The 1077613-nt window shown below is 40.9% G+C and overlaps 37 protein-coding genes and 3 long non-coding RNA genes across 98 annotated transcripts in view; 15 read left to right on the top strand and 25 right to left on the bottom strand.

Moving 5' to 3' along the window:
* reln (reelin) overlaps positions 1-75670 on the top strand; it is a 138469-nt gene extending 62799 nt beyond the window's left edge. For 2 of the 5 annotated variants that reach the window (XM_082538977.1, XM_082538974.1), the window contains exons 3-64: positions 18891-19029; positions 30362-30432; positions 37317-37349; positions 37456-37534; positions 37646-37742; positions 38987-39038; positions 40133-40241; positions 40699-40939; positions 41151-41296; positions 42887-43038; positions 43366-43481; positions 43881-44089; positions 44401-44529; positions 44623-44732; positions 45329-45395; positions 45622-45855; positions 46826-46987; positions 48105-48341; positions 48593-48785; positions 49551-49663; positions 51356-51493; positions 52297-52483; positions 53490-53695; positions 53800-53971; positions 54217-54423; positions 54605-54840; positions 55020-55177; positions 55282-55489; positions 56014-56090; positions 56520-56678; positions 56789-56983; positions 57869-58142; positions 58233-58373; positions 58479-58656; positions 58771-58855; positions 58947-59129; positions 59277-59445; positions 59569-59674; positions 59780-60006; positions 60143-60366; positions 60653-60797; positions 61085-61343; positions 61519-61768; positions 61857-62025; positions 62528-62668; positions 62851-63028; positions 64209-64402; positions 64515-64765; positions 64853-65007; positions 65106-65320; positions 65467-65644; positions 65750-65925; positions 66009-66115; positions 66208-66450; positions 66545-66720; positions 66810-66883; positions 67748-67909; positions 67998-68155; positions 68307-68532; positions 68695-68892; positions 69367-69465; positions 74214-75670. In XM_082538977.1, coding sequence (XP_082395103.1) covers positions 18896-19029; positions 30362-30432; positions 37317-37349; positions 37456-37534; positions 37646-37742; positions 38987-39038; positions 40133-40241; positions 40699-40939; positions 41151-41296; positions 42887-43038; positions 43366-43481; positions 43881-44089; positions 44401-44529; positions 44623-44732; positions 45329-45395; positions 45622-45855; positions 46826-46987; positions 48105-48341; positions 48593-48785; positions 49551-49663; positions 51356-51493; positions 52297-52483; positions 53490-53695; positions 53800-53971; positions 54217-54423; positions 54605-54840; positions 55020-55177; positions 55282-55489; positions 56014-56090; positions 56520-56678; positions 56789-56983; positions 57869-58142; positions 58233-58373; positions 58479-58656; positions 58771-58855; positions 58947-59129; positions 59277-59445; positions 59569-59674; positions 59780-60006; positions 60143-60366; positions 60653-60797; positions 61085-61343; positions 61519-61768; positions 61857-62025; positions 62528-62668; positions 62851-63028; positions 64209-64402; positions 64515-64765; positions 64853-65007; positions 65106-65320; positions 65467-65644; positions 65750-65925; positions 66009-66115; positions 66208-66450; positions 66545-66720; positions 66810-66883; positions 67748-67909; positions 67998-68155; positions 68307-68532; positions 68695-68892; positions 69367-69465; positions 74214-74310 — 10065 coding nt within the window. In that variant the 5' untranslated portion in view covers positions 18891-18895 and the 3' untranslated portion in view covers positions 74311-75670. Of the gene's footprint in view, positions 1-8676; positions 9060-16863; positions 17028-18890; positions 19030-30361; positions 30433-37316; positions 37350-37455; positions 37535-37645; positions 37743-38986; positions 39039-40132; positions 40242-40698; positions 40940-41150; positions 41297-42886; positions 43039-43365; positions 43482-43880; positions 44090-44400; positions 44530-44622; positions 44733-45328; positions 45396-45621; positions 45856-46825; positions 46988-48104; positions 48342-48592; positions 48786-49550; positions 49664-51355; positions 51494-52296; positions 52484-53489; positions 53696-53799; positions 53972-54216; positions 54424-54604; positions 54841-55019; positions 55178-55281; positions 55490-56013; positions 56091-56519; positions 56679-56788; positions 56984-57868; positions 58143-58232; positions 58374-58478; positions 58657-58770; positions 58856-58946; positions 59130-59276; positions 59446-59568; positions 59675-59779; positions 60007-60142; positions 60367-60652; positions 60798-61084; positions 61344-61518; positions 61769-61856; positions 62026-62527; positions 62669-62850; positions 63029-64208; positions 64403-64514; positions 64766-64852; positions 65008-65105; positions 65321-65466; positions 65645-65749; positions 65926-66008; positions 66116-66207; positions 66451-66544; positions 66721-66809; positions 66884-67747; positions 67910-67997; positions 68156-68306; positions 68533-68694; positions 68893-69366; positions 69466-74213 lie in introns of those variants that run through there. The other 3 variants (XM_082538976.1, XM_082538978.1, XM_082538975.1) reach the window with 3 other exon arrangements.
* Positions 13666-16702, bottom strand: LOC309709965 (uncharacterized protein). Of its 2 annotated transcripts, XM_082539009.1 has the most exons (3): positions 15217-16702; positions 13887-14046; positions 13678-13733 (listed from the first exon to the last, which is right to left on the bottom strand). In XM_082539009.1, exons 1-2 carry the CDS (start codon positions 16127-16129, stop codon positions 13922-13924), a joined length of 1038 nt encoding a protein of 345 aa, XP_082395135.1. In that variant the 5' UTR covers positions 16130-16702; the 3' UTR covers positions 13678-13733; positions 13887-13921. The 2 variants fall into 2 exon arrangements, with proteins under 2 accessions (XP_082395134.1, XP_082395135.1); XM_082539008.1 differs by having other exon boundaries at positions 13666-14046.
* A 3367-nt stretch (positions 75671-79037) lies between the features above and the next one.
* Positions 79038-82513, bottom strand: LOC309711783 (uncharacterized protein). 2 transcript variants are annotated; one of them, XM_082542240.1, is made up of 6 exons: positions 82428-82513; positions 82043-82241; positions 81919-81944; positions 81730-81838; positions 79849-80353; positions 79038-79731 (listed from the first exon to the last, which is right to left on the bottom strand). In XM_082542240.1, the coding sequence occupies exons 2-5, from the start codon at positions 82175-82177 to the stop codon at positions 80300-80302; spliced, it is 324 nt and encodes a 107-aa protein (XP_082398366.1). In that variant the 5' UTR covers positions 82178-82241; positions 82428-82513; the 3' UTR covers positions 79038-79731; positions 79849-80299. The 2 variants fall into 2 exon arrangements, with proteins under 2 accessions (XP_082398366.1, XP_082398365.1); XM_082542239.1 differs by having other exon boundaries at positions 82043-82303; positions 82428-82507.
* A 409-nt stretch (positions 82514-82922) lies between these two features.
* Positions 82923-96834, top strand: pik3c2g (phosphatidylinositol-4-phosphate 3-kinase catalytic subunit type 2 gamma). The gene is made up of 33 exons (XM_082539804.1): positions 82923-83037; positions 83484-84012; positions 84125-84204; positions 84462-84613; positions 85318-85432; positions 85543-85654; positions 86063-86133; positions 86297-86360; positions 86469-86594; positions 86760-86790; positions 87598-87781; positions 87911-88033; positions 88197-88325; positions 88853-88967; positions 89061-89194; positions 89343-89531; positions 89908-90001; positions 90162-90256; positions 91006-91186; positions 91326-91433; positions 91537-91629; positions 91778-91907; positions 92000-92136; positions 92224-92393; positions 92487-92643; positions 92739-92848; positions 92954-93122; positions 93612-93730; positions 93850-93946; positions 94040-94103; positions 94237-94316; positions 95318-95443; positions 96208-96834. Exons 2-33 carry the CDS (start codon positions 83575-83577, stop codon positions 96358-96360), a joined length of 4146 nt encoding a protein of 1381 aa, XP_082395930.1. The 5' UTR covers positions 82923-83037; positions 83484-83574; the 3' UTR covers positions 96361-96834.
* Positions 96835-96942: 108 nt separating this feature from the next.
* LOC309710397 (1-phosphatidylinositol 4,5-bisphosphate phosphodiesterase zeta-1-like) lies at positions 96943-118023 on the bottom strand. Of its 2 annotated transcripts, none has more exons than XM_082539805.1 (12): positions 117691-118023; positions 115422-115614; positions 113516-113717; positions 110716-110860; positions 110307-110459; positions 108461-108649; positions 108096-108252; positions 106944-107060; positions 103308-103480; positions 100557-100683; positions 98149-98298; positions 96943-97960 (listed from the first exon to the last, which is right to left on the bottom strand). In XM_082539805.1, exons 2-12 carry the CDS (start codon positions 115606-115608, stop codon positions 97878-97880), a joined length of 1683 nt encoding a protein of 560 aa, XP_082395931.1. In that variant the 5' UTR covers positions 115609-115614; positions 117691-118023; the 3' UTR covers positions 96943-97877. The 2 variants fall into 2 exon arrangements, with proteins under 2 accessions (XP_082395931.1, XP_082395932.1); XM_082539806.1 differs by having other exon boundaries at positions 108461-108640.
* Positions 118024-136257: 18234 nt separating this feature from the next.
* Positions 136258-225587, top strand: LOC309709958 (pleckstrin homology domain-containing family A member 5-like). 19 transcript variants are annotated; one of them, XM_082538987.1, is made up of 29 exons: positions 136270-136397; positions 136519-136595; positions 139035-139092; positions 187965-188048; positions 196909-197029; positions 197173-197277; positions 199096-199168; positions 200882-200982; positions 202283-202398; positions 204260-204754; positions 205972-206452; positions 207558-207641; positions 208328-208447; positions 209439-209492; positions 210331-210411; positions 212752-212814; positions 212902-212982; positions 213595-213744; positions 213871-213972; positions 215950-216108; positions 217182-217337; positions 218154-218274; positions 218923-219038; positions 222072-222287; positions 222403-222564; positions 223146-223279; positions 223661-223803; positions 224094-224178; positions 224437-225587. In XM_082538987.1, exons 1-29 carry the CDS (start codon positions 136306-136308, stop codon positions 224492-224494), a joined length of 3888 nt encoding a protein of 1295 aa, XP_082395113.1. In that variant the 5' UTR covers positions 136270-136305; the 3' UTR covers positions 224495-225587. The 19 variants fall into 19 exon arrangements, with proteins under 19 accessions (XP_082395112.1, XP_082395105.1, XP_082395116.1 ...); XM_082538979.1 differs by lacking the exon at positions 210331-210411 and having other exon boundaries at positions 136261-136397; XM_082538990.1 differs by lacking the exon at positions 210331-210411 and having other exon boundaries at positions 136261-136397; positions 224094-224196.
* Positions 225588-226785: 1198 nt separating this feature from the next.
* LOC309710395 (zinc finger protein aebp2-like) lies at positions 226786-251846 on the top strand. Of its 3 annotated transcripts, XM_082539801.1 has the most exons (9): positions 226786-227441; positions 228014-228224; positions 229409-229516; positions 229629-229815; positions 233437-233561; positions 240990-241057; positions 247870-247983; positions 249283-249312; positions 250356-251846. In XM_082539801.1, exons 1-9 carry the CDS (start codon positions 226885-226887, stop codon positions 250360-250362), a joined length of 1407 nt encoding a protein of 468 aa, XP_082395927.1. In that variant the 5' UTR covers positions 226786-226884; the 3' UTR covers positions 250363-251846. The 3 variants fall into 3 exon arrangements, with proteins under 3 accessions (XP_082395927.1, XP_082395928.1, XP_082395929.1); XM_082539802.1 differs by lacking the exon at positions 249283-249312; XM_082539803.1 differs by lacking the exon at positions 250356-251846 and having other exon boundaries at positions 247870-250349.
* Positions 251847-254552: 2706 nt separating this feature from the next.
* Positions 254553-519384, top strand: LOC309709967. Its single transcript, XR_014277647.1, has 3 exons — positions 254553-254625; positions 497914-498058; positions 519335-519384. It is a non-coding gene; the product is annotated as an uncharacterized lncRNA (long non-coding RNA).
* Positions 293632-294085, bottom strand: LOC309710251. Its single transcript, XR_014277695.1, has 3 exons — positions 294009-294085; positions 293772-293884; positions 293632-293696 (listed from the first exon to the last, which is right to left on the bottom strand). It is a non-coding gene; the product is annotated as an uncharacterized lncRNA (long non-coding RNA).
* Positions 315413-401358, top strand: LOC309709960 (cGMP-inhibited 3',5'-cyclic phosphodiesterase 3A-like). 2 transcript variants are annotated; one of them, XM_082539000.1, is made up of 14 exons: positions 315413-317676; positions 362100-362150; positions 372897-373157; positions 375029-375186; positions 383307-383380; positions 384941-385086; positions 385211-385348; positions 385550-385661; positions 385882-385995; positions 386595-386794; positions 387201-387404; positions 388393-388554; positions 396809-397067; positions 397345-401358. In XM_082539000.1, the coding sequence occupies exons 1-14, from the start codon at positions 316762-316764 to the stop codon at positions 397647-397649; spliced, it is 3099 nt and encodes a 1032-aa protein (XP_082395126.1). In that variant the 5' UTR covers positions 315413-316761; the 3' UTR covers positions 397650-401358. The 2 variants fall into 2 exon arrangements, with proteins under 2 accessions (XP_082395126.1, XP_082395125.1); XM_082538999.1 differs by having other exon boundaries at positions 315414-317676; positions 384938-385086.
* Positions 404551-423220, top strand: slco1c1 (solute carrier organic anion transporter family, member 1C1). The gene is made up of 15 exons (XM_082539002.1): positions 404551-405137; positions 408051-408205; positions 411207-411348; positions 411891-412023; positions 412198-412319; positions 414931-415077; positions 417224-417322; positions 417516-417764; positions 418050-418214; positions 418858-419053; positions 419250-419415; positions 419623-419807; positions 419982-420046; positions 420375-420492; positions 422699-423220. Exons 2-15 carry the CDS (start codon positions 408110-408112, stop codon positions 422922-422924), a joined length of 2109 nt encoding a protein of 702 aa, XP_082395128.1. The 5' UTR covers positions 404551-405137; positions 408051-408109; the 3' UTR covers positions 422925-423220.
* bcap29 (B cell receptor associated protein 29) lies at positions 423540-426863 on the bottom strand. The gene is made up of 8 exons (XM_082539010.1): positions 426762-426863; positions 426247-426353; positions 425964-426064; positions 425705-425852; positions 425462-425597; positions 425119-425215; positions 424850-424950; positions 423540-424764 (listed from the first exon to the last, which is right to left on the bottom strand). Exons 2-8 carry the CDS (start codon positions 426336-426338, stop codon positions 424729-424731), a joined length of 711 nt encoding a protein of 236 aa, XP_082395136.1. The 5' UTR covers positions 426339-426353; positions 426762-426863; the 3' UTR covers positions 423540-424728.
* On the bottom strand, positions 441711-446780 carry LOC309709725 (G-protein coupled receptor 22-like). Its single transcript, XM_082538507.1, has 3 exons — positions 446381-446780; positions 444103-445267; positions 441711-443292 (listed from the first exon to the last, which is right to left on the bottom strand). Exon 3 carries the CDS (start codon positions 443286-443288, stop codon positions 441990-441992), a length of 1299 nt encoding a protein of 432 aa, XP_082394633.1. The 5' UTR covers positions 443289-443292; positions 444103-445267; positions 446381-446780; the 3' UTR covers positions 441711-441989.
* hbp1 (HMG-box transcription factor 1) lies at positions 516243-524304 on the bottom strand. The gene is made up of 11 exons (XM_082539007.1): positions 524216-524304; positions 522674-522837; positions 522405-522582; positions 521948-522068; positions 521702-521816; positions 521153-521271; positions 520090-520246; positions 519799-519943; positions 519319-519606; positions 517287-517428; positions 516243-517147 (listed from the first exon to the last, which is right to left on the bottom strand). Exons 2-11 carry the CDS (start codon positions 522810-522812, stop codon positions 517130-517132), a joined length of 1422 nt encoding a protein of 473 aa, XP_082395133.1. The 5' UTR covers positions 522813-522837; positions 524216-524304; the 3' UTR covers positions 516243-517129.
* A 371-nt stretch (positions 524305-524675) lies between these two features.
* On the bottom strand, positions 524676-531735 carry prkar2b (protein kinase cAMP-dependent type II regulatory subunit beta). The gene is made up of 11 exons (XM_082540635.1): positions 530969-531735; positions 529887-529922; positions 528780-528832; positions 528608-528691; positions 528254-528360; positions 527956-528109; positions 526674-526775; positions 526510-526584; positions 526337-526405; positions 526110-526245; positions 524676-525967 (listed from the first exon to the last, which is right to left on the bottom strand). Exons 1-11 carry the CDS (start codon positions 531231-531233, stop codon positions 525834-525836), a joined length of 1215 nt encoding a protein of 404 aa, XP_082396761.1. The 5' UTR covers positions 531234-531735; the 3' UTR covers positions 524676-525833.
* A 4762-nt stretch (positions 531736-536497) lies between these two features.
* On the bottom strand, positions 536498-542096 carry hsp90b1 (heat shock protein 90, beta (grp94), member 1). The gene is made up of 18 exons (XM_082542800.1): positions 541910-542096; positions 541339-541441; positions 540878-541019; positions 540669-540785; positions 540253-540584; positions 539887-539998; positions 539648-539776; positions 539344-539460; positions 539121-539258; positions 538947-539024; positions 538780-538845; positions 538259-538528; positions 537917-538162; positions 537659-537795; positions 537490-537568; positions 537170-537325; positions 536869-536964; positions 536498-536766 (listed from the first exon to the last, which is right to left on the bottom strand). The coding sequence occupies exons 1-18, from the start codon at positions 541956-541958 to the stop codon at positions 536743-536745; spliced, it is 2391 nt and encodes a 796-aa protein (XP_082398926.1). The 5' UTR covers positions 541959-542096; the 3' UTR covers positions 536498-536742.
* A 3620-nt stretch (positions 542097-545716) lies between these two features.
* On the top strand, positions 545717-556232 carry nt5dc3 (5'-nucleotidase domain containing 3). The gene is given in 15 exon segments (XM_082540634.1): positions 545717-546146; positions 547150-547334; positions 547786-547860; positions 547955-548010; positions 548117-548207; positions 549214-549351; positions 550164-550224; positions 550386-550488; positions 551127-551228; positions 551372-551453; positions 551552-551638; positions 554561-554701; positions 554831-554895; positions 555003-555228; positions 555230-556232. Coding segments are annotated over 15 exon segments (1743 nt in total). The 5' UTR covers positions 545717-545854; the 3' UTR covers positions 555269-556232.
* parietopsin lies at positions 555355-560137 on the top strand (the record flags this gene model as incomplete). The annotated part of the gene is made up of 5 exons (XM_082538082.1): positions 555355-555382; positions 556631-557056; positions 558576-558904; positions 559054-559299; positions 559435-560137. The coding sequence occupies 5 exons, from the start codon at positions 555355-555357 to the stop codon at positions 559588-559590; spliced, it is 1185 nt and encodes a 394-aa protein (XP_082394208.1). The 3' UTR covers positions 559591-560137.
* Positions 560138-564804: 4667 nt separating this feature from the next.
* Positions 564805-616748, bottom strand: LOC309709963 (A-type voltage-gated potassium channel KCND2-like). 4 transcript variants are annotated; one of them, XM_082539003.1, is made up of 7 exons: positions 616453-616748; positions 596129-596477; positions 594640-595826; positions 570355-570517; positions 568510-568608; positions 567241-567461; positions 564805-566369 (listed from the first exon to the last, which is right to left on the bottom strand). In XM_082539003.1, the coding sequence occupies exons 3-7, from the start codon at positions 595749-595751 to the stop codon at positions 566195-566197; spliced, it is 1770 nt and encodes a 589-aa protein (XP_082395129.1). In that variant the 5' UTR covers positions 595752-595826; positions 596129-596477; positions 616453-616748; the 3' UTR covers positions 564805-566194. The 4 variants fall into 4 exon arrangements, with proteins under 4 accessions (XP_082395129.1, XP_082395130.1, XP_082395131.1 ...); XM_082539004.1 differs by lacking the exon at positions 616453-616748 and adding an exon at positions 612338-612471; XM_082539005.1 differs by lacking the exon at positions 596129-596477.
* Positions 616749-622016: 5268 nt separating this feature from the next.
* On the bottom strand, positions 622017-646272 carry LOC309711069 (filamin-C-like). 2 transcript variants are annotated; one of them, XM_082541077.1, is made up of 47 exons: positions 645324-646272; positions 642794-643042; positions 641202-641299; positions 639876-640026; positions 639319-639437; positions 637773-637850; positions 637501-637663; positions 637212-637412; positions 636931-637047; positions 636133-636270; positions 635841-635967; positions 635603-635739; positions 635304-635497; positions 635101-635214; positions 634858-635001; positions 634556-634679; positions 634122-634282; positions 633939-634029; positions 633642-633811; positions 633400-633517; positions 633051-633313; positions 632357-632954; positions 632016-632189; positions 631035-631197; positions 630549-630877; positions 630332-630455; positions 630008-630164; positions 629739-629928; positions 629619-629642; positions 629265-629506; positions 629063-629162; positions 628829-628969; positions 628576-628704; positions 628308-628481; positions 628023-628187; positions 627680-627883; positions 627446-627598; positions 627231-627353; positions 626862-627110; positions 626488-626757; positions 626246-626383; positions 625946-626061; positions 624948-625080; positions 624649-624825; positions 624322-624540; positions 623624-623845; positions 622017-622701 (listed from the first exon to the last, which is right to left on the bottom strand). In XM_082541077.1, exons 1-47 carry the CDS (start codon positions 645697-645699, stop codon positions 622514-622516), a joined length of 8235 nt encoding a protein of 2744 aa, XP_082397203.1. In that variant the 5' UTR covers positions 645700-646272; the 3' UTR covers positions 622017-622513. The 2 variants fall into 2 exon arrangements, with proteins under 2 accessions (XP_082397203.1, XP_082397204.1); XM_082541078.1 differs by lacking the exon at positions 636931-637047 and having other exon boundaries at positions 645324-646271.
* A 2165-nt stretch (positions 646273-648437) lies between these two features.
* Positions 648438-669499, bottom strand: LOC309711070 (uncharacterized protein). 10 transcript variants are annotated; one of them, XM_082541083.1, is made up of 11 exons: positions 668043-668201; positions 667792-667875; positions 667532-667622; positions 661595-661912; positions 657341-657415; positions 656487-656789; positions 655383-655500; positions 654647-654923; positions 654432-654563; positions 652662-652774; positions 648438-650620 (listed from the first exon to the last, which is right to left on the bottom strand). In XM_082541083.1, exons 3-11 carry the CDS (start codon positions 667575-667577, stop codon positions 650608-650610), a joined length of 1395 nt encoding a protein of 464 aa, XP_082397209.1. In that variant the 5' UTR covers positions 667578-667622; positions 667792-667875; positions 668043-668201; the 3' UTR covers positions 648438-650607. The 10 variants fall into 10 exon arrangements, 9 of the variants coding, with proteins under 9 accessions (XP_082397209.1, XP_082397207.1, XP_082397208.1 ...); XM_082541081.1 differs by lacking the exons at positions 667532-667622; positions 667792-667875; positions 668043-668201 and adding exons at positions 668420-668567; positions 668720-668971; XM_082541082.1 differs by lacking the exons at positions 667532-667622; positions 667792-667875; positions 668043-668201 and adding exons at positions 668420-668564; positions 668720-668971.
* A 7280-nt stretch (positions 669500-676779) lies between these two features.
* LOC309710826 (transmembrane and coiled-coil domain protein 3-like) lies at positions 676780-691316 on the bottom strand. 2 transcript variants are annotated; one of them, XM_082540632.1, is made up of 4 exons: positions 691051-691316; positions 679393-680366; positions 679054-679189; positions 676780-678785 (listed from the first exon to the last, which is right to left on the bottom strand). In XM_082540632.1, exons 1-4 carry the CDS (start codon positions 691132-691134, stop codon positions 678480-678482), a joined length of 1500 nt encoding a protein of 499 aa, XP_082396758.1. In that variant the 5' UTR covers positions 691135-691316; the 3' UTR covers positions 676780-678479. The 2 variants fall into 2 exon arrangements, with proteins under 2 accessions (XP_082396758.1, XP_082396759.1); XM_082540633.1 differs by lacking the exon at positions 691051-691316 and adding an exon at positions 681562-681742.
* A 3553-nt stretch (positions 691317-694869) lies between these two features.
* Positions 694870-703316, bottom strand: nr2c1 (nuclear receptor subfamily 2, group C, member 1). 2 transcript variants are annotated; one of them, XM_082538405.1, is made up of 14 exons: positions 703187-703316; positions 700815-700949; positions 700423-700656; positions 700201-700279; positions 699907-700086; positions 699675-699825; positions 698051-698147; positions 697640-697824; positions 697144-697297; positions 696911-697032; positions 696639-696781; positions 696141-696278; positions 695945-696050; positions 694870-695762 (listed from the first exon to the last, which is right to left on the bottom strand). In XM_082538405.1, the coding sequence occupies exons 2-14, from the start codon at positions 700884-700886 to the stop codon at positions 695591-695593; spliced, it is 1833 nt and encodes a 610-aa protein (XP_082394531.1). In that variant the 5' UTR covers positions 700887-700949; positions 703187-703316; the 3' UTR covers positions 694870-695590. The 2 variants fall into 2 exon arrangements, with proteins under 2 accessions (XP_082394531.1, XP_082394530.1); XM_082538404.1 differs by having other exon boundaries at positions 697640-697827; positions 703187-703315.
* A 4175-nt stretch (positions 703317-707491) lies between these two features.
* On the bottom strand, positions 707492-723364 carry LOC309709770 (FYVE, RhoGEF and PH domain-containing protein 6-like). The gene is made up of 20 exons (XM_082538591.1): positions 722929-723364; positions 720465-722298; positions 717340-717478; positions 717009-717076; positions 715711-715741; positions 714013-714164; positions 713399-713555; positions 713203-713290; positions 712621-712671; positions 712433-712491; positions 712269-712340; positions 711481-711549; positions 711105-711188; positions 710921-711000; positions 710634-710736; positions 710363-710509; positions 710081-710269; positions 708670-708798; positions 708438-708577; positions 707492-708339 (listed from the first exon to the last, which is right to left on the bottom strand). The coding sequence occupies exons 1-20, from the start codon at positions 722939-722941 to the stop codon at positions 708303-708305; spliced, it is 3642 nt and encodes a 1213-aa protein (XP_082394717.1). The 5' UTR covers positions 722942-723364; the 3' UTR covers positions 707492-708302.
* Positions 723365-723916: 552 nt separating this feature from the next.
* LOC309709771 (uncharacterized protein C3orf20-like) lies at positions 723917-731246 on the bottom strand. 4 transcript variants are annotated; one of them, XM_082538594.1, is made up of 17 exons: positions 731157-731246; positions 730982-731076; positions 730427-730866; positions 730066-730104; positions 729874-729973; positions 728930-729136; positions 728645-728794; positions 728382-728496; positions 727506-727631; positions 727357-727428; positions 726974-727145; positions 726473-726692; positions 725679-725759; positions 725233-725590; positions 724990-725106; positions 724275-724417; positions 723917-724116 (listed from the first exon to the last, which is right to left on the bottom strand). In XM_082538594.1, exons 1-17 carry the CDS (start codon positions 731211-731213, stop codon positions 724071-724073), a joined length of 2538 nt encoding a protein of 845 aa, XP_082394720.1. In that variant the 5' UTR covers positions 731214-731246; the 3' UTR covers positions 723917-724070. The 4 variants fall into 4 exon arrangements, with proteins under 4 accessions (XP_082394720.1, XP_082394718.1, XP_082394719.1 ...); XM_082538592.1 differs by having other exon boundaries at positions 723917-724417; XM_082538593.1 differs by lacking the exon at positions 727357-727428 and having other exon boundaries at positions 723917-724417.
* Positions 731247-731847: 601 nt separating this feature from the next.
* LOC309709775 (methionine aminopeptidase 2-like) lies at positions 731848-738078 on the top strand. The gene is made up of 11 exons (XM_082538604.1): positions 731848-732067; positions 732780-732893; positions 733108-733170; positions 733711-733813; positions 734124-734285; positions 734462-734643; positions 734892-734986; positions 735607-735703; positions 735804-735907; positions 736912-737027; positions 737142-738078. Exons 1-11 carry the CDS (start codon positions 731923-731925, stop codon positions 737392-737394), a joined length of 1434 nt encoding a protein of 477 aa, XP_082394730.1. The 5' UTR covers positions 731848-731922; the 3' UTR covers positions 737395-738078.
* A 269-nt stretch (positions 738079-738347) lies between these two features.
* On the bottom strand, positions 738348-753748 carry LOC309709772 (netrin-4-like). Of its 2 annotated transcripts, none has more exons than XM_082538596.1 (11): positions 753655-753748; positions 746208-746286; positions 745533-746080; positions 743628-743900; positions 742730-742856; positions 742326-742514; positions 741487-741694; positions 741254-741366; positions 741038-741106; positions 740202-740375; positions 738348-739817 (listed from the first exon to the last, which is right to left on the bottom strand). In XM_082538596.1, exons 1-11 carry the CDS (start codon positions 753715-753717, stop codon positions 739675-739677), a joined length of 1986 nt encoding a protein of 661 aa, XP_082394722.1. In that variant the 5' UTR covers positions 753718-753748; the 3' UTR covers positions 738348-739674. The 2 variants fall into 2 exon arrangements, with proteins under 2 accessions (XP_082394722.1, XP_082394723.1); XM_082538597.1 differs by lacking the exon at positions 753655-753748 and adding an exon at positions 750445-750528.
* LOC309709778 lies at positions 752906-764013 on the top strand. Of its 3 annotated transcripts, none has more exons than XR_014277597.1 (4): positions 752906-753122; positions 755869-755994; positions 756365-756430; positions 763937-764013. It is a non-coding gene; the product is annotated as an uncharacterized lncRNA (long non-coding RNA). The 3 variants fall into 3 exon arrangements; XR_014277598.1 differs by lacking the exon at positions 752906-753122 and adding an exon at positions 755058-755246; XR_014277599.1 differs by lacking the exon at positions 752906-753122 and adding an exon at positions 755445-755561.
* On the bottom strand, positions 756793-775240 carry hal (histidine ammonia-lyase). 4 transcript variants are annotated; one of them, XM_082538600.1, is made up of 20 exons: positions 772721-775240; positions 764431-764491; positions 764191-764218; positions 764035-764109; positions 763871-763943; positions 763690-763756; positions 763536-763573; positions 763313-763438; positions 763045-763184; positions 762824-762871; positions 762322-762469; positions 762108-762203; positions 761778-761836; positions 761488-761568; positions 761268-761333; positions 761021-761186; positions 760651-760785; positions 758863-758971; positions 758675-758744; positions 756793-758599 (listed from the first exon to the last, which is right to left on the bottom strand). In XM_082538600.1, exons 2-20 carry the CDS (start codon positions 764472-764474, stop codon positions 758468-758470), a joined length of 1701 nt encoding a protein of 566 aa, XP_082394726.1. In that variant the 5' UTR covers positions 764475-764491; positions 772721-775240; the 3' UTR covers positions 756793-758467. The 4 variants fall into 4 exon arrangements, with proteins under 4 accessions (XP_082394726.1, XP_082394724.1, XP_082394725.1 ...); XM_082538598.1 differs by lacking the exon at positions 772721-775240 and adding an exon at positions 764689-765129; XM_082538599.1 differs by lacking the exons at positions 756793-758599; positions 772721-775240 and adding an exon at positions 764689-765129 and having other exon boundaries at positions 758693-758744; positions 758839-758971.
* Positions 771889-779701, top strand: LOC309709777 (ETS domain-containing protein Elk-3-like). Its single transcript, XM_082538605.1, has 5 exons — positions 771889-772286; positions 775247-775455; positions 775771-776553; positions 778014-778136; positions 778907-779701. The coding sequence occupies exons 2-5, from the start codon at positions 775249-775251 to the stop codon at positions 779003-779005; spliced, it is 1212 nt and encodes a 403-aa protein (XP_082394731.1). The 5' UTR covers positions 771889-772286; positions 775247-775248; the 3' UTR covers positions 779006-779701.
* Positions 779111-816186, bottom strand: LOC309709774 (cyclin-dependent kinase 17-like). 2 transcript variants are annotated; one of them, XM_082538602.1, is made up of 17 exons: positions 815730-816186; positions 802376-802524; positions 795709-795876; positions 794880-795013; positions 790874-790999; positions 787216-787272; positions 786948-787062; positions 784978-785072; positions 784729-784791; positions 783859-783982; positions 783609-783729; positions 783090-783187; positions 782820-782925; positions 782314-782356; positions 782028-782118; positions 781793-781870; positions 779111-781049 (listed from the first exon to the last, which is right to left on the bottom strand). In XM_082538602.1, the coding sequence occupies exons 2-17, from the start codon at positions 802491-802493 to the stop codon at positions 781012-781014; spliced, it is 1575 nt and encodes a 524-aa protein (XP_082394728.1). In that variant the 5' UTR covers positions 802494-802524; positions 815730-816186; the 3' UTR covers positions 779111-781011. The 2 variants fall into 2 exon arrangements, with proteins under 2 accessions (XP_082394728.1, XP_082394729.1); XM_082538603.1 differs by having other exon boundaries at positions 795709-795873; positions 815730-816184.
* Positions 816187-819205: 3019 nt separating this feature from the next.
* On the top strand, positions 819206-828202 carry ucmab (upper zone of growth plate and cartilage matrix associated b). Its single transcript, XM_082538973.1, has 5 exons — positions 819206-819332; positions 819456-819518; positions 819613-819708; positions 827608-827706; positions 827783-828202. Exons 1-5 carry the CDS (start codon positions 819275-819277, stop codon positions 827878-827880), a joined length of 414 nt encoding a protein of 137 aa, XP_082395099.1. The 5' UTR covers positions 819206-819274; the 3' UTR covers positions 827881-828202.
* A 529-nt stretch (positions 828203-828731) lies between these two features.
* Positions 828732-855473, bottom strand: camk1db (calcium/calmodulin-dependent protein kinase 1Db). Its single transcript, XM_082538398.1, has 11 exons — positions 854656-855473; positions 843166-843297; positions 840910-840984; positions 837991-838129; positions 837289-837415; positions 836957-837032; positions 835426-835538; positions 833356-833434; positions 832545-832632; positions 832272-832434; positions 828732-830715 (listed from the first exon to the last, which is right to left on the bottom strand). The coding sequence occupies exons 1-11, from the start codon at positions 854748-854750 to the stop codon at positions 830564-830566; spliced, it is 1239 nt and encodes a 412-aa protein (XP_082394524.1). The 5' UTR covers positions 854751-855473; the 3' UTR covers positions 828732-830563.
* Positions 855474-860959: 5486 nt separating this feature from the next.
* Positions 860960-885271, bottom strand: dhtkd1 (dehydrogenase E1 and transketolase domain containing 1). The gene is made up of 17 exons (XM_082539798.1): positions 884813-885271; positions 884397-884549; positions 876924-877135; positions 876643-876837; positions 876214-876483; positions 873822-873993; positions 871779-871977; positions 869506-869818; positions 869332-869416; positions 869087-869226; positions 868859-869009; positions 868650-868756; positions 866746-866910; positions 866068-866150; positions 865741-865907; positions 861848-861933; positions 860960-861759 (listed from the first exon to the last, which is right to left on the bottom strand). The coding sequence occupies exons 1-17, from the start codon at positions 884982-884984 to the stop codon at positions 861658-861660; spliced, it is 2772 nt and encodes a 923-aa protein (XP_082395924.1). The 5' UTR covers positions 884985-885271; the 3' UTR covers positions 860960-861657.
* LOC309710394 (uncharacterized protein) lies at positions 877164-882460 on the top strand. The gene is made up of 4 exons (XM_082539800.1): positions 877164-878705; positions 879065-880035; positions 880160-880442; positions 880576-882460. The coding sequence occupies exons 2-4, from the start codon at positions 879704-879706 to the stop codon at positions 881242-881244; spliced, it is 1284 nt and encodes a 427-aa protein (XP_082395926.1). The 5' UTR covers positions 877164-878705; positions 879065-879703; the 3' UTR covers positions 881245-882460.
* A 5871-nt stretch (positions 885272-891142) lies between the features above and the next one.
* On the bottom strand, positions 891143-924416 carry LOC309710391 (CUGBP Elav-like family member 2). Of its 3 annotated transcripts, none has more exons than XM_082539797.1 (14): positions 924248-924416; positions 909614-909810; positions 906106-906188; positions 904320-904368; positions 903766-903900; positions 902761-902840; positions 901363-901524; positions 899382-899445; positions 895948-896085; positions 895234-895362; positions 894948-895124; positions 894654-894797; positions 893234-893413; positions 891143-892295 (listed from the first exon to the last, which is right to left on the bottom strand). In XM_082539797.1, the coding sequence occupies exons 1-13, from the start codon at positions 924358-924360 to the stop codon at positions 893286-893288; spliced, it is 1599 nt and encodes a 532-aa protein (XP_082395923.1). In that variant the 5' UTR covers positions 924361-924416; the 3' UTR covers positions 891143-892295; positions 893234-893285. The 3 variants fall into 3 exon arrangements, with proteins under 3 accessions (XP_082395923.1, XP_082395921.1, XP_082395922.1); XM_082539795.1 differs by lacking the exon at positions 924248-924416 and adding an exon at positions 921680-921892 and having other exon boundaries at positions 894654-894800; XM_082539796.1 differs by lacking the exon at positions 924248-924416 and adding an exon at positions 921680-921892.
* A 4273-nt stretch (positions 924417-928689) lies between these two features.
* On the bottom strand, positions 928690-937922 carry taf3 (TAF3 RNA polymerase II, TATA box binding protein (TBP)-associated facto). Its single transcript, XM_082539794.1, has 7 exons — positions 937261-937922; positions 936663-936905; positions 934407-936241; positions 934222-934304; positions 933145-933418; positions 930921-931027; positions 928690-929574 (listed from the first exon to the last, which is right to left on the bottom strand). Exons 1-7 carry the CDS (start codon positions 937424-937426, stop codon positions 929460-929462), a joined length of 2823 nt encoding a protein of 940 aa, XP_082395920.1. The 5' UTR covers positions 937427-937922; the 3' UTR covers positions 928690-929459.
* Positions 937923-941931: 4009 nt separating this feature from the next.
* On the bottom strand, positions 941932-972688 carry tasor2 (transcription activation suppressor family member 2). 3 transcript variants are annotated; one of them, XM_082538390.1, is made up of 22 exons: positions 972011-972688; positions 971561-971709; positions 971175-971270; positions 971012-971084; positions 969647-969738; positions 969423-969560; positions 967437-967570; positions 967300-967316; positions 965863-965962; positions 965660-965754; positions 965466-965572; positions 965138-965210; positions 964960-965031; positions 962713-964809; positions 961275-962001; positions 960653-961127; positions 949341-954419; positions 947284-947406; positions 947052-947205; positions 946850-946955; positions 944438-944619; positions 941932-944234 (listed from the first exon to the last, which is right to left on the bottom strand). In XM_082538390.1, exons 1-22 carry the CDS (start codon positions 972042-972044, stop codon positions 944137-944139), a joined length of 10221 nt encoding a protein of 3406 aa, XP_082394516.1. In that variant the 5' UTR covers positions 972045-972688; the 3' UTR covers positions 941932-944136. The 3 variants fall into 3 exon arrangements, with proteins under 3 accessions (XP_082394516.1, XP_082394517.1, XP_082394518.1); XM_082538391.1 differs by having other exon boundaries at positions 960668-961127; XM_082538392.1 differs by having other exon boundaries at positions 961275-961569.
* Positions 970738-996537, top strand: LOC309709658 (ankyrin repeat and SOCS box protein 13-like). 2 transcript variants are annotated; one of them, XM_082538400.1, is made up of 8 exons: positions 970741-970836; positions 976255-976386; positions 986905-990171; positions 990829-991028; positions 991151-991301; positions 993104-993238; positions 995437-995628; positions 995718-996537. In XM_082538400.1, exons 3-8 carry the CDS (start codon positions 990129-990131, stop codon positions 995864-995866), a joined length of 870 nt encoding a protein of 289 aa, XP_082394526.1. In that variant the 5' UTR covers positions 970741-970836; positions 976255-976386; positions 986905-990128; the 3' UTR covers positions 995867-996537. The 2 variants fall into 2 exon arrangements, with proteins under 2 accessions (XP_082394527.1, XP_082394526.1); XM_082538401.1 differs by lacking the exon at positions 976255-976386 and having other exon boundaries at positions 970738-970836.
* A 3561-nt stretch (positions 996538-1000098) lies between these two features.
* Positions 1000099-1010751, bottom strand: LOC309709654 (neuroepithelial cell-transforming gene 1 protein-like). The gene is made up of 12 exons (XM_082538394.1): positions 1010387-1010751; positions 1008809-1008875; positions 1007901-1007960; positions 1007103-1007210; positions 1006857-1007021; positions 1006704-1006766; positions 1006529-1006625; positions 1006354-1006430; positions 1004798-1005055; positions 1004535-1004705; positions 1004257-1004443; positions 1000099-1003235 (listed from the first exon to the last, which is right to left on the bottom strand). Exons 1-12 carry the CDS (start codon positions 1010548-1010550, stop codon positions 1002901-1002903), a joined length of 1752 nt encoding a protein of 583 aa, XP_082394520.1. The 5' UTR covers positions 1010551-1010751; the 3' UTR covers positions 1000099-1002900.
* Positions 1010752-1077613: the final 66862 nt, after the last annotated feature.

Genomic DNA, 1077613 nt, shown 5'->3' with positions numbered 1-1077613 from the left:
GATAGTCATACACTACAAAGATGCACTGATGTCTAGTTTTTATGGCAGTCAGAAATCAGATAATTTAAAAGCACAACTGGGGCATGAAAATGACAAATAGTATACAGTGGAATATACTAACCTCAACTATCTGAGCCCTCATACTAAATAATATGCCATTAATTCCCGTGTTCATTTTCCAACTTGGGAAGCATGAAGCTCTCACAAACTTCCACTCTGCTGGAAAATATTGCCATTCAGCTGCTGCGACCACAGAGTAAGAAATAAGGAAAGAAATGCCAGAACTTCCAAAAACTCGTCAGTGCTACTGAAATCAAATTGTGGCATCTGACTGTGGTGCCATGCAGGCTAATTACTTTATATAAAGCTGCTACTGACCCATAGTATATAATCTTGTTTGCAAAATGACCCATGCATTAGCAGGTTAGCAGAACGTGTTCTGAAATAGAAAAAATATTACAATTTTCTTCCTTTTTAATATACATAATTATGCATTCAAATCCAGATATCCACACATTCATCCATCTCGGGGCTGAAGGTCAGCTGTCAGCCCCCTCTTGCCACTAAGCCAGATTGAATGTCAGCCAGAATGTCAGACTATGAGAGATGGCAGCTCATCATGTCAGTATTTATGGAGACACACTCGCAGGTGTGCTTCCTGCTGTACAAAGCCTTGTTTGGGAACCTCTGTGTTTTCTCAAACAGTACCAACAGTCCCACGAGAGCACAAGTGTTCTTTCGCAAACCCACCCCTCCCGAGCAGGGCACAGACTGTGAAGGAGATGCTATGGAAAGATGAGGATAAAGAGGAATGATATAGAGAAAGGGTGGTGCAGGGAGCAGAGAAGGGGTGAGAGAAGGGGCTCCCAAGGGGAGAGAAGCTGTCAGTCCCTAGGAGACATCAAACACACTGCAGCCCTGTGATCAGCGTGCTCTCTGGCTCTCTGCTGACAGCTCCCTGACTGTGCCGCTTAGACTCCTTCATGTGCTCATAAATACACACATACACACACGTATATACACTCGTTTGCTCCCATAAGAGCTCTCACACTCACCGACTTATCCATTCATACCCCAAACACATTCAAATTCTATTGACATACGCACACTCGCGCTGATTCTCATACATAGGATACACATCTGTGACACCTTTGCTCTGATATGCATCCTCACAATAACCTTGAACACCAAAGTTTGACTATCACATCTCTGTCAAGGACACTTTACAGTCCCAAACTGTTGCTACTGAACTATGGGCCAAACAGAGACTAGGAGGTGCTGGCAGCAGTGATGATGTTAATAATGATGATGATGACTTATCTAAGCCATTACTCCTTCTCTGCTCAGGGCTGGGACACCAAAGGCATATCCCTCCTGATGATGAATTCATTAGTGCAGAAGATGAAATGAGTTGTCAGGAGGCGGGTTATGTATGGTAGGTTATTTGTGTTCTCTGCAGCAGCGTGTCAGATCACACTTAAGATCAACTGGGTCGGCTTGTTGTAAATCTCCCTGTTTTGCTGGCACTGGACTTCCCCAACCTTCTCGCCCAGGCTGTCCCTTTCTTTTATTAACACATATTCCCCCCACTAATATGCAATGCCTGGAGGCTGCTAACAGGTGGCTAAACATTTGTGTACTCCCAGAATCCAGTGGCGTGCTTGGGTAATTATGCACCAGAAGTCAGAAGTAACTTCTCTCCATGTGGAAAGCGTCCTTAGAGGCCAAAGCAAGCCCACCTTTAAAGAATTCAAACAGAATACACGATTCATTACTGATTCATGTTGGACCTAAAGCAGTGGCCACAGCTGTTTGGCCATACATCCCAACAGCCTCTCAGGTGTGATGGTGCAGCAGACCTGTAGGAGCACTACTGCTGGTGCTGCTGGGAATTTACTGGTTCATTGAATGTACACTAGCTCTATTGAAGAAAAAAAAACTGTGCTTTTTTGAACTCCCATGGCTTCCCCAGGTGTGCTTACATTTGTGTAGTGTTCAGTATGTGTGCCTGTGTGCATCTATTTGTGCCCTAATGTGTGTGTGTGTGTGTGTGTGTGTGTGTGTGTGTGTGTGTGTGTGTGTGTGTGTGTGTGTGTATGCGTTCATATTTTCATCATGTGAGAACTCATGTGTATTTTTATAAACATTTTTTCTTTTCTTTGCTGTATGGTAAATCCGGTCCAGGGCTGACTAAGAGAGCAGGAATGAGGAAGAGCAGGAGCTGGACTCTCTGTGATAGAGATTTCAAAGTGGTGTGCGAGCTGTTGGGCAGTTTTATTTTATTATTATTATCTTTTTTTGTTATTATTCTGCAGGAGAGAGCAGCAGGCGTAGGCTGTTTCTCCCATGTGTGGTCTCTCTTGAGCAGAGCAATGTTATTTTCTGCCATGCAGAGAGGGTGGTAACATGCCAGAGCGAATGAGAGAGAAATAAAGATAGAATAAAGACAGAGACAGCTTTGACTGCTCCGATTGACACATTTCTGTCAACGGCAGAAGGTTTGCGTCATTTTAAGTTCGAGGCAAGCTGACTTTGAAATTTATCTTGCTTAAATTCTATGCCACCACTAGCACCTTGCAAGCGTGTGGGTATTGGTGTGCAAAGTGAAAGGAAGTGATTTTACAAAGCCTTCCCCACAAAGTGCATGCCATCCAAGCTGCACTCTTAGGTCTATTCATTTTTAAAGTTCCCTTGAGTATTAGAAAGAGTGGAAGTGCTCAATCTGACTCTGTGAGCTGAGGACACTTAGTGTGTGTTTTTTCCTGCTGTAGGGCCCTACCTGGGTTTGGCCCTCTACCCTCTAAAAGCCTCAGAGACAGAACAGGGATGCTCTATTGCATGGCCACTTTTTTCCCTTTTACATTATATACAAGTTATCTGTGAGGAACTCACCCAGATCCACTCTGACCCATATTTTGGCTGTGAAAATAGTTACTGACCTTCTCTTTGTTTCGCCCTCCTTACGAGAGCCAGTCTGTTGCTGTGATTAGTTCACTGCCTCCCAGCACTTCTCTGTCAGACCAGGCTCATCTCCAGCCTCCTCCATAAACACATTTAGCTACACACAACACACTCGACATACACATGCATACAAAGGCAGCACAGGCATCACGCTACTTTTCCGTCGGCTCCTCACCTGTCGCCCCAGGTCTCTATCTCTCTCATGTGTGTCAGGGCAGGGCCTGCGAGACCACGGCCTCACCGGTTTGTTTATTTGCTGCACTGACGGGTGGAGACCGGGGACGTGGGTGCAAGAAATTAGCACAAGTCAAATCAGATTAATTAATCCCCAACTCAAACTATTAGCCGAGGAGTCGTGTTGAATTAAAAATCAAATTAGCCCTAGCGCCTGCCGGTAAAGCTGTGGTGTGTGCCTGCCAAGCTACAATGACACACACCCACAGAAGGCAGCTGCTCATAGGCTTTGCTGATGGATGGATGTATGGATGGAGAGTTGGAAGAAGAAAATGGTGCTCAAAGACTACAGGGCTGGGGGAAGGGGTGTTTAGTGACTTTGCCACCCAATGTGGTAAGCCTCTCCTGGGGCACGAAGCTGGCTGTCCTCCACTGGTTGCTGCTTCACAGGCCCCACAACACCAGCACTCAGCCTTTCAGTTGCTGATTTAGGGCTTGAAGCACCACTTCACCTTCATAGTTTACATAACACACATATCTTGAGCCTGGGACTGAACCCATTTTAGGAAGTTTGACTCTATTAAAAACATAAAGGAAAGCTTTTATTATCATAGTTTTGGCTGTCCTTCCTATCAATAATTATAACCTTGTGTTTACTGAAATAAAGCTTCATCACTACAAATAAGCCCAACGTAATAACAAACACAAACGGTTAGTCAAACATGAAAGAAAATAGATCCATGCAAAATGGCGTTTCACCTCCAGAACTCGGACCTACAGCACTTCTAGCAGATATGTGGTTTTTCTGTGTAATTACAGGTTTTTATGAAGATCTAATTCACTTCTTTAATGTCTAAATATACGACTAAAAAGAAGTAAGAGAGCACTTGAAAATGTTTCACTTTTTTTATGTGCTTTTGAATCTCAGCCTGAAACAGCTGATGATCTTGGTTTTGGGTAAAGTTTGGCTCATACACTTTTTTCTGATCCAATATGATGTAGCTCATATTTCAGTATTTTAGTCTGTGCTTCCTCCAAAGCAAAACTATGTGACTGCTCTGCTCAAAATTCGAACAACCACCCAGAATGGACATATCGCATTGAAGTAGTGCTGGAGAAGTGGACCAAAATATTTTTATCAAAATATTGATAGCATTCTGGATCCAACAGATACTGTATTCAGCAGTGTAGATGGAATATACTCTTATACAGGCATTTGATGTATGATCTGTGCGGGCCTGTGAATATGGCTTTTTAGGCTTTTGTAAAGTAGTCTAAGTCTCATCTATCATACAAGGTGCGGCTCCAAAACACACAACACTTGTTTGATTCAGAACAACATTCATTTCAATTATGGGACATTAGTTCTGGAGGGTCTATTATGCTCCACTGGTGTTCCTGTACTCCATTTATCATTTATGCTTGCATGGCTTGTAGCTCTTGATCACAGCAAGGAAGCCAGGAGCGCACAAGTAACGAATTAGATGTTTATTTTCTTCTTACTTTAACTTTTCAGTTACCAGTTTTGACACAAGGAGCATATGTAGAGCATCTCACAGAAGCAATTGAGTATTTGTGTTAAACAATGTAAACACATGAGCGTATGCTTTTTTCTGCAAAATACTCTCTCTCTTTGTCAGCTGGGTGGAGCCATACTGGCAGCTCCTACAACAAGCCATAGATTTGTGTTTTTGTGGGTGGGTGCAGCTATGCCATCAGGAGTTTATGGATGATGGATGCTGTGAGATACAATGGAAGTCTAAATGAAAGCGAAACTGCTCTATGAGCGCATGCACACGGGCAAAGATTGGTCAGGTGTTTCCAACACATTTTTTTACTGTGTGGATATGGAAACTAATTTAATGTAAACACATGCACAATAAGCCTCTCTTTGCACTTCATCACCAGTGCACATTTGATGCTTAGCAGACCCCACAGGTGTTCTTTAATACCATTTAAAGTCTTTCATTGATGTGGCAAGCCTCTTTCCCTCACATTTTCCCACAGAGTTTCTTACTCTCTTTCCCCCTGGCCGCTGGCATCTTTCACCACCCATATTAACACACAGCTTCCTCCTGGCAACGCTGTGCCGGACCCCCGCCACCACCTCAAAGTTGCCAACCTGTCTCCATGGTAGCATGATTGGCAAAGGCAAAGATGGATGCCATTTTCGGCCAATGGCAGAGCAGAGTGGGTTGTCATGTACCACGAGACCCTGCAGTGGTCCGACTGACCAACTGAGGATGGCACTGTGGAAGAAGGGGTGAATGCACCACATCAGACACACAGAAAAAAACACACATCCCATGGGATCATTCAGCAGCACAAAGCGTATGGGGTCCCCACTCAGGCTGTCACTACTGTTGTGATGTATCATTTATGTGGCCATTGTGTGGCCTTCTCTTGAAACGTGTTGACAGAGGCATTATATTCCAGCTTTTGACAGATTCCCATACATTCACAGGCTTTTAATAACACATGTTAATGCTCCAATAATTTTGTGACAGGTTAGAATTACTGCGTGAAATATGAACCTTTAATTGGCTTTCTCGCCAAGTTATTTGGCGTGCTGTGCATTAGCTTTTTAAGTCTGAGCCAGTGGTAAAAAGATGGTTGCAAGGCTATTATCTGTCTGAGAGTGAGGATACGCAAGGTGATAAACATTCATCTCTGCTTTTTATGTGAAACTGACTTTTCTCTGTTAAAATAAGTGCTTAGCGACAAATATAAGATCCCTAGACAAATAATGGAATAACCTCTTTACAGCACATTACACTGCCTTGTAGGGTTTTAATGCTTTAAGCAAACTGCTGTGCATACACATGCATTTTAATTGTACTTGTTTCTTGTTAGTTCAAGCGTACAGAGCCGCATGCATGTCTGTGATTCTGAATGCACAGTGCGCGCGCTGTAGCGCTGTAAGCAAGCCAGACAAGTTTACAGCATTTACTGTTGATGGCAGGGAAGCAGCTTAAACACGTTGTTCAAGTGCCTTTGTGTCAATCATAGCAGGAAAAGCATGTTTAACTGCCTTGAACTGATCTTAAAAAGCACTTAGTTGGACACCATTAGACATCTGCTAGGCAGCAAATGGCTACTGACCAGATGTCAAATGGTGCGTATGGATTTTGGTAAATGTGCATTTCAGTTTGAATGGTGCCTTTTCAATCCTCAAAACTCTGCCACGTAGCCTAACTACCATCTCTAATGCCAGTTCGACCGGCTCCTGCTGGTCCTACAGTGTTAACTTGCTGCCAGGCTGAGCCACCGATTGCCCATCTGCTCCATCGGGGAGAATTCTCACTCCATCTATTTGACTTGTTTCGAGCTTGGCTGTGGAAAGCTCATCAGCTTTGCAAAGTGAGAAATAGAGAGATTTTTAAATAGGACATACACAGATGTGAACTGAAGTGTTTACATATTAAAAAAATTAGAATGGAAAAATGTGGGGAAGTCTTTGTTAGCGGAGACATGGGCAGACGGAACATGAATAAATAAGAGGCGGTCAGCTTCCCACTTCTTTTTTTCTTTTTTATGGATGGCTTTAAAAATTCACTACAATTACCAGCAGAGATGGATGTCGGAGTGACATTCCAACAACCAACATGTGACCCCTAAAATCCAGACACACCCATTTCCTGTGTTTTTGTGTGTGCGATTGAGTTCGTGTGTGGGCACGCTTGGGAGCGCATGTATAAGCAACTGCGTGCCCGTGTGCATGTGTGTGTGGGTTCATATTTATGAAACAAGGTTTGGCCCGTCATACCGTGGGAGTTAGCAGGTCATCTTCCCTTGCCATTAATCACTTCCGACAGCTCTTAAGTATCCAATCTACATGTGAAAGAACTGCATGTGTTTGAACGTGTGAACGCGCATGTATTTGCATGTGCGTATTTGACTGACAATGTGTGGATGGAGTATTCCTTCAAGATCCTCCTGAGGCTGCTTATTGAATTAGAGATGGACTCTGCTGATGCTAACGCGCAGCATTAATGCATCACTGGTGGCATTTGTAATGCACTTATAAATTTACAGCTCATTAGGCGAGTTCTGCATGTAGCTGATGGCGTGATAATAGCACCCAGTGCGGATAATAAAATATCACAGTTAATGAAGCATAAAATGATTTCTACTAAAAAGTAGTAGTCCTGAATCTTTTTTTAAAGAATGCTTAGAACGCTCAACCAAAATCTTTTCTCGCAATCACAAAGTAAAAGATGCTTTTTAATTAACACTGCATCAAGGGTTTATCACGTGGAGTTCAGGGGAATCATCAGCGATAAAGGAGGTGTTTTTCTACCAGGTTTGGTATTTGCCAGCTGCTAATTTAACAAAGAACTCAGAGGTCAGCTGAGTTAAGAGTAATTTAAGGTCACAGGAGGGCCTTTTTCTTTCATATATTTTCATTTCACAGGTACGAAAGAGGCCGTCGTGCTGTTTTTCTGCTTCTTCCCTGGACCGAATCGTGAATGTCAGAACTTCTATTATTTTTTCCTGTCCAGGTTCACTAAAGCTTGTTGCTTTACTGGAACATTTGAGATTTTCACATCGAATAATAGTGATTTTTCTCTGCCTCTCCACACCCAGACATGAAAGGAATAAGAGATCGTTATTTGCATTTTTATGCCTGAGTGTATTTTTCAAGTGGGAATAGAAATTCTGTGAGCGGTGTCAAGTCCCAGTGCTGCTGTGTCCTGGAGTGCATCAGACTGCCTTTTCATCTTCACCATAGCCTAAGTGCTCTGCTTTTCTTTAGCCGTACCTTTACCTCTTCGAGAGCAATCGCTCTATTTCATACTTAATTTCTTCTATTTTTTTTGTCATTCTCTCATTAAGTTATGCCTTTTTTTAAAGCGTTGAAATCTGTGTGTGTTTTCTTTCATTACTTCAGAGTTGCAGTGCAAGAGTTTGTGAAGTGTAAGTTTCTAAACACACCTCTGTGGTGAGTGGCAAGTGCATATCATTTTTCATTTAGTGAAAATGGTGGCTAGTTTTGTCTTTTCATCTCCCGCTGATTTCTCTGCTGTTCAGTCCCATCACCTCACTGCTCTTTTTCTGTCTTTGTGGCCATCTACTAGTGTCTATTAGCTAAAGAGCTAGACTTGTGTTGCACATCGGCAAGGAATTCTCAAATGATGGGTCAACAGTCATAATCAAAGCTTTTTTTTCTTAATCTGCAGCAAAATTGAACAATTAGAGCGAAACCTGTTGCCTTGGCTGCCTTGTGCTATGCTGGTAAATATGTGGCACATATCAGCAGTGAAACTGGTCTGGATTTGTGTTAAAAAGACAGAACGATGTATAGGTATGTCTAGGGCTGCACGATTAATCGTTAGAAAATCGCGATCTCGATTCATACTTATGTACGATCTCATTTCCAAATGACAACGATTAAAAAAAAAAGAAAAGAAAAAAAAAAGACGACGATTGTACCGCATTTTGATCCGGGACGTAATCTGCATGAAAACAAGCGCTCACTCTTCCTGCTCAACAAATGACAAGGGCGGAGCCTTATACCACGTGATACAGAAGCTGTGTCGTGTGATGCTAAAATTAGCAGGGAAAAAACAACGGAGAGCACGTCAGGGATGACTAGAAAGTGACAGGAGAAAATCCGTCCCGGTCAACCACCCAAACATCAATAACGGGAACCTTATACAGCGCTTCCCTATACACGTCGAACTCCCGCAGGCACAAAGAAAGTACGGAGGCTATCACTTATCACCTGACCAAAGATATGGCTCCCATCAACACTGTGCAAAACGAGGGATTTAGGAAAATGATCAACACCCTAGACAAACGCTACACAGTGCCGTCCCGCAACTATTTTTCTATTGTTGCACTACCTGCTCTATACACGCAGCGTCGAGCAACGGTGGAGACGGAATTTCAAGCAGTACAACATTTTGCAGCAACAACAAAATGTGAGACATTTGTTGTTTTTATGTCTATTTATTGTTTTTATGTTCAGTCTCAACTGTTACGAAGTTGATGTGCAGTTAATAAGTGCAATAAATATTTATACTGGAAATATTTATACTGGAATTTATACTGTATACTGGAATTATTATACTGGAATTATACTGGAATTTATACTGTATACAATAAATATTTATACTGGAAAAGAAAATCGTGCGAGAATCGTGATCTCAATTCTAAGCCAAAAAATCGTGATTCTCATTTTATGCAAAATCGTGCAGAGGGATAAGGGCTGCACAGGAACAATTTCATCTCCTCTGTATATCAGCAGTAAAGGTTTAATAGTGTGTTTATTTCCTTGTGTGCATGATTGTGCTCAGAAGTAAATTGTGCCCATTACGCAGAGAAATTGTTGGTGATTTCAAAATAATAGCTTTACGAGGTGATTAAATCGCATTCTGTTATTACATACCAGCACCTCCTTAGCATGGTTAAAGGCTGCGCTGCTGAACAGCTCATAAATCTGACACATTAGGACCACACAGCACGTGTACTTACACGTAACAGCACAATATGTTTTCACGTGAAAGCGCGGTAAATGGTGTTGCTTTGACGGCTGTTCAGTTTGAAGTTGAAAAGTATGATGTTACTGTGCTTGTTTGGGTGGGGGGGAATCTTGGGATGTCCCATTTGGGTGCAGAAATCAATGCCCGGTCCTTGGCGTTTTTCCTGAGCTTTTTAACCGACAGCAGTGATAAGTAGATTTGTTTGTACCATGGCGCGCACATACACTTCAGTATAAATTTTATGCAGTGATACAACTGAAGCTCTGCACAAATACACACACACACACACACACACACACACACACACACACACAGCTGGCCTCATCAAACAGAAACGTTTATGGTGCTGTCAACATTGTGTATATTTATGGATGCAATATGTGAGGTCAGATTTATTACTGTCAGAAATGGGTGGAATTATTTCTTTTCAAATAATGAATTTTCAACCACACACACACATACGTACACAATTTTTACTTATTGATTTGCACATTGATTCTAGGGATATTAAAGCTTCTCAGTTATTAATCATTGCTGATTATACTTTCAGTGAAGTAAGTTATAATTGCAGAGAGGAGATTGTGTTTTGCAGGTTATACATAGAGGCGAGCTACCAAAGCACTGCCGCTTAGAGCACATCTTTGTAACCAGATGGGAGAGTACGTACATTTTTAAACTGACTGAATGTGTGTGGCCTCAGTGCTAGAGTGACTTACTGTTGTAATATTATGACAAATGCATTGCTGTCTGGGGAACGCATTTGTGTGTTTGTGAATTGCAGCACAGTTTGGGCACCTCTTAGATGACACTACAAAGTCAGGTACAGTAGATAATTAAACTGTTCCGAATGTGCATACGATGATTGATGAGTCTGGTGGTGTCCTGCCCTTGCCCTTTGTGATATAAAGCAAAGATTGTGCGACACAATGTCATTTCATCGGTGCAATCATAGCTGGACACAGATGCTCATTAACCCTTGTATGGTGTTCGGGTCTGTGAGACCCGTGTTCAGTTTTTTTCAAAAGAAAAATTAAACAATTAATTATTTTTTCACGTGTAAATGTGTTGTGTCTTTCCACTCACTCCACTTGATTATAACTGATTTATTTATAACATTTTATATAAAAGAAAAACGAGAAGCACATTAATTCATAAATGTGATCTAACAAAGGTAAAGGGAAAAAATTAACCATGTTTGCTGTTCATATGTCTTGTAATTGGGATGAAGTAAACATCTGTTGAGTAATTTAACATAAAATTGTTTGATAGTGTTAATTTGGAAAGCCAAAACTCTAGCGGGTCCACCAGACCCATGAACACTGGCTGAGTAACAAAAATACGAACACCACACAAGGGTTAATAAGAGCACTGTCACAGATTGTCAGCTCACAGGGGAAGAGGAAAGAAGATGGTTGAGAACAAAAATGATAAGGGAAAGAAGTACAGAAAAGAGAACTGGTGGATGATTGTGGTTTAAAAACAACACGAAAACAGCATGAGACTTAAAAAGTGGAGGAGCAAATGAAAGCAAGTAGAAATAAGTCAGCGGTTTATTTGCAGTTTAAATATGTGGACCAAAAACAATACCAGGAAAGTTTAAAAAAGAAAGTTAAATGGTGGATGATGTTAGGGGTTCCGAAAGAGACTCAGGCGCAGGCCAGGGTTTCCCTTTAAGCGAAGAACAGTGCGTTTATTCACAGTGAACACAATCACCAAGTGGCTATGTACAATGTGCAGGGGAAACGGGTCCGGGTCGCCAGGGTCCGTGGGAAACAGGGTTAGGGGAAAAGGTGCTCCACACTTTCTGTACAAAAGCTCCTCCTCAGTCACTCCTCTCAGAATCCGGTTCCAAAAACGATCTAAACACAAAAGGTCGGGTTAGCGGGATAATAACAAAGGGCTTTCAAGATACAGGTTGGCAGATACACAAGTTTGACTGACGCTGATAGCTCAACGATCCAGCGAAGACTAGTGCAGACTCGCCATCTAAGTAGTGCAGTAATCAGCTGGGATCAGCGGCCGGTGTGGTGATGAGCAGGTGTGTGGGCCAGCAGCGGGAGCCCGCAGTGAGCATCGCCGTGGCGAGAGAGAGAGAGAGAGTGAGAGAGAGAGGGCGAGAGAGCAAACAAACCACAAACATATTGCCCAATAGAGGATTGACCAGCAGGGCACAGGGACCATGACAGTACCCCCCCCTCAACGGGAGCCCCCCGGCGACCCACCAGGCTTACCAGGATGAGACAGATGGAAGGCCCGCAGCATACGCTTGTCCAGGACAGCGGCCCGCGGAACCCAGGACCGCTCCTCAATGCCATAGCCCTCCCAGTCCACAAGGTACTGGAAGCCACGCCCGCGGCGGCGAGAGTCCATAATCCGCGTGATGGAATAGGCGGGCAAGCCGTCCACAAGCCGGGCGGGCGGAGGGGGCCCGGAAGGAGGGCACAGGGGGCTATTCTGTACAGGTTTGATTTGGGAGACGTGGAACACATTGTGAATCCTCATGTTGCGGGGCAGCCGGAGTTTCAGAGAGACGGGGTTGATCAGTGCCGAAACCTCAAAGGGACCAATGAAGTTTGGGTTGAGCTTCTTGGACTCAGTCCTGAGAGGAACAAAGCGCGTGGACAGCCATACCTTTTGTCCCACGCTGTATGCTGGAGCTGGTGTGCGGCGGCGATCTGCGGTCTGTTTGGTTCGGTCCTTCGTGCGCAGCAACGCCGTCCGTGCGGCCCGCCAAGCTCGCCGGCACCTCCGTAGATGGGCCTGGACAGATGGCACAGAATGCTCACCCTCGACAGAGGGGAAGAGAGGCGGCTGGAAACCCAGTGAGACCTCGAAGGGAGACAGACCAGTGGCGGAGGAAGTCAGACTGTTGTGGGCGTACTCAATCCAGGGTAGTTCATCACTCCAGATGGACTGGTTGGAGGACGCTGTGCACCGCAACATTGCCTCGAGCTCCTGGTTAGCTCGCTCACACTGACCGTTGCTTTGGGGATGGTAACCGGAGGTCAGACTGACCTTTGCTCCTAATGAGGAGCAGAATTCCTTCCAGACGCCAGACGTGAACTGGGGGCCTCTGTCAGACACAATGTCTTCCGGGATCCCATGCAAACAAAACACATGACGGGTAAGCAGTCGTGCGGTCTCCATGGCCGTGGGAAGCTTGGGTAGAGCTATGAAGTGGGCAGCTTTAGAAAAACGGTCCACGATGGTAAGTATGACAGTGTTGCCTGCTGATTGCGGCAGTCCGGTTACAAAGTCCAAAGCTATATGGGACCACGGCCTGGACGGAGTCGGCAGGGGATTGAGCTGTCCAGCGGGCGGCTGATGAGATGGTTTATTCCGGGCACAGGTCGCGCAGGCGGAGACGTACTCCCGAGCGTCTTTAGTCAGAGAGGGCCACCAGAAGTAGCGCTGGAGGAAGTTGATAGTGCGGTGGACCCCTGGGTGGCACGTAAAGCGGGCAGTGTGGGCCCATTGAAGCACTTGAGAACGTACTGATTGAGGGACGTAGAGCCGTTGGGCTGGCCCACCTCCCGGATCCGGTTCCAACACCTGAGCCTCCCGAATGGCTGCTTCGATCCCCCAGGAGATGGCGCCCACGACACAGGTGGCGGGGAGAACGGGAGCGGGCTCAGTGGTGTCCTCCGAGACTGAGAACTGACGGGACAGGGCATCGGGTTTGACATTCCGGGAACCGGGTCTGTAAGAGATGGAGAAGTGGAAACGGGTGAAAAACAGGGCCCACCTGGCCTGTCGAGCGTTGAGCCTCTTAGCTGATTGTAGGTATGCCAGGTTCTTGTGGTCTGTCCAGACGAGGAAAGGCTGAGCCGTGCCCTCCAACCAGTGCCGCCACTCCTCCAGGGCTAGTTTTATCGCCAGCAGTTCCCGATCCCCGACGTCATAGTTTCTCTCTGCAGGGGACAGACGGCGGGAGAAGAAGGCACAAGGGTGGAGCTTACCGTCCTTCCGTTGCGACAGAACCGCTCCAACCCCTGAGTCGGACGCGTCGACCTCGACCACAAATGGCTGCGTGAGGTCTGGTTGGATCAGGATGGGGGCTGAGGCGAATCGTTTCTTCAGTTCTTGGAAAGCTGCCTGAGCTTCTTTGTTCAACTGAAAAGGAAGCTTGGGAGAGGTTAGCTGGGTCAGCGGCAAGGCAACTCGGCTGAAGTCCCGAATGAACCGCCGGTAGAAGTTGGCAAATCCAAGGAAACGTTGCAGTTGGTGCCTATTAGGAGGTTCCGGCCACTCAACAACGGCTTTTACCTTCACAGGGTCCGGGCGGAGGTTTCCTTGGTCGATTATGTACCCCAGGAATGCAACGGTGGAGACGTGGAACTCACACTTTTCTCCTTTGACGAACAATCGGTTTTCGAGGAGTCGTTGCAGGACCTGTCTGACATGGGTCTCGTGCTCGGATTGGTTTCTGGAAAAGATCAGGATGTCATCTAGATAGACAAAAACAAAACGGTTAATGAAGTCTCTGAGCACGTCGTTCACCAGGGCTTGGAACACCGCAGGGGCGTTAGTGAGACCAAAGGGCATGACAAGGTACTCGAAGTGGCCGAGGTGGGTGTTGAAGGCGGTCTTCCACTCATCGCCCTCACGGATGCGAACCAGATGGTATGCGTTTCGCAAATCCAGTTTGGTGAAAACAGTAACCCCCTGGAGGAGCTCGAAGGCAGAACTGAGGAGCGGCAGAGGGTATTTATTTTTTACTGTGATGTTGTTTAATCCGCGATAGTCAATGCATGGCCGGAGGGTTTTATCCTTCTTTTCGACAAAGAAGAAGCCTGCCGCGACTGGAGAGGTGGAGGCCCGAATGAGGCCGGCAGCCAGGGATTCCGTGATGTACTTGTCCATAGCGTCTCGTTCTGGAAGTGAGATGCTATATAGCCGACTGGTGGGTAAAGGAGCTCCCGGGAGCAGTTCGATAGCACAGTCATAGGGTCTATGCGGAGGGAGTGACTGGGCGCGGGCCTTTTGAAACACCTCAGCTAGGTCGTGATAAACAGAGGGCACATTAGTTAAATCAGCTGATTCCAATAGCCCAGAAGAGGGCGTTTCAACGCTTGGAGGCGAGGCTGCTTTAAGGCAGGTCATGTGGCAGTCCTCCCCCCACCCAGTGACACGCCCCTTCAGCCAATCTATGTGAGGGTTGTGCTGTTGTAGCCAAGGATGGCCGAGAACTAGTGGAGTGCGAGTTGCTTTAAACACCAAAAAACAGATTTCTTCAGAATGATTGCCAGAGAGGGTGAGCTCGACAGGCTCCGTCACCAGAGTGATGTCTGGAAGGCGTTGACCTGACAATGCCGTAACACGTAATGCATGAGGCAGGGGCTCCAATAGTAACCCAAGTTGCCGGGCTAACTGACAGTCAATAAAGTTTTGTTCCGCCCCAGAGTCGATTAACACCGATAGGGAGCGGCTCTTAGAGTGAATGGAAAGCGTGGCCGGTAGTGTTAAACGGGGAGGAGCTTCTTCCTGGCTCAGCTCGCCCACCAGTACTCCTACCATCACTGGCGGGCGCGCCCTTTTGCCCGCGAAGGGCAGGTAGCCACAACATGTCCCCTGTGACCACAATAGAGGCACTCACCGGCGGTAATCCGGCGCTGACGCTCCGCCGCGGTGAGATGGGAGCCGCCCAGCTGCATGGGTTCCTCTCCGTCCCCGCTCTCGTGAGTCCGGGAGGGGCCGGCATCCGCCATGGCGCCGGTGCCAGAGATTCCCGCAGCCTCATGGAAGTTGTAGTTCCGCTGCGACCGGCGAGCCCGTAACCGCTCATCCACCTTAATGCACAGGGACATTAGCTCATTAAAGGAGGCAGGGAGATCACGCATGATTAGCTCGTCCCTTAATTCTTCTCTGACATTGTTCAGCAACGTGCTCCGTAGCGCCTCCTGATTCCACCCTGCCTCTTCTGCCAGAATCCAGAAGTCGATAGCGTAATCAGACATGCTTCTCCTACCTTGTTTGAAGTTGAGGAGACGGAGAGCAGCGGCCTCTGCCCCGGTGCCTGGGTTAAACACATTCTTAAACTTGGAGAGAAAGTCAGCGTAGGTGATGACAGGATCAGAGTTTAACACAACCTGGGCCCACTTTAGTGCACGGCCCCTCAGAAGTTGAACGAAATAAGTGATCTTCGCCCCATCGTTGCCATGAAAACGCTGCAGCTCGCGAAACGTCAGAGACACCTGAGCCAAAAATCCGGCGCATTTGTCAGACTCACCCGAGAATGGTTCCGGTGTGGGTAAAGGTCCGTCAGACGGCGTACCGACCCGCGGTGAGCTACCTGACGCTACGGCGGGCGGTGCCGCCTGGGGAGCCGGGCTGGGCGGCTGGGGATTCCCTGGTTGCGCATTTCCCTCCAGCGGTATTAACTGCGCCACTGCCAGGGTCAATGCGGCGACATCCTGCCGTAGCTGCCCGAGCATTTGTTCATGGCGGGCCAGCGCGGCTTCCTGGGCGGCCAGAGCCCGGCCCACGGGGTCCTGTCCTGCTGAGTCCATAATGGCTGGATCGTTCTGTTAGGGGTTCCGAAAGAGACTCAGGCGCAGGCCAGGGTTTCCCTTTAAGCGAAGAACAGTGCGTTTATTCACAGTGAACACAATCACCAAGTGGCTATGTACAATGTGCAGGGGAAACGGGTCCGGGTCGCCAGGGTCCGTGGGAAACAGGGTTAGGGGAAAAGGTGCTCCACACTTTCTGTACAAAAGCTCCTCCTCAGTCACTCCTCTCAGAATCCGGTTCCAAAAACGATCTAAACACAAAAGGTCGGGTTAGCGGGATAATAACAAAGGGCTTTCAAGATACAGGTTGGCAGATACACAAGTTTGACTGACGCTGATAGCTCAACGATCCAGCGAAGACTAGTGCAGACTCGCCATCTAAGTAGTGCAGTAATCAGCTGGGATCAGCGGCCGGTGTGGTGATGAGCAGGTGTGTGGGCCAGCAGCGGGAGCCCGCAGTGAGCATCGCCGTGGCGAGAGAGAGAGAGAGAGTGAGAGAGAGAGGGCGAGAGAGCAAACAAACCACAAACATATTGCCCAATAGAGGATTGACCAGCAGGGCACAGGGACCATGACAGATGAAGACTAGATGTACACAAAGTGCTGGTAAGGGTTGTCAATCAGAGGTCTGTGCTATGAAGAAGAATTTGGGTTGATCCAGGTAACTTCAGGGTTAACGTTGGATTTTTTTTTGTACTAAAAAAGGGAGTTCTACGGTGGCCCTGATAGGCCAAACGGACTGCAACTTAAGAAAACACCAGCAATAAGAAAAATGCCGCAAAAGCACAGGAAAAGAACGGAAATAGGAAAAACGAAAACAGAAATAGGAAAAAACACAAGGGAAGTGTTTCTGGGGAGACAATAACCCGATGGAACAGTTGCAGGAACCCAAAACATGGTAGGCGTGTTTTATCATGATCCATATAATACTAATGACGCATTTTTAGGCTAATAGTTAGGCTAACACACTTACCTCTCACAAAACCAATAGATCCTCCACTTCTTTCAAGTGTCTCCCAGCGCAATTTCATAAAACAAGAAACCTATTTGTACTTGTTGACCTCATGTGATATTTACACATAGACTAAGCCTGTTTGAATGTTTGAATTCTGGTGAACATCATGGAGGTTGAAGCTGAAAGAATTAAAACTAAATCTCTCTTTTAAACATTAATTTCACTCTTTAGTCTTTGAAGACCTACTGGGACCACTGATGAAGCTTTTTCTGAACTGAGTGGTTTCTATTTGCAGGCCTGCCCATAGAACAAAATAACTGGGTGTGTCAAAAGTTAGTGAGGGGCTGATCTCTACCTATGCAGCTACCCTTGGAAAAACCTCTATTGATATTTATATACTGAGGTCATTAAAGGTAGAGGGGAGGTTGTCACATGTTCTCTTTATGGGTGAAAGAGTTAATAAAATACTTAATAATCCATCAGATTCTTCCATGATTTAATGATAGAGTTATGGTATTGAAAAGATGAAAACTTACACAGTTGGCATTTTTACCAGATTTGCTTGATAAGAGTTTACTTTATTTTACTTGATTTACTTTATTAATAAAGTAAATATTTTTCAGTCGTACTGACCAAAGTGCCTAAGTTCATACAAAGTTCATACACTGCTTTTAAAATGACCCCTTTCATATAAATGTGATAGTGTGAAGGAACCCTGGGTTCACTTAGCGAGGTGATAACCAGCTTTGTGTGGCCGCTGAAGGGTATTTTGAACTTATTTTGTAGTACAGGGCCTAGAAATGAGGGAAAATCAGAATCAGAATACTTTATTGATCCCTGGGGGAAATTATTTTTTGTTACAGTGCTCCATTTTAAACCATTTTAAAAGGAACAAAGGCAAGAAGTAAAAACAATAAACCTTTAAATTGCCAATGCTGAAATGCATAAAGGCAAAGACAGGAGAACATAGAAAGCACAGAAAAAAACTGAAGCATAAAAGAGCACAAGATTTTTTCCACCACTGATAGTCTCTTATATTACACGATTGCTTGTGGCTCTGTCTTCAGTGTTTGTGCTATAAGAATTTATTAAGAATCTCTCTTGCACTCTTTGAGTGTGCTTTCTGTGCAAATATTAATGCAGCATTTGGATTTTATAGCAGTGCTTTGCACAAGACAAAACAGAAAATTCAGTGTCCTTCGTTATTGTGATTTTATTTTTATCTATTTTTATTTCATTTCATTACAATATAAAAGCAGCCTGGACGGGCTCGCTTCTTAAAACCTCGGTTCATCACAGCGACATTGTTAACATTGTAGTAAAAGTAAGTGTGAGTGTGCAATAATGCATCTCAGTGTGGATTAACTGAGGATTAGCTGACGAGCGTTAGCTACCAAAAAGCATTGTAATGCAGAAGGCCACGAATTAAATGTAATCCTGGACACCACATCTGTTCTCTTGTAATCTTTTGTCTTTGAGTAAGGCTGCTCGACAGATTAGCTAATGGATGCAATGTCAATTTTGCCAACATAAAAGCAGACATGACATTTATGGCTTTGCAAGTTCCTTTTTCTGTTTTCGTGAGTGGATAAGCTAAGTTTTAGTACAGCGGGAAAAACAAATGGAAACCAGCTGGTACCTATAAAACAGGAAATAATTCAACCATAGAAAACTGCAGCAATTTTTGCAGCCTTTAAATTGCAAGCTGAAAGGAAACAATTAAAAAAAAAAAAAAAAACATCAGATGAACCTTCACTGCTAGTCCTCATGTCTCCTCATGTGTCTTGCTTGTCTTCTGTGCCGCAGGTGTGATGCCAGATCGTCAGTTTGGTGGAACCCAGTTTGTCTGCAGTGTGGTGGCTTCCCACGTCAGCCACCAACCCTCTACGAGCTTCAGCTTTGTCTGGATCGCCCCACCACCTGGGACTGGCTGTGTCAATTTCCTGTAAGTCATATGTTTTGAGACAGAAATGGCAGGTGATGTGATCTTTTGTTGTGCATCACTTAGACTGTATCCAACCATGCTTGTGTTTAATTTTTGAATTTATATTTTATAAAAATCACACGTTTGCATGCATTTTCTTTAAGCGCAATAGATTTTAAATACCAAAGATGTTCTGAGAAAGCAAACATGCATGGATTACTGCACAAGGTTAGGCTTCCTCTACTATTAGAGGAAAGTAATTAATATCGAGCACCACTGTTTCACCAAGGAAAGTTGCGCTTGGCTGGGTTTTATGTGTTGATGAGATGTTAAAGTGGGATTTGGTTAGTGAGAATGGTGCCTCTGTGTATCTAAAGTAAAGTTAAAGTGTATAAAAGTCAGGAAAATGACCATAGAGCTTCTTTGATCCATGACTTCAGTTAACACTTTCCTGATAAGTTTATGATCTCCAAGTATTGAATACATTCGTTTCTTTTGTAAATCACGGTCTCTATCGCAGAAGAGAAGATCATCACGTCTTATTTTAAAATACCAAACTTCAGATTCCTCTGTCGATTAAAGCATTAGCAGAGATAATGTGTACAGAGGTGCAGTAAGAATAATAATACTCATGTGAGCTGTTTGAGTAGCGTGCACCGTTTCTTTACTCGTGTGCATGTAGATAATATTTTGGCACTATATTGACTTTATATATGTATCTAACCCAAATATAAGCTATAACTATCTGTTAGTGTTGTGTTGCCCCACAAAGCTCAGGAGAGGTTTATCAGATGACATCATGGGTGTTGCTCTCTCTGAACCACAGAAAGGCTGTTAAAAGGCCATCCTGTCAGAGAAAGCCTGCACGGTGACTGGAAAAAGGTTAAACTGGGGACATAGTATGTGTTTATATCCTAATTGCCTTGCTCAACGTGACCTGTGCATTGGCAGGTGCGATGTGTGCCTTGCTGAGAATTCACGGAAATACCTCCGTCCTCTAATTCAGTGTGACCATTTCTCATCGGAAAACGTTCGACTGGCTCATCAGATCCACCCATCCCGGGAGGATGGGTGTGTTGCAGATAGTAAAGATACGCAAACATATCCTAAGATTTTTTGCCCCCAAAAAATAACATGATGTTCCTCTTCTACGATTTTACATAAGGGCATATTATTTATTGGAAGCTTTATTGAGATTTATAACCCATTGCAACAAATCTGGAGCATTACACAGCAGCTCAGGGCCACTGGATTGGTGATGTTGTAAATAGTACTCAGTCTGTTTCCCTGGACACTGCAGGTTGTTTGATTGGTGTAGGTGGAAAGAGCTCTAGCCAAATATGTTTGAAAACAGCCTTGAATTTTCCTTTTTCTATTTTTCTTTCCGCCTCTAACTGTCTTGTCTTACCTTTGAGCATTTTCCTCAACTCTCTGCCTTCAAACGTACCACAAACTTTCTTTCCCTCCTGTTCTCTTGACTTGGTGATTTACAGCTACTTGCAGATAGTCAGTCAAAATGCAATTAGCAGCTGTTGCTGGAGAAGTGTAGAGGAAAAGAGAGGATTCCTGTAAATCCAAAGTCACCACAGCACCACGTTAGAAAAATCTTTGAGAAATCGACCTACAAATTTTTACATTGCATATAATTTTTTATCAGGTAAATGCAAATGTTTGTGTAGGTTCTCAGTCATCCAGGTCATGGTATTCTGACAAGCTTGGAAAGTAAACGACAGGACTTCTTTAAGGTTCTTGAAGACGTTTCACCTCTCATCTCAATGATTATATTTCCATGAAGTAGAGTTTAGTGCTTTTTCTTTTCTTTAACAAAATGAAAGAAAAGGAAAACTCATTATCGTTCTATGATTTTTAATTCATAGATAGTCTGCAGTTTGACTTGGTTAATGCCTGATATTTTGCTTTTTTATTACCAGTCATCCACTTTTAAACCATTTTATTTCAGGGGGATTACAAAATTCCTATCAATGTTTCATAAAAAACACAACTAAATTAAACAGTTTGGCTGTACTCACAAAAAAATCCCTCAATGAATTCCTGGAGGGACGCGGTCGTCTATCAGACGGAGACTTTTGTGGACGGACTTACATAAAAAGATTCAGCTGGGGAATTTGCTAAAGTGGAGCAGCCATTTAGACAATATCCACTGAGCCAAACAGATTTACTGGCTTTTTTTGTCTGCCAACAAACACATTTACTGTTGAGTGTGTGTCGGCTTACAAGGACCGTGTTTTTCAGTATATTTGTGTGTGTGTCCATGCGTGTGCTGTGTGTTTGCATTTGAGTGTAAACCACTGAGCAGCAGTGTGCCAGTGCGGATGACAGTGGGGTTGGCAGGGGGCCATGATTGTATGACAATAAGGGCCCCTGCGGCTGACCTTATCAAAGTCAGCCAGTCACACTCCAGCTGGCTTTAGACTGTTCCTCACATACAGACATTTAGACAAACACTCTTACCGCACCCCTGTTCCAGTTCGCAGCTCCCATCTCCATCTCGAGCAGTATATCCTCGTCTCCAGAGCTGCCTTCTCTGGTTTCATTCAGGGAATTTAAGTTTCAAGGCCTTTCTGGCAAAGGCCAGAGACACTTTTGGTGCTATAATTGATCAAAAAATTGTCACCTTAATGGTCCATTCCCTGTGAAACTCTCATCTGTCATATAAAATTGCAATAAAAACCTCTCTAGACACTAAAAATCTCGAATCCATCTTCTTTACAAGTTAAATTCCAGTAGTCCCATAGGTCCATAAAACTGTAAATAGCCAATATGAATCCGTAATCTTTTCTGTGGTGTAACATCAGCAGCTCTGCAAACAGTCTATACCATATCAGAGATGAACATGACAGTCGTGACATAGCAGATTGGTTTTTGACTCAGCATTTTGAAGCCACAACATTAGCATTTTGTTAGCTGTCATGTTTTATTTGTATGATATTTCTTTGAAAGACCCATTCCCTTCATACAGTAGCTATTGAGTTAGTTGTATTTTTAAAGATAAAGATAACCTTTATTAGTCCCACGAATGGGAGATTTGTTAGGTTAAGGCTGCCGACTTTTGCCAGAGCCAGTTGCCAGTTAGTGCTGTTTAGTTGTGCTGCATATGAGTCTGTGGGGATTAGCTGGTTTTTGAAGCCAGCATCAGGTGGCCTTTTGGACAAAGGGCAGTTCTGGTACTTTAGAACTGGCTTCTTTTTTCAGTCCTGGTGGTTCAGTACAGTATTGTAGCCTCATCACTGACCAGCAGATGCTCTGTTTTCAAGTCCGAGTATGCACTTTATACCACTTTATTAGAATTAGGCACTCTGCAAATACCAGGTTGGAGCCAGTTTTGACTTCAGATTGCCTCATTTCTCAATTCGGGTCATAGATTTAACAAGGTACTCTAAACATTCCTCAGAGATTTTGGTCCATATTGACATGATAGCGTCACACAGTTGGTGCAGATTTGTCTGCTGCACATCCAAGATGTGAATCTCCCCCTTCCATCATATCCCATAGTTGCTCTACTGGATTAAACTGGTAACAGTGGAGGCCATTTGAGTACAGTGAAATCATGATTTGAGTTTTGTGACATGATGGGTTATCCTGCTGAAAGAGCACACTTTGGTCATAAGAGAATTGGCATGTTCAGCAACAATAGTGATGTATGCTCTTGCATTTAAGTGATGCTTAGTTCGTAGGAAGGGGTCCCAAGTGTGCCAAGAAAATATTCCACCCTTACACCAGCCTCACCAGCCAGAACTGTTCATACCAGGCAGGACGGATCCATTCATTCATGTGGTTTACACCATATTCTGACCCTTCAGTACAAATCATGACTCCTCGGTCCGGGCAGCATTTCTCCAATTTTTCTTTGGCCAATTTTAGAGAGCCTGTGTGAACTGTATGCTGAGTTTCCTGTTTGTACCTGACAGGACTGTCACCCGCTGCAGTGGGTGAAGAGATGCTTTTCTGCATACCTTGGTTGTAACGAGTGGTAACTGGAGTTATTGATGCCTACTAGCTCGAAACAGTCTGGCCATTATCCTGTGAACTTACTCATCAGCAAGGCTTTTTCACCCAGAGTGCTGCCCCTTTTTCAAACCATGCTATGGAAACCTTAGAGATGTGTGGGAAAAGTTGATCAGCACTTTTTAAACAACCCACACCAACGCCAACCGCATTCAAAGTCACCTTAGTCCTAGTATTAGTCCTAATAAGCAGCTATAACAGTTGTACCTAATGAAATGGCTGGTAAATGTACTTAGTGCTGTCAATGTAATCTCGTTAAAATGACATTGAACTCGCTGTTTTAAATGTAATTTTTTTTTAAGTGATTTAAATATTTTTCTTGAAAGAACTGACCCTTTTTGAAGTATTGGAATTTAGTTAGAAGTTATTTGTATTTGTATCATGTGTCACATTTCACTGACTCAAACAGAAATTAACAAACACCGTTTGTTAATTCAGGTAAGATCTTACAGATCAGTGAATTTCAATATAAAACTGGGGTTTTTTTTCTAGATTGTACAAAATGTAAATAATGAAGCCTCCTGCCCTTGCCCATGGCAGTACTTCCTTGATTGATACAAGGGCTATTTTCCACGAGTGTTGTCCATGAGTGTTTAAATTAAAGGCAAAGACGCGACATGTCCTTCAGAGAACTGGAGCTGGTCCACCGGGTGCATTAATATGGGCCCTGTGAGCAGTTTTATGGGCTATATTGTGGGAGTGTTCCTGGTAACTGATCTCTAGCAGGAGTGATAGAGTGCAATGACGTGGGCATCCAGAAGAACTCATTTTCTGGGTGGCTGTAAATTCCCACCTAAAAAGAAGGAGAGGCCTTGGTGTAGAAGAGGAGAGGAGATGAAAGGAAGAAGCAGAGGTGGAGGGGAGAACACAAACTCGCATACAGACAGTCCAAAAGTGCTTGTACCCTTACACCTCGCTGAACAACGCTACTTTGTCAAGCAAATTTGCATGCCTTTGTTTTGCCGCTGGAGCAGAATTTTCAATTTCAATGAACAGACAGAAGTGATGACACAGAAATGGATTGGATTTCCAGCAGTCTGTTGTCTTCAGTTAGTGTCGTAGGTGTCTTCGGCTTACATTCGGTCATTCAGCCTATTTAAATGGAAATGTATATGTAGATCATTATATGCAATGTTCTGAATATATACAAGAGAAAAGGTTGTCTGAGGAGAAACGGAATATGTCAAGGTATGAAAAAAAGAACAGCCGAATATTCCTATGATTATTAATATTACTGTTATTTAGTGTAATTGCTATGGGCTATGGGATTGCTTTGGAGCAGGACACAGTGAAATAAAAGCTTGCTGAACTTTCTTAAGCAAAACATACAGTCAGGTCAGGGAGCTCTATCCAAGCTAGAAGCCATCAAAAATAATTCATTAATATATGGAAGTGAACACTGGGTCGAAATGCAACTCTTGCTGTTATGCTGAAAGTCGGGATTAAACTTTTTTTTACACGTGCACTCCAACTCACAATTCAACAACTGCACAAAACAGTCGTGGCCCACTTTTGTTCTTCTTGCAGACATGAGAGTCCACACTGTTGTATAATGTACTAATTACTTTGCTGTACTAAGAGAGGTGAGAATGGTTAATAGCTTCTTCTGGCAAAAGCAAAGATGCATTGGTGTGTTGCTTTCATTCTTTTGCTCTGTTTTGCTTCACTTATAGCCTCGAGGCAATCAGTGTGAGTGTTTGTGTGTGTTCGTGTGTCCGTGAGTGTTAAAATCTGTTCCAACAGATAGCTTCAGAGAAACATATTTAACAAAAAGCTTAGCACTGTGTGTAACTTTTGATGTTATAGATTGCACATGTGGATATGTATGCACGCTCATGTGTGTTTGTGTGTGTCGTATGCATGTATATATGTGCGTGTGTCTGCGTGTGTGTGCACGGGCGTGTTGCAGTCCTTTGCACTGTGGCCCTGTGGGAGTCAGACAGCTGCTGGGATGAAGATTGCTTTAATTACTGCATGCGAGGCCCCTTTTCCAAAGTGTTCCCCTGAGGAAACGGATGTCTGCAGATCTAATGGCACACTCTCTCTCATGGCATACTGTTGTGCTTTATATGCACGCACGTGTGTGTGTGTATATATAGATCGACGTTTGTATGCAAACACAGATTTTAGTCTTATCTTCATCTCTGCTACCTGTTGTTTCTTTTGTGGACTGGAGACAGACTGAAATCATTGTTAGGGGCAATGTGGAAGGTATAATTAAAAAAACCCAAAGTGAAGCAGAGAGAGAGAGCTCATACTCTCTCTTGTCTTGTTAGCTGTGATTGAAGAGGAATGGTTTCTGTGCTGTAATTATGCCGGGTGTTGTGGTGTTGTTGGTACTGCCATCTGCTCAAAGTAAGCAGGTCTGTCAGAACATAGAGTTTGTGAAATATATAGTGCACTGTTGTATAGACTGCACAGTCTGCTGCTGCATGGGAAGAACATTATTTGGGTGCTTTTGGAGCATTTGCTTAGCTCTAAGGGAGCTTCATGTGAAATAATAACAATGGTTGTATTGTTGCAGTGAGCTACTGCTTTTACACACTCTAAAAAATGTTTTAACATCCAGAAATATTTAAGTTAGAGTTTTTATTTCACCTTATAATAATTTGTCTGTGTCTTAAGCATCTAGCAGAGTAATATTGACAGACAGAATGATAGACAGCTAATCGGAGATCAAGGGTCAAAGGACTGACAGGTGATCTATCTCAGCCAGCTTCTAATTTCTCCGGGTATTCGTCAGCTCCATTGATTTGTTGTTATTCAAGTCAATCTTTGAGTCTGTTTTAACATATAATCAGTAGTTAATGAGCTCTCCTCGTCATTAAAGCTCCACATTGGCCTGTAGCCTGTGGCAGATTAACTGTAGACACTTGGCTGAGGAACATAGGGATCGATTCAGGCCAGGTAATCTCATTTTGGCCATGTAGATACAGATATATGGGGAGAAATGTGAACGATGACAGAGGACATAAATCCGACCCTTTTTTTTCCTCCCGCCAGAACCGACTAGAGCTGCAAATCTGACACAGTCCGTCCATATAATTCCAATTTTCATATATCACAAATTCCCATATAAGACAGCAACTCTTATATCTAACATATTCATGTTCTTAACCTTTCTTAAACTTTTCAAATATCACAGTTTCTCAAGTTTAACAGTAAATCTTGGACATTTTCTGGACAACCCAAGCTCCTGTTGCTGTTGACCACAGACGTGTTTCCATTATTGATATTGTCTTATTTCCCCAGGGATGGCCCATGACCCCTGTAATTATGTACATACCCCTGTGTACACAGAGGCACACATCCACACACATGTGTATGCATCAGTGCTCTGATCAATACTGCCACATATTGTCCACAACACATAAGTGCTGTACTGTCATCGCACGGTCTTATTATCAAGAGAGCGGGCGCTGTCCTACCTGCTGGGATGTTGACCACCTTAACAGTTCCAGGTGAAATAGAGCATGAAGACTGAAAAAAGGCAAGCACTTGATTTTAAATGCAGCATAATGAACCAGGGAGAGCCGGGCTGCCCCAAATGTATTTCGTGTCAAATTATTCATTCGCATTCTGCACTGCCCGTTCTGTGAATGCGCACAAGATATAACAGACACGGTCGGTCAGGAATTCATCTCCCTCGTTGTTGACGCTGGGTAAATACAGCTCATTCTTCCCCGTCTCCTCCTTTTGTCCTGAAGAAAAGGGGACATTTTACTGCTGCTTTTTCTCAAGTTTAGAAGAAGTCATTTTTTAGCAGCACATGCCTTTATCTGCACTTAAAAATCTGCAGTTTTTACAAGCGGATTTTTTTTCCTTGCCTTCCTCGCATATTTACTCCTAAACACTGTGGTTTTCCTAATCTCCCTAATTATTACTCGCTAACAGTAGTCAAGGTCAATTGCTCTTCTCCTCAAGCTGTATGCCGAGCAATAACCGCTCTTCTTCTGGCTGTATTCTGAGCCATAACTCTCAATGACCCTGTGCTAACAAGCAGGTAATTTGCCAAACAACTCCCAAATCCCTCTTCTGTGGAGCTTCATTAAATTTGCATGTTCTCCGAAAGCCTTTTTCAATTAATTAATTTAGGGGCAGTCAGAGGCATAGGGAGTAATGTGATTCCACAAAGCCAACTGCACCTTCACAGTAACGAATCAAGACTACATGTTATTTTTTATCAGAGCTCCTGATTGCCAAATGTTCTGGAAGACACCAGAATGTGGAGTTTGCCCGTCTCTTTATCTTTTTCTATTGTCCCTGATTGCGGTGTCATAACCACAGCTGGTCCTCAACATGGAAGATAAATCAACCAATTAGCGTGTATTATTTTAAGGGCTAGGTCCAAATGCACCAAATCAGTGCTAGCGACTAGAACTCTACCCCACTGAAAGTCCTCGTATTAATCATGATTACCAACAGGAATAGTGAGCCGGGAGAAAAAATGAGCTTTTAATTGGGATTTGAGGAAGAGAGGATGAGAGTGTTGACTAAAGTCGTATCTTGTAGCTATATTTAATATGTATATGGGTTCGTGTTCTTGGGTAAATCGGCTGTATTCGCACTGCGTTCATATAAATATATGTGTATGCGTGCATGTGAGAGTGGTTTAGTAGAGAGCTGTCAAGTTGGCTCCTGGGGGATACTTATGGCCGACAGCAACATGCAATCTAACATGGAAGACATGCTTGGTAATTACCCACTCCGAGCCCTTTTGGGGCTTGAGTGACAGGCTGTCCATCTGCGTACATGTTAAAACTCGTATATGGCTTCAATTGTGTGTGCCCGTTCCCGCCTTTACTCCAATGCTTCGCCATTTGACAGCAGATTGTGGACTTTGAAAGACAAGGCCATCTAACCCCCCCCCCCTCTCCTGTCTCAGTTTCCTCGAACCTTATAACCCAACCCCCTCCCCTTCCCCGTCCATTTTTCCATCTTTCTTTCTCTCTTAGATCCCAGCTTTTTCTTCATCTTCCTCAATCCCCTCCTCTCTTTCCCGTCTCAGATTTTCTCCTTCAGACTAATGAGAGGAGTGAGGATGACACTTATTCTCAGAAGATGAATGATCCCTCGGTTGAATCAGAGAAGGGAAGAGAGTGGAAAAAAAACACCAACACATTAAGGCCCTTAATTGCCCCACCCCTCAAAGAAAGTCAAATTAACATTTAGATGTGCAGTAATTGTTTTGCATGTATCAGTACTGTTCGCTGCCTGCGTGTGTGTGTGGCTACCAGAATGGAGACGGTAATGAGAGACACACCGAGGAACCACTGGAGTGTGACGGCAGGACAGAGACGGCGTCGTGCTGTGCTGATCACACACTTGTCGGCTCAGACTAAATGCCCTCTCCTGGCTGCTGCTTTAATGACATACATCTTATTAAGTCACACCAACCTCTCACATACTTTTTAAAGGAAATATCTCTCATTTCTATTGAAAATCTGCCACATTAATTGCTTTTTGTTTTGTGTTTTTTGGAGACTAAGAAAGCATTTTTGATCTTATATTACGTTACCCCCGCCCTCCACACACACATCCTCTGGCACCTAACAGAATCTGTTTAGTGTACTTGAGCAGAGAGTGTGTTTAGTAAATATTTAAGGGCCTTGTTCCTACATCCCCACCCGCTGTTCGTTACGCGCCATCTTTTATTCATAAATACCAGCCTCAAATTAGTTTTCACCGAATTCTGAAATATGACTGTAATTAAGTATGTTTTCTCCCCACTCTGCGCAAGCACAAGAGGTCTTTATTAATTAATAAGGGGGTCTATTCATTATTCATGAGCTGAGACAAACGCGTAAATGCCTCGGCACCCATAAAAGGCAAGTTTGGTGAGGTGAGAGACAAAATCCACGTTGGACTGTAGGGAAGGAAAGAGGAGTGATGAATAAGGAGAAGGAAGCGAGTCTGTGAGCCTCACGGGTGACTCAGGCAAGCACCATATTGTCTACACCCTCCTCTCCTCCTATACAGTATGTTGACTGGGTGTGGCGCAGCATACAAAAACTGCTGTAGTGCACTGTAACATCTGTACTGTACGTTGTGAAGGAGGACGCTTACAAGTACCCCTTCAAGAGACTGGATTGGTGTATGCGGGTGGTGTACATAGTTGTGTTTGAGTGTGTGGGAGGTCGCTTAAGTTTACAAGCCACATATGATGTTAGTAATTAATGCCGAAGCCTGATTAGGGCACTTTTGAAAGTTTATCTGTGCGCCCAGTGAGACAACTTTTCTCCTCTCCTTGATGGACAAGCAGTAACAGCACGAGCAGACTCACATTAGAGCTGCGATATTTCTCCCTTTTTATGTTTTCGACCTCAGTCACACCGCAGTTGTTTTTCATCCGTGTATTATGTGGGGAAAATGTAGGTTATATTGTAGAAGTGGGGAGTTACGGCTTTTACTGGCCATCTACAACTGTAGTGTTGTTGTGCAGAAGTTTCCTAACTGGACTGAGCTTCAAAGGGCTCTAAAACTTATATATTTTCCCCACAACTCATTTCAAGGTCTCTCTGAAAATTGCAGCTTTTTTTCAGACCCAGTGATCTTTGCGCCTCATTCTCCCTCCTGATTTATGAGCTTGTATTTTTTTTCACGTTTTATTATATCTGTCTTCTCCTAAGCTTTTAAATAAACAACATACCAAACGTTTTTCTTTTACTGTTTTTACTACGATTAGTACTACTACAACAGCAGCTGTGGTATTTTTTTTGTGGTTATTATTTTTTGAATGAACAAGGTTTCTGTACAGCTTGTTCAGCGTGCTCGCAGTGTCATTCTGCTGTCACAGATTACAGTGGATCTCATTCTACAGGACAGTAGAGCATGTCTCAGTATCTGTGTAAAATATCTCAGTGCACTCTGAACAATTTCACCCTCTTAGGTTTTTAAAGATTCTCCATTTTCATATGAATAAGGCATTTTATGGCCACCTGAAGGAAATTCATATTCCATTCTCTATGAATGACACGCTGCATACAGCTAGATTTACACGGACATGCAAGGAATGCAGTGTGTCAGTGCGAGGAATGATGATATTGGATATTGTATAACCCATGCTCTATTTTTACTGTAATGGTACTGTTTGGTACTGTTTGTCTGTTTGCTCAGCAATGCCTTTTCACTTGTTTATCATTTCTGTCAATATAAATATATAAATGCATCTATCTGATTTCTTTACCTTCAAAATCACACCATAATGAATATTGAATTGAATATTAGAGGAAATAAGTAAACTTTTCATCTTTTTTTTGTTTTATTTTTAAATAATGATTTTCTCTCCTTCTCTGTTTCTCCCGTCTTTCCTTTTGCTTTTTCTCAGCGCCACGGCAACATATCGAGGACAGATCCTTTTCAAAGACACGCTGGCCCAGCAGCTCTGTGAGCAAGGAGGTGAGTATCAGGGATGTTGCATGCATACCTCTCTTTGCAAACACATGCATAATGAATGCGTGGGCTCTTACAGATATATTTTCTATCTGTGCATAGTACTATATGTTACATGTGCACCAACTTATATGCATAATGCTCCTCTGTCTCACTTCCTACTACTGTCTGTCAAATTGTATGCATATATTATCAAAATATGGCAAAGCAGTTGATGCGCGATTCTTCATGACTGTGCCATTGCAGCACTTCCTGGCTTTCTTTCTGCCTAATGATGCAGCCAGAGTCAGAGATATTCGGGTGTCCTATGTTGCCAGCTTAATTTCAGCTTATGCTAAACTCAGTAACCCCCCACCCACCCCCTCTCTCTCTCTCTATGCCGGAGATTTGTGCTTTATGGCCAACACATCTTACATCCACTTTCTGTGACAGCCTTAAGTAGCTATTGACAGACAGTGCAGTCCCACTCTGCACGCTGAGTGTGTATAATTGCTTGTTTACAGGAAAGAAGCCTCCCTCCTCCTCACTCAAGAACTCCTCCTTTTGGATCAAAATTGGACTTTAATGCTGAAAGTAGAGACGTACAGTAACTGCAGTCGAGGGTGTTTTTGCTAACTGTTTCGGAGTAAGAATTTGAGCTGCATGCTGAATACTTACAGGAGAACTTGGTCTTTATTAGATTAAAAGTAATCGTTGTACTTGGTCTCCGAGGGCTCTTTATTACAAGTGCACATCCCAGTAGGGATGCAGCACATGCCAAGCAGAAAGTGTTCAAATTCATGCCTTCATGCCACTTGGAAGAGATGAGGCACAGAGCCCAGTCAGCCCAGTCAGGCCTGGAAGAGCGACAGAGAGAAAGAGCGACAAGGCTCCTCTCCTTTGTCTCCTTGCCCGAGAGCTCATCCTTTCACTCCCAGTGACACACTGCCCCAGTCTTTTCCCTCTGCACATGAAATATCTACAGCCAACAACAGTCATTTACTTGTTTAGTGCCAAGGCCCCGCGGTATCACACTAACACATAGCTACTCACAGCAGACAAGCTGAAAAGCAGAGATTTAGACGTTACAAGGCCTTGGAGGACACAAGCTGTAAATGGAAATGGACAGAAAAACCAGCAGTCAGGTAACGCACTAAATGCAATCTTCAGGGAACGTGTACAGGTACGACAGGGAGAGAGGGAACCGAGATCGGATAGAGGATGGCGAAAGCGATGAGAGGTACAGGGGAGAGGTAGTCGAGGAATTGTAGGGCTATAAATTGAAGGTGTAGCTAAGACGTTTGGTGAAGGAAGATAAAAGGACAAAGATGTTGGAGATGACGAGACGATGTTGATGAAAAGCTTGAAGGTCATATATTCCAGATTTAAGTGTTGGGCAGAGAAGGAGAGGTAATTAAATGTCATCACCAAAAATAAAGAGTAGATTTGAATGGTTGTCCGACCTTGTTGCAGGCTAATTGACAGCTAATGGGGCATCACTCATTGTGATGCTGCACTAATCCCGAAAATCTGAATTATAAATGAGAAATGAATCTGGCACGGGCAACAAAAGTCAAAAGGAGACAAGGAGAGAAATGAGGGAATAAGTGAGCTTCTGATTATTTTCTTTACATGAAATGATTGAAGCTGATTTTATACAGCTATAAATGCAGCCATATAAACTGCATTTATGTAGTGATTAGTGATTTTCTCTCAAAGTGCTTTTACACCCACATAAACACATTCATCCTTTTTTATTTTTTGTCCATACGGCTCGCTCCATTACACATACACTCAAACACCGGTGTCATTTTGGTGTTCAGTGTCTTGCCCAAGGACATTTTCTGAGCCGCGGGACACATCCTGAGCCACAACCACCCCCGCTTTCGTCTCCTTTGGGTTGTCCTAACGCCGACGAGCATCATTTTTCTCTTCACCACTGACCTAACTCACAGCCAGTCAGATTCTGTTCCCCTTTACAGACCAAAACCTGCCACTTCAAAAGAGCTGTGTACCTTTAAACACACACACACACAACTGCAAGGTTCAGACATTAAAATGAAACTTGAGAACTACTTTGACCTCACATAAACCGTGTGGTTATAGAACCAACGCTGTTTAACATACAAAGTATTATCATGCCAAAACCAAGTAAAAAAAACGCTGAGGAGACTTGGACATAAATCATGGTTACTGTCTCATTTTCCCCAACAAAATCCGAGTTACCAGCAGGTAAGACAATTGCCTCTAGAAAAAACCAGAGGTTTTTTTGCTGTTTTCAGTGGCAAAGAAAGTGCAGGGGTGTGTGTGCGTTTGTGAGCAAAGTTACTGCAAATCTCCACATTAGCATTCAAAGTGAAATAAAAGATATGGGGCCAGCTCAAGCCACTTTAGAAGTTCATATGCTTAAGACTCCAGCTTTGAAGAGCTGAAGAAATGAAAGCTATCTAAAACAGGGTTATGATCCACGGAGGAGGGGGAGGGAAGTTGAAAAAGAGAACGTAAGCATAGACGGAGCGAAGCGGAGGGCAGGCAATCAGAGCCGATCAGCTGGGGCGAAGACTTTAAGAACAAATGGACAGATTAGCTAAAGAGCTAGAAAAGAAGGTCAGAGTTTGAATTAGATGGCCAACACAGATAATTCAAATAAATTCTAATGTAAATATACGATTTAAGGATAAAGAACGGAGACGGGCGATATAAGCCTTAAACCCGAGGTGGAACGCCTGATATGCAACACTTTGCTTCTCAGTAACAGAAAGCCCCCCAAAATAGCCTGCTAAGACATAAGCAAGGACTGGATTTGTGTGGGTGTGTGTGTGTGTTTGTGTACATGTGTGTAAAATAATCTGTCTAGCAGAGTTGGGGGATGCCTGGTCCCCGACACACTGCTCCCCCCTCTGCTTACAGCTCCTTTCTGCTGTGCCAGCACACTTCTCTACCCCATCCCTTCAATCTGCCTCCAATTCATTCCTCTAACATCCCTTCCAGTTTGCTTTGATCTACACCCCATTACTTTACCCCAACAACCTGCACGGGGGGGGGAATCCCCATATTTTGTTTTTATATGTGGATTCTGAAGTCGAGACGTAATGGGAGTCTGACAAATTCTGCTGCAACCAAATGAAATGCTCAGCATGGCGGAATAGTTTGTGACACCAATCAGCACAGGCTCTTAGAGATGCTTTAAAGAATGATGTGGCAAAATTCAAATTACTCCTACAGCTTCAAATAACTGAAAGTATAAGAACAAATTGGGGGGGAGGCATCTAATGAGTGACCATAGAAAGACTTATTAGCGGCCAAGGTGGGGGATGAAGAAAGGTAGGGGAGGGCTACGAAAGGGTGCTCTCTGCTAAAGGGTGGAGTCATTGAGGGTGTTGAATAGCGCTGTAGGCCGTCCATTAGTTCTATCACCTGACAGCAGGGCCTGCAGTCCCTGCTTTCTGCACAGCATCCCCAAGTCGTCTCATTTCCAGCAAGAGAATAAATCAGATCTTTATGGGCCTGGCCAAGTGCACTGCACCCCAGATGGATTATTAAAGGGACATATAACTCAAAGAGGCCACTGCTCCCTAAGGGGTGCCTGATCACAACGCAACAGGGAAGGGACGGGTGGCCTAGCCTCTCCCACCTCCTCGCCACCCACCCAGTCTGCCAGCCAGCCTGCTTCCCTGGCTGAGTGCCATCTTGCTTGCCATTCCATATTGCTCAGTAGCACAAAAAAATGTGAGACCTTGGTTGTTGGTTTGTCTCCCTCGCTTGGCCTGCTGACTCCCTCCTGTAGCCATGTTTTCCCATATTTTCTGCTCTTATCTGTTCTTCTGAATTAAAAAAAAAAAATCTTTTTTCCAATTTTTGTTGTGTAGTTTTTGCTGGAATTACTTTCATTGCTAAACATTACCAACTGAGGGGGGATAACATGTTAAAGAATAATGCTTCTAACACACTGACAGGAACAAGAAGTCAAATAAGCCTCTCTTGTTTTATGATTTTATTCCATTTTGGTGAAGAAGCATGTGTAGCGAAGAAAAACAAAGATAACGTGGGCACCGAGGTGTGAGTCTTACTTCTTTGGTGGTTCAGACCGTAGACCTGTGATTATTGTAATAACTCCAATTAGAGCTCACTCGGCCACCCTGTTTTTGCTGAATGGACTGGAGTGGCTGCTATCTAACCTTGGAGAAGCGCCTCTTTTTAGTCACCGCAGATCAAAAACAACAGCTTCCTGCAACCTGGTGCATTAGTAATTGCAACCACCGGTTAGACGAGAGCGACATGACTTCAAATGCACTTCGCGTCATCAAGGATGTGAGTCAGTCGAAGGGGGAAAAAGCGCAAATAAGATGAGAACAAGGGAGTTTGGAAGAGTGGATGCAGTTTACAGGGTGGGGAGAAAAGAGGAGCAAGAGGAGATTAGAGCTGGAAGGCGAGGAGACGGAGGGGGAGAAGATTTAACGTGACTTGTGCCCCGCAATCTTTGTGCCAAGATGTCTGAGTCTGCCAAAGCTTATGCTCATTTAGTCCCCCATTGTAGCACCCCAACCCTGCTCATCAGCACCCATGTGCTTTGAGCACTGGTGCATTTTACTGAAATGGCACTCTTATTTGTTTCTTCTGTTTATTTGTGTGCACAAGTGTACATGTGTATTACAGAGAATATCAGAGAGGGTTGGGTCAGCTGTGGAAGGCAAAGTCATCTGTGTATGTGTGTGTGTGTGTCTCTGCATGCCTCTGTGTTTAAGCCCTGGCCAGGGAGATACAGGCATTAGCAGAGATGAGCTGCTAATAGAGGAGGCAGTAATTGAAGTCTTTAAGAAAGTGAGAGGGGATTAATCCAAGTGAAATGAGCACCACTGTCTGCTCTCGATGCGCAAAGGGTTAGGCAGGGAGAGACAGGACGGGTGCGGATGGAGGGGGGTGAGAAGGAAAGAGAGATTGTGATAGAAGAGAAGTGAGAGAGACAGCAGGAGAGTGTGATGAAGCAGGGAGAAAGAAAACTGTAAATGAGGCCTTTTTGGAAGCTTCAAGGGATTATCCACCCAAAAAAAAAAAATTCTGGGCCTTTCTCCAGCCAAATGGCCTCACTAGATAGACTGGAGGAGATTTAGAAGGGTTTGTTTAAGCACGCAAGAGAGGAGAAGACTATACAGAGCAGAATTATCCACCAACCAAGCGTTTGTGACTGTATGCCTGTTTGAGAGGATGGATTACGAGGAAATGAGTTTAAGTACGTGCTCTTTTCAGGTTGAATACGTAAGATCAGCACATGGCCGTGTAAACTGAGCACACAATCGTATGGATCATTTTTATTAGAGGTTAATAGGAATGTAAAGTAGATACAAGAAGCATGAAAGAGTCACACATGCTTGAACTGATGGCTTCTCTAAACATGTTCTGCATCAACAGAGACCGGAGGATTAGAAAAGAACAAAATAAGATGGAGAAAGGGGGGGAAACATAACCCTTTGATCTGCTTTTAATGGGCTGCATCACTAAGCTGGAGCTCTGGCCTTAGCTAAGCATCAGGGGCCACTAGAGCAGCAGCAGTGGTCACAGTCACTGAACCAGCTAGCTCTGTCACACAGGCCACTTAAACTTCTACAGTCAGCATGAAACTTTGCCACCACTGTATGAATCGTAAATCCACTTCTAAAAGCCCGGCATTTGGATCCAGTGGCGAGAAATGAGGGCAGCTAAAGAAAGTGAAAGCTGAGCTTAAAGTAAAGACGTTTCCAGAGCCATTACAATTGTAAGAACACTTTTTTTGTATAATCCCTCATCTCTCGATTCAGGTTCCGTTGTTTATAAGGGGCTTTTAGGTGGGCTTTCTCGAATGCTTGAAAGAGAGTCTTAAGTAACTCAAAGTTAAACTTTGGAACAAATCCACGCTGTGCTATCTTAGACCACCTTATCAGGTGGACAGGCTCATCCTGGATGAGAATACAGCTGGTTATGTTTCATAAGTCAGGAGTAAGGTTGTCTTAAAACCCCCCACCATCCCAGAGCAGAGTAAAATAGTGCAGCGGAATTGGTGAGATCAAAGCCTATTTGCAATTTAAAAGTAGAAATGAATCTCGCTAAGTTGCATGATAGCTTTGATCAACTTTGGAGATTTCCTTAACCTGATAAAATAAAGGCGTGCAAACGATTGCAGTTTGCACCAGTATCCTTTTTAATGCACTTCTGAGTTTATGCACAACTTTATTTGTCACTTCTTTCCTGTTTTTTATTAAAGCATGAGCACCAGTTAGTGAAACAAAGCTTCCATTAAGCTAATCTATCAAACCTTTCCTCAGTTTGATTTCTAAAGTTTTAAATCTCACTGTGTGTCTACGTATTTTGCCTCCATCTGTTTCAGCACAAAGGTCACATCAAGGCTTTGCGACTATTTTTTTAAGACCCATAGTTGATTCATTAAATCCTAACAGTCATGACTTCCCTCCATTCACCTCCCGCCTCTTCTCAGAGCTGCGTATATACCCCAGGAGAGATTGATGGTTGAGTGTTGAGTCTAGGCAGCGGCCACAGATTACAGCACACAGGGCGCCTCTGGGGAGGAAGGCGGTTAATTGCCATTGAACCATTAATCATAACAGCCCAGCCTTTCATTACTGAAAGGAATTAACATCAGTAGGCAAGAGACTGCAGCCATGGCTGACCAGGACACAGCGAAAGTTTGTTTCACTCAGAGATGATCGCTCAAGATTTGTCCATTTTCCTAGCTTCTTCTGACAAATACACACGTGTGGTCTGCGTGTTTAGTTTTGTCCATGATAAAAACTCATTAATACACCAATTCTTTAGCGCTTCAAGATCAGTAAGCTTCTGCTAGATCCAGATGCAACATGATAACAGACATGCAGGTATAGCTTAGCAACACTCACTCTGCTCTTCTCTGTCTGTTTCAGCTCCAACCGAGTCCCCACTGAGACCGAGTCTTGGTCAGTCTGCATTCCACTTCTTGCTATTGTTTTTTAAACTAAAATTGATAATGAAAAGTATCGTACAGACGGTGTCTAACAGTGAGCATGTGCTTCATGTGTGTAGTGGAGCTTCATGGAAAACATGCTGTGCTGCGTGACGACTTTGACTCCAACCTACAAGGAGAGCTAGACCCCAGCATCTGGTAGGTTAAAAGGTTATGACTCCTCTTGTAATGTTGGGGTGCAGTCACTGTCACTACTTCTGCACTGCAGTTTGTCTAACAGCTCGGCTTCTCTTCTCTCCTCTCCTCTAGGTCTGAGTGTAGCAACTGTGAGGTTGGAGAGCAATGTGGCATCCTGATGCATGGCAGAGCGGTCACTTTCTGCGAGCCCTTCGGAGAGCGCGAGCTGGTAACTGCCATGTTTTACCACATTGCAGCCGCTGTACATTTTACGGCCAATTGATCACACATCCAAAGCAACCACACAGTCGCCACAACTACACTGACAGTAAATTACACCATGCTTGCTCTAACCACAGTTGAGTCTCATGTTTAAATTTGTATATTCCATGAACACTGTGCACACGCTGCTAACGTAGGAGATGCTTGATTGCGGTGAAGGAAGGGAAATTTACCTGACCTGGTTTTTCTCTATGGGACTTAATTTCTGTGGGGATTAATTCAGGAGTAAGCAAGTACCAGATTTTGCAGTTTGTTTAACGTGTAAGTAAGAGCAACAGCATTTGTTAACATTTGTTAAGCATATGTTAACTGATAGTTAGATGAAATCAATTCAAATATGTTTTCTCAGTTTTTACCTCAGACAAAAACAACTAAAAGTGAACACTTCCAAATAAAACAGTCTCGTACATGCCTCTTGAAGCATCCTTAAGATGTGCAGGAACAGAAGTACAAAGTAGTTTTGGTGTATTTCATGATTTCTTTGTTCAAATTAAATTTTTGATGTCAACACGCCACAAACATCCTCTTTAAATCCCTTTTAAAAGGCTGCTTACTACGACTGCTTGCTTCTAGTTATCTACCAGCAACCTGTTCAGGATGCTGAAGCACCTGTTTGGCATTTATCCTTTTGCTAAAACTTCTCTTGCAAACTGCAGCACAGCAACTGTTATACTCTGAACACACTATTGTACAGCAGAAAACAGCAGATGCGTTGGGACACAACAATCGTTTCCATGCTCTCTTCCTATCTTTATAAACTCGATTTCAGACTGTTTATTCAGTTGTAGGAGATTAAAGCCAGGCTTCAGCATAGAAGTATTTAGTGGCTCGTGATGCTATTTACTTCTCTGATAAGCATTTGCTTTGTTTGTCACTCTTCCAAAATTTTTGATGCCGCTGCCTGGCAGCTCTTCTGTCAAGCGCAACAAGCGTGCGCAACCAGAAACACAGAAACATTTACACACAGTGACAAATAAAACAACATCAATAATGGCAGCATACATTCATGCACACTCAAACAGACGTTTAAAAGATAAAGTGGTTTAAGGTCTCAAATGACACCAGTGTGATTACTCTTAAACTGCTAATCCAGCACAAAAGATTAAAGAATTCTATAATATATTTACAAAGCATAACTTAATGTAACTATTTATCCGCAATATCCTAAATTGCCTTGTGTATCCTCCCCAGACTACTGCACCTCTGAACACCAGCACTGCCTCAGTCCTGCAGTTTGCCCAGGGTGAGTATTAAATCTCCACATTGTAGACAATAACTACATTCAGACAGCTTATGTGTGGGATATTTATTTTAACCTTGGTAGCCCTGTGTTAACCAGTCAGTGCAAGGATCCCAATGGCATCCTCAGGAAACAAGCATCTTTTCCACTGTTAGATGTCAGGAAGCCAGCCTGTACAAACTGTATTCGACCCCCTCCCCTCTCCCCCGTCACAATAATGAATGATTTACAATATTCTGGAAAGACACCCAGAAGGCCATGGCAGAGTTTTTAGAGGTGCTGTATTTTTCATGTCCATTACATGCATCCGCCAGTTCTCATGGGAACGTGACTAGGAGGAAATAAGAGTACATAATGTAGAGCATTCTGTCTGGCTGCACTCTTGCTTGAAGGTCCTCAGTATGAATTTGTGTTGCGTATTGAACAGTTCAGTAGAGCAGTACTGTGAAGTGGCAGCGGGTTAATGCATGGCTGTATTCAGCGGGGATGTAACAGCACGGCGCAACATTTTGGAGGCATGGACAATACACACCGTCGGTAAAGTGGGAGGAGGGGGAGAGGAGAGCAAAGGTAGGGATGCTGTGGGGGTTACCTGTCTCCCTCCATTAGTAGCCTTTGACCCTCCCTAATCCCGCAGCACCCGCACGACACCATATTTTAAAGCGGTCCAATCCCTCTCTGACTCTGCAAATAGAAATGCGCAGCAATAATGACACACACATACACGCACGCACACAGATGAACAGTTTCTGGCTGGAGTTAGTACTGTCGTCATTCTGTGACTTCTCCAGTCATTTCTGCCCAGCCCCGTCATTCAGCTTCCTGATGTCACTGAGCCCTGTTAAGCTGCTGATCAGTTAGTTCCACCATGACATCATTTAGACATTATTTTCCATTAATGGAGGCGATGTGGGAGCAATCACTGGAAAGACAGCCATTGCGCATTGTGCAGCCTCACATGCAAAAGCTCATTGGCTGGCTGGAAACAGCTCAGCTGATGAAAAATAATAGCTAAACGGCACATTTTGGAGCTTCACCCTCAACACGAGTGTTGACGATCATATACGTGTGTCCTCTGCTGATGTTTCGTTCCTCAGGCTCAGGCTCCTGCCGCTTCAGTTACTCAGACCCCAGCATCACTGTGTCGTACAGCCTCAGTGGCAACACCAACGCCTCAGATGACTGGATCACACTGGAGAAGATCAGGTATTTTTCCTCCTTTTCTTCCTTGTTCCTCATCCCATCCCACAGTCCTTCCATCTGTTACAAACACCCGCCCTCTTTTTTTTCCCTTGTTCACACCTCCCCCTCTTAATTTGTCATCCCTCTCCTGTTTGCCTCGATGATCCACCTGTTTTTTAATCCCTCTCTCTCCCCGCCTCTCTCTGTTTTGTCAGCTTTCAAACATAAGCATAATGTAATAATAGACTTCTTAATACAGTATTTAGCAGCACTAAGTGGATGTTTTGCTTTCACGTAAACACTTCAACTCATTCTGAAAGCTTCTTTTTAAAGCTGCTGTGTCTCTCCTTATTTGGTTATTTCAGCTACTTTGAAACGATTGATGATTGTTATTTACTGTGTAAATATTGAACATCATTTCAAAACCACGACTTCCACATTTAGAAAGTCACCTGTTTTTCTATATTTTATTTTCCTCCAGAGCTCCTACCAACAGCAGCACCATCATCCACCTGCTTCCACTTCCACACTCCGCCAGAGCCAATGGAGTTCGTCTCCGCTGGTCTCAGGAGGCCCCCCAAGGCCCTGAAGGCTATGAGTCCTGCTGGGGGATGGACAATGTGCTTCTGGTCAACGCCGCCCACAGGACCCCCCTGATGGAGGAAAACTTGGATCCTCCAGACACCGCCAACTGGCTCTTCTTCCCTGGAGCTACTGTCAAGGTACACCAGTCAATCAATGCACACTCAAGGATTTTGTTTCCCAGTCATTTGCTTAGAAATGTGGTCAAATGCTCAGATAGATTAAGGTTATCTTAAATATATTAAGCAAGAAACTACAACAACTCCAGTATGAAAGCAATAAATACATGTAATCATGTGGTTGTATAAGTGGCACAGCGTCCTATTTCTCATCTGTATTCTTATTTTCCAGCATGCCTGTCAGTCAGAAGGCAATGCCATGTATTTCCATGGTGGTGAGGAAACTGGACATAGCTTTGCCACCACCAGGGACATTGATCTGCACCGTGAGGAGGGACGGAGCTACTGGGAGGAAGACTTTGAGAGCCCACCGTTAAAGTAAGTCAAAGTAGCGAGTCATTTGATTTATACCTACCTTAAGAAGGAGTTTGATCCACTCCAATAAAGCTGAAACAGTAAACTGAACTTGGCTTCCAGACTAGACTGTGTCATTAAAGGATTAAAAATGTCCATTCCCCCTTTACTGAGTTATTTGATTTATATTTATCTTAATTTGGCATCTTTTTTTCTCCTGTTGTTTCTTTCAAAGGTAGAGAAACAAAGTGCTTTACATACAGCAACACAATCAAGGAAATGTCAAGTCAAGATGAATGAATAAATAAAGATTTTTAAAAGCTTTTTTAAAGGATACTGAGAGAGACTTTACTGACAGGGAGTTTCATCCACCGCAATAAAGCTGAAGCAGTAAACTGAACTTGGCTTCGAGACCAGAGTCTTCTCTGTCATTAAAGGATTAAACTACAACGGAGCCAAACCACGAAGGGCTGAAAGAGAGTCAACAGAATCATAAATGGCTATCTTATGCACGATGTGATTGGATCAGAGGGACGGGATATTACCAGATAGATATTACTGTGTCTATGTATACACATAAATGCACTGACACCTGTCACTTGTCATATGTCAAGCGATTAAACATGCAGCGTGTCGCACAAGATCAAGTCAAGCATGGGGGCCGACACAGGTGAACGCCGTGCCTCTGACTGCTACAGAGATGGCAGTCCATCTGTTCAGAGTAACACACACACACACGCCGGACAGCAGAGAGCACTGTCTGAAGCGCTGCAAGAGGAAGAGAGATGAAAGGAGAGAGATGATAGATGGCGTTACTGCCAGGGAGTGATTAACAAGCTCCATGCACCGTGTCTGTCAGCATGTTTTTCCATTAATGAGAAGGACTGCAAACAGGAGTTTGCTTCTACAACCGCCCCGCACCTTCACGCCTCCTTGCTGCATGCCAACATGCTGCACTGCGTGCTAGCTCTCACCCATCAGGCGTCAGGCACTGAAACATGTGTGAAGTAGGCAGGGAGATTTTTTTCTTTTTTTCTTTATTCATTTTATTTTTTCACGTTGAAGGTACACTCCGCTCTGCCAAGTGTCATTTAACTTAACACTGGCAGTGACAAAGACACAGAAAGTAGGGAGTGACAGAGGGAAAGGGGAGAGGAGATAGCAGCCGGCTTCTGTCAGAACTAATGAGAGTCCTCTCTCTACTGTGCAGAAATATGTTTGTGCACGCATGTGTCAGTGCGTCCTGCATGCCTCTACCAAGTGGCTTAAGCCATATTTCTGACACCGTGTGTTTGTTTAGTAGTTGTAACTCTTTCCTGATTTCAGCAAAACTCCAGAGGGAGATGCAGGACTTTTTAAAATTATTCACAAATTTTAGTCACTGCTTATTTTTCCTTAATAACTCTACTGCATAATGGTTAACACAGTTCAAGACGAGGAGGAGACACAAATCCCTGCGAGTCAGCAGAGGGTTGTGTCAGGAGGGGCATCCAGTGCCAAATCAAACATCTAAGCCCTTTGAGAGAAATAGAGCTGCCTTTTTGATGTAAACCTTTTGTGTTTAGATCAGTCTTTTTCTTACAAACCCTTCACTCCTTGTTGTTTTTCACTCAGCTGGGACATAGAGGGTGCCGTCTATGGGACCCAGTGTGGAGAGATTGAGTCGGGCTCAGCGCTAGTGTTTGACAGAGAGGGCCGGAGGCGAGTGTGCACCCCCTACCTCGACACCACGTCTTACGGAAACCTCCGCTTCTACTTTACCATGGGTATGGAAATCCTCCATCTGTATACTCTCTGTCTAGCTGTAAGTAAAACTGAGTCAGTTTTTATTTATGTAGCACCTTTCAAGATAAATACCGCAAAGTGCTTCACAAGAAGAACATCAAAACAGAAGCTTAAGCATCAAAACAAAAGTTACCCAGAAGCAAGTTTAAAAAGAGGAGTTTGTAGCTGCTTTTTAAAAGAGATCACAGAGTCCACAGAACTCAGGCTCAGAGGAAGAGAGCTCCAGAGTCTGTAGTTGCAGTTAATAAACCACGGTGTGCAAGTGTTTTGGCATGTCTATAAGCATAATAGGGCATGTTTGTGTGTAGGTGGTGTGGACTGTGAGCCGGGAGAATCCCATGAACACGACGTGATTCTGTTTGGACGGTCTGAAGGAAGGAGGGAGCGTGTGGTGCTCGACACCCTTCCGTACTCTTCTTACAGGGTGAGATACACCAAAAACGGGGCATGCATAAACTTTGTTAGCCTGAAGCGCTCTGTCCGATTGAATAGCATTAGATTAACAGCTGTGAGGCATTTTGATAAGCGATTATCATTTTTAAAGTAAATATGTTGTTTACTTGTTTCAGCTTCCCATCTACAGGATTTGCTGCCTGCGAGTCGTACAAAAAGTGACTATTTTTGTACCAAACTGCTTGACCAAAACAAGCAGTTTGATAGTTAGAAGTGGCCTTTTCTGACTTTTTTTAGACCAAGCAGTTAATCGACTGACTAAATAATTAGCAGATGAATCAAACGTAGAAACAGTCACAGTCACCGCCCTAATTTGAGCCTCCCCTGTGCTCTGCTCTCTTCACTGTATCCGCTATCTTTCTTCTCGCAGACTCCTGCAGTGGTATCTGTGGCCTTGCCGACTGAGCTGCAAACACCAGTCACCCAGTTCTGCTTGGAGCAGCGGTCACATGGCGGTGCCAACCGTCACGTGTGGGCCGTGGACTTCATGCAGCTGCTCCCCGTGCTGCCTGGCACCCACACACATGTTGCTCAGTTCTCCATCAACCTGGGCTGTGGCTCCTACCAGCCTGCCAACAGGTGTGACTCATTGTAAACTAGGCCAGGCGTATTGTGAATGTGAACATCTCCATTATTTTCAGTCAAATACATGAAATTTTGCAGCAACAAAGGAGTCTCACACATGCCAGGTCACTCAGTTATTTCCATGATGCATACATCAAACTAAAAGTTCTGTTTATTTAAATCAAACTGCAGCCCTCAGATGTATTTAAATGTGGAGTGAGGGATGGTGGACTTAACACCACGCACACTTACTTAGTTTTTACCTAATTTAAGTTAAGAGAAGCAATTTAGGTCACTAAGATGTCCTCTGATCCTTTTTATTTTAGTGTCAGTCTGGAATTTTCCACCAACCACGGTCGTTCCTGGTCTCTGCTCCATACTGAGTGTCTGCCAGAGCTCTGTGCAGGACCCCATCTACCTCACAGCACTATATACTCCTCCGACAACTACAGCGGGTATAAATCAGTGTGCATATCTCCATGTGTGCATCCTTGGGGGGGGGGGGGGTTCCTGTATTTCTTTCATCCTACTATTATTTGTCTGCACAGGTGGACCAGAATCTCTATTCCTCTGCCCAATGCCGCCCTGACAGAGACAACCCGGTTTCGCTGGAAGCAGTCTGGCTCGGGAGCCGGCAACATGTGGGCTATAGACAATGGTATGAGCTGCACATAACGGCCAGATTTTTCTTATCACATTCCATTGAAGTATATATATATAGATTGTGTGCATGTGCCAATAGGGCATGATGGAAATATTAATTGTGCAAATAATGTAACTCAACAATAAGCAATATAAATCAACATAATCAGAGCTGCTGTGCAAACTGTGCTGATATATGAAGTGCTGATGAAAATTACTCAGGATACCCTGCGATATATTTGGTGTCTGCACAAGTGTCATGAATAACCTTTATTTTAATTGTCCTTGTTCAGATGTGATATATCTTAGTGACCACACATTTGTGGTTTATGCTAACACCATTATACATGATGTGATTAGAGTATCTATTCATTTAGTATAGCAGATATTTATATATTTAATTGAATACACACATAAAAAGTTTACTCAAACTGCTACTGCAAACAAGTCCCATTACTTGGCAGCCACCTTGATTACGCCTCTGGGAAGTTACTTGGCTCTTTGGGGGACAGGGGGAGGACAACATGTCATCTGTAACTTTACAGAAATCTCAGATGGATTTCCATCTGAGATTCTTTGACGATTAATTACAATTAATTTGTTTCTCTTCAGTGTATTTCGGTCCAGCTTGCCTTCGTTTTTGCTCTGGAAGAGGACATTGTTCCCGCACCGGCTGCAAGTAAGGATCCACTTTTTATTAAACCAAATAAATCCAGAACGAGCCTGCTCATCCACATAATGCCTTACAGCACCATTAACCATTCAAAATTAATCAGATCGTCCATGTTATGTTTATGACTTATTAACGAATTTTCATTATTTCTGTCTTTTGTTCTCATTGTTATCGTTCACTCTTTTTTAAATATCTTGTGTATTGTCCCCTGTCTTTTTCTTTCTTTTCCCAGATGTGATCCGGGTTTCAGCGGTCCAGCTTGTGAGCTTGCTTCCCAGACTTTTCCAGCTTTTCTTTCTGAGGGTTTCTCCAGCCCACGCCTCTCCTCCTACCATACCTTCTCCTCACTTCGTGGGGCTGAGGTCAGCTTTGGCTGCGGTGTGCTTGCCAGCGGAAAGGCTCTGGTTTTCAACAGGGACAGCAGGAGACACTTGGTCACGGCTCCACTAGACAGTTCCCAAGCCAGGTAATTGTAGTACTTATATACAGCAGAGCAGAATGGAAATGCACTGCATATAGAAACATGAGCAGAGAAATCAGGGAGCACAAGTTTTGCCAGATTACTTTGGAAAACTGTGGCTTGTCTTCAGCAGGTGTGTGTACCTGTGATTGATACTGCAAATGTTCCAGGCAGCCATCTATTCTCCCTCCTCCTCTGCCCACCCCTCATTCCCTCATACTCTGTATTCCTGCGCTCCGAGATGGATTGTGATCATGGGGAGGACTGCAGATGAGAGTGGAGATGAAAATATGAGAGAGAATGATAGAGAGCGAACGATGGATTTAGATATGGCATCTGTGTTAGATTGATTATGCCTGTTGCGGCTCTGAGTGTGCCACCTGATGGCCATATTTAATGCCAGTTTCCTGGCTGATTGAGTGAACAGCTGCCTGGAAGAGGAAACTGCACTGCTAATGAAAGCACAGCTCAACCAGCAACAGAGAGCGGGGGGATGACTGGCAGCTCAAGACAGATGATGGAAATTATAATAAATTTTACATTAGTATAGATGAGGATATGTCTGCCAAAACACAAATAAACATAAGATGACAGAAACTCGCTCTGTATTGGGACTATTTACAGTTTACATGAATACATGGGTGTAAACTGTGACTCTCATTCACACTCTTGCTGAGTGTTTTTTTTTACCTGTCTCATTAAGTTTTCTCTTCATTCATTGAATCATCCCATCCATCATCCACCTCGCTCCCACCTCCTCACTCTACGAGTGTCTATTTATCTGCCTTTTTAACCAACTCTCTCTGCTCTTTGAACACACTCTTTGTGACCTAGGTTTCCTTTTTCTCTAATTTTTCAGTGTGCCCTCTTCTCTCTTTCTGTCATTTCCTTTTTGTACACTTGTTCTGTGCCGTTCACCGTGCTCCTTAACCAGTTGACCCTACTTGTTCTCGCTGTCATCTTTGATTCCCTGCAGGTATCTGCAGTTCACTCTTCGGCTGGGCAGTCGGAGCATCCTGAGCTCATGTCCTGCTCCAGACCAGCCAGGGGAGGGCGTCCTGCTGCATTACTCCTCAGACAACGGCATCACCTGGACCTTGCTGCAGCACTATGCATATCAGGGCTTCCATGAGCCAAGGTACTTCCTATATTTAAATCTTTTATTTTCTCATGAGTGTGTGTCTCTTTGTGCGAATGGTTTCAGTGACTCCATTAACACACGTATGTGCTGTCAATTTTGTGCTGGAGGTGTTTGCTGCTGGGACCCATTGAGACAGTTAGTGGCATCTTTGTGTGTAATGAAGAGTGGACAGGGTGGGCTGGGTTTCAGCTGTGTTCAGCTTATGTCACACAGCTCTTCATCTCCACTAGAGAGGTCAACAGAGGACAGTGATTCAGCAACTACCTAATGCCAGATATAAGTACTGTAACAACATACTTCTATCAGGGATAGCATTATATATTCGATTACAGATGCTTGATTGGATTTAGATCTCGGGAATTTGAAGGCCAAGTCAACACATCAAAGTCACTGTTGTGCTCTTCAAACCAAACGAAACAAACTGATGCTTCTAACACATGCAATTTGAGGACAAAACGTTCACTTGCTCCCTAATATATCCCACCCACTAACATGCGCCATGATGACGAGATAATCATGGTTTTTCACTTCACCTGTGAGTGGTCATAATGTTATGCCTGATCGGTGTATATGCTTGCATAAGATATCATGATATACTAATGATTGTTGAGAAAGAAAACATAGCAGCAGCATAACATCTGTATTTAAAAATCAAGGTTAGAAATAGAAATCCTGCCCATGCATTTTGTCCAAATGTACAAACAGCAGATGTGATTGTGTGGTCTCAAAATCCAAGTCAGACCTGAGTCACAGTTCAGTCAGCCTGTATGATTAATATCAGCTGACCAGCTTAGCTTTATGGACACTATATCCACATATGTATCACTTTACACTTGCTCGTTTGTGCCTGCGTACTGTTTATGTGAACTAACATCAGCAATGTTCAGTTTAGGGGTTTTTTTCTTGCTAAAGAATGAACACGTACAGAAGTGTGAACATGACAAACAGTAATATATTATTTAATTCTGTGACAGTAGTTATTAATTATCCTTCAGATCATTAATTCTAAATCATGCCTGAGTTGTTTTTTTTCTGCTATCTCAGCTTTTAACAAGCTATAGGTAGTCGCGTTGCAAACACGCACATCTATTAACCGTTTCCCTTCCTTCATCAGGATTGTGTCTGTCGAACTCCCATCCGGCGCTCGCAAATTCGGCGTGCAGTTCCGCTGGTGGCAGCCGTACCACTCGGGCCGTGGCCACGACGTGTGGGCCCTGGATGAAATCAGCATGACTTCTGTGCTGTTCAACACCATAAGTCTTGACTTCAGCAACGTGCTGGACGTCACCCAGAGTCTTGGTTTCTATCTCGGCCATGTCCAGCCGTACTGTCAGCATGACTGGACCCTCAGGTGCATAATGCTCTTTTGCATTAATACATTAGTCTTTGCTTGGTATTTGAAGAGATTAATTTCCACTCGGTTCAAAAATGTCTGAATACCTTAATTACACTTCACAATGGTCATTTATAACTCTGGTGGTATAAAAATAATTTACTCTTTAAATTTTGTCAAGATTCTCTTTATTTCTACAAACAGTATTATAGCATTAGAGCATATATATGGTTTGTATAAGGATTTCTTTTCTCCGTGTCATACTCTAGTTTCTCTGGTGAGCCCAGTCCTGGCTCCAGTATCCGCTATGTGGAAACTCAATCAATGCAGATCGGAGCCTCCTACAGTCTCCAGTTTTCACTGGTCATGGGGTGTGGCCGCGAGCCCTCCCCTCACATTGACACTCAAGTGCGACTGGAGTTCTCCACCAATCATGGTCTCACCTGGCACCTGGTGAAAGAGGTAAGGAGACTGAAGCACAGTCACCTTTATTTCCCCATGTATTAACAGTGGCTTTTGCTATCACAGGCCGGTGCACATGCAGTATCTGTTTGTGACTAAAACTTGAGATAGTCATCCCAGAGAAAGACACGGAAGCATCATTTATTCATGATCATGAATATTGATCTACTCATTACAGTCCTGGTAATAATATGTAAATAATGTCTTTAAATGCGGTACTTTGTCTCAGATGAGAAATTATCACAATTACTTTTAATCATCCCACTATCACCAAATACACGGCAATACTTGAATCAGCAAGCAGATTATCTTCCTATGATTCAACAAAGATTTTCAGTGATCATAACTGGCTCATAAATATTCATAAAGCACCAAAGTATCTGCCAAGACTTTTATTGCTTTTGGAATTGAATAGAGCATAATGAGCCCTCTATCAGTGAATTTTCTCTAATTCTCCCATGTGCATGAAAATGCAGTCGTTTGGCAAGTGCACAATGTAACTCAGTGAATGTCCTGTACAGTTAATCCTTTGCTTGTGTTCAAGGTCAGAGATACTCTAATCCTCCATTAGCCTTTTATATTTATATATTGTGTGAATGATGAAGCTTTGGGCTGTAACTGCAGCTGTTTTTGAAGAATTTTACTACGAAGCGCAGTCCGCAATGGAAAAATTCCTTCTCTGTAATTGCTGTTAGTCAGTGCTCCCCCCCGTCGGCTGTATGAGTAAAAATGTGTAGTAAGAAGCTGCTCATTTCTTTTGCACAGGCCTGTCTACCTGGCATGCCAAGCTGCTCTGAGTTTACAGCACCCAGTGTCTACCACCCATCAGAGTTCAAAGACTGGAGACGCATAACCCTTTCTCTGCCTCAGAAGACATGGTAAGGATCACATAGAAGAACATTTTTACAAATTGCCCTTTGGGGAAAAAAATTCTCTGATGATAATTTCATGCTTTCTTTGCATTTCATAAGCATGCAGTGCCATGAATGCAGTCAGAACCATAACATACAGCAGAAAATCAGAATACTGCAAAGCGCCCATACTTATTACCCTTAATGCTTTTCCATGTAGACATGGACATGCATCTGCAGCTGTGCACGTCTATAATGTTGTATAAAGACAGAAAAAGAAAGCAACACATGAGGATTTGTTAAAACCCATGTATAGCAATTAATACGACAATTCATTTTACAGCATTGCAAACAGAACACTTCTTCACGCCCTCAACATTAACACAAATGTGTTTTCTCAATTGTTTGTTGTAGCCACCAAAAATTGGCTTATGAGTCATTTTTATCTGGAATGCAGTCAACAAGAAAACAAAAGTTAGCATGGCTGTCCTTCTCCAGCTTAATTGCAGAGCTGTGCAGACATGAAGCGATTCTACAGGCGTGATCAAGCTCTTTGTGTTTACTAATTATAGTGATGTAGCCGAAGCCTCAAAAGCTTGTGTTGTCAAGAGGGGTGTGCGCTTAAATACAGCCAGTTCCTAGCAGATAATTTTAACTGACGTGAGGTGGACAGTGTTGGCACACTTTTTCAGTCTGGTTCAATACTTTTTGTCTGGTAAAAAATGAAATCATCCCAAACAAGTTATCTAATGATATGGGGGAGTTCTCCGTCATTTGCTTCACACCGTACAGTACCAGTGTTAACTCTATAAACTGGTGTTGACTGCCTAGTGTAATATGTACTATACAAAGACTGCAATTTCATTGCATTAGGCTTGGAAGACATATTTGATAAAGAACCGCTCGGTTTAATATGAATTCAAGCAAGTCCCATAGTGAATCAGTCACCCAGTACCGAATAAGAGAAATAAATATATTGTTAAAGCCTTAGCTCACACATATATCACCTCAAGTAATCACGTAAACCTTCCACACCGAGCACTGTGACCTCCACCTCCATTTCATTCTGCTTCCCAGCTCCTAAATAAAGGTGGTCTAATCTCCTGCAGGGTGTGATGACAGGTCAAAGGGTCATGGCAGTAAATGATAATAAAACAGTCGAGGTCAGGTGAGAAAGATCATGAGGTGGTCTCAGTTGATTTGGGTCACTAACACATCAGACGAAGGAACCGCTCTGCTATATAATCCCCAATATAACTGCCTATCTGCGCTAGCTTCTGCTACCACTCATCATTTCTGTACATACAGCATATAGTAAACCCCCACCGAAACATTTGCCAACACATCGCACACATCCACAATTTACCTTCCACATGGAGAACATGTAATGTTATTGCCCTCTCTGTGACATTACTGCAGAACACACACATAGACACATACACTGGAATGTGCACATTTAAGTTAATCTTGACCTTGCAAAATACATTAAATCTACAGTTGTCTGCGCCAAGAAGCAAACTGTGATTGATATGCTTTTTCAGACCCATTTTATGCATTTTTTTAACAATCAGTGACCTTTCTAATCATTTTGCTCGATCAGCCAGGTACACAAATACCATATTGCCATTTTTCCCCCTTCCATTTACAGGCATTATCTTTGGTATAAACAGTATAAACATTTTACAGCTATGAAACATTCAGGATGCTTTCTGTGTTCAGGTCCAGTGCAACACGGTTCCGCTGGATCCAGAGCTACTACGGAGAGCAGGATGAGTGGGCCCTGGATGACATCTACATTGGCCAGCAGTGTCCTAACATGTGTCATGGGCATGGCTGGTGTGACCATGGCCATTGCAGGTCAGACGTGCAATAAACTGACTACATTCTTCATACCTCTCAGTAGCACTGTCATGTCTGAGTGTGGGCAGGCAGGAAGAGAGGACCCAAAATGCAGGACTCACTGAGGCGGAAGTAATTCAAAACACACAGCTTTATTGCTGGTAAGAAGCAGAACAGAAAAACACTAACTAAACTGGAAGAACGGAATAAGTAGGCAGGAAGGCTGGCTGGCAAACGGAGCACACAGAGGAAGCGAGGGTGAACAGACGTTAACGATGCGACACCGAGTAGGGGAAGACACAGACACTAAATACAAGAGGTGAACGGAGCAAAGAGGAAACAGCTGGGAGACACGGCTGACGTTGATTACACTGACGAGACAGGGAGAGCACAAAGCTGAACGCACTGACAAAGGACACAGACCTACAAAATAAAACAGGAAGCACACGCCAGACAGAGACAGACTCGTAAACAGGCATAATGACGTCATGGACAAACAGAGGGACATACGGGCAGAGAAGACTAAGCACAGGCAACCTAAACCAAACATAAGGGCAAGATAACAAAACCTAAACCAGAAATAATCATCATCGTCATCAACATCATCATTAGATAACTAAAGAATCAGAATATAATTGTAATCAAAACAGTATCACCAGAGAATAACTAATCCATAATGCAAAAATAAACCAAAACATAAGAAACTCAAAATGCTGGGTCGACCCGACCCAGGACCGTGACAAGCACCATTCCACTGGTGTTTTGTTAAAATCTGTATTAAAGTTTGAATAAAAACGTTCAAGCACTCACTTCTCTTACAGGTGTGATGATGGATTCTCTGGAACAGACTGCCAGCCCTCCTCCCCACTCTCCTCTAGCGTACTTTCTGACTTTGAGTCCCAGGATGCACTGCTCGCCACATGGCAAGAGGTGATAGGTGGAGAGGTGGTTACGCCTGACATGGGCTGTGGTGTGGTTTCTTCTGGATCATCCTTGTACTTCAGCAAGGTAGAAATACATTAAATTAACTTCTTGTGGTTTTTGCTCAGTTTACTTTTGGGGTAAAATTAAAGTAAAATTAAAACATTTGTAGTAGAACAAACATTGTAAAAAAAAAACCTTCCTAACACTGCAAGAATGTAGCATTTAATTTCTTCATTTTCAGCGCTCATTAGAAAGAACTCTGAGACACATTCTGTTATTGTCTTGTGTATTTAATCTAGATCTAAATCTAGATCCAGATTAAAAGTGTAGTTAATTTGTTTTTATTAAAATAATCACTTCAGAGATATGTGTAAAACTTGGCATACGCTATCCATTTCCCGATTACTTTCTAGTGTTTGCTGCCAAAAATTCCTACCCTTTGAACTCTGATTACCTCTGCTCTGCTCGAAAATATTTTTTTATTTAATTATTCAATAGCTCTGAGAAGTATTGCACATGCTTTTGATTTGATTGGACAGAGGAGATTCACAATTTTCAGGCAGCTGCACATCGCTTGTTTCACATATTGCGGCAGCCAAAAATTAGTGTCCACAGCTGGAACATTGCTTTAGCAAACAACGTCTCCTCATTCCAAGTTTGCTTACGAAGAAAATGGCAACAGATTTCCCATCTTCAACATATAATTATATATTGATTACTGGATCACAACTGGCTCCAGATACCATGTGTGGGATATATCTGATCCATCCATTCGTTTTCTTAACCACTTTTCCCGTTCAGGGCAGGAGGCGTGGCCTATCTCAGCTGTAATGGAAAGGCAGGGGTACACCTTGAGCAGGTTTCCAGTCTTTTGAAGGGCTAAAACAGAGAGACACACACTCACTTTCACACTAAGAGCCAATTTAAAGTAATCAGTTCACTTAATAAGCATGTGTCTGGACTGTGGGAGCAAGCTGGAGTACCCAGGAGTACCCACCCTTGTTTTAAAATTATGTCAGACTGTAAAGTGTGTTTCTAGCTGATCTTCCCACACTTAATATGTATTCATTTATTTGGATGTTCCTCTCAGGCTGGGCTTAGGCAGCTTGTGAGCTGGGACCTGGACACTGAATGGGCAGAGTTTGTCCAGTTCTACCTGCGGGTGGGTGGAGACTGGGCGGAGTGTAACCAGGCAGACAGCAGGGAGGAAGGAGTTCTCCTGCAGTACAGCAATGATGGAGGCATCAGCTGGGGCCTCATTGCTGAGATGTACTTTACTGACTTCACCAAGCCTCGGTGAGAAACCTGCAGAGGAAGAAAGGAGGACAGAGCTCATGAAGTGTTTGGTGGATGTCTTATAGAAAAAGAAACATGTGTAACCTGTCTCCCCTCTTTTGCAGCTTTGTGCATTACGAGCTTCCCTTGACCTCTAAAACCCCCTCCACAAGGTTTCGTTGGTGGCAGCCTCTTCACTCGGGGGAAGGCTATGACCAGTGGGCAATCGATGATGTCATAATTTTGTCAGAGAGGGAGAAACACATCATCCCTATGGCTAATCCTACTCTGCCGCAGGTCAGGAATCATCTTAAGGTGTTATTCTAGTAACTTTTAATTTGTGCTGTGAACGTGTATAGCAGCTATGGCTTATTCTTAATATGTACTAGAACATGTCAGCCATGCTGACATAGAACAGTTATGAGCTCTTAAAAATCTAAATAAAAAAGACTTCCATTTATCTTTTTATAAATCCTTTTTCCTTCAAAAAAAAATATTAGCACAAAACAGAAAAATAAATCTGGTATCTTCTGTTTCTGAAGAACTTCTACGAGAAACCAGCATTCGACTACCCCCTGAACCAGATGAGTGTCTGGCTGATGCTAGGTAATGAAGGCATGGAGAGAGAAAACAACAACAGCTTCTGTGCCCCAACTCCCTCTGCTATGGTGTTCGGGCGCTCTGATGGGGACAGGGTGGCTGTCACCAGGGACCTGGCTCTGCGCCCTGGCTACACCCTCCAGTTTAAAGTAGGTGGAAACTACAGAAATTAAAAATGTAAAAGTTGGATGACATTAAGAAAGACATTTCAGGACACAGTGGTGGGTTGCATGTAGCGAAGTACCCACTGTAGGAATGTTAAACCAACTTAAAGCAAATGTGAGATTTCCTAAGATGTGCAATTTTTCCCCTCTACTCCATCCATGCCAGCTGAACATCGGCTGTGAATCAGAGTTCAGTGCTTCTGCACCAGTGCTGCTGCAGTACTCCCATGATGCTGGTCGCACCTGGGCCCTGGTGAGAGAGGGCTGTTACCCAGGCACCCCGGGGGCTGGGGTCTGTGAGGGCAGCGGTCGTGAGCTGAGAGAACCAGCTGTCTACAACACTGGAGATTATGAACAGTGGACCAGGGTCACTGTGGTTATACCACGTAATGTTGCAGCCAGGTAACTATGGTAACAGGCATGTAATATGAGATGCAAAGCTGTACTACTGGGGGGGGGGGGGGTTCTTTAGGGGGGTTGGGAGGAGGGGGGGTGATTTGTTTTAACATATTTTTAGACTGAAAATATTTGAGAATATTGAAAACTCCAATTAAAATGGCTTCACCTGCCTAATTTTCTAGTAAAACGAGGTTCCGGTGGTTCCAGGAGAGTAGTGTGTACAGAGATGCTCCACCCTTTGCTCTGGATGGGGTCTACATCTCTGAGCCCTGTCCAAACCACTGTGGAGGACATGGTGATTGCATCTCTGGAGTCTGCTTCTGTGATATGGGATACACAGGTAAGGTAGAATTATAGAAAGGAAATTAAAAGAAAGGAAAGACAAAGAAATTTCAGGGCTTTTTTTTGTTTATTTAAACTTTATTGTCTTCATATTTTTCACAGTGGAGCAGGATAGTTGTGTCCCGTCTGTGGCTAGTCCCACAGAGCTCACTGAGGGCTTTGAGGGAAAACTGAGCCCACTTTGGCAGAGTCTCAGTGGGGGACACATCGGAGGAGGCTGTGGCATCATTGGTGAGGGCAAGGCCCTTTACTTTAACAGTCCTGGAAGGAGAGAAGCACGTACAGTTCCTCTAGACACCACCAACACACGGTGAGAGGAAAACTACAAATCCCTTTAATAATAATAATGGATTGCATTTATATAGCGCTTTTCAGGGCCCTCAAAGCACTTTACAATTCCACTATTCATTCACTCTCACATTCACACACTGGTAGAGGCAAGCTACAGTTGTAGCCACAGCTGCCCTGGGGCAGACTGACAGAAGCGAGGCTGCCATATCGCGCCATCAGCCCTTCTGGCCATCATCAGTAGGTGAAGTGTCTTGCCCAAGGACACAACGACCGAGACTGTCCGAGCCGGGGCTCAAACCGGCAGCCTTCCGGTTACAAGACGACCTGCCAACTCTTTGAGCCACGATCGCCCTTTAACCCTTTATCACCCAAGAATCAAACAGGCCGCCTGGACTAATTTTTTAATTTTAGCTGTAAAATTACAAAATAATTCTCATCTTTCATGGCCGATGGTTGGAAAAAGAACGGGCTAAACACTCAAGACAGTTTAATGTGTAAAAATGTTGGAATATGAAATTCACTTTTGTTAATCTTTGCATACAGGTTGGTTCAATTCTACATCCGAATTGGCAGCAAGAGTTTAGGACCCACTTGCACCAGGCCTCGCTCCCGCAATGAAGGTAATTTTCAATCGACAGAAGCCATATGTCAGTGCTTCATGTGTTGTGTTGAGGCCCTCTGCTGGATCCACGTGGCTTGTCCTTAACAGTGCAGTCTGTAGAGAGAGCAACTCCACATCTGCTCTGATCACTTTACCACCGGCCTGTCTCCATCTGTTCCTTCTTGCTCAGTCTTTGATCAGCCTTGTGATCCAACCAGAGCTGTGCAGCTACAGATCTGATCTGTGCTATCTGTTCTGTCCATCAGCCAGCACACTGTGCATTTTTAGCCTGCAGCATTGCCAAAGGTTCAGTTTGTTAATTTCTGCTGTGTCAGATCCAACACTGCCAGCCTCCTAAACAGTTTGTCTGTTATCCTCAGGGCTGCCATTACATTATTTTGTGTTTCATTCATTTAAAAGGATCCATTCACTTTCTTGTGTGCTTTAGGTGTCATTGTCCAGTTTTCCACCAACAATGGAGTCCAGTGGCAGTTCCTGAGGGAACTGGATTTTAGTTCCTTCTTGGAGCCCCAGGTAGTGACCATTGAGCTGCCACCTCCAGCAAAGACCTCCTATACAGTGTTCCGGTGGTGGCAACCACAGCAAGGTTAGTGTGCTGACTCAGGAAAACACAGCACAAAACTGCCATATTATTAGAGAAGAAATTTGATTGGTTGATTTCTTTTTCATTTTCATTTTTTGTCCCCTTTGTTGTAGGGAAACACTCTGCCCAGTGGGCTCTGGATGATGTTCTGATTGGTATGAACGACAGCTCTAGGACAGGTTTTCACGACAAGTTCGACGGCACAACCCCTCTGAGGCACAACTGGTACCGCATTCAAGGTGGGGAGGTGACCGTGGACTGTTTGTCTTTGGACACGGCTCTTACCTTCAACTCTGAGGCCATTGACAGTGAGTCACTCAATCGTAGTGCCAGTCCTAAGCACATACACACATTTAGTTGGAGAAACACTCTTATGATTGCAGAGTTGTTGTTTTAATTGGAAGACTGTGTAAGAAACTGTATGCATGTTAAAAGAAGACTTAAGCAGCTGCTACACCAACTTTGTCAAGAGCTCCCTCAGTAAAACGCTACAAAGTCTTTGAAGCTGCTGTGTTTGTAGTGCGAATATTTCGAAGTGCGTGAATGCAAAGCAAAAGAGCTGCACTACTCAGTTGCACAAGAAGAAATGGAAAGACGTTGAAATATTAAACAACTGGAACGCATATAGTACACATTGTGATTATGATTAAGCTCATCCAATATATCGCGGACTTACTGAACATTCCTACTCACAAGTGCCTCAAACAAGCCACACAAGTAGCAGTGCAGGGACATCACAGCATATTTTATACACAACAGACTGAAATTGAATCACCCATTTACTGTGGCGCCATGGGTCCTGCATTATTAATGAGAGCAAACCTGATTGAACATCCTGCCTATTATTTATGCTTGCACCATGCTGTGAGCGGATTTACACGTAGCAGATTTACAAATAGTACATTACAACTGGGCCATTCATTACACGGCCACAGCAAGAGCAATTTGGCAACGCATCTATAAACATAAAGCTCCTGTGTGCCTGTGCGAACACATGAAACACTGATTGTCAAGCTCTTTTCTCAAAACATGACCACATTTCAACATCTACCTATTGGAATTTTTACATAAGTAATCTTTATACAATATGATAACTAAATATAATTCACAACATTTTGACATTTACAGACACTGAAAAAAATTAGTATAAGGAACTGGATACATGTAACGTTGTTCTTATACTATGCTTACAGAGAAACCCAGATATGCAGAAAGCTGGGACTTTGAGGTCACAGGCTCTTCATTCCTGCAGTTTGAGCTGAGCATGGGCTGCAGTAAGTCCACCTCCTTTTCCCACGGTGTGCGACTGGAGTACTCCACAGACTGTGGTCGCCACTGGTCTCTCATCACACCAGAGTGTGTGCCCCCAGCCATCGGCTGTGCTGGATATACTCAGAGTTCCATCTATACATCAACGCAGTACAAACACTGGAGGAGGATCACCGTCTACCTGCCTAGTGCAGCTAAGTATGTGTTTTTATGTTCTAAAACACAGTAGAGAGAATTGCTGTATTTTTCTTAAGCTACTCTTCTGAGCTACAAACTCTTGGATCTCAGTTCTCCTAGAACTCGCTTCCGCTGGATTCAGACCCATTTTACCCCTGGAGCAGAAGGATGGGCTCTAGATAATGTGCTACTTGCTCCTGGCTGCCCCTGGATGTGCTCTGGACATGGTCTTTGTGACAACGGGCACTGTGTGTATGTAAAAGCTTGCTTTTCTACACAGTTCACTCATTTAAAGTCGCTCTTTTTACATAGATGTAAATCCTTCTTAACTTTCTGTTTTCTCCGGTGCTCACACAGGTGTGACAAGGGTTATGGAGGGGCGCACTGTGTGCCTTTGGCCCCACTGCCATCTGTGCTAAGAGAGGACTTTAATGAGAACTTGCAACAGGAAACCTGGCCTGAAGTTTATGGAGCCGAGAGGGGAACTCTGAGCGGAGAGCCTCTTAAGTCTGGCACTGCTCTTATTTTCAAAGGGGTAGGCATCCTAAACACCATGCAGAGAAGAGCCAGCTGAATCAAACAGATACAGCTTGAACTCTTCAGATCACTGACATTAGAACTGACCAACAACAAACTTGTTTGTTTGCAGGATGGTCTGCGAATGATTGTGTCCCGGGATCTTGACTGCACGAGTACTCTCTATATCCAGTTTTCCTTCAAATTCATCACTAAAGGTACTGCAAAACTCACTTTTATAGCTACATTTTTGTAAACAACAAAGTAAAGTCATATGAGTATAACAGTACATCCTTTTGGTCTCTCTAGGTGTGCCAGAGCGCTCACACTCAGTGCTGCTGCAGTACTCTGTGAATGGAGGAATCAGCTGGCTGCTTTTAGATGAGTTTTACTTCCCAGCTTCAACTGACACTCTCTTCCTTCACCTGCCACTGCCAGCCAGCGCTCAGACCAATGCCACTCGGTTCAGACTCTGGCAACCCTACAACAGCGGTGAGTATGAAACCAGCACTTTCATGCTTAGATGTCGCTCATCCATATTCACTTATATTACAACTATTGTTCTCACATTTGCTTTCCCACTTGGAAGGTCAAATTTCCAGATTGAGTGTTTAATCTCCACAATATTATCCCCTTTAGGCAAGAAGGAGGAGGTGTGGGTGATAGATGATCTCATCATTGATGGCAGCTCGTTCCACAACCCCCCAGTGGTGATAGACAGTTTTGAGGAAGGCCCCAATGAGTCCAACTGGCTGTTCTCTCCAGGGGGAAACACTGGTCTCTACTGCCCCTACCAGAAGACTGGCCTGTAAGAACTTGTTGACAGTGACACTGTCATTCGTGACTGTGTTTGGGTTTTTGCTTCATCTGTGCTTTCATCGATGATGAAACATGCAAAATATAATTTTACCCTTAAATGTGATTGATGCAGGGAGGAGGATGAGTCAGCTATGGTGTTTGTCTCCAGTGAGCTTGGAGAGCACTCTATTACCACCAGAGATATTGATGTAAATGAGAACACCATCATCCAGTTTGAGGTACACTGACTTCTTGATCAAAGCAACGGTCGTAAATCTTACAGTAAAAACAAATAAATCCTGGCTTGTCATCTTCACTCATGTTGTTTGTATGTGTCTCTCCAGATTAATGTGGGCTGCACAGCTGAAAGCTCCTCTGCTTACCCCGTGCGTCTTGAGTTCTCACGGGACTTTGGTGCCACGTGGCACCTCTTGGTTCCACTGTGTGCAGGCGGACCACAACCGTCCTCGCTTTGCTCCACAGAGCTTCACCCTGCCAGTATCTATTTCCCTGGCACTACTCAGGGCTGGAAAAGGGAGGTAATTCAGTTTGGCAAACTCCGCCTCTGTGGGTAAGGACTATAACGGTTTAAATACATAACAATTTGACTATACGTATACTGTTCCTTAATGAGTTTCTTGCAGCATGCAGTCTGTTTGTGTCTGTCTCTCTGCCTCATTAATCCTTAGTTTTTTTTAATTTCATAGGTCAGTGAGGTTCCGCTGGTATCAAGGTTTCTTCTCAACTGGTTCTTCTCCTCCAACATGGGCCCTAGACAACATCTACATTGGCCCACAGTGTCAGGACATGTGTAATGGTCATGGAGCCTGTGTGGGTGGTAGTCACTGTGTATGTGACCCTGGCTACTCTGGACCTGACTGCTCTGTGCCTGACACCCCCAATCCTGACTTCCTTAAAGAGGACTTTGAAGGTATATTAAATCTTATATTTAAACTTAGATTATAATTATGGATCCAAGTCATCAGAAGTCAAGTTTATACTTTTATGGCTGCTTGAAATCACCTTCTGTCTCCATGTGAAATAGCATGTGAGCATTTTTGGGGGTTATTTCATTCACTGTAGTGAAAATTTTAAAGCATTATTTTTCCACTTTTTTTACTCTTGTTATGTTAATTATGTTTCATGCATTCATGTTGTTTGCAAAAAAGTTTTGTATGTTTGTAAATTCTACACACTTTCCACTTCCTCTTCTGTAGGGGGAGCCGCTGAACACTTCAGACTCCTGAGTGGTGGAAAACCATCCAGGAAGTGTGGGATCATGTCAAGTGGGAACCACCTGTTCTTCAGTGAGGATGGCCTACGCATGTTGGTCACCAATGACATGGACCTGTCAAATGCAAGGTATACCTACATCTGGACCAAAGAATGAATGCAATAAACATTTATGTTTTTTTCCCCAAATAACTGATCTAAGCCATTTTTTGATGAGGACTTACATGATGAACTGGGACTGTTGTGGAGGGCCCCACCAACAGGCTGAACTCAGTTTTTCTCATTATTAATTTTATGTCCTTATAAGGTTATTGGTGCAAGCCAGCCCTCCACAACAGTCCCAGTTCAATGAATCGCCCTCTCCTGCATTCTTTGAATCTAGCTGAATCTCATACGTTGATTGTTGGGCTCTTCAGGTTTGTTCAGTTCTTCCTACGCCTCGGTTGTGGTAAAGCACCACCGGACCCCCGTTCTCAGCCGGTCCTGCTGCAGTTCTCTGTGGATGGAGGTCTGACCTGGGGACTCCTGCAGGAATTCCTCTTCAGCAACAGCAGTAATCAGGCTCGTCTGGTTGCCCTGGAGATCCCACTGCGTGCCCGCACCACGTCCACTCGCCTCCGGTGGTGGCAACCTTCTGAAAATGGACACTTTTACAGCCCGTGGGTCATTGATCAGGTACATTGATAATCATCCAAACAGCCATTCATCAAGTGTTTCAATCATTTATAATTAAATACTGGTTTGAAAAAAGATTATTATCTATCTAAACTATCTTAAACCTTTTAATTTACTTTTTATTCCTTCCTTGTTTGCATTGACCAAGCAAACATTTGCTTTTTTTAATCCATAGGTGGTGGTAGGTGGCAGTGCCAGTGGCTGGGGACCACTAGAAGATGATTTCTCCTCAATCGATGGACGTTCATGGCTCCTCCACCCAGGAGGGACCCGAATGCCTGTTTGTGGCTCAGACGGACCCGCTTTTGCTTTTATTGAGAAGTCCAACACACGCTATGCCGTCACCACTGACATCAGTCTGGGTCAAGATGCATTTATCCAGTTTGACTTTTCTGCCTCCTGCTCAGTCACAAACTCCTGCTACTGTAAGTACTATTAATAAAGCTATTATTGGTACAGTATTAAAAGAAAATAAGTGGAATAAAGAAATTAACCTCTTTGGTTTCTCTGCAGCTGTAGAGTTAGAATATTCCCTGGATCTTGGTTTGACCTGGCAGCCTGTGGTCAGAGACTGCCTGCCCACAAGCCCCGACTGCTCTTCGTACACTCTGCAGCGACTTCTGGTTTCTGATATCTATAACAAGTGGGGTCGTGTCACCCTGCCTATCCTGTCATATGCCAGGTCAGCGCAGGCCGGTTCTTTTATTCAGAAACAGGAACAAATGTATCATCATAAATCTACAACATTCTCTTGTGTTTGAGGGGGAAAAGAAGTGGCTGTACTGTAACAGTTACAGTACGATCTAATTCAGATGAGTCGCATTTGAAATAACAGGTGAAAAAGATAGTTCCAGTTTAGCATTTATATGTGCCAACTCATCACTCCCAACAGGCATAATATGCAGAGTAATTGGGGTTTGATAATCAAACATCGCCTCCATGAGTGGATGCAGTTAAAGCAGCAGGGAACAATAGAGCAGCAGCACTGACATGACAGAAGGAGAGAAGAGAAAATGTGCAGGTTAAATAGACTGCCAAATTAGGAAGTTGTTTTTGGTATATTACAGTACAGGACAGTGAGAAGCGTTACAGTATGTGTTTGGTATACCCTGAGTTGTCTGCTTGAACTAGCTTTTATTCTGTTTTAAATTATGTGTATCTCCAACTTTAATTTATGTTGTTAGGTCTCCAGCCACAAGGTTCCGATGGTACCAGCAGGCTCCCTTTGACAAGCAGCAGACCTGGGCTCTGGACAACCTCTACATCGGAGATGGCTGCCCAGATATGTGCTCTGGACATGGGCGCTGCCAACAAAGCTCCTGCGTGTAAGTGCCAGCAGCAGAAGGTGTTCTGTCTAAAAGCAGAATTGGTATATAGAATAATATTTGGGCTGCTTTTATTTACTCATAATTGTATAGAAGGTGTTTTTGTTGCGATGTTTAACTCATCGGGTTCACTATACTTTGAAGGCTAGCTTGTATTAGTATCTGCTGATCTGTGTCTGCAGATGTGACCCAGAGTGGGGTGGAGAATACTGCGATGAGCCCGTGGTCCCTCTGCCCTCCCAGCTGAAGGACAGTTTCAGTCGAGCTCCCTCGCTCAGTCACTGGCACGTACTCACTGGTGGGAAACTCAGCACTGTGTGTGGAGCTGTGGCTTCTGGAGCTGCTCTGCACTTCAGTGGGGTAAGTCTACAAAACACCTTTGTTGTTCGAGTCTCCGTTTTCCTCATTTTCTGATATAAAAACCATTAAACAGTATGACCTGACACAAGCAAGGAATGCCTGTAACCCTTAGCTGTAAATCATCACCTGCAATAGCTTCTTTTTTTTTCTTTTTCTTTTTCTTACCTGATGACAAATTTTAAGTGGCTCCACAGGTGTTGTGGGTTCACACACATTCACCAAACAAGTGAAGGCTTCAAATCCAGGAGGAGATACAGATCCTTTGGGGATTGTGTTAGGAAACATATAATATGCAGAGCTACCCACTGTGGTGACCCCTCATGAATAAGTGAGCTGAAAGCAGCTATACTACAGGGGGCAATGCACACATGGGTGAACACAAGTAAATGTTCTCATTTGTGCAGACTTAAATTGTTAATCTTAGACAGACATGTCTCTTTCTGCACATTTTCTCTGTTTTTTCTCTGATTGTCTTTTTCTGCACTGGGTCATATTTTCATCTGAACTTTATCTGAACAGATTTTAAAGGTTAAGAAAAACAGTGCATAGTGGTGGCAAAAAAATCCAACAAAGCATCAAAAACAAAGGAGAAACAGGGAACCATCAGAATAAAAAGAAGGGATAATACAGGGACTGCAGGAGGAGATGAGATGACAACTGACAGAGACAAATAGACTAAATTGATACAGGTTGAGAAGGGTAAGAAAGGACTGGTGGACCGAGTCAGACACAAACAATGGAAAAAGGAAGAATTAGACACACAGTGGAGTAAAATAAAAATCTAAAACATGACAAAGATTGTGGCAGACTTTGCAGATGCAGTGCAGCAAACAGATGATTGAAAAACAAACCACAAAGTAACTATCTGTCAGCCTTTATGAGCAGCTGAAGTTTTCCCTAGACATTTAGAGCAGTCTTGTAAGTGAATATTTATTGGAAGGCTGATGTTAATCTGGCGACACGGCCAGAGAAAAATCATGGGAACAGCTGTTTACATCTAACATTAGGATTTATGATCGTTATTTACACCTCGTCATATTGCTTTTGTTATGTTCTGTAATTAAACAACAGATCGTGATTGATTGCATGCTGATTTTTGGATATTTATTTAAAAACATCATCCGTTTAGAAACATGATTCCAAATATCCACATGGCTCAAATTTCTTTTTGTGTGCACAGAGCTGCAGCCGTCAGCTGGTAACAGTGGACCTGAACCTGACCAACGCCGAGTTCATCCAGTTCTATTTCATGTACGGCTGCATGGTCCCGCCGAGTAACCGCAACCAGGGCGTCCTGTTGGAGTACAGTTTGAATGGTGGCATCAACTGGCATCTGCTGACGGAAATCTTTTATGATCTGTACACCAAACCTGGGTATGTGTTGTTTTTTGGGTTTTTTTACCTGCCCCCCATGGACATACCTGCTTGCACACAGCTGGAGAGAACCGGGATAGGTGTGAATGTCTTTATCTTATCATCTGTTCAGGTTTGTGAATGTGCTGCTGCCCCCTGCTGCCCGTCAGGAAGGAGTACGTGTGCGCTGGTGGCAGCCTCAGCATGACGGAGCAGACCACAGCGATTGGGCTCTAGATAACGTCCTCATCGCTGGCTCTGACCCGCGGGCACAGATCTCTGATACATTTGGAGGGGTGGCCTTGCCTAACCATGAGAGGGCTCCTGCTGATGGGACTTTAGGAAGGATAGGTCAGCTGAGCGAGCAGGAAGAAACGCCAATAGGTATTGTTCAATCAATCACTGCGTTTTTAATTTTTTTCTTCTCAGAAGCAACTTATGTTTTCTTCTCTTAACGTTCTTTGTTTTCAGTGAGCGATCACTGGTTGTTCTCAGAGGACTGCTCGGTGCAGCGCTTCTGTGGCTCTCCTGACGGGGTCATGGTGTGCGGAAATGCCGACGGTAGAGAGGTGTATGCTGTCACTCATGATATTGTTCCAGATAAGGGCTGGGTAATGCAGTTCAAGGTAACCACTGATTCTAAAGTAACCTGTCAAAACATTTATTTGTTTTTTGCTCTACACCTTTTGAATCACTGTTTGTTAATGTCTGTGTTTTCATTCAGATCGCTGTTGGCTGCAGTTTGCCAGAGCGTCACGCAGATCGGCAAGTTCACATTCAGTATTCAGTAGATTTTGGAGTGACCTGGAAGTACCTGGTCCCTCAGTGCCTGCCTGCTGACCCCCGCTGTGGTGGTCAGGTCTCCCAGCCGTCAGTCTTCTTCCCCACTAATGGCTGGAAGAGGGTAGTCTATCCTCTGCCTGAAAGTCTGGCTGACACGTAAGTCATTTCACGTCAACAATGCCACCGGAGCTTCTTCATGTTTAACTGCAGCACCATCACATACAGTTATGAATAAGTTACATTACTGTTGCTGAAAATTGTATGCATGTTACTCAACGAGTCTATCTTGTCTTTTTCTTAAGTGCGGTGCGGTTCCGCTTTTACCAGCAGCACTCAGACATTCAGTGGGGTGTGGAGAACTTTTACATCGGGCCAGCGTGTGACGGTCACTGCGGGGGGCACGGAGACTGTCTGGATCAGCGCTGTCTCTGTGATCCAGGATTCACTGGACCAAACTGCTACGCTAGCACTGCTCTTAAGGTAGCTTTAATACATGTTTTTTTCCTCCCGGGAAACACAGAACTAGAAAAAAAGAAGCAGGTCGTGATTTAAATACACGTGCATTTGTGTGTGTTTACCCTGTAGGCTACTCTAAAGGAGCGTTTTGACTGGGAAGGGGCAACAGGTCCTCAGTGGCAAGTGCTGGAGGGTGGTAAGCCCTGTACGGACTGTGGTGTGTTGGTAGAGGGGACAGCCCTGTATTTCGGTGGGGCTGATGCCAGGCAGGCTGTCACTGTTGATCTGGATCTACGGGGAGCCAAGTCAGTATTTAACTTCTTTCTATGACAGCTTTAAGTTACAAGAAGAGCAGTTTTATTTTTAAATCCGTGTTTATTTTTTGCAGGTTTGTGGAATACTGGGCGAGGATTGGAAGTGAAGATAACATGACCATGTGCCACCGTCCAACTTGTCGTAAAGAGGGAGTGCTGCTGGATTACTCTACTGATGGAGGTGGAGTCACTGTGTGTTTTTTCCTTTTTTTGTTCCTCTTTTATCTGTTTTTGGTCTTTAAATGTCTCATTCTGCCTTTAATTCTTCTTCAGGTGTGTCCTGGACGCTGCTGCACGAGATGGACTATCTGAAGTATGTGTCGGTGAGAAGAGACTACATTGTGCTGCCCGAAGGAGCCCTAACTAATGCTACTCGCCTGCGCTGGTGGCAGCCTTTTACCATTTCCTCTGGCCTCGCCACCCCGAGCCTGGAAAGAGCTCAGTGGGCCATAGACAACATATTAGTGGGAGGGTCGGACATCAACCCATCCACCCTGCTTGACACTTTTGATGACGGTGAGTTTGTATGATTTTACGCGATTAGGTGCTAATATGGCATGACCAATGAGTAAATATGATGGAAACCACCTGTTTCTTTGCCCTTCGCTAGAGGGTGTTTCCCACGAGGAAAGCTGGAGCTTTTACCCTAATGCCGTTCGTACGGCAGGCTTCTGTGGAAATCCCTCTTTTCACCTGTACTGGCCCAACAAGAACCAAGATAAGACACACAACATCCTGGCCACTCGAGAGCTCATTGTGCAGCCTGGATATATCTTACAGTTCAAGGTACAGAACTGAAAGAATACTGTAATGTCAGTCTTTTATCTTACGTCTTTTAAGTCTTAGTTGGTGTCTTATACCTCTTGCTGTTGTAGATTGTTGTTGGTTGTGAGGCAGACACCTGTGAAGACCATCATTCTGTCCTGTTGCAGTACAGGAAGGATGCAAGGTAAGAATATCACAGCCTGATGCTAGTAATTAAATGTGTCCCATTTCCTGGTAGCTCTGGTATCTAGTAGGGTTGGGACTCCGCAGACACCCCACCATACAATATTATCATAATACTTCACTCACAATATAATTTTATTCTGATTTCTATCATTTTGCTATCTGCCGAGTTAGCAAAATGATAGGGTTGCTTCTTTTTTTCCCTTTGCTGCTTGTTTTGATACGATCAGACAGAAATCGGATGAGTTCAGTCCCCATCGAGTTGTGCTCGTTGACAAAAACTCATTCAAACTGACGTCAACATGTCTGCATTCATAAATTAGACACCAATTATTTGTAGACCTTGGACCATCTCTCTGAGAGTGACTGCAGTCAGTCCAAGTCAAACTGTGACTGTCTGCAGAAAGGTTGCCACCTTTCAGGCAACTTCTAACGTCTGCAATCAAAAGTGGGAAATGTGCAGCACCCTCAAGCTCTGTGCCATCATTTAGTCACCAATAAAATTGCAATCAGTTGCAGGATGTCAAAAAATTCAATACAATCCTCAGACGGCAACAATTCTGTCCTATTTTTACTTGCACGACTGAGCTGTTTAGCATGCTTTTACATCAGGGGACACCTTTGTGTAGCTAAGCGTGTCTAGTGTTGGATGGTTTTTTCGGTAAAGTTGATTCAATGTAAGTTTGCTCTGCTAACATTATCGCAGTATTTGTTTTATTTTTAATTTATTAAATAAGAAAAACTATATTTTTGGGGGCCCTGTATTAATCCAATATTGCCACACAAAATATTGCAACACCATGCTGTATGAATTTATTCCCCTCACCCCTATTATCTACTGTATATTGACTGTTTCCCTTCTTAGGTCTGACTCATGGCAGCTGGTGCAGTCAGAGTGCCTCCCTTCATCAGTTAACAATGTGGGCTGTTCCCCTTTCCAATTCCACGAATCCACAATCTATAGTCCAGTCAACAGCTCAACGTGGACCAGGGTCACTGTCCAGCTACCAGATCATGTCTCCTCAGGGTACACACTCTTTTTTAAAGTGATACATATCAACAGCTCTTTACGTTGCAGTAGTAAGAGGCTTTTGTGATTCATCATATATTTCCAGGGCTACCCAGTTCCGCTGGATTCAAAAGGATGGAACAGGAGAGCGGCAGAGCTGGGCAGTGGACCATGTTTACATCGGCGAGGCCTGCCCGGGGCTCTGCAGTGGCCACGGCTACTGTACTAGTGGAGTAGTCTGCATTTGTGATGAGGGGCACCATGGTATGTTCAGTATATTAGAGACACACGGCTTTTTTTTTGTAATCAGTTGAATTGTTAAGCAGAAAAAGGCTCCGTGTGTAATATGATGTAGAAAAAGGTCAAAATGACTAAATATTTGTCTCTTCCCCTCTGCTTCCGCTCACTCCAACAGGTGACGATTGCTCCCTCTCCAGCAGTGACTTGCCCAGCTCCATCAAGGACAACTTTGAATCAGGCAGCGTGTCTCAGGAGAGCTGGCAGCTGATCCAGGGTGGTGGAGTGGGCAGTGGATGTGGGCAGCTGTCACCGCACGCCCACGGAGACTCACTCTACTTTAATGGCTGTAAGATGAGGCAGGCAGTTACTAAACCGCTGGACCTCACTAGAGCTAGGTACAGGTACTACCAAAACATAAATAAACTCACTACATACAGATACAGGCCAATTTGCTTCAGTCAGAAGCACAAAAGATTGTTTTTCCACAGAATACTCTGTTCTGTCAATCTTGGAAATGTCTTTTTTCTAATCTTTTTTTATTCCTTTCTTCTCTTCCTTTACAGTAAGATCATGTTTGTGCTGCAGATCGGCAGCGTGGCACAGACGGAAAGCTGTAACATAGCTTTAGATCAAGCTGACACAGTTGACCGAGCCGTGCTGCTACAATACAGCATCAATAATGGAGTCAGCTGGCATGTAATCGCCCAGCACCAGCCCAAAGACTTCATAAAGGCTCAGAGAGTTTCCTACAACATTCCTCTGTAAGTGATGCACACAAATCCAGAAACACATTGTTATATGCTCAGTTGAAATGGAGCTATCCTTCATTAATGCCTGATTTTTATAGGATTTTTTGTATTTGGCCTTTTAAATGTTTAACTAATACCGTGTGCTTTTTATTTCATCATTAATAAAGTGTAATGATTTTCTTAGTTTTAATAACCCTCCGCAGCAGCTAGTAAGTCATACAACATTCATGTTGAGTAATTCTTAATAACTACTATGCTCTAAAAAGTAAACGTTTCTGAGAAGTGGCTTTTAAATCATCTGGGAATTTTTAACTCTATTTATAACAAATGAATAGTTGAAAAAACTCTGTAAGGTAGTAAGTACAGTGTGTTTAATAAACAGTTACCTGCCTGATAAATGCCATTAGGCTGGTGTAACACTGATATAAACCCTGACAAACGTGTTGCCCCTCACTGACACTTCAATCATTTCCATGATCTCTCCAGCGAGGCGAGGGTTAAAGGGGTGATGCTGCGATGGTGGCAGCCAAGACACGATGGTGCAGGACACGACCAGTGGGCGTTGGACCATGTGGAAGTAGTTCTGTGAGTACCCAATTCCCAGCTGGCATCTGGCTCTTTCCTACCCCCACCCAAACTGGCCCCCCACAGAGCCCTGATCTGCCCCCGACGCTACCTTTGACTCAGACTCAACTGTACAAATGGTTCCCTCTGCACTCCACCCTCGCACAGTGATCGAGTTAGCACACAGGTGTGCACTGATTGCCACCCACAACTAAACTCATGACAAATCACTTTCTTTTATATGCTAATCGCAGCTTCTGGTGTCAGGCAATCAGGGCAAAAAACTTACTGCAGCATGCTTTGCGGTGATGGGTAATGTCTGTGGATGGCTGTTCTGTGTTCAGCAGATCAACGCCTGCTGTTAAGTCATCATATTTTCAGTGTTTTGTAGAATCCATGCATCTTCCACGCAAACAGGTTATCAATAATTTTTTTTTTTCCCACTGAGTTGTCAAGAAGCAGTTACAACACATACACCGTGTGTCATTTATTTTTTCACTAAATCTCTTATTAAATGGAAATCACATGTTTACATATCCACCCTTGATTTACCGTTACTATTGCCATTTTGCAGTTAAGTTATCTGTCCCTTGTTGCATCACTGTTGAGATGCTCTGTGAGGTCCTAAACACAGACTGTATATAAATGATGGATGTAGCCTACTGATCTGAGCCTACTGATCATTTTTTTTGTAATTCCCATCAGGAATTACTCTTTGTAATGGGTTTGTGGTCATGCATCTACATATTTGTGTGTGTATCTGGGTTTCCAAGATGCATCCTTGCTGTCACCGCAGGAACATAGGAGAGGTAGGATAGAATTTCACTTAGACAACACGAATGTATGGATACATCCTGCCTTATATGATGGCGGTGCTGTCATGGTGTGGGAGATATTTTCTTGGCATTTTGTGCCTCCTGGTATCAATTAAGCATTATTTAAATTCCACAGCCTACCTGAGTATTTGGCTGATCACGACCATCCCTTTATGACCAGAGTGGACCAATCTTCTAATCGCTGCTTCCACCAGTATAGCATGCTATGTCACAGAGCTCACATCATCTCAAACTGTACTTACATGGCCTCCACAGTCACCACATGGAATGGAAGATTTGCATCATGGATATGCAGCTGGTAAATGTGCAGCAAATGTGTGATGTTGTCATGTCAGTATAGACCCATTGTTAAATCTATGCTATGTAGAATTAAGGCAGTTCTGAAGTCCAAAGAGGATCCAACCCAGTACTAGCTAGGTTGCCAGTGAGTTCACCAGTACAGCTGCTCTCTGTGTTTGTGCTTTTATCACTAGTCTTCTTTAATATATGATGCTTGTTTGTAAATTATGGTCTGACCTAAGGGACACTAGAAAATACGATGGGGTTTGCATCATTGCATGGCTAGCTTGAAGTTGGCAAGCCGCTACCTTGCGGGCTAGGAACACAATGCTCAGCTCAAGGCTTTAAAATGAGCAGGACTCTGCAAACTACTTTCAGTGCAGCTACATCCGTCTTTAACACGGTCTGTGGTTCTGAGATGATTCTTGTTGTGAATGGCACTCTATAAAAAAATGCAACTGAAATAATTCACATGTGGTACAGATGGAGAACAGGATCATTCTTGTCTTCCATGTAAAACAAAGGAAAGTGTGATGGCCACTTCACATCTATTAAAAAGTGTCTTTTTGTTCCACTGTGAAATCACAGTCTGACCAGTCTTCTTTGTTTTTAGGTGTCACATCCATTTCATCTAAAAACGACATTACTGTATTTCTTTCTTTTAGGTAATGCGCTGTTCTTAAATTTGATTTCACTGAACTTGTGGATACTGAACCTTTTCACTGATTGTTTTTCTCTGTCTTTCATTCCCATTTTCTACATGTGTGTTACATTGTAGCTCATAACCTGGATGAGTCTGTTTTATCAAAGCGGAAGTCGATTCCAGCGTTTAAATCTAATGACAGGCTTTTTTTTTTTTATGGAGAAGTGGAGATTCTGCAGGGCACTGAAGATATCATGAACATGGTCTATAGCACATTGTTAAGCATGTTCAATACATTCTCTGCATGTTGTTCTGGGAAATTGCTTAAATTCCCTCACATGCAGGTGCTGATTGGTCATTCAGATGTGTAACCAAAGCATTTCAGATGGTACATACAACAGCCATGTGGTTTCTAGATTATGCAAAGTTGCACACAAACGCAAATAATGACTCATACAGACACACACATTTATGCCTAACCTGAGCTGTCCCTGGTCTACATGGCCGCGACCTGTCCCACTCCCTCCTTTGCACTCGCTTGGTTTCAACAGTGTCTGCTGAAAGGAGTGACCGCGATCCTCACATTTTGCTCTGTTGTTTATTTCTCTCTGTTCACCACTCCTTCGCACATTCTCCTCTCAATCCTCCTGCTCAATCTTTTTCTTTTGCTTCACACGCTTTTCCTCCCTGCCTCCTTGCTCCCCTCACGTCACCGATGCCTTCGATCATGCGGTCATGCTCGCTCCTTTTGCTTGTGCCACATTTATATTCCTACCGTACTTCCGCATCTTCCTCCTCCTCTTTTCCTTTCTTCCCGTATTTCCCCTTTCTTTCCCTGTTTGTCTTACATTTTTGGCATACAATGGATGGATTACTGCTGTGTATCTTGCTCTCTTTCTTTACCTCTGCCTTTGGTTATATCTCCATCTTACATCTTTCTACTGTTTCCTCGCTTGTTCTGCCTACTCTTTTGTTCTCCATTTTCTTTCATGTTTTTTGTTTCCTTCCTCACTCTCTCTGTCTTTCCCACACTTTCTTGTTTCTTCCTTGAACCTCTGACTATCTTTCTGCCTTCCTCTCTTCCTCCCTTCTCCCCACTTTGGGCCCCTCGCCTCCCCAGGCTGGGGCTCATACCCTCCCAGACCTTTCTACGAGACAGCAGTCCCTTCCTACTGCCTCTCCCCTCTCGCGCTCTAACCTCTGCTCTCTTCTGTATTCTGCTCCCTCTGGCATGGCTGTAGTGTCAGGTAAGTTCTCCGCCTCTTCCTGAATGCAGCCCCCTCCCTCATCCTCCTCCCAGCTCCTTTTGTTCTCCCTATTACACCGCAGACACCCTTGATTTCACATACACACCGCAGCCCTCGCCATCACCACCATGGTCATCTCCATGCCTTCTCCAACACGTAAGCCCCTACAGGCAGGTCAAAGGGCAGGTCAGCTGCTCACAGTGTTCAGCTGGAGGCTGACTGATAAAATGATCCAACACACAGTTTTTAAAAGACAGCTCTTAACACAGGAAGTACACCAATATCCATGAAAATTCAGTGGATGGATGGATAAACAAATCCTGAACAGTGCTGGTAAATTTTCTGCTGACATGCATTTTTTATTTTTTTATAAATGGTTCGACACAAGGTCACAAAGGTTCCAAATAAAGCGGCTATGATTTGAATATGCAATCACTGCGGCATTTAAATGTAACAATTTACATGCACAGATGTCAATGGTAGTGTGTTTGTGTGTATATGTGTGATGTAATCCATCACTATACTTGTATCTGTCTGTTTTGTTCTTGCTGCCACCTCAACTACAGGCTGCTGTAGTGTTTTTTGACACGGCTGCTGATTCACAAGCAGACCTGAAAAAGATTACTGTTTGCTGTAGTTTATTTATTATCACACAAGCCTCAGCAGTGAATGACGATGTATCTTTTCTTCCATTCATTCACATCAGCATCAGTCGCAGTGCAGGGCATCTCACATCCTTATCCTCAAATGAACTCACAGTTGACCAGAGTTTCATTAGACTCCTCCGTCCTTGCATGGCTTTAACGGATCGACTGTCGCGATAGCCCTCCATCCTTTTTTTTTTTCACTCATGGTTTTCTGTCCGTCTGTCCGAGGACGACGACATGTAACTCTGAGCCAGGAGCTTCCTCCTCACTTCTTTCTGGTTTCTGACCACAAGTCAGAAACACACCAGCATGCACACGTGCTCTCAAACACACACATCGCTACCATTCGCCTGTACAGCATCAACCATCACACCCACTGGCACCATCTACCTACCTCGCCCTATCCTTCCTGCCCCCCTCCCTTCCCCCCTGCTTCGCAGAGGCCCCCCCTGCCTGCCCTGGCTGCACTCCTGGCTCACTGGCACCGCCCTGCTGGATGGAAGAGGCAATGAACAGGCTAAGCAAGAATGATCTACTGCAGCTTTTCTCTGTTACTTAGATTTAAAACCACCCGTTCCCACTCACCACCCTGCACTTTATGGCTTTTTTTACATTATTTTTTAAAATTCTTATTATTTTGTTTCCTCTGACCTCAAACACTCAGTGTCAGAGTTTCTCCCTAGTATGTTTTAGTGTGTCTGTAGACTCCTGTGTCTTCTGTCTTGTCGTGTTACATTTGGTCTAGTCGATGGATACATGTAGCTAATTGTAGTGCCATATTCACCATCTAGCTGCCTCTCATTTGTGCAGAGTGTAATGAAATCGAGTAGCGCCACCCATTCTCTGAGCTGTGGGATCCATGCAAGCGTTGAGTGTTTGAGGTTGTGGTTGAAACGTGACTTAAAAAAAATAATAGCCAGCATGACTCCGGATGTGAGAGAGTGCGGAAGCTGCATTCGGCCATTTGTGCGTGTGAGTGCATGGTTTCAAGTGCGTGCATGGGAATGTGTGATTTTTGCAGCAGCTCTTTACTCTGTCGCTAACGTTCACACCCCCTCCTCTTTCCCTCCCTCTGTGTTTTTTTTTTTTTTTTTTTACTGTCTTTGTATCCCTGCAGCACACGTAAACAGAACTACATGATGAACTTTGCCAGACAGACCGGCATGCGTCACTACTACAGCCGCAAGAGGCGGGCACTGCAGCGCCGTGCTTGAACCCAGCGAGTAGGGATTTCATCCTCTGACGTGCCAACCACACATCGACCTGCCACACACCATCCTTATTCTCATCCTGTTGAGACCCATCCAGTGGATTCCAGTCAGCCTTAGAGTTCCCTCGCCCATCTTTACCGACCCCTCTGCCACAAACACGGAACATCCAATCAGTTTACGCTCCAGCCAATCAAGGCCTTCCCAAACCCATGGGTCGGCTGGATTGAAACTCAGAAGGAAGGAGTGAAGAGGCTGTTTTGTTTACTTGTTCCCATGGGATGGTCGGAATTTCTAGTTGTTTTGTAATTGTTGCTGTGGTTCCTCCGATTCCCATTCCCACCTGCTCTACCCTTCCCTCTGGGTCCCAACCCCCTCCCTCTACCCCTTCTTCACCTTCTCCCTTCTTTTCCTGCCACACTGTGAAATTGAGAGATAATATATCACTGCTGAACTGACCAGCCGATTGGAGAGCAGCCTCCCAGTTCCACTGAGCCACCGGGTGGGAGGACCGCTCCACCGCTGCCAACAAGTACACCCGGAAAGAACGACTGCAATGATGATGCTGACCATTAGGAGGAGTGATGGTGATCAAGCCCTAAGAAGAAAAGAAAAAAAAGAAAAAAGGAAAAGAAAAAGGAAAAAAAAAGTACTGTGTTCTTGCTGTTCTGTGTGTCTGTGGGTTCTTTTTTGTGATGAGTTGACTGTGGTGTTCTGTTCATTTGTTCGTTCGTTTTATACTAATTCATATGCTTTTAAGGGGGCGGGGTGGGGAGGGTCGGTTTGTGCTGGGTTCTGTTTCCTTTTCCTCGTTTATCCACATCGGGGCGGGGCGAGAAAAGCCCCGGCTCCACACGAAGAAGAAGCAAAAGAACGATTTGCAGACGACGGAAAGGAGAAAATATGGAGAGAGAAAAAAGAAAAATAAAGACTGAACAGCAATTGTTTTTGTTTTTTTTAATCATTTTTTTATATATGTTGGTTCCCGAAAAATACAGATATTTATGGTAAATGGTTCTTCACGTGACCTATTTAAGATGCACTGTGCGTGAAATCTGTATGTTTTTTCTAGTGTTAAGTTATTAGGCAGTCGAGTCAGGCTCTCGGACTGCATCATCTCCCCTCTCCCTTCACTTCCCTCTTCTCTTGTGCTGTTTCCCCCCCACCCCATCCTCTCTCTGCTGATTTCTGATACCTGGAGGTGAGGCTCTATTAGTGTTGTTTTTTGAAGTCTGTGTAATATGGACCCTCTGCCCTCAGTGTAACTTCAGTATAGCAATCTCCTGTATATATATGTATATCCACTATGGGGAGACCCAGCAGCCTTATAAAGGGAAATAAAGAACTGTCCAAACCTCATACTGTACACATTGCTTCAGCTGCTCTCTTTCATTCCTGCAAAATAAGCCTGGACTTTATTTGCTTTAGACTTTCTCTCCTTTGCCCATTTGTGTCTCTCACTCTCAGATCCCAACAAAGATTTAAAGCCATGTATGGCTGAATCTAAATTATCTATTGTGTACATATCAGTAGTAAAGAAAGATGCAAGCCAGTGAGCGGCTCCTAAATGTTTACTTAATTCAGTGATAGAACTCAATGGGATAAAGAAATCCCTGGAAACTGACACGTGAGAGCAGGAAGCAGTTAATTGTTTTGATTTTCTGTAAAATTATGACAATAAGAAAAATACAGAACATAACCATCCTTGCCCCATATCTGTGTGACTTTGTATGTGACAGAAGAGTGTGGGAAACATTCAAAAGGAATCAAATTTGATAATTTATTCAACTATTTATTTATTCATTCAGAGACCTATAAAAACAAAGCACCTGTTTAAAGAAAATAAGCCATTGATCCAACCATTGTAGTGGGCTGGAACCTGGCTGATGATGATGGGCAAGAGGTGGTGTATGTCTTGGATATGTAGCCAAATTTAATAAGACATTTATGATAAAAATCTCTCTTTCACCAGAGTGCACACCTCAGTGTCTTCAGACTGGGTGTTCACCACATCACTGCAGACCTTCAGCCTTACTCCAGGCTCAGGCTGCAGCAAGTCCTCTGAGCATGTTCATCAAAATGTCTGTATTCACAAACCATCACCGACCATCACCCACACTGTTACAAGTGCTAAAGTGAGACAGAGGGGTTCCAGTGCGATGTTCAGGCACGAGTTACAGTGCGGCTGATCACAGCAGCTGTAGCTCACGGTGTAGGTTGTCCCCTTGAAGTGGACTTTTTGCTTCTGGCTGCAGTCTTTTTTTGCCATGCAACCCCTGGCTGACAGGACGCTGTGGTTGCCGTAGCGGCCATCTGCCATAAAGCACACCTTACTGGGAGGGCACTCTGTCACAACAAATTCGGGTGTCTTGTCTTTCTCCAGCATGGGGCTGTAGAAGCAAAGCAAGTTGTCACAGAGCACAGAGGGAAGGAGGAAGTGAAGCCACAAACCAGTGATATGCAGGAGCTTCAACATGCTCAGGCTGCAAAGAAAAGAGAAGCATCTGTTAAACTTTGGGTAAAACACATACTTAGTGCCACAGTGGTTTAGTTTTTGCAATCTACACCGAAAGGCCACTGGTAAAAAGAGATTTTAAATAGTTATTTCACTAAATCAATAAATCAACTGCATTTTTCTGTCTGGGTTGCAAAGCCATTCAAAAATTAGATTTATTTTATGCAAACCAACCAGTTAGTGGAAGTCTCTCAGCTGCAGAAATGTCTCCTTCCCCTAAATATAACTGGACTAAACGACACTTGTCTCCAGAGTGACTCTGGTCAACACAGTGAACTTTCTCCAGGCACTCTAGCTTCCTCACACAGCTCAAGGACAAGCTCATTAGGTTAACAGGTGACTGCAAATTGGCTGCAGGTGTGTGAATGTGAGAATGTGTGGTTATCCGTCTCTCTGTGTTAACCCTGCAACAGACTGGTGGCCTGTTCAGGGTGTACACCCCCCAGGGATGAGCTCCAGCACCACCTGCAGTAAATAAGTGGACTGATGAAAAACTGATACTCTGATACTCAAAGTGCTAAAAAAAAAAAAACCCAAAAAAAACCAACCGAAAAACATATTGAAAACCTCAGTACCAACATCTTTCCACAGTTTCATAGAAGCCATTTTTTCCCAACAAACTGTAATGCTGTGCAGAGTGAAGCACCTGGTAAGAGGCTGAAAAGTGAAAGTGACAGGATTCATAAGTCACTGGCCCCTTAGCCGAATTTACATGTTAGTTAGCTGCAAGTTTCTATTGTTTGGTAAAGGCTGAATTTAGATACTATATTTACCACGTTAAATAGCTCACAGATAAAATGTCATAATGGGTCGTAATTACTGGAAAGAAACATTGCTGCTGAATTTTTCTGTGCTATTATTTTCATTCATGAAACAAAGTGAGTGCCATTTAAATCCATTATATTAAACAGATGAACAACATCTTCACAGCTATCATCTTTAAAACCGGTCAACTTGTACAGCTGTGCAGTAAGTATGAAATTTCACCATTTCTTGTATTGGTGTGAAGGATTTCCTCTGATAATCACATTCAGACTACTTCCAGCATTGACGATAAAATGCAGGAACAATTTTAGCGTGAAGCTTAAGATAAGATAAGATAAAACTTTATTAATCCCTCGGGTGGGTTCCTCTGGGAAATTCGCTTTCCAAAAGCACAGCACCGACAGAAGTTACAGAGTAACATATACACACACACACACAAATACAGAGACAAATATAAATAAAATATACGAAGGGGATAAATAGAATAAATAGGAATAAAAAATAAAAATACAAGTGAATTGCACATTTCAAGTATTGAGGTCTATTGCACCATTGACTATTAACAAAAGTATTGTACAGTGAGGTGAAGAGGCACTACAGCTTAGTTGTTCCCCCTCCTTTGTCCTCCTGTTTCCCCTCCCTCTCCCCTCCAGAGAGGAGTTAAACAGTTTGATGGCGTGTGGGACAAAGGAGTTTTTAAGTCTGTTAGTTCTTGTCTTTGGGAGAAGCAACCTGTCACTGAACAGACTCTTCTGATTGTTTATGGCCGTGTGCAGAGGATGCCCAGCATTGTCCATAATGTCCATCAGTTTCTTTAATGTCCTTTTCTCTGCCACTGTCACCAGAGTGTCCAGCTTCATGCCGACCACAGAGCTAGCCCTCCTGATCAGTTTCTCCAGCCTGGATGAGTCCTTCTTTGCTGTGCTGCTCCCCCAGCACACCACAGCATAGAAAAGTACTCCAGCAACCACCGACTGGTAAAACATCCTCAGGAGCTTCCTGCAGATGTTAAAAGACCTCAGCCTCCTGAGGAAGTACAGTCGGCTTTGGGCTTTTTTATACAGGTGCTCTGTGTTGCATGACCAGTCCAGTTTATTGTCCACCCACAGCCCGAGGTACTTGTTGACCACCTCCTCCCCCTCTATCTGAACCGGCAGTGGACCTTCTCTGGACCTCCCGAAGTCCACAACCAGTTCCTTAGTCTTTGAGGTGTTGAGTTGCAGGTGGTTTGTGTGACTCCATGCGACAAAGTTCCTCACCAGACTTATTCGCACAGTCTCACCTCATTTAAGAGATTTTAAGTCCAGCCAAAACATTTCAGAGCTTCTCCTGCTGAACTCCAATCTCATCACTGACTCCAGCTGTACAGGCCACACCTTCGATTATACCTGCTTGTTAAATTCACACAGAGCAGCTACACCAACAGAAGCTTGATCATGCCAGCGCTTTTATTTTTTTAAACACATGTATATGGAAATAGGGATTACAGAAAGATGGTTGACAAGTCCATCTCTCTGGCGCATAAATACAAGTCACACAATACATCATACTTTTTTTTTTTTAAATATATACAAACTTTTTTTAAAGTAATGACTGAGATTTAGACATTTGACTGAATGCCTTTCATCTTCTGAAGATTTAAGTGCCAGTGGCTAACAGGACTCTCCCCAGTCTTCAACAATACAGGTACCTATGCATCAGTGACAGGTATTGTTGTTCTTGTGTTATTTGGACATGAATCCAAAGGCTCTTCCTTAAGACCATCTGTGTTCCCGACATGATCAACCTTTAATGCAATCAAATCCAGTAGCTTCTTCAGATTGCTGTCAGATTTGGGCGGGATGTTACACTGATTTTTACAGCAGCATGTGTAGCTGACATTGTATTTGACTCCCTGGTAAGAGATGACTTTATGGGAGCCACAGAGTTTACTGTCCACACAGCCCTGAGAAGACAAGATGTGGAAGAAGCCATAGTTGCCTGTGGAGATGGCGCAGCGCTGGTCGGGCATACACTGGCTGGTGGTTTGGGGGCAGGGCTTGCTTTTCTGCTGCAGAGGACAGTAGTAGCACAGCAGGCTATCTAGAGCCAGTGCTGGGAGGATCGCAGCTGAGACCAGCAGGATGGAGATCAAGAAGCAGCATGGACTAAACAGATGGATACCCAGACTAATGTGAATTCACACCAAAACAATACATACTGAAATAATATTTCAATTAAAGGCATTTATGGTTCTTAGTTATTTGCATGCATGTGCTGTTCACCTGGTCTTTCTTTGCGATCCCATCTTTGTCTGTAAAATCCCACCAAACGTGAGAACGTGTCCACTCAAGCAACCTTAAAACGCCAGCTTCTGATTGCTAATCAGAAACAGGTGTGTCTTTAAAATGTCATTGCGCACACATGTGAAAGAAGAAACACACGAATTCACACAAACACCTTTCAAACTTAAAACTTCCAGTTTATTGCAAAGGAAGAACATTTGCTTTGTCCTTTAAAATAAAACTCTGTGCAGCCTATTAAAAAAATAATTTCAGCTGAGGTAAAAAGAAAGAAAAAAGGCAGTGTTACATTGCCATCTGGTGTTTGCTTTAAGTCACGTTTCAACCACAACCTCTATATACACTTTGAATCCAGGCAACAAGCTGCTGCTGTGCAGCATGTACAGCAAATAAAGATTTATTTGCCTAAATGAGTTTCTTCTGAAATTTGTGATCATGTTGCGTAGCCAGAGGAAATGGTGAGCTGTGCCTTCTTGTACAAAGGTTCCTGTGAAGAAAATCAAATTCTACATAAGCTGAAATGGTCACTACCACCCACGTGTATGACAGGAAATGAGGGTACGAGTGTGAAGTTGAAAATATGTAATCGAAGTGTTAAAACTTATGTGACTGGTGATGTACTTCAGTGAATCATACACAGGGGTACTGAAGGTGACATTTTAAAGTACGAATCAAATTTAGTTGGTTCTTATATAGCACTTTTCTACTCTGCTTAAACACTTAAAGAACTTTATACTATAAGCCTCATCCACAATAGTAATTGTTTCCCTACGCTTACGCATTTTCTATCTAATGTTCACACTCAAATGAGTACATCAGGAGGACTTTGCAGTTCAGTATCTTTCCCATGGATTCTTTGGAAGATACTGGAGCAGCTAAGGATTTAACCCACCAACCTTGGAACTGGTAGACAACCCATGCTACCTCATGGATCACAGCCCACACAAAAGTAATGGGCAGAAATAGTTAGCCCAAGAATGAGAAAGGGAGCACATGCACAGTTCAAACAGATTCAAATAGAAGTATTAACCAGTCAAAGCAAATCAGTAGACAATAAATGACAGACGCCGCTAGCTGCAGAAAAAGTACAGCTGAAGAATAACTTACAGTTCAAATTGTTAGCAAGATGCTAACATGGTAACAAATGATACAAGAGCTGTTGTATGTGACTGATTATAGAAATTTACCAATTAACATGGACAGGTGTAGTTTTAAAAGGCCCTGTATTTGTAGTGAATGTTATCTACTAATCAGGAGGTTGGTGGTTCAATCCCTGCATGCCAAGGAGCGCTTGGGCATGTTTCTAAATCTCCAACATGCCATCATAAGTACTTAGATAGATGGAAATATTGTATTTGTATTAATGGTGTCCCTTTCATTCTGTGGCTATCTATTTCCACCCAGTTTAGGGTGCCTGTGGTTCTGGAGATAGTGTGGGTTGTCTACCAGTGTGTAGGTTTGTGGTTCAAATCACTGGGTGTTCCATTGTCCTTAAAAGACTCCTTAAGAAAGATCCTTAAGTTCCTTCTGATGCGTTTATTAGAGTGTGAATGTTAGAAAGCACATCCACATAGAAAAAAATGCTGTTTTAATGAATGAGGTTTGTAGTATAAAGTGGTTTGAGTCCTCAAGTAGAGCAGAAAAGTGCTACATAACAACCAGTCGAGTTTATTGGACTCAATCTACTTGAGCTCTTTTGTCCCATACTTTGTCAACTTTCTTTTGGGTGGCTGCCAATTGGAAACAGAAGCTTTAATACTGAACTCAAAGATTCTTAATGGTGACAGTACATAAATGAAAATCAAAACAAACATATAAAGTCTCGTTCTAACTCATCTGAATCTACTAGAAGAATGAGCCTACATTGAGCTCCGCATCCTCATCCTCCCTGCCAGCATCACCCCAGTCTTCCTGTTCCTCTGCAGGGTCGTAGCTGTACAAAGGAATCAACCTATGCCGCAAATCATCCAATCTGAAAAAAAGAGAAAGAGAAACCTGAACATAAAAGAGCCCAAACCGAGCTCAAGATGATGCTTCAACTTCAGGAGTTACCTCATTTTTCTTCTGATATAAACAACCTAAAGAGAAGCACAAGCCAAACAGAAGTGCAATTATAATAGATGTGTAAGACATCATTTTGAAAGTGAATTGTGCAGAAGTAAATAAACATTTTTACCACTGCCACTATACATCCAATCAGTATGAGCACAACCAAAGGGATGAGTGAATAGTAACCAGGAAATACAGGTTTGCTGGGTACTGGTGAAATATGGGGAGTTGTGTGGTTCGGATGCATTTCTTCCTGCCCCATCGTCCTTTTTATAGCAGCCGTCTGTGCTGCGCACCTGTGTGACACATTCAGTGCCGTGCCTCTGCTTTCATTCCCACAGAAAGACGCAAAAACAAATGTCGCCGTGGCATGTAAGATCCAGCAAATCTGTATGTACAGTACAGTAAATATTTACGTGCCTCAAACTGAACTGAAAAGGCGGCTGATTAAAGGATACTACAGCGACGCATTTTAACATATGTGCGTTTTTCTTTCTTAAATGTATTCTTACCTTATGTGCTACCTGGGGACTACCTGAACATGCATGTCGTTCTCGCTCCTTTCAAGTCTTTGTGACCCACTGAAACACAGTGATCGCGTATCTCAACTTGCTCAATAGCATTCCTCCATGAGGAGTGTATTCAGTGTATTCCAGTGTGTTAGTTGAACTGGACAGACGTGTTTATCCATGTTTATGATCACGTTTAAAACATTTTGACACACATACAGTAAAGTCAGAAGTGATGCTGCTTTGAAAATTAATGTCACATATGGTTTTCCATTGGTTAACTCGTGAAAAACACACACGCAAAATAAATATCTAATCAGCATTTGAAACATACAATGAAAAGTCAAGATTGTTTTGTGTTTTCAAATTTTAATGTAAGACTAAGAACTAACTGGAATTAGTTCACCTGTACAACAACAGCACACGCACACATATGTAATACACAGTTTTGTCCAGCAGAGGGCAACTTTGTGACGCGGGAGAGGGAAGAGGAGGAACAGTGGGAGGAGCTAGCAAACCTTTCCAGATTTCTTACAGGTCTAACTGGCTGGGCTTGGCTTCATTCAAGCTTTCACCTTGAACAGGATACACGCCGGACATCAGAGCTTTTACGGTAAGCTCACAAAAATATACCCGTGAATTTGCAAAAGATAAATCTTGTTATTCACAGCTACTCTTAACATTTTACTATAGAGGACCTTCTGTGACATGAAGGGAAAACACTACGTGATATGAAAAAGTACCAGGCTAGATTTGAGTTTGATTTAAATTCAAAAATCCCTGCTGTTCAGCTTTATACTGTCTAAAAATAGAATTTAAGTCATAATGTGTTATTTGTGGTGTCACTGATATATAACAAGGCATTGTTGTGGGCTTATTGGTGTGCTCTGTTGGATTTCCTGTTAAGATTTGAAAGCTTGTTAATAATTACACCAGCCTGAACCTTCAGATTCAGTTAGACTCTGCTCATAAAACCCGCCCTACCTTCAACAATTCGCATTTTCTAATGTAAGTCATCAAGTATCCTAACTTGTCATTATTAATAATACCACCACATAGGTTTTTTCTGTTCTGCCATGCTGTGAATGAAGGCCGTGCGGAGTGTGAAACACCAGCATCCAGAAAAACTTGTTTACATGAATAAAATGCAATGGAAAGCTCAGCTGAAACACTCCACAGAGAAGATGCGAGCGACACCGATCTCCCCATGCCTTTGAGGGACGATCTAGAAGCAATACACCTGTATGAGAGCATTGATGACCTATCACAAAATGATGGGCCTAATTTGTACGACATCCCAGAATCCCCCACTTTAACCCAGCCTAAACCTGGAAATGATATCTGGAATTTTGAGATCGGAGGTCCTGGAAATACCAACCAGCAGAGCACCATTGGTCGCCCCCCAGTACCCCCAAGATCTCCTAATCTACAAAGATGTAGGCTTCCCAGTGAATGTTTGAGAGGAGAAAAGGTCCTTCGACTTCCTCCTCCTCCTCCTCCTCCCAGGCCGGGACTCAAAAAGCAGGTTTCTTGTGATTTCAGCGAGCCTCTTCAAAGACTGACTCGCTCCAAGACCGTATGCAACCAAGTGAGCATCTCCAATACTCATTGTAGACAAAAAGCTCCTTAATGTTCAAGATCGAAACCCAAAATACAGAGAGAAGACTGAAGAGTGTCTCTTGTATTCTTTTCCTCATCAGGATATATGGGCCATCACACTCATAGACACTCCGGAGGGCAGCACCAAGACAATGGTTTCGTTTTCTGCTGCAACTGCCAGGTATGAAAATGACCATAAAAACAACTTGTGTGGAAATGAAATGACTATAAAATGCTTTTGTTTACAATATTCTCCTTTACTATGACAGAAATCAGGCAAACAAAATTAGTCACTGGACTTTAAATCTTATATGCTGTGTATTTACTGTCAATTGTTTTGCTACTGGACGGCTCCTCTGTAGTTCCAGTTGGTTTCTAATCGCAATCATACTTTCATTTGGAATTTTGCAACCTGTTTTTCTTCACTGTCTCTGGCAGCTTAATGTCAAAATACAAGCACACAGAAAGTCTTTACAACTCCGGTTTGGTATGCGGTCGACTGCTGGACATCAACCGTGCTCTGCTGCAGCAGGTCGAGGTGACTATCAGTGTGGTGTGGGACCAAAACCAGATCCCCATTCCCACCTCAGGTAACATTTGTATATATACCAGTTCACTTGCTTCTGTTAGCTAGCAGCAGCTCCCATCCAATGTCACAAAATACTGGAGAGAGAGAAATCCTTTAAAAGTGGCTACAATAGTGCAATTTGTACATTCAAATGTTTAAAACCCATCACTGAATTCACTGCAAAGCTTCTTCTGTCATCATGCACTGACTCTGAGATGACAGTGCAGCCATCACACATGGTATTTGGGCAGAAACGTGGGCTAAGCATCTTTCTGAGGTCTTTACTGAAAATGAGGTCTAACACAAATGTAATAATATTTTCTGTTGCAAAGTTTAACCACAAATCAATTTTCTTGCTTTTTGTCTGTCCTTAAGTATCTGCAGACAACTTAACAACATTTGTTTCTTCCTCCGTCTTTTGGTTTCTGTGGCAGTTAAATGAATTTAAAACAGGAAAAATGATCATAAAATGTTGCTTGTTACTCGTAGTCTGTTTTAGAAATTATGCATTATTGATATTTCTAACTTAAAAAAATAAATAAGTGGTAAAATTGGCATAAAGTGTTAACAGACTTATCAGCAGTCAAGTAAGCAGCTATTACCCAACCTCGCAACCCAGGAAACTGTGCTGAACAGGGTCATTTGTAGGTAATATCTATAAATGCTTCATAAGTTTCTTCATATGTTGGCATGTGTGGTGTCTCTGAAGTCTAATCTTTTATCCAGTGAACAGGACAGTGAAGAGTCTGATCGAGGACATCTCCCAGCTTCTAGACATCCCTCCTGACCAATCTGAGCATTGCGTATTAAAACTGTGCGACTCCGAGGAGGTTCTCCAGAAGTAAGTTTATTGCTAGATTTTACTGCAAAAGCTCATGACGTCCTCTTAAACCTGCATCGTTTAATGTGGTGTAATGCGCCCCATGCACTCTTTTTTTGGTCTGCCTTTAGTGAAGAGCTGCTCGGCATGCACGAGACAATTCAGATCTACTACAAGCTTAATCTAGAAGTCCCCGTCCGACTGGTAAACATCAACAGCATCAAACGTGGACTGGCCAGAGATGTGAGTGGCTCAAGGTCCTTTTCCATTTCCTCTTACAGAAAGGATCCTTTCGCTTCGTCCCAAGTCTTGAAACAATGTACAACTCTTCCCGTTCCCTGGCCGGTTTGTTATCGTGAGAACTATTGTAGCTGTAAAAATCTCCACCCTGAGCTCTTGACTTTGCTCTGTGTAAACATGACGCCATGACTGGTGGCATTTAGCGTGAAGACGTAAACAGAATAAAGGTGAACCCGATGTGCGCTTAGATTTAAATGCATAAAAGACAAAATATGCATGTTCACTGTCGTGTAATTAGTTAAATGTTTTATATAAGCTACATATTGGATATTATTTATGGAAGTTGTCCACATATGAGCGACACCATAACCATAAAAATCCAACATTCCGATCTATGTCGCCCCCTTTAAGGCTGTGGATGACAACACTGCATGCCAGCTGTTCCGGTTCCTTGCTTCTGCTTTCGTCTTCAACACCAGCAAGTAAGACAACCAGCAGCACTGCATACCACCAGCTTTGAGGAGTAGTTTCATTAACAATGACAGCTATTTGATGGCGAGACAGTCAGATGGTGTCTGTTTGCAGAAAACATGAAGAGAGCTGGTTTTACTACCACTTTGTTTACACTTTTTCCTCCCCTCTCAGGCTGAGTCTTCAGAGTGTGCTCAACACCTACTGTAGAGAGGCAAAAGAGCTCTTCAGTAATAAGGTCAGTAAAATAAATAAATAAATAAAAGCAGCTAGTGGATTTTCTTTCTCAATACATGGTTGTCCAATATTTCTCCTCATTTGTGTCTCGTCTTATTATGGTCTGCAGTCTGGGGTGAATATTGGTGTTATTGTGAGCCGTGCTCGGACCATCAGCAACCTTCTGTGTGGTGTCACGTGCCAAGAACTGGAGGATGCCATTGGCAACCTCAACAGGATTAACCCAAGACCTCTGGTAGGTTATATCACAGAAACAGAACCATCAGTATAAATAGAAGTTAGTATCACACTAACCTGCAAAATTTGCCTCAATCTCATCGTTTTTCTTGTACCTTTAAAAACCTGCAAAAAATGCCTGTTCACATTAAAAATGACAGATGTTTCATTTTTTGTGTTGCAGAGTCATGAAGAGATAAGTGAGTGTGCAGATGGTGAGTATCTATACTGGTACGTGTGTGGTTGTGTGTGGTGTATATTTACTGTAAACTTTTTGTTGTTGCTGGACAGCAAAGAAGTTTTTTAGATTATTTTGGGCGTCAGGTTTATTTCCATAAGGAGAATCTATTTGAAAGTGAAACAAGTTATTTACTCATTGAAGCGTTGGTGACTGGACTCCAATCAAAAAAAAGAGAGCAGATTAGTGTCAATAGTAGAAGTGTCTGTATAACAGACAGGATGAGGCATGTAGTGGGTAAAAGATCCTGGAAATAATGGTGTTAAAGGCAGAATGATAAAATAGCAGAGTTTTAAAGAGCAGGAAATAGCTTTTACTATATGTGACAGACAAGAAGATGATTGGATCAGAGTGAAGAAAGAAGTGTGATATGAAACCGAGCTCCCAACACAAACTTGCCCACCAACCTACATGGTTATGAATTTTTAGTTTTGTAACAACATGCTCAATATGCTCAAAAACTTGAAAAACATATTTGTTATTTAAATATTTACAATTTTTGGAAGACCACTGTCAGACATATCAGTTTTGCCTCTGGCGCACAAACATGGTGCTATATGTACACTACTCTTTACTAACAGTGCTTCAGTGCCATGTTTTGCATTTTATCAATGCCAAAGGAAAAAGAGAGCAAACTACAATTCTGGTATACTACACCTGTTATTGATACATCTACATAAAGCAATGACGATCATTATTAAATGTTTCAGCTATCAAATTTTGCTGTAAAGGTTCTACTAAAAAGTTGGACTCTCTTAAGTGATGTTTATTATCTGTGCTCCAGCCATGCTCATTCTCCACGAGGCGCTGCAAAAGCTGCTGCAGGTGTTTTTTGAAAACTTCCAGTCAGACTTCAGTGCCCCGAAGGTAACGAGCAGCTTGCAAATCTGTGACGTAGACCACAACCGCGACATCCTCCAGCTCAAAGTTGCTGCTCTCTACAAACTACAGCCCATCTGGGTAGACATGTACGTGTGTGGTTATTGTATTTTTATATATTTATATATGCATGCACAAACTCAATTCACGCGCTCAAGCATGAATGTTAACCACACCGTTGATATTCACTGGATTCTTTATTGTTCCTCTTCTTTTAGTTACGAGTCGTTCTCTATTTCGTGTGAGCTGACGTACGTCGGAAGGAAGCTCTGCGACAGTGGAGTTTGTGAAAATATCAGCACTGCCTTGTCACACGGAAACACAATCCAGTGTAACCGCATGTAAGATTTAGATAGTGCCCATAAGTATAAATTTTATTTTGTCACGTCCAACTTCCTCTTTCTTCATTTACAACCGGTCTAAAGTACGATAATGTAAAATAATTGCAAGACAAACAACGCGTGTAAATGAATAATATATAACCTATATGTTCTTTGTTTTTAGGATAGTATTCCCTGTTTCAATAAATCAGCTTCCCTATGAGTCCATGCTCACTTTTCGCCTCAAGGGCTCCAAGAAAGGCAAAACTGCTGAGCTTTTATCGTGGGCTGTACTACCTCTTTACAGCGATAGGTAAGTTGTCATTAAAGCTTACATCTCTATAGCACCTATAAAGTTTTTGTGTCTATTTGGATTGGTTTAAAATTCATATGCACACTCATTGGACTTTACGAGCACTCGGAGACAGTGGGTAGGAAAAACTCCCTTTTAACAGGAAGAAACCTCAAGCAGAACAGCGCTATTTTAGCTGTAAAAATCTAAACCTAATTGGCTGATGAGATATTTGCAGTGATGAGGAGTTGGACAGGTGTTCCTAATAAAGTGACTGGCGAGTATATGCAACTGTGAATTAAATCATGTATTGGTGTTAACTGAGGAAACCCCAGTTCCACTATCTCTGTGTTTGTTTTCACGCATTAAAATGAAAGTGCTTCATTCTTTTAATACTTTAAAGACTCAAAACAACAGATGGAAACATGTCACTGTGCAAGAACAGTTTTCAAATTGCTTTGCATTGCATGTGTTTAAAGGCTGGTTGTGTTTTTACAAGCTCAGTGTAGTTCTGTTGCAATAAGTGTATTCTCTCTCTCTGTGTGCAGGACTCTCGTAACAGGCACCGTCTTGCTCTGTATGTCTACTTTGGCTGAGCTGTCTTTTCCTCCGTCCGCTGCCCTCTTTGACAGCCACAGACAAGCCACTGGGGTGATAATGCACGTAAGTAATACTGGACAGCTCTGCCCTCTGTTGATCAAAAAGCAAAACGACACCACATTCCTTGACTCTTTATCTTCCTACCTTTTCCCTCAGCTTCAGTTTCAAGACCAGGTTGAGTGGGAGTATAAGAGGCCCATTGCACTCCCTGGGTCAATATTGTTCACACAGGCTTGTGAGGAACTGCAAAAGAAAATGCTGGAGGTTTCAAAGAAGCATTGTCTCTGCTTGTGAGTAGAATGACTTAATTCCTGAGTCATTTGAGAACAGGACTAGTCAGAAATACCTTGAACTACGAGTTCTCAGTAATTCTTCAAGATTGCTTCCAGGGTTTTGTTGTCAAGCAACACATTCCTAAAATAATTTTTCTTTCACCAGTCTTACAGAGAATGAGAAAGCTTTCCTGTGGACGAAACGTCACAGCAGCGACAAACAAAGTACGTTCCTCCACCTGCTGCTGGGCGGAGTTTCCCACTGGTATCCTGAAAACCTGACAGAAATCTATACCATACTGGAGAACTGGGCTATCTATCTACCTGAGGAAGCCCTTTTCCTGCTTAGCGACAGGTACAGCGTTTACATGCAAAAATAAAGTGCTGTCACTTAGAAAAGCTGACCAAAAAATTTATACAACATATGAAAGTAGTTATCAGTTCAACTAACACAAGGTAATAACTGGGTACCCTAAAACAAGGTCAGCGTAGTCTTTGGTTCTGGCTTCCTTTAGCCTAACACTGATCGTCCTGGATCTGGAATATCATTTCTTTAATCTTCTTAATATTCCTGGCCACCTACATTATCATCATAAATGAAGCACAGCGCATAATTCAAGACAATAAACACTAAAGAACTTTTGTAATAGAAACTGATGGATATCTGGTTAATGTTTCATTCATTTAAAACAAAAATGATCTGAACCCTTTCCCACTGATCTCACTTCCAGCTTTCATGATCAGACTGTACGACAGACAGCCGTTCAGTACTTTGAGCAGATACCAGATGGGGATCTGGAGGTGTATTTACCACAGCTGGTCCAGGTGAGCAAACTAACACACATTCAAACCTTTCAAAGGAGATCTCAAAAAAAATATGATGTTGAAGTAGTTAAATTTTTCAGATGATAAATTGGACAACTGGTGGCACACTTTGCACGCTCAGTAGTTTGATGTGTGATTGATGAGTGATCATTTCCTGCAGGCACTGAAGAATGAGTGGAAATTGGATGGACCCCTGGTAATGCTGCTGTTGGAGAGATCACTTAGGAACATACGCATCGCTCAGCAGCTCTTCTGGTGAGTCAGACACTAAACTGATGAGGAATAATACTAAAACTACTGGCATTTAATTCAGGTGAAAATGTTTATTGCCATATTAACATGAAAAAAGCTGAAAGACTTCTGTCTTTACTGATAAAATATTGATTTATTTATTACAGTTTTTCACTCTACTCGATTTTGTGATCAAATAGTGATCACATAAGAACAAGTCCATAAAAACTTATCAAATTGAAATCTTACTCCAAGTCATTTTCTTCCCCCTGAATTCATTGAATAGTACAAATAGAAGCTATGTCTTTCTTACTGTAAAGGGTTGTGTGACATGACTTAAACTAGTTTTTCCATAACATACGAGGAACTGCAGGATTTCCCGCTAACTCTTCTCTCTTGACACTGTGCACCGCCCACTGCATAATGGGCCTCCCAATAAGAGATCTAAAGATACCAGCTGGTATAAAAATGCAGCTGCTATTTTTAGAGCTGATATCATTGAATATGATCACAGAAATATATAAAGAAGTACATTTTGTGCACGCTAAAAGAGGTGAAATTTAGGAAACTGCCTTTGTATTCTAGTGTGTGTTAACAAAGCAAATCTTCACTGGCTTTCACACACAGTTAAGATGCTTCACTTATCAGTCGACCTTTTTTCTTTTAGTTCTAGACTCACTGTGTTTAGGTTCAACCTCTATGATGCTTTTAGGCAGTAAGTGACAACATCATGCATGCAAAGCTTTACAACTCATGCTAGAATATAATGTCAGGCTGCTGGAGGATGCCCGCAATGACCAACACTACCAGAGCTGGTTCAGTAAAATTCACGCTGCCCTGCTGCAGTGCTGCGGCCAAGCACTGAGGGAGGAGCTGCAGCGCGAAACCAAGCTGATGGCCGTGCTCGTACAGGTGGCTAGTGGCATTCGCAGTACTGACAAGGCTCGTCGTAAGGTCCGTAATTAACTCATTGGTGCATTCACTTCCTGGCTTATAATCCTTGTAATCATCGTGTCTGTCGATGTACAAGAAATGCATTTAATTTTTTGTTTTCTTTTGTGTTTTTTCTCCCGCTTTGCTCTTTTGTCTGCAGAGTACTTTGAAAAAAACAGGGTGGAGAATTGAAGACTTCTTTAAGGATGGGATCAGCTGTTGCCTACCACTAGATCCTGCTGTCTGTGTGAATGGAGTGAAGCTAGAAGTAAGATTGTTACCCACCATATCATATATCAGTATTTTTTTTTAATGCAAACACACAGCAACGTTTTATTTCAGGTGTTTACTCTTTGATGTGTTACTTCCAGGCCTGTAAGGTCCACAGCTCATTTGCTGCTCCTCTGGGGATCCCATTTATCTGCATTGACCCTCTGGCCAAGAACTACAATGTTATCTGCAAGGTGAGTAATGATATGCAGTTGGATCGATCCACACTGTGTTTTTGCTTGTTGTCTTCCAGGGAAATTAAATCTGTTTCAAAACTGCTATTACATAGCTCTGAATATTAGAGGACACTCTAAGGAAATCTCAGTTAAACGTGTTGTTCAGACAGGAGATGACCTGCGTCAGGACATGCTGGTACTTCAGATTGTCCGTGCGATGGACAGAGTGTGGCTCCAAGAGGGACTCGATCTACAAATGATCACCTACAAGTGTATTTCTACAGGCCAAGCTCGGGGTCAGTATGATAGATTTGTTTGTGCTTTTGAACGTCCATAAATAGTCTGGGAATTTGTGTTTTTCCAAAGCTTGTTATTTTATGCTTGTCAGGTCTGGTGGAAGTGATACCAGAGGCAGTGACCCTGGCAAAGATTCATAAAGAGTGGGGTCTGGGTGGAAGCCTCCGAGAGGACACTCTGGAGAAATGGTTTCACATGTTTAACAGAACTAAGGAAGACTACGAGAAGGTTAAGACCATCTGAAAAGCCTTTTCTTAACGATGCACTGTCACTGCTCCATCTTTCTCGTGCATAACACTTTCTGTTTATATGCAGGCTGTGATGAACTTCCTGCACTCGTGTGCCGGGTGGTGCGTTGCTACCTTCATCCTGGGCATCTGCGACCGCCACAATGACAATATCATGCTGAAAAAAAGTGGGCACATGTTCCACATTGACTTCGGGAAGATAATGGGCAATGCACAGATGTTTGGAAGTGTTAAAAGGCAAGTCAGCAAGTCAAGCAAAGCAGCATTTTGAAAAAGGACAGAGTGCTGTTATGTATGAGCAACGAAAAACATTTTCCTGCTCAATAATAGGGACCGGTCTCCCTTCATCTTTACATCTGAGATGCACCACTTCATCACTGGTGGAGGGCAGAAGCCTCAACGCTTGCATCGCTTCGTGGAGCTCTGCTGTGAGGCTTACAACATAATCAGACAGCGTTCTGCACTCATACTCAGCTTGTTGGAGCTTGTAAGACTAAATAACATTACAGTCCCTTTTTAACTCTGTCTGAGAACGGAAAACATCCCGTAAAACAGGTTTCTACCCATTGTGTATATTTCCAGATGCTACATGCAGGAATGCCAGAACTGAAGGACTCTAATGACTTGCAGTACGTCCAGAACAACCTCAGACCTCACGATACTGATCTGGAGGCCACCTCCTTCTTTACAAAGTAATGTGACGTGTGTGGCAACGTCTTCCTAAGAATACATATAATCCTTCCGCAAATAAACAAACTTGCATTTAATTTCTGCTGTTTGTGTTACACCTGTGGTAGGAAGATCAAGGAGAGTATGGACTGTGTTGCAGTCAAGTTTAACTTCCTGGCACACAACATTGCTCAACCCAAGACAAAGGGCACCCTGCCCCGGGAGAGTGCTCCTGCTCCTGCTAGTAACATTCAGGAAGCTGTCATTTTGGGATACTCTGCCAAGGGAAAAGATGTGGTAAGCCTGCAACTGCACTTTGGCCTCAGTAACAAAACAAACCATTATAAAATAGATTTTACCTGATGCACTAAAGGGCTGTTTATTAGGCCCAAATAGCTGGAGGAGGCAATAAAACACTTGGAAGTGACAGCGAATTCACACTTTTTTTTTTTTGATTGTTTGCTGTCACTTACAGCTTGTCAGAAGGCAGTCTTGTGCTTATAAAGTCTTTCCCAAGGGTTGGGTGAGGAGTATTTGTAAGCATTTACTACTCTTTGATCCGAAGAGCTGTCCTGATGTCAAGTGCTTCTTCTTCTAGTCACATTCAGTCTATAGTAGAAATAACAGCAAGGATCAAGGACTCAGGTGTTTGCAAAAATGCAGTGAAAATAAAGGAGTTTGCATATGAGCAGTGATTTAAGCTACTAAAACAATCTCCCTGGAAGCTTTTAACACAGTTCCTGTAGTCTCTATCTAATGTAATAATTGGTTGTGTTTGATTTGCAGCTCTATGACCTAAGGATAACCATTGACGATGGGTTTCTGACCAGTGAGAAAACATTTGGACAGTTTGAGCTGATCCATAGGGAGCTGCAGAAACACTTTATTGAATCAACACTACCACAGTGAGTGAATAAATTAACATAAATCCTGCTCTCATGTATTATATTTTGTTGCACAGCTCGTTCTCATAGTAATTACATAATTAGATGCATGACTTCGCTTCCACTCCTTTGCTTCCAAGGTTTCCGAGCTGGTACCAGATGTCATTCACGCCAGGCAGGAAGATGTCTCTGCTGAATAAATACCTAAAAGAGCTTTTTGAAGGACCTTGCAAAGGAGTGAGTTTCTTCCCTGCTTTAGTAGTCCTTTGTGATTAGCTGTTTTCCCCATTAGAGCTGAACTTGAAAAGTATCTCAATTTGCCACCCGCAGAATGAATTTGTCTGCAGCTTGTTTCTGGATGGTCCAGGACATAACCGAGGTCCAAAATGTGCAGGTAAGAACAATGGAAAAAATATGTGAATGTGAGCGTTGATTGCGTGGTATATTGAGAAAAGTGTGATATTAGTTTATTTATAAGAAATTCCTTTGCTGTGATCTAATTGCACTTGTGTGATTATCTGTTGCAGAAGAGCAGCCTCAGGTCCAGCTTTACATTACTTACGTCAACTACAAGCTCTCTGTAATGATAAAACACCTGAAGAACATTGTGAGTTTCATTTATTCTTATTACTGTCCCGCAGCATTTAGCAAGAGTAAAGCATGTATAGTTAGGGTTCTATATCAGATATATACTCACTGGATACTACATCAGGTTCACCTCATTAACTTAGTCATACTAGTATGAGGTTGGACCGTCTTGCCTTCAGAATTCCTTAATTCTTCATGACATAGATTCAACAAGGTGCTGGAAATAATCCTCAGACATTTTGGTCCTGTTGACATGATAGTGTCACACAGATCCACTTTCATGTTGTGAATCTCTCATCCCGAAAGTGCTCGACTGCACTGAGATCTGGCGCCTGTGAAGGCCATTTGAGTACAGTGAACTCATTGTCACGTTCAAGAAAAATGTTTGAGATCATTTAAGTTTTGTGTCACAGTGTGTTAAGCTGTAGGATCCTTACTTCGATCGTGTCCATTACACCATCATGAACTACCAGAGGTTATTCTCCTCTTATACCAACCAGGTATTTGTGTCCTAAGAACTGCTGCTTACTAGATTCTTTATCTTTTTGGAACCTCCCCTATAAACCATAGAGAAGGACATGGTGAAAAAGCAGATCAGCAGTTTCTGAAACACTCCTGTCTGGATTGAGTGATTGTCTGTGGCTCGGGAGATAGAATCGGTCATCTACTAATTGGATGGATGGTGGATCGAATCACCAACCTTCCGGTCCATTCATCGGAAAACAACTAGTGTAAATGCTAGATAGCCATAAAACAAAGTGCTTGTATGAATGAGGCAAGTTCTTTGAGTTTTGAGGTAGAGTAGAAAAGTGCTTTATAAGAACCAGGTCATTTACCATCAGGCACCAAGAACCACCCCACATTCAAAGTCTCTTAAATCACCTTTCGTCCCCATTCTGAAGCTCAGTTTAATCTTCAGCAGTTTGCAAAAATGCATTAGTTGCTATCATGTGACTGAGTGTACTTGTGGCACGTGCTCATTCTCCTCTGACTTCCTGTTCATTCGCCTCTCCTCAACAGAAGCACCCGAACGGTTCTAACCCTGATGCCTATGTTATCACATACCTGAGGCCAGACCCTCGGAGGCGCTCCAAGAGGAAGACAAAGATTGTCCGCAATAATGTCAACCCCATCTTCAATGAACTGGTAGTGCCATCATTCCTCCTCTCTATCCATGATTAGACACAGTCAAGACATCTTTTGGTACTTAGCTGTATTACAGGGTAGCTTGTACATTTATAATCTTTTTCCACTAGTACATAGTGGCTTGGCTTGGCTCAGCTCCACTAAGTTTTTGGGTTTTCCATTAGGTGGTAGTACGTGGCACCAGGTGCTTTTTTTAATATCTATATGGCTGGGGTTCCAAGCTATCTGAGGCAATCCAAAAATGTGATCGACTGAGTAGCGTCAAGTGGAAAATCAGCTAATAGTACTTAATACTTTTAGTCTGCGTGCCTTTCACATGGGTAATTTGTTTTCACTTAAACTTCTAAACTGAAGTGCTTAGTTTAAAAAAACAACAAAAAAGAAATTGTGCAGTACAGCCACAATCACAAATTTCACCTAATATGATGATGCATCCTTGAACCCTTGAGCTGGATTTTGTCATCATGCATTAGCTGTCACATGTACAGTTAATTGTGATGAAAAAAAAAGTTTGTTTTTCTTTTGCTTTGTGTTTTGAATACTTCTTCAGATAAATTGTTCTCACTCTGACTTATAACTAAATGTATGAATATTTCATTATAATGAGAGTTCCTTCTGTGCTGCTGCAGTCTGATTTACAACATGATCTTTGACCCACTAACCATCATATTCCCACAAATTTATAGCCTCTTATAAACTCTTATTTAGAATTATAAAACCACATCTTAAGCTAGGTAACTAAAGTGTCTCCTTCCTACTCACAGGTGGAGTACACTTCGGTCACACAGCTGAATGGGATAGTCCTGGAAGTGGTAGTAAAGAGCAAGAAGGCTTTTGTGGCTGCAACTAACATAAAACTGGACGAAAAGTTGCTCAATCAGGAGCTCTGGTTCCCTCTCGGAAACTCTGCTATCTGACCTCAGAGCTGCACTGCAGGCTTACTGCCAGCAGGGGGTGCAACCACATCAAGTGAGGGACCACATTCATGGATTTGAGAGGGAGATGCCTGAGAAGAGGAAGAATGCACTGTATACAAAACTGCATGCCAGTTATACCTATTTATCAGATGCAACTTTATCCCATTCCAGACTTGAAAACACTGCCAGATGGGAGTGTGTGGATAAAGTTACAAAACAGACTGAAAGAACACAGCGGACTGTTTACTGTGTGACACTGAATTTATTATTTCTAAATTTTTATCGAATGAAGGCCTTTTGTTCACTAGTTTTTCTAATGTTACTTTGGTGATGGATGAAGAAAACGTATTTTTTAATCACTGTGGCACTTTCGTTTGCACTTGACTTTGTTTTTACTGAGAGCAAAAAGCAGACCTTGTAAACGTGTACGTTGCCGAGGCTGTGGACGCGACAGATTAAAGAGGAGGTGATGCAGCACCGCCGGTTTGTTACCTGAGTGTGTTTGTCCCCTCAGGCTGCGTCAGCTGCACTGTCCTTGACCAGTGGGACTGGAGGCGTGAGGGGGTGAGGGAGAGCGTGTGAGCAGGATGACAACTCTGCCTTTTTGGCCCGTGGGGCTGAGTTAACACTCGCCCCCTCACCCCCTCACCAGCCTTTTGCCTTATCCATCAGGAGCATTTGAACACCGATTTAGCACGTGTGCACGCAAAGGCAGACAATCACATGATGACAAAAAAAAGAAAGAAAAATAAGACGCGCACACTTTCAAGGCACAACCAGGTCTTCGTGTTATCTTAATGCTGTCCTTTCTCTTGACAGGCCTGCTGACCCATACTTTCCTCTGCCTCATTCATAGTGATTTAGTGGCGAAAGAGGATAGAAATAGACTTCCCTGAACTGGATCTGGTTAAATTATGTATACCTCTGTGAATCTTATTTATATTATTCCCTGAAGGGTCTCTAACAGGGAAGTAGGGCTGTAAGATGGTACTCTTTAAAAGCTGTGCTCGTGGAGTATTAGTTTATCCTGGCGCTACACATCCGTTTCAGGCCTGATATATTGTTTTTCTAATCATTAACGATAAATACCTCCTTCCCCCACAAAAAATGTTGTGGATGTGCAAGACCCTTATACAGCATGTGCAATCAAGTTTACCACATAAAAAAGAAAAGAGATCAATCTACTCCTCTAAAATCATTACTCTAGGAATGTCTCTATTACTTTAGAGATGCAAGGAGAGAACTATTATGTGTGTTTTCAGACTCACTGGAGCCTTCTGGTCTTTTCTTCTGCAGCACTCAGTTGCAGGCAGTGGGGAAAAATAAATGCACTTCTATTTTCTGACAATAAAAGTGGTATTTATATCTGAGGAAATGGTTCTTTTTGATTTATTTATATATTTTCATTGTTGCTGCCGCTGCTGCTCCCACATCAGCCACGCTTCTCTATCTGCTGGCAAGGTGTGCGTGTGTGCCTGTGTCGCCGTGTGAGAGAGTCTGATACGGAGATGTGTTTTTTAGGAATGCGAGATATAGACGAATAGGGAGGCTGGATCCAGGCTGAAGCCGTCTTTGGATTGGAGAGGCACCCACCTGTAGCCTGGAGGTTTGAAAAGAACAGTACGTATGGTCATACAGGATCATTTCCATAAAAACTCAACCGAAGCACAGATAAACCACTGGAAATTTAGGGGAAATACAATGATGCCCCACATTGTCACCTGATGTAATTTAGCCCTTCATCTGACTGCCCTACAACCCTCTACCTTCCAGCACTTGCTGGCTCACCTTTCTTCAGACTCTTGAAGGGCAGGGTGTACTGGCCTACAAACTCACTGCTGAGAATGCCGGTCTGATCTCTGACACAGAAGCGAACGAGGCACAGTTCAGGCAAGCGAATCGTGAAGGACATGTCAGTATCCCAGCGAGGACTCAGAGCTAGAACAGAATTAACAACTTCATTAGAGTCAGTTAATGTTTCTTTGAGGTGCTAATTAACATTTTTGGATCAAACACTGGATCACACCGCTACCTCTATGTGAAAGACGTCAACTGTAATGATGAACACAGAGAAATTTATCACCTGCCTACAAAGATCATTGTTTTCGGTATATAATTTATGGTTTTGGGCTTTGACTTTAACCAGTCTTACATCATTTGAATAAAACGGCTCTACATATCCACTGAAGTCTGCTAAAACTTGGGACAGACAAAGAAAAGTGGTTAGCTAATGAACATAGGAAAGCATTTTGGAGCCTGTAAATATATTTTTGTCATAAGTTAGTGGAGCCCAAAAGCAGATTTCAAAGGCAGAGTATGTGATTTATATTCACCTGGAGGCCAGAAACACAACTTCAAATGAATTCTAATGTACAGTGGCAGATAAATAACAAGTAAACAAGCTCTGTTTTATGGGGTGATAATATGACACTGTTGGGTTCTCAGCTTGTTCCAGCTGTCTTCAGGCGAGCTCAAAATATTACAAACTTGAGTTTTACTTTATCATGAAATTATTGTCAAAAGTGTAGCTACGCGTTAAAATACTTGTTTCAGGAGGTGGTATTAAAGTTGTCACCGGCTTTTGAAATTACACACCGCCTGAGCTCATCTTGAGTGCTCTGACGCTAATACACGCTGACAACCTGTGCAAAAAGTAAAGTTACCGTTAATTCAGCTTATTGTTCAACCTGAGTTAATCGCTTTCACTTGCTGCTTTGAAACAAATGCAGATGTCACAATAAGAATAACAATGCTACCGTGCCAGTATTTTTGCAGGTACAAACCGCTCTTACCACTCTGCCAAGCTGCTGATCAACCAAGTGGTAAATTAACAAATACAGTACTGCGCAATATTGTCGAAACACCCCCTATTTCTCTACATTTTGTTCCAAAGAGCCATACTTTCTTGTCTTTTTGTTAAAGTAGTCTTGAGCAATAGTTCTCAAAGATTTTGAAATTTTGATCATCTGGAAAGAATCTGATTGAAAATAGCCTTATTGTTTAGCATTTCAACAATCCCAAACATGCTGCCAATACAATAAAAGCGTACCTGAGTAGCAGAACACGCAATGACCTCTCTAGAGTATGAGTATGGGATCATCTTGACAGAACAGAATAAAAGGCAGCCAGCATCCAAAGAAGAGCGTTGAATGTCCCTCAAGAAGCCTTTAGAACTATTCTTGAAGACTACTTAGAGAAATGACAAGAAACGTTGCCTAAGAGAGTTCAGGCTGTCCTGAAAAATTCAGGAGTTTATACCAAATACTGACTTTTAAGTTCATTAGAAATGTACACTCTTCTTGCCGTATAAATAGTATATTTCCAATTTTGCACATGTTCCATTTTCTGAGCATGTTTCTATAATATTTAATACTATTTATCAATTCTGCCCAACTATGCCTCACTGTGAAGCAGGGAGAAACTACCTTTTAGATGGTTTACCAAGCAGTAGTCCCTCCAAAACAGCCTTCCATTCCTGACAATCCTGCCATCATTTTAACTTTACCTGTGCCCAGTGCAATGTGTGCAAGCTAAACATAAAGTGGCTGTCGCCTGCAAAGACCTCAATGTCAAATGCCAAGCAACATTTCAAGTTTCTGTTGCAGTTAGCAAGCTAATGTTGCAGAAAAGTGTTGACTGGACTTTCAACCATTTTCACTGCAGTGCTCTGTAGCTCACTAAGGTGAGCGACCACAAAAAACACAAACACTTGATCTAACAGTGAATTTAAAAGCTGTTGGGATAACTGACCAGCAATCAACAGACTCACAGATGACAGCACATGACCAGTGTTGACTGGATTTTAAAGGGTTTGCTGAATTCTTTTAAACAATTTGATCAAGTTTCTCAATCCAAAATGACATTTGTATTCACCTTACCTGTTTTATTAGATGACTATATGATTAATGTTCATATGCACATCATAACAGAGTACCAGATGTATTCACTCTAGTGCTACGTCTGGTACTCTGTTTCCTCCTTCTCTCCCTCCTTGTCTCATCTCACTCCCATGTACAAATACACACATGAAATCCGTCCTTCCTACTTTCTTGAAAGCTGAGTGTCAATGATCTAGAGTTAATTCTGACAAAACACAACTTGAACTGATCAAAGTGAAGCTAGATCTAACATAATGGAGAACAGATTGCTGTGTCTTGGTACGTTGTGATATGCGCAGTTTGTGTTGTGCCACCTACAATTGTTTTTGACAGTATGTGTGTTTTTTCTGCAGGAGTCTGATGCAATCCCATGAATCTCCACTCTCACAAAGGGGTCCAGAGCTTTTCCACTCCTGGGTAGGGGTAGGTTGGACCCACTGATCACCTGTGGACAAACACACACAGAGGTATACAGTAAATTTAAGTAAATGATTAGTGAGAATCTCAGAAACAGTAAGAATCAGTAAGAATCAAAAATCAGTAAGAAGAAAACAGTAGAGAAGAGGAGGGAGGGTTTGTAATTACACTAGTCTGGAGAAAGGCAGGCTTATCTGCAGTCGTCTCACACTGAGCTTTCCCTCACTGGCCCTGATCAAAGACAAACCTGCATGTACTTATCACGACATGCCCTGCTTGGCACTGATGTAGCCTTACAGTGTCCAGCCTAGAATTACAGTCCCTTTCCTCTTCTGTAGTCACGCTACAAAACCACAAAGGTTCTGATACTTCACAGTCACAATGGTCCCTACTTGTGAGTTCATAGCTAGCAGGTTGGAGTCATCATTAAATAAACCTTTTGCACATACTTGACAGTTTTATGCTAAAAACTCTTGCAAAAGCTCAAGGGGAAATATTGTTTTCCTGAACAGATGAATAATTTAATGCTGAGATTGAAGATTGAAAACCCAAACACTCCTACCTAAGTTACAACACCGTCTGCTACTCATGAGTCTGATTCACTGAGTTGAGGGCTGTGTTGAGATTGCGGGATTTTCCCCGAAGTTATCGAATAATACAGAGCGATGATGTGAATAAATAAAGGCGGGGCCCTGGGCACACTAAAACACAAGCACGCAACATTCATATTTATGCATCGTGATGTGTGTTGTTGTGCATATTCTATTAGAAGACAATGTCTGACATGCATTTGTTTAACTTGAGCATGTCCTTGTAAAACACTGTCTGACCAAGAAGCATTTTCTTTGTCAGATGTAAGATTTACACAGATTTTCAAAGATTTACAAAAGCGATGTGACAGGAGTTTAACAGATATTCTATTCAGAAACATAAAATAATAATAAGTTAAAGACTGCATAACTCAGCCAAGGCTGAAAACTTCCTCTATACCATGCATAAATGGAGTCCCTGGATGCAGAAAATTATACTCAAAAATATGATGCAAGGTGTCAAATATTAAATCCTTCCTAAAAGTTGGATCTGAATTCCAATCACCTTTGACAACCAATCACTTCTACGTGGGTCTAATATTCACACCAATCCATAATATCCGTGGTTGTTGTTTTAGCAACAAATAAAAAAGAAAAGAAAGAAAAGCAACACTGTGCATATAAAGCCATGCTGGTTATGGTGTGAAAGTGTACTGATACATTCTACATGCTAACTTTAGCATGTGTCAAATGCTAGCGCTAACATGCCACTTTAGGGTTACAGTAGGTAATGTTTACTGTGGTGACTCCTTTCGCTAAAAAAATTCTTTGCACAGCTGAAGCTGAACAAAACTTCAATAGTTGCAGGCTTATGGTCGTCAGGCATTTTGCACATTTAAAATCAGGTATTGAAAGAATTTGCCAATAAGTATACTAGTATAAAATACTTCTTGGCAGCACGGTGGCATGGTAGCTAGCACTGTTGCCTCACAGCAACAATGTCCTGAGTCTGAATCCGGCATCTGGACGGGCTTTTGTGTGTTGAGTTTGCAGTTTGCATGTTCTTCCCGTCTCTGCGTAAGTCCAGTCCCAAACTCCAAACACATACAGTTAGTAGTGTTAGGTTAATTGGTGATTTTAAATTGCACATAAGTGTGAATGTGAGTGTGAATGATTGTTTGTCGCTCTATGTTAGCCCTTCAACAGACTGGCAAGCAGTCCGGGGTGTGGGCCCTACCTCTTGCCCTAAGGCAGCCGAGATAAGCTTCAGTCCCTTTGCGACCCTGAATTGGATAAGCGGAAGAGGATGGACCGATGGTATTGTATACTAGTGCTAGTCTAGTGTTTCTGCAGATAAAGGGGGCTTTTTGTTCAGTGCTACAAAGGTTTAATAGGGATGAATGGACATCTCAAGCCTATGTGACTAGATTGTTTCATTGTTGTTTGCGCTTTTAGTTTAGTTGATATAAGCTTTAAAGAATGTTTTTATTTTTACACGCCTTATGATCGATCATGAAACTGATATCAACATAATGATGTTCCCTCCTCTGCCTTTACTTCATGTGATCCCGCACTGTTCCCCATGCTGTTTCAGCAGTACAAAACCTCGATATCTCTCAAATCTCTTCTCATAAGATCAAATCGTGACAGTTCTCCTTATGAGCTCAGAAAAAGATATGTGACTGTGCTTTTTCGGCAGCTTCTTTCACTTTTGCTGTGTGGCTTTGTACATTACAAGTGCTGCTATTACTGTCCCCCAAGTTGCTTAAAATAATGAAGGAGAGATGATTTATTAATTGGACCCCAGGTCTAATTGCATTAGATCACTCCTGTCTCTCTTTTCCTAATTTTCTAAAGGAGATAATCTAATTAAACAGACACTCTTGGGGAGTTTTACATCATTGTTGGTTCAGAGCATCCGGCAGGAAAGTATTTAACTGCAGGCAAGAAGTGCAAGGAATAAGATGAGCTCTGCTTCACAGTGCCCTACATTGTGAGGGATATCCACACTTATACATGCACGTGAGGCACACATACCCACAGACAGTCCAGTAACGTTACACCTTAATCCATAAATGCACCATGAGTGGATTATTCAGGGTCTAGTGCTCCATAGGTGTACCTTGAGCAGCAGGTATGTTGATTTACGCTTGTGGTGGCTGCTGTTGGGATCGAAGCGCATCTGGGTGGACATGAGAACCGCCGGCTTTAGGACGTAGCCACAACCCCCGTTGTCCTGGAAAAGTCCATCATTAAGGTCCATAGGCAAGCCCGGAGACTGGAAATTGAGTGCCACTGCAAAACACCACAGGACAGTCTCTGAACAATGAAACAAGGAGACACAACACAGTGGAGCAAAAATTGCAAATGCCTAAAGCTTGTTAGATAAAACAACCAGCTTGAGATGATCCCTGCAAACCTTCTGTTTTCTAAAGCTCATTTTCATTCTGCAGGAGAGAGTTAAATTATACAATGACTTGAAATGTTTCTGCAACAATGGCTTTCATTGCATCAGGGAGTCATTCACAATTACCAACTGTGCAATGACTGAATGCACAGTGGGCTGTTCTGCTGTGCACAGTTATGTTTTGGCATGTGCACTGCACACATCATCAGTGACTACAGATTTCAGGCATCAGAATAGAGTGCCAGATTAAGTCTCTCTCTGGCTGGACAGAAATCATTGATGAGGGTTGAATAACGTATATAAATAATGCAAAGAAACAATTCGGTGTGAACCCCCATGTTGCTCTGCAGCCTTCAGCTTCTCTTTCTGTGCTCTCCCCGTGTGTTGCCGAAGCCCTGTGGATCTTCTGCTCATCTAACAGCAATTGATCCTTCTAGGCTACTGCTTTGTTCCGCAGACTCCTGCAGCTTTGATCACCATCTGCACGGCTCAGCGATCAGCGATCAGCGAGGCTACATGTCAGAGTCAGTGACTGACTGGCTGACTGATGAAGATGTATGAAGAGTATGTGTTAAGACAGAGTGACAGGAACACTGGCAAAGACAGTGTCAGACAGATAAGGCTTGTGACTTTAACCTCATAGGCAATCTGTTACATTTTTAAACAGAGCTTAAGGCCTGAATGCAGATGCACATGTTCAAAGGAAATGCAAAGAGCGAGCTTTATCGAAAGAGCTGATAAAACCGGGTCCAAAAGGTGACGAAATTTCAAACAGGCACGCACTGGGGACAGAGATGAGGAAGAAGGAACAAGTACAAAGGGAAAGACAAGCCTATATTTACACAGAGGGCGTATTAGGAATGAGACCCATGTTGGAATGAGACACAGATGGACACAATCAAACACAGGTGAATCCCTGTGTTTGAGGATAGGGAAGGTAATAACCAATGAACAGGAATTAAAACCAAAACAAGGTCATTAGAAAAAACAATGTAAATATGAAACAGAAAGAACGCAAAAAAAAAAAAAACCCACCAAGCAACAAGACAGTAATGATGACAGAGACAAAGGAATGCAGAAGGCAGTGGCAAAAACAACTCTAAGAATGCCTAAGAAACTAATGGAAACCGACCATAACAAAATCTGGAAATGCATGATTTGCAATCCAACAACTTAGCTCTGGGGACAATGTCTCGGGGCATTTGGGCATAGTTCTCTAATATCCGGGCCAAAGTTCCCCAATCATTGCTTACAAATGCATTTACATTTTAAAGAACTCGTCACCAGACAAAAACCGTTGGCGTCAAAATTGCAATTTGACAAATGCAATCCCCATTTTGCACTCACAACCTGCATGGAACCAAAGCTTTCTCCAATGTGATTGGTCAATGCTGTTTGGACTGCAAAAAGACTGCAAACGAAAACCAGAATGCTTAGAGTGTTGCAAATATCGTCCTTTGCCAAGAACCTGTTTACGGAGATTACCTCAAGGATGAGTCATGCACTAATGCATAGTTACTCGGGGAGGACAGGTATGTCATATGGAGGGGAAAAAAAAAAGCTCTGACCGAAAGCCAGCTGTAATTTAAAGAAAGGGGGCATTTAGTGGGGTGCAAATCGATTTGAAAAAGATGTGATAACGGCCGGGAGAGGACTTGCTCTGGGGGAAAACACAGATGAAGCAGTCAGGCTGTAGATTGGAATGAAATGTTCTTTTCACAGGTAATCGACAGGACACTGGGCCAGGTTGTTCCCTTTAAAGTTTGACAGTCGGTCTTCTGCGCTGCAGTTTTCTTCATCTCAAGAGTTCATAGTGGACCGAAGTAAAAAAGCAGTTTGTTTGTTTGTGTCAAAGGTATTTTCTTTCCTGTTGACACAGTGGGGGAAAAAAATAGTTTCACACATCAAAATTGATACTTTTAGGGTTTCGCTCAAAGAAACATAAGTGAGAGCAAAGCAGTGGTTATTTCATTAAGAGTCATTAACTCCTCTTATTATATGTGATCTTTTTTTATTGCCCATTAAGATATCAATAAATACTTAGTTGCTGAATTAGGCTACGTTCACACTGCAGGTCTTAATGCTCAATTACGATTTTTGGATCAAATCCGATTTTTTTTGTCTGCTTGTTCACACTACAAATAAAATGTGACAGCAAACGCGCTCTAGTGTGAACGCTCAACGCGTCCCGCATGCGCAAAAGAAGACGTCACACACAACGCGCTCTGTTTAGACCCAGACCACACAGTATTGTTTGACTGATGGCCCTTAATGTAAAGACTTGTTTTGGACTTTACGTTTCCCGATTTTGCTTTAAGTTATAAAGTTATTTTGTTATTGACATATGGCCTAATAATCATCCTTATTGCTGTTTTAGAGGAGCGGTGCTTCAAAGGATAGTTGCAGATTTCTGTCAGAATCTGCAGATTATACAGTACAAATAAAATGTTCACGTTTCTCCAACGTTGTCTTCCCAACAGTTTCACTAACATCTACACGGGATGGCCAGGAAACGTTCGCGATGTCTTATCAGGCGCTTCTCTGGCACTGATAATTGGTGTCTGTCTTGTGTCAGTGACGTAAAAGATGGATTTAATGCGACATGACCATTCAAACAGCAGTCGCTTTCTAAAACATCAGATATGTATTGGATTCAGTACCACATACGAAAGTGACCCAGGCCAGATTTGAAAATATCGGATTTGTTCTGTTCACACTGTCATACCATGATCAGATATGGGTCGCATAGGGTCAAAAAAGTCGGATTTGATGCACTTTCGCTTGCAGTGTGAACATAGCCTTGGTGTCTTTAATTATTCTGAAATTAAACTGTTTGGGAACCATCTATTATTTATGCCCTATTCATTTCTGTAATTGGATTGGTCTAATTAATTAACTGCTTTCTAAATATTTCCATAATTCTGGCAGCCTTCTTAACTGCATAATAGATAACACTGCATGCACTTGGAAAATTTTTCTAAACTAAATGAATCTCAAAATCTCTAAACAAATAGGAATGTGCATGTGTAGAGTATATACAATCACTTTAGTAATTCCACATAACAAACCAGTTGCCCCTATTTAAGATGAAAAAAAAAAGAAATCTTTATGCAAGATCTCCCATCTGCAACCTCTGGCCTGTAGCATCCACCTATAGGCTACAGGGGATGTTAGCTCATCACTGCCCAGTATCTCTACTGTAACGCATTCGTGAGTTCAGACGTCAAACTCTGACTCTGCTTTGCTGCTGTAACGAATCAGCCATTTCAAATGGGAGCTGTCTGACTAAAATATCTTTTGTGTACATAATGAGCGAGTATCTGAGTATTCCATGTGAGTCTTCCAACTCACCGAGCTGAGAACCGACATTCCAAAATTCCACAGGTTTATAGTTTGAGGAAGACATCCTCAAGCCCGTTGGATAAATCCTACTGAGGAACTTCTGGTTGTGTTCAACAAAATCCGAACCTGAAAGAGAGACGGGACAAACAATGCATCAATGACAATGGTCACATTAATCAGAATGCCGATTAAGACTTGACAGCTGTTGATTTGTTTAATGGAACCGCATGACACATTATCTGTAGGGATTTGATTTGTCCTGAGCAGATTATAGACATATCCCACTATTTCTCATTGGAATGATTAAAATTCATTACACTACAGCTCAAGCTTTTGGTTTTGTCAACCTTAATGTGTTGTTTTTATTCAAATATAAAGAATTGCGATTGTAAAACATTGCAGAAAGTGAATCGCTATACTGTTTAATGTAAAAAAAGGGAAGATAATGTCTCAAGAAATTACATTTTGATCCATGTATAATTTTCCTCCTTCTGAGGACTGAAAAGCATGGCACACAGCTTCAGTCTATACATTATCTTTAACACAGTAGCTGTTTGATTTTCCTGCAGAGATTGTCAAAACCACCACGCTTTTGAGCTAGATTTGCAGAGACTGCTCATGGTTGCTGACACCCAAGTCAACCAGCTCATAATGTAGCTGTATGTGTGGAAAAGTGTCATTCCTCCTCAGCAGGAAACAGATTTCATTTCTCTTTATCACTTTGTTTCTCCAGTATGCTGCGGCTTAGCGGCGTGCTGACACTTTAACTGATTATCCGCTGATTTGAACCTCTGAGGGCTCTTTTCACTTCCCCAGCAATGAAAGTACGAGTCACATTTCTGGGTTTTTGTTCTCATGCTTTATTCCTTTAAATTACTTCCTTCTAACGTATATGTCATGTTCAATATGCCTTTGCTGTTCTGGGAATTTATAGCCAGTATACTGTAATTGCATTTTCCATCCGAAGACTCCTGGATGAGAAATGTAATTATGCACACTGAGCACTTTGCAAAAGTGGGATGATAAATCAAGAGAAATCTGCTGGGATCACCCGAATAATATTTTGTAACATTCACAATTACAAATACGCATCCTTTATTACTTTAATCTATAAATCCTACTTCTCCTGTTTAATGATTTCAAATCAATAAATGACTCTACCTGAAGCTTTGAGTAGCTTGCAAGCCTTCTTCTCTTCCATAGATGTGTTCTCATAACAGTTTTGATTGTCCCTGGAGTGACTAAAACTGATGAACTTGACAGACCTTGTGTATATAACAAGGTCAGACAAAGCCTCAGCTACCACCACCTTCTTCTTCTACTCAATGCATTAAGGACAGAAGAGACAAACAAAAAACACCATTGAAGTTCCAGTAACAGTTCCAGGTTGAAAGCTATGCCTTTTTGCCCTCATGCAAAATGCCTTTACCTTTACATTTCAAACATTATTTTTTGTAGATGATTTCTTTTTTCTTTTTTAAGCTGACTGGAAAAAATAAAATAAAAACAAAAACACCCTGACTTACTTTCTTCTTTGACCCTGCCTTTCTGGGAGACCAGAACTTTGCTTTTGTTTGATGATCCTCTTCCTCCTCATCCTCCTCCTCCTCACCCTCATTTGCACTCTCCTCTCCCTCTGCAGCATCCTCTGTCTCAATCTGACGCTTGAGCTTTTTATTCTTGATGAGGATCTTATACTTCAGGTCCTGGCAATCCTCCACAGGATCAAGTCACACATGAATGAATGCGAACTAACATCCACACAGCACTTTTAAAACACGCCACATATTTGCATCAGCCAAACTGTTTCTGCATCTTCAAACTTTGGGCACAAACACCAAATTTTTTTTTTTTTTGTTGTTGTTGCACAAACCACCCCACTCCCACCGCTATGGTCTGCCACAAAGACGCTGTTCTTCAAAGAGTCACATCCACAGCGGGGCATACAGTACATACACACAGTTAGAGCAGATAAGAAGAAAAGCAAGAGAAGCAGCAGGTGTATCAAATCACCGAATCGAACATCTGCTCCTGCATTTCACCGTCCGGACTCCATATCTGTTAGTACTTTAAAGGGCTCTCTTTTCCAATGAGCAGCAATATGCTAAAAGCCAAAAAAAAAGAAAAAAAGAAGAAGAAACATGGTCTGGAGGAAGCTCCACGTTAAGTGAGTGTCAATGCATGCTGTATGCACAGGCAAATTATTCAAACTAATTACAGATATGCCAGCATTAACAACTTGTAAGAGACCATATGGTCTAAAAATTACAAGCTTCATAATTTCACTTGGCCCCTTCACTTCTTGAAATTTCCATCACTTGTACACAAAATTATATAGTCTGCAGAGCTAAAATTGAGGCTTTGCTTATGTTGATGCACTTTAGGAAAGAATAATTGGTTCTTGAGGGGGGTTTCACCTCACACTGACAGTAAAAATAGAATAAAGTGGTGTAATAACATGTTAATTAACTGTGGCTTATTTCTAATCCCACAATAACTCTGGATAATTGAAAACTGAGCCAAGACAACTGGCTTTTCCATCTTTTCCACAGCTTAGAAAAAGTTGTGTAAACAGCTTTAAAACCCTTTGATGTAACTAGTAGGAGTAATGAGGGAATCCTGAAAACTACAGATTGGTTCCACTTTTATAATTAGATAGTAACTTGAGCATGTGTGAAGCTGCATAATTTTAAAACATGAAAACTGTCCCTGCTGCAGGGGTTAATAGTCAAGATGAAACCGTTAGAGCTGAGGCTCCTACGTAAGCCTGCTACTTCCAAAGTCATAAAGGTAAAAATGATATGGAGAATATGTGCTCCAAGGATAGAGCACAGCTCATTTTTGCAGCAGAAATCAGAAGTACCAAAGAGATTCTCATGAGACTGCACACATTCATCCACAAAGCCTTTATCCTCCTCGTCATAGTCAGTATACTGCAGTCTCATTGTCTTTCATACTGGTCACTTCATATTGAGCTGTGACAGATGCTTTCAAAGGAGAAGTCGGCTCGAGTGCCTCAACAGTCTCAAAGTGATGGACACTTATCAGGGTCTACTACGTTATGTTAGATTTGTGACTCTCTGAGATTAAAGAGGCTTGCAAATGCAGATGTCCATTTACCCCACATGATTGCAGAGGACAGGGAGCCTGGGAAGCCTAGGAAGGGAGACTAATGAGGCCCTTTGTGACGATGAAAAGGTCTCACTTTGTTCTTGTTTTGTTTTGCTCTGGCATACAATGAGGATTTACAGGTGCAAACACCATCATTCTTCCGCTTGCAACAGCTGTTCTACTGTTAAACACAGATTCATCTCCTTTCTTTCTTTGTTTTGCTACTCACACAGCCTAATTCTCACATCTTCTGAGTCTTACATTTGGACTTGGGAGGTCTCCCGCAGTTGGGTGATCCAAGGGAGCTATCAGCAGGTTTTCCCCCAGGATAGAGATGAGATACTCGGCCATGACCTCCTGCTGCTCCCGGGAGCAATGGTTTTCCAAAGACAGAATCACTGGATAAGCAGACACCTGTCAATAAAAATCCAAACCAGAAAGAAAAAAAGAACGTTTAGACCCTATTACCAGCAACTTGACTGTTCTCTCTGTATGGTCGTACATCACAGAGAATGGCCTGAAATGCTAAATCAAAGGCAGTTTGAAGGCAAGAGAGGTTATTAATGAGAGCAAATGCTGCTCGGTAGGGTCTCTTGGCGCCCGCAGAGGCAAGAGTGAGCTGGCTGCTACGCCAGAAGCAGTAATCATGTAACAAACTACATGCTGTTACCTCAAAGGCGTGCTGCCCCACAGTGGTGATGACATCCTTAAAAAGTATCTTGCTGGTGAGGGTGTGGCCATGGTAAACTACGGGCTCCGTGTCTGGCCCATCCCAGCAGTCAATCTCCAGGCAGCGACAGCCTTTCCTCAGAGCACTGTTCCAGACAGAAGCACACACGTGTACAGACTGTATCTTATACAAGATTGCTTTCTGACGGTGGAGGAAGAAAAACTTTCACAAAGAGGTTGGGGCAAATAACCACTTTGCTTATAATATTTTTTTCATGCAACACTGACACACACTTATATCCGCCTTTTTCTCCAGACATTTTCAATCAATGCTTGTCTAGAAGTTATTTGTGTTTTAAATGGAGCCTGGCGCATGCAAAACAGCTGAAGTCTGTGTAAGCTTTCAAGTGCTTTTCTTTGTAGTAATAAAATGTCACATAAGTGTTAAATGTGGCTCTGTTATTGCAGGCAAAGTTCATAGTATCACACTGTCAGTCTTTTGCTTTCTTTGGGTGAGTTACAGCAGACAGTAAAATAGTCTTTCCAGGTGTGATGTCATCATGCCTTCACAAGTATCTGTGCTCACATTTGGTATCGGGTAACCTGCACTATAGTGCTCTGAGTCAGTTACAACATGCCCAGCTAAAACTTGAAACAGAGACACAAACAAGATTGCATAAATACGGGTTTTCTGGCAGGTTGAAGTCAGCAGTGCAAAAAGTCGATCAAAGGCCATTCACACACTTATAAAAATAAGTCTCAGTCACTGACAGATTGCTAGCTGACTACAAATACTGACCATTAGTACATTAGTGGTTTTGGGTGAAAATACACGTTTTTAAACAAATCTTTACAAGTGCCTTCAGAAGCATTTTTGAACTTCTGAGAGAGCCAAGCTAACTCTTTTCTTCAGCTTCTATTGTAATGCTAAGTTCCAAAGAAGGCTTGCTCATCTTTTTAGCTTTGATGCTTTGAAATAAAACTAGTGTCACCTTTTTCTGGAAAAAGGGGACCGAAGTGTGCAGTTCTCAACATTATGTTTTACAATTTACCTAACACAATTATCTCATATCACAGTTTTTGAAGTGAGAGTTAATGTGATACATACACAGCCACAGTTACGCAATCTTCATTTTAACAAGTACCAGGGTGCATATTTTAGTATTTTTGATGCATTCCTCGTAACTAGTATACATTCACTTCATGTTATTTTCATCCCTCTCCCACCTGTGAGCTAGTGGGATTTCTATAAAGCAGCTTGCTGTTCCTGCCAGTTTGCTTTCCTCTCAAGATCATTGCATCATTATCTAAGTAAACCAGAGCTCTCGGGCCGCTGGGTTGAAGGGTTCGCTCTACCAGTCAGCCAGGGAACTCAGCACTTTCACTGGAACCATAAATACAGCACTTCTGCTTCCATCAGCCTCTTTTGTAATCACCTCCATTGTCCCATAAAGGCACCACAGCAATTTCACTGTCTGCCTCAGCACAGGACTGGGTCAATGAAACCAGAGCGCAAAAGAGAATCCAAATGACAAACATGTAGGCCTGGAGAAGGAGACTAATGTTGTGTTGTAGGGCATTTAGAGCTTCATTGCAGCCATTTTTTGTGTTCTGCTATTTTGCTTTTTTTAAAAAGATTTTTTTATTTGTCATAATATTTTACTGGTTAAATTTGCTAATTTGCAAGTAGACTTTCACCAGTATTGGCATAATTTTACATATAAATGGGTTGTGCAAAAATGTTACAATCTATAGATTATTTATTATATGACGTTTGCTATTTCTTGTCACTAAAGGCATTTGTAGCACCGAAAAGTAAAAATTTTAGAAGTAAAAAACACCCTTCAACTATGTTTTGGGTTATGACGTTAGATCATTTGTCTACAAGAGGGCACTCGGCAACTTCTCTGTTGGCAACACATGTTTGAAAAGGCACATATACAACAACTAGTCGATTCTGTGCAATGCAACAACAGGCACCACAAGGTACTTTATAGTGTAAGGTTAAAACCCTAAAATAAATGAGAAAAAACACCAGACAATCAGAAGACCTCCTATGAGCAAGTACTTGTTGACAGTGGGAAGGAAAAGCTGTAGTGCTTAGTATGTGGTACAACCTGTCAAAGAATGTGTGTCTGTGCAATGGAGCCGTGCAGTTTATGAATACAGTTTGCTAACCAAGCTTGGAAGCCTTAGCTGATAACTTAGAACTCTATTCTTCTCATTTAAAGTAGCTCACTTCTGGCTCCAAAAAAATAAATATACAAAAATAACATGGAGAAGGCCAAAAAGATGAGTCAGAATTAAGAAACCGATGGGTAAGGTCATATTGACTACATCCATCTTTTATATACAGGCAGCAAATACACCAGGAATCATAAAAAAACTATCTTCAGAGGCAAGAAGAACAAAGAGTCTAAGAACTGTTGATATATCTCCCACAGAACCCTGATCTCCATTTCATAGAGTCAGTCTTGGATTATATGAAGAGACAGAGGGCACTGAAACTTAAAAGCAAAGGTTGGATACACCAAACATTGATTATATTTGTGTGTGTGTGTGTGTATGTGTGTGTGTGTGTGGGGGGGGGGGGGGGGGGGGTTGTTTCCATTTGCTGTGCTTGGTATAGCATACTCAACTTATCCACTAAAACCTATTTATGATATAATCTGTTCAAAGCATTCTCAATTTAACTTCAGTGCCTTAAAACATATTCACAGTACTCCCTCTGGCATTGGGCGAGGCTTTTTAAAATACTGCTAAGTGAAGAGGAACACTGTATGTAAACATTGTTTCCCTACCTAACATAGGCATCCAGGCTACTTTGCCCTACTAGCTGATCTCCGGTCAGGTAGGTGTTGTGTGATGTGGAGATGAAATAGCTGGTAAGAGGCTGGTCCATGTCCTGGTACACTGATGTGTGGGCCTGGTTGAACACACAGCACTCTTTGGACTCCATGTACCTGAGGAACCCTTCAAAGGTCATTGAGCTGTTTTCTCTGGCTGGAAGAGGAGGAATTGAGAAGACTTAAATTTCATCTTTAAGGATTAAAAAAAGAAGAAGAACAGCATCTACAATCAAGCCAGATAACTGCATTTAATTTCTATCTATACCACGTTACTTTAATAGTAAAACAATAGTCCTTCTTATAACATCTCTGGTAGAGTTACGGCTGGTGTGTTATAGATATTCATAAACCATTCATAAACCTCTTTGATGATCATGCTAGATAATAAAGTTAGGGAATCACTAAAGTCATTATAAGTCATCCTCCTACAGCCACAAGTAGCTGGGTGAAATTTCGTGACAGTCCATCAAATAGCTGTTTAGAAATTTGAAATTAGATTACAGCAGAGGACTGACCAGTGGAGCGTCTCCAGAGCCATGATGTAGCCTCTGTGAAGTTTCTGCTGGTAATGAATTGTGATGTCACAAGTGTACTGTAATTGTCTTTAGTCTGAGGTGGGAATAAAACTCATGCAGCTGAACAGTCAGCTCAAATGATGAATTTAATGGAAAGAAATCTGACATTAAATTAAAAAAGAAAAAAAAAGACTGCATTTCATTTGGGTGAACCAGCTGTGGGTTCCTGGTATTGTGTAAGCTGATTCAGTGCCATGTCTAACTTCATTAATAAAATATCTTTCACCACCATCAGAGCTCTCCCTGCTGTGACAAACTGTCTGCTGTGAAAACGGTTGATTTTACTGACTACACTGCTGATGGTTCATACCAACTGTATCTGCTTTTACATTTAGCAGTTTGGATGATTTTCTGATTTATTTTGAATAAAATCACCAACTATGGTATGATTTAATACGTTTTTTTTTTTTTTAATTGCAATTCCTCTACGAATAACTGAGTTTGTTGAGAGAAATATGTGATACAGTTTTCATGCAAGTGCAGAAAAAGAAAAACATGAGCACATTTGTTTATGCAAAGAATGGTAGAAAGTGAGGTCTTCTGTTAGGGATCCTTAATTATGACGCAAATCTGTATGAACATCATTGGACAATCTTATTTAATTCAATTACTCTCAAACTTCGGTAAAACAGTGGGTTTATTACACTTTAAAAAGAGCAGAAATATATCTTTGAAATAAAGTGGAAGGACTTTTAAAACCTATTTACTGTTTTTAATGTTTCACACCACAGTTGGCATGTTTGCAGTTTTGTTGTGCTTGTACAATTAGAATGGAGGTCTGGAAACTTGATTTACTTGAACTTAATAATAATTCAGAAGAAGTAACACCCAAATCATTTTAAAAAACTGAACTCAACTCAACGTTAGTAAACTAAAAGTATGTGTTTCGACAGCTCTTGTTCTGATAATTAGTGAAAGACAAAAGTCTAACTGAAATTAAAATTTGATTAATTTGGACAGCCCTGGCTTCTGTGTATTAATGGCACAGACTAGTTGTAAGTCTTTTATCTTCTCTGTTTTGCTGTTTGTGTTGGTGTGAATTAGCCCACAATACATTGGAGAACATCCATTAGCCAGGTCCATTAGCCTGAGGCTGATGTGCCTTACTCTTCCATTTGTTTTTCTTTCCTTCTTTCATTTTGCCAGCCAGGCATCACAGCCTTTAAATTCTCTTACAACTAAATTAGCATCCTTACGTGACAACACCAAAGAATAGAGTATTTTTTCCCATGATGATGAACAGCAAGGCCAAAGACATTGTCCACATTTCTCCCTTTACTCACCTGTCTCGTTGATCTCAAATCTATCGATCAAACTCTCTGCTTTTTCTTCATTTGCTGTGAGTTCCTTCTGCTCCTTGTGGAGGAACGTCAGCAGTGCACGGGCACTCAAAGTTTCCAGTCCTGCAGCGTAGACTTGGTAGAGTTGATGGATTTCAGCTCTCCTGGAGGGGGGCTTGCTTTTCTTCATCTATCCCTGTGCACAATTATACAGCCTTGCAATCTCTTATTGTTACTCTTATTGCTCTATTTGTTCTCAATTCCAGCTCCTACAGATTGGCTGTTTGCCCATGTAAAACACAGATTATAATTAATCAGCCGATTACAGATCATTCTGATCTTAACTCTTATGTGTCTAAAGCCTGTCCACACAATCAGTTTCTTCTGTCGAACCTCTCTATCAGCGTGGGTAAGACGAGAGGGCTGTCAAGGGATGTCAGGGACAAGATTTTAGACCTACAAAAGGCTGGAATGAGCTACAAGATCATCAACATAATGAGAATGTGGTGAAAGGTGGTGGATCAACCCAAAATTACCCAAGAGGAGTGTGTTAATGATTTGAAAGCAATTGGGACCACAGTCAACAAGAACACACTACACTGTAATGGTTTGAAATCTTGCACTGCCGGCAAATGTTCTACTGCTCAAGAAGGGTCTTTCAGGGTCCTGGTCTTAACTTTGCCAGAGAACATCTAAATGATTCAGAGAATGCTTGGGAGAAAGTGCTGTGGTCAGATGACACCAAAAGAAAGTCAACCTGCGATTCTTGGAGGAACTGAAATGCTGCGAATGACCCAACACCATCTCCACAGCATGGTGGTGGAAATATTATGCTTTGGGGCTGTTTTTCTTCTATTGGTTCATGACAACTTCACCGCACTGAGGGCCAATGGATGGGAGTACTGTAAAATGTTAGATGAGAACCTACTTCCCTCAGCCAGAACACTGAATATGAGTCATTGATGGGTTTTCCAGCAGTTCATGGAGTGGTCTAACTTCTGTAAAGACTAGTGGGCCAAAATACCTCCTGAGATGTGTGTAAACCTGGCAACCACCTACAAGAAACGACTTACTGCTGTACTTACCAACAGTGATTTCTCCACCAAGTACTAAGTGATGTATTGCTTGGGAGATCAAATACTTTTTTTTTTTTTTTTTTAACTCAGTGACATGCAAATCAATTCATAACTTGTATGTGATGTGTTTTTGGTTGATATTTTGTCTCTCTCCATTAAAATGGAACTACCATAAAAATTGGAGACTGATCATTTCTTTGGAATTGAAAAAATTGCAAATCAAATAGTACGCATGAAACTTAGGAATGCTCATGACTTTCTGCAACACTTAATTTCCATAATGATAGTGTTGAAGGAAGAAAGTGTGAGATTTAGGCCCATTTAAGACTTAACAGCTTAGAATATTTTTCATGTCACCTTTTAGATATTTTACCTTCCCGTTTCAGAGACACAATACACTGCTTGCTCTCTAAAAATACACAGGAAGTAGTGAGTAGAAATGTCAAGCCTGAGATGCATCTCAGCATTTACCTCAGCTCACTGTTAAAACACTACTTTTTTTTTCAAACTCAGCATGAGAGAGAATAAAAGAGAAGCCACGGTGTTTGCTCTAGACAAAGTTCTCCCATCCTCTCATCCTCCATGCCTCCCCCCCCATCGCCCCCATCTCCTGTCTGTATCTCTTCCATCAAATACTAAGGGTACATCTCTGTGTAACTTTCTCATTTTGGTCCCTCTCCTCTCCCTGTCATTCCCTTCAGTCAGTGAGACAAAAATGTCTGTGACTTTCTCTGACTTTGTGTGTCTCTTTCCCTCCACGGCTTTCATCTCTCTCTCTTCTGCAGCCCTTCACATTTCAGACATACGCCTCAGCCCTGCAGTGGGCTTGGTACCCCACTGCATCTGTCACCACAATGAGAGCAGCACGACGGCACCAGTACTGCTCTCTCCGTCATTAACGTTTCATGCAGTTACGTTAACTTTATCAACAGATCCCTTTGATTAATAACTGTCCAGGAAAACTTGGCAGTCTTACATAAGATATATATATATATATATATATATATATATATATATATATATATATATATATATATATATATATAGTGCAGCTAGTCTATTCTCACACGGACTAGCTGCACTATCTAGAAAAGAGCTGGGGGAGAATTAGTTAGCTTAGATGCTGTATCGTTTTGAGGCTAAAATGTTTCAGACAACTGTTTCCTGAAAACTCGATGTCATAAATGGAAACCTACCTCGGATATGGAAGCTCTTGGAGTCTCTGTAGTATAGGTATTTGGAACAATATCGGGGTAAAAATAAATTAATAAATAATCTCGGTTTTTAGCGAGTTTCTGGGGTAGTACACAAAGTTGTTGCCATAGTGACAAGACGTTGTCGTTATGAGGTCAAGTGTGGAAAAAACACACAGCGTACAACAGGAGGATTATACGCCCTATGTCTTTCTAGCGCTCACATTGCCAGGCATCGAGGGCGGACTTGCTGGTACCATAAACAATATAAGAAAGACACTTGGCACCTGAATATGAGAGAATTCTGCATCAGAGAAAAGGGTAGTGTAGGGCCAGCTGTCGTTTCCTGTGGACACAGCATTTTAAAATAGTCTTTATGGGTAGTCAATGAATTATCCAACTGCTGATTCTTCACAAGCAGTGTGTATGTCCTGGTGACCACTGAAATTGTAATAATTTTAATAATGCTTTGCACTGAATGTCCCTCCCTCCCTTAGCCTGATCCTGCTGGAGGTTTCTTCCTGTTAAAAGAGTTTTTCCTTCCCACTGTCAGCAAGTGTTTGCTCATCCAGGGCCATTTGATTGTTTGGGTTTTTTCTCTGTCATTGTAGGGTCTTATATATGCTTAGAGAGAAACCCATATCTGTCCTTCTCATGATTAAAGCCAGTCCTGTAACCTGCATAGCATTAGGAATCCCCCTTGGATGGCACAAACATACGCTTTACCCCACATTTAATTTGGTAAAATCTTCTCGCCCTATTATCCCTTTTATAGAGGAACTCTGATAATAAATTATGTAAAAGAAGAACTTTTTGCCTTCATGTTCCTGCCCGCATGGGGACAGTTTCACAAAGACATTTTTATAGTTTCAGACTGCTCAAAACTTTGCTAATGCAAGTTAGGCACTTTCACAGTTCATTTAAATGTACTTGAGCTAATTAGTGCTAGGCAGCAACCTCCTCTGGCTCATTTGCCACTTTTTATATTTTAGAATTCCCGCTATGTAAATGAAATGAATTCTATAAGGTGTACATAATTAGGGGCGTGGCTTTTTGAGTGACATTTAACTAATACCAACAGTTATTTACAGCTGTTGGTATCAAGCAGGTGTTTGATCCACCACTTTCATCAGCTAAGTTCATGCCAGTGACTTAATGGAAAATCTAACCTTTAGTTCATCTCCTGCGACTGAATTAATGGTATATTATTAGCCGTAGCTGCTTTATACTTCATGTTAGCGATGTACATTCTAATCTGAGACGGTGTGAAGGATTTTTCTTCTTGTCCATTCCCCCAATCATTAAGTCTGATTGCTCCCAGATTTGGAATAAAACAGGAAGTGAATGATGCTCCCAAATTAAGTCATGTTTCCTCTGTAAAACTGGAATATTATAATTGTGCAAGAGTAGCCGTGAGATAAATGTGTTCTTCGCACTTCAATTTTGATTTGGCTCAAATGCATTCTTGCTAACAGTTTCCTCCAACAGGATGGTTATTTGAAGCCGTGATATCTCCAGTGTCTGCTACAAGTGCTACAGGGTGTACTGAGCTACTGTATGAATATATCATGCAAATATATGCCGATAGAACAAGACACTGATTTCAGCGGTATTCGTTTTGTGGAACAAAGTCCACATTCTCAAAAATGCCACAGTGGATGAAAGTGTGAATACATCATGAAACTAATCTATGCATGTGAATGAAGTAAGCATATCCACTAACTCTGTGTTGGTTTGACAAGCACTTCCTTCCTGGTTGCCTGTGTAAATCTGTCTCCTATTGGCTGGTGTGAATCACTGGTGCACAACAGCAGTCATTGCCCAGTCATAGCCCTGCGAAGTAATTTCTGTCTACACCAGGCTTTAATGGTTTGGCCTTGGGCTTGTCAGAACCATTGGGCATACAAGTTTGATGTGATAATTCCCAGGCAGTGAACTTGAAGCTCCGTGTATGGCCCCATGTCTCTGCATCACTGCACCTCCCTCTCCACAGTCTGTTAGCTGGGCTCACTTGGGAGCACACTACGCTTGTGTACGTAGCTTTCAGGTTTTGTGCCTCTGCTTGTGCGCATCTGTGCATTCTGGAGAGTTGATGATGGTGAATACAAGATTAGCAGTTCATATGTGTGCTTCTCTAAGTGTGTGGGTGTGGGTGGGTGGGTGTGAAACAAATACTGCAATACTGTCCTGTGCTAAGATCTTGGTTTGATATCATCCCAGGGCTTAAGTGCAAGAGTGTGTCGAGACAGAGTTACGGCCACACCTGTGGGAGATGTTCAAGATGAGAATAGCTGAAACCCCTGCGCCTTTTTTGAAATGTGACTCTGCAGATGAATAGGGGGTAGTGTTGGTGGGGGTGGCGGCGAACCATTTTTCCTTTTGACAGTGTATTCCTGGCTGTATTTAAAAGCGCTGATTTGGTATTCATTGGCCGATTGGAACTTTGAGTCAGACAGCAGAATGCCAGTGGTAATGCCTGGTGTCGGGGGATAACTACAGCGGCTCAGTGCTGTGAAGCAACCAAAGCTCTAGAATACACTAAAGCATCTATACACAGTTAGAGCTTATGTGTTTTTACATTAAAAGTAAAGAGGATTACTACAATGGTATACACTTCATTAAAGAGTCATGTCTGCTTTAATGTAAATAGGCTGTGGACAATACGTAACAGTCTGGGAGATGTCACTCTCAGACTGCTACTTAGACTGAGGTTGAATTGCCTTGCAAAATGAGATTAGATAGGTAACTGTGAAATTGAGGAAGAAAATAATGGGACCCAAAACAGCCAAGATCTAGATCTAAAGTAACAGAGGTAGTTGGCATGCCAAAAATAACAAATAAGCACACAGAAAGGAAAAAACCCCACAGGTATCACAGGAAAACTAAACATGGCAACCCAGTAGACTGAGGAACACATCTTGTCATGACCAGAAAATTAACAGAAAATGAACCCAAATTCATAACTGCTTAGTATTCCTGCTATCTCATTCCAGTGATATTGTTATTGCCCTGAGCAAATGGCCATCTGTTGGAGAAAAAACTCCATCCAGCAGCATGCAAGTTGTTGAGGCATCAGAGTTTTCATTCTCTGACAGTGCTGCTGTGTTGAGGGAGGCAGGCAGTTGGTTATTAGGAGAAATTCCAGCCCAGGGAAATCAGCGAGTTAAAGCTGAAGGCGGCAGAGATGTTCATTTGTTATTCAGCTCAGGATCAAGACAGTGGTACAGATCTGAATCTATCCTAAGGAATGTGTAATACTGATACATGCAAACAGTATGCAAGCGTGCATGCAGTGACAGGTCTGCCAAATCCAGCTCATGCCACTAAAGACAAATAATGGTTACCGAGAGCCAGTCTGACAGAACAGGAATTATGAGTTCTATAGACACAGACAGGGAGGTATTATCAACACAGACACAGAGGCAGGGTATTATCAAAGCCTGTAGAACGTCTCTGGTGTCTTACTGCAGAGTTCAGACGATGCCACAAGTTCCTCTTTAGTGCCTCTCCTGAACACATTAAAATCTTTTAAGAAGGAACTGTTTATTTAAATGGTTTTGCCTTATATGTTACTTTGCAATTTGTCAAAATATTCCAGCTACTTAAACTGAACTAAATAAAATTAGCACTGTATGTATGTGCTACGCAAAACAGTATAACTACAAGATAATTAGAAAGCACCTTTATGAAGTGTTAATTTAATTAGCCCATTACAAATTATAGCACAATTGTCAAACTTTTGCTGACTGCTATTTTAATTATAGCTGGTTTCAGCCAACGTGCAGTGATCCCCAGCAAATTACATATCCCCTTTCTGTCTCAGTGTGCTTTCCCCATCTATTTTCTGGGTCCATAATAGCCATGGGAGATTAATTGTGTCTTTTAGCCTCACTGACTGCCAAGAGTGATGTGGGGAAAAGGCATTCACATGACTGGGAAAATTGGACCATTTAGCTTCCTAACATGGTTCATATACCTTCTCCATCCTCCCAGCTAATTACAGTCCTCTTATTAACCCAAATGGAGTTGGGCATCAAAATATGACCACCGTCCTCTATTAGACAGCTTTGACTCTACCGCATGGAAGAACTGATAATGTCTGAGTTGGGTCAGTTAAGTATTTGAACATCTGTCTTCATGTGTTTGTGCGCATGTATAAGTGTGACCCACTGTCCTGTGGATTGAGGCCATTTCTGGCACAGAAAATGCAAGCTATGTTTGTTCAACTACGGCTCAGCCAGCTATGATCATTGGGGAAAAAAGAAAAGAAAAAGAGGTTTTTCTCATCCACTTACACTGGCAACAAACTCCCAAAGCCTACTTCATAGGATGCCTTGTTCAGCACCCAGTACATATGCAGTCTCATGCCATGATTTACTCATGAAATTCTTTCTTTTCAGTCTTTTTAAATAAAACACATATTTACTGGATTTGTAACTAAATCTTAAAACCATGGTGCACAAGAAAACTGCAAAATTAGGACACTTTCGCAAGCAAATTACAATATGAGTATTGGAACGTCCATCCAGCCATCCATCCATCCATCCATCCTCTGCTGATTATCTACTGTGAAAAAAAAAGGCAACAAATTTAGAAGCAGGATATTTGTCTCTGTGGGGGAAAAAATCCAGGTAAACAAGTAAAAGTTGTCCCTTTTGAAATGTGTTTGTTGCACAACAAGGCCCATCTTTTACATGAACTTTGAAGGGAAAGACTTCGTTTCTGGCTCGCATTGCTATTGTTTCACCATCACTTGCTGGGTAGTTGCCCAGTGTTTGCAGATAATTCTGCATCCAAACAATGGAGGAATGTGGCAATCTGCTAGCAACAAAAGCAAGGTTGGATGAGGTTTTTGGGGCAGTGCCACTTTGTGACTGATTTCACCTGACACTACCACCAACCAGCAATCTATCAACCGGAAAATACACAGTTTACCCTGGCAATCTGTGGTTATCACGTACCAGTCTCTAGATCTGTGTACCTGAGGCCTAATGTAGCTTCATATATTGCCTTTACATAAGCAATTAAGCCGTCTTAAAGGCACTGTGTGTTTAAATAAATAGATTTTTCCCTCTCTTGGTTAAAATGTTTGAAATTTTGGGAAATAATGATAACTTGCTTTCTTGTGAAGAGTGAGATGAAAAGGTTAATACCCTCTCACTACTGTTAAATCACCAGTTGTTATTTTTTGCAAGCATAAGTGAGAAACAACCAGGCATTTTCTGACTAAATGTAAAAAAAAGGAAAAATAAAGTTTCCACCAGCAGCTCTAAGAATCACTAATTAAGAAGTATATTATTTAGAAACACGTGAATATTGTCATCACTCTGCAGTTGGCAGGCAACCAGTGGATTAACTAGTCCAGCATATAATACTTTGTGAAATTAGCTACACTAAGATGTATTCAGTTTAAAATTTGGACATTAATCAAACCAAACCACCTGCTGTGTCTAACTCTGCAGAAGTCACGTAAGTATGCGAGTGGTAGTCACCTTCTCATCTAACACTGGGTAAGAAAGAAAATAAGTGCTATTTCCCAAATCATGTACTCAAGTATTCCTTCAAAAGTCTCCTTGTGGATATAAAATAAATGGCTCTCTATGTCCGTTAAGGTGTCAAAGCTGGTGGGGTCTTTGGACCACTGGGACTGAAATGAGCTCTCCCATACTGGCTCCACTGTTACTCACTCAGGAGGCTCTGCTAATTAATCAGTTGCTTGGCAACATCTGGCAGGGACATGATTTATGGCAAACAGCCTAAACACTTGTTATACTGAGACAGGAATGGGTGGAAGTTGAGTCACTGTGCAGCCCATCAGGCCCTTGCACAGGATAAATATCTGGCAGCATAATTTGGCTGGAGAACATTTGAGTTTAGGCTTTACATATTTAGGCCTCTTCCTGTGGATTTGAACAGATGATTTGGTTTGTATTGTAAACGAACACAATACCCTGAAGGATCTTTCAGCTGAAGTCGTATTTACATTTTTTTTCCACCAGCATCACTTCATCAGATCACTCACTGCGTGCCAGTTGTGGTTAAATGAACAGCATGCAAAACATTTATGTTAGTACAGCTGATATAAATTCCAGCTTTGTGGCTTTACAAGTGTTTCCCTCACATCCTCATTAATAGCGTCATATTCAAACAAAGCTTAACTACAAAGCAGAGATTTCCAGAGGGTACCCCCAATTATCACCAACCTGCGTCCTGCTTCCTTCCCAAATCCTCGTGTTCTTGTACCTGCAGGGACATGGCAGCCATCCAGGGAAACTTGCTGTCTCACATTTTTCAGACTGCTTCCATGGCATCTGTCTCTTTGAACAAGCAAAACAAAACAAAAACAGAGATAGACCGTGTCCTCTGCTTGACACTCATTCCACAAAATAGGCTGTTTTGACATCTGTATCACCCCAGAGAGACCTTTGGTTCTTATTCTTATGTTTAACCTGGTGTGTGTCAGGGAGTTTAACACATTTTATTCTTTAATGTACAGCTGTAGTCAGAACTTTACACACAATCATGGGTGTAATTTCAGGGTTTTAATGATTTCTTTTACTGTTCTTTTCCAGGGTGGAATGATTTTGCAGAACACTTCTTTAAATACTTAAAAACAAAATAAGAATAGGGTGCACAAGTTTTAATTTATTTTGGATTTTCTATAACCTACACAGGGTCAAAAGTATATATAGGACCCTATATTTGGATAAATGTCCATTAGAAAGTTACACCTTGACAAGTCACTTTTGGCAGACATCAACACCATTCTGCCATAATTTGTCTGGATATTTTATCACTGTTCTTGGCAAGACTGGTAGAGAATTTTTAAATTGGTTAGTTTCCCAACACACACCAGGCTTTTAGGCGTATGCCATCACAGAAGCCTAATAGCAAACAATTCCAGGATCATCAGTTCAAACAGTTGTACATAAGTACAAGTTATTCAGATGTGTCACTACCAAGGTCTCAAAGAAGACCCTAACTATGACTATCAGAAAAGAGGGAATTGGTTAGGACAGGGGTGTCCAACCCCAGGGCTCAAGGGCCGGTGTCCTGCAGGTTTTAGATCTCACCCTGGGTCAACACATCGGGATCAAATGATTAGTTCATTAACAGGCCTCTGGAGAACTTCAAGACATGTTGAGGAGGTAATTTAGCCATTTAAATCAGCTGTGTTGGATCAAGGACACATCTAAAACCTGCAGGACACCTGCTCTTGAGGCCTGGAGTTGGACACCCGTGGGTTAGGATGTTCAGGGACAACTCAGGAACCACTAAGGTTCAAGCCTGCCATGAAAATTGACATTTGAAATTGGTTGACTGAAATTTGAATCTGCCCACACGGTCAAGCCAAATGTCTTCTGGAGAAAAGCTTTATGGTTATATGAAACAAAGATTGAGCTATTTGGCCGCAATGACAAGAGGTATGCTTAGAGGAGTAAAGGTGAGGGTCTCAAACGTAAGAACACTGTTCAGCTTGCAAAGCATGGCGGTGGTAGGATTATGCTTTGGGGCTGTTTTGCTGCCAGCGATACTCGTACACTATTACACAAGGTGGATGGACTAATGAAGGAGGTGGACCACTGCCAAACTATTAAGCCAAAATTATCCCAGAAGCTTGTTGATGGCTACCAAAAGGATCTTGCCAAGGGACATTTAACCAAATATTAGTTAGGGTGTATACCCTGGAAAAAGAACTGTTTAAAGAGTCTAAAACTGCCATGGCAGCCAAGCCCAGGATGAGTGTATGTAAACTTCTAACCACAACTGCAGCTACATCTAAAATTATTTAGATGTACTGTTCCTTTTTTGTTTTTTTGCACATCCTTTGAAACACACCTAGTGCTTACCCAGTGTGTATGGAGTGTATACTGCATTCTGTCTCAGTGAGCTCCCAGGAACTTGCTCATCACAGCTCACTAAATAAATTATGAATCCATTAATTGCATTTCACAGCAGTCATGATCTGCGAATTAGGAATCAGGGCACTCATTTTGTGTACACTGTCAGCGAATAGTACTGTAGTCAGAAATGTAATTATTTCCATGGTTTCTGCTCTAAATCTGGGCAAGTTTGTGCTTTTTCTGTCATTTCCTAATAATTTATCCATTATGAAATGTGTATTATTTCCTTTGAAATTGCCCACAAAGAAGGCAGATAATGGTTAAACGGGGTCAGACGAAGAAGAGAATCACACTCTGTCATTTCAAATAAATAATTTATTTGAGCAGTCTCACCGAGTAACAGCTGAGCAGTTCAGTTTCTATTTCTCTCATCACCAGAGGCCAGCTACAGTTGACATTACACATCATGAATCCAGGAGGAGCAACCTGTGGATAACTTAAACCAAAATTCTAAATGTTATGTTAAAGATTTTATTCAGAGTAAATACATATCTGTATATTTATGTAGATATTTCCCTTAGTGAAATGATTAGAAATCATTAGATGAATTTTCATCTATTCATTTGTATTTCTTCAGTATTTTATCCATTTATCAAATATGAGCTGTGGGGAGAGAGCAGATATGACGTGCAGCAAAGATCTGACTGATGGAGAATTACGCCTGAAACCCTCAAGGCTATTTGTGCTCACCTCTCATGTATTTTTTTTTTTTGCCTGAAAGTGATTATTTCGACCACATGGTTGTACTCCACAAGCCAAATTGTTAACATCACTAGAAAATCTGCCTGTCTCTAAGCTCCATAAATGTTACATTGGCTTATTCTTCTTGATGTCAGGGACATGTCAAGGGAGTGGGATTGGGTCAAGAGGCACTACATTTATTTTAAATTTCTGATTAATATAATACAGCTACCAGTAAATTGTGCTACATTATTATAGATTGAGGTGCTCTGTAGTAAACAAATCATGTCAAATTATTACCAGCTTCAACATTAAAGTGAGAGATAAAACTAATTCATAATTAATCAGTGATAATAAAACTTCTTGTACTATGACAGTGGGAGGGGATAGGCTCCTGTCTCCTCCCTGACCCCCCTCACTGTATAATGAATACTTTTACTTTAGATGCTTTGAGTATATTTTGATGTTAATACTGACCCATGTAGAATTCTGAATCTAGGACTTTCACTTGTAACAACATATTTTTCTCTCTAGCATTCCTACTTTTACCTAATTAAAGCAAAACTGTTGTTTATCAATGCTGTTTTAATCTTAAGGCTCCAATGACATGTTTCATACAATACCATTTAGATTGGGGTCATGAACAACAACCTGTTTTAAGGGTATACCCACAAACATGTCACATTTATAAAATATTGAAATACTGGAGAAAAGTCTGTGTAATGAAATCTCTCTTTCACAAGCAGTATGCTATATAATTGTCTAAACACAATTACTCGAGATGTCAAGGCACAGTGAATACATCACATATCTGCACAGAGTCAAAGACAGTGATAGCCAACACATGTCTGCAAAAGGAAATTCAAACGCATATTTCTTTATTGTCGCACTTAAGAATACTTTGAATTGTGCTTTTCAACACATTCAAATCTCAATATAGTGAGGATTTATTGGAAACTCAAAGGAGTTATGAAATATTGCACATAAAAATGTGCGACAGTAAATAGAAAAGGTGAAAAATTGGCCAGTGTTTAACATTCAGTGCACAAAGTCACAGTGGGGGATTTTTCTGTGGTACCAAACCATCATCTTCCTATGCTCTGTAAAATCTCCTGTCATTGAGCTCTTTGATCTGTAAGCTATGGAGCATTTGCATGCTCTTGAGCTAGCTTTTTGTGGAGTTTCTGCTGTTTTATTACGACTTGGAAAAGTGTTGATTATCTTGCCACTGTTACTGCTATTCTAGCTAGTTTTCCCCTTCTTTTTCTCTAGATGTGAGATCCCAAAAAGGCTTTAAAAATAGGATATTGTCAAAGGTCATTGTGACTTTGCAATCCATCTATCTTTGTGACTGTCAGTTTAGAGGGGTTGCTTGCTCTTTATTCATTTGAGCTGTCTGCTGAGCGCAGCAGTTGTGGTGAATGTGATCCATTCGGCCAACAAAGCACTTATTAATTGTCTGTCTGCATCAAGAGAGTGAGAGCCACAGTGGGATGAGGTTAAAAGATGGACAGTAAAGAGGATAGGAGCGTAACTGTCCATGCAAGGTTTGTCACATCAAACCTGTAAAAGTTGATGGTTCACTGGGTGGATAATTGCAGCCTTCCATTGCATGAATATACAATTTCAGTGTAATTATGCCTGCATGTTTGTTTCCTTAACATTACAGGTATGCAAGTAAAATTTTCCCCTTTTGTATATGTGAATGGAGTATATCTGTAACACAACACCATGCCTACCCAGCTAGCATCCCTCATTCCCCTCTCCCTGCAGGAGGTCAGAAGTGTGACATCTCATCAGCTAGGCTGTATTTGAGATAAGTGAAGAATCAATAGCCATTGATCAGGGGAGCTGCGACATGAAACTCTTTTTCTTTCCCCGCCTGCTTTGCCTGAACGTTCTGGTACTGGAGACAGATGGCCCTTACCCAGTGTTGCTTAGCACACGGGACTTGTTTAGTGGCCCAGACACAACCTCTCCACAGCGCTCAGCTGCGTCCTAATGCCTCTCCAACAGACTGACAAATTTAGATTTTCATACAGACGCTCTCTTTGGCACTCTGATCTAATCTTACGATTTTGAAGAATCTTATGAAAAGCTATAAAAGCTGTTTGATATTTTGTGGGGAATTTCATTAAAAAGCTCTTTTGCATTTTCAACATCTTGTCCTTCGGGTGAGTGAGCGTAAACACCCCTTTACATCTCTGTGAGATGTGCAGGAAATGTTGACGTACTACCCTTATATTTACTGGACCTTGAAAAGGGAGGGAATGAGCTCAGATTTCCCACAACCCAACACTCCCACTCATCAGTTCAGAGTCAATTTACTGTCCCAGCTCTTTTACTGTTGCTGACACCGGCCATCTTGCCACATAGCTCAACTACGAGCACTTTGACAATGCCAGCTGTAACCGGGAGCCTTGCATTCAGCACTCCAAAGAGAGCATTAAAATCACTACACCTGAACAGGTGCAGAGCAGAAGGGTGACTCAGCAATCTGCCACATATGGAGAAATGAACTACGAGATATCTTGTGCACCAGGAAACAAAGGCAGACGAGACACTCAAAAAACTTTTAGATTTTAGGATATTCTTAAAACAATTTCATTAACTTGGTTTCTAAAAATAAAACCATGCATCTGTTTGGATAAAACTGTAGCTGCAAATGACAGTAAATGTAAATTCTTGCGTTTGACACATATAGAACAAATTAAAACATTGTGTAGGAGTTTCACCAGTGTCTTCAAATGCAGAATAACAGAAAACCCCTGTTTTTCTTTGGTTGTATGAGCACCCTGTAAACCTTATAAGGTCTCTACAGAGAGCCTATTTGTGGCAGAACATTAAATTCTTCTGCAGCCTATCAGCATAATATGATGTCTGCTATAAAGCTGTGTGACTTCTGACTGCATACTTCATCAATCATTGACAGATCCATCTGAGAAAGTTACTACAGAGTGTGGCATCATTATATAAACAAATAAATACAGCAGCGCAGCTCGCGCTCAGATCTCTCCCTGTATCAGTGGAGTCGGCGGGGTTGTGAAAAATCAAGCACCTCGGTGACAGTTACGACTTCGCTCAAGTAGATTTAAGTCAGTCGTTCTCTTTTTAAACTGTACAGTGAAGAGCGTGATTAAGCACGTAGAGGCATTCACGAGGAACTCTGCGGATGAAAGGAGTGACCATTTTTCTGTTGAAATCCAAGATTTTGCAACAACTTCCTGTGTCCGACTCGTAGGAGTAAAGAGTAAAAAAAACAAATGAAGAAATTCCCCTAAAAGGAAAAGAGATGCATTTGAATAACTTCTCATTTAAAACAAAATAGGGAACCAGATGAAGCCATTACAGTATTTTCATTATGAGGAAGCTTGTGTGACTATATCAGTTATTCCATGACCTTGAATTTTAAAAACTTCAGGCCAAAAATAGCCCCAGAGAAGAGCAGATGTTCATACATAAATATGTGCACTGTGATGTCAAAGACTAGGTCACATGTTTTCTTTCCTTTACAGAATATCTAATTGAGATTTTGGTTTTAACTTAAGTACTTTGGAGGGGTCAGAATTCAGTTGTACAGTTAGCACAGCCAAAAGACCCTGCGTTTGAATCTGTGGCCTTTCTGTGTGGAGTTTGCATGTTTTCCTCATGTCTGTGTGGGTTTTTTCAAGCACTGCAGCTTCCTCCCACAGTCCAAATAGTATGAATGGCTGTCTGTCACTCTGTGTTAGCCCTGCTTAGAAAACCTGGTACAAAAACATGTACAGGCTGTACATCACCTCTCGCCATATGACAGCTGGGAAAGGCTCCAGGTCTTCCCCGACTCTGAATTGGATAAGCGGAAGAAAATAGATGGATGGATGGAAGTACTATTGTGCTTTTGCAAAGCCAGTGGTCTGTTAGGCATAAGAGTCAGTTTAATTCATCATTAAAAACTACTTTTGTGCTCCCTTTTTTAAATACATGCTCTTTTTCTTCTTGGAAAAAGGATCTGTACTTTGGCGTGCAAATAACTAAGCGTTTCGTTTCATTAGTAAATATGAATTAATACAGATCCTCTCAAATCCTTGAATTGCACGGCATAATAACAACAAAAAAATAGAAAGCAAGTTTACAAAGTCCAGCATCAGTGTTGTCCTTGAGGAGTTCCTGCCTTCCGCCTTAAAGAGTTATTCCGAGCCTTGAGCCTTTCTCGCTGTCGCTCACATGACCCTGGCTGCCCCGAGAAGATGCTCATGACCTGTTTGTCACACTGCTCTGCTTTCCCATCAAACACAGGATATGTGTGCCATCAGGGAAGGACTGCATGCTGAGATTTCCTGAATGTTGCAAAGCCCAACAGATGTTGCGGTTGCAGTGTTGTACAGTACATGTCATCAGCTTCTGTGTTAAAAACAATAAATAAATAAATACAAATTCTCATCTGGCACGTCACCTTATTTAACGTGCATGCAGCGGAATGCTGCCTCTTCCATTCCCGCCACGCCAAGATAATCATGCCTTTGAAAGAGCACTTTTGCATTATACCAGCACTTGGCCTCAAGTAGTTCTCCACGAACTCCTCTATATCCTGCTACTTAAGCTATAAATGCACTGCAGGGTGAAGGCGCAGGCCTTGCACTCATGAAGATGAAACCAGGAGGTACTGCGTATCAGAATCTGTGATATCAGCACATGCGATGAGCTTTAACGAGCGCTGTGTGTTGGGGAATCGCACCCATGTCAGGTTATTTATGCATTACAGCAAAGTGGAGCTTGGATCCCTGATCAATGTTAAGTAGCCCTTCATCTTAATTAATAATCTGCTCCATTACTTAAATTACACAGCTGGGTTTTTTGAGTAATGACACCATCTGCAATCAATATAGAATCCGCTCCGGTTACGAGCGGATATACTTACAGTAGCCTTTTGTAGCACTTACCAAATGCAGATAGCAATTAATAAAGCAGTTTATGAAGCAGGGAGAGCCTCAGGGAGGCCGGCTAATTTCATTATCTAAACACAGAGGTCCTTGTCTAAACCAGTAAGGGGTAAGAGCGACATGTAGGTAAGAGTATGATGACTTTGTTGAATTAGATATTGAAAGACACATGAGTGTTGAGAGGTTGAGTTCTGGACCATCTTTCACAGATGAATGAAGTGTGCCTGGTTCCACCGTTAGTCTCGCTGCTTGGGGTTCCTAAAGCAAAATAGTAAAACATTTCTGTTTCACTTTACATAGCAAAAATAAAAACAGTACATCTGGGAAAAAACACAGATAACACCCTCCCTCTTCACAGTCATTTACTTACAACCGAGTCAGGCCACTTGCAGCATCCTCTAATTACAAAATAGCATATCCACTCATTCATTCTTAATGACACATATCACTAGTGGAAGTCTCATAAAAGTAGGAGAGAAAAAAAATATTTGGACTGCACCCAAAAATCCGATAGATCCAGTGAAGTCGTCACTCTGGTGAACAGAGAGTCATTTGTGGGTTGGGTTTTTGTCAGGCTGTGACTAAGAGTGATTCAGGGAGGTGTGTTTAATGATTCAGAGTGGAGTTGTGAGAACTAAAACCGTCCAGCAGAGTCATTTTTCCACAAGCTCTCAAAGCCTAGCGACTCCTTCCAATCATCCATATTGGTACTTGTGCATTTGCGCGGCTACAGCTGAATTAAGCGTTAAACCATTTTTCCAGAGTTGCCAATTAACCTGGTCTGCTGACTTGACTGACCCTGATGGCTTTTTGGTTTGTGTGCTGAGCAAGCTAATGCGAAAAAAAAAGTGCTGTGCTGAAAGTGTATGACAGCGTATTTACATCATCTGGGAATCATTTCCATCGGTGATTTGGTAAAAGAGTGCAGTGCAGCAGGAAGTTATTGTGGCATGTGTTGATTTTACACTCTACTTGTGGGTATTATTACTATTATATTACTCCCTTCAAGCTTCAGTAGGCAAAACAACAACAAAAAAGATAGTGACCATGTTGAAGTGCTGTGTTCAGGCTTAAAGATAGCTCTATCTACACAGCCTTGTGACTCCAACAAATGAGAGGTTTGCACAGATGCCGAGCGGTTCCAGTCTAAAGAGGAGGGTCCTCTTACCTAGCACAGACAGGCACGAGGCTACTGCCGAGCTGGCACCAGAACAAAGCCCTCAAACAGCTGCTTGATAATGTGCAACCATTAATTACATTCTGATGCCTCAAGTCTGGCCTGTGTCACTGAGCAGAGAACCCTCGCCTCGCTGAGCATGGAGCAATTATGTAAGAATATGTTGCGCAATGTTAACCAGACACAACGCCGCGTGTCTTTATGAAGATTCTTTATTGTACTTTTACCAGGTCTTCTTTACATTAATTAATGTTTTGTTAGTTGAACTGAATTTTCTGATACCTGCTTGCATTACGTTATTCAGCTGGAGACCTTTAATCTTCAAAATAAGCATATAAAGTAGGGTTGTCTTTACAGGAAGATGTTTCAGCAGAAGTTTCTGCTGAGTCAGTTGTGTGCTTGGATTGCATGTGACCAGAGGCTTGGGATCCCAGAGATGTCACTGCCTGACGAATGACTTAATGGCTGCAGATCTGTTTGGCTTGCTTCCCCATTCATTTTCATTTTCTGTAACTCAGTAGATGCTCCTAAGAAACATTTGCACAAAACACATATGCACGTCCTGCACAAATGCTACCTCTCCAAGTTCCAGCTCTCATCTGACTCCCACTTTGGCTAATGGTATTAGGCTCTTTTAGTGAGGACCATAAGTTATAGCTCAGTGGAGCATTGTTCACCCTGGCAACTGTGAATGGCAGTTGAGAAATGTCTGCCCCTGCCAAAAGAAGAATTACATGACCCACAGTGCTGGACTTTCAGCTATATCAATACTGTCAGTACTGGAACTAGAACAGCGGGGATACTGTCAAGTTCTTTATCAACCCTGTAACTTGAGATTATATGAAAAAATAAAATAGCTGAAGGTAAACCTCACTGAAACAAGTGCTGTGTGATATACAGGGAATAGTACTTTCATTTTCTGTAAGTTATGAATGGCATGACACAGGCCTATAGGCTCTCTAAACAGATCAAAAGATGACTGCTTGAAAACTGAGACGTGAAAGGCTCCACTTTCAGGCACTACTTCACTTTCAGATCTCACGGGTAAGCTAGCACATTTAAGCAGGTGTCAGGCTCTAATCTTATCATTTTCACTCTGATGGATCCTACACATAGATATGCTGGAAAAAGATCATGGATTGAAAGAGGGCAGGTGAGATCTGCATTTTCCAGCAAGTCCTTCACTTAAATCATTATGCTGGTTGTTTGCTCTTCTCTGTCTAAAAAGACTAATTAAAGAGTCTTTGAAACGTGATTGTTTCCAATGAAAGCATCGACTCTCAGCGTGCTTACTTTGATTTTCCTTGTAATTTGGTTAGGTTTAGGCACAAAAATACACTGTCAAAGTTGTTGATTACCTGTATTACTCACAGACCCCCTAGAAGATGGCTAACATTATAATGTAAGCATAGGTCATAATAACAGCTTGCCAAAATGACAGACAGTACCTGGTTTTTTCTGGGGAAGACAGTCTCTTTTGTTTCCTTAAAAAATATATATATTTTGACTGTTTCAGAAAGAAAAGTTGGAATTTTTAAACTATATTTCAGAGATTGGGGGAGGACTTTTTCTAGATTGTGCATTTTAAAACACAGCTCATGTACTACTTCTCATATCAATATCAAGTTCATGAAAAGGGCAAATAAAGCGCAGCTTATTTTAATATTGTTATTTTCCCATCTTCTTTTAGACCACTGCCCCCTTACTTGGGAAGAAATAAGCAGTTCCTTTGTACGTCACATTACCAGAAAACTGTGTTACTCTGCCCCAGGTAAACAGAATACAAAGAGCTCAGTGTGTGACTTCTGACCAGGATTCAGTGTTTCACTGCTTCCTTGTCCTTTAAGAGTTCCTCTCCAAGTGGTTGACCTGGCAGTTGGCAGACATGTCCACCACCCATTACCACCACCACATGCTCAAAAACAGTGGCCTATCATGTGTGCAGAAAAACAATGCAACACAAAGCAACAACAGGCCTGGCAAAGTGGTGTTGGATAACATGTTTTTGTATTCTGTGAAAAGCTGATGCTGCAGTTTCGCTGCACAGTGACAAAAGGTGGAGGCCAAGAACCGAATGGTAGAGTTGAAACTGTGGGTGCGGTAGTAGACTGTGGATATTTTTCTCTGTATGTCCATCAGTCTGTGCCCCCCAAGCACATGAAGAAGGGAACTTTCCTATGACAATGGATGTTCCTCAGAAAACTCCAGACTGTCTGTGCATCATCTGGTTTGAGCTAATTTAATTGATCATTTGTTTTGGAATATGTACCACAAAAGCACAATACCATCTAACACTATAAGAGCCTCAAAGTGGTTCCTGCTATTAGCCGATGTGACTCGGGGGCACTATTTGAACATGAAGAGGAGAGAGGATTTGAGTTTTGATTAAAAATGTCTAAAGTGAAAAAAGGCTTTTGGAGGTCCAGCAGATCAATTTTGTCCTGGGGCGCTAGTGGCAGGTTTATCTTCTCCCCCCCCCCCTTATGCTTAATGTGCCTTTGTATGTAGAAAAGCTACAACGACAGCCATGGGCACAGGTTTTGTTTGAGCACTGGGGGGTGAGTGTGGATTAAGCAGAAGGTCTCGAGGTCTTCCCCAAGGAATTACTGACACTTATTTTCCTTCTGGTGAATTTTAGACCTCTTCTGCCCCCGTTTCTGATAGAAATGTCTTTTTTTATATAGAAGAAAAAATTTTAAAATCAATTCAACATGCCTGGAAGTTATGTTATTATTGGTGGGAACAAATGTGTGAGATGGGCGCCTGCATTCACCACTGACATCTGTACTATGATGTAGCAACCAGATCCCACAGACGAGACATAGAAGGAAAAAAAAACATATAAAGAATGTGAAGAGTGTAAGGGTGCAAAACAGAAAATATACACTCACCGAACACTTTGTTAGGTACACCTTGCTAGTACTGGGTTGGACTCCATTTTGCCTTCTATGTCTAGAAATCTATGTCAAGTCTTCTTGACATAGATTCAACAAGGTGCTGGAAACACTGCTCAGAGATTTTGGTCCATATCGATATGATAGCATCACTCAGTTGCTGCAGATTTGTTGGCTGTGCATCCATGATGCACATCTCTTCCATCACATCCCAAAGCTGCTCTACTGGATTGAGATCTGCTGACTCTGGAGACCAATGTAGTATACTGAATACATTTTCATGTTAAAAAAAAACAAATCAAAAAACAGTTTGATATGATTTGAGCGTGACTACCTGTACTAAGAAAATATCTAATCCTACACCGTTACAGCAACTAATTTAGTTACAACCCTCTCATTTTAAAGCAGTGTCCTCTCACTTCATTGTGAGAGGAGACATTGTGAGAGACATTGTTGCGCAGAGTACATGTTTTTACACTATCTGTAAACACCAGAGATGGATCTTCGGGGAAAATCCCACCCAACCACAGACGATCAGGAGTTTCTGAAATACCCAGACCAGCCCATGTGGCACCAACAACCATACCACTTAAAAAGTGGCTGCTGGGAAACCGATGTTCAGTTTTCAACTTCAGCAGGTCGCCCTGACTATGTCTACATGCCTAAATGCACCGAGTTGCTGTCATGTGAGTTTGCTGATTGGACATGTGGTTTAATATCCTGGCTGTATATTTAAGTCGTAGAGAATCATAAAGAACCATAAATCCAAAAGGACTTTTTTGACTAAAGCCATGTACACAGCGATGCAAAAACTTACCTAAAAGTAAAATAACTCTTTTATTGTGTCAGTAAAGAAATAAAATACATTTTGGGTTAAAAAAAAACCCTCGGCTGTCCAGCCATTATTCTCCCATACAAATGAATGGACTTTACCTGTCTGCTCTACACCCTGCTCTCAGCCACCCGCCGTTGCCAAGGTTTCCGTGTACGCGCTGCCTGGGAGAGCGGAGCCGCGCGATTGTCATACAGTACTGCCAGACATGGCGGCGGAGCTACAACCCGAGTGGATTTCTTGTCTCCCGTCTTCCTGGAGTTATGGTGTTACTCGGGATGGACGTGTCTTCTTCGTTAAGTAAATATCCCTTCCAAAGGCAAACGCTTCAAGTCATTCTGCTCGTTTCTATTTCGAACAAAGTCACCGCTGGATTTGAACGCATATCTCGCTCTTTCTCTCTGTCTCTCCTTCTCAACAGCGAAGAAGCCAAGAGTACAACCTGGCTGCATCCAGTAAGTGGTGAGGCAGTTATAACCGGGCACAGGAAAACTCCAGGTAAAGATGTCACTGTCAAGTTTTTCTCTTATCTTGAACGCCTTTCGTGTTCGCCCCGGCAGTGTGTTGTTGTTGTGTTACCCAAAAGCGAACACTTCCCACGCTGTGCGTGTGTGTGAGAGAGAGAGGCTGTGATATCCACGCCGTGTTTCTTAACACACGAGTGGGTTTTTGTCGCTCGTGCTGTGAAAATTGAGCCCTCTCGTGCCCACCTCTGCCCAGCTAGTGCCACTTCCTTCGCTGCTGCCTCTCCCCAGGGTGGTCAGTCAGTGGAGTTGAAGAGTGGACACTAGCCAATATCGCCCGAGAACTAGTGAAGAGGTGACCTTTAGCCTAATAGCAACTAAAGCACGTAAACAAATGTAGGAAGTCGTTTTTTTGTTTTTGTTTTGGCTTTGAATAACCCAACGCATTATGTTGACCGTGCAGGGGAGTAAGATTAGTGCATTTAAGTGTTTTGACACAGGACCCTACTTAACAGTAAGCTCCTGTGTGACAGGTAAGCAGGAAAACTGTAGCAGATTGAAGTATAGCTCTGCTGAATTTCATCATTAATTTTTTTTGCAGTGAGCTTATATATATATATATATGTATGTGTGTGTGTGTATATATGTATATATATATATATATATATATATATATATATATTCATATTCCTACAAAAAGCTTGACTTATCTTAGAGACATGGTACAATTAGCTGCTCAGTGCGCTTTTCTAGTGAGATTATGATGCAACTATATACAGCAGCAGCAAGCTCTTCTTTAACTTCAAGCACCCCCTCTCCTGTTAAGAGTGTCTGCTTCATCTGAATATGGCTGCAACCAATGAGTTGTTTTTTTTTTTAATAATGTGTGAGTTCATACATTTTCTTTTCTTTAAAAAATTGTATTCTATTAGTATCAAAAATTGAAAAATGTCCATCAGTATTTCACCACAGAGCTGAAGCCCAGAAGGCAGGCAGCTATTCTAAAAAAATAATTACTAATATCATGATATAGCTCTGTTCTTTTCAGTTGCAATGATATGCTTTTATTAGCGTTGTGTAATAGTAAATGAGATATTTTTTTGTGGTTTCCGGGGGCAAAACCACAAAATTTGAATGTATTCTCAGTCAGTTTATTGACCAGATGACTGAACTGATTTATCAAGAAACTAAGTGACAAATTGAGCACAGGCGGAATAATTAGTTCCAACCCTAAAGGTGATGCATAAAGCTGGCAGAGGCAGCATATTTTTGGTGTCACTCACTAATTCATGTGAATGAAGAGGGGAGTAAACTCGCACTTTTTCTGGGCTCTCGTTCAGGGCACTAGAAAATCTAGCTTGTAATGAAGTACTTGGGCAAAAAGTAAAGTTTGTGCAGAAAATATGCAGTAGTGCGATGGGTTAAGTAGAGGACTTTTACAAAGCAGAGCAGTTTTTGAATCCCATGTGAAGCTCAGCTTTGAGTGAGTTTTAGCTTTTGTGAAGCACGAGCAGATGCCTGCATTTGTCTGATGGGAGGGTGTTAGGAGGAGAGCTGCCAATTTTCATATTCTAATTTCATAGCAGTTTTATTTATTTATTCTTTGCCTCCTATTGCTTTTTTTCAAAACATATTTTTCAAATTTTTAAACATTTCTCCTTTTTAACAAACTGGAACTTTCGAAATTTGCTTGAAAATTCGAGAAACTCTAAATTTTCAAGGTGGTTGCCTAGTTTTGGGTAAGTGGGTCTTTCATGTCTGGCCAAAACACCTTTAACTTTCTGGGACAAACACTCATACATACATGCATGCTGGAGGTGTTGTGTAGCATCAGCTTCTACTACACTGGCTGCAGGTGGATTGCTGAGCGGGGCTTCATGGACTAGACTTGTTCTGGGGCTCACTCATGGAGCTTTAACCTCCTAGGACCTGGCATCTACATATGTGGACATCACATTTTGTGTTATTTAGACCAAAATACTCAATTTTACTCTGCAAGGGCCTGATATCCACTTAGGAGGACATTATACTGCCACTGTTCTATCGAAATTTTAAACGAATATCCTCATATGTGGCTCTCATTTTTCTTAGAAACAAAAATAAGGTTAAAAAAAATCTGGTAATTCTTTGTTTTTTACATTCATCGAGTGCCAATATGCCCAAATATCAAAGAGAAATTAAAAATGCATGCTTTGGAAGAGTTCGGGTCTTAAGAGGTTAAAGACCATTCACGAGAAGTATTTGCAGTCTGGCAGCACAAGTCGTCCCATCAGGAAATGTCTTTTTCATGGTGGTGTGTGCTCGGTCTGCATCTTTATGAATGTCAGGACCCAAGAGGCCCAACAGAACCCCAACAGAACATAGCATCGTAATGACATGATCAATGTTATTTGCTTCACCTCTCAGTGATTTTTAATGTGGCTGATGGCTGCATGATTGTTCACATATTTGTCCACCTTTCCTTCTTTCACAGACTTACCCACCGGATGGGAGGAGGGATATACGTTTGAGGGAGCACGGTGCTTTATCAAGTGAGTTTCCTGCCTATTTTACCGCATGACACGCACACCCATCGCAACCTTAGGACCTCTGCATACAAACATGTCATCTAAATTCAAAACACTTCCCCGTTGCGCGCCACCGTGGTACCTCGATTACAAGCATAAATTAATTTATTTCCACTTAAGTCACCTCAGAGGAATGAAACGCTCCTCTCAATAGTCTGCAGCTCCTGAAAACACGCCTTGTGGTGGATGTGTCAATATAAAGAGGTTGTAAATTTGGAACCTTTACTCCCTTTTTGTGTGGCCTATCCCAAAAGTTAATGATTACACAGCTACATTGTGCAAATAACAGGCAGACATGGACACAGTGTGCTTGCTTTCCTCTTGCAAGCTGTTTGTATTTATTCAGACTAGGGCTGCCACGATTTGTCGACTAGTCACGATTACGTCGACTATCAAAATCGTCGACGACTGATTTAATAGTCGACGCGTCGTTTGAAGCTTTGTAAGATCCCAAAAGACCCAGGAATAAGTAGCAGGATTTAAGAGTGTAATAACGGACTGAAACAGAAGATGGTAGCACTGCATGTACAAGGATGCCAGCTGCCGTTAAACCCCGAAGAAGAAGAAGAAGAAGCAGCTTTGTCCCAGAATTCATAGCGCGGCCCAGCTTAGTTTCCAACAATGGCGGTAGCTAGTTAGTTTTAATATTACTCTTATTATTCTTTCTGGGTCACAAAATAAACGTTTAACATATTTTCAGGCGAGAATGTAGCTGTGTAAACCTCAAATATCGGCTCAGTTTATCAGGACACCACATATTTTCAAAAGCGCTCCGACGTTTTCGGAGACATCTGTTACCCACTAGCTCGATAGCTAGCCGGGGGCTAGGTCACTAGCGCTGTGAGAACACCGGACTCCCGGCAAATTGTTTTCAAACCCACCGCCGTCTTTCGCTACTCAGGTTAAATATATATGAGTCACTTAGATAAATTAAAAATGTTGTTGTTTGGCTTTTTTTTTTCAGTATTTTAGTTGTTCCTGAGTAAATCGGTTTGTCTGAGATTAAAGTTATAGTTTTTACACAGCTGAATAAACGTCAAGCAGACAGCTGATTATCAGAAGTGTGAGATGCTGGAGAATTTACTCCGGTGTCCTGTTATATTTTCGATAGCAAGGAGTTTATTAAACTCCACCGAGACAATACTGATGGTCAAACGGCAGATGGTCAAATAATTCACATTTAAAAAAAACGCCCAAGCAAACATATTGCACATATAATTTCATTAAAATTGAATTGAATAAACTATCATCTTGTCTTTATTTTTAGTTAGCACCTTAAAAGCTTAAAGCTGTAAGCTAATGATAGTTATATAAGAGTAGATGCTGCTGGTGCAATAAGCTGTAGTTTTACGTCCAGTGGATGATGATAAATAATCGGTGACTAGTCGACTATCAAAATAATCGTTTGTGGCAGCCCTAATTCAGACTTACCCTGCTCAAAGCTGAGTCTGCTTGGAAGAGTTGAGCCAAAGTATAATGCGTTCTCTTTTTCTGACAGTTATCCTCGCTGTTTGGGTTTATACGGCTCCTCACATTTCAGGATGACACTTGTCCCTAAATAGATGCGGGAGAATATTTCCGAAATACTACATGCCAGTCCACTCCGCTAAAGGAAACGTAAATGGCTTCTCATTCAAAGTCTCCTTCCAGTGATTTTTTTTGACATTTTTTTATTCCTACATCATATCTCAGGTATGCTAATTTCTTGTGGCTGTGTGGGCAGGGGAGAATGTCATATATCCTCTGTGTCCACTAAAACACTTTGTTCAGTTCGTGACCCTCTCCGTGTGAAGCCCAGGTTCTGCATGAATTATGTGAGCAGTCGGCCATAGTCTTTGAAATACAGTAAATTTCACATTTTGCTCTCTTCCCCCAGTAGCCTGATGTATGCGGCTAATCAAAAGAGATCACAAGTGCTGTCATTCATTGGGGTCTGATTCATCATCTGTCCTCCAAATCCAAGGGTATGAGGGGGGAAATATGTTGTTATTTTGCATGTTCTCTTGCAATTACGTTGCACGGCACGTATAGATGCGTAGTATGTGAACATCTCTGCCAAAGTACAAGAAGGCTTCTGAATGACTGAGGATATAGCATACGCGCCATATGAAAATAGGATATTATACCCTATTATTCTCATCGAATCCTCTCTCCTTTGACTTCCTCATGAATTTGAGGAGCTTCATGTGGCAGGCTGCCAGGCAGTCGGACTGAAAGGCAGTAATTTTATATTCCAGTATTTTATCTCAGCTTCTCGGTGCAAAACAGACTTGAGGAAGACATTCATTAGATGATCACTGTGATTTTGGCACAGTCCAATGACATGGTAATGTTGCCTGTAAAACAACTCACAAACTAATCATCCTGCCCCCCCACAAAGCAGGCCATCTGCATTTTTGTGAGAAAAAACCCATTTGGTTTAAGCCGTAGGTTGAATTTTAATCAAAACTGTGAAAAAGTAAAAGCATTTTAAATGATATCGTTGCCTTTTATCTCATATACTGGCATACTGGCGCTTCAGCAGGGTCAGAGTAAACAAAAATATGCGGATGGCTGATTCAACTGAGCTTGTCCTAAACTGAAGCGAAGCAAGTAAAATACACAGAGAAACGGGTTCAGCATACTGATTCTCCCTTCTGTTGACCTTCAATAGCAATTCCCTCTTTTTTAAAACAGTAATGAAAATCTAGTAACACGGAGCAATGTGACCAACATTTGACCGACACTTTCACCATCTTCCTTCTGTGTCCTCTTTTAGTAAGTAAACATTTACCCCGTCCTGTTTCTTGGGAACGACTTTGCTTCTTTTGTTGTTTTAACTTAGCAAGAGCTTTTAGAATTTGAGTCATGTCGTCAGAACTGCGAGTGTTTTAAAGATGGTGGCACATGCTGGAAAAATATTTGGTCAACTTAGGGCACAAGATCAGCGATCAAGACATCTTTAAGGTGTTTTTATGCTTTACGTTACGAGGTTGCGTAAAACCATGCCTGTTAATTTCATTGTGACTCATGTTTTGACATAGAGCTTTGTTGATAGCTTTATGTGATAACTGTCTTGGACGGTCCTTGAGGCATTTTGAGGCTTTGTGTGAGGTTGCCAGTAAAAGCCTCTCAAAGCTCTCCAGTACAATTAGCCCAGTGACAGCTGTTCTTATGTTTTACAGTAGGTTATTATTGCTTTGTCATCATTTTTGTATTAAATATCACAAGTTTGGAGATCCTTTTTTTTTATATTCAAGCAGTGGCTCTAAACACACACTTGTGTGAAATATAGACACGTTTATTGATCAATTTCTGTGGCTGTTTTGCTAGAAAGCGGAAAAAAAAAACCTTGTGCCAAAGGATCTGGCTTATTCACATGCTGGCTGTGTGGCTTGGCTGTTACCGTCGGGTTACACAGTGTGAGCATCAAGGAGCAGATTGTGCTGACGCAGGCTGTCCTCTGATGAGATGTGCTGGGAAGGATGAATTGCAGGTTGTTGGTGTGATAGTGTGGACTAGAGGCATGCTCCGTCCCAAGATTTGATTAGTTTGTGTCGCCGTGAGTTCTGAATGAGTGAAGGTCACTGGAGATGTTAATTGAATCAATCATAGCTTACTGCTCTCCTCAGACTCGCACCACTTTTCTGGATTGGTTTCTGGGTTGCCTGATGCAAAAATAGGATTTTTTTTTCTTTTTTTTAACTTTGTGGTGTGTTCCAACTGGCAGGTGGTGGGTGCTCGCTACCCAAGTAACAGAGATCCTGGTGAGGTAGAAATCAGCAAGCTGTTAACTTGTTAATTTCATTCACAGGCAGTCAAAACAGTCAGTGCAGTGCAAGTTCTTTGCTTCCATGTCTGACAGGACTGCAGGCACTGAAAGTGTGCCGGTCCTTTTTGCTAAGATGCTTCAGTAAAAATGCCAGATGTACCTAAGTATGACTGCATCCAAATTTTTAAGTCAGGAGTTTTGGCCACCTCCACAGCTGTTGAACTTGGTAATAAATCAGAGAACACTTCAGCTATTCTCCTGACTTTACTCTGAGATGATAATCCACATATAAGAATAGTAGACACCTTAGAAGTTGGGTCCTATCTCTCATTAACTTAACCTCTATGCACTCCTGGATGCTGAAGATACATCTTTTACAAAAGTATATACAAGCACAAAAACTATATGCATTGCTCTGTGCAGACTACTGCAGGCAAAGTCAAGCATTTCTACTTTTATTTTAAGACATTTTCTCTCCCTCGTGTCTATGAGTAAATCCAGCAGCCACACAAATCTGTTCAGCTTGTTATTATTTGTGATGAAACAGTATTTTATGAGACTGGTCCATCTGGCAGATTTGTTTTTTCATTTTATCTCCATAGCACATAATCCCAGATTCTAACTCAAGCCTCATTTTGAACAAGAAGTGGGCCTGTGATTTAGGCACTTTTTGCTGTGTTTTGTCACATTTTGCTAATGAGCATTCCAGACCTGTGAAAACCTCTCAGAAGTGTGTGTCAGGGCAACTTAGGTGAAGTGACTTTGAGTGAAGCAAAGGTGTCATAGCATTAATATATAGTAGGAAAGCGGTGACCCTAATTGTAAGTTTGCTGCCTCGTCGATGCTGTAAGTGTAAATATGTTTATGAAAGACAGGTGCAGAAGTCAGTTCCCGGTCTTTGTTTGCTATTCTTGTCTCATTAATTCTGTCTGAGAATGGAAAAAAACCCAAAAAAACCCCCGCAAACTGCTGAACTCAGGGATAATTGCGCTAGGTTTGACAAAGAGACTGCTGTTATCTTGTTTTGAAGCCTAATGAGTGAGTAATAAGCAGTCTGCATGTGACCCTACAGTTTTGCTTGATGGCTGTCCAGTTAGTAATGCTTCATTTGACGACTTTTTGCAAGTGAGCTTTGAGGACAACTTACCGTTTCCAATAGCTTATCAGTGTGAAATGCAACATAAAATATACATATCGTGCTAGTCTGCTCTCCAACTACCATTTTCATTGGGCTATTCACTTCTGCTGCTGCATAATTCATCACTCAGAGCAGAAGAAAGCATGTCAATTAAAATGCCGTCAATTATGACAAAAATCTCCTCAGTGGATCTGTGTTTAGCTGTTGGCTTTCTCTGCTTTAAAAGCCCGTGTACTCACGTGTCAGGTTACTCCCAGACAAATATTCATTGGTGGTTAATGTCCATCAAAACTAAATAATGAAGTTCATATAATAATCTTTTTAATGACTGTGTTTTTTTTTTAAATTGATAACCTAGATTCTGCTTATAATAGGTTTCCTGTTGGGATGCAGCAACATCGGTGTTTTAAATAACAATCTGACTGATTGCTGATGCAGTGTGGGGTTTTTTTGTTCTGCTTATTTGCTATGTTAATTATCTGTTCCATCTTTTGTGCAAGGGAGGGATCTTCATTCTTTACAAAAAAGCTTTTAGCTCTGACATTTGTATGGGGCAAATCTTGTGTGGTACAGCTGCTGGCATCTATAAATGTTATGTTATATGCTAATATGTTGATATCAGTTAGCATCGTTGATACTGGCCTATAATAAGTCAATATTTTTCATACTGACTCACATTAAATCTCTTGTTCAAAAGAAATACACTTTGAACCTAAAGAGGATGTTCTGTTTGAAATTATGTTAGTATACATCCAACTATCCTCCCTGCCTCCGGCTCGGCTGGTTATCCGGGTTCAGGTCACTGCGGCAGCAGTCTCAGCAGAGATGTCCAGGCCTCCCTCACCGACCACCTCCTCCAGCTCATCCCAGAGGACACTGACACATTCCCGAACAAGAGACAAAGTCTCTCCATTATGTTCTATCCTGGGGCCTCCTGCTGGTAGCGCATGCCTGAAAAAACGCTTTCTAGGAGGCATCCCAGTTAGATGCCTGAACCACATCAGCTGGCTCCTTTCCATGTGGAGGAGTAGAGGCTCCACTCTGAGCCCCTCCCAAATTATTGAGCTCTTCACCCTGTTTCTAAGGGAGAGTACAGCCACCCTTTGGAGGAAGCTCATTTCCATCGTTTGTATCCTTGATCTCATTCTTTCAGTCACTACCGAGAGTTCATGACCATAGATGAGGATAGAAATGTATGTTGTCTTACTCTTTATCACAACAGACCAGTATAGCGTCACAGGAGGATGCTGCACCAATCTGTCTGTCTGGAGGCCTACATGGTCCACCCTCCTTTGGGTTCACCACTTGCAGGAGTGGCCGTAGGGGTTCATCCCCAGTTGATGAGCTATTAGTATTTTTATATCTTAATTTTTATTTACCTCTGCATAGTTGCAGTGACTGTAGAAACAAGCTGTGAACACAACAGAAATATTACAACCTTTGAAGTTGGCAAGCTGGCTGAATGTCAGTGTCATCTAAGTAACAGTTATAGACATGTCTGACTAAAGTAATAACACCCAAACAGTTTTCGTGTCCTTGCAGGGTAAAAAAAAACTTAAGTAAACTTTTAGACTTAAAGTTGAGCTACTCCAGCAGCAGCAACCTTTCTCAGACATTTCCTGTAGCTGCTTATGAGACTTGCACAATGATGAGGAGGAATTTTGGATCTTTTCTTCCTACAAAACTGCCTCAGTTCATCAGTATTTCTGGGATGTCTTCATTCAACAGCCTTCTTCAGGTCATGCCACAGCATCCCAATTGGGCTAAGGTCAGTTTTGCAATACTAAAACAGGATTTTTCTTCATTTTTAACCATTCGTGTCACTGATTTGACTGTGTGCTTTGGGATTGTGATCTTACTGCATCTCCCAACCTCTCTTAAGCTGTAGGTCATGGACTGCTGCCCTGACAGTATCCTGAAAAGCTTACTGATACAATTTTATGGTATTGCTCTTTCAGTGACTCCAAGGTGTTGAGCAGTCCTTTGCCTCAGCTGAAACATACAGTGGATGAAAGTCAGAGCACTAATTGCAAATAATCAATGCAGAAGTCCTGGTAATTCGAATGGGTTCACAAACATTTTATTGCATTCGATGCATTCACCTTTACCAGTGTTTTTGGCTTGCCTTGTGTCTTTTAAAGTCTCATTTTCAGACAATGACATCTGGAGTTTCAGTAAACCCAGGCGTCTTATCAGCGATCATAAGATGGAGATTAAAAAGTCACAGCCCTCGAAGATGGGGTAGGGGGTGGGGGAGTTTGTTTTTATTGACCAGAGTGAAAATGATTTTTTTAAAATTGAAGAATGACTTCACTCTATTTCTCATTTCTCATTTCTACCTGGGTTTGCTGCATCATTGTCAGTAGCTTTTCAAGAACTCAGAGTTGAGGTCCTAATCCTTCTGTGTAAGAACGATGGGAGTCCCTATGAACCCTCCTTAACTGTGAGAATGACAGTTATGGCAGACATTTAAAGACACTCCCTTCTCTCCAGGAAATAAACCATAGCTGTGAGCAAAGCCTTATATCAGCCCTGATTATGTAACCCTGAAAATCCAGTCATGGAAGTGGAGAGGAAGGCACAGAATCAAGCCCTTGGACTTGAAAATAAATAGATGCAAGTTAAGGTTGTATATTAAATTGTCTGATAACACCTACAGGTTATTTAAACCCTGACTTGTGAAAGCAAAGCTGTGATCAGTCATGCAGAGAAGGCTTTTTTTTTACCATATGTGCCCTGGCTCGTAGTATATCAAGAGATTTATTATAGAGGGAACAAGTAAAGCCAGTTCCTTTCATTTGTATTGCAAGAGCTGTAGCTTGTTCCACAAGACATTGTATGAGAAGCAGGGTGCGCATAGGAAAGCCTGCCAGTCTGCCTCACAAAGACAGATGACCACAATCACATGTACAAGGTAATTCATTTCTGATTCTACTAACTTCCTCCTTGTACATTGTAGGAAATTTGAGCACTTGTTAAAAATTGAGGTGACACACAAACCTTTAAGCTGGGAGGCCACACAAGAAACTACTCAGTGATAAAGAATTGTGACAGTGCACAGAAAAATTAATTAGAAAGCCAGAAGAAGGGAGTTAATATTCAGAAACAAACTCCTGAGTTTCTGAGATTAAAGATGCAAATTTATGAAATAAAGCCACAAATTTACAAGAAAAAACATTCAAATTTTCTGACATTTGTAAGGTTAGATCGACCTCATTACACCACAGATGCTAGTGGTAAACAGGGGATGCTGCATGCACACAACTGGATGATGTAGCGATATGCTTGCATGCTGTCCTTTGAGTTGTAGTCCCTCATCACAGGCTGTATAAAAGATGTATGAACCTTCTGGGTCTGAAAAGTGAACCCATGGAAAAACCTGCATTCTTCTTAAGGGACCAGTCGAGAGCAACTCCTGTGGTTATTTAGATGTCTGCGACTGTGAAAGCGCCTCTCAGCTCCCTCACTCCGTGACCACTGTAAACATTTTCCTCATGAATTTGTGCCTTTACTGGTTTCAGGTCATGTTAATAAAACCTTAAGTTAATTTTGCAGATTGTGGTCATTATTAGAATTAGAAAACCACAAGTTGCCATCCAGTGAGTGAGCGGTTTCTCAGTCTGATCCAGCGCTCGCTCCTCGTGTCATATGTTAAAACAATGAGCTACTTCTGGGCAAACTCTCTTTACCAGGCTGACATCAGAAATGTATGAAAATGTTCTGCATGTGGACGCAGCAGGAAGAGATCAACGTCTGTGTGTATGGGGTTTATTTGTTTTATTTATTTATACACGGTGCACAGGTTAAGAGTCCTGCGTGTCTAAAAGCCAGCGTTGATTGATAGCTTAGATTGAATGCAAGTCTGTGGTGAATGACGGATGTCAAAACTGCTTTCCATGTGGAGTGGCCTGGAAAAAAAAAGCTTTGAAGTTCCTCTGTTTACCACTTTAAGACAAACTGATGTTAGTCACACGTGCATGTTTCAAGTTTCACCACAAAAAATCACACCCTTGGTTTTGAGGGTGTTCCAGTATCAGCAGCATTAGGTGGAACTGCCCGCTCCTTTCAGGAAGAGATCTATGAGCAACAGAGAGGAGCAGCAGGACAGAACATACAGCTCACGGTTGCAGATTACACAGAGGTGAATGAAATGCTGTGTCACTGCTCTGACCTTCTTTAGTACATTATGAAATTTTGTCCTTATTTTGGATTTGACTCAATTACAAACTTTGAGTCAAATGAAAACCAGATTTTAGTTTTCAGTCATAACATCAAAGCCTATTGGGTTATTGTTTGTAAGTTGGCCATTACACGTGACTAACTTTAAGAAAAGGCACACGGGACAATGTCTTATTCAAACTGCAAAGTGCTGAGAGAATATTTACTCATCCTCTTGGCAGGGGGAGGCTCTGATGTGTGTGACTGCTGACTCACTAACACTGTCTGTGCTCAGTACTCTTGCAGAGCACTTGTGTGTGTAATGTGATTTAAGAGGGAGACCAGACTGCTGTACATCATCCTGATCTCCACATCTATAACTCTCTGTTGTGTGGCTGGGTGCTGACTGGGAGACAGACAGTCAGCGAGGCGAGCTTTGAGCTGCTCGCACTGCTCTCACGCCTTTAAGTCTCGGTGGGGTCCTCACCATCTGGCTTCTATTGGGAGGGGTAAAGTGTGTATCTGTTTAGATGCTCTGCTTGTGAACATATGTGTAAGAGATGCTCTGATGTTGGTGGCTGCCCCAGGTGCTGATTAAGACAGTTTCTCAGTGTAAAGCCACATCAGACCAAGTTAGCCCTTTTGTAATGTGCATGTTGTTTACAAATTGTGTGCACAGAGATTGCTTCTCCTTTCATCCCATGAGGAAAAAATGGAGGACAAAAAATATGGGTGGGGTTTTAACATAATCATAACTCACCTTCTATGGCGTTTTAGGTGGGATATGGATGTGTTTGCACATATGACTTTGCTGTAGTCCACACAAGCCTTGCTGGTGATCAGATGTTGTGATTGTTTTATAGTTATTTCTGTAATTGAGCCCTTTCTGGTTAAATCTTACAAAATATATAAAGCAAATGTAGGCCCACACCTTTGGGTTAAGTAAGGGAGCATATAGATGACAGTAATTCTTTGGTCCTAAAGCCTCTTAGTTATGCGGCGTCTTTCATTTAATGCTGAGAGAGCTGTTGAACCTGATTAATCCCTGTATTAATCTGCAATGAGCCATCCTTTGTTGATGTTGTGTCAGGTTGAATCCAGGGACATCTGCCTCCATGGAGGTCATGCTCTAGTCTGCTATTACCCCACAAATGCTTTGGATTACGTATGAAAACTTGGTATGCTGGCTGTGTTGTAGTTTTTCAGATTCTGATTTTCGAGGGATAATGCTTAAGTCTCATTCTGCATTCGCTTCACTATAGTCAATTTTCCTTGATTGCAATGTGTACATTACAGAGGGCTATGAAGTCTTAAGTCACAAGGACAATATAGAACATTTCAAAGGGAAGGGAAAAGCGACTTTTATTTGCAACTGGAATACTTTACTTTTTGCCCATGTTATCAGTTCTCTGATCTATTAGTGGTGGATATCTCTTATGCTCTTAACATGTTACCGCTTCCATATCATACCCTGAAAAATCTTTTACTTTCCTTCCCCAGCTTTATCTTTCTCTCTCTGCCTCTCTTGTCTGTCTACCTCGGTCCAGTGGACAGTGCATGGCCCAGTTGTTTTCCAGATGGTCTGTGATGATTAGGGAGCTTTTGGAAGCCATCATTCTGCTCAAATGCTCTACAGCTGTGAGCTCTTGGAGCACCGTGTTAAAATGTCCACAGAGGACTCTGGACCACTAATACAGATAAATTAAACTTCTGAATTCGTCTTTAACAAATCCAAGCAGGCAGGGGGTTGCCTCTTTCTTTTTATTTTTTTAAATTGTCTTTTTTCTTCCACTTTATTTATAAAGCGGAACCAAATCTCTGTTTTCACAGTGAAGCCTTCGTGTGAAAAGGGTCCATTAAACTATTGGGCCATATTGTCATTTCACACATTTCCAGAGAGTTAAAATAAAAGGAAAAGTGGTAGAAATGAAACTTTAACACTGCTGTTAATACCTACTTGGTCCTATTGATACTGTGGCTTTGCTTTTTTGTCTGTCTCTCTCCTGGCAACAGTGTTTCCAACGCTGTCCCTCTGCAACCCCTACAGTCCCACAGTGGGCTTTCATAGGTACGCATTATTTAGGCTCTGCATCTTGCATGCTATTAGCAGGACATTGTTTCTCTTTGTGGCTCTCCCCTTAAGTTTTTAATCCTTTCACGGCTCTCATCTGTGTTTCTTAAGCTCAGCCACGGCACAGATGCTTTAGTCTCCCTACGATGTTAGCCTTTGATATCACTACCTCATTTGTACAGTGATAACCCTTACCTAATCTCTAGTAATTGTTTGTTCACTTCTAGAAGAGAGAGCTTGATGCTTAGCCTTTAGCCCATCTGCGTTGCTGGCATTTGTAAAAGCCCTTCATCTATATATAAAACGTACCTGTGCGAAGGGTTTCCATAGCTATTTTTGAGCATCGCCTCACTTCATTTTTTTAAAATGTATTTATTTTTTTAAACAAGCGCATCAGTCCCCCCCACCGTGTGCCAGTGTGCATGCATTTTAGCGCGAGGCCCATCGTGACTTGAGTGCACTGCTACTAGATGGGGCACTCACGGATATAAATAGTAGCAGTTTGTCACGACTTCTTCAGAGAGTAGAGATATGTAAAAACTTGTTGAAAATAAATCAGTATCTATATAGTATGCACAGCCAGTTACTTTCAGGGGATTTGGTTCACTTTATGTGGGACAGAGAGATGAGCACTGACAGTAGCAGTGATTGCATACAGTGCCTTTTGTTGCTCCTCTGTGGGCGAGTCGCTCCTCCCACACTCTGTCCTCAGCTGTCCCTGCCTAAACAAATATTTGAACTGTGTGCCAGGTCTGTCTTTGAATAATCTGTGCTGCTGTGATTGATTTGTTTGTATCGCATGCTGAATGGCATCACCTGAGTTACCACACGGGAGGAATTTGCCACAGTGAAACGACATATAAAAAAACAAACACACAAAACCCAGGGGAGGACAAACTGCTAAATGTGTATCCCTTGATCTAAATCTGTGCCATGGAAGCCTGCTGGGTTTCTGCATCCTGGAGTTTGAGCCGCCTGTTTGAGATCAGGTGATTCACAGTTAGCTAGAAAGAGATGCATGCCTGGGTACTGGACATAACCTTAACCCAAACTCTCACTTTGGATGTTCTTTTGAATTCAAGGTGGGTTTTTATTTTTTTGTTTTTTTAATAGAATGTCGGAAGGCATTTTGTTGAAGTTTCCTTTTAGTATGAGGGCTAGTCAAAAGTTGTACATGTGTCACTGTTAGTATGCATCTTAAACCCTAATGTGCCATGAAACATTTGCAAACCTCCCCTTTACATTAGGTTTACTGTTGTCTTTCAGCCTTTATAATACAGCAACAGCTCCAGCCATTTACTGCACTTTGCAGAAATGTGCCCTCGTACTCGGGATTGCATTACCAGTAGCAGTTGAAAAAGCTCCATATGTTACCTTTAGAGACTAGCTGCAATGAAATCAATCTTTTCCACCTTTTCATACGGCGTATCAGCTCCACACAGCCTGCTTTCAGTTTTGTTGGGAGGCTGTGTGTGAGAGATGAGGCCAGAGTGGTGTGAGCTGACAGGGGCTTCATAACTGTAGTAATGGCTGCACCTCATATTGATCCATCAGTCTAATCAGCTGTCAGCCCTCCGCAGTATGTTTCTGCAGCATTCAGCGACGAGTGCTTCCAGAAGTCGAGAGTCTGCTTTAAATATCAACGGTACTTGCTCAACGATAAATGCAGCCTTCCCACATTTGTGCTGCAATTCACAAAGTGATGTGTGCAGGCATTCCTCCTCCTCCTCTGAATGAGAGGAAACCCACTGTTTTCCACTGTAAGACCCCTGCTGGTGGTGCAGATAAATGCACCTCTGCTTCTCATGTAAGGTGGCTGGATTTAGCCACCAGTTCAAATGAATCTTTTAGAGAATGCTTCAAAATGTCTCCCCGTGTGATGGCTTTATTACTGCCTGCCACTAGTCTGAGGGTCCTTACTGTGTGTATTCAACTGTGTGTTTGAAAAGGATGGGAAATTTAACCTGCGTAAATGTCAGAATGGTGAATAGATGGGCTATGATATCATTCTGATTATACAGTTAGTGCCACCACAAGGTAGATTTTGTCACCTCACATAATGTGCACTGTGCACATGTTGACGCATGCTGAGAGTGCAGAGTGTGATGATTAGAGCTGCTAGGGTTAGCTGATTGGTGAAAACTTAACATATTTTCAAGTGATTAACAGTTACAAATTTGACCGTTTCTCAGCTGTGTGAGTTAGTTTTACCTTAGAGTACAGTGAGCATATACAGTATGAGTGAGTGAGCTTGTATATGTGCAGATTACTTTACTTTTATCATTGATAGGAATTCAGAGCCCTGATAGACAGCATACAGATTTGCATGCAAACTGGTTTTTCAGGTTAGTTGCTGGTTGAGTAAATGCTTTCATGGTGTACAAAAACAAAACAAACTATATTTTGCCTGCTAGTTAAAATTTGATTTGACATGATACACCAGCAATGAATCTCAGTTTGCTGTTTTCCATCCTACCAGTCTTAACAGTCAGAATAAAAAATGAGACATCATGTTTCCTTATCGACAGTCTGTGCCTTAAGCTTCGTGTCTAACTCTCGAGCAACTTTGTATTTTTGGTCCAAGTCAGACTTAATGAGTTCTGAGCGGTGAAGTGTTTGATAAATGTGGGCCCTGGCCTGTAATATGTCTGAAAAATCCAAAACCTCCCTCCACATCTATAGCAGGTTTTCGTGTAATGATTTAGAACTAGCTGTAAGTGGACTGCAAGCTGTTAGAGTTGCCACTCGTCCCGTTTGTTTTCATTGCTTATTTATGGAGGAGGGAGGCTCATTAGTCATTCGGTGTGACGGCGCAAATGTGTACACAAGAAGTTAGCTCTTTGCCAAGAACTAAAGCACAGTTGAAGATGGCTCACTGCCAAGCTTAAAATTGGCTTCACCCCTACCCACACTCAAAATGGCAATGTTCAAAAAATTCATGTTTATTCAGATTTAGAAACTTAGCCAGCACAATGCTTCAAAGACATTTCTTTGAAGCAGAAGCATTGTGTTGGCTAAGACTTGATTGTGGTTACATTCATCCAACTCAGTAATGTATTTACCTAAGTCATATCATTTTCACAGTTTACTAGTTAAAGACTAGTATGATAGTAATGTTGCCTGATCAGGTGCCTCCTGCATCTCTCTGTTATGTAGCTGGGTGGGATTCTTTGTGCTCTAAAGCTCTGGAAATGGTTATATTGGCCTCTGACAACCAATGGGCACATTTAACAGAGAGGCTTCATTAGGAGGTTGGAGAGCTGCTGGTAGAATAATTCCTGGGGTTAACAGCCAGGAGACCCTGGTTTAGCTTCATGCTGAGCCTTTTTCTTTCTTTTTACACTTTCCACTTGTTAGCTAGTTTAGGCACTAAAACCTATTTGGTTTGGGTTAAAACATACCTGTTTACAACAGTGGACACTTTGTGCCTAAATTAGCTAGCGGCTAGGGCTTTCTTTTGAGCACTCCTGGTGCCTCGTTGGGTTTGAAACTTCCACATTTGGATTGTTAGTACAACAGTGTTTTAAAATGTCTTTGACTGAATGTCAAAGCGTCTTTCCATAATAACAGAGAAACAGTCTGCTGTGACTCCAAAGCAGCATTTTAGTAAACTACAAAGAGTCATACAACTGAAATACTGTTTGTGTTGCTCACAGTTATGAGCTTCAGTGATACCCAAAGTGGCTCTGAATCAGAGGGTGATTTATGTTTTTCATGGAGACAGCTGTTTACCACAACTGCTTTTGTAAATTGCACATTGTAAATTGCACCACTTAACACACTGTTTGCTGCTACAACTACACATGTTTCTTTTCCAAATATTTATTTATAAGTGACTTATGTATGTATGTATGTATATATATGTATATATTGTACTATTCTTAGTTAGCGTATTGTCTGTCTTGTCTTAATGTTGGTTTAAAATGGAGCACTGTAACAAAAAATAATTTCCCCCAGGGATCAATAAAGTATTCTGATTCTGATTGTATGATCTGATTGGATGGTGTGCTTTCTCTCAGCTGGTGTGATGCAATAGCTGGACAAAAGTACTGGTTCACCTACACATTACACCTGCTTGGCTGCGGAAACCCATGCCATGAAGCTCAGCGCACAGTTTTTGTGCTGATGTTAATGCAACATGAGCTTTGGAGCTCTGCAGATGTTGAGTCAGCCAAGCATCAGGGACTAAACGCACACTAGGATCATCAATTAATTCTCTTATTTACACACTAAACGCATCAACGCTTGGAGACCCCGCTCTGTAACTTTATGTGGTCTGCCGCTTTGTGGCTGAGTTACTGTGGTTCCTAAATGCTTCCATTTTGCAGTAAAACCACTTACAGTTGAATGGGAGGGAAGAAATTTCACAAACTTGTTGCAGGAAGGGCATCATATTGCCGTAGCATTATTGAATTCAGTGAGCTCTTTAGAGCGACCCATTCTGTGTAGACTGCATAACCAGGTGCTTGAGTTGATACATCTGTGGCAATAAGACTGAACACATCTGAATATCTTTCTGGTTGAATCAGCTGGTAAATGAACTGAATCTTGGAAAGCTGGTTTCATTTAATTTAAGCAATTTTAAATGACTTCAAAGCGGCCTATACTGGCTTGTGACTTTCGTCTGACCAAACGTGCGATATCCACTCAGTACTAATGGTCATAATCCTGATGGCTCTGTATTTCATGCTTCATTTTATGTGTATGTGTGCTTATTGTATGCATTTCACGGTGTGCAATCACTGTGATTTAGCTGATGCTGTTTTGTGGCCAATCTTGCAGAAGAAGTTTTAGACTTTTAGATCAGAGGTCCCCAACCCCCGGGCCTCGGACCGGTACCGGTCTGTGAGTCGTTTGGTACCGGGCCGCGAGAGTTGAGGCTCAGGTGTGAAATGTATGGTTTTCAGGGTTTTTATCGGTTTTCAGCGTTATTTTGTTATCGTTTTTATCGTTAACTCGGTTTTCCTGGGTCTTTTCACGTGTGTTATGAATTAATCTTCTTTTTTTCGGTACCGGTACTAGTTTTATTTTGTTGTATTTATCCGCGACACCTTAAAGGCCGGTCCGTGAAAATATTGTCGGGCACAAACCAGTCCGTGGCGCAAAAAAGGTTGGAGACCGCTGTTTTAGATAATAACGCTATCGACACTATTTGACTTTCTCAGCATTTTTTTATTTGAGGGGAAAGGGCCCTTATTTGGGGTTTCTGGGTTAGATGAGACCCAGAAACTGATATTTGTGTCTCTTGGTTCAGCGTGATTCTTGTGGTCCCTGTTTATGTCAAACCTGGCTGTAGGCACTTTAGTGCTGTCCACACATATTGGTTCAAGCTTCCATCACCCTAAAAGCACAGGACTTTAACTCCTGCACGCTCTGTCTTTGTTTTTGAAGCATCAACTGATCTTTATGTAAAAGCCAGGGACCAATAATGATCCATAACCTTGTTGGCTATGCTGTCGGCGATGCTAGCAGAAGCATTCAGCTAATGAGATATCGATAGAGCCTTCTGCAAGGAAGGATAAGAGAGGTATGTGTGAATTAGGCCAGCTTTTCTCTCTTATACTCCCACGCATCATTGCAACACAGCAGACAATTTTAAAAACTGACAGAAGAAACCTTGGTGCATTTAGCTTTTGGGAATTGGCATCAATGAAAGAGCCTGTACATGTGAACCTTAGTTAACTTGACATGAAAAAAAAGAATAGCACCCAAAAGGGATATTTTACTTTACACAATCGTTCGTGTTTATGCTCTTTGATGGATTGTTAATGGATAGAAAAACCATGAATAGTAGCAGCTAAAAAGACCAGTCAGCAGAAACAATAATTCGATGATTTTCATATATTCTTTAATAGTTCTCACCTATATCAAAAGTGCAATTTACTCTTGTGATATGGGAGGTAACTGTGTGGGAGATATGAAATCACATGGATGTGCTAATTCAAACATTTTAGTACTGTGAGTGCTTTGCTGATCGACTGATTAGTCATGTCGTGCTCATGGTAGACCCATTAGTCCAGATTTCTCTAGTTTCCATTGTTCTTTTAACAGAACCTAACAGGTACTGCATAACGTTTCACTGCAGCTGAGTCGATGAAGGCTTGTGTGTAGGACATGTTCTGTTTTGTTTTACATAGAAAGTGTTTCAAGGTGCCTTAGACTGTAGATTTGGTACTTGGCTGTGTAATGGTTTTCTGATGTCTGTGAGCATATGTGAATTCCTCTTCCCTTGAATCAGATCTTGATTACCACCTTGGTTTATAGTTAGGCTTGTTTATAACTCTCCTGGGGAAATGAATCATGGTCTATCGGGAACAATTTTAGGTTCTGTCTGGAGAACTTATCAGCTCTCTGTCACAGTCTCGTCACGGTGAGGCTTACGCACTGTAAACTAATGGACACTTCTCAGACAGATGTTACCATGTCTCACTGTTAGATGCATTTTTTATTCGTGGTTGTCTAGATCTAGGTGTGTGGTGTTTTCATTCCTATTAGTAGTCCTATCAACTATGTTGATATGACTTTAAGTCAGTAATATGACAGGTTTAAGTATACTTTTGATGTGTGTGGGTTTTTTTTTTGTTTGTTTGTTTGCTTTTTAACCCTGACATAAAATTTTTAAGATGGATACTGATATTTGATCGTTTTTAAAAATCTAATATATCAGCTGACATTTTTTCCCTTTCAGAACATCAACAGATTTCACCATTTGTTATATGTAGTCCCTACTAAGAAAATATGAAAATGCGGTTTAAAAATAGTCTTGTAGTGTTTAAAACAACAATTTGCCTGATACCCTGATTGCTGATATTGATATGTTTTTTTTCTTCTTTCTTTTTTTGTTGCTTTTTTCTATATTAAATTTTCTATATTAAAAATAGTTGTGTAGAAGTCATTCAGTTCTTTATTACACTGTCACCGAACACTAAACGAGCAGAAAATCGATGTGACACAACAGATAGCATCTGCAACTGACATTGATTAATGCCATTGTATTGCTATCATGCCGGTAATTGGCAACGAGGCTCAGCAAATATATTGGAAAATCACCACTATTCCCAAATGGATTTAACTACCTATTTGTGAATGTATGATTGCCTCAATGAGAAATATCCAACGTATTATCTCTGCTGGAAATATTTTATTGTAAAGGAACGAAATGGTGCAAGACCTGGTAGATTGTCACGGATTTAGAAAAGGAGAAACCCTAGGAGCTTCAAGCCATGTGGTCTTTACATGCTTTCAGCCTGGTCACATGTTCACTGTCTCTGTTTCTGATGCCACATGTTAAGCCCCACCTGAGGCCAACATGTTTTATTCCTGCTGCTGAGGTGTGGTCAGAATAAGGTCTGACACTTTCTATGGTGGTTTAACCGGTCTGTAGTTTGTATGCGACTTACTGTTTTATTGTGGATGAGAGAGAGAGGGCAGCAGTTCAGTGTGGTTGATTTAAAACAAAGCATTTGTACTGATCTTCACCTCTGGTCAGACATAATGCCAGAGAGGCAAGCAGTCAAAAAATAGAAGCTTGCATCATTTGTCATGATGACAGGTGGAGTTCAGTGACCCCCCGCTGGACCCTGGAGCAGCACAGCTGATTCCCTCTGTATTGAGCAATTTGAAGTGATTTAGGCATGTGGAAAAGATAATGCCTCCAGCTTTACTTTCGGTTGTTAACAGATGACTGATAGATGACTTATGACTCAGTGGAGAGGGTGTAATGTTAAAACTGGCCTGCTGGCACCCAGGGATCCCCTACAAGCAGCTCGGAAAAAACCTGCTGTTTTTTTCTGGAATGGAATGGAGATAAATAAGAGAATTAATTGATGATCCTAATAGGGCGGAGCTCATGAAAGCAGTTTTTTGACTACTCAGGGGCTTCAAGAGCGTGCACTCCTGATTGTCTCAGTAACATGTGCTTGTTTTATTTTCCTCCAGCACAGCCATTAGCAGAACGAGCTGCACATCTACACGTGTGTGGGGGGTAGAGAGATGAAAGGCTCTTTGATCTAAATTATTTTGAGGTTTCATTATTTGACTGAAGTTATTTTAAAAAATTAAATGGGGGCTGTTCCTTTGATCAAGGTTTAGTTTCTGACATTGTCTGATTGAGTTTAAACATTTGTCTATTCTTTGATCTAAATAATATCTGTGCCTCTGTGGGAATAGAAAATCCATAAAGTTTGATTTTTTTTTTTTTTTTAAAAAGCAAAATAAAACTTTTGAAAGTAAAACTCAGAATCCCTGGTGGATTTTGTCTATATACACTTTGCTTTTGTTTGAATAAACAGTAGCATTTTTTATAGTACGTTTTGTGACATTAGCGTTGCATTTCTGCACAGTATAATGTCGTTTCTCATTAGGTCAGTATGCTTTGTCCTGCTGTCATATATATTTTTTGTCTTTGCCAAAAATAACCATGAAATACTGGATGAACTCAGCATTTTTCTGGATTTGTGATAGCATTGAATCTTGTTACTAAAAGTACACTGAAATACAGCAGTGTTGGGTTTTACTGCAGGGAAGATGTGGTTTACAAAAAGGAGAGGGAAAAAAGGCTCGTTTGTGCTTCGGATTTGTCTCCATCTATTTGTAAGGCTTCTCCTCCAAACACGGATGAGTCTTAACAGTCAAGCAGCTGTGCTCATAAATCGCCTTCATTGTGATCTCTTTGATGAATTTGAATAGATTTACTGGGATCATCCTGGCCTCCTACCATGTGCCGTTTATTGTTTACGCCCGCATGCGTCCCTTTGCTCTTCTTCAGGGACTGATTTTATTGTGTATCCCATTCCAGCTGCAGGGGTAGCGCGCTGTGCTGCTGAAAGTGACAAATTAGCATTGAGATTAGGACCAGATGTCAGCCTGCATGTTATAATTGTGCTCACTAATGGTGTAATTGGATATTTTATCCAGCAGAGGGCATCATAGTAGCTGAAATAAGGCCGGAACTGCAACTGCAGAGAAAGTGAGAGATCTTAGTCAGATTGTCAGTTTGAATTAAAATAGACTTTAGTTCCAGTTGTGTTTAAAATTAGGTGTTTTATCTCAGTGGTTTTTTTTAATTCTTTAAATGCTCTAGGGGAAACCTAGACATAACATGCTGTGTGAATCCCCCACATTTCCACTCCAAAGAAAGGCTTATTGAACAGTGCGAATCGATGTTTAGAGTGCCTCTTTGTTAGCTTCAGAGCTGAGCAGTGCTCTAAACAAATGACAAGTTGCTAACCTAAGCTCCAAAAAAGGGAAAGAAGCTATTCAACAAAGGGCTTCTCACTCCTGCTACGTGCTTGTAGGTTTGCTTATATTTTTAGTGCACTGCTTGCAAAGTGAGGTGGATGTGAGCTGGGGTTTAAAAACAAAAGATCTGCTGTCATCCAGTGGTGCAATCCAGAAGCTGCAGTCTCTTTGAGTGAATCAATCACAGAGCCCCCACCTCCTCTGGTACAATGTACACCCCTCCTATACAACCTGAAGGGAGGAGAGGGATGGAGATCTAGCACAAATGTAGAGAACAGGTTCATAACATCAGAGGCCTGTATTGTAGTTTATGTCTCATCATTCACCTGACGAGTGTAAGATCCCCTGTTCGATCTCTGGAGGAGACACAGACTTTGGTGGTTACGCCAGGGGGAAGAAAAAGAAAAAGAAAAAAGCTAAATCAAACATGTGGAGCTACCTGCTGAGAAGACCCCTTGTGAATATTGGTGCCCTGCAGGTAGCTTACTTTTATTTGGTGATGTAATTGCACAGCTTTGGTAGGCATTAATAATTTATGCCTTAAAGGTTCTTGAAGCAGGTTGCTTCAGCTTTTTGATGTATTTATTCTGACTTGATTCAAATTGCCCGGGTCTGGTTTTGTTTTTGTTTGTTTTTTGTTTTTTGGTTTTTTTGGAAATGATGTGTAACATTTTGTTTTTGCCATTGGGAGGCAGTGTTGGATCTTAACATCTAGCAGCCCTGTGGTCACTGCTTCAATGTAGTTGTTATTATTGCCTTAAACTTTTCTTCATTATATATATAAAAACATGCCTCTGTTAGAATGTGTGTGCAGATTAATTAAGTTTTTTGTGCATGCTTGTGTTGTGTGTGTGTGTGTGTGTGTGTGTGTGTGTGTGTGTGTGTGTGTGCATGCTTGTGTTGTGAGTGTGTGTGTGTGTGTGTGTGTGTAGGATGACTCACAGCACTTCCTACTGTTGGTTTGCAACAGATTTTTTTTGTTGTTGTTGTTCTTTGCTTTTGTTTTCTCTCCCACCTTGGTTGTCTTTTTGTGCGCTTCTTGCATCACCAATCCATGTAAGTGGCACTTAGGAAGATGTTTCACTTAAAAACTAAAAAGCTCTGCTCTGCTGAGAGTAGGAGGATGACTGTGTGTTTTACCTTGAGGTGCTTACAGTTGAGTGTGGTGTCTAACTTGGAACATTCCTCCCTGCTGTTTTAACTGCTGTCTGCCTCTCACACAGCTGCTAACTCAGTTTTTAGAGGAGCCGCCAAAAACACTTTGTCCTCAATCCTTTTTTGTAGGTCTTTGTAGTTTCACCTCCTGAACAGGGAATTGGGTGACATATGCACTTTTTTTCTTACAATGTTTTTCTAGTTCAGCCAGCTACACTGAACCATTCACTCGATTTACTCCATTTCACTCCCCATCCGCTCCCGCCTCTCCGAGTCGTTCCCTCCCTTCCCGTAATCTATGTGGCTGTCGGGACGTTGATGAATTGCCTTGTGACCCCTTACAACTCTACACCTGACATATGCAGCTGTCGGTGGGAGGGCTACAACCAGGAAGGAGGTGCGGCCCGTTAAATTTAAAACAGGCTCTCGCGGAGCGTGTTGATAATGAAACAATATTGTCCTTTCACAGTTATCATAAATACGCTGGATCTGACCGCTTGCTTGTAGGCGTGCAAAGCTGCAAAGAAACAAGATTTGAAAGTCAACAAGAATAGCTTGTTGTCCTTTTTCTCAGAGGCGCATTTGAGAAATGCAGCTGCACCTACAGAAATAGCACCAGGGGACCTAAGAGGAGACACACCTTGTAAAACAGACTGAGATTTGGCTCCTTGGCTTTAAGGGCTTGTTTATAAAAGAGCTGAAAAATATGGAAAATACTTAAGACAGCCATATTGATGATATCCTCCAGACTTAAAGCTTTACAAATGTCTTTCACGCTGTGGAGACATACTGTGTTGATATGAATGACGACTATGAGGGAAGGTGACAGGGCGAAAGATGCATGAAGTGCCATTAGACTGAGTCACTAACTCAGTTGACTGCTCAGCACAGAGAGCTGTCCTCAATTTGTCAGCTGTGCCTTCCTCTGCACACTCCCAGCCCTTGCTTTAGAGTGGCATTGATTGGCCCCATTTCAAATATGGATTAACAGGATGCTATAATAGAGGGTCAAATCAGGACGTAAGAAGCCTCAGCGAGTATGCTGTTTGTTTGGCTTGCTCTTATGACCCCGCATTTTTATTTCACCTTTTTCTTGTTGTTGTTGCAATGCTTATTTCCTGCATGGAAAATAAATGGAAAGATTTTTCCCCTTCCTGCCAACCGTGCATGTCTGTGCTGTACTCTCATAAACCTCATGATTCATTCATGAAGTAAAAGAAGTAAAGTTTTATGCTTTCTGTTTACTTTAATATTTATAATTTATATCTAATCCTTATAAATAGGTTGCACGAGAAAACTGCGAAGATGCAGCTTTCATGACTAAATCATAAGACCTATAGATCTTACAAGCCGTATTCTAAAGCTTGGGTTTACCTTGAAAATGTTTTAAAAAGGGAACATTTGTTTTCATCTAATGCAGTGTAAGTTGATCATAAGGCTATAAATACCTGTTAATTTCTGTAAGCATATAAAAGCCTTTTAACAATCGTTCTTGCTCTAAAGGCATGTCATGTTACCTAATGCAAGCTTATCATATTAAGTCTCTAACTGATTGTGTTAGCACAGCTGATGTGATTCGGCTGGTTATGGAAGTGAGGAATTTGGCTTGTTGATTTTCTCATAATGGCCATTTTTTTCTTATGATGATTATTTACCCTTTTTACATGATAACCCTTAAATTATGTAACATACTGAGCTACTGCAACAGCATTACTGGTTGCTGAAATTGACCATCTTTGGGAATTTATTTATGCATTCCACCAAAAAAAGTCATATATACATAAATTACACTTAGTGTTACTTGGAGTTATTAATTTAAGGTTATTGTGCTGACCTGAACTAATCTTAAAACTAAAGCTAAGTGTGAAGAACATATTACACTGCCACTTTTTGATCATAGTGTAACACAAAGTTCAATCTGTCCAGTGAGGAAGCAGGAACAATTCTGAATGCGTTTTACCTGCTTTGGCACAACATTGCAGAGGGAGTGCTGGACAGGGCAGTCAAAGGGCGTCAGACCAGCAGCAGGACTGGTATCTGCTCCTTTCAGAAATGGTTCTGGTGTAGTCTGTTAAATGCCAGTGTTCTCTGCTGGGCTGTGAACACAGTTTCCACTAAAAGACGCCAGCCATTTTCATAAAGTCTGTGTCTCACATTTTGGTCAGAAACATGGCTGTGAGTAGCCTGCTTGTGATTCTGCATGGCTCTGGCATTGCTCCTCCTGCTCTTCCTGTTTCTCCTGGTACAAAAGAGCAGATACTGGTCCTGCTGCTGGGCTGATGACCTTCTACTGTCCTGTCCCACTCTTCCTGTCTAATGAGCCATCTCATGGTATCTCCTCCATTCTCTTCAGAGTCTGCTGAACAAGACAGCAAAATTAGTTGTGGCAGTACGCAAGGATATGTCATCCTTGAGGAAGCTGGACTACCTGAGCAACCTGAATGTGCTGGTGGTGGTACTGTAGTGGCACTAGCAAAAAAGCAAAACTAGAGAAAAATCAGTCAGGTGGGATAAGGAAAGAGCAATGGTCTGTGACCACCACCTGTAAAAACATTCCCTTTTGGGGGTTGTCTTGGTGCCTTTCAAGTGCACTTGTTGTCACTTTCAGTTCATCCAAAATGCTGCTGCAAGAATACTGACGGGGACTAAAAAAAGAGAACCCATATCTCTCCCATATTGGTTTCTCTCCCCGTTAAATCAAGGATGTAATTTAAAATCCTTCTCCTTACATACAAGGTCTTGAATAATCAGGCTCCATCTTATCTTTAAGACCTCATAATACCATACCACTGCAATAGAGGACTTCACTCTCAGACTGCTGCCTTACTTGTGGTTCCTAGGGCATTTAAAAGTAGAATGGGAGGCAGTGCCTTCAGCTTCCAGGTCCCTCTTCTGTGGAACCAGTTTGGATTTAGGAGACAGACACCAGCTGTACTTTTAAGATTAGGCTTAAAACTTTCCTTTTTGACAAAGCATATAGTGAGTGCTGGATCTGGTGATCCTGCATCCTCTCTTAGTTACACTGCAATAGGCCTAGGCTGCTTGGGTTTCCCATGATCCCTTGAGTGTTTCTTCCTCACCTTCACCTTTTTCACTTACTGTGTGTTTCTACACCACTATGCATCCAGTCATTAGATATTATTAATCTCTCACTCTATTCTACAGTATATAAACCTCCCCTCAACCCCAACCGGTTGTGGCAGATGTCTGCCACTTCCTGAACCCAGTACTACTGGAGGTTTCTTCCTGTTTAAAGGGAGTTTTTCCTTCCCACTATTGCCAAGTACTTGCTCATCAGGGGTCATTTGATTGTTTAAATTTGTATTATTGTAGGGTCTTTCCTGGAGCTTGACTGACTTTTTGTTAATGTAGTTAACATTGTAGTTGTTGAGCAATGTCCTTAACTGAAAAAAATAAAATAAATGAAAGCTTTCTGTTCTTACAAAACCAACTAAAATAAATGAAAACAATAGAGTAATGTCCTTAGTTTTAGACTTTGTCAGTGTGGTCAAATATGTCAACACAACTAGCCTGTTTACTCAGATGTGGTATGTCTACATCACTGTGAGTCAGCTGCCTTCAAAATCTCATATGCTTGTGTTGTAATATCTAATCTGAACTTCATAAGTCCTGCCCTTGATAAACACCCTCTTTATTGTGATCTTTAAAAAGACTGAAACTAACAGTGAAGCTAATGAAAACTAGACTGAAGCTGACCATTTTTACACTATAAAAACAAACAAGCTAATGCACTGAAAACAAAAACTTAAAATAAGATTATTTCGGATTTATTTTAACATTTTCATGTTACATTAAAATAAATATTACCTGAGCTTTTTTTGTGTTTCTGGTCTATTTTGGTGCTTCCACAGATATACTGAATATCTCAGATACCATTATGGAAACTGCGTCAAAATGCCTCTACGCATATTAATAACACAGCGGGATGTGTTGACTTAAAAATTAAGTACATATGATGACCTCTGACTGTGGAGCGGTGATGTTCTGGGTCAGCTTGTTTTTCAAGATCACCGCTGCCTCTCTGTGTACTCTGTTTATCTGCTGGCTCAGATTAGGCCTGCTGAAGAGACAGCAGTCAGGTTGAAGTTTCGAAGCTGTGACCAATCCATTTCTCCTTGGATCGAGTGTCCATGACTGAATTGTTTGGTGCTGCACTGAAGTCTGTATATCTATTGGGGTTTATGTCTGTTCACAGCTCCTGTCTTATATTAAGTTTGCAGTCTACTTGCTTTATCTAATACATGTTATACATAATTCAGTAAATGCACAACAGAGGAAACAAATAGGCCTTCAAAAATTAGTCTGTACAGCAGATTCAGTAACTTTATATGCTGGGGGTTTTTTTTAGGCACTGAAACTGCAGGCAAGAGACCGAGTATGTGCTTTCCACAATGTTTGTTTAGTCATCTGCTGTTTGCGTTGCTTCAGCCTGAAGCTGATAATATTTGACAATCCACAGCATACGATGAGTGTTCTTATTTTTGTTGCCACAGAGCTCACCTTGTTTAAAAAAAGAAAATAAAAGAAGAAAAAGAAAAAAAGAGCTTAGAAAACGTGATTCTAATAAACAAATATACATGTAATTTTAAGGTGCCACTCATATTTTAGTAAATATTGTCCATGATTACTGACTCTTTGAGGTGTAAACAAACACTGTTTACTCCTGAAGTCTGCCTCCTTCTAATTTTCAACATGGAAAGCTTCTGAAGTTTTAACCTCACATGAACTTCTGCCATCTCTCTTGCTTTCTTGCTGTCTCTTGGGTATCTTGGTATGTCACTCTTGCGGCTGACCCACTTGCATTGGTCAGCTTTTCTATAATCAGCTGCACCAAAGTGAGAGCGGCACTGCCGCGCCATGTCTCTGCTCACGCTAGCTGCTATCCTTGCTTGGGGACCAGAGGAAGTAGAGCTGAACAGATCCTGTATGGCGTTTCATTACATTGTCGGCTAAAGGCTGCCGTTCTTTAAATCTTTCTGTTGCTCTAGAATGAAAGTTGTTTTCCTTCAGCTGCAATTTAAGTTGTGCTTTGTCCTTTAACTGCAGTCTTTGCCTGTTAAAATTCTGGATGATGGACAGACCAATAATCCCCGTCAGGGGTGGTATTTTTTTTGCTTGTTGCTTTGGCTGATTAAATTGGATTTTTACCCATTTATTGAGGCCACACACTCTCCTCTCTGTCACTCATTGTCTGTCAGACACACGCACACACACACACAGTGCAAAGAAACTTTCCATGACATTATTGGTTTTATCAGAAGTAGGCCAAAGCAGGAGCCTGCCCCCCTGGCAGCCTTACTGAGCATGCTCAGCACTGCTGAGGGCGACGTAGTGGATCGAAACCTTGTTTTAGACATTTCCCTCTCTTTCTGTCTGTCACAGCACAGGCTTGTTGATTCAGACAAAGAAGGAGACAACACATGAATTAAAAATGATATGCCAATGCTTTATTCGAGGGTTTTGGCTATGGTAAGCTTTACTGTCACTGGCATTTCTACTGAGTCTTTTGAGTCTTTTTGGCCTTGAAGTCTTTAAATTAGTTATTAGTTCTCCAGTTTCAAATGTGAAGATAATCTATTACTAACTCAAAAGGCAAAGTAGTCAGCAAATTATCATATTAGGGATGCTGAAATGATGTAATATTTGGGCTTTGAAATGCCTAATGAATTAAATATCTATAGTCTTTAATTATCTAGTAGTTGTAGCTCTCTTTTATTTATAGATAAGGCAGAATTAAAGACGTAGTGGGATAGGTTGTATTCAGTGAAACCAAAGCAGAATAACATCTCAAAGAGCCTGAGCGACCCATGCAGATAACACGAAGTCTATCAGAAGCTATTCTAAGGTTTTCTCTAAACAAGTCAAAAGACACATTTTACCATTTCAGTCTTTTGTTCCTGTTTATATAGCTTCAGACAGTTAGCTTAGTCTTCAGTTGAGTGTCATACAAGTTTTATTGGGGAGTATTTCAGCTGGTGTTGTAGTCCCTGAACTGTGGTGTTTCATTCAGATCTTTTGTTGTGAACAATGGAGAAGCACTTATGAGAGAAAGATTGGCCTTTGGAGTCAGTAGATTGTCCCTCAGGCTGCAATAAATGAACGTTGTGTAGAAATCAGAGAAAATAAAGCAATGGATGTTTGAAAAGGAGATCACATTCATGTTTTTATACACATATAAATCTTAAATAAAACTGACAACGTACTACATGCAGACATATATTGCCTCAAGCTTGATGCAGCAGAGCTGATTGCATTCACAGCGTAAAATTTGACTCGGCTCACTTGCTGTAGTGTTTGGTGGGCATTCGTGTGGCAAAGCTGATCCGGCATCCGTTCTCTGTGATCAATCTGTAACTAAAATAATAATCTCAGGAAGGAAATAAGCTGATAGAGTGAGCCACAGTATTTTTCATGCTGCACTGTGGCTCTCCATTGTTGTATAATCATCAGTTTTGTGGTTGGTTACAGGGGCTCCTTGTGCATGTGGAAGAGGTTGTCATTACTGGCTTTAACAAATCAGTTTCTCAGCTTGCATTATCTTCTCCTGACAGGCTTATTATGCTCAAAGACAAGAGTTAATGTGTTCATTAGGCTCGCAGTGATGAACTGTGTGCAACTTGTGTGTCGATTTAGGAAACTCAGCAAGAATAAGACCTGACTTCTGATGCTTAATATTATACTGTAATACCAGCATTTGCTCACAGAAAGTGTGCCCACTATTTCTTATTATGTATAGGCTTTTGTGCTCTAGTGTCTGGTAGGCAATTTGACAACTTTTTCAGCTGATTACTTGATATTTATGTAATTTATGTAATCGAAATCCTCTATTTTTGTTATGCTCTGAAACTCCATTATTAAACCATTTAAGAACTGTGAATGGGGAAACACAACCGTTGTGTTTTCAACCACTGTGGTTTGATTTGTGACTCTTAAACTGATGTTATTTTAACCACTATCACAATTGCAGCCTGTAGGCAATATAGTGTGTAGACTTGGTTGTACAGCCATATTTTATTACGTTAACAAGCCTCTGCTGAGGCGATTCAGTCTACCTGAGTGTGCTTCAGTTGGATGGATAAAATTCCAGGATGCAAACTTTCATCTTTTACGTCAAATAGTTCGCACCATTTCTTCACTTTCTTCTTCTTAAACATTTTTACAAGTCTTTCAGATTACCTTCAAATTACACGAAACTGGGACATTTCTGTGTGATCTCAGGCAAAGTAATATAAAGTAGGATTTAAAGATCTAAGTGCCAAATAAGAGGTAGTGCTATGTATTACTTTTTAATAAAGGCACAAACGTCCTCTTTGTATTAATTATGCAGAACCAGCAAGTATATTTTTTCTGGAAAAAATATTGACTGTATATTGCTAAATCTAAGCAACTTATTTTCTAGGGGTACATACAGTATAATACACTTGGCTCATCATTCTGCACAACTGAAGCCCAGTGGATTGATGCTCTGCTTACCTAAAGGTTTTAAAGTTTACTTTGAGCGTTGAACTATAAATTATTCATGTCCAAATAATTACCTCTGTGTTTGGTTGCCTCGCTGGTGTAAACAAAAGTTGACAGGCTGATGCTGACAGTTGTTTGATGATGGATGTAAAGCATCAGTACATATTTCTTTAACGATAGGCATTGGCAGCACCTGCACTTTTTGCTGGTACTCTACATTTAATGGGGGAAAAAAAGAAAAAAAGAAAGTCGAGCCTGGTCAGCATGTAGACGCGATTGCAACAAGGGCTGGGTGAGGCCTCTTTGCAAGAGTGCATCACTGTTGGTATTTTGACTAGTAAACTTTGGAATGTGTGACTGTCAGTACTGCTATTGCTCACAATAAGCCTGAGCAGTGAAGTGAGTCAGTCCGACCCCCTCTGTTCACATGCTTACCTGTGATGTCACTCACAATGCCCACATTGTGGTTAAGAAATACTGCAGGTTCACTGCCCTGCTGACATAAATTTCATTCCATCCCTTGGTGTTTGTGACTTTAGCATCTTGGTCTATGAACATGAACATTAACATAACCCGTTCCTCCGATTACAATATGTGCTGCAGATTGAACATGTCATTGGGACAGGGATTTCTAGCCAGCTTTTACAGTCAGTAGGATTCTACACTGCCATTCACTTCTCCCAGACTTCCTGCCAGACTGTGAGTTTGACTTGTTATTGACTGAGTTACTTGTTTGCCTCTGTAAAATTAGCCATGTTGTTTTTGTTGTTTTTGTGTGTGTGTGTGTGTTGATTTAAACTAATCTTTATTTCATTGTATCCGCTAACAAAGAAAACCATTGTGGTTCAAAATGCTAAGTGCAAGATCTTTACACAAGTTCAATACACCAAAAACAAATTATGTAAAAACATCGTACAAGTTGACTGTTTTCATTCAGTGAAAACACAATGACTGCAGTCAGTTTGGTTCCTCAGAAATGCTTTCTTGTTTGCATCAGATGTATATGCTTTCGTTGTTGTAACCCAGGCAGATGATAAGACCCTATGTTGTTGAGGGATTTCTCAGTTCCTGTCAACCATGTTTCCTACACAAAGATAGAAACAGCTCTGGTAGTCTCTCTCTCTTTTGCTGCTCTTCTTGTATTGTATTGGATAGCATCAGTGGTGGCTTGTATCTCCTCGGGCAGCATACCATGCCTTATCGCAAATTAGTAAGAAGTCCTTTGAATGCACTGAAAGATGCATAGTTTTTCATTCCAGATTACACTTCCCAAATTCATGTCCTTTGACTCAGATCCCTTGGTTTAATCAGTGCTAATCAGTCAAGTTCAGTGTTCACCGATTCCTTTATTGAATAAAAAAAAATGTAATTCACTGATGTTATTAGAGTAACTTTATCTTGGTCTTGTGTGTCTGGATGCGCTCACTCAGGCACACAGGAGTGAAATGTTTTTCAGCTCCATCTGACACACTCAGCTAATTACTGGAGCGGGAGACACCCCCATTCTCACACACTGGCACACCAAGAGGGTGGCCATATCAGCCCGTCTTCTCACCGGCTCCCTGGGGACAAGCTGGGAATTGAACTGTTTATGCATGCAGTATTTTATTCGCTGTCACACAGTAGGAACAGAGGCCCCCGCAGAGTGCTGGAAAACGTGCCGCTTTGATTCTGTGTGGCTTCTTCACAGTAGAACCTCAGGCTACTGCTAGTTGCAGCCATTGTACGTGCAGCATTTCAGAACACTGGCAGGTAATAATCTGCACCTTGGCGACAAAGGAGAGAGCTTGGGAGTGTAGGTGGAAGAGGAAAGAGCCAAAGACGAGAGCGAGTGGGCAGGTAGCAGAGGCTCCCTTGAGAGTGGATAAACAGTGTGAACACTTAGCGATTTCCTCTCCCTTCCTGTCTCTCACTGACTCTGAGTGGGCAGTTAATGAGTCTGAAAGCTTCTCCCTGAGATCTGTCAGCCGAGAACGAGATGAAACTTCTAGTTCCAGCTACACCTGAAGAGAAGCATTCTGTTGCCCACTAATAATCAGTCCAATGTATAGAAGTTTTTTAAATTTCTTTTTACTTTTTAGCTTCTTTGTTAGGTTACTATGTGGCTCCAAAGGTCCTGTAATGCACATTAACCACATGTTATTAGACTAAGTATTATTATTATGCTTTTAGAACAGAATAAAGCACAGTCAGCTCCTAATGGTACCCAAAATTTACTTTAAAGTTACACTGTGTAAAATCTCACCACTAGATGTCAGTACATTGCAGATTTCTGTCAAATGAATTCTGTTTTCTTAACCCTTCCAATTCAAGTGCATAATCCTAGCTAGAATGGCCGCTGTAGGACAAACAACTCTGGCCACTGTTCATCTGTGGTGAGTGTGGGCAGTCAGTCCACTGTTTACCTCAGCTGTCAATATGCCAAATGTTAACATCTATTACTCTGGAGGAGACTCTAAACCTTTATGAAAGGAGTGAGATACACGTCAATGAGACTTTTCTGTTTTTAAGAAGTTACGTTTTTTTGCTGCTGTTAGCGTCTGTTAGCTGCTGTTAGCCAGGATTACTGAGACTTCTTTGAAGTGGATTTAAAATTGTTGGACCGTAAACTCTCATATGACGTGACAATGCAATCAAGCTGTGACACCTGACCAAGCCTGGTTCTGCTGGATGTTTCTTCCTGTTAAGAAGGGTTTTTACTCCCTGTTGTTGCCAAATTGTTGCTCAAAGTGGTGGGTTGTTTTTGGGGCTTTTTCTCTGTAGCGTCTTCACCTTACAATATAAACTTCCACAAGGCAACTGTTGTTATGATTTGGCACTACATAAATACAATGGAATTTTTCTATTATCCAATCCAAGTTAAGCAACCTCAAAAAAGACTTACTATACTCTTAACATAGCATGTCATGCACACTATGAAACCTTTAACTTTTTTAAATAATAAAGGTCCAGAGGGGTTCTCTCTTCATTATAAGTCAAAAACAGAAAACCATTAACACATAACTCATCACCTGCCTGATAAGGTGCAATTCCAAAGGATCCTTTTTAAAGTTGGTGTATTACAGGTTTGTTGTTCAAGTTGCATTATGTTGCACAGATGTTGCTATTGTTCACAGCCTCTGTATCTGCTTCCACAGAAGGTGCATTGTTTCTTTAAAGGCTTTCAGCTTGGACAGCCAGACAGGAGGGGTGAAGTTAAATAATTCTGCTGTGATAACATCAACAGATCTGAGCTTGCCCCACTGTGTTAGCCTTTCGCTCATAAAGCTTAATGGTGCACTGCCATAAAATTAAGTGTAGCTGAGTTTTGGTTTGGGATGAAACAGACTGTATAACCTTGGTTTGGCTATACCACCACTTAAACTAATTCTTGGGACAGTTTTTAGGACTCTCACTCCCACTGAAACCTCTCTGGGGGTTTTCTGCTGTGAGGTTTAACTTCACGCTTCCTAATTTATAAAAAATGAAAAAAATGACAACAAATAGCATGCAGTTGCAATTGTAACAAAAGATCAGTGGCTGGGTTGATCGGGACTGGTTTCATTTTTTTTAAGCCGCCAGGCACACAAATCTGAGCTACTGAAGTTGTGACATGTATGATTTTGAAAACATCCTGCAGATCTGTGCCTTGGGGTAACTGAGACAGACCTGGTGGTTGCAAGGGCTACATTTTCTTTTTATTCTCATAGATGCCCTTAAATGGAATTAAGCATGATTCATAGAGCTCACAGTACACATCTCAGCAACGCAGACTGGTGCACAGCTAATGCAATAGCTAGTATTATTCCAAGCACATAAGCTGTTTTTATTTGTTTTCATAGCTCTAGATAGACTATAGACTAAATCGATTCTGAAGTCTTCTCTGTTTCCTACAGTAAGAGTAACTTTTGTTCAGTGTTTTGGCTCACAGTGCAACATGATTATCTCAGTTTCTCTCTCCCACTACAGCATAGGATTCAACACAAGACTATAAATCAAGCTTTACAACGAGTGAGCAGATAGAAACATTTTTTTTCCAAGGGAGTACTTTGATAAAACTTGTTAAACAGAGCTTGGTTCTTGTGAGAATCAAATGTGTGGATGCGCTGTCGTCTGTAACCACCCTGTCACACTTTTATGTAACAAAGTGAAGACCTTGGCAGTGGACAGACTTTTGTGTAGATTAATAGACTGCTGTTTGCTGTTTGATTTGGGCACTGAAAGCAAACACTGATGTAGTCATCCTGGATAAAACCACCATGTTCGCCACACAGCACATACACAGATGGCTGAACAGCTTGCTTTGACTTTCCCCTCTGACACTTTTTTTTTTGTGGGCGTTGGAGCACAAGATCTTCATTCGCCATGGATTCATCTTCCTGGGATTGGGTCACTAAATATCTTATCATATATGTGCCAAATACTCATTATTCCCATCTCCCTCTGCTTTCTCTTGGGGTATGGTGTCTGTTCTGTGCCCCAGGTGGTGGCCATATCCCCTAGCTCTGAGCGCCAACATGGAGGCTCTCCCTGGAGGACCAAGGATGGCTGAAGGAGTGAATACACCCCCTTTACTGCTCTCTTTGTAATGGAAGCTCGATGCATTATTTATGTAGCTGGTCAAGGTAGTTCACGTATTACAGATGGCGTTATAATGTGTAATTCCGCTTTACTGCATTTTCTGCCTATAAAAAATACATTCAGTATTTGAAGGCATTTTTTTTATCTGTCTCTTTGAGAGATACAGTATACTCCTTAAGGAGTGTTGAAGTATTATTAAACAGAGGCAAAAGGGAGAGAAAAGCAGCCGCTAAGAGTGCATTGACTGTCCCTGGGTGTCTTCCTGCACCATTCACTGCACCCAGCAGGTTGATGAGTGGAAGAGCTGTTTGGCTTCTTGGTAGAGGCTGGGGTCATTGTCCGTGCTTTCATGTCCTCAATAGCTGCGGGCTCCCTGCTGAATCTACTTGATATTCACTTCTTTCTCTTGCTCTGTCCTATTGAAACTAACAAGCCTCAACCAGAGATAGTACAGTTCCAGTAACTGGGATGCAAAGGAATCAAAAACCAGAGCTAAGAAAAACTAGTTAAATGTTTTAAGCGTGCTTACACAATGGCTTCAATGTTTTCCACATGTTCACAGCAACTTTTATCGCTATGATCCAAAGAATATTTTCAGGATGAGGCTGAGTTCACTTTCAACACGGCCCTTTGTCAGGACTTGTTGAAGAATGAGCTGAAGGAGGCGCACCTACCCACACTCATATTTAAGGCAGTAAATGCCAGAAATAACACAGCTCGGCTCACCCAGGAGCTACAGCGCTCAGACTCATTGATATTCACATTATTGACCTGCCTGGATGCATTCCTAAATAAACATCGGAGGGATGGTGTATGTTTCCATCTCAGATGTGGTTCAGTTATAAATGTGTCCAGCTGTTACTGGGCTCCCCGTATTTTTCCATGCAGTTATATTACCCCCCACCCCATCCCATCCCATATGAGCGGAGGAGTTTGGGAAATTTGCAAACTGCGTTTCAAGAATAAATCTTGCGTGGCTACTGTGGAGAAAAGTCCACCAGTCTTCCGTTTGTTTTTTTAATTTCGCCTTCACCACACGGGAGCCCTTCAAGTCTTTCAGCCTGCGTGAGTCAGGCTGTGCCAGCGTGGTATTGGCGGGTTTGTACCGCTGTGCTTTTCTATATATTAAAAAAAAGCGAGAACGCCACCGGCTACCTTCCTTTCTTTAAACCCGGACCGTGACATCATCGCCTCTCGTGTTTCACTGTGTCCCTACTACAGGGCGCACGCGGCAGTCAGCAGTCCACACTGAGCCGTGTGTGAGAGCAGAGCAGCCGCGGACGGGGAAAGCGCACTCCACGACGCACGCTTGTTCTTCACTGACAAACTGTTCACGTCGTTTTTTGCAACGTTCACATCTGGATAAGACGGTGTTTGTTGATGTTGTTTTTCTTTTTTGTTTTACCTGCTCGTTTTCTCGCCTGCTTGACTTCACTGCGATTTGAAGCCGCCTGGACATTCATGGAAGCGTTTCTTTGTAAGTAAAAAAGACAAGCAGACCTCAGGCTGTACTGCGTGCCACTTGCACTGAACGGGATTTACTGTGAAGTAAGGCGGTAGTGATTTGGGATATTCGGGATGTGAAATGTATTGACGCTGATGGCTGATGCTAGCAAAAGGCTATTGAGATGCAGCCCCCGTGATTGCCTTGTACTGTATTGCAGCTCTAATCAGCTCCGAGCAGGCTCCCAGTCAGCGTTTTGTTCTTTACATGGCTTTATGCTGGACACTACCGTTCTCCATAATACCGCATTTTATCTTAGTTGGGGTTCTTGTTTGTGTAATGGCACACATGCTGTGGTGCTTATGACCCCTTATGTGGTATCTTTGATCTATTTCTCGTGTTTTTGTTAAATACATGTAATAGATCATCCTTATGGTTAAGTGCAATGGTTCAAGCTTGGTGTGAGAAACGCTTCCTTCCTACTCTACTTTGGATCAAAGCAGTTGAATTCAAATATGTTATTCTTTTTTAAAATGTTTTACTGGTGGTCAAATGTGATAACAGGAGTTTTGATGGAGACAGCAGTTTAAGTAAGCCACATCAGGGGAAATACTTAAATAAAATCTGAGACTTTCTCATTCTGCGTTTTAGTTTTTGAATGCTGTTGATGCAAATCGAGTTTCATGCTTTTCCGAGTGTATTATCATGGTTTCATGGTGCAAGTTTTAAACCACTCTTTGCAGCTATTGAAGAAGCATTTCCATCTCACTTTTTCAGATTTTTCCATCACTTAACTGCAAGCAGTCCTCAAGCCTGGCAGTTCTCACCCTCATGGCTCTGTTTTGTTGTATTAGTTTTTTTTAAAATTCCTTACAATACTGATCTGCGCAGTGGTTCTGTGATCTTTAAAACCTTTTATCTGTCCATCACAGTCAGTAGAGCCACAATTACAGTCTTTCCAGCAGTGACCAAGACCATGCACTCTTTTAATAAACTGCTAAGCTCTACGTTGCAACAGACTGGATTTTATTTTTTAATTTGGATTTTGTGGTTTATGCCAGAATTTCTTGGAATAACCAAACAATTAAGTAGTTGAGCCTTTTCCTCCTATCCTTATCAGATGTGTTTTTATTCATGCTGTTCGCTGTTTTCCTTATTTCTACATTCATGTATGAGCTGCGGATCATACTCAAGCATCATCTGTAAAGGTAGTTTTTGGATTTGATTGCATTTAGACTGGAGATTGAGTTTCTCTGTATTTGTCCCCTACAATTGAACAACATATAAATGGTATATCTGTGGGGGGACTAGTGTGGTCAGGACTCAGTGGGGTTTAAGTGATTATGGGATAAAGTTAGAGTGGAGAGCATTAATTGGATGTTGGCATACAGACGTGGAACATAGTGGCGTATCACAATAAGGATGAGATACTTGTCAAATCGAGAATAATAAGGAGAATAATAGCCATTCTGTAGTTAGTATTCATTCACTTTGCGTGTGAGTGTATTCAGTCCATATACCCACTGTTGTTTTATGAATGGGATCTACTCTGGGCTGGAGCACTCCATCAACTTAAACTTGAGTCCTCTGCAAAACATTAACAGCATTCACAAGCTAATGTCTCTTTAACCAATCAGTGTGATTTAATATAAATTGGACTTTTAGACATTTCAACTGGAATTTTAAAGGTATAAAGAGTTGATTTGAAAATTTTGGATGGGTAGGTAGCTTTAGATAGGCTATCCAAATAAATGTTATGAATGGGAGGCACAGGGCAGGCCCAGAATAATGGAGATAAACAGATGCCCTGATGATCTCTGCTGATCCAGCCCCAGCAGTCACTGAGCAGAAGACATCAAGGACAGGCAAGGGCGGGGCCCCATTTGTTTTCAATCATTGACTCATGAGAGATAAACCAGCAAAATGGCAAAAACTTGAGATGGATGTCAGCCCGTTGAAATGCAGTTGTGTACAAACCAATTGTTATTGTGTACTGTTTACATTTTTGCAGAGATATATGGATAGAAAACAATGGGTGAAATGTTTAAAAGCATTTCCTTTTCAAACTCTGTCTTTTAGATTCACATGTAGTTGTGTGATGGCAGCAGAAGCAAAAATGTGTTCATGCATTTTGTAAGTAGGGAAAAAAAAACACCAGAGGAAAGGCTCGGGCTCATGTGCAGGCAGCCTGTGGTGAGGAAACCTTTTCAGTTCTGCATGATTTAAAATTTGGCTCTTTACTCCAGTATGTAGCAAAAAAAGGGGAATGAACACATAAAAGCTGTTCTTACTTCTCACTTTAAGCTTAACCTTTTAATGTTTAGAAATTTGAACGTATAAAAAAATAGTAGTCAATAGTCCAGTTCTTAATTTTGCATTTGATTGACTACTCCACCACCACCACCACCACAGCCTCTCTCACTATTTCTTTAAGGAGCTGACCTTGATTAGAGTTTGTGTTATTTTAGGGTGCCACACTTATGCTCTTTGTCCTGCAACAGACCTAAATAGCTGTGGTAGCTCTACAAATGGTAATAGTGATGGTATATAGGCATAATTTCTATATGCGCAAATATAAATACAATTTTTTTCTGATACAGCCGTTTTGTATGCAAGCCTAGTGTTGTCTTTAATGAAGCTTGAAATTGAACATGGAGTAGTTAATAAGGGAAGTTTCACAACACTGAAAGTGAAGGTAGAAACTTTAGATGTGTGGCAAGTATATGGGTGGGAAGATAGTATTTGGTTCATCAGCAGACCTTTAAGGAACCATTCCTTTTGTTTAATGAGGAACAGCTGGGACTGGCCTCTGGCAGAAGGTCACAGTGTAGCTTAGTCTACAAACATAGGTGTTTACCTCCAGCATACTTCCTAAATTTTCCCCATAAATGCTTGGTTTCACTTCTTTCAGCCTTTGTGTCTGTTTTTTCTTTCCACAATAAGGCAGCTTGTTTCCATGACTCTGAAATCTGCTTGAATTGCCCGTTCAGCTGTGTCACCTTGACACACTTTGCTCGCAGTCACAGCTGCCTCAGTTGAGCTGCTAATTTAATTATTTGTGCAAAAAATCAGATTTATTGCCCGAATGAGCAGCTGTTTTCTGTGAATACGTTTAAAGGTCTAAGGTGAAGGTCTAAGCTAATCAGGCCTCCAGATTAAGCTATGGGTTCTATTTTCTGCAGTATTTGTGCTTCAGCACAGTGTGTTTTCATCATGTTTTCATCACCACATCACTACGTTTTGGAACACTGTCTGTCCTGTGACTTGTGTGGACTGCAGAGCTGCTATTTTGTCCTTTATTGTCTTTTCTCCCACTGCCCCACACACGCCCTCTCATAAACTGCCTATTCTGCCTATTCAGCTCAGCTATTGTGAGGAGGGCTATTCATACCTCTGGTCAGCATCCATGTGGTATTGGAGAGTACCATACCAGCCCTAACGCTTTTCATGCTTGCTAGGAGTACTTACCTGATGGCACGAAAACCCCAATTGGCACTCGTGGGCTTTGTCTGATGTTCAACTTCCTTCTCGTGTAATGGGATTCGATTTTTGACCTTTGCCAAAAGAGTTATCATTATGAGGGTCTCGTTGATGAGCTGACGTTTCATTTGTTTAAGAGACAAAGCAACATTTTTAAATTCATTTCCTTTAATATCCTGTCAATTTAAAAAAAAAAAAAAAAAAAAAAAAAAAAGTGTGATCCTCTAGTATTACAGATATGAAGTTGGGTTTAGCCTGATACCAATACCGTATTTGGTGATTTATAAATCAGGCTGATGACTTTTTCCCTGACATGTCTTATGTGTCATTATTTATTAGATATGAGAGAAAATAACTACAATTAAAAATAAATTGTTTTATTCTCACGAGTTGTGCATCACTCGTTTACGCTCCCCCTGGGTCTACTCTGATCAACTGTTAATACTGATACACTGACAAATAGAGCAGGGCGATATGGCCAAAAATATTTATCACGATATATATTTGAAAATTTGCGATAACGATATAACCGACGATATAATTGATGCGAGACAAAATACAACTCCACAACATTACTAGCGCAAAAAGACAACCTTCCATTTATTTTCACTTAAACAAGAAGCTGGTTTTTATGTACATTAAAGCTTTATAAAAATGTAACAGTGCAAATGCAAATTCCTTGCTGAAAGTTTAACCAAAAGGCATTTCCAGTAGAAATGGGCTGACATATCCTGAGCATAACCATGTATAATATCCACTGAAGTTAAAAAGAGGTGCTTTGCAACATTAAACTGCAGTGTGCAGTATGTATTTTTCGGACCATAAGGTGCACGGGATTATAAGGCACATTAAGTGAAACAAAGCAGTGAGATAAATCAAACTTTATTAAACTCATTCTTCTTGCTTCCTCCACTTCTGTACCATTGATTCATTAATGTTGAATTCTCTGGCAGCTGCTCTATTCCCATGTTGTTGCAGTCTATTAATGACTAACCTCATATTGTGGATGGATTATCTCAGTTGTTCTCCTGACTGAAGTTTGGTCCGTTTACAACATCCTGCCATGCGATTGCATTTGTCTCTAACCATGAAGAACCTTCACGTTAACTTTTATAAGTGGAAAAGTGTTAGTGTTCGTCCTCCAGCTTCACTGTTTATGTTATGCTAACATAGCTGTGTCGCTAGCGATCACGTAGCACATCATTATATACCAGCTAGCCCAACTTCAGTAACCCTACAAACGTCACTGCTGTTTAGTTTCCTGTCTTCATTTATGTTGGAAGTGATAGCAGAACTGTACGTTTGATTTTTTTCAGAAATCTCTCAGTCAGAACATGCAATATCATGCTTAGGTAACTAGCGAAACTAGCGAGCTAACTTCCGCTAGCTTCCTGCTAACGTCTAACTCCGTTAAATGTAATAACTTTAGTTTTCATGGATGCCTGGAAGTTAAACTTCATAGTTACACCTGGTAAAGCAGCAATGCTGATCGTTTTATTAAAGATGAAAGAATTTAGACAGTTTTTAACGCTCAGTGATGCTGCAGTGTTGTTTGACCTGAAGAATACGGAGTTTAGGACCCAGATTACTCCCAGATTTAAGAGCATCTTAGTCCGACAAATATGACAATAACAACGGCCGCTTGCATGTTCTGCAAAAAAATGTGCTTTGTCGTGTATCTGACGGACAAACACCAAACCAGTTCCACATCACGGAAGTTGCACCATTTTTACAAACCAATTCTGGTTCATCTGTTTCACTCAACAATCGGCCATGTGCGTATGAAAACAAAGGCACTGCGCATGCGCGTTTTACTCCCATTCTATCGCGATATTTCATTTTCCTATCGTTGCCTAACATTATACCGGTATTACCGTGAACGGTATAATATGGCCCAGCCCTACTGACAAACAGCTAATATCAGACTGTGCCCATATGTATATTGGTGGGGCTTTACTAGGGGTGAAGGTTGCCAGATAACAACATATAAACGCAGTTAAATGTGCTGCAGATATATAATTTATTTATGATGGTAACTCTTGATGATTGTCTACCATCTGATCTACAGGCAGTGCAGAATTATTAGGCAAGTTGTATTTTTGAGGAATAATTTTATTATTGAACAACAACCATGTTCTCAATGAACCCAAAAATCTCATTAATATCAAAGCTGAATGTTTTTGGAAGTAGTTCTTAGTTTGTTTTTAGTTTTAGCTATTTTAGGGGGATATCTGTGTGTGCAGGTGACTATTACTGTGCATAATTATTAGGCAACTTAACAAAAAACAAATATATACCCATTTCAATCATTTATTTTTACCAGTGAAACCAATATAACATCTCCACATTCACAAATATACATTTCTGACATTCAAAAACAAAACAAAAACAAATCAGCGACCAATATAGCCACCTTTCTTTGCAAGGACACTCAAAAGCCTGCCATCCATGGATTCTGTCAGTGTTTTGATCTGTTCACCATCAACATTGCGTGCAGTAGCAACCACAGCCTCCCAGACACTGTTCAGAGAGGTGTACTGTTTTCCCTCCTTGTAAATCTCACATTTGATGATGGACCACAGGTTCTCAATGGGGTTCAGATCAGGTGAACAAGGTGGCCATGTCATTAGTTTTTCTTCTTTTATACCCTTTCTTGCCAGCCACGCTGTGGAGTACTTGGACGCGTGTGATGGAGCATTGTCCTGCATGAAAATCATGTTTTTCTTGAAGGATGCAGACTTCTTCCTGTACCACTGCTTGAAGAAGGTGTCTTCCAGAAACTGGCAGTAGGACTGGGAGTTGAGCTTGACTCCATCCTCAACCCGAAAAGGCCCCACAAGCTCATCTTTGATGATACCAGCCCAAACCAGTACTCCACCTCCACCTTGCTGGCGTCTGAGTCGGACTGGAGCTCTCTGCCCTTTACCAATCCAGCCACGGGCCCATCCATCTGGCCCATCAAGACTCACTCTCATTTCATCAGTCCATAAAACCTTAGAAAAACCAGTCTTGAGATATTTCTTGGCCCAGTCTTGACGTTTCAGCTTGTGTGTCTTGTTCAGTGGTGGTCGTCTTTCAGCCTTTCTTACCTTGGCCATGTCTCTGAGTATTGCACACCTTGTGCTTTTGGGCACTCCAGTGATGTTGCAGCTCTGAAATATGGCCAAACTGGTGGCAAGTGGCATCTTGGCAGCTGCACGCTTGACTTTTCTCAGTTCATGGGCAGTTATTTTGCGCCTTGGTTTTTCCACACGCTTCTTGCGACCCTGTTGACTATTTTGAATGAAATGCTTGATTGTTCGATGATCACGCTTCAGAAGCTTTGCAATTTTGAGACTGCTGCATCCCTCTGCAAGATATCTCACTATTTTTGACTTTTCTGAGCCTGTCAAGTCCTTCTTTTGACCCATTTTGCCAAAGGAAAGGACGTTGCCTAATAATCATGCACACCTGATATAGGGTGTTGATGTCATTAGACCACACCCCTTCTCATTACAGAGATGCACATCACCTAATATGCTTAATTGGTAGTAGGCTTTCGAGCCTATACAGCTTGGAGTAAGACAACATGCATGAAGAGGATGATGTGGACAAAATACTCATTTGCCTAATAATTCTGCACTCCCTGTACTTTGAGTAGTATGATATGTTATTACTCTAGCACTTGTAGGATCATCTTACTAGGCTGTGTGTGATATTTTTTTTCTTATAAACAAAAAATCAAGAACCAAATGCTCTCACTTATCCTGTGATTAAAGCATCATTATAATTGGTTCATGTCTTTAAAAATGCAGGCTAGATAGCTTGACTCCTCTGACCTGCCTGCACACTTGAATGCCCAGTCTAGAGACCTTGAGGCAGTTATAAAGGCATTCAATTAAAAATAGGATGCATTTGCTGTGGTCAGGCAGTGTGTATTTATAGAAGTTGTGAGGAGAGAGAAAGCGGCATGGGTTTCCTTGCTTGAGCTTTCCCAGAATTAGAAAGCAGTTACAGAAAATGCAGAATTTGAATTTTCTGTCTGGAGAAGTGGAACATTTTACCATTTCAAGTTGTTTAATTGATGTGATTTTGTGTCGTAAAGTCACTTAATCATCAGTTCAAGTCGTCCTGGGACAGTGCTTCATCTTTTACCCTTGCAAGGTTACCTTTGTGTTGCAGAGTTTGTTTGAAAAGCCCTTTTTCAAAATCTAAATTTGCCACAGTGGTTTTTTAAACTCTGCACCATGACTTGGGGGGAATTTCTTCCAGTTTTTCAACAGAACACAGAATGAGGAAATCCCCTTCAGTGGCTTTTTCCCTCCTTTTTTACTGACAGCAAAATATATGACAGCCACCGCTGTTTATAGTGGTTTTTTTCTTAATATTTTTATTGGTAGAAACCAAGGATTTAATAATCTTAATTATTAAGTTTTTTATTTTTACATTAACCAAACTTAGGATCACTGTATTAAGTCTTTTTTTTAAGCTCAAGATTGTTGAATAAACATCAAAGATATTTTATGAGATTTCAACAGGGTTCCTAAGTTCTGGTGTTAAAATCCAATTATATGTTGTCAAAACTCATGGAGCCCTATCCCTCTCTCTATAATGGTATGGATCTTTCTTGCAGCCTCTTAGTTATTTGTGGTTAAACTGCAGTGGAACGAGAGCATGGGATCAAAGTCCCACCCGGAGCAATAAAAAGCTTAGCCTGTGGAGTGCTGGAGTGACCCCCCCCCCCCAGACCTTAAGCTCTTCATTACTGCAGCTCACTGCTAATTATTTTGGACAGGACAGTTCAGGAGACAGAAAACTCCCCAACCCTCCTCACTGCAGGGTGGTCGGTCATTACTCCCACTCCTAGTCCCGCACCTTTTGTACATCTGCAGAAGATCCTGTGGGTGCACTTCACCCATACCCGCCCCATGAACAAACAAAGGGAGAGATCTTACACTAAAATGTAGAGGAAACAATGCGTCTCTGCTCTACTACCACATGCCCGTCTTACAGTAAAACACTGTGATTTTAAGCTAATTTAATCTGGACCGTATTGACCACAGACCACATCCTGCAGAACATGTGTGACTATTTTAAATGTTGTTGCAAACTAAAATTAGCTGGGTGAGGTGGAAAACATATTTACTCACAGTTAGGAGGTCACAGTAAAAGTAGATTTTTAAAAAAAATTTTTTGTTAAAACAATAACTGCCATCAACAGTCATTAAGGACTAAGGTTTAGTGATATTTTTTGGAAGGCCCTCATGTTGTTTACAACAAGGAAATCGAGCCACATTTCTTGCCAGTAATTGTTCTGTAGCGTGTTCCTGTCATGGTTGAATTTAGCTCCCAGTGCCATATGGATACAGCAAAATTGATTTTGAGGAAATTCTTCTCACTATTGTCAAGGCTGTCAATCATGTTGTGAATGTTTCTCTTGTATAGCTTGAATAGATGGAAAGGCTAGCTCCTTTGTAGGTTGCTTTAAAAAAGGACCTTCCTTTTTTAAAAAGGTCAGAAAAAGTATATTGTATCATCATACCTTTTTTGGCCTGCATACAGGCACAGATGGTTGTGATGGGAATGTTTAGGATCTTCTCAAATTACTTCTGTCCAAAAAGGTGTGCTATACAGACACTGACCTCTGACTTGTGTCAGCTTGCCCATCTCTATAAACCTCTGTGAGAGCAACCCTTTCATGTAAGGGTACATAGTTTGTATCCTTAAATGAAAGAGCCCTAGTCAGGTTCATTTTGAGCGTGGTACTTCAGCTATCTTTGAAACTTTAATTTATATCAGTATGTTTCAGAATATTAAGATCCACCAGGTCACTGGTGGAACACCTAGGGTTGGGGTTAGGGTTAATCAACATCCACCACTTGTTTTTTCAAAATTTTCACCCATAAGGGAAAAAACAGAAAAGCTTTAAACCACAAAAATCTAATATCAACATGAATGTATGGGGCTTCATTTGAAAGGCACCATCTCTTAGGTTTTTTGTTTGTTTGTTATTGGACGACAGCCTTAACACCTTACCGGGGTGTCCAACTCCAGGCCTCGAGGGCCAGTGTCCTGCAGGTTGTCTACAGCTGATTTAAATGGCTAAATTACCTCCTCAACATGTCTTGAAGTTCTCCAGAGGCCTGGTAATGAACTAAACATTTAATTCAGGTGTGTTGACCCAGGGTGAGATCTAAAACCTGCAGGACACCAGCCTTTGAGGCCTGGAGTTGGACACCCCTGCCCTTGACATTTCAGTGGTAACCTGGTGGATGTCAGAAGGGTGTGGTATGTGTTTAAGGGTCAGCACTTGTGCCGCTCTAACAGCCTTGTAGCTTGTCAACTCTCAAGAATACTTCAATAGTTTAATATTTCTTTTAATAGAGGTAATATATTTCTTTTTCAGATTCAGGTGAATTAATTACAGACATGTAAATACACTGCCCTAATTAAATTAAGTTCATCTGTCTTTTTGGATTAAGTGCATTTCCCATAAATAATTTTTGATAATTTTGTTTTTAATCCAGGTTTCAGTGTTAAGTTTCTAATTTTATTATATTTCCTCATGTACCCGTTTAACATTTCTTACTATAGACAGAAAGAGATTGTGACGGGAGTCACTGGAGCTTGATTATTTTAGCAAAGACTGTGTAGGGGTCCTCTCTGAGTTGCCTCACATCCTTCGTTTGGTCTCCAGACTACTGGGAACTGTCTGGTGTCTTTTGGCTGCTACAGCAGATGTTTGACTCCTTTTTGTTTGTCCATTTTTTTTTTTTTTGCCAGTTTCATTGCGCAACTAATGTATAATTGACTTCTTTGAGCTGTGTGTCGAGCAAGCCCCTACTTTACTGTACCATCTTTCAGAACCTCTGGGATTTTACCACCCAGACTGCCAAACCAAAACAATGAGCTGAAAGAAGCTGAAAAGTTGTAAATAGGGTGATGGTTTGGAAGTGGGATTGGCAGTCTGAGCAATCTTTTAACACTAAACAGTCTTTTTGTGTTTTCATTCGGTGCGTTTTTGTTTTACTGCATAATTATTGCACTCAAAGAAGTGTATCTTGACACATACAAAGTTCTTTATGATGCATTCACCCAAAAAGTGTAGGTTAATGCATACTAACAAGGTAAAATAATGCTCTAAGATCTTTACCTTACAGTATGAATGGCTTTGACATTGTTATTCTTGTGAATTGTTCTTATATAAAATGTATTTAATTGCACTGAAACAGCAAGTTTTAGTGTCTTCCTGCAGCATTTAAAGAGTTTCCCGCTGCTATGTATGTGTGTTTGTGTTTATTGCAAACATCCTCAGATGTGGGAGGTAATGGATGTTGTCGTTGCCCTAGAGCCCCACTACAGATTGACCACATGTGTGCATTTTGTGTAGCTTACTGTGCATTTGCTGTACAAGCCAGCACAAGCAGCACCTTTGGAGAAATTCTCAGCTGTACCTGCACCACAAGTAGAGCAACTTAGCAATAAGAAAACACTACGTGGTGATCAGGGCTTTAAAATGTTGCAATTGTATATTATTGTTATTAATAACCCTTTTCCTTGAATGGTGGCCTGCCAGCATTTGAATGGCTTAACTTTGATGGGAATTTTACATAGTTTAAGGTGAATAAAGAAAGACTGCTTTAGTGAAAATGCATTACTGTTTTTGTTGTGTACTGTTGTTTGCCTAATGCAGCATAGCACATGCAGAAATCGCAGTTGTATGATGGGCCACTGTAAGGAAGTCACTTCGTCAGGAGCTCTGAAGAAGTTTTTGGCAAATTGACGGTGACCCTTCCTTAATGCTCTCATCTCCCAGATTAGAGTTGACAATGATACAGCTCTGATCCTTGATGAACGAAGGCCAACTGCAGGTGAATGTAGCTGAATTTGGTTTTTTTAGCTTGGAGCAGAACCTCTGGCCTAATTCTACCACCATTTTACAATTGAGTGCTGTGCCTAGCTATGCCCATTGTCTGCTCTTTATGTGGTGAGTCTGGCTTGACCCATGCTGTCCTGGATGATTGCTCTCCAGAAATGTACTGGCCTAGACTGACAGTACGACCAGGACGGGATGTTTTCGGGTTATTGGAGTTTGGTAGAACAAGCGTGGAGAGTTTTCTCTCTGCCATTGATAGAGTTTTTTGGAGATGACAGGGCATCTGAACTGACAGCGGTCATAGTCAGTATCCAAACTTAGAAATGTGAAAAAATGTGATTGATTGGAGCTGATTCTGTAGTAGAAATCATTATTGGGACTGTTGTGCAAAGGAATGTTCTTTTTTGTGTTCCACTATTTTGTGTATCTATACTTTTTCTCTCTCTGGTATTTGTAGCCAACCTATGCAGACCAGCATAGGCATGTGTGAGGGATGCCAAAGAAATATGGTGCCGCTGGCTTGCCCAAAGACCGCACAGAGTGCTCTGCTGCCAACAGAGCCTCCAGTAATTATAGACCAGGGCTGTGGATACTGTTGCTCTTCAGGCTAAAATGAAACTAAACCCCATATTTTATACTTGGTATTTGGTCGTTTCTTCAGTGTTTAAACGCTGTGTTATTTTTGGGCTGTAGCTTGAGTCTCTTGTGTTTATAGTACAGCCTGACTGAGTTAAAGTATAGAATAACTATCAAGAACATAAAGGCAGGAGTAGCTTTGATGCCTTTGTTGACATTGCAAGCCATATGTTTTGTTAAGTCTCCATTTTTGTTATTATGTTGATTAAGATATGTATAAAATACTCAGTTGCACCCCATCTCTGTATCAGTCACTAAATAACTATCAGTTTCTATTTCTAAATTGCAGGTTATGTGGTAGGAAGCTAAATTGTATGTTGATGTTAAATTTACAGTCTTGGCAGTATTCCACCGACACTGTTAAAGCAACAAATGATTAACATGAGTGACACTAAAGCCCATCAGCGAGCTTCCTCACCCCGAGGCCATTCACACTGACCGCTGGCTCCTTTACCAGTACGCTGCTATTCTTCAAGGACTGTGAGGTCGCTGTCCTGGTGTTCTAATTATGTCAGGGTGGAACTGACTGCAGGCCGCTCTAATTGGCCAACAGGATAGTGGCATCATTTGTTCCTCTGTTATTAGATTTTGAGTGTATGTTAGCACAACAGCCTGCTGGAACCCTTTTTTAATGATCATTTTCATGATTTCTTCACATGGGCTTTCAAATGATTTTGGATGTACCAAATATCCTCTATTTTATAAATTATAAGAGGAAAAACTGACATGTTTAAACTTAAATATATACATTTTTTGTTTGTTTTTGTTTAAGAGAACTACTGCCATACTTTTTATTTAAACGCCTCTTCTCTCCATCCCAAGTAGACAAGCCATAAGAATTTTTGCCCCTATTGAGCAGCCATAGTACCTAGAGTACCTATTCTGGTGAACTGACACAATGTGTGTCAAGTTAGGTCAGTTTCCACTATCTCTTCTAATTGATTATAATATGTATGAAGTTAACGGTCTACTGAGCAGGCTCAGAAGCAGTGCTCACAAATGCCAGGTCTACATTCTTCTCGTTAAAGAAGAAGTCTTTAATCCTCGAAATTAGTTCGATTGAAATGCCTCCAAGCTGCTGCCGCTTTGCTGTTAGCTTGCAAGCTTTCCATGCAATGTTAGCTCTCCTGCTAGCAACCAGTGGACTACTGCCATTTACAACTCAATTGATTGGGTTGGCTGTTGGTCAGCACATTGTCAGTGATTTTGTGTCAAGATGGGACTGATGTGTCATGATGGGGGGCTTGAGAGAAGGTCTATTATTAGTGTGCTGAGAATTACTAGCAGTAATAGGAATGGCTTTTTTTTTTTCTTTTTGAGGGAGGGGTGTAATAAGACTATAGTTTTAAAGATTGAACTCAACAATTAAAGACAGTAGATAATTTAAGGAGGTATAAGTTGACAAGAAATTACACATGAGGCTCTAAAGTTTGATATATGCTTAGTTTTATACAGAATTGTTATCGACTTTTACATTTTTCCTTTAATACAGTAGTTTTGTTTCCATGGCAATGTGTTATCAGTCCCAACACCTACAAATTTTCTGGCTTAAACTCTGTCATTTCAAGTGTGGTCAGTTTCTTAATTGGTGTGGCTTACTACTACTTCCTCACTGTGTGTGCAATTTTCGTCACCATACACAATATCAATTGTTTGATTCTCTTATATTTTGCTAGTAAAAGTTTCAAATAAAAGCAAAAATTTTAATTTTTCTGAAATTCTTCTGTGTCTAAGCTGTTAAGCAGCATGTCTATTAGATATTTTTAAAAGTAGGTATAAATGGAGAGATCTATTATTGACAGACTTATTTTTTGACCAAAACAATAATCAGTATTTTTTTTTCTTCCCTGTCCTCCTCCTCGTTAGCCACAATGAACGGAAGGTGACCTGCAAGCATCCTGTGTCAGGCTTACCCTCGCAAGACAACTGCATCTTTGTCATCAACGAACAGTAAGTCTCTTGTTTTTTTTCTTTTCTTTCTCTCAGAATGCCACTGTGCAGCATTTTTAGCACTACAGTATGCTGTTGAAACTCCTCATGTGTAGGCAACATTGCATAAGTTGTTGCCGTGCCATCGTCTATTTGCAGTTCTGCCCTTTGAATTCAAAGGCTCTATTCAATGCATCCTCAGTTATGCGGTTTCATAAAGAAATTTCTCAGCAGTAAGAAGGAAAGTTCTGTTAAGAAAAAAAACATTTGTAGGTAACTTTTCATATTTCAAAGACTTAAATTTTAGTGCTGGTGCTAAGGCCCCAGAGTAAAAACCATTATTATTTCAGGCATACATCAAATAGTGGAAAACATGATTAATCACATTTTGGCCCTTGTTTTGACCTGGAGAGAAGTTCATGTCCTTTTCAAATACAGTACAGGGTCAACTGTGTGACGTCCATGTGATCATCTACACTGCTTTCAGTCATCAAATTTTTGCCCACATGACTGAATCAGATGTCAGTCATCTCAAGCTTTTACTTACAGGAGATAAACACTATGACTCTGTCCAGTATTTTCATTACCATCCTCTAACTTCATAACCTTCCTGATTGACTGTTTAAGTCCGCAGCATGTCGAAAGTGAGGACAAATATCTGTCTGCTCCACTGCCCTCCTTAACTAGTTCCCATTCTGATTTACTTCAGTCTGTAAGATTGCTAAATATACACAGCTTACATCACAGCCCACAGCGCTTTCATGGTTTACCCTAGCCATCATAGCTTAATGCTGCGTAGCATGTTCCAGCTCTGCTCAGTTTCTAAGTTAGATTTTAAACCCCATTCATTGTAGATCTCCTCCACTAGATTGTTCCACTAAAATCAAGCCATCACAACTGGTGTCACTTATTTTAGCACCGAATACTGATTGAAACACGTTCTGCTCCAAGACGTATAATTTCACTCTCAAGTGGTTCGGCAGTAAAGAAGAAATCCCCCAGTCGTTCTTTATGAGTACCAGTTTCAGCTTTTTCCAATATGTGGGTTAGAAAGTTGTTTTTTTTTTTCCAGAGCATGCTGTAGTGACCTATTTGTCTCTCTAAAATCTTCTGAGAAGCACTTTTCTTCGGTATAGATTGAATAATCAGGAAAAAAAAGTTTGTGAAGAAGCTTGTTGTACCAGAACTGTGACACTGCACTCGCTTGACACATTCCTCTCTCCACTGTGTTGCTCACACATTTCTGCCGCTTTTCACGCTAAGAAGCACAACATGTCAGTGCTAGATAATATCTAATTTAGCAATTTGAGTTTTATCATTTACAGAATCTGCAAAAAAAAAGGAGAAAAAAGAACGCACATCGGGTCCAGTTAGCGAAGGCAACACAGAAAAGCGGTAAACCTACATGACTCACAATTCGAAGTTTATTACAGAGCATTTCATCCAACAGTTGGCTCTGTTTTAGTAAAAATAGTACAAGGCCAAAATCTGCACCGTGGACGAGTAATAAAAGGCAAAGACGGATTTAAGCTGCCACAGGGATAAAGAGGCCTTGCTGAAAATCTCCGCTTAATCTGCTCTGCACTTTAAATGCACTCAAAACACAAATCTTTGCCTCAGTTTGGCATTATAATCAGTCTAGTATAACATAAAGCCTGCCTCAGCCCACCTTAAGATGGAATAAAAAGTGAGTAATTCAGGTAAAGGAAGCTTAGATTAGATTTGAGTTAATGGATTGGAGAAGACAAGCAGCCATGTTTACTTTGAGTCCCTATTTGTGTCCCATTAGGGTAGATATAGCAATGATATGTGAAGCTTTATTATGAACACTTAAACTGCAGTAAGTTACAGGATCTTCTTTCCCTTAAACAACTCTCAAAAAAGAGCTCTGCTGCTGGAAAGAGGTACAAATAATAAACTGCAGATTTATGTAACAAAACAAATGTCAGTTAGTTACATCATTTTCAATTATTTTTGTAACTTTGCCAGATAATGGGGTGCTTCTCTGGATCACTGGTTGAGCAACTGATCCATGTGCCAAAAGGCTACTGCAGAGGCCCGGGTTTAGCTCCACTCCAACCTGTCCCTACGTGTTACCTTTTAACTTTCTCTCTTTTTCACTTGTCCCTTGTAATTTCCCTCATAATCGCTTGATCCATTGACCGCTCATACTGAGGCTCATATTGAGGCTGTTGGCTTGGAGATGGCCCTGAGCGCTGGATAGCGTTAGCTGTTTTTTCTTTGTTAGTGTCTTTAAAATGTTCACGTTGAGCCGGGTTAGGGTGATTTAAATGTCTCATTAGGTTTGTCGTTAGAATTGTTTTTCCGCCGGTCTCCCTGTGGTTTACTTTGCTGAACTCTGGGTCTTCAGTCACAGTGAAGAGCTCCCACGATAACGACATGTTAGCATGTGGCCGTGAGTGTGTACAGGATCTGCACATGAATAAAACAGATCAGCTGGCAATCAGACATGAGAGGCTGACTGGCTGGGTCACCAGTTCAGGCTGTGCACACTGAAAATCAACCATTTCCAGTCTCTGGCTAGTCAATTGCTACACTTTCAACAGGAAATTCTAATAATACTGTAATTATACCGCTTTGTTCTGGAAAGCTGTCACTTATCAAGAGACTGATTTCACATTCTGAAAAGTATTAACAAAACAAAGCTGCTCTTTATGTTAACATAGCTAAGAACAGTAACCAGGAACAGTTTCCCTTTCTTTATTTCTCTATTTCTTTAGTTATTGTGAGTTTCACTTCAAGGTTCAGTTTGTAGTCTTCAGTTACATAAATGTGTGACAGGAACACATGACACTGTCACTGCTACATTGCTACGCAGGGTATAATTAAAGCTATTATTTGCACATTAGTGTTCTCAAACTGCTATAATATTCATTAAGAGGCTGTATCACTCATGTGTCATACATACAGCTGTGGTGCGATGTGCGAAGTTACCACTAAAGTGCTGTATGTGCCATGTGACTGTACCCATATCTCTCATTGTCAGCTTCACCATTCTGTTATACTGTGTAAATGTTTTCCTGTTTTTAGTGTTCTGCATGATCATGTGCAGGCTAACAGGAGGTATTTGTTTACAGCAACTCACATGTAAAAATGTTGACCAAAACGCAGTCTCACCACGTGTTCAGCGTGTCAGCTGTTTCACAGTGCAGTTTACTGCGTACCGTACTAGCTGTTCATTTAAAATGTATGTGTCCGTTGGAGTGTTAGGGACAATGTTAAAAACAGGGCTGTTTTACTGTAGTGTTGGGTTGATTTTTCTTATTACAGGTTGTCCTTTAGCTAAATTTGCTACTTTAATCATTTTAATTTTCAGCTTACTTGTCCCTAGGGCTGCCACGATTTGTCGACTAGTCACGATTATGTCGACTATCAAAATCGTTGACAACTAATTTAATAGTCGACGTGTTGTTTGAAGCTTTGTAAGATCCCAAAAGACGCAGGAATAAGTAGTAGGATTTAAGAGTGTAATAACGGACTGAAACAGGAGATGGCAGCACTGCATGTACAAGGATGCCAGCTTCTGTTAAACCCCGAAGAAGAAGCAGTGTCCCAGAATTCATAGCGCAGCCCAGCTCAGTTTCCAACAATGGCGGCAGCTAGTTAGTTTTAATATTACTCTTATTATTCTTTCTGGGTCACAAAATAAACGTTTAACATGTTTTCAGGCGAGAATGTAGCTGTGTAAACCTCAAATATCTGCTCAGTTTATCAAGACACCACATATTTTCAAAAGCGCTCCGACGTTTTCGGAGACGTCTGTTACCCACCAGCTCGATAGCGAGCCGGGGTTCAAGGCTCACTAGAGCTGGAGAGAACACTGGACTCCCGGCAAATCGTTTTCAAACCCACCGCCGTCTTTCACTACTCAGGTTAAACGTGATATATAATTCACTTAGATAACTTAAAACTGTTATTGTTTGGCTTTTTTCAGTATTTTACTTGTTCCTGAGTAAATCTGTTTGGCTGAGATTTAAAGTTATAGTTTTTTTACACAGCTGAATAAACGTCAAGCAGACAACTGATTATCAGAAGTGTGAGATGCTCGAGAATTTACTCCGGTGTCCCGTTATATTTTAGATAGCAAGGAGCAGACAGCTGAGTTTATTAAACTTCACCGAAACAGTCTGCAAATGTCATTACAATTTAATAAACTATCATCTTATCTTTATTTTTAGTTAGCACCTTAAACACTTAAAGCTGTAAGCTAATGATAGTCATATAAGAGCAGGTGCATGCTGGTTCAATAAGCTGTACGTTTTACGTCCAATGGATGCATGATCTGATTAGTCGACTAATCAAAATAATCGTTTGTGGCAGCCCTACTTGTCACTATCTTGATACATAATGACATGATGCAAAATAAGATGAGATAAACGTTTCCTGACCGAGTAGTATTTGAGCAAGTGTTACCTGATTACAGTAGTCCTCAAAACCCAATCTCAACAAATTTGTTTTCCCTCTGTTTTGTGGTGTAAAATGTGGAAATGTGTCTCTCAAGCACAGCTGGATGACTGCACCGTTTCTTTTAATGTAAAACAACTTAAATGTGTTTGTCTGTTAATATTTGTCGTTGTTGCGCACTAACAATAGACTCTGCAATATACTTGTACTACAAAATCCCATGATGTGTATCTAACTGTCTGAAACATTTCTTTTGTTCAACTAAACTTTATGAACAGACCCCAAGGAGATCATTACTAACATTTCCTGAGCTAAAGTCAAGCTGCACATCCTTTATAAAAGCCGAGCTGTCAGACAAATCATCTTTTGTACCACTGACTCTTCTTTGTTGAAAGCATACTGGGTTTTTTTGTTTGTTTTTTTTTAAGTCTGTGGACCAATATAATTGGCCAACATTAGCCTTTTGCCAATCCATCTGTATTAGCATTTATTACAGCCGATTAACGAAAATGAAAACGTTAATGAAGAAATGGGAGAAAAACCCTTCAGCCATGTTATGAGTGGCACTTTGCAGCTTCCCTGCTGACAACACACCTGTTTTGAACACCACAGACTCTACTCTAGCTGCATAACTAAAAAATAGATAAAAAAGATGGATTAAAAAAAATACATATTTTAATGTTAAGCATATTAAAATGGATTTGAAAAGGGCAAATTACAAAAGGTCGCTGTACTGCCCTATAAACCTCTAAAGTTCTTAAAAAGAACAAAGAATAAGAGTATGCAACATACTGTTCCCAGAGCAGTAAGTAAATAATGCCCAGAGAGTGAGCGCTCTTGTTGTTACCGGTTAAGGCTCCACGGTTTCATATGTTATTAGTTCTGTAAGTAGGGTAATAATAATGTGGGTAATGTGGACCCACAGCAAAAAGGGGTTTAGTTGATCTCGGTTTAGAACCTTTAGTATCTGTAAATCTTTGGTGCACGATCCAGCTCTGTTCTGCTCTACACCAGTGGACCTAGTTACACTGTTACAGATCTGATTATGCTTCCCTTGTGTTCCAACCTTTTGTTCATTAAAAAGATAAAGGCGCAGTTCAGCAGCACACAAAGGTGTTTTAGAGCCGCCTCGTCTCTTTAGAAATGCTGTGTGGTCATTTTAAAATGCGGCCTCAGCCTCTTCGTTCAGTGTTTTGTTTTTTCCCCCCCAGTGTGCTTAGAGTGCTAGGCTTCAGTGACAGTCTAATCCCTGCTCTTTCTGCACACACAGACCCCCACATTTACACAGACACAGAAAATCCATGCAAGGGGCAGCCTGTATCTGTCACTTTTAACACATACAAGTTTGTTGAATTGATGCAGCAACATCTATTTTGTTTGTCTACAATAATGGCTCTATTAGACAAAAGGTTGATTGCACAGTTCGCCTAATTTCAACTTTTACTCTGTGCGGAATATTTAGAGTTCAACCTTAAGATCTGATGTTCAGTTCTCGGTCTCATTTGAGAGTGTTTAGTGTTGAAAACTATAATGACACTGGCGAAAACTAAAATGGAAAAACTGTTGCCGCGACATTGATCTTAAGACAGACTGGCACGCTGTACAGACCTTCCTTCCCGTAGGTAACAGAGCAGCTCGACATTGCTGAAAACAGAACGTCACATGGCCTTTTCAGCTTGACTTTTGGGTTCATTGACTTTGTTGTTGACATTGAGCTCTGGTGAACACAGCGGCGAGTGTTGCCCGTGGTATTTCACTATACAGTGATTTCCACTGTGGGCAGTGCTGTCAGGAGGCAAGCCCCATCCTAAACCAGACAACAGGAATTGAAAACAGACAGGCATTCAAAACAGCATGATAAGAGTATGAATAGTGGCATATAAGCCATGTGGGTATTATTGTATCATTTTACACTAAATAAACGAAAGTTAAACAAAATATAGGAATGTGTTGGTTTTCATTGTGTGTGCACATGTATGTGTTTGTGGTGTTTTGACTCTAAATAACTGTGAAATAATTACTGGTGAGGCCCTGGGAACACTGCTCAATTCATTGGCCGAGTATTGATATCAGCTGATATTAGCTGAACATCCTGTGTGTAACACTTTGAAGGCTGATGCCGGTGTATTTGCAAATAAGATGGCATTTACTGATGGCGGTGGATGATATATATCTGCTGTGTCACATCAATTTTGCACAGGCTAAATGTTCAAAGTGTGGTAAAGAGCTGAAAGGGATGGATGCAGCTCAGGTGGTTGAATAGATTGTCCAGCAGATCGGAAGGTCAGTGGGTTGCTCCTCGGCTCCTCCAGTCTATGTGTCAAACTAGCCTTGGGGAAGATGCTGAAACCCAAGTTGTCCCTGATGCGTCTATCGGCGTGTGTCTCTTTGTGAATGTTCGATAAGTGCTTTTTTGTGCTGATAAATCACCGTATGAATGAAGCTTGTAGTAGAAAGTGCTTTCACTGCAAAGGATTGAGTAGAAAGGGGCTATATAAGTGTCACACCGTATGAGCTTTATGGCTTATAACTCTTTGTGATAGAGTATGAAATGGATTTTTACTCCCGAACCTTATTGTTGAGTTCTTTCTTTTAAATACTGGTTTCAGTGAAACGTTTCATAGTGATGCATCCTTAATTTTTAGGATGTTGATCAGAGAAGAACACTATTGATTATAGATTTATTTATTTTTTCATGTTGGTAAATTGCAAATGACTGGTGTTGGTTTGGTATTCTGCAAATCTTCCGTACATGTTTCTAGTGTGATTAGGAATATCTTTTTTTGTGTGTGTGCATGTGTTCAGTCACTTGTAAAAAGATCTGTAATGATTACGTGTTCCTTATTTTTCATATTAGATTCGATTTTTATGTTGTATTCTGTTTGCTTTTCCAATAAGCACTGAAATTTCCAAATAGAATATGTATTGTAGTGTGGGTGTTTTAGGTTGTCAGGGCTGTAATGCAAAGTAATTTCTCAATTTTGTTTTTAATGTGCCTATAGTCGAAGGCCAGCTCTTACATTAAAGCTATCAAATTGACACGTTTGTATCTTCTCGGTTTGATTGCATGCGGAATGATTATCACTTCCAAGCTAATTATCTGTAGCCGAGAGCCTAGACGTGTCGTGATGCCAAATAGAGCATCAAATAAAGCACTATATCTCTTACAGTGCAGTCATTTCACACGTTCCATCCTTCCCGACCTTTATTAGATGACAATTTGACTCACCATTGATTATGCTTTAATAAGGATTTCATGAGTCAGTGGAAGTGCTCAAAACGTTTAGACCTCATTTTCAGAAGCAAATTTATTGGACTGAGAAGAAGGCAAATCTCAGTAGTTACTCACCCATCTGTAAAAGCGCCTTTTCTTTAGATAAATGAGTTAGTCACTCGTCACTCGTGTATGTGTATCCATATATCTAGTCACATACTTTCATATCTGAAATTATCAGAAAACATTAATAACATACTGCTGCTTTTTCTAACTAAGCTTTCCCGTCTAACTAACTACTGTACGTAGCTTTCCTTCTAAATGCCGGTAAGACCGGGTGTAATAGTCATTGTTTCGAGGAGTTTCCAGGTGACATCAGATCTGTCCCTTTGCTGCACGGGAATGAACATCCTGTGTGTGTCACGTATGGTCGTCCATCGTGATCCCCTTTTTGTGTTTGTGCACCTTGGGTATGACCGCATGGTTTGAACTGTTTCTAATTGAATGCTTATGTTTTCTTATGTTTTCTTGTTGCATTTCTAACAGACGGTTGCACTGAAAGATGGAACTTGGTGATAAAACATGATCTGGACCGTACAAATGTTATATTGTTGATCACATGGCTCTGTTAGATCGGGGAGTGTTTTTAATGCAGAGTCAGCAGTTTCAGCCCTTACGTGCAGCAGAATCACTGGATCTGTGGAGATATCACTGCTGCAGTATTTTTGATCCCCTTTGGTTTTCATGCCTTGTTCCCACTGGACCACAGCATTGTTCCTATCTTAGTGAATGTAGGACATCTCCGTGGGTCGTGTACTGCTTATTCACGTGGTGTTCTTTCATATGCCACAATTACTGATCCTGTTATGCTTTTCCTTTAAAAATAAGACAGATTTTGTCTTTTAAGAAACATCCTGACCCTGTTCACTGCTGCAGCTGCTGCTTCTGGATATGTCAGGCGCACTTTGCAGGACATTCACTTTAAGCTCTTAGAGAACTTAAAATGTATCAGCAGTGACAGGGTGGGAGTAATTGGTTTGATTCATAAGCCCATGTTGAGATCTCATTATAACAGAGCTTGAACTTCAGAGGACAGACAGGGAAACATATGATAAGGGCTGCCTGCTCATATTCCTGCTCCTCTGAAGGTCACTGGAGATAAATATGTTGGATATAACACAGTGTCTATTTCTGATTAATGACTTGCTTGTCTGCTCTTGGCATGTTGTGCGTTTTGTTTAGATCTGCTTCCAAAGTGCCGGCGAATGAGAAGAAGGAACGACCAGTAAGCACCATGAGTGAGGCCTCTAACTACACGGGCGGCTCGGAGCAAGCTGCAAACCCCAGTAGCCCCGGAGGAAGGGTGAGTGACAGGGGGGCTTACGATTCATGCCTGTTATGTTAGAAAATAATGGGAAAAACAAGTGGATCACATTTTAATGGCTTAAAACATCTAGATGTTTCTTTTCCGTGTGTGTGTTGAGCTTAATTTGATTTAACTTGTAGCCCTCAAGACCTTCTAAAAAAATTCACAACTTCGGGAAACGATCCAACTCCATCAGGAGGAATCCCGGTGCCCCGGTTATCAAGAGAAACTGGCTGTATAAACAGGTGAGTAGGAGTGCACGGCTCCAGGTAATCTTTACTCCAGAAAATGCAATCAGAAATTTAAAGGACAGATCATACAATTTGTTTTCTTCGACGCATGTGTGTATCAATATTTTTAAACCACTGTGGTTATAACTGAAATGTATCAACGTGCGGATGGATTTTTGCAGAAATCTTTTTGGTTATACCCTGACCTTTTGTCTTACACCACCCTGTTAACAATTTGTGTGAAAGTGCAAAATATCAATAAAGTTGATAAACATGGAAAAAATACGTTAAACAGCATGTTAGCATTATTAGTCCGAGCATGCTCACGTCAGGAGCTCCCCTGATTTCTGCTGGATAGTATTATCTTTGGAGTCAGAGGCAAGGAAAAGCTTGGCTATACAAAGGTGATAATATAAAACAGTGTTGGGTCTGTTTCCATTTTTAACTGCAAGTGGTTATGCAGCAGCAGCAGTAGTCTTAAGATGAGCACAATCTGAGCATTTCTTTGTGCATCTCTGTTTTTGCTCATCCAGCAGGGCCACTGTATGAATGCAAACCTCCCTGGTTACTTAAAGAAGAGTAAAAAGGGGCCAGACCGGACACCCTTGTGCATCCTAACTGGGAGTTTCATTTAGCGGTGATTGCAGGCACCCTGTGCAGTTTTGTGAGCACACGATGGGCTCCTTTGGTGCAGCTGCCAGCTGCTTTTTTCTTTGGAAACATCAATCAGGGTGACGTAGATCAAGCAAAAGACTCACAAATCTGCTAGCCTGAATAAAAGCTGGATTTGCACTTTTATTTCCCTGCCTCATTGAAAACTGGAAGCCATTGAAGTCCTTGGCTGAGGGGAAGCTGCAGTCCTTCGGTTGGTCCGCTGCTAGAACAAAGTGCCGCAGTGATTGATGTGATAGCGAAAGCCTCCAGAGAGCAAGATTCGACAGAACTTTTTGATAAAGTTTATTTATTCTTCTGCTACTGACATTCAAAAAAGGGGGGGTTAAGACCTGGATTTAATTGAGGAAAGGTGGTGGACACAAGATCTTTAAAACTTGTTACATTTCACATCTACCTCTTTTATGAACATACGGCGCAGCATCTGGTATTTTGAATCTCTCTTGATACTAATGTTTTAACCATTCTGGTTTGTGGAAGTGAATTTCCATTTCAAGTAAACTGCAGCCCACATGCTTTTTGACCATAATGACAGAGTTGTTAAGATCCCCCCTCCTGCTTTTGTCTCCTGGTGGAGGCTACGATTAAGGACTTTGCTCAAGTTTTCCATTAAAGTAAACCAGGGAGTTAATACCCTTTACTTCACCCTTCATCTTTTTCAGGCAGCAGCGTTAAAGGCTTTGAGCTGATACTGAAGAACAACTTAAGCAGAGGAAGTTTGTGTGTGTGTGTGTGTTGCATTGTCTTTGTTTCATGCCACAAATTAAGTTTCCCCATCTCAGGCCAAAAATAGCTAAATTTGAGAGTCCGAAATTTTGCAGTGCTGATCGGATGACTTCCATAACCCGTCTTCATTTAAGCAAGGGGTTATTTCATAATTTCCAAAGTTCAGAGAGGCATTTTGGATCACAAATGCAAAATGGTGACCTGTCTCAGCTGGAAACCTAGAAAGTCGTACACAATTATGTAATACAACAAAGAAGTGATTGGCTGTTAATCCTTAGAGATGATGTAGCAAACAATTGATCACATGGAAAGGATTGTATCACAGGACTACAGCATGTGCTGAATAGGATAAAAAAAGACAAAGATATTAGAAAAAAATCAAAGCCCCAAACATTTGTGGAGTTAATGTCCTCTATTGCTCTGGTGTCTTTTCAGGACAGTACAGGGATGAAGCTATGGAAGAAGAGATGGTTTGTCCTTTCTGACCTCTGCCTCTTCTACTACAGAGGTGAGTTCAGTCCTGTCATCTAGCGGCACCGGTTGTCGATTAATAGTTCAAGTGCTTTTGTGATCTTCAACAACAAGCGATGCCTTTTCTCATCATTGTTATGTCTGAGTCCCTGTGATAAAGAACATGTCAGGACCAACTGAGGAGACTTATCAGGTGAAAAAGCTTGCAACATCACCTTTTTTTCCATCAAGCAAAGCCAGGTCCTTACGCAAGACCTGGATGCAGAGTTAAACATTAAAGCATACTAATAGGATTCCACACTTAATGTTAAGTCATGATGAAACAAGATGAAACAAGTTTATTGAATGATTCCTTTTTATGCAAGTCATGTCATCATTCATGCTTTTACATGATAGGAGTCTGAAAGTAGTGTTAGTAGTAGTTACACTCACTTACTGTAGTTTGCATTTTTGTAAAATGTGTGGACATTTCGATGCGATTTATCGATTTTATATAATCTATTATTGATTAAAATGTGATTTTAATGGCTGTTCTCTCATGTTGGACCAATCTTCACATCTAATTTTGACACATCTCTGTTTGGAGAATGTTTAAAGTGTAGACCAAGTGTAAACTAGGTGTGCTGTTTGAAACTGTGAGAAAATACAAGCCTTACCTTTGTACAAGGCTGCACTTCCCAGTGCCGCCGCTTTATGCAGATGTAGTCGTCATTTCTGCTGATCAGGATGACATCCAGTCTGTGTTATTTCTGGTGTCTGCCATTCCCGTCGCCTTCTTTCCACCCACTGACTGACAAAAGCCGCGGACAGCGGCGGACCCAAAGGCTTTATCCAGATGGATATGTTGAGAAACTGTATCCATCAGCAGAGAGTGGGCAGAGAGGTCGTGAACTCTGCTGCTTCATCTGAATACATCCGTTATCTGCTGTTGTAGTTATCACTCTATTTCTGCGCATCAGGATATCCCATGATGAGACTGCTCTGCTGAAGCCTCTGCCTGTTGTGTTTTTTGAAAGAGGCAGTGGCAAAGAGCCCGGTTGGTTGCAGACAGGTGACGCTGTCAAAAATCCATCCGCCCCTCTTTTGAAAATCAGTTAAGCGAGGCAGGTCTCTAACACAACTTCTGAGCAAACAGCTCGACTTCTGATATGTTTGGGAATGTCCAGATTGATGTTACCATATATTTCCCTAAATATTACTCACAATGTTGAACTTTATTCATGATCAGCCTTATTCATTCCATCATCGCCAATATGTGTTAAAAGACTTTGACTCTAACATAATGGTTTTGAGTAACACACATGCAAACTTGCACATAAACCAGACAAAGTCCATGCCTATAAGGGATTGCAGCAGTCACTGTTTTGTTTTCCTGCACTGTTTTGGGTAAGCAGTACAGTTTGCTTTTATGGAATTTGGAGAGTAAGCTACTCTGCTTAAACTTGGGACCCAATCTAATCCCCCCCCATGTGGAGTGTGCACAATTGTCAATGTGGAACCCTGTCTGTTAACTTAATGAGGATTAGAGCAGCCTAGCTGCATACAGAACTGAATCAGTGCTCATCTTTTCCAATGTTTTGACTTGGTATCCTATGTTTATCTGACCAAAACACTGCACAGTTTTTCCTTTCACAGTCCACTTGACTTGCGTCCTGTTTACAAATAACGCTTTAAGATAAGAGTTGACAATATAGTGTGTATATATATATATATATATATATACACACTGTGTTTTGTTTTTCCTCTGTAGATGAAAAAGAGGAGGGGATTCTCGGCAGTATCCTCCTGCCAAGCTTTCGTATATCCATGTTGTCTGTGGACGATCACATTACCAGAAAATATGCCTTCAAGGTCAGTGCATGTTTTCATTCCTGTCAGACTTTGTTAGGCTGCATATTTTATGGTTTATTACACTTAAAGAAGAAAAGACAGGAATTAGTTTTCTAGAGAAAATGGAAAAACTTGTAGATAAGGCCATAAAAATAAATGTGCAAGTCTCACAGAAGGTACATTTTAAAACTGGTGCTGCAGTGGCTCTTATCGTGATCTCACAATATATGTATGTGTATTTTTAGACATGTTGAGCAGTTTCTAGGTTTTATTTCCTATTTAACACGTTGGTTGTTACTTCAGAAGTTTTGGTTGATTGACAAAGCGAGATGTTTAGTCACTAATGCTAACAACTAAAGTACGACTCATATTTCTACACTGACTACTGACAGCAGTGAGGTAGGACTACAGTACTATGATGCTATAAGTTGACTCGCAGGATTCAAGTTTCAGGGCAACGGACTTATAATATGAGATCACAGTGGTGTGTAAAGGATTTGACTGTGGGTTCTTCATAAACCCAAAGAGACAACAAAGTTGTCCTGCCAAGCACAGCCAAACACAGACGCCCAGGAGTCTGCTCAAGGTCTCTCCAACCACACAGCCCACTCCTTTTCCAACTTAGATTCAGGCTGAAAAAACCCCCAAAACAAGACTTAGAAAAGAGAAAAGCATGAAAGCAGGACACAAGCTCTTCAGTTCAGTGATTCACTCAGAAATGGGATGACCTTTTGACTGTATATTTTTCATTCTCAACTTTTCCTGTCTCTTGTTGTGGCCAAAGGTCATATCAGTAAGTGTGTTATTTCTAAAAATTATTGTGAAGCAATTAGAAAAATTATAGTCTTGTCTTTTTTTAAACATTGGAAAACTGCACATTGAGGTTGTTTACGAAGCATTATGTCTCTTCCTGTGTTTGTTTTAACAATATATTGGTTTGTTCACCACGAGGGAACCAAGAGACAACCGACCATGTGTCTGCCATACAATGCACTGAATGGTAAGTATTGTGGCAGATTTACTTCCCTAATCTAGCATGACTTAAGGATTTGATTTATTATCATTAACTGCAGAGAATATCTCACAAGTCAGCACCGATTGCCATTAGTTGCTAAAAAAAAAGTGTGCGCGCACGTGTGTGCGCGCGCGTGTGTGTGTGTGTGTGTGTGTGTGTGTGTGTGTGTGTAAAATGCAATATTCTACCCTCCTGTTATTGTGAGGAAACCTTAAAAATCCTAGTCAACCAGTTTTTGTCTTCTCTCTTTCAGGTAACTGTGTGGATAACTCTTCCTGTCCTTGATCCCGTGTACTGTCAAAACAGGCGACACATCCCAACATGAGGACGTACTACTTTTGCACAGACACAGCCAAAGAGATGGAATCTTGGATGAAAGTGATGACAGATGCTGCACTCGTGCAGTCAGAGCCAGTCAAAAGGTTTGTAAGAGCTTTGACAATAAAGTCATGTTTGCTGAGTGGGTGTGTCATTTTTGAATTGCGAGCGCATGGGGGGGGTTTGAAAAAGCCATTTGAGGACAGTTCTTCAAACTAGTACTAACAGCTGTGCATCACGTGGTTCATTTCTAGACTCTGATTTCTGTTTGTACTGGAAGAGAGTACTTTTAAATTCCCTGTTAAGTTCTTCGGCAACACTTCAACACCCACTTTTGACATCTCTGGTCTCTGGGTTTGTTGAAGAAGCTACGATGTTCTTTCATGTTATGTAACTGTTTCAAGCGCTAAAGTTTATTATGGAGTAACATACATAAGACTGTGGGTGCACTGTGAAGGCATGATGCAGGTGGTTTAAGGGATGATGTGCACAGCTGCGCTGGCTGATCAGGATCACTGACTCATCAGGACAGGGTTTTTTTTTCCTTCTTCTTTTTTAAATGTTAAATATCTGCCATTTGGCAGGCTGCCTGTCTAATGCCCTGCTTTTACATGGGCGAGCAGAAACGTAATAGTAACGAGCAGTGTAATTACACAGAGCAGTAGTGCCTGAAATCCTCTGAAAGTCTCTGCTAAATGGGACCGTGTGATGCTACTATAAGATTATCTTATATAACTACACATTGTTCAAAACAAAAAGGTTCTGTAATTTCATCTTTTTTTTAAATTTACTTCATCGTTTGTTTTGCAGTTGTGTAACTTGAATGCTCGCAGGGCTAAATGTGTGCTCTGCTTGGTTGGTGGAGGCACAGAAAGATGGAGAAGTCATTAAGTGACTAGTGCTGCTATTTGAAACTATACAAGTGGAAACTCTGAAGGAATGCCTTTTCTGCAGCTCTCTTATTGCTAACCCAGTGAGCCATGCTGCTGAGAGGAATTTGCCAAACTTTGAAGTTGTGACCTTATGTCTGTCTAAGGTCAAGGCATAGTGGCATCTATTACCTCTAGATAACTCGCTAGGGAGCACAGAGTGGTATGCAGGTCTTCTAGACAGGAGGCAAAAGAGAGAAGCAAATGGATTACTGGGATCTGAGCATCACTTTTCTGAAGTGTCTCAGCTGAGGTATTGTTTTACTGGAGATATCTGATTTCCTTTTACACGCCTCCCCTTCTCTGGCAGCTGGAAGAGGCATTGTGCACTTTGCTTTAGTTTGAACTGAATTCACAACATTAGTTGTGTAGTATATTGTAGTATAAACCTAAAAATGTGAATCAAACATCGTTTACAGCAATTCCTACCAAATAATTAGTTGGACATGAATCATCTCACCCAGATTTACGTAAGGGTTAATCACATTAAAGACATTTTAGCCTATTGTCTGAGGTTGTAACAGTTTTTACATGAACAACAAAAGGAAGGAACGATGCCTGAATACTTAGGTGCAAACTTCCACATGTGCTTGTATGACATCATCCAAGCAAGACGAACAGCAATGCTTCTCAGCTCAAACGTGGCTAAATTGGAAAAAATACAAACACAACAGAAGACCAAGCCAAATACTGTGTGGAATACAATACAAATGTGGAAACCGTTTATGGATCCATTCAGAAAACTAAAAGGGCACTTTTCAGCATCAGCAGCTACTTTATGCCTCATTGGTTTCATATTCATATCAACAAGCATCAAGTTAACAGTTCATGTAGTAATACAGTCTGTAGGATTAAGTTAACAGTGCTTTCAGAGGGGTTGTAAACAGATTACAAAGGCGGGAAGATAAAACAACACGCCACTCTCAGATTTCACTTGAAGACAAGCGTATCTTAAGTCTGGATAATCCAAAATGTCTATTGAAAGAGTTCCAGTGTTTTGTGATTTTTCAAGCCTGAACCTTCTTGTCTCTTTTAGGTTGGACAAACTAAAAGTGGAGCAGTGTGGACCTCAAGAGATCAACCATGTGGCCAACCATAGAACAGAAACCGAAATCCAGAAGAATGAGCGCAACCGTGAGGTTGACCGTGAGCACGCAGCCGTCTCCCCCACCACAGAAGAAGAGGAGAGAAAGCAGCGAGATGCAGAGCGCTACGGCTTCCAGAAGGATGGGGCCGACCGTGAACGTCCACTCACCAAAATAAACAGTATCAAACTGCAGCCAGCGCAGGCGGCAGCCATCAAGGCTAATATGACCTCGCCGCAGCCTCAGACCGAGGTTGACGGATCACAACACAGCCCCCAAGTTAATGGATCTGGAGAACAGCGTCCAGCTAATGGGACTGGAGTCCCTCCTCTGCAAAGTTCCCCACATGAGCCGGATCGCAGCCTGAGTCGGACCAGCTCGATGCAGCAGCTGGAGCAGTGGGTTCGCACACAGAGAGGACGTGGCCAGGACGACGATACCAGAAGGTTGGTTCAGTGCTATGCCCAAAAAAACCCGTCTTGACATGATACTGTATAAGCTTTAAATGTAATTGTTTGATTATAACATGCGTACACTGCAAGAAGAGAAATGATGCTATTCAGATGGCGCTGTCGTCTGTACAGTAGCACCAGTTATCTTCAGATTACTCCACAAGAGTCAAATCTTAGACTGTTTCCACAACATGAAGTCAGATTTGGCTTTATTGGGTGGAAAGTATGACACTGGTCTCCTCTTAGTTCTAAGTAGTTAAAGTATATTGATGAGGTTTTGATGAGAGGATTTAATAAGCTGGTTCTTGATTCCCATCCCTGGTGTTCACATTTTTGTTAAAAATACATGTTTTAGTCAAGAGATACGTTTGTCATCAGGCTTGTGTTCATATTTGACACAGCTTTGCCTCATTCTGTGGTTATTTGTTTTTTTTTTAACAAATAGACATACACACTCGCTTTAGAGTATACCATGGGCAAAACTAATAAGGCCTCAGTAAATATTTTTGTGTTGGCCCTCTGAGGTAAACATTTAATTCTCTCTCCATTAATCTCTTTCAGCTCCTTTTGTCATGACATGCATGTTCTCTAGACGGATGTGTAGCAGTCACAAGCCTTTATTATAACACTGGTATACTGGGATTTAAAGACCAGTGAGTGTTTTAGCCCGGATCTGTCAGGTCTTCTTATTATTAAGCTCTCCGTACTGACTTTGAACTCACTGAGTAAGTGGAACTTCTTAAAGCCTTGCTGTCAATAGTAAGGTCTAATTTGTTTCTGAGTAGGGAATTGCTTTGCGAGATTCTCTAAAGACACACATGTAAACAGATAAAATAAGAATCATCCTTGTTTGATACTTAATTAGAATGATACTCAGCGTGAAGTGCTTTTCAACTACAAAGTTTAAACCAAACCAACAAATGAAAAGATTCATAACATGGCATTGCTTTGATAACTGATGTTTTTGACTGGTTATAATCAAAATAAAAGAAATCCAATGAGATTTTTTTCCAACTATAAACAACTTGTTGCGTCCTTTGAACCTGACAGAGCCTAAAACCATGTTTATCTGGTGTTGTGTATGGAATATATGAAGAATAATCAAATTGTTATACCAACACAGATCATTTTAGGTCTGTGTTAGTGTAACACCATGCAGGTCATCTACTATATCATACATGATTAATTATCTGGTTTTTCTTTTACCCCAGCATCACATCGTACCAGACGCTGCCTAGAAATTTGCCAAGCCATCGGGTACCCTACATGCCTCATTATGGAGATGGATATTGCAGTATGCCCAGGAATAGCATGGCACAGCGGGACAGCATCTGCAGCATGTCCCCATCGGTATATGACCAGGCCATGGGTCCTTCAATGACTGAGAAACGCCGCTCCATGCGCGATGACACCATGTGGCAGTTGTACGAATGGCAGCAAAGGCAGGCCTACAGCAGGCAGCCAGGGCTGTACAGCAATATGGCCAGTCCCAAAACCATGATCAACTTGTCAGAGCATGCTGCACCGAGCCACTCCATCCCCCCCTCGCCCTCCCATGGCTCCCTGTCGATGTACGGCGGCTACTCTCCAATGAGATCTTACAACATGGGCAACACTCGCTCTGAAATTTCCTCTCCCATCTTCCGAAGAGACATGACTGTTGAGAGACGGCAGAGGCCACCAGTCAACAAGGTCAGCTAAGAGATGCATAAACAGGAAATGTTCAGTTCATCCTCATAATAACAAAACCGCCTACTATGCAATAGTCTTCAGTCACCCCTTATTTCTTTATATTTTGCTTCCAAGCATCCAGAATAGTTCTCCAGGCTTTCTGAAGGTCTATCACGTTTTTTTCTTTGGACACTGGCTGCTTTTTCAATCATTTTCAGTCCAATCCTTATACTTGACCATTTTCAAAGGAGTGGGGTTTTTTTTTTTGTTCATCAAGCCATTTAACACTGAAAAATGCACCTAATGCCAGAACCAGTTACCAATGTTGTGTCTACAGATAGCAGACAACTTAGCAAAAAGTCTATTTTAAAGGTATCGTTAACAGCTTGTTGCAAAAAATAAAAGAAATAAAAGAAATGGCAGGCCTAAAAGTAAGATCTACAGCAAAGGAACACAATCTGAAGCCTCATCAGAAATGGTCTCAATGGAAGAGTGGCTGTAAGAAGCCATTCTTAACAAAGAGCAATGAGGAGAAAAGTTTCAGGTATTTTAAATGACAATAGAGCTGGACTGAAAGTCAGTAGCAGCAGGTCTTATGGAGTGATGATCATTAGTATGGAGGAGATCAGGGGAGATGTAAAACATTATGAATGCAGAAAAGTACTGTCAGGTTTTGATCCACTGTGGACAACAGCCAAAGAAGAGCATTGAATGTCCTTCAAGAAGCCTGGAGAACTATTCCTGAAGACAACATACAGAAATTAAAGAAAGCTTGACTAAGAGAGTTCAGGCTGTGCTGAAGAATAAATGAGGTCATACCAAATACTGATCTTCAAACTCATCAGAATTGTCAAAACCCTGTTTGTGCCTACTTTAGTTCCCAAAGTTCAAAAGTGAGGTCATGTGTTTCATTTGTTTTTAAGCAGCGCAAACAAAATTACATTCAGCTTTGAGCATATTTATAGTGACAGAAATATGAGAGGGATATATACAAAAATATGCATCAAGGGTAGCAAATGTTTCTTTGTACTTGGATGAACCCCGTGGCTATGGCTGACTATTATATCAAAGATATTTAATGTTGCACATGACAGGCCTTTTTTCATATTAAATCTGTGTTCTGCAGTATGCTTACCTGCCTGATAGGAGGTCTATGCCAGCAGGGATCCCAATCCAGACCATCACTGCCCAGTCTTTACAAGGCAAAACAGTAAGTCTTGGTCTATGTCAGTCTTCTGGCTACCTAGATTTATATCACTGTGCTGTTCAGCTGAGATACTTCATGCTTGGTTTCTGTACACCTATACAGTCTGGGTTTAACTGGATGTCTTTCAAGGACAATGCTGTTTTCTGATGATGCCACCTACTCTACCCTTCTCCCTCTTTCTGTCCTTCATATCCCTCTAAGACATTGTGACAGAACTCTTTCGAGACAGGTTTAGGCAGATCTGTGTTCCAAGGATTTAGGGTGTGTTCACTTCAGGAGCTCCTTAGACTCTCTTCAGTTCAGTGGAGACTTAAAAACCCTGTCACTCAAACTCTCTAAGCCAGGATCAAGAATTTATGTCAGAGCTGCACACAGTTCTCTGTACTCATTGAGCTTGTAAAGTGTGAAGTCAATTCTGTAATGAGTGCCAACTGTTCTGCTGTTTTGAGTGGACATAAAAGAATGTGCATGCTGCTAGCTAACATGGTACTAAATTGCATGAAACGCAAGACTAGAATGCAGCAACTGTTCACCTACTGGGATCCTGGTACCTCTAAATCTCCTATCCTGGTGTGCTCTCTCTCCTTTCTTCTCACCCCCAATCCCTGCCTCACCCCTGCGGTGTGTCCCTGTTTCACTGTGGCGATGCATCCCCCCCGCCTCCTCCTCTTCCTCCCTCCTCCTTGCAGCCTGAGGAACTGACTTTGCTGCTGATAAAGCTGCGTCGGCAGCAGGCAGAGCTAAACAGTATCCGGGAGCACACTGTAGCACAGCTTATGCAACTAAACATGGATGGCGACAACCCAAAGGTCAGGCCCCCAGGGACATCTCTGCAGGCGTGTATGTTAGCGTGTGGTGTGTATGCCATCTTTATCCACTTCCATTATCCATCTCGATCCGGAGGATTTGTTTGGTCTTCACACATGGCTGATTTAAGAAGGAATTTTCTTCTAATATGACTATGCGTAATGGCTTCATGTTTTTTGTGGACCAGCTACCTTCTCATCAAAATGTGTGGAAATAAAACACTCTTCTTCCAGTTTCAAAATAATTTTGCAACCAGCATCTGACTTAAATCAGTGCATCAGATAATTAGATTTGGGCCATTTTAGCAGGGCAAGCAGCTGATTGAGTCATTTATCCCCCTAAAGAATATAGACAGATGTTATCCGCAGATGAAACTTAAAGCCATTGGCGAGCTTAAAGAGTGACCAACTAATGAGGCTAAGGCCACTGGCATATGTAAAAGTTAATTCAGGATTTTGGGACTTTAAGTCTCCAGACTTAATGCCAGACTGCAGATTTTACCATTAATGATGTAGGTCAACCAGGACTGTTGAAGATTTTTCCATTTTACGGTGTTTTTGTTGTTGCTTTTCTTAATCTACTACTGTGCAGTTAATGCGAGTTTTCCTTGTAGCTATACAAGTTGCCCTGCTTCATTAGGGCAACCTGCTTCATTAGTTTATGTTTGCGTCAGCGGACACACACCACGTTGTGTGGTACTTTGACTTGCCATTGTCTTTGTTTTTTGCATGCACTCGGTCAAGACTAGTCCTGCAGTGTACTCATTCTGTTACCTTTGAAAGTACACCTGGTACCTGACCTGTTTTCTTCACCTTGATTGGTCCTGCTTTCCTTTCTCTCGGGTTATCTTTGGGTACATGACATGCTTGTGTGATTGTGGATGTAAGAGAGAGTGTGACAGAGAGAGCATCAGTGAAAGAATGTGACTTGCCCTTTCTTTTGTCTCACTGTCCTTTTGCCTTTTCTTTGCTCTCTTTTTGCTGCTGATGATAGAACGACATTCTTTCTCACCACCTCCAAAGGAACCTCATGTATTTGGACAATCAGGTGGGGTAATGCATGAATGCATGCCCTGTCTTCTTCTGTCATGACCTCATTTAATGCCTCTGCTTTTATTGTATTAATCCCTGCTCTGCGGCTGTTTTAGTGATTTGCAATCCCAATGCCAGGCTAACTTGTTATCTTTTATTGTGATTTTAAATGGCTAAAAGTTCAGATCGCAGCATTTTTAGCTCACGCTAGTTCATTTACTCACACATTATCCAAATAACTGATCATGACTGTGGACAGTCGTTATTTCTGCCATATAAAGAACACGTAGAGATGAAGGTATCATATTTAACGTCTAAGTGTTTGCAAAGGAATATTAAAGCTTCATCTGCTTTTTTTTTAACGATCTTAAGTGCTTTGTGAGTTTTAATTGCTTTGTATATAGCACACAAAGGTCCAGTAAAACCTTTCTAATAATTATAGCAAAAGGAAGCCTTAGATTTGTGTAACCGCTGAGAAATAAGTAATTTTAATTTCCTTGACTTGGACTGATGAGCCTTAGCATTTGTGATTTCTTGCACCTCTTGTAAACGCAGTTCTTTTTACATTCCTACACATCAGCGTTTAATGGGAACTTTTCACTGCTAATAAAAATGAACCTTAGAGCTTTGTACTTCCGTGTCTTCCTGCTCCTGCTCCTGAGCGTCTTCTCTCTGTTGCTGTTAACCATCCCTGTCGTCTCTGGATGCACGTTTCTGTGTGAGTCTACCTCATCCGAGAGCGAGAAAGCGAGAGCGAGTGAGGTGTAATCACACTGTGGGTGTTGTCTCAGAAATGAAAAGCTGCTGTAAACTTTCTGACACTTGCTATATCGCTCCTCTCCACACTGGACTAGATGAAGGAAAATGAGCCTTTAATCGTCATGACTCACACTTTGATTGAGAACTCTGCCCCAAGGCCTCAACTTTACCAGCAAGTAAGGCCAGCCTAAGGCTTTGCTCCACCTCATCCTCACCAGTCGCTGTTGTTCTTTTTGGTCTGTTTTGCAATGCTCCTCCTTCGATGTCCAAGTCCTCACGGCATCTTGAGACTGGTCTCCCTGTATCGTTTGTATTGCTAGCACCTCTTCATCCATTGCTTATGACTGTTCCCTCTTATTATTGAGAAGTCATGCTGATGCAGGCATGACTTTTAAGACTTGGAGAATGTATGAATGCTCCACTGTTGGGTTAAATCTCTTCCTCACTGTGGTGTTTGAATTTATTTGTTTATTTATTTATTTTTCAATAATCCTGCGCAGAATGTGTTCCCTCTCATTACCCGAGCCACCTGAACTTAACAAGATGACTCTAATTAATTTGACTTAATTACATGTTGCTAGTCTTATTGCTTGTCAGTCTAGTTTATTGCCAAATAATTCATGTTTTTGTGGAAAACGGACCCAATTAAGGGCCAGCAGAAGAGCGATCATTAGAGTAAAATGGCATAAATAGATTTTCATGTTTATCATCTATGACGCATGAATATTCTGCTATAGTTAAAGAGAAAAGTATGTACGCGATCTCAGCATCCCATTTAGAATTTATGTTCAGCCTGCCTTTTCTTGATTTTTTTTTTTTTGTTTCCGCCTGTGCAAGTTAGCCAGACATTTTTCAGACGTAGGGATTAGCTTAATAACCTTAAGCACCACAGCTTCAATCACTGAATCGACTCTATATCTAAAGTCTGAGGTGGCGATACTGACGAAGATGAATCCTCATATTTTTTTAATTTAGATTAGCACTTATTTATCTGTCTTCATTACTTCCCCTTCACCCCCACTGGTCATTCTGCTGATGGAAAGGATAAAGGGGCCGGCTTGTGTGTGCCGATGGCTATGACATCACATTGCCACTTTTGAGACGCCCCTCGAGGTGTAAAAGTGTTGCTGAGACTCACCCCGTCACTCATTCACTAGCATACCGCCACCTCAACAGCTGCATTCCCACCTGTTCAGCTGACAAAAATCTGTCTTCCTCCTCCTCCTCCCTACGTCTCTTGTATATTAGTCCACGCCACACAAAACCCACAGTGAAGCTCTTCAAGCTGTGGGAGAGTCTGCATGTTCTGTGTGGAATGCCATGTGGTTCTTAAGCCCCACCTGCTTTTAGCTTTACTATGTTCAGCTGCAAAAAAAAAAAAAAAAAAAAAGGTGTTTGTGAGAGAGTGCAGGCGTGGATGTTGATTCAGAAAGTATTTGGACAGTAAGTCACTTTTTTTGTTGCTGTTTTGCTATTTTTGGGCACATTTGATTTGAAATTCAATCATGTCTTTGAGGTTAAAGTGCTAGGTGGTGAATCTAAACCTTTTCAGTTATATCAACCGAGGATTTGGGTTTTTTTTTATAAGGGCCTGACAGGTATTTTATCTGATATGTGATATATTTGTTTGCTGAAAACCAGACTGAAAGCTTAAAACCAGCAATAAGGAAATGGCTCCAGTCGAGTTCTGGCAGAGTGTCTCAAGTGAATATACAGAGGATGTGCTGTGTCTGTAGGTTGTACACTTTCCAGGAAGGGAATTAAATCTTACACTTGGCACTTTGAGCCTATAGTCATTGAGTCATTTCATATCAAATGTGACTAAAAACACAAAATAACACAGAAATATGTCACTGTCCTGATGTCTGTGGTGTGTACTTATAATATTATAGGTTTAGCAGAGTGGGTGAATGACTATGTGATCTGTTGATTTTTCTGGAAACATGGGATCCAATGCAGCTGCAATGATTTTCTTTGTTTGAGAAGTAGCTGAATGATATCAAGTGGAAACATGGATGACTTTTGGAGTTTTCTGACTAAACACTGACGTTGTAAAATTCATGTAGAAACCATAACCGTACACTTGGGCACTGAACAAAAGTAACAGGGCGCTTTGGCATGCACACGTACACACACAGTCTCTCATTAGTTAACCCCAGATTATGCTGTAGAATACATGATTGGTGGACAAAGCTTATGCGCTAACTTCAGAGTGAAGTAAGCCAGATTGTTTTGTATGTTTTTCCATAAAACCATTGTGCTGATGGAGACAATGACTGTGCATGATGAAACACGAGGCGCAAGAATCAACAGCAGAGACTCTGTTTAGACTGGCCGAGGTCCCACTGCTGGTTTGGTAATGCAGATCGTCTGATTTAGTGAAATATGAGTTCCTTCTGAAGGATAAATCCTGCGGCTCAGTGAGAGAGCTTGGTCTTGACACTGCATTAGATCTCCAGATTCTAATGTGTATGCACAGATTTAGTGCCCCTGTCTAATGCTGTCTCTCTCAACAGATGAGTCCAGAGAACTACAGGGAACAAGCCTATACATGCATGCCAGAAGAAGTGGACACTGATGTAAGTTCAGTGCTGCAGACTTGCATGACATAATGTTCCTTTTAGCTGTACACAGCAGGTCATGACTCATTATTGGTTTCTCTTCAGACTAAACTTAGCATGCTGTGTGAGCAGGACAAAATGGTCAGGATACAGGAGGAAAAACTGCAGCAGCTGTACAGAGAGAAGGTGACTAATACTGCATTTGTCGTCATGTTCACGCAAAACATTGTCTAAACATGCTTACAAAGATTTGGTATCATGTGCAAAAAATGTAAATTTGAAGGAATGCACAGTTTGCAGTTCCTAAGAGTAAAGTTTCTAAGCATGAAACAGAGCAAGTTAGGAGACAAAGTCTGTAACTATAACTAACTATAGCCTGTAAGTATAACTACCATCATCAGATGGAAAGACTTGTCTGGTTTGCATTGCTTTGTCATATTCAGCAAATCTCACTGACTGTTTTATGTTACTAGTTGATGTGCAGTGATTGTAGGTATAAAGAAAAAATATAAAATCATTTCTAGTCAATTTTGAGTCACAGCTGTGCCCTTTGAACTTTGGATAAGACAATTAAGTAGTTTGAAATGCTTTCTTTAGGCTCTGAGAGGGGCTGATGGGCATTTGTGATTATTTTGACATTTTAAAGATGGGATAACCTCCTGTTTAGTGACAAAACAGCTCAAAACAGTGATGTACAGGAAATATTTAAAAATAATCTACTATTCTGAAATAGTCTTACTGAAGTTTTAATGATGACTGTTGTGCTCTGTGTATTTGACATGATGCGTGTTGCTTCAGCACACTCTGGAGACAGCACTTCTGTCAGCTAGCCAGGAGATAGAGTTGGGCTCCGACAACCCGGCTGCCATGCAGAGTGTCGTGCAGCAGAGAGACTTGCTGCAGAGCGGCCTCCTCAGCACTTGCAGAGAGGTGTCCAGAGTTACTGCCGTAAGTAATACAGTGCATTCACACTCCAGACAATGAAGGCCTCTTGGGGTTTTGTTTTTCAGGAGTATTAATAATATGGTCATTTTTCTTTGTTTGTTGTATAATTGTTGTTTCTATCCTCCCCAGGAGGTGGAGCGGTTATGGAGGGAATATGACAGGATGGAAGGAGATGTGACTATGGCTAAGAACAACCTGCTGGAGCAGCTAGAAGCACTGGGAAGCCCTCAGGTAGGAACATTTTTGACAGTGAGTCTGCTCAACTTCTTCTCTCTAAAGGCCATTAAACTCTGAGCATGTTGGGGAAAAAACAGCACAAAATTGGGCATAGTTTGGAAATGATCTTGTAATGTGTAACATATATATACACACACTGACCAATCGGTCCTCAAGAATCACACTGTGGGGAAAAGAATGAAGCAAAAATCAGGCGATGATGAGCTGGTTCTGGTGTTTTTAAACAAGAAAAGGAAGAAACTGAAATTCTGGATTCAGCCAAATCTCAAGAGAAGGCAGCAGCAGGGAGAGTTTCATGGTTTGATCCAGGAGTTGAAGCTGCATCACGGCTGCTTTCGTACATATTTCAGGATGTCAGCAGGGCAGTTTGAACTCTTGTTGGCAGAGTCGGCACCACATCTGAAGAGACAGAGAAACTATTTCAGAGAGCCAATAGCAATGACTAGCTGTGTGTCTGAAGTTAAATGGTATCATTTTACTATTTCAGAAGCATCGTATCTTCAGTACCGGTGTGCGTTTTGAGCTACTTTGTTGCCAAATGCAGTGGTCAGATTGGTCAGATCGGTTTATTTGCAGGTAAAAAATCTGAAAAATCTATTTAAAAAATACAAAGTCAACAACTTCGTCCTGTGAGATTATACAGTCAGTGTGAACAGCTGCGTTAAGCATCGATGAGTCTGGAAAATATTTTTAACACACAAATTTTTCGCTTCCATGTGAAAAGACCTTAACTCTAACTCGACATTAAGTGTGTAGAAATATGCTGATAATTTTGTAAACAATCCAGCACTGACACATTTGATGTTTAGTTTGCCATGGCTAAGCATTTCAGTAAGTACTGTATACTCACTATACAACTCGCTTCTCACGCTGAACCCGTTAGGTTAGACCGAGTCACTCACGCAGGAAGAGTTCGGCTGTTGCTATGTGATTGAATGATGGGTGCAGATGGATGAAGTGCTGGGGACTTGATTCTTAATTTAATTACCGATTTGGCAAAAGAAGATGCCCCACAGTGCTCTAGGCTAGCAGTAGCAGCTGTGCCTTTCATCTTGACCCAAAGTTGTGTTTACAGAAGTGCTCTTGTTCTGGTTGAGTCACTGTAGTTTTGGTTCTCTGGTTTAGCGTCATGATTTTTTTTTTGTTGCCTGATAGGGTTTTTTTTAAGGAAGCGCGCTCTCAGTAGCTATCATGATATCATCATTCTTGTGAATTCCTTTTGGCTAAAGTAATGGTGTAGTGAAAATCTGATACTGCGGCTGACCTGCTTGGCATACTTGCAGATTCATACACTGCAGAGCTGCAGAGAAATCTGTAAACCTACTCAACCTTTTTGCAGACACGTTTTCTGGACTTTGGGAGAAAAATATGGAGAGAAGTAAATGGAGATCAAAGCAACACAGGGGGTGATTGATGACCGTTGCAAGGATGGAGCAGGTCTTAATTAAGTTTGTCTTTTATCTTCTCTTTCATCAAGGAAGAGGTGCAGAGACAAAAAGAAATTGTTCTAGCAGTTATTCCTGGCTTGTACTGAGTAATGATAATTTAGAATAGAGAAGTCAGAGGGCCAGCAGGGAGTCTGGACATCCTCTTCTTAAGTCCATCTCACAAAGACCAACCTGCCAACAGCGAGGGGGAGATAATTACCTGTCTTTTTTTCTTCCCCTTTTCCAATCCTAATCTCTCCTCTGATTATCGTGTTGTGAGGCTAGTATCTCTCGCAGACAGTTGGAGCCTGATCAGATCTGTGTCTCCGCTGACTGCACACCTTAGCAGATACAGACATTACCCTTTTACTGTTCTTTTGCGATGCCATCATGCTAATTTTTTTCACTTCAGCTTTCTGTCTGCCTTCTGTGTGTTAGTTTTATTTGCTATAGACCTCCACCTTAGATCTCAGTCTGCAGGTGTTTTTTTTTGTTGTTGTTGTTGTCGTTTGTTGACGTGCGTCTGTTTTCTGTGCACACCCAGACAGAACCACCCAGCCAGCAGCATGTCCGCATCCAGAAGGAGCTGTGGAGGATTCAAGATGTGATGGAGGCCCTGAATAAACACAAAGCCCAGAGAAATGCTCTTGATGGGATGGGTTTCTATGGGCCCAAAGCCAACTTCAGTAAGCACAAAAATGAGGTGAGGCACCACTTGTAGAAAAAGAAAACTGAACACCTGGTCTGACAGGATGCTGAAACAATAAGGCATTTTAAATCATCATTTACTGTTCCTAGCTTTTCAAATGTGAGAAAGAGTTTTTCTTTTTTTCCTGCCTAAGGCTTCAGTCACACAGGCCTTGAAACTGATTAGCAACCATCTGGCAATTACTGGTTGTGAGGCAAAAAAAGTGTATTACCTGACCGGTCATGAGTGATTGGAGGCAATTGGTGTGAAATTAATTGCTAAAGTCCCAGTCAAACAGACCTGGAGACTAGCCAGTGACCTTACTGGCAGTCACCAGTGTGAAGGTGGTGTCAAAGAGGTATATAGTTTGGTTGTTAGTAGGTTGCCTGTAGTTTGTAAGGAAGATGCCGACTTGGCTGCAAAAACAAACTACATGCCAAGCAGTACTGAAACAAAGACCATTTCCCTTTAAAGTAAAAGTTCCGCCATTTGAAATGCATGCATGTTGTGCAGCACTCTTTCAAGTTTCACCTCAGTTGAAAATATCTAGCGTTTGCAAACCAGTTGGCATCTTTCCTGCGAAATGCCACTACAATCCAAGTTTTTTTGTGTAGTGTTCTCTTTGTAATCGTTTTCACGTGACCACAGTCGGCAATCGGCGGTTGTTTAGGAGTTGCTGACTAGTCTCTAGGCCTGTGTAAGGCTTTGGACAGGTGGTTGTCATTACAAGCAAATTAAAGATGTGAGCTTAACGGTAATTTTTTCACCTTTTATTGGAGTTAATTAATGGGGAAAATTGATCATAAAAAAATAAACCCACATCACCAGCAGTTTTGAAGATGATAATCGACGTAAGCTGAGGGCTCTAAATGCCCACCCCACTCATGGATGGTGTGAGTAGTGGTGTCTGGAGGAATGTGTCACTCAAGCCATAACAGCATCTGGAGCGCTCTCTCTGGCTAATCAACTGTTTAGCCCATCCTGTGGCCCAGAGCTACTCTATACCAGATGGCTGTAGCCCTGAGCCTGTATGGTGGCGCCATGTGTCACCTTGCTTCCTGTGCTGTCATACCCAATATAATCCCCAGGAGGAGGACTCTGTACCCCCACGGCCACCCCTACCCCAGTCTTACGAGCCCAACCCCCCCACCGTGCCCCCTATGCCGTCTCATCCCGGCGTGCGCCCTTCATCACTCCACAAGCCAGAGGACAGGAAGGCCAATCACAGGAATAGCACGCACAGCGTAAGCCTGTTGACCTCTTGGTTGACCCTGCCCTCAGCTGTATCATCCCATGTCCATGATGATGAGTTCACTTTGATTTCCATAAATATCTCGTGTCTGTTGCATTTTTTTTTTTCCATTTGTTCCCGTCATTGTACAGCATAATTTACTTTTCAGTTATTTGGTTGAAGTCCAGCTTGTGTTTTTATTTTTGTTTTGTTTTTTTTAATTTTGTTTTTGACTAAATTACCACATCCCCCTTTTCTGTCTCATCCTTTATGTTGAAATGTAATATTTTTTTGGGTCTGTTTGTTTCGCCATATCGAAGTTTGAATGTGTCTGCCTACCTTTTGTCTGAGTATTTCACACATTTAAATTTAAGGTGGCTCAGTCTGCAGGGTTTTTCCTGTTTTCCGAGCAGGGATTTTGGAGATGAATTAGTGCAGTCGCCTCATGTGCAGTACAGGCAAACCGTTTTTATTGCTTAAATCTATTTGTTTTCATGTTATTTCTGAGGCGTCGATAAACTATAAGTTTATTATGTATGAGTAAATGAAACTACAATTAACAAATACGATTAAAAGAAAATATTTCTATTACAGTGCTTGTTATTTTCCTCTGTAGGGGGCACGAAAACGTCTCAAAGCAGAAAAAACCCTGGTCAATGAAGAATTTTATTTTATTTTTTCATCTTAAGTCATTCTGTAAGAGATAATGACACGCTGAGTTATGCAGAGTTTGTTTACAAACTGACTACATTTCAGAGTTTTTCTCATTTGTGTTGACCTCTTTTTTTTTTTTTTTCTTTTTTTTAACCCCCCAATTTCTCGTCTCCAGGGTCCTGACTACAGACTGTACAAAAGTGAGCCAGAACTCACCACAGTGGCCGAAGTGGATGAGAATAATGGAGAAGACAGATCTGAATATCCATCTGATAGAGAACATGTTGGAAATAAAGGTACTTTGGAGAGATACTGGTGCAGTTTCGCAGTAAAGCCTAGTGTATAAAAATACAATAGAGTGGTCATTTTAGTCTGTATAAAACTGGAGCTTTTTATCATGGGACTAACAAAGTCTACACATTGTGATCGCTCCCTTTTAGAGTATTTGAGGGCTCTCTAGTGGAAACATTTACACGCTCAGAAGGTGAACAGCATATGGAGTGCACTATGCTGTAAATATGGAGTGATTTCTGACACAAACCTTGTCTCTAACACAATTTGAGTTGGCATTTGGATTATTTGGATCTAGGTCAGTATATCACAAAGTAACTCTCATGGCAACCATAATATTGCTGGTTACCATGGATACAGTGAGATTTGCACCTGCATGCATCTTTTTAAACTTGGCCAAAACATGTGAGCTATAATATTTGTTTACTGTATTTAAACTTTCTGCCACCAAACATGTGATGTGAATAGATGAGCTGAATTTACCACAAAAGGGAAATTGATCTACATTTATTGAAGAGCTTGCAGGTCTTTTTTTTGTTGGATGGAAAGTGTTAATTAAAATACCACCTGTAATTGACCCTATCTAATTTTTTACTATAATGTGATTTCAGTTTGACCTTTTATTGATCTCTTGTCTTCTTTTCTGTGGGTAGGTATGTCCTATCCAGTTGGTATCGTCCCACCAAGGACCAAATCTCCAGTGCCTGATTCCTCCTCCATAGCTTCATATGTTACATTAAGAAAGAGCAGGAAGCCTGACCCTAGAACGGTGAGACCTTGGGCTTTAATAATAACTAAAATGTTCTTAGCATTTGTAGATTTGGATCTATCGGACAATAGAAAAACAAACGAAATACAGTCACGATCAGGACTATAGTCAAAAAAAGACTGGTATATATATCTGCAGTTTTTTTTTTTTTTTTTCTAAATGACATCAGAAACAGCAGTATGCGACATTACGTGATGGCAGAGCTTCAGTTCATCCTTTGTCATTTTTTTTTTTTTTTTTTTTTTAATAAGTAGGACAGGGGGAATGAATGAGAGAAAGAGGGGGAGAGAAAGAAAGAAAACCAAAGGGGAGAAGAGATGGTGAGAAGGGGGGGGAAGAGAGAGAGAAAAAAAAAAGAACTCCTGGGTCACCTGTATGGAGAAAAAACAAAAAAAACAAAAAAAAAAACAAACAGAGGAGACAGCAAACAACAAAGAGCAACATAATAATAGAGAAAACAAAGCACCATCACAATAAACTAGCTAGTCATAGATATCAATATTTACTAAATAATAAACGATATTGTGCAGCACGCAAGATAGACAGCGCACAGTGTGCTTTGAGGCAGCAGCCAAGAAAGCTTTAGTCCGCGTCTGTGAATACCCATGTGTGCATACCTGTGTGGATCAGCATGCTTGCATTCCAAAGGTTTCTCCATGTAATGATCTGCTAGGGAGTGTGGGGGGGCCACAGCCCCGTCCTCCAGGGTGTGAAGTGGGTATGGAGGAGATCAAAACTCCAGACATCCAGAGGCCCCCAGAATACAAGAGACCATGGAAGACCAACAGAGGGGCAGCCGCGCCACTGTTCCAGTAAGAGCTGAGGAGAGTCCCAGATGAGGGCTCGCCCAGCAGCCGCAGTTATTTAGATTTGGTAGTATGGCTTTCTGACCTTCCTGCGTTCCTATATACATACTTGGACGAAGGCCCAGGCAAAGGGGAAACGAGCAGGAATTAAGTCAGATACAGCAGCGGTCCCCAACCCCCGGGTCACGGACCGGTACCAATCCGTGAGTCGTTTGGTACCGGGCCACGATAGTTGAGGCTTGTGTGCGAAATTTATGGGGTTTTTTAGGGTTTTTATCATTATTTTTTTTATGGTTTTTATCGTTAACTCAGTTTCCCTAGGTCTTTTCCCGTGTGTTATGAATAAATCTTCTTTTATTTTTTTGTACCATTACTGGTTTTATTTTGTTGTATTTATCCACAACACCTTAAAGGCCGGTCCATGAAAATTTTGTCGGACATAAAGCGGTCCGTGGCGCAAAAAAGGTTGGGGACCGCTGAGATACAGCAAGAAAGTTGGAGCTGAGCTAGAAGTGGGTTGTAAGGCAGCTTGCAGGTGTGCAGCAACTATGGCCAGGCTAAAGTAGCTTAATTGTTTGTGCTATCTGCAGATTGCCAGTTGTGTAGAGGAGTATCAGCTGAGCCCTTAGTTGATGTAGCCCGGTACTGTGTTTGGCTTGCCTTGATAATTTTTTGGCTTTGTGGTCCGCCTGAATTAACGCTTTCTCAATTAATAATGATTATGGGCAGCTGTGAACTAACCACAGTTAATTTTGAATTGTGATTACTCCTCTCCTAATTGGTTGTTTTGCTTGTAAGCTGCTGGTTGAAAACTCACATGTGCAGTAAAGGCCAGCTGTCACATGGTGAGGGTGTGACTCATGCTGCCATAAAGTAGATGCCAAACTGTATTTAAACAGTTTCCAGCCACGAATCCTATCAACTTAAACACACTAACCATATCATTAGTGCACCACACTGCAGGGTGTGTCCTGCTTTTGCTGCGCCTGTGTAACTTTGACCGTTAATGGACATGTAGTACAAATGAAAATAGATAAACGCACAATATTTCTCTAGGCTTATGTGCTTTAGCACTTGGTGCTAAGAGAGCATGCCTAAGGCGTAAGAGTTCAACTTTAGATCCTGGGAGAAATAACAAATGAGTTTCAGTGGACTCGTCTCTGTGCTTGTCCTGTTAGACCTCAGTGCGGCATTCAGTACTGTTGACCATAATATTTTATTACAGAGATGTATAGTGCATGCCATAATTATTAAAGGTACTGCGCTGGAGTGGTTTGAATCATATCTATCTAATATACAGCAATAACATACATTTTCATTGCTATGCAGGTGACACCCAGCTTCATCTGTCATTAAAGTTTCATGACGCACACAAATTGGTTAAACTGCAGGAACGTCTTAAAGAAATAAAGACCTGGATGAGCTCTAATTTCCTGCTTCTGAATTTGGATAAAACTGAGGTTGTTGTACACACTGCAGGGTGTGTCCTGCTTTACTGTGTCAGTGTGAGTATGAACATGGATCGATGTGTAATGAAAATAGGTGATTGCACAAACTCCCTCTAGGCTTATGTACTTCAGCCTATGGTATTAAAAGAGTATGCACTTAGGTCCCAGGATATCTTGGACAGTGTGGACAGTGGGGACTATGTCCTTGACCTCTGGACTGAGTTTACATCTGCCTACCCTCCAGTGTGGCACAGACCTGAGAATGAACAACTTCTCCTCAGTTCACTTCACATCAGCCTCTCCTGCTCAGGCATTAACAAGCCCCCAGCCGCTCTGAGGGCACCCATGTGTTCCAGCGGGAGCGTGCAAGCGCACAACAGCCAGGTTGTTTGGCCTTTTGCCAAATGTAGCTCAAAGAGAGCAAATATTTAACAATTTCTCAGTCATTATGTTAAGTCCAAAGTGTCTGTCCTGTTTGTTACTTTTGTTTAAAAAAGTAAAATGTTTTCCAGTACATACATTAAGGGTAGAGATTATTCTTCTTTGTAAAGTTTAGACTTTTTTTAAACCGTGCCTAGTTCATCACGCTGCAAATGCTGCATCATGTGAAACAACCCAAGTAGGCAATGACACCATGTAACTTCAGATCTCTACCATGCACACAATTGGGGATCACAGTAAAAAAAGTTACCATGGCGGCAACCTCGTAGTGCTGAATGTCTTCACAGTAATGCTATATCATTATTAAATTATATTCTGTTGTCGTCTCTGGCCAACAGGAGCGTCCACGCAGTGCAGTGGAGCAGCAGCTGTGTGCTGTGGAGAGCAGCCGACCCAGGATGAGCGTGGAGGAGCAGCTGGAGAGGATCCGTCGCCACCAGCAGGGTACCCTCAGGGAGAAGAAAAAAAGCCTCAGCATCAGGGGTAGCAGCCAGGAGAACACACCCTCTCGCAGCCACTCATTTACTAAAGAAAACCATTACCGCAACACGCAGGTACTGGCTGAGTGACTCAGACCCTATTTGACATTAGGGTAGCTCTGAAGTCAGAAGATGTTCATATGATATAATGTCTCTGCTTCTTTTATGTTTCATAATTTATTTCTTTTAGTTTCAAGTGAGACGCAGAGATGAGGTGATAAGCAGTGACATTCAGGAGCTGGAGGCCTCTCTCAGGCAGCAGGAGGTGGTGGGGGAGCAGGAGACGCCCGCTGAGGAGATAGCTCGTCTCAAAGAATCCTCCCAGGCTGATCACTTTAATGTCGACCGAGAGGTACGGCACAGCAGTTAGCCGTCGTTCCCATCAGCCTGCTGGTTTTTTTACAAGCCATTACTCAGAGGGCTAATACTGTCATGGGCAAATTATTATGAAGGTGCCGTTTACCAACAGAACATCATGTATTATCAATTCAATTGTTAATACTGCAGGAAAAAAAAGTTTCAACTGGAATGGAGAAGTTAACAACTTATAACTGTATAAGCGTTGTTCAGGCTAACTGAACATTACACAAAGGCCTCTGTGCCAAAATCTTTTCATGGGATGCTCATAAGCTACCAACATGATTTGCATGACTTGCTGCCTTGAGAAGAGTTCACGGCCTTGCTTTAGATTACATCGGTGAACTTCTTACAGTTGATCTCTGCGTAGTACAGAATGCCTCAGAGTAATTGACAGTGACACTCCATTTACTTCTAAACACCCAAAATGTAAAATAGTCTTCCTGCACAATAGATGCCGATCAGGGTAATAATGTTGTTTGCACAGAAGTGGAATTTTCTGTGTCAGTTTAGAAAACCATTCATTTGTACCAAATGTGCTAAATAAGTGTTTCTTGTCTGGTGGCTGTTCCTCAGCTTTCTGTGCCTGACAAAGTGCTCATTCCTGAGCGTTACATTGAATCGGACCCTGAGGAGGCTCTGAGTCCTGAGCAGGAGGCTGATAAGCAGAGAAAAGTCGACCGCATCAAAGCCCTCATAGCCAAAAACAGGTAAGCACACTGTCATGATCCATCTAAATCAGTAATCGGTTATTAGCATGGACAGGTCTGCTCAAGCCTTGAATATTAGATAAGGATACTACGGTGAAAGAGCCAGCTTTGCAGGTGAGCAGATGTCGTGCATGAAATTCCTTCTAAAAGTAAAAGGTAAGTTTAGGGTCATAGCATAGATGTCTCATGCGCTTGGCATGCAGATCCATGCCTCAAATGTGCAGAAAAGGTCTATTTGCTCATCTCTGAGCCACTGTGGCATTTTATTCTAAATGTCAGTGCCCTCATATTGATTTTTAAAAACTGGCCTGTTTGTTGGTAATTAGAAGTTGTCCGTCGCATGCTGTAGAGAAAACCTTGCTGTTTTGTGTTTGCTCCTAGCATGCAGAATGTGCTGCCTAGTCTGGCTCTGAGCCCTGAGGAGGAGACTGAAGAGGAGGTTACTGTACAGGAAAAGGAGAAGATGATTAATATCTCCTATGAGCTGGCAGCCGAGGCCTCCAAACGCAGCAAGCTGGTAGCAGGTACGTCTCTAGAGAGACGAGAGGGTGGAGGTGGGGTGGTTGGATCAAAGAAAACGCATGCAATAAAACAAAAGCTGGTGGGAGCCTGTTCTTAGAAACAAACTGTAGCTGCTTTCATTGTGTATGTGTTAGGTAATTACTACTTACTCAGTAGCTTTTTCAGTAATTTCACTCACTTTAGTGATTATTTCTGTTTTATTTAGCCATTCACTCATTATCAACTGTTCTAATTTGTTGTTTTGTCATTTCATGCGTGCGCCTGTGCTCACCATGTTGTCGTTTCGTTGCAGTGAAAAGCCTGTCGTCCTCTTCCCCACCCCATCCGCAGTCTCCCACCACCACACCCCCCCAGCTCACTGACGGTTCTCACTTCATGTGTGTGTAGTAGCATCAGTAAGGGCCTCCATCCACCCTTTTTTCACTCATACTCATAATGCTGAAGTGTTTTGATTGTTAAATTTGATTTCTGGGGTTTTAAAAAAGCATTTCAGGATAATTAGTTGGGTTCATTTCACGTAACAATGCGGGGAGTTTGTTCTCTATGTGTTGCGGTATCACTAATACACTGTTGTATAGCAGAACTATGAGGGAATCTCACTATAATTTCACTTCTGTCCTTTTGTTCTGCTTCAGCCCAGGCTCTGGCCTCAGTGAAAACCTACACATGAAGGAAGCAGCTGGGGAGGCCTGAAGCGGCTCCTGAGGACTTTCCTAAAGAGTTCAGCACAAGGCCTTTGGCTACAGAGTGAAACTGCCTACTTCATACTCATGGGTCTCAACCTCTGACTTCTGTATTGCTCACTGTGACGTCTTAAGCTCCTCCCTCTTCGGGGGGCAACAATCTTCTCAACCTGGCAAGACAGCACATGGATTCATACCGTTTTACTGCTGCAGTTTCAGTTTTTACAAGGCTTTTATAATCATTTTTATTATTTATATGGTTTTATTAGGTTTTTGTGTTCGAATCTGGGCCAAAGTCTATCTGTATATACAGGAGGCTAATAGACTGAACTCTGTTCTGAGCCTGATAGCCTGTGGCAGAGTATGTTGGTCTGTTATACGTTTTCATTCATGTTTCATCAACTGTTCGAAAAAGTTTCAGAAGCAAGTTTCACATTTTCTCTGCATTTAATTAAGCCTTTAATAATTCACTTAATTTTTTCCCCCCCACACATTCGACATCTTCTAACCAGGCATATTTATCCATTTATTGTAAAGAACATGTGTCTATGCTAAAGATGAGTAGATAAAAGATATAGATCCCTCCATTATTATATAAGGAGGAACCATTTTATTGCTGCAGACTAAGAGTATTTGTAATTTCTCATACTTCTGAGTTCTAATTATTTAAAGATGGGATTTGAAGTCCCTGGCACTTTGTTGCCAATGCATATGTGAATGTTCTGACTTGAGTCAATCTATACTGTCCTTTTTTTTTAAATTGCTGAGAGATATATTTAAACTGAGAGATGGAAAAAGAGATCTTGATTATATTTTATGACAAAAAATCGAGAACATTTATGACATGTTGGTTTGGAGCCCTGGAACTAAAAGAAAACAGGATAAGGATGTGTAAAAAGCAATAGAAATAACCCCTTTCTGAATCTGAGATAATTTTTTGTGTGTACAAAGTGTAATTATCAGAGATTTACTGTGTATATAATGTACATGGTATATCTGGATGGGAGGATATGTTCAACATACAGTTACATACTAGATTTAATTTGCAAATGTTCATATCCCATCTGTTTTATATCATGTTAAATAAATGTTTCTGTTCCTAATGAGTGGTTGTGTTATGCTCTTTATCTCCCCTGTAGCTACATGCAGTAGAGATGCTGACCAAAAGGGAGTTTGACTCAAGCCTGCAACATAATCAAAGATTACATTCTCAAAAACTGTTGACCGAAAGAATTTTACTTATTTAAATGAACTCCAGCTTAAATAGACCCCAAAATATAAAAATCGCATGCATGGAAAGTGTTAAATTGACTCCAAAATATAGATTTAAAAAGCGTTTCCCCCATGACGGTTACACTTTTACTATGAATTCACTTATAGGATTTTTTTGAATTGTTGAGTCCCTCATGCAAAATTGCATGCCTCTGGTTCAAATAGTAATCAAAAACAATCAAATATAAGATATGATTTCATTTGATTTACCAAGCATGAATGACAGTTTAAATGAGGGGCTGTGGCTCCCTCTGGTGGTCATCTAGCTGTAGCAACATGGACCATATTTTTGCATTCACAACAGGTTTCTAACATTAATCATAGCATTCATAAATTATTAATAGGCCACTTTTGGGTGGCCATGTTGTAGAAATGCCCGTGCTTACCTTCCTGTTTGGCATTCTAGCAAAAAGAAATTAAAGCTCTTTGGTGCATGATGGAAATGTTGTAAATCAAAGCCGTTTACATGTGAATGCCTGACTAATAAGAACTCAGTAAACAATGTACACGCAATTTGAGGCCAACAGATGCAAATATATATATATTTAATATATATTATATTAGGCTATCTCAAGGATTCAATGTGCAGTTAAACGTCTTCACACTGATAGAAGCGGGAGTCTCACTGGTGCAGCCCACTTAAGATCAAAGTGCATGTGCTGTATGTGCCCGATGGTGTAAAATGAGTTTGACATCCCTGGCCTAAAAACTATTATCTACACCATGTCTAAAAAGATGTAACGTTATGCTGACAAACTGTTAAATCGATATATTTGAGGAAGACCTGGAAACCCCAAAGGTATTCTCATGAATCGGTTATAAAATCATTTCTAGCGCGATAACTAGCTATCCAACTATGAGTACATTTATTCATTCATTCATTCATTCATTAAACTTAATATTTCAAAGCTACTTATAAGCTTTAATACTAATACTCCAGTTTTTATTAAAAAGGAAAACCATGTGCTTTCGGAAACACGAGGAAACTTTAAATACTACGTCATAGTTCGCCACCTCGTGCCGTCTCCGTCCAATCAGGGAGCGGACTGAATTTAGCCAGCCCTCCTTCTGCAGAGAAGCTTTTGACGGTGGCATGAGTAAATTTTAATACCGAAAGTATTCCCGGCTATGTCCGCCGCCGAAATGGCTTCTGCGGCTTCAGAAGAAGCACCCGCGCTAAGCGACGAGAAAGACGTACCGACGGTGGCCACAAACAACGGCAATGGCGAGGAGAAGGAAAATGGCCCTACCGAACCGGAAACGGAACAGCCAGACGGTAGCCTAGAGCCGAAAATGGAAGCGGTGGAGGCGGAGGTTGGCGAGGAGAAGCCCGCTGCAGATTCAGACAAGGCCGCGAGCGAGGTGGTGTCAGACGACTGTGTTTCTTTGGGCGACAAGGAGGTGACAAATGCTCCCGGAGAGCCAGAGCCAGTAACGGAATCACAGCAGAGCCCGGGAGACGGTCACAGCGAACCTACCGGCGATAGCACGATAAAAGATGCTAAGGAGGAGACGGGAGAGGATAGCCGGAGTTTGGGGACAGACAGCGAGAAAAGCAAAACTGTCAGCGAAGATGGAGATAAAGCCAGCGCTGGTGGTGGGGAGATGGGTGACAAGAGGCGGGCGAGTGTGGAGATATCATCCTCGGATGGTGAACCCTTGAGCCGTATGGACTCAGAGGACAGGTTGGTCGGCGGAATAACTCTTGTAGTGTAGGTGCTGTTGTAGTACCCACCCACCCAAGTAGTGACTGAACGAGTGCAGGATGGCAATCCAGTCTTTGTTTTTTAAAGTTGTCTGTTTTTAGTGTTAAAGTTTAAATCTCACATTTAAAGGTAAGCACAGAGGGCCTTTAACCTCCAGCAGCTGGATGGGAAAAACAACTTTTCAGTGGCTATTCAGATCAGTGTGAAGTGTGGGGATGTATCTAATAAAAGGTTGTTAATGCTGAACTAATCAAATTGTAGCCACTTGAAATTTTAAACCTTATTTGTTTTGCGAGAACACTGCTGACTGTGAGCCCTTTGATGGAAGCACAGCAAATTTGTAATACTATGCTAAGAAGCTATGTGTACCGCACTCATTAAGTTGATTTGGCATGAGTGTTTGTGGCATGCATGGAAAATCCCTTTCAGCCCGAAGGCTTTCAAGCATAGCAAGTATGTAATATCAGCACCTGTTCTTTATGGCTGTGCAAAGCCATCTTTGTTTTATAACTGTGACACTGAATTCCTCCTTGCCCTCTCCTCTTGCTCAGTATCAGCAGTACCTTGATGGAGATGGAGAGCCTAGTATCCAGCGGGCGCTCCACCCCTGCCATGATGAATGGACAGGGTAGTGCCAGCCGCTCTGGAAACAAGTCGATGGCTTACCAGTGTTGCTGGGACCTCTGTCCAGAGTGCTTCAACTCTAGTCCTGATCTGGCAGAGCACATCAGGGGGATTCATGTGGATGGGCAGAGAGGAGGGGTCAGTAGACTGAAAAGTTTTGTAGCCTAGTACACTAGTGCCCCTTTTTGCTCTAGCTCAACACTAACTGCGAAGAGAGCCAAATCACAGTAGAGCAATTTTCTGTAATTGGACGACTTTAATTTAAATTTATAGTTGGCCATTTTCACTTCATCGCTTCAACACCCTGGCAAATCTAAAATAAAGGTCATCTGAATCCTTCTTTTGTTAAAGTGAACTGCATAATTCATTTTCTTACTAATTTCTAGTGACATCCAGTATGCCACTGCACACTCATAAAGCACCTTATGTGCCTATAATCTGATTAAAGTGAATGTTAAACTGCTTTTTCACCAAACACTGGATCCTTTTTTTGTAAGCAAAGTAAATAAAATTTTTGTTGCCACTTTTGTAACAAAATTACTTTTTTTTTTCTATATCCCATAAATCAATTAATGTAACGTTCATGCAGTTTCACAAGTCATACTGACATCTTCCATCTGTTGGCGGAATTTGAGAAAAGGTTATTGAAAGTTTTATATTTTGTAATTAGTTTTTACTTTTATTTCATTTTGACTTTAGCTTAGTGTCAGTTACCTTCCAGAGTGGATTTTCTTGTTTTAGTTTAGCTTTTGCTGTTTGAAAATCTTTAGTTTTTATTAGTTTCGATGTTAGTTTTAGTCTTTGTAATTGTTTTTTATGTATGGAGGGCATATGTCAGAGGCAAGATTTAGGAAAACCAACAAAGGCGTTGCAATAGAAAAATCTAACTTATTTTAAAGCAGTTGACTCACACTGCAGACGTCAGGCAAGTTGTAATAGCCTTTTTTATCAAACTAACAAATACTAATGATATTTTCTCTATGTTTTCATATTACTTTTAGGTCATTTTCCAAGTTCCCAGTCATGTGTTTGTTTTAATTTGAAAGTGTAGTTTTAAACCCCAGCCTTAAAAGGCTGATGTTATTTTTTGTCTCGTTGAACTAAAATGTTTCTTACATCTAATTTTCGTTTAGTTTTAGTTAACTATAATAACGTTGGTCTTTAGATAACAGGGAAAGTTAGGTTTAGATCATTTCACACATGATCTTAAAAAGGCCTTTCTTCAGGAGTCTTTATCCTCTGTTCAATATTCTGTTATGAACTATTTTTTCTCTCTGTAATCTCTTTTTATTTTGTCATGCTTGCCTGTCTGTGTTCCTCAGGTTTTTGTGTGTCTGTGGAAGGGTTGCAAGGTGTATAACACGCCATCCACCAGTCAGAGCTGGCTCCAGAGACACATGCTGACCCACAGTGGGGATAAGCCCTTCAAGGTAAAACCATAAATAAACTAAGACTTAATGTCCCGCTCTTCTCTTCATTGTCTCATTATCCTTCATAGTATGGGTAATATATGTTTTTCTTGTTTCTGCTTCTCTGCTGCAGTGTGTAGTTGGTGGCTGCAATGCTAGTTTTGCTTCTCAAGGTGGACTGGCTCGTCACGTACCCAGTCACTTCAATCAGCAGAACTCCTCGAGAATGTCTGGTCAGGCCAAACTCAAGGAGGACTCCCCTTCTAAGGCCGGACTCAACAAAAGGAAGAAGCTCAGGAACAAACGCAGGTGCTCCTTACGTACGTACCTTACAGGCGCACGCACCGATCTTATTCCAAAATGCTTCTCATTGTGCTTTTCTCTCCTTTCTGTGTTGAAAAGGATTACAACCTGAGCACATTTTTGAGGTCGCGCTGTGCTTGTTTTGCTTCTAAACTCCCACATGTCTTTGTTGGAAAAGTGAGAGCTGGACCACACACACAAACACCAACACAAACAGGAACTGCTGCCAGCTAGACAGACACACTTTCCACATGGCAAAGTGCTGCATTTCAGTAGGAAGTGTTTCATGTAAAAGTGTAGTTTCTCAATGCTTGGACAGGTACAGATCACTACCTCGTTGCAGGGTTTGCCTTAAATGGCCTGTTTATGCATTATGCAGGTATTATTTTTAATTTCTACACCTCTGTTTGTCTTAATTCTCTAAACAAGAGGTAGTTTAACAACACATGTACAACATTTTCAGTTTTGTAACCTTGGATACAGATGTGATTTGTGCAGTAGTAAACCACCCATCCACCAAGAAATATTGAGTCTTTAAGAGTCTTTTGTCAGGAGTTTTGCATATTCCAGTCAATTTGTAAATTGTGTATGCTTGCCATTATTACCAACTATTAATATATAAAACATACTTTTCTTAAATGGCAACTAGATTGCAATAATATGGATTAAGAAAATCCAAATCTGAACTGAGACATTTGACCTGTATTCTAATGCAATCGAAGGTAATATTCTGCCGTTCACACTTTCTGCTGATAGTCACCTACGCATACGTTCGCTGGTCGTGAGTCATACGTGGCAGTGGTTTCTAAGCGTTTAAGGTTTAGCTGAGGGAAAAAAAAATACAGTTACAAAATCCAAAGTTGTGTAATAGTTAATAATTGCCATATTTTCCTTGTTTGGTTGTCAAATCAAGTAAAGGTATGAAAATTTCCTTTCTCCTAAATGTATACTTCTGGTGATTTTTTTCATAATAATGTTTTTCCTTTCAAAGACTGCAGAGCGCTGTGTAAGTATTTTAGAAAACACGATGATGACAACTTCAGATGTTAAGAGGTCAGAGTTTTCTTTCTACTGAATTGTGTCACAGTTATTCAGAGAAACTAAAACAGTCATCTATTGTGTGAGTGCTGTAAAGTGTTCACACTGCATTTTCGCAGGAAATGCAAATTTTTCCAGTTTCATACAGCTTTCAATTGAGAGCTGTCATTTGTTTAACTTGTATGTAGAGCTGGGCGATATGAGATTTTTTCATATCACGATATGTTTTTTTCATTTCAGGCGATAACGATATCTATCACGATATAAGCCAAATAACTATATTTGTAAGATTTAAATGTGCCGTTGCTCACAAGTAAAATGTGAAATAATCAGCAGCTTGTTTTTATTTAAATATTTATTTCCCATAATAAGTTCAACAGGGTAGATGTACTTAAGGAACATGAGACTTTTTCAGATAGATAAAGGCAAATATTGCAAACTACACAAAAGCAGCCGCTAAAGCGTTTAAGTTTCAAAATAGAACAAATGAAACAGACTAAATTGTCAATTCCACTTAGAAACAAAATATTAATTCTAAAAATAAATCTTAGTTTGTTTTACAGAAGAACAGACAAAACTGACTAACTTTTGTCAATATCAAATAAACTGAGAACTAAAAGGAAATTCTCAATCTCTCCTTGTTGTATAGCTTAGCTTTTCAAACAGTTTTAACAGTTACTTTAGTCTGACAAAAGCCGAATGACGAATTAGCGCTTCCAGTCAGAGACTGAGGTTACGTCCACACGTACACGGGTATTTTTGAAAACGGAGATTTTCCGTTTTCGTTTTAAAAATAATCCCGTCCACACATAAAGGCAGAAATGAAGGAAAACGCTGCTATGAACATGCCAAAGCAGCAGGTGGCGCTAGATTCCTAACCGTGCAGAAATGTTGGCCAATCAGAAGTCTAGAAGCCTCGGTGGGAAAAAGTAAACAAAGCTGGGGCATAGAAGCAGAACCGAGTCGTATGTGTGGACGGACAGTAACTGTGTGTATATGTAATCATTTAAACACTGCAGAGAGTAGAATTAACAGTAACAGTATTGTAGAAATTCATTTCACCGAAACAATAACGTGGCGCACAGTGTGACGCATGCACCAGTTTATTGTATTTCCAGACTTGCTTTCGGCACAATTTACAGTGCACGCTACTCTGTTTTTTGTCAGACTTGAAATAGCCGAAATACCTTCAAACTACGGAACTTCTATGGCTCTTCCGTTCGACAATCTCTCCGGCATTGGAACCGTCATCTGTTTTCTCTTCGGTCACGCTCGGTTTATTTTTTTTATTTTTTTAATTAAACTTTATTTACAAACAACAGTTTAACATACAAGGCACCATCATTAATCCGATTATGTTACATCCTCGGTTGAGCATTATAGCAAAACAAACAAACAAACAAAACGAACAAAAAAAACCCCAAAAACAACAACAATAAGCACAAAGTTAAAAGAGTTAGCACAAAAATAAAGAACAGTCATTGAAGGATTCGAACCAAAGGCAAAAACTAACGTGCAAAAAAAGGGCAGTCGTGATTATAAAATAGGGAGTTTTTTGTTTTTTTTTAACATAGGTTAAACTCTTTAAATAAAACAACAAGTTTATGGGCTTTCTTGTTATTCACAAGTTTCAGCGATTTAGCCCAGAGTCTAAAGTCATTCAGCCATCTGTTTATACATGGTTTAGCTTTAAAGTATCTGCATTTGTGAATAAAAATTTTTCCCATTAACAAAATCGTCCTAATCAACAGGTCAAAATCTGCATTCTCAGCAAGTATTCCAAATTTTATTACTGTCACCGTCAAATGTGGTAACTGAATTCTCCTGGACTGTAGCCAGCTCCACATGTCAGTCCAGAAGGAGTGCACTGATTCACAGTTGAAAAACAAGTGATCCAGACTTTCAATATCATTTTCACAAAATGTGCAGGCGTTCACATCTAAATTAAATTTCCGTCTTAAGAATTCATTGGTTGGATAAACCTCATTAATGATTTTAAAGTGAACCTCTTTTGCTTTAGGGGAAAGAGGAAGTGAAATATACTTTTTTCTTATCGCCTTAACCTCCATGGTCTCAAATTCTTTAAGGATATAATTTCTTTTAACCGCTCGGTTGATTTTTCTAGTCGGCACACTCATTTCCTCCATTACGCGCTGGCTCCATTACCCGCTGGCTGCTTCCCAAACAAACACACGTGCGGCTTGGCACTTGTGCTGTACGTAACAAGTCACGCGACGTGACGCTGCGGCTGTGATTGGTTTGGCTCTGCGCTACTTAGTTTGGATTGGCTGACCTTTTTTTTTTTATTTTTTTTTAAATTTTTTTATTTTAAGAGGCCAAGAGCGGCGAGGTCTATCGCGATAGCTTAATTTCTCTATCGAGTAAAAGTTATATCGCGATACGTATCGTTATCGTTCTATCGCCCAGCTCTACTTGTATGGGAGCTGTTGTTACAAAAGATTAGTATTTTTCAGCTGTGAGATGATTGGGGGGCCCAAAATTGGACAAATGGTTTTATATAAACGTGTGTGTACATGTTTGGGACTTTGACTTTACTCCTGTTTTCTGCCTCCCCTCACCCCCCACCCCCCACCCTCCAGCGAGACCCCATGACTTCTTTGATGCCCAGACCATGGATGCCATTCGGCACAGAGCCATCTGCCTCAACCTCGCCACCCACATTGAAAGTGTGGGCAATGGCCACAGTGTTGTCTTTCACAGTACGGTATGTGCTTGACTGAATGTCTTGTAGTTTTTCTAGTGTCTTTTTTCCATTTTAATGGGTTTACACACAACGGGGGAGGGGGCGGTTCAGAGAGAGCAGGCTTTCTCCTTTTTTATGCTTTCCTCTTCTTCATGTCCAGCTTTAATTGGCCTCTTGCTGTGTTTGTTAAAGACTGGAAGAGTAGAGAGATTAAATCAAACACGCAGAAAGGGAAATGCATGTAAAATATTACGTTTGTTTTAAAGTTAGACCAGAAACAATTTTGGCTCCCTCTGGTCATATCTAAAACACTCTTTACTTATGTAAAATAAAAAAATAATTTACAGTTAAACTGATTTCCTCAAAATATCCTGATGTCTTAAAAATGTTAGTGCTAAGACTATTAACCACTAGGAATTCATTCACCAGATTGAAACACACTTTTTGGGCACACTGCAGGCCGCATTATTTGGAAAATAAAGCCATTAAAAATGGTTTAAAAATCACTAACAGCACAAAAATGGTAATGGCAAACAAAGGCAATAAGAATAGCTTTTTTGATTTCAGATGCAAATTTGTATGACTGACATTTGCTCATCAGCTATTTGTATGAGAATGAAAAAGCCTGGTGGCTGTCATGGTCATATGTGAGATGGTTTAGAGGTCCAGTTCACAGCTTTGAATTGGCAGAATTAAGGCCTTTGTCCATACGCCTGGCAGTCAAAGCAGAGACAGACTTCATTTTCAGACCTATCAGTATAACTCTCGGATGATACATTAAAAATAAAATAAAAGTCACTCAGTTGTTGTGAAGGGAGAAACGACACATGGAGAACAAACAGTAAATGTGCTTTTTCGCGTTTTTTAGCTGTGCGTTTGCACATAGTTTTGCTTTGGGGATTGACTTGCATTTGGCAGTTAGAGGTACTGCAGTTTTGGCCTTTCAGAGTTAATTTTTTGTGTCTTGGAAGTTGCTACTTTAGATCAGTGTTGGTCAAGTTACTTCCCCAAAAACATAATCCCGTTACTTTACTGATTACTTATTTTCAAAAGTATATATTGCTTAGTTACTTTTTAAAAACACGATTTACAACCTGAATAGGTGATAAAGCGATAGATCTTTCAGCCCAATTCTACTTTTTCTGCATAATCTATCATACAAAATGTAATCAAATGGAAAAATGTCTTTTTAAATCTCGTTTTATTAGTTTTAATCTTTTAACTTTATGCATCAAGCAAAAATTTAATTATATGCAACATTCTCTGACTGGAAGAAATTTGTTTAACATTTAAACCTATTTTCTGCACATTCCAGCACATAAAATATTTTGTTTTTTTGTGTGTTTACACTCACTCTTTCAAATAGATGCCAGTAAAACACAGCAGAAAATAAAGTCAAAGACTCAGCGGTCCTGTTGCTCTATTTTCACCTGTAAAGCAGGAGTGGCATAGGCGGAGGTTTACCCTGGTGCAGGTGTGCCGCGGTCAGTTGAAGAATCCGCGAGTTTCTCTGTGAGTTTCCCATTACGTCATTGCACACTCGGTGCTTGCTTGGAAGTTTAGGGGTTTTTTTCGCTGTAAAAAGAAGTTTTCTTCCCACGCACGGTGGACGCTAATGTTTTTGTCACTTTTTATGGAATCAAACTCAAAGTAAGGTCAGTACTTCCACGCTTTAAACGCTGCACGCTCATACTCTCTCCCACAATCGATATATGATCCACTGTTGATCTGCACACAGCTGTTGTCACGAATATCGCACTCGCTTACGTCATTGTCATGAGACATTCTCGCAAAAAAATCACGGTCTTAGTAACGCAGCGTTCCTACGGGAAAGTAACGGTAATCTAATTACCGTTTTTGCAATAGTAATCCCTTACTTTACTCGTTACTTGACAAAAGTAATGGGATTACAGTAACGTGTTATAAGTTATACACCCTTACTAGTTGGTCTCCGGGTTCTCGCTACTTTTGTATGTTAAAAGTCTATTTCTTATATAATTGGAACAGGACTTGATTTCTCTTGGCTCAAAATAGGCCCTTTGTGAATGAGTGCAAATGTACAGCTGATCAATGTACAGTTAAGGCACTGAGTTGGTTACATAATTTTATAGAAATTTGAGCTTTTTGCTGCCATTTCTAATGATTTGATAAACCAAAAAATCTTTTACTCTATAATGCAGTAAATAAGAAAACAAGGTTGGAACGCTTGTGTGTCAGAGCACCAAGATCAAATAAGATAAAGAATATTTTCAGGAAACACAGATGAACTTTCCCAAAGTCATTTATCCGAAAGAACACATAAGAAATTAATAACATTTTCAACGATGGTTTAGACCTTCATCATCATAATGAGCAATAAAATTTGAAGCTGACTTTGTCTTCAGCGTCATCTAAATCTTTCGTCTTCCCTTCAGGGACACCAATAAAGCTGCTCGTTTGTAAATTCATGGCACTGTAATGTTACTTTTTGTACATCCCACATTTTTATATATATATATATATATATATATTGCAGATTTTTTTTTCCTCTTTGCACTTGAATTGAACCTGTAGCAACAGCCCAAGGCCTGATGTTGTTTTTCTCTAAATCGGGCTTCACAGGAAAGACAATTGGTGTGTTTTATGTGTGCAGCTTTCCCCATTTTGAGCCTTGTGCAGAATACATTATTAATGTGTGGTAAAGTGCCCTTTTCACCTTAAACTGGAGCCACATGTGAGCTCTCATAGGAAGAAAAATCTTTTTTTCTGACAAAAATTCCTTAGATAAATGGATTTTCTGTTAAGAAAACTTAACTGTAGCTGCTATTCTAATGCATTTCCACAAGGGAGCACTCTGACTCCAGTTCAGATTGAGTGATGTGGTGTTCTTCAAAAAGATTGAGGGGGGGAGGAGTAAGGATCATCTGCTGCCTAATCCTCTTTTGTTCACATGGTGTACATGAAACACACACAGTCCCACTCCTTTCTCGGCGCAGTCTCTCTTTACATTTGTAAAGCAGCAGTTTTCCTGCCAGTGTCAGTAATTCTGTTTACACTTGTTATCTCCAGGCAGAAATCTATTCTATTTTACCGGCCTGTACCACTCTAGCTATGAAATATTTCCATTTGACATTTTCCCAAAAAGATATAACAATTCTTAAAAGCGTTGTTGTAGAGCATCACCATTGGCTGATCAGAAACGGGAAACAAAATGTCTCCCCTTTGGCCTCTAAATAAAACCAGCCTTTCTGAAAAGGGTTTTAACCACCATGAAAAACACACAGGAGTAAAAGGGTCGTTTAAAAACAGAGCCCGGTTCTGTTAAAATGTTTGTTTCGGTATTAAAAAGGGTATTTTGTACAACACATTTGCAGTTGTCTCAGTGATGACAACAATGATTCATCCAGTGTAATTTTTTGTGATGTTAGTAAATGAGCACACAATAAATCACAAATATGTAAGCGGTACAGTTCAAAGGAAAAACAAACAAATCTGGCCAGTTAGGTGCACATTAGTGTGTACACCCCTAAACTAATACTTTCTTGATGTACCTTTTGATTACTGACAGGGGTGTTTACACTTTTTGTATTCACTGTACCTCTTTAATGCTTGCATGTCAGCTATAGCAACACCCAGCCCTTCATTATTTGTTAGATTTTTTTGTTTGTTTCTTTTTCTGTTTTTTTTTTTTTAAGTAAATAATTGATGCATAAAGTGGGTGCAGCTGAGGAGTATTTTTACAGGACTCCTGTTCAGCTCTTTTCTCCTTTGCATTGCCTCTATAAACCTCAACCGGTCAGCTGCAGCAGCCAAGAATTTAAAGACAGGGAGGGAAAATTTGAAGATAAAGCTTGGGAAGAGGTTAAGAGAGGTAACTATTTGGACACAGAGTCAGAAGGAGGAAGAACCAGTCAAGGGAGGGAGAGTAACAGACTTGGATAGTGAGGACAGGGAACAGGGGTTAAGTGAAGGTTAGGGTCATGGAATCGGAAGGAGATCTTGCCAGTTGGGCATAGATTTTTTTTCTCTGTAATCCCTGAAGGATTGTGGTGACGGGCTGCGATGCTGAGTTAGACCCCTGGCCCCAGTGGACCCTCCCAGGCCTGGGGTTATGGAGCAAAGCCGTGGGGGGTTCTGTGGAGCTTGGCCAATGGGTCTGCTGACCTGTTGGAGCAACTCAGTCATGTTTATGATGGGATATTTTTGCTATTGCACCAATCTGCGTCATCCACAGCTTGACCCCATGACACTAGACAGGCACCCAGTTTTAGCAGGCCTGTCCTCCCCCAGCTGGATTCCTGCAGTTTTCACTGCTTTGTTTTGGAGCCACATTAATATCTGCTGTTCACTCCCTAAGTCCTCCTGCTCTCTCTCCCTCCCATTCTTTTACTTCCCCCTCTCTTACCGTCCTCCCCTGGGTTTATAGAGGATTAAGATCTGTCCCTTAAAGCACAGACCATCATCATCAGACCACTCAGCTCACAAATCACTTCATGCTGCTTAAACACAAGCCCACTTCTTTACATACATGTTCATGGCCCTTTCAAGTGTAGGCTTGGCTTGTGATTATTAACCTGGTGCTACAAGGTGCCTGAGGGCATAAGTTAGCAGCTATGCATTTTTAAATAAAAAAGCAGTAAAGCAGCTGGTTAGTGCACTGAGTCTTACCCGCGGGGCTTACGACACTCAAGTAGGGCTCACTCCAGCTAGCACAGGAGTTTGACTCTCGTATACAAGCCCTGCTGTTGTCTCTGAGAAACTGTTCCTCTCCATGTGAACTGACGAAGCTGGAGAGCTAGCAGATAAAGGAAGAGGGAGATAAGCAAGAACAAATGAGATACAGTGCTTATTTATGAGATGTGACTAATAGTCTGAAAGGAGTTTTTACATCTTCTGAGGACTAAGTTAGAAAGTTGGAAGAGGCACATCTGAGAGCATTTTAAGTAGAATCCAGTTAGCAAAGAGGTGCAAGTCTGTTTTGATTGTTTGTTTTTGCTTGAGTGAGATATAATATCGGTAGGGAAATGTACTGGGGCGGCACGGTGGTTAGCACTGTTGCCGCACAGCAAGAAGGTCCTGAGTTCAATTCCAACATCAGGCCGGGGTCTTTCTGTGTGGAGTTTGCATGTTCTCCCCGTGTTTGCGTGGGTTCCCTCCGGGTACTCCGGCTTCCTCCCACCGTCCAAAGACATGCACTTAGTGGGGATAGGTTAATTGGATAACCCAAATTGTCACTAGGTGTGAATGTGCGAATGAAAGTGAGTGCGAATGGTTGTCTGTCCCTGTATGTTGGCCCTGCGACAGACTGGCGACCTGTCCAGGGTGTACCCCGCCTCTCGCCCTATGACAGCTGGGATAGGCTCCAGCGCCCCCCGCGACCCTGAAAAAGGATAAGCGGAAGCGAATGGATGGATGGGATGGATGGAAATGTACTGTATCACTTTCTCCTATAATATATAAACAGGTGCTCCAGACTTTTTCCTCTAATTTGAATTGTCAGAAACTGCTAACTACGTGGGGTCATTGGGGTGGCTGGAGCCTATCCCAGCTGTCACATTCTGAACCGGTCAGCAGTCCAACAGAGACAAAACGCAGAGCGACAGATAACCACATGCTCTCACAGCCACACCTGCGGTTAATTTTAGATCGGGACTTAACCTTTCATGCAAGTTTTTGGGAGGAGAGACCCCCGCTGGTACAGGGAAGACTAGCAAACTCCAAAACCAGTGCTTTGTGAATAATAATGAATATTTGAAAGTGACTTAAACTGGCAGTTATCTCACGGCTGTTTGCAGCTGTGACATTTGCAGACTTCCTGATTTATATCACTGTATGTCACATTTCAGTGTATCACACTGTATCACTGTGATACCATTTAGAACTGCCTGTTATCACGGGCAGTGTATCGAGATACGATCAGATGGTAAGTAACTCTTTTAATTCCCCAAGCTATTAATCAATCACCCTGTTTTAGGTGCTTTGATATCCCTCCTTGTGTTTGTCAAGACTTGTGTGTCTGCACACTGTATTGCAGACAAAGGGAACATGGTTGATCTGCCAACTTGGCTGCTGTTTGCAAAGCGTCTAGCAGACAAATGTTAAGGCACAAGTCCAGAAACAACAAAATTAATCTCACCTAACCTAGCCTAAATAGTCCTCGTTTCATTTTTTTGTTTTGCTTATTTTAAAGTTAATCAGTTTATTACAGGTCATGTTTGTGTCCTCCTTGCTTTCCTCAAAACATCACAAAGGTGGAGGAAGATGAAAATACATAATTTGTCAGATTATCCATCAATTAGCTGTATCTGTTTATCATTGAGGTTAGTGGGATCTCAGATAAATAAAACAGATTGAAGCTACTTAAAACACAAAAATCATGCGTTTTGTGAAATGCAGGAGCCGTTGTAAGAGGAGGAGAGCGAGTCTTGCCTCTGTCTCTGTGTCTTGTCTCAGTGGAGCCTGCTCCTTCCTGTCCTCAAACCAGTTTCCATCAATGCCAGAGCTAGTCCCTGGAGTCACAAAAATAATCTCAAAAATTCATGTGCGTAAGAGAAGTTCTTCACATGTGAGCTCATTCACAATCCTAAAAACAGACCCCCTCAAAAAAAAGGCAATTGACGCAAGAGGTTATATCTGTGGCTATTTTTGCCTCTCCTGGTTATTTTTCTTGCTTTTCTTTTCCCTACTGACAATATTTGTGAATTCCACACCAGTTTTACTATAAACCAACACAGCATGAAAGATGAAATGCTATGCATGAAAAGGGCTAGATAGGGAGGAAGTCTTGTATAGTCTCAACTGTATTTTCAAAGAAGAAAAGCCTTGAAGTTTGTAGCTGCAGTGGCTGTGCAAAAGGTTTGTATTGAAACCAGAAACCAAAGCAAAAATGAACACAGGTTTGTGATGCAAACATTCCTCTGTAGGAGTTGGTCTCCGCTAAACGCATTCCTGCCTAACGTGTTGAAGCTTTCGGTTGCGACATAACCCGCAACAGGAGCAGTGACTTTGTGACGATGGAAATGTCTCATGTGCTTTATCTTCTGTCTGAATTAGTTTCTTGGTCTTGCAGTGTGTTGCGGAGCATAGAGCACCCTGAAAATAGAAATCTCACTGAGCTCTCACATGCATTATTAAGACCGGCTGATGATTACACTAACAAGCAAAATGAGCACTGAATCACTTGGTAGGATGTTTGAAGCATGTAACCGTATTATTCATTAGAGAGGTGAGGCCAGAAATAAGACGCATCTTTGAAGCCTTTTCTCCACAGATGCGAGAGAATGCTGCAATACAGACTAAACCCGATACGTCTGTGCTCATGTAAAGCAGCAAAAGGGGCTTGAAATGTAAAGGTTAACAGCCATTTGGGTTAAATTATATTCCTGTGTAAATACTTTGTTCTGAATCTTCCTTGCTGAAGCCAGCTTAATATTTTGTTTTGTTTTGTTCCTCCCATGATTGTCTGTGTAGGTGCTAGCCAAAAGGAAAGAGGGGTCTGGCAAGGTCAAGGTTCTTCTGCATTGGACACCTGAGGACATGTGAGTAAAACTTTTCCTACATGTTATTATAGATCTGCATGAGCATTTGCCTTATATTAAATAATATACAGGGTGTAAGCTTTCGATTTCATAGTGCTTTAGTTCCTTAGCTGTTCACTGGCAATGATCGAAACACATACCGTTAGAAAGGAGGGATTTTTGAATTTCATGTGGTTGCCAGTATGTAGTATAACGACTGCAGTGTCTCCAGGGATGGGTTTGACTATCGTATGGATATATGCCATGAGTCTGGAGGGAGACACATTTTGTAAGCTTTATATTTAGATATGTATTTTAAAATTTACTGCAGGCTTCTATGTCCATTACTTTCAAAAATATATCCTTTTGAAATGGGATGCTTGTTTTTGATAGACTGTGTATAAGCCAAAAAATAAGTGCCAGCATGTTTTAAAGATGTTTTGGCAGGCCTCCTCTGACTTCTAAATTGTGAGACTATTCATGCTTCAGGGGCGTCTGTATGAACCATCTTGGGTTTTGAACTGAAACTGAACCTGACACTTACATGTCTGCCTTGTAAACGGGACAGTCTTTAAGTTGTTGTAGTAACCTTGTCGTGCAAATACTTCTGGGTCTGACTACGAGATGAACTTATTCACTAGTTTAACCCCACTGAGAAGGAGAAGACGTGCACTCTGACATTTGTTAATAATTAATGTGGAATGTTAAAAAGTAATATACTTTATTTCTATAGGACCTTGCAAAACTCAAGTTACAAGGTGCTTGGGGGTAATGGTCTGCACTGATATAGTCCCATTTATCCTTGTTTCTCATTCGCACACTTGCACACTAATGGTGGCAGCGCAGCCATGCTCACCTACCATCTGATTTGGTGTCTTGTCCAAGGGCAGGTTTGCAGCATACTTTACCACCTCAGCCATGGCCACACAATAATAATAATTTATACTAATATTTGTAAGCCATAATATGTAAATGTAACCAGTGTACAACAAGGCAGCTCAACACCTCTTGTACAAACCTCCACATCTGTAACAATCCAAAGACTGAACCACTTGTACAAAATTTACCTCTTTGAGCTGTAGCAGTTTGTACGAGTATGTGTCATCCAGCTGCACATGCAGCGATCTGGGCTTCCTTCATGTCGGGGCTTGTTATAAATCTTCCTTACTTGGCTGAATGAATGGATAAACTTGTACTAAGCCCACTGAGACTTGGACCGTTCTGCACAGTCATCACCCGTTTAAATGCCTTTTGCCAGCTTAGCCTTCCTGGGCTCAGTCCACTGGAGGTGAACATTGGAAGCAAAAAGAGAGAGAGCTTCACAGAACTCTGTGATTGTCAGTAGGGCTTTTGCTCACGGGTAGATCCAACCAAACTCCCAACTCTCCCACACTCCTATTAAAGGTTTTGACTGAAAGGCATCTGAAAATGATCAGAATGCCGACTGAGAAAGAGAACAAGGATGACTAGAGATAAGCGGGAAAGAACTAGAGAAACAGAGAAGGAAGGGGAGCGAGAACAAGGTCAGTGGTGGCAAAGAAATAGTTTGAAAACAAAGGGACCTGGCAAAGACGGGAGTACTGGCACAAGTTTGCAAATTCAGCTGTCTGCTAAAAGCTTCCAGTGAACAGACTGTAGAAAAATCTTTATTCTCTGATGTTTCTGCAGTCCATCCTCCTCTTCTTTCCTTTTCCCATCTCCGATCCACCTCTACAGCCTTCTGCTTTCCATGCATGTGGGAGTTTAATCTAATGTGGGGAGAAATAATAAGGGAGTGGGGAAAGGAAGAGAGAGATGAAGTTTGGTGATTAGGAAACATTTCTCAAATTAATTCCAAACAGAGAGACAAAGATTGAGATTGATGCTGAGACCCCAAAGACAGATGCAGGCAGAATAGATGAGGAAAAGAATAGGAGGGAGAGAGATGGGAGGAAAGTGAGAAATAGGAGTGGGAGCAAAATGGCTGTGGGAGTGAGAAATGTGAGGAAGAGGCAGAATGAAATCAGAGGGAATGAATGATAGGGAGGGGATTTAACAGAAAGATGGAAGGCAAGAATGAGACGCCTTGGTTCATGCAGAAGAAGGCAGTGGTAGTACTGAGTCATACATTTGCCTTGGGCCAGAGGAGTGCTTGGGTCATTAATATGGATAATTATCCCATTACGGAGGGGGGTTACAGTAATGTCTTAAGCCGTGTGGTTGTGAGGGTGGCTTGAGTACCTCTAAACAGATGAAAGTTGACCAGGGGACCGAACTAAGTTTGCTTGTACAACATTTGCGAGGCTGTCTTTTCTATTAAGTTTAGAGGTGACTATTTTGCCACCTCTTGTTGGATAAAGTTCTTTAGTCTGTCAGGCTTTCTTCTTACAGAGGCACATTTTTTAGTTTACATTGATTTTCGGGGCACATTTACCGGTTTGTAAAACAATAAATCTATGATTTCAGACAAGAAGCTTTTCATCCATAGCCAAGAACCTGTGCCAGGTCTCGTTAACTAGCAAGAGAAGTAAGAAAAGAACACTTGATCTCATTCGGCCTCGTTCACTAATACATGCATAGAAATGTTCTTACCCTGCACAAGAAATGAAAGCTCATGAAAAACTACCCTTGGATTTATTAGACTTGCACACTGACCACTGTAGTCTTACCGCCACACATATGTTTGTGAGTTCAGAATAATTTTAAGTCAGTCTGGCCTTATTTCTCTTTTTAAGAAAGCATATTTACCTTGAGGAGAAGTGGAGAAAGTGGTGAGGATGTTGTAAGAACGAAGTATGCTTTCTCCCAGCTAAAAACTGGAAGAGAAGACAAGTTGGAAGTCAGAAAAGGCGCAAAGTGTTTCCATGGGAGTGACAATGAGGTCAAAACAAAGTGAACTGACGGAGGTGCCTGATATCTTTTCCACTGACAGGCTCATTGTGGGTCTCGGGGGGAGTTTTGACACTAAGGTAATACGAAATACAGACTAATAGACCAAAAGAAAAAGAAACCTGGTAGAGAGAAAAGAGCAGCAGATCAGCCCGAAATGAGAAACACTCAACAATGAGTGAAAAACATGTTATCACATCTGTGGGATAGTGCAAGGAATTAGACTGTAAGTGATGACATCACTTATAGGATGAAAAAAGTCACAGCACACACTGCCTAGTTTGTGAGGAACTGTAAATGATGATAAAGCAGACAAAGTGTCGAAAGTCACTCCATCATCATTTGTCCTACACACATCTGAGGCGGCTCTAAATGTGTAATTTGGTAGAATACCCTAAGGATAAGGAAGAATGTAAGCATATAGGCTGCAATGTGCATGTGTGCACATATGTTTCTCAGCCACTGAGTCAATGATTAGCTGTGTGAATGTGGGAAGTCATGTTTATTAATGCTCAAGCTAACCATTCACTGTGTGACTGACACTCATTAACTCCATTTGGATTAATGAGTAACTGATTAACATGAGCCATTATGAACTGAGATTTACCAGCAGTTCACTGAGGAGGAAAAGGGGGATGGGAGGGCTGGGAGAGAGAGCGAGAGAACCATAATTGGAGTCTAATCTTTGATGGATGGGTGAGTGGATTCCCCTGCACGCTGTTGATTGCTTTTGAATAACTAACACTAGAATACACAGTCACTGACAATGAACACCTCCAGCCACCGAATCTGTCCTGCACATAGTTATGAAAAAACTAGACGGAGCTTATATTTCCCAACATGGATTTATCTCTTAAATGTTTATGTTTTTTTCCCCAAATTCAAATTTTTTTTATTGCTTTGTTTACTTTTAGGCAGCTGCCATACAAGCTAGTGGAGATCTAACAAAAAAGCAACAGTTTCCAAAAGAAGCACCTTTAATATTTATTCTAGTCACTTAAGCAGAAACAGTTTTATAAAAAGGAAAAAAAAAAAGGGGGGGGGGGGTATTCACTGTGTAGAAAAGAAAAAAAGTGTAAAATTAGATTTTCTTTTTTTTTCCCCTGCTCTGTTTTCAGTCTGCCCCGGGGAACTTTGTCACAAGTTTGCAAGAGTAAGCATGCAGAATTGTCTCTAAATGTACTAAAGATCAATGTAGCTTTGATCTATGATGTCTGACTACATTTTGAAAGCGCACTGGGGGGATTGTCTGGTGGGTCTCTGACCAGTTACTTCTGCACCATAAATTTTGACACGAGGCAAAAGAATTAATGCATAAACCTGCATCACTGCTATTTCTAAGTTTGCTTGTGAAACTCGAGCTGCTAATTTGATCTGATAGGAAGAAAAAGACCGTGTCAAGAACATCCACTTCCTTCCACGCATTCTGTCTGTAGTAGACATGTATGTAAGCCCCCCCCCCTCTCCTCTCAAAAAAAAGAGAATAAATTTATTTTTATTTTAGGAAAAATTAGTGTGAATGTCCATTTGATGTAACCTATGCTCTATTTACTATGAATGGGTTTTTCCTGGCTGAGAGTAGAGTAGGTGTGACTTGACTCCTTGGCAGTAAGCATAATAGAGTGAAGGAGGAGGTTATTCTTTGAGCATTTATCATGTTGATTACATTTTTTTTTTTTAATTGTTAAACTGATTTTGGTTAGCACTGTTGCTATTTTTACCAACTAGGTCTTGGGTTTGAATCTGTGGTGTAAACCTGACTAAGCAAGGAGTAACGTGATCTCTGGGAAGACAAAACGCATCTAAAATCTCAGAATTTCAGAAGTTTGAATTCGTTTTTAAGAATATATAAAAGTATATTGTATTTTAAATAGAACCGTTCCTAAAGTATTGTGGTGTAAAATCGTAATAGGAAGTTGGGGTGCCGATGGGGTGTAGCCTCTCTTTAGGCTGCAGTGAGTTTTATAGTCAATGAACCGGCTTTCTGAGCCTCCTGTTCTTTGTAGTTTATCAGGACACTTCATATAAAGCCATTTAATATTTTACCAATCTGATTATACTCTTTAGTGGTTTATGATAAACCTTTTGCTTCTGTCACCACTGGGAGCTTCAAGGCCTGGAGCCAGCCATCAATTCAGGGTTGAAGACGAGCTTCACTCTGGCAGGCGTTCCCCAGTAGCTTTCTCAACAGAGGGCCTCCCGCACAATATACATTTCTGGCTCATAAAGACGCGAGGCAAATAACCTTCCCAATTCTCCTCCTGAAAATAAAACAAATCCATTTGTCTTTATTTGGTTTATGTGACTGAATGGGGTTTTTCCATCTTTTAGGGCTTTGAAAATGTGCACGTGTGTTTGTGAATGATATGAGCACTTTGGGAGTGTTTGTGTGTGTGTATTTTCGACACGTGCAACATGCTGCCCCCACTCCCCCCAGTGCAGCCTTCTTATGCATTTCCCAGACACAAGGATATAATAAGTCATCAGTACCACAGCGCACTTACTGTGAGATGTTTACATGTGTAAGTACGAGCACACACACACACACACACACACACACACACACACACACACACAGGTGTTTACTGCATTTTTAACACTCCGCAGGTCCACCTCTGTCATTTGAGGTTTGCTTTGGAGAACGACACTAACTCAAGAGTAATCCAAACTGTAAAGCTGCTTTGAAGGGGGCTGTTTCTTGTCGTATCTCTGCCTCTTCTCAGCTTCCTCTTTCTTCTCTCCCCACCATTAAAGGGGATAGAGGGACTTTGTGCACTGCAGAATCAAAAAGGAAAACAACTTAGCATCACACTTCTTTACTTTTTTCAAACTTAAAAAACAACAACAACCAAACAGACAGCATATGCCCTTATCATTTGCATGAGCAAGCTATGTTTTTGCATGATTTAGGGTATTTTGTAGTCCTTTGCAACCACACACTTGAGCAAAAGCATATATATACATTATGCAGCTAGCAGCACCTTCCAGGCACTTAAACATACCATAAAAGGGTTTTTGCAACCACTGAAGTGAATCATTTTACTTTAATGTGTGCCATCCCTGCCTCCACTGCCACTTCATTTTGCTTTCCCTCCTTCCATACTTTCCTGTCCTTCATTTGTCAGTTTTGCATTATATTTTCTCTCTTTAGTTCTTCACCTCTACCTTCAACTCTGCAACATCTGAAGCGATACCTGCACACCATAATGCTGAATGGGCTGACTAGGCATGTGAATGACTGATTTGGCTTGGTGACTGCATGCTTGCCTAGCAGCCGCCTTGTGTGTGTGTGTGTGTGTGTGTGTGTGTGTGTGTGTGTGTGTGTGTGTGTGTGTGTGTGTGTGTCTGTCTCTGGGGGCTCCTGTGATGACGCACATAGTGACGGGGGAACGCTGGGGGTGGAGACGGGGAGGTGGGGGCTGTAGGAAGGAGGGGAAGCGCAGCAGACTTGCTAAGCTCTTTGTTTCTTTCTTTTGCACCTCAACTTGCCACGCCATTACTCGGCACACTCCCATACTGTGGGTGCAGTAAGGTGCTACTGCTCAGTTCAGCATTTAATATAACACACTCTCTAATTGAATTTTAAGGGGGAATATAATCAGTCTGTTGTCATTGTACTTCTAAGCCAGTTTTTCCATTTTGTAGTAAAATTTGCAAAAGAAATCACTGACACATACGATCTGATCATGCAAATGAGAGGAAGGTACACTTTTTCCACCCTTTGTGTGTGCTAGTCTGGTCACTTGTGCACGTATGTCTGTTTCTGTGGTTTGGTTCCTTATAGAAACATACCTAGTCTTCAGAGATGGGTGTTAACGTGTTCATTTGACTCACTGAGGCTACATCTTTCCCACCCTGCTCCGTTCGACCCTACTCCCACTCCGTCCTCGGTATCCTCATCTTCGTCTTGTAACCTTGAAATCTGACCACATGTCCTCTTTCTGCATGTGTGTGCTGTCTCGCAGACTGCCTGACGTGTGGGTGAATGAAACAGAGCGATCTCAGCTGAAGACTAAAGTGGTGCACTTATCCCAGTTGCCACAGGACACAGCCATGCTATTAGATCCCAACATCTATCGGTGAGTGTGTGACAATGCCAGTGACCTTTTTGTTTGCATGCATGCATGTCTGAATGCACAATGGCACAGTGCTGCAGATCGGTGTTTTACTGCAGTCAAATACATGGGTAAATATTACCTAATTAAAATGACACTTGTGTGTTTAAGGTTTTTGCCTGCACAGCTATGTGTATGTGAGAATTTCTGCAAGTAGGTCTGTCAGGTTGTTTGTGTCCATGTGCTTTACCATTCTTCCAGCAGGTGGCACCAACTCATGATTTTAGCAGATTGGATTCAACAACCTGATACAGAGAAAACACGTTTTGTGTTCCTTGTAAGGCGAAAAACATTATCTGTTGTGCAGGCTGGTCAGAGAGGTCAGCTTTTGGTTAAAGTACAGATGCATTTTTCTGTTACTTGCATATATGCAGATTGCATTTTACTGAGCAACTGATAAATTCATAAAATGAATAATAAGTTGTTAGTGTTGCTCTCCACATGACCCTGTTTTTTTTTTTTATTTCTTTTGATTTTTTAAAAAAATGGAACTTGTCACAATACAGTTTTAATACAGGAAAAAGTAATTTCCTGCTGTTGTGCAAATGCAACTCAGTGGACCACGTTTTCTGTCTTCAAGTGCACCACACACCACTAAACATTAGCTATGATATTATTTGAATCCTGCACAGCTCTTCTAGACTTGCACTCGTCACTGACATGAGAAAACAAGGGTAACTTTATGGCACCCCATAAAAGTCTGAAAATGAATCCTGAAAGAGGAACAATGTGCCTAAAATAACAAAGTGGTCATCTTACCAGAGATATATGGCACACAAGTGTGCTAATCAGCACACAGGCTGGCTGATTTTAATTAGAGGTGAAGGCTCAGTAACTGCAGAGGCTGCTGCTGGACTCTGGTTTCATAGTTGAATATAACCGTCAGCACCTAGCCAATTTATGTCAAGGTTGTCCTCGTGCATGAAATCCCAAAACAAATGTTGTAGCTGCTGCTTATGGCAGCAGATATTATTTGTTTGGACTCCTGTTCATGTATATGAGATGGAATAAAAGACCGTCATAGTGGCAGTGCTTCCGTGATGAAATGTATCCGCCTGAAATCAGCTCAAGCACACGAAGATTCTCTTGAAAAAGTGTCTTGATGCATGCTAAATCGTCCAGGTAAGGATACCCCACAGAGTTGAGTCTGTTCATCTGGACGTAGTGTTTTCTATCTACAACGTTTCTCCCACTAAAAACGCTACGTGCAGATGAACAGACTCAACTCTGTGGGATGTCCTAAAAATGTTTCTTTCTTTTCAGAGCACTTCCTCAAAAGCGTCTGAAGCGCAGGTAAGCTGAACATGTTCAACATCGAGGTGTTTGTGAAGTATAAATAAAATCATTTTAAAAAATGGATTTTAGACACTCTCTACTATATACAAAGGCATGTATGTTGGTTCAAAGCCAACTAGTAGTCATGTTAATCAATTACAGCAGGTACACAAGTAACTTGAATAGGCTATTAATGTGAACCTGAGCTACAAACGAACAGTACAGGACTTAAAGGAGCAACTGGATAACAATATATTTTATGTAGTTTACTTACTACAGCATCATTAATACACACACACACACACACACACACACACACACACACACACACTATTTATACGAATTATTTTAGTGAAGTATTTAAAGTGGGAGCTTTGTGGAAGTTTGCAGCAGCAACAATGTTTTCAGTGACGTGCAAAAAGTCTCAAGACACACTTAAAACATATATGCGTGAATCATTAAAGTCACATCAGACTCTTGTGTGAAGATGAGTGCATGGTTTTTGAAGTTCACCGTGGTGTTGGTGCGTGTATGCAGATAAGACAGAACTGCTGCCTCATTCTTGCTCGCCACCTCGGCTGTTAAATACACATATGCAGTTGAAATGTCTTTTTTCTTCCCGCTGTGACGTAGATCAAATGATGCACTGACGATAATGTTCGTGCGTCTGCAGTGTTGCTACCCGTGGCTGTGACTTCCCTGTAGTGAAATATCATTACAGAGGATTACTTATCGCCCACAGCTCGGCAGTTCCTGTGTAGCATGAAGCCAGTTAACTGAGAAACAGGCCATTTTGAAGCCACAGCCTTTGGCAATTGTTAGCCTCATTCAAACATTAGCTCTTATTTGGACTTTGTTTATTATTCCATTAATTGACCGCAGTAGTGAAGTACATCCAAAAAAGGAAAAAAAAAAAATGCACTAAAAGCTCTTAATGTAAAGAAGTCAGCTCAGTGTCTGAACACCGAGGATAGATCCAGTTTTTTCTTACTGAAATCTCTTTGCTGGCAGATTAAAAACTCGAGTCTCCATCTCTGTTTCTCTCCTGTCTTTGTGCTCAGCCTGTAAGGAGTCATCTTTGGACTTGATGCTTAAGTTGAAGTTCCTGTATGGGACGCTCTTCATCCGTCTCTGCTGAATGGGGGGAGTGACATGGCGATAAAAGGAAACAGGCTTTTCTGCAGTTCTCCTTTTCCCTCTCCAGCTTTGTATATAAAATGATTGTTGTAGCCAAGTGTGATGTCAAATGGGACTGAAAATTTTTAAAACCTTTGTGTTTAACAGAAAATGAAATGAATGTTGTTGTTTTTTTTTTTAAACAAGAACCAAACATATTAACTCCAAGTAGTGTAAAAAAAACTGCAACAAAAAACCTGTTTTGTGCAAGCTTGTCAGATAACACAGCATCATTTTATAGCTGTTTTGTGTAAAATATTTATCCAGATTTGTAACTTATTTTTATACCTTGAAAATACTGGTGTACTGTGGATTTCTGTGAAGGTTTTGAATAGAACCGTATTTACTGTGATAATATATGTAAGCTGTCACCTGTAGGGATACTTGGAGATTTTCTAGTTGTAATTACGTTGTACGTGACGTAAGTCTTAACAAATTATCCTATTTATAGTTACTGAATGCAGTACTGTTAACTATGTGTGCGACGGTGAAGAGTGAGGCTGTGCCGGTCGTCAGACAGTTCAAATGGTGTCTGGAGCAATAGGGACACTACAGTGTAGCTCTTAATCTCACCCAATCTGTAGACAGCGTGCCAGAAAATAAAAGGCAGGCATGTAAAATGTTTAAATTGCAGCAACTAACGCGGCCTCCTCTTCCACAAGTAACACGAACTGTATGTATCATAGTTGTTAAATGTTCATTGATTAACATTACCGCTATTTAAGCACTCAAGAAATATTGGTAAGTGTTTTCTACGTAATGTTTGAAATTAACTATTGTGTTTGTAATAAAATTGGGGAAATGATGTTAATGAATTGAACTTGTATCTGTAATGATCCAAATGGCTACATTGGCAATGGCGCAATCCACTGTTGCGTGGCTGTAGTGGAGTGTAAGTTCTTTAAGGGTGTGCTGGAGGGATTGGCTTTACTTGGCATCCATTAGCAGAACAGCTTTGGGAGCATGCTGTGGAGAAGCTAATGACTGGGCTGGCAGAGCAGGGCCACTGCCAGCCTCAAATGTTGGTGAACATGCCTGCAGAGAAAACAGAGTTCAGGGAGAGGTCTGCTACAGTGTGGCTGTCCTGCTCGTCAATATTTCATGCACTGGTCACACATACAAAATTCTTTTGGACTCCAGTGCCTGAAACAGTGTGGCTGAAGGTTTGCTTTTGTGAGCGTTTCTAATATCTGCAATGGTCTGTTGAAGCTTATAGAAATGTTTATGGCAAATGATAATAATGTAATGTTCTAATAATGTAGGCAACTCTGTGTCAGCATGAAATCTTCATAGTCCCACTGCTGGACCAGTTTACATTTTTGGTACTAATATGTGAACCTTTTGATACGGAAATAAATAAATGTTTGTTTTGTTTCTTTGTGGGTCCTTGGATCAAATTTTTAATTTTGTTCACTCAAATATTCTGGTCATTTTTAGCTATTCGAGTGTTTAGAAAAACAGTTTCTTCTGTGTGTTCTTAGAGTCAGTATTTTTGTGGTTTTGCCTCTGTGCAGATCAAACAATATGTCACTGAAGTTATTTCTTTTGCCTTTAATTTGTATGATTTTGTATTTTTTATTTTTTTATTTTTTATACACAGTCCCCCTTTTTCAGAGATTTGAATGTAACTGGACAGTTTACCTAATGGGCAGCTTCATGTCCAGGTGAAGTCTCTTTTCCAAATAAAACCTATCAGAGAAAAATCAATAATCTGGTTCCTGAATGAATCCAGTGTCCAACTCGGCTTACAAAAACGCTTTAAAAACCATAATGACAGAATTATTTTGATGGTTAGGAATAATAGCTTCACAACATCTAACCAAGTCACGAACACAATGTCAATGACGGGATTACAACCAGGCGAAAACTACAAATTATGTTAAGAACAATGAGGCCAGATTAGACTTTGCCAGAAACCACCTAAAAGAGTGCACAGTTCTGAAAATAAAATCTTTGGACAGATGAAACAAAGGTACACGTGTACCAGGATGATGGGAGAAGGAAAAAGTATGGAGAGACACCACACTATCTGTCAAACGTGGTGGAGGCAGTGTTATGGCATGGTTGTGTATGGCTGATGGTGGAACCAGATCATTGGTGTTAACTGATGATGATACTCTCTGATCATATTCAGTCCAATGCTGTTAAACTGATCAGACAGAAGCAACCTCAAGGTAAAGAAATGATATGTTCTTCAATGGCCAGATCAGTCACCTGATTTAAAACCAACAGAGCATGCTTTTGAGTTACTAAACACAAAACTGAATGTAGAAACACCTACACAAGCAGTAACTGAATGTGAAGGCAGTCTAGGCCTATAAGAGCATATCAGCATTTGATGATGTCCCTGTGTTCTCGACTTCAGGCAGTCAGTGACTACAAAGGTTTTTCATGCAAGTACAAAAAAGAATCCTTATAGTTAAAATCATGTCCGGGTGTCCAATGAATTTTGAGTCTGTGAAAACGAGGGACTGTGAATAAAAAAAGGATGTAACCTAAACAGTTACTGTGATACTTGTGTAAAACCCCTCGAATTAAAGCTGAAAATCTGCACTCCAATCACATCTTGATTTCTTGGTTTAAAATCCATTGTGTTGGTGTACAGAAGCAAAACCACAGAAACTGTCTTTGTCCAAAAGAATCATGAACAAAACTGCAGCAAATTTAAATCCATTAATAAGCAGGAATTTGTCATTAAGAAATCATGTAATGTGAGTCCGGTCAGTGCATCATTTACAGTAACTCTCAGTAAGTTGTTTATTGTGGAAGTCAGTGACATTCTTTTCAATTCACTGTTGGTCATTACTGCAGAGTCCATTTATCACCCTGTGATGAGTTTTCCACTTGAAAATGCAGATCATTATTGAACTATTTCGTAGATTAATTGCTTTTATAAACATGCGATATAGCTGACCTGGAATCCTCAAATTTAATATTAATATAAATTACTTAATAACATTCAAAGCACCAACAACATACAACTTTGGGAATGCTTCTTGGCCTAATAATTCTTTCCCTGGAGTGACTACCATGTTTTCTTAATGTCTCCATTTCTCTGACGCATTATATTTCCAGCACTGATTATTTGCAGTGTGTCTTGACTGAAGCACCCAAACATTATTAAGGTTCGTTCAAATCACGACTCCAGAAGTGACAAACAGACCGACACGACCAGCAGGCGTGTTTAGAAAACGGACAGGAGCTCCGCCTGCAGGCCCTAATCCCGCCTCAGCCTGCCTGTGAAGGAAACGCTGGCTTTTTACCCTGATGTGACGTCTGCCCACTCAACCCACAAGACGATTCTCCCTCCTTCCTTCTCTTCCTCTAAACACCCAGTGTGATGCCAATCCCTTTGACTCCGTCTCCACTGGAAAAGCCCAGATAAGCAGTTAGTTAACATTTATGTTTTTCATTCTCTAATATCAGTCTACAAGTTTTAGTCTTGTGTCACACTGTATCTGTAAGTGTTGCCTATTAGGCAGTGTTGGTCAAGTTACTTGAAAAAAGTAATCAGTAACTAATTACTGATTACTTCCCCAAAAAAGTAATCCCGTTACTTTACTGATTACTTATTTTCAAATGTAATTAATTACTTAGTTACTTTTTAAAAACACGATTTACAACCTAAAGAGGTGATAAAGCGATAGATCTTTCAGCCCAATTCTACTTTTTCTACATAATCCATCATACAAAATGTAATCAAATGGAAAAGTCTCTTTTTTTTTTACTTGTTTTATCAGTTTCAATCTTTTAACTTTATGCATCAAGCAAAAATTTTATTATATGCAACATTCTCTGACTTGAATAAATTAGTTTAATATTTAAACCTATTTTCTGCACGTTCCAGCACATTACACTCACTCTTTCAAATAGCTGCAAGTAAAACACAGCAGAAAATAAATAAAGTCAAAGACTCAGCGGTCCTGTTGCTCTATTTTCACCGGTAAAGCAGGAGTGGCGTAGGCGGAGGTTTACCCTGGTGCAGGTGTGCCGCGGTCAGTTGAAGAATCCGCGAGTTTCTCTGTGAGTTTCCCATTACGTCGTTGCTGCTTGCTTGGAAGTTTAGGGGGTTTTTTCACTGTAAAAAGTTTTCTTCCCACGCACGATGGACGCTAATGTTTTTGTCACTTTTTATGGAATCAAACTCAAAGTAAGGTCAGTACTTCCACGCTTTAAACGCTGCACGCTCATACTCTCTCCCACAATCGATATGTGATTCATAGTTGATCTGCACACAGCTGTTGTCACTAACGGCGCACTCGCTTACGTCACTGTCGTGAGACATTCTCGCAGAAAATAACGGTTTTAGTAACGCAGTAACGCAGCGTTCCTACGGGAAAGTAACGGTAATCTAATTACTAGAGATGGCACGATACCACTTTTTTATGTCCGATACCGATATCATAAATTTGGATATCTGCCGATACCGATATGAATCCAATATAGTGTTTTTTAATCAACAAAACTGTTTTTTAAATATCTTGCTGCATTTTGTATAAGTTCATACTCAAGTTTAAAACAACAACTACACTAAAGCTATTCTGTTATACCTGTATGCAAAAAAAAATATTTCATAGTTCAGCAATACTGATCAATCTAATAAACTTAAACCTACACCATCCTCCCTATTCTGGTATTTTAAAGAGTACTTAGCATAAATATTAAGCAACCTAACTAATAGGGTTCCAACTCCCAGCAACAACAAAAATAAATAAATAAAAAATAGGGAACCACCCCTCACGCTCCACCTCATGATGCTTAATCGACGTAATCAACCTTAATTTGATGCAGTGTGAAAAAAAATGCACAGAAATCAATTATTTTTCAAGAAATATTAAATAGATTCAACATCTTTCTTCAACAAAATTGCAGACTGCACAGATGGTACCTTCCCAAAGGAAAAAGTACTATAGCTTACTAGGGTATATATATTAGACTTAATAGTCACTATATACAGTAATTGACTTCTATTCATTTTACATCAAATTAAAACTTTGGGTGTCAGATAATTATTTATTAAAAACTAGACATTTTAAATGAGAATAAGAAAGAAAAGTATGTCTTTGTGCCCCCTTTTCCCTGTTAATGCCCTATCGGCCCCCCTGGCTAAACTTTGCTAGATCCGCCCCTGCACAGTTACCAGCATCAGCTACGTAGAAAAAGATCCTGGAGTAGAAAGTAATAATAAATAAATTCTAACAACAGCTGATCAAGCTTAAACGTGCTGCTGTTGTTCAGCCGCTGGTTTCCTCTTTCTGGTGCAAAGTGGGCCAAAAGCAAACAAGAGAGACAGGCTCGCGACAGAAAAGCTGATCAGCTGATCGTTAAGCAGTTTCACCATTGAAGTAGCAGCAGGAGAGGCAGTCGCTTGTTAAGCTTAACGCAGGAATGCTTTACAAACATTCAGAGATGGACTTACACACTTGCTTTACTTCTCTCGGGGATAACTTTGTCGGAGATGAAATGCCGGGTTGCTAGCGAAGCTCCACATGCTATCCAGACCACCACAGGTCCCGCATGCCACAGCCGCTCTATCACGTGATGCATACTGCTCGAACGTTCTGAGGTGAGTTACGGCGTGTTGCAAGTTTTGTGAGGTGCTTTCGTGATATTTAATGGATCGGATTACATTTTTTATTTTTCTCCGATATCCGATCCAGTAATTTAGGTCAGTATCGGACCGATACCGATACGTAATATCGGATCGGTCCATCTCTACTAATTACCGTTTTTGCAATAGTAATCCCTTACTTTACTCGTTACTTGAAAAAAGTAATCATTTACATCTCTGCTATTAGGTCTGTATTTCTTCAAATCTGGACACTCTCCATCGTCTGTGTGTCTGCTTTGGTCCTGAATCAGCCATCTGAGTTTCTCTTTGTGCACAAAATCTTCCCTTTGCATTGGCTACATGCGCTGTTGTCTCAGTGAGGAATGGAGGCATTTCATCAAAAACAAAAACAATGAAGCCCTTCTCTAAATCCCAGCCTGGAATTGTTTTTCCTCAGTATTTAATGTTTTTCAAAGAAAGAAATAGTAGGAACAAAGTCTGACTAGTTCACAAGTAACACTAAGAAAGTTTCTATATTTAAAAAAAAAAGGAAAAGAAAAAAAAGAATGTTGTGAAAAAATTTCCAAAAAAGATAAAATTTCTTAAATTCTCTATTCGTGAAAAATTTCAAGGCTTTATTTATTTGTTGTTTTTAAGTTGTGGCTTACAGCTCAGCAAAATCAGAAATTCAAGAATCTCAAATTATTAGAATATTTAATTTGTAATTAAAATTAATACAGTATAAACACTGTAAACACTTTTTCAGGCTCATAGGGAAGTCTGCTGACTTGACAGCTGACCAGATGATGATCATCGACACCCTCCACAAGGGGAATAAACCACAGAATGGCATTAACGAAAAGGTGGGCTGTGATAAGAGGGCTGCATTGATATAAAAGTTGACTGGAAGGGAAACAGGGACGACCAAAGCCTAAGAGGACTGTCAAATAAAGTTGACTCAAGAACTTGGGAGAGCTTCAAAAGGAGTGGACTGAGCTGAGGCTGGTGTTACAGTATTGAGCCACCATGCACAGCCATCTTCAGGAAGGAGCTGCAGCTCTCGTATTTCTATTATCAAGCCACTCCTGAACCAGAGACGATGTCAGAAACATCTCCAAGGAGAAGAACAGGAGTGCTGCTCTGTGGTCCTCTTTTCAGATAAAAGTCATGACAGTTCCCTTTCTTCCTCATTCTGATCTTCCGTTTGAACTTCAGCAGGTCTGTGACCACGTCTGCATGTGTAATTGCTGTGCAGTGTAATCAAGTGGTTGGTGAGTTTGAATTTTGCACTTCATCCTCAAGTCTGGAGGAAAAATGGAGAGGCGCAGAATCCAGGGTGTTTGAAGTCCAGTGTGAAGTTTCTGCTGTCTGTTGGTGGCAGTTGCTCAGCTGTGTTTAATCACATCCAAAGTCAGTGCAGCCATCTACCAGGAGACTACAAAGTAGTTCATGCTTCCACCTGCTGACAAGCTTTATGGAGATGCTGATTTCTTTTTCCAGCAGGACTTAGCACTAGTCCACAGAGCCAAAAGACGACTCTCAAATCAATTGCTGCCCATGTTATTGCTTCTTGATTGATTAGCAAACTCACTTGAACCCCACAGAGAATCTGTGGAGGGTAAGAAACACCTGACCCAAAAATAAAGATGAGCTGAAGGTCGTTATCAAAGCCTGAGCTACAGTAATACCCCGGCAATGCTGCAGGTATGATCGCCTCCATGGAAAAGGAGCCCCAGGTAAGATTTGGGTGCACACATGAACAAACCTTTCACAAGAAAACACAAGTGTATGTAAAAAAATAATAGAAATACTGTAATAGATTAACAGACTTGATTTTATGAGCTGTGAACTGTGATCAAAAACATTAAATTAAAAATGGCCTTTGCACAAAATATATGAATGAACAGTTTCATTATGTTCAACCAAATCAGTAATGTGGAATCTCAAATGCTTTTGTAAAACTGTGAGCAATTATCACAGTCTTGTGAACAGCTCTTTTGGATATTGGTCACTTCATAAAACAGCATTTCAATTTGTGGCAAAATATGTTAGTCATATAAGCTCGTTGGCCAGCGCGTTCTTTTTCACAAGCCCCGGAGCCTCATAAACAACATCTCAGCTTTGAAGACAGCGATTGTAAACGACAGAATCCAGAAAACCTTTACACAAACATGACATTTTCACATAGCGCCTCTAAAGCGTGAGCGACCGGTGGGGAAAATGTTTTGATAACTCTTTGTTTTGTGGATATCGTTTTCAGCGGTTTTCAATCATGTTTGTCATTCTTACGCCGCGTCAAGAAGCCCTAATGGTCTTTTTATTGAGCGAGCTCCTCATCTGTCTTTTTTTGTTTGACTCTGTTGGAGATGTTGCAAGTCAGTGTTGTGACACGGCTGTCTGTCCAAAGCTTCCTGTCCTTGTATTATTCATTCTGAGGGATTGTGCATTTGTTTAGGCTTTGTGCACAAATATATTTTGACAGCTCTGGACCCTTCCATTAGCGCAGAAAGCGTACCAGAGAAGCACTCAATAGGCTGTCCTCAAGTGGCCCTGACTGTTGACCCCTCCTGTTAACACAACGACCTGATCCTGTCTTAGCATCCTCCAGCTAGGGAAACAAGTGAATACTCAGTGTTATAGTGCAGGGTATCCCTCCCATCAGTTTCAGATGTTGTGTATTAACACTGATAATATATCTACAGTGAGCTAAATGCAACATCTGTGAAGTAACTGCTGCTGTGACTTCACGTCTAACGCATCTGCGTGTTGTGATATCAGTTTAAGTTGAGCTAAGGCCCGGCTGTACTTTTGTGCAGTACCGGTTTGTACCACAAGATGGTGTAGTGAGCGGAAGCACTAAATGACCAGGCAAGTTGGTAAGATCACAGTCTTATTGACATTGAAAAAAAGCAAAACCTCTTGTAGATGTCATTGTAAACATCGGCACACATCTGGGCCCCGTTCCAGGAAGCTGGTTGAACAAACTCTGAGTCTACAAATAAACTTCGAGTTGATTAATGCAGACATGGAAACTCAGAGTTTTTAGTTGATCCCAGCTCCTCAGTGTCAACTCTGAGTTAAACAAGTTGTTGACTAGTGAAAGAAAGCACTCATCAGAAGAGCTCTGATGCCGATGATTCACCATGGCAACAGGTAACTAAAGAGCAGAATCTCTTTTTTAATCCGATGAATGGAGGAATATGAATGTCTTTCAATCTGGACCCTCGTGTTTGTGTTACTTTTACTCAATGGGTCGAGCTGGAATCACGCCGAATACGTTAAATTTCTTAAAGTCTCATCAGCTGTAATTTGACAGGGACACAATACAGATGGTAGCTACTGCAAATAAGACTGTAGATATGTAGACTTTTGGTCAGCACGACTGATTTTGGTCATCTGTGGTTGAAAAAAATGTCTCAGCAGCCTGGAATAAAAAACTGTGGGGAATTTATAGCATGATAAATGATTATTCACTGATTATTGTTTTATCTGCATAAAGCTCCATACAGATTAGGCTATTTAAAAAAGTAATTACTGTGTCAAGTTCGAGTTTTATACTGCCTGACACTCATGTCAAATTTAAAAAATGTAAATGGGATCATAATGTTTGTAAAGATTTCTGTGCTCTGTGGGTCGTGCCATCGCGGTTCACTCCAGTGGGCCATCTTTTGGATCGTGGTACCTTGCAATCGTTCCAGAAGTTAGCAACATACGCTAGCTATGCCATAGAGATATAGCAGCACAGAAGTTTTAGATGCATTTTAAAAGGTAAGAAGTTAAAAAGAAAGTCTGCCTGTGATCAACACACATTCCAGCTGCCTGCTAAGCACTAAGGCTACACGATCCATGTGATGACCCTGAATTCTGACCCCCCCCCACTGACAGGACTCTGTCTTACTCAAGAGTCTGTTACCGAGGTAACTGACTCATGGTTTAAATTAGCTTTCTATGTGGATAAGAAAACCCAGAGTTTTCAGGGAACAGCACTTTCAACCTGTTGAAGGGTTTAGTTACATTTTGCATAAGAACTACAACAAGCACCTTTAACATGATTTTGTTTGGCTATTTTTCTGTCAAACATAAAAAGAGATCAATATCCACTTTAAGCTCTACCAATTAGCTGGCAGGGTGAGCGTCTTATAGCTTTTACCATCACTCTGAACATTTGAAACAATAATAATAATGTAATGTTGAAATATTTCATAACAGTGATATAGAACTAGTTTCCAATCATGTAACATCCATCTTTACTCAAATACAGCCTCCACATTTATTGTATTGTGGGTATAAATTGTGCTTCTTGTGTTGCAGTTTTCCATCTTACTAATTTCTCTTTCTTCAGGTTTTCATAGCTCCGCTTCTTCTAAAAACAGAAGAACAAACTTTTTTCCCCCTGCAAACTCTACAAACTTTTATCACTATTGCAAAGAAAAAGAATCACATTTCCAAAGAAGGTGAATACCTGTATGTCTTTAAGGCTTTTACGTGTCCTTATAATGTTAGGAGTCTGTCTGGTCTCCAAATTTACATTTAACGCCCCAAACGCATAGCCATAAACAACATGCTATGTAGTTGTTTTTCTGAAATTAGCTACTTATGAAAACCAAAATTGTTGTTGCTGTTTTTCATATTGCATTTTGTCTGGCATGAACAATGGTAATCTGTGAGCTTGACCTGTGTTGTAGGCAGATTATCGATTTCTACCTGTACTAACCGGAACCGATCATAACCTGGCTGCAGTTTAATACCCAATGCTAACACTCAAAAGCCACTTTCCACTTTTATCTAATCTACCAATCACATGGCAGTAACACCAGTGCATTTAAGCAGGTAGACATGGTCGAGATGAGCTACTGAAGTTCAAACTGAGCAACCTAGCAGGGAAGAAAGGTGATTTAAGTGACTTTGAACACTGCATGGTTGTTTGTGTCAGATGAGCCGAGTATTTCAGAAATTGCTGATCACTGGGGATTTTCCAAACACAGGCATCTCTTGGGGTTTACGGAGAATGGTCTGAAAAAGAGAAAAAATCCAGTGAGTGGCAGTTCTCTGGGCCAAAATGCTCCCACAAGTCAGAGGAGAATGGGCAGACTGCTTTGGGCTGATAGCAAAGCAAGAGTAATTCAAGTAACCACTCATTACAACCAAAGTATGCAAAAGAGCATCTCTGAATCCACAACATGTTGAACCACGAGGCAGATGGGCTACCGCATGAAAAGACCACACTGAGCAGGAAACTGAAGCTCGCAAAATTTTGACAACAGCAAAAAACATTGCCTGGTCTGATGCGTCTCAATTTCTGCTGTGCCATTTGGATGGTCGGGTCTGAATTTGGTATCAGAATTGGATCCATCCTGCCGTTTAACACTGGTTCAGGCTGCTGCTGGTGTATTGGTGTGGGGGGTATTTTCATGGCACACTTTGGACCTCTCAATGAAAATTTGTTAAAATATGCAGCCTACATGGGTATTGTTGCTAACCATGTCCATCTCTTCATGACCACGGTGCACCCATCTTTAGTCACAAAGCTCAAATCACCTCACACTGGTTTGAGTTCATTGTACTCAGATGGCCTCCACAGTCATCAGATCGCAATCCAACAGAGCACCCTTGCAATGTGGTGGGACGGGAGATTTGTCACATCAACACAAACCAAAATATCTGAGGAATGTTTGCAGCACCTTGTTGAGTCGATGCCATGAAGAGATAATTCAGAAGATAAATGGAGTCTAACGCGGTACTTGCAAGGTGTACCTAATAAAGTGGCTCGTATTTGAGAGGTTTTGATCTTTCTGCCTTAATTATAGAGCAAATGTGACCAATGTGAAGTTTCCCAAAGAGCTACATGACTGTTCCTTAAACCAACCTGGTCGACTCCGCTGACATGGAAACGTCCAATCACAGCCCTCCAAAGTGGGGAAAGTCAGAATGTAGAGATTATATAAGTCATCATTACAGATGACCTGGAAGCGCTGGGAAGGCCTGCATTCATGAGTTAATATCAAGCCCTGCCTTTGTGCTTGCCCGAGACTCAGTCACTGCTCTTTCAACATTCATACTCGACCGCAGTAGCCCTTTGGCCATTTACCCGCCCTCACGCTCCACTTTCCCAGCAGACTGCGTAGCGAGACAATAGAAACAGCTTTTATTTATAGTTGATAACATTTCATCAGTTCCACGGCATGTCATAGGCACTGGGAGGAAAAAAGCAGCAACAACGGGGAGTGGAAGAGTCGCAGCGTATATGATTGAGGATGTTCCTGTTTTCAGCCCAGAGTTATGCTCTGTCTTTGGATTCGTTTGTAAGAATGTGTTCATTTATCATACAGTTTCTCCTTTCATGTTTATTTTCTGCTTCTTGTGGGAATTTGGCAGGATCTGCTGGGACTAGATTGCACAGACATAAAACTGAATGACCTCCAGCTGGTCATCATCATGTGACAAATAATCACCAATATAAACTCTGAGCAATAATTTGCTGCTTTTAAACTGGCATTAAATTATGCTTCTGACCCCGGCTTGTGATTTATATTTCTGATATGTATTTGTGAATTTTGCCAGCAAATGAGACATTTACAGCAAAAACACAGGAAGAAATTAGAGCGTGAAGTTATTTGGGACCCAGTGTGACTAACTGGCATCAGCACATCAGACAGGTTGACGAGCTGATCCGTGATGGTCAAGGTCAACCGACTGGATGATATAGTGGAGACAGAGGAAGAAGCAGAGCTTTTGGGATGTTTTCTGTATTCTGAACTGAGGCCTTGAGGGAAACCAATTAGTACAGGTACATTAACCATGCCGAGCATCAGCTTTTCTTAGACCGCATGTGAAATAAGTCTTTTACAGTCCTTAGGGTGCTGTGCCATATTTCCCATACGTGCAGTAGGTCTCTCCTGGAACGGGAGTGTGAATGACTGAGGTTGCCATATCAGTTCTCAACCAGTTCCCCCTCGTCAGACTGCTTTAGATCATCCTTAGCCAGGACAGAACAAAAAACACACCTCTCTGTGACAATGATAACGCAAGATAATGTCAAAAGAAATTACTCACAGGACATCAAGTTATACAATAATCATCACGACATTTACATCTCTCCCATCTTCCCATCTTCATGATTACCATCAGTTAAGCATATGAGGCTTTATGGTTGTGTTGAATTTTCCCTTTTTTCCCAGCTGGATCCCCCCCCCCCCCCCCCCCATTCGCCTCCCTTTTTTCTCTGATGATTTAATACATTTGTCATTGAACTATGATTGGCCTGCTACCTCTTCTCTTGCGGCCTCCCATTTTCCAGGCTTCAGTGATTTGTCAGAGTCTGTGCCCAGTTTTCTATGTGGTCTTTTTTTTCATGTCTTTCTCCTCTCTCCTCCCTTCATTATCTCCTCATGATATCAAGTATTACGCTCTGACAACTACAACTCTATTTCCTCCTAACATTAAGCAATATCTTAGAATAAGATGAAAGCCCATCAGTCCCATATGGCTTTAGCAGATCTGCCAACAGTAAATGGAATATGATTTAAGTGTGTGACTTAATCTTTTGCTGTACAGCATGTTTTTGCCATTTTATGCATTGAACCGGCACGGTGGTTAGCACTGTTGTCGTACAGTAAGAAAGTCCTGAGTTCAATTCCACCATCAGGCCAGGGTCTTTCTGTGTGGAGTTTGCATGTTCTCCCCGTGTTTGCGGGGTTCTCACTGGGTACTCCGGCTTCCTCCCACTGTCCAAAGACATGCACTTAGTGGGGATAGGTTAATTGGTAATCCAAATTGCCCATACAGTGGGGCAAAAAAGTATTTAGTCAGCCACCGATTGTGCAAGTTCCCCCACTTAAAATGATGACAGAGGTCAGTAATTTGCACCAGAGGTACACTTCAACTGTGAGAGACAGAATGTGAAAAAAAAATCCATGAATCCACATGGTAGGATTTGTAAAGAATTTATTCGTAAATCAGGGTGGAAAATAAGTATTTGGTCAATAACAAAAATACAACTCAATACTTTGTAACATAACCTTTGTTGGCAATAACAGAGGTCAAACGTTTACTATAGGTCTTTACCAGGTTTGCACACACAGTAGCTGGTATTTTGGCCCATTCCTCCATGCAGATCTTCTCGAGAGCAGTGATGTTTTGGGGCTGTCGCCGAGCAACACGGACTTTCAACTCCCGCCACAGATTTTCTATGGGGTTGAGGTCTGGAGACTGGCTAGGCCACTCCAGGACTTTCAAATGCTTCTTACGGAGCCATTCCGTTGTTGCCTGGGCGGTGTGTTTTGGATCATTGTCATGTTGGAAGACCCAGCCTCGTTTCATCTTCAAAGTTCTCACTGATTGAAGGAGGTTTTGGCTCAAAATCTCACGATACATGGCCCCATTCATTCTGTCCTTAACACGGATCAGTCGTCCTGTCCCCTTGGCAGAAAAACAGCCCCATAGCATGATGTTTCCACCCCCATGCTTCACAGTAGGTATGGTGTTCTTGGGATGCAACTCAGTATTCTTCTTCCTCCAAACACGACGAGTTGAGTTTATACCAAAAAGTTCTACTTTGGTTTCATCTGACCACATGACATTCTCCCAATCCTCTGCTGTATCATCCATGTGCTCTCTGGCAAACTTCAGACGGGCCTGGACATGCACTGGCTTCAGCAGCGGAACACGTCTGGCACTGCGGGATTTGATTCCCTGCCGTTGTAGTGTGTTACTGATGGTGACCTTTGTTACTTTGGTCCCAGCTCTCTGCAGGTCATTCACCAGGTCCCCCCGTGTGGTTCTGGGATCTTTGCTCACCGTTCTCATGATCATTTTGACCCCACGGGATGAGATCTTGCGTGGAGCCCCAGATCGAGGGGGATTATCAGTGGTCTTGTATGTCTTCCATTTTCTGATGATTGCGCCCACAGTTGATTTTTTCACACCAAGCTGCTTGCCTATTGTAGATTCACTCTTCCCAGTCTGGTGCAGGTCTACAATACTTTTCCTGGTGTCCTTCGAAAGCTCTTTGGTCTTGGCCATGGCGGAGTTTGGAGTCTGACTGTTTGAGGCTGTGGACAGGTGTCTTTTATACAGATGATGAGTTCAAACAGGTGCCATTCATACAGGTAACGAGTGGGGGACAGAAAAGCTTCTTACAGAAGACGTTACAGGTCTGTGAGAGCCAGAGATTTTCCTTGTTTGAGGTGACCAAATACTTATTTTCCACCCTAATTTACGAATAAATTCTTTACAAATCCTACCATGTGAATTCATGGATTTTTTTTTCACATTCTGTCTCTCACAGTTGAAGTGTACCTCTGGTGCAAATTACTGACCTCTGTCATCATTTTAAGTGGGGGAACTTGCACAATCGGTGGCTGACTAAATACTTTTTTGCCCCACTGTAGGTGTGAATGTGAGTGTGAATGGTTGTCTGTCCCTGTGTGTTAGCCCTGCGACAGACTGGCGACATGTCCAGGGTGTACCCCGCCTCTCACCCTATGACAGCTGGGATAGGCTCCAGCGCCCCCCGCGACCCTGAAAAGGATAAGCGGACGCGCCTCCCAAAATATGCTTGTGTATATTTAAGATTTGGTAGTTGGTGAATGGATTGCTGATTGTGCATAAGTAACACAGCTCAGGTCCGAATATCTGTGAACTCTGATCTATAATACAACATTATGTGTGATAAAATTGGGCCTTGTCCACATTTTTGTGCAAAGGTGACACTTTTTCTGAGATTTTTAGTTGATGCACCAGTGGTATCAATTTGAAAATCATACGTCTTCTTGTTCCTCGGTTATCACATTCAAGAACTTGGGTGTCCACGCCACCCACCTGCCTGGTGGGGTAACGACAACACTTTCTCCAGCAAGTAATGTATTGAATTATTTTTAATAAAATTATCAAATAATGTGTAATACGTTACTTTTTCTGAGTAATGACCCCAACACTGGTTAGAGCCAAGGTATGAGGAACAAAAAAGCAAACAACAAAGAAACAACACGTCACATCAGGTGTGGTGCCTGTCAACTAAGAGCAGGAAACTGCAGGTGAGCCTGTCCTGCAATTTGAACGGGCTCACCAAAATCAGACAACATGGCCTGATGTGATGAGTCTCAAAGCATGGATCCATCCTGCTATATCAGCAGTTCAGGCTGGTAAAACGTTGCAGGCGTTTTGTGTCTCTAAGTAGCACTTGAGCATAGATTGAACACCACAGCCTCCCTGAGTACTGTTGCTGACCATGTCCATTACTGCATAAAATGACCATGACCACTTTTTGATGGCTGCTTCCAGCAGGGCGATACGTTGCATTGCGAAGCTTAAACCACCTTTTTGAACATGACAATGAGTTCATTGTACTCAAATGACCTCCACAGTCACCAGATCTCGATTCACCTTTGGGACATGGTGGAGCAGCATAGATGCACAGCCGACAGATCTACAGGAACTACAGTGTGCCGTCATTTATGGGTGAAAACCTCTGATGAATTACTCCATGTTCAGTCTATATCATGAAGACTAAGGCAGTTCTGAAGGTACTAGAAAGATGTACCTAATAAAGTTGCCAAATAAATGTAAAATACAAATGCATTTACTAATCAGGTGGTTACCAACTGCATAACTGAAAATGAATGTGCTAAAGTAAACAGGTTTAAGTATTCTCTAGTATTGTTTGACCATTAGAGAATAGTAAAAGCCTCTCTAACAAAATAGTGTGAAAAACACTCAATCCACTAAATCACAAGTCAAAAACAGCAAAAAGAAGTCAAGGCGGTCAAAAAAAAAAGTTCTGTCAATCCCACTTTTCTGGTTAGATGTGACTGACGTACAAGGTTAATGTTTAGCTATCTGATCAGGACACGTTACTTAATAGAGTGGTGACCAATCTCTCTCACAGACACACAGACAAACACACAGAAGAAATGGGCATGTCACGCAAACTCTGGCATGGATGCTACCCTTTCGTCTAAGCGCCAGCCCACTTCTTTGAATAAACTCCCTGAGGCCAGCTGCATTGCCTGATATGGAAATAACTTGTGACTGTAACACAAGCGTTTGTGCGTATGAGCTCACACGTTTTTTTTACACCAACAAACTATTGTTAAACTATTTTTAGAAATAAGATCATCAAGCCCTAGACAATGTGAGAGCTGATATGTTGCCAAGTAGTAGGTTTGTGTCTGAATTGGCAGTGTTTGCGCACAGGTAATTGCTAGCCTGACCATTAGCCTCTGATCTTTACTGCTAGGAGTGACCAACTGAAAGCCCAGATGACATCAGGCGGCTTAGCTATTCTTATATTTAAGCTCTTCCCTTGAACACCATGAAGAAAAACTATCTGAACCCCCTTTAAGACAAGGCGTTGCTCATCTAACCTCAACATACAGATTCTGATGGACTGCCTCAAATATTAAAAGTTCCTTTTCTTTTCAAAACCTATTTTCCAGGACGATATTTCATGTGTTCTAGTTGTTATTGGCCCCACTAGTGTGGTAAATCAAAGCTGAGGAAATAATATTTTAGCATGTGGACAGAGAAAATAAGCCTCATACAAATTCCTGAGCAGGGTTAATTTTGGCTATTCCAGCTGTTTTGTTTTGTCAGTCGATTTAAATCCAAAGAACAATTACAGTACTGTGTAAAAGTCCTGAGTCACCCCTCATTTCTTTATATTTTCCTTCCAAGAAGCCAGACTTTGTTGTGGTCTTAAGCAAAAGTTCTCTAGGTTTTCTAAAGGTCTTTCAAAGGTTTTCTTTGGACTTTGGCTGCTTTTTCACTCATTTCAAGTGCAGTCCATTTGAGAGGAAAGTCTGTCTGTTTGTTTGTTTATTAAACCACTTAACACCGACCCAAGAATCATTCAAACACACAAAAGGCCCCAAACTCAAAAGATGAACCAGTGTCGGGTCTACACATAACAGGCAACTTAGCAAGGAACAAATTTTAAATTGTATCTTTGAGCACTTAGCACTGTTACTAACAACCAGTCACAAAAACATAGAATGTCTTAATATTTGGTTGGTTAAATGTATGAAAAATGCCAAAGGTGACAGGCATAAAATTATATTTTTGCACCAACAACGTGATTCCTTAAGTCCTTTTAGGTGAAAATGTGACACAGCATGGTGCACAATTAAATAATTTGAGGAAACTGAACAAGTAGAGGACAAAAGAAACAAGTTAAAAGCTTGAAAAATATCTACAAGAAGTGAAGCCTGTGTGAAAGTAAATGTAAACTTGGAGAGAAAACGAAACAACTGAACACTGTGAGTCATGGATTGGCCTCCCCAGAGCCCGGACCTCCACATTATGGAAGCAGTGTGAGAACGGAACAAAAGGCAGGCATCAGAAAGCTTGTTTAAGAGAGTTTGTGTTGTTTTGATTAATAAAGGCGGCCATGGCAAAATATTCACATTCATTTTAAGCTTATTAAAATTGTACAAACTTTTTTTCTTCTTAGTTTTTGCCTTCTCGACTGTATTTCCATGTCTGTTTACACGTTTCCCATTTTCCAAGTGAAATATAAAGAAATGAGGGGCGGCTTAAGACTTTTGTACATTACAGCAGATTGCTGATTATATTTGAGAGACATCACGTGTGGAAATTGTTTCCTTTTCTGGTATGCTGGAACAATCAAACATTAAACACTTAAACTCGATCAACAAGAATATAAACAGGCATCAACCTCTTGAGGGTAAGTTCACCTTTGGCCTCATAGGGACAGTAAAATGTCCGATTTAGGAGAAATAACTTATGGATGACTGTCGTCAGTCTACCATATTAGCCTACTGAACCCTTCCATTGAAAAATTAATGTCGTTTCAAGGTGTTTGAGGGGTTTTGATCCCCTGTGCATGCTTTTACATGTACTACCTGCTTCAGATCTTCAGTCGAAAGCATTTCAGTGGCATTCGTTTACCTGCCCATTAAATAACACTTCATTTGTTATTTTTGATCTGTGTCCTGGTGGATTTGCATGTGTGCTTTGGTTCATTTTGCTGCTAAAAGATCTGTTTCTGGTTCAGTGTAAATCTTTGAACAGACACCTTCACAATACCTTCAAGCGCTCCTTGATACGATGCAGAATTCATGGCTGATTCAATTACTGCTAACTTCCAAGTCCCCAAGGGAGCGAGGCAACCCCAAACAATAACATTTCCACCACTGTGGTTTGCAGTTATTATGAGGTTTTTCTCCTCAAAAGCTGCTGTTGGCCTGTTTCTGCCTATCTGTCATCTGACTATCTTGACTAAAGTGCTGGCCTTTAGAGTAAAAGTAAACTTTTACAAGGAAGACAGTTCTTTGTTGGACAGCAGTAACTTTTTCCTGGCACTTCTCCAGTGTAACACAGATCTATCCAGTCTCTTTCTGGCTGTAGATGCACTTTGACATTGAAAATGGCCAAACTTACCTGCATGCTGTAATGAAATTTGGTTTTCTTTAGATGAGCTTTTTTTTTTTTTTTTTTTTTTTATCACATAAACTGATCTTAATGGTGAATTTGCTGGGGATGTCAGTCTTAAACTTGCAGCCATTTGAAATTAACGCCAGATGATGTTCCCTGCAGCGGAGTGATTTATTTGCTATCATTTGGAGATCATTTGGAGATCTTTTGCCAGACTCTTAGGCATAAATGTTTTGGGGTTTTTTCCCCCTGAAGATCTGAAGGAGCTCTTTAGATCTTGGAATGATGAGACCACACATTTCAGTGGCAAAGTGAACACCAGATGTCAGATTTAAATAAATCAGGTTCCACCTGTCTCTTAAAAAGGTTCTAATCACTGACACATATCCTGCAGCCTCTGATTCCAAATTAAAGGAACTTAAGCTGACATAAATATCGAAAAAAAAAATTTTGAATGATGACTGAGTGCATCAGCAAATCTCAGCTTGAAAACAAAAGGAAATATTAATCAGAAAAATCAGGCCTATACTGCGCCATCATCACGCCAGCCTTAGTCACGTGATTTAAAACAAACCTCACAATGAGATACATAACATCCACATGTAGCAGCAGTTGTTGAAGGCATGATGACAAGCTGTCTCCTGCTTTCAGAGAGAACAAAGAAGGTCATTGACGATGAGAGCTGAACGATGTATTTGCACTGCAGTTCTCGGGACGAAGACACGTGAAGAGGGGCCTTTACAGCCTCCTGCCTCACAGGGCTCCTTTGGCCTGTGTATAATTGATGAGTGGAGTGAATAAGGGATGAGTTTGTGACTGTCAGCCACCCTGATGGGGACAGACAGAGCTCAAGTTTGGCTCTCCTCATCTGGCTGATGATGACAATGATGGTGATGATGATGCTCCTGCTTCTTCCATGACTCCTTCGTGGTCTGTGTTTGGACTGTGCATCACCATTATCGTCATGCTCACTACTACCTTTTCTGGATGGCATGCGGGGGGGAGATGAAGTAAGAGAGAAACAGCTTGGAAGTGGAGAAATTTGTTCAAAAGAAATGATGAAATGCAAATAAGACCGGGATTTGGTTTGAGAACAAATCGATCATTGCAGAAGGAAAGTTTTAAATCATACATATACATACATATAAGAAGATGTGCATTCTGGTCGACTAAATCTTTGGCAATCGTAGCCTATAAACTCAGCAGGCAGAAAAGATTCTCGTGGATAATCTTGCCATCCTTATTCTTCTCACATTTCACTCTCAGGAAATAAAAGCACCTTGGTCATACGGGATGTTTAAAGGTACATCTTCCCTCAGGAATTCTTCCATCATGGTAAGGTCAGCCAGAGTCACCAGGATTTGGTTTAACATAAGCCTTTGAAGCCCACAGTTTGATTGGATAGTTATTACATGGGAAGATCCTCACTTCACGTATCTGTCATTGTTGTCCCAGTACACCACTGGGGTTACGACCTTTACTGCTCCTCCTGCTGATCCCGTCTAGTGACTGAGATTGATGTGAATGCTCACAGGTTAGAGGCGGGAGGAGAAAAAAAGTCAATATATGCCCAGGTCACATAGGACGCAGTGTGAGGTGACGAGATGGAGGAACTGCGATTAGAAAACTGAGCAGGAAACACCTTTCACAGTTTACTGCGCTTCCAGAGTATCTATTTTCAGTCTCAGGCGCTGCCGCAGAGTCTGTGATCGAAGAATGTTTAACCGAGGGCCCTGACACATTTAAACAGTTATAACGCCGCTCTAGTGAAACTGTATCAAGCAGAATATTGTCATGATTGCGATCGAAAGGGCCTGCGATTGCATGTGTAACATCAGGAACGTTAGGACAGCAGTGTATGAATGAATTACTGAGTTTGCCCCTGAGTCATTTTCAGTCTGTCTCCTCTTTTTAATAACTACTCTGCCATTCTGAGACAACAATTTACATATCAATGTGATCCTTCTGAGAGGGATTACCAGCAGAAATTGGACTTGTTACAGATTTGATGGGGGGGAAAAAGCGTTCTACAAATGGCTTATAAAGGAAAGCTTCCTGAATGCTGATGTTAAGCTACCATCATAGTGCCGGGAGATAACTTGGCCATGTTTAAACTTTCTAGGACAAAACTGTCAAGGATTGACCGAGCTTTGAGAGGTGAATGTTAATCCCCCGCCGCAGTTAATGAATGAAGGTAATGTTGGAAAATGAGGATGTGTGCTTGTGAGCTTATGTGTATATACTTGTTTAATCGTTAAATGAAATACACATCTACACATTAAAGCCTCTTTTCAGCGCCAGATGGAGCATTGTGAGAGAAGGAAAAATTGCTCTAAATGTACAGATAATAAAGCTTACACGATGACTACAATTTGTTTGTAAATTAAAACATACTCTGCAATTCAGCCTTGTAACATGGCATGTGTCAGTTGTGGGGTAAAAACACCATCTGGCATCGGCTCTAAAACTACACTCCTCGGTATTTGGATGGTTTGCTTTTTTTTTTCCTTTCGGAACAAAAGTCGTCATATTTCTTTGAGAAAAGTTTTACATTTTTAAACGGATTATGTTAACATTTTACAGCCAGCCGCCTCTTCAGTCAGTCGTTCTCAAAGTTAAAATAATAATGATGGTCTGTAAGCAGACATGGATTATAGTCTATCAAGACAACTCAAGAACTGCACATTAATCTGACTTTTCTCTTTTATTTATAAAGATAAATAATGAGTCTCATTGAGATTGACATTTCCAAGAGAGGGGCCTGGCCATACCACACATATAAAAACACAGCAAGTAAAAAACAAATACAATATTCCACACAAACAAGTGAGATCATTAAGAGCAACATTAAAAACACTCACGCTCACTAAAAGACTAATTCTCTCACTCCTTAATAATGGACTGCAGAGTAACCAGTGTATGTAAAAGCCTTTATTACCGATTCAATTTCAAATTCAATGACGTTTTTAGACTTAATATAGTGGCTGCTATAATTTTGAATTATGTAATAATTGATCACAAGAAAATCCCCTAAATATCTCTCCAATCAAGTGAATAAGAAGGCCAGAGTGGACAAACTAATAGAGTTAGTTCAAGATTGGGAGAAGCAGAAAAATTCTTCTGAAAATTTTCTCTCTAACCTCTGGAGAACAGGTGGCTGGGCAAACTTTTCAATCTGCTGAAATGGTTGTCTAGTTTTTTTTATTATAGATACTCGCGGCTGTTCCTGGGTGAACTCTAAAGATTTTTTTCCAAAATGCCTTGCCAGAGTACCCCTCCTGATTGCTGTATCACTTCTTTAAGAAACTGTTGTGTTTACATTTTCTTTCTCTTGAATCTACTGACGCCACAGACAGTCGAAGGCTCGGCAATATTTTTATTTATTTATTTACTTTTGCTCAATAATCATGTAGATGCATAAATCATTGATATCCGGTTCATCCTTTAAATATGAAATAGAGGAAAGGTTAGGGAATCTGATGGTTCAGTGAAAGGCATCATTAGTGGCATGGCGAAAGAACGTCTGCCCTTTCCACAACCTCTGAGACTAGGTGACTGACATTTCTGGTAATGTCATCATATGAGCCGTGCCATTTCAATGAAGACATGGACAGATGCCACCCTGTGCCTACACCACCCTGACCACACAGGAAACTCTATGTCTCGCTCTGTTTTCAAACGAGAGCCTTTGGAAGTAAAGTTTCTGAAGCCTTCTATGGAACTACGCTGAGTCCTTAAATCTCAAATGCTGAATTATTCAAATGATCAATAAGTGCAGGGGTCAACACGGAGGCAAGCACATTGTACGCTGGGACATCACATGGCTGCACATGTGGAAGGTTTTCAGTGCTTCTCGCTACAGGTTTAGTTTATTCGCAGACATGGCAAGTTGCGTGTCTGAATGTCATTTACCGCTAACATTTTGCAACGTGTTTTGTTCAGATGAATCCCATTTGTTAACAATGCATGATCTACTTTTACAGCAGTCCCTGTAATCTGACGGGAGTGAGAGCTTGCAGAGCTCTGAACTCTCTCGGCTCCCTGACAGACTGCACTCACCCTCCCTCTACTTTGTGTCTTTTGGGGGAAGGTGTTAGTTGGATATGAAGCAGACGAGCCGGCAAGCAGCGTAGCAAGGGGAGCGAAGTGTTTCAGCTGAGTCCAGCGTTTTTCTCTCCACTCGCTGATGGTTCCCAGATGTTTTTAGCAGACACTCTCTCTGTATTTGTTCTCTTCATACCCCCTGTCTCCCTATCCCTCCTCTCACGTATTCTCCTGACTTCTTCCTTTCAGTGTTTTCCTCTCTTCAGGAGTCGCACCCTTGACAAAAGTGCTTGCTTCACCTTGTCTGATCGTAATCGCCCTTCGCCAAATAAACGCTCCTTCTCCACACTTGTTCTCTTATTCTGTGTCTCTTCTTTTCCCCACCCCTGCTTTTCCTTCGTTTGCTTCTTCCCCTCCCTCTCATCTTTCATCACTCATCATCTGGTCTGATTGAGGGCAACGGCGTACTGTTTCTCCTACAGTGTACCTGACCTTCTCATGTTTTTGCTGTGTTTGACCACAGATCAAACTGCCTTCACCATCAAATGCATTGCACATGTGAAAACTCTGTGATTGTAATGCACTCCAGGCCTAGCAAAGATTCATGGTTTTTCACAAGGAATCTAAAAAAAACAGTGTAAGAAAAACATTTTATCCATATTGTTGATATCAAAAGTTTCCACCACTAGTTTGGTCTTCATCAGCACATTTAGACATCTGATTGCACTTTTTCAGTAACTACTTGGACTTCTACAAACTCTTGACAATCATTGCCCTTTTTTAGTTTTGCCTCTAGGCAGTTATTATAAAAACCTTATGTAAAAAATTAGCAAAAGCTGCAACTTGTCATTGTGTATAAAAAATTCATGTAAATAATCACCAGTGAAATTTGATAAGCTTTTTGTAAAACGCAAAGCTTATTATACTGTCACACAACAGTTCAACTTAGTTCACCACAAAAAGAGTGCAACCTAATCTTCTGTTGTTTTTTATACATTCTTTTATCTAACCTCACCAGCGCACTCGAACAAATACCATGTCGTGCACTTGGCCATAGTATTCTACGTATAAATATTACCTATATATTTATGACAATAATGTACATTTCGCTGCAGCTGAACCTGTCATGAACCTCTCTGTAGAACAACACAATGTCTTGTTTCAAGGTTAGCCCTTTGGGGGTAATCGTGAGATTACCGCCATCTTTGGTCGGTGCAGGACTCTTTCGTAAATTTCTGCTAAGCAGTCTTTCTCTGACCTTATTAGTGATGTCAGAAACGGCATCAGATAACATCAAATGTGGCACACATCTGCAGTTTTTATGGGGCTACATAAGGCCTTCAATGATAGCCTTGACTCACAGGTCAACATATTACATGCCCTGTGTCAGATGTGGGCAATATCTGGTCCACATGACATTAGCCAATGGTGTAACTGAGTTGTAAGTACCAAAAGTAACCCACATGACCCACTACTTCTGTCTGCACCGAACCAGTAATGCTAGAAGTCTTATTTGCACAGTGAATGACAAAGGGCTCTGACATGTTAACTATTCAAACCTAGCTTAGCAGTAATGTATTAGTTAAGCAGTGTTACAGCCTGACAGCATAAAATGGAGAAATCAGAGTTTTTAGAGTTTATTTCAAATTGCTATGTAACCTATTCTAAAAATAGCAGCTAGGAGGGCAGGACATGGCCTAGCATGTAACATGCCCAGGCATCACTTGCACCAGGTAAGTGCTGCAGAGGAGTGTTATGCTAGTAACACCTAATGCTAACAACTGGCTAAGGCTAATAATGCTGAGCAGGTTGCTAGTTAAATGCTCCTTTGATATTACTAGTTAAATAGTGAGGTTTAAAATGTCATAATGGTGGATAATGACTCCAAAGGTTCAGTTTTGGCATCAGGTATCTTTATTCATACGGGGAAATAGTAATTTTACTGAATGTGGGAGTGCTCTTTGAAAACCTTTGTATTCTTTTCAGAGAGGTAAGGTAGAAACTTAGGGAGCTTATTTGTCATATTGCTCTGTTTGCACACATTCTGGATATAATTAGCTTAAAAAAAATTAGTCAGCTAGAGTCAATTACCATTTTTAAGCCCATAGTGTTTACTGTTGATATCATTTTCTTAACAGCCACGGATGGATTGTTGCAACAGCTAGATGCAGGTTTCACATGAGCTTGCGCTGACAGACAGTGAAGTTGACTGTAAACAGCGTGATCTGTTTTGATGACGCACAACCCACTGCAAGCTCATTGATATGGAGAGTGAACTGAGGGCAGGAGCTGCTTCCCCAGCACACACATTCCTGTAACGTTGACCAAATGAACCCCACAGTCTGCCGTTTTGCATCTAATGGAGGTAGATATGCATTAATGGTTAAAAGCCCAGAAATGATCACACAAGCAACTATTAAATGCACCCAAGTAACTGCCTGAAACTCTATATCAACCTTGCACTCTTTCATTCTAATTCCCATTTCACACCACTTTTTTTCATCATCTCATTTTATGTAACCCTATAATCTCCAAAAGCATAAATGAGAAGCAGGTTGTGATGAAAGCAACCTATAGGGAGAGATTTTCCTCTACAAACATAAACATAAGCACGAATCTAAGCTAATTATTGCACAACAGTTCCTTTAATTAGAAGACTACACGCTGGTGCACTTTAGCACAATGACAACTTACTCCAGATTCTTCAAATCATACGTGTTGCAACAATACTCGTTACGAGGAGCTGTGTAAGTACCTCTTCCTGCACCCATCTCTCATTATTTTCTTTTATTTCTCTTACTTCTTTTAATGCATTTCTATTCTGCTAAAGAGGTTTACCCTGCTCTTTCTGTGTCCTCCCGCTCACTCACTCTTGCTGATTACCACTTACTGTATCAGAGTCCTTTCCATAATCCCCCTCCATCCCCTCTCCTCCCTCTGTCCCTCCTTTTTCTTATTAAAAACTCTTCCACTTGAGTGTTGCTCTGGCCCAGGTCCCACTTTTCTCTACCAAATGATCCAAGGCATCCTCCTGGGGGTTTCGACTCCTCCCCGTCCTGCCTCTCTCCTTCCAGCTCTCCCTCGCTGGCTGGACGTGTAAAGAATGACGCACGGTGCTGCTGCTGGGGTGAGATAGCAGACCTGGCTGTTCCTGTGACGTCACCAGGTTATTCCAAGCTGTTCTCATGCGGTACTCAGACCGGCTTCAAATACACACACATGAACTTGCATGTGTAGTGTTTAGCAGTTGCAGAAGCACAGCTGTCGAGATTACAGCGCCTCTGCAATGCTCTCACACCTCCAAAAACTGCACATCAGTTATCAGGGCACATGCCTTAGTGCCACACTAAACGCTACACTACATCGGTTATTTACGTGCTCCCTTTTCTTTTTACTTGTAGCAAGCAACCACTCATTAATACATCTACTCTTCTCTTCTGCTATGCTCAGATCAGACTTGCTGCATGTGCACAAATGAGTGCGTCCTACTTTATACTACAAAATATCAATTAATGAGATCTTAAAGCAGAATATTTGAGTAGGGATGTGCAACATGAGCTGGGGATACACATTGGGACACATTGCTGCCTTTCTTTCCAGCCTTTAATATTTCATACAGTCATTTCAATCAGTAACTCATAGTAGTTTTGAAAATTGTGCCAAATGCCCATCGGTTATCCAGAACCCTGTTTGACACTGTCACCTGTCTTGTTCAGTGCAACTAATTTCCAAAAATCCAAAATAACGATATTTAATAATTAGTGGGAGGAAATTACACAACATTTTATTCACGAGTACCAGCAAATGTTTGGTATTTTTGTCTGGTTTTAAATTGTTCCTACTTTTATTGCAGCCATTTCAATTCACATTGTCATGCAAACAATTTCACAACTTTTTTTCAAATGTGCTAATTAGAATTAAAATAAATGTAACGACTTTGTAAGTAAAATTAGAAAGTTCTACTTTTGCAAGCAGAATAAGAATAAAATCAAATGGGCGCAATAAATGAAACTGAAACTCACCAGTCTGTGATGCAGTTGTGCCATTAGTTGAAAAAAAGAAAATTAAAGTACTGATAATGGGAAAATATCCCTGCTGTCAAACCATTAGTGAGGTTAATTTGGAACCAGTGAGCTCCATTGCTGCACCACCTCCTCCAGTAATGAAGGGAGAGGCGAGCTTGGCTGTGGCATGTTTTCACAGGTGGGTAGTAGACCCAGAGTGTGGATGATGGATGAATATGGAGGTACCAACCCCCGGACAGCTGTTTGATCAAGACTCTTAACTTGTGATGGTGGTTATATTTATACTGCATATTAGTGAGCCTACAAGCTCAGAATGCTTTTATCATTTTTAGGACCAAAATCAAATGCACGAGATTCTTCTTCCAAATTTCCAAATGAACCATATTTCCAAGTGGCTGGAACTTTGCATGCATTGAAATCAACCCCCACCCCTCATATCCATCATGCTCAGTGTATTCCTGGAGTTACACGTCCATCAGAACTGCATTTATAGTCACACCACCTCCTAATTGTAATTTAAGTGACCAGTATTTAACGAAAAACATCCACCCATCACTCTCTCCATTTTCTGTGGCCTTATCCAGTTCAAGATGGCAGGATGGGGTGATTATCCCAGCCAGCATAGGGGAACACACATTTTCGACAGGTCGTCAGTCTATCACGGGTAAAACAAATCCTGTTTACATGAAGGTAAGAGTGCTCTACACACAATATACACCAATGTAGCTTTTGTGAAGACATTTGCAATGCATGTGCCCACAATATTTCCTTCCTAGATGTCAATCCTTCTTAGATGTGTACTAGCATCCAACTTTTGCAGGTTTAGTTAGTTAGTTAGTTAGTTAGTTAGTTAGTTAGTTAGATAGATGGATGGATGGATGGATGGATGGATGGATAGATAGATAGATAGATAGATTCCTCCGGTAAAGCTAGCTGAAACGTTTTCTGTTGCTTTTTTTGTTTTTGAAATATTATGTATAATTATACTAGCTGTAGAGGCTTTTAAAATAGGTCAAATAAGTCAACAGGTCAGTTTGAAACTTTCCTAATATGCATTACTTCTAATACAAAGTTAAGCTTTTTCTGGTTTTTGGTTTTTATGACAGCATTTATCCCTTAGGTATTGTTAAGAGTACACCACTTCCACAGAGAGCTGCACTGGAACAGAGAGCATTTTTTCTAATAGAAATTTTCAATGCCTGATTTCACATTCACAGTCAGTCTTAGAGTAAACCTTGTCCAAGCCCCAAACTGATTGGAACCTTTACGGCCAAGCACAAAAAAGGGCCAGTCTTTCAATATTCCTTTGAAGTAGAAAATCAGGCAATGGTGAAGTTCAGTGGGTTTGGGTGGGATTCATATGAATAAAATTGGACGGCCCACTTTTTTCCGCTTCATTGAACTCAGATGAGGACGTGATGCCAACTCTTAGATGTGTCGCAGAATTTGGCAGTCGTAACTTTATGCAGAGGCAGCTGTGTTGAATAGCGTCGACCTCCGGTAGAACTGGGAGACTCAACCACCCAAATTTTGATCTTCTTGTTCTTTACAATCATGTATGGATTCTTCTTTTTCACCACATTTGTTATTGTTTTCTTTTTAGAGTAATGAAAGAATGTTTTAATACTTTTCTCATATTGCATTGAGTGTCTCTCTAGGCTGTCATCAACATCCTGTCCGCCACTTGGCTGCATGGAGCCCCGATCTTACCAGAAATGGGGCAGCCAGATGCAGGCAGATGTTTGGAGTGGTGTCTGGTTGTGTCCATGAAAAATGTTAGAGGACAACAAAAACAGCAGGACACACTTCTCCTAGCTAATGATGCTGGGTACAAGAGGAGAGGACTGGGATGGATGCCGCCACTGTGCTTTGCTTTGTGTTCACCAGCTTACATCAGCCAGCCCTGATGCAACGTGGCTGAGGAGACGAGGGTCACAGTAGACTGCTGCAGAATACCACTTTGAACATGAACTCTATGTGATAGTGATCTGACATTTACAGCATGTCAGGAGAATTTGTTTTGATTCTTTCAACGTAAGGGTGCAAAGTGTGATCACAGTGGTCTCAAAGTCTGCTTCTGTTCACTTGCATCTTATTTAAGCTGTGAGGCGTCACAGTCATGTTTGTGAAGTTATAAATATGAGATTAAAATACAAATGTGACAACTGCAGTGCATTTGCAGTTTGCATGAGCTAACACCCACATCATCAACAGTTGGAAAAGGTGAAATTATCAGCATATAAGAGATGCAACTTTCCCGTTCCTGACACATAAAAAACAAAACAAAAACAAAACACACCTGATTCAAATTTAGAGGTGATATTTATCTCCCCTTCAATATCATCTCTTTGTGCACCCCTGGACGTCTCTCAGTGCAATTTGACCATATCCACTTCTGGCTCTGCACCATGTCACAATGAACTTGAAATGATACAAAGAACATGTATCAATTTATTACATTTATCTCAGGAGCTGGGTTTCTGGCTATGACGCAGATACTGAATCAAGAGTTCAGCTGAAGAATCTGCAATGACCCAGTAGAGCAGGGCGATATGACCAAAAATATTTATCACGATATACATTTGAAAATTTGCAATAACTATATAACTGACGATATAATTGACACTAGACAAAATGCTTTACAACTCCACAACTTTATTAGTGCAAAAAACCCCATCAATGTATTTTCACTTAAACAAGCAGCTGTTTTTTTATGTGCATTAAAGTTATATAAAAATGTAACAGTGCAAATGCAAATTCCTTGCTGACAGTTTAACCAAAAGTCGTTTCCAGTGGAAATTGGAAAACAAATCCTCAGCATAACCATGTATAATATCCACAAAACTTAAAAAGAGGTTATACACATACAATACGGTAATATTATGTTGAAGCACAGTACGTACCGTATCACTCCGTGAGGCTCCTGCCTATGATAACCGTAATGCTCCGACAATCCATCAAGCGGTGCGGGTTCGTAGCTTAGCAAAGTCGTACTAAAACATTTGACAGATTGCTGAGCACCGTGTACGACATAAAATTGTTTCGAGGTCAGTAAACACAACCAGAATTCATACATAAGGCACACGGGATTATAAGGGGCCCTGTCGATTTTCAGAAAATTCAAAGGATTGATTTTAAGTGTGCCGTATTTTCCAAAAAACACGGTAATAACGACGGCCCGCTAGCATGCTCTACCAAAAATAGTGCTTTGTTGTGTATCTGACGGACGAAAGCCAAACCAGTTCCACACCACTGAAGTTGCAGCATTTTTACAAACCAATTCTGGTTCATCCGTTTCATTCAACGATCCGCTTTCGCCCTTCTCATTCTCCGCCGCCGCCATACTTTTTCCGCTATGTGCGTATGTAAACAAAGGCACTGCGCATGCGCGTTTTACCCATATTCTACGCGATATTTCATTTTCTTATCGTTGCCCAACATTATACCGGTATTACCGTGAACGGTATGATATGGCCCAGCCCTATGACCCAGCTCAATAATGGCGCAGTAGGTAGGGAATATAAGCATGAGGATGTTTTTTTTTTTTGATGTTCTCAAATATTGTACCCCATGAATTTGTCCACCATGTTTTCATTGCATAGTTCTGCACTAATGTCCTTTTTTTTTGTCTTGCAGCACATTAGAAATGTGGGGGTATTTTTGGCCACACCAACACAACTGTAGCTCACCATGAGCAAGAGAACTTGCTTCCTACAATTTTCTCCTCCCTCCTAAAATGACATGCAAACCAAGTTTCTGGTTTGACACAATAGAGGCGATCCAGTGGGCATGACAGTGTACACATGCAAGTGGTCAGACTGCGATTTCCATGAGTAATCTAAAAATCATAGCCAAGGAGCGACTTTGAAGGGAACATCAGCCAAATAAAAATCAGGCAGCACTTCAAGTTCACCCACCCTATTGACTGATAGGCTCTAGTGCATTGTTTAACCTTAGTTTAATATATTCAGTCTTCTGACCAACAAACAGATGTTGAAAGTGTCATCTCATTTTATTAATAGTGTAAAATGTATCATGTAATATGAATAATAATAATGAAAATTTAAAACTTATCTTAAAGGCTTAATTGTTATTTTAAAATGATCTGCACAGCTATCCATGTGGTGTATCTGACTAACACATCCAAACCAATGGTCCACTGCTGCAGTCAGGTCAGCTCATCTGAAGCAAATTTCTTGGATGAGTAAAACAGCTCTTTACACCTGTGGTCCAGTTCTCATCAAATATGCAGTATGCATAATTGTCTGGCTGTACTATTTTTTGACTGTATTTTTTTTTAATTCAAACCCTGTGTGAAAAGGTGATTGCCCCCCCAAACCTAATAATTGGTTGAACCACCTTTAGCAGCAATAACTGCAATCAAGCATTTACAATAACTGGCAACGAGTCTTTGACTAGGCCACTCCAAAGTCTCCATTGTGTTTTTTTAAGCCATTCTGACGTGGATTTGCTGTGTGTTCTGGATCATTGTCCTGCTGCAGAACCCCAATGCATCAGCTTGAGCTTTTGTCTCGTCAGTCTGCAAAAAATATTTTTGGAAAATGTGAGATAAGGCTTTGTGCTCGTTTTGGCCAGCTGTTTTTTTCTCTTTGAACTCGCAAATCGATGCTATCATAGTCTCTTTATATTGTTGAATCAAGAACTCTGACCTTAACTGAAACACATGAAGCTTGCAGTTCTTTAATGTTGTTCTGGGTTCTTTTGTGACCTCCTGGATGAGTTGTCGATGTGCTCTTTGAGAAATTTTGGTCAGCCGGTCCTGTTCCACTCCTGGGAAGCTTCACCAGTGTTCCAAGATTTTCCCATTTGTGTATAACGGCTCTCACTGTGGTTGAGAAATGCCTTTGTAAACCTTTCCAGACTTATAGATGCCATGACTTTGTTTCTCAGCTGTTTCTTTAGGTTGTGGCCTGTCAGACAGCTTCTACTTAATTGATTTCTTGATTCATGTCTGTCAGTAATCAAATCTGAGTGTGTTTAGTGAAACTGAACTTTTTAAAAAAAAAAATCACAGTTAATTCATGATTTAACAAGAGGGGCAATTGCTTTTTTACAAAAGACCAGGTAGATTTGAACATTTTTCCCTTGATCAATTTCATTTAAAAACAGAATTTTGTATTTCTTGGGTTATGTTTGTCTAATAATAAAATTGTTTAAGTTGGTTTGAGTGTGCCTAATATCCAAAAACTAGAAAACCAGGAAGGGCTTTTTTACACCACTGTGTGTAGTGCTAGAACTAGCTTCCAGGACACACAAGTGTTCTTTTTACTTTTCTAGGCTTACTTTTCCCGAATCCTCACATCATCAGTCAGCACAATCAGTTCTTGGCATACACATAAACAGTTGGCAGTGTGCGAAGATGGCATTCCTCTCTTTTGGGGATTTCACTCCTGCAGGCATGATAGTGTGATTCACAGTTCATCTGACTGTAAGTCAAACTAAGGAGAGCGCAAGGTCAGAAGCACAGTCCCTGTGCTCAAATGTGCCAGCTTTCTTTTTATTATTGTTGTTTGTTTGTTTTGGGTGGGTTTTTTTCTGTTGTTTTCCTTTATGGTCATCATAAATTTGAAATCTGAAATCTGTCAACCTGGCAAAGGCAGGCATAGGCAAGTGCCAAAACCGGGAAACAATCTCTTCATTTGCTCCACATCAAAAGAATGCACTGTGTGCAACATTAACAACTCTAAAGGGGACAGGAAAGAGATTAGTGAGGAGCTTAAAATGCAAGGCAGATAATGATGTCCTCGGTTTGCTTTGGAAAGATCCTTTGGAGCCAGCACCAGAGCAATCAAACAGGTCAATGAACTATAGAAAAAAATAGCCCCAAAAGCCCAGCAGGTTTCATCAGTCTCCCTTCAGTGAAAGCTGATCTCCTTCCTGACTCAGTGTATTAAACTTATGAACATTCGCATAATTCACGCTGCAATTTTACCTCTCGCTGATTGCTAAAATATATCCATTCAGTAAAAGTTGTTTCCCAGTTCACTTCATGATGACAGATAGATAATCCAAAGTGTATCAGAACCTCTGGTTTTGACAACAAGCCAATATTCCATGCTTAGCTGGGAAGGATTTACTGGGCTGACTGACGAAAGATGACTGGAGTGTTTCTGGGAGTTGCTATGTACGGTGGAAATGTCTGAGTAGTTCTGCTTGTTCTCCCTCATGTATGGATGTAGTTATTTTTCTAATAAAACCACTTGTGTCATGGATCCAAGCTACTGGGTTATTAATGCATGTAGGGCTGCTCAATTATGGCAAAAATGATAATCACGATTATTTTCACTGAAATTGAGATCACGATTATTTGACGATATTTATTTAACCCTTTAAGACCTACTATAGAACCAAGTCCACCAGAGCTTTTTTTTTTTTTTACATGCTGTAGTGCCATTTGTGGGAGCATTTCAAGTTGCTATACAACTGTTATAGCCCATATTTTACTAATATGTATGCATTAAGTCCATAGTAATTACATTAATTGCAAAAAAGTGCAATAAACGACAAAAAAAATTGAAAATCGCTTTTGTTTTGTTTACATATATTTCTACTTGGAGAAATTTAAGAGGTTTATCCCTCAAAACTTTATATACAAAAAAGTTGCAAAAAATAGTTTACAACAACAGGAAATTTATTTTGAGTGTCTTCATAGTTTTATTTTGGAGATACAGCAATTTTTATATATTGCAGGAAAAACAAAAAACAATCCTATAATGCAAATTTGCAAAGAAAACAGCATGTGCATCATTTCACTGTGGGAAGTGTTACGAACAGCTGATAGGAACGGCGAAGCGTGTTTCTGGAATATTATGTTTTTGTTCCTGCAAGCGCTTTTTATGCAATTTTTGCAAAGCTATATGTGGAACGAAACCGTGACCGAGGACAAGCTGATGGCATAAGATGTAAGTACAACTCCTCCGGTTTCATATGCAAAACAAATTATTGCGCTAGCTTACACGGTTCAGATTCTACAGGGATTTAAAAATAGTTACGCAAAACGGAGCATGCTGCTCTGACCGGCTTTAAAGGGTTAACAATGACTTTAAAAAAATAATATAAAATAGTGTGCAACACCACTGAAGTTTTTTTTTAAACTCTCTTTTCAACCAACGGCAGTCACTCTCCAAATAACTTCTGCTTAGCTTTCTGAGCTTCCCTCGGGTCCTCTTAATCAGCGGTCTCCAACCTTTTTTGCGCCACGGACCGGTTTATGCCCGACAATATTTTCACGGACCGGCCTTTAAGGTGTCACGGATAAATGAGGGAGGGGCTAATAATCGGCTCAGTCATTTTTAATGATCGTTGAAAGCCCAGATCGTAATCGTGATTAAAATTCGATTAATTGAGCAGCCCTAAATGCATGTGATTCAAAATGACCAGAAATACTTACAGAAAGCAAAAAATGGTGATGGGCCGATGGGACCGTGTAATACCTGTTGCCTGCAACTGCTTACCTGGAATAGATAACTCTGAAACACTGTCTCAGGCCATGCAGAGAGCTCCCTGTCAAATCAATATATTTTCCACCACTAGAAAGATGTTCAAGTCCTGTGCAAGTCCTTATTTGTGCTCTTTTTGCCTAATGATTTACTAAGTGACAATGCTTTTGCGATTTTGACTTTGGGAAGTCAACATGACATTATGAAGTCACAATAGTTGTGTGGGTTGGTAGTCACTAACTTTTTCAGTTATGTTTAACTGCCTTTATTCAGTCAACCCACGACAGAGATGACAGAGATGGAGAGTGCCATTGTATACATGTATGAAGCAGTGGCGTTTCATCAGGACAAGACAAGCATTCAAGCAGTGCTTGTTTTGCCAAATGTAATAATGGGCATACATTAAAAAAGTACCCACGTAAGGCGATCTCCCACAGTACGGTCATAAAGTTCCTTGCCTGTCTGCGCACATCCTTTACATTAGTACCACGTTGTAGCTGCAGTTGGCTGTTGTCGCTGAAATCATGTTTTGTTTCACACTCAAAGGAAACTATATCTGTCTCCATTTTACAGGCATTTCCTTCTCCTATCAACAACAATTGAGCTGGGCAAGCTGAGATGCCGGCAGCTTTCCTCTGGGCATTTGTGGACTTTGGTGGTAAACTGATGGGAAACCTGTGTGCAAAGCAAGCTGGCTCTGCTTTCAGTCATCTTAGGTCAGTTACGATCTGCGCTTCGTAGTGATGGGTCGTTCACTTAAATTGTGTAATTTAAGTGATCTAGTAGCTCTGCTTTGGAAGTTCAGTTCATGCTAGAAATGTGTTTTGGAGTTTGTACGTGTTTTGTCTCTAGGGGCCACCGCATATATTTATATATAAACATATATAAATAAAACCACTTGTTTTTACGTTAGTAATTCCTTTTGTGCATAATTTTATATTATTGTTAATAATAAATTAATTAAAGCAACAAAACAACCTGAAGAGCCGGTTCGGAGCCGAAAGAGCCGGCTCTTTTTAGTGAGCCGAACCGAAAGAGCCGGATCTCTAAAAAGAGCCGGAAATCCCATCACTAGCGCTTCGTGTGGAATCACAGGTAGCATTAGCAAGTAGGTGAGCTTCAGTGTTTTATCCTCGTTACAGATTGGTTTCTTTATGCTAACCACCATGGTAAATGGCCTGTATTTGTATAGCGCTTTACTAGTCCCTAAGGACCCCAAAGCGCTTTACACATCCAGTCATCCACCCATTCACACACTGGTGATGGAAAGCTACATTGTAGCTACACTGCACTGACAGAGGCGAGGCTGCCGGACACTGGTGCCACCGGGCCCTCTGGCCACCACCAGTAGGCAACGGGTGAAGTATCGTGCCCAAGGACACAACGACCGAGACTGTTCAAGCCGGGCCTCGAACCGGCAACCTTCCGATTACAAGGCGAACTCCCAACTCTTGAGCCACGATCACCCCATGGCCAGTAAGTGAAATGTAGAGAAAATGGAGTGTGAAAAAATAATTAATAACTCCTCTAGTAGATTAGCAAGAAAAGCTGTGATGATGACGGAGAGGGGACAGCACCTCAGACCATGTCCAGTCAAATCAAACAGGCAAGTTATCTAGGTAAAGGGTCAGCAGCACTTTCAGATTAGCATCTGTGAGAAATCACTTGGTTGATTGACTGTAATAAGTTTAACCAGCTCCATTACGTTGCCCTCACAGGACAGATGAGCACTGTCTAGTTCTTTCCGCCACTATGCTGCTATAAGAGACGGATGCTTTCGCTGTGCTTATGCGTGCTTCATGCCTCTACCCTATTACTCACAAAAAGGCTGCAAATTAGCTTTCTCTTCTGGATTAAAATTAAGGAAACTGCATTAAAGACAAATGTGTTCATCTTACTGGACACTGGAAATGGATTTTGTGGGACAAAATGTCATTATGTGTGTGTTATTACCGTTTGGTGTGTTGTCCTCGACCTACACGACTCATCAGGGCACAAAAGAGACGTGCAAAGTCATCTCTCACGGAGTTCAGACTTGGCAATAGTGAAGCATAATATAAATGTCAACTAAATATGAACATATCGGACTTAGTAAGACTGCCATCGGGACTTTTTTGGAGATGTGATGAAGGAGTACGTATCTGTGAGGGCTATTGTGTAGTGTTCATATGCAGCTGAATTATTCATGCAAAAGAACAGCAGAGTTTTATTATTTCTTTGTCACGTATTTAAAAAAATTGATGTTTATAAGAAATTAAAAGAAAATTAAAGAACTGGTCATTAAATTAAACTTTAATTGACAATGTTGCCTTGTCATTTGAATTGGTGGCCCAAAGCATTCATACGGTCAACTACAACACCTTGAATTAAGGTTTTGTTGCACGAGTAGGTTTAATGACTTAAGATTTGATTCAGTCATTGGATAAAACTTCATGCACAAGTTTTTCAAGCATTTTAAATTCTTTTGTCTTAACTATTTATTAAATTATTTACTTTCTCACTTTAATGCTCACTTCCTTGATATTGTACAATTTCATGGGCTGGGATCACACAGGCTGATGGTGTATTTAATCTCCCGCTTTTGCTGGCATGACAGTAAAAGGCCAAACCCAGATGTGGCTGTGATAGATTACTGTAGTGCCCTCTGCACTGTTTATCAGACCTCTTTCTTTTTTACTGCCTGCATCTACCAGGCTCACAGTAGTTAAATACTAAAGATAAAAGCATGTAGTGCTGGGCCCACATAAAAACAGCCTCTCAGTTGATTTATTAAGCCGTCCTCCACCACCTCCACTGTGGCCTTGTGGTTCTCAAGGCCATAGGACAATGATGGCTGCCCTGCAACATGCCATGTATCTAGTGTTGTGCTGTATCCACTGACAGCTCTATCCACTGTGCCCCCTGGCAATAATTGTCAGCTTATTAATGGCTTTTCTACTTTGATGCATTTTTCACATGTTGGTCGAACATGGAGCTACTTGAACATGTTCTTTAGGTGGCCGCCTGATGTTGTATGTATTCCACTCACAGTTTGTCGTGCCATAGATTGTTTCCGTTTCCTTTAATTCTAAAATTTAAAGGGGGTTCCTAATTGAATAAGGCATGGGGAACACCTCTCCTGCGTCCTGTGGTTGTTTAAAATGTGTTGCCTGTGGTTCTTTTCTCCATTTGATTGACATTTAGAGATAACAGCAGCTGAGGGAAAGTACCTGTTTGCTCACAGTAAAGCAGGAGCAGGGTGGGCAGCCAAGAAAAAGAGACTTGAAAAGATAGACAATGTGATAGAGAGAAAATGGGAGGGCAAACTGAGATAACCTCAAGTCCTCCTCCGATGACACATGCTCCTATCTCTGACTAGGTCGATTATGATGACAGCAGCCTTTGCTCACCCGGGTTCAGCATCAGCATCACATTCCTCTGTCTGATGAAGACATGTGAATAAGAGACTTCTTGTTAAAGCAAAGAGGACGATTTTGAAAATTTCAAATGAAAGCTTTGGTGTAATGCTTTTAAAGCCAGTTAAACATGTAAAATACTATTTTATAAAGTGTTACTAGGAAGAAGCCAAAACAAAGAAAATCAATGCACAGGCCAAAATTTACATCTGAAATATCATACTGCAGTTCCAGCTTCCTGTCCCATGATACCCACAAGAAACCTGGCATGCACATTTAAAGCATGCTAGTCTTTAAATGTGCTGTAATGTTTCAGGATCATTAATGAGTTGACTATAAATATAATAAGAATTTACAGCCTAATTAAAGCTACTTCTTTGGCTGTCATTAAATTACCATCAGGCAGGCAGATAACACAAAAATATCCTCTTTTATGTTCTTTATCTGATGTAAAGAAAAACCAAGGAATGAAGCGAAACCAATTAGTGAGCCATGATTCTGGGGAATTTCACACCCCTCATATTCATTTCAAGTTATTTATTTAACATGGGCCAATGCAGTTAACCCAGTTCCAATATGGGGCATGTCGCTGATGTGCTGCACATAAAGTTTGTGGCTGTTGCTGATTTCCAACCTTTGACCCATGTTGGGTTTTTACATCTACAGTACACAATCAAAATTATAACACCCAATTACGTAAAACTACAATACACTATGAATATAAAACTTTTTTTAAAATTAGAAGCACCTAATAGTTTGCTTTAGGAAAAAAAACAATATTCCTTTATAAATTGAAGTGAAAGAAAATTAATGAACAATGGTTGGTTTATGGAAGTCTCACGCTACGTGGATGTCTACTAAAGATAGCTTTGTGTGGCAGTTGATAAGGACTCTGAGAAGAAGTTTGCTGAGAGTTTTATGACTCCATATTGTTCTACGACAATCCACTGCCAGATCTTTGATAATTCCACATCATCTGCATTATTAAGTTTTGTGTTAATTATCTACTGGGATCATGTTTGATCTCTTATAAATACTGACGTACATGCTGTCCTCATCTGGAGAAATATTTTCTAATGCCAAACCCCTAGTTAATGAGTGGCCACAGTAAGAGATTGTGTTACAGAATAAATGCTGAATGAAACCACATTTAAAAGACATTTAATATTCTGTCATCAACTTGAGTGGCAAGGGCTTAGACATCAGTTTTCAATATTTCACTGTGTGCTCAAGCCTTGGCACTACACGAGACTTGGATGTTGTGACTGTGTGATCGTGGCGTAACCCCAGCATTAATGTTGTCACATTTGTCTGTATTTGTATGCATTTTGTGAATTTAAAAAAAGTAACATCATTCAACCAAGATTGCTTCTTGTTATTGAACTGTTGGCCACACATTTGTAACTTATAAAAAAAAACAATGAAGGGCACTGAAAGAGTGGAAGTATATATGCATACACAGTCGTGAAGCTTTTACATATCAGGACCAGAGATGGGCAGTAACGCGTTACTGTAATCCGATTACTTTTTTCCAGTAACGAGTAACGTAAGGGATTACTATTGCAAAAACGATTTTTTTTGCCAGAATGTTTCATGACAGTGACGTAAGCGAGTGCGACGTTCGTGACAACAGCTGTGTGCAGATCAACAATGGATCATATGAGTGTGGGAGAGAGTATGAGCGTGCAGCGTTTAAAGCGTGGAAGTACTGACCTTACTTTGAGTTTGATTCGATAAAAAGTGACAAAAACATTAGTCTCCACTGTGCGTGGGAAGAAAACTTCTTTTCACAGTGAAATAAACCCCTAAACTTCCGAGCAAGCGCCGAGTGCGCTATGACGTAATGGGAAACTCACAGAGAAACTCGCGGATTCTTCAACTGACCGCTGCGGCTCACCTGCACCAGGGTAAACCTCCGCCTACCCCACTCCTGCTTTACAGGTGAAAATAGAGCAACAGGACCGCTGAGTCTTTGACTTTATTTATTTTCTGCTGTGTTTTACTTGCATCTATTTGAAAGAGTGAGTGTAAACACAAAAAAATATTTTATTTTATGTCCTGGAATGTGCAGAAAATAGGTTTAAATATTAAACAAATTTCTTCCAGTCAGAGAATATTGCATATAATTAAATTTTTACTTGATGCATAAAATTAGAAGATTAAAACTAATAAAACAAGTTTTAAAAAGAGGCTTTTCCATTTGATTACATTTTGTATGATAGATTGCAGAAAAAGTAGAATTGGGCTGAAAGATCTATCACTTTATCACCTATTCAGGTTGTAAATCGTGTTTTTAAAAAGTAACTAAGTAACTAAGTAATTAATTATTTTTGAAAATAAGTAATTAGTAAAGTAATGGGATTAATTTTTTGGGGAAGTTGCTCTCCAACGCATGTAGTTAAAAAGCACTCAGTTGTGAGATTGGGTGAATGTGGGATGTTGTATAGAGCGCTCTCAGTACTCTGGGAGAGAGAGCAAAGCGCTATATAAGAATCGGTCCAGTCCATGTTTTTCTTAGAAAGAAGTCGCCTTCTCTTTACAAATATGCCACATGTGTTCAGTCTTTTCTAATTGTCCCTTCATGAACTTTAAACATTTAACGAGATAATTGAGTTTTATAGCTTTTAAAGAGGTGACCACACGCTTATGATCAGTTATTCAAGTGTATTACATTCGCAGGTCATGGCTGTTACTTACCTTCTGAATTCCTTTGGAAGCAGGAGTGGTGTACTTGTGTTCTTTTTTCCCCTCACACTGGCTGTTGTTTATCTGAAGCTTCATTAACTTAAGTTAAGATCAAATGATTTTTATGATGCCCTTATTATTAAAACCTTAAAATTGAAAGAAGGTATTCATATTTTTTTATATGACCATATATTTCATAAATCGATGTCTGCAAACATGTCTCAGTCTCAAGAGTTCTTCTGCAGCTCGATGGCATTTGTACATTACATCACCTTCATGTTCACAGTAAGTGATTCTATTACTTCTATTCTTTTACTTACTATTGATTCTATTATTCATACCTTTTATATTTCAGCGATTCACATTTTAATTTCTGTCCTGTTGCTTTTTTTTGTTCAGGGAAATTTAACACCTTTTCAGCAGCAGTAGACGCGGCGTCGGTACATGATTAGAATCTTTTAGCCCAACCGCAACCACCACTGCCGTCACCACCACTGCCACAGACCTTCGAAGGAATAGATCACCTCCAAATATCATGTTATGCAACCTTTAAACAACTGCAGATTTCTCTCTCTCTGCCTCTTTCTTGAGAGACATGGGACCACAAGCGTGCCTGGAGGCCATATGCAGATGATGGTCTGTCAGTTTGCGGACCCATGGTCAGGCCATCATGATGACATTTGCACTCCAAGAATGTCTGTAGCACTCATTCTCAACCATCTTTCCACCCTCAGCTTGAGCAATGTAGGCTAATTCTCCCCCTGCAGAATGCGGATTGTTATGAGGGATTGCTCATTCAGTATGTTTGTTAGACCACAGTACTCCCTCTTTAGGTAAGCCTTTTTTCTTTGTGGTGCATGCAGTTCAGTGATATATAGTCTTGGCAAGATTCTGCACAAGCGTCGAGATTGAAACATATTTGACAGAATTCCTTTTTTATCAAATATTTGTCTGGATTTGGGGTGTAAATATCAGCAGTTATGTGCGATGTGCTAGCCGCAGTGACCGTTCGAGCAATTCTGTGCAACATCAGCGAGTGTAAGTGAGGATAGATGAAAAGACATTTTCATGCATGGCAGAAGTCCCTCTGGATCTGCTAATGACATGGAGAACTTCAAATATTTTGAGCGGGACATGCATACTTCCATTCAGTCAGTCTCACCACCTGACTCTGTCTCGCTCTTCCTCCATTTTTTTCTTTCTCTGGCCTTTTTTTGTGATAGAAGCCCTGATATAAAGAGAGTTTCATGAAAGAAATATTTAGACAGATCACAAGCTTGAACCGGTGCTTTGAAGCCCACGATGGTGGTGTTGACAGCAGCTACTGGAGCAGCTAATTAGGCTGCAGAGACGGCATCTCTGTGAGGGCTTCTGTGATGCAACTTGGAAGGAGCCCAGCTAGTGCCACCACAGTAACACTGCAAAGATAGCGCCTTTGAAAGAACTGATTAGAGTTTACAGTGTGTCAATTGGATCTGTAGCATGGATTTACACTCAGGTTATAATTGCTGAGCACTTTGGAGAATGCCTGGTAGAAGTTACTAGGTTGCTAGTACACTGATCTGAAGGTTTGAGGTTAGCGGGGGTGCAACAACAGGGCTTGGTGTGTCGCTCACGTTTGATGTACAGCTTTCTGGGAAACGATCAATCTTGGCTCGGAGTTCCGTGTTGATAAAATGTCTTAGGCAGGAAACTAGAATAGCTGTTGCCTGTATAGTCAGCTTCCTGTATGGAGTCTGACTCTGTTAGGCCCTGTGTGAATTAAATATGGACCAGGGCCATTATAAATGACAGGTCAGAACAGCCAAATAGGGTTGGTGGAAAAACAAAGAGACCAACAGGATCTATCATGTCTGCCAGCTCAGTGAAACTTTGTTGAGTAAGGTCATGTCATCAACAAACAAACTAATACTAAAAATCTCTGACTTGTCTTTTACTGTATGTACCACCTTTTGCACATAGTACAAATACTACAGTACTCTTATAATAAAGTTTATTTCTATCTATCTAAAATAAAAATAACTTCATTTATATGATGTGGCAGAGGCTGTTTTTTGTGTGGTATGGTGTTGTTGATGGTTTGTTGTAACTGTCTGATTGATACTGCATTATTCCTACCCCATGATACTTAAGAGAACACTTTAGGCATGTGCCTGTATTCATTATCTACAGAGACTCAACCTAATGATCACAATAAAGTTTCCAAAACAAATGAAATGCTCATTAAAATGTAACAGGTTTACTTAAATTTAATAAGCAAATCTGTAGCTTATAACATTTATACAGTATGATAACTAACATGTTTTATGTAGAGATGAAATGATTCAAAACTTAATGATTTTATGTTTTTTTTTCTTTATAGGAATGACAAAACTTCACATGCAGAAAGGGTTAAAAATATTTGTGAAAAATATTCTGATTACTCAAAAATAATACTTAAAACTTGTATTTGCCAGTATCCTGTATTGTTCAGGTTATGTCCAGTGTGTCTTTTGTGCAGCATCTGTGTAAATATTATTTTGCCAGCTAGAAAAAGCTTATTTTTCACTCAGCAAATGTTTCCACTTGACTTTGTGATGAACTTTCAAATAAACCCAGATTCACATTTCCTGGCATCGCTGACTATCTTTGGGTATCTGTGTGTGTGTGTCTGAAGCATTTTCCTTTGACTCATCTAAAAAAGTGAAATAAATTAACAGCTCTATATAAAAAATAACATTTCATAATGATCAAGGAGATTGCTACTAACCGTCATTCATCTGAAGCTTTCATGTTTACTTGTCATTGTTGTAGCAAATGCACTGGGCTATCTTCTCAAGGCCAAGTCACTGCCAAGACTGCCAATTCAATCCAAGGTTCTCACTGGAAAAAAAAACCAGTTTGTTTCATATGTCTCAGCCTTGTTATCAGGAGCAGGAAAAAACACTGTGATAAAGTAGACTGTTAAAGAATGGTGTAGCTTTACAAAAGCACATTTGTCTCTCACCTTGTGAAAATAAAGTGAACATGTTTGGAGTTAACACGCAGGCCTTAGCGATCGTTACTGCGGCTGGTCAGTAAATGCCACTGGTTTGGGGCATTAAGAAATAACATTAAAAGGAGAAAACCTTTACATACATGGATTACTAAATTAATTTGATTTTCACGTGTCTGTATCTACAAGTACATTATATCATAAATTACTTATGAATAGAACACAGCTTTGGCCACTTATTGTGCCTCATATACAGAAATTTCTCTTTTTTCATGTACCTGTTTTTTCTTTTACTGGGCGTAAATGCAAAACATAATCATTTACACTGCGTTTTCTCTCGTTCTTACATGTAGGCTATGTTTATTCACTTAGGTTTCAATCTTTCCTTTGTTCTGTTGTTCAGACGATGTGTGCTCTCATTTTCTTGTAAACATTGTAAATGACTTTCTTGTAAACTACAGTTATTTAAGTTTTTGAAAGCAGTTGTTTTAGGGTTAATCGTCTCACTTAGAGTTTGAGGCACCAAAATGTCACAGTTGGAGTTTTTAATTGTAATGTCATTTACAAATCTCTATTTACCTACACACCTACTTATGTACCTACCCCCCCCATACACACACACACCTACCTTTTTGAAAGCAGTAGTTTTGGGTTTAATCATCTCAGAGTTTGAGGCACCAAAATTTCACAGTTAGAGTTTTGATTGTGATGTCATTTACAAATCTCTACCTACCTTCCCACACACCTATCTACCAACCTACCTACCTACACACCTTCCTACACACCTACCTACCTACACACCTGCTTACACACACACCTACCTACCTATACACAAGACATTTCTGGTGAATTCTGAGCCAAAAGCTAAGCTCAAGTCTGCTTCAAAACACTGTTTTAGACTGTTTTTCTAATCTTGGCTATGTATGAAGTCAGTGCTATGGATATGCCTAATGTGGTCATTTCAGGCATACAGCTCTGGCCATGAAAGCAGGAGCCCCACCCACTTGTGATTCAAATTTTCCTGTTTATCAGATACAGCCAATCGAGAGAAAGTTGCCTTAAAAGGGAGTTCAAACTGATGATTAAAGCAGTGGATTAACTAATGGTCTGCACCGTCAGCACCAAAGCCCAGTATAAAGATAAAAAGTTTTTTTTTTTAACTGTGGAAGAAAAAAAGCTGCTACTGGAGTCCAAGCATGAAAATATGAACCTGGAAATGAGCATAATAGATCCATTTAAAATATAGCCCCGAGCCTCCTCGTTTCCTTAATCAATTAAACCCGCTGGATTTCTTGCAACCTGAGCCTTATTAATAGTTTGATGCCTATCGAGTTCTCATACACTGTAATATAGCAAACTGCAGGCTGACTCATACCCCTTCAACTCACAGTTTCTGTTTTAATTGTAACACTAAATAATAATGTGTGTTATTACAATAATCTTCTCCTGCTAATATTGTAACAGGTTAGTGCATCAAGCTTGACTTTAGGGCCAATTAATTTCTCCTGGTGGAAATGACAGCTTGTGCTGTGTTTTCCTTGGAATACTGAGGAGATCGTTGGTTAACACAGTTCTCTCCGGGGTTTAACATTAGGTCAGAAGGTTGGGAGCTCAATCTGTCCTACAAGCTGAGCGTATCCCAAAGCTCACCAACCAATAACTATAATTAACCCTCTGCTCCAGAGAAACGTGAACTTTTGAACTTTTTCCCGGTAGTTACGTTAGCTCACCCTTTAGCATCGGGACAGGGAATGGGGATTTCTCTCGGCAGACAAACTCCCTCTTGAGATAACTGGCCTGATAAAGTTGACATCCTCTGCCAACTTTCACAGAACAGTTATATTGTACTGTCAGTTTTCCATTCCCAGCCACTGAGGGTTGGAAGTTTTCCACACAAAGTCAGTTTTAATGACAGCTTTGCCAAATTAAACCCATAGTTTCTCTCTCTCTCCCTCTCTTTCAAAGCATGTTGTAAAAACCGAACTCAAATTCCTGCGTTCACAAGACTGATTGCGTTTGTTGCATCTTTGTATCATTCCAAACTGAATATCTTTGGAGGTTTGGTGTATTGGTCAGAAAAAAAACAAGGAATTTAGTGACCTCATCCCTCATCGTGGCTTCTGTGATTGACAGTTCTTCACATGTTTTGTGCATTAGACTTTTCCTCATCTGTTAGTGGTGAATCATGCTGGCAGATTAATAGATAGTGAATGTTTGTTTCAATCCTACGGTCGTGCTTCTCTGTGCTGGCCTCCTTGCTTTCATTTACTGCTGTTGGTGCAGGGTGCAACTCAGTAACTACGCATTAGGCGTATCTTATTTTATAATTTTATAGTATATATTTGTTTTAAAATATGGAACCACTCTTTTGCATCTTGGACTAAACCTTCAAGTCTTGTGAGAACCGTAACTTTGAATTTCAAAATGAACATAATAGTATATCTCAGTGGGTCAAAGGTCAGCATCAACATTATTACAGTGCTACATACGCAGCTAGGCAAACCTCTGATGGGATTTAGCCGAGTTTTTGACTGTTATCTTTTTGAAATCCTAATCCACTTGCAACAGGGATATCAGTTGTAAGATGCTCTTTGGAAAGTGACCCATTCCTTTCATCCCTTGAATTTATCTTCTCCCTTTCGATGTCAGGCCTTTTCCCAGCCATAAATCCAGTCTCTTACAAAATGCTCTAAAAACCATGTAATTGTACATTGCTAACCAAACAGATTCCTTTCTTGATTACTGCTCAGATAGAGGGGCCAGCTGGAAAGTTTCCCTCGTAGATTCTGCCCTGAACACAACAGAGCAGCCAGAAGAAACATTAGTCGGGCGGCACGGTGCAGGGCAGCGGTCAAAGCTACCCACCCCACACTCGAGGGTCAAGGATTCGGTTTGTGCTCCTGTAAATACATCACTGGCAACAGCACACAATTTAAAACTACATAAAGATATCAGCGAAGACCTAAGTAATATAAGCAGATAAATTAAAGGCCCTCAGATGGTTAGGCAAACACAGTCAAGTCTTAATTCTCGTTTATCTAATAAATACCCCGATTTTCCTTTCCATTGTTTTACAAGCAGATTACGCTGTGGGTGTCCTGCACTGTTAGTATGGCTGTATCTCTCACATTCCTTTTTGTCAGACAGACTATCGTCTAGTGTGGTCTAGAAGGTAAACAGGACCCAGGGGGGTCTCTGAGCTCTAGTCTGCATTCGCTCCTCAGTGTCAGAGTCAAGTGTTAGCTAATGGAGCCTGTCAAAATCCCTCTAGCCTAAAACCACCTGCCTTGAGAGGCCTTGTGCGTCGATGTCAACTTGCTATACTACTCACTAGCCCTGGAGCTAGAACCAATACTGTGCTATCACACTTGATTTATACACTAAGTGTGGAGGAATAAATGCTTCAATTAATCTTAATTAAGCCTTAGTAATCCTGACAGAGCTCTCTTAGCTGTGACTTGTGTGACCTTTAAATTGAAAATGCCTATGTTTTCACACGGTCACTTTAATAATAACCCTACAATAAATTAGAGTTGAGGTGCAGCTGTGTGGTTTACAAACAAGGTTGTCTTACCACTCAGGAATCCATATAGCCACTTTGTTAGGTACATCTGTTCAACTGCTTTTTAACGCAAATTAGCGAGTCATATGGCAGGAACTCAATCAGCGCCAAATCACAATAGCAGTAACCTCAAGGTGCTTTATATGATAAGGTAGACCCTACAAGAATACAAAGAAAACAGAGAAAACCAGCAAGCACAAGGAAGAAACCTGCAGCAGAACCAGGCTCAGGGAGGGGGTGGCTATCCTCCGCGGCCGGTTTGGGTGAGGAGAGGAAGACAGGACAAAAGAAATGTTGTGGAAGAGAGCCAGAGTGTACTAATACATAATAAGTAACTCAATGCATATCGACATGTAGTCAAATGGCTTGCTGAAGTACAAACTGAGAATAGGAAGAGAGGTGATTTAAGTGACTTTGAACGTGGCAAGGTTGTTGGTGCTAGATGGGCTGATCTAAGTATTTCAGAAACTGCTGATCTACTGGGATTTTCCTGCACAATCATCTCTAGGGTTTATACAGAATGGTCTGAAACAGAGAAAATATCCAGTGAGCAGCAGTTCTCTGGGTGAAAATGTCTTGTTACTCCCAGAGGAGAATGGCCAGACTGCTTCAAGCTGATAGGGAAGGTAACTCAAAAAACCACTTGTTAAAACCATGGTATGCAGAAGAGCATCTCTAAACACCAACGCATCCAGCCTCGAAGCACACAGATTATAGCAACATAGATTCAGATGGTAGGGTCAGAAATTTGTCACAAAAAAAACATGAAAGCATGGGTACATCCTGCCTCATATGTTGCCAGGTCTTGAGATACAGCTGCATTAATGCAATACACATGGCATCATGGTAAGTGAGTTTACATGTGCGTGGACCATATGTTTATTACCTGGTTAATAAATACATCATGTTTTACTGAGTAACATGTAAAAACATAATTTGTTTGTTTATGTATATTTATGATTATTTCAAATCAGTTTTCATGCCACATTGTCAAATGCCCCTTATTGACCTGTACTTACCTTTACTGTCCACTCTTTCTTATATTTTTCACAATCACTGAGTGTGAAATTCACAGTAACATATTTTCCCTGGAAAATACAGCCCCTGCACCATTAGCTGGCAAACAAACTGTGTTTGTGTCGAGCTGCACATAAACAGTTTTTGTATTTGGTGATAATTGTCACCAAGTACATAAATACCGAGGACTGAAAAGTGAATGAAAAAAAAAAATTCCATTTAGGTTTGCTTATTTTCAGTGCAGCCAGCTAGAGGCAGACGTACTACAACCGCAACTTTATTGACATGTACATAGATTAACATAATCGGGTTGAGAAGGAAAAAAGGGATGCGTGCCATATCGTGACTCAATTGCGTCCTTGGCATCATTGCCATTCTGCAGCACATGAAAAATAAACTTATTTAAAAGCATTTTACGGTGGCCCCGAGAGGCCAAACGGATCGCAACTTAAGAAAACACCAGCAAAAGCACACAAAACACAACGGAAATAGGAAAAACGAAAACAGAAATAGAAAAAACGAAAACAGAAATAGGAAAAACAGAGTTCCTAAAGCACAAGGGAAGTGTTTCTGGGGAGACAATAATCCGACGGACCAGTTGCAGGAACCAAAACATGCTAGGTAAGTGTATTTTAATCTCATGATTTATATAATACTGATGACGGATTTTTAGGCTAATGGTTAGGCTAACACACTTACCTCTCGTCTTTTCTTTCCTCACAAAACTAATAGATCCTCCACATCTTTTAAGTGTCTCCCTGTGCAATTGGTCCGTCGGATTATTGTCTCCCCAGAAACACTTCCCTTGTGCGTTTGGAAATCTGTTTTTTTGTTTTTCCTATTTCCGTTGTGTTTTGTGTGCTTTTGCAGCATTTTTATTATTGCTGGTGTTTTCTTAAGTTGCAGTCTGTTTGGCCTCTCAGGGCCACCATAGCAGGGGCATTTTGTATTTAATTCCCTAGAGTAAATTACACATTAAGTGAAAATGCAAGAATGCTATTCTGAATGATTCAGACCCACTTTGACTCCTGTATTTAATCACCCAATCAACTCAATGCTCTGTGCTACCATGGTCAGACTCAAATGTACTTAAAAACTTGAACAGCCACCAACCTAGAGTGTCTTTTAGGATTACTGAACAAGACAAAACAACATCCACTCATGATGTGATATTATAGTATATAGTATATCAGAAATCTGTTCACTATTTTTATTACAAATTATATCAGTAAGGAAGCTGACTAAATATTCACTGATAATTTATGGGACAGGGGTGGGATTAAATAAGTGTATACTTCTTCCCACTCCCTTTCAACATGTAAATTAATCAGAATGTTTTTTTTGTATGTAATTTGTATAGTATTTTTTTTCTCTCTTATTTCTTTTCTAAATGTACTTGTATATTGTTCACATGTTGAAATAAATTACCAATCAATCAATCAATCAATCAATCAATCAATCAATCAATCAATCACTTGTCACTTAAAATTCCCATACGCTTAATATAATTTAAACAGTATGTTTCTACAAGTTGCTATCATAAATGGTAAACACTTTTTGTTAACATGTTTATTTCTGATTTAAAGTATTTCATTTTAAGTATTAAAAGTATAGAAAAAATGAACGTAGGTCCAGACACTATGACTTCACCCACTGGACTCAGTATTAGCGCCTTGGTTGTCATCATGTTGGGTGGAGGGCTCAGACTGCAACCCCCACCTCCTTCATTGCTGAAGTTGGGGTCTGTCTTGCTCTGAAGCTAACCTCCGGTGGCCATTCAATTATTTATTAGCCACTCCTAGCGTGCACTCCATTTTTCATATTGTTCTGTCAGTTAGAAGCTGTAATTCATAAAATGGGTTGCTAATGTGGTTTTTATGAATGGAACAATAAAAAAAAAAAATGATGTGATTTTCTTGAATGCAGTATAATTTGTTTCTATTTGATGGAAACAGCTAGTGGTCATACGTTTTACTGAATACTGCACCACTGACAGTATAATTTTAAAGGAGCATGCTACCCTGGGTAGATAAAACCACATGATGTCATAGCCTCCTGCATAGCACGCTACACAGTAGGTGTTTCAACCTTTTTCTTCAACGGAAACGCCATCCAGCTTCTCTTCCAGTCATCTTGGATCAGCCAAATATCAAGCTAAGGAAACTTGAAAACACTCCGTTCTTCCCAGATGGTGTGCCTGCTGTTAAATCCACACATGATGTGTGTGTGTGCCCTCAGCTGTACATACAAACAAATATAAAAAGCTCTCATACGCATGCAAATGTAGCTGCAGGCTGGGCTTGTCACGCACACTCAGCTATGGTTATATGCTCATGCATCCATCTACAGGCATAAGTTCCCTTAACAGACGTTATCTTTGGATTCCTGAGTGGTTAGTTAGTCGGCAGGCTTATCTGGCCTCTGAGGCCAACGTCAGAGTGCACATGTAGAGGAAGGAGCACTTTCCCCGTGCACTAGACTAATAACAAGCTCTGCTGGCTTTTCATGCCCAGTGCAGATTATATCAGAGCCAGTGCCTGATGGTTTGGTCTATCTGAGACTCTTTTTGCTCTTACCATTTGGACTATGTGGAGGTTTTCTCCTTTGGGAAGCAGAGTAGAGTGACGCAGGGAAAGTCAAAGCCAGCACACACTGGTCCAAGCACCAGGAAGTGCAGACAGGAAGCGACCTGGGTCTTTGGAAGTCATTAAACCCTTAATCTGATACCACGGGGAATGGACACACTTCAGCAGCTGCCATTCCCTCTCCTGTCGATTTATTATTCAGTTTTTCTAGGGAAGTTTTCAGCTCGTTATTTCATTTTTTTTGCTGCACAACCAGACTGTTTTTGTTTGATTTGATTACAGACGATGGCTCAGATAAATTATTAAATTCGCGAAAGTATTAAATATTTTAAAATCTAACATATCATACAAAGTCAGATAAAAATAATCGCACCACTAATATACTTCCAACAGAGACAAGTGTTAAAATCATTACAGTCAAATATTGACTAAACAGAAACACGTCCTAGATTAGAAAGTCCTAGATTAGAAAGTCCTAGATTATACATTTTTCTTTTCTTTACTCCGTTTTCACCAGAGTTTGGTTGCTCTGTGCACCAGAAATTTAAAACCAATCCTTTTTAAGTCTCTACATGGCTTATGCCCTGTGAACATCAAACTGGTGGGACGACGAGAACAGTGCAGTGCTCAAGTCCAGCAAAAAGGGGGGTGTTTAAATTTTAAACATATGCCATTTTAGTCTTTTAATTATTGAATGCTCACAGTGAGCCATGAATAAGTTGTGCATAATGTACACCCAGAGAAATGTGTCAGCACCGTATAGTCAGAAAGATTTGGCTCACGTCTGTATTCAGCAGTTCTCATTACAAGTGTCTGAAAGAGCGGACAAAAATGAGCAGCGAGAAGATTGTTGTGTGATGGGACTCGTAAGTCAGTTATGACACATGTTTTGCCAACATAAATTTCTTGATCGGAATTCCTCTATTTAAGTGAATTTGACTGTAAATGTATTGAAAAAAATAAATAAATAAAAAGCAACCAAAATTACAGAAGACACAACAGAAAACCCAGATGTCAATTTCCTGAGACAAAGCACTCAATGATTAAAGCAAAATACTTAATGACAGGGTTGCTTCATATTTTGAAAAGAAAACATAATATTTAATCGAGTGTCGAGACTATTAATCATTATCGAGCTCAGGAAATACATAACTATGCAAATGCCCAAATTAAACAAAAGAATAGAAAATAAAAAGAATAGAAACAACATTAAAGTAATAAAATTGAATTTCTAGTGGCACGAATTGAAATAAACAAAGTGTTTAAAAAATTGGTTTCCTTATTTGCATTTCATTGTGCGTTCCCATCTGGAGCGTCAAACTGATTTTAATTCCCAGGCCACATACAGCTGGACAACTTACACCGTTGCATAACAGCCCATAAAACTAAGCACACTCCATTTTTCCCGTTTCTTTTAGTGTAAAAAAGTACATTCTGAATCCGTTCACATTAAACAAACCATTCATTACAAAACAGAAAAGTGCAATTTCGATGGTATCTCTCAGGTTTTCCACAGTCAGTCGGTTTGCTGTCATTAGGAAGAAACGCTTGTGTCATCACTCAAAGAAACACATCAGTACGGCTCCTTGGCTTAACCACCTCCCTTTGGTGTGGTATGGCAGGCTGTGGGTAATATCTTTGTCAATAAGAAGGCTGCAGAAGTGACGACTGACACATCTGGCTCAGATCGTGTCGTGATGACACATGATCCATTTCTAATGACTTGTAAGACAATGCTTTAGGATGGAGAATCTAGTGAAACTGCGACAGGATTTATGCCTTTCAACTACATTTTGGTGTTTACTTTTCTGGCCTTGATGCCCCTGCTTTAGATGCTGGTACTGTATAAAACTCATTTATATTGCACTGGCTATCCAAAGCACACTAAAGAGTGTACTTGCTTATCTATGGAAAAATTTGGCTTTCAATTTTTGTTATTCCTTTTTTATAATTATTACTATTCACAAACCTTTAACTTTATATTTACCTCGACCCTGCGTAGAAAATCTGTATTATCACATTTGGCACTATTACCAGCCTAACAATACCCTGACCGCTCGCTTTTCCTTTAAAGGGTAACACAGATCTGTTGGTGCAGTCTGTGCATCACAGTGTTATAAACACTCCTGACACGGGGTAATGTTCATTGTATCTAGGGGCACACACGCTTTCTGTAAAGAAAAGTGGAGACTGAAAAAAACAGAAACAAGTGAAGCCATATATTAGCACTGGGAATGATAACATTTAAATTTATGCTTTAAAACATGCCGCTTAAGTCTAATCTTTCACGCTGAATTGAAATTTATGTCCTTAATCCGTGGCAACTCTAAGTCATTTGTTAAATAATGTCAGTCAAAACAGTTCCTATTACCAACAAAGCACTACATTTCTAGATTAGTCCAAGCAAAAGCTTTAGCTGAGCTGCTACTAAATTATGACATTATTTGTGTCCATTTCCATGGCAATCGAGTAAACATATTGAGTCAGCGAACATCTGGAGTAGTGCCTTTATGTTAATATAAAGAAAACAAGTGTAGTTTTTGCATTGTCACCAGCACCGGTTTTGGTATTTTGGCTTCTTGAAAGTATCCCTTTGTCCTGTTCTGGGTTTGACAACGCTTAGATATGAATATTGCACAAGTGCATTATTTTTTTTTCTCTTTAAAGGAACATAAAACACTTGTACAAAGGGGTAGAGGTATTCACAATGGGTTTTTTTTCAGCACATCTGGAATTCCAACACTGCTTATTCATTTAAACTCCTTCTGTCAAACATAATGTTTTATGCCACCGATAGATGTTTCTGCTTTTGATCTCTTTCGAAGATAATATATTGTAAGATGAATATAACTCTTGTTTCATGAGGTTAAGAAAATATTGTCCTTTCCACTTTGGTAAAGCCTAACTTACGGCCAGTGATGGGAATAACTAACAACCAACAGCGTTACTTTTTTCAGTAACGAGTAATCTAACTAATTACTATTCCTATCGCTACAACGCCGTTACCGTTACTAACAAGAAAATGCGGTGCGGTCGCGTTACTTTTTTTCAAGAAACAGACAGTTGAAGCTGTGTTCAGCTTACCGCAATTTATATCAGTTGCACGGAAGTAGCTGTCTACGTAAGTAATCTGGGCACTACAGCTTTAAGCAGCTGCGAGCGCTCCCGCGGACGGTAATCACGATCACTTTTTGGCACAACACCTGGAGCAAAGGGGGCAAAACAATCGCATGAGTTCTGCTGTTTGACTGAGGAAGATTAAAGTAGTCGTGGTAAGCCAATCACATGTCCACTTCAAGATGACAAAGCAACAAGGTGATATATACCAGTTTTTAAATTGTGTTGATAGGCCACATACAACCATGATGTAGATGATAAACAATATATATGCAGCGTTTTTTCCTCAATAGTTTCGTATCATCTAACATCTAAGGACAGCGCTAGCAAGCACTTTCTGCTTATGAGCAAAAAATTAAAAAACAAAACAAAAGACGCCCTTTCGTGTTGGTGGAAAAATGTACTATGTGACCAATCAAAAAAATGATATGACAACATGACATTTGGTTGTTTAGGAAGAGGGGGAAGTTTTAGGAGTGATGGCGACAGAGAGAGAGAGAGAGAGAGAGAGCAGAAAAAGAGAGAGAGCAAGTACGTACATATTGAATACAGAACAGCTGAGTGTTATATAAATAGTTTGAAATGGTTATAAAAAAGAGGGTAAAAGGTAAACAGCTGCAAATAACTTTGTTGTTTGCAAAACTTGTGCATATGATTTTAAAATTGACAACTTATATTTGCATTTAAAGTTATGAAATATGACTCAATAAACATGTTTGTGATTATTAAAAAAAACACAGTTTTTCCACTCGGATTTTATGTTTTTTATCTGATTATACATCAATTGTGTTAATACAGTATGTCAAAATGAAAACATAACTGTAAATTCAGAAACGTGAGGTTGTGCTGAAAAGAATGATACCAAACAAGGCAAAGTAAATCGTTTTTAAAGGTTAAATGTAGAGGTAAAATCAAAAGTGGTTAAAAATAGTCAATTATACCCTGGAGCCCAGGGGGTTAAACTTTTTTTTTAAAAGTAATGTAACTTTTCAAGTAATTAATTACTTTTAGAATCTTGTAACTCGGTTACTATTTTGAAGAAGTAACTAGTAACTATAATTAATTACCCTTTCAAAGTAACTTGCCCAACACTGATTAAGGCACACATTGTACTCAACAGATGCTTGTGAGTGGCAAGGATCATGTAAGATTTTTCCCTGTTTACAGTGTTCAGGCTCAACCAAATGACAACTGTAAGCTGTTAGCGCGATTTCTCCTCTTTGTCAGTTTACTTTAGACAGTCTTTCCTCCATTAAATGACGTCAAACGGCCACGGGCTAGACTAAGTAGGGCTTTTTAAAGTCTCTTGTCCGTCTACACGAAAGTCCTCACGCTGATCTTAATGGGGGGGATTTTAAGTCCATCTTTCTCCGCTTATGAGAACAGTGGTGAATACTTTGTATTCTAATTTTAAGAGCTAAAAAACCCCCCTGTTGCTTTAAAAGTCTCTGTTTAGGGTATCAACGATGTAGGTGTTTCCTATAAAATGTTAGATAAATGACAGAACAAAAGTGCAGCGCGAGAGTTTGTAAATGGAGGCCTAAATCTGCCTCCTTCCTCTAGGGAGACCACACACTTTACGGATTACTTCCTCCTCTTCTCTGGTCCAAGAACAGCATAATGTGTGCCGGCGCCATGCTCTGTGATGGCAACCGGGATGAATTGTACAAACAGCGGGGGATACGAGGCAGCTTAAAAGCTTCTGTCCCAAATAAAAGTTACAAAGAACCAGAAAGGGAGAGGGGTTGTGACAATCCTGAGATGAAGAGTGGCTATGTGAGAGGCAAAGCTGATTGGACAGAGATGGGATCAGTCTGCCGTTTCTTCTGCTGCTTCTTCCCTTTCTTGGGGACGGGAAGTTCTGGCTCCCTGACTTCTCACAGCCTCTCCTTCTGTTTAGAAGCCAGTTTGCCTGTCTGCTGTTTTTGGCTGCTTTTTTGAGGACTGTTTGTAAGTCGGCTAACAGCAACCTAAAATCTCATTCTATCCTCTTTATCGCAGGACAAAATCGTGTTTTACAGTAAACTGCTAGACAAGTGATTCAGAAAGAAAACAAAACAAAAAAAAAACTTTTTATGAAGGTCTGCTTAAATTCAGAGGATTTGGCCTGAGGAGAGGAAAGTTGACTTGCATGCTTCACTGAAAGCCCACAGCTGTTTGATGATTCTTAGTGGTGCCCTAAATTGTTCCGTAGGTTTTCGTCCTTGATGATTGTTTGTGTCTGGCATTTGAAAGACCACTTCAGATTCCACTGTGTATGAAGTCCTCCTTACGCAGCTAGACACATTCTCCAATAGCATATTTATGCCCTAGGAGAATAAAGTGTCCAGCCAGCCTAGACAATGTTACTAAAATATTACAGCAAGGAATCTGACCTTCTCTCCTGATATGAATTTTGACCTACACTTAGGTTATACATCTGGTGCTGCAGCATACCAAATACCACTGCTCACTTGTTCCCAGATTTAAACATAAGTTACAGTCATGTGAAAAAGAAAATTTTCACTGGACTCTGTGAACGTGCTGTGAAAAACTAAGTGCACCCTTACTGTTTGTAATCAAGAGGCAGCGGTAGCAGCCAGGTGCTGCTAACGAATGACTTAACTGATTCTAACTGATTAAAAAAGCAGAAGTGTTCATTGTTTGCTGGCCTGGAAATTTCCACGTGTCTGTTAACACAATGCCACAAGTGGACATCCTAGCAAATCGGATGATTTGGCTGGAAAGGAGAAAACGTTTTCTCTCTAAAACATGGCAGTTAAGCTAAGGTTTACAAAGTTGCATCTGAACAAACCACAAGGTTTCTGGCACAATGTCTTTTGGACAGATGAAGTAGAAGTTGAGATGCCTTACTAATGCACAGCACCGCAGTTTGCAAAAACCAAGCACAGCATTTCAGCACAAACACCTCATACCAACTGTCAAGCACGGTGGTGAAAGGATGATGATTTAGGCTTATTTTACAGCCACAGGACCTGGGCACCTTGCAGGCATCGAGTCATCCTTGAACTCCTCTGCTTTCCAAACTATTCTAGAGTCAAGTTGGCGTGAAATTTGGTCATTTATGTATTTATTTATGTGCTTAAATTATCCCAAGCACAGCAGCAAGACTGTAAAAGAAAAGAATCAAGGTGTTGCAATGGCCCAGTCAAAGTTCAAATGTCAACCTGACTGAAATGCTGTGGACATTGAGTGCTTTCATAGACTGCAGAGAATTGTGTGAAAACTTTCACACTTTCACTGTATATATGACAATTTCAGTCCTTGTGTTGTCCTGTGCTAGCTTTCTGTGTTGATACAATTTTCCAGTTTAAAAAAAACTACATATAATTTTGCTAACATTAACATAATAAGCATCATAATAAGGGAACAAGGGGTCAGTATAGTCTCGAAATTACTAATCAGACAAGTAGCTTCATACCAATTTGTAACAGAGCTATATTTGGCCTTACTTTCACTAATCAGAAGCAGCTTTGATTCTTTAAGTTGAGCTACCATTTATAACTAATGAATCTAAGAAATGCGCTCCCGAAAAAAAGGTTGCATTTGGGTCCCGATATGCAAACACTGTTAGTTTGAAAAAAGAAAAACCTGAGTTTTCAAATTGTCCAAAATATATTTTTTGAGCTTGATAGTCATGCTTTTTGACTCCATCCAGTTGCCTTGGAACGAGTTTCATCTGCAGAAGTATCCTGGGATTTTATAATCCTATAAAAGTCCTTGTGATCCTTCAGCTGAAAGTCAACAAAACTGGAACTGCACAGTTTCTCCTGACCGTGGTGTTCCCATGACAGGCGTGTGCTGCAGTTAATAAGAATTTATTTGATTGTTATTTGTGATTATGCTTTTGGAAAAGGCTGCCTGTTGCCACCATGCTTTTTTTCCTGACAGGAAAGTTGCCGTGAAGCACTTTATCCATGACCCCATGTTTCCCTGACAAGTGAATCGAGGCTATGGATCTGTTTCTGGGCCTCAGCTCCAAGTAGCATTCCTCGTGTTTAGGAAAACATGTAAACTGACGTTAAAAAAATAAAAGTGAGCAGTCAGCTCTTTTGGCCTTTCTTGCACGGCCCAGATGCCCATATGAAAGCTGACTTTTGTATGCTGGACAACTCTCACACAAGGTGGATGGCCTGTGTTTTTCCTGGCATGTCTTGAACAAACACAGACCAATTACATTGGGCTGCCTGGTGTGTCAGCCTATGATCTACAGTTGTATTTTGCATTATTTGAACAGGCTTAGGAAGTAGGTTTGCTCTTTGCAGAACAAGAGAGACAGAGATATATAATACAAGTTCATACAGTTTCCCTGGGTTAGCATAAATCCCAGGCACAAACTGATATCTAGTTTCGAAGACAGGCTACATCCTGTGCCAGCAAAGTGCCACATGGTTTAAGCGAGCTACAGTTGCAAAAAGAACTTTGAAAACTTTGATCTGAAATATTCAAAACTCATACATGCAACTTTTCTGAGGCTCCTTAGTATATATGCATTAAAATGCGTGGCTCCTATCCCACTCAAACTGTAGAATTGCATTATTCATCTGAGGCAGTGTTTCAGCGTTCTCTCCGAGGCCGCAGTGCTCCCACCCACACAACCGAGTACCTGTCTTCTAATTCACTTTGGATATTCTTTGCAGTCACACTCCAAACAGTGAGTCTTGTCAGCGCGTGCATGTTCTGACTTTTTGTGCATGATAGAGACACATATGACTATTACACCTAATCATGTCAAAGAATGAACTAGCAATAGCACACTATAAGAATATGTACTGCTTCAATTTTACTTTTGAAGAGTCATGAAAGTATTAGTTAAAAATGAATTACTTCAAATTTGGCAGGAAGGGACAAACTCAGTGGTATAATTGAGGAACCGAAGGGGCGGTTCTTGTCATATTTGGTTTGATCCACTACTAAACTGATGACAATAATTACAGACATCCAATTAAACTGATTTGATTGTGTAGGAGTCATTTGTGAGTAATAGTGGGCAAACTTTTAAGGCTCGTGCAGATTTACCATGTGGGAAGGTGGATGGGTGGCAAAAAACATGTTGAATTGAATTTTTTCTGGCCTGCTGTCTCACTGGTGATGAGACTTCTGGTTTTATCCCTCGTTTCTTTGTATTTTGCTCTTGAGCAAAGTTCTTTTTGGACATTGGCTTGTTTTACAGGTATTTTCAGTGTGTACTCATAATCACTTTACTCGGCCATTTTCAGAAGAATTGTTGTTTGTTTGTTAAGCCACATAATACTTCAAAAAGCATCTAATTCTACCTTGATGAACTAGTGTTGTGTCCACACAAAACAGACAACCGAGGAACGAACGGATTTAAATTTTAGTTTTAGACTCTTTGTTATTATAAAAACCCACAATTTGTTCCCATTTCTTTACATGAATCCATGAAATATGTCAAAAGAGCACATTTTGACACGCATAAAATAGTTTTTTATGTGATAGAGATGATTCCAAAAGTGCTAACTTGGCTTATCTTGGCACATTGTTCAGCATTTGCTTAAAGAAATTTGAGTAAATGGGACAAGTGGAGGACAAATGAACAAGTGGCAGTCCTAAAAGTCCACCTAGAGCAGATTGGCAAAGTCTGAAAAACATGTTCTCAAGAAAAAAAAAGAATCCAGCAAGTACTTCACCCAAGACCTGACCTGAGAGATGCGTCTGACCCTTCAGCTGATCCATATCCGGTCGTTAAGTGATGACGTGACGAATCCTACTTCCGGGCCTAAAGTAGTCTGCGTTTAATATGGCTTTTGTGTTGTTAACATGTTTAATGTTATGTATTTTCTTCTATTTAATCTCAAAAAGCTCCTAAAACAGTCAGTGATCACTGTTGACCTCCCTCGGCTTTTATTACCGCTAATCATTTATTTAAGCTCAGTTTTTAAAACCTTAGGATGTAACTACAGCCCAGCCCATGCAGCAGTATATGAATGACTAACCTCGTATTGTGGATGGATTATCTCAGTTGTTCTCCTGGCTGAAGTTTGGTCCTTTCACAGCATCCTGCCATGCGATTACATTTGTTCCTGACCACCGAGAACACTCACGTTAACTTTTATCGAGTGGAAAAAAAGTTAGCTTGTTTATATTATGCTAACATAGCTGTGTTGCTAGCGGTCACGTAGCACATCATTATATACCAGCTAGCCAAACTTCAGTAACCCTGCAAACGTCACTGCTGTTTAGTTTTTCTGTCTTCATTTATGCTGGAAGTAATAACAGAGCTGTACGTTTTAATTTGTTTCCAAAACCCCGCAGTCAGGACATGCTATATTGTATTTAGATAGAAGCTAGCGAGCTAACTCCCTGCTAACTTCTAACTCTGTTAAATGTCGTAAATTCCGTTTTCATGGATGCCTGGATGTTAAACTCAATTGTTACACCTGGTAGAGCAGAACGCTGATCATTTTATTAAAGATGAAAGACTTTAGACAGTTTTTCAACTCTCAGTAATGCCATAGTGATCATTTGATATATGGACCTGCAGCGGAGTTTAGGCCCAGACACGGCTAGTGACGTCAGACTTAACGACCGGATACTGTTCACTGGATACTCACCTGAAATGGTCTCAGTGGAAGGTTGAGTGTAAAGAAATATTCTCAAGGAAGGTAAACAGGGAGAGAAGGCTGAAGTACGCTTAAGTAAACTGGACTTTAAATCATTGGCAGGAAATCCTACGTGGTGATGAATCCAAATTTGACATCATTATTATGTATAGAAGAGGTCAGTACAGGGCTACAACAGTGTAAAACATGGCCGAGGCTCTGTTATGGTTTGGGGTTGCATATAAGCCAGTCATGTTGGTGGGTCAAAATTGATGTAATTATGAAGGCAGAAAAATACCATCAGATCTGGATCCACTGTGCAGTACCATCTGGAAAGCATCTGATTAGCAACAACTTCCTTTTTCAGCTTGGCAGTGATCCCAAACACACTGTGAATACAATAAAAGCATGCCTGGATAGAAAGAAACACACAATGCAACACTATTAGTTATGGATTGGCGTCCCCAGAGCCTGGATCTCAACATTATTGTTGCAGTGTGGGATCATCTTTACAGAGAACACAAAGACAGCCAACAGAAGAACTTTGAATGTCCTTCAAGAAGCCTCTAGAACTATTCCTGAAGACTGCTTAAAAAAATGACAAGAAAGCTGGCTTAAAGAGCTCAGTTACCAAATATTGACTGTCAAGCTGGTTAGAGTGATACAAACTTTTTGTCTCACATACTGTTTTTCCAGATATTGTTTGCATATGTTTCATTAAATAAGTGCACCTATTTCCCATTTTCCATGCAAAACATGGAAAAATGAGGGGTCACTCAAGACACCTTTGCTTTGTTACTCAGATCCCCCCTTCATTTGCCACATTTGGTTTCAAAGTCAAGGTCCATTTTTTTGGAAAGACATAAAGACCTGGATGGCCGCTAACTTTCTGCTTCTTAATTCAGATAAAACTGAAGTTATTGTACTCGGTCCTGAAAATCTTAGACATATGGTCTCTAACCAGATTCTTACTCTGGATGACATTACCTTGGCCTCCAGTAACGCTGCGAGGAACCTTGGAATCATTTTTGACCAGGACATGTCCTTCAATGCACATATTAAACAAATATGTAAGACTGCTTTCTTCCATTTGCGCAACATCTCTAAAATTAGAAATATCCTGTCTCAGAGTGACGCTGAAAAACTAGTTCATGCATTTATTACTTCCAGGCTGGACTACTGTAATTCATTATTATCAGGATGTCCAAAAAACTCCCTGAAAAGCCTTCAGCTAATCCAAAATGCTGCAGCAAGAGTCCTGACAGGGACTAGAAAGAGAGAGCATATTTCTCCTGTTTTGGCTTCCCTTCATTGGCTTCCTGTTAAATCCAGAATTGAATTCAAAATCCTGCTCCTCACATACAAGGTCTTAAATAATCAGGCCCCATCTTATCTTAATGACCTTGTAGTACCATATCACCCTATTAGAGCACTTCGCTCTGCAGGCCTACTTGTTGTTCCTAGAGTATTTAAAAGTAGAATGGGAGGGAGAGGCTTCAATTTTCAGGCCCCTCTTCTGTGGAACCAGCTTCCAGTTTGGATTTGGGGGACAGACACTATCTCTACTTTCAAGATTAGGCTTAAAACTTTCCTTTTTGCTAAAGCATATAGTTAGGGCTGGACCAGGTGATGCTGAATCCTCCCTTAGTTATGCTGCAATAGACGTAGGCTGCCGGGGATTCCTATGATGCATTGAGTTTTTCCTTTCCAGTCATCTTTCTCACTCACTATGTGTTAATAGACCTCTCTGCATCGGATCATGTCTGTTATTAACCTCTGTCTCTCTTCCACAGCATGTCTTTATCCTGTCTTCCTTCTCTCACCCCAACCGGTCGCAGCAGATGGCCGCCCCTCCCTGAGCCTGGTTCTGCCGGAGGTTTCTTCCTGTTAAAAGGGAGTTTTTCCTTCCCACTGTCGCCAAAGTGCTTGCTCATAGGGGGTCATATGATTGTTGGGTTTTTCTCTGTATCTATGAAGCGTCTTGAGGCGACTTTTGTTGTGATTTGGCGCTATAGTCTGTCGCAGGGCCGGAGAAATACTAAAACTATAAAAAAACAACTTGTCTTGCTATAAATTCAGTGTACTTGAAAGTCAATCTACCAAATCTACATCATGTGTGTGTGTAAATATATTGGTAATAGACATCTGTTTTGGTGTGACATTTCATAACACATCCTTCTAGACACAATATGTTGCAGTCTGTGGAGAGTCAGCAGTATTATTTACAAACAATAAAAAGGTGACTTTGTTGAATGGAATCATTTATTGTAGAATTCAGATTCTAAAACACATTGATAATTAAAGTTTCCCAAAGCCCACGTGAGTTGTCTTGTTTTTGTACGTCCACATTCTTCAAATCACTTCTCAGATTTTCAGACATTTCCTGATAAATAATCTGTCGGCAGACCTGTGACTAATCTCTTACTTATCGCAGATTATTTAGCGATAGAACATTGTTATAAAATTGTATCTTGTGCAATCTGATGGAAATTCGGAATATTGACTTGAAAATTCTGGCCGCTGTCGGTGTCACTGACCTAAACTGATAATAAAGTTTTTGCCCTGATTGTGCAGAAGAATCCGGCACAGACTAATTCCAGTTATGTTACGAACAGGCTCCTCTTTGCAGAGAAAGGATGCTCGCTGATTCCTCGGTTGCTCGTGCTAGAAGGCCCGTGCTCTACAGGCACTCGTGCAACTGTGTGTACGAGTGCCTGACACAAATAAAAGACTGTGTCAGGGGATGCGTGCACGTGCATGACTGTGTATATGATGGCGGTGGCATTTGTGTCTGTGTGTGTTTGTGTGTAGCGATGGGTGCCCACAGCGCCACAGTGGAAACTTGGCCACGAGCCAGCTTTTGCCCATGAGGGCTGGTAAACACACCGTGATGGATCTCGTTCTCTGCACTCAAGTGCCAAACACAATGTAAACTTGCTTCCATCACGCCACTCAGCCACTCTTCTCCTTCTGTTCTTTAGTAGTTCAACACTACATTAGGCTGCATTCGATGTGTAACGTCAAGAAACAGCTTTTTGCATCTCTTTTTAACATTTTTTGACAAAATCAAACAGACATCTGCAATTTGTGTATACTTGAAAGCTATTTACAACACAAATTGCCTGAAGTGAAACCCAAGCGTAGTATATGGCATCAGATCATGTTCATATTGGATTCATGAAGCGCAAAGAGGCTTCTGGGTCAAGTGGTTTACTGGTAAATAAGCTGGCCTTTGGATATTCACACTTCCAGAGTACACATCTTCCTGTAGCAGTCTCACAGGCCGGCGTTGGTCTGAGAAAGGTCACTTGTGAAGACTGCACCCCCATGCAACATCAAAACCAGATGTCTGATGAATTGCTCCTCATAAAAGATTCCTCTTTTACAATGGAGCGTGGCATTGCCAAATACGGTAAGACAGTTAGGTGAGCATTCCCCAGTTGTTAAAATTCCTTTGGGTAATTCAGAATAGTAGCGTTTTGGAGAGACAGTCGCAGGAACGTTTCACAATGAGCTTGCTGTAAGATTCTAGATGTAGTGCGGGATATGCTCCAGGTTTGGAGTGATTTCCTTTCATCTGCCACAAACAGTCTGAAACAGGATGTGATGCTTTTCATTGAAGAATCTATCTGACCATTGACGGGTTTGTGCAAAACAAGGGCAGCTGTTAGCTTTAAATTTTGATAACACAGGTGGTGTCCAAAGCATCCCAACCTGGTGTGCTTCCCTTTACACAATCTATTTTTGCAACCTATCACATAATAAAATCATGTTGCATTTCATTACCACACACAGCGATTTAACGAATGCGTGTATATCCTGTATTCTGGCTGACTTCAGCTCTGCCCTCTTTTGTCTTCCTCTTATCTTCCGTGTTTGAAGAGGGAATGTTTCTGTTCCTATCACCTATGAAATAAACCATTCTGATAAGGCAACATTGTTTCAGCTCTCCCTGAGAAAACTTACCTATGGGTTCTGATAAGCTGAAAAAAAAAGTCCCAAAAAATGTGGAGCCAGCAGCTGCCTGGTGACACGCTGCACTGAAAGGACTGTCTGGCTCTCTGCGAGCGTGTGCTGAGAGGTGATGGACAAGACCCGGCCTCCTCCCTGCTCCTATCACTCCCTGTTAGCGCGTCTTCTCCTCCCCTGCTTCTAACTAATCACAGCTGACAAGGCATACACAGGGCTCTGTAATACGCCATTGGGTGGAAGGAGTTGTGCTGACCTGTCTTAATCAGGGGAGAAGGAGCAGGAGAAGGACGTTGGGCTATAAAAGCGCGACCTCGGCTTAACAGAGACAATGCTCTGTCTTCATGAGAAGACCAGATGTTAAATGTTAAACAGCTTCAGGGTTAAAAGTGTGTGCTTAAGTGTGTGTGTGAATGTGTAAGAGAGAGAGAGGGAGAGGAGGGGGGGTGGGTCAGGGTTGAGAAAGAAAAAAAAATACTAGTCCAACGTGAGGCAACTTCTTTGCACAGCATCAAATATGAGATTACCTGTGCTTGCTTTGGTGGATCTCTGTTTGCATATGGTGCATCCAATTCACGTGATAAGGGTGTAATCCCACGAGATTATAGCAGGCCATGTGAGGAAACACACATATGCACCTCATGAACTGTGAACACCGTGCATTTATACACCCACAGGCTCTCTTGTGCTGAAACATTGATGCAGACCTTTCACTGTGACGTAATACTGTATATCATCACTGACACTTACAGTGGGATGATGGGATAAATATTTCAATGGAAGGGGGGTCGAGCTGGAGGACAACCACAGCACTGTTCCGGGAATTTCGCCGAACTACAGTTCGCATGCAGAGCGCCCCGTTTCTCTCATCAGCATCTGCGCATAGCCTCAATTTAAAATGAATTCATCTCGAGGCAATTTGAAGCTCTGAAGTTTGCTTGGTTCTCCTGAAAAAATAAAATAAAATTTTTGACAAAAAAATAATGTAAGAAAATGATAAATTAAAATAAACTCTTTGTGATGTAACGTGCTTTGAATTTTTGTTCCTAAAGACCCCGTAATTACTCCAAACAGAGAGAAACTCCAGGGAAATATAGGTCGTCCACATTTTTTTTTAATTTTTTTAAATTTTCTATCTTAAAAAAAACGTATACAAATACTCATATGCATGTATATGTTACATGGTGATGTATTAAAAATGTTTTAAAAAAATATATGTGAGGACAACGCCTGCTGGGCTGGCTGAGGAGGATTTGGGGGTTTCACTGCCGCTGCAATATCTTGCTCCCTGTGTGAAGTAGGAACTCGGGGGTGTGAATGAGCTGAGACTAACGGCTGGTTAAAGAGCTGGTGACAAACACGCGAAACGCTGAGCGACAACCTGGCGGACACTCACTCGAGCGGCTTAAATTCCTCAGCGGCTTTTATCCTCGAAAGTAACCGGAGACTCTTACCGTTTGGGGAGAAACCGAAAAGTGTCGAAACAAATGGTTTAAGGCTGAATGTTCGCAGAACGGGACGGATGTTTTGCAAAGACTGCTACTGCTGCTGCTGGTGCTGCTGCACGGGCCGTGGATGTACAAAAGAACGAGAATGACAGCAGACAAAGTCAAAGAGACGGCGCGCCACAAAGGAGGGCAACGCGGGACATGTGTGTGCAAAGAAGCGGTGCCCTAGATCTGTAACACATCTGAGTAATTCTGTCGTCCATGCTTCTTTTATGTTGTTTTGGGGCAGCAGTTCCTCATCCCGCACCTGGAAAAACAAAAGAGTGCATTCCCTGGCAGTACATCTCCATGCGTAAATGGAGAGACGTGTGTGCGTATTCGCCGTGCTCTTTTCCTTTGTGCTTACAATAAATTACGCTTGTTTTGTCACTTGTGTCCTGTCCCATGACCGCACTATCATAGATGCATTATAGACTTCCTCATACTTCATATCTGCCATGAGTGATGGCGATGCCTTCAGAAGCTTGCAGTAACGGTGCGCAGAGTAGCACTTACGAAAGAAGCTTCGGCGCACCGGATCGCAATGGTTATGTGAAAACATGTGTCATTCCACTGTGGCGAGACCGACACTATGAGTCGTGGGTGAGACTGATGTTTACAAAAATATGGAGTTCGCAAAGACTCCGGAGTGCGGTGTGTGTGGGCTCGCTTTCGTTTTTTCTCGCTCTGCTGGTCAAATGTGCAGACTGGAAAGCTGATGCCAGCAGCAGCGCTGACAGCAGACTCTCGCATTCATCGTCTCCCCTTCACTTCGTTTCAGGCTGCGCAGCAGAGCTGTTGCAAACTTGCTGGAGTGTGGTTTCGCCATTGTTCACCCTTGTATGTGCCTTCTTTTGGGTCGGTGTGTACTTAATCCGCTGCGGGGTTCTAATCCAGACCGCCATCTCCCTCCTAACCTTGTGCCACCTGGGCGAAGTAGCGGCGTGGTCTCTTCTGGATGGGACAGATGAGCAGCTGTTTTCATTCACGACAGCGGCCGTTGTTGTGCTCCTCTGCGTGGCCACCGGCGCACTCATGGTAGTACGGTTGAATCAGGGCATATCGGTGATCGTTTTCATCAGCGTAGTCAGGACTATCTCACTCTTCTCTCTGCACAAAGTGCGGGCCACTTGGAGACCATACGTAGCGTACCTGGTTGGAGTGCTGGGCATCCTGCTGGCGAGGTATGCTGACAAGCTCCTTCCCAACCAAGGGAGACACAAGGAGGGCTGCACCCCTGTGACTGAGGCCAGGGAAGAGATCCCTGTATTTAAAAGGCGCAGGAGGTCCAGTTCTGTGATAGCCTCAGACATGGCACACAGTCAGTCCAACAGCAAGTCACATCGCCGGACCTCTCTGCCATGCATCCAAAGAGACCAGGTAAGAAGTTCTTGTCCCCTTGAACTTTTCTCTTTCTGCTTTGTGTCCTATGAATTTTTTTGTTTGTTTTTGTTTTTTTGAGTGGAGCGGAGGAAAGATGGGAACAGTCTGAGCAGTGGCATCAAAACATGGACCACTGGCCCTTTATGGATCTGATCACAAATTTCAATGTTATTTTATTATTATTAGCAGGGATTTTAACAAAGCCAGACAGTGTGCAGGATCCTAATTTGAAAAGGAAAGTCAGGCATGTCACAACAGAATAACATAACAACAGAAAGTCTAATAATATGATAATACAAGTATTATTATAATTATTGTTAAGTAATGTGCTGTTTTTTGTATTTTTTTTTTAACCTTGCAGTGTGGAGATTACAGTTTACTTGGGTGTGCTTTGATCTTTGATCAGATCAAATCATTTTTGACAGATATCTTGTCATATTTTGTGGAGCTAATTGCAGCCACTCTCAGGCACAAATTCAATACTAACAAAGGATTTATTTTTCCTATTTACATCCACACTTAAACTGTTTAGACAAGTTATCATTACAAATACCTTTTTAAAAATCTAAACTGATAATACATCTTAAAAAACATATGAATTAATGCAGATTTTCCTCATTTTTCAAGAAATCGATGCACATTTCAAACCAGTGTAATGTTTTTGGAGTAGAAAAAAAACTTCGGCCTATGGTTTAATGTCAAGCTCACTTTTGTCATTTCAAAAATAAAGTACCAAATGTGAAGTGTTTTTGCTAAATGGAATGCTATTTTTGAGTCCGTGCCTTCGAGTACTGATGAGAAAGGGAAGCTGATCCCTGTCATCCCTAATTTTTTTTTTATCAAATGTTTTCCCCAGATAATGTCTGAGCCACTGCTTTTCTGTCTTGGACTTTAATGTCACTTGTTTCTCACCACTTTACTTGCTTGCTGTACTTAAACCTCTGGAATGTGGTTGCACTGACTTTCAAATTTTTACTGATACTGTTACACATGCATTCCTGCGTTAAAGAAGACAGGTTAGCTTCACTTAAATGAACTCATATCAACTCTTAAAGCCTTTCGAATGCAAAATCAATGAATGGGAAACTGACTTTTAGAGCCATCAAAGCTATCGTTGTGACCTATGAGTGTGGTTAGTGTGGCAGATGAGAGGCTGCACTGTCGGCCACTTGAAAGATGCCTTCAGGGCTAGTTAGTGTTGCAGTGTGCTAGTTTGTTTTTCTTTGTGGTCACACACATGCACACATATGGTGCACAATTTGGATATGAAAAGACTCTTAGATATTTTACACTTTGCACTTTTTTTTGATTTAGGAATGATTTTGCAACTGAAGCTTATTTTTGTGTATTTATTTTTTACTTTTTTTTACTTGAAGTAGGATGTTAAAGAGTTGTCCCACAAATAAAATAAATTATTTCATATTATATTTATTTACACATGAGGAAAGCAGTTCAATTTCTACATATAGTTTTTGATATCTTCTCAATTCTGCATGAAATATTCTCTAAATTTGCTCTTATTTTCAGTGTACGCGACGATGCTTTTAAAACAATTCAGAAATCGAGTAAAGGTAAAAGTTCAGTAAAGTATATTTTTAATTTCTCCATGCCTCACCAAAGCAGTGAGACTACGCGGATACATTTGACGGCTAAACTGCAATAAGTCACAGCAATGCACCTTTACAAAGCTTGCAGATGTCAAAACACATAAAAAAGGGTGGACACCAGGTTTTACTTTTGGATTCAGGCTCCACTGAATTCAAAACAGTTGCTTAGAGCACAGTAAAAACAGACAAGTTATGATTTATGATGTTTTGTGTTTTCAGTCCCCATACCTCACTCAAAAGCAGGATGGAACCAGCTGACAAAGTAGGCAATATCATGAAAGAGTGCAGACATTTACAACATCTGTGACTCTCCTACATTGTCACCTCAGCCAGGCTGGAGCCCTCTGCTGAAAGACCGTCTCAATTACAGGTGTTTGTAGTGGGACGTAAAGACGGCAATGCAGGCACCCACAGCGCAACATGAAGAAGTTCACGACATATTAAAGCTTCTACAACAAAGGCCAAGTGATGCACCCTTCCCTTTCATCTCTGATGGTTCTGCTTAGCAGTTGACCAGTCACCGCCTGCATGTAATTGAGCCACACATGGCGTGCATATGCTGTCTTGTCTGTGTGGTCTGTAATGTGTAAACAAGCTTGCGCTGATCCACACTAGTCATCACCTTATTCCCACTGGGCTCTGGCATCCCAGGGGGTTGGTGGGGGTGAAGGGGATCAGTCACACTTTTCGGGGCCCGCGAAGCAACCGCCACATGGTGATGGGAACAGGAGAGATGCCAGACAGCAAATATATACATCTATATATTTTTTTAAAAATCCGTCTGGCAGATGAAAATATATGTATTTAGTGTTTAACAGCAACGAGGCTGTAATTTTCTAGGAGTGTCTTTGTTGTAAAGAGGCTGGTTGATGTTTTAACAGTTTGCCCTTTTGCTGTTTTCAAGAGAGTTATGATGTTTTAAAGAAGCAGCATAACAAGGAGTACATCTGCGCTGTGTTGACCCGATGATGTTTACACTAGTGCTGTGTGACTGAAGTGTTTGAAGAACAGTGTAATCCTGGATGGAGCATTACATTTGATACTTAACTTTATTTTTCTCAGGAAGCTTCTCTCAAAGACCTTTGAGTCTTATTAAAAAAAACAAAAAAAAAGAAACAAAGCTCTTCAGATTCATAGTCACGATGTAAAAACTGTTTATTCAGAAAATAAACAGAGCAAAGAGAAATCTGTTTCTTTGCTTCATCACAAATCTCAAAGCTTCTCTACCCCCCATTCTCATCACCATCCTTCCAAAGTCACGCTTTGAGGCACTGCTCAAATTCGCACAACAGTAGATTTGATAAACAGTAATTTTCCCTTTTTTTAAACACAAATTGGCTGCCGACATCTATCAGCTCACTAAATAGATGCATTTTGCAATGCTGGGGTTGTCCCCCCCACCTCCCACCCCCATCTTTGGCTTAATAAAAGAAAGTCATTATCAGCTGATCTGATAGCAGCTAGCAGGGGCCTCTGCGGGATAGTTCTTCGTCTTGGTTTAATACGAAATGACAAGCCGGTCTTCTGTATTTCAGTTGGGGATATTGAACTGGAGAATAAGGTGTGGACTCGTGTGGATCACTTTTCACAGCATGTGAGGAAATTTGAGTCCAAGGCTGTCCTGCTGCAGACATAAGCGCCACCATAGAACTTTCTGTGCGCAGAAGCAGAGGAAAGCAGTTTTGACCTCTCCTACCTGAGCTGCAAAGTTTGGGCAGAGCTGATCAGGCCGGTAATGGGGAGTAAAGTACTACACCCTTTGCAAGGTCTTTGAAGCCACTCCCCTTTCTCTCACTAACCCTGCCCCTTTCCATAGCTATTTCTCCACTCTCTGTACTCTCTCTGACACCAGCACAAATATTATCCCAGCCAGAGGAGGAAATTCTTTCTTAACTCGGATGATGAAGATATTCTTGAAATCTATGATAATGACTTCCTGCAGAATGGGTTCCAAACACAATTACTGTTGCTCTTGTAAAGGTTTCCTCTTACTCTATTTTTACCGCACTGTCCGTAATTGAATTGTGTTTGGGATGGAGGAGGTTGTTGATAGCCTGTAGGGCAGTGATTTACCACTGCACACTCTCATCCTGAGCAGCTTGTTTGTATTCTAAACTCGTAGCCTCATGGGACATGATGCGTTTTAACTTTTTTTTTTTTCTTAAATATTTTTCAAAAACTTGAATGGCCTCTGGGTTAGGAATGGTCTCACTGAAAGCCTCCTTTTGCACTTGGAAAGGAAGCTGATATCAGCATGGGGTTCCGTGTCTTGTGATTGGGCGTTCCACTTCACACTTTCAGTCCTCATTCAGTCCCCGTGTATTAGCTGTGCTGTGCGTGTGTGAAGAGGAGGAGGCGAGGGGTGGAGGAATCGGGGTAGGAATGAAAGTAGGTCATTTGAGGTTTTGTTTAGTAGCCAGGCAAAACACCAGGCTTACTCTTACCCCCCCCTGAATGGTGGAAGAGTCTTGCGTTTTACTGATGCAGAGTAGCAACTTTTAACGTGCTTATGCTCCAGATTTGTATGTGTTACCTCTGCCATGTTGGCTAACCAGCATGAAGCCACATCACTCCAGGTTTTGGTCTTGAAGTTGCCCGTCCAAGCCTCCAAAGGTTCTCTTGGAATTATGAGAACTGGGTGCTGTTTCCATAGTTTTGTCAATCACTTCAATCAAATATGTCGTCATTGTGCACACTGAAGTGATTAATATGTAGTTCAGCTGGCTTAAGTATCAGATAAATGGCTTTGACACTATGTAACCAAACCAAACAGGTTATCTATGCCAGTGGCTTTTGTTTTTTAATTTCTTTTAAATAATGTATCCAGCTGATCAACAAATAGTTTTAAACAATGCCTTTACCAAAAGCTAAGACTTTGTCCAGTGTTTTTTTCCCAGATTTTTCCACAAACTGTCAAGTTTTCAAACCGTTCCAACGTCTTCTTCTGTACATCTGTATGTCTCTCAGCTTCCATACTGGAATAGCATTCAAATGGCGGTAAAAAACCACTACGATTGTACACTTGTGTCTTCAACCAAACTACAGTTGCCATGGCGCAACGTGCCAGGTTACAAAATCAAGAGCTGCACGACTGACTGAAGTGCTACAGAGATTGTTGTGCGCGACACAGGCTTACAGGATGTGATGTCAAATTTGCCGCATGACACAGTGCTATATTTTGACAATGAGCTAATTTTCTTGTCCATAATCACTTGTTAGTGATATTACCTTGATCCTAGAGCTTAGCATTTAACTGAGCGAGAACAAAGTTATCAGTATTGATCGCAAAACAACACAAATAACGCCCAGGCTTTGATTAACCAGAATTATTCTTTAAACTACTCTCCTGAATCACACATCTGTGTCCACTTCTTTCATTTCAGTCATTTACAGCAACAAGATCTAGCTCATTCCCTGTATCTCTGATCATTTAAGCCAACCAAACTAGAGGTCCGGGACTGAATTGAATATCCTTCCCTCTCTTCCCTAACCCTGGCACAACCACGCTCTGGTTCTCTACTGATTACCATGGAAATTGCAGACGTCTGTGTGAGCATGTGTGCACATGTGTGTGTGTGTGTATGTGGTGCCAGCAGCTTGATGGCTGCCAGCTGCTGTAGGCTGAGAGGTTGAATCCGCTCTGAGAAACATGGAGGGCCTCTAACCACAGACGCAACCCAACACAGCTGGAACGGCTAGACAGATGCAGGCCTCCAGCTCTAACACACATCACACATATTAACACCTCAGGTTCCCAGTAACTGGCTCACACTGGACTACAGCAGAATCTAAAGTGAAGTACAGATTTTTTAAACTTCTTTTTTTGCGTGAATTGAATAGTAGATTATGAACTGTACTCATTTCTCCTGTGTTCTTGACTAAGGCAACTATGTCACTCAAGTTTTCTGTGTTACCATAAGAGATGGACTATTTCTGTAATGGAGGTGAACAGAATGTTCCTGGCACAAAAGTGTTTATGAGTAGAGTATGTGGGCGTCCGTGCTTGTGCATGAGTGTGTGTCTGTGTATGTGAGACAAAGATAGAGAGAAAGTGTGCGCACGTGGTGGTGAAGAAGTGGATGTCCGTGCATACCAATAGGGCTGGATAGTGTTTGTAATACTACGTAGCCAATACTCGCGTCAGCATGTCATTACCATAACTTGTTGATTTTTTATTTTGAGAACTGTAGACATGTTTTTATTTTTCTAGAGAAAAGTTTTTTTTACTTGTTATAGCTCATTAATGTCTTTTTATCTTACTGCTAGAACAACTGAATTTGTAATGATTGTATAAATATATATATTTTTGGTCTATTTAAGACTGCACTTTTAAGAACTGGCCGGGAACAACTTTAAAAAATTAGTCTATATGGGGAAATCTGGCTTAACAGTAAGCATTATCCCTGCTAGATAGATCTAAATGCATGAAGAAATATTAGATAGCCCACTTTGTAAATGTGGTAAACTGCCCTTAAAGAAAAATAATAATACCAAAGAAACTGCAGAAGTAAAGAATATTCAGCTTTATTTGTCATTACCATAACATCGTTTATAGAAACATGCAGCCTAAAGTGATTTTAGAGCACAGACGGTGGTAAAAACATAAATAGAGATTTTATAAGATCTTAAAGTCCTCAGATCAACTAGGAGATCAGTATCTTCTTATTGATCTATTTGGTAGATATATTGATTCTTTTAAAAAGCCACAACATCGCTCTGACCCTTGAAATATGAACATAGGTCCTTTTTGGGGTGTCCTGTGATGCCTGTGGTACCAGGAGGGTGGCAGTGGTGTCTTGTGGCTTGCAGGTTGGAGCCCTGAGGGATCAAACTTAGTGTGGCACATCCTGCAGATGCTCAGACTGCAAACAATGTTTTGGTGGGTAGGCTTGTCATAGTTACCCAGACATAAATGACAGAACCCGAGAATTTTATTCAGTTCACCTAGTCAGAGGTTTTAGTGTTGTGGCTGATCACTGTAGGTCAAATGCATGCCTGAGAGATGGTGCCAGACTACAGGGGCAATACAGGAAATATCTAGTAAAGGATTGTTCCAGGAAAAAGTCCTGCTGGTTCCACATTCCAATAACGGTTGTGGAATTTTTATGGTGGATCTTTTTTCATAATTAGGCATTGTGGTCCTTAGGCCATGGCTGCTTTCTGGCTAACATTTCTAGCATCACTGTCAGGCCTTTACAATGCATATGAAACGAGGGTATATGTTGAAAATTTACTTACAAACTTATATTAGCAAGCAAACATCTAACATCTAAAAGAGTCATAAGATAGCTTTTCCTAAATTCTGAAGTCTGAAACCGAAAAAAATTTGAATAACTTCAGTATTTTCTTGAATCCAAACATTTGTGTCTGTAACCCTGAAGCCAAGCCATTTTGCTCTCTAAGGGATGGGCAGTACATTCGTTTGGGGAAATGAATGCAATGCCTCAGGCTTTCATGTCTATTTATCATCCTAGGGGCCTTTCAATCACAAGAGGAGCCCACCTTTAAGACAGTAATCCCTTACATGAGGAGACATTCCAGCCGTTGCCCTGCTGCTATATGAATTGGAATGTGCAGGTTGAAGGGCCTGAAGGACAGGCCCACGGGCCCATTTACTCAGCCCTTTCCCTTTCTCTCCCTGCACACCGTGACCTGAGCCAACACCACCATCCCGGGCTGTCACCAGGTATACAGCTGGCCTCTGCCGAATGAATAGATACTCTCACATTTCCCCAGGAGGTGTGTGCTCAAGTGAGCATGTGTACGTATTCAGGAGAGGGAGGTGGAAATGTAGTTCTAGACTGAAATAGCGACAGCCAGTAGAATGTGTGAAACACAGAATAAATAACTGTTCGTTTCCACTCTCTCTTTTCTTCCTTTTATATTTTGGAAAATACCTCCCCAGAAAAAAAAATTATCTAAGGACTCTTTCATCTGAGCTCAGATTGAGTAGGGGAAGGTCAGCTAATCCTCCTGTTCCAGTATCATTGTGTCTGCATTAGAAACAGAGCAGGCCACAGTTGCTGCTGTCGCTCCTGCTGCTGCTGCTGCTGCCATGACTCATTTAGCGAGGGGGAACATTTTGAGCCCCTATGACTGAGGCTGCCCAATAAATCCAAACATAGTCAGCTATTAATTGATTATACATTTCAAGAGCATGACAAGAGAAGTGGTTTTCAGTGATGAATGACTGCATTTAGTAATCCACTGCCTGGTTTGTTTCTCAGGCTTTCAACTGTTCAGACTGTTGAGACTTTTTTGTTCAATTTAACTTGAACATGTAGTGTGAGTTGTCCCTTAAACATTGTACTGTTTCCAAAATGCCAGTGTTTATAGAGGTATTCAGATCCTTGATAACAGCTTGCATGAACACAGGAGTGGTGGAGATTCAAACTATTCAAATTCTGTCTTATAAATCCAAACAACTTGTTCTTTGAGTGTTTTGATTTCATGCCCCTTTGAGCTTCTATTGTGCATAAATTCAAACATATTTTGTGACACATTTACTTTGAGTATTGAGATTAGACAAAAAGATGACAACTTTCTAAATTGTAATAAAAAAAAGTAAAAGTTCTTCTTATAGTTTTGTGTTTTATTAATGAGAATCAAGTAAGTGCAACACTTAGCATTAAAGGAAGAGTGTATTTCCATAATTACACACACACACACACACACACACACACACACACACACACACACACACAGTGCTTTTTCTTTACATCCTCACAGTAATAAAATTGGCCTTTAGTTTAAATAGACTGCTCAGTCCACGATTTACGTTTGTGCTTAAATATATGTACTATAAATATATGTAGATATAGGTACTTTGATGTCACTGCCTCAACAATGCTCTATATGGGAGTTAAATATACATTATATCATGGAATTACTATTACCTGTTCCTCAATATATAAAAATTACTTTAGGGATATATCTTGCTGAGTTTAGGCTCAATCTTTTACGTAGGTTAACTTTTTTCATCTGCACATTATAGCTGTAAACCTAATAGAATGAAATGTAGAATTTTTGTGTCTGGTATACAGTGTAGAGTGTAAGTATAAAGCACTGGAAAATTGAGATTTCAAGTAGATTAAAAGTTTGAGTGCAGCACAGTAAGTGGAGTAGACTTACTCAGCTACATTGTGCTAAAACAGTTTCAGCTTCATATCGTTAATGACAGAGTTCCCTGGTTAATAAAGTACATATCGTATCTCACTTTATTTCATTTGGTCAAGCTCTGACTGTGGAATATAATCTTTTAGACCCGAATGTAAAGCCGATTTAGTCAGCAGGCTTTATGTCTCTCCCGCTCAGTGGCGTGGTGCAAGGAACTGTGTTATTGTAACCTCTGCCTGGGGAGCCCTCCCCTTCAGTCCGGCCCACTGCCTCACTGGCTCACCATGAGCCCGTCTGTCCCTGCAGCCAACAAGGCTTCTGCTGTTCCCTGCTCAATGCTATGTTTTACTCTCTAAATATGTTAGAGAAAAAAAAAATCTGTCTGTACATCTGTCTGTCAGTCGGGCTATTTCACCACTTGCAGTGGCAAGAGTCTTCGGGTTTGGGTTAGGGGTTGTTTTTTCACAGTCACTTTCAATTAACCAGATATTAAAAGTGCAATGTATAACTGTAGGTACATGCTGAACTGGCATGAAGATTAATGGTGTTGATATGATTTGTTTTTTTTTTTTTAAAAAGAACATTTTTGGGAGCATTTTATGCCTTTCTTTTTAATAATACTATTAGAGATAGACAGGTAATGCAAGGAAACAGAGTAGGGGAATAACAAGCAAACTGGTGATTCATTACCCATGTGGCATGCGCTCTAACCTCTCATCTATTGGGTCACCCCATAATTTAGATTTTTATGGACGTGCTGTGGATGAGGTAATACCAAAGTAGGTTACATTTAATTTAACAGTGCAGAGCCTCTTTTGGACAACTTTGGTTACATTTTTAATCCACTATGCAACAACAAATAGCTAATTTTTCAGAAATAAGTTAGTTTTCCATCCATACATCCATCCGTCTTCTTCTGATTATCCAATTTATTGCCAGTCTATCCAAAGACATGCATGGCGACTGCTGATTCTGAAATAGCCGTAACTGTAAGTTTTGACTGTCTTTCTCTGTTAAGTTCAGGGAGAGTTTATGTTATGTTTTAATGATGTGAACACTAAAGTTTAGAGGAACTGTTTTCTTTTTGTTCAGTGTGTGTATGATAAATATTTAAATCTTTATTTTAAGTGAGTATTGTGCACTTGACATTTACTTGTTTCAAGATGCAAAGAAAGCAACCAAATGGCCCTCCGACAGACTCACACTTGCACGACTTAATTGCTCACTCAGTGCTCTCGTATTAAGTTAGAAGTGTGGGTCTGTGTCCAGTTGTTAGAAAACAGTGAGACGAAGGCAGCGCCACTGTCCTACGTCTATCATCAAATGCTTGTGCTCTTTAAGTATAATGAAGAGCACGATGAAGTACCGCTGTGCATATTTTCTGGACAATGTAACTGCCTTCCAATATACAAACGCACAAACAGATTGCAAGGTCCCATTGATTTGTTATGGCACTGCTTGGAGACACTAAGCAATGCAAAGGGCAACTTGCTTTTATGTAGATGACATCCATTTATATTCTGCCTGAGTTTATTGCGATGAACAGCAGGCTCTTCCATGTATGCATGTTTTGCCACACAATCCTGTGTAAATATTGGACTGTTGATTCCAGGCACCCCTTCCTTCCCAAGTTAGCCAATACCAACTGCTAGCTGCTTGAAGTAGCACAAGCCAAACCAATAAATGATAATGTACACTCATATGTTTAGTGCGTGTCTGTAGTCTGTGTGTTGTGAAGAGAAACGCTGAAAGCTCATACAGTAGCAATGGGACTGAGATTAGAACAGGAGTACCAGGCTTTTTGAATGGTTATTTGCCAAGGGCCACCTTAGATTTCTCTCTCCACATTCCCTCTCTCTCCATAATATTTTCCATTAGCTGCTGTTCCATTCATACTCTCTCTGGTTCCTGCATCGTCTCCTCCGGGGCCTGACAGCTTGAATGAAATCTCCATATCTATGATTATCCTTCCCTTTTCTTCTCTTCTGTTCAGATTGGAAAAAAGTTTGCCAACATAATATGTCTGTCGTGTTGCATCCCCCCACCCCTTCCCATGTGGTCAGTCACACTTCAGTATTGCCATTCAAAAATTCTGATAGGTTTGGCTGATGATTCTTTAGGGTTAGCGTTTCCATTGTAAGGATGAAGAAAGGCATGTGGTGGTTTTGGCAAAACTCCACAAACTGGAGAGGCAGAAGGACCTTTGTCGTCATCAGGAAACGTGACCCACTTCTCAAGAGGCAAGGAGCCTTGGGCTGGTTGAGCAGATGTTGCACAGATGAGCCTGCATGCGCACGTGCATATACACACGCACACACTAACACCTAGTTTTTATGCACACATTGTACTCTGTCTTTATTTTCTGTTAAAATGCCCACAGAAAGCGAATAAATGACACAAGACATTTAGGTGGGTCTCATTTGCGTTTATGGCTGTGCGCAGACGTGAACCAATGCGGTCGTCTGCTTGTGAGATATTAGTCTAAGAGTTAAAGCATCACAGAAGTGACTTAGTGAGTCACTGAGGTAATATCTGGTGGTTTTTCTCTAACAGGTGTCCGAGCGACAGGAAAAAAGGAGCCTGAAGCCGATTCTACAGTACGTCTTTTAGTTACGCCACTTTGGTTATGTAAGGTGGATGTTCAGCTCTCCAGCAGCTCCATCAATTGTCTCCTTTTCCCATCTGCCGTGATTTCAGATGTTACATAAAGCCTTTCTTCCTGGTCTGTCAGTTAGATATGTAGGCTCTCTTTATCTCACGGCTATTTGCACCTTTTCCTGAAAATGCAACTGTGCCTGTCACGTTTTTTTGTTCCAGCAGAGTGACTGCACAGTTCAAGCTGACATGCATTCCCACTGGAGAACCAAACCTGTGAAGTTTTGTTACAGGTGTGACATCTGCAATCAATATTATTATGCTGAAGCTGGGTCACATGACTTGTTGTAGCTGCACTCATAGCTTAGTCACCATTATTGCCAGAATCTGCCGTTCCAGCTCCTTCGAGCGCTTTACTATGTTTTAAATCATTGTTTTGGTTTTCTAAAGAATGCTCTGTTGCATGCAGAAATCCCAATAGGAGAAGGGTCGATTGATTCTGACATCTATTGGTTCTATAACCTGAAATCACTGAACAAGGGCACACTATTGACCAGGTGTTTGGGGGTCTTTCTTTTTTAAAAAAAATCTCTTGTTCTTGTTTTTTTATGGCAAGTGACCCTAACCAGGGAAGGTTAAATCAGATTTTAATGAAAAACAATCCTTAAAAGTTGAGTCAACACAAACATTTCTGAGAGTAAAAGAAAAAATTAAACATAGAAGCCCTGCTGGAGGTTTTCCTAAACTACATTACAGATCGCTGTTGTGGTCTCACATGTATCTGATCAGTCTGTAATTAGAAGGTATTGAGTATATCTGTATATTCAATCATTTCATTGCCGTTTTAATGTCAGAATTCAACCCAGAAACACAATTATTATGGGTTTGTTTTTATTTATTACTTTCAATTTTTGTTTCTCTTTTAGCCTTTTCATGTGACATCATTTGAATCTGGACTCATTCTCCCGTGGGAGTTTCGTCTAATCAGATTTCACCCCCTAAACCTGATATGCAAATCTGCGGCGTAGCTGATCTTCTACATAGTTTGCGCTAATTTGAACAAATTTGATTACATCAAATAATGGAAACAGCATGTTTATTCACACAAGAGTTAGATGTGTAGTCTCTCTCATTCTTCCTTTGTTCATTCTTCAGCAGAGAAAAGGTGCAAGCAATTCTTTGCTGGCAGAACAGTCGGCGATTTTTATATGAACAAGTCCGTCTTATTGTCTTTGCAAACACCTCATTTCCAGGGATTTATCCCAGAATCTTTGCAAATATTTGGATTTTTAGACAAATATTTTGGATATCTATGTTGCATATACGTCACAATAATATGTTCAGCCTTTCTCCCTTGCTTCACTTTCTGGCATGCCACAGCTGGCAGTCAGTTTCCAATTTCTGAGAAAAAATTTGCTTATCCTAGATCTTAAGAAAGGCAAACATCAGTGCCTGTTGATCTCAATTAGTAGCTTGGCTGCGCAGTCGTGATAATGTTAGGTTTTTAATCCAGATCACTTTTTAGCAGCTGTGTCCTCTTTGTTAGTTATGGGAAGCATCAGAGGCATCATATTATTCCAGGCAGATGTTTGATCAGGCCTCTTCACGAACAAAATGGTTGGACCTCTAGAGGGTCCTCATACTGTTTATGACGAGCTGATTATTTCGGAAATGTCAGGGATAACGAAGATTGGTCACCTTCAAGAAGTGACCCAGTTTCTAAGATTTTTGCATTCCTCGCCAGCCCCTCTGGTTGCTGACGGACAGCGGGCTGAGACCCGAGCCAACTACATTACATGTTTATAAAGATAATTATCTGCTTCATTTTACACAAAGTGCACATGCACGCATAACACGCGCGCCCACCTGCAATAAAGGGGGCCAGAGTGCAGTGTTGCCACAGATGTAATAAGCACCCATTTATTTCCACATTGGCACAATGTTAACTCTGATTCAGGGACCGGCGGATGAAAAGGTCAGTGGGCTTGTTTTGAGTGTAAGATTTCCATCATCACATCGCACGCTCTAGCAGATCCAGTCCAAACTGCACAAACAGTGTCTCTGCAGCACTTGACAGCCTTGATTCTGCCATTAAGTCAATAATCTACCCTCACCCACTCCCTCTCCTCCTCCCTTCACAACTGACCTGCTGTTAGCTTACGTACTTCCCTTTTTACTTACCCTCAACAACTCTTATCCAAACAGCAGTATAATTTTCCCCCTTATGTGTTTCCCTTTCTCCCACCGTGTCATTTTCCACAATTCTTCCTTTGCATTTTTTTCTTCTCCCCACACTTCTCACCCAGCATCTTTTCATTGTTTCCAGACACAGCGGTGAAACATATTGAAGAGAATGTGTGGAACGTCAGAGTCTGTTTTCACAGAGAAAGGCAGGGATACGGACACACACACACACACACACACACACACACACACACACACACACACACACACACACACACACACGGGGAGAGATGTTCCAGGAAAGTGGCATCTGTGCAGCCCATTAGGGAGGGATTCAGTGGACCTGTGTGGGCCTTTTACATATGGTGATCAGCTGCTGGAAAGGAACTGGAACCAAGGGTCACATCTGAGAGGAAACATTAGGGGAGATGAGACATGTTGGACAGATGCATTCCCTTCAAGGTCCTTTAGCGCTCTATATCAATGCCGTGGTAGCAGCAGACTGGTCAGGTTTTTCAGATCGGCAGGACTGTGCTGCAGGTTGCAGCAGCCAGCAATTCCATTGGCTGCAATCGAACCCTCCCACTAACTCAAACATGTGGATAAAATTCTAACACTCCTTGAATCATAATCCCTAACAAAAAGTTGTTCATTTGTTCTCAGGAAGTCTGAGGATCAAGAGTAAACGGTGCGGGAGAAACTGAACTCCGATCAGCAGTAGCACTGTTATTACCGCCGGTCCGCCCTAAAGTAACGGATGCAGAAATGGCTCTCTTGAGTGCAGGTGTACCCTCTTGCCCTTAGTAACAAGAGAAGTGAGTGAGGAAGAAAGCGTGGCAGAGGTTTTTGTTTTTTTTGGGAGGTGAAGTAATGAGGTGGCCTTCTCTTCAGACCCCGCAGCTGCAGTTCATCAGTATATTTGTGTTGCTAAGTCTGAAATGACTGGACTAGATCCCGACTGGATCCCGTCCATGTCGGGGCAAGATACTTCCTTCTTTGCCCACCCCTGTCTTTAGTAATTCAGTTTAATGCTAACTTGTAATGAAAATATTGTTTTCAATCCCCAAAATATCAGAATTCATTTTAAATATGAAATGTAACTCCTTCTATTACAAGTTGCATTAGTTCTCGGTGCTGTGTAGCTTCATCGTATGTAAAGTTGGGGGGGGGGGGGGGTTATTTTGGAGAAGAAAATACTTTTTAGCCAACAACACTAAGCAAATGTTCCTGACTCAAGCTTTACACAGTGTGTATTAGTGTGTAATTCCATCTTCTAACAAACTGATGTATTCCCGGAATCATAGAAGCTGCCATGTTGCCTTCCCATCTCGAATACATTGGCCAAGACGAATATTGCTGCTTGGCCCAGTACTTTTTATTTAGAGACCGGGCATATTTGTAGTAGTAGAAAAGAAGTCGTAGGCATTTGCGACAACGTGACCGTCATTTGGATAAAATGTCATCCTCTTCCTCCTCACCTCAAACCTCATCGCCTGAACTATTTGGAGCTCTAACACAAAAAATGTGCATAAAAATGCTCATTTATTCCAGATCTTGTAAGAATTACTTGTTGTCGGCAGATTACAGAAGCTGACAAAAACTGGCTAAGCATCCACCTTTAGCTAGGATTAAGCACTTGAATTGAGAGGTGTTGACTGCAATATACTGACATCTAGTGGTGAGATTTTAAACTCTGTAACTTTAAAATAAGAACAATAACAAACACTAATGATGTTGAGAGTTGAATAGGAAAATGGAACAAGATTATATGCAAAATGATTACAAAGTAACTGACATTTTCCCGCTTTAGGCAATGTTTGTGACAGCCTTGCACCTTTTCAAAAGTTAGTTATAGTTAGCTAGCAAGATTTTAGAACAACATTTTAAAGTAAAACAGTTTCTTCTTAGCTGGTCACGGTGATATTACTAGAGGAACCGTCCTCTGGGAGGCTCCTGCTCACGTTGTTTTTTGAAGATGTGTTGTGTCAGAGCACCTGGTCATCAGAGCCTCAGGCGGTGGATGTGGCTGTGCATGCTGCATGAACGTGAGACTCATTAAGCCCACTGGCGTGCCAGGTGGACTGCAGCTTGTGCTTGTTTTAACACACACACACACACACACACACACACACACACACACACACACACACACACGTGTGCGTGCGCACGTCTCCATAAGCTTATTCTGTGATGCATCAACACATATATGTGTGCTTACTAATAGGAGCACAAATAAGACACATTTACACAATTTGCAGTGACACACAGAGGTAGGGAGAGCTACTGGCCTTGTAAGCCTCTAATTAGATCATCTCAGATATGGTATCATTGTAACCAAATTAGTGATGATGCAGAGTATAGTATATCAGGTTTTGGCCAGAGCTCAGTCACATTTGTGGCAGAGAAATGACATGGAGTACTTGTCCCAAATGCAATAACTGAACTTGCGTCATGGAAATTAAGGACAGTTAAAAATACAGATACTTCAGAGGAAGGTAGATTGATGCCTGATAAAGCTCACATGTAACATCATGTTCGAGCATAAAGAGGAAAAAGAGAACATTCATCTGGCTGGATGAATACTCCTCTTGAAATCACTCAGCAGTAGTTACAATCTGTCTTATGATCGATCAGTGCTAACCTGTGTCACTTTTTCAAGAAAAAACTCCTTTGAAATGTCAATACAAAGAAACATATTTGTTGTTAAATTGTATTTTTTTTAATCATTATAACATTAAACTAAACTTGACTACTATTGCCAGCTGTCTCAAGATATTTGTTTATAATTATTGATATTTTTCTCACATGACATCATGGGGACATTTCTCAAGAGTTGTACACTATACTTGGTGTGATAAAACCACCAGTTTCTCAGGAAAAAGTGTCTATTCCCTGACTGCTTGGCAGTGGTTCCTGGAACTTTCTTGCTGTCTCTGAGTGAAATCAGTTTTAAAGTAAGGGTTGAACCCAAAAAAAAAGCAACCCCTGGTGATTGATTTGGTTGCTAGAAGATTCCCACAGTTGTCTGTGGGTTTTCATGTTGTTCGTGTTGGAAAAAAATGAAAAGAACAAGGTTCACCTTCAAAAGTAAAAGTTGGGCCTTTTTCAAAATGTACAGCTTTTACTTGGAAGGTAAACCATTTCCATTTCCAATTTGCATCACACGTTTCATAGTTTCGCTGCAGTTTGAGGGATAGCTGGACAGTGTTTGTAGACAAGTCCATCACTTCCATTCAAACCATGACTGCAGCATTATGCTAGCAACCAAAAACAATTGCAAGGAAGTTTTTGCCAACCATTTAATGATTACATGTTTTTCTCTGGTGATGGTGGTTGCCTGGAGTCACAGACTGGTCTGTAGACTTGTATGACTTCATTTTCCCAGCGACTGCCACCGACTTCAAGCAACTCTTACAACCATTTCTCCCTTCATGACTGGTGGTTGCCTGACGGTCATTTCTAAGTCTGTGTGACTGCATCTTAATCACTTGATCCTACCTCACCTACATGATTGTTACACACTCAAAATGCTGGGCAAGGTTGTTTTTCTAACCTGTCATGTCAAGCAGCTTTAGCAAGCAAAATCATGATCTGAATCCACTGTTGCACCTAAAACATTTACTTTGTGGACAAGTTAACGTCATAGTGGTCACACATCTGAAAAAACCCTCAATATGTATTATGATTTTACATTACAATAAAACAACTGGGAATAGGTGAAATACCAGATTTACCCCTTTGATGTGAAAAATCTGCTAAAACAACAATGAGCTTTAACACATTGTTTAACACAAGCACCTTTTTATGAACAATCACTCTTATTTAAAAGTTATGTCTCACTAATGTAGTTTGACCACATTTAGATTTATGACAGTCTATACTGTGTGTAGCCACATTATTGTTAAGACCACTAAACAGCATCTTGCTCATATGATTAAAAGAATTATAATATTGCAACCCAGTACCACATATAATAGACACACTGGTCCACTGTGTCGATTTCACACTTTGCCTCTCCAAAGCGTGAAAAAGACATGCATCCAGAAGTTGCAGTACTAGTTGCAGTAACAGCAGAGAAAGATATTTTATTTTATTTCAAGCCAACATGAAAAAAATCACGGGATGCAACTTCTGCATGCGTGTCCAACTTTTTCCCTATCTGGTAGCATATAAACATGCATGCTCACCGCAGTGTGCCATATTTGATATATCGCCCACTCCTGGGTGAAGTGTAATTGGTACATTTTTAATAATGTTTTAATACTACTCAAACCTTATAGTGAACAGGATAGTTAAACTAGCAACTTAATTAAGTATTAGCATATTATAATGGAGTCAGTTTTTTTAGGACCACTTCAGGCTGGTGTATTAAGTTGTGCTTTTGTGTTCTTCTCAGTCCAGAAAATAGTAGGACGTCTCCTAAATTTTTGAGCAACCCATCTTTCATCTCATTTTTCCTGCATTCTGACATTTTAATATCTCCAGCTCCTTATGGTTACTGTTTCTACTTGTTTCGACTTGATTTTAGTAACATACATTCCCACTGTTTCCATAACCCATGAATCTTTGTTTCTGTGGGCTAACTAACATTACTGCAGCTATTAGAAAACATGAGCTGGCTAACATCAAGCTAGCAGCATTTTGAGCAAATATGCATTGTTGAATACACATTTAGCAGTTTCTGGAGGACAGCTTACGGTCTGCTGTGTCTGAATCAACTCTGGTGAGTTAAGAAGTTTAATTATTTCAGTGCAATTCAAACATTAAGGTGCAAAATTCATAAGCATTGATTGGTATTTGCAACAACACGTGCCACTTCTTTTGTGTTTATGCTAGCTGGCAGTAAAAAATAAGAAAAATGACCTCATTGGCTTTCCATGCTCTTGCCGTCCGTCTGAACTCACCTAATGGTCTTTGTGTCGGGAATGTGTAAGGCCTTTATAATAGAGTCTGCATTACATGTTTGTCTCTACATGCTCTTCTCTGATAGGCCCATTTTTCTTAATTACCAGAGTGACTGTTTATCCACTCTGTTTGCCTGGATCCTTATCAGCCCTAACAGTGTTTTAACTCCCAGTGGAGAATGTGTGGGAGAAGACGAGAGGAAGTGTGCATGCAAGTGTGTGTGTTGTGACGCACAATAGTGTACATGTAACCGTCTGTGTTTGATGTGCTTTGTCAGACACGGGTCAGAGTTTGTGGAATGCCGAACATGCAGATTCTGTCAGTGATATCCAGGTTGTGGTTGTGCTGCTGAGGTAGTGTTTTGTGTTCCTCCTGGTTGCGATGGAGAGGTGGGTTCTCTGTCTGTTGTCACCGAGTGGACACTTGTGTTGACATTTTAGAGCAAAGCGATGAGTGTTCAGGTTATTGCCTCATTCCTCAGCACTGACATTATCAAGCATACAAGGAATTTGCATGTTTTCCATGCCAAATCGGGAGCATTTGTAAAAACTGGCATTATTTTAACAAGCCTGATTGTAAAAATGTTCTTCTAGACCGTCGTCTGCAGTCTTTTTCTCATTTAAAATGGAGCCGTTTGAATGAGTTGGCCATGTGTATATGTATATGCTTTTGTTTGTGCTTTTAGTGTACGTGTGTGTGCGAGTGCACACTGAAGTATGTGTGTAACCTGAGCTCTGGCCATCTCCCTGTGTGTGAGTAATGGTCCCTGTTTTATTGGCCCACTCCTCAACAGAGTCTATGAGTAATCACATAATGCATGCTCTGACGTCAGCACTGTTTCCATGGTAACACAGTGCTCCCCACTCTGGGGAGGTGCGTTCATTTTTTTTCTTTCCCCCACATCTCGTCCTAGAGCCTTCAAAGCTCCGGCTCAGGATGGAGACATTACTCCTAAAGCTAGAATCACCTCCCCCCCAATCTATAGTTTCACAATGTGCTTGTATGATTAGCACCAAGGACTTTGCTCTATTTTACCTGCCGCTTCTCCTTTTTTAGTTCTTTTCATCCTCACGTCTCTGTGTTTCACTCTAAACCTTGTAGTCTTTCATTTGATTTGTCCCCATTTTAGTCCTCCTCTGTTTCCTTTTGCCTCCCAGCTCTCTTTCATGATTAACCCTCATTTTAATCTCTGCCCTCTCTCTTCCCTTCTTTCTTCTGCTCTCAAAAACTCCGTAATGGTGAACAAACCACCTCTCACGCCAGATGTACTCATTTCCCCCCCGTTTTCACGCACTGCTGAATTCCACTGAACGGACGACCCCTCTCTTTTCTAAAGGCTTTCCTTTTTTTGTACGATATTTTGCCTTTTCCCTTTTCCTTCCTTGTTCTGTTCAGAGGACCAGCTGTGTGTATCTGTTCCTACCAAAGATTAATATAATTCCAACCACCCGAGGGTTGCGACATTTCACTAAAGCAAGTTCAGGTACAGTTCATAACTAGATTGTGAATGGAGTATGTCTTATCTACACAGGTACTCTCTTAAATTCATTTAGCGTTAGATTTCTATCAAATAGATGCATTAAAAAACAAAATACTGCATTGCATAGTTTTTCCTGCAAAACTAAAACCCTAACTCTTACCCACTGCAAAGGTTTTCTAACTCCACTATGCCAAATCTATCAAAGTTCCACAAAGTCTAACTTTTTTCCAAGCCTGAAAACCATCAAAATGTCAATAATCAGGCCAGCCTCGATCTCTAGCTAGCAGCAGACTGTCTGTCTGGCTAGCCAAACACACAGTGAAGCCATTAATGGCTCTCTGTTTTGTCTGTTGTTAATGCACAGAGAGGCAGAGACTGAAAGCATTACGTTGCCCATTTTAACCATCTCCTTTTCCTACTGAAAGTGGAGCGTTGCTGTTGAGAAAAAGGGCATTGGGGTCGCCTAAACCTAGCAGTGATTTGCCACTGCCTTTCTGTCATTTAGATGCTCGACTCTGCTGCTCACTGTCAGGTGCGTAACTGGAGGCTAAGAGTGAAGACTGACTGGTTGTCTGGGTGACAAGGGAGCAGGACCGCTGTAATAGACTTTGTGTCTCTTGTTAATCAACAGGGCTCTGCTCACACAGGCGTCCATCTTCATTTTCCAATCAATTAGATCCAGTGCACACCACACACACACACACACACAGGTGCATGTGACTGAAGTTACTCTGCGGATGTGTGGAAAAGAGGCAAAAGAGTCAGATGGAGGAACCCCGAGGGGTAGTTATAAACATGTGTGATTCTGTGCAGTTTGCCAGTAAGGCAGTCATAAAAAAAAAAAAGCTTTACTGGTCAGCCTTGGGTTTCTGGATGACTTCGCCTTGACTTTGAGAGGCCCAGGGACACACAGAGCCACAGCCATTTGTGTATTTGTGTATTGTTGCATGTGAGTTGAGTTTTGACCAAAGACCCTGAGAGTGCAACCGAACCATAAACCAGTAAGCCCCAGTTGAGGGCTTAACCGCCCGAGGCAAGGTCTGTTCTGCCAATGCAGGTGCCTTGGTTGCTGACAGTTTAACACAGCACTGCCAGCACTGCAAAAAGATCAAGTGCAATGAAGGACAAGGAAAAGGTGAACATTAGAGTCAGAGTATGGACTAAATATGAATGTAAAAAAATATATCTAAAAATTGGGAAATTTTATGAAATACAGGTATCTAAACTTGTAAATATGACACTACATTCAAGAGATGGTTAGCTAAATGTAGCATATGGAACAAAGGGATGCTGCTGCTCTCTTAATGTCTGTCATTTTCTTCCAAGCTCATACACTCTGTGATTTCTAAGCCAGTTTTGTTTTTTCTAATTTTGCTTCACCTGCTCTCAGTGTGTAAAAATTCTTGGCGCTACAATGCATAACCAAGTTATATCAATTGTTGTTTTTATGTCATTTTTTTCCCCAGGAATAGCTTTGCGATCTGAACAAGAGATTTTTGGCTTTTCTGAGGTTTTAGGTTTTTAGGTCTTGGCAATCAGGAAAGAAAAACTGTAGTTACTCACTCTATTTCACCTGAAAAATCATTTCATTCTTCTTCTGGTAATTGTATATCTGGTTAATCAGTGCTTCAGAGGAATTGCATCATCCATGTCTTTGAGCTAAGCTTAACAAAACTGTAGCTTTACTCTTGAAGGACAGATACAAGAGTGTTAAACCACATCTTCTATCATTTTACGTTGTCGATCATTGCAAATCTACTAATTGCTATTCAAATGTATAAATGATTGAAATGAATTGTGACACATGGCAAATGCAGCAGCTCATTATTGTTGCTGTGATTAGTCATGTAATGTTGTAATCACCAGCAGCGACTGTTTTGGATGTGAGCGCAGGCTGGACGAGCTCTGCCCATCTTGCTTCTTCTCTTTAGGGATTTACAATGTGACTGTGTTAGAGGTGGCCAGATCTGAATTTTGCATTCACATCCGTGCCCCTCTTTTTCAGCAGGAAAAAAGGGGTACCAGATCCACTTGGCTCAGGCCAGGCGCATGTGTACTGCTCAGGTTATAAGCGGAGCGGTGATTTACTTGGGGTCTGTTTTCAATTAATGTAGTACGCACATGCAAATGATAAACATGCAGATTTTTTTAATATAAAAATTTCCATGGTTTTTAACTCCAGGGTGGCCATTTTGTATTTACAAGTCCTACACAGTACAGCCTTATCCACTGTGCAGTTGTAGTTGTTAATGGCTTGGTTTTATGATACCTATCTTCTAGTCTACCTTTCCAATTAATTGAACTACTTCCCATTATAGCGGATTATCCTTCCCAATTGGGCATTTTTTGAGCCAGGATTGTTTTTACAATGTTCGTCATTTATTCAGAGTTGCAGCAGACTTTATTTCTTTCTGCTTTTACATGGTCTATGGAAAGTACAATTAAAGCAATTACAGATGAGAATTAACACTAGCTTCAGGCTACAGACCTGCTTTGTTGGACTTATACGGGATGTGAACCTCTGCTGAACACGATCTTAAGGCTAAGGCTAATCTTTCTTTTCATTGTTTGATTAATTATCCTGCCAACATTACTGATTGACCAATTAAGAGAATAACAAATGAGCTTTTGGACCATGTAATGACTGCGCGAGGTTAAACACAGCCTCCATCAAAATTCTCCATAACATTTTTCCTGCTTTTTTTTAAGACAGTAGCAAGATGAGCCTGCTGTTCTGTGGTGTCTTTTGAGCACGGCGTGGGGAGCAGAATGTTAAAGGCAAAGGTCTCAACAAATTGTTTCCTCAGCTGTGCTGCAAAGGGAACTGCGAAGGATAGCCTAAGAATTCAGCCCTGTTAGAGATTTGTTGTCTTAAACTTTCTCTGTTGTGAGAGTTTTCCTTGGTTTCAGCAACAGAATGCAAAATCACCTCCTGTTGTCAAGAAGAGCGAGAGGAAGTTTTTCCCAGCTCACAATACGTTCATGTTTGTGATCAAATTTACTCTGCATGTAATTGTTAACATTAGGGATGGGTATCGTTTAGGTTTTATCTGATACCGGTGCCAAATCGGTACTTTTGAAACGGTGCCGGTGCTCAAACGGTGCTCAAACCAGTGCTTAAACAATGGAAAAAATACAAACTTTGTCCAAAAACCTCTCATGTTTAGCTGTTTCCCTCTTTTTCTTTGGTCATTTTAGCCTTTTTGGCCAGGGTGAAGGGAGTATCTGCCATCAAACAAGAAGACAGCCGCATGTAGCTATGATGATGTTTGCTAGTTCACCTTACATGCATTAATGTAATAACGTGGTTAGCCTACTCAACGTAAATTACACACGAACAACATGAAGCTACTCACGCAGAGAAGAACGGCTGCTGCTGCCATCAAATACGGCGCATTTCTCGGCTTTTAAAAAAAACCCGCTATGCGTCGCCAGGTGTTTCATCGGATTCGAGGTGTTACCTCCTTTGACAGTATCACAGTATCAGCTTAAAGCACTTGTTGCAGGCTGCTGAGTTTGCATATTTTGCTGTGAAGTACAGCCAGACTTTTGACCGCTTCGCCTTGGGCATTTTTAATCTGTAGCTCTGCATAAAAGAACGTACGTACCTGGCCCCGCCTACTATCCTCGGAAACGTAAAATGATTGGCTAGAAGTGTATCACAGCTCAGGAAAAAAAAGCACTGAAATAAAGCACCGAAATGTGCGCTGCTTTTCGGTCTGGTTACTACCGTTTATGCCAGATGGCACCGGACACCGGTAACCATCCCTAGTTAACATATTAATATTCACCCTCTGTAAAAAAAAAAATCAAACATGTTTAGACTTAAAAAAATGTCACATATATTTTTTCCACACATATTTCACATTTCAGAGCTCTTTTCCCTCTTAACAAATTAAATCGTCTAATATTGAATTGGTTTGATGATCTGCAATATGAAAGTGTGACATAAGTGCAAAAATGAAGAAACTAAGAGATCACAAAGAGAGCAACTATTTTTCACAGCACGTGTAAATAAACAAAACCAGCCTTTTAACCAAAACGAGATCTTGGTAGATAAATTACAGCATAAAAAAAATCATTGGTATGGACACTGATTAGCGGACAAATTGGAACCTAAACACAGTGTTGGTGCAGAATTTAGTAACTGCTGAATCTGTAAATGTGACAAGGTTTCCACCCATTAATGTTTAAATTACGAGTTTTTATTTGAGTTAGTGTTCAACTCATTGCTTTTTATTTTTAGTAAATACAGGGCATTATCTCTCTCTCTCTTGCTGCTTCCAGCTGCTTTATTCACCAGGGGTGGCCACAGCAGGTAGTGCCACATGTTTGATTTGTCAGATGTTTTTACGCTGGTTGGCCTTCCTCACACAATCCCAAAGGGATTTGTGTCTCCTCCTGAGACTGGACCAGGGATTTTTGCTTGTTAGGCAAATGTGTAAATGACTACACAACGGAGCCACTCAACATATCTCATAAACAAGTGAAAGATCCTGGCAAGGAAAATGTTAGTCATAGTCAGTCTACTCATCACCGTGTTTCTCTTAAAATATATTTGCTGTTGAACAGAAGCATCATTTAGGTAAACAGCATACTTCAAGTCATGCAGAGTTTGCACATTACCACTGTTCTAGTAGTATATGCCCTTGCTCTATACATTGTATATACACTCTAGAGTTACCAAATACTGTAGTCCAAAAGAAGCAGAATGCTTTTCCTGTTATGTAATGGTTGTAGTGTGGTAAGTGGTGAGTACAAGTTCCATTCCATTTACGCGATGACGTCCGGTACCCCAAGCTTTTGCTGGGTTGAGTGAGGAAGTCACGTTTCCAACATGATGCAGTGCTTCTTTGCTTTTTTAAATCAAGTTTGGCCTGAATGCTGTGAAGCTTTTCAGACCCCACTTTAACCCTGTGAAGCATGTTAATTAAATGTTAAAATGTTAAAGTTATGTAGAGTGCAGCTCATGTTTAGTACACCAGGTGCTCTCTGCTAATTTGGCATTGTGCATGCTGACTGAGGCTCAACATATACTTTAAAAGAAAAACAAATGTAGCCATCATCCTCATCTCAGAAATGGTAATTGTGATACTGAACTAGTCCAACTCCACAAAAAAAACAACTGTTTGTTGTTCAGTTTTTTTGTTTTATCTATCTTTTTTAACATCTTTGCCTACATCTAAATTTGTAGCCGTGCTAGTTATCTATTTACATTGGTGTACAAATTGAAAATGAGCCAATGGAATAAGAAAAAAACACTGCAAACCCTCACAAAAACACAATAACATGACAAGCTAATATTATGTGCTAATTGCAAATCTGTATCTACAGTATTATATGAATTGTGATTAAAACACACATTACCTTGAATCCTGTTTCTTCTCAGCAAGTCTCAGTGCTTCCTTCATGTCCTAGTTTTTGTCACTTTAACTGCTTTGGTTATATTATCGTCTCCCAAAAAATACTTCTGTTTTTGTTTTATTCAACTTCTGTTGTGTTTTGTGTGCTTTTGCAGTGTTTTGTTAAGTTGAAGTCCATTTGACCTCTCAGGGCCATCGTAAAACAATGACGCAATCAAGAACAACGGGACTTTCCCATATTTTTGATATCCTAATTTCACTGTCTGCAAACTCTCTGAAAACTATGTCAGAAAAATGTGATTTATTGGTCTGTTTCCGATCCCAAAAAACAAATACACAAGACACTATTTTGCCCCTGGTTCTCATCCAGCAAAGCTCTCTGGTGTGAGGGTAAACTCATCACAGCCTCGTGTGCCTGGGTGCACAGTCAGCCAATAAAATTTGTCCCCTTAGTGATGCTGGCAACTTTTTCTTATTTGACCTGCGGTGATAATGCTGTGTGGATTGTGATCAATCAGCAGTTTCTTGTAGACAGTTTTTAATCCGAAGTTTAATCATTTGCAACTGTGCTACAAAGGACTATTTATTTATTGGAATTATTAATAAACCACAATAATTTAAAGAATAGACTCAGTTTGTAATCTTAGTTAGAAATTCATAAAAATCAGCAAAGACATAAAACCTTTTTTTCCTTTCCCAGAAGGGAGGACGTTTGTAATTGATTCCATTTGTTTGTCTGTCTGTTTGTTAGGAGTCTAGCGTCTACCGTTTTCAGGATATCGTTTTCAAATTTTGTGTGATAGTAGGTACCAATAACAGCTTGAGCTTGATCAAGGTCACAGCAAATGAGTAAGAACTTTATATTATGCACAATTTTTTATGCATTGTCTTTATACTGCACAACAATATACTAGGCCTTGGGGGACATGATTACCTAGGTTGACTAAGAATTTGACTGTAACCTTTAATGTTAGCGTAGTGCTATGGAAAACAAAATAATTCAAGAAACCATACTGAGTAACTTTCTCTATGGAAGGGCGTGTTTTTGTTTTCTCAATATGAAAAAAATGCTTTTTGTTTTTTCAATATGATGCTCTATGACTATAGCCCTTGCCCTTCTGGGGGCTGTATAACATGAAACATAAGAAAGTCAAAGGCGCTTCCCCTTTTTTGTAGGAAACAAAAAAAAGGGGGAAAAAGGACTTTAGCCTGCTGTTTGCATGCTGTGTCACATATAGCTAGCAACCTTATTTGAAAAAGCAGCAATTCCGTTTTTTCTATGGATGTCTAGATGCTATGGATGTGCTTTAGTGGAATTATTATATTTTTAATCTTTTGCAGCTCTCATCGGTCTCTGTGTGTTTCTTTTCTTTGGACAAGCCATCATAAGTCATACATTTTTTTACAAGTTAATTTAGTCAAGCAGTAACTTAATGCCATAACAGGAGTACCAGGAGTATTGATTGTAATGATTCAAGGATATGGACCTTTTGTACATTATCATACATACATTATTGTAGGATCCTCATTCTTCCTGTTTGATTCTTTATCACATAAGCTAGAAAAATAATAGGCCGCCCACCTAACACCCAAAAGAAAAACTAAAACTGAAGTATTCCTGCATATTTATGTGGTGAGTTATTTCTTCCATGCATCCATCTCTTGACAGCAGTTTTGCAATTATTTATGGACTTGATGTTTTAAGTGGAATAGGCTATTTTGGGCAATCCCTGTCCATGAGCTAATGAAAACAGATGGCAAACATGACGCTTTTATAATGTATGATGTTTGCTACTTCTGTTCCACAGCATCTGAGACCATATCAGTGAGAACTGAGGCTCATGAATGTGTGGAATGTAAGCTGACGTCAGTGGCCCTACCGTAGCTCCAGTCACATGGCTAGGTAAACACGAGTAGCCATTTGGCCTGCTGTGCGTGGGTTGCATGAGAAGCTCTAATCAAGAGGATCTAAGAACTAAATTCCAAGTTTTTGCTCTCTGTTGTTGAGTGCGAAGAAAACCCAAATCCTCAGTGTATTTTTACTGGGATTCTTTTCATGTTTAAACAGCAGACTAACAAAGTTTTTTTTTACTACTGTTTTCCTAGCATGTGGCAAGCCTTAATACTATTCCAAGTCCTGAACACACTTGCACACTGTTACAGATATATGCTGTATATGCAATTTCAGACACAACGCAGGTATAGAGATACAATGCATGTTTATTGTAATGTACTGATAAACTAACAGACAACAGTCATGTAAACACATAAATGACCTAAGGCCAGACATGAAGGATGTTCAGATATTCAAAGGAGCTTGCAAAGAAAAGCGTCTGGACTTCTTTAAGTTGCTTGAAGACGTTTCACCTTTGCAAGCTCCTTTGACTACGATGACCTGGATGACTGAGAACCTTCACAGACAGATGTTCAGATATCATTCATTTAAGCTCAATCATGTGCTTGCACCAGTTGTGCTATATAACAAATACAAGTACATTTACTTCTTTATTTCCAATAATGCTGATTCATTCAGTTGTTTTTCCTCCATCAGACTTTTGGAGGGAACTATTGCACTTTCTACTGATATATCCAACAGTTAGCCGCAAAGAAGACACAGCTGTATCAAATAGCAAGTGCCTACCATTACACCAAGCTTAAAACCCTAATAAAGTCTTAGAACTAAAGTTGTTTTTACACTTGCAGTGCACTCCTTAACTTCCCTGAGCTAACAAGTTTACAGCTAGTGAGCAGGCATCATGTGTCCTGGCTCCTGCACACTCTAGTCAGGCTGCACCTCGGACTAAACCACAGAATATCTCCAATAATGAGAGAGCAGATGACACAAAGTATCGTTTGTTGTCTACATGTGATAAAAGACAACTTCAGACTGTTTCCCCGACCTGATTTTCCTCAAATTTAAAGTTTGTAATATGTCAATGCCATGTCTGCTCAACCCTTTAGCAAGAAAAAAGAAAAAGTAAAATCCTTCTTTCACTAATGATTTAATGCATAGCGTCTGAACACCTTTAAAGCATTTGTTCTCTCAAAAAACTCTTAAAAAACAAAACAAACACCTTTGCTCCTGTAAAGACTGGTGTTGGCTCTCTCTGTGGTAGAGTATCACTTCCTGTTTCTGTTACAACATGCAGTGGTGTTTTTGTGTATTTTATCTGCATAGCCAATTTAATTAAAAATGTAAAGATAACGTCTTATTACGAAGTGTAATCTTAACATGCTTTATCCAAAGCACACTCTCTGTTCATTCACCTGCTAATTATATTCACAGTATTCGCTCACTGTGTCTTTAGGGATTCGCTAGCTTAACTTAGCTCGTAGCCAACTAGGGTTGCCAACTTTTTAACTATCAAATCAGGGATACTTTGATGTGCCAGAGCCACAATACACAGCCAGCTGAGCATAGTGTAAATATGCACTTTATGTTCATATTATTAAAAAAATAAAAACCAGTTCTATTTGTTGTTATACATCATCCACCTGGGTCTTACTCAAGAGTTTTTGTTTGAATTCTCAGACTTTTTATCTGATTCAGTGCTCAGCTCAGATAAAATAATTATTATGGGTGATTTTAACATCCATGCAGATACTAAAAATTACAGCCTCAACATGGCATTCATTCTATTATTAGACTCAGTTGGCTTCATTCAAAATGTAAAAGGACCCACTCAACACTTTAATCGTACTCTAGATCATGTTCTGACATATGGCATAGAAACTGAATATTTAACAGTATTTCCTGAAACCCTCTCTTGTCCGATATTTTCCTAATAACAATTTACAGCCATGGATTACACAGCAGTAGGGAATTGATTTTATCATAGTAGACGTCTTTCTGAAAGTGCTGTAACTAAGTTTAAGGATATAATTCATCCACTGTTATCTTCTTCAATGCCCTGTGCTAACACAATGCAGAGCAGCTAACTGAACCGCTATCTTGTTAATATTTTTACAACTCTGGATACTGTAGCTCATCTGAAAAAGAAAGCCTCAAATCAGAAGTGCTTGACTCCCTGGTATAGAATTCAGAATAGAATAGAATAGAATTCAACTTTATTGTCATTGAACATGTCACAAGTACAAGGCAACAAAATGCAGTTTGCATCCACCCAGAAGTGCTTTAGCCATAATATAGATATATTAAAAAATATATATTAGCAATAATATAGATATATAGATATATTACAGAAATCGGTCTATTGTAGGTATGTATGAGGGTACAAACACACCTTAAAGCAGATAAAGCTGGAGAGGCAGTGCCATCTCACTACTTTAGAAGCTCATCATTTTGTCTGGAAAGCCAGTTTGCTGCTCTATAGAAAAGCCCTCCAAAAAGCTAGAGCACCTTACTCTTCATTACTGATTGAAGGATATAAGAAAAACCCTAGGTTTCTCTTCAGCACTGTAACCATGCTGACAAAAAGCCAGAGCTCTGTTAAGCCAAACACTGCTTTAACATTAACTATTAATTTCTTTCTAAGTCTTTCTAAGTTTCTTCTTCTTAGTTGAAAACCCTTTGCTGGCAATGACACCCTGAAGTCTTGAGCTCATGGACATCACCAGATGCTGGGTTTTCCCTTTTTTAATGCTCTGCCAGGTCTTTACTGCAGCGGCTTTCAGTTGCTGTTTGTTTGTGGGCCTTTCTTTCCAAAATGTAGTCTTCAACAAGTGAAATGCATGCTCATTTGGGTTAATATCAGGTGACTGACTTGGCCTTTCAAGCATATTCCACTTCTCTTGAGTTTGTTTGGCTGTATGTTTTATGTCCATCTGTATTATGAAACACCGCCCAATCAATTTGACTGCATTTAGTTGGATTTGAGCAGACAGTATGTCTATGAAAATCTCCAAAAGTTGATTCTGTTCATCTGGACGAGAAATGTTTTCAGTGGGAGAAATGTTTCGTCACTCATCCAAGTGACTTCTTCAGTCTCAGCTGACTGCAGGTTTCCCCAACCTCAACAGTACATTTGGATAATGACTGAAACCAGCACCACTGAAGGAACAATGGGCTGGGAGGTCAGTTCCTTCATCATAATTATGCAAATCCTCATGGCCATTGATCAACAAAGGCCACTGATCAATGGCCATGAGTGCCATTCACAGAGAGTTGGGGAATGGATGTCTATGAAAACCTCAGAATTCATCCAGCTGCTTCTGTCAATCAAAAAACGCTAGTGTTTCAGTGCCACCGGCAACCATGCACGCCCAAGCCATCACACTGCCTCTGCCGTGTTTTACAGATGATCTGGTATGCTGTGGATCATGAACTGTTCCAAGACTTCTCCATACTTTCGGGAATGTTTTTCCCTCTGGTGGCTTTTTTAAACATTTTTTTTCAAATATTTTTTCTTTTAGCAATGTCCAATCTAGCTTTTCTCTTCTTCAGGCTTATGAGTGGCTTGCCCTTTGCAGTGAACCCTCTGTCTTTACTTTCATGCAGTCATCTCTTTATGGTAGACTTGGATATCAATACGCCTACCTTCTGGAGAGTGTTGTTCACTTTGTTGGCTATTTTGAAGTGGTTTCTCATCACCATGAAAATAATTCTGGGATCGTCCACCACTGTTGTCTTCTGTGGACATCCAGAGCTTTTTGCTTGCTTGCTTGCTTGCTTGCTTGCTTGCTTGTTGCTTGCTTGCTTGCTTGCTTTCTTTCTTTCTTTCTTTCTTTCTTTCTTTCTTTCTTTCTTTCTTTCTTTCTTTCTTTCTTTCTTAGGATGTACCTGAGACCTCAGTACAGTGTTTGATACTGTAGACCATAATATTTTTATCACAGTGATTAGAGCATGCTGTAGATATTAAAGGTACAGTGCAGTGGTTTCAATCATATCTATCTAATAGACACCAATTTGTTCATGTAAATTGAGCATCTTCTTCACACTTAATTATGGAGTTCCACAGGGTTCAGTGCTAGGACCAAACCTGTTCACATTATACATGCTTCCCTTAGGCAGTATCATTAGAAGGCATAGCATACACTTTCTCTGCTATGCAGATGACACCCAAATTTATCTGTCCACAAAGCCAGATAACACACACCAATTAGTTAAACTACAGAAATGTCTTGAAGACATAAAGACCTTGATGGACTCAAGCTTTCGCCTTCTAAATTCAGGTAAACCCGAGGTTACAGAAATGTGGTTTCTAGCCAGATTCTTACTCTGCGTGGGAGCCAAGTTAATATAGTTCATATATATTAGTATTTATATTTCGCTGTTGTTAAACTTGTTTGTGCAATTAATAATTTAAATAGTAAATGCATGTTTATGGTGGAACTAAAATTATTTTATTGCTGTGTTGGCTTGGTTACGTAGTACCGTGAATACATGTGTCTTAAAGGCTTGTGTTTATAGTTAAATCCGGACGTCATGGATGTATGCAAATGAGCGCATGCGGTGCGGGAGGGGGGAGAGAGAGAAAAAAAGTTAATACGCGGGAGCTGGGGAGAACAGAGCCACACGGTTTTCCTTCCGTAGTAGGTTTTTTTTGTTGAGGATAAGTTAAACCTGACCGCTCCTGTAAGATGACCAGCAAACTGTGGAATACATTTTTTGTTACATCTTTTCATGTCGGAGTCCCGTGGAGTTCTTTTTCCTCTTCAAACTAAAGATTGAAGCACGGGAAAACTGGTCTCATGGCTATACACTCTGGATGACATTGCCCTGGACTTCTGGGAACACTGAGGAATCTTAGAGTCGTTTTTGAATTTAGCAGAATTGAATTTAAAATCCTGTTCCTCACATACAAGGTCTTGAATAATCATGCCTCATCTTAACTTAATGACCTAGTACTGTATCACCCCAATTGAACTCGCAGAGTATTTAAAAGTAGAATGGAACGCAGTTTCTTCTGCTTTCAATCCCCTCTTCCAGTTCAGATTTAGGAGACAGACACCATCTACCTTGAAGATTAGGCTTAAAACTTTCATTTTTGACAAAGCATATAGTTAGGGCTAAATCAGATGACCCCCGAATCCTCCCTTAGTTACGCTGCAATAGGCCTAGGTTGCTACGGGGATTCCTCTATACATGGAGTGTTTCTTCTTCAGTCACCTTTTTCACTCTCTGTGTGTTTATAAACCTCTCTGCATTTAATTATTATTATTTTTGTTATTTAATCTCTGGCTCTCTTCCACAGCAAGTCTTTTGTCCTGTCTTCATCGACTCACCCCCAACCAGTCGCAGCAGATGGCTGCACCTCCCTAAGCCTGGTTTTGCTGCAGGTTTCTTCCTGTTAAAAAGGAGTTTTTCCTTCCCACTGTTGCCAATGTGCTTCCTTATTGGGGGTCCTATGATTGTTGTTTTTTTTTTCTATGTTTTCTTTCTATTATTGTAGGGTCTTTAGCTTACAATATAAAGCACCTTGAGAAAACTGTCATTGTTATTTGGCACTATATAAATAAAACTCAAGTGAATTGAATTGAATAATCACTCTGGGTGGTCAAGTCATAGAACTACTGTCACTTTTCACCTGAGCTCTATTATCACCATGCTTTATGTGGTAGCTTTGCCAAAGGCAAAACTGCTACACAGCAGAGTGACAGCATATCATTACTTCATTATGTGTCTTTTTTTAACACATCATATATCACATTGGCAAACAAGACAGGGAGCTTTAAGGTAGTATGTATTGTTTATTGCTTGCTAAGCCTCAGTGAGATCCACTGAGGGTGTGATTGAAGAAGATGGCTTTCTGTCACTCAAAGAGCCTGCAGCTTATTTCCCCAGAGGACAGCCGGCATCTCCCCTGACTTATGCCACTGTTTGCTTTCCACTAAGCCAGGTTTCCAGGATAGGCATTAGCATGATGGGTCATTCTTAATGGCCGCATGTTTTGTCTTGTTAAGAAAAAAAAAAGGCTCAGCAGAGACCTGTACCATCATTGTCTCCTTTAGTTCACGCTATACATGGAACTAGAGCCCAGTACCCCATGGGAATTTCATTGACAAAGCAACTATTTTACAAGCTAATTGTGAAAAACCTGCCAGTGGGGTTGACGTGAGCCTTTTCTACCTGAGCGGGCTACCTGCAAAAAAGAGGAAGCAAAGATTTATTTCCCCATGCAGACATACACACTGTTTATCTGAGCCTGGCATTTAAACACTTTCATGCACACACACACATGTTTAGTTAGTACAAGGGGGCTGTCCCGACTGCACGTTTATGTTTGAACACTGGTGATTTATGAAGGATGTAGGGATGTGATTTAAAGGCATTTAAAGGATTTAAAATGCTTCAGCGGACAATTGCTGTCTGTTTGTTTACTGAAGTCCTGTGGGAATCTTGATGGGACTGGAAATTAGGGATGGGTATCGTTTAGGTTTTATCCGATACCAGTACCAAACCGGTACTTTTGAAACGGTGTCGGTGCTTAAACGGTGCTCGAACCGGTGCTTAAAGAATGGAGAACACAAAATTGGTCCAAAAACCTCTCATGTTCAGCTGTTTTTTTGTAAAAAGATAACAATGTTAGCCTTTTCTGCAGCTATAGGGCATATATGGTATCACTCTTGGCTGGAAGCAGTGCTTAATCAATGGAAAAAACACAAACTTTGTCCAAAAACCTCTCATGTTTAACTGTTTTCCACTTTTTCTTTGGTCATTTTAGCCTTTTTGGCCAGGGTGAAGGGTAGGGCTGAACGATTATGGAAAATAATCTAATTGCGATTTTTTGCCCCAATATTGCGATTGCGATGCGATATGCGATTATTTTTTAAGGTCTTTGTCTTCTGTATTATTAAACAAAGACAAGCAATACATCTTATAGTATGGCCAATACTATATTACATTAATTTTAAACTGTTCTTTCCTGGAAGACAGACCTCTGTTATGATGACATGAGGTGATGCATGAATTGATGACTGACATTTTTATTTAACTTCTTCAATCACAACAGTATATTTGAACATACACAATAGTTTATTTTTAGCTTACAAACATCTGAGCATAAAGTGCTGACAAGGAACCCTGGTGTAAACATTAAAATGAAAGTCAGTGCAATGTGCAGATTGCAGAAATATACATAAAAAAAATCGGTGGCTTTACCACACTCAGTTTTTCGACATCTGTGAACTACTAGACAGTCATTAAATTAAAAAATAATATTAAATAAATAAAACTAATGAATAAAAAATGCACACATCTTACTGATCTCTGCAGTCAGTAACATTACACATAAAGTGCAAACATAATAGCAATTGTATAAACACACACACAAACACGCCTTTAAATTAAAACTGGCTGAACATCTTGATTATCTGCAGTAAGTAACAGCAACACAGCACAAACTAAAGTGCACAATGAGTATGGCTCAGCTAGCCATAATCATCCTAGCTCACAGGTTTTTTGCTAGGAAGACCAGCATATCTACTTTTGCTGGCTTTAAGGATGAGCGAGTGCAGGTCACTATATTCCCTCCAGTGCTGAACAGACGCTCTGAGGGGGCACTTGTGGCTGGCACACACAGATATTTGCGGGCCATCTTGCACAGTCGTGGAAAGTGAATGTTGTGCACCTTCCACCAGGCTAAGGGATCATCCTCTCCGTCAATGACAGGGGTCAACAGGTAACTATTCAACTCTGCCTCCACGACATCTTCAAGTGGCAGAGGCAAAGCTGAAGAGGCCGCACTGGTCCTCAGACGGTCGGGTAGGCCGGATGTAAACGGCCGTGAAATTGGACGGTCTAGCCTTCTGATTAGCGTCACCGCTGTCTCGGTGGAGTTTAATAAACTCGGCCGTCTGCTCCTTGCTGTCTAAAATATAACCAGACACTGGTGTAAATTCTCGACTGTCTCATACTTCTGTTTAATAAGTTTTCTGTTTGACGTTTAGTCAGCTGTGTGAAAACCAAGGAGGAACCCACCCGGGGGATTAATAAAGTTTTATTTTATCTAATCTAATAACTTTAATCTCAGCCAAACCGATTTACTCACGAACAAACAAAACACTGAAAAAAGCCCAACAATAACATTTTTAGGTTGTCTAAGTGACTTATATATTACGTTTAACCCGAGCAGCGAAAGTCCGCGGTGATCTGAAAATGATGTGCCGGGAGTTGTGCTGTTCTCGGCCGCATCAGTAACCCTCGAGCTCCCGGCTAGCTATCGAGCTGGTGGGTAGCAGACGCCTCCGAAAACGTCGAAGCACTTTTGCAAATATGCGATATCTTGATAAACCGAGCAGATATTTGATGTTTACACAACTACTTTCTCGCCTGAAAATATGTTAAAAGTTTATTTTGTGACCCAGAAAGATTAGTATGAGTAATTTTAAAACTTAGTAGCGGCCGCCATTGTTGGAAACTGGAGTTTGGCTGGGCCGCGCTATGAATTCTGGAATATGGTAGGCCACGAAGGACACACCCGACCCATCCGTCAAATTCGGGGAAAAGGAGGACGCATTTGTCGGCTACATTCGGAGGAGTCTACGAATTTGGACAGCCTTTGGCGCGTCGCTGTGACGTAATCGGTCTACAAATGCGGCCTCAGGAGGATGCAGCCCATGAATTTGGACATGTCCAGAGTATAATCGCAGCCTTTGCGGTTAGAAAATTGCACTTGATCATGTCGCGATATTATCGCAAATGCGATATATCGTTCAGCCCTAGTGAAGGGAGTATCTGCCATCAAACAAGAAGACAGCCGCATGTAACTACGACAGTGTTTGCTAGTTCACCTTACATGCATTAATGTAATAACGTGGTTAGCCTACTCAACGTAAATTACACACGGACAACATTAAGCTACTCACGCAGAGAAGAACGGCTGCTGCTGCCATCATCATCCTTCATCATTTCTGCTACACTGGCAGGGCTAGGGGCCAGGACTCTCCTCTTCGGGTTTTTGGGGGATGTTGCAAACTCCGGGTCCGATAACAGGCAACCCACCCGCAGTAGATGTGCCCGGTGTGAGGTCTCGCAGCAAGCTATCAAATACGGCACATTTCTCGGTTTTTAACAAAATGCTATACGTCGCCAGGTGTTTCATTAGATTCGAGGTGTTACCTCCTTTGACAGTATCACAGTATCAGCTTAAAGCACTTGTTGCAGGCTGCTGAGTTTGTATCTTTTGCTGTGAAGTACAGCCAGACTTTTGACCGTTTCGCCTTGGGCATTTTTAACCTGTAGCTCTGCTCTAAAAGAACGTACGTACAGGTACCTGGGCCCGCCTACTGCACTTGCAAAGGTAAAATGATTGGCTAGAATCCAAAGTGTATGACATCTCAGGAAAAAAAAGCACCGAAATAAAGCACCGAAATATGCGCTGCTTTTCGGTCTGGTTACTACCGTTTATGCCATAATGGCACCGGATACCGGTACCCATCCCTACTGGAAATGCTGAAACTGTTTCTGTGCCTGTGAAAGTGTCTATGTGTGTGTGTGTGTGTGTGTGTGTGTGTGTGTGTGTGTGTGTGTGTGTGTGTTTCTGTGTGTGTGTGTGTGTGTGTGTGTTTGTCTGTGTGTTTCAGTGGTCCCCTCTCTGATGAGTAAAGACAGAACACAGAATACAGGCCTTGCTGAGTCAGACCTGTGAATAAAAGATGAAATAATGTATGCTCTGGAGGCACAATGCAGGCATGCATGCAAAAAAATCCCTTAGTGTTTTCATAACATGCATTTCCCCAATCTGAAATTATCTTGCAGCAAAGCTTAATTTGTATTCTCGAGCCAGATAAGAGTCATTTCAAAGAGTACAGTTCCACGCATCGCTATTTAGCCAAAAATAACCCTGTTAAGAAATTCTGTGGGGTTTTCTTTGGTTTTCATGTAAAGGTCAGGTCGGAATAGGTTTGTTATTCATCTGTTCATTAACTTTGAAAATCCTGCTTGACATACTTTGCGTCTTCCAAAAGAAATATTGCCTCTTGTCCCAGTCAGACTTATGGCTTCATAAAAAGGTTTTACAGTGGAACACTGTAACACCCACTCCTGCTGTTGTCTGAGACCATTTTTCATGGCTTAAAAAACACCACTGAGCAACAAAATAGAGCAAGCTGGATTAACTCTTCTCATTTGCTGACATTCTTTGTCATCTGGCCTTTCATACACAAATGTGTAATTCACATATGCTTCATTATATATGCAAATTATTTTGCAAGACAAAGTAGAAATGTACAGTTTCTATTCTCTAATGAAAGTTCAGATCATGTAAGAAGCATGTAAGAGAGAATATCTTTCTGGTTAGCTGTTCAATACGCAGGTGTAGTCACCTTTGGGGAAAATACCCCACAGCCATGGCTTTATTTATCTGTATGGTAAATGAAAGTATTTAAATGAATTTTAATGTCGTAACTGATTTTGTTTGACATAAGCCTTCAAAAAAAGTGTGCTGTTTCCTGAGCACAGCTACCGTTGTTGACGTACTGTACACTGTTCAAATCAGTTGGGAATTAAACCGCACAAAGCCCACTGGCACCTTGCAAACCGAACAGAGTAAAGGCTTGTAAAACAAACAAACAAGTGGGGCTGCGCTCCCTTCTCAGCTCTCCAGGACCCAGCAGCAATCCTGACTGTACTATTATACACTAATGGCTTTGGCATGCTGTTTTTGGTATAGGCTGCCAGGTCTGCCCAGCCAGATCCCCTCTTTTTCACCCCGTTGCCTGTGTGGAGCTGGGAGCTCATAAGCAAGGAAAAACAGTGTAATGTTAGCAAAAATAAGTAAATAGGTGTCAATTTTACTCATGAAACACGTCTGTAAAGTCGGTATCAATAATGTAGGCCTTCACGAACAGATTTTCACTGTCTGTCTGACATATTTCATATCATTGTCTTTGAAACCTTTTAGCTCAGAATATAGGGTACCCGCACTGAGGTTTTCTCTGGGTCACGGCATCCTTGTCGTGTGTGCTTTCACCCTCAGAGACTGACAGATCTATCTCTGGCAAAGATTCATACAGTGGGTTTCTTCTAGGATCAGCCAAAGTCTCTCCCAGGAAACATAAAGAGGATAAATCCCATTAGCCGCACGTTTGAAATTATAAGCGTCTGAGTAAGAACATGTCACAGGCAAGAGAGGGGAGAGGGAAAAGCCAGTGTGCACATGCAGGACTAATGTGAGAAATATGTCACGGATCACGCTTGAGCTTGTAAGCTTTTTAAAAAAAATTTTTTTGGTGATTTTCTTCATTAATTGAGTGCTTTGCAGGAAAATGAATGTGTGCGAGAGAGTGTGTGCACACATTTAGATGTACATGTGCTAATAAAGTATGTTCCTCATTCCCCGCACACAGCCCCCTCCTCTGCCCTTGGCAGCCCACCTCAATAGTTCCCTTCCCTCTAGCGATGACGCAAATGACCCACGATGACTGACCCCCACGGTAAAACCTGTAAATCATTAGCCAGCATGAATAGGAATGACTCTCCATGCACTCAACTCAGCCTTCAGGCAGAGAAGGATTTATAAGAGTCCTCCCCAACTGCTACACTTGGGACGGATGTGGCAGAGGAGAAGGTGGGGTGAGGTTTTTGCAGTCACCTGGACAAGGAGCCACACAGTTTGGATCGCAATTTTTTTGTGCGTCTGCCTAAACAGGCTGTAGTTTCGCATTAAACTTTAGCATACACATACCGTTCAAACTATCACCCTTTAATTTTGGTTTTTATCCTTTTGAAAGTAGCTTGTGTCAAGACACATTCATTAAAGTTTACAAAGACATGTTTAAGTCATATGATAGCTTGCTTAACGAAAAAGACAGTAGAGATTACAATACAGGGTAAAAAGAAAACCTTAATGATCACACTTGTGCACCATTATGATTACTTTTATCATTAACATGGGTCCAATTCTCCGAGCTAAATGGACTTTATCTGTCTAGATTTCAGGGCCAGGAAATTATAACAAGACCCTGGTAAACCAAGCAGATCGATCATGTGTCCAGAGTGTAGCTGGTAGATAACTAAGATATTAAAGTTTATCCTGAGAAAACCCCTATATGATTTGGTCTAAATTCTGTGTTATATTCCAAATGCTACCATTATTAAATCCTGATATTATTGCATATTTGTTATCACAATATACTTATTTTCTAAAATGTCTCTAAAACTCATAAAACAAACAAACAAAACTTTTCAAAGGGCGTCCCAGGAGAAACCGTACTCGTGACACTAATCATGAGAATACCTCCACCTGCAGGTGTAAAACAAGACTACACCTCGTTGTCAAAGGTAGGGCGAGCAAAGTAGAGTTTTACTGTGGTTCTAACACCCATGAAAGGGAGAATAAAGTTCTTTGATTGTTGCCTTGATGGTGTCCTTAGGGCTAAGCCGCTATAATTTCTGAAGCTTTCATATAGAAAGACTTAGTAGAATCTGACCTACTTTCTTTATGTCAGCTAGAGTGAAAGCGAGTGCAGGGATGTCTGAGTCAAACACTACAGACATCAGAATATCTTTGACACAGTGCACAGATAAAAGAACAAAGGAAAATAAAGAAAGGAAATACTCAGAGACCTCGAGGCGGTGGGTGTGTGCTCATGTATGAACGAGTTCGCGTGCGTGTGTAACGGACATATGTGTGAATTCATGACTTTGCAGACCTAACCGTAAGTGAGAGTTTAATTGGACACAGAGGTGCTTCATTAAACCTTTGGGTCAAGCTCACTGGAAATCCTGCAGACTGATCTTTTGGCCTCACAACAGCACCTTAATTAACCCGACCATACTGAAAGACCTGGACACAGCTCTTTTTCTCCCTCCCTCTTCTCTAACAGGGTGATCGGCTGGCACCGACTTCTCATCCCAGCCCTATGTATATATATATATATATATGTGTGTGTGTGTATATATATATATATATATACATATATATATATACACACACACACACACACATATATATATATATATATATATATATATATATATATATATATATATGATATTACGTAATACACTATTATATAAATATGCAGAACATAATGAAAAAAAAGAAAGGAAATAACCCATATCGTTGTTCAAAATAATTCATCTTGTTTAACTTGATAACAGTGGGAAGTGTTTACTGTGAGGCTTCTGGTTAGTCACAGTAAAAGTGGTGCTATAGGTGCTGCTGCTGCAGCTCCCACCACTTCACAGCCACAGAGATGTGGTTCTCAGCTGGATATTGGCGGGAGCAAGTGAAACAACAAGCATATTCCAGTAGTTTGTTTGTGCTTTGACACCATGGTGTTTGCCCAGCACCTCAGAGGCACGGCAGCGTGCCATGGTGGTAGAAAGGTCATTTTCTGTATACTGGAATCCACACAGCTGCCCTCTTAACACTCTATGCTTGAGGACGGTTGGGAGTTTACTTGGCTGGTACTGTTTGAGCCATGAGATCACAGCTTGGTTGGGATATTGTGCCTGGCTGATCCCCATTACAGTGTAAGAGCATCCTTATTCATTCTTGTAATGCGTTATGATGCAAATCCTGCTGCGCTGCATTTTACAGTCAAATGTGATCAGTTATTTACGCGAGATAATTAGAAATAAAACTAAAATAGCTGAGACGCGAGCATATAAATTGGTTAGTGTGGTTTTATTTATCAGTGCTGTGTACTTTAAATAGCACTCACACCATTTCTCTCTCTGGCTGCAGATTTTACTTTTGTGTTCATGCCATGCTGCTCTGCACCATGCAGACCGATGTCCTTAAAGAGCTTCTTTACGCTTTATTTCCACCTATTGTTGGCGTGCTTCACTGTGATTGGTGCACTTCCTTCAGAGCAACGAGACCAGAGATGTGACTGGCTAAGAGTCACTTTACTGACCACCTCACCCTTTTGGTTTAAATTCACCTTCAGCCAGTCCTTTGAACTTTATGTGCAGCTGCAAATAAAGGAACCAAAATAGCAGGTCCTGTGGGTCAGGCAGATAGACAGTGTCAGCTTTTTGTCACAACTGAAAATATTGCCTTCCCACTCCAATTGGCAAGTAGTATAAATGCAAGAAGGACTGAATGTATAGTGTAATGTGGTTACTTGTTCCTGTTACTTATTTCCATCTTATTTTACGGAAGGAGCCTCAGTCTGGCTGCATCTTATAAAGTGAAGTAATCTGCTATTACTATTACTGACGAGTACCACTCATTCAGATTATAACAAGAGTCTCATAAAAATGCCTCGGAGCTTATTGAGTGCGTCATGTTATTCAGGTAACTACAGCAGAAAGTCTGAAAGAGACGACTCTACTTTCAAATCACCACCATTAGACCTGGCTTATTCTGACTTATGGCCCGGAATAATGAATCAGAGGGTGAAACAAAGGGCACAACTTCTACAAAGTTGTTATTTTTCCCAGTAGGTGTACTGGAGCTTTAGAACAAAAACAAGTCCATTTGAAAGTTTTACTGCTTCAGCTGTGTTATGCTGTCTGGACAGTGTCCACGAAAACCAGGAGATATCTAAGAAATCATTCATGTGTGGTTTTACCTCTTCAGAAATGATACTGGCAGTGACCTTTCATGTGTTTTAAGTATTATCTTTGACCACTCTCCTCGATCCCTTCGAAGCAAAGCAAACATAAAGCAAAACCAAGACTTACTTTCTTTCTTCTAGTTGCTGTAGATTGTATACACTGATGTTTAGTCATCTAGTTCTTTTTCTTATAGACTCATATTGTTGCTTTTTGCCTCTTTAAAACAGATGATGTGTGTGCATTTGTTTGCTTATTGTTTATTCTAGCACTGGCAGCTTGTATTTAAAAGCATAAGTGATTTTCCATCTGTGGTTAAACGCACACACACATACTGGCATCCAACTGCACCCACCGTTTGAGAAGAGCAGCTACTGTACATGCACATGTATTAACATTTTTTTTTTGAGTACTCTCAGAAAAAATAAACTTCTGTGGCCGGGGAAGTCACTCTGCGCAAGAGACTATCGGCACGACTCAAATGTTGTGCTCAGCTTAGGTATTGTGTGTGGGGGTTTTTTTTGGCACATCAAAGGCAGCGTGTAGACTTCTGTATAGTCTATGTCCGTCTCTCAGAGCAAGGAGATGAAAGGTTGGGTTATATAAGATCGTCAAACAGAAAGGCTGTTTACTCGTGTGCGCCTGGAGAGACTCACTGATACTAGGACTTTCTAATGGAGTTCGACTCTAGCGCAACTGTAGAGTAGCCTACTGCCAGCTCCATACTGTAAGAAAAGCTGTCATTAGAGCTGTAAAGAATAAGACAAATAGCACTGACTGGGTAATACTATTGTCTACAGTGATTTACATCCACTGCATGAACATACGCCTTTTACACATTTGATTGTTGACTTCCTTTTGTACTCTATCGAGTATAGCTCTGTTAGTGCATGAGACAGTATGTTCAAGCTCGAAGGAGTTTAAAGCAACTCACAGATGTTATCGTGCATACAGTCATTGCCAAAGCACAAGAGTATGTTTTGGGTAAACCCTTCACATTGTGTTTTATTCAACATCCTAACTGTAAAACTGTGGCACGTCAGCTGCACCTAAAGAGCGATTTACATTATATAGCAGTGACCTTGTTTGCTCTCTGTCACGGTCACCACATTTTGTGCTGCAGTACCCATTGTTGTGAAAACCTTGACTAAAAGGATGAGCGATACAATAACTGTCCCACAAACTTAACAGCAGATTGCACTTTACATTTTGCCACAAAATATGTCGAAGCTGTTGCTTATTAAAGCAATTTAAAGCTGCTGTGACTCCTAAATTCAAGACCTTAAAAACTGTTTCCCCTCACTGCTAAACAACCTACTACTTCTGACTATGAGCGATGGATCCTGTGCGACTTTCTCCCAAATTTGGAGCTGCTTCTGTTTTCTCACATGAGAAGTTTCTGTCTTTGCTTCTTCTTCTTTTTTCACAATTTAGAAGTAGGTAGAGCTCAGATGGAAAAAAGGATTTGCTGGATTTTAGCAATACTTGACTTCAAGTGTGGTGACAGCTGGAGGGTTGTTTGCTTATTTTGGCCACTGTCAATCACGTGTGATTAAACGGTGCCCACGCAGTGCAGATGAAGTGTGAAACTGTTCATAGATAATACCCAGAAGCTTTATTACCAAAACTTTATTTTTGATTGCTGCTTGAGTATTAATTATTTAACGTTAAAGACACATACTTTAGATTTGAAGTACCCAGTAACAAAAACAATAACCTGCTTAATTTTTTTCAGTGATTTTGTACACCTGGCCGTAAACCGAGGCATTTTTTCCCAATTGTAAAAAATGACACTTAAAATTAACAAATTTTTTTGAATAAAAATTTAAATGCTGTGAATAAAAAAGCAAATTTTCTGTTGGCCTCCAAAGTGTAGTGGGGGTAAAATCCCAGTTTATTAAGAAGGTACAATCCCAGTTCATTAATGGGTACAAGAAGGCAAAAAAATATATAAAACTAAATTACCCTAATTGGGCAGCAGTAACAATAACTCTAAAATTGCATTTGTTTAAAACAAAGCAGCACTGTGGGGGAAAAAAAGCTAAACAACAGCGCTGCCCACACAAGCCCACAGCACCGGCAAATGAAAACCCACTGTTTTCCTAATGTTTTTACTCACAGCATGACACAACTCAATGACCTACACTGACACAGTAAATTACACCTGAATTATCAAATTGGCTCTTATGCTGGAGCCTCTTGCCTCAGTGTGTGCAGCAGCAATTTGTCAAAGCAGCCTGCTGGGGTTCTCAGGACTTCTCACTTATGGGGCAGAAAGCCCTAACAGAGCCAGTTGGGCAGAGGGGTGGCTAACGTTGACTTGGCTCTGCAGTGTGCCCACCAACCATCAGTGACAGTCGCTGCACTCCTGCATTTAGTTACTCCCAAGAAGGTGGAAAACGGGTTTACAAGGCCTGTGGGAGGACACAGTGGCTGGTAATTAAACAGCGTAAAAATCCTCAGCCTTCAACAGCCCCTTAGGCGGTGAATAAGAGCTAAAGTAAACCAAACCTGACTGTGAAATTGCATTAGACGTCTGTGCTTAATGGAAAGTGAAAAAAATAGACAAAACCCATTTTTGCTTTTATGAGCGTTTCCATTTCCCCCACACTTCTTCCACTTCTTTGCTTCTTTTTCCTTTCTATTCTGCTTGAGCAGAGTTTATCTGCATTATGGTGGCGCTGCTGCTGTTGTAGGAAGCGAACAGAAACAGGATGTGCAGGACTGTGGTTTGAACATGTTTCTGTTTTTGTTTCCCACAGATGCTCCCCCGTTTGGATTGGGACCACAAGAGAGGCTCCCGAGGATCACAGGTTAGCAGTGTCCACAAGAAAAAGAAAAAGAGAGACAGAGAGAAGAGAGAACAGGATCTACATCCCCGATCTCTAGTATTCGCCTACATGCACCTTATAAATGACGCAAACACCATAAACCCTACCGCTAACTGGCCTGTTCACACCCACTTATTTTAGTAGTGCTTAAACAGCATTTCTCTTCCCACCAGTGTCCTTGTTGCACTGTTAGTTTAAAGGACGCGTGCATGTGAGTTGGCTCTGAGGAGCTGCGAAAGCCACCAAAGATCAAGGGAATAGTTCAGTGTAGGGGACGCAGCTTGTAGAGGGCAGGCACAGCCACATCCTCGACATTACTGTACCATCTCCATCTTTGTGTGCGCATGTGTATGTTTAAATTTATGTATTGAGTTGCTACAGTGCCACAGGGCAGGACTCTGGAGGACACGGATAACAAACAATGCCCTTGGCACTGGCGTGGCCGTATACACTATGCGTGTGTCCTGTACTGCATGGTCTCCTATCAGGAGGATATCCTTTGGAAATAAATAGACGCTGTGTCTTTGCTGACGATGTATGCTTGAGTAGCAACAGATGTTGCAAAAGCTGTAGTTCAGGGTAAGGCAGAGTGGGGGGATAGTGTCAAAAACTGTACAGAGCAGGATTAGACTTGAAAATTACAGCATATAATTTAACAAGAGATACAGCTAATGCAGTTTTGCTAAAATCAGCCTTACAGTAAAATCCCGCTCCCCTCACGGAGAAGAAATTTTCAATCGCATGCTACCCTCTTAAAATATTGTCCGAGGCCAGCGAGCACATATTTTTTGATTGATGCATTCCCTTAGCTGCCATTTAGATTCAGTGGTCAGTTCTGTCTTTTTTATTTGGACTAGTGCAGTGCATTCGTCAGTGGAATCCTGTAATAGTCCAAGGACTGACAAGACATGTAAGAAGTCGGGGCTTATGTTGGCATCTCTCTCCATCTTGTGGCTATTTTCCCTTGGCTCCGCTGTCTTGGACCACGTTGTCGGTCAGAGAGGCCGGTTGCACTTCACTATAGCACCTCATAGCGTGTGTAAATCACACAGAGAGAACCGGAGCGCTTGATTGATCTCCACTGCGTCGCATTCGCCAACATGCACACATTAGCAGGCTCATTTTCCAAACCACATCTTCTTCTTCTTCTTTTTTTTCTTTTCCCCCGTGCAAAGCTTGCGGTGGATGTTTTAGCTTAGGAATTGACAGTGAAGTTATGTATGGAAAAGAGCTTTTTAAATATTTGTATTCAACTTGGAGATACATCGGTTTTGGAATATTACCCGAGGAGATTATCGGAGAAAAGAGTACTTGTAGGCCCAGATTTTGTGGATGTTATTCTAAATTACAGCATGACATCGCAGTCATGTAGAAGATTTTTCAGAAATCGCTGTGAGCGCTTCAAACACTGATCAACATTTTTGAAACTGCAAGTTTGGAAGTTGGAAAATTTCTCTGACGTCTTTGTGGTTGGTCCCATAATAAGAATCTAGTAGATTATTTTCTCATTACGCAGTGTCCTGTGGCAAGAGTGAATTTAAGGGTGATATAGAATGAAAACACTGAACTACTTGTGCTTTTGACTATCCAATGCCTGAAAAAAATAAATAAAAAATGGACTAATATAGATGAATTGCCACTTTTAAGACTTAGTTTTTTCAAATTACTTTTAATTTTAGTATATCTGCTCATATTCTCTAAACACATGAGTGTGTGCACTGATGTGCTCATGATGAATACATTAACCTCTGGTTTTACACACACACACACACACACACACACACACACACACACACACACACACACACACATATATATATATATATATACACATATACACATATATATATACACATATATATATATATATATATATATATATATTCTTATATATCCTTTTTTTAGCTTCTGCCTCTACCACTCTGTCTCACAGCTTCTGTTTTTTGCATATTAGCTATATTAGTGGGCTCCTTTGCTGGAATTATACACAATGAAATATGTGGAAGAGAAATGTGAAGGGTCAGTGGGCTTGACCTTTCCCAGTAAATCATAAATGAGGCAGTTATGCTTTTTTGTTTTGTTTTGACACCTCGTACAACCTCCCAGACGAGCCACGTTTTAATAAAATATATAATAGCGTGTAATTGTACCCTGGCTGCAGAGCCGGGACCTGGCTCAGTCAGTCGGAAGGTTTGTGAGGAGAGTTGGGTCGCAGTGGGGCCGAGCGTTGGTCTGAAAGTGAGAAGGGTAGTGCTGCTTCACAAGCTTTGGCTGGGATTTCGGAGCGTCTCAGTGGAGTTTTGTGTTACCCTTATGCTGTGATTCATACTGTATCACTCCTCTGTTATTCTAGAGAACATCGTCGTCTCCCTAGCTTCTGTTCGCCTAATCCAACCCGACAGATGCAATCAAGGCCATTACGTTAGCTGCGCTACCGCTGAAACTGAAAACTGCATGGTAATGATTATTTCAAAGGTGGTCAAAGTTTTGGGTAAATAAAGTCAAAGTAAGGAACACACTAAATTATTTCCAGATATATTCCCCAGCTTCTTGCTCAGCACATTCTTGCTCTTCCCATTTTTCTTTTTTTTCTTTATTTTTTTTTTTGCGTGGGGTTAATTGCAAAATAAGCTCTGCAGTATATGTACCTTATGAAAAAGCAGAGTTGCTTACATTATTGCCGGACCTTCAGCTTCCCTCTGGGACACATTATATTCTCACCATTGCACAATTTTCAGAGGCCCACATATCACTGTTACTTTACTAGAGGCTCAGATGACTGTATGTTTAGATGAGTGAGCCGAGAGGTTAAAGGTGCATCAAGTGGACTCTCTCAAAAATTACAAATATGTGACCTTCCTGTCTGTGTATTCCATTAATAATCATCATTAGACAGAAGGATTAGGATTTTGTTTGTTGCACCGAGTATATTTCATCTGTCATCCTCAAAGTTTTTGGCAAAAGACATGGGGACACAGCAGGAACACCAGTAATCATATTTCCACTGTTCTGGGTGGTTGCACTGGTCAGCAATGTTGTTTGTAACAGCTAATTCTCCAAAATGTACAGTTTGTGCATATATTTAAAATTAATTAAACATAGTGTCATAGGCCTTTAAATTAACTGTTTATCGTGAGGTCAGGTCATCTTCAGGTTAACCCCTACTAAGAAGCATCCGCTAATAACACATTGTATTTTGCGGTACATTTCTACAGCTAAACCTACCTACACAATTGCGTATAGGCCATATATTAGTACAGAGGAAAAAAAACAGACTCTCACTCTTCAGGAATGATTGCTGGTTTGTTTTGAATGGCCCTCAGTTTAGTTTATATGAACTGCTGCTCGGGTGCTAATCTATGGCATGGCTATTGATGTACGGTTCTAAAGTGTGTTCACATAAACAATTAAGACCATTGATCATGTGCACTGCTGTTATTCATTGTACAATGTCATAACAGACTGTTCATGCATGGTTTAGTATATGACTTAGCTTTTTGAGCAGTCATAAATTCTGTTTATTGATGATGGTAGTCAGGTTTACCTAATGTAGCATGTCAACCCCCTAACAGTTCGGAGTGTGTGACTAATAGGGCACACATTTCTGGTAATTTTGTGATCAAACTAGGAGGATAAATTGGTGGTTAAGATCAGCAAGCTTTTTGTAAAAGGTTAATGCAAAACATGCTTTATAGCTACAAGCAGGAGTGTAGCCACGTTTGTCAAGCCTGGAGGCAACTGTTGTTGTGATTAAATTGAACTTTTCTGTTTATTTTTAAACAACTATCGAGTCAGCAAAATTAACTTAGTTAACATAGACTGTAAATAAAAGATGAGCTTAACCAGCACAAGGCCTCCCACTGTTTTTTGGACTTTTAAATAATTATGGCTGACAGGATCTTTTGAGAGCTGGGAGTAGCCATATTTAGACGAGAGTGGAGTGCAAAGTAATTGGCTAACTTCAGCAAACTTCGTTAGCAAGCTGCATTTACAGTCATGGTTAAAAAAAATATTACACCTTCTTTATGGTTTTGCATAGCAGGACATAATTAAAAAAAATCTGCAAAAAAGAAAGTCTTTAGTGGGTCTTAAAATGAGATAAATACAGCCTCAAATCAACTCCAAAACACAGCATACTACACCGTCTCATTATTTATTCAACAAAAATCAACTGAATTAGTTAACACAATGCCATAAGTGGACATCCTAGCAAAGGCGTGAACGTCCCAGCAAATCCATCCCAAGATCAGACCCTGCAACGCTTGGAGAAACTCTATGTTAGTAAATACAAATCGTTATTATTCTTAGTAAGGATTTTATTTGACATATTAAAAGATTTGTGTTCAAATTACTAAGGCAGCCAGGCTGTGATATGTATGCTCAATGATTCCAAGCAGAGCAGCAAATCTACAACAGAATGGCAGAAAAAGAGAAGAATCGAGGTGTTGCAACGGTCCAGTCAAAGTCCAGACCTCAACCTGATTGAAATGCTGACCTTAAGAGAGCTATGTGTAAACAAATACCCGTAAACCTCACTAAACTGAAACAACACTGTGAAAAATAATGGGCCAAAATTCCTCCACAACCGTGAGAGACTGATAAAGTCATATAGAAAATGATTACTTTAAGTTATTGCAGCTTGTAAAAGCGGTTAGACAAACTACTGAATCATGGGGCGCACTTATTTTTTCACACAGTGCTTCTGCTTTTTGGCTCAGTGTTGTTAAATAATTAATAACACCATGTACCTTCTTGTTGATCTCTTAGCAAGTGCGCAAACTTTTCTAAATTTCAAACTTTTAATAATTGTGAAGGAGAATAGCATAAGTTCTTTTTTAAAGGAATAACCATATGTACGATGTACTATTCCTAAATGTTAAAACCCATTGTTTGAATATATTTGATCATTATTTAGTTTACAAACACGCATGTGTCTAAGTGAAGAAAGGTATATTTTGTAGCGGTCACATCTGTCTCCAAGTGAAGCCTGCCTATGAATTAGACCAAACATCTAACCTTTACACAAAGTGCTTATATAATTTTTGGATATTACATAACTCACTTACAATGTCATCTATTCCAGGACATCCATTGATGATTCTCAAGTGTTATGTTGCAGACTGTTGAAACATTGGGAACATCGGGAGGTATTTTCTGGGCAAGACGCATCTTTTGAGGCATAAGTAAAAGCTGAAAGGCAGGGATAGTTGGGATTTCACATTCTTTATGTTTCCTACAATGTGCTTTTAATAGCTCAAAGTTTAAACTCCTCATGTCTAAATTTTATATAGGTCTCACAGAGCAAGGGAATGGCTTAAGTGTTATCCGGTTGTTCAGTGATGACGCGACGAATCCTACTTCCGGGTCTAAAGTAGTCTGATTTTAATATGGCTTTTGTGTTGTTAACATGTTTAATGTTATGTATTTTCTTCTATTTGATCTCAAAAAGCTCCTAAAACAGTCAGTGATCCCTGTTGACCTCCCTCGGCTTTTATTACCGCTAATCATTTATTTAAGCTCAGTTTTTAAAACCTTAGGATGTAACTACAGCCCAGCCCATGCAGCAGTATATGAATGACTAACCTCGTATTGTGGATGGATTATCTCAGTTGTTCTCCTGGCTGAAGTTTGGTCCTTTTACAGCATCCTGCCATGCGATTACATTTGTTCCTGACCACCGAGAACACTCACGTTAACTTTTATCGAGTGGAAAAAAAAGTTAGCTTGTTTATATTATGCTAACATAGCTGTGTTGCTAGCAGTCACGTAGCACATCATTATATACCAGCTAGCCCAACTTCAGTAACCCTACAAACGTCACTGCTGTTTAGTTTTCTGTCTTCATTTATGTTGGAAGTGATAGCAGAGCTGTACGTTTTAATTTGTTTCCAAAACCCCGCAGTCAGGACATGCTATATTGTATTTAGATAGAAGCTAGCGAGCTAACTCCCTGCTAACTTCTAACTCCGTTAAATGTCATAAATTCCGTTTTCATGGATGCCTTGATGCCAAACTCAATTGTTACACCTGGTAGAGCAGAACGCTGATCATTTTATTAAAGATGAAAGACTTTAGACAGTTTTTCAACTCTCAGTAATGCCATAGTGATCGTTTGATATATGGACCTGCAGCGGAGTTTAGACCCAGACACGGCTAGTGACGTCAGACTGAACAACCGGATAGCAGACAGGCTTCGCTAGCTTTTCGAGTAATAGAAATACTACGAATTCCACTGTGTCCAAAAACTCCCACCTCAAACACTAACCCAGCACCTGGAGTCTTTCACTACGCTTGAATGTTCATGTCCTGCTCTTAGCTTTAAGTTGCTTACTCTAAGTTCAGTTTCAGACCCGGTGCTTTCATCATTAACATCCTCTTATGGCCACTTAGTCATGCAGTGTTCATATTCCTTACCGAGTGTTCATCTGTCCTTGCATTGCATGCTTAAAATGATGCCCTCTCTGTATTCACTTATCAGACTTTAGTGCCTTCTTTATATTTTCACTTCGCTTCGGAGTTGCGGCTGTCGCGTGAAAACAAAAGACAGAGTTTGCAGAAGTAGCAGATGAGTTTGCGTGTGTACGTGCATGTGCGTTTGGAGCCACTGAGACCCCCTAAGGATCACTGTTGTTTTTGTCCAGCCAGATGTTTTTCAGCCACCATACTTTTGTTTAACCCCCTATTTAGCGAACTCTTAAATCAGGCAATAAATGAGCTGAAAGACAGGTGTTTACATCTCATGCTCGCAGTGTAAAGTAAAAGAGTATAGGAAATGTGAGCGGGACAACAGAGGGCAGCGGGGATAAACGATGATCTGTCCAGAAGTGTTCCATTCGCCTTTTAGAGGATGTCTGCGTGTCATCATGCGTGGGTCACCCTATGTGGAGGACTTTGCTTAAACTCAGAGAACACATGCCTTTTGTATTCTTGCAGACCAACAGGAAAACGTGTATAAATACACCAACTTATCTGATAGGATACTAGGAAAACAAAATGCGAGACCTTCTCTGTTCCCACAAGAGGAGACGAATGAAAGGTATACACACGTGTTGTTAACGTCAACCGCTTGCTACTTAGCCAGTGTAAATAAAATAAATCTGGGTGCCCGGCAGCTGGTGTCAAAGTGAATGGGACACTGGGGGGAGAAAAAAATCTGATAACATTCTTTGGGGGGAAAAGGGAACTCGTGGGCTTATTAGATAAATTAGCTGGCAGCCAGGACTGACCTGTGTTTAGCTGTGGTTGTTCAACTGCTCAAGGCACAGCAATTAAGAGTGGGTTGTGAACTTTTCACTTTACCCTGTGAAAACAAGGCTGACTCGCGCAGCGCCGATGCCTTGAAAGCTGTGCAGCAGACGGTCAGAAACAGACGATGGCTGTTGGCCATCTGAGAGGTCAGGAGTGAGGAGGCCAAAGGTCAGATTCTATTTGAGACACTGCTAATGAGTCCATTCAACAAGGATCAAGTAATCCACATCTGTGCTGAACGTGTTTCAAACTTATGTTGTTATGCGGATAGTTAACAGGCTGCTAGAATATCGAGGTCTACTACTGTGAAGTACATCGCTGTACTCCTCCTTCTCATGTTTTAAAAAGAGCCATATAAGGCAAAAATAAAGACTTTGATCTATGAGTGGATGTAAGTTTGCGTGTTTGTATGTGTGCCTGTGTAACACCACAGCTATAAAACAAACCCTGGCAAAGTCTAACACTACTACTGAATATATTTCTATACTTAATAGTGGCACAAAAAGGACTATTTCTTGTTTTTATATCTTTATGTGTTGGGTTTGGATCTTGTTTATTTATGCGATTGGCTACTTAGCATTTGTATAATTTGTTTTCTGATGTTGTTGTTTTTTCCTGAACTAAATGCACATTTCAAGGGATTTCGCAGCGTCACTCTACATAAAAGATATGCTGTAAAAGTTGAACAAAGCAATTGATGACTTTGAACTTTTTAATAATTTTTTTTAATGATTATATGCACAGACACCACTGGAAAGCAGGAAAATCAAGATCTGTATATTTTTAATGCTTAAGATTTTATTCATAGATTGTTGTCTCATTTAATTTTTCAGTCATGTTTTAATGCCCCGTAGAAAGACAGCATTGAATTAAAATGCATAATCCTGAATATATACTTAATCCCAAATTTCTATTTAGTCACTTCTGAAACACACACACAAGCCACCAACACTGCATTTACATATACCATACAGTAACATCATGACATGAATTCAATTCATATCAAATCAATTCAACTCGGTTTTATTTATGTAGCGCCAAATCAACCGTTGCCTCAAGGCGCTTTATATTGTAATGTAAAGACCCTACAACAAAACAGAGAAAACCCCAACAATTACATGACGCATATGAGCAAATGCCTTGGAGACAGTGGGAAGGAAAAACTCCCTTTTAACAGGAAGAAACCTGCAGAAGAACTAGGCTCAGGGAGGGTGGCTATCTGCAGAGGAGAGGATGACAGGACAAAGACACAATGGAAGAGAGCCAAAGATTAATGTTGTCTAATGACCAGAGATGGGCAGTAACGCGTTACTTGTAACTCGTTGCTGTAATCCGATTACTTTTTTCAAGTAACGAGTAAAGTAAGGGATTACTATTGCAAAAACGGTAATTAGATTACCGTTACTTTCCCGTAGGAACGCTGCGTTACTGCGTTACTAAAACCGTGATTTTTTTGCAGAATGTCTCATGACAGTGACGTAAGCGAGTGCGCTATTCGTGGCAACAGCTGTGTGCAGATCAACAATGGATCACATATCGAGTGCAGGAGAGAGTATGAGCGTGCAGCGTTTAAAGCGTGGAAGTACTGACCTTACTTTAAGTTTGATTCCATAAAAAGTGACAAAAACATTAGCGTCCATTAGCGTTGTGCGTGGGAAGAAAACTTATTTTTACAGTGAAAAAAAACCCCTAAACTTCCAAGCAAGCACCGAGTGCGCTACCACGTAATGGGAAATTCACAGAGAAACTCGCGGATTCTTCAACTAACCGCTGCAGCACACCTGCACCAGTGTAAACCTCCGCCTACGCCACTCCTGCTTTACAGGTGAAAATAGAGCAACAGGACCGCTAGTCTTTGACTTTATTTATTTTCTGCTGTGTTTTACTTGCATCTATTTGAAAGAGTGAGTGTAAACGCAAAAAAAAAAAATTATATGTGCTGGAATGTGCAGAAAATAGGTTTAAATGTTAAACAAATATCTTCCAGTCAGAGAATGTTGCATATAATTAAATGTTTGCTTGATGCATAAAGTTAAAAGATTAAAACTAATAAAACAAGTTTTAAAAAGGGACTTTTCCATTTGATTACATTTTGTATGATGGATTATGCACAAAAAGCAGAATTGGGCTGAAAGATCTATCGCTTTATCACCTATTCAGGTTGTAAATCGTGTTTTTAAAAAGTAACTAAGTAACTAAGTAATTAATTACTTTTGAAAATAAGTAACCAGTAAAGTAACGGGGTTACTTTTTTGGGGAAGTAATCAGTAATTGGTTACTGATTACTTTTTTCAAGTAACTTGACTACTAGCAGAGTGCTGTATAAAGACGTGCCATTCATATATTCCAAACTGTTTATTTAAAAGTTCAAATTCTTAAGGATGCACTGGAATTCAAGACTGAAAATCAACAGATACCACAGCATAAATTGCTAGAATAACAACTTGTACAACGATCTGACCACCACCAGTAGGCAACATGGGGTTAGTATCTTGCCCAAGGATATTTGGCATGCAGCCAGGAGGCAGCCTGGGATCGAACCACCAACCTTCTGATTATTGGCTGACCGGCTCTGCCACCTGAGCTACAGCCACCCAGATAAATATTAGCCACTGACACTGGCAGGCCAAATAACATCCAGTGATTATTTGGCATGTCAATGGATTCCCTTTGATTCTAGGACTTACAGGTCTTATAGTTTTTAAAGGTTTTATAACCCCAACTCCGAAAAAAGTTTTAGGGCACTGTGTAAAATGCCGTAATTTGCAAATCTTATAAACTCACATTTTATTCACAATGGAACATAGAAAATGTTTATATGTAATGTTTATGTTTAAACTGAGACAATTTACCATTTTAAGAAAAAATGTTAGATTTTTCATCTCATAAAATGTCTTCACTTGGTGAAAGATTTATGTGTGCTTTAGTATTGTCTTGCTGAAATATGAAAGGCCTTCCTTAAAAAGACTGCTCCCTTTCCAGATGAGCTAGCTGAATAGGCACTAATACACCCCCCATGCCACCAGACATGAAGGCTTTTGAAGTGTGTTTTGGCCAGAAAAACAGTGTTTCTGAATCATGTTCACATATGGTCTCATCTTTGTGACTTGTGTTCACAGACAATGATTTCTGGAAGTGTTTTTTCTCAGTCCATGAATTCCATGACAGAATGTTCCAGTTTATCCTAAAAGTAGTCACTAAAAAAGAAATTGTCTTAATGTAAAAACACCATCTAACCTTCAGCATAGTTTGACTACCAGTTCTTTAGCATAAACAACAAAAGAAATTCAGGTGTCACAGTTAACCACATTATATACTCAGAAAGGAGCTGCTGACATAGTTTACACACCCGCTCTTCATGCCTGCCATCGAGAAGCGGAACACGGCCGCTATCAGACTCAGCCGTTAATTAGCATCAGCTCACATCAGCTACTGTTGCAATGATGATTAACTCTTCGTTGTCTCCTTGTCATCCTACAGTCATCAGGCACAACTGTCATGGTGGACATAGCAGTGATGGGAGAAGCCCATGGACTAATTACAGACCTGCTGGCTGACCCCTCTCTCCCACCCAACACCTGCACGTCGCTGCGGGCCGTCAGCAACATGCTTACCACCCAGCTCACTTTCCAGCCCCTGCACCGGCCACGCCCTGCCCCCCTGCATAACCCCAGCGATGTCTACACCTGCTCTGACTCAGAGGAGGTACCTGAGAAAGGAGAGAAGACATCCATCCACAAGGTAACAAAATGAGTTAACACAAAGAAATGTAGCCCTTGGAACCAAAGATGAAAGAAGGGATATTTTTCATCCTTAAAAGAAAAGTCAAACGTGTTAATCAGAAGTAGTCAAGAGGCTGAAACAAAATAATTTTATTTGGAAACAGTGAAATATTCCTTGGATGGAAATGTGGTCCACCTTATTAAGGCCAAATGATTTATATACCACACAGCACTCCCCACACATGTTAATCTTTTAGCCCATGTTTCAGCTAATGAGTGCTTCCTGCTCTCAGAACTTTTAGCATCAGATGAAGGAGTATTTTTGTAGAGTTGAGTGAAGAAAAATAGAGCGCTTGGAGCACTGTTCTTCCCTTCATAGCTGCAGCTGTGTCAACATGACAGATGTGCAGAGCCATACAGAGTGTGTGCGCACGAATGTGAGGAGCGGAGTAGAAGAGGAGAGGCGACATGGAGGTGAATGTATTCCTCTAAAGGCTGCAAAGACCGACAAGCGTGTAAGCAAACCTGGACCTCCTCCATGACCGTCCAGCTATGCGATACCTGTTCTGGCCGTTGTGGAAAGTGTTGTCACGTCGCTGGTCTGACAGGTGCACGTTTACATCATCTGAACTGTGGAAAAGTAGTCAAGATGAACTGCACCTGTGGAGTAGCCTGCGAAACTGTGCTCATTAAGACTTTCCTCCCCCGAGGGACAATGTGCCCAGTTCTGCCTGCCCAGGAGGAGAATAACAGGAGTGAAGGTTTTCCAAGCTCATTTTCTGTCCAACACAGGCATGTTCTCTGTCTCCATTGCAAAATGGCAACTCCATTGAAAGGGCTACAAAAAAAAACCATGAATGACAAAACAAATAACTACTTGTTAAATGTTGAAACTCACTCTGCCCTCTTAAACGGTTATACAAATGATGAAATGTCGACACTGCTGTGTGTGTTTCTGTGCCATGTATTTCTGTTTTTGGTTTTAACGTGATAGGGCTTTCTTTATGGAAATTTAAAATTACAGCCTTGCACAATTTTACCATTGGAAAAACATAGATTTTTGATGATAGAAAAAATGGTAAATATGGTTGTATTCATAGCAGAAACAAGATTTTCTTTTAAATTTGTGTGAATGGAACTAAGGTTACATCAAAGCTCTAAAGGTAATGTAAGTGAGATACATGGCTCCTAATGCTGTACATGAGTTTGTGTGTCCTAGCACTCAGCATATGAAGCCTTGTTGTGAATGGGCTCATTCAGGATTCTAAGGCAATCTTTAGTAGGTCACTCTGCAGAGGACGGAGAAAGAGAGTCTGCCATGTTTAGAGCTGCTGTGCCAAATGACTGCATGGCACAGAGCAGATGGAGGCATTGCACGGGCACAGACTGGGAATCCCAGGGAAGGAAGAATAGAGAGAATAGACATAGAAAGCCTGTGACTGACAGAACAAGACAAAAGAGACTTACAGAGAGAATAAGAAGCAGAGAGGCTAAAGCCTATATGATGAAAGGCATCTGCACAGTGCTATATAGAGCCACAGCTGCCTGCTAATGTCCGATGCGGGGTTTATTCTCCTTGGATCCAGCGAGGCAGATTGTGAAAAATGTTCCAGGTTATCACCAGCGTCATTTGTTTCAGATTGGCCAAGTGCAGAAAAAACAACAATCTCATCCAGATGATTTATTTGCCTGGAGACAAAGCAAACAAGCATTAACTTTATCTTACAGGTGGGAGTATTTTTAAAGCTTTTATCTATTTAATACAAAAGCAAATAGTCATGTTTTCTGACCCTGCGGCCACTCACTGATTTCGATTTTTATTAAACAACAAGTGATAAGATAGGTTTCCGGGGTGGTTAACTGTGTATCTGTACTGTGCATTTTGTGCAGCGTCTGAGGCGGAGCCTCCACCCCGGCCTTCTGAGGAGGATCTCTTCCACGTGGACCACCACCACCTCTGCCACAGGACTTCCCACAATTGAGCCGGGACCCGTGCGAAGGGACCGCAGCGCCAGCATCAAACCCTATCATGAAGCACTCACGTGCAGGTACCTGAGCCACAGCTGTTTCACATGCACCTCCTGTATTTTTAGACCCCAGGTTTTAGTCACTTTGGTTACTTTGTTCAAGATTTGGCAGATGTAGTTCCACTTACACCTTATGGCTTGCTTTTTCAAATCCCTGTTGGGAATTTTGTTAGATTTTTAAATAAAGGAATAGGAATAGAATAAGTCCTATTGTACTATAGATATACACGACTGAGGCACAAACACACTAAGGAGGGCTCCTACAATGCGAATCACTCTGAAGGATATTGGGTTTTTCAGCATTATGGCTGTAGTCATACTAAAGCCATCAGTGTCAGTGAAAAGCAGTGGCACAGTTCAGAAAAGGATGTGTGTGCAGTGGGAGCCAGAATGGAAATATGCCCCACAGGCGAACGCATTAACCTGAATAACTAAGACGCACATCAACCCTGAGCACATTAGTGCTGAAGATAGCACAAGGCTCACGCTACACAGAAGTATCATGGCTCCAAAGTCGATCTGTGAGCCTTTCATAGAATAGACAGTGTGTGGTTTTATGGAGGTGTTTTCAAGCTTTTTGTACTTTTTAGGAGAAATATGATGCAGGATGGAGAAAGTTAGAGGTTACATAAGTCCTGATAAGCATTTGTTTGCATACAGTACTAAAGCAGATGCAGTGAATCTGATGGGAAGTGCTAGGTTTTTCTGTTTTTTTCCTCTTGGTTTTTTTCCCCCACTAAATCACATTGTTGCATCAAATCTTGAATAAACACAGGATCCACATGTATTAAAGCTGTTGTGGTTAGTAAGTGAATTGTTTAAGCACAATTTACTGTGATCAGTGCAGAGATAGCATTCCTTACAATTACTTTGTGATTACTGTAACATTATGTTTGGATTATCTTAGAGCAGCACAGGGGAAATTATGCTTTTTTCATGAATTTCAAAGGAGTTTCAGCTTGAAATTTTTCAGCTGTGCATGCTCGCATGAGTTTTCATGCATACAGTATTTCTGTGACGCAAAAGCAGCACTAGACAGCACATACGCTCTGATTTTAAAATATTAAATATGCCTCAACAAGAAAGAGTCTATTAGTGTTTCATCCACCTTATTCAGTCTCTTCCCATCCAGTTTGTGGCGTTTGTCTGCAAGTACCAAAGCTTCCGGGTGTCCCTGGATTTCAAAGCAGTGTCTCAGTTTCCTGTAGTGTACCAACCAACGGGGAAAGTAGGGTTTGTGTATATGCAATTCTCAAATGCTGCATAAGAACATTTGTCTGATCTAATATCTGAAATATTAATAAGTGGGAGAATTTACGACAGCTACGTCTGATGATTCTAAGATTCACTGAAAACTGCCAGCATAGATTCAGAGAATACAACTTCAGCTCAGGATAACCTTTGCATTGTTCATTAGCATTCATTAGCCCGTGTTAAAAATAAAGAGCAGCGGTAAATGTATCTCTATGTATTTATGGCTCGTATTCTAACAAAACCCCAAATTAATACATGAAGATTTTTTTTTCCAAAATTACAGCTTCCAAGTGCAGAGATTTGAATCAGCTCACTTACATACTTACAGTCAGCAAAGCTTCAGGTAAAAGCGACCTCGCTACTTCTGCGAACTCCCTCAAAACCTATTTTAACAATTGTTTGGACTAAATGTTGCAGATGTAAAATGAGGCATGACTCTGCAACTGCATGGCCTATTTCACTCGCAGATGAATTTAGAAACTCATTTTGTGTGGATGGTTAAAAAAAATATGCTTTCAGAAGAAGGGACCGGTACCCTCCAACTACCGACCAATAACCTGCCTCAGTACTACATGGAAGCTCCTGTCAGGCATCATATCGGCTAAGATGAACAGGCACATGGGTCAATACATGAGCGGGACACAGAAAGGAATTGGCAAGAATACCAGAGGTGCAAAACACCAGCTACTGGTAGACAGAACAATCAGCCGAGACTGCAAGACCAGACTGACCAACCTGTGCACTGCCTGGATTGATTACAAGAAGGCCTATGACTCTATGCCCCACAGCTGGATACTGGAATGCCTAGAATTGTACAAGATCAATGGGACCCTAAGAGCCTTCATCAGGAACTCAATGGGGATGTGGCGTACAACACTAGAGGCCAACTCCAAGCCCATAGCACAAGTTACCATCAAGTGCGGGATCTACCAAGGAGATGCTCTGTCCCCACTGCTGTTCTGCATAGGCCTGAACCCCCTCAGTGAGATCATTAACAAGACTGGCTACGGATACCGACTACGGAACGGAGCAGTTGTCAGCCACCTCCTGTACATGGATGACATCAAGCTGTATGCCAAGAGTGAACGAGACATCGATTCACTGATCCACACTACCAGGCTATACAGCAATGACATTGGAATGTCGTTCGGACTGGAGAAGTGTAGTCGGATGGTAACAAAGAGAGGGAAGGTAGTCAGAACTGAGGGGATTGAACTACCAGAAGGCAACATTGCAGACATAGAGGACAGTTACAAGTACCTGGGGATCCCGCAGGCAAATGGGAACCATGAAGAGGCCGCTAGAAAGGCTGCAACCACCAAGTACCTGCAGAGGGTCAGGCAAGTCCTGAGGAGTCAGCTGAATGGTAAGAACAAGATCCGGGCCATCAACACGTACGCCCTGCCCGTGATCAGGTACCCTGCTGGGGTAATAGGCTGGCCAAAGGAGGAGATAGAAGCCACTGAGACAAGAAAGCTCCTTACCATGCATGGAGGGTTTCACCCCAAGTCCAGCACCCTGAGGCTGTACGCTAAGCGGAAGGAAGGGGGCCGGGGACTGGTGAGTGTCAGCACCACAGTCCAGGATGAGACAAGGAACATCCAAGAATACATTGGGAAGATGGCCCCAACTGACCGAGTGCTCAGTGAATACCTCAGGCAGCAGAAACCCAAGAAAGAGGAGGGAGACGAGGAACCATCATGGAAGGACAGGCCCCTGCACGGTATGTACCACCGGCAGATAGAGGAGGTGGCTGATATCCAGAAATCCTACCAGTGGCTGGACAAAGCTGGACTGAAAGACAGCACAGAGGCACTAATCATGGCAGCACAAGAACAAGCTCTGAGTACAAGATCCATAGAGGCTGGGGTCTATCACACCAGGCAAGACCCCAGGTGCAGGCTGTGTAAAGATGCCCCAGAGACAATCCAGCACATAACAGCAGGGTGCAAGATGCTAGCAGGCAAGGCATACATGGAACGCCATAACCAAGTGGCCGGCATAGTGTACAGGAACATCTGTGCCGAGTATAACCTGGAAGTCCCGAGGTCAAAATGGGAGATGCCCCCAAGGGTGGTGGAGAATGACCGAGCTAAGATCCTGTGGGACTTCCAGATACAGACGGACAAAATGGTGGTGGCTAACCAACCGGACATAGTGGTGGTAGACAAACAGAAGAAGACGGCCGTAGTGATCGATGTAGCGGTTCCGAATGACAGCAATATCAGGAAGAAGGAACACGAGAAGCTGGAGAAATACCAAGGGCTCAGAGAAGAGCTCGAGAGGATGTGGAGGGTGAAGGTAACGGTGGTCCCCGTGGTAATCGGAGCACTAGGTGCGGTGACTCCCAAGCTAGGCGAGTGGCTCCAGCAGATCCCGGGAATAACATCGGAGATCTCTGTCCAGAAGAGCGCAGTCCTGGGAACAGCTAAGATACTGCGCAGGACCCTCAAGCTCCCAGGCCTCTGGTAGAGGACCCGAGCTTGAAGGATAAACCGCCCGCAGGGGCGCGCTGGGTGTTTTTTTTTTTTATATATATATATATATATATATATATATATATATATTTTAGAGTAGCATGAAACAATAGCAATCACAGGGCATCGATGTTCAATCAGGTGTACAAGTCGTGGCTAATGAGGGCAGGTACCCTGGCTCAAGTGATTTCATCCATGTTGTCGTTAGCAAGTGATACCAGCCAGACTTTAGTTTTGTATTGTTAAGTTTTTTGCTTTAAGATTTGTTAAGTGAAGCTATCTAATGATAATGGTCGTACTGTAAAAGTAAGCGTTTTCCATAAAAACCACATGTATGCTGTTTCCAAGGTAGTTTTTTACATTTTTTTATACCTTGGAGAAAAAGTCTAGTCGGCAATGCTGTGTCTTCACCTCGTGGTAAACAAACCCACAGTTTTTATTTCAGTTTGTGGTCGTTAAACTCATGTTCCATGACCAAACTGGCTTTCTTTACTTACTTACTTAATTAATTCCAACAGAGATCCCATTAGAAATTCTTTGCCAAAGACCCATAAGTATTCCCGAAATTATATTCAGGACTATGTCTAAAAATTACTGTAATACCTTAAAGGTAAATTTTTGTTAAACTCCTTGAATTAAAGCTGAAACTCTGCACTTCAATCACACCTTAAAATCCACTGCGATGGTGGAAGGAGGCAAAAACAGTTAAAATTGTGTTGTTGTCCAAGTTCCATACTCTTATGGAAAGACTTTGCAAAGGAGTCCTGGCTGATATGGTGTCAGAGTGATGCTCATAGTATTTAGGGTTAGATGTTGTATTGTGTATATTTTTCTACAAAAATGAACCTTGTGCCTCTTTTTAAAAGCTCTAACAAAAGTCTGAGTGGAGGCTTATTGTAATAATCAATCTATATTAGAAAGCCTTAAGTTCTTTTTTTACTGCATTAAACTCTTTGCACTGCTTTCTTTTGTGCCTTCAGCCCTCCAAAGACCTGCGTAGCCTGCGCCTGCCAGCGTCGTGTTTGGTCCTGTTTGCACAGTGACAGTGTGATACTTGAACACAAAGCTTCTGTACACAAAGCCCCGTTGCCTGGTCTTATATCTTAGCGCAGCCCAGCAGCATGCCCCAGCTAAGGCCACTTACTGAGTGTAAACAAACACCTGGTTCTCTCCCCAGTCACGAGAACACCACAATTAACTCACACACTCGCACTCTTAGATACAGCTGCTTCTTCTGGCTTACACGGTCCGGAAACAATTGGAAAACACAGAGATTTTCCAGGTTTCGTTCACAGCAGTGGAGAGGGCTCTTTTCTGAGCAGCACTTCAGTTAAATGCATTGTAGGCATCTAGCTCTTATCCAGATGCCTGAAATAATCAAACAGGGCTGGTAAGGCTTCGGTGTTTAGCTGAAAGACACTTAACCAGAGCCCATGCTGACTGAAAACAACTTGCTGTGTTTGGGATCCGACCTTTGATGGTCTCTTAGCAAGCAGCAACCTGCCAACACGTCATTTCTCAAGTAGGCTTTGACACCTAAATCACACATGTTAGGGAGTAATAAGGAGTGTTTTTGGTAATTTATGTACTCTAAACTGTATTTGTTAGAGTGTCTGGCCAAGACCAGAAGCCTATGAATTTCCTTTCACATCACTGACACACCACCACTAATCATTCCTGATACATCCTCACACAGAGTGTTGGGAAAGAGGGAAGGCGAGAGAGAGCGAACACATGGAAGGGAGGTTGGGCGAAAATGAACACATGGCTTCAATTGCCTTCTCTCTACTCCATCATCAAATCTGCACAATCTTAATTAGGACATTAGGCTTCTTTTTTTCCCCCTCCCTCGTTTTTCCATCATGTCAGCCTTCAATGACGTACACTGTTAAGAAGGAATAACACCAACTTCAAAGCTACATTATCACCTTTTTTTTTTTTTTATCAGATAGACCCTGTTTAAAGGGCCCAATTGAATGCCTTCCATTTCCCTCAGCCCCAGCCACTGTGTTGTTATCTTCTTCACGTCATCTGGCTCGAGAGTAGGTAGATTACTGGAAGCAGAAATAATAGCTGCGGTGTTTATCGTGGCTTTGGCACTGTCCGTCGTGGCTCTGAACCAAAGGTAATCTGTCAACCTGCTGCAAGTGGCTGAGTAAAAAATCTGCAGCGGAAAGGTTAGCAGGCTGAGGCCAGCCGGAGCTTACGGCACGGCTCAGGCCATACAAGAAGAAGTCCTCAAAAATGAGGAAAAGCAGGCAGGGCTGCAATTTAAACTGAATTACATTTGCTTGATTAAGCATCATAGTTACAGAGTGAGTGCCAAGTGCCTTTTGGTTTAGAGATGAAGAGCAATTTTTTTTTTTTTATGACTTTGAAAATTATGTATGTTATAAGGCAAGAAACCAACCTTGACCTTGATGATGAGACAAAACTGCGCCTGATCCATAAAACTGATTTTAGAGCACAATGACATAATGAAAAAAGGACACGAGCAGTTGTACTAAGAAGAACCAAAAGAAGTTGTGTGGTTAGTTGATTGAAATATAGCGCGTGTCATTTTTTAAATCTAAAATTCACTGTATGATGCATGTTAAATTTCCTGTTTTTTGAAAACAGGGGAGATATTTTGGAAAAACTGTATTTCTTTTTTGTTCTTACCAACAATGAGCTTGTGTAGAATAATCATTTACACACTACCACATATTGAAATTGATTTGAAGCCCTCGGTGCGTTTATTTTTCTGTAAGACTCATCGCTCTACACAGAAATATTTTTCAATCTTTACGTGGTTAAGGTTACAGAATTGCAGATAGCGACATTGTTGTATTAGAGAAACCGCAACCTTAAAACCTTTGGCTAAATGTAACTAAATTCCACTTTGAATTCCTCAATAAAACCACACTATAGGATGGTGTCTGTTGACTCCACACAGCAAATGTGTTTACAGCTGACAGTTGCGTTCTCCCAAAAGGCAAAGTAAATTCTTACTACTGGTATATAAATGTTATTTCTAGCATAGAACATGATAGCAAAATGAAAGTGGAGTGTGTATCATGTGTACATAGTTTCTGCGTGAGTGAGAGAGCGAGAGATAAAAGCAGAGCCACTTGATATATGATTGGCAGATTCCTCGACTGAAAATGACCGGCCTCCTTATTTACATTTTGTGCTCAAGGCTCAATGTCAGTAGCCGAGGTTATTCTGCTGCATTAGCAGAATAGGAAAAGTGTCTGCCAGTTCTTCAACTTTCATTAAAAGTAAACCTTTTAAGCCAAGTGCTGCTGCCTGCCCAGACCCCCCTGACAATAATGTACTAACTGTTCAACCGCCAAACTATCAAACTATTTTATATTCCACACCTGCTAGGCATTAGACACAGTGGTCCAACCTGGCCGTACAAACACAACAGAACTCCCTTTGTTGGGGCCTTAGGAGCATTATGCTGGGTGGGTACAGCTCAAAAGTGTTCCAGAAACACTTTATCAGGAGGAGATAGACACACTACAGGCCTTTGTGCTCCCTGTGACACCATGCTCTAACGGCAGGCATTTCCTGCTCCGAGTAGGCAGGTTTTACAACATTTAGGGAGAGGTATTTTAATTGGAACCACCTACAGCCTGACAGTGGCCTCAGTGGAGAAACACGGAAAATCTGTTGGGAAAAGTCTGGGAGGCTCCCCGTGGTGTCACACAGCTAACTGACCAGTAAAGGCCAGTTCTTTCCACAGAAGATAACATTTGCTGTTTGATTTATAAAGCCAGTCATCAGATGGGAATGTTTTCATCTGAGACTGAGAAAGTGAGTTGTTGTTGAGGCCGACACTGGTCTGTCATAAATCTCAAAGAGGGTGGGCTCAGTTTCTAATGAATCATTCATAACAATGCCAGCGTTTGGAGTTTGCTTTGTTGTTTATTCCAGTTGCATTGTGTTAATGTGCGCATCCATTAGATTCATTACTACGTATTTTCTTGAAGCAAGTGTGCAACGGCTGTTTTCGTGTGGGGGCTGCACAGTAGGAACCCCATTAAGTTCTTTTTTTTCCCTACTTGACAACTTCTTCTGACTGTTTACACATCGAAGACAGATGTGGCGAACGGCGATATTCACACTTCTTTAGCAGAGCCGCAGATAGACTAATACATATATTCTGTATTTATCTTCCATGTGTTTTGCCTGTTAACTTTGAACTGCTGTGAATGGTGTGGAATTATTTGCATTCTGATAATAATCAAATAATTAAATCAAAGGAATAAAAATTTCATGTTATCGTCATCTGCTCAAAAAGATACAGGTCACTAGAGTGTGATTGTAACTCAAGTATATCCACACGCAGTAGTTAGGAATGCACATCTGAGATAAATAGAAACTCTTTTATTTAACTAACAGTGAATCCCCTCTTTTCTACAGTTGTGGGAGACCATACATCAGACTGAACCACGGTGAGGGCTCTTTAGACAAGGGAGACAGGATACCACGTTCAGGTATGCCCCCAGTCTTTCTAGCATTCCCGCAAAGCAGCATGGGAAGAGTGTTTGTGTTACGTTTGCTGGCATAAACACTGAATCGCTTTTGTTTCTCTCTCTTTGAGACTGTTTGTTTCCATTGCACTCAGCTGATATGGGAGATTGATATATATAGTAAACACGCACAGAAAACCCCAAACAAATGACTCGAGTAATGAGTTTGTGTTGATGATAAAGGAACACTACCTCTGCAGTATCTCATACAGTTAGTTGCCTCTCTACACCATCACAGTGGTTTTGAATTCAAACAGTCACAATGTGATAGAAGTGCAAACTTCAGCATTAATTCAAGGGGTTTAACAACCACTTTTCATCAACTGTTTAATAATTACAGCTATTTTCACACACAGTCTGCATTTTAAGAAGCTCAAAATTAACTCGACAAATTAACATAATTTTATACATTAATGGATGCATAAAGTCTAAAACACATTGTCATCGCCAAATTCTTGCTTCCCTCATTGAGAACACCTGGTGCTTCTTATTTGTGGATCTTCCTGCATCAAGTTTTGTATTTGACAACTGAAAAGCATGCTCCGTTGGGCTGAGATCAGGTGACTGACTTGGCCAATGACTGACTTGGGGTTTTTTTTGCCTATAGAAACTCTTGGGTTGCTTTTGCACAGTGAAGAGCTGTCCAATCAGTTTGGCTGAATCTATATAGCTCCCTACACATCAGAATTCCTCCTGCTGCTCGTATCAGCAGTCACATCATCATCAATGATGAGTGACCCGGTTCCACTGGCAGCTATAAATGCCCAAGCCATAACACTGCCTCCACCATGTTTGACAAATACCTCGGTTTGCTTCAAATCACGAGCTGTTTCTCTCGACCATATTTTTATCCTCCCATCATTAATCTTGGGTTCATCTGAAATTCTTGTTCTTGAGCATAACCAGTGGTTTTTACTTTGTTGTAAACCCTCTGTATTTATGAAGGCGTCTCTTGGTTGTAGACCTTGATTGTAGACGATGATACGCCTACCTCATTGAGAGTGCTCTCAACTCGGTTAAATGCTGTGAAATAGTTTTTTCTAACTATGGAAATAATTCTGTCATCGTGCATTTTTTGTCTTCTATGGTCTTTCGGCTCTTTTGTTGTTGCTGAGCTGGTTCATTCTTGTTAAAAATGTACTACAATGTTGTTTATTCTACTGCTCCTAAAGTTTGTGAGCAGCACTCAACATGAGCACATATAAGTTTCTGTAGAAAGAACTAAGTGTGCTGCTTTATAAAGTAGCACCTCCAAGCAGACTCACTATTAAAACTTGCTTTCAGTCACGTGAGAGGCAGCAATCGGGGATCTTTGAGTGTTAATGAAGGCAGCAGTGACTTTCTATGGGACCTGCAGAAAATAACCTATTACAACAAGCCAGGATTAAAGGAAGTGGATATAGAGAAGACGTAAATCCACATACTCCAAGAAACCTAGTGATATGCATCAGTTTAAGAAGATTAACAGTGGATTTTCTCCCGAGGCCGCAGTGTGACATCTCTTTGTTTTTCTTACACCAGCAGAGGACCAAGTGGTTGTGTCATCAGACTATGACAGCACCCACGAAGCCAACCACAGTGACAGCAGTGATGTAGCACATACAGAGGACGATGCAGAAGAAGGAAAAAACTCCCAGAATGTCATCCTCCATGCACTAATACCTCCGGAGGTAAGGCGGGCCAAAGCAGCTGTCTCAGTCACATTAGTACTGCTAATAAAACAGGAACATGTACTCCTTATGTAATATTTTCCTTATTGTTTTCACGTCTTTTGACCATTTGTTACTCACGCAGGACAAACCAATCTTGGCACCAGAGCCTTTAATAATGGAGGGCCTGGAACCTCTGATGAGTCAGCTGAACAATTGGAACTTCCCCATCTTCACCTTGATAGAGAAGACCAATGGGAAATGTGGACGAATCCTCAGTCAGGTCCGCCAGAGTGTCAAAGTGACAAATTATTTTATATTACAAAACAGTAGCATACTTTACTATTTATAACACTGTCTTTTAATTTTTTTCATTACATTTTTCAGTTTTACACATTTATTGAACACTTTTGTTATATTTAATATATCTGGATCTGGTGATGTCCATGGGGTCTGATATATATATATATATTTTATCTTTCAGGTATCATATAGGCTCTTTGAGGACACTGGCCTGTTTCAGACTTTTAAGATCCCCGTAAAAGAATTCATGAACTACTTCCATGCCCTTGAGAATGGTTACAGAGACATACCATGTAAGCTCGAGCATCTTCCTGCTTTTGTTTTTCACTTTGCTTCAGATTACTCGTTGCAAGGATGAAAGCAGCCACTAGATGGAAATGTTGAGCAATCTATGCAGCATTAGTACTCTGCACTGCCTTGAAGTTTAATTGAACAGACATTAGCAGCCCAACACTGCACCCTGGTGGAGACGATCACACACACTGAGCAGACTTGTTATCTTCTCTAATCCAGATCACAACAGGGTCCATGCTACAGATGTGCTTCACGCAGTCTGGTACCTCACCACGCAGCCTGTGCCTGGCCTGCCCAGCCTCATGACTGACCACGGCTCTGCCAGTGACTCAGGTATGTCCATCAGTGCATGCATGCTGACAGCTGATGTCCTGACAGGTGTGTATGTGTATCCATCAGTCCATAAAAGTATGCAAAACTTGTTGTCAAGTTTTTAAATAAGAACAATATTTGCTCTACTGTACTTTTTTGCGCTTAAGATTTTCTATATGTAGGTCATTTTTTTTTTATCCTGAATTTTTTCACATCCCCTGCAGCCATCTCATTAATGTCAAAGTATCAAACCTGCAGGAGTGTGTGTTCTTATCCCACTCAAAGTTGGTCTTATCTTACTCAGGCTTTTGGCACTTGCATACCAAACACTATTTGAAGTCTAGAACAGCATGAAATTGCAGGCAGATTAGAGTTCCCTCTTACCCATATTTCCATAACCTCATTTGTATGCCTTACTTGGGCCATCCCTTTGATCCACATATAAGTGGATTTGAACGTTAAAGTATGTGTGTGTGCTTCTGTGTGTTGTGCTCCAGAGCACGTGCGTGCGCGTGTTTAGGTGTGTGCAGATGAAGGTACTGTACAGTTGTGTGTGTCTTGTGTAAATTCTGACACCTTTCTCTTCAGCCTCCTCACTTTGTCTTCTCCCCCGTGGCTAGACTCCGACAGTGGAATAACACACAGTCACATGGGCTTCCTGGTTTCAAAGACCTACACTGTGTCAGAAGATGGTTATGGCTGCCTGTCAGGCCTCATACCTGCTCTGGAGCTCATGGCTCTTTACGTGGCTGCCGCCATGCACGATTATGATCACCCAGGGCGGACAAACGCTTTCCTCGTGGCCACCAGCGCCCCACAGGTGCTCATGCTATTCAGCCTACAGCATGGTCAACAGTATGTGATTAAATAAAAGTTTGTTTACTTGATTTACTGTCACACCCTTGTTTTTCTTTTTCACCTGAATTATGATTTGATAGATTATTTGTCTATTTCACTGTCAGCCTGCTTCAAAAAACAAACAAATCAACAGTTAGAATACCTGTTTACAGGTTACCAGGTAGAAATGTTACTGTTTGGTCTAGTTCTACATTGTGTTATCAATAAAAAGAAATCATAGAAATTATTGTATTAAGTAAATTACCCAATTTTGAGCAATGATGACATAATGATACTGAAAGAGTAGCTTGCCTATCAGAGAGCAATAATGTAGGCTTTAATTTCCCTGTCAGTAGTGTCTAACAATTATGGTTTGTTTTGTTTGACAGGCGGTGCTCTACAACGACCGCTCAGTTTTGGAAAACCACCACGCTGCCGCAGCCTGGAACCTCTTCCTGTCACAGCCAGAGTACAACTTCCTGGTCAATCTGGACCATGTGGAGTTCAAACGCTTCCGTTTCCTGGTCATTGAGGCCATACTGGCCACTGATCTGAAGAAGCATTTTGACTTCCTAGCTGAGTTCAATGCCAAGGTATTCTAAAAACATCCCTGTTCAATGTTTCACATTCATTTGACAAATTAAAGAACTCTTCAGAGGTAGTTTATCCTTTTAAGCCAGTGTAAACATTGAGTTGAGCATATCTGTTTTCAAATATAACATGAAAAGCTTACAATTGATTTTTTTTTTTGGTTATTGTTAAAATTAAATAGCCAAGTAATAAATTGCTTGGAAAAGTTGGGGTCAAACATATTCTGTAGACATGCTTTCCTAACAGATCAGTTCTTTTAAAAACTGGGACAACGCTTCAGGAAAAGGAAGCTGTCAAGTGGTCTTCGAGGAGCAGATCTGTTTGTGCAATACATTGCAGTGCTCTCAATGTAAGTCAACAACACAAAGTACCCCATAGCCTTCAAGAACTCACTGGAGTGCAGACACAGTGTTGGCTTTCGATTTGAGGGTCCGCATTCCTCTCATTGTGAGTTCTACTACAGCGTTGCTGCTCGATGGCCAAGGCCTGTCAGCTAACATTGAGGTTGCTGGTTTGGCAGCAGAAGTAACAATAAGGTCTCTCAGAGTCCCTGCTCTGCTCTTCCTGGACGCGAATTAGCTTTGGGTGAAGTAGCCGTCAAGCTTTCCTGTTTCCTGAGCCTCTTTAGATCCGAAGCTCATTAAGCTTAACTAGAAATAATCGATTCATTCAAAAAGTGCTGAGATCAACTTTATATATGATTGAGTCCTGCTTTTCTTAGAAATATGTTCAAGCTCTGTATAGGTTAAAGCACCTTATTGAAGCATTGTTTATATAGTAAGTAGCTTTGACAACAAGAATTGGGTTATGTCAGTATTAGCTTAACTACATAATCCTAAGTCTTATATATGTTTGTTTCGTCCTCAGTCCAATGAACTGATGCTGTAAACTATAGCTTAACAGAAAACATTTCAGCAGAAGATTATAGCTGTGGTTACATAACATGTTTGAATATGCTAATGCTGTCATGGCTGTCTGTCAATCCCTCAGGTAGGTGATGATCCATCTACAGGTATCGACTGGTCTAACGAGAATGACAGGTTGCTAGTCTGCCAGATGTGCATCAAACTCGCTGATATAAATGGGCCTCTGAAGTGCAAGGAGCTACATCTGCAATGGACAGAGGGCATTGTCAATGAGTTCTATGAACAGGTGTGTGAACAATCTTTTATGGGACCTAAGAACTCAGCTAAGCTAAAGGTCAGGGTGCACCTGCACACCAACATGACACCACACAGTACAGTATAGTACTGTCGCATAACACTAATCATACCAGTGTCAGTGTAACTTTTTAGCCATGACCTTTTTAGTAATATTCGGGTGGTTTATGCATTAATATGTATTATTTGTATAATAACAATAATGTGTAAATAACTGATTATGATTTCATAGACTGAAATAACATTGCTGAAGCAATGCTAGCAACAATTTAGCTTTTATTTCTATGTAATTTACAGGATATACTTAGAGGTAGTAGAATTAGACTACCTCTAATGTCATGACATGCAACACATACAATAAGATTTGTTGTCTTTAACAAGAGAAAGTTGCATTTTACACATGCCCAATAAAGCTGTAAAAACAAAACAAAATAAAAAAGTAATAAAAAATGCAATACTATAGAAATCCAATCTATAAAGCAATGTACTTAAAAGATAAAAATAAAATAAAAAAGTGCTATTTCTGTGCAACTAGTGACTTAGAGCTATTGGAAAGATACTGGGAGGGGAAAACTGAGTTCATTTTTGGCTGTTGGATAGAAACGGTTCCCGGATCTGGAAATGCAGGTCTTTAAAGTCCTACAAACAGAGGAGAAACAGAGAAACAGAAACAGAGGAGATATTTTAAGCGAGAACTGAACTCTAACTAATCTTGAGTTGAAATGAATGGCTTGAATTCTGCAACAGCAAAGGTAGAGGGACGATGTGATGGGAAAGATTTTAAATTTGATTCTGGAGCCATTGATAATAATATGGGAGAAATATGCTCTCTCTTTCTAGTCCCTGTCAGTATTCTTACTGCAGCATTTTGGATCAAGTGAAGGGAGTTTTTAGGACAGCCTGATAAGAACGAATTACAGTCTACAAGTAATAGATGCATGAACTAGTTTTTCAGCTTCACTCTGAGAAAGGATGTTTCTAATTTTAGAGATATTGAAGAACATACAACGACTTCAAGATTGCTCACAGTGTTATTGGAGGCCAAGGTAATGGAGGATGGAGGCTCACTGGCTCACAGAAGGCAGGCAGAAAGATGATTGGACTACAGCAGTGATGTCAGCAATGAGTCTGACAACATGAGAAAGTGGAAATTATGCAAAAAATAAACCAGCAGTCAAACAGCCAGGAAAGCCGGCTGGATTAGCATACAGTAACATACTCTTTCTTCAAAAAGATTCCTTCTGATTTACAATTAAATAGCAATCTATTTCCAGGATAGCACTGTATCAAAGAACCATGAAAGAAAACATAACCCTGTTAGACAGAAAATAAATAAATACATGTAATATTTGTAAAAATTGGCCCTAAGAAAAGCACAGCATGTATGTTGTGTGTGACGTCTTCCCGGATATGAATGAATAACAGCTATAGCAAGGATTCCTAGTTGCCTTGGTAACCAACCCCAAGTGTCATACTGTACACTATAGACTAGAAAGCCTCTGTTCCCACAGAGCAGAAAGAATGAGTTTTATAAAACGACTGGATCTCAGACAGATCTTCAATTTGATGGAATTTATTAACAGTTGGACTCACATAAAAGAGGATACAACGAGGGGAGGAGGAGCTCTGAGATCCGGTTTTCCCTGTCATTACAGTAGCCTAAACAGAAGCGTTATATAATGACAGTGAGCAGATGCTGTCTAAATTAATACAAACTCATGGCTGGAAGAAAATTTCATTAACTGCCTCCTCATGTAGGCGCCTGAATTTTCATTTATCCCAACTTCCCTTTGATGACACTTTTGTGCTCTGTTTAGTTTGTAAATGTTGAGGCGTTCCCCATGCAGTGGCACAGTATTTATAATACTGTAGATTTATATCTGTACATTGTGTAGAAGTCGTTCTTTGCTGTTCTTTGTTTCACATCTAGGGCCTTTGGTCCATCTCCTTTATGAACTTCAGTCTTACCTGGGGCATACACACCAATCTATTATATTGCCAGATGCTCTCCAAGAAGTCAGCTTTTGTTGTTAGTTTTGGCAAGCATCCATCCATCCATTTCTTTTGCTTATCTAACTCGGCTGTCCCAGGGGCCTGGAGCCTGTCCCAGCCGTCATAGGGGGAGAGGCAGGGTACATCCTGGACAGGTCCCCAGTCTATTGCAAGACTGTTACATAGAGACAGACAACCATTTACTCTCACATTTACACTTACAGGGGGGTTAGAAAGCACACACTAAAAGATACATATAAAGGTAGGAGAAGCTGACAGGAAACCAAGAGTATTTACCTGTGGCCTCTGCCAACTCCCTGAATACTTGTGACAACTTGTAATACTTCACCAGCGGATTGAGTAGACTGATAAAGAGCCATAACAGACAAGACTGGAGGCCTATAAGAAAAGAAAAAGTAAAAGAAAATGAAGTTGGGGAAAAAGTTAACAGAAGGAGCAGAAGGGAGAGAAAAATAGAGTAGAAGAGCAGGGCCCACGCCTATGAGGTGCCGTAAGGGACATTATTACTGAAACGCTCTCACACACACTACTGAAATTTTAGCTCTCACACACACTACTGAAACGCTCTCACACACACTACTGAAATTTTAGCTCTCACACACACTACTGAAATTTTAGCTCTCACACACACTACTGAAACGCTCTCACACACACTACTGAAATTTTAGCTCTCACACACACTACTGAAATTTTAGCTCTCACACACACTACTGAAACGCTCTCACACACACTACTGAAACGCTCTCACACACACTACTGAAACGCTCTCACACACACAACTGAAACGCTCTCACACACACTACTGAAACGCTCTCACACACACAACTGAAACGCTCTCACACACACAACTGAAATTTTAGCTCTCACACACACTACTGAAACGCTCTCACACACACTACTGAAACGCTCTCACACACACAACTGAAACGCTCTCACACACACTACTGAAATTTTAGCTCTCACACACACTACTGAAATTTTAGCTCTCACACACACTACTGAAACGCTCTCACACACACTACTGAAACGCTCTCACACACACAACTGAAACGCTCTCACACACACTACTGAAATTTTAGCTCTCACACACACTACTGAAACGCTCTCACACACACTACTGAAACGCTCTCACACACACTACTGAAACGCTCTCACACACACTACTGAAACGCTCTCACACACATTACTGAAACGCTCTCACACAGACAACTGAAACGCTCTCACACACACTACTGAAAAACCAAGGCATTTCAGTTGAACAGGAAGGCATTTCAGTTAAACAGGAAGTTAATTCTTGACAAGGAAACTGAAGGAAAAAGTGTTAGATTTCAAACAAACCACTACACAGATGTCTACTCAGCAACCTGTTAGTTAGGGGTGGGTTTTTATAATCGATTTATTGATTAAAATCGATTCTGGCTTGGATAACGTGAAATTGATTCATTAAAATCCTGAATCGATTTTTTAATATAAATTTATTTTACCCGAAATGCCAGAATCTCTGGTGAAACCTCACAAAATTTCAACAACCACCAAACAGCTAAGACAGTAAATGAGAGCAGGTACACGGCTTCTGCACAAAGACGTAAACACACAGCGCGGACCCGCGGATCAGAATCAGTGAGATGTCGCCTTTCTCACCCGACAGCACGGACACGGTCGGGGCTGAAAGCCGACAGCTCGCTGACTCTGATCTGTCGGCAGGTCCGCGCTTTGTTTTCACGCCGTTTTTGCGCCGATTCTAAAGCTGTTAGTTTGATCTCTCTCCAAACAATATTGACTGAACCAGCAGCAAAAGAAGATCCAAACTGCGCTTCACATAAACATCGTCATGAATTCCCTCACTGTTTTGCTTCCACCACGATAAAATCGCACGTCATGCACAGCCCTCTCTTTCTCTCTCTCTGTACTTCAAGAACAGTTTCCCGTCTAAAAATCTGTTTTCTGTATTATTCGCTTGCTTGTTATGCACAAGTCTACTGTTGTTTACAGCGCAGTCGGCCGCTGTTTTTTTTTTTTTTTTCATTTTACATACTTCCGAAAAGAAAACCTAATTTCTGCCGTTCAATACTGAATAAATTTAAACTTTTTTAAATTATGCAAAATGCAAAACGTTAGCCGTGTCTCTAATAAAACCGCTGTAACGTCAGAGGTAACGTTCATATGTTGATTAATGGTTTTCTTTCGTTTTTGATGTACTGCAGAATATTTTTTATAAAATCCCAGGCCAGGAAAACCACCTTCATGTTTTTATGTGTTTTATCTTCAGCTACTTTGACACAAAGGCATCTGCTGTGATGCTCACACCTTTGATAAAGTCTTGCGTGTGTCAGCTTCCTTTTTTTAAATACAAAAATATGTAAATGTACTGATCTGAATTATAATATTTCTGACTGTCAAAATTCCCCATAATCAAATCGAATTGAATTGAATCGAATCGTGGAACAAATCGATTCTGGACCTTAGTGAGACAGCTGCATTACTTAACAATATATTAGCCTCAACATAAGTCAAAATTTAGAATAGCGGGAGACGTGCATTATCCTGGTTATTTTTTTGGCATATGTGCTTTTTGTCTTTTTTAGCAAAGAAAAATATCTTAAAATCATCAATAAAACCAGGGAGAGAAGGCTTAGCGTTCCTCCATTTAGCACAATGGATATGATATTTACTCAAAAGTATGATGATGTTAATAATGTCTGAGACATCCAATGCTAGATGATCCATATAAAAAAAATTATGATGTAATTCAAACAGTGGCACATCATTAATATTTAGGGAAATCCAATTTTTTAAGTTGCACCAAATGCATTGTGTGATAGGGCATAGGGAAAAAAAAGATGTTCTAGGGTTTCATTTTCATCAGTACAAAAAGAACACTGATCCACCTCAAAGCCAAATCTCTTTTTTTAGAAATTCTGCCACAGTATTAGTTTTGTTTAAAGTGTGTTTCTTTAACTTTAGGTAGAATAGGCTATTTCATAAATTTTTAGTATGCTTTATCCAGTGTATATGAAATAACTAAATTAGAACCATGCCATGTAACCATTCTGTTGTAACTATGAAATATTTTGTCTTTGAAGAAACTACTAACAAATTTCTTATTGCATTTTTATCAAACAGCTGACATTGCCCTAGCAATAAATTTGGGAGCACTGATGAGAAATTATTGTATATCATAAAAATTTTAATCAAATGAAGCAGAGGCAGTGGGACCAGTTCACAAAATTTGTTATATTCTCTTTGAGAACAGTTTAGACAATATTTTTCTGAAAAGTCTGTGTAACTTAGAATGACACCGTTATCATCCAACAAATCTGTTATGAATATAATATTTTTGTTCAAACCAGTCACTCTTGAAAATTGATTTTTGATTAAGTGTTATTACCCTATTATTCCATAAGGTTGAATTATGGGGAGAAGTTGTGGGTAAATCTCATTTTCCCAAAAATGCAACATCTGTTTTATAAAGTTTGATATCTTTATGGGGATTTTATTTGCCGCAAAATCACATTTCGAATAAATTCTAATCCTGTATACTATTTTATTAAACAAGAATCATGGGATGTGGAGCTAAGTAGAGTCTGGCTGTGACAGACAAGATTTTAACCATTTAATTCTAAGGGTGCCAACCATAAATTCCAATTCTGGAGTTTTGATACCACCTTTATTGTATCCCTTCACAAGCTGAGATCTTTCTATGTAATGGGTTTTATTCCTCCACAAAAATTCGAACACATTTCTATTTATGGTTTTCATGGTATTTATCGTTTTTTTATTTTTATATCGTTTACGTGGCGCAAAAAAGGTTGGGGACTGCTGTACTAGCAGGTTGCTGAGTAGAAATCCTTGTAGTGTTTTGAAATATACCACTTTTTCCATCAGTTTCCTTGTCAGGAAACAACTTCCTGTTCAGCAGAAATGCCTCTGGTTTCAGTGGTGTGTGTGAGAGCGTTTCAGTTGTGTGTGTGAGAGCGTTTCAGTAGTGTGCGTGAGAGCTAAAATTTCAGTAGTGTGTGTGAGAGTGTTTCAGTTGTGTGTGTGAGAGCGTTTCAGTAGTGTGCGTGAGAGCTAAAATTTCAGTAGTGTGTGTGAGAGCGTTTCAGTAGTGTGTGTGAGAGTGTTTCAGTAGTGTGTGTGAGAGCGTTTCAGTTGTGTGTGTGAGAGCTAAAATTTCAGTTGTGTGTGTGAGAGCGTTTCAGTAGTGTGTGTGAGAGCGTTTCAGTAGTGTGTGTGAGAGCTAAAATTTCAGTAGTGTGTGTGAGAGCGTTTCAGTAGTGTGTGTGAGAGCGTTTCAGTAGTGTGTGTGAGAGCATTTCAGTTGTGTGTGTGAGAGCTAAAATTTCAGTAGTGTGTGTGAGAGCGTTTCAGTAATAATGTCCCTTACGGCACCTCATACACGCCCCGCAAAGCAGCCGCCAGGAGCGAGCCAGTACACACCGGAGTATCCAGCCCCAGACACCGAGAACCAGCAATTCACTGGTGGGGGCACCAGCCACGGGCAGGGAGTGTGTCGCGGGTAAATAGGCCCCAAACCTGGTCGAGCTTGAGCTTTTCTCAGAGAGAGGGGGAGTTTAAAACTGACCTGACAAATAGACATAGACAAACAGGCACACACTGACACACATCCTGCTTTAAAAACACTTGAGTGTTTGAGCCCGTTTGAGCCTGGTGGTTGACTCTGTTGGCTCACAGCAAGAAAGTCCTGGGTTTTAATCTACCGTCTGGGCCTTTCTGTGTGGAGTTTTGCATGTTCAGGATCTCTCCAGGTACTCCAGCTTCCTTCCACAGTGCAAAGACATGCAGTTAGTGGGGTCAGGTTAATTAGTGATTCTAAATTGGCTGTAGATGTGAGCTTAATGGTTGTCTCTCTCTCTCTGTTAGCCGTGCAACAGCTTAGCAACTATGTCCAGGGTGTAACCCTCTACCTCTCGCTCTGTGACAGCTGGAAAGTATTGAGATGTATTGTTTTGCTGGTTATTTTCTCTTTCTTTCTTTTCTTTTATGGAGTTGAAATTTCAGGTGAAACCAAAAACTGATCTGACGTGAATTGCAGCTGTGCTAGCATCACCGCATACAAAACAACTAAAAGGACAGTGCTGCTAGACGTGGTGATGAACGCAAATATCCTGTAGAGCTTTTGCTCTATGTGCCTCTCCTCCCAAAAAATTCAGAGGCACATAATGCCCAGGGTGTGTCGTCACCTAGTAACCGTAGTCAAGATAAGGGCTTGAGCATATTCTTCTTGACCCAGAAGCAATTAGCTGAGGTGTGTGCCAAGCCTAAATACTGTAACAAAAATTCACTGTGGGTGGGTTTAGACTAAAGGCAAAAACAGATTCTGTTTGGTACTGCAGGACCAAAAAAAAATAGGCCATGATTACATATGATATTATTACAATGACAACGAAGCCAAGCATACATAAGGCCTACAGCATATATGAATCATTAGTTGTTGTTTTTTAAACAAAGCTATAAGATACCCCAGCTGTCTCCACTGTTCTTCTCTTATATGTAGATACAATGTAAAATTAAAATGTACAATATGTGACTGAAAAGATACAATAGTCCTGTCATGGAGTTATGACAGCTCCTTACACAATAGCAGCTCTCAGAAGGAGCACTTCCATTACTTTCTCAATATGTCAGAGGGATTAAATGAAGGAGGAATTAAGGGGAGCAAAAAATCAATCATGCCTGAAATCCAGAAGTCTACGTACAGGAAAAAAATACAGAAGAGGGCAACTATGTTTCAGTATTAGTACTTGCTCTTCTTTGATTGGCATATGACCTGGACAAAAACAAATGATATGAATCTTAAGCAACCGGCCTTCGCAGTCATTGAGGCGACTTATGTTGTGATTTGGCGCTATATAAATAAAATTGAATTGAATTAACAGATGACTAAAAACATCTCTTATTGCAAAACAAAAAATCTATGGCAGCGGTTTTCAAATTTTGTCTTGCATATCAGAAGCTGAAGTGGGATAAATATATTAATTATGGCCGGATTCCATTTAGGAGAGATCCTGCTCTTGTGTGTGACAGGTCACTGTTATGGTGTACTGGAAAATTTGACCTCTGCCATCAGTTTTTCCACCTGGTTTCCCTTCAGTCAAACCCAATCTCAGAATCAACTATGCTTATGCTAACCACAATTACTCATTTCCTGTAAAACAATATGAAATTAACTGGCGATAATTTTATATCTAAATGGCTTGTACTTTGTGTAGGGTGATGAGGAGTCCAGCCTTGGCCTTCCTGTTAGCCCTTTCATGGATCGAGCAGCCCCACAGCTTGCCAAACTCCAGGAATCCTTCATCACCCACATTGTTGGACCCCTGTGTAACTCCTATGACTCGGCCAGCCTCATGCCTGGACGATGGGTGGAACCCAACCCGGAGGAGGAGGGGCCAGAGGTTGGAGAGAATGAGGAGGAGGATGAGGAGGATACTGCAGAAGAAGACACGTCCACCTGCTCGGAAGCGTCCCGTAAGTATTCAAATGTAAATCTGCAATAATGATAACAGTATTTATATTTGAATGTCTATCTAAAAAGAGAAATTTATTTGTTTAGAATAATTTGTTTGTGCATTCATGGGCAGCATTTTTTGATTAACAAAAAGAAAAGAAGAACTTAGATTCCTGTAAAAGATGAGACGTTTGGGGAGGCATTTCCTCCCACTCGTAAGTTTTTACCCCTGCCAAAGATGTCTGATCACAGAGAACGACGGACGTATTAATTCACGGAGGTGTTTGTTTTCTCCAGAGAAAGCAACTCCCAAGAAGAGGAGGAAAGTCTTCTGCCAGATCACGCAGCACCTGCTGGAGAACCACGAGATGTGGAAAAAGGTGATTGCAGAAGAGAACCAAAAACAGGCACAAGGAGCGGAGCCTGTCCATTTAAACAATGTAGCTGAACCTATTCTGGCTATTCATGAAGAGGAAGAGGAGTCAGGTAGCAGAGAGGAGCTGATAGAAGGAGAGGATCCAGAGGAGGAACCAGAATGGCCTGTAGCTCTGAGGGAAGACTCTAAACCTCAAGAGCAACTAGAGGAGGGGGACCCACAATGAAACAACACAGGGGAAATATGGCATCATTCAGGACAAGGACATGAAGAAGTGTTACTTGGTTTTCTATTAACTGACTCCTGTTTTTGCCAGCACATCACTTAGACACAACACTGTAGATGTTTGGGAAATGTGTGCCTATAAAGAAAAAAAACAGGGTGGCAAAATATGTGCTTTACACATGTTATCTGAATATTTGATTTCACCAAACATATAAAGCTTTCCATATTGCAATACGGGACTATTCCTATACTTTGGGATAAAAACTCTTTTGCTACTGTCAAAAGAAGAAGAAGCCTGGTGGCACAAGCTTCAGCCCTTTGTGGTAACGCAGGACTCCAGAAATTTGCTGCCAGTTTATATATAATTACTTCCTGAGTGCATATATATATAAATATATATATGAACTTGTGTTTCAATTTTAGCATTTTTGAGCTCTCCCACTGGCTGTGTGTTATTTCTTTTGTTTTTGTTTTCTATACATGGATTATAAAGGGGGTCAAAAAAATGAGGAACATTGGTGTTTGCCAAAATAAATGACTCACCCTTGGGAATTAGCATACAATATCAACTATTTACACATTTTATGTTTTCCATTTGTTGCCATTTTAGTTTCACACAGAGACCCGAGGCTCGTCACGCTATGCATATGTGCCCATTTGTGCGTGCCTGCATGTTTAAATGAATGCGCTCATGTGCACAATTCCTCTGCAGATGACATAGATGAATTCAGAAGGTTTCTTGTTATTTGTAATACATTACTGTCCCAGATATTGTATTCAAAGGACCTGCACCGGCAGCAATCATGCATTCAAACAGAACCAGAAAACAGATCCTTTTACCACTTAAGAAAACTTAACGCCATCTCAAAAAAGGTGACATTTAATTCAAATTCATTTGTGTCCCCTCAAGTATTGTTTAAAAATCGCCTTTTGACAGGAAGTCCTTTTTTCTTCTTGTCATCATCATTTTAATACTCATGCAGCTGGACTCAGTGTGTCGTGCAATCTATAATTAGTGTTGCTTAAAATCTGTAAACGATGCTGACCTTGAACCCTCAGGAAACCCTCCCCAGCTGTTGAAATTCAACGTGAACATCACATAACAGGACATTACGTGAAAAACACACCAGAAATCTAAACTTTAACTCTGTTCATAAAATAAGGCTTAGTTTATGTCACAGCTGCTGACTTTGATTTTTTCATGGTGACTCTCTGAATCCCATCCTGGCACCTCAGGGAGTTAATTCTTCTCTTCAAGTTCAGTGCAGGCAGAGTGCATCAGCTGGTGGATGAAGTTTCGCAAAGAATATTGATTACATCAGTTTGCATGATAATACACAAAGGGAATGTTTCCCCTGTCATTTCAAATTTAGATGATCATAATCTGTCTGTTTTTTTAACATCACATGACTTTCTCTCACGTCAGTCTTCTCACACTGGCGGTGCAGCAGCATTGGAGCCAAAGCAATTCTCTCTGTTTATGTAACAATTGCAGCTGTTTGGAGTTTGCGCTTTATTTAATGAAACCAATGTTCAGCAGATAAATGCTGGGAACCGTTTTTATGATTTCACCCGGGTCAAGATAACAGCACTGCAGCGTGTAATGTTTTATCAATTTCACCTTTCGTCACATCAGCTTCTTTCCATGTGATTTTTGTCCCGACTGTCTCCCGTTTCTTTGTGATGGTGGGAAGTATTTATGAGTAACATTGTAAAAACTGTGAAATTTCACAGGAATTATTTTAGCAGCCAGACATTCACCAACAATTCTGACAGTTAAATGTTAAGTCACATTTTTCAACTGAAATAAAGCCATAAGTGTAAATAACCAAGTACATACAGAAGCTTGAATAAGATACAAAATCTAATGAATATCCAACTTAATTTGAATCACTGACATTTACACACAAACTAAAAAAATGAATGCATTGAATTGAATAAGTGCTCTATTTAGAATCAGCAGTTCAAATTTCTGTTACGGATGCAGTCAGCAAGCATCTCATGCTGCACCACTGCTCTCTGTCATAATCTGATTTCTTTAAACTGATCTTTGGAAAGGTGGACGGCAGATATACGAGTCTGTACACATGACACGAGAGGTGAAATTACACTGTAACACACGGCTGTGTCAACGCATTGTATTCTAGCATATCCTGCGTTGACGTAGCGTCACACAATATGTCCGGCTGTGCTGAATAGAGCGCCGCATCCACAATGGGCCGTTCTGCTTTTTCTGCCTCTCCTCTGCAGTTTGTCTTACACAGGGAGGAGCGCACGCACAAGCTCAATAATTGGTTGACCTACTGATTAGTAGGTCATCTCAGATTTACGAAACCCTTTATCAGGCCAGAATTGTTACAAGCCATTGAATCGGGACAATGTTAGTTCTTTGGGCCTCAAATGACCATGGGTTGCTGGGTGCATTGTGTCTTGTAAATGCATGCTCTTTTCTGTATGCTGATGCATTTCATGCCCAATGAGCTATAATCATCATTACCTGCACAATGGACACATTTTATTTCGCTTTGGAAAAGCCCCGTGAGTATTCATCAATGTTATGTAGGAAAGCTGTTCAGTGTATCTAAGCTTAAGTGGTGCAGAATTGGAAAAACATACATTCTGTCTATGACTCATTGTAACTTCCACTTCCAGGCTGTACAATTACACAATTGCATCACCTCAAACACTCTAGAAATCCTTCCTTTTTGAATGTATATATACATTATTTAGTGTATCTGCGAGAGCAAAACAGTGTGTGTTTGCTTCTATGTCTATTCTTCCATTGACCCCTCTAATGTGACTCCGTCCTGTATTTAATTATCTTGTACTGTTGGGGAGAAGGGGATAGAGATTGTGAAGTAATGAAGGGCAAAGCGATGCTGTGAGTAGTTCTTCAATTCTTCACGGATACTCAGATGAAATTATTATTCACAGAAAGTCCTATAGGATATTTCTCCTCGCGCTTCCTCTTTGATCTGCGTACTCTTAGCCTCACAGACATAAGCACTAGAGCATTCATCACGCAACATCTTTAAAGGCCAGCGGACCGTGTCCACTGTGTTTATTTCCTGGTGATTGCAAGTGTAACGCGTGCGCATTTTGCCCCACAGTCACATCAAGTCAATACTTGCATTTGAGTGGATACCACCGTATATCAGTTTTAATCGTGTATATTTTGTGTCGTCATTTGTTTTAGTTGATTGCCATGCTTATTCACACATGTAGAATAATTGTAACCAAGAGAACCAAACAAGTTTTACAATTACGTAAACAAAAGGAGATGATGTATTTTTATATAGTTGACACATAATTAACGAATTAATTGCTTTCTTCTCACAAGTACCTTGCACTTACCACATGTACTAAAGAAGAATATGTCCAAATACATAGTATTTGTGAAAGTAAAATAATTGATTTCCTTGCAGGTCGATGCTCCATTTTGTACAAAATACATACATGCTGTACAGTGAAGAAATTTTAAAACTACAAAAACTCTTTTAGATATACATTATTTATTTTTACCATTTTGTAATTTAGACACTATACTGTAGCTTCAATATTGCCAGACTTACTGGAAGTGCCTATATTGGTATTATGTATTATACAGTGAATATATTTGAAGATCAGTAGACGTCACAAACTGAACCATGTGGATGTTGTAATGTGAATACATTGAATTACAAGATTACAGTTTCTGTGGTATGCTTGTGTCGATGTGTCGCATCTTCTTTGTATTTAATTCTATAAACGCGTACATGATAACATAATTTCCTGATCACTTCAAAGTGCCATGTTTTATTAAACCATCTTTGAGCTCTGATTGCATTTAGAGTTTAACCATTTCTCTAAGTATGGGTACGTTTCTTTAAAAAGGCACCTCTAATCAAATATATACTATGCTACTGTATATACTTGAGTTGATATATTTGAGCCTGTGTATATAATTTCGGGATTTAGCTGTGATTATAGCTAATATACTGTCAAGTCTTAAAACAAATCTTAAGAATTAAAGTAATGTGGCATGTAGCTGCTATTCATACTTGCTGATATTAAAAAGGATGTTTATGTTCATGCAGGTAAACCATGCTTAGGTCACAGCTTCTAATTGTTCAAGATCCAAGAAGAAGAAGAAGCAAGTGCATAAAGTGCAAATTCACTGTGTTTGAACAAAATGCATCAATATGTGACAAATACTGAGTACTGTAATAAAACAAAGGCACAAAAGGAAGCTGGGGAAGATGGCATATGAAGATATTACTACTGAATGCTGCCATATGTAGACAAAAATGCTTCTAATTTACAGCTATTAGCTTTTCATTAAATATTTTATTATTAGCTGGGATAGGCTCCAGCCCCTCCCGCACCCCCAAATTTAATGGATGGATGAATGTATGTACCTTGATATGGTACAAACCATGAATTCTGTTCTACCATGTTTTCCGTAAAAATCCTTTTTACTTCTTAAAAAAGAAACAACAGCAGGAAAAATGGTTTTACAGTATATCTCAGTGTAGAACATCATGTTCTAATAAAAATAAATAGATTATGGCTTAGGTTATGGTTATGGCTACTTACTGTCTATGTATGTAACTAATAGGTTCTATTAAGTGCTACTAAATCCATATTCTAATTTATTTTAGGACAGTGGGGGATCTTCAGCCATGGTCAGTCTCCTGTCTGTTAATTTATTTATTATCATTTCATGAAATTTGGTAAGGTAATATAATCTTGTTGACAGACTGACAAGAATTTGATACATATGTGAGGAACAGCGTTGCATAATGGGCACAGAGAATAAGCACACCATTCCCACCTGACAGCAGCTGTAAGAACTGGAAGCACATTAGATTCGATTACAGGCAGAATTATAGAATATTTTTAAACCTTCGCTACATAATTTTCACGTTATACTAACAATGAAGCTATATGGGGCGTTTTTGACATATTCAGTAAAAGCTACATAGGCCAGGTGTCCCCATGGCAACAGAGGAATTTAAGAGATTAGGTCCCTCCTGTGTTGATAGACACAGTGAGGAAATCATGACTTAATTTATTGATTTTTAATTATTTTTTATCAAGGGGACAAACACTGAAAGCACATTTGAACCTTTGTTGTTTGTGCAGACTTTTACTTTTGTCTAAATTAGTTTGCCTGTTTGTTACAGAGCATGCATTTTTTTTCTCAGGCCAGTAAGAAAAGCAGTCTGAAGTTGAACTGACATTTTATCCTACATCTTATCCTATTCACGTGATACATGTCTAGGGTCAAGGCAAGTTCACTGAAATGTCCAATTAGTTTTCAAGCAAAGAACTGAATCTCGATCGAAAACTTGATTGAATATTCACTGTTGCTGGCCTACTTTTAACAGAACTGACTTTTCCAGGATTCACTAAGTTTCACTGGATAGAAAAGTATACAAGATTTGTCCAGTGCTACCATGAACACCAGACCTTAAATAGCCAGACTCACTATAACTGAGTAATAGTGATGGGTCGTTCGCGAACGAAATGGCTCTTAGAGCCGGCTCTTTGACGTGAACGACGCGAGCCGGCTCCTTATCGCGAGCCGTCACGTGGGTTTTCTTTTTTTTTTTCTTTCTCTCAGCCTCTCTCGCACTTTTTTTCCCGCTTCACTCTGCACGCGAGCCTTGTGCTTTATGCTGGGCAGAGGGGGGAGGGGCGGTAGTTACACTCAGTAGCACAGGAACAGAGCCAGAGAGAGAGAAAGAGAGGCAGGGACAACAACATTAGAAAGGTATAGTAATCATCCACAACTATTTTCAGTTGCAGATGATAAAGGATTGAGAAAGTTTATTCATGCAGGTCCATATGACAGAGAATATGCATGTTCTTTTAGTTTTCATATTATAATTTATATTTAATTGTGTTGTGGTTTGCAGTGTTTTGTGTTCTTTTCACTTTAAATTTGTGAAAGGAAAAAGCTGAAAATTTAAATAGTTAAAACTTGAAATGTGAATAGTTGATTTTTGTATTATATGATTTATTTATTACATTTTATGTGGAGTGAATAAATAAAAGTATATTTACGGTGGCCCCTAGAGACAAAGCACATACAAACTTCAAATCACGTACGAACTCTGAAGCATGTACAAACTCCAAAACACGTAAAAACACGTACAAACTCCAAAACACGTAAAAACTCCAAAACACGTAAAAACACGTACAAACTCCGAAGCACGTAAAAACTCAGAAGCACATAAAAACTCAAAACACGTACAAAAGACAACAGAAGTGCTCCAGGATGCTGGGCGCAGTGTTGAGCCTTTGTTATCTTGTGGCTAAACAAGCCAGCAAGTACCAACGACCGGATTTGGTGTGTGGTAATAACAGGTAAATGAACTTTTTTTTAAATTATTTGAATATATATATGAGTGCCTGTGTATAAATACACAAACAATACACACATGCTTTCAATTGTGTAATTTAAGTGATCTAGTAGCTCTGCTTTGGAAGTTCAGTTCATGCTAGAAATGTGTTTTGGAGTTTGTACATGTTTTGTCTCTAGGGGCCACCGCATATATTTATATATAAACATATATAAATAAAACCACTTGTTTTTATGTTAGTAATTCCTTTTGTGCATAATTTTATATTATTGTTAATAATAAATTAATTAAAGCAACAAAACAACCTGAAGAGCCGGTTCGGAGCCGAAAGAGCCGGCTCTTTTTAGTGAGCCGAACCGAAAGAGCCGGCTCTCTAAAAAGAGCCGGGTCTCTAAAAAGAGCCGGAAATCCCATCACTACTGAGTAACACAGTCATGGTTTGATCAACAAATGCGCAGTGAAAACTGCTGCATTATTTAGTATCTGCTGTAATTACAAGTAAGAACTACGCCATCAGACTATTATCAGCTTAATGACAGTATTATGCACTTCATTTGCATTTGTCTGTGAACGTCGAATTGTTCACCTTTAGTGTCTTCACCCCTTGAAAGCTGTAAACACTGCATACTGTTCAGCGACTGGAAGCCACTGGCAAATAATCCATGCACTATTTGAGCGGAATTATGTGAAAAGCAGAGCGGCTATTGCATTTTTTTGCGGCAAATTTGCGTCACAACAGGTCTAATCTATTAGATAATCAACGCAGAAATTCACGACTTAGTTATTTGGGTTGCTTGACCTACCTGCACTCATGCACCCATATGTAACGTTTGACAGCCTGCAGATTACTAGGGCTCAATGAAACGCAGGCTGGGCATAGTTTTGCTCCCCCCCCACTCTGTTCAGGGTATATGCGTGCTCCACCGAAGATCGTGCTCAGTGTCTACCGTGTCCAGCGAAACACGCTGTTCTCCCTTCATAGCCTAAGAGCACACCGTGTGAGTGTAGGCGACTTAATGAGGAGAGACTGAAGATTTTCTTTTAAACCACTGGATGTCATTTCATCTCCTCTTTGTGTGCTGAATAAGAAGTAGCCTCAAATACGTCGTTAGGAGAGAAAGCTTTGAAGCCCCCACAGTTGGGTAAGTATCATGATGTTCTTTCGAGTTATTATCCCCAGTCATTCATGAGAATGAGAATATTCCTTTCTTGACGTATGTGTGTATTTAGTGGATAATCAGCGGTATAATAATAGCTGTAGATTCAAGTGACAAGAAAAAAAAAGCCCCAACAGAAAACTGTCAGTGAAGCTTCAACTGTGCATCATCAAACACTTAAATGGTGCAGTGCACACAGCTGTCTGCAAGAACAGCAGGTGATTTGGAGAATTCGGTGAAAGCTTACTGAGTACACAGTGATTAATCAACCTGCACGCACTGCCACCGATGGATAATTAAACAGGGGTCACGTGCTTACCATCATTTGAAGTTTCTCGGTGTTTTGAGCTCAGCTTGATTAAAAGTGTTTGCTTTTCGCTCGGTGATCATTTGTCTTGCGCAACTGAAAGCGCAAAAGATCCTGGCGTGTTTTTCCACAGTGAAACTGTAACAGAGCAAAGAGCCTCACACATTCATATCACTGATATTTGTAGCATCAGAAATGCAATTTCTGTAGGTGTGTAACCATTAATCACTGAGATTCAATAAAGGACCTGCCAACAGATGGCACTTGGATTCACCAGGACCTTTAGAGAGAAGGCGGTATGATTGTACAAAAGGAATGCTTCCTATCAACATCTCTATCGGAGGAAACTTAAACAGGCTTCAAGCCAAACATATGAAATGTTTGGGGGATTTTGTGGATGTTTATGCACACTAATGATTGAGAAACCTTTCATTACACACAGGGGGATCTTTGTTGTGTGTGCAACCTTAATTGGTCGAGGTTTTATAAAGAAAATGTAGCTTTGCCAGTGCAAAACATGAGTGTGGGCATTTGTATAGTTTCCAGACTAGCTGTGTCAAAAGAAACTGCTGCTCCACTGAATGTCTGTCCTTGTTGAGTGAGTGTTTAAGCCTTTACATCTTCAGCCCTCTCAGCTTTTTTTTCTGTAAGACAGAAAGGAGTAGTTCAAAGCCATGCTATGGTTCAGTGCACTCAGTGAGAAGTTCACATCACTGAACAAGCATCCTGGCCCTGCTGTCTCTCATTCTGTGTCATTTGTAACACTAGACCACATGCCACACACAAGGTTTTTTCTTTATATTTTTATATCACCAAGTTGTTGCTTCTTCGTCTCCCCAGGATGAAATAGCCAATTTGGTGTATTTACTGAGCTGCCCTTCATCCATAAATCAGCTGCTTGTATTTTCCATTAGCTTCATGAATGAGCTGTTGTTCCTGCTGACGTGAATGCAGTTATATGCTGTCATATAGTGCTCGCATTATGAAAACACTGCTTCTTTTTTTGCATCATGAAATCATTAACATAATGTCCCCAGTGTTTAAGAACGAGTGCTGCTCTTCTGCTTGACTTACTCTAAATATTATTTGCAGTCTGTTTTGAAGACTGTCAGATGAATTCGCTATGCTTACCTAACGGCGACATTTGGAGAGTGGCTCACACATTCATTGTCTTTATCCGCTTTTTTAAAAAACAAGGGTGTGGGGATTTTTTCCCCTTTGAAATACCATTCAAGGAATTGCACTAGTCATTCTTGTAGTTCAAAAAGCTAACAATCGTGAATAAGAACAATTAACTGAAAGCAGATTTGATTGAAATCTGGTGTACAAATTTGACAAAAATTGATTGACTAGATCTAACTAATAGTCACATTTATACCACACACACATTAATTTATCGGTTCTGGAGATTTTGTAGATCTTGTAAGTCTCGTGTTGATCAAGGAAGAATTTAAGCATAAAAATGTGGAAACTTAGAAGTGGTATTGTTTAACAAATTCTTAATTTGATGCCAGCATCAAGTCTCAAAAAAGGGCATATAGGGCTGTGCCCTACATTTTTCATAGCAGGCTTGTACAAGTCATTTTATGAGTATTTCTTTAAGTTATGAAAGCTACTTTCATCTGCTTCCTTATTCATAAGACGTCACCCCAGCAGGTTGTTCCACATGATGTAAGCCCGAAGGGATTTGTGTCTCCTTCCAGGATTGAACCAGGGACTCTGCAAATGCTGTTATCCACTTATTTCCTTAAGCTATAATAACCCTTAACAATAAATATTCCTGGACAGGGCATATATTACTAATATAACTGCTAAAATAGGAAATGGTATTTCTATAGTTAAATGCCATGCAAGGTCTTTGGCACCAAAATCCATGCAATTAATCCAAGCATTGATATTTTCTAATCTTGATTATTGCCCAGTAGTATGGTCGGGTGGTACAATGGAACGGATTAAGAAATTGCAAATGTTACAAAACAAGGCAGCAAAAATGATTTGAATGGTTGTCAGCGTAGAACAAATATTGTAAGAATGCATAAATGTCTTAAGTCAGTTAATTGTAAAATTTAGATTTCTTTATTCTTTACTTGTATTTATTAGAAATATTATTGTTACAAAGGTAGTAATTCATTTGTATAAACACTGTATTTCAGTATAGACAGAATATGCTACTAGTTAGGTTAGTTAGATTTTTGTTACCCAAACCAAGAACTAGTTCAATCAAAAGAACAGTTTTGTATAAGGCTATGGAAGAACTGAATTTGTTACCAATGCAGATAATACAAGAAACCAGTAAAACTGGATTAAATAATTGGAACTGGATTTGGTCTGACTTTTGACCAGTGTTAAAAATGGCAACATGAATTTGAAATATTGTCTGTGCACTGTAGTAATGATGGTAAATCAGTCTTATCTGTGCAAAGGTTAGGTGATCAATGCTTACCCTGATACGAGACCTTTGCATTATCAAAATGTAAAGCTGCGTTGCAGCAGCTGATGGGGATCTTAATAAACTAAACTAGACTAAACTGGTTGTTGTTGCACAATAGTGGCTTGGTATGTAATCTCTAAATCTGACTTCATTCCAATAGGCCCAAGTGAGAACAGCTACAGTAAGTCATCAAAAGAGAAACCACAGTAGGAGGCTGCTATGAAGAAAATGGACAACACAGCCACAGACAGCTGGATTGTGGACAACAACCCTGACTCCTCCACAGTGAAAAACTCCTGTCACCCAAATCTGAAGGTAGTCTACTTTCTCCCTCTTACCGAAAACAATCTTAAGTGAGTTAATATTCACAAAAAACTGGCATCATGTATTTTTAATTTCTAAATATTAAAAAATATATATAATTCTTTTGTTCTCATTCTTAAAAAGTCCAAACATCAAACTGGGAGGACCTTCCTTTCTACGTTTCTTTTATAAAGCCTGTAATTACACATGAGACCAGCCAACGGAGACGGTTATGTTTACCAGAGAAAAGTCATATGAACACGTAGAAATCATTTCAGCCAAAATGGACAAAGGCCCCACATGTTTGTCATTTTCCCAAGTCATCTGACTGGCCTAGAGGGTGCACACAAATCTCTCTCTCTTCCTATCAAGTGGGGTCACGTGTGTCTAAAAGACACAGAGTAGATTCATTAGTTGGCGGCACTCATTTATGTGCTTTCATGTGTATAAATGGTAAATGGCCTGTATTTATATAGCGCTTTACTAGTCCCTAAGGACCCCAAAGCGCTTTACATATCCAGTCATCCACCCATTCACACACACATTCACACACTGTGTAAGTAAATGCTACTACTCGAGATAACTCTTCAGCCAGTTTGTGTAAAAACACTTTATCACACTTTTTTCTCTGTGTTGACGACTCTATCAAACACCTACTTAAAATCTGAGTTAAGTGTAGGGCATGTAAGCCTTGTTAATGACCATGCGAGGTCTAGTGCAACAGCTCACGGTGCCCTTTGGACTTGGTATTAAGTCGCTGTGAAAAATTTCTTAGACAAAGTTTGTGCTTTTGTAAAAGAGGTCTGAAAGGAGGTTTTGTACCTCTTTATTGGATTATGAGGCACACTGAGCAATAATTAAAAAGCTGCTTAGTGAACTGCTTAGGTAACTACAAGAAACAGTTACATGGAATTCCAGTAATGCTGCTTTTTTCCTCTGTGTGTGCTTTCCATTTCTGCATAGTAAAGCTATAACAAACCTCTCAGCTGGTTCTACTGATACAAGCGGTCTGCATACTTTTGATCTGAGCAGTCTCCATGCTTGTTAATCTCAGATTAGGCTTGTCCTATGTGCATGTGTTCTATGTCACTTGCAAACACTCTGAATATTCCAGTTGACTTTGCATGAAACTCTCGTTTAGATTCTTGTTGAAATGTGTTTCATTTGTCTAGTAATGATTTACAGAGACAAGCCACCAGAGATTTGGCTTTAGTTTTGTGGAGAAATTTCAGTGCTTGTCCAAATTTCAGCGTTTTCTTTTTAAATTAGTGTTAAGATTTTCTTTATGTGAAACGTTACCTTTTCTTCAATGTACAAAACAAAAATGTTTCTGTAAGCATATTATCTGTTTTTAATAGAGGTTTCAATAAATGTTAAATGGTAAAATTTAATGTGTTATTAAAAAATATAGGTTAAAAAAATTCTTGAAGAAATTAATACAGAAAATTCCTTCATTTTTAAAATGTACATTGTACCATATTTATACAGATTTCTTTTTACTGTGTTGGTATATATAAGCTCACGGCTGATGGTCAGTTCCTATAGAAAAGTGTTAATGGTGAAAATTGATTCGTTTGAATCAATTCGTTTTCTTTTGCTATAAAAGGAAAAGTCCAGAGTTCATTATTTTTCACAGTGTGCAATACAAAGGGAAGCATATGAAATGGAAGTAAGTAAGTAAAGTAAAGTAAGTCTGGATTGAGTGTTGCTGCTCAAATGTGGATATAGTGACAAAGCAATATGATATCCTCAATGCCTTCAATAGAGGAACGAGAGTCTGCTAATTATTAGGGCCGAGGTCACTGTAAAAGAAAAAGAACAAGTACGCTGGCAGGGCCCTTGGATGTGGATGGTTTCCTTAAGGATCTAGCTTGGGTTTGCAGAGACTTGTGGAGGTTTTTTACTGAATGATACACGTCTGTAACGTCATGTAGCAGGGGTACTAAAGAAGAGAGTTTATGCAATAGTTGACCTTTGGAGGAACAATGCAGTTTTCACTGTGGCCATGGATCACTGGGCTGGCACTGTCTCGGAGATATTCGAACGTGTATGGGAGTTTGTCCAGCTTGTGTTTTGCGCATTTATTGTGGTGTCCTGTATGGGGTGTGAATAATGATCCTATTTATGATAATTTTGTCAGTTATGCAATCATTATGTTTTGAAATTAAACTTTAAATTGTAAGAAAAAAAACAAAGTGAAAAGAATTTGATATTTCTGGACAAGTAGGTTATATTGACATATTTATTATAATGCATTTATAATGCATTGCAGTTTGTTGTTTGGAAGCAGTCTCTTCTGCTTTCACTATTTTAATCCCTTACAGTGCAGGCTATGGTTACCGCACACCTGTTTCCAATTATGTGTCCAAGGATGTGTCTGTGTCCTTGTGGGATTGGCTTCTCTAATCCTCCCTTTGTGACTGACTGTCAGTGTCCACAGGCGGCTGAGCAGAAGAAGGAGGCTGCTCAATACACTCTCTGGCCCAGCGCATATTGCCAGCTGCCCTTTTATAAAGATGTATCTGAACTGCAAATTCATGTCATACACACACACATGTATCCTCAAAGAAATGCATTCACGTGCACTGCTGTAGCTCACTGGGTTCAGCATGCAACCCATATCCCATATGCCCATATAAGACTATTGCAGAGGCCCGGGTTTAAATCCACCCCCAGCAGTTTACTTTGTCTTCCCTCACTCTTTCTTCTAGCTTTTCTCTCCACTGCTCTGTCATAATAAAGCCTTAAAACCCCCGTATAAAAGAAATACATTCACTAAGTCTTGTGATAGGTTTAAGGTTAATTAGTGCAGGCTTGTGTTTTTGCTTGTTAGTCGAACTTCATTCAGAAATTCATTTTTATTTTGTAGTTGTATTTGAATCTGCGCCTGAAAAATGAAAGAAGGAAATTATGAGATGTTTGGACTGCAGTCAAAATCAAAAACAATCATATATCCATATCAGAGCCAGTGTGCCTGACATTGTATTGTTTTTTTCTTTTTGTGTCTCTGCAGATGTTCCTTGCAGCCTTGTCCTTTGCTTACTTTGCCAAGGCTTTATCTGGCAGCTACATGAAGAGCACAATTACACAGCTAGAAAGGCGATTTGATATCCCCAGCTATCTGATTGGCATCATAGACGGCAGCTTTGAAATAGGTGAGTTTCTCAGGCTCTTTGTGTACATTTCTGTATTTGGTGGCTGTATTTGTTTATTCTCTATTTATTGTATTTTTATGATACTAATGCTACAGCGAGACTGCTTAAAGGAGGCTTAAAAGTAGAGACGGGTGACAAAGCTTATAGTTAGAACTGGATCAGGTGACTCTAAACCATTCCTTAGTTATGCTGTGGAATACTGTGAGGTCTTGAACCAGGAATATTATGACGGCATGTTAATATTCCCAATACCATTGCATACTTCCATCTCATTTAAGCTTTGAATAGTGCCTTGTTGCATACCTAACTGACTATTGAAGAGTGAAAAATAGTTTTAAGCCACAGTATGCAGACTTGGAGTAATGGTTTATGTAGTTAGTTACAGACTTGTGGATCAGAATCAGTGCTTATCAAAGATAACACATCATGTGTATGATGTAGTTAGTGAGACTTTTCATGATTTATGATTCTGAGCAGTACATCTCATGTTTGGTGCCTCTGACTCCTCTCCATCTTCTTTTCTGATCATCTTAACCCTGTAGGGAATTTGCTGGTAATTGCGTTTGTGAGTTATTTTTGTGCCAAGCTCCACCGACCCAAGATCATAGCAGTCGGGTGTATTTTGATGTCTTTTGGAACCTTCCTGATCGCCATGCCTCATTTCATCATTGGCCGGTAGGCAAAGCGCAGTGTCTGAATGCATGCATCGCTGTTCATAAATTCCATTCACATATTACTTTGATCTCTGTAGTCTCTGATGTATTTGTGCTTCACATTGTGAATATCTAACAATACCTGGTGCTTTCTCCCTTCCCTTGTTTAACAGTCACATTGGTATTTTATACGCAGCTATAAGATCGAAACATCAATTAGATCTTCAGTGAATTCGACCAATAACCTCTCTCCATGTCCGGCAAGCTCACCTGAGTCCCTGAGGGCAGGTGACAGACCCTCTATACTGCCTTCTAGAGGTAAGACAAAAAACATTTATGTTGTTTATGACAACATGTGATTAAGGTTGAACTTTGTTTTTGCAGATACTGTTCGTGCTAGCATCGTTGCTAGGTCAGCACATGCGTGTTTATGTTTTAAGTCATTTTTGATGATGAATTGTGATAACTTGCACATATCCATGCTATAGTACTAAATGAGTAGGCTATTCATTCTGTTGGCTGTGAAATAAAAATGATACAGTACTTTTTAGAAGGTGCTATAGGTACATAAATGCAAAAAAGGTCATTTTAGCCCATTATAGGGAAGTTTCTAGGAAATGTGATGGTGTTATATCATACAAAGGCCAGCTTTTTTGAATATATATGCAGATATGAGAAGTTATCGTCATGAAATTAAAATGACTTGATACTTACGTAAAGCTTTGTAGGTGCATGAGGGCCAAAAATAGGTCCTTTTAGCCTATTGCTTGGTAGTTTCTAAATGTTGATGTCAAAATATCTAATGCTGATAAGAACCTTCAGGGGCCTAAGATTAACCAAGTGTGTGGCCAACTTCTGATAGTGCAGGCAAAGTTGGGGGACAAAGAAACAAACATACAGACAAACAGAGAGAGATTGCGGGGATTATAGTAAGATGTGTTGACTTATTGTGATAATAGAATATTTTTCATCAATGTTTTGTTAGTGTAAATCATAATGTATAGTTTCGGCCCATCTGGCAGATGGCGAGGCCGTTCATAGTTCACACAAGTCTTCCTATTGTATTGTTCAGAATTCAACCAATCTTACACATAACAATCACCATGTGTGTCATAATCCAAACTGTTCTCAAGGTCAAGCTCAAGTTCACAGTTGTTGTTTTATGGCCAGTAACCTGTAGGGTTGCCAACTCCCTGAAAAATAAATAAGGGACACCTCGTGGCCAGGGCCGGGCGGCCCAGTTGTCTTCACCCTTCCCAGTGTGGTGAATTTTCTAGCTCTTTTTTTGTGTGTGAAATTATTTTTTTAACCATTTGACTTGAATTTGATTTAAGTAGATGTGTATTCTTTGTGATATGAACACATGTGAAACAAATGATCATTTAGCCATTTATTTTTTAGCTCAAAATGACAACATTAACACAATAAAACAGGTCTCTTTCTTAAACAGAAGCCTGTCATGCTTAACTTTTGAGAATATAAGTAAATCTTTCTTTAAAAGAACTCCGTCCTGCTTAACTTAAAATAATAGAAAACAATAGAAAGAAAAACATTCTTGTAACAGTGCACATTTAGTGCATTTAGTACAATTGGCTTAATGCTAATCAGCTGCTCCTGTTTGTAAACCTGCTTGTTCCCATGATTACGCATCTTAACTCATCATCATTATTCATCTATGTATTACTTTTATGTATTAGTCATCAATTTGTTGTAATCATCTATCCTTGCAGTTGTTTATTACACAAAATAAGTTATATTATCACACTTCTGGCCACATAGCGCTGATATTCACTGCACATGCCCATATTAACTTTTTCCAGCCAGGTGTTTTCCTTTTCCCATTTTTCCCTTTCTCTGAACAAACATTGCTGCTCTAACGCTGGGCTTACACTGTGCGGTTTTAGGCCCATTTTGAGCCGATTTTTGAGTAATCGGACCGATTTTGGCCTTCATCGTGCGTCGTGTAGTATACGTGGGGTAACGAGAAGTGATTAACACCTCACGACCAGCTCCCGATCATCAATCGCTCGTGAGGGTGTCACCACAGCCGCTCACACTGCTCGCGCGCAAACACGTAAACGTTGGTGTAAAAGACGGAGCAGCGCGGCTGTGCAGCGTGTGATCTGGACACAAGCAATGGAGGCACACAACCGTGAAAATAGTTGGATTTACATTGCTGCTCAGTCACAGCTGCCCGATCAATGTTTTTCATTAGCAATTTAGCAAAGTTGATGGTGGTGGTGTGTGTCTGTGTGAGTGAAAGACGGAGAGAGAGAGCGCGACAGATTTTCTGTTATAACCTTCATTTTATGGACGCACAGTGTGAGCACTCAGGTCGCATCAGAGCATCGGGCGATATAGTGTGAGACCTGCATCGTGACCTACCAACTTCTAACCCCTGCGAGTCAATCGTGCAGTTTGAGCAGGAGCTGAATAACGTGACTGAAAAAATCGCACAGTGTCTGCCCAGCTTTAGGTGTACTGTCGTCCGAGACTTGCACCGCAGTGTCGGCGTTTGTTTCCCTGTTGGCCATGCTTCTTGTTGTGGTCATCTGTTGTCTTCCGGTATTTTCTCCGTAAGCGACCTTTCCTTGACCAATGAGATGAGCGGTAATCTGAATTGTCATACTCGTAAGTGTGCTGTCAGCTCATTGGTCACAAAGCAGGAGAGGGGCTGGGAATTATGTTTTCCAACAAAGCGTTAATTCCATAAACATTTATAGACTACTTTTGATTCTCACTGTATTACGGGACAAAGTGCGTCCCTTATTAGCTCAATACGGGACGTGTACTTTTGTTTCGAAATACGGGACGATTCCGTATTTTAAGGGACGGTTGGCAACCCTAGTAACCTGCGAAATTGAGATGGATCATGAGCTGCATAAGGCTCTATGCCATTGACATTCTGACTGCTGTTTTTAAACTGCAGGCTGTGAAAAAGAGTCCAGTGTTTCCATGTGGATCTATGTCCTGGTGGGAAATATCCTGCGTGGGATTGGAGAGACTCCAGTGCAGCCTTTGGGAATCTCCTATATTGATGACTACGCACAGTCCGATAATGCTGCTCTCTATATTGGTAATCCACCTTTGTTACAGCTGATAGCTTTGATAGGAATTGGGGGTTTTTTTAGAAATTTTTTGGAAGGTTATTTTGAAACTAGAAAATTAGATACTACTAAAGATGAGTTAACCTTCTATAGATTTCTGTAATAGGAATATTCTTGTTTCACTGTGCTTTCATGTTAGGGAATATTGGATGTCTTTAAAAGAAATTAAAAAAAACAAAAGTGCTGTCAACAGGCAGAAAAACAAAAAGTTTTGTAATGTTGTTTAAGTTGCACTTAAACAATAATATACTGCAGGGACTGTACAGGTAGGCGAACATCTGCTTATTACAGATGAGAGCAGGTTCACCCTGAGCTCATGTGACAGATGAAAAGTGGTTCTGGAGAAGCTGTGGAGAACATTATACAGCCTGTAACACTGTTCAGCATGAGTTTGGTGGTGGGTCAGTGATGATCTGGGGAGGTATATCCATGGAGGGATGCACAGACCTCTACAGGCTATGCAAAATAACCATGACTGCCATTAGTCATAAGGATGAAATCCTTGGCCCTACTATCAGACTCTAGTGCAGTCAGTCCTGGGTTCCTCCTGGTGCACAACAATACCCGGCCTCATGTGGTGAGTGTGCAGGAAGTTCCTGGAGGATGAAGGACTTGATACCACTGACTGCCCCCCTCACACACCTGAGCTAAATCCAATAAAAAAAATCTAGGAGCTATTATGCTTCGGTTCATCCAATGTTGCCAGGTTGCACCTGGCCGTCTCATTAGGAGCATGCATTAGTATTGTCCTGCAAGCACGGTGGGGCCATACAAACTACTGAGCACCATTATGAGCTGAAATTTTGGCAAAATGGGCGATCGTGGCTCAAGAGTTGGCAGATCGCCGGTTCGAGCTCCGGCTCTGACAGTCCTTGGGCAAGACACTTCACCCGTTGCCTACTGGTGGTGGTCAGAGGGCCTGGTGGCGCCAGTGTCCGGCAGCCTCGCCTCTGTCAGTGCGCCCCAGGGCAGCTGTGGCTACAATGTAGCTTGCCATCACCAGTGCGTGAATGGGTGGATGACTGAATGTGTAAAGCGCTTTGGGGTCCTTAGGGACTAGTAAAGCGCTATACAAATACAGGCCATTTACTAAAATGGACGAGCCTCATGCATCATTTTGTCACTCTGAAAATAGCTCTTTTCCATGAAGCAATTTGGCATATTTCTTTTTTGGTAACCTATTACCTGGTCCATATCAGTATAGAGATCCAGATTATTTTTTCCCCCAATGAGATCTGACATGTTTTCGAAGTGTTCCTTTAATTTTTTGAGCAGTGTATTTGAGCCATTCCTATTGTATAAATAATATAAATATAAATAAAATTGAGGGCAGCACGGTGGCACGGTGGTTAGCACTGTTGCCGCACAGCAAGAAGGTCCTGAGTTCAATTCCACCATCAGGCCGGGGTCTTTCTGTGTGGAGTTTGCATGTTCTCCCCGTGTTTGCGTGGGTTCCCTCCGGGTACTCCGGCTTCCTCCCACCGTCCAAAGACATGCAGCTTGTGGGGATAGGTTAATTGGACAATCCAAATTGTCACTAGGTGTGAATGTGCGAATGAATGTGAGTGCAAATGGTTGTTTGTCCTTGTGTGTTGGCCCTGCGACAGACTGGCGACCTGTCCAGGGTGTACCCCGCCTCTCGCCCTATGACAGCTGGGATAGGCTCCAGCGCCCCCCGCGACCCTGAAAAGGATAAGTGGAAGCGAATGGATGGATGGATAAATAAAATTGGAACGTTTGTTGTATGTAAGCACAACCAAAGCAAAGATGTCAAGTTCAGAGTATGAGGGGAAAGAAAGCCTATTTTGAGAAAATAACCTTTAAAAAAACTTAATGCATCTTTATTAGAAAACACTAAATATCATCATACAGCTGCTCCATCATACAACTAACGGTGCCTGACTACAGTTACACTGTTTTTGCCTGTAGTGGCTCTCTTCATTTTCAGTTTTCAGAAGTTTTAAGAAGATTTACTAAACTATCCAGTACAGTTTGATTTCTTTTTGTTTATAGGACATAATGTAATCCATTATGATTATGATTATGATTTTTTAACGATACAGAGATTAACCCAATATATATTAGGCTATAAGTAGGTGTTTTTGTGTGTCTCAGGTTGTGTCCAGACAATATCAATAATTGGTCCTGTCTTTGGGTACCTGCTGGGGTCCCTGTGTGCCAAAATCTATGTCGACATTGGATATGTGGACATGGGTGAGTAACATGTCATCTAACCATCAACTACATCTTTAAGAATTTGAAAAGGTAATCAGTAAAAGTAAAAAGTGATCGTTTTTGCTTCAACTCAAGTGCTTAAGGAGCATGTGACTTTAGTAAATACATAATTGTGGTTAATTACAACCATAAAAGAATGAACAGCGCCAATAATGTGCTTCTATCTTTACAGAAACTATCACTATTACTCCTGGCGATGCCCGCTGGGTGGGCGCATGGTGGCTGGGCTATCTCATTGCTGGTGCCATCACCCTCATGTCGGCCGTTCCTTTCTGGTTCCTGCCAAAATCACTGCCGATGCCTGTGGAAAAGCATGACACCAACTGCACACCAGAGCAAACCAGATTTATTAAAGATTCCCCAGGCTTGAAGCACATGTTCAGACCCGAGGAGCCAGCTAATTTACATCTGATGGCCAGTGGTAGGATAGTGATCACAGTGTGCTTTATGAAAGAATGTTGATTTTCCATTTTAACCGTATTATTAAACTGACTGTGTGCAATTAATGGAATCTTAACGGCTCTAAGATCTGTTTTACTGCTATAGTATATATAATACTGTCATTTCTGTCGACAGTAAACACAAATAGAAGTTTATTCCTTCTTGTCAATGTGAGAAAATCAAAATAGTTTTAATGATAAATCAAAATAAAAGGCTGAGGTTACTTCAAGAAGTGAAAATCACTCATTTAAACATCCTTTCACAGAATTCGTCCCCACATTGAAGAGTCTCCTTGGAAATCCTGTGTACACCATCTACTTATGTGTGACCATTGTTCAGTTCAACTCTCTCATTGGTATGGTCACCTACAAGCCCAAATACATTGAGCAACACTACGGCCAGTCAGCTTCAAAAGCCAATTTTCTCATGGGTGAGCAAGATATTATACTAATTTATATTGTTTACCTCATTTGGATTATTTTGTTCTTTTATCTTTGTAAGTGAGATCTTTGTAGAGCTAAAAGCTTGCTTAGAACCACTGCTGTTTGGCTGAAAAGTACCTATTTAAGGATGCAAAGTGATGTGAGCTGGATGGTAATCATAAGAGTTTCATGAGCTGGCTTTTGATCAATTTTTTATACCCCGACTCCCACTTCCCTCTTAAGTAAATGCTGCAAATTCAAGATGACAACCTGGTTTACCTCAGTCCTTGGGCATTTGACAGACAAACGACAGACATTGATTTAAAAGCACTTGAGGCAATCAGACCAATTAACATGTTTCCCTGATGCGAATGGAGACAACGTTGCTCTTTTTGTCCCCTGTAACCGAGTGGGTTAAGAGTACATCGGCTGATGAGAAATACGTCCCAGATCCTCTGAACCACCATAACTTGTTTTCATCTTTCGCAACATGACTTAAGTAAAATATAAATGAGAGTGCTTTGATGTACATGAGTGTTCTGACTTTGATCCCTTCTGGCGAGTGATGTTGCTGCCTGATATCGCCTGTTTAAGTTCTTTCTCGATTCTCCATCCATTTAAGGATACGCTGTATTCTGCGGTGTTTCATAGGCATGATCAACATACCTGCAGTGGCCCTTGGGATGTTCTCCGGAGGGGTTGTGATGAAAAAGTACAAGCTGTCTATCATGGGAGCAGCTAAATTTGCCTTTGGGACCTCTCTGCTGGGCTACTTTCTGTCACTCCTATTCTTTGCCATGGGCTGTGAGAACGCTAAGGTCGCAGGCATCACAGTTTCATATAGTGGGTATGTAATACCTTTGTATATTTTCCTTAGTGGACTTGATAGTCATCAAACCAGGAAGTAGATTCAGAGAAAAAGGGATTGGGGTTTTATTTATTTAATCTGCCACTGTTTTTAATTCCATGGCTCGTTTTTCTTGTCTGATCGATGTTTTAAAAGGGCTGACAATCACATGCCTTTTTTTTTGTGTCACATGCAGACTGGGGGGCTTATCTTATCAGGAGCAGTCTCTCATCTCTGACTGTAATTCGGATTGCTCGTGCACAAGCAGAGAGTGGGATCCAGTGTGTGGAGAGAACGGGATCACCTACGTGTCCCCGTGTTTGGCTGGATGCAACTCCTCCACTGGCTCTGGCAAGAACACGGTCAGACACACACCACTGCCCTCGTGAAACTTGCATGCTTTTCAGTAAACGCAGCATGATATTCAGGCTTGATTCTCAATTTTCATTCATATCGTACCGCAGAGAAGCATGTGACATTTCCGTGATTATTTACAGACAGAACAAGTGTTTCCTGCTGTGCCGCAGCTCATTTATCACTGAGTCACACCTTGTTTTCTTTTCTGTCAGGTGTTCAACAATTGCAAGTGTCTCGCGGTGGCTAATACCCAACCAGGCAACTTGACAGCCAGCCTGGGTCAGTGTCCACACAGGGACAGCTGTGAGAAAGTCTTTCCATACTTCCTGGCTATGTCTGTCCTCAGTTCCTTCATCATCTCTCTTGGGGGTACACCTGGCTTCATGCTGCTTGTCAGGTCTGTCATATTCTGCTTTTGTGCCTTAAAGCCACTTTTTGCTGTAATGTTGTTTGTATTGTTCTGAAACGTCTCCCTCTAAGAAATACAAACGTCATTCTTTCATTGTCATTCTTTAAGTGTTGCCAGGTTAAAAGTTGAGTCCTGTCTAATACCACAGTGTTGTTTCTAAAGGTGCATTAAACCTGAGCTGAAGTCTCTCGCTCTTGGAATCCACACCTTGGCCACTCGTACCCTTGGTGAGAACCACCTTTGCTGTTCTTGGCATACATCACTGTCTATTTCATTTACATTTCAGGCTCACAGACATTTCCCTCAAGCTGACTTTCAGCATAATATATATAGTGAGCACAGTTATTGGGAGATCACCAATAAAAATTACTTTTTATGTTAAATTAACCCAAAGTATTTAGCTTAGTACGGCTAATTATCAGTTTAGCTGTATAATTATTAATATTCAAAGTTATTGTAAGGAAGTCTGACTTGTTTAGATTGTAACGTGAGTTCAGGCGAACCGTGATTTGACTTGAAATTCTGACATAAGTTACTTTATATGTTGTAACTCAGCTGGAATACCTGCCCCTATATACTTTGGAGCCATAATTGATACGACCTGCCTCAAATGGGGATACAAGATGTGTGGAGGAAGAGGAGCTTGCAGAATATATGACACTTCAGCTTACAGGTACTTGTAAGATGCCTTTATTTTAACTTTGCATGTGATTTCTATGGGATTGGCTATCCTTCAAACTCTTGATTTAGTGACCCTGTAATCAAGTTATGTGCAAGTTATTACGCACAGCCATGAGTTATGGTTGATTTATTTAAAATGCTGAACCCATAGCAGATCTTAAATGTACCGCTGGAGGAACAGTGCATTCAAAATAAAAAGTGAAGAACAATTGTTAACAACTGTCAGACCAGTGATTTTAAACACTTTCTGGCATTGATTTCTTTTTCTTTGTCTCAGCTTCAGACACCAAAACAAGCGCATGTTCATTTTTTTTTAATCACTAATGATAAAAAGGGATTCAAGTTCAATTCTACCTAAGTAAGGATTAGCATCAGAATTCTATCAGACATTTTCATTACAAAATAATATTGATTCATTCTCCACCCCCCCCCCCCCCCCCCCCCCCCCCCCCCACTGCACCAAACTACTGTTGGGGCTCTGCCCATAATCTGAAAACCACTGAACTGCACGCTGTCAGCAGTGAACTGATGGTGTTAGGCACACTAGGGAAACTATTGGTTAGAGACTTCTGCACAACAGAATTATAGCAACCATGTTTAATGACCTCCTTGCACTTGAAATGGTTGCTTCAAAGATGGAAACAAGGTCCAAGACCACTTCAGTCAGTTTTCATCTTCAGACCGACTTTGGTGAGTCAAGACCACGAAAAAAGGGCAACAGGATGGATTCAGTCAAGTATCAGTTTGTCACTGAATGGAGTCAAGTTGGCAATGACAAACAATTTGCTTGTTTACTGTGAAAAATCGTTGAAAATGACAAACCTGGTTCTGTCTGTCTACATGTTTTCGTATTACTCTTACACTTTACTCTTAATGTTTTTTTCAGGGTGGAGTGATTGTACGGGATAGGTTTTTAATACATTTAAAAAAGAAAACTTGGGTGCACTCGTTTAAATTTAGTTAAATCATTCACTTAAATCTTTTAATAAGTGGCTCTACAAAACCTTTTAACTTGACGAGGCCAAGTCCTGTTAACTTCTTGTTAATGATCAAGATTGGCTACAACTGGTAGTTTCTTTTTGAACTCCTAACCACAAGTGTGCATTGAGAGTCTGCCCAGAACCTCACAGAATTAAAACAGAAATTCAGAATTTCCTCCACAAATAGTGATGTAGTTGCTGAGGAACAGCAATTTAACCACAAAGTGGCACGGGCGCTCAGCAACCCTGCTTTTATATTTCTGTCTCTCTTCCACAGCATGCCTTTTAGCCTGTCTTCCTTCTCTCTCCCCAACCAATCGCGGCAGATGGCCGCCCCTCTCTGCCGGAGGTTTCTTCCTGTTAAAAGGGAGTTTTTCATTCCCACTGTTACCAAAGTGCTTGCTCATAGGGGGTCGTTGATGGTTGGGTCGTTCTCTGTATGTATTATTGTAGGGTCTACCTTACAATACAAAGCGCCTCGAGGCGCCTGTTGGTGCTGTATAAATAAAATTGAATTGAATATAGGAACTAGAGTATAATCACTTGGCAGGCAGTTGGGTCAAGCCCCCTACTGGAAAGAAATGCATTGCAGGCAAGTATTCTTCACTTGTGATCACAACATGTTGGAAGTGTGTCTGCGTTCAGCAGCAGCTGTTTGGAAACTTTCACTCGTCTTTCTGAGACTGATTGCAGTCGGTCCAAATTGAACTGCAATTCTTTGACAGGTTGCTTCCCACCAGGTGACCGGTGCAATCGCTTTGTGACAGAAGGTGGTCATCCTAGACGTTGAGGGTGTTGCCCACCCTCTGGGCAACCAGCTGCAGTAGTTACTGCAACTACATGCAAAATGCAAAAATAGTTCAGTAACATCCCTGGGCTATTACAGATTTGACCTTGTCACAGTCAGGTTTACTGCTGTGTTTTAACGGTAGTGCCTGAGAGATTGCAGTTTTGGACCAAAGTATTTTGACTGTAATAAATAAAAAGAGCAGTAATTTTACCTTTTCTTAATTTCAAGTCCTGTCTTTAGTAGAGAGCTAAGATTGTGGCATTACAACATCTTCCAAAAGGACTAGAAGAAAATGCTATTTATACAACTTTGAATGGGAAAAAGTCCAGTAGTGACTAACCTTTAGGGATTTGTAGCTTCACTTAGAGCTGGCCTAAACCGTGACGGAGCAGTTCGTACTCTTAACTGTTGCTTTTTTTTTTGTACAGGAGAGTCTACCTGGGTCTGACTTTGGGCTTGAGAACAGTCTCCTTCTTCCTTTGTATTTTGGGATTTGCTCTAATCAAAAGACATATTAGGAAAGAAGAAAAACATGTGCTGACCAATGGGAGTGCAGAGTTGGAAACACTGAGGAAAGAGGAGAACAGCTCTATACATTGTGAGCAGTTTGTACTGGCCTTGGACTGCAATCCCGACAGAGAAACTCGCTTGTGAGCCTCGGCGCATCTTCTTTTCTTCTGACTCAGCCCGACGAGCACCTCACCTCACATCTACTGAGGAAGACACACTGTGGACATTTTTCATAGCACACAGAGTATATATATTTGTAAAGGATTTGCGTAGATGTACGGTATCTGAAATTAGTCATTTTATAAAACAGTCTGATATTTCTGGAATGTGTATGTGTTTGTGTTTTTCATGAATGGAAGACTTTCATAGAAAAAAAAAAGATTGTAATTGTGTTGTACTTTCTGTTCTTCATTTTTATGATTAAACGTGATAAAATCAGATTTTGCATTTTAACATTTAAGATGCCTGAATATGATGGTTTAACATACCTGTTTGTGCTGTGCTCATGGCTTTGCTTTTAGTTCATGCATGCACAGGTCTGTCTAGTGTCTCTCACACCTGCATCGCGTTTCTACTTGTGAATGAAACAATTGGTCAAGGGGTAGATCAAAGCTTGAGCAACAGGAGTAGCTCCTTGAAAGGGTATCTCCTTTCCATACAGGGTAAAACCCATCACTTCCTGTACAGATATAAGGGGATGTATTCAGTGACCTAACTGTGCCTTACAGTATGAAATTAAATAGCACAAATTCCACAGCTGTTTTATTTTTGACGTATAGTGGCTTTCAAAGCACCTTTTCTAGGTGATTATACAATCATCTACTACAAATATACAACACTGGGCCTCTTAATCACACTGATCATAGCAACAAGTTCAGGAAATATTATTAATTATTATGAAAGTTTATTTTTCATACTCATATTTATACCATCAAACTGTCACCAGAGTATGATACAGTATGTCAAGATTAGGTTTGCCCTCCTAAAGTCAGTTCAGTTAGAGCCACTAGCTTAAAAGAAGATTATTATTTCCATCTTCCATATTTTATACTTGAAGATATGGGTCTTACAACCCAAGCCTTCCCCAGAGGCAGACGAGGCAGGCAGAGAACGAGTAGAGCTCCTCATACAGAATAAAGTGGAGGTGCTATTCAAATCGGCTTCCAATTTGGCAGTAAATAGCATAGATTATATGAGATTTGTTGATAATCAGCCATCAGCTGATGGCTCACAGACATCTGGTGAAATGGCATTTGTGAGCAGCTTATATATATGTGTATGTATATGTTTTTACAGGAATCTGTGCAGGTTTCTGGAAAACTAAGTACACCATTAATGCTTTCATAGGAATTACTATAAGAGGGTAAGTAGCAGTCAGGAGCTGCTAATCAAATGCACATGATTAACTGATCAGCAAGCTTGACTAGCTCTATAAGCAGTTCTGTCAGTTTGCTGGTCTGGAGCATTCAGGTGTATGCAAAATAATGCAACAGGCTGTGAATCCCCCACAAATTAACCTCAAAGTGACACCTTCTATTGTTCACAGAAATAGGAAAAATCTAAGAGCAACATCTCAAATTACACAGCTCTCCATTCACATGTGAAATGTTCAAGTTCATGACAGCACATCCCATTACAGTGTATAGTTTATAGTGTGCATCCCATTGATGTACAATATAAAAGTCATTACAGTAACACTAACACTTTGTGTTTATAACACAGCTTAGCAGTCAGTAAAAAAAGAAACAATGCATATTCATAATGAAGAGTTACTGTAAGTTAATAGCAAGATTTGTCTATTGCACTCAGTTCAAACTTTAAACAACAATGAAGATTCAAAGACAATAAAAACAGGTCGGGTAGCAAACTAGATACAGCACACAATCGAGAGGTATAAGGAAAAAAATGTCCATGGAAGGAAGTAAGAGCTGATACTGTGTTTTAATGTTCACCAATCCTTTTTGTCTTCAGCGCTCTGAAGATTCTGTCAATTAAAAACAGGATCAATGTGGGATTAGCAGTGTGAATATACAGGAGATATTCTGTGATGTGTGTTTGTCATGTATTACCTGGAGCTGATGGTGTTCTCTGAGCAGTCTGTCATACTCCTGAGCCAGACCTTTGGCTTGTCTCCTCATTGCCTCAATATCAGCATCAGACTTACGAACAGCTACACACACATACACGCACTTAATGATTACAAATTTGGACTACATATCATAAATGCTTTTCAAAATGTATCTATTGTACAACCATATGACCAAGAGACCTCTTTGTCTACATGCTCTGCAAACGTAGGTGCAGCTTTCCATTAACGTATTTAAATTAGGTCGCTCACCCTCCTCGGCAGTCTTCAGCTGACCCGCCAGCTTTTCCACCTCCAGCTTCAGCTGCTGCTTTGCTGCTGACATGGATTTTTCCTTTTCCAGGAAAGACTAAGCACAAAGGATTCTCCTTAGTTACTGAGCTTAAGCTGATTATTTAAACAGCAGATGACAGAGCACATGTTAAGTAGAAAGCATAGGAAAATGAAATCACAGCATGGTGTGTGCCTACAGTATGCTAATGCGTGGGCATGACCCAGAAACAAACAAACAAAAAAAGCAAAGTAATTTTTATTATGTTACTTGACAAAAAAAAAGAAAAAGAATTAAAAAAAAAAAATTAACTCTGTTTCTCACTTGCTTGAGGGTCAGTTTGTCCTCCTGCTGCTGCTTAGCTGCTCTCACAGCATTGTCTATTTGTGACTGAAGACCTGCGCTGTCCTCCATGGTGACAGCAACCTGGTTTAGCAAAGTGGCAACCCGACGCATCATACTGTGTTGAAGTCACAAGACAGAAAAAACACAACAAAATAAGACAGTACTTCAACACGTGTGAAGGGTGTGCAGATGGAGCAAAGTAAGTGACAAAATTCCACTAACAGCCAGAGAAAGAGAGAGAAGCCAGATATGTAGAGGTTCCTCTGGGCTCTGAAAAGCTTCATGTGGACGTGGTCGTACACATTTGGGTTCACTTTAGCATCTTGCATGGGCTCAGGACCGGAATACTTCTGCACCTCGCGTAAAGCGTCTGGAAGGGTGGACAGAAACACGACCAAGTGGGATTTGAATACACTTGCTATTATTTTTTAATATCTGTCACACAAAGGAGATTATGTCTGACTCAAAAAAGCTCGCTTACCCAGGAAAAGAACAATAAGGACCATTATTATTGTAAAAAAGCATTTATTCCAGTAAGGAGATAACCAGCTCCATATTCGCCACCTGAAAATCAAACGCCACCTGCAATGTAAAGGTATAGACGGTCTGCTGGGGAAGGATTTGAATGCACTCTACTGGCTATTTGTGTGAACTGCCCGTTTGGGATGATATATCTTTTTAATTATTTCAGAAATTGTGCTCCTTAAAGCAAGTATCTAAATAAGCTTTTGATGACTTATGATATGCTTTTAAAATTGCCTTACCGCTGTGCTGATATTAAAGGCACACACAAAATAAGGTTGACTGTGATCTCTGCATACAGGAAGAAAGCCACCACCGTCCACTGGAGAGTCATTGCCACTGTGATTCTCTGCAGAGATAAGCACATTGATCTATGGGTAGTGTTTTATACTTGTGGAAATCTGTTTTGCCTCCATTGACGAGAGCATTTGTCTGATAGATACTAGCTTTTAGATTAAATTACTCTATTAAACAAGCTGAAGTGGGTGTTTAAGTGGCCAAGTATTCCTCTATTTTGATCTAAATTTCATCTAGGAAACCAGGCACCACGCACGAGTTTCTGAGCATGCATATAAATGTGTCTACAGGCCTACAAAGCAGGCCAACAGTAGCAGCTATTCGGCTGTTTTCTCTATATGGGACATTTATATCAACATTTATACCAAGTCATTCATCACCGGCTGTTCTGAATGCTGAGCTGGAGCCTACAGCGAAATATAAATCTATGCAAAGCAAAAATATAAAGTTGTTGGCTTACCGGACAAAGTTGTATGGTGCAAAGTAGGCTACTGGAAAGTCCAGACGAGCACACATGCGCGCACACATTCACGACAGCTGCTGGGGAGCCTCAGAGCACCCACAGCCCTAAATAAAACTCTGCCGGATGGCCTCATTAGGGAGTCCCCTTTGGATTGCATCAAAACCCTTAAAGTGATCAAAAGATTAGTTTTTAGTGACAGAATGATTTCAAGAAGTTGTTTTTGTTTGCCTTCATAATGTTACTGTACAAAAGAACTAGGGGAGACCGGGGATAGTTGTAACGTGGGTCAGTTGTAACACTTCCAATTTCTCCAATCAGGGCTAAGTTTCAAATGATGTGACTCATCCTGTGCATGCCCAATTCAGTTCTGCTATCACATGTGAAAAATCAGCACATTTTGTCAAACACAGACAATTTAACACGAAAAAATGTAATTTGTATGCCAAAAAGTAAGTTTTTCTACTGTATTTCAATGTTTAATAGCATTATCTGCTTTACAGTTAAACTCATCAAATTTAAATTATGTTATTTGTATGTCTATGGGGATATATTCTGTGTAGGTCTTTAGAGCTAGTGTTTTAGCCGTTGGCTGTAATGTTAGCTAGTTCATGGCTATAGGAGTCTGGGTCAGTTGTAACAATAATGCAGATGTTACAACTTACCACACTATTACTTTAACTTATATTAAACAAGTTGGGGCAACGACATCAGCAGAGAGAGGTTCACTGGTCGCTTTTGTATATGTGGTTAATGCCATTGGCAACACAATTACTTCACTGTTTGTGTTCCCCACACATATATTATGCAGACCACTGTGTCAGAGATGGACCAGTAGGAAGTACTGGTAGTGGAAATAAATCAGGATGGGTGCAAGAAACAGATTTCCTCATCTTTCTGAGGCACTTTGCAAACCACACCAAGGTAAGCCATGATAAAAAGTAATGGAATTGCGATGCTGGTGAACAAATACATTTTTTCAGCTTCATTGTTATGTTTAAAATTGGTGCAAGAGTTGTAGGTTATAATGCCCACTGAGCCAATGAGGCCAAACTCAAGGAAGACCAACCAAAATTAATGAAATATTCAGTTGCAGAAAATTCCATAATTTGTCTTTTTTGGGGGGTTGGAATATGTTCAAAAGCTAGATTTCTGCATTCTGTCACACACACACACACAGCTACATAAATGGCTCTAAGTGCATTCATGTGTTGAATAAATAAAGATTACATGTTAATGTTTTGTTAGTACCCTTATTTCATTGTGTTACATTTCACCCCAGGATATGTTACAACTAACCCAGACTATGGGGTTAATTGTAACATTTCACTCTTTGTGTTTGAGGCCATACCATGCAATGGGTAATTGTGCTGCAGAGAAAATAGCTGCACTATTTAATAGCCGAGACATGTAAATACTTTGCATTACATTTTGAATCCACTACCTTAAACGAGCTCCAAATTACAGACAGAAATGTCAAAAATGTTACAACTATCCCCGGTCTCCCCTACCCAGTGATCATTATATGATTATAGCAAATCATTAAAGCAAATATAACTGATGTTTTTCCCAGATATTATAATGAAAATAAACGGAATTCATATTTGCACTTCGGGTATAAATATGTTGGCTTTTCTAAATGATTTTTCTTTTCATTGAAGACTAGAAGGCCGTCCAGAAGGGGGCGATGTTGATTAAAGTTAGCTGTTGCAGAGGCGCCTGGAGGAGGACGACTTGGATATCTTTTGCAAATACTGCATTAAACTCACTCCAACACAATTCCTCATGTGATAATCAAATATAAGCACATTGAAAAGTGTGGATAAACGGTTCTATTTACAAACCAACATAATGTAAGTGTCAGTAAAATAAGGAAATACGAGCTCATTACAAAAGCAAATTGATTTCTTAGTTGATAGAATTGCTCTTATTGTGTAACCTTTAAAAAGGCTTCAGATGAGGGGTTTTTTTTGGACATTTCTTCCTCTCAAATGTACTCAGCTTGCAAAGTGTATTCACATGGGCTTCCTCTGTGAAAGAGACTGGGCTGCTATCCTTTTTGACTGCATTTCTCAGGAGGGCTGAGGAGCAAAATCTTTACAGCTGCACCCTGTGATAGCTTTTGGAGAGCGGGTAAATGAGTATGGCAGAACTGAATGTGCTTTGATTGCGCTCCTCTCCACATCATGTTAGAGGCTACACCCACTGTTTGTACTCATAATACATCTACAGGGAGGCATCCATAAACATGAAATTATGTACACACACCAAACATTTTATTAGAAACACCTGTACACCTACTTATTCATATAGTTATCCCATCAGTCAATAATGCGGCAGCAGTGCAGAGCATAAAGTTGTTCAACTACAGATCAGGAGCAAACCATCCATGTGGACAAAAAGAAACAAAAACACGATGGAAACAAAAACAAGCAATTACAGACATGATTCTGCAGGTTGGGCAGGTTTAAATATTTCAGGAACTCACAATAGAAATAGAAAATACTTGAAAAGAAAAATGGGAGTGAATGGCAGTTCAGTGGATGAAAATGCTTCGTTCAAGAGCGAGGTCAGCCGAGAACAACCAGACCGGTTTTAGCTGACAGAAAGGTGGTATTGGTTCAGATAACCACTCGGGAAAAGAGCATTTCATTGTGCACAATCCACCTCGAGGTACAAATAAGTAGGGTGATTTGTAACACGATTGTACAGATTACAAATACATAAGCTGAGAGTAAAAGGGGGAAAAAACTCATTTGTAAATTGACAGTTTGGACTCAAGTGGTTTATTCACTCAAATTGTCCCACTTCAGCATTTACTTACAGATGAATGTCAATGCTTCACATTTCTCTTGCTAGAAATATGATTAAGCAGTCTTTATTAACAGGCTACGTACCACAGGCTTTTAAGGTGGCAATAGCTAAACCATTACTTAAAAAGCCCTTAACTGATCCATCTGTCTTAGTTAATAGACAGTTAGTTATTATATTCTTTTAGTAGTCTTCACAGAGTTAGCTTATTATTTGCCAAGAACTGGTTTATTTGAAGAGCTTCAGTCAGGATTTAGTGCAACAATGTACAGAAACAGCATTAGTGATGGGTACTGATAAATCTTCTTACAGTATCTGACAGTGGACTCATCTCTGAGCCTGTTAGACCTCAGTGCAACATTCAACACCAATGACCACAATTTTTTTACTACAGATATTAGAAAACATAGTTGGTATTGTAGGAATGTTTAGCTGATTTAGAATTTAGAAATGTGTTAACATAGAATGTAGAATTATTGTAGAGACACTGACACTGCCCGCAATGTAATAAAGGCCTGACTGTGTCATGAACTTAGGAGTAGATTGTAGGAGACCCCTCCCCCAGTTGAACTGTGAAAGGTCTCAACATTTGTAACTGGAAAACTGTGGTCTGGAAGGGAGATGGGTTTTTATGACCCCTAGGGAGTCGCCTACATCCACAGTGTTTTAACTGTCACGCACACTCACTCACGTGCACACACATACACACAGGTATGCGTACACAGTCACTCACAAGCACTCACATAGACACGCGGGAACGCGCACATGTAGGTCCTCACCTGCTTGTGCACATAGACACAGACACAGAGTTTGCAGCACACCGTGGGGGGGGGGGTTATGATGGGGTCGCCTCTATAAAGCTGGCTGTAACTAACAAAGGGGTGAAGATTTTGCAGAGAGTCACACCGGCCTCGCCTTCACTTCTAGAAGTGCATGCTTAAATGAAGATGAATAAAGATGAATAAAGGTTTTGTGAAATAACTACTGAGTTCCGGTGCCATCTCTGGAAGTTTCGACGAATAAAAGAACCGGGGTGAAACTGATTTCGTAACAGTATTAAAGGAACTTCACACTGTGATTTGTAATATATATATCTGATAGATGTAAATGGTCCTTCCCTTATATATTAATCATGGAGTTCCACAGGGTACTGTGTGGGGACCAGTTCTATTTACATTACACAGCTTCCAATAGGCAAAATTATTAGATAAATTCTGTATGCATTTTCATTGCTATATTGATGACACCCAGCTTTATCTATCTAAGAAGCAAGATGATACAAATCTATTACTTAAACTGTAAGCATGTCTTTAAGCTATAAAGGCCTAGATGACCTGTAATGCTAAATTAAGACAAAACTGAGGTTATTGTCCCGATCCTAAAAATCTAAGAAACATGACACTTAACTTTTATTTTATAGAGCAGTACCTTAGCCTCCAGTACGACTGCAAGGAATCCTGGAGCCATTTCTTGATCAAGAAATGCACATTAAACAAATCAGTAGGACTGCCTTGATTCATTTGTGAAATATCTCTAAAATTAGAAACTTCCTGTCACATTAAACGTGATGCTGAAAAACTAGTTCATACATTTATTATTTCTAGGCTGAACTACTTTTACTTCATTATTATCAGACTGCTCTAAAAGTAGTAGAAGAAAAGGCTTCAGTTGATACAGCATGCTGCAGCAAGAAAGAGACCATATTTCTCCCATATTAGCTTGTGTTTACTGGCTCCTTGATAAATTCAGACTTCAATTTAAAATGATTTTCCTCACACACAAAAGCTTGAATAATTAGACGGTCATATTTGAAAGACCTCATACTATCTTATTTTCTTAACCGAGCACTTTAGTTGTGGCGGCCTTACTTGTGGTTCCTAGAGTTTTCAAAGGTAGAATGGGAGGCAGAGCCTTCACTTATTGAGGCTCTTTCCTGTGGAACCGGCTCCCAGCTTAGATTTAGGAGACAGACACTCTCTATCTTGAAGATGAGGTATACAACATTTTCATATAGCTTACATTGAGGGCTGGATCAAGTATTTACCTTGCAAGATAAATCTCCTAGAGGCAACTGTTTTTGTGAATCAGCAGTATATATTAATAAAATTGAATTGAATTGCAGAGTTTATGAATAGCATCAAAATATGCACCTTTTACCTTCTTTCTGACATTTTCATGTGACAAACATATGCAATATATCTTGTTTCTCTGACATTTCAAATCAAAGCTAACTACAAACAGCTAACTTGCTAAGCTTCCAGTCCCCGGCTATGCACAGCATGCGTCAGTGAATGTCAGGGAAGGCTGCCTGACATATGAGGCCCTCATAAATTTCCAAACTGATATATTTGAAAAACAGAATTGTTATTAAGCTGTAATAAAGAGACAAATATGTCCATAGTTTTACTTTCAGTTGCAGGTAGACTTACCCATATTGTAAATGGTTATGGAAGGTCACAAATGTGTTTGTATTCACTGCCGTTCACTGACTTTGGTGACTTCTTGGCAAAATTGTTCTGTGGTTGGTTACAGTTGTTATCAAGCTGATGATTTCAGCTCTCTCTGAGATTGCTTTGTTAAATGGGACATGTTGAGAGTCATTGATGCAATATTGAAGAGCCACGCCAGCCTCACAAAATCCAGGGTATTGTCTCCCCCAGCTCTTTGTCCTTACACAAGGACGTGTCATTTGGGCTTTAGATTTCCTTAAAAGTGTACTTTCCTGCCTCAATTTCCTGTCATCCCAAGCCAAAGTCAGCATTTCCTTACCTTTGCTGAAAAACAATTCTGAGGCACATTTCGCACAGCTCCTGAGAGCTTTTGCTTTGGGAACTACAAAGATTTTTATTTTTCCCCGGTACACTGCTTTCTAGACTAACAGCCACAGTTAGTGTGATGTTCATCTTTCTGTTCTCAGGTGTAGTAAGCACACGGGTTTTCAGTACATTACAACCATAATAATTTCTTAGCTAGCCTATTGTCATCAATAACAAATCACAACTGATTAAATCAACTTAATTGCAACATCAACATTTAGCCTACATTTGCAGGTGTAGAAATCTCACTGCAGTCAAAAGCCTCGAGTTATCCAAACTCATCAACCAACTATTTTGGGGGACTCCCAGAGCTTTTACTTGCCTTCTGTTGTGTTTGCTTTAGACTTAGGTATTTTAAAGACACGGAACTGTGGTCTCATTTGCATACACCTATGCAAGTGCCAAAGTCACAATCTGAACTATTATGAGCACTGAATGTGAAAGACTCCACTAAGCTAAGGACTCAGGTCACTGTCTCTGCCTTGGTTCAAAGCTACAATCTTTATATTTATAGTTAAATATAAATGTTTGTGCAACCTGATTGAAATGATGTAAAAATACACAAAAAAAAACATACATGCCTTTATCCACACAACAATGTAGAGAGAAAATGAGCATTAGTGACACATAGGATAATTCAACCATGCATGCACACAATTTCAAGCCTGATCTGGAAATGAAAAATAAGGTGATGCATAATTTAACAAAAACAAAACAGACAATTTCACAGAGCATGCATCTTGTGTTATTTTTTGTAACATTTTTTTTCCCTTCACATATTGACCCAAACTCAAAAGGTGTGATTTGATAGATTTAATGTAACGTTCCTAAAGATCAAATCCAAAACATTTTGGGTTTGTAAACAAATGCTAGTTATAGTTAATAAGCAAGAAATTATAGCTCTGCAAGGATGGAGAACACTATAATTTGAGGATGGAAAGGTTTTGTACATCGTCTTTATTTTGCTAACTGAAAACGTTAAAAAATGACATAAGTTCTGAAAACAAAACCTTTTTTTAAATCGCAGAAGTAGTAACAGAGAATTATCAATCTATGTTGTTTCTACTGATGTACCATGATTGATTTAATATATAGATTGTATTGCAGCGTAGTTTGTGAAACAATAAAGTTCAGTGCTGTCTGCTGAACTGTGAATAGCAGACTGTAGCTGATAACTAGCTTTTGAAATACAACGCTGGAAACAGTGACATAACATATTGTATATATATACAAATGTTGAGGGGTATACGCATGTGCATGATCCGATATCGTCGTGTTGGTGCTGCTGCTGATCAATAAAACAGTTTGGTTTTGGTTCAACATTGTGAGTGACCAATCACATTGTAGTGATGTCATAGATTTGCAAAACACGTCACACGACACAGTAAACCACAACACTAACCCCATAACCGTAAACCTAACCCTGACTATAGCCCTGTAACCTTAACCCTAAACACAATCACATCCTAACCCCCCCAACCGCAAATGCCCCTTTTTTGAATTTCATCTGCAGTTTTTTTTCCCCAAGTTGCAAAGCTATGACAATGTAATTGGCCAGATGCAATGTTGATCCTGGACAAACAGTATTATGTGTAACAACACAAACGTGATGATATCAGACAGACCATATGGATGTAGTCATTTATAACTTGAAGACAGCCCAAAAAATCCACTCTGTTGGGCTCTTCTGCCTCTCCATCTGGGAAGATGCATGATTAAAAACTGTCAACCAATCATTCGCCTACCTATGATACTGCTTGGTGCATATTTGTTTCAGAAACAGAGACCATTTTAGTTATGTTAACAATACACACAATACACATTTTTGTGATAAATATGGACTAAAAGTGTAAGAAAGCACTTTATTTAGGCAAAGAAAGATATTAGGTATTCCCAGCTCGACAAACACTACACCTGTGTGTAATATCCCACAACCACTGAAATTTTGCAACTCTGTTGCGACACCGGGACACTTGAAATCCAGCAGAATGTAAATTTAAAATTCAGTTGCCAATCATGTCTGCACCGAATGCAAACCGCATCGTGCCAAATTTAAGATGCTGGGCTCTGTTAGTGAGCTTTGTTATGGCGGTCCCATTGATATCATTCCACGAGGGGGGAGGAGACTGGTGTATAATCACCAGACAGCAGTCATCACTGTGAGGAGAACTGGAGGGCAGCAATTTTCTCTCTGCTGTCTACCTTCTCACACACAGTGGTTGACACTCTGTCATTGCCTGATAAACATTTGGACTGATATGTGGCTTTGTGCACACATTATATGGGCATAGCAGCACATGCTGGCATATACACTCATGAATTTAGGGTGCACACAATGCTGAATAGTGAATAGTGGACACACATGTGCACATGCAATTGGTTTCTGACTGGCAGGTGCAGTTAGACACACACAGACCGGGCATGTAGCCATGTCAGCGCCAAACTTGTGACTTCTTTTTGTCCTTCACAAGTTTGGTTCAGAATGATAAGAATGTTCAAGTCAGCCTTTTTTGTCTATTCAGACTGAAGGATGAGAAAGATTTCACAACATAATGGCAAATCCATGAGTCTTAATAACTATGCTTGATAAATAAGAGTTTCTGTAGTTTCTTACTTAGCATGTATCCAAGTTGCTTATCCATGTTTACCCCTCTGGATTTCTTTGTTCTCTGACATACAGTGGATTTTAGAGATGAGCACTTGTCTCATTAAGTGTCTGCTTTCTGCTGATAACAACAAGGGAATACTGATCTGCACAGCACTGTTTAAAAGGCAGGCAGTGTTTCATGTTTTTTCTGTATCAATGATGCCATTAGGGTCATGTCAGGTGGAGGTTATGTTCCATTGTATCTGTCTGCCTTTAATTCCTGCTTCTTCTTTTCTTTAATATCTCAGCCATAGATTTTCTTGTACAGAGATTATAGGTTTTTATCAGAGTCATATATCTTTCAACTCTATAAAGTGTCCTTCCATCTCACTAAATGTGGCTTGGTGAGAGTAACATTTGGAAAATGACCACAAGCAACGATTTGTCAAAGTGTGCTGGCTGGTGTGCTCAATACACTTTCTTCTTCTCTACAGTAGCAGAATTACAGTTGAGTGTTCGCTGACCTAATGCAATAGAGGCTCCATACGGACAGAGTAATGTGATTTCCCAGGCTTTTATTCTGTGTCTGCTGCTAGATAGAGAGGAGCCCCGAAGAGATGCCATCTGAATTGGGGATGGCTGTTGGAGAGAGGCGGCCATTGAACAAGGGATGGAAGGACATAATGCATGTGATGCAAGCTGCAGCCTGGATGTGGACCGCAGACGAGAAGGACAGAGGAAAAAGACAAGGACTCCCTGGGGTCAAGTGATTATTATAAGGCTCTCAGTGAAGCATCACTGACCCTTTGGTATTAACTGTGCTGCTAAATAAGAAAGTACGGAAATGCTTAAATATCGAGCCTGCGTAGCATTTCCAATGGGAGAAATGTTTCGTCACTCATCAATGCATTAATGCAATCACAGCATTGTAGCCATTCCCCGACTCTCTGTGAATGGCACTCATGGCCACTGATCAGTGGTCTTTGATCAATGATCGTGACAATTTCCTTATTAATGATCAAGGAACTGACCTCACAGTCCATTGCTCATTCAATGGGCTGGTTTCAGTTATTGTGCAAATATGTACTGTTTATACGATTGGGGAAACCTGCAGTCAGCTGAGACTGAAGAAGTCACTTGGATGAGTGATGAAATGTTTCTCCCGATGAAAACGTTACGTCCAGATGAACAGAATCAAACTTTTTGGGAAGCTTATCAGTCCCAAGCTAAATGGAGAATGACTGAGACTGTTTGTTTTTTCTTTGCTTGTTTTATGTTTGGTTTCTTCGATGGACAAAAGATGTTGATCAGATTTTAAAAGATTTTTTTAGGATGTAACTAAAGGCTCCGCACATTTTCAGTATATCTTAGAAACATATGGTCTGGGAAAAATATTCAAAAAGATTTGATTGTTATAGATGAGCCCAAGACAAAATATGTTCCACAATAGTTGTCTTTATTAAGACTGAACTCGTTTCCACTAACAAATGCCTGCAATACGTTAAAACCAAATGAAATTTCATTTTTGCAACAATTACAGAGATAAACACTACAAACTAGTGCACGTAAACAACAAAACAGTTAAAGGGAAAAGAAATTCACAGCCCTGTTAGTAAGCAATGTCCAAAGAAAGATATTCATCGTTTTAATGTTGCCGTTTTGATTTTGTGTTAGGTAAGAAAGGACCTCACAATAATATTTAACTACTTTAAACATAAATAAGACAAAAACAATCTTTTAAAATTGGTTTTGAAACAGTGGAATGTGTGATATATTCATGGTCTATGACAACTATGTTGAAAGCATTGTTTGAGTAGAGAGCGTATCGGTGTAATGTGGTGTTTTACTGCAAGTGTGAAGGGATTAAGATGTATCTGTAGTTTAAATGCTGCTGGTGAGCAACTGCATATAAAATATGGATGTATAGTACTGTGCAAAAGTCTTGAATCACCCCTAATTTCTTTATATTTTGCTCTCAAGGCTCCAGACTTTCTTTCTGTCATGTTAAGAAGTGGTCCTGAGCAATAGTTCTCTAGGCTTTCTGCAGATCAGGTTTTTCTTTGGACATTGCCTGTTTTTTTTTCATTATTTTTCAGTCCTGTCCTTGTACCTGACCATTTTTAAAGCAAATATTATTTTTGTTTGTTAAGCCACTTAACACTGACCTAAAAAAGAAATCCTTAACTCAAGTAACGAACCACTGTGTCCAAAAACACAACAGACAATTTAGCAAAAAACCAAAATATAATTTTAAATTGTAACTTTAGGCACTTTTTAGTAGCAGCCTGTTAAAAAAAACATAATTTGTTCCCATTACTTTAGCTTAATCTGAAAAAAATGACCAGAAATAACATTTTGACAGATATAAAATAGGATTTTTGCACCAACAAAGGGAATTCCAAAAGAACTATTATCTGAAACTTGGCATATCTTGGCATGGGGTGCAGTGTATGCTTAAAATATGTGAGGAAATTGGTCAAGTGAAGGAAAAAAACAAAGTAGCAAACCTAAACAAAACTACAGCAGATGAACAGTATCAGTGAGTCATGTCCTTAAGAAATAGGAAAGAATACAGGAAAGAACTGGCACAGGACCTGAAAAATACATCTGGCCCTTCAGTTTATCAATTTAATGCTTGCCTCAACAGAAATGGTCTCATTTTCAGGGTCACTGTCAAGGAGAGGTCAGAAAAGAGGTATAACAGTGAGTGTCCACAGCCATCAGTAAAACACAGTGAAGGCTCTGTCATGGTTTGGGACCGGCGGCCATATTTAAAACGTATGCTTGTATATGTTGCAATAAATGGTTCTACATATTTCCTATTTTGCTAGCAAAATGGGGAGAAATGAGGAGTGGCTTGAGACTTTTTGGACAGCAGAAGCTGACCTCTAATAAAAATAAATAAATAAAGTAAAACATAATGGGAAATAGAAGAATGTTTTCATTTCGTTCTCTAGTTTCAAGCGTTATTATGTATTTTCTGTAACCTATGACCCTCATTAGAGTCAAAGCGAAGTATGAAGCAGGATATGTTTTTGCGATTGACAAGTCATTATGGTACTAGCGAGCAGTGTGGCTCTTTTATCAGTCTGATCCTCCCCTTATGACAGCTGTCCTCCTGCTTAAGGCTTGACATGGTGTTTCACTAACCAATAGGTGATGCCAGAGTGGCTACATCCATCTTTAATTTTCAACCTATGGTCAGCACTCAAAGTGTTTTGCTATCCCAGTTTAGAAAACACATTTTTCTGAAGGCTTGTGCAATGTGTTTTGTTGCCACAGAGGAAATGAAGCATTAAAACAATTTTATAGCGCAGTATGTGTAATCCAGAAATGAATGAGGACACTGCGGCTCAAAAAGGTCAGTCTGAAAAATGCCAACTATACATTACTCTAGTTCATTTTTCAGTTGCACAGGAGAAGAGCCTTTGCAATGAAGAATATTTTCTCCTCTGTTATAGTCATGGTGTTTGTAACAACATCATATCAATAAAAAAGGTCTTAGTTGGGATAGTTTGGAGCATTTAATAATGCAATATTTTTTCAAAATAAGAGTGGAGATTGATTTGGTTTAATACTGTCATGGTCCTGGGTCGTTGACCCAGCGTTTTGTGTTTTGTGACTATTTCCCTCTGTTCTAGTTATTCTGTGTCCTCCCCCCTTGTGTCCGGTTCGGGTTCTAGATTTCCTGTTTTACTTTGTAGGTCTGTCTCGTTATGCCCATTAAGTTCCAGCTGTGTCCCCTCCTGTGTGCCATTTCCTCATTACCTGGTGTGTGTATTTATAGTTGGTGTCTGCCTGTGCTCCTCGTCGGGTCGTCTGCACTCATCCGTGTATTTCTGCGTATCTCTGCATTCATCTGCGTTCTATGGTGTTCCTGTCTCTGCGTCTCTCTGCCCCGCACCCCTTTTGTATGGTCTCAGGTTTGTCATTTAGTTCTCCCAGTTTAGGTTTCTTCAGTTGTTTTGTCATGCCTCACTGCCTGTTTCTGCCATTGTCACTTTGTAAATAAACATCACTCGTATCATCAGTCACTGCTGCATTTTGGGTCCCCCCTTTCCTCCACACCACACGGCTCACTCCGCCAGCCGTGACAAATACACTGCTAGCCTTTCCATTTTTTTCTATGAAATGGGCTACAGTGTGACAAAATAATAATTTTGTATTATTAGATATTAAGTAGATAGTCAAACTTCCAGACCAACAAAGCAGCTTTCATTTGTGGCGACAGCAAACAATACAGGCCATTAACACTAACCTGTAGTAGACTTTGTGAAGATTTTTGCCACTAGTCAAACTAATGTATAAATAAGATGTCAGCTGGTTAGTGTGGTAGAAAAAGTGTCTTTTTCATATGTCCTCTGCATAAATGTGGAGGTGTTATTCCTGCTTAGAGAAATTTTCAACGGTCTCTGTGAACTGATAAGGACCAAGGCTTGTGACCTGACTTTAAAATAGCTGGTAATGGGAACAAGAAGCTACAAAACACAGAAGTCTAACCAAGTAGGCCCTTTAAGGTCAGTATGTATAATAGAAATAATGCAAATAATGGTATTAGCATTGCCATTAAATGATGTACCCAGTACTCACACATTTCTGTGTGTGCAGGAAGTAACATCAAGGGAACTGATACATTACCCAGCACATCAGGATATGTTGGTGTGTTCACGAGATCTTTTTTTGGCTTGTTTGTTTCTCTCCAGTGTGGCTGCACTTGTGGATCGAAAACAAATTGTGACCTCAGAGTCTAGTTAACATAAATTGTATTGGTCTTTGCGGGGTAATTTTAGGAGGGAATCAATAAAAAAGATTTTTTTTCCAGCAGCACTGAAGTTTAGAATAGTACCTGGCATTTGAGCACAGATCTAATTCACGTGTTTTCCAGGAAGATAATCCTGTTGGTTATTGTGTCTCACTGTTGTATGCCCGTATAAATGTATAGACTTATTTCTGATGCCTCACCTTGGAAGTCTGTCTTGTAAAATTCCGACTTGTATACATATTCATGTTAGGTTTATCCTCTGGCTAAATGTGCCATCTTGTAGGTCACTTTCTTTGCCCTGTCAGCTAATCTGTTGCTGGCAGTGTTCCCATCTCCACTCTCAATCACAAATGTGCCCTCAAGGCACCATGACATCCACACTGCTTGTTAACAGCGGGAGCCATAAAGAACCTCGCCTGCATCAATATTCCCATATCACTCCTTTCTGCTGTGCTACAAACCAGACGCCGACAGCTAGAGAGGCATCTGATCGAGGTTGTGTAATCACTCTGGTAGCCAACACAACTGTGCTCTCGGGATTTAAAGGGCTCTTCAGTTTTCTACCATACCTGATGCAGCAACGGCACGCATGTAAAAAGTTCATTACAGAAATGTACCATGGGAACAAATGGAAATGAATTTGTGTGTACCTTCATGTATGCATGGAAATGCGATGTGTGTATCCACATCACAGATAGAGTCTAATTGTTGACCCTGGGATTGAAATGAAGTAGACTGCCACAGTAGCTGAGGGGGGTTTTACATGCTGATGAATATTGTTACTCTGCATCCAGATTTGGTATTAAAGTGCACATCAAATGTATTAAGGTGACAGTATTTTTTTTTCCTGCAGATTTTTACTTCAGAAAGTCTTCTGCAGCTGAATGAATAAATTATTCTGAGTTATTTAGGGCAAATGTGTCAACTAGACAAGTTGAGCCAAAAATACAAAGCTGGCTGCATCATAATCTATCAGCTGAAAAATACAAACACATTTACCGTCCTTTCTCTTTGATAAACAATCAAAGGCATGCACTACTGGTAGTTACACGCAAGCATGGAAGAAGAACTTCATTGTTGTGTATTGTAAACAAAATCTTTTATTTTCCTTCATGATATTTGCAGTGATCCTTTATTACAGTCACGGATTTGCTTATTTGGAAAGCATTGTCGTTTGGCTGTTGTTGTTAAGCACAGACAATTCGATAATACAACAATTTCCCTTCGGTTAAGAAACTTGTGTATTGAAACGTTATCTGTGGATTATTGTGCCATCGAAAATAAACACAATGCTTGCTGATCATTCATTCAGCGTGTTCAGCATGTGCTCGTCACTGTCACAGTCTCCTGTTCTGCCACAACACAATTCATCAAATGAAAATAAGGCAACTGTAGAATTTCCATTTGGCTCAAAGAGGTGACTGCTAATGCGAAACAGATTTTTCATAACATCTGTTTTTATGTCAGACGTGATGATGAGAACTGTGGCGTTCTGTTGCGTCTGAGAAATGTGATCTTGGTCTTTGTCGACTATAAAAGCGGTGTTTGTGAGCGGCAATCTCAAAGGTTTTTTTTTACACTTTTAGCTAAAGCAATAAAACATCCACAACTTCCAATACCTATGTTTCCACATTACATTTGACCTGTGTGTGTTTTGGTGTGGCTTCACGCTTATTGTCTCATTTAAGTGTGAGTGCTCTTTCTCGGCAATAAGGTCAGTGGTCACTGGTGATATCAGGGTCTGGTGTCAGAACGAGTTGCACAGTGATGAATGGGAGTAATCTCACAGCTGTTACACAGTCACAGACATTTTACTCGGGGGAGGGGAGAGTACGAGTGAACACAAAATTTATTATAAATATACATTTACATAACAATTTCTATGTCTTTGTCTCTCTCTCTATCTCTCTCTCTCTGTCTATATATATATATATATATATATATATATATATATATATATATATACTTTGTTTACCCTATTCTGTACATGTATTTGTATGTACACAATGTTATTTATGTTGCGACTGATACAAAAAGCCATGCAATATCTACAGTACAGTAGACAGTATATCTATGAAACCTAGTTTTGTTCTCAATAAATAGTAATAAATAATCTAACTCATGTTGTTGTATGTTCTACTGCCCATAACATTTACATTACTGCTTTGGATTAACGTTTTCCCTTTTTCGTCATGACCTGATGTCAGTTTTAGCTGCTTTGACTGTATTTGCTGATAAGATGATAAGTTCCTTCACTCCACATTCTCTGAAGATAGACATTTCAGTTGGGCGTCTTTGTCCTCAAACGTCACCTTTTTGTTCCTCTTTGGGTCAATCCAAGAGTTGTGAATAATAGCGTTATTGGGGGTAGGGTCCGCCTCAATTATTGACACCACTCGCTTCTTCATCTTGCTTTTCAAGACTTTCTGGAACTTCTGCCTTGTGAAGGCATAGAGTAGTGGGTGAAAGATAGTTGTCCCATAAGCCATGACCAGGAAGCCTAGTCGCAACTTGACCATCAGGTCACTGAGGCCCACGCTGAGGATTACTGTGTTTAGTACCGTGATGGGCGTCCAGCACAGCAAAAAAGTAGACACGATGAGGAGGGACATTCTGAAAACTCTCTTTTGGCGTTCTCGTCTTTCCCTGTGACGTTTAACTGCCCTGCGCAAGGCAATAATGACGGAGACGGAGGTTCGCATACCCAGCGTGGGATTACGGGTGCCACTGCTCTGCGAGCCGTCCGTGGTCTCTTGCTGTGTTGTCATGGTTGTCATGGACAGACGCTTTTTCCTGCGAGCTTTCTTCTTCTGTGAAGCATGGAAACGCGTACCAATGCGAATGTTGAGCGCTTGCAGGATCTTTGAGTAGGTGATTAGCATGACAATTGCAGTAAAGAAGAAAATAGGAATCTGAGCAAGCAAGTGGTAATAGAGGCCAAGTTCATTGTAGTACTGGTTAGTGGGGACCACGTTCTCCACCAGTGTCTGGTTCTGCTCTGTGTGGCCTTGAGCAAAGAAGCCCACCTCAATAAAGGGTACAAGGAAGCTAACAAAGGATAGCACCCAGATGGTGGCCAGCAGGGCCAGGGCACGACCCATGGTCAGGACTCTGTTGGCTGGTTTGACAGAGATGTCGTAACGATCAAGGGTGATGGCCAGTACATTAGCAGCAGTGGCAACACTAGCGAAGGAAACACAGGCTTCATGGAAGCAACAGACGAGGGCTGTGTCTCCTTCCAGGGAGAGTAGGACCACCACAATGGTGAGAGGGATGCAGCACACGCAAACCAGTACATCCAGCACATGGAGGTTCATAGTGACGATGTTACTGACGGAGCTAATGAGGTTTGACTTCATGCAGTAAAGGGCAAGCACAGTGAGGTTGGAGCTCAGGCCAAGCAGGATTTCTAGCATGAGGAAGCCTGTCAGGGAGACCTGAAAACTAACAGGATATAGGCTGGGGGTCGCCGGACTCATGGTGCCGCTGATGGGCTCAGTGTTGTCGGTGACCGTGACGTTGCTCATGGTGGCTTCTTTTTCAGGGCACATTATCCTGTGTGTAGGGAGTGAAAAAAAAAAATTTATGAAGTGGAAAAGGAAATGACGGGTTTTTGTTTGTGCATCTCTGGGAAGTTCCATTTAACACTTATGTGATAACTCTTATCAGATGAAGTTATCCAGTAAGAAGGAAGCGTCAGCATTTAAATGAGAAATACCAAGAGCACACACTTAAATAGAGCAATGATTTTCTTTCCTGTTATGCCCTGAAGATTAGATTGTCTCACTACGTGATTGGCATGACTCCTTGGTAACTATACTGTCTCAGTGATCCTATTTCAGGCTGTTGCGTCTACACCGGAGTCATATCACAGACTGAATTCCAATGTTTTCATTTTCAAGATTGCTTGGTATATTGTTGTTTTGTCAAAACCTACTTGTGGCACAGTGTAGTTCTGAGCATCTACTGAATAACACTTTATAACACATTATATGTTCCTTAGTAACTAAACTAATCATTTTTCACAGCATTTTCTCCACTGCAAAATTATGAATTATAGTTTATAACAAGATGACTCTGCCAAACAGGGATGTTTACATTGTCAGACTTCCAGCTATTAGAGATGCACATTAAAATACTGAGTGTCCATTCAGGCTAATCAATGGATCAAAGAAAAAAAGCTGCTGGCATTTGGAAATGTCATAAAATTGTTGTTAGGAAGAAGAAAAATTATATCTTACTCTAGGATAAATCATAACAGCTTATTAGTGCATGCATTATTAAACTCATCTAGCCAACCCCAGTCAAATCTGAATATGGTTATTAGATGACATGGAGAACAACAAATGTTTCTGTAATATTTACCCTTGCCTCCAGCACTATCTGAACACCAGAGCGGTGTAATCAGGCCATAGAGTCCATGTTAGATCCACAGAGACGAGCATCGCATCCAAACATCGCTTGTAGAAAAGTGCTTCCGTTCAACTAGAGCCCCCAGCGAGGCTTTTCCTTTTATTGCTAGTCCCTCCCAGAGAGGCCGAAAAACCCCAACTGTCTCACCAAAGATGTCAATGAGTTGTCACTTTTCTCCTTTCTGACCTTGTTGGCAAGAAAGCTAAGCAATTAGCCACCTGTATCCAGTGGATGCTGGGGAACATAGGCTGATGTCTTCTAGGCTGATTTTTTTTTCTTCTCTCAGATCTCTGGTTTGATTTGGTAATGCTGAGATAACTGATAGATGAGCAGAGCAGGGATCAGATGTCTGAGCCACCTCCTGTTTATAGTCGCATGATATTCCCAGGCAGGAGAGTCACAGCCAACCAAGAAAACAAAGAAACGCAGACTCTCTTTCTCCAGTGCAGTGCTAAAATGTACTGCTCATAACATGAGCCTTTTTGCTTCTTTTGTATACAGTGAGAAAATAGCAGTCAGATATTTGTGTATAAGAAAATAGTTACATCCATATCCATGTCTGGTACTCCAAGAAGCGCAGTTGTCTGTCTGCCATGCAGATATTTCCGGTGCACACCACAGTAATGTCCCACATGTATTTGGGAGAGGTCAGAGTGTCCGGCCAGCATACAGGCCCATGCTTCCCCTGGGAGTACTAATGGAACAGGCCTTCAATCTCTACCTTTCTCATTAGTCTCTGTTCTCTTGGCTCCAGCTGCCATTGACTGAGCACAGACCTCCAGTTTGTCCCACGACATGCTTAAACCTAAATCACCGGAGATGGCATGACTGTAGCGTATGTGTATCCAGTCGCAATGACATATGTGAACACTGTCATTTGTGATTACCAGTATTTAAAGGTACTCAGGAGGGCTGGGGTGGGGTAGGGTGGGGGCTTGAATCTGCAATTCAGGCAAAGGTCATTATCGTGAGGTAGTGGATGTCAGTTCACCAGAGAGAGAAATTGCCTTTTAGATTTGTAAAGAGATCCCAGACAATAATTAGTCTTTAGGAGGCCGGATGTGTAAACGGTAACATCTACATGTCCTTCAGTTCCACACCTTTCATTCACAGTGACCTAAAGAGACAGAGAGAAAAAGAGAGAGGACAGGAAAATGGATAATAACGAGAATAAGATAAGGACAGAGAGGGAGTAGAAGGAGAAGAAAAGGGAAGTGTGGGGGACGAATTAGTGAAAGTAGACATATCCTCAATAGAGAGGCGACAAAGAAATTCTCATTAACAAAGCAGCAAGCCTCTGATGTCTTATCGTGTTCCTGTGCAGAACCTGATGCACTTGGTGAACGAGACAGTAGCACTAATAAAGGGATGCACAAAAGCCACGGAGTATTTTACATCTCATCGTTCTGTTTTGAGATTCAAGATTAACTGCAGCGTTATCTTGTGATTCGTGTTATGCATGTACATATCAATAAAGGAAAATGCTTATTAGGATGCTACTTGTGCAGCAACAGTGTTGGTGACATTGCTGTTGTTGCATTCTCACCAACGGCACAGACTTGCTTAAAGCTTTGGTGGAGTGCGATCCGTTGGGAAACTTGCTACAGAGACATGGATGCCTCCTCGCATGCCCCGATATGTGATCCATATAATCTCTCTGGAAGAACACATCTGTCACTCTTCAAGGTTGCAAAAGTGAGATATGCCTTTACTTGTATACCAGAGTGCCATCATAAATGATCGTTCCTCTGTAGCACGTAAGACATACAGCACAATTTTAAGGTGAACAACCAAGATTTCATGTTTAGTTTCTTATATCACAGAGCATAGGGCATGTGCTTGTTTGTAAGTAGGTGTGTAGCAGTAAGACACAAGTGTGCCCACAGTGGAATACACGTACATTGCAGTGGATAAAATTGAAAAAAGAAGAAAAAGCCTTTTAGACAATTAGCTTCCTTGAATTGCCCATTAAAAACCAGAATTGGTTTTATTTAGCTACTAATTGGTTTAAGCAAAACCAAATGTTTCTCAATTAAAGTCCTCCAAAAACACATCATGACTGAAACTGTTCAGGAAATTATATTTGCGATTTCTAATCCTTCACAATTGTTCTAACAGAGATGTTTGGTCCTTCATTAATCTTTGCTGCCATTATACTCTCTGCTCGGCTTAGCGCTGTAGATCAAAGCAATAAGTATAGAGTGCCCCATCACAGCACAGCAAAGCTCACCATGCAGAGTAAACACAGATGCTCCTGAGCTGGTCTGTTCACCACGCTGTCCCCTGTCCTTCCACCTCTGCAACAATTCGGTGCGACTGACAGAAGCTGATGTTTTTCTCTTGCACTTCTCCCAGCAGGAATCCAGGACTGAATAGTGATGAACATACAAGGATCACACAACTGACAGATGTTCTTTCCTTCCTGAGTACCAGACAGAAGAAGTCCAGAAAGATGAGTCTTGACATGGATGTTGGTGGGATTCCCCTTTTTTCCCTCTTTTACCCATTTTACTTTCATCCATCCATGCGCACTGTGAAAACTCCTTTAGCCACCCAACTCTCTGTTGTGATCGCTCCTTCTGTCAGGATAGGAGTGCAAACCATCACACTCCTGGTATCTCTCTCCTGCTCTGCTCCCCTCTTTCTCCCTCACTCCCTCGATCCCTCCCTCTCTCTCTCTCTCTCTCTCTTACTGCGGAGGTTTGCAGTGCTCTCTCCGTCCTGATTGGTCTTCTGTAATAGGCTTAACTCTTTCCTCTCTGGCAAGGGGAGGTATTTCCTTTTGTTCTGATGCTCTCCTCTTTCCCTGTCAGTGATTGTAGCATTCCATGTGAGCCTGTAGTGAACAGCGTGGGATTTAAAAAAAAAAACTACTACACTTATGCACAGGGACTTTAGATGTCACTGCGCTAATCACACATCCTGCTTCAAAAGCAACCGGGCAGACTTTCGAAGCAAAAACAGGGGTAATGCATCCAGGATGATGTATTAATTAGCTCTGTCACAATATAATGAACAAATAATGCGTTTGTAGACCGTGGAAGGAATGATGAGGATGGAGAGCCAGAAGAGAGAACCAATATTTCAGCATTAATTTTTGTGCACAGGTCTAATTTTGCATGTGCAAGTGAGCATGAGAGACAGCAAAGCTGATAGAGAAGAGGTCAATTCTACGTGGGGGGGGGAATGGATAATGCAGGAAAGGTAGAATTCAGAAACAGGAGATAGAGTATTGTGGGCTCTGATTGATAGTTTCAATTAAGTTACTTTGTCAGATCAGTGAGAGGTTGACCACCCTCTGTTTCTTTTTCAAGTCTCATTTGTCAGGTGCAGTTATTGTCAGAGGGCATCCTGGTACCTGACAGCCTGCAGTAAAGAAGATGATGCCAACTGTCATTCTGGCATAGTGACTTGAAAAGAGCAATTAGCCCACACTTAGATTCAAAATTAGACCTTTACAAATGCGTTCAGGAGAAGAAAATCTGGGAATGCGCAACATATCCAACCTTGAAGTCAATGAGTGATGGTGAAAAAAGAAATCTGTGGTGGTCAAAAGCTCACCAAAACTGGGCAGCTGAAGATGAAAAATACACCTAAAATTAATAAAGTGATTGTTTGCAAAAGCTTTAATTTGCAGTTTCAACCTGCCTTATATCAGCAGTCCATGTTTGTGGTTGTGTGCGATGGTGTGGGAAATGTTTTCTTCACTCACTTTAGGCCCCTAAAACCAGTCAATGAATATGTAAATGCTTATCTCGGTATCACTGCTGAATATGTGTCTTAATAGCCCCCTGTTTTCCATCTTCTAATGGCTACTCCTGTCGTGTTATTACACTATATCACAATCCAAAAGTTGTGTTAATATAGTTTTGTCAATATAACATTGGAGACAGTAGCCTATTAGGCATGTGCTCTGAAGATCCAGATTCAGAATCTTGGATGTTGTAGAATTGAGACATTTTTAGGATGAATGTGTATCTAACACATCGGCAGAAGTGACATAATGCAATAATTTTAACATGGACTCAGGAACATTTCCAGCATCCAGCGTTGAGAGCTAAAGGAGAAAGAGGGGTTGGTAAGTGCTCAGTAAGTGTAGTAATTGCACGTTATCATCTGCCACCTACTTTGCAAGGCATTTAGAGTTTTTTGTATCAAAGGTCTAAATAAGACTATGAATTACAGCACCCAGTTTCAAATAAATCAGTCACTCTATCAAGTATACATCCATGCATCTTCTTCTCCTTTTATGTCAATATTTCACTAGCTTGAGCACTTCAAAAGTGAGGATTTTCTGATTGCTCAATTTCAAATTTACATTGTTGTTCATCGATTCGGTTTGAAAACCACAAGTGTGAAAAGGTAACTTGTGATGACAGTTTTTTTTTTAATATTTTATGACATTAGATTGGGTAAACTTTTATAGCCAACTATTTGTAAAGAATTATTTTTGCCAATGTAATGCGGTGCCTCTTTCATTTTTATTCTGTTCTTCTGCTAGAGCTGAAAAAGAGTTGTACACCGATGGAAATACGTAATCTGTAGAACTGGTAGTGCCACATAGACCTGGCGTTGTATGGTAACAAACCAGTTGAGATATGGGAAGTCTTTTCTGAGCTAATAAGCTTGCAGCTCAGGCAGTTATGTGTTTCTACTTTTTCTCTAACAGATTCACACACCGATTAAACACGTTTAGTAGAATTTGTCATTCATTTGATCATTTACAGGATGCATGGCAATCTGTTAGCTTCCATTAGCAAGAAACAAAAATAAACTCTAGTGGATGATTCTGTATCTTCCTCTATGAGTGTTACAGTGCACACTTCTACCAAAATATATGCGGGGCTGACGGACACCGGTTGAAATTAGTTTTTCACATATTGCTGAACTCTAGTTGAAAGTGAGGTGGTGAGCTTTGCAGCGGGTTTAATGGAATCAACTGCTTGACACTGTACCAATGCCAGCTCCTTCAGTGTAAACCAAATTGGAAGTCAAGGGGAAAACAGTTTCACCATCACTATCACTGAATCATGTGTTTTCTCGCAAAAAATCCATAGAGTGATAGCTGTGAAAAGGTAGCTGCAAATAAAAATGCATTCTCAAAGCTATCAATAGAAAGGATAAGGTTAGTATTTCATTTCCATGAATATTTCATTGAGCTTTTTCGCTCCATCTCATATACTCTACTGTCTGATATTCACTGCAGTTTTATTATTTAGTCTCTGCGTGCCTGTAGATGTCCACGGATATGCTGTATGCATGTTTTTGTACATATTCAAATGTGTGAATATCTTCGCCTATGCAAGATCCTCCTTGTCACAGAATGTGTGATGTGTCTGTGAAGAGGACCCTCTCTGGCCTTAGCCCATCAGATGAAGCAGATGCAGATTTGCCAGACAGGGGCTGTCTTATAACAAGTGTACAATTTGCATGCCAAACATCAGCAGGCAATCATGCATTACAGGGAGGGAGCAATATGGGCCAGAGAAACCTACCGCATTCACTTTTATCTCTGTCTTGCAGCATGCATTGTGCAGGACACAATTTGGTGCCACTGTGATTTGTCCCAGAACGAAACTGCTCTCACCTGATCTATGGAAACTGCCCTTTTAACAAAGTCCGAGGAGCTCCTGCTTTAGCCTCATGCGAACATGTGCGGTCATTTGGAAAAGGAGAAAGGAAAATGATGTCTCCTAAGCTGCTCCTGTATTTGCTTTTCTTGTTGTAGGAAATTCTTCCCAGCTATGGCTTAAATCCCTCATTTGTCTATTCATCGCTAATCAGTCATTGCTTTCGAGAGAAATCAAATGCCAAACTCTTATTTTTACTCTTAGGATCAACGAGGGCTGAATGATGAGCTAGTCTAAATAACCACTGTGTTGTGCAATCAGCACTTAGAGTGAAAAATTAAACTGGCAAAATGAGAGTTGTTAGCTTCACGAAGGTCGATCTTTCATGGAATAATGAGGAGGATTAAATGACTTTGTGAACATAAAAAGCTTGAAAGAGTGGAGTGTCTTGCTGGAGTCATGAAAACCATATGTCCTAAAAATGAGAGATCATGAAGCTGTCAAAAGATTTGGAAGCAATTGAGAACACAGACAAATACTTTCTATGGTATTAAAAGAACAGCTGCAAAAAGCTCATCTTGAGCAGCAAAGTGGCATCAGCAGGAAACTCAAACCAGCATTTTGGGTACTTGTAACCAAAACCCAGACAGAGAAACATTTGCAGTGAATTGCCACTCAGCCCTAACAAGACTACAACATCAGAAAGGAGGTGGTGGACAGATGATCTTGCTGGAATATTGACCAGTGAAATGAAAATATCTCATTAGAATCTCTTCTATGGTGTGAAAAGAAGATATCTTCCAGAATAGTATTATCATCATGCAGGACAACACACCATCCCATGCTGCACAAAAAAGACTTCTTGGTTGCTATGGAAATAAAAAGAGAAAGAAATTCATGGTGTGGCATCATCCCCTGACCTAAACCCTGATGAAAACCTATCTATTTAAGAAGGATGAGGGAAGGTATAAGCATGCCTTGAAGCAGTAGTGGCAGAAACCATACATGGACTTAAAGTTGAAAGGATTAGAGAGCTCGTAAACTGATAACAAAAAAGGGCCTTTGTATGACTCTGTTCTGTTCATGACACAAACACAACACATATCTGTTTGGCATCTGTTATGACCTGCTGAATGGTTTTAAACTTTATTCTGCATTGTAATTTGGTCCAATGTATTTTGTTCTTTTCAAAAATGTGTTAGATTGTAAACAGTTGAGCACAATCTGATAGCGTTATGTTCTTGTTCTGTCACTTTGTGCTGTGGGCTTGTTTCCATCCTCAGAGAGGAATTTGAAAGATTATCAAACAAGACTTGAATACTCCAAATTTGTTCATGTTAAAAAAAAAATATTGTATTAGATTTTTTTTTTCATATGCTCTAACTTGATTTGTCCAGCCACCTATCCCACACAGTGATATAAGTTTTTGAAAGTTTCCACATGTACTTCTGAGCGTTTTCTCCAGTGAATTATCAGAAAACAGGTAAATTATCCAGGGTAAAAACTATATATTTTTTCTTTTACTCAACATACCGTATTTTTCAGGCTATAAGGTGCACTTAAAAGCCTTTAATTTCCTCAAAAATCGACAGCGCCATATAATCCGGTGCGCCTTATGTATGAATTCTGGTTGTGCTTACTGACCTCAAACCGATTTTATGTGGTACACGGTGCTCAAAAATCTGTCAAAAAATGTTTCAGTATGACTTTGGTAAACTATGAAGCCACACCGCTTGATGGATTGTTGTAGCATTACGGCTGCCGGAGTCAGGAGCCTCGCAGAGTAATCTGGGTCCAAAACTCTGTCTGTTTCAGGTCACAAAGTCAAACAAACACTGCAGCATCACTGAGAGTTAAAAACTGTCTAAATTCTTTAATCCTTAATAAAATGAGTGTGAGGGTGTAACAATTAAGTTTAACATCCAGGCATCCATGAAAACAGAATTTATTAAATTCAATTTAGAAGTTAGCAGGAAGTTAGCTCGCTAGTTTCCACCTAAGCATGATATAGCATGTTCTGACTGAGAGATTTCTGAAAAAATTAAAACATACAGCTCTGCTATCACTTCCAACATAAACAAAGACAGAAAACTAAACAGCAGTGTCGTTTGTAGGGTTACCGAAGTTGGGCTAGCTGGTATATAATGATGTGCTACGTGATCGCTAGCGATACAGCTATGTTAGCATAACATAAACACAGTAAAGCTGGATGATAAATGCTAACTTTTTTCCACTCAATAAAAGTTAACGCGAGGGTCCCCAATGGTTAGAGACAAATGCAATCGCATGGCAGGGTGCTGTAAACGGACCACACTTCAGTCAGGAGAACAACTGAGATAATCCATCCACAATACAAGGTTAGTCATTAATATACTGCAAAAACATGGGAACAGAGCAACTGCAAGAGAATTCAACATTAATGAATCAATGGTACAGAAGTGGAGGAAGCAAGAAGACTGAGTTGAGTAAAGTTTGACTTATCTGACTGTTTATATGGTAATCAAAATTAATGCAGAGTTGATATTTAAGCTATGAAATTTCTCATTATATTGATGCTTAATAGTTTATTCTCGAAAAATCAGCCTGTATTAAAAACTTTGACTTTAGATTATAACAGCTGGAGATGATATATGATTGAATTACTGTAACTTGGAAAATTTCTACAGTATGAAGGTAATATTACGCATGACTTCATAAAATATGCTAAAATGATTCAAACATTTAAAGTAATGCATAATCTCTGAGAGATTATAAAACATACTGACCTTAACCTTCAGTGAATAATACATTTACACTTAGAATGTAACAGTAAACATTGTACTTTCATACAGTGCTCAAAACAATTAAATGAGCACTTTTTAATCAGAGTATAGCATCAAGTCAATTAACTTATGGGATATTGATCTGGTCAGTCAAATAGCAGAGGGGGGTGTTAGTTAATCAGCTGCTTTGGTGTTAATGAAATTAACAACAGGTGCACCAGAGGGGTAATCAGGAGGCAACTCCCAAAACAGGAATAGCTTTATAGTTGGAGGCCACTGAAAGGGCTGTAGAAGGTCTTTTAAAGATCAGATACAAACCTCTTTAGGCTAGACAACAGCACCCTGGCTGCCATTAGGTATTAGGATGACATCCTTGGACCCATTGTTAGAACCTTAGTGCAGTGGAGTGGGTCCTGGATTCTCAACAATGCCCGGCCTCATGTGGCCGTCCATCAAGGCAATTCATGGAGGATGAAGGAATTGATAGCAGGGACCAGCCCTCACACTAAATCTAATAAAACACCTCTGGGACATTATGTTTAGAGATGGACCGATCCGATATTACGTATCGGTATCGGTCCGATACTGACCTAAATTACTGGATCGGATATCGGAGAAAAATAAAAAATGTAATCCGATCCATTAAATATCACGAAAGCACCTCAGAAAACTTGCAACACGCCGTAACTCACCTCAGAACGTTAGCACGTCGGAGCAGTATGCATCACATGATAGAGCGGCTGTGGCATGCGGGACCTGTCGGTGGTCTGGATAGCATGTGGAGCTTCGCTAGCTACCCGGCATTTCATCTCCGACAAAGTTATCCCGAGAGAAGTAAAGCAAGTGTGTAAGTCCATCTCTGAATGTTTGTAAAGCATTCCTGCGTTAAGCTTAACAAGCGATATATGGAGCGACTGCCTCTTCTTGCTGCTACTTCAATCATGAAACTGATCAATGATCAGCTGATCGGCTTTTCTGTCGCGAGTCCGTGTCTCTTGTTTGCTTTTGGCCCACTTTGCACCAGAAAGAGGAAACCAGCAGCTGAACAACAGCAGCACATTTAAGCTTGATCAGCTGTTGTTAGAATTTATTTAATATTACTTCCTACACCAGGATCTTTTTCTACGTAGCTGACGCTGGTAACTGTGCAGGGGCGGATCTAGCAAAGTTTAGCCAGGGGGGCCGATAGGGCATTAACAGGGAAAAGGGGGCACAAAGACATACTTTTCTTTCTTATTCTCATTTAAAATGTCTTGTTTTTAATAATTAATTATCTGACACCCAAAGTTTTAATTTGATGTAAAATGAATAGAAGTCAATTACTGTATATAGTAACTATTAAGTCTAATATACCCTAGTAAGCTATAGTACTTTTTCCTTTGGGAAGGTACCATCTGTGCAGTCTGCAATTTTGTTGAAGAAAGCTGTTGAATCTATTTAATATTTCTTGAAAAATAATTGATTTCTGTGCATTTTTTTTCACACTGCATCAAATTAAGGTTGATTACGTCGATTAAGCATCATGAGGTGGCGCGTGAGGGGTGGTTCCCTATTTTTTTATTTTTTTATTTTTGTTGTTGCTGGGAGTTGGAACCCTATTAGTTAGGTTGCTTAATATTTATGCTAAGTACTCTTTAAAATACCAGAATAGGGAGGATGGTGTAGGTTTAAGTTTATTAGATTGATCAGTATTGCTGAACTATGAAATATTCTCTTTTGCATACAGGTATAACAGAATAGCTTTAGTGTAGTTGTTGTTTTAAACTTGAGTATGAACTTATACAAAATGCAGCAAGATATTTAAAAAACAGTTTTGTTGATTAAAAAACACTATATCGGATTCATATCGGTATCGGCAGATATCCAAATTTATGATATCGGTATCGGTATCGGACATAAAAAAGTGGTATCGTGCCATCTCTAATTATGTTTGCGTTCATCCGACTCCAACAAGTTGAATCTCAGACTGTCCAGGAGCTCAGTAATGCTCTGGCCCAGATCTGGCAGGAGATCCCCCAGGACACCATCCGTCATCTCATTAGGAGCATGCTCCGGTATTGTCAGGCATGCATACAAGCATTTTTTTATTTTTTTATTTTTTACATTTCAGTGTTGCCTTTGAATTCAGCCCTCTGTAGGATGATAATCTTTATTTCCATCAAACAGTTTGGCATCCTTTCATTCTTAAATCATTACCCAGTCCACACCAGTATAGATACTCATTATGATTTCTTTTTCCCATTGAGATGTGATGTGTTTTTCAAAGTGTTTTTTTAAATTTTTGGAGCAGTGTTATGTTTACATGATGATCATGATCATCCCTTCGGAAAGATGACTTCGTATACATGTTTTCCATCCCTTCCTAACGAGCAAAGATACCCAGTGTTGCTGTGGCCTTCAGAGTCTAATGATCTTTGTTGTCTGTGTGTTTCAAACAAGGATTTCCTTCTGTGGTGGGTCTCCGATGGCTAGTGAGCACAGAAATTTGGATTTGTATTAGTAGTTAGTCAGAAAGCCAAAGGCACCGACAACATTCGGGCACTGGCAGTGTCACTTAGTGTTATGTTTTCTAATGTTACTATGTTCTATGTAGAGCAAGCTGCTTAAAAATGTCCCTACAGGGATTAATAAAGTTGTTTGAATTCTTTTTTGTTGTTGTTGTTTTTTGTAATAATACTAACACAATAAAAACAGACACAAAGACGTGTGCAGACCGACTTCAAGCCTCTGGGGCTGAGATGTCCTTTGCACAAAGCATGCTTGAAAAATAATCAATTTGTCCTGATGTGTATTCAAAGCATGGACTATTCAAAAAAAATCCCCCAAACCAGTTACTAAATAGTCAATGACAACAAATTGGTTACTGAAGTCCTTTAACTGCTTGCTCATATAGAGTGGCTGTTTAAGAAAAAAGCCATATTTCCCAAGGGCAGCAGCTTGGCCTGATGAAACGCTGAGATGACAAGCACTGTGTTGCTCTGATGGCCGCCTGCCTGTAGGGAGTAGCCTGAACGTGTGCATCTGCGTGTTTATCTGCAGAATGTGTGTGGTTTGCCTGTACGTGCTTCCCCCAAGATTCAGGCTCTCACTGCACTCGTACCTCCCTGTGAGCGTGTGGGGGTCCCGCATGCATCGCCTTGCGTTCCCACGCCTTGGTCAACTCTCTTTGACATTGCTAACGTAAACAGATGTTATGCTGCAACAGGAAATGGACTTCTGAGGGGCTGATGGAAAAAAAAGCTGTTATTCTCAGTGACAGAGAACAGTGACGAGGTCACAGTTCAGCAGAAAAAAAGCAAGGAATGTCTCCCAGGCGTCAGCATTTGCGGAGCCTATTGGGGATTGAAGAAACTCGATGGACAATCGCCAATTTCTTGCTCAAAGTTAAACAGTTGACCTCACCTAGTTACAACTTTATGGTTATAGCCCTACTGACCTGCTGCATCATCAGGACTGCAAATCACAGGCAGAGTACCAAGGTCATATCTAAGCACAGCAGGGAAGGACAGGTGATTGACTATGACAGAGAGAGACACAAAATGACAGAGTGAGAGAGAGGAAGACAAAGATTACATAATGGTGGCACCTGTATATTCAACTGTTGAGTAATAGCTGTAAAAAAAAAATTAAATAAAAAAGATTAAATCACAGCTTTTATTGAAGCTCTTCATTTAGCGCCACAGTATAACACAAGCCAGAACAATAAAACTGTTCAATAACTGGGAAAAAACACGCTTTCACTACCCATAAGATTCAGACTCGTATTCACCTGTTCGTCATCAATCTCAAGGAGGATGTGAGAACGATTTTCCTTTCACCTTTTCCAAAGGTACACTTGGACCGAGGCCAAAGAGGACTGCTCGGTGGTCAAGCCCCAAGCAAAAAACACCAAGGACGTTGGAATTTACTTTTATCCTTTTCTTCTCTTCTTCTCTCCTTCAACTCTGTCTCTTCAAAATTGTTTTCTCAATTACATTTACTGTAAGTGCCTCATAAATAAAATCTACTGCCTGCAGGGAAGGGTTCCAATATTACACCTTGTAGACACAGGCAGTATAGCACAAGCCTTTTTGCTGTGCTTCTCTCCCTTGAATTTTTTTTTGCTTCTGCCCTTTCTTGTGCCTTTGCATACTTTCCTCTTTCTCACTTTCCTTAGTAGGGCCTAACGATAATTAGACACTGCTAGCTTTTGCCTTGTGCCTAGTCACCGCTTGTCATTGAGGCCACTCTTGTCAGCGGTTCGCCACTAATGGCCTACTCCCTTGGCTCTGTCAGCCAGGATGTGCCCATCTTCTTCACCTGCTACCAATAAGGCCTGCCTCAAGCCACTGTTGCACAAAGACCAGAGCCTTTGTGTCTGCATATGCCACAGCATTTGGGGATCTTCACAGCATCTCGGCTCCTCCTTAGACTCAGTTCATAATCCACATGCCAATTCGAACGCCTCAGCAGGGATGGTATCGTGGCTGCATGTCCGCTCGTCTGGTGAAAGCAAAGAAGCAAGTCAGTGAAGCTGGTGAAGGCTACTATCAATCATATAAAAGTAAGGAATTAAAATTGACCTAACCTCTAATCCATAAGACAAGATGTAAAGGGTCTCAATGTGTGCAAAAAAAAAAAAAGCATGAAGACAGCTCTCACTCCTACTTCTTGACTGTGTGAATGGGATGAAATAGATGTCAATTATATATAATTAGGGTAAAATTCAGCACTAGGCTGCTCATCTTCCACTGCTTACTGCAAAGACGACGTTAGCTGTGAATTGAGTTCTTTATTTTATTTTGGGATGGATGGATCTCGACCTCTGACGGGTGTGGCGTGGACGATTTATCTTGCACAGAATTACTGCAGTGTCACTGCAGAGTATTTAGCCTTTTCAGAGCATCAGTGACACCAGGTGCATTTCAGTCCAGTCTCCCATGTTTCACTGAGATGACTGCTGCTTAGGAGTGTGACAGTCTGCGTGGGTGGCAGCTGTAGGGTATGGGCCCTGTCTGTGTGCATACTGGGCTCCTGCCCTTGATTGTCTGGCACAGGGTCAAGGTAAGAGGGCTGGTCAGTACTGTCTGCACTTCTCACTGCACGTAGTTTAATAACACTCAGATGTGTGTGACTGAAGTGTTTTTGCTCGTAGGTGTCCGGTCTGTTCTTTTAAGGTGCTATTAATTTTGATGCTGTTTTTTTTTTCTTCCTATGTTTTGCTATTAGTCATGTTAAAGTAGACTGCCAAAATATTTCTATATACTCAGTACATCATTACATGACATAGTGACTGACTCATCCGCTTGCACTCTAACATGCACATCCTGTTTCGTGCGCTTAATTGTAGTCTGTGATCAAACAGTTTCATCCGGTAGTGTCACAGGAAATTGTGCACTAGTTCATTCAAAAAGTAGGAAGAACCTAGAATATTATTCACACATCTCTGTGGGGTTTATTATTTAGCTATCATTTTCCATTAAGAGATTTTTGCCTCCACTATGAATAAGTCTTGCTGTCTGCATGGAGGAAGCTTACTCATCTCAGCAGAATGCAAATTGATCGTACTTTATCCAGGCAGAAATCCAGGGAGGGTGACTTGGGAATTTAATTGAGTGGGTGATGGTGTAAAATAGCGGTGGGTGAAATTACTGTCACTTTAAAAAAACAAAAAAATACAAGAAAACAAAGAATCTATCTATCTATCTATCTATCTATCTATCTATCTATCTATCTATCTATCTATCTATCTATCTATCTATCTATCTATCTATCTATCTATCTATCTATCTTAGTGATTCTAGGTAAATGGCACTCCAGCAGGGGTCCTTCTTACAGTCACTGTATCTATTGCACTAGTAATATTATTTTTTGCTCTTTTTATAAACTAGCAAGGTAGGCTGAGCCTGAATATGCAGGTCATATTATTTTAATGGAAAGAAAAAGTAAGTGACATCACTTGCATATAAATACTAGGGTTTATTGTCTTATTACCCTCTCCATTTACAGTTTTTCTCAGTCGCTTTGGTGCGTTCCTCAGAACACCATTAACATTTGCACAGCAGTTAGTGCATTTCCCAAAACAATTAGTGCAAACTGCAAAACCTAGTGGCTAGCCTGCAAAAGCACGTCACATGCACAGACTTGATTATCCATACCTCAAAAGCAAGTATCCATGTCAACGAAACAGTCAGTGCCATCAAAATGAAAAGTCTTGACACCATCTTTATGAACAAGATAGTCAAATGGCATTGTCATGTTTCCACTATGACAGTTTATAATTTCAGTGTTTCCCATTGCAAAAACAATTGGTGACACCTGAAAATGCTGACAACAGCACTATGGCCTACCTGTACAGCCATCTGAAATGTGCAGTAAAGTCACTGTAGATGTTATGGGAGTCTTGGGAGTAACTAAGACACTGAATACGTACGTTTCACATTTCCATTGTGTAGAAGTGTTTGTAATCCTACAGAATTGTGCAAAAGAAAAATATGCTACAGTCACTTGTTCACTGTAGAATACATGTAAACATAAAATCACCCATTTGGTAGAGCCTCCTCATGAGTGACAGCTGTAATTCACCTGAGATCAATTGTTCAATTTCGGAGACATTTCCAGGAACAATGATACAGAAAGGTATAGGATTTGCTTGACAGATGGCCAATATTTGGCATGTGATAACTAGTTCAACAATTTTGTGTGTGATGACTTAAGCAATGGATGTATGACTATTAGTTTTATTGGGAATGACTATTCAGCATCCATAGGTATGATTACTTTTGACTGACATGACATAAGCAAATGGAAATGTCAGAAAGCAGCAGGGAAATGTATGGAAGCAACTGATTCATGTCCAAAATCATTTGCAGTTTGTTCAGAGAGAGGAGAAATTGCTACTATGATGTGCACAAATGACTGAGTGTTGTGGAGGTTGAACTAATAGTTATGAGAATTTCAATTCTGATCTGAGAAACGCACCAAAGCGACTGAGAAAAACTGTAAAATGATTTCAGATAGCATTTGAAACAAAATCCAGTTATTGTGGAATGTGTGAGTAACACACACTTACATGTTTCAGATCCATCAAACACATTTTAATAATAGACAATGGTAACCTAAATAAATACGAAATGTAGTGTTTAAATCATGTTTTCATGTATTAAAGGGAAAAAGCTACTATGACCTGTGTGAAAAATTCATTGTTCACTAAAGCTAGTAACTGGTTGTCTCACACTTGGCATCGAGAACTGCAATCAAGCATTTGCAATAACTGGCAATGAGTCTTTCACATCACTGTGGAGAAATTTTGGCCCACTCTCCTTTGCAGAATTGTTGTAATTCAGTGATATTGGAGGGTTTGAGCATGTTTATTGTCATGCCAAAGCAGCTTAATTGGATTTAAATCCATACTTCATTTTATTTATTTATGTATTTATTTGAGCCATTCAAAAGTGGACTTGCTGGTATGTTTCAGATCATTGTCCTGCTGTATAACCCGAGTCTGGTTGACCTTCAAAGCAAAAACTGATTCCTTCAGTGTTTTTTTTTAGAGAGCAGAATTCATGGTTCCATCATTTACACTGAGCATCCAGGTCCTGAAGCAGCAAAGCAGCCCCAGACCATCACACTACTGCCACCATGTTTGACTGTTGCTATGATGTTCTTTTTATGAAGTGCTGTGTTACTTTTATGCTAGATGTAACCGAAATCAAACTGTCCAAAAGTTCAGATTTTGTTCCAACAGTCCACAGAACATTTATCCAAATGTTTTGGGGATCATTTGATGTGTTTTGGGAAATGTGAGACAAGAAGTGGTTTTGACCTCAGAGCTCTCCCTTTTTGCACAGTTTCTTTCTTATTGTTGAATCATGAACACGACATCAACTGAGCCTAGTGGGGGCTGCAGTTCTTTCGATGTTTTTCTGAGATCTTCTGTGACCTACTGGGTGTTATAATCATGCAGCACCTTCTTAGCGCCCCTAACAGCAACCACCAAACTCCTAGAACCACTCAGGGAATCTACATTTTACCCCTGTGACCAGTGATTGTGTCACTTTTAAATGTGGCAGACAACTCTCAAGCAATGTGCACATGTTGTCACACAAAAAACCCTTAAGCTAACAGTACGGTGATGATAGCTCTAAAACTGATTCTCCGACTGTGTGGATCTAGAGCGAGGTTCTTGGCGGCATCTAAAGTTTGGATGTGATAAGCCAAGAAGGCGCAGGGCTTGCAAACAGGCTGTTTAGTGGGCCCTGTAAAAAGAGCTTCGTATCATTAAACAGACAGATTAGATTTTCGTTCCACTTGACAAATTGATTGAAATTTCTTTTGCTGTTTGGATGAGACTGGATTCTGCTTGGCTCCAGACAAATTTACCAGAAACATTAGCAAAAACAAACATCTAACAACTGATTCGAAGTGTCTTTTTACATTACCTTGTGCCCAGATCGATTTACTCTAGACTTAAGAATATGTACGACAATGAATAAGAAGCTGAACTGATTCAAAAAGAAACGATAAGCTGTCTTTATGGAAGGAGTGGCAGAGTGAGTAATCGATGGTGCCCCGCAACAGGAAAGATCTCAAAAAGGAAATACATGCCACAGTGCCAAACGTGGCAAACAGATGGCAAGCAACAGGGCCCTGTCAGTCCAGTGCAAGGTTGGGCATGTGGAAGAAAATGCAAGGAAAAAATGGTCAGGATGGATGATGTCAGGCCATCTGTCTACATTAAAACAAGGTGTCATTTTTTAAGAGGGTGGATACATTCGCTCCCACTCTTTCCTCAGATCTAGTCTTTAAAGCACAGCACTCAAACAACTGTGCTTCTGCCTCCTCTGTCTTTGACTTTTTATGCAATCAAATCCCACAGTGTCAGTTGCATAATCGTATTTGTTTTAACGTTTCTAAATTCACGAATACTGTATTGTAGCACTGATGTTTTCTCACACTCTTTTTCAATGCATCCTTTCTGTGCCCTCCCTTAGATCTGTCTGTCTATCTCTGTCTGTCTCCGCTTCACTTTTGTGCTGCATCTGTACTGCACTGTGGTCAATGATGCGGTGTTGATTAGGGATGTAACAGTTCCTACAATTTTCTCTTCAGTGTGTTTTAAGCAGTGAGAGTTACATATTATTGCATTTTAGAAACCTATCATTTAAAAGGAGTAATAATTTTTTAAAGACATGATCATCTGGTTTTATTAAAAACTGATGACGCTTAAGTAGAGGTCTTTTTTTAATATGCAAAACATCACATACCACACATAAAACATTACATGTCATTTATCTTATGCATAATCATAGTCATCTGCACACTATCCAGCCAGCGTCTTGCACTGAATTATTAAATAAATAAATTACATTGTATGGTATTATGCAATGAGTACTTTGAGTACTCAGATTACCTTTTTGTTGTAATGAGTAACGCAGCACTTTGTAGTTTAACAATTTGGTAATTAGGTAAGTTTTAAAATAAGTTGCTTTTCCCTGTTCGCTTTTATTGCGATCACTGATGCATTTGCAACATTCCTTGTCACGTGGCTGCCTGCCAGATTTTCTCTTCACTGTTGTTGTGGTCAGAAAATTCTCAATAACTTCATTGTTGTGATATAAATAGAAAACATGTTTAGAAAATGTAGCAATGACCCAGTTATTTACAGTAATATGCATACATATCTGCATTATTGGCACAATATTAATATATACGTTTTTAATATCAGGGTAAATAAATATCAACAAATACACGGTTTGATGATCTATATAATTAGAATTGCTTAAACTGAAATTTGGAATATTCTTCTTGGGTACAGCGTTCACTATTCAGTGTTTACTATTTCCTTTTCATTTGATACATGTAATGATATAGTTCCATTACAGGTGATTAAACTTGTGTACTGGAGCCTGTACTGACTGGCATGGAAATATGAAAACATACGGACACCACACTGCACATTTAAGACAATAATCTACACCAATACTCCACAAGAACTTAGAGTATGTGTCTAAATGTATCTAAATTTTATAAATTTGCATTCACAGCCTGACTTTTAGCTCTGTCAGACACATCTTTCATCAGTTAACTACAAAAAAAATATTATCCAATCACCTTATTGCTGGTGTCCTGCCAAACAGCAGGTAAAACATTACTCTAATGGCAGAGATCATTTCGAAAACAATGCCCAAAACTAAGCTGAGTTACAAAGTGCTAATAATATAACTACTACTAGCTTGTTTTAGCCTGCTAGCTATGCAAGGTGACTGTCACGTGGTAGCTAGCAGAGAGAGACACACCAGGCTGCTCTGCTGGATAATTTAACTAAATGTTAAATTTCAAAGAAAACAAAGGAAATAGTGTGAAGCTAGTAGCATTTATGTTACAGATAAGCAGTATTTAGTTATTAACACTAAAGTTAATAGGGTGACCATATTTTGATTTCCAAAAAAGAGGACACTTGGCCCAGTCATGAAGAATTTTAATAATACTGTTTGTTTAAAGAAAATGTTAACATATTTAAAAGATGCCTTCTCTGTGCGGTTAGTAAATGGTGAAATAAAAAATGTCATATAGGCTTTTACAAGTATACAAGTGCAAAAAAAATAACTTAAAAACCTCTGGAATTAAAAAATGTAGCAGAAATAATGCCTCATCTGTATAAGAAAAATTACCAGTGAGGTATTGTGCAATGGTTTCTGCTGTTTCATTTGTACAAAATTAACCTCTATTAATTTTGTTTGCACGCCACCATTCTTACAGTCAAAGTATGATTGGGAATATTTTTTCTGTCCCATGGTTACTTAAGTCTGAGAAATGCCCCAGTACTGGATTTCATTAGCTTCAAGAGTGAAAATAACTTCAGTCTTGGTGCGGGCACTGCTGAACTTTTTAGCTGTGTTAAAGTCTGGAAATGCTTTTTTTTTTGCAACACACTAGTGCAATCCTTGGATCTGTTGCTATTGTGATGCTTCATAGTATGAAATGCCAGTGCACCTTCTGCTGCAGATACAATAGCATCCTCGTTTTTCCAAGGTGTAACAAAGAACTGTCAACTTACTAGATGAATTTTCGCCTCGTGCAGCCTTTTTATGTTTTACTGTGTCCATGTAAGCAACAAGATCTCTGGCACCTTTGTTAGACAAACAAACGTATGTGCCAGCTCCGCACACAGTGCACTACGTCTCCCATTTATTCCGACCGGGATGGTACGAGGGAAATTTCTTTTGCAGTTTGTCTGAAAAGATGCACTTTGGCATCTTTTCAGCCTGCCGCTCCGCGCTCTGTCCCGTCTGTGAGCGGGGAACAACCACTTACAACACAGCAGTTGATGACGTTGCACATATGGGTCCTCTGTAGGCCTATAGGAAAACCCGGATATTTTCATCCATCTTGAAAATCCCCCGGGACGCCCTGGACAGAACGTCAAAAGGGTACATGTCCGGGGAAAAGAGGACGGTTGGTCACCCTAGTTCCCTTTTTTCTCCATCTTTTTTACCCCACAAATGAAAAGTCCTCCAAACTGGCATCAGTCATAGGGTTTCAAATCATTAACACCACTGGCAATGGGAATGAGTTAAGAGGATCTCCCCTAGGAAGGTTACTGCAAACTTTGCACATTGCCACGGTTGGTAGGTTAAAGTCTATTAGCCGTCTTGGCCCCTCACAGGCCTGGGGAGCCAAGTAGATGCCCACCTTGCCTGCTGGGAAATGACACCTGTTACAGTAAGTCTTTATTGCTAACGAGATTTGGTTCAGGTATCAAAGAAATACATGTGAGGCCAGTTCAGCACGGCAACAGTTGTAGTGAGGCTGCTGCCCACAGCTCAGAAACAACAGTGGTTGCCTTTTAGTTTGGCTAACTGTCCAGGGAACATTAACAGGCTTGTTGTGGTGGAGCACACAGCTCAGCTTACTATGTATTGAGATGGAATTACAATCACAGATAAACTTACAATATGCTGTACATGCTGCAGAACATAAGGAGGGGGGGTTCAATATAGCATAGCATCACAATATTTTGTATAATGACAAATATTTACATTATATAAATTGCAAATTCAGTTTTATTTATGTTGCACCAGGAGGTCATCTGCACCTGGTCTGTTTTTAGTGAGTTCACAGAGGTGATTTCAGCATGTTAGACAAAGTTTGTAAAAAGATCAGATCAAACATACAAATTTTCTTTTTTTATGGAAATGACACATGGGGTTTTCAAGGAGTTTCGGAAAAAAGTAAAATACTTTTAAGGACACGCAAAATGCAACGGATGTTTAATTTTTGTAATCCAAGAGTGCTTTAACAAGTTACTTTACTCAAAAGATAATGCTGTAATGTAATGATTACTCTTTACTGGCATAAATCTTGTAGAAGAAACACTTTGAAGCACAAAAGCCAAAAGTTCGCTGTTACAGTAAGATAGTGGTTGTGCTATTCAGTCCGTTTCGCTTGCTGGCACTCAGCTTCCACTATTTAAAACCATATTTTTTTCATCACTGTGAGCTCCACATTATGGCCTGACAATTGACCCATACAATGTGAGATGAGAAATCTGCAGGTTCTGCCCAGGCAGGGAGGCACATTAAAGTGTGCGGTGAGAGTTAAAGCACAAGAATAATAAAAATCCCATTTCCCCAGTTTTATAATACAAACCCTATTAGCACGAGAGGGCTGGTGACAGTCTTCTAAGATTAGCATTTTGGAGGCAAGTGTGTTTTACATAAATAGACTACTCTGACAGTCCTCTAAATTCTGAGGGATACTGAACCTAGGAAGTCGAACATGTTGTACCAAACAGTTTGGAACAAATACACAAAGCCTTAGACACGTAATGCTCATGTATTCTAATGACATTCATAGATAAGAGGCTTTGTGCAGAAGGAAGTACTGAAATTCACACACGAAGGGGGACATTCTTGCAGTTACCAAGTGGAAAGGAGTTTGTCCGCCTACACACTCAGAAGACCAGGAGATGTGTGTTTGGGCCTGGTTTAGAGGCTGCTGGCTTGCTTTACTGTAGCAGGTGGTGAAGATTTTTCATTTACAAGAAAACACTAAGTGTAGGCAGCAAAGAGGAGGTGCTGTCATCTATGCCTGCATCGAACAAAGCTGTTATAAACTACTTTGTGGCAGCATGAATGATCACTTTGCATGGATGCCACTTATTCTGGCCTCTGTAATATTTCAAAGTTTACTCAGAATAAATCAGAATATTGATTAACCTCAGTTAAGTCTTTCAGACTGTCCTTTTTAGTTAGTATCTAGTGTCAAAACTAGCATATTTAACCGATACAGCAAGCACTTTCTGCATGAACACAGCTGAGTTTCAGAGAGTAGCGCTGCTACCATTCAGGAACAGCAGCGCTCTGGCGACACGTGCTTTCAGCAAAATGAATGCAGAAGTGATGTGCTATATCAATGCCCCACAAAGTTTGAGTCTTTTTCCTGAACATCTGTTCTAGCTCAGAGTTTTCAGCAGGGATCAGTGGATATGGGAGCTTTTCAGTTTCTAATGAAGTTGTTATTTGGTGTTATTTTTAATTACATTAATTTGGTCTCTCTTTAATTTGTTCCTCAATTTCATGATGAAGACTAGAATTCTAGTTTTGTGGTTAGAAAGGTTCTGGTATGCTATGGAAAAATGCTGCTGCGCTTTTCAGTGATTTTTAACTATTATATATAATAGTTGACGTGGATGACTAGGGATGCAATTGCATTGCATTCCTGCCAGAGACTAACAAAATCCAGCAATCGTAAATGAGTCACCCAGCCAGCAGTAACTGAAACAGTTCATTCCAGTCAATTTTCATCAAGCAAAGAATATAATTTAGCCTACGATAATAACGTAACAACACAAAACTTACTCCATGATACACAGAACACTTTCTATTTTACCAAAAAACATGTAACCACACTTCAATAGAAGGCTTCAACATGCTTCCAAATAATGCCTGGTAGCCTTTTTAATTAAAGAAAAAGAAAATCAAGAAAACACTTAGCTGGCAGCCGACAATGTTTGATGAACTACTCAAGTAAGACTCTAAAATTAGTTCCCTTTTTCTGTTTAATGAATAGAGGATCGATTTTGAGTTTACCAACGGATAGAGGAATTGAACAGTATAACAAGAGTTGTAATTGGATTGAGCTTCCCAAATATTTCCAGCCCTACAATCAAGAACATGCTTTGTCCAGGGATGAATATGTCCTCGTTAATCTAAGTATTCTTGCTTAGGAACAATTTGACCTATTTTTTTTTTGTTTTTTTTATCACCCCGAGGCTAGTTTATCACTGTTCAATAATGTCTGTCTGTATGAGAGAGATATGTGGATCAGTGTTATTTGGGCCAGTATAAGGTCATCTATTTAGGACTTTTGATTTGATCTCTTTGATGGCAGACAGAGAATACCATGCACGTGTGCCAAAAAAAAAAAAAAAGAGGGACTGACAGACACTGAAAGCCATATTGTCATGCAAGACATGAAATGTAGATAAAAATATATAGACTCAGTTTTGGCTCTTGTCATCGTGACCCAGAAAAGTCATGGAGAGCTCAGGGGGGCATTGCCCTGATTTACGTGTCTTTCACATGCAGGACTGATGGAAGGATGAAGTGTGACTAAAAATCAAGGACAGATTATCCCTGCCTTTGTCAGGCAACTGCAGGATCCCACACTAAAGGAGTTCAGCAAATAATAGAGATTATGCAGTGAAGCACTGGTTACCATGATTGGGATTAAGGTGGAGCTTCTAGGGATTCGTAGTTGTTGAGGTGTCCTTCACTGGGTCCCTGACAGACTGCATGGTGGATGTTGTGTAGGTATCTTAAAGTTTGTTTGTTTTTTTACTGTTCCATATAATTCAGCAGCATTACCATGTACATATATAAATACATTGATCCTTGCAAATGTGTTTCATGCAAATAAGGCGGCACTAAAAAAAGATGACACAGACTTCTTTTATGTGCAGCAATGGTTTGTATATACACTGAACTGAACATTGATGCTGAGTAATGTTTGATGATGGCCCAAGCTTGTTCAGTTCCCCGAATGTGATGCGCCTCGGTGGCTCTGGTCATTATACTCAGAACGAGCATCCTTTAGAAGCACTTTTAATGACAGGCGTGCTGCAATAAACTGCTGCGGTTAGACATTAAATGATGAAATTATGTTCACGTGGAGTTGTTATCACCATTGCTTTTCTTACTAAATAATATTATTTACTTGCTAATATGAGTTCTGCATAGCCTTGTTGATAGACAGAGACATACTGATTACATTACCGTCTCACTGTTGTTGTAGCGCCGCACTTGTTCGGGGATGAAGAATGAGGAATCTATTCACACGTGGCTGAACGCTGGAACCTCGTTTCCCTCATTCACCTTCTTGTTTACACTGTGAAAAAGATAAACTATACATTGATATACATTTAAACCTAAAATACTTTCACATTTTTCTTGAAGCACTCTTATAAGATAACACGTGATTTCTTGCTATTTCTGGAGCCTCTACATCCTACTCCAGGCAGTCATTCACCTCACACATTGCAAACAATGACAGATCCTTGCGTTTTGCAGGTCTCTCCCCCTCTCACGCTACAACCCCCGCCCCCTCCCAACATCTTATACCCCCACTCCCACCACTTCCCCTTGGGCAATAAGAGCCGAGATGGAAGGAAAGATGGATGATGTTATTTTGAACTGTGACATGTCTCCATGCAAGTCATTCCATTATTATTCATAAATAATTGGCCAGCACCGTCTGTAGAAGCTATTTATAGAGCTGATTGCTGTTTTGATAAGGAGTGCAAACTCTTAGAGCGTGCTCTTGTTTATACAGCAGAAGGTTCAGTTTTCATAAAACTCTTGACTTCTTGCTGATTTTCGTTTGCCCACAAACACCGGTCAGATATTACAGCCGGAGTAAATGTGTAAGGTATTGATTCTAACTCTGTCAACTCACCTCTTCATGCTGAAGTCTTGCGAACAGTTTTAGACGCTTAGAGGCATTTAATTCTCTTTTACCGGCAGCTAGAGATATTAACTCCATCCCTCTTCTAAAGATCTATCTTCCACTTAAATTGAAAATCAATAGAGACTGATGATGCCGGTCAGTTATGCTGTATTAAATAGTGCCACAAATCTTGCTCAGACAAATAGCTTGCACACACATGAACCGCTACTCATTTGTTCACTCGGACTGCAAGATTACAAAATTAGTTGCATCAGTGGACGTACGCATATCTGGAGGTACTGGTATAACTAGACATGCGTGTGCCCTTGAATGATGATCTTAACAAAGAAAACCAAGAAGAGAAGATCTACATGTAAGCAGTGAGGAAAAAATGAGAAACTAATCTGTTTGGGAACAAAGGAGTGGATTATTTAACCTTCATTAGGATAAGCCCAGAGCCTTATGATGGATATTACACTTGAGCATTAGGATAGATGAAAAAGCCTTGCCCAGACAAGTTATGCACACATGATAAGTGCAGACTTAATAAATGTCTGTTTAAAAAGATGGATTCTAAAACAGTAATTGCAAATGAAAAAGAGCCGTTATTTTTTTTTTCTTTGTTTTTTGGCATTTTTTGAGAAAGCACTTGGAGTTAATGCTCCTTCCACATGTGTGCGGAATTAAGAAGAATCAAGTGCAGCTAGCGATGGAAGGATTTCACATTCATCAACTATCCCATTTTAGAAAATCAGGATTTTCAGGGATAACACGTTAAACTAAAAAACCAAATACAACAACATTACGTGTTTGGCTTGAGCTTATCTACCTGAGAATAAGGAATTTGATTTGAAACACAAGTCGGAGCATTGCACGTGCTGTAGCAAAGCAGACCCCGATGCAGCGCCTCATAAAGCGCTCCATCTGCACCGCAGCGTGACAGCATGAGAACATGGCTGGAATGCAGGATGACAAGGCTGTGTGGTAGAAACAGTTGACTGTCATTAGTATGCAGCACAGACCCATCTTGTCTAGCTGGACCTTTGCAGAAACTCTCTCCCCCTGAACAGGAGATAAATTGTCTGTAGTGAATTGAGCAGCTGAGGCAAATCTGTGCTCTTTTCTACACAAGAAACGATTTCTCTTGTTTGGAGCCGCTCCACATACAGCAATCACAATGGACCAACTACAGAAGTTGTATGAAGAAAAGGGTCAAAGTTTAACTTCCCTTTAATGCTGCCATGAGAAAGAGAAGCTGGGAGACAGATAGGGAACCTTATTAAGACCTGCTCTCCAGAGGCTTAGTTCTCAACTCCTGAGTGAGTTTTATCTGAGAATCCCTTCAAGCATGACCACAGTAATGAACCTATTAGCCATGAAATTGACTTTTCTGATAAATAGGGAACAGATGAGAGTTTAGAGGACCAATTCCGCATTACAACCCTTTTGTTTGCAATTCATAATTACATTTTGGCTTTAGTCTCTTTTTTTTTTTAGACAAATTGATTTGCATTTGTGCACATGAGTTTTTTGCCATCCCTTTTTGCTTTAGGCATTTCCTGTTTAGTTGCCACTGCATGTCATGGTCCTGCGTTTTGGAGGCACTGTTTTGATTTTTATATCCTTGGTTTCATTTTTGTCATTTGCATTTACCCCTTTGTGTGTTTCACTTTAATCTAGCTTCTCCTGTGTGGTTTTTTTTCTTACATTGTGTTGTCAAGTCTTCGTCTCTGTTTCAGGTGTTCCCATTTTATTTTGACAGTCGTTGCATTTAGTTTTACTTCCCTTGTCTTGTTGTCCTTGATTAGTTTCAGCTTACGTTACTGTTCCCTGTGTTATCTTGTGTATGTTTTGTCTGAGTCTCCTCTTGTCGCACCATCCACATTGCTATTTCCCTTGCTCTGCTTTCTCTGAGCTTCCTATTCTGGATGTTTGAATTATTTGTTATCTTTTGGATTTTGGACATGTTAAATATTATAAAATAGCATTTTTGAAGTAACAAGGTAAGCCTGTTAGCCTAAAACCCAGTGTCATGGTTGTGAAAGCAGGACCCAAATGCAGGACTTCCTGTGCAGAGAACAGTGCATTTATTTAGAGTGAATAAAATGACAACAAGCACAAAGATCCTCTGTGAGTGTTTCTCTTTTTGTGCGCTCGCTCCCTGCTTCCATGCTGTGACTTCTCCAGTGTTCGTGGTGAACTTCTTTTCCCTTCGGTGTCTTAGTACAAAGTGCTCCCTTTCCTCCGCTTGTTTCCGCAACACTCTGGAAAATAAACACAAGCTGCCGTTAACGCACGTAATCCACTCCACTAGAACACTATCACACACTAGCTGGGGACTGACTGTTTTCTCACAACGATCCAACGTCGACTGAAGCTCAGCTCCGCTCTTAAGTAGCTCTTCAGATGAGGCTGATCAGCAACAGGTGAGTGTCATTAACTTTCAGGTGTGTCTGGCTCAAGGGCAGGAAACTCTGCGGGCCCGACGTCTCCGGAAAACCGCTGTACACACACACACCAACTCACACAAGTGGAAACGACAGGTCACCCAGCGGGCACTACGGACCATGACAGAGGGTATCTCAGCATAGTTTATAATGTGTTCTTAGAAAAAACTGAGGAAATTGGACAAGTGGAGGACAAAAGAAAAAGTGTCAGGCCTAAAATCAGGTTCGCAGGTTTTATGGAGTAATGAATCCAAATGTAAAATTCTTAGGTTGAAACTGATGTATGGAGGAAGTTTGGTGAAAAGCACAACACTAAGTTTCTGCAGCCATGTATGAAACACGGCAGCGGCTCAGCCATGCTTTGCAGCAGGATTTCAGCAACTTTGGGGATCTTGTCAAAACTGATGTAATTATTAACACAGAAAAGATGTGGAAAGCAGCTTTGCAATAGCTGGATAGAAAAACACACAGTGGTTTGACCTCACCAGAGCCTGGATCGAAAATTACTGAAACAGTGTGGGTTCACAGAGACACATGACAGAGAATGGCGCAAAAAGCATCCAACATCTAAAGAAGAGCTTTGAATGACCTTCAAAAAGCCTGGAGAACTATTCCTGAATACAAGAAAGCTGCCTAAGAGAATTCAGGCTGTGTTGAATATTAAAGGTGGTCATATCCGATACTGACTTTCAAGCTCTTTAATTGTGCAGTTTCTGTTCCTGCTTTAATAGCATGTAAGGAATGCATAACTACATTTGGTACAAGGACGTTACACGTGGAGGTTGTTGGTACTGGCACTGCTTGACTGAATTAGAACGTATCCACTGGGAATAACTCCAATAAAGAGACAACTGTTTAATCTTTTCCTCCAGTTAATTTGAGCAAGACATCATTTTAACGAGAGTAATGTTTCTCAGAGCCACATATTTATTAGTTGTAGTTCCACAGATGTTATTCCTGTCACAGATACCAAAATAACATTTGAAGTTAAACATAACATATAGTGAAGTAGTAGTAGTACACATTCAGCAGCAAAGAGAGCTTCCTGAGGTATGTTGCCCTTCAGTTCTGTTTTCCTTTTGCCTCCTCCTCATTTCTCCACGCTCCATCTTACATTTGATTTAACCCATCAAATAAACACAGCTGACCATCAAAATGAAATGATTTATGACCACCCTTACAATTGTCCATGGGGTAATCTGTAGTGCTATTTGGCTATTGAGTTTCCAGGCAATCAGCCACACACATAAACAAATTTGCCAGTGCAGATGAATATATCACTGATAAGCTCAAGCAAAATGCATCCCAAATAAAACTGGCAATTCCAAGTGGCTCATTGTCATATGCTCTCCAATTATCACAGACTTTTCTGGGATTTTGGTGACAGTCATGTACAGACAGTCTGCCTTTGTCCTCGGGGGGAAGAGGAACTGAATAAATAAAATCTGAAGAAAGCAAAAAATATTTCCTTAAATGGAGTTTATGCAAAATAAATATTATACCTTCATCTTGGCATGGCAGTTTCCTACCCCGGGGTTTTTAAGCATGATGCTGTTCAGGGTTCCATCAGCCTTCATATTTTTTCTTAATACCAGTACTTAGACTGCTAAATTTATTATAATATGTTGTCATATTATTGTTTATAAAAGTGAGACTTTGTGCTTTTTATTTTGGGTATCATTTTTATAAATTAAAGACCGAGTAATGTAGTGTAACAGGCTGCCTGAAGGAGAGATTTGAACGAGTGCTGATCAACAGGGCTAAGAGTCTGACATGTATCAACTCATAAACAGGTGTCAGTCAACATGAGATAAAGTCTGAAAGGTTTTGGATAAAAATACAAATACTAATAACATGACATTCAATCTAGTATTATGTCAAAATCAGCTTGACAAACACAGCTGTCTGTAGATTCTTAGAGTGCCTCTCATACTTGCAGTATTTTGACCACATTCTTGTCATCACTGTGGAGAAGCAGTCAGGGTTTGTTTTTTTTCTGAAGCAGGTGTTTTGGGGATTTCACTGGAAAGGAGCAGAATACCAATGAACTTAAACTGTTGCTGGTGTGAAAAGACCATCAGACCATCTCAATATATCCCATTGTGGTGAGTGTCAGACCCTTGTTGATTGATTGTAGTTCTGCTTTGCACCCCTCTGCTCAGAGCTCAACTTTGCAATGACAGAAAGGACACACAGATGAATAATGCATGCCTTTATCAACCCATCTTGCAGGCGCAATGGAAGGAGAGAAAGCGATGGATAGATAGTGGGACAGATGGACATGGAAAGTGAAAGAAAGACATGAAATTATGAGTCACGCCATCTCGCATAAAGTGTCAAACATGACATGGGAAATAAATAATTAAAACCACTATCTTTCATTTAGATAGCTTCACTAATTTCAGATAACTCTTTTCAGTAATTTAATATATGGCTTTGAGATGGCTTGTTCGCTCAATACATAGTCTAATTAAAGGTCAGTTTCTTTGAGGTCTCACTGTTGCTCTCTAAATTTACTAATTATAGGCCTGAACTATGCCATTTGCTCTGCTAGACAGAAGACTAAATTACTCAGCACCTGCCACAAAGCAATATTACTTATTAGAACAAACTCATCAGTGACTTGAAATATACGGTAATCCAGATGGAGGACAGATGCTTTACTCTGCACAAGAACATTTACCCATATACTGACTAGAAAACCAAAAATACACACTGGAGCACAAGCCTGTTTCCTTCTGCTGCACATTAATAGACAATAGGAAGATTCAGAGATATTGATATCATTATCATTTCCTTGTGTAAAACTTAGGTTGACTACATTCCTTTATTTCACCGGTGTTATTTGTTTAAAGTATGGAAAAACTCAACAAAGGCATCATATTCGGGGTTTTTTTAAATATGGATAAATAGAAAATCTCCCTCTCACTCCCTGGGGGTTGGTATGTGTGTCATCAACTCTGGACAGTGAGCTCTGATGTTGCTCTTTCAGGTTAAAGGTTACAGCTCCCAATGCTCCTATTATCACTGGGACAGCTTAGGACTTTGCCTTTCACATCTGGTCCAGTTGTTCCCTCAGCCACTGATGTTGGTAATGGTGCTGTCTGCTAGGATTGCCACATCTATCACAACTGCAGCTTTTCCACTACTATGGTTGGTTGGCCAGCAGCTGTTTGTCTGTGTGGGATTCGACGTCCCACAGGACTTTACCCTGTTGTTGTCAACCCCCTTTGGTGGCATCTCCCATTAGGAGTTGGGGACTTCTATGTGGCATACACACACACACACACACACACATGTCCATCTGTCCTACTATCTATCCATCGCCTTCTCTCCTAGCATTGTGCTATATATCGATCAGGACTGTCCGGCCTTCAGTTAGCCATTCCGGGTGTCTCTCATCAATTAGCAGCTGGTTCATTTGTGCTGCCAAATGCTCATGGAGCGTAGTCAGCTTCTTCAGCCAGTTGGCATCAATCATGTCAGGGCCTGGCGTTGTCCAACTTTCATACTGGAGACTCTTTGTTGACGTTTGATGTCTGTCACTGTGATAGTCACTGGATCTTGTTCAGTGAGGTTGCTGTGATCTACTCTTAGATCCATTAGCCACTGAGCATTGCTGTTATAGGTTTCATCCTTCTCCCAGAAGCTCTTGTAGTATTGCTACGTCTCCAAGGCCTCAGGTATGGGCAGCTGGTTGTACTGCCCAGGCACGCCTTTGTTCATCGCATAGTCTCCTTGTTCATGGAGGATACCACTCCTTGTGGCTGTTCAGCTTGTAGCCAAGATTCTCCGTGATCACTGCAAAGAAGAATCACAAAAACTGGCCAAGCTTGTAACATCATACTCAAAAAGACATGAGGTTGTAATTGTTGCCAAAGGTGCTTGAACAAAGTATTGAGCAAAGACTGTGAATACTTATGTGCATGTTATAGTTTTGTTTTTTATTTTTTATAAAGTAAGAATTTCAACCAAGCTTTTTTCACTTTGTCATCATGGGGTTTCTATTGTGTGTAGAATTCTGAGGTGAAAAATGAACTGAATCCATTTTGGAATAAGGCTGTAAAACGACAAAATGTGGAGTGAGGGAAGCACTGTGAATACTTTCATGCACTGAACAAAATAATCACAAAATATTAGGCACCAAAAAGCATTAAACCACTCGATAGCATATAGTGGTTCTAAGTGGGGTATTTTTACATTCACTGGCCTGATGAATTAATCATCATAACACTATCGTCATGCTCATCTTCACCCTCACAAATGACCATCAACATTATGTAGCAGAAAATGGTATTAAAAAGACTGTGTTTTCCTCTCTATTTGTGCTGCCATGTACACATTTAAAGAGCTCTGAGCCCCCCTTTCCGTCCCACCTATTTTACTCTTAAGGTGTCTGGAAGTTCTCTGTCCTTTCCTAGCATGTGAGCTCACATACAGAATGGGGTTTAACAGGGACTGAGAAGAATGAGTGTGTAGTATAGGACCTGATGGAAGTGAGAAAGGGTGACTTGTTGGAGCTGCACATTATGCTAATCTATGAAAAGCCTTGCTCCTGCTCCTCACCTGAAACAAGTACTATCTTTACTGAAGCCAAAAGCTCTTTCAGTCCAAACATTTTACATCTTTCACCAAATAACGTTCCATTGATCTTTTTCATGTCTTTTGTCCAAACAAATGGTTTTATGTGCCACTATGACTACAAATGCATTTTGGAGTTTGAGAGAGTTCCAGTAGTTCTTCATGTCCATCATTTATAAGTCCTAAATGGTTGACAAAAGCATATGATCACCAGTTGTCACATGATACATCTGCAAATGTTGTAATTTTTTAATGACGTATTCTCAGTTCTGAAAGTGAATGTTATCCTTCCGTAGTCCAGGACCTAACCAGTGTTACACAATGATTATCAAAGCTGCCAGCAGATAATTTTAGTTCCATTCTGTTTTTGTTGGCTTTGCTGTATAGTTCATATGGTCCTCCATGAGGATTTGCCTAATTAATACCCCATACTCTGTCGTCAGAAAAACTGCACAATCAAGGGAATCAATGGAGCATTGCCACAGATTCAGGAATCTTTCCACTTTTGTACCGAAGCATCACAGATGCACCGTCACATGAGGGTGTTTAAGAGAAAGGCCTTTTTCAAGATAACATCCAAAAGAATTCTAATTTGAATATGCTGCCTTCAGTTCTTATATAATCTAGCACAGCAAGCGCAGTAAAAACTTTTAATGTAGTTCCCTCTCTTTTCATTTTGGACGAAATGTGCAGTTGTGTGTGGGAGCATGCCACGACTGGAGTGGTGAATCTTTATCATGTCCGTACCTGCCAGTCTATTTTATACTCAAAGCTCTTATCTGACCTCCGGCACAGAGCTCGCTCATAAGCTGCACAGAAAACCCTGCAGTCATTGGCTGTTTTGGGTTTTGGTTACTCTGGCAGATATGACAGCATCAATTATTTTCCACAATACAAAAAAAAGGACACATGCATCCAAAGTGTTTACATACTTTAAAAAATTGTCACATGTTGGTTTTTTTTATATCTATTGTACCTGAGCTTGAAATGCATTTTTAACGTGTTTCATGCCCACGGTGTTTTTCTGTGTATTTGCTTTTTGTGTGTTTTTTCCTGGACTCAGAGACAGACTTTTTTCTTTTTTTGCAAATGGCATAGAGCTCGTGTTGTTCATTTTAAAGCACTTTCCTAACCAGCCAGCCTCGTGCTCCCTTCATTCCCACCATCCTCTGCCACCTGCAAATTCGTACCATTTTCATTTCCATGCTTTTAATGCTGGTCTCAAGCGGTCTGCTTCCACATACCTCTGTGCTAGCATCACTGCTACTAGCAGTGCTTTTAGTACTTGTTATGCTGCTACTATTTATATCATGCTGTTTGGCCATTGTGAAGCCAAAATGTGAAAAATAAAACAAAGTTTGTTTCAATTATTTACTTATTTTTGCAGTGATAAGACCTTTGTACACTTGGTACACTGGCAAACATCTTGATCTCACCTGGAGTGCTTTTTTTTTATCACTGTTTAAGTCACTACATGCTAACCCCTCACTGGCTCCTGTTTTATCCACAGTCAGTCAAACGTATCCATCTCAGGCTATCACACAATACTCCATCACGTCTTTTATTGCCAAGAAGACCTACAGAGCTACATTTAGGTCAACTAAAGCTACGGCTTTTGTTTGGTGTCCTCGCTGTTTAAGTGTTGCATTTCTTTTCAGATAAATCACCCACAAAGCATTCCCACAGCACCACACCACCTCCTCCATGCTTCACAATGGGAATCGCACATGCACATCTATTTCTCAGTATTCACAAATACTTGAACCAAAACCAATCAGACCTAATCACATATTTTCTTTGGTCTAATGCCCATTCTTTGTTTCTTAATGCAAGCACTTCTCTGCTTCTTATCAGTCTCCCCCAGGAATTCAACCATGAAGGTCAGATTGATGCAGGCTTCTGTAAATAGTTGATATTTAGATGTGTGTATAGCAGTGATGTGGGCATCAGTCTGAGGTGCTATTTTGCCATACTGATTTCTGGATTTCTCACTGTTAATAAAATTATCCTCCCCGTCATTTGTAACTGTTTTCTGGAGTTGGTCTGATAAGAGCCACTTTCATCAGAACCTTTGATTGGTTTTAGACTGTACTCAAGGGAACTCCGAGTTATTGAAGTTTTACACATTGACTGAAAATGTCTTAATTGACGTTGTTTCTGCATCTCATTATATGGATGACTGCAAGAGTCAAAGGGTTGTTTGTTTCACACTGACACTTCTGATGTCTCAGACACATTAAAAAGTCGTAAAATTGCATTGCACCACATAACTTTGGACAAGGCCCATTTGTTAATTAAAAACCATTTCAAATTACAGTCCCATGTGTGTGTTTGGAATGTCTCTAATGGCAAGAAGAAAATCAGTGGCCACTTTTGTTTCTTTAGTTCTGTATTACAGAAAACCCCTTAAATAAGAAGGTGTGTCCAGTGCGTTGCAGTACATCTATATCTGCTTTCAGTATAAACTTTTTGTGAGGGTTTTTGGTTTAGTATGGTGAGCTAAACAATTAATTTCCACCTGAAACATTTTGACAGTGCATCAGTTGTGACTAGTGTAGCATGCTAGCAGGTAAAATTTTGAAAGCATGTTAAAAGCACGACAAAAGCATGTTAACTCGCACTGCACATTTTTAACAGTCTTTTTAAAGACAGATTTTGTGACTTCTATGCTCGCACTGTGCAAACCAATCAATGGACAACCATGTGAAGCACTCGCTGGATATAATCACAGAAGCCCAGGTCTTTTCTGTCCTGTGACCAGTGTTGGGTAAGTTACTTTAAAATAGTAACTTAGTTACATTACTAGTTACTTCTCTCAAAAGTAACTCAGTTACTTCAAGTTACTCGTTACTTTCAAAGTAACTAGTTACTAGGGAAAGTAACTGGTTTTACTCAGAATTCTCTTGTTAATGTGTTGCTTCCATAACTTTGCCAGTCTTCTAGCTTGCTTACTTGCCACAAGTGCACTGTGCCACCTACCAATAGAAAGGAAAAGATAATGTGCATATTTCCACGAGAGAAATCCCACGCCTGGACCGTCATTGACTGCTGCCATGATTCTAGCCTACGTCACAGCATCATGTGCGCCTTTTACATCCAACACAAAAACTGCAGTCGTGGTGCTTTCGATTGTACTCAGAACTCAGAAATTCTGCCTTCTGAATAGGAAGATGTAGGCAACACCAGACTGCAGATGAGCTGCATACAGGGCTGGACTGGGACTGGGAAAATTGGCCCGGGCATTTTGACTAGAGACTGGCCCACCATTATAGGAAAAATCATAAAGCCTTTGAATGAAAACAAACACTGTTGTGACAGTGATGTACACTGTTCTGATGCTATGCATCAATCTATCAATCGTTTGTTGTAAGATTCAGATAATTATTTTTTAAAAGCTAGACATTTTAAATGAGAATAAGAAAGAAAAGTATTTCTTTGTGCCCCCCCTCTCCCTGTTAATGCCCTACCTGGCCCCCTGGCAACACTTTGCTAGATCTGCACCTGCACAGTTACCAGCTGTCAGCTACTTAGAAAAGGATCCTGGTGTTATTTGTCTCTCAGAAACAGTTCATAACTTCCCTTCAACTCATTCATGTCACCTAAAAGGTAAACCTGTTTCTCCATCACAGCTCTGATGATCCAGTAAGGACATCTCCTGGTTTCATCTTCATGTTTCCCTCTCACCAGATAACCAAACCGATATCATGACCAGCAGCTTTACAGCTGTGGCTCCAGCAAACATCAGCTGATACTAGAAATTAATATTAAATAAATTCTAACAACAGCTGATCGAGCTTAAATGTGCTGCTGTTGTTTAGCGCGACATCCGCTGGTTTCCTCTTTCGGCGCAAAGTGGGCGATAAACAAACAAGAGAGCCGATCAGCTGATCATTGATCAGTTTCATGATTGAAGTAGAAACGGGAGAGGGAGGGGGAGAGAATGAGAGAAGAAGAGGCAGCTGTGCAGCAAAGACACAGAATAACTCCAGCTTTGTGCCTTTTTCATTGTAGCTGAATTACGGGACAAACTGTTCCTTTTCACCTCAATAAGAAACGCGTAATATTTTCTCTGAATACCAGACGGGAGGGTTGGCAACTCTAATAACTTATGAACAAAATAAAGTGCAACTTCATTAACTTCATAGCATCACCCAGCTGTATAGAAACTCCGTCATGCTAGCTAGCACGCAGTACGGAAAAAGTCAGAATAACGAAAATAAACTCCAACTAAACTTGGTTCATATCTGACCCAGAGAGACTGCAGGTCATAACTTCTTACCTGAAGTTCAGTTCACACTTGGACCGGTGGCCGCCTCGGGTCTCTTTTCCTTCTGCGTCCCCTTTCCTTCATCCACCTGCTGCCCTCCACCACTTGCTAATGTTACTGACTCTGTGGAAGCTCCGCGATAGCCACCACACGAAGTAACGAGTAACGACCCTATCTAAATCCCAGTAACGAGTAACGCGTTCCTGATTTTGGCATAATAACTAGTTACCGTGCTCGTTACCACAATAATAACGTAGTTACGGTAACGCGTTACTTAATAACGCGTTAGTCCCAACACTGCCTGTGACATTTCCAATAAAGTCTTTTCAGCCACAACAGCTCGGTTCTCATCACTGACCGAAAAAGAGAAGGGCAATTTTTCTGCGGTTTCATACTTTAATGGTTCATTTCATTCTGAATATACTGCACTTGTCTTAATGGATTTTTTTATTTATTTTAGACTTGAGAGTAAATGGGTAGGAGTCCTTGCTTATTGTTATTTGTTTTGTTTTTTTAATCTTGTTATTCTTATTCATTTTTATACCAAAACCATCTTTTAACTCACTTCTATAGGAACTCCCTGCTCATTTGTATTCCAGCCTTAAAGAAGAAAAGAAGGGAGGGGTGCGTGGGGAGTGGTTAATGCATAAAAAATTAACCTTTTAGTTTAAATCCAGTTCTTTTTCAGGTTCCTCACAGACAAAAGGGAACGTGGGTGAGTGTGTGAGTGAGTGTCCAAAACATTTGCACAGCCATGGGTGGATGGAAAACATTCAAGCTATGATCAGCTCTTAATCCATCACCACTCTGGTTGTATTTTTGCTCTTTTGCACAGTTTCACAGAAGGTTTAAAAAGTACTTACATATTTAAGAACAGAGAGATAAATGTAAGATGTACTTCTGCATGTATATAAAAATGAAGACGTGTTGGTATTTCAATCGAAAACTGCAGGAGGCATCACAAACCACAATCTTAATGTATGTAGTGCATGTTCATAAATACCATAGGATATACAGACAGCCCACCCACTCACATATGCGGTAGCTGTAAATTGGTGGGAATCCAACGGCAGAGCCAGATTAACTCTCCTTGTAATACAGAACCTCATTATAAGATGAAAAATGAACTCAAAGCTAGAAAACCATACATTGGAATCTACTGTTGAATTCCTGCATTTCTGTTGAGCTTTCGGAGTGTTTTACAGTATTTATCTTTCATAATGCGCCGATAAATTGAACTCAGAGTTTGATTATATCCCCAACCTTTTACAGTTATGACCAGTTTTTAAATGTTACGTGAACCTCTTGGTAAGAATTTCAATTTGTGACTTGAACATTTTTCATTTTGCTAAAACTTTCAAAATATATATGATTATACAGTATATACAAGGCACTGGAAGATTGTGAATGTCTTTTAAATCATTTCTACAGTTTAACCTTTTCTGATTTGAGATTATTTAGACTCATTTTTAGAGTTTATATGTTTTAAGAAAAGAAAACAGTTTGCAAATGCAGGATGTATTTTTCTCTAGTCGCAACATACTTTACCAGCATTATATTGAACTATAAATCCTTTCTATTGCCTAGATGTACTGTAAACATGCATTTAGCAGAAAAATAATGAAAATATCAAAAGACAATGACTTTTCATCCAGCAATTGTTGCCAGTTGCAGAGAAATATTTGAATATGACCCAGTTTTAGGAGATTACTTGCGTTTTGCTGACGTCAGTGTCTAAAACGCTGGAGGCCTGAGAGCTTCTGCATGAAAGAAAGACGTCTTAAAATTTTAGGAACCCTATGCAGGAAGGAGGGCTGTGGGAAAACCTTGTTTGAAGTTTCAAACCGGCTCAACCTCAAGAGCATAATAAATTTAGAACTACTAATTTCACTAGACTCTAAGCCTTAGTGTTGCATTTAAAAATCTCTGCGTCTCTGATAGAGAATTGTTAGGTTGCTGTGTTACTTGGAGTCTGCATCCTGCAACTGACTGCTTCATTGCTTACCTGGAGTTTTGTATGAGGTGTGTAAAAACAAAACAATCGGGCCCATCAACATGCTCAAAACCATTTTATACTAATAAAACCTTGTTAACCTTCTAAATAAGCTGTCAGGACCTTTAAGAAACACAGCCAGCTCACTCCGTTATTAAACTGCGCTGTTATTTGTCCTGTTTTGTGCATAATTCTCATTGTCCAGATTTGGCTCAGAGATAACTGCAGATAACAGATTCCAGAAGTGAGTTTTGTGTTTGTAGGAAGATGTGGGTGGGCACCTCTATCAGAGTCCATGTAGATAGGAGTGCAAAGCTAAATAAGTAAAGCACTCTCTCAGAAATGCTAATCTGTTTAGTAGGCTCACTGTTAGATTTCCTGTAGCATAGTACACAATTAAAGTGATTGTATTGATTCTACATTTCCACTGCTGATAAAAAAAACTAAGATAAGTCATTACTGCAGTCATGGCATATCCTCTTCTGATTTTAATAATGTGCTTTTTCAGCCTCTATTACATTCTCTCAAAACTGCCTCCTGTCCTTGTGAAGCATGATGCTGCTTGATGGATTTCATGGCGTTTTCTTGGCCTTGTGCATTGAATCCTCCCCCTTCTGCATTCCCCTGTGGCAGCAATTATCCCTCAGTTTGTCAGAGGCTAATGGCTTTCTAACCGAGTCTCCGCAGGTAGTTTACCTGTTTGTGGAGGTTAAACGGAAACAATGCGGGCAGGACAAAGATCTTCCCCCCCCACCCCACCCCCCTCTTCATCATTTTATGGCAAACAGCAGGAAACAGTGTCCTCAATATATAAGTGTCATCCTTCCTGTCTCTCAGATTGTCACCCAACTGCTCTTCATCCAGTTTGCTGCAGTATCGTGCTGTTCAGCTTTGACTTGTACTTGACTCCTTTAGTCTCCAGTAAACCTCAAAATTCAACCTTACACCAAATGTATGCCTATGTTAACACATTTAAAATTTACAGTACGCTTTCACATCAAAAAGTTAATTGACAGTATGACATTTTTTTTATTTGTTTTACAGGTTTTTTGATAAATTGGAAAATTTCACCTTGCAAAACTATTCCAGTGCACCACCATGCATCCTTCTTCTCATTCCTCCGCACCACATATATCTTTGCACCCTGCATTTTACCTAGCCCCTACTCAGCTTCAATCTTCTTTCCAATATCCCTCTCCTATGGTACATTTTCCATTTTCTATTATCATTCTCACACAGGGCTGTCTCTTTTCTTTAGATCCACAGTTGCCCATCTGTGTGCCTTTTTTCAAAAGCTTTTCTTTTTCTGCCTGGACTGAAGGACACCATCAACATCTCTAATATCACTTGCTGTATTTTTAAAAAATGATTCTTACATTCCTGTTCCCCAATTATTTGCTAGCTATGGGACAAACCTAAAATAAAAGTATCATCTCTCTCACCTTCATCCAAATGAGCACCTCTTCGTATTGATTGAGTACTAAGTGCATTAGTGCCTAAACATGGACTCTCGCTCCCAGCCTGGTAAAGCAATAAAAGGCTATTGATCATCCTGCTCATCTGACATCTGCCTTTTTTGTATGTGTGTGTGTGTTTGTGTGTGAGAGAGAGAGTTTCAGGTCATGCATTGCTGATGGAAGTGTTTGTTACATGTTTTTTTACAGAATTTTTTTTTACAGATTATTTTTTTCTTGCATAGTAGAGACGTGTAGCAATGTAATGGGAAGCTAATCATTTAGCTATGCACAGGTATAAGCCATTATGACAGAAAGAATAGCTTACAGCTGCTGTCCACCTAATTGCACCTGTTGACCTTTCCGAGGCAGTTTGGTGCAAAAACAGGATTGCATTCACAAAAACAGTCCCGTGTAATTATTGTACACTGGGCAAATGAATTTGTCAGAGTAGGTTTGTGGGATTTCGGTATGGATTTTTTTGCTTTGGGCACAACATCCACTTTTCTGAAGTTGGGTTGCAGTGACAACAGCCTTAAGCAAGGTTTTCTCTCACCATACGGTTCTTGTTAGTGGATCCTGAGGTAATCCCAGTCCAGAAGAGATATAGCTCTACACCAGGTTCTGGGTACACCCCAGGATACCCAGGACCTGGGTATCCCGAAAGAATCTCTGAATGGATCCACCCAGGAGGCATCCTTGAAGATGCCCAACCCATCTCAGCTGGCTGATCCCAGCCACCCTACAGGGGAATTTCATTTCAGTCACTTGTATTCGCAACTTTAATATTTCAGTTATTACCCAGATCTCATGATCATAGTTGAAGCTTGAGACATAGATTGGTGAATCGAAAATTTTGGTTTTTAGCTCAGCTCTCTCATCACCGTGACAGTTCGATTCCTGCATTACTGCCTGTACCACACCAACTGACACTTGAATGCTTCATTCCGGCATGGACGGCATGAAAAAGTAAGGTTAATGTTAATGTGCATCATGGGACTGTAATTGTGATAATAGATACTATTTTGCTAAAAGTGTCAGCAATTACATGGAGGGGAATTTCTGAGTGCGAATAAATCAGACATCACTTACATTAACAATCATTGCCGAGCTATCTCAAAAGTAAATTAGGTACATATTTACCCAGCAGCCAACTATGATGATCACAAGCTTCATAACTATATTTCTATTAGGATATATTTGTCAGAAAGCCCAGTCTGTGTTGTGCTGCATGTAATTTATGAATTTACTTTCATATATAACATATCTATATATTGTAAGTACTGGATTCATTGTCAGTCTTACATAACTGATTATCAAGTTCATATTAAAAAGTGAAAACATTTTTTACTGCAGTCAGCTTACATTCCCATTCCCACTTCATCATTAGCTCATGTGGGAATCATCATTAGGTATGCCAGATAAAAGGAAAAAGTATGTGGAGAGAAGTGGGAAAATAAGTCAGTATGTTGTTATAGGATAATCGTTGCTATATGCATGAAAATTATAGTCTATGTTTGTTGAGGGGGGATGATAATGGAAAACTCCAGACCTCAAACTTAGATTTGGTCCCTCCAAAGCTGACTCCATGCCTTCCCACATGTTCATATTTCATAATAAATGATTTAATATCATGAAAGGTTTCTCTGGGTGTTTTTGTAACCTGTGATGCATCACTCAGTTTCCTTGACCATAGAACAAGGTGTTACCTCTGGGTAGTGAATAAGAAGGCAACGTGCAATCATAGAATTTCGTAACATTTAATTTAACTTTGATCAATCTTCCCTTCAAGGAAACCCCGTAGCTCACTTTCGCTCGTACAGTAAAGCACAAACTTGTTTAAATAGCAAAGATTCTGTGTTCAACTCAGCTAACATTCATGTGTAGGGTCATCACTGATGACAGTTCCCAGTGTCCAAGTCCAAAGGCTGTGCATCAGGTGAGAAGCAGAATCAGGAGCATTTTATCAACATGTGCAGCTGACACAAGATCAAATGCAAATACTGTGCAATGACATCATGGGTATGCTAATCAGCACTGTTAAGCTGTGTGTCATGGGTTAAACATGCCTGTGACATTTGAGCGCCTCATAGAAAATACAGAGAAATGCAATATACAGTTCATTGTCATTCAACCTAAAAATACCACAATCTAAGTTTTGGTCCATCTGCATCAGAAAAAGCTGAACAGCTGTGTTACTATTAAGCAGTGCAACTTCTTAACTTCTGCAAGTTTTCAAATATTTAATCTTCATACAGTTACAGTTGATGTGATCTAAAGTGTGCAATGTTTTGTCATTTTAACCAGAAATGTTTAAGATGTAAAGCTTTGATCGTGCTCCTTTTTTGTGTTCTCATCCTAGCCGGATTCAAAGACAATTATTTATTACACATACAAAATATTCCACTTTTACATTTTTCTGTAGTTGCAGGGTTCCAAGATGGATGTATGGCTCAAATTTTTATGCTAAATGCTAAACACAGCACAATTCCCATACCACCAATGTATCAGTATCAGATCAGAGCATCAGAATGAGGAGAATAAAACACAGTAAGCCCAGCGAAGCCTGGAGTAGCATTTGTTTGACCCTATCAATCCTAAAAAAAAAGGTTTGATCCATGCCAACAACAATCCTTTAGAATAGCTTGGGGCAATAATTCATGGTGCATCATACTTCTTATATTGCTCAGCATGTCCTAAATTATTCTGTACAAATTTCAAGGCATAGAACAAAGTGTTATTTGGGTTCACTTGTGTTCCTGTCCCGTGTTTCTGCTTCTGTGTTGTACACAGTGTCCTCTTGGTGTCACTTCAGAGTTAGGACAGCTGGCACAGGACTATTTGTTTCCCTCTGTAACGTCTTTTAATTATGAATAAAATTAGATCTCACAGGGCCGTAGCTTATATGCAGATCCAATTCACACCAGTTTGTCCTTTGGGCTACTGGTACCCTTTTTGCTACATTGTGCAATATGACGAGCCTGCTCCCCTCTATGAAGAAAGAATTAGCATATCTGAAAAACCCATTGCCTGCACAGGTCTTTGACCATTATGTGCATTTGATAATTTTGTTTCTCTCGAAGTGGCTTTTGAAATAGAATTCACAGATACAACTGTACGCTTCTGTATCTCTTTCCCACTCATTTTGCTCAGAGCAGTGGAGCAGAAAATGGGAGTGTGGTGCATGGGATTGTGTTTATGTGCGTATGTGTGTGTGGAAGGGGGGGGTGTACGTACTTGTGCATATTTGGAGTGGGTGTCGTTTAAAAGATGTGAGATTATGTGCATGTGAATTATCTGGTATTTTCTTATGTGGTTCAGGGACATCAGCTCATTTATCAGCGAACAGCCTAATTACATTAATTCAAAAGCCGCGTGGTTTTCAGGTTAAGTGACATTTAAATTTTGCAGTCTGTTTTCGAAAGGTCTTTTTAACGATGTTGCACACGATGGAGAAGGGTGTGTGTGCATGTGTGTGTTCTTGTGCGCGTGCGTTTTTGTGAGGGAGCGAAGCAAAAAGACAGAGGGGGTGTGTGCATAGAGAGGTGAGAGAGAAGGAGGAGGGATGTGAATCCATGATTAATGCAGTATTGCCCTTGTATGTTTCAGAGGAGAGAGGACGGAGGTAAGCCTAACAGCATTAGCATTCTGCTGTACTCCTGGAGTAGTCTGCTGTGCCACTGTACAGATGCTCCATTGCCTTTCCGATTACTTGATATGTGCTTCACAGACACACTTTAGTCTGGATGCGCACTAAACAGACATTTTCCAAAATCAGTTTTAGGCCTATAGTGTACTCATAGATCGCTTTATTCTTTAATACAGTTTTTTATGGTGTGTCCATTCATCTGGTCTCAGCTGTCATCTCTCTTCATAGCTCTCATTCTAATGCTATTATTGAATACATAAACAATAGAGTTTGCTACCTACTGTAATTGGGGAATTGCTTTAATGGTACTGGGAAAGTGAAATATTATTGCCTTCAAGTGACAATGTTCGCCAAGGGCCTGGCTTCAAACTGACTTCAAAACTCATCACATATTTAAATCCCGCCACGCTGCCAAAAACCTTTGGGGTGTTATTTGGAGTAGTGACAGCAGGCACTTCAGGGTTACTGGTATGCAGAGCAAGCCGTTCCTGCACATGGAAGAGCTACTAGCCTGACGGTGCAACTTTTGACATTTCTGGTTCTGTGCTGCATTATAATGTGAAATATGAGCACCAACCTAGCAGAAAACTCCGTCACCAAGTTAACTTTGGTTCTGTACATGCCTGAGCAGGACCAATTCTGTCCAAACTACAGACACAGGCGTCCCAATTTAACATTTTTCTTCTCACGTGTGACACAGATCTGAATGTGAGCAGCAAAAAGCACAAGAGCATTATTTTTCTAGTTTAAGTTGGGTCAGCTTTTGTTAAAACCTCAATGAAACAACTCAGAATGCTTACATTGAGGATGAACCCATGCTTGGAACAATCATTCATCAGCACACAATATATGAAGTATTTAAAGTTTTAAGTGTTTCTGCAGCATTATTTGTTCTCAGGAGCAAAACCATGGTATACAAATTGACTGCTGATCATTTTCAAGACCAAACAATCTTCTGTTAGGAGTGTTTTCCAACCTTTAACATATACGTAGTTTGAAAATGACAAATTATTTCTGTTTCTGTTGCTTGTGTTACTCACTTATGGCAACAGTACCTCAACAGTGTTGAGGTAGTTTTTCAGAAAATGTAATTCATTATGCATTACTCATTAATTTCCTTAAAAGTAATGCAATTCATTATTTTTATTCACTGTACAGAGTACTTTGTTATACTACTCAAGGTCAAGGTCAAGGTAACTTTATTTATACCCAAAGGCAAGGTAAATTTGCTTTACAGAAAAATGACAGCATTACCTTACTGTGGTCGTGAAGCGTACTGTCACGTAATTAAGGTCTAACGATATGAAACTAAGGCTACCATCCAACACACACACACTTTCTTTTCCTTTTTGTATGAACACAGAAATCAAAAACGTAAAGCAAAGTTGAAAACGTGCAGCTTCAGCATCACTCTGGGGTTATTGCTAGCTTTGTGTTAGCATACTTCTGTCCAGATGCTTGCTTGCTAGCTAGAGTGGTGCTAGCATAAAAATGTGGTTTTTATGCACACATTACAACACAGGAAGTAGGGCTGATTGTAGCACTAAGGAAGAAAAGAACATGTTTTTTGGAGTTTTTTCTTTCTATCTGCCTGTCGTGCTGATAACTGCAAAACCTTTGTAATATGAGTAATGACCTTATTGTAACTCTAATGTAATTACTAACTTATTTAGTACGGTAATTTACAGTAATAAAAAGTGCATTTTCTTCTATCTGACAAATGTAATGTGATTGCAGAAGCGTGTTATTTTGGAATGCATTACACAAAACCTCATGACAACAGTAAAAATCAGATGATGGAAAAGGCATTTTTTCATGACAATGCAAGAATTTGCTGTGAAACCATGCGTCTTGGTATGTTGTTTTTACTTTGACATATACTAACCACCAAAACATTGCTACAGTGAGCACCACCCCATCACCCCAGCCCTTTCACACTGAAGAAATTACTTGAGGAATGCAACAAAGCAGACCCCAAACAATTAGCCAGATCCAACCCCAGACCTACTCAGCAAAGAACTCAAACAATCTATTGTCACCTTTGTGATCTGGACATCAAAGGACACCCTCGGAGCTCCTGCATCCATGACCGAGAACTTTAACAGGTAACAAAGGCAGTGATGAGCAGTCAGGTTTGTAGTGTTGTAGCCTTGCACATGCCTATGAGAGGCTGAAGTCTCCTGCTGTATAAAAAGCTACATCAACGTAGAGTCAGCCTCAAAAGATGCACAATAATGAGATATGGATATTGTGGGGGAAAATAGACAGCTCTTGACATTTAATTGCGATGGAAAATTTATCTTTGCATTTACTCAGTCAGTACCTCTCAATGGATCAAACCTAGTATTTCATTAACATCCAGAGGTAAACCATATGTTCACACTGGTCGTGTAGAATTAAGTAATGCTTGGAAGTTAATCACAGGTCTAGGTACTAAAATGGTCAAAATCTCATAGTTCTTATATTTTGCGGTATAAAAATTGTCATCTCGTGTTATTGTGGCTGAAAGAGGCTTGTTTCAGAAACAACGTGAGCATCTCTTTGTGTTGTAGGAACTGCTTGATTTTTGTGCCGGCAGTGGAGGAGCTGTTTAAGAATGTCTTTTTGATCCATAGAGCCGAGATCATCACAGCTGCCATTGTACCAATCGATTCCTGCATTTACCCTCCAGTGCTTGTCGTTGTCCTCGTGTTTCTTCTCCGCTGGGTTAAGGAAATGTTTGCACACATGGCTTGTTCGGGTACTTATTTCTGCTCCTGCCTCAGGTCACATATTGAGCTGAACCTGGCAGTAATGTTTGTTATATTGTCGGTCAGACATTAACTCTGCATTGTCTCCTTGTTACATGCTGTGCCAGAATGATTTTTTTAGCACTTTGACCTAACTATCATTCTTAAAGGACAATCAGTGTGGTATGGTTATTTTGTCTATACTCATCCTTAAGTTTGAATATCACCACAGATCAGTTTCATATTGTTAACTAATGGAGTCTTGGTTAATCAACCAGCTGATATGCCAAATGTATGTTATCACTGATAATGTGTATACACTCATCAGCCACTTCATTATATCATGCTAGTTCTGGGTTGCTTTCCAAGCAATCCTCGGAGATATATTGACATGATAGAATCACAGAGTTGCTGCCAATTTGCTGGCTCCACATTCATGATGTGAATCTCCTGTTTCACCACATCCCAAATGTCCTATATTGGATTGAGATCTGGTGACTGTGAAAGCCATTTGGAGTACATTTGAGAACTCATTGTTCTGCTCAAGAAACCAGCTTGAGATGATTTGAGTTTTGTGACATGGTGTGTTACCCTGCTGAGAGCAGCCATAAAAAGATGGGTACATTGTGGTCATAAAGGCACGGACATGGTCGGCAAATGTACTTAGGTAGGCCGGGACTTTTTAAACAAGGTTTTCGCTAATGGGCCCAAAATGAGCCAAGAAAATATTGCCGACACAATTACACCACCAGCAGCAGCCTGAATTGCTGATACAAGGCAGCATGGAGCCATGTTTTCATTTTGTTTATATTATTCTCACCATATTCTCACCCCACCATATCAATGCTACTATAGAAATGAAGAGTCATCAGACCAGGCAACATTTTCACAATCTTATATTGTCCAGTAAGCATGACAGAACTGGAGCCTCAGTTAGGTTATTAGAAAGGAGTGGCCAGTGTGGTCTTCTGCTGCTGTAGCCCATCTGTTTCAAGGTTGGCATGTTGTGTATTTAGAGATGGTATTTACCATACTTGAGTTATAACAAGTGGTTATTTGAGTTGCTCTTGCCTTCCTATCAGCTCGACGCAGTCTCCTTCAAGCGCCGGCATCAACAAGTCATTTTCACTCGGAGAACTGCAGCTCACTGGATATTTTCTCCTTTTCCAGAACATTCTCTGTAAAATCTAGAGATGGTTGTGTGCATAGTCATCCTAATCTAAGGAGCTTGGAAAGAAAAGCGTCTGGACTTCTTTAAGTTGCTTGAAGACGTTTCACCTCTCATCCGAGAAGCTTCTTCAGTTCTAGGGTCAAATGGTGGAGAGTCCCAGATTTATGCTTTGTGGGCGTAACCCACCGAGAGGGACAAAGGACCTCCTAATGATCCTCTACCTAATCACATGAGCATTTTCACACCTTGGCTCATGTGATTAGGTAGAGCTTAAATCTGGGACCCTAGAACTGAAGAAGCTTCTCGGATGAGAGATGAAACGTCTTCAAGCAACTTAAAGAAGTCCAGACGCTTTTCTTTCCAAGCTCCTTAGACTACAATGACCTGGATGACTGAGAACCTTCACAGACATAGTCATCCTAAGTTCATTGAAAATGTTGGGCAGTATCATTATTTGAGTTAATTAGTCAATAAACCAGTTAATTTGTGATTAGCTATGAAGCAACAAAGTCACTATGTAACTATTATAGGGATAGTATATCTGAAATTATTTTAATAATGAAATGCATACAGATTAGATGAAGTTTAACTTTGTTTGATGGGTGTAAATGTAACCTTAGTATTGTAAAACCTGTTACTTCATTCATTTCAGCAGTTCTGAAACTTTTCTGGCACCATCATAGACTCACATGAGAAACTGGAAAAACCTCAAACTCTACACCTTAAAGGTCTTTTATCAATCTTTAGAAAGGAAAAAAAAGGATCCAGGTTCAATTTTGCTTAAATAATGAAGGTCAACATTTTCACAAGATTCAGTAAAGTCCTGCTTATTAACTTCTGTACACTTCTTATTTTTCACCTGGTTGTCCACACCCTAACCAGAAGGGTTTCGGCATCCTACCATGGGGGGCAAACAGTTTGAGAACCACTGATCCGATCCAACACTGCTGAATAACAGCTGAAGGAACCAGTTTATATCTTCAGATGTTGCAGACAATAGGCACGTAACTGGTGCACCTGATGTCTCGGTAATTTCAGAAATTGTCTGAACTTATGTCATCGGATGGGATTTTCTCATTCATGCTTTCAGGAATCATAAAATCTTCCCATTCTTTGCTATCGATGTCTCTGCAGAGGGTACAAATGTCAGCCTCAGAGGTAACTTTTGTTCACCAAATTCACAAATGTGATACGCATATTTTTAACCTTATTCACATCAGTTACACAGTTTTAATAGTGTTTTTTCTTTACGTGCTGTGAACTAAAAAATGACTTTCATCAGTTAAAATGTAAAAAATCTGCTATTTAAACAGCAAAACCTTATCCACGGATAACCTCAAGTATCACGTCTTCCTTGTATACATAGTATTTCAGTGTAGTTCATTATGCAGGCATATTGTGTTCAGCCACATTTAAATCAGAATCTGTTTTCAGTTAACAACCCACATTCATCTGTTCACATCTTCTACCTTTGATACTATCATCCATATTTATCTGGCATATTTTAGATGTGCATAACACAGTGGTTTGGATGTGCACTGTGGGACTTGTGAACGTTGTTAGCCAAAACAGCTTGCATATGTTAAACTATAGGTAATTTCCATAAGTTATCATTGATTACCATGTAATTGTTAACGTCTTTTAGAAGCATAGTTATTAGTTAAAAATCTTGCTGAATGCTAAATCCATTTTATGTCACTTACAATACTTAAACACTTCTGTTCAAACAATATATAAGTTTTAAAATTTAAGTGAAGTTTGTCTCTAGCTCAGAAGTAGCAAAAGTGTTATTTTTCACAAAAAAAACAAAGCCTTCAGCTCCTGCCTAGTCATGTGTTGGACTGGCTGTCTGAACAGTCGTTGCAGTGGCATCTTTTTCTTTTCTTTCTTTCTGTTTTTCCCTTTTTTTTTTACTGCCCTCTGCTTCACTGCATTGTGGAAACGGATGACAGCACCGATACAAACAATGCTATACAGTTACACACCACAGATTCAAATTTAGAAAACTTTTTCTCCCCCTTTTCACGTTCCGCCTTTAAATATCTTTTGCTGCAGCTTCACCATTTATTGAAACAGACGTAACCTTTGCTTTCCCTCATTGCATATGGTTCCCCTGTGCTTTTGGTGCATCCTAAAATACCTCTAAAAATTGTTTCATGTGTTACTGAAGTAGGGAAAGCAGGCAACCTTTGGGCATGAAATAATTTGAGTCCTGTGGATGTGAGGATATCTTTGTGTTGGAGTTAAAAAATATCAGCAAGCTGAAATGTCATGGGGGTCGTGTCTATTAGTGAATAGATTTTTTTAGGGGGATCAGGACCTGTTGCTGTTTCTAGGAGTGACTTTCATGACTCTTAGCTTTCCCCAGCACCTGGGCCCCAGAGCTGGGTTTCTGTGTTTGATGTAGCTTAATTACTTTAACTGTGCTGTAGAAGTCAAGGTCTCCACCTGTCTCCGGTGCCTGAAGTATAGTTCATTTTGCATCTTTAGCTATCCTTTAAAATTTTAAATGCTCTGCTGAGAAGGTGATTGGCTGCAGACTCCCATCTCTGCAGGACCTGTACACCTCCAGGACACTGGGGCGTGCAGCTCGGATCACAGCTGACCCTTCACATCCTGGACACAGTCTGTTTGACCTGCTCCCCTCAGGCAGGAGGCTCCGGTCCATTCGCACCAGAACCTCTCGCCACAAGAACAGTTTCTTCCCCTCTGCTGTTGGACACATGAACAGTAACCGTATGACTGTTCCCACCACTAACACATGACCCTACGCTGTGTTCACTGCATCATTCCATGTTTGGCACTGATCACCACCTGCACTCATGTATATATCATGTATATATCTATCTATCTACTTAGCACTTTTAATTCTTATTCTCATTTTTATTTTCATGTCTGCACTGAAGCACCGCAGCAATTTCCTAATGTTGTAAACCTGCTCAACATTTGGCAATAAAACCCTTTCTGATTCTGAAACTGATGTCAATTCACTCCTGCTTGGCTTGAATGATAGTCAAGTAGCATCCTTCCTGCCACTTTCATATACATAACTTTTATTTTACAGGAAATTTTCCTCTTTATTTATCCTGCTGTATCTCAAAACATTTTATTCTGAAAGCAGCGTAACAACAACAAACCAAAACATATGATAAAAAAAAAGTATTTTCAGCAACAAGACGAACAAGGAGTGTGTAACAGATGGTTTGACCTTAACAGAGACTTGATCTAAATATCCTCAAGTCAGTCTGATATTACAGAGACAGATAGAGACAGAAATACTGAAACAGACAAAATCTGCAGAAGTGCGGCAAATTTTCTAAAATGCTCACGCAGATAAATTGTCTGGTATTTGCATTTCAGCATGGACGTCCCTGCCAACTATGTGTATGGACACTTGTTCAGGAACCATTAATACTATTTTTCCATAAGCAGGCACATCTTTTACCCAAAATCACCACCTTTTCCAAGTAGTTCCCCCAAACTGTGGCCTCCTAAATATGGACAAAGTTACAGCTTAAACATTTGTCATCCATCCTGCCTTTGTATACAAAGTCCTGCTTCAAACAGGACTGTTTAGTGTCCAGTAGCCGTGGTTAATACGTCAAGGCACTGACACATTGCGTGTCTGTCACTTAGCACTTGATACCCTTAAATGTGACTGTATTGAAGATCTTCTTTGCATTGTTTTTGAAGGGGTACTGATTTAACATCAGCGCTGCTAATGCTGTATTTATACAGGGTTTTTCTTTGTTAAAAATAATGCAGTCTGTATACCTCTGTCCACCCAAATCGTACACAGTGAGTCATGGCAACATATTTCAGGCTAATGTACAAAGAGCAGGTATGTAATTTCAAATATTGCAGCTTTGAATAACTGAAATGCTGTCAGAACCACCTAAAGCATTGCTTTGGACATCATTCTTTGTTACTGCACCTTATGCTCTAAATTATTTTCTGTGCTGTCAAAGTGTTTAATGATAATATGCTGCAGATGATTCATTATCACTGTGGTTTAGAACAGAGTATATAAAATGAGGCTGATATTGCTCAATTCATCTTAACCCATGCATACGCTGTATATGACCGCAGACTGTGTTAAACTGCAGCCACAATCACTAATATAAATTCTCAGCTGTTGAATATTTCCCCTGAGATGTGTATGCAAAGCCAAATAATGTACTCTCTCCTCTGTTGATAATTAGAGACGTTCACCTAATCAGGGTTGTGAGACCACCTACAGTAATGTTAATATATTAAAGTCCCCGATCTTCCCGGTGAGATCTTATTCCTCTGCAGTTCACTGTGTTAGACTTTTAAGACCCAGATCTTCTCAGCGGTAGCTTCTCCAACCCTTATTTTTCAAACATTGTACTATTCTCCTGCTGTGCCCCAGGTTTGAGGCTGTTGTCGTCATTAATTCTGGACACAGCGCAGTGTTGCTGTGACCCATTATAACCCACATCTCCATCTTGGTTCTGTGGTGATGCATTGCTCTATAATTCTCATTAATAATCCCAACTGCAAATAGCATGGTGGTGGGATGAGGCATGGCAAATGCACTACAAAAGGCAAGAAAGCAGTGTTTAGATAAAGCAAAGCAGAAGTAGCTGATGGCAATACTGAATGGAGTATTAAACCACCTGTGTAGGTTAATTACTGTGATGATCCATTAAAGTAGCTATGTCCACTGATGCTCCTGGGAAATGTAGTACTAAACTAACTGGTCATGGTTGTGTATTATTAACTTTCAAGGAGCTAAGACAGACCTGAGGGAGGTTTGTGATATCACAAATATAAGGCAGGCATGTTTCCCTCCCACAGCCTTCGCTGTAGCTGAAATGATAAATATTTTTAAGGAAACAATCTGTTTGTGCTTCCTCAAGTTTTCAGTGTTCAAAATGTAAATTTTACCATTTAAAACATGTCTGAGGAGATCAGTCATCACGTAAAGCTATTATGTTTTCTAGTGGTGAGGAAAAATGTCAAATAATTAATCGATGGGAGATAAACAACATGTAATTTGTGATAGCTGCGAGTCTGTAGCGTTAGTGCAATAATTTATAGCAAACAAAACTGCTGCAATGTCAGGAGAATCTGGGTGTAGTACACAACAGAAGACAGGCAGAAAGATTCAAGGGTTAAGCACAGTTGCTGCCTGGGTAGGACATGCAGGACACGTGACATGCTAGATGTGATTTCTCTAGAATATTACCTGCACTCTACTCACACAGACTTTTTCCTCTGCAGGTTAAAGGCTGTTTAATGTCTCATGTTGGACATTTCAGGTCTCGCATCAACCTCCATCAGATAATGTCTACAAAAGTTGTACAAAAAGGGTGCAGTGCATGTGGAAGAACAAAAAACTGTTAATGAATCATTTACTCTGTCGGTTCACAGAAATTTACATTATTGCGGTGCACTTTTAGAGCTTTCAGCAATACATCGCATGGATTTTCTTAACAACTTGTTGACAGTTTTCTAGTGTCTTTCAGGATGATTTGTAATATTTTACAAAGATGCATATTTGCTGCAAAAAAGCAATGTTTGTGGATCTTTACTGCTAGCGAGCGTTTTTGTAAATTCAATAAGGAAGATCTGATCTCTTCTCTGCCTGCTTTCCTGGGTGGTCTGCTGCTTTTCTGTTCTTTACATGACTACAGCTTTCCCACGCTGTCAATCTCAATACTGACATCATTACTTTAGACTCTCCACCTCCTCCCCATCTCCACCTCAGACACCTCAAGCCTCAGTCTTCATCTTCTCCACCACCAGCAGCTAGACTCTGTGGTGTCCTGTCCTAAATCCTATCACCACTGGGATTCTCTTCTGCCGTGATGGTTCATCGGAGTCTGATCGCTAAATACATAAATTTCACTACCTCAATAAATCACGTTCAATTCTTTGGAGTCTGAAGGCACTACAAGCTCCATCGCCAAAAGTCACGCCATGTGTGTTGTTAATTTGTGTTATTTTTAGACTACACATGCACAGATAATGGCCTGCATTGTCAAAAATTTCATGTAGCCAGTGAGCTGATATTTCTAGTGATTGTTGTTAGCACATACTGTACAGTACAGTGCTTTAGGCTGCTGCTGGATTTCTGATATTCTTCATATCATAATTAGATCTAAACAGCTGAGATGGTCTTATCAAACACGCAGAGCTTGTTCGGTAGTCTTGTTAGTAAATGGAACTGAGGCAAAAAATTGGACTCAGACATGAAGGACATACTCTATTCACTGCACCATTCAACATTGTGCAAAAGTCTTATAGTCTAAATTTTCCTGGGAAAAGGCTTACAAAGCAATTTACGTGCAGCATTTTATTCAAACAAGCAAGCATGGAAATGCTGTATAAAAGACTAAAACAAAGCTTGTACAATTATAACGAGCTTGAAAGTCAATATTTGGTATGACCACCGCTATTCTCCAGCACAGTATGAGCACTCTTTACTTTACTGTGTTTCTCTAAGTAGCCCTAAGCTCTCTAAGCTCTTCTTTGGATGCTGCCTGCCTTTTTGTTGCATTTGCTGTCCAAATGATCCCACACTGCTTCCAAAATTTTGAGTTCTTGGCTGTGGGGAGGCCAGTCCATGACTGATAGGGTCCCATCGTGTGTTTGCGATCGTTGTTATTCTGAAAATAAAGCCGTTGCCAGTTAGATGTTTTCCTGATGGTATTGCATGGTGGATCAAAATCTAACAGCAATGTTCTCAGTTCATAATCCCATCAGTTTTGACAACATCCCCGCCACATTATTGACTGAAGCTGTAGCTCTGAATCAGAACAGAGCCACCTCTGTGTTTTACTGAGTGCTGTTGACTCTCACTGTTGTACCTCACCTGATGAAGGCTCAATCATCCACATGAAGAAATCCCAGAAAGTTGATTCTGTTCATCTGGAGGCAGCTTTTTCAGCTGGAGAAAAGTTTCTAACCTATAAGAGAGGATCCTTTATGAAGATGATAAAAGCCTAGAGAGTCTGATGGAAATATGTTTGCTGAAAATAAAGCTGTAAAACTATTTAATATCCTATTTGTTTTGAGGGTTATCTCTCCCATCTTCCATTTTCTTCTTTTCACTATCTCTGACTGGATCACTTGGAAAGGCTTACCTGTTTGAGCCTACTCACTATTCACTCAAATACAGGGCTGTCAGGCCTAAATGAAGAAAACTTTTTGGTGCTAATCAAGAGCATATGTTGCTTGCCACCAGGGTGACTAGGAACCTCACTGACAAGGCAGTTTGGCACACTACAGAACTCCCAGAATTAACAGTATGTTGAACGGCACTGCCAGGACTCCTTGATGAATCCATCACACTGTCACTGTGATACTCAGAGGATTCCTCATTAATTCAGGTATTTTTTCACACGACCACATTCACTTTAATGGTAAATGGTGAGTCTTTCTATGTAAGTGCTTTCTATCTACCATTCACACACATTCATACTCTGATGGATGTATCAGAGAGAAACTTGGGTTTAGTATTGTGCCCAAGAGCATTTGGCATGCCGAGTGAAGCAGACGGGGAGCGAACCCTCTGATTAGTAGGTGACCTGCTCCACCACCTGATCTACAGCTACCCCATAATTGTGATACTGTTCTCTTGATTGTCTATTGACAGTCACTGAATTGGCTGATTTATTATTAGTAGTATTTTTTTAAAGACTGCTACTATTACTTTTAAATGAGATTTCAGCTATATTTGATTGCTCAGGCCAGCCCCTTCAGGTACTGTTTCTCCATCTGTCAATCTTTCTGATTTGTTGCATGGCAAAAAACGAAAATGCAGCTCACAGTATTGACCATTGCAGATTTATGTCTTAAAATTATTTGTCATTTTTTTAAAACTGTGGGCAGCTAACTGCAGGCAAAAGCAGAAAAACATTTGATATCTTTCTGATTATCACTGATTCTGATGGATGGACAAATGTTACAGGTTGCAGGTGGGCTACAGCTAATTCAGCTAAAACAAACTGCACTAACTTGTTAAAAAATACTGCCTGTGAGGCATGAAGTTAAGGGATTATTCAGACAAGTGTGTCATTTTCATCTGGTCGTTTTTCAACAAAAAAAGGTGACCACTTGTAAAGGAATGTGCTCTAGCTTGATCACATCCATTAACCCTAAACAAGTTGTGTTTACTGCTGTGACCTAATCACCACATGCTAGAAAAGTTTAACATGAAGGGTAAGGGCTGCCTGCTCACTGAGTTTATTAGTGGATCCATATGTCATGAGGCAAATGCAGTAACCCTGGTTCAAATATTCCCTGAGGCCAGTTATTTCCTTCCCCCGGTCTTTCTCCCAGCTTTCCTGGCTTCTCTCTCTCTCTTGGCTGTTATACCTGTCACTTAAGTGTCAACCCAGGGTGGAAACATTAAATTCAAATGTCAGCATACCCAAGATGATGATCCATGTGGAACAGAGGAAAATGAAAGAACAGCATTGCTTTGTATACAAAGTTTTCCACAAGTATAGGATAAGAACAAATATTCAATGTTATTATTTTAGTGTACATGCTTTTTAATATATATACATATGTGTGTGTGTGTGTGTGTGTGTGTGTGTGTGTGTGTGTGTGCGTGCGTGTGTGTGTGTGTGTGTGTGTGTCATCTCTGGTAACACTGAGATTTCATGATTTTTCTTGGGAGTGACCAGCAGGGACAGGATTGAAAATCAGAGGGACAGCTCAGGTTGAGTGGTTTGGAGACAAACCTAGAGAGAAAAGCTTGATGTGGTTTGGACATGTGCAGAGGTGGAGTGCCACAGAAAAGATTCATGGATGTTGTGACGAAGGACATGCAGAGCATTGGTGTGACAGAGGAGGAGGCTGGGGTTAGAGCAAGATGGAGGCAGATGATCTGCTGTGGCCATCCCTAAAGGGAGCGGACAGAAGAAGGAGACCATCTCCGGTAACACCGACAGGACTGCTAAAAGTAAACATCCCCAAAAACTAATAAAGAACTGTACAGAGCTGGTAATGTTACACTAAAATCTGATATCTGAGAGAAGCAAGCCAGGTCACTGTGCTGTTGCTCTTATGTTCTCATCTTGGAGAGCCCAAAATATGACACCACTCTCCAAACCATCTAAATATGCCTCAGTTCATTCCCACCAATTTAGGTGTTTAGAGGTCAAGTGTGTTTGGTTCTTTTGTATTTATTTGTATTTTCAGTAAAATGCAAATTCTCCGCTGTTTACATTTTTCATAACGTTTAGATGGATTGTTGCTGTTTTATACGATCCTCGGTCTATCACGAGAACCAAAAAAAGACAGATTTGTGGGATTTATGAGTATGGATTTAAACTCCAACTTGCAGAAATGGATTTTTTTTTTTTACATCTAGTTTTGAAATGTTAAACTGTTGGAAGGCGCTCCTTTAGTTGTCCATAAAGATTAACTACTCAAGTGCAGACATCTGGGGAGACTTCCTCAGCAACTGTGATGCTTATGACTCTGCCTGCACACAGCAAACACTTGATGGCTTAAAAGGAGAGTTTGTGAAGTGCCACTTAATATACTGATCATCACCTACTGTAAGTGTGAAAGTCCAGGCATGTCGCTCCATCTGTTAAGAAGAAGCAGTGATTATTAGCTCGCGTTAGGGTTGTTGTCACTGCTAGAGCTGGCCAAAAAGCAATGTGTTCAAAGATTAACCTTAAAGCTTGGAAGATTTGTGCCAATGTATGAGAGGGGGAGGGGGTCAGAGTACTGCATGTATTATTCAAAAACACTTATTTAATCATCAAAAAGAAAGAAAGAAATGCATTATTGACCAGTTGCTCCTCAAATAACTATGACTTTATTTGTTTGAAAGCACCGGATAGCAGTGGTAAGAATCGGATAACAAGCAAGGGCGCCGATGCAGTCTCCTCGTCTGTCTCTGATCCTCCTGACTTTCTCATCCCGAGAGTATAACCGTCATCTGTGGGCTAAGATCAGTGTCTTAGCTGAGAAGATCTTCTTTCCTCATATGCAAGCTATGCAAGTGTTTTATTTTGTGGGTACAGTCACAGGACGATCACGAATGGTGACAACCACGTATTTAATGATTGGTTGTTTTTTTTTTCTTCTATGGAAGATCAGAAAGACGTGCTCTATTCACACTAAGTTTTCTATAAAGATAATTTTGCATTTCTGCCACATTGGTTCTGTTAGACTGGACAAAAGTTGCACAGTTTTTGTTCAGTGTAATTTTGCAGAAATATTTCAATGATTTTTTTTTCCTGTGGATGGCTGAAGGAGAATAGAACAGTCTGGCAGACTGTGGCATAACACTCTTTCTTATTTACATAATATGTCAAATTCACTGGAGAAGCAATGATATTAGAGTCCACTGGTGCTTTTGCAGCTTTTAGTTAAATGTTGGGGGGGGGGGGGGGGTTCTTGCTTCTCCATCACAGCAAGAAAATTTTTTCTCACTTAACATAGTGAGATTACATATCCACTATGACAGAAAATAATACACAATCGACATAATCTTCCCTTTGCCTGGAACAGTGAGGAAAGAGATGAGCAGGTAGCTGATAGTGAAATAAATATATAAATTTCAGAATCAATTTTCCTCAAAAGTGTATGTCACAGAGTTCATCAAGCGCCATCTCTGACCTTAGAACTTGAGGCGAGTGAGCGCACCTACATGAATGAATGTGACAATTACGTTCAGGCTGAACTGCGCTTGCTGTTCAGCCTGAACGTGTTTACATTCCTGATGCCTCCCATTCATCACGTGAAAAGAAGACTATTTTTTAAGCGCTAAGCATCACTATGAATGAATTATGCGATCGTTTTATAGCTGAACGTGGCAGAAGTCCTTTTTGATTTGCACTCCAAAGATAAAGAGGTGTGTAATTCAGCAGTGCTTTTGCTTATTTTATCCATTTTATTTTTTAGACCTAGTCAGCCTCGTTGATTTGTATTGAATCTGGCAGAGATGCAAAACTCTTTATTATCTGCTTTGACTGGCTAAGAGCCTCAATAAGTGGATTGCATACATGTACAGATAGTAGTGCTATAATACGTAGATATGTAGATTAACTGAAATGTCATCTTTCCAACTTTCTTAGATTTTGCAGGTATTATGGGGATTACTGAAACATGCTGCAGAACATAACCATTCAGAAAGCGATGATAGCGCAACCATCAAATGGTCTCTGGCAAATCCTGCAGAGACCATATGTCAAGCAGTATCTTTGAAAGAGTTACAGCTGGGTATTTTCCTCGCACGTTCACATTTTCCTTCAGTACTGATGGCTATAAAAAAATAAATAAGAATAAAACTGGGCTAGTCTCTTGGCGCTAGGGGTTCCAGAAATACCTGCAGGTGATAACTAGCTGAGACTTTGTAGCAGGTGTCCTGTCACCTTCACCATTATCATAGCTGTGGGTGGAGGTGGTAATTAACTGTTGTTTGCCTTTTTTTAGAATGTTGCCATGACAGCTCTCCCTGTCTCTCTCTCTTTTCACCACTATTTTCTCAATAACTGTCACCTACTTCCAAATGTCTCTGCTTCTACATTTTTACCCTCTAGCTATGTGCCATTACACTTGTTCCTCGTTGTTACATATTTTTTTAAAATAGAAAGTCTGCACAATGCAGTTAAAATAGAATCATCTCATCTTACAAATGTGTGTGCATGTGTTTGTGTTTTCTTCAAATAAGGATGGTTTTGATGGGCTGACAATGTCATCCATCACGGTCAGGTCAGTTCATGCACTCTGCCCAGTGGGTGGTGGCCTGCAGGTAACAACAGCTGCAGCACAGTGTCTCAGTTGTCATCGGGGTACCGAACATCAGTGCGACAAGCCCTGCCCATGTCAGCCTGTTGTAATTCAATGGGCACACACGTAAAAACATCCCTGTTCTTGTTGTGCTCTGAGCCCTTTAAAGCCTGTTCTTTGATCGATGTTGATATCCAGGCATGTGGGTTTTAAATTACAGTCTTGCAAAAGAAGAGAAGATTTTTTTATAGTTGGGTTTATTTATAACAGTTTGAAATGATTAGTAATTATTTGTTAGCTGAGAGACAAATGCTTAAAGGGGAACTATTAGAGTCATTTCTGGCTCCATATTTTTATTCTTGAACTCATCACAGGTCATCACAGCGGGCGGCTCCGCATATCGGATTTGGCTGATTTTTTACGCCCGCTGCCCTTCATGACACAACCCCCAAGGGATTGGTGTCTCCTCCGGGGGGCTTTCACTTGTCCTTGTTTATCTTACCTACTGAGCTTGTACTCGTGCAGCCCTTCAGTCCATCCACAGTCCAAAACAAGTCGTTTTAGCTCCATTCTCTTGAAGCCAATTTTCTTCTGACTGGCTGCACCTTGCAGGCAGTAGATTTGAAGAGCATAAGGGAGGGCTTGCTGTGTTGACAGCTAGAGCTGTGTGCCTGACATGACTATATGAAGTATATCTGCTCTCACTGACATGATTCAGAGCCAAGAAGAAAAAAAAATGGAGAGGTCTGACTCCCGATCTTTTCCTCACTGGGATTACTTGCACATATGCTGCCCACAGGATTTGAAACTTTTACCATGTTTAACATGACCATCCTCCATTGTTACAGTGCAAAGATGACAGAAAATACTGAAAAGCATATCAGATCTCTTCGAATTCTCAGAGTTTCTGCAGAAATCCTCGTAATTTTTACGGTCCACAAAGCTATTCTTGCGACCTTTTTCTTTTTAGCTCTTCCTCTTGTCTCATTCAAATGCACTTACTGCAAGTTGCTTTGGGCAAACGTAATTGTCCCGGGAATGTAATGTTAAGGTTCAGCCATGTATTGTGCTCAGAGGGAAATGGAACACTTAGAAATGATTCTCAAATAATCTGTAATCTACTGTACCCGTGGATTTGTTTTTTCTGTGGAAAGATGATTCCGTGTTGCTGCTGTTGGCTTCGAGGTTTCCTGCTCTGTGTGGATTTAGTCATATGCATCTTACAGCGAATAAGCATGTGGTACTACCTCTGCTTGTGCTTGTCTCCCTTCTGTAGCACTATAGCTAGATGCTGAAATTCCACTGTCTTAATGCGGGGATGAGGATGAAAAACGGGTGTATAGAGAGTGCAGGTGGGATGATGGGGTGACATTACTCTGTAATTTAGTGAGTGAGTAGCCCCGTGAACACCAGGCTGCGGCACACAAAAATGAACTCACTTCATATCGTTATGTATTAAACTCCTATTAGGTCAGTCCCAAATCATTCCGGCCCACTTCAACCCCTGACTGTGCTACCTCCCTTACTACAGATGAGTTTTTTTGTGATGACAGTTTGTCATTCAGAGTCAGTCACTGGTGAGTGAGCACCATCATAGCCATGATGGACAGGTCCCTTCGAGGGGACCCTTTCCCCCAAAGGAGCAGAAGCTCAGACTTGTCCAGGTCGAGTTTTCAGGCAGTCCATCTCAATCTGCTCTCAGATGTCAGCCAGGCAGGCATCAATCTGCATGGAGTGTAGCGTATCTGGGAGCAGATAGGTCAAGGAATATGAGGACAGAAGAGTCTGTAGCGGAATGAAGCTCTCGTGCTACTGCGAGGATAGGCAAACTAAACTGGTGGGGATCTAAGAGGTAAGCAATTCTGTTTTGGCCATTTGTGGGTCCAGTGTGTGTTGACAGTGTGATAGTGATAGCGGCAAATTTGACAGGAGTAGAAAAACCAGACAGGTTTTGATAGGGTTGGTCCAAAAGGAGAGAAGGTTGGAGGTGACAGACTAGTGGAGGATAGATAAATGGTAGCAGGTGGGAGCAACTGGAAGTCTAAATAGGAGGCGGGGTATAAGATTGGATTATTTTAAATGGAATTAGATTGTCCAGGTGTTACTGAATGAGCACGTTGTTACCAGTACAAATTGTCACATTAAAAATTATGTCTAACCTCTCTAGTTCAGTGACAAATGAAGTAATAACATGAAAATAGTGTCACGGTGAAATATTTGTTATTTAAAAACCAGGATAACAGATATTAATATTGTGACTGAAAATACTAGTGCAGCATCATCAAAAGGTGAGTATTAGTTGAAGAAGGAGATGATGCTTGAGTAATGATATCTCAGGTCTGCGAAAGCTCTCCTGTGCATCTGCTTGAACACTGGTGATGGAGAACAAAGGCGATAAAGAGCAGACATGCCAGCATTAACATGCTACTGTAAATCACTCAGGCTTTGGGGGCCTATTTTGTAGATTGCTTGCAAGGCTCAAGCGCTTGTTATCTGTACATGTTTTCACCATCAGAGAGTAAAAGGTTATATCTTCTGTATTTCATCTTCAGCTGGTTGATTGAACTTGATTTGATCCTGTATTCTTCTGTGCTGAAATTGATCTACCACAATGATGTCTAAAGTGTGCTGTGTTAAATCTAGCAGACCATAACTCAGACAGCACTGTAGCACATTTTAATGGTTTTACTGCTGGGAGTGTGCGAATGAGGATGATCTGTTTGGTTGTTAAGGATGTTTTACTGAATTAGACACACAGCCCCTGTGGAAATGCAAAATAGCTGTTTTCAAATCATGCAGACTCTTAATTCTAAATCTCTAAAGCAGGGGAGTCAAAAAAGTCAGTCAAAATTGGCCTGTAAAGACTCCAATCCAGCTAACTGAATGGCTTTAGAAAATGTGAAGGGGCGCATACATTTTGGACTTTCAGCTTTTGCTCCTCTATCATGGTCATTCAAAGAATCCTTTCTTTTATTTACCACAGCAGCATGTCTCTATCATGTAGAAAAACTGAGACGTACTGTTGATTTTGCATTTCTTATCTTAAGATATCTCTGGGATAAGATGTGTAGTTAAACTCTTTTACACTGACAGGAGGGAACGTTTGACTGCTCCAGCCCTCTTAAGATCAAAGTGGGCTGCATGTGGCTCATGATGTAAAATGAGTTTGACATCCTGCTCTAAAGAGACACGTATGTTTGCAGGAGCGCTACTAAAACTGACAGTAAATTTCATTCTCGTGATTCCCGCCAGACATCCGCGAGAAGCCGATATTCTGCAACAGCATTGATTTTTTTTTTCTTTCTTTTTTTTTTTTGTACGGTCTCAAATTACAAACTTCAGCTGGTGTTTTTGGAAATCTTTGTTGAATGTACTATATACACTTGATGGACAGACCCGATATCAAGGATTTAGCCATACCAGCGGGCTTAGAGCAGCAGCTTATTAGGTTTTCATTAATGTCTCCAAAGATTCAATAAAAGATAAAGCATCCAGATCTGAAGCAGTGCTTGCCCCTCTTCTTCTGTGTCCTTGGCACAGACTAATTCTCACTCATGCTGGCATATTTATGGTGTGAAGCACAGGTTGACTGCCAGGTTAAAAGATTTACTTTTGAATTTAAGAGGATGTTTGGAGTGAGGGGGGCTTGAAAGAAAGTTCATATTATGTGGTTGGGAAATAGGCCTGTATATATTGTGAGGCTATAAATTTACCAGTCTTCAGATATTTTTACTACACTGTTTACACCGTGACAGCTGTCACTTTTATAAAGGTAGCTTCGGATGCAGAAGGTCTTTGTGCACTATGTTCTAAAGTACTGAGGGCAGCAGCTTTATGGCAGTATTCGATTTTTCAGCCATTCTATGAACTCAAGGAATGTCACAATTGATCTGCCTGCCAGCCTGTCCAGAATAAAATCTCTATTTATTGGACGTACTGCTGAAATTTGTCATTTCTACGATATAAATCTGGATGTTTTTTGACAATGCCTCGATTTTTCAACCAAAGCTTTCAAGTACAGTTAATCTTTGCATATTTTATGGGTTTGTTGGATTGCCAAAAGTTATTTATTTTACTTATGCACAGTTTTCAGGTCAGAATTGATCTAACATCTATCTTAGGTCCATTGATGAAATTCCCTTTTGCTGTAACTGGTGTTAAGTAAGTAAGTAAGTAAGTAAAGTTTATTTATATAGCACCTTTCACAGACATGTGTCACAAAGTGCTTTACAAGAAAGGTAGGAAAACACAATACCGTCATAAAAACATCATAAAAACCCCGGTCTAATTAAAAGCTTTTTGACATAAAAATGTCTTTAGCTGCGTTTTGAAGGCAGAAATAGAGGAAGTGCATTCCAAACAGCTTGGAAAGATCGGTCCCCTCGAGTTCTGAAAAGAGTGTGGGGGACCACTAAAAGGTTTGGATTCGCTGACCTCAGGTTACGAGAAGAGGTACGTGTACAAATCAAATCAGCAATATAGGGAGGGGCCTGTCCCCGTAATGCTCTAAAGGTTAAAACTAAAATTTTAAAATGGAACCTAAATCTGATTGGTAGCCAGTGTAGCGACATTAAAACAGGGGTCATATGAGCTCCCTTGTTCGAGCGGGTCAGTAGCTTCGCTGCAGAGTTTTGAACAACCTGTAGACGAGCTAGCCCTTTCTTGTTTAGACAAGTAAACAGACTGTTACGGTAGTCGAGTGTTGTAGAGACAAAAGCATGGATTATCATCTCAAGTTCACTTGTTGACATGATAGATCTAAGTTTTGAAAAGTTCCTCAAGTGAAAAAAGCAGATTCTTACTATCTGATTTAAATTTCCCTCCAAAGAAAAAGCTTAATCAAAAATAGCATTTAGATTTCTAAGGTTATGCTTCTGTGAGGAACCTAAATCACCCAGTCACTGTTTAATATCAGACATTGCACTGTCTGGTGCAATAATCAAAGTTTCTGAACTTTGATCTTATGAACTTCAGAAGGCTTAAATGAGTAGTATAGCTGAATATCGTCAGCAAAAAGATGATAAGATACATCAGGAAACTACAGTATTATCTAGCCTAAAGGAAGGATGTATATTGAAAACAGAATAGGTCCCAGCACGGAGCCCTGAGGAGCTCCCCACAGCAGCTATGTAGATTTTGACATAATCTGGTTTGCAGATACACTAAAACTCCTTTCAGATATGTAGGATGAAAACCAGTCTAGAACAGAGCCAGACATCCGAACCAGGTCTCTCAGTCTGTTTATCAGGATGGTATGATTAACTGTGTCAAAGAAAGAGGTAAGGTCTAACAAGACTAGGACTGTGATGATAAGCTGGTGTTAGTAGGCCAAAGGGCTAAGCACACAAGATGAACAGTTGTTTCCATCATTCTTTGTCATTATACGCATGATCTGCTGCCTCACAGACCTGCTACCGCTGCTGAAGACTTACAATATGCTGACAGGCTGCAGGGTCCTGTGTTCGAGTCTTGCTTCCTGTTCACCCTCTATTCTCCAATCAAAAAAAGGTTGATATATTCCTTTAAATACTGTATAGGAATACTTAAAATGACATGTACTTTAACAGAGGCTTTGGTCTACAATGAACCCCCCTGCTTTGTGCAAAGGCATTGTCATTGCCTGTCTATGGAAGCATACAAACACCACTACACACAGTCATTAGCGCTGAAATTCTCCTTTTAATTCATATGTAAATTGCTGGAGCCTGATTAAGTCAGGATTAAGATAATGAAATTAAACAGCAAAGGTTCAGAGATGGTAAAAAGGTTTTGAGAAGAGTGTGTAAGGCACCTGTGGGAGTTTAGTAACAACAATGTCTGGATGTCTCAGAGCAGCAGTGTTGTTAACCTGTATTGTTACCCTTCTCTGCGGCTTCCTGGGCTTTTGTTTGGGATATTTAGTATCGTTATGTAGTGTAACACAATAAAGGACCCACGCGCACAGGGTTGTAGGTTGAGTATTATTATTTTCAGAGTGTCTTTGCGGCAGCTTTCAGCTCACCTCCCCTTCTGTTTCACGGTGCACACAGTTTTGTCTTCTTATTCCAGCGACATATTCAAATGGAGAGACATGATCAAATGATGGAGGTCAGATGTGTGAGTCAGCCTCCCCTGACACCACACCCTGAACTCACTGCTCCACCCCTCCAGCTGAGCCACAAACCACACCCCACAACATGCTGATTAAAATGATTTCCTTCACAGATTCATAGTCAAATTAATCTCTCTCTTACTCTCACTTATTAGCAGTGCATCAGATGGTAGCTTATGTATTAGTTAATGAGTCACTCACACTTGAATTTATTTAAATTATTGCTAACATATGTCGAAATACAATATATAAGTCAATTACTGAGCTTCAAAGTCAATACTTGGTATGAACACAGCCTGAACTCTCTTACGTTTCTTTAAGTAGTCTTCTTGAAGGACATCCAAAGCTCCACTTTGCCTTTTTTTTTCTGTTCTCTGTCAAGATGATCCCACACTGCTTCAATAATATTAAGGTCCAGGCTCTGGGCTCTGGGGAGGCCAGTCCATGCCTAATAGTACCAGTATTCAGTTGTGCGTTTGGGTTCATTGTCATGCTGGAAAATTAAGCTATTGCCAGTGTGGCGTGATCCACATGGTATTGCATAACAGATGAAAATCTGACAGCATTTTTTTCCACTCATACTTCTATCAGTTTTAACAAATCTGCTTCTCACAAAGGCTCCTGAGCAAATAAGAGGGCAATAACATTATGTTGAGGTAGTAGTGATTTAATTTAATAAAAGCATTTTTTTAATCCACCTAAACATATGAGAACAATCAATGAATTATATTTCCCAGTGAGACCACATTCTACCAGTATTTTATGGCACCTTATAGAAAAACTATTTATTAAGCATCCATTCACTCTCAGTGAACCCACTGGAACATAATGTGAGCAGAGTCTGATGCCTGACTCCATACGTCTCTCTTTCATGTCTTGAAGTCTCATTAGCTGCGTGCTCTAGGGCTATTGATCTCGAACAGACGTTAATTACATTATCAAAGCTCGAGTTCTATCCTTCGTTATAGTAAACACAGGAAATGAGCATATGAGGCTGGTTTTAGTCATGTACTGACTCGGGCCTCTAAGTGAACCTCCAGTTTCACTGCTTGAATAATATTAATCAATTAATATACGAGCAGCAATAAAAGCTCCTTGTATCTTGTTTAATATTTTCCTGTGAGAGATGCCTTTTGCTTTCTAGCTTCCTCTCTCTTACTTCCTTTACATTTGCAGTGAACTAACAGTATTTTTTCTTGATTGTTAGTTTTTGAGAATGAATCACTGCACCACTTCCTGTCCCAGTCCCAAGATCCACGCTCATTCTGTGGGTTATTATTATATGTTGAATACAACACATAACAGGCAGTAAGCTGATTGGTATCACTTCTAAATACATTACCACTGAGTAGACTGATCATAAATGTCATCTGTGACAATTAAAGATTAATGGATTCAACAATCATACATCGTTAATGATACTTTAAATAGAATATCTACATTGTGTTACTGTGTTCCAGCAGCGTATTGGACCTAATGCAAGTTTTTCTTAGTTAAAGGCTAATTCATCAGTACAAAAGCTCTTTTCCCGTCCTGTTAGCACAGCTGATAAAAGGAGTAATGAATCTGGCTAGCTGGATGCCCGGAAGCATTACCCTGGTACAAATGTCTCAAAGTGGGGGAAAAAAGGCTTGTTTTAAAACTGTCAGAACACTCTCGGGGTTAAGAAATGCAGGCTACTTTATCAAGGACATTTCCAAATTTCGTACAAACATTATATACTACTCTATTCACAGAACACCACAAAATGGGAAAATGGGTCTAACCTTAATGGAAGAAATGATGTCTTCTCTGGTTGAGAAGCAGTTGCCTCACATGACTTCAGCTGGCAGCTTTGTTAAACGGTACCTGCAAACCATCAGGATGTAGGCCTTCTCGCTGTAGTAGGACATAAAAAGAGTTGGAGTGACCCATGAAGCGAGGGATTAAGATAAACACAAGAAGACAAAGATAAAGAAGAAAAAGATATTAACAGCAGACAAATTAGATTCTAGATGCTTGGATCAAAATTAAGGACATCTATGAACAGACAAAGACATGCTAGAGGAGTGCTTGAAGTCTTTTTGTTGGGAAGTCTAGATATTTACTGAATTATCCTGATATTTTGACCTGTACTGTAGTGGATCACAGTTGTTTTGGTGATTCTTTGAGTTTTTATGTCTCCTGATAGATTTTAACAACACTCACTAGATGAAGTGACGCAAAAATGACACATTCTAACAACTGTCCTCAGGTTTTCATGATGTTGACATTTTACTTTGTACCATAAGCAGCTTAAATTATATATTAATTAACAAAATTAATGTTTTAATTTTTCATTGCCCTTCTCATTCTCTGATCATTTCAGCCCCAGTTTACTTGGTTTTTAAAAGGTTCTGTAACCCAATTGTGACACAACTTTTTTTTCATACTCCAAACTCAGTCACGCAGAAAGTGTGCGTTGTTAACATTAACAGCTATCGCACATAATCCAGGGCAGCAGCTACTCTTTGAGCATTAGTGTAGATTAGTCTGAAACAGCGGCTTCTCTGGAGCAATGTTCAACTCGTGTGATTTCTGTCCTTTCAGCTGTTCTGTTGTTCAGCTGTCAGAGCAAAGTGCAAATTCTATCAGCAGGAGTTTATTCAATCCAGTTTTCCCCAGCCTGAAACCTGTGGACCGAGAAAATGGAACGATTTTCCCCCCTTTCACAGTGTTCACGCACCATCCAATTAGAGCGCCGAAACACAAGGGACAGCGCAATAGGCAGGCAGAAATGTGGGCAGTGTTAAAGGACAAAAGAATGGTAGTACGGCAGGTCATAGAATATTATTAGAGAAGGAAGGACACACAAAGAGGCGCAGAAGTGGTGTCCTTGAATGCCAATTATGTGCTTGTATATGAAAATTAATTGAATACATTAACAAATGAAAGTTCACTCTGTAAGTACATGTGTTTTCTATGTGGTGCAAAAACTGAGTATTTTAGAGCTAGGACCAATATATTGCCCAAGATTTTCTTTTGGTTACTAAATCAGATATAAATGTTCAACTGCTCATTATTGCAAATATCCAATTAGCCAATCACATCTCACAACCAGCTCTAGTGTTTACAGAAAATGGTCCAAAAAAGGGAGTAAAATCTCCAGTGAAAGACAGGTCTCTGGGTGAACATGTCTGGTTGATGACCTGATAGGAAAAGACCTATAACTGAAAAAAACGATTACTCAAACTAAACTAAACAACCAAGGTATGCGGAAGAGCATCTGTGAACACACACCACGATAAACATCGAAGCAGAAGACCACACAGGTACACTGCTGTGAGCTAAGAACAGGAAACAGACTACAATTCCCATGGTTTTACTACAACTCAGCAACAGAAGAGGCCTTCCAGCTGTTCTGTTTTTCAGCTGTAATAGCTAATTCTATCAGTTCAATTCAGTTTTATTTACAGAGGCTTATATCACGGCTGTGTGTGTCGAGATGGGCCAAAATCTCTGAGGAATGTTTGAGACTTTAAATAGTAAAAACACTCAAATATCTTTTAAATCGATGTTTTCTTTCAACTGCATTAGGATTGATTTTAAAAGTCCAAGCTGTCTTATAATTTAATTATATACACTTAAATCTATAGATCAAGTTCCAAATCTCTGACATGAATAAAAATGATTAGTGTTGTTGCGATTTGGCACTACATGAATTGAATCGAACTGAGTAGTGCGCAGGATAGTGGATTTCTTGGTTTTTATACCATACGTGAATTCTAGGGTGCATGTCTTTGTGGCATGCACTTTCCCACCAGACAGATCTCCTGCTACATGCTGCCACTGCATCAAAAGGCGTCCCCTGAATCATTGTTAACCTCGGCGAGCAGAGATTTCGTGATGATAGGTGTCGGTCCTTCCCACACAGCACTGATGGAAAGGACCAACACCTTCTTCTTCCAGCGGTCAATTTTAAATCACAGGGGGTGACTGCGTTTCTGCTTGAGTAAGGCAAAAGTGGCAAGTTAACAGTCGCTATTCTTTTCTGGACTCTTTGCAGGTAGAACAAAAGCAAAGTGACAAATATCTTTTAGGGTCGGTGCTGAGCTTATCCATCACTTTGGTAGCAGAGCTGTCAAAAATCGGAGTGTTCGGCAGCCAAATTGGGATTTATGTTTTGTATTTTAGGGCAACTAAAAGAAATAAAAGTACTGACTTTTCTCTGACGCAACTAAAGTGTAGGTTTTTTTTGTCTATTTCTAGTATCAGTTAAATAAAAAAGAAAAACACAGCAATGTGTTTTTCAGCAATGTGAAATTGGTAATATTAAAGTGCTTTTCAGTAGACTTAACACGGCTGAAAAAAGATGCAGGGGCATCTCACTCTTCCAAACCTTTTATTTAATATGCATCAACTCCTAATGAGAAGTTTGTGCATATTAGATAAAGATCACGAGCTCGTCTTTTTCTTAAATCCCAACCTTTAACTGTTTTTTATGTTCTCCGAGTCAGACTGTTGCGAGTGATAGCTTTGCATTTTAAAGCAGCATTTAAAATTATTCACTGTGCAAGTAAAGTTCAAGGAGAATTAAGCAACCAAGAAATTTTGTAGTAGGATGGGGGAAAAACACTCAGTGCAGCAATATATCCTATCACATTCTCTTGTGACATGTTATATACAAACTGTATGTTTTTGTAAATACATACAGACGTTCTAAAGAGAACTCTAGTCCCAATTTTAGTAATATCACCATAATGACCAACTGACTGTAAAGAAGAAACTCAAATAACAAGGGAAAACATTTCACTAAGCTAATTAAGCTGGCACATTATTGGAATTATACTTATTATTATTATTGGAATAACATTGATAATCCTTATACACACTGATGGAATGTAATGAATAAATCCACAAGTTTTGCTTTTTTTGGCCTTTGTAGTGTTGTGTTTATTTCTTGTATTGTACAAGTATCATGATGTAACCAAAATCAATCAAAAATTGAGTCTTGAAAATACATCATGAGATTTGGAGAATACTTGGTCACTTTGTTACAAATACCTTGTCAGTACCGAATTTGACCCTTTTACCTTTTGCATAGTTTCAACAAGGTGCTGGAAACATTCCTCAGAGATTTCGGCCCATATTGACATATTGGCATCACACAGTTGCACATCCATGATAGAAATCCCCTGTTTCATCACATCAAAAAATGGGCACACTGTCATAAAGGGATGGGCATATTCAGCCACAATAAGCCTGTTTGGCTCTGGTATTTAAACAATCCAGCCTCAGTTTCCTGCTGTTAGCTGACTGGAGAGGTCTTCTGCTGTCTGTTGCCAATCTGCTTCGTGAATGGATGTGTTGTATATATTTAGAGATGTTCTTCTGCACACGGTCTCACTATTTTCCTGTGATCTCTCACATCAACCAGGCATTTTCTGTTGCTCACTAGATGTTTTCTCCTTTTCAGACCATTCTCTGAAAACATTTGAGATGGCTATGTGGGAAAATCCTGGTAGATCTAAACTTTCTGAAACACTCAGACTAGCACCAACCAACAGCCAAGCCATGTTCAAAGTCACTTAAACCCAATTTCTTTCCTGTTCTGATGCTCAGTTTGATCTTCAGAAAGTTGTGCCTAAAAGCATCGAGCTGCAGTCATGCGACTGGCTGATTAGACGTTTGCCTTGAGGAGGAGTTGAATGTGTGCGCCTCACAAACTGGCCAGTGAGTGTATCGTGATAGTATCGTATCTTGTGCTCCCTTAATTCAAACATCTATCAAACAGACATGATTGTGTGGACTGGTGGGGAATAAGTGGACCTAGATTGCCTAAAAAGCACCCTTTTGTAGCTCACTTAAGTGACACATACGTCTTTCCCGTCACTACTGACAACCCAGTGAGCCTGCAAACATGTTCAGCTCTCTTCAGATGCCAAGGCAAAAGTGAGCTGCTGCTGATGGCTGTAAAGACTTGCCTTTTTACAAGTCATCTCCTTTTTTTTCCCTAAATCGTCAAAGCATCTTACACTGCGACATGTGACAAATAGGCCTCTTGCATGCATTCAGCAATCTACTCACATAATATCACACAATGTTTGTCCCACAGAGCTTCTTTTTTGTGCTTTACCAGATTTTAAAATGTGTAATGCTTAGTGTGTGTTAGTGGGGGGGGGGGGGGAAGGCAGCCATGTATCCATAAGAAAAATGTCATTAACACATTACTGCCAAACACTTTGCTCTTACAAAGACACCAAGAGTCTGCTATCTCTCAGTGAATTACTAAAGCTAATTGCCCCTAATTAGAAAGCCTTGATTAAGGTGCAGCTTTTGATTCAGGAGGAAGCCAGCAGTGATGATCCCCTGAGTTTCTCGCCATTCTAATTTTTCATTTTAGTATTCGTCATTTCTTCCTGCAAAAATAAAGGGGCTTTATGCATGAAGGCAAGTCATTTGTCCATGATTGCAATTTTTCTGGATGGCTGTGTGGATTGCAACTCAGCGACCTCTCACATGAATTGTCTCTATCTTTATTCGTTTTCTAGAAAAATCATCCAAGATGGCATTTTTGTACGATTTTTTTAAGGGTTTCCATCCTTTTGTTAAACGTGAGAGCAGCAGACCTTTAAAATCCAAATGTGAGAGGACACAGCTTATGGGTTTTTACTGTTAGGTGTCAGGTTTGCTCACTGTCCACACCTTAATGTTCATAAATAAGACACCACAGCCGTTTCTGTGTTATCCTTATGGCAGTGATACATTGTTTTAATTTACAGAGCAGTGACAAGATTTGAAAAATGCTTTTAATTTTCCACCACAATTATGACATTCTTTAATTCTCCTTTCAGACGTACAGCAGCGTTCAGCCAGAAGCACGTCAGACTCAACTTTTCATTCCCCTCAAAACACCATAAAGTATTAAACATCGACTATTTTAGAGCAGTCTGCTATGGATATGCTATAATTAGATTCCTATGCTTGAAAGGCCTGCAGGGTGTTGATCATTGTTATTTTATGAGGCATGTTTTTCTCACCAGTTTTAAAATTACCATTTTGTGCTAGCAGCCAAACAGGGACCCACAAAAATTTTTATAAGCATAAAAATGCTTTTATTTGAGCACCAATCACCCGAGGACTATATTACTCTTTTATTGTTTAATTACAGTAAGGAGAAAGGAAAATCATTTTCTTTCTGTTTTTCATGCTGAAGCATCATTTTGTAAAATTCACACATGCTTTTATACATGTTCCCTTTATGATGACCTAGAAATCAGGGTATTTTTTATAAAGAGAAGATTGACATGGAAGAATCAAAAAGCAACTGTCTCTTTACAAAAACTGGGTGATTGCACCCTCTGGTGGTAACCATACATATATATATGTAACGCCTAAAATGATTGCTTAGATTAGACAGACAGACAGACAAACGGGCGCATGCCAAGGTCAGATTCCACTGAGCATAAGATTCAGCTAAAACCTTTAACGCTGCTGTCATTCAGCACAAGAATGAATTCGGCACACTTCCAACTTTGTACATGGTGGCTTTGGTGTGGTAGACAAACAAAAGATTAAACTGCATTAACCTGTGATGAAACTGTCAGTCTTTCCCAGTTGGACTTTCAGCTCAGTGAATATTAAGAGCTTTTAAAACTTGCTCATGTAGGAAACTGATAATTACTCAAAGGATTACCAGAACAAGCTATAAACACGTCAAAATATATTCACACTTAAAGCCAATCACCAAAGAAACACACAGCTGGAGAGAATTTTAAAAAATTATTTATAATATGATACAAGGATATTTTGTGCAAGAGGTTGTTGGTGCTGTAAAACCTGTACATTATGAACAAAAGCATTTAAAACTTAAGAGAAACCTGAAAGCAGAGCATGGCTGCTGGGCCACGATTGTGTCAAATGGCTAACTGTCAAGAGACGAGCTGTATTATACAGTTTCCCCCTGTATACAATGGCTGTATAGGATTAGATTACATATTTATATAAAGTGCAGAAGAAATAAACACTTACAGTGAAAGCCTGAAGTGCTTTATGACTGAGTATAAACCCACCACCGCATGCGGAAAGCCCTGTCATCATGTGACCGGGTGGTCGGGCAAAAACGACCTAAAGACTTGCAGGGCAGTAATCACAAACTGTTCGCCATAGTTCAGCGGCAGAATATGCTGTATACTGTAATACAAAATGTTTTAATAGATTATCTATCTGTGCAATATACTGAATATTAAAAATATCACTATGAACAGGTTTGAAAAAGTTATCTGAAATTCCCCCTTTTGTCTTTTTTTTTTTTTTTTGACTGAAGCATAGCACCACAGGCTCTCATGTTTTCCCACCACTAGATATGAAATAACCTGAAATTCATTCTTATTTCAGAGGAATAAGACCATTTTTGACATTAAAGATATAAGAAAATATATGCACTGTTAGTGACTAGATTAAATGCTTTGTATATATATCTCATAACTCTGTTTTGTCACTATAATGTTTCATGGTTATAAAAAGCAAGTGAATTCAGCATCACAGTCGAGTCTCAAGAATACAGGAGAGCAAAGAGGCATCAAACGGTCCATCAGACTCTGTCCAGCACCTCTCCATGCCAAAACAACAGCAGCCAGGGATGTGGGTAGATTATCTAGGTCTGCTGGGAACCCTGTGCAAAGACAACAGGAGTTGTAGATACACAGCAGACTGGACCCATGTTTAAAACCATAAAAATGCAATGTCAGTGTGCAATGTGGAATCGGTTGTGAAATAGAAATCGGTGCGTGATATCTGATTTTGGTCCTTACCGAGTTGGTTCTTTTACGTTTCCAACAGTCTGGATTGAGCCTTTTCTGCTCTTCGGCCAGGGCCTTGGCCTCCATGGTGTACATCCTCCTCTCCTCGTTCTTCATCTTCTTCCACTTGTCACCCAGAATGACACTAATGGCTCTGGAGCGAAAGGTTAGAGACAAATCGAGATTCAGTTTTTCAGATTTTTGACATGCCAGAATGTGTCTTTGTTTTCCTTTTAACACCGTCCCGTTTGCTCCTTCTGTCCAGGATATAGAAAAAGCGGCCCGCATACGTTTGATTAAGAAGTGAAACTAAATGTCTTTAGAAAAAAAATGTAATTTAATTTAATCTAAACACTGTCAGCTGTCAGTGCTAAATCTGTGACAGAGTTTTAGAGTGGAACCCCAAGGTGTAGATTAGCCTCATCTACATCTAATGTTTCATGTCCACTCTAACTTTTGACCTAAGAAAATAAAAACAGCTACACTTGGTTTTACTATTGCTTTTTTAACAATTAAAGCTGGTAAGCCATCTGTGGGTGGAGAATAAAGCCTTAATTATAATGTGCTGGGAGACGTGTGTCTTCATACAGGGTTTGGGTTCCTAAATGAGAATAGAGTTTTAGTCCTTCTGGTTTTCTACGACTTGTTTACAGCTTGTCTACATATCAGAAATTCTAACCCACCACTGAATGAACAGCTTCTCTATCAGAAGCATGACCCACAGTGGCTCTGCTGTTTTGTTTTGTTTGTTTGTTTGTTTTGGGGGGAAAGTTTGGGTTTCTTGGAGTGTTATTTTATCCTTGCTGTCAGGGCTACAGTGGCCAATAAGGAATTATCTTTGTGTTCAACTACAAGGCAACCTCTAACACAAGTTGGCGTGGGAAGGGAGACACAAAGCGACCATAAAGCTGTGGGCATTTTGAATCATGTGAAACTGTTCCACATGTTCCTTCGTTGACCTGGGGTCACAATAACCCATTTGGCAAACAGGTCAAAGGGATACATTTTGATCCAAGGTCACAGAAAAATTCAAACTAAAGGTCTGATAAAAATTAAATAATTAAAAACATCTAACCAAAGAACATCTAACCATGACAGGGGGTTGGTTTATCAAGTCACTTAATGCTCACCTATGACTCATTCAAGCATTTAAAAAAAAAAAAATTTTTTTTAAAAAAATCCATCTTGAGCAAATCTGAAAGTCATGTCCCTGAAAAAAGTGCATCAAAGCTCTGGCTGTTAAGTTAATCCATCTATTGCTCAATGAAACCTCATCAGAAGTTATCTCAATTGCACTCAAGAGTCCATTATTAAGGAAGGGAAACAAGGAGGAAAGGCTGAGGTATGCCAAATCAGAAGTAGAAGTAAAGTGAAAATCAGTGAGAACAGGTCTGATGGATCCAAATGTAAAAGTTCAGGTTCAAATCATCGTCAATATGCACAGAGGAGGTAAAACGTAGAGTGTCTACAGCCACCTGTAAAGTATGGTGGAGGCTCTGTCATGGTTTGGTGCTGCATTTTAGCCAGTGCTATTGGAGATCTTGTCAAAACTGATAAAATTATGAAAGGTAATGACAGATTTTGATCACAATAGAACACGAACAGTCATGGTTTGGGCTCCCCAGAGCTCTGACCTCAACATTGTTGAAGCAGTGTGTGATCATCTTGAAAGAAAACAAAACAAAAGAAAACATGCAACATCCAAAAAAAGAGCCTTGAATGTCCTTCAAGAAGCCTGGAGAACTATTCCTAAAGAAATGACCAAAAAAAAAAAAAAAAAAAAAAAGAGTTCAGTCTGTATTGAAAAATAAAGATGTTGATACCAAATATTGGCTTTCAGCCTTGTTAGAATTGTACAGACTGAGTCTTTGCCTTACATAATCTATATATTTCCAACTATGTTTGCACGTTTCATGAAATTATTGCACTTTTTTCATATTTTCCTAGCAAAATATAGAAAAATTAGTGGTGGCACAAGACTTATGCACAGTGCTGTAACTGGGAATATCTGTAAGTATATTGTATTTCAGTGACATTTGCACACCTGTTGTCCTTTCCAGGATACATCTGTGTGTACTCCACCCTGTACTTCTTGGCAAAGAGCATGAAGGCATTCATTGGCCGCTTGCATTTCGTAGGTGTGGCACCACTGGCTATCCCTGAGTTGTGGCTCCTGTTCGATTTGCTACTGGAGGAGTGAGGGGAGCTGGAGCGCTCGAGTTTATCACAGTCTGGACTGACAGCACCCCCACTGGACAAGGAGGCCCTCCGTTGACGAGCCATGCTGCTCAGAACATACACCGCTGAGGAATCTAGTGGGGTAAAGTCATAGCTGCAGGAGACAGAAAGGAAGGATTCAATTAACCAATCAATAACCAGAACCTTCTTCTGGTGTGTGGAACAAACAGTATTTCTAAACAGCCAGGTTTCATGTGAAAATATTTACAACTACTTTGACTTATCATGTATCCAAGTGAATGTGAAACGACTGCAAAAAAATTACATGACCATCTAAAGAGCATACCTTCTGAAAGTGTCAAAGACGACTGAGTCATCACAGTTAATGGCATCTGGGTGGTTTGGCGGCAGGCACACATCACCCAGCTGCATCTCATAGCAAGGGATCCCATGGTGCACCACAGTAAGACTTGGATAAAAGGAAGACCACCCTGAAACAGGATATTATATATTAGTTTGATCCTAAAGGTGTTTACTGAAATGCAAAAACTAAATAGATTGGATTCAGCAAATTGTTTAAGTGGAAGATTCTAACAGCAAAGATCAATTTAAAAGGAAAGAACATGTGTTTTTGTACCTTTGTTTTTGACAAAAAAGGGGTGATCCAATCGGCATTCAGCTGTTAGCAGGCCTTCATCTTGTGAGCCCGGGTCAAAGGTCAGTTTCAGAACTGCCTGCCCAAAGGATAATGTCTCCTCGTGGTTCACCAGTTTAAGCCCATCAGAGCCATATCTCTGTAAAGGAAACATAAATGCAGATAAGAAATGTTTCTATTAACTGGAAAAACGTGCATGACAAATTCACTACCAGAGAAGAATTAGTGTAGATACAAATCAGTGTCCAACTGCTTAAAGACTCAGTACGCGAGACACCCACAGTGCTTAATGTAATAGACCACCTGTGATTAAATTTTTTTTTTTTTTAATTAAAAATTAAATTAATTAAAATTTTTTTTTTTTTTAATTAAAAAAAAAATTTAAAAACCAAATATTTTTAGAAATCTGTCAAAAACTAAAAATAACTGAATTCATGTTTTTATACCCAAACTTCAGCCACCACTGGAGAATTTAGAAATTACTCAAGCGTAATATTTGACCACTAAAGCTCATTTTTCTGTTCGGGAATGCAGTTAAATTTATTTTAATTAACAAATAATAATTTGCTTTAATATTATTAATATTTATTTATTATTTATTTATTTTGCAAAACCGGAAATTTGAAAATTTGTGGAGTAAAGACACTAAATTGATTAAACAGTTTGTACACACTGGTGGATCGACCATTACAGAAACATAAAAGATCATTTTAGTTATTACCAATACTGTTAATTTAGGACAGCTGTGGCATAAACCTTACTTGGGTGATAGTCTAATAAATTAGTTAATTACTTTACACCAACACACACATATATATATATATATATATATATATATATATATATAAAAACGACCATTGCTGCAAATCATTTGAGACTCATTTGTGCACACAGTTACTCAAATTTACTGTCAGTCACTTTCTATAAAGTACAAAGTAAACTACATATTATAAAGCACCTTATACAAGTGTCCACAATGATTTACTCATCTAGTCAGACTATCAGAATTTTTAAGACATACTAAAGGCACCATACGTTGCCATACCTTGAAAGAGGATGAGGATGGAGGCATGCTTTCATCATCTGAGTCATCATCCGAATCCCCGAGTTCATCAGCTTCCTGCCACTCCACATTTGGACCTCGATGGAAGCGCAGACGAGTCCCTGAATAGCAACAGAACAATGAAGCATGACAAATTAGCATAAGTGTGCTGATGTTGCAGAGAGGATGCTAGAAACTGGATGCAATGCTGCTGTTTGGACACCAGAGGTAAGAACTGGTCTTCTTTGCAATTTGTGCTAATCCTAGTGGAAGAAAATGTTAACAAAATCATCCTGAATGAATCTCTAGTTGTCCTCAGCACATTTTGAAGGATTTTCCTGCCTTCATCAAGTGATGACATTTGAAAAAAAAAAGTGAATTTTGCATTCATGTTTAAATATCAAGCAAACACTATGAGGAATTTTCAAGACAATTGTTTCAAGTACTTCAAACGTTCACCATTAACTCCAACATGTGTGACTGAATTGACTTCTAGGTGTGTGTGTGTATGCACTGACGGATGCATATGGTCATGTATTCTTATTTATGCACCTTTTAGGAAACAATGCCAGGCTGTGGAGGGCCAAGAGTGAGACCATGCCATGTCTTCATCATCAGAAAACGATGATGACATTGAGAAAACCCCAGACTCTGATTCACTGCTGGCCTGTTTTTGATAATTAAGAAAGACAAATTACAATCATATCAGCATTGAGACAGGTTGAAAATCCATGCTGAGTCTGTCAGAATGAATGATTATCAGGTTTTTGAGTGAGAATGTTAGAAATGAAAGGTTACCCTGACACGCCTGCGCTCCCTGAGGTGGCCTCTGGACGGGTTGGGTGCACTACTGGCTAACGGGGGCCGGGCATAGGAATGTAAACTATTGCTGTTGCCAAAGATGTGAACTGGAGATGATCTGAAAAACAGTGACAATGTCACAAACATCAGTAGTTAGTTTGTTACGCAAGTAGATATATTTGTCACACACTCAAATGCACTTATATGCAGCTTTATGTGATTCTTTTGTAATTAAAACAGATTTTGCTCAGTCTTGGTCATAATGTTGCATGTCCCAACTGCAGTTAAAAATCTGCACAATTTTAGGGGCTATTTTTGCTGTTGTTCTGCTAAACTGCTACTCTTAATCTTGTGAAATTACCCCCAGGTGTACTGGGGTGTACTGTTACTACATGTGTAAAGGCGTCTCTGTGTTTACATCACACATGCAGGCATTCCTTAAACATCTACAAACCTTTTGTGTGGGGCGTCCTTCAGTAGAGGGCTCTGAGGACTGGTGGCTATGTTGGCCAACTCGGCAAGCCAGTTGGTGCTAGGAGAGCAGCTGAGCTCCTGGTGAGACACTGCTCCAACTTGAAATAACCTCGGAGACCTCTGGTCCTCCTCCACCTCCTGCAGCTCTGGCATGTCGTCTAAGGAGATAATTCAGTACTTTTCATACGCATATCTGAAGGGTTCGGTTTGCTTAACTGCAGACTGCACATTCTTTTTGGCTAGTTTTACCATACTCCATGTGGCACCCAGGAGGGGAAGGCAGGTCCTCATTACACTTGAGCGGATCGAACGACTCGTCCATTTTCAAGATGTTCGGTTTCCTCTCTTTCAAAATAAAAAACGGGCTACTGTCCAGCTTACTCAGCATCCATCGTCATACTCTGACACATCATCTGGTTTTGGGCAAAACCAAAAGACAAAGTTAGAGCTAAAATGGAGCTACTGCTGTCATCTGAATCAGGGCTGTGCAATAACCAGTTGCACTTGAAGCCCTTGAGGCAACTGTTGTTGTAATTTTGCACTATATATAAATATATAAATAAAAATTTAGCTCCGTTGAATTGAAATATGAACTAAATCAAAATAAAGTCTTTGCAGTTATAAAGTTGCATGTATGTCTGCGTTTGTTTGTTTTTTTATGGTAATATGGTTTGAAAGAATAATCAACTGAAAGAAAAACACGACTATAACACCCATGAGCTATCAAAGATCATCACCACAGCAAAACAAAAACACCACAGTTAGTACTGAATCATTGCATATCACGTATGACATCAATATTACGGAAAAGGCACAAAGCCTTTGGGAACTCCTTTGTCTCTGAATCGACACAGCAAACCTCTGTGAATAGTCATGTGACTCCCTGCGTGGAGGCCTTGTTTATAAACTTAAAAGGGTTTGACGCATGCGTACCAGAGCTCATTCATTCATAACTGCGCAGCGAAAGCGAAAAATACCAGAAATTCGTCTTAAAAAGTGTCTTACCGACGGTGGAAAACATCGTTTTTGAAAACAAAAGTATGTGAGTGTCAATGACAAAGTAAAATATATCATTCTTATTGGGAATTTATATTGTGTTAATCGACAAACAATGTATGGAAAATCGTTAAAATATAAAGGTGACCGTGACTTCCTGAATTTAACACATTTAAATGAAAAACTGACGAACACTAACGGTCTGCCAACCGATCAAAGGCCGCAGGTTCGGAGACACCGTTGTTTCGACTTCGTAAGCAAGGATACACGAACAACATAATACCGTTCAGAAAACGCTTCAACAGTCTTATATTGTCGAAAAAGACGGTTGGGGACTCAGCCTGCTCTTTCTCCAACATTTAAATGCAGCAGTACTTTCCTTCGCTCAAACCTCGAAGCTCTGGGGTCTAACACTGTAAACAAAAGAATGTCAACAAGTTGAGGCATGACGCAACATCTTTGCCCCGTTCAAAATGAATGACACGAAAACCTATAGAAGCATTTTGACGGCATTTTCACACTATTCAAAGCATATTCTACTAATTTGAAGACTTGTTTTAATACAAACAACTGCTGTCGGATGGGTTTCTTGCAACAAAAACAACGAGCGTCACAACGGAGAAAAAAAAAGCCCCACTGTCGATCTCAATCTTTTAGTCGACGTCAAATTAACGCGTGACAACCTCGCTTAAACATTATACAATAATTGCAAAGACACGAGTCTCACGTGGACCGAGTTAAAAATTACTTTCAACCGTTTATTTCTTCGAAAAAACTCACCAACTTCCCACTTACCAGAGCTGTCGACATCAAGTAACTCTGTGGCATTCACTCGAGGGGAGGGATTGAATGGCTCCAGAGGAAGCTCCCCATTGGTGCGTAACAACGTCAACAAGACGAATTCGGATATTCTATTGGTTGATATGTTTGAGAAAAATAGGAGAGGTGTCCCCTAGTTTGTTGTTTATCCTCTCATTGGATAAAAGTACACGCCTGTTACTAGCCAGTAACAGCTGATTGGCAATAAAAGGAACAATACATGACTATTTTTTATCTGCAGTGTTGCAGTTACAGCAAGAATCACATGGACACATCGTTTTAAAGATTAAATTCTCTTTTTCGTAACGAAATAATCTCGTAGAAGATATGGGGACTGCCATGAATAATGAGTGGGTCAGTAAGAAACTGACTCTTTCATTCTTTTAACAAATACTAACCGGAAGCACAAATACAAAAAAAAAAAATCTTTATTGACATGAAAAGTGAAACATACAGTACTTTTAGCCAGTATTGTGGGTATGCCTTCAAAAATGACCAGTCCTACGGGGAAGGGTGGGGGATAAAATCTGCATGTTTAACCAGTTAAACCATGTAAGCTGCAGACAAAATACAGAAGACCTCAGTTACTTTAAAAAGAGAGAAGTAGTAAGAGAGAGGACCCACTTTAGATTCCTGTTGAGCGTAAAACTGTAGAAGTTGTTGGCAGAGGTAGACAGCAAATATGGATGTCATAATAATGTATGTTTCACCTATGCAAAAACAGTATTACCTAAATTTTACATTGAAACACAGAAAAATGAGTTGCCTTAAGATGTTGCCTGTAATGACTACTGTCTTGTTGGGCAACTTATGAAGTTTAAAGTGGGCCTATTATAATAACAGTAAATACTCCGTTTTAAAATTATACAGCAATGTGTTGTGTGTTGTTACAAAACTATCAGCTATCTCTCTGAACTTTGCTTTTTTGAAAAAAGAAAGAGCATAGTACTCAGCTAACTGCCACAAACACTTAGCAACAGTGATACGTGGTTTATGAGCATGTATTCCAGGGACTCCATCTTATGCTAAACAGGAATGTATTTTTGTAGAAATTTTAGGATACTGCCAAGTTTTTTTGTTTTTTCATAATCAAAATGTCAAAGATTTTATCCTTTACAAACCGTTTACCCTTTCTCAGGTTTGGGCCCTTTTGTACATGTGACGTTTGCTCGCACTTATCCAGTAAGAAATCAGCTTTGGCTTTTGACTTTGACACGCAATGTTTAGAAATTTACAAACGATATATATAATATTGTACGTGTGGCTATAACACTGTGGAGAAAATGTGAAAGTAAAAAAAAAAATGCTCAAATTACAAACAAGTAATGCACCCAACACCGACAAGTAAAATGCACACTTACATTTTTTTTTTTTTTTTGTAAGGTGAGTGTTGTGGAAAATGTAATTTAAACAAGCTTTAAGCAACTCTGCTTTGGCTTTACTTTTCGGCCATAACCTTCCGACAACGTGTGTTTTATATATCTGACGGTCAAATGGTTTATGTAGGTGGATATTCACATTTCTTGTAAGAAAATCTGTTTAAGTGGTTACAAGCCTTTTTCCATCCACCCATTTACAGTCCACTGCAGTCGCTTCATGCAGTCTGTTGCTCAATTTCAGGGCTACTTCCAAACAGGGTCACCAGCTGCTCCTCATAGTTAGCAATGTTTCTCTTCATGATGTCCATGCATGGGCCTAGCAATCTCTCAAAGGCTTGAACATCCATGACTGATAAAGAAGAAAACAGATACAGTCAGGACTTGGAGGTGAATTTGAAAAGGATGGTACAAAATAATATGTGTTTTACTGGGAGATGTGCATCTTTGGCGCGATATATGAACAAACGAGCACAAAACTGCACAAAATTTACCCAAGCATTTGACACTCCCCACAGCATAGGCAGATGCAGCTCTGGGTTTGTTTGTGACGAGAGCAAGCTCCCCAAAATACTGGCCCCTGGAGCATGTAGCGATGTCCACCTCCTCTTCTTCTTGGTCTGTTTTTGTCTAGCAGAGAAAAAGAAATGCGTACTCTAAGTTTCCAGAGATTTTTTTTTTTAATCAAAGGCTTGTCTAAAGGGTGGCGGTGCAAACTTACCCGACTTCTCTTCATAGTGATTCTAACCTGGCCAGATTCGACAATGTAGAAGCAATCCGCTAAATCACCCTATGACAAAAAGCAACACAGCAATTGCAAAGGAGCACAAAAACATGTAGAATTTAAAAAAAAAAAAGTCCAATAAAAGCAGATTGTACGAAGACATTATTCACCTGAGCAATGATCTGCTGCGAGTCGCTGTACACCCTGGTGGATAGCACGTCAACTACCTTCATTCTCTCTGACACCTGTGCATGAAACATATTTGGTTTGCAAATGTTTTACTGTAAATATGTAGTACACTGTGTAAATGCTGGAGGACAATGTTAATCTTGACCTCTAAAGATGTAAGCAGGGGTAGAGTTTCAATGAATGCCTCATACAGCTTCCTCTTCTTGGCATTGTTTTTCACTATGATCCTCCTGAATGTCAGACGATCCTGAAACAGATTTAAAATAAGGCTTCATTAAACACAATTTCTGATGACACTGACCCTGGGGTTAGACAAAAACTAACAATTCACACATTATAAAATATTATTCATAATAGTGCTATACAGTAATAAAAATAATAATAAACATAATGATGAAAAATCCCCAACCAAGAAGTCCAGACTGATCTCATGTTGTGTTGTGTTGTGTGCAGTGCCAACGTGGGACAGTTTCCAAATTCGTTATACTATTGCACCAGGTATGACTGTGCAATGACAATAAAGAGTTATCTTATCTATCTTATCAAATAGCTCACATAAAACAATAGTGTGCACTTATAGTTTGAATTTAAGAAAAGAAAAGAAACAGCACCATCCATGTGTCATTATGTGAATGAAATGAATGAAAGGACACCAAGCCTGAACACAAAGAAAGGAAAAATATCACAGACAGCATGGTCAACAAAGCTTGCAGTAACATACTGTGCTGCAGGAAACATATGTGACTGCAGAGGGCGCCCTATAGCTGACAAACCTTTTTCCCCTCACCCAAAGGCGCAAGCAAGGCTGGAACCTCATGGTTTAAAGGTTGCTAAAGTTGGACCCACTTCAAGTTCATATCCTATCGCTTGTTTACAAAATGAACAAGGGCCATAAATAAATTTTCGACTGTTTGACTGGATGCATTTTTTGGCAGCACTCTTCCTCCTTGACCTAAACCAATTGGTGGTCAAAAGGGGCTTCCTGTTTGAGATTAGAGACTCAAATAAAAACAACCTACAAGTCCTCAGGTGAGCACAGGACATGGCAGCAACCTACCCAGCTGCACTGAGAGGACTTAACTGAGACGTTACCCGCAGTTCAGCGATGGCTCTCATAGTCACTAATAAACAGCAGCTTCTCAGAAACAAGTCAGACTGCGACTGGATACTTAACTGGATGTTTTGCCAGTTTTCCTTAAGTAAAATAGCATCCATGCTGAAATGTAACAATAAAACGAACAGAGCCTGGAGGTAAAACAGCTGCTTTCGCCTTAATTTGTGTTCACCTAATGATGGTTTCCACACCGTCGCAGATAAACTCCCTGCTTACTTAAATCATGACAGCTGACAGCACAGCATGCTATAAAAACCCGATTAAGGATCCAACTGTGCCATTGCAGTGGGGTGCGGTGTAATGGTTTACTCACTAGGCACCAAAGGGCTCCAGGTGAAGTGGCGATTATTGTGGCCGCCCTGGGGGTGTTGTACATCAGCGCCAGTTCTCCAAAGCTGCCTCGGTTGTCATAGCAGCCCACCAACTTTTCCGTGCCATCAACCTTCACGAAAATGTTAAACGTGCCACTGAATGGAAAGGCAGCGGGGAAAAAATATCTTCAGTTAGCACAAAACAATGATTTCAGCAATTATTTAGCAACTGTGTTCACTTTTTCAAGTTAAATAACCAACTATGATGCGATTTGAAATTCACGAGCAAGTTAAACCCACCTTTCGATAACGTAGAAGTTGTCCCCGTCATCATCTTGATCAATGATATGTTCCCCTTCCGTGCAGAACTTCTCGAACATGGCATCCAGCACCTGAGACATCTCTTCCTGTCATGGGGGCGGGGACAGCAGTCAGACAGTGAAAGAATCATGCAGAATGCACTCAGAGTTTGTTTTCGAGTTTCCAAAACAAATAAATAAATAACTATCTCTAAAAAAAATTAGGCACGGTGTACTGGGCATGCAGCAAAAAAAAAAGAAGAAATTTACTGGCCTTGGGCCATGTTTCCCTTTGTTTAATTTAGGATATGGCAGGGCACAAACCAGAGAAGAGCTTATGGAATAATCCACTCACTGGATCCAAATTCTTGAACAGAAGAATGTCCCTACATGCTTCCTGTAGTCTCTGTCTCTGCTCGTCAGTTTTGGGGTGAGTGACCTAAAACAGATCACGAATCACACTTATAACCTCTGAACAGTTAAACCAGTTGTGTAAAAACAATAATCACTGGATGGATGCAGTTTACCCTTGGCTCTTTATCCTCATCATCTTCATCAGGATTGAATGCTTCAGCACACACTGCATGACACAAACACACGAATCACATTTACATTTCTCTTATTGATGAGCAGCAGCTATTTTGTCCATATAGTGTTTTCGACTCTGGGGCAGTTTTCTTGTTATTAGCGACAGTAGATGTTAAAGGTGTTTGTAAATAGAATTGTTAATTGATCCCTTATTAATTGCTTGTTTCTTCCCGTCCGCGAATTATAACGCTGAAGTATACTAGCATCTCTAGGGTCTCTGAGAGCTCACTTCCAGTGGAACTGTCTACCAGGTCTTTATTTGAAAAAGCTTCACTTTTTCTTTAAATGAACTTTTAGATGAATAACGACACCTTACATAACATCTGAAAAACAAATGTTCATCTTCAGGTGGCCCACGGCACAGACTTCATCCCAGTCAAACAAAAAAGGCAAATTCCAGGGATGATTCAGGACCAGTTCAGGCAATAAATCTTTCAATAAAAACAACTTTTCTCATCTTGAGTACAGGAATATGCGGTGATGGATGACAGCACTCTTACCACATTTCCTTCCTATATGTTAACAGAAAGATGGGGTAGTGGTATAAAAAACTTTCAACTTGACATAGGCTAACGTGGAATATGGTAAGTGACCAGCTTAATGTTAACTTAATTGAATCTGTTTTCATTTCATGTGCAAGATTTACGGTTTGCTAAGTAAAAGATGTTCGTTCCCCGTCTGAAGTGATAAGAGGTAAGGTAAATACCCAAGTTATTAATAAATAATTCTTTCCATTCAGAAAGGCAAACCAAGCAGCTATCCAAACACAACTAAGTTATGTGAAGCCGCAACTTTACTATTGCTACATTACTCACTGACGGGTTCGAGACAAAGTGGCTTCACAAGCTGTAACATATCAACACTATTACAATAAGTGGAAGACGGTAACAAAAGACAGATGGAAAAATACTTAAGTATCACTTGTACTGAAGCCAATCTGACGCAGCCTCGCTAGTCATGTGTCACAGAAGGCTTTATTTAATGTTTTCAGCTCAGACACTGTCCAGAGTTTCCCTCCTTGACACAACAGGAAGATGGTAACTCACCTGATGCTCTTCGGATGAATCTGTTTATCACAGGGGCTGGAGAAAAGAAAAAGAAAGATATATATCTGTATTTTTTTTTAAAGCATGTTAGATTTCACCATAAAAGATATCCATCCATCACAAACTGTTATTGCTAGTAAGATTTGAGGCCGTTGTATTTCATTATCTACAGCACAAGTGGAGCATTCTCATTAGGGTCTATATTCATCTGAGTAAAAACTGAATGGGGGACAGCTGCTTTGAAGTGGATTTTAGCCTTTGAATCAAATTTAAATGAGAAAAACAGTGCCAAGCTGCTACACAATAGGTCAGTATGAAATATACATTAGATAGGTCTCGTCCATTAATGGCCTGCCAGCCAGTGATGACTGGGGAATCTCATTGAAATATGGGAGGCATTAATGGTGGTTGGTTGGTTGGGGGGGGCACAACAATGACCCAAAACACAGACGTTTAACAACTGCATGCGAGGCATTTCTCCTTATGTAACCATTGCAGCCAGTCTTGCAGAAGCCACCACTCATTGGGATGCTGTGTCAGAGCTCTGGGTTGCTTCTGGCTGCACCTCATTACACTCTGGCAGCAGTCACTGTGTTAAATACTTCAGGAAATGTAGGCCTGTCGACAGCACATTGTGTACTACCTGCATCTATATAACAGCTAAAGCTATAGGCCTTTATATTTTACAAGCTTTGTCTTTTTTGGGGGGTACATATGAAGGGGAGGCCCACCGGGCCTGCACCTGAGACAGAAAACATTTAAACGGTCCAGATGTTTTTATGACTATCATAATTATTTATAAAGCAAAATAAGCCGCAGTGTGCAGGTGCTATTCTCTGAGCAGAAACGTGAAGAGCATAACACGTTCGTGAACCAGCATTGAGCCTCGGTGACCATATATGGCAAATGACAGAGCCGTTGTAAATGTATGGCGGCAGCATCAGCGCGCTCGATGTGGATTTTCATTCTCTCCCACGGCCATCCATCCATCCATACATGCTCACAATTCAAAGCAAAGCATCTCGAGTCAAGTTCAGCATCCCCCCATGACAGAAACACGCACGGTGAATGTGTTAGCCCACCTATGAATTCCTCGTCATCGTCGTCGTCCTCCTCTCCGTTTTCCGAATCGATCTGCATGGCTTCGTCAATGAAATTGACCGCTTTCCCAAGTCTCGGGGCCGAATTTTGGTCATTGCCAAATGAGGCCTCTTTGGTCTCGTTCTCCTTAAGCTGGGTGAAATACTGTAGCGCAAACTCGAGCAAGTCCCTGGGCTGATTCCTCAACACTTCCACGGTAAAGCTCTGTAACAGCTCCGTCAGTCCTTCAGGAATTTCTATACTCATTCCTGTTATCAGTCTATGGATGTGGACAAAACCGGTTTGCTGCGAATTTCAGTGATTCAAAAGCACCCAGATCAGGTTTTCTTCCCGTCGTGTTTTTTGGTTGGCTTTTTTTTTTAAAAGATGCCGAAATCAGCAGACGGGTGTGTAGTCAGACCACCCGCTCAGCAAGCCCTCCACAGCGGATCCTCTCTTTTTCTTGAATGAAAATGGCTCTGGATTTTTGGTCCGAACATCTTCTGCTGCTTCTGGCTAGGAAACCCACGCATGTGACCCAGGAATCCATGGCAACCACCTATCCAGAGATTGCGTACGAGCAGCAGCGGCGCAGAAACTGCAGTCAGTCGCAAAATACAAATGATGGGAAAGAGAAGCCCTGGGGAAGGCTCTTTCAGTCATAGATCGATTTTTCACTAACAGAGATTAGATCAAATATCCTGCGGTCTGGCATGTATGTTTGCCGTGGTTGTTCGCTCATACTTACCCTAAACGATTAAAAATATGATTAAATAAGAAGGGCAACATCGCATATTATTTAAAAAGAAAAAACAACAACAGCAGCAGACATAGCATAGCAAGCAGACATAGCAAGGATAAAGACAAAAAGGTACTGCCATGCAATGATAAACACTGAATCTGAGGGAAATGTACTATTAAAACCTAAGGCCTCTGTAAAGACCTACAAATCAATAAAGATTCGTTCTGTATTTTTATTTAGGCTTTCTTCTTTTTAAAGGCGCTAATAAGAAAAGATCGTTTATGATAGTTTAGAGAGTTTGGAGGCTCATTTCTTAGGGAGAAAATAATAATACATGTGCTGGATATTTTAATGTCACGGGACCTGTCAGAACACTTTGACCACGCCAGAATGAAGTTTCATTTCAGAATCAAACGTTCCCCCGTGATATCACGGACTTGTGTAGCTGAACATTTAGAAAAACGGCTCAGACAAAGAAAAAATAAGTCTAGGTCTCAAACTAAAGGCCATTAATCATAGACTTCATATGGGCATCTATCAAGAGATGAACTAATGATGCTTTTCTGTGGGTCACAATATGACTGAGCCACAAAAATGTACATCCATAATATGAGTTCAAATTTGGTTGACACTTTCTCATTCCAGAAACATTTGTAGGAGTGACATGAGTTCACAAGCCTGCAAAACTACATTCTGTCAAACAGCTAATCCAAAGAGCTTAGCAGAACAAGGGGAAGTAGAGCAAAACAAGGGGGTAAGGGTTAAACTGGAATGCAGAGCAAGTGGGAAGTCTGCCCACTTGCTGAGGTTGGGTGACCTCAGGTGAGTTTTAGTCATGGCATGTGGTGGCACTACTACTACAGTGTGAGAAATCCCCCCCAAAAAATCCCGTCTCATATTGTGTTGGAATTTCAAGGCTTCCAGCAGAGAGAAGGTTAGTTTGAGGGAACAGATAATAATTGTGCTAAAGGAGCACAGCTATTATCTGCCATGGTTATCATTCCACTGTGGCTCCACTATGACACCCCTCCCCCTGCTGTGGCCCATATCTGTCACCCTTTATTAAGAAAGGCGCAGCATTTTCTCACTCCGGCGAATGGGAGCATGTCGATGGAGCGACCTGTAATGCTCCACTGCTGCAGTTTAGCTGTTAGCTTTCAAACTCACTATTTCAGACCACTGTGAACTATAAGACACCCCCCCCCCCCCCCCACACACACACACACACACATCTGAATACAGCACAACGCCATCATTTCATACTGTAAGAGTCAGCTGCACAAACACACACACTGTGCGTCAGCCCTGTTCACTGAACCATAGATCCTGAAGACTGTTTCTACTTTAAGCTTCACAACAGACCAGTGGAGCTTGCATTGGTGTAATTGTTAACTACACTTAAACAGCGAATATATATATATATATATATATATATATATATATAAATAAATAAAGAAGATAAAAGAACACATAACTTCTAGCTACTCTTCATCAGACGTAGATTGGTTTTTTTAGGCCTGCAATTTTTTCTTTTGTTCTTCACTGGCATTCTTGCACGTGTATTTAAACTGAAGAAATGGGGGGAAACATGTCTTTTTGCAATACTTAAATAATACTTGCCAAGTGAAGTGGGGCGATATCAGCTTCGAAAGGGCTCCGTGTTTTTATTCTTTGGCTTTAACTCAAAAATGTAAAGCTGAAACCTCTTAAGTCAATTTAATGACGTAATGATTGAGTACGTCCTTCTTTAATTCATTGGCTGCTAGAACCCATTTTGAATGTATTAGTGCCACCTACTGGACATCCCACTACATTACAATGTATTGTTAAACTAGTTAAACAGTTGATGTTGCTTCCTGTTTCAAGTGCCATTAAGTTGCCGTCTTTCCTGAGTGTGTTGGAACAAATGTATTCCTTGGGTATTACTAAGGGTAAAATAAGCTTACTGTGTAAAATTAGATAATTAATTCAGTGGTGAAGCTGTTCCACATCCTTGTGGGTTTCATTGGTGCTTTCCTGTAAACCTTGAAAAGCCTGTGGTCTGCATGTTTAGGTCATTGTAACAGATTCTGAGATAAACCCACACAAGTAGATTTTATTAGATTTAGCATTTAGTGTACAATATTAATATAGTCAAAATCACTATATCCAACAATTAAGGCTAGGCACCTAGTTCTGCTCACGTTCATGACAGACAGACAGACAGACAGACAGACAGACAGACAGAAAGAAAGAAAGAAAGAAAGAAAGAAAAAAGGGCATGGCTCAATGAAGACATCCTGTACAAGATGCATCAGTCTTCATGACATTTTACCAGTAAGCCATCTCCCTGGGGTTGCTGTAGAGAAACCACAGGGGTGTCACCCTCAGTGCACTTAATTTTTTTTTTTTTTAATGCATCCTTCCTCATTAAATTTGCATAAATGTGCAACCGAAAAGAACAGTAAAGTATCCTAAGTGTAGAACAGCTCATGTCACCATGACTCTTTAATAAGAATAATAATAAGAATCACTTTATTTATCCCGAGGGAAATTCTTTTGTCATGTACATGCTCAAAGTAGCAGGAGAGACAGAGGAACAGATGAATAAGATATACAATATATACAATAAGAATAGTAGTATACAGTAATATACCGGTACAGTAGGATAGTGCAAGACATAGTATCAAATAACTCTAACGAAGTAATATATATAACTATAACCTGGAGAATAAAGAACTATCAGTGCAGGCGATTCTAGAAAGTGGCAGTATTGTGCAATAGAATGAAGGGAGTAGCAGCGTATGATGGGGGGATGAAACAAATATTCAATAAGGTACTGTTGGATAATATTGCACGGTCTGAAAGGTAACACAATAACGCTGGTAATAGTCTCAGGAAAATCACCTACAGAGTGAGGAAGAGTTATACAGTCTTATTGCCACCGGTAACGCGTTACTGTAATCCGATTACTTTTTTCAAGTAACGAGTAAAGTAAGGGATTACTATTGCAAAAACGGTAATTAGATTACAGTTACTTTCCCGTAGGAACGCTGCGTTACTAAAACCGTGATTTCTTTTTGTGAGAACGTCTCATGACATTGGTGACAACAGCTGTGTGCAGATCAACAACGGATCATATGAGTGCGGGAGAGAGTATGAACATGCCGTGTTTAAAGCGTGGAAGTACTGATCTTACTTTGAGTTTGATTCCATAAAAACTGACAAAAACATTAGTGTCCATTGTGCGTGGGAAGAAAACTTCTTTTTACACCGAAGAAAAACCCCTAAACTTCCAAGCAAGCACAGAGTGCGCTATGACATAATGGGAAACTCACGGAGAAACTAGCGGATTCTTCCACTGACCGCTGCGGCACACCTGCACCAGGGTAAACCTCCGCCTACATCACTCCTGCTTTACAGGTGAAAATAGAGCAAAAGGACCGCTAGTCTTTGATGTTATTTATTTTCTGCTGTCTTTTACTTGCATCTATTTGAAAGAGTGTAAACACAAAACATATTTTATTTTATGTGCTGGAATGTGCAGAAAATAGGTTTAAATATTAAACAAATTTCTTCCAGTCAGAGAATGTTGCATATAATTAAATTTTTGCTTGATGCATAAAGTTAAAAGATTAAAACTAATAAAACAAGTTTTAAAAGGGGACCTTTCCATTTGATTACATTTTGTATGATGGATTATGCAGAAAAAGTAGAATTGGGCTGAAAGATCTATCGCTTTTTCACCTATTCAGGTTGTAAATTGTGTTTTTAAAAAGTAACTAAGTAATTAATTACTTTTGAAAATAAGTAATCAGTAAAGTAACGGGATTACTTTTTTGGGGAAGTAATCAGTAATTAGTTACTGATTACTTTTTTCAAGTAACTTGACCAACACTGGCCACCGGTACAAAGGATTTACTGTGGCAGTCAGTTCTGCATTTCGGGGCAATGAGTCTTTTGCTGGGTTTGCTCCGATGGTCCATCATGGGGGTGTGCATGGGGTGACAGGGGTTGTCCATGATAGAAAGCTTTTTTTTTTTTTTTTTTTTAAAAAAGCATTCTCCTCTCAGACACATCCAGGTTCTCAAGTCTGACACCCAGGACAGAACCAGCCTTTTTAATCAGTTTGTTCAGCCTGTTGGCATCAGCTGTCTTCACCCCACTTCCCCAGCACACTGCTGCAAAGAACACTACGCTTTCCAACACCGAGTGATAGAACATGGTCAGCATTTTCCTACCAACATTGAAAGACCTGAGTCGCCTCAGTAGGAAAAGCCGACTCTGCCCTTTTTTGAAGATAGCATTGGCGTGCTTGGTCCAGTCCAGTTTACAGGCCAAGTGTACCCCCCCCCCCCCCCCCCAGGTACCGGTAGTCCTCAACGATCTCCACATCAGCCCCTCTGATGGTGACAGGGTTAGGAGGAGCCTGCTTCCTAATGTCCATAATCAGTTTTTTTCTTTGTGATGTTAAGTTGTAGGTGGTTTAGCTCACACCACTCGACACAGCTCTCCACCACACTCCTGTACTCCTCCTGTCCATCCCTGATTCAGCCCACAATGGCAGAGTCACCTACCAGTGGGGCGTCCACCTGCATTTCCATGAGCTTATTTACATCGCTTCAGTCTGAAAACAAACTGTAAAAAGTGTCATGGCACCCTATGCATGAGTAGATGTATTACACTGCAAGCTACAGCCAGACCGTACTTTTGATATGTTGGGATTAAGAGGACTGAAAAAAAGAATAGTAGCCAAGACCTGTCTGAAAGCAACTCTTTCAGTTTTGAATAAAACCAGAAACGATGCAAACATTTTTCCACGAAACATTTATTTGATCAATAGACAGGATCACATCTTTCCATAAACAGGTCAGTTAAATATTAACAAATTTACAGTCATGAGGAATGTAATACAAAAGAAACAAAAACAAATATTCGCTTTAAAAAACCCCAACCCAGGGACCCCACCCAAAATAATGTGACCACGGTGGCACTGAAACAGAGACTTAAGTCCATTTTCCAGCGCCACTGTTACACGCTCTTCCCTTCAGTGCTTCACAGTTCATCCTTGTCTTTTGTCTGCAAGCATGATTAGAGAAAGGTCAGAAGAGTAAACCACTTCAACATCTAGATTCTTAATTTTACATTGTCCTCAAGCAAGAGTGTGTGAAGTCTTCTTACCGTTTCTTCGTCATCATCCTCATCCACAGTCTCCTCTTTATCTTCAGAGTCATCTTCTGCTGGTCCTTCAGGCTCCTCCTCAGGTTCTTCTTCAATCTATAAAAGAGCCATGATTATTAAACATATCCTACAGTCTTAAAAATCACTGCACAAATACTTAACATTTTACAAAGAAGATTTAAAAAGCAGAGACAAGACTAAACTCAAAAAAGGCTCACTGCTGGAAGATGAATCATTAGTTCAGACACCAAGACATCTGCTATGCAAATTAGTACACCATACAAGAGCTGCAGTGACTTGCCTGTTCATCTAGTGGTACATTCAAGCTGAGTCGGAGCATGCGCTCTATTCTGTCTCCATAAGCTTTTGTATCAGCGAGCTGGTATCCTGAGCGCAGTGTGGCTGTCTCAAACAGAACCACAGCCAGATCTGATGCAGTCTGGTCCTCAGCATCAGTCTGGGGGGTGTGAGGAAAAGAAACTGTTCAACTATGTGCTCTGATTGGTCCATTTTAAGTTTATTCATGTAATGAACTACATTTACTAAGTAATTTGATGGTAGTCTTAGTAAAGGACCATTACTATAGTACAGATAGACAAAAATGACAGTGGTTAAACTCACATTGACTCTATTAAGCAACTGCTTGACAAGAGGATGTTTGGGGTTGAGTTCTAGTGTTTTCTTCTGGCTGGCGTAATAACTGGAAAGATTAAATGGAAATACAGATTTAGAACAAAGCAATAGCAGTGGGAGTAATAAATGCAAAGATGAGCCCAGGATTAACACTCACTTTGTGGAAATGTCCTTTCCTGTCTGGTAGGCCTGTGCCTTCATGATCCTCTCCATGTTCCCTGACCAGCCGTACTGGCTGGCAACCAAGGCGCAGGGTGAGTTGGTTAGCCTCTGAGAGAGAACAGCCTTCTCAATCTGTTGGGGAATAAAAAAGCAATGCATTAAATGTTGCAGACATAAATGAGCAGGTAGAGCCAAAATTAACTGCTTCTACAGCTGGCGCTCATGCCCCATTCTTTTAATGTCACAGAATTACCTTGTCCTTTAGAGCTTTGTCCTTCAGCCAAGTTGTGAGAGGTTCGAACTCCTTCTCCAGGGCCTCCCTCTTCTCCTTGGTCTTTTCACTCTCGTCAAATTTGACACCTTCCTTGGCCACGTTCTGGAAGCGTTTTCCATCAAACTCTGGCAGTGCCTGGATGCAGTACTCATCCACAGGCTCTGTCAGGTAGATGACCTCATAGCCCTTCTTCAGCAGCTTCTCAACAAAGGGAGAAGACTCAGCCTGTAGTGGATGGAAGAACAAGAGACATGAGAATTTCAGCTAGTGTAGGATAGTTTACACTTCTTTCTCCTGACCAATAAACACACATTCACTCACCTCTTTCCTGCTGGTGCCAGCCATGAAATAGATCTTATCCTGCTTCTCTTTCATGCGCTCCACATACTGTTCCAGGCTGGCCAGGTCTGTTTCACTGTTGGAGGTCTGGAAGCGCAGCAGCTTAGCGAGACGGGTCCTGTTGGAGTGATCCTCGATCACACCCAGCTTGATGTTTGTGCCAAACTCCTTCCAGAACTTATCGTTGTACTGTTCCTCTGCAATCTTCTTAATCATGTCCAGAGTCTTACGGACCAACTTCTTGCGGATAACCTGAAAAAGACAAAGTAGGTAATGACCATTTCATACTGCATTAAATCTAGCGTTAGTTATTCAGAATCTTTAATGTATGGTTTCATTTAACCATGTTCTAGTGCCCCCTGTTATTCCTGAAAGCACTTTATGATTTGCACTACATAAAAATTGCTTTGTTGCTTCATTATCCATTTTAATCAAAGGCTTCATTGGTTAATGATGACTAAATGATGGAATGGGAAGCGAACAGGGCTGCACGTTGAGCTCACCTTGAGCAGTTTGTGCTGCTGCAGAGTTTCTCTGGACACATTCAGAGGAAGGTCGTCAGAGTCGACCTAACAAAATAAAGTTTCCCTTAATCACAGTGCAGGTGATAATGTAGAGACCAAGCACATAACATTAGCATGAGACCAAATAAGAGTTAAAAATAACTCACCACTCCCTTGATGAAGTTCAGGTACTTGGGCATCATGTCATTGAAGTCGTCTGTGATGAAAACTCTCCTGACAAACAGCTGCGAATGGAAGGCATTTACTTTGAAACTCAGTTTTTGGGGAATTGCTGAAAAAGTTGAATAAATCTGATACCAAATATTGCTTAGAGTACACACCTTGATGTAATCGTTCTTCTTGGAGCCATACTCGTCAAACAGCCCACGGGGAGCTGAAGTGGGCACAAACAGGATGGACTTAAAAGTGACCTCACCCTCAGCTGTGAAGTGGATATGAGCCATAGGGTCATCATTGTCCTGTTGGAAGATGGGTAAAGTTTATAAAAATCAGACATTAGTATACCAGCCTATAGAGCCGGTTTGATAAAGTATGTGTGCCTACCTTTGAGAAGGTCTTGTAGAAAGCCTTGTACTCATCTTCCTCAACCTCCTTAGCAGGCCTCTGCCAGATGGGCTTGATATCATTCATCAGTTCCCAGTCCCACACAGTCTTCTCAACCTACACATCACACAATTATATAACTTTTGAAAAATATACATTTTAGATCAGACATATTTTCACAGACTTCTATTTGAGTAAAATAGTCCACAAATCTTAATGACTCAGTGGGACTTTAACCCACCATAAAAACTGTTAATGATCACACTCACACATAGTCTCAACCACCATTTCTTCATCAACATACCTTCTTTGTTTTTGGTTTGTCTTTGTCTTCTTCTTCCTCCTCTACTTCAGCCTCATCTTCAGAAGCCTCTTTCTCTGGTTCCTCTGCTGCCTCAGCATCTTCATCAATGGGCTCTTCAACCGTCTCAGTCTTGAATGTTAAAAGAAATTATGCAACCGTTTGTTCATTTCCATATTTGTCAGTTTCAGTCTGGAATTAAGTCTGACTCATAGTGTTGAAGGAAATGACAAAGTAGTCACCTTGCTGGCCCACACATAGATGGGGAAGTTGATGAACTGAGAGTATTTCTTGACAAGGTTCTTGATGGTCTCCAGCTCCAGGTAGTCTGAGGCCTCCTCCTTTAGGACAAGTCTGCAATTAAACAAAGACAAGATTAAATGTAAAATTCCAGGCTTTAACATTTCAGACTCATGTAGCAGCATGAAAATACTCTGCAGTTCTTCTTCAATAGAGGCTGTACATTAACAACACAGACATTAACTACGATTTCATAAGCTTTGACAAATAAAATGAGCCATGCATTGAAATTAATTTCACAAGAGCTGTTTAAAAAGATCAAGAAACCAAATCTGGTGTGGGCAAATGTTAGCACATAAATAACATACGTGATGGTGGTTCCTCTACCAAGTGTGTCCCCACGGGGGTCCTCAATGACAGAGAACTGATTTGAGTCAGACTCCCAGATGTGCTGTGTGTCATTGTTGTGCTTGGATGTCACAATGACCTTGTCAGCAACAAGGAAGGCAGAGTAGAAACCGACACCAAACTGTCCGATCAGCTCTGAGGTAGACTGTTCCTCTTCCTGCATCTCGGTCATCTTGTTAAGGAATTCGCTGGTGCCTGACTTGGCAATGGTTCCCAAGTTCTTTACTAGCTCCTCCTTGGTCATTCCAATACCAGTGTCAGTGATGTGCAGCATGTTCTTCTCCTTATCAGACTGGGGATAGAAATAATGAAATTCAATTAGTGGATGCACAGCTTTTCCATTAAAGGTGTCAGCATTCAGTAAGTTAATGCATACCTTTATTTTGATGGTCAGCTCTTCATTTGTGGCCATTGCATCCTCGTTGGTTAGGGACAACAAGCGGATCTTATCCAGAGCATCCGATGCATTGGAAATCAGCTCCCTAAGGAAGATCTGCAGCACAAAACAAAGTGATGAACTCTGTGAGAAATGTCTTAAATAAAAATATGTAGACACAGGTTTGAGTAAAGATTATTCCTGCCCACCTCCTTGTTCTTGTAGAGAGAGTTGATGATCAGCTTCATCATACGGTTAACTTCAGCCTGAAAGGCATGTTTTTCAGACTTTTCCCTGAGTTCCTTAATCTGAGCTGCATTCAAACCATCCAACTGGATTGCCTCCTCCTCTCTGAAGGCAGACAGATGCAAATACAAACAGGGTAAGAGAGGAGAACGACAGCAAATCTTTGCTGCCAAACAAATCTGTTGTCCTTTCAGATAAGACTGAAGATGAAAGCAAGATACATACAACTTCCTATTATTACAGGCAACTTTACAGTAAAACTTACACACCTCTGCCTCCACTGTAACGCCAAAGTGGCCCTGAGCACTTGTACACAAGCTTTATCTTCTTGACCTTGTTCTGCTAAGATTTAGTGGACTTTTCCCTGATACAGTAACTGCAGTTTTCTAGAAAGATATATGGACTTACGGAAAGTAACACCTACCTCTGCACCACTTCATCGTCTGTTCTGGAGCCATCCCTGCTTTTACCCAAGTCCTCCTCTACTGTCCCGTCAACGTCAAATTCATCATCTGCCTTTACAGCAGCTGTCAAGGGAGAAGTTGCTCGATTAAAATTCATTATCAATTACCGGGAACATGTGGTAATTTTAGACTCATTACGTTTTTAAAGCACTGTGCAAACACATGCTCACAGTCACCAAATTAATTAAGACGTAACGTCTGACCGTGTCAGCCTTTTAATCATTATTTAAACGTGCATGTATGCAACAGTGGAGGTTAGCTAACATGAGACAGCTTCAACACAGGTGGTGTTTCTGCTAGAAAGTTCTGGAAAGGCAAGGAGATTAACGGACACTGGCGTTACTCTAAAATAACAGGTAAATTAAATACGCTCTCCGTTGCTTTGACACCTGCAAGCCTTTTAAAGTCAAGTACAGAGAGAACGTACAAACTCCACAGTGAATGAAAAGAAAAGCAAAAACCAAGTTAGTGCTAGCATACGGGCTAAAGGTAGCTAAAATAATGAATAATTAAAAAAATACCACTACTCACCAAATGCTAAGAGTGCAAAAAGAAGCCCTATCACCCAGACTCGTTTCATTGTGAGATGCTTCCTGACTGACTGCCTGACGACTTGAGCCTTCAGTTGCTGAGACAATAGCCGGGAGATCAGCGCATGCAGCACTGGCTTTTACAACGAGGAATGACTAGCTGTCTCTCCCACCAAAAGAGTCCCTCGCCTTACCCCGTGACTACCGACCAATGGCTGTGCACCACGCACGACCGTCGACCAATCACAATACAGTCTACGGTACATGTTGTCCAATCAGTTTCTTCAACATATGCCTAGACCCGAAAATCGTGGCTGGACACCATTGGCTAGGAATGAATAATCAGCACATCACTTCCTAAAATTTACCTTTCATTGTAGGGAAAACATCACTGACAGCACTTCCAGTTAAAGTTCCAGAGCCAAGGAACACACTTAGGATTAATAATAGAAAGACGGCGAGTGTTTGGTTTATGGCTCCAAGGCCGTTTCAGTCTCTACAAAAGTAAATGATGCAATATTTCTTGCTGTGTATATGGCGCGTTATTCTGGAATTTTGCATTCCCTTTCCTTTAAATGACTGGATGCATCGTAATGCTGTGGAAGCATAAATTATAATGAATGAGTCTATTTCAAGTTAGTCACCGAATCTAATCCACTTGGTGGCGCTATATAGTTAGCAAGCTGAAATGGCAAATGCTAATGTTTCAGGAACTAGTTCTAAGTGTTCTCCCGCAGATCAGGATATCATTATTGTGCTGCTTGCTCAGTTTGTTTTGTATCAGGGGTGTTAGCGATCGTGTCAGCAGCGACATTTAATGTGAATCTTATTTTAAAAAAATGACAACCATCGTCAATACTGAACATCTCAAATGTATTACACTTGACTGTCTGACCAGTGTCAGCTCCTATTAAGTGTGATGTTTCTCCAAATGTGAATGGAAAAAAGATCAGAATTAACAATTTAAAGATAAATAATAAAATACTGGGCTAGTACTTTTTTGTTATAAGGTCAATAGTTTGATTTACTACATTACAGTAAGTCATAGTTCTATCTTAAAAATGATTTTTCCAGTCTAATACAATTTTCATAAAGCATCTTTTAAACAACAAAGATTACCGAAGTTCTGTACACAAAAAGGTGGATTACATAATAAAATACAAGATATACACATGTGCGCACATGCCCACACACATCAACCTAAAAGGACTGCAAAAAAACACAAAACAGCCTTAATGCCTTCAACTCTTATGCTGGGTCAAAGCAAAAGAAGAAAAGCTCGTTTCAAAGGTGGACTCAAACAAATGTTGCGCTTATGGCTGAGATAGCTTGATTCAAACATACAATGCAACATCAAAAATCAATTGTAAAATACACAGGAACCAGTGAAGGGAGGTCAGGACAGGGGGAATATGCTCCATTTTATGGGTTCTATTAAGAAGGTGAGGAGCTGCATTTTCTTTTTTTTAAGCAGAATTCATTTGTTTATCCAATTTTAAGTCATAATCCTTCTGCTTACCCAATCCAAGATCATAATCCACAATTCAATGTGAACCTACACAGGAAAAACATGCAAACTCCACACAGAAAGGTCTCAGCTGGCTGGTGGATTCAAACTCTGGACCTTCTTGCGTTTAAGTGTCAGTGGTAACTACTACGCTGCTATATCATTATTAGTCTCTATTAGTCTTAGTCTCTGTTCACAACGATTGATTAATTTAGAAAGCACAGTGGATTCTAAATCAGACAATCAATATGTGCTTGAAGTGCACACTTTCATCTTTAATCCACTGTGTTTAACAAACCCTTTGCAGACACTGTTTAGAAATTACAGCACTTTTTATGCATAGTGCCCCATTTTCAGGAGCTTCATGGCAAGGTGAGGCCTGTTCCCTCATTACTCCATGACAAATCAAGGAGATCTGCAGTTCATTCCAAGTGCTGAACTTGTATTTGGTTACTCTTCACTGGAAATCTCAATATGAGTTCCAAAGAGATATTGATGCAAGTGAAAAAACAACAACAATCATTACACTAAAACCCAAATACATCCATCAGAGAGATAGCAAAACCTTCAGGAGTGGCCAGATCAATGAACTGATACCTTCTTAAAAAGAAATACACTGGCGAGTTCAGCAAAACCAAAAGACCTGAAAGACCACAAAATAAAGTGGATGATCACAGACTTCTTTCCTTGGATAACTTTGATGAAAGGTTGAGTCTTTTCATTTGAAAAGCTCTCATACGTATGTGAGATACTTAATATCTATCTGAAAATGTTAAATGTTTGGACCGAGAGATTTTGCATTTTCTTTTCCTTTTTTGGTATCAACTAATGAGGCAGACTAATTATGTGATTGGTTTGGTAAGAGCATCCCAGAGAGGAATGATAAGTTATCAATTAAGGAATAGCTTTCCACTTACATTAATATAGAGTAAACTGAACCAGACAATGTTTGTTGTCTTTGGATATAAACCTTGAATTTGGAAAAATTAGCAAAGTCCCAGAGTATCTAGTGATATAAGACTCTAAGCCTGTTCACATGGGATTTCACAATTTCTGCTATGTAGCTAGTCCATCTAGCTAATATTAGATAGATGTGATGTCATCTGCTAAAAAAGTAAGAAGCACATACTGTATTAGCCTAATAGCTATATTGTGAGCTATCTGGAGGTGAAATAATGACTTTTGGTGTTGCACTGATCAAAAGTCTTGAGCCTTCTCTCCACCTCTGCATAGGAGGTGAAAGTTTTAGTAGCGTTTGCATGCATATGTGCATGTCATACTTTCAGTCTGTAAACACGATAGTGCCAAAGGTTTTGAATGAATTATGATAAAACTTTGTAGGGGTGTAGATGATGTCATGTTCACAATCCATTAAAATGTAGCTCACATCCACCAAGGTCTTCAAGGTCAGCTTAAGAATTAATTTATCAAAAATCATCCTGTCATGTCACATTTTACCTCTGACCTCTCCCTCAAGATCAGTAGATTATTCCGGAGGTCAAATTGATATAGAGCTACTGCAGTTGTTAGTTGGTTAGATATACGGGGCAGCAAGGTGGCATGGTGGTGGCACTGTTGCCTCGCAGCAAGCCTGAGTTCATTTCCACCATCAGGCCGGGGCCTTTCTGTGTGGAGTTTGCTTATTCTCCACGTGTTTGCGTGGGTTCTCTCCGGGTACTGCAACACACGTACACACCTGCTAAGTAGTGTTGACGGTGAGTATTACACCAACTCATCTTGACAATGCTGTACAAGCATACAGCGAATGAGTGCTGATCTTTATCCACTAAGCGGCACTATTTAGCTACTGACTTAAAATATACACCTTATAGTAAACACAAATGATAGAAAAAACACTGGTGCAAGTTTCTCCCACGAATGTGCATATTATTCTACTGCTTGCTCATTCTGTTTACATGTTTATGTGGGCAGCGGAACAAACAGAAGCTAAAAGACACACAACTCTTTCTGATAATCCTCGTCCCAAAAGGATAGATAGATAGATAGATAGATAGATAGATAGATAGATAGATAGATAGATAGATAGATAGATAGATAGATTGATTGATTTGATTCAGCATTCAGTCTTTTATTGCTCTCATATTTTATTGGATTTCTACTCTCTAATAACACATTTACTACGTGTTGGCTACCTGTGATCCCAAATGATGGAAGGGCAGTAAGGAGCAAGCATAAAGTATTAGAAATATGCATCTTATATGCATTTATAAATATATTCAGGCTATGGGAGGCACTGAACGTCAAACGCACGAGCTCCTGATTGGCTGGCTGGTCGTAACCTTACCAAACAGGGAAGTGACGTAAGAGCAACTACACAGCGACAGTTTCTGTTTTTGCCGAGGGAGCCCGTTGCCGCATGCAGTCGGCTGGGGAGTACACCGCAACCTCCGCACGGTCCGCCACGCTCTGAACAAAGCTATGGCGCCCTGGTCTTTGCCGCTCTGTTCTCTTCTGAAACACACGGACTGTCTGCAGAAGGCCAATATTTTTTGTAATGTCGTACAGGGGTTACACCACCACTACCATCCGGTAAGGTCTCGGTTATGGAAACGGAATTTCAGAGCGGTGTCCCAGGGAGTTGGTCAGCTACTCTCCCACGAGCCCAGAGCCGGAAAGTGCGCAGCATCTGTTTGTAGCAGCTCCTTAGACGGTCAGAACACGACAGAGAGGCTGTGGTCTGTTTACGATGAGACCAAAAGACAAACTGGAGGTAAGGTCACTGTTCACAGTGAGGCGGCTCCTCATTAATAATTACAGCCCTGCCCTAAATACAAAGCTGCTGTTTCTTTATAACTCTGTCATGGCTTGTGTTTCCTGCTGACTAACTACATCTCGCCATTGCTCTATATTAATAGCTTCTCAGACAGCAGACTCTAAATGTGGAAAATAGGTTGTACCTGTAACTTGATTTATTTGTGTATCACTGATGCTAACAAATCCCCAATGTCTACATTTCGGAACCTTAAAACCTGCATGTTTTTATTTATTGCATTACTGATTAATGATCTTTTTTAAAGGTCAGAATTTGTTGGGAAGTTGACATTGAAGGGTTAAATCAACGCTGTGCTGATGTTTGACTGAGGTGTTCTTTTACACACCTTTTGTCCACTCCTGAATGAGAGTAACCTTGGGAGTTGGTGTGATTAGCACTGTTGCCTCACAGCAAGAAGCTTCCCGGTTTCCTCCACATGTTTTAGCTTCCTTCCACATTCCAAAGACATTCATGTCAGGTGAGTTGGTGACTCTAAACTGGCCATGGATGTGCGATAGATAAAATATTTTAGGTGCATAGAATCAAGAGCTGTATGAATGCATCCCCCCCCCCCCCCTTTTCTAATGTATTAGTTTTTACATGTTTGTCCCAATTACATATTTTCAGATCCTCAAAAACTTATATTCACTTCTTCCGATTACTATAAATGATTTTAATAATGCTATAAATAAAATAGACGTGACAGTCAATGTAGGCAATATACTTATTAATTATAGATGAAATATATACAATAATGCAAGAATTTATTATAAATATTTTTTAAAAACACAGATGTTAATAATTGCTGTACATGTGTCTGTGCAAAGTTTTGCTGAGATTGGCCCACTTGTTAAGAAAGAGGTAGGATATATACAGATACATTCCTCATCTGTATTATTGTTTATATTTCTGAATTCAAATAAGCTGAAGAAAGCTCTTGTGTTTTTATTTTTCTTCTCAGATCTGATCTCCGTTATAACTGCCAACTCTGTCGACCCAGACACTATTTTTGCCAACAATGAGATGAGTCTGCGAGACATAGAGATCTACGGGTTCGACTACGACTACACTCTGGCATTCTACTCCAGCCATCTCCACACTCTCATCTTCAACATAGCACGGGACATCCTCGTCACTAACCACCGGGTGTGTGTTGTGAATGATTCTACAACCTGACACTACTGATTAAGTCACCCCTCCGCTCCACCATAACTGGTTGCCCACACATGGCCACCCATCCCTGAGCCCGGTTCTGTCCGGCTTCTTCCTTTGAAAAGGGAGTTTTTTTCTTTCCACTGTCACCAAATGCTTACTCGTATGGGTCATCTGATTGTTTGGGTTTAGGGTCTTTACCAAACAATCCAAAGCGTCTTGAGGCGGTGGTTGTTGTGCATTGGCTAAAAACAAAGCAAGTTAATTTATGTAACATATTCTTAAAGGTTGTCAGTGTGCTAAGGTCTAAAAGAAGCTACAACCCTGTTTAAGCTCCATGTGCAAAAGTACATTTACCTTTGTGGGTAATTTATGTTGCTCATTGGTTTTAAGTAAACCTAATGCTTTTCTTGTCACTAAATGTAAACCTTTGTTTTTTTTAAAGTATCCAGAGGGCCTGCGAAAGTACGAATACATTCCAAGTTTTGCTGTAAGAGGACTTCACTATGACGTCCAAAAGGTGAGAGTGGAGCTTCCATTGTCTTAAACTGTTTAGACAATCTAAGAACGATGTGAGGACCATCGGTATGATGATTATATTTAATCATTTTTAGGCATTACTGATGAAGATAGATGCTTTTCACTATATCCAGTTGGGAACTGTATACAGGTATGTGTGCACTTTGTTAATTCCATGTCTGAGTAGTGACCATTTATATGACGATACAAATGACATGCTGTTTAGGAATTTACATTGTTTAATGTTTTTGATTCAGAGGTCTTCATCCAGTTCCTGACGAAGAAGTAATTGCCATGTATGAAGGCTGCCATGTTCCTCTGGAGATCATGAGTGACTTCTATGGCAAGGTGATCAGCACTTCCACACTGTCATGTCTCCACACAGATACTGTAACAAACATAATAATTATGATAATGACTAGGGCTGGGCTATATCATACCGTTCACGGTAATACCGGTATAATGTTGGGCAATGATAGGAAAATGAAATATCGCGACAGAATATGGGTAAAACGGGCATGCGCCGTGCCTTTGCTTACATATGAACATGGCGGCGACGCAGAATGAGAAGAGCGAAAGCGGATCGTTGAATGAAACGGATGAACCAGAATTGGTTTGTAAAAATGCTGCAACTTCAGTGGTGTGGAACTGGTTTGGCTTTCATCCGTCAGATACACAACAAAACACTATTTTTGGTAGAGCATGCTAGCGGGCCGTCGTTATTACCGTGTTTTTTGGAAAATACGGCACACTTAAAATCAATCCTTTGATTTTTCTGAAAATCGACAGGGCCCCTTATAATCCCGTGTACCTTGTTTATGAATTCTGGTTGTGTTTACTGACCTCGAAATGATTTTATGTCGTACACGGCGCTCGAGAGTCTGTCAAATGTTTCAGTACGACTTTGCTAAGCTACAAAGCCGCACAGCTTGATGGATTGTCGGAGCATTACGGTTATCGTAGGCAGGAGCCTCGCGGAGTGATACGTACTGTGCTTCAACATAATATTACCGTATTGTATGTGTATAACCTCTTTTTAAGTTTTGTGGATATTATACATGGTTATGCTGAGGATATGTCGGCCAGTTTTCACTGGAAATGCCTTTTGGTTAAACTGTCAGCAAGGAATTTGCATTTGCACTGTTAATTTTTTATATAACTTTAATGCACTTAAAACAGCTGCTTGTTTAAGTGAAAATACATTGATGGGTTTTTTTTGCAATTATAAAGTTGAGGAGTTGTAAAGTGTTTTGTCTAGTGTCAATTATATCATCAGTTATATCGTTATCGCAGATTTTCAAATGTATATCGTGATAAATATTTTTGGTCATATCGCCCTGCTCTAATAATGCAGAGTTCACATGGCCATACGATGAAACAGTTCATGGACATATTCTCCCTGCCTGAGATGACCCTTCTGTCGTGTGTCAACGACTTCTTCATGAGGCACAACATCGACTATGAGCCAGTCCATCTCTACAAAGATGTAAAGGTCAGCTGTCTTGTTATCGCTGTACCTTGTTTTAATGCAATGATTTAACAGCACTCTCTTTTTCCTGATTGGATCTCGAAAAAGGCCAGTGTGTGTGTGATGAGAATAAATCCAGCCACATGTTCATGACTGTAACTGTATTTACATGTTTCCAGGGAGCGCTGTGGTACTCCAGCCATTCGGTTCCATCTTATATTTAGATCTGAAAAGCAATGTCTAATTTTAGTCAAGCATGCTCGCTTGCAGCCATGTGCGTCTGTTCTCTGGTGGCTCCACGACTTCACAGGGAGACCGGCGAAAAATCTGATCTGCGTTCTCCCTTTGAGGCCAACTGTCATGGTGGGCTTCTCAGTTCTGTGTCACACTGTAGGGTATTTGTCAGATCGCTGTCTTTAAAAAGTTCTCACACTGACTCTCTGTTCCGCTAATGCTTCTCATGTTTGCTCAAGGACACCCCCTTCCTCCTTTTTTTAATTACTTTCAAGCCCATTTTATTATTTTTTTACTTCTTTTGTGCATCAAACAATCTTTGTATATGTTAAACATCCTAAGTTTTCCCTGAGGGGATCAGGATTTCAGGGGAAAGTTTACTCGCACACTCATTGATTCAAACACTTTCTCAGTGTGTCACCAAAGAAACTAAACTCTGGGGCTTTCTTTCTTGATATTCATTTGTATTCACAGATGCACTTGCTTTGTGCTTCTAAGTCAACTGTTTATATTCACAGCAAAGTTGCTATTGGACCTGAATGTTAACATAGCGTCGCTGAAGTTATAACTTGTGGCTAAGGGCTGTTTACTTTTCTTCACAGGAAGCTATTAGAGATGTTCATGTCAAGGGCATAATGTACCGAGCTGTGGAGGCGGATATTGGTAATTTTACTTTGATTTATATTACTTAGTTTGAACTAATGAAAGAAACGATATGGCCACATCTGAATAGTTGCCAAGAAATAAAAACACAATTTAGGCTTAATGAAGCTGTGATTTACAATTAAAAGCATAGGGTTTCTTTTCCCCCTCTCTCTTTTCAGAGAAGTACATTTGCTATGGTGAGCAAAGCCACGCTGTGCTGAAGAAGCTGTCAGCGCAAGGAAAAAAGATGTTCCTCATTACCAATAGCCCTTTTGACTTTGTGTAAGTGAGAGCAAACAGAGTGCAAGTATTTGTTGACGTGATTAATTAAAAATGTCGTGTATTGGTGTACTAATGTTTAATTGGTGCCGCTTTATAATGCCCCAAGTTTTATGGATGGGCAAACACACATCAGCAGGCTGGTGTTTGTAATTCATTGTAAATCATTCACTGTGAAGCCTTTTGAAGTGTCTTTTTTTCCAGAAATATAACAAGCTTGTGCGTATCCAACCTCGAAAGGTTGAAAAATCACTGAAATTATGTCTTTGATATAATATTTTGTTACACTGAGTTATCAGGATGGGCCTGATGTGTGCTACAATGTGCACGATCTCGTGTTTTTATTAATGTCGTAATTGGAAGAATGGGCTTCATAACTGTGTTAGTAAATGTGTAAATGTTAAAATGAGATGTTGATATTTTAATTAACAGGCAATCTAAGTTGTGCCCAGCTGGGTTTGGATTTGACTGTCCTCCATTTTTATGAATTAACAGGTGGACCAATTTGCAAGTTTAACTGAGTTTACGCTAGCCTAGTGCTGCATTGACATGCTAACCCTAAGCTTAGTGATATTGCACCCTCATAACGAGCTCTAAGGCGTTGCTGACAAAGTAAAAAGCGGAATCTTTGTTTGCTGCAGGGATCGAGGAATGAACTTCATCGTAGGAAAAGACTGGAGGGACTTGTTTGATGTTGTCATTGTTCAAGCTGATAAACCTAGTTTCTTTAATGACAGGAGGAAGTAAGTAATATGCTTCTCATACTATCTTCATGTTATGTTTTAGGGCACTTAAATAACACATGCCAGTGTGGCTACATTGTGTTGATCGTTGTATAAAAATGTGCATCGCTTTACTAAATATCCAATTTGCCGTTTTGTTTTAGACCTTTCAGGCGAGTGACAGACAAAGGTGTGCTGCTGTGGGACAGAATTCACAGGCTGGAAAAAGGGCAGATCTATAAACAGGTACTGTGCTCATTTAACAATTCTAATAAATCCCACTGGATACACTGCATGATGAAACAAATGGTTAATCTTTCTTTCTGTATGACTTTGGTATTCAGGGAAACCTTTATGAATTCCTCAGGCTGACCGGCTGGAGAGGATCCAAAGTACTCTACTTTGGAGATCACATCTACAGCGACTTGGCAGTAAGTTGCATATTTATAACAAAGCATTAAAACTACACCAAGGCCTGCAGTGTTAAAAATTATTGTACTATGAATACAAACAAAGAGTGGAACCCCGCTTTGACCATGCAGTGCTTTGATAATGCTCCATTTAGTGTGTTTTCCCAGAACTCAAAGGTCTCAGGCTGGATTATTCTTTACAACAATCTAAGTCTTACCTGTTCTGGAAGAAGACAACAGGGTTTGAAATATACAACTAAATGCACTGAAGCCTAGTTACTTAGACGCTGCATTGGGTTTGGCTGATAAATTAAAGGGAGACTTTTTAATAAGAGCACAGCATCAGGTCAGTTAAACTTTGGGGTATTGATCTGGTCAGTTAAGTAGCAGAGGGGGTTGTTAATAGGTTTTAGTTGCTTTCATGTTAATTACATTAACAACAGGTGCACTAGTGGAGCAACAATAAATCTACCCCCAAAACAGGAATGGTATTACAGGTGGAGGCCACAGAGATTTTTTTCCCTCCTCATATTTTCTGTCTGTTTTTCACTAGTTTTGCAGTAGTCCCACTCCTCCTCCTCCTGCTCCTCCTCCTCCTCCAAGTCCTCCAGTCATACATGCAATTTCCATAAGGTTTACTGTGTCTCCCAGCACAGTCTCAGGAGCATGGAGGAGATTCCAGGAGACAGGCAGTTACTCTAAGAGGGCCAGACAGGGCTGTAGATCTGTTTTTGCACAAAAGAGCAGATACAGAGGAACAGGATGAGAATGCCAGAGCTGCAAAATGACCTCCAGCAAGCCATTGGTGTGAATCTGACCAGACAAGTAGAAACAGACTCCATGAGAGTGGCTTGAGGACTCAATTGGCATTTGCCATAGAATACCAGAAGGGCACCCTGTGCTTTTCACAGATGAGGTTCACCCTGAGCACCTGACAGACATAAAAGGGTCTGGTTTGGGCTTTATAATTGTGGAGAACGTTATGCTGCCTCTAATATTGTTCGGCATGACTGGTTTGGTGGTGGGTCAGTGAGGTCTGGGGAGGTATATCCATTGAGGCAGGGACAGATCTCTACAGGCTAGCCGACGGCACCATGATTCCCATTAGCTATCAGGATGAAATCCCTGGACCCATTGTGAGAACCTACTCTGATGCAGTGGGTGCTGGGTTCCTCCTGGTACATGACAATGCCTCATGTGTGAGAGTATGCAGGCATTTCCTGGAGGATTACATAATTGATACCACTGACTGACCTCAATGTTCAGCTGATCTGAATCCAGCAGAACACCTCTGGGACATTATGTTTTAGTCCATCCAACGCAGCCAGATTGAACGTTAACTGTCCAGGAGTTCAGTAATGCCCTTGTTCAGATCTGGGAGATTCCCCAACCGTTGTCTCATTAGAAGCATGGCCCAATGTTGTCAGGCATGCATGTAACCACATGGGCACCATACAAACTACTGAGTGTAGATTGATCATTTTGATTTTCATCAAATGATCTGGCTTCCTTTCATTCCTAACACATTACACAGTAGGTATCAGTACAGATATCCAGTAGGATTTTTTCCCCCCATTGACATTTGATGTGTTTTTAAAGTGATCACTTAAGTTTGTATGACACACCTGCTGTAAAGATAGATAGATAGAACTTTATTAATCCCTCGGGTAGGTTCCTCCGGGAAATTCACTCATGAGTAGCACAGCACATCACCACCTCTTATCTTTTCATGCCTGTAACTCAGGAACTGGCAACAGCTTGGACAAAGCAGGTTACATATATGTATAAACTTGATTAGCAGTAAAAGCTGATTATGAGAGGTAGATTTTATATCGTTGGCATGATGCCTTGCAGGTGGCAGGCAGCCAGGAGTCAGTTATGTCGTCTTGCTTGTTTAGAGAGATGGAAGCTGGTATTTTGTAGTTTACACTAGTCACAGCTTACACTCAGGCTGTCTGGCTGTGGAATGACCTCATTGCTGCAAGTGGGCACAGAGTAGAAACATTTCTGAGTTTCCTCTTTTTAATTACTCAAGTCCAAAACATGTTCCCGCTTTGGATGTGTTGCAGATGGCATTTTCAGAGGTCATGTTCCTCTTAACTAGCAGATGAAATTGTTATAGTTTAGTTCTGGTTATCTGTCTTTACTTAGACATACTACCGTAAGTACTGAAACACTGTGTGTTCTGTGTTTATTATTGTTTAATCAGAATCAGAATCGTGTTTATTGGCCAAATATGTGCAGACACATACAGGGAATTTGGTTCCGGTAGATGGTGGCTCTCAAGCACAAGCACAGCAATGTAACACACACACACACACACACACACACACACACACACACACACACACACACACACACACACACACACAAAGCTGTGTAAACCAACTATAAATAACTAATCTAAACTTATATACATAAAATACAGAAATGAAATGAGGTGGAATGAATACTACAGAATGTACATAAGGTGCAGTTTCAGTCTGGCAGTGGGAGCAGTGTGACAGGTCAACTGTTAAGAAGGGAGATGGCGAGGGGAAAGAAACTTTTCCTATGTCGGGTGGTCCAGGTCTGCAGGCTTCTGTACCGTCTGCCAGAGGGCAGCAGATCAAAAAGTCTGTGTGCAGGGTGTGAGGGGTCTGTGATGATTTTCCCTGCCCGTTTCCTGGTTCTTGAGAGGTACAGATCCTGGATGGAGGGCAAGGGGGCACCGATGATCCTTTCTGCTGCCCGTACAGTCCGCTGCAGTCTGCTCCTGTCCTGTTTAGTGGCTGCACCATACCAGACAGTGATGGAGGAGCACACGACAGACTCAAATGATTTATTTCCTCCATACCCTGTGCTAAAGATTCACGGCTCAAGCCCCAGACTGAAGGAGTATATTTCTAAATTATTGGCCTATCATGATCATGAAGATGGATCTACTGATCTTTTGTTCAACAGGATCTAACACTGAAACATGGCTGGAGGACGGGTGCCATCATTCCTGAGCTGAGGAAGGAGATTAAGATCATGAATACACCAGAGTACGTCCACATGATGACCTGGTTACAGTCACTGACTGGACTTATTGAACAGATGCAGGTCAGAAACCTAGTATATCATCCCTCCTCTTAGTCTTTTATTTGTATTATTATTGTTATTGTACTTTATAAACTTTAATTTCATTCTTAAAGTTTTTTTGGTTCACATTTATGCACTGCTCTCTAACAGGTGCACAGGGATCCAACGTCTCGAGCTGTGGTCGAGGAGTGGATCAAAGAAAGAGAAGCCATGAAGTAATAACAAAATGTTTTATTTATCTAAAACCATTTTGGATAATTTTTAGAGATATTGTGGAATCGATCTAACCATATCTCGATGGTTGTGTTTTCATATATTACAGGCCTCATACCAAGGACATCTTCAATGCTCAGTTTGGAAGTCTCTTTCGAACATACCACAACCCCACTTACTTCTCACGCCGACTCTCGCGCTTCGCTGACATCTACATGGCCTCCATCAGCTGCCTGCTCAACTACGACTTCCAGCACACCTTTTTCCCTCGCCGTACTCCTCTGCAGCACGAAGCCTCCTACTGGCCCGAGCACGGTTCTGCCGGTTTAGGTGCCTCCTCTCCAGCTCCACAGGACCAAAGCAGAGTGTGATTAGCAACAGAAAACCACCGTAAAAAGCAAAACGCAGAGGCTGAATGATCTCAATCATTCGTTCATTTATTTAATTTTATTTTCTTCAGCATGCCACATTTTGAAGTGAGCTCCAATGGTGACAGTTGATGTAAACTGTTTATGAAATTTGTGCTTTAAATTAGTAATTTATGTCCTTGTAAAACAACAAGTCTTAAGATGAGTAGTTTATGTTTGACAGAATTGTTTAATTAAACGAATAGATGATTTTATGCAGTACAAACAACAGGGGGCAGTCACGCACCGTTTTAGTTTTCTCCTATTTCGAGCTGTGAATTGCACACAAATCATCTATGCCTTTTATGTCCTTTGCATCTGTGGGTGTAATGGATATTTACAGTTACATTACAGACTGCGTTGCCTTAATCCCTTTGTTTACGTTACTGCAGTATTTACTTTTTGCAACACCCTGATATAACTTTGTTGCAATTAGCTTTTTCAGAAAAACATTTGCCAGCCACAATCTCCGTTGATATCATTATTTGCTGCACATTGTCAAGCAAACTGCACTTTGATGTTCTGAGACGTTTAATAGTTTTAGGAGTTCTCACACAGCACAGCCTGTATGTGTCATTTTAGCACGTGAGAAATGTTCAATTTTCTCAGGAGAAAAAAAAAATTGAACATCATCGCTATATTTAGCATGAATGTTGCTTTTTGATGTGTGAAGGAAGCTGCGTTTTGGGTTTGTTAGGTTTGACACTTTTGTAGGAGATGAGTAAAATGTTTTGTGCTGTAACCGTGGCTATATTTTATTTATATATATATATATATGCTGGAGTTTTTAAAAAAGGAATATCAAAGGGAAAATTACAGTGGCCACAACCATGACCTCATAGTCTTGGTCTGTAGTTTAAATGATGTGTTTATGAAGTGTTTACTTACGGTCTATTTCATTATTTATTAAACTGGAAATGGCCTGATCCTAACCCAGTGATTATGTCGTCATTTAAAAGGGCATGATCTGATCTGCCGACTTAATTAGCACGTATGTGTTCACTGAATGAGTAATCCATTCATTCTTTGCTTATGTTATTGGTATTATTACCTATACAAACAACAAAAGGTTTCATAGTTGAAATTTAATTTTCAGGACTAATTGCACCGGTGTTAATAACCACTCGAGTTTCTAATTACAGTTATAGCAGAGGGTTTATTGGGATTAATCCCCCACCCAAATCGTGTTACTGACTAATTTACCGTATTGCATCTGGGGCTTTAACTGTTAGGCAGGTGCAGGCTCTGGGATCTTAGAAAGAAAAAAAAAAAAAGCCTAGTGCTTTGACAGGGATCAAAAATGATCAAACCAATGATATTGGCTCCTGAGCTGAGGAGAGAGTATCTGGGGGTTCAGTCCCTGACCTCATAGATGCTTCATTAAGGCTGGATAGTTTGGGCACCATGGACACTAACAGCACACCTCTGAGCTCCAGCTCTCCATTCCCTTCCATCCAAACTGAGGTGGTGACCGTACCACCAACCATCTTCCCTCATGTGGGCTACAGCATCCTTTCTTTCCTCATGTTCATCAACACGGTGCTATCAGTGTTTAACAACAGTGTGGTCATAGCCGTGATGCTGAGGAATTCGGCTCTCCTACAGCCAATGAACGTTTTGATCCTCAGCCTCGCTGTGTCTGACCTCATGATAGGCCTTTGTGGCTCCCTGGTGGTCACCATCACAAACTACCAAGGCTCCTATTTTATTGGACACACAGCCTGTGTGCTCCAGGGATTTTCAGTCAATTACTTTGGTAAGTTTAGTTGTTATATGCGGTGTTTTTGTATGTGTGTGTTTCTGGAGTTCAGACTTTCTGTCTGTCTTACTGCCTTTGCTCCATAAAATCACATTATATTCTACCATTCTTATGCAGGTGACACTCAGTTGTATCTATCATTTTACTCTGATGATGTAAATTCTGTTCTCAAACTAATGAGCTGCATTGATTGCCGTATGCCTTGAAACTTTTTACAACTGGACAGGGACAAGACAGAAATACTTGTAGTTTCTTATTTATTATCCCTGTCTCTGAAACACAGTGAGCAGTGAGCTGAGTCAGGGACCTTGGCATTATTTTGGACAGTGATCTCAGTTTTGATAATTACTCATTTAACCAGAACTGCTTTCTAGCACTCAAAAATATATTAAAAGTTGGAAAATTCTTATCTCAAACTGACTTTGAGAAACTGGTTCATGCTGTCATATCAAGGATGTTCGAATATTATAACGCTGTGTTTTCAGGACACTCCAAATCATCAGTAGAATTACTTCAACTCATTAAAAACGCAGCAACCAGAATTCTTAAAGGTATGAAGGACAATGATACCCCACTATTGAAGGCACTGCACTGGCTCCCAGTACAGCATGGAATTACCTTTTAAATCTTTTTAATAGATCACAAAGCTCTTAATGGTTTGAACACCCCCAGTACATCTCTGACTTGCTCACTGTTTATGACCGAGTCAGACCTCTCTGGTGATCAGGTGTAGATCTTGACGTTCCTAGAATCAGATCCAAATATGCTGATGGTGCTTCTTTTAGATACTGTTGTCCTGCTCTTTGGAACAAGCTGCCTGCTGACCTGAGATCAGTTACATCTGTGGCAACATTCAAAAATAGACTCAAAACCTTTTTTGTTCAAACAGACCTACACACAGAGGTTTATATGTTTGTTTCTTCTGTTAAGCACATTGAGTTTACACATAATAAAATGTAGTGTATGAATCCAGTTGCCACTGTCATTCTGTCACAGTGAGACATACTAATTAAAATTACTAATGCTTTAGATTTCAGTGCCAAATCACAACAACAGTTGCCCAGGGAGCTTCATATTATAAGGTAAAGACCCTTACAATAATCGAGAGAAAATTATCCTTGTAAGCAAGCATTTAACAGTGGAAAGGAAAAACTCAATTTTAACAGGAAGAAACCTCCAGAAGAACCAGACTTAGGGAGGAGCCTGAAAGCTGAAGGCTCTGCTTCCCATTCTGCTTTTAAATATCCTGGGAACCAAGAAACATTAGAAAATCTTACATTTTTGGAGCATCTTTTTTAGCATTTCAAGAAATGACTTTTGTTTCTTTTGTGTTTTATGAATGTTTTCTTTGCATGTAGAGTTTAGTCACGTGTCAGATTTATCAGATATCTTCTTCATGACACCCGAGCATACTCAAAAATCATTGGAGTTGATAACTCTATAAAAGAAAAGAAATCCGAGTATGCCTTGAACTGTCTAAATGTCAGTTATGTTTTCTTGTTGTTGTCTTGTCTAGGTTTGGTGTCTCTCTGCACTCTTACTCTTCTTGCCTATGAGCGATACAATGTGGTATGCAAGCCAAAAGCTGGTTTAAAGATGAAGATGCGGAGAAGCATCTTTGGCTTGCTGTTTGTCTGGATCTTCTGCTTGTTTTGGGCTGTGGCGCCATTATTTGGCTGGAGCTCCTACGGACCTGAGGGGGTCCAGACATCCTGCTCACTGGCCTGGGAAGAGAGATCATGGAGCAACTACAGCTATCTCATTTTCTACACACTCCTCTGCTTCATTATTCCAGTTGCAATCATCATCTACTGCTACTTTAAACTGCTGAAATCCATGAATAAGGTGGGTGTGTAATAGCTTTTGCTTATTCATTACACCATTTAAGCAACATTTAAAATTCATGCATCTATCTATGTTTGCTTGCAGTCTACCGCATGCATAGTAAAACAAGTAATTAGCTTTTAATGTGGCCCAACGTTGCTCTCTTCTAGCTGAACAGGAGTGTGGAGCTACAAGGTGGGCGTTCCAGCCAGAAAGAGAATGATCATGCCATCAGTATGGTGTTGGCTATGGTAGTAGCATTTTTTGCCTGCTGGCTGCCCTACACAGCATTGTCATTGGTGGTAGTTATAGATCCAGAGCTGCACATTCCTCCTCTAGTTGCCACCATGCCAATGTACTTTGCCAAGACGAGTCCAATCTACAACCCCATCATCTACTTCCTTTCCAACAAACAGGTAAAAGCACACAGGTACTGTAGAACTGAGATAAAATCTTGATTGTGAACAAAGATTGAAGAAACACTGTTTGTGAAATTATTGCTCATATTTCCTGACAGTTCTTGTTCTTGGTTGTTGTTTTTTTCCTATCAGTTCCGTGATTGTGCTCTGGAGGTGCTGTCTTGTGGCCGTTACATTCCTCATGGGTCCACCAGTGTCAGCATCCGCATGCACTCTGTGAACAAGGGGAGCTGGCTGTCCTCCTTTGGCAGAAGCGTCAACACACACAGCAAGGTGTTGCCTCTGTGACAAAAAAAAGCTGTCATGGTTGTCAGCGTTCACTGGTGCCTCATCAAGAAGACAGACCAGGACACCTACAGACTCGAGTCTGTCACAGAGGTACCAACGTTGTTAGAGAACAGAATCAGCTCAGAGGCTGACAGGGATATTCAGAAGGTTGGACAAAAAAACGGGAAACTTCACCACAATAAAATGCTGTAATGCAACCCAATACCATGTAAATGTTGTGTTATTTTTTTGTTTTAAATGTATTTTCCTGACTAGAATATTATATTGCGTGGTTATTTTGTAGTCTCTTCTTTTGATCTGTAACATTTTACTAACAAAACCAGTGATGATTTTTACTTATGAATTGAAGGAGATATATAACAAACAGAAATACACTACATAAAAAATGTATGTGGTTTTCAATTTCTTTCCATTTTTAAACACACTAGGATGGTTAAACACACCCAGATTGCAGAGAAAGACTGCGGGAAACTGAAATCCTAGACTTTTTTTCTTTTCTTTTTTTTGCATAAATTTAATGCAGTGGCTCTTTTTCTACTCATTTTACTCATATAAGACGTCATTTCCTATTTTTCTTCCTAATATTGTTGAACTGTTGGGTAATGAATTGTTAATTCATGCATATAGTAGACTGTGTGACCCTTTTTTACATTAGGAGGACTGTTCTGGGAATAGGTGATCTGTTTTTATGGAAACTATACAGCACACCATCCTCCTGTGTGATAGCATTATGCAACAACAACAAAAAAATTTGAATTAAAGTCAACAGTAGCCAGCTCCGTGGTCTAATCAATACTGACAGCTTGGTCAAATAATTTTATTTGTTTTTGGATTATGCAATAAGTCCTTCCTTTTCCCAACTCTCACACTTTCCAAACGTCTGCTGCACAAAAACATTGCTCCGGCATTATTTCTTTGTCGAGCGCCTTTGTGAATACACAATGTACTCGGTAAAATTATTATTTTTTATTCTAGGGAAATAGCAAAGAAAAAATAATATGCTTAAATCAGTTTTTCTCTACCCACAAAATCGCATTACGAAAACATGAGAAATTTCGGTGCACTTGTTAAGCAAGCTTGCTGCACAGCTCACCTTGTGCATGTTTTAACAATGAGTAGTCAGTCAGGCAGTAAAAGACTTTCATTTTACTTGGTTAGCCTGCTCTGTGGTCTGGCAATTTTGCATTTGTATTATTTTGTGCTTTTTCGTCTGTGTAGACAGTTCAAAGGGGCATTAGGCGGTTCAGAGAAGGGTAACATAATAACATCTCTGGGTCTGATTCAAAGGCAGGACATCGTGTCCCACGTGACACGTTCCTGAAGCAACGATGAGTCACGAAGAGAAAAATGCATTGCTGATTAACGATGGAGTAAAAGCACCCAGTTGAGGAGAATTTTTTTTTCACTCTTGAGTTGGTGCTAACAAACAGGATAATTAATTTAAATCAATCACTGTAACAATCCATCATTAGTTTTACTCAAAAATTACTATGTGACAAGTCAAACTTCAGCTTTGAGCAGCTGGACCGTTCCGTCTGTGAGCAGCAGATCAGTTTTTCAGTGGTCCTAGTCAATGAAATCCAGCCACTCAGTCTCAGGCTTCAGGAACAGCCACAAGCACGGCGAAAGAGCTAGTTTCCCCTTTGGCGCACTGTAGTTATAAAACTGTAGCAGTATTTTTAAATTAAATCTACACGTCACATTACATCACATTACACTGTGCACAGCTGAGTGATATCTTTCAGGTAATTGTTTAGTGCTCTGCTACAATATTTTACATTGTCTTTTTTTTTGTCTGTATGTAAGCTTTGTTATATTAGTGTGAATCTGTTTCACTCTCTTGCTCACATTGTTCCCACCCACCTGTTTGGTGCGCTGTAAATATTGCAGATGGGCATCTGCTTCGGAATAAAGTGTTTTTGATCTTTTATCTTGTGGTTATAAGCTGCACATTGTCTTTGGCGTCCAGATATTGTCAGATGTGCGATAACTGATTTTGTTCTTTTCCAGAACTTCTGATTTGATTCCATATGTTACTGGAAGATATTTGATCAGCCTAATATGTTAGATGATCAAAAGCAAAATGCATTATATATTAATCTAATCCCAGATTTGGTGTAGTCCATAGCTTGCATATTTGAAGCAAAGAGCATTTCACACTTTATCTCCAAACAGGATTACACAGTGTCGTGCAATAATCCTGCAGCATTGCTCGCTTTATATCCTGAGCCAATTCAAGAACTCCCAAGTCATCCATCTGGCATGCTTAATGCAAAGCTTTTAACCTTTGTGGTGCACTGTATTAATATGACACGGACAGCTGTTCAGTTCGCACATATGCGCACAGTATCCTGTGCATTACAGTGCCATGCCGTCATCATCGCCGCATTATAGATTTGAACCCCTGCCTGTTTTTTTTTGTGTTTTTTTTGCAGTTATATCAGGATTGAGACAATGGTGACGTAATTGCTATTTAATTAACAGCCATCGTTTCCCCCCAGTTGTCTCTGCTGTGAATACACTGCAGAGCTTTTAATGAATGTGAACACTGAGGACTCCCAGGTGACCCGCCGGTGCTGTCGAGTGATAATGAAAAGGGCGGATTCTTTGGCGCAAATTGTCTGAGCTACAGGTTTACCAGTTAATATTATTCATTCAGTGGCGATAAGGGACGCAGGCTTGACGTGCGTTTGGTCAGCGTGGAAAGAGTGATGATAAAGAACTAAATATGTTGGCTCTTTGAATCCAGAGATGAGAGGCGAGCCCACACCTGCACTAGACTCTGGGAACAATACAGCCTTGGAGGAATACGTTGAAATCGCATTTGTGCTGGCGAACAGCTTTATTCTCTCCAGCACTTCTGTTGTGGGGGCTGCGGCAAATGTTTTTGTCATACTGGCGGTGTATCGGCAAAAGTCCCTGCAAACTTCCAATAACGCGCTGGTGGTCAGTCTGGCTGTTATAGACTTTCTGAGATGTGTAATCGATTGCCCGGTTCTCTTAACCATTGTTGTGAGTGTGTATCGAAACAGAAAAGTGGACAGTTTCATCTGTGATGTACAAATGGCCTCTTTTTCATTCAGCTGCTGTATCCAGTTGTTAACACTGGCGTGCATAAGTGCAGAGAGATACCAGGCCATTGCACAGCCCTTCAAAGCCAATCAAAGGAAAAGGCGAATTAAGGCGCTGATTCCTCTCACATGGACCTTCGCTATTCTGGTGTCTGCTTTTTGTGTGATATTTTTGAGGGACTCACCTTTGCATATGAAATGCCAACGACAACAGAGAGAAACGTTATTCTCTTTTGACAAATTTGGGCTTTACATGCTATTCCCACTGTGGGCAGCGTGTTTTGGTGTCATCATTGGATTCTACGCTCGCATATTTGCCCTGGTGAGATCACACAGCCGTAAAATATTTGACAAAGGTACTTTTACTCTTGCTACAAAAGACAAAAATGAAGAGAAGCCGGAGACAGAAAAAGCCGCAGTGGTGGAAAATGAATGTGGAAGATTTGAGCAAAACCCCACTTTGAGCTTAGGCAATGCTCAGACACAAGCTGAATCAAATTCACCCAAAGAAAAATCAGTACAATCTGTCTCCATCAATTCAGAGGATAAGAAAGAATTTAAAGATACAGTGAAGATGAGCAATGCAGAAACAAAACAAGCTCGGCCCCTTCCAGTACAGGCTACAGTGCTTACTGAGAAAAAACCTTTAAAAACAGAGCAGTCAAACCCCCATGTCATGAAGGTTGAAGTGAATCTGTCAAATGGAGATGCTGATTCAAATGTTAAGAGCTTAACCACAAAGCGGGCGTCAGTCAGTTTCAACACACAGGAACAGTCCAAAGACAGACTGAAGTCTGAAGAAGAATCCAAAGAAAACAGCCTCCTGCAGCCCCCATCATTGCCTGCACCAAATGTAAATTCTCAGTCTACTACTATCTTACTGACAGAGCCTGACCAAGCCCTAAACAACAATGAAGGAGAAACACTGACTGTTGCCTCACAGGCTCAGGTGACCGCTTCACCTCCAGTCTCAAGCAATGTCCCCGAAACAGAAGCAATGCAACTCCCTGCAGCGGTAGAAGGGGCTGTTTGCATGATGCCTTCAAAAGCAAGTAAAGAGAGAGCAAACAAAAAGAAAGAGGGCAAAATGGCTAAACGTGCTGGCTATATAATTCTAACCTTCCTCTTATTCTGGTTACCACTGATCACAACGATCCTGGTGAATTACTTGGTTCACAAAAACACAAACTCACAGGTAAGTGCCTGCAGAAATAGGCTTGTGATTTCTCTCTATTATTGCAGGGTCGTTACCTTACAATACAAAACACGTCGGAGGGGGGGGGGGCTGTTGCTGTGATTTAGTGCTATGTAAATGAAATGGGATTCACATGAAAATCTCTGTTGTGTTATACAAAGTTAATCTAAAGATCTCTTAATTCTTAAAATTGCCTATTGTTTTTCAGATAATTATCATTGAAGACATGGAGGTCCTGTCAGTGTCTGTTGCCTGCATCACGTCACTAAGTGACCCAATCATATACGCTGCAGTAAACCCTCAGTTTTCTTCAGAATTTTATCGGCTGAAAAACAGGATGAAGTCCATATTTCATAAGAAAAGATAGACTTTCCACCCCTATAAACATCTTTTAAGTGGCTCTAGACCCAATGACTGTATTCATATTCGCTGTGCAAGTGAATATAGAATTTAATAACGTTTGTCTAGTCATTGTCCAAATATTAACTAAATTAAATCCCAGTTGTCAAAGTGGGATTTTTCTTTTTTTTTATTTGGGTATAAGAAGCTTATTATTTTATATGCCGCTGCGTTATCTTAGATTTTATGCAGGCTGACTTCTCAGCAGTTACTAAACACTGCAGAGCAGAGGCAGTGCATGCTGTGAGAAGCTGCCTGGACTAACGCAATCAGCTCTGCAGGGGGGGTCGGTGCTGCGCTCTCTGTCAAACAATCACAGAGGCCTGCAGTCTGCCTCCAGAGACCCTGCAGCCGCGACCCACCGCTGGGCCAGTCAGGTCTTCACATGTCCTCCAGCAGCACCTAATTATTATGCCATCCTGTTATAAAAGATGCTCTTTGAGTGGTCGTGAAAAAAACATTATCAGATCTACCTAATTATTTTCTTTCTTTTTTTGTAAGAAAAGAAAAGACATGGGTCATTTAATGGATGTTTCCATAGAGCTACAGTATTTATTCTATCCACTGCACCAAATGCACAATGTGTGTGATCATTTGTCCCCTTTTCCCTTGCCGCTTACATATGTGGTCCGTGACAAGACTTGTGTTTCATTAAAAGCAGAATTTACATCATGACATACCAGGCTCACTTGTTTCCTTCCCACCAATCTCGTTTTTACTGACAAACCAACAAGAAGCAGAGACATACTTTAATAAAACAGAATTCGGCAATGAGAGCATGCAAATCCTTAATTCAACCAGTTAACAGACAGAAAGAGAATGCCAACAAGTGTCAACTAAATCTAGAAATAAGAGAGGAGCCAGCTTCAAATGCGGTTGAGAAAGTCCTAACTGAGATATTTACAACATGAAAAGTGTACAAAATGGCCCTTTGACACAGTAAACTCCACTGAGGCTTGCTTTTGAATATCATAAGAATTGGTAAGTCATTGGGATTGATGCTCAAAACTCTCTCATATAGTTTTCAGTCCAAATACCACGTGTCCACATTAGGGTTAGTATTAGTTAAGTGCCGCCGAGAACATTGACTTATGTTTCTACCTTGTGACCTAACTAATATATACCCTGTATAGTTCTCAGTATCAATTATTAACTAATGACAGCGGCTGTCACACAGATCCATATCAGGATGTCAAATATGTAAGCTAACACAGAATTCGTCATTTGACTTTCACTTTGCACATTTCACAAACATGGTCAGGATGCGTAGTATATTTTACTCGTCATCGAGCGATGTTTTTCAACTAGTTAATGAGTCAGTTAATGAATATTCACAACAGTTATCCATTCTGGTGGATGTACGATTTTTGGAATTTACAACAGTGAGGGGAGCGTTAGAAAACATGTCATTGAAGGGGGTTGGGGTTCAAAACAATCGATGTAACAAGCAGTGAGTGAAACGAATGTCCCGCGATGTGTAAAGGAGACTGATTTAATATTCACAAAGATCGCCTTCAGGCAATGAATATGTGTGCTTTGTCATCAGAGGCCATCGAGAATGACCTTTAAACATCCGCATTTCCTCCTTAAATCATAGACAACAAATATGACTACATTACATAATCAAAAATAAAGTTGTTTTTCTTTTTTCCTCAGTATTTTTAGGCAACGACGATGACCACGCGTTCCTCGCCCTCTTCCTTGCTCTTGCTGTGCTTGATGGAGCAAGATCTGCTGGTTCACTTCCAAGGCAGCTGTCCACATCATACTAATACCATGCAGAGTTTGACATCAGATGAGATAACAACTTCAAAAAAACCCTCGGCCTCTGTTAATCTTATAATCCTTCTTAGATTATGGCAGGTTGATGCTCGGTGGTCCCTCTCCTCAGCATCTGGTGCTTCTTGAGACCAGTTAGCCGACCAGATAGGCGTGACATCTACAAGGCAGATACTCGGACAATGTTGCTCTGAGAGTATGCTGTGGTGGTGGAGCCGTCCCCGTCTGATGAAGTCACCACCGGGGCAGATAAGCTGACCATGGAGGGAGTGATGTAAGGTTCATCACATTTCAAGGGCACGGTCTCGTCGAGTTTAGCGTTCAGGCTGGCGCGACTGTGAAAGAAAACAAAGGAATTAAAAGAGGCTGAAAGGTCTGAGCTTGCAAAATGTACACGGCACAAACCTGTTATTTAATATGTTCTTGTACAACGTATACACGAGTGAGGATTGTATACAGGCATGAATACACGCCCTCTTTATGAAGTGGTTCATCCTGTGATGCGTATGCTGTAAAAATCCTACATTTTTAATTTACTGTCCGAGAACAGTCCTTTATTGTAAATACTGAAATGATGTTCCACACACGGTAGACGTTTTCAGAGCAATAGCACCAGACTACTCCACCCAGTTTGGAATCGCAGATTCTTTTTTTTTTTGACCTTCTGAAGTAACAAGAACTGCAGATCATTTATATTGTACTTGCCTATGGGAATGGGTTTGCTCAGGGGAATCTGCTGCCACCCGTTGTAATGAAGAGGAAGGGTATTTAATTTGTGGTACTCACAGGGGGGGAGAAAAAAGACCTGTTACTCTGCATAATCCACTGAATGTGCTTTCAACAGTTTTCATGAGACCAATTAGGCAGGAAGCAGTTCCAGTGAAAAACAGTGAGGATTATTCCGAGATAACAGGAATACTGTGCTGGGATAACAGCATTAACTACAGCACGTTAGTGCGTTTATGTCAATACAACCTACATACTGTATATATGCCAGCTGTACTGTCGATCTTTTTTTTCTTTCCTTGTGCTTGTAGCTGCTTGTTCATTTGTTGCTCTTTGCTGTTGCTGCATATCTCCACATTTATTGAGGAGGGAAGAGGTGACATCACTTGTAGATGTATGATCAAATCAAAAAACACACAAGTCATTCATTTAATTTCTCAGCATCCTAAAAAGCACTGTGAAGTCAGAGAGACTACATACCTGTTAGCCACTGGCCTCTCTCTTATCTGTATGGTGCTGAGCTCCTGGTTATTTGTGCTGGGCAGGCTGAAGCTGCTCTTCTTTCTATGGCGTCGAGAGCAGCATGAGCCCAGGCCGTGCGGAGACGAGGACACGGAGGAGGTCCGGGAGCCGGACTTGTTCATTACGGAGACCTCCATGCAGTTTGCCTGAAAGGTCTGCTCGTCCACAAACTCGTGATTCTGGAGAAGGAAAAAAAATTGGATTCAGTGTTGCTTATGAATCACTCTATTACATCGATGATTGGCTCTGCTCAATGATGAGTAAAGATGTTTCACAGTAAAGCCTAAACAGACTGAACAGAATCCACTGCAAAATTGTTTAATAATTGGAAAATGAATCATCAAGGGAATAGAAATATATTGGCCCAGATGTCCATATTAAGTGCCATCTGTGAGAACATTCACAACTGTTATTGCTGTGAAAAACGAGCAGAACTTGAAGGTCAGCCTTCAAGTGTGTTTCGGGCCCCGCCAGCAGGTGGCAGAGAGCGGCTGTGCAAGATCTGATGCCGTGCCTTGAATCTTATAGCTCACCTCTGTCACTCTTGGTCTGCTCGCTGTCTGTTATCTATAATGCACACTGTAAAAGACCTGATGTAAACCTTTTCATCGCCACGGGAATAGTGTGAAACCATTTTTTGGAGCTTTTCCCAGATGAGAGGCAAGCCGGTTAATAGGAGAGGGATCATCTCATGACATGAAAAACTGATTCACTCCCTGCATACGTCTGTTTGCAGAGTTTAGATCTGCACGAGTGTAAACCTCATGTCAGAGCAAAGAATAAAAGAGGCCCCTGCATCTCTAAATTATTGATACAGTAAAATGAAGTACGCCGGTTTGTTTAGATGAAATAATCCTTGTGGATGGCAGAGCCACGGTATCTTTAGCATGTCGCTGGCTCGGGGACTCAACATTTCCCAGCCCCATTTAAAGCTATTTTTAACTTAGCTGAACAGGAAATAGATTGTACAGTCTGAGCATAGATGAAAAAAAAAGTCACTTTGTTTCTATTTGCAACTCACTGTAACAGGTTGGAACTACTGATGATACAGCGCAGACTGTAGGAGTAATGCAATGAAAGGAGCTTTTTTCCCCCCCACAGAGAGCTATTTTAAACCGTGTGAAGTCTGTTACCAAGATAGTAAAAAATGAAAAGTACCAAAGCTTTCATCTTCCAATCGACATGGCTTTAAGGTCTTCTAAGATTTTTTTTGTCTGTTTTTTTTACCGTGGTCTTTTCCAGGCAGTGCAGCAGATGATGATGCTGGCTCTCGAAAGGAGGGCTGGGGGCCTTCCCCACCAGGGCTTGTCCTGCCTCCTTGGAAGCCTTGATAGAGTTAAAAGAGAAAAACAAAACAAAACAAAGAGAAAACCACAGCAGTGTAGATGAGCAGGGTTACATTCTGCTAGTAGACAGTCAACAGCAAGTAGCTCGGCGATGTAGTGGCGAGGACGCAAAAGCACCGAGAGTTGAAATGCTGATCTGTAGCATGGCAGCCAGTCCACTGAACCTAGTGACACGGCGACGTTTTAGGGGTGGGTGCACAGAAACTGCGACTAATCGCAGCGTCTTTACGCTGAGAACACTGGTTTTCTTATTCTTTCACAAATTTGATGATAAGAAGCAGGAAAAGTCCAATTCGAGGTGAAATCGCTTTCAATGCGGCAGCAGTGGCACACCTAGACACAGATCAAACACAGCGTACCAAACACAGCAACAGCATTCTGCACCATAATGTCACCACACATATGAGACACACTTTATGAAGCTTTGCGCGGCTCTGGGATGGACGGTATGCTGTATTAGTCTGCACTACAACCTGGGATGCTCTAGAAAATACGCACAAAACACACAGCAGATCCAAAAAAACACCCCCCCCCCCTCCCCCTTCAAAAAAACCCCTCCCCAAATCAAACAGCAACAAAAAACAAACCAAAACAGAGTTTAGAGGAGATGTGGGCTGAGCGGACAGCCTCCACAGGTGACATACTGTCATGTAAGCCTTTGTCTCCCTCCTTCCCCTCCAAACCCTGTTGGACAGACATGCAGAGCTTGGTTAATGAGTAAGTGTGAGTGTAATGGCTGAGGCTCCACCAGAAGGCAAGTATGCCTGCCTGGTCCTCCTGCTGCATGGACAGAGAGAGGGAGTGTTGACAAGGAATGTCAATGCTGCAGCTGAGAGGGTTGATGTAAGAGAGGACGATCACACTGAAGCACTGGAATGACAGCAGCCCCTGTGTTACAGCATGAAAAGCTTCCCCGTGTGTGTGTGTGTGTGTGTGTGTGTGTATAGTGTGTGGTGGCATGCCCCCCCACCCCCGACCACCCTACCCACACCCCTGAGCAGAGTGACATGCAAGCATCAGCGAGGCCCCGGTCAGTCAGCCCCCACCCCCCACCCTCAAGCCGCTGCTTGGCCCCCAATCCGGTTTACCTCCTCCAGTGAGTCGATCAGGAGCCCATTTTGTTTGTAGCGCATATAGGCATTAGTGCCTCGAATCTTCACAGCACGGATTCTAGCGAGGCGAGTTTTCTGTTTGAACAAACAGACCTCTGTTTTAGCCTCTGACAGTTTGTCCGTCACACTAATTGGCTACGTCTTCCTCCACCACCCCTCCTCCCCACCCCGCCCTCTCCACCCGCCCCGGCAGCCGCAGTATTTAGTGGAGAAAGGGTATGCCCAAATCTACGATTAGGAAGTTCTGCCTTAGCAAACACTTTTAGAAAGAAATGCACATATTGCTATCGAAAAAGCTGCTGACACAATACTCTGAAGATCATTTGTTCTGTCATTGTCATTCGCTCTTTTATTTCCCTCGTTCCCCTCCCACCCCGAAATATACTTAAGCAAGTCAATACACACATACGCTCAATAGACACACAATACGCAGAAGCACAATAAAAGATTAATATTCTGGAAGATAGCGTTTGCCCTGTCATTCTGTTACATGCGGATAAGACAGGGACAGAGAAGAGGGGGAGAAAAAAGAGGGCAGATAGAAGCAAAATAAAGACAGATAGGGGGAAAAGGAAGACAGTGGCAAAGGAACGGGGAAGGCGGGGAGCCAATACCCTCTGTGCTCGTCGTTTCTCTGCCCGCTGGCTTTGGTGGTAGATACGGCTGAAGTTTGACACTATGACAGGGACAGGCAAGGCAATGACCAGCACCCCACTCAGAGAGCATATGGACCCAAACACCTTCCCTACGATTGTTTTTGGCACCATGTCACCGTACCTGAAACACACACAAAACAGATAAGAGTGAGCACACTGGGTAGGAACACAAACAGGGAAAATCTTCCACTCAGGAGGTTTATTTAGCATGTCAAGTTGTTGCGTGTGCCTAACGGTATTTTTAATAGTCTTGAAGATAGTTACGGTGACCTTGGGATATTTCACACCTTCAAATAAAAAGTCACACATTTGAAGTGGGCGAAGAATAAATAGGACTCCCTCTGATGTCACCTCTCCCCGGCCTAGTTTCTACACGCCATTGCGATGTTCCTCTTTTAAAACACTGTTTCATATATAATTACACACCTGCTGGCATCGGCTAATGCTTTCACGTCGTGACCAAATGCGCTACATATCCTCCGTGACCTCTGTTAGCCAAACAGCTTGTGAAAGATACAGCGAGTAGTATCACGTTGAGTAAAAGCAAAAAGGGGAAGGGAGCAGTGTGATGCCGAACCCCGGAGAGATCGATTAAGTCTGTGGTCCTCGGCGACAGCCACCGGTGTGTTTTGTTCTTATTCCCACATTAAAATGGAATATGGAGACGCAAAGGGAACCCAAAAATTCAACACAAGGAGAAAAGAGCTTTTCTGGCACACATGCATGACACTGATGAGGAATGTTTCATGGTATACCTGAGCACAATTAAAGCATGTCATTTTTCAATGGTGAACAGGCTGCATTCAACAGATTAAAGGCTGCGCTTCTGTCAGGTTGGACTGACTCATCCCCAGTCCCATCAAATTAACGTGCCTGTCTTCTGCTAGAAAGCCAAATCCGTCTCTGTTCAAGGCAAACCTGAAATCAAACTGTTTTCGTCACCTCGTTTTCTTTACTTTAGCAGGCACCCTCAGCACCACTTACTACGGTAAGCACTAAAACCAAGGATACCAAACTGAAGAAGAGAGACACTTCCTGACTTTCCCTGAAACTTTGTTGTCTTTTCACCTGTTTTATAAAAGACATAGTTTTGGAGATACTAGGCCATTATATGCTCCTATTTTGATGACAAAATTTGATTTAATGCCAACATGTGCAACAAAGGTAATTCAGGTCATTCATAAACACTGTTATAAAATGATATCGCAAAATGTAAAAAATTTGCAATACAATCCCAGGCATGTCTGAAAGCAAGAGACATGCCTGAGGCTAATATGTTCACGAGCTTTTGAAAAACTGCCACAGTGAAGGTTTTAAAAACCTCAGTTTCTATTTTTAACATGTGGTCGAATAAAACGTGGATTTTGTCTCACAATGTTAAAGGTGTGCAGCTTTATTTCCTTTTTTGATGTTGGACTGTGCGCCGTGTTGAGCCTGGGTTATGCTTGATTGCGGACACGGACACAGATAGCTGGACGGCCGAGTTGTAGTTCTTATTATACTTCTTTAAAGTCCACTGCCTGGGCGCGTGCGTAGTTGGTGCACTGTTATCTAAATTATCTGCGCTGTCACAAAATTTGGACAACCTCATACTCAATGTTTGATGATGAAATTTATGTTATGGGGCCCAAGCAGAAATCGTGTGCACGGAAAGTAGAAATCTCGCTTTATTGTTTGTGGACTTTTAATTGGCCAATATTTCTTTACGGTTAAGGTTATATTACCACTTGTTCTTTTGGTATGCATGAGATAATTTTTTGCATGTGGACGGCGACTTTTTTCATAACGAATTTGGAAAAAAGTCCCCGTTGCCTGAAGCCTAAAATGGGAGCTACTTTAACAACCTCTAACAAAATCACAGTGCTTTGTAAAACACGCTAGAAAACTGTCTCCACTAAATGTGGAAACGATAAATTCAATTCACCTCATGAGGCACAAACACGCCGTCTATTACAACCAGGCTACAAGGAGGAGATGCTAGCAGCTGGTGATGTGCAAAACACATGTAAACAAATGACTCCACCGAGCTTCGGGAGAGGACTTGCTAGTTTCACTCCATGTGACGGGAAGAGCAAATGGTGGACGGAAATTACTGATGCGATTACAGGTGGATAAACAGGGTGGTTAAAAAGCTGGATCTAAGATACAACATCCCAGGTAGGAAACATCTTTCAGTTTTATAAGGCGACAATATTGTGCAGCTACTGAGAAGTTATTTATACTTGAATTTTCCTGGGAAAATGCTACCTTTGCATTTGACTTGCAATAGATTCACACTTCAAACTAGGTAATGTGTCATCAGTGAAAATGTGTCCTCATTGTAAAGTTTCTTCAAACATTGTGATATAAGGTTGAGGCTATAATGGCTGCCCCTAGCACTCAGGAGGAAATGCTGGAAAAAGATGGAGGTATTCCTTCTCAAAAAAGGCCAAATCAGATCATTTTTGTGTTTGCTGGGTGGTTAAACAAGCTGTAGCCCCTGCTACTATATACACATTTCAATATGGATTTTTGTATGGACGATGGATTTTATGTAAATAACATTTTTCTAGTGCTTTACCAGCTCACTGCTAGTTTATTACAAATGCATCCAATGTAGTATATTATATATGAATTTATGTTTTTTTTCCTCATTCATTTATGACATGTGTGGGTTGCATAGACTACCAGATAGTCCCCCCTGGGACAATAAAGACAATTCAATCCAATTCAAACATTTAGCTGCAAACACAGTGACATCCTGTAGCCACATGCACATCTGATTACTTTTCAAGATTATTACTTTATCAAATAGAAAATCCCGATGTCTCCAAGGCAATTAACAGATCCAGGGAAAAAATCTGCAAATTCATTCGTATGAGCATAATCTGCATATTCACAAGCGGCTCTGTGCTGACATGCTAGGCCACCAGCAGCACTGGGACTTAAAATGAATGATTCAGGGCACGTATGTTTTCCGTGTCATCTAAACAACTCTCCGTGTGCTGCAGAGGACCGGCAATTCACATGTTCGCAGGTGGGTGAGATGAATGAGTGAGACCCTAATGCGCAAATGACCTGAGTAGACCATTACCTCCCGAGAGTAAGATGAATGCAGGTAGGAAGGAACATCAGCATTGCTCAGTGGCTGTGACAGTAGTCCGTCTCTCAAGTGAGGCAGGGTAATGTGAATGTATCGCTACACGGGAGGTTGACTATTTCATAAATGAAGTTGTCTAATGCCCACAGACGTCTGCTTGAGTCATTAGCTTCAGGTTTCCATCATGTTGGGCCCAACAGTCTGGGCTTTTACAGAGCTCGGGCGGAAAGATGTAAAAGTGGACATTTTAATATCACGCTTGATGGGACTTCATGTACAACAGTTTGCTTTCAAGTTGACTAATCTCGCACAGATGTCATTAGTTTTGCAGTTCATTACAGGTCAAGTCATTTTCCTATCTAATGGCAGACAATGACTGAAAGCAGGTGTCAATTATAGGTTCTGGATGTGCTGCTGAAAGCCTATTAAGAGATCCATAAAAAAATGGAAGACAGCATTCCCTCGCATGTACTTTACTGCGGCGAGTGGAGTGATGCAGGCACGTCTGTTGTGGAATACAGTGTGTTGCAGTGACTGTCTTCTTTTGGAAGGAAAGCCTAGCAGCGAGCAGATGAGAAAGGAAAGCAGCAAGCGCACTCTGGAGAGAAACAGTAACAGTGATGGATTGTTCATAAGGGAAAGCTGAGATACACAAAGCCTCGTGGATGATGGCAGAGGTAGGAATTAACAGCAGCTGCAGATTAAAGTAATGTTCCTACTTTGTTCTTGTTGTCTCTAAGTACCAGGTACTCACATTTGCTACCCCTGCTACCCTAAGCTGACACGGGTGAGACACAAAGACGGATGACCGGATTCTTATCCTCACTGCAGAGGATGAAGAGGAATGTCGAGATGACTGAATATCAATTCCCCACTTCCACCCACCTAAAACCATACTGTGCTCGCGCTGGCGCCGGCCTTTAAAAACAACGCATTCTGTAGAATTGTCCGACAGCGAGATGACAGCATTGCAGATGAAGCTCGGCGCGCCGAGAGAGAGTGAAACCGCGGGGTTGCCTCAGACTGTAGGAGAAATGTCAGACTCAAAGGAATATTTGAATTCTAGAAACGGGGGGATGAATGTCCTCACCTGGCTTTGGATAATAGACCAATCAAACATTCATGAGTCCCTGTATCAACCTGCGTGGCAGAGTTTGTGCAGTTGACCTTAAAAGCAGTGCGGTATTCCATCAGGGGTGCTCTGAGACACTTCTGTACATGACCTCACCGCCTCACAGCTAGCGCCAACACCTAAAAACAGGGACACGCTTGGACACACAGGAACTGACACACAGTCAAAACAGACGCTTGTTTGTGTGTATATGTGTGTGCGTAGGGCCTTTAATTTGACATATAGTTAAACCAATCCTCCTTCCTAAAAAAGCAATCTTGTTCCTTGATTGTCTTCCAGAACCCTGTGTCTGAAATCTGACTGCCATCTGGTTAGTGGGAAGTGAAAAAAAAAAGATATCTGGATGACATTGCAGACACGTCATTTGTTTATTTCTCTTTTCAGAGACAAGGCAGGTTCGTTTTTTCCCCCTAAAGATTAAACTAAATGAAATGAACCTTTTCAGGTAATAAACTATGCCTAAATGGCCTTTTCTGGTCATTTGTACCACTCTGTCTGCTGCACACAAATAGGGTTTAGTGGCTGATAGAAATTACAAATCCCTACTTTAAGCGAGCATAAGCTCAGGTTTCTGAAATAAGCACAGAGGCCTGAAGTAATCACACTGCTGTCCCAACAACTCACATTCCAGTTGTGATTACTGCCAACAGCTTACCAGTGCTGACAATTAGGATTCAAGGAGGGCTGCGGCAGATCTTTCAGAGGCTTCGTCAACAGCATCGAAGACCAGTCGCCCAGCGGCGCCTCTGTCGCGGTCTTCCTACCCTCCTTTTTGTGGATTTTAGTACGAAACTAGCTCACACACTGCACAAGTGACTATAGTAAAGTGCATTAATCAAAGCAAAGTGAATATCTAACGTTCAAAAAGCCTCACAGTGTTCGCCTGTGCCGATAAGCGATCAAGGTCAAGGTGTTCAAAGGAAGAAGAATCCTATGATTAAGATAGTGAAACTGCTGGACTGTGAGGTGACATCCTATTAAATCCTTCATGGTAAAGACATTAAATCTCACTTTCATCAAACCACACTTTGATCTACTCCAATTTGATATTTCAGTGAGAAGCAGTGGAATGAAACTAATTTAATTATTAACCGTTTTGATTCATCAGCTGATTAGAATACAGATGAGTTAAGCACACTGTCCTTATCTTGTGCGCCATCTATGCATGTTGTTTTATAGCAATAATTACAAAGGGACCTGCAATCTGAAAATCTGAATCTCAAATTAATTTCGGTCTCATTTTCTTCCCTGAGACTGATTTAACTTCACATCCCACTCAGCATTTGTCTTTTATGCTCGGAAAGTCACAATGAGCTTACTGTGCTAAAACAAGGCTTTCATATATTATAAAAAAAAAAGGACTTTTATCAAGCAATTATGTGCAGGTGAGCCACTTTTACTCTACATTTTCTTAGACTGGTAAACTCCCACCGTGCATTGTGAATCAAGTCTCCTCAACACGTCTTTGATCATTCTGGGAATGCACAATTTTCTGTTTGACCTTCACCGAACATCTCATGGCGCACCGACTCCCCATCATGCTTCCAGAGGTAATTCACTGGCTCCGTTTCACAGTTCAGTGGTTTCTACAGTGCAGACAAGCCCTCCAAACCTGTGAGACCAAATCCTGTCAATTATAGTGAAACTCTGATACTGTCACCGACTGTACCAATCAGAAGTTGATAATGACAGCGAGAGGCAATAAAACTGTGCGGGGACAACGGGACAGTGGCAAGGTCAGGAAGTATTAGGCGCTCTTGAAGTGAAGACATCTCTTGTGGGCAGTGCTGTGAAACGTACCACAGAGATTAAAGTGTCAGAGTGGACGCAACATTAAAATCTTCTCTAAGGACTTAACACAGACTCTTCCAGATATTAGCCTGACCAGCTGAAACAGTCTCCATTTCTTTTACAAGTCATGACAAGGAGCAAATGGAGCAATGCTGCACAACAATACTGCTCTCTGTACCTTCTCCATGAGGCTGAAAGAGCACAATATTCATCCGTGCTGACAGTTAAATAATAGATGTTACCCCCCCCACCCACCCACCCCCCACAACAAAAAGAAAAAAGTAATTTTCCTCCAGAACTCTATCATACTATGAACTACGAATCGAGAATTTGAGGAAAATAGATTACACTGCCTGGATGTCATACAAGGCATATGAACATGAGTGACAAGAGGATATAGATTCTCTGACATTGTATTTGTGAAGACTGCAAGATTCATGGGTTACTGAGAGGTTGTAAGGGTGCTTATGTCATATTAAGAGCCTTCATTAAATGTTTGTTTCTAAAAACACAAATGAGCTGACCAGTCGGCCATTCTTTTATGTGCCAGTAGGTAGTAAATCTGACCATGTAGTAAGAAAATCGAAGCTGGATAGACATTCTTGTATGTACAGATATACAAGGGCAAGTGAAGGTAGCAGAATGAAAGAAAACTCCCTCTCTCTCGCGCTCATAAATTTATATCATTGATGCACCAAATGTGCATCTGTTTCGTGTTTAAAATAAATTAAAAATATTAAGGACATTTTGTATTTATCTATTTCCACCACGAACAGACTGCAAAACAGTACAAATTAAATCTTTGTAATTGCCAGATAGACTGGCACAATCTTTGGAGGCTCGCACTCAATACACGCTAGCACACCTACAGTATGTACCACTGCAATGCTGGGAGACACACCACAAGGGTTCAACAGTCTGACACACAATAAATGAACATGATCTCCAGCATGATCCCTGAACACAACATATCATTCCTGATGTTCTGCACCGCATCTCTGGCAAGAGGCCGGGAGCACAACATTCAAAATGCTCCCTCTCCTGGGTTTGGACACCAAAGACTGATGGGATTAAGAGTGTGTGGGCTGATAGGACTCTGCTCTGATGCTATCCCTCAGATATACATCATTATAGAGAGGGGAATCCCACAGGCACTGGGATTAGCCCGCTAGATTTTCACTGCAGGTGATAAGGGAAAGAAGGAGAGGCTGGCAGAACTACACAACATAATGGGGAGAAGGAAGCACAGATAGGGGAGGACCAGAGGACCGCACTGCCTGGTGTTATGCATGCGGTAGGAAAAACAGGGTGCTCAGGTATGAGTAACTGCAAACAATAGCTACAGGGAAGGACAACTTTGTGATAGGTGCCTGTCGCAGTCTCTGCAGGCAGTAATGCAAAGGCTGCATTGTTCTGGCTGTTTGCTGAAATGCAGGGAAAAAAATCAAATTTAAAAAAAAGAAGTGTGGAGCAGATGCGCGAGATCATTTTTTATGATTTTCACAACCCAGCTGAGATCCGGTCTCTGCAGATTTGTGAAAGCTGACGAGTGGAGCCAAAGGTTGGGATGTGAAGTTTGTGGGAGCAAGAATGTGTGGCTGCGTGCCAGTCAGTGTTAACGCATAGTAAATGAAAGCTTTTGTGGTGCTGCAGTGTCTATATAACTTTGATCCTCCAGCTGAATGTTCACCTCAGAGTCTCAGGAACCACACAGACCTAATAAAGAGCGGCAAAATTCCTCTCTTTGAACCACGAAGACACAGATAAACCATATAAAATAATCCCTCACGTATGGCTCTGGCAAAGGCACCTCAGCTCTCTCTCTCGCTCACATATCAAACATGTATTCCCTCACCCCTGCAAATCCCAGCTTAACCCTCACCCTGCAAAACCAGGCAGCTAGTTATCACCGCGGCTTTGACATTAGCATGCACGCCCTCTCTCATTTGGGAGATCTTCTTAAGAGTCAGGGATGATAAAAAGCTTTCCTCTTTACCGCTCTTCCGCTCCTGACTTTGACTCACCCTTCCTCTGCCTGGACCTGCCTGCCTCTAACTATGAGTTGGAGATGAAACGCTTCATTCACTTTCTTTTTCTCCTCCTTTTCTATTATCATGCAGTGCTAGCACAGCCCTGCTTGACATTTTTCTTTTCTTCTGCTCCTCTCCAGTCTCCAGTCTACACCTGCTGACACTTGAGAAACAAGCGCAGTACTATGCAAAAAAGCGCCCTTTTCCCCCCATTACTGTATATGCCGAGTCACCTCTAGGCCCACTTGAGCTCCTTATGGTCATAATTACAACCATTTCCTTGTGCCAATTGCTTTCGATAACTAAATGAAAGGCTGTTTTGTATTATTAAAAGTTTTAAGAGGGTTGAGTGTTGACCTGGACCAAGAAAAATAGCATGCCACCGTGTAAATATGAGAATTATGATTTGTGGCTATTAAAGCGAGGCCTGAGAGATGCTTTAATCAGTCTGGACATGATGAAACCAAGGTAAGCCAACTCAAACATTGCTCAGAATCTTAATTTGTCATTGCATGTTTATATTTCTGCCCATCCGCCTTACATCATTCCAGAAAGCCAAGGGCTAAAAATATATTCCACAACGTCGGTATAATACTTTGATAATGCAATTACACTCCTTCGTGACTGAATGGGGAGGGCAAAGGAACATGAAAGACTGGGCTGAAAGCACGAAGGGGCGACAGAGCTATGGATTATAAGGGAACGTGATAATAAAAATGAAATCATCAGACACTCAAGCGATTATGCTAATGAACTCGTTCTGTATTCATCGTAGGTTAATCTGAATGCTGGCAAAAGAGCAGTGGCATTTTCTTGAACGCCGAAAGCTTTCATTGAACTGGCAGCAAGTTACCTCACCTCCGGAATCTAAATGCCGGAGGCAGGGTTAAAGGTGAAAACTGAATTTCTTAAGATGATCAATTAAGGAAAAACTAGCAGTAATGACAGCGGTTGCTGTGTTCGTGGCATTCGCCGCATTAATACTTGTGTTTTTTCCAGTCTAAAGTAGAAAAAAAAGTACACTTCAAAGTAAGATGTGGCTCTTAAAGGCAAAATGCACCAAAACCAGCTTTCCTTAAACTGAAACACAATAAACACCAAAACCAGTGGCGATGCTCAGCTAGTATTGACCAGACGAGATTTCAAAGGGAACCTTGTGACCTTTGTTGTCTGGTCAGGTGATGAAGCGGAGAAAAAAACGTGAAAGGTCTTGTGGATTAGTGCCTCTGTGTTGGAAAGGGGAACTGGTCCAGGAGCCTCATCACGCTGACAGCAGATTAGTGCTCCGCGGCGCCGCCAGAGCAGACGGCACAAGATTAACTTTGATGTGCGATTCCACGCAGAGCAGCCGCTGGATATCAGCTTCCTCCACCAAATGGCCCCTTTTGCCCTGACTTTGCAGAGTGTGCATTCACAAGCTACGTTATCTAAAAAAATCTGCTCATTTAACAGGAGAGTACAGCGTCACCAGGCAGAGGTAAAGATGTATAGCTCTTTTTTGGGCTATATGTCCCTTTAGGTCTGCATTTACAAGTTTCATTATGTATCAATTCATCACTTTAAAGGGTAGGGGGGGGGGTTTGGGGTTTTTTAGATGACATAAGGGTACTCCATCAATTTTCCAGACAAAGATCAGTTTTATAAGGAGGAGAGCTACTTGTAAAAACAGCTGTGTAATTTTTTCTGTGGATCTCAAAGGAGGTTTATCTGGTGTATATATAACCCCTGACTATGTCACAGCAGTGTCATCAGGGTTATCTGTACTATAAGATAAAGCCAGAGTAGAATGGGGTTTGAAAGGTTTAATGAAACAGTCGCCCGTCGAATGCCTCACAACTGCACATGTAATACAAAAACGAGTAGGCCATTAATTCAGCAGCTGTTTAAACTATTGAATTAAAAAAACAAATTGGAAATGCCCGTCACAATATAGCAGAGCTGAAGGTGATGTGGCGATCCACCATTTCAAACTCAAAGGTTATTCGATTTCCAATTACAGAAGACAAATAAAAGCTGCCCATTTGAGAAGCTGACATCCAAAGTAGTCAGCTGACGTATCAATTGATTCATCGTTATGACAAATGATGAAAATTGTGGTGTTAAAAGCTCCAGACAAGCTAACCAATGGACTGGCTTAAAGGGTTACTCATGAATCAAGTCGAAAAATGAATTTTGGTCTTTAGCTGCGGGCATGTTAACGTCATAACAAATGGTTAAAAGAAAAAGACTGAAGGTAGGCAAAATAAATAAATAACACGAAAAAAGTTGCAGGATAATACGTGTTGAGGAAGAGAATCAATTGTCCTCAGGCTTTAAAAAAAAGTTCTGTATTCTGTTTGAGCTGCAACTTTAAATTGTCTGTATCAGCTTTTTGCACCAAACAGCTGCAGCCTCTCATATATCGGTTCACTTCCTGTATACACAAGACTATACATACATTCAGGATGCTTTGTAAGTAGTTACAGTACTCAGGGCGTAAATGGCCTGTGCCAATGGAGCATTGTCTTTGAAATAAATATCAAGGTAGAAAAATACAGCTGTTAAAAATTATATATGTATATATAAATATAGGAGCAGTCGCCAGTTCAAAGGGACACTTCAAAATCTCACAGTAAAAGTGAGAGGAATAGCCGAGGTTGGAATGAGACGGAAAGAGTGGCGAAGCGTAAAAATGTACTGAGCGCGCTCTCTCCCAGAGAGTGTGGACGGCAGCCAGACCAGCGACAGCAGCGAGCCCAGATAACAGCGAGTACCAAGGAAGCAGCGAGAACCTGCAGGGAAGAATTGGGAAGAGCTGAAGCTCTCCTAACAGCTGCAGACTGGCCCCCGGGGCAGAGCAGAGCTACTAGCTGCGGCCCTATCTACCATCGCCCCACCTGCACCACGCTACATCACGCACATGGGGACATCATTACTTTTTCCATTTCACTCCTCGAGACTTCTCCTGTCAAATCAAAAAATGACATGAAAAGTAATAACTCGGGGGCCGTGGCGACAACAACAACACAAGCAAAAGGTCATTTTGCCAGTGAAAATTGGTCTTGCATCCACACAATCTATCAGTCATCAACAGGTTTATTGCGATGTCTGCATTAACAGCAGGGGTGGCTAAAAGCCAGAATTAAACCGACCTAGGCCCAACGCGTGCTTGATGACACAACTCCCATTATTTATAACTTCGGCATCTTTGCCAGCGCTGAGGACGAGCTTCCTGGTGAATAATGATGTTCAAACTTGGAGGACAAGGCAGATAAAGGCACAGCTTTGGCCCCCACCACAGACAGCACATTCAAATGTACCGTTAACAAACGTGACTGAATGAAGGTTATTCGTTTTAATCACACCACAGCACGCCCTTCCTTCTACTATCCCAGGGGGGTTGCTATATTTAAGCACTTTTTCATTCTTTCTCCTTTTTTTGGTCTTGGCTAATGGCAAGGCAATTGCTATGTGGGATGTTTGCCCTTGAAGAATCAGACAACATAAGGAGACATTTATACATATTGTAGATGTGGCGCGAGCAAACTGTATCATATTCGGTGGCTACTTTTTTGACTGTGTCATGTTAAGAAATCAAATCCCAGCCTCGTTATCCTTTATTTCTCTTTTTTTTTGTGATGTTTTCCCTCCGACACGTGTTGGTTTTAATACCTGTGCTGAAAGAAAAGCTGTCTGTCCCGGGAGAGAAAGAGCAGGGACATTCATCTCTCATTTTTCCCACTTTCTAATTGGACTTCTCCATCTGTTGAGGTCTACAAATTGTCTTCTGGGGATGCTTTAGCTAAACCATCCTATCAAACACGCAAATACAGGAGGGACGCTCTTCTTGGAGCTCTGCCATAGCAGGCACTGAAAGAGTTGTGTGTGTGTGTGTGTGTGTGTGTGTGTGTGTGTGTGTGTGTGTGTGTGTGTGTGTGTGTGTGTGTGTGTATAAACCTGTATGATGTATGATCAGTCCAGCAGCATACTGCCTGGAGATAAGTAGATCTACGTGTTGCGCTGAACTCTGATTGGAAGCTGGCAGAGTTGGCTTCTTGGGAAATTAATCTATCTAGCACGCAGCAGATCTGTCAGTAACAAGTGACATACTTTAATAAGAATTATTTCACCAGATGACAATGTGGATGGGTGCCTGAAAAACGGCGTCAGTAGTATTGACTGTTTGTCACATATGCATCTAATAAATGTTTCTCCTCTGCAGTCCCAGAAGAGGTTGAGCAAACAGAATCTAAATCTGAAGAATAGGCAAAACTTTTTTGGGGGCGGTGGGTGGATTCTTTTCCAATTCTCACTCGGAGCCGTTAATGATATGGGAAATTGTGTTCCTCATGCTTGTCACTCTTTACATCCCATTGACTGGGAGTTGAATACTCAGGAGCGAGCAGTGGAACGTGTGACAGTGTATTTGTGGTGATGATTACAGCCCATTAACTTTGATGGATGCCATTTCATAGAAAAGACGATGGGAGTTGAAACAACAGCAGCGCAGCTTGTTTTCTGTCTCTGACATATGTGCGCAAAAATCTCGGGGAAAGAAACTGCAGTTAAATCCATGTAAAATGGAATTTTTGGATTCAAAATGAGACCGTGTTTCCTTTGGAGGTTACTGAATGTCACATCTGACACTTTGATGCTGGATCAGTTTACGTGAAAGCTCGGGTATGATTGTCCTGCGACCTCCAGAGGACAGTCTACCACAGATTTCACCATATAATACATTGCCAGTGAAAATACTGTGAGACGCATATGTGTGCAATTAAATAAGGCTGAGCTGGTTCTGGAATTGACTGCAGTGTCTGCCTTTATTAAGGTTAACTATCTGGGCAGCTTTTTTTTCCTCTGCACAACTCACTTTGCCTTTTGGCCTCAGTCAAAGTGAGATACATTCCATTTGTCTGTGTTGGTTGTGTAAAGATAAGAGAGTGTATGCCAGAAATCTAACTCTTAAGCTCCTTCGTGGGATTACAGACAATTGGCTAAGAGGAAAATACAAATAATCATCAACTGTTTACGATTTCCCACTAATACCTTTGAAAAAGGAAAAAAAAAAAGATGAAAATCCCCCACATGGAAATGCAGTCCTTAACTGAGATACTCCTGTGTAGGACACCTGCAACAAGATTCACAGGCAGGAAATCCTCTAGATGGGAGCTGGACCCACACTGCAGTAACACCCAGACAAGCAGAACAATCTACAGTAGCTACCGTCTATCCCTTTTCAAATAGCGCTTTCGAGTATTGTTGTTTTTACATCCAAGAAATCCAACCAGCAAAACATCAGAAGGCACTGATAGGCAAGATAGGATTGGAATTTCTCTCCCTCTCTCCTTTTGGACCTTTAATATGTCTGCCTTGTTTGACCTTATTAGTTTTCTGCCTAGCGTCCCCTGTGAGGCATGTAATCACTAAAATAGGGGCTTAAACTGTGGGCTAAGAATCAAGCTTTTTTTCCCCCCAATGATTAAGAAGTACTCTGTTCTTCTACACAGAAATACTTTGTTTGAACTACATGTTCAGAGGATAACACAAAGTCGTCCTTTTCAAAAGATCTGTATAATTCTATCTATTATATGGATAACATAATGCACCCAGTTAAGCAAAAAGTGTCAGCCTAAGCCGCTGTGCTCACGCACCTCTAACCGACAGTGTTTTCTCTGAATCACTGCCCAAAAATCATTCATTAGACACATCCAAGTGATAGATGGTTATGCATCTGTGGACTTGATATTAACTGGGCAATAATAAGTTTTTTGGGCAGACAACGATCAGCGATCACTTTCACCGCCGATTTCTTTCTCCAGAAGTCGATGAATTCGCCCCAAGTTGTTCTGTGCTGTAGCAGGTGACACATTATCAGGGGAACACAGACATCCCGCATGGGTGCTTTAAGTAATGCTCAGCACAGTGATTCAGTAAAATGTGAATTAATCAAGGAGATAGCCAGAGAAAATACAGCTGAATACATTTCTCTAACAAGATATCCTGTAACACTGATGTCAAAGCAATCAGACGTGAAACTCCTTCAGTGTGATATTTGAGAAAATTAAGGGGTCTTAGTATTGAATAGTTATAGTTATATATTTTAACAAAACAAAGTAACAGGGTGTAATTGGATTACAAAAATCGGAATACTTCTACAGCAACACAAGCACTGTGAGGCTGTAGTCAAACATATGGTTGCTTTGAACAGACTACGTGCTCAAACCTGCAGTACCAACATGCTGGTGTTAAGTAATGTCACCGTTTTACAGTAGCATGTCAGGACGCTCATATCTGGATATTGCAGCTATTTTTCTTTTCATTTCATCATAAAACTTTATTGATCCTGAAGGAAATGCATCAGTGTTGGTCAACGGTTCACACACACAATAAAATAAAGTGTTTGCTCTATAAAAAAGACGAGAATAAATCAAATAATAAGTCAAAAATATCTTAATTAAAAATACACTCGCTCATCCTTAAGGTCCATTAGGTCCACAAGGTGCTCCTGCACTTTTCTAATCCTTCCCCCTGGTAAAGTAATGGGAAAGTCCACTTTTGAAACAGTTCATGGATTTCTGTATTAGATTTCAAATCCCTCCATACATGTGCTAGAAAATAAATGTAGGGATGAGTTTGCAACACACAATTCCAATGTCATTTCCTTTTTTTGGAACACCTTTCAAAAGTAATTTCTTGTAGAAATACAGTGGTGCACGAGAGTTTTATTTTTGTTGGGGTGGTACAAATGTTGTTTTTCATGCACTTTGCTACTAAAGTTTTGTTATTTCTCTGATATAGTGAGGAGCAATCATAAGAGTTTTTATAAGTTTCAACAAAATCTTTTAGTGGCAAACAAAAGCAAGATTTTGATTGTGGCAGTGGTGCCTCTGCCAAAGCTTTTGGCCACGATGCACTTCCTTTCACTGCAATTCTTCATTGTGTTCATTAAACAGTTTGTGTGTCATTAGTTCAGTTGGACTGTGTTTTTTGTGTTGTGAAAATAAATGATCAGAATTCACAGCAAAAGCAGATTAATTTTAAAGCCAATTCCCAAACTTTTTCTTGCAACTGTAGATGTGACTAAAGTGGCGCACTGACTTACAGATCAGCTTTGCCATTCATGAAGCCATGCCAGTAAATTGGCTTAAACAACTTCTGCTTCTAGCTGTTTATACAGAAACCTGGAAGGAAAATACTATGCTTTATCACAGTGGGACAGTAAATTACGCTCAATACACACAAGAGACTGACACTGATATGTGCTGCTTTCCGCCGGTCGTGTAGCTGCTCTGAGTTTACGGTGGGTGGGCACAATGAACCAGCATCGCCGGTTCCCTCTGTGAAGATTTAATGCTCGGTTCTCGAGAATGTGACAGCAAAGAGTTGATTTAACACTCTTTCTGCAGACCGTAGTTTGTGGTAATTTAATTGTGTCGCAGCGTTGTGTGTGACTGAAATGTTGATGAGCTAAAACAACACCTTTCTGAGACATTAAAAAAAAAAAAATCACACAATGAAACACTATAATAGTCACAAGCTGATCCTTATTGCAGGCCTATTGCGCCGGGATCATTCAGACTGCCTTTATTTACTGCCTCAGGATTTTAGCTCTACAATATCTCATCAAAATGTTAAAATTATAGAAGAATACTAATGAAACCTGTACACAATTGTTCTTTAAAGATTTTTGAGCGTGCATTCGCTCAGCTGAAGCTCCGAACCTGACGTAAAGTGATGGCGCTGCAAAATCGCAACCTAATATGTCATCAATCCACGTTGGACAGGAAGGAGATAGTCACAGAAGGATAAAACGGTGAAGATTTGGTGACACCACCGTGCATGAGAAATTCGTTTGAGGTGAAAGGGAAACATATAGGCCCAGAGCTCATGCCCTGTTTAGTTTCTGTTTGACCAAATGGCCTACATTAGGTGATATATTTAGCTATTTATAGTAGCTGGGGCAGGCAGGAAACAGCTGCCATGTGTCAGGGTGACAGGCTGACATCCCTCATCTCAGCAGGACCTCCCTGCCAGGCAGACAGGAGGAAGCTCTTTATACCTAAACTGAAATAGGACATAGCCTCTTATCATTCATGCTGCATACAGAAACTAATAATCTATGGAGCCTGTGGCAAAGACTCAACAATGAAACTGGGTTAACAGTGGCTAGCATGGGCAGCTCGATTCAAAGCCAGACTCGTGAGCTTTGCACAGCTCTGTTTTCTTTCTGTTTTTTCTTTTTTTCTTACAGAGAACACTGTGGATTTCATTCAAGCCGGATCAGTATTGATCACGAGGAGCTTTTATTGTGGCATCTTGGCGGCGTAAACTGGCACAAGATTCCTCAGTTCTGATGAAATAATGTGTTGATTCACAAGCGCTGGAAGAAACGTTCAGACTGACAAACGGGCAGAATCAATATTCACGACTTCGCTCGAATCTGCAGGCGTTCAGGTATTACGGATGGCTGTAAACAAAGTTTCCATTAATGTGCTAGCGTCAAGGTCTTATTGTTTTCTCGAAAAACTCATGAAAACCCATGCCTTACGTTTGTTTGGGGAACATGAAAGTCCATATTGATTTCAGCTTTTTTGCAAAACGCATGGCATTAAATGGCGTTAACATAACATACTGCTGTACAATAAAAGTCTGACACAGCCAAATGAATGTATGCCGTGTAGCTTTTAAAAGTAGATACTTTAAAAACTGGGGTAGGTGTCAAGGTAATGTGCTTCTCTCATTTCAGCCTAGTTAATGTTTTGCTGAGAGGCTTTAAAACCAGGCTTTCTTTTTAAAACCTTATCTACAGTGAAATCCTATCGCTCTTCAAACGAAGTGTCAGAAAAAGCACGAAAGCAAAGCACGACTTTGAATGCTTTTTTGTTTCTGTTTCATTCACGCAACAGACTGATTGTTGCTGTTAGCTATAATCTCTGAATCTCTGCTGATCACAGATGTAGGCTTGTTAGCTGAGGGGTATTTCTGATAAAGAGACAAATGTCAGGGGGAGGGAGATTCGCACTCTGGCATTACAAAAGCTGGCACCATTTCAAGATATTATGTTTGCTGTGCTGTCCCCAACGCTCGAGAGAAATAGTGGGTGCAAAGAGCAACACATTTCTCCCAAGCTCCTCACAGAGACGGGCGAGCCTATCGTTGCCATCGTCTGCGAAACTCTTCCGCCCCACGCCCGTGCTGCGACGTCGGATTTTGAGGTCAAGAAGGGTGCGAGGGCTGGTTCGGTCTTGAAAAAGCAGTATGATGATTGCTAGTTCCACATTTATTGTAGTGACGGTGGCATCTAAAAATTTAAGAAATAAAAAAAGGTGACATTTTCTCCCTCAAACTACTCCATGTTGCATGCCAATATGGGCGCTGTGCAGTGTTCACATAGGAACAGTGGGCATTAAAAATGTTGCAGCTCACCATGAAAACAAACACAGCTTGTACTTTGTATGCTGATTAGTTTGAGAGCTACACAAAGGTAATAAGTGCAAGGGCATTGGCTTGCATATGTAAAACTCAACAGTTTATTATCAGTGACTTTTTTTTCCCCCTCCGCAATGTTAATGTGACCATGTGGCTCATACCAATTAATTCCTTTGTTGTTTCAACACCATATTGAGCTGATAATGAGTTTGTTGACCTCATGGTGAAACCCACACCATGAAATTTTAAACAAGTAAGTGGTACTCGCTGTTTTTCTCCAGGGAAACTTTTTAGTTGCTGTTCTTGTAGCTATAAAAAGGGGTCTGTGCAATGTGTGAACAGTTTTGGTGTAGCAAGCAACGACGCTACACTTAAAGCATGGTTTGGTTGATTGGCAAGAATCACTTGATTAGCTCTGAATCATGATTATGTTAGATAAGCACTCAGCTTAGGTAAAAATAACTATTTTGGTAAGGTACCTAAATGATTGCAGTAAAAAAAAAAAATTCTCTCACTTTTTTAGTGCTACTTGCTGAAATTATCGATGCTGTCACTGTTATTCGGAGGACAGTGTCAAATAAGAAAACTGCTTCCACTCAGTAGTTGTTTGCTGTAACCAGCTCCTGTCAAGGTTGCTCATTAAGAACATATATGGGTCATATCTTTCTTCAAACACAAGCAAACGATGCTGCAAAGAAACACAACAGAATATGACAACACACACACAAAAAGTAAAACTACCTCGTCTAGTGTATCAATACATCATCATCAGCAGGATCAATAACGCACAGGCCGGTTGTTCCTTTATTGCTGTGCTTGCACATGGCAGTCGCTTTGCTGGTTCATAAAAGTCACGCAATATTATTTTCTTGTTTATCATTAAAATTGTCTCGCACTTTAGCGCACGTGTAGTTATTTTATTAATAAAGAACTGAAAAAAATAAATGAGCAACGTCGGAGATGGTGAAGATATCCTCAGAAAATATATTAGCCTCATAAATCATGACAAGTGGTCCTCTGCTACATATATTACCTCCGTGAATATTACCACCTTTATAATGAAAGGCCTCTAATTGATATGGGTGATTCTGGGATTATCGCAATAATAATGCATTGCACACCCTCTGTGTGTTGTGCTGAATACATTTTTATTGATCTTGATATGATAACTGAATTGATCTAATGCTAAGCTCTTTGTAAAATATATGATTAAACCTAAGAATCTATTTAGAGTACGTTGTACGTTTCAACAAAGTGATGAGGAGGCATTATGTGCGTCTGCATGGCAGACAAGCCATTTTCATCTGTATGTAAATGCTGAGTATGTAAATAAGCCATGCAGCACCACAGAGGGAAATAGCTGTTGGGCTTGGATTTATCATTTGCAAACTGTTTGATCCTCTGATCTTGTGGCACATATACACATCCGATGTCTTTTTACAACATATCAAATTTCAAGATCATACACAATCACATAACAGGCGATATTTCCTCGTTTCATTCATTCACTCAGGCTGGATCGGGGTTTCTTGGCTGTTAAGATCGGGTGGGAGTGGAATCAGGCATAACAAATGCTTTCTAGCAACAATGGAATCTAGGTGATGTTTTTTTTCTCACATATCTCCTTATTTCCTAATGCAATGATGCCGCATTCATACGGTGCAACTTTAATCTTGTTCTGAAAAATTCCATTAATCTCGTACGTTGCTCACAATACAAAAGAAGAAATGCTGAGGAGTTGCAAAAAGAAAAGAAAAAAAAAGACACTGGTGCCATATTTTATATCCTCGCACTGCCTTACCAAGGCCCAAGTGCAGAACATGCTAGTCGATTTCCCTGCTTAGTGCAGCACATTGAAAGTGAATTAATGAAAATCCCCCCTCGTGGAATGAGTGTTATTGGGGCTGCCTCGAAGATGGGCTGTCAAAGAAATCGAATCAAATGGGGGGGACAGCCATTTTGTCCTTGCCATATAGATTATTTATCAATCTGACCATCTGCAGTGACGCATGCCTGCTTTTAGAGTCAGTTCACATACACAGTAACCTGACATCAACCTACCAGCTGGCCATAATCTGTTTTTCAGTTCAGGGTTGACTGACCGCAAATGCATTTTCTTTCTGACGCTGGATTTTTTTTTTCAGTGAAATATATATAATTGAAAACTCATTTAACACCCAAATAACCAAATAGAAACATCTACCTTTCAAAGCACAGGAGTATGATGTAATAAATATGCAATATGTGAATGGCCTTAAGATTTTAATCAATCATTCCACTTCAAACCTTCAAAGCACCCTTTTAAATCTCTAACTGCCAAAGTGAAACTGTTTGAGCAAACAAAGAGGAGAAAGAAAATGCAGGGGCTTGCGTGTTTTCAATTTAGCACTTTTTTTTAATGGATTCCTTCTTTCACAATGATCTTAATCTCCTCTGAAGAAAGCTGTCTGGTACCCTCCCCTCGCTTCCACTCCTCCATTTCGCAGTCATTTGCATGGGCAGAAAGGAGCTCGCACAGAACACATTTCAGTGCCAGGTTCCTCTCATTAAGTCACCTGTCACTTCAGGACTATTATACCAGCCTCGTATTAGCGTCACCTCTCCTCCCCAATAAAGCACCTGGAGGACCGCCGTGAGCCCACAGGCTGACGGCGGCCTACACATTTCACATTAGCCACTTCTGTTTTACACGGCGCCACATCACGTCGCTCAAAATGGATTGCTGATTTTCATAATGTGCATAACATACACAATGGCAAGTGGTGTAATTTATTCTACTGAACACAAAAATTACACCAATTGCGCTACATAATCAAACGCACCAAATGTTCTCGCTGACTGCCGAGCTCAGAAGGGGGAAAAAAAAGAATTAGAGGAAAAAAAAGAGTGAAAATTCTCTGCATTGGCTGCCAGGGGCACGGCAACTTATCCAACCGCATGAGGACTATATCATCAAGAATGCGTTTGTTATCTCTTGGGTACAGATACAGTAAAAGGCCCTCCAGATTGTTCCTGCACGTTTCAATTACATTTGACATGCGGTGAAGGGTTTCGACTTCAAAAAGCTTCGCTCTCTGCACCACGCTAAACCGTGAAGCTGATGCTTTGCGTTGTAGTTTTCGATCGCCAGGGGGCTGAGGTGTCAGAACTGGCAAGCATGATAATGGTTATACTTCTGCTGGCTTATGGGCCCTACAGTGACCCTCGTGTCTGTTAACCTTGCTTTCTCTGTCTTATAAATCCTATCCTGAGAGGTTTATAGGGCTCACTTGTCAAGCCGTTCCGGTTGTATTTGGTGGGTGGAGCTGCAGCACAGACAAACGGCATAGGTGATAAATTCTGCATCTGTTGAGTGACTATAGCGTACACGCGTATTTGTTACACCGCAGGACAATTTACATAGTAAATGTCACAACAAATCAGTAATTATAATGACCATTCCTCCTAGGCATCTTGGCGGGCAACGAGTACATTTCAATATATGGAAACTGTGTGTGGGCTTGCGTGTTTGAGTCAGAAGCTCGAGCCTATCGTGTCTATCAAAGGTAATGTTTGCCAGTGTCCAGAGGAACGTGTCTAGGTTTAGCCTACGCCAGACTAAGCCCTGTCCTCCCCACTCCTCTTCCCCTGTGGGTTGCGCTTGGCTTCCACCGTTTTCACAGCTGCTCTCAGCAGTGCACTCCATTACACCTTAAATCACTTAAAAGATCTGAAGCACCAAAAACTCCCTCTGCAGCTAATTCACCCTGACCATGTGGATCATCCAGAGAAAATAAGAGCAGGAAAACACTGCAATGTCTGATTCCAGCCTAATAAAGTGCAATACCAGCTTAAATGAACAATATTAAATCAAGACACTAAATTATACCCTCAGACTCACTTGCCGTTATCAAAGATACCGCAAAGCTGCAGATAAAAATCTCATATTTTACACCCAGTTCTTGAAGTTCACGGCAGAAGCAGATTCCTCTTTGTTGGATATCCGAAAGCAGCCACGGAGATTAGGCTCAATAAAGAAGGAGGGATAAGTGGGTCTTGTCCTGTGTTTGGTGGCACAGGGGAGTAGACACACAGAGGCATGACACGCAGCTGCACAGTGCTATTGATTCTCCGCTGGTCTCCAGGCACCCTTCCCTTTCATTCAGGCTGCCTGCCAAGTGCCTCTGAACAGGAGCCCCTGCTCTCCCAATGTCTGCACGTCTGCTTAAGCACAATCAATGGGCCATCAGCAGGGGAGAGAACGCACACCACAGTCTTTACTTCCACGGGGTGCAAGTGAGGGGAAATTGAAAATATATGTAGTGGAAAGGCATCATGATACCATGCAGGCATAAAGCATCATTGACTAACAGAATGAAATCAAATGCTTTCAAAGGCTTCAAATGGAGGTTCCAGCCAGTAGTGCACCCGCTAGTCTCTAAATAGCTTATTTGCCAGCGAATGAAAAGACAACCCCATTCATATGGGTCTAAATACCTATTTGTCAGACGTGGATCAATTTTTCTCCATGCTGAGCTCTGATACATACCATCAGAATACCTCATTTCCCCTGATCAGATAAGCATCTGAAGGTGATTGGAGAAGAATATAGCAGATGCTTTTCTTACATCGCTGTATCAGTAGACATGACTCTGGTTTGTAGGCTTGTATGAGATGTGTTTTTTCAGAAGCACGCCTTTAAAGACAAGGATGGATCGTGAGAAGGGGCTGACTTTGTCTTACACTGATGAGTATTCAGCCTCTCCAGCAGTGGTCCACTATGCAGCATTCTGCAGCACTGTAAGGCTTCGGTTCAGGTTGCGAATCTGTCAGCCGGGCTGTCATGGATCACAATGGAGTGACAAAGATGTCCCCATTACCAAGGACATTTCAGTTTTGTTCTCTCGCGGCAAAAAACATCTTTTTCAAATCCATCTAGAGCAACACAAAGACTCCGAGCTGAATGCAGCAATATCTTTGTTTCTCCCCAAAGATAAATAATGAACCCTCTTACACAACTCATCCTTCACCCGCGCTTTGAATCCAAATGGAAAGCACGGCCGATGCAGCATTGTGTACGAGGTGGCTCGCTTCAATCACCAGATCATGCCCATTACTAATTATGCTCTCATTGGTCATTTCGAGGGTGAGTGGTAGTTCGACTGATATTGAGTGAGCACAGAGGGAAGAGTTGTATGCCATTAAGAAGACAGAAAATCCACTAACTCAGTGTCACCCGCAGCATGAGCACAGATAGAGGGAAATGTCACCGTTTAATTATATAACAATTACAATAATGATAATAATAACAAAATATGCTGCCTGCAGAGCTGAGGGGTACTCAGGTGCTGAGTGGCTGCATCAATGCAGATGTGAAGGAAGACAAAAACAAGAGGGATTATTCCCCCCCCCAATCAGGTTGTGCGCAATGTGGAGATCCCTGTGTCAGTTCAAACCAACAGTAATAATGATAGTAGTACAAGAAGGAATACATTTTGAACTTAATATTCTCAGGACTGTGCCTTACATAGCTCCAGCTTATGCACTGCTGCAGACACACACACAAGTACACACTGCCAGAAGCAATTTGTTTTTGTAGTGTTTGCTTTGCGATGTTGTGATTTTGAAATTAAAACCCGGGCCCTAATTTCTGTGTCATCAGCGAAGAGGAGGACTAACACTGGCTAAGCGGCTGTGCTCAACCTCATACGAGCAGCAGCAGCGAGTGCTGAAGCAACCGGTATACGTTGTTGTGTTTTTCCTTTAGTGTGATTGCGATTCCCCCGTTGCTTAAACTCCGCATTACCTTTTTTGTTGATTTTTGTTTTGTTTTGTTATGCGAGCAGGCATCAGGTCAAACATATCGACGGTGACAAAAGTTTGCAACACACAGAGGTGGTCCGAAAGCGCATCACCAAAGAAGACTGGGAATAATGCTCATAACAACAATAATAATAATAATAACAGCAAGCCACACAGTGCAGCTGAGCGCGCTCATCAATACAAATTAATTTGATGTAATCGTCCAACCCGAGTTTAATTATTCTATGCTACATCAGCACGTGGTTGCGACCGGCGGTGTTCGCGAGCATGAAATTGGCATTCAAATATTTACTGCACCTTGTTGAAACGGAGAGAGGGGAGCTAAGAGAGGGTGAATGAGAGGCGGAGAGGAGGCGGTGCAGGGAGAGGAGAGGTGTGTGTGTGTGTGTGTGTGTCCCCTATACGTTGCTTTGCCTTTAATTTGGCCTGTTAATGCGGTATGTGGGAGCGTGGTCAGTGAGCTGTAGTTTGTTTGCTCCTATAGCTCGACAATAAAAGCGCCTTTTTTAAAGACACTGCGGTAACCTTTGGAAAGGCATTCGGTAACGACCCTCAGAAACGGGCAGGGACGGTAGCTTACCCTCAGAATGATAAGAGGTGCTTGTGAGGGGCAGGCTCGCTGATTGGGGAGCGAATCGACCACGGAAGCTTCTATAAAGCACACTGCTCCTGCTCTCTGATTGGCTGAGCATTAATACGTTCAATGACCCACACCTGTGGCCCAGCTACAATTTTCTAAAATATTTTTATGCAAATTAAGATCTACTAGCTAATTGTAAGTGCTCGTTGAGAACACTACTACATAATAATTGTTTAATTGTTGGTATTATTGCAGTAATATTAATTTTGAATTTTTTCATTGTTGTGTGTTATGTGTGTTTATCGACACAGTAACAAAGCCGAGCTGGTGAGTTGTGGTGTGTCTCGAGCGCTTGAAGGTTTTTTTTGTTTGTTTGTTTGTTTCTTTTGTTTTTTAATGGACTTTTGCAGCCACCTACCCCAGTGTTGTCATGGTGACAATGGTGTACCAAAAGGCTGCGGGGATACTGGTGAACTTGCTGGCCGTGGAGCCTTTCTCCGCATAAAACATAACCGTGGCAAAGATAATGATGGCCATGGTGAGCGAAAAGAGGAGGAAGCCCAGCTCGGAGGCGCAGCTCTTCAAGGTGTAGCCCAAGATGCGCAGCCCAGCGGAGTGCCGGGAGAACTTGAAAATCCGAAAAACCCGGAAGACTCTGAGGGTGACGAAAGCACCGCTCACCTGGTCGTTGTCGGTCATCACCAGGCCGATGTAGTAAGGCATGATGGCGACCACGTCGATGACGCTCATCACACTTTTCATGAACTTGTACCGGCTGGGCGCCGCGATTAATCGGAGGAGGTACTCGACCGTGAAGATCATGACGCACGCGGTGTCCAAACAAAAGAAGGCTAGAGCGTAACGGTCTCCACAGGAAATCTCCTTTGACCTGTTGGGCAAAGACCCACAGGGAACCGTCTCCACCACGTTGGCCATCACTGATATGGCAATGAAGAACCCCGTGACATAGTAGAAGACCAGAGCCAAGGTGCTGGTGTGGGGGTTTTCAAAAGCCCGCCACAGGTACTCCCGGAACGTCAGGTTGACTGGCGTGACGTCATTGTTCATGTCCATCTCCTCGTCATCCTGAAGCCTCTCCGCGTTTTCGCGCCTTCGGTCTTTGTACTCCTCGTAGCAGCAGTCCCCGATGATCTCGGGAATAATACCAAAGAACGCGAGCTCCTCGTCGTACGCGGATATGCATTCTTGGCGCGGATAGTGTAGTTTCCCCGTGCGGTAGAAATTGAGGATGTGTCTGAAGATGTCAGGGTCGCGGTCGAAAAAGTATTCGTTCGTCTCCTCGTGGAAAAAGAAGTCTCTCTCTGTGCTCCCCAGCAAAGTGTCCGGGTACCTCTCCAAAGTGGTTCGCCACGTTTGAAACTTGGTCCCACTCACGTTGAGGATAATAAGTCCGTCCTGGGCTTTCCTCTTGTCTTGAGGAGGCATGGGCATCGGGGTGCTCGCCACGGGCATCCATCCTATGGCCGCTGCTCGGGCGAAGGGAAGCCATGCCGCTACACCTGCTGCCATGCTGACCTGTAGTTTCTTTTTTAAAACGACCCTGCTCCGGTTATCACAGTGCTACGGCTCGGAGATGAATTGCATCTGCAGGAAGAACAGATAGGGACAGTGACGGTTATAGGCTTGTGGAGCAGAATGTGATAAGAAAACGCATGAGCCCATTTACTTTTACTGATACTCTATGGTGTTATGCGCAGTATCACTCTCCACAGCCTTATCAACAGTGTAACTGTTCAGTTATGGAAGCCCACTTTGCGGCAGAATATGAATTAGATTTCGATCATCATCCATCAATAAAAGCAGGCGTGTTTCTTCTTCTTTTACCCCCGGTCTCAGCAAAAAAAAAAGGGAAAAAAAGAGTAAGAGAAAAGGGGAAAAACACCCACCTTAAAGAAGGTTTCTCTTTAAACTGCATCCACGGCGAGTTCAATAAATACCTATCATAGGAAGAGAATACTTGCGATTCCGCCACCCATCTATGTGTCACTGCACCCAGACGAGAAGGGGGGGAAACAGTAGAAAAACGTTGCATCAACAAGTTAAACAATTCAAGCGCCAGTGTTTCAACAGAGCGGTCATCTGTCCAGGCGCGAGCCTTTCTTTTTTTCTCTTCTTGACATCCGCAAGGCTCATGTGCACAGGCTTTTCCTCCCGTTGCAGCTACTCCTCAATAAACTCCTGTTCCTTTCGTCGACTGCAAGACCATCCTCCCCCTTCCTCACCAACAAGCCCCGACTGTGGAGAGAGGAGAGAAAATCGTATGCAGAGAGAGGAGTGGTCCTATATCTGCACCCAGAAATTCCTCTGCTGCTTCACTGTGGGGGGAACTAATCAATGCGTAATGGTGGTCTCAGTAGGCGGCATCGCCAAAACCTCAAGTTAACGCTTTTGTTTGTGTGTTTTTCCTCTCGTTGCACACCAGGGACTTACTCTCAGCCGTATATTACTCCGCTCTAATATTATGCATATTGTATAATGTCGCCAATATAATGACATGTCTTAGATAGGGTGGTTTGTTTTCTATGGAGGTCGTAATGAACATCGGCTTTATGTCGACGCATTAACGCACATATAGTTCCTCAAGGCGCATTTTTTAAATGTACTCGTGTATTATTATTTTTTTTACCAATTTAGAGGGAAAAAAGTAAACCTGACACCACTCTAGCTTAAAGGAACACGTGAGTGCGCGCATACTCGAAATTTTCTGACTGTAATCTTCAGCCTGAGTTTGTTTAATTTTTTTCTACATAAAAACAAACATCCGATCTCAGATCTGCAACAAATCCTGATAAATACGGTTTCCTGGACTTGCACTGTTGTGTAATGCTGTTGAACAGAGTTACACAGCTTAAAAGGTCAACATCATTGGGCTACACCGCTCTACTGACATTTTCCAAAATAACCTTAATCAATTATATGTCTGGCGTGCTCTATAACGTAACAACACTGGCTTTCCAAGGGAATCGAGACAGCTGTGTCCACTGTGTAACACGTGTTTAGACTCAGGCCATGTTTGGCTGTGAAAACAGCAATTTGGGACATAAAGAGCACGTTCCCAGTAAGGATTTAGCTCCCGTTTTAGCCAGTTTTGTTTTTCAGCACCGCGGACAGCACCCGTGTTGTCCGCTTCTCGTGCAGACGCCTGCGTGCAGGTTACAGATTACAGGCGTGTTTTGCCCTGCAGTCACATAATTGTAGAGCTTCTCCAGCTTCAGCCAAACGGTCATGCTTAAGTAAACGCGGCTCCTTGGAAATGGACGGTCAGTGCAGATATGTGGATTCACTCACTTTGGCAAATTTACTGCAGCTGTTGCTCTTATGTAAAGTACTGTAATTTGTAGCAAATGAATAGGAAGGGGCTCCCTTTCTTGCCAAAGGACAGTTTGGCACTATAAATGGCTCCTGATGGACACATTAGATGTTGCACCAGTTTGACCTGTGGCCTTTTACTTTCCAGATCTTCAGCCAGTGCACTACATTCACACCCAGCCTCTGTTCCCCTCTGGCACCATGCCGGGTTTTTGTAGGATGAATGCACAAGACTGTCAGAAGTCCCATTAGTGTATGCTGAGCATGTCAGAACACACTCGGTGTTCAGTTTGAGCCATCGGGCCCAGGGGCTATGTATTCATCAGGGCATTTAAATATTCCAGCGGTTGCCAAATGGCACCAAACACAGGCTGAGGTGGTTGCCAGACTAGCTGCAAGCTTGTCACATCTCACATAGCATCAGTGTTTTAGTTTAAAAGGAGGTAAATGTGGTTGTTTAGTATCTACATATGGTATAATTTAGACTGCACACGGCATTTATCAGAATTTCTGCCATTTAATAGTTGCTTTATGAAATGAATACACGATGAAGCAAATTAACAGCTTGGGTTTTCCTTTTTTTGCCTTTTGTTCTTTATATTTCTGCTTGCATTCAGTTTGTAAAATCAGTCATCCCAAGATATTCCAACAAGTGAATCCACCATTCAACCATATGTTCTTTTTGAAAGAACAGTACGAACCTGTCATTTTGCACAGTTTCAGTCTGTAACATGATAGGAGGGTCAGAACGACATCATCCAAAGTGCCAACGTGCAGCACTTTATGAGCACACTAATTTTCAAGAAGCTCCAAGGTCATTTCAGATGGCTGGTGTTGACACAGAGCTGTGCAGATTATTTAATTACAATGTCTGTGTGTTTATGGATTTAGTCTTTGAATCATGTAATTAGCATTTGTCCTTAACAAGGTTGAAAACATTATCCTGGTGTTTTTGTGGTATTTTGTTTGGACGTCGGGTCATAAATGGAAATCTTTGATGTGGACTTGAAATGAATGCATGTATATTTTTAAAACAGTCTGTAGTATTAATCATAATAATAATGATGATGATGATGATGCATATAATTACACTCTTGTTCTGACTATCTAGATTGTGCTTCCTGACATTTTGATGTTGTACTACTGAAGTGACTCGGAGGCTTTAAGGATTAGGTTGTGTAACAGAATAAATTCTGTAAACGGTTCCTTAAGTGTCGTAACCCAAAGGCACGAACCCAAAACAAACACACACTGTCTGATAAACCCTTAGACATTCATGTGGGCTTACACACACGCGCACAAACATACACAGCTATATTTTTTTGGATTTGATCCATTGACAGTAGCAGTCTGCCCGCTGTAGTACACTGATGCAGCCCACACTGCAGCCTGTTTTCTGTATTCCATATTTAGTTGGGTCCAGCTCAGTGATTGAGATGATTAAACAGATGAGTCCCCTTCACTGGATATGCGCCAGGACTTGTTAAGGAAAAAGCCAAGAGGGCAGCCACCATTTGATTCGGGTCATCAATAGAGAAACTCCAAATATTTGAAACTATTGAGGCAGTCTCAGAAGTTTAGGCCAGAAATAACTAGTGAGCACGATGAATCATCTGCAGTACAAATACTCACAGCAATGCCTACACCGCCTTTAAGGAGAACCCCATAGGCGAACACTCTCCAAAGGCTTTGATGGAAGGACAGTGGGCTAGTTTAACCTGATAATAAACTTTACATTTATAGACTTCTTCAATGAGATGCGGGTCCATGACAAGCAGTATAAAGGTAATAAATAAAAAACAAAAGGATGAGCTGTAAAAAAAAAAAAAATCCCAGTTAGAGAGAAAATGTCAGAGGAGACTTAAACAGGCAAACTGCACGTGTAGTACCCCATTTCGGGCTTGGCGATGCCCGGGCACGTTTTATGAAATGCTGCTAAATGAAGTCATAATTTGTCATCATGACCTCTGAGCACAATGACACGCTGATATCCTCAGGTGAACAGCCCACAGTCACACCGCCCATCTCCCACCACGTCATCTCCCTCAGCTGCCTCTGCCTTTTCCTTGGCTCTAATGAGTTATTGACCCCCTGCGGATGTGTAAAATAGAACAGGTCTTTTTGTCTTTTTATTGCAAATGCCAGCTGGTGTGTTAGTATCTGCATCCGTGCGTGCGCGCATGCGTGTAAGCGCACATTCATGTGTGAAGCTATTTATATGCGTGTTCATGTGCTCCAGTAAGGAAGGGAGTTGCCCAGAGTGGGAGGCTGATGCTTGAGGACTTTATGACTAGTTTCATCCCTGTCAGGATTGTTGGGATAATCTGTAATTTAACAACTGCTGGTTGTCAAGAAGCTGCAAATAGGACATACAGGGTATGTGCGCTTCAAAGTACCTGTATTGTGTCATTACAAGCATATCATTATTTTTGTTTTATTTATTTTCTTGACTTGACACTGCTGACATAACTAAAACAATGAAACTAACAGCACTGGGGAAAAAACATACATTTGCTGTTTACAAATCTACTCATTAATTCAATTTATCATTTCTATTCAGGACTTTCTGCTCGGAATCAACGAGAAGGGGACAAGCGTTTCGCCCACTGGCGCATTTTTAATTGTTTTCACCCAACTCTTTCTCACTGCGTCTACAGGGAAAGTGGCTCTTGTCATCTGGTGAAGAGGTGTAGAAGGCATTGCAAGGGGAACGGAGGTGTCTGTCACTGTGAGTGCTTGTGCCTATAGCTAAAACAATATGCTGCAGCATGTCTGGGGCTCTGAGAAGTGGAGTACATCACTGCACCATCAGCTGTGTGAGTCCCTTAACTACTAATGCACAAGGGCGCATCAGCTGGAAAATGTAAAGCGTGGCCGTGAGACTGAACTGAACCGTACTTTCCCTTACCTTGGCTTGTCTGTTCAACCTTTTTAGAATCTCTTTTGGCCTTGCAACGGCACAGAGGAATGCATTATGTGTATGTCTCTCAGTGTGTAATTAAAAACCAAAGCCAGCATGGTGCCCAACTGGCAAACCCTTGTCGAAACAGTAATTCTTTGCAAGGGCATTGAGTTGTTTACCCGCCTCATCTGTTGATTGCGTTCCCCATTGCAGAGGTGCTGAGCAGATGCTCTGTGTGGATCTAAACACAAGGCTTTTAACAGGTTCTCACTGTCTGTGTGTGCAGACGCAGCCTCCAAACGAAAAAGAGCTCTTTTCAAATGTGGCAAGTGTTAAAACCTTTATGTTCCAGCTGCTTCTCTGGAATGAAGTGATGGTGAAGAAAGGACTTGAATTAAGAAGCTTAGAATCAGATCACACATTCATCAGCACACTGTTCCTCACGTGTGTGCTCGAACTGGAGCACAGGGGATAGCAGTTGGAAAAAAGGGGAAAAAAGATCGACTCTCCTTCAGTATAGAAGTCATATTTGTTTGGCAGATGTGAGGTACCATTTCTCCGGATCATGATTGCATTGCCATTTCACTTGATTGATACGTAAATGTCACTGGCTTTAATAGTTCTGCCTCAGACAAAGGTATTCTTTTTTTATTCTCCTTTCCTTTCTTCTGTCTTTCTTTTAGATTATCTGGGTGACCATCCTCCCTTTAAGTAATAGGATACATTTCTTTCCCTTGATTTTGAGGATTCAGCTCAAATCCAGAGTGACTCGAGTTCGAGTATCATGCTAGGAAAAGCTTTAATTCCTAGATTACCATCGCCATCATTACAAGGAACCGACAGTGCGACAAAGGGTCAGGAGGGGATCAGACTCTGTGGAAGGGTTGTTTATTTGGGCAGTGGCAGTGTGGGCTTCTCCTGACGTCATTTGTCGGGACTTGGCATTGGTTGGCCTGACCAGTGACATTTGCTTTCCCACCATGTGGCCCCTGTACTTTGAGGCCAGATGGCAGATGATGCCTCCGAAGCAGACGACACACAAACACCCAAGCGAGTGTATCCACACACACACACACATGCACGCACATGCGCATGCACACACATATGTGCACAGACAGACATGCATTTACATAAGCAAGCACACACACATGCACATAGACTGCTCACAATCAAGTCTCCCTTCTCTCAGCAGAGGGGGGGGGGGGCAACAGATCGATTTGTCACCCAAAATAATTTATAAAGTCCTGATAGAATGCCAGAAAGTAAACTTGGGGAAAAGTGGATGTATTATGATTGGAGCCGGGTAGATCGATGCTTTCCTCTCTCTGTGAGGCTCAGCTTGTTTGTTCAAGGTGAAATATCATCATGAAGGCACAGCTCACAGCTCTTACACCTCCCCCTTTATGTGCACTGCAAAATTTGTTCTTCGTTCGCTCTCTGTCTCATGTCCCCTTCTTTTTTTTTCTGCTTTTATCCATACCTTTGTCCCACATGAAGAAACGGTCAGTCATCTGTGAACAGCATACAGTGGAACCACCGAACAGGGATTTGTCATTGAACCAGGTATCTGGTGATTTTGTCCAGGGAGACAAATGTTGATAGGCACGCTGTACTTGAGCGTCGTTGTTGAACGCACATAAGCGTGGCCTATTAACCCGCAGACAGGAGGCAAATCAATTTACTAGCTCTGAAAGTTTTATCAATCATAAGCATCGCGGCTCGGAGGAAGACGGAATGAAGAAGGGCTTTCTCTAAGTACATCATATCAGTAAACTGCGATAAGCATCAGCACTTTAATCTGAAGCTTCTTTGAGCCGCTTTTGTCAAATGATTTCTGCCTTACTAGAAACCGCACAAACCACAGTCGCAGAAAATTATATGGACGGAGGGATGATGACAAGGAGCGCGCATGGTGATTAATCCTCAAGAAAAGCCAATTGTGAGCTGCTTTTCTTAGCTTCTTTAATTATTTCTAATTTGTCTTCCTGCCGCATGTTGTGTAACTTCCGAGGCTATAAATGAACAATTCTTTTTCAGCGAGAAATTGATTCCGAGTTCACAATTTGTGGAGGTTTATTTTTAACCTATAAAGCACAGTGTGAACTGGTAGCATCATTATGAGGTCACAGAGGAGGGTATTGGTAAGGTAACAAATCAAGCAGAGGAACGGAGCTGCACACTGGAGGGGAAAACAATTCATTGCTTTCCACTAACTTTGTATTGCATATAGGTTCCTTCTTGTCGATTCTTTCTGCTAGCATAAGAAAACCTAAAAAAAAAAGGCCTTTAAGTCTCAGCCTGATGGGATGCACTTGCAGCAGTGTAAAGAACCCCAGCTAAGCAGGTGAACTGAAAAACCGAGCGTTTCAGGAGACAATAGTGGATAGCAGCAATGAGATGTGAGGCATCAGCAGGAAAAATGGGAAAACTGTGGGATCTGAATGCTCAGTATGTCTACGTGTGCTGCAAGCAATTTGTCAGTGAAATGTCCTGGCATCATGCAAGTTGTATGAAAGTGGAATTTAAATCATTTAGAAAGGTATGAGTAACATAATTTGTGCCCTAGAAAACTACAGTAGTTTCCTGTAACACATAGCTACATTTTTTTTAACCTCTAGCCAGTTAAAGGGTTTTTGTTTGTGTTTCAGACCTCAGTTGCATATTGTAGTGGTGCCTGTTTTACACTCCAGTGGGTGTGGTTTGGTGGCAGGAAGCACTCTGTCATTATAAGAGCTGAACTGTAATGTCAGTAGATGACCTGGGTGCAATTTGTTGGGGGTGGGCAGCTATGAATCAGCTCATCTCACTTTTGTTTCATAAAATTATGTATTTATTTAGTTATTCATTTTAAGCTTCAACCTCTCAGATTCTCACCTTTTTTTCAGGGATGATGGTGATGATGCCTAGCAACAAGAGATTACAGGTTCTGGCTATGATTTTCGAACAACAAGGTGAAAACTCCAACAATGAGAGCACCATTCAGTCATCCACCCATTCACACACTGGTGATGGCAAGCTACATTGTAGCCACAGCCGCCCTGACAGAGGCGAGGCTGCCGGACACTGGCGCCACCGGGCCCTCTGACCACCACCAGTAGGCAACGGGTGAAGTGTCTTGCCCAAGGACACAACGACCGAGACTGTCCAAGCCGGGGCTCGAACCGGCAACCTTCCAATTACAAGATGAACTGCCAACTCTTGAGCCACGATCGCTCATATCATATATATATTCTTGAATGCCAGGCAATTTGATGAATACAGTGAGTACATGTATCAGTTGATAAATAGGTGAAGGATGTTCTTAATCTGTGCTAACAATTGTTCATTGATCTAAAGTCCTGAGCCACTCAACTCTTTATATTTTGTAAGAAAATGGGAAATAGGTGGAGTGATTTATTAAACCTACAGAGAAATAGTCTGCAAGGCAGATTCTAATGGTCTTGAAAGTCAATATTTGTATAACCACCTATATTATTTAACATAGCCTGAACTCTTAGGCCTCCCTTCTATAAGTAGTCTTCAGGAATCCTTCTCCATGGCTTCAAAGCTCTTCTTTGGCTGCCCTTCTGTTCTGATCCCACTCTGCTTCAGCATGTCATACTAGGGGTTAGCATTGGTGCACGAAGCAGGCTCTGATGAGAGTTAACATCTCTATTTACAGTCAAGTAATAAAGCACAGATAAAGTGGTGGGGGTAGTGGGATTGGACTGGCATTAAGGTTGCACACACAGGAGCTCTGCAGAGAAGAAGACACAAAGTTGCTTAAATGGAGACTGTGTCTTTTTTGTCTTACTTGTAGGAGAGGTGAGCTTGAGCCCCTGGTGCAGCTCTTGAGCGGTGGGTCTCCAACAGAAGTGGAAAAAGTACAAATATTCTATACTTAAGTAGAAGTACTGATACTAGTGTTAAAAAAAAACTCCAGTAAAAGTCAAAGTACTGATGAAACTTATTTACTCAAGTAAAAGTAAACAAGTACTGGCTCTTAAATGTACGCAAAAGTTAAAGTAGCTCTTTGGTTTATACCTGCTGTTTTTGTGAAAAGCTCACTGAACCGTGTGCTATAGTAATGTAATAATAATATAATATTAGTAGATGGGAATACAAACTTTGTTTTAGTCTAAATTTTAATAGATGTACTCAACTTCAGTCAGTTAGTAGGAGCATGAACAGCAAAGAAGAAGGAAAATGTAGACGGGGGGCTTTGCTCTAAACTGGAAAATGAGTATGAACAGGGTCAAAGTGGTTAAAGTTAGGCACATGGGGAAGCCCTACAATCAGTTGTAGTGGCTCAGCATGGGGAAAAGAATTACAACAGAATCATTTATATTGAGAGCTATAGTGAATTTTTTTAATGTACAGACTGCGATTAGCTGATTTGGGCTACTGCTGCTCTGAGGTTTACTGCTCTTTGTGGATTTACACAAACTAACCCTTTTATCCTGCATTAAACTGCAGAGTATTTTGTCACATGCATAATGTCACATGTACAGACCCAATATCTGATTTAAAAACATGAGGCGTTACTTGTAGGAGTTAAATTTTCAGTTTATCAGATACCACTGAGGAGTCCTTTTAACATCTTTCTTATCTTTCTCCATCTCTGAGTGAAGTTAGCATCTTTCTTTTCTCTCCCTGTCAAAAACAGCAGCTGGACCTTTAGCTAGCAACACAAACTGCAAACAAACACTTTGTGTGTTTGCTGATGTTTCTTTAAACTGATAGAAATGCTGCATTTAAATTTAGCTGCCACTTTAAAAATGTTACTCCCTTTATGCTCATCTTCTGTAGGGCTAGCTAGAAGCTCAAGTACCTCAGCAACTTATGGACATCTGGACTCGTTCCAGTGTTGTGCCAAAATAAATAAATAAATAAATACATAAATATGTCCCACTTTAACCCCAGACTATGGGACACGGTGCCTCTTCCATCCGTTTTTATGCAACATCCGCTGATAATATATGAACAGGACTGTCTTTCATGTGTTACTGTTTAGGCTCAAATCAGTTTGATGTTTGAAGGCGTGCGGTGACATGAAATAATAACTCTCCTCAACTCCTCAACAATAACTCTCCTTACTCTTTTTTCAGTAATAAGAGAACAAGACAATTAATTGAAAGGAACAGAGAGGCTAAGAGTTAGCTGTTGAAAAATACTTGTTACGGGATCAGAGTCGGTGGTGAGGAACCAAGGCAGCCTTCTGCTTCAAGATAACCTCCACACGATGAGCTGATCTGGAGCAGGTGCAGAAAGGACTGGAAACTCCACCCAAGGACGACTAATATCAGTGAAATTAAACTTAGTGTCAAAACCTCACCTTGCAGCACCACAACCTTCGGGCTCCAGGGAGGCCAATCTCTGACTAATAGTCTTCCATTTTTGTGTTTTTCTGTCCAGCTGGGTTTTTTCTGTATTGGCAGTGTGTTTGATTTCATTGTCATGTTTTAAAAAAAAATCACACATAAATTGTGTACCAGAGGCTCCGATGACTGCAGCAAAGCCAGACTGCAAGCCAGAACCCCGTATGTCTGATTTATGTATAGAGTGGATGTATATCACCAAATTATTTTAAATGTGGGGTTGTGGATGCATTACTATCACTTAGGGGGCTAATGGTACACTTGATATGATAAAGACACTACAATATCTATCTATCTATCTATCTATCTATCTATCTATCTATCTATCTATCTATATATATATATATATATATAAACAATCAGATGATCCCTTTTAACAGGAAAACACAGAACCAGGCTCAGAGGTAGCCATCTCCCACAACTGGTTGAGGGTGAGGGGAAAGATAAGAGAGAAATGGGAGGCAGGACAAAAGACCCACTACTGAAGGGAGAGCCAGAGTTTAATAATTACTAATGATTAATGCAATAGCGGTGTATATCCCTGTAGGGAGTGAAAAGATGTGATGTGAAGAAATGCTCAGTGCATCATCAGAAGCCCCCCAGCAGCCTCAGTCTACTGCAGCATACTCAAGGGATGGTTCAGGGTCATCTGATCCAACCCTAATTATAAATTTTAAGCCTAATATTTAAAATAAAGAGGGTGTCAGTCTCCTGAATCCAAACTGGGAGCTGGATCCACAGAAGAGGGGCCCAGAAGCTGAAAGCTCTGCCTCCCATTCTACTTTTAGGAGCTCTAGGAACTACACGTAAGCCTGGAGTGTGAGAGGAAAGTGCTTTGCTGGGATAATAAGGTAGTATGAACTTTTTAAAGATATGATGGGGCCTGAAATTAAATTAAATTTTGGATTTAACAAGAAGCTAGTGAAGAGAAGCTAATGTGGTAAAAATATAGTCTGTCTTACTGGTCCTTGTTAGTACTCTCTCTCCAGTGTTTTGGATTAAGTGGAGGCTTTTCAAGGAGCTTTTAGAGTAGCCTGATAATAATGAATTAAAATAGTTAAGCCTAGAAGTAATAAATGCATGAACTAGTTTTTCAGTATCACTCTGAGAAAGGACGCTTCTAATTTTACAGATGGAAAAAGCAGCCCTACATATTTACTTATGCACGTTGAAGGATATATCCTGATCAACAATGACTCCCACATTCCTCATGGTGTTATTGGAGGCCAAGGTAATGCCATCCAAAGTATCTGTTTAGAAAACACGCTTTTAAGATTTTTAAGGCAGGGTATATGACCCCAGTTTTATCTAAATTAAAAAGTAGAACACTAGAGGTGATCTAGACCAGCAGTCCCCAACCCCCGGACCACGGACCAGTACTTGAGGCTTGGGCGTGAAATTTATGGTTTTCAGGGTTTTTATTGGTTTTCATCATTATTTTTTTTAATCGTTAACTCGGTTTCTCTGGGTCTTTTGCCCTGTGTTATGAATAAATCTTTATTTTTTTGGTACTGGTACTGGTTTTATTTTGTTGTATTTATCCGCGACACCTTAAAGACCGGTCCGTGAAAATATTGTCGGATATAAACTGATCCGTGGCACAAAAAAGGTTGGGGACCGCTGATCTAGACCTTATGCCTGTAGTTTAATTAATTAGCATCATGTGGCTTTTTGGATGCTTATCATCTACGAAGCAATGACAATATATACAGAGTTTTTTAATAATATTATCTTGGTAAATGCATTGAGGAAATCAATGACTGGTTGTGCCACAATTTTCTCCAGCTAAACAAAAACAAAACTGAGGTAATAGTCTTTGGCGCCAAAGAAAAACGATTACAGGTCACCAGAGAACTTCAATCTATACATCTAAAAACCACAAACCAGGCGAGAAATTTGGGTGTAGTGATGGATGCAGACCTAAACTTAGAAAAACACATTAAGACAATAACAAAGTCAGCTTACTATCACCTCAAGAATATTTCAAGGATAAAAGATCTGATGTCTCAACAGGACCTGGAAAAACTAGTCCATGCATTCATCTTTAGTAGGCTTGATTACTGTAACAGCATCTTTACAGGTCTACCTAAAAAATCAGTCAGACAACTACAGCTCATTCAGAACTCTGCTGCTCGAGTCCTCACTAAGACCAAAAAAGTGGACCACATCAGTCCAGCTCTGAGGTCCTTACACTGGCTGCCTGTCCGTCAGAGGATAGACTTTAAAGTTCTGATGCTGGCCTATAAAGCTCTGAATGGTTTAGGACCAAAATACATCAATGACCTCCTGACCCAGTATGAACCATCCAGATCCCTCAGGTCATCTGGATCCGGTCTTTTATCAGTTCCCAGAGTCAGAACCAGACACGGAGAAGCTGCATTCAGCTTTTATGCTCCTTATATCTGGAACAAACTCCCAGAAAGCCTCAGATCAGCTGAAACACTCAGTTTATTTAAATCCAGGTTGAAGACTCACCTGTTCTCAGCTGCATTTGAATAAAGCACCAAATCCACACTTTAAGCTTAAATTTCAAAACTTACATTTAACTACTGATTTTATCTACTGTTCTGATTTTATCTGTTTTGATTTTATATACTGTTGTTTGTTTGTTTGTTTGTTTGTTAATTAGTTAGTTAGTTTATTTGCTTGTTTTATTCAATTTTAAATCATGCTTTTTATTTGTTCTTGTTTCTAATGTCTCTGTAAAGCACTTTGAATCACCTTGTTGTTGAATTGTGCTATACAAATAAACTTGCCTTGCCTTGCCTTGCCTAAAGAGAGTATGTATAATGTGAAAAGTATTGGTCCCGACACAGAACCTTGTGGAACTCCATGAATAATTTTTCTGGGCGACAAAGGCTTAAATTATATTAGGTTTATATGCACAAATCAAAATCTGTCAGATATACTCTGTAGTAAAATTTTGTGATTAATTGAACATTGTACTGAGGTCTAACAGGACAGAGATGAGTTCATTGTCAAAAGCTATAAGAAGATCATTCATAACCAGGGGTGCACATAAGTGGTCCGCAGGTGTGCACGCGCTATCAAAATAAAAGACGTGAACCCGATAAGAAGTTGTAACACGTGTTTGCGTACATATAAAAGGCACTGTTTTTGTCCGCTAGAGTGGGATTTTTACGGCATATTCTGCGCCACATCTCTGTGTGTTCATTATTTGTTTGAAGCCAGCTCACCTCCTGCAACCACTTCTCCGAGAATACACACTTCTTCTTCTTTTCTTTGGAGGTGGAGGAACACCAAAGTAATTGCTTAAAGGAGCTTGCTTCTCCGACATCTTTAAGAGTTCTAAACAAATGTCTGTCCTCCTCTAGAAAATCTTATGTACGCAAACGCGCGTTGCTGCTTCTTATCTGGTGCGCGTCTTTTCTTTGACAGCGCATGCGCACCTGCGGACCACTTATGTGCACCCCTGGTCGTAACCTTCACTTGTGCTGTTTTTCTACTGCTATAATGGATTCAGATCCTGACTGAAACCCTTCAAATAAACCATGCCTCAACTGATTATCCAGCAGTTTCACAACTACCCTTTCAAGGAATTCAGCATTTTGAAAAGAGATAATGAAAAATTAATTAAAAGATTGATAGCACTCATATCTCATTTTTTAATAGAATGATACAGCCTGCAGCAGGTTTGCATACCTTAGCATAAATACTAGCTAGACCGTCATTGTTCAAACATCACAAAGTCTGCCTAGAATTTTACACCATATTTGTTTATCTGTCGAAAAAGGACAAAATTTAAGAAGAGACTGTTTGTCATACCATGTAGAGGTATGTACCACTTTCTTTCCTATTTTCACTCTTGGTGCAGAACTAAGTTAGCCAAATGTGGGATGGGTAGATATGACAGCCATGGTAATCTTCTCATCTTACTCTCAGCAAGAAGGTAGGCAAGTGTGTTCCCACAAATGTTTATTTATTTATTTATTTATTCATGTGAAGCATCAGAGTTAGATATAGTTATATACCACTGAGCGAACCTTCTAATCGGCATCTTTAGCAAACAGTGTGTATAGAGTAACAGGGAAAAGACCAGTATGGGTATATGTCATAAACTCAATAAAACTCAATTGAAATTCCATTGAAGACACGATTGTCTTACCCTTTAAAGAAAATCTGTACATGGAACAGCTTGATACAAAGATAATGATGTATTTCAGTCTTGCAGAAAGAGCAATATAACAACTGAATGGGTGAGCTGCAATGAATAACGAGATAACCTGCCTATTAAAGATAAAGCGGAGGTGTTGAGGTCGTCAGCTCCTGAGCAGCTGCTATTGGATGGCAGTTCAATTTAAGAGGGGGTGGACCGTCCGTTGAGAGTTTTGTAATTAATCAAAGTCCCCCTTTAAACTCAACTATTTCACATTCAATTTTATCTGTTCGTCTCCCACGTGCAAAGCCCTTGTGTGATGTGAGCCCATATCTTAATTACTCTCAGATCACTGATACCCCCCCACACACACTCACAGTATCTCTTGAAGAGACAGAAAATCATTTTACAGCTGAGCAGATAAGTCCCCGTGCTCCCTTTAACAGTCGTCGTGTCCCCCCCGCTTCCCTCACCACCACCACCCCTCGCCGAAGCGCATCTGACAGTGTTTTAATGACAGACAGACAGCGAAGGGCCTTGTTCTGATAATTCCTCAGCTACATATTCAGAATACCCCCAACCCCTCCTTGCATTTGTGATGGATTTCAAATGGAGCCCTTGCAAAAATATTATAATTTCAAAGCAGACATACATCGTTAACATGTTATTAATGGCAGAGGCTGGTGGAAGTTGGCTGCTACTGTACAAGTTTTTCAAGTTGAGTGAAAGATCATTATGGAATGTGTGTTTGAGCATGGAGCATGGATTTTTGAGCGTTTACTGAAGATGTGTCCGGCGTTATTATTGACCTACTCCAGGGCCACAAATCACTGAGTAGAATTCGGTGTCATGTTCTGCTTAATGCACCATTTTATCACGTTTTGTAAGGGGGGGGGGGGCATTTTATGTTTTATGCTGAGCCGCCACCTCTAGGTCAGCATCAGTTCTAGCTTAGTCACCCAAAGAGTTAAAACTTAGGCATGGTTGGATGGTTGGATGTTTCTTCTTCTTCCATTTTTTTGTGGTGATGCCTTTAACTTTCATATCATGATCATAGGAACCCTGTCATAACTTCATCACTGAGTGCTTTCATTTATCTTTCACAGGGAATCAAATATTTGGACACATCCATGAGCTACTGCTGTAGAAAGTAATTGAAGAGGGATGTTTCTGTTCATGAATATCTAAATGGAACAACGTTTGGACAGAGAGCATTACTGAAATCACATGAAAACATTGCCAGAGTTGGACTCTTGCTCACAGTGCACACAGTGAAGTGCCTGGAGCTGCTTGTCAGATGTTACGATGGCAAGGAGCACATACAGACTTTAGAATGACACAGCGGGTGCCTTTTGATGCTGAAATAATTCTAAAACCTTCATTCTATAAATAAAGCTGCCACATTAAGACGCAACATTTTGATACGCTAAGACATTGGTATCTTTTTTTTTCCTACAGAAGGGAAAAAAGTGCCCGAGGGCAACGCTGAGGCTTTGAGAGCAGCTCAGGGGCTACGCTACAACTCAAGCATGTGGTTAAATTAACCAAGAGGCTGAAACAAACACAAGGTGAACGACACAAACTGAACTGCTGATATTAAATATATTTCCACTTTCTGATCTGCCTGAGCGGCACCATAAAAGCACTTCCATTTCATCCTGCCTCGGTGTGCCTCGCGTCTAAATTAGAGTGGTAAAAACCCCATTTTATTACAATTTAACTTTCTCATTATGGTTGAGTTCACCACCAGGTGTATAAACATCATTAGATCAACTTTTGCTGCATAAAGCAACACAAATATTCACCTGCAGCGGCTTGGTTTTTTTCCCCCACTGGCGGATGAATCAGCATGCCGTTGTCTAATCACCTCCTTTCGCTCTTCCAGCTTGTTACTGGCTAATCATGCTCATTTAAATAGCTCACATGTGTAATTACTGCTGTCAAGCAGTCCCAGACCTAACAGGTCAGCTTGCTCAGAGGGCCAAGCCCATTATGGAGACGTTAAGTTATGATCATAGCTATAGACCAGCTGTAGTAATACAGCCCAGGGGAACAAATGCCAGCGTCTCTCACTGGGAAAATAAAGTGTTTGTTTAACATAAAACAAGGTGCTTGTATGGTGTGTGTGTGTGTGTGTGTGTTGCTTTGATTAGCATAAATGACCATAACTCATTTATGGCTCATCAGTGGTTGCTGTTTTCTAATCAGACCATTTAGGTAAAAATCACCAGGCTCTAGTAATGAAAGCGGTGACTTTGTGCTTCTGTTTTTCTTCCAACAGCAAATACAGTTCAGTTTTGTTGGTCAGAACAAAAGACGATGATGATGAAGAGTTGATTGGTTTTATTTTTCCAAGGTTGTGTGAGGTGGGCTAGAGCCTAGTCACATATTGGGAAGTGTCTGCAAATACCGTACGAAAGGTTGTTCTTATTTAGGATGCGGAGAGTGACACTCTGAGGATTAGCCGCAGCTTTTTCCGTATGGCAAAAGCACTCTCAGGACACCTTCAAGTTTTTCTCACTTTTCTTTTACTCTCTTGCCACACTCCCAGGAGGTGAAAGAAATAAGCCCTGAACTGCTGGAGGAGAGGAAGAATGGGAAGTGAGAACATGGTGAACACAAATTCACAAGGTGTTTCACTGAGACGTGGGTGTGTGTGTTAGCTGCATGTATGGGAATACACAGGCAGACATCTGGGGATCTACTGGTTCCTGCAGGCGATAAAATAATGTTAAAAAGCAGTGCAGATCTGCAGCTGACTGAACCAGTGTTATGGCTGCTTTATGAGCTGTGCCCATCCAATCAGAGCTCTAATTAAGCAAGAACAGTGGTGGTGGAAATGGCGAGGATGTATTGTTTACCAGAGCCTCAAGACTGCACTGTGTGAATGCTGCAGCACCATGTTGACACGGCCGTTTTATTATGAGCAAATAGCTCCGATTTTTTTTCCTTTCTTTTTTTTTTTTTCCTAGCGTCTTCTCTGCTTTAAAGACTCTTGGTGAGGTACACCCAGGAGGCTGTACATTCTATTTCATTTCCATTTGAAAAACAGCGCAGTGGAAATGACAAATGCATGAGGCCTATCGAGAAGCCTTCAGGGCAGTAATGTAAATAACAGAAATTAATCATCTTCTCCAAAGAGAGAGAAACACGCCTCACAGTCACAACAAAGGTCACAAATCTGGCCTATGCCTTCACATCTTCCAAACAAGAAATGACAGACTTCTGACACGCCACTAATGCTTGAACGTGTGGTCCGTTTGTGTGTGTGTTTCCACAGCGTGTGTTTTCATGCGTGTGTGCAATCGTCTTCCTGTGCATGCCTTATTTTTGATTGCGCGTGCGCATTTTCGAGCTCGCCTTTGAATTTGTTTCGTTTATTTGTGTGCGAGTGTCAGGTTGTGCACGTGCATCTGCGTCCGCACACACCTCTGTTGTCTGCGCGAGCGAGTGTTTGGTCGCACATTCTCAGAATACCTTTTTCTCCGAGGCTGAACCATCTACTTTTAGCTGACAGCAAATAGTTGAGCAGAACCAATTTAATCTTGTTTTTCAGTCCAGGATGACATGCAGGGGAATAAAGCAGTGAAGCTTGTCCTAACTCTCCTGGTGGAGGCAGCCACTGCAGGCAGACATTCACTGAGGAATAGATGGTAATTGCAATGTGTTGATTTGAACTTTATAGGCATCATGGGAAGCTATGGCAACGCAGTGTAGTATTACTTTATACTGGGCAGAGACACTCTTCAGCCCTCTTATACTTAGTGTAACAGCTGCTGGGGAAACTAATTTGCAGCTCGGGAAAATACTACCTGACAGATCGATTCACCAGTTGTGCCCACAATTAATGGACGACTCACTCTCGTGGAAAAAAGAAAGAAAGAAAATAAATTCCTCCGGGTAGCTTTGGCACAGGGGAAAGGTGGCATAAATGCTGCTCTCCTACAACTCATAAATGTCACAATTAAAACAAACCACAAGCTCTGTGTGCATTACAAAGCCTCTCAAGGGACAACTTGACATTTGGACAATCAAGTCAAGTTTCTCATCGCGAAGAAAGTCGGCTTTTTATGTACCCTGGCGAGAGCTTGTGCGTCGCAGCGTTACTGCACTCATTTGGAAAAAAGGAGGCAATTGCGTCGGAAATAAAGCGCAGGAGAATGTTGCACATATATTCATAGCACCAAGAGCAAACCGAAATAGGCTTTTTCAATGACAGCGATCTATACATAGAGCTGGTCTGTGCTGAAGTGTTGGCGGTGAAGAGCACACACCAGCTGTCAGTGTGAGGAAAGAGAAGAAAATAGCTTTCATCGCAGAGGGGAGAGGACTGTCGGGCCACTCGGAGGCAGAAACTGAATCAGTCATACATTTTCAAATAAATTCACATGGGAAGAAGAAGGGAATGTGCAGGAATTCAGAGTGCTACGTAACGCAACCTGATCTGCTGATGATCCCCGGGAGGAATCTGCAGATGAACCGAGTGGAGCCACAAACAACAAATCCTTTGAACTCCTGGAGTCCAAACCAGATTAACAGTGGCTGTGCACCAAAAACAGTCAATGAAATTTTAAAAGCAAAGCCTCCCTGATTGTTTTACATAACACCGGGGTAGCTGCGTTTGTGTGTCGACTCCGTCTTGACTTCCTCCGTTCGCAATGGCTGAAGCTGCAGCTTATTCTTGCCCTGTTGCTTCTGTTTTTGTTGATGGACAAAATTATGGGATTTGACTAAGAGGATTAAAATGACAGCAGTTAATGAGACACAGCTGGGACTGGATCACAACACACAAACTGTATCGCACCCCCTCACACTAACCCCCCCAGCACCACCATAAATATAGACAAACACACACACACACACACATAATTTGGGCATGTACATCAGCGCGCGCACACATATTTGAGCTCCCTCTTATTTTCTTCACCTAAAGACCCAACGACAAGCTGCCAATCACTTTCACATAATTCTTATTACACAGGGTTTATTATCCCTGTCAAATGAACCAGATTAATTATGTCTTTTCTGATGGATTTGAAGTATTTAGCCTAACAGGGCACACTGGGAATAATAGCGTAATTGTAAGCTCTCCCTAACCCCCTCCCCTGTCATGTTAAAAAAAAAAAAAAAAACACAACAAACAAACAAAAATGCTCCATTAAATGTTCGTTACAGAGAAAGGGGCAATATATGCACATGACAATGAGACTCCGGATGTTGCAAATGAAATTCAAGGTTGAGCCACATCTCATTACCCACTTGATCCATATTATAATGTCTTATAAAGTCTTCCACCATGACAGGATAAAAAGGAGAGGCTGGCATCGGCAAGACAACATTTTATTGCTTTGTTGTGATGTAGAATTAATGCCCGCCCGGCAGAATTGATAGTGACATATTATAATCTTGTAAAGTTGATACGTGCTAGCAAACAGCTGTCTGTTTGCACATAAAGCAGAGCTTAAGCAACACTGGGGTTATGTTTCAGTTCGCACTACAAGTGCAGTTGGTGTTTCCTCGGCACGCAGCCAGCAGCAGTAAATTCGGGAGCTGTAAAACTAAAGCAGTGAGCTGAAAGACGTCAAGAGGGTCCGGCGCTCTGAATGGAAACAACAGAATCAGATGATAATTTTCTGTGGGCTTCTTTGTCTTTAAGAGTGGCTCATTTCTCACTTCATAAAGTCATCCAACCCACTGTTAATTATTAAGGGTTTAAAAGCAAATGATCCACATAATCCAGAAGTATTTTTTAAAATGAAGACAACGGGGTTGTGACAGGCATAGTTGATACTCATACCCAAATAAGATGTCTGTCTTTACTCGTGGATTAGAATGTAAGAGTTAGCAGTCAGGGGAAAGCCTACATGTTTAAAGTAACTGTGTGTAAAATCTCACCACTAGATGTCAGTAGATTGCACATTTTAAGTGCGTAATTCTTTCGAGGCTTCCAGGTTTAAACCTAGATCGTTAGTGAATAAACTCTCGTACATTGTGAGAATGTAATCAAGCTGTTTATCAGAGTTAGCTGACATAATGTTAGCTTAAAACCAGCCGGGTTGTTGTCAGCTCTTCAGAGGTATTGGGGTCACATGTCTAATCTGCTGGCAATAAATATTTATGCACGTTTTAATGTCCTAGAGCAGCGGTCCCCAACCCCCGGTCCGTGAGTCGTTTGGTACCGGGTCGCGAGAGTTGAGGCTCAGGTGTGAAATGTATGGTTTTCAGGGTTTTTATCGGTTTTCAGCGTTATTTTGTTAACGTTTTTTATCGTTAACTCGGTTTTCCTGGGTGTTTTCACGTGTGTTATGAATAAATCTTCTTTTTTTCGGTACTAGTTTTATTTTGTTGTATTTATCCGCGACACCTTAAAGGCCGGTCCGTGAAAATAAGTGAAAATAAGGAAGTTCAAGTTGTTTCTTTCACATCTGTGGTGAAGGGAAACCCATCTCTGACGATTAAACAAGCTCTTTCATAGCTTGAATCTGAAGCTAAAACATACATAAAAATTTGCACATGAACACTTACGAGTTCTCTTGTCCTCTGCCTTTGGCGTACTAAATGTGTGACTGGTCTCTCTCGGCCCCTGTATTCAAGATGGTGGGACAACATGGCAGCTTCCACAAACTGGCGCTCGCTCCTGTGTATAATGGTTTAATTGCACGTTTATGAGAACGTGCGAGTTCGTTAGAATACATAATCACCCACTAATTAATGTGTATTCATGAGTACAACATTGTTTTTTCTATTAAGTAAACTCAAAATAACAACTGAGGGTGCCTTTAAGGGTTTATGTTTACTCATCTTTAATTGAATTTAAACACTTTATTTTGTTAAATCACCACTTCTGCTGTACATGAATAAATATCTGTAATCTGCATGGTTGCGCTCTCTGCCTGTAGGCACAACAATGTCTCTGTGGTATGTAAATGTCACCATGTGATATTCAGTGCAGCAATTATAATATCCTATTTATGGAATAGCTTTCGTGACAATATTAAGGATTGATTTTCTGTGATGATCATTGTCATGATTACATCTGCCCCCAGATTTCCAGAAAGTCAATATTTTCATTCTTCTGCCTTCATCAGTCCACTGTCGAGTAGTGAAATCTACTGAATCGTTCTGATGAAGATGGGGGAAGGGCACGAAATGTATTCCGCTACGTGACGTCTTTATGAGCAGCCCGTAGCATACTAAAGACAACACGCTTAATTAAATTCATGGGGGACTTTGATGGGCATACATGACAGTAATGTGGCCTGGACCATCTCGATAATGTAATATGCATGTTAATAAAGAGGCCTCTAGTTTAAAGTTTTAAAATAATGTAAGCAACACGCTATTAAGCATGGCCCGGAGCATGTCAGCGAGAAGCTGCACTGCATGCTTTTTGGTGGCTGCCCTATGCTTTTGTGTGTGTGGGTGTGTGGGTGGGTGTTTTAATCTATGTGACTTTGATGCATTATATTGCATTTTCTCTTACAGCAGTCAAAAAAGACATTACCTGTGCGAGTTTGCTGCGGCGTGTTATTTCAGATCCCTCTTATCTTTCAGTCTTACAGAAAGCCCACCATGAGGTTCAGGCTGTTTTGTGGTACAGTGAAAAAAGGGGTGACTGTAGAATAATGAAACTTTGATATAACTAGTTGTGGTTCATGTTTTGAAGCGATGCTGCGCTGGTCAGTCGCATACAAAAGATAAAATGAAAAGTAGGGCTTTAAATCAGAGGGAGCTCACAGCGTTAAGGCTGTGGCCGCGAATTCTGGTTACATGGTGTGATGTGGGACCAGGATTGAGCCAGCCAGATCAGAGGGATAACCCATTGCTTCGCAGTTTTCCTGTGGTCAAGCCTGCATGACGGGCATGACATCTCACCGTGCAGTGCTGTCTGCTTGTATTAGCATTCAGCAATTAATTTGAGCACTTGTTTAGACTGTACACAGTGAATCTGCTTCAAATATTTGAAATCATGTCGCCCCTTGAAAGCTCAAGGGCCGCGGTATTATTTAGCTTGGCCCGATGCTGTGATGAATAAGTGAATTTCTGCAAGTGTGCTCAGAATGCTATTATGCTAATATTAACAGACAAGCCATCTGCAAGGAGTGTCGAGTAGGATATGCTTCTTCTTTTTTTCCCTTCAGAACTATTTCTGCTTATTGGAACATAGATTTAACCACCTGTGCGCATATGTTAATACAGCATTTTCAAAAAAATCTGCGCCTGTGACCGAACAAAGTGTTCCGTAATAGGAAATGGGATACTCACTGAAATGCAAAAGACAGCACAGGTGGTGCCCAATGACCCACAGGCCCCTATCATCTCCAGGTTTAAAGCCGATTGAGACCAATGACTTTGACTCTTACAGTAAGAGGGAACAAAAAGTTATGCTTCCATTTGGAATCAGCCTGAGTTTCAGCCCACACACAGGGCACGCTTCAGTGGTCTGAGAAATTACAGGATACCACCCCTTCCAATTTCACCATCACTGGACCGGGCTGTTGCAGGCTTCTGAAACAATTACCCCAAGGGGACCAGAGCAACCTTGTTTATACCTCATTGAGCAGCCACAGTTCCAATTTAGCACAGGTAATTACAACATCGTTATCTTCTCCTAAATCTTCACCAAAGGTGCTATCACAGAAAGCTACCTTTGGCTCAGCTCGCCATTTGGACAGTGATCGAAACAAACACAGCATCAGTATGCCCAGGCATTTCTTGGACGGGCTTATGTTCGTTCTCCAGGTGTCGGTGACCCAGCGCAGCCTGCTCACCCAAAACACATCAGTCACACTAACACACATCTGTCGTACCGGTCCAACCCACTCCATCACAGCACACGGCTGGTCTCTCTCCTTGAATGTCCCACCCCGCTTGGAGAGGACAAACAAATCTTCTGATTTGCCTCTAATCTGCAGTCTACCCTCAGCAAGGGCTGCCGTCAAATCGCACATCAAGGACAAGCCCTCCGCAGGGGGGCTATCCATTAGCACAGCATCCTGCATTCACCATAGTGCGATGGGGACAGGGCAGAGGGATACGCTCCAATTAGAGATGGAGACATGGGGACTTTGCCCCTGACATGTCCCTGCTGCTCCACAAAAGAAGTGTGAACACACCTTTCTCAGAGGAAAAAGGACGCTTTTTCTCCCTGTCATTTCTCCTGCCTCGGGCTGTTGCTGTTCATACACCTCATGAAGCTAAACCATTTCACATCACGCTGTTTCTTTTCGTGTGCGTGGTGCTGCCTGCCTGTTCGAGTCTGCTCTGTTCGAGCATGAATGACTGGCCAAGCTTATATGTATGTGTGTATATGGCAGAAATGTGTGCCTCTTGCTTTGTGTGAAAATGCTTTCTTAGGGTGGGAGGTCTTTGGTATGCATCTCTCGTTGGAGGCTTCCATCAACAGAAATCCATCCCTCTCTATAGTGCAGCAACTATTCAGCAACTGGTTTGAGGGCTTGGACCAGCTTCATGCTTTACGCATTTGCATGCTGCATGAACACAATCTGCTGACGCCCATTGGGAACTCCGTCCATCCATTTGCATTGTTTTTACACCCCTACACGAAGCTAACCAATTTGCAGCCATAGTCCGTCTTGATTTTTAATCGGCTTACGTGTAAGAGACACAGACAAAAGCAGAGCGACAACAGGCTAATGAATATTTCATCTATATGAATAAAACACATCGCGGTCCTGATTCAACTACAGGAGAGCATACCTTTCACTGGTCCCGCGTGTGCCTGTGTGTTTGAAAGGAGAACGTTGAGCGCTCAGATATGAATGAGTTTTTGCGTTAAAAGCAACTCCAAATCCTAACTTTCCAGTGGCCCTCAAAGTCCAGATCTACACAAACAGAGAAAATCCAGCATATTTGGTTGATTATGCAGTGTATCAACTATGCATGAAGCAATTACACAGCAGAATCTTCAGGCTTGGATGGAAATTGAATGGATGCATTGCTACAACAATCCCTCTCTCTCTCTCCCTACATGTTCATTCATTAACCCGGCCGGGCAACCATTTGTTTGTGCAAACACTCGTTTAGCTGTTTGTTTGCTGGTTCATTTCCCCTTTTTTTTTCATTATTTGCTCCGAGAGATGTCAATGTCTTGTGACCCAATCCTCCGGGATTTCCATCTGAGTTGAGGAGACAGCCGGCATTGACAGATAGAGGTCAAAGGTAGAAGATGCAGGCCTGGGGACAAGGCTCTCAGTGACAGAGGAAGGAAGATGAGAAATAAACTGCAGAAGCTTAGATTGATAGGAGTTTAAGGAGCGGGAGGAAAAATTAAACTCGGGGGAGGCGGGGAGGGAAGGAAGAAAGGGAGGGTGGGAAAGGCTGGATCAGAGTAGATGGAAAAGAGAGAAGAGAACAGGAGTCAGCATGATAGGGGCACGCTGGAGAATGAGTTTTTTGCCCCGAGAGCACCATCTTCAAAAGCTTTTGGGGGCATGCCTTTACACAATTTTACTTTTAACATAATCCAGACTTATGTGTTTGTCGGTAAGTGTGTGTGTGTGTGTGAGAGAGAGAGAGAGAGGGAGAAGCATCTCGATGCAGAAACCCCCCCCCCTCATCTTCCAATAGTCGAACACCAGTGCTATCTTTGACGGTAAAGTTATGCACTGCATTAGGATGCTCTCAATGACCTAGAACAGCGATTTGATTGCTTCATCTGCAGTCAGTTTTTTTAGGTTGTCTTTAATGTACTTTTGTTTGTCTGCTTCTCTGTTTTTGTGTCTTTATGTGTGTGTGTGTGTGTGTGTGTGTGTGTGTGTGTGTGTGTGTGTGTGTGTGTGTGTGTGTGTGTGTCTGTCTGTCTGTGGGCCTGTCTTCCTTTCTTCCATCTGGATTCTTTTAATCCCATTCTCTTACTCTAATCCATCTTTCTCAGCCTCTTCCTCCCACACTCTCTTCCCCTCTCTTTGCCCTCTCCTCTTCCTCCCCCCTATGCTTGTACCCCCCCGCCCCCCTTCCTCTTTTTTTCTATGCTGCTGGATCGCTGCACCCAATTCACTTGGCATCCACTCGAGATAAACATGTTGTGGTGGACAGACGCCTGGGTCCCGGTCCGGAGGAGCGGTACGGGGAGGACAGACTGACGTGGGTGGGCCCTGCCCCAGTCCCAGCGTCAGCAGAGACAGCAGCGGGCAGCGTCAGCCACTCGGCCAGATGGTCTCGAGTCGAGTTCTCGCCACTGTTCATCAGATGCACCCACGCGCTCTGTCTTGCCTCGCCATGGCCCCCAGCATCATGTCACAGTGGAACCAGAGAAAATTAGCACCTAATTATAGGCTCCTCTCTGTGAAGAATGGTATTGGTTCAGGTGAACTGTGTCACCGTGTGGAGGCTACTTGGCTGACTCACTGTCGTACCAAGGCCCACAGACCACACACAATTCATGGAGAGGCACACACACACACATACACACAAGCGAAAGGGTAGACCTCCCTCCTTGCTGGTTGGTTTGCGCCCCACCATGAGGACGCCACAACAGAATCCACTTGTGTTCCATCTCTGATCCAACAGGATTAATTACACAAACAACAGAAGCCGTTTCCCCCTGCTTTCTACGCTCCGCGGGCTTCCTCGTGTTGAGCATGGTGTAGTCAATCTTTACTGGGAACAATGGAGATTGCATTATGGTGTATTTTCTGGAGATATGAATACAGATGTGAGCTTGCCTATGCTGCCATCTTGTGATTGCATCTGGACAAGTACAGGATGCAAACAAGGTGAACTCGAAGAGAAACCCTTTATTATTTATTTGACGCAACACTGTATCGTGATATCGAGTTAAAGGTAAATGAAGACCTTTAGGAGAGTCGATTTTAAATGTTGGTTGCACAGTCTGAAGTTTGCCGGGAAGAAAGTTTTCAGCTCTCAAATATCTAAAGGGCAGCTACTCAGCTGAGAGCTGCGGTGATCGAAAAGAAAAATCCTGACAGCTGCTCAGACAGAGGAACCAGCAGTGGTCAGAAAATAGCTGCATGATGAAACTATGGAAATGTAAAACGTAAGAGATGCCTCTTGCAGAGCCCGCGAAGCATCTGCCAGCACAGCGTGAAATCAAATAAACCAAATCATTTTCATCTGGAAAGTTAGCAATTAAATCTTTATTAGGTCTGCAAAGACTTACCAAAAAAAAAAAGGTTAATATAACAAAAAAAAGTCAATTTTGTCATTCTTAAATCATACAAAACCATACTGTATCACACTCTAAACACTGTTACTCTAGCATCTGTTTAACATTCGTGTACTTGTGCCATTTGGGGGTCGCTCAAGGACTTCTGAACCACAGTGCTGCCCCCACACCCGTCTGAATGTGGATGCATACCTGTGAGTGTACACGCACACATCATCTGAAGTTTAAACAATAATTTGGCACAATAGCTTCTCTGCCATCAGTAATTCTGTAAGCAAATGTCCTTGCAGGTTTTCTTGCATGTTTAGTAGATTGTGATCCCTGCTGAAGAGCAAACAGCGGTGCCGGAAATGAAGCACTGAATGATGCATGCACATGAGGAGGAAAGCGTGGAGGGTCAAAAGGGATGGAGTCTTTTTGTCACTGTTGCTGTTGTTTTTATGGTACAGCCACTTTGTACGGGCTTCCTGGCACGTTATCGTCGCCCCATTTAACAATGACGGTGTAACTGCCCTTGTCCTTCACGGTATAGGTGACGTTATAGAGCTTGTTGCCCATGTGCTTGACGTAGACCTCCTCACAGGGAGCATGGGGTCCGTGCACGCCCACCATCAGCATGTTGGTACCTGGATGGAGCGGCAAGAGGGAGATTTAATGATAGTGGTCTACAAAAGCTGGTGGTTGTGCAAGTTTAAATATTCTTTTATTCAGCCAATGAAAAGAAAATGTATGATGTCAGAGAGGTTTCCTAAAATGACAAAGTAACAGAGAAATATTCCTCGTTTCTGCAGTTCATCATGACCTCTGTGATCACATTGTCTTGTGTTTTTTATACATTTTTATACTCTTTTCAGGAAATTAGACTTTATGTTTCTTGCGTAGCATTAAATATGCAAATATAGTTTGCAGCTGTCTGCCGAAAGAAAATGAGCAATTTAACATTTACCAGCCATCTATGATGATGATGTTAACAAATTATTTGGTTGAGCCCGAAATAAGTGAGGGAGGTAGTGTAAAAAAATATAGAGAGCTTTGATTGTATCAGAATTTTAGGTTTTTATGATGATTTATTAATGTATTAATCCCTGACTCTCTTCCACAGTTTGTCTTTTGTCTTTTCTTCCTCCCTTCACTAGCAGCCGGTCACAGCATATGGATGCCCCTCTCTGAGCCTGGTTCTGCCGAAGGTTTCTTCCTGTTAAAAGGCAGTTTTTCCTTCCCACTGTCACCAAGTGCTTGCTCATAGGCAGGTGACCTGATTGTTGGGTTTTCACCTTAAAATATAAAACACCTTGAGGCAACTGTTTTGGGGAATTGAAACTAAATTTGGACTTTTATATTGTGAAATATGTAAATCCAGATCCCACTCATTCACTGCATAAAAAACCTGAGATTACTGAGGTCATAGCAGCTTAAAACTACGTGTTAACATACGGTTACAGTGTGAATCATTTAATAAACCTCACTTTGGTGTCTGTATATACCAGTGCTCAAATCCTGCTTTTTTTCTGTATTCACGCAAAATATGTTCGATCTCTATCGCCTCACCTGCTGTGCTGCAGTCGACAGTAAAATTGTTTTTCTGCCCAACCAAAGCCTTGGACAGCCCTGTTCCACGACAAACCACCTTGCTAGCATCTGACGTCATTTTGGATGAGGTGGTAGAAGAGGAGGAGCTGTAAGCACCACCCACTTTGGATGTTTTGGTAACCGTTTCGACCAAGACGGAGGAGGTCTCGTGGAGGCTGTGTCCCCCAGAAAGCCTCGGGCCTGCGGGAGAGAGAAAAAGAGAAAGAGAAAGAGAAAAAAAAAGTTATCTCCAGCCATCATGGCTTAATCCAGACATTACATAACACACTGGGTATTGACAAAGATATGAGGGAGGAAAAGCTGCTGTTTATAGGGAGAGTTTTTCCTCAACGGAAACATTCAAGGAAGCCCAAATTGGAAAAGATTTTATACCACTTTCAAATAAAGTGAACTTTCAGGGACTCTTGGGAGTTGTTTTCAAACTTGAAAGCATTTTTATGTAACACTAATAAAAAAAAATGGGAATGTTTTTTTTCCGTCAGCCAGTGACAGGAATATATTGCTGCAGTGCAAGAGAAAAACAGCTTTTATCTAAGATGAACACGGAGAAGCACACACGTGGAAGACGTGACATTTTCATTACTTCTGCACTTTTCAGAGATGCACTTATCTCTCAATCGAAGACCTATCATGCAGATATATACTGTCAAGCACACCTGTTATTTTGGCTTTGAAAGGGCTGCCCACTATGTGCTGTGGCCCGCCGTATTTGATGGTGATGAGATAGTTGCCGGGTGCCATGGGTGTATAGGTGATCTTATAGCCTTCAGGACACTCCCGACAGTCCATCTTGACCTTGGACGGCCCGTCGATGTTGACCGACAGAGTGCCGGAGCCTGCGTTACAGGTTTTGACCACAAACTCTGAGGGTACACCTGTGAGAAGAAAGATGCAGATGTTTGAAGGGCTTCCCCCTTGTTGCAATTGTGCAAGAATATTAACAATAGCAGGAGCACATGGTGGTGAATGGCAGTGAAATGCACCTGTGGTTCCCCCTTGCAGTCCAGGGCCATGTGCAGTCACCATGCCAGGGTCTCCAATAAGCCCTGGATCTCCCACTCGCACTTTGAATGGGCTCCCAGGAATGTGGCATCCATTGAACTTGACATCTATGGAGTGAACTCCGTTCTCTCGTGGAATGAAGCGGATTGCACTCTTGTCTAAAAACACAAGAGGAGACATTTCTGCTCTTATGCTCACAGATGACGCGTTGAAATGAAAAAACCTGAGTTATCTCTGTTGTGCAGCCTACTTAATGCTAAAAGCTGAGGGTGGTGCATACCGCTGTCAAGCTCTGTGACATAGCATTCCTCAGAAGAGCCAGAGGGGGTGTGGACTTTGGCATCAACCACACCTCGGGCGCTGTTGCGCTGCACCATGAAAGATGCCTCTTGGTTCACCTTCAAGTCTTTCTCCTGCAAAAGACAGGTAATAATAGGATCACAAAATGTGTGTGTGTGTGTGTGTGTGTGTGTGTGTGTGTGTGTGTGTGTGTGTGTGTGTGTGTGTGTGTGTGTGTGCGTGCGGCCCACACATTTAGGGACACAATGTGTGTGACTCATCATGCCTGAACGAGAATAGATAGAGCATTTGCGTGTGAGAGGCAGAAAAGGTCAAAGATTACAGCGAGGCGTTTAGCGTTTTTTGCCCCACAGATGGACAAGAGGTCCTAGCAGACAGAGATAGCGTGACATTTTAAATGCTGCTGTTGCACTTTACCTGCCTTTTTCATTTTCTAGTGCGAGAAAAAGTGCTCTGAAGTGGCATTTCAGTTAACTAAAAATACATGGTTTTAGCATCGTTGGCAGCTGTTACGGAGACTATGAAAGCAAATAAAACAACATCTGTCTGCCACTGACACCGATATCGTGAGCTGTCAGAGGTATCTTTATCTTCAGCTCACAATTTGCTTTCTTGCTTTCACTCAGACGGAAACACAATCACAGCAGAGCAACTGAGTGCTCACATAGCACAGCTTGTGATGCCCCACATTACAGAGGGACAGTTAATCCAGCCCTTCATCACTGGCCAGCATCGCAGTATTATATTCATGGGTACTGCTCCAGCGCTGGCATTCAATTACACTTCAAGGGCAAAGTGCTTTTAGAAAGATCTGCAACCAATCGCACATTATGTCACATGCCATCTGCTATTCTACCTTGATATTCTGTGATTGCGTATCTATTTTGTCTGTGATAGCTGCTGAGACAAATAATTAATGTGACTATTGACAGCTGCGTATGTGTGTGTGGAAGTGTGCATATGTGTGCGAGAGCTAACCTGAAGGCTTGTGACAGTGAGCCTGCGGGCCTCGTCTGACAGTGTAGCAATCGGAACGATGAAGGGGCTGTCAGGGATGTGCTCGTTGTTGAACTTGATTGACACCTCGTAGTCACCTGGGGAGGCAGACAGGTTATTTACTTCCACCATCAAATGAAGTGGAGGAGGCTCACAGGAATTACTGAATAGCTTAGCAGCTCAGAAACAAACACACACACACACACACACACACACACACGAGTCGCACTGCTAAAACATGCATGAGGAAAATACCACGGCTGTGTGTGATAGAAGTTCTACCTGGTTCTTTCACTATATAGGAGACACCGCAGGAACCATCTTTTCTGTCCTCAAATGAGATTTCAGCCTTGCTGGGCCCCTCCACGGCAATGGACAGGCCACCAGCACCTGCCTCTCTGGTCCAGATACTAAATTCAGCTAAAGATGATAAAGTAAAGGAGAATGTTAATCTTAAGGAAGAAGAATGTCAAAACACAGTCATTCCCGTTAACAGCATGGCTGTTTACAAACAGGAAACTCACAAGGCGCTCCAGCAACGCCTCTCTCCAGCCCGGGACCGCCTGCGCGGACCTTGTGTGCTCCACCCTCCCCCATGGGACCCACGGTGAACTGGAAGGGGCTACCGGGGACGTGCTGGCCTCTGTACTTGACGTTGACTGTGTGGGGTCCGATTTCCTGAGGGATGAAGCGCACACTGTAGGTGCTGCTGCCTCCATCCACGATGTCGGCGTCCACTGTTTTCCCACTGGGGCTGGTCACCTGAGCTGTCATGGCCTGGGAACCACTCTCAACTGGTAAAACGTCAGATCAGAAACAATCCAGGATATATATAATAGGCATAGAGTACATCGGTGATTTAGCAGGCAGCTAAAGCTGGATTCAGAGCTAGACTCACCCTCAGGTCTGGCAGTGATGCCGGCGAAGCTGCTGAGACTCTCTCTGCCTAGAAAGTCTCCAAAAACATCTCTGAATGGGCTTCCTCTTCCTCCCACCTGAGTGCTCTCCTCCACTCGTACTTCCCTCTTGGTCTCTCCACCGCGGATTTTGCTGATCTCTGTGCGTTCGGTGCGGGTGTAAGTGTGGCTGCTGCGAGTGAATGTCCTCGTTAGCCTCTCCTGAGCTGAAACCATCTGGAACCAGTTTCCTAGAGCAAGGAAGAAGCAGTGAGAGTATAAATGTAAAAATACCGTAGCTTCATTTATTTAAAATCGCTCCCCTTTGTTCCTCTGCTCTCTAACCATTTCTAACTGGCTTCTGTGCTCACCTGGGATCTTAAGGTTAAGACCGCATGTGCTTCCCACTGACGCAATGGATGAGGCCTGTCTCTTCCTAGTAATACTCTCCTTGATCCTTCCCTCTCCGGTCACCTTCACTGTGAAAGGACTTCCTGGAAAGAACACGCACACACACATATGCAGATTTAATTCATTTTAAGATAAAAAAATATCCTCTTTTTTTCCCAAAGTAAAAGATTCTAACCTGGGATGTGCTTTTCTGCAAACTTGATGTTAACAGTGTAACTTCCAGGCTCTGTTGGGCAGTAGGTCACCCTGCAAGTCCCATCCTCCACATCTTCACAGTTGATGTCCACTTTGCTCGGACCCTCAATTGACAGTGCCAGACCTCCGTAACCTAGGCAACAGATTTGACTGTTTATTTGCTTCTTTTTTGTAAAACTATGTCTGTGTGTCATGTACCATTTAAAAAGCATACCTGCATTCCTAGTATCCACAAAGAATTCAGCCATTTCAAAAGTGTGTGCCTCCACCAGGCCTTTACCGAAAGCCTTCACCCTGCTGGCCTCACCAATCTCTGACTGGCCAACCATGATTTTGAAAGGACTGTTGGCCACATGCATGCCATTCTTCCTAACGCTCACTTCATGCTCACCAACCTCCTTAGGAGTGAAAGAGATGCCTGTGGGCATAAAAAGAAGGGTCAGAGGAAAGAAATTCAATGCGACCAACCTGGGAAAAAAAGCCTAAATCCATCAGGTGAATCTTATCAATCTTCTACTCTTCTTAGTCTTTGTGTAACAGGAAAATTAATATCCCACCGAGGTGTCTGTTGGGCAGTCTCTTAAGTAGGCACGGCTCTTCGTTGCCAGATGGGGCTCTGATACTGGCAGTCAGAGAGCTCAGATCAGTTTCTGCGATCTTTAGGGACACATCGGCCGCTGTGCCGACATTCAGCTGGGATGTTCTGGTTATGGAGTCATCCCCTTAATTAAAAAAAGAGATGATTTAGATCTTTGTCGAGCCATAAATGCAAGTGATAGTTTAAAGATTCAATATATATATCTATGTGTATAGTGTATACATATTATAATGTACTTCCTTACCAGTGATCTTGGCAGTAAAGGGACTGCCAGGAATGTGCTTGTTGTCAAATTTGACAATGATATTGTAGTCTCCGGGTGCTGTGGGCAGGTAGGACACAGTGCAGGTGCCGTCTTTGTTGTCCTTGCAGGTGATCTCAGCCTTGGAGGGGCCCTCCACTGCTAGCGACAGACCACCTGAAAGGGACACAAAAAAAAAACTTCCGCTATGTATTTTTTCTTTCCAGTTGTCTCATAAATATCACTAAAAAAAAAGCGTATGTTCTGCTACCTTCTCCTGCATTCTTCGTGACCACTGTGAAAGTGGCAGCCTTGTTGACCATGCCATAACTCAGACCTGGGCCATAAGCAGTCACCACTCCACTGTTCACTGCATCCACAAAGAACTGCAGAGGGCTTCCTAAAGAGTGCATAACCATCAGCAACCAGTGATTAATACTGCATTTTATATTTTTAAATCTGGAGCAAAATTAATCAATAGCACTAAATTCCGATCCATCCATCCAACATGGTGTGCTGCTGACCTGGTATGTGGTTTCCATCATATTTGATGTCCATTTCGTGCAGGCCTTTCTCCGTGGGCTGGTACTTAATAGTGATTGTGCCATCCTTATTGTCAGTGATGTGTGGGCGAGCAGTCTTGCCAGAAGGCATCCGCACTTCACCTGCAGAGGCAAGACGGTTAAATGTCAGTGACCTAAAAAATAAGATATTTTGTGGGCATGTGTGTGCAGACTTTTTGTGTGTGTTTGTCACACCTGTGATTTCGCCTTGCTGTGGTGTGAAGGGGACGAGAAAGTTAACGGGACGGAAGAGAGGATCCACAGTATCCCGGGGAACGACTGGCTCATTTGTGGCCTGTCAAGGAGCAAGAAAAAATGAACTGTTGGTTTCATTCGACTGAATGTCAGTTTAAAAGCACACAGAACTGTGGCAGCTAGCGAATAATCCTTTACTCACCATCACATGGAAGGGGCTTTTAGGGATGTTTTGTCCCCCAAAGCGGATGGTAATTACATATTTCCCAGGTTCAGGTGCTGTATAGTAAATGTCAAAGGTGCCATCGTGGTTTTCCACCACATCCATGTCCACCTCCATCCCCTGTGGGGTCAGAACCTTGCAGGTCACCTTGCCTTTCCCAGCAGCCTTGGCATCCACTGTTATAACTGTATCCTCAGAGGTCTGCAGCTTTTGCAGACTTGCTGTTAAGGACAGAGAGGAAAGAAGGATAAGTGGTAAAATGTGCTGCATTGATTCCTGTAAAGTCTTCCAGCAGTGCAGTGCAGATATAAAAGCAAAGCTTTGGATACTCACACACGCCGTGTCCTCCAATAGAAACTGCGGAAATAAAAAAAGAGCATGATGGTTAAAAAAACATGAACATTAAATTAAAATTGCTGATAATATTGTTATTTATCATAAGTATTTTCCTACCTGTGACGCGACATTTGCTGGCATCTCCTGTGGGCAGAGACTGGATACGGTATGGGGAGTAAGGGATCTCATCTCCTCCATATTTAATGGTGATAGTGTAGGGGCCAGTAGAGTCAGGCACATAGGAGACCGTGTATGTGCCATCCCTGTTGTCCTGGATGGTTGCATTCTTTGGCTTTCCCTCTGGGTCCTGTGACCAGACATTTCATGTTATTTTACATAGTGTCTTATTGTTTAGAAAATACTGTGTAATAGGAAGGAAAACCTACCAGAATCTGCACAGTGAGCAGTCCCTCTCCAGCGTCACGAGCATCAATGGTGAACTCAACAGGCAAGCTAGCGGGCACACCTTTGGTATCGAGACCAGGGCCACTGGCACGTACTTTACTGGCGTCGTGCCCAGGCTGAGACATTACCTTGAATGGACTGTTGGCAAGGCCAGTAGCAAATATAATTACATTTTCAGTGTGACAAAAAGGTAGAAATGGGACACAAAAATGTGTTTAGCGCTTCTAAATCCAGACACAAAGAGCAGAGATTTAAACAAGACATCAAAACAAATTGCCTGGATTACTCTTATACTCAGACTCTACCTGTGTGGGACTTCCTGGTCAGCATATTTGACTGCTACAGTGTACGGGCCATCCTGGGCTGGAGTGTAGTGAACTGTGTGGGTTCCATCACCGTTATTCTTCACACCAACAGGCTCCACGGTCCCTAGAAATAAAGACATGCCACATAATTACTGCTATTTGTCACTCACTTGGTGCATTAATGACAATTTTTCTTATTAATAGAGCCCATTCACACCTGTTGGGCCATAGAGTTTGACATCCAGTGGGGCCTGTCCAGCCTTGGTGCAATCCACAGTGAAAGTCTGAGGAACATGGGCTCTCACTCCAGCGCCCAGACCTGGACCTGAGCACTTTACTTTGCTGGGATCCACGGGATCCTTAACTGGCACACGGAACGGACTGCCGGGGATCGGGTGACCTCCGTAGTTAATATTCACATCGTAGTCTCCAGGAGTGAAGGGCACATACTCCACACTGCAGCTGCCATCTTTGTTGTCCTTGCAGGATATTTTTGCCTCTGAGGCTCCTTCGATGGTCAGACCCAAGCCTCCTGTACCAGCACCCCTGTGACAGAAGCAGACAATTTAAAAAATGTTCACACTGGGGTTCTAATATACTCTCTCTCTGTGTTTTATCCACAAAATACAGAAAAAGAAAAACATTTTAAAGAACATGCAAATATTCTTTATATTCTTTTGTCTTATATGTGGTTCAGCAGTACCTGGTCTCCACGGTGAAACAGTTTGGTTTGTTGGTTATTCCTCCCTCCAGACCCGGTCCAAAGGCACGGACCCGGGTTGGATCACATCCCTCCACCACAGACACTCTGAAGGGACTCTTAGGCACCGGCGCGTCATTATACAGCACTTCAATCAGATGCATCCCTACACACAAACGAATACATCACTTACAGGTCTGACGCCAAACCTCTGTGTCTGCTTGTTTTTAACACAAGAATATATATATATATATATATATATATATATATATATATATATATATATATATATATATATATATATATATATTCTGTTACTGCTTCTTAAATTATGGGCCAGACAAATTCCCTTTTAGGTAGGTAAACATCTGTTTATTTATAAAAGACACTATCAAAAGCGCAGACGCTCGGGTGAATGTACAAGGCGTTACATCTGTTCCCTATTCATTATTCTGTTACAACATTTTTCTGACAGAGCCCTCTCAGTAGGCCTACACACCAGATTCCCAGCCACACTGCTGTGATATTAGAGCATGTCTGGTGGTAGAGAAGTGCTCTGTGATATCTTTGCTTTGTGCTATAGGTCTCTATTAATATCCCCTGTCATTCCCCTGCTGTACTGCTGTGTGCAGGCAGCCTTCAGCACACATACATACCTGGTTAAGAGCTTCTGTGCGCACTATTTATAAAACAGAGCCTGTCTGACTCTCTGCTTCCCTGCTCTCTGCCCCTCACATCATTGCACCACTGCATCATTCTGTATTTATACCCCCCTCTCTCTCTCACTCGCTCTTTCTTTTCCATCTCTTTAGCTTTATTCCCAAATGGCGCCCAATGCAAGCAACTGTTAGCGATTTTTTTCTGTCTGTATGAACTCTTTCACATGCCCTGTCCATGTAAAATCCTCCATTTATCTGCATCGGGTCAAATCTGGACATTTTTCACCACAGTTTATGTATGATCTAACATAATGACTGCTCCTACCATCCTCGAACGCCGTATATTCCACTCTGTAGGTGCCGTCTCCCTTGTCAGTAATGTAGGTGTCTGTATTGGTGCCAGAGGGGTTGATAATGTCAACCTTCACGTGATTTCCTCCAACCTTGTTGAGGGCGCGCGCATCCACAATGAAGTGGGTTGTGACTTCTCTGAGAACACCTAGAGAAGAAAATAGGCCTTCAGGTGCTGAGATATTAGATATCTTTACTAATACTTATTTCTGGGCAGTTGGCATATATGTTAAGGCGGTAACGACCAATAAAACAAACCTTTATGTCTATAATGTAATGCAGTGATTTATTTTGAGGTGATTTTGTCATGTGTACCTCTGGGCTCCACTCCAGGCCCGTAGACGTGAACACCCGTGGTGTCAACAGAGGGCTCGACCTGCAGGACCTTTGGAAAGTGGGGAATCACGTTTCCGCCGTACTTGATCGTGATGGTGTGTGTGCCGTGGAAGGGTGGGATGTATGTGACAGAAAAGGTGCCTTCAGCCGTTTTCTGGATGTGCACTTCCGCCTTAACCCCAGTCTCTGACACAATCTCGATAGTGAGCTCGCCGTCGCCTGCTCTGGTACAGTCCACAGTAAAGGTCGCTGGTTCACCCGCCTTGGCCCTCTCTAGACCGGGCCCACTAGCCGTCACCTTGCTGGGGTCAAAGGCTGGGCGGACTGCAGCTTTGAAGGGAGAGCCTGGAATGTGCTGCTCTGCAAACAGGATGTTGATGGCGTACTCGCCGGGCTCAGTGGGCAGGTATGCGACTGAGCATGTGCCGTCACCGTTGTCTTGGCACTCAATTTTTGCCTCGCAGGGACCTTCCACCGTGAGGCCGAGCCCACCTGCACCAGCTCCTTTTGTGTCAATAGTGAATGGAGCTGGTTTACCCACAACCCCTCCCTTCAGACCTGGGCCGAAGGCTCGCACCTGTGATGCAACAGTCAAGTTAGTTTGCGGGAGATGGTAGAGAAACATGTCTTCATACATAGTGCAGAAATCTATACAATTTTCATGATCTTTTACCTTTGATGGATCAGCAGGCATTACTGCTTCAACCCCAAAAGGGCTTCCCATCACAGGGTTCCCATCATAGCTGACATCAACCTTGTACTGCCCCTCTTCTGGGGGAATATACTTCACACTGTGAACGCCTTTGGCTTTGTCTGATTCCAGCTTGCACGGGATTGGTCGGCCAGAGGGCGAGGTCATCTTCACACCTACGTTGCCCTGCCCACCAGCGTCCTTTGTGTTAACTGTGAACTCCTGATCCTTTCCAACCTCCACTTCTGCATGAAAGAGCACAATAAATTTACATAAAACATGTAATTATACAGTTAACTGGACTATAGATGTGTGATGGGTTATAACTTACTGGTATCTAATCCCTCCACTTTCACTTTTCCAATATCCATAGCTGGCGACACTGTGATGTGGAAAGGGCTCTTGGGAATGGGATCTCCTCCGTGAGTCACGGATATTGTCATGTTGCCCTAAAAAATAAATAAAAAAATTTAAAAAACACCAGAAGAAGAATGAGTATTTAATAATGCATGGCACTACTGTGAATAATTCCTTTTCTAATCTAACTGGACATCGAGCAGAGGTCCGCTGTACCTGTTGAAGAGCCGTGTACTTGACAGTGTAGGAGTAATCGTGGTTATCGATGATCTCAAAGTCACGAACTGCCTCTCCTGGGCCTGACGCAGCAAAATGCACCTCAGGCTTGGCCTTGCCAGCTCCCTTTGTGTAGATATTGAAGTGGGTTGGAGTGCCCACCTCCACACCTGAAACGCACATGCGTCTTGTCAAATTGTTCTATTACTTTGTATCAAAGCTAGAGCATTAAAGCAATGTAACGGAAGTGGTTGCGAATGTAAATACCTATACAGTGTAGATGTCACGAAAGCTCACCTGTCTTGTTGAGGCCAGGCCCTTCTGCTCTCACCTTTCCAGCATCGTGGGAAGGATCCACTTTCACTTTGAACGGACTTACTGGAATTTCCTGGGGAATACAATTACCAAGTAATGAAAATGAAAACTACTGATAATTTTACGGCCCGGCCCCCTCAGCTCAGGCAAAAACTGTTTTCTTACCTGATCTGCAAACAGCACCATGATGGTATATCGGCCTGGACCGGGTGGAGTGTACTTGACAGTGAAGGTGTCATTGTCATTCTTGATGATGTCAAAGTCGATGTCAGCCTCGGCAGGCCCAACCACCCCCGGGGCGCATTTTATTCCAATGCTGATGTCCCCTAACGGTGCATAACAATGAGCACAGTTCACAAAGGTTATTTAAAAGTTGAGCGTGTGAATATATTGAAGCAGTCACTCAACTCCTCTGGCTTTATTTATAAAATACTGTCATCCATTTCAAATAAATTCAGCTTCACAGATTCACTTATTCTTCTCTTTCTGTGCTCTACATTTTTTTTACATTTGCATGGTGCAGCACTAGTTTCTTTAGGGTCGACTAAACTTAGGAGTGTTTTTGTAACCACCCACATCATCTCCTTGTTCAGGCTCACCTTGCCCAGCCTCACTGCAGTCCACAGTGAAATATGTTGGCTCGTTAGCCTTGAGCCCCGTCTTCTCTACTCCGGGCCCATAGACCTTGACTCTGTCTGGATGAGAACCCTCTCCAACCAGCACCTAATGAATTCACAGTGTACTTGAAGCAGATGCAATTGATTGAAGTACAACCACTGCAGTCCTCTTATTTTGTCTATATCTGGTGAAGTATCATCCTATTAAATAGACTTAATTTCGAGAGCGGTATAAAGTCATGTGTGCGCGCGTGTGTGTGTGTGTACATCTACAAGTCTCTTACCCTGAAGGGGCTGCTGGGCACATTGACCTCGCCCCAGGTGATGATGATGGTGTGTTTAATGGGCTTGACAGGAGTGTATACACAGTGAAATGTGCCATCTCCCCTGTCAGTGATCTTGATGTCTATGGTGGAGCCTTCAGCATCCTTAGTGGATACAAAATCTTGTCAGGTCTGGCTTGTACACCCCACATGAATATAAGTGACCCACTCCTATGAATGCAAAACAAGGATTCCAGGCCATACCTGTGCGTAGATCTTGAGTTGACCCTTCCCAGCCATGCGGGCGTCAACAGTGAATTCGGCCGGTTTGTTCACAATGACACCAGTCGGCTTCAGGCCTGGACCATAAGCTTTCACCTTGAAATACATTATTTGGGATGCAGTTGAAGATCTCGGCGATGTGATTTGTACTTTCTCAGTTTATAAGTGATATCAGCTAGAATTACCTTTTCAGGGAAAGCATCATTGGCTGCGGGCAGAATGTGAGCCATGAAGGGGCTGTCCTTGATGTCTTCATCGTCACAAATGACATGGACAGCATAGTCACCGGGCTCGGTGGGCCAGTAGCGTACGTCACAGGAGCCATCGCCCTTATCATCACACTCAATTTTAGCTTGTGATGGGCCTTCAATCGAGAAGCCTGAGAAAAATGAAGCATTCACACATATAAAGCTCAGATTTAAAGCACTGAAGAATGGTATTACTTTTCTTTCATAAGAGCTTGCATAACCTGCACACATCTTACCCAGCGTTCCAACTTCAGTGCCAATGGCCTCTACCACAAAGTCAGCAGATTTTCCCACCATGCCAGTCTTCAGACCAGGACCCCAGGCCCTCACCTTCTGAAAACCTGCCTCCGCACCCACCTGAACTTCGAAAGGGCTGCGGCACACAAGAAGAAAAAGAAGTATACACAATATTACCTGGCACAAATGTGATCGCGCATTATTAATGAATCGCTGAAGGCAACAATAGGACCCTACCTGCGTGGGATGGGCTGGCCTCCCCAGGTGATGGTGATTGTGTATTTACCAGGTTTAAGGGGGTAATATTCACACTCATACACGCCGTTCCCCACATCTCGCACTTTCACTTGCTCCTCTGCTCCAGCTGAAAAGGAATAATATCAGCTCAGACGCATTTTATGCATTTCGTTTTGTTGTTTAGTGCCGTATCGTACGCGTATGTGAATGCAGACAAAGGGCCCAAACAAAGGAAATCATTCTAAAAATGCACGAGGAGGAGTGATGCAGAGAACAGAGCTGTCTGACTCACTTGGTCCTTTGACTGAGACGCTCAGTGCACCGCTGCCGGCTCCCTTGGTGAAAACTTTGAAGTCTGCAACCTCCTTTACTCTCACACCTGTAGGCTGAAGCCCTCTGCCAGTAGCTCTGCAAGCGTTTGGGTTTATGGCTGAAAGGAATAACAACAAGTGTGAGAAAAATATTCAGCAGCAAAAAAAAGCAGAGTAGCCAAGAGCTGATTGCAGCAATGTTAGTAGCAAATTCCAATTGAAGTGTTGAAGTGGGATTCCACAAATGTTGACAGACTGAACCTGTAAATGAGAATGATGCTTTCTGCAGCACAAATTTCAGTGCAGTGCTGCACAAAATATTGACACATTACGGGGCATCAAGGAAGCATCCGGCAACATTTCAGTCAGTCACTCTGAAATGTTGAGGGCAGGCTTTGAATGGAATACTGGCTGAGGCAAATGCAGCCATGATGAAAACAAACATGTCGACAGCACAAGCACAGATATTTTAAGAGAGAGGAGCAAAGACAGGCAGGAAGTGGCTGAAATTCTAACTGGGAAAAACTGCAAACTATGTGTACAACACTGCATTTCCTCTCTCTCTCTCTCTCTCTCTCTCTTCTCTCTGAACATGACTAAATCACCAAGCTTCAGGACACGGGACGATAGAGCAGGCGACCAAGCATGGCATAAAGCCACGGCACCAAAAACTCAGAGGAAAGCACAGAGGGGCATCTGCAGGGCCTGGCGCACAGGATTGCACTGTGTCAATCTGGCTAGGCAAGAGGCACAAGCTCCTCCAATGAGACAATACTAACTTGGACGGTCAGGTTTTTGGGGAGGAGCCCCCGTCGCACCCTTCGCTCCAGGAGGGGTGCGCACTGACTGAGGAGTTATCGGCAGTGGTGCTCCCTTGGGAGGAGCAACAGTTGGAGCTAGAAATGACAAATAGGAAGGATTATGGACTTTACAGGGTGGCTGTTTCCAGGATAAATAAAGTTGACTGCAGACTGTGATGGATTGATCACCGCGACACTTACAGCACGGTAAGAAATCAGATTTGTGTGACACTAATTTACAACACAGACAGATGGCTCACCCTCTGCGATGTTGACAGTAAAAGGGCTCTTGGGGATCTCCTGGCCTGCGAAGAGCACATGAATCTTGTGAGGGCCCTCCAGAACAGGACGATAGGTGCAACGGAAAACACTGTCCCCTTTGTTTTCCAGGATGAGCTCCACCGTGTCCTTTTTGCCTTGAGGATCGACGATGACCACACTGACATCGCCATTACCAGCACCTACGTTTGCCAGAAAACCATTGATTATTGGAGGACTGTTGTTTTCTATATGATTTCAGTAAGCAGTGGGTGTTTTTTTCATGCTTACCAGCTGTGTAGATGTCAAAGTATGTGGGTTTGTTTGCCACATTGCCTGTGGGCTCCAGACCTGGTCCCCTGGCCTGGACTTTGCTCGGGTCCCCTAAAGCTTTTGCCACATTCACTGTGTACGGGCTCTTGTCAATGTCCTGGCCTGCAAACAACACTTTCACCTAATGTTGAAGGAAAAAACAAGACAAATTGAATACAGAGTCCGTTTTATCCTGTCGTGACCGTGTTTATAGTTAAAACACATAATAAATATTGCCAGTGGGCTCTCACCTTGTGAACTCCCTCAACTTTAGGAACATAGGTGACAGTGTAGGTTCTGTTTTTGTCATTGTTGGGTTTTACTTTTGCCTGAAGAACAAAAAAGTCAAAGTGAGAGACATTTAGTCAAAGATGAGCCAATTTTTTTGTGTTGTTGCAATGGTCACAATGTAATATTCATAAACTGTATATAAAAGCTGGCCATATCTTCAATTTCTGAAAAGTGACACCAATGTGTCTGCCTTCAACCAGCGCTCTTTCTGATTACTAGAGGTGGGAATACCCATACAACCCACGGTACTCAGCATATTGCAGTTATTAGTATTTTGCAATGGATGATTAGGATAACGGTTAAAGCTAAGTGTGTCCAGTGTTTGTTGTGTGCATTCGAGCTGATTCAATGTAAGTTTACTCAGCTCGCATCATCTCAGGATGGTGGTGTATGAGATGAGCCCTCTTGCTCACTGTATTTCCAGGGAACTTAAATGTATTTGATAAAATATCGAGTTTTTTATCGACACAAAGTTGCCAGACAAAATATTTTTCCCTGCCCCTACGACCTACTGTTCTGTCTGCTATGAGTCCATATTCAATTCAGTTCAATTTTATATACACCACAACAGTTTCCTTAAAGTGCTTTATATTGTAAGGTGGAAACCTCAACATTCAGACAACCCTCTATGAGCAAGCCCTTAGCGACACTGGCTGGAGTGAGGGAAGGGAGACGGGACAAGGACAGGACAGGATATGGGTGAAGTCACTGTAGCTACACCCATCTTTTATATACAGTCTATAGTCAGATTAGGCATCTACAGAGTTAGAAAATCTTGCCTTTCCAGAACTGAGAGGCATGACAGGCTTTACACTTCTCCTTGATTAATCACGCTTACTGCCTGCTGCTAATGCTTGTTAGTGATTTCCACGTACGTGTGTATAATACTGGCTGTCGTGTGTTATTCCATTTGACAGTTTCACCTAACTACACCAGGAACATCGTTCCTAATTTGCTTTGGCATGTTGACAGTTGTATACAGACAAGCAGTAGAAAAAATCTCACAGAAGTGACAGAACTTCCACGGAAAACTAAAAATATTTCCCATCTATGTTTTTCTGCTGGGATGCAGCTTTTGTTTTGGTCCATTATGATGAGACGCAGCAGTAGTCATACACAACACCCATTTTTTTGGTTTCAAACCAATGCCCCAGTGTCACCTGGATTAGGTCATTTCTGGGCTGACAAAGTGAGGTCTAAATTTAGCATTAGGGTTAATAATTCAATAATTTGACTGATAATGGCACTAAAGAAAATGTAAACCTACAGTTTGGTACCCTGTACCTTTTTCCTGAGGGCATCATCTCATACTCGTTATGAAGGATGTGATTTTTGTCCTTAGTAATTTTCAGAGCCTGCTTTATCACTGACTCTTCAAATACCTCCTGGAGGGATGATGAAGGGGGCATGCCAACTATCTTTCCAGCCCTTTAATCAAATTTTGAATTTGGGGCTCTGAGCTTGACGAGCTTGCCAAACAACCCTTGGGTATCATGTATGACTCGCCTCCTCTTTGTGTCCCTCTGGATCCTCCACGTAGACCAGGACTTCACCACTGCCAGCTTCCAGAGTTTCCACAGTGAACACAGCTGGTTGCAGTACCTTGTTTCCATGAGGCTCAATGCCTGTGATATAAATATAGAAACATGAGGCATGTTTTTTCTTTCTCATCAGAGCAAACAAATAGGCCCCTCTAGATTACAATTATCCAATTAATATAAAGCATTGAGCTTACATTGCTGTGCAAGGCAGGCAAATGCAGTGAGAGTACAGAAAATAAATTTTTTAATGCAATCGGATAAAATATGAGTTTCTTTCACAAAAGCTTGGGGCAATGCAACACTTACAGACAACCAAATGCAACAAAGTGATGCACCACCAAAAAAGAAGTATTAAAAGGTTTCCCTGAGGGAACACACTTGTGTTACTGCTAAATTATCTATACAGTAACAGTACCTAGCATCACTGTTTTCAAGACTGAGAAGGTGAACATTCATTATTCATGTCATAGTACTTGTACGAACTGTTGTGAGCTGTTCATTCATTCATGTTGGGATGCCCACCTGGTCCATAGGCTTTGGCCTTGTTTGGAAAAAGCTGTCTGGGCTTGAGAGGAGCTCCAGGCTTCAGTTTTGCCTTAGGGAACTGAGACAGGTAGGTCATCACCGAGTGCTCGTCCACATCTGGGTCGACAATTTCCTCGGGGGCAATCACCTGAAGCGTAGAAATCGGCCAGCGTTAAAGCGGTTAGTCACACAAACTGGCTGACCTTTTCTGTGGGAAAAATTTGGTGTTCATTAAAAAACTGTTTTCAATTACAGACGACACGGTTTCGCTTTTAAGCAAAGACCACGATGACAGCTGTGACCATAAAAAGACAGCACGGCTTTATTTATGTCTTAATTAAACATACTGTCTTTTTTGCAACAAGGGTTTTGGGTTACTCTTTATACACATTTGCCTTATTAAGTATAGTGCAGTGGGATTTAATGAGGATTAAAACTTATTTATTCCCTTCACCCCTGCTCCTCTCCACCCCTTTAGCACTTGTTTGCCTGTCTATCACACACTGGCACAAAGCCCTGCGCCACACTGGTTATATTTAACCTCAGGACAGCAGGGTTAAGGATTGTTGCCCTCAATAAGCCAGCAAGGGGGGGATTTATTCTGAGCCAGACCTCTCCCACATCTCCTTAACAACACCACAATGGAATCCAGCCCCCAGCCCTGCAACGCCATGACATACAGCCCCTGGCTATCTCACCAATGCTAAGCCTCATGGAGAGTAACTAACCCTGTGCCTTAGACAAACAAGTAAACAACGCGCACGGTGCACATTTCAATACGGAGACTGGGTCTTACAGACGGGACTGAAAATATCGCACACTTCACATTGTTATTCTGATGAACGCAGGCATATTTACACCTCAGTTTCAGAGGCTGGCTCGGAAGGTGTTAAGAAATCTCACACCTCCACAAATTCACAAAATGAAACTCCTACACACTCACTTACTAAGAGCTACAATAAACTAAATGGAAATATTAGACCTGAGCTGGGTAATAAATATTTCATGGCATCCTCCAGCATAATCTCCCTGGAAAAAACTTTGGTCTCTTTATAGTTCTGTTGTTTTTCCCCCCACTTCAGTGTTGCCTTCCATGTGTATGAGATCTGTTTGCATTTGCAAATTAGGCTTCGGTTTAATCTGCCAGTAGTTGGTTTGTTCTCTCTGAACCTATGTCCCATGAGTATAGCTAAGTTGCCAATCAGAAAACTGAAGAAACACTCTTGCTTTTCATGTTGCATTGTTTCATGAGATCAGCCCCACCCAGCTGAGCTGCAGTACACTCAAAGGCAGTTTGTTACTGGCGTCTATCATGCATCTTACCTGTGGCACACCCAGCCAGTCATCAGCCTGTTGCATGGCTTCTCTGGCATTCTGCACAGGCTTGTTTGGGTCCCAGTCTGCCCAATCCGGACACAAACCTGACAGGACGCAAAAAGGCAATTTAGCTCTGGAATGACTGACGTAGGCGGTGTTAAACTGCACATGGTATAATAGGGCCATTTGGGTTGTCACTACTATCTCTCCAACACCTCTAACTACAACAGCGACTGACCTTACCCGCACTTCTGCTCTACAATCTCTCAGGACTGTTCAAAAGAAACAGCTTCGACAGACGCAGTGGCTAGCCTGCTCTGTGCCGCTAATGCCTAAATTGGATTAGTGTTGGCAATGGAGTGGCCACTCACTCAAAAGGCCCACGCAGGCACACCACAGAATACCATTATCCAATTAGTATGGACAAAGAACTATTGTATTAACAGGGTTGAGTTTACATGTGTCTAAAAGCAAGTTTTTTTCACCACAACGCAAAATAAACCTTTATAAAAATGTCACGTGAGAGATGTCAGGGAGTTCCTGCCACCATGCTACGCTTGATGCTTTTAAGCCATGCCGTAAAGGCCATTTTAACACCAAAGGAGAAAAGAGCATCTATGCTTTAGTTGTATGAAAACTGGACAGTAACAGAAACTGTAGCTAACTGCATGTCAAACAGGATATCCTGTTGTTCAAGGTCAAGGTAACTAATGAACCAGCTCCTTGTACTTTGGGACGTGAAGTGGAAGCAGAGCCTCTGTGTTTTGGTTTTTCAGAACAGAGCTAGTTTCATCAGCTACCCTGCTGTATTTCGCTGACAGGACCTTGTATGGTCAGGGTTGCAGCACAGTGTTTGAAAGATGCGTCTCCCCAGATCAATGGCTCATGTAAACACAGTTAAACATGGTGTTGTACACTTCTCTTGCTACTCCTCCACCTTTCGCTCTGTAAAGCACAGCTAGAAGTGGGTTCTCTAGTGTTCATTGCTGGACACAGAAGCCTTAACTGGCAGAGATTCACATTGCGGCCTTGTGGTCTTTGGATCTGTGGCTTAGGCACCTCCCTGTGACAGATTATTCTGCATTTTGATGCAGGGCCAAGCATCCCCCTTGACAGAAGAGGAGGAATGATGCCCAAATTTGGGGGTGTTGTGTAGCAGCAAAGCTATAAACACTAAAGCTGGGCCTGGGCCTCAGGGCCTGATACAGTGAGGTTGAAGGCTTCAGTGACTGTGGGACAGCTGGCGGGGACATCCTCCGGTCATCAGCAACCTCTCTGCAACCCCATGACACTACCTGTTCTCCAGAGACAGATTACACTGGCTGACGTCTGAATCTGAAACGAGATGCGTGTTTGTGTGTGTGTGTGTGAGTGTTAGACAGAGAAAGAGTAAGAGAAACCAGGCCCCGATTTCTAAATGAGGAGACGAATTCTCCTGAGGAAGTGATAGCGTTTCAAATGGGCACATGCCCGACCTCAAATTCCACTAAGAAAAACTGCCACGCAACAAGCCTGTCAACAGACGCTGTGCATATTCTGACTCAGCGCTTGCACGACCTGACCTGTAGAGTCAGTCGATGCCACTACAAGCTTCTTACCAGGGGCACAGTTGTCAACCAGAGCTCCCAGGGCTTTGCCATCCCGCCAGTCACGGTTGAAATTGTTGATTGGCAGCTGAGGCACCTTGTTCTGTATCCAGCCCAACAAGCGCTGCTTCGGGGTCAGCTTTTTGGCCTCCTCGTCGTCCTCGTCATCCCACATGGGCATGGAGATGGAGTAGTGGAGGATGAGAGTCCAGATAAGACCCAGGATCAGCTTTAGATTCCCATCCACAATGGCTTTGCTATCTGTAGTTGGACAACAGTGACAGCGGAGTTCATGAGGATTTAGAACTTGCTAAAAAAAATCAACACGATAAACTTTCAATCTCTGTTTTCATGCTTATGGGCCATCCTGATAAGATACTAGATAGATTTTAGGATAGTAAGATGTAAGCATAAGTGTAATCTGTCACATAGTGCTCCCCTGGCATTCTGCAGAGTTGACCAGGCTATTTTGGGTAAAAATATAAACAATGATGATTGACTGCTGAGAAGACAAGAATCTAATGCTCTTCCCTGTCCCCCACCACTCACCCCAACCCCCAAGTCCCTTTCTCTCAGACAGCTGTCTGGCTGAGGACCCCTGACAATCTGTCATCCAGTCACAATGGTAGTCTGAAGATAGTGACAGCTGAGGATATGTGGAAACGGATCCCTCTCTGCATAAATACCACTTGGATTTCAATTACCTCCTGAACTTGTTGCGCGAGAGTGCGATAAATCAAATAGATGGAGATTAGATTCATTGACAGTTAGCGTGCGGCTCATTTCCTGAAGTTCATGACGGGAAAGTTTGTCAAATAGCTCCCGATAACATCCACTCTAATTTTCGAACTTCATCCATTTAAGCCAAATAACCTCCGACGAGAGGCAGGACTTTAATGTGTAATCGACTAATCTCATTTGATACACCCCACTTAATTCACCGAGGCTTTAATAACGAGGCGCCTCTGATGCCAGTTGTTTATCACAAGAGCGTTTTATTGAGACTCTTCTAACTTTTCATAGATCTGCACCCCCCGACCCCCCTCTCCCCCCCCCTGTCAGAAGGCAGTGTTTGATGTGTCGCTGTCTGACTGACAGAAGCAGGTGGCACAATGTGGCACAGTGTGGTTTTGATCCCGCTGTGTCCGGCACCAGCGTGGTCAAAGAGACAGCCATCAAATGGCATCTAGTTACACATGGTGACACATGAGCATCTAAGCCCGAGGTGATTTGTTTTTTTATGTTATTTTATATTTTTCTTTGTGTCTCTGGGTCACTGTAATGAGGCTGAGACATTATCTCGAGACGGCTGCAGTAACCCCATAGCGCTGCATGAAGGGAGATGGTGCTAGGAAGCAAAATGCCAGGGCTGTTATTATCACGCCCTGTTTCTGTCAAAGCAGTCTGACCTAAAGTGTGTCTGTACAGCTGCGACAACTGTGCCAGACACACACAACCATATTAACTCCTAGACACAATATTCAGGACATGTACTCTGCTAGACTTTGAGGTAATGCCTGTGATTGCGGCCTGTTCTTCCCTGTGATGAACAGAACTCCTGTGATTTGAGAGATGAGTGTTTTTTCCCCCGGTGTCATCGCGCACACCCGTAGTGCTCTTTCATTTGGACACGCTGTGGCCTTCACAGTCCAACGGCCAAAGCTTCAGATATGCCAGGAATTTCACTCAAGTGTGTGGCAAGGATCATTAGACACCAGAGCACAGAAATGTAATAAATACTCTCATTTATAAAACACAGGGTTGTCTACTGTCAGTATGGTGAAGCCATATGTCATCTTAGTTTTCATTTAGACCTAAAATTCTCCTCCCTGTTTGTTAAATATCTTTAAGAGGTGGCTTTCTGTTCACTCTGCTGGAGAAAAGTCTTTCTATTATGACCCTGTCGACGTGACAAAAACATCCACAAATCCACAACAATTTATTGTACCTTCAGCTCTCTGCAGCACTGTCTGATCCTCAAATCCCACCACAGTTAATCCTCACCTCACATACGTTGCTGATGGCTCTGGATAGAAATTGGCTATCAGTAGAGAGCCTCTGTGAGTTCTTTCTGAACCTTGACCTGACGGAGACAGCTGCCTGTGTGTCCGTGTGTGTAGCTGCTGTCCGCATGTATGAAGTGTGTCATTCTCATTAGCGCAGTCCTACTGAATTTCCAGCCCGTAATTTACCACACTGCTGCAGTGCGAGTAAGCAAAAGTAACAGTGTTGAGGCGCCGGGTTTTGGCCCTGGCACAAGTTAATGACCTCAGTGGCACCTCCACAATAATTTTCCAGTGAGCTGGTGACCTCTCTCAGCACTGCCTTCAAGGGGCCTGCAAAAGCCATGTTATTGCTGACTGACACCTGGCCTGATAACATACCAAAATAGAGTGTGTTTGCCATGGTCCTCTGTATGTTTTAGGATCTATGCGACATAAATTTCTTTTTCATAACTTGTTCCTAAGTAATAGTGGCCTGTTAGGGTTTTAGGACAACAGTGAACTTTCCAAACAGCTAATAGAGCCCAAGGCTGGCTTACCTATTGAGACCAGTTTGATATGCTCTCTGTCCAGGAACTCTAGTGCCACAGAAACATTTTCCAGTTTCATCTGACGGAAGTTGGGTCTGTTGTGGTGCTTTCTGTACATTTTCTTCTGGCTCAAAACTTCCAAGAGCGAAATGAGCTTCAGCCCATCACTAAAATCCTTCTGCAAGTCGGTGACGGTCTTGTTAACGCACTTGAGGTGCTCGTTGCACCACCTGGTGAAGGTGTTCTGCTGGATCTTCTTCCACGGCGCGTCCTCGGCCAAGTCCTTCTCCGTGGCGGGCATCTCGTCCTCCTCCTCTTCCCCGAAATCAGTGGCCTGGTAGTACTGCGGGGGCAGCTGGTCGTCGCCGTAGTTGGTGCTCATCATGATGGCTTTTTCCGCGTCCACTTTTATACCTCGGTGACACTTGTGTGTTGAATTGTGCGCAAAAAAAGAAAAAAACTTTAGCGGCTCGGTGGCAAGCGCGCTCTCGCGGAGGAAAGTTCAAACTCGGATGAGTTACACACAAAAAAAAGCAGCTTAGAGATTTTTCGGATGTACGTGCGAAGAAGCCTCTGGTGTCAGTGATGGATTAAATGATCCGAATCACAACGTGCAAGACAGCTGGTCGTCTGTTTTGTTTTTTAATTGGCACCCTCCTGATAAGTCGTCCCTTTTAATATGGCCCACGGGGGGAAAGAATGTCGCTTTTTCAAGTTTCGTGGCAGGTGAGCTGGAACAGCACCGTTAAGAGTTCCCTCTGTTTTAACTTGAAAGTCGGGTGAGGAGAGAGATGGGTTTATAAAGGACCCCCCGGGCCACGTCACCCAGCGTCTGTGATCATAGTCTATTTGCTAATCCACGCGGATAACGGGAGTCGGTTTACGGGGAAGATGGGCCAGTGATTGGTCAGACATTAGGCAGCGCAACAGTTGTGGCATGCTGCTTATTTTTAGGCGCTCCTATTTGGGCTGTTGAGGGGGGGACGGCTGGGGCTTGCCGATTGTTGTGAATGTGTTATGCAGCTCGGGGTCCAAGTGGCTGAACCACTGAACTAAGAAAAGAAAATGAAACGTGCCCTTCGTGTCTCAATGGCTCTTTTTTTTTCTAACGATACAGAAAAGTAGGGCTTTACATCCTGAAAGTCCCTCATTGTGGCCTGGGACAAAACATCTTAAAGGATGAGGTCACAGAGGTGAAGATGAAGTCGCTGCATTACGTGGGGTTGACTGCTATCTGCCACCACTGAGTGAAATACATCTGTGTGCAGGCAAGCAAAGCTCAGAAAAGCTCGTGAGATGATGGTTTTGAGTTATTGTCTCTCTCAGCTTTCAAATTTCAAATTTTAAAAGCCAACCCCTTTGTGGGTCAAGGTTATCCAGCTACATGAGTAGAGTTTCATCTCCAGCTCTGATCAGTGACAGCACGATATCAGCACCTGATGAACAGTGTGTTTGTGAGAGAGAGAGTGGGAGTGTGTGTGTGGACAGCATCAGCTCACTGAAAAATTGATTATCTGTATTCTAAATGAGTAGGTCAGAATAAACACCAGGCTTGCAGCGGCTTCAAGGATTGTGGTGGTGCTGTGACTCAGCACTGACATGGCAGTGACACCAGATGCCAGCACCAGCCTTGATGAAGTAGTGGGAGGTAAGTATAACTGTGACACATGCAGATGGCATTTACAAGATACTCAGTATGGACACAGCACGGGGTGCCCATGGTGATCTCCCACCTGCTAGTAAGATACCTTTTAACACTGTTGTTCCACTCAACAACGACGTGTTCCAGCGCTTCATATAAATGACATATGTTGTGAAGTTACTGTAAATTTGACATTTTCCTGCAGCTGAAAGAGTCAGAGCCTGTCAGGACCTCTCAGGGCTGACCACGAAGCACACCAAAGTGAGTTTGTTTCTTTCTGAACAGAGGATTTCTCTCCTTTATGATGGAAGCAAGGTGTCCCTGAGACACTGGAGTGTTACTTTACTCTGCTAAATCTATGGTGGACCATAGCACTGCAGGAGAAATGCACATTCTTTTAAGCTTCATCCAGAATATTGTCCAGAAAAGTTGTGTCAGTGGGTTTTACACAGGCACAGTGAACTGATACTTCAACTACAATCTTTAAAAAAAAAAAATAAATTATATATATTCGCACAAATTACAACATCACTGAATATTTACACAGAATCAAATCATAATATAATAATTTTTTAAAATACAATTAAATAATGAATCAGAATTTACAGAAAAAACAGAGCACTATTCTACATTTTAATCACTAAAAACATTGCAAATATTCAAATTCTACAATGGTATTTCTTTAATTTGTTGGTATAAAGTGTCTTATTTTTGTCCAACTCCAGCTCCCATCTTTATAAGGAACTATAAAGAATGGTGAATAACTAAACTCAAGCAAGAACCGTAACACGGAGCAAGATCTGTTGACCTGGACTCTGTTGAGTTGGCATTATATCTCCACCAGATTGCCCATGGCTGCTATCACAGTCAGCGGTCTACCTTTTTTAATTAGCTTTTCCCTGTTAGTCTGTCAGGTGAATATATTAAATATTTAATAAGGGATTTGGGGTGAATTTGCAGGACAGATAGGCCTGAGGCCAAAGGCCAGCTGATTAAATTTTGCTGGATCTGACACTTCTTTAGCCCTAACTCTGAGCCAGAGCAAAATAGAAACCTGGTTCACAATCCGAAGTGAAATATTTTGAAACTTGGAAAAGTAATTTCATGTGAACCAAAAGTGAAAGACAGCCGTGCAGTGAAGGGTTTTACCGGCACTAGTTTTCTATAGAGCTGCACATGTAGGCTACTTTTAGATAATTGGATGCACTCAAACTCAGTAAACCATGAGCTGTGGCAGTGGAGTTATGAGTGTAACCTCTGTGCCATCTGTAAGGAAGCCATGTCTGTCAGCTTATGTCACGCCGTTGGAAGGAAGTTTATTAATATCCATACAACCCATGTAATGTGACGCCACCAGGGAGACTGCTCTTACTCAGGCTGGACTTATGTTTTCATGAATGGGATTCCGTAAGACCTTTATACCTTATGACTGATGCCGAGTGAGGCCACCACCCAGGAAAAAATAAAGCTCTCAGACATCATGTGGGTCGGGTATATTTATTTTCTCAAGTCGTGTACAGTGCAAAATAGACCTCCGTGTAACAAAATAGCCACAACTATATTGAAAACAACAATGCTATCCAAATGTAAAGCAGTAAGCCGAGAAACACTGCAGTTACAGAAGCTCGTGAAACTATGATAAAAGTCAGTATTCATGAAGGAAACTCAGAGTGAGTGACACATGAATCAAATCAGACAGTATTCTATACTAATGCAAGTAATGGGAATTCCATTTCTATTGTACGATTGATCCAACAGACACTGACAACATTTGCAGTCCAGCGGCACATTTTCTGTTTTCTTGTGCATATGCAGAAATAAAACTTGTCAGGCATTGCTAATGAAGGTTGAGGCTTCAGAAAAAACTTCCAATACGTTTCAGAAACTCAACAGGTTTTAAGAAACAGGAGTTGCACTTTCTGGCACCTACGGTCAACTGCAATCTAAACGCATGCAACGGCTACACCACCTCTAGACACGGAGGTACTGAAAATGGTAAGCGATGCTATCAATCCTCCTGAATGACATCACCATAAATAATGAACATTAAAATGACATATATTTCGGCTATCAAATATACGATGCTCTTTCAAAATAGAGTAGACTTTCTACAAAGCTAGTACAAATGGATTTAAGAAATATCTCTCCCATAGTACTATATGTCACATCTATATACATGAAATACAAAGAATCCACATAAACAACATAAATTATATATTTGTGCTTCTATGTTTTTCTAGCATGCCGTTTTCAGTTCTAAAAGATTTTTCACCAAGAAAATAACATATATCACAAATGTAAACAGAGTCCTGCCATAGATACATAAGTTTTTCCTAACTGATGCTTAGCCTAACTCGTTCTGACACTTTCTTATTTACATATTTTGGACCCATAACTGCGTCTGTAATGCCTTCGGAAATAGCTGTGCTCGCTCATTTCACTGCATCAGTGTTATAATCTGTCAATATCTGGATATCAACTGGTAGTAATCAGACCTGCAGGGGTTTTTCCCCCCATAAAGCATGTAGTAGGTAAAGCTGAAGGTCGACATTCTCACACTGTGTACCTTGAACAATCTGCAGTCGCCTAAAAAAATCACTAACAAAACACTCAAAAGCCAGTTTAAAGCCTTACAGAGGAAAACGAACATGAATTCCTTCACAATGACATTAGCATTAGCTTAAAGTATACGAAACAATGACTACATAGACCCTCCCCACCAGGATTTGCTCCTAACGCTGCTTTATTATGTTGGTACATAACAAGAAATCATATTGTTGGGGTATTTCAAAGTGAAGTGGCTCTGCATTAACCTCCTGGTGTGTTGGTTCATTGATAAATTAAGGGGAATGTGAAGAGGGGCTGACCACAATCAGCCTTCTCATGCTTGCAGACTTTGTAATGAAGGCTGTCTAATATCTAACTTAAGGGCAAAATAACACAATAATAGATATGATAGACTGCTAATTCATGAAGACTTGTTAACTTTTGTTCATGCATATATTGCATTGTTTTTTTGGCGGGTGGGTGGGGGGTCAGTAACTGATTGTTAACAATTCTTTCTGCTATGTACACTTTTGGGGGTTTCAGCGCATTACTCCAAATCAAATGCTTGTCCTTATGATCAGAGACACCTATTAACAACAGTTTAAATAGTAAATAAATAAATAATGGTTAAATAAACTAAAACCAATTTAGTACATCCTACTGAAAAACATAATTTGTCACATTGTTAAAAGAGAAAAAAAAAATCATATTCACTGGCACAGAAGAGGAATGACACAGCACTAGCATACATTTAAAGGACAGTCCTTGTGTGCACTGTCTGCAGGTCAGCTCATTGTCGTCTTCAGCCTTGAGTGATGCCGGGCGCATCTTTCTCAGCCTGTGCGTGCATGTAGTACCGTCTCGTTAGAGATAAAGGTTTCCCCGTAGGTGTTTCTACTACAAAGTTGTCACTTCTATCACATTTAGATCATTCCGGGTGACTCGATATAGACATGGCAGGAGACGTGAGGGCTGGTCTGAAGCAGACGTCCGTCCCGTGCGGTTGTTACCCATCCAGTCAGAATCGGACGAGAGCTCTCAATAAGCTAGTCATCACTAGAAGCACAGCTGTGGCTGCAGTGATAGTCACAATGGAGCTCCAACCTACCTCACTCCCCTGAGGGAAGACACGAAAAGAAGAGTGTCAGGAGTCAGCAGAGGTTAACTGTCACCAATAGATACAAACTAGATGTCTTATAGAAAGAATAGTTCCACGTTTAGGGAAATGGGCACAATTGCTTCTCTCAGAGATTGAGATGGAAAAAAAAAAGGAGATTGAGATGAGAAGATTGTTACTGATTTAATGTCAGTGCAAACAAATCAGGGGGTAATTGGTTAGGGAAACACCAACTCACACCTCCAAAGCTCACTATTTACAAACCACATTTTAAAATAAATACTAATTTAAGCTAAATATCATTTGGCTGTAGTTTCACATTTGACACAAATAAATGGTAACAATCTTCTCATTTAAATCTTGGCAAGAAAGCGGTAAATCATATTTCCCAATAAAATGGTTGAGCTTTTTCTTTACATTATTCATTCAGTGAAGCTCAAAGATTTCTTGTTTTTCAGTTTTGCCAAACTGCCCACCCGTCCCATGTTGACCTTTCATAAATGGTCCACAGTGGTTCATATTATCTGTTTTTCAGTGTGTTTCAGATTTTAAAGGCCGTATTTGGAATTTCTTCAGTTTATATTCTCCCATAACAACTAAACACAAAGATTCCTGACAAATAAAGGATTAGTTCACCAAAATAACAGAAAAACATATTTACTTCTGACTGTATGGACTAAAAGCACTAGGCTATCAACACTTTACATCTACAGGAGCTGCTCGGCCATGGAAACCCATCCCACGAAGCTCCTGGTGCAGTTTATGTGCTGACATTAATGCCAGAGGAGGTTTGGAGCTCTGCAGTTATTGAGTCAGCAGAGTGTTGTTGACCCTGCTCTGTAACTTTACATGTCTAACAGTAGACGCTCTTTAGATTGGCCCATTTTTTCACAAATGTTTGTAAAGCCAGACTGCATTGCTCGATTAGCTTTGCAATGCAACTGAAAACACCTGATTCCCAACATAACGAGGTGTGGACATGCTTGTATTCTTTAAATTTCATCTTTGATACCTCCAAAGATCATTCGTCAGCTGTGTGGTTTATTAGCCATGCACTATCATTCCGTGGACTGTTGTTATATTACACAATTTATGAATAAAGGAGAGTAGTTTTAAGTAGTTTTTCGAGCCCTGCCATCTTTAGTACAGTGGCTAAGACAGACAGCGCCATTTCACCTAATCACTTTTTATGTAGTACTCCTTGCAAGTTCGTTTTAATTTCAAGATCCCAAATATCCAAATATATATATTTACACATGACCATTTAACATTTGTATATGTTTATTTTTATCACCTCATTTTCATTATGTCTTTTTCCTCCTCCACCATTGCACTTTCTCCTCCCTTATTTCCACATCTTGCTCTTCCTCTTCCTTCTCTCAGCTGAAGTCAGGACTCTAACACATAAAAACCTGCTTATTTATTATTGACCCAATTACGTATTGTCAGCAAATTAGACGTGCAACCCTCCCATCTCCAGACAGCTCACAGCGAGCCAGCTAAACACTTTGAAACTCCAGGATTTCAAAGCTGACCTTGAAAGAAATTTCATGAAACTATAATGAGTAAGATATCATATGAAAGGGCATGGAGAGAGCTGTACAACATGTTTCATTTTTTCAATGACGGCTTAATGTTTTGCAAATGACACGCCGCAAGAATATATCTTAAAAAAAGTTTTTACAGCTTAAAAGCCAAAGATTTCAGCCAGTTCTGCTCCAATCATCTGGGTAAAGATAATAAAATGCACAATTTTAATATGTAATGCTTCCTTGTCTGAGGTCAAACATCAGAGTTGTTGTTATAAAAGCAGGCTGATGTCAGCATGTTGTAATAAGACATCATAAAACCTTAAAGTTTTAGTATAGCCCTTGCATTCTGGGGGAGGGGGGATTACGCTCTCTGAGTGCTCTTGTTTTTCTTTCGTTTAGCATATTATTGAAATTTTTTTCTGTGTAATTTAGGTGAACTAATCCATAGCATATTTTGCGAGAACCATAAGTAGCATTACGCTTCAGACAGATATAAGCTCCTCCCATACCTTGCTCTCTGGGACGCCAGCTCCGACAACCAGCACCAGACCACAGCCACAATTACAATCATTCCTATGAAGGGGATGGAGAGAACAGCGTGCTCAGACGGATGGATGAATCTCTGAGGAGGGAACAGAAACAAACACAAGGACCATGGCAATGAAGGGGATGAATGAATGATGGAGCGACGTAGCCAAATAATAAAACAAACAGATAAGGATGTGTGACAACGGCACAAATGGACCACCACTACACTACACAAATCACTCAATTCTAAGTGTGAAATGGCCTGTGGCTGTGATATACGGGGGGAAGGACTGTGATGGAGTGATTTAATATTTCCTATTAAACAAACAATGCATAACTTTACGGTGACATAAACATCAACTCAGTGTGAGTATGCGTGAGCAGTCCTGTGTGGCATTTCCTGGCTGCGTGTGATATCATGCTAGCAAAAGAAAAGAAAAAGAAGGAAAGGCACGCAGGATGGACTTAGCATATGAAGGTTTATTAGTCTCTCTATCCTCATTTTGAAGTTAAATTGTTCGTAAGTCGTAAGAAATTTGTCGTCAAACAGGCTGAGAGGTCATGGACATTCAGAGAACAAGGACAGCATCAGAGACAGGCACGGGTAGACAGTTTGACACGATGTGGAGACATCTCATCATGGCTGTTGCAGACAAAACACAGTTCTGTTTTCACTGGATGATTTCAACCATCGCAAGCATATGATCCAAATTCTGAGGTTTTGTTTAGATTTTTCACTGAGTTTTTATGCGCTCTTTTTAAAACTTGATAATACTCGACTTTCAGAGTAGCGACTGTCTTTGCATGGCAATGCAGGTGAAAGCACAGACTGTTCTACCGTCAGTGCATTCTAATTCCTCGGGAGCTTTGCAATGGAAATCACAACCTATGCTTTCATTCAGTGGCACCTGGAAGGCTGAGAGGTCATGAAAAATACATTGAACTGAGAAGTTATAACTCATAGTTCAATGTACAAACCATGCTGGATGCTTTCAAGTACTTATTATGTAAGAATGGTCGCGCTTTAAATGAATATGGCATGAATTGTGTTCATTTTCATTTCATTTCATTTAGATTTTTCATATGTAACTTTATTAGAAGGAAGAGAAACCAGTCTGGTATTAAATAAAAAGTCTAAACAAGAAAAAAAAAGCAGCTTAATTACATTTACTGTTTTAAAAAGATCTCAAGTCTGCTTATATGCTTCAGTGGTATAAAGTGCATTAGCTCCAAGGCGCCTGAATGCGTTTTATTAGAGATTTTGTGTTTTTGTCAAACAACAGTATTTAAGCATTGCTCTAACTGAGCAGTCAGGACACAGACACAGTGGGGGGAACGTTCCCCAGCCCAAAGCACACAGTAAATACTGATATGGGCTGACAGGCCAGGTCAGCTCATATCAACACATGTATCGCTGCAGTATGGGACACATAAAAAAGTGGGCTCAACAGACACAGGATACAGTGAGGAGCAATGTGAGGTTCGTTATGTGTTAGTAGATAGTGTGACTGCAAACAACAACAACAAAAACAACTTTACATTTTCTTCATTGTGTAACTGGAATATTGCTTTTAGAATAAATTCATATCATTTAAAAACAAGTTCAGAAAGCGATGATAAATATCTACTAAATATATTATTAGTAATCGCAGAAAGCTGTGCAGCTTTTCAATCAGTTGCTCTGCTGATGCCGGCGCTATACTTTTATTATAGTTTGTCCCGTGATGGGCTTGAGCTCTGCGGTTCCTCACCTGCGTCCCCCCCGACAGCTTCTCCAGCTCTGCCTTGCAGCGCTGCAGCTCCTCCTCCAGCTCTGCCCTCTCCCTCTGACTGCTGTCATACAGTACCTGCAACTCCTGCAGCTCCATCTTCAGACCCTCACACTGGAGGACACAGAGGCCAAAAGAATCAGAAGAATAACGTGTACCAAATCTGTGCCACTTTCTAGCAAAGCAGGGCACTGTACCTCTCTCTGAACTTGTGAGGCCTTCTCCTCAGCCTGTTTCAGCTGGTCTCTCAGCGAGAAGATCTCCCCGATCCCTCCGGTCCAGCTCGTCGGCGTCATCGGCTTCCCATCGAATGAGATGTTCTTCTGGATGGAGGCGTCCACCAGACGACAGTTCTCAGACTGGGCCATGGTCATGTAGCTCTCTGTCATGACCTCATCTGAGCCGGTCTCCATCTCCTTTCCCTCTGTGCCCTCCCCCGCGTCTTCCTCTTTCAGCGACAGGTAGACGCTAGAGCTGCGAGATCAAAAAGCGGCTTCAAATTAACCGGCTTCTACCATTTTTTTTATTTCTTATTGTAAAAACGGGAGGATGGGAGGATGTGTTAACCCTTAGAAGAAATGTTGATATCAAATGGTGACACTGTTTTGTCAACCTGCTTGTCAGCTACACATACATTTAAACCTGAAGTTAAAATATTTACACCCTATAGCACAGTAACAACTATTCTTTTCAATTTCCCAGTAAATGGCCAGACAATATTGGCAAATGCTCATCATATAGAACAACCTTACAATTCAAAGGCATTCTTAATTCTTAATTGCTTATGTGTAATCCCTCATATCATGCTACAACTTTACTGAAGTGCTTAAACAGGTGGTCGGTGCTGTGATGGGAGCTAGTGATACCAGAGGGTATCCCCTCCAGCTGATCCAGTGAGCACAGCTGACGAGCGAGCAGTCGTTGACCTCTCACCATGTCCTCTGTCTTTGCAGCAGCTGCAGCCTCTCGGAGAGCCGTCTGTTGTCCTCCTTCAGGGTCTGACACTCCTCCCTCAGCATACGGCACTCCTCCTTTAGCAGGTCAACGTCACCTGTCGGAGCAAGAAGGGCACATATGAGGATGTTTAAAACGACATTGTATACTCCTACACATCTTTATAGTACAGACAGTGTAAAACGTAAATTTTAGTCATCCGCTCTCTTGTCAGAGCACGAGAAGCTTTGGAACAATCTCATATCTGTCTGCTGAAGATGAAGCGACAGCCAGCAGCTGGTTAGCTTAGCCTGGATTGGCAGCAGGATGACACATCCATGCCAGCTCTGTCTCACTGGTATCAAAATCCGACTGGCAGTTCCTTTAAGGCTTACAAATGTTTTAGTAAGTGCAAGAACTGAAGCAGAAAAGCCATTTTCACCAATAATGTTTGTGCATTTTGGGTGATGTTCCCCCCACCCTCGGTCCCACCCAGCTCCAGACCCCAGCGGTGACATCATGCGCTGGAAGTGTGGGTCCCTCCCTGTCGTGACCTCATGTCCCTGGTATTCTGAATATACACACACATGTCACTCCCTTTTCAACTCCCAGCAATCCTATTTTGTAGCATTTACTGAACCCGCCAGTGACAGATGTTCTTGACTGCAGTTTACTAACATGCTGTGAGGGAACGAGACCATCCTCGTGCAAAGACTGATCACAGGCTTTTTGTGCTAAACTTAAAAGCTTGAAGAAAGAAGAAAACTTTATTTTTAAGCTTGTGAAGATGTTTTCACCTCTAATCCAAGAGGCTTCAGTAAGAGTCCCAGGTATTTAACCCCTACTGGGGGTTGTTCCTGTGAGAGGTGGTCATTGACCTACTACTTCTCATGTCCTACGTCACATGAGTTAAGATGGAGAAAAAAGGTGGATTTAATGCCTAGTAGGGTTAAATTCACAAACTTAAAGATGACCAGTCGCCTTTTTTTCTCAAGTTTGTAAGACTACAATGACTTGGGTAACTAAGAACCTAATAAGACACACGTGATGCAACGTCACTTCTTCTCTGACATCTGTCCCCCCCCCCTTTTCCTCATCCCTCACCCTCTCTCCTCTCGGCCTCCCTGCGCTGGCTCTTCATGCTGATTTCGGCCCTGAGCGTGGTTATCTCCAGCTCGTACTCCTGGGTTTCTTCACTTAGGCGCTGGAGCTCGGCCCGCCGGCGACACAGCTCTTCCTGCAGTGAGGCGATGTCGTTCTCCCTCTCCGCCGCTGCCTCCTCAGCGGCCTGCTGGAGCAGGAGCACCTCCTCCTGAGCCGTGCGCAGCTCCTCCTGGGCCTCGGCCAGCTCGCTCTCCTTCTCTTCCTCCAGGCTGTACATCTCCTCCTGCACAGAGCGCAGCTGGGCTGTGGCAAGCGGGGGAAGAGGAAGAGGAGGAGGAGGAGAACGTTAGGTTTTCTTTATGGCAGATGTGTGGGTGAGACTGCAGTGTCAGTATGGGTGTATATGTATGATCTCACCTGAGGCTTTGCAGTAGTGGGCCTGTGTGTGTTTGTGTGTGTAGGTGGTTAGTGTGCACTTGCATACGCCTGTGTGTGTGTGTCTGTGCGGGTGCTGTTTGAAAGAGGAGCTGATGTAACTGATGGTAACTGGCATGCTTTTTATTCAGGGTCAGGTTGGGATTATTAGTTTAGTCATTTCAGGAATGGAGAGTTTTCTCCACCTCGCAACTTAAAAAAAAAAAATTTCCCTTCTGATTTTCTGTCTTTGAGAACAAAAAATCTGCATAAGTGGTAGCATGAAACAGAAGTCAAGCTAATAAATTAGCAGCTTAAAGATCAAAATCTGCAGAGACCTTAAGCACTGAGGGATGTAAAACTTTTGATTTTTTTAATCCAAGGGGAAAAAATGACACAAAATGTTATTTTAGAGATCTTTAGGCATATTGTGTTGATACCTTGCAGATTCTGGATCTGCCGTGTGAATGCCTCAGCCTGATGGGCACTTGCCAGACGCTCATCCTCCAACAGACCTGAAGAGGAGAGACGGGGAGTCAGGAGTGTGTAGTGAGATAAGAGGGAAAAAGTGCAGCAGGCCAAAAGAAGAAAGATGACAACTTGATAAGCTGTTCAACCTTGAGGCATGACTGGATGACACAAGCAGCTTTGTATGTCTGCTTCTGTTAAAAGCAATGAACAGTACGTGAGCAGACCGTCAATATTACTTAGCAGGATTTTTCTTTCTGGTATGCGAGTTCCTAATGATCCTTTTCATTGGAAAATTCTCTTCTAAACTTAACAGATAGCAGTAGAAAAATAACACAGAGTGTTTTGGCTGCCAGTTTCACAGCTTTTGGTTTGCTGCTATTTTTGAATTTCTGTTTATTTTTGGTCCCTATCAGTATGTCTCATGCCAAATGTTTTCTGCCACATACTTCAGGCAGATTCACTGATGGCTTTTATATAGCAGCAAGAGGAGCTAGAAGGATAGCGAGAGCGTATTCTTAAATCAAATCATATGTCCATTCAATTCAGTTTTATTTACATGGCACCAAACCACAACAACTGGCTCAAGGTGCTTTAAATTCTAAGGTCAAGGCCCTAAAATAATAGAGATAAAACTCCAAAAATCAGACGACCCCCTATGAGCAAGCACATGGTGACAGTGGGGATGAAAAACTCCCTTTTAACAGGAAGAAACCTCCTTTATGTTAATTGGGTTAATTACCCATGGGGTAATGTAAGCTGAATGGTGAGATGTCTCTATGTGTTAGTCCTGCGACAAACTGGCGATCTGTCCAGGGTGTACCCGGCCTCTCGCCCTATGGTAGCTGGGATAGGCTCCATCCAATCCACAATAAAGATAATGGAAGATAATGGATCGATGGCTAAATTATAAACACTTAGAGTGAATTAAGATAGTTGTAAAAAAACATGCACACACACAAAGTACTTTCACAAGTACAATTTAATTGTAAAAAAAGGGTTTTTTTTAATCAGTATTTGGTGCACCTTTCATTAGTACAACTTCTTCTATACATTTTTGGAAACAAGTGGGTTGCTCCAAGTGTTTTGGAAAAGTTGCCACATTCCTTAATTGCTTGTGTCTCTTTGTGTAATCCCAGGGTGACTCCATGTTGCTAAGATCAGGGTCTCTGTGGGGGCTGTACCATCTGCTGGAGGACGCCTTAGCCTTCTTGTGGCTTGTGTACTTAATGGCAGTGAGTTATCTACAGATCAAATTTCAGATCAAATGCCTTCTTCGTTGTGTTGTGTCCTGCATAAGAACCTAAACATGTAAAGTGCCTGTTATGCCCACTGACTTCAGGCTGCTGCTTGGAAGAGTGTTTCAGGTCTATCTGCGGCACCCCTCCAGGCGCCTGATCACCAACACCTGCGGTCTGTAATATGAAGCAAGACCAACAGACCCGGGGTATATTTTCATACCCCAACGTTTGGGTTCCTGCTATGCAGTCACGCAAAAGGTGGCTATCAACCCTGAGTTTTCCAATCTATTCACATAAAAAGGCATTGGCAGAAGGTGACCAGTCTGCTGGCAGCACGCAGGAATATTTTACAAAATAAGAGCAAACTATAAAATTAGAAAACTCATCATACACGCCAAATGCACAGTTGCTGCAGCCAAAGGAGAGGTGTGTGAGTGTGTGTGATAGGAAAAGTGCTGTACTAGCATGTGTATGCGCTTTAAGTGATTTGGTGGTCAGCAAGACTGGAAAAGCGTGAGACGGCCTGAATAAAATCTATTTAAAGCCGGGAGGAAAGTTGGAAAAAATGTGCACGGGAAGATCTGACTAAAAATACGTCTGAATTCACTCGCTGCCTAAATGTGAGTAGCTGCTTCTTTTCTGTATAAGCCAGTTTTAGCCTTACTATTTAAGCAGCAACCCGGTTGCATTAAATGGTGTGAGAGTAAATATAAACACATAATTCAACCTGGTAAGGCTTGCTTGCAAATTTTATATAAGGTCAACGAGTACAAGTTTGAAAATAGGGTAGGTAGGTATAGCGTAAGTTGCCTGGCAATATACTTCATTATGAATGATCCTTGTAATACAGAAAAATCAGTTAAACCCTGAAATTCTTTACTGACTCTTATTCCTGCTTGATAGTGCTGGTCTCTGAAGTCCATGTGATTATCACTGGGGCTGGATAACTCTCATGTCTCAAATGTCTCAAAATCTCATTTGGAGATTTTGAGACATTGTCTGTCTGTTTTTTGATCACCTGCTGCTTCACTGTTTCGCTTTCCTTATGTCCTGTTCAGTGACTGAAAGAAGTCTTTGATTCAATTTAGCTTTAACAATATAACATGTTTTGTGTTTAAACAGGGAGCTTAGCATTGTGACATTTTGTTCGGTTAAACTATCATACCAAATGGAAAAGACTGTGATAAGCCAACTTTAAGCTTGAAATGAGGAGCAAGCCAGTCACTGGCTAAAGCTAAGATAAGGGCTGGCCTCTTCTTAGAGGGTTGGGGTCACTTAGGTCTCATCTATCTGCACTGGGCCTCTCTCAGCAGAGGGTGACTTCTTAAAAAAGACAGATAACCGCTGACTACACAGGAAGCCCTCCATAACAGGCCATTGTGCCATTTCACCAAACTCACCAGTCGCTTCCCAGAATGTTCTCACCAAGCTCATGAAATTCATAAACAATCTACTTGCTGAACATCAGCTGTTCAGTATCACCTCACAGTGCCACTTGCATGGATGTAGAATCTCACTTTTTTATTTTCATAATGTTTAAGCTACAGTTAGTAGATTGTTATCAATATTATTTATAACTTTTTCCATTTTAAATTTGGTTTTTAACGCCCTCAGATTAATCCATTCATCAAGCTACATCATTACTGGTGTGGGCGTAGAAACCCGAAACCGAGACAACCGCATCTGCATGCATCAGCTGCCAACGCACCGAACAGCTGACTGTTCCCAGAGGGTCTCGACCAATACTGAATTCTGGTTGAGGTCTAGGACACTCCGTCTAGAAACTTCCCGCAGTGTGAGCGCAGTTGTCTGAGGAATGGTTCCTCCCGCTGCCAGACAAACTGCTGAGCTCACCATGCTATGTCTCTAAGAATAACACACTGTTAAATGCACACACTCATAAACGCACACACACTGAGCTCAGTGTAACCTCATACCCAAGGCCTTAGTCACTGCTAGTGTCTCTGAGCATTATGCTCATCATTTCTAAGGTATGAGCTTATGCTCTTCTTAATGACTATGAGCAACAGACTGTCTGTAACCACATATAAACAGTTCGCCTTCTATATATGTATCTAACAAAATTTCACAAGGATGCCTCAGGTACAAAGTTAAGAGAGGGTTTTTTCTACTGATCAGTGTAGAAATAGGGGAAAAAATAGTGCAAACATTTATGTAAAAGTACTCTGAAGAAAATTCAGGCTGAGATTGTAACAGGAATTTTATAATCATGTGTCTTACAGCACAAATGGAGTTTTTTTCACAGCAAGGGAAAGGCCAAAAACAAGGTTAGTTAAAAATGTTAGGTAGCGTTTTTAGCTCACAGAAAATTTAGCCGCAATTAAATGAAAGGTTTTTTTTTTCTTTTTCAACTTTGCTTGTTGGTCTTAGCTATTTCCATTATTTTTCTTTTCCACTCACTGAATATGCATGCGTTGGAAATGTAACGAATGAAAGCCCAGGGTTATTGCTTTTGTAAATGCGATTTAGGAGCGGCGCTGGCAAACAATTTGCAGATTTGAAAAATGATGGTTAATTGTAAAATGTAGATTCATTTCTAAGCAAAGCGCTTGGTGTAGCATTGCTTTTTGCAAAGCTGTCCCAGAATTAAAAGAAGGAAAAATTATTTTATGAAGAGAAATCGGCGAAAGAGGCCCAGCTATTTGTGTTTTATTACCTACGTGTGTTCAAATGTGACGTGCTTTTTATTCAGCTTTTGTTACCGATTCCAGTTGTGACTGAACATGACAGATAGAAATGTTAGAACGGGGACTATCATGGCAGTCAGCATATTCTATAAATGCCAGAAAAAATGTTACAAAATTAATGCATGTTGATGGATGATTAGTGCATTTGCATTGATTTTTATGGGAGATGCTTTAATGTTAATGTTAATAAATTAATAGTTAAAGGTATTAAATAATGAACATACATATTACAGTTAAGGGATACAGTCCTAGAGGTATTCAAGGCTAGAGTTCTCACCTTGCAGCTCGTGGAAGCTCTCCTGATGTTTGTTGGAGGTCTCTCTGGCCTCCTCCAGCTCCAGCAGCAGCTGCAGCACCTGCGCCCTGAGCTCCTCCAGCTCCTGCTCCTCAGTCAGCGACTCTTGCTCCTTCTTCCTCTTCTCCTCCCCTTCACCTTCCTCCTCTTTCAGTTTCTTTTCTTCCCCCTCTTCCTCCTGAGATCTCTCCTGGTCCATCTCCTCTTTCTCGTTGTTCTCCTCCAGGACTCCTCGCTCCTTGGCGGTTATCTCGTTGTCCATATTGGGGCTGCTCTCGGCTTTCAGATCACAGGGGTCATCTGGTAGAGAGATGGCAGACATTACGAGAAGGAAAAGGGATGGAGAGCCTTACAGGTGACAAACCCATCTGTCATCGCCTAAAAACTCAGTCACGCTTGGCTGCAGAGCAAATGGTCTCTTCTCCCCCGAATCAACAGCACCATCTTGTGATTAAAGTGGCACCGACTTCTTTGTACATCACATCCTGTTCACTCTGATTTAAGCGTAGCTGTTCAATCCCACAATATAACTGAAAATCCTCTTTTGTGATTAACTCTAAGACGCAATCCTTTTTCTTGAGCGATTCCACTGATTAAAGGAAGAAAATCACACGTGCCTTAAAATGTCAGAATTTTGTAATAAGCAGATGTTAATGTAGCAGCATTCACACGCAACATATTTCTCTTTATTCACCGCATTTCAAGCTTCGTTGTGTTTATGGCACACGCATCCTTGTATCCGCACTGTGGATTTAAATGTTTGGCCAGCAGGTGGAGCAGGTTAGCTGACACAATGCGGAAACAGAAGTGGGGAGGTGAAGCAATCGCTATGACTCACCACTCAGCAATGCACCTCAAAGTCCACAACAACAGAGCTACCACTCATAGTAAGAGAGATGTGACACACAGCTCTTTCACGTGCTCTTGTGTCACATTTTTGCCTTCTTCTTAAAAGATTTCGCTCAGTAATAAGCTCAGGCCCAATCAGAAGCTCTAAAACCAAAAATGAGACATTATATATGAGGCAGACCAATAAGAGTGAACTTGATTTTGCATTACAGTTCTTTGTCTCGCTGCAGCTACTGAGACAAAGTCAGAGCAGTTCAGAAGAGAAGGCATCCCCGGCAGTTCTTCTAGCATTACACACACACGCAAACACACACTGACCTAATATCCTTTCACTCTCACTTCTCAACAGCATGCCCTCCTGGGTCAAGTCCTTCTCAGAAATAAATCAATATGTAGTACTGCGCATTCATGTCTGAGTGGTCTCCAAGTGGCCAAAAATTGCTGTTTGTACTCAGAAAGCAATGTGAGGATGGGAGAGGGGGAATAGTGTTCACTGAGGGACAGAAGATGGAGAGACGTGATGAGAAAAAAGAAGAAGGCTGCAGCAGGGGACGGAATAAAGCATTAACTAAAGATCTACCCTAATTAAGAGCGATGCTCACCGGTGTAATCTCGGCTCTGGGGATGCTTCCGGTTCTTGTGCTAATTATTTTTTCTTTCTTTTTCTCTGCTCGCTAGATGTAACCGTGTACATCACAGCATATATTATCATGCATCTGTGACAGCCTTATTCCTTCCTGTCTCATAATGATGTTAATTTAAACAATGCGGCCCCTGAGAGGCATGCGAGAGGTTTCATGAGCGCAGGGCTATTTTGTCATTAAACTTTGATGCTGGTGTAACGAGTTAGTCATAAAGAAAGAGAGAGACGGAGCTCTGTGGCGGGGAGTTTTAGCCGGAGCTGCTTGTATAGCCAGGGGCGGCTAAAGGCCATCAAGAGACAAAAGGCTTCCCACTGAATATCACTCACATCCAAATCTCTTACAGGATATGTTGAGCTCATGGTAGGCAACTCCAAAAGGCTTTGGATCAAGTGTTTTCTTTTGTAAATGTCTATTCTGTATAGACGGTCATTATTGTCCTCACTTTAAAAAAAACACTTTTTAGGTATATTTAGGAGAAAGAGTCTGGCTTTGCATGATGCATCGTGTGCCAACCCTTACCACCACCTTTCACCTTTCTACTCATCGTATCGCTCTTAAAAGAAGCTTAATCTTCTCACCTTGTGGGTGAATATCGAGCACATTATGCAGCCAAATCAGCTGCAGTGACACCTGTGCTCACTCCACTGTGCTTGATTTTTTCTTTTAGTCACGCTGGGATTGCATTAGACATGGACGCCGCGCACATACAAGAGCAGGCGACGGACAGCGGTGTCATCTCAGGAGCAGTGCAACAGCTCCGGGGAGAGGACGCCTTTTATCTATGCACAACACATTCTTTCATAATCACACTGCAGCACAGCACTCTGAGTATGTTGGTATACACACTGTGCCACTTTAGAAGAGAGGCAACAGGCAGAGCCAAGTAGTCTTTGTCAGCATCTCAAAAAGGCTGCCTGAGATTTAATTCAAACATTTAATGTGTCAACACCAGCCTTTTTGTTTTGCTTCTGATTTGGCATTCTGCGATGGAGCGTGGAGCATAATGAAAATTGCACTTTGCAAAATTGAAGAGCAGAGCGGGGATTTTTAGCCAGCAGAGGGGTGGGTGAGGGACGGGCAGCGAAATCTGAAGCTCAGCCTCGCAGTCTAATTAAGTAGACAGGAATTTACTGGAAAAAACAGCATTTATGCGCTCACCTTTTTTTTTTACAGTCTTTATCTTTAATGATACCGCTTCATGCAATCAGGTGTAATATAATAGGAAATGTGGAGCAAAGTGCTTTCGAGAGAATAGTCTCTCCCTATTGCTGCTAGTTAAATGAATTGACTGCTAGTTAGGTAGTTAGGAACATCTGGAGTCAAATCAGCCAATAAAAGAAACGACTGCTCGCTGAAAGGCGGCGCTGGAGGAGGCTGTCTACGGGTGTCGTGTCCTGGGTGTGTTGAGACTGAGCAAACAGGTGTGTGCTGCGGTGTCAGTGGTTCATTTGTGCATATGCCTCAAGAGTTTGCATTTGCATATGAATACACGCCAAGAGTGACCACTTCTCTTTGGTTTTGCATGTGTGTAAATACATAGAATATGAGCACGCATACATGTGTAGTGAGATCCCCACTTCTGATGAGTCTATATACACAACATACTGTATTTATGATCATATATGTCTGTGATCTGCTGTGTGTGTGTGTGTGTGTGTGTGTGTGTGTGTGTGTGTGTGTGTGTGTGTGTGTGTGTGTGTGTGTGTGACGGATGTACGTGTAGGAGGCCATGCATAATGCACAACACCCCCTCCTACCCCAGCTTTGAAATCAGCCCTGCTCTGATGTTGTAGCTTTTTCCCTGCACTGGCACACTTCCTCAGCAACACATAATACAGAGGAGGGAGGGGGAGCTGAAATAACAAGGAGCCACCGTAGGAGCATATGTGAAAGGGAGACGGGGAAAAAACAATTAGAGACACACAAGGAAGGAGAAAGATTTACGACGTTAACCCCACGCATCTCCACATCCACCATGCACCCTTGGTCAGCACACCAACAACCCAGAGCTTCAACATATAGAGAATCACCATGGTGATAAAGCTGTATTTTGGTCCACTGCTTTGCTTTCCATAGAAACCTTTCCTTTACCCCCCCAGAGAAGAGTCTGTGCAACTGTATCAGGTGCACTGTCACGAAGCCCACACGGTGAGGTCACCATCATATGAGATGCACTGCTTTCAAGCTGCGTGGAGACTCCAGATGAGCAGCAAGCGTCAGAGGTGGAGGTCTTGTGAGGTTAAAGTGAGTTTATCTCTTTCCCTTGCTCTCTCTCTGTACTGCACTTCAGAGGCTGAAAAGTCCAGGGAGAGTGAGGAACAACAGCAGCAGGAGAAGAAAAGAAAGTTGAAGCGACTTAATCAGCCGTTCTGTTATTTAAATGGAAAATTCGTATTTGCGCTTTCAAAGGGGAATAAGGGAAAGTGGGTCAATGGAATAGAAAAGCATCGCAGGATGTGCTATAATTTGGCCTCATTAGATGAGTACGCACAAAATCTGTGTCAGTGTGTGCATGCTGTAGGTGATTTATTCAGGGAATGTGTGTTTTTGGGGGGGGGGGTTTTCAATACGAATCTGTGGTGGTGCAGTGTGTGCATAAGCTTGTTGCATAGCTATTCCATTAGGGGTTTGAATAGCATCAGAAGAAGAACGGAAAACAAGTCATGCAGTTATAACCCATTTCATCACAAATGAACCCTCCCCCCAAACCACCACCCCCAGCAAAGCAATCACTATGGAAAGCTTTTTTTTAATCACTTAGGTCTTATTTTGAAAAATAGGGGATACCACAGCTCACTGTGTATCTGCCAAAATTCAAAAAAGATAAATCCAGAGCACGAGGAAGGGTGCGCTAATGATAGGTTGACAATGCCAAGCATTTCTGCGAGGGAAACAAAAAGTTAAAGCCATGGGGGCGGGAGGGGGGCTGAAAGAAGGAGCTGCGGGAGTTCATGAACCTTCTCCATTCACTTGAAAGTTTTAAGAATTTTTCCATTATACAGCCGAGTAAGAGTAAAGCACACATGGCACACTCGGTTTAGCCAGGGACCTGCAGAGTGCCTTAAGAGCCCTTTTTCCCCCCTATTTTTTTAAATGAAGCACTTAAGTCTGGTGAGAGAGACCAGAGAAGTGGGTGGGGGGAACATGTGACAGTGAGAAACAGGGATCAGGGATGCTTGAGGACAGAAAAGCATGCGAGATTTGTTTTCGTTTGTTGTTCTTGGCTTTTTGGTTTTTTGGTTTTCTCAAAGGTCTAAGCAGCTCCCACATCTACAAAGTTTGTCCAAGGCAGCAACTTTGCTGTTTATTAGTTCCGGAGAGCTGAGAGAAATTCTGTTTGTGTATCTTTGGGGAGTATCACTGCTGATGTGAATTTTTGCAGCATGAGGGCACAACACTGGAGAGAAGATGAGGGAATGGAGGGAAAGAACAGGAGAGAAATGCTGCGTGGGCTGACGCGCTGGCAGGTGCAAAAGGTTTGTGTGTGTGTGTGTGTGTGTGTGTGTGTGTGTGTGTGTGTGTGTGTGTGTGTGTGTGTGTGTGTGTGTGTGTGTTGGAGGGTGCGTGGGTGCTGAAGAGAGCAAAGGATTCCATCTGAAAGAGGGGGACGAGATACTGAGTGGGAAAAGCTGAGAGAAGGATGGAGAGAGAAGTGTTCGGCAGCTCGTGCAAGTAGGAGGGAGGAACAATATGGTGGCCAGTGGCGGCATCGTATGCAGACACCTTGTAAATGTCAGATGTGCCTGTGATCTTGCTCGGCGGCAGCATGTGTTTGCACAGGAGCATCTGCAATCTCTGTTGGTAGATGTGGCAAGGCAGCGTAGAATTAATCCTCAGCAAAAGTGCAAAAACCAGAGAAATGCTGTTGATTTTTAATAAAATTGCTTTTTTGAAGAACCCAGACTTATGCTGAGAGTTAGGGCTGACCTCAGCCAGGGCACAATAAATGCACTTAAATCCCTTTAGATCCCCCAAAGGTACATAATTCAAAACTATATCACTTATCAACTCAGCTCAATCCACTTTCTAGGTCTTTTTATTCTCCAGAAGTCAGCCCTGACACCACCATAAGCTCAGTGTTGGCCGTCACGAGCACTGAATTCCCAGCTTTAAAAACATGCCTCAGGTTGTGATGAAAGGAAAAAAAATAAAAGAGTCCCTGGAGTTAAGAGGCTAGATAACAGGAACAAGCTTGTTAGGTAAGGAAGGATTTCTCCTGAGACAGCATCCGCGTTACGGCGATCAGGCTTCAGCACAACAAATGTAATAAACAAAACTGCTCACAAATGCAAGTGGTTCGATAAGTCTACGGGCATCTATGGTGAGCATATTAAAAGAAATGAGCCACCCAGTCCTTGCTCCTGAAAGTTCACTTTTAGGACATTAACAGAGGAAAAGGAAACCTGACTCTGAGCAAACTGCTGACCTGTGTATGTGTCTGTTTCTCCGAGCCCCTCCACACCAATAAACATCCTCCTTCCAGCGTCCACACACACACACACACAGGGCCACTCTATCTGCAAAACACATACTCCTTCCTCATTGAGAATCATGGAAAGAGAGAGAGAAATACCACACATTTTCTCTGCATAGTTGAACAGTACTAATTCTATCTGAGGCGAAAACATAAAATAAAGATGCATTGTGTTCGCTGTCATGCAGCAACTTTCAGTGGAATGAAGTTACCAAGCAAGCCTAAGTGCAGCTGCTCATCTGCTCCAAGCCACTATGTGCACTAAAACAACGTCTCATTCCTCCGCAGATGATAATCTGCGTAAAACATGAGAGAGATTCAATCTTTAACAAAAATAACACCCAGCTCTGCATGACTCCAGATTCCATCAGTTCTCCATCGGGATAACATATGCAACAAATTCAACAGTGCTAAACGCTAGGCCTAAATTATTTCCTGCCTTTGGCTGCCAGCAAATCGTTACCTGGCAGCGTGTCGCCTCCATCAAACGTCCACAGATGCCGTATCTTACCGTGCTGTCCACTCACTCACTCACTCAGTCTGTCAGCTCGACTGCAGCTCTTTAGAAACACGCTCCCACAGTAAACACCTCGACACCAGACCACCCTTCTCCCGTTCCACATCCTGCCCACTTTACATCACTCACTTTTAGAGAGCATGCTCTTTCTTTGAAAAAAAGAAAAAGAAAAGAGAGAGAGAGATAAACATTAACCATCTACCTTTTCCCCGGCTGATCGCTGTCTATATAATCTGTAGTGAAAAAAAACACCGCCACACGGCTGTATCCAGCTACGCGGAGTCGCAGATGAACACACACTGACAACACAGCAGCACACAGACCTGTGGAGTCCAAAGCCTCCTCTATGAGTGGAGGTAAACGCAGTCCATCCATAGCCCCCCTGTCGCTGCTGCGAAGAGGGAGAGACGGAGGAAGAGTGGGCGAGAGAGGGTCAGAGGGTCCGCACGCCCACCTCAGCGGCCGCTGCTGCTGCGCGGAGAGGAGAGGAGGGAGACAAACACACGGAAAGTACTGATCGCGTGTCAAGTACTCGTACAGCACGCGCGCGCGCGCAGGCTTCGAATCTCACAAACTTGGCACACGCAAACACACGCGCGCATGCACACACAAACCGCCCGTACCTCGGGAGAGTTTGGGAAAGATCCCGGGAGCTGAAGGCTGGGCTCTGGAGCGTGGGAGAGATGCCGAGAGGGAAGAAGAGGGGAGGAGCGGAGCGCAGGGAAAGATGCTGTTTTCCAGATGGCAAGCTCCGTCTCCCTGCCCTCTCTCTCTCTCTGTCTTTCACATGCTCTCTCTCCCTTCAGGCTCTGTTTACTATGTTTGCACTCCTTTTTTTCTGCACCATCCTTCTCACCAATGCCTCCACTTGTGCCCCTTTTGCATTTGCTGACTTTTTACATTTGTTTACGGATTCACGATCATCGAGGCTGGGACGCAGATCTACGCACAGACGCGGACAACAATGATCACCAAGGCCCCCTTTTTTCAAAAGTCTTTTCACAGGTCCAAATGTGTGTGGTGATGCTTTAGACTAGCTTGCTAAATGTTAGCTTTAGTTGGAATCTTGGTGATTCATTTTTAGAAGCCCTAATAACAGGTAGTGTGAAAGGCATCACTGGCAATGCATTAAAAGTAGTTCAGACAATCACAGAACCAAGATATATGCAAATCCTACTTATAATAAAACACCGACCCGTGCTTCCCTTTTTTGTGCACACATTTACACTCACATACACTCTCTCTGTCTCTCTCAATTACTTGAGCATATTTTGGCCGTGGCCCCAAAGCCAAATGAATTTACCTATAATGAGATCCAGAATCCAGACAGGCTGTTGCAGTGGAGGCTGACAGCTAGCGTCGCAGATTACTGATCATTTCCCCTCCATTGTTCATTTCCTCCCCTCCCCTTGCTGACTCTCTCTCTCTCGCTCGCTGCTAATGAACAGTGTCACTTATGCTATAAATATATACATCATCTCAACCATAACACCACTCGCTCAATTTTCATCACAACTTTCACACACAAAGCTTTTTTTGTCTCTCCGTCTGTCTTTCAGCCCCCCACCACCACCCATACACACAGTTTCTCTCTCTCTCACACACACACACACACACACACTTTCTCACACTCAGTTTCAGCTGCCATCACATCTGGCAACTTCTGTGCAGTAAGGAGCCAGAGATTTGAGGTGTGGCGTGAAAGCCTGAAAATATGTCAGCAGACAGAGAGAGAGAGAAAAAGAAGAGGAAAGGAATGGGGGGCCAGGCTTAACCGTTCCCTGGCCCAGGAGGGGGATATTTCTAACACTGCACTGTCAGGAACCAGGAAGTGCTTTGCAGACAGAAGATGCACACACAACGTTTGACACATGCACTCTCATGTGCAATCTGGCAGCATCTGAAAGAGGAAATGTGTTTAAAAAAGGCACAAAAAACTGTAGCGGAACGGAAATAGAAGGAAGCAGAAAACCCGTGTCTGAGTAGCAGCATGTTCCTGTTGTTTGTATCTGTAATGAACAGCAAGTGATTTCTGAGAGGTCGACAACACAAAACAAGGGATAGGAAGAAAAAAAACAAAAACTGGAAAAGACCGATGTCTCCTTGTAAGCACTTCCTTTACTTCCTTGTGCAGCTTTTCTCGGGCAGCCTTAATCCTCAGACAAGGAGCCTGAGCAGGGAGACATCTTTCAGCTCTTAAGTCATCCCACAGTCTCCTCACCACACACAATAACACCCCCCACACAGACACACACACATACACAGGAAGGGAGAGCTGTGGAAAGCGCAGGCTGACAACACATGACAGGGTGTTGATAATGAGCTGACAATGTCTGGCTTCAATCCACGAATGTCACTCTAGTGTGGCAGAAGCAGCCGGGCTGCAAAGTAGAAGTGCCAAAGAGGAAATGCAGATACTGTCAAACCTTGGTCAAAATATTTTTAGTAGAAAGTTGAACCAGATCGATGTCATGTACCTGCCTCACCACAGGCCCCACAGACTCAGCCATGAAGCTGCAGTGAGGATAGCGCTGACTGCTGCACTGTTAGAGGCTTAAAAATCACTCAGAAATGTTGTTTGGTGGGAAATCGCGAGCATTTTATTGCAGCAAATGTCTCTACGAGTGCCTGTTGATCAAGATCTGGTCGTCCTGCAGTGAAACTGTTAGAGATGAGTTGTTTGTTCTGCTGCAGAGAGCAGTCCCACAGAGTGTGAGGTCACATGAAGGGAATCTGTCCAATCTGCTCAGACTGTGGTCTTTGTCTTGTCCAGATTCAACAAGTTACTGTGCCCACAGCCACAGTGCAGACGTCAGGAATGCGAGCCTATATTTGGCATGAAGCAAAAGAACAGATACGCACAAACATGCACACACACATGTCCAGAAGCCCCTTATTTCTTACTATTCCTCATATGCGGCATCACATTAAGCATCTTGCATTAGTGTAGCGACTGAATACGAGCGTTGACAAAGGATTTACATAAAAACGTGCATAACAACATGAAGAATTCATGCAATGACTGAGAGTATGTCTCACTACCAACTCATTTGATTTGCTGCAAAATTTCCATAAACATACGTACACAGCTGTGGACCCCAGAGAAAAAAATCCTACTGTTTTCAGCTATTAACATTTGTGATTTGTAATGACGTGCGTCTGTAACCTTTGTACCCCCCCTCCACACAACCGTGAGGCTGTAGCATAAAAGAGGTCCTTAACTGGTGGACATTCCTTAATAGATTACGCACTAAGTACTGCCCTGTTTAACAGTCACTAATTTTATTTGTCAGCTGGGTGCTGCAAAATACAGAGAGGTGATTAGTGGTGAAGCTAGAAAATAAAGACAAACCACATGTTATTGAAAATCTGCTAATGCTTCCATTGGATGCTTCTGTACCTTTAAAACCAGCTTTAGAGGTGGCCTGGTAAATAACATTAAACTCTGGGCAGATCTGGGGCATGTAGATGTTTTTCACCAGCGCTGTAAGCTGAAACACTGTGTACCGCAATGCACCGAGCACTAGAGGACTACACTGTAAAATTTAATGAGCTGGCTTTACTTTAAAAAAAGGAAAATGCAAAATTGATGACTCAAAGAAAAAGTAACCTCAACTTAAGAGGAGTAAGTTATACTTACTTAACAGGGTACCAAGGATAGTATAGAGCCACAATTTGAAGTTAAAACTGTATTTTAAAAAGTCTATAGAGTTGTATTTTTTATAACTTTAGTGAATATTTTGGCAATAAATTCAGAAAATGTCACTATAAATGGTTATTATATTTATTAGTCAAGTCAAGAGTACTCGTGCACAATATTTACATTAAGTGTTATAAGATGTGGATCCAATTCCGTGTTACACGCATAAGCCTCATACGCTACACAGTCATAGGATTGCTGATTTTATTAGTATGCATAAGAGCCTTTCACTCCATCCAGTGCATCACTCCAGAAATCTCAGACATGGTGGTCCGTTGCCAGCGAAGCCTTTACACTGTTCTTGCCCACACAAACGCTTGGCACCACATCACACATCTGGTGAAATAATCATCACAATGTCAACAATAACAGTCTGATGAGTCTAGACTTGCAGAAGTATTAAAAACAAATCAAGCACACATTATAAAATTAATTACGTATGCACAAATACTCCTCAGCATTTGGGCAAGAAGTGCAAATAAGAAATTTCAGTTAAAATGCACTCATTTATTTAAAGTAAAGACATTGTTTGGAGTTACAGGGTGGGAGTCAAAATGGGTCCAAAGCACATTTTTAACAGCAGTTAAATCACAAACCAAAATAAACCTAACACAGACGCAGCTGCGCCGAGAAGAGCTATCACAAGTGTCATGCCGACCTTAAAAGGAACTTTGCAAGCATTGATGGCAAATTAAAAACACACTATCAAAAAAACACTTTTTTGTTGTTTTCACAGATCTAGCAACTGCCCAACAGCTTGTTAAATTTCTCAAAAATGATCATAATGACCAACTGCTGGTCCTGTGGCACTGGTCAACCAGCAGAAACCTCACTACAGCCATTGAGCTGGCATAAATTGCTTGCGGATACACCAGAGGGATCAACAGGACGTATAATTACTCTGCAATGACAGTGTATCATTGTCATTGTCTGCAGGCCGTGTAATGGAACCTCAGAGCCATAAAAGACAGTGATTCACCCCCACAATCGACTTTACACCACTGGGCTGCCAGCCTTTAACTCCAAGCATCACTGTGGCGCTCTATGGTTGCTTAGCAACTAAAGGAAATTGGAGGTGCCTTTGAATTAGGGCATTTTAAGAGGAGATTTATATGAAGACCTTGATGATAAATGCCTCCATAAATCTGGAACTTTCTATTTCTATGACTTAATCGCTGGAGGTTCTAATTCTGGTTTTAGACACTGCAGCATCACGGGGGCTGCAGATCTCACGCTGGCTCTATTATGAGACTGTGGCTCGTTTCCAGATGCAGGCTACATTTTCATGTTATAGTGCAAAAGCAGAGGAAGGGAACATGGCCTGTTTCCATGACACCATAAACAGGAAATAGGAAGGGCCCAGTGCTGCCAGAGCAGTCTACGTAAATCACCGAAGAAGTTAGCAGAGAGGTCAGAACTTTCCCATAATTTCAGTCAATGCACGAACGACACCAGAGGATTTCTGAAGAGTAGCGCCTCCACCCTTGGCTTCAAATGGAGGTCCGATGGGCCTGTAGCCCAAAAAGTGTTGCATTTGGGGATTTTTGTTTTCAGCATTTATTTTCAATGAAATGAGCTGGAGCATGGGATTTCTAGCTCTAGCCACCTGATAGTGGTTTACATATGCTCCCAACTTTAGGTGTAGTTTGGAAATGAGTGCAATCAAGAAAGTATGTTCCATCCTAAATCCCTGACAGACCAATCACCACAGACATACATTTGATGGGTGCTCTTTTTATGTGTAAAACAGGCTATACTAAGGACCCTTAAAATAATGTTTTTCTTTTGATTTGAACCAGATTTACACAATCACTTAAGCCTTCAGCTCTCTTCACTCAAATTAATTGAGGCCTACGTCGGCAATGCCCTCTATAAACTCCAGCCTATGTTTTTATTTATGGGATTATTTGGAAGTGAACGGACTCTACGCACTCAACCCACATTTTTATAAAACGCACGTAAACAAAAAGACAGCGGTACTTATAGCTAATTCTATCTACACACTTCCCACTCTGTTTTCCCGCAAGTGAAAAAAAGTGTCCCTCTCACTCCTCCTCCTCACTAGAGGAGAAAGCAGGAGTGAAGCTGCGGCAGTCCTTTTTGGCGGCCTCCTCCAGGTCCTGTCCCCTGCAGTCACCATGCCAACCTATGTGAGGAGGAGTCTTAGCTGCGGGCCCAAAGAGACTTGATGAGGTCCTGTGATAATTAGCACCTCATTATGGAGCCCAGTGAATAGGCCAGCGGGCTCCAGGAGCCACAAGGGACAGAACAATGGAAAAAAACACACACACACAAGACAGAGGCTCACATCAAAGGGAAGCGCCCACTTTTTAGACCACGTAATAAAGAGGAGAAGGAAGATTGGGGAGGAAAATATTGCTCTCGATTCATACCTAAAAATATAGCTCATAATCCCAGTTTTTAAGCTTCCGCGTGTGGGTGGTTGGGTGTACGTGTGTGTGTGCTTGTGTGTTAGGATCTCTGCGTCACTCCAATCTGAATTTTCCCCCCTCCGGAGGCCTTAGTTGCTCCTCAAATGCATGAAACATAGTCAGTCCTCCCACTCTCTCTCACACACACACACACTCAGAGACAGAGAGAGACTTATGCATAAGCAAGTCACCATTTCAGTGTTGAACTTCAGTGAGAACCAGAGCCAGAGGGACCCCGGTTAAGCAACATGTCCATCATCAGCATTCCTGTTCCTGTGTCTCACTATGTGTCTGTATCTCTGCTTGGCAGGCAGGCGCTAATCACACAGACATTACCATGCACATGCTGAGCCAGGTGAACCGTATTGCACTGCATCTGAGTTTAACCACGCACTGGGCTTCATTTCGGGTGTATTGTGTCAAACACTGAACATCCTTTAAATACTAATACATTGCTACTGTTTCACAAACTTAAACTTAAAAAACAAACAAACAGTAGTCTTGGCATATTGCAAAAGCAAAGCCCATAAAGTAAGCACTAAATCTGTTCTTCCCTCTTAACTGTGCAGTGTTTCCTGTACCTCTGACTGCCACACAAACCCCCAAAAGCAGAATATTTTCACACCTATGATTAACAGTTGTCAAGCGGTTCTTTTCATCAGGCGCTTTTCCCGTTTCACTCAAACACACCTTTCGTGATTGTGCCCAGCGAGCTTAATGTTAACTTCATCAGTCCACTCCACTTCTTTTTCTAAATGAGTCTGGCTTAATCAGCTGTTGCTTTGCAGACGTCAGATTGTTGACGATGATTCATCCATATATAGAATGTGTTTGTCCTATAAAGTTGCAATGTTTAACAGAGCACCACTCAACACTTCCTGGAGACTTTTTTCAGTGATATGTGGGGGCACGGGGGGGGGGGGGGGGGGGGGGTCCTTTCAAATGCCTTTTTCCTCCTTCCTTGTCCATGACATCTCAGGAAGAGGACATTGCGAGCTACATTTTATTTGCTTAGCCTAATTTTCAGCTGCTCGGTGAGTTGTCATGGTAAGTAAGTGTTATCACAAGGTTTTAATTTACACTTTACCATTAGGTCCGGAAATGTTTGGACAGTGAGAAAATTGCGATTTTGTCTCTCTGTTCCAGCACAGTAGAATTTAAACGAATCAGTCAAGTGCACTTTCATCTTTAATTTGAGGTGCTGAAAAAAAGAATGTGTCATTGACTACTGAAGTATTTTTATTAAACAGGTTGAATTAAAAAAAACAAAAAGGTCCCAAGGAGAGCAGGAACATTAGAAGTAGCCTAATTAACAGTTTTTGGTTCTGGGAAAAAAAAACAGAAAATGCTTTGGTTGGTTTGACAGGATTAAAAGCCCCAGTCTGCTGAACAATGGTGGATAATCACAGATTTCTTTCTGTAGCAAAGAAAATCTCTCTCAGACCATCTAGCCAAGCAAAGAGCACTTACACTTTCACAAAAAAATAAGAGTCACATTAGACTTCATCAAAAAAAATAATACTTTGATGATCATTCACTGTGATGATGTGGCAGGAGACAAAATCATCTGGATGACTTCCACAGAGCTTCATGTTCATTCAAAGTTAAGTGAATAAACAAAATCTGGTTGGAAAGAATATTTCAGAGGTATTGTAGCTTTACAGTGATGTGATTTTCTATCGGGCCTGATTGATATCGCTGTAATGTGCTCATTCATTAAACTGAAGGCATCTATGATCATCAGCCCCATGGGTGCTAAAATCCACACGGATGGGAGTCACACCGCTCATTTATGGAGAAGCATCTCAAATGGCCTCCACAGTCAGCAGATCCCAATCCAATAGACCATCATTGGGATGTGGTGGAACAGGAGATTTGGATGCAGGAATAATGGCATCAGTTGTGTGATGCTGTGATTACAATATGAACCACAATCTCTGAGGAATGTTTCCAAAGAATTAACCCAAAAGAAGGGACAACCTGGCGCTAGCCCAGTGTACCTAATAAAGTGTGATTGTACAGGGTAAACTGTAAATTTCAGAACAGGGCACTACTTCTCCACACTGGTTTGAATATTACTGTTTCAATGAATCTTTGTAGTTTATATATTTGTTTGAAGTGATGGCTTTTTTCTTTCTTTTTCTTTTTGACTGAATCTATCATTTAGATTAAAGAAAAAAGAATAAACGTGTATAGTACTGCCATGCAGACTGTGTAATGCTCTGCCCCGTTCTTGCCTACGTTCATGTCAAAAGTGCAGCACTACCACCCCCTAGTGGTGATGAAGGAGATAGTGTTTAGTAGAAGAGCCATGCAAATACTTGGACTGCTTGAATTAGGTTTATTTATCCCATAAGAAAATAAGATAATGAGAAATAAAAATCAGTATTATTAACAAGGACTACACTGATACTTTTCCGCTGATATAAATATCTTACTCAGATGGCGTTTTACCGAACTTTGTTGTTTTATAACAGCAGTCCACATTTACAGAATGACACCAAATACAACAAAAATATCACAGTCACTCAACACCAATTCCATCAACAAGTTGATTTAAAAAGGTTTAATTTAACAGAAATGGTTAGACGAAGGCACATGATGCATAATAATACAACTGATTGATCAGATAGTGCACCAGAGATGAAAACAGCATGTAAACCAGATTTGAGTTCTGCTTGTAAAACTTCCTTTAAACATGTCAAAACGGGAACAAACAAACAAACAAAACAAAACAAAAAATCATACAGTCAATAAAACAGAAAGATGACGACAAATATAAATGCAAAGCTGATTATTGTGGCAGACAGACATTAAAAGTGGTCCACGGCTTTATGTGGAATTCTTGTAGGCAACGTTTACAAGACAAAATGAAATAACACAACTGTAAGTCCAAGAGAAAAAAATATATAGGCTTGTAGTTTTTCACTGAGAGCTTTTCGCCTGCATCCTCTCTGCTGCGAGTAGTGAAGGCTTTTTTTGTTGTTTTTTTGCTCTTTTAAGAAGGGAATTGCATTTTTCCTCAGAAAAAGGCATTGTATCACAGTATACCCCATCATCTCTCTGTCACATTATTAGTAAACGTCCAACATGAAAGTGGAAGTAGGGAAAACACAAAGCCTAAGACATTATTTACTGTATATACAGTGAACCAAGTGAGCGGCTGTGCTGTGTGTCTATGCTAGAGAGCTGGTGTGTGCTGATATTACACTACTAGCATGCGCTAATGCAGATGGATTGATTTTTTTTTGCCCTTGAGAGAAGAGACAGCTGGTCTTGTCAGAGCTCAGCAGTGACTTCCGTGGTTATGGATCTCTCGTGCTAACATTAGTGTTGTTTTCCTTCCTTCCAGCTCCCTGTCACTGATGTAAAATCGCCCACTCCTAAAAGAGTAATTGTTAAAAACAAACTGTGCTCTTGGAAATCAAATATATTGCACTTTAGAACAAGGCCAGACAACGTTTTAAAAAATAGTAAGAAGAAAGAGAATGCATAAAAATAGGATGTCCAGTGTCGCTAATTTTTGTCTGCAGATTCTCCAGTGAAACAATTACTTTCACAATTAGAAAAATATGGTCATTCATTCTCATGCAACCTGTTAATGTACCTTAAAACTAAGCCTGAGGACACTGAGGAACAGCTTTGCAAAGTCTACCTACCAGCAGCAAAACCTCTTAAAAACCATATAACAGTTTTTGTTTTGTGTAAACGAAATGTCTGCTAGCACATATTTAGCAATCAGAATATCAAATAAATGCAAATATTCCTAAATATGGAAGCGTTCCTCTTCAGTGGAATTAGAAATTCATAGGCGTGGACAACAAGACACGACAACCGAGGTCTTGTTTGAGTTTTTGAGTGTAGTTTGATTTATGTTAAAGTCAAGCTGAAGACAAACGAGAAAGAATAATTGCACATCTTTATCTTATTTATGGATTATTTACCTAAAACAGTAACTCAATAATAAAACATCACTTTTCCTCCCCCCTCTTGACTATTGACTAGCAGAGTTTGCTGTTATGTAAATATAATTTGAATGTTATATGAAATAGTTAGTAACACACATTCAAGTTCTAGAGGAGAAAAAAATCAAAAGAGTTTTATTTCAGTCTGACTAAAAAAAGAGAGATCTGTGTAATTGCATGGCGACTACGTCTTCTGACGATTGTACAACCAATCCTCTCAGACCGTCCTCTCCTGACAACTTACAGCATCTGTGTTAATGATATTTTCAGTGTGTTTTCTTTCCTACTAAGCAGGCATCAATAACCTGTCTAAGGCATACTGTAAACGGTCCCAGTTCTTCCAAAATACAGTCAAAAAACAAATCCCCAGGCAGGTAGCTACCACATGATACCGGCTCCTCATCAGTGGAGCGGCAAACTTGGCAGCAGTGGAGACGCACACCAGGATGACGGTGATGATGGCCACCATGACGTTGATGCTCTTCCCCAGCAGGACTCGGGCGTCGTGGCTCTCGAGTTGGACCGTCTGCTGCTGCTGCTGCTGCTGGAGCTCCAGCTTGGACACGCGAGTCTGACACGACTCCAGGGCTTCCTGAGAAAGGTGGGGAGAGGGGTTTTTATGGGTCAGACCGTCTCTCAACTTGCTAAAGGGCATTTCGCTGACCTTTAAACACTCAATTACCCAAATTCCTCTAAAAGAATTCTTCTGCATCAGCAGAGAGAGGCCGCTTGGACAGATGACAATGGCCATGTGCTGAGATATTAGACACTTACAGGCATGGTGTATTTTTGCGATCCATCTTACGTGCTGCTTATGTGTGAAGCATCGCAACATAAGTAGATTCACCACCACTATTTACCTGTATGTCCCTGGCCCTTTCGTGAGCCTGGTAGGCCACCCTCTCCTCAATGCTGGCCAGCTCCTGCTTCAGATTTGCCATCTCATTCTGGTGAAGTTCTGTCAGGTCGTTCAGCTGGTCTTCCAAACGCTCATACCTGCCAGTCAACACAAGGGGATGGTTAATATTCATATCACTGCGGATTTTAAAGTGGTTAATGACACGTGGTATTAAGCTTATTGTTATCTCAAATTCTCTTAGAGTTATGCTTGTTTATTTTAGATGAACATTTTATATTGGTATGTCTGTTCTTATTATTGTTATTTAACAATAATGAAATGCCAAGTTGTGTAATCGTACCTGTATCTCTCATCCTGCAGTGATTGGCTGATAATGCCATACTCTCTCTCGAACTGTGCCTTTAACTCCTCTATATCCTCCTCCAGCTGATTCTGGGCATCTTTAATCTCCCTCACCTCCTCCAGGGTCAGGGCAAGTCTGCCCTGGTTGTCTTCCCCTGTTTGATCCCCCTTAGCTTGGCTCTGACACGGCCCTGCAGACGCTCCTGCCCCTGCTGGGTTTCCATTATTGTCTGAAACAGAAGCGCTGCCTGAGGAGCACTCGTCATCACTGGGATACTTGGGTTTGCCCACTATAGAGGTGCTGTTACTCAGTCCCTTCACTTCAGTGTCAGTGGACAGTGGAGAAGAAGAGTCCAGAGTGGTTTTGAGGTGGGCAATGTTATCAGCGCTGCCAAACTTGTTCCTGATGAGGTTGGCGAACTCTCTGGGCTTGCTGAAGAAGAAAGGAGGAGACAGCGAAACACCTGGTCCAATGGTTTTAATCTTGTCCATGGTCGGGTGTCGGCCACTGCTTGTCATGTCCCTCAGCTGTCTGGGTGACTCCCGGGGTATGGTGCTGTGTTTAACAGAGGAAGAGCGAGCGGGAGGGCTTTGATAGTTTTCACTGTCTTTCATCTTTCGATGGTACTGTTCCAGCTTCTTTTGCATCTGGGCAATGTTCTGAGCTGACTTCTGGTTCTTTTTCTCAAACACCTGCTTGATGCGCCCCACCTGCTGCTTGTCCGCACTGTCCATGAGCTTCAGATACTCAGCTAAATTCTCATCTCGTGTCGTTTGCTCGATCTTTATCTGTTCTGTGACTTTCAGTATCTTTTGCTGGAGGCTGTCCAAGCACGAGCGACTACGCTGGACCTCAAAGCCGAGAGCAGGATAGGGACTTCCATCACTGAGCTCCAGATCCAAATTATTCTCTGAAGAACCCCGGCGCATTGACAGCGGGAGGCCTATAAAACTGCTCTCTCTACTCCGGTCCTACAAAAGAAGAAAATCAAAAATTAAGCAAAAATATATGAAATTTGGTACAGTCAAGTATCAGTCAATACCACAGCGCTGCTATTAGAAACAAGCTACTTGTCATCTCACAGTACAATAAAGGATTTTTCCTTTCTCAGTTAAGAGACACTGGACTTGCACCACCTCCAAAATATATACACACATACATGCTTGGCACTAAAAGCAACCATCCAAAATTCAAAAAAGAAAAGTAAAACGCACATCGTACCACACACACAAGGCACATAATCTACGGACACTCATCGCACAAATCCACTGTTTTCAATTGCAGTAGGTATCCTATAACTGTTTCATGCTTTTAAATGTAGATGACAGCATTTTACTGTAATTTACAAGAGATATATTTTTCAGTGTAAATAATGTATTAAACTGGTGCATTTACAGGAAGGACCTTTTACTACCTTTTACTCTGCTTAATAAAAAAAAACCCCACAGCATTCTGGGAAAGTAAATATTTTATCAAGACTTCCAACTAAAAAAGTCTGAATTCAAAAAGTAAGGTTTTTATTTTACCCCTTTTTAAGATCAGGGCCTGTTTTCTAGTTTTGGCCCCAATTTTAAATTTGATCATATTATTTTATTCGACATAGAGCTGGGCGATAGAACGATAACGATATGTATCGCGATATAACTTTTACTGATAGAGAAATTAAGCTATCGCGATAGACCTCGCCGCTCTTGTCCTCAAAAAAAAAAAAAAAAAAAAGGTCAGCCAATCCAAATTAAGTAGCGCAGAGCCGAACCAATCACAGCCGCAGCGTCACGTCGCGTGACTTGTTACGTACAGCACAAGTGCCAAGCCGCACGTGTGTTTGTTTGGGAAGCAGCCAGCGGGTAATGGAGCCAGCGCGTAATGGAGGAAATGAGTGTGCCGACTAGAAAAATCAACCGAGCGTGACCGAAGAGAAAACAGATAATGGTTCCAACGCCGGAGAGATTGTCAAACGGAAGAGCCATAGAAGTTCCGTAGTGTGAAGGTATTTCGGCTATTTCAAGTCTGACAAAAAACAGAGTAGCGTGCACTGTAAATTGTGCCGAAAGCAAGTCTGGAAATACATGCGTCACACTGTGCGCCACGTTATTGTTTCGGTGAAATGAATTTCTACAATACTGTTACTGTTAATTCTACTCTCTGCAGTGTTTAAATGCTTACATATACACACAGTTACTGTCCCTCCACACATACGACTCGGTTCTGCTTCTATGCCCCAGCTTTGTTTACTTTTTCCCACCGAGGCTTCTAGACTTCTGATTGGCCAACATTTCGGCACGGTTAGGAATCTAGCGCCACCTGCTGCTTTGGCATGTTCATAGCAGCGTTTTCCTTCATTTCTGCCTTTGTGTGGACGGGATTCTTTTTTAAAACGAAAAAGGAAAATCTCAGTTTTCAAAAATACCCGTGTACGTGTGGACGTAGCCTCAGTCTCTGACTGGAAGCGCTAATTCGTCATTCGGCTTTTGTCAGACTAAAGTAACTGTTAAAACTGTTTGAAAAGCTAAGCTATACAACAAGGAGAGATTGAGAATTTCCTTTTAGTTCTCAGTTTATTTGATATTGACAAAAGTTAGTCAGTTTTGTCTGTTCTTCTGTAAAACAAACTAAGATTTATTTTTAGAATTAATATTTTGTTTCTAAGTGGAATTGACAATTTAGTCTGTTTTGTTTGTTCTATTTTGAAACTTAAACGCTTTAGCGGCTGCCTTTTGTGTAGTTTGCAATATTTGCCTTTATTTATCTGAAAAAGTCTCATGTTCCTTAAGTACATCTACCCTGTTGAACTTATTATGGGAAATAAATATTTAAATAAAAACAAGCTGCTGATTATTTCACATTTTACTTGTGAGCAACGGCACATTTAAATCTTACAAATATAGTTATTTGGCTTATATCGTGATAGATATCGTTATCGCCTGAAATGAAAAAAACATATCGTGATATGAAAAAATCTCATATCGCCCAGCTCTAATTCGACAATAAAATTACATGTACACTTCCTGGGTACGAGTCTTTAATACAGAGGGTCTTTATCATTATCACAGAGACACAGCTATGCTAAACAACCTAAAAGTAGGTCAGCATTTTTAACTAAGCATTACAATCTACAGCTGCAGCTGTAAAGTAAAAGCACATGTGACCAACTGCTCATACTATGAATCCGATGTTTTCAGGTGCTCATTTGCTTCAAATTACTAGCTTAAATAATTGGGGTAAACATCATTATTTTCTTAGATACATACAAGAAAATACAACATTTCCACATAGTAATCTCTGGCTCGAGCACTATTCAGCATTTCACACTGTGAGGCCATCTGGGTGTGTCTATAATGCTCTTATTTGGAAAATCTGTTACATTTTAAGAGCCAGAATTTAATCCTGTTTGTTTATAATATAGATTAAAAAAACAGTTGACAAAATTCATACAACTACTCTTAGTATGTGTGAAAGAAGTGGAGCATGTACATCTAATGTAGGTCAGTGATAATGTCACACAAAGGCGCAAGGCAGCAGAAAATCCCTATTCCAGACAATGTACCCTAGTTTTACAGTTAATAACCGTTTTTTGTGATTAAAGCTGAACGTTATGCTCACTTTTTGTACTCTGTTGTAGGTTTGAGGAAGTAAGCATAATATATACAGGCTGAGTAAGCAAGATTGCATTTACTAGGGAACTAGAAGATATCCCGTTATGAGGAAACTGCAGGAAAGCAGAGAAGCAAAAATGTAATCATGCTTCTAAGCTGCACTTTAAAGAGCAGAAGTGTCGCTTAAAGTGTAAAAAAAAAACTGCAGCCCATCGGTGGCTCAACAAACCATTTCGTCTTGCAAGCTGATCACAGTGCAACACCCCTGTAGTGAAAGAGGGTGTAAGCTATTAAAGCCTTACACTAAGTGTTGTACAATAAGCACTATAGGCGGCACAAAACTGCACTAATCCTTAACAAATGTAACACCGCTAGTTAGTAAATAAACAGCTAACTCAAGCAGGCTCAATCTTGCTTAGCATTTCAGCATCGCCACGTAATGGTCACTTATTGCAAGCTAAGTATCTTGACATCAGCAAATGCACCCACAGTTAACCACATAATGAAACTTCTCAACACATGACTCCCACGTGAACCTCGAGAGAAGGTTTACAGGATGATGTATGAGTACATGCCTGGTGAACACACTGAAAAACACTGCTCAGACTAAAACAAAAACACAGTCAGCGGGACCATCTTTCTGAATTCAGCTTAATTCAAGGTATCCAATTACACAGGTGAATAGGATTTACCTGCTGTTGGCTCTATGATGTCACACCAAACTAGCCACACTTGTTTAATAATGTGAAGGCAAGAATCTAATGACATGATTATTACTGCAGCGCACTGTGTTTGTACCACAGTGAACAAGCACAAACAGCTTCACGTATATTTGTAGCCATGCTTGTGGTCACGTTGATGCAGACTGTAATCAGTCTGCAGCCACTGAATGACATGCTGCATGATTTAGCACACATAACTATGGCTCCAGGAATATATATCTACTGGTGTTGTAATGCCATCATCAGGCAACAAGGCAATTTTCCCCAATATTTAACCTAACTATCAACGCAACTAATAGCATGTTCAGTGCCTTGTTCTTAAAGGGAACTTCTGGCAGCAACTTTAGAAGTCCAAAAATAAAAATTATTTCCACACCAGGAAAAAAGACTTTTAATCAGCTACCAGTTAATTAATCAAGCATTGATAATATGCAATCAAACATACAAAGTGAGGTCACGCTGCTGTTTTATTCATTGCTATTCATTCAAGGTATCCTATTACACAAGTAAATTCAGTTTACTTCCTGTAAACAGAGTATGAGGTCAGGTAAAGGAGGTAAATTCCATTTACCTGCTGCTGGCACTATGACTTCACGCTCAACTAGTCAAACTTGTTTGATAGCCTGATAAGTTAGGGAAGAACTGATTATTACTAGAAGAACCTGTTGGTTACGTTGGTGCAGACTGCAATCCTCAGCAGCCACTGGATGAACTGTGACATAATTTATATATACATATCTGTGATCCCAGGAATATGTATAATATGTATCGTGACTTTGTAATGCCATCATCGGGTCAAAAAGTCAACAATGCCACTAATGGCATGGTTAGTGACATGTTCCTCAAACGTGTTCTGTTCGGTCTCTGCTTTCAAAGTCCAAAAAGTTACTTCCACCCCAGAAACAAGTGTACTTTAATCAACAATCAGCAAACTAATCATGTTTTAATAATACACAAACAAAAACTTAAAAGCTAAAGTTAAACTGTTGTTTTATTTATTATAATATAAGATTCAAGCTAGCCATGTTAGTTTCAGACCATTTCACCCATCCTGGATGCTCCCCTTGAACTGAGCCCTCTAAGAAGGACACCACTGGGATAACATGATCAGCTCAAAAAACAAAACAAAACATGGTGGCAAACTGTGATGGCTGAGCTGACAGATCCATTACTTCCTCTAGGAATGAAGAGGACAAACTAACTCCACAGCATCCATCTATTAGAGAATCACTGATTTAGTGCAAATCAGCAAATGTTGGAATGCTAACAGGCTCAGCTAAGATTGTGAAAACAGTAACAATTACACTTGTTAAACATCATTATGAGCCTGTTGCAAAGGCAAAATCAGCATTAAGCTGCCATCATGGATTTAAACTAATGTCATTTATACACACACACACACACATATATAAATATATATATTTGTCTGTAATTACACAGTATATTCTTCATTATGTGTAGTGTGTAACTGGAGAACAGCACGCTTATTTCTACAAGCAAGCCAGGGTTTTTTTCAGCCTCTGTCCTCATCCTACTCTCACACTCTCTCTGGCATCTGTCCTTATTGAACACAGAAGTCTTTCTCTGCAGAGAAAAAAGCTTACTTTGTCATGTTCTACCTCTGCCCTGTCCAGGACTGAGCCACTGCATATGGAATCACTGGCCTGACGTAAAGCCAGACGAACCCTGCATCCAGTTGTGGTCTTGCCCCATCGGCTGTGAAGGCTCTAATTCTCCACCAAACAATAGGTTTCACATATAAACCGACCTTTTAGTCAAACCTGATTTCCATACAAAACAATGAGAAACTTAATGTTGCCTCGCTTAAGAGGAAGTGTAAAGTAAGCTGCTGTATTGCTCACTCAAATTACCAAATCTTTTCAGAGTTCATATGACAGTCACAAAGAACTGCCTGTTCCACCAGACAGCTTAGACTGCATGCTATTTCTGCAGTGCTTGAACAAAGCTAGCTCCTCAGGCGCTCTCCCACCACTAGCATTTACTTTGGAAATGTTCAATATTGTCCTCTGCACCATTAGGGGCTAAACACTGAGCACAGGGGTCTTACTCTGTTGCTTCAATGTGCTGAGATAACATAAATATGGAACAAGTGCAAAATAGATCAGATGGAAACCTGGCAACCACTGGTGAATCACTGCCGAGGCCTGCAGTAAGATTTATGTAAAGGGTATTGATAAAACTTCCACACTTGTACTGCACCTGAATTTCAAGCTTAAAAATGATAAAACAAGGAACTTTGTGATATAAACACAAGTGTCTTTTAACTGGATGAGGCCATAATCGTGAGAGCGACCTAAATAACATAACCCAGACATTTTTTACATTCTGGAAACCATCTGCAAGTATGACAGCTGGCAATTTCCTCACACGAGATTGATGAAATTGTATCATTTCAATTTAATAAGCACATCTGCACCACCACTGCTGCGCTACTTAAAATTTCGAACCACTCTGAATAACCGCAGGAGCAATCTGAAGGTCTCTGCGGATGAGTGGTCCTGCTAAATGAAGTAGGCTCACGCTGATGAAAATGTCCTCCCCAAATCTGCTGAGGAGCTGCCCTACTTTTCACTCACTTTCTCCAAAAACATTTGCGCAGCCAGAGACCGGTGAGATCCCGGTTACATTTTTGATCCCCTCTAATCGTGCCTTTAAAATATGTTTTATCACTACAAATGAGGTGTGTTCTCACCCTAAATAAAGTCTTCGAGATGCTGTCTTTTGAATTAGCAAGCCAGGCAATACACCCACTGGTGTTTTGACTCACAAATAGATTTTAGTGTGTCAGTAGAGCAGAAGAAGAAGAAAACAGAGAGCGGGAGACAAGGCAGAGAGAGAGAACTGAAACAGATATAAAAAGGACAGGAACAGAGGTTGCCCCCAAACAGAGCTCAGCAGCACACATCATCCCAATCATCATCATCATCTCCAACAGCAGGATCAGCAGGAGTCCTCCGTGCCCTCAGGGTGCCTCCTTCACAACTCAACCCTGCATGAGCCCCCTGTTCCCCCTCCCACGCTGTCCTACATAGCACACAGTCTGTCCAGCACCATGACCCATTTAATAAGCCCTGACCTCGCTTGACAGCATAACATAAAGATCCATCTGCATTAGCCTCAATCTTAACCCAACAAGGAAACGCTGTGTGTTGTTAGGCCTGAGAAAACCCACTCAAAACTTAGCTACAGTTCGAGGGCAAAGTCGCTGCAGATGCTGCTTATCTTGCACTGAAGTGTACTCTCTCTTGGATCAATGATCTAGTTAGTGATTCAATTTTTCATGCAAAGGCAGGCCTCGCACTCATCTGCCCACTGCACCACCACGAGAAACAGACTGAGCAGCAATTCAGCATTTAAGTTCTGAGGAAGAGCAAGGGTGAGAGCTCACAAATTATTTAGAACTGGGTGGATATGCAGGGGATGTTTACTAAATTCTGAGTAGTATGGATAAAATAAATATTGGTTTAGATTGATTGAACGTGCAGCTGATTTCTTTTCATCTTGCTGAACCCACTGCCCCTTTCAGTTTGAGTGAACATTATTATAACCACAGACATTTTCTTATGCAAACAGGAACACATTGTCCCCAATACCAGGAAGTAATGTTTGCTAGTACTCACAATCCCTTTTGCAATCTAGAGAAACCATCAGTTCACAGGGCCTGGTCATGCAAGTGCACAAGCACATTCAAATACAAGCACAGGTGTTTGCACCAGTTTGACGTAACTGGATCCAAATGACAAAACATTTGGTGTTTGGTGTGCTGTCACTGGCTCTTGGCACGCCCAAGTAAACACGCACAAACAAGGCAACGGAGCTGGCACACTTGAAGAGATGGAACAAAACCGTCCCTTCAGCCGAGAACAGAATCACAGAGGGGAAGAAGCCCTCGATGCTTATTGGTATTCCCTCCAGCTGATCCTCATGGATACAGACGCTCTCCCACTCAGGGCTCACACAGGGAAACAGGAAGAAAACCAGCGATATGGAGCGTGAGAGGGACAAGGAGCACATCTTTCATTTTAAAGAAACCTGACCCGGCGTCTCCCCCCTCCGCCCTCTCATCTGCATCCCACAGCTGCATATGTGGTCAAACTTTGATTGCTTTCTTTACTGAGGGGCCAAACTGTGCACCTTATTGGACTAAAAGGAATGGGGAAACTTGCAACAGAGTCTAAAGTCTTAAATTCCCTGAATGAATGATCCCCAGGGGGTCAGGGGAATTAATTGCTTAAGACATATTCACTATTATCTTAGAAGACAAGCTGCTCCAGGACTAAATCAATAGTCCATTAACACTTACTAGTGCCTGCTTGCCTCCAGTGACTGAGAGAGTATTGAGCGGGATTCAATTAAGATAAATACGCAACTATATTCAAGTGACCAAAACCGTTGATGTAACGAGGCTGGCGAGGACTCGAACACTTCAAAAGATATTTTCGGCTGCTCCCTTATTCGCGAGGTGTCACGGCAGGTAGCTCTGCATGTTTGGTTTGGCAGATTTTTTTTTTTATAACACTGGTGCTCTTCCTGAAACAACACTAAAAGGATTCGTGTCTCCTCCCGGCATCGAACAGGAGATCTTTCATTAAAGCACTACATCACAGAGCCACTGAGGACTGAAGCACTTCTTTAGCCTTAAAAAGAAACACACAGGACCTACTTTAAAAACTTTTATTTAAGGACTCTGGCATACAATGCACAACATGTAAATATTATGCCGACGTGAAGGTCAATGTGCACCTTTTGCACGATAACACGCATGCGAGAATAGCATTACAGGTAAAGGGCACAGTTCACATATGGAGAGCTGGGTCACGGAGAAATGCCACAATCTCAGCAGAGCCACCACTCAGTAAGGGTTAAAGGCAGTCTCTGGAAGCCAGCCACGAAAAGCCAAGTTGCATCATTTTTGGCCTCTAACCCACTATATCTGCTGCACAATGGCTTTTTGAGAAACAAAACTGGAATGCCATTTACGGGCAACAAAATGAGGAAAAGCAAAACTACACAGCACAGCATTAATAAACCAGCTAACAGTCAGATGAGCTGATCCACTTTACTGTGTTAGCGATTATAACAAAACTGGTCTGACTGCTTATATAAGAATCCGGCTATAAAGTTATTCCGCATGATTCTTTCAAGCTGTACTCCAGGGGAGAAGTGATCGATTTCAATTACTTATACTCTTAATTCAGTTTAAATTCAGTCTATTAACAGGAACCTAAAAAAAAGGGGGAAAAAACCCGTAATAGCACTTTTTAGTGACTGGGTGTCAGATGTAAAGGTTCATACTGAAAATGAGAAACAGTTTGCTGCTTCATGCCACTTTACTGAAGCAGCGAAAGAATCACACGTTTTATGTGTTAAAGTTTCTGGCTTTTAACAGATAACAGATCTGCCCCAGCCATTAGGGGACTTCTGACTCCTCGTGTGGTTTTCCCCCTAACCACCCAGTTTTAGTTAGCTACTTTTGTCAAGTTTCTTTCAGCTAAAAGACTTGTCATGGGACTTGAGTTAAGTGCCATTCTGATACTGTGTACTCTTAAGATTTTGAGGATATAAGCATATAAATAAAAACTTTCTTTTTTCCTTACTTTCATGAAATTGTAATATGAGTCATCAGGAGATTTTGTGATATAATCCTCCTTACCCTTCATCTACATCTGAAATCCTAACTTATGTGGTCGCTGACCACAAAGAAAACTCAACTGCGCTATCAAAAGAATATATTATGGTATAGTTTCCTTTAAATATCTGCTGTTATCGCTTTAATATAGATGAGCTGGGATCCTCATATGGTTGTGAAATAGTAAATAAATCCAATCAGAATAGGTTGCTCTGAACAAGCAAATATTTGATACAGTGTTTGCGTGATTAAGGTTTGTATTTGAACAACACCATAGCTGTTTTTACAAAGACCGATTCAGCAAAAATATTCCCTGGTGGAAAAAGTCAGTAAGCAAGCCGTTCGCCTGAGAAACTTGTATTGTCCCCTGTAGAGGAACCGACTTCTTGTAGGTACTTTGCATAGTTTCTTATCAGTCTCTGACACCAGCTTCCTGGGAAAATTAGCAGTGAGTGCGCATATTACATGTTAAATATTCAGTACTTTAGATTTTTTCTTTAAAGTGAACATCTTTCCAAGAAAGAATTGATGATCTTTCAAATTTACGAGCAATCATCATGACAGACTTGCAAAGGGAACAGCAGGCACTGATTCTAATTGATTTGAAAGTCGAATAAATGCGGGGAGCGTATTTACCTTTTCTGTGTGACTGACCTGCTTTTTATTTGCTTAAATTGGGAGAAATCACTAGAAAATATTGATTTTATGTATCACTTGATTGAGTATATCTCTTTGATTGTTTAAAAGACAATAAGCTGTTTACGTGTCCAAATATGTTTGTTTTTTGTTTTTAAGTTAACCCTTTCCGTGGGTTCTACTTACTACTTTTTCACAGCTGTGCATGACAGTAAGGTGGGGATGGATGAGAGTTTATGTTTTTTTACCCTTTAAAAACAAGGTTATGAACTGAGTCACTGAGCACAAACACAGAAGCACCTGTAAGACGCAGCGCAGTACAGTAGCTTATAACAAACACACTACCTAAGCTATTAAGTTTCCGCTCAGACTATTAGTTCTGCTGATAGCAAAACTGATAACCCAGCCAATATTCTTGGAAACAATGGGGGAAAATGGCCAGCTCATAATTTACTTTCCAACAATACGTTTCATAAACTTGTTCGCAACTTAAAGCTGGTCCTCATACCAGCTGGCCTTACTGAACATTTACCCAATATTGGCCTAGGCTGACTCACATATCGGGCAGACTCCACACCTGTGAGCAACACAGCAGGATCACAAACCATAGCCTCGAAAATGAACAAATGCATGGAATATGTATTAAGGAGTCACGTGTTTGTTTGGTTTAATATGTTTGCATGCTTCCACTAAACTTACCACCCTTGTGTTTAGAAACCATATTTAGGAGTGGTGGGCGTGTGTCTCTAAGAATCAATAAAACTTTTCAGATTATTATTAAACCATAGGATCAACCGCTTTCGGTAGCCCGGAGTTCACAGCCTCGGAGTCCCTTCACATCCCCATGAAGACATGCCCTTTTCTACGGTATCTGTATGAGAGCGGCTCACTGAAAGCTCTTTGTTCGGGGAAACACGCAGCTTTAAAAGCGGCGCAGCTGTCGGTTTCACATGACGTGGAGCTCGAGAGGCAACAATGCATCGCCGGTACAGTACGGGTCCTGCCGTTCATCACACAACAATGCTGCAAAAACAGTCATTCACACACTCACCATCCGGCTGCTGCTGCTGGTGCTGCTGCTGAGGTATTTCTCGACTTCGGACAAACTTCGCACGGACACGTTTGCGCTGGGCATAATAACCTCCAGTTAGTGGCCAGTTAGGAGCTGGTGGGTCGTCACTTCGGTGTCAGGACTAGTTTACAACTGTCGCCTAAACTCGTATCCATGTTTAGCCCCCCTTTTTTGCTCTCTCTCTCACTCCCTTACTCACTCACTCACCCGTGCACTGGCTGCTCCCTTCAACAAAACTGCGCGTGAACCTAAACCCCGCCCACTCGTCTCTCTGAAGGGTGGCTCAGCTGAAAGAGGAGGGGTTAACTCTTTAAACACACGTACCTGCCTGCTGAAGATAACACAGCCTTGAAACTCTTTTTCTCTCTTTCTCTCTATTACCACAACAATTTAAGGTACTGTAGTTAGAAATATGCGCATTAAATACGGTTTTAGATATATTATAAATGGAGGAATCTCGTTTTGGAAAGTAAAAGTAGATAATAACTTATGAATATTTAAACCACTTAGCCTACATGTGTTATTAAAGGGGAAAAAATGCATTATAAGCAGGCAATCTAGTTATCATCGATTGAACTCTTGAGAGCATTTGCTAGAGTAAAAGCTGAAGGACTGTGGTTTAAAATTACTGTTGCAAATATCAGTTTAAAAGCTCATTTGTTGCTCTTGAAGTATCAAAGTGCACATCCTGAATTGGGTTCTACTTACCCTACAGAGCATTACCTAAGTCATTCAGTAAGCTGAATAATGCATACATTTTCTGAAGGGCTGAGTTTTTAAATTTAGTAAAGTGTGAAAGGGAAGGTTTACCAGATTGCATTTCGTTGCCCTGTACCTGTGCATGTGCAATGACAATAAAGTTGAATTCTATTCTATTCTATTCTATGTGTGTTTTGGAGGTGGCAGCACTGACTGAAAGATAGAAGGATGAGTTGGAGACTGTGGTTTGGAGACGAAGTTAAGGAGGCACACTTGGCTGACTTGGTTCAGACGTGTGCAGAGGAGGGAGAGTGACTATATTGGACAAAGGATGTCCAATATAGTATATGGAGGGAGAAAGGACAACAGAGGAGGGTGAAGAAGTCACTTGGATGAGTGATGAAAATGTTCCTACGACCAAAAGTGAACAGAGTTTTGTGGGATTGAGCTGGATGATTGAGCATGGATCAACACACATCAAAGAATCTCATGGATGTCATGAAGGAGGACATGTGGAGAAGGGTGCGGATGATCTGCAGTAGGGGCCACTGAAGGGAGCAGTTAAAAAAAGAAGTAGTACTGAAACTGGGTTACTAGTACCCAGCTGTTAATGTGGTGTTGTTGTGGTGTGAAAAAGAAAAAAGTGTTTTTTTCCTCTGAGCTATGAAGTTTTGACAATTTAAGTATCACAAAGTGCATGATGATTCACTCAGATATTACTTACTGTGTCGTTGTAAAAAATACACCGATGAACATGTATTCAAAACCAATCTATATAAACTATTAAAGTAATTACTTGTGGGGAACAAACCCTTTGTTTCTTACTGTAGGGTTAATGCCATTGAACGATGCGGTCATTTTTAAAACTGTGCAAAAATAAATACAAGAAATGAAAGTGCAAAAGTACAAAAAAAATGTGATGACCATTATTACGTGATAATATTTCAGCTTAAGTGGTGAAAAACAGGGTGGCAGTCAAAATGCGGAAGAAAACTAAGCAGTACACGCTGCAAAGTGAAAAATGTTGTAAAATAGGGTGATGATTGCATGTATCTATAACCAGACAATCAGCAGGCCTAACAGGAAGGAAGGAGGTTTGGCCTGATGATACTCACAGCAAGTTTGATCATTTTAGATAAACCGACAGCATAACTGACATATCGTGCTGATGTTTCCCTCCAAGAAGTATTTCAATTTGATGTAAAAGAATCTGGCTTACATATAACCGGTTCTGTCACCTTGTTTTTCAACACTACCCCCCCTCCCCCTCCTCACCCCTCCCAGCTGCACAGACACCCCAGAGGCCATGAGAACAACCCAACTGGTTCTTTCATTCAGATTCAGCTCAGAATGAGCTAATCCACCATAAACACTCAGGCTCGTGTTGCATCACAAATCCCCGAACCTTAACAGTTACCGTGTTGTTTCCCATTTCTTAACTGGTTTGCATCACACATTGATATGCAGGAGCTTATGCAGTTCAAAGGTGGTGACTAAAGCGATGAACTAGTTTGACAGGACTAAGGAGAACCACACAAAGAAGCTTCTGGGATACACTGGACAATAGACTTCCAAAAAATAGCAGCAGACAACATCATTCATTTGTTCATCAAGTTTTAATGCTCCTATCCGTGCTTTTAATTAGCTGGACACACCCATGGTGTAACTACCACAAAGCCTGCAGACACTGTCCTCCGTTCAGTTACGTATATGCGCTGAGCTCTGATTAAACATTGATGAGCTTATAACACAAGCTGTAAGCACAGCGCCCTGCAACATCTTCCACCGTCATGTCATTTGACACAAAACACAACAATAAGTCGGTTGGGCAGGATGCAGATTTTGTATTACTAATTCAGAAGGGACATGTAAACAATCTGGTGTGTTTATAGAAGCGGTTCAGCTTCCAAGAATTAGCATTTAGACTAAGTGAAACCAAAGTCCTGCTAGAAACAGGTCTTGCAACTCAGGAGACATCCTGAAATTCTTATTTTGAAGCATTACTTAAATGTACTTATATAGAGAAAAGTCTGACAAAATACATTTATTCCCCCCTGGAAGTTATACTTTTACCACCATCGTCATCATCATTGTTTACAACAGGCTGAACTGCAGGACCAACACAAAGAGCTGTGTACAGAAAGGGGAGTAGTAAGTTTGATTTCCCAGGTAAGATGATATCTCTCAGTGTGTGCCACAAAATGATGGGAGATTTTCTATCACTAAGCTGTGGCAAGCACTGTGTAATCTGCTGGGGGACAGCATCAGAGCTGGTGACACTGAACAGACTGAATAAACTGATTAGGAAGGCTGGCTCTGGGATTGGCTGCAAACTGGATGCTTTCAGCGCTGTGGCGGAGAGGAAGCCACTGAAAATATAAATGTGACAAATATCACCTGATCAGCCCTCTGCACTTATGAGTACATAGCTAGGGTTAGCGTTATTTCTCTGTGAAGTTCTGAATAGATCTCAGTTAAATGGCCTTTTGGAAGTGGGCTTTTCTGCTTTGCATGAGACAGTGGGTTTACAAACCCCTTGTGGTCAACCACTTTGAGCCAGTTTCGTTCTGAGAATGATTTAGTTCATGAGAAAGGTGTTTAAAATGGTGTTTGAGCTTTGTCTCTGCATGCTCAAGAACATTTGTCTCATTTACTTCTAGAAAGCTACTTTCAGATGCTGCCTTATTCATACGGGGTCACCATAGCAGGCAACTGCATGATTTTGTGCACTGGATGCAACCCCAAAGGGATTTATGTCTCCTCCTGCAAATGAATCTGGGAACTTTTGCTTGTTAGGTAAATATGTAAACAACTACACTATTAAATTCTTATTGAAGTATGAATGTTCATCCATCTGCAGATTATCACAATTCACAAGCTGTTGTCTTTCTCCAGTGAGGCTGTATTTTTAAAGCACTTTTGCAGTTATGACTGAAATATTTTCACCTAAAACTGAATGATAATGAAAACAAAACCTGTTTATGTGCAAAGTTTTCTTAACATGACTGGTAATGGTGCAAAACACGTGTTATATTTGTGTGCGCTATATAAAAGTATCATTCATTCAAAATAATCAGTGCCGTCAACTCCTGCTGACAATCATGTTTGAAAGATGTTTTTATTTTCAAATGATATGACCATCATTTTCTGTTCGTGTGAATTTGTCCAAAAAAAGATGAAACCCACGAACTACCAAGTGCTGCCCGTTAGCCTTGGTCAATTCTATATACAAAGCTATATACACAAATACTTCAGATCCAGATGACGTCCGTTTTTTGAAAAGCGATGTTGCCAATCCTTTGGACTGGCAAACAAATGAAAAATAAAAGTTTTAACTTTAATTGATCTCACAATTCAGTTCACATTATGACAACTTTTTTTTTCTTAATTACTTAATAATTACCACTATAAAAAAAGCTGTGTATGAAAACAAACCATACTGATGTCGTCAAAAGTACAAACAAGATTTGCCAAAAAACAAAACAAAACAAAAAAACACAAGGCCTGGAGTCTTTTAAGGATAAAATATTATGTACAATAAAAAGCACGCACCAAGCCTACCATCCAAGTTTCAAAGGGTTTGTTCCTGAACAGGCAGATACAGATAGGCTTCCTTGCAATTGGGAGTTGATTTTATTTGTCCTAATTGTGAGCTGCGCTCTACTGACAGGTTCCTAAGGGGTCAGATGAAGGACAAAGTTAAGATGTGAAAAAAAAAATTCACAAGTTAAACTGGGTCATTATGTTATGACCTTTCAGTGACGTGAATAGGCGGCCACTGAATCTTCAGTCTCGTGTCGCTATAATAAATAGCTGCACGTCAGACAGCAGAGGCGGCCTGGCTATTATAATCAGTGGACTCCATTTTGAGGATGTAAGGGATGATGCTGTCAATCTGCACGTTGCCAATGAGCCCAGCGAAAAACAGCTCCTCGGTGACAGCTGCACTTATCAGCCTGAGGGCAGGGAGACGCAGCAACAGCTTGGATAACCTGGGATTGATGAGAAACAGACATCAAATTCAACATGTAACAAGTAAATCTACGAGAACAACACACACACACACACACACACACACACACACACCTCTGTCCTGCTTTTTAAGAGTTAAAAAACTTATGGTGCGTTTCCAGCATTGCCGGCGTTATGCAGCACAGAGGTGAAGCCTACAAACCTGTAAGAGTCTTCTGGATATGTTCTGGTTACATAGTCCTGCAGCTCCATGTAGGCTTTTTCCTGGAATCTCTCTATCTGTGGGATATTATCTATGCCCGGATGATCTGTTACAAAAAATAATGTATATGCACAGTCAGACTTGAGTACACCAAGGAATCTGCTTTTGTGCAAATCGGGGGGGATTGTCTACGCACCAGGGCTGAAGAGTACAATAGCTTTGAGGTAGGCATATTCATACGAGTCGGGGGAAAGCTTGGACACGCTGTTACAGAACTCCTGCATCCTCCAAATGTGCTCCATCACTATTTTCACTCTCTCTGGGGACAGCTTCTCTGTGAGACCAAGGGGGAAAAAAGGGCATGATGTAACAGACATGCCACAAAAGTGAATAAGACAAGATAGGGGTAGGAATTGATAAGCATTTGCTTCCTCGTCCTCCTTTTCAAACAGGAAACTGTCAACATTTTGTTTTTTTCTTTGTGAATAGGATGGCTTTTAATGATTTTGTGTTTATTTGTTTTTTTATATGCATTAGCACTTGTTGCTTCCATTTTCAAAATAAAAATTTGTTTGATTCATTGAACATCTTGTGTTACTGTCCCCTGAGTCTGTCTAGCTTAACAGCTTTCCTCTTTCTCAAACTGTAAACAAGTATTAAACCTCTCAGGAAGACAGCAGCAGAGCTCTCCTACCTTCCTGTAAGCTGGTCTGGAGATGGTTGATAATAGCACTTAAGATGGTGCCGACATTCATTACATTTGAACACTGTGCCAGACCCAGGGCAAAAAGTTCATTCCAGCAGGCTTTCATCAGGTTAATGTCATTGTCTTGCCCGCTGTAAAACAAAATGCACATGGTTAATGTGCTACAAAGGACAGTGCGTGCACATGTAACGGTGCACTTCAAAGACACGTGATTTAACAGACATTATCCACAAAGAATATTCTTGCAACAACAGGCTTACCCGAGGGTTTGAAAGGCAGGTATGGAGCGTGCCCAGTGCATAGAGAGAAAAAGTAGCCGTGAAGCCGATTCACAGATGTAGTTGACATTGAGGTACTCTGGCACAGGCAAAGGCATCATAAGCTGCAGGAATGGGGAAAGAAAACAAAAATATGCTAACAATGCAGCTCTGTTTAACACAATCAGGTGTTTTTAATCAAAGGGGAGAGTCACAATCAGTGGCTGTCCTTTTACCTTGAAAGGGATATGGCTGTCAGAAAGTAGAGGTCCTTCCAGCTCCACCACAGGGCCCGACTGGTCCCCTGATATCAGCTGCATTGTAGCCTCCAAGGACTCTCCTGCTGAGCCATCACCAGGGTGCAGGACTTTGGCCAGGGTGTCAAAAGCTCTAATGATACACAACATATACACTTATTATATTTTGAAAAATGCTTGCACTGAAAAATCCTCACATTTGCATTTATAAGTTGTATATTACAGGAGATTCATCACAAAGCAATACAGCACCACTGTCACAGATGCAAAATGCTATACTTTTGATCAGCAGAGTGCCAGTCTAATTAAAGCCTTAAGATCGAATTAGAAACCACATGGCCCTGCAGGAAATTCAATTACAGCTTTATGACAAACAGAAAATAGAAGCCAGAGAGTTTCGTGAGTTTCATTCTGGTGCTTCTTTAGGCCTCGGTATCAGCATCAAAGCATCTTGATTTCTTACGACAGCTCTCACCTCGAGATATCACTTGCAGTTTGTTCATCTCCCTGGATATCAGTCATTGAGCTGTCACCGTTGCTAAGTGTTTCAGCTCCCATCAGATCATTTCCGCTGTCACTCGCTTCTCTGCTCTTGTTGAGGTGGGCAAGGGATGTTACTACATTTGCCAGTGTTCCAAGGTCACCCTGGCATGGGTCCTCCTGCTGAGGAGGGGACAGTTGTTATCGAACAGTCTGGTCACTGAACTGGTCCCAGAAACAACAGGGACAAAACTGGTTCACAGCAAACTTATTAGGACACGTCTTCATCAGTGAATGTGCAATGAGTTTCGTTTGTTTGTTTAATCCTAAACACTCTAAAGTTCTCTGCTTGTATATAAGGTAGAAAACATATAAGCATAATACAGTTATACTGCATCCGTGTTACCTTTTCAGGTGAAGCTGGAATCAAGATGGTGTTTTCCAGCTTGGAGAAGGGTTGCTGAATGTTGAGCAACATGCTTGACTCAAGCAAACTTGTAGATCTGATGTTAAGAGATTTGACATCACATATTGCATTATACTTTACAAGGCCGTGTAGCAAAATAATCATTTCCAGGCAGAAATATTAATCGAGCTTCTAATTGTATATAACGTTACATAAAAGACTTCCAATGTAAGTTCAATATAACTAAGCAAAGTCAAAGGAGCTTGCAAAGAAAAGCGTCTGGACTTCTTTAAGTTGCTTGAAGACGTTTCACCTCTCATCCGAGAAGCTTCTTCAGTTCTAAGGTCAAATGGTGGAGAGTCCCAGATATAAACCTAGTGGGAGTTTCCCCCCACAGAGGGACAAAAGGACCCCCTGATGATCCTCTAATCGCCTGAGCCAAGGTGGGAAACTGGGCGTGGGTCCCAATCAGCCAGGGTTTCGGGTGTGTTCATTGTGAAACCTGGCCCCACCTTATCATGCGAATTCCTGAGGTCAGATGGCCCAGGATGTGAGTGGGCGTTAAGGCGTCTGGGAAGGGATCTCAAAACTGGATTATAGATGGCAGACAGCTGGTGTCGTAAACCCCCGCCTCTGTTCAAAGATGGTCGCTCACAGTGGACATAGATGGCTTCTTTCACTCCTCTTTCAAACCATCTGTCCTCTCTGTCCAAAATGTGAACATTGGCATCCTCGAAAGAGTGTCCTTTATCCTTAAGATGCAGATGGACTGCTGAGTCTTGTCTTGTAGAGGTGGCTCTTCTGTGTTGTGCCATGCGCTTGTGAAGTGGCTGTTTGGTCTCTCCAATGTAGAGGTCTGAGCATTCCTCGCTGCACTGTACAGCATACACCACATTGTTAAGTTTGTGTTTTGGTGTTTTGTCTTTCGGGTGAACCAGTTTCTGTCTGAGCGTGTTGCTGGGTCTGAAATTTTGGACAGAGAGGACAGATGGTTTGAAAGAGGAGTGAAAGAAGCCATCTATGTCCACTGTGAGCGACCATCTTTGAACAGAGGCGGGGGTTTACGACACCAACTCTCTGCCATCTATAATCCAGTTTTGAGATCCCTTCCCAGACGCCTTAACGCCCACTCACATCCTGGGCCATCTGACCTCAGGAATTCACATGATAAGGTGGGGCCAGGTTTCACAATGAACACACCCGAAACTCTGGCTGATTGGGACCCACGCCCAGTTTCCCACCTTGGCTCAGGCGATTAGAGGATCATCAGGGGGTCCTTTTGTCCCTCTGTGGGGGGAAACTCCCACTAGGTTTATATCTGGGACTCTCCACCATTTGACCTTAGAACTGAAGAAGCTTCTCGGATGAGAGGTGAAACGTCTTCAAGCAACTTAAAGAAGTCCAGACGCTTTTCTTTGCAAGCTCCTTTGACTACGATGACCTGGATGACTGAGAACCTTCACAGACATAACTAAGCAAAGGCATTGGAAATGTAGAAAAATAACATGTACAGCACATTTTATTTATTATGTTTTCTTACACTGTGGACATTTAGCAGAATTCAACAAAACTAATAATAACAACAACTGTCTTATCAGTATATTAGAGTTTAAGTAAGATTTACCGAGCAGTTTCCTTGTCGGATGCAAAAGTAGGTGTAGCAGCCAGAGGGCTACACAAGTTCTTGCGGATGTAGATCTTTTCAGTGGAGGCTGCACAGTTGACGGATTTTTCTCTCGCAGTGACTTCAACAGGCTTTCTCTCACACTGAACAGCTAAGAGATCAAAGTCATAGTCACGTCAGTATTTTATCGTGCAGGTTCTTAATAACTTAATATAGTATTACAGTTTCTTACAGTCCTGCTTCATGCCCAGAGCTATACAGCGCTGCAGTCGACAGTACTGGCAGCGATTTCGGTGTAGCTTGTTAATAGCACATTCTCCGGAGCCCCTGCATGTATACACCAGGTTCTTCCTTATGCTGCGTTTGAAGAAGCCTTTACAGCCTTCACAGCTAACGGCTCCATAATGACGTCCTGAAAGATGAAAGGGAAATGTAATCAGGTGTGCTTATGTGTCATTTCAATACCAACATTATAAAAAAAATCTCTTTCTCTCTATACACACATATATATATACCTAATGCATACCTGAGGCCTTATCCCCACAGACAACGCAGTACTCCACAACAGGCTTCACAATAGACTGGTCTGAGCTTTCAGTCACAAACTGCCAAACAACCCCAGAAATTGAATAATTTAATACAGCAAACACTGCAAGCAGGCTGACTAAACATATTCATGCCCCAGTCATTAGACTTTTCAGCTTGTTTATCAAAACTGGAAGGAGTCAATAACATCTTCAGGCAATACCTGAATCTGCTGCCCAGTGAGTTCGGGGGAGGCAAACAGCAGCTGATTAACCCCAGAACCATCTGGAGTAGTGAGGATGACCTTGTTGGGTGAGCCTTCCTGCTTGGCCAGAATTACTTTCCCCCCAGAAGAATAATCAGCATTTGCAAGGATAAACTGCTGCTTTCCAGGGGAAGATGGCTCAAGTGCTGTGACGATCTGGATCTTCTGTCCAGTCTGCTGATCAGTTACAATCTGTTAAAAAAAAATATATATATATATAAAAACATGAGCAGGTGTTTACTGCATGTGCTGAAATGATAAGTGGAATTGACACATTTTACAAGCAAATTGCGCATCTTTATTTATTCACACAAATTCAGTCTCTGGGGGAGAACGGGCCATATCGTCACCTGGATTCTGTGTCCTAACGCCATGTTGTTGTCTGCAGACACAAGCTGAATCCTTTGAGCCTGTCCATCCATTCTGATATTGCACACACCTTCCTCCACCACCGTTCACATCAGTGCCCCATGAAACAGGCACACCTGTACAATTAAACATCTGTATTACTCTGTTGGGATCAGAGAATATCCTTTAAAAACAAAACAATTACTTCACAATGTTCTTACAGTAAACAAATCCCCGAATCACTTATCATCACTTCTGATTTATCATCCTTTCCCCCACGATAAAAATATGTTTTTTCTAATGCTGAGGCTTTTTCTAAAAATATGCATGACTGGTTGTTTTGCACAAAAATTCAACAGAAAAGCAAAGTCAGCAGTGGCTTCACAGTAAATTGCCAAATAGTTCTTAAAACAAACTGCCAGTCATTTCATTTTTCAACACACTGATTGACTGGCTAAATAAAGTCAGTCTCAGCTGATATACAGAAATGCTTTCCTATCTAAAAATAAACATTAAAGTCAACCTCAATAATATTCTATAGGTTGAGATCTAGCAAATACATTTTAAGACCATTTTTAGCAGATGCCAGGGATTTCCCAGGAATATAGAACTGTGATATAAAAATGTAAAAAAAATGTAACACATTTTTCAAAGTAGTTTTCTTTACTCAATTGTAAAATATGTTTGTGTTCATCAAATGGCATCAAATAACAAGAAAAGGCACAGACTTGTCTTAAGTAAGCAGAAATTTGCCAACCAAAGAGGGTTTGGCCTTCTACTACAGTGAAATCACGAGAACTTGATGAAAGTATTTTTTCAAAAATTTTTTTTCGATAATTGGAGTTTGATTTTAATATGGCCAAAAAAATGCATAGTCCTCTGTTAATTAAGGCCACATTGCCCTTTGACTTAACTATATGCAGTTCAGTCGACACCACCACAGGTCAGTTTGAGTCAGGAAAATCCCTCAGTTCACAGTTCACACTTGTTGAAACGCAGTTCAGCTTCTAAGTGTTTTACAATGAACAGTGCAAATAATGCAGGAAGAGGTCACCCTGGAGTTACATTTCCTCTGTTATCATTATATTATTATAGTTAATGTTATAATTATTATTGTTGTTGGCTCGATCTCATATTTCTGGACAATAGCCCTAGTCTATAAATAGGAGGAACAAACACAATCAAAGTTAACTTGATTAATCAACTGATAACATGTTAATAGAAAGAGTAATGTAAAATAGCAGAAGACTCATCTTTTAATCACAAAAAATATTTCTTAGGTTCTACCAAAGATCTAATTAGTGTTTTTTAATAATCTGATGTCTGCAAAGGGAGCTGGGACAACGTGATATATTTCAACTAAGAGCAAATAAGTCTGGCAGAACTTATACTTACATAACCAATAATTATTCATACTCCAGTTTTCTCCAGTCCTTGTAGTTACAGCCCGACATCTGTTTATATTTTTAAATTATGTCAAAAGCTAATAAGTCATGCATTGCTTGAAATAACTTTTACTAAACCAATATAAAAATATAGGTATTTAATCTGTTATGTACAGTGTCAGTAACTACATGTTAATTTGTGGCCTGTGCTAACCAATCAAGCCGGTGCTAGCTCGAAAATGCACTATTGGTGGCCTTGCGATAAAAGACAGCTTAATGTCGCGGTAAAGTAACAATAAATGAACGACAAAGACACTGTATGAAAACATACATCCTCCTGACAGCCAACTATTTAAAATCGATACGGAAGATAAAGGTATTTCTTTTCCTGTGGGTGAAAGGTCAACATTGAAGGGTTAAAGCATGCTAGGGTTCAAGGCCCATGATGCCGAATCGTACAGTGAACAGTTGCGCTCCGTTTTTCACAACTGACCAAAAATCGCAATAATTCTGGCACCGGACTTCCACGCGAGTCGGCATTTGAGAACAGCTCACGATTTAACACTTTTAAATTGCTGCTGTTATACTCACACTTACGGAAAGGATGCTGTTGCTTGCTTTACGCAGTGTGGTTTGCGACGCTAGCATTAGATAGCCGTAGCACGGTTAGCTAAAGCGGCTAACATAGCTAGATAGCATATATGTTGACGATATTACTGACGTTATGCGTTAACCTATGATGTTAGCTCTATAACTGTCTGTAGAGTCTCACAAACATAGCAGCACCTTTACATACTTGCCGATCTTATGTCTTGTGCTCCCAGCTCCACACGACAGTGCTAGCGAGCTAAATTAGCTTTTTGCTAGTTGGTAGCTAATGGCAGCTTCCCTACTGTAGACCTACTGAACACTCCCTCCCTTCCTGTGTTACTGGCCGCTCACGGATCCTTCTTTAACCTCTCCTCTCCGCATAACTAATAAAGTCTTACCTTTCGACGAGCTGTTGGGTCAGATATTTTGCTGCCTTAAATAAATTAATATTTTTAAGTGTTTGCTGCAGGTAGTGGGAGGGTCAGAGTTCGTGACCTTTTTTTATCAATAAATAAGACTCGCACATGCGCATTTGGGCAACATCGATTCATATTGTGTACACTAAAACCTACAGCAATTGTCATGTTTAGACGTCACATTCCTGGTAAACCGTTCATAATGTAGTCTTCCTTTCATTATACTCATGACAAAAATCAAAACTCAAAGAAAATGAACAGGAAATCTTTCATTTGATTAATGTTTTTCTCAATGACAATATACTTTAAATTGTTAAATCTTTTTGTTGGTCATTTTTGTCACATAGTTTTAGGTTTAAGTTTAATTCTGAAATTTTAAAACAGCTTCTGTCACACCAGCTATTATTCCATTGCCTACAATGTCCTAAACCATTTTCTCACAATCCCTGCACTTGAATGATTTAGCAAGAGTACACACAACTGGGCTTAAATTTGTGACATATCACATTAGTGAGGATTAGATATTGCACAACATTTTTCTTATCAGTTGGGTTACGGTGTCTTCGCAGCAAACTGATAAATTTACATTGAAGATTACGATAAAATTCAGCAAACTGTTATGAAGACATTGTAAGCCTTTTGAAATTTCATAATCAAATGTTGAAAATATTGCACCTTTATACTAAAAAGGGGCACAGTGACAAAAAATGAACCGCCCTCTTTTAAGTGCAAATAAATTCATTTTACATAACCAGCTTTTCGATACATAAAGTGCAGATAAAAAGATCACAAAGTGCTCTTTTAAAAGCACTAAAAAGATCACAAAGTGCTCTTTTTATCTAGAAAGGTGCTATATAAATACAATTTTAAATTGTCTCATTACATGTCTTTTCCAGTATATTCTTGACTGGTTACTGGTTCTATATTATTATAATTGAGAGTGACTAAAGTGACATAAATAAATAATATTTAGTTCCATATAACAGTAGCATAAAAATGAGTGATGCCATTTGCTCTGCTGTCATTACTTGAAGAATTCTAATTGTAAAGATAAATGAATAATCCTAAAACTATGCTTTGGTAACTTATGTTATGTAATGGATGGTCTCACAATGCTGTACATGTCATGAGCTGCCCCTATTTTGCTAGCAAAGTAGGAAATAGGTGCAATAACTTATTGGCACATGTAAACATAATTAGAAATAGAGTCTATAAGGCAGAAACAGAGTGTGTACAATTTTAATAACATCATATCATGTGTTTCTTCAACACAGCTTGAACTCTCGTAGTTAAACTTTCTTGTAATTTCTTAAAGAAATTTTCAGGAACAGTTCTCGAGGATTCTTGAATGACATTATTTTTAAAAAAGGATGAACCCACACTGCTTCAATAGTGTTGATCTCTGGTGAGACCAATCCATGACTGACACTGTTGCTTTGATGTTTCATGGCACATCAAAATCTGCCAGTGCTTCTTTGTATTCATTCCATCAGTTTAGATAAAATCCCCCACACCACTGACTGAATTCCAAATCCAAACCATGTTTACAGGTGACTGTAGACACTCACTGTTGTATCTCTTTCCAGGCCTCTTCTGGACACATTAACAAAATCTGGGGTCATCACCTCATAAGACTGATTTTAAGTCCAGTTCTTGTGTACTTTGGCATACCTCATCCTTTTCTTGTTTCCATCCCTTAAGAATGGTGTTTTGCCTGCCACCCTTCCACTGAGACCATTTCTGATGTGGCTTCAATGAAAAGTAGATGAATCAGTTGAAAGACCACATGCATCTCTCAGGTCCTGTGTCAGGTCTTTGCTTGTTTTTTTCCTATTTCTTAAGGACATAACTTTCAGATACTGTCCATCTGATGTTGAAGCGTCTTGGGGCGACTGTTGTTGTGATTTGGCGCTATATAAATAAAATTGAATTGAATGTTACTAGTAGCTCTTTGAGAATCACTTTGTTGGCGCAAAACTACTATTTTTATGCCTGCCAAACGGTGTTAATCTTTTTGCAACAGGCTGCTAGTAACACAGCGTGTAAAGATAAAATTTAGGTACAAGGACTGGACGGAAAATGAATGAAAAAGCAGACATGTCCAAAGAAGACACTTTTAAAGACCTTCTGAAAGCCTGAAGAGCTATGGCTCAAGAGCAATTCTGGTAATGAAATGAGGGGTGACTCAAGATATCTGCAAAAGACTGTATAAACTAGGGGTGCAACGATACACAAAATTCACGGTTCGGTTCGATACTTTGGTGTCACGGTTCGATATTTTTTCGATACAAAAAAATGTTCATGCCTTTTTAATTTGTCATTTATTAAAATTATAAATATATATTTTAACTCAAAAGTACAGTTTTTAAATTGAATGTTGCTGAAACAAAAGTAATTAAAAAAATAAATTATCTGATTGAGGAATCACTCATCTTTGGAAAAGAGAGTTTATTACAGAGTTCTGTTTGTACAGTTATGTTTTGTTTATGTTGCCATAGTGACGGGTGACGCCCTCTCGCTGCGACGGTGTGTCCTTCCGGGGTCAGAGGGCGCCCTGTGTGTTGTTGTTGCTGTGCTGTTGCCACGCTGAGCAGTTAGCTAGCGGCAGTGTTCTTCTGCAGATGTCAATTGTTAGCAGAGCTGCTCTGTGCAGCGTTATGGCATAATAATTTTAAGGGAGAATAAAAAGTCGACACGCATATCTCATTCCTGACGGAGGACTCTACCACTACACTTCTCCAGTCCATTCACAGAGTCGTTGCATGGTAAGACATGGATAGGAAGTGGGCGGAGCCTTTTACCGTCATTTTATTACGACGCAAAGTACAAACACCTGTGGACACACAATCCAACATCAATAAACGGCTGTGCTCCCTGGCTAGCTCACGGGAAGCAAGACCAAACGACACCTCCGTCTCCTCCTTGTCTAAGCTCGCCACATTGGTGTCAGAAGTGGGATGATGGTGGCACCCCATGTTCTGACCCGAGTGACTTTTCCCCCGCGGGTCTTGACCGGCCGGTGCGCCAAAAGACGGCACCTGGACATTTACAGGACTTTGTGTGGGGTAATGGGGTCGTCGGGGACGACTGACCCCATAGGTGGGGGCTATGTAGCGGGTCAGGGCTGTTCGGGGTTCTGTTTGTACAGTTATGTTTTGTTTATGTTGCCATAGTGATGGGTGACGCCCTCTCGCTGCGACGGTGTGTCCTTCCGGGGTCAGAGGGCGCCCTGTGTGTTGTTGTTGCTGTGCGGTTGCCGCACTGAGCAGTTAGCTAGCGGCAGTGTTCTTCTGCAAATGTCAATAAATGGCTGTGCTCCCTGGCTAGCTCACGGGAAGCAAGACCAAACGACACTTCCGTCTCCACCTTGTCTGAGCTTGCCACAATATTAAACATATCAGGTCCCCATAAGGAGAATCATGTGCTAACGGCTGTCTAAATGACTCGAGTAAAGTTTGTAGCATGCATGCTTGTTGTTTTTGTCTGCTTCCACTTGTCTTTGCACTAGGATGATGTCGGCGTAAACGCGCAGTCATATTCGTTGTGTTCCCACTAGTGCTGTCAGCGTTAATCTCGTTGAAATGACGTTAACGCCACAACACGGCAAATCTCCGTTAACGAGCTACCCCTGATCGCCCTTGCATGGGGCTAGACGGCCAACACGTTAACGAGCTAACTGCGCTAACACACTAGTTCCCACCCATGTAATTGAGCATTGCGTGGCACATCCAACATACTGTTTTACTTTAGTCCATGACGCGCTTACCTTCAGGGTCATACCTCACATGAAAACCAAAATAATTCTAAACGCCAGATCTGAATGAGGGTGGGGGAGGTTCAATTTGCCATGTTGCAAGGAGAGCTTAACTTCTGTCTCGCTAGCTTGCCCTGCGCTCTTCCTTCTGAAGATGCTGTCTGTGTTGAGCGCTCAGTGGATCTGCGTTCGACTACTCCGCCTAGGCTGCACTGTCGAGCGCAGATCCACTGAGCGCTCAACACAGACAGCATCGTCAGAAGGAAAGTTGATAAAATAAGTTACAAATTTTGTATTGTTCATACATATGCGTACCGAACCGAAAGCACTGTATCGAACGGTTCAATATCGATACGAGTATCGTTGCACCCCTAGTATAAACCTTTAAGATCCATCATGAGGACTTATATAAGTGACTAAACTGTACAGTCAATTTGCAGCATTTAAAGTAAAAGTGATTTGGGTGTAAAGTATAGCGTTAACGTTGGAAAAGAATAATTTCAGCAAACATACATACAACAACAATAAACACATGAAAATAAAGATTTATTACAATGACAGAATTTGAGCAGTAAAAATTAATTTCTTGTCAATCTAATTACAATCACTTCTATTTACATAGATATATATTTAGGGTATAATCATATGAAGCCATTTGATTGACTTAGGTGCAGAACCCATTATGGGACAGTTTGAACAGTGAATTCTCCACCAATACATCATTGAGACTTTAGATTGCAGGCTCCAGTCTAAGAAGATAAAGTAAACATTTCTTACCCAAGCAGGAAGTGAACATTGTTTTAACATTGCTCTGAACGTGCTCTATGGTAACTTATGAAGTGTGAAAAGAAAAAAGAAAAAAAAAAAAAAAAAAAAAGCATTCTCAAACCACAAGAAATACCCACATAATTTATTTAGGAATCTGCTGGATAGACGTGTGTTCACATGTTATGACAGCAGCCGTGTCCACAGTAACTAATGGATAATTCTCTTTTTCACCAAATCTGTGCTATGGCAATCCAAGCACGACATTAGACAATTGCATTAAAAGCATAACCCAAAATTAAAGTCTAAAAATGGATTTCTGACATTGAAGCCTAAACTTTTTAAATGCATGTGGAAAAGATTCATGTGACTGTGCAAAAATAAAAATGGGTAAATCCCATCTCCACAAGAGAGCTCTAAAAACAATGTAAAAAGTAGTTACAGTAATTACAATAAAATCAATAAAAACAAAACGCACAAAACTGGTGACTCCAGATGCTGTTTACAGATTTCTGGGAGCACTGAGGTAAAACAGTTTCAGCCGAGGCAAGCACAGCCAGCAGCTTCACACAGCAGATATTAAAGCACAGCAGCCTCTTTAAAAGACGTGATCCATCTGTTAAAAAAAGAAAAAAGAAAATATTATTACAATATTTTAATATTATTAATATTGTCACTATATACAATAATAAATAGCATCTCTCTCTACAGTACTTTTGGGCAGTCTCTGGGCTGTCAGCTTTAAAAATGTAGTAAACTTTGTTTTTGTGGTAGAGTTTGAACTGCGACGTCTGTGAGGAATCAGCTTTTACAACAAATCCCAGCAGGGGCAGACTCTCCAAAGCTGCCACGTCCTGCATGAAGAAATGAAAAACAAACGTTGCAATAATTCTCTTTGTTCCAACTGCCATACTGAGCTTTTATTAATACAAGTAGAAGACTTTACCTCACTTGCTGCGTATTTGTACAGGACCTTGTCTTTAATGACGAACCATAACCTCTTCCCGTGCTTTTTAGCCACCTTGGACACCTGCAGGTACCCACTCATAGAGGAGTCGTCTGTGCTGGCCGTCACCTTTACAAAGTAAAAGCAGTCTGATGAGTTTTCTGAACATTATATGAAGCCAAGTTGGGACACTGTAAAATGTAAATATAAACAGAATGCAAATCTTCTAAATCCAAATTTTTATAACAAGAATTGAAAACATTAAATGTTTAGAAATTTTACTATTTAATGAAAAATATTAACTCATTTTAAATTTGATGGCAGCAAAACTTCTCAAAAAGTTGGAACAGGGGGAAATAAAGGCTGGAAAGAACTTTCTATAACTAATTAACCTGGATACATAAAGTCTTCAAAAGATTCAGAGATTCTGGAGAAATATATCATGCAAAGAAGAAGCCATATGTGAACATGAGCTAGAATCACTGCCATCTTCTCTGGACCAAAACTCATTTAAAATGGACTGAGGCAGGGGTGTCCAACTCCAGGCCTCGAGTGCCGGTGTCCTGCAGGTTTTAGGTGTCTTTGATCCAACACAGCTGATTCAAATGGCTAAATTACCTCCTCAACATGTCCTGAAGTTCTCCAGAGGCCTGGTAATGAACTAATCTTTTGATTCAGGTGTGTTGACCCAGGGTGATATCTAAAACCTGCAGGACACCGGCCCTTGAGGCCTGGAGTTGGGCACCCCTGCAATAAGGGGTCTTCTGGTCCTCTGGTGGGGTCCACGGAACAGTTTTCTGCTTTCCCTTAGTCCAGGGGTAGGCAACTCCAGGCCTCGAGTGCCGGTGTCCTGCAGGTTTTATGAACTTTATGAGGAGGTAATTTTAAATCAGCTGAGTTGGATCAAGAACACATCTAAAACCTGCAGGACACCAGCCCTCGAGGCCTGGAGTTGGACACCCCTGCCTTATTAGCATTCAGTACAAAAGCCTGGATCTCTGATGGTTTGGGGGGGGGGTCGCACAAGAGCTTATGGAATTTGCAGCTTGCATATCTGAAAAGCCGTTATTAATGCTGAGAGGTATTAAAAGCAATATATGGTCCCATACAGATGAAATCTTTTTCAGTGAAGACCTTGTATACTTCAGCAAGAAAATGCTAAACTGCATACATCAACAGTCCCCTACTGAAAACATTTCAAGCACCATAAAACAATAAATACGTTAAAGAAGACCCAGGACTGTTCAGCAGTTAGAATCCTATATTAGGCAAAAATGGGACAACATCCCTCTCTTGAAAGTCCAGCAGTCCAAAATTTTTTCTATTGTTCTATTGTGAATAATAAATAAACTACTGCAGTAATAAGGTTGTAATGGAAAGTGTATACAGATGAGGGCGACATATGAACTACCTCTTTGAGGGTTGCGGGTATCAACTTCTGCTTTTTGTGGAAAGTAAACGCAGTTCTTTTTCCAAGTTGATGGGTCTGTTCGCCTTTCTGCTCCAAAAGAACTTGGAAACACTGGTCACACACTCGAGTAAACTTGTTCTTTTTATATTCGAGAGGGAATTCATTGGAGGAGCAAGATTGGCACACAACCTGTGGAAGAATAAAGCACAAGTTTTACTTTTTTTGCCCTTCCATCTCTCCCTCATTCTGGACAGTAAGCATGTTGTACAACTGATGCCTCACCTTTCCGCACGCACGGCAGTGATGTCTCCTCCACGTTTGGGTGAACTTGGAGGTGCAGACCATACACATGGAGGCCCGCTTATCAGGGATCCATATGGGGGCTTTGGATCCCAAAGGAGCACCATCGCCAACATCAGTGCCATCCAGCTGAATATGAGTGGTACAAAAAAAAAAATGAAGGCACACAGGAGTTTCAGTGGCTGCTCATACAATGTTAAATGTTGCTCACATATTGCAACAGCCGGAGATGTACTTTTTTAAGTGATCTTACCACATCTCGAGGCTTGCCAGGGGTAAAGCTGCTCGTCTTCTTGATGTGTTCACTGATCGCTGTGGAAATCGTTTCAAGCCATTCGTCCTGTTCCTCGGCCGAGCTACAGAAAGAGAAAACAGAGCATATGTAAAAAAAACAAAAAAAACCCAAAATAGATTCAAGAAAAACAAAAAAGAAGAACATACACTAATGAAATAAAATGTAATAACAACAACAACAACAACAACAACAACAACAACACACCATCTTAAATTACAAAGGCCTCTTTCATTTCTGATCATTACCTCGCGGAGAGAATGAAAGAGCGCTCCACGCTCACGATGTTCAGCTCGTTCTGATAGGCCTCTTGACTCGGTTTGCTAACCTGTAATTATTTTCACTGTGAGCCAGGATGATGCCAGGATAAAGATGATCTCGTGATGTGAGAAAATGTGAAAATTGACAAACAGAATAAGAATGAGTTCTCACCTTCATTCCTCTGAGGGGCAGCGTGTTTTTGAACATGTACTGGCCTGACTGAACGGGTTTGGTGTACAGCAACATGTCGTTAAACTAAATGGAAAATGACATGAAACATTTTCATTCTGTCATGACCATCGAGTCTCAAATACACCAGTAATAAGATCATAAAAATGTGGGGAAAATATCAAACAAATGTCGAAAGACATCTGAGCACCATGGAAGCTAAATCTATTAATCAAGCCAAGTTCCTTATATCAGCTCAACAGAATGTATGACCACATGTTTTACTAGGAAGGGAACCATGAGTGGAGGCACATGACAGAAACACTGCTGTTCGATTGTGATTTGGTTATGAAAGCATAAAAGGAAATATCGACTATACCAGGAAGAACATTCTGGGCTGCATAACTTTCCTCGACAGCTTCATCAAGATCCCCTCTTTAAGGTATATCTGGGAAAAAAAAAAAAAGGGGGGGGGGGGAGAAATCACAAAAGTGTAAATTAGCAAAAAATATCCCTCCCCATATTTTACTTTATCACTCTTCTCACTGCCTTTTCTTTATCCAGAACTTCTTCGTGCAACATGTGAAGAAAAGTACTTTGCAGAGCTTGAAGTTCATTATTTTCTCCAATTGATGGCCTAGAGAAGGTCAATATTAGCAGCCCGCCTTAATAATCACGTGGCAGCATGGTGGCTCAGTGGTTAGCAAGAACATCCTGGACTCAGGCACACTCCCGTGTGCTGTTTTCATGGTGTCCCAGTGCTTGTGTGGGAGCTTCAGTTTCGCCCATCAATAAATAACATGCTACGTTAACGCTGCCTACGTCAGCCCAGGAAACTCTTGCAAAACATATTGTTAATCTCAACTGAGGAAACATTGCGTTCCCACTTTCTCACCAAGTGGAACAACTCAGTTAAATATGCCCAAGCATAGTCAAATAAACCAGACTCTGGTGGTTACACCTGCTTGAGTACAGTATGTATCGCCTAACGGGAAACCAGTTTAGCTGCTTCAGTTTTTCCCAGAGTCCTTCATGCTGGAAAAGCGTGATGGCTCACTGGGACATTAGAATCAGAGAGACATCATCCGTGTTAGCACAACCTTTGCTTGTCCTACATTGACATTGCCTGTGTACGTACAAAATCTTACAAAAGCTTTATGACCTCACCCGGCCAGGCTGGACAATCTCATGGTTGCCAATCAGACGGCACTGGACACGGATCAAACTCTGGAAGATATCCTAAGAAAAAAAAACGAGTGGAATGTGTAAGTAACGTGTATTAGGGATTTACCATGTGATTGCTTATCATGAAATTTCTATTTTGCTCTCACCCCTTGTTTCATGAAGTCATTTGCATGACTGGCCACCTCTTTCACTATAGCAAGGGCAGCTGAATGGACACAAATTTGTAATTGTCACACACATGACATGAAATATTTCCATTCCACTAACACCATCAAGAATATTTACGGATCTGCAGGTTTAAAGAAATTAATAAAAATAAAGGTTATGTCGTTACCTTCTGTGTCTTTGTAGTCGTCTGCATCTTCAGGCAGGTTTTTTAGATAATCTAAAACAAAATAAAAACATTTAAGTTTTGCTATCAACAGTGTAACCACAACAAGTGATCAATAAGTACGCAAATGGGTGTTAAGGGCTCAGTCTCTATATCCAATTCCTGGAATGATTCAGAACTTAAATCCTGGATGAAAAGGTCTTCAGGTGTTTACGTAACGCAGCTATACAAGAGTGACGTGGGAAACATTCATCATATGTTGGCACTGACCGATTAACCAGACTCGTGAATCCACAAGCTCACTCTTGTTGAAGCTTATGTTATGTCACCAAATCTGATTCGGACCCTACTTCAAAAGCCTTATTATACAAGGAGTCAAGAAGGAGCACAAAAGATTTTCATAATAAGCACCAGAGGGCAGCATGATGCCTGAGATGAGACATCAAAGGCTGCGCCAACGTGTACAGTTTAGGAGTCCAAAACTACAACAGTGAGCTGAGTTTGTACTTAAGTTAAACTCACCTTTAAGTATTAAATAAGAAACATAAAAGATCTATTTCAATGACTCTTTATTTACAGGTTTACCTGTGAGTAGCAGCTGGTACTGAGGAATCCTCTGTACAGGTTTTAACAGGTAATGCTTCAGAGCCAAGCTGGCGCAGCGTGGACTAGCCTTAACAAAAAAAGAGAACAAAACCAAATCAACATTTAATGGTTTTTGTTTTGTTTTTGAAAAAGGGAGCAAAGACACTTACACACAGAACAGGTTGAGCACCATTACCTCAAATTCCCGTACTACTGCGCCAAATGCTGGATTCTTCTTAGTCTGCTCATCCAGGAGAACCACATTCCTGTCAAACTCACGAATGTATGTCGAGTACATCTTCAGATAGGGCCCCTGTTTCAGGAAAATGTCTGCTACCTGGGGATTCTCGTTCCTGTAAACAAAACAGAGCGAAAAGAAAAACACTGGTCAGTTCCTCGATCCATCTATGTGATTAGGTGGGGGGGGCATACTTTGGTCCATACTTTTGTTTTATAGTATCTATTTTTTCTCCTATAGAGTAAATGAATAATCAAAAACATGTGAAAATATATATTCTTACCCAGAGCTTGAATACTTCCTTGTGGATCATGAACAGAAAAAAAAATCACCAATGTTCTGAGTTTCCTCTTTACCCGACTAACCACACTTTCAACAGGCACTAACAGCACCACATAGGTATCGTGACTTGATTTAAGACCGTGGGCATTAGTATGGAGTTAAAACATAAAAACATCCCTCTTCCTCTGAAGACTATCAGTTATTACTGCATGGTTTAGCTCCCAATCGGCAACAAGAGCACATGTAAAGCTCTCAGTAAAAAAAAAAATAAATAAAAAACTTTGTTATACCATTTAGCTATTCTTTGTCTCAGTTCGGAGAGGAGGTTTTGGTTGAGTTCGTAGAGCTGTGGGAGGGAGTACAGTATCTGGTTTAGAAGACGGTCCTCAATCACAGGCTTCCCACTCTGGCGAGAGGCTTTAGACACTGCATCACGGAAGTCCTGTTGATAGACAGATAAAAAGTCAGATGGACACAGCTTAAGCGCATTCTTAAAAGACAATTAAATTCTGTTTTATTTGCATAGTGCTAAATCACAACAGCTGCCTAAAGGCACTTTATGTTGCAAAGTAAAGACCCTACAATAACACAGAGAAAACCCCAAAAATAAAATGACCCCATATGAGGAAGCACTTGGTGGCAGTGGGAAAGAAAAACTCCCTTTTAACTGGAAAACTCCGGCAGAACCAGGCTCAGGGAGAGGCAGCCATCCTCTGTGACCGGTTAGGGGTTAAAGGGGCAAGACAGGACAAAAGACGCACTGTCATTCTTATAAAATAAAATCAGGACCAAAGAAATAATAAATACAGAGCAGCAAACACTGAGGGTACCATTTATGGTTCGCTTTCTGGTGGTTTATAGCGACACATGGCAAATAAAACTGCCAACAGACCATGTACCCAGCAGAGAGCTCCTGTGGTTAACGTGCGATTTCCTCCTACTTTAAAAAAAAAAAAAAAAAAAAAAAAAACAGCTGACAGTGTAGGAGGCGGCTCACATGGTGAAGGATGTAGCAGAAAAAAAAAATTAAAAGCATATACGTTTCACGAGACTACGCTGCAGACAGTCAGCGGTAACAAACGTGTGACGTTTGTTGAGAAAAAGGCCAGTTTGGTTATCTTGTTTCCATTATAACACATGGGTTAGACAAACAAAGCAGCTAAATCAAAGTAGCTTTTATTGTCTGCATTTAGATCCCGAAAACGAGAGCGTCTAAGAATATGCATTACCAGATAAATCAGATAGAATACACATGCTGTGGTGAGTGCTGATGTCCGTTTGAGTACCTGACAGAGCTGGGTAAAATAGAAAGCCACTTCAACATTGCTTTGAACTTCATCTGATCTGTTCTTCACAAATGTGCAATCCACGGAGACTCGAGCGCTTCCCGTGTATGCTATACAGTCATAGACGGGAGTCGTCACTCAAGGCTACTACATCTTACGTACCAGCCCTGATCAAATTTCCTCACACTTAACACTGCAATTCCTGAATTTATCACATCTCCTCTTCCTGAGCAGATATGATGAACTGTCAAGAAAAAGCGACTCAACAAACAAACAGAAGCAGATGTGGAGATTCTCGTAGAGATAGGGAGTGCTTTACTTCACCGATCTAAGAGTGGGTTGGCAAAGACTTGGTTAGACTGGTTGGACGACACATAAAAAATATTGTTCTTCCCTTCTTGTCGCACAGCAAACACTGCAGGGGAAGTACAGCATAGGAATCAGATCATTTTTTTGGCAGCGGTTAAAACAACGCGACTGTGTATCATTCAGAGCAAGTATAGTGTTACAATAAGAACCTTTTATTGCCAGAAGGACGGAGAAAAGTCTACTCTGCCCTTCTATGAGGATCAAATCAAACACATATGGAGAATGTGGGCTCCGACACTAGACCAGCACTGGCTCAAATATATACCCACAGCTCTTTTCATGGCAAACACAGTGGTTGCTTTTGTTTAAAAGGTGACATGTGGAAGTACTCACAACATGAAGCAGCTTCAGGACGTCAACAAACCTGGAAAAACAAAATACAGTTATAATGGTTACGCAATCGCTGCCTCCATACAACAATACATCATCATGTTTTGTGAGGTTTTGACATATATGTGTCTACCCATTACAATGAAGGTGAATGGAAATTGTTTTGTTTTTTTCCAGTCAGGCGCTTACACACAGATTCTGCAAGACTCTACCATCTGTTGGGTGCAAGTGGACCAGTGTGTCAAACATATGGCCCAGGGGCCAGAATCAGCCTGACAAAGATTCCAGTCAGGCCCGCTGGAAGGCTTTGCAAAATGTGAAGGAGTTCATAGATTTCGATCATTTAACTGTACTTTCACGTTTTACAGCTTTCCCTATGGAGAAAGACCTCCCCCACTGCCATTCATACTACACCAAAGTAGTTTTTTTTTTTTTATATATAGCACATTTAATGACAACAGCAACGCTGACCAAAGTGCTGTACAGAAATCCAAAATAACTAGTACCAAGTAACTTTTATTATTAGCACCAAGTACCTCTCATACTGTATTAAAAGCCAGTGGATACAAATGTATTTTTAGATGAGATTTAAATTGATTGACAGTAGGAGCCTGTCTGATGTGTTGGGGTAGATTATTCCACAGTTTAGGCGCTACGACCCAAACGCTCGATCGCCTCTGTGAACCAGCCTAGACCTTGGTATGGCTAAAAGCAAAAGATCATTTGTTCTAAGAGATCTAGAGGGCGCATAAGGCTGCAAGAGGTCAGACAAATACCCAGGAGCCTGTCCATTCATAGCTTTATAATCAACAATAACATTTTAAAATCAGTTCTGAAGTGAAAAGAGAGCCAGTGGAAAGAGGCAAGCACCGGGAAATACGTTCACATCTTTTAGTTTGCATCAGAAGGCGAGCTGCAGCATTCGGGACCAACTGCAGTCTTGCAAGGCAGGTCCGACTAATTCCAACATATAATATAGTTAAACAATACAAGACACACACCAGATGATCTGGATGATGAGCTACTAGAACTTTTTCTTTAATATTTCATGTAGAAAAACTGAGATGTACTGTTGAATTTGCACTTCTTAACAATTAAATGTTTAGTTAAATGGCTTTTTCTCCAGTCTTTTCCCCCCAGTGTGTAAGTTAATGTTGCAAACACCAAGAGAAACTTTTAATCTACAAAAACCCACAACAAACCTGAGAGACAGACATCCCAAAATCTGGGCAAAATTATCCTAGACTATGTGCACACGTGGAGTTCAAGAAATGCAAATGAGGGGAAAAAAGGACACTCACACACTCTCAGAGGTCATAATTTCTTGTGCAATGTTGAATATCTTGTTTTTCTTCTTTTCACTCGCCGTCTGATGAAGACAATCAATAAAAACAGTACAGTTTGAATAAAACAGTACAGTAAATGTAGCACACACACTGCTCGCAGCAGACGTACAAGATGCAATAATAATATATTAATCTATTAGAAACAGCATGAGGATGATGCTATAAATGTTTTTGTTTTTCTTGTTAAAGGAAGGCGTGTTCTCCACTGCAGGACTATTTTGCCTGCATCCTTGAAATTCCTGCAATGAGCAAACCCTGTCAGGATCTAACAGCTTCTGCTCCTCACCGTTTTCTCCTCTGGCTGCTCAGGGTCACCTTTACTTGAGTCAGAGCTGCTGTCATTCTCGCCTTCGTCTTCTGAGGTGGTCTGGATAAAGTCATCATCAAACGGCACCTCAAGAACAATGTCTTTTTCAAAGGAGCTTCTGTAAAAAAAAAAAAAAAAGTCAGAAACACATGTTAGTCAAAGAGCAAAACAGGGACCGACAAACACAAACAGGGCAGGTAGTCTTGACACACAACTATCTGAAGGCATTTATTCTGCATTTGAAAGGCGCTGACACACCTTTAAAATACACATGGCACACGAGCGAGGGGAAGGGAATTTCAGAAGAATGAGGAAGATTTCTGATATAAAAAAAAAAACTCCTCAGCATTTAATCCCAAGAATTTCTTATATGGGAGCATTTATTATTAAAAGTCATAGAAGGGAGGACTTGACACCTTTAAATGTTAAATCTAATTATCAATACAATCACAAGCCTACTCCTACTGCATCTTTTTACATCTGCTCACAGAACTCAGAAATAAGGCACCGTCATCGTCAGCAGTTTTAACAGGACTTCACATGAACAGCTAACAGGAAACTGTGCCAAAGATGCGCCGCATGTCTAAAATGCCACAATTCCCAGAGGATTCTCAGAAGGCACCTCCCTGAACAAAACTTACAAAGAAAGAAAGCAGACAAAGCTAAGGGTCTGTGCCCCCTTTACAACCGCTGTAGTACTTCGCAGTGAGCGGTCTCTGCTATGAGCCAACGTGTTTCCAACATGTGAGTGTTTGAACCAAAGCGCTGCGACATGCTAAGCTGTTGGAGGCAGCGTGTACAGTTACACAAACTGTAATCCTGTTATCCAGCTGACTTCTGCAAAACTGCTCATTCAAAACCAGACATGTGAAATTCTTTGCCTACTAACAGGATTACTACAAAGATTACTTCAGGGAATATACACACAGGAAAAAAAAAAAAAAATTAAAAACTGGAGCCAATGAAGACGCAAACTCAGAAACATTTAAAAAAAAACAAAACAGAAAAGAATAAAAAAGGGTCAGTTCAACAAAAGTGCAAAAAAGTAAAAACGTATCTATTTAGCACTGATCTGCTTCTTATGATGAATGTATGTAGATCTGCAGAAACGGCGCAATATCTAACAGTGCAAACACAAATCTGTACATAAACAGATTTAATGCACAAATCTGTGATATTTTCTCAGCTGAATTTGTTCATAATCTGCAAACAAAGTTGGAACATGTTCAGGAACAAATAATAGAAAGCACATCTTAAAACTTTACTACAACTACCACTAATAATGTTGATGATCAAAAATATTTCACCCATCCGTTTTCCACTGATTCAATTTAGGATTGAAGGTGGAGGGGAGACAGCAATTGTTTGGACAAGTCACTAAAATATTGCAAGAAAGCCATTTACAGTCACATTCACATCTATAGCCAGTTTAGAATCACTAAATAGCCTAAGATCATGTCTTTGGACTCTGGCAGGAAGGCGGAGTACCTGGAGAGGAAATGCAAACTCCACACAGAAAGAGCGGCCAGCCCGTGGATCAAACACAGGAGCTGCTTGTTATGAGATGACAGTGCTGTCCAGCACAACACCGTGCCACGGTAACACTTTCATTAGCCATTATTTACAGTTTTCCAAAATGACAGAAACAAAATAAAACACTAATAGAATTAAATTAATGACAGAGGACAATAATTAGATTAAATGTTAAGAAAATGGGAGCAAGAGTAGACAGTGACTCAACATATAGTAGTTTAACAAACCAATACAAAGACCAAACAAAACTCGTCCTTCACACATGACACATTTGGAACAAATGTTCCAGTTACTATGATTATTTAAGTATATCTTATCCTGGTCAGGTACTTCTTCTCAATGAATGATAAGATGATGGTTGGCAATGTCGCGTGCATGCTGGAGGATGTTTTTCGTTTTGTTTTTCCAGTAAGTGTAGTGCCTTTTTTTATTTTTTTAATCTTGAGCTGATAGATCGCACGTTCCTTCCTTCATTTTGTTCTGGTCTGTTCATGCAAAGTCTTTTCTATGTTTATTGTTTGACTGATTTTTAAACCCTAGTCTCCAGGAAAATACTAATCATCAGCTCTATTATCTGAAACAGTTTTGAAAGGTGTTGCTGTTTTTGTGGCTTCCTCCTCTGACACTACTGTTTCCATTTCTTCACCCCTTATTTATTTAGTACTAACTTAATGCATCACCATCATCACTTTCTTCATTACATCTTAGTGTTGATCATGGCATGCAGATTGCAGATTATTCTAAGTCACTACAGAACAAAACTGGCCAGTGGACACGCTTCATGAATCTGACGGGAATTTTGTGAGAAGCATAAGCACGTCACCACCCGCACATTTGTGAACAAAGGCCAGAAACTCCTTTTGTTCCCCTAATGCACACATCACTAACAGTTTTATAAACATATATACTTTTTAGCATTAGGTAGTTATAGTTGGGATTGTAGGTTTTTGGTTTGAAAACAAACAAATCTAACTATTCAGTAAAAGGACTAGATGTTGTAGTCCCTGATAATGGACTGATAACGGATAATCATTGTAAAATGAAAAATAAAGTCTTATATTGAGTTCTGATGAAAGGTTTCCTCTTTAAGCAGCAGATTTTTAATTCTATCACCTCCACTCTATTGAACTGAGCCTTTAAGAAGAGAAACAGGTGTCGTTTTAGCGTCTTCCTAACACCAGATAACCGCAGAGCTGCAAACACAAAGACACTGTGAAAGCGCTTCTTAAACCACAGAAATGTGGATTGCATTGATCTAGTATGTATTCTTCCCTTCTAGGCTAAAGATTTGTCTCTGCCTGTAATAATAACAACATGTTTATACTTTAAATTTGTGTAGTTTAAGTCAGTGTGTCAAGGCTATGCAAGCACACCATACCTGTCAAACTACCCTGACAGGAATTAGAAAAACAAACAATGCGAAGGCCCTCTGCGCTCTTCCTTTTCGCCCTCTGTCATCAGAAACATATTTTGCAGATGAATGGTTGTTTAAAAGAAATTTCAGGACACAATGAAGAACGTGCTGTTAAAAATAAATCAGGTTTAGAGGTAGTCGAGTACATCAGGTCTACCTGTCACAGAGTGCTGGTGTCTGTTGGTGGTCTTTCTCCAGGGACATATATGGATCCTGCTCCTCATAAATGCCCTCATTATCATACACCGAGCTCTCCGAGGAGTCAGGGTGTAAGTATAAGCCCTGTGGGTCAGTGTAAACTGAGCTCTGCCATGGTTTAGGCTGTGAGTAGGGGTCCTGAGGATATGGCCCTGAATTTTCCACATTGGCGAAGTCTGATATCTCCTCATACACAGGGCTGTCCTCAAATGGGACAACTTCTCCTTCATTTTCTCCGTCCACATTTTGCTCAAACTCAGTAAATGGAGCGGAGAATTTACGTTCGGGATAGTTCTGCCATAGGTCTTCGTCGTTGTCAACACTTAGTTCATTATCATCGGGAGTGTAGTCTGGGAACTGGTCTTCTTTTTCCGTCTGCCTGGGTAACCTACTCTTTGATAATTTCAAGGGTTGTTTCCGGAAAGAAATTGTCTTCTGTACTTTTTTAGAGCGAATGATGTCAGCGCCGGAGAAGGACTTGGCTTTGCTCACACTGGAGCGAGAATGCCTATTAACTTCAGCTGCTGGATGGTTACCGCTTGATTTGTCAGTGGAAGGCAGAGGCGGCTCCTTCTTTTTCCCGTGTCCTTCAAACTCCCTTGCTGCTCTCTCCTCAGATGATCCCTTATTCTGATTCAGCAGCTTCTTTCTCTGGGGCTTCTTTGGAGGTACTTTACCCATCCCAGTTTTCTCAACTGTGGCAACAGGCTGGCTGAGGGCCTGCTGACTATGCAAAATGCCACAAGCTTCCTCCTCATCACCCTTTGCTTTCCTCTGAATCTTTTTATTATTCTTTTTAGCGGAGAAATCCATCTCATAAGTGCCACGGCCCCAATCGAGATGTTCCCCTTTCACGTCCTTTGGAATTGCCTGAGGAGCCGAGCTCAGTACTTTTTCGAGCTCAGACAGAAAAGGTTTTTTCTTGGGTGGAGCAGCTGGAGGGGGACAAGTTTTCACTGACGGAAAAGCTGGCAGTTTCTTTTCACTTTCAGGTGCACTGACAGACAGTGATGATGTGCCCTTCCTGTCTGGTGACACCGCCACATTTTTGGTGTTTATTTCTCTGCCATCTTGGCTTACAGACTCTTCCTTCCCCTTCTCCCCCTTTTCCTTATGGTCCTGAACAGCTTGCCTGGGTTTCTGTGGTACAGGGATAGGACTGGGCTTCCTAGGGGGAGCTGGGATTAGTTTGGGTCGTGGCACACTGAGAGCATCTTCCTCTGGTACTTGTCCAGGTACACCGTCAAGAATTCCATCATTTGCCTCATCACCCCGCGTTCTGTGAGGAGAAGTCGGCCGAAAAGCCACCTTAGGATGGGAAATATTAGTATTTACAGTGACATTTTGGTAAATAGCATGTTCGTCTTGAACAGACTGATAGTGAGTATGGGTGGGAGAGGCGTTCGTTGTTCTGAAGTATTCATTGTTTATTTTCTCTCTGCTATGATTGCGGGTGCCTTGAGAATTGACGCACGTGCAGTTGTCACTGCTGCACAGACAAATAGGAACAACGTAATCCCAGTCAGGCCTTTTGCTCTCGTGCGGCAGTCCATTTTGGGAAGCAAGGCGACCTACAGTCTGGGGGGTATCCGACGCAGATGTCTGACGTGGGCTCGTCCAGACAGTGTTGAATTTAGAGGGGCAGGGTTTGGGGGCTAGCGCCGGTTTCACCTTCATCTGCGTGCCAGGAGATGGTTGCGAGAGGCCACCTTTTCTAGGGATCAAAGGAGATTGCCGTGGACTTTCGTAGTAAGGCAGCTTTGGTTTAGGGGCCACAGGTGGCTTATGCATGCCTGGGAATAGAGAAATGAAATATATGAAGTTGGGACTTGAGGTAAAGTTATTTCCTCTGAGGGAAAACAACATCTAAATGACTGTAACCCTGACTATAATGTAATGACTGTGTTTTCTTTCACTGCTGATCCTAACCTTGGTATACATCATAAACAACCTCTCCAAGGGTTCAAATATCACATGATTTATGTTTGCCCCTCTATGTAGCAGCACATTACTCCAACTAATAGCTCGCGTCAACACGCAAAAGTGGGGGATTAGCAGGTGGGAGATGAAGAGTGGGAGAAGCAGTAAAAGGCAAGCCTGTTGACAAGCAGGGTTTTCAAGGCGTTGTTTTCAAATATTTCCCTGTTCAACAAGACACAGTTTGAACTGCTGACTGCGAACAAAATCAATACAAAACTCGAGATAATCAAATGTAACTTCATTTAGAGCTATGCTGTTTAAATGACTACCGAGCAGGCTAAACCTAAACAGGTGAGATTTATACTGTGTAGGAATAGAAAGAAAAAACATGCTGAACTACAGTATAGAAGTACATCTCTGAGCATTTACTATTTCCCGATTAGCCATTATAAGCTCACCGTGTTCACGTATAAACCAGAAAAGTCATCGAACGGGGAACTTACCTGAGTTCATCATCGCTCCACTCACTTCGCTTCTGTTTTTCTTTCTTTATTGTTTTCCGGTCCTTATATTAAAAATAAATCAGTGAAGACAAAAGTCCTTCATATCCGGATAAAGTTCAGATCGTCGATTCATAATGTGTCAAATAATCGACATTTTCTTTGATTTTAACCCGAGCGGCACACGTGATTCCGCCGCAAACAAGTTCTTCTCTCTGGCGCACCGGCTGTTGATGTTCTGCGATATGTAGCCAGCCAATAGCCGCGCGCTTCCTTTTTGTTTCCGAGGACGATCCACTAGAGGCCCCCCAGGAGCCACAGACGGCCAGAGTCAATCTTTGCATCCAAATCTTCCACAAATTGGCATTATTATGAGTTGTCACACTGTAAAATCTCTTCTCCACGCGGAAACAATAAACACTGACTTGTAGTAAGATTTAACGCTGGCTCATGACTGCTCAGGAATTTTGCAAGGTGCCATGCACGCATATCTTTCCTCCTACATCATCTTTTCTATTATTAATTGTATGACTAGAAGCCAAAATTATGCCAGGAAGCCAGCAGCTCCTTTGTAACACATATTTTACGCAGAGGAAGAAATACTTGAAAATATATATATATTTCCCATCAGTTCCCTCCTTGTGTCAGCAGGTTGATTCTGCATTTAGTTATTTACAGGAAGTCACAAAGAAAGTCAGATGACTGACAGCTTGACTTGGTGAATAATATGAAGGATTGAATATAAATAATGGATTAGTTGTTGCTTTTTGCCATGTTTATTTGGCCAAGTCGAAACTCACTGAATCCAGGAACTTGTGGCAGATCTCTTGCCCCTGATCCATGTTTTATTTCATGGAGGAATATCGAGTGTGTGACAAGACAAGGGAAGGGAGGGCGTTTTGGTCTGTTGCTGGAATGATGCAGTGTGATTCCCGTCCCTGCAGAGGGGTTACATATCTTAAAGAAGGGAAAGTGAAGACTTAATTGATAATATAAATAAGGACTCAAGCATCAGGTTATGTTTCAGTTTCATTTTTTTATTCCACAGAGAAATCCGTCCGAATTTCACGTAAATGTTGATGACAATTTTACATTGCCTTCGCCGTTTCCCTTTTCTGTGAAGGGCTCGGCGTGATGTCGTCGCCTCAGGTTAGTGCTGTGTCTGCAGCCGCAGGAGTGTTCACGGAATCACTGTGTGCAAAGATTGGAAGAACACCAGTAAAGTGTTCAGCTTTAGAAAGCCAACTTCTGTTATTTGTGGTTCTGTGGTGATGTGTTCCAGTATGCAATAACCAGTTTGATTCATTGGCTTACAGGACATCAAATCAGAGGGGATTGTGGAGTAATACCTGAACTTGTAGTCTGAAGGGAGAATCAGACCTAATCTGTAGTCTCTTCTGCTTCTGGAGATTTGCTTTTCAAGGACCCTGGCTGAGAAGCTGTGATCGCTGCATATGTAGCCCGCGAACAGCAGCTTCCCTCTGATATACATCTATCACATGAGCATATAAAAAGTACTTTACACGTCTGAAAGTGGAAGAAAACGCCTCTGCAGTCCCCCACTGCAGTTATTTTTACCCTCCCCACATGTAAAAATGTTAAGCAGGGAGGGCTTTTTTTTTTTTTCTGCAGAGAAGTGGTTTACAAAAACGTTTCACAACAAAGGTCATACATCATGAGGTTATTTTTAAGCTTTAGATTTCAACACAGATTGGCGTTGATGCGACACCACATCCTGTTATTTGTAATGTATGTGCTTTCAGAGTTTCTGAGTAGGGCCTGCTGACCTACATTATTTAAGTGCTGACAGTGTGTCATGTGACTATAACTCAGACCTTTATGTTTGATAGTGAAGGACGTTAGCAAACGTCACTGAAGCAGTTGTCATTAGAGCTCCCTTTTGTATTTCCTACTTTTAATACTTTTAATACTTTTACAGGAATGTTTGGACATCAGGGGAAAGTAGTGGAGCGGTGCTTGTTGCTGCCACCCAGTGGGGACCATGAAGGCGTGCACTTTGCATAGCATGCAGCTTTTGGACAAGTCTGCAGTAGGTTTACTGACCAGGACCGTGCCGGGAGCAGCTCTGTGTCGCTGGCGCAGCAGGATGTTCTTGGATTCGTAGCAGGGATTCTCCATTTCTATTTCATACCTCACCACACGAAAAGAGTCCATCTGACACTGGATTTTAAGAAAAAAAAAATCAACCTGTTACTGAATCTGACTGGCTCTAAGCAACACTGTTTTTACCCTTGAAAATGTGCCTCAGTATCACTAACATAACTCTTATTTTGCCTAGATTCACACCTGAGTGCAAGGCGATGTTCTGTGTTTGTTCTTCCTCCTGTAAAGATACTCCAGCGAGTCCTGGCCAAGCGTTGCGTGCGTGTCGACAGGCTGACGTGGACAAGTCACACACACAACAAGGATCTGTTGACTCTGTGGAGGCTGGCCCATAATGAGAGCATCATACTCCAGGTCTGTCACTACCGGCATTAGTTTAGTGCTGCAGCAGCAGCTCCTCCGCTGCCCTTCCCCCAGCAGTGCCGCTCTGAGTAGATCCGGGCACACTGTGAGGGGGACAGAGGGGGGGAACGGTGCCACTGCAGGAAGGAGGGTGACGGCGGCCATCTGCAATTCGGGATTATTTGGAAGAAAAACTGACCTGGGAGACAGGGAATCTGATGTTTTATAAGGCTACTAAAACATGTAGCAATTGACTTTTTTCATCAAACTAGAGCGTCTGGTCTTACTCTGGTTTGATGCTCCCGTAAATCCGAAGGGGTCCTAGCTGCGTGAATCCACGTTCCTTCTTTTCAGGCTTTCTAGGTGTCCTGACAACAAACAGGTCAAAAAAAAGTTAAACTGTTCTTTAGTGTGCCTTTCAATAATGCAGCAAAGATCTAGTGCAAGTGTAGCACAAGTGAAGCACTGAAACTGCTCCGCAATGTGTTTCTGTTACTGCAGCTCAAGAATAACTAAAGCAGGTGCCGTTATAACTCGCTGGTTGAGCAGGTAATCCATACACTGTAAAGCAGTTTTTGTCCCCGCTGGCCTCTCGGCTAAGTCCATCATGAAAAATACATGTTTTAAAATCTCAATGAGACTTTTACCTGGATAAATAAATAATATATATAAATTCTCTTTAGTGTGTTTACTTGGTTAAGTTATCCAGAGTAGAAACATCCAGATATCGCTGTATGTCACATCATTTTCACACATCCACTGGAGCACTGAGCCCTTCTAAATGTCGCCCAGTGGAGCTGTATGTCGGGAGGAAAATGTCCAACTCATTAAATGTTTTTCAAACTGCTACATCTTCAGGGTGAAGACTGTGTAATGTTTAATTTCATCTCTGTGAGAGTAGCGAAGGTATTTGCCCAGTGAATTTACAGAGCACCATCGGGTGCCATGTGTCCTGTTTCTAGCAGTTTTGGAAATCGACTGAAGAGCAAAATCTCCTGAAAATGTCAGAAAATGTCCTGACCTGATCCTCCTAACATAACATTGTTCAGAGTTTGTGTGTGGAAATGGCTTTAGCGTGCACCTAGGCAGGACAACGGGAAAGTCCGGCGCTCTTTCGGCTGATTGCGACAGGTGTCCGTGAAGCTCCCGAAACTCATCTCTGCTATCCTCCGGCTGGACAGGGTTAGCATTTACTCGTTCAGGTAGCTTCACAGAGGGCAGAGCAGCTGACTGTGCCTCTTTTCTCGGCCTGGTCCTCGGTGGGGCATCTGGCATCCGCTTTGAGCCAGGACACTTGATACCTGAAGGAGAGGAAGAGGTCACTCAGAAATGCACACAGATACAGAGTTGCACAGATGACCGTGAACAAGATCCTCATGGAACTATTCAATAATGTCGAGTTTGCAGGATAAAGTGATCCTGTAACTTTTTGCTTCATTGAACTATTCCAAGCAGCTCCGACCAGGTCAGGTTTTCTTGATGTTACAACCAGCTGTTGCAGTTTTATCACATGTGGGGAGAACAGGGTGAATGTCAGAGAAGCTAGAGAGGCTATGTTTGGAAGCTGTGAGCGTGTAAGTACCGACAGCCACACGATAACAGTCCAACCAATCTTCCACGGTTTTGTGTACTCTTTGCTGAAGCCTGATCAGTGTCCCGCTAGGATGACCTCCTCTTTTCCAGTGTGCTGACGACTCCTCCTGCCTCTTCCCTTCTCTCACCATCTGGAGAGCATCCCGAGAGCACACCGACTTCTGCCACACAACATTATGTGCGCATGGTAGATTATGTTATGTAAAGCATTTAGCTAGCTGCTCTATACACAGCAACCACCGACTATTTGTGCACAAACGCACTGGTGGCTATTAAGCTAACTGCTCCTCTTTATCTAATCAGCTGTTTGATTCACTGTTTGTGTCACTTTTTCACTCAGACACAATCATCTGATCATTAAAAGTGTCTTACATGTGTCAGTGGGGGATACAGGAGGTCTTGAGCAGCATCAGAGATAAACGTTTCCCGAGTCTTCAAATAAGACTGCAAATGCAGAACTGATATTACAGAGAAATATTTTAGCTTCCTCAATATCAAGGTGAAAAACAATGTAATCTTACTGTTTCCTTTGGCTGATTAAGGTGAGACCGAGCAGAAAGCGGAAGCTGGGCGGTTTCATTTTCACACCTGAAGGTGAGCACTGCAGACGTACCGCTGGACAGACTCACAGACACGTGATCAGAAATCTGCAGGAGACAAGCAAACACTTTTATCGGTTATTAGAAAATGAAAACCCTAAAGAACAGCAAAGTGGCATAAAGAGTTAGCAAGTCCTCCTGTCTTTGTCGCCTGAAACGATCCAATCTAAAGCAAAGAAACCCTGCAGACAATAAAATATGAATCTCTACGTCCTGTCAGAGACAGTTAGTGTTGCTGGGATTTATGCATGAGTAGGAAATCTACACCGTAGCTACATCGTAACCGCAAACCCCACTGAAACCCTACAAAGTGAGCTGATGTGCATGAGAGTGGATTATATATCCTGAACACTAAAGTATAACATTGACAACAAAACTCCCCCATCATATTTTTATGATTTTTTTCCAAGTCTCTTGTGGTTATAGTACCATAACATATGATTTAGCATATGTAATTCCAAAGGCAAAAACCACAGGGACCAAAAATCATTTAGATAGTTTGCTAAAAAAAAATGTAATATTCATATTTATTTTCAACTTAGTAATTTTTTAAAGGTTTTTCAGATGTAAAAGCATTCTTGCCTAACAAAATGAGGAGTGCTGCATAAAATGTTTTTATTATTTCATTGAAATTCAATAAAAAAAAAATCAATCAGCTGCCTCCCCAGAAATATAAGTACACACTGTACTGCCAGTTCCTCCTGTGTGTCTCTGGCTACTTTTGCTCCGAATTTTTCAGTTTATTGATGAGAGAATAGCAACAACAACATCGAGAGGAGTTTAATTCGTAGACCCCACCTGTATTGCAATCTTTTCCCTGTGATATGGCTTCCAACTCCACTCCTTAGTTTTGTTTCCATAAATATCGCACACGAATCCACCGTTCTGGTCCCACAGTGCTGTGACGGCCGAGCTGCATTAACAGTTACAAAAGATTTAAAACAAACAGGCGAAGCATGTGCAACAGAATTTTGTTATACGTGTATTTTTACATGTTACTTCATATTTTTCAGTAAGAAAAAAAAAATGAAAAGAATGGAAGCCACCTGGCATGCACTCACCTGAGAGGATGCGTGACGGCCCCGCGCCCAAATGCTGTAATAGTCGCGAGGATGGTGGGAAATTGGCTGTCAGTGAACACATTGGTATAGAAGCCTCCGCAGGGCAGGCCTGAGTGACTCTGGCACACTGCCATGCAACCAGATGGGTAACTGAGGGGCCACAATTACAGGTCATAAGGTCAGCAGCAGTGACACATTTTCCATATGCCCAAATCCGCCTTTAATTCTGGACACTCATTAAAATTGAAATCTTTATGAATAAACATGATGAGAAAAAGATGATACTATATGAATGAGGAGCCATCGTTGATCCTGTAGTGCAGTTTTTGCCGGGCAGGATCCTGCTGTTTCACTTCTGGTATCTGTGGCATCCCGTTGACTAAAGAGGAAGGATGGTCCTTTCTTCTCCTGCGTGTCACGTTAGCCTTCGTATCCCCATAGTGACGGAGGATAAGCTGTTCGTTCGGATCCAGCTCAGTTGTTGGCAGTTTTCTACGTTAAAAAAAATACGGTTAAGTGTAAACGTTTTTGGACAAATGTGACTTTTGTCGTTTTCGTGTGAGTGTTCTTGACTGGGTTAGATGTTGTGAAGGGGTTTTTTTGAACCATGGAAATAAGCCGTCATCTTTTGGTGTTGTTCTATTTGTTGATTTTGCTACTCCTAAAGTTTTTGCTCCGTCTCTGATAGGTTTGTTTTTTCCCCATCTTCAGATGGCCTTTGCTTTTACTGACCTTTCTTTGGACCTCATATTGAGAATTTAAATGAAAAACTATCAAATGCAATTGCATCATTTGAAATCAACTCCAGATCTTTTATCTGCCCAATTAGTCATGAGATAAAGAGGGAATCGACCTCATTTGACCATCAAACAGTTCCAAACAGTTTATGTGCAACCTTTGTCAAACCCTTTGAAATAAAACTAAAAGTCAGCACTTCAACCACATATTGACTGTTTGATTTCAGATCCCCTGTGTTGTGTACAGAGGCAAAATTACAAATAAATGTGTCACTGTCCAAAAGCCTATGGACCTTAACGTATATTAAACAATGCATGTGAAAGTACTGGATTATATTGCTTTAACCAGATAAGGATTTCAGTAACTGATGACCAAATGTAAAATAGCCTGAAATTCAATCAAAATGGATTCATCAGATCAGCCGACCAACAGGATCTGATCATTTGGAAATGCAAATGCTATTAATGCAGAAACAGACGCTGACAACTCACTCTGGATCTTTTGCTCCCTGCAGTCTCTCCACCACCCACTGATACACACTGATCCTGTTCAGCACATCACTGGAGGCCTGATTAGGCTGAGCGATCAAACCTGCACACAAAACACACGACACAGCGGAGGCAGTGACAGAGTCATCTACGCAGTGCTGCAGCTGCATGTCATACCTGCATGTTTACACTTACTGGATGAGATGGAGGGAGTGGCTGCTGTGGAGCTGCGAGCTGTTTAAGAGCAAGAATGTGAAACTTAGTCTTAGAAGGATTATAATACAATTTCCAAGGAATTTCACGTAAATGCACTCCAAACTCAGAGTGCAATGCTCAGAGAAACTGCAAAAAGAAAACAAACAAACAAACAAACAAAAAAAAAACAAGAGCTACATCTCAGTTTCTACATGCCTCACAAAAGAAGACTGAACAAGTATGGGCTGTTGGAAAGGTCCAATTGGGGGGGGGGGGATTAGATGGATACCTTCCTGGTATGTTATCTTCCCTTGTAGTGTTTTTATGGCCACAGAAATGTGCCTGAAATTATTTCTTTTACCTCTACTGCATCTTGGCTCGCTCTTTTTCACATGTGGGTTTAGTTTGGCTCGCGACTTTCTCCCTGTGAAACCAGCACTTCTTGCTGCGCACGGGTTCTCCTCTGCCGTTTCCTCCCGGCCGCTGGCTGACACCTGGCGGGGAGGTTGCTGCAGCTTCGGGGAGCCCACAGACTTCGGTAGCTTGTCAGTCAGTTTGGGACTTGAACGCAGCGCCCCTGCAGTCAGATCGTGCCAGGAGCAGTTCAGAATATTTACAACCCCGTGAGGAAGACGCCTCTCATCAGCCCACCTATGCTGCCAAAGCAGGCGAGCCAATTCATTTAATAACTGAGGCGCTGCTTGCTTGTATGCCTCGATCGAACCGTTCAGGGTTAAAGCAGCAGACGATGTGCCAGGTTTATCGCCTTCTTCCTCCCTTCCCTCGTTCTCCTCCAGATTACTATGAGAAAATAAGACAGGTTATTTACAGTAAACCACGTTTCCTTCTCCTCCTCCTTTTTTCGGATGCTCCCACAGCAGATCATCTCTGTCAGAATGTGCAAGCCTCTAATTACCTTCGTATCCTGCCCTCGAATTGTGCTCCTCCATTTATCACACTCAAATGTAAAATGTTTCCTCGCTCTCCTTTAACTCGATTTCGTCCTGCTGGCTGCAGAGAGGCAAGTGGACGGTAAAAGTTGTGCTCTTTCTTTTAAACTACACAGTCAGCAAAACGCATCCTCACCTCACCTGATCAAAGAAATAAAAGGGCCCCCGTCTGCCTTCTGTCCCACCAGAAGAACTCATTTCCCGTTACAAAGGGAGAAATCCCCCACACTGTATCTCTTTGCAGCAAAGCAAAAGTAACCTAGCTGAGAAAAAGTGCTTCAAGATCAACATTTCACTCCAGCAAATACCCCCCTCTCCGTTCATGTTCTCGCCTTGTTGCTTGGATACGCACTTCTCGCGTTACGCACGTTAATGATCGACTCTGGGCATCAAATTGAATCTGTGACAGTGCAAACAACAATACGTTACTCTCAATAACAGATAAGGTGTCGAGCGTTTGGCAATGTGGACACACAAAGAGAAAGAAAGGGCGCGCAGGTTGATACTGAGGAGCTGCAGCAGTCAGGTGTGCGCTGGGCTGCCAGGTAACCTGAAACTCAGCCGCTGGACGATCGGAGAAAGTGATGAGTCCAGCACAGTGCAGCTTTTAAAGGCCACACACCGGGACAGGACTGTCACATACATCTGAGCATCACAGGAACTGTGAGTCCAAACAATGTAACTCTAAAAATCTGATGACGATTGAAACTTTTTTTTTTCTTTTTTCTTTTTTTTTTTTGCTGCTTGGCGCACAGGAGGATCGTCTTCTTCTGTTCTGGTTAAGTTGTTGCATAGAGATCGTCTAATAGCTCGTTATTGGCTGAAGCTCCCTCCAGCACACTTTTCTGCTTTGACCACTGGAGGCTCCCAGCAGCTTATGCGTCACTTCGTCTCTTAGCCGCTGATCATGGCGGAGCTACAGTTCCAGGCTGAAGTGGAGCCTCAACTTCTCAATGGGGATGACTTGAACGAGGAAAGAGAAGAAGCGGACGCCTCGGAATCGGTAAAGAAAAAAAGAAGAAAGAAGAAGAGGAGCAGAACCACAGCGCCAGGTAAGGAGCGCATTTTGCGGTTAGAGGATCCTTTTAAAGAAAATAGCGCAAAAAAAAAAAAAAAAATTCCCCTTACTGCTCGGTGTTGTGCAGAGCATTAAGTGTACTGGACATGAGACTTTTTCAACCTGTCAGAGGGTATTCCTGTCCAGATGTCCCAACTCTCAGCGGCTGCTGCTGAAGCTGAGGGCGCTCATCTGGAAACGGGACAGACTCCGAAAATGAAATGTAACGTCAAAAATGGATTGGAAGCTGTCACTTGAAGATATGAGGGGAATAAATGTAACTTGCCCAGATTAAATATGTTTGATCCTATAATTCTCCACATAATCTGCGTGAAATTATGTAATAGACCCACAGTTGTAGTGCAATACGATGACATGTTGCCAGTTGCAGCATTACTGCTTCATCAGCAGTAAAATCCCAAAAGGTTAAGTTGCTGAAGCTGCCCTAAGTCAAGCGTGGTCCTCACAGCTCTGTCTATGAAGGGCTAAATGTCATAATGCTGCAAGCTGCATATGCCCTTGAGGATACTGACTTCTCAAGGCAAGAAATTATTCACACATCCTGCCAAGTTCAGATCATGGTAGATGCACTTTCTTGAATGGACTCTGAACCACAGATAATTTACTCCCTCTGTGTATGTGTGTGTGCGTGCATGCACGTCCATGTTCACCTGCACATGCATGCACGGCATTGTGTGACTTTGCAGCAGGGACAAGCGAGGCTGAGGGGGATAGAGACGCCGGAGGTGTTGGTGATGTGACAAAACAGTTGGAACAGCAAACGCTGGAGGACAAAGAAAGGGCCGAGGATGGAGAAGAAGGTATCTTCTTATTACAGCCGCCCACTATCAGCATCATTGTCTGCAGCGGTCATGCTGCTGGACTTCAAGTCCCAGAAAGTGCACTGTGAAATTCAGCTGATCATATCTGCAATGTGATATTTGATTTTCAGTAGCACTCTGGGAATTGTGCCCAAACGCCTGTCGATATTTCTCACTTTGCAAACTGTATTGAAACTAATGATGCTTTCAACAGATGGGGACGAGGGAGAGAACTCAGCTGGAAAAAAGAAGAGGAAGAAGAAGAAGAAGAAAGGATGTAAGCTATTTTTTTTCCCGTAGCGCACCAAAATGCACCAAGAATTTAAATTCTTCACTCAGCAAGAGGATTTTTCTTATTGTTTGTTCATTTAAAAAGCAAACACACGCACACTTAAGATATTAAGTAGATATGTAGCATTTGTTGATAGCATTGAAAGATCGTTCAGTAAAATCTTTGCGGTTGTGTATGAGCATCGGCGTGTATTCGAAAACAGACGTCACTGCGTTGAAAGCGCTTTGGAACACCAGATGATTGCAAACAGAGCACAACAGCAGTTTGTCTTTTTTAAATCCATGTCATTAGTCGTCAGTATTGCAACATGCAGTCGGACAAAACTGCATGTTGTTCAGACAGGACGATATGAATGACTTCCCCAGCACTGTAATTCTCTTTCTGTACCAGAATGCCAGGCATTGTTCTCTTAAAGTCAAAATATCAATGTCATGAGCACAAGGGCTCATAACTTGTTAACGTGTTTTATTTCCCCTCTCCTGCTGCTTTTTCCTCTGCTCCGCCTTTTCTGTATCTGGGCCACAGTGAAGGGACAGACTGACCCTCCCTCAGTCCCTATTTGTGAGCTGTATCCCAACGGAGACTTTCCAAAGGGAGAGGAGTGTGAATATCCCCCATCAAAAGACGGGTGTGTGTGACCTCTACGTTGTTCCTTCCGTCTTCCGTTGTGTGGCATTCCTACATTTAACTTAGGTCCCACTTTCCGCCTATCCATACAGGCTATAATATACTAATTGATCGTGTTTCCAGTAAAGATGTAAATCCATTCTCTTTTTTTTTTTTAGTATGTTTTGCTGCAGTTAAAAATATCAGCACTGTTTTCACCTGTGCAGTGTTTTTTTCAGGGAGCATGTGTCATAGCCTCATTACAAACATTTGTATAATGAGAAAATAATGAGTGCCTCCTCTCCGTGGTGCTCCCCTGCACCCACCCCCAGGCGCAGCGCAGCGTGGCGGACCACCAGCGAGGAGAAGCGGGCCCTGGACAGGGCTAACGAGGAAATGTGGAATGATTTCAGGCAGGCAGCCGAGGCACACCGGCAGGTCCGTGCGTATGTCATGAGCTGGATCAAACCAGGGATGACCATGATAGAGATCTGGTGAGAAACACGCTGATTTGTCTTTGAGAGTTATTGATATGGTCTGAGAAGATGAGAATGTGATTAAGACCTTGAAAGAAAGGGAGGATCTGCTCCCACCTTTTCTCCTCTGAATGTTTTACCTGGCTTCTCTCTAACATCTGCTGCCTCTTTGTGTTTCTTTCTGCTTCTGTCAGTGAGAAGCTGGAAGACTGCTCCAGGCGGCTCATCAAAGAAGATGGGTTAAAGGCGGGCCTGGCTTTCCCCACAGGCTGCTCCATCAACCACTGCGCAGCCCACTACACCCCAAACGCCGGAGACCCGACTGTGCTGCGCTACGACGACGTCTGCAAAATTGACTTTGGAACGCACATCAACGGTGAGAGCTCGCTAATAACTTTTTAAGTGCTTTTTCAAGTTACGGTCTCCCATTCCCCATTTGGCACGGTGGAGTGATGATTGCCTTATGATTCTGGCCGCCTGGAATAAACTGTTCTCATAAGTTAATTAACGTCCTCTTTTTCTGGATGAATACATGCTGAATGTTTCTGCAAAAAAAAAAAAAGTGTAAAAAAATGAAAATAATTAGCCGCTGCCGGCACTAACCAAACTGTTTGGTATTTTCAGGTCGAATAATAGACTGTGCCTTCACCGTCACTTTCAATCCAAAGTACGACCGACTGCTGGAGGCTGTGAGAGACGCAACCAACACTGGCATCAGGGTAATAGGGCCCGTCCTCCCATGCACCGTGCTTACACAAAGACTTATGAAAAAAAACGAGAATCATCAAACCAGATCACAGTTTAGGTTATAATTCATATCTAGTCTGAAATGCAACTGTGATAACGGGTGACGATAATTCTGAAATAACGGCACAAATCATAACGTACAGTGGCGTGTAATAATTCAGGGTGACATAAAATGTGCACGCTGTTGAATTCCTGCCAGCTGCAGGGGACACACGGTTAAAATCTGATGTAATCTTATAGTGAGAAAGCATAAAAGCAATCAAGTGTAAAATAGAAATGCATGGATATACAGCAACTGAACAGCGCATAACGCAAAAAAAACAATAATTTATATTTTTTTATTAAACATGTGGCTGGAAAAAGATGATGTCTCACTTAAATGTGACTACTTTGGTACCTGATGTTACCTGATGATGCTCAGACTGGATATATTAAAGGCTGTCAGTATACGATTCACTTATTCAGAGTTAGTTCCCCCTCAAAAATCAGAAAAAAAAGAAGTGGGATGTGATTCTTACTCTCCAGACCTTCAGTGTGCGATGGATGGCGTGTTATTTACTGACGTGTGTGTGCAAACTCTGATCTGTCCCAGTTCGCCGGAATTGATGTGCGCCTGTGCGATGTTGGCGAGACCATTCAGGAGGTGATGGAGTCTTATGAAGTGGAGATAGATGGGAAAACATATCAAGGTAAAATAAAAATGATGCCATGCTTCATCCTTTTTAATCACGAACAAGGCTTAGAGCTGCTTCCTGTTTATGAAACCCTCTGTGTGCCGCTCTCTGACAGTGAAGCCGGTAAGAAATCTCAACGGCCACTCTATTGGACAATACAGGATACACTCAGGGAAGACGGTCCCTATCGTAAAAGGTGGAGAAGCCACAAGGATGGAGGTTTGTACACCATTTACCACAGATTACACGTGGATTAGACTGTGGGGCCCAAATTAAAAAACTGCAGACCTCTTTTTTTTTTTTACTAAAGCGTTTGAAATTAAACCTTTTCCACCTGACTGACCTTGCGTGAATGCAAATGGACCCTTTTTAATTCTTAAGTGCAACTGGACGAACATGTGGCTGGTTAGGGTTACGACGGGGTCTGGAGAAATGTTCCAATTCGCCGCTTTAACAGCTTCTCGGTCACCCTCCTAAGCACCCTAATTACACTTTTTAATGGAATTAGCGGCCCCATCGAGTTGCAACACGTGTTAGCACACCAGCCACTCGTTTCAATCGTGGGCATCAAGAGTTCATTAACGGGGCCAAGGAGAAAGACGGCTTCGCATTATGCAGGGAACTAAAGTGAGCCTGTGCCTGGCTGCACAGCTGTGGTGCATGGCTGGGGTTTTATCTTGGACAGAAGTGGGCATTTTAATTGGGAAGTTGCTGCGTCAAGCCTTTCACCTGATGGTTCCAGGAGAGTTGAGGAGGGGTTGATGCTGATGTGGCAGCTTTGTGTATTGTATTTTTAGCTAAAGTGTGTTGGTGTAAAGGGGCAATTACCCTCTTTGTGATCAGAGAGTGGCAGCTGGGTGTGCCACGGGGACTGCTAGCACTTTGACTGATTATCGGTGCAGCGAGAAAGGGCGTCTCAGTGCTATCAGCTCGTACCACGGGGGACTCCGACAGCAGTCACGTGCTGATAGAGAAGCAAAGTGCCAGTGAGATCCGACCAATCAACAGCTGAAAAGAGCACTACCGCCCTTTAATAGACTCCACACGAATATGTCATCGGCTGACAACTTGAGGTTTTTGTTAAATTTGCTCTCAGCCTCCCCTCCTCCCTCTAAAGTGCTTTTGTCCTATGAGTGCTCAATGACACCTGCCCTGCTCTAACAGTCTTTCATTTCTGCACTTTAAAGTCCTCGTCTCTTTTTGCTTCTTTTGCTGCTTCTCAGGAAGGTGAAGCTTATGCCATCGAGACATTTGGCAGCACTGGAAGAGGTGCTGTCCACGATGACATGGAGTGCTCGCATTACATGAAAAACTTCAACGTGGGACACGTGCCAATAAGGTTTCTGTTTTCACCTCATCGCCTCGTGCTTTGTTTTTATACGGTGGCTTTCTTCGATCTCCAGTTTGTCACGTTTCTCTCACCTCTCTTTCCGTGTCGCCACCAACACCGCAGACTTCCGAGGGCTAAACATCTGCTGAACGTGATCAATGAGAATTTTGGCACTCTGGCATTCTGCCGCCGCTGGCTGGACCGCCTGGGAGAGAGCAAGTACCTCATGGCGTTGAAGAATCTGTGCGACCTTGGCATCATAGACCCGTACCCACCTCTCTGCGACATCAAGGGCAGCTACACCGCCCAGTATGAGCACACCATCCTACTCAGGCCCACATGCAAAGAGGTGGTGAGCCGGGGCGACGACTACTAAGCATGCGCCAAAATCCACAACGAACCAGGAGACGACAGACTTCTTCAGACTGACAGCAAATATGCAATATTTCTCTGACCTAAATTTCCAGTGCTTGAATACCTTTAGATAATTGTTTTAGCAAAAAAAAAAAAAAGACTCTCATGAAGTTAGCTGAGATAGTTTTGTTTCATTTCTTTCTCTCTCTCCAAAGGATCAAGCCAATAGTAAAAAGGGCATATCTTTAACTGATTCAGCGTTGTCATTTTAGCTTTTTGATGTGCTGCTTTTAGGTAATATGCAAAAGAGATTTATGCAAAAGAATCATGCAAAAAAAAGGAGGTTTAGGTGCTCGCACCTTGCCTGAACATGCTGTGCTTTATTGCCTTGTTAAGCTCATGTGAGGAAAACGGAACCGCTATCAAATATTTATACTTCTACATTTCTTTGCTTTATTTTAATTTGAGGCAGTTTTATAAGAAATAAATTGTTATAAATCTTGCATCCAATGCTGCATTCAAGTTCATGGAGCTCTCTGGCAGCTCTAGAGACATCACCGATACACAGCAGTTTTACAGTTTATTAGGAAGACTACTCCAATACCTAATGCAGGCTGTGCTGCAGTGCTGAAACCTGAGGAAAAACCTCCGTCTTAAGAAAGAGTTTGACCAAAAATAAACATTACAACAGTGAATGTTTATTGTTTCCACTTATATTGCTCCCTCTTTTCTTAGCTAGTAAGCAAAAATGTCAAATGATGTCAAACTTTAACCACGTACATGTGTATTTCTCTCTTTTAACCAACGGAGGGCGGTACTCAAACATGGGTTAAATATCAGTCAGCCACCTCTGCTGGTGAAGATGATGCAGTAAGGCACATCAGGCTGTTTATTCATAGCCTGGTGCTTCTGCATAATGTGACCGAGGAATGAAACCGATTTTTCCCAGAAGCATTAAGAATGAGCACACTGATGTTTAGTTTATGCAGTTTAGATGAAACAGAACGGACAGGACACAGAAACAGCGTTGCAAGCATCACGATGACGACAGAGCACATTCATTCACCCTAAAAAATAAAAAAAAATCACCACCTTGTCCTCTAAAAGAAAATTTCCAGCCCATTTCTCTTATTTTGGCAAAGTCTTTCAGACAAGGGCATGGGTGGTGATGCTATGGCTGAGGAATGCATCGTGTCCCCTCATACAGTTTGTCCTTTCTCCTTGGAGACAGCAGACCAGGCCTATTCTTAACCGGGGGCTGGCTCTAAAGTAGCTTGTGGACTCCGGATCTGATACACTGTGATGTCCATTAATACCCCGGCTTTTAATACATATTTATTTTGAGGCAGCAGGAGTCACAGGCCAAAAAGAGAAGCATATGTTCAGAGAGCATTTGCAACACCCAAACACGCACCGCCTCCTGCAGGGCTGACTTAAGGGAGGTCTTGTCAAGCGAATCCTCCTCATGTGGGAGCAGGTCTTCCAAAGAAGGTGAAATCCTTTCGTAGCGAGCTGGCTATAAGAGCAAACAAATCCCAAGTGTTTTAGCCTGTTGTATGCAGAGAGGGTTTTGTTCTCATCAGTCAGCAGGGGGGCGAGTGGCCCAGAGTAAAGTGGAGCTGCTCAGATTTAAGCCGTCTGATTCCTTTAATGTTTTTTCATCCTCTCCCTTCATCCCGGAGTTACTTGTTCTGACTTGCACAGTCCCAGACTCACCACCAAGGACATCTAGCATATGTACTCTTCCACACACGCTGCCTGATGTTTACTCGTTCATGATTTATCGGCAATATCTGTGTGACGACACGGATCATTCAGTCTGTGCCTTTGCGAAATTTCAAAGTAAACAGTCTTCCATAAAGTGGATACAGCAGGACGCGACTGTTTTTTGGCTCGTGAGCTCCGACAGCGAGGAAATCGAGCCAGGAAATGAAGTATAATTGAGTATTTAATATGCACTTCTTGCTGCTTTATAAATAATCTTGAAAGTTTTATGAGCTGAGGCACAGCATAACAGGAATACAATTCAGACAGCTTTGTGCGGATGAAGGTTTTTACGGTCTGCTTTGTTCTCTTTGATCCTACAGTGACTGTAGTCTGGAAGGTATCTGCTCTCACATGCTTATTTTTATCACAGGTTCACAACCTCAGTCCTATAGCTTTTTCCCCCTTTTGTTCTGAGACCATGGACCGTGGAAAAAAAAGAAAAGAAATAGGCAGCGGTTTCACTTTCATGTCCAAGTGAGGCCTAATTCAGACAGTCCTGCTGCCAGCTGCGTCCACTGCACTTCTCGGCGGTTCCCTACCAGTGGCCGCAGTGTTTTCTGAGGATGTGGAGGAGTTTGCGTCCGAGGCTTGCCTTCCAAGGTTTAACAAAGCTCTTGGTGTTAACAATAAGTCGGCCTTTCTTCCAGTCTTCATGACCAGCCACCACATACTCAGATCCTATATTGGAGAAGGGGAAAAAAAGCAATAATGTATTTCAGATCTGCTGAGAATGCCACTACAGCAGGGTGAAGAAAAAGAGAAAAAAAAATGACTATGGAAATGTACATCATTTAGCTATAACAAGTTAATTACCGCGCTTCCCTGGCTAGCTTAGCAGAAGCGATTATTGTGGAGTGTTAGACGTGAAATAGTCTCATAACAGAGAAGTGTGTCTAATCTTTTAGTTGTAAATGTCCAATTTAAATGAGTAATGCTTGGATGTTGGCACTCACTCAAAGCCTCTGTGAGAGGCGACAGGGATCTTTCACTCAAGAGTCGACTAATTATACACTTCTGCATCGTGAGCAATAAAGTTTCTCATTGGAGCCGGCTGCAGCTGACCTGGGTTGAGGATGGGGCAGGTACAGCCGTGGGTGGTCCAGGACTCTGGGTAAAGGGTAACACTTCCCCTCTGGATCTTCATCTGAGGGTTCTGATACAACACCTTCTTGACCTTGACCTTCACCTCTGCGTGAGAGCCTTTGTCGTGGGCTGACATCACCTTTGCCACCAGTACTGCCAAGGCAAGAAAACAACCAAAAGAAGTAAACAAATAATAACCATGTGAGAAACATTCTAATCGTTTAGAATATAAGTGTTGACTAATAGTAGTACTAATAAGACTCTAATTAGAATTTTCTAATGTGTTTTTTGGCTCTGAAGGAACATTTCCTCACATTTATGAAAATATGTTCTTTTTAAGGCATGTAATTTAAGATATGGGGTGGTACCTGTGGTCAGTCAGATGTGACATAAGCATGAAATGTTTAACCTGCTAGCTCCGTAGACAAAGTCCACACGATGTCCAATTTTACTGATTTGCATGGTGTCTTGCATCAAAGGTGAAGGTAATTATCTAGTGAATTCCCCCCTGAGCCATCGGGTGTCATATGTCCTGCCTTCTGCACATTCTTTCCAGGTAGCAGCCTCACCTAACCCAAACTGATCACTTCAAGTCAGGAGAGCACGTCTGAAGCGGACTTTGTCCTGTTGTGTGCTCCCTGTGAGACAGGACCTGATTATCTTGACACTGTCCACAGGTCATGTGCAAAAATGATTTAAAATATGAGACCCTAACCCTATCCTGGCCTCAAGACATCAAGCATTTCATTATAAATCATTCAGATTGTTAAGATTGACTCTCACAGGTTTACAATAAATGTAAACATTTTTTTTACCATAGTCAAACTCTGCAGCACAGAAGAGTTTAGGGTTGCCAAGGGTTACCTCTATGCATTCACATTTCTCTGGAAAATGAAAGTCAAACAGATAACAAGATTAATACACATAATTTCACCGTGAAGTATAGATTGTTAGATGAAAGCAGCCTTATTTGCATCTATGTGGGCCGATGAGCACGCAGAGTGTTTGGCGTGATGTGACCTGTGACTCACCGGAGTGGTGCAGTGCAGAGAAAAGCTCCTCTACCCTAAAGAGTGCCGTCTCACTATATTTGCTGCTGTGTCCCATGTGGTCACTGGCTGTATAGAAGACCTCCACATCTGAGCTGTGCCGCAGAGGTAAAACCAGTCAGAGCCAGTTAATAACCCAGTATGCTCTCAAACTCCCCAGCATAAATCACCTGATTTATTTCCATTAATACATATGGTTGAGTCTTGGCTCTTACCCAGAAATGCAGTCACCAGTGTAGGGGTCACAGTCCCCCGTGCAGTCACACGGACGGCAGCCGTATTCATTAAGCCCCCAGTATCCCGTCATGCAGCTGTCACAGTAGGAGCCTCCGACACCGGGCTTACAAGTGCACTCCCCGGTGTTAGGGTTGCAGAGAGTGCTGCCACCTGAGTGGACTGAGCCGACAGGGTGGCAAGAACAGGCTGTGCAGGAGAGAGTGACAGAACAAGAGAACTGCGTGTTAACATCTCTGTAGCAAACACTTCTGAACTTCCACATCAGCTGTATTTTATCATTGCACTCGTTACAAGCGACAAGTCGGAAGTATGTTATGTAGTCAGTGTGCTTTGAGCAGATGCAGCAAAAACAAACAGTGAAGGACTCCCTCGGCTCGCTGTCTGAAGGCTCGTTGACATGACAGATTGATTTTTTTTTTCATTTCTAGTTTGTGTAAGAAAGAATGTTGCAGAATGCTTGGAAGGATGGAAGGGCAACAATGGGGAAAAACGTGGAGACATTCCTCCACTGTTTGCAATTACAGCCACACTCTGAAACCTCGAATGCAACTTAAGCAAGAATTACAGAGACTCCTGTTAAGGAGCGGGCTGGAAGTCTGCTTTGTGTCTCATCAGTGACTTAGGAAGGTGCTGGAGCAAAATCCCCTTATCAAGGAGATCAATGTGCTTTAATCCAGAGGGTAAAAAAGAAAAATCAAAACCCTCCAAATAGCAAATTCTGCAACTCTTAGTTGGACTTTTCAGCTGGCGTTGCTCCAAATAGAGTTTAAAGTTTTGGTTTAAGGCCAAAAAACAAAGACACACTGTGGGGTCTTACCTTTGCAGGAGTCAGGTGCCATTTTTGGTCGGCTGGGATCTCTGTAAAAGCCCTTCTTACAGCTCTGGCAGTGACGGCCCTCCGTGTTGTGGCGGCAGTCGTCGCACACCCCGCCACGCCGTCGCCCCGTTGCGAGCCACAGCCCTCGACTGAAGTGACAGCTCCTGGCGTGGCTGTTACACTTGCACTCTTTGTTCAGACGAGCGTGGGAAAAGAAAAGAAACATTCAAGTGTGACGCTTTAATCAGCTCACCTCTCAACTTTGAACCCCAGTGACACTCTTTAAGCGGTGCATCAGCATCTAAAAGGTGTGCGTGTGATTTATGACGCTAAATTAATTTTCCCGATAAGCCAACGAGCCGCGTGTCCTACGATGCATCTCACTCTCTCGCCCCATCACTCACTCTGACACTCGTGCGCCGTCCCCGTGATGCCGTTGGCGGCCTGCCAGGGTTGATCGTTGTAGAGAGGTGCGCAGCGCTCGCAGTGCTCGCCGGCCGTGTTATGTCTGCAGGCACACTTGCCGTGGACCTGCCGGACAAACGCACCAGACAGTGAGAATTTAACAGTTATTGAGCGTTTTATTGTATCTGCATGCACTAAAGGAACATCGCTTAGAGATCAGTTATGACTTCATGTGTCATGTGACCAATTTGAAATTGTTAATTTAGCTGTTTATAGTTAATTATACACAATAATAGCCATTTTAAATAAATGTGTATTTTGGAGTCATTGTTGATCCATTTTCTAAAATTGATGCTGCACATAAACAACCATGCACATTGTAATAAGCACCTAATGTACTTATAACCAACCTCCTTCTTAAGTATCGCAACATAGTGGCATCTAAATGCACGCTGACAGTGTTTACACACTGTGCAACATGTCTACACCTCTTAGGCTGTGTTGGCAATAAACTATTGTTTCTATTCTCCACTTACAGTTAAGAGAATAACATGACTGAGACTATGGGCTGTTAAAGTATTAGGCCGAATACCATAATTAAGGTTTCCACCCCCTTAAATCCCTGTAATGGTAGGTAAAGCTGTGGCTTAATATTCAGTCTTCACTGCAGCCCTCCACTTCAGCAGCACATACCAGCACACAGCTGGGTAACGAGGGAGTGGTGGGAACAAAACCCCAAACCCAAACCACATCACAAACCTCGAGACAAACTGGGGGCATCAGCAGATTTCAACGTGACACAACATTTGAGTACATTCTCACAACGGGGCATTTTTGTTAGTGGGTTGTCATGTACCTGCAAACCGTTTCACAAACTCAAGCTCAATGAGTGCTCACCATGTTGCTGATGTTCTGTGTGCCAGAAAGGTGGGCACGGGCCGGTTCGCAGTGGTCGGCGTGTCCATTGCAAAGGCAGCTGCCTTTGACTATAAAATCATAGATGGCGTAATGATCCGTGGGGAGGGCAGAGGCACCAGGATGCTTGGCCTGGCAGGGGCACGGCTGAATCTGCAGCAGACGGACTCTCAGGTTGGTGACCATGAGCTGGTCCTGAGCAGCTGGGCCATAGGGATCCACTGAGTGCCAGGGTGACAAGGCTCGGTAGATCACCTGGAGGATGAAGGGCAGCACATGTGAAAACCTCCAAAAACCTCTCTAACAAGTATTAAAAAAACAATCTTAGATGCACTGACGGATCATGACCAAACATAAATTAAGTTTGTAAAAGCAGGCACCAGCCTGGATTTCCTCACACGCTTGTGCTACAGCTGCTGTTACAGCAATACATGAGTAGCTTAAATGTGAACATCAGTGTATGGTTCTTCTTCTCCCTCGTTACATTTTGTTAAATGTTGATTGTTTAGACGAATAATCTCAGCCCGCCTCTGAATTCTAAGAACAGGGATGAAAACTGTGAGTCACACAGAGGAGAAGGAAGTTATCACAGGCTCAAAACATTCACTTTTAATATCTATGGTCCAAGTCTGTGTATAAAATACACTATATACTACAATATCCTCTCCAAATGGCCTTTCCTTTCCAGCCCATATAGATTATTTTTAAACATGTTGAGCCAACTGGAAGTGAATTATATGTTTTTCTGGAAGCATACTTGAATTTTGTCACTTTTCCTTCAAAACCCACACAGTCACCTGCTGTTTAAACCGTCTGTTTGCAAGGGGCACGCTTGCAGAAACCATTTGAGGGAGTGGAACTAAAGGACAGCAAACAAACTGAGAGCTCGTACCGAGGCCCAGCATGAGACAATGAGAACTCTAGAGAACCTCAAGAATAGAAATATGAAGCTGAAAATGAGGGAGTGATTACTTTGCTAAGGTTTGTACAAGTCATGAGCATTCTGACACAGACTTGTTGCTGTGTCAGAATGGTTGTGCAACACTGTGGCACCACGCACTTGGTAAATATACAGAATCTGATGTGCAATCTGAAAAGGCTGATTTATAAGGAGCACGTTTTACTTCATCTCTTTACCAAAAACAAACAACAACAAAAAACAAGGTTGACTCTAAATATTCATTTCAACAATTAACATTTCAGGGCTTCTTTGAGTGTTAGCAGAAGAAGGGACGCTAATTATAAAGGATGAGAAGCAGAGCTCACATACTGGCAACACACACACTTCAGGCAAATGCACTGCAATTATGAGATCAGCCATATATTCATTGTGTTATCCAACCAGAACCTCCCAACATGTTCTTAGGCAAATTTAGAGCAAAACAAATCTTTACTCTGTCCAGCGAGAGTCGATCTGTGAATGAAACATAGCTGGTGGTAAGGCAGCATATGGCTTGTGTGTGTAAAAAAAAAAAGTGTCAAAATGAACTCTGATATTGTAGCTGTGCATATCACAGCAGCTTGAGGCCTTGAAGGCACGGCCCATGAGAGGGAGATTAGTTTACAAAGCTTGGTCAACTGTTTGGTTGGTAGTTTGTGTGATAGCAGCTAATAAAGTGCCAATAAATAAATCACAAAGGTGAAGCAGTTGCTGTGAAGTGCTGGGATGTCTGGCAGCACTGATGTGATCACTGCCATATCTCAGAAATGACACTCCAGATCTGCCCTCCAGATCTCTGTCAGAGCTACAGTACATCACTCTTCTCCCCTTTTCAAGGCTTATTTCAAAATGATTCGACTTCAGATGACTTGTTTGATTAGATATGTAAATCCGAAACGTTCCATAACTCCATAAGCACATAACTCAGATTTCAGGACAACACTCACCTCTCCTCTGCTACAAGGATAAGCTCCTGAATACTTGGAGGTGCAAGTTGCCCCACCCTCGCCAACTGGTGACCCCTCCACCAGGCCAAACGTCTCGTCGCAGTTTCTGGCAAAATATCTGAGGGTCTTCCATGTGCGTCCACGGTCCTGGGAGCGCTCCAGCACCATGGCAGCAGGGCGTGGGGAGCGGAACACCAGGATCAAATGGGTGAAGAGGAACTCCGTCTCCAGATCCAGCTGGAGCGTCTCCTCCTTTACCCCCTCCGCAGATTGCCACCAGGTGTCAGGGTGGCGGAAAGAGGAGTCGCTCATGGCAGATGGAGGGTGCTCCTGGCTGGGGATGGCAGAGTTACACCGGCTGCACGTTGCCGCCGAGCAAGACCCCCTGCTGCTGCGGGGGGCGGAGGTCTGTCTGTAGAAGCAGAAGGGCTCCGAGGAGTTGAAGCCGCACACCGACCGAGTGCTCAGCACTCTACCCAGGGCCAAGTTGCCCATGCGGGGGTTGCAGGCTCGTCCAGAGCAGCGGTGATCCCTGGCTTTAGACGTTACTGGGGAGAGAAAGTGTGTGTTTACTTTTGGGATATTAGTAATTGGAGATCCAGCTAGCATTTTCCAACAGTTAAACAACTTTCTTAAATGACACTGAAAAGAAACACCAAGCAGGTTCATACTCACCGGCTAACAGAGGAGAGGATGCGCTCACCGGGAAAATGAGCAGCAGAATCCACAGCCTCATCCTGACTGCGCTGTAAGTCTGCATAAGGTAAAACAAGGCAAGAAGGCGCATTCAAGTGCTTTATCTAAGGATGCCCATTTGCTAATAACGTCCTCTTTCCCTGTTATAAAACTGCTACAACAGACATTTAGAAATGCTGAGTTTAATTCCGCCTTTTGTCGTGTTTAAATCCTCTGCAGGCTTAGCTTGGACTACTTCATCCCAATCCTCGGCACGCATTATTCTTCAATTATTTCCACTCCACCCCTCAGGATTCAACTTTGCTGTGGAGAGTTTTCATTGACATTTGGGAATATGAAGAGATTAGCACCGCCCTCTTCTGGTCTTTTCCAGACCACTCCCACTCCCACTAAAATCTGAAAACACCAAAAGTATTCCGGGAAGACCTTATGACGTAAACGCTTTAAAGATGATAGTGTTGGAAAAAATGATGAAGCGAGGTGATTATACTGAAATATACAGGCTTCTATTTTTACTTCTAATAATCATCCAACACAGTTCTAATAATCTTTTCTTTTTTTATTTGTGTGCTCTATTTGTTTTCATTTTTAATTTTATAATATGAAGTTGGTTGTAATGATCCTCAGTGCAAACACATTAGCTTATCCTATAAAGAGAATACACAGCAAGTAAAATGAGACAGAGGGCACCATGGCTGTAGCTAAAGGGAAGGGTATGAGGTGGCACTATAAACTGTAAATCAAAGAAGGGAGTAGCCATCATGACATCACTGACTGGTCAGTGTAGTCCAGTGTTGGGATAGTTAGCCCCCCCAAAAAGTAATGCATTGCACATTCCTTTATTTTGCCCTGGAGGAAATAAACTGTTACACTACTCGTCATTTTACTTTTCCGTGTCCCTGTCATGTCCTGAAATGCCTCATCAGTTCACAATATAAAACTTAGGTTAAAGTCCCTATCGTCCTGAGCACATATAAACACACACACACACACACACACACACACACACACACACACACACACATATATATATATATATATATATATATATATATATATATATATATATATATATATATATATATATATATACCGACCAATAACCTGCCTCAGTACTACATGGAAGCTCCTGTCAGGCATCATATCGGCTAAGATGAACAGGCACATGGGTCAATACATGAGCGGGACACAGAAAGGAATTGGCAAGAATACCAGAGGCGCAAAACACCAGCTACTGGTAGACAGAACAATCAGCCGAGACTGCAAGACCAGACTGACCAACCTGTGCACTGCCTGGATTGATTACAAGAAGGCCTATGACTCAATGCCCCACAGCTGGATACTGGAATGCCTAGAATTGTACAAGATCAATGGGACCCTAAGAGCCTTCATCAGGAACTCAATGGGGATGTGGCGTACAACACTAGAGGCCAACTCCAAGCCCATAGCACAAGTCACCATCAAGTGCGGGATCTACCAAGGAGATGCTCTGTCCCCACTGCTGTTCTGCATAGGCCTGAACCCCCTCAGTGAGATCATTAACAAGACTGGCTACGGATACCGACTACGGAACGGAGCAGTTGTCAGCCACCTCCTGTACATGGATGACATCAAGCTGTATGCCAAGAGTGAACGAGACATCGATTCACTGATCCACACTACCAGGCTATACAGCAATGACATTGGAATGTCGTTCGGACTGGAGAAGTGTAGTCGGATGGTAACAAAGAGAGGGAAGGTAGTCAGAACTGAGGGGATTGAACTACCAGAAGGCAACATTGCAGACATAGAGGACAGTTACAAGTACTTGGGGATCCCGCAGGCGAATGGGAACCATGAAGAGGCCGCTAGAAAAGCTGCAACCACCAAGTACCTGCAGAGGGTCAGGCAAGTCCTGAGGAGTCAGCTGAATGGTAAGAACAAGATCCGGGCCATCAACACGTACGCCCTGCCCGTGATCAGGTACCCTGCTGGGGTAATAGGCTGGCCAAAGGAGGAGATAGAAGCCACTGACATAAAGACAAGAAAGCTCCTTACCATGCATGGAGGGTTTCACCCCAAGTCCAGCACCCTGAGGCTGTACGCTAAGAGGAAGGAAGGGGGCCGGGGACTGGTGAGTGTCAGCACCACAGTCCAGGATGAGACAACGAACATCCAAGAATACATTGGGAAGATGGCCCCAACTGACCGAGTGCTCAGTGAATACCTCAGGCAGCAGAAACCCAAGAAAGAGGAGGGAGACGAGGAACCATCATGGAAGGACAGGCCCCTGCACGGTATGTACCACCGGCAGATAGAGGAGGTGGCTGATATCCAGAAATCCTACCAGTGGCTGGACAAAGCTGGACTGAAAGACAGCACAGAGGCACTAATCATGGCAGCACAAGAACAAGCTCTGAGTACAAGATCCATAGAGGCTGGGGTCTATCACACCAGGCAAGACCCCAGGTGCAGGCTGTGTAAAGATGCCCCAGAGACAATCCAGCACATAACAGCAGGGTGCAAGATGCTAGCAGGCAAGGCATACATGGAACGCCATAACCAAGTGGCCGGCATAGTGTACAGGAACATCTGTGCCGAGTATAACCTGGAAGTCCCGAGGTCAAAATGGGAGATGCCCCCAAGGGTGGTGAAGAATGACCGAGCTAAGATCCTGTGGGACTTCCAGATACAGACGGACAAAATGGTGGTGGCTAACCAACCGGACATAGTGGTGGTAGACAAACAGAAGAAGACGGCCGTAGTGATCGATGTAGCGGTTCCGAATGACAGCAATATCAGGAAGAAGGAACACGAGAAGCTGGAGAAATACCAAGGGCTCAGAGAAGAGCTCGAGAGGATGTGGAGGGTGAAGGTAACGGTGGTCCCCGTGGTAATCGGAGCACTAGGTGCGGTGACTCCCAAGCTAGGCGAGTGGCTCCAGCAGATCCCGGGAACAACATCGGAGATCTCTGTCCAGAAGAGCGCAGTCCTGGGAACAGCTAAGATACTGCGCAGGACCCTCAAGCTCCCAGGCCTCTGGTAGAGGACCCGAGCTTGAAGGATAAACCGCCCGCAGGGGCGTGCTGGGTGTTTTTTTATATATACAGTATATATATATACACATATATACACACATATATATAATGCTTCTTTTTAGAGTTTGGAAGGTGACAATATAAATCTAAAAAGACACTTTGAAGTGGCCGACTGTGATTCTGCTGTAGAAACACGTACAGATGGAAACTGAGGTTTCAGTGCTGCAAGTCTGATTGTTCGTCACTTCCTTTGTTACCCATTGAAGATCAGGGTCTGGATGCTGGGCTGGTATTGGCAGACACTCAATTTAATGTCAGTCTGGGTTCTTTGCTAGCTTTGCCTTAACATGTCGTGTCTGTATAACACAATTGTTTCTGCAGTTTGCACTTTATCACTAGACTTTTGTCCTTTCATGCAATACAAAGAAAAGTAATTTTCGTATCTGCTTTCCTCAAAACTTGTAGCCGGAAACCATTTTTTGGTTCTTTTTATTTCTAATAAACAAATAAAGAATCATCCGCTCAACACAACATTCATGAATGTGCCTTCCTCCCTAAAGCAGGATTTAGAATTCCATTCAAAATCCACACAGGTGTTACATTCCTGCTACATATCAGCACTTATTTCTAACTGCAGCTCATTAACCACACTTTATCTGTCTGAAGTTGTCAGACAGGCAACAGCCCCAGACCTGAGGGGGTCACGCAACCCTTGACCCAAATAATTATCCGGTTGCATGCCTTTTTTTTCTTTAGCTTTTGTTGTTACTTAACCCCGAGATTCAAAAGAGTCATTTCAAAGAAGAAGGGAAAAAAAATGTGACAAGCAGGGAGCAGATTTATCGAGCTCATTTGATACTGTGGAAAAGGTTTAAAGTGCAGATAGATAAAAGAAAATAAGAGTAAAAATGCCAGAGACATAGTGATGAGTGATGAAAGGAGGAACATGCTGTCAGGACTAATGTTTTCTCACAGTAAAATAAAATAAAATAAATGCCTATTGTATGACTCATCCTCTTACACATGTGCATGTATATGTTAAAGGAGAGCAAGTGGCGCGGTTATGAGCAATCTCAGTCTCTTCCCTAAGGCATCCCGGCCCCGATGGATCAGGACATTCCTGGAATACTGTGACTCTCGTCACAGTGACAGCGTCTTTAAAGGGGACAGAGTTCATGTCTGTGTGTTTTTAGATTTACCACGGCTTATTTTAGGTTTCTCCACATGATCCACTGGAGCACAGGGTGATGCACCTTGAGCCTCTTTGCGCATTGCTTGCATGTTTTTCGATCTTAAAATCCCAGGAGTCACCGTGAAAAATGCTGCAGGAAGGATGTCTAATCTTGGCTAGTCTGCGCTGTATTCCCCTGGCAGGATGAAAGCGAGGCACGTTGCAAGAGAATTCCTCTGCTCGCTTTAACTCCAGCTGTTTGTTGTTTTTCTTTGTTACACAACTTCCACTCGGTCATATTTGATACTTTGACATTGTTGGGAAATCACTTTATTGAGCTTTTTAGATCAAAAAGGCAAACACCATCTTCAAAATTTGATCTGGTTAGCAGTCAGAGAAAAATGTTGAGTAAAAGCTGCCCAAAGCACATGATTAATTACGTAGCTTGTTGGTGTGGCAGACTGCTTTTCATGCGGTCATGTGTAGGAGTCCTTTTCCACCCAAAGGTTGCTCCCACAACCTTCTGAGATGCCGGGAAGTCCACTGAAGAAATAGCTGTGCACAAAAACTTCTGTAAAAAAAACACAACTTGAACTTTTGTGACATATAACATGTTACTAAAGGAGCTTTAGAGCGTCTGGCAGTCTTTATGCTGGCTGCTTCATAGCTACAAGTCTGTGACAGTTTTTCTTAACCAGGAATTATATTTGATTTCTCGCATATATACATAAATGACCAATGTTTAAGTGCATGTCAAAGGCAAAGACAACTGTCTGATTTGTTGTTTGGTGCACATAAATGCAGTTATAGATGTAAAAGGCCAGTCTGGGGAAGTTCAGTAACACATGAAATAATGCTTCCCATGTCAAATTACCTCCCTGCCTGCTGCAGTCTGGCGCTGGACCTCCAACAGCCAGCGCTGCTGTGATCCTGTCATCTATGGCCCAATAAGAAGACAGACACAGGGCTGCTGGCCAGCTTTATTTCCAGACTGTAAAAGGATATGGTTCCCTCCCCTCCCGTGCTTCCGTGTCACCTAGTACCTTCAGCCCACTGAACCATCTCAACCTTTGCAAGTAATCTGTCTACTCTCCTGTAAAAGCCAGACAAAAAGCCAGACATGCTCCAGGCAAGCAAAGAAGGTGCCCTGCCTGCAGGGTAAGCATTAAACAGATGGCTCTGAACACCCGCTGTCACTGCTTTTCCTGCCGTTGCATTTTTATGACGTTTATCACTACTATCTGTCTGCTCGATCCTAGCCATAACATCGCTCCCACCCACATTTCATCAGGCAGTGTAATCTGCAGTGCCAGCTCTAAAATGCAAATCTTCTTGTGATGTAACTCATTTGGAATTTAATGCTGTTAGTAATTCATATCATATAGTAACAATAGCAACAGCCCAACACATATTATTTTCTGCTCAAACACTTCTAGGAATTTATATTGTGTACCAATGAGCTTATGACACATTAGGAAAGAATTAGCAGATAGCTGAGTGCAAGCTCGATGTAAAGACAAGAGTGGACACAGAAATAGGGAAGCTGTGGAACTTTCACCTTCATGTAAGCCGAGCAGCCGGACGTGTCCCATTTTTTATTTTAAGTGTTGTGAGAGGGGAAGAGTCCCACAGAGAGATAAAGTGTACTGATGTCATGTCATCCGCTCCATGACATGAACAGTGGTAAGAATAAAAACGGAAAAAAGAAACTACAGCAGGAGGGAAGCTGTAAAACGCTTTAACTTTGCAGAAGTAGCAGGTGTGAGTTCCTCGTTTTGTCTTGTTGAAACGAGATAGCCGAGGAAGGAAACGTTAGAGAGAAAAGACTTTGCAGATGATGTGATTAGTTGGGTGTATAAGCGGGATGTTTCGGGTGAACGGACCTGTCACAGTCTCATGATTCAAAATTTTAAAGGTTTTCAAAGGGAACAATAACAGTATGAAGCAACCAAGTATAAAGCGCAGCTTCATTTTAACTTTCACTCAAAATTGTTTGTTGCCATCACGTGCATGCTCACTGATTCTGCTGATGAGCAGTGCTTGCATGCTTTAGTATAAAACTAATTGTGTATTTACATTTCATTGACTTTTTTTAGGTCTCAAATTGTTTATGCAAGACAGAAAAAGTTGTTCAGGTTTTTTGTTTTTTTTTTTGCTAAAATATCTGTTTTCACTTTTCCTTTTATAATATGAATATGACACTGGTTGCAGTGATCTTCAGTACAAACACTTATACTCTACATTAACTTATTGCAAACTAATATCAAAGAGAGTGCATAGTAAGTGAAGTAAGAGAGAGGGCACCAATGCTGTGGCTAAAGGTAGGGGCATGGGGAGCACCAAAACTGTATATAAAAGATGGATGTAGCCATTGTGAAATCACTCATTTGACAGTGAACAATGTTGAACTCTTTAGTCAAAAAAAGGAATGCATTACACATTCCTTTATTACTCCCCAGAGGAAGTAAACTGTTAAACTACTCATCACTTAACTTTTCTGTTATTCTGTAACATCCTGAAATGCATCATCATCAGTTAGCAATATAAACTAAGGCTAAAGTTCCACATAATGACACAAATCCCTATTGTAACAGGCAAATACATACGATGCTTCTTTTAGAGTTTGAACGCAAAGCTGAAAACCAGGTCAAAGAGACTTTGAAGCGGTCGCCACCTCCACTTAAACTCTGCTATAGAAACGCGCAGGTACAAATTAAGGTCACAATGCTAAAAACCCGATTGTTCATTACTTCCTTTGTTACCAGTTGACTATCACGGTCGGGTTGCTGGACTGCTGTCGGTGAACACTCAGCTTTAACGTTACTCTGGGTTCTTTGCTAGCTTTGTGTTAGCATGCCATCTTTGTCGATCCTTGCAATGAGCTGATGTTATATTAGCAGCACAACACAACATCAGTTATTTTGCATTCAGCATTTAATGCTATTGCTACTTTTTGAACCTAGAATCAAAAATGTGGGGTGAATCTTTCTGAGGAAAACCACTTGGTTATTAGCTACCTGGCTCTAAAGCATACTCTGCTTTATTGGCATTTTTTACTGTAATAGGGTAAAAAGTTACATTTAAGTTGCGGCGATTGAGACAGTAAACCAATTAGAGGAGCATTTACTCGGTTCCCAGTGCAAGTGAGGTTAAGACCATTTGTCCTATATAATTGAAAAAGCCCTTTTGCAACTAGAGAAGTCAATGTCTACTGCCCACATTTAAGGCTCTTCCTCACCTGCCTTACTTTCCAGATCAGAAGGCTACATCCATCTTTTCTTCCCTCCCAAAACTGTGTCATATTAAGAGTGGAAATTAAGAGTGGAAATTATGGGTGGGACACAGGGGAGCAGATCCCAGTATTGTCTTTGCCAGTGTGCTATTACAAATATAGCAACATAATATTCAATAATATGATCATTTACATTGAATGCTTTTGTGCTAATTACAGACGCAAAGCAATACCCTTTCAGTCCACAACCAAAGGCATTTTTTCCATTATATATAGTCTATGTGAAGGACTGAGGTCACACTGCTTTCAAAAAGCCACGTGATGATTTATGAATTATGGGATGTCAGACAGCAAACTAATGACCTTAGCCAGGTGTCCATCACTGTTATTTCAGGCTAAAACTTTAGAAACAGCTGATAATTTGTATATAATTGCACCACTAATATCTTCTTGTTTATTTACTACTTTTAAACAAAGTTCACTGATAAGAAATGTGCAGGTTAAAAAAGTTGTTAGCGAATGCGACTTCTCGTGTTCCTGATGAAGACCCACCCTTTAAACCTGCCGTAGGGTTTTGGCTGGATATCTGTCGCTCCCAGTTGAGACCAGTTGAGACTGGATGATAATCTGGGAAAAGGCTGGGGAAGATCTGGGGATTGGAGCCTGTGTTATGAGAAGAATGTCTGCTGCCTCACAAGCGTGACCCTGTGGTACATACAGTACAGACATGTAATGTAACGAATTGCCTCACTGTCAGACAGGTCAGGACAAGAATGAATACATCAGAGAGCAGCCCGACAGCAAGCCCTGTTTATAATTAAAATCCTTTTTTTAAAAATATGGGTTGTGTTTGTCAGATGGAAAATTTAGGACGTTTAGAAAAATAACACTCACATAGATATCCCACTGTGGGATGTGCTGGTTGTGTTAAAAATGTTAATTTTTCCTGGTCCTAAAACTGAGATATAGATTTATGGTGTTTATGAATATTTATGAATAGAATCATAGAAACCAGTCACGTTTTGACTGTATGCAACAATTTCTTTTTTCTTTTTTTTACAAGAAAGAAAATGTTTGTTAACATATAACATGTGAAGTTCAAGGAGATTTTTTTTAATTTCCTTACATGGTGAAATATTACCACCTAGTGGTTGATGTTGGATATCCTCAACTTAATTTGTTTTTTCATAACAAAGCAGAAAGCTATGTCTCTAAGTCTCAGAATTAAAATAAAATAAATAAAATAAAAATTAATTTATGTTTAATTTTCAAGTTTTGCGCTTAAAAAGATAAGCAGTTTGGATTTTTACCATATATAATTTTTTTTACTATATATCAATACGTTTCTTTCTTTCTTTCCTTAAAAAAAAAACAAAACAAAACAAACTTTATTAGCCATAAAAATGACTCCCAATCAAATGAAAGATTTTCAAATCTTTCTAGCTTTTCCGCAAAGGATATTGCAGAAAAGCTAAAGCATACCTGCCTGCTGAGACGCTCCTCAGCAGTGCTAATGGCCATTAGCACTATGTGCAATATATGTAACTACTGTCCACTGTATTTAGCTTGAGCTCTCACCTGCGGAAGATTACATGCAGGTTCGTTTCGTTTCCCAATCTTTAGCTAAATGTTTGTCACTTTTGTTTCAAATAGAGAGCGACGTTTAGCAAAAATATCTCAAAAAAATAAAGTCGTTATTCAGTGTTTTTGTTGTTTCGGTTGTCACAGTTCTGCTGTAATGGAGGAGCTGTTGACTTGGTACTATTTTAAGTTATTTCGCCTAAAACATTAGCTACAGCTGGACAGTTCAGTTTTTTGCGAGAGACTTTGGAAGCAGTGTGGTAGCTAGCTAGCTATTTATCTAAAACCAGTCGTTGTGTGTTCGCGTTTTCATCAATGATTGTACCTCAGCTGTGAGAATGAAATTTCATACATTTTTGAAATCTATGATATAATATTCCGGGAATGGTACATTTTATTAAATACTGTGGAATGAGAACGATGGACACCGTCCCTTCGATAGCTCAGTTGGTAGAGCGGAGGACTGTAGAGGCGAAAGCTGAAATCCTTAGGTCGCTGGTTCGAATCCGGCTCGAAGGAGACATGTTTTTTTTTTGTTTTGTTTTTTTTTACACACTTCTCAGTAAATGTTTTGACATACGGCCAGTCGTTTTTGTACTGTTTAATTTAAACGTGTGCTCATTCATCTTTCATTGACAGAGGAATGCGATCAGTTCAGTTGTTCAGCAAGATTACTGTGAAACTCCTAAGCCAAATTTAATTAACCTTGGTGGAGAGGTGGCGCACTGGAAAAGCAATAAAGCATTAATGCTTTAAAACTGCAAGGTGAGATTGCTGAGAATGCCTTTGTAATCGTCCATGCAATTAATGTTAGTATGCTATTATTCTGTAAGCTTCTTTCAGTTCTTGTCCTGCTAATCTGTCTCACCCCTGTGGTAAGGCATACCCCACCTCTTACTGAAATGTGCCCCAGCTCTGCCTCACTCTGGCTGGTAAAGTAAGGAATGGAATGAGTGCATATATGTTAAACTGAATCTATAATTGTAGAGCTATAGCATTTTTTCTAACGTTGAACCGCCTCTGTGCATGTTAGATTTCTGCTCCTGTGCTGCTATCTTGTCCTGAGCTGTTTGTTGAGCTGTTTGTGCAACCTTTGAGTTTATTGACTGCAGACCTTCTGCTTTATTTTCCACAGGCTCTTCCTTTTGGCACCTCAAGGTGGTGGAGCAGCTGTCCAGCCAGGTAGGTGCTGTTTAACTGGGTAAGGAAGCTTCTGCCAACCTAACTTTGCTGAAGTTCAACACACACAAAGACAGGACAAATGTAGCACCTCCAAACTAATTAGCATGTTATTCTCAGGGTATGCTGATGAGAGGCTGGAAATCACTGGCACATTTACTAATTTTGTGTTACTTCACTGAAAACGGTCAGGTTTGATTGATTTTTGAGATATATTTCTACAAATTTGCCTCTCTGTCCCTGATAATAGTATAAGGAACATTAGTCACACAACATGACCTAAATGGATGAGAATAGGAACGCTTAAAAACTTTAATTATGTTAAGCTGGAAATATATTAATGACAATTAAATAGGATTTAAAATACATCAGCAAAATCACAGGTTGTGCTAAGATAATTATGACTTGAAAATTGTACAAGAAGAAATCATGTGACAATAAAGAGTCAATTAGGCACGTTTAAAAAGGGACAAAAAAGTTTAGATATAAACAAGTGGAATGTACATCAGGGTAAGGTGCAGTATACACAAGTTAAACCTGATTGACTATGTGCACGTTAGCATATGCTACTTCCGGTGCGGAAACTCCTGTGGGGAGCTTTGTTTCCGGTGTCCTATTCATGACCTGTTTACGGTCCAAAACAAGTTAAGCAAATGAATGAATCAAGCGGCGATTTACATTTCTATAGATGTCTTGGGCATTTACCCAATATATCTGTAAATGATGTTCATCAACTTGTCGATATTTTTTCCCTGTGCCTCAGAGCAAAAGAGAAAAGGGATTCAAATGTTATATTTCTCAGCTGTCCCTCGTTTATCGCGGGTGTTATGTTCTAAAAAATAACCAGCAATAGGTGAAATCAAGTAGCCAATTTTATTTTTTGACGGTGCAAAACGTTTCGTGGACATACAGTACTGCACTTCAGAGTCACACTGCTAGCGATCGATGCAGCGATTCTGTACTGTACAGGAGAGACGTCACGGAGGAGATCGTCTGCAGCGATCAGGACGCAGGACACATTGTGATGTAAAAAAGCATGCAAACTTGCACTAAAAAATCTGCGAAACAGTGAGGTAGAAGGTGAACCGTGTTATAGTGAGGGACCGCTGTAATTTTGAAGGTAAATCACAACATACCCTTCGTAAATGCTAATGTGTAGAAACCTTTACCAGCAATCATTCATTTTTTTCACGGTTTGTTAACATGCTGTGTAGGTGTGTACTTGACTAGCTGATCTCGACATAACGGGGGAAACATCTGGTTTGACTATTCTTCACCTGTAGTTTGAATGCTGAACATTTGCCTGTTTAAATCATAAGACCAGTCACTATACAGCGATGTGCTTCTGAATGTGGACGAGTTTTCTGCTGCAGTAATGCAGTTCTGCTTGTGTTGAGTGATGTAAACAACTGATCGATCTAAACTCTTTAAACGTCAAAATTGATCATTAGATTTTTTATGACACAACAGCGGTGAGTGTTCCCACCTTCTGCTCTTTGTAACTTAATGCGATCTTTCCGTTTTCGAGTTTTGGACATGATTTTGTATATCTTCGCAGTAGCGATTGACCGCAAAGTAAAGCTACCGGAAATGTACAACCCCACATCCGGTCTCAAACCAGGAAGTTAGCATTTTCTCGTGCACAGGGTCAGTAGTTGCTTGCATAATATTCTGTATGTAGAATAGCCAGTTCATAAGCTCGTGAGAGAAGTCAGTGTGTACATTTAGTCTTCAAGGGACATAAGAATACAGCATCCTGAAATCACATCTCCTGAGGTTTGGGTGACTTTCTAACAATTCTTTAATGGGAATAGAAAATTCACAAATCCAACAAACTCAGATGCAAGAAAGAAAGAGCCTGCACACCGCTCTTATCAGTGAAGTGTCACAGTGAAGCGTAAGGATCCGTTTCTCCCATTCTGCTCCAGTTGGTCTCAGATAATGGCCACACACTTTTGACTAACTGTGGTGTTGACCAAGATCACTGTGTAGGATCTTTGTTTTTTTGTGACTGAAGTAATTGCCAAAAAAAAAAAAAAAACTTGTTTGGCGTGTGCTTTCATTCGTGGCGAACACGCTTCCTGGGGGAGGCCGGAGAGTCCAGGGAAAAGGCAGTGGGAGAGACGGGGCGGGACTCGGGGATGTACTCTGTCTGGTACTTCTCAATGTAAGGTTTGGCCACATTCCACACCTGGGTTGAAAATATAAGCACATTTAACGACATGCCACGTGGAGCACGTGCACTGAACAACTTTTTAGAACTTGCCTTTTGATCAAGTAGCAGGCGGTGAACCGCTTCGATATCAGGCGACATGAATCTGTCTTTAATCCACGGTCTGTTTAACAGCAGGAGAGTAAAAGGAGAAAGTGGAACAACGGGTAAATATTAACTATTAGGTATATAGTTTCAACAGGCTCAAAATTTTGTACCTTGGCCGCATCTGTTTGACTTACTTGACCACGCTGCGAACAAGTTCATAGACCTTCTCCAGTGGAGTGGTGGTACGGAGTGGGCGGAGGAACTCGATGCCCTGACATGCGGCCAGCAGCTCTATAGCAAGGACTGGTAACAGGAAGCATCAATTCAGTTTGGCCAAATCCCAAAAATATATCTCTCATTTTAGTGATAAATATTGAAAACATTAAATAACATAGATCACAGCCAATTGAAAGCCATCTATGGGTTTTTACTGCTGTTTGAGCCTTTAGTTTATTCCATGACTTACAAGAACTGTGGATTTTTTTCCTCAAACTTTTTTCAAAAGACGGAGAAAATAATTTTAAGCACAGAGATAAATTATATTTGATGATAGTTTAATCATTTATCTGTTTTTTAAAACCTGTTGGTTTAAGGTTAACCTCTGTATCCGCCCAGTAACCTGCGGTTTTGTCTTGTCGGTGTACACTGGCATGGTTTTCAGCAGCGACCTTTGCACTTTTTGCAACAGAAGCAGCGGAAACTGACCGGTTAGTCTCTTTGATTCAGGGACGCTTGTTGTTTTCAAAGAGTTACAGTAAAAACAGTTGGTTATTTGTAAATCTGATAGTGGTAATGCAGCAGAACTATGGAACAGATTAATCATTTTACTCACTTATTTGTTGTCTGTATAGAGTTTTATTGGAATTTTAGGACTCCCCACCATAAATCTATTAATTATTATACATAATCACAGAATCACGTTGTTAGGAACACCTGCTCAGTTGCTCGTTAGCACAAATGTCTAATCACCCAGTCACATGTTAGCAACTCAGTGCATTTAGGCATGAGACATGATCAAGACAGCCAACTGAAGTTCAAACTGAGCATCTGAATGTGGAAGAAAGATGATTTAAGTGAACGTGGCATGGTTGTTGGCACCAGATGGACTGTCCCAAGTATTTCAGAAACCGCTAATCTACTGGGGATTTTCCCAAATAATCATCTCTAGGGTTTAGAAAGAATTTTCCAAAAAATATCCAGTGAGTGGCAGTTCTCTGGGTGAAAATGCCTTCTTAATGCCAAAGATCACAGTAGAGTGACCAGACTGCTTTGAGCTGATATGAAGGAAACTGTAACTCAAATACTGTTGCTACTCATTAGAAACACAACAAATCACACTTTAAAGCAGATGGCCTACATTAACAGAAGACCACTCAGGTGCCATCTATGTCAGCTAACAACAGGAAACTAAGGGTACAGTTTTCACAAGGAAAAAAAAATTGGACCACATAAAACTGGAAAAATGTTGCCTGGTCTGATGAGTCTTGATTTCTACTGCAAAAGTTAGATCCTTATGACTGGTAGGGTCAGATTTTGGCATAAACAACATGAAACCGTGGATCCATCCTGCCTTTTATCAACAGCTCAGGGTTGTGGTGATGGAGTGGTGCAGGGAACGTTTTTTGGTGCACTTTGAACCATTTCATACCAACTGAGCATTGTTTAAACACCAAATCTTACATATTGTTCATCTTTTAAATGCTTCTTACATCAGAAGATAGACACAAAGCTCAGATAATCTCAAAGTGGCTTCTTAGACATGACAGTGAATTTGCTTCACAGTCACCAGATTTAAATCCAACAGAGCACATTTGGGATGTGATGGAGCAGGAGATTTACGTGATGGATGTGGAGACAAACCGGCAGCGCCTGTCATGATAGTATGAGGAATGTTTCCAGCTCCTTGATGAATCTGTGGCACAAAGAATTAAGCCAACCCAGTACTTGTGAGGTGTACATAATTTAACAATGCTATACCTTACCTTGCTCCACATGCTCTATTACCCTCAGGGCCTTCCTAGCAGCCCATCCTCCCATAGACACGTGGTCCTCCGTGGCAGCACTAGTAGACAAAGAGTCCACAGATGATGGGTGACACAAAACTTTGTTTTCTGAAACTGAACAGCGTGAAAGAGTTGAGATTAATGTCAGTGCTCCTGCTCAAATATTGGGTAAGAAGAAAAGAAAAAAAACCCAACAAATTTATAACATTAGATCTTTTATTAAAAAATGCACTCTGAAGTGTAATATTCAATATCAAAGCCTGTTTAGTAAATAATGTTATCATAATCTCATTGAAATTGGAATAATTTAGTAGGAGATTATATGTTACTTCATGTTTTTCACACAAACCTAAGGCGGCTGCAGTGCAGTGGGCAATCATGAAGCCTGAGTTGAGTCCACCCTCGTTGACGAGGAAGGCAGGCAGCTCACTCAGAGAGGGGTTACACAACCTCTCGATCCTCCTTTCGCTGATTGAAGCCAGCTCGTGGACTGCAATGGCTAAAAAATCCAGAGCCTATGAGAAAGAAAACAGTTGTTTAAGAAAGAAGAATCAAATCTAAAGCGAACCGAAACAAACTATCTTATTACTACATACCTTAGCTGGGTATTCCCCATGGAAATTCCCACCTGAAATGGTCTCACCTCTTTCTGCAAATACCATCTGGTGAGACCGTTAAGACAAAATTAACTGATTTCCAGTAAAATCCTGTGTGCAGTTTGTGGCAGATCCAACTTCAGTTATCAGACTTGAGACCAAACTGGCTAAATTTCATAGATCAGTCTTTTCCTCTAGTTTGAAAGACAGAAAAGGATACAGGGTTGTCAGTGGCACTGTTGATTTCTGTGTTGATGATATTCTGGACAAATGCAATTGTGTCATTGGCAATTCCATGAACCTGCGAGCAGAGAGAGGACACAACACTCAGAAAGAGATGTACGATGCTCAAACATAGTTTTGCTGCAGCTCCATATCTGCTTTCTATGTGGTAGACCCACTATCTATCATGTGAGAAGTTTTCCCTTTCCCATCTAGAAGCTGCAGAAGCTTTAAAACGCTGTGGGAGAAACCTGTGATTTGGGGATTTATAAATAAACTTGGGGTTACCTGAGGACAGCACCGCATGGTGTAGGCATCCTGGACTCTGTCACAGAACCTGTGGCTCTCTGTAAGAACACACCAGAACAATATGACACTCATTAAACACAGCATATTTAAGGCTGCATGATATTAGAAGGCTATACTCCATTAATGCCTGTTGGCAAATGCACCCCCAGTAACTCATGCATCTCATCTTGAGGTGGTGCAACTCTGAAACCACTGCCAGTGGTAAGAGCATTTCTAATATGCAAACAAGTTTTCGGGAGGAGGAAGGCACACAAATGTAAAATGCAGTGATCAGAACTTTACATGAATACTATTTGATGTTCATCAAACCTGCAATCTGGGATGGGTGGTGATCAGAGTCCAACAGTGAGCGGAAGCGTTGAGCCACCTCTATTTGCCCCGGATGTGGCCGCAGTGCATGGATGTCTGTGGGAAGAGACCAGAAATTGAATAAGGATGGATGACATGTAGTGCAGTTATACAATTGGAGGTAAATAATTTCATCTAGTTTCTGGTTTTCTTCGGGTTTATAGCTTCTGCGCACCACTGTCAAAGGCCTTGGTGGTTCCCTTTAGCACCTCCAGGGTGAGAGCAGCAATAATATCTGCCTGCTGGGCAATCGCCTGGGCTCGCTCCACGGCCTCTGCCCCTAGAGAGGTAATCATCTGTGTCCCATTGATCAGAGCCAGACCCTGTTAGGGAATCCCAGAGATTGAGATGGGTGTACAACCCCAATTGCAAAAGAAGAAAAAATTTGAGTAGGTGTGTAAAATGTAAATATAAACAAAACGCAGGGATTTTGCAAAGATAATTTTTTTAAGGATTTTTTTACAGTGTCATTATTTTTACAAGTTAACCCTCATATTACCTTTTATTTTGCTAAAATTATTTTAATTCCATATATTTGGCCTAATATGTATTTTATTGTATATTTATGATGCAAATGCAGTTTATACTTCAAAATCTGTTATCAGTGAACTCTGGGTCAAATCACAACAGTGCAGACAAATCAAATAGATGAGCTTTTCTTTTTTTTTGAACATTACCTCTTTAGGTTTTAGTGATATTGGCTTTAGTCCATGTGCCTCCAGGACCTGGTCAGGAATGAAAGATGAAAAACATGTAAAAAGTCCAGGGTCATCAGAAAGCAAACAATGTTTCCATTTGCACCCTGAAACCTTTCACTCTTGTAAACAAGAGACACGTTTTCCTACGATAGTAGTTGCCCTCTTGTTTTACAACTCCAGAAAAGTCACTCTGAGCTTACGTATTTGGCATCAGCCCACCCGCTCGTGGGAGACCACATTTTTCCCTCTCCCATGAGTCCGAGGGCCAGGTGAGAGAGGGGTGCCAGGTCACCACTAGCACCTACTGTTCCCTTTTCAGGGACAAAAGAGAGGCAGGAGGCTGAGGGGACAAAGTTATGGAGACAAAAGTAAGTCCTATGACAGCTGTCCTACCCCTGTCCTTAAATAAAGTTATCCACAGTTTACTGAAGCTGATATCTCACATCAGCTAACTGGTTTGAAGCTTACCGTTAAAGGCCTGGATCATGGCCTGGAGGGTTTCAAGAGAAACACCACTGTGCCCTTTGGCCAAAACATTGATCCTCAAAGCGAGCAACATGCGGGTCCTCTCTGGGCTTAACGGGTTCCCCACACCTATGCGTCACAGCATAACTCTGATTAAGATGATTGACGTACAGAGGGCCTGAAAACATTAAAATCAACATATCTGCGTCACAAAGAGTATCATCACCTGCTGAGTGTGAGCGCACCAAGTTTTCCTGGAGCTCCCTGTGGAACGAAAAGTGCATGGCATCAGTCAACAAACAAAAAGGGCTCTGTGTGGGTGATTACAAAGACCAGAAATAGATCGTAAAATGTATTTAAGGACAACTTAAAAACTCTACTTGAGTTTGCTGACAGGAATGACAGTTCGGGCAAATTTGCCAAAACCCGTTGTGATCCCATAGACAACTGCAGGGAGAACACACATAGGGAACTGAACACACAAAGTCTCCTATTTTTCCAGATACTGTAATTTAGCCAGTTTAAATTAAGCTCATTTGCACTGAATCACTGTATTTTAACCTTTGTTTTCTTTGACAATGGTGTCCAAAAGCTCTCTGGATTGCACAACCTTTCTTTCTGCCTCAGGAGTCAGCTAAAAAACAATGATAAAGGGAGACATTGGATCAAGTAAAAGATTACAACGGAGCAGTTACGGACAACAAAAGAGGTTTGTTGATCATTACCTTTATCTTGTAGAGTCCTCTGCCTAAGTTGATGAGATCTGTTGACGTCAGGCTGTTGCCATCTAAAGAAATATACTGGACAGAGAGTTTCACGTTTCACGGAGTTAGTTAATATGATATGAATATGTTTTCAATTTTATCAGAAAATACACTTACCTCTTCAGGCTCTTTGTATGCTGCCGTGCTAGTTGACAAACTTAATTAAGGATAACATTTGGCAAAATGTAGTGTCACTCTCAGATTAATTATAATTTCCCACAAGGACAATTTTAACCCGAAATTAAAACAGTATGTGAAGAAAAAATGGCATTAAAAAAAGATTGAATCGTTTTTAGTGCACACTACAGCACCTACTACAGCTGCTATGGCACAAATATCCAACAAGTTTAAGGATACAGATGAGAAACTCCCGGTTCACACGGAATAAAGTCAGGAGACATGGTATCTCCTTCAATAGCTGAAATGCACAGGAAAATAAATCACAATGTGTGCATTCCCCCCTTGGTTCACACAGTAGTTATATTTAAAGTAAATTACTTATTATACACAATTACGCATCACTGAAGCAGAGTTAAAGGTAAACCATCGTCACCGTCTTTTAAATGTGTTGCACACATTTTTAATATATGCATTCTTCGTGTAGAAAGTTATTACCAAGCTCGACAAAGTCGTTATCCTCCAGTACATCTTCGATGGTGTCATCCGCGTCCAGCAGACCCAAACCCTGGCACCTGCGCACAACAAAACGAGTGTCTTTCACAGCCGTGATGCCGCCGTTGTCCGGTTTGTTCTTTATGTAACGTTTAAGCGCTTCCTGTCCGAGCCACTGGATGGTTTTGGAAGTGTCCCGGCAGGGCACTGCCAGCCACTCATCTCGAATGTGTACAGTAAAACGAGGCATCGCGCATCAGCGGGACTTGGCTGCAGTGAGTCCTGCGCGCCGCTCTCTGAGGTACCACTCTGGGCCGTTTACAGTTCGGCCACCAATAACACGCAGCTGGGGGAGCCACGCCTCCCCAGCATCACACCTCTAGAGATCATTGACCCACACGGACCGGTCTCAGTCTCACAAGTGCTTCCAATCCAATCGATGCGTTCACGTGATGTTTGAAAGTGCTCAAGTGTCTATAGAGGCTAAACACAGTGAATTAGATTAGAGGTCACCAGAGGAGTATGGGGCACCGTTTGTAAAGTGAAACATGCTGAAATTAACATCAACATTTTTCCACATTTAGCTCAAAACCTTACAAAAACATGTTTTTTCGAGTCATTTTTTTACAACATTTAGTAAAATATTTGTAACTTTTCATATTTAAAACACAATTTTAAATGTTAAATCTAAATATTAAATTTAAATCTAAATGTTAAATCTAAATATTAAATTTAAATCTAAATGTTAAATCTAAATATTATATTTAAATCTAAATGTTAAATTTAAACGTTAAATGTTCAATCTAAATGTTACAGGAAAGTAAATATTTAGCTAACGATCGTGGCTCAAGAGTTGGGAGTTTGCCTTGTAATCGGAAGGTTGCCGGTTCGAGCCCCGGCTTGGACAGTCTCGGTCGTTGTGTCCTTGGGCAAGACACTTCACCCGTTGCCTACTGGTGGTGGTCAGAGGGCCCGGTGGCGCCAGTGTCCGGCAGCCTCGCCTCTGTCAGTGCGCCCCAGGGTGGCTGTGGCTACAATGTAGCTTGCCATCACCAGTGTGTGAATGTGTGTGTGAATGGGTGGATGGCAGGTTGTGTAAAGCGCTTTGGGGTCCTTAGGGACTAGTAAAGCGCTATACAAATACAGGCCATTTACCATAACATGCAAATCTATTGTACCGGTCAACAGAAATACCAAAATATAAGCTTTACGAAAACCTCCGGTGCAAAATTGTGTAAGGAGCTTGGAAAGAAAAGCGTCTGGACTTCTTACTTGAAGACGTTTCACCTCTCATCTGAGAAGCTTCTTCAGTTATAAGGGTCAAATGGTGGAGAGTCCCAGATATAAACCCAGTGGGAGTTTCCCCCCAAAGAGGGACAAATGACCCCCTGATGATCCTCTACCTAATCACATGAGCCAAGGTGTGAAAGCGGGTGTGGGTCACAATCAGCCAGGATTTCGGGTGAGCTCATTGTGAAACCTGGCCCCACCCTATCATGTGATTTCCTGAAGTCAGGTGGCCCAGGATGTGAGTGGCCGTTAAGGCGTCTGGGAAGGGATCTCAAAACTGGATTGTAGATGGCAGACAGCTGGCGTCGTAAACCACTGCCTCTGTTCAAAGATGGTCGCGCACAGTAGACGTAAATGGCTTCTTTCACTCCTCTTTCAAACCATCTGTCCTCTCTGTTCAAAATGTGAACGTTGGCATCTTCGAAAGAGTGACCTTTGTCCTTTAGATGCAGATGAATCCCTGAGCAAAGACCACAACATCACTATATTACCAGCTGATAAGGGAAGGTGCACCGTGGTCCTAAACACAACGGATTACCACACAAAGATCACTACTCTCCTCAGTGACAACAATACCTACGAAGCCTTAAAGCGAGACCCCACAAGCAGCTACAAAAAGAAAGTTATAGCTTGCCTTCAAGACCTTGAAAGAGACAAAATCATTGACCGCCTTACATATCACCACCTTTACCCAGGGGATGCCATACCCTGCATTTACGGACTTCCTAAGATCCACTCAGACCCATTGTCAGTAGCATAAACTCAGCCACTTACAACATCTCGAAACACCTTGCTACCGTCCTAGCACCTCTCGTGGGGAACACCCCACATCACATCAAGAACACCGACTTCACCGACAAGGTCCAGAAACCTACCCTGGACCCAGATGAAACCATGGTGTCCTTTGATGTAGTCTCCCTCTTCACTTGCATACCCACCACGGAGGCAGTGGAGACTGTCAGAAAACGACTACAAGAAGACAGCTCCTTGGAAGACAGGACCAACTTCACACCCGATCAGATTTTCACACTGTTAGAGCTCTGCCTCACCACTACATATTTCAAATACAACGAGGGTTTCTACAGACAAAAACATGGCTGTGCCATGGGTTCCCCCTTGTCACCTATTGTAGCCAACCTTTACATGGAGGAAGTGGAAAGGAAGGCTCTTGGCTCTTTTAAAGGGAGAGTACCCAGCCACTGGTACAGATATGTAGACGACACATGGGTCAAAATCAAAAGACAAGAAGTGGAATCCTTCACCGCGCACATTAACGCTGTGGATAAAAACATCAAGTTCACTAGGGAAGACACAAAGCACGACTGTTTGCCTTTCCTGGACTGCGCTGTGCACATTGAAGAGAATGGCAACCTCAACATTGAAGTTTATCGGAAGCCCACACACACGGACCAGTACCTCCTGTTTGACTCCCTTCACCCTCTGGAACACAAACTTGGAGTAATTAGGACCCTACACAACCGGGCAGAACATGTTCCCTCTAAGCCTGAAGGGAAAAAGAAACATGTAAAGGAAGCACTGGAAAACTGGTTATCCTAATTGGGCGTTTATAAAGTCAGCAAAGAGGCAAAGAAAAGAAGATCAGACACCAGCGAGGGAGGATAAGAAAGACAGACGCAACAACATTGTCATCCCTTATGTAGCCGGTGTATCAGAGAAACTCAGGAGAGTTTTCTCCAAGCACGGCATCCCGGTGTACTTCAGACCCAGCAACACGCTCAGACAGAAACTGGTTCACCTGAAAGACAAAACTCCTAAACACAAAGTTAACAATGTGGTGTATGCTGTACAGTGCAGCAAGGAATGCCCAGACCTCTACACTGGAGAGACCAAACAGCCATTTCACAAGCGCATGGCACAACATAGAAGAGCCACCTCCACGGGACAAGACTCAGCAGTTCATCTGCATCTAAAGGACAATGGTCACTCTTTCGAGGATGCCAACGTTCACATTTTGGACAGAGAGGACAGATGGTTTGAAAGAGGAGTGAAAGAAGCCATCTATGTCCACTGTGAGCGACCATCTTTGAACAGAGGCGGTGGTTTACGACACCAGCTGTCTGCCATCTATAATCCAGTTTTGCGATCCCTTCCCAGACACCTTAACGCCCACTCACACCCTGGGCCACCTGACCTCAGGAAATCACATGATAGGGTGGGGCCAGGTTTCACAATGAGCTCACCCGAAACCCTGGCTGATTGTGACCCACACCCGCTTTCACACCTTGGCTCATGTGATTAAGTAGAGGATCATTAGGGGGTCCTTTGTCCCTCTTTGGGGGGAAACTCCCACTGGGTTTAAATCTGGGACTCTCCACCATTTGACCTTAGAACTGAAGAAGCTTCTCGGATGAGAGGTGAAACGTCTTCAAGCAATTCAAAGAAGTCCAGACGCTTTTCTTTCCAAGCTCCTTAGACTACGATGACCTGGATGACTGAGAACCTTCACAGACATACTCCGGTGCAAAAGTGTGCCGGTAGTGGTCAGATTGTGTCTGCTCTCCCATGATGGTCACTTCTCACCGCCATGAGCTGCTTCACTTCTTGCCTACCAGCATGTCCAGCGATTTGGCTGGACATGTGCTGCAGCGATTGTGAAGTGGAGCCAGCAGCTGCCGAGAGTCCACTACTGCTGAACCTTTGGATGGCCGACAAAAGGGATCTTCCGATGTTTTCAGCTAAATCGCTGGACGTGCTGGTAGACAAGAAGTGAAGCAGCTCATGGCGGTGAGAAGTGACCATCAGGGGAGAGCAGATACAATCTGACCACTACTGGCACACTTTTGCACCGAAGGTTTTCGTAAAGCTTTTATTTTTTGTATTTCCGTTGAGCCGTACATTAAATTTGCATGTTAGCTAAATATTCAGTTCTCTGTAACATTTAAATTTAACATGTAGAATATAATATTTAGATTTAACATTTAGATTTAGATTTAAATATAATATTTAGATTTAACATTTACCATTTAGAGTTAAATATAATATTTAGATTTAACATTTAACATTTAGATTTAACATTTGGATTTAGATTTAAATTTAATATTTAGATTTAACATTTAGATTTAACATTTAACATTTAGATTTAACATTTGGATTTAGATTTAAATTTAATATTTAGATTTAACATTTAGATTTAACATTTAACATTTAGATTTAACATTTGGATTTAGATTTAAATATAATACTTAGATTTAACATTTAACATTTAGAGTTAAATATAATATTTAGATTTAACATTTAACATTTAGATTTAACATTTGGATTTAGATTTAAATTTAATATTTAGATTTAACATTTAGATTTAACATTTAAAATTGTGTTTTAAATATGAAAAGTTACAAATATTTTACTAAATGTTGTAAAAAAATGACTCGAACAAACATGTTTTTGTAAGGTTTTGAGCTAAATGTGGAAAAATGTTGCCGTTAATTTCAGCATGTTTCACTTTACAAACGGCGCCCCATAGTGGAGAGGTAGACTTTTTTTTAAAACTTAAAGTGTAATAGTGCAATCAGTGATGGTTTAACACTGAGATCAAGTTTTTAGCTGCTTCATTTTATGACATGCTCAGTTCTTAGAGCGCAGTCACAGATTAAAGGAATTAAAGCAGAACCTTTGTACCCTGCTGCCTTCACTTGTTAGATATTAAAAGAGGTGTTCAGTGCCATAGCAGCCAGACAGCTAATCAGCTACTGAATAAAATGCCAGCTATATCTTCACAAGTTCTTTCACATTACAACAAAACCTCACAATTTAATGTAATTGGATTCAGTTCTTGCAAAAACGGACACTCTAATGCAGGCTGTAACCTCTGCTTTACTTTTTCAACAGTTATTAGACCAACAATTATTTCTCCTTTTTTCTATGGGAGTCAAAAAGGCCACTTATCTACAAGGCCAAGCTTCAAGTGGCAGCAGCTCAATATGTCGAGAGGTCAAAATCATTTTAACTTAATGTATTTAATTTCAAACTGATGCAACACCATCAATATCCAGTAGCTCCGAAAGTTGCTATAAGTTGCTATAAGTTTGCAAGGATCAACTACATGCAATGATAAACCTCAGGAGCCCTGTAAAAGTACTTAAAAATGATTACAGGAGCCACATCAGTACATCAGTCAGATTTTTAAAAGACGGTGACGATGGTTTACCTTTAACTCTGCTTCAGTGATGCGTAATTGTGTATAATAAGTAATTTACTTTAAATATAACTACTGTGTGAACCAAGGGGGGAATGCACACATTGTGATTTATTTTCCTGTGCATTTCAGCTATTGAAGGAGATACCATGTCTCCTGACTTTATTCCGTGTGAACCGGGAGTTTCTCATCTGTATCCTTAAACTTGTTGGATATTTGTGCCATAGCAGCTGTAGTAGGTGCTGTAGTGTGCACTAAAAACGATTCAATCTTTTTTTAATGCCATTTTTTCTTCACATACTGTTTTAATTTCGGGTTAAAATTGTCCTTGTGGGAAATTATAATTAATCTGAGAGTGACACTACATTTTGCCAAATGTTATCCTTAATTAAGTTTGTCAACTAGCACGGCAGCATACAAAGAGCCTGAAGAGGTAAGTGTATTTTCTGATAAAATTGAAAACATATTCATATCATATTAACTAACTCCGTGAAACGTGAAACTCTCTGTCCAGTATATTTCTTTAGATGGCAACAGCCTGACGTCAACAGATCTCATCAACTTAGGCAGAGGACTCTACAAGATAAAGGTAATGATCAACAAACCTCTTTTGTTGTCCGTAACTGCTCCGTTGTAATCTTTTACTTGATCCAATGTCTCCCTTTATCATTGTTTTGGTGGTTGAGATGGACATCACCATTCTGCCTAATTGTGTTTTATGTCTGTGGCTGGAGACATAGTGCGCCAAAGGCCGAGGACAGTCAGCAGAGTAGACATGCGACACTCCACTCTCAGGTTAAACAACCTCATCATTTTAAGATAATGTTAGGCCTTAACAAAATCACACCTTCCCACACTCTAAGGAGTTTAAGCAGTTCAGACTGATATGAGGCTATGTGAAATGTAAAAGCATCACAAGTACATTTCAGTGATAAAGATATTTAACTGTATTTAAATTTGTCAAACATAAATAAACCCCCAAAACAGTGTTTCACAACTTGCTTGGCTTTTAGACAGAAAACCTGTCTCACTGTCAGACCTCCTCCGCCTCATTGTGCACTGCATCAGCAGAGACACGCTAATGCTGACTGAGATCACAATGCTATATTTATTTGTGGTGAGGATAATTGGGTTTGCAGATGACTCAAAGCGCAAAGTTTCCTAGTACAAACATGCAGGATGCCTTTTCTTTGTGCTCTCGAAGTGCTCCAGGAACTGGTCATTCTAAACTGGCAGTAGGTGCGGATGTGAGTGTGTGTGCGGTGCCTCTCGTCCTCTGACAGCTGGGATAGACTCCAGCCTCCTTCTAAGCCCCAGGTTGAGTGTTTGAGGTCATGGATGGTTAATTGTGTTTGCCTTAAGAGGTCCGGTGAACACATAATTCACATTTTAGAAGTTAAAAAAAGACCTATTACGGAAGATAAAACACTCATCACTGTCTGAGACATTGTCGCCTCGCTGAATAGTGTTATAATGCGTGTCACTCAGTAGTCTCTTCTTAAAATTAGGAGGCTCATGTCCCATGCATCTTCCAAAATATACACATATGCATTCCTGCTTCATTTCCTTTTTGTTGCACAGGTTCCAATTTTGCCTTTTCTATCTGTTTCTGAAATCAAATAACCAGAAATATGTCTAAAATGTATGAGTTCCAAATGATGTGATGTAAAAAGAAAGTGTGTCCCTATTCAGATGCAAATATAGTCAATTATAATGCGGTGTATCAGCAAGGCATATTCAGCAGTATTGATTGGGGGAGGACTTCTGGCCTGCTAACGAGGCGTGCCTGAACGCATCACAGTCTGCAGACCGATGATGTCAGTTTACGAGATGTAGGAGTCTCTGCATCACCATGTGTGCCGACACAGTATAGGCCTACTGCTGACCGTCAGCGGGCAAGCAGTGGAGAAAGAGGAGGGGAGGAAAAGTGTGTTTACACAGACGGCAAACTGCCTGGGGAATCGTAGGGGAGAGGAAGTCAGCCGGCTCTGTGTCTGCCTGCTCCAACTTCCTGCTCAGAAAAAGAAAAAGCACAGGATCCTATTTCAGTCCAGCACAACTCCTGTAGACCAGAAGTAAGCATGGAAAAACAAGGAATCACACAAGCGTCGCCGTAAACTTTTTCGGAGGGACCAGACCGAGCCGGAGATCGCAGGTAAGGTCAAAAATAAGCGGGCGTCTTTCCGTGAACAGCGCTTTGTTGCCTGATTGGTGGCTTGTGTGTGAGAGAGAGAGAAATAACGCATGCCGAGTCGGGCGAGCGGCCGTAATTGCGTTTCAGTTAATTGTCTTGGCTGTAAACACGTTTGGTTTTTTGTTTTCTGCTTCAGCTTAAAGTCTTAAGGTCGAGCTGGTTTCTAAGTTTCTACACAAGAATGGCACAGATTTGGGGTCAGACAGAAATGTATCGTCTTCCGGTGCGAGCAACATCTTGAAAATGAGTCAGTGGGGCAGTGTAGTGATTCAGACCTCCGTGCGTAAAAGTGAGTGTAACTTTGCAACTGAGCAAAGAAAAAGAAAAGGGAGAGGCAAATGAAAAAGCAGTGGAAAAAAACAACAACAGAAAAATAGCCTCAGAGTCATTAAAACCTGTTTTCAGATGCTTTTTTCTTGCGGGTCCCCCTGTTGAATTTTCCACCGCCAGTGAACAGGAAGAGAGCAGATTTAGTCATGGCTAAGTAATGTCTGCATACACCATCTAATCTCATTAGGAGTTTCCGTTCAGCCAACACACTGGATGGCTTTGTGCACACGCGAGACTTCTCGGGGCGAGCATCCCGCAACAGGGCTCGTCGTGCCCCGACCAAAACCACCACAATATCCCCCAGATATTCTTAGAAAGACTCCTAGCACTATTTCATTTGCGGTTCTCACAGTGACTTGTTGCCTCGCTGCAGAGCTGAGATGTGGGCTTTTTAATTTCTGTTTTGCTAGGTTTAACTCTCTGTTGTTTTTTCCTGTAGTGGGTTAGTTGTACTATATTTAATAGGTTATACTCTATGAAGCTACTACTGAGGTCTGACCTGCTGCAGCAGCAGCATGCTTAGAGCATCTCGCAAAGCGGAATTTTCAAAGTCACACTGTCCTAAATTGCAGATCTGCCTGCTCAGTGGCCCCTTGCTGCAAGCGGAAAGCTTTACTTTCTAAAGTCGAATTGAAGGCTGGGTGTAGAGTGGGTTAACGGGTGGAGCTGTGAAAAAGGGGACAATGACGTGCTCTTTTGACCCTTATCCCTCTGGGAATTTTGTGGGAAGTGTGGCAGGATCAGGGAAGCACTCCCCTGCTGTGGGATCCCCTCTCCTCGCCATTTGTCCTTGGAAGTAGAATAGGAGGAAGTCCTGACTTTGACAGGTTTGTAGTTTCACATGGCAGATAGAAAACTCAGGGGATGGCTTGTGTCGGAAATTAGTTCAGCCCTCTCTCTCTGCCCGTCCTTTCTGGACAAAGATAAGCAGCGGTTGAAAATCTTCTCCATAATCTCAGTTTTCTTTAGTGGCTTGTCATTTCAATTTCATTCATATAGCACCAAATCACAACAGCAGTCATCTTAAGATGCTTTATATTGTAAAGTACAGAGCGAAACCCCCAACAAACAAACCACCCCATTTGAACAAGCGCTTGGCGACAGTGGGGAGGAAAAACTCCCTTTTAGCAGGAACAAACCTCCGGCACAACCAGGCTCAGGTAAGGACAGCCATCTCCCGTGACCGGTCGGGGGGTGATGGGAGGAAGACACGATAATGAAATGAGAGCACAGTCCTTTCCATCAGTATTCAGACTGTATTATGTCAAAGGTCTGCTGTAATCATCTCCAAAAAAGAAGCTTTACATCATTCACAGTTATTTGTTGCATACTGGACTCCTCTGTTCATTCTCCACCTAAAACAAGCCATTTAACCTCCTTGTGTTTTTTTTTTTAACTTTCTTCTTCTTTCTTGGCTTCTCCGCACAAACAAAAGATTTGAACTTGAGTTGGGTGAAAGTTCTGTTTTAATAGTTAGACCTTCATGACATCACAAAGAACCAACAACACTTTCGTCTCAGAGGGGTTTTTTTTTTAACGGAAGCTAATCTCATTCTTTGAAATTTTGGCCAAAAAAAAAAAAAAAATCCAAATCATGTAAACGAGAGTAGCGATATAAACATGAGTGAGATTAAAACTAACGTACTGAAAATCATTCGTCATCAATCACATAAAAATAAAAAAATAAATAAAAATGGCCACCAGTTTCTCCTAAGGTGATGTCTCACCATGTTATCAGATAAACGCACTATTCAGAGTGACACAACTACCGAGAATAGCAGCGCATCACCTTACAGTAAAATTCTGGCCTTTGTTACTTGAACTATGACTTAACACATCATCTGCTTTATTGTCAGTTTCTTAGTAGTCATGTGATTTAATTTTTGTATTTTGAAATCAAGCAGTCATTCGAGCTCCGCTCTCGTCAGAGCTGTGGGGACAGAAACCCCCACTGCCGTTACTAGCATATGAGCTCCTAGCAGGCAGGCAGACAGGAGCTCCGAGGCTGCACATTCCTCTATTAAAGGAATAACCCACCCCGGGCCCGTCGTACTTCCTCTGGAGAGAGGGCCAGGTTGAACCGCAGCATATTTCTGGCTTGAGCTGTTGTTAGCCCCCCCCTCCCTTATTTTTTTCTCTCCTGTGGCTCCTGCTGCTGTTACATTACACTACACTCTTGACACACACTGTTCTATTCATTGGCGGTCTGCTCTTTCTTGCACCACATGTTGGAGCTCAAACAGATCGGCCCCTCTTTAGCCAGTAACTTAATTTAGTCTGTGAGCAATAAAACACAGTGGCAAGGCAGAACTGAGAAGGGGCGGGGGGGATAAAGGGATTATATTTAGATGAAATGTTGGGTTGTTTTGTTATAAACAAGTTATAAATGGACCTAAAGTAAAGTGTAAAGAGGGACTTGCCTTGTTCCCCTCCAAAGGTTTAATTTGTGTGCTTATTCTGTCACTGTGGCACCAGGCAGGTGTTACACACGCCAGTAATTTGGGTGCTTTTTCAGTAACGGCTCGCATCTGTTAGCATGTTTGGTGCTACTCTCCACACGCTGACCTAATCATTTGTGCGTCTCGCTGCAGGAATGGACAGTGCCATCACTCTGTGGCAGTTCTTGCTGCAGCTGCTGCTCGATCAGAGTCACAAGCACTTGATATGCTGGACGTCCACAGACGGCGAGTTCAAGCTCCTCAAGTCGGAGGAAGTGGCCAAGCTGTGGGGGCTGCGCAAGAACAAGACCAACATGAACTACGACAAGCTGAGCAGAGCCCTGCGCTACTACTACGACAAGGTTAATTAAAGTGATTCTAGTTGCCTCTCCATAATAGCACAGCTAATCGTGTGACCGCAGCTGCTGTGATAGGTTAGCCGGGAGAGGAGTGTGACGCCACGACACATTCTCTGTTCTTCCCTTTAGACTCACAAAATCCCCTGATAGACACTTCTGCTTCCTCTTTCTTGTAAAGCGCACACACAGATCTGACTGTGATGTAACAAAGCACTACTTTAGAGTGGCCCCAAACACTCCTCTGATATTCTATGTGTGTACCTGGTTTGTTTTTCATAATGATCTTATCGCGGTGAATTGTGTTTGCATGTTTTGCAGAACATCATCAAGAAGGTGATTGGCCAGAAGTTTGTTTATAAGTTTGTGTCCTTCCCTGAGATCCTTAAGATGGACCCGCAGGCGGTGGAGATGGGCCTGGCTTCGGGAAGGCTTCCCCTTCAAGAACAAGAGGCCCAGGAGCTGGAAGTGGAGGAGGAGGAGGAGGAAGCTGAGGAGGAGGCCCAGAGGAGGACCCTGGCAGCCTTGGGGGCACAGCAGTGTCGGAATGACTACCTCCACTCGGGTCTCTACTCGTCATTCAGCATCAGCTCCCTGCAGAAGCAGCCCGAACTCCTCCGTGCCCTGCAGGAGCGTCAGGAGGAGCAGCGCTCCGTCATCCGCTTCGGCACCAACGCCAACGAGAGGAGCTCTCCTCCCTCAGCCAAGCCCGAGTCCTATGTCTCACCGGGGCCATCTAAACTCGCCTCTCATTCCCCCTCCCCGTCCTCTCCTCACACTCAGCGCGGCCGGAGCCCCGCTGCTGAGGAGGAGGAGCAGGAGGACTCTGACCAAAGCGCTCAACCCCTCAATCTGTCCTCCGGGCACAGAGGGCGAGCCCTGCAGCCTCCTGAAAAGAGGAGCAGCAGCGGCGGTGGCAGAAGCAGTTCTCTTAACAGTAGCGCTAACCACGGAGATGGACTCCCCCCAAAAAGCAAAAAGCCTAAAGCTCTGGAGATTTCAGCACCGCCCCTGCTGCTGGCAGGGAGCGACATCGGCTCCATCGCACTCAACAGCCCGGCGCTGCCGTCTGGGTCACTCACTCCGGCCTTCTTCACTGCACAGGTGAGCTGAGCAGCAGAACTCTACAGATGCTACAATGACACTAGTTCCTCCCTCATTTCTAGACATGAGTCATATGTTGAGTCTCAACTGTGATTATGTGAGCACTTTGAGGACTAGTGACTCATTCATTGAGTGTCAAGGTGCTTTCCAGCATTTTGCCATCACATTGGATTAAATACGATTTGATCCCTAATTTAAGATCTAACACTTCACTCACACCTAGGATTGCACTCTTCATCTTGCTACAACTTTCCCTTCTCACGAGCACTCAGTCGCTCCTTTTTTTCCCCTCTTTGTGATTTAACACAAACCCAGTAATCTCACTCCCTGCCAGACCACAGCTGAACGATACAGAGTCTGATAATAATCAATCTCAGAAAGACGATATTTCTGCCCGTGATGCCATCAGTGCCGTCCCCCCTGAGCGGTACTGTGGCTGATGATTGAACACCAGAGTATGACATCAGCGTCCCCAAAGCCCCTTATAGCGCTTTCTATATTTAGTCGTGCCTTCAAAAAAGGTTTTTGCGCAGTTTAAAACATCATTAAAATATTTGTGTGATGTTTAGACCAAGTGCCGCATTTCTGTGTGGCAGTAATGTTTTGCTTTCGTCTGCCTGTGGAGCCATTGTTTTTTTTTGTTTGTTTTTTTCAAATTTTATTTTCTGCCACAAGTTTAGAGCCAAATTCATCGAGCTACAGCATTTTGGGATTATACCAAAAGATCAAAACGGCCCACGGCTCCGGCACAAGCACCAACTTGAGTTTCATCATCTAATTTAGTTAATCGCGTGTTTGTACTGGAATTGTTACAAAGAGAGAGAAAAAACGAGCGCCACATCAGAGAGGGGTTCGTCCGTGCGTCGAGGAAGACTTCGGAGCTACGCTCACACCGCCTGCTGACAAGGGCTGCGTACGATGAGATCAGAGGAGAGCGAGCGATTTACGCAAATCTTCGGTGAGTCCAACCTGCGAGAGGAGGGGAAGAGGCCCTAAGCGATGCCATATGCTCCAATAATTCCGTTAATACTCGAGCAGCAGGGCTGGGTCCCCTCGCAACACTGGCTCACTTCTCTGAGGTGACACAGGGGAAAGTAGGGGAGGAGGGGGGGAGAAGACTAGGGGAGACGGAAGGAGGGAGGGAGGGAGAAATTGATTTCATATGTTTTCTCTCTAGTTCCAAGTGCTTGACGACCACTGCCCCCCCCCCCCCCCCCTCCTCACATCACCCCTGTATTCGGGAGTAGAAACCACAGACTTCCTTCCTGCTTCGTCAGTTTGTTTTTCCAAACGCTGATACATGTCCGTTCACCATTTTCAGCATGTTGTGCATTAGCAAAACCCTCAGAGCAACATTCTCAATCCGCTGGTTGTGAGTTTTGTTTTTAATTTTGTCCCCACTAGTTTCTCTCATTTATATAAAGCCTCCCTCCCTGTGTGTTTTTCCCCCCACCCGTCAGACTCCCTCGGGTTTGCTGCTGGCTCACAGTCCGCTGTTGTCAGGCATCCACTTCTGGAGCAGCCTGAGCCCAGTCGCTCCGCTCAGCCCCGCCCGGCTGCAGGGCCACAGCTCCCTCTTTCAGGTAAGAAACACATACAGGTGTAGCGGAAGACAGAGGGACAAAAATAGCAGGAGATGAGAGTAGAGGGTGTACTCAAAGGATTATTTACTGGTAGCGCTTTAAGCAGAGGAGGAAGTTGGAGAGGCTGCTGGGGCCAAATTAGTGCTTCTGCAAAAGCCTCATTGTTTCCAGCGGTTGATAAAAGAAAAGAGAGCAGAAGACCAGGGCAGGAAAAGCTTTTAGAGAGGGCGATTATGTGAGCTAGGTGAACCAAACTTTTTATTAAATGATTTCTAATGCTGCCCAAATGTTATGCAAGTATTTACCAGGAAGCTAACAGGAAGCAAGAAAACTTTTTTTGTGTGTGTGTGAGTGTTATTTGCAAAGCAGCAGTCACAAAGGGTTGTGAAACTAGTTGAGACTCAGTAAGCAGGTCCTGCAGAGGTGTCCTGTTTCAGAGCTTGTGAGAGGGAGAGGAAATCCTGTGAATACTTCCTGTTTGAGCCCAGGGGAGCCAGTCTGAACAGGGTGGACTGGTTTGAGAGCTGCTCCTCATTTATGAAACACACACACACACATTATACCGGATTCATTGTGCGTAAATAAGACGACTTCTGTTGTAGAGTTGGAGGGGAGAGAGACAAGAAGGAAGCGGCACAATGAATTAAAAAAACAAAAAACAAAACAGGAAACCAGAGCAGCGACAATGCAACAGTTCCTTACCGGAAAGCGGTTTTCATAGAGACTCCATCCCCTCCCCACTAACTCTGTCCCTTTCTCTTCCTCTGCAGTTCCCCAGCCTAATCAACGGACACATGCCTGTCCCCCTGCCAAACCTGGAAGGAACACCCTCCTCCCTGCTCCTGTCTCCCACCACTCACAAATCCTGATCCAGGATCTGTGGAAAATGCCGCAAATTCATCGTTCTCTTGTTGAAAGTTTCTCATCATAATAATCAGCAGCAGCAGCAGCGATCTCTTATTCATGATGTCAGATTTTGTCTCAGAAAAGCAGAGACAGTTATGTGACCTCACCTTTTTTTTTTCTCTTTTTTTTTGCACTTGACTTGCTTCAGATTCTGAGTGGTTGAAAGCACTTGGTAAAAGCCATACGCCACGATGTCTCAGAGACATCTGGCCTCTTTATGATAAAGAACAGCACGTTTCTACACTAGCCTGTCCGCGACGGACAGAAGCGCAGCTGCGAAAGGCTAACCAGCCGCTCAGCCTGCGCAGAGCCTGGTTCTTTTAATCTTTAGAAAAAAGAAAATAAAAAAAGAAACAAGTCTACTTGTTAACAATGTGAAACTGATCGTTTCACTTAACGTGGTATTGTATGTAACGTATGCACTATGCTTCTCAGATAGTACCGGCTGTGCCTTGTTGTCCTGTTTTTGTTTTCACTTTATTTCAAAATCTTTTAATGAAGACGAGATTTCAAATGAATGAAAACCTTGTAACACTTACGTTCTTGTTTTTTTTGGGGGTTTTTTATACTGGACTTGGTAATACAATATGTATTCTGTATATTTTTTTTTGTATTGTGAAGAATGTCATTTTCAATAAACAAAGCATTGAATGCTTAAACAGAGTTGAAACTTTGTAGAGCAGCTGAAACAAACAAAAACAAACACTTTTGGTTTTAAACCTTTAGATTTAATTTTTCTTTACTCTGGAAAAAAAACTGAAATATGGGAGGGCATCTGCAATGAAATCCCACACCAACAAAAATTATTCACAAATAAAGAATATCATACAAAACATGTCTTGTAACACTGTTAAATAAGGGCAGGACTATAGCTAACGCTTCCTGAATTAGGGGTTCGGTGGCTGTTGTGTGCTTCCTCATAGAAAAGAGCAGGCATGCACCACAATGACAGAGGAGGAAAAAAAAAAAGATCTACTTTTACAGATGAGGGAGATGGGAATGGCAGACAGGTAAACCATGGACAATACACAAACAGGGCACTGCAGATTCCAACAGTGGGAGCTCATTTTTGCAGCTCCTCTTTGTAAGAGTGGAGAAAGAACGAGGACAGGAGGGTGATCAGTGTATTTCGTAGGTGTAACTATTCCTGTAATGCCCTAGTTGACAATCTGTGTTGCTCTTTCCCTCCTCTCTCTACTGCATTTGTTCATTGGTCACGTCAGAGACCGGAGCATCCCTGGAATGATATGCCAGCAAGTTGTTTGTTTTAAATGCACAGATCTACCAAGTTTTGTGTGCAAAAACATAATAATGTCAACAACAACAACAACAAAAAAGAAATTTCACATTAATCTCCGGCTGGGATAAAATGATTAGTTATTATATCAAAGCTGGCCTCGGAAAAACCTTCAGAGTAAATGGTCACATGTGATTTGTGCAGCTGAGTACAGCACCATGGCAACAGAGACAAGAATATGAAACCCCTTTGAGCTGCTACAGAAACCTCCCTCCGTCTGTGTGCCTCACACACCCACACGTCGTCCAGGAGCTTCGAGGTGGAGTTTTAATGTATGAAAATGGAAACGACGACCAATAAAAAAAAAAAAAAGACAAAAAAAATATATCACCCACTTCAAAAAAATCTATACACATTGCATGTTCTCATTAAAGTGACTGAGCCTGTTAGAATTCTAGACAGTAGTTGGATTTAGCAGCAAATTCACTTGTCAATAAATATAGATGTACAGTGTACAAATGTCTCTCTGGAGCCAGTTTCAGACTAAACTTGGGACGGGGTCAGACCGTGGAAAGCCCCCCCACCTCGCCAAAAAAAAAAAAAAAAATTCTGGAGGGGGACTGAAGGTGACTACGACATTCCACGCCAACTCTCATCTCCGCGTTCTGATCCAGCGGCAAGACTGTACAGCCAGTATATCGTTCCCAAATAACTGTATCCAGTCCAGAGATTTTAAAACAGCATGCTTTGTCTTCTGCTTTTTCCATTGCCTGATGGGAAACAGAAAAATAAAGTCTTTAAATATCGATTCAGCTATTTTAAATGACAGAAATCTGCATTTTCCAACTATTCTGGGCCATTTGATAAGCAAATTGGAGTAAATCAATCCAAATAACAAGGTTAAAAAGTAACTTACTTATCACAGTGACTGCTATTTAACCTGTTCGGTGGGTTTGCCCACGAAGGAATAAACAATGGTATACACATTTCATTTTTAAATATCACCGTTATCGTGACATCCCTGCTTTGGTTGTATAAATCGCCAGGTTCCAGGTGCTCTGCGGTCATAAACAGGAAGTGTAATGTGGGCTACAACTTGAGCCTTTGTTAGCCTGTATGTGTTGACATTTCATGATCCTTCATAGATCTTTGCACTAGTTGTTTACAGTGTACAAATTTTACAAATACAGTGGTTTGGTTTTTTTAATTTACATGTGAGCATCAGTCTTTGAAGGACAGCATGAAATTTCAGGAAGTAGAATGTAACAAAATTTACGAGCACATGTTTAATTATACATGTGGCACTATGGCGGTTTAATATAGTTAATCCTCATAATGAGTTTATGCAGATTGTGGCAATTATGTTAAAGTATCTCAGCTTCCTCCATGAGCTGTGTCTATTTGGCCAATTGAGTGGGCCGTACTACAAAAACCTACGCTTGCACTTGTCTCTTTTCGCTCACTCGGTTTCTGTGCTTCCCACTTCCCCTCTTCTCGATTCTTTATTCCTCACCTGATTCGGGGTATGATGAGTTCCGATAGCCGGGATCTCTCTGCAGCTGCACCTCCTTCAGTGTGAATATGGATACGGCTGCCAAAGACACAGTCAGTCAGTGCAACAGAAGAAGAAGACAGTGTTTCTGTTACAAGGCTGTAAGTGATCCTCTCTGTACACTGCAATACCCTTCAAGTTGTACTGAGCGGATGGTGCCAAGTCTGCATTACTGTATCACCGTTTCATTACTCACTCTCTGGCAGCGTGTGCACACGTGGCCCCAGGCTCCTGAAGTATGGCTGCCTCATTGCTTCATCAGCAGAGATCCTCTTCTTCGATTCATACTGAAATTTAGGGCAACAAAAGTTTCAGCCATTAAAGAACAACAAAAGAACTGGCTCAGCAGCCTGCGGTCGCATGCGAATGTGTTGGCACGCCTTCGTGCGCTTCTTTCCAAATACACAGTCCTGACATAGCTGCAAAATGTGTCACATGTTTTTAGCGTCTCTTTAATTCCTGGCAGATATTGCGAGACTTACCTTTAGGAATGACATCAGCAGGTCGATTCCATCATTGTCCAACCTGTAGGTGTGGGGGAGGGGTGGGACAAGAGTTTGGAGGTGGAAAAAAGAACAGGAGGGATGGGGGGGGGGGGTCAGTAAAGGTGGGCTGACTCATGGATAGAGGCGAGTGTTAAGGAAGTCAAACAGAGTCAACTATTCCACAGGATTTCCTTACAGGAAATGATAAAGAGCACACGCTCCTAACTACACAAACCTCCAACACTCATGTCTAACTAAAAGCTAAAACAGCTCTGCTTACAAGCTCTCCTCTTATATTTGTGTCACAAGAAACACTTTTCCACCTCCAGTCATCAGACAACCAGGCAAGAGAGGTGAATGGAGGGGTAACGGTAAGGTTTATATAACTGCTCCATAAATACCTGAAACAACCAGCAGCAACACAGCCTAAGCTGGGACATGTTGCATCTGGTGTAGAAGTAAAGTTATTAAGATAAAATGAGAGAAAAAAGTATCAGGCTTACCTGGGGGCATGATTAATGAGGGACTGTGCCTTGTACTTGTGGAACTTGTAGGACTTGAACTCATCAATGGAGGATATTCCAGGCCAGCTGTCTTCTGTAGGAGTGCCTGTGGAGGGACATTTAATAGACCTTGTTAGAGCCCGCGTCAGCTGGATGGGGCTTTTTCATGGCGCCGCGGAGGGGGGACGGGGCTACATGCCAGGGTTAATGCGATTAAAGGCTCTGGTTAAAAGTCTGAACGCTCCTCTGTCAGCAGAGGGCAGCACTCACCTAGCAGCCTGAAGATGAGGTGCAGCTCATCCTCCACTGTGGAGCCTGGGAACAGCGGCCTGCCTGCAGCCATCTCATAGAATATACAGCCCACACCCCTGACAGAATGACACAAACAGGTGGGAAAGGTCACAAAGATGCGTCTGACTGAAGCTTAAACAGCAGCCTGACTCAACAGGTGTTCCATCTCTAAACCAACCCTGATGTTTCTCTCAATTGGAGATCGGAGAAACCATTTACAGCTGCATTGTCTTAACAGCGAGGCTGTGTCCATCAGCAGCAAAGTCTCTTTACACCCGCGCGCTAATAAGGGCGCAAACTAAACGAAATGAGCTCCAGACACCTGTGCCCGTTCCACAAATCACTGAAGTGGCAATTTCACGACAGAAAACCAATCTGAGAGGATCGCATCGGCCTGCGCCGTCGCTGTGCAGCCATACGGAAATAAGAGAGTAACCACGAGCATCGTTAGCGTTTCCTAATAGTTGCAATCCCCCCCGTCGAGCGAGGCCCACTCACCACATGTCGATCTGTGTGGAGTACTCGGAGGAGCCGAGCAGCACGTCAGGGGGCCGATACCAAAGAGTTACCACCTCGTTAGAGTACGTTTTAGTGGGCACAGACTTCGCCCTCGCCAGGCCTGTGGAGCAGAAATATGGACATATTGGAAAAATGTCATGAAATTCATACAAAGGAAGCTATTTAGAATACTCCAAAAAAAAAAATTTGCTCTGTAGAAACATTTTAATGTAATGTACTGATTTTTTACCAAAGTCAGCCAGTTTTAGTTCTCCTCTGTCATTGATGAGCAGATTTTGGGGCTTCAGGTCTCTGTGGAGAACTTTCCGCCTGTGACAGTAGGCCAAGCCTCGCAGGATCTGGAAGAGGAAAATCTAAAGGAAGAGATTTTCTCGATCAGTACATATGATCGTGTTGATAAAGTTATTATAAAATAGTGGTGATCGAGCCTTGCTGCGTGTGGGAAGTTGGAGGCTAATCACTCACACACATTTTGGTCATGTGCCAAAATACGACGCGCTGATACGAGATCACCAACAGTACTGAGGTCTTGTATTTCTGTCTACTTAATGAGGATGTGGTTAACAAAAAAAAGCGACTGGTAACTGAAATTACTGTTAGCCAGGAAGAAAACAATTAGAAAAAAATTCACAAAAACCAGAATCACCAGGCCTCAAACGATGGATCCGCACCATCAGTATTATCTATGCGATGGAACAGGTGACCTTTAGCCTAAGCTCGCTTTACTTAAAAGTGCGAGACTTCATAATACATCAAGTAAAATTATATGGACCCAAATATATATGTATGCTTAGTTGGGGTTGTTTTTTTTTCTGTCCATGAACTAAAAACTCTAAAATAAAGAGTTAAAAAAAACAGTGGTGTTCAGCAAAATAATATATTGCAGATGCACAATCATGAATGAAATTCTTTAATTAAATACTCTAAAAACAGGGATGTTTAAAGAAGGTTGCAGCAGCCCATTTTACTTATCCCCTTGGGTCTACACTTCTCCACCAGGGGGCACACTGACAATGCTTCTTGCACCCACACCAGCAGCTACAAACTCTTGACAGGTGATGAAGGTGCTCAGACCAGCAGGCAGCCTGCGGAGTCTCACCTTGACATTCTGCATGCTCAGGATGTTCCCACAGTCATCCATGTACTGCTTAAGGTCTTTGTCCTAGAAGAGAGGAAGGGCGTTAGAGCGGGGACGCTACAGGCACACAAACTGCAACAGTTGGTAAGCCTTCATACTCCGCACAGAGTCATGAATAATAATAACGTCAAATATTTTAATCTAAGCATCCCTGCAGAGAACATCGTGAGTCATGCAGGAGGGAGGCTGCAGAGGTTTTGCTGGTCTCACCAGGTATTCAAACACCAGTGTGAGCGACTTGTCTGTGTGGACGATGTCGTGCAGCGTCACGATGTTGCCGTGCTTCAGGTCCTTCAGTAGAGACACTAAGAACACACACGCAGAAAAAAAGAAGAAGAAGAAGAAGACGACAGCTGTTACAGCAAGGGTGTGATTACACTCAGCTTATTTTTTATTCTCTCAAAGTAACATTAACCAACATTTGCTTTACTTCTTGCTCTGATGCCTCTGTGTTCACGCTGATTAAGCCAAGAGAGGTTTATTTATAAATCCTTCAATCTTACAAAAATGTCTGAGACTTACAAAGATAGCTTATCTGGCTCAAATTAATCAACAAAGTCTCAAAACAAGAGTGTGCTGCCAACACCGCTCTCCATATAAGGTCGCATAAAACTGCAAAATAAAAGAAGAAAATGCCTCCAGTTCAACCCCAGTGAAGGATCCATATAGACTCTCAGAGATGACAAACTCAACGTTTTTTTGTGAAACGTGCTAAACCTGGTGATGAAGAAACTTGAATAAATACATTTATCCATCTAAAAAAACACAAAGCACCGTCAGTGAGCGCAAACTGAATTTACTCAAGCTGCCAGAAGATGACACTGAAATACAGTGTTTTGCAAAACTCTTAAGCCACGGCTCATTTCTTTACATTTGGTAGGAAACTGGGAAATAGGTGCAACGATTTATTAAAAGTATAAATGGAAATGAGGCGTATAAGGCATAAAGAAAGTTTGTAGAATTGTAAGTAATCTTCAGGAAACGTTCTTTCTGAAAGACATCCAAAGCTCTTCTTTGGATGTTGGCTGCCTTGTATTCAATTCTTTGTCAATGCTTGAATAAAGCCGAGGTCAGTCTGTGACTAAGTGTCGCGTTGTGTGATTTTCTGTCCAGGTATGCTTTCACTGCACTGGCAGAAACAAACACTGCCAGTCAGGCACTGCACGATCAAAATCGGACTTTATTTGCATTCGTAATTTCACCAATTTTGACAAGATCTCCAACATCGCTGTCTGAAACGCAGCCCTGATTCATGGCAGCGTCTCCAGTGTGTTTTACAGATGGATGCAGACACTCCTGACCTTCTCTGTACATACTGACAACGACTTGAACCAAAAATGTCAAATTTGGTTTCATCACTTCGTACGACGTGTAAGTCAGTGATTTTCAGTTCACTTCTTGTGTAATGTGGCATGCCACAGCATTTTCTCACTATTCTTCTTCTTGACAAATAGCTTCTTGATAGCTCTCCGTCCACTGAGACCACGTCTGATGAGGCTTCAGCAAACAACAAGCAGGGCCAGATGCATCTCTCAGGTCATGTGACAGGTCTTTGCTGGACTGTTTTCCTATTTCTTAAGGATATGACTTCAAAATTGAGTTCATCTGTTGTAGACACATTTTTTTAGGTCTATCACTTCATTTGTCAATCACTTGTGCAGTTTCCTCAAATTTGTTTTAATCACACTGCACACCACATAAAGAGTTTTAGGCTAATAGCTCTTTGGGAATCACCTTGTTGGTGCAAAAATATTATTTCAAGCATGTTAAACTGTGTAATCTTTAGCTAATATCTAAGTGTAACTAAGTGGATAAAGATACGATTTAAAATCGGTCCTTGCTAAGTTGTCTGTTATGTGCAGACTCGGCTTGTGTAAAAATTCCACAAAATTCCAAATCTACCAGTGTCTGCTCGTGCTGGGATATATTTACAGACCTGACCACCTACAGGCACGACCTGTATGTTTGTATTTGAGGTTGTTTTCTAGGAGCATTTATTCTAAAATCTGCTTTTCTATTTCAGTTAACTAAGTTGTTTTTTGCACTCCATCTTGCTGCAGATGTTCAAACGTCACTGTTCAACGTAAAACAAATCAGCTTATATAAGTAAAAAAAGTTCAAGCACTTATATTTGACTGCTTGGTGACCAAATAGCGTTCTGTGGCTAAAATCTTTTGTACCTTCTCGGATAGCCGTGCACGGTGCTCCTTCTTCATGCTCCAGTCTGATCTCTTTCAGCGCCACGAGGTTGTCTGTCAGCTTACTCCGCCCCTTGTACACAGTAGCATACGTGCCCTATACAGCAGGAAAAGAAGGGGGGGGGGTTCAGTGTTTCAGGTTAAAAGTAAACTCCACAACTGTGCCTGTGTGCACTTTAATCACTCACTATGAGAACGTTTGCACCTGGGGTGATAAGGAAAGGCTTTCAAGGTAAACTGTGCCACATACCTCCCCCAGTTTGTCCAGTTTGATGTAGGTCTCCAGCTTCCCAAATCCAATTTCTGACTGGAGGGAAGAAAAGGACAAACAGCATTAATGAGGGTAGTGTCTTTATTAGCAGTGACAGGCTTACACACACCAGGACAAATCCTCATGATGGCCTTGCAGCATCACAGAGTGGGGCGTGGGGGTCACACAACCAAACCAGCATCCCGACTAATTGCTTGTGACAAAGACCCGATGGCTTTTTACAACGTGTCTATGGGCGAGTCGAACAAACAACATGTTTTCATTTATATTTTTGAGCTAAATATATAATAAAAAAATAGCTAGTTTCAGTTTCTCTAATATTTGGATTTTTCTCCGTTTCTTATGTGTGCTAAGAAAAATATTTGAGGTTGTGAAGAAATCCCATACGGTTGTGTCATTTTACATCATATTTTCCTACTCTCATCATTTAATATACCAAGGATTGGTTGATCAATTGACCCAATATTCTCCACGATAAATAATAACTGAAACAATCATTACTTCCACGCATAATAAATCACTAAACGCTTCACAACTATTCAGTTATAACCAGAACACACACAAACTACTTAATAACTGAGCTATAACTGTCACTGCTGCAAGCCAGCATCTTCACAAGGCTTAAACAGACCTGTGCACTGGATAAAGACCAGCGCCAGAAAAGCTGAGAGGTCTGACAGCCAATCATCTGAGCAAATCCAGTCAGTGCTTTTGAAAAAACTCTGCAAAGGGGTGTGTATGCAAATAAAGTTGGGCCTGGGCGAGGCCGAGTGTTACTTACTCCTCTGTTCTGCTTTTGACAGATGCACAGGACAATCGTTCAGGCTCGTGACAAAAATGAGTGCTGAGAGGATGAGCTCTGATCGGCTGAGGATAAGGTGTGAACTCTGACGCTCTCACTTCTGTTTCTTGCTGCATTTAAATAAAACATTACCCTCAGAGCTATCTTTATCCATGTGCAGCCACTTCCTGACTCTTGCTCTGCTTCCATTTCTCTCATTCTGGTCCACCCCTGATTCTCAAATTAGCACTCTTCACTGTCGCTTTTGCCAAAAGAAAGAATTTAGTTTTTAATGTTATTACAGTTTTATCTGCAAAATGCTATATGATGAACCCTGAAGCAAATATGGCTCTGCCTTTTAGAATTTACTACTAAAAACTCCCAATAATGTAAAAATCAATAAGCAGATCTTTAATGATCTGTGACACAGAATGTTGTACTTAAAAACTGACACACTGCTAACACCAACAACATTAATTAATGAATACTTTTGGGGAAATTAATTATTTATTGAGTTTATGGTGTCGTGGTTATTCGGGTGACATGAAGAGATCACTTATTCAAGACCCATCCTCAAGGGGTCATGAGCTAGTGTGATCACTGTGGCAGGATGGCCACTGAAGCTGCAGTTATGGTTGATGCACTCGCTATACAACAGATATGCAGTCATCAGCTGCTTTTGTTAGGTACACATGGTCAACTGAATGTTATCTATTAAGCCAATCACATATCAGCAATTCAGTGCATGTAGACATGTACAGGATGACTTGTTGAAGATCAAACTAAGCATCAAAAGGGGAAATAAAGGTGATTTAAATGACTCTGAATGTGGTTGCTGGTGCCCGATGGGCGGGTCTGGGCATTTCAGAAACTGAAAGCTGAAAAATGCCAGCTGAGGTTTTCCTGCACAACCATCTCTGAGCTTACAGAGAACAGTCTGAAAGAAAGAAAATATTCAGTAAGCAGCAGTTTTCTGGGAGGAAAGGCCATATTGATGCCAGAGGTCAGAGGAGAATGGCCAGACTGCTTCGAGCTGGTAGGAACGGGACAGTTACTCAGGTTATTACAACCGAGGTACGAAGAAGCGCACAACAAGTGGAACCTTGAAGCAGACCGGCAGCAGCAGCAGAAGACCGCACCAGGTCCACTCCTGTCAGCTAAGAACAGAAAACTGAGACTACAATTTTCATTAAATGTCCAAGAAAAGTTGTAAAAACCTCGCCTGGTCTAATGAGTCTCAACTGTTGCTCTGACGTTTGGATGGTGGTGTCACAATTTGGTGCAAAAACATTAAAGCGTGGATCAATTCTACCTTGTGTCAAAAGTTCAGTTTGTGTCACAGTCACTGGATATCTAATAGATCACCTTAACGTAATGGAAAAGGGAGATTCGTATCATGGATGTAGCTGACAAATCTGCAGACATGCTATCATGATGTGATGCTATCATGTCAATATGGACCAATGCCTCTGAGGAATGTTTCCAGCACCTTGTTTAATCAGTGCCACAAACAATTAAGGTAGTTCTGAAGGCAAAAGAGGGCCAAACCCTGTACTAGATGTACCCAATAAAGTGGTTGGTGAGTGTATACTCACACTTCAGGTGTGCTTGTCTCACCTTCTCCTGTTCGCCTAAATGATGGATTCTGCAGAGCATGTAATCATTTCCAAGTGCAGCCGTTGCTCTCTGTGCCATATGGAAATGCACTGCATTGATGTGGCTTCAAAAAGCTCACAGGGTTTGTGCCTCCAGCCCAACCTCACCGCCCACGATGTGCCCGACAGGTTACAAAACTTGGGAGATGCACAACAAGCCAGTAGTTGTGCCATCACTTCTGGCTTGCACCACACACAAGGACGACTACAGCAAGAATAAACCTGCTTTCCAGTGAACCACACAGGGAATTTCTCTGTGTTTCCATCTTGGCCCAGATTCCTAGGCTTGCAATGACTTTGATGACTGAATAAATGAACTAAATGCACATTTTACTTTTAACCAATTTGTCGTAATTTTTCTCAACCAAATTCCAAAAATAAGGAGAGTATATTAGCCAATGTGTCTGTGAAGGTTCTCAGTCATCCAGGTCATCGTAGTCAAAGGAGCTTGCAAAGAGAAGCGTCTGGACTTCTTGAAGTTGCTTGAAGACGTTTCACCTCTCATCCGAGAAGCTTCTTCAGTTCTGTCCTCTCTGTCCAAAATGTGAAAATTGGCACAGAGAGGACAGATGGTTTGAAAGAGGAGTGAAAGAAGCCATCTATGTCCACTGTGAGCGACCATCTTTGAACAGAGGCGGGGGTTTACGACACCAACTCTCTGCCATCTATAATCCAGTTTTGAGATCCCTTCCCAGACGCCTTAACGCCCACTCACATCCTGGGCCATCTGACCTCAGGAATTCGCATGATAAGGTGGGGCCAGGTTTCACAATGAACACACCCGAAACTCTGGCTGATTGGGACCCACGCCCAGTTTCCCACCTTGGCTCAGGCGATTAGAGGATCATCAGGGGGTCCTTTTGTCCCTCTGTGGGGGGTCACTCCCACTAGGTTTATATCTGGGACTCTCCACCATTTGACCTTAGAACTGAAGAAGCTTCTCGGATGAGAGGTGAAACGTCTTCAAGCAACTTAAAGAAGTCCAGACGCTTCTCTTTGCAAGCTCCTTTGACTATATTAGCCAATGATGTGACCCCTGCAAGTCCAGCTTCAAGGTGAAGGACATGTGCAATAGGCCGACTTCCTGTTTACAGTATCACTCTGCACTTGTCTCCTCTCTGACAACTTGTAATTGTCTCCCGTGTGTTTTCAGCACCTTCTCTCTTACTTCTTCCCCTCTAATCCCTCTTGTTCTTCTCACCAGTGATGCTCTGCGGGAGCGTCGGCTCAGCGGCTGGTCGAAGGGTGGGCTGCTCATTTGAAACTTCTCCAGGTAACCGTCAGGTATCCGGATGTCAGCTGGCAGGGACAAACGTTTGTTCAGGTCCTACACAAAAACAAGAAAACTCAATTAAAAAAAAAAAAAGTCGGTATATCAACCTGAATGAATAAACAAACAAACCCTTAGCAAACAACATGATCTCTGAATAAATACCTCTGATTGGATACAAAATGGCAGAAACCCAAAGTAAACAAGCAGAATCTGTGGGTGTACTTTAGGCCTCACCGGTTAACAGAGAAGCCAGTGTGGTACGTGCGTGTGCAGCCACACAGTGACAGTTTTAGACTTGTGTTCATGGTAAAGGCCGTATGTGGAGCCCTTAAGAGTTCAGGGTAAGTCTTTTTAAAGAAGTAAAACAAGCACAGAAAGCATGATTCTAATGATTCTTTATATAAAAATCCCTCAAACACACATAATACAATCAAACAGTTAAAATCTAACACCTGGATTCTTCCCATCATGCATTTCCTCTATTTGTTAGATTACTATTAATCCCACGTTTCTCTCTGTAAATCTACTTCCACTCCCTCTGAGGTAACACCGGACACCCCACTGCTTCCTCCCTCCATCTTAGCCAACACGCACAGAAGCAAAACGCAACCTCAACCTTTTTCAAATTTCAACACAAGTTCAGAGACAAGCTCATAAACCCGTAAACTGAAATTGACCGACTTCTAGAAGGATCGGTGACTTTCAGCCTTTGCGTTAAACGGTGACTGTGAGTCAGCTTTCTGCTCTGTGGTTGTTAACAGCAAACACATTTAGCCATGTGATCAGCTTCCAGGAAGTGTAGTCTTCATTAAAACTTGGAGCAAGTTGACATCCTGGTGCAGATTCGGCATCTCTATTGTTTTGTGTGCGTACAAACTAAATACAAACTCATAAAAACATTCATTTCAAGGCAATAAAGAGGTTTGCTTATTGTTTTAGCTTTAACTGTTCACAAAAACATTTTTAAGTAAAGACACCACAGCTCTGGATTCTCAAAAAGAGAAAACAAAAGCACTCTGCACATATCAACATAACAGGAACTCTGCTTGTCTTTATTTGTTTAAGAATATACATTAGATTTCGCTCTGCTGCTCTGTGGTTTCAGTGTGCAGGGCCAGGATTGGTGGCTTGTCCTCAGAGTAAGTGATGCCGTCCATCACCTGACCTTTGCAACCCCTCCACCCCCCTCCAGTTTGTCCAATCAACTCGTCCTAATCTGTTACAACAGGGGCCCATCTGGACCGTATTACAGTAATCCTCGTGATGTAATCCCAAAATGGCACTGCTTCCACTGCAGTCCGAGGAGAACAATCTGCTACCTGACCAGCCCAAAGGGACGTCCTCGCTCCTCCTCCTATTTTTTCTGCTCTGCCGTCCCTTCTCCAAGTGTCACAGTGGCACAGAGGGGACAAAGAACAAGGCCGCACACTGATTTCACTGTTGGATCACTTCATCAACAACAAGCCTGCAGTCAATCACTCTGTTCATTCAAACAGTACACTGGATTTGCTGGGCTGACAGAAGCTGCAAGTAGAACTGTGAGCGTGTCCAAAAAACTAAAAACTTTATCTGGCTGTGAAACAGTCACAGGAAGTGTGAGGTGTGCTGCTTGCAGACACGCTCAAAAAAGCAGCAAGAGGTGATGTATCATCTCTCTGTGTGGGCAGCCTCAAATGCAGCTTAACTAAACCTCAAGCATTTTTTTCCCCTCTACTCGTGCAGGTTTGCATGCTTGGTTTGTCTGTGCAGATGCTGCTATCTGCTTGTAAACTCCCACAGGGGTTGCAATCAAAGCAACCAATAAACAGAAGGAGGGAAGTGTGTGTTGTTCAATCAGAACTTTTCCTTCCACCCAGCAGCTAGTGTGAAAACATGTGGTTCAGTGGCATCAAACACAAGACTATAAGGAAGCCCTTTTCCTTACAGTTTCTTTTTTTCCTCTCCTTTGACTCCTTTTATGTAAAACTGGAAAGTCTTTCTTTGCATTTTATATTATATTTTGTATTAACACAAAGAAAAATAAGTCTCTGAAAAAGAGAAAGACAGAAGGTGAAAAAGTGTCTAAAACAGTGATGCAGAAAAAGGAAATGAAAACTATGGATGGATATGAATCTATTTTCCTGTCATGCTTTTTTTTATATAATTTGAGTTGAGAATGGCGATGTTATGAAGTAACTCCTGCCACAGTTCAGGGGGAAAGTGGGCGGCTCGTTGCATTACTTTATGTCAGCTGCACGGCCTGAAGTCCTATTGGTAGAGCTTACGTTGGGCTAAAGGGACCAATTATTGGTTTTGGGAGGGATCGGGTCAGATATTGATTGAAACAGTAAAATGACATGTTACCTCTGCTTATATGTAAAGAATAAAACTTTAAACAGCTGTTTGACAAACTTCTCTATGATGATGATGACAATCCGTCACCATTTCCTTGCAGATATGAATTAATACAGATATCTGCGGATCACTGGAATAAATGAGTTTTGCAAAGTTTGATGTAGTAGTAGCGTGCTTGAGTCAAAGTAACATTTGTTTCTCAGTAAAAGTAAATCTACAATAAGTTAAACTGGACTAATAAAAACATACATAACAAGTTGTTTTTTATTTAAAGCAGACTTAATGCGCCCATCTTTGGCTCCACAGCTATATTCTTTGCCTCTGCTAGACCAGTTTTGAATGTTTAATAAGGCAAGGCGACTCTTTACCCATTGAAAGCCTACCAGGACTAACGCTTCACCCTCTTTTCTGAACTGAGCTCTTTGCGTCATATTTCAGGCCTGCTGTTAGAACAAAATTACAAAAAGGTGTGCATCAGAAGGTAGTGAGGCTGGCCTCGGCCTATCCAGCTACCCTATAAAAACTTGGAACCTTTTCAAATGGTTCATGGTTATTGAGTACAGAAGTCTTAAGTACAGAAGAGGTTGTCAAATGTTGTCTCTATGTGGGGAAGAGATAAGGCTAACTTTCTTCTGATTGGCTGCACCTAGCAAATAGATTGTTTGACCAACAGGTGGGTAGGGCACCTCCATGTGACATCATAATGATCCATGAGAACACAAAACAGGGGGTGCAAACACAAACACACATTTGTGTTTATTATTTGTTGTTGTTGCACAGGTACTCTGTGTCCATCTCTGTAATCTACAGTATGTGAAACAATCAGATTCATGCCACAGATTCTTCTTGTTGGCTTTGAACATACAGCTTTAATAAAGGAAACTATTTTGGAATCATGTTCATGTAGGAACAAAAATATAAATCAATGAAATAGAAAAGAATTACTGTTGTTAATATGTGCAGAAATAAACGCCCTGGATCCAAAAAAATACTTGTGGGAAAATGGAATGCCTTTTAGATAAAAGCAATTACAGTGAGATGTCTTCTGTAATGTGTTGAGATTATGTAACCACCGGAGAAACGCAATCGAACTGCCCATGTCTGGCTCTGTGTGTTTGAGAAAGAGGAAGTAAATCAGAGGAGGTTTTGGGTGGGTGGATGTGCTGACGAATAAAAGATTCTTTAAAGTAGATTTCAAAACCAACTTGAGAGGAACATTACATGAAATCAGTCTGAACATTATGTGTGCGCTGCTCACATTGCAACAGGAGCCGAGGATTTGTGTATTTGTGCAGTGTGTGTATATGACACACTGCACAAATACACCCACGCCGAGTTACAGCACGGAGCTCACATTCGCGTCTTACAGATAGGTCTATTGTCATTTATCAGTGAAGTCATCGCAGCGCACGCTTATTAACAAAGTGGAATTTGAACCATCACACCAGGTGAGGAGATGTGTGGCAACACAGTCAATCGTCCCACTGAGTTAAGTGTAGGCCCTGCAGTGACTCACACTACAATATATCCACACTTTGCAAAGCAGAGAGGCTACACGAGGACAACGACGGAGCTCTGAAAACACAGAGCCAAATCTCACCTCCGCAGAGATGCGTCTGTTCCCTCTGTTCCTCAGACAAACACCCGTGGGCGACTGCACCTCATCAGAGGAAGTCCCGGATGCCTGGTCGCTCTCTCCGTCGGACCCCATCTTCAGGTTCTCGTGGACGATATCTGGAGATGAGCGAAGAGAAAAGTTTACAGAGAGCACGGGGGGTTGACAAATGGAGCAGGTCTGTAAAAACAGGGCAGGGTGCAACACCAGATAATGACTTCAACAGGAAAGAAAAACACTCTCTCGGACACTTTTATGACTCCCTCTTTTCTTATCAAGCTACTGGCTGTATCAGACAGACGATATACAAGAGGTAAATATTCTTAATGAGTTTGACTTAGATTTTATTTCAGTGCCACAGGCTTTATGAGACAAAGCCATACATCACGGAGTAATTTACCCACGCCTGAGAAAACTCTGCTCTCATTCATACACTATTGCAGCATTTTCATTCCCTCCAGGGGTTTTATTCATATTTTGAATTTGTATCTGGGCTGAAAATCCAAGTTGACAGCAAACTTGGTTTTCAGAGTCGTTATTTTTAGTTATATTTCTTTGCAAAAAGGACAAAAATGCGGCCACAAAAGCGGATAAATTGAAGTGCATCTTTGCATAAAGCAATGATTTCTTTGAGCACATGCGTGATACAGTTCCCTCAACAGAAATGGGTATGACAAGGAATTTAGGCCCAGCAGCAGCTCAACACCTTCCACGTATGGTCACAAAAGAAATCGTTGGCTATTTCTTCATTTCAAGCCAGAAATATAAAAGTCAAATATTAAATTTGACAGCAGGCAGGTTAGGCGTGACTCACCAAGGCGACTACCATTGCGAGGCATGACCATGAGAGAGCCTAGTCCTCCTCCGATGACGCTCTGAGGCCGTCTGAGCGGTGGCTTTTTAAAAGAGCCTGTGTACTGGTGAAGAAATGAGTGGACACTGTGGGCTGATGGAGGACGGCCGTTCCTCACAATGGGCTCTGCTGGAGAAGAAAGAGTTTGTTGTGCTTTTTTGATGATGACAGGACACACAGTATACAAGCACATATCAACAGATGAGAACAAAATACAAAAACCCCAAAACAAAACATTGTAGTCATGGCGCTGAAAGAAAGTGGTATTAATGTGAACAAGACTCATCATGGCCAATATGTGATTAATGCACTTCAAAGCAATCCAATGATAAATTCATCCTGAGGTACTCTGACAATCTTATGTGTCGGATGATTTATCTTGCTGATTGCGTCACTACATAACAGCCAGTTCTTATAAAAACTGGGTGGCGGATGGGTTGTTTTCCCCTTTCTAAATGTTATTAAGCTCAAAATTTGCATTATGGGGATCACGACTACTTACTAACAGCTAGATACTGACACAGAGGAGGCACTACCCATCTGCTAGACGGCACCTCTGCTTATTCAAGTCCCTGAATCTTACCCACCAACAGCGTTTTGTGGCATTTAAGTCTTTTTGAGTGGTATTATCTAACAAATATCAGAACACGCTGGATGCTACAGACCATCCAAGAAGTCTACTTTAGTTTTGGTGATGTGCCTCGCTAAGCTATAACACTAGTATTACCAACTAACTTAGCACTTTACCGCTCTCATACTCCTGGTTCTAACAAAAAGAAGACAGTGGCATTATTGAGGGAAGGTCAAGGCTTCAAATTTGGAATTAACCAAGGGGCAACCTCCAGAGATTAAAAATGAAACCCCCCAAAATGACAAAAACTGCAGTTCCTCTAAGTGCCACTTGAGGCTCCCTCCAAAAGGACATAGTTTTGGTCAATTTGATTACATTTACAGAAAAAAAAATGATAGTTTCAACTTTCATAACAACTCCAGGTTTTATAACTCATCCACCTGGATAACTGAGCATGGCTGCACTGACTGAGGCAGCTGGAGCCACTCAGAGTCTGGTAAGCATCCTCTTCTGTCAGTTATTAAACTGGGCCTCTTCAGTGTGTGTGTGTGTGTGTGTGTGTGTGTGTGTGTGTGTGTGTGTGTGTGTTTCCTGCCTTCTGTAGCATTTTAATAGACTGACTGATATTACGGCTTGCTGAGTGGTGCAGACCATCCCAGGTATTTGTGTTTATTGTGACTTCTGTTACTTTATTAGTGCGTTCTTAGCACTTATTTTGTGTCTCTGTGCTGCAGCAGTACAATTCAAGCATACAGCTTATTAACCAGCCTTGCTACCAATAGTTGATAAATTAGTAGTCCACCCTTTGATTCATCAAAGTAACTTCTAAATCAGAAAGAAATTCTACATGACTGCAGCCAAAACTTTTATATTAAGGCCTCAAAATGTGCCTCTTTGATACTTTCCTTATAATTACCAAACCACTTGGTGTCACCTTCCATCTTTTATATACACACTGTATTGTTAGGCTTTGTATCAAGGTGACCAATAAAAATGAAACTGCTGGGTTGATATACATTAGGTTCTACACTGTAAATTAACAAATTTCTCACTAAAAAGAACAAAACAACCCCCCCCCCACAAAAAACAAAACAAAACAAAAAACAGTGAATTAAATTGAACCTTAATCTGTTTTGATATTTGAGTATCACATCTAGGCAGCACGGTGGCACGGTGGTTAGCACTGTTGCCGCACAGCAAGAAGGTCCTGAGTTCAATTCCAACATCAGGCCGGGGTCTTTCTGTGTGGAGTTTGCATGTTCTCCCCGTGTTTGCGTGGGTTCTCTCCGGGTACTCCGGCTTCCTCCCACAGTCCAAAGACATGCAGCTTGTGGGGATAGGTTAATTGGACAATCCAAATTGTCACTAGGTGTGAATGTGCGAATGAATGTGAGTGCGAATGGTTGTCTGTCCCTGTGTGTTGGCCCTGCGACAGACTGGCGACCTGTCCAGGGTGTACCCCGCCTCTCGCCCTATGACAGCTGGGATAGGCTCCAGCGCCCCCCCGCGACCCTGAAAAGGATAAGCGGAAGCGAATGGATGGATGGATGGAGTATCACATCTTCCCAATGAACTTCGGGTTACCTAATTGTACACATAGCCAGGAGAACAGCAATGTTTTCTTAATCAGTGTAACCCCTGTACTGTAAATAATCAAAAGTGTATGAAAGTCTGTAAACAAATGCCTGACAGTCTAAGGCAGGGGTGGGGAATTCGGGGGCCGGTGTCCTGCAGGTTTTAGATGTGTCCTTGATCCAACACAGCTGATTTAAATGGCTAAATAACCTCCTCAATATGTCCTGAAGTTCTCCAGAGGCCTGGTAATGAACTGATCATTTTATTCAGGTGTGTTGACCCAGGGTGAGATCTAAAACCTGCAGGACACTGGCCCTTGAGGCCTGGATTCCCTAACCCTGGTCTAAGGTGTGTGAGTTTGGCTTGTGGAAAGGATCTACCACTGACAATGAACAGCTTTTGTCCAAAAGCACGACTAGAGCTGACAGAGTTGAATGATTTAATATCTGGAAGATCTAGCACCCAGCAAAACACCAAATATGACAATGAGGCGAAAAGAACACCCACGAGAAGATGAGCAGAAGTCAAAACTCAGACAGAGGCCCATGTATGCAAAAAGAGCAGACAGGACAAGGACAAGACATAAGTCAACAGTTACAGAGGAGATAATTACTTCCCAAGAATAATGATTATTGATTAGATAGATTGGTTTATGTCCCTGCAAAAACAAACAAACAAACAAACAAAAAACAACTGTCAGGCAGAAAAGTGTTTGTATGTGTTTAGGACCTGTAATGCAAGGGCTTGGGTTTTACAGTCCACCGCTGTTTGTCATGACCTTGTTTGGTAAAGCCATTAACATCATCAGCCTTTGAACACAGAGTGGATTACCTGGTTTATCAAGAGTAGATCAATTTTGTTTAAAAAAACAAACAAACAAAAAAAACAGAAACAAAACCCACACAAAAGCAAGTTAATAGTAGGCAAAGTTTTCGTGTATAGAGAAAATTTAGGGAACTAACCAAAGTGCTTTTAGCTAGAGTCAAACGCTCATTGCTAATTTGAGGTGGGTAATGGTCCAGTAAAGTCACACCAAACAAATGGTTGTATTACGGGTATGTACTCCTGCACGCTCTATCCGTGCTGCACTCTCTCCTACAACAAATTGTTGAGCGTTTATAGACAAGAACGCATCTGAAAACATGGTTAGACCAAAGGAGGGATTCTCCTCTCCAGCACCTGGGAAGGTCTAGGAATACTGCAGAGAATAAGGAGTTGAGGAATTTCATCCTGGCAACAGGACATTGAACCAGATCTTTACCTTCTTGAGGTGTGGGGGAGTTTCCCCAATGTTAAAGTGTTTTATTGACCCACAAAAGGGGCTTGAGGAGGACGGAGTATTGAACTCACTGTTCAACCACAGTGGCAGCTCGTTTCACATAAATCAGACCTGTTTCCAGTCAGACTGCCAGAGCATCCCTTTGTCAGCAAATGTGCTCATAATTTTTATGGATTTAATTTTTAGACACAATCATAGGTGGAGGGTTCTGTGGTCAGAGGATCTCATCTTGCTTTTTGATGTGGTTCTGTTAGCTTCACCAAAAGACGACTGCCATCTCGCACTGGGTCGGTTTATAACTGAGTCTGAAGCAGCTGGCATGAGCACCTCCAAGTCTGAGGACAGTTTTCAGTCATAAATGGCGGACTGAACACTTGGGGTCTTGTTCATGAGTGAGGGAAGGAGGGAATGGCAAATGGAGATCGCCGGACTGGTGCAGCATCTTCTTCAGTGTTGTTGATGCTGTACTGGTCTGTACAGCAACCGCAACACTAAAGAGAAATGTGCACGTAACAGCAAAGCTGTCGATTTACCCGTCAGTCTACGTTACTAGTCTCACCTATGGTCACAAACTCTGGGAAGTGACGGAAAGAATACGACTGCAGAAACAAGTGTTGGAATCAGCTCTCCCCAAATGATGATCGGCCTCTTCCTTAACCTGCCAATATACCCTCTGCAATGGTCACATCGCTCACTGCCACGCCGTCATCACACATATGCAGCCATTTATACCCGGCATTACAGCGCAAGAACTCGCTGCAGTATTCTCCTAAAGGTGTCGCCACCAGGATAATATTGCATCATAAGCGCTGATAAGGAGAAGTCAAAACTAACAAATTTGTAATTTGTGTGTGTGGGGGGTATTTTACATTTTGACAGATTTTGCTGATTACAGCTGAGTGAGATTGCTAATGATTCTATTCAACAGTTTCTGAATTACTTTTTAACTGGTCACAACCTCCACATACTTTCTGAGTTATACATGTCTACTTTTTTAAAAGTACCCCCTCTTAAAGTCCCACTCTGGCCAGGAATAACAGCGTAGTCATTACCAGCCTGCATATCATCACCACCAGCCTCAACAATATTAGCTCACCAGTTGTCTGGTTTCCAGTTTCCAGATCCAACAGATTCTCAGTGAATTTTTCTGACGTAAATCCCCATTGCCAAAATTAAGCTTACAAGATTCAAGCTGCCTTTTCGAGACCGATTCAGACTGCTGTGGGTGTTCAGGTCTCGTTGGGCTATAAAAACAGATTTTACTACGCCAACACAGTCGCTGAAAATTCGGAAAATGGCATGTTACATATGTATTACAACCATGATTATCTTTCTTTTTTGTTGTTGTTGGGGGTTTTTTGGCACATCATGACAGACTGACATCATATATGTGATTTAGCAGGCATGTATTATCCCGGCCCTTATACCACCTCTCCCTTATCGCTGGGCAGCTGCTGCTGCTGCTGGCCTCAGTTATGAGCGTTACATAATCAGATCAGGACCACAACGCTTTCCCCAATCAGAGAGTTCAGATCAAATCTCATCTGGCTACTCCATTCTGTCTCCTCTCTACCCTACTTGCTGTTACACAGGCTGCTAAAATCCCCCACACGCAAGCAGGCACACACAGGAACGCACACACACACACACACACACACACACACACACACACATCATAGTTCTCTGTCCCCACTCAACAAGCACAGAACACTCTGGCCAAACTTGGTGTTAGTCGCTGCACAAAAAGCTCTTTACAAAGTCTAGTTAGTTCTCAGAAGGCGATGGGGGGAGGGGAGGGGCTTCGTGGGAGCTTAGACGATCTGATTGATTGAAAAGGGAAAAGGGGGGGAGAAAGGGTGGAGGGGTGCTGAAAAGAGAAGAAGAGGAGCAAAAAGATAAAAAGAAAAAAAAAGTGGGGGGCAGCAAATGGATCAAGATGCTTCGCTGGTTTCACCAAGTCATCCAAGTCGCCGTGGCAATGTCATGGAAACTCTAAAATGTTTCCAGACCATGAGCACCATGGCAACAACTTGCTAGCACACCGAGACGTGCTCCCTGGCTTGCTTGCTCCGTGCAGATTTTGTAAATATCAGAAGAGATAGGCGGCTGTGCCACGGCTTTTATTTGACGTCTAGAAGGCCACAACCTTCAGCAGGATGGAGATGAATGGTAAATAAATAAATACAGTGTCTGCCAGCAAGAACGGAGTGTCTTTACAAAAAAATAAACTGACAGATTGAGCACAACAATCAATACAGAGCTGGGAAGTGGAAGAAGTCATTCCTGTGAAATTCACATTTATTGTCTGAACAGTCAGTATTAAAGGAGCAGTTCCCCCTAAAATCAAATTTGCATAAGGGGTGGTTGTAATATGCAAGAATTGTGGATTTGTGGACTTTTTTGAGTAAATGGGCTCTTTTTGGCAGTTTAGGTAGTTTATATTTACAAGAAGGCAGATATGCCTACCTTTTTTTTTTTTTAAACAGCTTTTGTAATCAAAAATATGATCTGAACGCAGTGTTGTGCCAAACACATTTGGCTTTTCCAAGATGAGTTATTTAAATTCTATATAGGCTCCTCTTGTTCATGTGACTCTTATCTTATGTTTTTAATTCAGTTATTAAATTACAGGTCTTATATGATTATATGAGTAGACATCCCTACAATTCATTTCAAATCTGAGCAACTTCCACCAACCAGTACCAGCCCCTTTAAAAACTGGCATTCAGAGTCTTGAATGGACATAAAACTTATTCGACAGGTTCGTTGTAGCGAGCAAATTCAGAAAGAAAAGGAAGAAAAGGACCTCAATCATCAGTGTAACATCTTTTTGCTAACGCCAAGCTGAAGCTAAAGATTACACTTTGAGCAGTTTAAACTTTCAGATTCTGGGTCAGCAATAGATAAAAATGTGGATTTGGATTTAGATGAAAGTGCCAAACAAATTAAGTCCATTAAAATTCAGCCACTAAATCCCATTTCAGACACGGAATTCATTATATAAATGTGCTGGAAATTCTGCATGGCAATCTGGTGTTTGAAATAAATCACATCAAACAGACTTTACAGACATTTTGACATTTTGTACATAAATCTTAAGCTGGGTTCCTCCACTTGAATCGCTTTATTTATAAAGTTGTGACAAGCTGTGCTGGTAGTGGCAGTATACTTGATAGACGCGATTTAAGAGTTTTAGGCCTCACCGCTGTCCTTCAGGCCGTTCTCCTCGATCGTTATCTGCTCGGCCAGCTCTGACAGGGACTCGTCGATGGTGTGACTGCCTCGAAGAGTCTGAGAGAGACGTCGCCGGAACCTTTTCATCTTCTCCACAGAGCTCTCAGGAAGGGGAGGCCTGAAGAAGACAAACCAAACAAAAATGTATACACATTACAGGTGTTACCCACTTACTGCAAGAATAAGGAGAGGTACAGCTCGTTTCAACCACAGAGGAACAAGATCAATATCGCTGAGCTGTTTATCTAAGCTTCGTGGAAATGCAATGTAAACTGCCTGTAATTACAATTAAAACAAAACAAAAAAACGTCTGGCTGCCATCATGCTTCACAATCCCACATTCAGAAAGAAAATGTCACTAGTTCACCAGGAATCTGACTGGGCGAACAATGAAACGCACTAATCAACAGACGTTAATTATGACTCAGCTCACACTGCATTCCTCCTCCTGGGAAAGCATGACAAGTCGGTGAGAGATTCTTACGGCCGAGTTTAGAATACAGGCCCTGGCACACAGGACTGTAAAAGCAAATCCTAAACCGGGGGGATTAGCGGCTGAATGGCACAGGGCTAGCCTGGGCCGCATCGAGTCCACATCACACATTCCAGACACATTTATTGTGTGCGCGAGAGCGACTGATTGTGAGAGCCTGTACGTGTGAGCGAGAGGGAGAAATGCAGCGAGACAATTTATGGGAGGAAATGAAAAAAAGATTTCAAATCAAGACAGGCAATATTTGAGACTGATTGGCTGGAGGAGATACCAAACAAGCCTCTCCCTGTGACTTCAATGCAGATATCATGACTCCACTACGTCTGCAGATCAGGACATGTGTGTGTCTGTGATGCTGATGAGTAGAGCCAGACAAGAAAACACATGAGCGCAAACCCTGAGGGCTCGCCTGACTGGCAACTACTCCCTATTGACATCCTTTGTCTTGAAATACAACTAATAACCCATATTCTGTCCAGGGACGCAACTTACTCACTTACCCAGAGCCAAACAGTAGAAAGTAGTCTTTGGAGGACAAAGTGGACTAACATGGCTAAAAACCATAATTGACCTTTAAATGATGATGACTCATCAGTGAGGGACCATGATTCGGACTCGTATGAAGACTTTTGCTTTGTTTTTGTGCACAAAACAAAAGAGGATACAGTTGTTGCAAAGAAGGCATGCAGCTGAAAACTAAGTGTAATAGGAAATCCACCTACAGAGACGGGAAAAAACTGTGAAAAATGACTAACATTATAATGTGAAAGCCCAAGACGATGCCTAAGAATTGCTCATTTTGTGCAAAAAAAGAAAATAGAAAAGAAAAAAAACTGTAACAATGTGAAATGAAGAAAAGAGGAAATCCTTTCATTTGAGATGCGGGGAGGAAAGAAACTGGAAAAACTGGCAGATCAGGTTGCAAATCAATAATCAACAAGACAACAACAGGTGACAACAGCAGTGTTTGTGTGTTATCCACATAAAAAGAGCAAAAATCTGTCTGTGCACATCTTTTGCTGCTCTGTTCTTTCCTCTGATCTGCTAATAGCTGCCCCTCTGTTATCTTGGTTCTGCTACAGGTGTCTTCCTCTTATAAAAGAGTTGCTCCTTTTCAACATTGCCAAGTGCTCATTTCAGATGTTTGGGGTTTTCTCTCCAATGTCTTTACTTTCAAAAAGCAGCTCGAGATAGTTTCTGCAAACTGGAGCTAGATAAACAAAACTGAAACTGAACAGCTCAACATCTCCAAGTCGAGTGAAACAGCAGCTGGTTTTAAAAAGTGATTACACACAGAGGGTTACAGGCTCTTAAAGGGGATCCATTTATCTTTTTTTAGCGTCACATTGTTGGTCTTGTTCTGCAAGATAGTAGCTTTAGTTTACATGATTTGCAGTTCCTTAAATCAGCCTTCTTAAGCTTCCTCTAGACAGGAAAGATTTCACAGCGTCCAGGAAACCATAGATCATAGAAAGTAAATGACGCTGAGCAATTTCAAGCAACTAAAGTTTTTTCAAATTTGAGGTGAGCAACTAGAAACGGAGGTCATAAGATCTGCTAGCATCCATCAGTTTTAAAGTGATAAGCAGCTTTATTTTTATCCAACATTCCTCTAATTGGCAGAAGACATGACCAGCATATATCCACTTTCACTGACATGTTACAGTATAATTTAAGATTAAAGTATCTCCATGTTAGATCACGGTTCTATTACTATTATTAATATCAACAGTATTCTTGGTAAGTGCACTTTTATATAGGTTCACAGTGGTTGGCTCTTGTGTCAGGATGTTGTTAAAAATAACGAAAAACAAAACATAAACATTACATTTGGTACGGGGTTATACAGTCAATTGCCTGATTTGCTCCAAGGTTAAACGTAATGTCAGAGTGAAGCTCTGGAGAGTCTGACAGAGCGTTTGAAACAAACTGTCACAACAGGTGAGGAAATGCACGTCATTATTACATAACCTCTCCTACCTCAAAGTTAAAGACCAGCACAGAAGCAGCGTGACTGCAAACAACATCCTACCAGGAGCAATTTTATTTAAACTGAAAAGCTTAGCAAATAGCAAAGTTGCAAAGACACAGCTTCTCTTTAATGTCACTGAATGTAACCACAAAGCCCCGCCCAACTGTTTTAACAGTCTATTATGATCACTCGATGGTTAACACAAATTGTTGCATGTCACGGTGCATTCTGTCAGACAATTTGACGTGTAAACCCTTTGAAACCCACAGCAGGCGATGTGTCCGTTCAATGATTAGAGGCATGTGAAAAAACGCATATCATATGAAATTAAGGCTGGCACATAAATGTACCAGTCTTAAACCAAGCATTGAGAACAGTGTGAACCCTGAGCTTTTGACTCACAATGGACTACATCGCACTAATGTGTGATATTCATATTCACAACAATATTTAATTAACAACTCGATGTCAGTGTCCACAAAAAAGCTGAATATTTTAGAGCTCATCAGTGCAGACTTGGATAAAGAAAGCTGGCTGTTTTACCCAAATATGACACGCACTGTGGATGTTTTTATGAAATTATTTTGCGCAGCTTTTCTCGTACATATATGATTACTCCCAATTAAAATGCTAAGCAAGAAGCATTGTAATTAATCCAGGAATCAAGATGAGAGAAAGCACGTCAGATCTGCTGTCATAAGAGCTGCACGTCACTCAGTTCAGCCTCATAGCACATCAGCTCCAACGCGGTCAGCCAGCAGTCTGTCATCTCCGGAACAGCTCACTGCGTTACCCTGAGTTACACACACCCTTCGTGCTAGACGGGAAACAAAAAAAATTGCACTCGTAACTCTAATAAAAAGGCCTATTTATCCGTCACAGCTGAAGCATGAGATAAGAAGTGAATTACTCATCGGCGAAAGTCCAAAGAAAATTTACAGCATGTTTTAATCAATTACTTAATCAACAAACAATAATATCAACACAATCAAGATTCTTTAGCGAGTAATGAAACGATTCAGCTGTTTAATCAAGCAGAAATGTGAAATATTTTCTTGCTCAAGCTTCTTTATCACTGCAAATTAAAAAGGGGAGTTGAAAGGGCTTACACAAGTCTTACAGTGGAAGATAATAAACAAATGAAGTCAGCTCAGGCTTCAGACTGCTCTAAAGGCTTTTTTTGTAGTCTTGGTTCAATGATGTCAGGGAGAGTGGTATGGGCAGCCAATCAGAACAAGTTTGTCTTAAAGGGAGGTCCGCCTTAAAGAACAGGCGCTAAATCAGCTTGTTTCAGTTAATGGATGAACTGATGAGACAGTATAAGATGAATAAAGATGATTCTGCCATGTGAAAAGCTACTCTGGTAGAGTCCAAGAACAAAATTATGGAGCTGAAAATATGTTCGCCTTTAAATACCGTCTTTGTCTGAAAAACAAGAAAAAACAAAAAAACTACTTTGGGTTCTCTGAACTTCTCAATCACCAAGCAGAAAAAAACATAATTCACAGATTATTCAATAACAACAATAACCACAATCTTTTCAGACCTAATTCTGATATTACTCTAGACAGCCAAAATCCTTTGTTGTGATTACAATCACTGCGATAAGCTCAAATCAGGATTATGTGGCACCAAGTTGGGATAAACTGACAGGCCTCTCACTTTTGGCTTTTGTAGTTGATCTGTCCTCAGTTCCACGGTAATATCCACAATCCGCTCTTAATTTATGAATGTGCTGAATATGAGAGGGATTGGAAGAAGCACATCTCTTAAACGACAAAACCTGCTACTTAGCAGACTATGGATACAAATCACCTTCTGAGGGGTTTGAGTACAAAGTAAATGGCAGCAATAGAATAAAGACGAAGAGGGAGGAGAAGAGGGAAGACTGTCTGCTGCGCACCAGTATCCGCTGGCACATGCTCCTGCTCTGGGATCGAGAGTGGAGCTTTGGACATGATCCCTGGTCTGAGCCTGATCCCTGCTCCCCTAAGTAGGCCGATCTGAGGTCGCAGCTCTCGATCTGCTGAGAGGTGGCCAGGGAGGAGGAGGGGGAGGGGGGGGGGGGGGAGGAGGCGGCTGCAAGGGTGGTAGGGGGGTGTGGAACAGAGGGGTGTGCGCTCTGTGCTGATTTGGGATTTGTTGCCACGGCAACCCCCGCTGCTTTTTCCATGTTGAAAATGCAGAGCACCGCAGGAGACTGCTGCATGCTGATTTTCCGATCCCTCTCCCCACACTCCCCCACCCCATCCAAATATCCTACCATAATGTGCCTGAGATGTTACAGACTCTTGACATCTTCACATGTGTGCGAGGCTGTGTCTTTGTAGAGGGGGAGAAGAGAGAGTGGGACATTAGATGCTGCAGTGGTGCGACAATACCATTCGCCGCATATGGATTCAGTCCTTTGCGGTCGTAGCTGTGCTGATCATCATGAGCCACTTACAAAGGTAGGAGCCAGAGTTCCTGCTGTGATAACCCACCAACCCCTACATCAGCAACGCAAGGCAAGCACTTCACACGAAACCATTACACACACCATGCAGCCACCAACCCTGCCATACAATGACGGCTGTCTGGGCCACAGACACAAACAGGAAACTCCAGGTCACAAACCCTACCTGACCCCTACGGGGTTCAGTAAACCAGCTAAGGTCAATGCCTTGAGGAGCTCGGGGGCCGCCCCCGAGAAAACACCCACCTCTCTTCCCTGGCAGCCTTCCTCACAAAAGACGACAGAGAACAAGCGTGACTGCTGGCATGATTCACGGGTGAGCTCAGCCCTGGTTTTCTAAAGAGCAGCCTTTTCTCAACCTGGCCAAGACAATGAGGACATGAGTGAAGGAGTTGGCTCCATTATGTGGGTCTTACATAAAGGTTGCATTGTACACAGTAAAAAGTGGGCTTTTTCTAGTGATGCGGGATGTAGTGGGGTGGTGCGTGGTGTCGAGCTGAGGAGCACTGAGCATGGCAACCAGGCAGGCGTGCTACCCCCCCCCCCACACACACACACACAGCAGGTGAAGCTTTAAAGCTAAAATGTGTTTGAAATTGGCAAAATGTGTCATCGAATTTGCCTTTTTTACATCATACATCAGGCACACACACATCATCTCCTCCCCTCACCTTGCTTTCACACTTGTCCCACATTGTCACCTACGTGTCCAAAGAGCTGAGATGGGCTGACAGACGGACAGGTCAGGTTGGAACAAGAGACCAGGCCACAGATCTTATAAGATTCAACGCTGCTGCTGTGGTTAAAGCAGCCTGAGTGACAGGCGTGCTCCTCTTTAAGCTGCTTCTGTGAGCCAACACTGCCAGAAATCAGGCATTGGATAACTAACTTCAATCCTGCATGTCGGTGCATCACGTTTTGATACTAGCGCGGGAATTATTTCATTACTCATCTTTTCCGATACAGTCACGGCTCAAAGATGTGGGCGACGCCACTTTAACAGATGTGCAGACAGGTGTGTTTCAGGTTGCTCTTAAAGACACCTGTTCAGACTCTGTTTAAGCTTGTCCAATAAAGTGACGTCACGGTTGTTAGTCAAGCTGATAATAACTCAATGAAATTACTGTAGGTGCTATAAAAGTTTTGAAAAAGACAAAGATGACAACCAAATAAAGGTGAGGCCGAAATGACACTTTATTCTTGCCACCAATCTTCTTCTTGCAAGTATGCATATTTAGCCAAGATGAGCTACTTTGGAAAAAGAAACAACCATGTAAAATTATCTTTTAGATTTTAAACGTCATTTACGTGGCATACTAAAATAAACATGAGTGTGAACCGCAGCTACCCCTCTCCATTTGTGTTTAATTTAACAAGAAATTTTTTTGTACATGAGCAAAAATAAAACAAACAACCACAAACACCACCAGTGTAAACCGCTTTAGAATTACTATAAATATTAAATTGCCATGACTGCATTAAGCCGATGAAATTGAGCCCAACATTGTGTTCAACTGCTGTTTGTCACTCTGCTCTCTGTTTCACCTCTGCTCGGATATTCCCTGGGTTAATGGAGTGACACGCACGGCCCCAATTCCGTTCCACCACAACCCTCCCACTCCACGATGAGTGTTACTCCATATGGAGTCACACTTGCAGCTGCTGAAGAGTCTCTTAACTAAGCGGTTAGTGTAGAAATACTTTCACCTTTGCCTCTCTCCTACAGAAACAAGAACATGTAACTGCCGTCTTCTGGGATTTATATTGCTGTGAAGGAGATCATCACTTATTGGAAAAAAGCATCTATTTCATTTAAATTTTGTTCAATTTTTAACTACACTTTCCACTTTGTTCTTTACTGAGACAGTCCTGAAACAATCACAGTACCGGGAATCCTTTAACGCCCCCATACTTGACATAAAACCGGTGCTTCACCTTCGCAGAAAGCAGTTAATGAGCCTGATGTAATGCAGATTCTGTGTTAGAGGGATTAAAACCCACCTACACTTAATGCTAGTTGGTGAAGAGCAGCTTAATGTGGCGGGCCCTCCACGCAAATACACAAACAGTGAGTAAAGTGTTTACGGGGCAGGTGTAGAGGACGGATTGGATTCGGGCCATGATGAAACAGAGGAAAGTATTAACTACCCCGCAAATGCAACATAAGTTACGCAACAACAAAAAAAACCATAATAAAAAAAAGACAAAAGACCTTTTTGTCTTTTGCTAAAGAGCCAACATCCAGATCCAGACACACGAGCGACTAAAAGGCTGAACAGAGACGCTTGGAATAAAAACCATGCACCAATCCTGCTGCTGTAAAAAAAAGAAGAAGAAGAAAACGACAAAATATTTTAAATAAAATCACAACAAAAACTGGCCTTATTACGCGTACATCATGGGAATAACTCTGAAATTAAGCATGCGATTTGAATAAAACCGGTGCTTACTAAGCAGCTTTCACAGCGGACATGATAACAGTTTGTGAATGGGATGAAAAGACAGCATGTAATGTGACAGATAAGCCTTGGGGACCCAGCTTGGTTCAAAGCAGGGCACTGAGATCATAAGATTATGATTTTATCTGGCAGGCAGCAGACTAGCATCATTTCCATTGTAATAAAAGATGACCAAATAAAAACAAAAAAGAGAATATTTTTTCCCCTAACAAGTGGAAAATCCCTGGAGGAGACACAGATCCCTTCTGAGGTTGTACATACACAATCAAAACACGTGGCAACCCCTTGTGAATGATGTCCCGGTTAACACTGTCCACAAGTCTGCTTGGATCCCATAAATTTTGTGTGGAAAGTATAATCAACGCTTTACAATGCACCAACTATAAATGCGCCCCAGGCGGCGAACTTAAGAACGCCTACTCGGCCATCGGGTCTCCAGCTGTCTGTGTCCGCATCGGAGTATAATTTAATCTAAAGGGAGCAGCAGAAAGAAGCTTCTTCTACTTACACAAACAGTAAAACTGCACAGGTAATCGCAGTACATGTTGTACTTGAGTCAAATTATGAAACTAAAAATTTACTGAACGCTTTAGACACATCAATACCTTTTGTTCGTACGTGGTTATTACCCACTTCTGTTCATAATGGAGTGGGCTCATCTGATCTGAGGCTGACTCAAGTCACCTGTTGTCTTTTTGTTGGCAGGCATTAGCATCAGAGAGAGTGACAGTCAGCCTCCCCCTCACTGCCCATCTGTACTCATCCACCTCCTGAAAGCCTTTCATGGCTATTAAAAGAGAGCTGGCTACTATCTAATTAAGCCCAGACAGCAGGATGGGGTTATCACAATATTAGTTTTTATATATAATCAGTCTTATCTGGGAAGATAAAAAAGCTCAACGTGATTTGATTACGTTTTTACACTTGGTGTTTGAGAGTGAGACAAAGTGACAACATTAGAAAGCTGCTCAGGTACGAAAGAAAAGGAAACGATCACAGCTAGAAGGTGAGAGCGTCCATATGCTAAACCTGGTTTTACCAGACCCCTAACCCCTAACCCACATGCTGATATGACCTTTGAAAGCTTAGCAAAAATGTAATTTTTCTGTCCCTGGCATTAAATGGTGCAGTGAAGCTATGATATATCCCATGGTACCGATTCTCAGGGGTGATCACGGTGCAAAACTGTGTTTTTTGCCTTTAGCTTGTGACATTTGGAGTTGATCTGGATGCAGCAGAGTTCAATTGTGTTTTTCAGTCCTGAAACCCTGATGTACTTCCAAAACCTCAAACACAAAAAATATTTACAGTATGGAGGTAAAATTTTGTGAGACTCACTGACTTTTCATGGAAGGACCCATATCAAAATGCAAACACAAACTCTCAGCTAGAAGTCTTTCTAGTAATTTCATGCAGCCCACATACCAGAAATTGTTGTGTATTAGAGCAGCCGAGCAAAACTTGGCAGTAGTTTGAGGCAGTATACCTTTTTCAACTAATTATTTTCTGCTAGTGTTGAAGCTGTATTGTAGTTTCATAATTTGCAAACCATTACGAAGCACTGATAAATTCTCATTAACCTCCTAAGACCCGAACTCTTCCACTGCATGCATTTTTAATTTCTCTTTGATATTTGGACATATTGGGGCCCGATGAATGTAAAAACAAAGAATTACCAGATTCTTTTTTTTTGCCTTATTTTTGTTTTTAAGAAAAATGAGAGCCACATATGAGCATATTCATTTAAAATTTTGATAGAACAGTAGCAGCATAATGTCCTCGTAAGTGGATATCAGGCCCTTGTAGAGCAAAATTCTGTATTTTGGTCTAAATAACCCAAAATGTGATGTCCACATAAGTGGACGCCTGGTCCTAGGAGGTTAAAGGGAAACAAATTTGCCTCAAATGAATCAGAGGATAACCAATCTAGTAGCATGTCATCCGTAGTGCCAGACATTATGTAAACTTTTGGTAACACTTTAAAATACGGCCCACATCTAAGGCTACGTTCACACTGCAGGCGAAAGTGCATCAAATCCGATTTTTTTGACCCTATGCGACCCATATCCGATCATGGTATGACAGTGTGAACGGCACAAATCCGATATTTTCAAATCCGATCTGGGTCACTTTCGTATGTGGTACTGAATCCGATACATATCCGATGTCTCAGAAAGCGACTGCTGTGTGAACGGTCAAGTCGCATTAAATCCGTCTTTTACGTCACTGACACAAGACAGACGCCAATTATCAGCGCCAGAGAAGCGCCTGATAAGACATCGCAAACGCTTCCTGGCCATCCGGTGAAACTGCTGGGAAGACAACGTTGGAGAAACGTTAACATTTTATTTGTACTGCATAACCTGCAGGTTCTGACAGAAATCTGCAACTATCCTTTGAAGCACCGCTCCTCTAAAACAGCAATAAGGATCATTATTAGGTTATTTACATTATTATGTAAATAACAAAATAACTTAAAGCAAAAATCGGGAAACATGAAGTCCGAAGTCTTTATATTAAGGCCATCAGTCAAACAATATAGTTTGTTCTGGGTCTAAACAGAGCGCGTTGTGTATGACGTCTTCGTTTGCGCATGCGGGCCGCTTTGAGCGTTCACACTAGAGCGCGTTTGCTGTCGCATTTTATTTGTAGTGTGAACGAGCAGACAAAAAAAATCGGATTTGATCAAAAAATCGGAATTGAGCATTAAGACCTGCAGTGTGAACGTAGCCTAAGGGTGTAATACCCATGTAATTACATGGAATTTCAATGTATTTTGTTTCAACTTACAATAAGTATATTTACATAAAATACTTAAAGTCAGGCACACTGCAATAAGGTGATAACAAGACAGGCTTTTGCAGGAAACAAAGAAATAACTATATTATAAGTAATTTTAAGTAGTTTTGCAGGATAACAAAACAATATTTCTCCGTCTCCCATCGGAACCTTCAGCCTCTGAATTAAGTCATCTTGCACATCAGCCTAAAAAACTGTCTGTAGGGGGAAAAAATATTAATTTTACCTACTGTTAATTTTACCTACTGTCTGTTTTTCTTTGCTTATTCTTTGTTGTCATTATTGAAAACTGCTTTAATCTATAATGAATAGTGATAATGTAATTACAAGGGAGAAGAACATTTATTTATTTATTAGGTGTTGAGCGGCAGTCTGCCCCTGATTAGAAGGAACAACCAAGCTGAGATTGGATTGGCCCGAGAGGCAGGGGGTAGATTTGGCTAATAACCCCCCCCCCAAGGAAAAAAACCAACAGCAGCATTTTCACTTGGATTTCTGTTAAAGAGCCGTCACAACTTTCCGTGAACACAAGCATCTCAAATATGCAACGCTTCTGCAGCAGTACTTTGAATGAACATGTGTGCTTCCAAATAAAGAGAAAACAAGTGTTTAAACAGCTCCTGGAAGTTCTGCCAAGAATGATAGGGAGAAAAAAAAAAGGGGGGGGGGGGCAATATTTGTCCCTCACCTGTTTCAGACATGAATGCTACAGATGATGACCCAGATATGTGCTGTAAGGTATTACTGATATAGCTCACACAGGTTCTCAGCCAACTGGCTCCAAGCTGGACAAGGAGGAGGAGGGGAGAGGGGTCTTTAGCATTGACAGGCACTTCCAGATTCAGACACAGACAGAGAATGAGGGTGTGGAAGTGGTCAAACTCGAAAGGATCAGCATTTGTCTTCTGGGGCTGCATGCCTGCGCCGCAGCTCTTATGTTAACGCATCGGAGAAAAGAAGTAAAGTTTGTATTCGTGGCTATCTATAGACAGGAGCGGTGCCCTCAGCTGCTACCCAGAGAGCAGTGACACATTAACCTTCAGCCAGCTGCCTTGACCTGCTGCTTCAACCTGAGCTCACACACACACAGAGAAGATCGGTAAGAACGACTTCTTCCATCAGTCAAAACACTGAATAGATACGAAAATAATTTCTCTCAAAAAGTCAGTGAATTTCGGTTTAAATTGACTTTAAGCATTGACTTGATGCCCTGAAGGCATGAAAACCCATGCATTCAAGTCCTCGCTCTCTCTCACACACCCACCCATTCACATACTGGAGCATCATCTGATCTGCACTGGGACTCAAGGGATCAGCACCGAGTGGCTACAGCTGTTTCACAGCGGATCACGTTACCCTGCCGCCACCATCCCCGCGGCCCTCACCAAGGGAACGACCCCACTTCAAGCCAACCCTCGGGCACACTGTCCTCCAGCAGCTCCCTGACCTCCTGCGGGCACCGAACCCGAAGCAGACACACTTTCGAAAGGTCCTCAGGGACACCCGTGGCTCGAGGAAGCTCAGCAGCTTGAGTCTGTCAAAGTGAAACCTGCTTACAGGAAACTGAGAAAGTGGCAGCCATCAGTAAACACTGTAAACGGTGTGGAATATCACTGTTTTTGTGTTGTTTGTTTTTTGCAGGGTATTACTAAAATCAGTCAGAAGTGACCTCAATCATCATTTTTTTGTCCCGGAAGTTTGTGGCCACATGTTTTTGGCTGCTCAATATTGAAGCGTGCCAAGCCTGAAAGTAAAACAGGCATTGCTTTTCTAAAACTGTGCTGAATAAAGTTCCATTTTGAAAGCAGCGGCTCCTCGTGTTAATCTAAAACTGAAACAGTGAGCTGTTTCAGCTACTGAAACACGAAATGCACAACATTTACTGGCAAAGGTGCTAAAAAACAATAACGAGAATATTTTTCAGATATTTCTATATACACTTCTACAAATTAAACTAATTTTAGGTGCTGAGCATACCCATGGATTTAAAAAATAACTGCCTTTTATTGAGTTATTATTTGTTTTCCAGAGTCAATCTGACATAAACTTGAGTGTTAGACATCAGTTTGATTGACTTTTTACATAAAAGTTGGTATATTCCCATAAGCACCCGTGATAGGTCTGTTAGTAAAGTGACTATTATTATCTAAGTTCCGTCTGAAATGCTTTAAACTCCATTGCATTTGCAAAAAGCTTAATTAGAGTCAATCCCCCGGATTTCTCTTACTTCCAGCAGAAATAAGCCCGCAGTGAGGTTGGTTTTGCAGGACTGATGCATTAACTTTGACTATACAGAGTTAGCATGTACTCTCAGTCAGCACACTCTCCGTAAGGTTGGTGAAACTTGGGTGCTTTCACACAGAAATCAACGTGCCTTAGGGGGTGTTTTGCTGTAACAATGCTGTCTCCCTGTAAAACAATTATTCTCTGCTACACAATGACAATCGGGTAAACTCCCCATAGAAACCCACTGGAAGCTCAATTTCAGGGTGAGATCCCTAAAAAACAAACTGCAGTGGTGTTTCTCCAACCATTTTCCGTGCAGGCTCTCTGTCTGCTGCTGTCTTGGCCTTCACACAACAACAGCTGAAACGGCTTAAAGCTGTCAGTAATGGCTGTCAGTGAGCTCAGAGACTAGTACGGTCTGTGCCCTGCTTCAGGTAGTTTGAGAGGGTGGGGGGCGTGGAGCAGAAAGACTGGGCATCTCTGAAATGTGGGGCAGTGACTGTGCAAGACGATACAAGCACAGCAGCCAGTCAATCCTCCTGTTTTTTACAACCCCAGCCTCACACAGTTCGCTGACGAGCAACTGCTCTTGGTGGTATTTGACAACAAAGCTGACACTTGATATTTAACCAGCAGCTCTCTGTGGCAGCGAGGATAAATTATAACCCTCTCTAGAGGTAGTTTAGTCGTTATTCGTCCAGCTCGGAGCTCCTCTCGCTGTTTGTCTTAGTTAGAGGTGGCCATTCGCCGGTGAATGGGGCAGGCTGAAGTGCTCACACACAACAAACGCTGCATTCAAACTGCGGCTGTGAAGTAAACATTGCTACGTTGTTCAGGCTGTGTGCGCCTCTAACTTGCTCTAACTGCGTGGTTTAGTTCACAGAAACTAGTCCCACAGCGAAAATGTGCGGACTCTCACCAGAAACGATTCGCGTTGGTCCGACCGGAGTCCCCGACCTCGGAGCTTCTTCTCAGGCCGGATGCCGTCTTTCCCTCCGAGTGTGAAAAAAGAAAGCACCGACTGCTTCTTCTTCTTTGTGGTTTCGGTGAGGTCGTAGATACTTTCTGCTCCGCAGTGTCGCTTATATCCGCGGGGCTGTCGCGTCCAGCGGCATGGCTTGTTTACGGGCTTCAAAGTTTCTCTCCCGGTAGAAAATAGGAAGTGCTGTCGTTGGGTTTTCAGTCGAGGAGAGCGTAAGCAGTGCGGGGGACGACGGCGATTACTAGTTGATCTGAGTGTGTCCTCTGCCAGCTGACGCTGCCTGCCTGCCACCACACTGCCGTGCTGTCGAGGTGTCAGCGGGGAAACAGCGACACTCGATGGTTGTGCACAGGAGAGACCGAAAGGCGGCCAGTGCAGAGCTACAGCGGCCCCTACTGGAGAATGTTTGTATAGCAGGCTACCTAAAGTAAGGGGGTGTCAAACACAAGGCCCGGGAGTCACGGATCGGCCCGAGAAAGAACCCAATCAGATCCACTGGACAGCTTTGGAAAAGGGCGTAATTCCTACTGATAAAGACCTTCGCCACTGCCATTCATAAAACATCATTGTAATTAAGCAATAGATAAGCAATAACAACTAAAGTTCAAAAAGTTCCTGTTTGTTCACTATCTATTGTAGAATTTATATTTTTTTTATAAAAGGTCCATGGGGAGGAAGGGACATTTTCTGAGCAGTGAGCTACCAGAAGTTTATCTGTTATTATTTATTTTTCCTGACATATTTACTGCATTTACTACAGCAGCATTTCTGTATTGTACAAGGGGAAAACCAGATTTACTCATTTAATTGCACTTTTTTTTATTATAATCAGTTGGATTAAATATGTTAAACATCTTTACCCTGACAAAAAAAGGAGTTTTGCTTGTTCTGCATACTTAAAATCAAAGTGAACTGTATGTAGCCCATACTGTAAAATGAGTTTTAAATCCCTGACCTAATCCATTAAAGATGCTTATTTCAAATTTGTTTATATAAAAATAATGGAAAAACTCGATCATAGATGTACTGCTGCAGGAATAAACCAGATCCTGCAAATTAAATGTGGAACAAAGAGTGAAAGGACTTTAATAAATATATTTTATTTGATTAAGACCTTCCATACCCCTGCAATAATCAAATACAGTGAGCATAAAGGGAAGCTAAAGTTCAGTAACCCAGTCATTCCAGTAACAAAAACTGCTGTTGCTGGTTTTTCTAATAGCCATTTGGTTTCCTCCATTAACTGGCTCATCTCTTTTTGATCCACAGGTTTCTTGCACTATTTAAGAGAAAAAACAGACAAAATGATAAGCTCAGCGAGTAATCCTCCACCAGGTTCAATCAGTTGTTAAAAGTTTATAATGTCGCTGAAGTTCCTTTTATTTGCTGCAATTTTCATCATAATTCGCAGAAAACAGCTGTTAAATTGACATTCAAAGTGTTCACTGACTCAGGACTGAAGCTCCTGCATTAAGTAACTTCAATAAAAGAAAAAAAAAACACCCCACCTTTCAAACTGCACGTAGCTGCCGGTGTCAACATTAATGAGTACAAATAAAATGCTTTTATTTCAACCATTTTTTCATTTAGAGGAATAATTAGGAATAGTGTTGCTTTTTTCACATGGACACTTTATTTTATCCAGTGGTCACTGACCTGTATCTCACTCATCTGCTAAGGCTTTTCTTTCTTCCTGTTTGATATAAAACAGAGTAAATAAGAAATCCTCAGATATGTTTTCTTTTGATCTGCTTCCACGCTATTAAATTTACTGCATTATGCTCTTTATGGACATTCAGCACTGCTTATATCTATTTCAAATTAAAAGCCTTTAGTCTTTTACTGCACAGAAACACTTCATTTCTTAACTAGGCTCTGCATCAGGCTAGATCAACAGTTGAAAAAAAGAAGTGCCAGCATGGCTGCAAAGGCTCAACTATGTGCATGGAAGTGGGTGAACATGTGATCACACATAGCACTACATACCTGGACTTGATGTACAAAATGTGTGTGTTGTAATGAAGTGACATCTACTGAAGCAGAGCTGGAGCCAGGCTGTACTTTCATGCAATTCCACCCCGCACCACAAGATGGTGCAGTGAGATTTTTATTTTTGTATTTTTCTTAAACAGGCATGACATTATGACAATATTCGTATTTACAATAACAGCCCAGGAGCAGGAAGCATATAACTGAAAACATCTAAACACACATACTGGTAAAATTCTGCCTCCTGCTGGTGACAGCTTTAGTTACGGTCTGCAGAGAGTAATTAGTGAATGTACCTATAATGAAATGAATGAAAATTGCCCTATGAAGTAATATCTTTTCACAGTTGCTCAGATATTGTAAAGGAAGGCGTGGAAAGAAACACAGACACATGTATTTTTTTTTAATTTTTTTAAAAATATATTTATTTATTTAACAGGGGCAGTGCATGGTAATAAACATGAGTATAAAAATATAATGTAAACGTGCCAGATTGTTGCAAAATTAATTGTTTGCAGCTGTAGCCCCTGAGCAGGTCACAGAAAACTTTAAATTATTCAAGTCACAGTCTAGAAATATATAATCCAAATGCATGTATTATCAGCACACTGGGTTTTTTTTCCCCTTATGCACTCACAGACATTGTTGTTGCTGTTTAATGTTGCAGTTTTCTTCAGTCCCTATGTTGTTCTGTTTCACACCTACCTGAATAAAATACACTCACCACATATCTTCTCAAAACCCTCACTCCAGAATCTCTGTATCTCTCTGAGCACCAGTCCCCCGACTCCTGGATTTTCCCTCAAAACAATTTAAACATTCACTCTTTTCTGGGGCCCGGCCAGAGTACAGGTTGGAAGAAATTCAAGCAAACAGAGGGCTGCATACTTTCCTGCACAACTCTTTGCCTAGCAGAGAGAGCGGCCTTGTTGAGGGGGCCCGTTTCAAAGGAGACATTTGGCAAGGAGTCCCTGCTCCGGCTCCCGGCCTCAACTGTTTTCTGTCACGTTTTTAAAAAAAAGAAACATCAGTATTTTTGTTGTCTCCCATCCATCGTCTCTGGAATAAATATTATCCAGGAAGCCAGAGCATAAGCAGCCCGGACTATAATTTTTCTGGTTACACCTACAGTATGTTTTCTCTTCTTTATTAATGAAACAGTTGCAAGTGTCACTGATGCAATAGTTCCATAGATTGTGTCATTTCAGGTCATTTTAATTTCAACTAAAATTCATAGAAAAAAAAAGAGAGAAGCAGCATGTTTGCTGAGCTGAAATGAAACCCTCGGCACCTTCTTGTGACTTGGAAGCCCTCTGGCATGTTTGTTGGTTTCAGCCCCTTATCAGATCTGCACGATCACTCCCTCCCTGCACTGAGAAGCAGTCAATATCGCCCCAGGCGCCCCATCCCACCTCTCACATACGTCTTACTCCCCTCTCTCCCTCCTGCTCTTCTTCATCACTCACATCTCTCAGTATTTCAGAGTTTAAAAGATGTCCTGGACGTATGCAACCCTCTTGGCTCTCCTCACTGTGCTTTTTGCACTTTCATGTGAGTATGATGCAGGAGTGAGATTTTTTACCAAAAAAAATTGTCTTATTAGTTGGTTGCAGGCATGAGAAAAACTGGAGTCCTTTTGAATTTAGACCTTTCATGTTTTGTGCTTCGACACAGGGTCTCCGGAGGCCAGCTCTGCAGCTGTGCCCGGTAGCACAGGCAGCACCAAAGATCCTCAAGGTCAGGGGCTGCATCAGCTGCGTTTCTTTCCCTGCGTATCGCCCTGTGTATCACTTTACACTGTGAACTAAACTCCCTCCCGCTTCCACTGCAGGTCCACTGAAAAGGGTCTTCATGAAGCAGGCCGATGCCTCAAACTTCTTCAGAAGACGCAGCAGACGTGGTGTGAAGTCCCAGGATGAGCTGGACGGTGAGTTCACTTTGAGTCAGTTTGCAGTCATTTGGAGTCTGACATGGTCAGCCAGACTGTGTTTGCACGGTGAAGTCTGTTTGTGGTCAATTCTGGCATAAAATGCTAGAAAATGCTAGCTTTTACCTGTAAAAACAAGAAAAAATTACTTCTGCTAATGTTCTGCTAAATGTGCTTTAGGGCTGTACCTTTAATACCCACACACAATTCAAGATGTGACAGAAATAAGCTACAGTGTCATATGCTGTAATCAGATCTAAGAGGACGTGGACAAATTACCGGCATCAACAGGTCCTTAAAGACTCTCAGAAGAGCTGTTTATGTGTTATGTCATGATTTAAAATCACGTTGGAACTTCTCAGAGAAGTTTAAATCTAGATGTGAGGGACCAAGCAGTGAAGGCATAGAGGACACAGGAAATACAACCTGAAGGTGGGTTCTATTTTATTTTACCCCAATAAAAGAGCTAAACTAAATATGATTCTACTCAAAAAATGACTTACAGAAAATTCACTAGGCAAAAAAAGTATACACAACTTAAACACAAAGACACAAGAGGGTAACTTGGATAGTGGTTTGGCCAAACCGTTAACATACAATAAGGGAAACAGAAATAAACACTAACTAAGCACAAAATAACCTAACTAGCCCTAAAACACCCCCTTGCTGACACGCACATAGTTGGTCCTGCTGAGCTGGCGTTGTACTTTCAAAGTCATGCCTTTTGCTTAGGCAGGAAACAGCCAAACCAGGTTGAACAAAAGAAAGAGAACCATGATATAATATACATTTAATTTGACAAAATACATTTTAGAAACCACACAGCGCTACTATGTGCGGACTTCATAATATCACTGTTAGGTTTAAGTGAAGAAATGAATGAATGACATTACTGAAATACATTTTTAACTGCAAAACCAAACCAATGAGGTGAGTGGACTGGTTTTTTACCAATGTGTGGCTGAGGCCATCACACCAGGTGTGACTGTAGTTGGTTATAAACAGAAAAATGAGCCTAGAAATGGGCTTTTTGTAAAGCTTTGAATATCTGATTGTTTAAAAGATGGTTTAATTGTCAAAAAGACAGCATGGGTGAAGTACAGGAACATGCAGAAGACTAAAAAGAGCAGGAGGAAATCTTCACTGTTACTTGAAGATTTTTATTTATTTTTTTGGCACTGAAAGAAAGCCTGATACGTCAGGCAGATAAAATATCTCTGAGATCCACAAGCCTCAACATTCATCATGTGCAGAAGTGAAAAATGTAGTGGTGCCGAGGCAAAGATAATAACGTTTTACACATTTGTCATCCTCATCCTGAACATAAAGATGTTTGATACTGTGATGGGAACAAGTGTCAGAGTAAGATAAGATAAGATAAGATAACCTTTATTAGTCCCACACGTGGGAAATTTGTTTTGTCACAGCAGGAAGTGGACAGTGCAAAAGTTATGAGGCAAAAATTAGAATACAATAAGAATAAATACAGTACACAACTGTACAGAATAGAATAAAATAAAATACTATATACAGTAGAATAAAATAAAATAAATATACAATAAGATAAAAATAGAATACAAATACAAATACTATATACAACTGAGTAAAAATACAACGATGACAGAAAGGATTATTGCACTTAGTATTATTGCATATGTATGGATGTGTGTGCTTGATCAGTTAAAGTCTTTATTATGGAGTCTGACAGCAGTGGGGAGGAAAGAGTATTGCTGAACCCCAGTGATGAATGTATTGAAATAGTTTTATTGTATTACTTGTTTTATTAAAAATGCACTTCTGGTGTCTGTATTAATGATGAGATGACTCATAGAGATGCAGCCCTTTTGTTTCCTGACTCTGCTGTGAGGGAACATGTTTATGGCAGCCTGAAGGATTTTATAGTCATGGCAGCCAGCAGCTGTTAACCTTATTGTGGACCTGGCATGAACTTAGACCATCCCAGACCTCAGTTTCCTGTCCTGGCGCTGCAGCAGGACACACGGGGCGGGACACACCAGTTTGCTCCTGTCAACGTATTCGCATTACTGAACAATGTGTGGCATTCTTGAGCGTTTTACCGCCGGCTGTTATGCACAGTTTTACCAGCAGGAAGGTGAGAGCGCACAACAATGCTGCTGTTCTGAACTGCAGTTGCATAATGTGCCGTACGTGTGATAACAGCGAGACACTTTGTGCAAAAAACCCCAGAAAAAACAGGAGGAATAAAATGAGCACAAAGCAGAGAACAGACTGAAAAGACAGAGATGGATGAGTGAGTGGGTGAGTGGTTGTGAGTTGAATGTGGAATGTGCCAACACACAGGCAGAAAGGGGTCAGAGGGGAAAAAAAGCAAGTACCAAGTGAGAAAAACAAGCTGCTCACTTTGAAGAGCGTCTCGTGCTGCATTAAGGCATTTACCTGTCCTGCAGTTGGATGAAATTTTGAAGGGAAGTATTTGATAGAGGCAGCTGTTTCAGCTGGCAGATATGATGACATATAGTTTCTAGTCAGAGTTTTAATATCCAAAGATGGACATCGCAGTCCAACAAATGATGCTGTTTGGCTTTTGTGGGAGTAGGTCAGCAGTAATGTGCAGGGTGGATAAAATGATGGATGATTAGCTCTGCTGTGCAATTTCAATGGGGCGATCGTGGCTCAAGAGTTGGCAGTTCGTCTTCTAATCGGAAGGTTGCCGGTTTGAGCCCCGGCTTGGTCAGCAGAGATGGGCAGTAACGCGTTACTGTAATCTGATTACTTTTTTCAGGTAACGAGTAAAGTAAGGGATTACTATTGCAAAAACGGTAATTAGATTACCGTTACTTTCCCGTAGGAACGCTGCATTACTGCGTTACTAAAACCGTGATTTTTTTTGCGAGAATGTTTCATGACAGTGACGTAAGCGAGTGCGCCGTTAGTGACAACAGCTGTGTGCAGATCAACAATGGATCACATATCGATTGTGGGAGAGAGTATGAGCGTGCAGCGTTTAAAGCGTGGAAGTACTGACCTTACTTTGAGTTTGATTCCATAAAAAGTGACAAAAACATTAGCGTCCACCGTGCGTGGGAAGAAAACTTCTTTTTACAGCGAAAAAAACCCTAAACAAGCACCGAGTGCGCAACGACGTAATGGAAAACTCACAGAGAAACTCGTGGATTCTTCCACTGACCGCTGCGGCACACCTGCACCAGGGTAAACCTCCGCCTACCGCAGTCCTGCTTTACAGGTGAAAATAGAGCAACAGGACCACTGAGTCTTTGACTTTATTTATTTTCTGCTGTGTTTTACTTGCATCTATTTGAAAGACTGAGTGTAAACACAAAAATATTTTTATTTTATGTGCTGGAATGTGCAGAAAATAGGTTTAAATATTAAACAAATTTCTTCCAGTCAGAGAATATTGCATATAATTAAATTTTTGCTTGATGCATAAAATTAAAAGGTTAAAACTAATAAAACAAGTTTAAAAAATTTGAATTTGAATACATTTTGTATGATGGATTATGCAGAAAAAGTAGAATTGGGCTGAAAGATCTATTGCTTTATTACCTACTCAGGTTGTAAATCGTGTTTTTAAAAAGTAACTAAGTAACTAAGTAATTAATTACTTTTGAAAATAAGTAATCAGTAAAGTAACGGGATTACTTTTTTAGGGAAGTAATTGGTAATTAGTTACTGATTACTTTTTTCAAGTAACTTGACCAACACTGTTGGTCAGTCTCGGTTGTTGTGTCCTTGGTCAAGACACTTCACCCGTTGCCTACTGGTGGTGGTCAGAGGGCCCTGTGGCGCCAGTGTCCGGCAGCCTCGCCTCTGTCAGTGCGCCCCATGGTGGCTGTGGCTACAACGTAGCTTGCCATCACCAGTGTGTGAATGGGTGGATGACTGGATGTATAAAGCGCTTTGAGGTCCTTAGGGACTAGTAAAAGCACTATACAAATACAGGCCATTTACCATTCTGAAAGAGATAAAATATAAAACTAAAGTCAGATGACCTCAGTACTAACTGTGCTGAATAAACTTTCACATGCTGGTGACAGATACTGCTCTGTAAGTTAATCTCTAAATCTTTTTCAGTTTGGTAATTTACAACTTGAATTCCAAGCAGCCGCACGTGTGCATGCCAACTTAAGCTGGGAATTCTGATGAAAGGTGAAAGGCTGTTCAACTTTTCCAGTGTGAGTGGTTCGTCTTTGCTGAAATTGTGGTTAGGGTGTGGTCATTTGTTTGTTGTCTGTCTACTTGCAGCGAGCAGACAGCTGTCGATGGAAACGGCGTACAAAGTATGCGGTATAACCGGTCTGACAATAGACGTCACAGCTAACTCTGCTGTCACCCCTTGTGGTTCAAAGTGGTATTACATGCAGGTCAGGCCATAGTTCTACTTCAGCTGATACCTCTTTAACACAATACCTAGATATTTTTGGACATAACGTCTTATTACAGCTCGCTTATCAACCAATCAGCTTTCAGCCAACACACAGTATCATCCACGTCCAGCAACATGCAGTTGTGATTGTGCAGGACTGCACAGAAATATGTCTGCGTTGGGTGAAAACCCTCCTCCTCTCTGAAGCCTTGGTTTGAGTGCTCAAGCAGGGCAGAAAAGCACTATAAAAGAACCAGTCCATTTACACTGTCTGCAGGAAAATACATACAATATGTCAACAGACACAGTCGTGGTATAAAATCCACATTACTTGCCCTACAGGAGTGTTTTCTTCATTGTCTACCTGCTGATCAAGGATCCAAGGAGGATCTCTTTGCATACTATTAGGAGACGTCAGTGAAAGTTTTAATTCTTCTAACTATCCATCTATTGTCTTCGACTTATACAATTCATACACAGTGTTTGCCTCACACTTCACAGGTCCTAGCTTCAAACACAGGCGTTTGACCTTTTCTGTGTGGACTTTGCATTTTCTCTTTCTTGTGCTTGATTTCTCCTGTTTGTCCTTCCATTAAAACACAATAGGTTAAAGGTACTTATTAGGTAATTATACTTGTCAGAATTTCAAGCGGTTCTTTTGTGGTTACGCATTTGTCTAACAAGTGGAAGATCCTTGTTTAGTCCCAAAAGGAGACACATATCTCTTTAGGGCATGCACAATCACACTGGATGGAAGGCCATCCAGTGTAAAAAATCCACCAAAGCAAACATGTGGAGCTATCTGCTGTGACAACCCTTGTAAATAAGGGAGCAGTTGAAAGTAACATTCAGTACTTGGCAGAATTTCACTAAAACATTTACCAGTAGGGGGCAGCATTTTACCCACAAAAGGGGTGTTTTGTTTTGTTTTCTTCTGATATGCACTGATATTTTTTTTTTTTATTATTCTCATTTATTTTCTGATTTGTTTTAGCTACACCTAGGGTGCTTTCTGAAGGTAACTCCTATCTCCTATTCCTAACCTCTTTTCCTTGACTTGACTATAAACATCATCGAGATCAAGGGAAAGTGGGTAAGAGAACTGCTAAGGACTTAGGAAAAGAGAAACACCGTGAGAATTGGAACACTCTCACACTCGTCTCTCCTAACAATATGACATTGTGTTAAAACTACAATGTACAGAAGATGAACTACAAAACCCGCATCATATTTTGCCACAGTGTGTTCAAACGCTGTTGTTTTATGGGCGTCATATAAACGAGAACAGCCTGTGAAAAACAGGAGTGTTTTTGTGGTCTGCCTTATGGAATACGTATTTGTAAGAGGAGGAGAGAATATTCTCCTCATCACTTTCAGGAGGAGAATATTCAAATGTGTCACGCAAACGTGTCTGTGGCACACAATTTCTTGCAAATTGCACGCTGAAAAAAAATCCTGTCTTATGCCTGTTGTGGTTGTGATAGCTGCTACTAGGAGAGTTCATTTTTAGGAGGGCGAGATGTTATCAGAAGGAGTGTGTAATCGGCACTTTGCATGGATGGCTCAAAGCTCTTATCGCAGTGCCAAAATTTTGTCTCTGTCCTAAAACTCTTCACGCAGTCGTCACGCTGAGTGTTTAGAGGTGAACGCCACATATTGTGCCTCATGCAAATGCGCCTCATGCAAATGTACTGTTTATAAGATTGAGGAAACCTGCAGTCAGCTGAGACTGAATCACTTGGATGAGTGACAAAACGTTTTTCCCACGTAAAACGCTACGTCCAGATGAACAGAATCAACTTTTGGGGATTTACTTACCTGGATGATTGAGCATGCATCAAGACATATTGTGCTTCAGTCACATGGGATTTTACTGAAACTGAGCAGAAAATAGGTTCTTTTTCTTAGCACTGCACACACAGCGAACAAATTTCCTCTGCTGCATCTGTAAAGAATGAAAGTGTTAGTGTATTAGATTATTGTTTGAGGAATCAGTCAATGACACACCTGCACCATCTTGTGGTTCTAAGTGGTATTACGTGAAAGTACAGTAAGGCCACAGTTTTCCTTCAGTTGACATCTCTTCAGCACAGTACCTAGATCTTTGTGGACATAAAGTCTTGGGTGATGGTTTGCTCACGTTAAACTGATAGCTTATATAATTTTGGCTTGCTTGAAAAGATTTGCTGGTTAAACAAAGGTTAAAAATGATGATTTATATGCCCAAGTAGGTTAAAATGTAAAACTGAATCGCTGCCACAAATCTTCATCCCCTGGATGAAGGAACAGCCCATTCCTCAAGTGATGCCAGTGTGAGAGCAGGCGATCGCATTTCACAGTCTTTGTTACAGAAATCAAACACAGCAGTTACATTCCAAGTCTTATTATTATTATGAAATTTCCTCTTTGTGCTTTTTTTCAAAGCTCAGCAGTGCAATGCAAACGCTTTCTTCCTCTTCTTCTTCTTCATCTTTCTTTTTTGGAACATTGTAATGTGTGAATAGCGAGTCAGCGTGAGACTTTTAGAAGTCAGTTGGGGGCCTGAAATACAATACAGAAGTCTTCTGTCTCCTCTTCAGTGCTTTAGGCGTCTATAGCTCGTCCGTGTTTTCAAAGTGTCCCTGGACGCAGTGATTCAGTTCTGTGGATTTGTTTGAGGGAGCAGTTTTGTGATGTTTAACAGCTTGTGTGAGTGCGTGTAAAAGTATGTGAGCATTAAATTTAAACTGGTTCTCTTTTGTAGCTGCTGTATTTTTCTGCACTTGTACGCAGTGTACAACTTCATGCCTCTACTCTTCTACTTCCTAGCAGCTCCATCTTTCCAGCTGATAGGAAGGCATTAGTGACTCAAATCACCACTTGTTACAACAAAGGTATGCAGAAGAACATCTCTGAACACACACTACACTGTAACTTGAAGCAGGTTACAAGCTACAGCAGCACAAGACCAAACCGAGTCTACAATTTACACATACTCATCAAAATTGGACAAAAGAAAATTGAAAAAAAAAATGTTCAGTCTTGATTTCTGCTGTGATGTTCATCAAACAACATGAAGACAGCCTACATGAGTGTGGCTGTTGACTGCCTCCATCCTTTTATGACCCAGTTTGGGCCGACTTTTGTTTTTGTTCTTTAATATCACAATAATCGTCTCACTAACCTGCAGATTCATTTCTTTATCCAACTAGATGACTGGTGAGACACAACTGGACTAAAGTACCTAAATAAAACCAGCTCAAACCTCGACAAACGACATCATGCATCAACTGGGATTATTGACTCTTCTCAAGAATAAATACTTGTCCTTCTGACATTTTTGTACTTTGAAGTCACGCATTAAATGCAGCTCGTATTTCAAAGGAAACAGTCCAGATAGTCACACTGAAAACTGGACTCAAGTAAATGAGTGCTTCAGTAATTTTCCTACCAATTAATCATTTCCTTTTACATCACCTTAAACAAGATTTTGGCGTTCGTGCTCCTTACGCCTTGAAAACCTGACCATTTCATACTTGCTGTGCTTGCAGCTGAGCAGAGGCAGATTTTGGCTGCAGATGAGCGGAAGAGAGAGTTTCACGAGGAGAAGCGGAACGAGTTTGAGAGCTACGCTGAGGAGGAACATGACGGTACGTGGAGCATTTTCATCGGACGCAGGTGAAAAAGAAGAGTTCGTTCGCTGAAATTCTCCTCCTCTACTTTCAGAGCAAAACGAGAGGAGCAGAGAGAGCACCGAGCAGTGGAGGGAGTTCCACTATGACGGGATGCATCCTGCCTACGAGTACAACCGTCACTCCACCTAAGAGTGATAAGAGGAGACGTGCGACTGCTACATAGCGATGCTTTTCCACACAAAATGTGACCGCTAACATAGTAAAGGCAACGACTATGCAATGTATTTTTCATTTTTAACTAGATTAATTATTAATCGATTAATCACGTGGTGTAGAAAATGTTAGAGAAGTGTTTAAAAATGGTCTGACAAAGTGGACAATGAAAACCAGCATAACAAGTTAACATCAATCGAAATGAAGAGCTTTTGGAAACTCATTTACCCCAATTTACAGCTGAGATCTGCTAGATCAGGGATGTCCAACTCATTCTACATCTAACCCTAACCCTGAGTAGGCTGCACAAACTAAACTCCCTTTTCTGTCACTGTAAAAAAGTTTAACTACCATTTAATCCTCAAGATTTCTTAACACAGGAAAGAAAGGTGTGTGATCTCAACAGTGCATCTTAGTTTTTCTACATGATAAAGACATGCTCTTTTAGTAAACTAAAGAAATCTGTCATTGGGCTAAAATTGTAAGAAATAAATAAAATCCAGTTAAAAGCCCAAATGTTTATTCTTTACTTCGCATTTCCCAGACCTGTCCCATGGGCCACATTCCTACAGCCCTATTCTGGCCCCTGTGCCTTATGTTTGACACCCCTGTTTTACATAAATAAAATAAATGTGCTGTACTGTGAAGAAATGTGAAGTGTTTTATTCAAAGTGTTCAACTTTTCTGGATGCCCCGGACTCCTGGATTATAGATAATGCAGTTGGGGGGGGGGGGGGGGGGGGGGGGGGTATTTGCAGTATGCCATATAAACTGTACAGGCAATGGGTACAAAATCTAACTTAAAGAAAAATGACAACCACCACACATGCAAACAAGCTTCTTTTTAATGCACAAATCTCTACAACTCCAAAGCACATTTCAGTAATAATATGTAATACATGCATACTGAGGGACTTCCAGTGCTTTATAATTTGCTTTCTTTTGCCGATCCAGGAGAGGTGGTGGGAAATATAGGGAAGACCAAAATAAACACAACCCAAAGCTTGTTGAGATTTGTATTTACAGTAAGTAAAAGCTCAAAGTCCATTTTGATATTCACCACATTTTCTTCTCTTTTTTGGGGATAATTCAAGATTGCAAAACCCTCAAAACTGGAGATGCTGTCGTGAAGGGTTTCTTTCTTTTCTCCTTTCATATTGAGCTGGTAAAAATCCAGTGGTTACCACAGAGAAAAATACAAAGACAGATGCCTTCACTGCTCTGTGTGAAAGTCTGCAGAGAGCGAGCGGTAAGGGAGAGAAGGAGAAAGAGTCTTTCTGCTAAATTCAACAGGCTGGTATGAAAGCACAGTGATTAAACACAGAGTGAGTGAGCCGTTTTCAGACCAGCCACTTCACGAGCGGAAGCAGAGCACGATATTTCAACTACTCAACTGGACACCACTGATTGGATTGGTCTCGACTCCTGAATACATTCGCATTCATTTGTAATTTTTTTCATTTTTTTTAAAAACTACAGACATAAATTCACACGTCACTGGTCAACACTTTCTTTACATCCAAATATGATTCCAGGTTTTTAAAGGGAGAAAAAAAAACAAAACTATTTAGCAAGACTGCTTTAAAAGAAAGGAAACATCTCTGGCACATCAGAACAATATGCAGTATTTTAAAGGAATAACCTCACCATGTTCACCGAAACAGCAGAGCTTGATCACTTGGAGTTTGGTCAGCTTCACCTTCACGTCCCTGCAGATCCCTGAGAACTGGTCACAGAGCAACAACGTGTGGTCGCCCTCGTGTGGTTAAAGAGGACTTCACAGTCACGTCAATCAAGTCATCAAATAAAACAGCAATTACAAACTAACAACTAGTAGATACTGTATCGTACAATTCGGCAACTTCAGTTTGATTTAATAACACATTTACATGATTCTGCGACTGGTATTCTTACAAAAATTCATAACGTATTATAAGAAAATAAATATTCCAATACATTAGTGCAACGCAGTAGTCCCCTCAGCGATCGCCGCCATGATTGAAAACACACCGTCCTGCTTCACGTCCACTCACTGAAAAGCTAAAAAGGAACAACATCACTACCGTCAGGAGTTTACGATGCCGTGAGCCAGAAAAAAAACGAGAAAGTTCAGAGTGCAGATGATGTCACAATTAGTAACCACAGCTTGAAGCTTATATTTCACTTGCATAACACAACTCCACTCAGCAGCTCCAGGCAGGACATCGACACAAGGCATACAGTGGAAGGTCCCGTCCCAAAACAACAGAAAAGACAGCAGCTTCAATAAAGAGTTTCCTTTAGTGTGGCACTTCGAGACCAGACACTCTTTTATCTGCCAGGCAGCCCTGATCCAGGCTGAGCACGGCCTCCACACAGTAACACCTTCGGTCGAGAGGCTCCCTTCACCCCACCTCTGTGCTTCCAGGTCTAAATGACAATGTGAAGGGAAGCAGAGGGGGAAGCTGTGCTGATCCAAATGGAGCTGAGCCAGCGCTCCTTAAATTCCTCCCGTTTCTTGTTTTTCGTTTTGGCAGAAACTGATGGGAGGTGGCGGGACGGGCAAACTGGGTAACGACACTGAATCACGAGGCCTGGGATGGGTTTTTTTTTTTCTTCTTTACCCACCCAAGTCTCAAAGCTCCGTGGTCTCCCAGCTCACCTCCCGCGGAACCTGGCGTCATTTAGTCCCCGTGTGGATGACGGTAACAGTGGAGGGTCGTGGCCTGGGTGGCTCGGCCGACGCTGGTGGCTCCTCTCGAGTGGGAGAGGGGGCATCTGAGTCCTGATGGTACGCTTTAGCAGCACATGGCAGAGGCTCTATAGGGTGACCTGTGGGAGAAAAAGATTTCCTTCAGCAATGAATCACATGCCATTAACTCTAAGATAAAGAAAGTTGCCAACAAATAATAATGAGCACGACCACAACTGCTTGCTAGATCTCCTGTAACAATTGAACCCTGTAGTTGTAAGTTAAACGAATAAATACTAAAATATTGTAAATACTGGATTATTTAGTCATCTATACATGTTAATCACAACCCACAGTGCAGCTGATTTTTGCGTAAACAGCCCTTGAAAAACAGATCTACAGATGCTTCAGAGAAACAGTGTTTGTGAGCCTCTCTGTACGCCAATAAGAACCCATCATTTTATTCAGCTTCTGCCTTTTTATGGCTACTTGAGCCTTTATTTGATCCTGGATCACATAAATGGTAAAACCATTGATAACACTTTCATGTTGTGCATTACAGCAGAGTGATTCAACTGACAGCGTTCCTGCTGGTTATTTTTATTAGCTTTTAATTTAAAAAAAAATAAAATCCTCACATTTGAGAAGCCGCATTGATTTTTTTCCCCTTTGTCAAAGATGTGTTTTTGTAAAAGTGGATCATTTTTATAATAACATGCAAAAGTCTTAAGACAATCTGGATTTCTCTATAATTTTCTACTTTTGGTAGCCATCAGCCAGCTTGTGGTACAAGCTGGCTGGACGCTGAACCACTCTTCTTTGCACAATTTAGATCATTTAAATGGGTTGGTTTCCTTAGTCCACAAATTTTCAATATGATTGAGGTCGAGGATTCAGGAAAGCCATTCTAGAAGGTAAACATTAGCTGTCTTTATGCATTACTACACTAGTTTTGATGCGTGTTTAGGCTCATTGTCCTGTTGGAACACCCAGTTGTGTCTAAGTTTCAAATAACTAGCTGGTGATTTGAGGTGAAGTTGAAGAATTTGGAGGAACCATACTGTTGTACCTCTAATTACTGATGACCATTTGAACCAAAAATTTTAAATTTGGATTAATCTGACCTGTTGCCACTGATTTTCAGTCCAGTACTTGTATAATGTGGAATACATCAGCCTTTTCTGTCCGTTTCCCTCCCTTAGATATGGTTTCTTAACAGTCACTCTTCTACTGAGACCATTTCTGATGCTTCAGCGAGCACTGGGCTGATCAACCGAAGCTTTGGTGGATTTTTTTTTCAGTTTCTTAAGAACGTGCCTTTCAGACTGAGTAAAGAGCAGCCAATGTCCAAATAAAAACTCTGAAAGGCTTTCAGAAAGCCTGGAGAGCTAATGCTCACGACCACTTTCAAAATCACTCTTTGTTAGGAAAATAGAAAGAAATAGGGGGGTGGTGGCTCAAGACTTTTGCACAGTGTTGTAAGCGCTGACATCAAACTAAATTCAACAAAAAATTAAATTAGGACCACATTTCACATGTTAAACTCCATTTAGACTGTTTAATTTGAAAAAACTCACAGCTCGAGAGCTTGTTAAACAGTTGTCATTTAGCTTAATGAAGTGGGCAGGAGAGTGAAAAGGCTGCGCTGAGCGTGGCGCTAAAACTGAGACGTGGTCGTGTGTGAAATGTCACTCACAGTCCTTCAGGGAGAGCGGGGCGCAGTCCACAGACTGGCTCTTGGCTGGACCTCGGCTCTGAGAGCTGGACACGGAGCTGGAGCTGGAGATGCTGCTGCCAAAGCTGGTGCCCAGCTGCAGGCGTCTCATGTGGCGGATCACAGCGGTGGCGTTAAAGGCTTGCTGTGAAGAGATGTTGTAAACAGACAAGAGTAACCAAGACAGAGAAAATATTAGAATATAGTGTTTTTTTCTTTTGTGATATTGAACAACTGAGAAAAACGAAGTCTCACCCTCCATTTGCTTTTGGCAAAGTTTTTCCTCATCTGTCGACTCACTGACTCATGTATGTTCTTACACAGAGCAGTGTCTCCAGCAATCCTGAAAACAAAACAAAAAAACAGATCAAATATAAAAGACAACACACACAAACCAAAACAGCATTACCCAGAGGACTTATATTTGTATGTGTAAAATCCTCATGCTGTTTTCCAATTTGCTGCCGTGATTTTTTCCCCATTCAGCGAAAACGTCTTTGATTGATGGGGCGATGTTTCAGCAGGTGCTCGCACACCGTATCATGTTCTGCCTCATTCATCACAATATCTCGGCATGAAATATCGTCAATGAAAGTCATTTCTCTCAGTTACGACACCTGTTACCGGTGTCACAAGCCACATATTTATATCAGAGGGACCACCTGCCCGAAACCTCGAAAATATGCATCGCTGGCTAAAGGACTTATTGGCCACCTCAGCTGGAGACAGCAGCCCACGCCATTTTTCTCGTTAAGCTCTGATGCAGGCCTGGGAAGACATCCCAATTGTTCATCAGAGTCCACATTCTTCGAGGATCCTTCACGACACCAGCCACTAATTGGCAGCCATTTATTCAGCAGATTTCTCTCCGAGGGCCGGCGATGCAGAGCAGAGGTGGACTCGCGGCTCGAAGCCATGGTGACAGATGACAGTGGGAGGACGAGCACTCCGTGATAAATGCGTAAGCCCGGCAATCTGCGTAACACTGCTGTGTAATCGCACCGAGATGTGTGGTTCCCTGTGATTGTCTGGATGGGACGCAGTGTGGCGACGGTCAGTTTCTCACCAGGGGTGCTGAAGGGCCTGATCGCAAATAAATCTCTTCTCTGGATCCTTCTCCATTAGGCAGCTGATGAAGTCTTTGGCTGAGGAGGGAATTAAAAAACAAAAAGTCAAAAGTTCATCCAGATGAGAAAAAAAACTATATCATTCAGTAACAGGCTCCCACTCCTCCTGCGACCCTGAACTGGATAAGTGAATTTATATGATATTAATACAATTCTAGACAAAACGCATGTAATTAAATAGATAAAGAGAAACCAAAACTGCACAATAAATTCAGAGTTGAAGTCTCCAATTAAGTATTATTATTAGTCGACAACCATTAGAGTATTAATAGCGAATTGGTCCCAAGCCTGCATTCTTTCTAATGCCCAGCAGGTGGCAGTGAAAAGAAGTCTAAATATATGGAGGTCTATAGGAAAAATGAACTTCTGTCTCACTTGGTTTATGACCTCAGTAAACACTACCCTCATCAGTCTATGGTCTCATTCAGTAGTTTTAAGTCTTACTGAACTCAACGTGATGTTCATTTAGTAAATAATGACCCACATTAGAGTCAAAAGAGATGATGATGCAAAGTATGCTTTAAGCCGGGCCGGCATGAACATGCAGTGTCTTTAGGTTTCTTAGTGATTTCTGCCCTTTGCTCAGCAGCCTCCTTTTTTTTCCTCATGATTTAAGCCCTCATTAAACGCTTTCCTAATGAGTCTCTTGTCTCAATCCCTACTTTCATGCCGTCCATAGAGACTGATCATTTATGTCCCATTTAGAGTAAAATAAAGTAAACAATAACAAGCAGGGTATTCTTTATTATCTGGCTACCCAGATGGCTACCCCGTGGCTAACATGCTGCGACCATACGAGTGTGCAGCAATGTGGGTGTCTCTGTCAGATCCACATATTGCTTGTTCAGAGATAAGATGCAATAAGGTATGCAAGGGAAGCATTTCCAAAATTATGTGCCGTGGCCCCCTGGAGAGCTGTGAAGTTACTACAAGGTGGCTGCAAGAAGTCACTTAATGACAAAAAGCTTTTAATTTGTTTTATACGTCTTCTCTATAGAGGAAGTAAAGCTTCTACAAATTTACAATGTACATGTACAAAGCAAAGTGTCTGTAGATTAAAGTGAATCAATGAAAACACAAAGATGGAGATCCTTCATAGTCTCACATGATGATCAGAGCTGGTATTATAGGTTTGGACAGATGGCAGAAGATTTTGAGAGATTTCAGTTCGGGAATGGGCCCATGAAAGTACAGTTCTTAGAGTAGATTCCTTTTTGTTCTAAGGCTGTCGCTAGCATCCCAGCTGATTTCACAAATACACCTTGGCAAGGAAACTAGCCAGCTTGTGCTAACATTAGCTAACAAGCTCAACACACCTTTCAAATTATCATTACACCCAGTTTCAACAGACAAAAATATCAAAACTGAAAACTCTGGACTTCAAAACACACACAGAACCTAAAGGTGGCCAATTTTGATATATACACTTAGTGGCCACTTTCTTAGGTATCTGGTTGGACGCCCTTTTGCCTTCAGAATTGCTTTAAGTCTTTGCAGCACAGATTCATCAAGGTGCTGGAGACATCTCTCAGAGATTTTGATTCATATTGACATGATAGCATCACACAGCTGCTCCAGATTGGTCAGCTGTACATCTATGATGTGAATCTATTCCACTGCACCCCAAACGTCCTCTGCTGCACATATATACAGTGACTGTGAAGACCGTTTGAGTACAGTGAACTCACTGTACTGTGCTTTGAGGGGAGGAAACAGCAACTGAAATGACCCGTTGTTACAACCAAGGTGCGCACAAGAGCATCTCTGAACTGAGCATCTTGTAGCAGATGAGCTACAGCAGCAGTAGACCACAGCAGTCAGCTAACAACAGGAAACTGAGGTGATGCTATCATTTCTTCTATTTAGTGACACAATTTACATTTTTGGATTTGGCTAACCATGGTCTAGTTATTTCTTCTACATAAAATTTCTAAGTAAAGTACAGAATTCATGAAATAGAAATGTTACCATATTTCCCTCCAACACAAAGACTGACAGCTAAAACTCACCAGAGTCAGATATGTCGTCCCAATACGGCGCGTCAAACTCATAGTCTGCCTTGAGGATCTGCTCAAACAGCTTCGAATCGTTCTCATCGTAGAAAGGAGGATAACCACAAAGCCTGAAAAGATGAAGAGGGTGCGATTACACAACGACAGCCAGTGTGAAAGCCATCATCAAACTTTAACCCAAATCTAAAAGGATTTGCTGTGGTCCAATCTCATTTACAAGCAGTTTGATTTTTCGCATAGCACGCAACAAGAGGCGCCTCCGAGGGATTATGGCGAGCACATGAATACAGAGAGAGAACAGTCAGAGGCACAGACGGTGCGGGCATTCAAATTACACATGTGCAACATGATTGGGAATTTTTGCATTATTATTATTATTATTACTAAACTTTTTTCTACAGCAAACATCAGGCAGAAGTGTCTTTTGTTAACATCAGAAACACTTAATGACCTTAAAATTCGCTGCACTTAAGGAAAAGATCATTACACCAGGGATCGACACCACTTTGCATAATTAGGTTGGCGGCTTTGTGTAACACTTTCTACTGAAAGCCTTCCAGGCTTTGAATTATAGGAAGAGCAGCTGTTTAGACTGCTTTTATATACTGCACTTTATTACTTTTCTTAAGATATGAAATCCTAATTGTCCCCAATTGCACTTATTTTATAATTTTATATACACAAGGTCAAGAAATGGCACCAATAGTCAGCCTGCAACCACTTCAGAGATCCGGGCAGTACAGAGGTGATTCCTAATAACTTAGTTGAATCCCTTAACCGCTTTTCATCTTTGTCCAATTCTTGATCTGCTCAAAAATACCGGCTTCCTAGCATTTAGCTCGTAGCATTACTGCGCACAGTACATCCTAATAGATCAGCTGACTGCATGACTAGAGAGACCGCCGTTTATCTTTCATTTTCAATCTTATTATCTATTTCATTGTGTTTGCTCACTAATATATCTCCCTTTCTTAATCAGGACACTTTGAGCAAAGAGGTTTTTAATCTCACTGAGGTTTTCCGCTCAGTTTCTGATCTGAATAAAGAGTTTCTGTTTAAATGGGGGCCTATTATGCTTATTTACAGCTCAAAGCTTCTTCTTCTTTTTAATTTAGGAACTTCACTAGAGGGGCTTTGTTTGCAAAAATCCCTACAGATTTTATGCTGGCAGTAAATAATCATTTTTAGCCATTTCGTCCCATTCACTCCTAATTGTCAAGGAATCCCCATGAGCACACTTTAGGGGAGATGCAGCTGGTTTTGGTGTTGTGGTCCATAAATAGGCTCTGTCTACTTGCTGGGTATCCCATGACTGTTGCAGATTTCCCTACATAAAAATGATAAATAAATAAATTTAAAAAAGTAGGAAGTAGAAAAACAACAAAGCTGTGAATCACAAGCTGATTCACTTTCTCATACTTTTACCTCTTTATTTGGAAGTTTGACCGTCTGTATAATAGGACAGAAACAAAGGAAAAGCATGCTCCCTGTATGAGAACTAAGGCAGAATTTTAAAATGATTACTCACAGAATATAAGCGATGACCCCAATAGACCAGCAGTCCACAGCTTTACTGTAAGGTTTCTGTGCTAAAACTTCAGGAGCTGCAACAACAAAATGTTCTTTTTTAAAAACATCATATATATTTATGCAGTAAAGCAATGCTAGCAGTTTTCTGCATGCACGACGCCACAGAGGCTGGAGGACAATGTGAATATTTGGTGGAGTGCCTGAAGCAGATGGCTAAGGTTAACCTGCAGCTACTGGCAGATTAAATTAGGTCACGTTCAGCCAGCGAGACCATCTAATTGTCTCTGAGTAAGTTTTCAGCAAAGCCAGGGCGTCAGAGGGCATCCTCACCGACGTATCCTGGCGTCCCACAGGCGGTGGCCATCACGCCACCTGTTCCCTCCATCTTTGACAGGCCAAAGTCACTGATCATGATCTTTGAATCGTCGTGAGGACTGAAATACAGCAAGTTCTCAGGCTGAAAGCATAAAAGAAGACAAAAGCTGAAACTTATGCATTTGCATGTCTGTCTGCGTTTAGTTAGAAGTCATGTCATGTGTGCGCTGGCAGCAGTTGTGGCAGTTCTTTGTCTACATTTTGCTACGAAAGACATTACTTAAGCTATTTTTAACAACTTTTTACACAGTCTCTAATTGGATTAAATCATAAAGCCGCAACATTTTACATCTAAAAGGTCAAGTCTGGACACACATGGCTGTAAACGTTAACTTGAGTGGTTGGTGGAAGGCAGCCACCAGATGATAATCAGATTCTTCCGATTAGACTGATGTTAGTCACCAAGACATTAAGATGTCAGGCAAAATGTGACATCCAGGAAGCTCTGACGGTTTTTCAGAAAAGGAAAATCCCTGACATTTAACCTTTGCGGGTCATGAGTACTGAGTATAATGGCACTCGCACAGGTTGAACAGCGGGGATTTCCTCCTTACAGGGTGACTGAAGAGGTTTCCTGGTTAAGCACTAAAAGTGCAGTCAGCTCATCAACACCAACAAAAAAAGAAGTTTGACTATGAATATCAAATACCGCAGTACCTTTAGATCTCTGTGTACTATGCCCATGGAGTGCAAATAGTTGACTGCGTCCAAAACTTGCCGAATAAGCCGACTGGCATCCATCTCTGTGTAGAAGCCCTTTTCTACAATGCGGTCAAACAGCTCGCCTCCAGACACCCTGTCAGTCCACGCACACAACAGCAGAGGGAAAGGTTACATAAAACTGTATTTGCAGTGCTTTACAAAAAGCAGGCGTAAGGCAAAGAACGATTAAACGCATTACTGTTTTTCATTTTATGTATCACTGTTTGCTCTTTCTAATTTGATATTTCATTTTAACACCACAAATTCTTGCCTGCTTGCATTTTCCCCTTGAAGCTGCTGCACGCCTTACATGCAGCAGTGAATGAAAGGGCCCTTGCACAGGAAAAGTGTGGGCTTCTTTACTTATTTGTACCTGCACGAAAATCTCCAAACCAACACTCCGGATCGCTCAAACAGCCTTCCTGTTGAAGTTCACCCTCAGGGATTTCCTCTAAATCTCTACTGAAGCTCCTTGCATGCATTTCTATAGTTTAGTCACTTCTTGTATAATCCAATTTATGCCTGCAGTTTAAATTTGTTTAGCTTTTAGTCACTTCCCAATGTAATAGTTTTTTTTATTTGATTAAAATAAACAACTTATAAAACACAACAACCTGTAAGAAGGAAGGAAAGGAAGCTAAAAGTAGGCATCTTCTTGTTTGCTTCATCTGTATGAAATGATCTACTTTGCGGCTATGAAATATTGCTAAAGCTCTAAAATACCTTCTTTTTTAATTCCATCTATGATGACTCATTATGCAGCAGTCGTTTATTATTGTTTGAAACTGATGAACCAGCTATTTTCAATGACTTTAAACTGCAGCTACAAAAGGCAAAACTCCCACCAAAAACACTGACTCATATTAAGTTAAGAATATGCGCTTTCATATAGTGCTACCAATAAGATTTACGTAAGTGAGACTTCGGAAACACTAAGCACCTTTGAGAGATACAAAGAGGCCGGGTAATGGATGGCTAAATTGCTGGTGCATCACTCACAAATGCTGTGAAATTATCCGGGGAGGGAAAAAGGTGTCAGAAATCATGAAGACGTGCAGTTTGCAGGAAAACGGCATAATGGCAAAGAAGAATTTCTGCAGAGTGCCTTTTATCCCACAACTTCACTCCACAGACAGCTATGCATGTGCTCCTCATTGTTGCTATAAGGATAAATTGATCATCTTTCTTGTAGACAATCGGATAAGAAGACTGATACCATCCTCCCATCTGTCCCCTAAAAGTGATTCTTAGCTGCACAGTGAGCTTAAACAACCGTGGAAACAGCCATACCCGACAATAAACACAAAAAATCTTATTAAGTAATTCATTCATGACAACAACGTGGAAAAATGGAAAAAAAAGTGCAGCTTAAAGGTCTGAGAAGTGATGGCAGAAGTGCCTTAAACCTGCTATTTTTTTGAGGAGGCTAGCAGTTAGCAACTTCTTTGGTTAGAAGTCTGCATAAATGTCTATGAGAAAATAAGCCTACTGTTCATTTGATCTACAGCCCCAGTAAACCTTCTCCTGGTGAGTCTGGCATCTCAGTAGCAAGTTTCACATGTTCATTCTGAAAATTACTTGTCCCTGTTACTCCTTGTCCCTGTTAGAGACAAGGAGGACAATATAGCAGGCTGTGCTACAATGTAAACATGAGTTATCCCTTGTTTGTTATACCCTCAGAAGCTACTGCTAAAATGCCCGAAACTTCACTTGAGGCTGGATCCAAAAGTCAAGTCAGTGGGCCCAGTTTTGGTGAATAAAACAGTAATAGCTTATCAGTCCACTACTTAGCATTTGTTAGCAAGTATCTCCTGCTGTGAGATGCACCCACCAAACCTGCTTCCCTTACTTCAGGGGTGTCCAACTCCAGGCCTCAAGGGCTGGTGTCCTGCAGGTTTTAGAGGTGTCCTTAATCCAACACAGCTGATTTAAATGGCTAAATTACCTCCTCAACATGTCCTGAAGTTCTCCAGAGGCCTGTTAATGCAATAATCATTTGAGTCAGGTGTGCTGACCCAGGTTGATATCTAAAGCCTGCAGCACACTGGTCCTTGAGGCCTGGAGTTGGAGACCCCTGCCTTACATGATACCGCTGCACTCTCATTCAAATATCGTATCGTTTAGCTCCAAAATAAATAAATCAATAGCCCGCAAGTATCCCATATGGCAATGCTGATGTTACAAAACAGTGACTATGTCCATCTTTTATATACAGTCTATAGCCACCATCCGATTTCAAAAACACTAATATGGCAACAAGGTCGATCCTCAGCACAAGGTCTGAAAAAGGCACTTCACTGACCAGCAGATCAGCTGTCACTGTGGTTACGTCCATCTTTTATATATAGCCTGTGGATCTATGCACATCTATCACATTATCTGTGATATTTGTTTCTTTCTTAAAAATAAAATTCAGTAGTGTCCATTATAAGCATGTAGCTCCTTGTAAAATCTTTGTAAAAGCTCATGCTTTTTTTTGCCTCTAAAGTTAAGCCAAGCTAGCTGTTCCCAAGTGTTTCCAGTCTTTATGCCAAGCCAAGATAACTCGTGGGCTCAGCTTCATGTTTACTGAACATATAAGGGAATGTCAACAATATACTGATTATTATCTCTGCAAGAAACACAAATGTGACCTAAAGTACTGCATGGAAACATACTCGTTAGTTGTTGTTGTTTTTTTAAATTGCACTACTCTTACAGAAATGGACTCCTGTCTCTTTAAAGCATTGCTGCATTTACTTCAGCAAAGATGTCTCAAGGATATTAAAGACACTTACTCAAGCAAAAAAAACAAAGCAACAAAAAACCACATTATCAAAATGACAAGCCAAATGGGAAGCAAAGAGCTGACCAGTGGTGGCTTGATGTACTTACAGCTGCATTATGAGGTACAGGTGGTTTGAGCTCTCATAGATGTCCTCCAGAGCCACTATATTCTCATGCTTTATCCTGCAGAAGGAGAAAAGAAAATTCACTTTTCTTGCTGTCAGCTTCTGTTCATTTCAGCACAGGCTACAAATGAGGTCTAATTAGACTTTTCTTTGGTTAAAATGATGCCCTGTCGACTGAAAGCCCTTTTTGCTTTCCATTATAGAATGTGTGCACGTCCACAGTTACGAAAAATGAACCTAGTGTAATGTATTGTTCATACAGGGTGGGGGAAATTAAAAAAAACCTTTTGTAAATGGCAGCGAGTGTGGGGATTCTTAGATGACACGGAGCGATGAGTCATGAACGGCAACCCCTGTTAGCAGGAGCACCTGAAGAAAATAACACAGATGCTGGGAGAGCCTGTGTCCAGGTAACCAAGATAGGGGAAAAAAAAGTGTGCAAAGGCAAGGTGATACACAGATGACAGAGCATCTTCAGAAGGGCCAGTGTGGGGGTGGAAAAAGAGGAGGCGGGGAGAGTCTCAAAGGACCAAACAATCTTCACAACTTCTCTCCTTTTCAAAGTCCAGAATGAAAATGAGGTTTCGGTTTGAGGCCTGTTAGACTAACACAGACGAGTAAAGGGTAAGAGGACGAGAAGGAAAATGGATGCGTAACCATGACAGGGAGGGGGGGGAAAAAGAGAGGAAGTCAAAGGATAGCAACTGTAACCAGGCACTCACTTCAAGAGTGAGTGATAACTGAGCTTCTTGCAGCAATTACCCATCAGGCCCTGGAGGAGGATGGAGTGTCACCTGGTGTCAGAGCAATCCTATCATACCCTGTAGGTGTGTGGGTGTGTGTCTATGTGTGTACACGCAAAATAAATCGATAGATGGGATTAGGTGAGGAAGTCACTTAAGCCCGACAATGACTGTTAAATAAACAGACTAAATAAACCAGCTCAGGGTTGCAGAGAAAGAGAAACAAGTTTCCCCAGAGGATGACACGAACCTTGCTAAACAACCCTGCAGCTGGGTCAACAAAGTTCCTCGAAAGGCCACTTGAGTCTCGCTTCATCATTCAGTGAAGTTAAAATACCAAACTTTAAATCAGAGATAAACATGGCACAGTAAAAACAATTTAACAGAGATTCTGCCAGGCTTCACTGACTTGGAGTTCAGCAATGTTAGCTTGAGATAAAAGGGTTTTTGTTTATTAAGGGCACCATCTGTCAAATATTTTTTTGTGTGTGGATTGTAAGCATAGACTGTATATAAAAGATGACCACAGTCATAATTAAATTACCCACTGGTGACTGCTTAACATTTTATGAACACCATCTTGGTGTTTTGAAACTTGATGGCATTAGCGCGAGGCGGCTCTAGCTGAGATTTTTATGGGGACAGAGCAAGTTCGTAGAGGGCCGTGAAGACCTGGTTTGGTAGCCCCTACTGTTCATTCAGCTGAATTCTATTATTATGCTTACACTAAGCAATGAAGTTCGGTAATAATGAAAAACTTAAACATCCATCGCCTGATAAGTTACTGCAGTGCAAGTTTAATTTAATTATTTGGTTAACAGTAGCAATGTGCAGCAATCATGGTAACAAGCATGACGGAGCTGATGGGCCTGTGCAGCTCCAGCTTCTACAGCTACTTTTAAACCGCTGAAAATTGCAAAACAAATTAAATGTGTTGAGGATGTTGTGCGCTCACAGTCAGCTGTTCTAGTGTGTGGTGAGCTCATTAATTCACTTCTGCACCTAAACAACATCTCTCTCCTGTTCGCCCCCTGCTTTGCCTCTGCAATCTAGAAGATATTTTTGCACTTTTATGACTGCTACATTTCTTTATGAGTCCACTGAGCGTGTATGGTTGTAATTATGTTTAGCATGTCTGAATGGAAGTGCATTTTTCAGCTTTGTGGAATAGCAAAGTGTCTTGAGTCAAATGTCCCCCCCTGTCATAGCTAGCTGTTCGCCCTCTGTATACGCTCTGCTCCCAACCCTGAACCCAAGTCTGCTGTCTTTTTTATACAGTCTCAGTGATTGCACTGTCCTGAGGTCTGTGCTCCAGTTCTGGTGCATGAAATTCTACTTTATGAGTCAGGTTCTTTTCCAGATTAGCAAGTCTCTGTATCTGTGCAATGTGCAGTCTTCTCACGAGCTTGGAAGCATTAGCTGATAACTAGGGCACCGCATCATCCAAATAGGGTCACTTCTGGCACTTTTACATGCAGCCTATGTGAGGTACCTACTTCCTTAGGACGGCAATTTCGTTTTCAATGCTCGTCTCCTTCCCCTTGAGCGCTTTTTTCGGGATACACTTGATTGCAACCATCTTCCCCGTGGCCTTCTCCCGCGCCATCACCACTTCAGAAAACGCACCGCTGGAAGAAAGCAAGACAGAAAAAGAGAAAGAGTCCTGCTTTATATGCGCTCAGACAATATTGACACATCATCAGTGAGTAGATAGGGGGCACTCAGAGGCACACAGGCCAGAGTACACAAACGGCATATTGGGAATATTTACTGAGAACTGGCCAAGTCCCCGACTATGGCCAGCAGCCTTCTGTGCTGGCGTACGCTTGACGCTTGCGCGCAGCCAAAAGCACAGCAAACACTTTTAAAACCTCGAAAAACACCCATTTAGGATGGCAGATAGCGTGTCTTCCTCTGCCATCTGCTTCCATACGTGAGCGCCTTTAAAAACAAATACCAAATTAGGGGAATATTTGCTCAAGCAATCTGTATCTGTTGCCATGATACCACATAGATAATAAAGCTTGCTGAGCAGGAAGCGTGGTGACTTTTTTCCTTGTTTTTATTGCACACCTTCAGGATGGTTCGATGTCAAGCTCTTAAAGATTTACTGGGTCACGTGAGCTGGGCTTGTTATGATCTAAAAGGCAGATTATTGATTAGCACACAGTCTTACAACTCTAATGTCTTTCATTAGGATTAAAGGATAACACAGAGGAATTATTATTCAAAAAGGTGGTGCTATAATATATCATGTAATTATTATAAGAAGACTCCTTATGACAAAATTACCGAGTTTCTTTTACTCAAGTTGCAAAATCAACCATCACATTTAAGCCCAAAATAGTTTGAAATATTTAGGTTACTTCCTGTATGTTCCTTTTACATCTGAAGGAGCAGACATTAGGGCTTCCTCTTGCAAGTATATCTATATTATCCACTTTTCCGGTTTCTACGTGCTTTTACATGTTGTTCTTATTGTAATGTTAGAGTATTGGTCGGTTCTCGGTTGGTGAGAACAGGTCTCCACCGGAAGATTCTGGCAGCAGATCCAGAGCACAGTAAAGACCACAGACACCAGCTGCAATTCAAGATAAAGGAACTGGAGTCTGTGCAACCTGCAGGATGAGCTCCTTCCTGGAGAGGCATCTGAATGATAAATGACTACTACTAAAGTACCACGGCCAGTAGGGCTGTGCCACATCATGTTACTGAATTTCCCGGAGGAACCCACCCGAGGGATTAATAAAGTTTCATCTATGTTGTCTGCAACAATACCAAGTTTAGCAACAAAATCCATCTACATGCAGGCTATAACGAAACAAGCCCAGGCATGTCTGAGACGGAGAGTCCATGTCCGCCTGACAACAGTTTAGTTCTTCAAGTACTAAATTGTTGTCACAGCTGCTCCAACAAAGCATAGTATGTTTCAAAATATGCAAGAAAACAGTTCCAGCTAAAGATGGAAACAAAAAAATGCTTCACAGAAAGAAAAATATCCACATCATTTATTACAACCAGGCTACCGAGGAAGAGCTGCTACAGCTGGCGACGCGTCACCCCAGGAAATAAATGTTTCTCTCGTGCATAGATGATGAGTATAGGCAGTAGGTTAAACTCCCTTCAACCCAACGCCATAACCTGATGTGCACCTCTCAAGAAAAGTAACTGCACATCGGGTTATGTGGACACAGCACGCTGAAGTGGTTTAGATTTCCCGCTGAAGCATATTTTTTTTCAGTTTTATTAGGTGACAGTACTGACAAGTTTTTTTTAACTATTGTCAAAACTGGAAACTTGTTTCAATAGATTCACACTACTAATTGGGAAGTACGTGATATTAATGGCAGCTCATTGGAAAAGAAGGAAAATGCCCTTCGTTTATTACATTACTGGATCAAAATTAAAGTCTATGTGTGGATATACAGAAAGTGAAGATCTACAGTGTTCCCAAACCCAGTGCGACTAACATCAAAGGCTCCATTATGTTTTCATAGTGTAATCACCACCTCCCAACAGGCTGTAAACTCAGCGCCACTGGCTGCAGTAAGTCCCACCATGGCCATCAAATCCACGCTAATCCCCCATCCCTCCCTCTTACAGAGGGGGGAGGGTCAGTCAGTATCGTGGTACACAAACAGAGGCCTGTGTGGGCAAACGCACACTACTTTGTTGCAAAGCCATGCTCCAGGTGTGATGAGGTGGAGTGCACTCACCGCAAACAGAACGGTGAAGGCTGGAAGCGTGCGCCCTTCTGACTTGACCTCATTCTGACATATGATGTGGGACCATATGCAAATTCAAGGGCTTGTGCAGGTGAATGAGTTGGTGCACTACTTGCTGGCCTGTTACAGCACTATCTTCCCACCACAGCTGCTGCTGCCATTAAGGCAATGGGCGTCATTCTTATTCAGCACACGCCACCAATTTCCACAGCTGTACGGACATTCGAAGTGCAAAATTCCTCCGCCATCAGCACGCGCCGCCTGACAAGCAACTCTCGAGCGTGGTTTTTCAGAGCATGTGTTCTGCTTTCTGCAGCAAAGGAAACACAATGAAGAAAACCACAGGAAGCCTATGAACTCACTGAGAGAGCATGGTTAAGGGTGTATAACACGGTTTCGGTCCCCCTTGCTCACTAGACTGACAGGCAGCAACATCACTTCCTGTGAATGACAACTTACAATGTCAATGCATGAAGCATGACAAACTGTGCTGCAAGCTCTGACTCAATTAATTCTATTAGTTCATCATTCACAGGAAATAATACGTGTGATCTCTGCTAGAAGCATGCATATGGCAATGCTGCTGCCCACACACTGCGTGTGCACATGCATACACATGGATGCAGTTATGCAAGAATTAAACTGATCAGACAAAAACTAAGTTTGCCAAGTAAAAAACTATTAAAGCAAAAGTGATGAATATTTTCAAGCTCCATGTTTCAGATTTGAGAATTGACCTACTCCAATCTAGCAAGTGGAATTAGTTTAGTATTTTATAAGCTGCATAATTAACTGAGGAGTGACAATAATCATTAGCGAAAGTGCAACTTAACTAAACAGCCATTTGGGAGCAGCACTAAGTGATGAGAGAAAGAGTCATCGAAATTGGACCCTTTATTGAACCTTATCTCAATATATTACGCACAATGAAAATGACTGTATGCCTGCAAACTGTTCCTGACCCAGTGTCAAAGACTGCACAATCAAGTCAGCACACTGACTCAATAATGTCTGAATTTTAAGTTCCTCCCAGAGCCACAGAGCTCCCCGTTTCGCTGCTCTTGGATGACAGAACGAGCTGTGTGTGACAGTCTGCAGTCACACAACACCACCATGTGCAGATATCCAACTCAAACTGGCTGACTAATGCGAAATGTGGGCTGCTCTCTGTATGAAACCAGAGGCTGATGCTGCAGATGCAGATGCAAAGCGAGCCTCCTATCTCTCATCTAGAAGAAAAAATAAATAAATTCTAGGCCACGACCTCAGCTGGTTGTTCTTGGCGATTATAAAAATGCGGGGCAATTTTGACGGAGTAAGTACGTTCATGGAGGAGGTGGCGGGCTTTGACAACAGAGCCTTGCTTACTGATATTCACAGACGGTGCCTGCATTGTGTTACTGCGGGGTAATCACACTGATTCATCTTGTGTAAGATGCATTAGAGCGGGCAGTTACGCAACATATGGGATGGAAGAGTCGGAAGTCGATAATCCAGGTAAGGTAATACCTAAAGTCATTCCTGAAAAGTGAGGCGACACCTTTAAATCAGACACAGAAGCGATGATGAAACCTGAGTCGAGTTCGAAATCAGTTCAGGGAAACCTTGTGGGCTCCCTCATTAAGACTGGAAACCAAAATCTAAAGTCAGGCTTGTAGGATACAACATTTTCTCGCAGAAGGCTAAACTGCTACGATGGTGGCTTAATTTTACAAATTTTCAGCCACGATCCCTCAAAATCTGCTATCATCAGTGTGCAGTCTTTTATTGTCTATGTGGAACACATAAAGTAGTGCCCTTCAGCCATAAATGAAACCATAGAAAGTCTGGTGATTACGCTTCTCCACAAAGATGAGTCAGGCCTTGAGCACACAAACTTTCACAGGACCTGAAAATGCATTACAGAGAATGAACACACTACACAAGAATTTCTAAAGCCTAAATTGTTCATCAGTCCACAATAAGGCAACGTGTCCACAATGGAAATTCAGGAGTGTTACTCCTCTCCCTAGGAGTGGGTGTCCTGCAAAGCTCGCACCAAGAGAACAGCGTGTAATCCTGAACGAGGTGATAAAGAACCCGAAGTAACAGCTAAGCACCTGCAAAAATCTCTACAACTTGTTAAAAATCCCATTATTAGGGGGAAAAATAAAATTCTGAATAGAAATGATGTTAATGGAAGGACATGAATGTTCCACCAAACTTCTGGGATGTTCTGCAGGCAAGGTGAGTTAGAAGCTGAATATGGCACACTATGTTTGAAGCTTAGTTGAGGGAACAATGAAAAAGCAAGAACTTTTAGAGGAAAGTGCGATGTGAGGAGAGGTTGGCAGATGCAGATATGACAAAAATGACCTGAAGCAAACCACTGAACGGTCAAAAGAAAAAGACAAAGATTCAACATCATTGCCCTGATGTTAACCAATATGGGATGCTGTGGCAAGACCTGAAATAAGAGAAATTTTGATGATATCTGACTGTTGTCCAAGTCTCGTCAGCAGCTGTAGGACTCATCTAATGGAGGTTGGTGCTACTAATGGAGCATAAGCTGCATCTGTGAGCTTGCAAAATACATCCAGTCCCTTTAAAACTTCAAACTTCTGGGACTGATCTGGTCAGTTAAGCAGAGGGGTTTGTTAATCAGTTTCAGCTGCTTTGGTGTTATTAGGTAGTTCGGCTCCACCCGGATGGCATATCAATATGTGCCATCGCCAGAAGGTCTGCTGTGTCTCTCAGCACAGTCTCAAGAGCATGCAGGAGATTTCAGGAGAGGTAGTTACTCCAGGAGAGCTGAAAAGGGCCGAAGGTACTTAACCCATCACCAGGAACGGTATTTACTCGGTTATGGAAAGAGAAACTGGATCAGTACTGCCAGAGAACTACAAAATGACCTCCAGCAGGCCACTGATGTCAGAAACAGAGTTCATGAGGGTTGTCTGAAGGCCGACGTCCACCACTGTGGAACCCAACTGGCATTTACCATAGATTACCACAACTGGCAGGTCGACCTGTGAATAAACTAGAAATTAACAGTTTTTCAACAAAAATGAATCTGGCTGAATCAACTGACACAAGAGTTTGCCACTTACTGAATGAAGAGATTTAGCACTTTAGTAATAGAAAAGAAAAATGCAAAATATTGTCTGTAGTAGAGTAGGCTGAATATTTTAATGTTGGGTTCTGGTTTAAGAAATGCCAGTTTGCAGAAAAATAAATCAAACATTCCCTGCAGGAGGGGGATTTCTCTCCAACCAGCCAAAAATGGCTTTCTGCCTGTTAAACGAACTCGACTAATACATCCAGTGAAATCCAGCAGCTGTTAAGGTCCCTACAAGTGGAGCTGGGAGCCATTATTCTAATACCCTGTGGACCTCAGGCTACTTTCCAGTAATGTGCAATTTGAGGTCACTGGACTGATGATGAAAAAGAGAGCGATGGTCAGTTTACAGGCTGTTAAGAGCTACTGGTGCCCACAAAGAGCTGAAAAAAAAAAGGTTTCTGCCAAATATTTCCCAAGAGCACAAGATAATCTTGTCTGAAACCACAGATCAGTCTGTCAGATAGCAGCTGAATTATTTTAATAAGTGCAATTACATTTCCTGTGCTCTGATACAGGGCAGCTTTGTATCCTTCCAACTCTCCGAGTACACTGGATAACACAACATGGCTGTGCAGGCATTCACTGCGGTCAGAGGTGCCACGGATGCAAATGGAAATGTCTGTGCACAGTCAGTGTAGATGGAGAACAGCAGTGATGGTGGGAAGTGGTAAACAGTCTTCTTCAGGCAGAGCAACCAAGGTCCTCTATCATCCTAGTTGCCTAGCTTCCACTTTCACGGCATTCATGCAGCTTTCAAGGACCCAACTTGTTTCAGAGAATTATCAATGCACAGAGGCAACAACAGTCACTTCAAAACCAACAAGTGGGGCTCTGTGAGAGGACAGCTCAGTTTAATATTGGTGTTTATTTATGAATGTCAAACTTAGAGAAAAAAAGATAATTTTCCTAAACTGGAAGCTAAGTGAGGACAACTTTGACACTGCAATTTCAGAATGTGGGATGTAGAACACATCACAAAACACTCAAAGCAGATGTAGTTGGAAAGCATTTTGGACTGCATTTGAGCCACAAAATGTAGGGAAATAAATAATGTTTTAGAAGATTTGCTTTAGTGAAGTACAGGTGTGCAGTGCTCTATGCAGTCCTGTGAAAGTGCTAGGCACACCATTACTGCTTCCACGGGAACTGATAGGGTAAGTAGCAGCCAAGAGCTGATAATCAAATACACTTGATTAACTGATCATCAGCAAGCGGGAGAACCTCTATAAAAGGAGAAGTTCTGGCAGTTTGCTGATCTGGAGCATTAAGGTGTGCATTAACACAATCCAAAGTCTTCCCAGGAGTGGACGTCCCAGCAAATTCACCCAAAAATCAGACCATGCAATGCTCAAAAAACTGCAAAAAAGCCAAATATCTGCAGGTCTCAGTTAGCATGGAAAATGTTAAAGTTTATGACAATATGATTACAAAAAGACAGAACAAGTCTGGCTTGACAGGACAAAGCTTCTTCTCTCAGAAGAACCTGGTAACACAAGTTAGCTTAGCAAAGTTACATCTGAACCAATCACTTCTGCAACAACGTCCTTTGGACAGATGAGACCAAACAGGAGATCTTTGCTCATAATGAAGATCAAAGCAAAGCATATCAGCACAAACACCTCATATGAACTGTCAAACACGGTGGTGGAGGGGTGATGATTTGGGTTTCTTTTACAAACACAGGACCAGAGGCATGTACGACAAAGCAGAATTATATCTTATCCAGGTAACTTTGTGGTTACCGGGGTTTTCTGTACTTACAAAGAGCAATCATTTCTTACTAGGGTGCATCCCCCATAGTAACTTGAACATCAGTAATAAATACAGATTCTTAGATGCTGTTTTCTTTCTTGACTTTTTCAACTTTTTTTTTTTTTACCAATAGGCTGTAAACAGTCTTGCTATTCAATATGCATCAATAGATGAATCAAGTCACCTATTTGTTCCTTTGGACTTTATATCAATCACAGGTAGACTAAGCCTACATTTGAATTCTGTTTTTGTATTTACATGCCATTAGAACATTAAACATCATTGGGGCTTTCGATGAAAGAATAAAAACTAATGGTCCAACGAGATCATAATCCATCAGATTTTCCCACAGTTGGCAAACAGAATAAATTTTATTAATATAAAAGTTCTTTTCCACTTTTACTGACCACAAAAGGAGATCGATCAAAACAAATAAATGTGATTGGTCAGATGATGCCAGCACCACCCCTTTCATGTGAACTTGCTCGTATCTAGATCAGGACAACCAGGGTTAACATAGCGAGTTGATAACACTGGCTTCACACAAAGCTGGTTAAGGTAAGTGGATCCAGGTAACTGGAAAAATACCCTCTGCATGTCGGGTTTTCCTTCATTGTACCTGGGCACGTTGCAGTCACCGAGTTAACCATGAACTCATCTGCATCCTAAAGTACTGTAAAGTGAAATGTGAAGCCATGTTTTCAAAGCTTGACTGAAAAACTGCTGAAAACAAAAAGAATCAAGGTGGTGCAATGGTCCAGTCCAAGCCCAGACCTCAAGCCCATTGAAATGCAGTGACAGGACATTAAGATAGCTGTGCATAAATAAATGCCAACAAACCTCAATGAACTGAAGCAGACAAGGGGGACAAAACTCCAAAATTCCTGCACAATGATCTGAGAAGCTGATGACGCCCCATGGAAAACAACTACTAAACATGCAAGCTCTAAGGAGCCTGAAAAGAAAGTGACTGGACTAATTTAAATTTCTTGAAGACATTTCATCTTTTATCCAAGAGACTTTTTCCAGTTCTAAAACCAAACGCTGGAGAGTCCCAGGTATTTAAACCTTATCGGCATTTAAGAACCTGTTCCTTAGACCACCATGACCTGGATGACTGAGAACCTACAGATTTACTAAACATGCAGTTTTTATATCCCATTGACCTCCGACAGCTATGGTTCACCCCTATTCATTTAGAAAGGGGTCCTCAAATAACTCCTAATAAGCATTACCAAAATGGCTTGCTTTAAAAGAACGGGTTCATTCTCAAGTCTCTCATAAAGTCGGGAGGAAGCTGCTGGTGGAGACCAAAACAGAACAATTAAACTGGGGTTAATATTAAGCCTCTGTTCATCAAGTGGACACAAACGTAACTCAACCTGAAGAGAAATGTGGCCGGTGTGTTAACAGTAAGTTCAAAATTTTAAGCTTTAAAGATAATAAACTATGTAACAGACACATTATCTATATCAAACTCATCTGTGGCATTAAATACAATCCAATTATCGGGTTGCTGAAGTGTCTCACCTCACTGCATCTTACATAAGACTCACTTATACAAGAAATCTTGCATAATGGACTTAAAATGTTTACACAATGGGGAAAATAGCGTGCTGACAGTCAGACTCTAGTATGTTAGTAATATCTCAGTCAAATACTTCAAAATCTCACAACTCTTCGCCCACTGGGATGTCTGAAGCTGCACTCGGGTAACGTCAGCTTACTTAACTTGCTCCAACAGGCTATCAAGCAGCTTAGGGGCCTAAAATTAGGCCAAAGTCGAGCAGAGCTGAAGTGATGAGGACTACCTTTCAGTGGTGAAGATCTCATTAAATCAACAACAACAAAAGAGCTGGGAGAGAAGAGCGGCCAAGACCATTATAGTGTCACGGCCACAAGCTTCCTGTTCTAAAAGTCCTATCAGTTTCTGATCAGCCGCTCTGGCCTCCAGCTACTGTTCGGATCTCATCTCTTTGTTCTCGTCTTGTTCGCACCGATGTGAACTTTCTTTGCAAGAGGGCATCCAAGCATCTCAGAAACAATGCGGGCAGTCGTTGCAAAGAAACATTCACCTCCTTTATCTCAGGAGGTGTGATCATTGCGGTGTGCGTTTGAGAACGATAACACATTCAGAGCGTTTCGAAGAATAAAGGTGACAAGGTTAAAATGCAAAGATCCACTCCAAGCATGAAATGCATGATTAAAGATCAGTAAAATTTACTTTAACAGGCAGAATAGCCATTAGTCCAATGTTACTATGCATCAGGTTCTTAGGTTTGCCATTGTAACATAAGAAGGAAACACTTGTGAAAAGCACATCAGAACAAGAGCACAGTAAATTTTTTAATGAGCTTTCCATGTTTTCTTTGGCAGCAGGACACTTCCAGAGGGATGATCCCTCTCGGACAGCGATTTGGAAGCCTAACAACTGAACCAACAGTTGAAAGGTGGAGCAAGAGGAGGAAGAGGAAGACAATCTGTCCCCTCCTTCGACCAGCAGCACTTCCTCTTCCATTTTAATCCCCAGCGAAAGCTGCGAGCTCGCTGGGCTTTTGTGCCCCAGGTGGCCTGTTGTGAACCCGGGAGTGCAACAACAAGCCACTTCCTGATTAAGACGCGTAGGAACAAGTAAAAATGGCCCTCACTCGAATTCAGCCAGCCAGGCAAGAGGAGTACACGCTGTACGGTGTGTGCCATTACAACCGAGTGCTGACGAACCAGCCCCGCAGATGTGTGCTGGGTCGTGGGCGGAGGGTTGTGTGTTCCTCCAACCTGGCCATTGTGTGGACAGTAAGTCTCAGTGAAGATGATGATGATGATGATGATGATGATTCACTGGTCTTATTCAGAGGCTCTTCACACACAAATGAAAGCCTTGCGGGGGGGGGGGGGGGGGGGTGAAATAAAAAAGAAAAATCAGAATTGCCTCTAGGCAGGAATGTCTGACTGTTTAGTCCAGCAGCTGAAGTGTTGAGTGCGCTTTATGAATCACCAATCTCAGAGAATTTTATGATGCTGCTAGAAAAAAACCAAAAACAAAAGAAAGCACAGCAGATCTGCAGTCACGCTGAACAGCTCAAGTTTCCCCCAAAATGAGAGGATGATGATAGGATACAGACTAATCAAAGTTTACACAAGGGGACGATGCTCCGAAGAACAAGCCACATAACCATAGTGACCAGAGACCTGTCTTTTTGTTTTTTTTACTGTGCTTCACACCAGTTTCAGCTAAATTAAAGAAAACAAACATGTTTCCTTGGGGAGACTCCATCCCTCAGCATCTCATAACAACATCAACACCACAATGACTACTTCTCAGGAAAGAGGAGGGGGAAACCATCTCTCTGGGGGGGGGGGGGGGGGAGCAGAGCAGCGAGAACTGCACTCTGTTAAACGTGTGATAACACCTAGCAGTCTATCACAAGGCTGCTTGGATCGTGTGAGCACGACCTGCTCTGGCTGTCTCCTGTCGCTCATTCACTCAGGCTCTTCTGTCTGTGCTGCATGACTTATTCAAAGAAGAAAAAGGCATGAAGTCAGGCAGCACTAACAGCAGACCAAAATAAACTGTGGAATTCGCCTGCTCTGTGGTCCAAGGGCAAGGGACTAAGTTCAGCCAAAGATGAGGGGAGTGGAGGAGTGGAGGGTGGGGAGGGGAGGTTTCCCTAAAAACAAGTCCACACAAACCAGAGCACAGCAGTTTACTGTACAAACAAGAATCTGCCACAGTGACACAGATCCATAAAACCCCAGACGTGATCTTTCTCAGCTCAAATACATCCCTCTGTTTGGAGAAGAGAGTCAAGAGGCCGACAGAACAAGGCACAACACCCACTAAAGTCCTCACAGATGGCCCCCTTAATTTGGGGGAGCTGATTTCTTCATCATCATCATCATCATGTAATGCAAAAGAGGCCCCCGCTGTCTTTGTCACAGTTGTGCCGATAAATAAATGTCAGCCTTAACAAAGCTCTGGATACACGCGTCAGTCCTGGGAAAAAACATAAAAGCAGAAACATGCCGCAGTAGTTTCTGAATGAACCATGACATAACGGGGAGGGGGGCATCACGCGAGTCTGACTTCACACATGATTAAGATCCCCCCCCCCCCCCCCCCCACACACACACACACACACACACACACTGAACAATAAACTCATCAGGCTCCAGGTCTGGGTTTAAAACGCCTCTATCAGCGGGCTGTAAGTTTCTGCCTGCGTCTGTCACCGTCAACCAGTTAATTCAGCACACATTCAACAGCTGTCAGTCAGCGCTCATTTCCGCCAAAACCGCTACACTGTGGCATTGTTGTCTTGACACCAATTTGCACAAGTGGACACAAAGTTGTTGGTTTTCTGTTGTTGTTTTTATCCGCCCGCAAAGCCTGCGTGTATCGCGTTACTCACGTCCCAAGGACTTCCTTGAAGTCAAAGATTTTCTTGATGTCATCGACATGCTTTTTCCAAGATCCATCGCTGGACTCGCCGTTTTCTTTCGCCATTTCGCGCAGGGGTGGGGGGAGGAGAAGAAGAAGAGAGAGAGACAGAGAGAAAGAGAGAAAGAGGCTGCCGGAGGATCACCAGTCGTCTCACCCAACCCAGGAAAAAAAAAGAAAAGAAAAGTAATGCACTTCTCTATTTCGCCAAGGGCTTCCTGGCTTTCTGTCAGCACAGTCTATCTTGCCTCCTGAGCCCTTGCATGCAGTCAGGCAAACCCAAAGGGGGTGTGGGGGGAGGTATGTCCTACTCCGAGAGGTTATTTCACTAATCTGTTTGACGTAGCGGATCCCAAGCCTGAGCTTCCCCGGTGCTCAGATCACTGTGACGGGGGAAACACAGGCTCTCCCCCTCCTCCTACCCCGGGCGGGATTCAGTCAGTGTTCATGCGGCGATGCTTTGAGCAGAGGACGGGCTACTTGCAGGAGGATGACACTTGGCAGTCGCATCCGAGCTGCTGTGCCATCGAGTCACACCGACCGCCCTGTGGTTGTTATAGCAATAGGAGTGGGAGGTTGCTGCTCCCGCCTATCTATCTGACAGCGCAGGCAGCGATTTAAGTGTTCGCATTGCAGCAAATCACCGGCCCGCTGGAAAGTCCTGGAGTCATCGGTGTCAGCGTCCGTCTGTGCGGCAAAAATAGATTGTCACAGTTAACACAAGTCTGTGTTTCTGCGTCTGGGTGTTGCACATGTGCGTTGGATTTAGAGGCAGGTGCGTAGCTAGGAGCAATAAGGGTTCATGAGCAGCAGGGGATCCTTGTTTCCACCCACACCCCCATTTCGATTTTCTGCAGGGTTTTTTTTTTTTTTTTTTTTTTGTCTTAACTTTTTTAAAAACCTAAACTCTTTTATAATGTCAATTGTTGGTGTCTCTACTGAAAGTAATTTACAACTTTTTTTGTATTCTTAATTGTTGAGGAAAGGTTGAAATAGTCGTCTGCAAGCAGAACTGCACCATGAAAAGATAAATATTTATGCTGTTTCCAAGTACACTAGCAGTCCAATCAGATCGTCTTTTACAAAGCAGGAAATGTCCTTTCTGTGTGGACTTTGCATGTTCTCCCTGTGTTTGTGTGGGTATTCCAGCTTCTTCCCAAAGTCCAAAGATATGCATTTAGTGGAGTTATGTTAATTAATTATTCTAAATTACCCATAGCTGTGAATGTGAGTGTGAAAGGCTGCCTGTCTCTCTGTGTTGGCCCCGTGACAAGCTGGTGACCTGTCCAAGGTGTACCCTGCCTCTTGTCTTATGGTCACTGGGATAGGCTCCAAACAGCCAGAAGACATTTTTAAACCATTTAACTTTTATCTGTAAATTCTATTACAGGTGTTGCCTCTTTGCCCCCGACATCAGCTTTATAACCTGCAATGCAATGGGCTCAGTGTCTGGATTAGTTGGCTCAGAAGGATAAGAATTAAACTCCAGAGCAAGAGGTCAGGAGTTTGAGAAGTGTCTCCTTCTTTGGGCCAGTATGATTTGTGTTTACAAATCAACAATTTTACAAACACAAAAGTAGTAGTTAACTAGGGCTGAGCTAAGACCAAAATAACAAACACCTCGACAACAGAGCTAGCCTAACCAAAAGCTTCCCCCCCCCCCCCCCATCTTCCAAAACAAAAGGCATCTCAGCTCTACTTACTCCTTCAACCATGCACACAATTATAATTGATGTTACAAAAAATACTGGATTTGGAAAACAAACAAGTGAATGATCCTCTCTACAGACCGTGGCTATCTTGACTCCTTATGTAAGGTGTGGTCACCAGCCTCGAGCCAATCGTGTTTGAGCTGCACCTCCACATTTCAGCATATTTTACCTCTTCATAGAGGAAGGAACACAGCAGTTGCACACAATGACACAAAAATAACACAGCAGTCATAACAGTTCTAATCAATAAGACCATAATATAGATGAATTCTTGAAATTCAAGAAAGTCCTATAAGGATGTCCGGGCAACAGCGAGGTTACGTCTCTGATATCGGCACAGCTTTAATGTCGGAACTATTAGCACAACTTTTGGAACTATTGAACCAAGACATGAAGAAAAGAAGGTCAGCTGACGGTTAATCAATTTCTAAATGTTCGCCTGGTGGCCTGACATTGGCCTGTTGTTGTACATTTCCTGTTGTCAAGACAACCGTTCTCATTTGGCTCAACATAAGCACCATCTAACGCCATCCCTCAATTCAGACAAAGAAAAATATTTTTTTAAAATAACACTGACCTTTTATTTAAGTAAAGTAAAGTTTGGATCTTCAGTCATTAATTAATGATTTAGGAAAAAATAAATAAATACAAAAAATTTCTGGCTTTTGAAGTAGAGCATGCTCCACATCAGCAATCATTGTGGCCTTTTTTTCATCTTCACTAAACACAGAAACAGAGTTTCAAAATGACAGTTTACAACAACAGTCATCTTTGGACTCTCTACATTGAAGGGTGGGGATCTTAAAGTGTAATAGAGAGAACCTGGAGAATCCTCTGTGAACAAGAAAACAAAAAAGGGAAATCGTCCAGCAGAACCAGGCTCAGACAGGGTCAGCTTTCTCCCATGACCAGCTGGGGGTGAGAGGAAAAAGAAGAAAGAAAAGTGAAGCATAGAGAAAGAAGACAAAAAACAAAACTACAGGAGGAAAAAAGTTAAAAGCAAAAGCTGCATATAAAGACATCAGAAGTGAAAGAGAGGACAGTGGGGGAAACACCTCAGGGCATTGTGGGAAGTCCCCCAGCAGTCTGACCCTCTGCTAAGTGATGTTTCACGCTCGACTGATCCTGCCCTATAAGCATGAAATCACAAGCTTAAAAAAACCTTCCTTTAATGATGTCACACCCTCTATCACATTGCATCATATCCTGTCTATCTGGTAGTGTGTGTTAGTGTGTGTCACCCTTCTGGTCTGTGTGACAAAACCATTTAATCTTTCACTTACTGTATGTGATCAAGATTTCTTGTAAAGAAACATTTCATGATCATCTGAACGTGTATTAATTATGTTAGATTCTTGCATCCTTTCACCTTCAACACAATAAAAAAAAAAAAAAAAAAACCCACCAAATTATGTCATCCTGGTTTATTTAATCCTGAACCCAAAATGGGAGATTGGCGGCCAGGACAGGGTACTGATAGCTGAAGGCGCCGCCTCCCATTCTAGTTTTGAAACCCCAAAATGCCTTTTGTTAGGATAACATTGTACTATGAGGTATTTAAGATCGATGGGGCATTGATGGAGTTTGTGTGTAGAGAGAAGGATTTGATTCTGGATTTGACAGGAAGCTAATAAGAAGTTGAAGTGGGAGAAATATGATTTTATGGCTCCTATTAATGCTCTTGCTGTTGTATTTTGGATCAAATGAAGGTTTTTCAGGAAGTTATTCGGAAAACCCGATGACATGGATTTACAATAATCCAGCCTAGAATTTATTCTGGAATAGCCAGACCTAATATACCTCCATTATGAAGTTTTTCAGATATACTGTAGCTTAGTCACTGAGAACTTTGTATGGGAAGAAAATCACTTTAAATTGTTCCCTGTTTTCAGTTGAACTGTTGAATACTGTAATTTTTTTTGAAGGATTCCTCCTCTGATCAATTGCGTAACTTGTTTGGGAGGACATTGTCGTTTTATTTAACTGAATGAACAATCAAGCAGAATAAACACAACTAATTAAATCAAGGTCATGACTTAAAGCTAATTTTCCTCATTGCTTTACACAGAGGTGTTGTTCCTTCAGTCTGCAGAAAAATCATCCACCCACTTTGTTTTTGGATTTTTGAATCCAGCCTCCAAAAGTATCGATTATCTCATGTCTTTCTTTAACTGGAAAACAGCCATTTAAGAGTGCGTCAGCCTTTATTGAAATCTCATGTAAAAAATACGAGAAAAATATGAATGCAGGACCCAACAACTCTGGGTCCACTCTAACAATATCCTGTCTTAAGCTGAAGTATGGTTACGCAACTGTAAAATGGTAAATGGCCTGTATTTGTGTAGCGCTTTACTAGTCCCTAAGGACCCCAAAGCGCTTTACACATCCAGTCATCCACCCATTCACACACACATTCACACACTGGTGATGGCAGCTACATTGTAGCCACAGCCACCCTGGGGCGCACTGACAGAGGCAAGGCTGCCGGACACTGGCGCCACCAGGCTCTCTGACCACCGCACCACTGACAGAGGCGCCCCAGGGTGGCTGTGGGTAAAGGGATCTATTATACTCCTTTACAACTGTGCATTTTTACTGTTGCTGAGCATTATCATGCTGAGCCTTGGTGATGCCCCTCAGTTGAACCTCTGTCTGAAAAAATCTGCTTCACTTCTTTTCCCTTTAAGCCAGCTTTCATCTAATTTGCTCTCCGTCACATAATGGTTAGAACCTGTGTGCCAGATATGACCACATAAGTAATATTCACTGTCAATGACATCATACAGAAATAAGAGAAGGAAAAAAAATGGACATTTGTGAAGCCTAAAGTTACTGGCTCACAGTAATTCCCTGTACATATGTTAATTTATTTGAAACTATGCCTGCAGATGAAGTTCATCAGACCAAAGATATGTTGGAGTTATCTGGCTTCACTCACCAGAACATCATCAGGTTACAGGAAGGTGGTCATAAACTTGGTAAGTCAATCACAGGATTTCCCCAGTCTTATTACAAGCCATTCTCATTAGAGGGGTAACACTGACCAATCACAAACAGCAGTATTTGAAGCAAGGAAGGACAGGGTGTTTACACTGTGAGGATTATTTGACATCACCGTCACAGCTTTATCAGTAAGAAACTGGAGAACCACATAGATTACAAGTGTTATCCTTTTAATGTTTAGTTAATGTGCATAAAGACAGTTCATCCTTCCATCCGTTTGCTTGCACTTATCCACTTCAGGGTAGCAGGGGAGCTGTAGTCCCTGCAAGGAAGCGGGATTACCTGGTGAGAACCCATGCAGACTCAGGACCTGCTGCGAGGTAACGGTGTTAACCAGCATGCCCCCTGCATAAGGACAGTTTTAGTTTTTATACCTTCCAGCTGCAGTCTTGGTGGCGTTTGCAACCAAGAGGGAAAAAGATATCCAGAAATAGGGCTGCATTATTAAGTTCTCTTTGATATTTGGTCTGATTGGGACCTGATGAATGTAAAAACAAAAAAATACCTGATTTTTTTTTAACCTAAATTTTGTTTCTAAGAAAAATCAGAGCCATATATGAGGATATTCATTTTCGATACAAATTTCAATAGAACAGTAGCAGTAGAGTGTCCTCGTAAGTGGATATTAGGCCCCTGTAGAGCAAGATTTAGTATTTTGGTCTAAATAACCCAAAATGTGATGTCCACATATGTGGATGCCAGGTCCTAGGAGGTTAAAGAATCTGTATTTCTCACAGATGGTGAGGGGGGAAAAAAACCCTGTAGACCAGGGGTGGGCAACACCAGGCCTCGAGGGTCGGTGTCCTGCAGGTTTTAGATGTTTCCTTGATCCAACACAGCTGATTCAAATGGCTAAATGACCTCCTCAACATGTCCTGAGGTTCTCCAGAGGCCTGGTAAAGAATTCATCATGTGATTCAGGTGTGTTGACCCAGGGTGAGATCTAAAACCTGCAGGACACCGGCCCTCGAGGCCTGGAGCTACCCACCCCTGCTGTAGACCCTCCTTCTACCTGCTCACAGAGATCCGAGGTATCTTCCACAAATGTGTGGCTGTAGCTCAGGAGGTAGAGCAGGTCATTGACACGCTAAAGTATCCTTGGGCAAGATATTTACCCCTAGCTGCTCACCAGTGCATCCACCAGAGTGTGAATGTTAGACAGAAAGCACCTAAGCATAGAACAAAGTGCTTGTATGAATGGGTGAATGAGGCAAGTTGTATAAAGCACTTTGAGTAGAGTAGAAAAGCACTAAAGAAGATTCAGTTCAGTCCATATGGTGACACCATTTCCCAGAAAACTGATTGGTCAGTAGGTGGTGATTTCATACCTGTTGATCTCTAATCTAAGACTAATCTAACCTGCTGTAATCTGGAGCAGGTTATGTCTGCTGCACAGCCCAGTAACAAGTGAAGCTGCCCTTTTAAAAATAAAAAAATAAAATCCAGAGTTAAACTGGAAGTTAGTGGAATAAGCACGAATCCTGCTTCGTGCTACAAACTTCAGGAGCGACTACTCTTATAGAACGAAGCACGTTATTGGTCAAAAAGAAATAGACACACTTACATGAAAACAGATTTATTTTAAAATATACTCTTTAATGCCAATATTCTGATTTGAAGCTTCAGTTTGGTAAAATGGTTAAAACAATTAACTTTAGTTCATATTTGTAAGATAAGAAATGAAACTGGTCTGATAAACATTCAACAGTTTCAATGGTAACTTCCTCCTGGTGATCACGACAGACTTTCAAATCTTCAAGTGTAATGCTAGTTTAGCACTCACATTCTTACATGTTTCAAGGTTAATGCACAAATACACTCCCACTACTTTATGATGTAAACAGTAACTCATGCAGCCTGTGTGCACGAGACAAATAAGCAGTTCCGATTCCTGAAACATGGAATCTGTAGATTTCCCCCTGACAGGCGTCCATCACAGTCACCTTGTAAATGCCGTCTGTAAGGCTTCGTGCCTCCATCCTTAAATACAGGCATGCTGAATGACAGGAGGGAACAGAAGTAGGCTTTTCATTAAAAACAAACACTTAAGAACTACAAGAGAACAAATAAAATCATTAACACTATCCTCTTTCACACATTTCTCTGATTTGATCTTCATTACTGAACAATTTGTTTAAAAACAGCCCATCCACGCCACGTAAGGGTCCCGCGTATCTGTAGTGCAGCAGATGCAGCATGTAGTGTTGTACCGATGCCTGCAAACTTGATATGTTTTGGTTTGCAGCCTTGTTTAAGTCTTAGGAGAAAGTAGCAGTGAGGATGGCCTCTTGCTGCTGATGATGAAGGGTCCCGATGCCGACAGCAGGGGCGGGCAGAGCGGGCCGGCTCACTAACCGGAGCTGACAAGGACAGAGGAGGAAGTCAATTCGAGTAATATAATTCACTGAGGTTCACAGTGTAGACAGAATTGTTTCAAACTGTGCTCACCTTGCAGGCCAGCTGCTTCTCAAACCTGGGAGCTACAAAAGACCAGGGCCCCATGTTCTGAGGCTCCTCCTGGCTCCAAATGAACTCTGCAAGAGGATTTTAAAAATGTGATTATAACCTACAGTGATACAGGATTTATGTAGGTTAGCACTTTGGTTGAAGTTCCTCTCTTGCAGTTCAGTGAAATTTCAGCTCAGTGTGAAACCAGTTTGCTATAGAGTATTTGGTGAGAACGATAGTACAGCAAACTGAAGTGAAACCTGAGCTTTGTTTCTCATCCACACACACAAAAATGACCATTCAGAACAACTGCCAATCTAAATTATGTCTCTCCGTTTTAATTAAAAAAAACCCCCACAAACATACATGTAAAAAAATAAATAAATAAATAAACATGTAGTCATTCGCTAAAGAAAATGTGCCATCTTTCATTTCTAACAGGATTGAATGAAATGTCACGTGGTCTTTATCGGGTCTTGAAATTATTTAAATATAACTTTGGCTGAGTGGTAGTAATAATTTGATTTCTTTTCCAGTCTTTTTTGTTGTAGATCTGTTGCTCTGCTTGGGATCGTTGTCTTGTTGCTCGACCCAATTTCAGTCAAACTTTAGCCGTCACACAAACGGCCTCACATTTGACTCTAGGATACTTTGGTATACAGAGAAGTTCACGGTTGACTCGATGACCTTAAACTACCCAGCTGCTGTGGCTGCAAAACAAAACCAAATCATCACTCCTTCACCACCGTGCTCGACACTTGGTATGACATGTGTGTGCTCATATCTAATTGCGATGCTGTGCATTAAGGTCACACATTTCCTTATCTGTCTCATCTGTCTAAAGGACACTGTCGCTAAAGTCTGGTGGTTTGCTCAGACGCAGCTTTGCAAACGTGCCATGTTTTTTTTGTTTCTGGTTTTTCGAGAGAAGACACTTTCTCCTGGTCACACACCAAATAAGCCATATTTCTTAAATCTTTTTTTCTACTGTCATGAAGTTTAGTATGTTAAATGTTAAATGTTGAGGCCTGCAGAATCTGACATGTAGCTCTTGGTTTTTTGCAGTTTCTTTGAGCATTGCACAGTCTGACCTCAGGGTAAATTTGTTGGGATGTCCACCCCTAGAAAGACCGGTTACCGTCTTGAATGTCGCTCACTTGTAAATAATAATAGTGAAAAACATTAGATGTACAATGATAGGCTTCAAATTGTTTGGAAATGGTCTTTAACCCTTCCTGGATTGATGGGCAGCAGCAATTCTTTCTTTAAGGTCACTGCTGATGTCATTCTTCCTTGCCGTTGTTTTAACACACACCTGAACCAGCAAACTCACAGAACTCCTGCTTTTATGGGCACGATGCATTTGATTGTCAGCTATCAGCTCTTGGCTACTACTTATAGTTTAACTCCTCTCTGGAGGGGAGAGGGAGGGGAAACAGGAGGACAAAGGAGGGGGGAACAACTAAGCTGTAGTGCCTCTTCACCTCACTGTACAATACCTTGTGCAATACTTTTTGTAAATAGTCAACAGTGCAATAGACCTCAATACTTGAAATGTGCAATTCACTTGTATTTTTTATTCCTATTTATTCTATTTATCCCCTTCATATATTTTATTTATATTGTCTCTGTATTTTTATTATATATATATATATATATATATATATATATATATATATATATATATATATATATATATATATAATATTCTGTAACTCTGTAACTTCTGTCGGTGCTGTGCTTTTTTGGAAATCGAATTTCCCAGAGGAACCCACCCGAGGGATTAATAAAGTTCTATCTAATCTAATCTAATCTAATACTCACAATTCTTGTAGAAGAAGGGTATAGTTAGTTTAAGGGCACGGCACACAGACATAACGTGCCATGTGTCATAATTTGAGCAGTTTGGTCAAAAAGCTCCTCGTCATATACCTCAGTTACCATCTGAAGACCATTATCTGAATCATCAATTTTTCTTTTAAAAAAACAGAACAAATATTTCTGACTGTCCTTTGCTGTATTACTGTTAAATAATAATCAGGATCTTTGTAAGACCAGAACCTATGATTTATACCCCAAAATGTGAAGATATTTTCAGCCCCGTGTTTGAAGTCTTCTTATCCTCACAAGCTGCATTTAGCTTTAAAACAAAAGCTGTCTGTGCCTAAAAAGTAAAAAGAGGAACCTAAAAAAAGTATGCAAATCACTCACCGCTTTGAAGGTTCAAAGGCTGTGAGCACAGGGTAATAACAGAGGCCAGCTCAGAAAAGCAATTCAAGATTTTGATCTACTCTGAGTCCTCAGCTAAACTTTGCCAGTTGAACACACACGTAATATTTGTATTGCTGTTTACATAAATGCATTCTTGTGAAACTAAACAAGTAAGGATGGTGTGAATAAGCAAAAAAAGACAATGTTGGCAAGGAAATTTTCTCGTGTATGGAAAGCATGTCCATCACGCCTTGAATGACGCTCACAGGGACAGTAAAGGATAAAGTGAGAGAAACCTGTGAGACAACAGCTGTGCAGTAGGTAAGAGTTTGTCAGATACTTGATGATCTGGCATTTCAACTAAACGGTCGAATGTCGTTTCTGCTTTCAGCTGGATCACATTTAAATTACTCTGACTCAGACTTCAGCAGCGCGCTTTTGTAACCCTCTTCTGTCTGGCAAAAAGTCATCCTTCTAAAGTTTTTGACAGATTGCTAAATTGTATCCGTTTTCTTGATTTTATGACAGGTGGTCTGTTAAATGTAATAATAATTTAAAAAAAAACCAAACAAAAAAAAAACAAAACCCCAGTAGTTTGTTAAATAGATTTTATAGACCAACCCTTAAAGGTTAACCCCAACACTAACGTTTATAACTTATACAGAAGACACTTCATATGAGGTATGACCTCTCCTGGATGTGATGCAAGCCGTCACCTGTCTGGATCGGAATTACTCTCCATTCCTGAATGAGTGCAGCTGACAGCTGGCTATGCAATGGTCACTGGTTGTAGCTGCCTCTGATGAACGCATCCACCCAGGCATGTTCAGCAAGAAACACGTCAGGACTAAAGGAAAAGGCCAAGGAAGTGTCTGAGTACTCTCCTGATCCAGAAAGGCCTGCACTATTCTGGCGGTGTGGGAACCGGCACCGTCCCACTCAAGCAGCCACCACAGGCCTGGCACGATTACTCATCTCTGTTCCATGAGATTTCCACCAAGCTCAATCAGATGAGAGACTTTCTCTGATGGACATGCGAGGCTGCAGCAGCAGCAGCTCAGAACATCGGTCAGCCACATGGTGGCACTGATGAAAAAAACCGTTCATACACCATTTTTGTGTATACTGAAACCTCTGGATTGCAAATGTAGTAAATTGAACTTATTCTGAGTTTTTTTTCTACAAATAATCTGACTGAAACCAATCAACTACAACCAATATCTACTCACAGAACACGTTTGGATTTTCTAAAAGATTGATTTAAAATAATTTACAGAGAAATGGATTTCAAGCAGAGACTGGAAAAAGATTTCACGACAGAAAACTTGTGATTCTTATTCTGACTCATTAATAAAGTACCGTTGTAATTAAGTGGAAAAAAAGATATTTAGATTTGAGAACTTAAGTGTTTGTAATGTTTAAATGTATTATTGTACTGCTCTGAAAGGACAAACACCACCCGCACCACCCTAACACTAAAACAAAACATTTTTAAACAACACAAACTAAAATGAAACAAACAAATCTACTCTGAAAAACGAAACAAAACTCATAAACTGATCTGATTAAACTTCAACTACGACTCAAAGCAAACTACTAGTGCACCTTCATCTATAAAGCCGGTGTGTAGCCGGTGTAGGCATGTAGGTGGGAAAACAGAGATTAGTGAGCGGTCACGCTACCTTTGGCTTTGGGGTATTTTTTGAGCTCCTGCTGCAGGGCATCCAGAGGGAACGGACACAGCTCCTCCACGCGGATGAGCGCTGTGTTCTGGTTGGCTGCTGATGTCTCCCTCTGTTTCAGCAGAGCATAGTAGTGCTTCCCAGAGCACAGCACCACCTTCTGGACACTGTGTGGAAAGAAAAAACACTGGATTGGGCTCAGGGTTTGGGCTACTTACATATGTGTTTTTATGGTTCTTTCAAAAATCTGAGCTCCTGCAGTTTCATTTAAACACACAGAAACAATCACACACCCACACTGCAGATTTAATATAACGTCTTCTCTACCTTTCTGCTGACACAGAAGTATCACCCAGCACTGGCCTAAAAGACGTTCCTGGTGCCATCTCAGTCAGACTGGACACGGCCCCCTGGGAAAACAGAATATGTCCTTCAAGCATCGAGATGGAAGCATCTCTGAGGAGCTGGATGTGTCAAATCTGTCCTAGAGACCGATTGGTGACTTCCTGGCAACCACTGGTCGCTAGGGAAAAAAAAAATTATATTCCTGAACTGGTTGGCAAGTGGTTACTGGAGGCTGCTGGCTGTTGCTAGGTAAAATTGATTGCAAAGAGGGTGCTGCACAAAAACCCTCCTTGCGATTGCTTTGGTTGCTAGCAGACTGGTAGTTTCATGGAAGACTGCGAAGACTTAGCAAGTACTCGCCGAGCAGTAGTGAAACTCTGCTGCAGCCAACACCATTCAAAAGGTCCAGCTTTTACTTTGAAAAGTGCACGCAGAGTTTTGGTTTTGGGTGTTTTTTGGTGCAGCACCATATACCTGTTTGTGACCAACTTCATTTTGCATCTTGGTGTGATTGGAGCTTTAATAGTCGATTTCACTGCAACGGCCAGCAACCTTCAAATACCACCCGCAAAAACAGTCACAGAAATTTTCGCATTTTTCCCTAGCGACCGCTGTTTTCGAGGCATTTAAGCCCGGCTGAGCGCGGCCTAAAGTACTCACGGAAAATCTCAGCAGAGTCTTGGGTCCCACAACAACGAGAGGTTTGCGGAAGTTTCGAACCATCTGCCTCCGAAGCAGATGGAAGTACTGAGCGGAGGTGGTGGGGTTGACCACTGACATGTTCACAGTATCGCCGTCCACACCCTCCTCCTTACTGTCGCACATCTGCGAGACAAAAAGAGGAAAAGTTAGCATTCATTTATATTTCAGGTAATGTGTAACTAAACATTAGCTTGAGTAGCTTCCACTCTTGTAAAGCTGTAACATGAATATGAATGATTTTTTTTTATACCTCACCTACCAAAGATGACACAAAGTAAGTGTTAAGTATGCAAAATTTCAATTTGGTGTTCAATAAATTGCACCTATTATCGAGGAAATGATTTTAGAAGCAGCCTCAATCCGATGCAATTTGTCTGCTGATTGCTTGCAGCCCATTAAGAAACATTATCGGTGATGATTTGCCATTGATCAAATCTGTACATAATGTGCTCCTGACTACACAGCCTTCCTCTGCACCGAAGAAACCATCTGTAACTTCACACAACAAGCTTTTCATTTAGATCCTACGGGCTATATTAATGTTTAAAATCTCACTTATAGAACCTTTAATTCTCATTACGTGGTTACCATTGTGTCTATTTAAATTATGGTATTATTCACGTATAAAGCTCTCTGCGTGACACTGCATTTGTTATTACAGTTCAACTCTACAAAGGCATGAGTGAAAAGATAATCTGTTTCCTGGCAGAGGTAAAAGATTAAACCTCCATGGAAACTATTCAGGTGTTTTTTTAATGTGTTGTCAAGCAACTGATGAATCTGCAGGATCTGAAATGATAGTCATGTCGTGACTGTTTCAGAACCAAAAGAGAGAAATGGGATGTCTTTCTCCCATGTCTTTGACTTTAGCAGAGTTTAAGATTTTTTTATTACTGCAAAAGTTGTGTAATGGTTAGAGAATACTATGTGGTGAAATCTTTGCCCTATATCCGACTAACTTTGCTTTTCTCTGCAGCTGTTCGTTTGATTCATTTCAAACTTGGTGGGGTAAGTACAGTGCTGAAAACAAATAGTTATTACACAAAGATACCTGAACAACTACACACTACACTGAAGCACTTCTACCATTTTGGTAGTCACAAAAAAACTGTAACCCACAATCTGCTCATTACACACACACACACACACACACACACACACACACACGATATTATTATTGCCCTCGTTTCAAATCATCTTGCTTGCCCGTATACGACACATTTAAGGGATGTTTAAACTGTAGCTTTAACAAAATGGTTTCATAATCTATGTGAACAGGCTCTGCACTAGTATGATACACTGACAGAGCACTTGTTTATCACAGTATAACACAAAGTCTGTTAAGCTTCAGGGATATCACTGTGCTGTTATGAATCATAAACCATTCTGAATCCATTTCAGCTGCTTTGGTGCAAACTGAAGTGATAACACTGTCCTCTCTTCATCCCTCCGGAGTGATGGCTACAGGCAAAATGGATTCACGATAGTTTATGCTGACTTTGTTTTTACTGTTAGGATCAAGTGTTTCTTTAATTTTGTTGGTGCAGTGCATAAGGAATTGGTTGCACATCGGTGTTATTCCTGATAGGAATTGTCAGGAAAAACGTGTTCTGTGTGTAGACAAATGAAAGAGTGGTTGGAATAATGTAATGAAGAGCACAGACATTCAGCCTGAATAAAAGGCTTCACCTGGGCCCTCATATGGCTAGTCCATCAAATCTGAGCTTAAGTAGCTTTAAGACTGTCATGTCTTTCTGTAATATTAAGTAGCAGGTTAAATAAACAATAGTGAAATTCAGTGATTGACACTGATATGACACGATTGCAGATTAGAAATACCGACACAGTCCTGACTCACTGACCTGGAGGAAGCGCTCCATACGGCAGGAGGAGTGTTCAGGTCCAGCGCCATCGTATCCATGAGGCAGCAGGATCACCATCCCACACTGCAGCAGCCACTTGGCTTCACCTGGAAACACGACAGTTTCACCTCTGATGAAATAATCTTTCTTTTTTTCTTTTTTTTTGACCAAGTTTATTAGAAAATGCGGCAGAGGGGTGAGAAGCTCACCTCCCGAGATGAAGGTGTCAAAGACAATCTGCGCTCCGTTAAAGAAATCTCCAAACTGAGCCTCCCAGATGGGCAGAAGCTTCGGCTGCGCGATGCTCATGCCGTATTCAAATCCGAGCACGGCCTCTTCAGACAGCGGGCTGTTACACACCTAAACACAAGACACCACAATTTGTTGTGTTTTTCATGTTGACACTGATGGTTTTATCTGCTTTGCGAGGGCATTACCTCCAGGAAACCTGTCTGCTCGGGGCTGATGTGATTCAGAGGGATGTACATGTCGTTAGTGTCCTGGCACACAACCATGGCATGCCGCTGACTGAATGTACCTCTTCCAACGTCCTGTCCACTGATACGGATATTAAAACCTGCAGTGACAATAGCTCGAGTTTAAAGGAAACCCCAGGAATTCCCAAACTGGAAATGAGTCATTTTTACTCACTGCTAAAAACACCAGACAAAACGTGACAAACCTTGGCAGAGGAGAGAGCCGAAAGCGAGGGCCTCTGCTGTCGACCAGTCTAGTTTGGTTCCCTCTTCCAGTTTCTGCAGCCGGGCCTGAGTTTACAAAAGCAAAATAATTTAACTGCTGTGATGTTTGGACAAGGCAACGCGGCAGAAGGATTAGAAGCAAAAGATCCCGGTACCTGTACGTGGGTTTTTCCGAGGTGGCTGTGCAGCTGGATTTGCTCAGGGATATCCACAGATTTCACTCCCACAAACTGCAGCAGAGGAATGGGGACACCAGTGTCCCAGGTGGTGACTCTAGCCTGGGGTTCAACAAGATCCCCCCAGCGGCCCTGCAGGTTGGTGGGTGGAGGGCTGTACAGGGTCATGTTGGACAGCTTGTCGTTGAGCATGCTGTAGTATTTGGTTTTGATCTCGTCACGCTCAACTTCTGTCATCAGACCCTCTGAAATCAGCTGGTCTGAGTAGGCGTCTGGGATGCTCTTTCGAGACCTGCAAGGAGCAAACAGGAGATGATCTGATTATTACCCTGTATTCTTTTAAATCAGACGCCCGAGATGGGACCGGGTGCAGACTCGAGCTTTAATTCAAGGGGTTCGACAAAAGCATTGCATTAACTGTTTGGGTATTACAGCCACCTTCAGATGCTCAAAACGAACTGGGCAGTTGACTAAGATGTTTATTTGTCCAGGTTAGGCCTGTTTATTAGTTCATAACAAAGTAAATAAATAAAAATCTGAAAGTGATTCAAAGTATACAAATTGCATTTGTAAATTTTTCACTTGACTTATTATGATGTTAAAGGAGGTTCAAGGAGATGCTGATGTAAGTGAATTATTATTATCATTACGGGCTGGAAAATTCAAATAAACCAATGAGAGAGATCGCAAAAACCTTTGGAGTGATCAAATCAAAATCCTGGTTTGTTCTTAACAAGAATGGCTATGCTGGCCAGCTCAGAAACACTAAAAGCTCTGAAGACAACTAAAGTGGATGGAGACATAATTCTTTCCTTGGTTAAGAAGCAGCCCTCTGCAGCACAGAGCCGAGTCAAGAACACTCACACGGAGGTAGGCGTATAATTGTCAAGGTCTAGCCTTGATGAATGTAATTACAGAGGGTTTACAACAAGGTGAAAAAACACTCGTTACAAACACAACAAGGCCTGATTAGACTTTGCCAGAAAACATCTAAAAGAAGATCGCACTGATGGGAAAAAAAAAACTTTTTTTGGACCTTTAAGTGATGGGAAGAGGAAATTATGAAGGAGGAGGGACAGATACAGAGATGATGTAATGGTATGGGGATGTATGATCGCCAGCGAACAGGACCGTTTCTGTGTATTAAGTAGCAGGATGAATTATGTATTGTACACAGCTGTACTGTCTGCTTTAACCACATGCTGCAAAACTGATGAGACAGAACTCCACAGTGCAAATAGATAATAACACAAAGAATACTGCAAAAGAAAGCAAGAGCTTCTCAAGACAAAGAAATGGGATATGCTTAAAAAGCCAAGTCGGTCACCTGATCTCAGCACAAACCGCATGTTTTCCAGTTACTGAAGACAAAACTGAAGGCAGAGACCCACAAACAACAGCAACTGAAGGCAGCTGCAGTGAAGGCCTAGCTGAGCATCTCAGTGACGGAAACACATCACCTCATGCCCAAGGATTTTAATCCCAGTAGTTCAATATGATGTTTATTTGTCCAATTAACTGTGAGCTTCTCAAAATTGGGACTTGTCCATTATAATGCAATTCCTAAACTGTTAAACCCCTTGAATTAAATCACATATCGACCGATTTAAAATGTATTGAGGTGGTGTACAGAGGCAAAATTAAAACAAAATGCATAAAAGAACTGACCCAAGAACTGCATCTTTAAAAAAACAAAACAAACCTAGCACCTTTTTTTCACTCCCCATGTGATTAAACAACACTCTTGCATTCACTTTAATCTCTCTCTGGCAGTTAATGATTTCTCCTCTTTGTTGTTCTTCATCCATCTTCTCTTCCCCCTCATCCTCCTAACCAGTCACAGTGTATTGCTTCCCACTCCCTGGTCATGCTGGAGGTCGCTTCCTATTAAGAGAGTTCTTTCTCGCCACGGTCGCCAATTGCTTGCTTTTAGAGGCTCGGCTAATTGTTGCAGTTCTCTCTTTAATGTTGCAGGGTCTTTAACATCCAAAGCAACATACTAAAGTGACTGTTGTTGTGAGTTTTTATAGTTTCAAAGCACTGTAGTGGTTTAATAGTTGAAACACTACAATTCAAGTTATGCTTGCCTTTCACACAGAAATAAAAATTCCACAATTACCCAAATACACCATTAAACATCAGCCATTGCTACACGAGTAGACCCATCATGTAAATGCATCAGTGCACCTACAAGAATAATTCAAATCAAACTATCAAATCAAATCAAAGTAAAAGCGATAGCTTTAACTAACCGGATGATCTTGTACATTGCCGGATTGGTGAAAAAAGGCTCGTCCAGCTCATTGTGGCCCCACTGACGGTAACAGATCAGGTCCAGGATGACATCTTTCCTGAAGTGCCGCTGGTAGTCGACAGCCAGGCGAGCGGCTCGCAGCACCTCCTCGGCATCATCTCCGTTTACATGGATCACGGCAGAGTTCACCATCTTACCTGTAGAAGAAATCGCCCATTACACACATGATGAAGGTACCACTTTACAAAGTAAAACTGCACTAACCCTGGCTAATTTAAAAGACCTCTCAGATATCCTATTTCACCGTGTGTATCATATTAGACGCATACATGAAAATAATCCATATTCGAAACCCTCATGAAACTGTTTGACTTAGGCCTCAGGCTGCATGCTACACTCATTTTTAGCCCCATTACTTTGGATTTTTGCATAGAAACAAATGAAGCATCGTGTAATGTGAAGTGTTTTTTTAAACATTACTTTTTGGGCATTTTTGCCTTTATTGGATAGCGGAGCAGTGAAGACAGGCAGGTAGTTGCAAAGAGAGCAGAGGGCAGCAAAAGGCCACAGGTCACTCTCAAATACGGGCTGCTGAATTCTGTGGCCATGTGGTCACCCACTCGCCCACTGAGCTAAAGCAGCACCCCACTGATTCTTTTTCCTTCTCACCATTCATCTTATATGAAAACGTCAGGAGAAAAAAGGCTTTACTGGAAAGATTGCCTGACTAAAGCCTGCTATTTGATTAAGTTGAAACACAGTAGACACAATGTCAGGTCACAGGACATTTTGACATTCGCTGTACTAGGGCTGGGCGATATGACCCAAAATTCATATCTCGATATTTTTTAGCTGGATGGCGATATAAGATATATATCTCGATTTTTTTTTTAAAGCCATAAGTTAAGAACAAAAAGAGAGTTCTTAGTCACACTGTGTCCCAGATGTCACACGGGCACTTTTATTTACATACAGCGTAGATGTACATGAAGAAATTACTCAAAAATAAATTATCAGCATTTATTAAATAATCATGGTCCATAAATAAAAGAAAACAATGTTGTTTTTGTGCATAACAAAAAGCTCACAATTGTGCAGTCAAAATGTAAACTAATAGACGCTGAGCATAATAACAAAGAGACAGATTTCACAGCTGCACCACGTCTCTGAACAGGTGCCATTTGTGGTCCTTATACACACACAGTACGTATCACTCCGCGAGGCTCCTCTTCGGTAGCCGTAATCCTCCGACAATCCATCAAGCGGTGCAGCTCCGTAGCTTAGCAAAGTCATATTAAAACATTTTTTGACAGATTGCCGAGCGCTGTGCACCACATAAAATCGGTTCGCGGTCAGTAAGCACAACCAGAATTCATACATAAGGTGCACTGTCGATTTTTGAGAAAATGAAAGGATTTTAGGCCGTGCAGCCCCTCCTGGCTGCATGTCGTTAGCGCGGTTAGCTCGCTAACACGTTGACGCCGTCCAGCCCCACGCACGGGGCGATCCGCGGTAACTCGCTAACGGAGATTTTCCGCTTTCATCTTGTCATTGCCTGCAGGTGAAGCTATGGGGGAGGGGGAGTTGTGTTCAGTGAAGGAGAGGCGAGGCCGAGTAATGTTGCGTAGAGACAAAAGTGGACGAAAGAAAGGCAAACCTGCTGCTCCACAAGTATAATTATAACGTAACATAGACTATATCGATATAAACGATATTGTCACATCTTATATCTCGTATGAAAATATATCGATATTTTTAAAAAACTCGATATATCGCCCAGCCCTACGCTGTACCTCTAACTGACACTGGTCTTGGAAACACTGGGTTTAAATACTTTAGAATGAGCTCCAAAATCTTTGAAGCTGTGACATTTTAAAAGTTTATATTTAGTTAATCTGCAACTCTCCTCACACGCTTTTTATCTCATGTCCGCCTATTCTCAAAGTCTTTTTTTATACACACAAAGCGCTTTCAAATAAATGACTTGCTAATAACGTATTCTCTCTGTACACGGGAATACTGATGAGAAGCTTTCACTGACCAACATCACTGCAGTACAAAGACGATCGTCCTCTTTCCGACGGGGTGGTGTAGCCCACTTGGTTATTCACGATGAGGTGGATGCTCCCACCCACTCTGTAGTGAGGAAGATTTGAAAGGGTCAGAGTTTCAGGAACGATGCCTTGACCAGTGAACGAGCCGTCGCCGTGAATCTGTGAAGAAGGAAGAAAGAAGAAGTTATCTCATCGTACAAACGAACATCATCTAACAAATCCTGCTTTTTTTATACTGACCTGATTAGCTATGATTCTTTGGTGTGGTGTGTGTAGTCAACATGCAGAAAGTACAATTATAAAGTTTTAAAATATGTCATATTTGACCTCTGACCTCTCCTTCAAGGTCAACATAATGATCTGAAGGTCAAATTGATAGCAATGCTATACAGAGCTATTTAAAACTATTATTCTTACCACCAGTGTTTGTGTTGACAATAGAGCTGGGCGATATGAGATTTTTTCATATCACGATATGTTTTTTTCATTTCAGGCGATAACGATATCTATCACGATATAAGCCAAATAACTATATTTGTAAGATTTAAATGTGCCGTTGCTCACAAGTAAAATGTGAAATAATCAGCAGCTTGTTTTTATTTAAATATTTATTTCCCATAATAAGTTCAACAGGGTAGATGTACTTAAGGAACATGAGACTTTTTCAGATAGATAAAGGCAAATATTGCAAACTACACAAAAGGCAGCCGCTAAAGCGTTTAAGTTTCAAAATAGAACAAACGAAACAGACTACTAAATTGTCAATTCCACTTAGAAACAAAATATTAATTCTAAAAATAAATCTTAGTTTGTTTTACAGAAGAACAGACAAAACTGACTAACTTTTGTCAATATCAAATAAACTGAGAACTAAAAGGAAATTCTCAATCTCTCCTTGTTGTATAGCTTAGCTTTTCAAACAGTTTTAACAGTTACTTTAGTCTGACAAAAGCCGAATGACGAATCAGCGCTTCCAGTCAGAGACTGAGGCTACGTCCACACGTACACGGGTATTTTTGAAAACGGAGATTTTCCGTTTTCGTTTTAAAAAGAATCCCGTCCACACATAAAGGCAGAAATGAAGGAAAACGCTGCTATGAACATGCCGAAGCAGCAGGTGGCGCTAGATTCCTAACCGTGCCGAAATGTTGGCCAATCAGAAGTCTAGAAGCCTCGGTGGGAAAAAGTAAACAAAGCTGCGGCATAGAAGCAGAACCGAGTCGTATGTGTGGAGGGACAGTAACTGTGTGTATATGTAAGCATTTAAACACTGCAGAGAGTAGAATTAACAGTAACAGTATTGTAGAAATTCATTTCACCGAAACAATAACGTGGCGCACAGTGTGACGCATGCACCAGTTTATTGTATTTCCAGACTTGCTTTCGGCACAATTTACAGTGCACGCTACTCTGTTTTTTGTCAGACTTGAAATAGCCGAAATACCTTCACACTACGGAGCTTCTATGGCTCTTCCGTTCGACAATCTCTCCGGCATTGGAACCATCATCTGTTTTCTCTTCGGTCACGCTCGGTTGATTTTTCTAGTCGGCACACTCATTTCCTCCATTACGCGCTGGCTCCATTACCCGCTGGCTGCCTCCCAAACAAACACACGTGCGGCTTGGCACTTGTGCTGTACGTAACAAGTCACGCGACGTGACGCTGCGGCTGTGATTGGTTCGGCTCTGCGCTACTTAGTTTGGATTGGCTGTTCTTTTTATTTTTTATTTTTTATTTTATTTTAAGAGGACAAGAGCGGCGAGGTCTATCGCGATAGCTTAATTTCTCTATCGAGTAAAAGTTATATCGCGATACATATTATTATCGTTCTATCGCCCAGCTCTAGTTGACAACATATAGGCATTTATGGAAAGGGGATATGGGGATTCTAAATATTGCATTATAGTTATAGCAACCAAATATCATGTCCCATTTGACCTCTGACCTCCCTTTTACATTTCACATCTGTCTTTCTTTCAAGGTGACCCCAAAAAGCACTTTACCTTCAAAGAAAATGTTTTGAAGAGGAAGAGAATGAGCTTCCTGGTTGGTTAGTTAGTATAACATTATATAATAAGCACAAGTTAAAGTTGTGATGTCTGTAAGTCACAATATTAACATGAGGTAGAGCGAATAAATGTAAAATTGTCAAATTAAAAGTAATAATTGTTCTTCATTAATTCATTAAAGCATACAGTGATTTCTTAAGCATTTTGGAAGGGAGAGGGAATCTTTTTCAGCACACAGAAGTAAAACACTTTTTTATTTGTTCCAATAGAGCTATTTGTGTTCGTTTATGAAATTCCACACTAACAGACTCATCACTTTTTCTAGCAAGTTCTAAAATATGTCCTCATGCGTGCGTGCAGCTGTGATACCTGCAGACAGATGACTTGGTCCCCAGGTTGGGCGTCGTCTTCGGGCGAGTAGTCCCCTTCTTTCCGGAGCTGCTGCCTGGCTCTGGTTTTGCCCTGAGCCACGGGGTTGATGGCCTCAAGGTGAGATGGGTTGGGCAGCATGGTGACATGAAGGGGGTGTTTGGCTCTGAAATCTAACTCCACCGAAGAGGTGAGGTGGGAGAGGACGTCACCGATGGCCGGCGAGGTGTCGGGGAACTCGCTGAGGCCGCGCATCTTACGGAACATAAGCTGGAGAGAAAAATGAGGGAAGCACAGCGTTATCCGAGACCGTCTCGCTTTTGTTTGTCGTGGCGAACAAAAGCTGTTCAGTGATGTTAAAGAAAATAAAAGATAATCTTGAATACCGTGACTAAAATGCAGTATACGGGTCAGATTAAATATCCAAACCTCAGGTGGGAACTTGAGCAGGCCTGTCAGGAGGTTGAGTCGGCCTCGGTGAGGCATGCCGATCACAATGTCAGTGACTCCACTGTGGGCAGACCGGTGGAAGAGCTCAAAGAAAAACCCCATCATGCTCTCTGCTCCCTCTCCTCCATAACGCTTCACAGTAGCAAACTTGGTGGCCAGAAAGTGGTCGAATTCCTGCAGGTCGAAAGAGGAATATTATGAAGTGGATGTCATTGAGATCACGTGCTACAATTCTTTTTTATTACTCTTCTGAAACCTGCCTGCGACTCTAGCATGATCTTGGCCAGCTGCCTTCTCTCCTCTGGAGAGAAATTCTCTCTCTTAAGCTCCTCGAAGCGGTCAGCGAACCACTCCCTCTCATCCAGACTGCTCAGCTGGCCGGGCTCCACTGACAGGTGGCCACAGTAGGCTTCTTCCAGGTAGGCCTGAACCTCTTCCACAGAAGCCTGCGCTTTCCCAAAGTGCCGCAAACCTGCAGAATCACATGTAACGAGTAAAGCAAGCAACACCTACCTGTGAATTGTAAGGGTGGGGGAGGGTCACAGAACAAAAACAGCCCTAATATGTATTTTTTTAGTGTTCTGTATTCACAGATGAATAAACACTGTATATTTCACAAATGATATGAAGCTAGATAACATGCTAGAAAGCAATGAGAACTAGGGCTGGGCTATATCATACCGTTCACTGGTGTAATTTTGGGCAACGATAGGAAAATGAAATATCGCGATAGAATATCGGTAAAACGCGCATGCGCAGTGCCTATATTTACATACGCACATGATGGCGACGCAGAATGAGGAGAGCGAAAGTGGATTCTTGAATGACACAGATGAACCAGAATTGGTTTGTAAAAATGCTGCAACTTCAGTGGTGTGGCACTGGTTTAGCTTTCGTCCGTCAGATACACAACAAAGCACTATTTTTGGTACAGCATGCTAGCAGGCCGTCGTTATTACCGTGTTGTTTGGAAACACTTAAAATCAATCCTTTGATTTTTCTGAAAATCGACAGTGCCCCTTATAATCCCGTGTGCCTTATGTATGAATTCTGGTTGTGTTTACTGACCTCCAAACGATTTTATGTCGTACACGGCGCTCGAAAATCTGTCCAATGTTTTAGTACGACTTTGCTAAACTACGAAGCCGCACCGCTTGATGGATTGTAGGAGCATTAGGGCTATCGTGGGCCTCGCGGAGTGATACGTACTGTGCTTCAACATAATATACACACACAATAGGTAATAACCTCTTTTTAAGTTTTGTGGATATTTTACATGGTTATGCTGAGGACATGTCGGCCAATTTCCACTGGAAATGCCGTTTGGTTAAACTGTCAGCAAGGAATTTGCACTGTTACATTTTTATATAACTTTAATGCACATAAAAAACAGCTGCTTGTTTAAGTGAAAATACATTGATGGGGTTTTTTGCACTAATAAAGTTGTGGAGTTGTAAAGCATTTTGTCTAGTGTCAATTATATCGTCAGTTATATCGTTATCGCAAATTTTCAAATGTATATTGTGATAAATATTTTTGGTCATATCGCCCTGCTCTAATGAGAACAAACTACATTTTAATAATAAAACTTGCATACTTTAAAATTTTACAGGGTTTTTTTCCAGGACTTTAACCTGCAATCATTTTACTCTGACTTTACACTTTTAAACCAAGAATCGAAATTCTCAAATGTTGCATAAAATGTAAATAAAACAGAATGCACCTGTTTACAAATCGAATCCTAAGACTTAACGAGGTAACGACAAGCTGCTGTTACCGTGAATTACTGCGACTAGTCTGATCCATTGACACGCATCACTAGCACATAAGAACATGGGTGATGATTGAGTGCAGTGGGTCACATGGTCACGTTCCCTCCCTGTAAGCCTGTGATCAGATGGGGTCTGTCCAGTCCAGCGCTTGTTGTTGTAACCAGTTCAGATCTAGACCTTTCAGCATGTGGCTCTAATAATATGGTTATCCTGGATGAAGAGGACGGTCCTTCAAGTAAGCAACACAAGACAGTTAAGGAAGCTGAATGTGTAAGTAAAAGTGGAACTATGTCTGCTGTAACGGTTTCCTTTAGGGATTTGATTTTTTAACGGTTATATACACTCACACGCCGCTTTAACAGGTACAGCCAAGGTTTTTATCGTTAACGAAAACTAACGAAATAACGAAAACTAGAAGTGAAAAAACATTTTCGTTAACGGAAATAAAAATAAAAACAAAAAAAGGAAAACTAACTAAAACTGTAATGAGTGTTCACAAAACTAAAAATTAACTGAATTTATAGCAAAAATGTGTTTAGTTTTCATTGATGTGTGCGTGTCATACAATAGTCAAGGGTGAAAATGAAGTTTAGTTTCCAGATTTTTTGCTTGCTGTCTCATTATGCCAGCAGGTGGCCAGTACGTTAGTCGAGTCGTCTGTGTTGCTGCTCCATCCACGCGCAGAATCATGTCAGGAAAAGTCGGGAGAAAGCGCCAGAGTCCAATAGAGATTGAAAATGTGACGTCGCTCAGGGGTAAAACCGCAAAGAATTCTGGGAACTCGTGGCAAGAGGTACTAGCGCACGCAGGCTTTCAATTGAAATCAGTTATACAGCGATAAAAAGAAACACAAAAAATGGCAAGAAGCTGTTGTATTACAGTTTTTCTCAAATGTTAAAACACAAAAGCCAATCCTGTAACCCAAATGACCAGTAGTCTAAACACATTTACTAAATGTAGCCACCATATTCCAGTACCATAAACACATGTCACATGAAGACACAATTCACAAAACACAACCCTCTGTACTCATAAATCTAAACACATTTTTCCTTGCTAAAACACATGTTGCAAAACAACTCTGCTCATATTCTCAAATGAAAGCCCATGTGATGCAAAATGCTTGCCACAGTCACCAATCTTTGAACACAGGGAACACACCTGGCGTCAGTCACTACACACAACGACTCAAAATTGAAGACACCTGTTGCTAATGATGTGACCCCACCTATAAAAGCATAGTTTGGTGAAGATGCCAAACAATCACAATGGATGAAGGCATTCGAGCGTGCGGAAGGAGAAGAGCTGCAGGCCAAAGAGGAAGAGGGGTTGAGATCAGAGGAGGAAGAGGTGAAGGCCTAAGAAGAAGAGGAGTTCGGAGTAGAGGAGGAAGAGAAGGAGGCCAACAAGAGAGAGGAGAAGGTCCAGGTGGGAGAAGAAGACAACCTCGCACCATCATAACAGATGATATGCGAGCAACAGTAATTGATCATGTCATTGTCCATGGCATGACAATGGCTGAAGCGGGACGAAGAGTACATCCAAACCTGAGTAGGTTCACCGTGGCCACCATTATCAAGGCATTTAGACAACACAACAGGTGTAGTACGCTATTGCTTTCTTTGTCACACTACAGTTTTACAGGCCTGTGAAAGTGGTCTGTTACTTTACATGTAGTTTTACATATAAATCAGTCAATTGACAACACATGTTTCTTTCTTTAGAGCTGAAAGAATGCCACATAGAGGTGGGAGGGTTGCCATATTCACAGCGGCACAAGAAACCCTCATTGCAGATATGGTCCGTGAGAACAACTGCATTAGACTCCGAGAGATCAGAGACAAAGTCATTGCAGATAATGTAAACTTTGAGAACATTGATGCTGTCAGCGTGTCCACAATAGACCGAGTTCTCAGGCGCCAACAGATGAGGATGAAACAGGTCTACAGGGTTCCCTTTGAGCGCAACTCTGCGCGACACATAGAACAACGTTACGAGTATGTGCAAGTACGTATACATCCATGTCCACAGTACAGTTAGTGGACATACTGTGTTGCTTAGTGGCCTACATTACTTCTGGACAATACTGTGCTACCTGATTGACCGTTCTGAACACCTGTACGCTTTTCCATGTTCACAGAGGATAATGCAGTTGGACGCGATGGCCAGACCCCATGAGTACCTCTTCCTGGATGAGGCTGGCTTCAACCTCCAGAAACGAAGGCGAAGAGGCCGTAACATCATTGGCCAAAGAGCCATCACTGAGGTTCCTGGCCAACGGGGGGGTAATATTACTCTTTGTGCAGCTATGGGTACGGAGGGGCTTGTCCACCGGCATGCTGTCCTTGGGTCTTACAACACCCAACGTCTCCTCACCTTCCTAGAGGAGCTAAAAGACATCCTCCTGGACCGTCAACAACACCATCCTAGGCTAGCACATCACATGTATGTGATCATTTGGGACAACGCCCGCTTCCACAAAACACACCAAATCAGAGAGTGGTTCACCACCAACAGTGACCACTTTTTAAACGTCTGTCTGCCACCCTACTCCCCTTTCCTGAACCCTATAGAGGAGTTCTTCTCATCATGGAGATGGAAGGTGTATGACAGACAGCCATACACAAGAGAGAACCTCGTACGGGCAATGGAGCTGGCCTGTGCTGACATCCCAGTGGAGGCCTTCCAGGGATGGATTCGCCATTCCAGGGCGTTTTTCCCGCGGTGCCTAGCAAGGGACAATATAGCCTGTGATGTGGATGAGGTGATGTGGCCCAATGCAGCTCGGCGACATGATGCCGCACAGTGACTGTGTGTAATACTGTAAAAAGACCGTGTAGACAATAAAAAAGACTTCACACCCTGATCATTTTTCCGAGAGTACTGTTGTGTGCGATAGATTCTGTTTTTGCATTGAGTTGTGTTACAGTAGTGTACGTACATGCAGGATGTTTTTATAGATTTATAGTCTTCATGTGAAACTCACAAATCTAAATGCCTAATCCTCTGCAGGGTTCTATGACGATCCGTTACTGTACAGTTTATAAAAATATGCATTGGCAGTTATGAACCAAAGAACCTTCTCACAAATTGAGCATTGTGTTTTCAATTGTTTTGCTGTAGTGTGTAATGCTGTGTATAGTGTTTACAGTTTTGACAGCTTCGAGCTGCTCTCTTGGTGTGGGAGTTTGAGTTTTGCAGTGGGAAGGTGTGGTTGTGTTTATGTAGCTTTAGAGAAGGGTGTTGTGTTTGGACATTGGGGGACCTGGTGGTAACGTTTGTGACATGTGTTTTAGCATTTGAGAAAAACTGTATTAACTGCAATAGCCGGTCGCATGACAGCCACGGGAAGCCGACGGGTAAAGAGATCGGTTGTTATCGGATTATGTCGTTGAAGAGAAATTGTTCGAGCCATGTTTCCGAAGTAACAAAGAGGCGACTGGATTGCAGCCATTCAAAGACCAAATATAACGTCCCAGAACACTCCAGCTCACAGGTTAGTCTGCTCCAAGCATTTCCACAAAGGTCAGTCTGCTGTTGTAGTTAATGCGTCATTTTTCTTAACATAATTGGTGATATAGGTTACAAGCAAGTCTGGCGCTGAACAGAAATTGTCGCGCTATGCTCCTTTGTTTATTGTGCATAAATAGTGAATTGTCCTGACACAATATTGTGTTTCGCTTCTGTTATTATGGTACATTGACAAAAACATATACTTTTATTCACAGGATAAAACAGTTGTTTTGTATCACTAATTGCCCAGTACGATTACAGCATACAGTATTATTGTCACTGCTACATTTCTGTGATGCGTATCAGAAATTATTTCTACTACTAATTAATTACCATTGAGCTCAAAGGTCCTATTAATAAACGGTTAACGAATGTGTATTTATGAAGACGATTTGTGAGACTGGTAAACTTATATGTACGATGGTCTTTACTTTCTACACGGTGCATTTCAAAGTCCTGTACCCATCCGTCGGTAAACTGTACCTGGGCTTGTTGCAGTGACCTGAAGTTACTAAACTTCACGAGTGTATGCACTCACTCCAAGAAGCGTATAATTATAAATATGAGCGTGGTGAAAGTTGGGCAGCACGCTAACGTATTTTGTCCCTCTGTGTACTCGTAAGGGTCTGACCCTTTCACTGGTTTGATTTTTTTCCTCGTATCTTTTCTGTGACTTTTCATTAAGTCTGTCTTTGTACGGACCGGCATTGTTCTCCTTCGTTTTGTACATACCTTTTTGGGGGGCAAAGAAAAAGCAAGAATTTATTGGAACCGAAGAATGAACGTTTTGCGGTGCTGCAAATGCTTGCATTTGATGCAGGTACTTGGATTGTTTTGCCACGAGTTACCGGCATGCAATGCGCGAAAGTCACGTGGTCTGTCAATCTCTATTTGGGATTACTTTGAATATGACTGTGTTTTGAATAAAGCAAGTGTCTTGTAGTGGAAAGAGACAAATTATGAGGGACATTTCTAAAGGGAAAAAATCCCACAAACCTTAAAGTGCACTTGAAAAGCTCACACAAGAAGGCTAACCTAGCTTACCTTGAGAAGGTAAGGGAGCACACTCAACCCTCATCCCCAGAAAACAGAAGCTAACCCCAGGGAAGGCAGCGTGATGCATCCCGAGACAACAGGACTGGGGTATCTACATAACTGTTTAAGTAAATTGCCTTCAAAAAGTTTATCAATTCACTTGAACCAAAATTACGAACACCCAGTGCTGCGAGAGTTAATAGTCTCATTGGGGCCAAGATATACATTTTATAGTTGCCTGGTATCAATGGTTGTTCATCTGCCTTCATTTATTTATTTAAAGAACCCATAGGTGTAGCCCTGCGACAGACAGGCGACCTGTGCAGGGTATGGTAGCTGGAATAGCAACATACCCAAGGATAAGCAGAAGAGAATGACTGATATGATGAAACTGGGATTTTCTTACACTTAATTATTGCAAACACAACTAAAACTATAACTGAAACTAATCAAAACTAAACTGAAACTAAGGATTTTCAAAAAAATAAAAAACTAAACTAGCAAACAATTGGTAAAAACTAATTAAAACTGATATAAAATTGAAAATCTGAAGTCAAAACTAAATAAAAAATAAAAACTAATGAAAATTGCAAAACTATTAAAACCCTGGGTACAGCTGCTTGTTAATGAAAATATTTAACAGGCCAGTGACATCACAGCAAGATGACCAGCTCAGGTGTAAACAGCCTGGAATAAAGAGCCATCCTGCCTTGCCCAAGTATTAGTGCTGACCACGTCCTTTTATGAGCGCCGTGTAGACGTCTTCTGATGGCTCGTTGTGACTGGACAGCACACCATGTCAAAGTTAAAAAAACAAAACAAAAAACGTTTTGTGTTCAATGGATCAAATTTTGCTTCTTTACATAAGCCTGTAGAGAACTTTTAATTTTTAACCTCATAATTAGGCGTAATAATGGTGCAGTAACAGATGCAACCACTCAAATTTTGCATAACAAAACATAAAAACAACTTTATGTGCATGAACCTTAAAGAGTTCATGCTTTAGCATTAAGTCATGGATAAAATGGTGTGTGTCGTTTTGTTTTCTCCCCTACAGCCATTTTTGGACTCCTCACTTTCAGAGACAACTGATGATCAACCAGGTGTTGCGCAAGAATGGCACATGCTAACAAGTAAGTACAAGTTGTGTTGAACACAGAGTCCTCAGTTAAACATCAAAACTGGAGTGCAGCAAATACTGGGATGGGCAGGATTTCATAATGAAAGGCAAACGCCATATAAGTTTAACACTTTTTAAACAGCAAAAAGTAGAGAGTTGGACGTGATTAACACTTAAAAACTCAGAGTGAAATGACATTGTGGGTGTTATTTTTTCCCCCTCATAGTTTAAAAAAGGTAAACAAGTGTGAGTATGCTAACTTCAGGTGCATGCTTTCTGCAGGATTCCTTTACCTGAGGTGTTGAGTTGTCCACTCATGGTGCCAGTCAGCATGCTAATCTCCGGGACACTGTCAACAACAGGCTTTTGGGGTAGCAAAGGGTTAATTTTAGCAGCCTTGTGTCCGTGAGCTCTGTATGCCTCCACCAGTCTAGCTAGAGCATGATCTGAACACAAGAGAAGAGAACAACGCGTGACAGCGAGCTCACATTAAATAAATGACGCGTTCACTGCACAGCAGTTAACAGCTACAACAGCTTCCAGAGTCAACGATAGGCCACCTAAACAGAATATCATTCAAACTCGTATAAAAATACCGCGGAATAAAATAACCCCACAAACAAGCGTTAATGCAACTGTCTTTGCGGAGCCTCTATGTTAAACGACGGTAACTTAAGGGGACCGTACTGCAATTTAACTCCATACTGACCTTGATTTAGTGCAGCCACCCGCTCGCTCTGCCACTTCTGGTCCCGCTCGGTGCTCTTGGGTCGGTACCCGTAAACACCTCTCTCGGTGTGATAACTGCAGCCGACAACCTGCCGAGCGACGCTCTGCGGCAGTCTGCTCAGCGAGCTTTTCAGCAAAATCAAGGCCGACATGTTTCCAGGTCTTTAGTCTCGCATGAGATAGCGGCACACATCTGAGAACAGGCTACAGGACGGCAGCCATACTGCCCGGAGGAGGGACACGTTAATGGGAGGAGATGTCGCATCGGCAGGCGATTGGCTGAAGCTTATCTGGTCGATATTTAAGTCGAGTAAATGGTATTTAATTTTACTTAAACACAAGGTTTGAATCTGTAGGGCACGAGGTTACATTTTTACATTTCGGGCCAGCGCTATGTTGTCTTTAAGATGGCTAAAAATCTCAGAAGCAAGTGAAGTAGCGCAACAGGTGTCCAAGCGACGACGATGTGCTGAGTTCAGGGACTTCTTAAAACATCGTAATTACCACTGGAGAGCAAGATTATTATAATTAACTGAAACTGAACTTAAAATTTATAAAAGCATGCATTTAAGGCATGAAAAACACTTTGAAATAACTAAAAAGAAAGAAAGAAAATAGGTGTGGGGAAAAAAATCAACAAAAACGTTTTATTTTTTTTAAATAAATTTTTTTTTGATTTTTTTTTTTCGCTTTTGCGGGAAAAATACTTACAAAACGACTTAAAACAAAATATAGAAGACTTGCTGGGTTTTTTCAGTCGAATTTGTCACCACACCACGTGAAAAAAAAGTTGTTTCATATATTTACAGACTGGAAAGTCTATAATGTTCTAACTCAGAAAAAATAAAAAGTGCATTTTTAAATCGCTGTTCTAACCTTCTTAAATATCCCATGACAAATATTTAACCATAAAATTATTTAAAAACACCAACACTAAAACTAAAAATATTAACTGGTAAAATCAAACTGTTGCTACATTTTATTTTTTTAAATATGCTGAGGCTGTTCTGAGGTCAAATGAATGAAAATGGTGGTTTTGGGGAATTGGGGGATTTTGAAACGGTGAGACAGTATGCCATGTCTGTGTGTTTTAAGGGCCAGTGGTGACAGAGATCAAGGTGAGCCTTGACGCTGTAACAATAGATGCCTGTGCTCCCACCATATGCCCAGACTCCCACACCTGCTGGTCTTTCATGGATCATGTAGGAATCTCCAAACAATGAAACAGCACCCGAACTCCCATTTCAGTGAGTGCATGAAACACATGCACAAGTCCCACACACAGGTTTCCTGCACCGAGCAGTTTGTAACAGGCAACTTTTGATGTTTTGTGTTAATTAATGTTAAATTAATAATGGCTAATAAGGACTGATCAACCATTCATTAGTCCAGGACACAAACTTCAGGATCTTCCACATAAACTGTGATCAGATTTAAAGATCCCAGAGCTCTGGAGTTTAATAACAGTGCATTTTATACACAGCCTAAATTTTTCACCAGCACTATCAGATTATTCGAACAGCTCATAGACCTGGTTTACTTTACAACAGAAGAACCAACATTTTCTGATAGCTGAAGCGCAACCAAAGCACGATTGAAAATGTAAAGTTTAATTGCAAAGTGTTAAGCTTATTAAATTTTCCCTTATGTTCTGTATTAATCCAAAATGCCAAAGCATCTTTATGTATCGTCTCACTGCCTGCCATTTTCTGCAGAGGGATCTCCACCACTGGGTGGCGCTATTGTACTACCTTAAGTTCCACTTTTAAACTCCTCAGAAGTTCATGGTTAAATAGAAAAGACCTTTGCTACACTGTACAGAAAGTGCTTTCCTAAGTCACATAACGTCTCAGCACTGTGACGTGTCACATCCTACTTCCTTACATCCTGTGTGTTTGATGACTGAGAACATGGAAACGCCTGTACATGGGAAAAGATGCCAGTTTCTCCTCTCACACCATTTTCGCAACAGAACAAGTTGGATCTTGAGGTTCTTTGTATGCCTTTAGACTGCTAATGTAATGCTGCTAAATCCACTCCCTAACACTCTGGGAAATAAACGTGTCCTGTTACTAAAGGAGGATTTAAGATGTGACCTTTTATAGATTTGGGGGAAATCTTAGAGATGAGACTTTTTAAGAAACAATAGCTTTGGTCTGTGGTCAATTCTTGTTTATATTTACTAAAAGGAGATACATTCTAGAAAAAAGTCAGTATGTTTTAACTTAGCCTCAGGTATTTGTCTTCTCAACTACCAGAACATACCAGGAAACAGGAAAATTCCATGGGTTCATCTTCAAATTGGATATTTTGTCCAATAGAACACCAAATCACATACTATTGTTGGTCACTTGATTAGGTACACCTTGCCACTACCAGGCTGGACCCCCATTTGATTTCGGAGCAGTCTCAGTACAACAATAGACTTGACTTAAGTTGCTGGAAACATTCCTCAGAGATTTTGGTCCATGTTAGCACCACATTGTGCAGCTGCTGAACTTTCATGATGCCAAGCACCTGTTCCATGACATCAAAAAGGAGTTGTACCAGAATGAGATCTGGAATCTGTAGAGGTTATTTAAGCACAGTGAACATCAGCAAAAAATAAATAAATAAGGTCTGAAGTGTGCCAAGAAAATATTCCCTACATAATTACACCAACTGTAGCAGCAGCCTGAATTGTTCATAAGAGGGGAAGAAGACATCTATGCTTTTAAATGTTTATGTTAAGTTCCGACCCTACCATCTGAATGTTGCAGCAGAAATTAAGACTCATACCAGGCAACATTTTTTCCCAGTCTTTTATTGTCCATTTCTGGACAATCAGCTTCTGTTCTTAGCTAACAGGACTGGGCCTTGGTAGGGTCTTCTGTAGCAGCCCCATCTGCTTTAAGGTTTGACGTGTTGTGCATTCAGAGATGCTCTTCTGCATACCTTTGTTCTAACAGGCGGGTGAACTACAGTTGCCTTCCCTTCATTGCAGTCTGGAAATTCTCCAATGCAGTTTCACCCAGGGAACTGCCTCTCAATGGATAGTCTATTTTGTGGACCACTCTTGGTAAACACTGGACATGTTTGTGTGGAGAGAAAGTATATTCATTTCAAATCAATATAAAAGCAGAGCAGCAAATAACCCTCTTTGGAGAACCTGTAAAAGAGGGGACAAAACTAGATTTGCATTTATCTCAGGCAAACTGCTTCAGATCTTTGCTTTTAAGAACTGAGCTCATTGATGTTCTGCAATTGTGCATTTTTAAAAATTATAATAAAACAATCAGTTTAACGGGACTTGCTCATTCTTTATACCACAACATCTGAGTTTGAACTGATGTTTTGTGCAAATGCAACTAAAGTGCCTGCATTTCTTTGGCTCTTGGGTGCAGGGTCACAGATCAGTAGTACTTTTACCGATAAAACCCAATACAATACGATATGGCTCGTCCTGCCCACCCCACCTGTTACAGCTCAGGTAAAAGCAGAAAGAAGCGCAACAAAGAGAACAAGTTAGTGAGACATGACACACTGGGGAAGGGTGGGTGGAGGTTTGTACAATGCCTTTACAACACTGGACAAGCACAACACACAAAGACACACAGTCCATATTAGGGGAAATGGTTTAATTCGGAGACAGAGGCAAAGAAACACACCACACAAACAAACATCGACCCAAAAAAAAGAAAAAAAACAGAACAGTCTTTCAGCTACGCACTCCACTATGGGAAAGAACAAAACTACACACAGGTAAAAAGCAAGGCTCAAATTAAACAGTTACCTTTTCAACTAAGACAATTATCCACACAAGTTGTCAAAAATCCTGATGACCATTAAAGTATGTGGACAGCACAAATATACTAACATGAAACTTACCACAATTTAGAGGATCCTAACCCCACCCCCTCCCCTGAAACTGATTCATGAAGTGAGGGACACAGAGATCCAAGGGGGATAAAGAAGATCAAAAATCAGGCATCATTTAGTGGCAAAAGCAAGAGAGAAGAAGAAGAAAAAAAAAAAATTGCTTGACACCAGCAAGAGGCCAGACTCAAGACCTGGTCAAGGCAAGGCCACATTGATAGGCCAGACAATTTTTTATTTTTTTTCCCCCTCCCCCAATATAGATTTTTTTTTTTCCTTTAATTTCCAATATAAAAAGCTTCACGGGTACAAAATACATATGAACCACCAGTTGTAGAAATTGGACAGCCTGTGTATGTCTTTTTTTGTCTTTTGTCTTTTTCAAATCCCACCCAGTTTCAAAAATTTGTAATTGAACAGAACGAAAAATATATATTTATATATAACTGTACTGTGTGTATAATACAGATTACATCAAGATGCACTCACTTTGGCTTTCATCAAGACAAGACAAAAAACATCTATTAAATTATTGGTGGAACATGAACAGAGTCCTACCGATTATCAGACAAGAAAAATAACAAAGTTTTTCTCTACTCTTTTTCTTATAGATCAAGACGATATCTATAGAGATGCAAAGCTACCACACTGTCCAAAAAAAAAAAAAAAAAAAAAAAAAAAAAAAAGCACTTCAGAATATGAAAACCAACAGAAGAAACCGTGATTGTTAGAGCTTAATCAGGATTTGTGATGGAAGCCCCTGAAGTGAGTAGAGTTCCTGTTGGGACTGCTGTGGACTATACATTGTGCTTTATTCCCCCCCTTTAAGTGTTTTAAACTATATTCACTCATAGTAACACTTCACCATGCACTGCATCACCACAGACCTGCAGTCATTTCAGTGGCCGACACATGGCACCCACACTGACTCTTCTGCACTGTACCTCTGTTTTATTAAATTCAAAAATATCCCACCACCACCAAAACACGCGTGATCCCCCACGGTTTGTATCGCCAAGTGTCACACGCGCTCGCACTCACTAAGAAAGACGTTTAACCTTCAAATGTATAGGGAAGTTTATTGTTTATCTACAAGGTTTTAAACCAACTGTTCAAATTGAGTACATCACAATACACATTTACCAATAACTCAACACAGTAAAGGCAAAGGGGAGACATTAGCAGGTGACAAGAGCTTTCATGACACTGGCATAAATAGACCCAAAAGAAAAAACAAACCCAAAACAAAATAGAAAGGCGAACTGCAGCAATCTCTAAACCAAGGCCTAATAATGTGTAGGCAGTTTCTAGACGTATATATGGCACTTTGAATATTGTATTGCATTTGGATAGAAAACAAAACAAAAATACTGTAAAAAGCACATGCCCATATTAAAAGAGAAATCAGTGGTACCTTGGAAAAATTTGGGATTGTAACCACACATACACACGACATTCTGCAAAAGTGATTAGCTCCCACAATTGTGCTTAACATCTCCTTACAAAACTATAACACCCCCTCCCCCCGCACCGGTTCAAATTTGGTACCTTCCTTTTGTTTAGGAATATTTAAGTTTAGAGTAAAAGGGGAAAAATCCCAACTGAAAAGAAAGTCAAATGGTGGTTAACAGTGCATTTTGTGTGGTAATCCTGCGTCAGTGTCTAGTTTCCCCCCCCCCCCACAAGCACACACACACCAAAAAAAAAAAAAAAAAAGAAAAAAAAAAAAGAAAAGAAAAGAAACAAAGAGCCCTGAGCTGACAACTCTTTAGCGCCATCAGGTACGCAGTTTTAGGGAACCCTTTCTTTGGGGGAAGGGGAGGGTGAAGTGGTAGTTTTACCAGGGTCGTCACACAAAAATGCCACCCTGATAAAAAAGTGTAAACTTTCGTGCTGAGAAAAATGGAATGTTATTTGTAAACCAACACTACTGTGGTGGATTAAGTCGATTTAATGTGCTGTGTGACTTCTTGAGCATCACACGAGTGCATGTTTTTAAAAGAAAGAGGAAAGAAAAACAAAACGTGCAGAGACCCACAGGTTGCGTGTTGTGTCCGAGTTCTCTCCTCTTCAGGGGCTCCCACATTTGCAACCACGAAAGAGTGTTTGTGTGTGTTTGCATGTGTTGCAGCGTGTGTGTGTGTGTGTGTACAGACAAACTAGGTAATATTACAGCAAACAAAGTGGTGAGTTTTTAAAAAAAAAAAAAAAAAAAAAAGCACAAGAAATATTTGACACATGGGCACTTCAACAACAAAATCCAACAGAACAACATTGTCTGGCATCTGTATGATTAACAGACATTGTAAATCATCTCTCAACGAGGCATCCAAACAAAAGCAAAGTGAAAAATTCATTAATTAAATTAGCAAAGAGAAATTCACAGAAAGTTGACAAGATGTACGTACCATGGAAGTTTAGCAGGGATATTAAAAAAAAAAAAAAGGGGGGGGGGGGAAGGCTCAAAATATGACCCTTAAAAAAAAAGGAAAAAAAAAAAAAAAAAGAAAAAAAGAATTTAAACCAGAAAACAAAATTACAATTAAAGCAGAGGAATTTTGAACTTTTTAATTTACTAGAAATGACCCTCAAATGGTCATGCTGATCAAACAGATTTTTAGTCCTCTTTAAAAATGTAGTACACTGAAGACCCTCCCGCCCCTGCCCCCCCTCCCTGCCCAAACACAGATGACATTACAACGTAATCTACAAAAAACCCAACGTTTGCCTGGGTTCTGTTAGTTAAACTTCTATAGATTCAATGGTATAAAATATAGTTAATCTAAGTGTGCATTTAAACCACAGATTGTCTATTTGTGAATCAGTTCTAAAAAAGTTGACTCATGTAGGTAGTCATTTCTCTCAACAGAGCAATGTACCTTTTATTGTGCCATCAATAGTTCAAAAACAAAAAACCCAAAAAGAAATCAAAGAAAAAGAAAAACACTGGATATTTTTATAAATGAATTTTTCTTTTTCTTTTTTAAATAGCCTTGGTGTAAGTCTTCACGCTGCCTGCAAAATGTAGAGATCATTACAGAGCACTGAGAGGGATTTTAATGGTCAGACTTTCAAAAGTGTTGGAAAGTGGTCTGTAGCATTTTTTTTAAGAAGCCAACATATTGCTAATGGCACCAAATAGCACAGCTGTGTGCCAATCCCTGTAATCAACTTTCAAGTGAGCTTTACTGAGAGAGGTAAAAAGAAAAAACATTAAAAAAAAAAAAGTCCCACAAAGCTAAATTAAAAGTAAGAAATCCCACAGGTTTTTTCTTTTTAAAACATTCGCAAAAAAACAAAAACAAAAAACAGGTCACTCAAATGAACTTAACCTAGGTAAAGTTTTCACATTGATTTTGCTTGACCTCTCTCCCACCCGTCACATTTCTATACAGAAAAAGCAAACGAAAACAAAAATGAATATACATGCAGAAAAATCAGGTTGAGCTAAGGTCAAGGTCAGTGGGTGGCCAGGTATTGGGGTCAGGCGAGCTTAGAGAGACATCACAGACAATGGTGGGATGATGTGGGCCAGGAGTTTGGCTTGTCTTTCAACATCATGAAGACATGCTAGGCTAATGATGAGCAAACAGGCATGGAGATTTGTTCTAAAAAGGAACAAAAACACAAAAGGAAGAGAGGAGAGAGAGAAAGAGAGAGGACAAAGAGGAGAGAAGAGAAAGTTAGGGGCACAGCACAAGAATCATTTAGCCATGAGGCACAAAAAAACAAAAATAATGCCAGTCACCACATATACAGTAAGGACAACAGGGGGGACGGGCAACCCCCCCTCCTCTCCCAACGCACAAAAAACAAAACAATAATACACAGATTTAAGGAAGTGACACCACCAGGACATATGGCAGAGACTCCAACATGCACAAACTGTATACTTGGCACCCAAAGAGATCCATCTAGAGCCAGTCCCTTGTGGGAGACTTGGAGGATGGATGGAATGACTGGAAGAGGTTGTTAATAAAGACGCAGAGAGGTAGCCTAGCTCAACATGGCTTAGATAATGAAAGATGACAGAGAGAGAAACAGAGGGGAGGGGGTAGAAGAGAGGTGTGGTGAAGACTGGAAAATCTAGCGTAGAAAAGAGTTTCACATTGACAATGATACGGATGAGACAAACTGCACGTAAACAGCCAAACACAGGCTAAAGCTCTGGGCTCGGGGGTCCTTGTGACCTAGCTTCAGAAACAACAACTGATCCTTAGTCAACCTGTCTAGCTTGACCTGAAGGCAATGAAATGGCATGGAAACATCTGATGCTCTCCACTAAATACAGTGACACAAAATACCTCCAGCGAACACTGACTCCAGTGATAGTCATAAATAATCATATACATTAAAATACTAAATCAGACTCAAATTACATGACAAAACCGCAGGAATGAAATACAGCAAAAATGTGGAAAGATCATTGCAAACATTTTTTTTTCTTTTTTAAGGAATAGGCCGAGTCTCCCTCCTGTGATGGGCTTCTGTCCCCTTGCCCCACTGAGTCTCTGCTGTGGTGACCTTGGCTGGAGGGTGAACTTACCCTAGCAGTGCTAGCTTTAGAGCTGGGGAGGGGGAAGGCCCCGGGGCTAGGATCAGTAGGGTTTGCTGTCGTTCTTGGAGCGTTTCAGCTGAACCTTCAGCCTCTTCATGCCAATCTGGAAACCATTCATGGCCTGGATGGCAGCTTGTGCAGACACAGGATTGTCATAGCTGACGAACCCTGAGAAAAAAGAAAAACTAAACTGAATACATTACAAAACAGCAACTTAATGCCAACATTTCATTTCCATATCACCAGGCTGACCATCACCCCCTCTCCTTGGCATCTGCCTTCCTGTAGCCAGACAGACTCCATCTTCACCATCATGGATTGCACATGGTGAATGTAGTTCTTTTTCTGCTCTAGAAATCCACTAAAAGTTTAAGAGCCACTAACCAGAACCTCCAGCAGGTGGAGTACTGGTTCACGTGCCTCTATATCAAACGGACAGCAGAGCAAAACAAGGACTGCAGTCACTACCTGCAGTTCACAACAGGAAAGCTGGAGCCCATCCACAGGATGAGGAAGTGACTGGAGAGGTTGCAATCTTTCCCTTTAAAAGCACAAACCATGAAATAACTACCAGAAAAATCTAATTTTAGCTAAACTGAGTGTTTAGTGAACCTTCTGACAAAATGTACAAAATAATTTCCATATCAAAGTTTAAATGTGAATCATATTTGCTGCATTGGGTGTTTTCGTAATTTATACCTCAAAAGTGTATTGTGTAATTTATTTTGGTTTTAAGGGGAAATTAAACAAGATGACTCATCAGTTTTACACATATTTGGACACCATGTGGCTGGACAGGCTGCAGAGGAAAGCCACATGGTGTTTTATTTTTCTCTCTGCCAGTTAATGTCAGAGAGAAGGGTCACAACTATAAATACTGCCTTGTGAATCTGAGATTTAGAGGGCAGGAAGAGCAGCATGTCCAACAGACTGCTGTCTCAAACCTGCTCTGACAGAGAGACTGACGACCTTCTGTCCCCAAGGCCATAAAACTATTCAGCTTCCCTCAACTACAGTCAGAGTTACCTTTATTCTAGCACTTTGATAGTGAACTGCGACTTAGCCATGTTAACGTAATGCACAAAAGCATGTGCATTATTACATACTCTTCAATTTTTGCACCATTTTCACTCACTGCTTTAAATTTGCATTTGAGGTGGTGTTACATCACAATACTGGTGTACTGCTTGCACTCAGTAAAACACTAATGCAAATGATATTTAATACCACCTCCGGTCAGACATACATGCATGCATCTAATCCATTTACATAGAAAATACAAGTATCAACATGTTCATCTTTACAGAGCACTTAGACTCCATTTAAATTTTAAATCTGCAGTGAAACAAAGCTGCTATGCCATTAACTGATGTAACCAGGGAAACGCCAGCAGTGTCACCACACTTACCAAAGCACTTGCTCAGATTGGTCTGTTTGTCAATGAAAACTTTGGCGGAGACCACATTTCCAAAAGGCATGAACATCTGCAGAAGATCCTGGTCCCCACACTCCTGGGGCAGGTGATAGATGAACAGGTTGGCGCCCTCTGGCCCTACTCCATTTGGTAAGAAATTCAGATACTCTAGTTAGACGTGAATTCAAATGCACACAAAACATTTACGGTAAACATAAAAGTTCATTGCATTTAGGAAGAAACTTCTGAAAATTCTTATTGGGTGATGTGTGCCAGGGATCTTCTCACCTTCCTTCTGACTGCCAGCCACACTCTGCTGAAGGAGAGACTGGCTGTAGAGGGCGGGCAGGGCAGACGCTGTGTACTGCTGCATCCCTGAGTAGGCCTGGGTTAGGGCATCCATAGAGCTGACTGCTGACCCGTTGGCCATGGAGGCTCCCAGACCCCCGTTCATGGCCCCCATACCTGTAAGAAGCAAAAGTTTAATAGTACCCATTGAGCATGGGGACCCAACATCAACATGCATCTTCCTTTTTTTGGCTTGTATCCAGTTTTTAAATAAGGAGATTCTCACCACTGACGCTGCTGGTGAGAGCGTTAAGGTTGTTGAGGCCCACAGAGGTCCCAGTGAGACCTTGCAGAGTCCCCAGAGATGCCAAGGGGTTCACGGCAGCGGCAGCACTGGACCCTGCTGTTGACCCAACTGTTGACAAATGACAAAAAAAAAAGAAAAGAAAAAAAAAAGATATTCTTAAAACCTTACATCTGCCTCACATTGTTATGGTTATAGAGGAGGACATGGCAGAGATGAGGCAGTTAAAAATCTGTCTCACAGAGAGGAGCGGTCATTAGTAAAGCAGCCATATGTTAAACTTAGACAGATGGAGCCAATGTATATTTACACAGATTGAAGGGAAATGGGGGCTCTCATAAAATTTTTATATGTGGGTGATTAACTCCCATAAAGTAAATGAGGAATGGCTGAGGGCTGTTAGGCAAATAGTAGATGAGGGAGATTTGCAGAGGAGAAGTGGCCCGACTGTGGACATGCACTGTACACCTCAATCAGCGAGAGAGTGAATCTTTATACTTTAGTTAATATATTATACATGAATTAGTACACAAAGAGCAGAGGTGGCGACTCAAGCAATTACAGCCAGACCATGCCAAAACACACCCCTAACAAAACTAACTAGTCATGATGCTGCCATGGGGCTCGACTCACAGAACTGTTGTATGTATTGTACAGGCAGCATTCAAAATTCATCTCATGTTTGTGTTTAATTACCTGGACTGGCAAGAGCTCCCAGGGCACCGCTGCTGGTAGACAGAGCGCTGGTGGAAGTTGGGCTGGCAGAACTCTGAGCTGCAGCTGCAGCGGCAGCTAATGTGGCCAGGTTCTGCAGCTGAAGTGGATTCACACCCGCTGAGAGTACAAAGACACGCGAATTATCAAAGACTGAATTTTTCTGCATACAGCATAAATTTGAAAGTAGTCATGGAAGAAATACATAGATTTTAAAAGCAAAAGAACAAACAATGAATTTTTAAAGTTTAAAATAGGATGTGCTGCCATTCATTTAAAAGCTTTCCTCTATATTAAACTGCTTGGATATTGGGAAATTTACCATCACCAAATCACATTCTCAGATCTCAGAGAATGCAAGATGGACACGGCTGTAAAACCTCATATTTTTCTTCCATTTACCATTTTGGAGATTTAAAACCAGGATGGCTCTGACTTAGGCTACGTTCACACTGCAGGTCTTAATGCTCAATTCCGATTTTTTGATCAAATCCGATTTTTTTGTCTGCTCGTTCACACTACAAATAAAATGCGACAGCAAACGCGCTCTAGTGTGAACGCTCAAAGCGGCCCGCATGCGCAAAAGAAGCTGTCACACACAACGAGCTCTGTTTAGACCCAGAGCAACAGTATTGTTTGACTGATGGCCCTTAATATGCAGACTTCGGACTTCGTTTCCCAATTTTTGCTTTAAGTTATTTTGTTATTTACATAATAATGTAAATAACCTAATAATGATCCTTATTGCTGTTTAAGAGAGGAGCGGTGCTTCAAATGATAGCTGCAGATTTCTGTCAGAATCTGCAGATTATACAGTACAAATAAAATGTTCACATTGTCTTCCCAACAGTTTCACTAACATCTACACTGGATGGCCAGGAAGCGTTCGCGATGTCTTCTCGGGCGCTGATAATTGGCTTCAGTCTTGTGTCGGTGACGTAAAAGGCGGATTTAATGCGACTTGACCGTTCAAACAGCAGTCGCTTTCTAAAACATCGGATATGTATCGGATTCAGTACCACATACGAAAGTGACCCAGATCGGATTTGAAAATATCGGATTTGCGCCGTTCACACTGTCATAGCATGATCGGATATGGGTCGCATAGGGTCAAAAAAAATCGGATTTGATGCGCTTTCGCCTGCAGTGTGAACGTAGCCTTAGTGACAAATGTCATCCTCATACAGTGGCTACTTGTCAATTACAGGGTAGGGCCACATTAAAAAAACAAAAAAAACGCCTTGCTTTTTGAATGCTGGCACAATAAATTGACAAGAGAAGTCGCCCCCCACTGGTCATGAGGGAGAGTGCAAATTCAAGCCACTTAAACCTGGATCGGGAAGCTATTTTAACATTTTAAATACAGTATATTACTTTAGCATGACCAACAAAAGAAGCAGACTTGATCTATCAAATCCATCTAATATGAATTCCAACTTGAAGATTTATCATTCGTTTTAGCACCCCATCTGTAGTTTTCAAGCTCTTCACATTGGCTTTTAATATGACCAAGGCAGAGGGATGAGCAGTTTGTCTTCAAGCAGCCGGAATAGGCTGAAAATAGCATTATTGGCAATTAGCGTGCCACTGATCTGAAAAGAGTAATGTAATTTAAGGTACTTAAAAGCATGTGGGCGAAGCGCAGCGAGACAGAGGGCTGGTGACATGAGCAGCACAGCTTGTAGGGGTGGGCGATAGAAACGATATAAATTTGGCCAACAATAGAGATTTTGACTATATCGCTCTATCACGATTGCGCATGTTGATGTCATCAAGCTGCGCCTGTTTTGGTTGAAAGCATCGCAGCGGCTACAACCATTATCATCTGCACGTCATAGACACCTCACCTCCACTACTGGAACTTCAACATTATGCACTCCATACTGTATAGTAATGCCACTGTTTTGCACATGTCTCAACTCTGTATATTTTTATATATTTTATTTATTGACTATTTAATTTGTAAAATATGTGTACACACACACACACACACACACACACACACACACACACACACACACACACACACACACACACACACACACACACACACACACACACACACACAGAGAAAAACATTTAGTATATACATCCAGAATTTTTTTTTTTGGCATATACTATTATATATTGTACATATATTTATTAGTTTCAGATTTAGCCATTCGTATACTTTGCCTGTTTATGTTATTGTATTTTGCACAACTCTGTTGCTTGTGAAGCTCGCACACAAGAATTTCACTCGCATGTGCTGTACCAATGTACCTGCACATGTGATATGACAATAAAAAAGTGATTTGAGGGATTTGATTCAAATTATGCCCGGCGACAGTCATAGCAAAGAGATGAAGCACTTTTGAAATATGGGGAAAGCCAAAAACTGCGCTTCCTCCACTTCCATAACATTGATTCATTAATGTTGAATTCTCTCGCAGCTGTTCTATTCCCATGTTGTTGCAGTATATTAATAACTAACCTTGTATTGTGGATGAATAATCTTAATTGTTCTCCTGACTGAAGTTTGGCCCCTGTATAGCATCCCGCTATGCGATTGCATTTGTCTCTAACCACCAGAATCCCTCACGTTAACTTTTATCGAGTGGAAAAAAAGTTGGCGTTCATCCTCCAGCTTCACTGTGCTAATGTTATGCTAACATAGCTGTGTCGCTAGCAATCACATAGCACAACATTATATACCAGGTAGTCCAACTTCAGTAACCCTGCAAACGCCACTCCTGTTTAGTTTTCTGTCTTCATTTATGTTGGAAGTGGTAGCAGAGCTGTACGTTTTAATTAGTTTAAAAAAAATCTCTCAGTCAGAACATGGCATGTCATGTTTACGTGGAAACTAGCGAGCTAACTTCCTGCTAACTTCTAACTCTGTTAAAATTAATAAATTCTGTTTTCATGGATGCCTGGATGTTAAACTTAATTGTTACACCCGATAAAGCAGCAACGCTGATGATTTAATTAAAGATGAAAGAATTTAGACCGTTTTTAACTCAATGTTCGTTTGACTTTGGGACCTGAAGGGATGGAGTTTTGGACCCAGATTACGCCGCAAAGCTCCTCACTACGGCAGCCATAATGCTCTGACAATCCATCAAGCCGTGCAGCTTGCCAAAGTTGTACTAAAACATTTTTTAACATAACGCCAAAATCGGTTCGAGGTGAGTAAGCACAACCAGAATTCATACATAAGGCACACTCTCGATTTTTGAGAAAATTAAAGGATTTTAAGTGTGCCTTATACTGTGGAAAATACGTTATACAGAAGAATAGAATATTGTGATATATATCTCGTTACCGCACGTGCTTCAAATTATATCGCGATATGAATTTTAGGCCATATCGCCCAGCCCTAACAGCTTGTTCTTTTTGCATTCCTACGACTCGTAAACTGATCTTCTGAAACTCACCTCCTAGCCTTTGAATACCATTGAGACTGCCTTGGTTACTGAGAGAAGTGGCCTGCTGGAGCAGCTGTCAAGATATGAAAGAAAACAAAAGTCAAATCTAGAAAACAAAATTAGATCAGACATGATAATTAATATTATTTTTTCCTAACATTATTAAATCCTCTTTAAATTTGGGGACTAAACTATTCATCCATCCATCCATCTTCATCCGCTTTATCCGAGGCCGGGTCGCGGGGGCAGCAGCCCAAGCAAAGAGGCCCAGACCTCCCTCTCCCCAGCCACCTCCTCCAGCTTATCCGGGGGAATACCAAGGCGTTCCCAGGCCAGCCGAGAGATATAATCTCTCCAGCGTGTCCTGGGTCTGCCCCGGGGCCTCCTCCCGGTGGGACATGCCTGGAACACCTCACCCAGGAGGCGCCCAGGGGGCATCCTTGTCAGATGCCCGAACCACCTCAGCTGGCTCCTTTCGATGTGGAGCAGCAGCTGCTCTACTCTGAGCCCCTCCCGGATGGCCGAACTTCTCACCCTATCTCTAAGGGAGAGGCCAGCCACCCTTCGGAGGAAGCTCATTTCTGCCGCTTGTATCCGCGATCTCGTTCTTTCGGTCACTACCCACAGCTCGTGGCCATAGGTGAGGGTAGGGACGTAGATCGACCGGTAAATTGAGAGCTTCGCTTTTACACTCGGCTCCCTCTTCACCACGACGGACCGGTGCAGCGTCTGCATTACTGCAGCCGCAATCCGTCTGTCGATCTCCGGCTCCCTTCTCCCATCACTCGCGAACAAGACCCCGAGATACTTGAACTCCTCCACTTGGGGCAGGAACTCATCCCCGACCCGGAGTGGCCACTCCACCCTTTTCCGGCTGAGAACCATGGCCTCAGATTTGGAGGTGCTGATCCTCATTCCCGCTGCTTCACACTCGGCTGCGAACCGTTCCAGTGCGAGCTGGAGGCCCTCACCCGATGAAGCCAACAGAACCACATCATCCGCAAAAATCAGAGATGAGATTCTGAGGCCACCAAAGCGAAAGCCCTCCGCCACTTGGCTGCGCCTAGAAATCCTGTCCATAAAAATTATGAACAGAACCGGAGACAAAGGGCAGCCCTGGCGGAGCCCATCACCCACCGGGAACGAGTCCAACTTATTGCCGGCAATACGAACCAAGCTCTTGCAACGGTTGTATAGGGATCGAATGGCCCGTAGCAAACTATTCACTGTTTGTCTAATCTGTGGAAAATTATCTGATGCACAGGAACAACTCGGGACCAAGATTTATACTCCATGTCATTATTTTGACAATGTTAGCAAGAGGCAACACATTTTGACCAGAAGGCAAAAAGTTATGCGAGGTTTAAATTAAATAAACGGCACGACAGCTTTTACAGCTTCATGCAACAGGCTCAATGTCTCATTTTTGTCCCAGAAACATAAAACGCCTCAGCTGTTGCCATCTAAGTCACATGTTCTTTGGCTCTGAATTAGAGAAGGCATATGCAAGTCACATGTCAGTGTCCTTTAGCCAGAAAACAGTTCGAGGAGGAAGATTATTCTACTCTGAGCCAAGTTTCAGTTTGTACTTTTGGTCAAAGTATTGTGCAATATTCAGCTTACACAATGACCTAATACATTTTCAGCTTGCAACAGATTATTTTATTACTTAGAACAATGTGGTTGGATATGTCATACACAAAATGGCAGCTGTGTTTCCAGCTAGAACAGTCATTACCAAAACTTAACAAAAAAGGGATCACCTGACCTTAATATCCTAACACAGGAACACATTCATAAAGCTTGGTGATAAAATTCTTACATGCACGCTCACGCACCCACTCACCCACCCACGGGATAGATTGATAATTATCAGGTGGTTCAGTGCTCTCTACCAAGTGTATTCTGTACACTCAATATATTTAAACAGATAAACTATAAAGGTTTTAGTACATTAAGGCTAATCTGTGTGTTCTTTAATAAAACTCACAGCCAGGTACTGCGGTGAAAGAGTCCCCAGCCCAGCCAGGTTTCCCCAGGTGGAGGCGCTGTTGAGCTGCTGAATCTGCTGTACTAGCTGCTGCTGCAGGCGTCGCTGCTCCTTATCTCTCTGTGTGTCAGCAAACTTCACCACCAGAGGTGAGGAACAGCCCTGGAGCGGTGAAGAGTTAAGAGATGTTAGACCGGTTCAAAAGCACACCAAGTTTATTTACCCATGCAAGGACAGTCACTGCATAGGGATTTTTTTGAATTCGTTTTTTTTTTTTTTTGTTTTTTTAAAGGGGGGAGTGGGGTGGGTTTGGTTCCTCTATGCCTCAAGATAGTTGTATGCCTGTTGCATTCATATCAAAGCTAAAAGAGAGGACATGTGCCATGCATAGCTAAACCAGGCCACATTCCAAATAAATAAAAGCACAGGACAATGGTGCAGACGGTGAATCATTTAAGCACGTTAAAGAGTTTAATCGAGTCCACAAATAGGCAGACAACAGATGGACAACATTAACAATAAATAACATTCAAACAGGGATATGTCAGACATTAAGAAAAATGCATTACAATACGGAGACTCTCGCAAACAGACAGTCACATGTTCAGACAGACGCATGGACAAGGCATGCGGTGCAAAAGTATTTTAAGAGTTGAGAGCCAGATGGGGACCAGGCTGGTTAGGGAAAATGGCTTCTGCACCAGCAGCAACTCCCACAGCAGCTGAGAATCGGGGAGTACGTGATTGTGGGGGCAGAATAGGTGGCACTGCTACTGCCCCCCCCCCCCCCCAGAGTTTAATCTGGTAGGAGGAGTGTTATGTTTGGTTGGACTCCTAATTAGACTTGGTCTGATGCTTCACTGGGGAGCCTCTGACCTGCTAGCTGTCAAATTACCACTGCTCTACTTCCACAAAGACTCCATTGGCTATATGAGTACACAGACCCACTTTTTAAGAAGTCTAAAAGGGGAGCTGTTTCAGTCTAATTTTTTTTCCTGATAACCTATATTTGATAGTGTGGATTCTTTTCCCCTGTAGTCCAAAATACAGACTAATATAATGGCACACTAATGGGTAGGCTCTGTTATCAGAATCAATAAGTGAAATGCATTTAGTTCAGCCCAAAATAAAAGATGACAGCACTTTTTGTGTCCTGTTAGTTCTGAACTCAGCAGCTATGTAAAAGGCAATGTTTCGAGTTTTATTCAATTATTCTGCAGATGACAATGTAATTTTGTAATTAGCAAGAGTGGTTTTGGAAATGACTCATGCTTTGTGATGAATGGATGCCATCTGCTTGGACAGGTTCCTCATCTTTCAACACAAGGGGGCAGCAAAATGTATGGGGGAGGGGGGGGGGGGAGGGAAATGAGAAATAGGTGCTAAGGGGTACAGTACCTCCATAGTTTGAGAGTGATGCATGGTTTTGATTGCATTCTGTGCCATTGCCCTGGTAGCAAATGTGACAAACGCACAGCCTGTAGGGGGGAAACAATAGGAGAGGGGGAGGGGGGGAGGGACAAGAAGAAACAAAAACAAGACAAAAGGTTTGGACAACTCGTTATGAACCCCAAAAAAAGACATTACAGTACAGAGAATGGCAACTCCCAAGCACACAGAACCACCCTCACTGGTTAGCACATGAAGAAAGAACAACAAGGAGAACAGTAACACGTGTCAGATGAGCGGTGATCGACAGATTAAATTGCCACCCAGAGAGGCTTGACTACGTGATGTCATGGTGAGACAGTCAACGTGATTATATACACAGAAAATGCACACATAAATACACACTGAAGGGCTTTGATTTACTAAAATATGCAAGGCCTGCAAACATCAAAGGCTAATAGGGCCCGTTTCAAATTGTAGGAACACTGCGTACGTATACTAGAAAAAGAGCAGAAATTCATAGCTAGCTGTGTCTTCTGTGGGATTTAATCGTATATAAGCATCGACGCTAGAGCCTCGTGCTGCCTGCTATCTGAGGCTTTATTCAGCAGAGTGCTATGTAGGAGATGCGATGACAGGCTAATTCCAGCCTTTGTAGAGTGTGATGAAGGAGGCGGTAAAGGAGGAGCTGAGCTGAGCCGCCTGCCAGCTGAGCCTACGAACACCGGCAGCCAGCGGTTGCCTAGGCGACGGGCCATTGTGGCGGACAGCAAGTGCAGTGGCCCTTCACTGCGAGTTGTGGAGGCAGAGTGTCACAGTAATGGGAGGATACACTATGTGGACAGAAAAAGTGCCACTGGAGGTGAATAGCACTTGATCTGAGGGTGCCGGGGTTGCAATGAAGAATTAGGGAGGGGCCCTGCATAAATACTTGATGAGAATATGTACTCTGGTGTGCTGAACATGGCGGATGCGCGGTGCTGAACATCATGTCCACACCGAAGGCACGCTTACCTCTGCTCTGACCATCCGGTCCCCGAAGTATTCGGCACTCTTCGATCTGTCCGAAAGACGAGAACATCATTCTGACCTCGTTCTCACCGTATTTCTTTGAAACCATGCCGACAAAGAGTTTTCTGTCTTCTACCGCTGCAGGAAGACGAAAACAGGAAGGCTATTTAGTGAAACCCAAACAATTATGGCGCTGTGAAAGCAGCACTTACATCAGGTGCGAAAATCTTGCACCCCTCTCTTTCTTGTTCAAGCAAGTGCTCTCTTTGTCATGCTGCCACATTTTCTGCCTCTCACTCAGAGTGCCAGCCTTTTGCACAAATCTCTGCGACTTGCCGCTTTGTTTTCCTTCTGTCTACTTCTCTAGACACAGAAGTATATCATCCTGTACCAGCTCTGCTCTTAAACCACTGCACTATATAGATGCTGTGTACTGCTGTCAATTTTACCCTTTTCAAATCTCACACCCCATTTGCCTTTACCTAATCCTTCTCCTTACAGGTTTTCCTCAACATCTCCATCTCATGGCTTACGTCATCCTGCATGAATCCACTTACCACTTGTTTTCTCACTGTCAGCGGGTTTCATCTGGATAGGATGATGCATCTAGGGGGAAAAAAAAAAGAAAATGTAGGGAAACCATTCACATCTGTCACCATTATAAACTCTGTTATCTCTCATCATAAAGGCCTCATGTCTTCACTCATCCTTCCATCTTCGAGCATTTCTCCCCATCTCTTGTTTTGTTCTTTTGCTGTAAGACCATCATCCCTCACCGCCGCCAGATTCAGGAGGAAGTGTCTAAGAGTTGCTGGTAAGGGATCAAATTCTCCGGTATCCAATTTCACTTCTCGCTGTAATGTAGACTCGCGATTGAACTTATCGATTGCTACTGACAACATCCCTCATCTTCTATAGAAGAACTCTGTTTGACAAGCAAGCTTCTTTGGTATTGCTTTCGAAATGTACAGTGAGCTTCAGGTTTTGTTTCTTTTTTCCCTTCCTCCAGATACAAGTCTGTCAACACCCAATACACTATTGGATCACATACAAATAGAACAAGGTGTGGCAAATCTGAGCTGTGAAAAATCTCATTTCAGTCAGCATAACATCTCTGAACATGACGCTTGTTCTCAAGCTTGTTATGTGAGAAAGTGGAGGCAGAGCAAATGCTGTCATTTCATGCCACTTAATGAACAATTTTCTCCAAGAAGACTGAACTTCAAGTGACTACATCTATAGCACACTGCATGCCATGTGACGTGAAAGAAGAAATAAATCTAGCCATGAGATGTCTGAGCAGGTTGTACTTATGAAAAGTGGTGGGTTTGTTTTTGACAAGCACTAAGGAGAAGCAGACAGATGGCCTGCTCAGTGTGGGGACTGGCTAGCGTCACTGACCAAGTAGAGAGAGGCACAGAAGGGAGAGAAAACAAACAGGGAAACAAGCTTTTCCTCTATCACGCAAATCAAAAATCAGTCAACTGCAGTCAATGCCAGTAACAGTAGGACTCAGGAATGGGATTTGAGAGCTGAGCCGTTAGACCACACTTTGTTTGAAATGTCTGCCTGATTGATAGTCTTCCAGAGAAGAGAGCTAGGACATTATTCTCAGCCTGTGAGACTCATTTATCAGCTCGGTTCAATATTTACCTGCAAGCGCACTGACAGTAGCTCTTTTTACTGAAAGACTGGACTATTGGTTTCATCGACAGCTGGGGTTGTTGGGTATAGATTAAATTGATTGGAAAGCTGGCAATACAGAATGACGTATAGACAAGACAGTTTTGTGGATGTTTAACAAGCCACTGCACTTATTCCAGTTGGCTGGACTTTAATCTCACTAGAAGATCGGGTTAAGTATTAGGGGACCACATTCTGTCTCACCGGGCTGCATTGTTAAAATGGGGGGAGAGAGGGAGGGAAAAAAAAAAAAAAAAAAAAAAAAAAAGGACGAAAAGAAAGCCTTCAACTTGCCTTCAGCTCCTTTCCTGCTTCTAATTTTGGGGAATAAAAATGTAGATGTGCATCAATAATTCATGAATACAAGCATTAATAATTTGTTCCACTTTGTGGCAATCGGGTCCTGTGTCTCAGTGAATAACCTGCAGCCTGGTCAAGCAGGCTTTACCCGATACCTGCACGCTTAGCAATTCAGTGTGCCGAGGTTCAGGCCGGTCCTAAGTGTCGCGTAAGTGATAGTGGGGGTTGAGACATTTCTCAGGCTAGACAGGCGTTCAGTGAACCGAGAGCTCATTATCGGCCAGCGTACAGCTCACAGCCTGCATAGGGGATGTAGTGGGGCTCAAGCAGCTAAAAGCAGCCCATGCTGTGCCTACTCACCCCACTTAAGGTCTTTATGTTGTGCAGTGCATTCTGGGCCTCCAGTGCAGCTTTTCTTGTATAAAAAGTTACAAAACAGCATCCTGCAGAGTGAAAAGAAAAAATAAAAAAAAAAATAAAAAAAATAGGGACAAACAATGGGTGGAGGGAGGGAGGAGACAAAACTGCATTAAAAACACAGCACACAGACATTAAATGTAATACCATGACTGCTGCAGAACAGGAAAGATGCTAAATGGATGAAAGTACTTTCACCACATATCATATTTTAGAAGCACGTGACAGGATATTCTTAGCGCCAACTGTTAGATGGTGCACATACACCATGTAGGAGCTGGCAGCGAGGACAAAGGAGTAATGAGACAGCTGAAGGCTGTGACACAGCCAGAGAGAGTACCACAGGGTTAGACGGCTGTCAGGAGGCACTGATGTGCAGTCGGCAGGTCAACTCAGCCCAGGCCAACACATTACATTGAGTATATTGCTGCATTACATAAGAATCCAGTCCCATACATGTGTGCATACATATAAACATGAGGCATGAAAACAGCACAAAGAAACAAGAGGGAGTGGGAGAGAGCAAGGAAGAGAAACCATGGGAGGAGAGAGTTTGTGGGGGAGGGGAATGAAGAAAAGAGCGTTAGGAGGGGAGGAGAGGGGGGGAAAAAAAAAAAAAAAAAAAAAAAAAAAGCCTCTCATCCTTCCGTCCCAGTAGACCGCCAGTGGCGTTCCAGCCTGTCAGTTTCACTGGGCTGGGGAAGTGGAGCACTGCAGCGTCTCTGACCTACATAGTGTGTATTATGCTGTTAATGGAGCTCCCAGGCCACGGGGAGGGCTGTTGAACTCTAATATGCATCAAGCTGCACTCTCCTATCCCTCCCTCTCTCTCCTTCTCTCTCACAACCAGCTGAGCTCTCCCTTTCTCTACTGCTAAGCCCGTTCTCTGATATACTGGAGCTAAATAAACCATCCGGAGAGGCGTGATAGTCATCAGATGATTTTTTCATGACCTGCAGTAGGCATGACCTAAAAAAAAAAATTAAAAAATTAAAAAATTAAAAATTAAAAAAATTAAAAAAAAATAGTGCAAATCTGGTGATTTGTCAATTGATCTGCACCAAAGTAAACAAGCAAAAATGGAAGTAGGATTACAGCACTTTCAACAAATAAATTAAACAAAAGCAACATGATTATATAAGAGTTGGTTGGAGAGTGGCATTGTGTGGCATGCAAATAAACAACAGCCAGACTATCAGTAGGTCATTGATGAAACTGCAGTAGGAAACAAAACTACTGTGAAAGGAGGCCTACAGTGAAACTGAGTGTAGAGGTGTTGTTGCAAAACACATTCAACTTCACTTGGCTGGGTGAAAAACCTCCTGTGATCAGGCCTGATTATCTAATAGAATACATTAACATGTCCATAGGCCATCACAGCTGACACTGCATAGAGCAGGGGAGGGGTGCTGCTTAAACAATAAGGAGCTTTGAACTCTTCAGCCTCCCAAATGAACTGCACAGCGTTGTGTGTATATTTATATACACACACACACACACACACACACACACACACACACACACACAGCATTATAAGAACCCTGGGGACTTTCTGGTACACCTGTAAACACTCGTAGAATTATTTAGTGGTGTTACATGTGTGTACATCTGTTCCAAGGCCCTTATCATGGGAATTCAAATGCTCTCCTGGTGGCATGCTGTCCAGCAGTTTTGGCCTTGACACAATAAAGTCAGGGTTTGAAACTCGCTTTAGTCAATGGGCCACGTACAGCCCAATTTGATCTCAAGTGAGACAGACCAATATAACCACCCTTTCTGTTAATTTAAATAGTATTTATATTTTAAGGTAAGACATCTATTCAAAAAAATAAATAAATTAAAAATTAACACAAACAGATAAAGTGATAAGTGCAATTTCTAACATGTAGAAAGTTACACATTTCACTGCAGTTGTTGCCAGTCAAAAGATATCCATGTCAGGTCACATGTTTGATACTCAAGGCTCTTTCAGAACAAATGGTGAAATTGTGATATGTCTGAATTTAGTGCAGATCTAATAAATGCCATGTCACAAGTTTATTTTCATCTATTTAGCATCTTTCCTGCTCTGCAAGCTTATTTTGTTATATTGCTCTGAACCCAGAAAAAACACAAGACAGGATAAGTTACACACATTAAAAAACCCACTTCTGCAACGAATTGAGACAGAATGTCTGCACATTACAAGATAATATAACCTTTTTGTTTTTAAATTACAGTTGTGCAGCCGATGTTTACAAGAATACTAGAAAAGGAGATCCCAGAAAGACATTTATCTCTCCAGACGGTGCAACTGTTGTCAACCTGTCTTTGGCTTGTTAATAGCAACACACACACGATCAGCGAGGTAGTGTCAGTGATTCATAACAAACACCTCACAACAACTACATCTGGCCTGGATTGCCAGGGCGGTGTCTGGTAGCACAAATATGGTTCCTTTTAGACTCAAGCTTAGCATCAAGTATATTCCCACCACATTAAAAGCCAAGAGTGGTTTAGCGCCTTTAGCTACAGCGAATCATCCAACCATCAAGGGAACTGAGATTTGGGTGACCAGGACAGTTACATCAAGGAAACTGTCGTTACTTTATTCACCTGCAGTTAGTTACGGGAGACTGAGCACTTCCAGTGGCACTTTGCAGCTCTCTGCAGACAGCAGGCTTCCACTTCACCGTCTCCTCTAATTGCAGCCTAAACTGAATCGCTCAACTCGAGCACCATTTCTAAGGTGAGCGCATCGATGGATGTCTTAATGGAAAATTGCAGTCAAGTAACACTCCCTTTGTACAATGCTGCTTCTAAAGCTGCATTGTACAAAGAAGAGGAAATTTAGAATATATGAATATTTAAAAAAAGATATTATTTAACCCTGAAACAAAAGACTGCTTGCATATGAGGTGATCTAACACAAACACAGCTGCACTGCATGTGCAGACAGGCAGTGCATTGCCTAAGTGCTAAAATCTGAAAGCAGATGAGGAGAGAAGGGGGTTTGCACCAACTAAGAGACCAAGTTGTTTTTATCTATGAGCAATGAAGGTTTTCCAGAAAGTTTCACACCTAATTAGTGTCCATCTCTTATTAGAGATGGTATATAGAGTGAAAATGAACAATAGAGAAACTGAAAGTATCATCTGAGCTTTTCAGTTGCGTCACTTCATTTAAACAGATTGCAATGCACGCCTCAAATACCTGCAGACTGCTGTTAGCATGCTAGATGCTATACTAGTTTTCCCCACTAGCAACTGGTGCACTCCTCACATATGGCAAAACAAACAAAACAGGTTTTTAAGATAATCTGGATGGATACATAATCCAATGTTTTCAATTAAAATAAAATTATTATATGCCAGATCGTTTATATTGAAATCTAAATCACTAAGGAGAAATTTTGCCTGCAAGGTAGTAGAACAAATTATTCCTGAAAGTGAACCTTTCACCCAGACTGTACCTTTGCTCTGAGGAGGATTCTGAGTGCGATCACGAAGAATGTTTATCTGGTGCACGGCTCCAAAGGGCTCAAATAGCTCTTTAAGTTCTGTTTCTGACCAGGAGCGGGGGATCTGTCCAACAAACATCTTGATGGAGTCAGGGTCTGGCTGGTCCAAGTGCTCCAGCGACCCGTTCATCTTGCTGCTGCTGCCGTTGCTAAGAAGAAAAAGAAAGAGAAAAAAAAAAAGAGAGAAAGAAATGAAAAACAATTTTTGTAATGTGTATGCCAGAGGTTAAACAAATTTAATATCATAACCATACTGCTTCAGTAGGTCACGAAAAGTAAAGGAACAATTACCATTATCTGGTTTAGAACTACTTGCACTCACATCTAAGTACTGTCCGGTTTGGCAGCTAACAATTTCATTTCATTTTCATGCTTAGCTTAAAGGAATGAGTCACATAATGATAAATGGGGATGGGAATTAAGAACAGGTTCTTGCAGAAAACCGGTTCCTAGTAGTCCCATTTCTTGGAATTGTGTGTTCTTCCCATGGATCCCCCTTATCTGCTCTCACACTCACTACAACCAGCTGATTTCTGTTTGCAAGCAATAGTGACACTGTCTAGAGCAGAGGTTCCCAAAGTGTGGGGCCCGCCCCCTGGGGGGGGGGGGGGGGGGGGGGGCCAGTAAGAAAAAACTAAAATGAACCCTTGGACACTGCTAGCATCATTGACAGGTTTTTGACGGGGCTCCCACACAAACGGAAAGCTGGAGATGAAGCATCGCCAAATATGTTTCCAAACCAACTTACTTCCAAGCCAAATGCTAGAAAATGTGATGAAGCACATCTTCCCTTTGGCTTCACCTACACAAGTGCCAAGGTAGGTCTCTGTGACAGAATTAGTTTCCCTTGCGTCGGGAGCACGCGCTGGGCTCTTCAAATCACGGACAAACAGTATCCCACATTCTTGATTTTTAGTTCACAAACACTTCTTGTAAAGACTAACTACTCCTGACATTTTGGAGATGTGAGCTCTTTATACAGTAAAGTTAGTGGGATCCAAATAATATCAGGCTGATCCTGCCACGATTTGTTCCCCCAGTTCAAATCACAGACTAACAGTATCCCACAGTTGTTTATGTTTTTGAACCCATTTTGCACAGAGAGGCATTTGAGAAATGTATCGATAGCAATGTTGAATATTATTACACAGGGGGAAAAAAACCAAAACCCACGAACATTTTTCGTGTAAAACAAGGGGGGGGGGGGGGGGGGGGGGGGGCAGCAAAAAAGGTTGGGAACCACTGGTCTAGAGGATGGATATGCACCTTTTTTTTTTTTTTTTTTTTTAAATTGCACGAAAGGACAAGATAAATGGTGGACAAATGTATGCAGGACTGAAATAACTGCATAATACTGCTAACACAACTTTGGTTCTTTGCAAGCATCTGCCAAAACAGCATGCTATTGCTAAGCTAGCCAAGAACCCATAGTGAAAGCCGAGTGAATACCTACCCCAGCTGCCAGACCCTTAGCTTCAACAGGCAACAAGCACATGAGCAGCCTCCCTTTCTACCCGTTCACGTTTCTAAAGCAGAATCACTTTGTATTCTATTAAGAGAAAAATCTTAGAGATGTGCCCTCATTACAGATTTGTATTGGTGTTTGGGGTTGTAGCCTCAGGTTTGTATTGTTAAATGGTGATTATGAAACATTAAAATAGCTGAAATGCACTGAGTAACATGAAAGTAATGTAATCAGTTGTATAACAAATTACTCTCGGGAGTAATTAAGTAATGTACTGCATTACTTTTAAGAAAAGTGTTCTGTGTAATATGTGTAACAATGACGTTTTTGAGTAAAGACTCCAACACTGATTACAAAGAGGAAATACCTCTTTGAACATTTGACCCACATCATGTAATCAAGGCTACGTTCACACTGCAGGCGAAAGCGCATCAAATCCGATTTTTTTGACCCTATGCGACCCATATCCGATCATGCTATGACAGTGTGAACGGCGCAAATCCGATATTTTCAAATCCGATCTGGGTCACTTTCGTATGTGGTACTGAATCCGATACATATCCGATGTTTTAGAAAGCGACTGCTGTTTGAACGGTCATGTCGCATTAAATCCGCCTTTTACGTCACCGACACAAGACTGAAGCCAATTATCAGCGCCCGAGAAGATATCGCGAACGCTTCCTAGCCATCCAGTGTAGATGTCAGTGAAACTGTTGGGAAGACAACGTAAACATTTTATTTGTACTGTATAATCTGCAGATTCTGACAGAAATCTGCAGCTATCCTTTGAAGCACCGCTCCTCTCTTAAACAGCAATAAGGATCATTATTAGGTTATTTACATTATTATGTAAATAACAAAATAACTTAAAGCAAAAATTGGGAAACGTAAAGTCCGAAGTCTTTATATTAACGGCCATCAGTCAAACAATACTGTTTGTTCTTGGTCTAAACAGAGCGCGTTGTGTGTGACATCTTCTTTTGCGCATGCGGGCCGCTTTGAGCGTTCACACTAGAGCGCGTTTGCTGTCGCATTTTATTTGTAGTGTGAACGAGGAGACAAAAAAAAATCGGATTTGATCAAAAAATCGGAATTGAGCATTAAGACCTGCAGTGTGAACGTAGCCTAAGTTGCATGAATGTAATTTCTTTATTGCTGCTTAAGCAACGGTTTTCACTCTCAAAACTAAGCCAAAGAGAACCTGATGACAATCGATAAGGAATCTAATTAGTGATATCGATAGTGGAATTGCTAAATTCTTATCAATTCCCATCCCTACAATAAATATCTAATGCAAATTTTAGAGTGGCACAGAAAGGGCCTGAGCAAATGATCAGCTTCAATGAGTTATTCTTCCAGCAAAAAGGCAATGTCACAATAGTGCCAGTAGTTCAGGCAGATTTAAACAGCCATAATGCTGCTTTCTTCTAGAGGCTGAAGTTTAGAAAGTCACTAAGGTCATTTAATTTAGAAGCACGTGACAGGATATTCTTGGCGCCAACTGTTAGATGGTGCATATACACCATGTATGTATATCTGTTTATAGTTTTTTTTTTTTCTTTTTTTCTTTTTTAAAAGAAAAAGAAAAAAGTTACACCATCTCTTATTTTTTTAACATTCACCTAAACATACTGAGACAAAACCAAGATTTAATAAATAGGTTACACTGTGTTTTTAGTATTATAAATAAAAAAAAATTTAAAAAAGTGTGTATTGCATTTTCAGAATTCCTACCAAAAAGTCAAATGATTTTGCAGTGTGACCGTTTAAACACACGTTTACTCAAGTGCAAGCTGAAACAATATATCATTTACAAATTATTGCCAGCTTCCTCTGGGGAAAGCTTTGGGGACAGAGAATCAATACCCACCAGTGTACCTGTGACTACAGCATCTTTGTCTCACTCTCACACAGAATCAAACACACAAACTGTTCCTGACAGGGGTAGAGGCGCTGGAAATTATGAATGAGGGTGAAGTAACAGCCCTTCACAGGAAAAGAAATAACTTGCAACAGGTTAAGACTTCCAACGCACACTACAGATATGTAATATTTCAAACAAGGGGGGGGGGGACAACACGGACAACACCGTGGTACTAATCTCACAAAAAAGTATATGAATGTTTGCACATTTAAAATAACTATTTTGCACACAAACCTCTGAACACGAGTCATCCATCTCTTGCAAAATGAACCCAGCCGTTCAGCAGAAACACCAAACTCCTTGAGGGACTTAAATGACATGCTAACAAATCACACTTCTGCTCGTGTTCCTCCCGAAATCCAACTCCACACCTCCAAATTAGCCCTTGCCCCTTCCCTCTGAAGGCTTTCAATACATTTGAATGATGACAAACAATTTTCCCAGAGGGAAAAAACAAACAAAAAAAACAAAAAAAAAAAAAACACAAAAAAAACAAAAAACAAAAGGAACTACTGTGAAACAAAAACCTCTTCTCCAAAAGAGGGGATTGTGGCCCCTCCCACTAGCATGTAACAGCTACTCAAAAACAGCACCGCAAAGCTCTAAACTTCCAAGAATCGGTGGTTAGCAGGCCGAGATTTTGCAGTGCATCTCCTCCTCAGGCGCTTTGGCGATGGTACAGAGAGTAACCTACAGCTTCTTTGCCACAGCAGGGGAACAATCACATATTGTTCCCCCATGCCGGAGAACACTATTCACCGTTCCTCTGCGGCACAATGGACCAAGTCATACAGACGCACTGGAACACGTCGAAGGCTACGTCTGCTAAGGCCACAGTACTGGTGTGTGACACCATTTGTCCATTTCTGCCAGTGGCATTCCGACGCCATTTTGCCATAGGCACTTTGCTCAGATCTCACAGCACAGAGAAAACCTCACTTGAAAATACTGGATTTGTGTCAGAATTCAAAAACATGAAGGCTGCATATGACACCGTCTCCTTTACATTCATTAAACTCTCAAAGCCACTGCAGCTGTGCATAGCTCTTCTGCTATGCGACTGTGAGAATACATTCTTCAGGCATGATTCTGCTGCATTTTTAGTATACACATTAGGACATTATTCAAGGAAGTAAAATTCAAGTAAACAAAATCTATTATGAAACTGTCTGCTTCAAGATGATGTTGCATCATACAGCATAACCGAGCTGACAACTGTACAGTCACCTATGAATATTACAAAGGTGACTGCTGCGAACTAAGTATTTACATTTGCACGTATAAACCAGTTTAAAGTGATGTCATATGCTGCAGAGCTGTTTTGCAAAACAAAAACCTGTTGGTATAAAACCCAAATAAACATGTAGCTGATATCCATTCACCGTGGGTCCAATAAGGTCAGAAGAACTGGGGCATTAAGTAAAGACATACCACTGTTGGCATTTTTTTCCTAAATGTTTTTTTTAAAAACAAATACATATTCAAATTTCATCAACTTTACTGTAGTGGGAGCAACACCAGAAAAATCAAGACATTCAGACAGACTTTGTAACTTTAATTACTGCTATCGGTATGACAGGCACAGCAACATTGTTTATACCATGCTAATTAAGGTTGCTTGATTATGGCAAAAATTAAAATCATGATTATTTAACACAATTATGCTATCAGAAAAAAAATAGCATAATTTTTTCCATTTAAATAGTCATTCAGACAATTTGGGCCCTGGGAACAGCAAAAAGTGGGGCACTTGAAGACCAAACAAGACCATACTTGTTAAACCGAATGTGACAATAGGCATTTTAATCCCAATTACCTTGTTTTAATACTGACTGAAAGCCAAACAAAACAGTAACTGGAGTTAAAATTTGATTCATTGGGCAGCTACAGCGTCAAAAATAAAAACGCTTTTAAATGTAGATTTTACAAGGATGTGCCATTTTACAACTTACAAATGGTAAATAGCTCTGAATTTGTCAGAGCACCCAGAAGAAGCTCATCTATCTTAAGCTGCTCTTTAACCATGTTGTGGACAGAGACAGGTGCAGACACAGATGAGTGGTTATTCCGGTTATACTCCTTTAAGTCCACAAGAAATATGGATGAAGGGTAAACGCAAAGTTGATGCAATGCCACGTACAAAGAGCAAGAGCCACGCGCTCACCTTATGATGACAAAATCTACAGCAAACACCATTATCTACAGCATATCTACATAAGCAGCTGTGTTTTCCCACTTATTGATCACATCATCCAGCCTGCTTTAGATTACAAAGTGTCAACCTGAACACTGACCACCCCAAGATCAAAAGTTTCTCAGGCTCATTGTACATTTTGATTTGTGTGAATTGCCAAAACTCAAGTTTTTTCAAAGCTACTGCAATTTGGGTGGTGCAGCTGTCAGCCTGCTGCAAAGCTTTTGACAGTTTTGAAGATTTTGGCAAATTAAACAACTTGTTTAACATGTACTGTTGCCACACAGTTTTAAAACAAGGTGGTTGTTGATAGAAGGAAAAAAAAAAAAACATTTTTTCCCACTTCTGATTGTGTTGCACAGCTTTAGATTGTGAAAACGGGAAACACTTTGTTTGCCGTCTCAAGGTTGCAGCTCAAGTGTAAATTGCACCTATGACACCATCATCTTTGCTGTTATCTGTGTGTTTGTTGAGACAAGCAGAGGCTGAGCTGAATTTCACTAAAATTTATCAAGTTCAAAACATGCAATATAAGACAACGTTGTGGGTGTTGTTGACTTTGTCATGTAGTGATCCCAAGCCTCAGCAGGTGGACCACCTCAGGTATGTTGTGTGGAAAAATTTAATCAAACTGGGACAAGACTAAATTCAAAGTCCTTCACTGTATATATTCATTTTATTTAATTTACCAAGTACAAAGTTTTATTTTTCTTCTCAGAGTCAAGTTTCTATTTTGATGCCTTTTCAGACATGGTTTCGGTTTTTGGCTGTAACTATAATAAGCTAGTTATGTCAGACACTTAAACATTGTATTAAACTATTAGACCTACACAAAATGTCGATACTTTACTCCAAGTGTACCGGTTAAAATAAATACTGCAATTGATTCTGTCAGTACCGCCCAGCTCCGCTCCCAGCACCACCTGCCAGAGTATTCCCAGACGGCAGTGATGAAGTCTTTTGCTGAGCTTCCACAAACAGCCCTGCGTTGTGGCAGCTCGTCGCGCTCCAAGACACCCTGCAGCAGCTGACGAGCCATCCAGAGCCACGGCAGTTGCATGCCCACTGCTGCGCCACCCATAAAAACAGGTGATTTATCTAGACCATGTGTCTGTCCTGTTGGTGAGCTCTGACCGCGCAAGTATGCCAGCGACACCTTTTCCTGTGCCCATAATAGAAGGCCAGCCAATTTGCCTGGTTATACTCGTGGTTGTGGACATTACTCATTCCGAAACCCTCAGGAGGGTCACAGCAACACCAAATGTCACATGATGTAGAGTTTTTTCCCCCCCACCATTGCTGATGGAAACCAATCTCACTACCTGCTATTATCAATCATTAAAAATAAATACCAGCTAGCATTTTATCATTACTAGAAAATCACTAACGTGGTACATTCAATGTCAAACTATCACAATGTTGCTTTAATAAAAATATTGATCAAGTCTTACTAAAGACATGTTACAAATTGCCATGAGTCTCTTCCCGTTTAAATGACAGACCAAACTCATTTCATCACCTGGTAATCAGCAGCATGCCACTTTAATACTTTATTGGGGATAAAATAAAGTCAAGGTTCACACAAAGAACATGCTGCTTCAAAGAAAAGAGAGAAATCAGTCGACTGAAACAGCTGTTTGCTAGTAATACCCTTAAAGAAAAAAAAAAAAATCGAGAGCCGTTTTTTCCTTTTAGGAAACCAGTGGCCTTATAAGCTGATTCAATGAGACACAGAATGCCTCTAATGCCTCAGTAATATCTCTGACAGCTGTCAAGTAGAACAAAGTCTCTCTCTCTCTCTCGCTCAACTCCATTTATTTTCCCTAACACTAGAAAAAAAAAAAAAAAAAAAAATATAAAAAAAAAGGCAGAATATTCTTTGATAGCTTCAATAAAGTATAATGAGCCTGGGGAAAAAAAAAATAAAAACTCCTGACAGCTTGAAGATGCAACTTAAAAGACTGGCCACAGACAACAGGATTTACAGAATAACTGTTGTTATCAAAAATCAATGCAACTCCTTGTTTTTGGTCCCAAACAAACAAAAAATTGTTTTACAACTTCAAGGCAGAAACAGGAGAACTGTGTGTCATTTGATTTCCATACCAAGTGGCTGACCTAATCAGCACACTGTGGTTCTGATGAGAAAATTATTGAAATCTTTTTTTTCCTCCTGGCATTAACTCCAATTCAGCTCAAAATGGCCTAATTTCATTGTTGCATTTGCCCTGATGAAGACGGACGTGTTCAATCAGCCTCTGAGTGGGCTGCGTGTTAACAGACGGCCAGCATCTGATGACAAGGCCCGCCCCATTAGCTACATAATCACACCAAGAGTCCCCAGCGGTTATAGATGGCGATGCTAAAGTAAAGCTTGCATGAACAGTCAAAACGAGCAACTACAAACTCTCCTCAGTTAGTGTCAGACAGAGCGTCAGCAATTAGTCTCAAGTGAAGAGACCAACAGCCAACTAAATGCAGCAATCAAGCACAATCAATTTGCCTGAATGTGGTGACTTACTCTGACATTCATTACACTAACCTGTAACAGAAAACAGAACAGCTTTGATTGAGATAAAACTCGTTTTAATTATCCAACCTGTTCTTTTTTCTTTTTTTTTTAAATTATCATCATCATCAAAATAGAGCATAGAAGGTCGAACACAAATGCACTGCTACTACTGATGTTCCTGCTTACGTGGGATGGGGAATTACCCGTTCAGGGTTCTTCCTTGTTCAAAATGGGCCTCTGAGGAGGAGCATGTAAGCTCAACCGTTCCACATATAGATAAGGCATTGTTACCTTTGCTGGGACAAGACTATCTTCCTGTTATTTCTAGCTATCTGATAAACAGTTACCAAAAGCCCATAACTGAAATGTGTGTACATCAAAAGCACACATGTCAGATTAGTTACAGAATATAGTCACATCAATTTCAGTGGTTAGATCAGGTCACTGACAGTCCGAGTAAAACTGCTCATTTTTTAAATTAAAATACTGCTAAAGCTTGGGAGAAAGGTGCCAGCGTTTGTCAGGGCTGTCCCGAGATGTTGGAACATGTCTGAAATAACAGATATTTGCCTTGGTACCAGAAATGCTAGTCTGCTTAACTCAGCTTTAGCTTATTTATGTACAAACTAGCCAGACGTCTTTTTGTCCCACACTTTAATAAGTCCTCCTTTTGGTTTTAAGAAATTTAGTCAGTGTGATAAGATAAGATAACCTTTATTAGTCCCACACGTGGGAAATTTGTTTTGTCACAGCAGGAAGTGGACAGTGCAAAAGTTATGAAGCAAAAATTAGAATACAATAAGAATAAATACAGTACACACAACTGTACAGAATAGAATAAAATACTATATACAGTAGAATAAAATATACAATAAGATAAAAATAGAATACAAATGCTATATACAACTGAGTAAAAATACAACGATGCCAGAAAAGATTATTGCACTTAGTGTTATTGCAATAATTGCGATATTTTCCACCAAAAATAGTTCCACACTAAAAGCTGATCAGATAAATCCATTATTTTTCAATGCTTTACTTTTTCTTTTTTTTCTTTTTTTTAACTGCAACAATAACTGGAGCAACTACTGTACCATTGTGGCCCATACCTTGGTTTGGGGATGGGTGAATACGGCTTTTTTGTGTGTTCTCATGAACTAAAAAACAAAAACAAACCCACACACGCCATTAATGTAAACATTTCCACTTCAGTAATTGTGGAAATGATCTTGAAAAAAAAAAAAAAAATCACAGCTTTCACTAGTATGGTTTAACTAATATTAATAGCACTATCGTTGTACAATATTGCAGACGCGTTTCCGTTTCAGTCTCAGTTTCACCCCTACAGGCTCCAATGGAGAGTTTGCAGAAAATACTGCACATTGAAGAAACAATACTTTAAAACAAGGCTTCCAATTATGCACAAAATTCAAACTTGCACTGTGATCACTGATAGATCAATCATTAGCTTATAATTTATCTAAAGCACAGATACTCAATGCTATGCAAAAGATGAGGGTTGTACCAAATGAGGGTTGTAATTCTCAAATGCCTTTAATCTAATCCATTACTCTAACTAATCCCATAGTTTTCTGCTTAAACAGACCTCTTACCTCTTTGTTAATCACTTCAGAGCCAACTACTGATAGAGTCATGGACATAGTGGGTGACTGTGGTCTTATGCAACTCATTCTGTGCCTCAACGTCTTTTGTTTGCAAAGCTTGCAGAAGAATTTGCTCAACCTTCGATCACACCACCCCACAGTGGAGATAGAGGATCTCACTGAGTGTTTTGTGGCTCCAGGACAGACAGGCTTGCAGTTACTGTCATGCTAAGGCAAGCAGCAACAGCAGCAGTAGCAAAAAAAAAAAGAAAAAAAAAAGGAAAAAGTAACAATCCAGATCAGAGTGGTCCTGCTTTTGGCCTTTAACATCTGGCTACAAGGGCATTCATCCACCAGCACCCTGACAGCAAGGAGAGTGAACAATTGGCCCGAGCAGCCATCCAACTCAGCGCCAAGATCCGAGACTTCACACAGATCAACAACTCCCTGACCGCAACAAAAAGGGATCACTGTGACACTTAGCTAACTGACATAGCACTATGGCAGTGTCGGCTGCCAAAGGATCATGCTTAAGCCCCGAAAGCCATTCTCGCTGTCAACAATTAGACAAAAATCAGTCAAGATGCAGTCAACATAGTCACAAAAGAAACAAAAAGAAGAAAAAAAAAAGAAAAAAAAAAAGGCTGAACTGGTTATTTCTTATCATATCCCTGGTCATTTTCCTTTGGCACAAGCCCAGAATGGATGGAGGGAAATTTATTTAGTGGGGGAAAACCCCTTACAATATTCACACATTATTTTACACAAGAAAACAGGATATCAAAAAGGTGGAACTACAACGATCACTGTCACATAAATGGCCATTGATCCTCAGTATATCAGTTTAGTTTATATAACACACAAAGCCACAAATGTAAATATTTGCAGTTTACTGGCACGTTTAAAAAGTTTCTAAAAGCTTAAAAGGCCACTTAATATGAAGCGTTTTACAACCCAATCAGCAAATCATTTAGAAATAGTGCAACATTTTAGACTAGAAGCAAAAATATTTTCTTGTTTAATCTTTTTAATTTATAGTTTGCTCTAGAGCAAAAAACAAAAAGCACAACAAGCAAAGGATAACGTGATTAAAACATTTAAAGAATCCTTGTTCAGCTGTTGAGTTTCCTCATTTGTGAGACCATGCAATAACAGCCATTTTGTTGCAAACTACAGAGAGCATTGCTGGAATTGCAAACATTTAAATGTTAAACAGTGTCGTAAAGCAGGCGGTGATTTTGGAAATGTTTTTGTCAAACAGGATTAGCTGACTTTGTGTCGATACTACCTTCGGGGTGGGGAGTTATATATGGACCTCTGTACTTTATAAATACCTTTCCTCCCACTTGTTTATATGCCCCGTCACAAGATTTCCATTAATGGCTCAATAATGTAGCAAACCACGTGTTTTCTATCGTTAAGTCAGCACTCTATAACCAACATGGACGGGAGGAGGGGGGTACAAATGCATGTGAGCTGCAGCTAACCATGTTAGCAGGCTCTGCTGCTAGCAAGAGACACAGGGAGGGACCGGGAGTAAGTGTGCCGTATCCTGCCTGCAAACAGGCTCACGCACGCTGCTGGACTTTAGAAACTGAAGTCACATTAGTAACGGCTTGGCAACGACATATAGTGTTATGGAACTTTAAAGCAACTTCTCACACTTCGTCTGCTAAAAGCGCTTGTTTTCAAAGCCCGACAATTGATCGTCTAAACATCCACCGTTTGTTTCGATCGACCGCACTTCAAATGAGAATTTGATCAGCTGTAACGAAGTAACCCGAAGTCAGAGCAAAAACAAACAACCAAAAAATATGTCTGTGCCATTAATGCAACGTAAAGGGCACAAAATGGGCATCATGTTTATTTATTTGCATATTTTTTTTAAAGCTACGTGGTTTCTTTTTCTGGACTGATACTGAACGTGTGATCTCCGGAAGCACATGTCACTTGACTATTGTAGCGCGCCCAAGCGTCGGGTACCGCTGTTAGCAAACTGCGTTTCCACTCAAAGTGACGAGATAAGAGATTAGCAGCAGGGCCACACTTTACTTAACTACAATTTATTGTGGTCACATGCCTGTATTACCCAAGTTAAGCTAGCAACTTAAACTCCAGGTGAGCGTATCCTCACCGCTTGCGTGATTAGCAACGTTAGCATCCCAGTTTGCTCGCTTAGCTAGCGTTAGCTAACTCAACTAGCCCTCAACTGTTTTGTTCGCCTCGCCTGCTTAAAAAAAATAAAAATGCCAGTCTGTGTTTACGATGTTGAAAAGGCGAGGCGAGAACTCGGCACATGTCTTTAGCTGATTTACTTACATTGTGTCGCTCGAAGTCATTAACCGACTTTCGGTGAGAGGGAGGAAATCCAGGTTGTACGCCGAAGTCATGCTCCAAAAAAAAAAAAAGAACAACACACACAGCGTCTAAACAACGAAAAGCGACGTCCACTCAACTCCTGTGAGACGGCGAGAAGACGAAGCAGAGCAGGTGCTGGGAGGGGGCGTCTTCTTTAAAACTGCAGAGAGGGAGGGAGGGCACCGGTATCCGCCTTATTCCTTCCTTCTTGTTTCTCTCTCTCTCTCGCTGTCTCCGAGCGAAATAAATTCAGGCGAGCCGCCGTCAACACTGCACACCGAGCTGCAGCAAAGCAGAGGCGTGGCCTCGTCAACAAAAGTCCGAAAGACACGCTGCGTGTTGCTCAACAATCTAAATACCCCTATCTAAATGACTGCAATGTCCCTTTAGAGACCACACGTGGTGCCCTATGGAGAGTTTACTAACCTGTTTTCTAGTTTACGATCTTTTATCTGCTCTAGCATCGCCATTGCATTCCAATAATGACCCACATTCTGCAACTCTTTTACAAAAAACAAAAAAACGTATTAATCAGATCATGTCGAGCCTTATTGTGAAATGACTCTATCTGAGAATGAATCAGTGATCTAATAATCACAATTGGTGAGCGATTTAAAATGTTTAAATATAGTATCCAGGCTATTACTATCAATCACACTAATGCCACTCCTGTTTCCATATCTTCCCAGCACTCTAAATTAGGCAACCGGGCCTTTTGTTTTTATTGGATTACTTAAATAAATAAGATTATTTCCAGGTTGTTTATTGCCTTGCACTGCAGATCGGTCCATAAATCAATTCCCAGTCAAAAAGTTAGATGGGTAAAAATGTAGCTGTTCTTGTCTGCCTTCATCCATTCTTCCCTTCAGGGTCATAGGTCACATTCCCCCTTTGTGCTGGACTGTTATCTCCTAGAAGGTGGGGAGAGGGGGGAGGGGGAGCCTATCTTCCTTTGTTGTGCCGGACTTACAAGGTGAGGCCTCTACACGTGGAGGGAAAGGTAAACGGGCCGGGGGGGGGGGGGGGGGGAGGTGGACTGTTGTCAAGTGCTGTTTGAGAGACGAGTTGGGGGGCTAGCCTAATTATCAAACCACTCATTACTGCTTCAGCAGCTGCACAGTCCTAAAATATTCTTCATAGTGAGCATTAAGAAACATCCTATTTATGAAATCCTACTTAATCCCTGTATCCATAGCAATTTCAAGGCAACCTGGCACCAGTGTCGGGTCTGCTCTATTAAACAGTGCCTGAAAGAGGCTTGTGTGCATAATGTGATAATGCAAACTCTTTTTCCATAAGTGCGGACGAGCCCACTGTGCAACATGCATCACCTTTAGCTTAAGGGGCTGATATCAAAAGGTACGCTAAACCTCTCTGAAGATTCGGGTTTCATTAAGACGGAGGCATCTGCAGCATCCAACACATTTCAGCTGTGTTGGTATGTACTATTTGTTTTTTCTAAAAAGATGTTTAATAGATTGGATTTTACATGCCTAGTGTCATGTCTAGTTGCTGGCACCTTCTAATACTAGACTGTCTTTCTTAATCTCAGATGATTACTACTCTAATCCTATCATAATCCTCCACATGTGCCATCCTTTTGTTGTTTACATCAAATGTTTTCTCCCTCATGCAGTGGGAGCTGAAGAGCCCACTCACCCAGCATTTAAATGTGCACCTTTTCGTGATAAAAAAAAAAAAGTACAAGGTGTAAAAATAGGCCAGCTTCAACTAAAAACAAAAAAGAGGCCACATCGTGTGTTTTTAAGCAGGACGCCTTTAACTTGAAAGTGCACTTATTCTTAGCTCTGCCTTTCATGAAATCATTTGTCGAATGGCCGACCAGCTGAAGTGCTCTCAAAATGGAGAGAGTGAACTTCATCTTATCTTTCCTTTGCAGAGGAAATCAACTGTTTCAGGATGTACTAAATAAATATAGCGCTGCCTTATCAGTGTAAAGTTCCACTGAATGTATGCAAATGCACATGTAAATGTTTCCTTTTCTTGCATTTAAAGATAATTGATATCTTCAGTTGTGTTTGACTGGCTCAGCACAGTGAGGCCTGGGCAGCTTTCAGCAGACATCCAGTCACTCGTACTGCTCTTCTTCAGTGGGCCGTGCAGTTCGAAGACAAACACCTACATCACTGACACCTCCACCTTTTTTTTAAACATTTATATTTCATGCAAATCTACAATTCCTTGAGGAAGTTTGAAAAAATAAAGAAGGGAGGTACATTTTTATTCAATTTTAGTGATACATCTTTCTTGGGAAGTTGAGGAGACATAAACTATAAAATGCGTTCAATTTAAACATGGCTTCTAGATTCCTGTTTAAAAAGAAAACCATATAGGCGCACCAGAGGAACACTACCCTGCCCACAGGCACACTCTCACAGCATGGGAGAACGACTCAGCTGGAAACAATACATCCTATGACAATATCCAGCCCAGACAAAGAGGCAGTCCAAATACGGGCTGCTCCACAAAAGCTAGCCCAAATTTGAATGAGGGGCCAACCCAACGTACCTCATAGGCAGGTCTTCATTCCTGACTGAGATCCCGGCCGCAGAGGGGGGACAGCGCATGCTGTTGGCATACAGACTCTGCACCAGGGCCAGCTCAGAAGAGTGTTCCAACATCGGTGCTCTGGAAAAATCCACCCGGTGTAACGGACACTTTCTTCTCTTTCCCTCTTTCCTCGGTGTGTCTCTCTCCCTTTCTGTGTCTCCCGCCCACTCTTTCTCCTTGGTTTAGTGCAGCAGAGCGGTGCCCACCCCCTTCGCTGGCTGTGGTGGCTGAAATAATCCTCTCTGACAGCTCATCGTGCGCTAATGCATTGTGCTGCCTGCGGCAGCGCAGTTTGCAGGCTGTAAAGCTGTGTCCACAGCACTCTTCGACTAATTGACACCCATATTAGGGAAACTTCAGAAAATTGGACATGAATGATTTATTCCCATTGTCACACTAGAGGAAATTAGATGAAACATCAACACAGTTGACACAGAATTTCATTCTGTTCCAGTCCTGATTTTGTAGCATGTTTTTTCCCCTTCTTTTTTTGGATTTTGCCATGTAGTTCAGTCAGTGAACTGCTTTAAATAAAAGCCTAAACAAGGCCAACTGGTTGATCAAGCCTAGCATCCTACACCTGCGCCCACCACAACTCATTTTATCAATAAATGCTCTGTCTGAGCACCTGCAGATACTAGAGATAAACAGTATAACCACTCTCCAGGCAGTGAGAGCATGTGCATATCACACTATGCATGAGTTGTCTGGTTACCGACCTGTTTGTGACAGCGAGAGCGCTTTCTATGACAGCCTGACATCATTACTATAATTGAGTAGATAGAGATAAAGATAGGCTGCCAGAATATAAGCAAACACTTAAGTAAGTGTGGGTACTTGTGAAATAAGGACAGATGACATTACTCCCCTTATTGTCCACTCCAGGTACTGGAGTGTACCTCCAGTACCTGGAGTGTTTGAAGTTCACTGAGCAGCCCAAAACTGTGGTCCTACTGTGTTTTAGATTATAACGCAAACACCGATGCACAAATGACATGTGCCGGTATGTAATTCTACAAAACAAAGGTTCTCCACAGTCGATTTAAAAACCAGAAACCCCAACCATGAGAATTAAGAGCATGTTGAAAAGACCCAGCAGCTTTTTATCAAAAGTGTGTAGTTTTATCATTTGCATGGCACAAAGTTCACTCCACTCTGCTGGGAGCCATCTAGATAGGAAAATGAAGAAGTCAAGGCAGCTTTTTTTTTAAGCTCCTGCACACATTCTCTCGTACTCTCTCAGCCAATGTTTGTGCTGCCATGGACCAATCAGGTGAAATATCTGAAACTAATTTACTGCAATATTCTTTTCACCAAAACCCAGGAGGAACTCAATCTAGGTCTTCCCCTCCCGTAGGTGTTGTATCCCGCTTGGGTAATATGACATTAAGTAGGAAAGTCATCTGAAACAGGGTCATGCCAGTGTGTGCTGATATCACAGTCGAGTACAGCAGCATGAACGGGCTCTCTGCTTCTTCTGATCGTGGCACGAAATCCTCTTCATCTCAGCCCCGCTCCTTCTGCTGAATATTTTAAACACTTGTGCTGAAATCCAGGCCTTTATGATGCCATGCTGCTTAGCGTGACTAGTCAGAGCCGCCGAGCACGAGGATAACTGAAAGATTTTCTTGCTGCTCTGCTATGAACACCTACAGTAAGTGTACAGTACGATAACGCCTGCGTGCTAATCGCTGACAACTGAAAAGAGGTGACAGAGGTGTAGTAATATGGCATGGGAATGATATATGAAACAAGGAGTATTGCTCTGAAAGGGAGCGTTATTGGGTTTCAGTGCATTTTGCGGCTGAAAAACAAAATGCATTCATGCCTGACATGTACTAAGTTGAATAACAGCACATGGTGAAAGCACTGCAGGTGGCCTGAACAGTGAAAGCAACCTCAACTTTCATTTTTTTTTCTTCTTCTTTTGCCACTTTTGGCCTCCCTCGGGACCATTTGCACAGACAAATTCTGTCTGTGTTTTTGCAGGTTAAAACTGAAACTGTCACAGCTCGGTGAACACTGCTCGAGTGCAAACACCACACGCTGGCAGCATGACTTTAAAGTCACACTTGACACTCAAATTTTCAAACGGTTACAAGCGGGCACAGCTTCCCCCCCCCCCCCCCCCCCCCCCCCCGGCATCATAACTTGTTTGTTACCTATTCACCACGGTTAAAAATTTTAATATCTAATAATAAGAAATAGAGATTTAGGCCTTTTTTTAATAGCAAAATTCTGTGTTTGCAGGCACTGGGCAATAAAATTTATGATCCAACAGATGCTAGCAACAGGCACTGACAGCAAGAGACCTGACACCATCTTGATGAGGGAAAGAGACACTCAAAACCTGAGTGGAGTTGACGTTTTAGCACCAACAGGCTGAAGGCAGACACTGTTAATGAAATTCCTATTCATATACAGTCTGATCTTTTGATTTTTCCATCTCAACAATCACTTTTTATTTTTTTTTTCAGTTTGACTACTTTGATTTTACAGATTTAGCACACATCAGTTCTCCTCCCACAATGACCTGCATGACTGGACGCGCCTGGTGTGATTAAAAACGCCATACCACATTGAAATGTCAGCTTATTTTGCATGGACAGAAGTAATTTTACTTCCCTTTTCTTCTGTCACGCATCATTTTTTCCACTTCCTCTTTCATTCTATGTTATCGGAAGATGTTGAGTAGATTTCCAAATTTGGGAGTAAACAAGAAAGAGAAAGGAGTGGATAAGTAGGAGGAAATATTCGCACGTTTAAAGGTGAATGAGTCAGGTTTGCTTTCTATGTCCACAAAACATCAAGGATTTCAAGATTTATACGCTGTTTGAGTACAGTGTACAAAGCTTCATTTGCAGGAATAATTTGCAGGAATGAGCAATCTGCAGATGGGTACATTTTGGTCATAAAGGGATGGATATGGTCAGCAACAGTTGTCAGGTAAGCATTTAAACAATGTTCAGTGGGAACTAAGGAGTGATGGGTGTACTAAAAAAACATCCCCCTCTCTATTACACCACCATCAGCCTCAACCATTGATACAAGGTGGGATGGATCCATAGTTTCATGTTTGCAGCAGAAGTTGAGAGTCATCAGACTAGATGACCAATGCTCATGGTCTGTGTGAATTGTAGCCTCAGTTTCCTGTTTTTAGCTGACAGGAGTGGGACCCAATGTGGTCTTGTGCTGCTGTAGATCACGTGCTTCAAGTTTTTACTTGTTGTGTGTTCAGAGATGCTCTTCTAATGTGTGTAGCACTTTCTTCTTCACTTAAATTAGGACTGAACTGAAATATTCAGTCTATGAATCAATCGCAGATGCTAAACAGAAATGCTGGGGTATCCACCTCAAAAACACAGCCTTCATTAGCCAACTGCCAGCACAATGCTGAATAAATTTTTTTTTAAAACTCACTGAACTCAGACCTCAGAATTTCTCTACGCCCTTTCAAAGGTTTTCATATACTATTACTTTTCTGTAAAATATGACCTGTGCACCAAAATGCCAAGGACAGCACTGGTATTGCTTGTTCCCAGAAATATATGATGCAGAAGCACATTACAGCAGATACGTATGAAGATGTTTCACATCTCAGTATATAAAGTCATTGATGACTGGTAATCCGCTTCTGCTACATATGTTTCCTCCTCCTTCAGAGGCTTCATTGCAACGTTTAATTTCAAAGAATGGAAAAAGTGACACAAGACAAGCAGAGCCCACGTTCTAAAATTACCATCCAATGATAATTCTGCAAAGGATGTTTTACTACCTGCCCCCCCCCCCCCTACAGAAACCCACCTTAATAGCTTCTGAATGGCTGTAAATGTTACTGTCATTTATAGGGTGTCTTACAAGGGACAGTGCTTTTAGAGACGATTTCCTTTCAAGGCATGTTTGAGAAGATCCCAAATGCATTACCTAAGAGAGCAGTTATAGCTTTTTTACATTTATGATGTGGTGGAACATGGTTTGCACGAGGCTGTCTCGTCGTCCACGCCTTATGAGCAGGGCGCCGGTTTCTGTGCACGAAGATTGACACCGTGTGGTCATTCGAGGAAAGGCAGCAAGTCTACAAATATCCCCATTTGTAGCAGACAAACTGATCCACACAAAATCGCTCAGGTGACCTTCAGTGTTCAGTGTAACGGTAACAGTAACACAGCTGCAAGGGAGGATCCTGGATTAGTGAATTAACACGGACAAAATTCAACATACGAAACTGGGTTTGATAAAATATTTCCAATCTATTTCTTATAAAGCCAATGCAAAAAAAACAACCCCAAAACAATTGAAAGCGTGCACTCGTCGAACAAAAAAAAAAAAAAAAAATCAAGGATGCATGGATGGGTTGGACAGGTGAGTTGGGTAAAGTTTTGATGGTAATGAGATTGACATGTTAAAGTCTGTGAGTACACAGACCATTCATCTTTAATATTCAAATCTCAGTGAAATTAATTACATTACAAGCACAGCTACAGTATAACTCCAGGACTACTCCATATGAAGGGAAAGGGGGGGGGGGAAATAAAAATACAAACTTTAAATTTAAAAAAAATGTACAGAAATTACAGAAAAATCAGTAGATTTAAAAAGCAATATCTGAAAATGGATTTTTGAGTCAATAATCCTAAGAACAAAATGCACTTGGCTTGGAAGTTGGTATTTACACATTTATACATGCCTGATGCAATCATTTATATACATGACATTTCAGTGATACTGCAGAAAATTGGAAGAAAGGCTTGACACAAAGGTCATGCCATTTCTTGGCAACATGAGGGAAAACAGAAAAAAAGACAACAGCTGTTCTTCTTTCTTCCACTTTGTTGAGAAATTTTAACTCTGATTTGACAGAAACTGCCATGGTCTCCTTACACAGACAAGATCTCCAAGATTGGACAACCAAAAGCAACAAATAAACAATTTATAGGCAAAAAAAGGGGGGGGACCACATGAGAACTAAGGCTGATTATGTGCTGGTTGAATCCTTTTTTTTTTATCCTCTTACCAACTCACAATGAATCGTGGCTGACATCTTTAAAAAAATCCTCAGAAGTTTGCATCAGCCATAATTTTAGCTTTCTTTAGCTTTTTTTTTAAATTTTACAGCAGTGCCATTGATGGCTTTAGTCCAAAACAGTCCAAAATGTGCTTTTGCATAGTCTCAATGCGGTTTGTGTTTCCTTTTCTTGTGTTTTTTATCTTTCTTCTTGCTGGAACATTTAACGCAGAACCACTGCTGGTCCTCAGGGGGCGCTGTGACGACCCCAACACAAAGCCTAAGGACATTACAGAAGAAGAGAGTTGAGGTTAGTGAGGAAATGGTGAGAATGCAGTCATATTCCTATGAGGCTTTAGCCCCATTTGGTTAGAAGACATTATGTTTGACACTGATGTCAAATTAAAAGGAACACACATATTGTTTATTTAGGCCTCATCCTGTCAGGTTTCTGGCATTTAATAAATTCAACCACCTACAGACTTCCCAAGGAGATGTGAGGGGATGCCATTCATTACTGGAAATCAGGTCATTCAGTCATTGTTGTACTTTTTGATAATAAAAGATGCATTTAAATTACAAAAAAAAATCAGCAGCTCACTGACAAACATATTCAGACTGATTATGTGTTTCATATGTCTGAAAAAAATTGATCTCGAATTATCAGTTGACATGAAAGATACAGTGCTTCTGTTATTTTGTATGATTATAAATGTACCGTTAGCATTTAGCACAATTTCCTGGATTTTCACAAATCAAAAACAGATGATACAAACACAGAAACAACTTTCCCCCTACTGTAATGTGGACCCAGGCCCATTAATTACATACGCATTCAACTACCTATTCAACTACTCATTAGCACAAATTTCTAATCGGCCAATCAGGTAGCTGCGACTCATTGCATTAAGGCATGTAGACATTGTTAAGATGACCTGCTGAAGTTCAAATGGAGCACCCGAATGCTGATTTTAGTGGCTTTGAATGTGGCGTGTTTTTTGGTGACTGATGAGCTGGTCTGAGTATTTCAGAAAATGTAGATCTACTGGGATTTTCCTACACAAGCAGGATAACGTGTCATGTCACAAAGCTCAAATCATCTCAAACTGGTTTCTTGAATATGACAGTGAGTTCACTGTACTCAAATGACCTCCACAGACACCAGATCTAAATCTAATAGAGCACCGTTGGGATGTGGTGGGGAGATAAATCTGTTGGGAGACAAATCTGAGGCAACTGTGTTATGCTATCGTGTCAACATGGATCATAACCTCTGAGGAATGTTAGCAGCAGGACGAATGATTCAACAGCAGCAACAACTTTTTCTGTTTTTTACGATCCCAAACACACTATGTCTCAGTCATACAAATACCTTTAATCAGCTGCTGTAAATCATACACAGTATTTGACAGATTTTTAATGGGGCTGTGCTGATATTTTTTTATCAAAAGGTCCCATTACAGACGCCCAGAAACCACATTTCCCCAGATTAACCAAAGTGACAAGAGTGAATTACATATAAGTGCATTAAAAATGCAAATAAGAACCCAGAAGTGGAAGAACAGATTAAGAATTAGTACAAGCACCCATCCTTGTCATGAAAATACAGGGTTGTAAAGCTCTTACCAGTGATACCAGTCGTCACAGCCATCACATCCTATCATGGGACTGCCATCATCAGGTTTGTTACATCCAGGGCAAATCCAGATCTGGTTTCCCCACTCATCTCGAATCTTGATTGTTACACACAGGAGAAAACTTTAGTGACATGTCAAAGGCAATCAAATGAAAAAAAAATATAGTTATGACACAAACAGATAATGAAAAAAATCCCCCCAAAACGCTGAATAACCCAACAGTCTGTTTTATCTTGAGTGTAACTACCTTTGCCAAGGAGGATGTGTGTCTGGTTAGTGGGGTTCATCAAAAAGACAGATTCATGAAAACAACAGACGGTGCTTAGGTAACATTAGAAGAGCTTTTAGAGCTTGTGGAGTCCATAAAATATTTTTAAAGCCCTCTTTAATATTTCAAGATCAAACTGAAAAAACAAAAACCAAAACAGGAGCAACATCTTTATACTCTTAACCCTTGTATGGTGTTCGGGTCTGTGAGACCCGTTTTCACTTTTTTTCAAAAGAAAAATGAAACAATTAATTATTTTTTCAACCTGAAATTCATTGGCTTTGGCTTATTTTCTGTGAAGAACATAAATCCGAACTAATTTTCAATGACCTCATACTGTACCTCCCCCCACGCATTTACATTACATACAAGGTGTTCGGGTCCACTGGACCCAGGTCTAATAAAAGTGTTGAAAGTGTAGGTCCTGTGTTCCCACACTCTGTCTTCCTCCTTTCTGGTGCTGCTGATAGTGTTTTCTTCCCCTCCTGCTCCCGCACAAAGTTGCAACATTGTTGTCTGCTCTTACATTCCCACACATTTTACCCTCTTTCTTGAGGGATCCAAATTTTATTTTCTCATTCCCTGTCCCTCCTGCTAATTAGGGGCATAATACTATAAATAAGACTTTGCCAGTGTGGTTCTTTATCACAACTGATCAAGATGGCAAAAGATTATCTGCTGCGAGGGCCATCCAATTGATTTTGGAAGAGAGAGGGGCTTCGGATGATGATGTTGACAAAGAGGTTTCAGAATATTTCACATTTCTGAAAATTCAGAGTCTGACAGTGACTTTGAAGAAGAGGATGAGGTTGAGCACCATTTAGTAACAAAACGAAGACGAGTACCCCATCTGCAGCCAGCTCCAGGACCAGAACAAGCCCACCAGTCAGCAAGTGAAGAAATATGGATGTCAATAACTGGTGAAATTGGATGGTCTTCTTGCCCAAGAAATGCAGAGCTGTTACTGTGATAAGCCAGGGCCAACACGGCTGACAGTTACTCATGTGCAGGACATCAAGTCTTCATTTGAGCTTTTCATCCCAGATTCCATCCAGAAAATTATTCTGGATTGCAGTAATCTAGAAGGAAGGTGTGTTTTTGGAGAGAGGTGGAAGGAGATGGACCAAATTCATCTAAGAACCCCAAAGGCCTACTTTGGGGTTCTTATCCTTGCAGGAGTTTTCAGGTCCAAAGGGGAATCGACAGAATCCCTGTGGGATGCAGAAACCGGCACGAACCTTTCCGTGCATCAGTGTCTCTGGAAAACTTCCACAAAATTTCCAGGATTATCCGTTTTGATAACCGAGATGACAGACCAGCTCGACGGCAGAGAGACAAGCTAGCTGCCATCAGGACAGTGTGGGATAAGTGTGTGTACCACCTCCCCCTGTTTTACAACCCTGGGCCTAATGTCACCATTGATGAGCAGCTGATCCCATTTAGTTGTGAAACATATTGCTTCACGTGTAAATGTGTTGTGTCTTTCCACTCACTCCACTTGATTATAACTGATTTTTTTATAACATTTTATAGAAAAACAAAAAACGAGAAGCACATTAATTCATAAATATGATCTAACAAAGGTAAAGGGAAAAAATTAACCATGTTTGCTGTTCATATGGTTTGTAATTGGGATGAAGTGAACATCTGTTGAGTAATTTAACATAAAATTGTTTGATAGTGTTAATTTCAAAAGCCAAAACTCTAGCGGGTCCACCAGACCCATGAACACTGGCTGAGTAACAAAAATATGAACACCACACAAGGGTTAAGAAACTTTCATGAGCTGGATCCAGGGATTCAATTCATATATAGATTTTGCAGCCTGATATTCAGGTATGTAATTTCAGACTGTTCTTGTTAATGTGCATGTCATGGACACTAAACAAAGACTGGTGAAGCTAAAGCTCTTAAATGCACAAATATTTTTATCCTGGGCACTTACCACGTAAGTACTGACGGTCTCAGTTACCACGCTGCGGACCGGTGTTTTGACAGAGGCGGCAGGAGGGAGTATAGGGGGCGGGGAAATTAAAGACGATGATGGGGGTGGAGCAGGTGGAAGGGGCGAGGGAGCTGGCGGAAGCGTGGGTATGACTGGCGGCAGCATTGGTGGTGGCGGCGGTGTCCGAGGGCGATTGCCAGGTCCTGACTTGGTAGCAGGGGTCTTGGGTGCTGGCGTGCTGGGCTCTGAATTTGGAACCACTTTGCTGATGACACTGTTGATAGAGAGTTACAAGTTAGAGATGTCTTCTGTTCATACTGTCTCTTTTTATAAGAGTCTTCTTTAAGGTATCATCAAAGGTAAACAGCTGCAGCTGTGAGCACAGCGGCCCACCCACCCAGCTGATAAAACTTCATCAAACAGAATTTATATAATCAAAAATGAGACAATGGACAAAAAACATGAATAGATCTTTAACAGATACCTTTCAGGCAGTACCAAAAAGCACTGAGGCCAGAAAAAGTAAGATTTCATAGGTCAAGAAGTACAGTCAACACAGGCCTATCCGCGGTTCAGTTTGCACAGATTGTTTTGCGGAAAGTAACTCCCAAATATTCCCAGAGAATTTACCTACTCATGGATTTTTTTCTGTAGAGCGTATTTAAAATATTTCTCATTTATTATTATTATTCAATTATTTTCGTGACTAAATACATTTTTTATGAATGAAAAAAAAAAAAAAAAAGAGTATATTTCTCTGCATGGGGAAATCTGCATCGCCAGACACGGAAGCGGCTGCGAAATGCCTGAGACCTTCATAAAAGACTCGTTGTAAGATGACTTTGAAATGAAGTGTTTTAGGATGATAGTTTAAGGTATACTTGGTGTTTTAACTAATAAAATTGGCAGTTATAAACGTTTTTAGAAAGGATTTGAAGTATTCATGGATTTCAGCTATTCACGGGCAGTTGTGGACCCTAACCCCCATGAATACCGGCCGTCAACTGTAAAGACTCTTTGTGTGACATAAAAACACATTATCAGAGGTAGCACTAGAAAGCTTTAATCAGTACTTACATTTTGTCTTGACCTGCTCCCACCCTGAGCGTCAGTCTGGGAATGACCGGAGACGGTAAAGGTGCTGGAGTGTCTATTTTGACCTAAAGAGACACAAAGGATAATAGAAATATTTGTGGCGCCAACATACAGAAAAATCAAAAAACAATAAACAAAAGGTATGCTAGACGTAAATACAAACTGACCTTTTCCAGTCGAATTCTCTCCTTCTCTTTCTCTTTTTCCTTTTCTCGTTTCTCCTTTTCCCTCTCCTTTTCCTTCCTCTTATCCTCTTTTTCCCTTTCTTTTTCTTTGGCCTTTTCCCGCTCCTTGTCTTTCTCCTTGTCCTTCTTTTTCTTCTTCTCTTTCTTGTCTTTCTTTTTGTCCTTCTCCTTGGTTTTTATTTCCTTCTCCTGGAGGATTGGGGCCAAAGGAGGCAGCATTGAGGGCACGCGCAGACAGGTATGCGGGCTAAACAGTGGCGGGACATCACCCAGACCAAAGGGGGATAATGTAGATTGTTTCTGCTTGTCGTCCTTGCTCTTATCTTTCCCCTTGTCCTTCTTATCCTTGTCCTTTTTACTTTTTTCTTTATCCTTCTTTTTGTCTTTATGTTTCTCCTTCTCCTTTTTAGAGCTGTCCCCATCTCTTGACTTCATCTTGATTGAGCCCTCAGCCAGGGGGAAGTCTCGTGGAACAAAAAGTTCCTCGTCCTTTACCCCAAACTCCTTCCAGGGCATCTTCCCATCTTTAGAAAACTCCTTGTTTTTATCCCTGTTCTTGTCCTTATTCTTCTCTTTTAGCTTACTCTTATCTTTTTCCCTGTCTTTATCTTTCGGCTTGTCTTTCTCCTTCTTCTTCATCTTAGTTTTAAGCTCCTTCTTTAGCTTCTTCTTGACATCTACTGATGACACAATCTTATTTTTCTCCTCAAACACCTTGAGGAGTGGTTCAGGGGTAGGTGGTGAAGCCGATCCGGATGACACGTAATCTGCTGCCGGTTGGGGTACAGCGGGGGCAGATGGCCCCCCCTGGTTGGCCTTTCGAATCACCTCGTTGATTGAATCATCCATCGTCCAATTCCCCAGGCCTATGTGTGGCAGAGGGTGAAGTGGTGTTGACGTGTCTTTTAACAAGATGCCGGCACCAATTGGGCCTTTAGGTGTAGACGGCTCCATAATAGTCAGTCTCCTGGGACTGGAGAATCCATTGCTATCCGAATCAGAGCCCGAGGAGAATGCGAATGGATCGGGTTTCCGTTCAGCACATGCTCTAGCTATCACAGCGTCAATCGAATCCTCAATTGCTCTATTATCTGGCTCTAATTTCTTGAAAGGGCCTGCAGTTAGCTCCCTTTCTTCTATGTTCTGACGCAAATGAATATTGTCTTTGCCCATGCTCTCACTCGGTGTGGACAACGGTAACTTTTGCATGACATCTGGTTTGCTCTGAGGTTGGGGGGCTTTAGCTGAGGCCATTTTAGGGCTCTTGGGACTTTTAGGACTCTTTGTCTTGCCTGGAGACTTTTTCTTTTCCTTAGATGGTTTTGGTGAATTTATGGGACTGCCAACCACCGGAACAGGAATAACCCCTTTAGGAGACTTAGTCCTTTGTCTGCCAGGGGAAGACACCTTAGGCTTTCTTGCTGGAGCAGTGAGGGCCTTCTGATCAGAGTGTTTTGGTATTACGGGCTGAGGTCTAAAAGAAGGCAGGGTACCAGATGGCATTTCAGGTGACAGGGGGTCCAGGCTGTCATGAGAAGGTAGAATGCCTGGACTAACACGTTGAGGGTTGAGAGACGTAAGAGGCTCCCTGGGCTCAAGACCCCACTCTGGGCTGAGGCCAGGGTACATCCGAGGCCTCTTGGAGGTAGGCATCATGCCCATAGCTGCATCAGGACTATCCAGGTGCCTCTTTAGTGGATGATTTTCATCGTTGACTGTTTCATCTTCATCTATTTCCTCCTCATCCTCTTCCAGTGCCACCTGCATAGCTTCAGCTGAAGTACCCATATCAGGGGGGACCTCTTCCTCCTCTTCTTCTAGAGTAAAGGAGATAAAAAACAGAACTAAGAACTTTGACAATCACAACATGACATTTACAACATAAACGTGTGATTTTAGTTTGAACTTTTGACTTTAAATATATTTGGGTATTTAAAAAAGTATTTCACTTTGTGTGAATTGATGCATTTACACTTATTTTTAGCAACTTAAAATAAAATTTACAACACAATAAAATGTCTACAAAGTAAAAAGATGATTCGTAAAAGATTATTTTACGAATCTGCTGTGTTACATCACAGTCTAATGTAACAACCCTGCAATAAACTTAATTATAATGCTATATTATTTGCATAGGATTTAGAGAGGACTTGATTCCACTTTGCTATCAACTTTCAGCCTGTGCACACTAAAAAGTAATGGTCATATAGCTAATACTATACAAGTTATTATACTGACCTTCTTGTAAGGAGACCAGAGGTGGCATATACTCTGGAATGTAATCTTTCCTTTCCTCTGCATCTCGAACTCCAGGTTGGGGAAACTGCAGGACATTGTTTTTGCTAACAGGGTAGAGCGGTGTTTGGTGGCTGAAGGGCACAGGCTCTAGGTTGTTGACATAGTCCTCCAGTTCACTCAGACTCACTCCTAGCAGTCTGAAAGCCTGGCTGACATCGTCCAGGACTGGATCTGTTCTTCCATCTGAAATGGATCAAAAATGTTGTCATTAAACCACAGCACTCACTCTGCACACACAAGAAGTGATGCTCAACAGGTTTACAGTCGGCACGCGACGTTATTTTATAGATTATACAGCAGTTAAGTAACCAATACTCGTGAGATCGGCTACTTTTAACACTGAAAACAGATGCAAAGCAGCATAGCCCCAATAATAACAATACAGGGGAAGTCGCTTTGCTGTGTTCCTACTGTACTTTCTGACATATTAACTGCTTGCTAGGGGGCGCCAGCTGCAGAGTCAGTTAACAACAACGTGATCGACTACTTTGAGTTTACAGGCTAAAAAAGTAATAAGAGAACCAAACAAAGCACTTACACAACTCAGAGTATCGATGACAGACCCGAGCCAACTGCTGGATGTACCGATGCAGCACATCGGACAGCAGATCACACGCAGTGAGCTGAACCGCATCCCAGCCCAGAGCCTGGCAGATCTGCGCCACCGAGACACGCAGCAGCGAGCGGGCATAGCTCTCGCACATCTCGCTGACTTTGTTACGATATTAATCCCGGTCAATTCCTCTTGGAAAACATGCTCCCGCTCGTCATGTTTCGCGGAATGCCCCGAAGGGCTTGGGAAAACCCACTACCACGGTTAAATATGGACATCTACTTCAGTAAATATATTGGCGCTTTTGCCAGAGTCGCCATCTTGTTTCCATCGATAGACCCATCCCCGGAATCTAGTCCGCGCATGCGCGCCAGTGAGCCTCCGCCTACACGGCTCTGCGGAGTTCGAGCGGATCGTCGACTGTCTGCACAGGCGCAGGAGCTCTGTGGGTTTTACAGGAAGCTACATTTTACTCAGGCTGGGGCTGGTTACTAGTTTGGCTAGTGAATGTAAACTGGATACCGTAGATGAAACGTGGCTTTAAATTAGAGCCATGACTCAACTAAACTGAGCTATGCGCGTTTTTTGACGCTGCAGGAACATTCACAACTTTGAGGGCACGCCAGCAGTCAGTTTCGCTTTTAGCTTCTCACCGCCGAGTGACGCCGAAGTAACTGTTTCTCACTCCCGGCCCAAGTAAAAAGTAGAATATTTCAAGAAAAATATACCCAGTGTCTGAGAAAAAAATCCAAATTGGCAGGGTGGCTTTTTAAAATTCGTTTTATCAGACTAAAGCTAATTCTAGATGACTCTTAAATTTGGAAAGCTACCGTAAACTTTACCACATGAGTTTGTGTGAGAAATAGAGCGTGGTTTGCCTGCAGGTTTAATTCCCCACACTGGGTGGTGCTGGATTATTAAAAATGATCACCGCCTTGCAGCTGTAGACCTTTATTAACCAGTCGAATTTCACTTCATGTCCATATATTTCCAGACTCGTGTAACAAACTGACAGTCACATCAAAGGAAAGCCAGTGTCAATGTGTCTGGTCACCATGTGCCCACCAGAAAAGCTTCAGTGCACCTCTACAATGATTCTCCTAAGTTACTGGATCCCTTAAGGATCATTCTTGAAAAAAAATCTTTCTTGGTTCTGTGAAAATGGTGCTGTAGTTGGCTGTTTAATCCAAAGTCCCAAATTCTATCATGGGTCTCAAAACTGGTTGTAGATTTGGTGATGGTGAAGCTTATTAGTTGTGGCGAATGCTGGAAATGTCAAATGTGTCTGTGGAGGTTCTCAGTCAATCCAGAAGTCTTGAATGCTGGAAATAAGTCAACTGGACTTCTCTAGCTTCTCAAAGACGTTTCGCCATTTTATTCAAGAAGCTTCTTCTTAACCGTTGGAGAGTCTTCGGTATTTAGCCCTTGACTGTCCTGTCCTGAGAGTCACTTACCTACCTTTGTGAATGGTTATTTGATTGGATTCCAGAAAGTTGATTCTCTTCACCTCGACTTTGTGTTTTCAGAGGGAGAAACGCTTTGTCACTCCTCCAAGGAATGTCTTAAGTCTCAGCTGACTGCAGATTTCCCAAACCTTTTAACATTACATTTGCATAATGACTGAAGCTAGCCCCAGTGATTAATGATGGTTGTGAGGTCAGTTTGATGATCATTCATATGCAAATGGTTATCACCACTGATCAATGGCCTTGAGTACCATTCACAGAGAGTCGGAGAAAGGGTGTAAGATCGTGAAAAATTGTACCTCTGATCTGTTCCTGTAGTCACTCCCTTTTTACATGAATGGCCTGCTTGTCTCCCCACTCAAGACCAGTGTTGCCAGTGTACATCTCAGCCTAGAAAGAGTTGCCACTGATCTATAGGTGTAAAAAGTCCTGGCCTGTTCAGGTAGCTGGTTTGTGTTGTGCCATCTGGTTGTTTGGTTCACTTCACTGTGGCTCTTCACTATGTACACTATATTACTTTGTCTGTTCTGGGGGATCCAATCCTTGACGTGAAGCAACTTTTTTGCCGTAGTACTTTTTGGGGTTTGAATGGCACAGAGACATTGTGTTTAAAGAAAATGTTTCTCATCTGTTCGGATGCTCCTGACATTGGGGATCACTAAAGGTTTTCATTTAAGCAGCAGTTGTCCTTTACTCCTGGATTGCCTGGAGCAAACGACTTCCTTACTTGGGATTTTCTTACCTAGATAGTTGAGCATGCATCTAGACATTGTTTGCTTCATTTCATTGGATAGCTTAAGCTGGGCATACACTGTGCGATTTTTTTCAGTCGCATTATTCAGCTCCTGCTCAGACTGTATGATTGAATTGCAGGGGTTAGAAGTTTGTAGGTCACGATGCATGGTCTCACACTATACGGCCCAATGCTCTGATGTGACCTGAGTGCTCACACTGTGCGTCCATTAAGTGAAGTGATAACATTAAGCTTATAACACAAAATCTGTCTTTTGATCTCCCTCTCTCTCCCTCTCTGTCTTTCACTCACACAGACACACACACACACCACCATCAACTTTGCTAAATTGCTAATGAAAAACATTGACCAGGCAGCTGCAATTGAGCAGCAATGTCCATCCAAGTGTTTTCACAGTTGTTGTGATTGTTTTAATTTTGTGAAGCCACATCGAAAAGGCTTGGATGAGCTTGCCAAAGTTCTACAAGTTTGGCCTCCATCGCTTGTGTCCAGATCACACACTGCACTGCCATGCTACTCCGTCTTTTTCATTTCCATTTCTGTGTTTGCGCATGCTCAGTGTGAGAGGTTGCGTTGATACCCTCACGAGGGGTGATCAGGATTTAAAACAGGTTTGATTTTCTTGCGACCATACGACTGCTGATCGGGAGTTGGTCGTGAGGTGTTAATCGCTTCTCGTTACCCCATATATACCATACGATGCACAATGCACGATTAAGGTAAAACTCAGGCCGATCCCCAAAACGGTTGCACGACTGAAAAATCATCTCAAAATGGGCCAAAAAATCGCACAGTGTATGCCCAGCTATACACTATGGTCTAGAGGTCTGGTGGAAATGCAGAGTTTTGGGGCAGTAACTAAAGGCTTTAAGTCCCATGGTAGTCAGGCAAGTAGATGGAACAGACAAAAGAGAAGCTGAAGATGAGCTGAGTGTATTGGGGGGAGAGCAATTATGGAGAACATCAGACAAATATGGAAGGTCAAGGTTATAAAAGACTAAAAGTGTGAAAGAGGATCTTGTAGTTTATGCATAGGTGAACTGGACACCACTGGAGCAGTACCAGTGACAGATTAGATAAAACTGTTGCACACTGTATTGCATCAAAAAAGCAGTGTATTACCAAGACAGTATTTCCAGACAGAGTAGAGGTTAAAACCCTAAGACTCTCTACTTTTGTTTATAGAACTGAATAACCTCTTGTATGAGAGGTGAAATGTCTTCAAAAAGCTCCCCTTTTCAACCTCCCAAGACTACATTTATGTAACTTCTGGTTCTGAAAAGTGAAGCAAATGCAGTAGTCCCTTAAACCCAGCTCATTTTTTTAAATAGCCAGCAGAGGGCCTTCTCTGTTTGCAAAAGAAAAAATAAGGGGAAGAATACTTCTGGGGATAAAGAAGACTACAGGAAACCAGCTCTGGGACTTGTTACTGTGAACACCTTCCTGTTGTGTTTATGGCCTGGTTAATCGCTTGTCAATCCCAAATGTTCTGTACCAATAGAAATCATTTGAAAACTGGCTATAAGTTCTGCAAGACTGAATAATGTTAATTGTTGACAGGCCACTGTTCTCCTTAATTATGCTTTAGGGAGCTTGGCTTCTCATAACAACATTAAAGCACAAAATTCAACTGCTCAATAACTGACCTAAGAGCATGCAATCATCTGGTTACAACATAACTTTGAAAAATAATATTCTCTCATTGAGTAGCAGCAGTAAAAAAATAACCTCTTACACACTGTGTAAAGTTATCTTTTGAAAAGTTTTTGGTCTAAGACACTATGAGGGATATGAAGGGAGACCAACTTTCCAGAACTTTAATACATTCTGTTTCGCATCTATAATTGTGAGTCCTTTCACTGCATATGATCATGCTGTTATCATTATATAATTATATTTACTCTTGCGCATTGTGTTTTCCTACAAAAAGGTGATCCAGACAGGTCAGGCTTCCCAGTTTCCACCCTGCTGGGAGACCTGTTGAATAGTAGTGAATTGGGGAGGGTCTGCCATGCCAATACCATGCACCTGGTTTCATCATAGGACAAAGCACCATTTGCCTTTTAACAGCTGGGAAAGGCTGGAGAGAACAGAGAAAATGGGTGGATTGTTTTGATGTATTTCAGGCTGGAACAGGCTCCAGTGCCTGTGGAACTCCACCTGGATAAGCAGCCAAGCAAATTAATCATATTTCAACAAATTTGATGTTGTTGCTTCACCAAATGTGCAGTCTTTGATTGATCTGTTCAACATCCGCTTAATTCAACAATTTGAAACCTCAGGTTTCAAATTGTTGAAACCACTCAACCTCAACCGTCACTACTGTCTGTTTTAAGACCCTTCCCTTAGGTTTGGCCCTCTCTCAGTTTAACAGTCATACCTCCATCCACGTACTCTTACATTTCCAAATCAAGAACATATTAATAAACCCAAACCTTCCAGTTTTCTCTCATGTCAGTTTTAATTTTTGGGAACAAGGCTGAACAGAAAACAAGGCAGTAGAAAATCCACAATAGAAGAAATTGCACTATGTATGGAACAGTTTGAAATGATAAGGTGGAGATGGGAAACCAACATTTTAAAGCAATTCGTTCAATGGTTGATTTTCATTAGAAAACTAAATATTTTTTATTCATGTTTAGTACAGACAGTGCATTTGCTCATTTGAGATGACTCTGTTTACAGGAAAATAGAGGCCAAACTCTTCCTCAACATGAGCACAGTGCCGAGGGTCTTATTGCTGTGGGAAACACAATGTAGCGTAGGTACCGTATTTTCACGACCATAAGGCGCACTTAAAAGTCTTAGATTTTCTTCAAAAAGTGCGGCGCGCCCTATAGCGCAGTGCGCCCTGTGTGTTGTAAGGAGGACGTAGTAGAGAACACCATGAGAACGCTAAAGGGTGAAGTGTGTGCGTTGACTTTATTGCACATACCTGTATAAAAGAACAGGTATGTGCGTTATGCAGGACATCGTTGTTTTAACAACCCTGAAAATGGCAAAGAGACACGCTTACGAAGCACAGTTTAAACTGAAGGCCATCAGCTACGCGGAGGAACATGGAAATCGAGCAGCGGCGAGAGAATTTAAGATTAATGAATCGATGGTTCGCAAGTGGAGGAAGCTGGAAAACAAGCTCCGGCAGGTCAAGAAGACGCAGCTGAGTTTCCGCGGACATAAGGCGATCATCGAGCAAAGAACGAGCGGGAGAAGCGTTTCGACGGTCACCATTCGGCTAAAAGCAGTTTCACTTTCACTTTTTATGAAACGGTGCCATTTTTCCATCCGGACCAGGACTACGGTAGCGCAGCAACTTCCAGCGGATTATAAGGAAAAGCTGGCCATCTTCCGCTCCTACTGCAGCAAACACATCGGCGACAAACACATCCAGCGATGGATGACCGATGGAGACCACAATTTAACCAAGAGTGGAAACCAGCGCCGGGCGAGTTACGCCACAATTTGCCAATGGATTGTAGATGCTTGGGCTAACATGTCTGCTGGCACTGTTGTTCGAGCTTTCGCAAAAGCTGGCATCATTTCCGAGGAGCCACACGGCACGGAAAGTGACTCTGACAGTGAAGAAAGTGAACCTGGCATGTTTGATGAAGATTTAGCGCAGCTGTTCAATTCAGACACAGAGGATGAGGACTTCGATGGGTTTGATTGATGATAAAAATGTGAGTACCAAACTTTGTTTTGCTCCTGCTTTATTTTTAAATACGCACACTTGTATGCTTGTGTGTTGTTGATGATGACGATTACTGGTAATAAAAATGTGAGTAAGGTACCGAACTCAGGTTTGCTCCCGCTTTATTTTTAAATACGCATACGGTACTTGTATGCGCCCTATGATCCAGTGCGCCTTATGTGTGTGTTAAATACAGTAATGGCACACATAACTGAGACTGCGCCTTTTAGCACAGTGCGTCTTATGGTCGTGAAAATACGGTACTCAGGACCATCAACTATGTTAGTTGATTTGTGGATGAAATCTCTTTATTTTCAGTCAGTTTGCTGTACAGAATACAACCAAAACTAAAGATAATTTACTTAGCATTAACTAATAACATTAAACTGCTGTACATGTGTATACTATAAATATGTAACATAGCACTTGAAAACAGCCTAATTTAGCTTCATCTGAAGCCCCAGAGCATAACAACAGCTGGTCAACTTTTTTGCCTGAAGCCATCAACAAACTGTTATACTCCCAACAAACAAACACTATGCTGATTGTGCTGCAAATGTATAAGGCCAGAAGTGTGAGGAAAAAGATAAAATAGTCACAATGTAAAACTCACTTGTTAACCAGGTTTACAATACACTTTACAATAAAAATATGATACAAAATCAACACACAGCACAGCTGCTGGTATACTGGCACTACTGCCACCTCTATCCATAAACTGAATGAGAACTAGGTTTACATTTGAACAATGTGGGAAAAAAATAATCAATAATTATTGTTGCATACAAAAACAAAGAAGAAAAAAACTGGTGGGACTGAAGAATAACAATGTAATACACGTAAAATAGCAATTACTGGTGTATTACTGGGTTCTCTTCACATTGAGTGAGTTTATGAGTACATCCTTTAATGGGCAAAACATCAGTTCGTCCAGCTAACTTTTTTTTAGGTCACACTGTAAACATTTCACTTAAAGGCTTTGTTAAGAAAGACTCCGTAGTCATTGCCAAGATCCCATTACTCTCAAAGGCGCCGTCTGTTGCTGTATCTGTAAAAAGAGAACACTACGTTATTCCTTTACAAATGGACTTCTGTCCATTTAACCTGGACATTTTTTGAGGCCATTTTAGCATCTTAATGAATACTATATTTATAAAATCCTCCGGAATACAACTTCAAAACAAGCATATAATGCAACAGCACTCGGTGAATGTCACAGTGAACATAAGTATTAGTATATTCATGTCTCACCAGTTATAAAAACAAGGAAGCGAGATGATATTTTCTGAACCTGCTGGCGGACCAAACATGTGAGATAATCAGGCTGATCTTTTGACATCTGGTCACAGTCATGGTAAGGCAAAACCTCCAGGATTCCAGCCTCCTGGCCCCAGTACAGAAAGTGTTTCTTTTCCTTTGACTCTGCACTCAACCTGGATTTGAGAGGAACAAATTTGATGTTCAGGAAGTTAAGACTCCAAATGAAAACAGATGTTGCAAATGGCTGAGGAAAAAAAAAATACAAATGAGCAAATTCTGTCTGATGAAATATGGTCTCAGTTTCCTTGTATTTAAAAATAAATAAATAAATAAATTGAAAAGCACGGTTTCATTCTGCATCCCAACCAAATATGTTGTTGGCCCTTTGCATGCCATCAAAACAACTGGCATGGCTCACGACTGTAGCGCTCTGTGGAATATAGTAAGCTCAGTAACTCATAAACTTGAACTGTTACTGGCTGTGGCAAACTAGTGCATCTAAGTCCACCAAGGATGGTCCCAAGCCTGGGTGCAAAAAAAGGAGGGTAGTCGCCTGCTGAAGCGACCACAACCAGGCGACTGGAGAAATGAGGCATGAAACCATATGGATCCAAACCGATCAATGTCACACGTTGAAGCTACTGCATCCAGGGGAGCCGATGCACCAGCATTGGGGACCCAGGATGCTGGCGAGAAATGGACTACTGGCCAAGGTAACATTAGAATTTCACAGATCAAGTGACAATCAACACCAGCGTATTGAACATCTAGATGAGACAAAACATTGACCAGACAGAGATCATCGAGGCTAATGGGAACCACAAAGAGGCCGCTAGGAAGGCTCAAACCACCAAATACTGCAGAGAGTAAGGCAAGTCCTGAGGAGTCAGCTGAATGGGATGAACAAGAGCCAGGCAATTAACACCTATGCCCTGCCGGTGATCAAATACCCTGCGGGGATAATAAGCTGGCAAAAGGAGGCAATAGAAGTCACTGGAATCAATACAAGAAAGCTCCTTACCATGAATTGAGAGTTGCACAATGAGACTATACACTAAGTGAAAGGAAGGAGGCCAAGGGCTAGAGAGTGTCAGAACCACTGTCCAGGATGAGACAACAAACATCCATGAGTACATCAGGAAGATAGCCACAAGTAATCGTGTGCTTGTTGAATACCTCAGGCAGCACAAACCTGAGAAAGAAGAGGAGCCAGGAGAAGAACCATAATGGAAGGACAGGCCCCTGCATGTATGTATTAACAGCAGATAGAAGTAACAGCACAGAGTAACTAATCGTGGCAGCACTGGAACAAGCTCATAGAGATCCATAGAGGTTGGTGTCTACCACACCAGGTAAAACCCCATGTGCAAGCTGTATAAAGACTCCCTTCAGAAAATCCAGCACATAACAGCAAGGTGCAAGATGCTAGCAGGTAGGGCATACATGGGACCAAGTGGTCGGCATAGTATACAGGAATATCTGTGCCAAGTATCAAAAAGGTCAAAGTGGAACATGCCCCCTAGGGTGGTTGAGATTGACCTAGTTAAGAGCCTGTTTGACTTCCAGTCTTTTTTAAGTTGCATTGTGTTGAGTTTGTGAAACATATTTACTGCACAGTTTAAAGCAGTTCTTAATTTTCCTGAATATTGAGGGGTTTTTTTTGGTGGTTACACCTTAATGTTGTACCAAAAAGTTGATTCTGTTTATCTGGACACAGTGTTTTTATTTATCCAAGTGACTTCTTCTGTCTCAGGTGATTGCAGGTTTTCCCAACCTTATGAACAGTACTTTGCATAATGACTGAAACTAGCCCACTGACTGAAAAATGGGTTGTGAGGTCAGTTTATTGATCATTTTGCCCTGCTGGATGATCAAAGCCCATTGACCAATGATCAAAGACCATTGTAGTAGACCTCCTGCTATTTTAGTTGCGGACCCCTGATGTAGAAGGTGAACACAACAGTGGTCCCAGTAATAATTCGAGAACTCAGTGCATTGACCCCCAAGCTGGGGAAGTTGCTCCAGCAGATCCCAGGAACAACACCCAGGATCTCTGTCCAGAAGAGTACAGTCCTAGGAATAGCAAAGATACTGTGCAGAACCCTCAAGCACCCAGGTCTCTGGTAGAGTCCGTAATTCTATTAGTTCACTGGTTTGTGTTATATTACTAGTACTACTTCTATGTGCCCATTTTTGTTTGTTCTCATGTTTCTTCATTAATTTCATGTTTTATGCCATTTTGTGGTGCATTATTGCATTTTATCTTTTTTTAGAAGGACTATATAAATAAATAATATCTTAAATTTTAAACAAAGAGTGAAAAAGAAAGAAATTCATCTTGTGCAACTGAGATATACCAAACTGAAAGTTTTATTTAGTTATTCTTTGTGGGCTGGTCCTTACCTTGCATTTTCCTTTAATCGACGGCTGTCTCTGTAATGCAACATCCATTTCCATTTTCCCATTTTGCTTAGCTCTAGCAAGATTTCAGACACCTTTTTCATGTTACCTACAAATTCATTCAAGGTTCAAGCAATTAGTTAAATTAATAATAATGAAAATACTCCAAACACAGAAAACTAGTGCCCAATAAAAGTGCACATACAAAGGCTGAGAGCATCCAGCGCTGTTCTGTCAAACATTATAAAACCACCCTGCATGAAGAGTTCCTGATGTGTGAGATTCAAAACATCATCTGGTTCATCAATTCCAGCAAACTGCACATGCCGTGACTTCTTCAGCTCAAGCAAGTGTGGGACCTGAAAAGCAGAAAGTTGAGTCTTTAATAACTTTTATTTAAGTTTTGTTGTGATTTTTTACACCAATAGAACCATTACCTCACAAATATGCTCAGCAATGTCTTCATTCTTGAGGATGATGATCAAAGATGAAGAACAATCATCACCAGGGAAGAATTCAGATGGCTGTACAGGAGTGTGGCCCTCTGCCTCTAACTGTGCCTATTGAAATAAAATTATTACTCAGTGAGAAGTTATAAAATATATGGCAAGTTTATATTTTATATGTACAAGGGTTATGAAAAACAGCTTAGATCCTTTACTGTCACACCTCAATAATGGCTACTATAAGCACAAGCTTGTGAGAAATAAACAACAATTCATTTTAAGTTGTATAGATATTTTGTTACATTTGAATCTGACCCTTACCTTATGCACTAGAACCACCAGAGGGTTCATTTTGAACCATTTGGCATTTTAAAATCATGTAACTCAGTTACAAACCCCACAATCTCTTATTTCATTACTTTTTCTAAATTGACTTATTCCTCATATAATAAATTTGGGGATTTAAAGAAAAAAAATTACCACCATTCATACCTGGAACCATCAATAGTTATTTACCCAATCAACACAATGTTGATGTTCAAAGAAAACAATGTAATATGCTGCAGTCAACAATCACTGTATGGAGGGTACATACTTTTTGATATGAAGGCATGCGTTTCATAAATCAGAGACAGCTACATGAGATGGCTAGATGAGTACTATATGAGTACTATGGGGAGTACTATGGGGACTATAGTTAGATTAAAGACAAGGTAGGGTAAAACAGTGATGAGATATTAGGCAGAGTGGAGCAGAGTGCATGCATAATGAATGTTTGAGAGGCCGGCAGTTTGATGTTGGTGCAATGGGGAAAACCTTAGCTGAACTGAGTCCAGAGTCTGTGAAAACAAATCCTAGCAAATAAAGAGCAAAATCCAAATTGGATGGGTTTCAGTCCAGAATAGGTAAGGGGCTGTATACTGGGGTGGATCAGTGTAGATGCTGAATGAGAGAGAGGAAGATACGGTGAAGAGAAGATATCTGCCTCCGGTCACTATGTTTATTCCCTGATAGGTTGGTGAGTGGTTACAGCTGTTGCTAGGCTAAATTTCTTGCAAAAGACATACAGTGCTACACCAGAAACTCTCAAACTCTTGTGACTGATTTGGCTGTTAGCAGAATGCCAAAGTTGCCTGAAGTCTTCACGGAAGATGTTGACTTGTCAGCAAACATTTGCTAACTAACCACTGAGAAGTACTAAAACTTGAAAAAGTCTGACACAAACAGGAAACCTTAATGCTAAAACCCAAGACATTTCAAAAGGCCCAACTTTTACTTTGAAGGCAACCTGTTTCTGTTGTCTGTTTGCTTCACACTTCACAGTTTCACAACCGTTTAGCAAGTTCCACACATACCACAGGCAACCTGCTACACCAGAAGCATTTGCAAGTGGTTTTGGTTCAGATGTCTTGATGCATGCTCAATCATCCAGGTAAGTAAATCCCACTGGGGTTTAGCAATCAATTTCAGAGCAACAGCCAGCAACCACTTAAAACCAGTCAGGGAATAGTCACCCCCCCCGTGACAGGGCTTTATAAGTCATCCCCCAAGTGGTCTGTAAGCCTCTGTGACCGACGTCTTAATGGGTTCTAAAATATGTTTGACCATTATAATCTGTAATGAATGACTCCAAATTATTTCCAATACTAATAAAATATATTTACAAAAAAAGTTCTGTAAGAGAGGATTTCTTTGCCATTGCTGCTACTGTTCCAAGCCAGGTTCAAAACAATCCTTTTGGTGGTTCTGTTTAGTTTAAATGGGTTAGGGTGGTATTCAGCCATAGTCTGAAGGAAATATGTGAAAAACACTGAACATACTAATGGAAATCATATAAACTGATTATACTGAGGGAGTAGGCCCAGTACTTTACACCAACATCTGTCTTGACTATTGTATTCAATATCTATTTCTGACCAATGACTAACTTTTTTCTTGTACCTTTCATATACAAGCATCTTGTGTAATTGAATTTGATCAGACATGTCTGAGATATAGCTTATAAACATTATATGGCTGAGAACACTATTTTAAAAAAAGTGTTTTACCTTGGTTTGTTCGAAGAAGACATCTTCTGACGTTGCTAGCATGTAGAACCTATACTTTGTTCTACAGGACTTCTTCACAACTGAATTTAGATTAGTCCGGAACGTTTTATCCATTTCTTTCTTCATTTGTTCACAGAAGTCAAAATGGTTACTTGGTTCAGTCTTAGTGCAACTCCTTCGGAAGTGTTTGGCTTTAGCTGAGACTTTTTTGAAAGCACAAACATCTTGCATTTTTGCTTCATACAGTCTGGCACATTCCACAGTCACATCAGAAACCCAGTCATGTTCCACAGTGTTATCTTTGCCTTCAGAAAGTTCTCCAGGACAAATCATCTTTTCTTCATTTTTGTCAGTTGCATCCTTCCTGTTGGACAGGTCTACCTTAATTTTTTGTCCAATAAGAGAGGTTCCCAAGTGATCCAGTGAATCCTCTTGCTCGTCTAGATTAGAGAAGTTGATAGTCAAAGGACTAGTGCAAGACAGCCTTATTTTGTCATGACTGTCTTCTTGGTGGGTGGGTCTCCTCTCACTCTTTTTCAAAGCCTGTTTCATTTGCTCTGAGAAAATGAGGGATTCTTGTTCAACTGACGCCTGAGTGAGATCATCTTGAATGCACCTCCGAGAAACTTGTTCCAGAAACGAATAAGATCTCTTCTGACTATTGTTATAGACTGTGCATACAAGTGAGCTTTGAGGCCCCAAGACCAGACTTTTATCTATGTTGTCGCTATTTATTTGATCTATAAATGAAGCTGCTGCACTGGAGGGGTCTTTGAGATCCATCTCAATATTTTTTCTAACAGTTTGCTCAACTTTCTGAGCTAAACCATTTGTTAAGAAACCTTGAATTTCATCAACACGTTTTGAGGAACTTTTTGCAGATTCAAAAGACTCCATAGGTGGTGGCAATGACAGATTCATGTCGAATTTTGAAATATCCTTTCTCTGGTACTGATATGAGGGAAATGAATTTGATCTACTATTACCAACAACTGGAAGCCAAGTAGTTTTGAAGGAAAGTTGACTGGCATCCTGGTTATCATTTAGTCTTTCAGAACATCCTTTAGATTTTGCATTTGTCCTCTTTTCTGAGAGCACAGATGTTGGCTTGCTATATTCCAGTCTAGGGGTTTTAGGTGGGTTGTTTTTGAGAGAATTTTCAATTTGTGTATCTACTAAGAAGTAATCTGCTTGACATTCATCATTCTTCGATGGTTTGACAGCCAAGACAGGACAATGATTGTATGCACGGGATTCCTGATTTACATTCGACTGCAGTGTTGGTTTAGGTCTCTCTTGGTCTAAACTTGGTTTAATGACTTGGAACAACTCGGATGGACAATTTCTGGGGAACTGGCCATCCTGCCCTATCAAGGTTTCTTGTATACCGACTCTTTCAAAATATTCCTGAGGAACCGAGTCAGTTTTCTTTATATTCAACTTGACACCAAGCACTTCTTCCAATTTACTTTTAAAAGGTGATACAAGTAAGTTATCTGATGATTCTATGTGCAGATCCTGTGAGGTAGAAGATGACACAAGAGCTGACTTTTCATTGCCTATTTTCTTATCCTTAAAGTCAACTGTAGGTTGGTCAAAGGCTAAAGAACTTGGGGTACATTTGCTACTAGGTTCAGGGGATTGAGCAACAGACTCTTTCATTTTAGGTGTTTCGATCTGACAGGACTTGTCAATGTGGTTTGATTTGGACAGGAACTTGTCTATACTTTGTAGAACTCTTAGAGTCCTTGCTTCAAGATCAGGATGGAGAATCTGGTGAAGGCTGGAATCAGTCTTAACAATGGAACTGTGACAAAGTTTTTCCTCACAAGGCAGCTCACCATTTACAGGTGCTGAGCTTGTGTTGAGGCATTCACGATTCAAGTTTTTGCCAGTTATACTACTACTTAATGCAGAATTGCTTTTGCCTGGGCTAGAACAAGATGGGTACCCATATGGTTTTTCATCTATAGTTGGAGTAGGGCATCGGTCATCTGACTCCATACCAAAGTCTACTGGCCCGTAACTTTCATTTATATCAAGAAGTAACATTTTGCAAGGTTCTTCTTTTTGACTACATGCTTGAGATGTACTACATATCTCACTGGTCAGTGCAGCTTTAGAGTAGCTAGAGTCACTGATGAATGGAATTTCTTCCTGGCCTTGTACCACTTCTCCAGACTTGCCTTGGGGGTGTGAGCCATGTAGATGTACACTAATCTTTTCTGAGGAATCTATTCCAATAAGAGGAATTTCAACACCACTGCAATTTTTATCCAATCTCTCATTTGTTTTGCACTCTGCTCTGAGATCCATTTCTTTAGTGAATGTAACTTGTGCCTCAAATATTTTTGGAACTTCAGACAGAAGTGACTGAGGCTGGCATTGAAATTGTTCTTTGCCAGTTGCATTATCAACTTTCGCCAGTACTGCATCCTTTCCTGAGGCATCCATTCCAATACAAGGAATTTCATCCTCAGTGCAACGTTTGTCCAGTCTATCATTTTTTTTGTCTCTTCCAACATCTGTTTTTTCTGCAAATGCCATGTTTGCCTCACACATTTTTGGAATCTTCCACCGGAGTTGGCGTTGAAATGTTGCTGTGTTATCCTTTACCTGTACTATAAGTTCTTCTGATCTATCTAGTCCAATAAAAGGAATTTCAACCCCAGTGCAACTTTTGGTCAATCCCTCATTTGTTCTGAGGTCTGTTTCCTTAGTAGATGCCACTTGTGCCTCACATATTTTTCGAACCTCACAAGGAGGTGAATGAACCTCGTGTTGAAATTGTTGTTTGAGATCCTTAACTTCCTCTGTTGACACAGTTTCCTGATCTTCATGATCATTGTTACTTTGACCAAATGTGTTTTTGTGAATTGCACTGTCATCCTTTACTTGTACTGTTACCCTTTCTGAAGGGTCTCTTCCAGTAAAAGGAATATCAATAGCAATGGAACTTTTGTCTAGTTCCTCATTTGTTTCATTAGTCCTAAAATCTGCTTCTTCAGTAAATGCCACTTGTGCCTCACATAATTTTGGAGACTCACATTTGGGTAAATGAGGCTGGTGCTGAAACTGCTCTTTGTCATTCTTTACTACGTCCTCTGTTGACATCGTTTCCTGGTCTTCACAATCCCTGTTACTTTGACCAAATGTTATTTTGCTTATTGCACTGTCATCATTAACCTGTACTCCAACCTTTTCTGACGCATGTATTCCAATAAAATAATTTTTAATTCCAGTGCAACCTTTACCCAATCCCTCATTTTCTTTGTTTGTTATGAATTCTTCTTCTCTGAGGCTTTCTTCCTTAGTAAATGCCACTTCTGTCTCACATCGTTTTGGAAACTTACACTGGGGTGAATGAGGCTGGGGTTCAAATGTTTTTTGTAAGTTGTCATCCACTGGCCCTACCTTTTCTAAATGATCTATTTCAGTAAAAGGACTTTCATCTGAGATGCAGCTTTTGTTCCATCCCTCATTTGTTTCATCTGTCCTGAAATCTGTTTCTTCAGTAAATGCCACTTTTACCTCACTTGCGTTTGGAACCTCACACAGAGGTGAATGAACCTGGTGTTGAAATTGCTCTTCCTCATCCTTTACCTCTTCCTCTGTTGACTTAGTTTTCTGATCTTCATGATCATTGTTACTTTGACCAAATGTGTTTTTGTGACTTGCACTGTCATCCTTTACCAGTACTATAACCTTTTCTGAAGGGTTCATTCCAGTAAAAGGACTTTCAAATGCAATGCAACCTTTGTTCAGACCCTCATTTGTTTTATTAGTCCTGAAATCTGCTTCTTCAGTAAATGCCACTTGTCCATCAGATGCTTTTGGAGCCTCACACAGCGGTGAATGAACCTGGCACTGAAATTGCTCTTTGTCATCCTTTACCTCTTCCTCTGTTGACTTAATTTTCTGATCTTCTTGATCATTATTACTTTGAACATTGTTGCAGTCTGTTATTTCTTTGTTTTGGCTCTCCATTTCAAAACTGTCTTTTACCAGAGGCATAGGCGAGCTTCCATCAGATACAAGTAATACTGCTGATTTAAATGCCTCATCTCTCAAATAATTTTTTTGGGGGGAGATTTTCTTAGTTGCAGGCTTCCTGTATTTGGATTTAATTCCCAAAGGAGTGTGAGAATTATTTTCTGAAATGAAATAGCCATCTGCCAGTGCAATACCATCTGCACAAAGCATCGGAGGTAAGCCATGGCAGACATTGTTGGTGTTGCTTACTACTGGTGGTTGCTCGTTCATTTCTGCTTGATGATTACTGCGTGTAATGTAGTTGTTGTTTACCAAGTCTGGACCATTACACATTACAGGTAATGGCTGATCAGTCAAATCCTTTCCAGCAGACATGCAGTTTTCTTTCTCATATAGTCCATTTTCTTTAGAGTGACCATATTCTTTCATCACTTTAGCCTTATGCTTTAGGTCACAGGCCAGAAACCCTTTAAAATGTCCGCGATGTTCTTGTGAGACTCCTTTATGCTCCTCCTTTGATAATAGCTTCTCACTTTCTACACAATTTCCATTGCAGGCAATAATATCTGATTTCTTTCCAGAATCATCACCTGCATGACTAACCTTTTGAGATGGCTCTGCATTACCTTCTTGGCTTGGGTGTTCCTTCCTTTCACACATTGCCAGTTTTTTCAATTTGTTTTTTTCATGCTCATCTGTCTGAACCACACCTTCTACTTCCATATTGAGGTCTCCTTTTTCAGGTTTCACAAATGAAAAGGAATCCATTGCACCTTGTTTCACCAAGTCCATCTCTTTAGCTCCTAGATTTTTAGTGCTCTCTTGCATATTTTTCCCCTCTTCACCGCATCCAAGTAACACTTGACCAATTCCAAATTGTGCCACAGCAGTGGTGACCTTGACAGATGCACTTTGTGCCACTTTTTGAAGAGGAATGGCTATTCCATCACCTCTAATAGATGGAAAATCAATCTTCTCCAGGCAGATAGTTTTACTGTGAGGACTGGTCTGCTTAGCTTCATGAGGCTTTATGAAATTTTTCACGTCAGTCACAATCGTTTTGGAATGAACCATGTTTTCAGAAGGCTGAAAAAGAAAGAGTTAACAGAAAATATAAACAAATCACACTAAAATATCAATTTAATTCATGCAATATGTTAATTGAACATTTCAGACTGAGTGGTTTGTATTTAATGTCAAAACATTTTATACAAAACAGCAGATAGGGCTGGGCCATATTATACCGTTCACGGTAATACCAGTATAATGTTAGGCAACGATAGGAAAATGAAATATCGCGATAGAATATGAGTACAACGCGCATAGGCAGTGCCTTTGTTTTCATACGCACATGGCCGATTGTTGAGTGAAACAGATGAACCAGAATTGGTTTGTAAAAATGGTGCAACTTCAGCGATGTGGAACTGGTTTGATGTTTGTCCGTCAGATACACGACAAAGCACATTTTTTTGCAGAACATGCAAGCGGCCGTCGTTATTGTGGTATTTGTCGGACTAAGATGCTCTTAAATCTGGGAGTAATCTGGGTCCTAAACTCCGTATGCTTCAGGTCAAACGAACACTGCAGCATCACTGAGAGTTAAAAACTGTCTAAATTCTTTCATCTTTAATAAAACGATCAGCATTGCTGCTATACCAGGTGTAACTATGAAGTTTAACTTCCAGGCATCCATGAAAACAAAATTTATTACATTTAACCAGAGGCGGAGCCAGACATTTGAAACACCTGGGGCTTAGCCCAAAAGGGTAGTATGCATGTGGGATTTTTTTTACTTTTTTTTTTGGGGGGGGGGGGGGGTAGAAATGACTGAAAGATTAATAGGCTCTGTTTTGAGTTTTGTTCAAAGAAAGAATGACTTCATATAGGGAAAAATATATATCACATGTGCAGGACACCTTAAACTAGTTTTTTAATTAAGCAGCAAGGCAGAACAAGGTCAGGGCTGTATCAAGACACGAGGACTAAACCCCAATTCAACCAGACCCAGAACTGATCCAGAATTAAAACAGGACTACAACAGTTCAAAATCAGGACTACTTGGGATTTAACCAAGACAGAACCACAATCAGAACTAGATGAAAGTAGCACTAAAAATCATCATATACAGTGGGGCAAAAAAGTATTTAGTCAGCCACCGATTGTGCAAGTTCCCCCACTTAAAATGATGACAGAGGTCAGTAATTTGCACCAGAGGTACACTTCAACTGTGAGAGACAGAATATGAAAAAAAAATCCATGAATTCACATGGTAGGATTTGTAAAGAATTTATTCGTAAATCAGGGTGGAAAATAAGTATTTGGTCACCTCAAACAAGGAAAATCTCTGGCTCTCACAGACCTGTAACGTCTTCTGTAAGAAGCTTTTCTGTCCCCCACTCGTTACCTGTATGAATGGCACCTGTTTGAACTCATCATCTGTATAAAAGACACCTGTCCACAGCCTCAAACAGTCAGACTCCAAACTCCGCCATGGCCAAGACCAAAGAGCTTTCGAAGGACACCAGGAAAAGTATTGTAGACCTGCACCAGACTGGGAAGAGTGAATCTACAATAGGCAAGCAGCTTGGTGTGAAAAAAATCAACTGTGGGAGCAATCATCAGAAAATGGAAGACATACAAGACCACTGATAATCTCCCTCGATCTGGGGCTCCACGCAAGATCTCATCCCGTGGGGTCAAAATGATCATGAGAACGGTGAGCAAAGATCCCAGAACCACACGGGGGGACCTGGTGAATGACCTGCAGAGAGCTAGGACCAAAGTAACAAAGGTCACCATCAGTAACACACTACAACGGCAGGGAATCAAATCCCGCAGTGCCAGACGTGTTCCGCTGCTGAAGCCAGTGCATGTCCAGGCCCGTCTGAAGTTTGCCAGAGAGCACATGGATGATACAGCAGAGGATTGGGAGAATGTCATGTGGTCAGATGAAACCAAAGTAGAACTTTTTGGTATAAACTCAACTCGTCGTGTTTGGAGGAAGAAGAATACTGAGTTGCATCCCAAGAACACCATACCTACTGTGAAGCATGGGGGTGGAAACATCATGCTATGGGGCTGTTTTTCTGCCAAGGGGACAGGACGACTGATCCGTGTTAAGGACAGAATGAATGGGGCCATGTATCGTGAGATTTTGAGCCAAAACCTCCTTCCATCAGTGAGAACTTTGAAGATGAAACGAGGCTGGGTCTTCCAACATGACAATGATCCAAAACACACCGCCCGGGCAACAAAGGAGTGGCTCTGTAAGAAGCATTTGAAAGTCCTGGAGTGGCCTAGCCAGTCTCCAGACCTCAACCCCATAGAAAATCTGTGGCGGGAGTTGAAAGTCCGTGTTGCTCGGCGACAGCCCCAAAACGTCACTGCTCTCGAGAAGATCTGCATGGAGGAATGGGCCAAAATACCAGCTACTGTGTGTGCAAACCTGGTAAAGACCTATAGTAAACGTTTGACCTCTGTTATTGCCAACAAAGGTTATGTTACAAAGTATTGAGTTGTATTTTTGTCATTGACCAAATACTTATTTTCCACCCTGATTTACGAATAAATTCTTTACAAATCCTACCATGTGGATTCATGGATTTTTTATTCACATTCTGTCTCTCACAGTTGAAGTGTACCTCTGGTGCAAATTACTGACCTCTGTCATCATTTTAGGTGGGGGAACTTGCACAATCGGTGGCTGACTAAATACTTTTTTGCCCCACTGTACCTGCACTACACTTGTTTTTTTAATTCTACCAAAGTACACTATTTAGATTGAGAAAAGTTTATATAATTATTTAGCCTTGTTGTGCAAACAAGCCTGCATAACTTAATAAATATAGAATTTGAAAAATAACAAACCTAAAAAGAAACACTAGGTACGAGATACATGAGTACCTATGATACGGTGATACTTTTGGTAAACGACCATTTGACTAACATGTCTGTCTCACCTGCTCTTGTTCCATCTCTTGTCCTGTGGAGGTGGCATGGCACAACACAGAAGAGCCACCTCCACAGGACAAGACTCAGCAGTCCATCTGCATCTTAAGGATAAAGGACACTCTTTCGAGGATGCCAATGTTCACATTTTGGACAGAGAGGACAGATGGTTTGAAAGAGGAGTGAAAGAAGCCATCTATGTCCACTGTGAGCGACCATCTTTGAACAGAGGCGGGGGTTTACGACACCAACTCTCTGCCATCTATAATCCAGTTTTGAGATCCCTTCCCAGACGCCTTAACGCCCACTCACATCCTGGGCCATCTGACCTCAGGAATTCGCATGATAAGATGGGGCCAGGTTTCACAATGAACACACCCGAAACTCTGGCTGATTGGGACCCACACCCAGGAATAGAGCAGCTGCCAGAGAATTCAACATTAATGAATCAATGGTACAGAAGTGGAGGAAGCAAGAAGAATGAGTTTACCGTATTTTCATGACCATAAGGCGCACTTAAAAGTCTTAGATTTTCTTCAAAAAGTACGGCGCGCCCTATAGCGCAGTGCGCCCTGTGTGTTGTAAGGAGGACGTAGTAGAGAACACCATGAGAACGCTAAAGGGTGAAGTGTGGGCGTTGATCATATATACCGGACAATCGCACATACCTGTCCTTTTATACAGGTATGTGCATTATGTGGAACATCGTTGTTTTAACAACCCTGAAAATGGCAAAGAGACACGCTTATGAAGCACAGTTTAAACTGAAGGCCATCAGCTATGCGGAGGAACATGGAAATCGAGCAGCGGCGAGAGAATTTAAGATTAACGAATAGATGGTTTGCAAATGGAGGAAGCTAGAAAACAAGCTCCGGCAGGTCAAGAAAACGCAGCTGAGTTTCCGCGGACATAAGGCGAGGTGGCCCGAGTTGGAGGAAAGACTCGAGCGGTGGATCATCGAGCAAAGAACGAGCGGGAGAAGCGTTTCGACGGTCACCATTCGGCTAAAAGCAGTTTCACTAGCTGAAGAGATGAACATTGAACATTTCCAAGGAGGTCCGTCTTGGTGCTTTCGTTTTATGAAACGGTGCCATTTTTCCATCCGGACCAGGACTACGGTATCGCAGCAACTTCCAGCAGATTATAAGGAAAAGCTGGCCATCTTCCGCTCCTACTGCAGCAAACACATCGGCGACAAAAACATCCAGCCCAGCCACATCACAAACATGGACGAGGTCCCGCTCACTTTTGACATCCCGGTGAGTCACACTGTGGAGAAGAAGGGGACCAGCACGGTAGCGATACGCACAACGGGGTATGAAAAGTCTTCTTTTACTGTTGTGCTTGGCTGCCATGCTAATGGACAGAAACTGCCGCCTATGGTGATTTTTAAGCGAAAGACTTTGCCTAAAGAGAAGTTTCCAGCAGGAATCATCATTAAGGCAAATGAAAAGGGCTGGATGGATGAGGAAATGATGAAAGAGTGGCTGAGGGAGGTGTATGTAAGGAGACCAGGTGGTTTTTTCCACGCATCACCATCGCTCTTAATCTGTGGCTCTATGCGTGCCCATCTCACAGCCGATGTGAAAAAACTAGTGAAACAAATTAACTGTGAGCTTGCTGTCATTCCGGGAGGCCTGACAAAGGAACTCCAACCGCTGGACATCGGTGTGAACCGCCCGTTCAAAGTAAGGCTGCGAGCGGCCTGGGAGCGATGGATGACCGATGGAGACCACAGTTTCACCAAGAGTGGAAGGCAGCGCCGGGCGAGTTACGCCACAATTTGCCAATGGATTGTAGATGCTTGGGCTAACATGTCTGCTGGCACTGTTGTTCGAGCTTTCGCAAAAGCCGGCATCATTTCCGAGGAGCCGCACGGCACGGAAAGTGACTCTGACAGTGAAGAAAGTGAACTTGGCATGTTTGATGGAGATTTAGCGCAGCTGTTCAATTCAGACACAGAGGATGAGGACTTCGATGGGTTTGATTGATGATAAAAATGTGAGTACCAAACTTTGTTTTGCTCCTGCTTTATTTTTTAAATACACACACTTGTATGCTTGTTTGTTGTTGATGATGACGATTGCTGGTAATAAAAATGTGAGTACCAAACTCAGTTTTGCTCCTGCTTTATTTTTAAATATGCACACTTGTATGCTTGTGTGTTGTTGATGATGACGATTACCGGTAATAGAAATGTGAGTAAGGTACCGAACTCAGGTTTGCTCCCGCTTTATTTTTAAATACGCATACAGTACTTGTATGCGCCCTATAATCCAGTGGGCCTTATGTGTGTGTTAAATACAGTAATGGCACACATAACAGACTGTGCCTTTTAGTACAGTGCGTCTTATGGTCGTGAAAATACGGTAATAAAGTTTGATTTATCTGACTGCTTTGTTTCGCTTAATGTGCCTTATAATCCCGTGCACCTTATGGTCCGAAAAATACGTACTGCACACTGCAGTTTAATGTTGCAAAGCACCTCTTTTTAACTTCAGTGGATATTATACATGGTTATGCTCAGGATATGTCAGCCCATTTCTACTGGAAATGCCTTTTGGTTAAACTTTCAGCAAGGAATTTGCATTTGCACTGTTACATTTTTATAAAGCTTTAATGTACATAAAAACCAGCTTCTTGTTTAAGTGAAAATAAATAGAAGGTTGTCTTTTTGCGCTAGTAATGTTGTGGAGTTGTATTTTGTCTCGCATCAATTATATCGTCAGTTATATCGTTATCGCAAATTTTCAAATATATATCGTGATAAATATTTTTGGCCATATCGCCCTGCTCTAACAGCAGATACTGTTAGCCTTTTTCTTTGTTGCTCCAAGGTAAGAGCTGAAATGTCCTTGTTTCGCATCATCCAGGTATTTGAGCTTTATGAGTGTAAAGATATGTGGAAGCTTCCCAAGAGACTGAACACAAATACCACTTCATGATCTATACATTTGGTTGTATTTTGAATTCAGCAACATAGGAGGACAAATTTAGACTAAATGATTAGAGTCTTTCCCAGGCCATCCAAAAGACGTAGACAGATTTATGGCTTTTCTCAACAACAATGCGCCATTTGATGACAAATAGCCTCATAACATTTAGGACACAATTTACTGGCACTGGGTATTAATTAAAATTCTAACAATTAGACTAAATGACTAGTAAGCCTGATACTGATTAGTGACAATAGTGACAATTAATCAGCTAGTTGACTAGTCACACAGATCCCTAATCCAAACATCCTAGCTGTCTAGACCTAAAATTTCTGAGGTGTAGCTGAAACTGGAAAACCATTTAATTTTAAAAGAAATTAATTCATATATTATTCATATTGTATGTTTGAAGTAATAGTAATGTTAGAACCAAACCTGAAATGTACTTGCCTCATGAAGCTCTCCCAGTGGCTTTAAAGAATTCAGTGTTTCACTGGGTTCTTTCTGTTCACTGGAATCAAGCGACCCTTTTTTGTGGATTTGTGGATGTGAAGTGACTGACTGTAGACAGGTGCTGGAATTTTTCAGTGACAAATCCAAAACCACAGAATCTTGATTCAATATGGTGTCATCCTTTTGGCTGAGGTCCAAAGCATTTGACAACAAAGGGTCTGAAGTGTCTGGTACACTTGGGCAAGAAGCAGCAGTGTCTTTATGCTCAAATATAGTTAAGCCAGATACAACTGCACTCGTCATTCCCAATGAATCATTCTCTTCTGAGCAGGAGTACGCAAAATTTGACTCAACGTGAAAAAGGCGTGGTGTTGACCGACTGTAAAACAAGCCTATCCACATGTGGACAATTAGCCGCACCTCTTCATTAGTGTCTTGAATGGAGAAATCCCATGGCCTGTTGAAGATATCAAATTGTACAAAGGTTAGCTACATAACGACATCTGAAGTAAATGTCAGCGCTATCAAAATAAACAAGAATAACTTTTGTCAACATGTTTAACTTTATGCTGACATATTACTGGATAAATAACTGTGTACATACCCATGCAAAGCTCGAACAATAGTTTTGTCTTTTGGATCGCTTGTAAACTTGCTGTCCAGATTAAAGTCATAGTTTTCTTGCCAGTGTCTTGTGATCTTTATACATCCTTCCATATTAACAAAAGTACGGGAGTATCTGAACTTTTGTCTGCAAGCCATGCGCTTTTTCAGATATTCTGGTGTCCTGTTGTATTCACTTCTGTCTTCTTGACCAACAGAGGGCTGTAGTGTTTGAAATCCATACATTGTCTGGTCATGGTGCAGAAGTCTCGAAGAATCACTTACAAGGGATGTACCTGGCAAACCCAATAGTAGAGAGGAAGATGGGGGCAATGAGTAAGCATGTTCTTTAGATACCAAACCAACGAGTTCACCGTTTACTACAAGGTGGCTTGGTGCAGGAGACTCATGTGGCTGAGTGGATCTATCAGCAGGCTGTCTAAGCAGAGCATGAAGAACTGACTCTTGTTCAGCACTGGTAAGGTCTTTTTTAAGGTCAGACTTCTTCAAACTTGTCTCAGGTTTTCTCTCAAATGATGGGTTTGGTTGTGGAGGGGCCTGGTCATTATTGGCACTGAGTGCCAAGTCAGCAAGTAAGTTCAAAGCATCTGCAGGTGAGTAAGCCCTGTTCATTTTTTCAGTCTTCCTGACAGAATTATCGCTAGTACAGTCTTTGTTTTTGAGTTTTTCACTGGCAAAACAAGCTGGAGTTTGAAAGTGCAACCACCCTGTGAAGACAAAACAGAGAAGAAACAAGAGAAACAGCATGAAAATAAAATGTAGCACATTGAAAGCACTTGAAATATACCAGTCTATTATCATTACGAATTTGTCACCAACATATTAAGTATGCCATTGTTTAGAACAAAGGTGTTGGTTTATTTAGCCAATAATGTCAACCCTCTGGAGATTGATAGGGCTAGCAAAAATGCAGCACAAGCAAAAAGGAGCAAAAGCAAACTAGCTGTTTTCACACAATTCCTCAATTAAACGAAGCACAAAGGAGGAAACATTCGCATCAACTGCATTCTCACTACTGTGGTTTATACACTGAGGTGCCCAAGTACAATGTATAAGAGATAAAACACAGGGTGACCACTTCCTAGCTTTAAATTCCCCGTATTATTATATACAGATATCGCATTAGGCACCTGGCAGGTTAAAGATTGTTTCATGTTTCGTTACATTAAGCATTTGTGTTCTCACATGCATTTAAACTAGGTAATTGTGACAAAAGTTCAAGGTTGCTGTGTATGTGTGAAAACAGCTCACAAGTTAGCAAAGGCTTTGCAAAGTGCAGAAGTAGCATGCAGAGGACAGTTATGGGAATGACAGAGTCAGGAAAGGGGTTAGTTTGTCCTGTACATGACAGAAGAGATTGCACATATCAGACAAAAAACAAGCGTTCCACACTTTATAATTACAAAAACATAACTTACATTTCTTTTTGATACATTCTGCAGAGATGCTTTGGTGCTTTTTGAGTGTTTTTATCCTGCCCCGTCTTGTAAAAATTGATGAAGCCCTATGCAAGATTTGAGGTTGCTTGTCCTGAATCATTTGTTCCTGTGTCTTTGCTGTGTCCGTCTTTTGCTTGGAGTCCTGATCCTCTGTTTTTTTCAAGTTCTCCGGTATCACTTTAGGGGTCAGGCCAAGGGCAAACGCAAACAAAGGGTCAACTGGCTGCACCTTTTGAACTTCCGTGACCACAGCATTGGTGGTTGGGGTATTTTTATCATTACATGTCAGCGCCTCAGACTCAGTGTCCGCTCCTTTGCTCTTCTTGAGACAAGGCTCAGTGTCCCGAGGAGTATTTGGAGCTGTGTCCTCTGTCACAAGATCCGTTTTCCTCTTTCCTCTTAAAAGTACTGATTTTAGTTTCCTCAACAGAAATTCACTCTTAGTTGGGCACTTTTCAGGGGAGAGGTTCTCAGAGTGTTTTTCCTGAACTGCTTGTGACGAAACACTGTCTGTGGGTTCATTATTTGAGGAATTACTTTCTGGATTCAAAGGCAATGAACTATTACCATAATTTGACTCCCTTGAAATTTTCTTCTCAGGATTAACATCACTAACAGTGACGTTCTGAAGATCATTCCCACCCTCCACTATGTTAGCAGCCTGCATGTCTTCCACTGCTGTCTCTGGAGCAGTGCAAGACTCTGGATCCGATTTGACCACGTCATCAGCATTCACTGGGGCATCAAGCAACATTTTTTCAGAGCACTCTTCATTTTTGTTAGACTGGAGCTTATCCTTCAAAGATTTAATTTGATCAACAAAGTCTGTAGAGCCGTGAGGCACCAAAATCTTTCCACATTCACTGATGATTGGTTTAAGGTCCCAGCGCTCGGTTTTCCTTCTTAAAGGGCAATGCTCAGGATCTGTTTTTTTCTCTTCTGCTATGGGTAAAGCAACCATAGCTGATCTTAGTTTTCTATTTTTTGGAGATAGTTTTCCACATTTGCGCTTACGCCGTTGTAATTTCCTCCAATTTGAAGGATTACTCAGCTGTGGGTGATCTGGTATTTCCTTGGTGTGTTCATCCTTCAGACTGTTTACATTGTCATTCTCCACTGGTGTTTTGACTGTCTGTAAAGTAGACGGCACAACAGAAGCTTTAGATGCTTTTTTCAATCCCCCAGAACCTCCTGTGTGTAGTTTAAGTTTTGTTTCTGTGAAACTAGTGACCTGAGGTATATTCAAAAGCTTTTGAGTATAGCCAGTCTCATCACAGAGAGAGTTTACTTCTGCTGCTTGTAATTTTGCTCTTAGATTTAGAGTCTCATTGCTGACACTTTGTTCTGCAGAAGTGATGCTGACAATCAGCTCTGCAGGAAGGTCATCTGATGTAGGAGGAGTGAGATTATTTGCCACCACATCATCAGTTTTGTTCAGTTCACTGAGGTCACTGGATTTTTCATTGTCTTTGGAAGAAGCTCCCAGTTGCAAATCATTTGGAACCACATTATGAGGCACAAATGCTAAATCATCTTGTGCTCCGGTACTTGTTGTAACATTGTCTACAGATGTCTCAACATTTTCAGAAGATTTCAGGTCTGATAATGTGTCTTCGAACACTGTATTAACAGGGTCTGTCAACTCCTGAGGTGCCTCCTCAGGAGACGATATACAGATATAGACATCATCATCAAGATCTTCTCTCCTCCGCTCCTCTTGTCCAGCTGCAAGAATTTCTGAAGCTCTAGATACTGGCAGCTGGAAGGAGGTTGGTCTGCTCAGATATGACCTGAAGCTCTGCATTGCCCCATCAGTCCATTCAGGGGACGAGTACAGGTGGGTATCCGGCACATCATACTGAAATGGAAACATGCTGACTTCCCGAGAAGGACTTGACGTCAGACCAGGATTTATCAGTGCAGTGTAACTCTGCATATGCTGAGCCAAGACTTCACACAGTTCTTCACTTGGGTCGATGGGCGTTTTCTCAGCTTCACCCTCAGCATAGCTTAGTACAGGCAGAATCCGGAGGATTTCTGATGTCATAGAAGGGTTCTTCTGTCCAAATTTGGTATCTGTGAGAAATCAAGCCAGAATATTTGTTTAGTATCTGCTCTTGTAATTAAACTGCCTTAATGGCAAATTAAGCTCTAATAAATGCTAGTTACAAAATTTAGAATGATTTAATACATTTATATTCAGTGTTTAATAAATGTTACAATGACCTCTCATTACAACTCGAGGATCTGGAAACACAAACAAGCCCTGCAGGACTTCACTTGCGCAGGACCAAGCATCTAGGGAAGAAAAGAAATTTGTGCATGATATGTAGCTTTCTAAACAAAGACAAAATTTTGTTATGCAACTGACAAAACAGTATACTTAAACCATTTTAAGTCTTACCATCATATGAGAGAAAATGGGACGAGTGCAACAGGATAAAAAATCCACCATCTCGCAGCAAAACAACGAGAGCCTATGTGTAAATAAGTAATGGTTTTTGGGTGTTAGGTAAGTCACACTCAACCACATACTGTCAGCTGCATATAAGAGAGCCTAATATTTTATTGCACTGGAAATTTCCACCGATGAAATCATTCACAGTTTAGTCTATCAACAATAAAATAGTTTGTGAACAGTTTAGCGCTCAATTAATTGCTTTAGTTGTTTCATAAAGAGTTTGCTTGGTCCTCTGTGTTTCATATTAGATTGATAGTAAACAAAAACTCACAAGATCTTTCTCTTTGATGTCCCACAGAAGCTGAACAAGTGAGTTGGTTTCTTCTGCCTCAGTAGAAACCAACTCATACAGACTGCAGTACAAGCCATCCAGAAAGACTGAAAGACAGCAAAATGCCACATTTATTAATATGTTTACTTCCCCAAGATTTTACCTTTAAAAATAAAAAAATAACAACAGCACACCTTCACCAGTGAAGCAGGTTTCAAAAATAGCCCTTGGTAACAGCTGTCGTAGATCTAACATCGAAATCACCCAGTCAACGTTCACCACTGGTGGTCTTCAACAGAAAAAAAAGTGAAAGCACATAAAATAGCTTAATGAAATCTAAATGTTCAAAGCCAAATAAGAATTAAATCTCCCTTTTCTATGTGCACATTGAACTTACAGCTTGGCAGGTAGTAAGGCCCCTGCTTTAGACCTCAGCCCAACATTGCATAACTGCCTGCCGATCTGAAGCTCACCTCTCCAAGGCAAGTAATGAAAAACTGAAATGATTTAATACAACAGCAAAAATGTTATGCATGAAAAAAAAAATGCAATTTTCAGTAATGATAACAAAACAACAACAAAAGCACGTTCACTTGAAAATTGCAATAAATATCTATTATGTATTTAGTCATGTATGAAAAAAATATAAAAAATAACAAAAAAGATACACCCTCCGTCAATTATAAGGTTTTCATAATAGAAATATTATCTAGGTTAAGTAATTAGGTTGAGGTGTTTTTCCGCCATTTTGTTGTAGATTTACTGTTGTACTTGTAGTCATTGTCCTGTTGATTGACCTAAGCTTTAGCTGTCCGAAAATTGGCCTCACAGCTGACTCAAAAATTATAATCCTGCCACCACCATCCCTGATAATTGCTAATAAGGTATTTGTACTGAGATGCTGTGTTTGTTTTTTCATTTGATTATGGCTAAACATCTCCATTTTTATCCATGTCCCAAGGACAATGTTGCAGAAGTCTCGTAGTTTGTTATGCTACCACGCTCTTTTGAAAGAGAAGAGGTTATACTGGTAACTCTTCCAAACAAGTCTCTACTTGTTTTTTTCTAATTACACAGTCACAACCTTAATAACATTTAACTTGCTATCTGAGGCCTGTAGGGTCTGCGATGTAACTCTAGCTTTTTTTTGCAGTCTCTCTGACCATTGCATTGCCTGACCTTGATGTGAATTTGCTGGAAAGAGTCCACCACTGGAATGACTGCTCATTGTCTTGAATGCTTCCCACTTTTGAATAATCTTTCTTAATGTACAATTGGAAATCACCTTAAATCCCTTCCCAGAAAGATGGGAAGCAAATAATCATCATTGCTGATATCTTCTCTGCATTATGTTAAAACACATTTAAATGTTTTTAAGGCGTTAACACCTTTTGTCCCTTTAACATCACAAGGTCTAAAGACTAGTACCCTTTCTTGTCCTAATGTCAAAACTTATGATGCGATTGGATTTAAGCTACGTCCAGATGAACAGAATCAACTTTTGGAGATTGCATTTATGCTCTAATTTATGGTCTTTTGTGAGTGTGTCTGTATACACTGGATCTTACAGTTTTTTAATGTTCTTATTCTGTGACCCTCCTATTTTATGTACAGCACTTTGGTCAACTCTGTTGTTTTAAATGTGCTCTTAAATAAGGTTGGTTTTCATAGGTGATTTATATGGGGATATAAATGGGGTAGGTGAACTACATAAATGTAAAATATATGTAACAAAACATATTCTACAAAAACTAAACAGAACCCTCATAAAAGTGACCCTCCAGCTCCTTGAGAATCTAAATTACGTGTAATCATAATCCCAGCCTTTACTTACATAATTTTTTCTCCTTGCTGAAAAGAAGAAAAAGAAAAAAGTCAGTATGATTTTAATAATCTCACATTGCATGGAATGGTATCGGACTAGAACATGAAGATTTAAAAAACAAACATGTATATGTGATAATAAAATACCATTTCTCCTGAGGTGATGCTATTGTTGCTTTGGTATCCGTATATGAAAACAATACAATAGCAAACGGACAAGCAGCACTGGGAGATTGTGCTGTAGCATTGCTTCCACCATCTAGCAACTCATACATGTAACACTGCAAGACAGAACAAAAAAGGTACTTGAACAGCCTGGTATGCTTTCATTTTTCTTTTTGAACATGCACTTATTCATAAAAGGAAGTAACTAAGCAAGGTTAAAAAAAAGAAAACAACAACAACAAAACCACCCCACCACCGGAATGCTACAATACTAATAACAGAGGACTTGTTAAGTTGACATTTATCAATGATATACCTCAGGCAAATCAATTAGCAAATGAAAAGTTTTTTTTGAATGTGCTCCATAACCCCCCCCCCCCAAAAAAAACAAACTCATTAAATGAATATCTATATAGATAGGGTAATGTGTAAGGAACAAAGGGATGCCACATCCTTTGATGGAAATGAAAATTATCAACCAACAGACTGCTAAATTCAAAGACACCCCCAAAAGTGAAAAACTGATGCAACACACTCTATACATTGTATGACCCCCACACCCTTGCATGCCTGACAATGTTGGGGCATGCTACTAATGAGAAGATGGGTGGTATCTTGGAGGATGTCCTCCCAAACAAAATGCTCCGAAATGTTGTTCTATTAGACTTAGGTCAGGCGACCCTGTGGGCCACCTAATGGTATCAATTCCTTCATCTCCAAAAACTGTCCACATACTTTTGGCACGAGGCCAGGCATTGTCCTGCACTATGGAAAATGCCAATTGGTGAGCCCAATTGGCATAGAATACCAACACTGTGAGCACAAGGCCCACTAGAGAAAATTCGGGCCTTCTTGGGATTGTGCTGGAGGAAAAAGCAAATGGTAATGGCATGTATTGATGTGCCATCCTGAAAGAGCTGGACTACTTGTGCAACTACTGTGGGATCCAAGTATCACCTCATGCTGCCAGTAGTGCCATTGACCTATCCTAACCCAAAAAAAAAAAAAAAAAAAAAAAAAAAAACAGTCAGAAAAGATGAGGAGGGGAAAAACATCAGTGGCCTCCATGTGTAAAACCATTCCTCTTTGCGGATTGTCTCGTAGTTGCCCCTCTAGTGCACCATCGCTGGATGTGTTTGTCGCCGATGTGTTTGCTGCAGTAGGAGCGGAAGATGGCCAGCTTTTCCTTATAATCCGCTGGAAGTTGCTGCGCTACCGTAGTCCTGGTCCGGATGGAAAAATGGCACCGTTTCATAAAAAGTGAAAGTGAAACTGCTTTTAGCCGAATGGTGACCGTCGAAACGCTTCTCCCGCTCGTTCTTTGCTCGATGATCCACCGCTCGAGTCTTTCCTCCAACTCGGGCCACCTCGCCTTATGTCCGCGGAAACTCAACTGCGTTTTCTTGACCTGCCGGAGCTTGTTTTCTAGCTTCCTCCATTTGCGAACCATCGATTCGTTAATCTTAAATTCTCTCGCCGCTGCTCGATTTCCATGTTCCTCCGCGTAGCTGATGGCCTTCAGTTTAAACTGTGCTTCGTAAGCGTGTCTCTTTGCCACTTTCAGGGTTGTTAAAACAACGATGTCCTGCATAACGCACATACCTGTTCTTTTATACAGGTATGTGCGATAAAGTCAACGCACACACTTCACCCTTTAGCGTTCTCATGGTGTTCTCTACTACGTCCTCCTTACAACACACAGGGCGCACTGCGCTATAGGGCGTGCCGTACTTTTTGAAGAAAATCTAAGACTTTTAAGTGCGCCTTATGGTCGTGAAAATACGGTGTATGTATGTATATATATATATATATATATATATATATATATATATATATATATATATATATATATATATATATATATATATATATATATATATACACATACATACACACACACACACACACATACACATACATACATACACACACACACACACACACACACATACACAGAAACTTGTTTACCTGGGTTCTCTCAAATGCAAGGAAGGAGCTGGTTTGTGCAGATACTGAAGGGAACTGTTCGGACACATGGCAGTCCAACCCCACAGTGGGTGCTGTGAAATTCTGGGTATAGTTTTCTGAAACCCTTTTAACTTTACCCTGTTAATAACAGAGAATAACAACATTTTTGTGTTTATAACAGCAGGAACAATCCTTCTAGAAACATCCATTTCTTTTTTCAGTACCTTTGTCAGCCTGATGATGGCGATGTAACCAGATTTCCCATGATACCAACGATTCAGATCCAAACAATCAGAGTACATCGATATGTAAACACCTTTAAATACACAGAAAATTTAAACTTAATATGTTTTCAGTCAAAAATAAACACAGTGAGGTTCAATTATTTGTAATAGGACTTCATAGACAACTATCATGGTGAAGTCATAACTCTGAAGTCGCTGTCTGTCACTCCCAGAGTAATACAACCACACCTAGGAAAATGAATGTCTCACACTTCCAAGAACACACCTCATTGAGCAACAGTCTGACTGAATTACCTTAGGTACTGCAGTAAACACTAAATTTCAACAGACCATAACGGTAACATTTATCAGTTTAGAATAAAATAAAATCTAGTTACATAGTTAAAATGCAATAACATGCGTTTTCCTGCTTATGGTACAAGTAACTGAGTCAGTTTTGAAAAAGAAAAGAAAAGAAAACTTCATAGAAAATGCTTGAAAAATAGTGACATACTCAAGAGCAAGTTATAAGGCGAGGTAGACAGCCACAAACTAGTCTAAGAAGTCTGTTCCGTCTTGTACTTTTTAGACTTTTTTAATTAGGAATGTCAAGTAACAAACATGTCGAGAATTACAACATTTATGAGAGAAAGGTCATGAAAAAAAACCTATTGCACAACTGCAAGTCTGCACAGGATGTGCAGCAAAAAAAACAAACAAAAAAAACCACTGGCTGAGTCGATAACATGTGACACACTGAAGCTGTTGTTTTAAAGTGTCAAGCCGGTGCCATTTTCTCCTACAGTTCACTGCAAAACAGCTCCATAAAAACGGACTTTGACCAAAGTTTGCTCTTGATAACTGCTACTCTTTATCACAGTCCGTACTGAGCCCCGTGGGTGTCCCAGCAGCATTTTAAACTGGGAGTTTTAAGGCTAAACAGAGCTAACAAGAATACAACTCGCAGTGCAAAACAGAAAGAAATGCCACAGTCTTCCTTAAACACCAATATCCCGAAAACCTCATGTAATGTATAGTTTCTGTTTCACACATTCTTTCACTTTCATTTGTATACATTCGGGGCTTTAATTTGCTTTCACTTTCAAAACAAGGCAGCACTGGACAAACAACATGGACTATTATTAGCTTGATCTGCAAACATGAAGGACAACTTATATCTGGCCTTTAAGGTAAAATCCTGCTTATTAGTATTGTTATAGGTTTACAGCTAAGGAATTTATTAGAATAAGATTTTAACGTTGAGTTTTAACACATAGATATCATATGATATCAGGCTCAGACTGAGGGAGGGAAGGACACGGTGGAGGATAAAAAATACATGTGTATATATATATATATATATACCTTTAGAAGGATCTCCCAGAGTTGTACATGTGCTATTTCCAGTGAGCACACCGGTTTCTCGGAGTGCGTTAGCCTTTAAAACAAAAAAAAAAAGGAGCACGGTATGAGGATTCGGTTGATTGTGTGCGTTTTCTCAGCTGTGTCTGTGACCTCCAGTCTGTACCTTGTTGACATCGTCAAAGAGCAAAAAGCCATAGGACTCCTCTAGATCCTCGTCTGAATACCCAGCGTCTCTCCTTTTTGCTCGGAAGGCATTGTACTGATACAAAACAAATTTTAAAAAAAGAAATAAGGAAATCAGAATAAAGGCTGTGCTTCATGTAAGAGCAGTTCCTGTTTCAGGCATGAGAAATTTTACCCTTGTGGGATTTCTTATGAGCTCAAAAGAGGGGAAATCTTCAATATTATATGTATAAAAGAGAAACAAAACCCACCGCATGTGTATAAGATACCATCTGGTGGGGTTTAACGACCACGTGTTATTTAAATGTGGTTATACTGGGGCTATATAAAAATCTACTTAAATGCTGGGGAAAGACTTAGACTAACCTTTTCTTCCAAAGTTGGATTCTTTACCAAAACAGCAGACTTGTATCTGAAACACTGCTTCGACTCATCATACAAGTATGCACGTTGAAGTGGAGCCAAGATACTGTTTTTAAAGATGTCAGAAGAGTCTGGCACAGGTATCAAGACACCTAAAGAAAGTGGACAGAATGCAAACATGAGCGCAAAATCCACGAGAGACTGGAAAATTACAGGCAACTGCGGATTGGATTTCAACCAAGGGGAAAAAAACTCTCCGAGCTGTTTCTCAATCCTGGAACAGGCTGTCCCCATTGGATATCCTTATCTACGCATTTATTTTCAGTTTTAACACATAACATTAGCAGGTGTCGAGTAAAGCAGGAGAAAAATCTCCCACCACACGACTTTTTTTTTTTAAATCTTGAAGTGAAAGTCGTATAAGTGGTGCTGGTGGGGGAAAGGGCTCATCACCTTTACTCGAGGCACCACCATTCCCACTTTCCATTGCTTATGAAATCTGTCGGCCTCCCTTTTCCTTTCGCTGAAAACTGCTCTCCCCGGATTCAAACATCACAACTCGGTAATTAGATCCCATGTATCCCACGTCAGATAAACCTTTCAAAGTCACTCGAGCTCCTGTCGCCGCCGTTTCAATAGACATATTACACGAAAACCAGGAAGTTAGAAAATAGCTGTTTGTCCACAGCACGTAGAAGCAAAAATATCCACGTAGCTTCACGTTTATCGTTTCATAAACAACGCGTCTGTTTACTCATGAAAGCCCCTCAGTCCTCCACATGCCTCCTCGCGTGGGGACTCGGCGTTACTGTCGTCGGTTTCAAAAAGGAAACAGAAACCTATCGAGGCGAAGCATCCATCTTGAAAGTCTACACCGAACTGTGTTCGCAAGGCAGCTGCTGAAGCAATGCTGAAGCTAGTTTGCGCCTGCGGCTCACTTCTCCTGTGTGTGTGCGTGTCCGTTTTTTCCTGTCCCTTTCCCTCCTCCTCGCGAAGAAATACTGATTTATAACAACAAACAAGCTAACACCGTGGGGTTATATTTGAACGCTAACTCGTTATCAACTGGTTTGATGGGTTATATGGCTGATTGAACACCGTAACACGGTTTAGATAAACTACGGGAGGTGCGGGGGGGAGTTATGGAGATTAGTGCTAACACGTCTTTAGCACGTTCCCATGAAATTTGGTTTCCTGGAAAATCCTGTTTACCAAATGCACAGGCAAACTCACGGTAACTTAACTAATCGCTATAAAAACTAGTGGAAATGTGCAGCTGCCTGTTTAGTAAAAATAAATAAAATAAAGGGGGGGGGGGGGGGGGTCGTGTTCTGCATGACTTTATTTAAAAGGTTTTCTCTGTATAGACTGCTATGTTATGGTGGGCAGCTTCGCCTATATCGCTATCAAAGGTTACAGCACCTAACTAATAACCTGGTTTGAGTACCTACTTCATTGTGATTTTTTTTTTTTTTTTTTTTTTTTTACATGGAGTGGGACATTGCTCTAAGTCCATAGTTCACCCTTTGAGACACATGACAGCCTAGTTCCTCTGCACATCTGTTTGTTCCTCTCATTATGCTAAGAGCATGTGCAGTGCAAGTTAACACTGTGAGCTGAACAAAAACAAATATTTGATATGTTCCTTTATCTCGAAATAGCCTTTCTGCATACTGGACAAAGACACAGCTTCCTAGTTTGAAGAGTCAAGCCAGTGCAGACGTGCTTCGAACCTGCATTCTTTTTAATGGCCACCTGGGGTGATAGCTGTGGTTCCAAAAAGACTTAGACTATTCCAAATAACTTGGATCTTAGATGTCAGAACTCGGGAATGGCATCAATCCTGAGTTAGCGTATTCCAGAAAAAGTGAGAAAAAAAAACAGTATTTATTTTTCCAGATATCACAATAAATATGGCATAATACTTACTTATGGGCGACCGTGGCTCAGGGGGTTGGGAAGCGTATCTGTAACCGGAAGGTCGCCGGTTTGATCCCCGGGCTCTCTGTCCTGGTCGTTGTGTCCTTGGGCAAGACACTTTACCCTACCGCCTACTGGTGTTGGCCAGAGGGGCCGATGGCGCGATATGGCAGCCTCGCTTCTGTCAGTCTGCCCCAGGGCAGCTGTGGCTACCCTGGGGCAGACTCCACCAGTGTGTGAATGAATAGTGGCATTGTAAAGTGCTTTGGGTGCCTTGAAAAGCGCTATATAAATCCAATCCATTATATTATTACTTTTTACTTAAAAACACTGATGCATGGATAGAGCCTGGTTTTACAGTTTTGCTACTGTTTATGGCCCATGCTACCATGTTGGATTGTTAACGTCAGGTTCAAATTTTGGTTGGGAACTCAGAAATTCTGACTTCTCACATCTGACCATTGCAACATCTCCCTCTGTATAATCTGTAAATCTCTGAGCTTCTGTTCTGATATAGAATTAAAAAACAGTGTTAAACACTGATACGGCTTTACAGCTGTGTCTTCAGCCAACCTTTGGTTGCAGCAACACAACATGCCAGGTTGCAAAAATTGAGATATGCAGCACTGGCAGAAGTTGTGGCTTGTGACAGTGGATGCGACGCCAATCAAGTATGCACACAGGCCTAGAGGCCTATCTGTGACTTCTTCCTCTTTGTGTTTAACGGCGGTTGGCAACCAACGTAAAGGAGCATTACCGCCTCCTACTGTTCCGGAGTATGGGTCAGACTTACAGCTTAAGATAACCTTTATTAGTCCCACACGTGGGAAATTTGTTTTGTCACAGCAGGAAGTGGACAGTGCAAAAGTTATGAGGCAAAAATTAGAATACAATAAGAATAAATACAGTACACAACTGTACAGAATAGAATAAAATAAAATACTATATACAGTAGAATAAAATAAAATAAATATACAATAAGATAAAAATAGAATACAAATACAAATACTATATACAACTGAGTAAAAATACAACGATGACAGAAAGGATTATTGCACTTAGTATTATTGCATATGTATGGATGTGTGTGCTTGATCAGTTAAAGTCTTTATTATGGAGTCTGACAGCAGTGACTTACAATCTGTATCCAAAAAAACAATACAAAACCAAAAAAAAAAAGACCCTACACTCTTTCATAAACACCTATATCCTTCAGAAACCCCACCAGTTCCCTCACCTGTGCCCTACTACCCTCCAACACACAGATTAAATTCCTCAATTCCCCGCTCCTTCAATCTATTCTGCAGAACTTTCCTCTCCACATCATAACCCTTGCACCGCAGTATTACATGCTCTACCATCTCCTCCTCCTCCTGGCACACTCCACAAAGCCCTGTCTGATGTTCTCCCATCATCTGCCTCCAAACAATACCTTTTGCTTCAGATCCGCTGCTTTTAATTTCCATCTCAGTCCTAGTTAGTCAACGCTCCTTTTGCCAACCTATCCACCTTTTCATTTCCACTGATTCCTACATGAGCTGGCACCCAAAGAAACTGAATATTGCCACCACAACACCTTATTCTGCTTATAGTCTCCAGAATAGTATACAGCATACCCTGCCTTGTCTTCGAACAAAATGATTGTAGACTTGAAAGAACAGCTGCCGAGTCAGAACACACTACCACCTGCCTGATTTTTGAACACTCTACCCATTTCAATGCTACCAAAATTGCTACCATTTCAACCGTGTACACTGCCAGTCCATCCGGAGTGCGTCTGTTTATTTCAATATTTTTTGACGGAACTGCTATTCCAAACCCTGTAATTCCTGTATCTGGACTTTTAGCATCATCCGTGAACACATGAATACACTCAGGGTATTCATTCAAGCTGTGAAAATGAAATGCTGAAACAAGATCGACTCTTCCTTTCAATTTTCTCTTCAGATCCAGCAAGTACCAGTGCACAGGAGGGGTCTCCAGTAACCATGAAGGAACCACAGGGAACACTCCTGCAGGACATATTTTAAGTTCATACACTTGACACTCCTTAGCCCACTGATTCCCCACCTTTCCAAAATGATCCTTCTGACTTCTTCCATACTCCCAGAATTCCAAAAGTACCTCCTTTGTGGCATGTGCGTCACCATGACCACCAAGATGAACCCAGTAATTCACAGACACTTGCGTCCTCCTAAGATGCTGGACATTATGAACAATGCTGGGCATCCTCTGCACACGGCCATTAACAACCAGAAGAGTCTGTTCAGTGACAGGTTGCTTCTCCCAAAGACAAGAACTAACAGACTTAAAAACTCCTTTGTCCCACACGCCATCAAACTGTTTAACTCCTCTCTGGAGGGGAGAGGGAGGGGAAACAGGAGGACAAAGGAGGGGGGAACAACTAAGTTGTAGTGCCTCTTCACCTCACTGTGCAATACCTTTTGTGCAATACTTTTGTAAATAGTCAACGGTGCAATAGACTCAATACTTGAAATGTGCAATTCACTTGTATTTTTATTTTTATTCCTATTTATTCTATTTATCCCCTTCGTATATTTTATTTATATTGTCTCTGTATTTATATATATGTGTGTGTGTGTGTATATATATATATATATATAATATTCTGTAACTCTGTAACTTCTGTCGGTGCTGTGCTTTTTTGGAAATCGAATTTCCCAGAGGAACCCACCCGAGGGATTAATAAAGTTCTATCTAATCTAATCTAATCTAATCTAAAGATCTAGGGGCATTTCTCCCATCTCCACCTGTAGGGCACTGACTGGAGACGTTTTAAAAGCTCCACAGCACACTCCAAGGGCTTCCGATTGCAGAACATCCAAACATCTCAACACAGAAGGAGCTGCTGAACACCCATAATCGAAGACCGATCTAATTAATGCCTGGTAAAGTCTTTTCAAAGCAGAAGAGCTCGCTCCCCAACCCCTCCCAGCTACACACCTCATAACATTAATAACTTTTTTGCATTTGGTTTCAATCTGGTTAATATGCTCCCTCCCTTCATATCAGTCTTGAATCAAACACAACACCTAAGTACTTAAAAGAGCTCACTTTCCCAATTACCTTGTCATACAGTTTCAATGTCAAAGTCTCACTCACTTTTCTTTTGGTAAAGAACATCATTTTTGTTTTTTCCACTGAAAACCTGAATCCCCAGTCAAATCCCCACTCAACCACCAACAGCCTCCTGAACCTTGCCCACTAGGTGCTCAATATTTCTTCCTTTTTTTCCATAACATACCATCATTAGCAAACAAAGACCTCCTAATTCCCTCAGGAACATCAGAAAAAACATCATTGATCATTATAACAAAAAGCAGGGGACTAATCGCACTGCCCTGTGGCGTTCCATTCTCAACCGTGCACTGACTAGAAATTGTAGACCCAATTCGCACTTGGATCTTCGTACCAGATAAAAAGTCTTGGATCCAATTGAATGTCCTGCCACCAATACCCAACTTATGCAACTTGATTAAAAGCCCATCCCTCCACAACATATCATATGCCTTTTCTATGTCAAAAACACTGCCAAAACAGACTCTTTATTGGCCTGCGCTTTCCTAACAACATTCCCAAGTCTAATAATAGCATCAGTTGTGTTCCGAGCTGTCCTGAAACCACTTTGGTAATTGGCTAAAGCCCCTTTTCTTTCCAGCTCAAAGGACAGTCTTGCATTATCATACGTTCCATTAACTTGCACACATTTGATGTAAGAGCGATTGGTCTGTAGCTATCTGGTTTAGATGGATCCTTCCCAGGTTTTCTTATTGGCACAATAACAGCCTCCTTCCAAGTACTTGGGAGCTCACCCTTAATCCAAACTGTGTTAACCAAACACAGCAGTTTATTAAGCGCTTTCGTACCAAGGTTCTTCAAAATTAAATAACAATTTTGATCCTTTCCCGGGGCTGTGGGCTTCGTTTTTTGAAGTGCTCTCACCATTTCCTCCCGAGAAAACACTGCATCCAAACTACTGTCTATGTGTGCCTTTCTTACTAAATCCTCCAAATACCGTGTTTTAGTTTGGCACATTCTGTCTTTTCCCAACACTGATATGTTATCAGAGCTATGAATCTTAGCAAAAGTTTTCACCATAACCTCCACTTTTTCCTGAGCTGTTACAAAGTTCTGTTGGCCTGAAGATAGAACTGGGTAATCCCATTCCCATTCTTCTGACCATGCCCCAGACCTCCCCCACTGGAGTGGTTCTTCCTATTTTAGAACAGAACAACCTCCAACTGCTCCGCTTTGCTTGTCTCACTGTTCTTCTGACCACTGCCACTGCTTTTCTGTATGCAATCAGAGCTTGTTAAGGTTTCTTTGGAGAAATTTAAACGCCTTGTTTCTTTCCTTTACAGCAATTCGACATTCCTCTGTCCACCATGGCACCTAAGTCCTACTTTCCTTACCTTTACTGGTTGGGATTGAGGCCTTGGCGGCTACCATAAGTACTTCAATAAACTGATCATTCATTTGATCAACGCTACCAGACTCATCAACCTTGTCAATCGTTTCCTCACATAATTTTTGAAATTTTGTCCAGTCAGCCCTATGAAAACTCCACTTCTTATGCACCTCTCTTAGAGATACCTGTATCTTCCCTCCAACATCACAGAAAGCAGGATAATGGTCACTGCCTATGGTAGTGTCTGTTCTGATGGTCCACTGACTTATTCCTGCAAGGACAGTTGAGACTAGAGTTAAATCCAAAACTGACTCTGTTCCATTAACAACATTACATCTGGTCCCCCTACCATCATTCAGGCACACCAAATTGCATGTATCCATCAATTCCTCAATTACCTTACCATTTTTATCTGTGTGTGTGCCTTCCCATACTCTGCTATGGGCATTAAAATCCCCACACCAAATAACTCTACGACAGTCACTTCCTTCAATTGAACGAAGACACGGCAGCTCCAATCTGGCGCAAGGATTGTAGAAATTCACAATAAGATTTGGTTCATTCCTGTACCAAACGTCAATAGCAACATACTCCAAATCATTGCCTTTACCCAGGAGTCTATATGGAATGTCTTGTTTGACAAACGTTGCACACCCTCTCCCTCCACCACGGTCCCTGTCATTTCTTATTATCTTGTAACCATACAACACAAAATCCAAAGAAGATTTAAGCCAAGATTCCTGTACACAAATGACATCTGGTTTAACATCAAGTAGTTTGATGAAATGCTTCAACTCTTGGCCATTGACCTACAGACTCCTTGCATTCCATTGAAGAATAAGTACCACGATTACGTAAAAGAACATCATGTTTCCTGACTTGACTGATAATTGAGGTTGTTCCTCACTTCTTCCCATGTCAGTCCTACTAACCCCAAGTGGTTAATTGCCGCCTTAACAATGAGCTGAATTTTCTCCTGCTTAGATCTCACATCAGCTGTGGTGTTTATCACTCCTGCAATGAATGTAACCAATGCCATCTTATCAATAACCACACTATTTGTGTTGATCCGGGTAACTCTTTGATCCCGAGATGCACCCTGTCCTGGGTTGATGTTGACCTGTTCACTCACTCTCATCACCCTCACTGCTTCAGGATAGGAGATCTTCTTCTCCACCCTCACTTTTTGAATATGATTTTCTTGTTTCATTCTCTCACATCCAGCATACGCAACACTGTGACTCCCACCACAACTACAACACTTTGGTTGAACTCCATCTCCACATTTCCCATATTTGTGATCTCCACCACACTGAGCACATCTCCTCTTTTCCTTACAGTTTTTCGCTAGGTCTCCAAACCTTTGACAGTTAAAGCACCTCAGAGGTTTTAGGCATTGCTCCAACCAATTTTGCCAGCAGACGCCACTGCCATCCGTCCTCTCTCCTTGATCCACCTCCCCTACCAACAAAACACCCTCCAGCCCTCACAGTATCACAAGCTTTCAAAATCAATCTCACCTCCGCTCTTGCGACAACATTTCACCCACTCTATCTGTGACTTTCTGGCAGCACCCACTCATGAGGGAAGAATGAGTATTTCCCAACTGGCTGGAAGAAATCCTCCTTGTTAGCATATTGCTGTTGTCCCAGTTTGCATGGGAGTAACAGACGTGTCTACGGACACGTTGCAAACCAGTTGTGCCTTTTGAAACAAACTGGTGGCAGCACTGAGGAACAGCTTTTACTCTGAAGGTGAACCTTTTACATTTCTGGTTCGCGTTAAACTTTTCCACGTTTTACTATTACTGGACTAGTAGTTTTCGGGGGTTTTTTTTCTTCCAAATATTTGTAGTACATGAAAAACTAATGGCAACCACGGTTATGTTACTCTCTCATTTTGGGAAAACATGAATAATTTTGCCATTTGAAGTGCTAGAAAGTATATTGTCCAAAATATTGTCATGAGCTAATGATTTGTGATTGACAAGTCATTAGCCAATGCAATTTCAGTCTGATGTGCCCTTCTTCATAACATAGGGTTTCAAAACAACAAAATGGCAAAAATGCTCATCAAAAGGCTTCAAAACAAGACTTCACTAACCAGTTTGCAGCTGCAGAAGTAGCTGTCTTTTATAGATAAGATAAGATAAGATAAGATAGAACTTTATTAATCCCTCGGGTGGGTTCCTCTGGGAAATTCGACTTCCAAAAAGCACAGCAACGACCAAAGTTACAGTTACAGAATTGTTATATATACACACACACACACACACACACACACACACACACACACACACACACACACACACACACACACACACACACACACACACACACACACACACACATATGTAAATACAGAGACAAATATAAATAAAATATACAAAGGCAAGGCAAGGCAAGGCAAGTTTATTTGTATAGCACAATTCAACAACAAGGTGATTCAAAGTGCTTTACAGAGACATTAGAAACAAGAACAAATAAAAAGCATGATTTAAAATTGATTAAAACAAGCAAATAAACTAACTAACTAATTAATAAACAAACAAACAAACAACAGTATATAAAATCAAAACAGATAAAATCAGAGATAAAATCAGTAGTTAAATGTAAGTTTTGAAATTTAAGCTTAAAGTGTGGATTTGGTGCTTTATTGAAATGCAGCTGAGAACAGGTGAGTCTTCAACCTGGATTTAAATAAACTGAGTGTTTCAGCTGATCTGAGGCTTTCTGGGAGTTTGTTCCAGATATAAGGAGCATAAAAGCTGAATGCAGCTTCTCCGTGTCTGGTTCTGACTCTGGGAACTGATAAAAGACCGGATCCAGATGACCTGAGGGATCTGGATGGTTCATACTGGGTCAGGAGGTCACTGATGTATTTTGGTCCTAAACCATTCAGAGCTTTATAGGCCAGCATCAGAACTTTAAAGTCTATCCTCTGATGGACAGGCAGCCAGTGTAAGGACCTCAGAGCTGGACTGATGTGGTCCACTTTTTTGGTCTTAGTGAGGACTCGAGCAGCAGAGTTCTGAATGAGCTGTAGTTGTCTGACTGATTTTTTAGGTAGACCTGTAAAGATGCTGTTACAGTAATCAAGCCTACTAAAGATGAATGCATGGACTAGTTTTTCCAGGTCCTGTTGAGACATCAGATCTTTTATCCTTGAAATATTCTTGAGGTGATAGTAAGCTGACTTTGTTATTGTCTTAATGTGTTTTTCTAAGTTTAGGTCTGCATCCATCACTACACCCAAATTTCTCGCCTGGTTTGTGGTTTTTAGATGTATAGATTGAAGTTCTCTGGTGACCTGTAATCGTTTTTCTTTGGCGCCAAAGACTATTACCTCAGTTTTGTTTTTGTTTAGCTGGAGAAAATTGTGGCACAACCAGTCATTGATTTCCTCAATGCATTTACCAAGAGCCTGTACAGGGCCTCGGTCTCCTGGTGACATTGTGATATATATTTGTGTGTCATCTGCATAGCTGTGATAGTTTATTTTGTTGTTGTTTATAATCTGTGCCAGTGGGAGCATGTAGATGTTAAACAGAAGGGGTCCCAAGATGGAACCTTGGGGAACTCCACATGTGATACTTGTCTGCTCAGATGTGAAGTTACCTATTGATACAAAGTATTTCCTGTTTTCTAAGTATGTTTTGAACCAGTTTAGTACAGTTCCTGAAAGACCTGTCCAGTTCTCCAGTCGTTTGAGTAATATGTTGTGGTCAACTGTATCAAATGCTGCACTGAGATCCAGTAAAACTAAGACTGACATTTTTCCACTGTCTGTATTCAGACATATGTCATTAAACACTTTGGTCAGAGCGGTTTCAGTGCTGTGGTTCTGTCTAAAACCTGACTGGAAGGCATCGTAGCAATTATTCTGTTTTAAGAAGTAACTGAGCTGTTGAGAAACTGCTTTTTCAATGATCTTACTTAAAAACGGGAGATTTGAGATCGGCCTGTAGTTGTTCATTTGTGTCTTGTCAAGATTGTCCTTTTTCAGTATAGGTTTGATTACAGCAGTTTTTAGTGATTCTGGAAACACACCTGATAATAAAGAAAAGTTGACGATCTGTAACAGGTCTGACTCTAAAGTCTTTGAGACCTTTTTGAAAAAACTTGTTGGCAGGACATCTAAACAGCAGGAGGAGGAGTTCAGTTGACCTAAGATGTCCTCCAGGTCTTTGCTGTTAATAGGTTGAAACTGTTTCATGGTGTTTAAACAGTTTTTTGGTGGACATCCTGGATCTGCTGTTGATGTACCAATTGCTTGTCTAATTTTTTGGATTTTTTCAGTGAAGAATTTGGCAAAGTCATTGCAGGCCATGGTCGAATGAAGTTCAGCTGCCACTGACACAGGGGGGTTTGTTAGCCTGTCAACTGTAGAAAATAAGACCCGAGCATTATGGCTGTTTTTAGTGATGATGTCAGAGAAGTAGGACCTCCTTGCATTCCTCAGTTGTAAATTATAATTGTGAAGTTTCTCTTTATAAATGTCATAATGAACCTGGAGGTTTGTTTTTCTCCATCTGCGCTCAGCTTTCCTACACTCTCTTTTTTCATTTTTCACCAGTGTGGAGTTTCTCCATGGAGACTTTTTCCTTCCAGAGATAACCTTCACCTTAATGGGAGCAATAGTGTCCATTACATTTAACATGTTAGCATTGAAGCTATTGACGAGCTCATTGACTGACCCTCTGGACAGGTCAGGTGTTAATGGGAAGACCTGGTTAAAAATTGCACTACTGTGTTCAGTTATACACCGTTTTGTGATCACTGTTGTTGATATATTTGTGTGGGCTGAGATTTTACTTTCAAAGAAAACACAGTAATGATCAGACAGGCCCACATCAGACACAGTAACCTTTGAAATGCTCAGGCCCTTGGAGATCAGTAGGTCAAGAGTGTGTCCTCTATTATGTGTGGCCTCTGTTACATGCTGAGTCAGCCCAAAGTTGCCCAGAGTGTTGCTCAGATCTTTAGTCCCTTTGTCCTGAGGGTTGTCCACATGAATGTTAAAATCCCCAGCAATAATTACACAGTCAAAATCAACACAGATCACAGACAGCAGTTCACTGAGGTCATTAAAAAAGTCTGTGCAGTATTTGGGAGGCCTGTAAACATTAAGAAACACAACTTTGGATGGGGCCTTCAGCTGTAAAGCCACATATTCAAAAGACTGAAAACTTCCAGGAGATAGCTGCTTACATTGAAATGATTCATTAAATAAGACAGCAACCCCTCCTCCTCTCCTGCTCGCCCTGACCTCACTGATAAAACTGTAGTTAGGAGGGGTCGTCTCGATGAGAACAGCTCCACTGTTACTTTGGTCCAACCAAGTTTCAGTTAAAAACATAAAATCAAGGCTGTGCTCAGTGATTAAATCATTAATTAAAAATGTTTTCCCAGCTAGAGATCTAATGTTTAATAAAGCCAACTTAAGTGTTTTAGAGGTATTACTTGTCCCCTCGTGTTTGGGAGCAGTCTGTGGCACACAAGGTATGTTTACTATGTTTAAAGATCTTTTAGAGTGCAGCTCTCTGTGTTTTGACCAGGCCACATGTCTCCTGTCACCTAAAAGTACAGAAATTTTAAAACCTTCTAGTAAACAGGGTCCCAGCTTCTCCTGGGAAAAGTCATCACTGCCATAATCCTCACAGCCCGGACCCTTCACACATCACGCATCAGACTGCGGAGACAGGGCATGAAGAGGAACTAAGGGGGCGAGGCTGGGCAATGTGACTTCGATTGCTCTGTTGAGGGTGGGGCTCGATGGCGAACCTTTGGCCGCTCTGGTGGGGGGTTTATGGGGGACAAAAAGGGATTGGGACGGGGGGTAGATCTGAGCCCAGCATTGACCCGCTCCATCATCTCCTCAGTGAATTTCAGGTGTGGGGAGGAGGGAGAAAGGGAGGGGGAGGAGGGTGATGGCCTGTCAGGGGTTTGGGGGACTGGGGAAGGTCGTGGTCCCTTGTCCTGGTCGTTGGTGTTGTTGAGAGAGTTGGAGGCAAATAGGGACCCCTCTTCTTGCCTTATATGTCTCTCCTTTCTGAGGCTCTTCCTCAGATGCCATGGATGTCTCTCCTTTCTGAGGCTCTTCCCGGGTGGGGGCAAATGGAGCTCCTCCTCAAGGTTTCTGCTGGGCTTTGTCTGTTCTTGGAGTACTGTTTGTTCCTCTTTATGAGATAACTCCTCGTTTATCTCAGCCTTGGCACCAAGCACGGATGGATGACGTATGGAATAAAACAAGTTGGAGGTGAACAGTTTCACCCCTGACTTGTTAAAATTAAATCCATTTGCTTTGAACAGATGCCTGCGTTCCCAAAAAATATTAAAGTTGTCGATAAAATGCACTGAGTGGTCAGCACATGCTGATATAAGCCATTTATTCAGTGTAAACAACCTGCTGAATCTCTCGTCTCCTCCTCTGACCGGCGGTACAGGTCCACTGATGAATACAGCTGCATTCAGAGAGTTTGCAGTGTTTAATAATCCAGTAAAGTCCCGTTTCAGAACCTCCGACTGTTGTTTGGACACATCGTTTGACCCTGTATGCAGAACAATGTTTGTCACAGTTGGATATTCATCTGCAATTTGAAGAATTCTCTCCTTCAGGTTGTTGACCATATCGTTAGGATAAGGGGATAAATAGAATAAATAGGAATAAAAAATAAAAATACAAGTGAATTGCACATTTCAAGTATTGAGTCTATTGCACTGTTGACTATTAACAAAAGTATTGCACAAGGTATTGTACAGTGAGGTGAAGAGGCACTACAGCTTAGTTGTTCCCCCCTCCTTTGTCCTCCTGTTTCCCCTCCCTCTCCCCTCCAGAGAGGAGTTAAACAGTTTGATGGCGTGTGGGACAAAGGAGTTTTTAAGTCTGTTAGTTCTTGTCTTGGGGAGAAGCAACCTGTCACTGAACAGACTCTTCTGATTGTTTATGGCCGTGTGCAGAGGATGCCCAGCATTGTCCATAATGTCCAGCAGTTTCTTTAATGTCCTTTTCTCTGCCACTGTCACCAGAGTGTCCAGCTTCATGCCGACCACAGAGCTAGCCCTCCTGATCAGTTTCTCCAGCCTGGATGAGTCCTTCTTTGCTGTGCTGCTCCCCCAGCACACCACAGCATAGAAAAGTACTCCAGCAACCACCGACTGGTAAAACATCCTCAGGAGCTTCCTGCAGATGTTAAAAGACCTCAGCCTCCTGAGGAAGTACAGTCGGCTTTGGGCTTTTTTATACAGGTGCTCTGTGTTGAATGACCAGTCCAGTTTATTGTCCACCCACAGCCCGAGGTACTTGTACTTGTTGACCACCTCCACCTCCTCCCCCTCTATCTGAACCGGCAGTGGACCTTCTCTGGACCTCCCGAAGTCCACAACCAGTTCCTTAGTCTTTGAGGTGTTGAGTTGCAGGTGGTTTGTGTGACTCCATGCGACAAAGTTCCTCACCAGACTTCTGTACTCCTCTTCCTGATCATCCCAGATACACCCCATGATGGCCGTGTCATCTGCAAACTTCTGAATATGGCATAATTCAGAGTTGTAGCAGAAGTCAGAGGTGTACAGGGTGAAGAGAAGAGGGGACAGCACAGTTCCCTGTGGTGCTCCTGTGCTGCTGACCACAGTGTCAGACGTGATGTCCTTCAGCCTGACGTACTGTGGTCTGTCGGTGAGGTAGTCGGAGATCCAAGCCACCAGGCAGGGGTCCACCTCCATCCTGTTCAGTTTTTCCTGAAGCATACAGGGCCGGATGGTATTAAAGGCACTGGAAAAGTCAAGAAACAGTATCCTGACCGTGCCTTTTCCCCCATCCAGGTGTGAGTGGGCTCTGTGTAGGAGGTACAGGATGGCATCCTCCACTCCGACACCCGCCTTGTATGCAAACTGTAGTGGGTCCTGGGCATGTTGTACCTGTGGTCGGAGGAAGTTGAGGAAGAGCCGCTCTAGAGTCTTCATAAGATGTGACGTCAGTGCCACCGGTCGGAAGTCATTCAGCTCATTGGGCCGGTTCCTTTTAGGGACCAGGACGATGCAGGATGTCTTCCATAGGGCGGGCACTCTCCCCAGTCGCAGACTGAGGTTGAAGACTCGTTGTAGCGGCTCCCCAAGTTCAGCAGCACACGCCTTAAGCATCCTAGGACACACCTTGTCTGGGCCTGCTGCCTTTCTGGGGCGAAGCTTCCTCAGTTGCCTCCTGACCTGATCCACTGTGACACTGGGAGATGTTTGGGAGGAGGGGAGGGGGGGAGATGTCTTGCTGCTGAGAGAGGGATATTGCCTATGATCAACTTATAAGCAAAGACTGATCTGAGCTGCTAGCCAATATAATAACCAGACTATAAAATAAGTGTGTAAATGGGTTTTTACACAGAAAGCAATTTGGTTGCCATGCATCACTTTGTCACAGAGGCTTCATTGCTAGTGGGCATTCAAGACTTTGGTTGCCTAGCCCTCTATTTTATTTACCACCGTGTCATATGACAACCTACATAGTATAACATTAGACCCTAGAAGTAGGCAGATGTTGCAAAAGCTTCATTGTTAGATACTGAATATAAAAAGCAGAGAAGCTGTATTAACCAGATGGAAACTTCCAAAGCTAAAATATGAAGCTAATGTTAAAATGGCCAAAGCTACAGTTCTTTTTGACCACTAGCTTGCTAGCTTCTCATACGTACAGAATCTCTACTGTAGTGCTGACATTACTACAGAAATACCTCTTTACAGCCTGATACAAGCACAGTTTTGGTCTCTGTACCTCATTTTCCCATATTGAAAATGTGAATTTTTGGTGATTCTTGATCTTGGGCTTAGAGTTTCTAGTCAAGCTACTGTTGACTGCAAATGTTTAAATGTTTAAAAAAAAAGTCTTTAAGAATAATCTTCCCCCACGTTGCAACATTTGTGATTCAAGGGTTCTACAGGAAATAAACAGTCATATTTACTTCCTCTCTTGTGTTGATTTATTTTTTGTGTTCTGCTTGTCTTCTTAGACATGACAAATGGCTTGAAAGCGGCCAGCAAATGCAGAGCTATGGCTAGAGATGTGCAGAAAAGCATCTATGCACGTTTTTCCAGGTAAGTAACCATGACGGAATCTACATGCTACAAGGAACAAACAGAAGCTTCATGATGAACCCAGCCTGTGAGTGGATAGGAGAATGACACAATTGGAGAGGCTATGCCTTTGTTATGACTGTCACTTGTACCTTGTTTAGCTAAGCTAATTGTGGAATGACAAATAAAGAAATGCTTGAAACACAGTATAAAAGCTGACCTCCAAGATCAAGATGGACTGGTATCTGATTACAGCACTCTGTAAAGGTAAGTGGCTTCTATAGCCAGAAACCATAACTTTGGAAAAACAGACCGTAACAAAGTCAAAAGATATTAAATATATATTGACAAATAACAATGCTTCTAGAAGAAAATTGTTTGGATAGATGAAACAAAATGAGAATCTTTTGATAAGTGAAATTACGTTTTTGCTCACAGAAAATAATAAAGTAAAAATAAATGCACAGCATGGAGATGAAGAAAAGAAGAGTGATATTAGAAGTGTATCAGCTCGTTCTGAAGAAAGACATGCAGTGTCATAATCACAGGACATGGTTGCACAAACAGGATAATGACATGCATCTAAAAACAGACATGAAATAAGCAGAATCTCACAGGCATTTGGCAGATGTGATCCATTAAGCCTGAGAGGAGGTGACAAGTGTTCTGAAGAAGACTCACACGATGGTGAGAAGTGTACATGTCTGATAAACGGCTTCAAAACACACTGCTGTGTGGTCGCTGATTGATGCTTATGGTTTGCTTGTTTAAGGAACAACAAGCGCTGACAAACATACACTGCCACAATGTGTGTGTGTGCTCATGGTCTTAAAGAAGACAAGAACTGGAGGCCTTGTCATTGCAAGCTGATATAATGTTGCTTCTCCGTCACATCATCATTCATGTTGGTTGGTGAATGATTGCAGTGTCATTGCATTGTCTGGCAATGGTAAACACAAACACTGATAGCTAATTTGTAATTCCATTTATATTACAATAGAAGCTCTGCCGTTAGATATAAAGTGCAAGTATGAGAAGCTAGCAAGCGTGCTCACTTCAGCAAAAATCTTTCCAACACAGTTCACCTGGAGTCAGATCTTTTATTTCTTCAAATTTTGTTGATAATTTTTGTTTAACCTTGAATGCTTAAGGCCAAAAATCTTACATGTTGCACCTTGACTACAACCTCCTGTGTAAAAGATTTGCAAGGCTTAGTTGTTAATGCTCAACCCAGCAGCCTACAGCAAACGAGGACACGCAGAAGGTTGGTGTGACAGAAGACGATGCTGGGGATCCGATAGGATCGAGAGAGATGAAAGCTGAAAGAGGAAGTTTAATTTTTAATGCTTCATGAGGGTGTCTCCAGAAAAACAAACAAACAAACAAACAAAAAAACTAAAATCTAAAAACATTGGTTAAATGACTTTTCCCTTTCCATTGAGGGGAAGTGGTAACTGGGTGGCTAATGGTTAGTCCTGTGGCCATACAAATAGCTACCAGAATGAACTCACCAATAACCACTGTTACCATGGATCATGAAATAGGGTGGAATCCATCCCACAGTTAACCTGTTTACTTAACCTTATCTAACCTAGGAGTTGCAATTGAAATATAAAATAGCACTTAAGTGACATCATGAGTTAATGTGTCATGCTAGCTAAAGCTCGCCAAGCTAGCTCTAAACAGGCACATGCCATAACCAAATGAATAAAAAACAGTTCTTTACATACCACATTATTGACAGCGATGTAAACCTTTTTTATTTGCTGGTTAAAGTCATTAGATAAAGTAGAGAAACTGAAAAAGGAAGCTAACATGGAAGTGTGAAAAACTGGGGTTGACTCCAGAAGTGATGTGATTCACGCTATGTTAATACACCAATTTTTAAAGGATTACAAAACATGTTTACACTTTAGTACAAAAAACAATTTACACATTTTTATAAGTCATCCAACAGGATAATGGATTGACAGGTGTCATGTTATGATGTAAACAGATATTAGTCTCGTGTTTGTAAACTGTTTCTTACTTTTAAGAAACCCCTGATTAGACACAGTGTCAGCCAAAAGTTTCCTGGATGAGGAACCGAGGCAGAACAGTACACTGTATATTAACAATTTGTGCATTAGACACAGTTCAATAAATTGCATTTTTTGGGATACAGTGTGTGGAGAGATATTTGCAGACAGTGACACTAAGATGACAAACATCTGAAATATGGGAAAGTCTGGTGGTTCCTGATTGCATTATTGCTTTTGTGCTCAGCCGGTGTTGTGCCAAAAAGTGATTTCCAATGTTTCCGTGTTTTGTTTTGTTTTAAATCTTTGCTTATCGGCTGTAGTCAACAGGAGTTGTGAAGGGGTTGTATAAAAAAAGAAGGTAAAGGAATTATATGTTTTTTGTTCTCTGTGTTCTACATTATAGTCAGTCAAAAGCTACAATCAAAAAAAAAAAAATGATTGCAGCTTCTACAATGTGTCAGGAATGTTCTTTCTGGCTCAAAATGACTCATACGACTCATAAGTATCTCATAAGATACATTTGACACAATATAGATCAACATTTTAAATATTTACGGATTCTTTGTTTTTTGTTTTGTTTTTTGGCAAAAACCAGAGTACACTTTCTATCACGACACTGGGATTTGGTCTACATCTTTGGTGGACTTTTTCATGTTGCATCACAAGTAGCAACTTCTGCTTCCAAAAATGAAAAATACCAAGGCTTCAAAATAGGTCCAAAACCCATTGCTCTGTCCGTCTTTTATATACAGTCTATGCTTTGAATCCACAAAATGGATTTTAAAAATGTGCTACACAAATAAATACATATGTCCTATTATTCTGCATTACTAAAGAACCACAACATATACAATATATATTTATTTTTATATATACATATATAAATGTGTGTGTGTGTGTCCTTTATTATTTTCATTTATCTGTAATAATCATAACCCTTCGCCTACATATCCCAGAATTCCCCGGCGTTGTTTATTTAGGCGAAACCTCAGCTGCTCAGACTCTGCACAGGGTTGCACGGTGTGTGTGGTAGTACTCGTAGTAATGCAGTCCTTTCGATTTTTGTTGCTTTGCTTCAAAATGAAAACCATGCTCGGCTAAATCTGCGTTGCTGAGAGAGACAAAAACAGGAACATGAAATGGAGATCACACGGGCCAGACCGTCCTTGTATGGAGAAATCGGTAAGTAGCTTAGAGTTGGTGACTAACAGTAACCGAGACAGCCGTTTCAATAAGGAGTCTGGCGGTTATTTTCCCGATGATGCCAGCAGATCCTAGATTTATTAGCTTTTCATTGCCCTCCTTTCATCTTTCTTTGACGATACTGATTAAGGCTAGCCTTAAGCCAACATGGTATCTTAAACTGGTTGACGTTCGTCTGAGAGCATGACGTCGCGCTTTAAGCTCGTTGCTGAAACCAGCAGGCATTGAACTGCCTGTTGTGCAACTAGTTCAGCAGTGGATCCATTATAACGCACACCTCACACCATGTAAGACAAATACATGTGCTATTCAGGTGGGTTGGGCCCTGCTGCACACGTGCAGAGCACTAGTGTCATTTGTGTTTAGGTTGTGCGAAACCACTTTCTCCCACTTTGTCATGTTCCCAAACCTCTTCTCCTTTCTGCGCATTTGTCATCCCTTTATGTTATTTAATGGGTAACTCTATACAAAGTTGTCTTGACATGGGATTAAGAGCTGCATGTTTTATGAGGAGAAGAAACACTCTGGCTTTTCTTTTAGAAAGAAGTAGTATAAACGCTCATACATCCCCTCAACCCCCTTCCCTTGACTGTGAATAGATGCTCTTAGGTTTTGTTTGGTTTCACATCTTTGCAGCACACGGCCTTGGATTCTGGACAGACCGGTCAGCAGTGCACGAGGCTGCTGCACAAGGCAGGGCCTTCCAGTTGCAGCAGCTGATCGAGGGAGGTGCCGCAGTTAACATAGTGGCTGTGGACTCCATCACCCCCCTGCACGAGGCCTGTATACAGGGACAGGCCCAGTGTGTTAGACTGCTGCTGGATGCTGGCGCACAGGTGAGGAGGTTTTGTGGTGCTACCTGACTTCGGCACGTCACTAGAGAATCAAGCACAGTTGGTGGCTTAGGTGGTAGCTCAACATGGTGCATGTGTGCTGTCATTACGGCCCTGTCCTTCAGGTGGATGCTCGTAACATCGATGGTAGCACGCCGCTGTGTGATGCGTGTGCAGCTGGAAGTCTAGATTGCGTCAAGCTGCTGCTGGAGTATGGAGCAACTGTAAATCCTCCCCTGTTCACCTTCTCACCTCTTCATGAAGCCTGCATGGGAGGTGTGTGTTTTCCAACACAACATTGTGCATAATCATATTTTAAGCCATGTCAGTTGATTAAAATACACTATACTGCCAAATGTATTCAGTCACCCTTCAAAATCATTGAATTCAGGTGTTCCAATCACTTTCGTGGTCATAGGTGTATAAAATCAAGAAGCTAGGCATGCAGACTGCTTCTATAAACATTTGTGAAAGAATGGGTCACTCTCAGGAGCTCAGTGAATTTGAGTGTAGCACCCTGATAGGATGCCACCTGTGCAACAAGTCCAATCGTGAAATATCCTCGCTACCAAACATTCAGCAGTCAACTGTAGTGGTATAATAAATAAGTGGAAGCAACTCAGCCACAAAGTGGTAAGGCCCGTAAAAATCGCAGAGCAGGGTCAGCGGATGCTGAAGCGCATAGTGTGCAGAGGTCGGCAACTTTCTGCAGAGTCAGTCGCTATAGACCTCCAAATTTCATGTGTTCTTCAGATTAGCTCAAGAACATGGTGTAGAGAGCTTCATGCAATGGTTTTCGACCCCAGTTGGGTGTCGGCCCTACCTGTTGCGACATGACTGCGCACCAGTGCGCAAAGCAAGGTCCATAAAGACATGAATGAGCCAGTTTGGCGTGGAAGAACTTGACTGGTCTGTACAGAGTCCTGACCTCAACATGATAAAAGGCATTTGGGAAGAATTCGAGTGGAGACAGTGAGCCAGGCTTCATGTGTCTCTCACAAATGCACTTCTGGAAGAATGGTCAAAAGTTCCCATAGACACCTAAACCTTATGGAAAGCTTTCCCAGAAGACTTGAATGGTTATAGCTGCAAAGGGTGGGCTGACATTATATTAAACCCCATGGATTAGGAACGGGATGTAACTCGAATTCAAATTGGGTGTGAAGGCAGATGAGCCAACACTTTTGGCAAGATGGTCTCTCTAGTGGAGAAACAGTGCAGCTGTATTGTAACAGAGACCTTTATGGCTCCGGTGGTGAATACAATGGGAATCAGTGTACTTAAAGCTGTAGCTCCACCTGCACAAATCCTCTCCATTGTATTTAAAACAAAAAACTAGACGAGCAGGTTCACCGACTCTCGCTGACCAGTGTTAAGACAGACGGTGATTGTGGGCGCAGCTTTGCAATGATGTAAATGTCTACGTGACTGAAACTGCATCCAGGGCGTGGGGCTTGGTGCTTGGTTTGTGACATACTCGTTTTACAATAATGACTACAAAAGTGACACAGAGATGTTTGTTTATTTATTTTTTTGTTCTTGTGGAATTTACTATGTTCCCGGTCCATCTGTCATAGAATCACCAAAGCTTCAGATAGCACACCACACAGCCCAAGTCAAAAAGATAACCGTATGCATGCACAGCTTCACCTGTTAAAGATATATAGTTCATATGGATCGGAATGACTGGAACATGTAGGACAAAATTATTTGGAAAGCAGTCCTGGGAAAAAAGTCTTTGTGCCGACCTTCAGGTTCTCTGTAGAAAGATGGAAGGATGCAGAACAAACCACTTACAGACTGTCACCTTGAGTTTCACAACTATTTTCAGCTTAATATTTATAAGAAAAAAGTTCTTAAAGTCCAGCTGTGATTCTCTTAATGGCATTACACATGGTTACAAATGCATTGAGAGGGACACCGAAAAGGACTAATTCTTCTGATACTAATAATTATTGCTGCCAAAAATTCCAAATGTACCTACCTGCATCGCCAACATTTGCTCAACTGCAGAACTTTTTAGGTTTATACAACTGGAATTAGTTATTTTCTGTGTTTGTTTTTTTTGTAAATATCAGGGAATTCAGATTGTGTTCAGCTCATGATCAATCAAGGAGCTCACATGGAGGCCCATGACTGCCACTATGGGACACCGCTCCATGTAGCCTGTGCCAGGCAACATTATGACTGCGCCAAAGTTCTCCTCAACGCAGGTGAGTCCAGAAGCCTGTACCACAAAGCAGGATTTGAGCTTTTCAGGGAAATTTCAGGGTGGTTCACTTATTACCAGGTTATATCGCCATGCTAACTTAACCTGTGAACCTGAATTCTCTGAGAATAGCATCACATTAGTGGAAGATTCATCAATCAGACCTGTGTGCTCATATAGTAGGAGGGTCTAAATTTTGTAATTTTTACTTTATTTTATGGTATATCTTTTTTTGTTTCCCTGATGGATTCACAAAATCTATAATGAGTATAGATTATTGAATCCAACTTTATTTCTTGACATTTTTCCAGTTATTTTTAAGGTTCTGTAGCTTTAGCAGTAATCTGTCGTTCTACAACAGAGCACCTCTTTGTACTTATGGACTTTATATCACATTTGCACAGATTAAGCCAGTGTTTGGATTCTATTTTTATATTTATTCTTTACTCGCAGACCATTAAACACCACTGGGACTGCAACTCTCTCTTACACATTAGTTTAATGAAATTCGTTAATGTGACTAAGTCTTGGGCTATTCCTTATTTCTTTATATTTTTCTGCCAATTAGGCGGATATTCTTGTACTATCTCTTTGTAAAGTGGTCTTAAACAATAGTTCTCCAGGCTTGCCAAAGACCTTTCAAAGTGTTTCTTTGGATATTGGTTGCTTTTTCACTCATATTCAGCCCAGTCCTTGTGTCTGACCTTTTTTATGGGAATATTTTCTTGCTTAAACCACTGAACACTATGAATCATTCAAGCGTAAAAAAGACGAAACAGTGTCCAGTTAGCCCTGAAAACTTTGGTATCTTTAAGGACTTTGTTACTGGCACATTGTTGGGTAAAACGAATCTGTGTCAAATGCTAAAGATAAAAGTTTGACAGACATAATATAGTATTTCGGATGTGAGAGATGCATCTGGCCTTTCAGGTGATCAATTTTTTCAAATTGGGGGCAACAAGTCTTATGGAGTGATAATTCCAAATTGGTAATTTTTGGTTTGAATCATGAACATATACAGAGGAGGTCAGGAGAGAGGCATGACAGTGTCTACAACCATCTGTAAAACACGGTGGAGGCTGTGTCACGGTTTGGGTTTGCATTTCAGCCAGTGTTGTTGGAGATTGTTTTGAACTTGATGGATTTATCAATGCAATAAATTACCATCAGATTTTTAGCTCACACAGCTACTTTGTTTGCTCTTGATGTATTATTACTTTAGTATAGTTGCCTCTCTGTAAAAATGAGCTGACTGGCTGCCTGTCCATAACAAGGTTCGTGTGACTGCATATCTTGTCGATATTAAGATTAAGCGAATTCAAATCACTGAAAAGGATCTCTGGCGTTTCCTCTGCGCACCACGGCTAATGAAATTTACAGTTATGATGTACTATTCAGTCATCATGGATTAGAGATAATTTAGTGTGATATGCTGTCTTATCTGTGCTTCTTTAAAAAAAGAAAAGGACTAATAAGCTGTTTTTAGAGCAGAAACAAAACATGCTGCATTACTTAGTAATGACAGCATTATTATAACCATGATATCATGGCTTGTTCCATAATAAAATCTCTTGTACATGGCATGTATGTAACTCTCAGTCTAAAACTTAAAATGGCATGGCATGCAGGGTACCGGCATTTTTAAACTTTTTCTGAATAAGACGAAAAATAATTTTCTGTACAGTCAAGTTTTACCTTCACAGCTTAACCACAAACAGGACACGTATTTCTAAACATCTAAACACAGGAAGTTGACTTCTCTTCATTGTTATGCGTAGCACTTTAGACTTTGAGCGTGGACCTCGTCTTTCAGTATCCTCTATTAATAATTGTATCAGTGGATCCATCCACAGTTTCACTGTTCCAACGTCTGTCAGTAGTAGCAGCTACAAGCATACCCCACTGGATCTGAAGCTTCCTCTCTTATCTGTACAGAGAGCTAGCTCAGTCGGTTTTTTTTATAATACATTTAGGCTAAAAAGGTCAGCAAACAGCATTGATAGTAATGGACTTACTGAAAAGGACCTGCAGCCATTACCAGGATATATGTATATAATATATTTTTTTACTGTAATATTTGGTGTCAAATATATTTCTTGCTTTATAAAGTGATTATGATGTTTATAATTTCTATTAAAAACACAACCTTGGGCATCAGCAGCGCTTTCCTCTCTCTTAGAAGTTTGTTTTCCTTTTTGAAAGGGGCAAACGTGAATGCTGCCAAGCTCCACGAGACAGCTCTTCATCACGCAGCCAAGGCAAAAAACACAGATTTGATTGAGTTGCTTGTGGAGTTTGGGGGGAATGTGTACGCCACGGATAACCTGAACAAGAAACCTATCCACTACACCACTCTGGGATCCCCATCGTATCTCTGCCTCGAGTTCTTTGAGAGTGAGTATCCACCTAGAGTACATCCTGTTTATTTTAGTCCATCAAGAACACTAGTGACGCATAACTTGAGATGGCTTTTTCTGTCTTAGAATACCCCCTGAGTTTACAGCAGATCAGCAGGGTGGCAGTGAGGAGGATTCTCGGCACAAGAGCGCATAAAGTTGTTTCTAGGCTGGACTTGCCTAATCGTATCATAAGCTTCCTGTCTTACATTCCGGCTCCAGTCATTGAAATTTAATCGCTGGTTGCAACGGCTGTTCCTGTGGCCCTTTCTTCTGAAAATCATGTGACAGGATGTTTGAGCTGACAGTGATACCACACATTTCCCAAACTAGATGGGTGTATAGATTTTTATTTTATTTTATTTTTTTCAGTTAAATACAATGACTTTTTGTCTAAGCAAACTGAAAATGGGATTTTTTTTTTTTTAAGGTCATAGCTACAGCAACAAATTATTCTGACAAACGGAAAGAAAACCCTGCAGTATTTAGCCTTGACGTTTGACGTAGTTGGCAAACCTTAGCCTCTGCATCAAATGAATGTTAGGTCAAATGTTTTGTTTTTTTGTTTTTTTTTAATGCCCTTTTCCTCTAATTTGCCCCACCCAATACCGAGAAAAATCTCCGCACCTTCTAGTGTTTAGGGCTTTGTTCCTTGGTAGGTTGTGCACAATTTAGGCAAGCAGTTTGCTGCTCTGTGCGAAGACCGAAAGATTAATTTTTGCCTTTTAAGGCCATGCACAGCAAGTGTCAACCTTACACAGGGGGTTTCCATATTTTAGATGTCCTTTGAGAACTGTGGTGGTGTGTGCCGACTTGTCTGGCACATTCCCGGTGTGTATTTGTTGCAACAGGCCAAGTTCCACCTTTTAATATCCATTATTAGTAGTTTTGAATTCATGTACTCTCCCCCCCCCCCCCCCCCCAACCCCCACCCCCACCCCATACTGATACCAAGTCCTGAATTGGTATCAGTATCGGAGCGCACCTGTGTGTATTCAGAGGCTTTGGGAGCACCACTCATCATTTCACATTTCTTGGAATAATTTGTGTTGATATAACACCGTTTGCTTTGTGGAGTTTGAGATGACAAGGAAATACTTGTCTTGTGTCAAGAACAAGACAAGTATTTTCTTGCTATACTTGTCCAAGTATGTGTGAATGTAAGTTTGAAGACCAAAAAAAACTAAAACCCTGCAATATCCTGTAATACTACATTAACTGTTTTGGCAACATGTGGTTTGATTACTAGGACTGCATATGAATATGAATTTGTATATATTCTGTAAGTATTTATTTTTAATGTAAATTTGTACATAATACAGATGGTTCTACCTCTATCAAATCTGTGTAAATAAATACCAGATGACTACCACATGAATTTAAAAATAACTTGGTGTTGTTTTAATTGGACTTCAAGCGTCATTTAAAAAAAAAAATTTTTTTAAACACCCACAAAACTGTTTTAGATTTACAAGTACTTCATTTCCTTTGGAATTGACAGACTGCGTGAAATGAATGGAAAGTTCCACTGGGAAAAAAACAACTTAAAAAACATCCACTTGAAAAAACAACAACAAACCCCTATAGTTCCCTAATGGGTTTGGGAACCAAGCTTCACCAGTTGGCAATGCTTAGCTGGAAATGATCTGAAATTGCGTTTTCAGGAACTAATATTGTGAAAGGTTATACAGGGAGTGCAGAATTATTAGGCAAGTTGTATTTTTGAGGAATAATTTTATTATTGAACAACAACCATGTTCTCAATGATCCCAAAAAACTCATTAATATCAAAACTGAATGTTTTTGGAAGTAGTTTTTAGTTTGTTTTTAGTTTTAGCTATTTTAGGGGGATATCTGTGTGTGCAGGTGACTATTACTGTGCATAATTATTAGGCAACTTAACAAAAAACAAATATATACCCATTTCAATTATTTATTTTTACCAGTGAAACCAATATAACATCTCCACATTCACAAATATACATTTCTGACATTCAAAAACAAAACAAAAACAAATCAGCGACCAATATAGCCACCTTTCTTTGCAAGGACACTCAAAAGCCTGCCATCCATGGATTCTGTCAGTGTTTTGATCTGTTCACCATCAACATTGCGTGCAGCAGCAACCACAGCCTCCCAGACACTGTTCAGAGAGGTGTACTGTTTTCCCTCCTTGTAAATCTCACATTTGATGATGGACCACAGGTTCTCAATGCGGTTCAGATCAGGTGAACAAGGAGGCCATGTCATTAGTTTTTCTTCTTTTATACCCTTTCTTGCCAGCCACGCTGTGGAATACTTGGACCCGTGTGATGGAGCATTGTCCTGCATGAAAATCATGTTTTTCTTGAAGGATGCAGACTTCTTCCTGTACCACTGCTTGAAGGTGTCTTCCAGAAACTGGCAGTAGGACTGGGAGTTGAGCTTGACTCCATCCTCAACCCGAAAAGGCCCCACAAGCTCATCTTTGATGATACCAGCCCAAACCAGTACTCCACCTCCACCTTGCTGGCATCTGAGTCGGACTGGAGCTCTCTGCCCTTTACCAATCCAGCCACGGGCCCATCCATCTGGCCCATCAAGACTCACTCTCATTTCATCAGTCCATAAAACCTTAGAAAAACCAGTCTTGAGATATTTCTTGGCCCAGTCTTGACGTTTCAGCTTGTGTGTCTTGTTCAGTGGTGGTCGTCTTTCAGCCTTTCTTACCTTGGCCATGTCTCTGAGTATTGCACACCTTGTGCTTTTGGGCACTCCAGTGATGTTGCAGCTCTGAAATATGGCCAAACTGGTGGCAAGTGGCATCTTGGCAGCTGCACGCTTGACTTTTCTCAGTTCATGGGCAGTTATTTTGCGCCTTGGTTTTTCCACACGCTTCTTGCGACCCTGTTGACTATTTTGAATGAAACGCTTGATTGTTTGATGATCACGCTTCAGGCGCTTTGCAATTTTGAGACTGCAGCATCCCTCTGCAAGATATCTCACCATTTTTGACTTTTCCGAGCCTGTCAAGTCCTTCTTTTGACCCATTTTGCCAAAGGAAAGGATGTTGCCTAATAATTATGCACACCTGATATAGGGTGTTGATGTCATTAGACCACACCCCTTCTCATTACAGAGATGCACATCACCTAATATGCTTAATTGGTAGTAGGCTTTCGAGCCTATACAGCTTGGAGTAAGACAACATGCATGAAGAGGATGATGTGGACAAAATACTCATTTGCCTAATAATTCTGCACTCCCTGTATATAGATTGCATCTTTCAGTCACATAGCAGACTCAAGTACATCATTGGTATCTTAACATGGAAACTTTTTGAAAGACAAATATTTTCTTAATGGCAGTTTATTGGTTTATGTGCAAAACTGTTTAAAATGGGCTCAACCAAAACACGTCCTTTCAAAATGGCACAACTGCAGATAAACAACGTGTAGGTGGTTGGACAGCAATCATTCGAATAGCACCCTATCCCTTTAAGTCAGTCAGACTCTAGGGTGGGACAAAAAGTGAATGATTAAATGTGACCATAAAGCACAAAGGAAAAGTCCTCTCTGCAGCTCTGATAACATGGTTTTTATTCTGGTGAAGACTAGAAAAGCAGCCTGAAATGAACCTGAAACCTACACCTACGCTCAGACAATAAAAGCATTCATTATGCCTGACTTGCACTAAAGCATGACTGAACATGAGCTTGTGTTACAGAGCAGCATGGGTAACAAGTACAAAGCAGCTAATATTCACTGTAAAATCCTTCCTTTTTTTTTTTTTTTTTTTAACCAACTGTTTTTACAGCAAAGATTAGTACAAATACAAAGTATGTTGTCTGTGGACTGAGCCAAAAACTCAGCTGGTGTAGTCACAACTTGCTTGGTGGAAAGTTTGGTCGTCAGTGATAAACAAATATATATTACTAACAACAAAGATGACATGTGAACGTTCATCTGGAGGATGTAAAAACCAGAATGTGGAAAAACTAGAACAATTGCCGTGAGATGGAGAGATGTTAGCAACCAAACATGCAAACAGTGAGCAGGAAGTGAAAAGAAAAACCAAAACGTTAACTGTAACCTCAGTGCATCTGGAGACAGCTCAGTTAGGGCCAAAGTGTCAATGCGAATTAATGTCCTTACCCACAGTTTGAGTATTTTAAGCTCGCCGTGACACCACAGCTTCTTCCTGGCTGGACGTGCCTTGTTTTTGTAAGTTTACTCTCTAACTTAAGAGAGTACAGTAACCTGCAAAATTGGTTTCTTTCTGCTCAACAATACCAGCATGTTCTTCACTCTGGAGATGGTCAACACACGCCAACAACTGCATGATGGTGATGACGTTTAGTGAGCTGTCACGGTCTTCTGAATCCAGAACTGATAGTTCCAAAGTTAAGCGACAGGATTAGAAGAAACGTTTTTGTGAACCCTTTAGAATCAGCTGCATTTCTACTCTGATTATTAATAAATGTGGTCTGATCACACTGAATAATAAGAATAAGAGTCTGGGTTTGAAAGTGCATATGAATGAATTTGTGACCAAAAGATGAATTGGTTGGAACCTTGCCTCAAGCACAACTTTCACAGGACCTCAGAAGAACCATTTTAGAGGTTCATAAAGCTCAGAAAAGAATACAAAAGCAATTCTAGAGCCCAGTCCAGGATGTCCATCAGTCTGCATTAAGACACAATGTCTCATTCATAAGGTGTTACTGCTCTCCCTGGGAACTAACATCTTGCAAAGATTATACCAACAAAAAGACACGTAGTCCTGAAAAAGGTGATGAAGCAGCCAAAGTGACAGGAGAACATTGCAATAGCAAAAAATACCAAATAATAATCAGGTAATAGAACGAAAATAAGAAAACATAAACCAAAACGGTGCCGCCTAAGATCAAAGGCTAACTGGATGATCTGGAAAGCATCAGGTATTCTTTGAACATATGTACGTTATACTTACTGGGAAGCATGGCAGAGGAACCATCAGGGTTTGAGCTTATTTGCTTTCCTGATGCATGAATGCACTGAAACTGGGGGGAACAATGAATGGTGACTATAAGGGCAGCAATACCTGACATAAAACCGGCGGAGCACACAAATGAATGGACAGCAGAACGGTTGCAAAAGAAGAAATTCATGTTTTGGAACGAACAAACCAGAGTCGTGACCTCAACCCAATTTGTAATGTTGTAGCGCGATCAGAAGAGGGCTTGTGAATCGCGTCATAAACTGAAACTGATGCATTTTTATTTTTTTTTTTAGGAGGAGGAAATGTGCAAGTTATAAACGGTTGCAGGAAACATCCCCTGTTCTCGCTGTACAGTTTTTTCCAACCTGGACTGTTAATGTTCAATCTGTGTGCTTAAAGATTTGAACAAACATTTGAGTGTTAGTTCAGTCAGACCGGTTTTTCTCAATTGCGACTTAATAAAGATTAATACAATGACCCCCTAAAGCTGTGGATATCCTTTTACCTTCAGCAGACAGTTAACAGTGAGTCATTATTTAATGAAAGGTTTAGTCCTGAGCATTCAAAACTTTTTCCACTTCCCCAAGCCGGCCATTTTATCTTACCCAAACCTCAGCAGCTGTGTTCAAGGGGAAGCAGGTGTTTGCCGTGTAGGCTTGTGTTATCAGGGCAACGGTCAAGTCAAATAAAAGGAGGCGTGACAGCTTATCCTTAAGCTTTGCGCAGACTCCTGCTTTCATAACTCTCCCAGAAAGAGTACATGACTCTCAACATTGGCAGTTGTAAGCATCTTTGAGGAAGAGGGTTTCGGTTAGGCTGTGGTGAAGCATCTCATGCTGGTGACACATTATCAGCTATAAATACTACTGATCAAAAGCTGTATAAGAGGCCCCCCAAGGGTTTTAGTGGAAGTAAAATGTGTGCAGATAAAGCTGCTGTGTGGCCGTCTAATCGAATTGAAACAAAACATCCATCAACAGAAATTCCAATGATCCTTCGAGCATATAAAAATGAAAAAGAACTTAAGAAAGTCTTTCAGGTTCCTGTTTTTAAAATAGTGAGTGAAGAACCGGTTTAACGAGATAGAGGAAGTTGGCAATGCGATGAGCTGTTCTCTGACTCTTTATGACAATATATTTGAAATACGCTTTGTACTGACGCTTGTTTCCCTGAATGCTATGAATACATCTAAGTTTTGCAGTGATGCTCTTTTCGATGACTGTTTAATACTGAAAATTGACGTACACCTTATCTAGAGTCACACTGTGTCAGTTGTATGTTTTACAGTGAAAACAAACGCAACAACAGATATTGAGGTAAAATTTTCATACATGTAAATCAGGCTTTGCAGGTGTGTAAAGACGTCATTTTCAATTTTGGATTTGGCCTGAAGAGCTACGATGGGCATTTCACAGCAATTAAAACAAAACAAAAGTCAAACTTGCCTCTGAACTCAAAAGGATTTATCCATAACCTGTCTTTTTTTACATTTCGCCTTTTCCAGTTTGATATATTTGAACAAAAACACATGAACAAACGTGCTAAGAGTCGTTTTTTGAACACTAATTGGAAAGAAACCAGTGTCTAGTTTTTTTAAGCTTCTGTTTGCTTTAAAAGTGTTGCAACACTGTTGAACTGCCCCGTTAACAATAAAGGGAAGTGACTGAGAACTCAAAGTACAATCAAGAGGATCTTAGTAACCTGCAATAAAAAGTCTCAAACTCAGTTTTACTAAATGTTTTATTTTTTTCCTTTTTGATTAACAAATTTCCTCTGAATATGTGATGAATTCTTGATGTCCCTCCTTCCCCCTTAAAAACAATTCTTTATACATCTGTGGTCAGTGCTCTCACACGTGTTCTGCTCCCTATCTTGACACTGATCTGAAACACTTTGAGCCTTGTTTCCTTGGTAGACAGTTTCTTGGTCCCTTATCTTGGCACAGATGACACTTAAAACGGACAGCTTCACACTTGTTGCTCGTGCTATAGACACACAGTCACATCCTGATCATAGCACAAGACAGAGACGGTTTAAAAAAACAAAAAAAAACCAGCCTTAACCAAAAACCAAAGCTGAAAAAGTTTTCAAAGCAACAAGACAGAAAACTCTGCTTTACAGCTGCTGTAAACACATATGCAAATAGCACGCTTTTTTTTTTTGTAAACTAATTACACATTTTTAAGGGCTACAGTTGGATTAACATTTGGACGGTGATGATTGGAGAAGCCTTTTCAGTGCAGATGGATAAAAAAAAATGTGACTAAATAGGACACACGTCAAATACATGTAAGAGGAACCCTCTAAATAGCTACACTCCAGTTTCCTTCCTCTTCAGTGATCCCTGTAACTTCTGGTCCAGTCTGGTTTTGGAGAGCGTCTGAGGCCTCAGTTTGGGGCCAGAGACAGGAGGAGGACAGTTCTCATTTTCCTCTTCGTCACAGACTGTGGTTGAGGACACAGAGGAGTGGCTTTTTGCTGGGATGGTTTCCCCCCGCTGAACTCTAGCTGGAGCCCCCTGCTGTTGGGACATGGCGGTTCGGAGGCAGTTGAGCCATTGCTGCTTGTGGTAGACGTCACTCACATGCAGTGTGTGGGTCTGGCCGTGAGAAGGATCCAGAGAGCTCACGCGGAAAACATTCTTAGCTAGAGAAGAAGAGAATAAAAGTGGCAGTCAGAAAAATAATACTGATGCTTTGAAGCTACAGGATTCTGGAAAATCCTTTTTAATGACACTCAAAAAAGAAAAAAAAAATTCTTCGCCAGTTCATTCAGCATTATAAACACCAGTCCTATAAGAATCCATAATCTCCCACCTCACCCAACCTCCTCTGCATGTTTCTTCTAAAGAGTAAGTCAACACAATGGTACAGACAACTTGTGAGCAAATACAAAAAGGGCCGCCAGTCGTGGCAAGCCAAGTGTGAATTATAACATGACTCAGCAGGTTCACTCTGGTGTGCAGTGTGCTTTAACCCCGTAAAGCCCAAACTATTAAATATTACCAGAGAACTCGAGTGTTTATTGAACTTACAGACCAGTTAATTTATTTTGTTAAATAAATATTAATTAACATCACTAATAATTATGAAAAAGAATATCAATTAAAAATAAAGAACGCCCATCAATGGATGTTTTTGGAGTATGTTGTGTGGTTTAACATATCAGTCCAAAATTTCCCATCAAAAACTGGTAAAATGGATAAAACCTGACGTAAGGATGAACATGTGTAATTAGGTCATATCAGGTTAGTGTGACTGTGTATTGCTGCTCTTGGCTTCACCATTTTAGCGAAAAGCATACTTTGGAAGTGGACCACTACTAAGCCCCCCCTTCTTCTAGCAGGAGAATATGACTGAGGTTTGTAAATGAAAGTTGGCGAGAGAAGAAGCAAGACGCAGCTACTGACTGGATTCATGCATCCATGCATGCTGAATATTTGTGGAGTTACAACTAAGACATTTTCAGTTATAAAGGTATTAGTTTTACTATAAAAGATGCATTTCTAATAATTTAGTCTACAAAAATTAAGCACAGAAAAAGAAAGCGTCCAAAGTGACATCTTATAATTGTTTTGTCTAACTGATGGTCTAAAACCCCAAAACTCCTCATGTTTACACTGATATGAACTCCCGTCTATTATTGAAGCCATCAGAAGTCAACCCACCTTTCTCTCCATTGGTGAAAGCCCCTCTGAAGGACCCGCCCATGCGGATCTCTCCATCCTGCAGGTCCTCCATGGCCAAGTCTCGAACAGGGATGGGCTGTCGATACACCTGGAAGCAGCTCCTCTCGTTGCGTGTCACCGGCCGAGTCAGAACGAGCAGCTCAGAGAAGAGGAACACGTGCAGCCTCTGAAGCAGCACAGTAACAGAGCGTGAAACTTCAAAACGACACGAACGGCGTGCAGCTACTGTAACAGCGAGAAGAAGCATCCATTCTTACCGAGCCGCTCTTGTTCCTCAGCTCGCCGTGACACAGAAGTGTCTTACACTTATCTATGAGGGGGTCCCGCTGCTTATCGTCCAGAAACTCCAGTTTGTCAATGTAATACTGGCACTCAGACTCCCCCTTTCTCACGTTGATATCGGACAGGATCTCCTGGATTATAGTGATCTGGATAATAAAAAGTTATCATAAAATGATGGTGTATTTTATTTGCAACAAACATGCAAATTGCCAGATTATGTGGCACGCAGGTAACGTACTGCTGTCTCCAGACTGGTCATGTCTGGGTGATCGGGAGGAGTGTGTCTGAGGATCTCTCGCAGCAGCAGCGGGTATTTTACCAGACGTGAACGAGGGATGTCAAGGAAGCTCCAGAGGTCCAACTTCCTGCTGAAGGGTGACTCCAAACAGCGCTGCAGGAAATCCTGCACCCGCCTGTCCTGCTTTTTCTGGTCCAGCAGGGCTTTGGCAGCAAGCTGGTTGCTGCAGTAGTTTTTGTAGGCATTCAGACGGGGCAGCTGAGAGAAAAACAGTCGGAGGCAAAACATTTACACGGTGCACTTTTCATGTCGTTAAAAAAAAAAAGAAAAGAAAGAAAATATCCAAAGGCTGCTTGTCGGATTAGTTTTTTAAAAGGATTTTCAGTTTCCTCAAAAGCATCTTAAATATGAATATTAGCTGATGGCAGGCTGTGAAGTTTCAGTCAGCATCATCAGTTCTAAAGTAAACGTGATCTCTACTGCCACCATATGAAGACTATTGTTAAAAAAAAAAGGTAAAATTAGAGTGAGAGAATAAATTAAATAAGAATCTGCAACCAATTTACTCATGCAACATTAAATATACAAATTATTGTCATGTACAGCCAACTATTAAAAAAAATGATATAATAAGTACCAATTCTAGCAAATAATATTTTAACTTTAGTGAGTTTAGCAAGAATTTTTATAATATAATATTTGTATTAAAATGTCCTAACTTGGCAAAGCCTTATAGGATAAACATCCACTAAATACACTCACTGCTAAATTAATGAGGTACAAATTATGGGCTCTTTTGTAGCACAGATTTAATAAAGTGCTGGAAACACTTATGATAACAATCATACAGTTGCTGCATATTTGTTGGCTACACATCCACAACAATAATCTCCTGGTCAAACGAATCCAATTTGAGCCGATCTGAGCTTTGTGGTGTGACTTGACATGTTTTCCAGCTGGATGGGCATATGGTCATAAAAGGATAGCCATGGTCAGCAACAATACTCAAGTAGGCTGTGGTGTTTAAACAGTGTTCAATTGATACTAAGGCAACCAAAGTGTGCCACAAAAATATTCCAACACCATTATACCACCACCACCAGCCTAAACCGGTGATACAAGGCAGGATGGATCCATGCTTTTATTTTGAAATTGAGACTCGTCAGACCGGTCAACATTTTTCCAATCTTCTGATGTCTAATTTTGGTAAGTCGTGTGAACTGGGATCAGTTTTCTGCTCTTAGCTGACAGGATTGGCACCTAGTGTGGTCTTCTGCTGTTGTAGACCATCTGCTTCAAGGTTTTACTGTAGCTGCAATGAATGGCTAAGTTACTTTTGGCTTCCTATGAGCTCAAAGCAGTCTTGCCCTCTCTTCTGACCTCCAAACTTCTCCAGAGTGGTCACATCTGGGTGATCAATGCAGTGCTTCTGAAAATCGTCTTGACCGTGTCTACTGGGCTAAATGCACTGATTTGATACCAAGTGAGTGGCCGATTAGATATCTGTGTTATCAAGGTGAGTGTATATTCTCAGGATAATGTTACTGTATTCATACCCAGTCTATCACTATCTGCCCGATCTGTGCTACTGTTCCATCAGAGCCAGTTCCCTCCGTCAGCTTCACCAATAACTCTGCAGAATGTTAAAAAAAGAGAGAGAAAAAAAGAGACACATTTGTTAGCGAAAAACAAACAGCTTCCAGTTTTATATCCAAGTTAGCGAGAGCTCACCTTCGTGTAGAGGGATATATGCATCCAAGTCGCCAAAGATGTGAGCCAGCTCCTCCTCTGTCATGATGGAAAGCTTTAGCATCGGATCGTGGTACGCCTAAACACAAAAGCAGCAGTTTGAGTAAAAAAGGAAGCTGAAATTAAGCTTCTATTTTTACTCAAATATTCTACTAACCTTTCGGGCAAGTTGAAGATCTTCGATGAGGTCCTGCTCTCCCCTGTACAGTTCATAAATTGCCTGAGAATAAAACAAATGCCGGAGAGGTTACTTTCTCAGCTCTCAGCACATTTAAGATCCTGCTCCTGACTTAAGGCTGAGCTGCACAACCTCTTGTCTCTTGATCTCTTTTGTTGAGAACGTGCTCTTCTGATGGACGTCCAGCGTCTCCGACCACAGCGTGCTGTTTCTCCGTTTCGTGGGGGTTGGACCTGAAGCTTTGCTGCCAGCTTTGAGGGACATCCCTGGTGACTTGGTATCACGTGATGACATTGACTACAAAAAAAACAAAGGCTGTTGTTATTGAAGATGGTACGGGGTAAGTGTTGTTTTTAAGTGTCACAGCACAGCGCTCACCTGGATGGTCTGACCAAAGCGCCGCACTGCTCCATTCTTTGAAGGAGATATCAAGTTGACGAGGGATGAAACTTTGGCAAGTGATCTGACACGCTTGTTACTGGGTTCCTAAAAAAAGAAAAATACAATTATAATAAACTAAAACTGTAGGATTTATTTATAATTGAAGCTATTGGCATTTTTAAATAGCCTCACACACAATTTACTCATATTCCTTTCATCTATCTTCTTAAATGCTCTATTTAGCAACAGCAGTAAAACACCTGGATGACATGAAACTGATCTGCTCTCTTAACAGTTTCAGTTTAGTCTCAGGACTGTTTGCTGTGCAGATGTATTTATGTTGCACTTAGATCTACAGTCTGACTATGTGATCTCCAGTGAAACACACACTGAGAAGTTATATCCATGAACAAAGTGTCTGCTTGGTTAGATCTCTTCTTGTACTTCATACGGTTCTCCTACACATTTGAGGGAGAATTTCAGCTTTCTCAGCTCTTCCTTTCAAATATCCGAGTAGAGGAACTTTGCTCCTGCTTCTACAGCACAGAAACATAGTGTAAATGCTACGGTGATGTGCTGAACTGAACCCTGAATTTATGACAATCACAGCACCAAGAGACGCACTGCTTGTATACTCTTTCACAGTTATTTCCTCAGCCGGTCTGAGGCATAGCAGGATTATCCTCAGCCTGCATGATTCAGGCTGTCTGTGATGACAACCCGAGTCATGCAGAAGGATTAAAGTTTATGGTAGAGATGCATTCAGGTGCAGAAAGGAGGCTTTCCGACTCTCACCTTGAGGTCGAAGCTGGACAGGCTGACGGTATCATCCTCCTTCTCTTTGCGCTTTCTTTTCTGCAGCAACAAAACACAAGATAGCGGTTACTTTTAAAGACCCGATGAGTGTTTAAACAACAGATTTAAAGCAGCATCTCTTATATGAACATAACAACGACAACAGTCCAAAATGTTATCCTGCTACCCATGACCAGATGCAATACGTATATGGGGGTTTCCTGTCTCAGATTGGGACTTTGACGGGAGACTACCCATGGCAGTGTTCTCTGTCGACACACAATGAGTCCATGTTGTGTTATTATTTGGGTGAAAAGTATGCATTTCTCCATTATTTGTGACAGGTGTAAAAATAAGCCGCAGCACAACTTTACTAAAAATTGAACTAGCCTTTTACAGGCTCAAACCTTATGGAGAACTACTAGAACTGATTTCACATTCTTGAATGTTAAAAACACAGTCGTCCCCCCCCCCCCCGTGTATATTGGTACAGAACGTCTCCCTTCTCCGTCTGGATGTAACACTCCCTTTTATCTCCTAGAGCATTTACTTCCGAGCATTCAAACCGCGGACAGTACAAAAGTTCAACCCTTTCAGAATCAAAACACTGGAGGGTGGTTGGCTGATCTGGTATCTGTGTAAAATGTGCAGGTGCGGACAAAGCCAGGGGGGCTGACGCACACTGTGTGCTTGATTTTTTTCTTCTTAAATGTTATTACTGTGATGCTCGTGATTTTTAATGCTGGATAAAATCACCAAAAAACCTCTCAGGCAAAGGTTTTGGAAAACCATACAAGCCATATAAGACATGGATCAAGAGAGCTGTTCAGTTTACAAAGAGATAATTGTGTGAGGGCCTGATCGCTGTAATAAAACATGATGCCGTTGCATATTAAACATGAACTCACTAGGCTGAAATCCCACGGAGTCCCAGGAGTGAGGAAGGTGAAGGAGCTGCCTCTCTGCAGTGGTGGTCTGTGGGAAATTAAACAAATCATGTTTGGCCTTGCACAATGAAAACACATTTATAGCATGGTCGTTACACAATGGCAGCTTTTCATTTTCTGGTATCTTATCAACATGGTCAGCAACAATATGCGAGGCTTACAGTATAACATGGAAGCATTTTTGTTACCCTTTACGTTGCAGTTATGTTTCAAATATGTGCTCTGGGATGACTGAGGCACAACAAAGCCATTTAAGGAGCTGTGCGGTTCTGTTGTGCTACTTGTCAATTTTGGCGACAAAACAATCAAACTACACAGTTTCTGTCAGGGTCAAGGCCAAGGGGCAGCTGCACCCACTACTGCAAAATCCCACTAACAGTGCTCATGACTCTGAGGAATGAGTAGAACCAGTACTGTAAAAGTTTTGTTGAGAGTCATGAGATCTGATTTACTGACATCACGTTAACCATTGTTAACAGTCACCACTTTCTGGGAAAAAACAGTTGGAGCCAATCACATTTTTTGAAATCCGTATCTGATATTATACGGTTTGCATTTTTTGAAAGTCTGCAAGTACAAATACAGGTGCAGTGCATGGCCATCAAATTAAAGCCACAGTACACTAATCAAAACGAAGCATTATAAAGCAGGGTGATCAAATAACAACAGTGTTTTATAACATAAACATCTATATAGTGTTTATAATGCACATATAATATTAGCCTTAAATGATTTGGGGAATGTTTTTTTTTTAAATTAAGCCCAGTTTAATATTTAGAATGTAATGTTATGACCAAAAGATGTAACCTCATGAACTCGTGTGGGCTAACCTTAACCCACATGTATGTTGTTGGAGGGTGTATATGCAGTTGTTTTGGGTCACTTCTGTTTGGTGAGAATGACTCCCACGTAAGGAAAAAGGTCAAAAAATTTGGAGATTCACAGAAAGTGCATGTTGCAAGCCTCAATGAGATGTGCTGTATAAAGCGTAGACTAACTGCAGCTTTTGCAGTCTACCAAATGCACATATTGCAATTTCAACTTGAAAAAATTATTCAACCCTAAATGATACAACAAATAATGTTCTTTTTGCAAACTTTTGCACAGGTCTGATTACAACGTCTCTCCACCTGTAGTATTTTGATGGTAATTTGCAATAAAAGAAACGAACAACCTGTAAACAAAGTTTTGTTCCCTCCCCACAACAAATAAAGATGTATTTTACAGAGGATGACATTATTACAGCCCTAATATAAAGATGATGTCTACTGCACAGGAAACTGTACAAATCCTAAATCACACACACATATGCATGTAAAAATTAAATTTATTATCTCTTTATTAAAACAAGATAAGCAGACATATGTGTATTTTCAGTCGATTGGTTGGCTTCCGAGGTGCACTTGAAAGCACCTTTTGCCAGTTACAATACCAGCCCTGCCCGTCACAGTTGGCCGACCGGGTAATGGATAAAATGTTTGCTGTAGTATACTGTACTATATTGCAAAAGTTCTGTCGAATAAATAATTATGCTATCACCTTTTCGTAGCTACGTGCTTCTTAGAGCTGTTTCTCCGTAAGGTTTGAGGCGAGGGCTCCGCAGCGCTGATCATACTGGTCGTAGACGTCCTCGATGACACCCTGCGAAGTTTGTGTCTTTTGTTTTCCGTCGTGCTTCCGCTAAATTCTTCGTTTTCTTCCATTTCCCGTGGCTATACGTTGTGAGATGAGTTATACCCGAAATTATTTATGACTAAGCGAGGAAGATAGAAAAACCAAACGTATGAAAACTGGCCCTATACGTACAAAGAAAACAGAAGATCGATGACAACAGAAGACACAGCACGGCGGAAGTTTGAATATGGCGGATTCTTGGAAATGGACCAATCAGGATACGTCTCGGAGCTCCGCTGCTAGACTAGGTGGGAGGAGCCAGTCTGAGCTCGTCCGCGTTTCATAACGAAAGATAATGAAAACCAGCCTATCAGAGTTAGCGGGGTGCACAAAACCTGCAGTATGAATTGACTGGGGACAAGACAACACTGATCCATTCTGATCCATCAAAACTGATTTATGCTTTGTTTGTTTGACTGTCCACTCCGTGCAAGGCAGAAAGCCTACTCACGCAGTCCAAAGACATGCTAATTAGATTAGCTGGTTATTCTAAATTGGCCAAAGGTGAACGCTTGTCTGACTCTCCATGTTAGCTCTGTGATGGACTGGCAAAGTGTCTGGGGTGTGGTCAGCTCAGATAACCTCCAGTGACCCTACACCTTGTATGGAGTCATTTTTGACAAACTTTACACTATCAGAAATGACACTTAGGGAAAATTGAAAACTTGCCACAGAAAACATTACCAGCATTAAGTATTCTCAGAACAGTTTCAGAATGAAAGCAGGGATGTAGTTTTTTATCGTCTTCAGGCAGAACAAATTTGACTGTTAAGTAGAGTTAATCATATTAACATATATTATTACATAGGACTCTCTTTTCTTAATCCACGTTTATGGTGTCAGGACGTCTGTGTTCAAATAAAATCACTAGAATTGACTGAATTTTCAACCACTTTTGAAAATAAATTGAGTTTTGGACACCTGGAAATGGCCCTCGACCCCCGAGTGTATCTCTAGTACAGTGAAAAACAGGAACTTTTCTGTCCTTTCAGTTTTTATCTATTACTTAACTACTTTAGTGTAGTATGAAAGGCAGTGTGTTTCTTTCTTTTAAGTCACGGGTCTTTTGGACTTGTAGATTTGGAATCTAAAACTGGGTACTTGGAAACACTGAAAACATATGCAATTTGTTCCTTTGTTGATAATACTCATAATGTGTGAAGTAAAGAAAATTCTTATTTGGTTTGCTGACTTTACTTTATTTTTCAAAAGATGAGCCACGACATTCACTTTGATTCAGATTAGCGTTTTGACTCGAACTGGCACATACTCATGAATCAGGTGACCATTGTTCTGATCATACTGACACAAGTGATGTGACTCAGCCACATGACTAGAAAAAGAGCATCTCAACTGAAGGATGATCTCTGTTCTTTTTATAGTTCAAGATAAAAACATTAGCTGTGAAGGCAGAATCAAACCATTCAGCGCAATCAAATTTCTGCACTGTTACTAACATAAAGACAGCAACTAAAGTTATTTTCATTATTCATTGACCTAGCAGGTATGCTTCAGATACGATCTTCTCACAAAATAAAGTTCCACAAAAATAGATTTTATTTGCACAGATATATTTTATTTGGATCCAAATACATTTACAAAAGACTTAGTTTTGTTTCATTTTACATTAAAAAAAAGTTTTTAAACTTGAAATACTATTCAGTGATGCTGGTCTCACCTACAAGACAATCCTCTGATGCTATTAAAGTAATACTATCAACAGAAACGTTGGGACATCATGATAGATGATGAATTGGATTTAAACTATAAAAACTCATCTAGCAGCATAACAAACCCTTTTTTATTCAGAATAGTCCAATTGAGGAGTCACTGATTTTGAAGAAGTCACTTAGGTGAGTGACAAAATGCAGTACAGAATGTCCAAAAGGTGAAAAGGCAACTCCAGGCACTCTTCTTCCCACACCATGACTCCACTCCCATGAGAAAACGTGCTCTGCTTCCAGCTCCTGGAAAGACACAAACAGATACACACAATGAAAGGGCAATACACTGAAGCGAGGCCTTTCATGCACATTAGTCTACAGTAAAATAGTGCGCACCAAAAGCGGCCCTCAGCTGAAGCTAGCGACGGCTGGTGTGGCAGCATCCAGTGCGGGAACACTTAGGGACTTACGATCCCTCCGGCAACCCAAATCTTCCATGAGCTCACATAACCACAGGCAGGGAGATGGAAGAAAAGGGAGAGAACACAACCAACATTATAAACAGAAGACAATACAATCAAGAATCTTGGGCCAGAGGACCTGTGAGGATTGTCAGCGCGAGAAAAAAAAATACACACACAAGCCCTGAATCACCAGACACAGATTGTGAACAAATAGTAAATGTAGCAACATCTGTGTGTGAAACACAACATTTCTAATATGATTAGATCAAATTTGCTCTGTCCTGAAAAAAGAGTGACACATCCAGTTGTATAAAACCTTTTTCTATAGACATTAGCACACACTCCAACAGGTTTTCATCCACTTGAACCCAAAAAGTCATTGCTCAGGACCCCAAACTTTCTAAATGTAATGCTTCCTTTGATAACAACAATGTTTTTCAGTTTCTGAAATGCAATTGCAGAAAACCTGAGCTCTGCTATTTTCATCTGGAATGGCTTATTCTTTGTAGAAAGGTTTTTCTACTCATATATTATCCATCTGATCTGATAAACTTGGATAAAGAATCACAATCTAAGATTACAATATACAGGAGTGATTGTTAGTAAAAGTGGGTTTCTTTACAATGAATGATTTGATCAAAACTATCTGTGAAAAAATGTTACTGATAAACTTCAACAATAAAAGTAAATTTGACATTAAAATCAAGAACTTTTCTGACTGACCCCAAACTTTTGAGCAGTAGTGTGTATTGTATGCATGTATGTAACTGTGTCTGATCAGGATTTTGTCACCAATTTATAACAAAGAGTGAATTTTTAAAGCGTATTTGTTAACAAATATTGAGTTGAGCTATTCCAACGCTAAAGGTAAACTCTCCCTAACAAGTCCACTTTATTGTGTGTTGATAAATTTTCTCTTATTAGTGGCTCATGGTTGCTTAAAGCCTATGTCTGCACTTGAGCACAGAGGCAGAGCATCATTCATCCTGCCAGCTGCCTATCCTGGTAGCATTTCAAGGACGACCGACTCCAGTTTCTCTGCAGCAGAACAGCTCATGACTGTTTAACAGTCTCTCCCTGTCCTGATACTCTGATACCATCTGCTGTCATCAAAAACCATACAGCTCAAAAGTTTGAGAAGAATCGGAAACGTCTTGTTTTCTAAATACAGTCAAATTTGATTTGATGTTTAGTCGCTCCTAATTATGTCAAGAAATGTAAATGTTTAACAGTAACATTGATCATAAATCATGAATGAGTTTGTATGGAATATCTACACAGGTGCACAGAGGCCCATTTTCAGCAGTAATACCTCCTGTGTTACAGCGGTACATTATCTTATCTAATGTTACTTTCTCATGTGTACAGCCCAACTTCTCAGTCAAAAAACCTTTTTACAAAGATATTAGCACAGATTAAAACAACTACAGTGATGAAAGAAAGAATCAGTTTTGCATCAATAGTGTCTGAATCATCAGATTTTCTCTTCCTAATCTAACTGGACCCATCTGGATGTAGCGTTTCCAATGGGAGAAACGTTTCGTCACTCATCCAAGTGACTTCTTCAGTCACTCAGGCCGAAGAAGTCACTTGGATGACACTGAAAACGCTGCGTCCAGATAAACTCTGTGTATATAGTGTATTATCTTACTTATTTTATATTTGTTTGTATTTATTTGTATTTCTTGTATTTTCCTTCTGCTATCTGTACCTGAGCTGAGGTAACGCAAAATTTCACCGCTGTGGGATCAATAAAGTCTTATCTTATCTTATCTTATCTTATCTTATCTTATCTTATCTTATCTTATCTTATCTTATCTTTTCTTATCTAACAGAATCAACCTTTTGGGATTTAGTTACCTGGATGATTGAGCATGCACCAATACATAACTGGACCCAGTTTGCACTTTTGTTCAAAGGGAGTTACACACCACAGTGTAAGAAATCTTCAGTTTGTGTTCCAAGTTTCATACATAAAAACCCTTATCCTTCTACAAAATATTATACTCGTTCCAAAAATAGTAAATATAGCCACATCTGTGTGTGAAACACAACATTTCTAATATGATTAGATCAAATTTGCTCTGTCCTGAAAAAAGAGTGACACATCCAGTTGTATAAAACCTTTTTCTATAGACATTAGCACACACTCCAACAGGTTTTCATCCACTTGAACCCAAAAAGTCATTGCTCAGGACCCCAAACTTTCTAAATGTAATGCTTCCTTTGATGACAACAATGTTTTTCAGTTTCTGAAATGCAGTTGCAGAAAACCTGAGCTCTGCTATTTTCATCTGGAATGGCTTATTCTTTGTAGAAAGGTTTTTCTACTCATATATTATCCATCTGATCTGATAAACTTGGATAAAGAATCACAATCTAAGATTACAATATACAGGAGTGATTGTTAGTAAAAGTGGGTTTCTGCATAGCTGTGTAGATATTTCCTTAAACATCAGAAGTCATTTACAATGAATGATTTGATCAAAACTATCTGTGAAAAAATGTTACTGATAAACTTCAACAATAAAAGTAAATTTGACATTAAAATCAAGAACTTTTCTGACTGACCCCAAACTTTTGAGCAGTAGTGTGTATTGTATGCATGTATGTAACTGTGTCTGATCAGGATTTTGTCACCAGTTTATAACAAAGAGTGAATTTTTAAAGCGTATTTGTTAACAAATATTGAGTTGAGCTATTCCAACGCTAAAGGTAAACTCTCCCTAACAAGTCCACTTTATTGTGTGTTGATAAATTTTCTCTTATTAGTGGCTCGTGGTTGCTTAAAGCCTATGTCTGCACTTGAGCACAGAGGCAGAGCATCATTCATCCTGCCAGCTGCCTATCCTGGTAGCATTTCAAGGACGACCGACTCCACTTTCTCTGCAGCAGAACAGCTCATAACTGTTTAACAGTCTCTCCCTGTCCTGATACTCTGATACCATCTGCTGTCATCAAAAACCATACAGCTCAAAAGTTTGAGGAGAATCGGAAACGTCTTGTTTTCTAAATACAGTCAAATTTGATTTGATGTTTAGTCGCTCCTAATTATGTCAAGAAATGTAAATGTTTAACAGTAACATTGATCATAAATCATGAATGAGTTTGTATGGAATATCTACACAGGTGCACAGAGGCCCATTTTCAGCAGTAATACCTCCTGTGTTACAGCGGTACATTATCTTATCTAATGTTACTTTCTCATGTGTACAGCCCAACTTCTCAGTCAAAAAACCTTTTTACAAAGATATTAGCACAGATTAAAACAACTACAGTGATGAAAGAAAGAATCAGTTTTGCATCAATAGTGTCTGAATCATCAGATTTTCTCTTCCTAATCTAACTGGACCCATCTGGATGTAGCGTTTCCAATGGGAGAAACGTTTCGTCACTCATCCAAGTGACTTCTTCAGTCACTCAGGCCGAAGAAGTCACTTGGATGACACTGAAAACGCTGCGTCCAGATAAACTCTGTGTATATAGTGTATTATCTTACTTATTTTATATTTGTTTGTATTTATTTGTATTTCTTGTATTTTCCTTCTGCTATCTGTACCTGAGCTGAGGTAACGCAAAATTTCACCGCTGTGGGATCAATAAAGTCTTATCCTTTCTTATCTTATCTTATCTTATCTTATCTTATCTTATCTTATCTTATCTTATCTTATCTTATCTTATCTTATCTTATCTTATCTTATCTAACAGAATCAACCTTTTGGGATTTAGTTACCTGGATGATTGAGCATGCACCAATACATAACTGGACCCAGTTTGCACTTTTGTTCAAAGGGAGTTACACACCACAGTGTAAGAAATCTTCAGTTTGTGTTCCAAGTTTCATACATAAAAACCCTTATCCTTCTACAAAATATTATACTCGTTCCAAAAATAGTAAATATAGCCACATCTGTGTGTGAAACACAACATTTCTAATATGATTAGATCAAATTTGCTCTGTCCTGAAAAAAGAGTGACACATCCAGTTGTATAAAACCTTTTTCTATAGACATTAGCACACACTCCAACAGGTTTTCATCCACTTGAACCCAAAAAGTCATTGCTCAGGACCCCAAACTTTCTAAATGTAATGCTTCCTTTGATGACAACAATGTTTTTCAGTTTCTGAAATGCAATTGCAGAAAACCTGAGCTCTGCTATTTTCATCTGGAATGGCTTATTCTTTGTAGAAAGGTTTTTCTACTCATATATTATCCATCTGATCTGATAAACTTGGATAAAGAATCACAATCTAAGATTACAATATACAGGAGTGATTGTTAGTAAAAGTGGGTTTCTGCATAGCTGTGTAGATATTTCCTTAAACATCAGAAGTCATTTACAATGAATGATTTGATCAAAACTATCTGTGAAAAAATGTTACTGATAAACTTCAACAATAAAAGTAAATTTGACATTAAAATCAAGAACTTTTCTGACTGACCCCAAACTTTTGAGCAGTAGTGTGTATTGTATGCATGTATGTAACTGTGTCTGATCAGGATTTTGTCACCAGTTTATAACAAAGAGTGAATTTTTAAAGCGTATTTGTTAACAAATATTGAGTTGAGCTATTCCAACGCTAAAGGTAAACTCTCCCTAACAAGTCCACTTTATTGTGTGTTGATAAATTTTCTCTTATTAGTGGCTCGTGGTTGCTTAAAGCCTATGTCTGCACTTGAGCACAGAGGCAGAGCATCATTCATCCTGCCAGCTGCCTATCCTGGTAGCATTTCAAGGACGACCGACTCCACTTTCTCTGCAGCAGAACAGCTCATAACTGTTTAACAGTCTCTCCCTGTCCTGATACTCTGATACCATCTGCTGTCATCAAAAACCATACAGCTCAAAAGTTTGAGAAGAATCGGAAACGTCTTGTTTTCTAAATACAGTCAAATTTGATTTGATGTTTAGTCGCTCCTAATTATGTCAAGAAATGTAAATGTTTAACAGTAACATTGATCATAAATCATGAATGAGTTTGTATGGAATATCTACACAGGTGCACAGAGGCCCATTTTCAGCAGTAATACCTCCTGTGTTACAGCGGTACATTATCTTATCTATTGTTACTTTCTCATGTGTACAGCCCAACTTCTCAGTCAAAAAACCTTTTTACAAAGATATTAGCACAGATTAAAACAACTACAGTGATGAAAGAAAGAATCAGTTTTGCATCAATAGTGTCTGAATCATCAGATTTTCTCTTCCTAATCTAACTGGACCCATCTGGATGTAGCGTTTCCAATGGGAGAAACGTTTCGTCACTCATCCAAGTGACTTCTTCAGTCACTCAGGCCGAAGAAGTCACTTGGATGACACTGAAAACGCTGCGTCCAGATAAACTCTGTGTATATAGTGTATTATCTTACTTATTTTATATTTGTTTGTATTTATTTGTATTTCTTGTATTTTCCTTCTGCTATCTGTACCTGAGCTGAGGTAACGCAAAATTTCACCGCTGTGGGATCAATAAAGTCTTATCCTTTCTTATCTTATCTTATCTTATCTTATCTTATCTTATCTTATCTTATCTTATCTTATCTTATCTTATCTTATCTTTTCTTATCTTATCTAACAGAATCAACCTTTTGGGATTTAGTTACCTGGATGATTGAGCATGCACCAATACATAACTGGACCCAGTTTGCACTTTTGTTCAAAGGGAGTTACACACCACAGTGTAAGAAATCTTCAGTTTGTGTTCCAAGTTTCATACATAAAAACCCTTATCCTTCTACAAAATATTATACTCGTTCCAAAAAATAGTAAATATAGCCACATCTGTGTGTGAAACACAACATTTCTAATATGATTAGATCAAATTTGCTCTGTCCTGAAAAAAGAGTGACACATCCAGTTGTATAAAACCTTTTTCTATAGACATTAGCACACACTCCAACAGGTTTTCATCCACTTGAACCCAAAAAGTCATTGCTCAGGACCCCAAACTTTCTAAATGTAATGCTTCCTTTGATGACAACAATGTTTTACAGTTTCTGAAATGCAATTGCAGAAAACCTGAGCTCTGCTATTTTCATCTGGAATGGCTTATTCTTTGTAGAAAGGTTTTTCTACTCATATATTATCCATCTGATCTGATAAACTTGGATAAAGAATGACAATCTAAGATTACAATATACAGGAGTGATTGTTAGTAAAAGTGGGTTTCTGCATAGCTGTGTAGATATTTCCTTAAACACCAGAAGTCATTTACAATGAATGATTTGATCAAAACTATCTGTGAAAAAATGTTACTGATAAACTTCAACAATAAAAGTAAATTTGACATTAAAATCAAGAACTTTTCTGACTGACCCCAAACTTTTGAGCAGTAGTGTGTATTGTATGCATGTATGTAACTGTGTCTGATCAGGATTTTGTCACCAGTTTATAACAAAGAGTGAATTTTTAAAGCGTATTTGTTAACAAATATTGAGTTGAGCTATTCCAACGCTAAAGGTAAACTCTCCCTAACAAGTCCACTTTATTGTGTGTTGATAAATTTTCTCTTATTAGTGGCTCATGGTTGCTTAAAGCCTATGTCTGCACTTGAGCACAGAGGCAGAGCATCATTCATCCTGCCAGCTGCCTATCCTGGTAGCATTTCAAGGACGACCGACTCCACTTTCTCTGCAGCAGAACAGCTCATGACTGTTTAACAGTCTCTCCCTGTCCTGATACTCTGATACCATCTGCTGTCATCAAAAACCATACAGCTCAAAAGTTTGAGAAGAATCGGAAACGTCTTGTTTTCTAAATACAGTCAAATTTGATTTGATGTTTAGTCGCTCCTAATTATGTCAAGAAATGTAAATGTTTAACAGTAACATTGATCATAAATCATGAATGAGTTTGTATGGAATATCTACACAGGTGCACAGAGGCCCATTTTCAGCAGTAATACCTCCTGTGTTACAGCGGTACATTATCTTATCTAATGTTACTTTCTCATGTGTACAGCCCAACTTCTCAGTCAAAAAACCTTTTTACAAAGATATTAGCACAGATTAAAACAACTACAGTGATGAAAGAAAGAATCAGTTTTGCATCAATAGTGTCTGAATCATCAGATTTTCTCTTCCTAATCTAACTGGACCCATCTGGATGTAGCGTTTCCAATGGGAGAAACGTTTCGTCACTCATCCAAGTGACTTCTTCAGTCACTCAGGCCGAAGAAGTCACTTGGATGACACTGAAAACGCTGCGTCCAGATAAACTCTGTGTATATAGTGTATTATCTTACTTATTTTATATTTGTTTGTATTTATTTGTATTTCTTGTATTTTCCTTCTGCTATCTGTACCTGAGCTGAGGTAACGCAAAATTTCACCGCTGTGGGATCAATAAAGTCTTATCCTTTCTTATCTTATCTTATCTTATCTTATCTTATCTTATCTTATCTTATCTTATCTTATCTTATCTTATCTTATCTTATCTTATCTTATCTTTTCTTATCTTATCTAACAGAATCAACCTTTTGGGATTTAGTTACCTGGATGATTGAGCATGCACCAATACATAACTGGACCCAGTTTGCACTTTTGTTCAAAGGGAGTTACACACCACAGTGTAAGAAATCTTCAGTTTGTGTTCCAAGTTTCATACATAAAAACCCTTATCCTTCTACAAAATATTATACTCGTTCCAAAAATAGTAAATATAGCCACATCTGTGTGTGAAACACAACATTTCTAATATGATTAGATCAAATTTGCTCTGTCCTGAAAAAAGAGTGACACATCCAGTTGTATAAAACCTTTTTCTATAGACATTAGCACACACTCCAACAGGTTTTCATCCACTTGAACCCAAAAAGTCATTGCTCAGGACCCCAAACTTTCTAAATGTAATGCTTCCTTTGATGACAACAATGTTTTTCAGTTTCTGAAATGCAATTGCAGAAAACCTGAGCTCTGCTATTTTCATCTGGAATGGCTTATTCTTTGTAGAAAGGTTTTTCTACTCATATATTATCCATCTGATCTGATAAACTTGGATAAAGAATCACAATCTAAGATTACAATATACAGGAGTGATTGTTAGTAAAAGTGGGTTTCTGCATACCTGTGTAGATATTTCCTTAAACACCAGAAGTCATTTACAATGAATGATTTGATCAAAACTATCTGTGAAAAAATGTTACTGATAAACTTCAACAATAAAAGTAAATTTGACATTAAAATCAAGAACTTTTCTGACTGACCCCAAACTTTTGAGCAGTAGTGTGTATTGTATGCATGTATGTAACTGTGTCTGATCAGGATTTTGTCACCAGTTTATAACAAAGAGTGAATTTTTAAAGCGTATTTGTTAACAAATATTGAGTTGAGCTATTCCAACGCTAAAGGTAAACTCTCCCTAACAAGTCCACTTTATTGTGTGTTGATAAATTTTCTCTTATTAGTGGCTCATGGTTGCTTAAAGCCTATGTCTGCACTTGAGCACAGAGGCAGAGCATCATTCATCCTGCCAGCTGCCTATCCTGGTAGCATTTCAAGGACGACCGACTCCACTTTCTCTGCAGCAGAACAGCTCATGACTGTTTAACAGTCTCTCCCTGTCCTGATACTCTGATACCATCTGCTGTCATCAAAAACCATACAGCTCAAAAGTTTGAGAAGAATCGGAAACGTCTTGTTTTCTAAATACAGTCAAATTTGATTTGATGTTTAGTCGCTCCTAATTATGTCAAGAAATGTAAATGTTTAACAGTAACATTGATCATAAATCATGAATGAGTTTGTATGGAATATCTACACAGGTGCACAGAGGCCCATTTTCAGCAGTAATACCTCCTGTGTTACAGCGGTACATTATCTTATCTAATGTTACTTTCTCATGTGTACAGCCCAACTTCTCAGTCAAAAAACCTTTTTACAAAGATATTAGCACAGATTAAAACAACTACAGTGATGAAAGAAAGAATCAGTTTTGCATCAATAGTGTCTGAATCATCAGATTTTCTCTTCCTAATCTAACTGGACCCATCTGGATGTAGCGTTTCCAATGGGAGAAACGTTTCGTCACTCATCCAAGTGACTTCTTCAGTCACTCAGGCCGAAGAAGTCACTTGGATGACACTGAAAACGCTGCGTCCAGATAAACTCTGTGTATATAGTGTATTATCTTACTTATTTTATATTTGTTTGTATTTATTTGTATTTCTTGTATTTTCCTTCTGCTATCTGTACCTGAGCTGAGGTAACGCAAAATTTCACCGCTGTGGGATCAATAAAGTCTTATCTTATCTTATCTTATCTTATCTTATCTTATCTTATCTTATCTTATCTTATCTTATCTTATCTAACAGAATCAACCTTTTGGGATTTAGTTACCTGGATGATTGAGCATGCACCAATACATAACTGGACCCAGTTTGCACTTTTGTTCAAAGGGAGTTACACACCACAGTGTAAGAAATCTTCAGTTTGTGTTCCAAGTTTCATACATAAAAACCCTTATCCTTCTACAAAATATTATACTCGTTCCAAAAATAGTAAATATAGCCACATCTGTGTGTGAAACACAACATTTCTAATATGATTAGATCAAATTTGCTCTGTCCTGAAAAAAGAGTGACACATCCAGTTGTATAAAACCTTTTTCTATAGACATTAGCACACACTCCAACAGGTTTTCATCCACTTGAACCCAAAAAGTCATTGCTCAGGACCCCAAACTTTCTAAATGTAATGCTTCCTTTGATGACAACAATGTTTTTCAGTTTCTGAAATGCAATTGCAGAAAACCTGAGCTCTGCTATTTTCATCTGGAATGGCTTATTCTTTGTAGAAAGGTTTTTCTACTCATATATTATCCATCTGATCTGATAAACTTGGATAAAGAATCACAATCTAAGATTACAATATACAGGAGTGATTGTTAGTAAAAGTGGGTTTCTGCATAGCTGTGTAGATATTTCCTTAAACATCAGAAGTCATTTACAATGAATGATTTGATCAAAACTATCTGTGAAAAAATGTTACTGATAAACTTCAACAATAAAAGTAAATTTGACATTAAAATCAAGAACTTTTCTGACTGACCCCAAACTTTTGAGCAGTAGTGTGTATTGTATGCATGTATGTAACTGTGTCTGATCAGGATTTTGTCACCAGTTTATAACAAAGAGTGAATTTTTAAAGCGTATTTGTTAACAAATATTGAGTTGAGCTATTCCAACGCTAAAGGTAAACTCTCCCTAACAAGTCCACTTTATTGTGTGTTGATAAATTTTCTCTTATTAGTGGCTCATGGTTGCTTAAAGCCTATGTCTGCACTTGAGCACAGAGGCAGAGCATCATTCATCCTGCCAGCTGCCTATCCTGGTAGCATTTCAAGGACGACCGACTCCACTTTCTCTGCAGCAGAACAGCTCATGACTGTTTAACAGTCTCTCCCTGTCCTGATACTCTGATACCATCTGCTGTCATCAAAAACCATACAGCTCAAAAGTTTGAGGAGAATCGGAAACGTCTTGTTTTCTAAATACAGTCAAATTTGATTTGATGTTTAGTCGCTCCTAATTATGTCAAGAAATGTAAATGTTTAACAGTAACATTGATCATAAATCATGAATGAGTTTGTATGGAATATCTACACAGGTGCACAGAGGCCCATTTTCAGCAGTAATACCTCCTGTGTTACAGCGGTACATTATCTTATCTAGTGTTACCTTCTCATGTGTACAGCCCAACTTCTCAGTCAAAAAACCTTTTTACAAAGATATTAGCACAGATTAAAACAACTACAGTGATGAAAGAAAGAATCAGTTTTGCATCAATAGTGTCTGAATCATCAGATTTTCTCTTCCTAATCTAACTGGACCCATCTGGATGTAGCGTTTCCAATGGGAGAAACGTTTCGTCACTCATCCAAGTGACTTCTTCAGTCACTCAGGCCGAAGAAGTCACTTGGATGACACTGAAAACGCTGCGTCCAGATAAACTCTGTGTATATAGTGTATTATCTTACTTATTTTATATTTGTTTGTATTTATTTGTATTTCTTGTATTTTCCTTCTGCTATCTGTACCTGAGCTGAGGTAACGCAAAATTTCACCGCTGTGGGATCAATAAAGTCTTATCCTTTCTTATCTTATCTTATCTTATCTTATCTTATCTTATCTTATCTTATCTTATCTTATCTTATCTTATCTTATCTTATCTTATCTTATCTTATCTTATCTTTTGTCTAACAGAATCAACCTTTTGGGATTTAGTTACCTGGATGATTGAGCATGCACCAATACATAACTGGACCCAGTTTGCACTTTTGTTCAAAGGGAGTTACACACCACAGTGTAAGAAATCTTCAGTTTGTGTTCCAAGTTTCATACATAAAAACCCTTATCCTTCTACAAAATATTATACTCGTTCCAAAAATAGTAAATATAGCCACATCTGTGTGTGAAACACAACATTTCTAATATGATTAGATCAAATTTGCTCTGTCCTGAAAAAAGAGTGACACATCCAGTTGTATAAAACCTTTTTCTATAGACATTAGCACACACTCCAACAGGTTTTCATCCACTTGAACCCAAAAAGTCATTGCTCAGGACCCCAAACTTTCTAAATGTAATGCTTCCTTTGATGACAACAATGTTTTTCAGTTTCTGAAATGCAGTTGCAGAAAACCTGAGCTCTGCTATTTTCATCTGGAATGGCTTATTCTTTGTAGAAAGGTTTTTCTACTCATATATTATCCATCTGATCTGATAAACTTGGATAAAGAATCACAATCTAAGATTACAATATACAGGAGTGATTGTTAGTAAAAGTGGGTTTCTGCATAGCTGTGTAGATATTTCCTTAAACATCAGAAGTCATTTACAATGAATGATTTGATCAAAACTATCTGTGAAAAAATGTTACTGATAAACTTCAACAATAAAAGTAAATTTGACATTAAAATCAAGAACTTTTCTGACTGACCCCAAACTTTTGAGCAGTAGTGTGTATTGTATGCATGTATGTAACTGTGTCTGATCAGGATTTTGTCACCAGTTTATAACAAAGAGTGAATTTTTAAAGCGTATTTGTTAACAAATATTGAGTTGAGCTATTCCAACGCTAAAGGTAAACTCTCCCTAACAAGTCCACTTTATTGTGTGTTGATAAATTTTCTCTTATTAGTGGCTCGTGGTTGCTTAAAGCCTATGTCTGCACTTGAGCACAGAGGCAGAGCATCATTCATCCTGCCAGCTGCCTATCCTGGTAGCATTTCAAGGACGACCGACTCCACTTTCTCTGCAGCAGAACAGCTCATAACTGTTTAACAGTCTCTCCCTGTCCTGATACTCTGATACCATCTGCTGTCATCAAAAACCATACAGCTCAAAAGTTTGAGGAGAATCGGAAACGTCTTGTTTTCTAAATACAGTCAAATTTGATTTGATGTTTAGTCGCTCCTAATTATGTCAAGAAATGTAAATGTTTAACAGTAACATTGATCATAAATCATGAATGAGTTTGTATGGAATATCTACACAGGTGCACAGAGGCCCATTTTCAGCAGTAATACCTCCTGTGTTACAGCGGTACATTATCTTATCTATTGTTACTTTCTCATGTGTACAGCCCAACTTCTCAGTCAAAAAACCTTTTTACAAAGATATTAGCACAGATTAAAACAACTACAGTGATGAAAGAAAGAATCAGTTTTGCATCAATAGTGTCTGAATCATCAGATTTTCTCTTCCTAATCTAACTGGACCCATCTGGATGTAGCGTTTCCAATGGGAGAAACGTTTCGTCACTCATCCAAGTGACTTCTTCAGTCACTCAGGCCGAAGAAGTCACTTGGATGACACTGAAAACGCTGCGTCCAGATAAACTCTGTGTATATAGTGTATTATCTTACTTATTTTATATTTGTTTGTATTTATTTGTATTTCTTGTATTTTCCTTCTGCTATCTGTACCTGAGCTGAGGTAACGCAAAATTTCACCGCTGTGGGATCAATAAAGTCTTATCCTTTCTTATCTTATCTTATCTTATCTTATCTTATCTTATCTTATCTTATCTTATCTTATCTTATCTTATCTTATCTTATCTAACAGAATCAACCTTTTGGGATTTAGTTACCTGGATGATTGAGCATGCACCAATACATAACTGGACCCAGTTTGCACTTTTGTTCAAAGGGAGTTACACACCACAGTGTAAGAAATCTTCAGTTTGTGTTCCAAGTTTCATACATAAAAACCCTTATCCTTCTACAAAATATTATACTCGTTCCAAAAATAGTAAATATAGCCACATCTGTGTGTGAAACACAACATTTCTAATATGATTAGATCAAATTTGCTCTGTCCTGAAAAAAGAGTGACACATCCAGTTGTATAAAACCTTTTTCTATAGACATTAGCACACACTCCAACAGGTTTTCATCCACTTGAACCCAAAAAGTCATTGCTCAGGACCCCAAACTTTCTAAATGTAATGCTTCCTTTGATGACAACAATGTTTTTCAGTTTCTGAAATGCAATTGCAGAAAACCTGAGCTCTGCTATTTTCATCTGGAATGGCTTATTCTTTGTAGAAAGGTTTTTCTACTCATATATTATCCATCTGATCTGATAAACTTGGATAAAGAATCACAATCTAAGATTACAATATACAGGAGTGATTGTTAGTAAAAGTGGGTTTCTGCATAGCTGTGTAGATATTTCCTTAAACACCAGAAGTCATTTACAATGAATGATTTGATCAAAACTATCTGTGAAAAAATGTTACTGATAAACTTCAACAATAAAAGTAAATTTGACATTAAAATCAAGAACTTTTCTGACTGACCCCAAACTTTTGAGCAGTAGTGTGTATTGTATGCATGTATGTAACTGTGTCTGATCAGGATTTTGTCACCAGTTTATAACAAAGAGTGAATTTTTAAAGCGTATTTGTTAACAAATATTGAGTTGAGCTATTCCAACGCTAAAGGTAAACTCTCCCTAACAAGTCCACTTTATTGTGTGTTGATAAATTTTCTCTTATTAGTGGCTCATGGTTGCTTAAAGCCTATGTCTGCACTTGAGCACAGAGGCAGAGCATCATTCATCCTGCCAGCTGCCTATCCTGGTAGCATTTCAAGGACGACCGACTCCACTTTCTCTGCAGCAGAACAGCTCATGACTGTTTAACAGTCTCTCCCTGTCCTGATACTCTGATACCATCTGCTGTCATCAAAAACCATACAGCTCAAAAGTTTGAGAAGAATCGGAAACGTCTTGTTTTCTAAATACAGTCAAATTTGATTTGATGTTTAGTCGCTCCTAATTATGTCAAGAAATGTAAATGTTTAACAGTAACATTGATCATAAATCATGAATGAGTTTGTATGGAATATCTACACAGGTGCACAGAGGCCCATTTTCAGCAGTAATACCTCCTGTGTTACAGCGGTACATTATCTTATCTAATGTTACTTTCTCATGTGTACAGCCCAACTTCTCAGTCAAAAAACCTTTTTACAAAGATATTAGCACAGATTAAAACAACTACAGTGATGAAAGAAAGAATCAGTTTTGCATCAATAGTGTCTGAATCATCAGATTTTCTCTTCCTAATCTAACTGGACCCATCTGGATGTAGCGTTTCCAATGGGAGAAACGTTTCGTCACTCATCCAAGTGACTTCTTCAGTCACTCAGGCCGAAGAAGTCACTTGGATGACACTGAAAACGCTGCGTCCAGATAAACTCTGTGTATATAGTGTATTATCTTACTTATTTTATATTTGTTTGTATTTATTTGTATTTCTTGTATTTTCCTTCTGCTATCTGTACCTGAGCTGAGGTAACGCAAAATTTCACCGCTGTGGGATCAATAAAGTCTTATCCTTTCTTATCTTATCTTATCTTATCTTATCTTATCTTATCTTATCTTATCTTATCTTATCTTATCTTATCTTTTCTTATCTTATCTAACAGAATCAACCTTTTGGGATTTAGTTACCTGGATGATTGAGCATGCACCAATACATAACTGGACCCAGTTTGCACTTTTGTTCAAAGGGAGTTACACACCACAGTGTAAGAAATCTTCAGTTTGTGTTCCAAGTTTCATACATAAAAACCCTTATCCTTCTACAAAATATTATACTCGTTCCAAAAATAGTAAATATAGCCACATCTGTGTGTGAAACACAACATTTCTAATATGATTAGATCAAATTTGCTCTGTCCTGAAAAAAGAGTGACACATCCAGTTGTATAAAACCTTTTTCTATAGACATTAGCACACACTCCAACAGGTTTTCATCCACTTGAACCCAAAAAGTCATTGCTCAGGACCCCAAACTTTCTAAATGTAATGCTTCCTTTGATGACAACAATGTTTTTCAGTTTCTGAAATGCAATTGCAGAAAACCTGAGCTCTGCTATTTTCATCTGGAATGGCTTATTCTTTGTAGAAAGGTTTTTCTACTCATATATTATCCATCTGATCTGATAAACTTGGATAAAGAATCACAATCTAAGATTACAATATACAGGAGTGATTGTTAGTAAAAGTGGGTTTCTGCATACCTGTGTAGATATTTCCTTAAACACCAGAAGTCATTTACAATGAATGATTTGATCAAAACTATCTGTGAAAAAATGTTACTGATAAACTTCAACAATAAAAGTAAATTTGACATTAAAATCAAGAACTTTTCTGACTGACCCCAAACTTTTGAGCAGTAGTGTGTATTGTATGCATGTATGTAACTGTGTCTGATCAGGATTTTGTCACCAGTTTATAACAAAGAGTGAATTTTTAAAGCGTATTTGTTAACAAATATTGAGTTGAGCTATTCCAACGCTAAAGGTAAACTCTCCCTAACAAGTCCACTTTATTGTGTGTTGATAAATTTTCTCTTATTAGTGGCTCATGGTTGCTTAAAGCCTATGTCTGCACTTGAGCACAGAGGCAGAGCATCATTCATCCTGCCAGCTGCCTATCCTGGTAGCATTTCAAGGACGACCGACTCCACTTTCTCTGCAGCAGAACAGCTCATGACTGTTTAACAGTCTCTCCCTGTCCTGATACTCTGATACCATCTGCTGTCATCAAAAACCATACAGCTCAAAAGTTTGAGAAGAATCGGAAACGTCTTGTTTTCTAAATACAGTCAAATTTGATTTGATGTTTAGTCGCTCCTAATTATGTCAAGAAATGTAAATGTTTAACAGTAACATTGATCATAAATCATGAATGAGTTTGTATGGAATATCTACACAGGTGCACAGAGGCCCATTTTCAGCAGTAATACCTCCTGTGTTACAGCGGTACATTATCTTATCTAATGTTACTTTCTCATGTGTACAGCCCAACTTCTCAGTCAAAAAACCTTTTTACAAAGATATTAGCACAGATTAAAACAACTACAGTGATGAAAGAAAGAATCAGTTTTGCATCAATAGTGTCTGAATCATCAGATTTTCTCTTCCTAATCTAACTGGACCCATCTGGATGTAGCGTTTCCAATGGGAGAAACGTTTCGTCACTCATCCAAGTGACTTCTTCAGTCACTCAGGCCGAAGAAGTCACTTGGATGACACTGAAAACGCTGCGTCCAGATAAACTCTGTGTATATAGTGTATTATCTTACTTATTTTATATTTGTTTGTATTTATTTGTATTTCTTGTATTTTCCTTCTGCTATCTGTACCTGAGCTGAGGTAACGCAAAATTTCACCGCTGTGGGATCAATAAAGTCTTATCTTATCTTATCTTATCTTATCTTATCTTATCTTATCTTATCTTATCTTATCTTATCTTATCTTATCTTATCTAACAGAATCAACCTTTTGGGATTTAGTTACCTGGATGATTGAGCATGCACCAATACATAACTGGACCCAGTTTGCACTTTTGTTCAAAGGGAGTTACACACCACAGTGTAAGAAATCTTCAGTTTGTGTTCCAAGTTTCATACATAAAAACCCTTATCCTTCTACAAAATATTATACTCGTTCCAAAAATAGTAAATATAGCCACATCTGTGTGTGAAACACAACATTTCTAATATGATTAGATCAAATTTGCTCTGTCCTGAAAAAAGAGTGACACATCCAGTTGTATAAAACCTTTTTCTATAGACATTAGCACACACTCCAACAGGTTTTCATCCACTTGAACCCAAAAAGTCATTGCTCAGGACCCCAAACTTTCTAAATGTAATGCTTCCTTTGATGACAACAATGTTTTTCAGTTTCTGAAATGCAATTGCAGAAAACCTGAGCTCTGCTATTTTCATCTGGAATGGCTTATTCTTTGTAGAAAGGTTTTTCTACTCATATATTATCCATCTGATCTGATAAACTTGGATAAAGAATCACAATCTAAGATTACAATATACAGGAGTGATTGTTAGTAAAAGTGGGTTTCTGCATAGCTGTGTAGATATTTCCTTAAACATCAGAAGTCATTTACAATGAATGATTTGATCAAAACTATCTGTGAAAAAATGTTACTGATAAACTTCAACAATAAAAGTAAATTTGACATTAAAATCAAGAACTTTTCTGACTGACCCCAAACTTTTGAGCAGTAGTGTGTATTGTATGCATGTATGTAACTGTGTCTGATCAGGATTTTGTCACCAGTTTATAACAAAGAGTGAATTTTTAAAGCGTATTTGTTAACAAATATTGAGTTGAGCTATTCCAACGCTAAAGGTAAACTCTCCCTAACAAGTCCACTTTATTGTGTGTTGATAAATTTTCTCTTATTAGTGGCTCATGGTTGCTTAAAGCCTATGTCTGCACTTGAGCACAGAGGCAGAGCATCATTCATCCTGCCAGCTGCCTATCCTGGTAGCATTTCAAGGACGACCGACTCCACTTTCTCTGCAGCAGAACAGCTCATGACTGTTTAACAGTCTCTCCCTGTCCTGATACTCTGATACCATCTGCTGTCATCAAAAACCATACAGCTCAAAAGTTTGAGGAGAATCGGAAACGTCTTGTTTTCTAAATACAGTCAAATTTGATTTGATGTTTAGTCGCTCCTAATTATGTCAAGAAATGTAAATGTTTAACAGTAACATTGATCATAAATCATGAATGAGTTTGTATGGAATATCTACACAGGTGCACAGAGGCCCATTTTCAGCAGTAATACCTCCTGTGTTACAGCGGTACATTATCTTATCTAGTGTTACCTTCTCATGTGTACAGCCCAACTTCTCAGTCAAAAAACCTTTTTACAAAGATATTAGCACAGATTAAAACAACTACAGTGATGAAAGAAAGAATCAGTTTTGCATCAATAGTGTCTGAATCATCAGATTTTCTCTTCCTAATCTAACTGGACCCATCTGGATGTAGCGTTTCCAATGGGAGAAACGTTTCGTCACTCATCCAAGTGACTTCTTCAGTCACTCAGGCCGAAGAAGTCACTTGGATGACACTGAAAACGCTGCGTCCAGATAAACTCTGTGTATATAGTGTATTATCTTACTTATTTTATATTTGTTTGTATTTATTTGTATTTCTTGTATTTTCCTTCTGCTATCTGTACCTGAGCTGAGGTAACGCAAAATTTCACCGCTGTGGGATCAATAAAGTCTTATCCTTTCTTATCTTATCTTATCTTATCTTATCTTATCTTATCTTATCTTATCTTATCTTATCTTATCTTATCTTATCTTATCTTATCTTATCTTTTCTTATCTAACAGAATCAACCTTTTGGGATTTAGTTACCTGGATGATTGAGCATGCACCAATACATAACTGGACCCAGTTTGCACTTTTGTTCAAAGGGAGTTACACACCACAGTGTAAGAAATCTTCAGTTTGTGTTCCAAGTTTCATACATAAAAACCCTTATCCTTCTACAAAATATTATACTCGTTCCAAAAATAGTAAATATAGCCACATCTGTGTGTGAAACACAACATTTCTAATATGATTAGATCAAATTTGCTCTGTCCTGAAAAAAGAGTGACACATCCAGTTGTATAAAACCTTTTTCTATAGACATTAGCACACACTCCAACAGGTTTTCATCCACTTGAACCCAAAAAGTCATTGCTCAGGACCCCAAACTTTCTAAATGTAATGCTTCCTTTGATGACAACAATGTTTTTCAGTTTCTGAAATGCAGTTGCAGAAAACCTGAGCTCTGCTATTTTCATCTGGAATGGCTTATTCTTTGTAGAAAGGTTTTTCTACTCATATATTATCCATCTGATCTGATAAACTTGGATAAAGAATCACAATCTAAGATTACAATATACAGGAGTGATTGTTAGTAAAAGTGGGTTTCTGCATAGCTGTGTAGATATTTCCTTAAACATCAGAAGTCATTTACAATGAATGATTTGATCAAAACTATCTGTGAAAAAATGTTACTGATAAACTTCAACAATAAAAGTAAATTTGACATTAAAATCAAGAACTTTTCTGACTGACCCCAAACTTTTGAGCAGTAGTGTGTATTGTATGCATGTATGTAACTGTGTCTGATCAGGATTTTGTCACCAGTTTATAACAAAGAGTGAATTTTTAAAGCGTATTTGTTAACAAATATTGAGTTGAGCTATTCCAACGCTAAAGGTAAACTCTCCCTAACAAGTCCACTTTATTGTGTGTTGATAAATTTTCTCTTATTAGTGGCTCGTGGTTGCTTAAAGCCTATGTCTGCACTTGAGCACAGAGGCAGAGCATCATTCATCCTGCCAGCTGCCTATCCTGGTAGCATTTCAAGGACGACCGACTCCACTTTCTCTGCAGCAGAACAGCTCATAACTGTTTAACAGTCTCTCCCTGTCCTGATACTCTGATACCATCTGCTGTCATCAAAAACCATACAGCTCAAAAGTTTGAGGAGAATCGGAAACGTCTTGTTTTCTAAATACAGTCAAATTTGATTTGATGTTTAGTCGCTCCTAATTATGTCAAGAAATGTAAATGTTTAACAGTAACATTGATCATAAATCATGAATGAGTTTGTATGGAATATCTACACAGGTGCACAGAGGCCCATTTTCAGCAGTAATACCTCCTGTGTTACAGCGGTACATTATCTTATCTATTGTTACTTTCTCATGTGTACAGCCCAACTTCTCAGTCAAAAAACCTTTTTACAAAGATATTAGCACAGATTAAAACAACTACAGTGATGAAAGAAAGAATCAGTTTTGCATCAATAGTGTCTGAATCATCAGATTTTCTCTTCCTAATCTAACTGGACCCATCTGGATGTAGCGTTTCCAATGGGAGAAACGTTTCGTCACTCATCCAAGTGACTTCTTCAGTCACTCAGGCCGAAGAAGTCACTTGGATGACACTGAAAACGCTGCGTCCAGATAAACTCTGTGTATATAGTGTATTATCTTACTTATTTTATATTTGTTTGTATTTATTTGTATTTCTTGTATTTTCCTTCTGCTATCTGTACCTGAGCTGAGGTAACGCAAAATTTCACCGCTGTGGGATCAATAAAGTCTTATCCTTTCTTATCTTATCTTATCTTATCTTATCTTATCTTATCTTATCTTATCTTATCTTATCTTATCTTATCTTATCTAACAGAATCAACCTTTTGGGATTTAGTTACCTGGATGATTGAGCATGCACCAATACATAACTGGACCCAGTTTGCACTTTTGTTCAAAGGGAGTTACACACCACAGTGTAAGAAATCTTCAGTTTGTGTTCCAAGTTTCATACATAAAAACCCTTATCCTTCTACAAAATATTATACTCGTTCCAAAAATAGTAAATATAGCCACATCTGTGTGTGAAACACAACATTTCTAATATGATTAGATCAAATTTGCTCTGTCCTGAAAAAAGAGTGACACATCCAGTTGTATAAAACCTTTTTCTATAGACATTAGCACACACTCCAACAGGTTTTCATCCACTTGAACCCAAAAAGTCATTGCTCAGGACCCCAAACTTTCTAAATGTAATGCTTCCTTTGATGACAACAATGTTTTTCAGTTTCTGAAATGCAATTGCAGAAAACCTGAGCTCTGCTATTTTCATCTGGAATGGCTTATTCTTTGTAGAAAGGTTTTTCTACTCATATATTATCCATCTGATCTGATAAACTTGGATAAAGAATCACAATCTAAGATTACAATATACAGGAGTGATTGTTAGTAAAAGTGGGTTTCTGCATACCTGTGTAGATATTTCCTTAAACACCAGAAGTCATTTACAATGAATGATTTGATCAAAACTATCTGTGAAAAAATGTTACTGATAAACTTCAACAATAAAAGTAAATTTGACATTAAAATCAAGAACTTTTCTGACTGACCCCAAACTTTTGAGCAGTAGTGTGTATTGTATGCATGTATGTAACTGTGTCTGATCAGGATTTTGTCACCAGTTTATAACAAAGAGTGAATTTTTAAAGCGTATTTGTTAACAAATATTGAGTTGAGCTATTCCAACGCTAAAGGTAAACTCTCCCTAACAAGTCCACTTTATTGTGTGTTGATAAATTTTCTCTTATTAGTGGCTCATGGTTGCTTAAAGCCTATGTCTGCACTTGAGCACAGAGGCAGAGCATCATTCATCCTGCCAGCTGCCTATCCTGGTAGCATTTCAAGGACGACCGACTCCACTTTCTCTGCAGCAGAACAGCTCATGACTGTTTAACAGTCTCTCCCTGTCCTGATACTCTGATACCATCTGCTGTCATCAAAAACCATACAGCTCAAAAGTTTGAGAAGAATCGGAAACGTCTTGTTTTCTAAATACAGTCAAATTTGATTTGATGTTTAGTCGCTCCTAATTATGTCAAGAAATGTAAATGTTTAACAGTAACATTGATCATAAATCATGAATGAGTTTGTATGGAATATCTACACAGGTGCACAGAGGCCCATTTTCAGCAGTAATACCTCCTGTGTTACAGCGGTACATTATCTTATCTAATGTTACTTTCTCATGTGTACAGCCCAACTTCTCAGTCAAAAAACCTTTTTACAAAGATATTAGCACAGATTAAAACAACTACAGTGATGAAAGAAAGAATCAGTTTTGCATCAATAGTGTCTGAATCATCAGATTTTCTCTTCCTAATCTAACTGGACCCATCTGGATGTAGCGTTTCCAATGGGAGAAACGTTTCGTCACTCATCCAAGTGACTTCTTCAGTCACTCAGGCCGAAGAAGTCACTTGGATGACACTGAAAACGCTGCGTCCAGATAAACTCTGTGTATATAGTGTATTATCTTACTTATTTTATATTTGTTTGTATTTATTTGTATTTCTTGTATTTTCCTTCTGCTATCTGTACCTGAGCTGAGGTAACGCAAAATTTCACCGCTGTGGGATCAATAAAGTCTTATCCTTTCTTATCTTATCTTATCTTATCTTATCTTATCTTATCTTATCTTATCTTATCTTATCTTATCTTATCTTATCTTATCTTATCTTATCTTATCTTTTCTTATCTAACAGAATCAACCTTTTGGGATTTAGTTACCTGGATGATTGAGCATGCACCAATACATAACTGGACCCAGTTTGCACTTTTGTTCAAAGGGAGTTACACACCACAGTGTAAGAAATCTTCAGTTTGTGTTCCAAGTTTCATACATAAAAACCCTTATCCTTCTACAAAATATTATACTCGTTCCAAAAATAGTAAATATAGCCACATCTGTGTGTGAAACACAACATTTCTAATATGATTAGATCAAATTTGCTCTGTCCTGAAAAAAGAGTGACACATCCAGTTGTATAAAACCTTTTTCTATAGACATTAGCACACACTCCAACAGGTTTTCATCCACTTGAACCCAAAAAGTCATTGCTCAGGACCCCAAACTTTCTAAATGTAATGCTTCCTTTGATGACAACAATGTTTTTCAGTTTCTGAAATGCAGTTGCAGAAAACCTGAGCTCTGCTATTTTCATCTGGAATGGCTTATTCTTTGTAGAAAGGTTTTTCTACTCATATATTATCCATCTGATCTGATAAACTTGGATAAAGAATCACAATCTAAGATTACAATATACAGGAGTGATTGTTAGTAAAAGTGGGTTTCTGCATAGCTGTGTAGATATTTCCTTAAACATCAGAAGTCATTTACAATGAATGATTTGATCAAAACTATCTGTGAAAAAATGTTACTGATAAACTTCAACAATAAAAGTAAATTTGACATTAAAATCAAGAACTTTTCTGACTGACCCCAAACTTTTGAGCAGTAGTGTGTATTGTATGCATGTATGTAACTGTGTCTGATCAGGATTTTGTCACCAGTTTATAACAAAGAGTGAATTTTTAAAGCGTATTTGTTAACAAATATTGAGTTGAGCTATTCCAACGCTAAAGGTAAACTCTCCCTAACAAGTCCACTTTATTGTGTGTTGATAAATTTTCTCTTATTAGTGGCTCATGGTTGCTTAAAGCCTATGTCTGCACTTGAGCACAGAGGCAGAGCATCATTCATCCTGCCAGCTGCCTATCCTGGTAGCATTTCAAGGACGACCGACTCCACTTTCTCTGCAGCAGAACAGCTCATGACTGTTTAACAGTCTCTCCCTGTCCTGATACTCTGATACCATCTGCTGTCATCAAAAACCATACAGCTCAAAAGTTTGAGGAGAATCGGAAACGTCTTGTTTTCTAAATACAGTCAAATTTGATTTGATGTTTAGTCGCTCCTAATTATGTCAAGAAATGTAAATGTTTAACAGTAACATTGATCATAAATCATGAATGAGTTTGTATGGAATATCTACACAGGTGCACAGAGGCCCATTTTCAGCAGTAATACCTCCTGTGTTACAGCGGTACATTATCTTATCTATTGTTACTTTCTCATGTGTACAGCCCAACTTCTCAGTCAAAAAACCTTTTTACAAAGATATTAGCACAGATTAAAACAACTACAGTGATGAAAGAAAGAATCAGTTTTGCATCAATAGTGTCTGAATCATCAGATTTTCTCTTCCTAATCTAACTGGACCCATCTGGATGTAGCGTTTCCAATGGGAGAAACGTTTCGTCACTCATCCAAGTGACTTCTTCAGTCACTCAGGCCGAAGAAGTCACTTGGATGACACTGAAAACGCTGCGTCCAGATAAACTCTGTGTATATAGTGTATTATCTTACTTATTTTATATTTGTTTGTATTTATTTGTATTTCTTGTATTTTCCTTCTGCTATCTGTACCTGAGCTGAGGTAACGCAAAATTTCACCGCTGTGGGATCAATAAAGTCTTATCCTTTCTTATCTTATCTTATCTTATCTTATCTTATCTTATCTTATCTTATCTTATCTTATCTTATCTTATCTTATCTTTTCTTATCTAACAGAATCAACCTTTTGGGATTTAGTTACCTGGATGATTGAGCATGCACCAATACATAACTGGACCCAGTTTGCACTTTTGTTCAAAGGGAGTTACACACCACAGTGTAAGAAATCTTCAGTTTGTGTTCCAAGTTTCATACATAAAAACCCTTATCCTTCTACAAAATATTATACTCGTTCCAAAAATAGTAAATATAGCCACATCTGTGTGTGAAACACAACATTTCTAATATGATTAGATCAAATTTGCTCTGTCCTGAAAAAAGAGTGACACATCCAGTTGTATAAAACCTTTTTCTATAGACATTAGCACACACTCCAACAGGTTTTCATCCACTTGAACCCAAAAAGTCATTGCTCAGGACCCCAAACTTTCTAAATGTAATGCTTCCTTTGATGACAACAATGTTTTTCAGTTTCTGAAATGCAATTGCAGAAAACCTGAGCTCTGCTATTTTCATCTGGAATGGCTTATTCTTTGTAGAAAGGTTTTTCTACTCATATATTATCCATCTGATCTGATAAACTTGGATAAAGAATCACAATCTAAGATTACAATATACAGGAGTGATTGTTAGTAAAAGTGGGTTTCTGCATAGCTGTGTAGATATTTCCTTAAACATCAGAAGTCATTTACAATGAATGATTTGATCAAAACTATCTGTGAAAAAATGTTACTGATAAACTTCAACAATAAAAGTAAATTTGACATTAAAATCAAGAACTTTTCTGACTGACCCCAAACTTTTGAGCAGTAGTGTGTATTGTATGCATGTATGTAACTGTGTCTGATCAGGATTTTGTCACCAGTTTATAACAAAGAGTGAATTTTTAAAGCGTATTTGTTAACAAATATTGAGTTGAGCTATTCCAACGCTAAAGGTAAACTCTCCCTAACAAGTCCACTTTATTGTGTGTTGATAAATTTTCTCTTATTAGTGGCTCATGGTTGCTTAAAGCCTATGTCTGCACTTGAGCACAGAGGCAGAGCATCATTCATCCTGCCAGCTGCCTATCCTGGTAGCATTTCAAGGACGACCGACTCCACTTTCTCTGCAGCAGAACAGCTCATAACTGTTTAACAGTCTCTCCCTGTCCTGATACTCTGATACCATCTGCTGTCATCAAAAACCATACAGCTCAAAAGTTTGAGGAGAATCGGAAACGTCTTGTTTTCTAAATACAGTCAAATTTGATTTGATGTTTAGTCGCTCCTAATTATGTCAAGAAATGTAAATGTTTAACAGTAACATTGATCATAAATCATGAATGAGTTTGTATGGAATATCTACACAGGTGCACAGAGGCCCATTTTCAGCAGTAATACCTCCTGTGTTACAGCGGTACATTATCTTATCTAATGTTACTTTCTCATGTGTACAGCCCAACTTCTCAGTCAAAAAACCTTTTTACAAAGATATTAGCACAGATTAAAACAACTACAGTGATGAAAGAAAGAATCAGTTTTGCATCAATAGTGTCTGAATCATCAGATTTTCTCTTCCTAATCTAACTGGACCCATCTGGATGTAGCGTTTCCAATGGGAGAAACGTTTCGTCACTCATCCAAGTGACTTCTTCAGTCACTCAGGCCGAAGAAGTCACTTGGATGACACTGAAAACGCTGCGTCCAGATAAACTCTGTGTATATAGTGTATTATCTTACTTATTTTATATTTGTTTGTATTTATTTGTATTTCTTGTATTTTCCTTCTGCTATCTGTACCTGAGCTGAGGTAACGCAAAATTTCACCGCTGTGGGATCAATAAAGTCTTATCCTTTCTTATCTTATCTTATCTTATCTTATCTTATCTTATCTTATCTTATCTTATCTTATCTTATCTTATCTTATCTTATCTTATCTTATCTTTTCTTATCTAACAGAATCAACCTTTTGGGATTTAGTTACCTGGATGATTGAGCATGCACCAATACATAACTGGACCCAGTTTGCACTTTTGTTCAAAGGGAGTTACACACCACAGTGTAAGAAATCTTCAGTTTGTGTTCCAAGTTTCATACATAAAAACCCTTATCCTTCTACAAAATATTATACTCGTTCCAAAAATAGTAAATATAGCCACATCTGTGTGTGAAACACAACATTTCTAATATGATTAGATCAAATTTGCTCTGTCCTGAAAAAAGAGTGACACATCCAGTTGTATAAAACCTTTTTCTATAGACATTAGCACACACTCCAACAGGTTTTCATCCACTTGAACCCAAAAAGTCATTGCTCAGGACCCCAAACTTTCTAAATGTAATGCTTCCTTTGATGACAACAATGTTTTTCAGTTTCTGAAATGCAGTTGCAGAAAACCTGAGCTCTGCTATTTTCATCTGGAATGGCTTATTCTTTGTAGAAAGGTTTTTCTACTCATATATTATCCATCTGATCTGATAAACTTGGATAAAGAATCACAATCTAAGATTACAATATACAGGAGTGATTGTTAGTAAAAGTGGGTTTCTGCATAGCTGTGTAGATATTTCCTTAAACATCAGAAGTCATTTACAATGAATGATTTGATCAAAACTATCTGTGAAAAAATGTTACTGATAAACTTCAACAATAAAAGTAAATTTGACATTAAAATCAAGAACTTTTCTGACTGACCCCAAACTTTTGAGCAGTAGTGTGTATTGTATGCATGTATGTAACTGTGTCTGATCAGGATTTTGTCACCAGTTTATAACAAAGAGTGAATTTTTAAAGCGTATTTGTTAACAAATATTGAGTTGAGCTATTCCAACGCTAAAGGTAAACTCTCCCTAACAAGTCCACTTTATTGTGTGTTGATAAATTTTCTCTTATTAGTGGCTCATGGTTGCTTAAAGCCTATGTCTGCACTTGAGCACAGAGGCAGAGCATCATTCATCCTGCCAGCTGCCTATCCTGGTAGCATTTCAAGGACGACCGACTCCACTTTCTCTGCAGCAGAACAGCTCATGACTGTTTAACAGTCTCTCCCTGTCCTGATACTCTGATACCATCTGCTGTCATCAAAAACCATACAGCTCAAAAGTTTGAGGAGAATCGGAAACGTCTTGTTTTCTAAATACAGTCAAATTTGATTTGATGTTTAGTCGCTCCTAATTATGTCAAGAAATGTAAATGTTTAACAGTAACATTGATCATAAATCATGAATGAGTTTGTATGGAATATCTACACAGGTGCACAGAGGCCCATTTTCAGCAGTAATACCTCCTGTGTTACAGCGGTACATTATCTTATCTATTGTTACTTTCTCATGTGTACAGCCCAACTTCTCAGTCAAAAAACCTTTTTACAAAGATATTAGCACAGATTAAAACAACTACAGTGATGAAAGAAAGAATCAGTTTTGCATCAATAGTGTCTGAATCATCAGATTTTCTCTTCCTAATCTAACTGGACCCATCTGGATGTAGCGTTTCCAATGGGAGAAACGTTTCGTCACTCATCCAAGTGACTTCTTCAGTCACTCAGGCCGAAGAAGTCACTTGGATGACACTGAAAACGCTGCGTCCAGATAAACTCTGTGTATATAGTGTATTATCTTACTTATTTTATATTTGTTTGTATTTATTTGTATTTCTTGTATTTTCCTTCTGCTATCTGTACCTGAGCTGAGGTAACGCAAAATTTCACCGCTGTGGGATCAATAAAGTCTTATCCTTTCTTATCTTATCTTATCTTATCTTATCTTATCTTATCTTATCTTATCTTATCTTATCTTATCTTATCTTATCTTATCTTATCTTTTCTTATCTAACAGAATCAACCTTTTGGGATTTAGTTACCTGGATGATTGAGCATGCACCAATACATAACTGGACCCAGTTTGCACTTTTGTTCAAAGGGAGTTACACACCACAGTGTAAGAAATCTTCAGTTTGTGTTCCAAGTTTCATACATAAAAACCCTTATCCTTCTACAAAATATTATACTCGTTCCAAAAATAGTAAATATAGCCACATCTGTGTGTGAAACACAACATTTCTAATATGATTAGATCAAATTTGCTCTGTCCTGAAAAAAGAGTGACACATCCAGTTGTATAAAACCTTTTTCTATAGACATTAGCACACACTCCAACAGGTTTTCATCCACTTGAACCCAAAAAGTCATTGCTCAGGACCCCAAACTTTCTAAATGTAATGCTTCCTTTGATGACAACAATGTTTTTCAGTTTCTGAAATGCAATTGCAGAAAACCTGAGCTCTGCTATTTTCATCTGGAATGGCTTATTCTTTGTAGAAAGGTTTTTCTACTCATATATTATCCATCTGATCTGATAAACTTGGATAAAGAATCACAATCTAAGATTACAATATACAGGAGTGATTGTTAGTAAAAGTGGGTTTCTGCATAGCTGTGTAGATATTTCCTTAAACATCAGAAGTCATTTACAATGAATGATTTGATCAAAACTATCTGTGAAAAAATGTTACTGATAAACTTCAACAATAAAAGTAAATTTGACATTAAAATCAAGAACTTTTCTGACTGACCCCAAACTTTTGAGCAGTAGTGTGTATTGTATGCATGTATGTAACTGTGTCTGATCAGGATTTTGTCACCAGTTTATAACAAAGAGTGAATTTTTAAAGCGTATTTGTTAACAAATATTGAGTTGAGCTATTCCAACGCTAAAGGTAAACTCTCCCTAACAAGTCCACTTTATTGTGTGTTGATAAATTTTCTCTTATTAGTGGCTCATGGTTGCTTAAAGCCTATGTCTGCACTTGAGCACAGAGGCAGAGCATCATTCATCCTGCCAGCTGCCTATCCTGGTAGCATTTCAAGGACGACCGACTCCACTTTCTCTGCAGCAGAACAGCTCATAACTGTTTAACAGTCTCTCCCTGTCCTGATACTCTGATACCATCTGCTGTCATCAAAAACCATACAGCTCAAAAGTTTGAGGAGAATCGGAAACGTCTTGTTTTCTAAATACAGTCAAATTTGATTTGATGTTTAGTCGCTCCTAATTATGTCAAGAAATGTAAATGTTTAACAGTAACATTGATCATAAATCATGAATGAGTTTGTATGGAATATCTACACAGGTGCACAGAGGCCCATTTTCAGCAGTAATACCTCCTGTGTTACAGCGGTACATTATCTTATCTAATGTTACTTTCTCATGTGTACAGCCCAACTTCTCAGTCAAAAAACCTTTTTACAAAGATATTAGCACAGATTAAAACAACTACAGTGATGAAAGAAAGAATCAGTTTTGCATCAATAGTGTCTGAATCATCAGATTTTCTCTTCCTAATCTAACTGGACCCATCTGGATGTAGCGTTTCCAATGGGAGAAACGTTTCGTCACTCATCCAAGTGACTTCTTCAGTCACTCAGGCCGAAGAAGTCACTTGGATGACACTGAAAACGCTGCGTCCAGATAAACTCTGTGTATATAGTGTATTATCTTACTTATTTTATATTTGTTTGTATTTATTTGTATTTCTTGTATTTTCCTTCTGCTATCTGTACCTGAGCTGAGGTAACGCAAAATTTCACCGCTGTGGGATCAATAAAGTCTTATCCTATCTTATCTTATCTTATCTTATCTTATCTTATCTTATCTTATCTTATCTTATCTTATCTTATCTTATCTTATCTTATCTTATCTTATCTTATCTTTTCTTATCTAACAGAATCAACCTTTTGGGATTTAGTTACCTGGATGATTGAGCATGCACCAATACATAACTGGACCCAGTTTGCACTTTTGTTCAAAGGGAGTTACACACCACAGTGTAAGAAATCTTCAGTTTGTGTTCCAAGTTTCATACATAAAAACCCTTATCCTTCTACAAAATATTATACTCGTTCCAAAAATAGTAAATATAGCCACATCTGTGTGTGAAACACAACATTTCTAATATGATTAGATCAAATTTGCTCTGTCCTGAAAAAAGAGTGACACATCCAGTTGTATAAAACCTTTTTCTATAGACATTAGCACACACTCCAACAGGTTTTCATCCACTTGAACCCAAAAAGTCATTGCTCAGGACCCCAAACTTTCTAAATGTAATGCTTCCTTTGATGACAACAATGTTTTTCAGTTTCTGAAATGCAATTGCAGAAAACCTGAGCTCTGCTATTTTCATCTGGAATGGCTTATTCTTTGTAGAAAGGTTTTTCTACTCATATATTATCCATCTGATCTGATAAACTTGGATAAAGAATCACAATCTAAGATTACAATATACAGGAGTGATTGTTAGTAAAAGTGGGTTTCTGCATAGCTGTGTAGATATTTCCTTAAACATCAGAAGTCATTTACAATGAATGATTTGATCAAAACTATCTGTGAAAAAATGTTACTGATAAACTTCAACAATAAAAGTAAATTTGACATTAAAATCAAGAACTTTTCTGACTGACCCCAAACTTTTGAGCAGTAGTGTGTATTGTATGCATGTATGTAACTGTGTCTGATCAGGATTTTGTCACCAGTTTATAACAAAGAGTGAATTTTTAAAGCGTATTTGTTAACAAATATTGAGTTGAGCTATTCCAACGCTAAAGGTAAACTCTCCCTAACAAGTCCACTTTATTGTGTGTTGATAAATTTTCTCTTATTAGTGGCTCATGGTTGCTTAAAGCCTATGTCTGCACTTGAGCACAGAGGCAGAGCATCATTCATCCTGCCAGCTGCCTATCCTGGTAGCATTTCAAGGACGACCGACTCCACTTTCTCTGCAGCAGAACAGCTCATGACTGTTTAACAGTCTCTCCCTGTCCTGATACTCTGATACCATCTGCTGTCATCAAAAACCATACAGCTCAAAAGTTTGAGGAGAATCGGAAACGTCTTGTTTTCTAAATACAGTCAAATTTGATTTGATGTTTAGTCGCTCCTAATTATGTCAAGAAATGTAAATGTTTAACAGTAACATTGATCATAAATCATGAATGAGTTTGTATGGAATATCTACACAGGTGCACAGAGGCCCATTTTCAGCAGTAATACCTCCTGTGTTACAGCGGTACATTATCTTATCTAATGTTACTTTCTCATGTGTACAGCCCAACTTCTCAGTCAAAAAACCTTTTTACAAAGATATTAGCACAGATTAAAACAACTACAGTGATGAAAGAAAGAATCAGTTTTGCATCAATAGTGTCTGAATCATCAGATTTTCTCTTCCTAATCTAACTGGACCCATCTGGATGTAGCGTTTCCAATGGGAGAAACGTTTCGTCACTCATCCAAGTGACTTCTTCAGTCACTCAGGCCGAAGAAGTCACTTGGATGACACTGAAAACGCTGCGTCCAGATAAACTCTGTGTATATAGTGTATTATCTTACTTATTTTATATTTGTTTGTATTTATTTGTATTTCTTGTATTTTCCTTCTGCTATCTGTACCTGAGCTGAGGTAACGCAAAATTTCACCGCTGTGGGATCAATAAAGTCTTATCCTTTCTTATCTTATCTTATCTTATCTTATCTTATCTTATCTTATCTTATCTTATCTTATCTTATCTTATCTTATCTTATCTTTTCTTATCTAACAGAATCAACCTTTTGGGATTTAGTTACCTGGATGATTGAGCATGCACCAATACATAACTGGACCCAGTTTGCACTTTTGTTCAAAGGGAGTTACACACCACAGTGTAAGAAATCTTCAGTTTGTGTTCCAAGTTTCATACATAAAAACCCTTATCCTTCTACAAAATATTATACTCGTTCCAAAAATAGTAAATATAGCCACATCTGTGTGTGAAACACAACATTTCTAATATGATTAGATCAAATTTGCTCTGTCCTGAAAAAAGAGTGACACATCCAGTTGTATAAAACCTTTTTCTATAGACATTAGCACACACTCCAACAGGTTTTCATCCACTTGAACCCAAAAAGTCATTGCTCAGGACCCCAAACTTTCTAAATGTAATGCTTCCTTTGATGACAACAATGTTTTTCAGTTTCTGAAATGCAATTGCAGAAAACCTGAGCTCTGCTATTTTCATCTGGAATGGCTTATTCTTTGTAGAAAGGTTTTTCTACTCATATATTATCCATCTGATCTGATAAACTTGGATAAAGAATCACAATCTAAGATTACAATATACAGGAGTGATTGTTAGTAAAAGTGGGTTTCTGCATAGCTGTGTAGATATTTCCTTAAACATCAGAAGTCATTTACAATGAATGATTTGATCAAAACTATCTGTGAAAAAATGTTACTGATAAACTTCAACAATAAAAGTAAATTTGACATTAAAATCAAGAACTTTTCTGACTGACCCCAAACTTTTGAGCAGTAGTGTGTATTGTATGCATGTATGTAACTGTGTCTGATCAGGATTTTGTCACCAGTTTATAACAAAGAGTGAATTTTTAAAGCGTATTTGTTAACAAATATTGAGTTGAGCTATTCCAACGCTAAAGGTAAACTCTCCCTAACAAGTCCACTTTATTGTGTGTTGATAAATTTTCTCTTATTAGTGGCTCATGGTTGCTTAAAGCCTATGTCTGCACTTGAGCACAGAGGCAGAGCATCATTCATCCTGCCAGCTGCCTATCCTGGTAGCATTTCAAGGACGACCGACTCCACTTTCTCTGCAGCAGAACAGCTCATAACTGTTTAACAGTCTCTCCCTGTCCTGATACTCTGATACCATCTGCTGTCATCAAAAACCATACAGCTCAAAAGTTTGAGGAGAATCGGAAACGTCTTGTTTTCTAAATACAGTCAAATTTGATTTGATGTTTAGTCGCTCCTAATTATGTCAAGAAATGTAAATGTTTAACAGTAACATTGATCATAAATCATGAATGAGTTTGTATGGAATATCTACACAGGTGCACAGAGGCCCATTTTCAGCAGTAATACCTCCTGTGTTACAGCGGTACATTATCTTATCTAATGTTACTTTCTCATGTGTACAGCCCAACTTCTCAGTCAAAAAACCTTTTTACAAAGATATTAGCACAGATTAAAACAACTACAGTGATGAAAGAAAGAATCAGTTTTGCATCAATAGTGTCTGAATCATCAGATTTTCTCTTCCTAATCTAACTGGACCCATCTGGATGTAGCGTTTCCAATGGGAGAAACGTTTCGTCACTCATCCAAGTGACTTCTTCAGTCACTCAGGCCGAAGAAGTCACTTGGATGACACTGAAAACGCTGCGTCCAGATAAACTCTGTGTATATAGTGTATTATCTTACTTATTTTATATTTGTTTGTATTTATTTGTATTTCTTGTATTTTCCTTCTGCTATCTGTACCTGAGCTGAGGTAACGCAAAATTTCACCGCTGTGGGATCAATAAAGTCTTATCCTTTCTTATCTTATCTTATCTTATCTTATCTTATCTTATCTTATCTTATCTTATCTTATCTTATCTTATCTTATCTAACAGAATCAACCTTTTGGGATTTAGTTACCTGGATGATTGAGCATGCACCAATACATAACTGGACCCAGTTTGCACTTTTGTTCAAAGGGAGTTACACACCACAGTGTAAGAAATCTTCAGTTTGTGTTCCAAGTTTCATACATAAAAACCCTTATCCTTCTACAAAATATTATACTCGTTCCAAAAATAGTAAATATAGCCACATCTGTGTGTGAAACACAACATTTCTAATATGATTAGATCAAATTTGCTCTGTCCTGAAAAAAGAGTGACACATCCAGTTGTATAAAACCTTTTTCTATAGACATTAGCACACACTCCAACAGGTTTTCATCCACTTGAACCCAAAAAGTCATTGCTCAGGACCCCAAACTTTCTAAATGTAATGCTTCCTTTGATGACAACAATGTTTTTCAGTTTCTGAAATGCAATTGCAGAAAACCTGAGCTCTGCTATTTTCATCTGGAATGGCTTATTCTTTGTAGAAAGGTTTTTCTACTCATATATTATCCATCTGATCTGATAAACTTGGATAAAGAATCACAATCTAAGATTACAATATACAGGAGTGATTGTTAGTAAAAGTGGGTTTCTGCATAGCTGTGTAGATATTTCCTTAAACATCAGAAGTCATTTACAATGAATGATTTGATCAAAACTATCTGTGAAAAAATGTTACTGATAAACTTCAACAATAAAAGTAAATTTGACATTAAAATCAAGAACTTTTCTGACTGACCCCAAACTTTTGAGCAGTAGTGTGTATTGTATGCATGTATGTAACTGTGTCTGATCAGGATTTTGTCACCAGTTTATAACAAAGAGTGAATTTTTAAAGCGTATTTGTTAACAAATATTGAGTTGAGCTATTCCAACGCTAAAGGTAAACTCTCCCTAACAAGTCCACTTTATTGTGTGTTGATAAATTTTCTCTTATTAGTGGCTCATGGTTGCTTAAAGCCTATGTCTGCACTTGAGCACAGAGGCAGAGCATCATTCATCCTGCCAGCTGCCTATCCTGGTAGCATTTCAAGGACGACCGACTCCACTTTCTCTGCAGCAGAACAGCTCATAACTGTTTAACAGTCTCTCCCTGTCCTGATACTCTGATACCATCTGCTGTCATCAAAAACCATACAGCTCAAAAGTTTGAGGAGAATCGGAAACGTCTTGTTTTCTAAATACAGTCAAATTTGATTTGATGTTTAGTCGCTCCTAATTATGTCAAGAAATGTAAATGTTTAACAGTAACATTGATCATAAATCATGAATGAGTTTGTATGGAATATCTACACAGGTGCACAGAGGCCCATTTTCAGCAGTAATACCTCCTGTGTTACAGCGGTACATTATCTTATCTAATGTTACTTTCTCATGTGTACAGCCCAACTTCTCAGTCAAAAAACCTTTTTACAAAGATATTAGCACAGATTAAAACAACTACAGTGATGAAAGAAAGAATCAGTTTTGCATCAATAGTGTCTGAATCATCAGATTTTCTCTTCCTAATCTAACTGGACCCATCTGGATGTAGCGTTTCCAATGGGAGAAACGTTTCGTCACTCATCCAAGTGACTTCTTCAGTCACTCAGGCCGAAGAAGTCACTTGGATGACACTGAAAACGCTGCGTCCAGATAAACTCTGTGTATATAGTGTATTATCTTACTTATTTTATATTTGTTTGTATTTATTTGTATTTCTTGTATTTTCCTTCTGCTATCTGTACCTGAGCTGAGGTAACGCAAAATTTCACCGCTGTGGGATCAATAAAGTCTTATCCTATCTTATCTTATCTTATCTTATCTTATCTTATCTTATCTTATCTTATCTTATCTTATCTTATCTTATCTTATCTTATCTTTTCTTATCTAACAGAATCAACCTTTTGGGATTTAGTTACCTGGATGATTGAGCATGCACCAATACATAACTGGACCCAGTTTGCACTTTTGTTCAAAGGGAGTTACACACCACAGTGTAAGAAATCTTCAGTTTGTGTTCCAAGTTTCATACATAAAAACCCTTATCCTTCTACAAAATATTATACTCGTTCCAAAAATAGTAAATATAGCCACATCTGTGTGTGAAACACAACATTTCTAATATGATTAGATCAAATTTGCTCTGTCCTGAAAAAAGAGTGACACATCCAGTTGTATAAAACCTTTTTCTATAGACATTAGCACACACTCCAACAGGTTTTCATCCACTTGAACCCAAAAAGTCATTGCTCAGGACCCCAAACTTTCTAAATGTAATGCTTCCTTTGATGACAACAATGTTTTTCAGTTTCTGAAATGCAATTGCAGAAAACCTGAGCTCTGCTATTTTCATCTGGAATGGCTTATTCTTTGTAGAAAGGTTTTTCTACTCATATATTATCCATCTGATCTGATAAACTTGGATAAAGAATCACAATCTAAGATTACAATATACAGGAGTGATTGTTAGTAAAAGTGGGTTTCTGCATAGCTGTGTAGATATTTCCTTAAACATCAGAAGTCATTTACAATGAATGATTTGATCAAAACTATCTGTGAAAAAATGTTACTGATAAACTTCAACAATAAAAGTAAATTTGACATTAAAATCAAGAACTTTTCTGACTGACCCCAAACTTTTGAGCAGTAGTGTGTATTGTATGCATGTATGTAACTGTGTCTGATCAGGATTTTGTCACCAGTTTATAACAAAGAGTGAATTTTTAAAGCGTATTTGTTAACAAATATTGAGTTGAGCTATTCCAACGCTAAAGGTAAACTCTCCCTAACAAGTCCACTTTATTGTGTGTTGATAAATTTTCTCTTATTAGTGGCTCATGGTTGCTTAAAGCCTATGTCTGCACTTGAGCACAGAGGCAGAGCATCATTCATCCTGCCAGCTGCCTATCCTGGTAGCATTTCAAGGACGACCGACTCCACTTTCTCTGCAGCAGAACAGCTCATAACTGTTTAACAGTCTCTCCCTGTCCTGATACTCTGATACCATCTGCTGTCATCAAAAACCATACAGCTCAAAAGTTTGAGGAGAATCGGAAACGTCTTGTTTTCTAAATACAGTCAAATTTGATTTGATGTTTAGTCGCTCCTAATTATGTCAAGAAATGTAAATGTTTAACAGTAACATTGATCATAAATCATGAATGAGTTTGTATGGAATATCTACACAGGTGCACAGAGGCCCATTTTCAGCAGTAATACCTCCTGTGTTACAGCGGTACATTATCTTATCTAATGTTACTTTCTCATGTGTACAGCCCAACTTCTCAGTCAAAAAACCTTTTTACAAAGATATTAGCACAGATTAAAACAACTACAGTGATGAAAGAAAGAATCAGTTTTGCATCAATAGTGTCTGAATCATCAGATTTTCTCTTCCTAATCTAACTGGACCCATCTGGATGTAGCGTTTCCAATGGGAGAAACGTTTCGTCACTCATCCAAGTGACTTCTTCAGTCACTCAGGCCGAAGAAGTCACTTGGATGACACTGAAAACGCTGCGTCCAGATAAACTCTGTGTATATAGTGTATTATCTTACTTATTTTATATTTGTTTGTATTTATTTGTATTTCTTGTATTTTCCTTCTGCTATCTGTACCTGAGCTGAGGTAACGCAAAATTTCACCGCTGTGGGATCAATAAAGTCTTATCTTATCTTATCTTATCTTATCTTATCTTATCTTATCTTATCTTATCTTATCTTATCTTTTCTTATCTAACAGAATCAACCTTTTGGGATTTAGTTACCTGGATGATTGAGCATGCACCAATACATAACTGGACCCAGTTTGCACTTTTGTTCAAAGGGAGTTACACACCACAGTGTAAGAAATCTTCAGTTTGTGTTCCAAGTTTCATACATAAAAACCCTTATCCTTCTACAAAATATTATACTCGTTCCAAAAATAGTAAATATAGCCACATCTGTGTGTGAAACACAACATTTCTAATATGATTAGATCAAATTTGCTCTGTCCTGAAAAAAGAGTGACACATCCAGTTGTATAAAACCTTTTTCTATAGACATTAGCACACACTCCAACAGGTTTTCATCCACTTGAACCCAAAAAGTCATTGCTCAGGACCCCAAACTTTCTAAATGTAATGCTTCCTTTGATGACAACAATGTTTTTCAGTTTCTGAAATGCAATTGCAGAAAACCTGAGCTCTGCTATTTTCATCTGGAATGGCTTATTCTTTGTAGAAAGGTTTTTCTACTCATATATTATCCATCTGATCTGATAAACTTGGATAAAGAATCACAATCTAAGATTACAATATACAGGAGTGATTGTTAGTAAAAGTGGGTTTCTGCATAGCTGTGTAGATATTTCCTTAAACATCAGAAGTCATTTACAATGAATGATTTGATCAAAACTATCTGTGAAAAAATGTTACTGATAAACTTCAACAATAAAAGTAAATTTGACATTAAAATCAAGAACTTTTCTGACTGACCCCAAACTTTTGAGCAGTAGTGTGTATTGTATGCATGTATGTAACTGTGTCTGATCAGGATTTTGTCACCAGTTTATAACAAAGAGTGAATTTTTAAAGCGTATTTGTTAACAAATATTGAGTTGAGCTATTCCAACGCTAAAGGTAAACTCTCCCTAACAAGTCCACTTTATTGTGTGTTGATAAATTTTCTCTTATTAGTGGCTCATGGTTGCTTAAAGCCTATGTCTGCACTTGAGCACAGAGGCAGAGCATCATTCATCCTGCCAGCTGCCTATCCTGGTAGCATTTCAAGGACGACCGACTCCACTTTCTCTGCAGCAGAACAGCTCATGACTGTTTAACAGTCTCTCCCTGTCCTGATACTCTGATACCATCTGCTGTCATCAAAAACCATACAGCTCAAAAGTTTGAGGAGAATCGGAAACGTCTTGTTTTCTAAATACAGTCAAATTTGATTTGATGTTTAGTCGCTCCTAATTATGTCAAGAAATGTAAATGTTTAACAGTAACATTGATCATAAATCATGAATGAGTTTGTATGGAATATCTACACAGGTGCACAGAGGCCCATTTTCAGCAGTAATACCTCCTGTGTTACAGCGGTACATTATCTTATCTAATGTTACTTTCTCATGTGTACAGCCCAACTTCTCAGTCAAAAAACCTTTTTACAAAGATATTAGCACAGATTAAAACAACTACAGTGATGAAAGAAAGAATCAGTTTTGCATCAATAGTGTCTGAATCATCAGATTTTCTCTTCCTAATCTAACTGGACCCATCTGGATGTAGCGTTTCCAATGGGAGAAACGTTTCGTCACTCATCCAAGTGACTTCTTCAGTCACTCAGGCCGAAGAAGTCACTTGGATGACACTGAAAACGCTGCGTCCAGATAAACTCTGTGTATATAGTGTATTATCTTACTTATTTTATATTTGTTTGTATTTATTTGTATTTCTTGTATTTTCCTTCTGCTATCTGTACCTGAGCTGAGGTAACGCAAAATTTCACCGCTGTGGGATCAATAAAGTCTTATCCTTTCTTATCTTATCTTATCTTATCTTATCTTATCTTATCTTATCTTATCTTATCTTATCTTATCTTATCTTATCTTATCTTATCTTATCTTTTCTTATCTAACAGAATCAACCTTTTGGGATTTAGTTACCTGGATGATTGAGCATGCACCAATACATAACTGGACCCAGTTTGCACTTTTGTTCAAAGGGAGTTACACACCACAGTGTAAGAAATCTTCAGTTTGTGTTCCAAGTTTCATACATAAAAACCCTTATCCTTCTACAAAATATTATACTCGTTCCAAAAATAGTAAATATAGCCACATCTGTGTGTGAAACACAACATTTCTAATATGATTAGATCAAATTTGCTCTGTCCTGAAAAAAGAGTGACACATCCAGTTGTATAAAACCTTTTTCTATAGACATTAGCACACACTCCAACAGGTTTTCATCCACTTGAACCCAAAAAGTCATTGCTCAGGACCCCAAACTTTCTAAATGTAATGCTTCCTTTGATGACAACAATGTTTTTCAGTTTCTGAAATGCAATTGCAGAAAACCTGAGCTCTGCTATTTTCATCTGGAATGGCTTATTCTTTGTAGAAAGGTTTTTCTACTCATATATTATCCATCTGATCTGATAAACTTGGATAAAGAATCACAATCTAAGATTACAATATACAGGAGTGATTGTTAGTAAAAGTGGGTTTCTGCATAGCTGTGTAGATATTTCCTTAAACATCAGAAGTCATTTACAATGAATGATTTGATCAAAACTATCTGTGAAAAAATGTTACTGATAAACTTCAACAATAAAAGTAAATTTGACATTAAAATCAAGAACTTTTCTGACTGACCCCAAACTTTTGAGCAGTAGTGTGTATTGTATGCATGTATGTAACTGTGTCTGATCAGGATTTTGTCACCAGTTTATAACAAAGAGTGAATTTTTAAAGCGTATTTGTTAACAAATATTGAGTTGAGCTATTCCAACGCTAAAGGTAAACTCTCCCTAACAAGTCCACTTTATTGTGTGTTGATAAATTTTCTCTTATTAGTGGCTCATGGTTGCTTAAAGCCTATGTCTGCACTTGAGCACAGAGGCAGAGCATCATTCATCCTGCCAGCTGCCTATCCTGGTAGCATTTCAAGGACGACCGACTCCACTTTCTCTGCAGCAGAACAGCTCATAACTGTTTAACAGTCTCTCCCTGTCCTGATACTCTGATACCATCTGCTGTCATCAAAAACCATACAGCTCAAAAGTTTGAGGAGAATCGGAAACGTCTTGTTTTCTAAATACAGTCAAATTTGATTTGATGTTTAGTCGCTCCTAATTATGTCAAGAAATGTAAATGTTTAACAGTAACATTGATCATAAATCATGAATGAGTTTGTATGGAATATCTACACAGGTGCACAGAGGCCCATTTTCAGCAGTAATACCTCCTGTGTTACAGCGGTACATTATCTTATCTAATGTTACTTTCTCATGTGTACAGCCCAACTTCTCAGTCAAAAAACCTTTTTACAAAGATATTAGCACAGATTAAAACAACTACAGTGATGAAAGAAAGAATCAGTTTTGCATCAATAGTGTCTGAATCATCAGATTTTCTCTTCCTAATCTAACTGGACCCATCTGGATGTAGCGTTTCCAATGGGAGAAACGTTTCGTCACTCATCCAAGTGACTTCTTCAGTCACTCAGGCCGAAGAAGTCACTTGGATGACACTGAAAACGCTGCGTCCAGATAAACTCTGTGTATATAGTGTATTATCTTACTTATTTTATATTTGTTTGTATTTATTTGTATTTCTTGTATTTTCCTTCTGCTATCTGTACCTGAGCTGAGGTAACGCAAAATTTCACCGCTGTGGGATCAATAAAGTCTTATCCTTTCTTATCTTATCTTATCTTATCTTATCTTATCTTATCTTATCTTATCTTATCTTATCTTATCTTATCTAACAGAATCAACCTTTTGGGATTTAGTTACCTGGATGATTGAGCATGCACCAATACATAACTGGACCCAGTTTGCACTTTTGTTCAAAGGGAGTTACACACCACAGTGTAAGAAATCTTCAGTTTGTGTTCCAAGTTTCATACATAAAAACCCTTATCCTTCTACAAAATATTATACTCGTTCCAAAAATAGTAAATATAGCCACATCTGTGTGTGAAACACAACATTTCTAATATGATTAGATCAAATTTGCTCTGTCCTGAAAAAAGAGTGACACATCCAGTTGTATAAAACCTTTTTCTATAGACATTAGCACACACTCCAACAGGTTTTCATCCACTTGAACCCAAAAAGTCATTGCTCAGGACCCCAAACTTTCTAAATGTAATGCTTCCTTTGATGACAACAATGTTTTTCAGTTTCTGAAATGCAATTGCAGAAAACCTGAGCTCTGCTATTTTCATCTGGAATGGCTTATTCTTTGTAGAAAGGTTTTTCTACTCATATATTATCCATCTGATCTGATAAACTTGGATAAAGAATCACAATCTAAGATTACAATATACAGGAGTGATTGTTAGTAAAAGTGGGTTTCTGCATAGCTGTGTAGATATTTCCTTAAACATCAGAAGTCATTTACAATGAATGATTTGATCAAAACTATCTGTGAAAAAATGTTACTGATAAACTTCAACAATAAAAGTAAATTTGACATTAAAATCAAGAACTTTTCTGACTGACCCCAAACTTTTGAGCAGTAGTGTGTATTGTATGCATGTATGTAACTGTGTCTGATCAGGATTTTGTCACCAGTTTATAACAAAGAGTGAATTTTTAAAGCGTATTTGTTAACAAATATTGAGTTGAGCTATTCCAACGCTAAAGGTAAACTCTCCCTAACAAGTCCACTTTATTGTGTGTTGATAAATTTTCTCTTATTAGTGGCTCATGGTTGCTTAAAGCCTATGTCTGCACTTGAGCACAGAGGCAGAGCATCATTCATCCTGCCAGCTGCCTATCCTGGTAGCATTTCAAGGACGACCGACTCCACTTTCTCTGCAGCAGAACAGCTCATAACTGTTTAACAGTCTCTCCCTGTCCTGATACTCTGATACCATCTGCTGTCATCAAAAACCATACAGCTCAAAAGTTTGAGGAGAATCGGAAACGTCTTGTTTTCTAAATACAGTCAAATTTGATTTGATGTTTAGTCGCTCCTAATTATGTCAAGAAATGTAAATGTTTAACAGTAACATTGATCATAAATCATGAATGAGTTTGTATGGAATATCTACACAGGTGCACAGAGGCCCATTTTCAGCAGTAATACCTCCTGTGTTACAGCGGTACATTATCTTATCTAATGTTACTTTCTCATGTGTACAGCCCAACTTCTCAGTCAAAAAACCTTTTTACAAAGATATTAGCACAGATTAAAACAACTACAGTGATGAAAGAAAGAATCAGTTTTGCATCAATAGTGTCTGAATCATCAGATTTTCTCTTCCTAATCTAACTGGACCCATCTGGATGTAGCGTTTCCAATGGGAGAAACGTTTCGTCACTCATCCAAGTGACTTCTTCAGTCACTCAGGCCGAAGAAGTCACTTGGATGACACTGAAAACGCTGCGTCCAGATAAACTCTGTGTATATAGTGTATTATCTTACTTATTTTATATTTGTTTGTATTTATTTGTATTTCTTGTATTTTCCTTCTGCTATCTGTACCTGAGCTGAGGTAACGCAAAATTTCACCGCTGTGGGATCAATAAAGTCTTATCCTTTCTTATCTTATCTTATCTTATCTTATCTTATCTTATCTTATCTTATCTTATCTTATCTTATCTTATCTTATCTTATCTTTTCTTATCTAACAGAATCAACCTTTTGGGATTTAGTTACCTGGATGATTGAACTTGCACCAATACATAACTGGACCCAGTTTGCACTTTTGTTCAAAGGGAGTTACACACCACAGTGTAAGAAATCTTCAGTTTGTGTTCCAAGTTTCATACATAAAAACCCTTATCCTTCTACAAAATATTATACTCGTTCCAAAAATAGTAAATATAGCCACATCTGTGTGTGAAACACAACATTTCTAATATGATTAGATCAAATTTGCTCTGTCCTGAAAAAAGAGTGACACATCCAGTTGTATAAAACCTTTTTCTATAGACATTAGCACACACTCCAACAGGTTTTCATCCACTTGAACCCAAAAAGTCATTGCTCAGGACCCCAAACTTTCTAAATGTAATGCTTCCTTTGATGACAACAATGTTTTTCAGTTTCTGAAATGCAATTGCAGAAAACCTGAGCTCTGCTATTTTCATCTGGAATGGCTTATTCTTTGTAGAAAGGTTTTTCTACTCATATATTATCCATCTGATCTGATAAACTTGGATAAAGAATCACAATCTAAGATTACAATATACAGGAGTGATTGTTAGTAAAAGTGGGTTTCTGCATAGCTGTGTAGATATTTCCTTAAACATCAGAAGTCATTTACAATGAATGATTTGATCAAAACTATCTGTGAAAAAATGTTACTGATAAACTTCAACAATAAAAGTAAATTTGACATTAAAATCAAGAACTTTTCTGACTGACCCCAAACTTTTGAGCAGTAGTGTGTATTGTATGCATGTATGTAACTGTGTCTGATCAGGATTTTGTCACCAATTTATAACAAAGAGTGAATTTTTAAAGCGTATTTGTTAACAAATATTGAGTTGAGCTATTCCAACGCTAAAGGTAAACTCTCCCTAACAAGTCCACTTTATTGTGTGTTGATAAATTTTCTCTTATTAGTGGCTCATGGTTGCTTAAAGCCTATGTCTGCACTTGAGCACAGAGGCAGAGCATCATTCATCCTGCCAGCTGCCTATCCTGGTAGCATTTCAAGGACGACCGACTCCACTTTCTCTGCAGCAGAACAGCTCATAACTGTTTAACAGTCTCTCCCTGTCCTGATACTCTGATACCATCTGCTGTCATCAAAAACCATACAGCTCAAAAGTTTGAGGAGAATCGGAAACGTCTTGTTTTCTAAATACAGTCAAATTTGATTTGATGTTTAGTCGCTCCTAATTATGTCAAGAAATGTAAATGTTTAACAGTAACATTGATCATAAATCATGAATGAGTTTGTATGGAATATCTACACAGGTGCACAGAGGCCCATTTTCAGCAGTAATACCTCCTGTGTTACAGCGGTACATTATCTTATCTAATGTTACTTTCTCATGTGTACAGCCCAACTTCTCAGTCAAAAAACCTTTTTACAAAGATATTAGCACAGATTAAAACAACTACAGTGATGAAAGAAAGAATCAGTTTTGCATCAATAGTGTCTGAATCATCAGATTTTCTCTTCCTAATCTAACTGGACCCATCTGGATGTAGCGTTTCCAATGGGAGAAACGTTTCGTCACTCATCCAAGTGACTTCTTCAGTCACTCAGGCCGAAGAAGTCACTTGGATGACACTGAAAACGCTGCGTCCAGATAAACTCTGTGTATATAGTGTATTATCTTACTTATTTTATATTTGTTTGTATTTATTTGTATTTCTTGTATTTTCCTTCTGCTATCTGTACCTGAGCTGAGGTAACGCAAAATTTCACCGCTGTGGGATCAATAAAGTCTTATCCTTTCTTATCTTATCTTATCTTATCTTATCTTATCTTATCTTATCTTATCTTATCTTATCTTATCTTATCTTATCTTATCTTTTCTTATCTAACAGAATCAACCTTTTGGGATTTAGTTACCTGGATGATTGAGCATGCACCAATACATAACTGGACCCAGTTTGCACTTTTGTTCAAAGGGAGTTACACACCACAGTGTAAGAAATCTTCAGTTTGTGTTCCAAGTTTCATACATAAAAACCCTTATCCTTCTACAAAATATTATACTCGTTCCAAAAATAGTAAATATAGCCACATCTGTGTGTGAAACACAACATTTCTAATATGATTAGATCAAATTTGCTCTGTCCTGAAAAAAGAGTGACACATCCAGTTGTATAAAACCTTTTTCTATAGACATTAGCACACACTCCAACAGGTTTTCATCCACTTGAACCCAAAAAGTCATTGCTCAGGACCCCAAACTTTCTAAATGTAATGCTTCCTTTGATGACAACAATGTTTTTCAGTTTCTGAAATGCAATTGCAGAAAACCTGAGCTCTGCTATTTTCATCTGGAATGGCTTATTCTTTGTAGAAAGGTTTTTCTACTCATATATTATCCATCTGATCTGATAAACTTGGATAAAGAATCACAATCTAAGATTACAATATACAGGAGTGATTGTTAGTAAAAGTGGGTTTCTGCATAGCTGTGTAGATATTTCCTTAAACATCAGAAGTCATTTACAATGAATGATTTGATCAAAACTATCTGTGAAAAAATGTTACTGATAAACTTCAACAATAAAAGTAAATTTGACATTAAAATCAAGAACTTTTCTGACTGACCCCAAACTTTTGAGCAGTAGTGTGTATTGTATGCATGTATGTAACTGTGTCTGATCAGGATTTTGTCACCAGTTTATAACAAAGAGTGAATTTTTAAAGCGTATTTGTTAACAAATATTGAGTTGAGCTATTCCAACGCTAAAGGTAAACTCTCCCTAACAAGTCCACTTTATTGTGTGTTGATAAATTTTCTCTTATTAGTGGCTCATGGTTGCTTAAAGCCTATGTCTGCACTTGAGCACAGAGGCAGAGCATCATTCATCCTGCCAGCTGCCTATCCTGGTAGCATTTCAAGGACGACCGACTCCACTTTCTCTGCAGCAGAACAGCTCATAACTGTTTAACAGTCTCTCCCTGTCCTGATACTCTGATACCATCTGCTGTCATCAAAAACCATACAGCTCAAAAGTTTGAGGAGAATCGGAAACGTCTTGTTTTCTAAATACAGTCAAATTTGATTTGATGTTTAGTCGCTCCTAATTATGTCAAGAAATGTAAATGTTTAACAGTAACATTGATCATAAATCATGAATGAGTTTGTATGGAATATCTACACAGGTGCACAGAGGCCCATTTTCAGCAGTAATACCTCCTGTGTTACAGCGGTACATTATCTTATCTAATGTTACTTTCTCATGTGTACAGCCCAACTTCTCAGTCAAAAAACCTTTTTACAAAGATATTAGCACAGATTAAAACAACTACAGTGATGAAAGAAAGAATCAGTTTTGCATCAATAGTGTCTGAATCATCAGATTTTCTCTTCCTAATCTAACTGGACCCATCTGGATGTAGCGTTTCCAATGGGAGAAACGTTTCGTCACTCATCCAAGTGACTTCTTCAGTCACTCAGGCCGAAGAAGTCACTTGGATGACACTGAAAACGCTGCGTCCAGATAAACTCTGTGTATATAGTGTATTATCTTACTTATTTTATATTTGTTTGTATTTATTTGTATTTCTTGTATTTTCCTTCTGCTATCTGTACCTGAGCTGAGGTAACGCAAAATTTCACCGCTGTGGGATCAATAAAGTCTTATCCTTTCTTATCTTATCTTATCTTATCTTATCTTATCTTATCTTATCTTATCTTATCTTATCTTATCTTATCTTATCTTATCTTATCTTATCTTTTCTTATCTAACAGAATCAACCTTTTGGGATTTAGTTACCTGGATGATTGAGCATGCACCAATACATAACTGGACCCAGTTTGCACTTTTGTTCAAAGGGAGTTACACACCACAGTGTAAGAAATCTTCAGTTTGTGTTCCAAGTTTCATACATAAAAACCCTTATCCTTCTACAAAATATTATACTCGTTCCAAAAATAGTAAATATAGCCACATCTGTGTGTGAAACACAACATTTCTAATATGATTAGATCAAATTTGCTCTGTCCTGAAAAAAGAGTGACACATCCAGTTGTATAAAACCTTTTTCTATAGACATTAGCACACACTCCAACAGGTTTTCATCCACTTGAACCCAAAAAGTCATTGCTCAGGACCCCAAACTTTCTAAATGTAATGCTTCCTTTGATGACAACAATGTTTTTCAGTTTCTGAAATGCAATTGCAGAAAACCTGAGCTCTGCTATTTTCATCTGGAATGGCTTATTCTTTGTAGAAAGGTTTTTCTACTCATATATTATCCATCTGATCTGATAAACTTGGATAAAGAATCACAATCTAAGATTACAATATACAGGAGTGATTGTTAGTAAAAGTGGGTTTCTGCATAGCTGTGTAGATATTTCCTTAAACATCAGAAGTCATTTACAATGAATGATTTGATCAAAACTATCTGTGAAAAAATGTTACTGATAAACTTCAACAATAAAAGTAAATTTGACATTAAAATCAAGAACTTTTCTGACTGACCCCAAACTTTTGAGCAGTAGTGTGTATTGTATGCATGTATGTAACTGTGTCTGATCAGGATTTTGTCACCAGTTTATAACAAAGAGTGAATTTTTAAAGCGTATTTGTTAACAAATATTGAGTTGAGCTATTCCAACGCTAAAGGTAAACTCTCCCTAACAAGTCCACTTTATTGTGTGTTGATAAATTTTCTCTTATTAGTGGCTCATGGTTGCTTAAAGCCTATGTCTGCACTTGAGCACAGAGGCAGAGCATCATTCATCCTGCCAGCTGCCTATCCTGGTAGCATTTCAAGGACGACCGACTCCACTTTCTCTGCAGCAGAACAGCTCATAACTGTTTAACAGTCTCTCCCTGTCCTGATACTCTGATACCATCTGCTGTCATCAAAAACCATACAGCTCAAAAGTTTGAGGAGAATCGGAAACGTCTTGTTTTCTAAATACAGTCAAATTTGATTTGATGTTTAGTCGCTCCTAATTATGTCAAGAAATGTAAATGTTTAACAGTAACATTGATCATAAATCATGAATGAGTTTGTATGGAATATCTACACAGGTGCACAGAGGCCCATTTTCAGCAGTAATACCTCCTGTGTTACAGCGGTACATTATCTTATCTAATGTTACTTTCTCATGTGTACAGCCCAACTTCTCAGTCAAAAAACCTTTTTACAAAGATATTAGCACAGATTAAAACAACTACAGTGATGAAAGAAAGAATCAGTTTTGCATCAATAGTGTCTGAATCATCAGATTTTCTCTTCCTAATCTAACTGGACCCATCTGGATGTAGCGTTTCCAATGGGAGAAACGTTTCGTCACTCATCCAAGTGACTTCTTCAGTCACTCAGGCCGAAGAAGTCACTTGGATGACACTGAAAACGCTGCGTCCAGATAAACTCTGTGTATATAGTGTATTATCTTACTTATTTTATATTTGTTTGTATTTATTTGTATTTCTTGTATTTTCCTTCTGCTATCTGTACCTGAGCTGAGGTAACGCAAAATTTCACCGCTGTGGGATCAATAAAGTCTTATCCTTTCTTATCTTATCTTATCTTATCTTATCTTATCTTATCTTATCTTATCTTATCTTATCTTATCTTATCTTATCTTATCTTATCTTATCTTATCTAACAGAATCAACCTTTTGGGATTTAGTTACCTGGATGATTGAGCATGCACCAATACATAACTGGACCCAGTTTGCACTTTTGTTCAAAGGGAGTTACACACCACAGTGTAAGAAATCTTCAGTTTGTGTTCCAAGTTTCATACATAAAAACCCTTATCCTTCTACAAAATATTATACTCGTTCCAAAAATAGTAAATATAGCCACATCTGTGTGTGAAACACAACATTTCTAATATGATTAGATCAAATTTGCTCTGTCCTGAAAAAAGAGTGACACATCCAGTTGTATAAAACCTTTTTCTATAGACATTAGCACACACTCCAACAGGTTTTCATCCACTTGAACCCAAAAAGTCATTGCTCAGGACCCCAAACTTTCTAAATGTAATGCTTCCTTTGATGACAACAATGTTTTTCAGTTTCTGAAATGCAATTGCAGAAAACCTGAGCTCTGCTATTTTCATCTGGAATGGCTTATTCTTTGTAGAAAGGTTTTTCTACTCATATATTATCCATCTGATCTGATAAACTTGGATAAAGAATCACAATCTAAGATTACAATATACAGGAGTGATTGTTAGTAAAAGTGGGTTTCTGCATAGCTGTGTAGATATTTCCTTAAACATCAGAAGTCATTTACAATGAATGATTTGATCAAAACTATCTGTGAAAAAATGTTACTGATAAACTTCAACAATAAAAGTAAATTTGACATTAAAATCAAGAACTTTTCTGACTGACCCCAAACTTTTGAGCAGTAGTGTGTATTGTATGCATGTATGTAACTGTGTCTGATCAGGATTTTGTCACCAATTTATAACAAAGAGTGAATTTTTAAAGCGTATTTGTTAACAAATATTGAGTTGAGCTATTCCAACGCTAAAGGTAAACTCTCCCTAACAAGTCCACTTTATTGTGTGTTGATAAATTTTCTCTTATTAGTGGCTCATGGTTGCTTAAAGCCTATGTCTGCACTTGAGCACAGAGGCAGAGCATCATTCATCCTGCCAGCTGCCTATCCTGGTAGCATTTCAAGGACGACCGACTCCACTTTCTCTGCAGCAGAACAGCTCATAACTGTTTAACAGTCTCTCCCTGTCCTGATACTCTGATACCATCTGCTGTCATCAAAAACCATACAGCTCAAAAGTTTGAGGAGAATCGGAAACGTCTTGTTTTCTAAATACAGTCAAATTTGATTTGATGTTTAGTCGCTCCTAATTATGTCAAGAAATGTAAATGTTTAACAGTAACATTGATCATAAATCATGAATGAGTTTGTATGGAATATCTACACAGGTGCACAGAGGCCCATTTTCAGCAGTAATACCTCCTGTGTTACAGCGGTACATTATCTTATCTAATGTTACTTTCTCATGTGTACAGCCCAACTTCTCAGTCAAAAAACCTTTTTACAAAGATATTAGCACAGATTAAAACAACTACAGTGATGAAAGAAAGAATCAGTTTTGCATCAATAGTGTCTGAATCATCAGATTTTCTCTTCCTAATCTAACTGGACCCATCTGGATGTAGCGTTTCCAATGGGAGAAACGTTTCGTCACTCATCCAAGTGACTTCTTCAGTCACTCAGGCCGAAGAAGTCACTTGGATGACACTGAAAATGCTGCGTCCAGATAAACTCTGTGTATATAGTGTATTATCTTACTTATTTTATATTTGTTTGTATTTATTTGTATTTCTTGTATTTTCCTTCTGCTATCTGTACCTGAGCTGAGGTAACGCAAAATTTCACCGCTGTGGGATCAATAAAGTCTTATCCTTTCTTATCTTATCTTATCTTATCTTATCTTATCTTATCTTATCTTATCTTTTCTTATCTAACAGAATCAACCTTTTGGGATTTAGTTACCTGGATGATTGAACTTGCACCAATACATAACTGGACCCAGTTTGCACTTTTGTTCAAAGGGAGTTACACACCACAGTGTAAGAAATCTTCAGTTTGTGTTCCAAGTTTCATACATAAAAACCCTTATCCTTCTACAAAATATTATACTCGTTCCAAAAATAGTAAATATAGCCACATCTGTGTGTGAAACACAACATTTCTAATATGATTAGATCAAATTTGCTCTGTCCTGAAAAAAGAGTGACACATCCAGTTGTATAAAACCTTTTTCTATAGACATTAGCACACACTCCAACAGGTTTTCATCCACTTGAACCCAAAAAGTCATTGCTCAGGACCCCAAACTTTCTAAATGTAATGCTTCCTTTGATGACAACAATGTTTTTCAGTTTCTGAAATGCAATTGCAGAAAACCTGAGCTCTGCTATTTTCATCTGGAATGGCTTATTCTTTGTAGAAAGGTTTTTCTACTCATATATTATCCATCTGATCTGATAAACTTGGATAAAGAATCACAATCTAAGATTACAATATACAGGAGTGATTGTTAGTAAAAGTGGGTTTCTGCATAGCTGTGTAGATATTTCCTTAAACATCAGAAGTCATTTACAATGAATGATTTGATCAAAACTATCTGTGAAAAAATGTTACTGATAAACTTCAACAATAAAAGTAAATTTGACATTAAAATCAAGAACTTTTCTGACTGACCCCAAACTTTTGAGCAGTAGTGTGTATTGTATGCATGTATGTAACTGTGTCTGATCAGGATTTTGTCACCAGTTTATAACAAAGAGTGAATTTTTAAAGCGTATTTGTTAACAAATATTGAGTTGAGCTATTCCAACGCTAAAGGTAAACTCTCCCTAACAAGTCCACTTTATTGTGTGTTGATAAATTTTCTCTTATTAGTGGCTCATGGTTGCTTAAAGCCTATGTCTGCACTTGAGCACAGAGGCAGAGCATCATTCATCCTGCCAGCTGCCTATCCTGGTAGCATTTCAAGGACGACCGACTCCACTTTCTCTGCAGCAGAACAGCTCATAACTGTTTAACAGTCTCTCCCTGTCCTGATACTCTGATACCATCTGCTGTCATCAAAAACCATACAGCTCAAAAGTTTGAGGAGAATCGGAAACGTCTTGTTTTCTAAATACAGTCAAATTTGATTTGATGTTTAGTCGCTCCTAATTATGTCAAGAAATGTAAATGTTTAACAGTAACATTGATCATAAATCATGAATGAGTTTGTATGGAATATCTACACAGGTGCACAGAGGCCCATTTTCAGCAGTAATACCTCCTGTGTTACAGCGGTACATTATCTTATCTAATGTTACTTTCTCATGTGTACAGCCCAACTTCTCAGTCAAAAAACCTTTTTACAAAGATATTAGCACAGATTAAAACAACTACAGTGATGAAAGAAAGAATCAGTTTTGCATCAATAGTGTCTGAATCATCAGATTTTCTCTTCCTAATCTAACTGGACCCATCTGGATGTAGCGTTTCCAATGGGAGAAACGTTTCGTCACTCATCCAAGTGACTTCTTCAGTCACTCAGGCCGAAGAAGTCACTTGGATGACACTGAAAACGCTGCGTCCAGATAAACTCTGTGTATATAGTGTATTATCTTACTTATTTTATATTTGTTTGTATTTATTTGTATTTCTTGTATTTTCCTTCTGCTATCTGTACCTGAGCTGAGGTAACGCAAAATTTCACCGCTGTGGGATCAATAAAGTCTTATCCTTTCTTATCTTATCTTATCTTATCTTATCTTATCTTATCTTATCTTATCTTATCTTATCTTATCTTATCTTATCTTATCTTATCTTATCTTTTCTTATCTAACAGAATCAACCTTTTGGGATTTAGTTACCTGGATGATTGAGCATGCACCAATACATAACTGGACCCAGTTTGCACTTTTGTTCAAAGGGAGTTACACACCACAGTGTAAGAAATCTTCAGTTTGTGTTCCAAGTTTCATACATAAAAACCCTTATCCTTCTACAAAATATTATACTCGTTCCAAAAATAGTAAATATAGCCACATCTGTGTGTGAAACACAACATTTCTAATATGATTAGATCAAATTTGCTCTGTCCTGAAAAAAGAGTGACACATCCAGTTGTATAAAACCTTTTTCTATAGACATTAGCACACACTCCAACAGGTTTTCATCCACTTGAACCCAAAAAGTCATTGCTCAGGACCCCAAACTTTCTAAATGTAATGCTTCCTTTGATGACAACAATGTTTTTCAGTTTCTGAAATGCAATTGCAGAAAACCTGAGCTCTGCTATTTTCATCTGGAATGGCTTATTCTTTGTAGAAAGGTTTTTCTACTCATATATTATCCATCTGATCTGATAAACTTGGATAAAGAATCACAATCTAAGATTACAATATACAGGAGTGATTGTTAGTAAAAGTGGGTTTCTGCATAGCTGTGTAGATATTTCCTTAAACATCAGAAGTCATTTACAATGAATGATTTGATCAAAACTATCTGTGAAAAAATGTTACTGATAAACTTCAACAATAAAAGTAAATTTGACATTAAAATCAAGAACTTTTCTGACTGACCCCAAACTTTTGAGCAGTAGTGTGTATTGTATGCATGTATGTAACTGTGTCTGATCAGGATTTTGTCACCAGTTTATAACAAAGAGTGAATTTTTAAAGCGTATTTGTTAACAAATATTGAGTTGAGCTATTCCAACGCTAAAGGTAAACTCTCCCTAACAAGTCCACTTTATTGTGTGTTGATAAATTTTCTCTTATTAGTGGCTCATGGTTGCTTAAAGCCTATGTCTGCACTTGAGCACAGAGGCAGAGCATCATTCATCCTGCCAGCTGCCTATCCTGGTAGCATTTCAAGGACGACCGACTCCACTTTCTCTGCAGCAGAACAGCTCATAACTGTTTAACAGTCTCTCCCTGTCCTGATACTCTGATACCATCTGCTGTCATCAAAAACCATACAGCTCAAAAGTTTGAGGAGAATCGGAAACGTCTTGTTTTCTAAATACAGTCAAATTTGATTTGATGTTTAGTCGCTCCTAATTATGTCAAGAAATGTAAATGTTTAACAGTAACATTGGTCATAAATCATGAATGAGTTTGTATGGAATATCTACACAGGTGCACAGAGGCCCATTTTCAGCAGTAATACCTCCTGTGTTACAGCGGTACATTATCTTATCTAATGTTACTTTCTCATGTGTACAGCCCAACTTCTCAGTCAAAAAACCTTTTTACAAAGATATTAGCACAGATTAAAACAACTACAGTGATGAAAGAAAGAATCAGTTTTGCATCAATAGTGTCTGAATCATCAGATTTTCTCTTCCTAATCTAACTGGACCCATCTGGATGTAGCGTTTCCAATGGGAGAAACGTTTCGTCACTCATCCAAGTGACTTCTTCAGTCACTCAGGCCGAAGAAGTCACTTGGATGACACTGAAAACGCTGCGTCCAGATAAACTCTGTGTATATAGTGTATTATCTTACTTATTTTATATTTGTTTGTATTTATTTGTATTTCTTGTATTTTCCTTCTGCTATCTGTACCTGAGCTGAGGTAACGCAAAATTTCACCGCTGTGGGATCAATAAAGTCTTATCCTTTCTTATCTTATCTTATCTTATCTTATCTTATCTTATCTTATCTTATCTTATCTTATCTTATCTTATCTTTTCTTATCTAACAGAATCAACCTTTTAGGATTTAGTTACCTGGATGATTGAGCATGCACCAATACATAACTGGACCCAGTTTGCACTTTTGTTCAAAGGGAGTTACACACCACAGTGTAAGAAATCTTCAGTTTGTGTTCCAAGTTTCATACATAAAAACCCTTATCCTTCTACAAAATATTATACTCGTTCCAAAAATAGTAAATATAGCCACATCTGTGTGTGAAACACAACATTTCTAATATGATTAGATCAAATTTGCTCTGTCCTGAAAAAAGAGTGACACATCCAGTTGTATAAAACCTTTTTCTATAGACATTAGCACACACTCCAACAGGTTTTCATCCACTTGAACCCAAAAAGTCATTGCTCAGGACCCCAAACTTTCTAAATGTAATGCTTCCTTTGATGACAACAATGTTTTTCAGTTTCTGAAATGCAATTGCAGAAAACCTGAGCTCTGCTATTTTCATCTGGAATGGCTTATTCTTTGTAGAAAGGTTTTTCTACTCATATATTATCCATCTGATCTGATAAACTTGGATAAAGAATCACAATCTAAGATTACAATATACAGGAGTGATTGTTAGTAAAAGTGGGTTTCTGCATAGCTGTGTAGATATTTCCTTAAACATCAGAAGTCATTTACAATGAATGATTTGATCAAAACTATCTGTGAAAAAATGTTACTGATAAACTTCAACAATAAAAGTAAATTTGACATTAAAATCAAGAACTTTTCTGACTGACCCCAAACTTTTGAGCAGTAGTGTGTATTGTATGCATGTATGTAACTGTGTCTGATCAGGATTTTGTCACCAGTTTATAACAAAGAGTGAATTTTTAAAGCGTATTTGTTAACAAATATTGAGTTGAGCTATTCCAACGCTAAAGGTAAACTCTCCCTAACAAGTCCACTTTATTGTGTGTTGATAAATTTTCTCTTATTAGTGGCTCATGGTTGCTTAAAGCCTATGTCTGCACTTGAGCACAGAGGCAGAGCATCATTCATCCTGCCAGCTGCCTATCCTGGTAGCATTTCAAGGACGACCGACTCCACTTTCTCTGCAGCAGAACAGCTCATAACTGTTTAACAGTCTCTCCCTGTCCTGATACTCTGATACCATCTGCTGTCATCAAAAACCATACAGCTCAAAAGTTTGAGGAGAATCGGAAACGTCTTGTTTTCTAAATACAGTCAAATTTGATTTGATGTTTAGTCGCTCCTAATTATGTCAAGAAATGTAAATGTTTAACAGTAACATTGGTCATAAATCATGAATGAGTTTGTATGGAATATCTACACAGGTGCACAGAGGCCCATTTTCAGCAGTAATACCTCCTGTGTTACAGCGGTACATTATCTTATCTAATGTTACTTTCTCATGTGTACAGCCCAACTTCTCAGTCAAAAAACCTTTTTACAAAGATATTAGCACAGATTAAAACAACTACAGTGATGAAAGAAAGAATCAGTTTTGCATCAATAGTGTCTGAATCATCAGATTTTCTCTTCCTAATCTAACTGGACCCATCTGGATGTAGCGTTTCCAATGGGAGAAACGTTTCGTCACTCATCCAAGTGACTTCTTCAGTCACTCAGGCCGAAGAAGTCACTTGGATGACACTGAAAACGCTGCGTCCAGATAAACTCTGTGTATATAGTGTATTATCTTACTTATTTTATATTTGTTTGTATTTATTTGTATTTCTTGTATTTTCCTTCTGCTATCTGTACCTGAGCTGAGGTAACGCAAAATTTCACCGCTGTGGGATCAATAAAGTCTTATCTTATCTTATCTTATCTTATCTTATCTTATCTTATCTTTTCTTATCTAACAGAATCAACCTTTTGGGATTTAGTTACCTGGATGATTGAGCATGCACCAATACATAACTGGACCCAGTTTGCACTTTTGTTCAAAGGGAGTTACACACCACAGTGTAAGAAATCTTCAGTTTGTGTTCCAAGTTTCATACATAAAAACCCTTATCCTTCTACAAAATATTATACTCGTTCCAAAAATAGTAAATATAGCCACATCTGTGTGTGAAACACAACATTTCTAATATGATTAGATCAAATTTGCTCTGTCCTGAAAAAAGAGTGACACATCCAGTTGTATAAAACCTTTTTCTATAGACATTAGCACACACTCCAACAGATTTTCATCCACTTGAACCCAAAAAGTCATTGCTCAGGACCCCAAACTTTCTAAATGTAATGCTTCCTTTGATGACAACAATGTTTTTCAGTTTCTGAAATGCAATTGCAGAAAACCTGAGCTCTGCTATTTTCATCTGGAATGGCTTATTCTTTGTAGAAAGGTTTTTCTACTCATATATTATCCATCTGATCTGATAAACTTGGATAAAGAATCACAATCTAAGATTACAATATACAGGAGTGATTGTTAGTAAAAGTGGGTTTCTGCATAGCTGTGTAGATATTTCCTTAAACATCAGAAGTCATTTACAATGAATGATTTGATCAAAACTATCTGTGAAAAAATGTTACTGATAAACTTCAACAATAAAAGTAAATTTGACATTAAAATCAAGAACTTTTCTGACTGACCCCAAACTTTTGAGCAGTAGTGTGTATTGTATGCATGTATGTAACTGTGTCTGATCAGGATTTTGTCACCAATTTATAACAAAGAGTGAATTTTTAAAGCGTATTTGTTAACAAATATTGAGTTGAGCTATTCCAACGCTAAAGGTAAACTCTCCCTAACAAGTCCACTTTATTGTGTGTTGATAAATTTTCTCTTATTAGTGGCTCATGGTTGCTTAAAGCCTATGTCTGCACTTGAGCACAGAGGCAGAGCATCATTCATCCTGCCAGCTGCCTATCCTGGTAGCATTTCAAGGACGACCGACTCCACTTTCTCTGCAGCAGAACAGCTCATAACTGTTTAACAGTCTCTCCCTGTCCTGATACTCTGATACCATCTGCTGTCATCAAAAACCATACAGCTCAAAAGTTTGAGGAGAATCGGAAACGTCTTGTTTTCTAAATACAGTCAAATTTGATTTGATGTTTAGTCGCTCCTAATTATGTCAAGAAATGTAAATGTTTAACAGTAACATTGATCATAAATCATGAATGAGTTTGTATGGAATATCTACACAGGTGCACAGAGGCCCATTTTCAGCAGTAATACCTCCTGTGTTACAGCGGTACATTAGCTTATCTAATGTTACTTTCTCATGTGTACAGCCCAACTTCTCAGTCAAAAAACCTTTTTACAAAGATATTAGCACAGATTAAAACAACTACAGTGATGAAAGAAAGAATCAGTTTTGCATCAATAGTGTCTGAATCATCAGATTTTCTCTTCCTAATCTAACTGGACCCATCTGGATGTAGCGTTTCCAATGGGAGAAACGTTTCGTCACTCATCCAAGTGACTTCTTCAGTCACTCAGGCCGAAGAAGTCACTTGGATGACACTGAAAATGCTGCGTCCAGATAAACTCTGTGTATATAGTGTATTATCTTACTTATTTTATATTTGTTTGTATTTATTTGTATTTCTTGTATTTTCCTTCTGCTATCTGTACCTGAGCTGAGGTAACGCAAAATTTCACCGCTGTGGGATCAATAAAGTCTTATCCTTTCTTATCTTATCTTATCTTATCTTATCTTATCTTATCTTATCTTATCTTATCTTATCTTATCTAACAGAATCAACCTTTTGGGATTTAGTTACCTGGATGATTGAGCATGCACCAATACATAACTGGACCCAGTTTGCACTTTTGTTCAAAGGGAGTTACACACCACAGTGTAAGAAATCTTCAGTTTGTGTTCCAAGTTTCATACATAAAAACCCTTATCCTTCTACAAAATATTATACTCATTCCAAAAATAGTAAATATAGCCACATCTGTGTGTGAAACACAACATTTCTAATATGATTAGATCAAATTTGCTCTGTCCTGAAAAAAGAGTGACACATCCAGTTGTATAAAACCTTTTTCTATAGACATTAGCACACACTCCAACAGGTTTTCATCCACTTGAACCCAAAAAGTCATTGCTCAGGACCCCAAACTTTCTAAATGTAATGCTTCCTTTGATGACAACAATGTTTTTCAGTTTCTGAAATGCAATTGCAGAAAACCTGAGCTCTGCTATTTTCATCTGGAATGGCTTATTCTTTGTAGAAAGGTTTTTCTACTCATATATTATCCATCTGATCTGATAAACTTGGATAAAGAATCACAATCTAAGATTACAATATACAGGAGTGATTGTTAGTAAAAGTGGGTTTCTGCATAGCTGTGTAGATATTTCCTTAAACATCAGAAGTCATTTACAATGAATGATTTGATCAAAACTATCTGTGAAAAAATGTTACTGATAAACTTCAACAATAAAAGTAAATTTGACATTAAAATCAAGAACTTTTCTGACTGACCCCAAACTTTTGAGCAGTAGTGTGTATTGTATGCATGTATGTAACTGTGTCTGATCAGGATTTTGTCACCAATTTATAACAAAGAGTGAATTTTTAAAGCGTATTTGTTAACAAATATTGAGTTGAGCTATTCCAACGCTAAAGGTAAACTCTCCCTAACAAGTCCACTTTATTGTGTGTTGATAAATTTTCTCTTATTAGTGGCTCATGGTTGCTTAAAGCCTATGTCTGCACTTGAGCACAGAGGCAGAGCATCATTCATCCTGCCAGCTGCCTATCCTGGTAGCATTTCAAGGACGACCGACTCCAGTTTCTCTGCAGCAGAACAGCTCATGACTGTTTAACAGTCTCTCCCTGTCCTGATACTCTGATACCATCTGCTGTCATCAAAAACCATACAGCTCAAAAGTTTGAGGAGAATCGGAAACGTCTTGTTTTCTAAATACAGTCAAATTTGATTTGATGTTTAGTTGCTCCTAATTATGTCAAGAAATGTAAATGTTTAACAGCAACATTGATCATAAATCATGAATGAGTTTGTATGGAATATCTACACAGGTGCACAGAGGCCCATTTTCAGCAGTAATACCTCCTGTGTTACAGCGGTACATTATCTTATCTAATGTTACTTTCTCATGTGTACAGCCCAACTTCTCAGTCAAAAAACCTTTTTACAAAGATATTAGCACAGATTAAAACAACTACAGTGATGAAAGAAAGAATCAGTTTTGCATCAATAGTGTCTGAATCATCAGATTTTCTCTTCCTAATCTAACTGGACCCATCTGGATGTAGCGTTTCCAATGGGAGAAACGTTTCGTCACTCATCCAAGTGACTTCTTCAGTCACTCAGGCCGAAGAAGTCACTTGGATGACACTGAAAACGCTGCGTCCAGATAAACTCTGTGTATATAGTGTATTATCTTACTTATTTTATATTTGTTTGTATTTATTTGTATTTCTTGTATTTTCCTTCTGCTATCTGTACCTGAGCTGAGGTAACGCAAAATTTCACCGCTGTGGGATCAATAAAGTCTTATCTTATCTTATCTTATCTTATCTTATCTTATCTTATCTTTTCTTATCTAACAGAATCAACCTTTTGGGATTTAGTTACCTGGATGATTGAGCATGCACCAATACATAACTGGACCCAGTTTGCACTTTTGTTCAAAGGGAGTTACACACCACAGTGTAAGAAATCTTCAGTTTGTGTTCCAAGTTTCATACATAAAAACCCTTATCCTTCTACAAAATATTATACTCGTTCCAAAAATAGTAAATATAGCCACATCTGTGTGTGAAACACAACATTTCTAATATGATTAGATCAAATTTGCTCTGTCCTGAAAAAAGAGTGACACATCCAGTTGTATAAAACCTTTTTCTATAGACATTAGCACACACTCCAACAGATTTTCATCCACTTGAACCCAAAAAGTCATTGCTCAGGACCCCAAACTTTCTAAATGTAATGCTTCCTTTGATGACAACAATGTTTTTCAGTTTCTGAAATGCAATTGCAGAAAACCTGAGCTCTGCTATTTTCATCTGGAATGGCTTATTCTTTGTAGAAAGGTTTTTCTACTCATATATTATCCATCTGATCTGATAAACTTGGATAAAGAATCACAATCTAAGATTACAATATACAGGAGTGATTGTTAGTAAAAGTGGGTTTCTGCATAGCTGTGTAGATATTTCCTTAAACATCAGAAGTCATTTACAATGAATGATTTGATCAAAACTATCTGTGAAAAAATGTTACTGATAAACTTCAACAATAAAAGTAAATTTGACATTAAAATCAAGAACTTTTCTGACTGACCCCAAACTTTTGAGCAGTAGTGTGTATTGTATGCATGTATGTAACTGTGTCTGATCAGGATTTTGTCACCAATTTATAACAAAGAGTGAATTTTTAAAGCGTATTTGTTAACAAATATTGAGTTGAGCTATTCCAACGCTAAAGGTAAACTCTCCCTAACAAGTCCACTTTATTGTGTGTTGATAAATTTTCTCTTATTAGTGGCTCATGGTTGCTTAAAGCCTATGTCTGCACTTGAGCACAGAGGCAGAGCATCATTCATCCTGCCAGCTGCCTATCCTGGTAGCATTTCAAGGACGACCGACTCCACTTTCTCTGCAGCAGAACAGCTCATAACTGTTTAACAGTCTCTCCCTGTCCTGATACTCTGATACCATCTGCTGTCATCAAAAACCATACAGCTCAAAAGTTTGAGGAGAATCGGAAACGTCTTGTTTTCTAAATACAGTCAAATTTGATTTGATGTTTAGTCGCTCCTAATTATGTCAAGAAATGTAAATGTTTAACAGTAACATTGATCATAAATCATGAATGAGTTTGTATGGAATATCTACACAGGTGCACAGAGGCCCATTTTCAGCAGTAATACCTCCTGTGTTACAGCGGTACATTAGCTTATCTAATGTTACTTTCTCATGTGTACAGCCCAACTTCTCAGTCAAAAAACCTTTTTACAAAGATATTAGCACAGATTAAAACAACTACAGTGATGAAAGAAAGAATCAGTTTTGCATCAATAGTGTCTGAATCATCAGATTTTCTCTTCCTAATCTAACTGGACCCATCTGGATGTAGCGTTTCCAATGGGAGAAACGTTTCGTCACTCATCCAAGTGACTTCTTCAGTCACTCAGGCCGAAGAAGTCACTTGGATGACACTGAAAATGCTGCGTCCAGATAAACTCTGTGTATATAGTGTATTATCTTACTTATTTTATATTTGTTTGTATTTATTTGTATTTCTTGTATTTTCCTTCTGCTATCTGTACCTGAGCTGAGGTAACGCAAAATTTCACCGCTGTGGGATCAATAAAGTCTTATCCTTTCTTATCTTATCTTATCTTATCTTATCTTATCTTATCTTATCTAACAGAATCAACCTTTTGGGATTTAGTTACCTGGATGATTGAGCATGCACCAATACATAACTGGACCCAGTTTGCACTTTTGTTCAAAGGGAGTTACACACCACAGTGTAAGAAATCTTCAGTTTGTGTTCCAAGTTTCATACATAAAAACCCTTATCCTTCTACAAAATATTATACTCATTCCAAAAATAGTAAATATAGCCACATCTGTGTGTGAAACACAACATTTCTAATATGATTAGATCAAATTTGCTCTGTCCTGAAAAAAGAGTGACACATCCAGTTGTATAAAACCTTTTTCTATAGACATTAGCACACACTCCAACAGGTTTTCATCCACTTGAACCCAAAAAGTCATTGCTCAGGACCCCAAACTTTCTAAATGTAATGCTTCCTTTGATGACAACAATGTTTTTCAGTTTCTGAAATGCAATTGCAGAAAACCTGAGCTCTGCTATTTTCATCTGGAATGGCTTATTCTTTGTAGAAAGGTTTTTCTACTCATATATTATCCATCTGATCTGATAAACTTGGATAAAGAATCACAATCTAAGATTACAATATACAGGAGTGATTGTTAGTAAAAGTGGGTTTCTGCATAGCTGTGTAGATATTTCCTTAAACATCAGAAGTCATTTACAATGAATGATTTGATCAAAACTATCTGTGAAAAAATGTTACTGATAAACTTCAACAATAAAAGTAAATTTGACATTAAAATCAAGAACTTTTCTGACTGACCCCAAACTTTTGAGCAGTAGTGTGTATTGTATGCATGTATGTAACTGTGTCTGATCAGGATTTTGTCACCAATTTATAACAAAGAGTGAATTTTTAAAGCGTATTTGTTAACAAATATTGAGTTGAGCTATTCCAACGCTAAAGGTAAACTCTCCCTAACAAGTCCACTTTATTGTGTGTTGATAAATTTTCTCTTATTAGTGGCTCATGGTTGCTTAAAGCCTATGTCTGCACTTGAGCACAGAGGCAGAGCATCATTCATCCTGCCAGCTGCCTATCCTGGTAGCATTTCAAGGACGACCGACTCCAGTTTCTCTGCAGCAGAACAGCTCATGACTGTTTAACAGTCTCTCCCTGTCCTGATACTCTGATACCATCTGCTGTCATCAAAAACCATACAGCTCAAAAGTTTGAGGAGAATCGGAAACGTCTTGTTTTCTAAATACAGTCAAATTTGATTTGATGTTTAGTTGCTCCTAATTATGTCAAGAAATGTAAATGTTTAACAGCAACATTGATCATAAATCATGAATGAGTTTGTATGGAATATCTACACAGGTGCACAGAGGCCCATTTTCAGCAGTAATACCTCCTGTGTTACAGCGGTACATTATCTTATCTAATGTTACTTTCTCATGTGTACAGCCCAACTTCTCAGTCAAAAAACCTTTTTACAAAGATATTAGCACAGATTAAAACAACTACAGTGATGAAAGAAAGAATCAGTTTTGCATCAATAGTGTCTGAATCATCAGATTTTCTCTTCCTAATCTAACTGGACCCATCTGGATGTAGCGTTTCCAATGGGAGAAACGTTTCGTCACTCATCCAAGTGACTTCTTCAGTCACTCAGGCCGAAGAAGTCACTTGGATGACACTGAAAATGCTGCGTCCAGATAAACTCTGTGTATATAGTGTATTATCTTACTTATTTTATATTTGTTTGTATTTATTTGTATTTCTTGTATTTTCCTTCTGCTATCTGTACCTGAGCTGAGGTAACGCAAAATTTCACCGCTGTGGGATCAATAAAGTCTTATCCTTTCTTATCTTATCTTATCTTATCTTATCTTATCTTATCTTATCTTATCTTATCTTATCTTATCTTATCTTTTCTTATCTAACAGAATCAACCTTTTGGGATTTAGTTACCTGGATGATTGAGCATGCACCAATACATAACTGGACCCAGTTTGCACTTTTGTTCAAAGGGAGTTACACACCACAGTGTAAGAAATCTTCAGTTTGTGTTCCAAGTTTCATACATAAAAACCCTTATCCTTCTACAAAATATTATACTCGTTCCAAAAATAGTAAATATAGCCACATCTGTGTGTGAAACACAACATTTCTAATATGATTAGATCAAATTTGCTCTGTCCTGAAAAAAGAGTGACACATCCAGTTGTATAAAACCTTTTTCTATAGACATTAGCACACACTCCAACAGGTTTTCATCCACTTGAACCCAAAAAGTCATTGCTCAGGACCCCAAACTTTCTAAATGTAATGCTTCCTTTGATGACAACAATGTTTTTCAGTTTCTGAAATGCAATTGCAGAAAACCTGAGCTCTGCTATTTTCATCTGGAATGGCTTATTCTTTGTAGAAAGGTTTTTCTACTCATATATTATCCATCTGATCTGATAAACTTGGATAAAGAATCACAATCTAAGATTACAATATACAGGAGTGATTGTTAGTAAAAGTGGGTTTCTGCATAGCTGTGTAGATATTTCCTTAAACATCAGAAGTCATTTACAATGAATGATTTGATCAAAACTATCTGTGAAAAAATGTTACTGATAAACTTCAACAATAAAAGTAAATTTGACATTAAAATCAAGAACTTTTCTGACTGACCCCAAACTTTTGAGCAGTAGTGTGTATTGTATGCATGTATGTAACTGTGTCTGATCAGGATTTTGTCACCAATTTATAACAAAGAGTGAATTTTTAAAGCGTATTTGTTAACAAATATTGAGTTGAGCTATTCCAACGCTAAAGGTAAACTCTCCCTAACAAGTCCACTTTATTGTGTGTTGATAAATTTTCTCTTATTAGTGGCTCATGGTTGCTTAAAGCCTATGTCTGCACTTGAGCACAGAGGCAGAGCATCATTCATCCTGCCAGCTGCCTATCCTGGTAGCATTTCAAGGACGACCGACTCCACTTTCTCTGCAGCAGAACAGCTCATGACTGTTTAACAGTCTCTCCCTGTCCTGATACTCTGATACCATCTGCTGTCATCAAAAACCATACAGCTCAAAAGTTTGACGAGAATCGGAAACGTCTTGTTTTCTAAATACAGTCAAATTTGATTTGATGTTTAGTCGCTCCTAATTATGTCAAGAAATGTAAATGTTTAACAGCAACATTGATCATAAATCATGAATGAGTTTGTATGGAATATCTACACAGGTGCACAGAGGCCCATTTTCAGCAGTAATACCTCCTGTGTTACAGCGGTACATTATCTTATCTAATGTTACTTTCTCATGTGTACAGCCCAACTTCTCAGTCAAAAAACCTTTTTACAAAGATATTAGCACAGATTAAAACAACTACAGTGATGAAAGAAAGAATCAGTTTTGCATCAATAGTGTCTGAATCATCAGATTTTCTCTTCCTAATCTAACTGGACCCATCTGGATGTAGCGTTTCCAATGGGAGAAACGT

Source organism: Aulonocara stuartgranti, assembly GCF_965226115.1.
Source record: "Aulonocara stuartgranti genome assembly, chromosome: 7".
Lineage (NCBI taxonomy): Eukaryota > Metazoa > Chordata > Actinopteri > Cichliformes > Cichlidae > Aulonocara > Aulonocara stuartgranti.
Note: the sequence above shows the minus strand (reverse complement) of the source record. Positions and strands in the feature narration are given on the sequence as shown.

Excerpts from the sequence above, each read along its gene's own strand:
- LOC309710394 (XM_082539800.1), top strand. The coding sequence starts at position 879,704 with ATGGATGAAGGCATTCGAGCGTGCGGAAGGAGAAGAGCTGCAGGCCAA. Across the intron at positions 880,036-880,159 it reads GCATTTAGACAACACAACAG|AGCTGAAAGAATGCCACATA; the intron begins GTGTAGTACGCT and ends TTCTTTCTTTAG. Across the intron at positions 880,443-880,575 it reads AACGTTACGAGTATGTGCAA|AGGATAATGCAGTTGGACGC; the intron begins GTACGTATACAT and ends CCATGTTCACAG.
- pik3c2g (XM_082539804.1), top strand. The coding sequence starts at position 83,575 with ATGGAAAGCTCAGCTGAAACACTCCACAGAGAAGATGCGAGCGACACC. Across the intron at positions 85,433-85,542 it reads TCCGAGGAGGTTCTCCAGAA|TGAAGAGCTGCTCGGCATGC; the intron begins GTAAGTTTATTG and ends GTCTGCCTTTAG. Across the intron at positions 86,134-86,296 it reads TTCGTCTTCAACACCAGCAA|GCTGAGTCTTCAGAGTGTGC; the intron begins GTAAGACAACCA and ends CTCCCCTCTCAG.
- LOC309709958 (XM_082538987.1), top strand. The coding sequence starts at position 136,306 with ATGGCGGCGGAGCTACAACCCGAGTGGATTTCTTGTCTCCCGTCTTCC. Across the intron at positions 223,280-223,660 it reads GCCCTCATAGCCAAAAACAG|CATGCAGAATGTGCTGCCTA; the intron begins GTAAGCACACTG and ends GTTTGCTCCTAG. Across the intron at positions 224,179-224,436 it reads ACTGACGGTTCTCACTTCAT|CCCAGGCTCTGGCCTCAGTG; the intron begins GTGTGTGTAGTA and ends GTTCTGCTTCAG.
- prkar2b (XM_082540635.1), bottom strand. The coding sequence starts at position 531,233 with ATGAGTATAGAAATTCCTGAAGGACTGACGGAGCTGTTACAGAGCTTT. Across the intron at positions 528,692-528,779 it reads ATGAGGATAAAGAGCCAAGG|GTCACTCACCCCAAAACTGA; the intron begins GTAAACTGCATC and ends GATCTGTTTTAG. Across the intron at positions 526,246-526,336 it reads TCACTATGAAGAGAAGTCGG|ACAAAAACAGACCAAGAAGA; the intron begins GTAAGTTTGCAC and ends TTTCTCTGCTAG.
- LOC309709771 (XM_082538592.1), bottom strand. The coding sequence starts at position 731,213 with ATGAGTTCTTCTGGTGGGACAGAAGGCAGACGGGGGCCCTTTTATTTC. Across the intron at positions 728,497-728,644 it reads GCCGTCACGCATCCTCTCAG|CTCGGCCGTCACAGCACTGT; the intron begins GTGAGTGCATGC and ends CTGTTAATGCAG. Across the intron at positions 724,418-724,989 it reads CTGCTCCCGGCACGGTCCTG|ATGTATATCAGAGGGAAGCT; the intron begins GTCAGTAAACCT and ends CTCATGTGATAG.
- camk1db (XM_082538398.1), bottom strand. The coding sequence starts at position 854,750 with ATGGCGAAAGAAAACGGCGAGTCCAGCGATGGATCTTGGAAAAAGCAT. Across the intron at positions 837,416-837,990 it reads TAGTACACAGAGATCTAAAG|CCTGAGAACTTGCTGTATTT; the intron begins GTACTGCGGTAT and ends TTATGCTTTCAG. Across the intron at positions 832,435-832,544 it reads TTGCCAAAAGCAAATGGAGG|CAAGCCTTTAACGCCACCGC; the intron begins GTGAGACTTCGT and ends ATCTCTTCACAG.
- hbp1 (XM_082539007.1), bottom strand. The coding sequence starts at position 522,812 with ATGCTGAGTAAGCTGGACAGTAGCCCGTTTTTTATTTTGAAAGAGAGG. Across the intron at positions 521,272-521,701 it reads CTGGCATTGTTTCCTAAAAG|GGACTCGTCTGCGCTTCCAT; the intron begins GTGCATAAATAA and ends GTTGCTATTCAG. Across the intron at positions 520,247-521,152 it reads CATCCTCATCCTCTTTCAAG|AGATATGGCTCTGATGGGCT; the intron begins GTATGGCAACGT and ends TTTCCTTTACAG.
- LOC309710391 (XM_082539797.1), bottom strand. The coding sequence starts at position 924,360 with ATGTTGGAACACTCTTCTGAGCTGGCCCTGGTGCAGAGTCTGTATGCC. Across the intron at positions 904,369-906,105 it reads ACATAAAGACCTTAAGTGGG|ATGCATCATCCTATCCAGAT; the intron begins GTGAGTAGGCAC and ends TTTTCCCCCTAG. Across the intron at positions 902,841-903,765 it reads ACCGGATGGTCAGAGCAGAG|GCTGTGCGTTTGTCACATTT; the intron begins GTAAGCGTGCCT and ends TCCCCCCTACAG.
- LOC309709777 (XM_082538605.1), top strand. The coding sequence starts at position 775,249 with ATGGACAGTGCCATCACTCTGTGGCAGTTCTTGCTGCAGCTGCTGCTC. Across the intron at positions 775,456-775,770 it reads TGCGCTACTACTACGACAAG|AACATCATCAAGAAGGTGAT; the intron begins GTTAATTAAAGT and ends CATGTTTTGCAG. Across the intron at positions 776,554-778,013 it reads CGGCCTTCTTCACTGCACAG|ACTCCCTCGGGTTTGCTGCT; the intron begins GTGAGCTGAGCA and ends CCCACCCGTCAG.
- hsp90b1 (XM_082542800.1), bottom strand. The coding sequence starts at position 541,958 with ATGAAACGAGTCTGGGTGATAGGGCTTCTTTTTGCACTCTTAGCATTT. Across the intron at positions 541,020-541,338 it reads GACGATGAAGTGGTGCAGAG|AGAGGAGGAGGCAATCCAGT; the intron begins GTAGGTGTTACT and ends GTCTGCCTTCAG. Across the intron at positions 540,786-540,877 it reads CTCTCTACAAGAACAAGGAG|ATCTTCCTTAGGGAGCTGAT; the intron begins GTGGGCAGGAAT and ends TTTGTGCTGCAG.
- LOC309709725 (XM_082538507.1), bottom strand. The coding sequence starts at position 443,288 with ATGTGCCCTGAAAAAGAAGCCACCATGAGCAACGTCACGGTCACCGAC.
- LOC309709654 (XM_082538394.1), bottom strand. The coding sequence starts at position 1,010,550 with ATGGAAGAAAACGAAGAATTTAGCGGAAGCACGACGGAAAACAAAAGA. Across the intron at positions 1,006,626-1,006,703 it reads ATCTTCAACTTGCCCGAAAG|GCGTACCACGATCCGATGCT; the intron begins GTTAGTAGAATA and ends TTTTGTGTTTAG. Across the intron at positions 1,004,706-1,004,797 it reads TGACCAGTCTGGAGACAGCA|ATCACTATAATCCAGGAGAT; the intron begins GTACGTTACCTG and ends TTTATTATCCAG.
- LOC309709775 (XM_082538604.1), top strand. The coding sequence starts at position 731,923 with ATGGCGGAGCTACAGTTCCAGGCTGAAGTGGAGCCTCAACTTCTCAAT. Across the intron at positions 732,894-733,107 it reads GGCCGAGGATGGAGAAGAAG|ATGGGGACGAGGGAGAGAAC; the intron begins GTATCTTCTTAT and ends TGCTTTCAACAG. Across the intron at positions 735,704-735,803 it reads AGATGGGAAAACATATCAAG|TGAAGCCGGTAAGAAATCTC; the intron begins GTAAAATAAAAA and ends GCTCTCTGACAG.
- LOC309709774 (XM_082538602.1), bottom strand. The coding sequence starts at position 802,493 with ATGAAAAGGTTCCGGCGACGTCTCTCTCAGACTCTTCGAGGCAGTCAC. Across the intron at positions 782,357-782,819 it reads CTCATTAATCATGCCCCCAG|GTTGGACAATGATGGAATCG; the intron begins GTAAGCCTGATA and ends CCACACCTACAG. Across the intron at positions 782,119-782,313 it reads TGCTGATGTCATTCCTAAAG|TATGAATCGAAGAAGAGGAT; the intron begins GTAAGTCTCGCA and ends CCTAAATTTCAG.
- tasor2 (XM_082538390.1), bottom strand. The coding sequence starts at position 972,044 with ATGGAAAGTGGGAATGGTGGTGCCTCGAGTAAAG. Across the intron at positions 971,710-972,010 it reads TGGTGGTGCCTCGAGTAAAG|GTGTCTTGATACCTGTGCCA; the intron begins GTGATGAGCCCT and ends CACTTTCTTTAG. Across the intron at positions 954,420-960,652 it reads ATGAGGCAAGTACATTTCAG|CCTTCTGAAAACATGGTTCA; the intron begins GTTTGGTTCTAA and ends TTTCTTTTTCAG.
- LOC309711070 (XM_082541079.1), bottom strand. The coding sequence starts at position 667,685 with ATGTGTGGTATTTCTCTCTCTCTTTCCATGATTCTCAATGAGGAAGGA. Across the intron at positions 655,501-656,486 it reads GGAGGCCGAGAGGAGAGAGG|GTGACGTTGACCTGCTAAAG; the intron begins GTGAGGGATGAG and ends TTGCTCCGACAG. Across the intron at positions 654,564-654,646 it reads CCTCACAAGTTCAGAGAGAG|TGTGAGGGTCTGAAGATGGA; the intron begins GTACAGTGCCCT and ends TGTGTCCTCCAG.
- LOC309709963 (XM_082539003.1), bottom strand. The coding sequence starts at position 595,751 with ATGGCAGCAGGTGTAGCGGCATGGCTTCCCTTCGCCCGAGCAGCGGCC. Across the intron at positions 570,518-594,639 it reads GTCACCATGACAACACTGGG|GTACGGTGACATGGTGCCAA; the intron begins GTAGGTGGCTGC and ends TGTGTGTTTCAG. Across the intron at positions 568,609-570,354 it reads AGAAACGACGAGCACAGAGG|GCTTCCAAGGAGGCAGGACA; the intron begins GTATTGGCTCCC and ends AACTCTATCAAG.
- LOC309710397 (XM_082539805.1), bottom strand. The coding sequence starts at position 115,608 with ATGAAGAAAAGCAAGCCCCCCTCCAGGAGAGCTGAAATCCATCAACTC. Across the intron at positions 100,684-103,307 it reads CAACATACCTGCTGCTCAAG|GTGATCAGTGGGTCCAACCT; the intron begins GTACACCTATGG and ends GTTTGTCCACAG. Across the intron at positions 97,961-98,148 it reads CTTCAAGAGTCTGAAGAAAG|GCTACAGGTGGGTGCCTCTC; the intron begins GTGAGCCAGCAA and ends TCAAACCTCCAG.
- hal (XM_082538598.1), bottom strand. The coding sequence starts at position 764,935 with ATGCCTCGTTTTACTGTACACATTCGAGATGAGTGGCTGGCAGTGCCC. Across the intron at positions 762,204-762,321 it reads CACCAAGGCCTTTGACAGTG|ACATCCATGCACTGCGGCCA; the intron begins GTGCGCAGAAGC and ends CTCTTCCCACAG. Across the intron at positions 761,569-761,777 it reads CCATGCGGTGCTGTCCTCAG|GTTCATGGAATTGCCAATGA; the intron begins GTAACCCCAAGT and ends CTCTGCTCGCAG.
- slco1c1 (XM_082539002.1), top strand. The coding sequence starts at position 408,110 with ATGAAGAAAATGGACAACACAGCCACAGACAGCTGGATTGTGGACAAC. Across the intron at positions 415,078-417,223 it reads TAATGCTGCTCTCTATATTG|GTTGTGTCCAGACAATATCA; the intron begins GTAATCCACCTT and ends TGTGTGTCTCAG. Across the intron at positions 419,808-419,981 it reads GGCTTCATGCTGCTTGTCAG|GTGCATTAAACCTGAGCTGA; the intron begins GTCTGTCATATT and ends TTGTTTCTAAAG.
- LOC309710826 (XM_082540632.1), bottom strand. The coding sequence starts at position 691,134 with ATGCCCAGCGCAAACGTGTCCGTGCGAAGTTTGTCCGAAGTCGAGAAA. Across the intron at positions 679,190-679,392 it reads CTGCAGGATGAGAGATACAG|GTATGAGCGTTTGGAAGACC; the intron begins GTACGATTACAC and ends GTTGACTGGCAG. Across the intron at positions 678,786-679,053 it reads AAAGGGCCAGGGACATACAG|GAAGCCCTGGAGTCGTGTCA; the intron begins GTAAATAGTGGT and ends CACCTTTCTCAG.
- LOC309709770 (XM_082538591.1), bottom strand. Across the intron at positions 717,077-717,339 it reads AGCAGCCAGAGGAGAAAACG|ACGGCGAGTGAAAAGAAGAA; the intron begins GTGAGGAGCAGA and ends TGTCTTCATCAG. Across the intron at positions 708,578-708,669 it reads ACAAATACGCAGCAAGTGAG|GACGTGGCAGCTTTGGAGAG; the intron begins GTAAAGTCTTCT and ends TTCTTCATGCAG.
- LOC309711783 (XM_082542240.1), bottom strand. The coding sequence starts at position 82,177 with ATGGGGCAGGAAGAAATGCATCCGAACCACACAACTCCCCATATTTCA. Across the intron at positions 81,945-82,042 it reads TTGGATGTATAGTGGCAGTG|GTTGTTTATATCAGAAGAAA; the intron begins GTAAAAATGTTT and ends GCTTCTCTTTAG. Across the intron at positions 81,839-81,918 it reads TATATCAGAAGAAAAATGAG|ATTGGATGATTTGCGGCATA; the intron begins GTAACTCCTGAA and ends TCTTTTTTTCAG.
- ucmab (XM_082538973.1), top strand. The coding sequence starts at position 819,275 with ATGTCCTGGACGTATGCAACCCTCTTGGCTCTCCTCACTGTGCTTTTT. Across the intron at positions 819,333-819,455 it reads TGTGCTTTTTGCACTTTCAT|GGTCTCCGGAGGCCAGCTCT; the intron begins GTGAGTATGATG and ends GCTTCGACACAG. Across the intron at positions 819,709-827,607 it reads GTCCCAGGATGAGCTGGACG|CTGAGCAGAGGCAGATTTTG; the intron begins GTGAGTTCACTT and ends CTGTGCTTGCAG.
- LOC309709658 (XM_082538401.1), top strand. The coding sequence starts at position 990,129 with ATGGAGATCACACGGGCCAGACCGTCCTTGTATGGAGAAATCG. Across the intron at positions 990,172-990,828 it reads GTCCTTGTATGGAGAAATCG|CACACGGCCTTGGATTCTGG; the intron begins GTAAGTAGCTTA and ends ACATCTTTGCAG. Across the intron at positions 991,302-993,103 it reads TCATGAAGCCTGCATGGGAG|GGAATTCAGATTGTGTTCAG; the intron begins GTGTGTGTTTTC and ends TGTAAATATCAG.
- LOC309710395 (XM_082539801.1), top strand. The coding sequence starts at position 226,885 with ATGTCCGCCGCCGAAATGGCTTCTGCGGCTTCAGAAGAAGCACCCGCG. Across the intron at positions 227,442-228,013 it reads CGTATGGACTCAGAGGACAG|TATCAGCAGTACCTTGATGG; the intron begins GTTGGTCGGCGG and ends CCTCTTGCTCAG. Across the intron at positions 247,984-249,282 it reads TTAGATCCCAACATCTATCG|AGCACTTCCTCAAAAGCGTC; the intron begins GTGAGTGTGTGA and ends CTTTCTTTTCAG.
- LOC309709960 (XM_082538999.1), top strand. The coding sequence starts at position 316,762 with ATGGCGATGCCTTCAGAAGCTTGCAGTAACGGTGCGCAGAGTAGCACT. Across the intron at positions 373,158-375,028 it reads AGAAGACATCCATCCACAAG|CGTCTGAGGCGGAGCCTCCA; the intron begins GTAACAAAATGA and ends CATTTTGTGCAG. Across the intron at positions 388,555-396,808 it reads TCAATGAGTTCTATGAACAG|GGTGATGAGGAGTCCAGCCT; the intron begins GTGTGTGAACAA and ends TACTTTGTGTAG.
- LOC309709772 (XM_082538596.1), bottom strand. The coding sequence starts at position 753,717 with ATGACACAGTTTTGGGAGGGAAGAAAAGATGGATGTAGCCTTCTGATC. Across the intron at positions 746,287-753,654 it reads TGATCTGGAAAGTAAGGCAG|ACTTACAGCGCAGTCAGGAT; the intron begins GTGAGGAAGAGC and ends TACCTTATGCAG. Across the intron at positions 746,081-746,207 it reads ATCCTCTCCTCTGTTAGCCG|TAACGTCTAAAGCCAGGGAT; the intron begins GTGAGTATGAAC and ends TTCTCTCCCCAG.
- LOC309711069 (XM_082541077.1), bottom strand. The coding sequence starts at position 645,699 with ATGATGAGCACCAACTACGGCGACGACCAGCTGCCCCCGCAGTACTAC. Across the intron at positions 637,851-639,318 it reads CAGAGGGACACAAAGAGGAG|GCAAAAGTAAAACCCAACAA; the intron begins GCGAGTCATACA and ends TTTGTTCTTCAG. Across the intron at positions 627,111-627,230 it reads TCTTAACCTTAAGATCCCAG|GAAACTGGTTCCAGATGGTT; the intron begins GTGAGCACAGAA and ends TCCTTGCTCTAG.
- bcap29 (XM_082539010.1), bottom strand. The coding sequence starts at position 426,338 with ATGACTCTCCAGTGGACGGTGGTGGCTTTCTTCCTGTATGCAGAGATC. Across the intron at positions 425,216-425,461 it reads ACAAACTGACCCTCAAGCAA|TCTTTCCTGGAAAAGGAAAA; the intron begins GTGAGAAACAGA and ends CTTTGTGCTTAG. Across the intron at positions 424,765-424,849 it reads GAGAACACCATCAGCTCCAG|AATCTTCAGAGCGCTGAAGA; the intron begins GTAATACATGAC and ends TTTAATTGACAG.
- taf3 (XM_082539794.1), bottom strand. The coding sequence starts at position 937,426 with ATGTGCGAGAGCTATGCCCGCTCGCTGCTGCGTGTCTCGGTGGCGCAG. Across the intron at positions 933,419-934,221 it reads GGAGCAGGTCAAGACAAAAT|TGTCATCAGCAAAGTGGTTC; the intron begins GTAAGTACTGAT and ends CTCTATCAACAG. Across the intron at positions 929,575-930,920 it reads TGTGACGACTGGTATCACTG|GCTTTGTGTTGGGGTCGTCA; the intron begins GTAAGAGCTTTA and ends TAATGTCCTTAG.
- nr2c1 (XM_082538404.1), bottom strand. The coding sequence starts at position 700,886 with ATGGATGGACAGGCTCAAAGGATTCAGCTTGTGTCTGCAGACAACAAC. Across the intron at positions 699,826-699,906 it reads TCTGGGCATGAAGCAGGACT|CTGTTCAGTGTGAGAGAAAG; the intron begins GTAAGAAACTGT and ends TTGATCTCTTAG. Across the intron at positions 695,763-695,944 it reads TATCCAGAAGACTCTTACAG|GTTATCCAAGCTGTTGCTGC; the intron begins GTTTGTAGGCTT and ends CATCAATCCCAG.
- dhtkd1 (XM_082539798.1), bottom strand. The coding sequence starts at position 884,984 with ATGTCGGCCTTGATTTTGCTGAAAAGCTCGCTGAGCAGACTGCCGCAG. Across the intron at positions 877,136-884,396 it reads TGGACAACTCAACACCTCAG|GTTTGCGGCACTTTGGGAAA; the intron begins GTAAAGGAATCC and ends GTGATTCTGCAG. Across the intron at positions 873,994-876,213 it reads ACCAAGTCATCTGTCTGCAG|ATTCACGGCGACGGCTCGTT; the intron begins GTATCACAGCTG and ends CCTTCTTCACAG.
- LOC309709965 (XM_082539008.1), bottom strand. The coding sequence starts at position 16,129 with ATGGACTCAGCAGGACAGGACCCCGTGGGCCGGGCTCTGGCCGCCCAG. Across the intron at positions 14,047-15,216 it reads TCAGCGCCGGATTACCGCCG|AAACCAATCCGAGCACGAGA; the intron begins GTGAGTGCCTCT and ends GATCTTTTCCAG.